At 39.7% G+C, this 1,055,517-nt stretch overlaps 8 protein-coding genes across 19 annotated transcripts; 5 read left to right on the top strand and 3 right to left on the bottom strand.

Annotated features, from left to right (window-relative positions):
• The first annotated feature begins 39,348 nt into the window (after positions 1-39,348).
• Positions 39,349-67,117, top strand: SRD5A2 (steroid 5 alpha-reductase 2). Of its 2 annotated transcripts, none has more exons than XM_064509425.1 (5): positions 39,349-39,675; positions 60,366-60,529; positions 63,964-64,065; positions 65,120-65,270; positions 66,886-67,117. In XM_064509425.1, exons 1-5 carry the CDS (start codon positions 39,392-39,394, stop codon positions 67,052-67,054), a joined length of 870 nt encoding a protein of 289 aa, XP_064365495.1. In that variant the 5' UTR covers positions 39,349-39,391; the 3' UTR covers positions 67,055-67,117. The 2 variants fall into 2 exon arrangements, with proteins under 2 accessions (XP_064365495.1, XP_025958439.1); XM_026102654.2 differs by having other exon boundaries at positions 39,354-39,675; positions 65,805-67,117.
• Positions 67,118-89,367: 22,250 nt separating this feature from the next.
• AHCTF1 (AT-hook containing transcription factor 1) lies at positions 89,368-142,471 on the top strand. 4 transcript variants are annotated; one of them, XM_026102638.2, is made up of 36 exons: positions 89,368-89,529; positions 97,425-97,551; positions 98,759-99,012; positions 102,587-102,767; positions 103,565-103,772; positions 105,420-105,536; positions 107,235-107,319; positions 111,458-111,608; positions 114,468-114,600; positions 114,688-114,869; positions 115,325-115,386; positions 116,173-116,301; positions 118,604-118,694; positions 118,786-118,875; positions 119,033-119,173; positions 119,950-120,054; positions 120,822-120,915; positions 122,503-122,626; positions 122,735-122,791; positions 123,962-124,108; positions 124,865-125,052; positions 125,235-125,379; positions 125,463-125,594; positions 127,180-127,327; positions 127,415-127,565; positions 128,109-128,216; positions 128,899-129,088; positions 130,303-130,506; positions 131,803-132,232; positions 133,993-134,095; positions 135,010-135,116; positions 136,019-136,203; positions 137,994-139,851; positions 140,648-140,781; positions 141,241-141,347; positions 141,993-142,471. In XM_026102638.2, exons 2-36 carry the CDS (start codon positions 97,431-97,433, stop codon positions 142,183-142,185), a joined length of 6,855 nt encoding a protein of 2,284 aa, XP_025958423.2. In that variant the 5' UTR covers positions 89,368-89,529; positions 97,425-97,430; the 3' UTR covers positions 142,186-142,471. The 4 variants fall into 4 exon arrangements, with proteins under 4 accessions (XP_025958423.2, XP_064365492.1, XP_064365493.1 ...); XM_064509422.1 differs by having other exon boundaries at positions 89,505-89,668; XM_064509423.1 differs by lacking the exon at positions 89,368-89,529 and adding an exon at positions 89,772-89,880.
• A 1,054-nt stretch (positions 142,472-143,525) lies between these two features.
• On the top strand, positions 143,526-177,222 carry LOC112984630 (kinesin-like protein KIF28). The gene is made up of 23 exons (XM_064510177.1): positions 143,526-143,658; positions 146,319-146,507; positions 146,844-147,047; positions 150,310-150,345; positions 152,223-152,447; positions 154,196-154,350; positions 154,894-155,005; positions 156,081-156,148; positions 157,410-157,552; positions 158,782-158,957; positions 160,559-160,649; positions 161,421-161,475; positions 161,847-161,970; positions 163,683-163,827; positions 166,085-166,203; positions 167,567-167,674; positions 169,460-169,734; positions 170,684-170,818; positions 171,459-171,625; positions 173,556-173,662; positions 174,455-174,602; positions 174,838-174,974; positions 177,061-177,222. Exons 1-23 carry the CDS (start codon positions 143,605-143,607, stop codon positions 177,220-177,222), a joined length of 3,135 nt encoding a protein of 1,044 aa, XP_064366247.1. The 5' UTR covers positions 143,526-143,604.
• Positions 177,027-188,060, bottom strand: SCCPDH (saccharopine dehydrogenase (putative)). Its single transcript, XM_064509424.1, has 12 exons — positions 187,756-188,060; positions 187,497-187,609; positions 186,516-186,596; positions 185,920-186,049; positions 184,326-184,375; positions 183,679-183,809; positions 183,032-183,149; positions 180,777-180,896; positions 180,632-180,688; positions 179,990-180,101; positions 179,078-179,159; positions 177,027-178,575 (listed from the first exon to the last, which is right to left on the bottom strand). Exons 1-12 carry the CDS (start codon positions 187,961-187,963, stop codon positions 178,470-178,472), a joined length of 1,308 nt encoding a protein of 435 aa, XP_064365494.1. The 5' UTR covers positions 187,964-188,060; the 3' UTR covers positions 177,027-178,469.
• Positions 188,061-214,594: 26,534 nt separating this feature from the next.
• On the bottom strand, positions 214,595-268,893 carry CNST (consortin, connexin sorting protein). 5 transcript variants are annotated; one of them, XM_064509420.1, is made up of 11 exons: positions 268,670-268,893; positions 254,662-255,099; positions 246,841-247,046; positions 242,095-242,125; positions 239,525-239,611; positions 238,935-239,049; positions 236,367-236,388; positions 236,091-236,187; positions 230,226-231,109; positions 223,047-223,182; positions 214,595-218,855 (listed from the first exon to the last, which is right to left on the bottom strand). In XM_064509420.1, exons 2-11 carry the CDS (start codon positions 255,047-255,049, stop codon positions 218,650-218,652), a joined length of 2,172 nt encoding a protein of 723 aa, XP_064365490.1. In that variant the 5' UTR covers positions 255,050-255,099; positions 268,670-268,893; the 3' UTR covers positions 214,595-218,649. The 5 variants fall into 5 exon arrangements, with proteins under 5 accessions (XP_064365490.1, XP_025958395.2, XP_025958392.2 ...); XM_026102610.2 differs by lacking the exon at positions 268,670-268,893 and adding an exon at positions 267,971-268,075; XM_026102607.2 differs by lacking the exon at positions 268,670-268,893 and adding an exon at positions 267,971-268,075 and having other exon boundaries at positions 246,841-246,992.
• Positions 268,874-279,773, top strand: TFB2M (transcription factor B2, mitochondrial). The gene is made up of 8 exons (XM_064509421.1): positions 268,874-269,332; positions 270,094-270,182; positions 271,113-271,266; positions 271,676-271,824; positions 272,905-272,994; positions 274,890-274,952; positions 276,307-276,458; positions 277,858-279,773. The coding sequence occupies exons 1-8, from the start codon at positions 268,984-268,986 to the stop codon at positions 278,042-278,044; spliced, it is 1,233 nt and encodes a 410-aa protein (XP_064365491.1). The 5' UTR covers positions 268,874-268,983; the 3' UTR covers positions 278,045-279,773.
• A 7,528-nt stretch (positions 279,774-287,301) lies between these two features.
• SMYD3 (SET and MYND domain containing 3) lies at positions 287,302-717,016 on the top strand. Of its 4 annotated transcripts, none has more exons than XM_026102659.2 (13): positions 287,302-287,543; positions 340,093-340,156; positions 346,838-346,930; positions 347,058-347,165; positions 348,314-348,371; positions 354,516-354,652; positions 631,865-631,932; positions 634,451-634,553; positions 643,075-643,185; positions 665,223-665,310; positions 668,733-668,907; positions 710,119-710,227; positions 716,002-717,016. In XM_026102659.2, the coding sequence occupies exons 1-13, from the start codon at positions 287,380-287,382 to the stop codon at positions 716,101-716,103; spliced, it is 1,380 nt and encodes a 459-aa protein (XP_025958444.2). In that variant the 5' UTR covers positions 287,302-287,379; the 3' UTR covers positions 716,104-717,016. The 4 variants fall into 4 exon arrangements, with proteins under 4 accessions (XP_025958444.2, XP_025958445.1, XP_064365488.1 ...); XM_064509418.1 differs by lacking the exon at positions 287,302-287,543 and adding an exon at positions 302,895-303,027; XM_026102660.2 differs by lacking the exon at positions 346,838-346,930 and having other exon boundaries at positions 287,304-287,543.
• A 13,367-nt stretch (positions 717,017-730,383) lies between these two features.
• On the bottom strand, positions 730,384-1,042,106 carry KIF26B (kinesin family member 26B). Its single transcript, XM_026102604.2, has 15 exons — positions 1,041,980-1,042,106; positions 1,041,242-1,041,643; positions 948,373-948,906; positions 919,438-919,604; positions 846,483-846,666; positions 803,421-803,627; positions 801,748-801,841; positions 799,379-799,641; positions 796,322-796,505; positions 790,559-790,718; positions 759,391-759,553; positions 754,864-758,299; positions 740,750-740,952; positions 739,199-739,349; positions 730,384-737,411 (listed from the first exon to the last, which is right to left on the bottom strand). Exons 1-15 carry the CDS (start codon positions 1,042,040-1,042,042, stop codon positions 737,263-737,265), a joined length of 6,360 nt encoding a protein of 2,119 aa, XP_025958389.2. The 5' UTR covers positions 1,042,043-1,042,106; the 3' UTR covers positions 730,384-737,262.
• Positions 1,042,107-1,055,517: the final 13,411 nt, after the last annotated feature.

Below are 1,055,517 nucleotides of genomic sequence, written 5' to 3'. Positions count from 1 at the left end.
TTCTCCAGACTACCAGTCAATGCTTTCTTAAAATGTAGCATCCCAAATGACACAGTTTCTGCTGCGGTCAGACAAACTGAGAGAAGTATCACTTCATGTTCTTGCACATTTTGCTGCTAGGTAGTGTGATCCAGTGTGATGTTTACCCTTCTTAGCTGCGGCAAGGGGTTCTGATACATGATGATACCTAAATTCAGCAGAAGAGCTGTGTAGCCAGTTGTTGCCCTGACAAATGCCTATTCTCACAGAAGTCCCTAGCTAAGTGTAGTGCTTTCTCTTATCCTTATCCAACTGCCTTTGGTTTTGAGGATTACTTCTTCAATTTGGCTAGATCATTTTTAATGTCTCCTGTGTACTGACAGTCCTTCCACACTAGCCATCAACTACAAACTTAATAATCATAATCCATGCTCTCACTGTCCAAAGCATTCCTACTATATATATATATTATATGGTACCAAGGACTGGCCTTAGTGAAATCCATGCTTGATGCACCCTTCCAGTTTGGTTAATGATTTACTGATAATGACTCTTTGAAACAGGTTTTCTAACCAGTTCTGAACTCACCTTCTGATAGTGTCATCCTGACCTAGTCACCTCCAAGTATAAGAATCCCCCATGAGCAAATGCTAAACTTCACTGTAGTCAAAGCACATATGTTGCTTCTGCAGAATGACAGTTTCTGCTTTTATCCTTTCACTGGAAGAACCTGAAATGGCTTTGATATTTGTTCTTCAGTGTTGGCCATCATTCATCTACATGGCTTCTTCCAAGTGTTTGCAAATAGTCTGGTTCATTGCTACAGTGGTTTTCTAAGCACTGAAGCTAAGCCAAATGGTCTCTGGTTGCCTTGCTTGTCTGTCTGCTGCTTTGTAAAACTACGTTTGCTCTCCCTTGGTTTTGCATGACCTTGGCTGCCTTCCCCAGACTCTCAGAAAACCTCAGACAGCTCTGAGAGAGTTTCTACCAGTGTTTGAAATACCTATGGTGATTGTCATCAGGCACAACCAATTGGAGAACATTTAATTGATCAAAATGCTCTTTGTTGATAAATTTAGATAACTTTCTATATTTTCATAGTACCCTGAAATCTTAGTCTTTTGGTGCTAGTTCTGTCAGCTGACTTACCATACCTTTCTCCTGGCATTGGAAACAGAAAAAATATATTAAATACTTCATCACTGTTAGCAGTGATAGGTTTAAGCAGCAGAAATGTGGGGAGGGAAAGGACTACCTGTTTCAGCAAGTTTGGAGACTTAATCCTGGAGACCATGTAAACCTCTGCACCTCGCAAGCCAAAGACCCTTTAACAAACTCCAGCCAGGAGACAACTACCCTACACCAGTAACACAGAAAGGCATGCCTAGCTTTTGGAGAGCTGGGGTTGTATGTTTTGCCTTTATTATTGAGCATTACATTTTTATATGCCCTGGGCTGGCCCGGCTGCCACGCAGCCCCTTCTTGTGTCCCGCGGTGTGGCCAGCCCCAGCGTGGGTCGAGTCCACCATGGGCGCCAGGACTGACTGCGGCCAACAGGCCTCTCCCCACAGGGCCGGGCTTCGTGCCGGTAGTGGGACAGCAAGGAGCAAAAATACAAAGGGGACCTTGCAGGAGGGAGCCTGCAGGGCACCGGGAAGCCTAACAAGCTGAACGATGTTATTGCTAACTTTTTATAAAGGGTCTCGTTCTGAATTCAAAGGGAAAGACACTTTCTTCAGCACTTAACCCTGTCAGGCAGCAATCCTCATTCCCTCAATCCGCTTGTGACTTTCTTGTAGGCACACAGTGGCTGTGGTTTCTCTCACTCCCAACATGTTTTTACAGCATTTGCAGCCTCATCCCATATCAGAGGGCCTCAGAAATGTTCCCGAGCTGTAAAAATGGGTTAATCGTGTAACGATCTCTTGTTTCTAATTCAGCAAAGCATTATACAAGCACTCATAAATGATGATCTTTGAAAACAAGAGCAGTTTCATATGCGATTGTTTAGTTCAACCAATGTACAAAGCAAAAATTTTCTTGGAATTCTGCATTATTGTTATTTTTTAAAATACTAAGTGGTCCTTTAATGAGTGTTAATCTCTGACAGATGCCTCTGTACATCTGGCACTACTGAAGAGTATGAGTCTAATTTATGTGGAAAACTTATTTAAAATTCTATATTAATTAGAAACAACTAAAACAACTAATCTTTTTATCCTGGGAGTGCATGATGGTGCCAAAGCACCACCAATAAATTCCACTGCCAAGAAGTGGGAGAGAGTTTGCAGACACAACTGACAGGATGAGCAATTTTTCTCCTTTCATAGTTGTAAAATAATTGCTTCTAGGGAAAAAAAAAATCCTATGGACAAAGCGCGCTGTCCCTCACAGACAGGTTCACACTGGCTCCAGCTTTCGCTGAAAGATGGCACCACATCAGCAGCCGGCTTGCTCTCCGGTACGAGGGAGGGCATCTCTGGTGTAAATGCAGGGTTAGAGAGTCTGGCGCTGAACATGCCCGGCTCAGCGCAACACCTGAAGGGGTGGCTGCAGGCCACCAGCCTTGTTTCCCCCCAAGCTCACAATTTTAGGCTCCTTCAGACTCTTGCAAAGAGCTGAAGCTCTTGGCGGCTGCGACGGCTCGCGCTCAGCCCAGCAGCGTGGGGCGTGGAGAGCAGTGCCCAGGGCAGGCAGCGGCGGGGAGCCGAGCATGGGAAAGCAGGGCTGCGCGTGTGAGCCCCCTGCGCCCCCACCACCACAGAAAAGATCAAGGAGGAGGAAGAGGAGAAGGAGGAAGGGGCCCCCTAGAAAGCATGCAGAATTGCTCAAGCAGAGAGGCAAACCCATGTGAAACTCGGCTTTATCTGTGCTGCTGCTCACAGAGTAAACACGTTATTTCTGCAGGCATCCACTTCAGAAACAGGAAAAGTTAAAAAAATGGGAGAAGCCCTGCAACCAACAGCTATGTAGGCATTTTTAATAAAGCACAGAATTTGCCAACTTCAGTGTGCGATTCCCGCTCCCACAGTGGCCACTGTGATGAGTCCCCTTGGATTTGTTGGGAATGCAGCTGGGTTGTTATGCTGTTCTGGGAACCTGAAATGTTATTTGGAGGTGATGTTGTGCCCAGACAATTAAGGACAGCTCTAAGCTACTCCTTGTCTGTAACAAAATAAACATTTATCTGTTAATCTTCCTCTTTTGCCACCGTGAAATGTTGAACTTGATACAGAGCAGAGTTTTAAAATTTGTACTGGAATAAGAAAAAATTATTCTATGCCAGGCCAGAGGAAGCTTTTTTTGTCTGCAAAAGGTCAGATTACCTTATCTTGAACCATACAGAGGCTGAAGATTGAGTATTGGTTCATGCTGAAATAAAAACATTATTTTGTCTTGAAGATCAGAACAGATTATTTCTCCAGCATGTGGATCTATATTTAGAGTGACAATACACAAGGGTTTTTTTAACAATGGCAAATCTTTTCCTACAAAAACACTATCCTAAAATTAAATCCCTAGACAAGACTGCTTTGCATTTTAAAAGTACTTTCTCTTTGGAGACTTCTGAGTCAGGTGAGCCTCTTAAATCCTTATGAAAAAGTCTTAAAAAAAGGAAGCTGATCAGGCTCTGGATATGCAATAACAATCTACTGAAATGAGTAATTTCATGAAACGTATTTTCTGGTGGCATTTTAATCCTTGAGTATCTGACAGCAGAAGTATAGTTTCCATTAAAATTCAATGGGATGATTTTAAAGGTTGTAGAACATACTTCATTCCCTGCTGAACTCTTTTGGATTGTTCCATAACAATGTGAAGTAATAATTCCAGGTTACTGCCTTGTTCCAAGTCAAGTCTCGGTGTGCAGTGGAGGTTGAGGGAAAGTCACTAGGGTGCTGGCCTGTGAACTGGAGGAGCTGAAAGCAAATCCCTGCTCTAGCACGCTCTGCCTGCACGATTTTCTCTGCACTCCTGAGTGTGTTGCAGGACCAGCACGCTGCAGTAGCCAGTTCACCATCCCATGGCTACCAAAGTGAGGTCAGAACCTGCGGCTGGATGCCCATGTTCTTGGTAGAGAAGACAGGGAGTTAGTCACCCTCTAAAGATGATTGGAAACCTGGACATGCTACAGGTCAGGGAGCCTCTACTATTAGCCCCCAAGAGACAGGAGATGTATTGGGAAGTGTACTGCCCTCCTCCATACATCAGGCACCCAAACACTGGGTCCTATCTTGAGGGCTGGTGGTAACACCTTGCCTGTTTCAGAACTGACCAAGGCTCATTGCATCCTTCAAAAACAAAAAGTAGGCACTGGTAGTAATGCCTAGATTTTAAGTTAGTGGTTTGAACATGTGCACAGGAAATGAGATAAATGGGTTTTAATCCTCTCAGCTGGAAGAAGTTCAAACCCACATCAGAGAGAGTCAGCAAGAGAGAGCCTGTCTGTGTAGCTGAGGGATGAGAGTGCACTTGGGGTAGGGAGGGCAGACCCACTTATACATTGCGCTCTAGCCTATGGATGAAAAGCAAAAATCATTTTAGGAATACAGACTGGAAGCTAAGTCAAACTCCTCACTGGCCTATATATATATAAAATAACAATGGTACAAAAATCTTGCTATTGTGGGAAAACCATCATTTCCGTGAAGCGCTACCTATAATCTATCTGAAATAGTTCCTATCATAGGGAAAACTTACGACAGGAGTTGAGTCATTACTCAGGCAGCCTCTTCTTTACCTGTACTTCGCTCTGTACAGCAGTTCCAAAGATTTCAAGAAAATCATATATATATACATATATACATATACACACACATATATACACACATACTTCTTCCTGCCTAGTCTCTCCTTTTGTGCTTTGATGAGCTGAGTTTGTACCACTTCTGCCCAAGGGAGATGGCTCTTGACCCTGCAACAGATCATTAAAATAGTTGCTTTGGAATAAAACTGCCCTGATAGAAACCTAATGGAGACAAGACACAAGTGCTTTGTGACAGAGTGTAAGTAACTGAGGTTGGCCACATGCTCACAGCCTTTATTTTACCTTTTTTACCTTCATCTATCACCTTCCAGGTAAAATCGTGGCACTTCACTTTCACTGGAATAGTGGTCTTGAGCTCAATGTCTTTGTGTACAAACACTCAGCGTTCACAAAAACAGCATGCATTCACTCAGAACACAGTGATTTAAAAGTTGACTTGCAGTTCTTCTCTCTGGAAATACCAGGTCAAAAGGGCTACAAAGTATGCAGACACTTTAAAAGAGACTGGCTCTGCTGGGAAAGGTCCTGTGTGAAAGCCACACTGTCAGCTGGTAGTGCCTTCCCAAGTGCAAAGGCAGCAGAAATCCTGTGTTGTGCTGGGGAGAAACCCTGGCAATGGTTCTCAGGCCAAATGGGGGACTGTCTTCACCGGCGTGAGGGGCCTTAGCCCACCTCTGGGGAGGCACAATGCTTCCCAAGCTCAGATAATGAAGAAAAAGAGAATTTCATCCAAGAGCTACTTAGAATGAAATTCATAAGCAGCTCTGCCCTTCCTCTGCCAAGGGCGTGCTCTGGGAAACTGAGGTATTCTATTGCAATGATCATGCTACTGGAGGGTTTCTTAGAGCCTTGACTTCTGGAATCCAGAAACACAGGAGAATCTCAGAATTGATTAAAAGTAATAATTCATTTTCTAGCTGTTATGAGCTAGAGAAAAGCTGGAAATTGTTACTTGATTGTGATTCAAGGGTTCAGACAAGGCAAAAGGAAAAGATTCCAAAGTTGCCAGCATTTAAAATTCTTTTAATTAAAACTAGTCCCTTTGTATAAGGGATAGCTTGGTTTGTGATTTTTGAACCCATATGACTGGCAATTTTGTGAATGGGTCTGCAGTGGCCCAAGACCTGCATATGCTAGCTCAGTTAGTGTGTGCATCTCCATATGCCTATTTTAGAAATTAGGATCCTAAGGCCCATTTGTCATTTAACACGCCCCCCGCCCCCGAATCTGGCTACGTTGAATCTACCCAGAGGCACTGCCAGGCATTCGTTAGTATTTGCACTGCAGAATCTGATTCTGTCTGTGATATCTCTCTGGCGACAGAAAGGAGCACTTTTCCAGTGCTAGCATTCACTAGCCGAGTTAGCAATACAGGGGCTTAATACTCGTAGCACCACAGGATCAAGCTTTTTGAAATCTTTGGAACCGCTGTACAGAGCGAAGTACAGGTAAAAGAGAGGCTGCTTGAGTAACGACTCCACTCCTGTCTTAAGTTTTCTCTATGATAGGAACTATTTCAGATTATAGGTAGCGCTTCACAGAAATTATGGTTTTCCCACAATAGCAAGATTTTTGTACCATCATTAAGCTTTGCAAGACTTGACATGCAAACATGAGAAAGTAACAGAGCTACCCAAAGCCCTCCATACATAATCCACCTACTTCTGATCATACAAGAAGTAGGCAATACTTGTTCCCTCTTTCCCCCTCTTGGTTTTCCTCGTGTAGAGAAAGTGAGTTGACCCAGCCTGTCTGGTCATGGACCAACCAAAATAAAAAGGGAAAGTTCATAAAAACTTAATGCATTCTCCTTTCCCTTAAAGAAAAGAAATGGATTTGAATTTACATATTCATGGCTCTAAATTTGAGAAAAATAACCAGTTCTCTGATATGTGAAGCTCATTCCATTACTAATAATACAGGAAGGTGGTTCTCGTACCTTGCTGTTTTCATTATGTATATACATTACTTAATTAGAAGGTTTGTGCCATACGTGAGTGACTACGAGGGAATGTAAGCTTTCCACCATAAAAATGAATAACTAGTAGTTTGCTTGAGCACAAGCTCAGCTATCATCAATACGCAGTAACATTTATTTAACCTAGAAACTCCTAAGGAGGAGTTTATATGAGCAACAAAACATCAAAGATGTCTCTCTGCCATCTCATTGGTCTAGTTTAATTCCTTGCAACAGGATGTTTTGCACTAGGAGCGTAGGGTGTTTTTTTCTTTTTTTTTTCCCCCTTCTTTGAAGTTGTTTTCAAATGTTTTTGGCAAAGCTGGTAACAAGTGTGATGTTTTCTATATCTCCTTCTCCTTGCAATAAATTTACCAGCTGCAGAGACTAAAGCGTTTCCCTGAGGACTGCAGCAGAGTGCAAAAGGCTGCTCACTCAAGCAGTGCTGAGCCTCTCCCCGATAAACCTGCTGTACTTTTTTAAAAGCCAGTGATGGGCACTCTTGCTCAGCGACTGCAAGTGACAGATCAAGGGACGTGTTTGCCACAGGGTCTGTGATAGGTCGGGATCGGGGACCTGAACCAGAGCTGAACCGAAGACATGTTTTTAAAGTTTTGTTGTTGGAAGCACTTTCAGCCACAGCCAAACCTGACCTAGAGCAGAGCTGGAGCTTTTCCTGGTTCAACCGCTGCTTAATGTGCTGCTCCCAAAGTGAAAGATGACACGTTTTAAATGGTGCTGCTGAGTGCCACATAGTTTTGCTGAGTTTGTTCTCAGTTTCCTGACCCAGAGGGAAGAAGTGACAGCAAGGGGAAAAGGCAGGACCACCCTCCTCAGAGGCACTGCAAGATAATTAAAGTGATTAAAGTAAGTCCGTAGCTATGACCTTAGAGGACCTGCAGCAAAGAAGCACCTCTTGATTCAGTCCTAAGCAGTGCACATGGTTCAGAAGTAACTATTTAAGCGGTGTGTACATCATAACGTATTAAATTCAGCCTTCTTGTAGGAGCAAGAAAGACACACAGGTGCACAAACCCTGCAAAAAACTCTGGAAAAGCCCAGATAAGCCAAAGGAGTCAGTGTGGTTAAACAGCAGAAGCTAACAGAAGTTTAAAAAAGTTCAAACAGGGAATAAAGCAAGATATCTGGCAAGTTAAATGTTAAAAAAAAAAAAAAAGGCCAGAAAAAATATTTTAAAGAGCAACTTCATAAAGGTAAAAACTAATATTAAATATTTATAAATACATCAGAAGGAGCATGTCAGCCAAAAGTCTATGGGATTGATACAATATTAAGGAGCAAAAGGAGCAAGCAGGACAAGTAAATTGATGGCAATAAAGTTAACAGAAAAGCATTGCTGTCCACTGCATTAGACTTCAGCCTTTCTTTATGCAAGAAACTTCCTAAAACTAGAGAGTGAATAAATGAGACCTCAGGGCAGCTGAAAGCATGAATAATAACTAGCTGGTGGTACCAGGAGATACTCACACAGGAGTTCTGAATACTGCTGGAACTCAGATACAAATTCGTTAAGCTACTGCTACTTTCATCTATAATCCATACATATATACCATATCAGCTGTGGTGCCACAGGAATGGAAGCTGACAGACACGATGCTAACTTTTAAGGTTCTAAAGAACCACTTTCAGTGTTAGCCAGGAAACAGCAGATTAGTAATACTGAATTCCACATAGGGGCATTGCAAGGAAACAGAAGATCAGAAGCAGACACATAGATAAATGTGAAATGCTAGGAAAGGTCCCACACTATGTAAATAAAAGTCATGCTGCATGTTAGATTTCTTTGAAGCTTTTGAAAGGAATTAAACTGCCAGAGGGTATGAAGGAAGATCATTTTATAGATTAGTATCTGGTTGAATAGTAGAAAACAGAGCACAGTTTTTCAGTGGAGGAAGGACATCAGCTGGAATCTCTCAGGAATCAAAGTTAGGGCCTGTGCTCTTCGACATAGGCATAAACAATCAGAAGAAATGTGTGAATACTGCAGCAACAAAGTCTGCTGATTATAAAAGGCTATTCAGATGGGCTACGGTAAAGCTGTCTGTCTGAAGCTGCAGAACCATCTCGCAGTATAGAGTGACCAAGACATAAATTGGCAAATTAAATTAAATGCTAAAAGATACTAAGTAATACGCATAGAAGAAAATGATTGAAATTCTGTGTACATCATGATGGGCTTTAAATAAAACAGAAAACCTCCTCCTGCCACTGTACAAATCCATGATTCTCCCACTCTGTTAATGTGCTGTTCAGTTTTGAGCCTCCTCTCTCAAAAAGGACATAATAGAAGAGGAGAAGAACAAGATGCGTGGTATGATGTGACGTGGCATAGTCTGGCATGGCATCCTTAAAACCAAGATGGTACTTCAGCTGGGAAAGAGAGGACTGGGCAGGGGCGGAATGTGATAGAGCCATGATAAGAGCATGATCAAATCCTGAATAGCACAAGGAAGGTGGAATTTGCTCCCCTCCCCCTTCTCCCCCCCCCCCCCCCCAAGAATTAAGGGAGTGTGCAATGAGATTACCCAAGAAAGAAATGGAAATGATAGTTCACATAATGCATAATTGCCATGGGACACTGTGGAGGCCTAAGATACAAATGCATTAGACAAGCTCTCAGCCAGTAGGTCGAGCCATGGCTGTTAAGCGTGATAGGTTGTTAGAACCTAGCAAAAAGCTGTCTGGACGTGATCCTTGGAAACATGCTCTAGGTGACCCTGCTTGAGCAGGAAGGTTGGCCTAGATGATCTCCAGAGGTCCCTTCCAACCTCAACCCTTCTGCAATTCTGTTAAGTTCTGGTTCAGAAGCCTCCTAAGCCAGAGGACCATGGGGGAAAGATCAGTCTGCCTTGTCCTTTTTCATATGCTCTTTCCTTAAGTAGCTACTAATGTCCAGTGTCAGAGACAAGATACTGGGTGAGACAAACCTTTATATTGAATTAGAATGGGTATGAATATTTTGTAGCTGCAGGTACAATAATACAAAGTGTGTTTCTACAGCTCACTCTTTAATAAATTTACCAGGTCACGGTGTGAGTAAAATATGTAAACTCTAAATGAATGCCCAAACCCACTGAAACTAATACCAAATACCTGGAGACTGAAGAATATAAATTACTCCTCTGGCTTTTTAAAATAGGAATCTTCATCTGAGTTCAGTAAGGTTTTTGAGACAAATAACATAATGATTTATAAACAGTGAAAACAGTGAAACAGTGAAAATGTGCAAGACAGTAAAAAATTGAAGACATAACTGACATGCAACCCAGCCACAAAACAAATAGCAACTATGACCTGGATTTATAAACAGTTTCCTCTACATCATACCTTTCAGGTAAAATCACATACAAACCCATTTGTATATAACTATAAAGTATAAAGCAGTACTATAAAGGACTGCCTATTGTGAATTATCTTGTCTCTTCAAACTGAAGACAGTTTGCCATGTTGGATGGCTGAACACTACTGAAAGTTGTCGTCTTAATTTGGACAACTTCACAGGCTCCTAGAAATAAAGGCTGTAAAGTGTGAGGCCAGCCAGTCTATTGCTCTAAGGCAGCATCAAGTGTACTTGTACCTTTCCTGACACTTGCTTCAAAGACCTGCAGTACTGCAGAACCCACAAGTTCCCCATACAATCCCTTCTGGGGGGCTTTGTCACTCTTAATGTTACAACATTTTTCTTAATGTTTACTTGAATAGCCCTTGCAGTAACTTAAGCCCATTATTTCTCATCCTTTCCATTGTGAGTATGGGCAACAGCTTATTCCTTCCCTTTTACAGCACCCTTTTATGTACTTAAGGACATAAAAGATATTCCTGACTTCCTCACTCTTCTTTTCTTTGGGCCAGGAGTTCATTCAATTTTTCTTCATGAGTCATGTTTTCTAGATCATTAGTGATTCGTGTTGCTCTTCTCTGGACTTTCTCCATCTGCAGGGAGGTAAGCCAGACACAGGCAACACTCCAGCTGAGTCACTACCAAGCCCTGAGTAGAGCAGAATGGTCATTTCTTATGTCTTGCAGTCTATAGAGTTCATTATATATATACAAGAACAATATTTGCTTTATTTCCAGCAGAACAACACTGTTGATAGAAGTCCAGCTTATTAAATTAACTTATTAATCCTCTCATATCCTTTTCTAGAGTATGCTATGTAACCTTTTATTGCCAGCTGTGATTTTTGAGTCTAGAGACTTATATACTTTTTAGTAACAGAGCAAACCTAGAAAAGATTCCACAGAAGCCATCTCTGTATATTTTACACGTTAATAGTGGACCATTACTTTGTGGCCCTACAGTAGCTTCATATAAACCAGTATTTTGAAATTATTGTCTTTAGGCTTTGATACGGGTTGCTTGATAGGGTTTAGACTTGATGAGGTTTAGGCTTGATATGGGTTTCTGAAATGTAGCAAAGAAAAGCAGACATAGTTTCAGTAATTTAAATTTGTTACGGAAGACTATGAGCCTCCTCAGGGAACTACATCAGAAAAGACTGAAACCCATCCATCTTGGCCATGTCTCCCTGCCTTAAAATGAGAATATCATATGAAACAGTGCTAACAAAGGCCTGGCTAGAATCATGGTATGTGGAAATCCCTGCTTTTGCCATCTCCATGAGGTCTGTTATCCCTGTTGCGGAAGGAAAGCAAATTGACTTGACATTATTTATACTCGACAAATCCATGTTAGCTGATACTCTTTTTCTCTGTCTTCCAGATACCTGCAGTTTGTTCAGCTACTTCCATTAAGATTTTTTCAGGGACAACTTATTTTGTTCAGCTGATAATTTCCAGTCTCCTTTCTACACTTTTAAAGTTAGCTATTACATTTGACATTTCCCATTTTCTCATCTTCAATCATCCTGTTTGCCTTCTGCCAGTCTGCAAGGCGGCTCATGGTTCTGAGGTTACTCTTGCCAGTTCTTCACAATCTCAGGTTGAAGTCTATCCATCCTAGTCCAGCTGAAAACTTATCTGCATAATTTCTGACCCATTCCTTGCCTATTTTAGTGTGAAAATGATCCCTTTTGTGGTTGATATTAATTTCTTTAGATACTTGCTTATGCTTATCCTTTTTTAGTGAAAACTAATTAAAAAAATTAATATTGTGACTTTCTCAATTTCATATGACAATAGCTTTTTGCCGCCTTTAGTAGACTAATGCTTTGATTGGTCTTTCCCTTGCTACTGATATGTGTCTGCTATCCTTGATGCCTCTTGCTAGTTACAACTCATCTTTACCTTTGACCTTTCTAATTTTATCACTATAAATTTGTGCTAATGGTTTGTACTGACCCACAGTAACCTGACATACTGTCCACTTTCTGCATGCTTCTTTCATGTGTTTAAGACAAGCAGAGAGCTCATGATTTAGCCATATTGGTCTCTTGCTATATTTCCTAGCTTTACTCCAGAGTGGAATACCTTGGCTTGTGTCCTTCATGATATTTTTTAAGGAACTATCAGTTTTATTCCACTCTTCTCTCCTAGACTTGCCTCCAAGGAGAGCTCATCTATCAGTTCCCCAACGTCTGCCTTCTTGAAGTTCGTTGTTTTTATTTTTCTGTTTTATTTCCTCCCCCTTTTAAGGAACATGAATGCTGTTTAGTTGCTTTCTCCATCTTCCAGATCAAAACATTTTTTACCACTCCCCAAAACTCAGAAAAGAGGGAATCTCCTTCACCAGCATATTCATCAACTGATACCTCAAAAAAAATTTAGAAGATAGCTTCTAAATCATATATCAAGAGTGGGGCTGTACCCAGAGCAAAAGGCAAAGGAAAGGGAACATGCAGAGAAGGCTTGTTCAAGTAGGCACCCTCCAAACTAGTGAAAACAGACATGGGGAGTGCCAGTTTCACCTACAATGAAAAATAAAAGGGATGAAATCAAAGTTTAACAGCAAGGCTGTCCTCAGAATTTCATGAGAAGTTACAATAAAATACATGGACTATTGTTATGAAGGGAGATGCTGCATTTCTGAAAAGAAGAGTAGGAATCCTTATTGCAAGACTGCAAGGAAAGAGCTGCAATCTGAGGCACATTGGTAGGGCTTTTGTAGCACAGAAGGGATGACTGAGGGCTCAGCTGCCACTGCAGGGAGTGCACCCCTACGCACTCCCACTGCCTCCCCTGTGCCAACATTGCCGCTCAGCTGATTCCATGCTGGGAGCAGGATCAGGAAATGGCAACAGCAGAACCGGCAGAACCCCCACCACAAAAAGGAAAAAATTAGATGGTTTCTGCTAGTATAGCTTCCTACACTGGCTCTCTATGGGATTAGATGAGTGCCAGGCCAGCATAAGGTGATGGGGGAGGAGGGTGAGGCTTGAGGGGGCAGGACTGCCCTTTTCGGCAGCAGTTTAAGGTTGGGTTAGTTTAGCTGGATCATGAAACACAGTCCCTGAGGCCCAATGGCTATCTTGCTGTCTCAGCTGGGAAACTCTTTCAAAGTCCTCTCCTAAAACCAGCTCAAATATCAGTCCATCAAGAAAAGTTTCTGGCCAAATCCTCTACATAACAGTGAAAAGGAGAAACAATGGAAGTGACAAGGAATGCTAAGCCAGGGAAAGTGGAATGGGGATGAAGCCAAGCAATCACCAGTGTATTCTTCTCACAGGATGAAATTGCAAACTGAAAGAGACTGCTCAGGAGAACGGTGCAGTCAGGTGGGATGGAGACAGCACACTGGTGAGTAATGATCCTGTTTGCACTCTCTGCAAAATGAAACTTTCACTAATTCACATGCAGCCTAACATGAGCAAATTGAAAAGACCAGAAATGCAATTTCATGATATTCCTAAGACTCAGTTAAAAGAGACTGTAACAACTCAGAGACATGCATAGGAGACAAAGGTAGCCTTTACTCCAAGAGCACCTGGAATATAGACCAAGGATCCTCAACCCACATCATAATCAAAAGTCATCTCTCAGTCACCAGAAATCAACTCTGTGGGGGAACCACATGTTTTTTAGGCAAAAGTTGCATGTTTCACAGAGAAAACCCTACTGAGAACAAAGGAGGAATGACAAGGGTTCATAGCCAAACCACATGCAATTTGCAATCAATTTATCAAATTCTTTGCCTAACACTGACAGCCAGAGAAGGGACAAAGCTCTTCACTGCTTCATCCCCCAGAGGTTCCTCCTTCTCTCTTTAAGCTTCAGGATAAAGCCTTGACAATAACTGAGTAGCAAAATTTTTCCCCATGTCTCTTTCAGATGGCATGAAAAAGGAACTAAAAGACCTCATGAAACTCAAGTGGCAAACCACTAGTGCTGGGTGCCATCCTGGGAACACAGCCACTTGAGTTAGGAATCAATGTAGAGAGAATCAAGTCCCGTTCAGTCATTCCAGGTCCAAAGCTGAGATTCTGTGAGGATTTTCACAGAATCTGGTGAGTCACTAGTGGACACACATTCTGCAAAATGTAGGTCCAAGAAGAGCTGATCACCAAAGGCATTGACAGACCTAGTTGCCTCATGCCTGGAGTGAGGCAGACAGGAGCTGGCACATCCATTCAAGGGGACTCAGGAGCCAAGCCCAGACCGCTGATCCCAAAATCTGTCATCCCACATCTCCTACAAGATTGTTTTTCACTCTCCTGTACTCTTGTTAGTGCCTAAGATTCATGAGGGTTTTCTTGTTAGCTCTATGCCCCCCCCAACCTTCTCCACACGGTGGCAAAGACCCAGGGCTGGCTGCTCTGCGTGCTGCTTACAGAAAATGAATGTTAGTTTTCCTACTTCCCTGCATTGCTTAAACAAAGGAAAAACATCCCTCAAAGCAAACTCATCTCTTTAGGAGAAATCCCAACAGTACCAAAATAAGGTATTCATATAAGGGGAATCTTTAAAATGTCACGGGAGGAAAGGTTTGAAAAAAAAGAAAAGCTGTCATGTACCAGTCCTAACTTTCATCTACAGCTCTGTTGAAACAATAAAGCTAAAAAAATAAATTATCTACAATTGCACTAAAACCTGTGCAGTGTGCAACAAACAGAGTGGCACTAAAACTCAGTGAGTTGTCTTTCCACAGGGTGGAAATGTCACCAAACATCAGCCAAGACTAAATCACCGAGAAGAGAGGATGTAGTTCCAAATGTTTCCTGTGTAACATCCAGTTAAGAATGCTTCAGATCACTCCCCCAGAATACAATATCAGTCATGAAACAATTTGCCAAGAGAACAAATTATCCCTATGGAAGGAACATAAACATTAATTAAAGAAAAGATGATGATCAAAAGAGGAACTCAAAACACCAATAAACAACCTGGAAAAACCTCCTGAACACTAATCAAATCAAGCCAGAGCTGCAAGCTCCACACCACAATAAAGAGAAATTTCCTTTCTCTAGTCAGTAAACGAGTCAGTTCAAATGTTTTTACTCAAGTGCACCTCTGGCACAAAACATAAATCTATCACCTCTCAGAACAGGCACTATGAAAATAAGAAGAATCTCTCTGAAGAGGCATATGTGCACAGACCCACACTTTGTACTGCTCACAAGAGTAACACTTATTACAAAAACTGAAAAGAAGCCAACCACCAAACCTCAGACAAACTACTGAAACCAAAACCGTTGATAGCCACTAATATCTCCAGCACCATCACTGGTCCAACATGCACAACAGCCATCACCCTCTTTAGTCTGTACCATTTCCAGTTGTCAGGCTTTAGGCTCATGATATACTGATGAGACAACAAAAATAGGGTAAAAATCCAGAAACAAATATCACCTCTATCCTACCTTCAGATTCATCCAAAAACATGGTTGGTGATATTTGGGCATATCTTCCTCATGGCACGGTGGGACCAAAAGCAACTCCAAGTCCCTGCTCCCATTCTCACAGGTGTAACCCCCTGCCAAGACAGATGTTGCTCAGACCAACAGCTTGCAGCTCACAAAGAAATTAGATGGTTATAGAGTGGACACATGTGCAGAATATTTTCATTAATATTAATCACAAGAAAGTTTTCAGAAATGGCAACCTTTCGCCTTGCCATTAAAATCAGACCTCTCACTTCTCACATGTCAGGACAAGCCATGGGGGTTGGAGAGATGCTGATTGCAGGGTTTCTCTGACATACCCAGCACCAGCTGCTGTCAGAGGCCAAGGGACCTTGGTCCTCCTCCCGTGCAGCACTCCAAAATAACACACCAGAAGTTTGCCTTGGAGATCTAGGTAGGACGTAGCACCAGTTGTTGGTTTAAGCAATGATGCTGATGTGTTGGTGCAAGGATTTGCTTGAGCAAACTCATTTTAAACCTTATCATCACAGCAGCAGATAAATGAATAGCTCTTAAACCCATACTTAGTTTAACTGCTTTCCTGAAACAGGGCTGAGAATAACCACATACTTCAAAGTAAGCACTCAGAAACACTGAGGTGGGTTGGAAAGAGAGAAATGCAAGTGGTGACACCAAATGCTATTCTTTGTGCTAGCCACTGCCTCTGTTTGTTGTTTGGATGATGACATTTGGCAGATAAGCCAACATGCAGAAAAGTTTGATCCAATACAGACAGGGAGTTGTATCAAGGAGTATCTGATCTGGCACCAGAAGGCAGTTATTACTGTTGGAGTATTCACAGTGTGAAAGCAAGATGGATGACATGAGGCTAGAGTTTGTTCCAGATGGATTAAAGTCACATGCTAAAAGGATTAAAACTTTCACGACCTAAAGGCACTCAAGAACTGCAAAGTGGCCTGGAACTGGAGATATTCCACACAACGTATTTCATACCATGCTCATAGAGCAAGGCCATCTCATAAATTGCCTGGATCTTGACTGTGGCATGTAGATGTGATATACACCAATAACCATCAGACCACAAATGGGGACAGCTTCTAAGGGAGAGAGAGATGGAAGATGAGTTTGCATCAGTCTCAGATCCTCCCACTGAAGTGTCCTGCTTCCAGATGATATAATTCTTATTACATATTAACTAACAGGACAAAACTTATTAACTCTAGTTCTGTTTAAAAATGTGCTAAACACATTACATATTAATGTGTATCACTGTTTATTTGAACACATCTGTATTGCATACTATTTTGGTGAGTACTGTCTCACACTACTTTGCAACCCACCAGGACCAGCTCTCTGTGTCATACCAGGGACATGCTGACCCAGCTTACCTCCTTGTTTACATGCTGACACACAGCCAGGTTCAAGCCACTGCTGGATAAATGCTGTGGGGACCAACCACAGTGCTGTACTACCAGTGGTCCAGGATACAGCATTGGTCCATGTGTTGTTCCCCCGGCACTTTTCAGAGGTCTGAGGTCTTGTCCTCCAGTATCTGAGAAGCCACACAACAAATCTAGCAATACGTGGGGGAAAAGGCAGAGCCTCTGGCAGGGCTTCTGCCAGTTATCTGTGCTATCAGGAGGATTTACCAAGGGCTGTGACTGTTGAGCTGTTGTTTATATCAGACAGAGCTGTGTCAGTCCAGGACAGCTGGCTGGGACTGACAGGAATGCAAGGGAGGGAAAGAGTCATTTGAAAGACAAATTCTGTTGGCCATGCAAAAGCCTGTGTAGGTCCTATGGCAGTAGACACCTACGTTTAGGGATCTGCAACACAATGTTCTTGTGCTTCCCAGTTTCTTCTAACCTCAATATGATACCCTGACTTAGGGTGGGGAAAGAGCTCAGAAATGCCGGTACCAATGTTGCTCCACCTCTGGGCATTGCTGGCTGTCCCAGCAATCCCATCTCCCTCCTGGCTGCACACTGTGGCAGCCCCTGTTCTGTTTACATCAGTGTGTATCACAGTTTAATCAAGTCTCTTCCTAAGGCTATAGCTGTCAGGACAGCTAATGAGGTGCATCTGACAGTATTGCTTTCACGGGACTTTACAAGGTGTTGCTAGGCTTGTATCCTTCCACAAAAAAACAGTATTTGAGCAGGACATCAACTCTTTTGATGAAACCTATGACAAACTACAGAGATACAGAGACACCAGTAATAAAAGAGATGTGGGGCACAGTCAAACCCTGAGGGTCTGAGCAGTCATTGCAGAACTCCATTTACTTCACAGTGAGCTTGTGCATGTCCACAGGGCACATAAGCGGGACTTCATGGAACAGTGAGTTCTCCAACACAGCTCTTGCAGCTGGGGCCTGCAACTCCTGCCAGCGCAGGCAGTTCTACTCTTGCCACCATGCAGAACATCTGAGGGGATTACAGTGTGACTTGTACCAGTGCCAGGGTGAGGCATTCCTGTAGTCGGCAAGTGCCTGTTCCAGATATCTGTGCCTGGCCGATACAAGGGGAGGAAACCATACCTCACAAGATTGTCTCGAAGATACATTAACCTCATTGCTTCCACACTTCCAAGGCAAGAGTGAGACCACAAGATCCATATCCCATAAAATCCCTGGGTCCTATCAGATAATGTTTCTACTTTGAGCATTTTTAGGGTACGAAACACTGAAAAAAACCCAGCAAAATCTATACACACAGTCTTGTGAGGGTAGGGTTTTCCCTAAAGGAAAAGTGTTCTTCTCAAACGATGCCACAACCTCATTTTGAAAAAGAACTTCCAAAAAGTGTGAAGCTAACCCTTCCTGTCAAGGAATGAATGTAAGATGAGTGATTTTTGCAGAAAGACAGAAACTCTCCTAAATGACATAAAATTGTGCAGTGCCACTATGATAGGAGAATTCATATTTCTTAATTTTTAAAAAGGGCAAAACTCTTTCCATGGCAAAATCAAGAATCGTGAATATCATTTTAATATAATCATTTTGTTTTGCTTATTTCTAAAGCAGTCAACTCATACTCATTCCTTTCATTCATGATTTTTTTTTTTTAGGTTATGTCTGTTTCCAAAGATAGAAGCTTATATTTATAATAGTGAAGAAATAGATAAAGTGCTTATAACATAAAGGTCAGACAAGGTGTAGTAGCAGCAGGTTAAACCAAGGTCTGAAGGCTTCTCAGATAGTAATGGTAGATGGATCAAAGCAGACATCAGATCTTATCATATCCATCTAGTTCAGTAAAATGAATTCAAGTGATCGGCACCCTAACCACCATCATGTTTTCCAGAAAACATAAAAGAACAAAGAAACTTTAATCAATATGGAAAGAACAGCAGATGTTTGGACTTAAGCAGAGAGAAGACACAAAGTCTTACAAGGGAAATGTGATGATTTCCAGGCTGTTCTCAAGGTCAGCTGGATAAGGTTTGAGATAAGAGAGTTATGTAAAAACAGGGCATTTAAAACATTTGTATCTGTCCTGTACCCATGGAATCCCTGATGGAAAAGATTAGATTGTCCCTACTTTTGTAATACAAAAGCTAACGGGGGAATTTCTCAAAGAATTTGTCTGCCTTCCTAAAGCAAGGACATCTGAGAAAACAAGTAATTACCCTAAAAGAATCTAGCCGACATGCTGGGAGGTCTCGATGCATGAGGGCACAAATTCTGGTCAGTCTCTCTGAGCCTCATCTCATCCGAGCAGCATCTCCACTCAAAATATGGAGTCCACATTGTAGTAGGGCCTCAATTTTTAGGTCCCATCTATGCTAAATGCAGTTTTAGACCTATTCAGACCAAGAATATTGAAATAGATTTCAGATAGAGCCTTGATCAGAAAAATGACTTGAAATGTGCTGAGGGATTGTCATAAGATGTTCAGTCTGAAGCTAATCAGCTAACTTCAGCTGATTTTCAAGCCCAACCCATGCTGCTGTGGAACAGAGGGATTTTGCAGATCTCTCTGACCAAAAGGAAGGACTGAACATTTCCAGCTGACTGTGTAGCAAATGGATATACAAGAGTCACTTGAGAAATGTGCTGCTCTCAGCAGGTGCCTCAGAAGGGCTGTGATGAACAAGAGGTCAAGAGGAGCTCTATGCAGCCTGAAATATCTCAGACTTACAGATGGGGATGGAACCTGCTGTGGGGACGTTAGAACTCAGGATACTGTGTATAATTCTCTAGAATATTGAAGTGGATAAAGCTTTTTTTTTTTGTTGCACCTCTATTGCTTTCTTTCCTACTCTGTTATCCTGGAGGAAGTAAGTGATGAGAGGCAAGTTCCCATGCATAAGTGGATCTGAGAAATGCAACTTGGCAACCAGAAGGCCATTGGGCAACCTGCGGCACTAGTTTCAGTATCTGGAAGAGCTTGTGGAGTTTCACCTCCAGAGAAAAGTCTGGCAGAGGGCACCCTATCCATTACAGCTGAAAACAGTGACAAGCTGTAAATGCACCCTGTTTGCCTAAAAGCACACGGGCCCTTGCTCAAAGTTCTGCGTATGGTGGGTGGGTACTAACCCAGGTTCAGGCAGTTCTAGATGAAGATAGTTCATCCATTTGGAAATGGAGATGAACTGCAATCAGTTCCTTGGAATCTGAGGTGTGATAAAAAAATCAGTTAATGGAATGATTCAGCCAGCTTTGTGATCAAGCTCAGGGCTAGTCAACAAAGAAATTTCCATTCCAAGAGAAATTCTTGCATTTTGAATCTTGTTTTCATTCTAACTTAGGATGAAAAGTCAAAAGTTAAAACAAACAAACAAACAAACAAACAAACCCTATAATAACAATTCTTTAAAAAAGAAAAGTTGACTCAAAGACATAGAAACCACCTTATAATAGCATTTCTGACACTGTCAAAATTTGTCACATAATAATCAAAGAGAAATGAGATGGCTGAAAAGAAATTGAGAGAGTTGAGCTGCAATCCCCACTTTTCATTTTAAATCATTCTAATATTAATATTTTGAAATTTTGCATCAGAACTGATACATTCCTATTAAACACTGATGTTTCAGGGAAACTAATTTCCATCTGCTTTCCAAATAGTGGAGGGATTCACAGCCTTTAGTTATCAATAACTGATAAAAAAGAGCTCTTGTCAATCTGCTCTTCAAACATGCATTTAAAAATATTGCGAAGATAAAACAAACTCTTTGGAAGCAATTGATTTTCATTGAGCAAATCCCTGCCCCTGCCAGCTGAAGCCATAATTTGGATCAGATGTCTGGACAGTTCGTAGCTAGGGGACAGATAGAGGATTGTTGAGATTTGCTTTGAAACACACGATGAGGTGAATTTCAATTGATAAAATTATTGTAAAGTTGAAGCAGGATAGGTTCCTGCTGACTACATATTCATGAAAATAGCTAACTGTAGAGGAATGGAAAAAACGAGTGGTGAAGTGTAAACTAGGGAATACAGCGAACGCTGGAACAGGAAACTGAGCCATTGAGGGATATTTTGACACCCAGAGTGTGAATCCATTTTTAGTGGGATCTGGTGTCCCCACATTGCAGGCCACAAATGCCTCCAGAGCAGCAAAGGTTTTACTTTATAATGTACCATGAACCTGTTGCTGTTCCTTGAAGCAGCACTGTTCCAGTGCTAAAGAGAGAGACACATTGTTAGAGACAGTCTGGAGCCTGCAAATGAAAGATGTACAGCCTTCACTGGAATGTGTGAGGACAGCTGTGTGTCGCTTCATTTCTTAATTATTTGGGCTTTTCAAAGGCACCTCAAGCAGTGAGGTACCTGCTTCCCACTGATGTCCAGGAAGCTCGGGCACCTTCCTTTCCTACACTCCTTTGAGTCACTAATCATGATGAGTGGAAGAGGCAATTCTTTTTTGGGGGGAGGGGGAAACCTGTTTCATTCTGACGTGGGAAAAATGTTGACTTTTAAAAATTCTCATCAAGAGAGTTAAAACAGCATGGCTCTGGGACAGCCTGGCTACCAGGGTGCCCTGGATCCAAAAGCCCCTGTGCACTGGTTGGCATGGAGGGCTGTGGTCACTGCGTTATCCCACAGCTGTCCCTGTGCCTGGGGCCTGGGCAGCCCTGGGCTCCCCGCAGCCTTCTGGCAAGGCCCCCGACCCAGGGACTTGCAGGGAGGGAGCCAGAGGCATTTCCACAGGAGCCAGCATGTCGTACCTGTATTTCGTGAGTCACTGCTCCAAGCAACAGAAATATGAACCTGAGGTGCACTGACACCTCCTCCCGCACAGATATCCCTGGTGGACTCAGGTTGGACTTCCTCAGAGTTTGCTGAGAATGCAAAAGAAAATGCTTTTGGAAGCACTGTTAATTTCACAAACAAACAAACAAAAGACTTAAGGCATCCTGTGTTTAAAATCTGTTAGAACTAGGAAATCTTCCCTGCAGCTTACTTTAGCATCCTACCATAGACATCACAGAAATTACTAGAGAAAAAGAAACTGTGGCTACAATTAGGAAAATTAAACTTATATTTAGGGGAGGAACTTCTTTAACATTTGATCTATAACAGTGATTGTTAGATGCCAGTCACTCAAGACATTAAATCTATTTGACACTTTTCAAATGAGAGAAGAGTATGGAAAATGCAAAAAGAAGATGATAGCAAAGGAAACCTTATTCAGTCTATATTGGTAGTGCTGTGCTAAGAAAAAAAGTCATTCAAAGTCCTTTTCCAATGTAGACCCACTATTACTAGCCACAGTCACATTCAACCAAGTAATTATGCCCTGAAATTTCAATTAAATTTTAAATAAATTTGAAATCTGAAATAAACAACAATTTAGACGACTCTTTTGCAGAATGCCAGTTCTGGTTTCCATCCAGCTATAATTATCTTATGAACTTTTCTACAGCAACATTTCTTTACAGCTGAACCTGCTTTTTGTTTTCCCGTGAAGATAAATGCAAGAAGGTGGTGAGTGTTTCAATTGATTGTACTACTGATGGAAAAAGAAATTCAGTGACACTATGGCTGAATGTCTGTCTAACCTGGTCATATAGGAAATGAAAATAAAGCATAAAACATAAAACATAATTATGCTAACAAAAAAACCACAGCAGGCACTTTAGATCTGCAATGCTTTTCTTATTGAATACTGCACCAAGAAAAGAAGCACAATTATTTGCCAACAGATCCACATTTTAAAATTAATGAGTTAATGGTAATGTTCACCTTTTTTTAATAGAAACATGTTCAGAGTATTTTTGTGACCTCTTGATAGCTCATAACATAAAATCAACAATCCACACTGGCTGAAGTTACTCAATACAATAACATAGTATAGAATAGATTGGTGTATTTTTAAAAATTGTTTTTGGTAATATGGAATAAATTTTCAGTGCTGAATTACATGATGCTTTTTTATACAGAATTCTGTACCAAGAACTATTGTTAAAGAACATAGCTGAGAATATCTCTGCTATCTGATAAAAAAAGAAACAAACTCACACCTATATAAAATATATTCTTTATATCATCTTTCATTGCTAAATTCAAAATAATGAAGAAAAAATTCATTTTTCATCCAAAAGGAAAGATGCAGAATAAGAAGAGAGACGGGCCATGGATAATTTTCAAAACAAAAGCCACAATACAGTATGCAAAAGGATAAAAAAGGTATTAAAACTGAACGAAAGAGAGCAGGCAATGTCATACAGCAGCCAGTGTTAGACAGAGCTATACAAATAATTGGTTAGTGGCTTTTTTCTTTTTCAACAACACAAAAACTAGTGAAAATGAGTTTTTTATGCATTGTAGTTTTTAGCAGCTTTAATATTAATAATATCTTTGCATTTTTTAAAAGAGCACATGCTTTTAAAATGCATAGTTGGTTTATTTTGACTAATTATTTTTTCTTCATTTGCTTCTCTTTTGCTGGAATGCTGAATTGAATCTGAAAACATGTTTCTATACTGCTCTCCCTGAATTGCTTTAAACTAAATGGTCAACAAGCTACTGCAATAGTCCCTGATGCCACAATTTTTCAAAAGTCGTCTAGTTTCATAACTATTGCATTCGCCCCACTTTCCCCAATCCCATACTGCAGGCATTAAATGGTGTGTTAATAGCTCTGTTACTTTCAGAAACCTGATTTTCTCTGCTTTCAGGGAGATCAGCTTTTCATTAAGTAGAAGTTTGGGGAAAATATCTTCTGAGCTACAGTATCAATGTCTGAAGAATGACCGTGAATTGTGGAAGAGAGAAGGAAAAATAGAAACGTGTCAGGACATGGCTTGAAGCATTTGAGAAATTTCTGCCTTGTGTCACCAATACACACTGTGTTTTAGAAGTTTCTAAAGGCAAATGCCTACTCGGTGGGTGGCAGAAAAACAGAAAACTCCTTCCTAGCAGAGTACAGAAGGAGAGAAGGAGAGGTGATTGCTCAGTGCCTCCATCAATCAGATAAATGTGTGAAGATGTACTTCTATCTTCAAAAGCAAGGTGCAGGGGCATTGAATGTGCCACAGTACTTCTTCATGCATCAGTTCACAAAAAGCCTCCAACCCATTTTATAAACTTTAATAGATTGTTATGGCACATTATCAATTTTGAAGCTGTTGTACATGTGTTGTTAATATGCTATGGTATTTGTAATTGAGCATGGCCTCCTATGACATTAAAAAATTGACTGTCCATCCCAAAAGACATCCACATGTTTTACGAAGGACGAGTGTGCTTCAATAAACCTTGTAACCAAGAACATATGCTCAATAAACAAAAAGCTTTTATTGATTTCATAAATAGCAAGACAATGTCAACACTGAGCCAAACAAGCTATTGCACAGATTACTATAGCACTACGGTACGCGTGTAAAGGGGAATCGTAGCTATGTGCCGATGGTGCCACTGCTGGTCTCCTTGTCTTGGGGTGCGACCAGTGAGACTACTGTCTCTCCCCTCACCCCTGTGCAGGCCTGCAGGGAACACCCTACACAGGAGCAGCAACTAAGGAGGGACAGGAGTAAAAGGCTCTTGTGATCTCTAGTGATCATGTCCTGTGTTTTTCCTCTATGTCCCCTTCCCTGCATACTCACTGCACAGATACTCCCTTGACAGCATTTCAAATCCTCCTCCAGTTCTTCTGTTTTTCATCCTGTAGCATGTATCTTGTCCTCCAGTCTTTTAGTCATGTTTGTCATCTTCTGGGAATGATTCGTGAGATCAACAAGCTTTTTTATACAGGCCATGCCCAGCCAGAGGTTACCAGAACAGAGAAACCACACAGTTACATAGCATAACAATGTTAGCCAACTGCCAGCATCGCTAAATGCTATTTTCCCTTAATTTTTTTCAGTTTTGGAATTTAATTGTTTTCTGCTCTTGCCATTGTGGGAGTGCTTGAAAATGGAAAGGCATTTTTCCAGTTCAATCTCCTGGCAAAGCTTCTTGTACTATTGTGTTATGTGCCCTAATTTAACACTCCTTTGTAAGATGAATTTTACTGGGGATGTTCTGATGATGATGACTAGGTGACATTATCCTTACATTTTTGTATAGATCTAATGCAATTCACTGGCTTTGTCACAACACCTGATGCATTTCAGCATTTTTTTTCTCTACATATGCTCTAATGCTCTTGATAGAAGTCAATATTCTGTGAATGCTAGGAAGAAACCAATGGGTGGGCCCCTTCTCCATGGAAAGGCCCCTTGACAAGTTGTTACAATAAAGTCTGATCCTCCATAAGTTCCTCTATGAGCTCTTTGGCATATGCAAACAGCATCCACAGAAAAGTGGGACATTCAGCCCAGGTAGTGCAAGAACAGCATAATAAGGCAGGCCAGTCCTTGCAGGATGGCAGAGGGAAGATCAGTCACAGCACTTACTCAAGCTTGGATATACATCGGCGTGACATTCTTACATATTTTGCTTTCAACTCCTAAAAAAACAGCAAAGTCCTTTCCAATTATTTTGATAGAAAAGATAGGGTAAATTGGAAAAAAAAATGACACAAGGGCAGGGTTGAGAGGAAAGTAAAAAGCAGGAAGGACATGTAAAGTCAGGGAAAACAGGAGCAGAGAGAAGTGGGAGGGCTAGCTAGAGATACAGAGGGAATAGAAGCAGCAGAGGAGGGCCAGGCTCTGCAAGCAGGCTCTCAAAGCAACAGAAAACACATCCTTACAGACCATGGGGCTGATGCCCCTGTTCATCTTTCTCCCCATTCTCGTGGGGTCTCACAAATATCTGTGGAGTGTCTGAGCAGTGTGGGTCCTCCCTCCCTCCTCAGCAGGCAGCAGGTCAGCCTGGAAAATAACCTGACGGTTGTATGACTAGTTCCGTTAGCTCAAGCAGCAAAGGCGCGTTCATTTACTGTGGCTCTGTATACCTTAACTGTGCTGATGGCCTCTGCTTCAGCTGTCTTAGTTCCACTTGAAAATGCTAGTCTTTTTCAGTGTTGAAGTTAGAATCTGATGCTTAAATCAGTTTTTTTTTTTCTCAAACGCTTCCAATCATAGTGTTTTAGTTCCAGTTTGGTTCCAGCTCCTATCCATCCTGTTCATTTAGTTTGTAATGCTACCAGAAGCTATCTATTGGCTATGTGTATTAACTAAACTACAGCTGACCTATATGGTTAGACATCTGGCTGGTGACTGAACAGCCAGTCTGTCTCTATGCCTGCCCAAGAAGAGTAGAAGTGTCTGTATTCAGTTATGTCTTACAGTGAGAAAAAGGCATGGTTCATCCTGAGTCAATGCAGCAGCCCCACAGGTCATTCAGCCATTCACTTCAGATAATAATAAAGAACCAGGTAAATTCAGTGGGACTGATAGGATTTATACTAAAAGCATCATGTAGAAATGCATATTTATAATCTCAGATATTTTGAATTATCTATGCATTTGTCAAAATAAGTGCTACTTTAATCTTTAAAAGAGGAATTCAGAACTTTTTTCTGTCAAAAACTAAAATTGATCCCAAATCTTTCCTGGATATACACTAATTTAAGTGATCATTCTAGTTCTAGAAATTTATTTTAGGCCATTGGAATGCATATTCCACTTCTTAGTACAGTTAGATACTTTTAGAGTTTTCACAAAGTATAAATAGACATTTGCTAATTTTCAGAAATGTATGAATTTTGTATGCTTGCCAATATGTAGAACTTCTAAGTTACTAAACCTGGTGTATGGTTTAGTGCAGGGCAGGCTGCTCCTATCCTGTCACTGACACCAAGTGAAAATGCTCTCAATTTGTTCTTGTTCTTTATGTTAGTCAGCATTTCAGCCATAGTTGTGTTGATCCTACTCTAATTCTCTCAATAAAAGCCATAAATTTTGATTTTAGCCCTAGTTAATGATAACAATACTACTTTTAACTTGAACAAGTGCATGTGTACCGTCAAGAGAATGGCAAATGCCACATTTCTGACAGAGCCCAAATCCAAGCGCTCCCAATCTGCAATGCCAGTCTCCAACCATGGGGGGCACACAACTTAAAAAAATGTCACTAGAATACCCCAAGCAGAGGTCATGTGCCCTCCTTCTCCATCAGCCATGGGTGTGCTGTTGAGGTGTGTTGATTTTGGACCAGGCCCGTAAGCTCACTGTGAGGGAGAGAGCAGCCTGATAGAGAGATGATGGAGGGAAGCCACAGACCCCATCACTGCGTCCTGACAGGAGGCTTGGGAGGGAGGGCCACTGTGCTCTGCTCTGGCGTTCAAGCAAGCTAAGCCTCTGGGGATGGGAGTTGGCCACCCTGTTTTACACAGGAGGAAATCTGCTTGAAGGGGGCAATGTGGCTTTAAAGCTACTACTGCAGAGATGATACAATTTTTAGTTCATATGTTCCCCTCCCTCCTGTTTCTCTCCAGCTCTCTGCTGTGTTTGCTACAAAGGCTGTGGGGGCTAGTGAGAGAAATCAGGCAGTGAACCTTACCCAGGGCTCTGCAGTGGAGGGGGGGGAAGGTAGAGACACAGCTGAGCTGGTGTCAGTGTGAGCTAGAAGCGCCCCTGCAAAGGTCAGGGTGGTTTATGTACCCTAGATGGATGTCAGGAATGGATGGTGCCTCTGGTCATCCTCATGAGACATGCCCCAAGAGCACCCTAAAAAGGCAATGTAAGCAGTCAGTATAAGCTTGACATATACCTCTAGCTACAGCAGATCTTTTTCTTGGGCATGCTCAGCAGCTCCAGAAAGGGTGCAGCTAGAAAGGAACTGAATGCTCAGAGCACGAAACACACAGATTTCTACTTCCTGTCCAATAGTCAGGGCAATCTGGCAAAAACCTGGCAAAAAAAGACATAAATGGTATTATGGCCTCTCCATTACTGTGTATGAACTTGCAACCCCCATATCATCTCCTCCATCATCATTGTGGCTGCATCCAAGGGCTAGCAGGTATTTTGTGGGCTATACTTAATCTTCATGTGCTTTCAGCTGGAGTCACGCAAAAGGAAAACACTGAAATGGGAGAACTACTAGAGAAGTTTAACACGTAAGTGAGAACAATGACAAACTATTCCTAAGAGAATACTGCCATGGAATTTTAAACTGACATGGGTAAAATTAAGGTATTACGTCTCAATAGCAGCGTCATAGAATCAGTATGGTGCATGTTGTTTAAGGTCAGGCTGGGAATATGTCAGCCTAACAAACTGTGAAGTCAGAAATGCTTTATCACTGGTATAGCCAATTTTATTTCTTTGCTTTGTGCGCCAAAGCACATGCACATGCTATGCCATGAAGCACTGCTGCCAATGACAAGTTCTTGCAGGATTAGTGATGCATACTTCCTCAGTTTAGTTCCTTGTGATCTATTTTAAGCAAGTAGCTCATAATGTCGTGTTGGAGAAGCTCATAATCCTGAAAACACTAACCTCCTTAAAAATCAGGAGATTATGGCTTAATACAGTGCTATAACTGCCATTTTACAAACCAAGGACTGAGGGAAAAAGTGACTGAGTAACTTGCTCAAAGCTATCTGTGGAGTTTGTGGCAGATCTGAGAACTGACTGTAGATCTCCCAAATGCTGGGTAAAATACTGAACCATCCTTGCTCTTGCTAAACTTCTATTGTCTGCCCAAGTATATAGTTAGGACAACAGCAAAGTCTGAAGAAATAATGTGAGAAAATATGTATGTCCCTAAGGTCTTTTCTTGAATGGTACTGATGAAACCTAACACAAAAGTATAGCCAAGGACTAGTATAACCTGTGCTTGAAATCTAAGAAAAGGCCAGTTTCAAGCTTGCTGAAGTCAATGGGAGTCTTTCCAAGTAATCTCAACGAATTTAAATGGTGCCCTAAGAACAGGGCATGTAGCAAACAGAGATTAAGAGTGTGTAGAACAGAGGCAATGGGGATTATAATATGAAAACTAAAGACATGTACACAGGAAAAGAACCATAGTGTTGGGTGTTAGCTTACAGGTCAGAAAACAGCCATGTCACCTGTTTAACCTTGTACTGAGGACCTCAGGACAGGTATTTCAAGTTTTCAGGTCTAATTCAGAAATATATTTAATCATATGCTCAGAACATGGAGGCATCTGCTCTGCCCCCATGTCACACACCTTTCCTTCCTCATGTGTAGCTGCCTGCTGTTTGCTCGGTCCACATCCAAACACCTGTGTGTCTCCCCTCCAGTTCCTGCTGACATTTCAGATGCTGGGCTGCAGATCTTTAGCAGTAATGACAGAAATCTAAGCTGCCTTTTTCAGATTCCTGTACAAAGGTAATACAAGGATATGGGTATCTTTACCCAGATGGAGGGTTACCCAGAGTCTGCCAGACCCAACTCATTTTCATTTTGCATGATACATTCATAAAGGTCTACCCACTGCTTGTTACATTGCCAAGAGCGAAAGTCAGTAGAAACTGGCAAATAGTGATTCTCCAGCCAAGTTTTTAGAAGTCACAGCATAGAAACATGTGGTTTCCTGTTACTCGATTAGTGACAATATAGTGAGTGAGCCAAAATAAAAACAAACTGTGAGGACAACAAAATAGACCAAGAAGCAATTAGAGGTAAAATCAAGGAAATCAGCTTCCAGCAGACCAAGTAACACACGACTGTGCTTTTCCAACTTCTGCATTGCACAATCTTTCCTGTCACCACTACCCTATTTAAATTTAGTGCATTCAATTACTTAAAAGTAGGTATATAACCCTAAGTTTCCATTTGTGTGCAACAATCCACCTGATTACTTGATCACATACCCTTTCTCAAATAATCCAGTACAATGTTATCTCTGCTGTTGCTGCAACCATCATTTCTAATTGAACCATTTACCCCAGTAAACCAGTTCCCAGGTCAGGTGAAAACTTGAACTCTTAAGCCTGGGCTGGTAAGTGTGTGTGTTGGTAGTTGCACTGGTGGCTTTGTGCCTGTGTTTACTTTCTCTGGCTTCTGCTGTGGAAACTCCTTGATGCTCCCCACATAACAGGTGGAGATGGCTGGTACCACTGGCATACCACACTGTAGCAGACAGCATTTTGTTTCTAGACTGTGTCCTGACTTCTTGAATGGCCACAGAAGTGTGCCATGTTTGTGGTATGAGCAGTACAGCTTCATAAGCTAGGGTTTATAACCAGAAAAGAAGTAGATTTATTAGATCCAACAATGGTTTCTTCATGTTTTCCATAGACCCACACATTTCAAGGCCAGAAAGAATCTGTAACTCATCTTATCTAAGCTCCTAACAGAGGCCATTGTATTCTGTCCAACTACTTGTGTATTTAACTCAATAATCATACTGACCTGAAGCCTATCTTCTGGAAATGCAGCCAGTCTTAACTGGAAAGCATTAAGCAATGGGAATCAACTACTTCTCTTTGGCAGTTTGTTCTGTGATAGCCATCTCCAGTTTTAAAAATATGATTGATTTCTATTTTGAATGTGGCTGGCTTTGAGTTCCAGATATTGGGCTTTGTTATATATTTGTCTGATAAGTTAAAGAGTCCCTTTAGTACCAAGTATTTTCTCTCAATGAAAGTACTTTTGCATGAATAGAGTCACCTCTCAATCTAAAGAAATAAGTAACTTTAAAATATTGCTATATTAACTTTTTCATTCCAAGACTCATTTTGTAGCTCATTTCTGCATTTTTTAAACATCCTTTAATCATGTCAGTGCCAGATCCAGATTTAGAAACAGAATTCTCCTTGTAACTGTCACCATCACTGATAAATACCATATGGCTTTAAGAGTGCACAAAGCAATTCAGAGGGTGAAGAGATTTGAGAGGGTAAAACTGGAACTGTTCCCTGTTTCATGTGAGGTCAGGAAATGAAAGTCCTCATCTTATAGGATCTCCTGTCACATCTCACCAAGAGAAAGCAAATTTATTTGAAACAGTTGTTTATACTTGTTTCAGAGAAAGAAACAAGGTGTTTGATCTTACATAGTTTTGTGAAGACCAAACTTTCAAAGGATGATAGGAAGGCAAAAATCAACAAGGAAATATCCTGCTGGGTTGTAGGCAGGATACCTGTGTTCCAAAATTCAGCTTAACACATGGGACATGAATGTCCCTAACGGCTCTGCAGAAGATGGCGCTGGAATGACTGTCAACCATAATTACTCTTCTTGCTCAGATATATGGTTCAAAGAGAAATTTCTCTTTCACTATTTGCACTCTCTGCAGATTTGGCTTACTAAATTATCTGTTGTCCTGTCTCTTAAACATAATGAACAAGAACGTGTTGGTTTCATGACTATCAAATTTGTTTTAGAAACTCTTACTGGCTTCAGAATGATGTACAAGAATCTAGTCTTTCATTAAAAACAAATGCATTCTGCTATCTTTGGCTGTGTCTATAATACTAAATTGGACTAGAGTGGTCCTTGGCACAGCTTTGGCCTAGACCAAACAACACTCTGCTGGGATTCTCAGGCATGGTTTGGAAGATAGCATAAGCAAGGGACTGTCCCCAACAGACAGCTTGTGTGCAACTGCCCTGTTTTGGAGGATAGGAAAGCTAATAGTATCAACCCAGGCAGTTTTGTGCCAGCTGGTCTCAGTGTTGGAAAACAGTCATGAGCATGGCTAATTTAACAATACAGTTCACAATTAACCTTTGAACATTTGTTGAGTGCAGACCAATGCAGAAGTAGGTTCTGGAGTCTGCAGGCTGCCTGGTGTATCATCACAACATACAAACTGTCCCATTCCTCTCAACAGGCAGCTAAAGCTACACTTGGGGATTGCAATTCACATGCCAATATTCTCAGCTGCTTCACTAATGGCTGTTTTGGCCCTGATTTAGAAAAGATCTATGCACTCGCCCAAAATAAACAACTAACACCCGTGATACAGCATTATCTTAATTTTATTGCAGCTTTTACTTTAATTGAAGTCTGTCATAATGCCCTAATTTTTAGAGTCAAGAGATCACATGTGGACTTTAGCTTCGTTCAAGTCATGTAATAATGGCAGAATAAACAATTGGAAACGGAAACCAAAATACCCTGAAAGCTCAGCAATCTTTATATATAATGTGATTATATATACTGTGATTATTTGCATATAATGATGATCATTTGCTTATAATTATGTGATTTTTAAGACAATCCTCAATGACTTTGGGGCATTGATTTTTTAGTGCTCAAAGTTAACAGTACTTCTTGAGTTGGGTATATGTTGGCTATACAGCATTAATGAATCAGGAGCTTTTACCAGGAATATTACATGTCTTAGATATATTTGCCTCAATGCATTTTCAAAAAAACAAAACAAAACAAAACACTGCAGGCATTAAAGGCTAGCTTACCTAACTGAAACCCTGAAACTATTGTTATCTATCAGTCAAATATCTCTGAAGACCTATGGCCAATCAAGAGGAAATGCTTTATAAGGAATCTGGGAAGATAAATGTGGTCCTAAAGAGATCTCAAAGGGATGTGATTATTCCATTGACTGCAGCAGGCCAGGTAGTTGTATAACGTGTAACTTTTGCAATTGCATTCTTTGTAGTGCCATACCTCTTCAAACCTCCTTACCTCCTAAAACAAAAGTCAGTGGGAAAACGAAAATGCACTGAAAGCGTGAAGAAATGCATCCAGTTACTGAAATAAATGTATTAGTAACATTCAAACAGTTAGTAAATAGTTTACTTGGTATTTAGAGCTGTCTTGCCATAGAGTAGTAATGGGCAGAACACTAATACCAGTGTACTATCACAATTCTGAGGGTTCAAGATGCTCTACAATACAAACAGATGACCATATAGTAATATTCATGACAGCGGTTTTGTACATCACATTGAATTATCCCAAGAAGCCCCTCTGCCTCTCTGTAAGGGCTAGACCTGCTCTAGTTTCCCAAGCTCCCTATAGTTTTCTAGCATCTGAGGACTGCTGCAGTTCAAACCCCACCTGTGAATTCTCCCTAGCTATGGAGAACCTTCAGGAGATAATCTGGATACAGGAGTGGCTCAGAGAAGCCAAAGTGGACCTGCTGTCTTAGTGCAGTGCAAACGAGCAGACTGAGACAGCACAGCCAATTTGGACAGTGGGTGCTTCTTGGTGAGAAAAGAAAACTTCCCGTGCTTGCTAGGAAGACAAAACAATTGCTAGCAGTTTAGCAAGCCCCAAAACCTAAAGCATTAGTCAAACTTCATGTTTATGAACTTGCTGACCGTCATAAGAGCTCAGAAACCCAAACTTCTCTAACATACATAGTTGGAAGAAGACCCTACACAGGCAACTGAAGCATAAATATGTAATGGCAGGACATTGGAACTCAGGTTATACACCTCAGCCAACTCCATATCAGGACACCAGCCCTATTCCACCCACACTGTGTCCCATTCCCAGGCTTTCTGTTTCCATGGAGAAGAAACCCAGGTGCCTAGGAATGCCAGAGAAGGCATCTGCTTTGCAATCCAGCATAGCCTGAGAGTTTCTATAGAGTGCGATGCTGGCTCAGGCCACCCACATCACTGAGTCCAGAGACACATGTGGGGGAAGCAACAACGATGACACAGTTGCAACCCCTGCCACTAAGTTTGGGCAGGAAAATGCAGCAGCATATGGGTTGCGCTACCTCACTTGTCACTTTCATACATTACAGGTAGGGGAAAAAGTACTAGAAATTATAACGGGCGTCTGGCATTTCCCACTGTTATGCCCCATCTTAAATTGTTTATAACTTTACCAGCTTTAACCATACAGACTGCAACTTTCCAAGTTTGGTGTCTGCTTAAACTTCTTGGAAAATATCAGCCAACAATTCAACCATTTCTGGGAAGACAATAACTAAAAATGTTCTAAAAAGTGACATTTTCTTTGAGCTGCTCTAGCACCCCCAAGCTTTGGAGGATTTGCCTGAAATTTGGCAGGAGATGGCCTTTGTGTCTGGGACATGCCAAGTGACAAGTCTTTGAAAATCTATGGTTTATGATGATCAGGAGAAACTTGTTAGAGCGTTTTAGCTAAATTCCCTGGAATGACTGTCTGAAACAACAATGTCCCAGCTTCTGGTGAGCACAGAAACTGCAGTTCCGTGCTTTGTGAACTCAGTGCTTTACACCAGATATTAGATGAGGAAGACTCTCTTGTGCTCCTCAGGCTCCCCCTGCTTTTCATTCTGTGATTTCCTGGCTCAGTTTCAAAGAGCTAGACAGTTAATTTGAGTGTTTCCTCATCTCGTAACGTTCAAATGCTAGGATGTTTTAATGCTAACAAACTGGAATAGGTGGGGCAGTGTGAGTCTAAAGATATTATCTGCCTTCTCTGCTGAAAGAACTGTGTTCTAAGGGATCAAAACATGAAAACCAGACAACACAGTAAAAAATGTCACCAGATAAAATAAGATAAAGGAGAGAATTGGGGGCCTGATTCTGATCTCATGGATGATATATATTGATGCTGTTCAAGGGAATTTGAAGTCAAAGAAAAAACAGCTTGAAATTTTAAGTCTCTCCCTATTGTTTGTGGGCTTTTCTTTGATTGTCATAGTTTTTATTTTCATCCAGTAACAATACAAAACACTATTAAAAATAATTCCCTGCAAAACTCTGTGTACACTAGGTTAAAGTTAATCCTCAAGAGATTTATTCCTCTCTCTTCCTGCACACTGGTCTAATCTGCCCTGTCTCCCTAAAAACCTACCTTTACTATCTTTTCACTCAAACTGTATTTGCTTAAGTGAGTATTTCTATGCATTTGCCTAATGGTAAGCAGGCATACATAATGAAGAGTTATTAATCAACAGTTGATCACAGAGTTTATATAGAGCAAAGGTTTGCAGATGAGGCTTTCTTTGCAACTAGCACTGACTCTTCCCCCTCCCACAAATACTGTGTTTTCAGAATTGGCTTTTGATCAATTCCTGTCAGGATTTGGTGACAATTTTATAGTTTTCTAAGATTTTCATACTTCCATCACTGTTAGGAGGATGAAGAATAACAGCAGGTTATTCATTAAATTTCATAAGCCAAACTAGTGCACACTTCTGCAGGTCTAATTGCTTTTGCACACTTGCTTGCCCAAGCCACAGAACAAGCCTTTAGAAATGTAGTTTTAGTAACCACTTGTAGTTTGGTTCCTACTTCTTTCACTTAACCAACATCTGTGACCTAAGGAAAATGAAAATATTTTTCTCTTCTTTTCATCCACTGGATCTAACACGTGATACAAAGTGACAGTAATCCAGCTTCTTATGTCAGTAGATGACAATTCCTGTCAAGTAGTGTGACTGGGAGGGAAATGTCTGAACCAGATTATGAACTGTTTTCTTGCAGGGATAAAATTATATGAGGATAGCACAATAGAAGGGATCATGAGAAAATGAATAGTTTCTTATTCAGCACAGGGTACATATGGTGTAAGCAAAGTGGCAACTGCAGCTGATGGATGCCAATGTTTCTCAACTCCAGTGCAGCCGAATTCACATCAGCACTGGAAAGAGATTTGTTCAGAATTGTGCCAGTGTGCATTTATCTTCTGGGAGATCTGAGCTACATTAGGCAACTGTTCATCTAATTGAGTATTGCCATAAATTCAGAAATTCAGAACTTAATCCTGCAGCCCTTCCTACAGATTATATATGTGCAACTGCAAGGGATTGCACAGCTGAGGGTACTTGCTACACCCAGCTCTACGTCCTCTTGGTAAAAGTGACAGATTGTTTTTTACTTCCACTGTGCTCCAATTCTGTTTTACAGGAGCTCTTTTGGGTAAGAAACTTCTCCGGGCTGCAGATCAAGAGGCAATCAAACAGAGCTCCCCTATTCTTACCCAGAGCTATGAGAGCAGGGACATACATGCTGTGATCAGAGGAGGCACAGACATGCCAGAAGAAGGCATGCTATGCTTGGGAGTGCTCCACTCCTGCTGTTCTGGGATTCTGCAATGGCCCATAATGATTCTTGGTTACCTCCTGAACTCTGAGGGGAGACCGGTAGTAGTACAAAACCACCTTGACTTCCACCTATAATTTTCTTCTGAAAAGCCTCTTAAGTCACAGGCCTCTAGATTTATAAATAATGCAGTTTTTCTATAGATGATCCCTACTTATAAATTCCTACCTCTGCCATAACTAATTTTGTACAACCTACAATTCTTCAGAACAGTTGGATTTTTCCCTTCAAAGGTAAAACAAATCAAGAGTTCTGAAGTTTTATCAAACATGTAAACAGAACTTAGAATATCCTTTTTTCCTCCCCCTTCAAATTAAGCAGCACTGCAAATGCTTTTCTGTTCAAATATTTTTTCAACAAATACACCCACTGAATTATTTACTGCCGAGACATAAAAAGCATTCTGAATATCTGTAAATTACCAGAGGACAAGAAGTCTCAATTACATGGGCTGTGTTTTGTAGCTTGATTGTTCTGGCTTGAGATAATTTCAGAGCAAGATTCATTACTGCCTGGTGCTCCTTTGAGTTGGTGAAACTGACATCCACTTACGCGCCCATGGGAAAAATAGTGTGTGGCTCAAAACAAAGTTTTAGTGGTCCTATAGAAACCATGCCTTTTCAGCCCTGCACCTTGCCATCTCAAAACCTATTTACGCATACAAAGAACACTTCTGCAGCACTGCTTTCACCTCCTCATCACAATCCCTGACCCGGTACTTAGGCAAGAAGAATGAATGTTCTCAGGGGAAGATTTCCCAATGATTGAACGTGATGAATACTCATGCAGGGCTCATTTTGAACAATGAACATACACACTGTGGTACTTAGAGAAGTGCCTATCTACAGAAACAACTTCAGAGCTTTGACTTATATAGCAAAGGTGGGATTCAGCTCTCCTGAGATATTTATCTAGACCTCCTTTAGTGCCAATGGACAGAAACAGGCTTTTTCCAGTGTATGATTCATTTGAACTGTTTTACTTCACCTTAGGGAGAGATGAATCACACCTTAAAAGTGTGATTCCCTTCTCTCCATGGACTGGAAAGGGTTTCTGTCTGGCCAGCTCAGAAAGAGGTGTTTCCTTTTTAAACATCAGATGAATTCCCAATCCATTTGTCCTTCACAGTAAATGAGAAGAACTAGTCTTCTTTGACTTGAATACAAACAACCAGGATGATGAGCAGGGGACTACCTGCAGCTACCAGTGCTGTATTTTACATCACAGCCTCTTCTAGTTCTTACGCTGTCTGTGTCTTTAGAGTTTTAGTTCGGATGTGTACTTTTGAAGTGAATCTCCTTAACCACCTCCAACTGCTGAGCTTGGTTTGCTTCATGGACCAGTTTCAGTGTCCATCACTGGTTTCCTTTTGGATGAAACTAAGCCAGAAGATGCACTTCATGAGTGCACCTAACATGCTCCTATCACTAATGTGTGTCCAATTCATGGGACCAGACTAGAAGTACTTTGAAGTAAGTCCCCCTGAAACTTGTATACTGTGGATGCTGGGACCTCATCTCCATTTGTTACACTACAGATCCATTTTTACTGTACTGCACTTGCTAATACAGACATAGCCTTAGATTTCTAAAACCTTTCCTAGAGGGAACTTCCTCTGCTGTTGATTCACAGCCAGGAACCGTATCTCGAATGTAAGTGCCTATGCCACAAATTTGCCAGCATCCATACTGTTTGATGGTTAACATACTTGGCCCAGCTCTGGGCCATACCAGCTAGCCCCCTTTTACACACAGCTGGGAGATGGCACTTGCCAGAGACTGTTTCCAACATGCAGCTCGGAGGCAGACAGTCTTCTCTTGGGGAAGAATGTTTTGGCATGTGGATGTCAGCCATGATATGCCACACAAAGGCCAGAAAACCTTGTCCTGTTTTACTTAGTAGAATAAACATGGCCTTAGTGATGACAGCACTCAGTACAGATAAGGGAGAAACTCTCCATGGTCAGAAGAGCTCTGCTCCTCTGTTTTAAGTAACTACCCCCTAGAAGAGCCAACATAACAGAACAACTTCTTGAACTACAGGATAGTCTGCAGCCTGGTGGTTTGGTCGGTCTCAGCAGAAAGAAAATCTCCTTAAACAGAGGGGGCAATTGAACTCAAGTCTCCCATACCCTGGATTAGCACATTCACTGCTCAGACACCGGATAAAAAACAAACTACTACCACTTCTCCTGCTCCACAAGGGTTGCTTTGCCAGTATTTTGTGTGGTGTGCCTTCCTTTGCTAAGCTGGATCTGTCTGTTCTCTCAGGGAAGCTGCAAAATGGCATGGATGTAAGTATAACTCACGGCTTTAAGCTGATACGCTGTAATGGCCGGTAACAACACAGGGTGTAATCTACTGTTAGCCTTCCTGCAGTGAGTCAGTGCCCTGAAAATCTTTACCAAATGAAGATCCCTGAAAAAAAACAGGCAAAGAAAACAGTACTTCCTGAACTGTATTTTCATGCAAACTTTGGCAAAACTGCTTCATGTTGTTGAGAATGAGGTGTTTCTGAGCACACCCCAAACCAAAGCTTCAGGTATGTTAGGACCTAAATTTGAGGCACTTACAAAGTTTGAGCATGTTCTGGTTATGCCAAATATGAGCTGGAGACTCAGGTTTTGGACTAGGTTTGCCTAGTCCTACCACAGCCATGAACATCCTTTCACTTTTATCTGCCCTTTAGCATCTCTCTGCCTTTATTCTCCGTCTGTAAGAAGAAGGAGTAGTACTTCCTACTATCAGAAGGCTGCTCCATCAAGACATCACAGATTATCAGCCAACCACGATGTGGCATTTAAGGTGGCAAAAACACTACAAGTTGAGTTATCGTTACATGGCCGGCGAATAACCCCCTGCCTAGTGACCCAGCAGTCACGCAGCGATCAGCGGCCGGAAGATGCTGTCAGCGCGGAGACGCGAACAGGTGAGCGACTGTCAGCCTGCAACGAGCGACTCCTTGCGGCACCCCCGTGGGACCGAGGGAAGGAAACATCCCCTTTCGCGTTTTACTGAGCAATTTCTTCTTGCTGGAAGTCACACAGGGCGTCTGCGTGCGGGACCCACTTTCCAGGCCCCCAGGCTGCGCCTTCACTCCTGAAGCGCCCTCGCCGGCTGCGTGGAGCCTCGCGTCCCCTCAGCGACCTCCCTCCCGCCGGCCGCCAACCGCCGCCCTCGCAGCCGTTACCCGCGGCGCGAGGCCCCACACGCCGCCCAGGGGGGCCACTCCCGGCGGCACGGCGGGACGCCGGGGGCCGCGCCGGGCGCAGGGGCCGGCGGAGGGGCCGCGCCGGGCCAGCTCGGGGGACGGGACCGGGCCGGCGGAGGGGCGGGCTGCGGGGGCAGAGCGGGCCGGCGCCCCGCGGGGGGCAGCTCCCCTCGGGGCGGGCTGGGGCGCCTCGCCCGCGCCGGCAAGAGGGGCTGCGCCCTCTGACGAGCCCAGGCGATGGGAGGCAGCGCGGCGGGGCGGGGTGACCGCCGCGGCTCTAATAAGGCCGGGGCCAGCGCTGGCCGAGGGCTGTTCGCCTCGGTGCCCCGCAGTGCCCGGCGCCCCCTGCCTCGCTCCCCGCCTGCCGCCCCCGAGCATGCAGTGCTTCCCGAGCCTGGTGCTGGCCCTCAGCTCGCTGCTGGGCGCCCTGGCGCTGCTGCAGCTCTCGCTGTACCTGCGCGTGCCGTCCCGCTACGGGAAGCACGAGGAGCGGCTGTGCCGGCCGCGGGGCCGGCTGCCGGCGCGCTGCGCCTGGTTCCTGCAGGAGCTGCCCTCCTTCCTGGTGCCCGCGCTGCTGCTGGCGCTGCGCAGCCCGCCCCGCCTCGAGCCGCTGGGCTGCCGCCTCCTCTGCTGCCTCTTCTGCTGGCACTACTTCTACAGGTACCGCCGCCGGGCAGGGCTGCCCCGGCCGGGCCCCCCTCCCGCGGGGCGCGCCCGGGGCCGGCGGCGGGCAGGGGGGCGAGGTGCCTCTGCGGACAGTCGCAGCCGCCCCCCGTCCTAAAGAAGCGGGGAGAAAGAGGACATCGGGCGATGCGGCGGGAGCGCCAGCAGCCCGGGGGGGGGGGGGGGGGGGGGAAGGAGGGCGGGCGGCGGGGCCGGGGCAGGATCGCGCCCTTCCCTGCGAGACCCGGCTCTTCGGGTGCTGGGAAAGGGGCGGTGGGCGCCGCTGTGGTTTGCCCCGCACGCAGGAGCCAGGCGAGTCGGCTCCTCTCCCCCATCGTAGCAGCCAGGGGAAGCAGCAGGTGGTACTAGGATACTTTAAACTGGGCGAGACGATGTATGCTTTAGATATTTAGTTTAAAAAAAAAAAAAGGGTTGCGGTAAACTGGAGCAAGGGGATGAAATTAGTCCAACTATTAAGTCAAGGCACATGCGAAGTGCGGGAAGGAGAACTGCAGCGCACACGCAGCGCGGGGAGCAGCACCCACCGCCAAAGATGTGGGAATACGAGTGAGGACAGCCCGAATGCAAAAACAGTACAGCACGGCTGCAGTAAAAGAGAAAGTACTAAATGAGCTGTATTAATGTGAATTTAGCATATGAAAAAACAGAGTAACTGTAGGCTTTCTATACCACAACAGAAAAGTTGGGTCCTTATGCCCAATTCGTTATTCCCACTTTACTACCTACATAGTGGTTTCTCTTGGTCCATGAGATCTTTATGTTCAGAAACTCCACCATATCAGATGTCAGTGAATGCTACAATGCTTTGTCTTTGCAATTAATCCTATATTTACTGATCAGGAACTCCAAGACAGACTAAGGTTTGCAGTCAATGGGACATGGTTCTGAAGTGCCTGGAGTATATCACAGGAATGTATCTTCCTGCATAATGAACTGTGTGTGTTTTATCTTCTGTCTCACTTCCATTTTCCACGGGATACTCTCATGAGGAGTTTGGTTTTTTTGTTTTTGTTTTTTGATTATCTGGTCATGAAAAAACTGACTTTTCACAAATGCCATGTGCATGTGGCTGTGTTATGTCATTATGCAGTAAAGAGCTATCTAACTTCTGAAGCAAAACTTTATTTCTGAGCTGGTTTGCCATTTTTATCCTAATTTCTATTTCTATGTTTATTTTCTTTGCCAGAAATAGAAAACATGCATATAAGAATTGATCAAAAATGATTATTTGCATCTCAACCAAAATCAACATGTTGAAAATCCAGCTGCAGTGTCTCTGGAGTTAGGGAGACAGTTTAGGGATAGAAACTCTAGGTTGTTGTAGGTAAATTCAAAACAGGACAATGGTTTCAGGTGCTAAAACAGAGTCAAGTTACAGATATATTCATTATGATTAGTGTTGTTTTTTTGCTTTTTTAAACTCTAAGTTAGCTAGAAGACACTATCTGTGACACATTTAGCTCCCACTTAGCCGGGCATGTTAATTTTATGCAGTCATACCAAATTTAGTTTAATTCATTCTCCTATTCTCAAGGATTTCTGATAGATTCCAAAACACAGAAATCAATGACCACAGCTAGATAACTGAAAGAAATGTTACCCTACTCCGTATGCTTACATTTGTTGAGTCAGTGGTTCTTTTCCAGTGTTACTGCTGGACTTAAGCAGAAGCACTGTGTTCTCACACATTTTCTTAAATAGCTTGGGGGATTCTTCATCTCTGGCTGGAATATTCTGTTTCCCTTCTGGAAATTAAAGCCCTCATTTTAACCAAGTCTAGGTAACAGACTATTTTGTTTCTAATATGGTATGTTACTCCAGTATTATTTTTATAGTGTGCAGCCTTTTCTCATACAAGCCATTCTGAGACTCTATTGAATCAATTCATATTTGAAATACTATATTAAAAAGTAGTGCTGTAATATTAGGTAAAAGAGCAACAAAAAGAATAAATGAGTTTTTCCTAATTTCATTTGGTAGCTGATTGGCATATGGTATTTGAAAAGATGTTCAGCATTTTGAAATAACAACCAAAATGTATCTTGACATTTTTAAATTTCTTATGAGACACAAAGACCTTTAACAGAAATAACCTAACAACAGTTTTCAAATCCTTTCATGATTATACCTGATTGCAATATAATGAGTAAAATGTACAATTCATCAATAATAAAACTACATTTACTTAATGGATGTAGCCTACAGCAGTATTTCTCTTTGACTTTGGAGTTTTGAAATGAATAAAGCTGTGCCCCTTTTAATTCTGAATATGTTTTTGTTAATTTGCTCCTGCTTTTACTACTGATTGTCTCTGACATCTGTATTTAAGCATTCCTTTATGTTTCTATGAAAATATCCTGTTTTGTACAGAGAAAAGTTACTTCATGCATTCTTGCAAAATTTAGCAATGTCTTTCTCTCCACAGGGAAGCTTTTGTCATTCCTATTTGTGTCACACCCCTTACACCAAACATCCATGTAGAAGAGACGTTTTGATTAGATGTGGGCATGGAAGGAGTGCATTAGAGAAACACAGATTTTTAACAGATTGCTATGCTATCTATTCTGCCTTCCTGTATATTATGACCAGCTGTGCTGTCCCAGTAGTTTGTGTTTGGATGAAGCATGTGTTTCAGAATTTCTTCAAGTCTTGATTTGAAGACTTCAGAAGATGGAGAATCCATCATTTTCTATGGAGAATCCACTGTTTTCTTTGGTGGTTTACTCTTGTAGGTCTTCACTATTGCTTAAATAACATGTTTAAAATTTCTTGCTTGAATTTGACTAGTCTCAGTTTCCTCCCAAAGGTGTTTGCTATTTCTCTGTGCTAATTTAAAGCACCTCATAGTATCCTTCAGTATTTTCTTACCATGATATCACTTACACAGTAATCAGATCATCTTTCAATCTGCTTGTTACAGAGCTGTCAGGACTTCCATCTGCACCAGTGTGATCCAGATAATACAGGAGCTCATGATCTTGTTTCTGATTAATTAGCTACGGCACACTATATGGTGTTTATACTGGATTTATGTTTTTCTGGCGACTTTATGCTAGCTACAGGGGAACAGACATGAGCTGATCTGACATAGAATTATAGTGGTGCAGACACATGATACTTCATCCAGCACGAAGTCTGTCAGGATAAAGTTACCTTTTCATAAATTTAGGAACAGGTTTAAACCTGCAAAATGACTTTGTCCTGCTTTTGCATGTGGTGTCATGTAGCTTCAGTATTTTTTATTTGATCTAAGGCATCCTGAAACAGATTTATCGTGTCACTGAACTGCAGCTGAAGGCCCTCACTGCAAAACTTTTTTTCCCTCTGCCATTAGATGATTTCTGTGGCTTTTTTCCTCTCCTCCTTTCCTACATCCTTTAAAAAAATGAACACATCAGTACTGGATATATATTACAGTGTCAAAGTTGTAGTAGCATATCTAGAGACAATATCACCTTCCCATCCCCATGTGCTGCTCCCATGCTTACAGATCAAAGTGGTGCTTTTTGCCTTGGAGACACACCAGCAACCCCTGTGAGTTTCCAGGCTCCTCTGAGCACCCGTCCCACCCTGGTGTCACTGCTTTCTGAGGTTACAATCTACCACTCTTTGGGGATGGCCTGTATTTATATGGGCTGCATCTGTTTGATTTGAAAGTAATTTTTCCGGATGGGCTTAGTGCTCAGTATGGCTGTCCAACCCACATCAATATTCACCCTTGTCTAGAATGGGTACCACCTGCTGATTTTATCAGTGGTGATTTTATATTTATTGTCAGATCATTGAGGAGTACGCTGAGGAGTGTTCTAAGGACTGCTGCAATCCTCTGCTGCAAACTACTTGGGCTAATGCTGACGACTCCTCTTTGACAAGGACTTTGCAGGATCTCTCTGTTTGCCCAGAGCCCAGCAAGCCAGGTCTGGCATGCCACGTACTCCTGTCCAGCCCACTGCAGGAGGAGGTGGGAGACTGTCACCTGAGCAGGGACTGCTGGCTGAAGAGCCAACCCCTCTGCTAGCACCACCTCATCTTCTGGGATCTTCTATCCCAGAGGATGCAAGAGGGAGGTCTTGCCCCCTTCCCTCCTTGGCCCAGGAGCAGCAGCCCAGCTGCCTGTGGTGAACCGTAATAGCAGTACATGCTTTGTGCTGCTCTGCCACCACTAGGCAGCAGTCTCTCTCTTTGTGGCAAGCACAACATGGTGCATTCCCTGTGGCTTTCATGAAAGGTTAAAGGCGGACTGCTTTCGCTGCTGCTTTTGCTGTGGAGTGAAGGGAGGAATCCCAAATCCCATCCCTGACTCTTTGTCTGCCATCCTTAGTTAGCCAGCTCTTCGTCTTTCAAATGTGCTCTTTATTACTGCAGCATGATGTGGATTTAATACAATCCAAATGCCCTGTGGTGCTAAAGCAAACATCCTATAAAAATCTGAGCTTCTTACATCTGTTTTAGGTAAGCTATAGCTTCTTCACTGTCATGAAGGTCAGGACAAGTGTGATGGTAGGGCATCCAAAACAAATGAGATGGAGAGGCAGAGGGAAGAAACTGAGAGAAGCTCTTAATGCTGAGTCTGCCATCTGTATATGCAATCGCTATGAAAAGCTGGCCGTGAGCCAAAAAAGATGAGTGGCATAAGATGTATAAAGGAATTCTTGTGAGAAATGATTTATAAATTATTTTGGTTGGAAATGTGTTTTGTAATACAATCCCTCCTGCTAGATGGGCTGTGCTGGTTAAGGAATAGAGTGAGAATGCCAGCTGAAGCCCTCAGGTAGCAGGGAGAAGACGGTTTGCTGCATTCCCATTTTGCAGTCCAGCTTTAAGAAACAAAGGAGGAGAATAAAATATTGGATGAGAGAAAGACATCACAACCGAATTTCATATAAACCCTAATGCTGCATTACTGTTAGAACTGGAACCAGGCAAGAAGTGAGAAAGACAGATGGATGAGGGAGCAGAAGAGATGCCACCTTGAACAGTGGTGGGGATAAAGTCTTGTCTGAGTGAGCTACAATGGACAAGCTAATCCTGGAGCTATTGGAGTGAAAGACAGAGTGCATTTGGCCCTCCTCTCTGCCTCACAGTAGCAGAGGCACCAGCAATCTAAGAAGGCATTTCAGTTTCAAATACCATCTAGAATTATATTTTATTATTTATTTTCTTCTCTTGCAACTGTTTCCAATTGTGTAGTCAAGAGCATAACCTTTTACTCTGTTAGCAAAAAAAAAAAAAAACCTTTAAATTTGCTGTTTTCATTTTGAAAAACACTCAAGTAAATCAGACAGGCATTAAGCAGCTGGATCCCCCCAAAACCCCTTTGGTTGTGGGTGACCCATCTGGTGTGCCTATACTTAATTTTCTGCAAATTGAGATCTTCCTAAAAAGATCAGGAAAAACAGGTTTTTATGGCAAAAGAATGGGAAACCAGGAACATTTGAAAACAATATCCTGTGTGCGATTTTCCTTTTACAAACCTCTCTGTCCAGTTTCCTTCCCTCCAAAACTGAGTTGGGGAGGAGGAAAAAAAAAGATGCTCTCTACCCCCAACTCTGCCTAGTGTGGCTCATGTACTCCCTTTCAAAGCCTGTCTGCACCACCTGGTTGGTCTGGCAGGTGCAGCATTTACCTGGACACACTGGTTATTTTCTTGTATAGGTGCACCTATTTGTGATCAGTGAGAGGAGCAGCTCAGGCCTCCAGAGAAATGCAGATAGAAGCCCTGAAAGAGTAAATCATTTATAAATTAATTTTGCTCACAAATTTTAAAGGTATTTTATATTTGCTCCTGTGGGTTTTTAACTATGTGCTTTGAAGCACCACATAGATAAATAGAGATTAGATTAAATGTGAAGTATAGATTGCTAAGTGGGATTCTCCTTGCTAATACTGAATATAATCAGACCATATAGTAACCAACAGCTTCCAAACCAGAAATTATTTTTATCCATCAGAATAGTTATTTTATCCTTTGGTCTTAGAACATCATTATCATTAAGTGTCAAGAACTAAAGGCGTTTTCAGTAGTGGCCTCATGAAACCTCTATTCCCTGACATCATTCATCTCCCAACACACAAAACAGGTATCTGACAAGTAACTAATCTTATTCTCTGAATTGCTTCATTTCAATGTTTTGCAATAGACCCTAACCAGACTCCTCTTTGGGCTTCACTAGCTGTAGAGTAATACATTCACATGGTGTCTTGTGATGTTTAGACCTACCAGTAACTCTAAATTTGGTAGTGACATCCCTAATGTAGGCTGGCCATTTGCCTTACCTCGTTTACGTATTCCATGTTCCCCAATCAATCAGTTTAACTTTTTGCAACTCATCCCCATGGGTTTAAGTAATGTCGACCATTTCTCATTTGTTCTTATCAATGAAAATGTTAGATTCATTGCTGTTTTTACCCAGGCTCCTCAAATTAATGTATGAATAGTCAACAAAAACATCTTCTCTTTGCATTCTTTGCCACAGAAGTATAATATGTTCACATATCTAGTGCTGGTATTGAGTTTGCTTCCTTGCAGTCTCCTCTAGCATTATTAAATACTTTTCTAATTGTGCCTTCACAGTGGAAGACCAGTCAATTGTCTTCCCAGCTAGGAGCACGAATAGTCCTATATATACTTTCTGTTTCTGTCCTATATATACTATATGTTTCTACTGGAATATGGCTAAACGTTCTAGAAGCCTGTAGCTGTTGCATAGCCCGAAGTGTACCCACATAATTTTTCTTTTTCTGCTTTGTACAGGAAGAATTTCCACAGAGATAACTTAGACTTTTATATTCCTTCACTGCTTTCAAAAAAACATGTCTGTTAACATTATATTTCTTATGATGCCCATTTATTTGTGCTGTTTTATCATTACCAGTGGAGATGTGTTGAGCAACTTCACAATCCTTTATAGCTTTGGAGTTACCCCTGAGGTTTTCTCTCCAGATAGACTTCACTGTGTGCCGTTCTCCTGCTGTCCATTCCCCATCAGGCTGTGCCCCTCCTATTGTGTCAAGTAAGGCAATAATTCCCAAATCTGGTTGTTTGGGAAGTTTTTGTGTTCTTGAGTGTTGCACAGTATTACAATTTATGATTCCAGTATTATAACTGATCTTTATTTGTTGTCTTGCAGTCCGTTGGCCTAAGCTTCATATACCATGAGTCTTTTCTGTCCTCCAGAAGGAGGGAAAGCACAGCACATGCAGAGCAGGTCACAGAAGTCTTTTTTTTGGTTCCATCTTTGCTACCTGGAGCAGGGCCATAGCTAAAGCAGTATTCATGCTCCCTCTGAAACACCTCTGTTTGTCACTCCTATTTGCCTGTCATTGATAAATACACTAAGGTTTGGTGGGCGCTCAGTCCCGGCCCACTCTGGAGAGAGCTGTTCAAATAACAGCCCCTGCTTCTGGTTGGCGACCTGAAGGCCTGGCTGTAAGGCTGCCACCAAGGTGCAGGCAGGCCTTCTGACCTTGCCTACGTGGGGTCTGGGCCAGACATGGAAGTTATAACACTTTATATCCTGAGAGATTAAAGTCTTATTGAAAGATACATTCTGAGCACTGAACTGCATATTGCACTGAGCTTTGGCAAGACTGATGAGGATGTAAAGATCTGGATTTGCATTACTGGATTCCTGCTGTCCGTATTAGAAAAGCAGAGTTATAAAGGGCTGTACTAAAAGATTAAATAATATGCAGGAGTCTTAGTAAGTGCTTTGCTTTAAAATAATACTGCTTCTGCCAAACAAAGAAATTACTTGCTTTAACCATGAGATGTCTTTAGTATTCCCTTACAATGGCTAAACGCTGCTCACTTAAGTAGGAAATAAAAAGCAAGAAAGAGATGTTAAGGTTCATTTCTTATGTGCAGCAGGAAACTTTGTTGTAGACTTTGCTCTTTCACGGTCCACAAATCTGGGTTTTTTTTTGCATTTCTTACCTAAGACTGTAAGAGAGGCAACCTCTATGGGGAGAGGTAGTATTTTTTCATTAAGCCACCAAATATAGTTGAACAAAAGGACAAACTTTAACAAGGCCCTTTGTGTACTGAAAAGCTTGTAATAGTATGCCATTTCCCAGTTTTGGGGAGGTCAGATAAGAATAAAAGTCTATGAAATAATCTTCTGATATTGCAACTATAATTTATGCCCATCCCAGGCGCTCCATCTATTGAATCTCCTGTAGTTTAAGTTATATTCTTGGTACCTCCTTCAAAATTAAAGTCATTTTGCTCAAGAATAATTATGATGAAAAAATACTTTCAATCTATAAATAAAGTGATCATTCTCAAGTCACATACCTTTAAGTGACCTCTCTCCCTCCAGATGTTGATTTAAATGTGGCAGGCAAAGTGATCGGTAGGGTAATCCTTACTGATTTTGATCAAATGATTAAAATTCCTGAAACTCACGTGCGTCCACACGTTTGAACAAAGGAGCTATGTTAGTCTTTGCTGACCACTCAGCTGACATTGTAATTATTTTGGAACGTCTCATAGATACTAGCAATGAAACTGAAATGATCTCTTTTAAAAAATCTATTCTAATACTAAAACTGTGTTAAAATATCCTGTATGGGAAGGTGAGAAAAGTCAACTGATAGGAAGAAAAATGTATGCATTTTTCTATAGATCCAAATTCAGTGGAATTCTAATTCACCTTTATGAACATGTAATAAAGTAACAACAGTCACAGTCAGCTTTTGCCATATATGATACTGTTTTGCTTACAGTTGTAATGGTTTTCAAGAACTTAATCCAACACTTTCCATGCCAGGATGCTGCCTCACAGAAATGTCATTAGAAAATGTCACGGTATCAAGATGTCTGCAAAGATTTGTATTGTCTGCTAGAGAAAATTTGTTTGAGTGTCTGAGATGTTACAGAGCAGATGACTTCCTATGCAAGACTATGCAGGAGCAGGTCCTGGGACAGAGTGAGAACCTGTGGTTCTTTCTCATACTGGTAAAGATGGGTTGGGCTGCTTTGCTAGAAAGCCAAATTCCCTTAAGCTAGGCCTTCATGTCATTGTTTGGAATGGGGCAGAAAGACTAAAGAGAGCTCTGACCAAGCTAGCTAGACTACTCAAAGCTGTCTAGCCACATTAGTGTGGTCTTCTGGTAGAGCTACACATGCAAATACCTCTGGAAAGTTGTCCTAAGTAGACCTTCCAGTGACTGCCTGTCACACATCTGGGGCAGGACAATGTATATGCATCTATAAAACTTTTGCCACTCCTGAAAACAACCAATGAGAGGGAAAAAAAAGTTGGATTTGCATTATGCTACTGGATTCTTTGTGTTTGTTTGCTTTTCTTTATAACCTTTTTAAACAAAGAAGCATTAAAGCATTCATGTTTTGAAACGTGGCCTGGGTTAAGGTTACTAAAGTGAAGGGATGTATCTCTGGCTGCTCCCAGGAAAAGCAATCTAAACTTGGTGGAGCTGTTTCTGAAAAATGCATTTGTATTTGTTCAGGGACATAAAGTTTGCCAGCTAACATCTTTAAAGAGTCCACCCGCACTGAGCAGGTGCTGGTTCCTCTGAGGCTATAAGCAGAACCAACATGTGTGAATCTTTACAACCCAGCCAAGCATTCTCCAGGCCCAGACTGGAGGGGCAGAGCTGGACTTTTCATTCCAGTCGTACTTCTGACTAGTAGGGTACTCTGCAGAGAAGAAATGGTCTCCCAGATGGAGTCCTGGCAGCACAGACTAGGAGAATGCAATCTGTCTTGAATGCAGAGAAATGAAAAACACTGTGAGACTTACAGTCAGGAGTAGAATATGGGAAGAGATAAAAAGAAGGTGAGGTAAGGGCAGCATCAGGGTAAACCCAGAGAACAAGGGACACTTTAATACTGACACTTTCTATGCTTTGAGTGTTTGACTTAGCAACTTTCAACGTTAGGGAATTTTTAATGTAATGTATGTATTGCAAGGGAGCAAAGATGACTGTGACTCAGAATCAGCCCGGAGTAGCTCTTTTCTTTAGGAAAAAAGGTAGGATATTAAGTCCTCTCATCATTTTTAATGTGAGCACAAACTCACATTAAATGTGAGTTAGCATGAACTGGCTATTTCAAATTTGGTTCCTCTTTATGTGTATGTACTGCATCGGATTCCATGAGGTCATACCACTTCAGAAGGAATTTGGATTACTACCTTTCCAAATGCAAGACATTTCAACCAGTGTTCTTCAAAATGTGCACCTAAAGGTTTAGAAATGATAATTTTTAACATTAACATTATTTACCCTTCTAAAAGATAAAACAACCTTTTGGTTACCAGCTATAGAATTTGATGGGATTAAACTACTGATAGAAGGGCAGGTCTGAGATCCTGACATATAGTGTCAGGATGCTGCAAATTACTGGGGGATGGATAGAAGGTATTGAAAATTAATCAAATTGAACATACTCAGTAAACCTTGAGACCCAAAACACATGCCTGTGCAAACATGACCTTAAGATGTTTCAGTGTGGAGCTGACTTCCTGTGATTTTTAGATGTGCAGGTTGGAGTTTTATGTTTTTGTTAGTGATTTCCATTTCAAACTTACATAGTCTACTGGTAAAAATGATTACACTCATCAACATGCCTTCAAATACAGTGTGGGCCCCAAGAATCTAAGTTCCTTACTGCTTTACTTGCCTTACTGCTATATCAATAGTGATATATTTTGGCCTTCAAATTTATTTTCCTTCAAAAATCATGTTCATCCTTAATGGTCTTGAATTAGTTTGAAATAGAGACTTAACTGAGGACAGAGCTTGGTCTGACATGTGGAATTTACTGAGACATCATGTTTTTAATAAGACTAACCCAAGACATTTGTTTTAACTATGCTAAGTGTACAAAACTGTCAGAGATGAAAAACAATTTTAAATGTTGCAATTGTTTCCGTAGATATGTTGTTGAATATGCACAAGGAGCAAGTCTATTAATAAGGCTTGAAAATTTCCTTTGCAAGAATTAGGCTCAAACTTTGGTGAAAAAATGTATGTAGTGTTTCTAGCCATTATGGTTATAAAGAGGACTTTCCCAACATGCAGCAGGCCTAAACTGCTGCAGAGGTTTGTTGCTGAATCTTTCAGCTTCTTAGGGCATTTCACTGCATGGTAACAAATAAGCAAGAAGATGACCCAGTGCTGCACTTCTGAACTCTGTGGGCAATGATGAAGTAGTCAAAAATCCTTCTGCTCATGTCCTTGGGTCTGTATCTGAGTTCCTGTAGCCCTGAAGCGTCGCTCTTGCTCTGTGACCCTCATGCCAGAGGCAGCTGCTTGGCCTGACCAACAAGGCAGTTGCGAGCCTGTTGGTTGTGAGTGGAAGCAGTGAGCACTCTGGCTCATGTGTGCCGAGTCAAGACACTCCCCAGCTAGAACCTGGCACTAGAAACCTGCCGCTGCCGAATACTTGGCCCCTTTCTCCCTCACACCAATTGTATGGGGATGTAGGGGCAGGGAGAGAGGAAACCTGGGAGGTCTGCACCTCCACTAAGGCCCAGAGGTGCACAACCTTGCTCCTGGAATGAATGGCCAGCCTCTCCCTTGGCAACTGTATAGATCAATGCTGCTCTATTTTCCAACTATGCAAACAATTTGTAGTTTATCGAAAACTACAACTGTGGAGACAGTGCAAAGACGATGGAATTCACGGTTAAATAATACAGGAAACATGGTACAGTTCCATGTATAAGTCAATATAAACCATACTAATCCTGTGTCATTGCTGAGTCATTTCCAGCTACAGGATTCAGAAATGTTGCTGCAGAGGGGACAACGACCTGCTAGGAAGCCTGAGGGGTGCAGTCTTGTTGCTGAAGACAAACAGCCATGATTGCAAAAAGAGAGGGACAAAGGTGAAAGCACTACAATGAAGGAGAGAAAGGCAAAGTGCAGTGGTAGTGCTGCAGGAGATACAATTTTTAAATGGAAAAGTATATGAAGAGCCATAAAAGAGGTGAAAGTCTGCAGAAGGAAAGACAAAGAAAGGACAAAGTGAGGAAGGCAGGAAGATCAAAATGGAGAAAGAGTAGAAGTTTAGGCATGAAAGGGGACAAAGAGGATTCCCACTAGAGTAGGGAAAACCAGTTAGGTATCTTGTAAGGACTATTTGCATCTCACAGCTCTCCAAGAACTTTCTCAACAGATATAAAGTCTAGTGTATGTCAGCAGGATACATTTTGATGAAGATTTAGCTTTGGAGAGGGAAAGCTTAGAAAACATCTGGCTCTCTTTGGTCATTGCTCAGCCACATGTGGACCACTCATGGAAAATAATTATACTTTCTCTGATAGGCATATTGCAAGAGCAAAAATTTGTACATGCTTGGAATTTGTACTATTTTTCAAGTAGATATGTCCTTTTGTTCTGCTCACACTCTGAACCCCTGTCAACTCTTTGAACTCTCTGCTCCAGTGAAGCAGTGAGCTTTTCAAAGTGCTAGCATAGTGTCTGGTTAAGTTACTCTGACACGTGTTTCATGCTTTTGGCAGACACCTGTAGTTTAGCAATAGGAACAAAGTGATCTGTCTTCATAAATATCAAGTGGTTATTTCTGGAGAAGAAAAGAGTAAGATACCTTGCTGAAATATACACTTTGGCTGGCTAATCCTTTGACACACCATTGCTTAGATAAAACAACAAATATTCTCATAATCTTTAAGCACTGCTGCCCTTTAGATACTACCAAGTAGTAGAGGCAAGCATCAAGTACTGTGGAATCCGTACGTTTGTCTGAACCACAATCCATCTAGTCAGGCTGACCCTAGTTCTGTCCTGTACCTTTCATCTAAGCGTAAATCTTGACCAAGTTTAGTCAGGGTTTCGATGGAGATAGCTGGCCTGGCATTGAGCTCAGTTTGCAGCCTGAGCAAAAGATTTTCCCTGTACTAGCTTCTTTGCTCTCAGCTAGTTCCAGATCTCTTTCCTGCACCCCAGTTCCCTGTTGGAGCCTTTCTCTCACCAAGATAGCTCCAAGTTCCTCTTCCAGACAGTTCTTGGCCACATATAGTTCTTGAATTTTCTTCTCAGTGCTTTGGCCTATAAGAATGAAATCAGTAAGAGCACAGGAGAGACCTCTGTGAAATCCAGTATGCTGTAATGACCTGGTCTGCAACAGCCCAGCATTGCAACTGCAGGGTAAACTACATAGACATAGAAAGACTACATAGAAAAATTAGTCTAAGGATCAGTCACATGTACACCGTTCCTGACAGAGGCTTGTCAGCCTTAAACACTGCCAGTGACACAGATTCCTCCAACCCTTCAGCCAATCTGTTCCAGTGCTTCAATGTCCTTTCCTGATGTCTAACAAATTTCCCATATAGCAGCTTAGGCCCATTATGTCTTACTGTGTTCTCAGTAGACAGGGAGAATATTTTATTCCTTTCTTCTTTGCAGCAACTTTTTGTATAGTTGTAAATTGTTATAATGTCATCCATTGGTTTTCTCTTAAGTTAAACAACCCCAAATTTTTCAGTCTTTTTTCATAGGTCTCATTTCCTAGTCTGCTGTTAATTTCCTCTGGACTGCTTCCACTTTGTCCATATCTTTTTTGAGGTGCAGAGTTCAGCTGGACACAGTGAAATTTAAGTGCCTACTACCACCATGCAGAGTGGAAAGATTACTTCAGGTTGTTCTCCAGCTTGTCTTTCACATTCAGTCAGTCTTACCCACATAAAATATTTTGCCATTATATTTACTGGATCAAATCTACTGTTTTAAACTGTGAAACCAAGGTTTCAAGATTATTGTGAATTCTAGCCCCCACTCATAGAGCTCAACACCTCCCAGAGCTGTGCCATCCACAAATGTATTAAGAATACTCATTTTTTCCAAAATGCAAACCATTTATGGAAAAACTGAATAGTACCAGAGAAATCTTTTGCAGCATCTTACTCACAATATCCTTCTGGTTTGATAGTGAACTGTTGTTAAGTATCTCCTGATACAATTTTTCAACCAATTTTGCAACCACTTAAAATAGCATCCTCTAAATCAGGAATACTCAAGTTACTTATAAGACTGACATGTGAAACTGTAAAAAGTTTTACTAAGGTCTTACTAAGGTCAAGACATGGAACGCCTTCTGCTGTTACCCTCTTTTTCCCATACTATATCCAATTTGTGTCAATACCTTCAGTCAGCAAGCCTATTTTAAGAAAATAGGATTACCTAAGTTAAATATAGAAATGAGTCCTGCCTTCTGCTATTGTAGACATATAGCACTCCCAGATTAGAATGCTGTTGCAGATATGAGTCTTTGGCTTTGTAGACAAAAGAAGTCTGTCATGTTATACACCCTGGGCTCCAGTACTTCCTTGTGTAGTGTCTGTGGGCAAACTGCAATCTCGACAAGATGGTACTGATTCCAGCAGGAATCTGTACACGGGCAGTAGTTGCTTTACTTTATTAGCTTCACTTTTCCATCTTTGGTTATTAAAGAGCAAAATATTTGAAAAACAAATCACAGTTCTTCCAGTTAATTTGCCCAGTTTGGAAGGTGATGGTGAGAAAGATTTTAAACAGCTGCTAAGCTCTTACTTTATTCCCTTTTAGTTATGGGCACTCAGTCCATTTTTCCCAAATTTTAGTTCAGCTTTCGTCCAAATCTACTTTCCATATTACAAATGAAATGGGAGACATCAGTTGTTAGCTACTAGCAAGCATAAATAAAATAATATTTTATAATTAAGGGGATTAAAAACCTATTTGATGTTTGTACTCAAAAATGGAAATATTTGAGAAACAAATATACGAATATAAATGTGTACTGATTGTAACTTGCTGATGTAGCTTGCTAATGCACCAAACCCAAGAATTCTATTCTTGGTTTCCCTTTAGAAAATGCATAATAGTTGAAGTATAAGGCCTGTTTCTATACTTGTTAAGGTCAATAGAAAAGGTTCCAGTGATTCAATGTTTTAGGCTCATACCAATAAAAGGAAGAAGAACCATCTTTGTTGGTTCTGACTAGATGCTGGTAATCACTGGGAGATAACAGATTTTTTCCAGTGACAGCTTCAGAAATGATGGAAGAAGAACAAGAGGAGCAAGGGATTAATTTATACACAGACTTGGAAAACCCTTTTGAAACCTGTCTGCTGTTGTAATGAATTTAAAAGAGCAAAAATAATTCTCTTGGAGTCAAGCCACATAGTTCTGATTAAAACAAATACCCATTATTAGGTCCTGTCCTTTTCCTTTTATTTCTTGTTTTCAGATACTCTACTAATCTACTAATACTTGTATGCAGTGTGAAAAGGACTTCTTCCTTTGCTATTTCTATCAATCACATACATAAAATTTGTAACAATCAATTATGCAGTACTGATTAGTGCTAGATTGTCGGAATGACTGATTTACAGTGTTAGAATTCAGCATTATGTTACTTAGATTCCTTAAATTTATCTGAGGTTAAATGCATCCTATTTTTTTCTCAGCAGTGATTGACAGCAATGTAGAAGAAGCATTTTATTTTTAAATTCAGATCATTCATTCATTTCAGATGCAAATGCTTTTTGCAAACATTTGTAGATTTTTCCTATTACTCCACTTTATTCAAATGCTGTTGTAAGCAACTGATCTTTTCTAACACAGCAGCAAAGATTCAGTGGGCAAAAGTCAAGCACAACTGCGGATTCCCTTTGACTGTCAGTGTTAGATGCAGCTGGCTTCTGCAAGTGCTACCACCCATGGTGTCAGCCTTTCTGGGATAGTGAGTATCACTCTGGAGCTCTGCTCCCAAACACTAGTGTTAAGCAATTGCTTATCTCTTCTAGGGAGCTGACTCAGTCATTTTGTGTGTTAAGTTGTTAGATGAGACATGCAACATTATGAAATCCTGAAGTTATCATACAGGATTAGAGCAGAAGTCCATCAGAGTCAGTATCCAGTCTCTGGCGGAAGCCAATAACGGATCATTCAAAGGAAAGTGCAGTAAATGATGGGGAGTTGCCTGGAGGAAAGGCTGCCTTCTGCATCTCTTAATTGGAATTTGATTTATCCCCTGAAATATGTAAATGAATGTGCATTCCAAATGCTTAGCCTTTTTCTCCTCTTTATTAAAGGACCTGCCTGTGTCTGTAACCAGTGGTAATCCCTCTTCTTCTTCTAGTCCTGCTGAGCTCTTTACTTCAGTGTTCTTTGTGTATTGCATAAAAAATAATTCTTTTCATTGCATTTGAGCTTACTTCCTTTCAGTTTCATGAAAACTCTGAGGCACTGCTATTCAGCTCCCCCAGATAGATTGTTTTTAATATTGCCTGTTATTTTTTATCTGTATTATGTCTCTTCTTCTTATCCAAAGTCCAAATTCAGCAGCCCTAGTGGTTCAGTACGGAAGACCCTTCCAGGCCTCTTGTTATTTTGCCTCTCATCTTTGAACCCTCCTGCATTTCTGCTGGCTTTGTTTTAAATTAGTGCTGCCCAGCCTTTCTGCTTTCCTTTGCCCTTTTTCTCAAGAACTTATCAAATCCAAGCATGGTGCCATCTGTCTCAGGATTTCCCCAGTCCTTCCATCCCTTCATCAGATGCATGCCTGTGTCCCTTTCCCAGAACAGATGAGTCTGCTCCTGCCAGAAGTCTTTATCCAGCACAGAACCTGGGCTACTAGGGGACCCCCAAGAAAGAGTAACCTTAGGAACAGGTGCCATGTTGGATGACTCACATAACAGCCCAAGGATAGACTGAGTCTTTCCTAACAAGGATAGGCTGAATGAATTTTTTTAGACAGAATAATCAGAAATGAACCTGACATTACGGGTTTACCATTGTTTTATACAGTATTATTTTAAGTGTTTCAATAATATGTATATACCTTTCTTGTTCCTTAAATTATAATGACCAAAGTTTATCTAAAGCTCGTTGGAGGAACATGGAAGAAGGATGTCTTGGATGTGGTTCTGAAGGGAGAGTTGATTCTAACCTTGTGCAGCTACATCTGTTAATCTTCCTGATCAACATAAAAAGAAAGTCCTCTTCTTCCCACCACAGTCACTGGATTATGATTTAAGAGCAGTTTACAGAACTGGGCCTTAGACCAGCAAGTGATTGTGTTTGTCTGATGGTTTTGCACAGTTCCAGTGATGTGGGAACTAGAAGGGTCACAACTCAGCTGACTGGGTGAATCCTGCCATGATTATGCACGTATTCACTACTCTGTGAAGGATTTTCCAATGTGTGTACCTGGCGGGCCATGGAGTCAGCTTAGCATACAAGCAGGCTGCAAGGGCTCTGCAAGCATCTCCATCCTGGCGGTCTGGCTGCCTGGGCTCAGGGCCCTCATGTGGGCTGCCAGGACTCCTCACCTTTTTTGATGTCATATCTTCACGTGTCAGGGCGACGGGCAAGAAGCTGGAGTGTGTGGAGCCCTGAATGCTTAGAAATGTTTCCAAGGCACCATTCAGCGTGTTGGTTCGTCCTTGTCAGTGATGCAGACCAGGACCTTTGCAACATCTCAGATTCCTGCCCCCCCCCCCCCCCATTCATCCCAGTTAGCCCCTGGAGAGGGCTTGGTGGCAGAGAGCTAGGTGGCCAGATACAGCAGTAGGCTGGTGTCCCACTGGCTGATGCAGAGCATGCATGGGAGGGAGCTAGGTGTCACCCATCCCCAGCTGAGCCCTGAGCTCTCAACTGGTTGCCCCAGGCATAAACCACCTATCGAGAACTGGAAACACCTACAGCCTCTGAACTGAAAAGCATGAGCTGCTGCTGCATCTGGGCTCTGGAGAGGAAAAGGCATAGCAGCTGCATAAATATTTCTAATTTACAAGTTGTTGGAGGAGGACTGAGAGCCCACTGTTAGTGGATTATGATAGTATTTGTAAAAAGATTGGCATCTTTTGTGGAAAGAAGAACAAATCTATAGTTTCCCCCAGTTTGGGTGAGGGCCTCTGGTGTTTTCAAGGGAGTTGGACTAATATCTATAAGATGAAATTTGACAAGCTGTCAATGACAAGAGAGCATATTCTTATAATTTGCTCTTCAAAATCTGTTCTTCTGGAAAATATATGATGGAAATGAAGATGAATAATTTATTATTCACTCATTTAAAAGGAAGTTGTTGGCAATGCTTTTGTCAGATGCAGCAGCTTTGGCCAGTACAGATGCTAAAGGAATAAAGGATTAGTCATCAGTATTGTAATGAAAGAAAAAGGTCAAATGTGTCTTCGGTCTAACTCCAAAAGGCCAGTTTCTGGTATGTTATGCTAAAACAGTGGCTTTGGATCCTCTTTTGATTTGCACGCTGCAAAATAATTCCAGCAGAGAGGCAGACTCTTATATGGAATATTTAAACCTATTGAATGTGCTTACTTTTCTCAGTTGCCTTTTCAAAATCCATTGGGAATAGTTTGTGCACTCTCAAGTAGCTATGTACTACAAGTTGACAAGCACTGTATTAAAACAGAGGCTTCATGGCATTGTTCAGAAATAGAGAACAGAATCTGGCCTGTGGAAGTACAGTCCCAAGCAAATTTCCTTGGAGAAGCTGCTCCACAACAAAGATTCTTGGACGAAATCCTGACTTGAACTTTCAAAACTCCCATGAGGCAGGATTGCAGCCATGCCAGGATTTTACTCCCTCAAAATAAAAAAAGCTGATGCCTGCTGGCTCCCCTGAGATTGTCCTTACACTTTGCATGCAGGTTCCATCTGTCCTGCATCCACTGCATCCACAGTAGATAGGTCTTTGTCTCATTTTTGCCCTCCTGTTACTGTAAAGCCTCCTGGACAAGTCACCACCCAAGGGCATATAACTTCTATACTGCAATAGCAGAATCAGGAAGCATCATGGGAACAATCCTTGGGAACTCAGAAATGCCAGTACATGCTAGAAATAGTGGAATCTGGGTAGCATAAACATCTGTTCACATCAGCTATAAAAATTAAGAGATTCTCCAACATTCCTGTTTTTGACAAAGGATGAAGCACTGTGAGTCCCACTCCAACCCCTGTGTAAATTGCCCTTCTAAACTCATTATGTGTGGTTCTGATATCATCATCTCTTCTATACAATTTGCTTTCTCTGAGTTTCCATTTGCAAATTTCCCACTTCTTCTCATAGCTGTTCAGAGCCAATTTGTCAATATTATTTCAACAAGCAGGTCTGATTGCTGAAGCTGACCCCGCCTCCTTATAACTCCAGCATCACATTCCTGATGGGCAAAAATGGTAATTGGTAACATTACTCCAAAGAGCATTCTTTTCCATGCTGTAGTAAACGCGACAAATGTGATACCACAGCCTGCAAAATATTTTCTGTATCTCTTAGCTTTCATTACATTTAGAAATATTTAGCACTTCTGCATCACAACTACTGTCTTAATTGCCAGAAAATTGACTTACCTTGCTTTGGAAAGCAGTGAGTACATTAACATGTTGTTGCTTGTACTCAGCTTACTCACTACTAGACATGCTCGATAAGATTTAAGCTATATTTGTAATGTTATGACATTTTATGTCTCAGCTGATTTTAGTTCCTATTGGCAACCTGGGGTGTGGATAACCTATCAATCAATCAGTGGCACTCATATACTAGTATGATAGGCAAAATGTAAAGCCCAAGAAGGCAAAAGAAAGAACAGTAAAGGTTTAGATTTTTCCACATACAGAACTTAATTGGCTAGGTAAGAAAATACCTAAATTTCATGAATATAACATCTCCAATTCACTCCCCCAAGGATGATCTGAGGTTGCCCACAGGATCAAGAGGCTCACCTGAACTGAAGATAAGTGAAAATTAAAATTATACAATCAGAAATTATTTGCTCCTACAAATGTTAATGCGGATCTCAGCACAACTTTTGTCTGAGAAAGCCCTAGTCACTGCAGATACATGAAAATCTTGGCATTTAGCATTTTAAAATTAGGTTTTTAGCTCTTATTTTAGAGAAAGGTTTGAAAGCAGGGAGGGGAGGCAGGGCCTGGTGGCAGAGCAGCTCTCCCCAGCAGCCAACAACACTGCTCTGCCTCTGCATCAAAGCGCCTGAGCAGAGCAGAGCTGCTGTGGGTTGGGGCTGAGTGGGGAGATCCATGAGAGGAGAAGGAGGGGCCAGATGACTTGCGGAGAAAAGAGATTATACCTCAGGCTATATACCTCAGGGGACAGGTGAGCCAGAGGGGTCTCCACACAGCTGTGGACTCCATCCACCACTGCGCATAAAGGCCCTCAGGGACAGGTCTGTGCAATATTGCAATTGGCATTGCCCCTCACTACAGCAGTTTGAACACCAGGGTGCCAGTATGCCTCTGGGCCTCCTTTGCTCAGCCCTCTGCAATGCTGCAGTGAAGGGCAGCAAAGGTTTTAATATGAAAGTGTTGCTTGTGGGCAATGGTTCCTCATTTTAGCAACAAGGGCAAAGCAAAGCAGAGATATTCTCAAGGCCACAGTGACTCTGGAATGGAGATTTCTAGCTCCCTGCCCTGTGTTCGAGAAGGAGCAGTAAAATGTGGGTATCTGCAATATTTCACATTCCTGTTAGTTGTTGAATAGTCTGATTTTGTTACAATTGCCTTCCATTTTTTTTAATCTGTATTGACCTTTTTAATATTTTATGTTTTATTAAAGATTTTCTTCCTCAAACAGAGAAATTGCAAGTACAATGTTATCATATGTAATGTACTAACATTTTTTTTCTGGTCTGACTTTGTTTTCTTATCTACCTTAGGACATTTATTTACCCCTTCTTCACTAGAGGCAGACCTTTCCCACTGCAATTGCTTTTCTTTGGCACATTATTCTGTATCTATAATGGCTTCCTTCAGGGGTACTACCTGATTTACTGCGCTGAATATCCAAATGATTGGTGCACTGACATCAGATTTACATCAGGTAATTACAGCTGCAGGATTCTCAAGATCTAATCTCCAAGCAATTTGTAAACATTTTGAATTGTGTCCTAATCTTCACTGAACATGTGAGTCAAATCAGTTGTGATAGAAATCAGCATAAAACCTGCCTGCTGGCCTAGATAAAATAACCAAATGCACAATGCCTTTTGCTCTTCTTTTTTGCTAGGCAGCCCCCTTTGAAGGCACATGATGTACGATATGAGAGCACAGTCTCAAATCACCAGCCTTGTTTTACTGACACCACACTAGAGCATCCTGCTTCTCTGGGCTCAGGAGATGCAATCTCAGGCCTCATCTGAACAGGGATTTGCCCTTGTTCAGCCAGAAATGTCCAGCAAGCAGTGGCTGTATGCAGGTGCAAGTTGTGGCTTGGTTTCTGTACCACAGAGGTTTGCACTTGATGCAGCTATTCTGACTAACAGAGAAAAGAAGGGCAAAAACCCAACATAAATGAGACTTCAGAGACAAAGGGCTCTTTTTTTCTTGTGTAAGGCACGTGGGCAGATTAGAGAGCACGCACAGTCAGGTTGTATGTTAATACAGTTCCTTTATATTCAGTAGCTTAATAGCCTAGCTGAATTTGACCCTGTAAACTCTCTGAGAGAATAACTATGATAGAGCAGCTAGGTGGCATTACACATATGGTGCCTGCATAGAGGGATGATGTTTAAATACATGTGTAGAAATGAAGGTTAACGTAGAATTCTGAGGAAATGTTTTGGATGTCACAAGTATGAAGTGACCAAGGTACTTTCTGTACACTATTTCTTGCTGTGCATCCGAGATCAGGCTTTTCAGATAGCATCACATTTCAAAAACTCTGGGTGTTGTATAGTAACAGCCCCCATAACCATCAAAAACCCCTGCCACACCACACAGTTTGCATGCTAAATAAAAGTATACATTCAGTGCAAAAAAAAGGAAAACAGTATAAGCAATACTTGAAATATTAAATAACTTCTAAACAAAACAATGAGGCTAGCAATGTATTCCTCCTCTACAGACTCTTATCAACTTTCTGTTGTTACTAGAATTGTGAGGTTTTACCAGCACTTAGTCTTTTTTCTACATTTCCTCCTATCACACACCATCTCTATTTCTTTCCTTGCTTCCCAATTGTTAGAGATGGTTTCCTCAGTGTCTAATGTGGCATGAAACGTAGGGCATGTCACCTGCGGAGTTCCTCAGTCAAATGCCTCTAGTTTTGCAGCTAAACAGAGTCTGGTCAATGAATCATTCTGGCCAGCAGCTGTCAGCAATCTCCATTGAGCAGCTAACTGCTCCGTGCACATGCATATAGCCCTGTCCAAAGGGCCTTGCTGCCAGTGGACCAAACTGCGCTCAGGCGTAGGTTCCCTTCCTGACTCCAGTGAGGTGCTGGATATGTTTGTGCTGTCTGTGCTCCTGTTTCCCCATCTGTAAAATGAGAATAATGAAGCTTGCCTACAGCTCAGCAGTTACTCTGCAGTAATGTCCATAGCTGTGGCTCACTCTCCTCAACATGGATGTGGTATATAGCCTGCTAGCAGACTATCTGCTACTCTTTTCCACTTTTCCCTGCTCTAAGAGATGCCTCAGGAAGAAGAAGAGCAAGCAGCAATGGCCAGAGAAGCTGGGGGCAAAGTACTCTCCTCCAGTGGGGAGCAGGGTGGCAGGGCTCTCCTCCAGTGACTGGCAGATGGCCCCTTTCTTGCCTTGAGCTAACCTTTCTGGATACATACCCACCTTGTCCTCAGCAACCCAAAATAAGCCTCCATCTCAGATCCTTTACCTATTCCTTTACCTTTCTGTTCAGCTGCTGTCAGGATCTTGTCAGTAATCTCAGATTCCTTCAGCACCCACTTCTCTTTGATGTTTTCTTTCCCAGTCCCCCCCCCTACTGCCAAACACCCCATTCCATGCCAGTACTATCTGATATCCCTGGGGACTCTTCATATGCAGATAGCTGCTCACTCCCCTCCTGGACTCTGCTGAATGACTAAGCTCAGTGATACCCTGGTAGCAGCAAGTCCTGAATTTAATAATATTTCCTTTTATTGATTTGTAATCTTCTTAGCTGACTGAGTGTTCCTTTTTGGTGTTTCTCCTTGCTATTCATTATATTATATATTTTCTCACATCTGTAATGGTTCCAGTCTTTCTTTATGAGAACTTTTTCATGTCCTTCTCTGTTTATTTCTCAGTATTGGCCAGCCAGCAATGCCTTCCCTCAGTGCACTGTACGAGACAGGCCAATATCTGTGATTTGAGACAATTGCAGTCTTCTCTATATATTCAGTATTCTACTCTACTCCTAATAATTTTTTTTAATACAGTTGTGGGCTTTTTTCACTAACTGCCTGAAAGGAAGAAGTGGATTTAGAACCCAAATGCTGTATGATTAATGTGTTTTTTCCATTAACTTGCATTATTTTGAGTTCACTGAATTCACTGCACTTCATTTCAGTTGCCATCACACTGCCTGCTCACCTGCATTTTCATCTCTGAGACATGTCCTCGCTGGTCTTTAAAGAACTTTGTGTTATCTGCAGCTTTGCTCATTGCTCATCCCTGTTTCTAGATCATTAATGAACATACTTGTGGGACCCAATAAGGAACCTCGAGGCATCTGACAGTTAACCTTTCAGCAGACAAAAAAGGGACTGTCCTCACCTGAGCTGCTGTGGCTGGTGGCACTCAGTAGCACCAAGCTCTGCTCTTCAGCTGAGAATGGGACATAGAGGTTCACCAAAGCATGATGGCAAAAAAACTGCTGAACAATCACAAACCTGTGTACAGAGATGTTTCTTGACCCTTTAGTCTTTTTAGTCTCTGTCTCTGTGATATCTGTGCTGACCCATGTCCTTCCTGAAAATTGAGTGTTGACCTCTTGTTTTGGAGCATGCACGTGTCACCTACCCCAGGAAGCCACCCCGCATCCCCTCCCTTAATCACCCTTAACAGCTCTGCTTTCTCTTACAGCAGTCAGGTACTTCACCCTTCCATTTGACACTCAGTAAAAGGTGCATATGACCAGCTGGGAAGTCCAGCTTTCTCTCACACCAGCAGAAAGCTGCCCAGGTTTCACTGACAAAACAGTGCGCTCAGGGTGCACATCATTCTGTATAGGATTGCTCTCCACACTGAAGCTATCCAGTGCAGGGATCCCAGGTGACTCTGATCCCACAGCTGACACAGAGATTTACAGTTGTTTTGCCATAACTCATTTATACTTCTCCAGTTCAGTAGCTTTCGCAGTAGCGTATCAAAAAGCACAGCTTTTGGCTTGAAAAGGAATCCATCCCATTCAGCTTATCTATTATATCTGCTTGCTCCAAAACCAAACCTGACAAATGTGCTTATGTCCCTGGAGTAGGCGTAAGTGGACAGACCAGGAACCATCTTTCTAACACGTTTCTCATTTCTGTTCCTTAGGCCTTCTCTTATTTCTGCTTGGAATGGGGATCAATATTCACAGTGATCTCCTGCTGCGCCAGCTGAGGAAACCAGGGGAAGTCACCTACAAGATTCCACAAGGTATATTTTTGTCCCTCTCCTCCTTAAAGAAAGTAGGATAGATCATGTTTTCTGACTGAAGAACGATACACAGCAAAACAACAATAATAGCAGTAATGACAGTTTCATTTGGGTACTTGGTCCAGATGTCCTTCAGTGTGGCAGGGACTAGTGGGGGCTGTCCAGAGAGACTCCATAGGGAGCAACAAGAGTGTCTGGAAAACAGCAACTGTGATGAAAGATTGTAGGAAATGGGTTGGGTAATTTAAAGAAGATTGAAGTGGGATGTGGTAAGACGTTTTAGCCATGTAAAAGTCAGCTAAGAAGGAAATATTATTCTCCATGTCCAAAAAGAAGAAATGGACTTCTTACATTGCAAAAGGGAGATTTAAAGTGTAAACTTTAGGGAAAAAATTAACAGTAAGGATGCAAGGCATAGGATTTCCATCCTGTGTCCCTCAAGGCAGGGCTTGGTGAGGAAGAGTGGCCATGGGCCAGAGCAGTGAATCAGGAAATCTCTGGCTCTGTAGAGAAATATGTATGGGGATCCAGGAGCTTCCTGGTTTTGGTCTTGTCTCTGTCTCCTGGCTTGTAATGGATGGTAATTTCTCTCCTCCAAGTATCTCACCTCCAATACCTACCTGCCTCTTGTAGGTGCTATGATTAGCTGAGATCCAAAACAGAGGTCCAGATTTTGCATTCCCCAAAGGTAGTGAAGTTGCAAAATATTTTAAGGCCAGAAGAGAATTCACTGAATTCTAATTTTAATAATTATAATTTTAATAATTCTGATAATGGCTTCCTTTTGTCCTTCTCTAAATGAAAATGAATGATTGGGAAAGTGTTGGAAGCCTCTGGGTTAGAATCACCTCTGATTTTTGTACTTGTACAAGACCCCTGTATAAGATCCTCCTTGTACTTTGGCTTGGCCCCACTGGCTTCAGGGAAGTGATTTTTAGGTTTCTTTTATGGGCTCTGAATAAGAAAGGCACAGTGCTTTGTTGCCGGCTTTATGGGAAAGGACGTTTCATGTGCATGAGATTGTGAAAAATATGTATTTTGTCTTTCAATGCAGGGGGACTGTTCACCTATATTTCTGGAGCCAACTACTTTGGAGAAATTGTGGAATGGTTTGGCTTTGCCATAGCGACCTGGTCCCTACCAGCCTTTGCCTTTGCCTTTTTTACTCTTTGCTGCATTGGGCCACGTGCTTATCACCATCACAGGTATCAAAATCCAAACTGTTTCTTGCAGTATGTTGCTGCTTGCTCTTCGAATCGAGTTTGCAGAATGCCGAGGAGGAGCATAGGAGCAGGGCCAGAATTCAAGATAAAACTGAAATTCAATATTATGCATGGAAAGTTTATCGGCCTATTTGTGACTGGCTGAAAGTACAGCAGTGGGCTGGAACTCCTGTTGAATGAATCTGATAGTCATTTAATCTAACATGAGTTACATTACTGTTTCAGCCATGTCAAGGCCTCTTTTTACTGAACTTTGTGGAATAGGTATGGTCCTATGCTCTGAACTCCTAAACTTTCTACTTTAGGTCTGTTATAATCTTAACATTATTATCGGTTTCCATTTAATTAAATAACCTGGTGTAAATCTTTTGGGACAAGCCTTTTGCAGAGTAACCCATACAGGTTACAAAACGAGGTAGTCTGGAGGAGTTTTAAGGTTCTTCAGCTGAGCTGTATTGAAACTGTGCAGTTTTCTTGCATGTACACAGTTTCACTCTCTTGCTTATTTTCTTTCAGGTACTATCTCAAGACATTTACGGACTATCCAAAATCAAGGAAAGCCTTGATTCCTTTTGTTTTTTAATGATCGGAATAAGGACTCTGTGTTCTATTTTTATAGGGCTTTTTTCTATTCTTAAATTTAAAGTTAGATCTGACTATAAATAACTGTACAAATGGTAACATGGGGTTAAAACAAGCAGGAATTTGAAACTTAAGTTCTTGTTTTTAAGTACAGGGGAAATCACAGATAGTTGTGGGCAAAGGGACCCCCCGACAATCTGTCCCCTTGTTGGTGGTGTTCTGCCTGTGGAAAATGGGTATAACTCCACTGACATCAGAGAAAAAGCATTGGCTAAAAACTGATGCAGAGAAGGAGAGAGTAAGCTCGTGACTTGAAAAGAAAAAGTCTTCAGCAGCCATTCCAATTCGTGGTACTTCTGCAGCTGCTGCTTCTTGTCCCCACGCTGTAGTGTAGGTGCCCAGCTCAGGTGTAGCTCTGCCAGTACTTCTCTAGGTGTTGCTGGACTGTAAACTGGCATAGAGATCTGCTTTACGAGGAAAACAGTTCGGCCCGTGTTTTTCTTCTAAAAGCCAGGTCAGCTCCCAGAACCATAATGCAACAAGAGGAATACTTGTGCCAGCACGAGGCCAGGAGCAGAGTGCCATGGCACGGAGGCAGAACGAACAGTGGAAAGTGAGGGGGGATGGAAGTACCTTAAGCTGGCACTCACAAGTGTGATGTCTGTGCTACTTCCTTAAGCAATACCCTTCTCACTGCCAGATGATTTATCTTTTGCCACCAGAGATTTTTTAAATGCACTTCATTAAAGCAATCACAGCTACACAATTTCTCTTGCACTTTTCAGAATAAAAATCTGACCTCTCAAGAACCCTCAATTTTTACTCATTAAAAGACTTGAGATAGTGATGTATGACAAAAAATAAAACAGATAAAAAGCTTTGGGTTGAAGAAAATGTTCTCTGACACTGGCAGTACATTTTGTCTAAGAACCTTTTCAGATACTCATATTAGGAAATGACAGAGAGATATTATTGAATTTCCACAGAAACACAGTTTGTTTCTTCTTAATTTCAGGATACAGTTTGGAATTTTCCCCAAAATGTCATTGATCCCAATAGGAACAGAGGTCCCAGAGGATAGTTTTAGTTACTCTTTAGAGCATAAAATCCTGCTAAGAATTATGCTGAGTAGCTGGAAAGAGAAAGACCAGACCACACATACTAAACATATGACATGCTGCTGAAGTAACCTGATTGACTGTATGCAATCTTCTCCAAAGCACAATAAAGTTTATGTAAAACACTGAGCTATGCCAGTCTCTAATTTACTGTTTATACAAACAACTTGTTGTGACTACAAAGTCCTGCTCGTACTGGCTTCCTTCTTGCAGGCAAAGCCTCCCTGCTTTGTTAATACCACTAGCTGTCTCTATGACAGCCAAGGCCAGGTGCCGCTGTGCTAGTCATTGCAGAGTGCACAGGGAGAGCTGGCTGCTCTGCCAAAGAGCCACATCGACAAGGGGAAGGGAGGGATGCAGTAAAGCACAGCCAGAGTTGTTGCGCAGGCCACAAGCTGCCCGTTAGCACGGCAATTGTGTTATTCCTTTTGTTGTGTTATTTAAATCCTTTCTGTGGAAATACACTGGGGAGGGGGCTACTAGGGGGGATGGTGAAGCTGAGGAGCAGAACGGCTCCGGGGGCATTGGGTGGGAGAGAGTGGCCTCTTTGCAAGGGTGGCGGATATTCAAGGTGAGCCCACCACAGCTCACAGCAACAGCCTGCTCAGAGCTGCAGCCCAAACAGCTCCTGAGGCTCCTGTGCCAGCTCCAGTGTCTGGCCAGTTCCTTCTTGCATTTTTCTCCCCCAAAGCCTCACAAATGATAAGAGAGCAACTTGCTTGTGGGTGCAAGTCCCTAATTGCTCTCTCCTCCATATATTTCTGAGGCTGAAGAGGGAGCAATGACCAAGTTGTGCCTCACCTTCTGGATCCAAACAATGTTTTGTGAAGACTTTGTGGTGCCTCTGAACTACCAATCCTGTTAGAATGGGATTATTCCCTGAATTTTTTTCTCTTGCTCTCTACAATCAGTTTAAAATGTCCTCACCCACATCCTGTTGAGTTCCTGTTACCCTATTCTAATATTCAACCTAGATTTAATTTCATTTTGCTGCCGTAACTATACAATATTGTCCCATGTGACACTAAGGAAGGTTGATAAAAGGGCCATTTTCTCAACAGTACTTAGAAAATTTTACCGCAATTATATATGTCCTCCCCCATGGTGGTGTTTGGAGAGCAGGAGGAATGCTGTGGTCTGCACTCCCCTTCACACCTCCACTGGAAACCACCGATCAGCAATGTGTCGCTGTTAATAGTGATGGAGAGGAGGAGCAGGCTGTCCTGCCGTCGTGTCCTAGCGGAGCTGGTGGCAGCTGCACCTCTGCGAGGATGCCAAGCTGCTTCCCCAGGCAAGGGAATGCCCTCCAGGGAGCCGGCCTGCTGGGAGCAAACAGGGAACATGATGCTCCTGATAAACTTATTTCATCCCTTATTTTATGAGGAAAAATATATTCCACTGTCTCTGGGAGAAAAATACAGCGGACATTTCCATATCTCATTGCTCAAGCCTTTAGAGATTGTGCCCATATTGTGATTTCAGACCCTTACAGAGTTGACCATAAAGTGTTTTGAAAACCATCATTTCTCCGACTTCCTTTTGTTCCGCTGAAAGCTAACACAAGTATTTTCCCCTAGCAAGCTTTCTAAATAATAGCCAAATCCTTCTCTTCCCCTTGTGCAATAAGGTTTTTCTGTTTAGTTTCTTCCCGTCGCTCACATTTTAGTTTATCTTAGAAGAACAATTATGTTTGATGCTGTTCCCCTGGGGAGAGCCTTCCTAAGGACACCTCTGAGCATTGCTGGTTTGCTAGAAAAGACCTGCCCTACATGGAGCTGATATCCCAGCCTTCATCCACACAGGCAGCCTGCTGGGAAAATTAATCCTTTATCCTCGGGATTCTTGTTAATTTAATTATTTTTGTATTGTTCAAATGCTTTTTACAAAGTCTGACTTTCTGTAAACAAGCGCTATACCACTGTGCTAATACACAAATGGCTTAATCATGCATCTGAGAGTTTCCTCTGTGAAACACATTTTCTGCGCCTAAGTGATTAGACAAACCACTTATTGATACCAGAATTTCGCTATCTAATCTATTCTGACAACTGAAAACAGAATTAAACGCTGTTCACTGGGAGGCAAAGAGGAACACAATGGGACTTGCCATTTCATATTCTCGTCTCTCTGTGCCACACACGCTTCAGCCGCTGCCTGGCTTTGGTCCATGCTTCAGATGAGAGGTCACCAGAGACAATAGAACAACAGGCTCCAGGCAATATAGAGCATTTGTAACTATTGTATTCAAGTATATATTTTACATAATATATTTATACAAAAGGCAAAAATCCCAGTTTTGGCCCTAGAATGACTGTCCTTAGGAAAAGTACTCATCTGGGAGCAGTATTTCTGTTCCCATTACTCTTCTGGAACACAAAGCCCCTCACACTTGGCCAGAAGTTCTGCATGTTTCTGCATAAATATCAAATCACAGCATATCCTGGAATCACAAAACCCAAGAGCACTCTCAGTATTATAGGTAGATTGCTCTAATGGCTCGGACTCAAGATATTTTTTTTTTACTCTCAACTGTCACTAGTCTATTGACTGAACTTCAGCAAGTTATTAATCACTGTGGTTTGTTTTCCCTTCTATTGCTTTATCTGGAAATGGTCTTGAAGGCCAGGATTGCTTCTTATTTTACATGTTTTGATAGTACTTGGCAAAACAGGCCGAAACTCAGTTGAGGCCTGTAGATTTATAGAGGATTTATAACCTGCTATTTATATAACACAAATAAGATACAGCCATTTGCATATTGTTGGTAGACAAGGTTAATAAGTATTGCAGAGTATTCTAAAGATATATGAGGTGTCCAAATGGTGCACTGAGATGCATTTTAAAGAGATATTCCATCAAGGAAAAAGGCTAATATATGTCACCCATTGAACCTTAGGCTCATTTGTCAGCAGCAGCAGGATTGCCTGCTTGTATTTGAATCACTTGTCCAACAAACACAATCCTTTTTTATGCAAATCACTATAGGATCTGATTTCAATCTGAGCATGGAAGCATCATATACTCGCTTCCGCCTTCTCTGGGGTTCTCCTGAACCAGCCTTATTTCTCAAAGTAGGCTTTCTGAAGAGAGAGGCCTCCTCTCAAACCCAAACATTGCTGTCCCTGTGGGAGTAGTGTGTTTCTAGGAGACACAAACATCTGATATTAATCAGGGCCAGGGCCTGCCAGATATATTCCTCATGTGTAGTACCTTACTCTTTGAGCAAAGGCTTTGATGGCAAATGAACTGCTTGTGAATATGATAATAATATGTGTTCACTATGAATAGAAGGAGCAGGTTTGGGCTCTGTGGGAGCAAAGTTTGTTAGCACACATCAAGAAGTACCTAAAGGTAGTGCCTTGAAAAGTAAAGGAAGATCTTCAGCCCTGGTTCTGTTTTACGTTACAGCAAGTTGCAAGTGCCCTTCCAATGTCAGACTGCTGTGATAGGGACCTCTAGATAAGGACCTCTCTTTACCTTAAAAAGGAAAAGAAAAGGACACAGTTTTCAAAGGTGCATTAAATTAGTTTCTTTGCATATTTAATGCTGAACATACAGAGTTTAATTGATGCAACGTTTGGAATAATCTCACCATCATGGCTTTTGATTAGGTGCCAGGCCCCCCACCAAAAGTCAACATAGGCATGAGCTCCTTTAGATAATGATTCACAACACCTTAGTTATCCTATTTGACCATTTCCTACATCACCTCCAACATCACAAGCACCTTCTAGTTGCTTTCCAGTTTATTTGCCTACTTTTCCCAAGTTTGCTGTATGAGATTACATACACACACACACACACACACACACACACACACACAGACATATGAAGTGAATGGAAATACAGGTATTCCAGTGTACTTTCCACCATTCATATTCAGACTGGAAAAGCAATATTCTGCAAATTTGCTAGAATTTCATTATCTTATTTTTTGCACGCACTTGCTACACACTGATAGCAGCGGTGCTGGGAGAGAACACAGGGAGAAGCACCAAATGGCACGTGGTATTTTAGAGTACGAGATAGCGCCTGCCTTACATGTAAAGAAATAAGGTATACATGATGGAGGATCACACTGAACATGTGACCTCTTCCTGCCCCCACAGCTCATTTCATCAGCTTTCACCACCGTGACTGCTGAAGTCTCTGCCTTGTAGGCAATTCTCCTCTCTCAGCTATTTATGTAACATCATCATAGCCACATTTCCCTACTATATCAAGCAAATCATGCCTGTTTCAGCTGAATTTTTTTTCACGTTGCAGATGACACCCTACAGTGTGGCTGCCATGAGGGAAGTCCCATCACTGTATTAGGAAATGTCACACTTTCGTGCCACATGGTAAAAGGCAGAGAGGCTGCTGTGCAGTTAATGGATTCATGGCAGCCTCGCATGGGCCTGAACCAAATCTGAGCAGAGTGGGTTTGCCCTGCTCTGCAGGGCAGCGAGAGGAGGAGCCCCTCTGAGAGCCCCTCATGCCCCTGCACCATTCCCACCACCCCTGCAGCATGGGCCCCAGGTACCAAACCCTCCTCCTTCCGCCTAGCGCGGCAAGGGACATGAGCGTGCCGCTAAGGGCATCCTTGTGCTGTGATGGAAACTCCTGAAACGACTCCAGTCTCCACCGCGAGAGAACGGCTAGCAGATGACTTGGAAATCCGCCTCTATCAAATGATTTGTCTCTGCCATTTGACCTGAAAATCTGTGTTTCAGAGCTGTAAGTCCAGCATGCACCTAACGAGCAGTGTCGATATCTTGTTTTATTGCAACCTAGAGGATACGGAGGGCTGCTCATGCAAGAGCCAGACGGTGTTAGTTCCGGTCACAAAGCCTGTGGGAACAGAAAACCTCTCCTCTTATTGGTACAGTCCATATGGGAGAACAGTTACAAACTTTGAAAGCGCTTAAGTAGAAGAAACCAAGAAAATGTTCAGAGTGGATTTCTAGAGGTCTGGGAAGCTGGCTCTGTCTACAGAACAAACAATTTTAAAATAGCAGCAAAAATTGCTCCTAGAATAAAAAGCTAGTCTCTAAGAATTAAAATATGTTTCTATCAGTGGAGCAGCCTGATCTAAATTCTCCGTTCTCTCAGCTGGGAATTTAGAACTAGCACTTTGGCAGTAAATATTAAAGTGAGTTGTAAATATGAAAGCGTGTGTTTCAGCACTGAACGTACCAGTGCTGCCTTCTGTGTAGCACGGTGAAACCCTATCCTTATAACTTAAGCCCTATCCCTATAAGTTATAAACAACAAAATGTGGTGACCCCTTCAAAACTAAGATGGATGCTCTGGAGTTGTAGCAATTACACTGGACCACATTCAGGCTTGGCAATTGGTGCTTCACAATATGTCAAATGGCGAAATTCTCCCTGACTTCAGCAAGACTCTGGTTTCATCCATGTTTTAGCTATTCAGATATACTTGTGGCCAGTATCCAGTGATTTTCAACACTGTTCATATCCAGCACCCAGCCATGTGTTAGCCATAACAACTTACACAACTTTTGTTTCATAAGGGAATATTTCCATTTCCACCATTTCTGACTACCCGTTTTACAGGTATTTTTGGCATTTCTTTTCTGCCAATGTCTTGGTTTCTCCATGCATTATCTAAAAGGACGACTAGAGTATATTGTGTTTGTATGTCTGTACCATTAAGGCCTTTCCCTCCTTTTGCTATCAAAATAATGCTGCCCAGTCGGTTTTAGCCACCCTCTCAGGTAGAGATAACCGCTCGTGCAGCTCAGCTGTGAACATCTGCCCATCTAACAGGATGGAGGCCAACCCACACAGCACTTTCACCCCGTAGCAGCTGGCTCAGCATCCTCTGATGTCAAAACCTTGGACCATTTGACCCCATTTAACTAACTGAAAGTTTGCATTGGTTTTCTCTTGTTCATGGGACAGACCAATCTCCTTGAAGATTTTCCTCTCCTTCAGTCCCCTCCAAGACCTCCAGAAATGTGGGATGTAGAGTTTAGAGCAGTGTCAGCATATCTAGGTTCCCATTTCCACGTGTCACCTGAAATGGCAGATCTTGAGCTCTGTGGAGTTAGCGCCCCACCGTCTCCTCTCGCCCCCTCAGGTTTTCCCTCTGCTGCCCTTAAAATGGGCTTTCAATAGCTGCTCCCCTTTCAGAGGATTTGAGCTTGAGGCCCTCCAGGATACTGTATTTGGGGTTTTGCCACTCTGGAGATGTAAGTTTGTAACCTACTTACATCTGTTATGAACAATCTTTATCCTATTTCTGTCCGGTGTACAGCCTACAATCCCAGGTGGCAAACATAAGCCAGTGGAGGAAAGAAAATTAACTGTTTTCCTCTGTAAAAGCAAGTGAAAGGGGAAGAGACCAGAACAGAGCTGGATTCGGGCTCTTCAGCAGGTCATGAAGGAGGTGGACTCTGGGCTGGCTCCCTATACCATGCACAGGGCTCAAAGGGGTCGGTCCCTGGACCAGGACACAGACCATGGACGGTGCCTGGCCAGGATGCGCCAGCTTGGGAATTCAGCCCAGGTCAGACCATGAGCGCTGTGGGATGTTCAATGGCAGCACCAAACCAGAAAAGAGATGTGCACTGCTGGGAACATCACTGGGACTCTGAATGGGGAATTTCAGGTGGCAGGTAGGGAACAACAGGGCCAGTGCCCTCTGCCCAGAGAAGTCAACCCTGCACTTAGCTCTTCGGGCTGGGATGAAGGAGCACCTCTAACGTCAACTCTGGTGCATAGCAGCAGGCGGCTATATGTGCGCAGTATGTCATCCTTGCTCTCAAACTGGTGTGAGGTCCCCTAAACTGGCTTGATGCTAGCAGCCACTGCTTGGCTGAGTCACCTGGGATGCCCGGTTGGCCAGGCCTCGGTTTACACTGGTCTGTCTGTGACTTTTCTAGAGTGAATGAATGATTCCTGGCTGGAAAGGCTACCAAGAAAAGGTTTAATGCCTGTGTTTCCTAGAAGTGAGACTTTAGAAGATGAGGCAAGTTCTGATGTTGCTCTATACTTTCCCACTTGCCTAAATTCCTTCTGTTCTTGCTGTCCACACATAATCTGGTTATATGTAAGTAATCACTAGCATTAATTTGCAACCCGTATTCGGCAAGCCTGTGATCCACATACTGTACAATTTCTGGCTGAACCCTGGCTTTACTGGTCAGCTGACACTGTAGCACTGTGTTTCATAGTTTTCCCTGCTCCGAGCACATTCTGTCTGAGGTCTGCTGCCACCCTGCCACTCTTGGTGCTTGGAGGATGTGATGAGCTGCTCACAGCCTCAGCCATTCTTTGCTTCCCTTGGCTGAAGCAGGAATTGGGAACTGAGTAAACCAACATTTGAGTAAATCAAAGGAATGGTTTTGATTATGTGGCAGTAGAGGCCAGATGCCCTGGGTTATTACTGCATTATAGAGAGGAAAAGACCTTAACAACAGCAGTGGGTCTGCCAGGACATACCATGGGACATTAGCATCTGAATGTTTTTGATGAAACCACTACATTTCCTGTATCCAACACACTTTTGTTCAGGGTTTCCTGCCTTGTGGAAATTCTGTAAAGGGAAACAGCCAAGGAGGGATGACTCACGGCCATTCTGGAGGCTGGGTGATGACTCAGAGGTGGAGCTGGCTCCCTGGCCTGCTGGAGATTCATACCACAGGGCCTGCGCACTGGATTCAGGCAGTGCTAGGGCTGGAGAGTTTCCCAGCATGCCCGCTTCCCTAGCAGTTGTGGAGAAGAAAATACGGACCTCTCCTTGGCATCTTTTAGCACATTCTATGCCAAGAATATGATAAATGTTCATCTGTTTCCATTTGCCTTAAGCTTCCCTGAACATGAGTGACCAGAGTTATTCACAGTATTCCAGACAAAGACTCAGCTGTGCCTCTACACAATGGCAACAAAACCTATGGAAAATGCCTGGCCTGGTATATCCTACAACTGTATTTATTTTTTTTTTTTTTATGGCTGCATCACACTGGGAACTCATCATAGTCCTGCAATTGATTAATGTATCTGAGTTTTTCCCAGAAATCCTCACATTTCAGCCCCAACTCTTGCGATTTGGTGGCACAGCTGTGAACAGGATGGTGAGTTAGAGGCATACAGAGAATGTGAGAATGGGTATGCACAGCTCGCAGTATGCAGCCCTCCATTACAAGCCGGCGGTGATCATTCGAGCATGAATTCGTGGTGGTGACTACCCACGGCACCTAGCTGGGGCTAAGGGTCTCTGTGGGACTTGGAAGTTGTGGAGGCTTCATCCAGCCTAGAGGATTGCTCAGCTTTTAGAAATTTATCCTTGTGAGAAGCAGACCTCGGTGGTGTGCTCCAGACAGAGCTGTTGTGGGGAAGTTGTTGTGAGAGCCCAGTGCGTGGTGGCTTTCCTGAGGCAGAGGAAAGGGTCTCCCCTGTCCTGCTGGAGATAGCCCTTCTGTATGACAACATACTGCCCCGCTGCTGTTGGAGCAAATGGCAGGAAGCATTACCAATCGCCAGCAGACAAGCTCAACGAGTAACGCAGACTTCTCCTTCTGGAAAAAAAATATGCACAGCCAAGGTAGGACACAGGTTTGTCTCCCCCTTTTTCCTGCAGTTGAGGAAGGTAAGGCAAGTAATGGTACATCTTGAGTGCAAAGGGGAAAGCAAAGTTGTTGTGGGCTGTCTCCTGTCCAGGGAATGAGGAATGACAAAAGCAGCCAGCTTGAGGAACAGCTCACCAATACCATGTTTCTGAGTCGTGCCAGCCAAGAGGGCAAAGCACTGCGTGGCACCTGCTCTTGGTGCTGGGTTTGAACCCCTTTGGTGTTGTGTTTAATTTTTCCTTATCATCACAAGGATTTCCCAATCACAGCAAAGTGTGTTTCGGTGATGTTTTCTGTCCCTCAGTCTGAGGAGATGTTGCCAGTCTCGTTTCCTACCTCCTGCAATTCTGCAATTGCTTAATGCAGAGTATTGTCACATTACAAGTTTCTCAGACTGTGGGTTACAAGTTTCTAACCTCTCATTCAAAATGATTTTATGAAAATATTGTGAATCTTTTATTGCTATAGTCACAGACATTAAAAGTTGCACAAGTTTTAGGCCAAAAAAGCCTAAAAAAAATTTACGTAAATAAAGTTACCATAATTAAATTGTATCTTTTTATTTGAGAATGTGTTCACATAGTAAATTAACTATTTCCAGAAAAAACTGTTTATTGCCAGTAAATGACTATTATTTTGACTTGCACAAATAGTTGCTAATAATGCAAGATGGGGAGGGAGAGGAGCATGTGTCTGTACCAGCTGTTTTGCTCTTTCCAAAAAGCATAAAGAAATTGTTGGCAGTCATTGTGAAAAGATTTTCTTTCTTCCTCTTCAAGCACAAGTGTAACAGCTGTTGCCTCTGGCAAGTGTAATTTTTGCCTTATTTGTGCTCATCCCATGCAGAATTTCGTAAAAAAATAAAAAACCAACCAAACAAAAAATGGTAAAAGTCATGCAATGAATCAAACTCATTTCACATGGTTGGAACAGCCAAGTTAGAAAAAGAACAATTTGGCCACATAAAGACATAATGGCTCTGAAACCAGACCTTTCTGCTTTAAAAACCTAGAAAGAAGTCCAGCAGCAGCCGAAGAAAAAAAATCACTGCTTGTCACTCCGCACGATGCTGCCTCGGATTTCCTTCAACTTCATTTCTGTTGCTGTATCAACAACTGCACTTCTTTTCCATTTTGGCAGCAAGTCCCTTTCTTGATAGAAACTTTATTTATTTCTTCTACATTGAGCTATGAGAAAGTGTCTGTCCTGGGTCAATTAAACCACGCTGTAGGGATCCCCTGCACGTGGCTGGTCTCCTGCTCCGCACTCTGTGGGTGGCAGACACTCGCAAGCTCTCTCTGGCTCAGAAATGCAAGGCCTCCTCACCTGGGCTGGGCAAGTAGGTGAGAACACATCATTCTGGTGGCTTGTGCAGCTTTTTCTTGTAATTTTCCAATGTCATGACAGTTTTCTCACTGGTAGCTTTGTCAAGGCAGCTGAGGTAGTACTGCAACCAGTAACTCCTATAGCCCTAGCCACACAGGGCAGCTAAACCTTCGCTGAACAAAGCAAAGTCACTCAATATTACAGAAATTACCCATCGCTCAGTATTATAGAAAAAAGTCACCTTCTCAGCAGAGCGAAATCCCTGAGTTTCTGACTTTTCTTCTTTTTTGCAGCCAAGCTGCTCAGTCATCTTCCATAGCATCATCTCTGCTTCCCCTTGGTTGACTGTGTGATTTTAACAAAATATGTAATTTCTACAGTTCAGTATCTTGTTTCTCTCCTTTTCATTCTAAGGACCTCACCTTTGTCCTTGTGTTTGTCTCATGGGTACGTTGTGTTGTATTTTGGTGCTGTCCAAAAACACTTTAGACTGAGCTGAAACAATTTGGATCAGCTCATTGCAAAATAGTCTTAAAAGAGATTGACTATTATAAAGGACTTTGAATTTCCTTGTTAAAAATGCAGTAGGCTAACCACAATAGAAAATGTAAGCACAAACTTCTAAGTGCATGCACAGGGATCAAGTATATAAATCTCCAGGGTTATGTTTCTCAGGCTACAGCAGTATTTTTTTTCTGACGCTCTTATAGGCAACTCTGTCAAAAGCAAATGCTAGACCTAATCCTCCTTCACAGGGAGCTGATTTTAATTAAGAAAATGGAAGATGCAGAGCAGCTAGCATCTATCACATATGCAAGCATTTAAAATAATTTGTGATTCTCTGGAAAGATTAATAGCAACACAGAACTTGTTGTTCACATAGCACAGTGCTCTAGGAAAAGTTTTTTTGTGAAGCAGCTAAATAAAGTATTGGAGATAGGGACCATCTCTTGGCATGTGTTGGGGTACAGCACTGTTATTCAGCACTGATTTTCCCTGTAGCCCTTACCACCACTGCTGGACATACTTTGTGTTATAGTTTGGTGCTTAGCCCAAGAGCCAGCAAGAAGGACTTTTATCTGAAAATAATCATTTACTGAATGTTGAGAGCCTTATTTACCTATGCGTTAGCTCACTTCAACAGCAATACTTTAGCCCAGCAAAATCTTAAGGGCTTGCTGTCCCATGCCCTTCCTGCCAGCGCAGTGTGCTTTGGGACCAGCGTACCTTGTGGCAGCTCCTGCCTTCCCACACTCACCTCACGCTGCGTGCATGAGGGTGAGCCTGTGGTGCCCTGCGGTCCTGGGGGTAGGTGTGCCCTGGTGCCCACAGGGACGCGGGGCAGCCGAGCGGGGCCGGGGGGGCTTGGGAGGAGGACTCACGCTCGCGTGGTTTAATTCCAGCTGGAGGGCAGAGGAGCTCTGCTGGCATACAGACTACAGTAGGTAATTTGTCATTTGCCCAAAACTAATGACCTGGATATAGGAATGACTGGGTGAAATTCAGTGGTTATTTTTATGCAGAAGGAGAGATCAGAATACTAGACTAGTTTCTCAGAAGTTAAAAATCTATGCATCTTTGTTCTTCAAAGCCAGGACCAAGTCACAGTGCATATTTTTAGGTAGCGCTTTCTGTTGAAATCAACAGCGAACTTGGACTAGAAGTCAATGGAGTCATCTAGCCCAGAGACAGATCCTTGTATGCTGTTAGCTCTGCAAAATTCAAGGAAGGTAGCGTGAATCATCACGAGAGAGCAGCTACTGCTGGAGCTGTTCCTTGGGTAAAGCACTAGCCTGCCGGGGACTACCAATTCCTCTAGTGTATATTTGCTTGAGTAGTATGACCTTTTGAGCATGTTTCTTAAGAGGCAGCAGCCACTGTTATGAATACTCAGATCCATCTGCTACCTACCTGGAGCAAATATACCCCAGTAAATGGTGGCAGGGACTGGGATACCTGGCTAATATTTCTGGATCAGCATTTGGTCTGTTGCGTGAATTTTGGCAAGTGATTTCTTCTCATTATAACTGTTTCCCATCCAGTTTGTCAGGTTGCAAGCACTTCATGAGAGGCTGAGTGTAATCCTGTCTTTATATGAAGCCTGATGAAATAGGATTCTGACCTCAGTCAGTGCATCTAGACCAAACTTAGTCAACTAATTTTTTAGCAAGGTACATCCAAAAAGAAGGAGGGCTCAGCACCCCATCTCCCAGAGGTAGCAGAGGTAGGGGCATACTGATGTGACTGGGAGCCTGCAAAGAAATCCAGGCTCTCCTCTAGGACTGCAGGAGATGTCCCATGGCACAACCAGGCAAAATTTGCTCTCAGTGAGATCCCAGGCCAGAGTGCTCTTGCTGCCTAGTGCTGGTCTAGACACTGCCGTAATATCAAGGATAGTGAGTGAAGTCACACAACTCGTTCCCAACCAGTTGTGAATCACACAACTGGTGACGTGTGCAACAGGATGCACTAGCTTCTCTTCCTTTCTCTGCAAATTCCTGTTAGCCTTTAAATGTTCAGTCCTTTTCTGAATCTTACAAAATTCTGGACGTAAATAAGCCTCCAGAGGAGGAAGCTCAGTAACGTGCAGCTACCTGGCCCAAAGGTGCCCTGCCAGGGCACTGCACGCTGCTGGCGCTGGGAGCAAGCCAGGCCTTGCCCAGGACACAGCCATTGCACATGGGTGCCCACCAGGGCAGCCGGGCAGGGCTGTGAAACGTGGGGCTCCCACTGCATCCTCCTGCCAAGCACGGCTGGCGGAGGCTCCTGTGCCTGGGAGCTACCGGGGAGTCCCTCCGGCTGCTGGGAGTCAGAGCATTTCCATTCTGCCGCTTCCAGAAAAATATATTTTAGCTTTGAAATGATGAGGGAAGAGAAGAGTATTTATTCAAAGTAAATCTTTGTTGCAGCAGCTTAGGAGGAGATTCAGCATGTAAGAGCCTGGATAACCTTTGCTTTTCAGCATACAGGGGTCTGACCCAACAGGGTGCTGACTGCTTTCTGCAAGGTGCTAAGCATCCATTGACAAATGAGGCATCTTAGCACCTCGCAGGAGGTGACCAGCATCTGGCAGAATAAAATGCAGCAGGGCTGAACTTCCCAGACAGCCCACACAGCAATAAATCAGATATGGTAGTTGCTGCGCTGGCAAATGTATTAATCTCTCACACTCAGCAGTGCTTCTCACACAGCTGGGGACTTTGACATTCAACCTTACCTGTGCATGGAAATAGCTCTTTCTCTCAAACCATTTTCAGGAACCGGTCTCTCGCAGATGGTTTGAAGAAACACGGATATCCTGTGCTCCCCAGCACTCTGCTATGAGGAACTTTTGTAATTTGCTTTGTCTGCTTAGAGAGGAACTACTGGATATTGCATGCTTTTAAAAAATCTGTACTTAACAATAGTTTCAACATATGTCCACGTTCCCTATGAAAAGAAGTCATATGATTTATTTTTCTTCTTCAGATAATATTTGTCATCTTTCAGAGTTTCTCTACACAAGTTTGGATTTGATTGCTTGCAAGTTTTCTAATTTACACCTTTTGGTAGTTTGATCTAAGGTCACAAGTGGAGACTGTAACTGCCAGAGAAAATATGTAAAACAAATAGCTTAACTTGATTTCTTCCCAAGTTAAGTTATGTCAAATTAAGACACTAAATGTGAACATGGCATAAACAACCTTATTTGGACTGAGATAATGAACAGTAGACACCAAAGCAGAGTGATTTTGGTGCCAATGAGAGAGCAACCCCCCCTTAATTACTGAAGAGCTTTTAGATTTCAGAAATCATCTACAGGCTAGTTTGCAGCATGTCAGCACAACAAGCTGGTTCTCAGTTTCAGTGCACTGCCTGGTGCTACTGTGCTGCATAAATTGAGTTCAAAAATCCCTCTGCACCAGAAATCATTGGGAAATGGTATTTTAAAGTTAGATTTTAAGTCCTCACTCTTTAGGATTAGTTTTTTTTTCAAATGTGTAAGCCTATCCTTGCTTTATTGCAATATAAAACGTGATGAGGGTCTGCCAGAGCTGTAAGACTAACCCATGGAAAGTTTAGCTTTCCCGGCACCTGTGGACACCTTTTTCTTTCAGGCCTCCCAGTATGGCCTCTTTAAATCTGACAAAGAACATCGCACGTGAACAGACAAAACAAATGACTAAATTTATAGGCAAATGGCTAATTTTAGAAAGACTGCCACAAAACACTATTACATTTAGAAGAAAATCTAATCGGCAACCTATTCAGTTCTTCGAACTGCAAAAGCATTTGGCCTGAAAGACATCTTTTGATAAACGTGTTTTTTTGGCTTTTTAGAAAGATCCCAATAAACACTTAGAGGATCCTCATCAGGCTACGAGCTGTACCAAACAACGGAGGCAACACAATAACTACACCCATTGCTGCTGTCAGAGGGAAGGAAGGCAGAGAGACCACAGCAAGGCAGAAGAGGGATAATACATTTCTCTCTGGGGTTATCTTGTCTCCAAACATCCATCCTATAACATCACCCATTGATTTGAGGAAGGGCAAGAAGCAGCAGCGAGGGGTAACATACTAATATACTTGGACCTTATGCAGAGGATTTAGACTGAAAGCACTTGCAAGAAATGAGGTTATTGAAGATAACAAATCCTCAGCTTCTCACTGTGCACATGCCTACTGCTGCTAGCAGAGACACCTGAAAGCCAGTGGTGGGTGCACATCGATCCCTGCAGCCACTGTGTGTGTGAGCAGCTGGCCACAGCTTCACCTTCAGCCTAAGAGACGTGAGGAGGTGATGCCGCTGCTCCCCACTGCACATGCTAGTAAAGGGTTGAAATTACCTGTAGGCCAGAACTGGAACCTCAGCACAGAATAATTTTTTTTTTTCTCCTATGTTGGGAAAAGCTCGGTTTTGGACTAATAAATGTTGGGATGTATCAGCAAAATTGCAGGTATAAAAAGTGCTGCTTAAACAGCAGGATTAATTCAGTCACACTGCACACATGCTATGCAGGATTTTCTGTTCCATTCCTGTGTATGAGAGTACCTGTTGTTTACACTGCAAAGGATAAACTCTAATTTTCTCATGCAATGCAGACCAAGTGCTACTGCCGGAAGGGGGATGTTCCACTTTTTGACTGGTGGGTACTTTCACTGTATGACCTTCACATCACATAAATATGGACAACAGTTATCAAAAAGGTTGGGCAACTGAAAGGCTGGTGGAGAACTCACGAATCTCCTGTGCAGTCAGCTGACAACAAGCTGAAAAGAAAGAAATCCATGTTGTGAATCTGGTGTAAGGTTCAGCCAAGGTAGCACAGCTTACCCTTAATTTGTTTTGATATGTTAGTCACTTTTGACACATGTGAACGACCAACTACCTTTACCTATAGGAACCTAAAAAGAAAGGGTAAATAAGAGTGGATCATGAACTTCCCCACAAGGAACTGTAATACGTAATTAAAAACTCTTTAATCTTGTGGAGTTATTTTGCCTTTCCTTTCATGACCAGTCCAGATAATTGCAAAGTTTTACAACAGTCTAGTAATGCAAAGTATGGGAGAACCTCACTTTAAGGATATTTAATTCACTCTGACCTAAACAAGGAGTAACAGCAGTAGCTATACAGCCCTGGTCAAACCGAGCGATTCCTCCCAGCCTTCTGTAGCTGCCTAAAAGCCAAGCTCCCTTCCCTGCAAATTGTCTAGGCACACTTGAATGTTAGGGGAGAGACATCCTCACATTCCCACGCTATAATCAAACCAGATGCACCTCAAGCTCTGTATATTGACTATCGCCTTCTCCTCCACTTTTTACTCAAAATAGCTAGCCTGTCCAGCCTTTTTCATTTTTCCGCACTTCTGCTACTCTCTCCTTGCCCTTCTCCCCAGGCCGCTTGCCATTAGCCGAGGGGCAACGTTCCTCCCAGGCAGTTTTCTGCTGCCGTCCGTGTTACAGCAGCTGCAAGAAGCCACCACTGCTTCTCTCGAGCACTAGCTGCCACATCCTATTTTATATGCTTCAGCAGTGTGAAGAGGAAGGTTAAACTGAGCAAATTCAAAGCATGAGTGTTACTCTGCTGGTAGCCTGCACCTATGTAAAGTGTAATGTCGAATGAAATAGGAGTATTAGACCTTGGAGGAAAACCCAACTCTAAAGTGCACATTACCAACTCCTTCTACTCGAGCTGGTGGCAGCTAGGCATTCCTCCAGCAACTGAGCTGTAACATTTTTTACCAGATGGAACTGAAATGTGACCAGTACATACTGTGCTGCCCAAGAAAGCAATTTTCAAGGTATCCTAAGGTCCATTTGCTGCTTGAACTGAAATGCAGACATTTCTTTTTTTTTTTAATGGTAGCATGACTTTTTAGCAACTGTAGTCCCAACCATCATTTAATTTTCCCTTTCTCTTGGAAATTCTGGAGCACCCCCTTTATATTAAATTACTGCTGCTCTAGTGGAGAACAGAAGAGATCCTGTTATACTATTTCTGGTTCATGACATTTCTAATCACTTTGGGTTTGATATTCAAAAGCACTAATTAATGCTTTTAATGTGTAATATTAGTAATGCCCTATAATTGATTTAATATAATTGTAAAAGAAAAAATATACAATATTTATTCCCAATGAAATATATAGTAGAAGTAAAGGTAGAAAGTACTTATAAATAACTTAAGGGCAAAAAATGTATACAACTAATTGCTAGCATCCCACAACCAGGCATACTGAATCAAAAAAATTAAATTAAGATGAGTCTTTAAAAAACTCTGAAACAAACTAAATCAAGAAATCCTCAGTTGAAACAATTCATAATTCAACTTCCCAAACAACACCAACTTCTATTTGTTGTGCCACCAAACTACCACTGAGGCATTTTGATATTTAGTTTTAAAGACACAGGATATGTTTTCACATACTTTCCCCCTACATAATTACTGAAGGGCAGAATTAAACTGTATTTATTTCTTGTGTTTAAACTGGGCACCTTGTATCTTTGGGATCACATATTTGGGTAAATGCAGCCACACCTCTGAGCTGCCTATGTTTATAAATAATCCTGTGCTTGGAAATAATTATCACATCTATTGAGTACCTTCTTTTTTGTTTCACCTGCAAGTCCCTGGTACACACTCACAGTCTGAACTCCTCTCTAACGCAGGGCTTTCTTACCTTGAGGATTTGCTTAGTTTTGGTAAAGGTCATTGAAAATTTCATACTGTGAGCACCGATTAAGAAGTGCTCGTAGAGAATACTGCCACATGCAATTCACAATTACTTGAAAAAAATGTTATCAACCCTACATCAGTTTTTATTTTATTTTTTAAGAAAGATTTGCAGATAGTCTAATGCAACACAGAATGACCAGGGGTGCTAACTGGTTAAACAGGACTGACAGCCGCATCGTGGTGACAGAGAGGCACAAGCAGCAGGCAGCGCAAGCGAGTCTCACCCATAATTAGATATTGACTTATTGACTTGGAAGGAAGGTTGCGCTGCCCAGGACGCCGCTGGGGAGCCTGAGGCCCGTGTCCTGCTCTTCGTACTTTAAAAAATGCCTCTGTGCTCTTCCCTTGCCTCTCCCAGGAGACTGGCTTTGGTGAGGAAGGCAGCGGCGCAGTGGCCACATGCCTAGTGGTCCCCAGGAGTAGCCCTCAGGGCGCCCCCAGCACCTGGCACTTCCCCATCATCCCCAGCTGCACAGCCCAGCGCCTTATCTAAGAGCTGATGTGCTGCTGACGAGGGGACTCCACTTGTTGCTTATGCAAGCCTAACGGTTATATCCGGCAATCATTAACTTAGCTATGTAGGAACATTACCTTTTCAAATACAACCTGTGCATTAGCTTTTAAACAATTTTAACAGCATGCAACCTGACGATGTTATATTAGCTGCGTAGCCTGATTTTTCTAGCTTAACTGAACAATTTCAATTTCTGTACAATTGGTGTACAATTTCAGCTGCTACTTCTCCCCCTCTTCACTGCATCTTCCTTCCTCCCTTCTCTATTTGCACAGGATCTGACTGCTTTTTTCCAGTATTTCTACTTCAGGCACTGTCTCACATCCACTCCCACTTACCCCACCAGTTCATTGCTTCTGTCACAGACACAGCACTTTCCCATCTGTTTTTGTCCTCTAACTCCTCTGCTCGCTCCCGGTTCCACCATATCTTATCTCCTGAACTACTTCCCTCGTCTTCTTTCTTTAATCTCTCACCCTTCTCTGGCTCTTCACCATTACAATAAATGCATCTTGTTAAGCCTCTTTACTTTTTACAAACAAAACAAAACAAGAAACAGATAACTACTCCACACACTTCTCTCTCTTTTAGCCAACATGCATCTTATTTCTGCTTGATTTGTAAACTGGCTGAAAGCTTGTTTACTAGAGGTAGCTGGAGTCCTCCTCCTCTGTCTCTCTTCTGGCACCTGTCCCTTGCAGTCAGTCAGTGTTGCTTTCGCTGGAGTTTCCCGTGACCTCCTCCTCATCAGCTACAGCTCTCCCTTGACACCTTCCTTCACTAGTAAGCCACTGTCCACAAGTCAACTGTGCTTCTCTTCCTGATACGTTATTCTCTGTCTTTTACAACTCTACCATCACCCTTCCCTTCAGTCACTCATTCGGCAAGTCTTTTGGAGGATCCTCTTTATCTTCCATGCCAGACTTCACTGGAGGTTGCATAAAGCCCTCTCCTTGACCTCCTTCTCTTCTTCTATGCCTTATCACAGGGTAGTGTCAACCGCAAACATAAATCCAGCTGCTGGACAACTTCAAGATCCAGTGCTCTGTTCAGATCAGTCTCTTAAGGTGGGATTAATCTGACCAAAAGTAAAAGAGTACAATAGAGGTGCCTCCATCTGAACCAGCTGTCTAGATTCCCTTTACAGCCAAGCGACCGTCACCTTATCTTATAGCAGGTACCTAAAACAGGTCAGATGAACAGCACCCAGGAAGACCCTGTTTCTCTCCACTATCTACAAAGGGAGCCCCTCTAACTAGCTCTGATGCAGATGTCTGCACTGTAGATATTTAAATGCTAGACCTTTTTTCCAAATGCAGGCTTGACTGCTTCTCTGCTGTCTCTTCAGAAAAGCCTATCAGTTCAAGCTAAGCTTGACTAAAACAAGACCACTTCATCATGGTGCTCCTTCTCTCCTCAGTCACTGTTTAGACTAGCAGCCAAGCGCGCCTATAATTGGGCTGCATCTTTGGTCCAGACCTTTCTTACGTCTTTATTCAGGCCAGGTCTAAGCCTTGCAAGGTTTGTAGTCTCTAAAATCTCTGACACAAAGCCTTTCTGTCTCTGTCCATACAGCTAAAACTGTTGTCCAAGTTATCACTTTGAATTGTGATTACTACAAAAGTGCTTTTTCTGTCCTTAATATATGCCATTTTGTCCTGTACATAATCACCCTAAATGCTTCTGCAAAGAATATTTCTCTAGCTGGTCCTCTGATGTTGCCATGCCTATCTTTGCATTTCTTCCCCAGCTCCTTATTCTCTGTCACATCAAATGTGAGCTACTTGTCTTCACTGGCAAGGCCTTTCATAGTCCTTCCCAGCTCTGCCTGTCTCCTGCATGTCTTCCCAGGCATAATAAAGTCAATTCTGCCATCGCTGATCTGCCTGTGATATCACCCACTTTGGTACGTTTTCGAACATAGCCCTACATGCTTCCTGTTGCCCAGTATGCTTGGGAGGAGCTGTCTGCACACATCTGCAAAACTGACTCATCTTCAAAATTCTCCTTTTCCTTACTGTCTGCAAAAAGGGATAGCAGTAGACTTGCACTTTTCACTTCGTATTTATTTTCTATCTTATCAATGGCTAACAGTGCAACCTTAATTTTTTGTTGACTGTGCTGATTTTTAACATATGTTTTCTTGTTAAAAATAAAAGTGCAGCAAAATAACCTACCCCTTTAAAATCCACAGGGACTGAGGAGGAGGGAAGCAGGCACTTATCAGGCCAGTTTTGGAAACTGGCAGGTGTTTCCCCTCCTGGGAAAAAGAAGGTGAGGAAAGAGGTGGGTGTCTGCTTGTCATCTTTGAATCACATACTTTAGATGGTTTGCTTAGACTATATTCTACAGTGTTCAGTGGAAATGTTTCGTATTAAGGGTTCCCCCCCCCCCCCCGATTTTTATGTTGAAAGTGAGTGTAACAGTGAGTCCTTGCTGTGATGGAAAACAGATTAGTACTTGCTTACAAAAGGTTACTGTTTGGAAAGCTTATACTGAAATCTCAGGTGGGAATATTTAGTGTGTGTGCTAGTTACCTGGTTGTTTTTTTCAGTAAGTCTTTCTGAGCATGTTTTACTGTGCTGTGAGTTTAAACATTCATCTCAAAGTTTTGCTGCCCTTGCTCCAAAATCAATTAAACATATTAGAGAGTGGTGCTGAAAGAGGTCTGGCAGACGAAGCTGACATGTTTTGATTTCTGCTTTTATTTTTTGTAGGGTTTTCTAGGACATACAGGTGGGAATATAAGAGAAAACGTAGGTATTAAACTGCCTGAGTGATGCTTAATAGCTCTGATATTTTCTGGACAAATTGTGCGTTATAATGGAAATAATCTTGAATGTAATGTGCAATGAATCTCTTTGTGATGGATACCACGTGAGTTGCAGAAAACGTAGCAAAAAAGTGGAAAAAACTGTTCAAATGCTAGGAGGATCAGAATTTTAGCCTTTTGTTTTTAAAGTTGAAAACAGAAGACTATGCCTTAAACTGTGGGGTGAAAAGAAATGATGCTGCAAGCACCACTGTAAGTTGAGTAAGCTTTACTTAAATTGCAACAACAGCAAAACACTTGAACAGAAGAAATTAGGTGGCTGTCATTTAAGTGTGTTACTGATCGTACTATGCTCTGCTGAAGCTGGGAGGGCTAATGGATTTCTTTTATTTAGAATAAGTATAAAAGCAATTCAGCCCTTTTGGTAGCTGAAATAAAAGGAGTACCAAGTAGGCATGTGCAGACTGATTAACTGTGTTCTGGATCTTGATGGGGATTTGAAAACATGAAAAAGAGAACAAAAAGCCTTGTGCCTGGCTACCTGGAGAAAAAGTTGGGGTCCTAGGTGCAACTGTTAGTTGGAAAGGGGGTTGGAACTCTCTTCTGTTACCCAATTCCTGTTCAGCACAAGAAAGTGGGACTTTGCTCATTCTTTGAACATAAGCAGTACTGCACAAAAGATACCTGACTGTGACCATTTTCTCATCTTAAGTGAAGAAACAACATCTGGAACACGGATCTGCCTGGAAACACAAACTAGGATTGGAAGAACAGTAATTAAAATGCAAAGTGCAAAGATACTTCCTTTTCCAAATGTTGGTGATGTTCTACCTCTGAGTGGCAAAAACTAAAAGGTTAAGTATCTTGCCAAGATGCTGGTGACGTTGCAAAGAAAATGGGAAGGTCATAACTTAGTCTGACAAATCCACCTAGAGTTATTGTTATAACGGCTGCAAAGAATAGTTTTGTATTGTTAAGTGCCTCTACCTGTCCGTGTTTCAGTGATGAATGTACAACCGTCATGGTTTTCATTTGTAAAGAGATGCTTATTTATGCTGGCATATAGGTATGTTTTTAGCCAAAAAATTGAATCTAATATTTAGAGCTAATCCACTTTTTAAACATATTTTTAATTGCCAGTATTATTTCATTAAATGCTAGTTATGCTTCTGCTTCCTTGCTGTTCAGGCTTTTGCAGTCAAGTAGAAACAATTAATTGGACAATAAACTAGATAATTCATCAAAATCAAGGAGTTCTGGAAATCTATTTACAAAACATACAAAGTCCTCTTCCGTTGATCACAGGAGGAATCAAAAGGGAGACACTGCCTCTGATTACAGGTTTTAGATCAAAAAGCTCTCTAGCACTAGTTTTCTGAGGTCTCTCTGCTTGTCTCGGTCTGATACTTAATTTCTCTTTCCTTCTGCCTTTTCTAGGCTACTTCTATAGCTAAAGATATTTTATTGGTACTTAACATGTTTTACTGGCAAAATACTCCTGGCATAGCCCCATTTCTACTGCTCAAGCTGGGATTTTAAGACAGAACCACTACCTTTACAGGCACCTAACGTACCAGTACCAGCCTCAGCAGATAATACAGCTGCCTCTACCTTCGCGTTTTCCCCGGCACTGGTGTGACTGCAGCTGTTGTAAATACAGCTGTGCTGGCAGACGTCTGCAGCAGGGCATTAAAAAAAAGCCTGCAAACCGCTAGTGCGGAGCCAAACGTCCGCCGCGCGGATGCTCGAGCAGCCCGTGCCGCGCAGTTGTCCCGCGACCGGTGCCGCCAGGCCGCCACCCGTCGAAGGCGGCAGAGAAAATGGTGCCTTCCTGCTGCTCGTGACGCCGGCCGCTGGAGTCCTCCAGGGACTGCATTTCCCAGAGTGCCTCGCGCGAGGCCCGCCTGCGGCGGCCGGAAGCTGGTGCGGCGGAGCGGAAGCGGCGGCGGCGGGGCACGCCGGGACACGTAGTCTGGAGGAGGCCGCGCGGCAACCCCTCCCCGGCAGGCGGCCGCCGCCCCGGCCCAAGCCCCGCGAATTTGAAAATTCCCGCGGTGGCCGCGGCCGCTCTCGCGAGATCTCCGCCCCCCGCCGCGCCCCGACCCCGCGCGGCGGGTGAGCGAGCGAGGTAGGCGCCGCGCGCGGGGGAGGGGAGGGAGCGGCGGGGCGCGGCTGCGCAGACACCGAGCGCGGCGCGGTACCGCCGGGCAGGCCCGGGCAGGCGGAGGCCGCTCTTACCGTTGCGGGAGATGCCGCCGCCCTCACCGGCACGTACTGGGGGAAAAGCGGGGGGGGGTGTTGGGGGAGGCGGGCGGGAGCGGCGCAGGGAGGGGGCGGCGGCGGCCGGCGGCGACGCGCGCCCCCTTCCCCCGCCAATAGCAGGTACCGGGCGCTCCCGCGGCGGCTAGGCCGGTGGCGGCGCCGCCGGCGCAGCGCGGGCCCGGCGGGGGCTCTCGGCCGCGGCCGCCCGGCCCCTTACGTAAGTGACCCCTTGGGCCGCGGCGCCGTGGCCCGCCGCACGTGGCCCGGCCGCGGCGGGGGGGGGCGGGCCGGGCGGCGGCGCGGCCTGGGCAGAGCAGAGCACATGGGGGTGACGGTGTGCGAGACGCCGCCGGCGGGGACGGCAGCCGGGGGGCGTGGGAGATGTGCCCACTGCCGCCGGGATCTTTCCCTCCCTCCCGGCCGGCGTCCTGCCCGGCCACCCGCCCATCCGCCCGCACATCTCCGCGTCTCGGGCTCTCCGTCGGCTTTTGGAGTGGTTTTTTTTTTTTTTTTTTTTTTCTCCCTCCTTCTGGTCTCGTTTTCAAGGAGGAGGAGGGATATTTCGCTGTATGCATAGAGTGGGGATCGCGGGAAGAGGACTGGGTTTAGCGGGGTGAGCGCAATTTTACGGAAGTCGAGTGTGTTTTCTGGGTCTCCCCGGCCTCTACTGAGGGTGTGGGGGACCTGCCTTTCCTTCTCGTGTTGCCAGCCCAACTTTTTTGCTGTGTGTTGCTGAGCGTTTCTAGGGCTCTTAATTTTTGTATGCGGCATGATGCATGCTTCAGAGTTGCTGACTTAACAGAAGTGCTTGATTTCTTCCTTAGTAAACCGTGACTCCAGGTCTGGAGCTTCTACCAATAGGAAGAAACGTAGTGTCAGTCTTTCAGGTCTACTAATTATTGCCTGATAATGTTTGGTAAAATTATGCAAAATCAGGGGGCTTAATTGTGTCAGGAACACTGAATCCCCTTTAGGGCATATGGTGAAATGGGGTAGGTGCAAATGATTTCTTCTTAGACTGATCAATCTAGGTGATTATATCAGTCTTGGCTGGTAGCTGTCATATGCATATGGGCACACAGTACTGTATCCTGTTTTGCTGAGGACAGCTCCTCATTCACTTATTGCATCAACTCATTTTGCTGCATTTATTTGCCTTGGGATTGTTTTTCTAACACAGTGAAATGAACTTCATCAGGCTTCTATTAATTTCATGTTTCCTACCTATTCAATTGTCAGATATGGTACTAGAGAAATAATAGTGACAGACCTTTAGTGATGTTTCATTTGTGTGGTAGACAGAATGCTTAAACTGATTTGGTAGGAGAGAGCAACTAAAAACTGTAGCCAGTTGTATGTGTTGCAAATGTTTTTGTAGTTCAGCTTGTCAGATTGCTTCTTGTAAAAGTATGTTTCAGAGTCCTATGCTGGGAAGGCCATATGGTATGATGGCAGACCATGATGTTATGCTGGAGATGCCCTGTTAACTACTACCTAGCAGTATCAGCAGGGCTGGGTTCAGTGCCAAGAAAGTTAACACCTGCATCTGTCTACCCTAGGCATACCAAGGGTAGAGAAAGAGCATTTTAGCACTGACTTAAGGAACTTTTGCTAGCTTAGCCACATTAGACAGGGCTTGCAACTCTCGAATAAAAGCATAGTCATGTTAGAGAATAACCGTGGGGACTAATTGGGTAGACTTGGCCCTGGTGTCAAATTCTGTTTGATTTTGGTCTTGTTTGTTCTTGTATTTAAAGGAAGATCAAATCTATGGTCTGCCTCAGATACAGAGTCTTAGCTGTTGATGGCTTGGTGGTTGATGGGTTGGACCTGAAATTCTTTTTTCTTTCTCACCTTCTGCTGTCGGAGAGTTTGTGGAACATCCAAACAAATACTACAAGGCAATCTGTAGGCTGCATTTCAGCCTGATTCTTACATTCTGATATAGATAATTTCTGTATTGTAATTCTGCTAATGACTTTTTTTTTTGGGACTAAAACTTATGGTTTGGATTAAATATTAGGGGTTTTGCCTAAAACGTCAGAATTTTTTTCTTTCTCTCTACAGAAGTGGGGAAAAAATGAGCAAGTGCTACTCACTAAATCACCTGCTTATTTTAGTCTTTCTGCTGGAGTAAAACGTGGCAAAATTTTAATTCATTGAACCTGACTACTAAAGTGCAGGAAATGCTTATCATTCTACTGCTCCTCCTATATTTGTGAGTTGCTCCCTATTTTTCTGAAGAAAATGTCATGGAACGAGTCATTACCAGTAATTCAGAGGATTCCATAATTGTCATCTATACCTGTTATCTAACCAAACAGATGCTGTTTTTTTTTAAAGAATTTAGTGTTTTTCTTTCATTTCTTTTTTTTGTTTCTTCCTGCTCTTTCTCCTGTTTCCTTAGAAAATGTGACCTGAACAAGCATGTTTTCCGTGTTCATATCCATTCTCAGATCACCAAGTAACTCTTCGCTGAAATTACTGTAGCTTCCACATCTGATTGAATGAAAGAAGTCTGTCAACTGCAGCCTTTCTCAGTGACATACTCACTGTGATAACGAGTCTCTACGTGAAAGAAGGAGTTTAAAAAACAAACCATTTGTGTCTTGGGTAGTGTATTTTTTTAAAAGGAAACTGTTTCTAGCTCTCTTTGCAAACTGTGTAGTTTCACAGGCATGTGAGCCAGCATAACAGCTTGCTTCCACAAAATGGAGAAGGCTTAATTCCCTCTCTTCCACCTGCACTGTTGTGCCTCCTTTCTTTTGCCCACCTTTATGCTCACCAGACCTCTCTGTGAACCACTTTAACTCTGTAATCTGGCAGAAAACATCCACTTGTCTAGGTTAGTTTCCTATCTGTTTTGGGAGTTAACTTGGCTCATAAAGTGGTCCGCAAAGTGTTTAGGTCAATGCAAGGTAAGCTGCAGGAATACAGTGCTTGGACAAGGGAGCAGATGGAGAAATGGGAGGTGGTAGCAAGGCCTCTTTCTTTCAGTGGCAGTGAACTTGCCATGCGTTATGAAATCATACCTTCAGCTGCATGTAACTGACCCTATTTTTGGCTTTTTCTTCAGAAAGCCAAAAAAGTTGTTTGTCTTTGAAGCTGATTTTTGTGTATTTCTGTCAGTCAAAACTTACATCCCAGAACTCTGACGTGTCTATATATGATTTTGCTAGAACATACAATTTCTAGAATGTTTTTCCTGGAGTCTCTTGATCCAAAAACCCCTCATCAGTCTGGGACTTGTGTCTTTAGAAATACTTTGTGATGTTTGTAAGTCATAAATACCTTGGACAAAGGAAGAATGCTGGTTTTGGCAACTTGCACACAGATTGCTTTGGTATAGAAATACCACTGAAAGGTTCAATTCCAGTTTACTCCTGAACATGGAGCCTGCAGCATTTCACACTTCTCTGGTTTTTAGCAGACACAAATGTGAATGTGATTATGGTCATTGTTTTCAAAGAAAGCAGAAATACAGTTGGTGTTGTATATATCATCTTAAATGAGAGGCTTCATGCTTCTAACCCTTCTCAGGATGGAGTCAGAGGATTCTTCTGAGCAAGTGTTTTTCCATTGCTTTGGTTTCCCAGCAGTCTTTGATTTATCTTAGTAGAATGATGCAAGTAAAACATCCTAATAACAAGATCAATAAATATTGTTCATAATTTATTATGGAGTTTATATGTTCTTGTTCCATACCGTCAAGCCGGATGTCTAGAAAAAATAGGCAAAATGCCTGTTGGCTTACTAGAGGAAAGCTGGACATGGCTGGTGCTCTGGTATTTTCTCACACTTTCATATATCTATGTTTCAGTTACTTTAACTGCAGCGTGATTAAATTTAGAGTTACAAGAATGGTCCTGGTGTTGCCTACTTCATGATTCTGCCTAGTACAATGGCCTGAATGCTAGAACAAGTGACATGCATGATCTGTAGCTGTAGACAGGACTAGGCTGCATCAAGGTGTGAGCTCTCCACCAGAGAAGAACTCATGGTTCCTGGTTTGATGGGTTGTTTGGGGTGTGGTTTTTTTTGTTAATCTCAAATCTCCTCACAACAGTGTCTTAAAACTCAGTTTCCAATTTAGCTTCACGAAGATCAGGCTTTTCCTTGGAAGTGTGCGCTTAGCCTGTCCAGGTGGGCAGTAACAAAGGAAGGATGAGTGAAACTGTAATTGAAATCTCATTGAGAGCATGTGCTTGAGAAGTATCTTGATAGCACACCTACCCCACTGAAAGATTCTTGTTGGCTCTTTTTCTTAAAACCATCTTACTACTACTGTGAAATAGCATATCAGTAATCCTGAAGTACTTTTTTCATCACACACACTTGGATTTTAGATGTCTCAGTGCTTATTTACCAAAAAAAAGCTTTATTGTTTATTCACTATGATCATATGTTCTTTTCTGAATTTCGTGGTATTCTCTACGCTTTGTTTCTTTAATCAGTGTTGTCAAAATCAGTGTTTCCCTTAAAGGAGCATTGACGAATAGAAAATTTAAAAATCGGCTATTTTGTTGTTCATTTGAAGTAACAATAAAAAATATTCTGGAAGGCCTTTCTCTTCTTTGACTGTAAGCATAAGGGTGCCATTGAATTGGCTCTGATCTGGTTCACTGCTTGCTGCTGCATCATCTCACTTCTGTGTTTTATGTTCTTTTTCAGCTTTTGTCATTGCTAACTCCTGGTGGAATTAGCAGGGGGGGGAAAAAAAAGATAGATCTCTCTCAGAGCAAGCAACTGGTTTTCCAGAAAATTGTAAATTAGACTGTAAAGTCGTTGCCAGATACAACATAAACAGTGAGGTGTTAGGGGGTTTTGTTTTGTTTTGGCCTAGTCAGAATCTTGGAAATCAGTTAAGATTCTGCAGATGACCTCTCTGATAGGCAGCATTGGGACTTTGAACAGAGATCGTGTGTTTCGGATCCTTTTCTCTTTCATTTATCTCCTTATCTTACCTGTCCTCTAAAAACAGTAAGAATTGGTGGCAGAAGAAAATAAGAAAGGCATAAGAACACATGAAATTGTGTTATGTGAGAAATATTTTGGGTGGGTTTTCTTAGTTTGGGGGTTTTCTAATTCAGGGTGTTTTTCTGTGTTTTTTTTTTCTTTGGGATTTTAGGTTTTTTTGTTTGATTGTTGCTGCTGCTAATGGCATAGTCTACTTTTGGTATTTATTTTATCTCCTGCTCCTATCTGTTCCATTTCTCTCCTTCTGCATGTGCTCTGCTGAGTGGTCCCCTTCTTTGTTCATTACCCTATTGCTTTATCCTGCACTTACCTTGAATGTGAATTTTCTGCTTGGTTGCCTCCTTTTTCTGCTCTTTCAGATATATTACCTGGCTGTCTTGTTCTTCTCTCCTGGAATTTTTCCTCTTGTGAAATACAGGAGGAATGTAGGAGTGACCACTCCTCTCTTCTCATTCAGCATCACGGTGGTGCTAAAGACACCTATCGAAACAGCTGGATGCTGAAGGCATTTGCCATGTGCTATTCACCAAATATTTCTGTTAGTATTTGGCATTATGGCTTATTCATAAAATATTTATTAAATCATTACAATTAAACTAAGCCAGATTGCTGGTTGAAATGTGGAGCTTTTTACTCTCTAGAGTCATCATGTGTGCAAATGTTCATCTCGTTGTCATTTCAAAATGATGACAATTACCAAAAAGAAAACCCAACCAACCTATTGCAAATAATTTCTTGTCCTATTTGGAACTTTACCTGCAGTGATTGTGAATGCTGGCAGAGGAAACAGTAGACCTAGAGTGGTCAGGCTGGCTGGCTGCAGCAGTGTCCTGCAATACTGGCCTTGCAACCGGCAGCAATTTTTTCAAAATGTTGACTTGTTCTTAGTGTGAGAGCCTGAATTACACTTCCTTTGTTTCACACGTTAGTTGTTTTGATGCTGGCAGAAGATACTGGAACTTGAACCTATTCTCGGATAGAGTGCTTATAAGTTGAAGTATAGTCAATTCCAGTGCTCAACCTTTAGCATAATCTTTCTCAACAAAAGAAGGACAATTTATATAAATCACACTTACTTATAAAGAGGTGTTTTCCTTTTAATGACTGTTCTATTCCCAGAGCTTAATATTGAAAACTAGCTGTAACCTTGTAAATTGTAAGGAAAACAGATTGTTAGTGCATGCTGGAAGAAACAGTCATAAACCTCTATATGCAGGAAAATGTGTATGTTGCATTCAGCACTATATGGTTTGCATATACATTTAAATGGCTCTCTCTACCAGTTTGTAGCGTAGTATAAGAGTTCTGTTTGATGGCTGGATCAGTGAGCATGTCTAACACCTAGAAATAGTGAACTGCTTATACTTATGTCTTCCTTTTGAGATTTCGTGAAGGAAACCATGACATTTGAACAAGATAATTAAATGCCTTGTCTTCCAGAGGCTTTTATGACAAATCACAGAACTTGCAAAACTTTCATGTGAAGTAGTATATATTTCCATGTGTATGGATTCTCTCTTACTTAGTCACCTATTTATCTCCAATTTTGTGAATCAGGCTTTTAAGTTTTCCCACAAAAAAACTCTATCTTGACACATTGAAATGTGGACTCTTTGTGGAGCACCTATAGAGGTGTGAAGATTTTCTTAAAGCACTTGAAATTTTTATGAAATATTGCAGAGATATGATAAGGACAGTCAAGTAGAAGCAGGGGAATGGGATGAGGAGGAAGATTTAAGTACAGAAAGAAACAATCATGTTTCATAATGTTGCATTGTTACATGTACATCACAAGTGTGTGGAAAAACAGTTTCTAATTGATAAGCTGTAAAAATCTATATTGCCTGTAGTGTAAAAAGGAGCAGTGTATTTTCTGGAAAAAAATGAAACGAAGATAAGTATCTCTTAATGTTCAACCGGATTTGCAAAAAGTGAACAAGACACTAACGATTAGTAATGCATGAAATTTGCTAGAAGATAATTGACAAAAATAAAGTATAAAATCAAGGGAAAGGACAAATAAAAACTTACTGAAAAGCCTTTTAAATAAGATTTTTCAAGATCCTATTTTACTAGCCACAATATGAGTAGACTTCAGCTCAGTATGTTGCATTTTTTTCTTTTACTTATCTGTCAATACCTGTGCATCATTTACTGTGGAGATCTCGTAGACATCAGAAAAGCAAAGATCCTTCCTTTGCTCTGTTATGGGATTAACAACTGACCTGAGTGCTCTTGCCCAAGTTCACCACAATTGCTGCAAGAATGGGAGCTCATACTTGATAGATGATGTACATAAACATGTTTTAGTTGTTAATGTCTCAAATTGTACAGGAAACTCGGTATCAAATACAGGGTGTAGGACTGAGAGGGGTGAAGGGATTCAAATATTTTGAAACGCATTTTAGAAAATCCTTTTCATAATAAGGCTCCTTCCTTTATTTCTTTGCTTCCTCCTCCTTTTCTTTCCTCTGTCAGCAAGAGAGGAATGTTCTTTCTTCAGGCGTAGAGAAGAGAGAAATTCAGTTGTTTATCCTGCCACTAGCCAAAAAATTGAGCCTCTGAAAACATAGGCTTTTTTCTGTTGTCAGAATTATGTGTTGATGGATACATATTTGGGGGAAGGTGTATGGAGAAACATTTAAATGTTGTTGATTACAAAGAAAAGGAGCTACAGGTGATGTGTAGGAGATTATTCACTGAATACTAATTAAACTCCTGTAAATCTCAAAAATCCTTATGGCTAGCATGAATTTATTTTTTCCACTGTTTCTTTATTTACAGTGAAGAATGCGAGACCTAACAGCTCAGGTAACTAGCAGTCTCCTGCAGTTTCCAGAGGTGACTGTTCAGGCACTTGGGGAAGATGAGATAATCCTAGATTCTGTACTTCGTGGGAAGTTTTCTGGAGGTGAGCCTTTTCCTTTAAAATTTGGTCTTTGTCTTGACATGAAGACGTTCTTGCCTGGAGGTTGCCTGAAGCGTAGGGTAGTATTATCAGGTTGGTGCTGTTAAGATGCACCAGATTTAGAAAGAATAAAATGGATGTTTTAACTATTAAAAATGCTAATGTTAAAGCACTAATATAGTTAAACTTTGAAACTACAGCATTCTACATTAAAGACTTAAACCAGTCTTGTGCTGTTAAAATCCTGTACTTAAAAACATGCTGAATCAGTGAGGCCTCTTCAACTTTTAATTAACTAAAAGATATTTTTCAAAAGGTAATAGTATTGTCTTGGACTGTATTTGCACCAGCTCAAGCTTTGTGATCATCATGATGTCACATGCAGAAGTGCTTTAGCTCTTGTGCAATGTTACAGAGGCAGATGATCTTTATTTTCTTTTCCAATCTGAATAAGAACAGAAGGGAGAGTGTAAGACTGTTAAGCACTGCAGCCATATTTCCAAAGTGTTTAATAGGATGCAGATGGCTATCCAGTGAGAGTTTCTGAAGTGGCTAAAGCAGATTGGATTCTTGACTTGATAGGTGATCTGAAAAGAGCTGGATGCATATCTGGATTTCTAGGCATCTGTTAAGACCAGGTAGAATCTACCTGGTCATAAGTGCAGTAATGCAGTTAATACTTTCTTTGAGCTTAAAGTAGATCCATGAAATAGAGTATGTTAAATTCCTTATGGAATCAGTATGTGTAAAAGTTTAAATTTACTAATGCAGTGCCCATTTTAAGCTCATTTCACCCAATTTCCTACCCAAAGTAGACATATGCCCAGTAAAATTAGTAAAACAGAAATGATTTGTTTTTTTGTTATATTGGAAATATGCTTTAAGACTTGTATTCCCTTACGTGTTTAGATTTTTTTATAAAAACAAGCCAAATGTGGTGTGACGATTATGGCTTAGTATGTTGCAGTCTTTATCCCAAACAATCAAAATCCTTCCTCAGTGCAGGGAAGAAAAGTATAACTGCAAAGTAGTGAGGTTGTTAATTTTGAGGTGTATTGCCTGAGGATTTCAATGGGTGGTTTTAAATAATTGACCAGAATTAGGCAAGTCAGTCTTCCTCTGTTAGGTCGTGAGTATTTTTATTGCAGAAAAGGTACAGTGTCTTTTCTACTTGAAATTTGCTTCAACCAGCTTTCTTTTTTCCTTCTAGGGAGAAATGGCCTAGCGTGGTTGGCATGTGGTCCTCAACTTGAGGTAGTGAATTCCGTGACAGGAGAGCGGCTCTCTGCATATCGTTTCAGTGGAGTAAATGAACAGCCTCCCACTGTTCTTGTGGTAAAGGAGTTTTCCTGGCAGAAGAGAACTGGATTACTAGTTGGGTTGGAAGAAGCAGAGGGAAGTGTTCTCTGTCTGTATGACCTTGGAATATCAAGAGTGGTTAAAGCAGTTGTTCTTCCAGGAAGGGTGCGTACTTTTTGATCTGAGAAATGAAGCTTTTGTCTTATGTGCTGCATAATCCTGTTTCAAGAAAAGTTTTGGAGCATTGTTTTGTAGGAAGGTTTTTTTGCAGGAGAGGCGTTTTTTTTCTATACTGCATTAACATACCGTCACTTCACAGTATCCAGTCAAGAGAGTTGTGATTTAAAGTATTGGGTTTAATGGTGCCATTATCTTTTGAGTCATACTGATAGTAAAACAAGTTTTGTGGTTTTACTGAAGAGTATGTAGTTTCCTAATGCTCTCATTCCATAAAAAAGTCATTGAAAAATAGCTTTTTATGTTTAGAGTGAAAAAGAAAAAAATTTGCTTTGAAGTGTCTGTAGTACACATTTCCTAGATGGTTAGTTTCTGTCAAAAAAACAGTCTTTAAAATATTTCAGATTTCCACAATTTTTGTTTTGTAAATGACTCAAAATACACATTCCCATGAATCAAACTAGCAAACAGATGACTCTGGAGCAGAATGTACTTTTATGTTGGTTTAGGGTAGAGAAAAGAGCATTTAGCAAGTGAGTTATTTGACAGATTGTTGAAAGACTGGCTTGCAGTCCAAAGTGCAGCTTCCTTAAAGTAATTTTTGGGTTTATGATTAGCATCTAAGATTAGAGTCTATCAAGCCAAAAAGGAATCATCTTTGATGTGGGACATTTTAAAAAACTCACAACTTGTTTATCTGTCGATATTTTTTTACTGAGCTGATGGGTTTTATTAGTTCTGTCTTAAACTTCAGCTTCCCTATTTGAATGTTTTTCTACATCAGCATCCCGGTTATGATGTTTCCAGGTCCTCTCTTCCTCAGTTGTCTATTTGAATCTGTGCTCACTGAATATTCTTTTTGTACAGACAAGGTACACTGCTGTAATATTATTTTTCTTCTACTTTTTCTAACGTATAAACTCAAATAATGTAATGCCATCTAGTCTCATTATCTATATTCTGTTTTGAAATAGAATATGGTCATAAGTATCAATTGTATTAGGGAGCTTTTCTATAGCGTAAAAAGTAGTTCAGGAGAAAATGTGAGGGGGAGAAATTGGCTGTTGTGTGATAAATATTACAAATTACGGAATAAAGACAAGGCTTATCTGAATTTTTGCTGTTCTGCCCTGAATGCTGTTGAATTACAAGCATGTTTGGTCTGTTGCTTTCATTTTGGTTCCTATCTTTTTGCTATTATATTAGATTAGCATACACATGGGTGTTGCTAATTGGAGTATAAATTTGGAATTGTGAATGGGAGTAAGGGTAAACAAAAACAAGTAGATAAAACCTAAGCTTGGCCACTGTCCATTTCTTTTGAATTTAATTATTCTGTAGCTCATATTTGCATGTTATATTATATATGGCTTGGTGTTTTAATTCTGCCTGAATGTTTCTGTGATTTTTCACACTGATTAATTTTAAAAGTAAAATGCGGATCTATTCTTAGCTTCATTTTCTGCAGTTTGTCATTTACTTTTTAAAGACTTTAATGAGCACTTTAATTTATGGACTATATTCCCTGTGGGTATATCTTCTGGAGTCAATTAAGCTGTACAGGTTAACACTAACTTACAATAACTCTGGCTGAAGGTGCCAAACCGTTAATACATTAACACAGGGTAGTTATTGTGAAAATGTGACTACCTTTGAATTGTAAGAGTAGGCAGTAAGTTGTTCAGAATCTCAAGGAAGGAGTTCAAAAAACCCCCACAAACTTTTTAAAAAAAAAAAAAAGTAATAATTTTTTTTTGTGGGATCATCCCTAATTGCCATGGAATACCCATGCAAAATGAAGTGGAAAATTGAATATGTTACTGGAATATTACTTGCAATAAATTCTAGTAAAAGCAACTCTGAATTGAAAACATTAGTTATATTAAACTGCTTTATAATGCTCCTACTTTTCAAAACTATGGAAAAGTATTTTCACAATTTTTTCTGATATGTATTGAGGAGGCAGAAAGATAGTATTCAGATTCAGTGAGCTGAGAAAAGTTTTCTTTGTACATACCCAGAATGAGTTGGCAGTAGTGTAGGAGAATATGAAAAGCCAGTGCATAACACAGTGGAAAAATATGCTGTTTCAGGAGCTTCTACATGGAAAATTGAAGTGTTAAAACCAGGAAACATTTTTAGAAAACTGCATGCAAAAGCTGAAAAGACTCATTTGGAGCCAGTTGAACAATGAAAAAATCTGTCCAAAGAAAAAAGAAATTAGAAGCAACACTTATAGGTTGGATAATTGTGCAGTAAAATGCATGCTGTATTTCTGTTCTCCTAAGAAGTCACCAAGACTTGGAGCAGCAAGAATTTGGATGATCAAAATACTTTTGGTAGTCCTTTGAGTAGCAGGGCAGGTGAGACATTTGATTTGTAGGAAATCTGAAACAAAATGAAGTTATCTAGATTAGTATAGACATGTCGAAGATTAGAGCTGTGACCAAGATGAAAGGTAAATTCTGTAGTGGATTGCAAGGCTATGTAGTCATAGCAAATACTTGATGTAGGAGAAGAGAGGGATTTGGTTAATTTTTTCCACTTCTGAAAAAAACAAATATTGGAAGAGACTATCTTGTGATGCTCACCTCTTTGTTTTACTTCGATATAAAATTTTCTGCTGGTTTCATTGTGTTGCAATGCTCTACTTCCGTAAGATGAAATGATAGCCCACGTTCTTCTTTTGTATGGCTTTAGTGCAGGAGTCTTTGCTTCTATCTCTGCTGTAGCATTCATCATTGTCCTGGGATGTGTCGCAGGTGCTGGAACGTTTTGCTTTAGTTTAAAATGGTTCAAAATAGTTGCATGCAAACTGTTTTGAGCATTGAGGAGTAGAATGCACTTCTTGTCTGGTTAGTTAGCTTTTTATCTAACAAGCTGTTCTTTTGTTGTTGTTTTAGGCTGGCGTTTTTAACTTGCTTTTATTAACGTGCACAAAAGAGCTGGTGTGCATTCAATAATTTTTTTTTTAACTCAATCTAGTAGTTATTTTAATCTATATGAGGACTAGTATCAAGTTTACTAAGCCAGTATCTGCCTTAACACTTGCTGGAAATGTTTAATTTCCATAGAAATGGTGTCTGCCGGGCAATTGCATTAGTGCCTTTTCTGATTTAAAGTCATGATTTAACCTAATACAAGTTTGTCAAAGAAGGCATAAACTGTCATGGCGCTGATGGGCTGTGAGCAGAGGGAGGACTACATTTAGTCATAAGTCTCTTCCATATCATAAAGTTCTACACATATAATTAATTTTAAAGTTGTCTTAGTGTTAATTGTTTTTCTTAAGTAGGAAACTGAATTGCTAATCTGCAATAATAGAGCACTCTATTTAAGTTGAAATTAATTCAGTTAAATAACTAAGAAATCTAGTAAATTGGAGGTGGTAATTTTTTTACAGGGATTTGATTTTCTTAAAATAATTGGAGACAGTACTTTCAAATCTTATGATTCTGCATTTGTTTTCTTGTTTCTGATGTGATAACGCTAGCTTTTCTGTTGAATAATTTCTGTTTAGCTCGTCAAACAGCTTAGGTATTAACTTGCAGTTTTCCTGTAGGTAACTGCTATAGAACCCATAATTAATCATGGAGGAGCCAGTGTGAGCACGCAACACCTCCACCAGAGTCTGCGATGGCTTTTTGGTGTGGCAGCAGTGGTTACAGATGTTGGACATATACTTCTGGTTGACCTTTGTTTGGATGATTTATCTTGCAGTCAGAATGAAATAGAAGCATCAGGTGAGTTTACAATTTTTAAACTTAAAACTCTCATTATGAAAGTAAGAAAACTCATGTCTTCTAAATAAAGAATATGTATCCCATTTTGAAGACGATAGCATGCAGCCATTTAGGACTACCAATAACAGATGGTGGTTTGACATCATATAGCCCAAGCTGATGAGAGATGGGAGTGGTTTAATACTGTTTCTAAATTTATAAATGTCCTCCTCCCTCCAAGATCCTTAAGCCATTGTGATTCTAGTCAGTGAGGTTTAGGAATTTTACCATCTGGATCATTGCAGCTGCCTGTTGGGAAGCCGTGTCGACCAGAGGCGCCCTGTTTCTTGGGAATGTTGTTCTGCTTCTGTTAAATGACTTGTGACAAATTGTAGGAATACTTTAAAAATAAATTCCCACTTAAAAATCATGCGTTTGAATGATTGAAATCTCTGCGTTGTGTATTCAGGTTGCATCCACTGTTTTGCTATTACAACAGCAGCTCCATGAGTTGATATCACTTCAAATGACTTTGTTGTGAAGCCCAAACTCCTGATTTACAGAGTCCAATGAGAATCTGTCCATCATGGTTACACTTTTACCTGGTTTTAAAATATGAGACAGAATATCAGTCCAGTCAGAGAGTTCCTATGTTCTTTGAAAAAACAGGAAATGGAAATAAAAAATGGAAATGTTGAATAAATGGATATTTTGCCTGGAACAGTGGAATTAGGTTGTACGTACAGTCATTTCAAAGTGTTTAAAATGCATCCTAAATAGAATAACACATTCTTCTTTGCATGATTTTATGTGTGTAGACCTAGAAGTTATCACTGGAATTCCTGCTGAAATTCCACAAAGAAGAGAAGCAGTGACCAGAGAGGGGCGACATCTCTGTTTTCAATTACAAAATCCTTCAGGAACAGCAATATCAACCTTATGCTACATAAGCAGAAGCAATCAGCTGGTTGTGGGTTTTTCAGATGGTTATCTATCACTATGGAATATGAAAACTTTGAAGAAGGAGTAAGTAGCCCTTTATGTCTGGCCATGCCTGATGGTGCAGGGATTTCAATTTTTACTTAAGGAAAGATGTTAAAATAAAGGACTGAAATTCTTGAGTATAAGCTTGAAATGCTTAGAAATCCTCTTCTGAAATAACTATTAAGTGATACATGGATAAAATGGACCTTCTCCTCGATGAACTAGGGTTGTTTTCCTTATTTATTGTGCCTGTGAATTGAGGAATGTTGGAAAATGTACTGCTTCTGGTTATGTTAAAGAGGATGTGATGATACTGATATTTGTAAGGAAATAGGACAATTCCTTCTATCAGCAGTGTTCAGTGAAAGCAGGAAGCATGTATATTTAGATGAAACATTTTTAAAAATTATATTTCAGAGCCACTTACTGCAATTAGGACATAACTTGCTAAGTTCGGTATATTAATAATGTAATTTTGCTGATAATGTTCTTAAATGTTCTTAAAAGTATCCAGAATGAAATTAGTGAGACAAGAAAAGTCATAGCTGATTTGTGCCCGAGAATATATTTTTCCCTACATTTCAGCCTTGACTGAAACAGGAGATTGACCAGTTCCAAGGCAAGGATGCTCATCCTGTCACTTTGTTCTCATCAAACCTGAATGAAAGTTTGCTTAGAACATTTGGAGATTAGAGTAAGGGACATGTAAATTTATGGGCAATAGAAAGATTAGGGGATGATTTCAGGCCTGCCAAAGAACAATCTCACTTGAGATTTATGACCAAGGTCAGATAGGGATTCATTAAGGAAATCTGCAGCGACTCACCAGAAATTATTAGACGCATAAATAGATGGCAGAGGAATAAGTAGGTGGCAGGAATAGAAAGAAGATTATGAAGCTACAAATAAAGTCCAGAAGTCTGGAAGAAAAATGCTTTTCTACATAGTTCAAGCGAAGAAACAAGAAACTATTCCTGTTTGGCACTGTTTCGGATTTGCTCAGAAGAAATTCTACGTTTTAAATTCTGTGCGTAAGTCAGCTACAACAGTAGGAGCAGTCTCTTGCTTGGCAATTGGAATATTCCTTTAGAAGAGGCTGGTTTGAATCACTTCAGGCAGAGGAGGACATAAACCCATTTTTTAGCGTTTCATGGACAATAAATTCCTTATCTCTCAACTGTTGCATAAAAAGCAGTCACTTCCTTGTCTCACTCCTTTGGGGGTATAAAATGGAAGTGTGACTTTCTGTTCTTTGAGGATGTGCATATAGTTGCTCTTCTCTGGGAGGATTCTTCCACCCTAGTGGTGATGAGTTGTTTGCTGATATTTTAAGAGGGATGGATGTTGGATGCATTCAGTTCTCCTCTTGCTTCTGGATTGAGATTCTACATAAGTGTTTCTATATTAAATAAGAATAACCTGAGTATGCGTAGTTTTACAGTGTTCATGCTTGCATTTGCTTCTTTCCACCCACTTCTTGAATTGTCAGAAATCTTTTAAAATTAATGCTTTCTAAGTTCTCTAGTCAGGCATTGTATTAAGAAGAAATGCTGTGGCTTCTGAAATGCATTTAAGAATACCTAGCATGACGCAAGTAATCAGGGTGTGTAGGCTGACCTCTGTGTGTTTTGTTTTGTTTTGTTTTTGTTTGGTTTTTTGTTTTGTTTTGTTTTTTTAAACCTATGTTAGGTACCACTTTCAGCTTGAAGGCGGAAGGATTCCTGTCTATACTGTTACTTTCCAGGAACCTGAAAATGATCCTCGCAATTGTTGTTACTTGTGGGCTGTTCAGTCTACACAAGAAAGGTGACTAAAAACTCACTGTAAACCACTGGAGTAGAAAAAAATTATTTATTTATACCTCTTTCAATACAGCTGATGAGTGTATATTTGTTTTGTACACAGTCTTCAATCCACTCCTTTTGCCCTGTTCTGTTAATTAGGAAATTGATTATATACTAACATTTTTCACTAATTAAAGTGTTTGTTGATGAAATCTAAAGGTGACTATAATGTCATGTTTACTGTTTTTGAGCCTGTGCAATATATTTTCTTCTTCCTTCTTGGACAATCTTTAAAATTTTAAGTATAGAACTGAGCTCCATTTTAACTGTAGAGCCACCACTGGCAGCTTCCTAAAACTGAGGAGTAGTAATACTTCTAAGGGTACTGTTTTGCAAAATATATTTGCATTTTAGAGCTGGTAACAATTATAGAGTGGAAAGGTAGGATTTTGCTGAATATTTAGCCATGTAGAGGACTGTCTCGAATACGACAGGAGTTACGCTTATCATACAACTTTTACAGGACTTAGCAGATGTGAAGAAGGACCTTCCAGTTACAATAATAATAATGGCTTCAAAAATATTTTTCTGGAATAAGTTTCTTCTGTTTTATTTGTAGTTTGAAAGTTCTAAGAAGTCAGTCCATGAGAGACACTTATCATCATAGTTGTATTGTAGTCCCTTTTTCTTGAGTTTCGGATTTAACAAGGTGCATAATGCCATTATATCTGAGCACTAGTAAATCTTTCTATTTGTTTCATATACTTTCTCTTAGTTTGAACTGTGACTTTGAGTTGCTGTTTCTTGGATGTGTTCAAATTGCTGTTGTAGAATTGTGTGTTTGTATTTCTAGTGAGTTCACCATAAGCGTGGTTTTCATGCAGTTGCTAGTTTGCTCAGAGTTTCTGAAAGAAGGCAAAGCAATAGTGGCTATGTTTTTGTGCTTACATTCTTAAATTATTTTCTTTATTTCTTGGTGATTGCTTCATAACTTGTTTGATATTTGCATGGTGGCATCAAAATACCATTAAACATACAGTTTAGGCTGCAGATCTAGAACATAAACTGTGACAGAACATAAACTGTGACAGTCTAACAGCCTGCTGCCACCAAAGGAAGGAGGTCACAGTATTGCTGATTACCTTGTGCCAGCTTTAGCAGTCTTTGGATTCTCCCAGACTCAGTTCAGATCATCTGGCAGAAAACTATCCCTGAGTGGAAAAGTTGATGGTTTCCTGCCAGGCTAATGAATCAAATCAGTATGTAGAAGGGTCTGATGTATGCAAGAGAGAGACTGGAATATTGTTGTTATGGCAGGGGAAAAGGAACAAGATCTTTCTATTTCAGCTTAAGCAAGCTATTTAATTAGCTCGGCTGTTCATAGAGCAACAATCTTCTTAGGTTTGAATTTAAGGCAGATTATATCAAGAGCTCTTCACTGTGAAGAACTATTGCCAGCAAGTTTTAGTCTGTGCAACACATTAAAGCTTTCAAATTATATTGCTAGCATTCGCAATTGGAGCTGTTAATGTCAACATTATCTCCTTTATGTTTTAGGTTCTTAATATGACCAGTTGTCATGGTTTGGGAAGTAGTATTTTTCTTTCCAGCAAAAACATGCTATTAAGGAAAATTTCAGTCTAGTTCTAATAAAATGGTAATTTTGCAGAGGAGTATAAAACAATTTTGTAATCAAATTTCATTATTTATACCTTTTCAGTGAAGGCGATGTTGTGAGTTTACATCTGTTGCAGTTAGCATTTGGTGACAGAAAACGCTTGGCGTCAGGACAAGTGATGTATGAGGTAAGATGTTCATGTATGTGCAAACATAATTTTCATTAAGTGAGTATCAGTTAAAAATTGTCAGGGATAATATTTGCCATCAGCATTCAGCGATAACTGAAAATCATTTTTGTGCTGAGTTGTCTTGGGCACAGCCTTTATCTGTACTTTTTTGAAAACAAGTCATATGATTTTAAACTACAGTGCCCTGTGTTCCAGCTAGGTTCATGTGCAAAGAGACTGTATAAATTCAAGGACTGTGCCTTTTGATTGTTTTGAACAAAGGCAAACTCTTGAGTTTAAATTCTGACCTTTTTCCTCTTCTCTTATGTAGTGAAGCTCCTTTCTCATTTGTAAATGTTGCTTCTGAACAGATAACTTCAGCTGTTTGGAAAAGATGGTGTTTCTTTAAAACAAAATATCTATCAAGCATAATATATACACTACTCTGCAGCTCTCCATTTTGGTTTTTAATTTTAAAAGTACTTTCACTACAGTTCACTTCTGCATCTCTAATACTGTCCCAAGTGCTTTGGCAGGTTGATAAGAGAAAATTTCTTTAATCTTCCTTCAGTTTCATTTTTCATATTCTGCATTGTTTTATCCCTTTTTAAAAGTTATTTTTAGCGACAGACTTGTTCGTGGGAAAGACTTGTTCTGTCTGCTTGTTTGGAAAGAAGTTGTCTGTATACATTCCTCTCATGGCTACTTTGTTCTTTAACCTTTTACTGTTCAGCACTTCCTTGTCTTGGTCATCTTCGTTCCTGAACAAGGTGTGAAAAGTGTCACTTTTTCCCTCAAAGGACTGAAATGTTTCAGCAGCTTTTTAAAATGGAGTCACTAGAAATTCCAGTTGATGCTCTCTTTGAAAAATCGCACAAACTGATCAAACAATTTTCCCGTGTTCATGATCTGAGAGAGTTGCAGTGTGGTTAATGTAAGACGTATGACCCTCAACAGACTTTGCAACTGGTAACACACTCAGATTCCAGTCTCTGGATTTGCAATGTTCAATCTTACTAAGCAGCTGAATAGAGAACTAAGCAGCTGGACCCTATGGGGAGAACAGACATGTTCGTCAGCTAGCTTACCAATTAGCACCTTACACGCATAGCATCATACCAAGACCTTGTAACACCCACTGCCGTAAAAAAAAAATCACCAAAAGAAGGATCAGAACAAGACCTACGATCTGCAGTTGATATGAGGGATGCTTTTGGTTTCAAAATATTTTGCAGGTTGATACTGCAGTGTCAGCTGTGTCTACAGCTACTGCTGTGAAAAGGTCTTCATGATTCCAAACTCGCATATGCTGGAATATAAAGCACTTTTGAAAACTGCCTCTGGGTTATTTTTTGGATTTTGATGGTGGCTGTTGAGAAGCCTAAGATGATGCTAATTCAGAGAAATGGATACAGTTGAGACTGTTGTTGAATTCCAGTTCTGTCTGCCCCTGTTTACCTGCTTTCCATCATCTTCATTACCGGTATCGTGTACTGTTTTTCAGATTTTTGTCAGTCAAAGGATATTAATCAACTGTATGGCAATGTTTTGCTTGTAGGGAGATTCTGAAGCTTTCAGTTTCTAGGGCTGCTTACATGGCTGACTGGATCAAGTTTCTTGTCCATCTTCAAGAGCAGGAAACTTAAGAAAATGTTCCAGTTTGCCAGGCAATGTTTGAGTAAATGGACAAAAATCTGCTAGTGACCTACATTCATTGGGTAGAACTCATAGGAGTTTGAAAGACGTCTCCATTACAGCAGTGCATTACTTTCCACAAGGCAGCTTCAAGGCTACAAATAGTGCATCTTTGTTGACCTTGTTGCATGGCAAAGTCACCATAAGGCTTTTGAAATGTGTGGACTTGTTGTCCAAGTTTGACGTCTGTGTGTCAACCTTCTGTCTCCATTGCCTTCAAGACTGGTTTAAATGTGTGTGTTCAAGTAATTAAATGTGAAAGTATGTTTGGATTATGCTTTTAAAGATCTTTTTTATGCCATCTCAGTAATTACTAAATGTAATGTCTCAAATCAGGGTTGTGAAGCGTATCTTCACCATAGTCCTACACAGTGTTTGCGGATGGACAGAGTATACGGTCTGCTTTTGTATTGGAGTCTTGGACCAAGGCAGCTCACTTGAAAACTGTCCTTATGTTTTACTGGTCAATAAAGTCATTACTTGACATCTTCCCTACAAAGGCATTACTTAGCTTAGAATTGCTTGTACCAATGGAAAATTTGAAAAAAACTTTTGCTTCAGAAGTTGTCTTAAGCAGGAATTGTTTGATTTTTCTCTCCTCCCCCTGCCCTTTGCCTTGACTTCCTGGTTGGGCCCTCTGTCTGTGTACCTGCTGTGTACGTGGGTACCTGTACTACTCCACAGTTCAAGTATTATTTTCCTTGTTTAGTTCAAATATCTCTGATTTCAAAGCTACCGAGTTCTTAGTTTAAATACATTTTTTCTACATTTATTATAAGACCTGGTATCTCAAGACAAGGGGAGAAACCTTTAACCTGACTGCATAGATGCTTACTTCTTAAATGATCCAGAAAATGTATATTAGAGATATCCAGATGATTTTGATTAGCAGTTTTCTTTAAAATACCTAATACATGCACTGAATGATATGAAAAGGATTTGTGCCTAAGCACAATGAGAATTGCTGATATCAGCATATTTTGGATTATCTGAAATGCAGTTGGATTCATTTAGCAGCTCTGTCTGCTTACCGCTCACAATACTGTGCTTTAAATTTTGTTCTCAATAGCATCTAAAAGTAGAAATTTCCAGCAGTTAAAATCACCTCTAGCAGGTTTATGGAGTTTTCATGCTTTATCAAAGGAAACAATCCTTTGAAATGGTGGACCTTATGTACAGTGAAACATCTTTTGTTTAAAAATTGGTTTTAGTGATTATTCCCTCCATAATAAAAGTGAGATTCTCTGCTCAGGCTTCACACTAGTTTTTCAAAGAGATGGTTAGATATTTCTATCTATTCTGTATTTGTCTGTTACAGTTTCCAAAGCTGCTTGGTAAAATAGAAAGGATGTTGCATACTTCCAAATAATAAGTTTTAGCATTATTCTCTTTAGTAATGAAAGACTTTTTGAGAGCCTTGAAAATTATTTGTAGCTTTTGGTAGAACGGTTAAGAGAATGCTGGTCTCTTCTCAGGTTAGATGAGTTAGATGTCTCGATGAGAATGTATTGTTTTGCTGCCAGTTCATTTCAAAGCTCTAATAGAGCTTAGGAAGCTTGAGCAGAATCCGGCAGAACTGATTTATTGAATTTGTGGAGCTGCTACTTGTCCACAGTTCATGCATTCATTAAACATTGTGTTGCATGGTAGACAATTTGAATCAATCCGGCATTTGGAAAGACAGTATTTCAGCTAATGTTTAATTAGAGACAATCGGTGTCAGAGCTACAACACAGTACTGCTGGGATTTTTGAATGTCTCAGAGTAGTTTGCCCACTCTGCAGTTAACTCATGGTCCTGTACAGGTTGATATGTATCGCATATGCTCTCCATTTTCCGTTTTCGCTGTTGTGCTTGGTGAAGGAATTGAGGGATGTTTCGACCTTTAGTTTCTTTGACAGAATTAGAGGAGGAACTAGTGGGAGCTTTCGTGGTATGAAAGAAGATTGCTAATCAGTAAGAAGTTCTCATACCTGGGACAGGGGGATGCATGTTCATTGTAGTAGTGTGCCTGAAGACAATGCCTCTCAAAAGAGCTTTAACTGCTATAATTCAATGACTTCTCTAACTTCATCTGCTCTCTAGTCAAGACATGGAACAAAGAACTTTGTACGCATCTGTACTGCATACGTGTATCTCTGTAGATAAATGTTGAGGTCTGTAAAGAAACCCTGATTCTGCAGGGGCTTCTACCAAATATTTTAGAAACAAATTATGTTAGGGAAACACTAAATTGTGGGGATGGGGAAAATTCTTACAGCCAAACTTTTCAGCTATCATTTTACACTTTAAATTATCTTGCGTATCAGGTATAATTTCTATTTACTATCAGAAATAATCTCATCAGAAATCCAGAATATATCTATTTTGTATTACATTCATACATTCTTTCATATTTAGGTGTAATAATATATATTTTAATCTCAAAATTACCTTTTCTTTTTGCTTTTATTTTTCCCAGGGTTTGGAATACTGTGAAGAAAGGTACAGTTTAGATCTCACGGGTGGAGTCTTTCCTTTGAGAGGACAGACCAGCAATACTAAATTACTCAGTTGTCAAACTATAGAAAAATTTCGCAACCATGTTGACAGAGAGGATAGCGTTAATGAAGGTTTGTTCCATGTCCGTGTTGTATCCATGTTTGGTTGTTCCAAAGGGAATGTTGTTAGAATCTGAGCAATGAATGCTGTTGTCTACTTACAGTCTAAAAGTTAAATATCTGTATAGATTAGCTTGTTTGGCTTATTTTAAAAATAAAAATGATGTGCTTAAGTTGTATTTAAATATGGAAATTGACAGTGCAATCTGTCAGAGGAAATTTGATAATTAGTAAATATCTTGATGCCAGGAACTGTATACTTTTGTGACAAAAGATTTGTTTCATTGATGCTTAGTTATCTTTAAAAATTTGGGATAAAAAGTAACTGGATATGGTATATCAAAGTGGTGCGCTGGTTAGACTTTTTCAATGATTTTGACATGTTAACACTGTCAATAGATGATTTAGTTAAGTTTGTAGAATATTTTTACATGGAGCAAGAGAAGAAAAAAAAAAAGACTAGTTCCTAAAAGTACCATGATAGTTACATTATCAGAAAAGGCAGCAGCAAATGATAAGCAATTCCTTTCTTTCTTCATGTCTTCATCCAGTTTTTCCTTTAAACTGGTACTGGTACATTGAATTCCTGGTTTTATTTTTTAACTAAGTATCCATATGTGAAAGTAGCCAAGCTGCTTGTTTTATTAATAGTCAGAAGGGAATAATCCTTACTAAAGAAGAACCTCAGTGTATTGGAAGAGTTAATGCCAGCGATCTATGTTTATGTGGAAAAACTGATCTGTTTAGGAAGAAAGTAACACTTTTCATTTGAATAACGTAATATGTGTTTGCTAGTGGAAGATTATCTTTTTTGGGGATAAGATGTGCTTTAAACATACTAAGCTTGGAAAAACACTTTTACTTTGTGCTGCCTCTCTCTCTCTTTCCTTGAAGGAGTAAATAGAATTACATGTTAAAAAATTAGTACTTTTTATAATGAGAACGTGGAAGTCAAGGTTTATAAAAGAGTGAATCTACTCTTCCTAACCCTTATTTAAAATAACGCAAATTATTTGTTGCTATGGGCTTGCCTGAATTCATCATTTCCTGTGACTTGTCAGGTACTTACGATTTTCTTGGTACGTTCAAATTGCTTTTTAGTGTTTTTAGTCTATTTTAGGCCAGTGAATGAGTACCTTTGTATGGGCAGCTTCAAGATCATAGAATGGTACTTCTTTAGGGGGAAGAAAAAGTATTTTGTGCTTGTTGACATGCTGTAGCAATGTTTGGCAGGTGATCTATACAACGCTTCAGCATAATTAAAATTAATACTTTTCAGTCCTTTTATTACTGCAGCTCTCTCTTCTATTGGTTGCTTTGAACAACAGGAGAATTCTCTCTGTTGCTTAGGATTGTCATCTGGATTTTTTTTTTTCTGTTCAGACTTATGCTTGCATCTTCCTGTCCCAGCTTTTATCTAAATCTCATAGATTCCTGCATCTAACAGCTCTTAAGTAATGGTTTTTCTCATCTATGTACAAAGTTGAAATTCTCGTCTTGTCTTTCACCATCTTGCAATAATTAAACATACATCCCTGGGTTTATAAATTCGGTTATACTCCCTCCATATCTTGGAGACTGCTGCTGCAATGATAATTTTCATAGCTTTTTGTTTTGCCTGCATTACTCTTCTTCCCTCATTTTTTACTGGCCTTGTCTTTTCTCTAACATCGGAATAAGTTAGTTACATGATATTCCTAGCCTATTTCTCTGTGTTGTCTTTGATTTAGTCCTGAACTGGTAATTTCCATCTCATGCTGTGATGCCATCCTTCCTCTGTCAACAGCCTGTTAAAGTCTAGCAGGAAAACCTTTGTTTTTTCTCCACTTGTATGCTTCTGAGGAGAGCTCCTTCTAAACACTTCTAAAAAAAAATTTCTTTTTATCCCTCTTTTCATTCCTTTTCTTCATGCCTCATGCTTCATAAAATACCTGTAATTTTTCTGCTGGTTCCTAATTAGTCTTTATTCAGCATCTCTTCAAGTTAAGTTCTAGGCATGGATGAGCTTTTGGTGAATGTATGTCGAGATTAGCAATGAAGCTGTTTTCTGAATTCAGAAAAGAATTGTTATCTTCAAAGAGAATTTCAGCAGTTGACAAAACTGGAATGCAACAGAAGTTCACGATAAAACACAGTAAAATATGTGAGAGTCCCTATACTGTAATGATGAATTCAGCAGAGCAGAACAGAGAAAACATTTTGCCAAAAATTGTTTTCTTGTTCTTCATGCTATTAGTGCAAATCATGTACCACATGCTTTGCTTGTATCTAATGAACACATTCTCTCCAGAGAAGACGGACTGTTCTGCTTATTGAGAGCCCTGGAATATAACATTGTGAATGTTTTGCTTTTAGATTAAAATTTTTGTTCTAATTTGAGTGGTTTTTGTTTTGTGTGAAAATTGTTGCCTTGCATTCTGAATATGCTGGAAAGCAGCTATTCTTAAAACTTGTAAGTGAGGCCAATCTAGAAAATAATGCCAGCTGAGTTACACAACTGTATATGATAAAGTTGCTTATTCATATCCTTTCTCACAGTAGCAAGGTAAATGTTTCTAGCATAATTTTTGATGAGTTATTTATCTAGCTAAATATTTTGACCAGTTATTGATGTATGGAAAATTAATTGTTAATAATATATACTTGATTTGGTTTAGAATTGATATAATTTTATCAGAAAAGGGTGCAGTATGATTGTAACCTATATTAGAGATGCTTGCCATTCTGCTAAATTTCTTTTCTTATTTTTAGTAAGTGTTGTGTTTAGTAAGTGGTATAACAGATTAAGCTAAAATAGAGGTGGTGGTGTTTAAAAAATATCAGAAATTATGTGTTTTCTACAAATAAGAAGCAGTGTCTTGTCTCTTACAGTAATATCTCCTGACACCAGTGTATCAATATTCAGCTGGCAAGTGAATACGTATGGTCAGGGAAAACCATCTACTTATTTGGGCATCTTTGACATTAATCGCTGGTATCATGCTCAAATGCCGGATTCACTGAGGTAAATTTTTACTAAGTTGTTTTCAATATCCTTACTAATAACTCATTAGGATGTTGGTGTTTAATTTATACATATGTTTCCTTTAAGGCCAGGAGAATTCCTTCATAATTGTCCTTATTTTGCATTATGGTCACTGGATACTGTAGTAAGCATGACTTCCCCAAACCTCATTTTGGATGTTCTGGTACATGAGCGGAGTTTAAGTCGCGGAGTTCCTCCATCTTACCCACCGCCTGAGCAGTTTTTTAATCCAAGCACCTATAATTTTGGTAGGTATTTCACTGCATTTAGTAGGGGTAAGGTTAAAAATTACAAGGAAATGTTACTTATTGGTTGTCTTATTCATTGTTTGTCACTTAGGAAAAAAAAAACACAAATACAACTATGAAGGTGTTGTACTGACAAGGTATTTAGTATTGTGAAACATGTCAGATGTAGTCTACTGAGTTTTGAGTTTCAGTGCTCTTGTAATGTAGCCTGTGAAGTTGTGATTGTTATAGAGTTAAATGGCTTTGAGCTGAAGCTCTTCCACCTCAATAGCAATAGAGATAAAATTTCTTCATGCGCACAGTGATTATTTTATAAAAAGTTTGTAAGTGACTTGATAAAGTAAGTGATTACTCATTTATCTTTCCAGGTGTCTTGCTATTTTTGAAATTTTAAATGGTCATAATGCAGCTGTAAGAGTATAGAATTCTGTCAAATGATCTTTTTTTTCCTGCAGACGGTACTTGCTTGCTGAACTCTGGAGTTGTTCACGTGACTTGCACTGGCTTCCAAAAAGAGGTGACCTTTTATGTATATTTATTAAGAATGTCAAGAAATTGACACTATCTCAGTTCTATATTGCACTGCTTTCACTGTAAGGGACCGTTTCATTGCCATTCCACCGACCCATGTAATTGCAATTGTATCCTGCCAGTTTTATAGAAAGTTAAGTCCTAGATCCACATCTGGAACTGTAAAACTGAGGTTGACCCATGTTGAAGCAGGATTACCTGTTGAATGCCTGTTGAAGATTACTCTAGGGTCAAGAACAAAAATGTTGTAGAAGTCATGGAGAAGACTGTTGTTTCTTAATTGACCGTCATTCAAAGAACCTGTGTGGTTCTAAGTCAGGGTTTTCATCCCTGATTAACTTTAAAAATGAGGATAGAGAAGGGATAAAATGAATATATATTTTTTTTAACTGTGAAGATGAAATGAGTATTTGTTTTTTTCCCAATGTGGCCAAATTATAACTTTTGAGCATTGGACAGATTGCATTCCTTGAGAAGAAGTAGTAAATTTTCAACTGACTAAATGTTTGGAACATAAATAGTTTTTTACAGGATTACAGGTCTTATAGGATTTTTTTTTTTTATGAACTGTAGCTGTTCATTTGGTCACCATCTTCAAGACTACAGTCATTCTTATTCAGATTGCTGATCTTCTAAAGCATGTTACTGATGCAGCCTTTCTGACTGTTTAAGTGAATGTTTGTTATTTCTTTTTGTTGATGGTTACTCAGAAGTTCCACAGCTGAATAATAAAGCTGTCTTAACCAGTTGCTGTTTTCAATTGATGTTTCAGACTTTGAATTTTTTAAAGAAATCTGGTCCTTCAATAAATGAAGCCATTCATGATAGCTACAATAGATGTCTTGTAGCTGGCTTGCTGTCTCCAAGGCTAGTTGATGTCCAGCCATCTAGTTTGAGTCAGGTGAGTGCATATCAAGAATCAAGGGCAAAATATATCCATAATATATGTTATCTGACAGGCTGTGAAAGCTATAAGACATGACAGTCTGATTTTCACATTGTTTGCTTGTTGCATTGAAGCACAGGTGGTGGTGTTGACTTCAGTTACAGAAGTAATAGTATTCTTAGGTTGAAACTGCTGAGTTCAGTGGGTGCATTCTTTAAATTCAGTCTTTAGAGATCCATCTATTAATTCTGGGCTGCAGGTAAGCCCAAGAAAGTGTGCGGTTAGTGCTGGCCACGTGCAGTGAAATGCATTTTCTCTTCAGTACAACCTTTCATCTCCGTAAGATGCTGTGAGCAATAGGTTCAGTTGAGTAGCTGATAACAGGGAGATCTCACTCAGATGGGAACTGCTGCAGACATCAGCTAGCTGCACTGTGCATATGATCACACTGTCTAGGTGGCCGGCCAGCCAGCCTACAGAGGAGTGATTGCTGGGAAGGTGAGAGCAGTCCTCCCCCTTCCTTCACCCTCCTGCCTCTTGGATTCTTTACCAGATTTGAGAAAGCGTGTTAGGGCAAATAACACATTTGTGCTGTGTGGCAGCTGAAAGAAATTTCTTGGCAAGTTGACCTGGCCCATAGACTATTTATTTTGCAGACCTGATGCAGACTTTTAAATACAAATTAAATGTTTTGATTAGTCAACTCCAGTTTGGAAATATCTTGAGAATTCAAGAAATTCTTGAATAACCTTTGCAAAAGCACAAATACACTGTCCAGAGTCTTGTTACAGATTTGAGTGGGGGTTTTTTGTTTGTTTGTTTTTGGAATGTTAGTAACAAAAATTTCAGAATTGTCATGGTTGAAAAGCTTGGTTTGGAGTTCTCTTTGCCACCATAAGTATTCTCTGAAACAGTTCTGAGAGAAAGATGGCAAATCATCTCTGTATTCCAATTTATGGAAATTGCTTTGGCTAGAATGATTTTTACCTAGAATGGAAGGATAGTTTTGAATATGTTTTAAAAAAAAAAAAGAATAGAATTCAATAAAATGATATGAAGGATTTTCACCTGAAAGAAGTATCTGAACATCAGCCAAAATAAACTGCTTCTTAATATTGCATGGCTGTGCATAGCTGTTAACTTCCTAAATTATATGAGTGGGAAAAGTATCATTTCTCTATACATGCTCTGTGGTAAAATTTGTGTGCGAATTAAGGTAGAATGTGTATAGAGCAGCAGGGACAGGAGGGCACCTTTTATAGAAGGACTTTCAGCTTCAACCAAAGATAGCAAATTTAGTAGCCACCATGATAGCACTGAAGATAAAACTGCTACAAAATGAAGTAGATGTGTGTTCAGTAAAGAATTCTGATGCACTTCAAGCTTTCAGGGTTTTTGTTCTGTATTTGAGATGTCCTATATTTGCTTTTTCTGTTTTCTCCCTTAAAGGATTTTCTTGGGAACGCTGGAAGGCTAATTTCTAAACCTGACTTGTCAGGAAAATGTGGGAGGGGCATAAAATCAGAATACTAGTAAATGGCAGTAACTGAAGAAGGAGAATGCATATATATTCCACTTTCCTCTTTAATCTCTCAATGGAAAGGTCACATAATTACAATGTTCTTGCATTGCCCAGCAGATGTATGCCATAGAGATGTTACTTTTGTACTTACTAATTTAAGGCTAATCACAGTATAAATAACTCCTAAATGTCTTAAAATGTAGAAATGATTAAGTAGTAAACTCCATTACAATGCAGTATTTGAACACTCTAAAATTTAAATCTATTAAGATTTAATTTACAGTTTCACTTTTCTGTCACTTTAGAAGATTAGAACTTAATGTTCTGGAGCTGGAAATAGTTCATTGTCTTAGAAGTCTAGAAGGCTGTTTGGCCTTAGCTTCGCTGTTTCTGGTGTGAACATTGCAGGTTTACATTTGTTCTGTCCCCTTCATGCATTCCTGAGGGAGATATTGTATGCAACAGCATGCATAATGGGTGTTAACAAAGGATGTTACTGAAAATAGTTAATTGGAAGTCAGTAAATTAAGACTGTAAGGCAGAGGCATGCAAAAAAAGATTAGAATTGGCCCTCAGTAAGTGGAAATGCCGGAGCAAATTCATGTGTTCCTCATAGCAGCAAACTGTCCAGTCTGTGGCTAGAATTAAGAAAAGCAATGTGAAGTTAGGTAAGTGTGTACTAATTGACTTTCTGATGTCTGAACGTGTATACACTTAGAAACAGACGTTTACTGTTGATAGTTCAGATGCCGAAAGTATGTAAAGTTCTCATTTTATTTTGTCTGTTATGTTTAGGAGGAACAGCTGGAAGCAATATTGTCAGCTGCTGTGCAGACAAGTTCTTTAGAACTTCTGACTGGCTGCATTAAACATTGGACATCTGAAGGTAATACTTAGACTTTTTTTATTTTATATATTCTGGTTTTTGAAAATGTTTTTTCTTTTTTTTTTTTAATTTTTCTATTATTATTTTCTAGAGCAGCCAAGTTCTGCTGCTAATTTGCGTTTTGTTCTTGAGTGGACATGGAACAAAGTAATCTATACAAAAGACGAATTTGACCAAATATGTGAGTATTAAAGTGTAGTCATTTTGCAAGCATAAGATTAACCTTTCTGAATCAAGCTTATTCAGTAATATGACTGTATATTATATTGCACACAATTCTGTAAATGTACTTTGAAATTGTTGTATATGCTAATGGTTTAATATTTATCTCTGAAAAGGTGTTTCACTATTTGATGGCACTTGCAACTTCATTGACCCACAAACTATACAGTCTCTTCAGCACTGCCAGTTGCTTCTGAGCAACCTTAGCACAGTCTTGAACTGTTTTCTAACAGAAGCACAAGAGCTTACTGAAAAAGGTTTGTAAAAAAAAAATTACTAAATATTTGGTATATTTTATTATTAAATTAGATTTCTGATTTGACATTGTGCTTGGGTTGTAATCTTGGAGACATGAACTTTTGTTATTTTTGCGGCTTTGCTTTTATCGTTCTGCTTGGAAGACACTCAAGTTTAGCTAGGAGGACTTAAATCTGTGAATGAGGAAAAGTTGCAGCTACCTCTTAACATGCATTGAGTTTAGGGAAATGATTTGTCGTGGAGTTTATACAAGTGTTTGCATGGGGAGGTTAGATTCAGCAAGAAGTTATGTAAATAACTGGATTGAAGTTACAACAATTGAATAAGGTAATACCAAATATTGTTCTGAATTCATAGCTAGCAATTTATAGTAGTACGCAAATACTGTATACAAACTATTAGAAGTTATAAAGGAAGCATAAATAAGTAACTTGTAAAATAAGTTACTTGAGTTTCTCTAGCTTTTTATATTATAAATTGTTCTTGGCATATTTTTAAAAAGTGTTTCTTTACTATAATAAAAATCTTTGCTACATTAAAAAAGTCTTATTTGTGAATGCCATTAATAGTTCAGGCTTTGTTTTTTATTTTAACCTTTAGTCAGTTTGGTGCTTTGTAGGGGATTGTTTTTTGTGGTGGTGGTGATTGTGGATTTTCCTTCAAAAAGGAAGGTATTTAAAGTGGAAAATCAGGTGATTTTTACGGTGTTATTTTATGTTTTCTACTTAGGATGATGAAGGGAATATTTTTTTTAAAAAATCATGTATGTTTTCAGGTTTCACAGATTTGACAAACAAGCAGGTTGTGACTAGCCTCATTTCTTTGTATGCACAAGTGGTCATCTGGTTCTGTCGGTCCAATCTCCTTCCAGAGGGTTTAGGTAAGCTTAAACTGTAGTCCGTTTGCAGCAGGGAGACTATCCAGTAAGTGATTCCTATGAACACATTCTTAGCTGTTTTTTGTAAAAGTATCATCATAACAAGTAGTGCTATTTCAGTGATATTGTATGCTGAAGTTCAGTTGGTGGAACTGAGGTTTTACTAGTTTGTTTTGTTTTGTTACCTAATACCTGATGTAGGCTGATGCAACCAGTTTCTTTCTGGGATGTTCATTAGAGATAGCTATAAGCCTGTGACTTTAAGGAATTGCTTTTGTCCATAGCTTGAAATACTTTGATTTCTTTTAAAAAAAAGAAAAAGACTATTAAACAGCAAATACTGGAACGTTTGTTTTTACACTAAAAACATTACTTACATGTTGGAAGTACTTCATTCAGATGCATTATATATTTCCATGTCAGCCTTAGTAAAGGCCTTACAAATGCTCACTTCACACATTTAAAAAAAATCCATTCTCTTTGAGATCTGTTTTCTTTGCCAGAGTGACAGTTATCACTGAAATTAGCTTGCACTTCATGTTCTGAAATTCCACATCAACCATAAACTTCAAACGACACTTGAGACAAGAAGGAATTGAGTATCATGCCTTCCTTCTATTTTAGCAAAGGCAGTAATAGAAGGGGCTTCTTTCAAAGCTGGAGGCTTGCTTGTGCCTAGTGTTGCTTCACTTGTACAATTTTCTCTTTTTAGTCTCTTAAAGTTAATATCTAATTACTGCTGTAACTTGATTTTACTTTCTTGCCTGTAGATGATGATATGCAGTTGTCTAGACCTTTCTACAATTATCCTCTGATTCAAAGCTACTACACTGGTCATCGGCAGAAACTTGAGCGTTTATCAAGGTAAAATTTGTCAAAGAACTCTAGAATGCTTCCACTACAAAGTCGGAAGTGGAAATGCATGGCTTTTATATGAACGAATGTATTTGCTCTGTTTGCTGTATTTACCAGCAGTATTCTTGAATTCAGCCCTGCATGTGTTCTGATGAATACAGAGTTTACTTTCCTGTGTTAGGATGTTTATATATGTCTGTGCTTAGTACCAGTGCCTTGTGTATTCCTGCTTTCTTACAGCTTAAGGGAAAACAATGTGAGGAAATAGTGAAGTTTGTTTTTATTGATATTTGTTTGTAGCATACTTAACTCATTGATTAACCTTTGTAACTTGTTAATACTGAAAAGATCATCTGATTAGGATGGAATCAGTCATCTCCAGTTTTTGAGTGAAAGTAAAGTGCCGCATTCCCAAAATGATTGTTTCGGACATGGTATAAAGCATGCCTCAGAAAATTTTCATCTCTTCTAGTGAATGATAATAAAGGATAGTAGTTGTATTGGCCTAAATCCCTACTCACAAGTATGCTTTAATGAGATGATCAGAAGTACATTTGGGTAGCACATCTAGCACTCCGGCTGGCTGTTGAATAAAATTCATGTTCTCATTTAACCTCTCTTTCTTGGACTAGCTTACTTTTAAATAGATGATATGTCTTGGATTACATGATAATAGATTCTTATTTCGAAATTGTACTGAAAACTAAATACAGAAATTCCAATTCTGAACACTTAACAATCTTAGGCTGACTGAATGAAATGCTACAAGATGAGCTAAGGTGGAACCTGCAGTGTATTAGGTAGTTGATGTTAAATTAAATCTAAGCTTACTTCTCAAATAACTTGTCTGTGCACTTATGTGTTCCTTCGGAGCGTATAACATTTAGCATATTTGTTCTGTTATTTGTCGTTGGGAAATCAAAAGGTGGCACTGCAATCAGTAGAGGACTCTAGTGTTTTGAAAAATATAATCAAAATAGTTCAGATGTATAATTGTAATTCTGTGTTTGTGTAAACAGATGCTGCTTACAGTAATGCTAAAATCTATCTATATGCCCAACTTTGGGAAAACAAAACTGTTGTAGTAGCAGAAGCGAGATGATGAAAACAAAATGCGAAGTTTCTATTTTTCTGGTTCACAGTTGCTGTGTTAGAACACTCTGATTTGAGGTACTAGATTTATATTAAAAAATAGCCCTCATATTTTGATAGTCAGGTTTTTCTGTTAGAGTGTGAGTGTGGTTAATTAGACACTTCAGTTTACAAAGACTTGTTTACAGTTCCTTCTGTATTAGTAATATAACAAAAAGAAAAAACCCTGAAAACCAAAAGGTCATTGCAATTTCTGCCTTAGTAAAGAAAGCTTTAGGATTTCTATTTTGATCTCCTTTAATAATTGAGCACAACACTAATGAGCATCACATGTCTGCCTCAGAAATTTGCATGTGTATTTCAAGTGACGTTCACTCCTTTTTGTTTGTTGCTTTTTCGACTCATGGGGCTTTTTTGTTGTTGTTTTCTGGAGGGAATCCGTTAGACTGAGAGGCTGGAGTTAGTGTTTTCCTCTATCCAAATCCTTGCTACCTTTTGTTTCAGAGGGAAATGGGATTCTGACTGCTTGATGATCGATGGAATGGTTTCCCAGTTAGGAGATCAAGTTGAGAAGCTGTGGCGGAGAGATGAAGGAGGAACTGGGAAATATCCACCTGCTAGTTTACATGTAAGTGTTACGGGTTTTTTGGTTGGGTTGGTGGGTTTTTTTTTAAGAGAAATAGTTATTTATTAAAGATGGGAATTTCTAAAGCTTACTTTTAATTTTTCATTACAGGCACTGCTGGATCTTTATTTGTTAGAAAATATTGAAGAAAGCTACAAACATGCAATTGTATCCTTTCCTGTTACTCTTACTACACCTTCAGTATATGCACCTACACCTTCAGTATATGCAGAGATGTTTAAGTTTTAATAATGTTTTTTAATCTGTGCTTCAAATACTAGTCAGGTGAACATGTTCAGTTTAGAATTAAGTAGTAAATGGAACTATTGCTCTATTTGTTCACACACAGGGTTTTTTCATGACTTTCATTTTTGTTGCAAAGCTTTTTCTGATACTAGAAAAAGGTTTTCTAAGATTAAAGATAAAAATTATAGCTTTATCCGAATTTATTTATTTATTTTAAGCACCCATATCTGTAGCAAATGCACTACTTTTTAGTATGATGTACTAAAATGTGCTGCTTCAGAGCAGAAGGAATTCTAGCAGTGGTTTACCAGTACACATTTCTGCTGAAATCAGCGGTTCCCTAGCACAGCTAACAGTGCTTGCTTTTGTTCTGTTAAAAGTGCAAGCACAGAGAATAATAAACAGATAGAAAAGTCATGGGGCAGAAATGAAATTTTTTAACTGCTGGATACTTACACAGGATAATCACTTCTGTTCTGGTATTCTCACTTAGCCAAACAGGGAGGGGAGGCTAGAGAGTGAGGGCTTTAAAAACTATTGTACCCTAGGCTTATCATACTAGAATATGTCCCTAAAAATGGATGTCAGTGTGAGAAAATGGGCACCACGAAAAACTGAGGCACAGATTGTTTTAAATTCATATTTTCTCATTCAGAGCTAATTTGTAGCCTAGGGACAGCATAGTTTGTTTTACATATTATGGAGATGGAAAAAAAAACAAACATGGAATTTGTTTGCTTTAATAATTAAGCTGTTGGCTTTCAAATGCTTTGAGTGTGCAACTGGCAGCTCCTTTGACTAAATAGAGATCCTGAGCTTATAGTTGAGTTATTTAAGTACCGAAAGTTAACCTTTACAAATACCTTGCTTAAATCCAGAAGTAGTTCTTTCTGTTTTTTCAGAATGCATTTTTGTGATTAGGAGCTGGCTTTCTTTGAATTATAATAGCTTAAAATGGCAGAATGTATACATTGCTATTTTCTGCTTCGTAACACTTTCATATTCTTATTTTAATTGCCATCTTTCATAAAGGTAATATGAGAAATTTTAGTCATACAAATTTATTAGCCTTAATCAGATACTTGATATCAGACAATTTATTTGCTGCTAGATATAATGCATTCCTTTCCAAATAAAACAGAAACTTCAATTGACTCCTTCCCAACTGCCTTTGCTATCCCTTGGGGTCTTGTTAAACTTATTCAAGGTTTTTGGCTTCTAGATCATAATGATTATGAGGTAAGTATGTCACAGGTTTTTTTTAGGCATACATTATGGTACCAAGCTATAAACTAGAAAAATGATAAAGATTGGTGCTTTACTAAGAACAGGTGCTAAAAAAGAAGTTTTTTGTAGTACTTTCTGTAGTTATAACGTCCTCAGGAGCACTGGACAGTAGCAATGAGCTACAGTTTTAAACTTGGTTTTGATTGCTTTAACATGAAATTGATTAAAATGAAGAAGAAACTAACTTTAGTGGTAGATATTTGAATTTTCAAAGTCATCTATTCAGGTCATCTTCAGCAGAATAGTTGAGCACTTTCTCAAAAACAGTATTGTGGATATTTTAAATAATAAAGATATGAACATAGCAAGATGTGAGGCAGAAGACTGCAGAAGTGACTTTTTAGTTTAATTCATGTTCTTTCTGGTGCTGAATGTTCTTTTTTGCCTGTTACGACGTTAATATAATCGATTTGTCTGGGAGAATAACTTGCCATGTAGTAAGTCATGTATTTAGAAAAAGTGATGTTTGCAGACAGATTTGCTTAACCTAGAAATGTTTGAGTTATTCTTTTTAAGACACCTGTTTTGATCTATGTGACTGAGTCTTTTTTGTGCAAATACTTTAAATTTTTTTTACTTTCTGTTAGTACTAGTCATGTAAGTGTAACTAACGTATTCATGTTCACCCTTTCTTGGGAAGCTCTCGAATGTTTTTGTTGCAGGAGTGCGCCTGTGTATCTTAATAAACTTAATTTCTAACTTCTACAGAATTCATTGGCCCTTCTCTTTCATCCGGCTACAATCAAAACCGTGTCATGGCAACATCTGAGAATTGTTCAATCCCTCATGTGCCAAGGAGAGCACAGGCGAGCCCTCAGATATATACAGATGATGAAGCCATCAATGTCAAGTAGTAGCGAAGTTCAGCTTTTCCTCGCTGTGTTATTGTCCAATAGGTAAAGAAGTAGACAATATATACAGTTATGTTAGCATCTGAATATGGTGAAAAGTGGAGAACAAATAATACAAAGTAAATGATGACCACCTCAATACCCTGTACACTTTGAATGCAATAGTTTTGGGCATCTTCTTGGTTATACTATTAACATTCCTTTACATCTCAAAAAATTAATTGCAGGTGCATGGTAGAGGCTTGGAGTCTGTTGCGACAGCATACTACTAAGCTAAACATAGAAGAGCTGTTAAAACACATGTATGAAATCTGTCAGGAAATGGGACTAATGGAAGATTTATTGAAGCTACCCTTCACAGGCACTGAACAAGTAAGTGTGGGCAAGAAAAGTCTTAATTGCCTCTTTGAAAAGAGGAAGAATTATAATAGTTTTTTGAAATGTATTTTTCACAGGAGTGTTTGGAGAAGTTTTTACAGACTAATGCTGGTGTTCAGAATCATGAATTTCTTTTAGTCCACCATCTACAGCGTGCCAACTACATCCCAGCACTACAGTTGAATCAGTCAATGAAGGTTAATCTTATGGTAAGCATAGCATTTCTGTCACAGGTACAAGCTTCTGTTAGGTGTTATTGACTATTACTTGGTAGTAATCAGTAAAAAACATATTCTCAGCTTTTTATATTCATCAGGTTTTTTATACCATTATTTGAAATTAATGTTACAGATAAGTTTCTACACCTTAAGTTACAGCTGAATCTGAAAGTTGAACAAAAACTGTCATTTATCCAAAACTACTCTGTGAATTTATAAACTAAATGTTACAGACTGTTGCTCGCTCTACTTAAAACAGTCTGTTTAAATAGGAGGCATAGATGTATCCTTTTTAATTTATAGCTATAAATTCTAATTTTTACAAGTCTTGCATTACAAGAGTGTCAATTTTTATCAAATTCCTACCAATCTAGAGCAATTTGCTTTCCAGAGAAAACAATATCTGTTTTTGTTGTAAGTGGTTTAGATTAGGCTAAAATACGAAAGCCCGCATAAGTTTCAATAGGGTGTACCTGCAACATCAAGAGATTTTAACTCTTGAAGAGCTCTAGTTCTAGAAATTAATGAATGAATGCTGCGTGAATGAAAGGGTATTAATTGATTATAGTGTATTCAAGGTATGAGGATATGAGCAAGTCAGTGTGAGGTAACATCCGGTATGATCTTTCTCTGAACTGTTTTTCTGTGTGCATGTTGCTACCACAGTAAGTATCAGTCAATCTTACCATTTAGTTGTTCAGATATATGCACTATGTGTAGGTCACATTATTGAAAATTGGTTTGTCACTCCTTTCTATGGAATGAAGGGTATGTTATATGTAGTGTCTTGTGCCTTGCACCCAACTTTATTTTTCTAGTTGAGCGCAGTCTGGATGCCAGTCCACAGGTGAAATTTGTGTGCTGTTTTTTTTCTTCGTCAAAGTAGAGTGTGAAGTCTGCAATTCCACATCTTTCATTTTAGCACTTGAATGCCAGAAATTCCTAGTTTTATCTTATTTTTGTGTCCCCAAATAGATTGTGTGTTACATGAACCTTATTACAAATCCATGATGCATTTGCTGTTTTCTGGAACCATAGTTTTCCAAGGAGTAAAATTTATAAGGTGATCTTGGAAATTGTTTTGCATTTGAGAACTTTTATTCAGCTGGGTGACGTGTATATAAGTGTAGGTAGTTTTTTCTTACCTATTTTGATACTCAAGTCATTTCATCCAAAGTAATTTGCTGTTGCCTTGTATCCTTGAGTCATCTAAAGCTTTCGTATTTCAGTAAAACAATGGAAAGTCAGCACTTTTATTTTTTCTGTAAGCTATTTAGAGATTACAGATGATAACAATATATCAGAATAAGTTTCTGCAGAGTGCCAGAATTGTTATAAGCTTGCAGTTTTTGTTATTATGCTGGGCTTCTATATCCTCTGCTAAATAATACTGGGCAAAATTGGTGTGTGCTGAAGGGTAGAATTTGCTGCTGTTATGTGCAGTGGGTGTGTTTTGTATTTTGTGGATATATCTGTAGAGGAAATCAAATTATTCACAAATTAGAATAGCACAGATTGTTCTGTGGAATGGATTTTTTTCTAATTGACTTTTTGCTTCACTCTTTCCATTTATCAGAATGATCGTGATCCTCGCTTGAGAGAGAGATCAGTTGCCAGAAATTCTATATTAGACCAGTATGGCAAGATACTTCCTAGAGTTCAAAGGAAGTTGGCTATAGAGAAGGCCAAGCCTTACCATTTGCCTTCATCAGTCTTAAGAGAAGGTAAGTTTTAGGGGAAGAATATAATCGACAACTAACCTTCACTTTGATTACAAAAGTCTGATATTTTCCCGCCTCTTTATTTTTTAGTCTCACGGCCAAAGCCATTATCAACAGTGGCAAAGCAAGCTAATGCAGGAAATGTACACACAAGAGCAACTTTCATCAGTAATGTATTGTCAAAAATTGGAGAAGTATGGGTAGGAAATGAGCAGAAAAACAGTTTCTCACAATATGATAGGTAAGAAGCCTTAAACAAAGTTTTGTCTTTAGCTGTGTGTTTGGAGGCAGAGCTGAGAAAACACTTGAGTTGTGTTAGTGTTTTGGAGGGAAGTTAGACTTGAATAAAAGCCAAACCAAAAAAGCTTTTTGCATGCACGTGTGTGTGTGTAAAATGTAAAAATAAAATAATATTCAGAGGGAGAGTTTCCACTAAAACAATCTTGATTATGTAAATATTTATTTATTTTTACATTAAGGTAAATGTCTTTAAAGAATTTAAGATAGCTGAATGAAAATATGGGAATACTGAAAGTATGACTGCTATCAGTCTGTTGGTGTACAGAGCTTGATAGACTTGATTGTGTGATCAAAAATTAATCTACCTCTTCCTGCCCAGTTTCTGCTTCCTTTCAACCTTTTTATTTAAAAAAAGACAGAATTGTAAACTGCAGAAAAAAGGTTAATCATTGTCAAACACTTTCTATAGGTGGTATCATGAAATAATCTTAAATTTCAGACTGTAGGCGAATAAAAGTCAATTACGTCTTCCTTCTAATTCTAGCCCTAGAATTACAGAACCACCAGTCATAACACTCCCTCTCCCTGATGCAGAGTTGCCTGATGCATTTGTTGGGACACCAGTTACAAGATTTTCACAAAGATGTTCCAGGTATAGTAGATCTACAGAATGAATATTTCAAATAACTATGGAAATAAAAATTGTTATACAGTCTTTATTCTAAATTTTTAAAGTATTTTCAGTTTTATGTAGGTTCTGTCTTAACACAGTAGTGAGTTCAGTAGTACTAATTTTAGTACTATTGAAGTACTACTTGACTAGTACTAAATTTAGTAGTACTGCATATAAAGTATCTTTCTAAATAATATGCTTCTCATGTTTATGCTTCTCATGTTTATGCTTCTCATGTTTATGCTTTTCATGTTTTAGGTGTTTTGTTTTCATTAGTTTTGTATTTGCTAAAGCAGAAAACTTAGGTATACAACTAAGGGGAGAACTTGAAGCAGTCCTAGCACTGAAATGTAGAGAAAAGAGAAATTTTCTTCTGACACAAGCATAACATCACTTATGTAACTTAAAATTGGATTACTCTTGCCTCATAGGCTCTGATTTAGAAAATTGAATATGAAATGTAAGGAAATAATAAAACAGAAGAAGATGCCTCCTATTCCTGGCCTTGATGCATCCACCCCCACAGTGAGGGCATATTAATGTCTTTACCTGTATTTTTTCTTCATTGAATGTTTTTGCTATGTATTGTCTCAGCTTTTTTGAACGCAGCTTGACTTTTTTTTTTTTTTCCTTCTTATTTTGAAATCCTGTATCTTGACAGATTGCTGGATTTGGTGGTTCGTCCTGTTCCTTCATATTCTCCAGCGCAGGATGATAACCGGCAGTCACCATGCAGAGCTTCTACTTCATACATGACGTCCAGCCCATTGCAGTCACACAGTTCCATCTCACAAAAGAAAGTTTCAAGAGCATCAGAGTTAAATTTACTAGAGACTCCTCTTGTGGTTAAGGTTTGTATTTAAAACACCACAGTATTTAATGACATATAGGATTTGAATTGTTACGCATTTTTCAGTATGCATGCGGTTCTTTTGTGTATTATTCTTTTGGAAGCAGTACATTGATAATGGTCTTGAAGAGGAGAATTTAAATTGAATGTTTAGCTCTAATTTAATTGCAGTATGCGTATTGTCCCGTAGCTTCATGAAATAGACTTGTAGACAGAAATGGAACAAAGCATGTTAAAATTGGGATTTTCAGCATACTCTGACATTTAAAGATGTAATTTCTAAATTAATCATTCATTACTTAATAGCTCTGTACAGTTTGACTTATGTACCTAGACTCAGGAATGTATGTGCTTTGGTTTCTTAATCCATTTAGGTGAATGATAGCATCTCCAGTTAGGCCACATGTCAGTCTTTGTCAAATTCAGTGATATTTTTAGCACATAGTGATTAACTAAAGTTAATCTGCAAGAAGCTATATTTCCATTCACTGCCATCATACTGTGTCATGTAAGCAAATAACACTTGCCCTGTGTTCCTGGGACTATTCTTCTTGCCTTCGCTTAACTGAATACAAAACAGTTGTAGTCTCTCTGAATTACAACCTCTTTCTTTTTATGCAATATTGCCCATGTTATTAATCCATTTTTGTTATCCATCTTTTAATACCTTTCATATCTATAAAACCATATTTTGAGCTGGGATAAGAAGACCTGGCCACTTCCAGATGAGAATGTATTGGTATTTTTACAGCACACCATATCACTTAACTTACTGCACTACTTCACTTGATTTATGGAAAAATAAGCTGTTACTGTTGCTTTTCTGACTGCCGTTTCATACAGCAGTGTTTTTAATTGTTGTGTCTGAGATAACATTTTAAGTTGTATACCTTTTAGAGGAGCAGTGCAGAAATTACTGAGATGAGAGATTACATGACAGACAGCATGATGCTGTATCTTTGTTTCTTTAGGAAATGAGGTTTTTTTAATATGTTTGCATTTTTAAAAAAGACAGCTAGCAAAAAAAGCAGAACAAGCAGGTTATATCATTAGAGTTTTGATATCTTTTGAAAAAGAGAACAACACAGAGGCTAAATTTTGTCCTCTTTGCTGGTCCAAATCCAATCTGCAATTGAAACTAAGACTTTTGACAAGTGAAGTCTTCAGTTTTAAAGGTTTAACTGATTTTAAGTTAGATTTTTTTTTTCCCCTTAGAGAGCTAAAGTTTTGGCCACACCTGCCTCTGCTTCTGGTTTTCCTGGATTTGCTCCTCAATCCATTCTCAGATCCAGCCTTCGCACCACACCACTAGCAACTCCGTCTGCATCTCCAGGTCGATCAGTTACTCCTCCTCTACGAGCAAAGGAACCTAGAATTTCGTTCAGGGAAGAGAGCTCGGGTGCAAAATGGACTGCTGGGGTAAGCTGGGCTGCAGACAGTAATTTTTACAGCACAAGGCTTTTTAGACTGTGATTTGGTTTAGATTTTCTTAAAGGTTGAGAAAAACATCTGTGTAAATTCCTAATGTTAAGGATTGGAATGGCAAATTAGAAAAATAGCAAATTCAAATTTGGTCTAAAATGGTTATTGTAGATCTGCAGGCAGGTGGTATTACAGGAACCTATCCATAATAAATATGAGTAACCTTGACAGTTCTGTTACTTAAGTGTTGTTAGAAGCTGTGACTGTTCTGAATTGCTAGTTCAGTTTGCTTCCATACCTCATCAAATTATAGTATAGTAGGAAAGCTAAGAACACAGATTGAGCCAGTTGTTTTTAAATGACAATTTTTTTAAGCCTTGTGAATTACACATTTGAAAACAACAGAAGTCATGAGCTGCGTTTATTTTTGGTCTCTCTTCTTGTGAGGCTGTGGTTACATAAATTATTGTAAAAATAGACTCCTCCTGTTAAGAGTTGTACTGTTGTCTGTTCCCCAACCCTAAACTTCCCAGTTTTAATTCCTGCCTTCCACTAAGGATAGTATTCATGTAACTGTGAAATGAGGTCAATCAAGAGAGTGATCCACCTGAAAGTTGTCTCCTGCTACTCCCCTCACATTTTTGTTCTTTGATGCACTGATGCAGCTCATCGTGTAGTTGCAGAAGTAATGGGGGCACATGCTAATATCTACATGTATGAACTTTTCATACATGTATTAATAAATCATCTTCATATTCTGTATTTTATTACCTTTTAAAAGACCTACTAAGACTAAGAGCTACTGAATTGTAACAGAAGGTTCTTTCTCCTATATAAATTCCTTACTAATCCTAGGGTGTGGCCAGATTAATTTACTTGTTTCATGCTACAGCATGGGGCATGCCGAAATATTTTAATAATGTATACAAGCTAAAAGGGCAAACAAGAAAAAAGAAAGATTTGGGAAGTGCTTTTATGTGTACAAAGTTCCCTCTTTTTGAAAACATAGTAGTGAACCAGACGAATAGCCTGAAGGTGAGACTATAAATAATCACTAACAAGACTCAGTTTGAATTAATTCTACAAGGTTGTGGAAACTCACTAAGCAGTCAAAACGGTAATTAACTTTTACACTCAGCTTAAAAAAAGTTAGGGCTAGTATGAGAAGTAATTTTTAAGTAGCTTGCTTAAGGGGAAACTTCTAAAACTTGCAAGTATTATCAGCATGTTTCTAGTTAAAGCTTTGTAAAGTACATGCATGTTATTGATCACTTTTTTTTTTTTTAAACAAAGGTAGCAGAAGATAATAAAAAGCAATCTGGAGCTTCATCTGAACATCATCATGTAATGGTGGAGGATGCTTGGTCTAAGAGTGGAGATAAAACAACTCTGTTTATTCTGAGCAATCCTGAGGATGATCATGCTGAAGTCGAAGAGTCTTCAGAAAGCATAGCTGGAGATAGTTTGGAGAAGATGGAAGTCAGCAAAGAAAATAGTAGCTTCTCTGCCAGGTCAGACCAAACTACTTTAGAGTATCATGATGCAAAATCACCTGGCGATTTTGAAGATGATATTATCTTCATAGCTTCTAAACCAGCTAATTCTTCCACTGAAGAAGATGCTGATTTTCAAGAATCAGAGAAGGAAGAAGATAATGAAATGGTTGAAGACAAACCTTTCCAGATGGAACAATCTGATTCATCAGACCTAAGGAAAGAAGCGGGTGTGTTTCATCATGTGATAACCTAAGTTTTTTAATTAATTTTTCAAATGTCTTCTAAAGGTGTCAGAGTCCCACAGTTAATACTGATGATTGTTCACAAGTGTGTTAGGCACTTTTGATTGAAAAAGCCGTTTTATTTTGAATCTTTTTTTCAGGTATCTTGGTCTTTATGAATGTATGATGCTTTTGACTGGTGTTCTTTTTGAGTAGTTGTACTTCCTTATTGCTTACTTAAGTAATTGCCTTTTGGAAAATGAATTTGTATGTCTGCTTCTGGTTCCAGCTGTGCTCTGTCATTCTGCTGGCTTAGCGTTTTGTGCAGCCTCTTCCCAAGCCTATTTCAGTTGGCATTTGAGCTGGATTACCACTTGAGCCAGCCCAGCTGCTTAGGCCATGTTCATGTGAGCACCTCTGCTGGCAGATTAGATGGAATGTAAATCTTTAGCTGGGGAGCAGTGATGAAGAGCTGTGAATAATAGTTTTTTCAGGTAGTGCGGGAACAGGAAGATGATGTGCCAATATGGCTAATGTCAGTGTTTCACAAGCAGTGGTTAGTCCATTCACCTCTATATAAAGTTTGCTACTTCAGGGAACTTGTATGCAAGTGTCAGCCTAACTGAGATCTTAAAACAGTTAATAACAGTGACTGTGCAGTCAGTTATCAGTATGCCATATGACTGAGATGATTCTTCAGGATTCTGGAGAGAGATTGTCACTACTGAAGTTCCTGAGCCCGTTTTCTTAGTGGAAAAACAGATATTCTCAGGTATGGACTTTGGTAGAAGGGATCTGTGTTTGTAATAAGATAGGACAGGTACACGTTCTGGACTATTTTAGATGTCTTATATTTTGACAAGAAACCAAAGGTGCTTTCCACTAAAAATAAAAATAATAAGGTACTAATGATTAAAGAATAATCTTGTAAAGAAACTTTGTCATTGCTGGACTATGGTAGAAACAGTTCTGTACAGTTCCATTACTCTGGAAGCATTAGAAGGCAGTCTGTATAGTTCTCATTTGGCCTGAGCTAGCAAAATTATTCCAGATCTGGGTACTGCCCATAAAGGTAATTGCTGGACATAGGCAGGCAGTAGAAACAAAACAGATAAGAAGGACATGTCTAAAATTGAACCTGTCAAGATAAAAACAGGTTTGCAAGCAGTTCAGAATCCAGCTTTTTCTCTCTCGCGCGTGCGTTCTCTCTCTCTTAGCTTCTAAATATGCTTCTCTCTTTCCATATTCTGGAAGAGGAAAAACATTGCAGATGAGTAAAATTGTTCTCTCCATCTTTGAAGAGATGTGGGCACTATTTGCTTCAAAAACAGCAGTCAATTATTCGAGTTAAGAACCTTAGATGCATTCTTGTAAAAGAGAGGAAATGGAGTCAAAAAAGGAAAGAAATATTGCTGGAATGAGATAAACATCCAAAAACTAAGGAAAGAGAAATAAGAATACTTATTACCTAATTTTAAGAGCAGAAGCATGTTCTCTGAAGTTTTATGTATTCAGTCAGTAACATATCAAATTTTAGTTTGTAAACAAAATAACAGTGGTGGTCTTGTTTTCTTGCCTGGGAACATGCGTCAGACTGTTTTTGTTTTATTGGAAACAGGAATTCAGATTTTCTGTGCTTTTGAAGTCTTAGCAGCATTGTTTCATTACATCAGTATTCTAGATGAAACGCATAGGAGGATCATTAAAAATCGTGAGCATTTTAAAAGGAATTATATTAAAGTCACCCACATGTCTTATTTTTCTAGGATTTTTGGAAGAATCGGATACCGAGTGCCCTGTCCTTCCAGAGGATGGTAAATTGATGCTTAAAGCTGCCAAGGCTACTACTTGTCAGACAGCAAGTGAAGGGTGAGTAAGTCTGCAAAATACATCTGTCTTTGATTTTGCACAAGTATGTAACTGCTGACTTTCTTGTGTTTAGAAACTCTATGATTTTGACCTGATACTGGTTCTTTCCTTTATTTTTACATATAATGGTTTTCCTGTTTCTTCCTGTCTGTGAACGTAATTCATTTGGCATAAATGTAATTTGAATTGACTAGCTGTCCTATCTGTCATATTTGAGGTCTGCAGCTATCTGAGAAACAAAGTACAGTGGTGAAGACTTCATTCATTCACTAGGCCATGTAAATCTTCTTACAGATTGAGTCTTACTAAGCAGATACTGTGAGTTTAAGTCCTACCTCTGTCTGAAAACAATGTAGCTGGAAGTTATAGCTGAGATTCCTGCAACCTACAAGGTTTTATCTGAGAGTTTGAATTCTTTCTGGCAGTATTTTGTACATTTAATAAATGTTCTGTCGTGTGCTCACTTAAGCACTTATCTATGAAAAGGGAAGCCATTTTCTCACCAGATATTTTAAAATCTGCAGCTGCTTAGTGACAGAGAGGAAATCTGAGTAATGAAATAACCCTTAATTGTGTATGGTAATTTGTACCTGCAGGAACTTCTGTTGTTTGTTCTAAATTTCCTTTGTGGTAGTTGCATTCTTTCTACAGAACACAAATTACATAACATTATTTAATACAACTCTGTAATTGAGAAACCAGTGTTACATAGCTGGGGAGAATGTGAGGTACTTAATTCATTGACTAAAGCAAGCCCCAAGTTGAGTGTAGTTACATTGGGGAAAGAAATTCCGGTTTTTCTTAATTAGCTCTGTTTAGAGGCTTAAGATTCTACAGTGAGAGTATGTTTTGTAAACCTGTTTGGGGTTTGTTATGATGCTTTAAGCTGAATTTTTATTTTTCTGTTTATGAAGTGAAACGAACCACCAGGAGTCCAAAACATCGTCCTCTTCGGAAGAAAAAGGCATACCAGTTGCAACAAATCCACAGGTCTCTGAATCCCTGGAGGCAGACAGTGAATGTATGTACTGTATGCTGGAGGTGTTATCTGAGTTTAAGGTAGCAGAACTCCTTGGGTTAAATGTGTGGTTTGCCATATCACTAAACCAGTGTATCATCCTGAGTAGAACTAGTATATTACTGCTAACTTTCATCAAATTGTAGAGAGAATATGCTTCTTAAGAAAGTCCTCGTAGTGAATGTTCCTGTTCTTGATAAAGATACTGAGAAAACTGGTAAAATTTAAAACGTTATTAAAAGGAGAGGTCAGTATTTTTCTTGATGGATACCACTCCTAGTGTGTGTGCTACAGGATCTGCTGCTTGAATTACTATTTTAAATGATGATGTATGCTCAGTATTTAGGGTCTGAAGAAAAACTAACAATCAGTGTGCCTTTTCAGCCACCTTTTGTTGTGTTGTTCTTTTTCTCTGTGAACTTGACAGCTGATTTCACCTTCCTTCTTTTTTTGTTGTGGGATGTGTACCAAAGAGATATGTTTGACTTCTAATTTATGGAGAACTGTATTGTTCTTTCTCTGTCTCTTTATGTCAGCGGCAGTGCATAGCATGTTTCACAATTTCAACAATATAGTAGGTGTGAGCTGTTTGCTAGCAAACTAACTGAAATATTTATCACTGGTCCAAAAAAGTAGATCTTCAGTTATAATATCTGATATTTTAGGATAGCCTAGGTAGCTTGGTTTTACCCTTTCTTGTAATATCCTTTCCTGGCCTTTATTTGGCACTCTGAGAATTTTTTAGAAAGTTCTGTGCTCAGGCTGTGACAACCTGTTTATCCCTAAGCAATGTTCAAGTATAGTCACGGTCCAGTATTTTTAAGGAGCATACCCACAGAGTATTTGTTACTTAACTGCTATATAAATGACAAAGTTTGTGTTAAAACGACATAAATCTTTTTCAGCTGTGATAAGTATCCTTGACAGTGAGGATGTGGTCAGTACTCATTCAGAAAACCACCTTGAAGGAAAGGGTGTGGATTTACCTAAAGAACGTAACCTAGAGGAAGCAGAAGTTGAAGAAAATGTTCCTTTCCTACAAGAAGAAATACCTGCTTCTAACAACCTTCCTAAAACTGAGGAAATTAATGTAAGTAAATTATTCTCCCATTTTCTACAGAATAGAAAGCACTTAGCAAAGTTAGAAGTTACACCAAAACATCTTAATTTCTTTATCTAGTTAACATAAGTTACCTCAATTACATAACGGCAGACAGCTTTTGTCTTCTGTGTGTTTCCTGTACATACAACCCAGAAGAGAACCTGTTAAGACTGAGACACTTGAGAACTGAAGTAGTACAAAAAAAACCCTTTGGTTCAAATAACCGTGCATTCATTTGGTTTACTAAAGCTTAAACATATATTTTTTATTTGGGTTATTTTTTTTTTTAATTTTAAGGACAACAAGAAAGGTTGAGGAGTGCAGTGTTTGGATATTGGACAACATTTACCAAATGGCAAATTAGTGTGGGAACCTAACTCATTTTCAGAATGACTTAGGTGCTTATATCCTTTATTATTTATTCCTTATTAGCACAAATAGAATTTCCAGTAATGAGTTAATTTCACTCTCAAAATATTCCAGCTAATTTTAAAAGCAATGTTCCTGTGACAACACAGGTTTTAACATCTAAACTTCTGTTGCATATGTGTTTTTAAAAGGTGATTCACTTGGACTGAAAAGTGGAACTAAAAAGTCTACGGTCATCCTAGATTTTTCTTACTGGCCTTGCCTCCATTTGTAGGCCTGGAGCTGATAAGTTACCTAGATTCATTGTGGATGCCCTCTGAGTACCATGCAGAATAGACTGTCAAAATCCCCTATAGGATTATACTTACAGGAATTAATAATAGCTAGAGAGAGTGAAGTACAAAGTGAAAGGAAGTTTAACATAAACAGATTGATTTTTTTTTTTTAAAATAACAGAAAGCACTTCTCGTTGTGCTTTAATTTGAATTAGGTTAAAAAGGCAGTCACTCCTTTAGCTCTTCTCAGCTTTGGGATGTGGGAGAATACCATAGAGGTCATTACAGTCTTGGGAATGCACAAGTCACTTATGGGAGTAAATTGAAAATTTTTGATGGTTAAAAAGGGAATAGTGCATGAAACAGCCTCGAATCTTCTGAAGTTGTTCATGTGGCATTACGGTAAAGGTTTTTCTGCTTTTGATTTAACTACTTCTTACTGGCATATATGCAAAGGTCCCTTTTTGGTTTGTCTTCCCTCATGGAATTCAGGGCAAACTACCTACTTTCTTGTCTGTAGATGTGTAAGTGTGAAAGGGGAGCTTGGACAGAGTAGTACTTCTTGGATTAAGTTTGGAAGTATGGCATATTTCTACAATATGATGCTCTAGCAACTTTTAACAAGATATAGGAGCCAAGAAAATAAGCAGATCCTGTGAAGACTACTGTTAAATGGCTCCTGTCTTCTCTTGTAGTTGACTAGCACTGTCGCTTAATGGGTTGAGCAAAGATCTTAACACTTTGACTAAATTGTCTTGAGCTATTTGAGTCAAGATAAGAGCTTCCTCTTGAAATAAGTAAGGGATATTACTTTTTTGCTCAACATAAAACTTTGAAAATCTCATGTAGATTTAGAAGGGGAGAATAATTGCCCGGTACAGGAAACTACAAAACTGGCAATGGAGGGATTATCACAAACAAAGCATGTGATTGCATACACTGAATATTCTGTTTTCCCTTCCTTAAATGCATGAATTGTATCTATAATAGAGATTACATTGTGTATTTCTAATTTTACATTCAGTGGTGATCTAAAAGAAAAAGTGTTTCACTGTCCTCAGTTCCATCTGTCTCAGCTTGAAACTTGTCTGTGTGAAAGTTAACGATACTTTAACAGACGTTTTTTAACTTCAGGTTATTGAAGACAGTGCAGTTAAGGCACAAATCACAGAAGAAGCACCTGAGACATCTCCATGTAGTGAACTACATTCATCAGGCAATCTTAAGCTTCAATATAGCTATGCTGCTATAGAACAACAGTTTGCGTGTGATTTGCCTGATAATAAAGATGGTGAATGTGATGCAGCTGAGGGAGATGGAGAACTTTTTATATCTCAGAGTAATTTTACACTAGTGTTGGAAGGAGAAGAAGGTGAAGTGGAGATGGGAGACCCTACATTAGTAGATGCTTCTAAACCAGCTAGCACAACAGCAGAGGAAAAACCTATGAACAGTTTGGGAAATACTGAAAACCAAGAACATGTTACAAACTCAGTGTCAACTGTAACTAGTGATCAGGAATCTCAAAATATTGCAGAGTCACTCCCATATGTGCCTGAACCCATCAAGGTAGCTATTGCTGAGAACTTACTGGATGTAATCAAAGACACAAGAAGTAAAGAATTTACATCTGATGTTGTAGAGCAGTCTATTCATGAAAGCTTAGGTAAAAAGGTGACTAGATTCCAGAAGTCAAAAGCTCTCTTAACGACTGTGCCTGAAGGAATGGAAGATGAATCCAACATGCATCAAGTAGAGTATGTAGTCACTCCTAGAACGCGTGCAAGGGGACAGTTGAATAGAAGACTAATTATTCCATCAACAGACGATCAGCAACTATTAAAACCAGACAAACCAGTTCTGTTAGGACTGTCCACTCGGAGAAGTACCAGGCGAACAAAGGAAACATCTGAGACTTCTAATGTTCAAACAGAAGAAAAGGCTCAAGATGAGCAAACACCTGTGATCCCTGTTACTCCTAGGAGAGGTAGGAAGCCTAAACAGAGTAATTCAGGAAAAGTAGAAAGCAGCCATTCTGATGGACAAGCATTGTCCATCAGTACACAGTCAGTAGCTGTTACTCCAAGAAGAGGATTAAGGAGAGTGAAGGAACCTGCATCTGAACTTTTGGAAGAGACTAATGAGGAAGCTTCTCTTGCTGAAAGTAGCTTTCTTGCTTCTACTACTTCCAAAAGGACTAGAGGAGGAAAAAGTTCAGTAGGAGATCAAGAAACTGGCCAGATTGGCACTGACCATAAGGCAAAAATGGCAGTCAGTCCCAGTAGAAGTGGAAGAAAATTAAAAAGCATTAATTTACAACTTACTGAAAACACTGTCACAGATCAAGAGGTGCAGCCTAGTGACCAACGCCTCTTATCTGTGCCAGCTAAAAGAGGCAGAAGAAGAAAGGTGAGTTCATCAGAAGTCTCAGAAAATCCTGAACTTGATCTGTCTAAATCATCACTTCCTCAAACAGAGTTTAAACTTCCTGTCACTCCTAGAAGAAGTGTTAGGAAAGGGGCTCAGAATCTCTCAGCAGATACAGAATCTCTCTTTACTCAGGAAGACATACGTTCAGGTGGGAAAGTACAAGTCCTTCATACTCCTAGAAGATCAACAAGAGTTACGCTTGCTAAACCAGAAAAAACGGATTCTCTTGAGAGAACACCTGCACAGCCAAATGAGGAACCAACTACACCCAAGACTGCAATAAGGACAGGGCGTCGGGGCAGAAAGAGCCGGCTGACATCAATATTGGAGGAGAGCACAGTGGAAGAAGCCTTTTCCCAAGGACCTCATGGCAGTCCTTTGCTGCTTGCAGACATAAGTAAATCAGGACATGATGAAACATCAAGAACTTTAACAGATCGTAGCACTCGTATTACAAGAACCAGATCCCGCAAAACTGGCATGCATCAGAAACTGTCTGTAGAGGAAAATGAATCCTTCTTTTTCTCTCCTCCTCTTACAAAGCTGACAAAGAAATTAAAAGGTAGGTGCAGTATTTTCTTACACAAAATAGGGAATATTGCAGTCTTGTCAACTACAGAATAAAACGAACCATGAATGTGGATTTATGTACTGTAAAGAATGTAGCTGTACAGAAGTGAAAATTTGGAATGAAAAAGGGAATTCCTTTTTTTTGTCTAAAGACTGCATGACTGTGTGGCTCCTTATGATAGAAACAAGTGAGGAGGATGGAATATTCTGAGTAAAGTGAAATAAAATTTAATCTGAATTTTGTCATGACATTAATTTCCATCAAATTTCAAAACATTAGAGAGAGCACTTAATATGAGATTGCCCTCTCTTCCCCCCCCAATGGAGAAATAAAGGAGACATGCTTCCAGGTTTTGTTCAGATTTTTAACTTAAGATGAGCTGCATCTTGCAACAAACTATACAGCTGTTAATTATGTGATTGTCTTTCATTGGCTTATGCTTTCCTAGTAATGTTATTACACGAAGGGTTTTTTTAATATTAGACAACGTGATAAGAATTTCAAGACATGTAAAGACAGTTGATGCCTCTTGACCATAAAAACATCTTTGATCATGTAGGTACAGGTAGGATCGCTGCACTCCTTTATTCTTATTTCACAATTTACTGTAAAATGATGAATTCCAAGAGGCAGTTCCTAGGGAAAAGTACCTCCACGTTGAGTGTTTAGGAACTTGATCTGACCCTTATTTTAGGAGGTTTAGGAAGTTGAATATTAGCTGTAATTTAACTTCATTGTCCTTTACATATAATGTGCATGCGCATTAACTACATGTTGTCATTTTTAGCTGAAAAAGTAGACCATCCCGTGCAACTTAAGGATTTAGACCCAGACCTGTCTTCTCAATTTGTCTTTTCACCCCCTCTTTTGAGATCAAGGGGAAAACATGTATCTAGTATTTCACGAATTGTGAAAGAACTGGTAAGTAAAAACTGCAGTTTTCTCAAATTCCTGACTTTTGCTCTGTACCTCTTTTTCAAATCATGCTTTTTAATACCTTGCCTTTTTCTTTGAAAGTATATCTGAAAAGAGAGCTTTTAAATTAATCAGTTAAACAAGTATGTTCCTTCCTGAAAGCTAGCTACAAAAATCAATTTTATATGTAAGTTAAGAATGAATAAATGTTGCCTTGCCTTTAGCAAAGGGCACAGGGGCTTTCTTTAAACGTATATGGTGTGTTATTTGTTGATTTCAGAATTTGAACTTTTGGGGAAGATGTTAGAACTGGAGATGGAAGGTTTGTTTTTGCAGAGAGGAGTTGTAATGCTTTTGGAAATGAGAACTTTATCACAATTTCTTAATAAAAGAAATACTTATTTGTATTCTGTGGAAGTGTGAGAATTTGTAGATGAGAGAGACGTTTTTGTCGCCTTAACATAGGAGCTTCCAACTAAAGAGGAGGAGGATACCAAATCCATAGAGTCTGTGGGAAAGCAAAAGTTGAAGAGAGGTAGAACTGCAAAAGCGAACCTGAAGAAAGCAAGCAAGTATGAAATTATCTGGAACATTTATTTGCATCCTTTATTGTGGTAATGGTTCAGCTGTTAGCCAGGTGGGGAAGAGGAAGTTAAGCTGCTATGAAGTTCAGCCATCACTTCTTACAACCCAACCGAGCCTGCTGATTTGATAGAAACTTTTTTCATCCTAAGAGTTAGTTTTCTAAAGGAAACAGAAGAAGAGGGAGGGACTAGGAAAGGGCAAGAGGTTACTCCTCTTTTTGATGGTAGTGTTCTCTTAGATTGATTTATTCCGTCTTATGAAACCACACGCTTACAGTCTTTAGTTCTTCATTTACAGAAAGAGGGGGACAGGCATCGAGTAAAGAAAAGTTCTTGTTCCTGGACATGATTTTTGGTTTGTGCTAGAAAGCTGATAATTGAAGATGTTTGCTTCTTAAAAGCTTGGGGGACTCTACAAGTTGTTGTGAATAAGCACTGAGGATAATTGAGATGATCTGGTAAGGGATGAAAACGAAAGTAGGCTTATTTGTGTAGCTTTTCTGCCTTGATCCGATATACAAAAAAAGCCCATAAATAACATTCTTGGGTGCTGCTTTTTTTTAATACCACTTATTTTCTCTGATAAATATTGTTGGTAATGAAACCAATTTAGTACTTCCCACTTTCTTACAGAACCACAAGAAAAGAAGGTTCTTGGTCACCTCCACCAGTGGAGATTAAGTTCATTTCTCCTTTTGGAAGTCCGGTGGATGGAGCAAAAAGCAAACAGAAAGAAACCACAGATGCAGCAGATAAGACTCTACAAAAGAACAAAAAAAGACTGTCTAATTTTCCAAAGCCAGTTGTGCGCCGGAAGATGCTATAACTGTTTTTTTTAAGTTTGTAATGTACACCACTGTTTGTAAAGTCATCAAAATTGTGTGGATTAGTTAAAAAAAAAAAGAAAAAAATCATCTAATTTGGAAGAGAGAATTTATATAAATTATTGTAAAATTTCATAAACAAATGGTCTTCAATAAGTAACTCCATAAGGAGTGTGATTTCCTCAGTCAATGCAGTTTTCTATTTTATATTAAGACTTCATACATTTATATAATATGTAAATACAGCTTATTTTAGGAATGTTAAATAAAAATGTATACTTCACAATATGCTTACTGTCTGATAGCTTTTTGAGGGAGCAATGGGTTGTATTACCTGTATCACTCAAAGGAATTTTAATGTTGGTTTGCAAGACTTGCTGACCCTCAGAAGTGAGGCCAAAAGCTTTTTAAAAGTTTGCTTAGAAATACTGTAATAAGTAAACATCTAAAACATGTCAGTTGTTTAAATTTTTAGATGATGTTTGACCTGGCACAAATAATTGGGCTCACAATACAAACTGATAATCCGTTATATTCATGGTTAAGTTGTACTGTATTGAAGTCAGAATGTAAACAATTGTATTTTAAGCTGTGCAATATTTTTTTGTATTTGTCTTAAACTTTGGGAAAGCTGCTCTTGAGTTTATAAAACTAGATCACACCTCAGATGTTTCACTTTTTTTAATTTATCAGCAAAAACCTAACTATATAGAGGGTTTGATGCTTAAAATAGCATATCATATTTAAAGGGATATTGCCCGCATAATTTTGGCTCAAGTTTCAAAGTATTTTCATATATTTAGATTAATAGGAATGCTACTATAATTGAAATAATGAATTATTGTCTGTAATCATATTTTGCAATATTTGAAGCCTGCATATCACAGCACCGAAAACCTGATGATAAAGCTAACTTAGTCTGAGAAAGGTACAAAAAATGTACATAAATCTTAGTTACAAACCATATTTTTGAATAATTATTTCATTATTAATCTTGGGTTATGGAGTAAATATCCCTATAAAGTTTCAGTTTGTAAAAATAAATGCAAAAGAATATTCTTTTAAAAGCAAACATGGAATTACTATTTTGATGTGCAGTCTTTTACACAATTAATGGAGTATTTTATGTATGTTAATTTATATGTGGATGCAACTTTGAAGACTACAAATGGTGGACCTGACATTAAACTTTTCAATTAGTAAAAGCTGCTACAGTTACTTTAAGAAATAATTTATGGGGTAACTAATACCTTACACATAATGAATGAATGTGTTAATAATGGACTACACTTGCAAGTGAAGTTTCTTCTGTGGGCATGACTTTTCTATCTCGAAACAAGGAGTTCTAGAGAAGTAGTTGCACGCACTTTATTTTTCTCCTTGGAGTATTCATGACTGAATGAAAGTTTAAAAAAAAGAAAATGCCAAATGTTGACAGTGTGAAAGTGGCAGTTCGAGTTCGACCTTTCAGTCAGGTTAGTAATTATTTACTCTGAGTATTTTGTATTTGAATCTTACTAAAACATAAATATTTTCAAAGAGGAGGGAGGGAGGAATTTTCAGCAATATTTTTAAAAGCAAATTGTACAAAGATGTCGTGAATAGCTCTGAATATGAGGTAAAAGAGCAAACTTTTAGCACTGGGAAAAAAAATTGTCAAACCTCAATATATGGTCTGTGTAGTGCACTAAAGTATTTATAAATTGCTAAGATTTCTGATTCAATTAATGGAATGAAATGCTAGTGAAGATTGCTTAACAGGGTTTTAACACGTCTGTTATTTATATTGACAGTCTATTTCTTGTATGAAAATCACTTAGAACAAATGAAAACATATTAGCCAATTTATTGATTGTTTGAAGTAACTCAGCCACTTTATTTTGTCGCCAGCTCAGCTGAATTATCCTTGGCCATGCTTCTGGAGGAAAAGAGAAAGCAATACTAATACAAAAAAATGGTAGTAGATATTTAATAACTTCCTAAAGGACTGTAATGGTCTGGTAACTTTTATTTTAAAGGAGTTTTAATCCAGTTATACATTAAAATGTTTTCCTCTTTTGCACTCAGCTTTTTATATTCAATGTCCTGTTCTGAGATGCTGACCAGGTTCCCCTAGGTGGATTTTGGAAGAAACGGGAGTATAAGCATAATGTGTAACATGGAATAGGATTTCAGAAAGTTGAAGGACACAAAAGGAAATAGAAGCAAAAACAGGGTTTGGGAAATTTTGTGTTAGAGCTTGAAAATAGGAAAGGAGGTGAGTGCTAGCTAACAGTGAAGATGGCAGCTCAAGGATGGGTTTTTATAATGAAGTGGAGAAAACTGATTTTACTTATTCTACCCTGTATAGATTTGTTCCAGGTATGCAAAGGCAAATGTGGAGAAGATCATTTTAGGGTGAGAAAGATCCAGTGCGTTGGCAGTGCTTTTTAACAATGAGGATGAACTGAGAAGGAGACTGCCTTTTTAAAGATGAAAATGTGGCTTGGGGGTGAGTGGCTAGGCATCCTAGGAATCTTCCTACAGAATTGCAGGTGGTTGCAGGTGCATCAGGGAAGAAGACTATTAATATTGATGGTGCTGGAGAGGACATGAGGGGGCTATGAAGGAAAGAGGGATGATGTATCATTATGATGAAAGTATATGGAGGGGCATAAAGAAGCAAATCTCTCTCCTTAGAGACAGCACAAGAGAGCTTTTTTGGGAGCAAGATCAGTATTTCCCAAGAACTACTCAGTGCAATTCATCACTAAATAGAGAAACTCTGAGGTTTTTCTACAGGAAATTGAGTTGCTTGAGGGTTGGGTGGTTTTGGGGTTTTTTTTGTTTGTTTTGTTTTTTGGGTTGTTTTGGGGTTTTTTTGTTTTTTTTTGTTTTGTTTTGTTTTTGTAAAGAAGACTTGGGGTTTCTCTAGAATGTTTTGATGCATCTGTTACGACTGAATGTCAATGACTGATAAATGCTGAAACTAAATGATACATCTCTGCACTTGGAGCCAAAACTCAAAAGAAAATTCCAGTGGAATATCAACTGCCTTGGGATAGGAGAGTCTCACCTTTCAGAAAGTAGAAAAACTAATATATATAATAGCAGAATTTATTTCCAGGACACACACTAGGAGGAGATATTCATGAAGGGAGAATGAACATACTTAAGGCTAAGGGCTATAGTTAAAAGGGAATTTGTCAAGACAAGAAATGTTTCAGTAGAAGTGTTTCCCTGAATTATCTCAGATAATTGACACAAATATTCACAAGACTTTTTTTTCTTCAAAACTTTAGGAGCCAAGAATGACAAAATCCAAATCCATTTTACTTTTGATAGCCACTTGGGTTTAAAACGTTAGTTGATTAATGTTGACGTCATTTGCTTTATTTGCTTTATTTCCTACATGCCCAGTGTGAATAAGGCCACAGATAACTAAGTCGTTTAATCCACTATCAAACTTTCTCGTATGAAAGACTACTCTCAGGGTTGTCAAGATAGTAAGAGCAATACATGTTTTTGCCACCCTTTCATCGATTGCCATTTAACTAATCCGAAATAACTTAATAGTTAATTTACAGGCTTTGTTTCCTAATTTGTGGAAAAGACAAGCTACAGCCAGAAGCGAACCTGTAGTGAATCAGGAGTTGTTAGGCAATATTTGTAACCTATTAGTCGAGGTCAATCTGAAAATACTATGAATTATGGAATTTCAAGTAACAAGGTAGCATTTGTTTCTCATTTTGTTTGTACCTTAGGTCTTCTGTGCAAAACTTGCAGTTACTGAACCTAACGCTTTTTTCACCAAAGTAGTCAAGATAATGGGTCTCTTTGCTATGCTTGGAGGGAAATGTACAGTGGTTCTTAACAATAAAATGCATTTTTCCAAAGTACTTTGCTACATGGGTGGCTAGTACAGTTTTTGTGAGGCAGAGGAAAAAAATGCAAGGTCCAGTTACTGATCTGTCAGTTCATTTGGAGTACTTGCTCCTTGACAGTGTATTTACCTTTCATGGTTCAAGAATGGGCTTATTTCACAATCAGTTCATGGTACATTTCTGTTGGCTTTAGTTTAAATACAGACTAACATGAATTTTTAGCAAATGATTGATTGTTGTGTTTTGATACTGCAATTGTAATTTTAATACAGAGGGAGAAGGATGCAGGAAGTAAGTGTGTGATTTCTATGAACTCCAACAGCACAAGCATATATGATCCTAGGAATCCAGGGCACACGAAAACCTTTACTTTCGATCTGGCGTATTGGTCTCATAGTGGCTTTCTAAAGGACGAGAATGGTATGCTTGTTTCAGCAGGATCCAACAGTTATGCAGGCCAGGTAAGACTTTATTCAAAGAGCTAATCAAAAGCAGTTTTAGCTAATACAAAATCATTAACTGGTCAGTTTGTTTGTCTTTAGTAATCAACATTCCCCTAACTGGAATTCAAATGACTTACATGAATGCGTTTACTGGTTTGAAGCATTACCTAGAGTTTATTTACATTTCTTCTTTCACCCTTGAATTCTCAATATCTCAAGTGTGTTTGTAAATCTTTATTCTTCATTTAAACTTTTACTGAGGCACTCCTACTAGACAGCAGTGCTTGTGTATGTATTTGCTTGTCCATGTACTAGAAGGTGACAGCTCTATCCATATATATTTGATATTTCTAGAGAGAGGTCTTTCATGATCTTGGTGAAGGAGTGTTGGAGAACGCCTGGCAAGGTTACAATGCCACTCTCTTAGCTTATGGTCAGACCGGCTCAGGAAAGAGCTATTCCATGATTGGATATGGTGCAAACAGAGGCATAGTTCCAGTTGTGTGTGAAGAACTCTTCAAAGCAATTCAGAATCAGGAAGAGAACAAGCAATACCAGGTGGGATTAGCACAAAATGTCATTCATTACCAAGATCCCTCCAGACTGTACTTTCAAATAGAAATTTGAAAGACTTTGTTAATTTTAAATTTTCCAATTAGCAAAAACAGAAATTGTGACGTTACAGAGCAAATGACTGCACAAGCCATAGTGCATTCTACAAAGAAAAGTGTTCCATAAAAAGTTGATGTAATACAGCTAGATTTACAGATAAACTCTAAAATAAGAATTTCCATCTGTCCCAGTGTAATCGATCCTTGACATGGGTACTAAAACTTATTTTTTTAGTAATTTTTTTAACAAAAAATCAGTCTTTGCACAGTTACCTACTGTAAACTGAGCTCATCTGTAATCTCAGTTAGGCTTCCTAATCTCACTCTTCCACACAGTATGAGAAAATCTTTCCAACTCCTTAGTAAAGAAAACTTTTTTTTCTTTACACCTTTTGAAGGGTTTTAGATTGTCATACTTCATATGCAATAGGAATAATGTTTTTAGCTTTGCAGTAGAGCTTTTGTAGCTGCTGGATGCTCCCACTTTATCAGCATCCTTCTGTGTTTGTAGTCCAGGTAACTTGCAAAGAAGCAACAGAACCACTTCACAGATCTGAGCATCACTGTAAGTGCTGAACTTCACTCAGGGTATACAGGAGTGCCTTCTGTCTGCAAAAATATCAACCTGAATACGGGCTTGCGATTTATTCCTGTGTTACTTCCCTTAAGAAAGAGCACTTTGTTTTCCCTAACTAGTTCAACATATCCCCAGCTTTGTGCTGACAGAAATGGCATAGGGGTGCCATTTGTGAACAGGCTTCTGTTTTCCTTTCACATCATGCAGTTGTCCACCATCTGCTTCTGTGATAAAAACAGCAGTGAAAATCCATTCCTTCCCATTTCACTCGCTATATCAACATGGAAATGTAAACCCTATTTGGGTTAACTTGATATTATTATAGACAGTTCTTTTTGCTTGGACAGAGGGGGGGAAAAATCATCTGTGCTGGATTTTTTTTTTTTTTAAATCTTAGCCATGGTCTTAATGTTGCAGGTTGTTTTGTTTTGTTTTTTTAAGTTAATAGGATTATTATTGTGAAGCTTAAAGTTTGGTGTCAGTGCTTACCTAGGGATTTTATAAAGCTGTGGACTTTGGGACCTGGAGAGTCCTCCTTCCCAGCCACTGGTGCTCATCCTGGTGCACCTGGAGACCCAGAGGTCTCTCTACTCCAGGCCCATGGATGTGGCTGCTACTTTCCCTTTTGCGGGTTGGGCCAGTAGTGAGGCTGAACACGTACCCTGGAGATGCATGCATATACCCACGTGCACAGAGGACACTGACATGGCTGGCTACACAGACCATCACCAACAGGACGTTGCCTTTCACAGCACCCACAGAAAACAATACCAGAACTCACAGGAACGTAAGCAGATATAGCCCAGGCCTTTTCCTCCTCTCCAGCTGATCAGAATTGAAGTTCATTAGTGTAAACACGTTTAAAGATCCCTTGAATATCAGCATGGCATCTAAATCCTTCTTCTATCCATACCCTGACACTGGGCCTCCTTACCTTGTATGGAGGTCTCCTCCTACTTGCCAGCTTGTCCAGCTTGATGCTCGCTAGCAAACAGATGTACATACTCAAACGTGTGTATCCCTCAAATATGAGCATAGGCTCCCAGCCTGCCTACTCTCCATGGCAGAACACTGGCCTCCCTCACTCATTTCTGGCTCAGACCTCGAGTCTTTCCAGAGACAGGTCTTCCTCCTCACTGGCTAGTCCACCTTCAAGTTTGCTAGTGAATTACACAAACACACCCACGTGTGTTGGGACAGGGGACAATATAAATGTGCTGTTCCCTCTGCTTGCAGGTGCCCTAGACATATGGGCCTGGTGACCTGTGGTTCCCACTCCAGTGGCTGGTACTTAGACCCTCACTCACTCTAGTTGTTGGCTCTGCAAATACATGGGCCACTGTCGCAAGTTGTCTGACTTGAGCTGCTGGTGCCTAATTCACTCCTGGACCCGAATTCACTGGACCCCAGTTGCCGGCACCCCTGGCACCGGACCCCTCTGCCCTGTCGTCAGCCAGCTGCTGCTACCGAGACCCTCCCTCGCTCCCCTTGCTGGAACGCAGACACGGGGGCTGCCGCTGCCTGTGGTCTGACTCCAGTTGCTGCCCTTTGATTCAGTCAGTCTTGTCTCTCCAGTTGCTGGCACCTAGACTGTACAATACTCACACATGGGACAGAGTGAGATTACATGGAAAGATAGTTGAGGAAGGGTTTAATAAGAAGAGAGGATAAACTGCAGTGATCAGGTGCAGGCTCAGTCAGACAAGTGTACTGACTGGTGGCTCTTACATGTGACTGGCCCCTTTTATGCATCCTTCTCTCTGTTTTTCCCCCTTGTTGCTCCCTAAACCTCTGCCTTTTCCCATCTTTGACCTTTTCCTTAAACATTCTTTAGTAAGTTTTGCATAGTCTTACAGGTACCCCTCAGATATCCCTAATACATTCGTCATGTTTTCTCTTCATGATCAAAGTCCAGATTAACCCCTTCAAAGCCATGTCTGCAGTTTCTTAATGGCCCCTCATTCAGTGGCTGAAGGGTTTTGGTCTTTGTTATTGTCTAGTTATTGCCTGCTGGTCAGGTCTGCATCTCTGGGCATTTCATTTATCAATTTCCCTGTTACTTATTATTCACTTTTAACTGACAAAGTCTTTGATTTCACAACCTTAGTGAACTAGATGCTCTCACATCCACATACCCTTACATAGGTAGTGTATGTGTGCAGCTGTTCATTCAGAAATCACTAATGGAAACGTTGGCTTTTTCTGTATTAAAGTGGCCTTGAAAATACACACTGGCTGGGCCACTCTCTTAGTTAATGGTGCTGTCAAAAATTAACACTTGCATTTCCTGAATTTTCTACAGTGCTATTTAGATGCTTATTAATTCTTAATATCTATTTTGATACACTTAAAGTGATTTATTGAAATACATCTTGTGATGAGTCTACCTAGGCAATGATAAGGATTTTGGAGGTAAGAGTAGATTAAAGAAACATTAGGAAAAGGAACAGGGTTGTGATGAAACAGTATAGGTCTATTAAGTAATTGCTTGAATTCAATTTATTTTGTAGTTTGGGATAAAAGAATGTTTTGATCCGTGTGACCTGCATTATTTTTAGAATGGGATGGCACTCCATCAAAAGGATTTTTTTTTCAAATACATTTATCTTTTAGTTATTTCTTGTCTTTACAGATTACTTTCAGTATGCTGGAAATTTATAATGAACAGGTAATGGTCTTGCTTTATTTCCATATTACCAAATCTTAATGTTTTCTCGTGCGTTTATTTCTGTTTTGCTTTAACTGCTTACGCAAGAATGTGTGTGTGCACATGTGTGCCTGCATCCCAAGGGGCTTTCTCCTTCTAGATCTGGAAGCCATGTGCAGCTGCGACACTTGCAATGTTTCCATCCTTTCTCTCTCTTCCATTTTCAAGTATCAAGCTTACAGCAGGAAAAGCAACTGTCTCATGGTACAGTTCTCTAATTTGTTGTTTGCTACTTGTGGATCCTATGCAGTAATGTGGTAATCAGCCTTCATGTTCTCTTAAAATGACTCTTCTGGGCGTGTTATCTGAACTGAGATTGAGCTGATAGTATTTGGACCTAGCAGCATCTTTTTGCTGGTTGAGCTAAATGACGGTCTGGTACCAAAAGTCTGTTTCAAGAGTTCATAAATTATGTCATTATCAAGTTTCTAGAGTGCGATAGTGAGTTCAACTTGGAAGACCTCAGGTCAGAACTAGGCTCCTGAAGTAGTGTTGTTTTTCTCATGAATCATCATACAAAGGGCTTATGTTTATCTGTACAGTGGCAAATAAATAATGCAACTGGGCTAGGAGTGGGTCAAGAGGGACCCATGCAGAGAAACCTGGCAGTAGGTTGGACAGGAGGCCTCCTTCCTTCTTCACCACCGTCACATGCCAACAGCACGACGTGATTGTCCTGCCATCCTGTTGGCCAAGCTCTTTCATCCTGGGCAGTGCTTTTCCCATTCTGTATCATACTTCTTGACCTTTTAGGATTTTTCTTTACTTTTTTCCTATGCACTCCTTTTTTTCTAGTTCCTTGTGTTGGTAGTCACAGGACATACTGCTAGTTGAAAATTGGTAATTTGTTTCTCTGAAGCTGGGGGCGGGGGTTGAAGATGGTATATGCCTCACAGGACTGAATTTTTAGCTTGGTTTCTAAGGTTTATACGTTTTTGCAGCCTGTTCATGAACTGCTTTCTCCACACCCTCCTCCTTGTTACTTTTGAGCCATGTGGCCAATTTCAGTCAAATTAGATGGAATGGGCATGAGAAAAAGATGAATATACAGGAAATCAGGCTTCATTAGTTTTAGCAGCTCACAGAATAACTTCTCATCTCATGTAGTAGAAAGGGTATAGTTTTTTTTTTTTTTTGTCGTTGTTAAAATGTATAGTGTTTTTCAATTTTGATGTAAAGGAACTAGGGCGATAAAAGGTTGCAAGTGTCTTAAGTGTGAGATGGGTAGGGAAAATAGCAGCACTGGGGGAAGGAGGAACTGCCTTGTGTTCAGAGAGGTTGGAAGCAGATCACTGGATAGACTCTCCTGACAGACTTCTCTTTCACAATAGACATATTTCGTTTTATGCCTTCTTGAAAGTCCTATATTTTGTTTTCTTTGGCCATATTCTGTATTTGTACCAAGTTCAAGAAAACAGATTATCTTGTTGTTGTTTACATTTTGAAATAAAGCTATTGCAGCTTTGTCATCGTGAACTATTTTGGGATGCAGGATAGAAGGCAGTACCCTACTATAAATTATAGATAATTGCTATTGGAAAGGTGTAGTAGATTAAAAGTTAAGGTGCATGCACTTTTATGACAATAATAGAAGCAGCAGGAAATAATACTTTTATACTGAATTTTGAAAATATCTTAAGTTTATAGATGTGGGCTTTTAATGTAGGTTAAATTTACTTCGAAAATGGAACTGTGTGGGAATAAGAGTGTCTAAAGAGGGTAAAGCCAGAACAACCAGCAGGTGCTGAGCCATAGTCTGTCTTAATTTTTTGTACTCTAAGTGTAACATATTTTATTTCTTTTAGTAACACATTTTGACTGTAAATCTCTCCCCATAGGTAATAGACTTACTCTCTAAGACAAGGAAACCTGGTGGGCTCAAGATTAGAGAAGACCAGCAACAAGGTTTTTATGTTGATGGTCTGAAGCTGGTGCCTTGTGATAATTATGCACAAATTGAGAGGTTAATGGAACAAGGAAATAAGATGAGAACAACAGCTACAACCACCATGAATGCTACCAGCAGTCGATCTCACCTGGTCATCACTCTTCAATTCAAACAGGTGTAGTATGAAGGTGCTGTTTCCACTATTCAGTATAATTGTTTAGTACTCTTAATTAGTTGGTCCTGTTAGAAGTACCATAAAATGAATTTGTTGAAATGAATTTGTTGAAGTTTATGCAGACATAAAGTTCAGGGTGGCCCCATTTTACCTAGGTCCCAGAGTGATCAGTACCACCATTGTTTATTACTGCCTCTGGTAGAGCCAGCAGAAGAGAAAATGTGAAGATTCCTCCTCCCTTGGTTGCAGTCAGCTGTGCCAGCTTAAATGATTGGCACACTGCTTACCACTGCTGCCCTCTGAGTGGTGGACACCAAAGGCAGTGACATCCCAAAACACAGTGCCTGTTTGCAGATTAACCCTGTGTTTAAGATCCTAAATGCATTTTCTAAATATTACTGGTGGTCTTTGAAAATCTATCCCTAGTAGCCTGCAGTCACTCTTTATTCTTGGTAGCTCCTGTTTGCACATTATCATTATGTGTAAATCCTGGTCTGAATATAACAAGCAGCCCTGTAGCCAGCAAGCTTGACCATGTGCTAATATAGCACAGTATATGTGTGTGTGGCTTTCTGTGGTGTCTCCCTGACTCCTTACAGACAAGGCTGCCAGGTCAGCTTGGCAGTGGATGGGCGGGAAGGCATGACCGGAGAGGGTAATTTGGGCCTGAATCCTGCTAGGAAGGAAGCTGTGAAAACACGATGGAGCAATGCTTCCCATTTCTGCCTAGCACGGACAGCTCTGAAAGTGGCTCAGCCTCAGGAGAGGCAGAGCTGGTACGAGGCACATCCAGCAAGAGAGCGGGGAGGGAGATGTCCAATTTCCCTCCTGGGTATTGTGTTTGCAGTCATGGGAGCTATGGAGTCAAAGACATTTCCATACTCTCTTCTCTGTGGTTCAGGGAATCAACAGTATTGCTTGGAGAGAGCCAGTGATCTGGAGAAAAGGTAAATCCCAAAAGAGCGGCCTGCAAGAACAAGCAACAAGCTGAGGGGTTGAGAGGAGCACAAAATAGCGGTGGTGGGCATGCCTGAAAGACATCTCTATGGTAACAGTGTAGGACACACTGAGACGGGCGTTTCAGTTCACATGGAGGCGGTTCCTTGTTCTACCTTCCTAATTTCAATTCAACATTGAAACACTGCAGATATCCCTGGATGAGCCATGATAGCATTCACCAAAGCTGTGGAGAACAAGAAGGTGAGAGCTCTCTGCATCTGCCTGATGCTTCAAGAGGAATTTAGAGTTACTAAAGTCAAAATCCTGGGGGCAGGAAGAAAAAAAGGTGGATCCTGCAGAGAAAGAGAAACATTACTATAGGCTGCTCTATTAACAGTCTTGCCATTTGCCACATTTTTTGAGAATCAATGTAATGGTGTTTATTTCAGCTAAAGTCAAGCTGCTCTTGAGCTGTCTGCTTTCCCTGAGTGCTGCTCATCTTCCTTGCTCATTTGGGTCCTTCAGCATGAAGATACAGCTTCATATCTCAGGTTAAATTCACTCCCTATTCTTTAGTCTTCTGAAGTGTTTTGCTTAATTCAGAGAGACAGAAGTTCATTCATTTTTAGGCACACCTTAGCAGTCCTTGTATTTAAAATAATTCTTCATATATAAAATGTTCTAATACCAGTATATATTACAACATATTTCCTCCGAGTTTCTACAGAGATTATCATTTTCTATATCCTAATTAATTTCAGAACTGTTGATATGATAATCTTTCCTTATGTTGATACCATATTTTGCAGATTTTTCTAGACGAAGCAATCACCAAACAGTCGGTTATAAATTTGGTGGACTTGGCGGGAAGTGAAAGGCAAAAATCCTCAGGATCTGAAAAAGACAGATTGAAGGAAGGAACCCGTGTAAATCTAAGTCTAACCACACTAGGAAATGTCATCAGGTATTTTTGAAAAATCCCTTTCTGAAAAGTAAAAAGCAAAGTTTCTGTGGATAAAAGAAACAATCTTCCCTGCATTCAGATCTTCCTTGTTCTGTGGTTAATAAAATTGCTTAATGAATAAAGCTTCCCTGCATGCCTGAGATGTGCGTAAGCACATGGAAACATAAAATGTTTTTTTTTTTTCTTCCCAGTGGCTTCTTACTCTATGACTATTTTGACTGCCTGTTCATTTTTCAAAGTATCAATAGGTTGGGCAGCTTTACAGGGTTGTTGCTCAGTATATCTGTCAAATCTAGGCTTTTTTGAAACTCTTGAACTGAGCCATTCCAAACAGTTCTTTCATTTTTTTAATATCTTGACAGTAAATTGTTTAGGTGTTGTAGGAAGGAGATTTTTTGTTCTCATAATGAATACACTGAAGTATTTAATCTGGTAGCAGTTTGTGAACATATGACTCTTTTTTTTTTTTCTTTCTAAATGTGCTTCTGATAATTATTCTTACATTGTTTACCTCTTTTCACTAAACCCTTTTTTACCCCTTAGTGCTCTGGCTGAGGTAGCTACTGGAAAAAAAGTATTGCATATCCCGTACAGAGACTCAGTTCTTACTAAACTCCTGCAATCTGCTCTGGGTGGAAACAGCAGAACGATCATGGTAAATTGATCCTTATAATTATTACCCAACTTATGTGTTGAAATAGAATTGTATGCTTCTATCAGTGAAAAGTAAGTGTAATTTAAAAGTTAAGATTGTTTTCTATGTAGCATAAAGGTGGGAGCTTTTCTGCTGGTCAAAATGGACTGCCCAGAGCTCTGTAACAGTAAAGCATGGTTGACTCTGAAGGCTGCTCTGCTGCTATTATCCTGTGGAAGGTTTCTTGTCACTAGCAAAACAAATACATTACTCAAAAGCCAGAGCTTCTTTTTTTGGAATAGAAATGCATCTGGCACAAAATGTCTTTCTGCTGTAGAGAGGTATAAAAATCATTTCTTTGGAAAGAGTACTCTGCAAATTCTTAAATAACTAGCTATAAATCTCATAGCAACCTGTTTTCTATAAAAAGCATGTTCTTTACATAAAACTAGACTATATAATAAAATAACTATTTTCCTCTAATTTCTATGATTATGTGTGCTGTCAACCAGGTGTTGCATTCCTTAGTAAGATGAAACTGTCATAGACTCTTTTCTTTGTCCCACATGGATAAGCTACACACTCCAGCATCTTTGAAGAGGCATTTTTTAAAGAAAGTGCCATTAATTGAAAGTGGAAAAATATGAAAAGAAAATGTGCCTGTGTGACAATATTGACTTTAAATGTTAATAGTCTTAAAATGGCTTACCTGAATTTCTTCAAGTACGAACTTTCTTAATTCATCAGCTATGCTGTGAACAAACTTAAGGCCAAATTCTGCAGCTGTTACTTGTACAAGTACCATTAAAGTGTTTTTGAGAGGTTTTTTGGAGTTGATTGCTAAGATAAGCCACTTACCAGGATTCTAGCCTCTTTGTTATTAATTTTTGCACAAACCATCTGTATATTTTCATCTTTCTTTCTCATTTCTTGTGAAAGTGTTAGAAAGAGTTAGTTTATTTATAGCTAGCTGTCTAGAGCACTAGGGTTGTCCTTTCATGTTTAAAGACTTAGCAGTATGTTTTCCCATGTTAGTGCATTTTTTAAAAGCTCTTTCAAAATCTGATGTTAGTTAACACATTTTATACTTCTACAGATTGCAGCCGTAAGTCCAGCAGACATCTGTTATGAGGAAACTTTGTCAACCTTACGATATGCTGAGAGGTATACTTTTATAATTTTTTCTCTCTGGCGTTTGTACAAATTGCAGTCAGATGCTGGGCAAAATAACAAAAGATACCAACTCTAAATGATTAACAGCTCAGAGAATAGTAAATGTGTGAACAGGCGAAAACAGCATAGTAAGAGCTTATGCATATTCATCAACAGCATATATGCTTACAACTACATTGTAAGACAAAGGTAACTCTTTCCTGAGAATTTTGGTCCTGATATGTGTCTTAATTCAGCTTCTTTCTTTCTATTTCTCTGTTAATGCAGCACCTCTAAAATTAAGTCAGAGATTGGGGTCCCCTGAACTAGACGCTGTTGAAATGTAGAAAATGCAGGTGATCCCTGCTCCAAAGAGTTTGTTGCCTCTGCTTCCTGATGCCAGTAATAGTGCTACAAAGAGCTATTCCTTTCTCAGGATCAACTTACTTGCTCCTTTTTCAGTCTGTGGGTTTCTGAGCTAGAAGTTGCCCTCTCTCCCGTCTTCTGTTCTCCTCTTTCCCTTTCTTGGTCTAAGGACTGAAAATTGGCCTCTTGGCAGTCCTTTCAGTCATGCTTTCACTGTGAATCCAGCATTAATATATTCTTATGCCAGGTCTAGTTAAAAAGAAGTCAGACAATTAAATGTCCATTATCCAAAAGCGGATCACAGCTTAGTGACGCTGTGGGTGCAGCAGCCTGGCGGTTAGCAGACCTCAGGAGCAGAAAGGCACCAGTGAAAATTTAATGTTTCCAGCACCAGTTCAGTTCTGGAGACAGCTGAACTGCTTTTATGTGCTAGTGAACTTGGACTAATAAACTCTACAGATCTGAGCCAGCTCCATGCAGAGGCAGCTTGAGTTGTCTCTGCAGTGCATTTCTCAGCATACTTGGGGTATGCATATTTTTGGGCAGGGGAGGTCCATTTTTTAAGTAGCAGTCCCACATTGTCCTACACACTAGAGGTGCAACAGCTGTGGCTACATTGCTGTGAGACAGGGTTAGCTGGGGAAGAGAAGGATTTTCTTGGGATGGTAGGGGCAAAAACAAACCAGGCTGTGATTCTTGTTAGCAGTACAAGAGAGGACATAAGATGCTTTCTGCTTAGGAGCAAAGTGGCAGTGAGGTTTTTTTTTCACTTGCAAAGTTTCAGAAAAAGAATTAAAGAAGAAAAAAAATCACATTTGACAAGAAATCTTGTCCTGTGCTGGGATTGTCTGTGTAACAGTGTCTTTTTTGTTTGTTTGTTTGTTTTGTATATTTTCATATTTAAAAGGACAAAAAAGATCAGGAACAAAGCAGTGGTAAATGCAAGTCCCACTGAGAAGCTTATAAGAGAACTGAAGGCTGAAAATAACAAACTGTTGTCCAGACTGGCTGGGCTCGGGAACACAGGGACATTAGTAGCTGATGAAAAACGTATGTATTTCAGCATAAATAGAGCTACAAACAGCAAATAGATCTTGAGTTCCCAAACTATTATCAGGAGGCCTTTTGGTAGTCTGTAACACTGAAGAAGTATGGAAGAAATGCAGCCAAAACGTGTTCACAAGTGAATTTTTTACAAAATGGATGGTAGGGAACATTTTGAAAAATCTCTGAAGTAAGCCTAGTGGTTATTCCAATTGTGTTTGGCAATATGCATTTGCACATAAAATTTCCAGTTACATTTTTCATTACTACAGCACCTTTTATCAGAGGTAATCAAGGAGTCTTACAAAATACTAACCCCAGTGTGCCAGTTGCAAGTATTTCAAAATCACAAGTTCATGTGGGTGTAGAGTGTTGGAGACCTATATTCACCCTACTGAGTCTGATAAACATGCAAGAGCACACTTGCGATTGTGCCACATGACCCTTATCTGGATTAGGACTCCATGTGCTCCTGAGATGAGGCATGTAAGCACCAAGAAAACTGGGAACCTTGTCCTGGATGAGCAAATGTTCTTTCCTTACCAATGGGCTCCCCGCCAGCTAGCTCACACGCTGTTTATTTAGTGAGCCCAACAGTGTTGCTGTGTTTCTGCCTGTAGATACAGGAGTAGCACTTGATAGTCTGTGGTCTGGGATTTTTTAAAGCTATTCAGACATTATCAAAGGAGGTATTTTTAAAAAAAAACTTAAAAAGAAAAGAAAATTTAACTTTGGCTTTGAGTACTAGTCCCTATACCCATTCACAGCATGGGTGTGGGTACATGCAATTGCTCAAAGTCAGATCCTTTATCAACTGTTGTTGGTTTGCTCAAAATAAAGTCTCCTGAAAGTCTAAGTAAGGACACTGCAGGCAGAGAGGAGTGAGTAATTTTTCATCTTTAAAAGTAAGGAGTATTACAGAAAGACAAGAGTGGACAAACATCAGAGATGAAGGAAGAGATAGGAGCATTTACAATTGGTTAGTAGTTTGCAAACTCTTCTAAAGAGAATTCACTTGAGTTGGTTCCTGAGTACACTTGGGGGACAGAGTATTTTACAGTGATCACCTTCTGCTTAGAGGAAGACAAGGAAGATGGTAGCTTTCATTTTTAGCTCTGGATGGCGACTACAGCAACAAATATCTCAGATATTCAGCAGCAAGATTGGTTTATGCAAGAGGCCAGGACATCTACCAGCACATGGTCTCCCTTGCTGGTAGTCCTTGTCTCTTACAGGGGTTTTGCCATTTTACACGTACACACCTTGGTTAAAGGCGTCTCTCTGTTCAGAAGAGCTGCAGTGTTTGCTGGCTGAAAATGAGCGGTGGATTCAGAGCATTCAGGTGGCATGGGAGTCTCGGCTGGAGGAAGCCCGGGGGGAGTGGGAGCAGCAGTACGCTGCAGTCGCTCAGGTGAGTGATCCAGGAACGCACATTGCAAGCTGCTGACCAATTGCAGATGCTTTAGTCTGTGGTCTTTTAATGACAATGGCCCTTCTTCTTGCCTTTAAGATTCATCGCTCACATGCTTTTCTGCTGACAAGGCCCTGACAAGGCTTTCCAGGGGCTGTTAAGCTTGAGTAAACCAGCAATAATACAGCCCTGTATAGTATTGTTTTAAGGGTCTGCAGTATAATATCAAATATCTCATGAGCTTATATAACAGAATCTTCTGTCTGCTTCTACCACCAAAGTACATTATATTTTTTTGATTTGTATTTTGTGGTTATATGTTATAAGGAATGATTATTGAAATAAAACATGCTAGTGAATGTAACAAGCTGTCAAGGTAGCTCAGACTTGTGTTGTTTCCAAGTCCTTGACAGAGATAACCAAAGATTTTCACTCTTAAATCAGTCGTGAGATAAACACCCTGGAACTTGGGGCAGGTAAGTATTTTTTGACTGTTTTGTAAAATAATACTGCTTTTAATTTTGAAGATGTTTCTTAAAGCAGTCAATGTTAATATGAATTCATTGTCCACTCTGAAGTATTTCAGCAGAAGGCTGATTTATGTAAATGCCATGGGGTGAATGGTGGGCTGCTGTGGAGGAGAGGGCATCTGATGATGGCTTGTTTCATGCAATGCACACCTTCACTAAAAGGCCACATGCTGTTCTCTTTCCAGTTTCCCTTCAAGAATCATTTCTACTGCATTGCACATGGGTCACTGCCAAATGTTAACGGCCAAGTAGATGCCAAGTCTGCAGCTATCATTTGTTTTATGCCAATAGTGAACTTGCATATTCAAAAGCATTTATCTCTGTGCATAGGTATCTTGCATCAATGAAGTTGTTCAAGGAAGTGTTTCCTGTTTCCTCCAGTCACTTCTGCCCCATGCGTGGTTATTCCTGCACGTTGTACTTTGTTGTAGACTTAGCTGTGTGGAGCAAGGTCTGAGTGCTCACACTGTGCCTCATTCTCTGGGATCCCAGTCCTGACAAAATTGCTGATTTTTGCTGTAGCACAAATAATTCATTATAATCACATATGTGGGTCATTTTGCAGAAAGCAGGTCTGGGGATAATTCCAAAATAACTATTTTGTTTTGTTTTAATATTTCGTTGCATAGGAGAAAACTGAACCAATGAAAGAACACAAAGCTTATGCGACTTAATGAGCTTCACGTGCCAAATTGAACACATGCATTTTATTAATCTCACTAAAGGTGAAGGGGGGGCTAACACCATCCAAGTTGTGTGAGCTGTAATTGTAACTGAAACATTAAACCAAGCCTTTTTCACTGATATTTTTTCACTTCATGGTCAGAGTTCCTATGCTTTTCCAATAAACCAGAAGGTGTTTCAGGAATTGGAGACTGCGTACAGATATCAAAATGCAATCTCTTGTTGAGTATTTGGCATTTAGATTTTTTTGAGGATGTCCTTCTACAAGCTGCTTTATAGTGATTACTTTTCTTATACAAAATAAGACATCTATGTATGTTATTAATTGTTACTTCAGGTTTTCAAATGTATCCCACTAAAATAACTTATTTCTGAATTCTTGCTCAGGAGAGACGCATGATGGAAACGTTCCCTTATCTCTTGAATATCAATGAAGACTCCCAGCTTTCATGGGTTCTCAAGCACTTCATTCAGGATGGTAATTTTTTTTTCTTTTTTTAGTCCTGAATACAAACACATGAATACTACTTTCTGTGTCTTAATACTGACATAACAGCGGTGCTGTAGTACTACACTGCGCAGACATTTGAGTTGTGATTATGTTCTTTTTTCCTTAAGCTCTTACCTAGCTTGTCCCCTATAAACTTGTGCTCTGTTTGTTTGAGAACACAGCAGTCTGGAGAATTATACTTTGAGAAGTATTTCTACTGCAAAAGATGTTAAGAGACAATAGGAAAATAAGTGATAAGAAATACCCAGGTCTACTGGATGTCAGTCACTTCTTCCCCAGAAAACTAATGATTTGCAAACGTGAACTTTCATTTTGCAAGCTGACCAGAACTGCAGTTAACAGAAATGGGACCAGAGATTTGTGGATCTGATACATTGTTTCACATGGGAGATTTACACCGGATTTTTTTTTCTGCCATCTGTTTGACAATAACAGATCGCACAGATTTCTAGGGGCTCCCAATGCCTCTGTAATTATTTGTGTGTGCAGTACCAGCAGCTGCATAAAGCAAACCCTTTAGGTACTTCAGGATCCAGGGCTTTGTCTCTAAAGATAGAATAATTTAGTATACTGTCATTTTTTAACTGTAGCACTAGTAGGAAAGATATGTGCTGAGCAAAGCTCCTCAAATTGCTGCAAAAGAGAAGAGGTAAAACTTAATGCAATACCTTAATCATCACCTACCTGTTCTTGTTTAAAGCACATGTAATCCATACTGGAATCTTCATCCTTTTCTAGGTTCTTGCGATGTTGGTCAATCTACCTCAAATGCAATAATCCTAAAGGGCTTAGGGTAAGTATGTTAATTTAAGGAAAACTAGACACCTATGTTCTTGATTCTCTTGTTGTTTGATTTAAAAAAACTTTTTTTTAATTTAAGGAATTTTACTACACTGCATATGCATGGGTTATGGTTATTTTGAACTTTTTATGATGACTGATAAGGGACAGGCTAGAAAGGATAATTGATGAGTTTCTCGTGTTTCTAGAAATTGCCATTTTTCTAATGGTAAAAAATGTGAAGTTAAATGGCAACTCTGGGTTAAAAGTCCAGCTACCTCTTGAATGGCAACCTAAATTTATTATCTTTCAAATTATATCATTTTCTGTGATGATTTTCCAATTAAAAAAAAAGTGAATCACAAGAAAACTTATATCTTTCAGCATTTTGGACAAACACGCTACATTTACAAATGCTGATGGCAAAGTTACGTTAACACCACAAGATAAGTGCAAAGCCATTGTGAATGGTGTGCCCATCACTGGGAAAACAAAGCTACAGCACTTGGTGAGTGTTTTCTTGGGGCGTAAAACCAAAGTCAGAAACAAAAATTCAGAACACCAAAAAAAAATCTGAGGATAAAAAAAACCAGAATGACTCCTGCTCACCATGTCCTGAGGCAGGATCTTACGTGGAGGGAAGGTGAATTTTCTACAAAAATCTTGTAACTTTCAAGAAACAGCATTATCTAGTAGAGGGGGCTATGCACATAGCCTTAAAAAGGTAGGTATCTTGCTGAACACAGGGTGTTTCAGGGAAAGCACAGGTAATCGCGCGTCAAATAGGGATGACCTGTCAGAGCAAGGATGAGGTTTTGATGCCCTGGCAGCATTAGGCAGGACCTGGGGCAGGGGAAGCCCCTGGGGGCAGCAAAACGGTCCCTGTTCAGGGAGCCACCACGCACCCGCCGTGGACACAAGGTGGGGAGCAGAGCTGGGAGCCTGCTGCAGACACCCTGGCATGGTTGAGCCAGGGTGGCACGAAGAGGGGTTGCACAGCTCCTACTGCAGCACCGGAGTCACTGGAGCACGAGCAAGGCGCAAGGGAAGGAGCTGCCCCGCGGGGCTGCCGCGGGCGGAAGGGGGACTGCCCTTCCTGGGACAAACCCTTCCTGCAGATCTGTCTCGCTTGCACTTAACCAGAAAAGCTCCCTGAAAGTGTCTGTCCAGGGAAACCTGGGGTTTGAGTTTAAAAGCTCTTTTGCTCTTTTCTGACAGCCTCTCTTTTGGGAAAAGACAGAGGACTAGGCAGACAGAGCCCACCCTGCAGGTCTGGCCTAGGCAGGATCCCATCTCAAAGGGGAACCTATTTTAGGTGGGTGCCTGTCTTCATTAAAAATACGCAGCCAAGTCTCAAGATATTTCCTCAGACTCAGAATGATTTCTATTACAGATGTGGATGAACCCCGTGCCTCTCTTACAGGAGTGCTAAGTAATTGGTTCTATTTTTATCTGGTCAGCCCAAAATCATGTGTGTAAGTCTGTGATACTGTGAATGTGATAGACCAGAACTGAAGGACATCAAATGAATCATATCAGGGTCCATATTCATCACAAACAAAAGGGATAGTTAATCAGCCCTTCTATCCAGAGGACATTGTAGAAACTATAAGTTACTACTTTGCTTCATAAAGGAAGCTGATATCTCATCTTTCATGGAAGAGAAGTCTATGAAGGGCAATTGAGTATAAAGTTACAGCTTCCTGTTTGGTAAATACCCAGGCTACAGATCTCTGGACACCAGGAAAGATTTCTAGAGATGAAGCAGCTCTGTAGTTTGGCTGGTACAAATACTCCTCTTTGGGAATATCTCTATGAGGACCAGTGTCACAGAGGGGATACTGGGGTAGAAGGATTGTTACTCTGGGTCAGTACATCTGCTTTTATATTCTGGTATTTAGCAGATTTTTCATCTTGAGAAATGGTGCAAATCTCATGTGGTGATAAGCTTCCCTTAACTTTGGTTACCATGTTAATGGCAGCAGTGACTTTTAAGTCTTTCAGCAGTAGCTGCTCTGTGGTGGGCCTTTGTTACCCTGGGTTGACTGCCTCCTTGCCTGTGGGAGCACACAGGTCCTCTCCGTCTCTCAGGCTCACTCCATAATTGCTTCACTTTGCAATTTTACCTGCTCAAGAAGAGTTTGCAAGTACTTTACTATTCTCTGACACTTGACATGTCACCTGCATGAATTTCGCAGCATCTTTTGTTTAACCCTTCAGGATCGTGTTATTTTGGGATCAAACAGTGCTTTCCTGTATGTTGGGCCACCTGCAGAACGAACAGATGAAGACCTGAGCAGATATGATTACGATTTCTTTCAGTCAGAGTTGGCAGCAGCAGAAGGTTTTAGTGTAGATAAACTTGGTAAGCGTTATTGTTTATGTATTGGGTAACAGTCTTCAGTGGTGGCTGATGTTTCATGACACCCTGGACCACTTGCAGGTGACTTCATAAGCTGTGTTTTCCCTTTGCAGTTAGCATGTTGTTCTTGCGGTGGGCTGGAGGCCATGCAGTGCCTTATGAGAAAGCAGCCATGAATCACAACAAATTGCATTTTGCCAACCTAATACATACTATAGAAAAAGATAATAGGTTTCAGTTTGGGGAACCTATTTAATGAAGTTACGTGTTGTTTCATGAAACCAATGGCTTTTCTCAAAACTGGTACATATGTGGGGGTTTTTTACAGTGTTATGTTCACAAAGAGTAAGATGTGTGTTTGCATTATGCCTCAGATTGAGCTGATTGACAGCTGAGATTCTGGAAAATCATTTCAGATTTTATTTCAAACAGACCAAGTTCTTACCAAGATTTCACTTGGTTTTCCTTTAATACTAGAATTGCTTGTTTTATTTAAAAAGGGGAGCAGTAGTTATAAGCTACATTTGAGAAATGACATCAGATTACTTTTTATAGTACATAAACACTCCAAATGAGAAGGTCACATGAAATTGCATGCTGAGCAGTACACATAGACAGTACAGTGTGCTACTGCATGTTTTATTGCCTGAATATTTCTTCCCAAAGAAGTGTCTGGTGGGCACATCACCAGATGTGTGCTCAAATATGCTTTCCCTTTGTTTCACAGTCCCTCTAGCAGCTATCTATATTGGTTTTGTTAATGTGATCATATTAGGTAATAGTGGTACAAAATATAATGATACGTATTTTTTTGCTGTCATCCAAAACATTCCCATTGTTCCTCTAAAATTTGCTCCTTTTTTTCCTCATTTTTTCATCTGCTTATATTTTTTCGTTATATGTTGGGGAAATGCTACCCTCCAGTGCTTTCCTTAAAATTAGGGTTTTGTAGTTCACTTTTCTACCAGCCATTTTAACCTGTTCAGTCCAGAGGGTGAAGTGTTTAGTTTGTGAATATAATATAGACAGTTGAAAGGTCCTGAGAATATTTGCTGTAGGTCTTCTGCATTCAGACACATATCATTCTTAAAGAGTTTGGGTTTGTGTGTGTTGCTTTTTTAATCATGTACTAATCTGCCAGGTGATTTTGAGTTGCTAAATGACTCTTACGTTTCATGTTTCAAATTGCTCCATTTCTATAGCAACATGGAGTAATTATACACCATTGGAGAACTATTAGCATAATCACACCCCTGACTTCAGGCATTTGACTGAGATGCATTTGAGCACCTGTGATAAGAAGCTTTGCATCCTTACCTCAATTCCTGGAGTGGATGAGGGCATGCAGGTGGTTCTCCAAGGACTTTACTTAGATGCCTAAAACTCAATAGCATTGGCATCACTCCTGCAATGAGGGATGCAGCTAGTATGTGCCTGAGCACTGCCATGTAACTAGCTATCATGATATCCCAGGTACACATTCTCCATCTTTCCAAAAAAAGTAATAGCTAGTGATACTCTAAAAAATAAATCTGCACATTAACACCACCATACCAGGGGAAGTTTGTAACTGGTCCTCAACTGCATAACCAAATGCTGTAGGACTTCAGAACAGACTGAGCCAGTTCTTCAAATATACTTAATTGTTTGTATTTAAAATCCAGGTGTCAGCCCGCATTTTTCGACCTGGACTGGTCTGCAGAACCTGAATTCCCTTAAAAACAAACAAACAAAAAAGACCCCCAGAGAGTTAGTGCCTGAACAGTGAAATTCTATTCTAAATGGCATAGGCAGTGCTGTATCAAACTCTGAGGTCGATTGAATCCCGTAGCAGTTTGGGGAAAATTGTTCATGCATTAGGCAGGACAGAAGCTATTTTCTGAAGTATAGTTACTTTCTAATAAGAGCAACTAAACAATCCAGTGTTGAAAAAGGCTAAAACAGGTTGTTGTGAGCAAAGCATGTGTTTCAGCCATAGCTGTTGTTCCTCTCGCTTGTGGGTGTTGTGTGACGTCTGCAGGTCGGGCATCAATGGTGCAGCTCTGCGCTGCTCGTGCCCCCACAGTGTGTGTCGTAGAAATGATGTGGTCGTGTACGCTGGCAAGGTAGCTATTTTAAAGCTGGTTAGTAGAAGGAAGGTAGCATGGGCTAGAAGTATTAAATTGTATTTTGACAGCCCAAAAGCAGCTCCTTAAAGCTACCCAAAAGTTAGATTGCAGTATCTCCCTTTGTTTACCCTCCTACACACCCTTTCTAACAGGTGCCGCCAGCAGTAAGGAGAGCAGAGCAGATCCCGGCATCCTTGCTGTATTCCATGATTATATCAAGCTCATGCCTCTGGTAGCTGAAGTAAATCAGATGAGTGAGGAGCTGAAGAAGGTAGGTAACGCTTCTCCCCCAACTTCTGCAGGTTAAACTTGGTTAGTAAGTTTTTGAACATGAATAAAAATAACTGTAAAAGTCTTTTTCCCAGTACTCTTGCCCTTACTGTTGCTCCATTCCTTTTGTTTTTCCCAGTCTTCCTCACCACCTGACAGGCAGAGAGAAGAGGTAATGTGGTGTGACACAGTTCCTTTTCTGCAGCTCTTCCTTTTTAAGAGTGTTAGGTAAATTCAGTAAACAGAATTGGGGAGTACAGATTGCAGGCAGCACATCAAGGCAGTTGTTCTGTATAAATATGCAAACAATATCTGCCTAAGTGTTTTAGAGGAAGGATGAGAAGTCCAAGAAGGGACAATTCTTCTTCACAGTTGTTCCATAAAATAAGAGTAATGAGATTAATTCAAAGGAAAAATCTAATAGACTATAATAATTTCCCAGCACTTAAATTCCTAAAGGAAAGTGGAAATAAACTGAACAGTATGAAGATTCTTCCTTCTCTCTGTATCCTGATGGAGCTGTAGGTGGTGTGCGACCGGCACACCTTGAATGAGGTAATTATGATGCTCCAGCTAGTGGATGCTAGGATATATTGGCCCTTACTCTCAATAGGTTCTGTGATGCATTCTCCAGCTTTTTTAATGACATGCTCATACCAAAAGTCCAAACAGCCCCATTTCCAGCATTCAGTAGCACAACAGGAAAGCCTCAGAGATGCCTGCCATACCGGTATTTCTTCATTCATAACATTTTGTAGATCTAGAAATTCAGTTGCCTGCTCTGCTGGTTTCTACCTCCTTGTTAAAGGGAGAAGCGAATTTCTTCCATCTGAATGCCCACAGCTAGGAGTGGATACACACCTGTACAGAAAACATTGCATGAGGAGCATGGATGATGGGTAAAGAAACAATTTGCTGACTTCCTTGCAGAAAAATTTCCCAGTGCTATAATGAGCAGAACAATGTTGTATTAATGTAAGAACACAGTTAATGTAGGAGGCTACTGCCTTCTGAAAGAACATTGGAAACTGGGCGTTGTCTGCTTGCGTAAAGACTTTGAGACTATTCATCTGACTTCTTTGTATACTAAATAATAATTGGAAGTCTCAAACCCTCGGAGTACTACGTCAATACAGTGATGGCTAGGGAAGTTAAGGAAGCCTTATTCTAGGTGCATTTCCAAAATTTGACATACTGGAGATGTCAAATTCTAGACATTGCAGAAAGATTATTATGAGAATTTCTTCTATAAACAGTATCACATACAACTAAAAGTATTCGTTTTTAAATTAAAATATTCCCAACTTATGCAGCAAAATGTGTCTTGGCTGTTAATGCGCTTGAGAAACTTTTTGATTTAATAGGACCTCACATTTGAACTGAAGGTGAAAAATCTAGCCTCATCAGACTCCAGAGGATATGATCTACAAAAGGAAATAATAGTAAAAGTGACACACGTAACGACTAATCAGGTAAGAAGGCAGAACCTGAATCAGCTCATATGTTAGGAGGAGGTTGTAAGAAAAAATAAGAAAGGTGCAGGTGACACGCTTATCCTCAAGGCGCACACATGGAACCCTTGCAATTGCTGTCCCTGATGTGACCTAACAAAACCATACTCCTTTTTTGCCCTTCCACTCTCTTTGATGCATTTTTTTATGTGCCACCATACATGAAGTACCCCCACACACACCCCAATACAATCCTATATCTGTTCACTTCTTTAAAAGAGTCCATGTACTGCCTCTAGCCATGCTCCTGGAATATAGGCTTGTGCCTGCCTACAGGAGATCCTTGAGGTATGACATTTCTGCACCTAAAAGAACTGAATCTGCCTTGTCACTTCAGTGTACCATTAGCCACCCTGAGATATTTTCTCTTTCTGTTCCTGTATTTTGAAACAGAGATGCTTCTGGTGAACTAATGCAGGAGGGTTTGATACAAAATTCTTCTTAGAAGGTGTTTAAGTGCAGGAAGGGATGATCAGAGAACCTCACACTAAGGTTCCTTTTTTGCTGAGATTTTATTGATGGTTCCCTGGACTCGCTATAGCACTAGATCAGTTTCATCAGTGCTAAAAACTCTCCGTCATTGAAACCTCCTTCAATTGCAGCTGGTCACAGGCTGCTTAGCAGCAAAGCTTCACCTTTTAAATAATGAAGAAGAGAACTTGTTTTCTCCCTTTCAAAAAGAAAGACTTTTTCAACTACTTGTCTGTTACTAGTTTATTTCCTATCTTTGGGAGAGCCATTGTTGGATAAAGAAAAGCAATTTTACATTTTCACTTCAGATATTTAATAGTTCTGGTTTAGACACTCTCTAAATTGTAACTGTAAATTGTCAGTTTACAGGAACATTTTATAAAGTACTTTATCCTCATTTTGGTCTAGTGTATTTGCCGCAAATGATGTCCATTAGTCTTTCAAACGATTGCGGCTGCAACATGCAATGGCACTTTTTTGTTAAAAGATTCCCAGCTCTTCTTTGTGTTGTTGATAATAGACAAGCTTCCGTTGTGTGCTGTTTAAAAATAAAGAAACCAGAAACATAAGAGGAAGCCTTAAGAAATAAACCAAATGATTTATTTACATTATTCAGTGGTATTTTCTTTGCTACTGGTTGTAAGAATGAATTTTATTGAAGCTGTAAACAAGAAAAGATCTGGGAAAGAGGGTTTTTTTAAATGTAGAAGAAATATATTAACTAGCAATACTGGACTGGGAGAAAATGAACATAAAAGGTAGTTAACTGTGTTTTAAGAAATCCTTACAATCTCCACTCTACCAGATAAATGATCTTTCACTGGAGCACAGACTTAAAACCCACCCTTCTCTATTGTAAATGAATGCTCCAAACACTGGTCTGTAAAATTAATCTTCTCTTTCCTTTCCTCCATGCTTTGGTGTTTGTATAAACTTTGAGAGAGTTTGGTCAGAAGAACAATTTATCATGTGTTTTAAATATGAAATTCCAAGAGCTGCGAATTACTTCAGTCAGTATGAAAGGCTGAAGGAACTGAGTTTTGTTTGCTCTAGAAAAGAGGTGACCAAGTCCTCCTGCGCATTAAAGACTGTCGCAAAGAGGATGATGATCAGCAATTCTCCAGAGCCCACAAGAAAGACTAGAAGTAATAGTCTTCATTTGGCAAAAAGAAGGTTAGATATTAGGAATGGCTGTTAAAATGAAAATATAGATTTTCAGAAGGTTATGTAGCACGAACTAGACCAATTCATTTCATCACTTCTCTGCTTCCATAGGTGTGGGTATGGTCAAAGGCCAAGTTCATTAATAGGAAGTTCCTAATGGAAGAGCTTTACCAGCGTTTTCAGGAAGGCGAGGACACACGTGTGAACCAGGACAGTGATCCATTCTGGGACCCGGTGGAGGTTGTTCATTTGGGGTCTGCTCACATCTGGCTTCAGTCACTGGCATACTGCGTGCAGCTAGAGGAGCAGACCGAGGTTCTGAATTCGGAGGGGCTGGAGGAGGCTGTCGTGCTAATAAACCTGTCTCCGTGCTCCAGAGACAGGAGGTAAATGGTCATGATCTCTGTACTGGAGAGTTGTTGGTTATTCTTTTTTAAGGGAATTCAGGAAGTTCACTTGTTGAAATGCTTGACTGGCAAAGAAGGCTGGGAATGCTGAGCAAAATGTGAAAAGGGGAAATGTTTAGAGATCTTGCTGGTATAACTGGGAGCAGGGATCAGTTCCAGCATCACTAGATGAGACCCATGAGCAGTCAGTCCTGATTTCTGCCTATGCTGAACCACTATGCAGAGCCCCAGGAATTGTGTATTTTTCAAGCTGTCAGCCTGGCTGAACAAACAGCTCTGGCAAACTGCTTTTGTCCTTCTCGCCCCCTGATGGAGTTGGCACCTGATGGGTAGTTGTCCTCCTGCAGTTGCTGAAATGGTGTTGGTATACCAGTTGCTTCTGCTCCTGTTCCTTGGTCTCTTTCTTCATAGCTAGACATCTTTGTAAGGTTGGGACATTACAGTAAGTTTGTTTTAGTTGCGGTCAACACAGAAGCTCACTAGTTTGAGGAAGAAAATGATTATATAATAAAGTGGATTCAGTTTAGTCCTTCTCTATTTTGAAGGATTTCTGTCTCCCTATTTTTTCTGCACTCCATTCTTCTCAATTTTTTGGCCTTTTCTATGGACATCTTTATGTCATCCTCCCTGCATCTTGTTTTTTCTCTCAAGCGCTGCTGTTCTCACTCCAGTAACATCTGATAGTGAAGGTTACCTGGCTTCTGTCCTAATTTTGCTATCTTGGAGTTCTGCAGCAAAAAGAAAGCAAACCATCTTTAGAAAACTCGTTTTGTTTGCCAATAATTATTAATTATCAAAACGTGCATGTCGTGTAAAAGCAGGTCTCCTCTCTGGCCCCAGTATCCTCCTCAGTTGTGTTGTCATCCTACTTTCTTGTTGGTTGCGGACCTGGGTCAAATACATTGTGCTGTTCTTTCTGCATTTGTAGAATCCTTGGGGAAGACGATATGATCATTGATCCTTTGGAGCTGCTGGGAAGAAGGGTTGATTTCCAGATTCACATCGTAGAGTGCCTTGGAGTCAAATGGCTGCAAGATGCTGTGGGAAGAGGCATCCAGATAGGGTACTGTGTTGCAGCAGTTCCCTGTCTCCCCAGAATATGCCCACTTCGTGTTTCTGGTGAAATCGAGAGCAGTTTTAGCGTTACCCCTGTGGAAGTCATAAGACTGCAAAAAAACATTATCTGTTTTGCTTGTGTCTTTAAGCTATAGCAAGAATTTAATTTTGAATCTTTGACACTATAGGAGATACGTAGTGTCCTCCCACAAATATTACTGTAATTTTTAAAGCTCTATGTTGAGCAAGGATATTCATGAATTCTTTTGCTCTCCACAAAGGTATGGGGGAGGAGTGGAGTCTGAGAAATGTCCCATGGATTAGCAAATAGGCAAAAGCTCCAAGTCTCAGAATAAAAAACAGAGCTATGAATAATTTCAAGCTGTTTGTGCAAGTGCATTTTTGACAACATGCCAAACTGCTGTTGTCAATGGAATAAATACTAAAAATGAATAAAGCACACTAATATTTTCACATATCATGTGTGTGCTGTGGGACTGCATAAGGCATTTGAGCAGGAAAGAACAGCTGACCTTGAAATGGCACAGCCATTGTTTTTGCTCACCTTTTGTGTCTGTTAAAATAGCACTTTAAGAAAATGGATTGGTTTTTCATTAATTTTTTATGCTTACGCTTTATCTCTTTAGGTATAGAGTTTATGATCTTCCGCGGTCCTTATATACAAAGCCTGTCTGGAAAAATGTGAATCCAAAGATAGAAGAAACAGTCCACTTTTCAGCTCTAAATGCATCCTATGAATTTTTGAATTATTTACAGAAAAACGCTTTAATTGTTGATTTGTGGGGACTTCAAGGTATTTCTTTCCATGATTTTCATTTTATATTTCATAGGCCTCTTCAGTGATGGGTTGTAGATAGACTCAAACTGTATTGCTGCATCATTATAGATATAAAACTGTTTGCCTGTATGATGAACTATGAATAGTTTAGTTGTTCAAACTCTTCAGTACAGTCAGTATGTGAAAAATTCATTAGTGGCTTCCTGATGTAATTTTTAAATGAAGATGTTATCCTAAACCTCACCAAGCTGTACATCACTTAATGCTAGAAGCAGGCTCTGTGGAAAAAGTTTTGCTTTATATTCAGGCAGCATATTGAATGTGGTGGTCCATACTTCAAAAACATTGCTGCAGGAAGGCCTAATGCATCCCCGCAAAGGACAGCAACACTACTCCATTTGTTTTCTGGTGGGGAAACTGAAGGAAAGACAGATTGGGTAATTTGGCCTGAAGGCACAAATCAAGTTGCCAGCAAGTACAAGAAACTTGTGTGCAGGCTGGACTGTGCTTTAGCCATAACCGGGGGGTGATGGTAAGGAAGGGGGGTGGGGGAATGCCTTTTTCCATCTGAACCCCTCAGCATCCTGCCGAGGGACCTGAGCTCTGTGCCCATCTGCGGGGAGCAGTAAGGTGGCCATGCAGGCAGCCCCTCTGGCAGCTGGCTGCGGGGTGCTGCTGGGGGGACACCAGCTCGGTCCTGGCCACCCTCTTCCCTGGTCCTTCTCCCTACTTTTCCTCCTCCTCCTTGCGTGAGGAGCACCCATGAAATGTTAGGGCTCCCTGGGTCACCCTGGGCACTCAAGGCCCCGTGGCTCAGGAGCTGCTGCTGGCACTGTGCACAGAGCTGGTGCACATGCCCACGGGGCCTAAGGGGCGCCTGCACAGGGGTCGTAACAGCACGACTGGCAGAGAGTCACAGCCACAGCAGCTCCCTGGAAAGAGGGCGTGGGCTGAGCAGCTTGGGAGTTTGCTGCACCACTGGTTAGAGACCTCTCCTCACTCTTTACCTCCCTCCCTAAGTTACATAGGGACCAGTAAGTTACCAAGGTTCTCATTAGCATTACATGCTGGACTACTGAATGCCCTAGCCATAGAAGTTATTCACAGTGGCATATGGTGCACATGTAAGTATCTCTGTGCGATGGACTTGTAGTTGCTGGGAACTATTCAGTAGACTCAAAAAAAAAAAAAAATCATTTTATTTTTCCAGCTCTTGATGTGGGTGTAATATATGAAAAAAAAAATGTGGTTTGTCTCTGGTACTGTTCACAATGCACTTTTCAAAAAAGACTACTGTTTCTATTGTCAGCTTTATGTGGCAGTTCAGTACGAAAGAATCAACAGGTGTTTGGCAGTCAGGGTGGTCCAGAACATGCCAGGACAGGACAGGACTGTAATTTATGCATTTGCTGTCACTTGGGCTTCACATTAACATTTGCCAGTATCTGAGATCCTATGGAGCTCTTTCAGTGGCAAACAGGATGAAAGGACAAAATGTAGGGGAGGAGCACAAAAACCTGTGATGTATCTATATATCTATATATAATACAGATATCTAGTTGGAAAACTAAAATTGATGAGTAGAGTAGGATCTCCTTTTCAGGATAAACCTTAGACATAGAGAGTTATAAGAATGGTGTTGTCAGAATTAAAATCACCATATAGTATTCTCCAAGGTAATTTGTTAATTTCTCTGTTACAGTTAATTGCTGTGAATACTTTAAGAAAATAATATAGCACACATCTGCAATGAAGTTCATTATACAAATACTGCATTTGGTTGAAGTTTCAAAAAAGGTTATTTCTGTCACAAACAAGGAGTTTTGGAAAGAGACGGTGTTTATTTCCACTTTAAATATTGAATACAGTGTACGTTAAAGGCACCAGTAGCAAAGAGAATGCGATGGAAGGTTCCTAATCGTGCTGTGTCTTTGCTCTGCTGCAGAAGGTTGCACAGAGATGGACTACTCCCTAAACGGTCTTCTGCTCACACCTGAGGGCACCATTATGATTGACAATCCTAAAGCTCTGATGGCAAATGATGCTGCTCTGGTAAGCGCACTTACATTACTGAAGCGACATTCTGAAAAACCACATGATTTTAATGGGAGTATGCTGTGACCAGAGGTTGCAGGAAGACGTCTAATTAAACACAGTACTTTGCATGAGCCCGAACACTCCCTGTGTACTGCACTGAAACACTGTCATGGATGATAGGGCCTGTCAGGTGCTAAGTGTTGCATCACGCAGCGGCAGGAGGCAAGAGGTGAGCTGTGGAACTGCAAAACTGCTTCGTACAGATTTGCTGGAACACCACAGTCAGGTACTTGGGTTGTAATCAGTACTTGACCTTGCCAGCTCATTTGATTATATCAGAAATTAAAAGATTATCAGAGAAATCAACGTGATTAAATATTAACTTTTACAGTTGTGTGTGTGTGTGTGTGTGTGTGTGTGCGCGTGTGCACGCACACATGCACACATTACATACACACACACACACACACAGAGGGAGAGAGTTAAGCTAAAGGTTTGTCCCTAGTCATTGGAGAAATTCTTTTGCCACTTTTGCTAATGATTTATTGTGGCAACAGGCCAGCAAACATTATTAGCTGGGGCAATAATAAACCCATGTTTGTGTGTTTAAAGGACTAATGAAACTGTAAGGAGCGAAAAAGATGTCCTTCTGAAGCCTCAGAAAATTTTGTTTTCAAAATTCCAACAATGTAGAAGAACTAATAGCTCCACTATCCCATTAGAAACATCCCTTTACAGTTGATTTTGACAGACAGAAAGCAGTTAGGATTTGGGAACAATAATCTGACCTGGAATTTTTTGAAATAGAATACAGCCAACCACATGTCCAAACTGTACCGGAAGCTGCTGCACATGGAAGAAGAGACTGAGCTGCTGAGAGAGATCAATAGAGCTTTAAGAGAAGAAAATTTGCTTCTTAAGGACAAGCTGAAGTGGGACACAAGCCACCACAAAAGTCAGTGCCTGTCATAAACAATGTCTCAGTATTTCATGCTTTTGCTACAGTTCTCTCTCATTTACCAGTACTGCCTCAGGACGCAGGCTGTAATGAGAGTTCACTTACATCCTACTGACTTTTTTCCCCTTCTGATGAAGGGAATAAGGCTGTCACTTTTCATGACAGTAAATTCAGGATTAATTTTTTTGCTTATTAGTTTAAACTTTATTAATAATAATCTCTTGCATTTTAGAGATGAAATCAGAGTCACCTAAGATGATGAAACAGTCTCTGTCATTGAGAGAATCTGAAGCAATGCACAGTCCTCGGACCAGCTGCGATGCAGAATTTGCTAAGGCCCTTAAGATCTTCTATCAAAACATGAATGTAGTAAGACAGCAATTCCTTCAGTTGAAGCACTCCAAGCCACCGGTACCTAAGCTTTCCATGGTGTTTTAAACATAGGCCTCTTTCTGATTCCACAGAGTTTTGTGCTAGCTTTAGCAATCTGAAAGTGAAGGTATCATTGGTCTTGTCTCTTGCTATAATCTGTTTTTAGTCCTGGAGTGAGACTCATTTCCATGCATTTTGTGCAGCACCTAAGGTGCTGTCAAGGCCTGAAGATGATGTAGTCTGATATGCTAGTTGTAACATTAAAAAAATTGAGCAAACTTCTCTACAGAAGTGTTCGCCTATGGGAAAGGAATACTTTAACCAGGCCTCTTTTAAGCAAAGGTATTTAGCTGGGTGTTGACGAGGAAGCTGGCTTGCCTCCACCTTCTTCATATATTTGCTTTCCAGAATGGGTCTTTTTTGTATTTTTTACTTTATATAAGCCCTTATTTCAGGCTCTGACAAATTTTCTGCAAGTAAGCAGAAAATGAAGCTTCAGCACAGAAAACAACCCCCCAAAACCAAAACCCATCAGCTTCTACAGCAGCATGATGCAAAACAACTTTCTGACTGACTCAGTATTCAGTAAGTCTTCTTGACTGCTTGGAAAGGGAGCCATTATTTTTCTGAAGCTCGCAAGTAGGGCACTTCCTGACGTTTCTAGGCTTTCTTGGTATGACCTTTTTCAAAACTATTCCTGTTAATACTCAATAGCCCAAACCCTCAATTTCTTGCCAGCAACACTGAAATAGCCAGAGTTTTCTTACCCTGCACAACCAAATCTTGAAGTCCTCAGCTAGTTTTGCTTCCGATTAACTTTTAATACCTGTTTTATCAGGTTACCTGGTTTCCACTATTGTAAGTAAGTTTTTTTGTAGGTAACAAAAATGAAATAAAACACATCCTATAGCAAAGCTGGATAGAAAAGATGTAAACATCAGTTTGCTTTGGCCTCTGATCAGCATGTTAGGACAGACAGAGTTGGAGGGACATTCCAAACCTCAGCAGTCATTTAAAACATCCTGTAGTTGAGTACAATAAATCTGCGAACACAAAAGAGGGCTTAGATGCTTTGTTTCTTTAGGAAGTAGTTACAAAGACCTTCCAGGCCTTTAGACTGTCATGGACAGAGTAGCATGACCTGAATTTTAGTCCTACAACTCTTTCAGGCCTGGCTGCATTAAGGAATCAGAACCATGTATCATTTTCCCTGTTTACAGGCACATTAGTACCTGATCACTGTTAGCGATTTTGCTTACTCCGGCCTAATCAGAGCCTACAGTATTTTTAATAGTAATTGTTGTGGTGATGCAGATCAAAACCTGTTCTCTTCTCAGAAGAGAAGACTTTAAAAGTGACATCTGTTTTACATAACAGAAATTAATTCTAGGTTTTATGAAATTACTGTTCCAGTGCTTTTCTCCATAACTGTATGTAATGCTTTGGTGTAGGCTTTAGCATTATTATAAAACAACTGTCTTGCTCCTCACCTTGAAACTTTTTCTGCAATGAAAGAGCTACAATGTATATGAACAAAGATATTACATGCTTACAGGTGGTCCATTTCTAAAACCCACTGCATAATTTTCTGGGTAACTAACTAATAGCAGGATGATTGGTGATTACTTTAAGGACAATAGATGCTGTCAGTCACAAGAGCTGTGCTGAGCATACATCAAGTATTAGTGCTATTTGGCAACATGTATTTTTGAAGTTAGTTATGCAGCTAACACACATTAGCCAACCTGTGGCTCTTAAGCCTTATAAGCTTGTGTCCTGTCCAACTCCTACAGATGTTCCTGCAGGAGAACAAGTGGTGCAATTTATTTGGCCAGGCCAAAAAGAAGTGCTTTCATTTCCAAGCACCTCATTCCAGCTGTGATGTGCTGAGTCTCCTTGGCAAGAGAACATACTACTACCATCCTAATTTTAGTATTTAAGGTGTGGCTTGTTCTGTCAGTTGCCTTACCTTTTACTCAATTACCACCTTTGTTAACCTGCAAGATCATCAGGTAGTCTTTGCTGTATAAACAAAACATGTCATGCATGTTGATCCCAACTCATTCCTTTTATTATGTTTTAGCAGGAAGATAATCTGCAGATACTACGTCTTTTTACAGAGAGACAGTCACAGCTGATAAACGATTTTGGGAAACAACTTGAGTCTACCATTTGCAAGCTTAAAAGTGATGTTGCTGCTATAGTTAAGAAGAAGCGGGAATACACAGCATATAGCAAATCTTGAGGAGCCACTTCTAAGAACACATCTGAGTACAAGTGGGTTTTAAGCTTGTCATTAAATTCTGTAATGAGCACAGTATATACATCATAGCCAAAGCAAATATTTTACCCATTCCCTCAGCATGTTTATTTATCATTCATCAGTCCTTTAAAAAAAAGTACTACTTACATCTGATTTGGGCTAAGATTAAAAATGAATTTATAGCATTTCTGAAATGCCTAGTCTGTAACAGTGCTCTGATCTTAGCAAGCTGCAAGGGCAAGTTACCAGAACTGTTCTGATAATACGTGTACATGTGTGTACAAAGTTTTTTTTGCTAGGCAAGTTATTGTTCAACCACATTACAAATGGCCAGGTACAGACTTACAAGAGGTAATTTAGTATTTACAAACAAATGCGGAGCTTCTTTCAGCACAGTTCAGAACACCAGATTAACTTCTTACAGTTACTACCTTGTCAAGTCTGCTACTGGAAATAGTTACACTGCAACTGTGTTTTCCTGATGCTGCTTTGCACACTGAATATACTCTACTAGAATGATTTGTTCCCTTGACAGGATGAAACTGCACTGGGTCTTCAGTTAGCTCTGTATTACAACAAGGTCATACTGACAAGCCCCACCCTCTTTGTTTTCTCTTTTTAGTACAGCTCACTCAAGGAAAGTTAGTAAGGCTGAAAGTCAACAAACAATGAGACAGCAGTATAGTCAGCTGATCTTTAAAATACCCTGGAAAAAAAATGACTCCTTAAACTCCTAGAAACTAAAACTATGCTTTTGTTTCACTATGGATGCTAAAGCTTTAAAAATAAGACCACCACACTAAGTAACAGTGCCTATCCCAAACAGGTGTGAAGAGTAACTGCTAAGGCACTTGTTATCCAGGGCCTGCCTGCTTTAAATAGTTGGGGGTGGGGGAAGAAGGCTGTGGTTAATTGTCAAGTAGATTCTATAGTGGTTGCATTAGTAATTTTAAATTTATGCTGCTGTTCTGCAACTTAAGTTGAAGGAGATTAAACAAAATTCTGGAACTAACACTTGATCAATCACTGACTTACATGTTCATGAATTAAAACTCAGTACCCTTTACAGGTTAACTCACTATAGCAACTACTATTAACTCAATGTTTCTTCTGTTTTTGCTGTAAAAAACAGCACAGTTAAACTCATTATTTTATGATTAGGCATTAACATCCAAGTGAGGTTTTTGGAATGAGACCCAGATGTTAGTTTATGCAGTTAGGGCTTGACTTCAGACTTCAGGCTTGGTAATAACTGAGAACTCCATACCATGTTTGTTGAGACGATCAATCAGTTTTGTTTTAGAGAAGGCAGCTCCTGGAGAATATACACCACCTCTGTTAATGAAAATCAAATGAGAAAAACATTAGTGGCGCAGTGATTGAGCAATACTTTTTTTTTTTTTTTTTTTTTAAATAAGAGAAAAATCGATCTTTTTCCCTGCCTAGAAAAGAAAAAGCCACTTCATTCCACAGGAGAGAGCATATGAGGAACTTGGCAAGCTGGTTAGAGTTACAGGTTCATTTTTGCATCCAGCAAACTTAACAGAAACTTTGCCATTGTCTGAGAAGACAGATACTAATGCAACAGATATTGCAGAAGTGGAACTAAAAACTGTCTTCATCCTTTCAAAGTGGAAGGCAGATGAAGGAGTAAACAGTTTTAAAACAAGTTGTGGTGAAGTATCACCTCTTGCATAGCAAGAATTGTGTTTAATAGCGTTTCCATTTAGGTGCAGTAACACAGAAATCCACAGGTTAAGATCTATGTTTTCAAATCGAAATATGTGCACAGTAACTTTAAGTTAGATCATGCTCTTCTGCACAGGAAAATACTTACTGTGCAGGCAGACAAGCTGCATCTTCCAGCAGAGCCACACCTGCTTGAACCATTGCAATTGGTGTAGCAATATAGCCAGGCTCTGATAAAAGAGAGATTTGTACAGTATTTTGAAATGTAGAATTCATAATCCTAATCTTGCTCTTACATATTGCATGCTGAAGAATCATCTCCTCTTTGGTAATCACACAGCCATCCCCATCTGAGAAAAGTGTTTCTACCTGGTAATCATCCCCATTAGCTGCAGCAGTCCTTAAGATCCAACCCAGACAAAATGCCCGTTTCAAATACAGGCCTATGACCACACACCAACCATGAATGATCATCTCACAGTGTAAGAAGCCTCTCCATTACAACAAAAGCTTTGCCCATCCTGTACTTGAGCTCAGCCTTTCTGATGCAAGACTGCTGCATTCAGTTACATTTAAAGTAGCTATGCTCCATTAACTCCTTTCCGAATATCCATTCTTGCTTGTCTCCAAAACTTCAGGTGACCTCTCAAAAGAATGATCTGAACACAAGTGTGATACAGCTACAAAGGAGATTTTATCAGATCGATCTACATTCACCCAGAGGGGACTGGTAATAAACAAACAGATAATAAGCCCAGGTTGTAACGGAAGACTACCCTTAATACACTCTTTCTTTACTGCTCTACTTAGAGAAAATGAAAATTTAGGTGGGGAGAGGCAGAAGGGAAGAGAAGGACACGAACACACACTAGTTAGCTACTTCAAAACAAGTCACAGTCCATGCTCGTATCTAAAGTAATACTCTCTAAAGGCTGCTGACTTGTGTCTATGTTGCAAGTGCTCTACCAGGGAGAAGGGAAATGGCCCTGGTAGCAACATAAAGCTGCATGAGAACAGGGAATGTGATGCAGAAGCACTTTGCTGCTACTAACATACTCACCTGGCCCTTTCACTTGGGTACAGATCTTTACATTTGGTTTGCCCTTCTGGGGATCTTGCCCTTCACTGTATCCCTCACCAAAAAAGGTCATTGAAAAGGAGGTTTCATCCATCTGTAGTGGACAAGACAAGAAGCACACTCACCAAAACTGTCACTCACTTCTATCGCACAGCCAGAAGTAATAAATGTAAATGCCAAGTACTATGACACATCTAAAAGTGAAAGTAACTATTCTGAGTTATTGCTAGAAAGGTACAATCTGATTTAAATAACTTGGATATACTAATCACTTTCACTTTGCTGGAACTATTATTGTTCTATCTAAACTCCATTTATTTTCTCAGTGCTTTCAGTCTTGGGTTTTTGCTACTCAAGTCTCCTTTTGCCATTGAGTACCGTGAGCCATCCAAGTAAATAAGACAGGCCCAGCTATATGATACATTTTTGTTATGAGTTGCATATACTTTGACGTCTAATGACAGAAGGCATGACTATTTAAATATACAAAGCTATGTGAAGAGGCATACACAATGTGTATTTAGAAACAATTTTTTTTTTGAGACTAAGTGATGGCCTCCAGATTACTATTAGCATAACTTAAACAAATTTCTTCATTAACTGTGATACAAGACAGACAGTTACCTGTTTCTGGGTTGGTCCTTTCTTTGTGAAGCGTCCAGCAGAGAAAAATTCTGGGTACTATATAATAGGAGAGAAAAAGACCAACAGTGAACTAAAGGAAAAAAAAACTGAAACCACTTAAGTCTTTTGTGTTTTAAACACTTACTTTTATCAGAAGTTTTCTTCCAAAGCTAAATTTCACAAGAAGAAGAAATAAAATGCCAGCAAACATCAGCTTCACAACAGAGCCAAAACCACCCACGTTTGCATAAGCAGCATACTGTACCTATGGCAAAAACATATTTGCAGTTACAGATTGCATTAAAAGTTTTTTACACTGATTCATTTCTAAAAATAAATCTATCCCAGAATTAGGATGCAATTTTTTCATGCAATACATAGCTATTTGAAGAGGACCATAAGCATGTATCTTAGTTCTAAACAACTCTCTGAATAATGTTTCACCTTTATAATTCATAGTGAGAAGAGAATACCACTACAGAACAGAGACAAAGTATGGTAAACAAGAGTGGAAAACTTTCAAGAAAGATGTCTTCTGGTATCTGATTTCAGGCTTGTTTTAACCTATACTTGTTTTCCTCCTCTTTATGCTCTAAGAGAAACTGATCCTTATTTTAGAATTCTGGAGTAGTGGTGGCAAGCCTTTCTTATTAATAGCCCCAGGTATAGTTTTAGAGCACTGTTTGCCACCTATGTTTTATTGGTGCCAGTGATTCTGCACAGCTGTTCTAGATGTCCCTGGTAGTGGTTTCCTCTCAGGAAACTATGGCAAACAAGAACTAAACATCCTGTTTTCCACCAGCAGTGATATTCTTCTCTTCATGTCACTGGTACTCTGCACACCAGAGCCCCAAGTATCAGAGAGTTCATATACAACATATAACCTCTTTGCCACAATGTTTACTACACTATACTGACCTGACATACTGTTTGTTACACACATTACACACATTGCAATTATGATGCCCTTAAAAGCTCCACAGATATCACAAAAAAAAGCCTCTGCACAGGTACAGAATATGTTTTCCTTCTGTAAGGCTTTTTTTAAAAAGTGTACACAATATAGAAAATACACATGCATAGTTTTACTGTATATTTACTTACAATAGTGCAAAATGTAACTCACTTTTACTTCAGTCATGCAGTTACCTGTGGCGCAGAGCAACCACCCAGATGTCTGACGTAACTATTTTCATTATCTCATGTAAACTACTGTTTTGCAGGATTCAGTGGTATAGAAATGGTTGATGCATACCTCACAGTTTCTTCTGAGAACACCAAATACAGATATCACCACTGTTTTTGAACATTGGGACAGGAAAAGAAAGGCTTCAAATTCTGTTTCCTATTGTGACTATCACCAGCAGAAGTGACATGCCAATTGAGCTGTTTATAAATGAAATGCTAGTCAAGCTCTCCATAGTAAAAATGGACATACAGCTAAAGAAAGCTGAACATACAAATGATCACTGCAGTCACCTGAAAACTCAGCATATCCAAGTCTACTCAATCCTGGACATATCCTCCAGTGCTTCCACAAGAAACTTGAGTGTAAGAAGTCTGGTAATCTGTACAGAATTCTGATTCTGTACATAAGGCACATCAAACACTGAAATAAAACCCTCAGAGTATATACATCATGGATCATACACAAATTACATTTTGAGTTGTGCTCAGGAGCAAGCATACAGCCACAGAGCACGATAAAGGTGCCCTTACTCGACACAGTTCATTGTTATGATTGATTGCATGCCATGCATCTGCTAAAGCAAGTTAGTCCAGAGATGATAAATGACGTGACTGACTTTGAAGGCTACCTTAGGTGCAAAATTACTTATAGTCAGTATGAAAATGCTATATTACATTGTAAGATACATTTACTAATATACTTCAGTGCTTAAAACAACTCTACTGCCCTTGCTTGGGTAAATGCTAGGGCAAAACAACGCTCTGAGCCTTCAGATTTTGTGGCCCTATGCTACATTGCCATTCCCTAAAATTGTGAAGCCTACCTTTCACACATTTCTGTGACCAAGGCTTCCATCCCCTACAAGTGCCTACCCAGAAATCAAATTGCATGAGAACCCCACAAGAAGAAGAGACTCTTAGGAACCATCATGCTAACAGCAAAAAGCAAATTCATCAGGTAGCATATCAGGTACAACCAAACAAACTAGAGCATCCAAAAGAACTTGGACTGCATCAGGTCAAGCAGCTTCCAAAGGTGATCAACAGAACAAGCCTCCTTACCAGAAGCAAAAGCACACTGCACTTCATTATTATTTATCTAACTGTGGAAACCCTGCTACACAGATCCTGCACAAGGAACTGTTACTATATAAACGAAGGATGCACACAGAATGATAATGAAGATACAGTATACAAATAGCAGTAACTTACAGGTGTTTCCTGCAACTGTGTGTGCAAATAACGCTGAGACCGTTTCACAACAGAAACATCAGATCCCATGAATGGAATGGAGTACTGTTTGAATTCCTGACTGTAAAACACAAGTCCTCTGCAAACAGAAAAAAACCCATTCAAAAACAATGTTCAAATGTCCATGCAGACAGAAAAAGATGTTCATAATGACACTACCAATGCCGGCTTTCTCTCGAGCATTTTTAAGACATCATCTATTTTCATCGAGTTTAAGCAAACCAACACAGCGATTCCAATTTATTCCTGATTCACACGCTGTAGCCAGGATTAAATCTGATATTTGAAAGAACATTTTCCTCACGTTTGTTTTTCCCATTCTACTGATCAATTCTGAAATCAAACTCAAAAATTTGCCGCATCTCTAAAAGGCTTTTAGAACAAGTAGCTTCGAGAGACAGTAAATACTAATGCGTGTTATTTTTCAGTAAAATATAAACAAATCAGTAAACCCAAACATATCTTTAATTCTATAAGTGTATATGTGTGCATGTTTTACTAAAGTCTTAAATGCATCTTTTTAGCATTTAGTAATGTGTATCATAATATATATAATAAATCTTAAACTGTTAGAAGACCAGATATTTGACGTCTTAAAATTCTTTTACCTTCTGGTAAGTTTTGCACCCACTACTGGAACAGGGGTATATCCTATCTGTTTTCGAAGCTTCTTCAGATTGTCTTGATCTGCAAGGCCATGAACAACTGACTTCCAGGTCCCATCATGTATACAAGATCCCTGGTGATATATCATGAAACAGTAAGTAATTCAGTATCTAAAGGTATGAAGATACTGTTTTAATAATGACCTGACACAAGGAATTACTGCTGCTATGATAATTTCTTATATTATCCTTGTATGCACTACCAACTATATTAAAAAAAAAAAAAGCAAAGAAAAACCCAGCCAAACACTGAGATTACTGACAACACTTTATATCTCTGTTATAGTTTACTTGTATATGGATCCTTCCCACATCTATCTGCAATAAATTGTCTGCAAGAACTAAATAATTCTTGAAATGGCTTAACACAACTAATTTTATGCAGACAGACAGCCTATGCAAATGAGCCCTACAAACAGGTGTTTGCTTGGGATACTTTCATTACCTTCTAAAAAAAAGTTCTTAGACCTATCAAAGAGCTGCCAGTTTGTTTCTTGTTCTGAATTAATGTAACAACATTTCTTCAAAGGGGGTATGTGTGTGCTAGCACAAATACCTCTGAGTTTCTAAGACAGTGTAAAGCAACTAACCTCAGGTCCAGATTTCACTGTCAAGAAACTTTCGACGGCTGTTAAGGTACCTTTAACAGAGGAGAAAATATAGGAGGTAATTGCTTGGGATACACAGTCATACTAGTTCACACAGCCAGAGTACACACTGGCAGACTCATCTGACAGAGCACTGACATCACTAGCAGAAGAGGCAGAATCAAATCTTTATCTTCAAGTAAAATAAACTAAGATTAAGCTCCACAGCTATTTTAGTTCTCAAATTTCATAAGCAAAGTACTTCAACAAGGGTCATTAATACTATCTTTACTCATTAAATATTGTATTCTTTTTATCTAGCTAATGAGATAACATAAATAATCAATGAAAAACTGAAAAGGATATCAAGAGCCATATTTAGGTTTTTTCCAAGTTTTGAAATAAAGGATGAGGGAGGCTGTGAAAACATAGATGAACTTATGGAGTTTGGCAGACCTTACTATGAAAAAAATCAATGTATCCCCAAAATTTTAATTTTAAACATAGCTTATGTTTTGCAAAGGATGCTCAGCTGATGCACAGCCAAACAAAACTCCTCCACGTTCTGCCTTTTTTTGCTTTGCTCAGTTCCTTCTGAGATTAAAGAACTGTTCCTCTAAGAGCAAATTTAAATGTAACAACAAACTGTATAGAAAGGTGGTAAAACTAGAAAGTCAAAAAAGAAAGAGATAAGAGACATCTTTACTCAAAATAAGTATCAGACATCAAATTATTAAACCCACAAACAATCATATACTCATTTTCCTGCCTCTCCTTCTCCCTCAAATCAGATTTTCCTATAGATTGTTTGAATAAACTGAAAATTGATACCCTCCAGTGTAAAGCAATCCTACTTAACAGCAATTTTAATAGTACATATATGCAAAGTCATACACTTTGATACTCTTACTGGTCCTTCCAATGGAAAGTCAACAGAGAGGCATTTGGTGGGATCTAGACTGAGTATGCTTCCACTGAACAAAGTATCCTCATTTGGAATTAGGATCAAGTACTATTTGCATAGAGTTCAATCATATCACATTTATTCTCAAATATATTTATCTGCTTTCAGTTGCTTCCAGCCATTCTTAAGGAAAAAGGCATTGCACAGCACTATCCATCTACTTATGCTTCTACACCACCTTCTTAGTGCTTGCAGTATAGAAAGACGACTTATGAAACATGATTACCCACTAATTTCCATTCCCTTTGCCCTAGCCTTCCTTTGTCCCAACTGTCTCTTCCTTACAAAATTCTCACCACACAGGAGGCAGCATGCTGAGGCTTGCCTAAGGATGCCAGCAGGCCAACTGAAGCACGCTCTTCCGCCCTTCAAGCAAAGGTTCTGTTCTTTCAGTGAATGGCATTATTTTGAATCCCTCCTCCACCTAATCACCAGTTTCCTCAAATCTAATAGCAATGTGACCTGCTTTTAAATTTTCACTTATCAGATCTGATAGAAACTGGTTAACTGGTAAAGGGAGGCAGAAAGAGAGACAGAAAGAGTTCCCACACAGGCTTTCTTGCTTTAGAAAACCAGATGAAAAACATGATCTCTGTTTCTTTTTCAGCAGAAGGTCACACTTAAGTAAGTCACCTTTCAACTTGTCTCTGGTGTACAGTACTCCCATATCTGCTGGTATAGAGTCAAAGCCACAGCTTCCAATGACATATACTCTCTTTTCTGCAGCTTTTTCGTTGTATTTCAGGTACATCCCTTCCAGAAACTAAAACACAATCACAGCAAATATTTTAAGCAGAACCCCATATTTGGCAATACCCAACATTAACCATCAGCACTTTACTTTATCACAGTACTCCGCATACTTCAAACAAGCATCTTTGAGGCAGAAATATTACTCCTACTTTATGGTAGAGAAATGTCACAACAGTGCAAAAAATTGTCATCTATACAAAATTCCCATGTGAAATCACAACCAAGACTGATAGTAGAATTCCTAAGTTTTTGATTTCCAGAGGGTTTCTGCACAGCTCGTCTAAAAGTAATAAGACTATACAAATAATACGTATTAAAATTAATATATTTTAAAATTAATGCATCTTAAAATTGCAGATCAGGAGACAGAATTTATCTTCCTGTTCGAGAACATTAGCAAAAACATGAAACATACTAAACAAATACTCCTTTACTAGATCCCCAACATAAGGTAGTATTTTTCCAATGTCACATACCTGAGGTTCTCCACTGATGTCAATGCAGCTTGCACCATTTTCAACACAAGCTTTTACTACAGGTTCTCCAAAAAATCTATACTACAGGAGGAAAAAACACCACACGTAACAAAAACAAAGCAAAACCACAACACAATCCACCTGATTTGTTTTATCTAACATATGTACAATAACAGTAAATATCTGAGAGCTACAGCTTTCTAAATGGGGCAAATATAACAGTACTTCTCTCTTTTTGGGGGGGGGGGGTGGGGACCAGGCAGGAGAGAGGAGAGAAGGAACACTGTAAGGAACTTCAGCACTGTTAACTGAGTTTAGTGCACAAAGTACTCAACCACGTTTTTCCCAGAAGGTAAGACTACCAAGGACAATTTGGTATTACTTATCTTGCTTTGTGGTTCTTACATTAGTGTCATCTGCATATTCTCGGCTGAACTACTCTAATTTCAGAGATGTTGACATGACGTGGCTGCAGCTCTTGTACTTCGATCCACTCTGAATGAGCTGCAAATTTTGCCTCTGAAAGTTTTAAAGGGGCCACGAACTTAAAACAAGAAGTCTACAGGGGAGGGTGCAGGGTGGGGGGGGGGGGGAAAGGGTGTTCGGCTCTATTTTCAACCCTAACAACACTTCAAATAAAACATTTTGGCCAAAATCAATCTTTCCGAATAGTCTCTTACGTTGCCTGTGAAAGATTAAAGCACGCCCGCTGCAGTGCTATGAAAGTTTTCTGAATGTGAACCATCAAACTAGAGCATGTGGCAAGAAAGCCTTGCGAGACTGCAGTACATGTTTGCGGCTGGATTGAACTGTACGAAGAGCCTGGATCCCACACTGACGGCTCGTTGAATTCCAGAGACCAATTCCGAGGTTTTCTGGTAACCTCCGCAGCTCTCGCGGTCCCAAGAGAGACGCGCACCCGCAGGCGTCGGGGCGCGGGGGCCGGGCCTCGCACCGCCGCCGCGCACCGTCGCCACTCACCGGGCCCACGCAGTTGAGCACCAGCCGGGTCTGCCTCGCCATGGCGGCCAGCGAGTCTGCGTCGCCCACGTCGCACAGCAGCACGCCGACCTCCGCGCCGAGCGCCGCCTTCCCTGCGCACCGGACACCGCCGTCACCGGCGGCATCTTCACCCCCTTCCCCCGCGCCCGGCCGCCGCCCCCGGCGCGGACTCCGCCGCCCGCAGCTCCCCGCCGCCGCGGGGCCCGCCCCGGCCTGGCTTGGCCGCCGCCGCCCCTACCCAGTCTCTCGGCCGCCCGCTCCAGCACCGCCTGCAGCTTGTCGCGGCTCCGCCCGGCCACGGCCCAGCGCAGGGGGCCGCGCAGCTCGCCCTCGGCCGCCGTCCGCGCCACCTCCTCCACCACGAACTGGCCGGTGAAGCCCGAGGCCCCGAAGACCACCAGCTCGTAGGGCCGCTCGGCCCCGCCGCCACCGCCGCGGACCGCCATAGGCACAGGGACCGCGCGAGCCGCCGCCACCGCCTCACTGCGCGTCGGCGCCAGGCAGCGGCCGGTACCAGAGCGCGGCCCCGCCCCCGGGGGCGGTGCGCGAGGCCCGCCCCGCGGGGCGGCCGTTGCGGCCGTTGGCGCGGGGTGTGGTGGTGCGGCGCCGGGGGACCGTGACCCCGGCGGGGCCCTGGCGGGCGTCGGTGGCGGCACGGCTCGGCCTCGTGCCCCGCCAGGCCTCCAGTCGCTGCCGCACCGCTCCCCCCGCCCCCCCGGGGGAGAAGTAACCTTTCCTCTCATTTCACCAAATGCAAAAGAGAGGAGCGCTATCTCCCAGGGCCTTAGGGGATTTCTGACATACCTTGAGAGATAAATGTCTACCAAGAATTACTCTAGGGAGGTTGGAGGCTAGCAGTTTAAGCAACGGTGTTTGTAGAGAGACGTCATTATTATTGATCTTGCAAAAGATGTAATTCCACATTACAAACAGGGCTGCACTGTGAATTATTAATGTACGTGTTTTAGCAGGTAGAGCACAGACAGTGTAGATGGGCTAAGGACTGTTACGAATCCAAAAGAAAACTTTAACTGGCTAAAAGTAAAACGGTCTCCTCCCAAAACAAGTATTTTAGTTTTGCTCAACAGAAAAAGCAGAAAAAAAATCCCCAAATTGAAGCTCCCCTTGGAAATTGGGGGGGGGGGGACGACAACGCCCCAACAAAAACACATTGCTAAGGAACATTTGCAACTGCCAGATGCAGTGAAGTGTGACCATATCTTCTGTGCTTTCAGTGGCCAGACTGCTAACCTGAACCCCACAGGGCTGCAGGGGAAGGAACCTGGTGAGCCTTGCTCCTCCAGCCCCTTCTCCCAGGGAAGATCTACGATATCTAAACTGATCCTGACAGCTGCTTGTGTAATCTGTTTTAAAACCTCTAGTGACACAATTCTTCACACCATCCCCAGGCAATCTACTCTAGGACTTTGATACCTTCACTGCTGGAGATACTAACCTAGATCTCCACAGCCTGTGGTTTCAACCCCATACTATTTCTCCTGTTCCTGGTGGATATAAATAAAAGATTGAATCCCTGAAGAGTATATAAAAAAGATGATGCAAAGCTGGCAATTTTCATGTCTCTCTTCTGTCTTCCACAAATTAAAAAACCTAGATCTCCACAGCCTGTGGTTTCAACCCCATACTATTTCTCCTGTTCCTGGTGGATATAAATAAAAGATTGAATCCCTGAAGAGTATATAAAAAAGATGATGCAAAGCTGGCAATTTTCATGTCTCTCTTCTGTCTTCCACAAATTAAAAACCACCAATTCTTTTGATCTTTCCTCACAGGTCACTTCATAGACACATCCTACAGTTGTTCTCCTCTGAATTCTCTCCAGCTGGTTTGCATTTTTCTTGATATCTACTGCCCACTGCTAGGCCCCATATTCACATTACCAGTACTAAACAGATTGAAAATGCTATGTGATGTGCCTCAGGATTTATCCCTGGCTTTATATATGCCCCAAACACTTGCCTTTCTTGCAAGTGTCACACTGTTGATGCACATTTCATGCATGTCTTTGTGATCTGTTCCACCTCAGAGGCTTTTTCAAATCATTGCTGCCTTGCCAGTCTTCTCACATCTTGGCCTTGTGCTGAAAAGTAATGTGAAGGTTCCCCAAACATTCTTCGTGAATAGGTTCTAAACATATCATTCCCTGAGGCAGCAAGATTCACCTAAGTGATCCTCACCTCCAAGCGTCAGCTCACCACTCCTTGAGTAGTGCTGCTCCGGTTGTTTGTAGGGCTCCACCATTGGCTGTATAAATGAAACCACTCAGTCTATGGACAAAACACAGACTGAGGGAGGGAAGGACAAAGAAGGGTTTTGGTTTTGTGGCTTAATCCAGATCATTGTGTTGATCTGATTCACAGAACAACACTATGAAAAACAGCTTACTGAATTTGAGATCACTGGAGATACCATTAGTCAAGCTGGTCTCCTACTACCATCCTGTCCTTCCTGCACACTGGGATCATTTCCAGTTGTGTGCATAATACTAACTCCTCTTAACTGCTTTCCTCTTAGGCTTCACTTTCCCTTTTGTTACCAATTCTCAAAGTCTGTTCTCTTTGAGGCCACTGTCTTTGATCTTCCACTCTTCCCTCTCCTTTTAAGTATAGCACTTTAAAAAAGTTGCAATAATAAGCAATAGATATTTTTTCTCCAGTTTGAAGTAAACAGAAATTGTATCTCATTTTCTCAGGCTTCAAGTTAACTTTTAAAGTTGTTCTTTACAATTTACAGTTATAGGAGACTGTAAGTAGTCTGCAAATTGCACAGGGATTCTGATGTAGCTTGCAGGGTAGACTGGGATCTTCAGCATGTTTTCTTCACCCCTTTGCTCCAGAAGTTTGCCTCTCTTGTCTTCTTTTTCTCTTCCACATTGCCCCTTTTCCACATCTAGTCCCCTTTCACTCACAGTGACAAGGCAGTTTATAAACCTATGACTCTGGCTCAATCTTCTATAAGGAATCAGGGCTATGCAAGCTTCCTCGGGCCATACGTGTTTGCTAAGGCCTGCATTGTATTGTTAGGCAATGGCTTGGCAAGCATCAGCTTGTATGTGGTGCTGAGAATCCTCTCCCCTCACAGCGACTGCAGAACTTTACATCAAATTGGGCAGACTTACCTTGTTTAGCAAGGCACAACACAGACTCTCAAGACTCCATGTACTATTTCCCTGTAAGCTATATTTCTTTAGGAAATACCTGCCGGAGCAAAACGAGCCATGTAAATTTCAGCTTCCACAAACAAGAAATGAGACTTTTAGAGCTGTAGCGTGACACCTGAAAAACAAGAAGGGCATCAAAAAAACCACAGGGGCACCAAAACTGAAGGCAAAAATATATGTATATATATTTTTTTGCTTATGTAAAAGATCATTATGGTAGCTCCAGCTTACAGTCTTGAGACCTGTGGTTGGCAAATGGAAGACTCCTGTTTGTAGACATCTCCAGTTCATCTCTACCTCAGTGGGTTAAAAAAAGAACGAAAGTAAAGTCTCTAAGCCAGTTTGCATTCCTGCCTGTGAAACTTAAAATTAGATAGGTAGGTTTCAAAATAGCAAACATCAAGGGAATGCCAAAGCGCTGATTTTACATGGGAAGCTTCCAGCAGTCTTCACTAAAGGCAAAGGTTAACCTGTCTCCCTAATTAGTTTTGCCACTACAAGATTGCAACAAATTATTCTGTGGGAAAGCAGTAGGATGTTTTACAGTTTTTCATTGTCCAATAGGAAGACAAGAAATGCCAGGATCTACTGCCAACTTCAGCTCTGCGAGGGAGGTTTCCACCTTAATCAGCTTTAGATGCTCACAAGAAAATACACTGCTGTTTCTTTTAAAATCTTGTTTTTCAGGTTTGAAGATGCTGGCTTTTTAAAATGTGTATCTGCAAAATACTGCATTTCAAGTAACAGGCTGTTTAAATAAGAGATTAATCTAGATGCAGGAGCTGAACTAATGTAACTGCTATCACCTGTCTTGTACGTAAGAGACTTCAGTGTAAGCAATAGTACTGTATGATGAGATATTTAAACATTTCAGTACTTTTTGTAAAGCCTCTTTTAGCCAAACTGCCTCTGTCCAAAATTACTTTGATTGCCAGGATTTCTTGCCAATGTCTTTGAGAGACAGAAGCACACACATACACATGAGCTTTCTCCTTTCTAATTCCTTAAGTAAAATGAAACTTGTATCCCTCTGCTAGCTTCTCCTGTTCCACCTGGAGCCTCTGGCAGGATCTGAGGAATCTGCACAGGCATTTATAAGAGCACTTGCATGTCCCTTGATTTGCTACAGCTGGTGTTCTGTTGGTGTCCTTCCTGTCAATTTTTATATATTTCTGGAACACTGATCTTTGAGGTAAAGTTTCTTATACTTGTTTATAACTTTAGGGGACTTTTTGTTTACTAGAGTGGAAAATGAAGATGTCATTCCCTAAGTACTTTTTAATTAAAATAATAATAAAGTGGCAGAAAGAATGCATTACAATGTTAATTATACAATGCTGTATGAAGAGGATTTTTTTTTTTTTTACCCTATCATGATAATTGTCTTGTACTCCAGAGCATGAAATAAGATCACTGGCTTGCATCATTACAAAAGTTACTACCGAACCCATAAAAATAGAACATGAGTAGGCGGAAGTGTTGGGAAATGAGATTGATTAATAATGCATGGCTAATTCACTGCAGAACATCAAAAATTCTGGCAGTGAGTATATAAGGAATGAAAACCCCCCAGGTATCTAGGTATCAGCTACAGTCACCCAGCACTGTAAGACTGTGAGAATAAATGTTCCTGGAACAAAGCCCACAGTTCTTAGTGTCACCGGATATCTTATGCTTAATTTATGCAAAATATTATTTTATCATCAAGATGAAACAGGCCCCAAAAAGCCATGCCATACAGAACTTGCAAATTCGTAATAAACCAGACTGTTTAGACTGGGACAAAAAAAGAGGAGCTTGAAACTAAAACTGTGCTTCCTGAATTCTGTTCAACAGAGAGTTGTTTGCCATATGTGACAGTTCAGTAATATTTTATTTCCAGGGAAACGAATTTTACAGAATAAGAGCACAAAGTAGAGTGGATGCAAGTACTGAAATTTAGTAATATGGATCAAAGTCAAGCAATGCAAAATATTTACATCTTTTTAAATTGAGATATTACCTAACCCTTTTAAAAAAAATTCTACAGATCATCTTATCTGAAAACATATATATGTAGGAATTGTCTTGTGGCATGTTACCATATCCAGCTTCATTTTCAACCAAATAAAATTGGGTTTAAGAATAATAAATAAACAGAGTTATTTCCCCCCCCCCCCATTTTGTTTGTTTCTAAATTTGGAGATTATAAAACAGCAGATGGTAACCCATGACAACTGCAACCCCTCCCACACAGTTTTTTTTATAAGCTGCATATGCATTCTCATTCATACACAACTCTAAACAATGTGTTGAAATAAAGGTGCCATCAACCTATAGAAATACAGCAGAGATCACAGCTTTTCATTGCCAGTGGGGTTCAGACTCTTCATTCAATCCGTGCTGCAGTTGCCCCTTTTCAGACTGAACTTGTAACACTTACAGGTATGAAAAGACTGAGGATCCTGTAGTTTTTCAGCTATACTCCTAGTTTCTTTGACAGGGACCAACCAAGAAAGTATGGAGGAAAAGCACATTTTTCTGATGTCATTAAGTAATGACCAACCTTGCATTAGAAAGCTCTGTAATAAAAGTGGTCCTGCAGTAAATTAAGAGATTAAAAAACAGAGTGCCCTTGCTACTGCAGCGCTCTACCCTATCTGACGTCTCACTAGTCATTTTGATGGTAATAATTAAATTTGAAATTTGAAAAGTCCACCCTAAGATAAGTGCTTACAATTTCTCCCATAGATGCAAAGAAGTAATTTAAAGGCAACCAAGAAATTTCAAAGTGAAATTAAGGACACAGAAAATGCAAACTAATCTATACCTGAGAAGTGATCTGAGTTTCAGACATTCAATGGTAAGTTAAAACCTGAAATACAGTAATGCTAAAAGAAGCAGAGGGATGAATGTTTTGCTCAGTGAATAGCTAATGTGGGAGATATTGGCAATGCAGAAAGTACCAATCAGTTAGAAGGAAATTCAGCATTTGAAAGTCCCATTTAAAACATCACACTCCAGTTCAGCAACTTCACTATAATGAATATACTGATAAACTGCAGCAGCCTCCAAGAGACGTTGAGAATTATCCAGGAGTGGGATGGAGATACTTACCAGGAAAAATCAAAAGCACAAAGTGTGTGTTAAGATATTTACAAAGTCCAAGCTAAAAATAGCTACAGAGGTTGGATAGCATGTTGCAAATATCTGAGGATGTAAACCTCTAGGGCTGGAGAGTGAAGGATTTAGAATACCAAAAGAGCTGCGTCCCCAAGCAAACTTGGCTGAAGGAGTGACTAGCACACTTCATTGCTCACAACAAGGGAGGTTTTGGAAGGAGAAGGATGCCAGGGGTTAGATAACCTAGAAATAGATAGGACATCTAACAGTGAGCATGTGAGAAGCAGGTAGGACAAAGCACCAGAACATTAACTGTGAGAAAACAGTATGTTGTGGCAAGAATAAGGGGGTGGACAGTTCACCTGTTCTTTGCTATCTGCAACCTTCAACATTATGGTCAATTGTCTAGTCACCTTTCCCTCTGCTATTCAATTACCTTTTGAATATAACAACAGATTCTATTAGCTCTCAAAGTTAATATTCCCTGTATCTTATTTAAGCAAGGTCACTATAAAGGAAAAGCATCTATATGCTCTTATTAACTAAAACTGCTTGCAAGCACAAACATACAGTCACTCATTGTTATTCTCTGTGGTTTACCAATTTTATTTGCCTACAGAGCTGCTTGGCGGCCAGCTGAGGCCTGGCCCCACACCCAGGTACCTTTGTTCAGGGCATTTTAAATGCTCTAGCAGTGTTCATGCAGAGTAAAGTGCAAGTACTTTTCTTCTTTTGAGATGTAATTAAAGTCCTCTCAAGAGTCTTGTCTTTCTTTGATTTGATCATTTTTGGCTCCAAGACTGCATACTTACAGCTCTGTACATCTATCGACTCTTTTTTTTTTTATATTAAGGGTTAAAAAGGTCAGACCTCAACAAAACCCCGATCTTCATCCCAGAAACTACAGCTGCTTGGCACAATCTTCTCTCTCACGTTCTGCAAGCAGAGCACACAGTTATTCTTACCAGCCCCACCTCAGGTCTAACACCTTTGCCCCATCATAACTTCCCTTAAAGCCAACCTCTCCATGAATGCTGCATCCTCAGGAAGTGTCAGAGCAGAGGGAAAGGAACTCCTGAGGTGGAGAGAAGCAATAACACTGTGGTGGAGCTTGTCTCCCTCCTGCTCATACTGAAAGTGGGAGAAGAGAGCACACTGTTTTGTTTCCTACAGATACTCTTGCTCAGTGGGGATGTCCTGTGCGGGAGAGCTGCTGCAGAGTTTTGGGAGTGAGAGCAGAAAGCCAAATACCAAAAGCCCATGCTCCCTGCCACCATACCCTGCAGAGGTATTTCTGTGCTGAACTAGGGGTGGGAAGCAACGCTCTGAAGCTGAATACCTTCTGCATCTCCCATGCAGCCACTGTTATGTAGCCCCTAATCAAGCTTCTTGTAGTATAGCTCCAACTGAATTTGGATCTATCTGTAATATGGCCAAAAGCAAGATGTCTTTCATCTTCCTCACAGGAAAGATACTATTGGATCTCTAGTATCTGCAAAGTTGGAATGGGGCACATTTTCCAAAATCTGCAGCTCACGAATACATCCTGTCAAATAGGTTTCCAGAGAACTGCCACAAGACGGATAAGCTACATCCACTTGTTCATTTCTGTAGAAAGCAGCAGGTCAGCTTTCAGACCTTACCACTGCCTTGCCACAGGACTGAGCTTAGAGTTGAGAAGTCAGCACATGTAACATTTACTGTGAGGATGGAAATAAAAACACTGAAAGCAATGCAGAGCCAGCAAATTCCCCTCATTTTATGGAGCTGACCTGCTCAGCCGCATGCAGGACCAGTAACTGAACTGTGAGGAATACTAAAGAGCCAAATGGTCCTGCAACGCAGAGAAAATCTGCAGTGCAGCCTGTTTTTGTTATGTTCTTGACAAACCTCCGACACAGCCCTGCATCAGTTGTATGTCAGAACAAAGCCTCACTTCCCAGGGCAGAGCCAAATCTCTCCCACTTTTCTGAAGTGCTGGGATAGCTTAAAGGTGTCTAACCTGGACTGAGAATCAGTTATTTAAGGTTTTACTTTAGTGGTACCATTGTATTTTTCACCTACCAAAGCTTGTTTGACTCATACAAAATAATGAGTTGACAATATTAACAGCTTTCTCTATGTAGCTGAGCATGTACAGAGTGGATAAGAGTTAAAGGTACCCTTCTGATCTTCTCTGACACTATCCTGCAGAGTGCAGGGCCTAAGACTGCCCGAGGTGGTTTGGATGATTTTTCTCACTCATGCTAGCACTTTATTCTTCCCAGCAAAGAAGTTTCCAAGGTGTGGGAAAACATTTTTACAAGAATTTTTTAAAGCAAAAAACCAGCTTACATGGTTGCAGTAGCAGATTCCAAGTCTACTGTGTGCTGACTCTTATCTGAACAAGAGCAGATACCTCCACGTGAGCAGGTACTGCGTGATGGCCAGGGAGTGACTGTCTGGCAGCAGATAACTACCTGACTACTAGGGAAGCACATTTATAAAGGTCCTTACTCATGAACCACTTCCTGAACATTAGGTCAACACTTTCACAACAGTAATTGTAGCCACTTAACAGAACTGGGTTGCTGTATACCATGCATTGAACTGCTCCTCTCAAAATACCAATAGCAGGAGCCCAGGTGATGCCTGAACCTGCGCTGCCAGCTCAGGGTGGTGGGGCAGGAAAAGATGAGGGCAGAGAATAAGATAAAGCATAGGGTGCTGGTGAAACCAAATATGCTTTGGGTAGGCAAGAGGATGGGGGCATGGTAGGTGGGAGAAGCAAAGGGTTGGGATCCCACTGAGGAGAGTTACATGGACAAGAAGGTAGAGGGTTTGAGGTAGCTACACTTGTCTGTGGAGCAGGACATGCAGCAGGTAGGTCCCTACATGGATCTGAGGGTCTACTGAAGGGGAAGGAGTGCACTAGGAGGACAGAGGCAGGCAGGAGTGGAAGCACACTTTTTTGGACCCATCCTTATGGTGTGGAAAAAAGCATCCTGGTAATGCCCACCAATGCTGAAACCCAAAGAAGTTAAAGTTTGAGACCTCCCTGCTCCAGTTCAGTCTTGATTTACAAATTATCTGCAATTGTAAGCTCAGTGTAATCTTCATAATTATATTACTATGCAGACTATAGCAACTATGCAGAAACTGTAAGTAAATCAATATGATTTACTAACAAAACACAAGGCAAAGAACAGTCTGAGGTATAATGTCTCCTTGATAATACTATGCTCAGAAGCTATGTCTGAGCTCCTCCTAGTGAGTTGTACTGGTTTTCTATGCTCAAAGATGTCTACTGTATAGCTCTATTGTTTGAATAGTTAAGTTCAAAACCAAATACATTAAAAACAGATAGGCAGCAAAGGATCTTTGTACCTGTCCCATAGCCATTCATATCAGTTTTGCCTCACAAAATTGAGTTCCTCTTTTTAGAAATTGACAGAAAAGTAAAAACTACAGTAGAGAAGGAATACAGTTTTAACAGTGTTAGAGACAAGTTGAAACTAGACTATTTCTAAAGATCTCGCAAAACAAAAGCAGCAAGCTTGTATGATTTCCTGCTGTAGATAACCCAAATTAAATATTCTCTAAAGTAGCATTTGCAGAACAGGGTTTGGTAGAGGGCAGAAGAAGCTGCCTTTGGTCATAATGAGTGAAAAACATCCATCAGACACAGAGCAGGCGTATAAATCAGTTTACTTGATATCTTATCAAATCAGCAAACAGTTGACTCACTAATTAAAAAAAAAAATCAAACTGCCCAATTTTCTAAGTGGCATATGAGCTCTGAAAAATGGTCACCGTAAGCTTTAAAAGGAGAGTCTACAATTCATTTAAGTGTCAGAGTTTGGGGTCCTCCCTGATAACATCCCCTTTGCAAACTTAAAAAGTTGATTACAGTTGTTCCATTTTCAAACCAAAAGTTTTTAAAAATGAAAATGAAAATAAAAAATAATGTTTCTTATTGTCTTATGGAGCATGCAACTTGAGACATGTACATTCATCTTAATGGCATTTCTTTGCCTGCCAGTTACATGTTCCTGGAATGAGGAATGGAAGGGGTGTTTTTGTATGCAATGAGCTCAAGCTACAAAGGCTGTGAAGTGTTGCCCGCAACTCCTTCACACACAAGTCTGCCCATGTTTTTCCCACAATGAGGGAAGAAAGGAATACTTTAACCAAAACAACACTTGACTGTCTGGTGCTCAGTGTAAGCATCTTGTCGAGCTGTACTGCTGCTTTGTTATGAAGTTGCATATGGTTGACGTTACCTATCTCTGACTTGGTGCTGGATCAAGCATGCTGGAGCCTTTGTCTCAGTTGCAACCTCTTGTCTAGTCACGACCACAACAAAAAGCTATTGACACTGGCATTAATGTTTCCTGACATTGCTGTTATTTGGCTTGTCAATTCTACTATGTTCATGAGACTAAATTTTGTTGCATCATTCAGCCACAACCACAGATTAACTTCTGTTCATATATTCATCCTTTTTCAGGACTCCTGCACTACTAGATAAATCCCTGTCTCCCAGATACATGCCACTAGCAAGCTTTTACTGTCCTATCCACTTCTGGCTACAGCAGAGAGGTAATTCCCTCGCAGTTCCTGTCCTCACACCGCCCTGCCTGGACTTCATTTCTGGAGTCCAGGTACGTATTTAAGAGTGGGCATGACAGCAGCTGCAAAATAGATTAGAGCAGGGTGAGTGGCTGTTATCCCATCAGCCAAGGGAGTGAAAGCTGTAGCGGAAGTTAACCTACCCAAATGAGGAAGAGAATGAAGAGCTTTGCATTTAACATTACAGAGCAACCAGTATTTCCCTGCCCACCGCACTGGCCTCATCATAGGCTCACAAAGAGGAATATTGTTTCTTTGTTTTTAATAAAGACCTCAGAGGGAGAGGAAGCACCCAAAGGCTGGGGTGATAGAAACCATCGCACTGTTTCCTCACTTCCTGGGTATTTGATCATGCCATCACTAAAATAAAGTAACTGCTGATGTAGCACCACCAAAGGCCCCTTAATGGACCAGACAGGGTGCTGTTACATTTCATTACATACCAAACAGCAATACCTGCCCCACCAAAAGACAGATTATTTCTAATGATCACAGGGTTCCGTTCCCTTGGTGAATATTGAGAGCTCTGATTCTCCTTTTTGCCCTTTATTTTTTGTATACAATACCCAGGAATTTGTCTGTTCATGAAAAATGACCCGTCTTCTCTATAGGAATAGACAGTAAGATCCAGGAGATGAAGCTTAAGCTGAAACTAGGACATTTTAGCTTAAAAATAACTCATTAGGATTTAAGCATGTAAGTCATCTCTGAAAATGGACTGTAGATGCTCGCTGCACATCATAATTACCAGTTAAAAACAGAGGCTAAACCTGCATGCCTGAATCAGATAATATTACAAATAACCTGAAATATAATCTCAAGCATTAATGAGGTAAATTGGTGCGCAAATGGTTTTCATCGAAATGAGCTGGAGTAGAGAGTTCACTCAGCATTGCTCCGATCTGAGGAGCTGACTTTTGCCTCCTAACCGCTATTAGAACCACACACCAACAGACACATACTGGTAAAAGGAATATTATTACTTCAACCAGTTTCGTTTCAGCTGTAGCCACTGGTCTGGCAGGTCTGCTATATGGCAGACATTTCTTCTTGCTTGTATGCATCGCCTATCTAATAATTTCTGGTGACGACGTCTCTGTCCTCCGAGAAAGGAAACCAATGGCAGTAAAACCAGCAGATGGCACTGCTCGGTTGTTTGACCTCTGTTTCTGACGATTTACTGTTTCACATAGTGCTGACGTTGCTCTGTGAACAGCAAGTGTATGCTCGGTCCTGTTTAGGATAGCTTTCCATCTTTGGGGTCTGGACTGCAAAGCTGTTGTTCTTTATTTAGATATAACTAGGGAGAGGGTAGGAAAAATCCAGAGAAGGGCAAAGTGAGTAAAAAGCTCTATTTTTGAAGGAGCAGTTTGGAAAGAACATACTGAATGGAGATCAGCATTGGCTTTTAAATAATTGAATAAAAAGCTGGATACTCACTTAGTTTTGTGGTGTCTGCCTAAAACTAAGCACAAGTGTGTATGACAATGTTTTACTCTTTATCACTTCCTCTGAGATTATGGGTTAAATTTGCTTTTGTAGGAGTACCCAATACCCCTCATTCTCAGGTCAGCAGCCTACACACTTGCCTCTCAATGGGATAGCACAGGATGTCTCCTGTGAAGGGGAAGAAAGTGAAAAATACTAATTTCTGCCAAAAATAAGGCTGAAGCTGAACATATGCACAACTAGACTAAACACAATGAGAAGGCCTCATTATAGCTGGCCTCTTGCTTAAACAAGATTGTCTCTAGCTTTCCATTTGCTCCAGCTACCATAAGCTAGCCAGCTATGCCGGGGTCATTCCCTTTCTCCCTTTGTCTCTCTGACTTGTGGCCTCTTCTAACTTGCTTCCTCTTTGCTGTCTTCCAGGTGCCTTTGAAAGCGCTTCATTTGCAGACAGAACGTAACTGCATGCCATCAGGCGGGTACCCATAGTTTACTTCATACTCCCAACTGACAAGGAGGGGGAATACCTCTCCTCAACTTGACACGGTGTCATTATAACACTTCATCAAGAGTTAATTTTAATTCTGCACAAGTATCTTTCAAAAATTTGAAGCCTAAATTTTTTGTTTGCAAATAACTAAGTTTCTTGTATGCATGGCATTTAGCTTCCTCAGATAACCGTTGAAGGATCCTCCAAGGACCTTTGGGGATAGGGTTTGAAGCAAGACATTTTAATAGCTGCTTCATCTTTGCAATACCTGTTTTGCTGGCTAAATGATTTAACACTATTTTATGGACATGAAACAAGTAATACTTGTTGTATGCTGTAATGGATGATAAATACTGAATCTGAAATATTCAAATATTATGAATAGATAACAAAAATGATATGTGCTTTCTAGTTTTTGAGTCTTTAAGCTTCTTAAAATTTTTGTTTCTCCTTAGCCACAAGAGACAGAAACTTTTATATTAAAAAGATTAGCTTCTAATAAGAACATGCACCCTTTAATTGAGACTACAGGAAAAAAATACTGTATGACCTGTGTTATAACATCAAGAGTAGAAAATATAACACAAAACAGGCCTTCAGCTCTGATTATCAGTTGCCTAGAGGCAAGTGATTGCATAAAATATCTGAAACTCCAACTAAAATACCATGTAATCACTTAGCAGCAGATAAGGATTCTGGATCACAAAGAGCATATCCCTCCCTGTAGGATCTCTACAAATAAGGCGCTTGAGGAGCTTCTCTCTCATTCAAACCCAAAAGTCATAGCTGCAGTGGTCTCAGTTTTATTCCCTCCCACCCCGCTGGGTCCTTTTGCTTTCTCTCAGGCTGAGCCAGCTTCATTATTAAATTCAGATGCCTCTCTCCCACATGCGGACAGTTCATTACAGCAGCCAAATGGTATGGCACAGGCCTCTGGTCTCTGCTGGGTATGGATGGCACAAAGGCCATAGACAGCTTCTAAACATACTCTTAGAGAGAAAAAACAGCAGATACTTTTATAGTAAACATGTTATTACAAACCTCATCATTAATCACCGAGCAGCTCCGGGAATGCTTCTCTGCTGACTTTACTGCCCTAGAAACCCACCAGAGGCACCTGTGCACTTTGGGATCTGTCCCAGACTCTACCAGCCTTCTGGCCAAGCAGCAACACTGCCACCTGCATTCAAATCTTCAGTGTACTCAAAGAAAGCTGAAATTACTTTAACTTCACTGGAATTTATAAGCAGTGAAAATTTAGTCTTCCTTACCTATCCCAGCTTGGCTATCAGGAAATTAGTCATGGACTGATGGAGCCAGGGCAAATTCCCATGGTAGGTGGAACCAAAAAAGTCATAGTCATCCCCCTCACAGTGGCAATCTCTTATCCAAGGTAAGCTGGATACAGCTCCTCCCTAAAACCTGCTACAAGTCAGATAAATTGTTAAAAAACTTTGAGAGAATTGACTGCTCTTCCCAGGACTAACAAAGTTAGAGCAAACAAGCAAGAATCAGACATCTGGAGGGCACGATGGGACAGGCAGGGCACTAGCAAGAACCTGTTTTTCTGTCTTCTTCCAGTTTTTAAAAGGGACACTCATTCCTTTCAGTGTAGTAGAACCAATTACACAACACAGGTTTCAAATCTCTAATTACAGTGGATGCTTCTGCCTCAATATTGCTGGAGGGAAACATTCATGCAATGAAGCCATGGTATCTGTGACACCAATATCATGTGCCACGCTGGTCAGAAACTAGTTCATGGCCAAGTTTTAGTGTCACCATTCCTGGTGGTAATTATGCTTTACAACTAAAAAAGAATCATCTTCCAGGCTGTGTATAAACAAAAATGTTTTCACATGAAACAAGGAAACCAATAAACAAAATGTTATAAGATTTATTAATAATCTGTGACACATTTTCAAAAAATCTAATTACTTAAGAGTCAAAGGATAAAAATGCAGTGATAATGAATAGTCTAATCTTTTATAACTGGAACTAGGTCAACAAAAAATTAAATTACCCAGACAGTATGGAAAGGATGAATTGTACAAAAATTAAAAATCGGTATTAAAATAGAGTTGCACTCTTGCTAACGCATCCTGGAGGGAAAAAACCAATAATATCAGGATGTTGGGGTCATGAAAAGGCATTAGGAAATGTCATGCTGTTTTCCAGTTACTGAAATACGTTATTATAAAAAAAGAGAACATTTACTCCAGGATGGTAAGATATCGAAACAACAGGAAGGTTACAGCAGCCCGTTATGGAATTCTTTCAGTATGTCTTTTATTGAGAAAATAGCAGATTGCTTGAAGTTAATTCATTTTGGTGCTAAATTGTAACAATACGATATTTTTCTTTTTCTTAACATTTTTTAAAATCAAGACTGTCTTGAAGCATTTTACTAGTCCTAGATAGGTGTCACAGTACTATCAGAAGGTAAGATAGGTATTACTTCTAGCTTGCAGTGGCGAACTGAGATAAGTGTGCCAAGTCTTTTGGAAATGAAATTCCCCTACAGGGCCTCACTGCAATGTTGGAAGAGAAATTAAGCACCCTTATGCCTCAGCACATCTTGTAGAAATGCCGAGCTTGGGGATCATGACTGCTTTACACGGCTATTCCTTGTAGGTAAGTACAATGTCTATAGGAGGTGGAAGAAGGAGAGCAAGGTCTATTTGTGTACTCAAAGGCTCTGCTTTACAGAGATGTACCATATACTGGAAGTGAAGCACATGCAGAGTAGTCTGTGGTATCAGGACCTGTACACTGCCAAGTAGTATGGCACATCATGTGCTTTTAAGTAGAAAATACAATAATAATAAAATGCATACCTCCCAAATTGAAAGATCGTCATTAATAAAATCATAGAAGTCTTTCTGTGCAAGAACAATTGTGAGATTTCAAACACTGGCTTTGTTCTAGCTAGAGATAATGTTGCAACACTGTCAAAAGGCTTTTTCCTATTTTGCTATTTTTTTTGCTTAGGTCATTTTGGAAGAAAATGACGTAATTTTCAAAGTGTTCTGATTCTGGTGGAACTGCATATTTTAAAGTAATGCAGCTCTGTTGCAGCTTCTCTAAAGAGCTCTGCTTATTAAGGTTAAGTCAATGAGCCAAATCCCAGAAATAAGGCTGCTTGTACTTTTTGATTTGGGCTTTTGGTGCATATGTATTACAATATTGTCTTTAATTACATTAAGGTATGCTGTTGTCCCCAAGGATTGCTGTTCATATGGTCACTGGGAAGCTCTTCAGTGTTCTTTCTGCCTGCCTCATTCAGTGAGTGGATCCAGGTTAAAACGCCTCCTCCACACCAGGTTCTGCTTATGAAATTGTACACTTCAAGTGATGGATTAGCACTGATCTTACTGCAGCATTTGAAGTCCTTATTGTAAATATTGAGGTATTATTTTAAAAAGGATACAAAGAATAGAAGAGTTGATCTCTGCCAAAAAGACTGCATAATATTTTGAGAGAAGGCTGCACTACAATGCACATTAAACTTGTGCAAGTTAGGCCAAATACGGATGTCGTGTACAGGCCATTTGCTGTTTTGAGGGTGATTTTGAACTTCAAATGATACACTGGAAATTTGGAGTATATCTAAATCAAATGCTTCCTAGGGAAGAAAACTTGAAAGGAAGCAAGTAATTTCTTTTGATGATAACCTGCAGTCCTAGTAACATTTAAAGGCCAGTCTATCAGAAATTTACTTGACAAAACAATGCTTCTCACAAAAACATAAGCAGCAGCAGCAGCAGGACTCTGTGACATTTTTTTGTAAAGTGAGATATTTGCAGTAAAGAGAAAACGAAACAAGAAACAGCCTGAAGAAAGGGCTAGGCAGTTACTGCCCTTCTGCATCTCTCTCCCGTCATCACATTTGGAATAAATTGGCAGTGATGAGTATTTCATTACAAGGAAAATCCCAGTTATACAACCTATTTTCATCTAATTAATACCCTTCTAAAGGTTCTTTCACCATTTTCTCACCCTTGCCTTGGAAGTCATGGCAAGTGCAGAAAAGCAGCAGCTCAGTCAGGCTCGCTCAGGTAAGTAACTCGGCTCAGGAAGACTTTACACTGAATTTTGACAAGTAACTGGAGGTGACAGGATTATTCATCTAACATGTTTATTTCTGTTTTTTCCACATGCCATGGGGATAGGCACCATGGCTGGCTTTTCTGTAATTAGTACTTCCAGCATCAACCAAAAAGAATAGGACATGCATGGGTTTGAAAAATGAGCACAACAATGTGCCTTATCTACCTACTGTGCCATCTGCTTTTTCTGTTTCACTGAGAAGCTATGATGGCATCACTCTTCACTGCCACCACGTGGGTACATATTTAGAAAGAAACCAGCAAAAGCTATTAACATCCACCTTTGGCAGAAAAACCCACAAGGGAGTCGCTTAAAACAGGGATATACACAGAACTGGCAGGAAGGGTGCCCAAATCTTTCTGCAGTTAAGGGAGCTTCCACTGCTAACGTCTGACAGGAGGGTGCTGCACTAGCGAGTTTCTACGTTGCAGTTAGACCAGAAGCCGTATTTCCATTTGACTTGCCTTTTGCTTTTTGTCTGTCTCTCTACATTGTCTTCAAAATTTCCAGCTAATAGCTTGTGATGGGCAATTTCTCAGTGAACCTGATACGTCTGAACTACTAAATCCCTACTCATACTGTCCTTACACTGAGGGACACAGTAGGAACAAGCTTAACCTGTATAAAGATTAATAGTATGAGGGACAGACATTTTAAGATTTTCTCTCAAAGTATCTAATAATAATACTTTCAAACATGGCCTGGTCACATTGTGCACAGTTTGTTTGTTTTTCAGATAACCACTGATAATATGAAGACTTAAAAATATTGCTCCATTGCAGGTGGATTAAAGTGGGAAGCACTGAAAGGTCCAGATACTGCAGATACCAGATACTGAAATCCATCAACCCACTGCTTTTAGCCCTCACTCGCACAGGGAAATGCTAAGATACAAAAGCAGTTTATAGTTCTATAGTCTTCCTCTCAGCTAGCTTAAAATAGCAGTAAAATCTCATAGTCTAGTCATTATGATGCTAAAAAAATCTACAAAAATAAAACCAGATGCAATTTCCACATCTGACAGCATAGCACAAAAGTTGGCTGGGATACTGAAGTGTATCTTCCTATTTTTAAATATTTCTTTCCTACATCCCCCCTGAAAAATCTATCACATTCACAGAAAACTTGATGTTGATATTGCTTAAAATGTTTCACTTATGAGCTTAGTCTGACTCCACTTACTATAAGGAACATCAGAATGTGTGTTGCTATATTGCCACAGAGAGCATAAAAGGATAATTATTTCCATTACACACAGGGTACTGAAACACAGGAGAATAAAGTGGTGTACTTAAGCTCACACAGGAAATTTGTGAAAGAGCAGGAAATTAAATCAAAGCCTCCCAAGTTCCAGTTTTGTGTCTCCCCCAACTACTTCAAACCATGTCACAGCACATCATAAAGTATTTATTTATATTGCTATTTCTACCCTAAAATTGTAGCGTCCCCATTTCCTGAAGTCATTTATCCTATTCTACCTTCCAAGTTTGTATCATTAGTTTTTAACCACTTCCATCATCTTATCTGTGCTCTATTTGCTCATATACAGCCTTATCCCAATTTAGCAGATAAGGTGACTGAAACAGGATGCTATGGGTAGAATGTAAACCAGTGCTTTATAAAGTGATAGCACAGTATCCATAGACATATACAATATACCTCCCTTTTGACAAAGCCAGCATCTCATCAGCTACCTTCATTGACGCTGCAAACAGAAGTGACAAGTCGGTTGCTGGAGTTACTGATACACCCTGATCCCTTTCCTCCACTGTAGTAACTAATTCAGCACCATTTTAACTATGCTTACAGTGAGCATTATTTTGACCTAGGAGCATCAGTTTACATAGAGACTCATTAAATGTCACGTTTCACTTCTGAGCCCATTAGTTCTTGGAAAACAGCCGATTCTTTCTCTCTTCATCCCTCTTTCATTTCATGTCACAGATAACTTAGTCGCTCAGTATGACTTGCATTCTCTTTGGTAAAATCCAATAGGAGGAGATCATCCACATATCCATTATGTAACATAACATTTTTAAAAAATTCCCAGCTTCAGCCAAAAATAACCTCCTCTCCCAAACTAATCTGGTTTATAATGACAAACAGAAAAACAGTTCATTGCCTTTGCAGTGCTAATATCTGGATGGTAATGCCATAATCCAAATTGGAAAGCCCTTGCTTTGGCAAAACTGCTGCAGATGTAACAGCAGGTAAAGGAATGAGAAACCATTTTTGTCCCAGCATCATTTCTGTTCAAGTTCATGAGCAACATCCTGAGTCAGGACTGCAAGACTTGCCTCTTTGGCAGTATAAATGGCATTCATTCAACTCCCTCTTTGCTATCTTGTTCTTTCCCAAAGTGATGGATTGTATCTGTCTGTTGTTTCTCATCTTACACTTCAAGATTAAGCTGTGTAAACCAGTGAACTCTTGTTCTCTTGTATCTGTGCAGGGTCCAACCTGCAGCTGAGGGGCCAGTAGAAATGGATCCTCAGTGATATACATCACTAACAACATAATAACAATGTATTTGTTCCCACTCAGTACATTTGATGTGGTTTTCCTACCACATACAGCCTGAAGATCGTGCACAAACAGACAGACTTCCCCTTTCCACAGTACTTTTGTCCAATTGGTGGTGGGTGGGTGGGAGGACGTTACAGAAACATCAGTGGTAATGTTATATTCCTGTAGTAGAGTATGCCAAGAAGATGGGAATGAGTTAAGGACAGAGCCTGTGAGAGGCCTTTTGTCACAGGGGGACTCTGTCTTTTCCCTCCTTTCCCCAAACTTTATAAAACCAAGTGCTCTGAGTCAGAACAGATGTTCCAGCAGCAGCAGCCCCTCTGTCACTGCTGGAGCTCTTCTCTCCAGCCCTTACATCAAACAGGCTTACTAGCCTTTCTCCACTAAATCCTTATCAAACACAGCTGCTCATGCTCTCTACTCCCTCACCTCTCTCTCCAGCTATGTCTTGAGCTCCAGGTGTCAGCAGATGAGTCGCTCCTGATTCTACTCCTGGTTTCAGACCTGCAGCCCAGGAGGCGAATGCACCTGCTGCAGTCCTACCTCCTCAGCACTGACAGCTCAGTCCATAAGTCCTCTCATGGGGAGTGGTAGTTTTGGTCTTCTCCAGCCTTGGTTAGACTAGGCACTTTGGTCTTCTCACAGGGAAGCTGTGCCAATTCCTATGAATTGAATAAAGTCTTTATTAACTATTTTGTCTAGCTGTCTTCCTGCTTCCTCTCTCTGCTAGCTTTGCTCTCAGTCAGGTCCAGATGAACTGTTCCTGATCTATCATTAAAAAGCTGAACGTAGTTTACTGTCAGGAGCCACCAGCCACGTGACACAACCACACAAGCAAATCTATAGACTTTGCTTCGTGTCTTGATTCTAGTGCAAAGTCTGGAAGTGCTCATATGCATTCAGTGAAAAGCTTTCAAAGCATGATCAAGCTTAGCTATATTTAACAATCTGCACTATTGGAAAGACATGGCTGTGTTCCAAACGTTGGTTCTTGGCAACTTACCTTCCCACTTCTTGTTTGGTATTAGTCCACTTTTTCACTTGTAGTATACTGCCAGATGAAAAAGCCCTTTGGTACTGCTGCAGTAGAACTAATAAGGATAACAGCACAGCTGCTCATGCCATAATGAGCTGTCTTAAGCTGTGTCCTCAGAGATTTCACGAGCGTTCGGAAGCAGATATCTAAAAGAAAGGTTATTAAAGACAGATTACTGGACAACAGCAAAACTGGAGATACAGCGCAATTCTGTGGAATCCACCTACTACAGGAAAAGTTCAACAGAAACACTTAAAATATTAAATCTTCTGTGAAATCTTCCTTTATATTGGATTACATACCACAGCATCTTGGTACCTCTTCAAAGAGGTCTTCATTGCCATATTAACCCCAAACATGGCAAGATGAAGGCTTTACAATTATTTCAACATTTCTGCCTTAGTTTTGTTTCTGAGTCTCCGAACATGCCTTGTGTGCAATGCTCTCGATTCCCCCTGGGTCGAGATGCTTAAAATCTTGTAAGATAGGTCTCTGAGCTCAATGCTCTCAATGCCTGGAAGGAATCTAGGGGAAATGTTTCTTCTTCTAGAAGGTCAGGGTGTTATTCAGAAAAATAACATGCAAACGAGTATGTAGCACAACATATGAGGCATCATGTAGCTTTTCAAATACCAGTGGCTTCCAGAAGTGAACAGTGAGTCACTTACCTCACAGCAGGGTTTTTGGAAATGTTGATGAAAAAGGGTCTCTTCAGCCATGGCCATTTTTTTTTCTGGCCTTACAAAAAAATACAGAGGGCCTATAGAACTGTCATCAGAGGCAGGACTGAAAGTATGAATAAAATAAAATAAAATAAAATAAAATAAAATAAAATAAAATAAAATAAAGAGAATATAAAAATGTAACCTGGGGAAAGAACTGAAAAGCAAATGGTCTGCTATTTAACACTGTAGTTCAGGACAATAGCCAGAAAAAACTAAATTATAAACTTGCCATGTCCCTGACCTGCTTTAAACTATGAAACCATCTTTGAATTCATGATTGTGATGATAAGAGCTCCGTGATGATAAGTGCCTCGGAGGACAGCACTTTTTCCCTAAAAAACCTCCTATTTCAAGCCTGCCCTTCTTGATCTTCCTGCAATCCTGAGGCAGTCTTGGCAACACTGCATCCATTCAAAACTTTTTTTGCAAGTTTTCTGTGGTTTCTATCATGCCTTTGTTCTGGGATTCTAAAGCCTTTGGTCCTTTACTAGATATTTTTCCTTAAGGAAGATCAGCAGGTTTAGATTCTTAAAACATTTTTTGGGCATGCTCAGGACAGCAAACACTTTGAAATTCTTTTCAAAGGACCAGAGGACATACTGTGCACTCTCTTCTATGCTGGTCTGCAGGCAGTACGATCTCAATCCTAGTCCTGAAGGAGCCTGCTTGATCTCCTGCTAGGAGAACATTTTACTTGCGGGCATGGCTGCTGCTCTCACACAGAGGAAATAACGCAGGAAAGAGCATCTCCTCCAGGCCTGCATGTATATATAGGGAGCCACCAGCTCCCTGATCTCTAGCTGCGGGGAGCATACGAAAATACAGGCTGTTTTGGAGTTTCATGACCCTAAGGGTCTTTATAGACAAAGCATGGCTGTTGTGTTTGCTTTTGAGAGGCCTGCTGCTTCTGGCCACCTCAATGCTAAAAGGAGCAAATGGAAGACTACTTGCCTCCCTAACTGCTCTGTACTGGGAAATCATAGCTGTGAAAGGTCCTGGTACAAACATGCACAAAGTGCCAGACTGAGCTGGTAGCGTGGGTGGGCTGTGTAAGGCTTGCTGCTCCTTGCAAAATTCACACAGTTCACTGAAAATATTTCATCATCCTACTGCATGAGTTGATACAGACGGTTCTTTCTAATGGGGCTATTTTATAATACATGAGTCACTTATTGCTAATGGTCATCTATTTTGCCTTTGTAGGTAAACTATGGGCTACTACCCAGCAATGAATTGGCTCAGAAAAGTAATGCCCTATTTATAGAATAATATAAGAGACAATACATGACAAGGTTAAAAAAAAATTGGTTTAACACTGCTTAGTTTTCCCCTTTGCCTTCAACTAAGGGACAACTTTCAATAATACAGTAGTTGTAAGGGAAAAAAGGGTATTAAAGGCATTCTGAGGGACGCCAAGAACATCTGAAATGGTTTTCATCTTTCACATTTGTAGACAGTGATGACAACATCCACTCTGTGATCAAAATATTTCTGTGCCTCAGAAGAACTTCATTTCTGCTGGGAGGCAGAATCTGGTGACCACTACTTCTTTCTCCATCGTATTGTTTCTTCACTAATGATTTTGGCACAGCGATAGGTACTGCATGAAGCCCAACAGAGCTGGGAGCTCAAGGCTTTATTTTTTTTAAATACAATTCTCAGTAGAGAATTCTTCCTCTGCCTGCCATTGTTACTTTCCTGGTACTTAACAAAGCATGAATAGTAGGAGCCAGACAATGAAATACAAAGAGACTACAGAGAGCTTGAGCCTCATTTTCTGATGACAGTAGTTGCCATTTTATTATGTGTTCTGCTGATACACTTTGTTTTAATATATGTAAATAGCAACCAGCTACTATCAGTATGATGACATCAATTACTAAAAATACCCAAAAATGGCATTTGGACTTAGTGCTGCATACTAGAAAGGAAATTCATTTCCTGAATCACTTTTATTCCTGAAGATCACCACAAAATTTACCAGAATATAAAAATGTCTAAATAAAGTCCTCAAAGCCCTGTGAAGTCAAACATAGTACAAACAACAGGGTGCTCACTTATCTTCCCTAACCTGTGTTGTCTTAGTGGGCAGCAGAACCATACGAAAGATCAGAAGACAGAATTTAAGACCTCTGGCCCCACTCTGCTTCTGTCTGCTTTGTGACCTTGTCAAAATCATTTAAATTCCCCCTACAGATTCTTACAAAGAATTCAGCAATATTTTAACTATGATTCCCTTCCTTCCTCACCCTCATTAAACTATTGTGTATTTTTTCTGTTCCTATAAAACATAGTTGGGAAAAATAAAATCATTGATTGACGTCTTTATCAGAAATATTTTTCATTCTTTACCAATAAAAATGTTTTGATCATCTTTTATCAAAGCTGTTTATTACATACTCTATTTTTTTCTGTGAGTTTTTTCAATAGTGTACTGAATTCAACTAGCTCAGGAAAAATAGTGTGAAAATTTCCTTACAACTCTCATAGCCCCAGAGAATTCTTTCTTCTTAGTATGGTTTTGACTGTGCACATACAAGTTGCATAAATTCAGTCCAAATTCCTGCTATAAGTGACAAAGACTGCAAGATGTTGCCCTTTGACTGGCATTTTGATTGAGATGGAGAAGAAAATTAAGTGTTCCAATGTACTACAAACATGAAGACCTGGAAGTATTAAGCTGTACAAGCATGAGGATTCTCAGCATCACCTACAACTGGCAGGATTCATGCTATCTGTGGCAAAAAGCATCATTTTCAATTCTTGCAGAGGAAGCTGAGGATGGGATTAACGTCACTCTCTCTAATAAAAAGATATCAAGAAAAACTGATAAATGATTCTTAAATAAGGGAAAGTCAAAAAATATACATTTTTAGGTTTATACAGAGGTAATGGTATTCTCATGTTGCTCAACTTCTTGTACATATATGCCTTCACTGTCACTTCTGATATTACTTTCTCGTGAAAATATACCAGTTCAGGAGAGCAGAATGAAAACTTACAAGCTGAAGAGATGCACTATAAAAAATGCTGCATTGGCACTACTTTAATAAGTTTCAAACAGCAATCATGAAATGAGGTAATGTTTCGGCAAACCTGTGAGAACCATTAGTTTTCTCACTGCAGTGCTCAGCACATGGCACTGGCTAAAAAACTAGCTACCACTCTGAAAGTTGTTTTTGGTAATAGCTTTAGAGGCGATCAGCCTATTAAAGGACAATAGTGGAGCTTACATTCATTTTCAATGCTGTGCAGTGAAATAGGACACAATCATTAAGTGTCAGTTGACAGAAGCGTTATTGGAAACTTCCCTAACAGCCTGACAAGTGAGTCCCTCATCGGGGGCCCAGTTTGACTAGATGACACTTTGCCAGACAGTTTCTTGGCCAAAAGGAAAAAGAGAGAGCTGACCAATCTGCTGTCATATGAAGCTGGATTCAAGTTTGATTTCAAGAAAGGGCAGCTCAGCAATTATAGATTAATAGGGGATTTTAGACTGATATTAGCCAGGCCTTTGAAAGTTTGGATGTGCTTCAATAAAAACAAGCTCAGGATGAACTCAAGTGCAGATTCAGACCTTTGGTTGAAATTCACTGGTATCAGCTCCGAGGTATCTTAGATACCACAGAGCAACAACTATAAAACAAAGAATGCATCTACTCCCCATAATCACTTTCTTCAAGAGATAACCACAATTATTGTACAATGCCGAATAAAGTGAATCCTAGCTCATATTAAGCCATAATCTAGAGAATTATGATGACATTTAATCCAAGGTAATAAAAAACAAAAATGATAATAAGGGATTGCAAAAAAGCAATATCTAAAGAATTCAGTTTTTAAAAAAGGACATTATAGTCAAATACTTTAGGCTTTCTTGTGTGGCTATTTTAAAGACAAATATTTAAATTATGTCAATTAGGGCACACAGAAGTTAGCATGTGATGCATCAAACACCAGCTGTTTAATAAAAGAGTAGTGTAAGAATCAGCAAAGCTTTGAAATCACTGCTACACTTTAATGAATCAGTGAGAGTCAGATACTTTTCAGCATAATAGTTCTCCTTGTTATTTCAGTATTGCCTGTGGTCCCCTTACTGATTTTAAAATCTTGATACTGCATTTGAAACTATAAGTTGGAAGAGGAAAGGGTGAAGCATATAGAATCCCTACTATTATATGAGAATGGGGAATCCCCATGGAGGAGGATACTGTGGACAATAAAGTGAGGAGAAGGATCAGAAGAACACTAGTAGGACACAATGTACCGCCTGGAGAAGGGACACCTTTGGGAAACCCAATAGCAGCCTTCCAGTACCTATGAGGAGGTTACCAAGAAGATGAAGCCAGGCTCTTGACAGTGGTGGAAAGCAGGAGGGCAAGAGACAAGGCAAATTGAAACAAGAGATGTTCAGATGAGATGTAAGGAAAAAACGTTTTCATGATGAAGATAGTTGAGCAGTGGAATAGGCTTGGGAAGGTTGCACCGTCTCCATCCTTTAAGTGGAGACTAGATGAAGCCTGAGCACCCTGGGCTGATCTCGGAGCTGACTCTCCTTTAAGCAGGTTGGACTAGAAACCTCCTGAGGTCCCTTTCTACCTCCATAACCTATGCTCTTATGAATGGCAGAACATATACTATTTCATGCTGGGAAAGAATAATGAGGAGGAGTGAAACAGAAGGAAAAAAAGGAGACTCACTGGGATGAAGGCACAGACAGGGACTGCAACAACTCCTTGTAAAAACAGGGGTATAAGACTGTCCATAAGAACGTTGTTGAAGAGAACCAAGGGATGGAAGCAGTGACTGATATGTTCAGTGAACTCGGTACTGAAATCAGCACAGTAGTGTCTACACAGCTGAAGCCTAAGACACAGCCTTTCTGTTTTGGACAGAAAAAGCTCACTTACCAGTTCAGAAAGCCAATCCAGTTTCCCCAACATTACCAATGCTCCTGGTCAGGAGGCAGATCATGATTCAGAAATTTAGGATCAGCTTCCTGAAACCAGTGTTTTTTTTTTTTTTTTTTTTTTTTTTTAAAACAGAAGAACCGTTTACAACAGCAAATTACTTCCACAGAGAAAGGCCACTTTTAGGCCTCATCTCCAGGTTGCCAGACATTATATTATGATTAGTTTGGTGATATGTTACCTCACAAGTTTCAGTGAAGTTATACCAAAATCTCTGCTATTTTCTCCCCTTTTAAATTCTATTTTCACTCTTTTTGGTTATGAAGAACAACTTGAAAACACAAAACCCAAAGATAACAAATGCAGCTAATTTACTCTTAGGAGTTCACTATTTTTTAAGCCAGTCTAAAGTTCTCGGTGGCCTCATTCACTGGCTTTTGGGGGAAGGCCAAGGGAGGGGATGTTGGAAAACATAGGGTTGGTATGCTTCTGTTCAAATCAGAAACTGCTGGGTTGGGCTGGGTTGAGTTGGAGTTGTTTTGGTTTTTTAATTGAATTCAAAGAGCAGATTGGCCTGTGGTCACTAACCAGGTCATCCACCCAGTTGCTAGGATTTCTATAACTTATCATCTGTCAGTTTGTTTTCAGAATGATGCAGTAACATAACATTTTAGTACTTTAAACACACCTATCTAAAGTAGTCAAACTCTGTGGCTTCTCCTTTAGCTATTAAAACAAAGACAAACCCACCAGAGAATCCAAGAAACTTACATTAAAAACAAAACCAAACCTCATGCAAATTATCCTCATTTACCACTCTGTTTTGAGTTTGATCACAAAATTCTCAATGGAGATACTGCTCGTTTACTTGAATTTCACAGAACATCCTGTCAGTTTTTTTCATACATTTAGAAATCACAGTACCCAAAAAGGTTCATATGTTTTCTTTGGGACACTTTTTATTTTTATTTTTTTTTGCTACAGTATTCGACTTACAAGCTTGGATGACTGTTTCAAACACAATTATTACTCCTTTTGCTAAAGGAAGCTAAATTTGTTACAAATAGCTATTATTCCTTTCAGATGGTCTTGGTTTTACATTATGGTAGAAATTAGGCAACCATGTTTTCTCAGGAGTATAACATCCCTTTTGGTCATTGAGTGGACTAGTACCCAATCACGCAAGAATTCAAAATTCCAATCCACTCTCTTTTTTTGGTATTTCAAGCTTGTCCTTTACTCCCAGAAAGCCCTAAGCAAGAGTCTCCCTTTTGGTTAGACTACTTCCCGCCATTTATGACCAGGATACACGTTTTCCTCCAAGTATGAAAACAAAGGTACTGGAAAAAATTTTAAAACACAGAGTGTGTCCAGAATACAAACTTCTGCTGGCCTATCTGGACTGTGGAAAACACACCTTCTTACTGACACTGTTTTGAAAACAAGCCTGTGGTACAGTGTGGCTTTGCTATGGTAGAGTGCTTTTCTTGCTGTAGTGTATGCTGTTTGGGAAGGGGTGTAATTATGACATCAGAAAGCTCTTTTTTGGCTGCTTACGATGAATCTACAGCAAGAATCTTGTTGGTTTTGCTCTACTAGGAGAACCGCTCTAATATATCTAAGGCTCAGGGAACAAAGTGGAAGGTGGGGGTTTCTGGTAGAATGCTGCAGCTGATTACCTGGCCACAGCTTTCTTCTTGGAAAGTACACCGTGACTTGAAATGCAGTCATATTTTACGGAAGGAGTTTTAGCTACTGTCAAGTACTGAACCATTCCCTGAATTTTCCTACAAACTGCACAGTTTTATAACGGCATATTTTTTCCCCTATTGCCAAGTAGAAAACCCATACAAACAATTGCAGGGAAGGAAACAGAATAAATGAAAACTGTTATACACAAAGGGCTGTAAAATGCAAAATGTTCCTCTGATCACTACCTACTTACAACAGTTTTAGCTGTTACTCATCATTATTTTACAACCAAATACTCAGACAGAGGAATGACTGTTCAAATCAACTCTTTCTTTTGGCTTGGATTTACCTGACTGTAAGATCACAAGCACTCAGGTCACACAGATGGGAGCAACGTCACTAACAATCTGAAGAGAACATAATACAGAGGAAGGCCCTGTCAGGCCGACCCGCACACCGTTTGGAGTTCAAGGCAGAGCAGATTTGGTTATGTTCATAACCATGAGTTTGATAACGTACTACAGAGCAGGCTACTGTCCTGATAGAATTGTCATGTGAAGTGAGAATTAGTACTGTCAGCAATATATACAGGAACGCAAACAGAAATTATATTCAGATTCAAGTACTGGCTTACAAGTGAGGAGTGAACAGCTGAGATTAGGCGCGCCCTTTCTGCTCCCTTAGATCCTGAGAGACTTTGCAGGTGTGGTACCTTGGCATAAGCTGCGAAGGCTGGGGAGATGCTCCAAGTGACAGCACAAGTGGAAGATAGCTGAGTTACATGGGACACCTAGCCGCTCATTTTTCATCAAGTATGTGCTGGCAAAAGTGGTGCCCTACCTCTTCATGATCTTCTTGTAGGCAGGTCTGCTGATATTAGTGAGTCTTCACACTGGGAATATAGCACGAAGCTGACATACCACAGCACAAGATTTGGACCACTGACTTTAAACTGAACTGCTTATTAAAAATTATTTTGACTTTCAATAGCTTTACAGTTTTAAATAAAATAATTATTTTTAAATAGTTTTAATAAAATGAACCTAGAAGTAGAGGATCTTTGATCTTCATATTTGATATATTTCTGCATAAATAGTTTTATCTATACCTCTTGATCTTTTTGGTGATGAAGTGCACAAAAACTAAAGAGTTTTTTTAAGCTGAAATCAATAGTTTCTGCTTTAGGAATAAACTTAATATCCTGAAATGCTCAATGCAAAGTTGCAGAACCCCAAAATATATTCTCATTGCACAGTCATTATAAATACACATTTTAACTGAATGCATGCTTTTTCATTACTCTTGAGTAAATTAACAAAAAAGAAGAAAATTAAGATTTTCTTTAAAATAAAAACTAAATAAATAAACCCAGACTTGAAGTAATAACCTGAACCAGTCAGTCACACTTATAGATACAAAAGTGTCTTTCCCTTTCTCCTTTATATTAGCCCAGCATTATAATACTCTGACAGCAACAAACAAAAAATATACCAAACTGTTCTTATGTTTCATTTTGAAAGCAAAAGTTTTCATTAATTTGGGCATTTTAAAACTGCTAGTTTTAATATAAAGCTGCAAATGAGGCTCCCTATGGTATAAATAGCCTCAGCTGTGAAAACAAAAGAGAAATCACACATGCAATTTATTCTAGAAAAAGTGATTTTAACTTTAACTTTAAAAACCCGTTAAATATAACAGTGCATTAGGAACAATCAAGCTCACTAGAAGGATGATTCGCTTGCAAATACCAGAAAGCATGATCATTTAATGTTTATAACTCTGAGCAATATCTTGAGGATTTCACTTCATAATATTTTACAAAATAATATTCTAAACCTGAACATACTGCATCATACAATGTTAGTAAGCAGGAAATCACTGAGTGGAGTGAAGTGGACCCCTCAAAATGCTGTTTCCTGAGGTGTAAAGGAATCATTTCATACTAACACCTTCAGCAAGGCTAGGCGATTATTTGTGCAAGAACAGTTGCCACATCTTGACCACAGCATGGGCCAAAGGCCCGTTTATCTAATTCTGACAGTCATGTCAGTGTTTCTCTCATATACCACAACACAGGAAGGGCTGAGCACCACGTGATAAAAATACCCATTTAAAATGATTCTTTTTACTGATCTAAATTTGTTTGTATAACAGACAGAAAAAGAGAGAACAGATTTTACAATATGTGTCAAAACTGAGGGGGCAAATATATGCAAATGTGCTTTGTCTGCAGGAATGAATGCCCCGGACTATCAACCTGCTGTGCATCTGAAGTGAGACTGTGAACTTCTTTTGTTGAATCAGTCCCACTTTACATAAATATTCACTCACTGAGAGAAACTGCAGCCACATAGTCCAGTGATCTTGTGCACTCATCTGGGATGTAAGAGAATCAGACATGAGTCCTAATTTCAATAAATATTCACAGACAAAGGCAAGGATCATTATTCCCCATTTACAGAGGAGAAACCGAGGCACAAAGTGATTACTACAAGTCAGTGACATAGATGGAAAGAAAACTCAGTTAGCCTGACACCTGCTTCCAGGTGCTTTTAAATTGGCAAAAGCCACTTTACTATTAAAATGAATAATTTACTAAATATCTTACTCTTGTTTCTGTGCTCAGTGAGACTGATGATTTTCCTTTTTAACCTTCTATTTCTAAAACAACTCACACAATACTGTAAATAAAGTTCCAGGAAATTTAGTTAAATCTGCCAGCAGATTTATCCCACTCATGATATTCACCATAAGTTATAAGATATATAGTCAGCCTGTTTATCACAGAATGAGGGCTCAGTGAATGTCGCTGCACTCTTCTCACTCCACCCAAATTATTACATGGCTCACCAGGAGAATTAAAATGGAGAAAAATAGTAAGACTTAGAAGAAAAATAATGTTTTCGTAAAACACAGACTTATTGCATGATAGCTGGAGGCAACACCTTTGCACAAACAGCTGTAAATCAAAGCTGTCCTTTTACTAAGCTTCCAGAGATTGCTTACACAATGTGTGGCAATGGAAGAGCAGATAGAAGATAGTTAATTTTCTTCTTTCTTCTTCAGTTGCTCAAGATGTTGAAAAGCTGCTTGCCTAATCTCAAAAGGGTAAAGAGAATGACTTTACTCTCCCATACCACACTGCTACAACTTAAGATGTGAACATTTTGCCACCTGATTGCTAAACTAGAATTTTTCTTGATTACTAAGGTGGCAAGTGTTATAGAGAACTTGAAATCACTTTTTTTTTCTTTTTAACCTCTCCAGTAATCATTGGTGTGCTGTCTCCGCTCATTTCAACTATGAGAAGGCTATCCAGTGTTTAAGTTCTTCCATACGCTGCAATATCTGGGTATAATAAAAGTCCATGTTGGCTGCAAAATCAGTACACACAGGGGATTCCATGTCACCAAAAGTGCAGTACAATGCAGTTCCTCCAACGCTGAGGAAAACAGTTGCTATGCACAGCAGGATCAGCAAAATACAGGAGCCGCCAGCCACTTCATCTGTAAATATAAGACCAGAAAAGGTGAAAAAAGGTGAAAAAGGACCATATATAAAACAATATGAATGCGTGTGAGAAAATCTGAGATGGGTTTTGTCCACAAATCGGTCAGGAGGTAGACTCGCATACTGATACTCAACATGTCAAAGTGACAAGAATACATACCAAGAACTGTATTTCTCTGCCTATGTGGAAACAAATCAGCCTTTTAAACCTAAGTAACTATATAGCTTCACTTCTGCGACCTGTTCACCTTTCCCTGTTGATTTCACTTGTGGGGTCATACTATACTGGAGCACAATAAACTGAAATATGAGAATGTCGGTACAACCAAAGACTTCCTTCATGGAAATATTTGAAATGAAATTAAAACTTTGAAAATAAAACAAATGGAAACATTCTTTGTTTGTTTGTATTGCCATTGAATGCACTACAGTGAACAGTTTGTGTTTACTCCCACATTTTCACTGTAAGAATAGAGGCAAAATCTCCATGGCAGACTACAGTGAAGGGTTTTTTTAATATATATATATATCAGCTGTACTGTGGCAACTCCTTGCATGATTGTTTTTCCAAGGTAAAAGCAACAAGTAGGTTGCAGATGAGCTGCCGCATCCTCACATCTTCATTTGTCCTTGGTAACTTGTTTGCCTGCATAAACACATCTGCATTTTCTGTCAGATTGAAGAGGCTCTAAGAAAAAAAGCTTTTGAATCTCTTTAATCCTACATCAGGAAGCAGAGAAAGAGAAGGGTAAAAGAAGAAAAATTCAAACACTTTGGAAAACTGGTTTAAAATAATAATAATAATAAAAAAACCTTTCCTTCTGAATTACTAAATCTGTAGAAAATCCAACAAATTTCACTAAAAAAACTCTAAATAAAATTGTTTTTAAAACATAGATTGTTTCTAAATATTTTCAGGAAGATGTGATGAGCTCCCTCTTGGGCGGTGAATGAATTTTCTTTTCAGTGTATGACAGACACTTAATATACTTTCAAGTGCTGAAGACCTCTATTAATACCATTTAGTGGCTGGCACAAACAGAGGATATAGAAAGTACTACTGTTTGTAACCGAAAGTATTTTTCTGAAGTCTTTTTAGGTGGAATAACAGAGATCTTAAACTCCAGCCATGAGCTTTCCATTCAGGACTTGCTTCCCCAAAACATTTGGCCAGTTAGGCAGGTACAGTGATCCATGTGGATGCTCTTATTCTTTCAAGACGTCTGTCTTTTTCAGTTGCTTAAAACCCCTTCATAAGTGCCAAATGTTAAACCAAACCCACACTTACGTACCGAAACAAGAGCACTCTTCCAGTGCTACCTGTGTGTAATCACATTTACTGAGGGTCACTTCACCCTATATCAGTGTACTCGTGCAAGCCAGTAAGCTTTCATGGATGACAGACACATAAAGAAGCTCCAGCTCCCTTTAGCACTTTTAAAAGCAGCTGTTTGCTAGAAATCTATCACTAAACATTGCTACCAGTAGCCAAAATGTATACAACTTTGCCTTTAAAAAAAATGAAAAAGAAAAAACCTGAGTTTGGATCTGCTGCATTTTTTAATGCAGTTTAATCACAATATGGGCACCAACCCTGCTACTGAAAAGAGGTCACATACATTGTCAATGTTTATGGATCAAATTTGATTGTTTCAACTACCTACTTTGACTTACATAACACGAGTCATACAATGGAAAAAAGTTTTTTGTTCCTAAATTAAACTAAACTTCTGATATGGACACACATACCGTACTGGGATGAGTGTGCGTACGTATGTTTGTGTGTGTGTATACATATATATGTACATAATATATATAAATAAATTAAAATAGCTATAGCTCATCTTGTTTTATAGATTTCAAATGATGGAGAATTCTTTACCCTGAGAAACTTGTTTTAAGAGTTAATTGCATTGTCAAAAATAGAACTATTATTTTTACGATGGCATCTAAAAACTCTACCCATGGACGAGAACCCTACTGAATAGGTAATGTATTAATTCAGAACCAAATACTAGTTTTTATTCCATGAAATTTACATGCAAAAAGACAAGGCACAACAGTTAGACCCAAAAAAGGGAAAGCAATGAGACAACACTGATCACAATGAAAAGCATTAGTCTCTAGTATTAGTATAGTTCATGAATAAAACTTTAATTCCAGTTTCTTTTACTCACATTTGCATTTTAAAAGATTCTGAGGATGCCAAAATAACAAGCCAATAAATTCCCACAGTAAGCAAAAATATATAGTAGGAAGTGCTTGGCTATTTCCTTCCAGGCAGAAAACATTAATATGTTCACTGCAAAAGAGGCAACTAAGAAGGTAATGTACTCAGCTTTTATGTTACTTTAATATTCTAACTGCGGGATTGGTTGTATTCTGTTAAAAAATGTTGCCTGTTTCTTTTAGTAATAAAAATTTCCACATTATATAGCAATACCTACAAGCGAGTATCCCCGGTAACATTCCTATGATCATTTGTACTAATTTAAATCTGCCAATAGCATTATTTTTCCCTCTCCCTGCCCAACGTCTCAATACACTTTTACTCAGGATCATCATAAGAGGAGACACTGACCATGGCACAACTCAGACAGTCCACTGAATAGGGTAATTAATAAACGTGGCTCATTCAAAGGAACAACAGAAATCAAAAGCTTATGAAAACTGATATTCCTGTGGGTCCCCATATTCTAGAGTTTGCTAGTTTTTAAGACTCCACTGTAGGTCTTGTGGAAGAGGGGGAAAACAAACATACTGACAGGTCAGTCTTACTCCTTTGGAGTTATTTGTTCCATTTTGCTTCGCAAAAAGCAGAAAATGTTTTATGTGTAAATTGGAGCATCTTTCCTTCACATCCAGTGGCCAGGTTTGATTTCCTCAAAGTTTCAGGTGTAAGTGGGATCCCTTCCTGCATGTGTTCTCAAGCATCCTACCAAGCAAATCTGAGAGAAGAAAACTCCCATTATAGATCAAACTTCTGCACTTCCTTTAATTTCAGCATAACCAGAATGCCTTAAGAAAGGCCCTCTATCAAGCAAATAAATGGCTTCACCTCAATCACAGCTTATACAGGTTTAAGATGTTTGGAAACTCCCCCATTACCAAGACTTACCCTCACTGTCCCCAAATCACTTGCAAACTCCCTCTTTTTCAGGGCAGAGGGTAGGGGATGAACCAGCAACCTTCAGCACTGAAGGGGGGGAAAATGGAGACAAACTCTCTATCTCCTGGGATAGCCCATAGGGAGAAGAACCAAAGCTGGTTATGTATGCCACTAGCAACAACCATAACCCCAATAATTACCACTCCAAAGGGTAAAAAAAACCCCTAAGTTGCTGCTTCATCATGACAGATACATTAGGGTTTCCTTTGTTTGGTTTAGATGATCTTGGCAAATATGAATTATATCTAGACTCGAAGGACAACATGATGAGAAGCAGTAATTTCTTCAAAGTAAGAGAAGAAAGTTCTTGGCTTATGTGGAAAACAACTTTTTCATCTGCCCCTCCTGCTTAAAGACAGAATGACTTCACTGCAGCTACTATTATGCTGTCTTCTGTAGTAACAGCAATAGACTATGCTAAACAAAAGCATAGCAAAATAATGCACAATATTTTATGTGAGGCTATTTAGCCCATCAAAAGATGCTGTTTAGCCAAATTTAATGATACTTCAACTGCTAACAAATTTACATGGCTGTTTAACTATAAAGCAAGGTCAAAATCTGAAGCTCTACAATCCCACAGCCTAGTAGAAAGGCTTGGAAAGCTATCTGTGATAAAACATAACAGACCATTTTCTTTTGCCTCCCTCTTTAGCTACACTGATTAGATTCAGGGACAAAACCTGTATCTCCCACCTCTAAGCACTAAACATTAATGGAAGGACATCCATCAGACATCACTCACAAATCAGTCAGTCGCAGGGAAAAAAAACTGTGGCTTCAGTCTAACCAAGCTTTAAAATGGAAATGTACTTATCGTAACCTTATATATCCTTGTTACCCAAACCCGGTATAAAATAATCTTCGATCAGTCACCTGCATCTATTTCTTCCTTAAGTTTTAAAAAACCAAGACAGTAGGTATGTGCACTGAATGTCCACTTTGCTCTTGTGAGCAAAAACATCAACTTCATTTGCACCCCAAGAGCATATCCCATGAGGTAATAACTTTAAAATACCTTGATCTAGCGGGTCTTCAATTTCTTGAAATCGCACTCTCCTCTTTGTTTGTTTTTGCTGGACTTGAGCAACTGTTTTTCCTTCCCTGTCATCTCTCTTCTTTAGTATAGACACCAAACCTTCTGCTGGAGCAATCTATCAGGAAAGATTATAAAAATCATTTAACAGTGATTGGTACAAGAGATGCTGGATATCTAAGCCTGAGATCTATTTAACAATGGCTTTAAGGAGGAAATAAGATAAACAGCAGAAAAATGGTTTCCATGCTATTTTTCTTAAAAAAGTGCTATGGCAGCACTTGTGAAACGGTTTCTTGAATACATACATTTCTTAACATGCAGGACAACTGCAGTATCATTCTGCTGTCTAGTAGGTGGCTAAGATGATAATACTTGTCCTTAATTACCCTCAAAGTTAAATACACAAAGACTGACTCTTTGAATCATGCTTTGTATTCATTGCAACAGTTTCTTTGTAAGCTCACACTATTAAATCGCATGAGTTGGGGCAGTGGTGAGGAGGGTTCTACTCAAAAATGCTACCATCAGTGGGCAATAGGAGGTCAGTGACACATTGCTTCTGCCTCTCTGAAGACATAATCCTGTGGGGACTATCAAATACTTATTGTGAGATTAATTTTTCAGTGTTGTGATTGGTTCCCTAGGGTAGACAATAAGCTAGAATGGGAACATACAGATGAAAAGAGGTAACACTCCAGCACTGTAATCTAATCAAATTAGACGACTATGCAAAACAGCTTGTTTGTATTGCAATGATCAGAGCTGTAAAAAAACAGAAAGCAAGTGACTTCAGAACTTATGCCCCTAGACTTGTTTCACACTGTAGGCTTATATAATGCATCAATGCATGTTGTAATCAGAGAAATGGTGCTTTGAACTCAGAGAAACTGGTAGCACAGTTTGATATGCACTGTACCAACTATGTCATTTAGTGTTTGCAATGATTTCACTGGTACAGGTAGCAATTAAATTTGCATGTCTCTACTATGGCAGTATTTTATACCCCTCAACTGGGCAAGTAATTGTTGCTCTGAACAACTCACAGAGTTGGTCACTGAGGATATATGCCTACAGTCTAACTATTTCCAAAAATGCAACTGAGAGGATAAAACCGATCTCAGACATACTTCCCTTTTTGATATTTCCTTTCCCATTGATATGTTGATTATCTACACAAGAGCTTGAATAGTTTATTTAATGAAACAATGCAATGAGGAACATTCATAAAGTAGAGAAAGTGTGGAGGTAGTGTAAAGAAATTAAGTCACTATATATAGTACTATTATGTGGCACAAATGAACCAGAAATAATAGTCTGCAAGCTTCTCATCACAACAGAGGAGTGCACTGGAGTGAAGCTTTTACTGGTAATGTTAAATTAGCCTTGCTGAACTGTCATGAAAATTTATCACGCTAGGCAGAAAATGAATACTTGTGTTTATACCTCCTTATTATGACAATGAAGGGGGTTTGTGTAGGAGCAGATTAATTTGACTTATTTGCTTGGGTGGGGGGGGAGATGAAAGGGGATCCAAATCATGTCCATTGAAAAAGTAGTTTATTTTAAGCCTCTACGTATGCCATTGCTTTTACAAAGAGGATCAATGTTTCCTACTGAACTATCCACCCAGCAGGCTAGCTGCCATCAGACACATGTTAACAAGTGCCTCAGACTGTGCTTGTCAGGAATGCCACATAGGGCTGGTGGGGCATTTTTATTAGTCTGTCCGAGGATTAGCATGCGGTGGTCCATTCAGCAAATATTTGTTTTAAACTGACACGCTTAACTCTGCCTGTTGGCTTCCGGTATTTTTTGAATGACTGTTTCTGTTTCAAGCTCTGTCTCCTCTAAGCTTAAGAGCAGAGGGCAATCTTTGGCTGCTTTACCTGGAAATGCGCATTTCAGTATTACAGTTATGTAAAAGGCAGGCGAAGGGAAGTCTGGCCACAACGAGGTTCACTTACTTTTCTGGTCAGCCTACAGTGACTCTGTTTCAGGATTTACTTTGGAAGGTATACAGACCTGAACAGAATGAATCCATGTAGCACAAGTTTCTCTACACTAAATGTCCTCTTTGCCTTAAAACAGAGGGGCAAGTGCTTTTGATGTTGTAATAAAAACCAATGTGCCCAGTGTTATTCTCCTGACCCAGCAAATGCCATAGATTCTACCTTTAAGGCTTTCTTAAGAGCCTCTTTAAAGGAGACAAGAACGTCTCCTTTGCATGATACCCAATTCAAACCTAGAATATTTATTCTGCCTTTGAATTCACCAGTCACACAATTCAGATTTTAATTTTGTTCTGCAAAACACCTACAAAGCTATGCCTCCTACTCAAGATAGAGTTTATTATTAAAATGCAAATATAAATACAAACATATGGAATTCTTAATAAAGCAATATTTACATTTTTCTACCATATTCTCAACTGCAGCTGAAAATTTTCTAACTTGAATAGCACATTTTCTTTCTCTTATATTCAGTCATTAAAATGTCAATTCTGCACCTAATATCATCACATAAGAATAGGGTCTGTCTTGCTACGAATAAAATCTCAGTCAGTTAAAGCAATTGTAAGTGTATTTTTCTACTATACCTTTCATTTAGAAAGATATCAAAGCAATATGCAAATTGATTGGATTAGATCCATCTCCCACTAATGAAACAGCCAAGGGAAAAAACAGGGCACAGACTGTCCTAGCAGCCCTAGCAGCCGTGCTGGACTACAAGTTTTGCATCACAATTTTTAGGAGGCAGGAGGAATTTAAACAGGCAGAATACAACTATTTGAGCTGGAATTTAACTAGGGAACTGTGGTTAAAACAGTCAGCCACAAGTCAAGCCTCTGCTTGGCTTGAACCACAGGAGGAAAAATGTAGGCCTGCACCAGGCAGTACTGCAACTACTGTGTGCTACATAAAAGAGCTACTACATAAAAGCAGGCTATTGAAACATGGAATTTTTTTAAATCCTAAGTTAGCTAATTAACAAAAGATGCTGTTGGAGCATCTACATAACTGAGCTTACTCACTCAGCTCTGCTGACCTTCATAAAATCATCTGACTGGAGCTTTTACAATTACCATACAGGAACTGAAAATGGCACACGGGTGTACGGTGGCATTTTAACCAACAGTCAAAAAGAAAAGCAGCAGTGACTGCTGGCTGATTTAATCTCTTAAACATTTTAGCTTTTCTCTTTTTACCACTAGTAATAGTGAGTGATTCTGCTTTACCCAGGAAAGTTCTACACTTTATCAAAGACGTTGAACATGCTGCCTGCAAAATTAGAAAAAAAAAAAGTTCCAATGAGATTACCTGCCTCATCTCTTTGTTTAAAACAGCATTTTTAAATAAAATATTCAAAAAATTTCTTATATTATCCATATTTTCTCCAAATATGACCAACTAAATATGATATTTATTTTTATAAGCACGATAGACAACACTAAAAATACAGTCCTAGACTTTGAACCCTTCCGGAAAACAGATTTAACTTTTGACTATTGGAATCACTCATAGCATACAGAAATAAATAAAAACCTAACAACCAGAAGGCACTGTGAACTGAGATCTAGGAAGAAAAGTACATCGTATGAACTATTTTGGTCTGGATGCAGAGAACCATCCAAGCAAGGAGGTTTGTTTGTATTTTCTTCTGTGGGCTTTTTTCCTTAGGCAGTTACTTGGCACAGGCCTACAGTTTTATTTCTAGCAATACCAGATTTTAAAGCACTAATCCATAAGCACACCACAAACTGACAAAAGGCAAGACTGTCCTCAGTTAAGCTGTGAGAAGTAGACAAACCCCTTTGCTACAATAGTAAGAATATATTTGATATGTGAATAACTCAATTTTGAAAAGGAGCTAACTTAGCAGGTTCAGTAGTTGTACTGTAATTAGACTAACCACTTCTTGTGGTTAGATGCCTACCATGCAAGTATTGGGGCTCCATGAAATGGTCCCATAAGGTACCATGTAAGCATTTCAGGTAAAAACGTAATTCTCGCAAACTCAAAGCCACAGGACCCGAGTCATACAAGAGAACGGGGGATCTCCACAGGGCATTGCCTCTAGACTTAGTACAGTTTGGTGGAAGCTTCATTTCTGCTATCAAATCAGTTGCCAGTCAATAGATATTCAATCCTTTTTTCAAGTCTCAGTGTACGAACAATGCTATCCACATGGCTACTACCCTCTGTTGTGCTAACCAGTCTCATTATCTTTGCTTTCTGAAAGAAATTTCAAAAGATACTTTTCTATTTGGAAAAACATTAAGATTTTAATGGTCTTCCTAAGAACCTGGTCATTCAAATACAAAGTTTATGTTACAAACTTTTACTTCATATGGCAAAATGCACCTGCTTACATTATGATTAGGTGAAATAAGGACTGACTAGAAAGTCCCATTAGCTACGTCCCTTTATTAAGGTTACAATTTGTTTGACTGCTGGTGTGTCACTTCTTCATTTTCCCAGGTACGATAGCAAAGAGATCTAAGAAGAGGTTAGATACTTCTGAAATCTGTTGCTGCCAACTGCCGACCACACTTTAAAGCTTCTTGTTAGGCTGTATCAATTTAGTCTCCACATAACGACAGTGATTTTGTTTAGAGAAGCCCCCATTTGCACATTGTTGTGCATGGTCTATACTGGTAAAGAAATATCTAGTATGAGTGACTGTACAATATATAAAGTACTATTTTAGTTTTGTTATTATTTAAAGCCAGATTCAGAATTTAGTGGATTTTCAGCCTTTAATTAATTACTGTAAATGGTAGACTAAAAGCAAGCGATATAAAGGATCTAAAATAGGGAACTACATAAGGCAACTCTTTGTCTCAATATGGGGTCAAACAAAACCTCCTAACTGTAAAATACACAGACAAGTATTTACCTTTCCCCATTTTCAATAAATTACTATTACACCTCAACTGCAGAATGTTAACGGACTTTTGCCCTACCGTATGATTTTTATATCTATGCTATTTCAAAATAATCTTTGCTTCTCCCTTCCACTCTAATTTGTGGTAGTTTTGTAAATACTTGCTTCAAGACAGGTTTTCTCACAGTCAGATGGATTTATATTGGCCTTTGTGATCCATGTTTCTATTAGCTTGATTTTGTTTTTCACTGTCACATGACACCTTTTATGTAAGGATTCTGTGTTATTATTCATGTGGCTGCCAGTGCATTTTCTAGGTATTTCTTTCACAGCTATTGTATGAAAACATAGTAATTCTATGAAATAGCCATAGTCTAAGCAATGCAACTTCAAAGGCTTCAGGAAGACAAGAAAGAAATAAATGTTATGGCCAGATGGAAAGTTCAGTCTACTTGTCAAGACATTAATGGAATCTTACTTTAGTACTAAAACAAAATCAGTGAAAGCAAGTTAAGAGTGGTGATTTCTCAGAGGTGCTGCACGCTCTCAGTTCCTGGTGTCTTCCAGGGAAGCTGTAGGTGCTCAATACTTGTAAAAAGCAAGCCCTAAGGTAATGATAGGTGATAAAATTGACTGAGAAAACAAAGTATAAATGTATAATGCAACATACCACAAGCTCCTGTGCTGTCCTTAGCTCATCCCGCTGCACCTAGCAATTTCAGGTATTGCAGAACATCACCAGATGCTGCATATTACAAATTTTAATCAGTGTCAAGATGAAGCCTTCTCCTTCCCTTCTCCCTGACTTGAACCCTCTGCCCCCCACACAACTCAGGCCTCTTGCTAAGAACGACTGGAAAAGACTCTGACCAGCCCCAGCCAAGATTACTCCTTATACGAACAGAAAGAGCGCTATGGAAAGACTCAGGGTGCTTATTTCCACTCTTGAAATATTCAGCTGTGCCATCACAGTATTGCCGGTCTAGAAGTAGGATAGCAAAACTAGAAATGAAACTACATTCCCTGTAAAGCAACATTGTCAATCACTGGGCCAATACAAGCATAATTTTTCTAACAGTACAAATATGCTGCCTGCATACCCCATCCTCTAAAACACAGATGGCACAAACACAGCAATTTAAAAATAGTTGCTATAGGATTAATTTAGGATTTTCCTACGTGAAACAGTTCTCTCCTGTAGCTTAAAATCCTGAACTTCCAGAGGACTCAAAAGAAACCTAATTCTGAGGGACGGTATTTAGATTGCTCTTTTGTTATACATCCATATGGGCTTAACACAGACTGTCAACAAAATACTGTTTTTCGAAACCAACCTCTAAGTGACATAAACTAATGGATTTAGTGCAAAAGATTGGTTATATGTATGAACAAATATGTGGGGTTCCACATGTACATTTTGTCAGGAACTTGTGTATAGCTACTCTTGGATCCAAAAAAAAGTGAAGCAAAACTAGGTTCATGTACATGGCCCTCAAACCATGGGATGCTTCCTGACGTCTCATAGAAAGACAAGGTGTTTTAGGGGTGGATCATGGTGCCTGATCTTGGAACTGAGACAGGAAGCTGTTTAGGTGGGGAGAAAAACCAAAATACTCTTTCCCGCTCTGGAGATTTTGCCAAAGACGTAATGGCATCAGCATGGATCTCCAGTATTTAGTTCTCTCCTTGGCTGCAATCCCTGAGCGATCGTGGGTTCTCAGTCTCTGTGCATTAGCTTCCCATCTTTAGAGAAGCAGTATTACTTTATCTCCAAGGGATATTGTATTGTTAAATGCCTTAAAAATAAAGATGCACTAAGAAGATACTTTTGGTACAAGTCCTTTGTTATCTGAGGGAATGGGTAGGGCAAAACAAATTTTATTCCATAAGCAGAAATGAACTACATGTTAAATCATTTGCATTGTGCAGCTCTCTCACATAAAGTTGTAAGTTACTAGGAATTCTCAGCTCTTCTCCTAAAAGTCTCTATGAAAAAATTGTATATATATAGCAGTTCATACTAATATGCAAAATCTATCTCATTTTTAGAGGCACAGAGCACTACTGGGCAAGAGGGAAGGCAAACAGGAACTTTTTTCTGAAATAGCTTAGAACAAGTAAATAAGTAGGTTTGTTTTCATATTAAAAAAGTGCTATATGAAGAAACATTTAACGTATTTTAAAGCATATTTTAAAGGAGGCAATACCCTAAAAAATATAACTGAGAGAAAGTGAAATAAATATGACAGGTTTTACAGGATTCATAGTACTTACCTCAGCAATCTCTATCCTTCTTGCAAGTTCATCAAGAGAGGAAAAGCTGTCATCTAACGATAAAGCCTCCAGTGAACTGCAAGATGCTCGTTCAGGTGAAATATCTGGAACAGTGTCAAAGTCCTCTTGGTTTGCTAAGTCTGCAAATGATTCTTCAGAGTCTATTATATTACCGTTTAAAAATCTGAGAAAGAAATCTTCTTGTTCTTCATTATTTACCTTCTCCTCCTCCTGTCCTGCTGTTTTCTGTATTTCCTTGCATGCTTGTGAATGGGCAGTACTCTCATGCTCAGACATATTATTACTTCCAGAGCACACATTTGATGCAGTTCTGTCCTGTGGAGATTTTCCATCATCATCATTATCAGGCTGTTTCTGTTGCTGGTTTAAATCACTATTTCCTAGCTGGCCACTAGCAGCCTCTGAAGAGCCAGCAACATGTTTTGATCTGAGTGGATTTCTATCAGCATGTACATCTTCATCAGTAGAAACCAAATCAGTAGGCATATAATCAGCACCTGTTAAAACTAAACTATCTACCATCGGCTCAACACAGAGTTTCACTCCAGGCTCCCCGGCTGTGTCTTCTGTTTTTCCCACATCCTTAGAGAGCTGTCTTTCTCTCAGCTGCAAACTGTTATCTTTACTGGCATCCCCAGATGATAAACAGCCCGAAGGAGGCCTGCCCACTGTCCCTGTGGACTGGGTGTGTGGCTCCACTGTCGATTCAGCACTGCAGTGCTGCTCCTCCATGTGGTCCTTTCCTGCAGCTACCTGACGACTCGCTGCCTCTGTCGGTCTCTCTCTTCTGCTTTTACCTGGAGAGGTAGCACTCAGCTCTTTATCTTCTTTCTTTGGTCCAATGCCAGGAAAAGTTTCAGCACCTGAATGCAACAGGAAAACAGTACCAGTGTTTTTAAAAGACTGAAAGCATCGGCAGGCCGGAAAAGGAGTATACTGTGATCTGATAACCTAATGTTTTAAAATGCACTCCCATACAGGGTATATATATTACGCTCCTGTCACAATAAAGTTTTGTTAGCACTAAGTAGTTTGAAAAGATGCTTCCTGACTCAGCACAGTATTTATGTGTTTACAATGTATACAATGTATTTACATATGTTCCGACAAGCTAAACACATGCTTTAGTGCCCTCCTGAAAAGGAACAGTTACTCCCATGCTTCAAGGAAAACATGTATTTCAGTGTTTTCTTGAACACGTATGTTCTTTCTAAAGCATATTTTGTGCAAGTGCATCTCATGGCGGCCTGGAGGACAGATGAATGCACTTAATAATTACAGAAAACTGTACCTTGATGCTAATGTATCTATCACACAGGGAAATATCTGCATCTGCTTTAAAGAAGCTGAAATCACACCAATTTAATAGATTTTGAATTCAGGTCTTTTAAGTGGGTAACTAGCTCCTTCAGCTAATGTTAAAAAAAAAATGTGTTACAACAATTTTACATAACAGATTGCATAATAAGATACTGGTTTTTGGATGTGTAAGTTAGCTTACATATTAAAAAATGCAATTGAATTCAGCTTATTTTTGTATTCACATTTACAATACACATGGAAAGCATTTTTTCTTAACTAACCTATCAATATTTCAGAGAGAAATGAGGGGAATTCTACATAGTTTATGAATTGACTTAGTACTGATGGGTTCTGCTTACGAAGTAGTAGATGGTTAGTCTAAGTTGTCAGTAAAATTAATGGCCATTAGGAGAAGCTCAAAGTCAAACCTACCTCTTTAGACTTATGAAGAGAGAAAGGGAGTATTTAGAATCAGAATACCAAAACAAGCCATCTATGACAGAAACTGTTTTTTACTCCATATTTTATTAAGAACTAAGTTAAGGATTTGTTACAGTAGGACTACAGTTATAGTAATAGTAATAACCCAACACAACAAATTCATACCTCTAGAAAATAAGCATTTGCATTTTTGTGTCACAGCCGAAAGCAGAAAGGTCTTATGAATAGATTAATGAAGAGATCTAACAATGCTGCTATTAAATGTATATGTCTCAGAAGAATGACTGAATACCTTTATGCCAATCTTACACTTTCTCACCTGTTAAAACATCACTTTAAATCTGAGCAATTTCTTTCACTTGGTATATGAAGCAGGGTCACATTCTTTTGTCTTTTAAGAAATTTTTGCATTAATTCATTGTATTAAACAATTTTATCAAATTCTCAATTATCCCATTTTAAAAGATAAAGAAATGCAAGCTAGTGTAGAAAACAGGCTTAGAAATGGAAAGAGAGACTATACGGTCATTTCAAAATGCAGGGAAAAAAAAAATAACCAGAGCATTAACAGATGGAACGGGTACCAGGAACCTAACTTATGTAAAATGATGAATGAAGAAATGGGTATGAGACAGGGACTTTTTGAAAATTAGATACAGATGACTAGATAGCTCAAGGGATTTGTAATGGGATACTGAGCCCTTCACGTATAGGTCATGGGTTCAGATACAAGCTGGACTGTTGGTACAAGATTCTGTTACCATCTGTCATTTTTTCCCAGAGGATACATCCACATTACAACAGGCACCTTTGTTGGCAGCTTCAATAGCAACATCAAAGATTAAATGGAGATAGAAATTAAATCAAATTCTTTACTATGAAAGATGGCTCTTGAGGTCAAGGTTCTATTCCTAAGGAAGTAATAAATGATCCTAGTATTGTTATCCATTTACAGAGGTACAGGAAGTGAGATGTAAAGATCATTTTTACTTTCCATGTCAAATTTTAGGCAGCTTTCAATATTTTCTTTGTACTTACTTCAAAACACCTGCTTTGGGCAATCACAAATAGTTGAACACTTAAATAAAAAAGATGCTTTTTCCTACTAAATTAAGTGAAGATGTACTCATCAAGACAGCAATAATTTTTATCTGTCACAGATGTAACAAAGTGCCTATTAAAATTTTTCTTGTAGCAAAAGCAGTTAAGATAATTAAAGAAATGCTTTTTCCCAAACAGAGTTACCATAAAATTGTCACTTGCTCTGTTCATCACAGAAACCTGTAGCTTCCACTTGTTCATTCTGTTAATCCAAGACAGTCTAGCAGAGAGCGCAATGACCTATAGCATTGTGCCAGTAGAGAATTCATACTCCTCAATTCTCACCCCTCTTCCCATTTAAAAACAATTCCCATATGACCTAAAAGAAAACAAGGAATAAGTAAGTTCTCCCCACCTTGGAAATGGAGTTAGAAGTAAACACTGGAAAGTTTTGCCAAGTGCTTTATTAAATTCATCATTTCATTAGAAAAAGCTACACAAAACACAGGAATTTGATTATCTTTAGTTAACACTAAGGCTATTAAGACTTTCAGTCAGAAGCTGAAGAAATGTTTGCATATAGTATGTATGAATTCTCATCTTTTAATACATGCACACAACTTCAAGGGCCCAGTTCTCTCCGTTGGTAGAATCTAGGAGAAAACCTGCCAGAGAGGAAATACAGTAGGACAGAGCTTTCACAACCCTCACTCAGAAGGGCAGAAAACTAGTTCAGTGACTCTCCCACCAATCTTAACTGGCCAATCTTTCAGGGAGGCCTTGGTGGAATTGAAAGCTGTTTCCTGGCCGCAGTATCCCCAGGAGAGAGGAATGGTGATTTCTTTTTCGCATGAACTGCTTACAGAGGCACCAACTGCATTCTCCTATGCCTGCAACAGGCAAATGCAGCTATTTTTGTTTTAGACTAGTAAAGAACTGTAATTTTACTTGAAAGATGCTATCAGAGTGCAGTACTCCTGTCTCTGCTATACAGTACATATACCTACATATAAGCTAATACTTCTTCCTATTGCTAACAGCTACATAAAATCTTACTTTGGTCATACAAATCCACATGAAGGACAGTCTTCAAACCACTTGAAAATTTTCATTTCCTGTCTTACTGTAAGTCATACTTTTACCATCAGCAGCTGAGTTAAGTAATTCTCCCTGCAGATTGGCAGACATCTTTCCAAGAGAAGAAACAAGTGTTTACATAGTTACTTCTCATTTTTCACAATGTGAGGAAAAAAAACCCCAAAAGATAAACATAGTAAGTTTACATGGCACAATGAAAAGGCTCATATGAACGAACACCTGGGTTAATGCTGAGAAAGTCAGTTTAAATATTAGCATAGGATTCTGCTGGGGTTAACAAACTCAGGCAAAATAGTGAACCAGCCCAAAACAGTCACATTGCTTCTAGTCCTGAGCTGAATCACTCAGCCACAGCTTGGATACTTTTTGCACAGCACCAACTGATATATACATAACCAGAGTTACAGACTTGTTTTAAACTCATTCAGAGTTATGTTTCTCAAGAATGTACTAATGTCATTTGAAGCATCTTTTGCCCATCTTAAGCATTTAATCTTCATCTGGGCTTCAAATATTCATATCTTTGTATTGAAAAAGTATGTAATTAGCATTGCATAAAAATTCTCAGTGGAACAGCTTTCCATTGGAAGATATAGCTTTATTAATTTTCAAACATTTCAGAGGAACCCAATGAGTCTGATGGCATTTTGACAAGATTTACATTATGGAAAAGGTTGGTTGGTGTAAATCTTTACATCATGATTTATTCTCACCGTAGTTTTAATATGTCTAGATGTTGTACTAGTTTTGTACCATCAATACAAAATCCTCTTTAACTGAGAACTTCCAAATGTTCAGAATTTCTGCTCTCCCGAAAGTTTTTGGTCCCATTTCGAATAAAAACAATAAAAAATTTTAAGTGCCAGAATTCTTTTCATGGGACTTTTTCAACCATCTAAAACTAATAAACATAAGGTTCTTCTGATCTGCTTTCTGAGTTTTAGAGCATGCTTGTTTTACTTTTAGTTCTAATGTTTTACTTTTAGTTAGTTGTTTTTACAAGAACAGCAGAGGCATCGTACGGGCCATGGTAAAAGAGGATGAAGATGTGGAGAATGCGCATGTGTAGGGAACTGTGATTCCCTTTCTTCATTAATTCCTGATTCTCCTGAACATTCTGGCCGACAGACAGTTACTGGATAATTTAGGTTGAAAGGGACCCCTGGAGGTAACCTAGGCGAACCCTCATCTTGCGAGAAATTCTAGATGCTTTGGGCAAAAGGTGCTCAGCTTAGGCAATATTTAGCAACTGAGACATGGCTAAAGAAAGAAAATTTTTGCTCAAAGAGAGGAAAAATAAACCACAGCCAAGTAGTCTACCACTTCTCTTTCCTTCCTTCTCTTTCCTGCATTTTAACAATTCATTAATTTACAAACATTTCATAAGAACCCAATGATTCAAACAATCATTACTCAAACAAACAGCTGCCGTAGCAAAGCAGAAGAAGAATGAAAATGACATGAAACGTAAAAAAATTTTCAATGAAAAAAACTAACTGATGTTTTCCTCTCTAAGACCCCCCAAAAAGCTTCCTAATTTTCTCTGCTGTTACAGAAAAATGCGACTACATCACATGTAATTAAAAGAAACTTCTTAATACTGTTAGTGATATTCAGTGGCCACAACTCAAAGTATTTATCATGGGATTGTTAACCATAGACTTTATACATATGAATTATATGTCTTGTACCTAGCTTAACACAATTTTTTTATCCTCATACTCATTTAAAAGTAACTTTTCTCATGGAAGGTAGAATTATTTTAATTACATTTCTGAAGATCAATGACTAACTAAAATTGTTGTAATTGAAAATTAAAATTTGCAAAAAGGGATGAATCTGTGGGAATCCAACATAAATGCTGTAGCTTCAAATGGAATAGGTACACAGTATTTACAGGAATATACACTTACAGTATAATCTTAAGTACATACATACATACACACACACACACACACGTACCTGATTTAAAAGCTGCAGCTTCTCTTTCCTTTAAATTTTCTGATCCCATTAACTGAAGGAAACAACTGCTTTCCCAGGTATTTTCTGCAGCTACTAGCTGTAAAATACAATAGTATATCCTATAATTTCTGAACTTAGATAGGAATACTGCAATTGAGATATCCAAGCTTCAAAAACTTTCCATACTACACTGGAAAAAATATATCTATTAAAAATATATTTATATATTTATGAACAATCTTTGGCAAAGCAGTGTTCACACAAACAGCTTCTTACCTTATGTTTTGATGCAAGTGGCCTGCAACAATAAAGAAAATAAAAAATAAATTAAACCACTCAGTAACAACAATTTTCATAACAAATGTCAGCAAAACAATGATTCAGATCATATTAGTCTTTTCTTTGCTCTAATATTAGCACAGAACATTTCTAACACTGAAACACGATCAGCATGCTAGCATAGTTTCAAGCACAAATCTGTACCATATGTGAATATCATCAGAAGACCAATTAGCACAAATATTGTTCCACCTAATGAAGGAAGCACTTAAAATGAAGTTACTGCAACACACCCAGTGATCTGAATTCCTGTAAAAGCTTATGCTAAAAGGAGCACTACCAACTTTAAAAATCATGTAAGAGCACAGCATCTACTAGTAGTAAAAATACTAATTACTATGACAGAGATTTAGGGAGGAAAGAAATACTTATTTCCCTTCCCAGGGACTATTTATGTTGGGACACATTTTCTGCACATTGAAAGATTTAGCAGTTCCCGTTGATTCCACTAGGATTCACAGGTGAATCATCACCACTAATAGTCAGTGTGGACTTTGCAAACTGTGTAGAGATTCATGCACAATCTGTTTTATCATGCACAGTCTGTCTTGCAGCCTTTCATACAGCAATGAAGAGAAAATTCTGAGCATTTTGCATAAAGCTACTGAAAAACATTACAAAAGAAAGTAAGGAGACACAAGAGGGAAAAGATGTTCGCACTCTCTAACATAAACTCTTAAAACTTGCATTGACTTTTAAATTTTGCACTTTAAATGAGAAACACCCAAAACTTTCTTTAAAGTAAAGGTTTCTAGTATGCAGCTCCAGACCTTGAGTATTACAAAAAGTTACATTACTTTCAATCACAAGAGCAAAACGCTCACATTCGCCAAGACCCTCGTTATTTATTTAAAATGAAAGTATTGCCTTAATTGCGAAGTAAATTGAGTTTAAAGCTTAGAAAAAATATTAAACAATAAAAATAAATAGGTTTTTGGCTAAATCTAGAGTTTTGGAAGAGCCATAATAAATATAGAGAATTAGTCATGGTAAACAAACACAACCCTTAATTTTGATCAAATTGCAGGGTTCCTCAGAAAGAAGAATGATACTACGTAACTGAATTTTTCTATTTAAATGTGAGGTTGCATGGAAGAATTAGAAGGCAAAAGCAGAGTTACTCTCAACAAGCTGACAATTGAGCGCCTAGGGAGGTGCTGCTAGTTGCAAGCATATAAATCATAATGGAGTTGAATCTTAATCTGTGAGCTTGCAAGGTCGTGCATAATGAAATGTGAGTTAAGGAACCCTGCAGGCACTCCGTGGGTTCTAACGCTAGCAGGCTGGAACTGCAAATGTGCAGCTACAGTGCTAGAGCTGCCTCTATCCCTCCTGTGGAATTTCAGGCTCACACTCCTCAGCGGTTTCCTCCCAAACACCTTCAGGCTACAAGTAAACAATCTGTCCTGACAGCGAACCTGGATGTTTTTCAGCTTCTGTACAGTCACCCAGGGAAAATGTGTTGAAGTCAAATTATACTCTGAAGAACAGGAGCATTTTGGCATTTACTGCACCCAGACTGACTAAGCCAATGCAAATGTATTTGAAAAAGTTCTCTCTCCTCACCTGATTGGCATCTCCCTGTCACAGGTCAGTCTTTTCACAGCCTTTGAACATGGTTAGATTCCTCATTATTGTTGGCTGATCATTTTTCAGGAGCAGATAGTATTATTTTTTTCATCTGTTCCTTACACTCCAATGTTCACTAGATAGGGCATTCACCCGTGACATAACAGATCTTGACTCAGATCACTTCTCTTTCCTGACAGGTACAAGCCCGTACCTGTCACTATCCTGAGGAGCACCCTCGGCACTATCTGTAAGTTTGCTATATCGTGATGTACTGGCAGGAGGCTGCTGAATCAGACAAAGCAGGTATGCACTAAGATTTCTTAACTTTCAGAAGACTGCTGCACTAGTGAACTACAGAATCACTGCTTCATAATGTTGAACCAGCCTACATAAACTCAACAAAAGACCACAAGAATAACCACCCCACAGTACTTAAAGTGTAACGGTTAGGGAATTGTCCTAAAATATGGGAGATGTGGGAATAATATCCTATAGGGTAGATTGGAATGCTGCGGTCTGAGATGCTGGGCAACTGTATTTTAAAACAATAATTAAAACAATAGACACAAGCACCATCATCAGTTTTGTGGTCTATCTGTTCTTAAATTAACAGTACTTAGTTTTTGCTTTGGCTGAAAATACCCTCAAACTAACTCCATTTTTGGCAAAATAATTTGCTGAAAACAATTAGTTCAGCTCTAGGCCCTATAAATTCCTCAAACCATATTAATTCACTGTGAAAACTGATGGTAACTGAAACATTGTTATTATATATCAAAATGAGCAGCTGCTTTATAACTAAATTGACTGAAGTCAATGGGACGCAACTTTTATTTTGGGATCAACTATTTTAAAACACCTATACTAGTAAGCAGGCAACAGCTGTGCTAACAGATTAGTACCAGTAAAGTAATAATATTTTCTTATACTTACTGTTGATGCGAAGAACAAACTTTAGTAAGCTTTTCCAGCTCCTCATTGTTCAGTTCTTTAGCTGAATTCCTCACTGCTGTAACTGGACTAGAAACTGTTGCTTTCCATTTCCTTTCTAAATTTAATCAAAAAACATTTTTACTCAAAGTGCTTTAAAATTAATATTTACTTAACATAAAACTTTTCCATTAAAATGAGAAATGGAAAAATATCAACACCTCTTCCGTGCATGCTCCATAGTCTTGTATCAGACTATGATAAAAGTATCATATTTTGTTACAGTACAGCTTATTTTCATCACACCAGATTCACCACCCCTAAAATAAAAAATAAGTACAAAATAACTGTGGATCAGTCAAAGTCTCAATTAATTAGCATAAAGAATGATCAACTATTTGCACCTTTTTTATGAAACCCAAAGAAAGGAATCCAAAGAAGAAATACTTTTCTCACAAGCTCAGAGAAATTCTGATATAAATGCTACTTTTGCTTTGTAACAGTCTTAAGCTGGCAAAACGTCTGCTCTATTAGGCAGAAATACAGAACAAGTTAACTCTTCCTTCCACCATACTAGTCTAGCCTGTACTCACCCCACTGCTCCTGTATAGAAGAAAGATTTGCAAGCAGCTGCTCATGATACAGCCGTTCAAGCTGAATGAATTTCATTGCCTTCTCATCTGAATGAAAGGTTAAAGAAAAATGCACGCATATAGGGACATATTATGATTTACTTATATTTGACATCACGTTTGAAAGGACAATCATTATGTAACTGAACCAAAATAAATAGGAAAAATCTTATGGCTAGCATCCAGATTTCTGTGCAGGCAAAAAAACAATAGCAGATATGAACACAGCAAATCAGAAATAATAGAAGTTGAAAAAACTTCCAGAAATGCAGAACCTACTCTCTTCTGCAGTTACTTCTTCCCACATACCTTGAGCCTAAAAACAGTATATTTTTCCAGAAAAGAAATCAGCAAAATGTTACTATGCAAATAAGGATTTTTTTTCTGAAAATGAAATCTCTGAGAAATGAAAAGCAAAACGATTATATAAATACAAGGATATATCTATCAAGAAATACAATTATATGTCAATAATGGTAACTAATTGAAAATATGGCTCCTTTTTACTGACCAATTAGAGATAACATTAAAAACAATTTCCCCTCTCAAACTTTCAGAAGACACCTTTTCAACTGTTGTATCTAAAACTGTTTGACAGCTGAGTTCACACTTTGTCTTTTTGTCTTTTTTACGAAGATTATGCTTGCTCCTTCTTTATATTAACAACTCTTTCTACTCTACTATCAATGTATTCATAAAAGTGTCCTGATAGTTATCTATTTTGTAATAGTTTGGGATAATTCTAGTTCCACCAAAATTAAGTTGTTAGTTGTTCTATTTCAAGCCTTGTTTTGCCAGCCATTTCAAATTTAATTCTGCAGTACAGTGGGGATAAAGCTACAATGAATGAGGTTCTTAGTAATGTAGAAAAAATATTTTCCATTATTCATACTAATTAACATACGGGAGTAATTGCTACAAAAACATAAGTAGTATTTGTTGTTCTTGTTAGCCTCATGCAACACATATATAGCACAGCTTATAAACAGTGATATGAACGGAAAGAACATTTCTTCTGCCTTTAGGAAATCTGTTATTAGAAACAGAGTTACAGATCACAGATATAGCCTTAGAGGATCACAGTAATAATCCCCAAATTATTGTTAGTATGAATTTCTATAGTGGATGAATTAAAATGCTTGTCATGGATAATTAATACAATGCAAAATGATCACATAAGTTCTATTTTAACCTCAGGAAACTGATGGTTGCAAGCACACAGGAGATATCCTTCATATATATGCATTATATAGTAGTGCTGAATTCCACGCATCAGGTGTATATTACATCAAGAAATAATTCCTCTGATCAGCTTTAAATATAGTTCCCTTCAATTAAAGCCACTTCGATGAAAGAGAAGCTGTCTTTCTATCATATTGCTGAATGCAATTTAAATCTACTGTATTTCCCCATGTAGAGCCATAATCTACTACAAAATTTTTCCATTCCTCTTATTTATATTATAGTCTTTTTATTTTCTGATGGATGTTTTTTAATTGGGATGACCAAAACAGAAGTACAGTCTTTTAAGACAGTGATAGATATTTTATTTTATATATTGCTTTTATAATAATGTCACAGTTATTTCTCTTTGTTTTTGTAATATAATTTGGCTGGATTTCAATTTTTGGAAGGATACCTTTCAGGGTTTCTTATGCTACATACCTTAGTGAACCACATATACCTTAAGGACTACCACTCTTGCTTCTTTTTATAGACTAATCAGTTTCCTTTAAAAGCGAACAGAGCAAAACCTGCTTCCACCTTTTCTAAAAATATAATTACACTTTAAGGCTTAATATGATCATTCTCTTCCAGAAATACTGAAATATATCAGAGTAATTATTAGCAGTTCAACTACTGTTAATTTTTTAACCAAATTTGTTTGCATTATCTCGGAACAAATCAAAAAACCCTCTTATCTGTGCCATTGAACTAACTGTTCCCAGAAGCGACTACTCCTAGTTTCCTGTGACAGTTCCTCAAACTACCTTGAAGTGACATTTGACTAATAAGCAATTGACAAAGAATATGTTGCTGTTGTTCAGTGATTACTGTTCTCCCTTAGCTCAGAGTATTTGGTATTTTTATTCTAATCTAGACACTAACAGTACATATTTGAATCCACAGTTGTTATAATGGTGTTCTTACTATAATAGTGTCCTGTTTTATATAATAGAAAACATACCGTATCTAGACTGGATGTATTCCTGGTTACTAATTGTTAGAACAGAATTTTTCCTATGAAGCATGTTCTTTGAAAATATTTTCCTACTTCCTTGTTTGTGCACAACTACTAATGATTATATCAGCATAGCTTTTGAAAGTGCGCTTATTATTTAACTCATATTCCAGCAGTCTATTTAGGACTAGCTAACATACTGTATGTTCACTCATGGATAAATTATGGCTGTAGACTTCTTCCTAATCTGATCCACAGCATGTGAGTCAATGGCAGAGTATTTTCTTTATGTTTTATCATGCCATATTATTTTAATAATGCCTATTAATTTTTACAAGTAAAAGGATACATTCCTCCTCTTGAAAATAGGTCTCAGCTATCTGTAATGGAAAAAAAGAGAAAAATTAGGATTCCCTAATTTTTATAATAGTGATAATAGCAAAATATAAATTTATTTTAAATATCTGTTTTGCAGATTCATATTTAGTTTAGATAAAAATCAAATGTTCAGACTATATGCATGTATCCTTACCCTAGGAAAGTTGTTCAAAAGAAAATCAGACAACGTACAAACAGTAAGTCCGTTCACGCAAATGGATTTGCCCAAACATCAACTGGTTTTTATTTTGTTACAGCAACAATTATTTTAGCAAATTTTTGAGTGATATTGGTTTTAAAATGACCTAGAACAGAAGTATCATGTTTATTGATAATAAGGTCAGTCAAAGAGTTTGTATTCTATTACTGACTACTACTTCCATATGTTTGAAAGAAGTAAGATCATTGCTGAGCTCTCCCGAGCATTACAGTGCAATGTAATAAAAGGGAGCAGCAGGATCTCCTGATGGAGCAGAAAAGAACAATCTTTGGATCAAAGACCCTGAAAATGTTGCCCATGACAAGTTCTGAGCAACTTTCCTGTTTACATCCGAAAATATTTCAAATTCTAAGTATTTGAAATTCATCAGATAAATATAAAAGAAGGACTCAATTTCTTTTTTTCTTAAAGGGGACTCATTTAATTTTTGGGGGTGTAACTTCCTAGCTACACTCCAGTCATATGCCCAAGACAACAATCTTGAAGCCATAAAGGCAGAAGTTTGCTTAAAACTACACAACAGATCTTCACATGGGTTACAGGACTAAGATGTTTCCCAACAGATACTGTGAGACTTACAAAAAGTTGCAACATTTGCAAGTAAGCTGTATTACTCCTAGTCCATCTGCAGAATCTAGACAACACTATTCCAGCAGCCTTCTGCCACTTTCTTTTATCAAGCTGCTCCTCTGTGTTAAAAAAGAATTAAAGACCCTGTATTTCATGCGTCAGTTCACTAAGCCAAACACATTGATATCTAAAGCTCTTCAACAACAGAGCAAATCACAGAATTAAGCCAGAACACAGTTCTTGGATTTACGCTGTAGCTGTTATGAAATGGAATACATCTGAGGTTTTTTCCTCCTTAAACTGACATTTCTATATAACAGAATGATTAAAATTGGATTTGTAAAGAGACAGCTCTGCCAAATAAAAACATCAGGAAAAAAAAAAAAAAAAAACAAAAGACCTAAAAGCCCTGACAATTCTCCAAGATATGTTCTCTTAGATGGATGTTGAATTAATTCAGATATGTCAAAACAAAAAACTACCAGAGAATTTCTACAAGAGATAAGCAAATTTTGCCTGTTGCATTTAGAGGTCAAAGTGTGAAGGAGGTTTAATATGAAAAACAAAAATCATTCCAAAAAAGTTACTGAGGACTGGGAAAACACAACATAAGACTATTTTAAAATAATATTTCACAGGAACATATAAAAAAATATAAGTTAATCTATAGCACTTCTAGCTCAATGAAATGTGTAAGCTAATGCTAAATGCTTCCGTAACAGCTACCATATTAGCCAATGGCTAGGAATTGAACATGGGATCTCTAAACCTAAGCACTTAAGATGCCTAGCTGTGACATCTTAACTTTTCCCTGGTTTGGTAATTTTACAACTTGTACCTTTAACAGATCACTGCAAAAAGGTACAGTTAATATATGCTTACCAAGGGCTAATACAGTAAAAAGCTTTCCATACCGAGACTTTGGGCATGCAAACAGAAAAGAAAATTGTTCTGGTATACCAAGTTATTAATGTATCAAAACTACATATTTTAACTGCAGGCTACTGAAACAAATATACTACCCTCTTCCTAGTGATGCTTTGCTTTCAAACAGCTCTTTTGAAGCCAAAATTGAAAGCATGGAAGCAGCAGAACTTCCAGAAGAAATATCTAGATGCCAGTTAGGAAAACCCTTAATGTATCAATCAAGTAAAGTTATTTGGGTTTTTTTCAGCACTGGCATAAAGGATTATCTCTTGAATTTGAAGGGCAAAGACATCATTGTACTACAGAGAACGTAAGCATCCAAAGATAGAAACACACTCATTTTCTGACTAAGTAGAAACAGAACTTCACTTTGACTCTTGAGTTGGTGGTATGGAGTATTACAGAAAAGATGTAGCTGGTTTCTGGAAACTAAAAGGTATAACACTGTAGAGAAAAGCTAACGTGATAACTGAAATGTCTTACTTCCCATTCCTCCCTTTTATGAATAATCTTTGAGATTTGCAACATTAAGATTTTTTTGTGCTTGTCAGAAAGCTGGGCAAACTTTCCCAGAAAGCTAAGGAATACAGAAGGCTTTGTTTATAAATAGAATAAAACACAAAGAATATAAACCTCAGAAATGAAAACATTTTATCTCACAGAACTTTTTTACAATGTCGTAGACTTTTACAAGCACTAACTGATCAATCTTCAGCAACACTGAACATTGGCAGTCTTCCTATTTGCCGCATATGGTGTAACTAGGGCCATGTTTGCAAAAAGCGTCCAGTAACTGCAGGCAGCTGATACTTTAACATTCAGGTTGAGACATTTCATAGCCGATACTCCAATGACTTCTGTGGGAGCACATAAATATCCAGAGTCTCAAAATCTTTTGGCCATATCAATTTAGGCATTCAAAACTTGAAGGTCTTAACAGTAAATGTGCACTTTTGCAACACTTGCTAAGTTGATTGCTCAAAAAAAGAGAGCAACTTTGTGAAGCAGTCTAGATTACAAGTTAGATATTCCTAACTCTCAATCTTATGATTGACCACAAGATCATTCTGAGTCCAGCACCTCCAAAAGGCAATTGATAAGTGACTTCTAAAGCTTTTTTTTGCATGTTTTGTCTGCTACCCTGAGTAGCCTGCTAAGGATTTCTGGAGCTGCCAAAGCAGCTCTGTATTTATGTCCATATAAAAATATCTTTTACAGTTTGTAACAAATAAATGCTAAACAAATCACATGGATCTCATACAGGACTGGGAAAAAAAGTTACATCAATTTTAATTAAAAGATAACCCTAGGACAGCCCCTAATATCCTAAAGCCTTTAAATATTTAACACAGACTTCTCACTAACAATGCTGAATGCTAATACTCCAGAATATCTGACACAGCTCTTGATTTTACACTGCATTCTCTCACACAGAAAAAAATTAGCATATGATAGAAGAATATTTGCCAGACTTAATACAAAAGTAGGTTACTGGCAGGTTGTATTAGCACCCTGAGATAAGACTGAAGATGACAGGTTAATCCACCGGGAAAGAAAAAAAAGCTCTTATTAGAACTCATTTCACATGAAAACATGAATGTTATCTTTCAGATCCTGTATTTTTTCCCAGATTAAAATGTGTGCTGTGATGCTTGTAAGTTAGCTTTCTTTCAAATATTCCATTAGAAATGGCTTAATATTTTTAGGAAAAAAAAGGTGATGCTTTTTTAACATCTTTGAATCTGGAAACCCAGATTCTATTCTCAGTTCTGTCACAGTTCCTGTATGACCTTGAAAAAAGTTGTTCCCTTTGTGGTTTGGCTTCCTCATCTGTACAGCGGCAGACAGATTTCACCTCTATTTTGGTGATGATATTCCTTAATGTTTGTAAAGAATTTTGAGACTTTTGCATGAACTGCACTGTCTTCCCACACAGACCTTTGTACTGACTCATGAGTGACCACCAAATTATACCTGGTTACAAATATGAATGCCTAACCTTAATGCTAAATTTCAAATAAGTTAAGGAACAGTAAGAAATAACTTCACTCAAACACAAATTTTCAAAAAAAACCCCAATTCTATATCAAATGTAAAGTATCCATAATTTGTTATACTAAAGAGAAGCCTCTCTCTCAAACACCACATCTTATTTATATCACAGAGAACAAGGATGCAGAAAGAGCGTCATCAAAGCACAAAGTTTAAAATGAGAACAGTCATCCAATTTTTCACAATAAAGATAATGCAACTTTCTCAAATCAAATAACCTATATTAGACACCATAGCCAAACAAGAAGTCTTCTGCTCCAATGTTAGTCTGACACCACTGAACTATCTATTAATAGTGCAAGAAGTCCAATCCACATATCCATCTTGCGTCATAATCTCCAGAAAGAAAAACATACTTGCCAATTAGTAAAAAGAGAATGCTTTTCAGATCCTACAGGATTTCCTTCTTCCTTGCAGAGATAGCAACTGTGCTATAAAAAAGTATACACTAAGAAACCTTGCATCTTAACATTCATGTATTCAGTTCAGGCTAGAAAGAAGTATGCAACCGTAAAAATAATTCCAGATTTAAGATGTGATTTAGTCATCAGTTGTCTACAAACCATGTTTAAGCTATTTTGCAGAGCAGGTTTCCTAAGTTTTCCTGCTACACTCTAGAATTTCATCATCTGGGGGAAAATCTAATAGTCAAAATGCTTGCATGGACAAGAAAAGTCTGTTTCAAAATATATTAGATGTCATAAAAAAACTGTCTGTAAGAGTTTCCTTCTACTGCAGAATACGCTTTCAAGGCAATTTTTAGTTTTAACATATATTAGAGAATCTTAGAGGAGATATGTGCCTTGAACATCCTTTATATATCAAAACTGGCTGTCTCTGGACAGAATAATATGGATATTAACATATGTTGAAATAATGCATCTTAATGAAAAAAAGATCTCAAATAAAAACAAAGTTAGTGCAACAACCCAGACACATAGCAAATACCTGATGGAGACACAGAGGCAGTATCTTTGAATCCATCTGCTCAACCTCTTCACGGAGCAAAGAGAAAAGGGAAGGCAATGTCTGTTTTTGTTCTTCCTGATGAGAGTCTTCATTTGCTTCTTCGGCACCTTCAGCACACACAGAATCTGTATCTGTAACAAGAGTATTTTCTTCCTTGATTGCTGTAGTTCCTACTGAAGGAACTCCTTTAAAAGGAACAAGTACTTAAGTTAGGATTCAAAAATACATCAAGTTGCATTTCTAGGAAATTTTCAATACAAAAGCTTTAAATAAAACATATCTCAAATAACATCCCTATAAGTAGATAGAATATTGGTCTTGTCAAAATGAGTTGTAACAGATTTGTCTCAATGTCAGCTCACCTACCTGAGAAAACACATTAAGATCATTGGTTATTTTTGTACACTTCTAACTGGGATCCAACTTTGACTAAACTAAAGTGTTCTACAGAATTGTAAGAGATCAGGCTGACCTAAAATAGAGAGTTGTGGCTGATATTACATTTTAATCAGCTAAAAGCAGTACTTGAAATTCAGGTCTGAGTGGACAGAATTCCACATAAAATCCTGTGATTTTTGATGCAACAGACAGAGACAGAAAGCAGGGTTGTTCGCAGTGCAGTTTGGCTCATAAAAGGGCATAAAAAAGAAAAGAACAGTGGGCTCCAGAAAGGCAGGGAGCAGTTTGTGTGATCAGCAGATGTTATTCTAGTGGTGGCCACGTACTCTAGGGGACTGCTTGGGAGTCTGCTGGGGCAAACTGGCCTGAGGATTTACCAAGTAGCTGCCTCAGGTATGTGAGGAGAACATGAACAGAGTTTTTGGCTTGTCTCTCGGCCTGCGCCAAGGAGCTGGAGCTTGTACGAGGAAAAGTACCGGTGAAGGAATGGTTCTGCTGGAAAGGACGACTCAGATGATAGCACAGTGTCTCCTCACAGTGAAAAGAGGATCTTAGAGGACAGAAAGAAGCAGATGATGGTAGCAGGAGCTTCTATTACGGAGTGCACAGATAGATGTCCAGGAGGATCATGCGGTAACCCTCGAGCTGAGTGCAAATGGAAACATGCCTAGATATCTGCACAGCTTATTTGGGAGTCCAAAGGAAGAGCCAACAGTGGTGGTACCAATGACACAAGGAAGTGCAAACTCAATTCAGCGTCCAGAGTGTCTTGCTAGGCAGAAAACTGAGGCGTGCACAATACATTCCCTACCAATCCACTATTGCCAGTCTACCCATGTTATAGAAGTGCAAAAGTGGGATATGCAGGTGGAGGACTGGCAATGTATGTCAAGGATAATATAAAGCGTAACAGCACAAAAATATTACAGGAAAAACTTTACGGGTGTGAATGCTACACTTTATGGTTAGAAATACAGTATTGCTAGCATATTGCTGATCATGTGATAGTCATCAGGAAACATTAAGTGAGATTAAGGAAGATATAAAAGTAAAGCATGCAGTGGTAGTGGGAGAATTCAACTACTCACATATACATTGGAGGAGTGCCTCATGAGAATGAGGGAAAATAAAGTTTTTGAAAACAATAAATGATGGCTTCCTAGAACACAGTCTCAGGACTCACCAGAATGATGCCATTCTGGATTTGGTCATGGATAGCACAGAACCTAGGACCTAGCAGGACCACAACCCATATAATTTTAACTGCGAAACTGCTGGCCAAGTGTGCAACCCAGTATTACAAAGGGCCACCTGAGGACTGGTGGATCACTAGTGCAGCCCATCTACAAAAAGTGGCTCTAGAAGAAATCTCAGGGACTACAGACTTGGAAGTCTGCCTTCCATTTCTGTTAAGTCACTGGAGTCTGTAATAGGTAAAATCACAGAGCACATGAAATGACATTGATCTTTTGGGAAAGTCAGCACAGCTGCTGTGTAGGGAAAGCCTGCCTCACTAACCTGCTGGGTGGTCAATAAACATGTGGATAACAGGATCCAGTGGGTGCATGCATTTCCAGGAAAGCCTTTGAAAACATTCCTCACCGAAAGCTATTAAAGAAACTAAGTTGCCAAAGGACTGAAGGAAAGGTTCTTAAAACACTGGAAGGTGGGGCTTAATGAGCACTTTTCAGGATGGAGAAAAGTCAGTGGTGGGATTCTCCAGGGATTGATGGGGATGATTTCTATTTGGCATCTTCACCTCCTTCTCCAAGTCACTGCTGATCAGTGAAGTCTCAAACTCTGCAAATGACACTAAGCTCTCTGAGGTACCCAAATGCTGTGTAAATAGTGAGGAACTCCAGAAGGATCTCAAAAACCTGAGTGAACAAAAAGGTGGCAGATGAGTTTCAATGTAGGTAAATGTAAAACATCTAAGCAAATTACCTAAACTATGCCTGTACAGTGCCAGTTTTGAACTCAGGAAAGATCTTGGAGGCAGCTCTGTGAAATCATCAGCCTATGAGCAGCAGCAGCCAAAAAACTTAGCAAAATATGAGGCATCACCAGTAAAAGTATTGAGAGCAAGATAGAAAAAATTATTTTGCTGCCTTGGAATGCTCACATTTTGAGTACTGTGCAAAGTTCTAGTCTCTGTATCTCAAGACAGGCATAAAGGATTAGAGCAAGTACAGAGAAGGCAACTAAAATGATTAAAAGGACAAAGTTATGAGTTATGCTTCATGAGGAGAAACTGTTAAGTCTGGACTCTTCTGTTTGCAGAAGAGAAGGTCAAGTGGGGATATGATTGAGACTTGTATGATTAACAAGGGCAGGATAAGCTGAACGGACTGTTCACCAAATCTGACATTACTTGATTAAACTAGTAGAAAATCACTTAAAACAGGAGAATTAAAAAGCAAAACACTTCCTACAGCAATACAGCAAATCTAGATGCTGGGGAACTATGAATGGAACGAGCTGCAAAAAGTAGTCAGGCTTGCACACGTTCCCTAAATAGCATCTCCTATTACCACTGTCAGAGACCAAGGACTCTGCTAGATGGACCACTGGTCTGGCCCAGTAGGGCAGTTCTTATTTCTTTAAAACCGTCTCCTGTAGAATCAGTAAAAAGATCAGGAATTGACTACCCCAGAAAAATAAAACTATGCTACAAACTTTATGATGACACTCCTGCTTAGCAGTATGAAGAGATGCAATTTCTCACTGACATAGTTATACTATCAAAAAGATCTGTAAAAGTGCCTTAAAATGTGTTCCTTTAATTGGAATGGTTTTAGTACAAAGCATAGTTTTATTTATACAAAGCTGGGATCATGTTAGAATAGTTTGCCAGTACAGAATACTCTGTATTAATAAAGAGTCAGTGTGTGCCCTGTCTTAAAACTAGTTTATCCCTCAAATTCATGAACACAAATTATTTTTTCACAAAATCCTTTGGAACTTGATACATTTACATAGGGTAGAGTTAAAAAAAAAAAAAAACAGATTTTTTTAAAACCATTTAGAGATCTGTTAAAATATCAATATTATTTCAGAACATGACATGTCAGGCTGGTGCATAACATTCATATTACCAATGAAATACAATATGACATAAAATAACTGGTAATATTAATTTTTTAAATTATTTAGGTCAGTTGGTATTGATAATGGATAAAATCTTTCTATATAAAAACACATCTTGTTTATAATGTAAATAAAGCAGCACACCTTCTCATCTCAAGAGTTTCTGAAATGAGCAAGTTAAATTTCCCAATTTCTTGCAAAATGGATCTCCAATTTGGAGCAAAAAAAAAAAGCTGAGGTTTTCACATTTCCCAAAAAACAAATTCTGAGCTTTGTCTACAGAAAAGAGCAATATCCCCGCTAGATTTAATTAAAATCCCAATCCTGTACATAAAACTGATGCAAGTAAAGCATAAGAAAGGATTAAATATAGACAAATGAAAAAAAGAGTAATGCCAGTAATATAACCTCGGCTCTTTTTAGTCCTGTCAAATATATTTCTGGAATTTCACATTTGCTTAAATTATCTTAAAAATTATTTAGACAACATCTACAAAGCAACCTGCATAGGTGACATAAACTCAAGAACACTGAAATGTGCATAATGAACTTTGTAAACTCAAGTTACGACGAATATGTCTTCTTTCCTGAAATAAGCCCATTTTTTGAAAATCCTGTTAACATTCAAAAGCAGGACACATGGGGGCAGTGTTTTGAGCCAACCTGTTACTGCCTCATTCTGTAACCATCCTATTCTGACTCTGTTTCTACAGCTTAGGCACTTGGCGTATTTCACACACCTTTGTGTTCTTTGTAACTGAAACCCTAGAGTGATGATTCAGGGTTAAGATTTAGGGCTCAAGAAAGGTATTCACTTGTCCACTGAGAACTCCACCACTGCTTTTTGTTTTTATGAACTCTTTATTAAGTAAGCTATCCAGAGCAGGAGTAATAACAATTTCGACGGGTGGCTATTTTTCCAGGTCTTATTGCCAGACAAAAGATGGGTGTAACTTAACATTGCTTTTCCAGTATTAATTTATGTCTCTGCTTTTCCAGTATTTACTCCTGCTTACTGTGGGCCTGAAGCGACAAGAGACATAACTGGAGGCAAGATATTGACTGGGAAGTGTTTTTAAAGATGGAGTCAACGTTGTGTTCAAAAGAACAGCTTTCTGGACAGCACATGATCATGAAACCAGAAAGGAGGGTCCAAGTCTTTTAGCAAACCTTTTGTCTCAGAAAAAAATGTCACTTCAAACTTCACTATATTAAGCGGTTAATGATCATCTGTAACATCAAAATATGAAAGTGGTTTGAAACCTGCTCAATAGCAAATACTATGAAAAACTTCATTCTAGTATTATTGTGGTACTGTTATCAACAAATAGTTTATAAACTGCATTTTATTCCCACATATAGTCGTGCAGTGACTCACCTGGAATAAATTCTGCCCTCAAGTTACTCCACTAATTCTGAAGCAACACATTACAGTAATTCGAGCTACTTCTATCTTGTTTTATTTTAAACTGAAGACAGCAGCTGTGCCTTAGCAGTACTATAACCAGGAACTTTTCTTGAGGCAATAACACTTAGTAATGCTATTTCATCATAAAGGTGTTAGCAGCTAAGATCCCTCTTTATTTCGTTCTTCCACTTGCCCATTCTTCTCTGTTTCTAAAAAAGGGGCACACAACACTGCATTCTTCTGGAATCCATCAATTTTACTGTGAACAGCAAATTACTTTTTAATAAAGGCAGGCATTTCATGCATTTTTCTCATATTTTAAGAATCAAAGCTGAATTTTTTTCACTTTGCACAATATTGATATTAAAAACCATCTTGTTCCATACTAGAATGGGAACAAAGCCTTTATGAAAATAAATGTGAAAAAATGCAGAAGATAACAACACTCCAATGATTGGAGCACTTGCTCAGAATACAGAAGAGACCTCAGGTCACGTCTCTGCTCTGCCAGATTCACAGCAGAAGTTTCAACTAATGCTTCAATGCCCAAATGGTGTGTCAGTAATTCCTATGATAAGGGGAGAATCAAACTTTCTCAAAGTTTTCTTAAGAGATACACTGAAGCAGCACCACACTTGCAAAAAGTTCCCATTTTGACAAACAGAACTTGTGAATAAAAACACGACAAACACGTTTCTCAATGTTTCACTTTTTATTGTTTTGTCAGCGCTTCAGGTAATATGAAATTAAGGTGCCCTTGCTACCTGCTTAAAAATGAGTCAGAGGTGCAAGTATGCAATATTTGCTATGAAATAAAGCTATCAAAATAAAATTATGGATGTTGTCCTCTGTTTTCTAATTGAAGTTTAATTATTACATTGAATAGCAGTAGTTTAGTCCCCCACTAGTAACGGAAGCTGCTGGTACAGAAAACATATGATAATTTTTTAAAAAGTTTTTTAATACCAGAAAGCTGGTTCAGACTGGTTCGTTCAAGAACTATTAAAAAAAAAAAAAAGGGACCAACAAATATTTCAAGCATATTTAATTTTTAACACAGAAGTGTCTTGGGGGAAAAAGAGATACAGATAAGTAGAGATCTGTCTCTAGCAGAACAAGCTCAAAATCTTGTTTGGGACAGCACAGAACCTTAAGTAAATGACATTGCCTGTTTTTTCATACAATTTGACCAGTTTATGTTCATTGCTGCAACACCTAAATACATCCTAACCACTTCTCCTTCCTTACTATCCTCAAGCTGCCACAGAAAGAAGTTGAATGATTTACAGGAAAAGTATATGTTGCAGAATTTAACTTGGGGAAAAATGATCAAGTGCAAGCCACCACGCTATAGAGTAGGTTGGTGAACTGCACAGTATGACTTTACAACATTAAATTACCAATTATGTCAGAGCTAATCTTTTGGAAAAAGATAAATTTATTTTCAGAGAACAGGGATAATTTGAGTTTCACCTTTATAAATGTATATTGCAGGCAGATGACACTTCATGAATCATTACTGCTACTGCATTGAGGCTAGCAGAATTCACTAAAAGGGATCCAAGTATTAGTTCTTATATGCAGACTCAGGAACAGCCAAGGTCCTTTACTAACAATGTAGTAAGGCTTGTTCATAGGGATTCAGTTTTCAATCCCAGCAAAACTGTTTTAAACTTTGTAGAGTTCTGTCATGCTCTGAGCCAGCTACTGTCATTCTTCTCTGATATGGCGTTCTAGGTCTCTAGATTTTTCATCAATTTTTGTATATTTTAGCTTTCTGCTTTTTGCTTTAAAACAGCCATCTAGTGTGCACAGCTGGTTTTATGGTATTTCTGCATCAGTTGATTGCATTTATCAACAGCAATACAAAGCAAGGAAGAAAGAATATGGGCAAAGACTTTCAGTTTTCAGGCAAATTTCTCCCTTTCTTCTTCTTCTTATGGCCTCAGATACTTCTGTTCACACATCTGTATTATATTTTAGCAACTTGTTTTCTGTTATTCCCCTCATCACAGATGACTGCTTCTCAATTACTTATTCCAATCATTCTTTGTTTTAATTAATTTTCTTCTATTTTTAAATATTAAATCTATTGTTGAAAGGTATACTTCTGATTTTCTGAACAGGTATGATTCAGTGGCTCCAAGTAACCTTGAAAGACACCAAAGGGACGAGACACACTCATTTCAATTAATACACTTGCAGCGCTACAACACATATGCCTTATGGTCTAGGGCACACACCTAATATGGTAAGACACTGTGTTGAAGCAAACATATGCTATTGATTCACTGAGGAAAGAAACATCTCAGATAAGAATATGTAATAAACATTTACATTTTCCTTATCCAATTTAAAAGATATAAAGGACAAGTAACATCAAAAATTTGCAGAAGCATATTTGTTGAACAGCATATTACTCAAAATGTAAATCCTAGAACTATGTATTAAGCTTCGAAAAACCTAAGTAAATTCTCATGGCAGCAGGCCAAGATCAAGATATTTGGTACTGATGCCAGGATTTCAAATCTTGACACTATATCAAGACACCAAAATTATCTTGCATATGAGCACGAATGATCAAAAACATACTGCCTGAATTTCCGGCTTATATGATTCAGAATTTAGCACAATTTCCACACTGAAACTGTGCACCCCTCTCTATTCTCGCTTCCTCATGTGTTCCACTTCCTACACATCTAATTTAAACACTGAAAAACATAGAGAACATGTAAAATTTAATCTGATTTAGTATTATTAACAATTCTGAAAACAATATTTTAGTGAAATTTAAAAACAGTTAACATGGCAACTAAAATATATATTTCTTATTAGTTCACAGATTAGAACTAATAAAAACTTATTATCTGAAGCAAACTAAACAAAACAAAATATCTAGAAAGTACCTTTAGATTTTTTACTGGAGCCTTTTCTGCTTCTTGGGCTTCTTTTTCCACCTGCCTGTTTTTCCGCAACAGGCTTTTTTTCCAGCTGAGGGTCCACATGGACATTTACAGATCTCCTCTCAGTCTCACTTTCCTTACAGGTTGGGGTACAGTCTCCACTGTCCATATTTTCATTATTATTGATGCTGTCCTGCTCACCCTCATCCTGTCTTCCCATAGCAGTGTTACTACTGGTTAGAACCTCATTCCCATCATGGTCAAGTCGATTCTCATTTTCGTCAGATGAAGAAACCAAATGAGATGCCAAACCTTCCACCCTACAGTCAGCAGGAAGACTGTCCTTTGAGTCTATTTGTAGATCCTTTGGTGGAAATTCTCTGTCATCCATTAGAGCGTTACTTGTTGAACCATTTAATCTTTCTCCAAATATTTTTAGACCTAAAATGTAAAACCAGAAAAAGCAGTTATAGTATAGATTATGGTGGATAAGTAACCTCATGCAATTCCAGCCAATAAAGAAACACATTAGCCAAGTGATATAGCTTAAAAGTATGGGGATATTCTTCAAAACAGTAATCAATTGTCCCACTGCAAATTTTAAAGCAAAGCACATCTACATACAAAATACTTATCTATAAATTTGTATTTTTATCCAATTACCATTGATTCCAGTTACATGACCAATAATTTACCCTTGACCTTCACAACAGTACTCGCAATGTTATGACTGAGAAAACCAGAAAAACAAAAAGACAAACAAGACCTACCACCCCATAAAAATCAATCAGTAAAACAAAAATATTCTTGTTGTATAAGATCATAGCTTTCCTGGGAAAAAAAGGATAGACCAGCAAGGAATAAAAGTAGAGAAACATCCATTTCTGTCACTCATAATATCACTTCAAATATGCAAATCAGTTAATCCTGTTACAAGCATTAGATGCCAGTAGAACCTGTTTATTGACTCAAAATATCATTTTATTTTCAAGAAAACATTCAACATGCCTTCAGTATACATAGAAGCAGATGGTTTGTTAATAAAAAAAAACCCTTATCCACCACCTACTCACAACAGGGGTCACCTTTCCCTTTTTGTGAACATGCAATTCTAATCAACACTGCACTTAGATGCATATTTACAGGAAAAAAAAGGAGTAACTTAGCAGCAGAGTTATGTGGTTCTTTCGGAGGGCTGTTACACTTGTATTAGTTGTGTTTACCTTTAGCTTTTAGAAGCATGGCAATACTGCTTGTTTAATTTAGCAACTATGCTGATGACACACTGCTCCATGTACCTCATATTAGATATATCTGATGTGCTTTAAATAGTAAAGCCAAAAACTGCCAAGCACCTTTGTGTTATAGAAGAACTTAGACATGCATCCTTAAGCAGCTTCTTACCCTTTCCTTCGAAGAAAAAGACATTTTAGAAAACCTGTCTTAACCAGGTCTTCAGTCTTACATTGTGGTATATAACATTGAAATACATGGAATGCATACATACTAAAATGCAAGATGCTGTTTCATTCCACTTGTTAGAATTAATACTGCAGAAAAACAAACAAAAAAAGCCCTGGAGGATAAATAAGGTCCCTTTCATACCCAGGAATATTTTTACATTAAAGATTACCAAAAAGATTTTCCCCAAATTATTTTCCTATGCAACTTCTACAGTTGCTACAAGGACTAGAAGAAAACAAATATGACTCCCATCTTCAAGAAGGGCAAGATGGAACACCAGGGAACTACAGGCCAATCAGTCTCACTTTGATCCCTGGAAGGTGAGGTAGCAAGTAAACCTGGAAACCATTTCCAAACGTATGAAGGACAGGAAGGTGACTGGGAGTAGTCAGCATTGATTTAAGAAGCAGAAAAATCAGGCTTAACCAACCTGATAGCCTTCTATGATGAGATTATTAGCTTCATGGAAGAGGGGAGAGCAGGAGATATTGTTTATCTCAACTTCAGTAATGCTTTCAACACTGTCTCCCAAAACATCCTCATAGACAAGCTGATGAAGTATGGGCTTGACAAGTGGACAGTGAGGTAGACTGAAGACTGGCCGAACTGCCAGGCTCAGAAGGCTGTGATCAGCAGCACGAAGTCCAGCTGGAGGGGTCGACCCTGGGGCCAATATTGTTTAACATCTTCATGAATGACATGGATGATGGGACCAAATGCACCCGCAGCAAGTTTGCGGAGGATAAGAAACTGGGAGTGGCTGATACACCAGAGGGTTATGATGCCATTCAGAGAGGCCTTAAAGGCTGGAGAAATGGGCGAGTGGGAATCATGATGTACAACAGCACAGAAACTATCCTGTGCTCACATGTATTCTGGCTACCACAATTCCTGCTGACCACCTACAGTATCTGTTACCAGGCACAGCCAATAGACACTTTGCAGCATTAAACCTTCTTATTGTCCACTCCTCTTTCCTAACTATTTCCAAGTATGCTGTCCCCCTATGACTGTCCTCTACACCTTTCTCAAAATAAACTTTGTTAGTACTCCTGAAGAGCTTATTTCTAAAACACTTTATTCTTATCACAACATATATATATATATATATATATATATATATATATATATATATATATATATATTTGTGTGCGCGTGCTAATAGCTGTCAGGAAGCATATTAATATCAGTTTTAGTAGCCTATGCCTCCTCAGGAAAAGTTTATTTCTCCTCCACTTAGGCATTCTTAGGTCACTCACTTCATCAAATACTGTCCTGCTGGTTTTACAGGAGCAGCAAAACCTGGGCAGCTACACCTACCCGTAGATAACAGTTCAATCTGCACATGCCCTGTAAAGATAGGAATTGGAAGGGCACAGGCCAGGGAACACTGCAGTGACTGTGTGCCAGGGGATTTTCAAGAGTAATGTTCTTGGACTTCCCAGAAAGCACACAGAGGGTGAGGAGCCATCACCAGCTGGGAAAAGCAAAAGGAAAGTTGGCACCGGATAGGACAACTCCATTTCCACTTCCAGCCAGAACCTGAGCATCAGAAAATTTGTTTAGCTTTTTCAGCCATACCAGGTTAACAAAAAACACTGCCTATCCTGTAAAAGATATCCCCCTTTTCTACAAATGCCAGTCTAGAAGATTAATGAATTGTACACTTGAGTGGGAAATATGCAAATCGTATTTTTTGGCAACTAAATAATAGAAACCCCTTTCTTTGAGCATCAGAAAGATAAAGAAGGGATCTCAATGGGAGGTATTCAAGATAATGTGTCTGTTTATTAGAAGGAAGCTCCTTATTCAAGGACTTTTCACTCAATAAGAGTTAAATATGAAATGAAAGGCTAAGAGGAGGACATAACTTAATCAGACCAGCAAGTTATGTTGATTTATAGATGATAATCATCCTAAATCATAAAAAAATCCCAAACACAATGTTAAATTTGAAAATGCTTGCTTCTTACTCTTCTTAGCATATGAAATAGTAACTACTATCCCTTCCTCAACTCCTATAGATCAGAGGGTACACCAAATAGAAGAGGTTAAAGCTATTTGCCCAAAGCCAAGAAGGGCTTAGTTTTAATAGCAATAATTAAAACAAAACAAAACAAAGCAGGAAGTCCTAACACAACTCTCTATCAAGAGACAACAGTTTGTCCTTTCAATACCAATCACAGGGAAAACAGAAACCTGAATGCATTTGAACACACTGTTTCCTATTAGATTGTGCAAAATGAAGAAAAGATGCTTTTGACAAGTGACATTTTCTCTAGAGGAAGTTAACATTTTGATAGAAAATATTAAGTCATTTCCTTTTAACATCTGTCTAAAACGATAGCCGCTCTCCAGCTGAGACACTGGAGAGCATATGCAGCTAACATAGGTCAACATCTCTTGGTTTATGGTTTTAAACTCTATACTTCTGAGAATAAAAGTAGCCTTTAAAACTATTCCTTTCTACAATCCTTATGACAGCTTACAGAATGAGAATCCAAAAAGAGCCGGTTAAAAAAAGAAATTAGAATCTTGATCTTTTAAAGGCAAACTTTTTTCACTAATTTCAGTCTTGCTATCTGCTTTTGACTTTACCAAGGCACAAGGCAGGTACAGAAGTGCAGCGAAATTCTGTGAGCATGAACTTCAGCTTTGTCTACAAACAGAAGTAGGAACGCTTATTTATAAACAGAAATGGAATTAAAACACTGGTGATTTGAACTATATTTAACAGACCATTAAAATGCTGTTAAAATGATAGTGATTACAGCACAAGTCCAAAATAAAAGGGAAAATACTTTGACAAATGGCAAAAGACAAAGTCCACAGCAAAGAAATAAGCTGTATATTTGTTTGCTTGTAGTCAAGTAGTACATGCATTAAAGCAATATCTTGGTACTCACTTTTGTTTTAAGTAATTCAATTTCAATTTTAAAAAGCCCATGCTCTGCAGTGTTCTCTTGTTTCACATAATTTCAGAGATATTTTTAGTTGCTCTTTTTTGTGTGTGTGTGTAGTACTACACTGCTTTTCTCCTGTCAGTTCTCACTACAGAAACATTACCTTAAAAACAATTGCTTGGACTGTACGCTTAAAAAAAGGTAAGAACTGGAAACTTTCCTGACCTGGCACAGGTCTGAAGAAGGCATAAAATTCAAAGACTGACACTCGGCTGCCCTATCCTGGAAACCAGCTGGGTTTTGTGAATGTTTATAGAATATATAGCATCGTATTTCATTTGCTGATCTCAAAAATATTTCACAGTATGGATCAGAGTCATCATACTATATCTGCTAGCAAAAGGCAAAATGTTTGAACATTCAAGAAGCTCACGGCAAGTCTTTTTTTTTTATTCTACTTGACTGCCTTCATATAGTTCCTATGCCATAGCTACTATTTTCCCTCCCTCATTCTCATGGCACTTAATTATTCCACATTAATTATATAAACTTAAGTTTTTTAATTCTTCTTTGAAAAAGTCAGTTTCCCCGTCAGATCACCTATATTGCTCTACTCAGACTGAATGGGCATTTCAGATTGGTTCTCAGAGTTGATTCTATCCAATCTTTTCATTAACTTTTGTAATGAAACAAAATTATAAAATCTGCAGTTAGGAGCAGTCCTAAGTATTTTTGAAGACTGTATTCATAATTAATTGTAGAAACATAAGTGGTTCAAAAGGAAAAAAATGAAATTCTCTAAGACAAACAGAATATACTGTGTCCGATTTTTTTCTAAAAAATGCATCTGCACCAAATAGGGTATAACCAGTTAGTCTCCTGTTCCACTGGAAAGCATCCCAGAGACAGCAAACAGAAAACTGAACATGAGTCAGTGATTTTTTTTTTTCTGAGATATAGTACAGCAAGGCATAAAGGAATTCATTATGCCCTATCAGAAGCTGATCAATTACCGCCATGCATCTAGTTTTGTGCATAACACATACCAAAAAAGTTGCAAACAAATAAGAACCTAGATCACAGTGTGGTAAAAATTTTAGAAAGGAAAGTCTGTTTTATATTGATACAAAATCTTTTACAAATCAATACAAACTGATGTGAAAACTATAATGGCCATGCAAAATGAAAATGTGCACTGCAAATTATTACTGCAAATTAATTTCTGCATATATGAAAGAATGTTGATCTTATTTAATGAACAATTATTTTTACTTACAAATGAAGATGTACTGCAATGGAGAGGAAGCTCTAGACAACCCAGTAGAGTAGCTACATGGCATAATCCAAGAACAGTAAAGCTACATACAATTTACCATTATCGGTTTACTATCTTGCAGTAAAAATGACAATATCTACTATGCCATTACAAGAACTAATAAGCAGGGAAAATATGTTCTTTTGAGAAAGTACAAGTGTAATTTTTCTACAACTCTTTGCTTCTTCCACTGACATGTAACGCAAAACATCCCTGAAGCAAGTTGCAACATTATCACCAGACTGCTTCAGAGTGCCCTCACCTCATCATAGCCAAGAAGAAAATCAGGGAAAAGTACTAACTGCTGAAGGTGTACTTGACCATTGCACAATTTGCTGCAGAAGAAAGAGACAGCAGATAAAGGGGGTAGGCATTTCATCTAGCTATCATCATCTCACAAGGCCAGACCACTTCCAGCTAGGAGAGTTATGCTCTGCATTGTGTTATATGCACAACACTTGATGGCTGGCATGCTGCGAAAAGGCTGTGTCTAAAGGAGGAAAAAATAATTGTGTGCACAATTTCATTATCCAACTTGACACTCCTGCAGAAAAAATATTACCAAGCTGTTGTGCTGTCTCATAGCATGGACTCAGTAGTGGTTTATCTTATCACAAGATCATCTGATGTGCAATCCCATTACTGGATAGCCTCACTATGAGAGAATCTCATTAACATCCTCCTGATGGTGTTCAGGAGGACCCTATGTTCTTCCTTGAAAGAATGTACTAGGGGTAAAAATACCTTCTTATGTATTTTCTGCTTCCATGTGCCAGATACATGGTTTAGAAGGTCTATCTCTTCACACATGTTAAGTCTGGTATCCTCCAGGAAGCACTCAGAAGCAAGAGTGGTTTATCTAATTTCACTTCACAAAAACATCTGAGCAGGAACAGTTCAGTGGTTTGGCACTTTCTGGCATCAAAATGATATTTCTCAAGTGACAATGACATTTAAAGGCATGATGATCTTTACATTTATAAATAACAGGAATAGTCGAGTTCTGAGAGGAAGTTTCACATGCTATTTTCAGCTCCTAAGTTTCATACTGCTTATTCACAGCTTTAATACACAATGATGAAAATACATAGCCAGACATAATCTACTCTTCCACATTTACTATTACTATAAAAATATGTTTCAGTCACCAGCCAAACCCAAGTGGTTTGTCTGGGAACAAATAATGTCTTTTATTAGAAAACAGACAGAGTTGGGGAAAAATTTTGCATGAAAAAGCTCTTTTTCAGTACTCAAACACTCCTCAGTCTCCCGACTATATTCTAAGACACCTCATACAAGCTTTGGGTTTCAAGCTTTACTAGAACAAATTTCACATTTGGGTACACTGAATGATATGAGAGTAAAATTGGAACTCCTCGTTTAATGTGTTAATTTTTTTGTTACAGTCTGTAGCAAAATTCTCTGGTAACAACTTCAAACATATGAAAAGGCAGAAATGACAGAATACAGTCCCTTGAAAGAGAGCTGCAAGAAGAACCGGGCAATTACCTAAGACCTGCCCATCTGAAGAAACAGAGCATTCAACACTTTCCATTTACTGAGGCTGAATTTCATAATTTATGTCTGAGGGGTGAGCAACTGTAATAGCCCTGATAAATACAAAAAATATTAGCATGGTCAAAATATTTAATTAGCTCCTAAATTACATCAAGGCCAGAAGCAACTACAAATAGAAAAGAAAACTGTCCATAAAATTTATGAAATGATTCTTGTTTGCAAGTATTACATGGTTGTGATCTGTTTGTTATCAAATCTGCAGGTCCAACTGGAAAGCTAACTAAGGTCAGAGCTTGTTGTTACAGAGCTTCAATAACTGTCATTATTAGAAAATAAGAATACTCAGCAGCTCTACAAAAAATGTTCACTAGTTGGTTTTATATTTTAGAAAAGAAGAATGGTCCATGGATATGAGTGATTAAGATCAAATCCTTTCTTTGCTCTGAACTTCCTACACGAAGTTGGTTCTCTTTAACTTTTTGCCCTTTAAACACGAGTGAGAACTCAATCATGTATAAACCAAAACAGGCATATATTAAACAGACCACAGCCCTTAATAAAACTGTGACCACTTAGCCCAGTGCTTAATTTAGCCTTGAGTGCTGTTTTATCTCTTCCCTTTTCAATAAGAAGTTATTAAGGTAGCTCATTTCAGCTCTCACTGTGTAAACAGATGCTGGCTATATGAGCTGTCTCTAATAATTTGCACACACTTTTGAATAAGTCTTGGAGAGGTTTCCTGAAGTGCACAGTTATCAGTTTTTCCTATTAGAATTTGAATATATGTTTGTAATACTCGAACCTGTAAAGAGTCAGAGATCTAACCTGTTTTAATCATTTTTTTGAGAAAACTCTTATTATTAAGACCACTTTAAGTAGTTTCCATTAAAAAAAGCATCTTTCCATTAGAAAAATCCCACACCATTTCAGAAAGACTAGTAAAACTTAGCATCACTACTGTAATAAGAAGACAATACAACTAATTTCACTTAAAACAAACTCAGATAGTTTAAATGATATCAAGACAGAAGGACAATCAGAACCTAAAGGCACACTGAATGATTTGTGTTTCTTTTTTACACCAATTTTGTTGTATTTCAGTGCTAAAACAAAAGATTTTAATAGTCCTCCTTGAGAAAATATAAATCCAGGTAAGAAACTAAGCAGCCACCAAATCCACATTGAATAAAGGGTAACTTCATATGCCAGCTACCTAAAACCCTCCTGGGATCAAATGTGTAAGCTCTGCACCACTTTATTTTACAAAGACATGGATAAAGGAATATGTCAAAATATTACTGAACAATTTACAACCTTCTAAATTTCAGAAGAGCTGCCTCCCAATTTATTTTGCCATTAGTCAACTGTAACACAGTAACAACTGAATGAACAGCAGCCAAACTGTAATGCACGTACAACTGAAATGTTGGTGTACAGTAACAGAACATCATTCCTTGATTTATAGGCTAAAAGCACACAAAATACCAAGTTTAAACCATTAGGAAAGAACCCCCGAAACATACACTACAAATTGCACTAATATTTCAATGACATATTCTTCAAGTGAGCCTAAAAATCTTCCTAGCAAATGCCCATATCACAAAGATACAACACATACTAGGATTAATTTTTTTAATCAAAGTTATTTTTAATTAAGCTTAACCTTCCCCTTAGTGTAATATTAATTTTCCAAACAAAAAAAAAGAATAAAAATTAAATCCATCCTGTAGGTGAACAAAAACAGTTTTAAAGCTCAGATTATCAGGTCATATGTTAGCAATTCAGTTTAGAGAGAAGATGGAGTATGAGAAAAACAGTAGAAAGAACTCCATGCTCCTAAGCAATTATGTTGCTAAAAAGCAAGCTTGTAACACACCAAAATCTGTCTGCACAAATATTGTACACATCATTTCTCCTATATATTTTCCTTATTTTATAGGTCAGCAATTCATTTTCAAAGACATTACAATAATATATTAAGTAGATAAATAAAAAGAGTAAAAAAGATTGCTCTGCATAACACGCTCTTGAGCAAGACGACATTACCAGACTATTCAAGATGAAAAAGATATACACACAAATATGGGCTGAGTGAATGTTAGAGTCAGCAGAGTGCATTGATGTGTACTTATCAGAATTCAATAAAGAGGCATTCTCTGAGAGAAGTAAACAGAAGATGCACTTATTTTAATGTTTTTTTACTCATGTCTACAAACATTTTAATAGGACTTTTTGCATGCACACAAAAAATATTTGCAGTAAATTTAGTACTGATGAAAGATGGCAGATTGATAGCCCTGGAGACTGAGTTGCTCTGTATACACAGAACAGATATAGCACAGAGTGAGAAAGGTTGTACCCCTGCCAGAACGCCTTACAATACACAGCTTATGCAACAGTCTTCACACTAAAAAACTCCTTAGCGTCTCCACTGAAAACATCAAAAATACTGCTGCTCAGTGTTCATTATAAGGCAAGATAGAGGTGTACAATGTTAGTAACATCAGTAAGGACAGAACTCAAGTCACCAACTCATTTAAAAAATGTTTTGTTTGGGGTTTTCTGGTGCTGAATGGCTCCGCTGTCAGCTGTGAACTTTGCTGAAGTGCTTGAAAGTCTGCAAAGTCAGACTGTACCTGGTGTGAAATGCTTTATTTTTAAATACCATGTTATTACAACAGAAAAATAACTAGTGAAGAGTGGTTTAACACAAAGTTTCTTCGAATAACTCACATTAACACGCATGACTACATATCTAGTGCTTAGAAATAATCTCAAAAAACAACTACCTTAATAGTTCCACTTAATTGGTGCCTGAGCACTCCCTAGTGATCTGCAGAATTGATCTAGCCCTTTTTTAAAAGACAGTAACTCCTGATTAATCAGGTTTTCAGTGTTTCCAGTGCCAGGCTGGAAGCTTTCTATGCTGTCATACGGAGCGGGCAGGTTTCCAAGCAACCTAGGACTCTTGCTTTTCCTACTACTAACAGTTTGGCCAAATAACAAAAGAAAACCCCAAACTCCCCAAATGCAAACCTCTAGCCATTTCTCACTGTTGACAGATTGCACATAAAAAAGCAATAACTCAAAGTTTATAGTGGCTTTAATTGCAGTAACGGCTGACTTCACTATAAAGAATGATTTTCATTTAGTAGGCAGATGTCCAACATAACCAACAGGTTGCAAACTTTCTGGATCTCAAACCAGATTGAGGCACAGGATTAAATGTTATTTCAGTCCCTGGAATTTTTATTTTGTGCATTTGCAGGGAAAGGGAAAACAAACGAACAGGACAAACAAATGAGGCTACTCTCTGAATCATTTTCGAAAATAAATCTTCCCAGAGATTATTTCCAAAATTTTTTGTTGTATTTTGCCACCTCCTGAGTGTACAATCCTTATATTTGTGAAGAAAACTCTTCCCCCTCCTCCACTATTTTCCTAGATTACCATCCAAAGTATTATAACAAGATTACTTCAGTACATTGACTAACATCTAAATTAAAATGATAATTCTGTGATATTTTGCATCGCAGCAAGGCACAGAGAAGTTTCTGTTACTTCAAGTGTATAGAAAGTGAATTAATTTTCTTCTCAGTCTCTAAGCTAAGATCCTTAAGTGATTCTTTCAGCTCATTTTCTGAACATCAGTTCTGTTCTAAGCTTTTTTTTTTAAGTTACATCAAAGATGCTTTTTGGTAACAGGTGAACCTTTCAATATGTGCATAATTTAAAAAAAGAACAATCAATATTAAAAGTAAATTTTATGGGTAAATTTTACAGTGATTTAATAGTAAGATGGGATATAGTGAATAAAATGGAAAGATAAAGAGTTAAGTTTCCGAAACAATGAGGAGCTAACAAATTTAATCCGTGTTCTGAGCCAGACAGCAGAATCTAATGACAAGTCCCACTACCATGACAAGAAAAATTATGATTCTGCACATTTCTATTCACATATTCACATTTTGTGCAGGAGAGTACTTCTACTGAATTTGTATGTAAAATGAAATACAGACACAAGAGTTTAAAAAACTGAGATCAAGGTGTATGTACTAATGCAATTTTCCCCCTTACTTAGCAGTACTTAGCAACATTTACTATTGCTAAGTGCTTAATACATAGCAAAATAACACTAAAACTCTAACGTTTAAATATTAACTTTAAAAATAAACTTTAAATGAGCCCTATAAAATAAAACTAAATACAAAAGACATTTAGAACCATGGAGAAGAAAAACATCTTTACTCATCTCTTTGACCTAAACACAGAAATAGCACTTTTGGTCCAAACATAGGCCGGAATCCAATCAAAGAGGTAACCTTTTTGTTTTTTTAAAATAAATTGTTGGTTAGAAGGAAACAATAACTTCAGAGCACCCAACAATGAACTTAAATTACAAAGACACCTTCACGAGGTAAAACTATAAATTCGAACATTTGCATGTGGCAATAGCTGGATTAAACTTGAAAATCCATGCCATGTAATCAGCTGTTAACTTACAAATAACCCCAACCTGCATGTTTAAATGTCCTTGGGATACACGTTACTGTATTAGAAAACTTCCTGCACTTTAGTTTCTAAATAAAAAATGTACAAAACTTACGATCTTCCTAAGGCTTCAACACTTTCTCAAGGATAATGACCAAATGTGAAAGAGGTAGTTCTTTATGCACATAAGGTTCAGTACACAAATATTTGGAAGGCTCTTCTTCTAGGAGAAATAACGAGAATAATAAATCTATCCTTGAGAGATCCACAGTTCAATACAGTCAAGTGTTATGCTAAAGTAAATGCAAATGTGAATAAAAAATGTATCATTTCTAGTCTATGAAGAATATCAGGGCGTGCCTTTCAGCCTTACCCAGCCAACACTCCACTGAATAATCTCAAGTACTCTGAGGAGCAGCCCATTCAAAGAAAATCTTAACACTCCCGAGTGCTGTAACTGGCAACAAAAGTTTCCAGAATGCTTTAATAAACCTTAAAATATATGGGATACAAAATGGTAATATAGTAACTATTTTTCTAACCTTTCTATGGCCATAATTTACTGATAAACTTTGTAAGGGATGCTAAATTAGGGCATTACTAAACATTTTCTCAAGGAAAAACCAAGCTCTTCTTGATCTTCTAAAAGTCCTAAGAATTACTGAACTATCAGACTACTTAATTAGAGAGGAAAAAAAGCTATTTAAAACATAAAAGTCCAGTTTAAAAATGAATTGAGGTCTATCCCATCATCCAGCTGAACACTCTGCCCATTTCCCTTAAGACACAAGGAAGACTATTACAATACTCAGTATAAAAGAGCATGGTATTTAAAAATAAATCACAGATATAAAGAACAGCTTCATGCAACAAGGCTTTTGCAATCTTTACTAAATTTGACCCAGCCCCTCTTCACATTACATGCAGTTATAGCAAGCAGAAAATAAAAAAATCCACGATTTTATTTGTGTCCCAGGCTCTGTTTAAAACATGTATGTTAAATTAAATTAAAAAGTGTAATTTTGTAAGCGGTCTAGTGTTAATTTTCTATTTTACAAATAGGGAAAAAAGACATGAGAAATTAAGTGACTTAATCAAAATCATACGGAGAGTCTGCTTTTGAGGCATTGATTTGAGGACCACACTGTGACTGCCAGATCACTCTTACATTCTGCCTAAATAACACATGAAGCGGAGAAAGGCGTTTTGGAGGACTCTCTCCCCCCTTCCCTAGACCTCCATCGCACAGTGGTCACTCTCCTACCACTGACAGTTTTAGCATCATAACACCAAAGGAAGAACTCTAGTCATTCCAAGTTTCACCGAACTTGAATATATTTTTAGGATGGCTCTAAAGTTGTTTCTTATTAAGGCATCACAGAAATAATTGATAGGACAGTATCACTGCTACTGAACTACCACATTCTGGCTTTACATAAAGAATAATTGCACAAAAGTATCAGGCAGGAACAGGCCAACAACTGATTTTGCAGCAGATTTGCCAGGGCAGGATCCTGCACCCGCTGAAGGCAGTGAGGATGATACAAAGGACCAAGTCCTGAAGTGACTATTTAGCAGCAGACGCAAAGATCAAAGAATACCACGAAACGCGGAGACAAACCTGAGACTAAGTATGTAGCTCCTGGGACTTTAACAAACAAACAACCAAACAGAAATCGCTCCACCAGAGACCAGCAAAGCATTTCTCGAGGGAAGAAGCAGTCTCTCCAGAATGCGGACTTTCACACACGGAGGGGGGAAGTGTTTTATCCCTAGGATTTGCGGAAGCGCCCTTTCCCGACACGGGCAGGCAGCTCGCCCCGGAGTCGGACCCGGGACCCCGCTCACGGACCAGCGCTTCCCGCGGCAGGCGGCCGTCGCCCCCGTCCCAGCGGCACCTGCCGTCCCAGCGGCCGCAAGCGCAGCCCGCCCGGTCGCCGCGCAGCCCCGCCGCCTCCCGCCAGCGCGGCCCCGCCGCCCACCCCGCGGTCGTTTAACCGCCGCCGCCGCCAGGCAGCAGCCGTTTAACCGCCGCCGCCAGGCAGCCCGCCGCCGCGCTCGCCTCAGCCCGGCCCCGCGCAGCCCCCGCGGGCTACGGGACAGGTCCCCCCCGCCCCGCCACCGCGCCCGCTCCGCCGGGCGCTGCGCGGGGCGAGCCGGCGGCGCCGCGGGGACAGCACCTTCCCGCCGCCCGGCCGTGCCGCCCCAGCCCCCCCCCTCCCCCCGACCGCCCGGGGCAAGCGGAAGGCGGCGGCGGTGCCCGGCATCGGGGCAAACGTCTCTCCTCCGCCCGCGGCGGTGAACCGCCACCTCAGCTCACCTCGGCTCGGCTCCGCTGCGGCTCAGGCGCCCGCCGGCGGCGCGGGCGGCTGGGCCCCGCGGCCCAGCATCGCGTGGGCAGAGCGTGGGGGCCTCTCCGCGCCGCCGCGGCAGGCTCCGGCGGTGCGGGGCTAGCACCATAGAGAGGACGGCAGCAAGAGGGACCTCCAGCACCCCCTGCGACGATAGAGCGGAAGGGCGCTAGAGAGGCCGAGCAGAGGCGGAAGTGACGCTCCGGTTGCCGCGGCGATCGCCGCCCCGGGGACTGCCGGTGCGGGCCGCGCGGTCCGTGGTGCGCGCGCGGCGGCGGCGGCGATGATGGCGGGGCGGCCCCCGCCGGGCGCCGCGGGCTGCTGCCGCCGCCTCCTTGCGGCGGCGCTGGCGGCGGGGCTGCGGCCGCTGCTGTGCGGGCTGCAGCCGCGCTGGGCGGCGGCGGCGCGGCGGGCGGCGGCGGGGTGGCCGAGCCCCGGCCCGGCCCCGGGCCTGCGGGTGCCGGAGGCGGCGGAGGCGGCGCGGCTGGTGCAGCAGGTGCAGCGGGAGCAGCGGGCGGGGGTGCCGCTCCGCCGTTTCATCGCCTGCCCCGAGCTGGCGCGCACCGTGCAGCGCTGCCTGCAGGGCGGCGCGGCCCCCGGGCCCCAGCCCCCGCTGCTCGAGTGCGCGCCCGGTAAGCGGTTCCGCGGCGGCCCCCGCCCTGCCCCCACGCTCGCCCCTGCGGCGGCCCCGCGGCTGCGCCCTCCCGGCGCCCAGGGGCGCGGCGCCGCCCGGTGACCTTGCAGGGTCAGTGGGAGCCGCCGCCCGCCTGGGCTCGCTGCCGGGCCTCGCGGTGCCGCCGGGGGCTGCCTGGTGCCCGCGGGGGCTGCCGGCTCCCTCCCGGGCGGGGTCTGGCGAGCGGCAGGGCCGTCGTGTGCTGTGGCCTTGCGGCGCGGCCTGGGCCCCCTGTGAGCACGTTAACGGGGGCGTCGGGTCTGTTTTTGCAGAGCTTTGGGGGAAATAAGTTAGTGCTCGGCCCCGGGGCTTGTGTCAGTAGCAGCAGGCCTAAGGCTGCGGGCCCTGCCCGACCTAGCGCTCCAGACTTGCGCAGGGTTTTCTTACAGTAATCTCTTCGGAGGATATTTTAAGCATAGGGATAATGCTGTTAAGGTTAATGTAAATACATTTCAATTGGCAGAACAAAAAACAACGGAAATGCATGAAATATCTTTAATGTTCCTGCACATCAAACCTTGATGCTGTGTTTAATTTACTGAGTAATCTTAGGGAGGCTGTGTAAATCCCTTTTTTTTTCCTCTCTAACTTTTGTTTTGATGTGTGTTTGAACAACACAACTTATTTCATTATTGAAAGTGGTATGTGCCAAGCGTTGTATTGGGAAAATCACTGAAGGAAATCACTTAGAAAAAAAATACTTTTTTCCCCCCCCTTCAGGTCCTGGAGTCTTGACCCGGACTTTACTCAATGCAGGTGTTAGAGTTGTTGCTCTAGAAAGTCACTCGGCTTTTCTTCCAAACTTACAGGTAGATTTTTGATTTGATAGCACATTTCTAAAATTAATCAAGGGGAAAGCAAGAAATTAACTTAAAATGGTGTGACTGTTGAATTAAAGAGTTTTTCAGTGATCATTACTTGTAACATTCGAAATAATATTTAAAAATGATAAGTAAGGCTTGGTTTTACTTAGCATATTCAGCAACAATTTTACTATTTTATAATCAGTTGATTTGACATTTTGTGTATATTGGAATTCGTAGTCTCCCTCTGAATAGATTCATCTATAAACTTAAGGCTAACATTCATCAGAATGATTGTGGCATTGTATGTTTAAGCAAGATGTTTGAGTGTAGCTTTCAGAAACCTATAAAAATAGTATTAGCTATTTTAATTATCTCACAATATTATTTAATCTATTGTCCTGCAACTGACTCGGCGTATTAAGACACTTAATGAGTGTTACCCTCTCCTGTTCATCTTGGCGTCCTGTGGATTCCAAGGTCAGACATAGAGCCTTAGAAATTACATCAAAAGGATTGTGGTGCAGTGGTTTGAAATAGAGATTGGGAATTTAAGCTGCTCACCTGATTTAAAATGTGTATAAAGGAATTCGCTGCACACGTGAAGAATTTCAGTTGTAAATCATTCAGTGGAGCAGCCCACCGCGCTTAGTATAGCTTTCAGCTGTTTTACAAAACACTTGCAGAACATCTTACTAGTTTAAGAATGTGTTTTAAAGTTATAGTTCTGTGGCATAAAAGTGTCAAAATGTCTTCCGTCTTAGAGGAAGCTGCTTTTTGTGTAAGCTGTGAGAGGTGACTCTGAGTTGACTCTTGTTGGCTGGATACTGTTTTTAAGTAGTATTTGAACACTTTCTTTTTTTGGTTTGGGATGTGTGTTTTGCAAGACAACTTACTGTGTCTGCATTTCTTCAGTTGAAATTTATTTTTGTTCAGTCCCTAGAAAATAGCCTGGATGGACAATTGAAAGTAATTTATGGTGACTTCTTCAGACTGGATCCTTTGATCGCTGGGCCAGTGAAACCACCTGCTGTGTGTTCTGAGAAACTTTTTGAATCTATGGGTGTAGTGGCAGTTCCTTGGAGAGCAGGTAAATGCGTATACGGCCACACATATTACTGATATGTTTAAAGGCTGCATAGACAGTTTGGCAAAATCTTTGGGTCCTGCTTGGATATATGTTCTATTTAATACATATGCTGGGTTCATACAGATGATACGCTCATTTTCTAAATTTCAGTTTTATTCAGGTAACTTAATAGCTTAAAAAAAACCCTTGTGGCAATGTGAAATCTCAGCTATTTGCATCTATATGTCTTTAATAAAGGTTTAGTCTAATGTAAACTGGGCTTGGCTTTGAATAAAGCTTGAATTTTATCCATTCTCAAATAAAATGACCTGACAAACTTTTTTAATTGTTTGTAACTTACACATTAGCATTAGATTGTTCAGTCCATCCTGCAATATTTTAAAGATATTTTTACTCACTACTGAAACAGATGTACCTGTGAAAATTTTCGGAATTTTACCACAAAAAAAGGAAAGAAACACACTATGGAGGCTACTTTTTGCCCTTTATGAATGCAGTTCCATATACAGATATGGAAGAGTAGAACTCAACATCTTTATAAGTGAAAAAGAGTATAAGGTACGTGCAAGAGATTTTTATAGATAGTCGTGAATTGCTTCATAGAACATCAAAACAGTTATATAGTTAATGTTTTTGCTACTGGTTTAAAATTTTTGGCAGAAAACATCTTGTCTGTTTCCTTCTTGTTTTATTTAACTTTTAACTGTCAAAAAACATTCTGTTGTCACATAACCAAAATACTTCACATTTGAAAGCTGATCTTGTGAAGGATAGGCAACAGCAGACTGGTTGTTTTCCATTCTAACTTCTGAGGTTCTTATATGCTGTAATGTGCTTTTGCAACAAAATTATTTACTATTTGCAGTAGTATTTACTATTACTATTTTTTTTTTTTAATTTAGCTTTCCGGTTTTATTTTGAGCCCTCTAAATAGAAGTTAAATGTACTTAAGTAAAAGCAATTGGAACTGTCTTTTAATGGGTGCTGCTGGTTCCTTTTTTTGGTTGATAGTATGGAATGGCTTTCTAAAGCTATTGTGTGAAATTAGAAGTCCATGTTATGATTTAGTTCTCTTTGCCTTGTTTGAGAGTAACCATGAGATTTTTGGTTTTTTGCCCTGAGTGTTGTCTGATCTTAATATTGATCAGGATGATGATTGTGCAAGCTGCTTAGTGCTCACTGTAGTCACCTGGTGCTATTTTAACAATCTCGGTTTACCGTGCTTGTGTCTTATTGAGAATATTCTCTCATAAATGTAGAAGTACTCAAGAGCTGCTAACTCTGCCTGCATTGTTCTTATACAAAACATGGTGCCTGTTTCTCTTCTGTATGAAACTCTACTCTGCCTTACAAGGGACCAGAAAGCGTAAGCTGGAAATTCCTACACAGTTTAGTTATCAAAATAATTGCAGCAAAAAAAGTACTTAGACTGCTATAATGTCTTCTAATCTTGTTCTCTGATGAGATGTACTAAGACAGTGCACAATATGTATTGGAGGCCTACTGTAAATTTAACTTGGACTTTTAGACTTCACTGTGAATTTTTTACCACTTCCTATATTTATAAGGATTTTCTTAGATAAAGAGCAATTTTGGGTTTTGCAACAAAAAAAAGTTCGTCCTTTGCCATTTTGTCAGGTATTAACAGCAAAACCTGGAGAAGTGAAGGCCTACCAAGCACTTACTGTGCTTTGGCAAGTAGGATGTGAAATTCAGCTTCTGCATATGGTAAGTATTTTGTACCAGCTCACATAGTTAATGCTATAAACATGTTTACAGAAAACTGTTTAAACTGTTTTACCGCTGGAAACTAATTGGAAGCTAATTTGACAGTTAAATTAGTTGGAGAACTGTTAAAAACTATTGGATATACAGTTGAGCAGCATCATTATTTATTATGATGTCAGTATTTTCAGTACAAGCCACTGTACTCAAAGGGTTTATTCTTAGAAGCTGGTAGATAAGGAAGTGATCTTTGGGCAACAGATGGGTCCTTTTCATCCTGCGAGGTGTTATGTGAGACTCAGACTCAGCAAGACTCTGCTCTTCCAATCTGTCATTGACTGTTCTTTCTATGTCCTCTGCATTTTGCCATCGTGTATGCTTTCCCCTTCTTGAGTAGTGTTCAGTAGAAGGTTTTTTTTTTCAGTTAGTGCTTTATATAAAAAAGCAGGCCTGCCTCTCCTGCTAGTTGATAACTATCTTACCTTTTCAAACAGTCTTTCGTTTCGTTTTAAGGGTTTTTTAATTGTTTTTCCCTCCCAGTCAACTTTCACTTGCTTCAAGCTTTATAGAATTGTATTCTTGTGTGTGCTGTTTTTCTGGGAATCTACTTTCATAGTTTAATGTTTTACTGATCTAGAATTAAAAGTTTCACAAGGTATTGTCTTCCAACAAGCTTTTACCAACCTCGCATTTTCTGCTAAGGCAGCATCCATAAAATTAGCCTGTGTTTAATATTGGTACTGCCATGCTTGGTATTTAAAACTTCACATCCTAGTAAGTAGACACTCAGTCTTACAGCCTTCCCCAATCTAGAGGCTGCCTTTTTTTTAGTTCTGGATGGAATGATGACTAAAGACGTGGAATAGTTTGTATATAGGGAATGATGAAATTTTCTAAGGCTTCTTGGGAGCAAGTTAGGTGCCTAAACGTTAGAGCTAGTCACATTTTAGATGCCCATGGCTGTCTGAGACACGCATGTAACAAAAGCAGATACGGCACTGGACTTACTTGAGACCAGTGCCCTTGTTGATGGGCAACTGGAGGCCAGGCAGAATATCCTAAGGTATCTGAAACTATATCAGATTTGGTATCTGATTATCATCTATGTAGTGTGGAAAGTACCCTTCTGAAGGGCCATGACTCTCAAAAATCTTGGAGATCAGAGAGAGAATAAATAGGGTTTAATTGTTCACTGTCTCCTCCAATGTAAGAAATTGCAGGCATCAAGTGAAACTTGGAGGAGGCAGGTCAAAACCAACAAAAGTGTAGTTAAGCTGTGGAAGTCCTTGCCAGGTTTTTCTAGGTTCTGAAGGTTCGCATGGCTCACTGAGAACCTGGACAAAGAAATTTATTGAGAGCTACTAAATGTCTAGAAACCCGGTGTGGCTCAGGACATTCCTAAGCATTACGTAGCTGGAGACTAAGAAGATACTTGAGAAACCATCATATATGCTTGCCCTGGTTTTATACTGTTTGCTATGTATCTGTTTTCAGCTACTGCTGGAGTCAGATTAGCGAGCTAGTGGGACTTTTGGTCAGACCCACTTCAGATGTGGTTCTTGTCAGTTTCCAGCTTTGGTTCAAATTCTGAACTTGAAACCTATAAGTAGACTTGCTAATTTATTGTAATATATGCAAGTTCTTTGATTACAAGTAATTTCAGCAGTGCTACTCAGATACTTTGTTGGGAGTGTTACTAAATAACATTTTTAATCTGGACTTTGTGTGCTTATTACTTGAAACTTTTGCATTTTTTTTCTATTTTTAATATATTTACACCATTTTAAAGTAAACTTTAGAATGGGAGTAAACTTCTAATTTGACATGATTGATGATAAACAATTTCCAAATTCTAGCAAAGCACTTAAATTCTGTAATTTATTTGCTCCCTCCCATAGGAACCGTGGTCATCATTTTTAACTAATTTGAAAAATGGGGGACTGGCAGTACCAAAGAGCACGGTAAGATCATTATGTGGGCTTTCCTCCTTTTAAATGTGTAGCTAAACCATTTTTAATTAAATATAGATTAAAATAACTTTATAATAGCATTCTCAAATGTATCTTCTGGCTGTGAATAGTGTATTTTCTAAGAAATGTTCTTTTAATCAAAACACACAGGCAGTGTGTAGATGCATGAGAAGTGGGGTGCAGAATTGCTATTGAATAGGAACTGAAATAAATCAGTATTTTCTTATTGTTTGTGAAGGAAAAAATACAGTGAATAAACACGTAAGTGAATGTGAAGAGGTGAAGAATTACCGATAGGTTCATGTCTACCTGCTTGAACAAAACAGCTCTTACCACGATTAACAGCACCATTGGGATGCTGTTGTTTTTGATGAAGCTAGTTCTTTGTGTGTCCAGCATACATTCCATGTGATAGCTAAGTGCTGAAAAGTGTGGGTCTCAAAGCTTAAATTTGAGAAATGGAAAATACCCTTTTTCATCTAAAATTCTTCACTTTTTTGTCTTAGAGAAGTACTGATATTCTTTTGTATAATACAGGAATATTTCTATTTAAGCCCAATAATATAAAAGCATGTTTTTAGTTTTATTCTCCCTGCAAAAACATGCTAGAGTAGTATATTGAATGTTGTTTGAAATGCTGTTGTATAATGTAAGTGACTATCAGTGAATATAAGTGACTGGGTATGCCTTACACACTTGTGTGTTGTTGTAATGCCATGTAGAGAGGCATATCAGATGGAGTGTGTAAGATGTATTGTAAACCCTTAAAGCCTTAGGGAGAAGTACATATGGGAGATCTATTGGATGATATATCCATTGTTGCTAATACAGAAGTACCTTTATGACAATTAAAGAGACTGTCCCTTCCAAACTTCATAAAATCCTTGAGTTGCAGTACTGTCTTCAAGTGTTGCACTCCAGTATTTCCATATTTATATACCAAAGGCAGGTAATTGAAATGATTTGACCTGAAATCTTACATAATACAGGCATCATGTAGGCCAGCAATCTCTTCTGAAAGTTCATGCACCAAGCCTGTGTCATCTATTTGAACTAAGTTCTAATCGTAAAAAAAAAAAAAAAAAAAAAAAAGAAGGGATAATATATCTGCTTTATTTCCAATGTATTTCCTAATTCCTTTCCTGTTTGAAAAAAGATAAAGCTGTCTTAGTTCTAGATTGAAATTTTACAGCCTTTGCTTCCAATGAAATTATCTTGTTATGACTTCTCCTGTTAACGCTCTTTAAGAAATGTTATTTGTGGCACAGATGAAATGCTTACTCTTGCCTCAAGAAAGATACTGCCTTAAAAACGACTTACTTGCAGTAACTTGTTTTTCTTTCAGTGGCTGCCAAATGACCATTTATGTTTGGTACGACTGACTCCCCGACAAAATCTATTTACAGGAGGCCTGAAGGCCACAAATTCAGCTACCTTTATTTTCATGGTGAAACAGTGTCTTGCTAAACCCAAGTCTAGACTTATTGATAGATTAAAGTAAGTAAGGAAGAAATCTATTATGTATACTTTTTCTTCAGAGAAATATAGAAAAATATTAAAATATGTTCTCAAAGCAGTATTTATTTGCAGTTGAAATACAGCTTGCTTATTGTTTTGGGTGGGGTTTTTTTGTTTGTTTTTTTTTTAGTTCTAAGCATCTACATGCAAAATAGAAGATTTCATTTTTCCAAACCCAAATTTAATATCTTTGGGAAATATTCCTGGCATATATCCAGAAGTTTGGCAGGAAGGTAGAGAAGTATAAAGATGCAGTAATTGGCTGTATCTCTAATGGCAGTGAGTGCACATATCTGCAAGAAGTTTCTACTCAGCTTAAAGATCTACTAATAAAGTCACCAAGATTTTCCAGATACAGAAATTAAAAAGCTGGAACAGAGTTTCAGTTTGTAAGAAGCATCAAAGCAAGGCTAATGAAAATGACTGAAGGTTGCAAAGGGTTGAGTGAGGAGATTCTCAAATGGCTTGCTGTTATCCAATTCAAAAATTAGGCTTTAGACTTATTTACCAGTTATGCAGCTGTCTTTAACTACTCTCTTTAATATGACATGGGAGCTATTCACTTGGCTTTGTGGTCACTAGATTTCTGCTCCCATAAATAGGATGTGTTTGTACTCTGGGAACATTGGCTTTAACTTGTTGAGGAAAATAATTAACATAGATTATTTCTTATACGTTGGTAGTGGTTTATGGATGTTAATTTCCAGAATGGAAAAATCCAATATGCTAACAAACTCCTGTAACTTATTTAGCAAAGACAAGTGCAAAGAGCCTTAATGGATTTCTTTCTTAAAGCTCAGTGGTGTACCTAATCTCCATTCGATCCTTCAGCCAGGAAGTGGAGCTAACCTTAAAGGCTTCTAATTTACATCCTCTGTGGTTAATGTGCATACACATATATAAGAGGTCTAGTTTTCATTGTAATGATGTGCATGGAAGACAGTGGCTGGATATGTTTTTATACAGAAGAAAATATGTGGGCGGTGTAAATCACACTATCTCATGCTAGACTGAATCATCTTCCTGAAGATGACCTTGGTTTTAATTTCCCAGCCATTGAAGTATAAACCTATTTATGCTGTAAGGCCTGTTATTGACATATGTGGGGGGGAGAGTCACTCTCCAGTGAGCTGTGTTATGTGTTTTGCTATTGTTTTTGTCTGCTGGGGGTTTTATTTGGTATTTAAAAACCTTATTAGCAGAGGTTTCCTTCCATTTGCAGTATGAATTGAAAATAACTTATGTCATAGGAAGAAAATGTAAACTTCTAGAAGCTGAGAAAGAATGAAATGGACCTTCAAATACTGTTTCTTGATCTTAATTTTTTTTTTCACAGAAAGAAATGCTCCATTATCACTTTCTTTGTTTTATGTTTCAGCTCATGGAGCCTGTACAATGGCCGCAAATTATTGAGAGAGCTAGAAATTCCAGAAAATGCCAGAACAGTTAACTTGTACCCGGAAGACTATAGATGTCTTTTTGAGGCTTTGCAAAACTGTAGTGTGTTTACTGAAAGCTGGTTCCATGATGAAGTCTTGGAAAGTATAAGAAATATAAACTTCTAAATCTAAAGGTGCTGACATTTGGAAGATCTTCTTTGCTTCTGGAAGATTACTATGATAAGAAATGGTTTTAAAATACTGGAGATACTGTTAGCTAGATGATTTCCTGCCCAAACAGGAAGATAAATGTACCAAGAAACAAGAGCCCTTCTACACAGGATGCAACTACGGGATTTACAGTCATTTGACTACAGTCCTATCCAGAATGGACAAATTTTGCATCTTCTCCAGGAGCATATTAGCAAACGGCTGCTTTTGGAAATACTACTAAACTGAACTTTTTGTTATACTGCTGTGGATTTACATCATCTGAAAAAAAACAGACCAAATACAGTGATTTGTGCAGTTTGTATTTTAGTGCTCAATGATCTGAGTGCTCTTTCAGATTTCCCAAATATATAGGTCTTTACAAACATTGAATCTGTTTTATCTTCTCCTGACCTAAAAGCCTTACAGTCTAAAATTAACATAATGTTAATAAATCAAGGCAGTGGGTTAATAGAAGACAAAGTAATGACAGTACAATAAAACATCCAGAGAGTTTTGTTTAACTAGAGATTTTTGTTGTGTCTCTGGTTGGGGAAAAATTCATAGCTATTTTTTCTTTTGAAAAATTGAAATGACAAAATTAATTGAACTTTGGCCAGTCTCTTCTAACTTATCATATGCAAACACCTGTATGTGCATAGGCTTTATCTTTAGGTCTGAAAACAGTCACCAGTCATTCAGTGTTGTATAAACAGTTTAAAAAAAAAAAAAAAAAAAAGAAAACTTGCAACCTTTGTCAGTTCATTGTGTATTACCTGTATATAAAACCTTATTTTAAAACCATATGCTATTAAAATTCTCTTTTTAGCCATAGTACTCTATAATGCAACCTGTTCCTAGTTCCTTTTGCTTTCTTATCATATAACTTTTCTGTTCTTGTCTGTTGGATAGTGCTGGCAGGTACTACTGGTTGTTTTCTGTACTACCTCCTATGGGAAGCAGTGTGGCAGGAAAGACTTTTTTTGAGCATATAAGTTAATAAAATGTCTTTTTGGTAAAGGCTCAGCCTTTTTTTCAGACTTTGGAAAACAGTAGTGACCAAAACAATCCAAACAGAGAATTGTATTTCTTAAGCATAGTGTGAGGTATATTTGTGACATGCATTCATCTCTGTCTTCCTCCTGCAACTCCTGCTGCAGGAGAAAAATTCACTTGCAGCAGCTTCAGTTCACTGCCTAAGCTAGGCTACTAGCCCTCACTGCAGTGTTAGAATCCCAGCTGTCTGCTTAAGCTGCTGATAAGCTTTTGTAATGATAAAACTATTAGAAAGACTGAGGTTTATGTCTCATTATGTCTCAGAATGTTATTTGTGCTTTGGTATATGTCTTGCAGATTTGAGGGTGTTTTTTGTGTTCAGAGCTCTCTCTGCTTTAGATAAGCTGCATTATAAAATGACCATGAATGGCAAACTTGCTAATGCAGGAGCAATTCCACCTCTTCTTCAAACTCAATAGATGATAACTTGTGAAATCGACCAGTCAACAAGAACACAGTGTCTCCTGGCTTAATTTTTTTTTTCTTGAATCAAATACCTTGCTCTTGTTGCAGCAAGATACCATAACTCAACATATTGGAAGTATTCAATGCATAAGATAAAAAAGAGCACTATCTATATAAACGTCTTTAACTGTGTTGCTGATGACATTTAGAACATGAGCTGAAGAAATAAAATTATTTGCTGTAATTTCTGATGCTGTTGGCAAGCAATATTTACTGAGCCAGTGCAGAGACCCCTGACAGGGAAGTCTGTAAGTGAAGGGAATACTGTATGACCGGGGACTTGAAATGAGGAGACTTACTGCTAGCCTGAACTCTGTCATTAACTCACTGTTTGAATGTAAGCAATATGTTTAATCCCTGATCATAAATATGAAATGAAGATAATCCCTGTCATAAAAGTGATTTTGGTATTCCAAGAGATGGAAAAAAGTGCTTCACCTTTTGGCATATGCATCCTTAAAACTGTTTTCAAAATGGAATTTATTTAAAAAGCAAAACTAAAACTGCTTTGCCAGAATATTTCAAATAATTCTACCTCTGATTCTTAGAATTCTTCAAAGCTGTGGAGCTTTTGTTCAGAGCTGTTTTAATGCAAAACATTTCATACAAAAGCCAGTTGTTCTAATCAATGCGATAGAATAGAAAGGAAGAGGAGGTTGGGTTTTAACAACATAACTTTATGATCCTCTTCTCTATAGTGCTGCAGTAATTGTAAAATGAAAAAAAATGATAGCTTGTAGAGGTTCTGTCAAGAAGGACATATGAGCAAGTCTGGCACAGTTCCTTATTTGCAGATGAATTAAATTTGCACAAACTGGTATTTGTTACTGCAATGTTTGAAATACATAAATAATTTATTATTCCGTTATTCAGTAGTACATCTAGAAAAGTTTACTGAAATGAACTGGCAAAGAGAAATAAGAGCACAATTGAGTTTTACATATCTAGTTAGAAATGAATACTAATGTGGGGGTTTTGGACATTTATGTTCTACTTCTAAAAATATTCTAATGATGCTTTGGAAAAACAAGGCCATTGTGATGCTGATTTAGGACTCTGACTAGGTCGCTATTCCAAAGATACATAGGTTTAATATCCTCTGTGTAGGAGAGTAGGTAATTTGATAATCCTAGAGGCTTAAGGAGTTAAAATGTTTGTTGTCTATGCAATATGCCACACTGTTCCAGACTTCCAATTTCAGTATTTGAGAATATACATTATCAGAAACACAAATCTGTGACTTTTCAGAAGGCAAACTGACAGTTTTACATATATCACCATTTAAATCATAATGATGAGAAAATGGTGTATTAATAAAATCTTAAGCATGTAAACTTTTAATTACAGATCAGTTTTTGTATGAACCAATATAGCAATAATCATCAGTCATTTGTACAATGCTTTAAATTTTCACTGTGCTTTAGAAATTCTGACCTGCTCCAACTTTTACAGAGGATTCCTTCTTCATTTCAGATGCACACAATATAGTTGCAAACTGTAAATCACTGTAGCTTGCCACTCCAATTCTTTTGTCACTGTTACTAAATAAAAGTAAGTAAAAGGCAAATAAGAATAAACTTTCTACACTGAAGTGTAGAAAGAGTCTAAAAAGTAGGATGTTTCAAAGCTTCTGTTTTCTAAAATGCCTGGCCTCCTGCATAGGTTTGAAGAAACAAGAAGGTACACATCCCTTGTTTCTTCAAGTTCAGTGCTTTGAAAGCTGATTGCATGGAAAACAAATTCTAAAGAGCTGGGTTTTTTGTTTTTTGTTTTGTGGAGCTTCTGGCTTTCATTTTAAACCACTTCTGTGTAACAATGCAGGCAACTTATGGTCAGGTCCAGAAGAAACAAAATACAGTTGTAGATGTACTGTATAGAACGGTGCATTTGCCGTATTCTTCAATATGTTCATGGAAAGCAGCCAAAATCACTTAAATTATTTTGATGATGCTTGTAAATGCAAAGAAAGAACTTGCAACCAGGAAAACAGTATATAAATATAGTTTAATACTTGCATTTTAACAAGCCACCAAAATGCTACACAAAGAGAAAACAAAACTGCAGGAGGGAATTAACTCAAAACTGCAAATGTTAGACTGTCTCTGAAAAGAAGATCTTACTGCCAGCTTTGAGACCAAAAGGTTTATGGGAACTACTCTTCTATCATGGTGATACAGTGAAGTTCCCCATTTCTGAAAGTGTCTTACTTCACAAGTTACTTACTGTGCCAGATACAGTAGGTAATAAAAAGTATTTTGAAATGTGCAGCATTTTCAAAAGTTGGTGCAAAATTCCGTTGCATGTTACATAGTTTTGTGTAATGACACTTGCTTTATATGAGGTATAAAGTAATAGAATTCTAAAATTACATTGATTTTTTTTAACTGTAAGCTTCTTGGGCAGACCGTTTCGCTATCTTGATTCTGTGATCTTGGATGACATGAGGGTTACAATGTACATACAATATACTTAACAGAAAGTCTGCCATATAATATCTTTATTTGCATTATTTCCAGTCTGTTTCATTTTTCAAAGGTGGATTTAATTCTTGAACCTCTAAAATATGAACCACTCATGATTCATCTGTAAAGTGGAACTCTTACTTTAAGTATTGCCTTCACGCTTCAGATACTGTTTCTTAGAGGAGCTGACAAGCAAATTCCTTTTAGTTTACCATTTTAAAGTACCAATATATCATAGCTTGTATATTGATTGTAACTTCAGAGGTGATTAGTCTTTTCTAATGACTGTCATCATTTGTGCCATCCATCTGCCTGTAAAAGAAAATTGTTTGGCAGTAATAGCAATTGCCTAAAGTTTTACTACTTAACTATATTAATATCTTAGTAAACACAAATACAAACAGAAAGAAACCTGGTCCTTATGATGTCTAGCTAATGAGCAATTTTGCCATTTGGAATTAGGTAATCGGTCAAGTTGGATTATGTAGTTAATAGCTTGCTTTTGATTCAGAAGAGGGTTTGTGACCTTGTACTAATTAAAACAGTAGATGATGAGATAAAGTGCTATTAAGGTGGAATGTGTATACACTGACTACCAGGCTTGTTTAGCTTTAGACATCTTAATAATATACAGCTTAGCCTTGCAGGTAATAATGATAATGGTGATAGAAACATCAACATAAGACTCCAGAAACATTGTGTGGTATAGTTTAAGATATGTACATGTGACAGGAAGAACCTAAGGATTCCTGAGAAAGATGGTGAATTAATTGTTCCGGCAGGCTAAATACAACCTGTAGTGATGTAGATTCAAAATTCCAATCTAAGCTTTGCAAAACTTTAATTAGCAAGGCTGTAAATTCAAAATATTTTTCTTGTGCAAAAATGAAGAGAATAATGAGTAACTTTCTGACAAATGTCAAGAAGTCAACAGGAGATGTTTATTCACTCATATTGCTCAGTAGCTATTGCGACTTTGTCCTTGTTTGTGGTCTGTTTTACCTGTCACTGCTAAAAATAGATGCTTGCTGTCCCTGCCTGATAGAACACAAGAAACAGCAAACACAGGAAATCCAAGTGAAATTAGGGGTAGCTAAGACACAGCAAATGGAACAGAGTTAAGAGAGTAACTCAAAATGTTAAGCAAGACTTTAACACTTGATGTAGTTGTTCCCATTGATAAGACACCAAATAGACCAACAGCACTACCTATTTACATAAAACTTTATGTTGGTATAGAGTTTGGTATGATTCATACATTTGAATGAGTCGTAAGTTTTCTTTGCAGGATAGCTGCTCTTAATGTTTTTCTACGAGATTGTTTTTGTACTGGTCTCTTTGTTTATGGGATCTTATTTTTATAGTGATTGCAGAGAAGTCTGATGTTGTCATTACCCTTTGCTGCTCCCATGTTTTCAGCTGCAAAGTGTAGTAGACATATACAAAGACTTTTATTTCTCTACCACAGAATCATGCTCTGAACGTAAAAGAAGCCATCAGCCAAATTGAATTGGCAATGATTTTGCTTTTTATGCAGATCTCAAGCATGTGATCTATAGATTGACTCAGGAGTATTTACCCGTGTGTAACACTGCTGCTTAAGTTAAAGGCTCAGATTTTTTTTAAAAAAGCAGGAAATAAATGCACACTGTACTGTGGGTGTAAGATTTTTGGAAGTCTTTGCTAATAACATTCAATGCTTCCTGCGAGAAATTGTCTGCAGAACCTCCCCCTCCCCCAATTTAACTATTTGATTCATGCTTCCCTGCAAAGATGTGAGATTATAATTTTTTGTGTAATTATGTCTCAAGAATTATTTTCATATAAAGTACATTTACAATTCCTGTCTTTCAGCTAAGAAATTATGCTGACATCAGCTTCAAAAGCTTGTTTATGCTATCCGAAGAAAATGTATATGTTTGAGGCAGGGAGAAGTCAAGACTAGAAGGTTTTTATACAGACCATAGTAAGAAAACCCCAACAGGTAAAATCTGTCTGTGTATGAAATTTATTATGAATTTGTGCTCAAAATGCTTTTGCATTAAGGTTTTTTTTAAATTTTACATCTAGGAATCATTAATTTTTAATTAACTCACCAACACTAATGTTGAAGTCCTATGTGTTCATAAAAGATCCATCTGTGCCTACAAGCTTTCAGCTAAGTTATTTAATACCTATCCTGTATCTTTAGTGATACAGCTTTCGTATAAATTCAAAACTTAAATTTTGTATTTAGATCCATATTTTGTCACCAAAAAATTCATTTGTGTGTCTTACTGGCTGGAATGGGTATTGGACATTTATGGCTAAAGAACAGAATTTGTATAGCTGTGCGGGTTATTTCATCACTGCAATTCTTTTTTTTTTAAATTCATGTTGTGGAACACTGTCTTGAAATAGAAGAGCTAAACTTTAACTACAATGTCTCATCCACAGACAACAAGGAAATATGACTAACTCAGCAGCATCAGCTGCAAGTATGTGATATTTCCCACAAAAATGCCTCCATTACATGCCTAACAGCTGTCTGTGTGTGGAATGATGTCACGCATGCTCAAGTAAGCATCAGGAAGTCTGACCTGTTTAGGTCGGTGGATGACCTGGTCACGTAAAACCCCATAATGAATAACAGGGATTAATTAAACTAAATATGCTTAATTGTCAATTGAGCATTTATTGGGCTACATTAATGAGCATTTATAGACATCATGTAATTATGACTTGCTGCTTTTAGAAAATTCAGACTGATGTTTCCAAAAAAGTCTGGGTCAGACACTCAGTTCTTCTCCATTGCTCAGAGAGGGTGTTGAATGGCTAGACCTGAAGAGACCAATCTATAAACTGTAGATGTAGATATTCAGAAACAGCTGTCAAGCCTCTTCTTACAGATGTTGGAATATCCAACACTGCATCACTGAAAACGTTTATGCTCTGCTTCAGAACTTATCTATACTAGAACACTCTATTACTACAGTTATACTGTCACGTCAATTGAAGTACATCAGCCAAAAGTTCTTTGTCTGCTGTAGTTTATATTACTCTCCAGCTTAGGCCAAGCTGATGAAAGCCCCTTTCTTTAGCTGCATTTACACTTGGGTTTTGGGCAGAATAGCTGTCCTGGCTAAGGTTGCATTTTTTTTTTTTTGGTGAAAGAAAGGATTTACTCCCTTAGACCCATTTTTGTAATTTGTGAGATTCTGTTACCATATGGGACACACAATGTGAGAAAACCTGAATTTTCCTAGAAAACTGTGACAATAACCGGAGCTACATCCTGTATAGTGAATTTTTATTAGCCCTTTCCTGAGTGCACTTTCTGCAGTTGTTATGCAAGACTTCATTTTCTGCATATGTATATATTTCTACTTATGTTTCCTGCATATATTGTTTGACCACTCATCTCTTAAGTTTATCTACCCAAGAGGTAGACATTAACTTTTGTTAGTATTAGTATTATGTTATGGGATTTGGACAATGTCTGTTTAGAAACTTAATGACCACAAAACAGCATACACTGAGAGACAGGAGGAGACTGAACAGGGGAAGGAGTATAGCATACAAGTTGAATACAGAAGTGGTGGTTTAACATTTTAATAACTATTACAGATAAATTTCAAGTGTCTTACAGTGTCACTGTAGTAAAAAACTGTTTTCTGACAAGTTTGCTTGGAGGACTAAAGTTAAGCGTGGTGCACTTAACTATTTAACAGAAAGCTAGATTGTTCTCAGTTCTTTTGTTAATGAATTACATCACTGCAGCATTTTGGAGAATGTCTAAATATATTATTCTGAGTATCCAGTGGCTTGATCTACCTTGGTTCTTCCCAACAGCAGTATTTTGGATATGCATATTGTCACTTTTGATTACCCTACTGCAGCTGAATGAAAGCAGTTGTAGATTAAAATAATTGTTCCTGAGAACCAAAACTGAGTATGTTTTAGAAAAGGAAGCTGTTTTTCAGGACTGTTATGTCTGTCTTGCAACATTCTTTGACACGATGATTTAATGCTCCTTCCCGAAACAGAAGCCCAAACGCCCTCTATTGGCATCATACGGAAAATCAGACTAAGCCTATCTGCCTGGTTGAGTGCATTCAACCCCCATGGCATACTTGATCTCTTAAATGAATGAAAGCTAGGTAGAACCAGACAGAAAGCACTCAGCATCTCCTGCCCTTTGGCCATTTCAGAGCAGTGCTCTTAGTTAATTGTGCAATGATTTGCTTTTCCCATCTCACTTACTTGGCACCTGTAACAGAGGGCTCCGAATGGCTTCCAAAATGCAGGCAGTGCACAGAACTTGCTCCCCCAATAACCCGAAAGAGCTAGGACACAGTGCAGGACCATATCTAGCATTGTTTGTTTATAATCAGGGCAGAATGATATCCACAAATGGATGCAGAAGCCAAATCCTAAGGAGTATGTCCTGTTCTAGGAGAGTGTTTGACAGAATCATTGTAATACCTCTTCCTCTGTGAGCCAGGCAGTTTAATGTTTCAGTTACGGCAAGCAATACGCAGTTAATGAACTGAAAGGCATATAGTCTTCTACAGCGAATGGGTTTATATATGCTGAAGCCCCTGCCTAAGGGGTCTGACTTCCCCGTGCTGTTTTAAAGCATTCTTCGTGAAGAAATACGTCACTAACAAACCCCAGAGGGGCACTACAAAACGAGTATGATTTTCCCTGTGTAGTGCATTGAAAGATGCAGCGAGCTGACTGCATTCAAGCACATGGGGGCCAAACCAGAGGGGCGCTTCAGTTCCCCGAGATCACTGCCCCACAGCCCTGGGAGGTGCCCAGCCAGGTCATGTCATTACTTTTGCTCTGTGTAAAATTGTAGATTTCCCACTCTGTGTATGCTCATGTCATTTCTACTCTTGTATTTTGTTTCTGCTTCTAGGTGACTGTTAAGGCTGGGCAGGCACTAAAATGAAGCAAAAATAGCGCTGCATGAGGCCAGTGCAGCACTTAAAACTTTAGTGTCACTTTAATTTCCTTCTGAAGTTGGACTACTGAAGGTGTACGATTTAAGATAAAAGACCATTTGTTGGATTCCCCACCTGTTTTTTAGCAAGATTTATGACTAGAAATTTTCTCTCTCGCATTCCCTTTAAAAGAACTAGAGGGAAAAAAATGAGCATTCTCCCTACTCGTAACTAGCCACATCTGCTGCAATTAATAAAATCTTTATTGCTTTTATAACCGCAGGCCCCCACCCCGCATGAGGGCCGCCGCAGCGCTGCCCTGCGCTAAGATGGCGGCGACGGCGCCGCGTCACGTGACGCCGCGCGAGAAACGGCCGCGGCGCCGCGGGCGGGAAGCGCGATGGAGCCGGCGGCGCTGGAGAAGTTCTCGAGCCCGGGCAAGGGCGGCGGCCTCCGCTGCCGCCGGCGGCTGCGGCCCGGTGAGCTGCTCTACCGGGCCGAGCCCTTCGCCTACGTCGTCACCAAGGAGCAGCTGGGCGGCGTCTGCGACTGCTGCCTGCGCAGGTACCGGTCGGGGCGGGAGCGCGGCGGCCGCTTCTCCCCGGGGAGGGCGCCGTGTCTTACCGCGCTGTGCCGGGCAGCGCCGCCCCTTCCGCTGGGCACGGGGGCAGCGGGCGAGCGGCCGCAGCCCGGGGTAACGGGCGCCGCTTCCTTGTTTTCCGTTCCTGTGACTTTTCCAGGTGACAGCGCCCGTGGGGCGGCTTCCTCCTGCCGCTTTCCGGGCGTTGGTCGAGGTGTGCATGTGCGTAGGGGGGGCGGGCACAGCGCGCCGGTTAGGCGGCCCGCGTGGTTTTACTTCCTTCGCTCTTCCTCCCACCTTCCCCCAGAGGAAAAAGAAGGAAAAGGGCAGTTCCCGGCGCCTCCCGCAGCAGGTGCGGCGCGCTGGGCCGCGGCCGCCGAGCGCAGGACCCCGGGGCCGGGGAGGCCCCCTCCCGCGCACAGCCGCTGCCCTCGGGCCGCGGAGCCGCTCGTGAGCCTGGGGGAAACGGAAGCCGCCAGCTGCCGCCGGCGCGGCGGGCAGCGGCCTGGTGTGGCAGGCGGTGGTATCGCCGGGCGGGGCGGACCCGGAGGCGGGGCTCCCCCTCCGCCGTCACACCTGGAGCGCGGCGAGTGCCCCGGCTGCGCGGCCGTGGGGAGGGCGGCAGCGAGTTAGGCACGAGCGGGGTTTCTGTGGAAGAGGCCTCATCCTGCCTGCCAGCAGCCCTCCCCAGTTTTGGCGGGGAGGAAGGGGTGCAGATTAAAACCACCTGCACCCAAGAGCAGGCACTCCCCCTTAATAAAATGCGCTGGTTGAGCTTCCTACCACCTGTGTGCCCTTATTCTTTATAAGGGACCACGTGGTCTTGAGACCTGCCTTGAATAAAGGCCTCTGTTCTTCCCTAAATCCTAAGAAGTGAAAACTGACAAAGTAGCTTTCTGTGTTTTTTTCCCCCAAAAAACCCCAAACAACAACGACAAAACCCCCGTGAGTATCCCTTTTCCACCTCTGAGCAGTTTTCCAGCAGGATTGACTGTGATAGACCTGTTTTCATGAGAATTTGGATTATTTTTATATATTCCCAGAGCCTGCTGTTATTGCTTACAGGGATTCTCGGCTCCCATTTAAAGAAATGATAACATGACCCTTGTTTTCCAAGGAAGGAATTTGACAGCATATCCCAGGTCACACTTGCATCCAACCTCAGTGTGTTTAAAAAAAAAAAGAGAGACTTTTAGTTGATTTTATATCTTTGAAATCTGATTCATAACTTCAGAGTGCTTTGGGGTGATGATTGGCTGCTCCTTTTCAACTTTGGCTCATTAGAGATTGCAGATTTCAGAGGGCAGGCTGAGTGCTGCAAAAGATGGAAAGAGAATGACTCTTAAGCGTATTTGGATATAAAAATATAACCAGGTTTGTTGGGAGAAGTAGAAGTTTTGCCAACTGCTAGATCATGAAAGGTTATGCATTTGAAAATTTGTCCTTTTTTTAATAACAATATCAGTTAAATTAAAAAAAAAAGTTAAAAGTAAAATTAAGATTTTTTTTTTTCACCAACCCAGCTTCCGTTGCAAAATGAATTATGGCTAGAATGAGTTTATAGATCAAGACTGTACAAGTTGACTTCTCTTGAATAAAAAGCCACTGCCTTTAATGAGGTGGATAGGAGATTTTATTAAACTGCTGAGAAATGTGAAGATCCACAGTTTGTTTTGCTTGTTTTTTAACCTATGTAAGAAAACAGTACCTGCTGGAGTGGCAGCAGGTGGCAGTACAGGAACACAAAAAACCAAAAACTGGTCTTATGCCTGAAATTGTGTTAGCATTTTAGCAATCTTGTTAGATATTAATATTTGAGGCTTTATATTAGAGTGTAATTCTACACTGAATTCTGTCTCCTAACTTCTGTTACTAAATGTAGTAGGATGCAGCTTTTGGCTGTGTGAGAAGTGTTGGGTGGGTGAGAAGATTGGTTATGATGTGCAGAATCTCTTATTTCTGGATTGTGTGCTGAGAGGCATGGTCTAGACTGGATTTGGGGTCACAAACTTGCTTTACTGCTGATGTAACCTTGGTTAAATCCTTCCAGTATGGGTTTGAGGTCCTGAAGCAGGGTTGGGAAGGCTGCTTGGTGGCAGACTTTGCTGCTGTGATTCAGAGATGCTTGGCTAATGCAGTAGTTGCAGTCTTATCTAAAGCAAAGTGAATTACTGTGAATTTAAAGTGCTTCTATACATAGTTAGTACATCTACTTATAAAAATTCTAACAGCCCTTTCTCATTTTATTGCGCTGTTGGTATCAGCTAAAACTCTTGCTTGTTTTTACTAGGGTACATAGACCAGATGGTCAATTTTTTTGGTAATTCTCTGCTTTTGTGATTTCTTCTCACTTTGGAGATAATTCTGTTTTCTGATGAATGTTTTCCTGGTGTGTGTGTGTTTTCTTTTGTAGAAGGCTGGACCGAAATTATCTGCTATAACTAATTTAATATGATAGCAGATAGTGTGGTTGTTTTGAATTATAACCCATTAACAATTTTAAAATTTACTGTCTTGAAGTACAACACATAGTAAAGACTTGATCAGAAATATAATTTTTGATAAAGAATAGCAGTGCTGGCAGTTTGTGCTTCCGTGGAAGAAATGTCCTGAGAGAAGACATGAGATTGTGTTGCATCATCTTACCCTCTTTTTAAAGAGGTACCTACAGCACTAGGAGCAGGACTCCAAAACAGTAATCCTAGTAACGATGAGCAGTAGTTCTAACTGATATCAACAGTACTCCAAACTTGCCAAAATCTTGCTGTTTGTGCTTTTGTGGAGTTATGGCAAGATCTGGGTGGTCAGCATCTTTCCCTAACAAACTTATCGGGGAAAGTAACATAAAAGATTCTCCCTCTTTTATTAACCAAAGATGCTCTATATGACCTTTCTCCATGCTTTAATATCTCTTAAGGTGGATTCAATAGCAGTTCTGCTCTAATGCAGATTTACATAAGAGGGGACTGAGTTTTTAAAGGAAGGCTCCATTTCATCTGTAAAGTAGAGAATTTCACTGTTTTTTTCCCTTCTGCAGGACATTGATAAAGATGTTAAGATAAACAAATTACCACTGGTTCTGGAGGGTTCTGTCACCTTTCTTCATTCTGGAAAGTGACCCTTAAGCATTAATTATCTATTTTCTCTATATCCTTTAACTAACTAACAGCTATCGGTTTATAAAAGGATCTTTCCTCCAGTCCCTGGTAACTTAGCTTTTTTAGCCTTTACACAGATGTGTTATGTCCACTGGGTGCCTTTTATCCATCTGTGTATTGATGCCCTCATGGAACTCCTGCAGGTTAGAAAGACTGTCTTTCCCTTCACAGGAGCTGGGCGTGCTCTTTCCCCAGGGATTTTATTCATCCAAGTGATTAACGATCTTATTCTTTATTATAGTCTCTAGTGTCTTGCCAGGGTTATAAGCCAGATTTGCAGTTAGTTTAGTCAAGTGGATGTAGTGATTGAAATTTTTTGGTTTCATTAAAATAGCAAAGTATCGTGAACATGGGAATATCTGAGAGTTGTTTTCTTATTTAGAATTCTGGCACAAATGTCACATGAGATTACAGATGTTGCATCAGAAAACACTGGTGTCCTCAACCTTCTACCCAAAACTTTAAGTATAAGGGAAAAGGCTTATATTTGGGCTGTTTTTTGCCATTAGTTGTTACTGTTTTAAACTCTTTTTAAAGTTTATTGTTTATTTGAATTTGCTTTTACATAGTTGATCAGAAAAGAGGTTCAGTTAAAATCTGGATATAGCCAGTTATTTCTTGGTTTAACATATTAACCCAGATCAGTACTGATTTTTAATATCGGAAAATATGACTTTGCCAAACTTGCTTGCACACACTGATTTATCAACCCTAGTTTTAATCAGACTGTCCATTTTATGTGGTGATGTTGCTTAGTTTGCTCAGCTGGTTAAATCTTTACTTGGCTTTTAAAGATGTTCCTTGTCTGAAAAGTGAATGAAAAAGGGGCATCTCAATTCTTGGCAGATTTTTTTCCTCTGGGTATTCAATGCTGTATCAGCCATTGATCCCTGCTGACTGAACTTCCTGCAAGGTTCATGGTAGTGATGGCAGTGCTAAGTCAGGAGCTTGGTTTGACTTTCAGATTTTGAATTGAATTCTAGGAGACGAAGGCTTATATTTTTAAATTGTGGACTTGCCCACAATTTAGAATGAGAGTCAAAATGAATATTGAAGTCAATTGTGCTTTTCTTTTCTTCTCTTGCATGGTACTTTTACACAGCACTGTATTTTGATGTGCTTTACAAGAATCCAGTGCAAGGAGACTTCATCCTGATTGACATTTGGGAGCAAGCAAGTACTTTGTAGAATCTGGGTCTCAGAGAAGGTAACATTAGCTGATTTCCAAATTATATACTATTTATGCCTCTAAGGGAAAGAGACACTTAAGAAAAATGAAATTTTAGCAATTCATGCTCTAGGTGACCCTGCTTGAGCAGAGAGGTTGGACTAGATGATCTCCAGAGGTCCCTTCCAACCTCAACCATTCTGTTATTCTGTGAAATGTTATACGTTGTATATAGGCTATGAACTAATAGACAAGTGTTTTGTCTGTGGCTATGATTCAGGCTACTACAGGCCATTCAGACTACAGTAACAGAACCAGAAGCAGTATGAATGAGTGTTTCTGAATGAATACAACTTCTGTCAACATATCTAGAGAGAGAGAAAGATACCTAATTTAGGACTGTTGCAAGCTAACTATGGCAGCAGAGGCTACTGCAATCTGAGAAACAACCAAGAATTTGAGTAAATGGTTGGGCAGTTAACCAAGTATTAAATGCTGGGTAGCAAGTTTATGGTCCTTGCTGTGGTTCTTCTGGCTTAAAAATAGCTAAATTGACATACCCCTACATTCAGGGGGTCTTGTCTTGTGTCTTCATCATAGACACGCTCTTGAATGCTAGTTTTTTTTTTTTTTTTTTTAAGTTGTCATAATGAAAGTCAGCATACCATTGTTTAAGTGTGGAGTGCTTGGGTTAACAGCATCCTGAAGATACAAAAACACCATTACATTGTAACTACATAGTAGCATATGGTACACAGAAAAGGGGGATCATTTCAGAAAGAGTCACAAGGTTGCAATTGAAGGTTGAGATGAAGGTTGAGATCCTCTGTATCTGCATGGCCCTGGCTTGCATTTGTGCAGATCTGTTGGAGGACTACAAGCCCTTAACCCTACAAGTGCACCTCTTTCATCAGCAGCTGCAGGAGCTGGGCAGGAGAGGAGCTAGTTATTCTGACTCTGTAGCCATGGGGATTTCTCCGTGGAGGAGCTATTGCCCACTTAATAGAGCTAAGATGTGTCCTTAAATATCAAAGAGAAAGCTTACTTTGGCAGAGTGCTCTGTGTTCTGCTCCATCGCTCCTGCAGGAGACGTGAGCTAAGGGACGTGCTTTCCATGTGCTGGGGGAAGCCTGGCACGCACAAGGCCTCTAGCAATGCGTGAGGGGATGGGATTTGCAGTCTCTAGATCCATCTCTGAAAAATTCTTCTAGTGCTATTTGGTATAGAGATAGTTTCAAAACTATGCTAGCCTTACAGTTCTTGAAAACATACTGCTTAGTTGCTCTAGGTGTTGCTGGTATGTTTGTATTTTGTTCCATAGGAATATTGAAATGTAGGGAATTAGTATTTGATGATACATTCTTCATCTGGCAACTTTTCTTGATTTCTCATCAGATGAAGATCATGAAGTATTTTAGTCATAATTTTTTACATATTAAAAAATGTCCCCATTTTAAGTTTGTTTATATATAAAGCTGTCTTATGTAGACTGCTGTATTTTCAGGATTGTTAGCAGACTAGAATAACAGAAGGGATTTTTTTTTTTTAATTATTTAAACTGGGGGGGGGGGGGTACCCCACCACCAACAAAAAAACCCTGACCTATCACACAATGAATTAAAAGTTTTTAACCTGACTTGATACCCTGTCATGTTTGAGTTTGTTGTCAATAACACATTTAACATGCAAAATGTATGGTGTGTTTTTTATGTTGTTTCGATGATAGAGCTTCCAGCAGGTTTCCAGTAGCATTACAGATGTATAACCTCATATGAAGTAGAAGAGTATAAACAAATTATCTTTGATTAGTGATAATTTCCTGTGGAAGCAGCATGACTATTAGGATTAGTTATGTTTTTGTGCTTCCAAGGTAGGATAATCCTGGGAATTATGTGCTATAGCTTCTTCTAGCATTTCTAACCCACAATTTAGAATGGAATTGCAGTGCTGTTGTCTCTTGATGATGCATCCCTTGTTATGTGTAGTAACTGCAAAGGATGCAAAACAAAATTATATGAGATATGAGCTATGTAAAGTATCAGAGTTCAGGCTCATTGTAGATGTGTTTCCCAAGCCCTGAGAATTCACACAACACCAATAAGAGAAATGTTTATCTGTAGCTGAGCAACTAATACCCTTTAAAAAAAAAAAAAAAAAAAAGCATTCTTTTTTTTTAAAGAAGATAGTCCTCCCGTAGTCTCTTTTTGCTGTGATAGTGGAGGATGAAGTACCCTTAAAAAGGGAAAAATGGAAATGCTTGTTTCTGTCCTAATGCCACCTGGAGCAGTATGTGATATGACTTCCATGCTGCTGTTGCATGTGGCCAAGGAAACTTTTTTCCATTTTTGTACAAGTCGCTGGAAGTTTTATGCTGCATTAGAGCATTCTTTTTAATTTAAGTTATTTAAGAACTATTAATGATATCCTGTCCGAAGGCACTGGAATTTGCTGTTAGTGATAACCTCTGTTGTAGCTGTACTCAAAGGCTGCTTTGTGCTTTTGGCTCTATAGTACATGGGGTGGTGGTATTCTCGCTTGAAACATCCACAGTCTTGATCACAACTAGATGCAGCAGTTATTTTGAACTATTCAAAATAATATAGGTGAGGATTACAGAATTTTTGTTGTGTCTGTCCACCCCACCTATTCATGTTTTGAAGTTATTGGTTAATTCATGAAAGTTTTATGGAGGCAGAGGGGTTCAAAGTAGGTTAATGTCCTAGAAGCTTAATGAAAATACGTGGCCATATAGAAGAAAAAGACCCAATAAATGCCCTGAGAGAATTGGTACCAGGAGAGCTAATCCTTGTTAGACACCTTATTGTCTAACCTTATGGGAGAAGTTACAGATGCCTCTGTTGCAGGACAGGCTTCAGCCAGAGCTTGCATTTCCTTAGACAGTGAAAGTCATTTGACCACAAAATACAGCGCAGTGTGGAAACCAACCAGGCACTGTCAGCTCAGGTGCTTGAAAAGTTACCAATTACAGTATCCACAGTTTCCCCCTTATTCTGTCTAGTCATGTATCCTCTTGATCTCTGTCTCAAGGAAGGTTTAAAAGAGAGGATAGCATCATGGACTTAGTTCAGGGTCAGTGATCTGTGGCATTGGTGTGACGTGGAGGAAAGTAGGAAAATGCTTCTATGAAGGGCCTCCAAAGTAGTGTAATATTGTTGATGTCCAGATACAGTAGGAGGATGTCTTGGTATTTTCTCCTTCTGTGTTATTTTTTTCTTTATGGCTTGTTGAGTGAACTTCAAATGGGGACTGTATGGAAGTTGAAATAATGAAATTTAAAAGAGGGTCCTAATGGAAGAGTTGAAAACTAGGAATGGCGGGCAAGTTGGAAAAGTACATGCATACTGTGGGAGAAAGATGATGCAGTAGTCAGAATGGGACACGTCCGGTTGAAACTACTTGGCATTTTTACTCATTCTTTTAAAATAAATACAAGTTTAAAGTTCCTCTGACTGGCTTCCAGCTTTTTACCTAAGCTGGTATATGTTGATTGGGGGGGCACTTCTATTTATTTTGGATTTCATATTCTGTGTACATTTTTATATATATATGATACATATACATACACACACAGAAAAATACTGCTTTCTTGTTACTTTTGTTGGCTCAAGGGAGACCAGAGACTGTGCAAAAGAAAACAGAAGAATGAGTAGTCCAGGTACATTTGGTTTGGAGAAGAGAGAAGCAAAAGTGTCGTTCTTGGAGGTATCTAAAACCTGACTGGACGCGGTCCTGAGTAACATGCTGCAGTTGACGCTACTTGGAGCAGGAGGGCTGAACCAGATGATCCCTAGAGTCCCTTCCAACCTTGACTAATCTGTGATTCAGTGAAAAGAAGATTTAATAGAAAAATGTAAGATTTTAGGGTATAGATCTATGTGACAGCCTACCTGATGTGTTAGCTACAAGCTGCTGAATGGGGAGGTTATTCTTAACAGTCCCCCAAGTCTTTGCTGTCCTTACTGTGTGCTCCCTTTGCTTCCCCTTTGCCAGCTCTGCTGCTTATCTGACGTGTGATATAATACTTACTTGTTTTACTCCTCACAAGCATTTCCTACCATTAGATTCAGTTTGGTAGAAGGAACTCCACAGAAATTTTCTGTTCTTTCTTGCCACAAAGAAAATCCTGGTTTTGGCTTTCTAATGTCTTGGTTATGTAGGCGAGTCCTGAGTTTTCTTGTTTCTGCTGGCATTACTTTATTTTTATCACAGATTGTACTGATTTAAAGGGCTGTGCTTAACTTCTGTAATCATAATCACTGTGCGTCTCTGCAGCTGAATGGGAGTTTCTAGAGACCCAAGGTAAAATTTTGAATCTTGCCCAATGGTGTCCTGATGACTGTAGAGAAAGAACCAAGTGGAAAATTAATTGAACACGAGAGCATAATTCCTATGCTAACTCAAACCATAATCATCTGTTCATAAAATATTTGGCTTTCCTTTATCACGTTAACTACTAGCTACCCTCAGCTCAGAATCCATTCTGTTGCTAGCCTGATTGTTCAAGCTTAAATGGAGTTAACTTCAAAAAAATGTTTATCCTTTAACTATTTTCTTGACCCTTGTGTATTAGAACACTTGATCCTGCAGTCAGTAGATAGGAAATGCAATTTCCGACCTTCCTGGGAGAGGGCCTACCTGAGCATTCATGCAGGTTTAGTGTGCTGCACACGGAGTCTGGCTGTCAGCATTGGAAGGAAAAAGCACAAGTGTGTGTTGATAACTTCTTAAGAGGGCGTGATTAGGACTGGATGCGATCTAGGAATGCAGAAAAGGGACAACAGGTAATCACTGAGAAGAGGTAGAAGAAACACTTCTATCAACTGTAAGCCTCTTTAAAAAATTCAAATGAATAACATCTGGCTCATTCAACTGTTAAGGTGTGCTAGTGACCTGAAAAGACAATTTCTGTGGCAGGGACATTCTTGCCAGTGGGAAGGATCATGGTAAAATAGGGGAAAGAAATTTGGACAAGATTTTTGGTGAAGCATGGTCCTGGAAGAAGAAAGATATTTGTCCTGTAGGAAATGTTGAGCGTGAAATAAAGAAAACTATGTATGTGTTACCTGTGCAAAATCTTTGCTCAATGTATTCCACACTTATTGAAGGCCAGAAACTTGCTTTTATTTATTTGTGAAGAAAAGCTTGAAAGCAGGTCACTTGAACATAAAGATTCAAACTGTAATGCCATCTTGCTATTTTTTTCAGACTCCTAACTTGCATTTAATAGCAATAGTACTTTTTTTATAACAATACACTTATCAAGTGCTGTGTTTCCAAATATCACAGTGGAGAGACAGTTTACCTTTGGAGACAAACTTCTGGAAAGGAATGCTGGAAAGATGTAATGTACTAATATAGAGAGAAATTTTGAGAGACTGTTTTTTTCAAAACCTGAAGTAAAAGACTTTCTCATTGGGTTAGTGTTAAGAAATTCATTGAACAGCTCTGAAAGGACTGCAAGGTATAATTCCTACAAAGCTAAAAGGGATTAAACTTAATGCTTTATACAGTAATGTGTCCCCCCGCCTGGTACCTTAGCTTGAAATGGGTGGAGAAAGGAGTATGAGGAAGGTGAGAACTACTTTGCTGGTGAAAATTGTTGCTTAGGCTGTTTCCCTCTGGGTCTCTGATCTGTATAAAATGATTGGCTGGCTCTGGCTTGCTGGAGCTATAGTGCATTTGCTCATCTGTGGATATGCTGCACTTCTGCGTCTGAAGCAGTTGTTTGTCCTTTTTAAATGTGACAGCCTTATCCCTGATGGAGCAAAGGACAGGTCCTCTCCCTCTTCCTGCTGTGGCCTGGCTGCTATTCAGTGCCACAGCCATAGCACTTGGAGCTCCTGAGATCAGTGGTGCACTGAGGGACACTTGCTGGATCTGAAAAATTCTGCCTCCCCCACTTCATTGCAGTTCGCCCTTCCTCACATTTTCTTCCACGTGTTTTTGAGGCACTTGTATATTGTCTGTGTGTGAGGGGTGAATTCAGGGACTACTTTGCAGGTGATTTGTGCTAGGAATCTTTATTGGACATGGTATAGGATGAGAAAGGCTTGTACCAGACTAGCGCACTGCACTTAATTCCTTTTAGAAAAGTTGAGATTAAAAAAAAAAAAAAATTACTCTGGATCCAAATATTTTAAACATTGTGAGAGTTTTGGTGTCAGTCTCTGCTTTATATAGCTTGCATTGGTTTCTGTGGTGCATTGACTCCAAGTCCTCTAGCTGTTGAAGATATCTAAGTCCAGATTTCTGAAAAAGCAGGAATGGACCAAAACCTTAAAAAAAAAAAAAAAAAAAAAAAAAAAAAAAAAAAAAAAGGTGGCAGAAATTCACTTCATGTATCTCTTCAGAGATACAAGTTCATAAGTGTCTTTGTTGCTTTAGCAAATGGGACTGGCTACTCAGTTATTTAAAATCTTTATCCACTTGTTATACAAACTGTCTCATTTAGTTGAGATTGATGTACAACAGATGGAATAGCTATGGAAAAAAATTTTTAAAAAATACTCGATGAAACTCAACAATGTGATGATAGATATATCTGAAATTTTTGCCTGAGAAGGGGAAGAAAAAAAAGTCTGAGCAACAATCTCCTTAAGATACATAGGATATCAACTATAAAACAGATAAAGCAATAAAGTGTATTTCATCTAAAATAAAATCTACTAAAGAATTATGAGGCTTTTCTGTAGTTTTGGTTTTATTCCCCAGAATAAGTACAGAATAGTATCTCTTAATTTAAGAATGTCACTTTCCTTGTTTGAGGCAGTAGATGAGTTGTGCTAATTGGCACCGAAAAGAGCAATGCGTATCAGGCATAATAATAGCTAGATAGTTATAAAGGTTCTTATTTTGCAGCCCAGTTACAGCAAGAAGTTATTCTTGCCACTTATGGCTAAAAGATATCCAGCATTTCAGTAGTCATGCAGTCAGTCAGTATATTGCTTATATGTGGGTTTTGCTGTCCCTTAATGGCTCTAGGTGGTGGTGTGTGTTTTTGCTGAAATAAATATTCCGCTAACTTCTCACTGATTGGGAAATTACTGGGATTTAAGTAGTTTTATTTTTATGGCGTTTTATTCTGTGTTACAGGAAGCACTTACCTTTTTGTTCCTGTTTGCCATCTTTATAGAAGTTCCCTTTGCAATATTATATGTCACTTTACTTGGTTTAATGTTTTTCTATCTGAAGAGGCTATTGTAAGATTTCTCACTCATAAGGATCAGTTGTCATTTTCCTTGCTTTCTGCCACCAGATGAAGCCTTTATAGAGCATCTGTATGCTCCTGGGTCCAGATGTTCAGAACAGAACCTAGAATATGGGGTCAATCAAAGTGAAGAATGGCAGTGCTCACCTCCTTTTTAATTTATGTCCTGCTTGTGTATAAAGCTGAAGATATTCTCAACTGGTAGGTAAATTTTAATGCATATATGAGGAAATCCTGGAGTTTAGATACATAGTTGGAGGATTAAAGTCCTTGTTTTGTCACTAGCTTCCTCTGAATTTGAATAAGGTCTTCCACTGCTTATCTATCTGAGATGTATGAAGCTTATTGCATTGACCCATATACTTAGAAGTCGCTGGTAACATATAAAATAGAAAATATTTTGATATACGTTTGTATATTGCTTAGAGGGCAGTATTTGGCCTGTAGCCTGCTTGAACATCTTGAACAGTGATTATAGGCAGCAGAAGGCATATCTGCTGTAAATTCGTTTACTAGTATGAATATGAAAAAGTTCAACACCAACAGTTTTTTACATACATTTAAAATTAACAGACCTTTTAAATTGCTAAAATGTGTCTTAATTCAGCCAGAACTGAAGGCTTTTCTTTGTGAAGTTTTATGGCTTTGCCATTTGCCAGGTCGAAATATTACTGTGTTGGAACATATAACAGTTTCTTCTAGCTACTAGAGCTGTGAAACCTACTTGTCCTCAGGACAAGAAAAAAGTGCATGTGTAGAGAAGATGCTTAACTGATACCATGGAAGAATACAAAAGGGGCCAGTGGGATCTAAATTACAACAGGCCTAAGAAAATGTCAGCCTGAAAAATTGTTTACCTGAGATGGGTTCAGTAGATGTAACCTCCAGAGCTGCTCTGAGCAGAAAGGATATTGGGTATGTTTTGAGAAAAGTACTTCCAAAAAAGCTGGTCATAAAGGAAGAATCTGCCATTTTTAAAAAAATATTGGTCTGCCACAGATGATACTGTGAGACTAATCACTTACCAACTCAGAGAGACTTTAGCAGATGGAAGCTAAAGTAGCAACATATGTATGGTATGCTTACTGAAGGGTTATGAAACATACTTTCTCATTTTGCATGTATGTGTAAAAATCTCAGCAGAGAGATTTTGCAAGGCGATACCTGCACACCTTATTCTCCTTGGAGAGCTACCAGTTTGACAAGGCCGTGGCCCCTCTGTGACTCATGGGAGCATCTAACAGAATGAGGGGGAAGTGGAAAATACAGGTCTGGGAAGAGTTTCATATTTTCTGTTCAAGACATGAATTTACTGAAGTTAAGACACACTTTAAGGAGAGGATAAGCATTTTAAATGAACAGGATTTCTTATTGGAAAAGTTCTCTAAGAGCTTGTATGCAGAGTGATGTAGAGAGGATGGGTTATGGGGCTGGGCACAAGAGGGCTGGGCATTTGTATTAGTCCAAGAGAACTGTGGACTGGAAGCACAAAAACTAAAAACTAGGCATTTAGCTGGAGGGTCTGGGGCTGGTTGTATGGTAGCATCAGGGTTGTTGCACTTACCTACGTGCTCAGTGTAACAGTTAAAATGATTAGCACTGAGTAACAAGAAGATTAGCCAAGATTTTGAATATTCCCTTTCAAAGTTGAGTTTTTAGCCTATCGGCTTGGTCCTCAACCTCAGGAGGAACTGAATTATTAGAGGACATGTTCTGCCTTTGAACAAGTAGCTCATAGCAATGTCAGTGTTTCATATGCACAATATATTGTGATATTTGGCTTTCTGTTTTGGGGGAGGGGGAGCTATTGTAAGATTCCAGTCACTTTGCTGCCCCCCCCCCCCCCCCCCGGTATAATTCTTGCTTTGGACCAGATGAAATAATTTACAGGACTTCCAAGTGCTTCAGAAATAATTATGGAGCCAAATACTGTGTCCTTACTTAAAGATCGCCATGGGAATTTTAACTTTTGGAATTTGTCTGTTTAGAACAACTGTACTGTAGGCTTATTAATTTTTAATTTTCACATCTTTTTAACCTTCCTCTATGGAGTCTTAAAAGCTGTAACTGTTGGTACATTTTATGACCTTTGTAGTTAGGGCTGCTTGTGAAGCATGTATGTGGTACTCATTCTCATGTGTTCATATAGATTTTAATTATAAAATTCATTTGTACTAAAAAATATTTCACTAGTAGCTGTTATTGAAAGATTATGCTTGCTCTTCTGCTCAATAGCACACAAGGATTTGGCATGAGTTCTAAAATTGCATGTGTTGGGACATCTCAATGTCGATTCATTTTTACAGCCGGAAGGTAACAAAGTTTTTAATTATTCATTTTATTTTCCAGATACAAAATCACCTGCACTGTGCATTTCCCTCTCTCCCTTTTGCTGTAAATTCTTCGAGGCATGAAATAGCCTGCCAGGTGTCTGTTACACTCTGAAGTTAATGAATGGTTATCAGTGTATAATAACTCAGCTACAAACTGTAATGCATGCATAATATCATTGTGTAGCATTTTTGCCTTCAGACAATCAATTGCAGTAGGTTTAGTAATGTCATCCTAGACTGTGCTTTCCCCCAAGCATCCAAAATGGAAACCTTCTCCTCCCCTGCCCTCCTGTCCTGTTCTGTAAGCAAATGAGGTTAGAAACTTTCCTCAGCTTAGAAATGTTTGCAGTTTTGCCACAGTAGCTTTTAGTAGAGCGGGTATTTTGGCTTTATCTTGTGACGAGTCCTTTATATTCATTCTGACTAGTGGAAATAAATGACCTCTAGTTTCTCCTGGGCTCGTTCCTGTGAAGTCGAGTTCATCCTTCATGTGTACACATCTTGTTTACTGCTGCTGTGGATGTGAGCTCACAACCAGGGAAAAAACCTCTGTAGCCTCAGTCTTGCAATTATCTCCTGGCAGAACTTCTAATAGAGTCAGAACAAGGTTTTTATATTTTAAAACTCATCTATTAGAATTAGTAATTTCCAGAAATGCCTTTTTTGTTCATTTGTGTTATATATATTTTTTATAGGTACATATGTATGCCTCTTACACAATAAAAAGAGCTGTGTTAAATTTAATTGGAAGACCAGTATATTTTCTTAAACTGATTTTATAGGTGAAATAAATAGAAAATTATTCTGGGAAAGACTAAATGTTTTAACCGTCTCTAAATAATTCAGTTCTTATTTTTGAAAAGTTATTTGCAAACTAAGGTTACCTTAAAATAAAAAAATCCATTAATTTCTTCTTGTAATGGATTTTATTTTAGAGTTACCAAGAATACATTTAAGAAATTCTATGGTATACATTTGATGAAATCGGTTTATTGCATCAATAAGGTTACTGCTGACGCTATGTACTGCAAAGGTAATTTCAGCTTAATGTTGGAAGTAGGCCCTCAAATCAGTTTGTATCTTGATGAGATTTAACCACAATTTTGTACAGTAATGGCTTCACTATCAGGCTCTGTGGGGAAACACTCATATACAAATGCCGTAGCAGTTGCTGGAAAAACATTGTAATAAACTTTACCTATTCTTTTTCCTGCTTCACATTAGGCTTTTCATCTGTTTGTCATAACTGTGTTGACAAGGCTTTGTCAACAGAAAGATGAGTCTGATTTATTTATATTTACATATTATTATTATACATATCTGATTTATATTTATTTACAGTAACTTAAATGTTGTATGCTTATGTGATCGTAGTTTCTATAGCACTGTCAATGAAGAGTGAGGTTTTCACATCATGCAGTTTAATTTTCCCATGCCTATTTCAGCAACAGACTTGCTTAAAAGTAATCCCCACCCCGAAAGAATATCCGTTTCTTAATTGTGCCAGAGGATAGAGGGAGCTCGGTAAAGCTGCATGGCTCTGGGGGTGCTGCGTTTCGAACGCCCGGGGAACGTAATAAGGTAGGTGCTCCATGTGGAGGTCCCCTGCTTCACTCTTTGTTTCTGCGTTCAAAGTGTTAAGTTTGTAGTACTTCTTTCCCTGCAAACACAAGGTTTGAGTTTATAAGGTGTGTAGATGCATCCACCCCTGTCGAAGCAAACAGAAACTGGACATAAGGTGCAGGAGATTTATCGTCTTGTAAGATTGAACTGTTCAAATTTTGCTTAGGTCACAAGTGAATTTGAACTCAAGTTTCTGGGGCATTAGAAAATTATACTTCAGAGTACAGGAGAATGCAGAACACCTGTTACAGCACTGGTGAAATTCTGTGAATTTCACAAGCCTGGTACAAACACAAGAAATCCTTTAAATCTCTATACATTGTGCTATTGTAACCTTTATTTAACCTTTCGCGCTTTCTTCATTAATTCTTCCTCTCTATTATTTACAGAAGATCTGAAACAGTAAGCCTACAGCATTTTTCAGAATCGTAGGGTTATTTAACAGTTCTTTTGCCAAAGTTGCTTATTTTTGGTTAAAAGGTGGTCTCTGGATTTGAATTTAAATGTTTGAAAATAAAACTTTAGGATTAAAGGCTAATTTCTGTACAATGTATATACAAGAAAGGTCTACTTTTTTGTTCTGCTCTTATGAGCTATTCCATATAACATTTTGTGATGCAGAGATATGGATACTTTTGGTACCAAAAGACACTACTGTTTTTCTCTGAACGTTTGTGTGTTAAATATTAAAATGTCGAGAGGTCTTCAGTTATGGGATAGATTATATCTTTCTATCTTCAGGACTTCCCCCCCCCCCCCATGTGTTTTGTTAAAGTTTTACCAATCACATCTTAGTTAAAGTGAAAAGAGCGTTTATGTAAAAAATAAGTTTGGGGACATATCAAAATACTGTTGCAATTTGCTAATTCAGAATATGAAAAAATGTTCTATTCCTGCTAAGGTTGTTTCCAGGGGGAGGTTTGCCCCGGCCAGTGGCGAGTTGAGGTTGGAGCAGATCTGCCCTCTCCTTTGAGCGCTAGCAGAGGGATGTCTGTGTCTGTCTGTCTATCTCATCCTGGCATTATAGGGTGCTCTTCCTAAAGTTGTGCGTGCTGCTCAGGTAAGCCATGTGGCTTCCAAGGGAAGTTTTTAAGCTTTTATAGAAAGGCCTCTGGCATTGAAGTAATGTAAACACTGAAGTGCGTTTACAAAAGCTACCTCGTGTAGATCTTTGCTATTAGCCTGCGTTGCTGTAGGTCTATAAAGGCATAGAGAACCTGGTGTCCTCTGTAAGCTGAGGTAGATTGCCAGTAGCGTTTTAAGACGATCTTTCGTGTGTAGAAGAAAGTAGAGGAATGTGTCTTTGTTTCTATCAAAGTAGAAGTTTAATTAGCAAAGTGTTTTCCATGTTTGACAGCCTACTAAAACCAAGGTGTCTTCATGCGGTTACTAAATCTGCATCTTGTGTGATGTTTATATTGTGCCTGTGTCTAGGCTAAAAAAATCCGCATTATAAAGGGGAGAGGAAAACAGGAATAACTATCAGTTCTCCTCCAATGAGCTGTCTTAGCTAGCTTTTCTCACCTTAGCTAGCTGTTCTTACAAAGCTGTTCTGGCAGCAAGACAGGTGATGTCTGTGATATGCTGTGGATTAGAATATGATCTTCCTTGTTGGTTAAAGCCTGTGGGAAAACTCAATATAACTTCCCAAAGTCTCTGTCAATAAAGTATGCTCCCATGTGGCTTTAGGAGTATCAGCCCTCTGCTCTAGAGACTATTACTAATTGTTAACATCTGGTCCTGTATTAGAGTAATAAAAAAAATCTCCCACTTCTGGCAATTGAATTGAAGTAACCAAAGTCTCCTCTATGTCCTTGTCCTCTCAGAGTGAGCCTAAGTCTAGATGTAATACAGAAACTATGCTGTTGCTTTGGTCAGTGGGTCGTCCCCCCCACTGTGGTAGCTGAGGATTTTGAGGACAGAGTGTTGGTGGGTTTTTGTTTTTGTTTTTGTTTGTTTTTTTTTTTTTTTTAACTGCTGATGTTTTTTAGTAATATTGCAGTGGTATTTAAATCTCTTGTATGACTTTGTTCATTCCTCGTGACTGATTCCATCCTATGATGGGATCTAACTTTAAACTGAGTGGCTGACTGTTTTCTGCAGAATAGCCTCTCTGGGTTAAACAACCAACCAAAAAAAAAAACCTCTAAAGCCTGCCTTACGCAAAGGCAATCAGAAGGAATGCTAGAGGTTGTTTTGAATCCTTTGATTTGTCACTAAGTGTTAGTAAACTTCTGATTTGGATCAATACAAAGTTATTTCTTTGTGTATTAGACTGCATTTCTGAGCAGTTGTGCTTTTTCTGTTTGTATGTAGTGAGCACAGTGTCCAATGTTTTAGTTGCACACATCTTATTTGCACACGTCTTACTACAGCTAAATTTCTTCCATTATTCTTGGGCTTATGTTCTATTGAACTCCCCCAGATGTAAACATAGTCTCAGTGCTCACAGTTGTTATCCTAGCACAGAAGGAAGTGTGATCAATGTAGAAATATAAAGTTATTTTCAAATGATAGCTCTATCTTATGGGGAGTGGTCTAGCATAATAGGAACAAATGATTCGGACCACTATGTCGGAAGATGCTCAGTTTTAGAGGTCTGAAAATGGGAACTAGTGTCTCATTTATAGTGCTAAGTATTTGAAACTAGCTGAAACCTTAATCCTGTAGGCACAAGCTCTGGTCTAAAGATGAGGTGTCTATGTGTGTATGCCTAAGAAATAATTATTTACTTGCTCTGACCGTTTATACTTGATACTTTTGATGATTACCCTGCCAGCCAAGAAATGAAATTGCTAATGAGAAACAAAATGAAACGAAGAACAGAAAATACAAAGGCCGAGTCAGACTCTGAAAAAAGATACGTAGAGTACTGCTTGTGTGCCAATCGGAGGCTGTGCAGATTGTGCGTCAGAAAACTCCCTCTTGAAAACATGGTACTGAATATAAAATTACGTCATCTGTTATTGCATGGAATAACAGATGTTCTTGCGACCTGGGGAAAAAAAAATTTCCATTTTGGATTTTATTAAAAAAAAGTCAGGCGGTATTGCAGTCTTCCCCATTCAGTTGTAACAGGCTGTGCATAAAATCTGTATATATCAGCTGCAGTTGCTATGAATAACTGAATGTTTTACATCATTCGTCTCTATGTAATCATTTCTGAGATCACAGGATTTTCTGTGAAATGATTTTGATGGTTCAGAATTAATTTAAAGCATATACGCTATAGAGGAAAAGTAATCTGATCTTGTAACATACATTTGCAGGAGGAAAGATTAATATGATTAAAAAAAGACTTTGCCAGATGTTTTTCTTTCTGTTGACAGATCTCTTTTGCATGTGTATGTATTTTAAGGGAGTTAAACTTTATAAGAATTCTGTCTTAACTTCTGCCAAAGTCAATTCAGTGTCATTTCTAGTTAAAAGATGGTTTTTCTTGGGGTGTGTGTGTGTGTGTGTGTGTGTGTGTGTGTGTGTGTGTGTTGGCAAAAACATTACTAGCATGCCGTAGAGAATGATAGAGGTTTTTCTTTAGTTTTGTTTTGCGTTTCAAGACTACTTTTAATCCTGCAATGGCATTTTCCACAAACTATTGTGTCATGAAATAAGAGGCATCTTGACATGGGATCTTCTTCAGCTATCCTATGGTAACAAGAAACAAATCCTGTTCTGCTGAAAAACGTGAAAACAGTAACAAATTCTGGTGAAGTAAATACAAGTTTAACAAGTTATAAGGGGGAGAGGATTGTTCAGCTTTTGTTAGTGACATTCTGCAAGTGTAGTAGAAACTAGGTCAAAACAATGCAAAAGCAATCTTGTGTTTGAACAAAGTGAAATATATTTTTAAAAGAAAATGTATCTGGCTTCTCAAGGTAATGTTGTGGGGCAAATGGAAGAGTGGAATAAGGATCTGATTAGGTGTAATGTAAGAAATAGCGAACTGCTGTCACTGTTTGCCTCTGTAGCAGGCAGGTGTGCTCCTTTTCTCATGGTGCGGAGACCTGACCGATTTCAGGAAGCAGTGGGACGCTGTGCCCTGGGGAGCTGTCCGAATCGTGCCTGCTGCCTAGTGGCATCCCACATGAAGTTCTGTTTTTTTAAAAAAAGGGGGGGGCAGAAGACATTATTGAGTTCCTACTGTATTCTTCCATCTGCTTCCTGTTTCCCTTAAAGATCTGCCTTGATGCACAAAAAACCCTCCTCAAACCCACCTATATTTTAATTGCAAGCCACAGGACTATGGCTTGCATGCCTGTTGCGCTGTTCCAGCGTGCTGTGTCATTTCAGGGTTGTATGATGGGCAGAGGAAGGTTAATTCTTCAGCCTGTCTTTCAGGAGAGCAGCAGGAACACTGCATCGGTCTTGGCTCACTGCACCAATTTCCAGTTGTCTGTAATTGCATCCAGAAATGCTTGGGAAGCAGCACAGTCAATGAGGTGAGCGTAGGCTGTGTGCCTGCTGGCTTGTTCCCCTCAGCAGCTGGGCTGCAGCACCCTCAAATAACTGAAACTTAGCTGGCCTTCAAGAATAACACTCAGAAAAAAATTATTTCAGTAGATTAATGTAGAAATTACACAAAGGAAATGGTTGTTAGGAGGTCTGAAGAGGCTGCTGTTGTTGTGTGGGCTGTAACCAACTACAGCCGCAGAACTGCAGTAGGGCCCCCAGCTGCTCTTTGCAGCCTGGCAGCAGCTGGTGGCCCAAAGGCAGGGCGAGAGCGATGGCTTCACTTTGCTCCTTCTACCCCTCATTTCCATCAGCCACAACATTGTTAAAACTCAAAGCTCTCCTGTTTTATCCAAAACTGCATGCATAGCTAATCCTAAACAAGAAACACAAAGCAAACCCTGTTTTTGTTTTTTCTTAATTAGGGTATAAACCTTGGAGTTTAAATCAGCCAGACGTTGGACCTAGGCCTCATGATGTGCAAATTATCCTGGGTCTGCTTTTTAATCCACATTTGAAGATTTATAACTTCCTTAGCTGTATCTGATGTTGCATGGTTCTTTCTCCAGGAGTCAGCTAGGCAGGTCTTAGAAACTACCATAGAAATTCATATTCATGTGCCTTGTTTTAAACCTAGTTAGAACTACCACCTGAGATGATGCTGAGTTTGTCCTCTCCTGTAGAACAATCTAAACCAGTGAGTTTATATGTGAAGTTGCTCAGGAGATTACGGGGAGCCCTCCCAGATGTGGTTATACCTGGGAGTGATCTGTATTCATGGCTGTTTCCCGCAATGACTTTACTGAAGTATGGGCATTGCCCCGCTCAAGGAGAGAGGCGATTTTGTCCCCTCTAGGATGACTTGAGGAGTTAGCTCACTCTTTCTGATGTTCCCGCTATTAATCAGCGGGCTTTCTCATGAGAAACCAGCAGGATATTGCCTTGGTAAGGGTTCTGTCATGTGGGGCTACGCTAGGCACCAAATGCCTATGTTGCAGCACTTAACAGGCTTCTGAGAAGTTTCTGTAGCATGAATAGTGACAAACAGTGTGACTAAGGTTTCCAATTACGCTTTCATATTGTGTTTATATAGCAATCAGATTAAAAAATAGGCTTCAAACTCTGTTAGCTCATAAGTTGAGATAGATATTTGTCAAAAATTTGCTTCCAAGTGTAAGCAATAACTATTTTAAATGCATATGGGAACACAATTTCAAGTGCTCAAAATTCAGGATGTTTTGGAAGCTGGAAGTAAGCAACTGGTAGAAATAAAGTTTACCACTGTTACACGACTGCATACTTGAAGCATCTGGAACCTGAACTTGGTTTGGTTCTAGAAGGGATAAAAGCCAAAGGGTTTTGAAGTAGTTCTGGGAGGATAAAGCTGAAGTTTCAACTAGCATAGAGTGGCCTAAATTGTGTACTATACTAGGAATAACATTCTTTTTAAACTTGTAGTTAAACTTTTGGTGACTTTAGTAGGTTCACTTCTAACCTGTTAAATCCTGGCTTCCGCAGTTTTTCAGCGCTGAGCTACAAAGTTGTTGTTTGTCAGGTGTTTGTGGAATGATGCCACTCTGATGGCATTCCTACGGTGCTAATCACTGCATTGGATACCTCTGTCGCTGCTTCACTGAGTGATGGCTGGTGACATTTGGAGTACCATGAGTATTTCTTCTTTTTTATTTCTTCTGATTTTGTTTTTTTGCCTGTAGATTGCAGGAAAAGCTTCGAATTCACCTATCCAGAGGTTAGTGTTGTGTTTATTGTTTGTGTGGGGTTTTTTTTGTGGGTTTTTTTTTTGTGTGTGTTTTTTTTTTTGGGGGGGGGGGAACTGTCATTTCAAATATAGTCCTGCATTAAAAACAGCTTTATTCTGTTTTGAGACTAAATTTGTCTGTAGCTTCTGGTGAAAAGCCATCTGTTATTACAAATGTAGAGTTTCTTTCAAGGGTGTACTTATCACATTAGGAAAAAAGAATCACTGACTATTTCAAGTTAAGGTAAGCTCAATAATTGAGGTGAGGGTAATAAATCTATCTAGATCTAGTGTTCCTTTAATTTCTTTCATTAAGAAAATTATCTTTGTGAGAACAGAATAACTGACTTTCTAGTCAATGTGAAATATGTACAGTTCTTGAACTGGAGCAGCATTTTTTTCTTTAAAAAGCAGATTAAAGCTAGTAATCAGTCTTTAGAGTATTCAAAATGCATTAGTGATCATAAGTCATAAATTATGATGGGTTCTTTCTAGGTGTCCCACAACTGCTGCCATCATTGTATAATCTATTCTAAATAAATGCATATAATTCCAGTATTCAGACCGTCTAAAATACTTCTGAATTCTTTAAAAAATTATAATGATGGTAATATATAGGCACTGAGTAGTCTTTTTTTGCCACATGTTCTTAGCTTATTTTTAGGAGATGCATTTTTATTTTGATAAAATAGTCAGGCTTTCATATATATTAAATATTCTAAATGTGCCACAGGCTTGGTAGTGGTGCCTTTTATGAGTGCAGTTAATAAATCCACATAAGCTACTTCTATAAGGCAGATTTAAAAAAACATATTCCAAGTTTGGTTTTTCATGTACAGAGGCCTACTGTTAGATGTTCTGGTATTATTTAAGAATGGCCCATCTGTGGTACTTACACATTTAGACATCTTCAAATTGCTTTAAGATTTTCTTCTTTTCCAGCCCTCACGTTACTCCCAGGCAATGTCAGTAAATCTATCTTGGGCAGACAGATACTCAGGCCAGCCTAACAGCTGTCATAGCTCCTTCTCTTCCTTAGAGCCCATATACCTTAATTTAGATTCTAAAGGTTTTCTCCTAGTTATTTTTCTTAGAATATGGCTTCCATTTTGAACACAAAAGCCTGTTTTGTTAATTATTAAGTTTACACAAGCAAATATCAAAGTCATGTGAATGTGTATTCTCCCAGGCTAAGGTTGTGCTAAGCCACTCTGTGTACTACACAGCTTTTAGGATGCCCAACTTGAAATTGTTGAGAAGAAACAATAGCTTAAAAATGTTAATTAGCTGCAATTCACTGGTCAGATGTTCTGAGATTTTTTTTTTTCCTTTTTGGTTGCAGCTAAGCACCTGTGCATCACCAAGGGAAGGATAAATGCAGAGTTTGTCAAATTGGTATGCTTACATTCTTACTGGCACTGCAAAGTTTGGTAACAAACCCATAAGATTTCTTCTTAAAGAAAAACCCACTAGGAATATGTGGCTTTCTGACTACCAGTATGTGTTTATTTGAGTCTGTTTTTTGGTGTCTTTTAATCCAGGTTCTAGATCTGTTTAATTTAGAGAAATGAGTTTGGACTTTATAAAACTCCAGTGAAGCAAGCTGGATTGAGAGATGCATCTGGTTTTTTAGAGGTCAGGATGATGACACTAAAGAAAGATTAAGACACTATGTGGATTCTTCTGTAAGCTCAGGGAGATTGGTTGCTCTCTGGATACAGTTATGATGTAGCTAGTGCATTTACTGGGGGAGGAAGGGTATATCAGTTTAAAACAAGCCAGCATGGGTTCTGCTGCGAGGGTCGTGAAGTCAGCATAGGCAAGGTTATGCCCTTAATATTAATTCAGTTATTTGCAACTTTTTTAGCACTTGCAGCATGAGTTCCTGCTACTAGGACTTCTTGAAGTTTTCCCTGCAGGTGCTACGTTGGCTTCTTAACTTCTCCAGAGTTCCTATGTTGATATCTAGCTCAAGTATTTAAAGTATCTTGATCTTTGAAGCCGGAATATCTTTGCACGGCTTCCAGTTTCCAGAGTCCATTCATACCTGTGAAGGTTTAATGTTTAAGTTGTTGATGAACTCTGTCTCTTGTTCTTTGTGTTATATTACCTATACTTCTTACCTATATTACATGTTACCTATATTGCCTAAGTGAAAGCATTCTGTAGCGTGGACCTGTCCTTGTATAGTTCTAAAATTTGATCATAACCTTATGAACTTCCAGGTTATTTTCAGTTGTTCTTATACTAATGTGAAAAAACACTGGTAGCTGATGTGTTTCTTGCTTCCTTTGCCCCATGTACTGCAAGTATGATATTTAGCTAAATAATTTCATCTGTGTATTTTCTGTAAGCTCCTTGTGTTCATACTTTGATAAATATTTCCAGCAGATTTTACTGAAACCCACATAATCATGAAAGTAGTTTCTTTAAACAAAGCTACCTGGGTTCTTCTTTGGAGGAATATCCAAACTCTGGGAATTCAGGAATAGAATAATAATAAAAGGAGTACCTAAACTTTAACGCCTTTTTTGTAGCAGTGTTCTTTGTTATGAGAGGTTTTGTGTTATTATGAAGACTTTATGTTGTTCGTCACTTCTAGCATGTCTTAAAATTATGAGCCGAGCTGAATAGTTGGGCAGTGCTAAATGTATATTACTGAGTATTGTAGATACTTTTTTTTTTTTTTTTTTTTTTTTTTTTTTTAACGTTAACAAGAATTTATGGGGTCTTTGAGGCAAAGCTGTTTGGGGTTTCTAGGTCCCTCAAGAATGGTTAACCCATGAAGATCTTTAAACTTAAAATAACTTAATAAAAAACTTAAATAGCATATGCCTTCTTGATAAATCTTGCCCTTTTTGTTCCTATGAGCAATTTTTAAGTTTCGTAAAAGCAACATTTCTTACTAAAGGTAAATCTCAGAGCATATTAGAAGACTGCATTGGCAGAGTAGGTTAGCGATTTTTATTTATATATTTGTGGATCATGGTACTTTACGAAAGGCCATTTACAAATTAAATAAAACTCTCCCCCCACCCACCCCAAAGTTTTTTTTTTTTTTTTTTTTTTTTTTTTTGAGATTTAAAACTTCTTTTCTGATGTTTGGTAGAGAATGGGATGCAGTCGATTTAAAGGGAGGGGAAAGGCTACCTCATGTATTTTATAGTTTGAGTCTGACTATAAAACAAAATGCTTATACATAAATCAGGCTTTCTGCTCTTGATTATTGTGAGCAGCGATGCAGGGACCAATTCTAATAGAATTTGCAGAGAAGAAGTCAATTGAGTCTCGACAGAGGTCACATAGGATCCGTAAACTCCAATGGGGCTGTTATCAGAGATGTAACTATATGCAATGGAGCATAACAGAGCTAACACCTTTTACTTACTGACTCTTGATTGAACAATTAATTTGACGGTGGTCACCATGCACTTTGCCCTATCAGATAGGCTTGATAGTACAAACAATCTTACAAGACATTTATAATGTTCAAGGTGATTTTAAGTTCACAAGTAATTCTTCAGAAAAGCTTGTAAGGTATTGATTACTGAAAAGTTCCCTTTAATTTTGCTTTCTAGGATGTAGTTTGTAGTCAACATGTTTGTTCTTAATGCTGTTTTATTAAAAAAAAAAAATAAAAAAACCCAAAAGTTATTTGTTTTCGGAATGCCATTTTGAATCTTTGTTTTAATTGATCAGCTAGACTGCTGCTAAATGGCCCTTAGAGAAAGGAGGAAAAATTTCTGTCAAGAAATAGGAAGTTCATACGCATGTCAAGTTGGCTTTTTTCTTTTTTTTCTTTTTTTTTTTTTTTTTTTTTTAATTGATTACTGGCTCATTTTCAGTAAAGAGCAAAAAAAAATTCTGGTTATAATAATCAGGTACAGCATTAACTAGTATCTCTTGAAAAAATTCTTAAAACTATAATTATGTCATATTCCCTTTTTGCTATAAGGATTCTTACTGCATTCATGTTCCAATCACAGAAGTATAATCATCTGCACCTATTAGCTGCAACCATAGAGTCAAGAGCAATAGCCCCAAAATAAACTGGCAAGTATTTTTAAGTCTGTAGAGCATAACTCGTGCAACACACACACTCTAAACTTACAAGAGTGATGATAATGTGTCTCATCTCATTCAGTGTTTTGGTTTTGAGCTAATGTTAATCTTGCCCATCTCATCTTTAGATGGGTAAGGAGGCAAGAAAACAAACTGCACCATCTTCAACTACTATTTTAACAGATTGCCTTTTAAATTGTTCTTGTATCTTTTATACGTATAAGGAATTTTTGGCCAAGTTGGATGGTTGGATGATAAATATTTGAGAGATCCTGGTAGACCTATACATTAAAATATTGAATATTGAAAAAAAAAGACAAAATAACTAGTCACTTTCACACCTGTATATAAATTCCAATAATCATTTCTCTTCTCTTTGGAGTAGGAATATAATTATTCTGAGACAGTTCTTAGGTAGCACCTGGGTACTTAATTTAGTTGCATTCAAAGCTCAGTTTAGTTGCAAACCATTCCTTTGCTCCAAAAGATAATCGTGTCTTTTTTCTGACAAAAGCTTGGGCTTTATCACCTGTAGTTCTTTGACTCATCATCAGCTTTATGAAAAAGAAATCTGTACAGAAATTTGAAGGAAGACAATCAAGGTGAAACCAAACCTCTGCAGAGTAAAAATGGACCAGCAGGATGACCTGTTTCACAGCTGAATCCTGTGCCTTGAAGGGACCCTGCTTCTATACGCCGAGGGGTGTGTGAGCGTGTAGGTGTTGCCGTGCCCCGTGCGCAGCCTTGCTGGCTGCCTGCCAGATCCCTCCGCTTTCCGCTGCCGGGGCGTCTCGCAGCCCGGCTGCCTTGTGGCAGTTTGCTTGCCTGCACTTGGCCACCTCCCCTCCTGCTCTTTGATGCCCACCGCTACTGAAGTGGTATCACCAGGCTTGATGACAAACACATCATTGAAATGGCTGGGAAAGAGTAAAAATCACCTTTGCAGCTGCCAGAGTTGTTTGAAGAGATGTGTTGTGGTTTTCCCCCTCTGCCCCCACCAATTTTAAGCTATCGCAGTGGCCATGCATCTGAAGGATAAAGGGATGAGACATAGCAAAACAGAGAGAGAGAAATCCGTGGCATTATCTTTCTTGCTTTCCTCCTTTGAAACAAGTTTGGGAAGCTGCCCGCTTCCCAAAGAGGCTTAAAAATCTGTTCCTGGCCTCGGACTGAGGCTTGTGGACCTTGAAGCAAAGGCAGTAGAAGCTCCGGCTTCCAGCTTTGGCGTGACAAGTCAGCGGGTTACTGCTGGCAGTAACCTGCCGAGAGTTGCCCCGTGTCAAGTGCAGCGATAGGGAGTGGATGGACGACAGCAGTGGCGAGCAAACCCGGGTAAGGGCCCCTGTGAGCCCCTGCCCGGGGTGAGTGAGGCTGGAGCGGCCCGGCCCCGTTGATCAGAGCAGAGGCTGCCCAGGCAAACCAGCAGCTCTGCACACGAGCTGTTGGTGAAGCCAGCCGGCCCTGGCCGCAGGGCTGGTTGTCCCTGTAAGGCCGCTCTGCGTGCACCAGCAAGTTTGTTTAAAGCAAGTGTGGGTGTTGGTTCCTTTGTTGTGCTGCAGTTCTCAGCGCAGGGTTAATCAGGTTTATATTGACCTCCACTAGCTCTGCTCACATGAACGGTGTGAGCAGGGTAGGGTGCCCAATTTTATATAATAGGGAATCTGCATTTAGCAGTTCTAGTCTGGCTTACAATTTCCTGAGGGTAGAACAGATGTCATTTGAAAATGATCAGAAATGACTGTTCATCCTCTGTAATGTCAGACTATTTTTTCATACTGCTTTCTTTTTTTTCAGTGATTAAACTCATGCAAACTTGGGCTTTTCCAAGCTGAGTGAAGTATGAGCAGCTTTTTTTTTTTTTTTTCCTGCTTTTCATTAACTAAATAGTGCTGAAATATTCTGAAAAAGGTTAATCATGGATGGATTTTTTTTTTCTTTTCCCCTCTAGAAACTCATAAGCCCCCACTCCCCAACTTCATACGGTCATAATGAGGATTTCAAAAAAGAGAAACGAAAGAGGAAAATTATTCTTTAATAACGTCAGCACAATCATAGAACTGAATTCTGCTGCCATAAATAGTTTTCATTTTTCAAAATACACTATAGGACACTTTTTAGTGTTTTCCAGTAGTAGTATAATTTTGAAAAATATCTTAAAATACAATTTTCCTTTTCATTCCAGTAAGATTATACTTAGTCTTACTCTGCTAGTGTAACTTGCAGCCTATAGTATATTCTTAATAGCTTTCATGATTTGAGACTAAGCAAAAGGTTTTAAAAAACAAAATATTGAATTCTTGCCTGGCCATAGTTGTTACCGTTTGATGCAACATTTTTCTGCATCTTTCCACCTTGGTGTGTAATAGTTGACATTGATGGCTTCTGGATTGTTTTAAGTAATTTTATAGAAATGGAATAATGTGTAAATAGCAGATTTATGTGCTACAATTATCTGTCCCTGTGATCTTTAACAATGTAATAGCAGGTTACAGTTTATGATCATTCTTCATCTGGCCACTAGATCAAGGTTATCTTTGACAACCCTTGCATTCAAACCTATAGACATAAGCAGTAGATATATAGTTCCTCTCTTCCATCTGGCTAGAGAGAAGAAAGAAATTTTACTCTGGATTAATTCTTGCTATTTGTGATAGCAAACAGTTGTACACAGACCAGAATTTATACTACCAAGGTAATCTGTTTCCATTTTCAGTAGCCTTTTATTATTCATTTTTCGTAAACCATTTGGAAGGGAATACGGGCTAACATTGATTACTCTATAATTAGTGCTCACAGGCAGTATAGTTGGAGCCATGTTGAAGGGGAAAATATATCAGCTGTGAAAAGCCACATGACTTGTGTAGAAGATGCTAAGTGCAAGCTCTAAAGTGTATTAAATTGCCATGTTTATCATCTACATAAATGGTACTGTCAGTTCTCCAACTGTTTTATGTGTAACTATTTCTGAAAGTGAGGCAGTAGCACCGGGCATTTTATTCATAACAGATTGAACATGAGGCAATTATCTGCAAGCCATTTGATTATAAAGCTTATTTCCCAAGTCAGGAAACTAGAAACAGGTATTTTGTAACAGATTGGGCAAGAGCTTTTTGAAATGACCACATCATTGGTGCAGATGCAGAATGGAGCATCTGTGCAACCTTCAGGCAGTCATTTATATACATTAGTGAAAGCAGTGGTCTTTGTGCGACTCCTATGGGGCGTGCAAACACAACTCGACTGTTATTTTGATAGAAAATTTTCTTGCCAAATTTTATTAAAGTACTTTATGAGATAATGTGCAAATGAGATCAGATAAAATGCTTAAAAACCCTATTTGCAAGCCTGCTTTACTAATGTGGCTTTCGAGTATTATTGTTGGGTTAGTCTTCTATTAAGCTTTGAAACTTGTGGTTAGCTAGGTTTGTCTTCCTTTAAAGTGATTCCCTTTGTAGCACTAGAAGTAGTGCAGCTGCATCCTGTTAAGTGTCAGTGCCTGACAGAGCTCGGCAATAACATTAACCCGAGTCTGAGCTTGCTAAGCCTCGGCTGTAGGCATATGGAAGGATTTGGGGGCAGCAAGAGAAATTTGAGGGGCTCAGAATCATTCCTGAAGCTCTTGTGGAAGCTGGAGAGGCAGCACATCTCCTAGGCAAGGCACAGGCGTGTGTGCCGCAGTGTGTGTTTATTCCCGGATTCAGGCAATAAGCAGCGGTGGAAAGGCGGAGGGCTGTGGGTGCTGCTCCTGCTGGCCCGGGCAGCTCTCCTGTCTCTGCTTGCAGCTCATGCTATGAACACATCTGGACGGGTGGCCAGCCAGAATGGCCGTTCCTGTAAATCACTGCCCCCTTGGGTGTTTGGTTCTTTTTCAAAGGTCGCATGGGCGTCCTGTTCACTCTGCCTTACTCCTTGCGCTCTGCATGGGATTTCCACCTTGTTTCTTTTGTCTTTCATTCTCAGCTCTGTGTTTGTGCCTGTTCAAAGGAATACAAGTTGAAGTCGTGCTGTTACATTCGGTTCAGAAATGACACCAATGCTGCAATAGTCTGAAAAAATTCCAAGAATTCCTGACTCTGATCTGGTGCTTTTTTTGGTCTGACTTCGTATTTCATGTATTTTTCTTCTGGCGTTCACCTTTCTGTAGTTAGTTTGCTGCTAGGCGTCTCTAACACTGTGTTTTCTCTACCTTATACTTCACTGAAAACTATTGAGTCTTGTGAGATTAGCTTCCTGCACTTTAAAATCGCATTCAAGCAATTCACAGCATTATAAGGTTGAGGTTAAACTGAAGGTGTGATCTTCGTTGTGACTTTGCGCAAAGGATGAAATGGGTTTAACGGTAGTTCACTCAAATGTTTCCATATCAAATGTGCTTGCTTACAAGCAGGAAAGGGTGTCTATGGGTGTATGGTTCTTATATACATCTATATATCTATACACAAATGTAACCTTTCAAAGGCTTCTGGAGAGAATTGAGTTAATCGAGGAGACTTTACAAACTTGCTTGGAGGAATACTATTTTGAAAATAATATTTTGAAAATTTCCTCCCAACTAAAGAACTGAACTAGTGGTCTGAAGAGCAGCTGTAAAACAGCATGTGGCATTTGCAATTTAACTTTTAGAAAAAAATGGAGATTGTGTTTGGTATGGAGACTCTTGGAGCTACAACTCTTTTTTTCTTAATGTTTGTGCATGAACACATGCCTGTTATACTATAACAGTAATTATAGTGGGCTCTACTGAAAGAAATCTATAGTCTGGGTAAAGCAACTCTGAGAACTGGGTATCTGCCTACTTTGTAGTGAGAAAGACATTTGGTATTGCAGTATTTTACTGAGGGTACTTTCAGTAAAAGAATCAGAATCCATGGGATTCTTCTATATGTATTTTGGACAATGTTAGTTTTTTTCAGTCAAAACTGGACTTCTTCAAGGAAGGTAGCGCGAAGCGCACCTATGTTGGTGTTCTTACACTGTCGTGGGAACTGCAGTAAGGCCAGTTCAGTACAGTGTCCTGTTAATTTGATGGAGCTGTTGTTTTCGCGCTCTTGCCTTAGTTAAAGGGTCCAATTCCTGCTGAAGATGTAAATGACTCTTTGTATTCATTAGGGATCTGAGTGTGTCCTGATCAGGTCAGTGGGGGGGGGGGGGGGGGGGGGACAAAATTGTTGTTCCAGTGGTGGGTAAAAATGCTGTTGCTGAAAAAAGGGCTGCTGCAGACCTGCTACCAGGGGCTGAGCAGGAGGCTTAGCTGGAGAAAACGTGCCAAAGCGTAGGTACAGCGCTGAGGCTGCTGCAGCACAGCCTTGGTATGGCTGTAGCTCTGAAAGCTGAAACATTAAAATCTCATTAAAATTTCAATATTAGCCCATGATAGAAAGTATATGGTCAGAAAAGGTTGTTCTGTGGATCATTCTTATGAGTAGTTTCGAAGGGTCAGCATTTAAATGTTGGTATGGGGGGGGGTAAGCCATCTTAATGGTGGTCTCAGTTGAAGACAGCTTATGTTTCTTTATTCTGTGCAAAAATACATATACGTGTATTTTATACGTATATACTATATACATGTATATACATATGCATATATTTTCAGTTTCCCTTAAAAAGGCCTGCTCCCAAATGTGCCCCCTTGTTTTGAGAATATTTGAATACAGTACCAAATATGTATCTCAGTTTTAATTACAATCCGTATTTATCAGAGAGGGGGTTATAGATTTAGAGATTTGAGCAAAAGCAATTTCTAGAGGGTGAGAGTGAAGGGTACTCTCAGAAGCACACCAGGAAACTTTGAAGCATGCTGCTTTATAATGTAAGCATTGCTTGTCCACCAAGGCATTTTAGTGGTGGGACATACTTCTTCACTGGCTGTTTTTTGCAGTGCTGGGTTGAGAAGGGAGTGGATGCTTTTCCTCATAATATTTTTCTAATATGAGTTTTCATGCACAAGTCAAATAAAATTTTCCTGCTTTATGCAGTTTATCCCAGTAGTCATATTAATGCTTAGATAGCATAAAAAATATCTGAAACAAACCTGAAGTACAAGTATCAAGGGTAACAACACATCTTGTGGTGGTGTAGAATTACTGGAATACTTGCTTCTCACTTACCCCTGGCACAATCATTTTCCAGCTGAATTACTTAAACTTCTGGAAATAGTGTATATTAAAAATAAACTATGGTTGATTTGGTAACTGCAAATACTGAGGAAAATCAAATTGTGTTAGAACTTAATTTTTATAGACAGGTTTCTAGAAAGCAACCACTTATATAGAACTGAAAACAATAGAACAAGTGAAATTCATGTATACCTCTTTATTTAGATGTCCATTTGCTCAGTGCATGGAAACACTGACTTTGAAAAGAATAGGACTTGTAAGTGATCTGCTGCAAGGGGAGATAACAAAGAATTTCTTTCCTTCCTCTCCTTCCCTCCTTCCTCCAGAAATGATTGCAAATATATCAAAAAAAACCCACTTGATATGAAAATGGAGGTGTTGAGGTTGCATTTTGCTTCTGAGTTGGCACTACATTTGAACTGCTGTAATTAAGGATATGTCTGCCTTCTGCTTGTTAACATGAACTGATAGTGTCTTATCATTACGTACTTTAATGAGGATTTGTACAGTTAGAATTTATCTTCATAGTTTTATATCTTGAACATGAAGAAAGCGTTGATTTGTACAAACTTTCCAACCACTCAGTGATCATTGGAGGATACTGAGTGTGGAGTGAAATACAGAAGTCGACTACAGATGCTCCGTCTCTATTAACCTGTATAACCTTTCCTTTCCTTTTGCTATGATGGATAGAGGAATCTCTGCCGTGAACTCACAAGGGTGTCCTATATGGATGTTTCACCCTTTTTTAGACAGCCTTGCTAACTCACTTCAGTAGCTAAAGACCTACTTTTCAATGATATTTATGTAGCTTATTGAGTGGTAGATAATGGATCTGTGATAAACATTCATTAAGTTTTGTACACAGTAGGTTAATGCAAGCCTTTTGGCTTTGTGTTAAACAGCTAAATGTCCTCAGCTTCCTGACTATGTAACAAAGCATTACATTGCATAACCTTTATTTGAAAAAAAAAATGCTCTGTCTATATAGAGCAGATATATTTATTAGTTTGTTATAATGAGGGATTTAGGAAAACTTTGCATGCAGGGAAACCGTTTGTATTCCAGCTAGCCAGCACACTCCTGCTGTTGGTTTTCAAGCCTGTGAATTTCTTCTAGTTTTGCAGTGTTGGATGTAAAGGCAGTGTGTGATAGATCGGTGTGGTTAGTTACCACATTTCTTTCTTTTTTCTTCTTTTTCTTTTTTGTTCCCCCCCCCCCAATATCTCATTTTTAAATGTTTGTCATCAAAATGTGTATACAAAAGTACCTGCCTGCCCCCCCCTCCCCCCCCCCCCCAAAAATATTTTCTTCTTTGTTGTATGGAAAGAGACCTTGAAAATGTGAGCAGTGTCTACTTGAGCCAGTGTTCTCTTGTTGGGTCTTCAGAGAGTTTGGAAGAATCGGATTTTCAGGTGATGTACATGGATGTCAGTGTGACCTATGCTTCTTGATACTAAGTAATGACCTCTTCAGTAGCTCGGACAAGTATGATCTGCTCTGTTCCTCTATGCTTGCTCCTGTTACTGGATCCTACTGATGGCAACCTGGTGTCAACACTGGGGCTTTTCAGCAGCTCCTTGTTGTCACTGAAAAGAGTCAGTGATCCTGCTTGTGTTGGTAGCTGCTTACCAGTACGAATAAACAGTTTGAACTTGTTACACAGAGATAGATACATAAACACCTCACAAAACTGGTAGAGTTAACAACTGGATTTTCAGTGATGGTCTTGTTTAGACATAACATCTGATTATATTACACCCAAACTGCCTTTGAAGTTAGCCCTACTTGGGGAAGGTCGTCAGACTGGATGACTCCTCAAGGTTTCTTACAGCCTAAATGACTTGATGTTTCTATGACTTCCTATGTTTGTAAGCATGTAAGCGTTTCCCTCCAGTTGTACGCTGCTTTTATCCTGTGATTTCTTGGAAGCCCTGACAACTGTCCCTATGGAACTCATTAATTTGAACTGAAATTCTTAGATTTCTCCTGTTTTTAGGCTAATGTATCCCCCTCATTTTTCTTTTCTTCTGCCCTCCCAGTCCCTGAACCAAAGACACTCTTGCAGTTTTAGCTGACATGTTTATCAATAACTACTTCTATTCTTAAATTTGAAGGACAGACTACTTCCTGTCTATCACTCTATAGACAGCTTACTTATATGGGTCTAAAATGGTTTTCCATTAGTGCTGAACTTTTTGTAGAAAAGTTTCCTAATGAAGTTTTCTGTTTATTTTTTTGTCATGCAATGTGGACCTGACTGTGTGCCTGTGCTGCAGAATGACTGACTGGAGGGCAGTGCAGGTGCCTGAAGATTTAGACTTGCTAGCTTGAATACCAGTTTCATTCAGGACAAGGACCACAGCTCATAAACGCCCCCAATTTGCATCACCTAACCTCAACAGAGAGAGGCCTTTACAGTGCATTAGTGCACAGTCGGTCAACTGTGGTCTGACGTGAAACCTAGAGATGATGATTTTAATGTCAATACTAATTTACTTTTTCCTGTTTACAAGATAGCATTCTCTTGTGGAAGAAACTCACCCAACTGTGTAACTTGCTATTCTGTTACTGCCTTGATGCTGTGCTATCACAGTTGGTGAAAATTTTGTCACAGGCTTCTGTGGTACAGGATAGGTCCCTTGCTGAGTGGAGTTATGATACTGTACTATGTGCGATTTGTCTTCTGGACTTGGAATTCAGTGTTGGTGAAAGCACCAGTCCTCGTTCCTAGAAATGTATGGGGTTTTTTTCCTCCTTTCATTTACATAGCTAGGCCTTTTTGTCTAGTATTTTACCTGCTGCCATCCACTTGTGTAACAAATCTGTTTTCCACTTGAAAATGCTAATGTGCGAGTGTTGTAATGTGTGCATTCTAAGTATGCTTTCATAAACAGAGTTCTCCTCATTGTAGAACAGCTTTCACTCTAAATCGAACAAGTATGTGGGCACTTAATTGGTTTCTTCAAGTCACAGTGTGAGAGTTGTCCTGTTTGTTAGTAATTACTGAAAATGAGTAAATTCTAACAACTTGAAGAGGTCTAAGACTGAGCAACTCCTCTGTAAAAACACAAATCCAGTACAGAAGTGGAATTCAGCTGCTTTTTGGTTTGTGTCCTTAAAAGAATTCCAGTTAAACATTATATGAATGTAGGACACTTTATCCTGCCAGTTTTTCTGTTTGCAATTAGTTTGGTGTATGCTTAATGTGATTTTAATACTTCACAAATTAATGTAATAATGCACTACGTTTGAGACTTCTTTTCTTGCCAGCATCCTAAAATGCTTGCACTTGACTTCTTACATTTTCTTTTCAAAGTCAGTGTTGCTGTGTAAATAAATGCATCTTTGGCCTTGTAAATGTGTTAATAAATTGGTAATCCCTTATCTGTTTTTATCCTTAGCTAAGGCTCTGATTTGAGAGTCATTCTTAAGATGTATTTTACAGAGGCCAAGCTTCAAAATGTTTTCTTTTTTTTTTTCCTCCACATACAACTTTCTCATATATGATAGTATTTTTAAGTATATTATCTCTTCCCTCTAAAATAGAGCCCTGACATGTCCTTTTACTGTCCTGAAACAATTATCTTGGCAGTGACTAGCTTATGTTAATGTGTTTGGTATTTTCCTAGGGTATATGCTTTGCTTTGCTTTGGGGTTATGTGTTTATATATATTTAATTTTAGCAGATGACTGCATATTTATTTATTTTGGCAGTATCATTAATTGTTCAGAAGACTTTTATCCCCCAATCCTTTAGTTTTTCAGGCAAACTTAGAACATGTGTTTGCAATTCTGTCTTGAAGATTGCCAACATAAATTAGTCTTGCAAGCTCTGTTCATATTTTAGCTTAAAATGTTCAGACATTTTCAAAGTTCAAGAATTTTACAAGAACGATCAATACCAAACATGCACTAATCAGGATTCCCACCTGAGAGATCGTTTAAAGCAAACAAACAAACAAAAAACCAAAAAAAAAAAAAAACCTTGCAAATCCAAGCCTTACAGTTTCCCAGTCAGACAGGTTAAGGGATTTCTGCTGCCCCTTGTTGGGTGAAACACAGCTGCTGTTCATGTCAGTCGCAGTTTAGGATGGGGAGTGTCGAAAATTGATTAAAAAATGGGGGCTTGATCCACTAACGCTTGCGCTGTCATGCCTCTTTTGGGGTGTGTGTGCGCAATCCTATGATTTTTTTTTTTTAGTAATAATTATTACTTTAATGAATGCAATGGTCAGAGCCTTGATTTTTCTATATCCCACGGAAGGGCTCATCTTCAGCAATGCAGTGACCTACTGTGATGCTGGGAACTTCTTATCAAATCTGATGGAAAAAGTGACTTTATATGAGTCATTAAAACATGGTTCTGAATCGGCAAATTATTCTGTCGGTGTCTTATGTATGTCTTAGGTCTACCCAATTTAAAGTGGCTTAGTTTGGAAAATCTGGCACGATCACAGCACAAAATGTGGCATAAATGACAGCTTTTCAGTTTTTATGGAAGTTTTTCTGTAATGTGGAAAAATTTCTACAAAATCCAAGTTTACTGATGAGATGTTAACCAAAGTTTGATTACGTGTTATGTAACTACCAAGTATTTCATCAGTGTTCAGCAATACTGGAGCAGAGCAGAGAGGATGCCACTATGAAGGGAGCTACTCAGCTTCCCAGTTTGCTTTTTAGGACAGCTTAAATACCTATATAATAGCAGACTGTAAATTTTATCTGCTGTTAAGAAACAGAATTATTTGTAAGAATGGAACTTAATTGGAATATGTATTTTTCTAATTGGCAGTCCTGAATAAATATACTTTCTTTCAACATAACATATTCAATATGGGAGCCATCAAACCAGTAGAAAATGCACTACATCTTATATTTTGAAGTATAACTTGCTTTTAATCTAATCAAATAACCCAAAACAATATAGGTTGTCTAGAGGTTTAATTTCTGGTTTGAAATCTGATTGGTTCCTTGGCTGATGGGAATTTTGTTCCATGGTCTGAAGCCAGCCCTCAAGAAATCTTTTCTTCTTCAAAAATGTGGTAGGTAGCCGCGTTGTGTTAGGTTAAAGGTTTTCTTCACCTTTTTGCCATTATTTTTGGCCTTTGTGTGTCAGAATGTTTTCATGATTCCTGTTTTGTGTCAGCAGCAATGACTTCCACAAGCAGCGTTTATAAACACAGAAGAGTTTGTTTTCTTCAGACAAATGTTTTAATAGTAAAACTGCTTTTGCTAGATGGCAAAGCTGCGTCTACTTAGCTGCATTCAGTTATAAGTATCGCGTCTTTTCCGTCAGCGTATTCACATTTTGAAGTGTCCATTGAAGGGAGAGATGTGCATACTGAGTTTTCTGTGTTCAGCTTAAGTGGGCAGGTGTCACTCAGGTTCTTCTAGCTGCCTAATGATCAATGGGAAATTAATCAGAGGCTTCAATGCAATTATTAGCTGAGAATAACTTGAACTTAAATATCTGAGTGGCGAAGCCAGCCTCTTGCTTCAATATGTGAAACTAAAGCTGCGTCTCCTGCTGTCTGTACTGATAATTCACTTTGGCTTTTTCTGTCAAAACCTTAAAAATACCCACTTCAGCAAGTATTGTGTTCTGGTTACGTGGACTGTGCAGGGAAGAGGTCAGACGTTTGCCTCGCAGTCCATAAGGTATGTACGTGTTCTTGCAACCAGAAGAATACTTTCTCTGTATCTCCATTCTACAAATAAAGCATGCTGAAGCTTGCGTGAGAAGTACTCAGATCAGCTTTAATTTCGGTTAAGTACCCAGTGCAGTCATGTAACAACAGTGGGGCCGTAACATGAGCTACTTTAAGTTGTTGGCATGCTGTAACATTTTTGAGTGAAATACGCACAGTAGAAGCAGGTAGTTAAACAGTTCTCCTCTGTTTACAGTGGTAAAGTCTTTGATTTGGATGTAAAGGTTGATTGGAAGGCAGCATTCAAGCAATAAAATAACCTAGATGTAGGATTTATCTAAATCCTTTAATACTATACTGGTCTTCCTGATATGCAAGAGCCAATCGTGTATAGCAGAAGAGCTCTTGAGCAGGCAGGTGCCAGGTGCTGGAGCTGGCATGGCAGTTCTGAGTTTCGGGTTCTCAGCAATATGCTACGTCATGGGAAGAAATGTTTTTAAAAGGCAGTGAGTTAGAATGTGACATTTTCATAAGGCAGCAGAGGGAATGGTAATACGTAGCAAATATTAGATTAACAATTCAGAACAGGAAAAAAAAAAGGAAGAGATTGTATATAAATATACATATGCATACACACACACTTGAAAAAAACCTCTTATTTTACAGTCATAATGAAAGTGAAGTTCTCACAAAACAGTGTAATTGTGATGGATCATTCCTTCCCACACGTTTTTTTTCAGTTCGTTGGTTTTGGACATGGCTGAGTTTAGGAATTACAGGAGGCTTATGTCCTTCAAACACGAACTGCTGGTATTTCTCTTATTCTGCACAGTGTAACATTGCTGCTGATTTTAACACTTTCATTTAACTTATACAGATACTTGTAAGCCATATCAGCACTGACATATGATAGCAAAAGCTCCATCTCTCTCCCAGTATTTGTCCATCACAATAAACCTTCTATCTCTCCCCTTGCTAATAGGGAATAACATATTTCTCATTCTCTTGTGCTGTGCTCTCCAAAGTCTTATTCCATGGTTGTTCAACTGAAACAAATAATCTGATTTCACTCATGACCCATTGCAGAAGCTACAGTAGGTTGATTAAAGGCCACATTTCTTGGCTGTGGAGAAAATGAGATTTAACAGAAGACTTATAGTGACATAAACGTAGTATTTTCTGGGACATGAAAAAAAAACAATTTTAACTGGATAATTGTGCAAAATCCATTTAAAAAACACAGACAATCCATATCAATTTGTCATTTTTCATATTAGTTCAAACCTTGCTGCAGAGTCCATGCTGCTTTAAAGACTCTTCAATTCCAGTAGCAATTTTTGAAATGGAAATGCATGCACTGATGTGTTGTGATTGGGCCAACTGAGCAGGAAAGCAGATGACAGTCTCTCATGTTAGGACAGATATTGTGGTTTTGCAGCTTTTTTTGGTGGTTGTTTTTAAACACTTGCCATTGAACATTCTTGTAAGAAAAAGTGAGGACGAATTGCTAGGTGTAAGGAAGCATGTTGTATGTTGAAATTCCAATAGGTGCTTTAGAAAATTGATTCCGTTAATGAAAATAAGTAAAGTAATAGCTTCGGATTTTTAAAAAGTACTTGGTTCTCTTGTTAATGCAACATCATAATCATATCGCATGACAAGCTGAGCGAGAAGTGGAGAAGATTTCATTTAAAAATACCTGTGATCTTTGTATTAGGAATTTAAGATTGAACAAAATTAGTTCATAAATTACCTGAATTCTAAAAACAACTTTTATCTCCATTTTTATATTTATAATAAAATTTATTCAAAACTTTTTTGCAAGTATGAGCTGTGATCAGTGCCTGAAATGAGTAGTAGTTTCTTGGAGAAAGTAAAGTATTCTAAAGTTTCCTTCTCTGCAGTAAGTATCTGTTGTATGGGTGGCTACTACAGTTAGAACCAGAGCAGTACGAATGAGAAGAAGTAGTTTGTGAGAGGGTTGCCATTTGCAAAGAAACCTAAGCACGTGTGGATCTTCAGGCATATCAGTACAGTACTGCTACTGGAGTTTTCAGTTACTCCCAAAGTTAAATGCCTTCCTGGTCAAACTAATTTTTAAGGAGGAAAGCCTGTTCGTAAGATGCTGGTGATTTAGAGTTCTAAAATACACTTTGGGATTTAGCCAATTTAATTTTAAAGACCTTTCCATTGGAAATCGGCAAATTTGGAAACCACAAATGGTTTATAGCTTTTGCGTACTTAACTGACAGATATGTAAGATGGATGGAAAGTGCATGAAGGTGACTTACCATTAGTGCTCTTGGCTGTTAAACTATAACTACTTTTTTCCCAAAAGTATACAGATGTTGCTATAGTTACAGAGGTAACTTTTTTTTTTTTTTTTTTTTTTTTTTTTTTGCTTCTCTATTAAATGGAACTTGGGAAAAGGAATCTGAGATGCAAAATCTTTGTGAAGCTGAAGAGACATCTATTACATTTTTAGCCATAGGATGTCACCAGAGTACAGAGAGTAAAAATTAAGTAATGCGAAAGTGGTTTATGGCTTTCCTTGGCTGTTTATTTTGGAGTCTGAAGAATCTGGTCATGCAAAGGCTGGCTTAGATCAGTAGCCACAGCATCTTGACCAGCTCTGTAATGTTTGACTCAGACTAGATTCAGTGTTGAACAAGAAAGGGATTCAGGACCCAATCTTGCTGCTGTTGGGCCGGTTGGGGGCATCCCCACTGAATGAAGTGGGGGCAGAGGCAAGCAAGAGATGAGCAAATATCACCACATAGTTCAGTCCTGGTATTTCTGTGGTTTTGCTGCATTGGAATATTTACCAAAAGCCTTGGCAGTGTCTAATGCCTTCACTACATGTGTAGCTGTGGAGGTGCTTATTAGTTTGCAGCCAGGGGGATGGGGTTCTGCTAGGAGTGTGGCATCACAGACTTCTGCTTGGGCTGGGTGCCTGCGTGCCGCTGCTTTTGTGGGCAGCACCGGGCACCTTGTCCACGTTACTGCAGCCACCTGCTAATGGGAGTTGAGGCAGAGTTTGGGGACGTTTGCTGGAGTTTGGTGCAAACATGTTGACTAAAGTGCAGAAGCACCTGCCAGCCAAAGGCCTTTGAACACAGGCTGGAGGTTCTGACCAATCTTTTAGCTCTAAGGCTTTTTATAGACTTGGATGTGGAAAGTTCAGTGACTGAATTTGTTTATAGTAAGATCTATGTTGTGGTCAAATTGGCAGTATAAATGGACTTTAGGGCAGTTCTAAGGTTTACTTCTTTTTTTAGTTACAAGGTGGCTTGAAGATCTTGTTTGTATCGCTAATGGTGTAAAACAGCTTTAACAAAAATTTAGAATTTGGCCTTATCTGTCTTATAGATGTCAACAGTAAATGTTTTGAAAATATATATTCCACATTTTCAGTAGCATTTTTATGTAACATTGTTGTCCCAGCACTAATATGAAATGTTACACAGAATAAATTCTATATCATTGCACATTGGGAATAAATTAGCAAAAATAATGAAGTTGTTCAAAGTTTGATAGACTCTCTCAAATCCCATCTATGCTTAAATTTGGGAAAGAGAAGTCTTTGATGTACATATGGTATGGGGGAAAGGAATAAAAGGAGTAGATGAGTAAATCTAATGGGTAAATTGAGATGGCCAGGCTCAATGTGCCAGCTGTGATGAAATGTTTATTCATAAAATACATTGGTCCCAATTAAAGAAGATGTTTATATTTATAAACTGGAACTTCTTCAGGTAGCTGCTCTATTGTCAAATTAGTTTGAGCATAGGGACTGATCTTTTACCTCAAGCTGTTCATGCTGGTTTTTCCTTATGCAGATGTATTAGTTGGATATTGCTTGTAGAGGACAAGCAGACCTGGAAGAATTGTATGGAGGACTTAATACCTAAAATAAGGAGAACTTCAGTATGCTGTTTCCTCTCAAATGCTGAATATCTGTATTGTCCCACATTTATGTAGGTGTCTCTTTTAAGGATTTGATTTTCATTAAAGAGAATCATGTAAAATAGATACTTCAGTCAATATCAATAAAAATCTTATTCTTCTGTGTATTGATGGGACACTTCGTTTAATGGTAGTGGGGGGGAGTGAGAAAGAATACATTAACTGAGCATCCACTGCTGCTTTTTAATTCCTTCTTAATTATTGTTGTTATTGGCTAGCTCTTCATCCTAATAGTGAGCGTGCTTCAGTTAACTATCAATGGAGACTTCTGCTTGAACCATAGTTATTTATCATGAAAGATACTTTTCCAGTGTAGCAGTAACTTAAGTGAATGTGTAAAGAAAAAAAAGAAATCTAGGATTGGATTTGGCATACCTTGTTTAGGGCATTTCTGTCTGGAAGTATCCAGCACTCAGTGTTGGAGGCTGGGCAGGCGGGGAGGAAGGCAGCGGAAAGAAGGAAGGCTGGATAACTCTGCTCCCTTCTGCTCCTTCAGGTCCTGGGGGAGCTACAGAGGCTTGTACAGAAGTCCAAGAAATGAAATATTTCTGGGAATTCTTTTCACTGGCTGCCTTCTCAGTCTGAAAGTTAATGGGGAAAAAGAGGGAAAAGTATGAAAACAGCTCTACCTAAAGCAAAAGTAGAGAGGCTTGGACGGTCACTCCATCCTTGACACTACATAGTGTCAGTTTGCTGACTGAAAATATTTAGCCTCTCACTTGCACCAGTTTGGAAGCTAGGATATTCCATTATTTTATAGGTGATGAGCTTTTATGGAGATATCACAAAAAATGCTGTGATGAAAGAAGTTGAATATTTATAGCTGAACAAGCACAGTGTAGTGCTTTTAGTGGTGGTGTGAGATTCTAAATGAGCTCTTTAGCAAGAAGCAGTACATTGGGCAATTTTGTGCTATTCAAAACAGATAGTGAGTTTGCAAGAATCTAAGCAGTCCTGGGGAGGGGGGGTGTTGGGGAGAGGGTCACAAAAAACAAACAATACCAATCAGTATACACAGCTGTACATCTTCTGAGAAACTAAAATGTTATTAAAAGGTGGAGAGAAATCGGGTTTCTCTGTCACTTTGTTTTATGCTTACAGGAGTTATATATACAGTGCTCCTTTTCATGAGTACACCAATTGCATGTTTGCTGTCCCCTCTTCCCCCCGCCCCAACTTAACTAATGCTGTAGTGTTAAAACTATCCAGTTCAGGTTTCATCATCTCAGCCTTTGAAAACTATGCTCTGGCTCCCGTTAAAGCCTGTACTTTATTATTAGTGGTCAATATGAAGGTATTTTATTCTGTCTCCAAAAGAAGTAGGACCTACTAAATCTACCTTTCAATGACCTAGTAATAGCGAAATACATGATATGTAAAGAAAGAAGACAAAGGGAAGATGCATCTATATTTTCGTGCAGGATCTGTTAGAGAGTGAGAGATATAACATACTGGATCTTATTTGAGCACTTGATAGAAACTTTTTGTAAAATGTTCTCAGCTCAGGTTGCCTGGGTACAGAAATCCTGGTGTGAAATGAAAGTTGCCGTAAGGAGTGTAAAATGTGAAGGCATCACCGTAGGGATTCAGTAACGGTGCTTGGCACTGCTGTAGAGTGAGTGCGCTTTCTTCAGGTGTTTCCCAGCCAGGCTGTTTAATTCTTGGACAGAAACTGTTGGCAGGCATTTCTTTTAGGGCTGGTGGGGAAGAAAGTGAAGCTTCTCCAAGCAAAAATCAAGGCCTTTAGTCTAGAAAAGGGGATGAAATTCCCAAGCAGGAAATATTGAAACATGGAGGAAATTGGGGTGGGGGGAAACATGAGCAATGGTAAGAAAACCAAAATATGTGTGAGGCTGGAGAGAATAAAATGGCAGGAAAAGAACTGTTGAAATATAGAAGATTTGAAGAAATAAATACAAACATGTTGGAAGGTGTGTGCTTATGGTAATTTCAAAGACCCTCCACTGAGCTGAGCTAGGAGAGCACTATGGTTAGACAGATAGCTGTAAATTTGTCATGGGTGTTCACAGATGTGCTAACAGTGATCTTTCTTCAGGCTTCCCACAGTGTCTACCAATTGTACAGACTTGTTTAGGAGAGTAAACAGCAGTATTGCCAAAAATAGCGTGCATTTCTGAAGGATGAAGTTTGGACTCTGTATCAGAAATGCTATTATCTGTGTAGAACTGGCGTCAGAGGAGAACTTGTACGTGTGGTGTGTAACCAGAGCGGTGCGGGTACAGGCGGCAGCCGTGCTGCTCTGCTGGGGTGGCAGGGGGCTGGCAAGCAGCACAACTCCTGTCATGAACCTGCTTAATTTTTACATCCTCTTAATGCAGGAGTCCGCAGCAGGATGTTAGGAGCACTTGGTTTGTTACAAGAATACTCTGGTGGATATCTTGGAAGACCTCACAATATTGGATTACACCTGAGCAAGGGAGGAACAAGCTGTTTCCCTGGGCCCTGTGCCAGCACATGGGTGAATCTGTTTCTCTGTGTCATCAGTCATCTCTGCTATCTGATACAAATACTGTTTTCCTGCTGTTTGCTCCTGTTTTCTAGCTTGGTGGGCTCTTCAGAGTGATGTGAGCTGTGAGCAGACTTTATCGGCAGAACTCACTATCCTATTCTAACAAACCATGTTAAGCATCTTGAAGTAGCTTAACTTGGGTGTGATACAAACATAAGGGTAAAGTGAGTGAAAATAAGGGCTTAATTTGGTGTGTACATCCTTACCGAATTCTTAGGCTACAGGACATGATGTACCACAATTTTGAGCCTAGCTGCATTGCTGTGTCCATGTTCTTTGCTTGGATTATTTTATTTTTTGTTCAGCGCTTTCCAAATGTGCGCCATAAAGAATGAAAGATCTTTTGCATTTAACCATTCATAGGTGGAAAGAGCAAGACAAGTAAGAGGAAGATACCTAAAAAGCATTGCAGGACCTCTAAAAATATTTGTCCCAAAAACATAAACATGGGTAAGAAGGGAATATAGAAAAGGACTAACAAATAAAAAGATGGATGAAGATATTCCTCTGAGAGGATCAGAGGGGTTTATATTTTTCTGAAAATCAGAGATCTGTGTGATACAAGAGAGAAATATTAAGCAGGAAGTCAATATTTACTGTAGTATAATATTTTAGAGCAACAGCTTTCTTCTTGTGGAATGCTGATCCATAGGTCAGAGAAATAAAATACTTGACATGGAGACAGGAGATAAATGAGTAACATGTTTGTCATTTTTATAAGGAAAAAAGGGGGAGTGATGCGATATTTTGTTGTATCTTGCTTTGTTGGATTTGCAGCCACATGTTCAAGAAATAAATCTATAGACATATTGCACATAGGTTGTTTTTTTTTTTTTTTTTTTAATGTGTTTTTGAGTTATAGGTATGGCCTTTTCATGTTTTGAAATACACTCTTAGTCTTCAGTTTTTAGCTTTCTTTGATTAAAATTCCAAGGTGTAATGAATGCACTGTGTGACTGAAATTAATCCATTTAAGCCTTAAACTGCTGAAGGCATGTTGGCATGCCATCTGCGGGCAAACACTGTAAAGAGAAGGACAGCCTTGATTTGAGTGAGATTGTGGCAAAGTAGCTTTGCAGGGTAAGGAGGTTTAAGAGGCGATTTGACGTAGTTATCATGTGGTCTCGGAGCCAAGTTTTGCTGTGTTTCTGCTTCAGTGCTCTCGGTGGGGGATAGCGGTGAGTTTCTCTGGGAGGATAATTAGGGCATTTTCACAGTTATTGATTTCTGGTGCAGTAGCATTTGTTTTATTCATCCTACATGTTGATAAAGTGTGTGCGTGTATATCTATCTATCTATTTAAAGGTAGGTGATACTTTAAAGGCAGTCTGTCTTCTAGCATAAAATTTATTAAGCTACTGAATGCTTCTCTTGAACTATATTTTTTAGGTAAAGGGGCAGAATGTGGCCTCATGCTACTGAAATGGCTCTTGGAGCCATCACTTGTTTTTTAGTAGAGATCTTTTCCTATATTTACCTGCAGGTTAGGATCAGAAGTTAGCACTGAATGAATCTCAGATTAAAAAGTAAGAATAAATTTCTTGCCTGTTTGATGGCCATATTGTTAGGTATTTCTTCTTATAAATTCCTTACCTGATTTTATTGGAAAGCACTGCATCTGAAACTTTTTATCAGTTCAATGCAGAGTCATGTAATTTTCTGTTCTTGGTTTTATCAGAATACATATGGCACTTACAAAAGATGCATTTTCAGAAAGCTAATTTTTTTTCGGTTTAGCTGAAGGAGGATGTCTTATTTGTGGCTCTAGATACCTGTTCAATTTCAGCGAAGAGTTTTGCACCATTCTGTGAATGTAGGGATATTTTTAAAGATTATATCTTTTTCATAATAATGTGAAGAAGTTTTTGAGAAATGAACATTTTCTTATCAGGGCTTAGTAATTCTGCTGTTGCCGCATCAACACAAGGACTCGCTGCTACATAAGAATAAATGAAAATCTACCGTATGGTTGTCTTCTGCTACTCACTGTTTTCCTAGCTTGCCTGCAGCCCTGTCTCCTTTGACCCCCCAAAAGAAGAGAAAAAACTAAAAATCCAACATAAGTTGTGTAAGAAAAGATGATACTGAAGTGGAGAAATGATGGGAGACTACAACAAATTTTTATTTAGAAAAATGTTTTTCAGAACTTTCAGACTAGGCATTCTTCAGGAGAAGAATAAAGATGCAGAAAAAAATATAGGAGATAATACTCAACACAAAATCAGACAAAAAATACTATTCCTGTCAGCTGAAGTAATATGACCCAGCATGTTCATTAGCTATTTAGTGTATGTATTCATGAACCAACTAAAGATAACATCTAAGCAAGGATGGTTATAAAATCTGAACAGAGTTGAGGTGCACTGTAAGGATTCTCTTTCTCCCCTAATCTACTTGAATTCTGTTCATTCTTATACAGTGTATCCAAAACTGTTTTCAGGGAGTTGCATACAAAGACAGGTATAATAAGAATTCTAGAAAATAGCAGTGAGCTGAAGCATTGAGTGGCACATGAAACTTCAGAAGCAAAGATTTGAGTTATGAAACATCATGCTGAATAAACTGTATTTTTGTCTGTGTTAGTAGGTGCTGTGCTTGGGAGGACAAATGCCTTAACTAAACTTTCAGCACAGGCCAAGTGTTTTGGTTATTCATATTCTCCTTCTCCCCTGCACCCGGACAATGCGGTACCACTACTGTAGTACTAATATAAAGCGGATGATTATTATATTTGGGAATAAAGGTGTGTTTTTGTCTTTGTTGTATTAAAAAAAAAAAAATCTATCTTAGGTCTCCCTTGAAGAAAGTTACTCTGATCCCTGACAGTTAACTTCAGTTATCATCTTTAAATTTGTGGTGTTCCTGCTACTCTTCAAAAGGTACTTCTCCCCAGTGCTGCTGTTACAGGAAAAAAGATTAATTCTTGTAACTTATTCAACACAGTAGAGTGCAGATGAAGAATATTGGAGATTTTTGTACGACTTCAAGGTTCCTTAACTTTGTACTCTTGCCCCTTAAACTCAAAGGCTTAAGTTGAAGCTGAGCGGCCATGTAACTACGTACCTGACAGCAGATAAGCCCTGTGACTCTATTTCAAAGACGATAGATACGTGGCTTCCTTTTGAAGCCTGTTTCTGATGGAAGTCAAGCTCCCCTACAGGCCTGCTGTGTTTTAATCTATACTTTCTGAATACTCTATTTTTTACCAACTCATAGCATGGGGTGCAAAAGGCTGAGTGGGCTTGGCTTAGCACCCGCTGGAGCAGGATGCGGCCCCTTTGCACCAGGGCTGCGGGTCCTGTGGTCACGTAGTTGGAGCTGAAGGTGCTGAAGATCCCCCCGGCAGGGTCATGGGTGCCTGTGCAGTAGGCAGCCGGGCGTACCAGTTGGGACACCAGCTGTGCCATTATACTGCGTTATTCTTTTGGTGGGAGAGAGGTGAGGAGATCTGCTCACAGATCTGCCACATTAAAAATACTGTGTTACTGGGATCTTTGTTATTAGAAGACAGAAACAGATCAGTAAAACTCTGAACGTGTTTCTTATCGGGACGTGTTTGCTTATCGGGAGTATCAATTGTTTTCACTTCATGACAGGTTTTAAATGCCTACGCTCAAAAAACCCTGGTAGACTTTATGCGCTTGACATGTTTGACTGAATTTCACAGGTCTAAGAATTTGTTTGGGAAATGGGTTGGATATGACATGCATCTGAAAGAGCAGCTCTTTTCTTACATGTGTTATGGGGATGGATTACTGATGGAAAAAAACAGCATCAACCACACATCCAGCAGGGAATTGATATGAGATCACCTTTTTGTCCTGCAAGCTGCGGCAGAAGCTGACGTGTGAATAAACTGTGTTTAAAAAAAAAAAAAAAAAGCACTGTTGAGCACTCTGTGGTAATGAAATGTGCTGTTATAGCCAACACTTAGCTCACAAGCAGGGGCTGAGAGTCAAGGGCCTGTAATCACCAGGGAAGTGTAGATACATTTTCATAGTAAATTAGGTAGCCTAATTGTTTGGGTTTTGCTATGTTTTTTTAAATTGCCTTTCCTGGCAAGCAAAAGTACTTCCTTTTATTGAGGCCATGTTGGTATTGTCAGGGTGCTTTGGCTGTGAATTTGGCATTTCTCAAAGGGTGATGTTTCGGGTGTTGTAAGCGTGTGGATGTGGCACTACGGGACCTGACAGTGCAGGCAAACACAGAGCAACCTCTTTGGTCCTGTATGTGACGCAGAGCTCATCATGTTCTCGTGAGGTTTTTAATGGGGCTTTTTCAGGCTCTTTTCCACGCGGCTGCTCATACGTGGGAAGAGCTCCCCGGTAGACCGGGCCACCCCACTGTTCTTCGATCCCTCCTTAAAATGCTCTGCTGCTATGGTACCTTAAACAAAAACAAAAAGGTGGTGGGGGGAGAAAAACGGGGGGCAGTACTTTTTTTTTCTTGTGCATGTCACTTCCTACTGAACAGCCTTACTTATTATTTCCCTATCTCAGGGGTTTTGTCTCCTGTCCACATCCATCTTTTGAGGCTTCCTCTCCTCTGCCCTCCACTTATAAGGTTCATCTTTGTCTTGTGCGTACATTGGGGGGCCCACTCTGTCAATGGAGCTTGTAGCCAATAATAACGAAAATAAGTAGTAATATACAAATTCCTCTGGGTAAGATTTTGCTCCCAACCATAACACTACACTGGAGGGCAACTGACAGCTCCCTCTTACTTTATTGCTGTCAAATTTTTTAATATAGACTAAAATCCTTATTCGTGGTGGCCAATAAGGGGTTTAGAGATGGAAAATCTTGCTGAAATTGTATTGGAAAACTAATAATTTATTTTAAATTGCTGTATCTTAATTTTATTTTATTTTGCAGCAGAAACCTTTTCAGAGACTAAAGTATTACTGCTGAATGTGTTAGTTCAAATTCTGTGCATTGTATCAGCCATGAGGCTAATCATGTTAGGTGAGTTGCAGTAGATACCCTGTGTGTAACCTGATACTGTTTCCAAATGATATGCACAGTTAATAAGAAATACATGGAAATATCATGGAAATACATGGAATTTTAGTGACTTGAATTGTTTCAGTAGTGCCTATAACATAAATGAAATGTTGAGAAGGGTAGGAATAAACTAGGCAAACTGTCTCTCTTTTAAAAAATATTCTAAAATATATGAATCCTATATATATGAATACATGAATTTTATTGCTGAATTCTTTATGTTCAAATTAAGTGTTTTAGATCATGCCATTTTACGTTTAAGCTGCTATATTGCAAGATTCATGGGTGCTATAAATGTAAAGGAAGGAGATTTGAGGGGAAGGAGAGGATCAAAAGAAAGAGCCATGATTTCATCAGTAGCTTTGCCGTTCAGCTCTGCAGCAAGCATCCTACATCTGCTCGTCATTCAAAGAAACCCCCAAAGATGGATGGGTAGTTCATTCATTATACAGTGCCAGCAGGGAGTCTCCTTATTCAAATAATCTGAATGGTAATGTCAATTTGGCAAAAACCCAAGTTTTGAGTGATGGTCCTTATGTTTTTGTGTATATGCGTTTGCTGCTTCTTCGGTGTTAAGCCTTGGGTACAAGGGGACTAATTCAGTAATGTATTGAAACTTCAGTGGGAACTGAAGAAGCTTGGTGCTTTGTGGAGACTGGTGCACAAATTGTTTTTCGGAAGACAGAATGAATAAATGTTGGTGACTTGACTTATAAATCCTGGCATCTCGTGGAAGAAGTAAACCAAGGCAATCTGTATTTGCAGTATATTAAGGCCATTGTATCTAGCCATCTGAGGTAGGAAAGTGATACTTTAGAAGTCTGTAGGAGAGAGTTCTCCACTGGTTATGGCATTCATTCACTTAAGAATGTACTCTGGTTTGTGTATCTGTGATTTACTTGTTGATGCTGCAGCTTCTTGTTACTTTAATGGGTATGTGACTTAAGTTGTAAGTTTTTTTTTTTTTTATCAAAGTCATAATTAAGGTGTTAGGATGCATATCATTTAGAGCCAAAATTTCTGTCTTCAAAACTATTTTGCTCAGTCAGTCTGCAGTAGGGTGAGCTACTGATAATGAAATCAGTGAGCGGTTTCAGACAAGACACTTTTTTTCTTCAGCAGAATATTTACTGCAGAGGAAAGTGTGTTTCTTCCCCAAATTATTCTGACCTAAGATCCTAATCTAAAATGAGAAATATGCACTCCTATATCATAGGCTGGTTAGAGTTGTGCCACTTTTCAGCCTTAAAAGACAAGAAGCTCTTCTCTGCAGGCAAAGTGAAGACTTCGTACTTGTTTCTAACTTTGGATTATCCTTGGGCATCATACATTTAAGTTAAATAACAGGGTTTTTTGTTTTTTTGTTTTTTTTTTTTAATTTGAGAAAGATTTTAGGTTTTGTTTAAAGGAGTTGACAAAAATTAACAGTTTTTTTTTCAGTTCCCAAGCCTGGCTTTGCAGGTAGGAAGGTAAGGAAGGCATGGGCTTATGATCTGTATGTATTGCTCCTCTTAATCTTTGAATGAAGCCATCTAAATGCCTCTAATGCTTATAAGAATCGTAAGATTATTTTAATTATTCAAGCATAGCAATAATTTCATACATTAGTGAAATACTTTTTTCTTTTGTGGGATTTAGGGAAAGGAGAGGTTGGTTTGTGCTAGAGGTTGTTTCATTGGTGTTTCTGGCATTCTGCTTTTACTTCCAATAGTTATGATTTCACGGCTAGGATCAGTGAACTAAATTCATCATTCAAAAGTTCTAGGTTGAAGTTTGTGGGCTATTGGTGGTTTTCCTGCTTTGGGTGTTGGCTTTAGAGATTATTCTGCAATTTTAAAGTCACATATAGAAATTAAAACTTGGGGATAACTAAGCAATTTTAAGAAGAAAGGTTGGTCATATGATAAAGCAGTTTTGCTGGGAGTCAGAATATGCGTTATGTAGTCTCTGAACTGTTGAAGAGTGAAGGAATTTCCTTTTGGTGTCAGCAGAGACAGAGAATTGCACTGTGTTTTAGTTGCATCAGTTGCCATTGGGGGTAAGAGTGAGAAGGATGTATGTAGTATTGATGGGAAGCCACTGGGAATCTTGTAGAGGAAAGTCTATAAACTGAAAACTTGGACTTGCCATTTCAGTTTGAAATGGGCCACGTTAGATGTTTAGTTATTTTAAAAATATATTGGAAGACTGAGTTAATATTTGTAATGAGATTTTTAGGCTGCTAAAAATAAGGTATTATAACTCTGTGTGTGTGTGTGTGTGTGTGTGTGTGTGTGTGTGTGTGTGTGTGTGTCCCCTCCCTTACTTTGCAGAGGGATGAAGAAGGGGTACTTCAGTGTAACTTGTGGGCAGTACGCAATGGCACTTCCTTGGAGTGACTGAGCTGCATTCGGCTGCACCCGCCTCGCCAGGTCACAGTGGCACGCAGTTGGGTGCTGTACGTTATTAAGGTCAGAGGCATGGCCAGGAATAAGTCTAAGGTGTAGTAATAAAAATTATGCAGTCCTGTTTATTGATGTATCTGTAATGTAACTACCCTTCCTTCAGTCTTTAAAAAAAAAAAAAAAAAAGAAAGAAAGAAAAAAGAAACAAAAAAAGTATATGCTGTTTTCTCAGGGTTTATGTATGCCCATAAAGCATGTAGGTAGCTTTGCATATTAAGGTATCAAGGTGAAAACCTCTCAGTGTTACTGAAGTCATGCAGCACATTCAGTATTTTCTACAGGAAATTAAGAGGGGAGCATCAAAGTCTGTTTCAGGTTTCTACTGATCTAAAGTATTTGAGGTGTAAGTATTATTTCCTATGTGCTTTAATATCTTCTTAGTGTCTAAAAATTTACAAAACTTCAGTCATATTTTCTTCTTACCTCATATAACTATAAACTGACACAGCATCAGAAAATTGTATTTGAGTCAGGAGATTCTTTTAACCATTAGATTGCGTTGTATATCTGATAGTTATCTCATCCTTCTCACTTTCACTAGACTTTATTTTTTCTGTCTAACTGAATTTTTATTTTGGTCTTACTGCCCACCAATCAGAAGAAGTATTTTTCTAAGATAGAAATTTCTGCTGAGATGTAACTTCAGGCTCTATTATAAAGCTATAATTTGATGTCACAACTCGCAGGTTCACAGTGAAGCCTTGCTTAAGGCAGATAATAAAAGTATTAACTAGCTGTATTGCACAGCTCTAATTCTATTGTTATCTACAAAATCAAATTCCTCAGGATTATAGCTGTATGGTCAAAAAAAAGGATGTTTGATATCTTTACTGTTGATGCAAAGAGGCCGCTGTTGTGCTGACTTATGAGTACTGAGAATGTACCTTTGTATGTAACAGTGTGATTTCTATGTGACAATGAGTTTCTTGTTTTTTCAGATTCTCTTCTTGCCTATTTGATAATTATTAGTTATGCAAGAAGAATAAATACAAAGCTTTATTTGTATTTATACATGCTTCTTTTTTTTTTTTTTTTTTAAACAGGAATGAACATCTGCACAGATGCTCTCAGTGCAAGGTTGCTAAATACTGTGGTAAATCCTGTCAGGTAAGATGAAAAATAACTGCTATACGGTTCTGAAGAAAAACAGCCATTTGAATACTTCATTTACAGGATCTTCATGTGTTTTTCTCATTTTCCTCATGGCAATTTTTTATCTGTAGTTATGGACAGAGTGTAAACACGTTACCTTATTTTATTTTTTTACTATTTTTATAGCTATGGACACAAGATTGTAATCATTGAGATAAAACAGACAAAATTGTTGAAATGTTTAATGTTTTGTTTTGTTTGATTAGAGGGGTAAAAAAGGTTCTTCAGTATTGCTGGTTGTAGACTGAAGGCTGTAAGCCAATTTGGTAGTAAAATAATTTGTATTTCAAGAGTGAGGTTCATCATGGCAAAGCATATATTCTGGTTCCTTAAGAAGAAATAGGATTGAAGAATTTGCAAAGTAGAGAAGGCTGCGGGGCAACCAAACAGCAGCCCCTGGTACCTAGGAGGAAGGTGTAGAGAAGGTGGAGCCAGGCTCTTCAGAGCGCCACATGGCAGGGGGACAAGGGACACCTGGTGTAAGTTAAAACAAGAGAGATTCAGATGAGGTATAAGCAGAAGCTTTTTCATCCTGAGGATGGCCAGGCAGTGGAACAGGCTGCCCACAGAGGTTATGCAGTTGCCTCCTTGGAGGGTTTCAGGACCCTGTAGGATAAAGCCCTGAGCACCCTGGTCTGACCGTGGAGCTGATCCTGCTTTGGGCAGGGGGTTGGACTACAGACCTCCCAAGGTCCCTCCCAGCCTGCGTGGTCCTGTGATACTATCCTACAAAAAACTACTTAAAGGTGTTCAATCCTAAAATCTAAGTTTTAATATTTGGCTTGTATCGTCACTTATGCATGTGTGTGGAAGATGGCCCGACATGGTACTGAAAGGGAGCGATAGCCTCATGCAGGGGTAGATGTCTGCGTAAGGTATAAGATGGCAGGGAATCAGCCATCTGAGATTCCAGCCATGAGGGTTGCCTTACAGACTCTTTGATATGAATTTTTAAATGATTTCTCCTAGCTTTGCATTGTGGTTTCTCTTTATTTTTTTTACATAGAGGAAAAAGTGAGGAGAAAAATGAAGAAAACTTACTAAAGTTCAAAGCAGGCTAGTAGTGATACTCTATTAAATGCATGTGATTTTAACTTTTTAAGTAGTCTCAATGACCTTCAAATCACCTTTTTATACGTTATATGCTTCCATAAACAGTTCTTCCTTAATATAATCTGTGGCATTTTCAATATGCCAAAGCCCTTCCGTTTTGGGATTAAAACATATGGAGGAGGAAAGGAAGAAGATATGTCATTTTGATTCGTTATATGACCAATGCGTGCAACGTACATTAGGTACTTACTGCAGCATCAATAATAATGCCACAGGTAGATTTATTATGGAAAATAACAAGGAAAATATGACTGTGAAGAATATAAAAGACCAGAGTATTTGTAAAACAAGTTTAAAACAAGTATTTCTCGAGAGTCAGTGGTAAAGCTGCTGGTGGTGTGTCTTTGCTGTGAAATGAGATACTGTGCAGCACTCCCTGTGCTGGCACTGACCTGCACAACAAGGTCTGGAAGGAATAATGCAATACCCTGTTCTGGTTTGCATGTGGTAGCAGTGAAGCTAGGAAATGGGGCTTGTACCTCTGGGAATAGTACTGCATGAACACACTTCTGGGATTCATGCTGGATAGCCTGAAGTCATCTTGGGTGTCTTTGCATTGCGCTTCCAGCTCTACGGTCCTTGTCTTGCCAGCTCAGGTTTCTGTACATCCAGAGTTGTAGACGTCGATTTCAGTGAGATGAGCTTGTGCTACTAGAAGCCATGTGTGCTTAAATGCTGTGCATGTTTCTAGTTGGAAGTATATTTTTGTAAGTCTGTATAATACTAGGTAGCAATTGGGAACATCTGGGAAAGAGGCTGTTTTCTAGTTAAAAGAGTGGATTTATGGGGGTTGACTATTTGGGCAAGTCTTTCTGTTCTTGCAGTACTTGTGAGCACAGTTCTCCTTGGCCAAGCCAAAGGCTTTAGGCTTTACCTAGCCTCTGTGTCTTTACTGCAACTCATTCATCTGTGCAATTCTAATTGAACTAATTGCTGAACAAAATAAACAGCTGGATATTGAATCAAATTGCTGTTTGCACATTTAAAAAGGTGAATATTAGCAGAGCAGGATGATTTTGTGTTTATAAATATAGATCAACTTAGAAATGCAAATTTTGTGGCTGGGTTTACAATTTATACTTAGTGGCAGAATGATTTGGTTAATTTTAGATGTTTAAGAAATTAATCCTGCAATACTAAACACTTAAGTGAAGCTTAAAAAGACTTAATTTTCTAGACTTTTCTGCTTAATACAAGTACATGAAATTAGAATGAAAGTAAAAGACTTTCATGAGTGCTTTAAAACTCATGTCCCTCCAAAGTGTTGGATCAATCTGAGAGTAGCTGAACTAGGTTTAGGATAAAAGTGGACTTTATGAAGGAAGCTTTGAAATACCAACCTTCAAATTACCGAAAATGAGTCATTCTTAAAGCATCAAACATCTTGTAAAAATCTTCACTTGTTTTAAAATGTCAGGTAGTTATGAAAAACTGTCTTACTGCTAAGCTATAGGGGAAGAATTAGTCTTTTGAAAGATGTTTCTCTTCATGGAGCTTACATTGAGAATTATTATCTTTTGAGGAAATAGGTGGGTAGAACAAGGGAATCCTGAACAAAACTATATGGGAATTAGGATTTCCAGTTTGTAGAAATCTCTGTATGATGTCAAAATTGAAAATTTCAAGTGAATTGTGTCAGATTTCCAAATTTCCTGTGATCCCTTTTCAGGCCAGTTGAAACAATTCGCTTTCCTTTTTAACACTTTAACTTACTTCAGAAAAGGATTAGAGCTGTAGGACTGGAAGCTATAGCAAGAGTTCCTTCTGGCTGATGTCCTCCACTGAATCCTGATTTCAGGATCAAGTATATCTAGGCCTTTTGCTCCTAACCATTTCTTTAATTGGACCTCACGGACTCTCTTTCTTCCTCAACACTTCTGCTCCTCTGCTGCAGCCCCTTTGCCACCTGCTGATGCTTACTGTTCTTTATTTCTTAGTGCTGTTTTCTAGCAGCCTTGTCTGTTGGGTATCTCCCCAAACCTATAGAGTTGCCACATCTGTCTCCTCCTCTTAATCTCTGCTGTGATCTCCTCTGGCAGTGTTTATTAATTTGTGCCCCATGCTGCTTCAACCTACATTGGGGACCAGTGATTTAAATAATCCCTGACAAATGGGAGAATCATTTCAGATAGAATTCACCATGTATCATGATCAGACTATTGAAATGCCTTCATTTAAAAAAAAAAAAAAATCCAAATGACATTTTGTAAGAATTTAAATGATCCTTTGGAAATTACAAATTGTGTCTTAATAACAAAGTGATACTTTCCAGTGGAAAAATACCCCACTTTGAAATTTTTTTTGATGAGCTCCCATCGTTAACTGCTTTCCATTAGCATGTTAATCTGCAGGAAGCATTCATATTCTTTGATGCTGCACAGGAGATGAAAGAAACCTTGGTTTCCTAAACATGGGATTAGGGAGTATTTGGAGATGGGGATAGTGTCTCTCTCAATCCAGGAACAGACCCATTTCTCTTAACTTGGCAAAACAGCTCAGCTAAAAATACATGAGACTTCACGGGCAGAAGCAAGTGATCTCTACCCATGCCCTGAGCCCACAGAAGGTGACTGCCCCTGGGTCTGTGTTGTCAAATGAAACACAGTACTGCACTGGTGCTTGTGTGCTGCTTGGTCACGGGGTGGGCAGACTCTGTCTGCCACCAGTGACCTGCTGTATACTGCAGTATTTTCTAAGTCATATGGGCTCTGACCCTTTTCACTTAGGTAAAGCCTAAAGAATTGACATTCGGATACACTGAGCTTGAATGAAAAACTGAATTTGGAGTGAGGTGAAAGGCGGGGGGGTTGTTTGTTTGTTTGTTTTTGTTTTTTGGGGTGTTTTTTTTTTTTTGAGCTGCTAAGGGTAGTGACGTCTGGAGGAGGCATGTTGGATACTGCCCTGTCTTTGCTTCCTTCTAATAGTGCTCCTTTCTAACAGGAAAAAAAAAATTCTATTGAAAAATAGGAAGAAATTCCCTGGTAGGAAAGGAGAGGAGTCCCTAAGGAGAAAAGGTGACCAGACTTCTACTCTGTACAGTTTACTGGATATGGGATATAAAAACTCTGACTGAAAGCTGAGACATGCAGGGTTAAGAACATTTCTCCCATGGAGAACTGTGGGGCTAGTATAATCTCATCAGTAGGTATTGTTAGAGACTGACTTAAAAGCAGGTCTCTCCAGTGCCACAAATAATAGTCTTTGCAGGTAGTTCTGTAATTTGCATTCTTGTTGTATTGGTAGTGAGAAGAAATATTTTTGAATTTCATTATATTTAATACATTTGGAGCTTCCCTCACCCCAGCCAATTGCAAAGACTTGAATGGCAATTCCCGTTCCAGCATTCCTTCAGCAAAGGAATCATACTAATTCCTTTTTGGCATCAGTTTCAGTCTAAGCACTATTTTTAAGGAAGCGTGTGATCTAAATGTTTTTCTGGTATGGAAATGCATCTCTAAGGAATGTGGCACATTATGCAATGTAGGACCACATATTTCATCTCATTAGTGCTTTATTGGTTGGGTGAGCTATTAATCATTTTGATGTCACCTTTAGCATACTTAAAATTCTGTGCAACATTTACATAAGGAAAAATTTTGACAGATAAAGGCTCACTCCAAAGAACAGTTTTAGTTTAAGTGGGATAAAAATGTCAATATAATCATATTACACAGAATGATGCCTGGACAATTACAAGCATGACCTTGTTTCTTATGGACAAGAATAATCCTATTCAGCAGTAGATACTTAACTTTTATTTGTCAGACAGTATGTGATGCTAGCTGTATTTGGATTAATGCGTTCTCAGTGTCATTATTCTCCCCTCATAGAGTTATACGTAAAGGAAATGAAATTGCAAATCTCCTGTGTATCTGAAAGAAAAAAAAATGTAGAATTTATTTATTATATGTAAGCCAATTAAAAAAAAGAAATAGAACAAGTGATGTTAGTGGTGAAGCCTAGTTACCCCAATGCAGCTTTTTTTCTTTTGCAAAGGCTATCATACAATTTATTTAATCTTCATAACTAGCATGCCAGTGTCCACAGTTGTGATGTATGCTTTTACATGATACTGTCCTCTTCTTCCCTCTTATTTTATTGCTGAACATAAAAGAATTGCTTCATATTGGACAGTATCATTTGGTGTGTGGCAGTTGCTTAAGAGAAGCTGTTTTTCTGAGTTGGTTGTTTTTGTCCTTCTGCATTTCTATGAGAAAATGTCACCTTCAGAAGGCCTTGGCTATTCTGAGTTCTTGTCATTATAGCAATTTCTTTGTGTGTCCTGTTTTTTCAATTTGCTTTTACAAAAGTATTTGAAACAGCTCAGTGGCTTCAAACATTTACTATGAATATATGTATTAAATATATAAAGACTTATTAATTAAACGGGCTTGGACTTTCTGTGAATTATAAAACAGAACTTTAAGATTGTAAAGGCCAAAAAAAAGAAAAAACCCACAACAAAAAAATCCCCCTTAATCAGAAATTGATTCTCTTCCAAAATGAATTTCTCTTAGCTGGAGACTCATTCTTGTTGCTTTTACATGCTGATTTTGACAAAAGATGTATTTCAGTGTACGACAACTTTCCTTCACCTTGTCACTGCATCTCTTCTCTGCTGCGAAAGTGTTATTCAGTGTCTGGTACCCAAATAGAAGTGGTCTCTGAAACAAAAATTGCAGGTCCAGGTATGATATACAACTACAGTATTTTTGGTTCCTCCTTCTATTTTCATAAATTTTGGTCACAGCAAGTGTTCCTCATCTTTGAGCTTTGCACATATCATCACCAGTCCTCCCAGCAGTGGGCATTAATGCCTAATTGAAGGTCTTTAGGAGACAGTTTTTACAGTGCGGGAAACTTGCTGCTTTCTGTGGGCAGCTGCATTTTGGTGAAGTGGACAGACTCTGTAGGCCTCTGTGTTCTCAAATTCTGAGTAAACTGTTGCCTGGAGTGTTCTGTATGTTGGCAGAACTAAGATGCAGCTTTGTCTCTTCTCGCTATGGTGAAATAAGCTTCAGGCCCTATTTGTTTGTTTAATAAAAATTTCAGTTAAATGGAATGGTAGTATCAATTTAAACTAAGCCATGATGCTATTTATAGCATGTTGCATAAAGGTAACAAAAACAGTCATATAACAGGAACATACAATAAAAAGTGAAGATATTTCTTCTTACAGATTGAATTCCATCTTCGCATATTCATTTTGTGCAGTAAGGAAGCAGATACAATGTCAGAAAAAAGTATGGTGTGCCTATATTGTCAATACCATAAAGCAGACTGAAGTCAGGGTCTGAAAATTTCTCCAACCCTTCTCTTTGGATGCCATCAAATACCGAATCCTGCCAGAGTTGTTCATTTAATCAAATTCCAGGTAATCCTGCAAGCGCTCAGGTTTGTTCTCCGAAAGGATGCACTTAGTCTGTGTCAATATTCTAGAAAACTGTTGACCTAAAATATTGCACAGAGTGGAGCAGAATCTTACAGCTGTGCTGAGGTTTCTCACTCCCTTGCCCTTTCCAGCTAAGAGGCAGAGACCTGTTGCAAACAGTGAGGAAAAGGTGCAAGATGAAGAAAACGGCGAGAACCCAGAACATCATAGATATATTCTTACATGTATGTATGTGTGTAGGTGTAAGTGTAAGCACGCGCGCGTGCGCACATACATATATAGTCTTATTAGGATACATGTTAGTAAAACAATATGTCGTTTTTCTTTCTCTTCCTTTTAAAAACCCAATAGAAAGAAGCTTGGCAGGACCACAAGCAGGAATGCAAGTGTCTTAAGAGCATTGAGCCCAATTTTCCTCCAGACTCCGTCAGGCTTGCTGGCAGGATTGTTTTTAAACTGGTAAGTGACATTCTGTTAGATGTATTCAGTGTCATGGTTTCAGGGAAATGCTTTTTTACTTTACATTTTCAATATAATTAAGAACTAGAAAGCAGAAGTGACTAGGGTCGATGAACAAAATTGGACCTGCATAGACCAGCACTTGGACCTTGCAATTGGACTTGCAATTGCACCTGCACTGCAAGACTGATTAATCTGCAGAAATGCTGAAAGGATCAAGAGATACCAAAATGGACAAAATTAAGGTCAAGGGGCCTGTTTATGAGGTTTCTTTCCTTGTGACTATGTGATAGCATCTAAAATTTTTTTTCTGCCTGGAGACAAATCAGGGGAAGGGCACACCTTTTCTTTTTTTTGATACTACTGAAATTACTGGTGCTTTTCCATTACCTTTAGTTGAATCCTAATTCAGCCTTGCTTACGTAAAAGTCAGAAAGACATGTGGTAAGGACAAAATGCTGTTAGCTAGCACTTTCTTTAGGATGCATAATGCCATACTTGTAATGCTGGGTTAGCTTAACCTCAATTAGATTTTTTTCTAAAATCTCTTGGAAGTCTTGGGTGTTTGACGTTCCCATAGTTTGATTAATTTACATTGACTAAATCTTTGTTAGGTTAAGCAGCTTATGATTGTGAGGTTGTAAATCAAAAATATTAGCCCTTTTTTGCTGACCCTGCCATGGTGTTGTCTGTCTTGAACAAAAATATGTGCATTTGTTGTGGTCTGAGATGATAAAATATGATGTAATATCTTAATTTATACATTGTCAGGAGGTGTATATGCATATAATTGTTTTAAAGGGCAAATATATACAGCTAAACTGTATATTAATTATAGTAGCATGAGATCTGAGGCTGCTAATCTTAGAAATTGCTTTCAGTTATAGTGTGAAGGGCTAAAGTAAATTCTTAAGGATCAGAAAAGTCAAGAAAATACATTACAAGAAAGTGTCATAACACCATAATAATTAGTATTGTTATGATCGTTTAAAGAACATACGGAATAAGCAAAAGACCAGACTGATATTGATGCTATTAGCCTTACCTATTTACTTTATTGTCATATCCTATGGAATAATTCAGTACTATAGAGTGTTTTTAAGATAAAGCATGCTATGTAAGTGTTAATTATCTGTTTTTCTCTACAGCTTAGACAATCAGCATGCCTTTCAGAGAAACTCTACTCTTTTTCTGATCTTCAGTCAAGTAAGTAATTGCCAACCATATTGCACGAATGCTTCCAAGGTCCGTTTTATGAAACGACCATCCAGTTTTCTTGCAACTTGCCTTCTGAGAGTTTGCTCTGTAAAATATTAGAATGTGGTGTGAAAAAGGCAAGACAAAACTGAAACTACTAAAATCTTTGTGGGGAAGAACAGGTTTTTCATAGATCAAGGCAAACACCTGTGCCTTATTTTTCAGGCAAAATTTACACTTGACTTTTTGCTTTTAATATTTTTCTTCATTTTACAGTATATATCTTACCTGTTCAGGTTCTAAACTTTACCTGATGACTGCTTCATTACATTCAATTTCAAATTAAAACTTTTATAAACAAAATATTTATATGCATTTTTCATCATTTATATCTTTTTGCATAACACTTCATAATAGCTTCAAGTAAAAGGAGAGAGCTCCACAATTCAGAAAGACTATGTGCATATCCTTTATTTATTTATTTATTTATTCCTTCTCATTGAGAAGTCATGTAGAAGAAAAGATAAAATTGTGCAGATATCCCTGTGATTTGACAAGTTTCAGATGCTTGGATGGGAAAGGATCATCTTTATAGTCTCTCAGCTGAGCTTCTGTTAAAATAGAAAATGTTTTTCTGGAGTTTGCACTAGGTTAAAGTTTTAAGATTTATAAGAGAAGAAATACATACTTAGTTCATTCTTGCAGCAGAAGATAAATCTTATTTAAAGGGATTTTGTAGAGTAACATGAATATTTTGCTTACCTCAGCATCTTCTTTGTGATGTTTGTAGGTTTGGATTTAAAACAACTTGATATATTGCTCTAGTTTTGTAAAAATAAAAAAACTCACAAGCAAACCTAAAGAATACAGTAACTATAGTATGTTGTTTTACTGCTGTAGATCCTGACATTGTCACCTTCCCCAAAAATGCAAGGGCAAAAGATGCTAATAAGGCAACAAATTAAAAAGGACAAAGGAAATTTATTTCAGTAATTTCAAACAGTAGGGTTCACTGTTCAGATATTCTCAAATTGTTCATTGAATAACAAAGGTTTACAAGAAATTAGATGATTATTTGAATTAAGAGGAACAATTCAAGTTGCTTCAAATAAAGTTACGGAGATGAGGACTACTGGCTTTTACGCTTCAGGGCACTGCTGGGATCCAGGAAGGAAAACTCTTTATGTTTATCCATTATACCAATGGCTGGTTGCACAGTGGCAGAGGAGGAACTGGGAGGAGGGCCGAGGGAATAGGTTCCCTTTTTAAAAACAAACAAAAAAAAAGACAAAAAAAATTTAATAATTTGTAAAGCACATTTCTCTAACATAGGCATGATTTTTTTGTTTGTATTATTTTGTTGAACTGCTAATTTGGTACAGAATTCATTTTTCTTAGCACCCCTCAGGAGATGCTCCGTTTTCCTTTACTGGAGACAAAGGGAAAAGAGTGTGATAAGTTGCTGGAGAGAAGCTTGGTATTGAATGGGACTGAGCTGCAATGAACAAATGGTACAAAAATCTGTAAAATGCCAAAAGCTTGTAATAAAACTCTCATTCTGAAGGAAATGCAGATGCTATACAGGTGTGAGGGCTGCTGTCTCACAGCTTTATAAATAGCGGTTTCATAACCAGTCACTTCACAAGGAGGCACATAAGAGATCCACATCTCCTGTTTTATCTGTATTTACACTGTGAGAGCTCTTCCTGTGTAATCTTTTGAATTCCAAAGTGCAAAATGTTCAGGACTCCTATATATTAATCAAAGCTGATACTCTATAGAGTACAGTACAAATGAGTTACAACACTTGCATAAACTTTTGTAAAGGTTTTGGCTGTTTACTCTTGTTGTTTTTACAACTTCCTTGCTACAATGAATAAAGTATGTTTACAGTTTTGCAGTTAGAGAGGTCCAAAGGAATATTTTGGGATGCTATGATAATTCGTAGTACCTATGATACTTCACTGGCCCTGTATCCTCAAAAAGCTGCTATTTCATTTATATTTTTCCCATTTACTGTAATTTCATTTATGTTTTTCCCTGTACAACTTACAGACAGTGTTGATACAGATTTGGGATTTATTTTCCTTTGCTACTTGGCAGAATCTATGTGAAAGGAAAGCCTCTTCATTAGAGGCTGAAATAATATGGGGGAAACAATGTCACTGGAGGGAATCACATGAATTGGAAATGCATGTGATCTTCCAAAGCAAAAATCTTCTTAGGAACTGGTTTTATAATGCAAGATTGTGTTTTAACACTGTAATCATAAATATTACAGAAAGAATGATTTTTATTGATATTCCTTTATCTTCTTTTGGAAGTCCAAAAGATTTGAAAATTGGTGTTCTAACTGTGCTGTCTCAGTCTTCTTCGCACTATGACTTTTCAGTGTTATTTTATACAGTTGGATGGTTTTCAATGTGGGTGGCTTGCTTGCTTTTATTCAGTTTACATGATATTTTACACAATTATGAAATCATTATATGATAAAATGTGTAATACTTCTTATTTAAAAGATTTGGAGGAGTTTAGCCCTTTATGAGGTTCTGTTATCAGTTCCATATTTTCTTCAAATTCATTTTGTACTCTGAAACTAAGGAGGAGGGGTGACTGTGTGCACTGCTACTTTCGCTAGTTCTCTTTCATTATAAGACTTGCAGTTACTTATGTGATACATCAGGCTCAGTATCTGTTAAGACCATTCAGAAATCAACTGTGGTTATGCGTACCAAGGTTCAGAATGCAGAAAGGAGCTTGTGTGCAATATTGTGGGCAGACTTTTTTCTGCATTACTTGTATGAGTATCAGAGCTGCGTGATTAAATCCCCATGCCTTATTTAGAAAACTTTCCACAAACCCTATCAGGTTTCTGACACAATTAAACACATTCCTAAAAATGCAAAGTAAAGGCATTTACAAATTTTGTTTCACTTTTTCTGCCTTGGTTTCTTGATGTGTTGTGAAAACCAGGTCTTGAACATTAGCCATTAAAGATCTTATGGGACTTTTTGTTAGGATTGTCAACTCTGATGTCCTGGGCAGACTCCAACTTGAATAACTGAATTCTACTTCTATCTCTCTAAGTTCTCCCTGAAGTTACAGTTCGATTCTGTAATCTTGTTCACATCTGTCCTAAACTGTAGTGTCCCTTTACAGTGTGCTGTTTAGATGACTGTTTTCCCTCTTGGAGGTTGTTTTATTCACTAATAGTGAAGCAAAACATGCTGTCTCTTTTTTTTATCACAATACATTTTGCAATGTGCATTAAATAATTTAAGATGAATGGTATGATGCAAACTTAAAATGCGGTGCTCTTTTGAAAAATTAAAGGAAAAAAAGCATCTTCATTTTTTTTCAAAAAAGTAGTTTTAAAACAACATAATGTAGTAAATGCATGTTTGTCTGTGATGTTTTGAAAATGTTTTCAAAACTTGAATTTTGCAGTCATCCAAAAGTTTGTTGCTTCTCTTGAAGACAGATTATTAGCCAATACAGTCCTGACAAATGTGATACTTTTCCATACCAGAGGTGTCCCTACACTGCAAAGAGCATGCATATATGGATTCCTGTCTTTGTACATTCAAGTTTGCAACATCACCTTCAAATGTCCACACTTAAGACACACATGGATAGCATTTTAGGTAGCTATAAGAAAGCAAGTACTTCAGTTACACCTTTTTTTTTTTTTTTTTTTTTTTTTTTTTTTTTTTTGGCCAGGTATCAAGGGGCCTATCCCAACAGTCTTAAGACTCAACTCCTCACAAAGTTCACATCAGTTAGCACTGAGTGTGCTCTGGGCGAGCTTGTCTGTCCTTCCCTGGCCTTGCCAGAGAAGAGTCCTAGGCCACCCTGATGTTCAGCTTGTGTCGTTGCCTGCTCAGCATGTTTCCTACTCTGCCTGGGCGTGGGCTTAGCAGATGTGGATGAGCTATTTCTAACAATAGCTTCTCATCTGACAGGGTAATACCAAATAGGCAATGTAAGAAATGATGACAGCATTTCAGCAGCAGTATTTGGCCATTAGAAGGCAAGCAGACTTGGAAGGTGTTAATTTACACTGGAATGGGAACCAAAGCTATATAATACAGATACTTCTCATTCTCTGTATGTAGTATGAAGATGGGTGTTTTTGTGTTACTGCAGTATGCTGGTAGGATTGCATCACTCAGCTAACCAGGGTGGCCATCAGTGGCTCCAGAGAAACTCTAAACAAGACAGCAGAAGGAGTTTGCAATTAGGAAAACCCATACCAGACCCAGAGGAGACTGTTGTTGCTTGCTAGCTGGTTGCATTGGAAGGCTTCTGGTTGGTAGTTAACCAATCAGGTAGGCACTGGCAGTTTTAGCAAGGTAGCACTCAGTGCCCTTCCGAAAGTGATTTATAGAAGGTTATTAAAGCAGCTCACTTGTGTGGTCTGTGTGAAATAAAAATTGGCTATCAAGGAATTTCCAAAGTATTCTGGCATCAGGTGTGGCGCTTGCATGCCTGTATCTTTCCTACACCAAGAAGCACAGTTATTCTCATCTGCTAAGGATAGTATCATTCTGCCAGGCCTTGCGAATTTAGCTAGTGAACACCAATATAGAGCAAATAAGAAATATGTGTGTTCAGAGTACCTTTTGAGATAAATTGTGTGATCGTTTTAATGTAGTAGTACATACTAATGCAGCGCAGGAGACTGTTGGCCGCCTTTGCCATGAGGGTGCATTGCTGGCACGTGTTCAACTTGATGTCCACCAGGACCCCCAGCTCCTTCTCTGCAAAGCTGCTCTCCAGCCAGTCAGCCCTCACCCTTTACTGGTTACTGGTGCCTGGGGTTACCCTTCCCCAAGGACAGGACTTGGCACTTCCTATGTTGAGCCTTATGAGCTTCCTCTCTGCCCACTTCTCCAGCCTGTTGAGGTCCCTCTGAATGGCTGCACAACCCTCTGGTGTCTCAGCCACTCTTCCTAGTTTTGTATCATCTGCAAGCTTGCTGAGGGTACACTCTGCCCTACCATCCAGGCCATTAATGAAGATGGTTAACCATATTGGCCCCAGGGTTGATCCCTGGAGGACGCCACTAGTGACTGTCCTGCTGCTGGACTTCATGCTGCTGATCACAGCCTTCTGAGCCTGGCAGTTCAGCCATTTTCAGTCCACCTCACTGTTCAGTTATCTAGTCTGTACTTCATCAGCTTGTCTGTGAAGATGTTATGGGAGATGGTGTCAAAAGCCTTACTGAAGTCAAGGTAAACAACATCTACTGCTCTCCCCGCATCTACCAAGCCCGTTACCTCATCATAGCTGTCAGGTTGGTAAAGCATGATTCCCTTTTGGGGATCCATGCTGCCTACTCCCAATCTTGTTTTTCACGTGTCTGGAAATAGCATCTAGGATTAGTTCCTCCATCTTCCCAGGGACTGAGGTGAGGCTGACTGGCCTGTAGTTTCCTAGATCCTCCCTCTTGCCCTTTTTGAAGATTGGAGTGATACTTGCTTCCTTCTGGCCCTCAGGCACCTGTCCTGATCACCATGAGCTTTTGGGTGCATCCTTGTCAGGTCCTATGGTCTTGCTTATGTCCTGTTTAAGTGTTCCCTAACCTGACTCTCCACATGAAAAATGGTGGTTTATTATTTAATACAGAAATTGTATTTACTTAATATTCCTTCATATCCCTTCTGTTTTCTAGCTTCAGTGTATGGAACGTCCTTTGTCCCTGAAACTGCCTCCCTTTTCATCTGCCAGCATAGTGTTTCTGACACATCTTATAGAGGATGCAATATAAAAATATGCACTGCTGCAAGGAGGAAGGAATTGCTGCATGACATTTCAAACACTTTCTTTAATGTTACAGTTCCAGATGCCTAATTTTTGTACCTAATGTCTTACATGTGCTTACACATCTGCTTTATCTATTGGCTTTTGATCTTTCATTCACCATCATATTTATATGATTTGGTAGTAGCAACTTGATAAACTCTGCTTTCTGTTGATAGGTAGCTGTCAAAAAAATGACAAGTGTCTGGCCTCTGTCAAAATTGCCCTCTGTCATAATTAATTTTGAGGTTGGAAATGTCTAGACTGTATGGCTGCCATAGGACACTTTCAAGATGTTGCTGAAAGGTTCTTTTTACGCCTTAGTATACTTCTGTTTTTCTTCCCCTTAAGATACTGAACAACTAAGTGAGGAAATGAAAGAGGGCCTCAGGCACCTTGCACAGACACTGCAACTGTATCTGAAAGCGGAGATCCGGGATGCCTCTCAGCTGCCACCTGCAATTGACTTTTTTCAGATCTTCACAAAAGTAAGTGTTAAAATGTGATTGCTTGACAGCTCATAAATAATCCTTTCTTTGTGTTCTTGATTTATTTTTGAGGGGAAGTTCAGTAGATAGGATGAGAATATGATATATAACCTAAAGTGAAATCAGACTATGTATTTTTTTTTTCTATTCAGTCAGTATTTAAGCAATTTTTTGCATGGAAAAGGTTTAGCTATTTTTATAAATATAATACTTTTAAGTAGCAACCAAGTGATTCTTTTTCTTTTTAAATTATCATGTTAAAGCTGTTGGGGAAAAAATTAAATAATATCTCAATGAAAACATAACTTAGGTTGATTGAATCAACTGGTTTTTGAACTTTTTTGTTTTTTAAATGGTGATGAAGAGCATACAGTATGACTAGATTTCTTCCATAAAGTGCAATGTCTTGTATTTGTAGATATATTCACATTCTGTTTTGTCATTTAGTAATATGTACTAATGGGTGTTTGTAACAGTACTGTGTCCCACAAACTGTGCTCTTCCCAGGGTCTCAGGTCTCAGGGTGTGTTATCTGTTCTGAAAAGGCTACATGGAAAGTACTTGAAATTCATTTCCACAATATGTAAAATGTTTGTTATGTTACAAGTTAAATTTTATTGGCTTTTCTCTATATATTCTATTTCTTTCACTTGAGAAAGTTTCATTTGAGAAATGCTAGTAGAAGTACTTCATATGGACAATGCTCATAGCTTTAACTTATTTGTTTCTGATTTGTAATTGATTAATATATTCCAGCATGAGATTTCTTTTAAGGATGTTTGTGCATGTTTTAATTGTTTTATCAAGTGTTTTGTTATGATAGAAATCTGACTCTTAGATGTTTTTCTTCTGACATAAACAAAAGGAAGAGCTTCTTTTAAGGAAATGAAGAAGTGCAGTACATGACTTTTTAATTTTTTTGTCTGTTTGCACAACAGTGGAATCTTTTTTGCCATGGGTGGAAGAGGAAGGAGTAGTATAATCAACTGTCCTGTTTATCTGGAATTTTTTTTATAGGTGATTGAACTATTGTGATGTAGTTTGCAATTTTCCCTGACAAAATATGCAGATTGAAAAACAACCAGTAGAGAGACTCAGAGGAAGAATTTTATGTGCTACCTACTCTCCACTTGAATTGTTTTAGTGTCTTGTGTTGGCACTCTGGTTTGGCCTGAACTTTACCAGATGGATTTCATGTGAAATATGCATGCTCTGTTATCTAGTTTAGAGAATTTACACTGCTGAAGATGAAGCTTTTTCCATATTGTTTTTTTACCCCCTATGGAATAATTAAGCTTACAATGGAGACTGGCCATGGTCCTTTCTTTGATTTCTTTTAGATCATTATTGAACATACAATCCATGCAGATGAGATGCAGTAAGTGATGCTTTGGGGCTTCTCATGGTGGTGGTAATCACATGGTTATGACCTGTGATAAACAGCAGTAATTTCAGATCTTTATTGAGCTTCTCAGCAAGGAAATCGGTGAAGAAGAGCTTTTGAGTGAAGCTATGTTAGATGGAGTGAGTCAGCGCAACATCTCAGAGGTGCTCGGGTGGGAGAGCATGAGCCCTGCTCTTTCCCTCATCCCACCTGAGTGCACTGTGGTCACCGATGTTGTTCTGTCTCTGGACCTTGCTGCATCTCTCGCTGAGCTGACTCCAGCCACCAACCTTTTGTTGAGAAGAGTTTCTTGCAGAAGTAGCATTTTCTCCAGGTGACCATGCTGGCTCGATTCACCAGTGTCTGACAAATGCAGAGAAGGGGCAATGCTGCATGGTTCAGGGAGAAAGGATTAGAACTCTTCCTTTTATGAGTTGTTAATTAGCTTTCCCCACTTTACAAGTCTTCAGCCTCAGGAGAGATATCTGAAGTTGGACAATGTTGTGGCATTACAGAAACAGTGTGATGGTCACCCAATATATTGGAGCACTAGTGAAGAAAATATGGAAACTTTTATTATTATTATTTTTTATATGCACATTCATGCCCCATGTCTTTTTACTAAGGTGATGCCAGTGGGCATAAATGGCAGAATGAAAGTCAGGACTTTACAGCTCTGTATTTTATCAAGTGGAGAGCTACGAATGCTTCTGTTGATGACAATATTTGCCCCACTATTGCTTTGCTATAACAAAGATATTTTCAACTTGACGTATTCCTTATTTTGACCATGCCTGTTTCTCTACCCTATTGAACATACTGTAAAGTACCAAGTTTTTAAGTTATTGTTGGTGGGTTTTTCTTTTCCTTCTTCTCTCCTCTCCTGGATGTTCAGAGGCACTCAGACCATTAAAGTAGGTCCCATTCTCTTCTTCCTTTGCTTATGTTACTGAGTCCCTATGACAGTTTGCTCTAGGAGAAGGGAAAGCAAATGGCATAGACCTATCATAGCTGCTGTTATTTAAATAAAATTGACTCTGGGAAGGAGGAATCTGACTAACCAGGTGATGTGGTTGAGAGGAAGGAGTTGACTAATATATCCTTGTGTATTGCGTGCAAGTAATATCAATAGTTTGTTTGCAATTCTGTTAGGCACCATGCTTTTTTGGAAGGCTTTGTTGCTCAATGTGATTTTCCATGTTTTAGTTTACAGCTTTCCCAATTGGTTGTTGGATTAATATATTATGAAATATGGCATTATATTTAAAATGTGATTTTTAACATGCCACCAGCAAGAAGGTGTTTTCTGCCACTCCCATAGAATGTTTCTAGGAATGTAAGTAGAATGTCAGGGCAAAAAGTATGATTTTTTTTTTTTTCTTAAGCAAAATAGGGAATGTTTATTTCCAGCAGGTAGAATTTAAGAGTTTAGAACTGTAAAGCCTCTGATAAAAGACTTATGTAGTCTCTTCTCTGTGTAACTTCGAAAAAGACCAGCCATGATAACTTATATGTGTGGTGATAGAATAAAGAAATACTACAGATACGTGATTTGAAGATGTAATGTTGTTTTTCCAACCGCTTCCAACATTCCTTTCAAGTTCAATAGGTGCTCATTTTAACATTGAACTTTTCTTGGATCAGTTCTTTCACTGCATGCTACAAAAAGATCCAGTCAAAGGTCATTTTTATTCTGTTTGATGCTGGATCCTCAAGAAGAAAAATAAGCAGATAGCGAGACAAAAGAGAAAAACAGTCCTGGAGTGAGATGACTAAATACCAGATAGTTCTTGGAAAATTCCCAACCTGATTTAGGTCAAAAGAGCTTCTGAGAAGCCCTTTTAAACAGTTTTCCCTCTCTGCTGGCTACTGCTCTTCCCTTGGTAAAATTCGTTGTGATTTTATTCACTTGCATGTAACACCCAACGGACTGAGAGTCCCTTTGAGTGCAAACTCTGGGAAACTTTCCATTGAAAGTCAAAGAAAGTTTTGCCATTTCTTTGAGTGGGGGTGGAATTTTACCACAATGTATTTTTAGATCGCATAAGAGCCACTGGAAAATATCACCTGTACCAGATAGGAGGTGTTTCAGAAGGGTAATCTACCTTTCTTTTTTGCAGTGTTGCCCCAGTTTGCTTTTGTATCAGCTATTCTTTAAGATGGAGTTGGATTTTTCATGCTTGCCATCCGATCACTCTTTGGAAGCTCCAGTATGTTTAACATGCAATTTATTCAAGGTTGTGACTGTTTTTAAATTCTGATCCTCAATATTAAACACAGAATTATCAGCAGTTAATTACATGATAAGGCTTTAACTCCACTGAGACATTTTCTAATGTCAAGATAAATTTTTGACACCATGGTTTTATGGTTCAGTGGTGTTTCCATAACCTTGAGATAAAATTAGTTCTTGTTTTTTATTCTTCAGCCTTTAACATGTGTGAGGAATGGCCCGGAATCCTGTGAAACAGTGGATGAGGGATAAAGACTTAAATATTTTTGTATGCATATGCATAGTGTGTATTTGTATATGCATGGTTCTTTTAATAATAACAGATGGAACCACATAACTACTTAAGACATTGAATGAAATCTCTACCTACTGTATTGACTGTGAAACTGTGACTCTATTGAATGAAATCAAGCCTCAGATGATTCCATATTGGACCAAATTTAGACTCGGTGTCTTGCATAGCATTGCATCCACTCATACTAAGTCAGAAGTGACTCTTACTGTTCATGAGCTTTTTGAAAGTGTCTGAAAACTTTTTTTTTTTTAAAGTAATAGAAAAAAAGTTGCCAATGTTAGATAAAATGGTAACCCTTTAAAAGATCTCCTAATTTTACATCCTCACGTTTCTAAGAACAGTAAGATGTATCCAGCCACCATCATACTAAATAACAATAAGATGAAATCTGACACTTAATAGACTGTAACGTGGCAGATTTCTAGAGCAGTTTAGTAATCTTAAAACAGAGTTTTATTGGAAAAGAAGGGGTTTCTAAAGGACATTTTGATAAAGTTTTGTTCGGTGGATATATGAATATGGAGTGTCTTCTCTGTTCTTTGTGTGTGTAGTTTTTAGCCATTGAAAGTTTCATGCTTGCAACTGTGTTGAGAACTGCCTTTTGATCATCACAAATACCGTCCTCAGCTATTGCCTGAATGATTTCAGAAGAACTTGTCTTTAATCTCTTTCAAGTGTATTTCACCAGGGCATGACAAAACCCATTCTAGCAGAGCTTTCTATTTCCTTATAGAGGACATGAATTATCACTTTTCTAACATTTACCTTTGTTTCTGAGGAGCTTTCTTATCTAGTGAGAGAGGAATTAAGCTAAGGTCAGTCCATGCCTTTGCAGCACATAAAACCAAAAGAAGTGGGAAAAGCCAAATGTATTCAGAAGGAACTAAGCACCAGTTACAGTTCATGCAGTGCAGCTACAGCCAAGATGTATTTGAATATTGAATTTTATTTTTCATGCACTTTGACTTCAGTATTTTAAACTCTTCCGTGGTCACCCAGTAACTGGGACCTCAGAATCATCTCTGCCTGCTTGCTAAACATGCTTGATTTGGTTTGTTAAACAACCTGTAGGTGCCTGGATGAGTCTGTGTCATCTAATGGGCAGAGCTGGTGGACTCTTGGGCTGGAGATTTGAAATGAGTACGGGATAACAGTATAAAAAGTCCATGGCTTAGACTACCTTCTGGGGTAACTTTCATTTTCCATCTTAGTTCTTTTGAGGAAGGGTAATATTGCATAAGTACAGGGAGAGAAAAAAAAGAAAGGCAGTTGTCTTGCAGCAAGGAAATGTAGGGAATCTGTTTTACAAACTGCCTTGAATATAACAAACAGCAGGTGTAGAAAACAGGGTGGAAAGAGTTCTGAAATGGTTGGGTAGAGTTGGTTATAATTTAGTTGTGTATGATAGGAAAGAAAACTTTGTTCTTTGGTGGGAGGGAGGGAAGAAAAGAGGATTTGTAAGTGGGTTAAATTAGCTTTGATTGAAAAGCATAAGCTTCCAGAGAAGTTATTACCTTGAGTGAGCCCTAAAAATAAATAAATAAAACACATTGTTCAGTCGACCACTCTTTCTTCTCATGCTTAAATCAGGAGGAATAAGAAGAAAGAAGAGTCTGGAGAAATAAATGGCTTGATAGGCTGTTTTGCACTTCTTGGTGGAGTTTCTGCTGGTTTCGTTGCAGAGCTGTGGTAGTGCCCTGTAGAGCTCGAGGGGATGCCAGTGGCCAGGGACTTGCCATTACTTCACCTAATGCTGCTTGGAGCATACTTGCACTGCACAGTGCTCAACAAGCTAATGGTCTCTAAGACCTGAGCTACGTCAGCCTCTTTTTCTGGTACCCTTGTGGAAGTGAACTGGAAACGGTAAAGATAAAAAGCTTTAATGTTTGTAGCAGTTGCAGTACATGCTACAAAAATATGTAGGGTGGGAGCACCTTCAGTATCAACTAAGAGCCACCATAAATGAGGTCATGGAGACAGTTAGTAAAGATTTGCATGGTAAATGAAAAACATTTGTGTCTTCTATCAGCAATTTTAAAAGACTTTAATTGAGGAGGATAAGCCTCATAACTACTTGTAATGCTGTTGGCAATGAACTGTTCTATTCCTGTCTTCAGGATGACCTGCAGTGGGTCACTTGGAGCTTTTCTGTTTATTTGCTTTGGCTGCAAGCAAAGCTAGAGTTCTGTGTGGCAGGATTATTAATTAGCTCTGAGACTTGTTTCATATGTTTAAAAGTTGAAAAGGCTAAAAAAAAAGTCCTCTTTCCAGAATGGTGTTGGGGTAGATTGATAGTCTGTTGAAAAATGTCATGCTCTTTGAATGGGGAACCAGGAATTTGTGGCCTTACTGTTGACTTGTTAGCTCAGCTGCTTCAGTCCCTGTGAAAATGAGGATAATTTTTGTCTGTCACAGGTATATTACAGAGCTAAATCCAATGTAGGTATTAACAGAAGGTGAGACTACTTTTGTGCCATGTAGGCATTTCAGTGAGTGACAATTGAATTACAATTACCTACATGAAATTCAGTTTAAAAAAGCGTGCTCTTTCTTTTCCCCAGTATGTGAACTTTTATTTTCTTTTTTGCATTTTATTAACATTGCAGTGTTGATGTTTCTTTTTGTGTGTTTACCATTTCAACTCCTAAAGCTTAGGAGTGGTTTTAATGTTGTTTGGGTATACGGCACGAATTAGTCTAAAAGGTTTTCATGCTATGGGGTTGTCAACTAACAGTTCTCGAAAGCATTCTTTAATGGTTGTTGGCACCAGATACTTGGGAAGATGGTGTGAGAATTCTGGCCATGATTCTGGCATGACGACTTGCCACAGCTTCCTGTCCTTCGCCTCCCTACGTATCCATGCTGGAAGTTCTCCTGCTGTTCTCAGATACTTGGAGTTGACTTACACATATTGAAACAGAAAGTTTCCAACTTTTTATTAGTATTCATCTTACATAGGGAGGTTTAGTCTATTGATATGAAGGAGCTGGGTTTTTTGATGGAGTGCTGCTTTTTCTTCAGTCATGTGAGGGGGAAAAAAGAAAAAAAGAAATTTCCAGTTAAATGAAAAACCCATTATCCAGATTTCAATAGCTGTCACACACTACTACTATTAGCTATTAGTATTTATATTGCAAAGATGAGTTTCCAGAGGCCTGTCTGTGACAATTTTGGAAACTTTAGAGGCTTAATCCTTTGAGCCCATTGTGAAATGCTGAGCAACTTGATTTCTCTTTGCATTACAGGGGATAACATACCTGATGGAGAAGGCTTTCAAAGTTTACATACTGCATGGCATACTGAAAACTGTCTTCAATATATTGTTCATTATGTAGTGGTAGGAGCATAATTTTGGCATCATAAATCTGTCTCTCCATATACATAAACATGCAAGCCTCAAATGTGCCTCCATATTTTGACTGGCAGAGTCAGATCCAGGAACATTTCCAGTAGGAGCACACCTAATGGGCCTCATATTTTATTTTTTTCCCATATCTGCCTCCTTCCTCCAAACTGCATAAATATGTTGACCAGATTTTCCATTGCTCAAACCATCAGTTTATTACTTCTATTCTTGCAGATCATTTTATGCTTCCTCTACTGTTTGTGTTTTTTGAAACTTGATGCGTGTGTGCCCAAATGTGTCTCTAATGTTTTAGAGATTGATGTGGATGATTTAAGCATGTCTCTCTTATGAATTTAAAGTAAGTGATTGTGGGCTGTTATTAAGGCTTTTATAATCACTTTTGGAAATTTGGGGGTATTACTTTTGGTTTCAAATAGAAAAATTGTGGGATCAAAGCTTTCTTCCGTTACCCATGCCAAAAGAACATGTTTCAATATGTCAGTGAACTTTGCGTTGTCTCTCTATTCACAATTAAGTCTTTACCTTTCTTCTTCCATAGCTGTCAAGGCCAAGGTTTCTCTCAACTTTCAGAGGAAACAGGATTGGACACCCACTCATTGGGTAGATGTTACATGCCACAAAAATCACTGAAATCCAAGTTGTCTGCTCTCATCCTATAAAGAGGCAGACTGCAGCTACATGTTGCTACTGGTATAGGTATAAACAAGGAATTGTTACCATTCGTTCTTCATTGTGAGTGAAAAATACTTTATCTGTTTTGACTTCCAGCCTAGAAAGGTAGTAAAGAGAGAAGGGAAATGCAAAAATTGCTTGCTCTGTATATCAATTTCCTCTGCGATGCAGAAATTATGTAGACTAAATAATGCTGACGTGTCTCATTCTGCAGTCATTTCAGCCTCACTGAATAAGCTCTTACTAAAATTATAAAATTCTTATTTAAAATGGGAACTCACAGTATGTGCATTTGTGCTGTCTATATAATCTCTTGAATAGTCCTATTTGCGTTTATATTTTATAGAGTACTAGGTAAAAATCCATAAATCTATGGCTGATAGTGAGAACTCTTGTACAGCATAAAATTGCTTACTCTGCTTTTAATCTTCCACTTTTTTCATGCGATTTTTAAAACTTGAGACAACATCCAGCATTCTGGAAATATTTTTAAATGCCATAAACCTGAAATGAGCGTAGAGAGTAGATTTCACTCCCTAAACTTTGTATTTAATGCTGCACATGTTGAATGTATTTTTCTGTGTATTGAGAGGTATGTCTCAATATATAATATTGAGATATTTATATACAGAGAGAATATAATTATTTATATATATTATATATAATATATATATATATTAAAAAAAATATCGAAATATATATAGAAAAAATATATAGAGAGAGGCTGGAGTAACAACCATTGAGAATAGGAAGATTCTGTTAGCATTTTTATAGTGGATTTGGACCAATGACAGATATGAATCTGGTAGCATTTGCTGTCTTAGTTTTATAAGATTATTCTGTTTCTCATTGCATGACAGTTCCTTTGTCATTTAACTAGCTTTTCAGATATATCAGACAATCATTTCTGAAGTGAAATCCAATTCAGTTGATTAAAGAGCCACAATTCTGAATATAAACTCCAGTGGTAAAGCCTCATGCTACACTTCAGCAGTTTGCCCCCATTCTGTCAGTTTGCCAGCAAAGCCACCGTGGGCCAAAACTTGTACCTTCAGCCCGATGCTGTAACTAGGCAAACTCCGCAGGAGCTAGTGGAGCAATTCCTTACTGATGCTAGGAAGGACCAAGAGAATAATTGAGCTTGTTGTCTGAATATCCATGTGCCTGTTGGTTAGAACAGGAAAAAAAGTATATTTAACCATCTCTTGCGAAAAGGTGAGACTTCAGATGAATTAATAGAGATTTATACCATTGTCTTTGGCATGCATGAATTGCAAGCTACAAAAAGTAGTAGTAATTTGGGGCTAATTGTGTTACCTAATTTTTCAAATGTTTTTTCCTGGTCAGTTCTAAATTTACACAGTTCTCTAGAAGACCTCTTCTGAAACTGAAGATGTCCATTGATATGCTTTCTATCCTTTATTTAACTGTCCTGCTAATATCTTGGCATGGCACAAAATTAGGGAATATAAGAAATAAATCTCTAACAGCAGAATCTCCTACAATGTTAATGGTTCTTTTTGGCAGTACTTGTATCTTTGAAACAGCTGAATTTAAGTAGATTTGCTGATGTTTTGCAAGGGACCCTGCTGCTGTGAGTGGTATCAGTACATAATGAATCATAAAAGATGCTTTTGTGTCAGGAAGCCAAAAGCAAATCAGTACATGGGTACCTCATGCTGTTGTAAGTCTCTAGAGACAAGATCAGAGTGGCAGCTTCTCTCCCTAACCACACAAACTGTATAAATGTAAAGAAACCCCACCAGATAAGTACTAATGTGTTGGTTTGGTAGCTCCTGTGTCCTAGAAAAAGCAGGGCACAGCCGACAGTCCAGTGCTGTGATCCACGGATATAGCTGTGCTGGGGCAATGTATCAAAAAGCTGAGAAGGCCCAGAGCTGCAAACAGCATGTTTTCAGCAAAAGGTTTTTGACCATGCCTTCTGTTTGGGCTAAGCGCAGCACATGCACATCTGCTTTCCAAGCATGTTGCCAGGTATGTTTTTTGAAAATCTTTATCTGCTAGTCAAGGAATTGCACCACAAACAACCAAATGAATATAAATCATGCTGGCAAAGCTACTTGTGGTAAAAATAAGCAAGCAAACAAAAAAGCAGTTGAATGGGTGCAAAGTTGTATAATTTCTAGTAATGATATTTGGTAGCATCTAAATGTTGTAGACGTACTAGAAACTTGCACACAATTTTCTTGTCACCCCCTTTCTAGGTGGGAAGGATGAGGGAGATGTGGAGTCTCATGAGAAAGGTACAGAAAGGGAAAAGCAAGTCCAGTGATTAGGAGAGAATATGGGAATTTCCAGTTAATACTGGGAGAACATTTGATCACCACTGTTTGCTGCCAAAGCATCTCTCTTGATTATTTGGGATGAGAATACATACATACAGGCAGACAGACAGGGAGAAATTTAAGAGGATTTGCCCAACTGTGAGAAATGAAACCGATGGGAGTGTGGGCTTGTGGGTTTCTCTGCCTGAGCATACTTTTGTGGTTGTATTGGTTATTTTACAAGAGCTATTCAGAATCAGCTTCCTAAGGTAGGAAAGTTTTGGTGGGACTGTGCCATGTTCTGTATCTGTGGTGGTTGGTATTTAGTTTAACTAGGATTAAGTGGGTAGTGTTGGTTTTGCATAATGATGATATTGCAGTTAGCGTCACTAGTAATTAGGAATCTCCTTGGGTCTCATTTAATGATTTGTTTCTATATAGTAATATGAAATGTGTAATTGCAACTTGGCAAGTTTTCTCCCAGTGTCCAATCTTTTCAGTGGTGTTTGTTTTACATTTCCTGCTATTTCAGTGGGGGAGATGTTAATCGTCTTCCTTTTTCTGATGGAAAAAACTAAGAACTATTTTAGAATAACAAAATATTCTCCATTGATCTTAGCCTATCATTACAGCGCTACTGGCAAAACTACTCATCACTCAGTAAAAGAGAAGCTAAGTGTATGAATATGCTTGCCACTCCAGAGGATCAAAATTGCACAGAGCTATTGGAGGAAGCTCAAGAGAGAGGGCAGGTGGCTGTTCTAGCTCATGCAAGCAAATGGTGTTGATTAAATTCATGTAATGATAAAGAGTGGGATTTAGAATAATGACATAGGGTGGCTTTTGATTTATTGTTGAAAGGAAAGTTGAGTTCTTTGCGGGGGAGGAAGGGTTACAGTAAAAGATCTGAGCATAGGGTCCTACAAAGTTCATTTGGTCTTATTTCAAACTGTAACTAGCTTTAAGTACTCTTTTTTGCTTTTCTCCCAATAGCACTAATTTTTTAATTGCCTCCCTGTTTAGCCTAAATGGAAACAAAGAAAAGTAATATATTTTTATATCCAAATTGTCTAAAAGATTTTATAAGTTTAAAGACAATTTTGCATAGCGATGTTTATCTGCGATTCTGGCTGAGATCCCAGGTAGACTAACAGTTCCAGTTGATCTATTCTCCGAATTTTGGGTTGGGGTGATCTCTGCTTATCTCTGCTGTTTTAGCCTGCGCTTTCAAAAATTTCTTACCTTTGGAGTATCAGTCTTGGCAGACTGTATTATGCCTGTACAGCCTTTCTCCTCCTCAGGAGCAAGCAGCCTTTTCTTGACAAAATCCAAGCACCAGTGGCCCCCACCAATGATATTGCATTACACACATTTCCAGGAGCGCTCAAAGCCTGAGACAGGGTTCAGGTTCTGTTCTCTTGGAGGTGGCCCCTCAAGTCCCGTGCTGTTCTGCCATCTGCTTTGAGCCTTTCCACTAAGGCTCATTGATTTCCTACATTTCCCATGCAAGATTTTATTTTCTGATTTCCCTTGTGCTAGATGCAGACACAGGTCTGCAGTCCACTGATCCCATCTGCGCAGGGTCCTGGAGGATATGTGGAAGTAACTGTAACTCTGCAGCTGGGGGACTGTCTGCTGCCCTGCACATCTTCGAGCAGCCCCCTCCCACAGGGTAACTTCCACCACGCTGTGCTCCCACGTGCCAAGGCATGAACCTGTCACAGGACTACATGCCCTGGTACGTATTTGTCATTTGATCTGGGTATCTGTTCCCACCACGTGGTCTTATGTTGGAACTTCTGTGTTTAGGTTCCAGTAACTTATAAGTCTAAGTTGTTGTGAATGGCATCATTGGTTTCATGGGACCAGGGACGAGATCTGAATGTACTCATTGCTGCTTAGGGACAAGTTGGGGGAAATAAACTTGAACTTCTCCCACCTTGATTTGTTGCCAGAAACTGGCCAGCTCCTTCCACATGTCATTCTGTCTTGGTAAGTAGATCCGCCTTAGTGTATCTGTCTACCTTAGCTAATCCATGTTCTGGAAGACATATTTCAGTTATGTTTAGCATTACGTGAGAATGTTCAGTATGAGATGTACACCATGGAATAATTTTTAACACTAACAGTGTTACTCATACTGTTTTTCTGTAGGCTAGGATGTTTTAATTAGCACTGCTATTATTGTTATAGTGTTACTAATTAATCTTACACAATAATCTTATGCTATAAAAAGGTTTCACTTAATTACTGTTCAACATGTGTTCCTGGAATGTCTCTCTGCAAAAGAAAAGGAAATGAAGTTATGATTGCTCAGGGTTTTTAGTTTTAGCCTTAAAATGCTGCAGCATGCATTTGCTTGCTAAAATGAAACTGGAGTTTTATACAGGAGCCATGTGTGAGCTATGTGTGAATTTTACAGATGAGGTTTGCACACTCGTACATGAACCTCCGAACTTTGAATCTGTAAAAGAGGACCTTTATAACTGTCACAGAGCTTGATCTTATGGCAGAACACCCTGAAATAGCATTGAAGATGCTATTGACTTGTTCATTATGAGTTAAGGCACTCGCGTCTTACAGAACTGCTATTATATTTTGGGAGTTAGGGTGGAAACTGCATTTAAAAACACCACCTGAGGAAAAACACTCTTGCTGTTTGATGCTTCCATATGCCAATGACAAATGCTTGTGCTCTTCTTTTCAAACTAGGAGGGAACCTGTAAATAAAGTTTAGAGAGATGCACTGAAAAACTGTGTTTTTACTTTCAGAATGCCACTGAATTTCCTAGCTATTAGGATATTTCTACTTGTCATGCCTGGAGTCATAGTGAGATGCAGAGGACAGCTCTGCCATTCTCTTGAGACATCTGTCCTTGATTAACTGTTCGAATCAGTGATGTTGTGCATGTGTGTCCTGTTAGCAAGGAAGTTTGGGGTTGTCTTTGTTTTTGTTTGTTTCTTTTTCCTTTTTTTGAGAAAAGGCAACACAAGAAAACATACTAATTTACAGCTTGGTTCTCAGGTTGGGATGTTGCCCAGATTAACTCTTCTGCATTTCATTTTTTGCATGGTTTTGCATGTTTACTTAAGGAGTAAGTTCCCAGACCTTTCTGCAAAAGCATAAAGGTAAGAAAATGCACTGTGTTTTTTTTGTTTGTTTGTTTGTTTTTGTTTTGTTTTGTTTTTTTTTTTTAAAGTGTCCAGCCATGTATAGCTATCACATGGTCTAAAAGACACTGTAAAAAGAATTTAGTTATACAGTTTTTTGCAGTAATGAATTTCGCCCATGAAAAGTTTTTCAGGTGTATTTCTAGTAGCTTGTAAGAAAAAGAACTTTTTACATCTTCTAATTTATAAAAGCCCATTGACTGATATTTTTATTATTTTAAGCTTCCAGAGGAAATACCAGCAGCCTACCTGTCTGAACTAAATAGCTTTTGCATCACACCAAAGTACTTTGAATAAAATTCTTTAAACACGAGTGCCTTTCAGGATTTCCAGATTTCCCTTGAATATAAAGATCTGGCAGTGGCCAAGCTGAAAAGCTTGTTGGAATTGAATAGAAGTAGTATTTGCTTTTTCTTTATTTCCATGAAACTGGAGAGTTGATCTTTCCTTTTTTTTTTTTTCTTTTTTTTCTTTTTTTTCTTTTTTTCAATAGCAGTGAAATAAATAACTAAGATTGTGGAAGTAATTTTTATATTTTTCCATCAGTTCTATCATATACACATGTAGAATCAAGGCTAGGATGATAATATTATTTTAGATTAGTAGGTTTGTTACAGAAGAACTCCAAAGCATTTTAAATGTATGGTTTTTCAGTTAAAACATGCTGTCCTCTACACAAAACAGAAAGAGGGCCATTGTGTTACATAAAGCTTTATAAGCAACTTCAGTATTGCTCTGCAGAGCAGATCTGCAGTCAAGAGCATCTCCTGCAGGCTAGAAAGGATTGAAAAGAGCAGAAGCAGTAATCCAAAGGTCATTTGAGGTGGAAAAAAGGAGGTGTTTTTTGGGGGCGTTGTGTTTGTGTTTTTTGTTTTTTACTTTATACAGTTTAAAATAAATGAAAAGATGAAATTTTGCTGCACAGTTTCTTTTGTCTTCATGCACCGTTACTGGATTACCAGAAAAGCCATCATCAACTTTGAGAGAGATGCTTGTATTCAGGTGGTGCAGTGCAAGGAGAATTGGGTTGTACTGTTCAGGCAGTGGAGCAGGTCTCTGCTCTGTTGCAGGCAGTCTGTGTGCTGGAGCTATTCACAGGCTGGAGAAAAGACAAGGGGCTGATTTCTTATTTTCTCCATTGCCCCACTCCTCGTGGGACTGGAGGATTTTCTACTGTGCAAATCAATAGGAAAGTTCACTTTGCATTATATGAATTAATGTGCAGCATGGTGCCGTAATATATGCAGTGCGGTCTCAGGTTGCAGTGATTAGAGCACTGGAAGAGCTGGGAGTTTTAAAATGAGGAGTTTTGGAGTTGGATTCTGGGTTTGCCTTTGGTTTGCTGTGGAAATCAGTGACTTCTGTGGCTCAGTTTCTACAGGAAATGGAACAATATTTTCTTCTCACAAATGCTTTTAATTTTTTTAACATAAATGAAAGTAATATAAATATTAGTATTATCTGTAAGTACTTTCCACTCTTTGGATAAACACTGCCCCATGTGTGTCAAGAAATTACTACACAGAGATAAAATAAGATAGAAAGAAAATGATCATTTTATCTTTCCCATGGTTTGATATCAACTAACTGCTGTCGTGAAGATAGTGTAGACAGGTGAGTCCAGATAGGACTGTATGTAGAATTTTTCAGCGAAATGCCTCATGCATTTTGCAGCTGCAGTGGAGTTATTTCTGCCCTCTAAAACTGTGTTGTCACGGAAATGTTTAACTCTAAAACTATTTAATTGTAACAATAGATTTATCTCTGTGTCCTCTGGATGTGTCTTTTTGTGAGGCCAACCAATCTTGGTCATGTTTGCTTTTTGCCTTCAGAATAGTAAGTAAAATACAGTTCTATATTCAGTGGTGTCCTGCCAAGCCTCATTTATCCCAAACTGACACAGGAAGATTGAAATATTTCAAAGTCCAAACACCTTCTGCTTCCTTTCTAAACCTATTGTGCAACTTCAGTAATCTCTGAGACTGAATAAATAATTGCCAGAAGAGAATCATGGTCTGGTGAAGAAGGTCCTGCTGCTTCTTTAAAACTTGAGACCAATAATGTAAACCTTAATGGATCTCTTCCTTCTTATTATTTATAATGTCATTGCTTTTAGCGAAAGCTGAGGTAGAAAACAGCAAATGTTGATCATGTGTGACATGATCGAGGACTGAATTGTTGGTGGTGATTTTGTCCTTTTTAGCATTTGGTATTTCTCTGAACTTTGCTTGTTGTAGCATTAGAAAACACAATGAAGAATAATCTCAATACCAAATGATTATAATTGGTATTTTAGTGTAGGCTCAGCTTTGTCAGCAAAACTAGCTATGACTATTGTGTAATTACAGAGTTGGGATTGCATTTGGAAATCTGGATGTAGTAGATTACCATGCATGACTGTTAAAAGTTGGCAGACTTCTTGGCTTTCTTCAAAGAGCTGTTAATGATGATGGTGACTTTTTTTTTTTTTGATTAAATATCCATTTGATAGATTAGTTTTTGAGCTCATTTGTCTTTATTAATAAGGGCCTGTGTCTACTTCTTGTGGGCCAATTTGGATTGTTCTGAATAACATAATCAGTGTTTAAATGCTGCCTCCAGAAACTGCTTTGTTAAGGGAGGCTTTATTTGTTCTTGTTCTGTCACTAAACAATTGGCCTCTTTGAAAGGGGGAAGACTAATTAGTTCACATCAAAGCTCCGGTGCCTCTGATGGTCTGTTAACATGATATAAATTAAGCTGAACTGGATCAGTATAGTGTGATCTAATGATGTTAATGCAGTGATTTATTTTTCTTTTTTACTGTAATTACTATTTAAAAGATTGGTATTTCAAATTGGACTTGGCAAAATAAACTCCTGTCTGTTTGACTCTAAGCATTTTTCTGTTTTGATTAGGAATATGTTAACTATTTTTCGGATGAGAATAGCTAACGAACAAACTATTTGAAGTACTGAAGAAAGAGAAAACAGTAGTTTTGAGGGAAAAGGAGGGGAGAAAGAAAGGCGGAACTAAGGGTTAATGGCCTTCTCCTGTTCTCCAGTTAGCATCAGGTAAAGAGAGATCTGAAAAAGGAGAAAGGTGCCAAGTGCCAGTCCCAGTTGTGTTTTATCCAGAAATCAGCATTTGGCAGTAAACAGGCTTTGGGTCTAACTGCAATGCTTTTAACAAAATCCTGTAAAAATAGGAGTAAAGTATTGTATGGTGGTATACTAAGCAAGCTCACTGTTTTGAGTGCAAAGATTTTCACTGGCTTGGTAAGGAGCAAGAGTTTTATCAGACTCTGAGAAGGTAGAGAATATTTTTAATTGTTTTTACTTGCAACAGTTTTAGATCACATGGTGCAAAATAAATTTAATCAAAGCTGAGTCTCTTGTTTCTGTGTTGCTGTAACCGTATACAATATTGTAATATACAGTAGAATTGTAAGATCTATGGTGATTGACATGGGTTAAAACCTAGGGAAGAAAAATCCATTAACACTACAGAAACACCATCTCGGTGTCTCAGACTGGAAATGGGGAGAACAGGCTTGATGGGCTTTGAGTCTGAATTTGTTTGGCGTTGATTTGTTTTGAAGGTGAAGTGCTTGGAGAGTCTTAAGCAATCGTGTTTTGCCTTACCTTGGGCTGGGGAAGAGCAGCACAGAGGTGCCATGGCCAAGCTGTGCCGAGGTATGGCAGTGCAGGTGAGGGTCTGAACCCTGACTGTCCCTTGTCCGGGGTGAAGGGAAAGAGAGGTGGGATATGATGAGTGGAGTTTTTTGTGTGTGTGATCCTTTTTTGGGGGGGAAGGGAGTTTGGGGGGGGTTGTTTTTGTTTTTTTCAATATGCTGAGGATCCAAGATGCTGGGTGACTGCAGGGCTCTGTCATGGGCTGGCAGGTCAGGCACGGCAGCTGTTACCTTGGACTTTGGGGTATTTTCTGTGATCGGAGGTACCATCTGGCTGTTTCGATCTGACCTTTCTACTTCGTTAGTCTTTTGTAAGTTGGGTAGAGTTGTGAGAGCTATTTCAGCCTGTCTTTTTAATGCCGTGTTGCTGTTGTACAGTCAGTTGCAAGAAAGAAGTTGAGAGATGAAAAGGTAAGGCATGAAGGAGGAAAATAACATCAAATTTTTCATGTCTCAGACAGGTGCTTTGGTACTAGCTGGTGTGGATTGATAGAGAAGCTGCTGTGAATTTAAGACAAATACAGCCTTTGGCTCAGGATATTCTTCAGGCTTAGTTGGTGGATACTGCAATGATGTGTCAGTGGAAGGATCCCTCTGTATCTGTGCTGTTATTATATCCTTTTCCAAAGAATTTTGAAACATGGTGCTGTGCTGCGTATGGACCTTTAGTTTGACCTGGAATAGCTATCCTTGGGGCGATCAAAGTAGAAACCTGACTGTCCTTGTCTACTTTTGAAGTTCTTCAAGTCTTTTTAAGAACCTCCCAGGAGAAAGGCAGAATTACTTCCCCTTTCCACCCCCCACCCCCACCCCCTTATTTATGAAATGAAGCAATGAGATCTGACTTGGAGAGGTTACCTTGTTCCACTGATTCCTGATCCTGGCCCATCTGTGCTTACAAGATGCGACCGTAACCCTGTCTTTGGACTATGCCAGTGCACCTAGGTTGGGCTGCTTGCTTTTCTCTCCATTTTGCACCTCTTCCATCAGTGTCTCTTGGTGCAGGAAGTGGAATGTTTTATAATATTAAATTTGCTATCTTGAATTGAAATCAGAATAGATGTCTCGCTGTTGAGTCTCACTTATAAACAAAAATGCTTGTAAATAAAATAGCTAATAGTTCTTCATGTTCTCAATGCTAGGGTTTTGCACAAATCTTTTTATTTAAAAAGATCATTTCTGTGTAAAATTGCTGAAGTTGCATTTTACTAGTGTGCTTGGAAAAAAGTGATCAGAAGCGACATGGTTTATTTTTGCCACTGAACTTCAGGGGAGAATTATGATGGTATATCTATTTGTATTGGAGCTCACATTCATGGAAATATGGATTAAAACTCCCTGCCAGAGTGAATTTGAGTTTTGTGTGTTTCAAATGCCCTGAAAAAAATATTTTTTTTTCTAATAGGTCACATTATGGAAACTTAGTGGAGAGAAAAAATTATAGAGATCACTGTAAATCTTTATAATATGTACTGGTCATTTTTGTACTATAATATATTATCTGTATGCCATGTTGACAAATCCTTAACTGATATAAATTTTGATAGCTCCACTGATTTTAATGGATAGCTATAATAATTTGCATAAGGAATGGCTGTTGTACTTTTTTTTCCCCCAGAAACAAAGTGTAATGGTCACTCGCAAGGGTGCAGCTGATTAATGTGGGTTTTATGATCACTGGATGGAAATAATTTGCATTTTTTTTCTTTTTTTTCTTTTTTTTTTTAATATTGGAAAGTGAACAAATAAATTCCTCTGTTCTCTTTGTTCCCAGGAAGCATATAAATGCCTGTCATAGTAAGCTTGTCTGTGGCAGAGTGTAGGAAGCTGTTGACTAAGCTATTAGAAGTTACTGTTGTATTTATAAAGAAAGGAACATTACACAAAAATATGATTTTTATGTATGTGGTCTTTAAAAAAAACCAAAAAAACAAAAAAAACAAAAAACAAAAAACCCCCAACCAAACAAAAAAACCCCCAAACCCAGAACTGTATTTGCCTTATTTTGATAGCACACTATCTTTTTATTGCCATGACATGACAACTTGCATTTAACAGGAGAAAACAATGTCTGGAATGTTAATAGTGGTTTCCAGGTCTTAGGGTGGTGAATTTTTAGAAAACTGGACAAAAGATGAAGTTGAATCAGTATTTTAAAAGAACAGATCAGCATGCATCAGACAATTATTTTCTAGTTTGTCCTGATAGTGTATAGACAAAATTATGTCAGCAGCAAATACAGAATACTTTAATGAAGATAAACATATGGATGAAATAGAATTCTCATCAAACCAGTGTTGACTGACCTCATGGAAAACTGATTTTTGTTTAAACTAATGTATGCTCTTCTGATGAGTTTACAAGTTTGGCGGAGAAACGATAATGTTGATGTTAAGCCGATTTTACTTTCTTTTTGTTTTTCATTTTGCTTTGAGGAAAAAAATCAAAATCGCATACTGGCTCAGAGCCTTGTGGAATATTAAATGTATCTCAACATTCATTCTAAGTGAGTGAATATTCATTGTACAGCGTGGCAGCTTTTTTGATCAATCTTTCACAGGGATAGCTTCTTGACCCTGTGCTATTCAATATTTTTGTCAGGGCTTTGGAAACTGAAGAAAAAGACTATCATCTACAAGCTTTGACTAAAGACTAGGGAGTTGTCAGTTTTGAGGGGGACAGATCAGTTATTTATAATGACCTGTACTGCTTGGTAAAAGGGACACGAGCCACCTGTTCATTTCAATGCAGCCAACATTTAGTGTATCACATTGTTACCCAGTAAATCATATCCTTGGTTTACCAAAAGAATATATCCTTATTCACTGTAACAGGAGTTGTTTATGGGCTTGAAGTGAAACTCATACAGGAATTTTTATAGGATAAGGACTAAAATCTTTATTGTTCTACTCCTGTGGTGAGAGACACAAATTGTTTTAATATCATTTATCAATTTTTAACAATGTTTGCATTTCCTTAGTTTCTTGTAAATAAACATACTGAAGAGTCTTTTGTAACAGAAGGAATTATTTAAACCAGACAGTACATAGAAAACATTATTTTCTTCTGCTTTAAAAGCTAGTATGAAAGAAAATATTTCCTCTCCCATCTAATAGATTACTACAGTATTGTACCTTATTACTATTGAGTTTTTTCCACAATGCTTGGAAGACCTTTCATGCTACTGTCTCTCTATTCCAGTTTGACAATGTTATTGTTATTTTCCTTTATTATAAGGATGAGGAAGTCAGAAGCTGCATGTTACTTGCCCTGAAGCTAAAGTTTTAACTTAATAACTTCTTGAGAAAGAATGGGAACATTACTCTTTTTTGAAGAGTCTTTACTTGTTGTGGAATAAGTATATGAAAGTCCTGATCCTTCTAAAACATCCATTAAGAAATTCAGTTTCTGTTCAGTGTACTTCCACAGCCATGTAAACTAAAGTGGAAACCGGAAATAATAGTTTCCTTACATTCCTACTCCATCCTCTTTGGTTATGTTCTTGTATTTGTCCTTTGAAATGCATAATCATGATGGTATTTTGGTATATTTTTTTACAGAATGCAGAATTTACAGTAGATCACCATGGAAGACCAGTCAGATTCAGCCTTAAAAAAACAAAACAAAACAAAAAACAAACAAAACCCCCCCCCTATTCTGAGATACAGATGTAATGATAGAACGACGGCTAATTTCAAGGTAAACTAGAGACTGCAGAATTATATAAATTGATGTTTCCAAAGCTAATCTGAGGTATCCTAATATTCATTGTGCATTCTGAATTCCCCTGAAACATTTCAGATTATCTTCTGTTTTCCCTCTAAGGCAGAAAAATAACTGAGCTTCCTGAGTTTCAGTAGATGGTATCAGCAAAGCAGAGTATGGTATGATGGATGTGTCATGAGCAATCCTAGTAACTTGGGCAGATTTTTGATTTCTTTCACTGTTAAAAATGTTGTTATAGGCAAGGTTAAATCATTTTCCTTGATCTCTCATGAAGCTGCAGAAAGACTGTTTATTAGGAAGAGCAAAATATTATATATGTCATAGCAGTAGCAGCTGGCACACTTTCCTTAAGGTGCTCTCTAGGATTTGAACATTTCATTTTGGGAACTTGGGAGAAGACCAATGGTGGGCAGTCACGAAGAGCAAAGGGTATTGTATTATTGCATCTAGTGAATGCGTGTTTGTTTAACTTCACATCATGTGTGTGTTTGGGTGAGCATGGAGATGGGGGTGTCTTACTGTGGAGAGCTGTAAGCTAACCTTTCTGGGGAGAGCATAGCGCTGCTTTCAGGACCACGTGTTGTGGTTGGCACAGAGGACGAGAGGGCCTCTCTCCTGTAATGCAGAAGTGAATTTGTGCAGGTGGGGAGATTCATATGTGAGTAGGTGATGGTACCCCAAACGTCATTGTCTCTAAAATATGCAAGAGCAGAGAAGCACAGAGACTAGCACCTGATGTGGGTTGGTGTATAACTTTGTTTCTTCCTGGCAATATTCCTGCAGTGATGGTGGCCCTAGCCAAAGGGATGGTCCTGATCTGATACTTAGAGGTTGTACTGTCTAACCAAGTCTCTTCCCAGATAGATATATTTTTTGGTCATAGTTTTTGCTGATGAGTGCTATGGTACCTTTTTCTATCTTTCCTTTGGTCATTTGCCTAACGTACTGTGTAGTTCTGCACGGGAAAAAATTTTGAGTGTTGATTTTCTTCTCAGAGGCGCTCAGTCCAGGCTAAGTGTGTCGTTTCCTCCACAAGCCCTCCCTCCGTGTACTTTTTCCATTCTCTTGTGAGCAGGTTTGGTGCTAGGAGCATCAAAACTTCTTAGTAGGTTTGTGCCATCTGAAGGTCATATGAGCAGTACCAGCTATCTCACAATATAGAGTATGTAGGGTGAAGTGCAGTGCTCCAGTACCTCCGTAAGTTTTTTCTCAGAGTTTGAAGCAATGCTAGCTTGTGTCCAGATAGGTTGATTAGATTCTGTAGCTGTTTGAACAAAATCCTTGTTGTTTTTGTAGTTCTACAATGAATTGAAAATTCAGTTCTTTGAAGTTGCAGGGACTGATTCATTTAGCACTCTGTATGTGTGAGAACAGATTCTTCATCTCTGTAATTTATAGACCAAGAGAACACAACTTCTTCAGTTGCTGTCTTTTCTGTTACTACTTTTTCAATTTAACTTTGGATTTGAATAGGAGAATGTACACTTTGCCCTTTGCTTCATGTCTGTGCAGTCTGAGTTCTTTAGAGGCACTCTTAGGATGCCTGAGGGAGGTAGGAGAAGAAAAGTGGCTGGGCTTCCTTTTTTCTTTTTCTTTTTTTTTTTTTTCTTTAACCTTTTTAATTTTTACTGCTTCACAGATTAGTGGGAAATGCAGAGTTGCAGCAAATTTTGTGAGATATACTTAAGAGAAGCTAAATTAATGTATTGCATATTATAACACTGAGATAGCATTAAAATGGTTCTAACATGCATATTTGCAACAGACTCATAGATTTTAATGGATTTTCAGCATAGAAGTTTGATTATATCATAGAATACTACAAATGGTCTTGATTTGGATATTGTTTTTAAAATGCCATTAACATTTTAATGATTGTTTTTCCCTTTAAACGATTTGTTTGCAACTCTTCAGATAAGATTATTTGCTATTTATTTGTATAACTAGATAGAGATGTCAGAAATGTTTTATTTAGAATTAAGTCAAATGTTCACTTCCAGTAAATGAAAACAACTAAGACTGTCCAAAATATTTAAGTAACTTCTCTTCCAATTATTGTAATAGGAAATCATGGGCTTATGCAAGTGTAAGCATTTTCTATTAGGAAATCACAAAACTGCCTAGGAAAAAGGGATTTAATAATTATATATAAGTTTAGCATAAACTTACAAATTTTGTCTGCAAAGGAAGGATAACATATGAAGAAGTCTCTCAGTTCCTTGGTAGATGAGAGAGAGATGGGGTGGGGGGAGAGAGACAGATAGACTGAGAGAATCTTCATTTCTTGTGGGTGACAGATTAAATTTATGCTGAGGTCATACTTGGAGGATAGCTAATCTTTTGATGTTCTTCCTGATAGTCAAATTCTCTGGCCATTGTCTATGTTATCATAAATCCATGTCTGTACAGTTATTTTATGCAGGGAATTTAACATGTATTCCTGACTGATGCTCCCTTCTCACTTCTGAAAAATGTTTCCATTTCAATCAGGTTAAGAAGCTACTTTTTTTTTTTTTAATTCCCTGCATATAATAACTGTTCAGACATGGAGATTATTCTGTTCTAAAATTTAACAGGCAAAAACTCCTGGATGCTTTTGAAAAATAAATACTACATCTTCACTTTGCGTCCTCAGGAAAACCTTGATGTTCTCATGCAAGAATACTTACTCAGCTTCCATAATATCTCTGTGACCACCACTCCCTCCTATGTCCAAAAGAGAAACTAAAAAAACTGGGAAAAAAAATAGAAAAGATTAGGAGAAGGAAGGGAAAATTACTATCCTTATCTCTCTGCTGATGGTACCCTATGCTTGTGTTTCTGACTTTATGGAAAATGCACATTTTGTGCCTATAATGTTGGCTGCCTTCTGCTGTGACAGGAGTTCTGGAGTCAAAGACACCTCATGGAAAACACCTGGTCAATAGTGTCTTTTATTTAACCATGGGAGATACTAGCTTGGATAGAGATTTGCAGGTAACCAAATGGTAACCTGTGTAGAGCTTTAATGAGTCAATGCCGGCTGAAAAACAACATGGAGCTAGCAGTCAGTCTACAGAGAAAAAATTTATTGTGTTGTGAGCATACAACAAAATTAAACAAGCAGCTGTATTCTGCACTGACTTCAGCTTTTAGCCGGCCTCATGTGGCCTGGCTGGATTATGTTACAGTAATCTGTCCCTGATGTGACAGTCTTGGGTAAACACAGCGAAGAAATATCCTTAAGAAAAGACATTCAGTTTTTTTAGTAGGAATAGAAGAGACCTAAAAATAGTGCTTCTGACTTTGGGCTATCCATTCAAATAGGAATGTTTCAAGAATTAATGGAACCCTTAATTGTGAAACTGTTTAAAAAGAAATGGAGTTTAGTTCTGCCCCCAAACAGTCACATACACATGTATCACTTGATCCAAATTTAACCTTTTTCTGGAATTTCTTTTTATTAATCACTTAAGTCATTACAGAAGTTCAGTCATGTATGTAGTGGAAGGCTTTAGTATGCCCCACTGGGAATTCACTCTTAACAGCTCCATAACGGGAACAATATTCTTCAGCATCGTTTTCATCAGGTGTTTGCTGCTATTAAGCTTTTCTTGGTGGAACCCATGGCACTGTGTGTCTAGATTGCTCTACCTCAGCGGGCGGCTCTGTACTCTTATTACATTTCATTAGTGCTATATAAGGAACCTTGGACTGGCTGGCATGCAAAAGTACTGAAATAATCTCCTGCTCTTCTGATTGATTTCCACAGTTTTCTCATATTACTTCAGTTTTGCCTCAAAGGCCTTGGCCAGCTGCATGTGGTCCAGCTTCTGGCCGTATTCGTGCCCTAGGCCAGTAGTTCCAATGAGCGAGGTAGGTCTGATTCATGGGCTTCCAGGCTGAAGAAACAACTATGACCCTCTGGTCTTCCACAAAACAGTCTGATGGAATGAAGCACTATGTGACATCAGCGTAATAAAAATGTGGCTGACCATAATTCCTTTCAAACACATCAGATTGTTAGGTCTATTTATTGAACTGAAGGGTAGCATAAAAACTTTAAACTTAAAACTACAACATACTGTTGAGAGAAGCGTGCAATTTTCTGTAGCTAACTCATGGGAATTTCCAAGAGCAAGTCTGATGACTGCCTGCTAGGAACTGTTTGTATGTCAACAATTTATTCTTTATGGTTTCCACTGTTTAATGCTTCTTTTATAGTGCTGCTGCATTATACATATCCAGATCAATTCAATTCGTCCTCCTTAACAAGTGTTTGCAAATGCCCCAGAACTGATATTCTGTCTGAAGTTCACCAGGTCCCTGTGAGACAGAAGTGGTTCAATGAGTATTGTGAATGAGTGTTTGCATTTTATGGTGACATATTACACAGTTTTGTTTTTTGTTTCTTAGACTACAGTGTGGAACCACTCCTCCCTCAGATTCTCCCCCCCACCCCCACTTTCTGGAGAAAATGTTCTAATAAATTATGTTCTAGGAGATAGGGTGCAAATAATGGGGGATTCTCAAGATGTGGTCATAATGGAAAAAATGGAGGATGCTTAAAACATGTTCATAAGTCCCAGAAAATTTAAAACACTAGAGAGGACAAAAAAGTTTAATTTGCCCGTTTATATTTGCTGTGGGATTTTGGCCAAGTATTTCAAGTTTTGAGTTGCGACGGGGTTGTACAGCATGCTCTCGAGTAGTTTTTTCGTGTACTGCTTCATAACAGAGATAAAGCTTGATAGCTAAAAGTGAAAATAATGAATTACCCTTACTGCTGAGGAGTAGTATGCCTTTAAGCCAAGTATGCAAAGAACAGTAGAGTACTGTCAGACATACTTCAAGATACATTAGATGTTAAAGACATTTTTATTGAATAACAATTTGAGCTACTTCATACCTTGTATTACCAGTTTTCACCCTCAAATTTGTAGCAAGTGAGAAAGCAAAAAGTTTGCTATTTCTAGTTACATAAAAATGAACTTGTGGACTGACATATTGAAATATGGATATATTTCACTAAACAAACTAGCCAAAGAATAATTCATAATATTGTAGCTGTTGGAAATACAAAGTCCTAACTGTTCTGGATTTACAACTTGTATAAAACATGGCTAGTTTTTGCCACAGAGGAATGCTAATATTTTTGTATTATATTTAATTTACATTTGGAAGAAAATCCTACATAACAGTTTTATTATAAAGTATATGAGGTAGTAACTTCATAACCTTGTCCTGACCCTTTTACATCTGTAAAGATACTGAAGCAGAGGTTTTGTCCAAATACTACGCGCACGCACGCACACACACACGCACACAGTATACATTCTCCCTCTTGCTCCCCAGACACCCTCTGACAGGGTGCAAAAGGCAAAATGAAATAATCAGTGTGGACACAAGGATTAAATGTTATTTCTTAATTTTTCTGGAAAAGATGATTTACCTTCAGAAGCTTTTTCTATAACATAAACTTTCTTTTTCTTAGAAAAACTGAAAATGGTAGGAGGACAAAAATGCCACCTGCAGCAGTAGATAAACCTCAAAATGCTTTTGAGTATTCCTGAAATGATAAGTTTCCAGAATTGCTTTAGAAATGACTTCTGTAAATCTTTTTCAAGCTTTCTGATCTCTCTTAATACACTAAATGTTTTATTGCTCTCTCGAACTGAAAAAAATCACCTAGAAATTGTTGTGGAAGTCAGTGTGACCAAAGACCCCTTACCCTCCCACCCCAACCTCCCTACAAGAAAACAAAACCGAAGACCCTCAGCTTCCCCCAAAATAAAAGTAATATCTGAACTTTTCTCTGAATACAGTTGATAAATAATTTCAGCATTCCTTCAGTGTTTTGTTTATATCTGTTTATAAAGATATGCACATATCATGCATTCTATCAAATTGGTTTTTTTTAGTCATAAGAATGCAGCACATTCTTTTAGTACTACTGTATGCTACCAGTTGAAATAATTTAGTAACATTTTAATAAATCTTTTATGTATGACACACAGAAAAAATGTGGTATAGTTGAGAGCCACTATATGATTTATGAAAAGCAAACAGAATTAAAATGGCACAATAGCTTTAATTTTTACATTTTCTAGAGTTTCAAGTCCCTGATAACAGAAGTTAGTTGTGTAACAGCTGTCTTTTTTGGGTTCATTGGGTGTCATTTTTAAATTAAACAATTGAAGAAGGAAGAGGAAGTTGAAATTAAACTAGAAGTCCCTATGACACCAGATCTGAGTTTCTTACCAGTTTCGTATGGGAAACTACCCTGTGCTTTCCCAAGCAGTGTCATTGCCTTGTTCTGTACTTGCAGTCAATGCCCAAACTGCAGTAGAAGCACAGCCTCCAGTGGTCCAGCATCTGCCTCTGACATGAGGATGATGTGTAGAAGGAGGCAAAACTCCAGCTTTTGCCATTTTGCCTGCTCCCTTTTCAAGAGGCATGACGATAGAGGTGAGGATTTCAGGTGAACTAGTACTGCATACCCTGTATAAAATACAAAGGGTTTTAAATGTGTGCTTTTGACGTTCAATAGATAACAAATATTGTAAGTGGTTTATATATAAAATCACATTTGTGCTCAGGATGGGTGAGCTTTGTTGATTAACATAAGAAGAAACTGGAAGTCTTGTGCATCTTGCCATCTTTCGAACTCTTGAAAACTCACTCAGAGAACTGAAGTAACTTTCTTATCTTTACCGCTTCACCTTCCCTGGACACACACCTCTTTCATCTGCCTTTGACTCCTTCAAGAGAGGTAGAGAGAAAATAAGACTTTCCCTTCCCTCTGGCTATTTCTTCAGCCTTCCTTTTTTATGACATTACCTTCTGGTATTTTTGCTTGACTGTGCATAAGAGGGTCCAGAAAGAACCCTTCCCTCTTCTATGTATATATGACTTCCAATTATTTTGAATTAGTTTCTAGTTACTTATCTTCCCATGATCTTATTGCTTCTCTTAGTCGTAGTTTAGAATATCTGTGTTGTTCCCAAACCTGGGTATTCTGAGGTGTGCAGTGCAGTCTGATAGAAAACACCAGGAAAAGTGAGATTTATGGGAGAAAAATAGACTATTGAAATCAGTCTTTGGCAGACAGCTGAGAGAGCGCTTTGTTTTCCCCATTAATGTTCTTTCTGTTAAAAATAAGTGTCATTCTTAAGCTACCTGTATTAACTTTATTTCCTGTTACGGATAAAAACTATACTTCAAAATTTCTAGCCTATTACAATTTATACATGTTGTATTGATTTATGTGTTCCTAGCAAACACAATCAATTGTTTTGATATAGCAGAGACAGCAAATTGTAGTCCGCACTTACAGTCTCATTTCTAAATCTCAAACAACAAAGTGAAACTGTCAAAAAGCACATTTTTCAATTAGATTTCTAATGCGTTCACTATAATGAAAGAGTCTCAAGAGGTTTCAGGTGAAGGCAGATATTATAAAATGTGCCAGTCAGCTACCAAATGAATATTATTTTTGGATACTGATCTAATGTTGTTTAATTATATCAGTGTGGAATTGACAGTTTTCAATTATCTTGTTATAGGAATAAAACAACTTTGCTCACAAGGGATTAATTATCAGTGTATGTTTCCAGATGGGCTTGTACTCAAATCACTATTGTGGTGTCATATTAAGACTTTTTTTTTTTTTGTAGGTGACTGTAGAATCATGCAGCACTGAAAGACTGTCATGGAGAAACTATTTATTCTTTTTTTGCTAGTAATCTTGACTCTTAAGCACCCTCAGAGTTCCCTTGTACTGGGCTCGTGCTGTATAAACAAAGCATCAGACCTGGTTGTTGAGGTTGCATAGCTGACCGTAAATAGCTGTACAATGTTTTTATATCTGAATACTTGCTACTTTTTGACTTTTGGAGTCATAATTTTAGTGGGGCCATGCCGATGAAAGGGATGGCGTTATTTGGTGAATCTTACGTGACTGGACCAGGCACCAAAGCCAGAAGTGGAGATGACCGTGAGCGTGGTGGTGCTGTCGCATTAGTGCTAAGCTGGCGTGAGGGTGAAGCATCGATGGCGGTGCCAACTTGGCTGCCTCCTCCCTGAGCTCCCACTGCTCCTGATGTGCAGGGCCTCTTGTGGCATGGGGTGTGGCTCATCCAGGGCGAAACTAATCCTCCGAAACAACAAAAAAGTAAGTTTGCTACTGTCAGCTGGCTGAATTGACTCATCCCACGCTTATGGGATTGCGAGATCCTACAGAGAGTAAAAGGGGGAGCAGGAACTTGCAGCCAAGGTTGGGCCAGGGGATTGGGCTGGAGATGTTGGCTTCTTCTCATGGTCATGCTTAGCTCTAAGGGCAAATTATAGCTGAGAGTGTGACTCCATGGCTGCCTAAGCCAAACTAAGATGGGCATGTTCATGGTTTTCCTTTCTTGCTGTCCTTGGCCACATGGTTGCACCTTTTCCTTTGCCACTGCACTGGAACTCAACGGAGCAGAAGAGAAGGCCCTTCAGGAGCTGGGCCACCCAAAAACTAATCCAGAGAAAGAAAGAAGCCTCAGCTTTGTGAGGTGGAAAAGCAGGTCATAAAATTTAGCAATGTCAAAGCCTGTGAAGGTAATAAATTAAAAAAAAGCTGTATATTAAAAGGAAGAATGAAGTCATCATATTAAGTTGAGGCATGGCTATATCTTGATGGTTCTGAATTATTGTCGCATTTGTTTTTAGTGCATTTGTTTTTCCACTCTGATTAATTTCTAGGTAAGCTTTCAATAAATTAACTGGTCTAATATGTTTGCCTTTGTTTTCAATAATAGGGCATTCAAACTGTTCTTAAAATTCCTCAGCAGGACTGCTGTATTTCTGAAAAAACAATGCAATTTTGGGATATGATTCTAAATGTCTTGGTAAATGTCTCACTGACTCTGCTGGTATTTCTGAGTGCAGTACAGTGGTTCAGGTGTTGAGAATTCACACTTGTTAAGTCTGATTGCTTTTAGACAAAACAGACTAATCAGCAGTTGTGAAGTGTCAAAGAAAAGCTGATGCCTGCAGAACAGATGCAAAGAGAAAGAACAAGAATTTGGGACAGTTTTTGGCTGGAAAAAGTCAAGGGAGTTTTTGAAAGCAAAGGAAAAAATGCTAAGCACGACAGTTTTTTAATGAAGGGAGCATTCATGGAGCTATTAAAGATGGGACTGGTGAAGTAAAACTTCTTGCTTGAGCAAGAGGCTGAGGTTCAGGTCCTGCCCTGAACTTGCTTTAGAGACAGAACAGAATTTGAACTGTAGATACAGTATTCATAAAGAGAAATTAGATTTAGATTTAGTCATAGTAAAATTAGTAGTAAATGTTGTTTAGATAAGGTTCTTTCATGTTTCTGTTGGACCAGTTCTTGTTGTGGAGTGGCAACAAGTGCAGGTAGATTTCTTTCTATCTGCCATCCTTACTCTTTGACAGTAACCAAAATTTGTAAGGAAAAGAAATTCTTGTAAGCAAAGTCCCATGTGGAAATTATTATAAACTATAATACATCTGGAGAGCCTATAGTTTAATTTGTGTGTTTGCCCAGGACCTCTGTTGCTAGTGCACTCTCACACACCAACTGTAATAACGAATGCTGGCAAAAAATTTATACTGATCGTTTATTCGGATATTTTTTTTTAATTGTGATATTACATGGGCAGAAGAAAATAAAAACACTAGCTTTGCTTTCCTTCTTGAAGAGAGTGGTTTCTCAGCTGAATACATCTGGCCTTTGACAAGATATGCTTTTATTTGATTACCTACTGAGGATGTAGTGCAGGCTAATTCACGTTTGGTAAACCTGCTGAGCAGGCCAGTTGCATTACCGCCCATGAAGAGTGTGCTTCTTTACAACTCATTTTACATACAATAAAACTGATGCAGTTTCTGTCAGTAAAGAACTTTTACCAAGTGATTAATTGTTTATATGAACTTACATGCTGTACTTTTGCCAAAATATGATTTTATGATTTAAATTCTTGTTTATGAATGTTTATGCAACACAGCAGTGGTTTTTATAAAATGCTGGATCTTACAAGAAATACTAGAATTATGCAGTTTGTGTGTGTTATCTGTGGATGATGCAATTACTCTGCATAAGAGTCTGCGTAGAGAAGGGAGCTAGAGTGTGTGAAGAGTTTAGTGAACAATTTGTTGACCTTGATCCCTATACTGCTTACGTGAGCAATGCCCACAATGGGACACAAGAAAGCCTTTTCTTAGCTGATACAGTTCAGCAAAATAAATCTGCAATTTTTTTAACTTTCCTCATTATGACAGTCATGAGAGATTTCTGTTGCTGCATCAGCTGTTCTTCTGTTACTTACTGTGATTTAATTTTTTTTAAAAGGGAAAGAGAATGTGTAACTAAAATGTAATGATTTATGTGATGAATATTTTTAATCTAACAAAGAAATTTAAATAAGGCTTGACAATTTGAGTTATGATGAATGGCAGAGAGGGGGAAAATGCTTTAAGGGTACTGTACTGCTCAGAGACATTCAGAGGGCTCTGGAAATCAATGCTGAGAGTGACGGACTCATATATCAACCATGACTGCACCAGCTTGAATGTAATGAGAGCCTCAGTAATTTGGCTCTGTTATGGTTGAATGCTGCTTTTGGGTGAAATTTCATGAGCATGTTAAAAGTGAGAGTAGGCCTTTGCAGCCTCTTATATCTTAAGAGATAGAGGTAATTTTAATGACAGCAGTACTTGCCCCTAAAATAAAACTTGTTTGAAGAGCAAACTGTAGCTGTAAAAATATGACAATAAGTGTATGCATTACACTTCGGCTGTTTATTTCACCCTATTCTGTAGTGTTTTTGAATTGTCAGTTCCTTATCAAACAGATCTGAGCGAAAACCTCTAAATGAAAAGGTTAAGAAAACTAATAACATACAAAAAAAGAGAAACTCCTGAGGTTTATATTGCAGGTTATTGGAATAATTCACTCTGTGGGAGATTAGGGGAAAAAAACAAAAAACCAAAAAACAAACCCCCTTAATATCTTTACTCCTTCTGGCCATGCTCTCTTTATGCCTCACTTACAATAAGAAGTGACGAGTCTATTTGATTTTCTTGTTGCTATAATGTGAAACTTTATAGCCTGAGATATTTCAAAATAAGAAAAAGGATTGTTCTTGTGTTGATGATAAAGAAAAAACTGATTGGGACTGGAAAGCTTGTCTTTTTGACAATAGGTTTAGATCTTTTCTTTGTTTTAAAAAAGTTCTTCTAGTGTAATAATATATTGCAACTGCATTCTGATGAAGTTAGAATAACTTACAAGAAAGTATTTTTACTGTTGTACCAAATTGAAGCTGAATCAGATGACATTCAAGAGCCATTCCTTTATGTGGAGATGATGATCTATCAGGGAGGCTCTGGAAACCTTCCAGAGGAAGAATATAGACTGCCATTAATACACAGATGATGTTTAACTCTCCATTCTCTTATCTTTCTATTAAAATTGTTCTCCAAAATATTCCAGTGTTTCCAGAAAGCGTGTTTTTGTCCAAAGAGAATCTACTTTTTTTGAAAACTGGCAGGAAATGCCATTGGGGTGGGAAATCACTTTGAATGAATGGTAGGAGTAATGTTTTTTTCCCCCCCCCATATTGAAAGCATCCGTCTCTGGTTGCCAAGCTGTATCTGGTATCCTATGAGTTTCAGTTCCTCCTTCCAGCTATTCAGATGGTCATAGAAGGTTACAGAGATTTTCTTCCACTTCTTTCTGGTCCAAGAAGTAGTATTCTTCCTTCCGTTCCCCTCCAACATATATATGGGGGTGTTTTTATATCTATCTAGTGATTGAGTAATCCATGTCTGTCCTTTCCATAGTGCACTACTGCAGCCTGAGATTAATTCCTCAGGCACAATAGAAAGCTGAAGTTTGTCTGTTAAGTTTAGAAATGGTCAAAATTCTGAATTTTCAGAAAATGAAATAATAAAAATTTCAAATTAAAATTAGTTTACAATTTTTTCCAGCAGTTTTAAATTGCATTTTAAACTTTTTCACGTATTTGCTATTTTCCCCATAATAACATTAATGTTAAAATATGTACTGATAGAAAAATATTACAGCATGAACGAGTGGCACTTCAGTATTGAAAAGACCTTTGAATCATAAAGAGTTGTTTTACATAAGAACTTCCTGTTTAATTCTAATTTTGAAAATGGAATTACAAAAAGAATCTGCCACACCGTAGTTTGCTCTGAATACTGCTCCATGAAAAGATCTCCTTTGAGGCAGTAATCCTTAACTAAAAACTTGTAGCAGAGTGAAATTACTTTGCTTGATGTCTTATGTTCCTTTCTGCCTGTCTGTGTGATACCTGTGGTGAATAGAGGCAGAGTCTAACACGACCACCTGTCAGTGCTGGTGGGAGAAGCTGAGGACATTGAGCTCTGAGGGACTAAAGTTCCAGTGTTTCTAGGATGTGTTATAGTATTGTTTCTAAGCGATAAGCTTTTCCAGTAATAGAATTTCAGAATAGTTAGTGTCATCCTCCTGGAAGACACCTGATTAAATGCTCACTTGCTGAGAGAAGAACAAATCAATTAGGAGGAAGGAAGAGATGTTTGGCCTTTTGGTGCTTGTTTTTTTCTCAGTAATGCAGGTGGCATCTGCATGCAGCAATGATAGATGTAGTAGAAAAAAAATGGATGGGATTTGGCCCTGTTTCAGTCAAAATGCAGAGGTAATTAATGGCATAAAGAGCAAATGTGACTCCATTAGACCACTGTTCAACACATTAGATTAAAACATGAGTCACTTGGAATGACAGAAATAGTAATCACAGTGGAAGCTCTTGGGCTTTGACAGCCTGAATGAGGAATATTGTTAAAAGTTGAGTAAGAATTTGGAATGAGGAATATTACCATCCTCATAGACAAGCTGATGAAGTGTGGGCTAGATAAATGGACAGCAAGGTGGATTGGAAAATGGCTGAACTGCCAGGTTCAGAAGGCTGTGATTAGCAGCATGAAGTCCGATTGGAGGCCAGTCATTAGCGGTGTCCCCCAGGGGTTGACACCGGAGCCGATACTGTTTAACATCTTCACTAATGATGTGGATGATGGGAGGACAGAATGCACCCTCAGCAAGTTTGCAGATGATACAAAACTGGGGGAGTGGCTGATACACTAGATGGTTGTGCTGCCATTCAGAGGGACCTCGATAAGCTGGAGAAATGAGCGGAGATGAACTTCCTGAAGTTCAACAAAGAGAAGTGCCAAGTCCCCTCACTGTGGAGGAATAACCCCAGACATGAGTACAGGCTGGGGGTTGACTGACTGGAGAGCAGCTTTGCAGAGAAGAACCTGGTGGGCATCAAGCTGAACATGTGCCAGGAATGCACCCTCATGGCAAAGGCAGCCATCAGTCTCCTGGGCTATATTAGGAAGAACATTGCCAGCAGAGCGAGGGAGGTGATCCTTCCCCTCCACTCAGCACTGGTGAGGCCACCTCTGGAGTGCTGGGTCCAGTTCTGGGCTCCCCAGTACAAAAGAGACAGGGATTTACTGGAGCAAGTCCAGTGAAGAGCTAAGATGATTAAGGGACTGGAGCATCTCTCATATGAGAAGAGGCTGAAAGACCTGGGACTGTTTAGCCTGGAGGGGAGAAGGCTCAGAGGGGATCTGATCAGTATGTATAAATATCTGATAAGAGGGTGTAAAGAGGATGGAGCCAGACTCTTCTTAGTAGTGTCCAGTGGCAGGGTGAGAGGCAATGGGCACAAACTGAAACACAGGAAATTCCAGCTAAACTTAATAAAACACATCTTCACTGTGAAGGTGACTGAGCACTGGGACAGGTTGCACAGAGAGATTGTGTAGTTTTCATCCTTGGAGATATTCAAAACCTGAACCTACATGGTCCTGGGCTCTTGGAGCACCTCCCAGCCGAAAATTTCTCATTGAGCCAGTGCCTCACTGACCTCTCCAGTGGGCTAATGCCACGTGTGCTGTGGTTTTAGTGACAGAGGAACGCCACTTCTCATTTCCTGGTGTTCTTCAGACTCTGATTAAACTACCTGAGCATGCTGAGCCAAAACTAAATGTGAATCAAGCTATGTTAATAAAGGAGGGGGAAGGAGCTGGCCTGTTTTCATCTGTTTTCTTTTAAGTGGTGTGGTCTGAAAGGTTGCTACTTGTCAGGAATCTGTCTTCTAATTCATCAGTGTGCAGTTCTTTTGATTTCCAGTACCTGGTGTTCTATGACAGACCCGTAAGAAACTGATGCTGCTGTGACTGCTAAGAGAGGAAAAGTGACATTATCTAGAATTGTATAGCAAACATACTTTCCCATAAGGACATTATTATGTTGTTTACAGCTTTTATTTTTCACCACGTGCTTTGTATTTTAATCAGATGGTGTCAAATTTAGTTTTGGAGCTTTGTTTATTTTATTCAGCCTCTACTGGAGAAGATGATGAATGAACAATATGTGGGTTTTTTTCGCCTGCTGTGTATGCAGTGCTGCAGGCCATTGCAGTTTGTTTCTTCTTTTCATACCTACTGGAATAACTGCCTTTCCTTCCCCCCCCCCCCCCCCACCTCTGTTTAGGCTTATTTGTACCTTCTGGGAATATTTAGCCTCTCAAAAAGTTTGTGTGTATACATACATAAAATACATATACACAAAAACGTATGTTTACAATTATGTTAATTTAGATGAGTGTCCAGTATTTGGTGATCAAATAGAATAATTTAGACATTTAAAATTAATTAAAGCAGATCTTAGTTGTTTTTAAAAACAGAAGATAAATCAAAAACCTACAATATTTCTTTTCTTTTCCACAATAACCATTCCCATAAAGATTCAAGTTCATAGAATATTCATCTCACAAACAACTGTTCCTGTGGTTTTAATTCATAAATAACAGCAGCAGTGAAATTCCAAACAGTCTCCTGGCAGACACAAGAAAACAAAAATGGTCTAGTTCTGTAATGTGGAGTCTGTTATCCTATGAGACAGGTCTGAGAAGAGATAACATCCATATGGGACTGATATGGAGGTCATGGAAGGAGGAATCTCTTAATTTAATTAAAAGCATAATTAAATCCTAGGGAGATTTTACAACCCTCTACAGTTAGATTTTATGGACCTGTACTGTTTATAAGCCAAAAAGTAAATGAAATTTTGACATTTTAAGATGAGAGTAATCACTTTTTTGCCAAGAAATTTATCTGATGGAGAAAGAATTAACAAAAGATTAAATGTCAATTTACTGGCAAATATCAATGCGACAATGCAAAACTTTGCCTCTTGCTGTGGAAAGCTAATGATATATACTTGCCCCCCCCCCCCCCCCCCCCCCCAAGGCAGACTTGTTCTGTTAAGTTCTGCCTTACGGATTTTCCATAGTAGACTGTTACACACTTCAACGTTTGTAAAACAGTAGTTATGTTCCAGTGTTTGCTAAAAGCAAAGACATTGAACATACAATTTAAAACAAAATGGCGGTACATTAAGAATGGCAACAAAATAATGTTTGCTCTGATGCTGCTTTGTATTTTCTGTGAACCTCCTGAATATAATATAGTTAACTCTGTTTTAACAGAAATAATCATATATGCTTAACTGAGAAATCTTTTGCTTGATGAATCATCATTTTATCGACTGTTAATCAGCCTGGACCGAGTTTCTCTAGCTGAGAAAAGAGGATTTTTGTGGCTTAACATGGGCACAACACCTTAGCTGCTGTCATGCTGTTGGCTCAGTGTTTCTTGTAATTGGCACCGTCATTTATGTTGCCACTGTTCATTGCCACTGTCTTGCCAGAATGACAATTTCTATATTTATTGTAAAAGTACTAGACTGGCAGTTCAAGATACTGGTGGCTTATTTCAATATGTTGGCATCCTGGGAGGTAAGAAATTTTACTTCCTAAGTTTTTCAGATGCAAGAATCCTGAAATCATAATTAGTAAATTGGGATGATTCTCATTTGTTTTGTTGCCTGTGACTTTTTAGGGATTGCATTTACATACTTCATTCTGCTGCAATAAACAGTAAAAACTTGTTTTTTTCAAGCTCTAATGTGACACCCTAATTGCTCAGAAAAAGGACCAATTATCTTGAAACTAGCAACGATCATTGATAGTTAATCAAGACTGAATAAGGCCTGTATGACAGGCCACGTTTCTGAGTGGTTTCTGGCTCAGCATCTTTAACTCATCATGGTGTTTCCGCTATAATATTGGCTCTTGTCAGGTTGTCAGGATTAAGCCTGAATTCTAGGCACTGAAAGTATGAATGTCTGTAGTGATCAAGCGAAAGGAGAAGTTAGTCATTAGCTGTGGACTGGGAGATCTGGATAACCTCTTCTCCCACAGTGTGTTATGCACTCTTCCAGCTTAAAGAAATTATTGTAAACTTCAGAGGTCAACAAAAATTACATTCTGCATCACCTCTTTTTAGGATGTTCTGAATGGATTATCCTGAATTTTGGCAATTAAATCTCTTATTCTGCATCCAAGTATAATTTTGTACTTAAACTCATAGACCCTGTCCCGCTAAAAGGCTGTGCTAGCTAAAGCTGTTGCAGACTCATCACCTTCTCTATGCAGCATGCAGCCTTCACGAGAAATGAAGCTGTAGCATTGTTATGTCAGTAGTTCAGCATTCTTCAGTTTTGGGCAATGGTGAAAGTGTGTGCTGTGGAAAGGTTGCAAAGCCCTGATACTTAGAGTAGCCCAGCGTAGGATCTCATCAAAATTTGTATGGTAGTGTGATATCATTAGTGGTACATTTACATAATCTTGTAAACTAAACATGATGTGAAGGGAAAGATGGATAGGACACAGTGGAACAAATATTTGACCTAACAATTTCCTTCCGAGTACAGAAATGCATGTAGCTAAAGAAAAGTTGTGTATATGTATGCATGCACATGCGTGCTGGCGGTGAGCGAATCTGCCAATGGGAACTTCTTATGCTCCCAACTTTTGAGGAGTGGAACACACTTCCATGCTTACCCTTTATTCCAGACTCATTTATTTAGGCATATCTGAAAACCTCAGGGTTGGTGATGGCAGTGCTGCTTCAGCTTCCTCTACCAATATAGGTTCAGTTCACGTTTCTTCCTGCGTACCTACTGGTAATATTCCACTCAGTCAGCCCTTCCTCCACTGACTAGTTAAAGGGGAAGAGGGGGAGCTCTCTCAAGTGCAGGAAAGGGAGAGCAATCAGGAGCTCTGCTTCTAAGGAAAGCAGGAGCATGGCCTCTTCTGCTAACTACTGATTTCACAGCTATGATCATATGAAAGGAATGTAGATTAGCTACATGACCATAACTGTAACTCCATCTAATTCAGAGGAGTCCATAGTAGCACACAGCTAAGTGCTCTCCTGCATATTTTGCCAACCCCAAATATAAAATACCATGACATAAGCTTAGATAGAAGTAGACTAATTTAGCCTTGGAAGAAACATAATAAGAAGCTGAGTTTTTATTTAACTTTCTTTTTGTTCTTCAGCTGTTTTTTTAGGAATCTGCCCAGAGTGGCGTTAGCAGAGTTCCCGCAGTCCCTCTTCCCACATCTTCTCTGTTTTCATCCCACCACATATCTTAGGGGTTGGAAATGAGTCCATGTATTATCAGCATGGCACAAGGCTTGTGTCTGTACTTCTGTGTCAGGACAGCCAGGGATGGTTTGGAAGGAAATAAAGAATGGCTACTTTATATTATAAATGGAAACTGAAACGTTGCATGACCAAAAAAAAAAAAAAAACATTTCAGTACAAGGGAAAGTAGAAGGTGTCACATTTGCTGAGGCGCTGCAACCCTGGTCTTCGAGCAGATTGTACACGCTATGGTATTTGTAGTACATGTCATGTTTAGTTGCAAGCATTCTTTTTTTTCTTTTCTTTTTTTTTTTCTTTCTTTTTTTTTTTTTTTTTTTCCTCTGTCAAGGTCAGGCAGCAAAGCAAGAGCACAAATCACACTGAAGTGGAGGTCAGCCACAGCCAGCCAGCCAAAGAGAATGGGATTTGAGTAGGTATTTGAGAGTGAAAGAGGTTGCTTCACAGAAAAAGAGATGTTTTGAAATACAAGTGGCTGGTATGTAGCAAGTGGACCACAGAGAGAAAAGAAAAAACTGTGCATGGGGTGCAAGAGACAGAGGCAAGAAGAGCTGATATGCAGTTCAGAGGCACAGCTGTGTAAATGCTTGAAGATGATGTGAAAAAGGGAAAAAATAAGATACCGGACAAAGTGATGAAACTGGGAATGTGGGAATAGAAATATGAAGTAGCTTTAACAATAGTGGTGGCATAAATTGGAGGGATGATCCTTGCTGGTGTCACATGGAGGGGTAGGACTGCTTAGCAGATTTCTGTTAGGCTACCCTTTTCCAAACTACTTACTTGATTTGCATGCTGCGTAGTGCTTATTCTGTAAATGTGGTTTGAGTTACAAAAACTGAAATGCCTTCATGCATTGAGAAATACCATCCCAAATCTTTAAAGAGTATTTTTGAAAGCTAGGAAAACCTTAAAGCTAAAAAGCACATCTTAGAGTGCAAAAATGAACTTCAGTGGTGAAATTTGTGAGGAGACCTGTTTTGAAAATCTCTGTGCCTGCTTCCTGTGAGCCTTGCTTTTGTTCTGCCTTTCTGAATTCAGATCCCTCTTGTCTTCTCCTCCTTCTCCTCCCCCTCTTCCCCCCCCCCGCTTTTGCCTGTCCTCTCAGTTATTTCACAATTATCTTTGCTGCTCAGGGAATCCAGCTATTTTGGTCATGTGGCTTCATCCTGTCTTGGTGTCAAGGTCAAAATCTTTCAATTTTACAGGTAGAGCGGGTGCCATGACCCCAGGGTCGGCTGCTGTATATTTAAATGCTGTCAGCTTTCTCAGAGTGGCAAAGTCTCTGTCAGTTCCTTGATTGGGTTCTTTGGCCATATTCTGTCTAAATTCTCTTGACAGAAATACAGCGTTAGGAGGCTGTAAACGTGATTCCAAATTGATTGTTATTGTGGCGATCTGTCAGAGTATGTACTGGTATCTTCTCGTTAAAACAAAAAGCTTATGGCACTTAAAAACTTTCAACCAAGTAAGAAGAGCTTAACAAGATTCTTATTACAGTTGTTAAGTTGAAGAGTGTCGTTTCAGAAGATTAAAAACAATGTATTTTTTGGCAACACAACAGAGATTATTTTGCTTCATTAGCTTTAGGGAGTTAATTGTTCTCTTTTCCACAATTTCTTATTACTCCCCCCCACCCCTTTTTTTTAAGTCAATGTTTGAAACATTAGCTGTGCCAAGGATGCCTTTTATATATTTCCATTCTAGGAAAAGTCATTGTAAAGAGGGAGAACTTTAACTATTGCTTTTTGTGTATACAGGGCTTGTGATTTTAGCAATAGACTGAGATTTCACATACTCACTTTTTACCAGGATAGAGCCAAAATACCTAGACTTTGTAGTTGGATTTGGCCATCTTTGAGTAAGGAGTGGAAATTTAACACACTGTAGTAGGAACGTAACCTGGCACATGATCTTTTGGTTATTTTTTTTAATGTTGCTTGACTGTTAACATTGATCGTGATCTGTGGGACCTCACTGGAACAAAAGTAATAACAATTGCTCTTCTGCACCAGTTTGTGCAACATATTCATGTTATTGGCTTGTCGTGTGAGCTTCTTTAGTTTACCCACCTTGCAGCCATGTAGCTGCCAGCTTTCTGTGCCTGCCTTTGCCCAGGCGCTTTTTTTCCTGATGAGACTGTTTGTGGTGCAAACACACCTAGGAACATTACTGTACTATGAATAAAACTCTTAGCCACTCTAAAAGCTTAAGTACAAGGAAATGTTGCCTTTTGTCTCCATCACAGAAAAATTTTTCTTTTTGAAGTAAATGCAGAGCCTGGAATTGATAATCCTAAAAGGCCTTTCCATCCTGAGTTCCCAAATCATCCGTGTTACGCAGGATGGAGAACACAAGCCCTTCTTCAGCAGAGAGAGGGAAAATTCTGTTACTTTGCCGTCACAGATGAGTTCCTCACTGCCTGTGTCTCACAGAGTATGAAAAAATACTTCAAAGTTACCTAAATACCACAGTGGATGTCCTTCGGAAAGGTTGAGAAAAGGAAATATTGATGTGGGAGAATGTGTAAAATGGAAAATATTCAGTAAGCTGGGTGAATGACAACTTAAAGGATGTAGTTAGATTAATATCCTGTTTAGCCACCTTTAGAAGGGGTAAATTCCTTCGTGCTTTTTCTGGTATATAGTGTTGGCTTTGGTCTGTGTCTTGTCTTCAGATGTTCGCAGGTCTGCGAGTTTGATTTGTGTCATCTGCAGTTCAACTAGTTCAGTCTTAACATTTTGGGGAAAAGATCTGATTTATGTTTCCTGTCGCTTAACTATGCAGTTTACATGCTGATCGTTACAGATGCTATCTACAAATGAGCTTGGGAATCATGGCCGCATGTTGCTGCATGACTTTGTAACTACAAATGCAGGGAAAAAGTGCGGTTGGGATCATAGCTTTGAGATTGGACTGTGGCAGGGCCGTTGTTGGCTTGGCTCTATCCTTCTAAAATGTAGAAGAGACTTATAGGTGGTTTATAGGCCTATCCAGCAAGCCATGCGGATGGGTCAAGAAAACTAACTCCTCCCACTCAAAATGGGAGCCTGGAAAAAATGTGTATTTACCAATGTTTCAATGGAAGTTTTGACACCAGTCAGAACTTCTTGGTGGGCATTTATATCTGACTTTCCCTGTCCAATACAGTTCTTGACTTAGTAGCATTTACGTCAGGCCTGAATACCATCGAAGAGCTTCACACTTTTGGGGAGTGAAAGGTGTCGGGGAAGAAAGGTAAGCACCCTTATTCTCTGTTCTTATGCATGTACGATCCCGAGCAGCTGTAGGCAAGTTGTTGCTCACCCTAGGTACCTGGCATGGAGTTACTTTTTGGCTCTGTAAAACTGGCAAATAGACTCTTTAGTCATGCATAGGAGTTGAGAGGCTAGTGCACGTTTTGAGGATTTTAGTTCAGCTCTAACTACTTGGTACTGAAGTTTTTCAAGCTGGTGTTTTTCCAAGCCTTATAAACTTGATTTCTGTTGGTTTATTTTTCTGTAGAACAGAAAAAAAAAGTGTCCTAGACACCCCTAACGGATTTATATTATTGCTCTAAGATGTGGAGCTGCTCCAGTAAACCACAGAATAATTGTTTTTTTCTTCTTCTTTTATGGGCAGAAGAAATAATTTTATCAACCTCAAAAATATTTGAGACATTATTGCTTAAATCTTTCACTTCCCTCAAATCTCCTCATTCTTTCCCAAAAAAAGAATGTCTGAATCAGACATTCCGCATGGAAAATTTCAGCTAAAGCAGATGACTGTTTGGAAGAATTACGAGTCTCTGAGACCAGCTCATATTTTCAGTGGCTTCAGATCTGTAGCTCTGCAGATTAGATCATTATCTTTTACAAATAGCAAAAGAAAAGCAAACCTACAGATCTCTTAAAATTGTTTAGATGCATAGTCTTCTAGCTGATATGCTGTCTGAACAGGAAGAAAACAGTTACTTATCCATTACGTGCATTTGAAAACTACATTAGGTATTTATATGCTCTAGTTGAGTGAATATTTTGCAAATTTGAGGATAATCCGTCATATACTGATGTTTCTTCTCTATTCTTTCTATTGATGATCTTTTGAATAACAAAATGAGGTACTTGTGGAAACTAAACAAGCTCTACAGGAAGCAGCTGTGAATTCAGATCAGCCTTTCCTGTTAGAAAGAAAGAAAAAAACCCCTCCGTTGAAATGCCTTGAGTTTAAGAATAGGTGAAAGGATATACTAGGTAACTGATATACTAAGGTAAATACCAATATCAGTACTCAAAATAAACCTTTTACATCTATTTAACTGTTTTCAGTGATTTGAAGGCAGAACAAGAGAGAGGTGCTGAAAAATTTAAAGGAGTTAAATTTCTAATAAGACAAATTGCATAATGTAGTTGAAGATTTGTTGGATTTGGTCTGTCGAAGGCCTAGTCTTTGGCATTGAAAGTAGAGGTGGCAGTGTTCGTGCCAGATCAGCACTGGAAAAGGTGGTTCTAAGAAAGCTTAAAATATTTTTTAAATAGAATTTGTGCTCATCCATAAAAGACCAAATCCTGCTGCTTTATTCAGTTGAGTAGCTCTGTTGATTTTTAAACAGTGTGGCATATTTATGTGGATAAGATGAATTATTTCTGGTCAAAAATGTTTTCGTGTCTGCTCAGTTTGGGATAAGATAGATTACTCATGCTGTATGCGCAAGTTATGGTTGTACTTGGCAGTCGAGACATATGGGCATTTGTGTTGACTAAGCTAGTACTGCTCTTATCAACTGTCAGCAAAAAGTTTATCTATCTTAATCTAGTAGTATTCCAAGTTTCTCAGCATTCTTCTACCTTTCTTACCATCTGTGAAGAATATTGCCACATTTCTTAAAGAATCATTATTTATTAAGTTTCATTTAGGAAACTACCTTATCTGAAGCTGAGCTGATGTCCACATATAAATACACAGCAAGAACCATATCATAAAGAGAACCAGATGCAGTGGGCCTCTTATGCTCCTAATGGCCTTCAAGCATGCAATCTCGTACTTCTGGCTAAATGTAAGTCACAGATCAGGCTTTCAGTGCAATTTCTGTCATTATGTATCACTGATCTGAAAATGTAAACACATTTTACACAACAAAGCATCAAACTGAAATACAGATCTGTGTGATGACAGTATTTTGTGCGTAGTCAACAGTAGAGACAAATTGCTATAGCTTGTTAAAGAACAACTGTGTTTAAGTTTGTAAATTATGCTCTTCCAATTGTGAAGAATATGCTGTTTGTGTGGAATCAAGCATGCTAGGAAACATTAAAACTATACTTTTATTTCTGCTAACTTTCTGAGATGTGTCTGACTCATTTGTTAGATGTCTCATCTTGGGGTCAACCAAGTGCTTGTCAGAGATCTGACTTTTTTTCTTTTTCTAATCTTAAAAGTTGATTCAAGTTTGTTTGCTAACCCGAGCAAAATGGGTCTTTATGAAGAGGTGATTCTTAGCATTTTGGTAGTGTTTTGTAGACAGTCTTGAATGTGGCAAAGCTCTTGGCTAACCAAATAGGAGGCTCTGTAGCCACTGCCATTAGCATGGCAATGGGCCCAAACCATTCCCCAAGTGGGGTAGGTTGCCTGGGACATGGTGCCCTGCTGATCCTGGCTGCTGGTGGGGCTGAGCGGGAGTACAGGCAATGTAAGCTTGCCTTTGCTGTCAGAGCACAGTTCATCTTTTTAAGGAATAAGGCTTATAAATTTCAGTAAAGTGCTTAAACCTTAATACAACTGTGTGAATAGTCAAACAGACTTGCTTTCTCAACTAACTTGGACCAGTGTCAGCAGACTATCATAAGCAGAATTGTTTTGTTTCTGTACTTCAGAAAGCCATCTTCCTCTCTATTATATAAGCCCATGTACTTATGTATGTATTTAGTCTTGCAGCTTTTTCCAGTTAGTGTGTGATTAAGAACCAACATGACAAAGCAAGGGCAAAAACAAAAATTAGCCTTGTTTCTGTTACAAAATGATTTGAAATGTTCTTTGTGTGTTTAGAATATTCATTGTTAATACTTCATGTAAGATTGCTACTACAAAGCCCTTGAGCTTTTTACTCATTGTTCAGGTGTATAAATGGAGGCACAAAATTATGACTTTATGCTTTGAGCAGTATAGTAGTGAATCAGTGGTGAAATCATTTAAGCAAACTAAAATTCTTGACTTCCATCTTTGGCTTGTTAGGTCACTCTGCCTTTAATTTCTTTGCTTGTTCCAGATTTTAACGTGGAATGAAGTTTTTGTTTGTTTGTTTTTTGTTTTTAATAGCTTATCTTGCACTGTGCATTCACTTGGTTTCGGCTTTTTCTTTGAGGTATAGTGGTTTATTTTAGAATATTCTTAATTTATTCCCTTGTAACACACTCTTCTACTTGAATGCTCAGAGATATAAAATATTTGGCTTGTAGAAATGAGGTTGACACACGGCTAGAAGAAATTTACAAGTGGTAAGTGTCAGCCGCAACCTTGTATTATACACCCTAGGGAGCTTCACAGGTTTTGTCATTATCCTCTGTTGGTTTGGTTGGTGGTAGGGCAGAAACCGCAGAGTAGAACATTCACCAAAAGGCACTTGCTCCTGTATTTAATTACAGGAAGAATTTTCAGGCAACCCAGTCTACTAAAGTGGCAGGTCACAGATATCACAGAATCACAGAATGGTTGAGGTTGGAAGGGACCCCTGGAGATCCTCTAGTCCAACCCTCCTGCTCAAGCAGGGTCACCTAGAGCACATTGCACAGGATCTCATCCAGGTGGGTTTTGAATATCTCCAGAGAAGGAGACTCCACAACCTCTCTGGGCAACCTCTTGCAGTGCTTTGTCATCCTCACAGTGAAGAAGTTTTTCCTTGTATCTGGATGGAACTGCCTGTGTTTCAGTTTGTGCCCATTGCCTCTTGTCCTGTCACTGGGCACCACTGAAAAGTCTGGCCCCATCCTCTTGACACCCTCCCTTTAGGTATTTGTATACATTGATAAGATCCCCTCTCAGTCTTCTCTTCTCCAGACCCAGCTCTCTCAGCCTTTCCTCATAGGAGAGATGCTCCAATCCCTTAATCATCTTTGTAGCCCTACACTGGACTCTCTCTGGTAGTGCCATGTCTCTCTTGTATTGGGGAGCCCAGAAGTGGACACAGTACTCCAGATGTGCCTCACGAAGGCTGAGAACAGGAGGAGGATCACCTCCCTCAACCTGCTGACAACACTCTGCCTGATGCACCCCAGGATACCATTGACCTTCTTGGCCACAAGGGCACATAGCTTCAGTTCATCAAAACAGAATGCTGATCTGAACCCTCTGATCTTATTTGTACTTCTACATATTTTGCAAACAAATGATGAATTTTATGTGCTTAATTACTTCAGCATTTGCCCAGGAATATCAGAACCCTGGAGGATATAACTATATCAAATCAAACTAAAGTTGGAATAAACATACAATATTGTATATGATACCAGATATATGTATGTCCAATAGTACTACAGTTCCTGTGGTAATATAACTGGAATAAACATACAATATTGCATATGGAACTGGATATGCGTATATAATGGAATGTAATACTAATTCCAAAATGTGAAAGTAGAAATACACCTTTTGAATGAAGAGGTATATATAATTTTATCATCAGCTGGCTGATAACCTCACTGAATGAATCTGACTTAATCTGTTGATACTGAACTATGCATGTAAAACTGGATGCTATATCTTTAAATGATTGCTTGAAAACATGCTTTCTCAAAGAAGTATGATATAACAATTTAATAAACTGTTTTCTTTTTTATTAAAACATTTTTGATCTGCAGGAGTGACCTTTGATCTAAGAATTGTTTAAGAAACATCAAAAAATTTGTAATCAATTGGAGATGCTAAGGAAGAATTAAATAGTTATATTTAAGTGTGTATGTTGGACAGCTTGCAAAATGGTGGAGCAGAGCAAGTTTTATACCCAGAAAAGGTTTTCCTCTTTCGTTATACTTGAAGCTTTATTTTGTTGATTTCAGTAGTGTAGGAAGCGAAGGAATGATTTTACATAACTGGGACCAAACGTGGGGGAAAAAGTCCCACAGGCATAGGAAGCATTACAATTCTATAACCAAAGTGCTATTTTTCTAACTTTTAAAAATATTTCTCTTCTGACTAAAAACATAGAATCCTTTTTCCCCCCTGCATATGCACTAAAACATAGCCTTGATCTCTAATATTGATTATATTCCTCAAGGAGAAAAATAAAGGTTATACTTCAATGATTTTTGTATAACTGAATGACATACCTGACTTTCAAGAGCTAACTTTCATTTAGAGAGGTCACTGAGACATAAATTAGTATGTATCACTTATAAATTGATATGGTTAACTGAAGTAGTGTTTACCAGACATCCACTAAAAATTCAGTTAATTCTATCTCCCTTTTATCACTCCCAAAGGGGAAAAAAGGGAATTAGGTATAGGTATGCAAAAACTGAAATTGTTAGCTGCCCAAAGCCTTCACTCTTCCATTTCTGTCTACTGGAACATCTTATGTCTTGCATGCTGAATCCACATGTTTTCGGTTCAAAATTTATAAACTTATAATATATAAACTCATTAAAAGTTCTTGCTAGACTATCGTAATAATTTCATCATAACATTTCCCAAAGTGCATGGATATTAATTCTGTATTGTCAACGTTAATATTCTTAACTGTTAGATAAAAGCAGGTAATATTTGAGAATATCCAAACACACATGTGATAACCAGAAGATGATAATAAAAAACTGTGTGACTGGAGTCTTTTTAAAACTTGTTTACAGAGTTGTGGTCATGTTTTGTAGCCTGTATGTGTGAATGTTTTAAATGTCTGAGCAATTGTTGGTTATCAGAAACTAGTATCTGCTTTGCATTATCTAAAGTATGCGTATATCTATAAATGACACTTCATCAATCACAGTGATCCAAATGTTTCAGATATCTTCTCTAAGCTTTTTATAATTATGCATTGCACACATGTGCATGTGACACTCAGACATATATACAATAGCTTGTCTATATGCTTTTAGGGAGATGTGTGCACATGTGTCTATAATAATCTACCCTGAGCTTGCCTGGATAAATCAGGAAAGAATAAAAGCCTACTTCTTGTGGTTTCTTTGTAAATGTAAAAAGATGATTTCTTTTCCTAGTTTTCCCAAAAGTGTCATTGGAGAGTATTGGACTGTATTGTCTATTAAATTAAATGTCATCCTGCATCTTACAGTTCTCTTTCTTTTCATTCATATACAGCTTTGCATGTTACAATCACAATTGTTTGAAAGATTAAAAATATCAAAGAAGTAAAGAGATCGAGTTCTCTTTGGCAATCAGAACGCACAAAAGCCATGTACGTTGAAAAGTGGGGTGCTGTCTGACCCTGTTTTCCCAGGACTGTTATTTTGCTATATTAAATTGCTTTGTGCCTCAACCACTTTCTTTAATTATTCTGCCCTAAGAAAAAACATTTCTAGCATTTCTTTCTAGCTCTTCTCTTTTGTAATTTACTTCCTCCTTCCTTTTCTCTTTGTCTCTATTTTCAGTTCCCTTCTACTTTTAGCCTGGTTTCCTGAAGAAGTGACTGGGGCAATCATGCTCTGTATTGTCTGTCAGGCGCTTCTGGAAGTGCTAGCTGATTACAACCAAAGATAGCGGGACAGAGGTTTCAGAAATATTTCTGCAAGTTTTATGAAAATAGGTAAATAGATGAGAAGGAAAGAGACCCAAATTAGTGTTTCCTTTAAGGAAATGGCCATCATGATACATTAATAGACACAAGATTGTTCAAATAGAGATGTTATGAATGGAAGCCAAGGAGACTAGGCTTCATGAGTTCTGGTGTTTGTGGATGTACTTCTTTTTGTCTAATGAGCCGTTTTTCAGGATCAAAACATGTAGAAAGCACACATTCTTGCAGGCTTCTTTCCGTCATGGTGACATGCATCTTCATGGAACTTGCAGAAAAGAATTAGATGCAATATATGTTTTTATATATATGTATTATATATGTATGTTTAAAGATGTATGGGCCAACATATACCTACATACACGTGTGTATGGAAGTGACCTTGCGTTAGCTCTGATTCTCCTTTTGGTGCTTCCCACAGCTTGCAATTTATGGGTCTGGAAATAGGGACAAAGGTGTGCTGGGAGAAAGGGAACTGGGGAGAAGTACAATCAAACCTAGCAAGAAGCACTGTTATGACATACAGAAAAATATGATGATGCTGCTTCAGCTTTTACATGACCTTTCTCATGATGAATAATTTTACTTGCATGAGGCCCTGAAGGCTGGGCCAGGCCAGGCCCACAAAAATCAGCTTTTCCTTTGAGTCAGTGTTTCAGAGAAAATTCTGTGATGGGATCCATGTGGGGATTTTGTACCTACAACATCCTTATGTGGGCATTCTCTGAGAAAAATTAATCAAACGGAGGAAAAAGTCTTTAAGAAAAAACAGCTTGCTGTTAACATTATACTAAAAGCAAAAAACATTCAAGCATCTTAATCCTCAAATAATGCAACTACAAAAATGTGGAACTGTATCTGTTAATAGTTTTTATTTCATAATTTTTTAAATTGCTTTTTTTTTTTTTTATGAAGACTTTATCTGGTATAAGTTTGGAGAGAAAGTATTCTGTCTTTTAGTGTGTGGACTTGCTGAATAGCGACATAATCTTATCTGTGTCTCATTTTTCTTCCCTGTTCTCTGATTACTCCTCTCTGGGTCATGTCAGAAACTAATTTTGCGAGTTCCTTGGGTTGCAAAGATTTGTACAGAGAGGTGTATTAGCACACTTTTGGGTGCCATTAAAAAAATTGTTTCCATCCTTGTAAACCTTTTTAAAAAATCCAGATGTTTTCAACAACTAGAAATCAGGCCAGCAGGGGTCAGTTTAGTACCAGCGGCAATGGAAATTGCAGGATTCTCATGCACTCAAGCTAGAGCAAATGTGAAGCTCCTGTAGTCAAAGACTACAAATAAACTGCATGTATAACAGGGGAGACAGCTGCTAGAACCGTCTTTGCGATTCCTGTTAGGTTTTCGGTTGAGTCCTTTTCTTAAAAATAAATGAATAAATAACTGTTTCTGGAATGTTGCTGATTTCACAGTATTTTCAGTGAATGGAGTATATGGCATTTTGCAAATAAGGTGTGTATTCGTTACAAAAAGCACAGGAACGACAGGATGGGAAAAAGATTAAAATCTGTGACTGTCATTTGAACTGAAAAATGCGAATATGATGCAAGTTCACTATAGTCTTTCAGTCAAGTTCTTTTAAGATAGAAAGATTGGTATGTGTATAGTGGCTACCCACCAACTGAAGATTGATTTCCCCCCCCCCCCCCCCCCCCCCCCCCCCCCGCATACGCATTGACTTCACTAGGCCCAGCTGTGTGGTTTTTGAATTTCTGGTGTCTTGCCTGCGATGATATGGCCCTAGCCATTCAGTAAGGTAAGCACGTCTAACATACAGAATCAGGATGTTTGTGTGTTATGTCTAACATACAAAATCAAGAGGCAGGAGGAGGATGAAATAGGAAAAAATAATAAATAGGTATTTGATAAGACAGTTCTTGTTAGCTTTACATTTCTCTTGCAGTTGCTTTTCCTGCAAGTAGCTATCTTTCCCTTCTATTTGTGCCACTTTGCCACTGTGATGCATGCTGCATTTATGGAGTAGGTACATAAATGCATCCATTTGTAGATTGTTATAGTCCACAGAAAAGTAAAAGGCTTTATATATCTTTTATAAAGATTTCATTTTTCTTTGTTAATTTAGTAATGACATCTGTAGAAATTCTTGTTACATTTGATCAGTCCTAAATAAATACATAAAAGGGATCCCCCACCCCTGCCATGAATTTTAAAATCTTTGAGTGGATATTAAGCAATATGTGAGATATTTGAGCTACACTTAACTTTTCCTTTATCAAGCAACATAGAACAAGTGATACGTAAGCAAGTATTCTGAAAAGAAGTAACCACCTTTTCTCTTCCTCTTCCTCTTCTCTTTTTTTTCTTTTTCCTCCTCTGCCTTTTTGTCCTATTCTGGTTCCTAGAGACAATAGTCAAACTGGGTTCACTACTAGTTTTAATAGTATAAAACAACTGATGTAATATAATGATGTAACTGAGGCTAGAGTTGTACTGCACCTCATTTTAATGATTGTATAGGAGGCCCAACCAGAAAAGTGAATATGCAAACATGTAAGATTGAGAATACTCTTTAGATTCAGACTTGTAGCCTTTCAAGATTGAAATGATGTGGAATTATTGGAAAGTTTTAAATCTTTGTTTATATCAGCATCAAACAACAGCTCGTCTTTGTGTCTGCCGTGTGTGTGTGTGTGTGTGTGTGTGTGTGTGTGTGTGTGTGTGTGTGTCTGTTTAAATCCCCCCCCTTTTTTTTGGAAGCTGTATCTTCTTTCTGTCATTCTCTATACTTCTGTTTCCATTGTATCACACTCTTCAGTGTATGTAACTAAAGCTGATACGACTTTATGCGTTATTAAAATATACCTAATGAGATTACACAGAAATATTCAGAGTGAGGACCTAACTTCCGTTTCTATAGGTTATTTCTTAGAGATTTGTCTTGTTGATTTTGAACTTGTGTGACATCTAAAACTAGTGCAAGGCTCCCCAAACTTTGGGACTTCAGGTACAAGTGCTGGATATCTCTGTCCATGTGTACATTTCTAAAATATAAAGTAGGGACTCATCCATCTTCCTCTGGAAAGAGGATCATGAATTAGAACACAACTTTCAAGTATTTTAAAAGGTAGTGATAATGGGAAACATTTTTTAGTTAGAGTATAATGTTCCTTGAAACAATATTCAATGAAGTTTTGTTTGATTCCCTATGGAATAAATTAATTTTTAAACATCTTTTTTTCAGACCAACTTTTTAGAAAACAGGTTATCAATTCTGTACCTTCTAACTCTATATTAAAAAGTTAGGCTTGGCAGGCTTGGAAAAAATTGCTGGTTAAAGGGTTGCTAATGCTTGCATTATGTTACAAGTGTTGAGTTCGTTTTCTTTCCTGAATTAGAGAGTAGGTGTGCTGATAAATCTTAGTTCAAACATAGCAGCTGGGAGCTGCTGCCTCTCACGCCTGTCCATTTTGAGCTGTTACAATTCAAAGCTCTCTGACTGCTTCAGGTAATTCACTGTGTTTACATGTCTGTGTTGGCACCTGCGTCTTTTTTGCTGGACAGGCAGCAGATGAATACTTCTGTAGCTGACCTAGTCCTCCTGGGATGGATCTACGAGCATGTCTTGGACACAGGTCCTATGTCATTCTTTCTATGTTCAGTTAAGCCCTTGAGTAAGAGATTGGTGTCCTCTTCTTTCCCCCTGTATCTCATCAGTTCCTTCCTCCATCGTGCTCTTAGCTTGGTGCAAGAGCGTTGGGAGCCTGGTCTGTCCTCACGTGCTGTGTCTTCATCTTTACTCAAGTCTTAGCAACAGGATTGCTTACTCAAAACCATCTGTGGCTCACCATTTCATCTGCACAAGGCAAAACCTTTCATTTCTTGACCACTACACTCTCTTTGGATGGGTTAAGTTTATCCCATAAGGACTATTTTGATTTCAGCTTCTTACTTAGCAGAGGGCATTGCATGTCTTGAACTAGCATGGCTTTGCTTTAAATAATTCCAGCAACAAGGCTTTTGGACAAAAGTTTCTTGTGGTCAGTAGACCCAAAATGGATCGGTGTATGCCAGCACTTTGTATTAGGACTACTGTAATTTCTGCAGATGGGAAGTGAGAAAGAGTAGGGAGTGCCCTGAAGCACCAAAAGTGTTAAGACTCTTGAATTGCTACTCCAGCCCCTGCTAATACCTTCGATGTCTTGCACAGGTAGTACAAAACTGAGATGTTCCACCAGAGCTCTGTTGCAGAGATTTTTCCTTTGCAGAACATATATGTCAGGTGTACAGCGTGGTGCCTGCAAAATGTGGAAAATGGTTAGAAAGGAAAATATAGTGTAAAATTGGCAAAACTCTCAATGATATGGAAGTAATTTACTATAATCAGGTTTTCTATTGCAATCACTTGATAATTGCATACTTGGAGGCTAATAGCATATAGTGACAAAAAGCAGGAAACCACTATGTCTGTGTTGAAATGTTGCATAAAATGCCCCACAGGAAGGGAGGTAGGAGGTAGGAACTTCTTGTGTTTGTTTTGAAGTCAGCTGTAACCAGGTAGGTGGGCTGAAGGACAATTTGCAGGGCACTGAAAGGTCGGGAGATTCTCAGGAGTTTGATGTTTCAGCGATAACCTAAAAAATGAAGCACTTGCATGTGAAAGTGCTGCTAGGCTAGTGGGAACGCCCCAAAATCTCTACTGCCGGCTGAAATAAATGTTGCACAAGAAAACAAAGCATAGTACTTAGGCACATTAAAAACAAACTAGCCCTCTGCCCTCAACAGCAATACGCTCTCTTACACCTTTGCAACCAATAGATGGCTCATTTCCACTGACTAATTTCAGTATCTTCCAGTGACTAAGGCAGGAGGCGGTCTGTGCTTGTGTAAGAGGAGCTACAGGGCGGCAGGAACAATAGATGACTCTTAGAGCTGTTAAAACTTCATTTCCCGATCTTCATCCATTGTATTTGGCCTAATAGTCAGGGGAGAAACCATCTTAATAGAGAGCCAGAAAGCAAATCAGATCACCATCTCAAGTAGGTAAGAAGAATGTTGGTGTGTAGAGAATGCTTGTAATGTTTTTATGCTGATATATCAGGGTGAACTTCCCTCAGAAAAGCAAGGAAGCTAAATGCTGGTCAACATGTGAAGGGAGGTGGGCTAGAGGATGACGAGGAGACCGAAACAGTGACGGTATTTGCAATCCCATTGCTTGATACTGCTGATGGTCCTGCAGTTTGGAATAGGACAATATACCTGAGAAATGACCCAAGGGAGAGAGAACAGGTGCTGGATGTTAGCTTTCAACTATGCGTGTACCCCTCCCTTTAAATAGGCTGCAAAAGTACCTGTTCAAGGAGGAGAAACAACAAAAAGACACCATAGAGACACACCAGGTAAGAGGGAGGCTAGTAATGATGAAGACATGCAGACAAACACTGGGTTTCAGGTAGGATTTTCAGCAGTTGTTCTGCTCTGTGACTCACTGATTTTGTTAAGAAGGCATTTTGATTTTGCATTTATCTTCTCTAAAACAAAGTAACATCTATGATCTCCTGCATTCAGAAATAAGGTTAGTTATCTGTATTGCTACTTGACGTGACTTCCAGTAACAGGTTCACTCCTCATTTCAGAGCAGGTATGGCCTTTGGTAGAGCCAGGAATGAAGTGAGGTCCTGCACCTTTCAGCCTTGATCTGGAGGAGGAGGAGCAGCTTGTAGTTATGCTAAGGGCAGCTCAATAGTGGGCAAAAATAGTTGTTCAGAGCGACTGCCTGATGGCTTGAATCCTTTAGCATATGTTTTTGACAGTATGTTTAAGACATTTTTGGACCCTATGTTTTAAGCATCTAGATGTTGTGCTCCCTGTAGTCTGTGCAGTGCAGAAAGTTGGAGAAAAACGACAAGCTTCTGAGCGCTTAAGCCTATTTTATGTTGATTGAACAAAAGATGTCATTTCTCTGTACAAATCTTGTCACCTTAACTCAGTTTCCAAATTCACGTAAGAAGTAAAAGATAATCTGACCAGTTTCTTTTTTTTGGAGGTTGCCTAATGGAAAAGATAGGTAAAAATTAATAGAAGTTTTGGGTTGATTTAAATGATGAGAACATTAGCAAAATACAGGAAAGTGCTTATTCAAGGAGAGAATAAATTATAATAGAATTGCTGGTCTACAAAATGAATCAAAGGAAGGAAGCTAAAGTCTGTTGAAGTGGCAGGGAAAGAGAAGAGTAATAGGAATAATGTGGGAGGAGGAGCATTGTTGACTGACACTTCCCAAAGTGCAACCATTTTTTGCTATAGGACCATAGTTTCTTGAACACTTTCCCTAGCATGAAATAAATGTCCTCTCTTCCCACAGCTGGCTGATCAGGTCAGAGCAAACATTTGTGCAGCTGGGCAGTAAGCTGTTTCTCTGATACATGTTAAACTAATTATTTCTTTCTGCCAGGTTAGTTTTAATTTAAAGCAGTTCCTTCATCCAGGTCCTTCCAGACCCCTGCAAGTGCTCACGGCAGGGCAAAGGAAGGAAGACTCTCCTTCTGTAAGAGTCTTTGTGCCACTTAAACGTTCATGAAACTATGGCCCAAGAAAACTTTTTAGGAAGGTGTATTCACAGCCATATCTAGAACACTACTGATTTATTCTGAAACTCCATTAAAGCAGAGGCAGCTTATTTGGAAAATTGCATAAGTGTTGCATTAGAAAATCCAGTTGTTTTTCTCCCCCCCAGTGTTTTTGAGCTTTGGGGGGGTGGTGTGGTGCTGAGACCTCCCACTGCTGTGGGAGCGAGGTATAATGTCTTGCAAAAGCCATGTTTTGTTTGGAATCAGAACTGGGCCTGTATCATCTATAGTACATAATGGTCCTTTATAATGCCATCTTTCAGCAATGTTACTAAACTACACGAAAGGAAAATGGTTAGGTTTTCTCTCTGCTTTAGGAACATGGTTCAACTAATAATTTATAGTAAGCTTTCTTTAAATATAAGAAAATATTGCTACCCAGACATCCTATGTGCCACCCCACATCCTTCAGAAGTTTAGCTTGAAGTGAGGCAGACATGACAGAATCCAAAACTATCTGGTGTACCAGCTACAAAAGAAATGCTGACAGATTCTGCAACCTTTGGGGTAAACTACTTATTAAAAAAGAGCCTTTATAGAAATCTGCCCTTTGAATTGCTTTTTGCCTTCTGAAGATTAGAATTCTTTTTCCAAACTGGTAAGAAGAAAGACTCTTGTATTAACATGAAATTGTACATGTGTTCTGCTTGGCTTTAATTTCTTATTTTGCCTGTATTGCTGTTAAAAGAATTAGTATAAGTTTTATTTCTAAGGCAACAAAAAAGTGTTCTCGGTTCTTTGCATATATAAAAGACGTCACATAATGGTTAAAAAAGACTCGGGCTTTATGGAGAAAGAACCAATTTCTTTGTGATGAGGCAATATTGTAAATTGCTTTAGAGGAAGTTTTCAGAATAAAATCAACAGGACACTGCTTGCTTTTTTTTTTTTTTTCTTTCTTTTTTTTTTTTTTTTTGCTGTGATTTGAATGATCTTGTTTTTTTCGGCATTTGTCCATATTTTTGCCAAACTAAACAAAACAAAGCCAAATCGCTCTAAGGGGAAATTCATTACATTGATTATATCAATTAGTTATTTCCAATATTGGAATAAATTCACAAGAGAAATCCAATGGTTTGTTTCCTAGTTTATTCAGCTATACAGGAAAGGCGATAGAGACTAATAATAATGAGTAAAAGCATAAGCCTTTACAGACCACAAACAAATCAAAAAGATCAATGGAAATAATGACCTGTATGCTAGTTATTAAGAAAAAATATTAAAACATTATTAATCCAGTAAACCAAAGTCATTTTTCAAGTTCATTCTTATCCCTGTTTTATGCCTATTCACAGGTTTTCCAAGTGTAACCAATCCAAGTGTTAAACAGCTTGAACTTTTTCCTTTTGAATTCTTTCAGAGCAGGAATGAACTGTTACATTAAGATGGTCATTGTCATTCTTCCAGCTCTGAAGGTGCCAACTTCTGCCCATCCAGTCATGTTAGAAGAAAAAATAGCACGGATGTTTTGCCAGTTAGCTAAAAATTGCTTTAGTTAAACTAGTAAAAAATCTTTGAGCACATTTAGAGGGGTTTACAGTTGACAGCTAAATCAGTATGAACTATGTTGTACTGATTTAGTTCTAATCAAATTGTTTTTCTTAGTTTAATGAATCATTTTAAAGCTAAATACAGTTAAACAGGTGCATTTGGATGCTGATGATGCAGCCTGGATCTGCCTCGTCTGTTATAGTTCAGCTCAGTGGAGAGGTATGTCAGGTGATGAAACTATTTTCATTTTCTCATAATGTTTTTCAAGTTGAAATATCTAATTGATTGTATTTAAAAAAAGAAAAGAAAAACCACCCACATCAAACAAAAAACTTGTTGAGCTATTTCAAGCTGTGAGAGTGTGAGGATTCAGATACATAAGCAAAGTACCTGTTACTGACTGCTCCGCAGTAGCTGTCTGTAAACAGACTCTTACTCTCTGGCAATTTAAGATAAATCATTCGTAGTGAGCTCCTACTCCTCAACTGTATGTAAGGGTGTGTGGACGATGGTTTCTCGAGTACAAAGTGATGCTCTTTCAACTTGTTCATCTATGATTATTAGAACTGGAATTACAAAAATAAATAAATGTGTTTTGATGCTTTAGAAGCATGAAACAGATATGATAGCTCAGTTTGCCAAAATTTATGAAGGCAGTTTGAAGAATGTTACTTTCACTGAAGGTAAGAAGTTGGCTTCTTTGCATCCTTTCCTTCCCTTTTGGCCTTTGAGATCCTGCAGTGAGCATGGGAAGGGATGTCTGCCCGAATCATAGGAAGAGCCAACTAGTCTGGATGCAGGGTCTATCTGCAGTAGTCGCCCAATTCTGAGAGTCATCAGCTGTAGATGCATTCTCAGGTGAACTTTTATAGACAGATATGAAATATTTTGAACTTATTTTCACACAAAATTAGTTTAAGAAGGGGTAACATCTCTCCTATAAATTAATTTGAAATCCTATGGATATTATTGATAAATGCAAAAATATCTATTTCTGCTTTGAATCCTGTTAAGTTCTTGTTTTCATCTACTTTTTGGTGGAAATGAGTTTTAACCATGTAATTTGGGGAGAGTATTTGTTTTCATCCATTTTTGAATTAGCTGTATTTTGAGTATTCTCTTTAACTGAGCATCCCCTTGTTCTTACATTATGAGATGCTCATGCCTGATTCTAGACAATTCTTTATTTCATGTGCTGTTGTTAGTTTTTCCTTCCTAAGGTAACAATCACGATTTTTTCATCTATGTGAGCTGAGGTGGTTTTCTTCACTCTCCTCTCTTTCATCCACTAATTCCGTAATGTCCTTTAAATTTTCTCCGTGTGCTTTGCCATAGTGTTCATTATATGTCATCTTTGATTTTTTAACACAACTCCCGGTTGAGCAGATATTTTTCTCTGCCACTGCTGTTTGTGGTGCCAGCTTTCTCAAGTATTTGGATGACCATTTTCTTCCTTATTTTGCATTCGTTAACATTCAGTATATTTTGCCATTGCTTTGCTCATACATTCGTGTGCTTTGAGCGCTTCGCTGTACTCTCTGGTCCTGTTTACTGTAGTAACTCTGCCACTGGCAGCTCTTACTGCCATTTTTACTTTCCGTTTCCCCTTTTCTTCCTTCTCTGTTCTAGATTGTTGATAAATATGCTCCTAATAGAAGATCTAAAGTGTGTGTCTGTCATCTGTGCTGAAAGGTGCTTCAGTGCTTCTCCGTACAGCCAGTGTTTCTTTCACGTTGGCACAGTATTACCTATGTTGAGTCAGAATTGTAAAAGTGACAGAATTCATTGTGCACCAAACTTTTTGACTTGTTTTGGTGGTGAAATATATGGGAGGAACAAGAAGTACGAGTAACTAATGCTACCAGCTTCTTTCTCCTATTTCCGATGTGTAAAGTAGGTAACTAAAAATTTTTTTAACCTACAGTTCATAATTCACCAAATGTAATTACCTGTATTGCAATATCAGTTAAAAAAGGAAGAGAAGAGAGAGTTACATTAAACACTGTCAGTTAATGAATTTGGACTTGAGGAATTGCTGTGTTTCTCGTGCTTAATTTCTTGCATCAGCTCAAAACCACCTACTTTTTGACATATTAACAATCTCTGAAGCAATTAATTGTGATGCTCTTCATCTAAATTCACATTTGTCATTAGGGACAAGTTGCAGGGAAAGAAGAGCTGTGAAGCAGCAACTAAGATTCTGTTTCCCTGTTGATATCTCTGGCAGTAAAAGAAAAAAAACCCCTCAACACAATTGTCTGAAAATGGGGAGGGTTTTACAGAGTCTTCTGGAGGGCATCAGTAGCCATTTTAGAGTTCTGTTTATATGTTTCAGCTCTTTGCTCTAGGATGTGGTACACCCAAAAAATATCACTTTTCATAAACCTGTCCATATCTATGGACAAAGCAGATTTGCACAAATGCACAGGTGTATTTGCTGTGATTCAAAGTACAACCCTAGAGTATGCGTTTGTGTTGCCCTGTTAACTTTCTAAATTGGAGGCAGGTATTCACATCCAGAAAGCTTCCTTCTAAGTGACAGCTATGGGGAATACAGCTGCTATTAGTATCATTACTTAGATTCTTTTATGGGTTTAATCACTGCTGCAGTTTCCAGAGAAGACAACTGGTATATAATCTGTGAAGAGCAAAAAAGATGGTTTGTTTGTATTTCCTAAGGTCAGCTCGTGTCTTACGAACTCGTTTTTTTGCTATCTTTTCTCTTCAGCATTATTCATTCTTCTTGATTTTTTTTCCCTAATTTTCATCTCTTCCTAGATTATTTCATACACATTTGTTAAAACTTGTAAACTCATGACCTTGCTCAATTTAGTGAATGTCTTTCCTTCAAGATTATATAGCTTTGATGGGAGAAAATAGAAACTCTATTTCTGTAAGTAGCTTTATTGGCTATATCAAGATCAAATGATGGATTACTGGCAGAATGTGGTTTTAAAAATTTTATTTTATTAGAGATACTGCTTTAGTTCATGCATTTCAGAATCAGTTATAAATTAAAAAGTTAATGCTACAATGCATAAAAAATGAAAATATTATAAATTTGCTCCCAAGATTGTGATGATACTCAGTATTAAAAATTAATTGATTTAATACCTCTGTCAAATTGATCCACTATTTTGAAATTATATTGGTTATGAATTTTCCTTATTTTTAATGTGTGATATTGTTGATTGTGTGTTAGATATCTCAGGATAGTTATCAAATAATCATTTGTTCATATGGCTGTTTTAAGCTTCATTGGTAAAGCATTTAAGAACTTCTTTTTTAAAGATCATCAAGGATGGAAATTTTCCAACTCCAGTTTTATTTACTGATACAATTTCTATTCTTGTTTCTACTCATATTCATTTTGCATTTATCTTACTGTCTTCCCTGATGCCCTGTTATGTGTCTGTTTTTCCTCTGCCATCCTAGCTATTACAGTGAATCACACTGTGGTATGAATCAACACTCTTCTTTTAGAGGAGGATTCAAATGCATGGCTTCCCTCAATACCTCCATCTCATGTATGGTTTTAATAAGTTATTTAAAAATTGCCTGGCTTGTGTGAAATTACACAAAATTATTCCAAACTTGAATTCTTCCTGTGAAGCTTACTTATTTCAGGAGGAAGGAAAGAGGAATGGTGTTGGTGCTGTGGCCAGAAAGAAGAAAACAAGTCTTTGAAATGTTAGGTAAGCATCATTGGCTATTTGGATATGTAATATGAAGGATGTCTAATGAGATTATGTTCAGATTGCAGACTTGAGTGATCAGGAGAATGGCAGGGTTGTCCAGAGGGAAATGGAGGGAAACTTGGGTAAAAAGAAAAGTTAGAGTTGTGCATGCTAGACAGAGTATGCCGTAGGATATCAATAAAGAGGTTTCCCCCCCCACAACCTAGTTTTATCACTTTGCCTGCAACATGTGCTTAGGTAGATGTTACTCTGAAGTACCGATTTTCCTTGCATCCCATAATGAGCTCCAGGGAACTCAGACAAATATGCATGGAGTTCATTTCTATTTCATGACCATGTGGCAGTTTTGCAATGGAAATAGTCTCTGTATGTCATTGGTAACAGCAGGGCTGGGGGCATAATTCTCAAATGTCCTATCATTTTAAGGCTACTTTACCTTTTTTCAAAGAGAAGTTGGTATCCAATTATTTGACTTTTTGAAATTATTTACACCGCACTGAATCACGAAAATGAGATGACAGGAGTGCTGTTTTCAGTGGGAGAGCCAGTCCTCTGACATGCTGTTCCCCCCATGCGTGACTCTGTTGTGGCTCTTGACATATGGAGAGAGATGAGCACAATTTTCTGAACTTGTTCATGGAAGAGATTACCGTCTGTGTTCCTGCATTGCGGGGCCTGTCAATGAGTGTCACCAAAGGTGATCATTAATGCCAGTAGTGATAGCAGTTATATTATAGAGGAAACTGAGAGCAGCAGCTTACTCGGATATATGACACACGTCAGAGGACAGCACTGGGAATTACTCTTCTTCCTCCAAGGTTCACCTTTGTGATTTCTGTAAGTGTGCCCTGTGTGCCTTTTGGGTGCTACTCAAAGGTCAGGTGAGGTGGTAGCGGTTAGGACAAGTTGGGGAGGTTGCTCTTTTGGTGTCCTGAGGAAGGGTGTCAGTTGGGTGGGATTCACTTTGGCTAGGATGGGGGCAATCACGGTACAGCAATGGCTGTACGGGGTCAAGCCAAAATCCGTCTAACTCAGTATCTTATCTGATAATGACTGTGAAAGGAAATACTTCAAGACAAATACTAAATGATCTTTCCTCTAACGTTACTTCTGAGGATGCAGTATGCTGTAGTTTGTGTCTTTCCAAGCAGAGATGAATCTAGATTATTTTGTTTAATAAGCCTAAACTGACTTTTTTCCCCCTCAGGTGTTTTTTGTTTGTTTTTGTTTTCCACAGCATCCTATAGTGATGCAGTCTCTAATGTAATTAGGCTTTCTATGAGATTGAATTTGTTGTGAAAATTCTGCATGATACTTTTATTATATTCTGCCTGATATTTCCCTTATGTGAGAAAGCAGGTATTTGTTTGTTCATCCTCTCCATTCCATGAGTAATTTGACATCATCGCACTAAGCTGTCTTTTCCTGAGGTGAGGCTGTTGAGCTTCTCTCTATATAGATGTCACTCCATAATGTCCCTCCTCCACCATGCCCTCCTCTGTAATGTTTCTGATTCTGTTGCATTCCCGTTGTAATAGGGTGACTACAGCTGCATGCTGTGCTAAAGTGGATGCTCTGTGGCATTATTCATGGTCATATTGATTTTTTTTTTCTGTTTTCCTCTCTGTTTCATTTCTAGAAACTCCTAACGTTTGATTTGCCATTTTCACTGCTGCTTGACTTTCAGCTGATATTTTCAGAGAAAACACAAAAATCTCTTTTCTGAGTGGTAGTAGCTAATCTAAAGCCCACTGTGATGATGCCTTGTCATAGTTGTTTTTCTATAAATCTGTTACTTGGCATTTTTCAAAGTTGAATTTCGTCTATCAATTTATTGTCCAGGAACTCATTATAGAAATTTTCTTCTACAGTTCTTCACAGTCAGTTTTCACCTTTATTATTCTGAATAATTTTGTGTTGTCAGCAAACTTTGCCAGTTCACCTCCTTTTAAGCAGTGTAGGTTCTGGCACAGATTCCTGTGAGACTCTAGTGACGTTTTCCCCATTATGAAAGCTGACTATTTTTACTATTTGTTTTATATCTTGTAACCATTTACTAATTTGTAAGAAGATTTTTCCCCCCCCCTATTTGATGAAGTCCCAGCTTCCAGAGAGATTTTGATGAAGAACTTTGTAAAAAACCTTTTTTGGAAATTCAGGTAGACTGTGTCAGCTAAACCCATCATCTGCTCCAGGAGTTAATTGATTTCTTTGAGGAGGTCTGGTAGATTTGTGAGGGGTAGTTTCTCTCCGAGAAAGCAATGTTGACTCTTACCATATTCAGCTCTGTACCTATTAATTCTATTCTCTACCTATTAATTCTATTCTCCTTTTGTTATTTCCACTATTTTGCTTAGCATAGAAGTCAGATTCGTAGTGGGTAATTTCATGGATACTCTCTGACACTGTTTTTAAAGACTGGTTCTCTATTTTTCACCTTTCAACATTCTGATGTTGAAACAAAAATTGGACCTGTCACTGTGAAGCACTAGCCGTTTTGTGTGCGTGCATCATTTCAGTGAGCAGCAGCGACTCGCCACGTGCTTCCGGCATGGCCTCTGTGACCACGGGGAATAGCTTGGCTGCGTGCGGATCACTCCTCTCCCTGGGTGCTGGGGTGGCTGCAGCTTGATACAGTGGCTTTGCCAACACAAGATTGTGTTCCAGATTAAAATTCCTCCTCATCTGAATTATTTTTAACCTGAGTGTTTTCTCTGTTCTGCTTCATAATGCTTTACATCTTGTGCTATATGATTGAAGGTTATGGCAGGGAACAGAAGAGGGGAGGAAAAAGTCCCTAAGATGGTACTTGCGTCAAAGTCCCTGTATTGTCAAACCAGAGCTGGTATGAGTTGTAGTCAGGAGGAGTGCTTGGCTGGGGAAAAAACAAAGGGGTTTATAGTGGTATAGTGATAAAGAGATTGTGCTTTTTACACCTAACCAAGATACACTATTAAGAGCTATTGTGACTAAGAAATGATAGTTACTAATAACTGATATAGTTTATCATTTGTTAGCAGCTTCTTTGTAAGATTAGCCTGAAGATTCAGTGTCAGAGTTGTAAAACCTTATGAGGAGCCGTGTCTCTGAGTGCTGTAAAATACTCCGCTGAACTCTAGCATCTGGCAAGCCGCAGAGAACCCTGTTGCTATCAGGTGTCTTGGTCAAACTCTCAGGCCATCGTGGGTGCGGTGGCTGTCTGCCTCAGCGTCGATAAAAGCCTTCCTGACTGATGTTGCTCAGTCAAGACTTGACCACTAAGTTGGGTAAAGATCAATATTACTTATTTTTAGATTCCCTGGGTGGTGATAGATTTCCCATGACTACAGTGTATTTATTATCTGTGCAAAGCTAGATGCCATAAAGCTAGTTTTTATTGTGCTGTACTATGTCTGAACTTCAGACTGCATACCAATCACCCTCACGGCATGCAGCCTGCTGTACAAGGCAGAGCAGTTTTGGGGAGGATTACCAAACGGGATCGCCAACTAAAAGGTACACATTTCTTGGATACATCAGTTCCCCCTATGGTGGGAATCAATTAGGCTTACAAGAGAACAGTTCAATCGAGCAACAGCATTAGCTGACTGGAAAACCCACAAGTTCTGTGGTGACCAGCATGCTTTCAAAAAGCTTGTGGTCTGCTCAGAGTGCAGAAATGAATGTTGCTTTTGTATGTCTACAGTCATTGTGGTAGTACTTGGTAAATGTTCATGAAACAGTGTCTAAGTATACATCGAGTTTTAAATTACATCTGTTTTCTTGCGTGTGCTGCTTTTTTTTTCTGGTTTCTGGTACTTACTCAGAAAATTGCTTTGGGGTTAGCTTCAGGTCAGGTTGCAGTTTTTGACATGAAATGAAGGATTTGCTTTAAGAAATGAAATAAGCAATCGGAGCGAGGTGTGATGTGTCACATCACCTTCTCACTTTTTTATCTATTTATTTTAAGTGTCACTGTACCGTGGCTTGTGGGCGAAGGAGGCTGCCCCAAGAGTGCCTTTGGGAACTGCTGCTCCTACAGAGCTCTTGAGAGCGGTGTGGGGCAGGCTGCCTGGGACAGGCTGTCGCTGGAAGCTCACAGCTACCTTGCACAGAGCACAGTTTTTCTTCTGGCATGGGAAACTCAGCTGTCAGACCTTAGCGGGAGGTAGGAGTCAGGAGGGGCTGCATTTCAGAGACAGGGTCCTGCCACTCAGAGCAGCAAAGACTGCATGGAAGTTTTGAGCCGGCCCTGATGGGACACTGGCTGCTGGCTTCTCGCGCTTACTGCATTCAGAACTCGTCTTGTGTTTTCCTGGTCATGGAGACCAGGAGAGGCGGTCATAGACCTGACCACAGATTCTGATTTTTGAGAAGCAGTGGCTTGTGGACTTAGAGCTTCCCAGCTCAGTGGGCTTCTCATCCGTTGATCAGCAGATCTGTGTCATGTCTCTGGGTAAAAAATGAACATTTAAATTGGAAACAGTATTCCATTTCTTGCTTCTCTCCCTCCAACATCCAACTTTGAGTGTTCTTGTACCACCATGTCAAAATCTCATATTGCACACCTGCAAGTTTTGGCTTAGACCACAGGGTTTGGAAGAGATGAGCTGTTCTCATGAGACTCGTGAGAGCACCTAAGCAGTGAGCGAGAGGCAAAAAATCACAAGGATGCTTGTCATGCTTTCGGGCAGGGTACACTGGCCAGTCCACGGCATGAATATGTTGTTAGGGCCCTGTCTTTTCTGTGTTGGGTTGTAACAAAATGTCCATTGCTGATCATTTGTTTATTGCTGGTGGTGTGGTGGCTGTGCTAACATATAAAGATGACATTTAAAAACTTTGTTATCTATTCCTGCTTGATAGCATTTGTGATTGCTGTGTTGATTGCTACCTCTGTATGCTGTAGATGCTACTAAAAATGGCAAGGTCTGACTACCATGTTACTGTAACTTCTGAAAAACTCAAGTCTTTCACTCTGTAGTGACATGAACATGAGCACCATGATAGAGGAGTGTCGTTTCAGGTTCGTTGGTGATGGTCCTCTTGGCTGGGAAGAAAAAGAAAATGCACCCAGACTAGTACGCTCCAGTCCTTCCATGCACTGGTAGATGATTAACTTTTACTGATTTGTTTTGGGGAAAATGTTATTCTGGGCTGCTGAGCAATTACTTGGGTTCAGATATTATTATTTAGGAACGAATACAGGTCTCCATGTAGAACTCTTTTGGCTTTGTAGCTGTGGAGTTGGCTCAGGGAAATACTCTGACTATATAGTAGAAAATCTCATTTGTTCATTAAAAAGTATTGGCATGCAGAAAAGTTGAAATTCAGGGAGGGGTTGTATTGGCTGCTTGTTTTTTTGTTTGGGGGTGTGTTCTTTTTGTGGGGATGATTATCAGTGGAAGACAAACATCAGAATTAGTTGAACTGTTATCCCATATAAATTATATAAAGATAGAAGGTAACAGGATAATAGGGTAACACATGTTCAGCTCCACTCTGAGATCAGGTCAGGTTGTTCAGGGCTTGACCCAGGTAGGTCTTGAAACCATCCAAGGATGGAGACTGCACAACCTCTCTGGGCAGCCTGTTCTGTAATCTGAAGTGAAGCTGCCATTACAAATGTGCTGGCAAGTCTTTTATTTTCTCTTTTATTGCAGAAGAGTAGCTGTTTAAATTCAGTTAGTGTTATGCTGCACCAGTTGCTGTGTGCTTGTGAGCTCCTATATGTTTTAATAAAGCTCTATTAAGATTGTTCTTAATTATGCATAGGCAATTAAAGTCAGAAGTGAGGAAAGCTTAACATTTTCGATGAAGCCAAAAGACATTTATCAGCTTTTGTGAGTTACAGGATGTATTGCTAGCCCTTACTATGTTTATAACAAAGAGATACCATCTTCTGTACTTCTGCTCTGAGCCTGAACACTGCTCTTCTGCAAAGTTAAGTTGAAATGAAATTTAAGGATTGATCTTCTGTAGAGTAGCTGAATAAGATTAATATTAATTGATGGTTTCAGATAAACATCAGTGCTAAATAATACAACTATGAAGTAACCTTTGAACTGCTTTGTGGCTGGGAGTTGGTTAGACCAAACAAAGTGAATTTAGGATAATCTTCCTGAGTATGCAAATATATACCTACTGATAATGGGAAGAATAAATCCTTAAGTAATACTTGAATGGAAGCTTCTTTGTATTTCATCTCTCAAGTTTCCTTAAAGTCATCACAATTGAATTGTAAATGAGAGTAAAGGATAAATAATAGTGATATGTTCAAGTGGCCAAAACCTTTTTCTGTAACAGAATCAAAATGAAATAGAAATGACTGGAAACATTTTTTGTCTAATTAGGAAAAATACTACAAGTATGTTTTATAGTTCACTTTTTTCTGTACTATAATACCTTGGACTCAGAAAAATCTCAGGCTGCTGTGTAGTATGATACGGGTGAAGACTGAATGTTAAACTGCCTGAAGTCTTACTAAAAAGCAGAAGCATAGATAATGCTATGAAGATTAATGTAATTTTACACTTCTCTACATAACCAAGGATAAGTACTTACTAGGTATAAATGTTATTTAGGAATATTTTGGAGGGGAGGAAGGGAGAACAACAGGTTGAGTAATGGAGAACAGCTGGATCATGAATGCCCAGCCTCATGAAGGTGGGGATGTGGCGGACAGATGAGTGAACTTTTGCCTTAAATATTTCATGGTACATAAGGTGCAAGCAAACCATAACCCCAAACAAGCCATCTGTTCCCGGCGGGAACAGGACTGAGCTGCTGCGACCCCCGAAATGGTCTCCCTGCGACCACCTGGGACACACCGAGCCTGCGCTGAACCAGACCACGATCGGGCAGAGACTTTGGGACCTGGACTATAAATTACTGCTGCTTAGCACAACTTCTATAAAGCTTGCTTAGCATGAGTAGCTAAATTTGCTGAAGCCTTAGGCCGCACTCCCTAGTTCAGTGAGAAAGGGCCCCAGAGCTGGTGCAGGCAGGAAAGACGAGGGGGTTACCAGCTGTTTGCATTTCCATGCTTCACGCTCCGGGAGGAAGGATGTCAAGGCTTTGAAATAAGGCCTGCTTGGGTGCCGGGACCCTGGGGAGCAGGGCCTCCTCTCGCTGCAGAAACAATGCTGATTGGGGGGTCTGGGCTATCTCGGGGTCCAGATCATATTCCCTTTGTCTGGACCTTGGGAGATAACACCTACTGTCACTGCTGGGGCAGTAATAAATTGTCAGAGCTTTGAGAGATAAGGGCAAGACCCGAAGAATGAAAACGCATCTGTCAGCAGAAATCACAATGGTAAACAACCTACCTAGGGACCCAATAAGGAGCAGGAGACCCCGGACCTAAATATTACTATTGGTCCAAACTACTGCGTGAAGGGCGGAGAGCTTAAGATTGGAAAGTATAATTGCCCAGGGATTTCTTTGTTCAGGGTCCCTCGTCGGAGGCACCCAGCCTGAGCTGTAATTCGAACGGAGTCGGCAGAACATCATCGGACTCGGAGTGGTGGTAGCTAGCTTCTCCTGTCCTTTTCCAACTTTATCTTTCCCCTTACCCTTGTTCCCTTCTTCCCTTCGTCTCCCCTTCGCCTTTCCCCACCTTTTCTCCCCACTTTGTGGAAAATCAGGTTAAAAGGTTGTACGATATTTGACTGGTTTTAGCATCTTAATCTCATCCTTGGGATCGTAACGAAACCCCCCCGATACTGGATCGGGACAGGGGAGAAAAGCGCACCCATTCAGTTTGGGAGGATCTTGTGTTAGTTGTCTTGCAAGAGAGAGGAGGCTGCCCGCTCTGGTCAGCACGGGGGTGGGAAGGCGCCTGGACCCGAGCCCCGCTGCTTGGCAAAGCCAGCAGAGCGGGCAGTTAACAGCCGTCCTGGTAGAAGTGGTATACCACAAATAAAAGCTGGTTATGAAGGGGCAGTTAGAGGGATAAACTCCAGGCAGAGCCCTCCCGGCAGGCAGCGTGCGGGCAGCATGAGCTGGTGTCCCCTTTCGCCCCTGCTCGCGTCCCCCTGCCACCCCAAGGGAAAGTCTGCCATCGTGGTTATGTTTTATGATGGTTGCAGTGGGTGATGAAGCGAGCCTCCCTGAAACACCTGTTGAAATATGTAGGAAATGGAATTTTAAAATTAAGGTGCTTGTTAGATCTTAAGTAGTTTTGTTATTTTGGAAAGTAAGAAAACAAGTCAAATTATTTACAAATGCTATCGGAGAATCTAAAGAAGGAATGAGATTGTGAGGCTTTTTTTTTCTCCCTTTCTCTTTCTGTAAGTGCACCTTGAAATGCCATTACCTGCTCTAGCTGAGAAGAAGGTAATTTGTAATGTGGAACAGCTAATTTTTCATTCCAGTACCACTGGGGCATAGTGCAAAACAATCCAGCATAGCTACAGTGGTAGTGCAATAACCTGAATTCAGAGCAGGTACCATATCAGCTTGTGCCTCCTATCACCTTTGGGCCAATAATGAAGCTATTTACAAAATTACTTCAGGCATTTTAATTTATTTGGCATACTCGACTTTTTGCAAAGTATGTAAGCTTATGTAGGAAGAGAAAATTGAGCTTGGCCCATTTTATTTATATATATATATATATATATATATGTAGGTATATAGACATATATACACACTACTAGATTTGGGGAAGATGTCAGATAACTATAATTTGCATATTATATATATATGTATATATCATATATATGATATATAAATATTTATATATAAAAAAGTAAAAATGCAGATTATAGTTAGCTGATGTCTTCCCCAAATCTAGGAGTCTTAATTATGTTACTCAGCCAATTTTGTGAACACGATAGCAAGAGAGATGTTTTCCGAGCCAGGAACAAGTCCCTGTTAGGATTATTACTATTATTATTATTTAATTTATGTACTTATTTTAGATTCCTCCTCTGTTCCTTCTCTTTGTCACAGATTTCCTCTTTGGACCTTGTGCAAGTTGTTGCCTCTGAGGTTTTTTTCCTTACCTTATGGGGATGGTGAGAGGATAAATTCATCAGCGTGTAATAAGCTCTTACATAATAGCGTGATGGAAGAGTCCCAATATAAACTTACAGAGGAGTAGTTTCATCCGGAGTGTAGAATCATCTAGAGTTTAGAACTAAACTAAATCCTAATAAAACTTCTTGTTCTGGGGTGCAGCCTTCTTGGTGCAAATTTGGAAGACTAGGTTTTGAGAATTAAGCCCTAAGCTCCTCTGTTGCTTCTTTGGGTCTCTTCCAGATCATCTAAACACATAGGTAAGAGGCGGCATGCACTGCATATAGCTAGAGAGCTCATATGGTCATTCTGCTGATATTCCCTCAAGTGTGACCGTTTTTTATACTTCTCCCTTCTTACCGAGCCTCTAATTTTCATGAAACTTGTTGAAATATAATGTCTTCCAGAACTCTATTCCACTGTCAAATTGAGCTGAAATTCGCCAGCAAATTTAGAAGTTACATGGAGGTGGTCTGGTAGGCAGCTTGACTGTAAGCCTGCTCTATGTACCCTGGGGAGAAAAGAAAAAGGAAAAAAAAAGGCAACCAAAAAATCCTTTAATTTTACTACATTGGCGGCTTTTAATTGCTCTTGTGTGTCCAATCTGGGTATTTAGATTCAACAGTGGAAATATTAATGTACATAGTAGTACCTACAACATTAAAACCCTGGTATTCTGCAGAGGATTTTTCTTCTCAAAGGAGCAAATTTTGTCCTATTATATTGAGTTCCTGAAGGATCCCTGAAAGGTGATTTAAATCTTGAATTGCATCATAGTTTCTTCCTTGTGAGACAAGAAAAGCACATCCATGAAGCTAGATTCTATCTTCTTTACATAGATAACAGGAAAAATAATTTTCTTGTGTAATCGCAATCCTCTTACAAGGCTGTCTGAATTAGCAGTACTGAAATCTTAAGTAGTGTGGTTCCTCAACCACTGTATTTGCAAATGATTTACTTATGCAAGGCTTGCCTACCTGAATCAAAAACAAGAGAAACTCGTCTCTTCTCATAATAAAAATAATTCCAAACTCTAAAATCTCTCTATTGTTTTTTTTTAATATTGATTCTGCTGTTGTGTGGGACTGATTCCTATTTTCATGGCTTTAATATTAGGAATAATGCAACCCTAATTATCAGATGTGAGGAAGAAACTGAAAGCTCTTTAAAATAATAGTAAGAAAAGGTAAATTATGATTACAAGCATCACTCTAAAATTTAAGTTAAAGTCATGTAAGTTAGTGTGCTTCAGGTAAGAGTCTGTCTCATTAATCTCTGGACCATAATGAGAACACTAAGCTCCTATGTAACGCTAAGGGGCTCAGGTGTGACATAGTCTCAGAGAATGTGGAAGCCCTAAATCCCATAGGCTATTAATTTATAAATTGCACTACCTAATTATTAAGCAATTTCTTGCCTGAGTATTGAAAAGGCTGAGGTTTTCAGTGTTCTTCTCTGAAAAATAAATGCCTGTAGATGACAACTTATCATACATGGAACATATCACTGAATTTCCCTGTAATAGGGAAGCATGGTGGAAAGGAGGCTGTGACCCCACTGTTTTATAGGTGTCATAATTCAGACACTAGCATAAGAATTCCATGGAAGGTCGTCTTTTCTCTCTCTCTTTTCCCCCAATGGATTCAAGATCTCCTGGACTATGTCATAGTAATGCTGAGAGTGCATTGCTCCAAGTTGCAAGTCATTAAAATGAAATGTGACAATTACAAGAGCTTAGGCAGAGGGCACCCATACCAAGGAAATTATGGCAGTAAACCAGATGCTTACTTTAGAAAAGAAAGGTGTATCTGCTGTATACTAGCTTTGTGGGAGTTTTCTGCTTTTCTATCACTGTGTATCAAGATGTTAAGAAGATGCCAGGTTGGAAGCTTAGCTGAATTCTCCACAGCTCAAGCATCCATCAGCTGCTCTGTGATTGACACTGGGTAAATAATGGTGTTTAGGCTCAGGAAGGAAGCTCAGTTTGCTGTGCCTTAGCTGTGTTCAGGTCTGAAGGGACAGAAGAGGAAATAAGAATCTACAATTGCTTTCCTGGGTAGTATCAGCTGAGAGGAGTTTGAGTACATGCGGGGAGCATATTTAATCTGTTTGTGTTCCTAGACTTTGCAGTGATGGATTCCATATAAATAAATAAAGACTTGGGAGATTTAATAAGGTGCCAGTGAGGTGATCACAATTTCTCTTTACTAGAGGGTTTGTAGTAGCAGCACGCATAAACTGTATACTGATAGGTTGGTCTCCCATCTTCCTCAGCCTCCCCCCCCCCCCCCCCCGGGCAAATTAAATAAATATTAAAGGAGGGGTGTGGGGGGGACTTTTTAGGTGTAAATGTCTTTTCATTATTCTGCCTGCTAGTGTAGCTGTTGTGTTAATTGATAATTCTTAATGAGTCCTCTGGTGGTGGAGCAGAGCTGGAGTGGGAATGTGCTGTGTGTGTTAAACCCACAAGAAAAATAAGATTCTGTTGTCTAGAACAGAAGAATTATTTACATGGTAAACTGTACAGATGGCTTGTAAAGGAAAATTACTCTTCCTTCCTGAAAAACCACTTGATAAATCACAGGCTTCTCTTTATGTTTGCATCTCTCTTAATGCCTAGGAAATCCAAAAGTTATGCAAATGTGTAGCACTGCAATCACACTAAACACCTGGCAAAACATAATAAGTACTCTTAACAGATTACTTTAATGTGCACTTTTTTTATTCCTAGCATTTGTTGAAAAACTTGTGAAGCCCTAGGCAATGGTTTTTATTGGAAATAAGTATTCTGTGTATTATGCAGTTCACGTGTTTTGTAACTGAGCGAACCAGCCTTTTTGAGTGGTTATATTAAGCTATCGGCTTATAAATTTTTCTGTAATACGCATAACAATAGCATCAGGAAAAAAATTCCTAGTTTTTTTACTTCTTAAGACTGGGCTCAGATTTGATTTACGAGTGGTGCACAAACTGCCTGGACTTTCCAGCAGGACAAAGACCAAGCTCCTGACTCATGATCTTCAGTGGGCACCACTAGCGCTGGCGACCGCCTTTGGGTTTGGAGGCACGTAAATGTTGCTGTTAGGGCCATATGGCACTGCTGGTACCTGTGCTATAAATTCCTGCTACAAGTCTATATGTGCCTGCAGGGTGTTCAGCTTCCCACGCTGGAAAGTTTAGCATAGCTCTGCTTTCCTGCCACATTTCGTGCCAGGTTCTCTGAAAAGGCCCTGGGATGAAGCTTTTTAAGATGCACTTAAAACAGGGCAGCTGTTACACCACTGCGATTCTGCCCTACCTGTTTGGGGGGGAAAAAGTGACCTGCACTTGGCACTCTGTACCAAAGCTTGATGATACCGTGAAGTCAGGCAGACACGCTGCCTTACTCCCATGCACGGAGTTACAGTACAAGGTCTTAAAATTATGGCCTGGCTATTTCTCTGAGCTGCGGAGAGCAGCATAGCAGATTGTTTGTTAGGATTACTTTCTTGTGTGTGCTGGATTTCTGTAGTCTCTTAGAGAGTCACTTGTCACTGACATGTCAATTATGGCTACATCCTCTGACATTAATTTAGTGTAGTTATTTGGCTGGTTTTAGCCAGATTTGCGAGGAAGACGAGGCCTTTTTAATTTCTCTCTGTTGCTGCACCCATTTTCCAATAGTTTTCAAAAACGTTGGTAAATTCTGAATGAATTTGACAGGAGGGTAGAGGTCTCAGAGTTGTTATATTTGTATAAGCTTTCTCAATAGCTATGTGAAGGCTGCACAAACTGAAGCATAGGTGGTGGTGTGAACCGTCTATGATGCTAGATACCAGCGAATCAATGTGGATGAGGGCCTCAAAGTCGGGCCTCATGCAGTCTGCTGCCCAGGTAGTTTTTCGGGCTGTCGGCCCCCGAGCGCTGCAGCAGACCTTGCCGGGGAGCTGCTTCCTTCTCATTCCGTCCAGCCAGCCCGTGTGCCAGTAGCGACCTTGTTGCCGCACATCTCAATCCTGAAATAATGATCTTCTGAGGTTAAACTGATGCTCTTGGTGTTATGGAAGAGAAGTGTAGCAGGTGTAGGTTTGATAGGGCATGTACGGTCCATTCCCTGCCTCATCTGTCCCTGCTTGCCCCTTGCCTGGAGGGGCTGCGTCACTTCGGTCCTAGGGGAAATAGCACGCGTGGGAGTATTCTGCACCTTGCGTTCCTATCCTCCCATTGCTACTGAGGTTGAACAGAGTTTTGGTATCTAAAGGGGTACGTACCCTAAAAGAGAAAACAGCCTCAAATGCGATTGTTACTTGTTGAAATCTTTTTCTTTCTCTCCAGTAAGTATTTCATTTTAATGGCCTTGTAAACAGCTTGCTGTTTGCATTTGGGGGGGAAAAAAAAAGAAAAGAAAGAATCCTCAAGAGAACAATATCAGATCATTTGTTAGTGAAAAAAGCTTTAATGCTTGTTAATTGCATGCTTTAGAGTCTTCTGGTATTAGTATATCTTGTTAAAGAGAAGCCTTTCCCTTAAAGCTTTGCAGGAAAAATATTATGTAATAAATATTATAATATTTCTTAACAAAAATACATTTACTGAGGGCAGGGCAGTGTCACATCAAAGGAGGATGGGTAATGAAAGTGTTGGAGGCAATGTTGAAATTTGGAAAGAACGACGGAAAAAGCGGAGTGTCTTTACTTACTGTAGAGTATGGCTGACTATAGAGTTTTTTGAAGAGTGAGACAAAATGCTAATGGAACTTCACTGGTTTATAGTTGTGGGTCAAGACACTGTGCATGCGCGCCCGCAGCATGGTGAAGCACGCAGGGGTGCTAGCGCAGGCGCCAGGAGCTGGGCCGGCCTGGGTCTACGCAGAGACGCTATGATAGCTCCGAGACAGCACTGCACTCAGTCCAGAGCCAGGTTGGCACTGCCAGTTAATACATCTTCACTTTGTGTTTTATTGCACATGACAGAAGAAAAAGGTTTTAAAAGGTTTTTGCTGTGCTCTGTACTAGTGGGTGAAATGATTCTGGTGTCTTGAGGATGGCGTTAAGCTCAGGGCTGTTAAGGAGTGGAAGTTCTTACTAAATAAAAACTACTCTCATAATAATCGTAGATTTCACGCACACACACTTTTTTTTTTTTTTTTTTTGCACCACCTGTTTTGTGTGTATTGATACCTACAGGGAATTTCTTTCACTCTTAGTGGGACAAAGTGTGGATGCAGGGACCTGTCCGTGTGGAAATTGATGGGATTTAGGCTTCCACCTTTTTTTTAATTATTATTATTATTTTAAACTATTTTATGAGTATGGTAAAAGCTACATAAAGATCAGAGCTGCGGTGGATATCAGAGCAGTTCCCCATTTCTGACAGCAGCCATATGTCCTATGATAGTAGAAGTGAGATAATTTCCCACTTTTTTGTAAAATAGCAATGTATCATGCTATTTTTCATAAAACGGTCTGAGCGTTTTAAAATCAGATTTGTTTATAGGACCTCAAAGGTTGATACAGCTGAGTGTTGGAATGCATTATCTTATTCCCAAGTTAACAGCGAGGGGAGAATGGCCTTTGCAGTAACTGAAGATTCAGTCACATCTGCAACAAGAGGAAACGGATCCAGTTCTAATCAGTCCCAAATTCGACTGCGCTAGCCAAAAAATGCGGGCTGCCTTTTAAAATGGTGGCTAATATTTGTCAGGATTTGTAAGCATACTTTCCCCATGTACTTCAAAGAATTTCTAACGAGATTTTTCACTGTTTGGTGTTGAGTGTATGGTGTTACTTACCGATGAAACCATGCTATTTGCGAGCAGTTTAAAGAGTAATTTGCAACTTCAGAAATAAGAGGGTTTAGTAGTCTGGTGGAATTGATAGGATTACATTGAAAGTCACCATATGTGAAAGGCATCTAAATGTCTGTATCGCCTTGTAAATGTCACTGTTTAGGAGCTAAGCACTTGTTTTCTGCACTTTTTAAGGATTCGGAGACCTAGGGGCCTTGAGTTGTCAGGTCCAGACGCAGGAGGATACTTGCTATGACAAATCCTGCATTTGACACACATCACTGAGTTCACGCCAGAGTCCTCCGGGTGGCATGTTGCAGGCTACGTACAAATCTCGTTTAGGCTTGTTGGGTTTCTTAAGAACGAGAGGCTCTTTTTGCTCTGCTCGTGTTTACTGCTGGTTGTGCAAGCTGATCTGAGCTTGGTCTCCTAGATAATGTCAGATGGCTGGAAATGAAAGTCAATGCACAGCAAATGGTCAGGGAGCGTGGATGCTGGGGTTTTTTGTTTGTTTTTTTGTTATTTTGTTTTGTTTTAGACGGGGCAGTGGGAACTGGGAATTTGGGAGGGAGCGTTGTCACATGTCTTGCATTTCATATCTGAACCCTCACGCAGCTGTGGAGAAGTGTGAATTGTGACTTTTATCTCCTTTGCTTTTTGACCGCTACCTGTAGCGGCTTTCAGCTAGATTCTGCAAATGAGTCTTGGGGAAAGGTCAGGTGGTGATCTGGATGTGACCGTAGCAACTCAAGTCTCCCTTCCAAGTGCAGATGAAATGCTTATTTCTTAAATAGCTACATAAATAGTGGTTTCAGAGGAGTTAGCGGTTCTGTACACACAAGCTTGTTCATCCCTTTTCCAAGATGAACTGTATTATTACAATATATGCTCTACTTGCCCGAATTGGTTTATTTAGTGTTTTTTTTCTTCTGATGAGTAGCTAACTATCACCAGAACTACAGCTTATACTAGAAGCTTATATCAACCCGAATTTTCATCCTATTTTGGCGTTTAGTCATCTTCTTAATGTTATCTTCTGCAGCTGTTACAATGAAAACACAGCGCCTCCTGTCCAGACTTAGAAACATCCTCCCAGTGAAAGATTTGCTGCAGAACGCTGCTTCTACAGATTTATATCACGCTGCGTACTTCTGAACAAATATTTACCTTACAATGGTGTTCCTTTTGAGAGCTGCTAAACACTTACTGTTCTGCAGGCCATATGCAACATTCAGTAATGGAGAGAAATATAATTTCTAAGTGCTAAAATGCATACCAGCATATACAAACCAATAACCAGCACAGTGTGATTTGAAGAAATGACTTCCCCCTATACAGTACATATTCTTTAAAGAGAGCAACTACTGCTTTCTAGCTCATTGTAATTCACATGGCGTCCAGCACTACTGGAAAACTAATGAAAATGCTGTGAGTACATGGCTTTATTTTACTGTTGAGAATTCTCAGTGGTTACAATATTATGTTGTGCCTAATTCTCCTGGTATCACACTTTTTTTAACAGTGATTTTTATTTTCAGCCCGGTGATCCATTTCATGAATTAACTCCCGAAGTACTGAATATACCATGTAGCACAAAGGAGCTTTCAAAGCAAAAGGCTTTCACTGGATTAATTATAAATATGAAAAATCTTCTCAATCAACTAGAAATCTTGCATGCATAGTCTCACAAGCATGGAAATCTGCGAAGCGGGGGCTTTTAAGTTGACCTCCAAGAAAATCAAAGTGCTGGGACAGGAGGAGGAGGTGCTGGTTTTATTTTTTTTCATTAAAGACTGTGTGAGATGAAGCGATGCAGCTGTTGCCATAGTAAAATTTTATTAAATTGTCTAAAAGCCAGTCAGCACCACTGAGGAAAAATAACAAATCAGAGGTATAAACACTTTTTGAATAATTTTGTTTTCCCTTGTTTTTATAATAGAAAACTGTCTTTAAAACTCTCTGACTCTCTCTGAAAAAAATATAAGTACCAGCAGTGAAAAGTCAGTGAATATATTTGGGATTTGGGGTATAATGCATTTCAGATATAACTCATGTATTTCCAAAAATGATCATTCATGAAGCACCTTTAATTGTCAACTATGGGATAAGAAGTCCTCTCCCCAGTTAACTGGGTGAATATTAAAATACAGAAGATACTATCACTCAGGTATAATAAATGGTATCTCCTCATGTTTGTTTAAATTTCAGAGGAATTTACTGACATTTTTGTTGCCTACTTTTGCTTTGTTACTCTTGAGTAATTTAGAATGCATCTAAAGAATAGCATTGTTTCCCACTATACAGCACCCAACATATGCATCCTTGGAGGGACTGAGAGGCTAAAAGTAATGTCATGTGCCCTGGCTTCTGCTACTCAGTGACTAATTTAAGGGAGACGTTGGGGAGAGTGTGGCAAGGAAATAAGAGGAAAAAATAACTTTTGGTTGTGTCAGTGTTGGTATTTGCACGCTTTAGGAGTTTTGTTAAAGGTGTATAGTGCAGGTGGTTTCTGAAGCATTGCTATAATATTTAAAAAAACAAAAACAAAAAAAAAAACCTAACAAACCTAGATTACTGTGACCAGAGCAGTCATACAGGTTGGCCTCTGCACTTTGGGTGTTGAGATGTCTTTCAAAGATTGCCCTCCTGCCACATGGCAGGTGGAGGATGACAGCCTCATTACAGAGCCCATCTCATCCTTTTCCTTTAGAGGTTCTTAAATTCCTCCCATTATAATGCTTGAAAACTTTGAATAACATGTAAGGGCTTTGTACTGTGGTGTGGGAATAAGTGTGTACAACCATTTGAGGTGGTCTTGAGTTATCCCACCTGGCCTCCAGTTGCTGGTATCTGTCAGGCCCCGTGTCATATCTGCCAGCCCCAGAGGTTGTTACAGATACGGAGAGCATCTCAGATGGCATTGAGTTTAGATAGCTAATCCTGCTTCAGGCAACTAATGCCCTCAGTAATGCGATTTGCTCTTTCAGCTTTTCCCGGCAAGCAGGTGTACGTTGAAGGGGTTTTATTTTATTTGAAGGGCTTCATGTGTTTATTTTGTGTTGTGGCTTTAGGAGAGGAGGCATATAAGCTTTCTGTGCCCATTAAAGGCAGGGAGGCTGATGTAGCTTGTAATTTTGCAAGGCCTCCCTCATAGCTCTATTGCATAGATGGGCTTTTCTCCATCAGGGCTGAGAGCTCTGCTGTGACAAGAGGATTGACCACAGCCTTTGTTCTGGAGATTAGGTGATACTTTACATGTCTAGAACCAGCATCATTGATTCTCTTGAATGTCAAGATCAAAAAAACAAATACAAAATTAGTCACCTATTTTCAAGTGAGAACTCCAACAAAACCCTTCCTAACTTAGGTGACTGAGAAATGACAAGTATTCACCGTTTTGACAATAAAGCTATGCAGGTACTAAGAGACACTCACTGAGATGGGGCTAAGTATCTTAAATCAACAGCAACAAGCCAAAGCCTTTCATTGGAATTGGCCCCAAGACCTTGAATTTGACTTGGTATTCTAAAGGGAGCAGACTTAGAGAATAGATTTATTGTGGCACAGTGTCTTAAATTTACAACATAGCTTAGAATCCGTGTAAAAGATGAGAAATAACAGATAAAGGACATAATAATAGAAAATGGGCCTGGGAGAAGGGGAATAACTCATGATGCCTTCTAGACCCGGCTCTCCCTTTGGTAGAGCAGTAAGACAGTTTTGGGCAGCATGGTAAATAGTGGCAGCAAGGCCCTTGCAAACTAGCTGCTGCTCTTTGACATTCACATGAAAGTGCATATTTGAAAATTTAACAAATAGGCAAAGGAGCTTGCTACCATTGGCTAAGTGGGGTACAAACCATGAATGATTAAGAGATAAATGAGGAGAGGCCAGAGAGAGCCTTGACAGTGAAGGTGGGAGGAAAGGGGAAACCAAGGTGAATCCAAAGAGAAGGATGTCATGGTTAAAGTGATGGGGCTGTTAGGTTCTTTAGTGCCATTTGGGAATGGATATGAGTAAGGAACAATTGCATTTCTCAAAGGTCAAGAAACTTGTTTCTGTAGCTTAAGTTTTTACATAACAAAAGAACAAAGTTTCTTGTTGCTGAAGTCTGCACATGCACATAAGGTTTCTGCAGTGAAAGTATATGAATATGCTTTGAAAATGAGCAGCCTGAGTGCACCCATTTCAGCTTGCTGTATTTGGAGCAAATGTCTGGTAAACACTTTTTTCTTCCTTACTTTTTCCTCCTCTTTGTTAAAGAAATCAAAGCTGTGGTTACTCAATGTCCTCTTTCCCCAAGAAGTGATGTCCTGCAGTCCCTGAAAGCACTTGTCCAAATGTTAAGCATCTTTTGGCAAGGAGTGAGGGTTCCCTACATGTCCTCCCCCCTCGCACAGAATAAGGCTTTGGTAGTCAGGGCTCTCCTTATGGAGGTCTTGTCCAGGTAAAGTGCACATCTCCCCATCATCGGCAGTATAAATTGAATAAAGTTTGCAGACTTTATATCATGGTTAAACACATGCAATACAATACACATAGGATATGGTGTTAGTGTTCTAGGTACTCCATATGATTGCCTGTATTTAATCTATTTTTCCATTTTGTACAGTATGGTGTTTTCATCACTGAATACATCTCATGTTTCGTCCTTACTAACCAGGGTTTTCATTTTTATACCTGTTTTTTCCTACTGCTTGTTTTTCAGTTAGGGAAGGAAGAAAAGGAGATCCAGAAATTCCTGCCTTGAGGGAAAGCTTGTTTTGAGTGAGCTGGTACAATTTCTCTTAAATAAGTGGATTTGTATGAAATAATTTTATGCTTCAGCATTATAGCAGATATTTCTTCTCCCACAAAACACAGTGAGAATAGTGTTTGACATGAGCAGAAAGGTGTGGTACAGCGCTGTCTCGTTTCTTCATACTGCTAACTTGTAATCTGCTAAGCAGCTTTCTTATTCACAACATTGGTCTGATGTGGTTATACTAGTGAGGTAGGTATTACAATAATAGTTGTTGAAGAAACATCTGATTGCTAAATTGTACTGAGTTCTCACTATTGATTAACAAGCACTTATCATGGTGACTATTGACTACTTTTGCTGGACTGGAATTTTTAAGGGATTATTTTATTTTATGGCACCCTCTAGCTATAACTGGTAAGACAAAGTCTTTTATATTTAAAAATAAACTCATTCATTATTTTTCATTGTTTTTGCTGTTGAAACCATTACCTAAGATCACTTAGATGTAGTAGAACTGGTATTTATAGGTGACAGTTCACACCCATCTGTTAAAAGGCTACCTTTCCCTGGCGGGAGAAGACAAGACTGTTGTTCTTTCTTTAAGGCGATAAAAGGGAAGAAAAGACAAAATCCTAATCAAATCATATGCGCTACAGACGCAACGTCATATGTAGCACTTCTTCAAGGAGAAATATGTACCCTTAATTTCAGTCATGCAAGCGTAATTGAGGTAGCACCATTAAAATCAATGTAGTTATGCTGGCCGGATACTGGATCAGAACCCGAAACAAAAGTTTAGCCTTCACCTGAGCAAGGGGCAGTGGTGATGTGGAATATGTACTTTACTGAAGGGGTTTGCTTATCTTCACGGTTCAGATTATATTTTAAAGATAAGGGAATCTCTCAGTATAAAGAACTGATCCCACAATTTAAAAAAAAAAATCCAATAATTGTATTGGCTCTTTTTTTCTATTACCTTTTTCACCTTTTATTAGGAGGGGGTTGTGTGCTCTCTTCTTCTCCATAGTTAAACCTTACTGAATTTAATCCGCATGTTCTGTCCTTGTGTTAGGAGAGAGACCCCAAGCATCAAGAAAAGTTAGATATCTTGTGGTTATTGACAGGAGTTGCATTTTGGGTGATAAAAAGCAGGGGAGCTGCAAAGGGTTCTTTTGCTGGTAGTAAGAATCCATTTTCCCTCCGGAGACAGCCAAAGCAGGAGGGTGAGCTCATTGGCCATTAAATGAATATGGCTTTAAATGTAGACAGGCATTTAAAGCCTTCTGCTCTATAAATTAGATTTGCTGCTGTTGGATCATATTTTCACAGAAATTTTTTCTTATTTAAGAATTTAGGGAGCCTAAAAGTCATGCTTTTCTTTTAAACAGTGTTTAGAAAGGAGTGTTTTGCTTCTAGGAAGAAAAAGAAATGCTGTTTCTTTCACAAGTGCACTTCAGCTTTGCAGTATCTTTCTGCATTTGCTATTTGATTCATTGCAGGAGAGTGTGATTTGTAGCAACTTTTTCTTATGAGACCAAAAAAAAAGGAAAGAAAAAATGATGGCTTTTCCTTTTCTTGTTAGGTGGCCTGGAGAAAGGGTTTTCATTGGTGGAAGCTTCAGACAATAGAGATAAAAGATGAGATATCTGCATCACTGATTTGTTTGCACTTAAGTGAAACTAATGGCAACAGTAATAGCTAACGGCAATGTAATTTTTGACCACTGAATGAAGCACTTAATAAATTAACTTTTGCCAAGAAAGATGGAAGATGAAAAGTTTTTTGTTTCCTTTATAAACAGTTATTTTATCATTAATTCAAAACCTTTATGTGACAGATCAGACCACATATGTTATATAAGAAAAACTTGCCAAAACTTACCAGGAAGCTCTCTCCAGATGGAGAAGTGCTATGACAGTAACTTTCTGAGACCAAAGAGCTTAGAAATGTATGCTGCATGTGTTTAAGATCCTTGACAATCAATAGAGAATTATATCCTGCTTCTACAATTTTGTCTTCGATTTTACAAATGTTGGGATTTGGTGGAAATATTTTTTTCTGTTCAAATCCGAGCACAGTAGGCTGAAGGCTCCTCGCCATGCAAGGAGGGCAAATAGAGGACAGCGTACCGTTGGCTGGCCAATGTTTCCTGCCTAACCCCCATCACCCAGGTTCTATGGGTCTGTGATAGTCTGCTTTTGTGCTGTTTCCTTCTGAAATGTTGGGCTACTGGGCACTATAGTACCGACAGCTATTTAAATGAAGTGGCATTTTTCTTGTTTGCTTTTTCCATGAAGCTTGATTTTTCTTCTCTTGTTTTTTTTCCAGTGCTAGTGAAGGTAGCAACTCATGGAATATGCTTTAGGGATTGTGACTTGAAATCTTGGGAGTCTGCTGAGGTTTGAAAAAGACTGAAATATCCAGTAGACCAGAGAGGCTAAGAAGCAATTGCCTATAAATTACAATAATGGCCATTTATCCTAAAGCCTCTACCTCTTTACCTCTCCAGTATCCTCTCAGACAACTTTCTTGACTGAGTGGCATTAGCCACTTAGAGTAGATGGTAAAATATTTTTGCTGTTGAGTGGAGAAGCCTGAGAAGTGAGGATTGAAGTTACTTTGAGTGTAAAGGCACTCGCCTCATGTCTATATATAGATGCAATGGATAATTTTTGCATGTAGGTCCTTGTCCTGAGAGATAGGTGGCTGTGGAATGGTGCTCTGGTTTTGTGGCAGAGTGGAGAGATGTTGTGTGAGATGGCATGAGCAGCTGGTAGAGCCACAGATAGTCCTGCGCAGACAAATGAGGGAAGCTAAAGCAGCACTGTGAGGAGAGAGGGAGAAGATATTTTGCATCTCTTTCATGTTTGAAAAACTAAAACATTTCCCAAACTTCCTGCAAATTGGAGATAAAATAATATGTAACATTTGACTTCAGAAAATTTAAGCATTTGTTTCAAAAGAGAATTTATTGTGAAATGTATTTAATTTTTGTATTATTTAGTGTCATGAAAGTAGGAGCAGTGCATGATGTGCTTAATGGTGACATATGGTCTAAATATTTTGCTGAAATACGAAATCAATGGATTATGGCATTTTGTCATTCTGGACCATCAGTGGCAGTCTGCTATCAGTGATGGTACCAATTAATAAAGGGAACATTCAGGACTGAGCAAAGTAAAATATGTAATAGAACAGATTTTGCTTTGAAATAAAATATTTTGATTTTAAAAAAGTGTAATTTTAAATTAGTCAATATTTAGCAAAAACACAGTCCCCTCAAAGACATGTGACAGTAGTAAATTGTTTTAATGGAATTTTTTTGGTCTGCTCTAGTAGCAGTTTTCTTCTGCAGGAAAGCTCTCATGGCAATTAATATATAGATAGTGAATCTCTGACAGAATTGTGAAAGTCAGGAAGATGTGACAGGTTAACAAAAGAAAAGCAATGCTAATGAATAATTATATGCATTATGCCATTAATGATCATTTCTCCCTTACAGCGTGGGAAAATAAGTGGGAGGTCACCAGAGAGAAAAGAGAACAAACAAATGAACAACAACAACAAAAAAAAGTAAGCCTTCCTCTCTTCCTCCTCCTCCAGGCATCCAGTGTCTCAAATCCTTTCTTTTGTAGGGAAACCAATTATACTGAGGTTGCTAGCCCACTTCTCTCTTAAGTGCTAAAATCATGAAGAATCTTTCTTAGTTTAGGTAGCAATTAGCAGTCATCTAGTCATACGGCAGGCATAATCCAGTTAATAGCCTGCTCAATGAGCCCTTTCACATTGATTTGAATGGGAGCAGGCTGCCAGCAGCAGAAAGGTACCAATTAATACCTGAGTAAATTTTTGTAGTTCTTACTCATAGGCATGATTTTCCCCATAGTACGCTGCTTTTTCTTATGCCACCTATCACTGTACTGTCTACTGTCACTGTTTTCCTGTCTGTTCTGCAGATTCAATCACAGACCTCATAGTTCTGCAAGGTATATAGTCTTTTTTCCCTTTTCAGGCTTGCGTACCCAACATTAACACTTCCACTGAAGTCTACGGGTGCAGTAGCTGTGAGAGAGGGGGACAGGCCGTCTTATATGTTTCCTTTGTGAAGTGTCTAGCATGATCTTGGTACTTCATGTGGGAGCAGATAGATAAGCTACTTTAAAAATAAGTTTTAGCATGTAGCCAATTCACCACGGTCTAGAAGACTGTTCATAGTTTGTAATGTTTTCCAGGAAGCCAAAGGTTTATTAACTCCATTCACCTCGTAAATAAGAAATCTCCGCAGCTGCCACCATAACTATCTTTTGTTTTTGCATACTCCGCAATCAGAACTGTGTGGTGTTTTTGCTGGTTTTTTTGAAGTCAGCTTTTCTGCAGCAGCATCTATTTTAATTAGTTTTCTGAAATGAAATTCTTATACTTAACACTGGAGCCTACTGTTATAGCTGAGCTTGTTAACCATAAATGGGTAATGAATATGTTCCAGTATATCTGTTCGCTTGCTTATTCCTTTCTTCTTTACTCACAGACCATAACTGGTTACTAGCATGCTCACGACAGGAAGGAATCTTAACAGATCTCCAGGGCTGGCCATGCGTCCATGTAAGAAAGTAGAATTTGATGTGCTTTAAATCAATTTCATGAATTTCTCAAAATTTTATAGTAGGCATTATGCAAATATGACCTGCCTGACAATGAAGTAAAATATTAGGTGACCTCTTACAGTCATGTGTTTTTACACTAATGGCATAAGAACCGTTTAAATGAATGAAAATTAGAACACTTCATACAATTTTTCTGTTAGTTCCTAGCAGCCCATTTTGAACAATTATGTATTCCTGAAAAATCCATAACTGAATTTGGCTTTTGTAGGGAAGCACATAACAGGGAGAGAGACTGTAGGCATGACCATGCATTCTCTAAATTAAGGTAAATCAGTTTTCTAAATTAAGCCATCTGTGTTTGTACAAAACATGTGTAGTGCTTAAAATAAATTTTAAAAAGAGCAGGTATAGCTTAAAGAAAATGTATATCTAGGAGAAAAGAAGTTAGTATCTCAAATGAAGGCTTCTAAATACAATTGAAATAATTTTTTCCAGGGTAAATTCTCACTGACAAAGTGTTCCTGGGGTGAGATGCTTCATAAAAATGATTATTGCTTTGTTTTTAATTGGAAAAGAGTCAGTTCATAGGGTGTTGCAGAGTGACGAGCTCCGAGTGATGAAAAATAATTTAAAATATTAGGGATAACATTTTCCTATGAAGTTTCCCAGAAGAGAGTTACTCATTTTTGCACAGCATTGAGTTAACTTTTTTATAAAATCAGTAGCCAAAACTGCATGAAAGTCCTGTCATGTCCTGACAACATGAGTAGTCCCCCAGAAATTTGTAGCTTGGAACGTAACGTTTTGTGGGTCTGCTGTGGAACTTTACATACTCGATTTTTGCACTGTTTAGCATTGGTCTTTTCAGAGGAGAAATAAAGAAAGAGGAGGGAAATGTGCACTGCACTGAAGAAACTAGAAGTCGTTGAACAGTTGCTTGCAGCAGTTCCTAGGTGGTTTTTTTTGTTTTGTTTTGTTTTTAAAGACAAGACAGACACATGTACTTACTTTGTTATTTGATTTGAATTCCAAAAATAATTGTTAATATCTCTTCGTAAATGACTCCTCAAGAAATCAAGGCTTCTCTCTCTAAGCTCCTTGAAGCATGGACTACTTCATGGTAATGCTTATCAATAAAAGCCTGATTTAGGTTTTGTCTTATTTTATTATTCTTATCACTATTTCGTTTCATCCTATTCAAACAAATAAGTTACAATTCACAACGTACCTTTTTCAGAGCCTGTGGAGGTTTGTTGAAGAATAATTGGAAAATTGATCTAAACTTTTTAGGAGAAGAGAGGGGAAGGGAGCAGGCGATTTTATCAGTACCAAGTTTGGCTGTGTGCAGTATGACTTATATACCTAGCTAAGATCTTGCATTTGTATCGTAGTATTTGTCCATGGAATTTGTCCTATTTGTCCATAGATGTAAACCTGGCAATTCCTTTTGACCTCAGTTCTGATTTAGAGTATCCTACAGGCAGGACCATGGTGCATCCACGCGGCAGCAGGGTGCAGAATCAGTGTATGCTAGTAACGTTGCTCTTGAATGATTTTCTGATCGCTTATGTGAAACGGTCAATATTTCTGGTCCGAATTTCAGTGTGTGGGATAACATATAGTCAACAAGGAAGTTGTTAGTCACTGGCCGTTTTCCTTTCAATCTACTGAACAGGGAAAGTGACCCATTTCTCACTTCTCTAAATATTTCTTTTTCAAGAGTTGTGCTTGTTTTATTCATTTTTATAGATAAATACATGCAGGACTTTAAAGGAAGGTTATACTACTCCTCCCAAGAGTAGTAGTCTTATCTTAACTGAGAAAATCCCTTTATTCTTTAAGTTAGTTCAGTACTTTCTACTTACTCCTTTGGGATCAAAATGTGCGACTTTGCATGTTCATTTGTATGGAAGTAAATACTTGTGGTGATTGAAGGCTTTTTTTCATAGTGTGGAAATTTTTCATTTTAACTTTGCCATCCATAAAAATTGATATATAATTTACATTCAGTGCTGTCTTCTGCTTTTGGTGTTCTCTGTGGTTGTGTGGGCTTTGGGGATCAGCTTTATGCCACTACGATTGTTGGCAGGTATACAAGCCTTAAAATAATTGCCCATCTGTTTAATTTTCAGTGAAACATTAACCATTCAGAAATAGTAGCTGTGACATAATGTGAAGTCTGATTTGACAATATGCAAGATAACAGAGGAAACTGAAAGGCAACATAATCCACTGTCTATCAAGTAAGGATATTTGTGGATCTCTCAATTCATGATTCATGGAAATGGCAAATTCAAGAATCAAGAGCCAAAAAAATCCAGACCAAAGTTAAAGAAAACTCTGAACATTAAAGACAGATGTCATCACACATTTCCTAGCAGAATGAACAGTATAGGGAGGAATGCAGGAAGTATACAAAAACTAGTGCAAAAAAATTGAAGTTTTTGAGAGAAATAGTGAGAGGAAAAATATGTTGGGATTTTCCCAATCAGCTCTGCTTAGCATCTCCTAAACTAAATCAAGGTGGAGCTTGAACTGACAGCACAAAGCCATGTATGTTTTTGTGATGACTGTTTAACCACAGCCTACATATTTGCCCTTTTGACTCTTGTGGCTTAACTGGAAATTCATTGGGAGTGTGAGGGATGATTTTGTCCCTTTAGCAAATGATGTGGAATAGTTTGCGAAAGGTATCCTAGGAAAGATATCGTCTGGTTTGCAAAACTGCTTCTCTAGCTAACTTTCCAGTAGCATTACTGTTCTGGATTTGGTCCTGTTCCAGAAGTCCCTAGATTAGGAACATCTGTCATTTGTGAATGATGCACTACTTATTTTAGTGTGTGATATAGTCCCACATATGAGTCACATCCAAGGAGAGCATATGTTCATGAACCATCAAAGAAAAAAAGTTGTTTGTTAGCTCGGTGACTGTGTTCAGATCTGCACATCCATCTACGTCCTCTCTCATTCTCTTCAGCTTTGGTTAAATGCTGTAGTATATTTTGTCTCTGGAAGGGCGGGGGGATATATATTTATATATGTGTATATATGAGAGCGTGTGTGTGTATGGGTATGAATATATAGCTTATACATACATATGACTATACAGGTGTATATATATCCATAAATACATACATAAACACCTTCAATCTGGCAGGCAGCCTTTATGGATTGATCCATTGCTACTGGAAAAATCACTCATCTAGGACACAAGAAATGCATGTTTCGTATGCTGGAGGGGAGGGGGGAGAACCCCATTTGCTTAACTAAGAAGTAATTATATCAGTCTACTGATGAGTAAATTTTTCTGTTATTACTAAACACCATATCTCTGAACTTCAAACAACTTTATTCCACAATTTAACTTATTTTTTTGCTAGCCTTTTTATGAAGGTTAATCTGTTGCATTAAGTAATCAGATTGAAATGCTGAAAGGAGTAAATAACAGAGACACAAATGAATGTGTGTTATGGATGAGTAACTGGAGCCCTGATAAGACAATAAGAAAGAGAAAATGTAGCTCTTTAAAACCTCGTTGCCTTCAAGGTGCTTTGACCTGTGTGTCAATTCCTATGAGAACTTAAATATCTTGTCTGTGTGGAGGATATTGCAAGGACAGCATGTAGTGAATAGGTTTGTAGTGTATCAATTTAGACATCGCTACTTTATTTTTTTCATTTTCTTGTCCAGGAGGGCACTTTGTGGATAGTAGAGATTACAGTGGAACAATAATTACTGGTTACTGGTTCGTTTTTGTTAAGATTGTGCATTCTTAAGAAGTTTGAAAAGTTATGTATGTAGGTGATTTTTTCACTACCCGCTGAATCTGCGGGACAACACAACTGTGTTATTTTTCATAATTTTTCTCCTCATTTTTCCTTAATAGCAAATACGTAGCATGCACTAGGCCACCTGAATTGTTGCACGAGTTTGACATAAAGGCCAAGCAAACTTTAAGAGTGAGCAGTTCTGCCATTAACTGGTAATGGCATTTGAATGAGCGACTTGACCGTTCCCTACGTGGCTAGAAGCAATATGAGTCCTCACAGTGATTATAACCTCCTGAGAGGCTTAGCTTGATACCGAATTTGCTTGCATTCACTTATATTGAGAGTGTGCGGCCACGTTCACTTCATTACTCATCTGTCTCGGGAGCAGGAATGATGCTTCTGAGAAACTGTAGTTCTCTGAGCTGTCGTCTTTCCACCATCTATGCAGATTACAGAAGCTGTATTAAGTGTAACTCTATCAGCTGTTGTTTGAGATAAATTGAAAGCATATAAAAAGTGAACGATGGCATTTTTAAACTTCTTAAATGTGCAAAGACTATCAGGTGTTAATAAAACAAGCCACACTCCAATTTACCAGGAAATGACCTAAACAATGTTATAGTATCCGCTACCAAAAAGTACCCACAAGCTTCCTTGCACTTACACAAACAAAGTCAATAAATCAGAAAATCAGAAAGAAGCTTTCATTTTAAAACAACGGGAGGATAATAGAAATCCTCAAATGCTGGATTATACAATGCGGCTGACAGGCCAAATAATATCCTCTTGTTATACTGTGCTGTGCTCTGAACAAAGTAAACTGATAATTTTGTTAGAAAACTGTTTTCTTCTCATATATTTATCTTGAGCCTAACTAAGGTCAAGAACCAAATGTGCCGTTTTATCTCTGAAATAGTTCGCATCAGCATATTTCTCTCTGCCTTGCAAGGGTCAGACGGGGCCTTCTGTGGGTGAGCCCTCTGAGAAATTCCTGCTAGGAAAGGTTAATGGAGTGCCCCCTCTCTCATACTTCACGAAGCCGGTTGGATGCCAGGGGTCTCCTGTGACTGGAATTAAATCACGAGTCAGCTCTGACCTGTTCCTGTTACTACCTTGTGGAAACGTTGCAGACGCTGATACGAGCCTTGCGTTTGGGCTTCCCGGAGATGCAGCGGCGGGGTGCTGCCTCGGCGGGGCTGCGCTCTCCCTTGGGTGGCCGCCCTGCTCCGCGGCAGCCGGGTTCGCGTGCCTCCGACCTCAGCCGGCTGTGATGCCGCTTCTTCCCCTGCTCCCTCTGCAATATCGCCTGAACCAAGTCTTGCTTCATAAATAATAATGACACAACATAATAACACCATAATCTTGCTTCGTAAATGAAGCCTCACTGCCCAGTTTCTGTATGTCCAAGAGCAGTGTTACTCCCAAGGTATTCCAGTAGCTTAAACTCGCCCCTCTCCCCCCAAATTCCCACCTCGTACCGCTGTTGCTACTGTGGGGAGCTCTGCCGGCAGCGCGGGGAGGCTTTGTGCAGGGCTCCAAGCACCCTCCTGATACGTGCAAAGGTAAAACAAGATATTGTGAAACGACTGGAAAAAAGGAAACGCAGCTTCTAAGTGCAATGCTGTTCCTCCTTTATTACAGCTTTATTTTCAAGGTAGTCAGTAAAGGAGAATTTCTGTGGCCTTTCCAGGCTTTGTGCAGCCTTCCTGTAGAGAGGATTCTTTGTCTCCTTCCCAGCCCCTGTATTTCTACATGTTGAATAACCTGAGATATAATATTTTACTAACAGATTAAATCTTGGATCACCTACATGTCAACATAGGCTTCCCCCCCCCCCCCTTTTAATTATACTCCAGGAAGGACGATGAGAAAGCATGCCAGATCATAGTTTGGTTGTTAAAATGTGCAGGGAAAATCAAGTGTGTGAAAAGTGTCGGATTAAAAGAAAAAAAAAAAAGCTCGTAAAGAGATTAGTATAAATCATTGTAATGAAACAGTACAAATCCTGTAGAAGTAGCTCAGTAACATTTTTCCTAGATACAATTATTCCATGATAGCAAAATAAATTAATATCATATAAAAAAGATGTGGGAGGCTCCAGAGGGGGTAGGAACAGAAATTGTAAAAGTATCTAGATTACTTTTTAGAGGAAGTTGCAAGAGAAACTGTTGCAAGAGTAAATTCGTTTTGTGAAATTATAATCCAATACACCATCTGGGAAAGAGCACAGTTCCAGCTGTGTAAGAGGTGTTAGTGGTTTACAGTGATAAATGCTAACTCATTATAAAATCCCATTTTCCTGATTCTATTAGTTTATTTCTTCAGTGTGGGGGGAAATATCTATATATGTCTGTCTCTCTATCTATATAGGTCTATATATAAAAATACACATATACAGTTTATTTCTGAAAAAGATAGCAAGGGTAGAAAATATATGAAAATGTATTCAATACCTTAAATTACTGAAAATTTACCATTCGTCTGGAAAACTAATTAAAGTGTCTTAACTACAGTATACTACATGAACTACATTAATTTAAATGTTAGAAAGAAAATGTATATTATTATCTATATGTTTTAGCTTCAGGTGATGAAATTTACTGTAAAATGCCTTCTGCAACACTTGTGACTTTCAGTATATGACTAGTCCAGCATAAATCAGTAGGCCTGGATCAAGTCCGTAGACTTGAACAAGTTGGGTTTAAATTAAGGGTAAGTAAGGAATAAGGTAGGTTTTGCAGATGTGGGCTTTAGGATTCATTTCTACCACAAATTAATTATTACCTGGGCAATTCCTTTTTCTCGCAGATGAACAAGTTGGGAAGACCTCAGAGTTATGCCAGATAAAAATAACTTTAGCAACCAAATGCGAGCGTCTTAGTGTGTGCTGATCATTACACAGTATGCAGCTTAATTTTCATTAGTACATTGGGCACATAAGGCCAAATTGTATTGTCTATAATCAAGCAAAATGTTTATTCACCTTAAGAGGAACTTTGCTTGTGGAGGCTCTAAAGAGTTTGTTGCATATCTCTATAATAACATTCTTGAAAATCTGTTACATCAGCAAATAATTTTTGGGAAGCACAGCCATTGACCTGCCCCCCACCAGCTCTTTCCCTGAGCCCCTTGCATCTTCAGAGCCACCCCAAAGCTTTGTGCCCTGCTTCGCCATCAGGTCTCTATGGCACATTGGTGCTTGCACTGCTGCCATGGGTTGGAGTGACTTTCTCCTGGGGCTACTAGCAGCCACCCATAGTGGAGTGATTGTATGGGGGCCTATCACTAGCACAAGAAGAAATCCTTGTTGCATCCAAGTCTCTCTTAACAGATGCTTTTGTTCTCCAATGTTATTTAAGCAAAACAGTAAACAAAATGGATCCTCTCTCTATTCTGCCTACTCTTCCTGTTTGCTTGCTTTTCAGGGTCTCCTGTCCTAACCAGTTTCTTTTGCATTTGTCACATTGTTATACAGTCTCTTGCTCCATTCCTGACTGACTCTGATAAATGCTGCAGGGTTGGCTGATCCTTGGCTTTCTATCTCACAAAGGGAGAGATCACCCTCTTCTCCCCCATTACAGTCTGGGGGAAGAAGAGGGAGATGGGGAGCTAAGTGTGCTCAGTCTCACAGAGGAGGTCACATTTGATGCAAAGTGGGATACAAAATGGCAAGCCGACTGGCATACAGTTGTCAAGCACATCATTGTGAATATTTAGGATTGGAATTAGGGATTTCTGCTATCCAGCTCTGCAGCACATTCACCTGAACCTGTAAATGAATACCTTTTTTTTTTTTTTTTTTTTAATCTTTTTGGCCAAATTCACAGTTGATATTAAGTCACAGTGATTTCTAGCAACTGTACAGAATTATGCTGTGTTTGAATCAGTATACATAATACATAAAGAAGAAAAGTAAGAAAAGAAGTTGAGGCTTTGAAAGAGTTGTATGGACAATGTGACTCAAACATCAGAAATACGGAGTTCTGGTTTTGTTTTATCTGAGTTTTCCCTTCAGTGCAACAGGTCCCACTTACCTTTCAAGTTGTTTTGGGTGGAAAACTGTGGCTTATTTGAAATTCTTATTTCTTCGATTAAAAAGTTAATGAAAATGTAAAGTAATAGAACTAGAGAATCACAGAATGGTTGAGGTTGGAAGGGACCTCTGGAGATCATCTGGTCCAACCCTGCTCCTCAAGCAGGGTCACCTAAAGCAGGCTGCCTAGGACCCTCTCCAGTTGGCTTTTAAGTCTCTCCAAGCATGGAGACTCTACAGCTTCTCTGGTTAACCTATTCCAGTGCTCCGTCACCCTCACAGTAAAGAAATGCTTTTTTTATGTTCGTTGAATTTCCTGTGCTTCAGTTTGTGCCCATTGCCTCTTGGCATGTCACTGGGCATCAATGAGAAGAGTCTGGCCCCATCCTCTTAACATCCTCCCATCAGAGGCTCTCCTAATGCTGTCCCTGCATGCTTGGACAGTGTCTGTATGTTCCTCCTGGATCACCTGTCCCTGCTTCCACCACTTGTATGCTTTGTTTTTATGCTTGACTTTGGCCTGGGGCTCCTTGTTCATCCGTGCTGGTCTCCTGCTGCCTTTGCTTTATTTCCTACTTGTTGAGATCAGCCGTTCTTGAGCTTTGGAGGAGGTGATCGTGCTCTGCTCCCTCTTGGCAGGATTCTGAACACCGTCTCATGGTCGCTGCAGCCTAGGCTGCCTCTGACTTTCACATTCCCCAACAGATCTTCCTTATTCATATGTATGAGGTCCAGCAGAGCGTTGTCATCCATGCACTTTAACAAAATTATACGTATTTGTCCCTTCAGTAAGTTTGCTTCTTTCATAGTCTCATGGTTGACACAACTAGATTAGTGATAAATCTGGCTCATCATCTTTTTTTTATTTATTTTATTTTCCTGTACTGCTTAAGAGCCATGATTATGGACAAAGACTGTAAGGTGCTGGATGCTACAAAATTACAAAACAAACCAACCAAACATGCAAAATACTGTTTCACTGCAGACAAAGCAGTTCACTTCTGTTTCACTCGCATCAAATAAGCTCTTAGGATACTAATATTGTCAGTAATAGTTTTTTTAATTGCCTGCTAGTGTTTGGAGATGTATAAATGCCAGAAGAGCTGCAGGTAAAGTAGAATTAATAATATGCCATCTGAAAATATTTAATTACAGTAAAAAATTCAGATAGCAAGCCTCTTTTTCTGTGTGCAGGGGTGAACGGAATTGAGAGCAGCAGCTATAATCCAAGATACTTTAAGTCATACATGAAGAAAAATCTTTCATTTGTAAACATTGTCAAGCCCAGGAGGAAGTAATTACTGATGAGAAAAAGCTTTAATTCCTGTCAGTCTCATAATTAATTGTTTTTTGTTTTTAAATAAGTTGCTTTTTGTTGTTGTTGTCCCCAGCAACTGACAGAAGTGACATGCAATATGATGTAGATTGAAGAAAAAATTCAGCTGTCAGCTTCAGGAACAAATTAGTACTCATTAAGGAAACATAGGTCTCTGAACATATTTCTTGCAAAACAAAGGGCTGGATTTTGTTTCTTAGCACAGCTCTGAGTCAGTACAGCTACATAAATGTCACTAGGCTAGTAAAAGCCTTAGGAAGTAGTGTTCCAACAGAGACACCCCTCTGGGGTACAACTTAATCCCATTTTCTCTTGCTGTGCAAGTGTGTAGTAGCTTGCCCTTGGCCTATACTAGTCTTACGTTACGATCCCTCCCCTAGCATCCCAGCTGTGATGGCTGTCAATTTTGGAGGGGTAAAAGCTAGTCTCTAACTGTCCTTACCCACCGGCTCACAGGGTGAAGCCTTAGCACCTACTTGCTCCTTCCTCAGTCACCTCTGCACCCTCCGATACTTACTCCAAGCCACAGTCCTGTCGCAGGGGAGAAGATAGAGCCTGGTAGGGCTGGTTAAAATGAAAAGTAAATATTTGCTAGTAAATAGCAAGGTAAGTAGAAAAGTAAATATATTTTTTTCAGGATGAATAAGTTCTCAAATTCTGTTACAGCCAGTTTGTGTAGTACGGAAGGGTTTCTGGTGTTCTATTATATTAGATAAAAGAACAAAAAGCAGCTTTGCAAGACATTAGTGCTACCTTGTGTCTTTGCTATAATGAATTTCTGTCTAGTTTTTCTCTCCACTCATACTGAGTTTTACTGACTCTCACATATGTTTATGTGTAAATCTGTATATGAGGTCTCTATATGGTGTGCATTCAGCTGCTGTGGGGCTATTTAGGCAAAATTTTCTTTAGCATTGGAAAAGCATACTAGAAGGCATTAGCTGCAAGTCATTCTCATTTACGGGAAAGATCTGTCTCAAACTGAAGAGCTGGTAGAGGTAGTTGTGGGTCAGGTGGGCAAAATTAGTGAGACCTCATTATTAGGAATGCAAAGAAATAGCTGAATCACTTACTGTGCAACCACTTGCTGAAAATGACTTTGTTACCTCGTGACTTCAAGAGGCTAATGGTATGCTAGTTTAACCAAAAAGAAAGCGTGTGGAGGAGGAGTTCACAGACTAGTAATCCTGATAGCTTACTGAGGAGGTGCATAGGAACCGTAGTAAAGAATGGCATTTATGGGCATGTCCTGTCCTGCCACCACTGTATTTCAGCTACATCAGGAACCTTCTCACTATGGACAGTCAAAAAGCTGGTTCCACAGCTTTCTGTGACCTGTAATTTTAGGGGATGTATAGGCCATACAGAAGAAGAGCCAGTACAGCTTCTTTTCATTAGAGGTGTAATAAATAGAACTGAAATAGGTACACAGAAGAATAATTCATATTATGGAACAGTTTCCATTCAAAAGAATCACTAGCTTAGGACTCTTCAGGATGGAGAAGTCAATTATGATGAAAGCTATTTCTACATTGAGTTTTGCCAGCAATTATTATAGATGCTTTTCTTGGATTGAAAATATAGTAATTTAATGTACCTCTTTAAAAAACAACCCAAAAGAACTCAAACAAAGCAGCTCTGAGGAATTCAGGAATGATTTCTAAAGTAAATTTTCAACAGAGTTAGGTATTTACTAAACAATCTGATGTCAAACTTTTGTGATGTGTAGTTCCTAATTGTAGCCGTGTCAGTTAACTGTTCTTTCCATAGAATATCTCCCAGTACTTCTGCTGAAGGAGCTGCAGAAATCGTGCCTATTTTAAGGAATGAAATCTGGTATAAACGTAGCCAGCACTGAACTGAAGTTGCTATGTAGTGCGAGTCTGTGGCAGTGTCCTGAGGGACCAAAATTCTGCCTCGCGTCCTACTGTGTCACTGGTTTTGGGCAAATTCCTCACCTGGGGTAAAATATTGTTGTGTTCACTCCTTAAACAGAGACAACCAGAGCAGGAAGATCCGGGAGTTGCTCGTTAGACGTGGGTTTGATCTCGGAGCGTGAGGCACTGTTGTGCAGAGAGAGGCTGTGTGGGGGCTGTTCTGCCAAGCTTCTGCTTCCTCACCAACTTATGGTTGTGGTGAGGACAGACAGCAGTCCACCATCATGGTCCAGCCAGAGCCAGGAAATGGCAAAACATGTAAGCTTTTGTATAATACAGGCATGTGCCTCAATCTGTTGCTTCACTGCTTGGTTTTGCTGTTCTGACACAGTTTGTTTAATACTGTGCTCTGCTAGCTGCTGTCAGGTGAAACGCCTGAGTTAATCAGGTAGCGAAGCCATTTTTTCCTGTAAGAATTAATATAGGGGATGTGGGGATGGTTGTCTGATCTTAAGGAAATGCATACAATTTACATACATGTGGACAGTGCTGGAGAGGCAGGGGCAGCTGCATCAGATGGAGGAAATGCCGACTCCGTGGGGCTGACTTCGCAACAGGACATTAGCTGTCTCAGATGCAGGCCTGCTAAAAGTCTAGGTCCTAATAAAAGTATGCCATGACATAGTGGAGGAAAAGAAGTATATGGGGACATCAGAGGCTTATGGACCTGGTTGAGCGTTCCTGTTAACAAAGATAGTTGTTTTCAAAATGAGGTGAGAACGGGACCTCTGATGTTCATTGCTTGTCACCTGTGAGTTCTGGCCTTTTTGGCTCAGGATCTTCCAATAAAGCCTTTTAAATCAAAATTCCACTCCTGTTTCAATACAGTTGGGAGTGGAACTTGCTAAAACCTAATAAATAGGCTATATGAGCTTTCTTTGCTCCACATTTGATTGCTGTCTTCCCTCACTTGTGTAGTGTCTTTAATGTCCCAGATGCTCTTTTTTTTGTATGTCAAGATGCACTCTACAGTACATATTCTGGTATTCAGATATTACATGTATGATAAATGAACATCATCATGTCAGGTATACAGAAAATCATTGCTATTAATATACAAACAAGTAACAGACCTGTAACCTCTCTAAAAGAAACACATTGAAGTAACTACAGGAGTTGAAACCTTTATAGTTTTGCGTTACCTTGTGAAATTTGCATTCAGAATGATAATTCAGGCTAATGGCTTCAGGCTCCCTAGGGGCAGCTGAAATAGATTCTGAAATGGCAGAAGAAAAGGGTATAGTAAATAAACTCAATGAGCTGTCAAAGAATATTTCTACATCAAACAAGTCTCTGAACCTTTTTGTGTTTCATAATCTGACCTTTTCTGGCTGCTCCATTTTCTGACTGAAGCAGATCATAAAGTGACACACATTAAATTAAAAAAAAAACAAATTAAAATATTTATATAGCCATTAAAACATAAGGTGTTAGAATATTGTGGGAAGATTTCTGTTAATCTACAGTAGAATGGTGAGGGTAAAATACACTTTGATTGCAGTTGCTAAGCAACCTTTCTCATAGCAGATGTACATACGATTCCCGTTTGTTTAACACCAGCAGTACTGGAGTCTGTCAACAAAATCTGCTACAGCAACAGAAGGAAATAGCAAAGAAAAACCATTCTAGAATCACAGTGCAAAAGTATCTTTCTCTTGCATCCTTTAGGAATGAATAATACAAATTATGTTTCACTGAGAAAGTACGATGCATTAAAGAAAATAAGTTTGTATTAGTTAGGTATGGGTTTTTACTTGTTGGTCACAGCGTTTTGTATTGAAAAATGCTCTTATTCCTGTTCTGCAGATGTGGAAACGGGGCATGGGAAGGTTAGGCTTTTCTATGAAAATCCTTATTGCTGGCTAACAAACACAGCTGAAAGCAGACCTCAGAACTTCTCAATCCCATGCATGCTGGCCTATGCAGCATTTACAGGAGACATTGTTCCTCAGAGTGCTGTAGTCCATCAGCAATTTAGGATGATATTGTGGCATTTTTTTTTACAGGAAGCATCATTCCTGTTCAGAGGACTGTATTAGTGCTTGGAAAGAACATTTAGAGAGCTGTGACGTACTCTTCTATAGAAACACCAGTGTAACGTATATTTTCGTCATTTATACTGAACTCTGAGAATGTGCTTACTCATGTTTTTTTACTTTTACAATTAAAAGAGAGAGCAGTCTTTCTGGTTTGGTCATTTGAATATTCACATTCAGTGTGTTGGAATTTGGTGAGTTCCTCTCAGAAGACCCCAGACTCAGAAGGTCAAATGTATGCAAAATGACATGTTTCAGAAGATCTTTATGATTGGGAGTGGGGAAAATAACTACATTTTTGCTACTTTGTGCTGTAGCATCTTTTGTGATGGTTACTGGTATAGGGAAATGAATGAGGCAAAGTAGTAAAAGATGAAGACTTCATCTTCCTACCCAATTTTTAAATTATATTATTTAAATATGTAATTTGGAGAATATAGGGTCAGAGCACTAGAGCTGATACCAAGTACAAGGTAGAAAAAGCTGTGATTGTCTTCAATTTGTGATAATCATTTGATACCTGTGAGCACACCTCCCAGATAAATCTCACTGCCAGTGGAGCCTGTGGTGGAGTGAGAAAGGCTTTTTTTTTTTTTTTTTTTTTTTTCCCCCCCTTCTTCTTCTTCTTCTCCTTGCTGCCGCAGAATTCCCCATATATTTTTGGCACAGTTGTTCTGCTTGGTTTTCCTAACTGATCTGTGTATACCAGATGTTCCCCCCAAATTTGCTGTTATTGGAGGACTTCTGCCTGATACCGATGAGGATCCATTGGATGATCTCTGTTCTCAGCACCGCACAGGCAAACGTCGTGGTGAAAGCTGGGGGGCTGTGGATGACCTCTGCAACAGGCCTGAGCTGCTGCACGGGTGAAGGGGGGGGAATTTCCAGTACTGAAGTCTAGCATACACAGACATGCACGCACAGGTTTATTGCACAAAATGGCTAGCTTAGAGTTGCATAATGTTTATTATTGAAGCTTTTCATGATGCTAGCATTTGCAGTTTTTTTCCTTTTTAAGTCAGTACTAATAATGTGAGGCATAAACAAAATGGTTTTGTCTCGGAATTCACATGCTTCAAAGTGGGAGTTTTGTCTGTGGTAGCTTTTTAAAGCTTGTACAGCTCCAGAAGAATGGATTTGACCACTCAAATAAGTTTACAAAATAATACAATCTGTGCACTTTGAAGAGAAATGCATATGCTAATAAGAAATGAGGTTTCAGTACAGCTGCAGCTTTGCTAACAGAAAATGTAATTTTCTAGGGAGCCACATAAGGGCCAATGTGCATTGACTATTAACTTGCCCATCAGATTCATTATTACACATTCATCAGAACTGAGTGTGCAGATGTTTTATACTCATAAATACTAAAAAAAATTATTAAGCAGGTCTTGCAATTTATTTCTGTTAATAACAATCCTGATCTCATTCTTTATCCCTTATAAGAGTTCCTTTAGCTTCATTCGTGTTGCATAATATCTGTCTTTTCTTTGTTTCCAGTTAAGGACTGTCACAAGTTGGGTTTAGGTGTACTAATCAAGTATAAGAATTAGTTAATGTGCTCTGTAATAAGTATGACTTATGTTACTTTTGTATGTTCTAAATTTCTTCTCACTCTTTGCCCCCCCCCCAAGAAGAACTGCCTTTGAGATAGGACAAAGAAATGACTATGTATTTAAAATAAAATGATACACATTTATATTTATGAACTATCTTGTCTTTAAATTGACACTTAATATATTTCAGTCATGAAGCGAAAAGCGAAGAATGCCATTATGTCTAAGAGGACCTTTCAAAGCTCATCGTCTCAACTGTTAAAGCCCTATGAAATGAACTGTATCCGTTCATAGTGCCCTCAAGAAAATGAGCAGCTCTGAAGCATTCCTTGTGTAGGGCTGGTACGATATAAAAGAAATGGTCATACTTCAGCTACTTGGTGTGAATGGCAATAGCTTCCTTTTTACTGTTTAGAAAATGTTAGGGTGTTATGGAGCAGTGCAACACTTCGTCTCAAGATGTATAGTCTTCCCTGCCTTCATACATGTGCTCACCATTAATATTAATGAGTATTACATATGTGGATTACGGTCAGAATATTTTGAAAAGACATCCAGTAATTTCTGTAGTGAATGGATATTTACTGTTTCAAGCAGGTTGAAAGGTACGTTTCAGTGGTGAGAAAAGGAAAGGAATTGTGCTGAAATTGACTGTTTTCAATACTTTATTTCCATTGAAGATCAGGCAATACATTAAAAAGACACAACAGTAGTCTTTCTCAGTGCTAAAACTCATTACCATTTGGCAGCTATTGAATGACTTACGTGAAGTGTGTTGGTGGTCTTAACTGGGTTTCTAGTGCTTAGATGTCTTTACGTCACAAAAATGATAGTGTTGCAAGGTTTTTGGTGTTTGGAGCAGAAGCTCTCCTTGCTGTGAGTATGGACAGTGAAGCTGAGGAATTCCACTTTTTTTGTTGGGATTCGTGTAGACAAATCAATCTGACAGCGTTAGGAGGATTTTGTTTGATGCTAGTTTGCTGCCGTGTACGGTCTATAGGTAAATAATAGGTGCCATTTTCTACTGATGTCAGACTACCAGTATAATTCCTGCTAATTTTACCTAAATAAATCATCTCTGACTTCCTGGAATTAGATACATTCATGCGACCAAAGTTACCATGAGATGAAGGCTGGGATTTTTGCAGAACTTCCAGAACTTTGCACATTTAAACCCTGTATCCCTTAGCCTGTGTGTTATGAGGTAATAGAGGTTCCCAATGCATGATACACACAAAATTAATGGGATCATTACATCTAGAATGTGCCCTGTTTTCCAGGATTTATTTCTTATGTTTCATTTATCTGCAAACAAGTACCCACTAAACCCCATTATTTACTAGCTTTATTGTTTGTTTTGGCCTTTTGGTTACTTTTGCTTTTCAGAGTTCTTGGTCATGCTGGTGTTCGGGTTTCTCTGCCAGAGTACGTGCTGCTTGCAGATTCAAATGAACGTCTCTGACTCTCCCAATGTATGGTAACATTTTATTTGGTGTTTAGGTACAAGAGCTGTGTGTGAGTGCAGACCTTGTTTTCTCACTCAAACAGATAACTAAACAAGGCACTTTTCTCCAGTCAGCAACATACATGATATTTGGAGATTAGAGGGAGAAGTGAAGAAGCCCTGAGGTGCCAATTGTCATCATCCCATTTAAAAGGAAGCACAGAAGAGGGGACCAGAGTTTAGGAATAACAATGAAAGAAGGTGGTGCTGAAGTTTGACGTTAGCCACTGTGCGCGTTTCATGCATAATTTTCTCTCTCTGAAGCTGCTTGCTCATTTTTTGCCTGGCTAGAAGACCATTATTATAATCACAACTTTTGTCACAGTTAGCCTTGTTTCATTAGCATTATTATTAATGCAGTATATTCTAATCAGTCTGTGACATTCTGTGGTGAAATGATCTGCGGTCATATCCAGACTGTTTTTGCTCGATGCCCTGTCCATTAAGAAAAGATGTTTTGGTAACATTCTGCTACTTCGCCAGGTCCTATAATATTTGTGTGTTTCGTCTACATGTCAAAAATACTGGGTCAGCTCTTTGTGCTTGAGTTCATTCCCATTGCAGTATCGGGGACCGAGGCAGGTTGAAGGTTGCCTCAGAGTGCAAGTGAAATGTCCTCTGATCTGAGGGGAGGGTGGGGGGGTGGGGCGGGGCAGGAAAAGAAAAAGAGGATAGCACTACTACATCCAGCTCTGGTCAGTTCCCAGCCATTTGAACCTTCCTTGCTTTGCTCCAGACATCCTGATCCTGAACTCCAAATACTGTGTGCTGCAGCTGGAGTGCCTTAAGACAAGGGACTAGTTATGTGTTTCAGCCAACCCTTTATTTTAAATACCAGCCAACTTGTACTCTTGTACTCGCTGTTCAGTGAGGGTTTCTCTTCCTGGAATGGTGACTCATGTTCCTTATAGCAGGTTACAGTTTCAGTTGTTTCTGAAAAATAAACATTTCAGTGGTGCACAGATTTTATATACATCCTACTGACTACTCAGAAGAGAAGAGGACAGGTAGGCATCCGTGCGGGACCAGAGCGAAAAAGCCAAGAATATGAGACATAGGCGAAAGGCAAGTGCTGGGTTGGTTATTTAGGCGCAATCACTGCAGGTGACACTGTTCAAAAGATAGAAGCCTGCAAGGGACCATAGTTTAAAAATGCCCTTTTAGGAAGAAAATCCTTAAGTTGGCCTTAAGATAGGGCGAGGTATGCTGTCTTGCAGTGACAGCCCCGAGTGTAGGAGGTTGCTGTTCGCAGGCTAAGCCAGGCGCTTCTTCCCAGAGAGGCGAATGGGAAGAGCAGCTGGAGACGAGGCGACGGGCAGCTGGATGCGCTGCAGCACCGCGGCATTGCTGGGCGCAGCCGCAGCGCCGCTGCCAGCCATCTGCCGCCAGAGCCCTGCGAGGTGACAAGCCTTCAGGAGGCTCTCTGGTGCCTGCGCTTTCCCCTGTCTCTGGTAACTTCCCTCAGACCCCACGTTAAAGTGGAGAAATCTGGAGAGCTGGAACCAGGCGCTTTCCTTTAGGAAAAGAAGTTAAAATCTTAGAGGCATGCGTTATGCCGCATCAACTGTTTAAGCATGTAGGTAGAAATAAAGGTGAACTGACAAAGTGAACGCAGATCCAAACTTGCAGTGCTAATGCTGAGGGTGTGTTAGCTCTCGAAAGTCTCATTTTAAATTTTTTTCGTGTTAGATATTATACTTGATCGCAGTCAGATTTTAACGTCCAAACTGTCTTGCCCTGTGAGGTGATCAGAATCTCTGTGGTTTAAATTAATTTCCGTAGACGAGCGTAAAGCTCAGTCTCCCTCTTGTTTCTATAGTATTAATCTACAAACCACTCACCATCACTGCCATAGCAGCAGTAGTCTAGAGAGTGGTTTGGAACATGTAGCGGTTATGCAGTGTTGTGGGACAGTCATTTAATCATGTCGCCAACCTTTCTTTCTCATTTTCTAGTTATGAGTTTTTAAAAAGCCTGTAGACTTCTGGAATGCAGGTGTTTTTGCCATCATTTGGTAACGGGTGATGCGCTTTTTGATTCTTGCTCTTTTTAGCATCAGCCAGTAAATGTATTTTTTTCAAGAAAAGTTATGTTGACTTTGTGTTTTGGTTATATTTTTAAGGGTGCTAAACATAAAACAATCTTGATTTGCCACCTGTTATCTATTGTTTGTCAGAGGGGATGACAAATCTACTTGTCTAAGAAATGCTGAAGTAAGGATTCAGTGCAGACAGTACCTAAATTGCTTTTGCGCACTACAATGGATAAAAATCTAGAAATAGAATTGAGTATTGATTTTCCTAATCTGTTTTGTGTTTGTATCAACAAACAATGCATACACATGCAATTCCTATACCAAAACAGGTTCTTTTCCTTAGAAACTTTTAATATAAATATATGCACAAAATATGTGAAGATCTCACTTTTGAATGCTTTGCATTAAATCTTCATTTATTTTGACATTGGAAAATCATAAGACATTCCCTCAAAGTTGTTACAACTTTTGTTACCATCACCAGGCTCTAAAATCACATCTTAGGTTTTGCTGAGTTCTTTACTTAAATAGTATACTTTTGGCTTAAAGACTGAATCTCAGCTTCTGCTTTTATTTATGTTTGATTTGTTTTCTTCATGCTGAGTCAAGAGTGGTATATGCCTCTGCAAATGATCTGGCATTGCTAACCCAGAGATTTATAGACAGTTTATTTTCCCTCAGCAAAACACAAGAAATTACTATAGAATTGCTGTTTTACGTGTACTTAGAAGTAGTATTTCTTAAATATCTGTGAGCAGCTAAACAGAAGGCATCTGTTTTGGTCAGTAGTAGATATATTTCTATGTTCCTGTAATAGAAGCTTGCTTTAACCCAAACTGTGGTCATGATTAACCCTGCTTTTTGTGGAAATTCATTTAGAGAACCTTTTTTTTTTGTTCTTTCTTTTTTTTTAATTATTATGATGGGACCCAGGTGCTGCATTGTGCTTAACTGCACTGAAACTTAGTAGCTGATAGGGGCAACTTAGGCTTTAAACAATTTTAAAGGGAATTGCTAGAGCTGCCTGTGCTTGATCTGGAGGTCAATGAAAGCGGGTGGAAGAGCTGCAAGAGGAAACCAGGGTCTTGAGAGCGGTGGGTCAGCACCTTCTTGCAGTGACCCCCTGATAACAGGCTGGTGTGGGGCAAGCTAGAGAGAAAGTGATCCCAGTGCCTGCTCTGTCTGAAAATCCTAAAATAAGGATCCAAGGCTGTGAACAAGCCTCAGTTTTGGAGGCAGTTATATTTTGCAACTGCAGTGTAATATTTTACATCACCACTGCATTTTGCTGAACACATTAATAGGAGCAAGATAGCAGCAGCAGTGTATGATTAACATACACTTATACTGCTAATTTAACACAAAAACATACTCTTTCCTAGTTAGCGCGTTTAGCAGTGTTTGTTAGGTGTCTCTCGGCAGAGTGTGAGTCCTTTTCCTCTAATTGTTTCATGCTTTTCACTTGCAGAAATTAAATTTGCTCTGTCTCGTCACACTTTTTACCATGTTTCTTTTAATCTCTGAGTTGCTTGGAAGGAAAGCTTCGAGATGAGAAAAGCAAAACCAACTGGCAATTATTTGAAGCAAAAGATTTTGTGAAGGGTCCAGATTTATTGAGTCTCCCCAAAGGCTTGGGGACTTTGATTTTAGGCCAGACTTTAAAGAGTTTTTTTTTTTTTTCTTGTTTACAATGACCTGAAAATTGTGTGGGTTATTTTGATCTCATATGGGTGTAAATCAAGAAAAACTTTGAAGTTTGACTGGGATGAGAAGCAGCGCAAGTCTGATGAGGACCTAACTCTTGTCATTTTGATAGACTGCGTACGAGCGGCGCACGTTGGTGCTGGGAGAGGGGTGAGCCTTCGTCGTGGCCTGAGCGCGCAGCGCCCTGCACTAGAGCCACCCGCCTAAAAAGCAGATTGCTGCAGTTTGCTGCTGCTGAAGTGCAATTTCCTTTATTGCACGTAATTGTATACACATTCGCTTACCAAGTGGCTGCAATGAGCCAAAGCGGGAGCTGAAGCGGTGCTGACATTTTTCCTTTTCTTCTATTTCAAGTGGACGAAACAATGCAATAACTTCAGTAGAGGCACTGGTTATGTGTTACAGCCATAAGGGCTTCCGTTATAGTCCTAGTTAGAGTGCGACCCGGACAATAGAAAAAAATCATAGTTTTTCCTGTCAGGTTGTGTCATTCTGAACTGCCAGAAAGGCCCAGGGGCTGAAGATCCGCGGGGCTACGTGCTTGTGCAGCGGGGGCTATTTCAGCTTTTGCGGGGAACGTTTTTACTTCAGTCGATGTAGTTTAGCTCACTTGTGCGTGCTGTCGTCGTCAGGTGGTGCAGATAGCAGTCTGGTTTTTAACGTGACCGACTTGTGGAGAGAGGAGCCGTACAACTGTCAGGAGACCCGGCTCGTGGTCCTGGCCGTGAGTACCACCTCTGTAGCCACGCGCAGCTGTGATAAGCTATGCAGTGTGAACATCTTCTCTTGTGGCAGGGATTTTAGCACTGTAGTTACAAACATATGGGAAAAACGCTCTAAAAAGCAGTTTTACTTCTGAAACTTTTTAGTTGCATACTGGCTTAACTTACTTCTAGAGATTTCTGACAATTTTATTCTGGTGTAGTTTAAACAGAAGCATTGCACTGCATTTATTCTCACCCCTTCATGCTTTTCAGAGGAATGAATTAGGAGACGTTCGTCTGCCACTGGCATCGCTTTTCAGGTCCCGAGGTCCTGTGTGTATGCCTGGTGGAAACGCTTTCCTAGTCTCAGTTGGTTTTCCTATGATCAGGCCAGTTTCCTTGGCCTGAACTTATTACTCATACATCTTCTACATTAATGAAATTAATTCACTGTACTGTCAGCAGTGGTATTGTTGCTTAAGTTGTGTGTGCGAGGCAAATACCTGTGAAGTCAGTCGGACCTTGCGTGCACTGGTAGCAAGTGCGTTAAGCCTGGGAGTCAGCAGTTGTGGAAACACAGCCCTGTGTTCAGTGAAGCGCTCTGGGACTCAGGGAGATGAAAGGCCGTATAAAAATGTAAAATACTGTAATTACCCACACAGGATTGTTGCCAAAAGCCTCTTATTATTCTAGTGTGCAGGAATGTGTGCTGCTCTCATAATTTAAAAAGTAACTCAGATAGTTTAAGGGGGTCTTGTTGGCTCAGTGGGGGAACGTCTGAGCTATGGGGAATGTGAGAAGCAGCTTTTGTGGGTCCTTAACAAGAACAACAACGGGGTTAATAGATTTGTCAAAGTTTGAGGAAAAATTGTTCAATAATGGTCGTGTGGCCACACAAAATGTTTTCTCCTACATTTACTGAGAGCCCTATGGTAAATCCAGATTTGTGATAGTGTTTGTTCACTGTAAGGTACTGCCTTCCTACTCCAACTTCTCTTACATTTTAAGAAAGTCGGTCTTGCTGTCCACCAAGAGTTTGCAAGCCATAAAATCAAAGAGAGAGTCTGTGCAGCTGGCTGTAGATCTAGCGTACAAATAGTTCAACCTCAAGCCGTGCAGATGAGCAGCAGTGAGCTGAGCATGGTAAAGTCAACCTGAAATATTAATAAATCATGAGGCACATTTAAAAAATGTAGATTGAAAGACCTTCCCCCAAAATTTCGAGTTCATTTAAAGTTTTTGTTTAGGCTTACTTTGTGATTTCATGTTGTCCTTATCAGTCATTAATGTTTGTGAGCAATTTGTCATTTCTGGTTTTTAACTTATTTTACTTTCTCAGAGTTAAGATTTTAGGAAAAATGCATCTCTTTGGGAAGCTCATAATAAAATCAATAGTCCTATATAGGTGCATGAGTGAGAGTATTGATAGCTCCCCTTTATTTATATATCATGACGTGCCTTGTGCTTCCGATGAGAAAACCTGGCCCAAGGGCTCTGCCTGTTCCCCGCATCTCCGCTTTGCCCAGCGAGGGATGCTTACAGGTGGCAGAACGTGAGTGTTATGTTCCCTTACATTCAGGGACTATAGTTCTTTACTTGGCTTTACAGACAGCATGAAAGAAAGGTGAGGTGGATATTCCTATTCTACCAGTCCAGCACCCATAGCTCAGCTGAAGAAAGGGGGCTTGTGATAATTTCTTAGTAGCTTCAGCTTAAATAATTGTATGGAACCAAATTCTGGTCAGAATTAATGCACTATGCAGAGATATGGCCATAGACCTGGAAAGAATAGTAAGGCTGGGGAGGCTGCATCTCCACAGACTACATTGTTTTGCTTCCTTTAAGTGCTAAATTCATATGTGGGTGAGGTAAAATGTGTGGACTGCTTTTTATATTTACAGCATATAGACTCTGTGATTTCCTGCTTTTAGCAGCTTCTTTTTTGTAGTAGTGAGACCAAAGGAGGATGTGGGAGAGAAAAGAGAGAGGAAAATGATATGCATCTTTTCTTCAATGTTATCTAAACTCCACCAAGGTCAGCAGGCCAGAACAGCTGGTACTACTGTACCTTCTCTGGCATAATTAAATATTTTGCATACAGTTCATGTACCATCTGTTTAGCTGTTTAGTTTAGTTATGATGACCAAAATGGAAAGCAAAGACGTTTGCACCAGCATTGTGTAAAATAGCCTGTTGGAAGTTTAGAAAACTTCTCAGCTGCCCATCTTTCAGTCAGGAGCAGTTTCCATCATGTAAAAAAGTGTAATTTCAGTAGGGATTAATGGTCAGTGTTTAGCATGGAAATAAAAGCCCAACAGTGCAGCTCCTTAAACATCTGCTCTTGGATTGTGCTACTTCTAAGAGACCATTCGAGAACTCGTTTTCCTAGGCCTGCCTCTGTTCTCCATGTGTGCAGTTCCATATTATGTGGTCTACATCCTCTTGAAGATCTTCCTTTTAAGGCTGAACTTTTCCATGCATGATCCTTGTTTTCTGATGAGTTTAAAATACACACACAGACACAAACCCAAATAAAACAAGCAAAGCTGGTGCAACTACGTCATTAGGATATAGTCCTTGTTGTGATTTTGTGACTGTAAAAACTTCAAGACTAACACCAGTGCAAGTACAATTTACACCGATGCAGTTTTGCTGCTATCAGTGCTCGAAAGAGCTGGATTAACGGTTGCTGCAGAGTGGCCGCATGTTGCCATAACATCTCGGACCACCATGTCCCTTCCTTTGCTTTGCAGGGCTTTGTCCTCATTCTCTCGTAGCTGCAAGATTGCCTGAGATGCAAGATTTTGTTTATTGTCTGTACAGTTATTACTAGCCTTTTGGAAGACTGCATAGCCAGGTTTTTAGGTGCCGAACATTGAGAGATGTATGCATGCACACATTATGTATCCGGCACCAGCATCTAATAGGGCCAGATATTCAGAAATCCTTGGCTTTCAGAGAAGTGCTTCACTTAAGACCATGTTTCCAAACAGCTGAGCTTCAGCAGGAATTCTCACTTTCAAAAACCTCTGTCCAAAATGAAATATTTTGCTGCCTGAAATGAAACAAAGCTAGAACTTGCTTCTTGACAGTGTCTGCAGAGCTTGGGAAAATTGCGGCCACAGTAGGTAGTGACAGAGAGCCACTTATCTCTTTGGTTGCTCATTTAAAGTGTGAGCACTCAGAGCCTAAGTTTTTCCAGGAGCCATGACCTCCAGGGTGAACTCTTGGACATGGAGTGAAGGGAATCTGGCATGTATGAAAACAAAGTGCAAAAAGCATGTTTTTAAGGCTGTGGCAGATAATACAGGTTCTTTGTATTGTTTAGACAAATGTAGAGCTTGTCTTTCTAGGTTCCACAAAACAGCTCTTCCTCTAAAGGCTAGGAGATTTTCTGTAAACACTACGTTAAGAGAAAGCTGTCTTTCAGGTGTCCACTGAAACATCAGCAGATGCCAAAGTTAGGTTTATATGCTGGATCTTAATTCTGCCTCCTTGAGCAGTCTTTTTAAGTAGACCTGCTTCCAGGAAAGTGGTCACAGCCATGACATTATCTCAACTTTGTTTGAGTTGAGTCAAAGCCAGTTGGCCTTTGATACTGGGTTATTTGTTCTACTATTCCAGTTCCGTCAGGTGTAACAGAGAGGCATCAGAGATCATCAACATTAGTGAAGGCATCCCCAGTCTTTTCACAAACCTTCCCAGAAGTTTTCTGTACATTTTAAGCTAAGAGATGACAGCAGAGGATCTTGGGAGCATGCGTAAGTGTTTTAGGCAGAACTACTACTACTCAGGAGTTTTATTTCTGAATTTCCATGTGAGAAGAGACTATACAGTTCCTCAAGAACTAACTCTGCGTATTCCTCTAAATTGGTATGTCCAATCACAATGCCATAGTAACAGAACGCAGAGAGCAGGATGGGCAATGCAAGTGATAAGCTAAAATCAATTGATTTAGTAGTTTACATGGGTTCAGTGGGAGACTGAACAAGTGCAAAGTACTTGGAAGACAAGTCCCTGTTTCTTAAATATGCAGACCATATCCAGCTCAGGAACTCCTTAGGCTGAAAATGAGTTGGGAGAGTATTAGGAGGAAATACCATATACACTTACAGATTCTTATTCTTTCCTAAGTGTCTACTTAGGAGTGCTTTTGGAGATGAAGTCTGTAGGTCTTCATTTGACCTAGTGTTGCTGTTGCATTGCTGTTCTATGTTTTTCAGCGGGCTGAAAGATGACTCCTGGAGGAGTGCTCTGGATCAACAGACCTTTAATTAGCCCTTGTATTTCACTTTTCCCACATACAAACTGGTGTTTACTTGGCCATTATGCCATTATGGATTTCCACAAAAAGAAAAAGCAGCTGAGCCTTATTTCACACAACTTCTTCTGCACCTCCTCACCTGATTTAAGATAATAAATGTTGATATTTTTGAAATTAATAAGAATATTTGCTCACTCATAACAGCAATTTCATGAAATCTAGAAACAAAAATGTTAATGTGTTTAAAGTGTTTTTCTGTTCGTTTGGATATTGGTCCAGAATAGCTTAATAGTGACTTCAAATAAACCTAAGCGTGTGCCGGTGGTACTATAAAATCCCAATTTACTCATGAAAATTATGGTCTTTGACCGTTGATGCCAGTAAATTATTTTTTTATTTTACGTTGAGATTAGCACTTGCAGCCAGAGAGTTAAAGTTCATAACTTACATGTGCCAGAGGCACTGGTGGGCTACGATGACAAGCCTTCTAATGACTCTGATAGGTTTGATATTAAGCAAAGTCACTGGAAGTACCACATGAATATTCATTTTAATGAAATACATTGGTAGGCAAAGAATTGGAACCCGCATGATATAGCTGTCTCTTAAAAATTAAATGGACATATGGTAAACCATAGGCATTTTAAAGAAGCTCCAAATAGTTTCATTACATTTAGTTGGCAGTGATCGAATTAAATAATAAGTGGGAGAAAAATAAAAGCTTTCCTTGTATATGTGGACTAAAATCATGATTATATTGATATCATGTGTGTATGATAAGTGAGAAGGTACTGCCCATACTGTCTGAAATTGCTGACAGCTGTTAAAATCAGGCTTCTACCATATGCAAAGGCATTAATCATGTTACTGACTACATCTGTTCTTGGGAAAGGGGACATATCTTGCCTTTGAGGACAGCTACCTGGCTATAAAAGGCTTGTTTTGAATTGTTATGCAGAAGAGTATGTCATCCTATTACCATAGACTGCTAGCTTGTGATAAGAACTAATTGACTAGCAATTCCTTATTTGCATCACATTTTTGGTTCCCGGAAATCAATGAGAAACCTGAAAGTCATGACATTGTAGAGGTCAGCGTGTGTCTATACTCAGTCAGTGCATTCCCCAACAAGCCACAGAATTTCATTAGCTGAAACAGGAATGTGGTTTTGTGTATTTTTTTTTAACCTTGGGATGTGCAGTACAGCTAGCCGAGGTAGGTCTGACTGAGAAGTGTTCACATAAAATCTTTTTTTCAGTAACATAAGACTGGAGGCAGCGTACCCAGGTGTCACTGAAACTTGTGCTGCTGACATCAGGTGGTGATTTTGGAGTTTCTGGTGTGTCATGATGCTGATGAAGCTAATTTATGGCTGACATTGTTCCTATATTAGTGAAAGGGTACAGAATTTTCATGGCAATCCTTGAAAAAGAAAGTAATCCATGGAGGGAGGCGCTCTGATACTCTCTAAAAGGTATGTTGAAAGCCTGGGGAGTACTTTTTGTTCCTCCAGAAGAACAGTCCTCACTTTATACAGACCAGGATTTCTAATAGGGCAATTAATCTAGATTTTCAAGTTCTGTGATGCAGTTTGCAGTATTCTGTAGGAATGATGGATACTTTTCAAAACCCCACATTCCCTGGCTAACTTAAGGTCTAAATCATTATAAATGATCTTGATACCACGCAAAAGGGTTTTCTGCGCAGCTAGTTTTCCTAAACAAGTTGAAAGAGAAGAGGAAGGCCTGCAATCATTGTTCATTCAGTGTCTGTAAACTGTGCATTAGAGCGCATTAACTATGCCTTGTTTTTTTAAGAGGGAAAGGCTATTTGTTCATCTCTGTTGTTGAAAATATGCTGAATGGAATACTGAACAGACTGGAATGAGATGGCGCTAGGAGACAATGAAGAGAAGGAAATAGGAGTGACAGAAGAGAGAGGAGTGGAATAGAGAAAAAGAGTGGAAAGCTGTGTGCAAGTGCAAAGAGATTGAGACAGCTACAGGGAATTCAGGCTAGGTGACAGTGGGGAAACGCAGGCTTTTGAGGTCTTCTGCTGGGCTTTTTTTCTTTTTTCTTTAAGCACAAGAAGTAGAAGAAAAGTGAAATAAACCCCTGCAAAACATCACCAAATAAGAGATGAAATGCTGAAGAGAAAATAAGTCAAGGAGAAGACAAACAAAAAGGGAGAAAATGCTCTGGAGAAGAGTGCAGCTGTGTCTTAAACAGCAAAAACTGTTGCTTCCCCTCTCCCCTGCCACCCCCAAACTGAAGGAAACGTGAGCTAGAATAATTAGTTACGTGAACATTGTTTCAGGAAGAGCTGCTAGAGCAAAATCTAAAACGAAGGAGGTGAAGTAAAGGAAGAGAAAGAGGAAAAATCATGACGGGTGTATGTGAAAATGCTACAGAAAAATAAGGGCCTCTATTCAGTTGCCTAAAAATTAATAGCTAATATTATCTAAGACATCCTACGTGGGAATGGCAGGTAAGATCCAGCCTTATGGTAGGGATCCAGCCTTAGGAGAGGTAGGCACCGGGCAGCATAAGCTCAGACATCTTAAATGGCCTGGGATGCCTGTGTTTTGGCAGCAGAAATGCATCAGAGGTGGTGTAATGCGGGCCTAAAAACAACAGCTCTGTAGATGCGTGGGTATGTGTGAGGTGTGCTTAGCACATACAAAAATACGCTCCGTATTAGTGCCTTGATAACTGTCTTGCAGTGTGGTAATGGTTGGCGACATTCAGGAAGCTTGTTTAATTATAAATAAGCAAATTAGATGCAGATGTACACTCAAGTTTTCTTAAAATCTAGAAGATTTTTCAGTCTGCGAAACCACAGACTGAGAGACAGGCTTCCTTGTTAGACTTTGATATGTCTTGCTTCTGATACAGTCAGAATCTCCTAAGAACATCCTTTTTTGGCCTCTATCTCTGTGTTATTTCTGTCTCTTGCTCCATGTGTGAAAAAGCAGTGTGAACATGAACAAAAGTGTAGCAACCTGCTTTGTGTACTTGTTTCAGTGATAATTTTTTAAATCTAAAACAGTTTGTAATTTGGATAAAAATCAGTGTTTATTTGGTCTAATCTAGTCCATGCATGTTACGTGATGTACTGTTGAGCAGTTAGAGCATGTATATTAAAGTCACATGTGTATCACGTGTTTGTCAAATGTATTAATCTGGGAACCACGTAGGTGTAACTTGCAGTTAGCTAAAAGCACTAAACAGCTACTGGGTGTTTTTTTACAGTGTCTAATTTGGTGTTTTTTCTACTTCTGCAAACTTCCTTGTTTCATGTCATGCTGTTTGCTTTCCAAAATTGATCAGGATTTTAAGAAAAAGAAGGAAAAGAAATTATTTTGATTAAAAAAGAAAAGAAAAGAAAAATCTACCGTCCATGTGAAATGGAGTGATGCTTATACTGTGCAATATGCACTAAAAGGGAGGGAAAGATGAAATATTTATTGCATTCTAACAAATAGCTAATGTGTACTACAAGGACTAATCTTTTTGCATCTTAGTCATTTTCACTATTACATTAATATGACTAGAAGTTATACATTTGTTTACTATTTATTATTCTTTAGGGAATGAAAGATTTCCATGTTAGCATGGTGGAAATTTCCCCAAAAGAATGTTAGAATTTTACTTACTAATTAGTAAAATCTTTTTAATCCTGTAGACTGAAAGGAGACCAGAATGTTTTTCATCTAAGTAGACAGCCATGTGCAAAATGTGTGTTATCACAAAATAAATAGCTTTTTTTCATGCTAGTCATTTATGGATTTCATACACACATACAGAAGTGTCCTCACCTACCTGAGTGTTACATGCGTATAGCAGAGGATGTCATGCATTTTATGAACTCTGTGTGGGCACAGAGTATGAACATGTTCTTAGCACAGCTACTGATATTCATCAGTTCTTCACGAAAAATACATAATTCTATCTGGATTCTGGTTTTTTTTTTAATATGGAATACTGTTTTCTCAATTTGTTACTGTTTTTAAGTTCATATATACAGAACAGCTTCAAGCAGAATTGTCCCCATTTTGAAAAGAAAAAAAAAAAAATCTGAAAATTCATTTGATAGGAGGCATTCTCACATTGCTAGAAATAAGTTATGAAATGGTGCTTTAAGAGAATTGGCAAGCAGATAGAAAATGGTGTTTGTAAATACAATATTATGGCAGCCAAATTATTTTATATTTTTTACTGTGTTGAGATAGTGGCATAAGTTATTTTTATTCATTCCAAAAGTGAGAGCCTGGCCTGTAGGACTGCAGTTCTTTTGAAGTTAGTATATTTGTTATATAAAATGTCTTGCAATGCACATAGTGCGTAGGCTGTTAGCATTAAATGGCTCAACCCAAATATTTGGAGTTGGTTGCCATTCCCCTTCCCTCAGATCTGGAATGGAAACAGGGCTCTTGCACGTGAATGTGTTTAGCTGAAGGCCTTGAAAAAAGCTCTTCAGGGTCAATGCTGGTTGATTAGATGGCACATGGAAAATCACAAAACTTTGTTGTTTCTTGCCTGATCGCCTTCATCCATGGGAAAACGAGGCCTTTTCCTCAGCACTGGCTCCCTCGTAGCTCTGCTTTCTCTAAGACTGTGCTACCCAGTGCTGTCCCATGGTGCCTAAGAGGTTTGAATTCCTAGTGAAGATGACCAGCAGGGAATTATTTGGAATAAACTTTGTGGTCTTTGGGGTGTTTTAATGGGTAAGTAGCATGTAGTATCACCACCAGTACCATTCCACCTTTATTTGATTTGTGTAACCTCATTGCCGCTAGTCTGGGAGGTTGAGCGGAGTGCCGAAGAGCACGCCATGATTTTGTGATACGCAAGCTGTCGGGCGCATTCTGTTTGAGGAAACATCAGAGGTGGTAAGGCTCTGAGCAGGCTCTGGAGCGTGAAGCCTTCTGTAGCTTCTCTGTTGCGGAAGCATCTTACCATTAAGGGGACTTTCAAAGGACTAGGAAGACCAGCAGGGTTTTTTAATACTTTTAAAATAGAGGTACCTGGTATTTGATAGTGTGAGTAGCACTGACTCGAATTTTAACATACTGAAGGTTGTTTCCTGACACATTCCTTGGAGAGATCTTAGGAAGAATTGAGATAGTACTTTGCATTGTCTTTATCACCCCCCGGCCTCCCTTGGGTCCCTCATTTTTAGAAGCTTAATAAAAGAAAGGTTTTGCCTCATTTCTGAGCTGCCAAAGATCCCTTCTGCTAAACAGCTCCTATAAGAGACAGAGATGATCAAAACTGGGAAGGGACCAAAGCAATGCTCTTGTGCAGCATCCCGGTGCATCAGGTTCTTTGTGTGGAAGCTGTAACTCTCTCCTGGCCCCTAAGATTTCCCATGTGTTCAAGAGTGCCTGCTCAGAAAACAATGTGACTGGTTCAAATAATTTTAAACCAATGGTCATCTTTTGTAAAAGAGAGTTTTTCATTCCATTTTGTGTTCCAGACAGTGTAGGTGTAATAATATTCTGTTAAATACTTTGATAATAAGATTTGATTCTGCAGGCTGTTGCTCTTTTATTCAGCCCTGCTAATTTAAGTGTATTTTTCCACTATTCCAAATATTTAAAGTTGAACAGAGCTTTTGAGCACTGTTCATAAATGTACCACAATCTATAGTGGGTCTTATTGAATAGATTTTGAATTCAGAATGTCCTAAATTATTAGTATCGGAATCATGTAGTATTTTATTTCAAATACATATAAACTCCTTTCTGTAATATGAGAGCTGTTTTCAACTTTTGTAATACTTAAAGCATCTGCCTTGTAAATAATGCATGTGTATTATTCCTCTGTTCAGTATTCAGTCTATTGTTTTCTATTATCTTTCTTTTTTATGCAGTCTTTCTGATGTAAAATGAAGAGGATTTTGGACAGTGTTCCCGCAGGACAGGAAGACTATTAGTAAAATTCAATTCTGTCTCCTGCTGAAATTTAAATATAATCTAAATGCATTAAAATTTATCTTAAAAGATAGCATTCTTTGTGGAAAGGTATCCATAGTCATTTTTGCAACAACTTATGAAAGTATTTCATATGTCCTAGTAGTTTGCTATTATCATTCAGCAGTCATAAAGAAAACTCAAAGAATGACTTTCAGAAGTCATTTTACAATTTGTTAGGATATTAGTATAACTGAAGTTTTATTTGTTACAAAATAAGACTTTTGATACAGTTTTGCAAATCAGCGCACTCTCTATAGCACATATGCTGAGACAAGACTTACTGGGAGTCTCTAATAAGGAAATGCAGTTTGGATTGGTTTTCAATGTACTGTTGGGTCTGAAAATTCAACATATTGCTGCTCCACTGTCAGTTTGTGGGTTGTTTTTTTGTTTTGTTTTGGGTTTTTTTTGGGGGGGAGGGGTCAGCTGACAGGCATTCTTCATCTCATGGCTGTGTATGGTGTTATATAAGCAGTTTTCTCAAAACTATATAATTTTTGACATAAGAAGATCCTCCACTGAGGCTCAGGCTGGCATACTGTATTTGTCAATGTAGTTCTTACGCAGCCTTTTCAAACAAAGGCCACACAATCTGGTGAATAAAAATTCTCATCTCTGTGAAGACTGATAGAGCAGGCATCTACTTATACACTGTAAAACTGGCACTAAGAATGGAAATTAAAAGTCAAGCCAGTTTATACACCAAGAACGAGACAAAGTGAAATAAAACAAAATTAATTCATTTTCATTAGACTTTAAACTGCCACCAGATGTAGTAATATAAAATGGTAAAGCCATAAGAGTGGTACAACATGACTGAGACAAGGTTCTGTATAACAGTAGTTTCCTGCATAAAATAGGGATAATGACAGATTCTTACAGTCCATTAGTCACAATTCAGAAGACAGCTTGCTAAATATTTTTAGTTTACAGCATACTAATAAATCATAGAGTAAAATAATTATATGTCAGGCCATATGCTATCGAACTGTTATTCTGTGTAGGGGGATTTAAAGATCCTGTATCACTTAATCATGTTGTAAATATGTGTTTTCACTGAATATGAAAGTTACACACAGTAAAGGCCAATCCTGTGAACAGTCCCAAAGTGATACATACTACAGCAGTAAATAATCCAGACAGATTAGTGTATCTACTCAGGTATACTTATCTATCACACTTAGAGTTATATCAAACAGTTACAGCTATGGCAGTTTAATATCTCTTATACTGGAGGCGGACTTTGACTCAGTTTCCACCAGTTACAATTACTATTATGTCAAAATATGAGCAAAACTCAGCTAATAAATTGTTGGCTTAATAGTTGGCAGTCGTTACTTTACAGCAGGGTCTAAATCCAAGTTATTTATGATTATAGCTCAGGCACTAAAAGTGATCAGTTTTCATCAACTGTGAGTTAATTCAGTTTTGTGGATTGACATGCACCCAGTCATATATATGGAAGAAAGGAGACTAGAGCAGTAACAGAGAAATAGTTGCACAAAGAGTGCCTCTTCCATGATAATGCAACAGCAGCAACCCTTGCATCAGATACAACAAAATATCAACTAGATTTTTTTTTATTTAAGATATGGTAAAAGTGGTATATGGATAATGGCAAATGGATATGGTATTTAAATATTTTAAGTATTTAGAAGGAGACTCCTATTTTGCAGCCAGAATTACTTTCAGTAGGACTTTCTTTCTGTGTGTATGTGTGTGTGTGTGTGTGTGTGTGTGTGTGTGTGTGTGTGTGTGTGTAGGGTTCTTGACACCATATAATAATAGGTCTCAAAGTTCACTTGGGTCTCCTAATTGGAGGTTTCAGGGAGAATTCAGATCATCTAAGGTAGGTACCTGCCTCTTTTCATTGACTTCATGGTATTGGGTGGAGGGAAGAGCCAGGCAGCATGTCCCTGGCTCATCTCATCCAGCCAAGCCTGCAGTCATGAGTAATGTCTTGTTCAAGTAGTTATATTTTGGAAGAAGACCAAAAATGGGTCTAGGTTTGGCTCCAGTGTTTCTAACCTCTGAACTTCTTTCTTTCTCATTGTTTTCATCTGAGAATTGCTCCATAGGTTTATGATCCTAGCATTAATCTGTCCTTCAGGTTCGAGCCATAATTAAGCTAAGAGTAATAAAGCTGCTTCTGGTTTCATCTTCTGCAAATAAGATGTTAAATTCTTGCCTTTAGGAATGAAACCCAAATACAGAAAATTCATATTTCCTTTTGAATTTTTAATTAAGTCCCTGGATAAATGTATTTCGTGAGTATTTTAAATTGCAGTCTATATCTAACCGTACATAACTGGGAAATCTCCATGAATTGCATGAATGTTTAATAGATTCTTATTAGAATTAATTGAAAAATTGAGGGAAATCTTATGTATAGACTGGGATCCCAAGTTTTTTAAAAATTGTAAATGCATTATAAGGTGGTAAAAGGCAATAATGTGTACAAAAAAAAATCTATTGAAGTATTAGGTTTTAGTTAGCTCTAATTAGTGTCAATTCCAAGCCATTGGTGATTCGGCTTCAATTCTCTTTTAAGCTGCAGCCTTTTAGCTGATCTTGCATCAGCTGAATTACTCTTGGGACGTGCCTAGCTCTCAAGGGAGAGCTTAGGGTGACATTCCTATATTAAGTGTTTTAGCTACATTCGTAAATTCAGGTGGAGATGAATTTGCCCTCTGTCTCATCTCACTTTTTATACTTATGCAGGTATTCTCAGTACAACTAAACGTGTTGAAATAGAGTCAGAGAGGAAGAATGATACTAATTTTTATCAATAGGCTGTAATCACGTGTCATAGATCAATGTTACAAAAGACTGTACCCCGCAATATGGCAGTGAGCATATGCTGCTGACTGCAGCGCCTGTTGTTGTAGCTACTGTATCTTCAGTCTGTTTAAAAGATGCTTTTATATATGTAAGTGCACTCGCATTATACAAAATACTACTTGTTTAGATCAAGCACATGATCATTAGATTTCTTAAACCAAGCAAAAGATCAGGAGTGGTGTGATCAATATCTATAATTAATCTCTGCTTTAGTTTTCAAATACTGAAATATAAAATGAATGTGTCCGAAGAGGCAGCTTTGGGTTGTCTGGCCAAGTGAGCACCCCTCAGTTTTACTTCTGTTCAGTTGCAAAGTAAATTGCACAGAGGTGTTGTCCGTTCCACTGGATCATGCATGCTCTAGCTTCCTTTAGGCTCTCCCAGTTTTGGAAAATGGAAATAGATCTGCCAGATATTCATTTGGGCCAGACCCGCTGCGTTTTTTGCACCCAAACAGTTTGTGCCAAACCAAACCCATTCCTGGGCTATACCCTGTTCCTCCTATCCACCTCCAGATAACCTTTCCCAAGACCAAAGAGACGAATAGGAAAAAAATGTATATACCTATATATACACATATATTTTATATATATGTATGTGTGTATATATGTGTGTATGTATATATTTTTAATTCTTACCTTGCCAAAGATGTAAGATCCAGCAAGCCAATATTTAGCAGTGCTTAAGAGGATGCAACTGTGAGAAGATATTGTATGTATGTGTAGTGACAGCACATTTCATTGTTACCAACAAAATCAACCTCTAAAAATAAAACCCCATGTTATTTTGAAATATTGTTTAACAAACCTTTCTGCTTTCCCCTTTTTAAATAAAGCAGAAAATCCTAAAGAAAAAACGAAACCCTATTCCTATTAGTGAATTCGTAGCAGGATCTCTGAAAGCATGAAGAGTTGATAGAGCATGGCATTTTCATTATAGAAATTATTTGATTTGAAAGTTTCATCTTGAGGTGTAGATGCAGATGTCTTAAATCACAGAAGCCAAAGACAGACCATGTTTTACTATATTTAAACGTCAGCATGTAAAATTATGCTGTTGTTGCTTGTAAATATGCTAAATACCTCCTGTAGTGTCTTGTAAGTATGCTAAGCACCCCCTGTCCTTCGTTCCCCCACTGCCATTATAAGTGAGAGGAAAGAAAATGTATTTCTTACAAACTAGCTTTTTTTCTCAGGTGTAAATCTGCTGTTTTGTGTGGTTTTAGCAACCCAGTTCCTTGACTGACAGGCTTCGGAGTTTACCGTAACTGCGACCTGTGCTCTCCATCACTGTGCGTTGGAATGAGCAGGGAATGGTACTACATGTTATTTTTTTAAAACAAAGGGCATTACATTGCCCAAATCTAATAAGCCTTGAAAGCTTTTCTTTTTTCTTTTTTTGCTTCCTTTTTCTCTTGATTTCTTTCAAAATGCAGCAATGCCAGAGGTGCCTTTACATTGCCGCATCAGTCTGCGCTGCCGTGGTTATAACGGTCGTAGCACTTCCATTGCAAACCTGAGTTTCTACGTGTTATTGAAAGGGGTGTTGCAGGTCTACCTGACAGGCTGTCTGCCAAGCACTGTTCTGTGCTTGTTTCCCAATATTAATTCCAGTAGCAAAACAGCATGGGTAGAAAAAGAGAAGATTGTTTCCAGGAAATCCTAGTTAAAACCGGTGAGAGAGAGGCCGACAAAAATGCGACACAAGTAAAGGGGTCACGGGGCATTACGTGGCCAGCCACACCGGGGCAAAGCTGCTGGTGGTCCACACGGGCTGGGTGAAGCCTTTGCCCTGCGCGGAGCATGGCTCTGACGCGGCCCCCTAGACCCCGGGCGCTGGTTGTGGTGTCCGTCCTGGCCAAGGCCCCAGTCGGTACTGCGGAGGTGGGCTCCCCTTGTGCACCTCCGCAGATGCGTTTCGGCAGCCCGGGACGGGGTGAGCGGTGGTCCAGGGGTGAGCAAGGAGAAAACATTATTTTCTTTTTGCCACTGAATGTGCAAATCTGCTTTCCCCATCGAGTTGCACGGGCCTGCTGTAAGTTAGCTGGTTAAATACTCGTTCAGAAATCATTTCTAATGGACTAAAACTGGTGTATCCCTGTTGAGTAATGGCCTGCGGTCAGCAGAGCCTCTCTGAAGTTATGCCAGCATGATGAGGAGCAGAGCTGTTTGGTCCTAGAGGTGCGCTTTAACCTTGAAATTCGTCAGTTACCTTTTCATATTTAAAGAACTGCTATTGCTGTCGAGATACAGTTTCTGATAATCCCTGATTGACACATCTTTATTTTACTGTATCGTTGAGAATTTATTATTTTGACCAGGAGTTGGGGATTCTTGTTTAGCAAATGCAAGATTCTGACTCTCTGGGCAGGTCACACTCTTGCAGTCCTTCCCTTCCGGTCAAACAATACCATATTTCCCGTATTTTGTTCTTTAATGTGTATAGCGTACTTTGTGTGCCTATTTAAATACTCTTTTTCTCCTGGTTATTACTTTATGTGCTGCTTTTCTGCTTTAAGCATGAGCAAATGTAGTGGTCTTTTATGTACTTTCTGGTGAAGAACGATTTACTCCAAAAAAAAAAAAAAAAATTGGGCATAAATAGCTTCCGAGTGTGTCCCAACAGTCTGATATTTATTACGTGGACAAGGGAGACATGCTGCTTAGGTTGAGAGCAAATCTTTGCAGAAAATAGATTACAAAAAGTGCAGCATATGTCTAGAGAGTTTTTTAAAGCATGGATCTATTTGTAGTGCAAGGAATGAAGAACTGTGAAATGTGTGATAAAAGCATAAGCATGCAGAGTGATTTTTACATACCAGAGGTACTGACACATATTAAAAACATATATGCTAAGGAAGACCTGTATGTTAGTGGTCTGTTTAAATGCTGAATAAAATTCCAAATAAACTGGAAAATATTCCAAAAAAATATTTTTAAGGATTTAAAAAAATTGAGGTATTGTGTTCTCCCTACATGTTTTTTTTTTTTTTTTTGTGTCAGTTGGTGCTTTGTTTACATTTTTATATGCTATATTGTCTACCACCAGTTTTCTAGAAAATACTTTTATAAAGGGGAGTATAAGTAGAAAGGAACTAAATTGAAATTTTGAATATTTCATCTCCATATTTGGTCAGGAATTATGATATAGCTCCATGAACAAATTTCATTCAGTTTGCCTGTTGAACTAAGTCTGGAGTATGTAGGAAATCCAAATTCATTTTCTTGATCTTGTTTACTTTATTTATAGAGAAAGCAACAAGACAATAACATTGGGAGAAAATCTGATTTTTTTTTTTTTTTAATTGAAGAATGGCTCCTTTCTGGGTTTCTTTTTCAGGACTGGATCACAAAGATTATATAGATCATATCCTTTAACCCCACAGACTTTATTCATGTATCACTTTATTAATTTCTGACCAGCCTCTTCTGACAGCTCTCTTCCTATTGCTTTCTTGTTCAGCCAGAACTCACTCATTTGAGTAATAAGAAGATATATAACTCTTTTTCTATTGAATTGTGCTTCCTGAAAAAGGTGGTGTTGCAAGTGATCCCCACTAGTTTGTTAATATACTTTGAGGTTTAGAATCCAATCTCTTTTGAAATTTGAAAATATTTCTTTTTAGGTGATTTCAATATATATAAGTAGTGATTCTTAATACATGGTTGAGGGATATTTTAGTCAGAAGCAAAGGCGAGGTAGGAAAGTAGATAAAGAATATTCCTACCTTTTTACTGCATTTTCTTGGATCGTCTTACTGTGGCTTTCAGTTTTATCACTGGTATCACTGTTATCACTGCTAATTCCCTGTAACTTTGGAGTTCAATGAAAGCTTCTAAAAGGTGTGCATTATAAGATAAAACCCAGGCAATATATGTTATGTTTAAATGAATTTTCATTTTTCTTCATGGATGCTTTTATTGGTTGCTAGTCTCAGTGCTGGACTTTTTTGGCGGGTATTAGCTAATTTGCTAATCTTCTGTTAGGCTTCTGTGCAGTTGTCTAATGTAAAACTCCTTCTTCCTTACCTCTATATTTCCATTCAGTCTTCTGTCCACATGCTTGATGCCCTTTTCCTTAATTTCTTCTGAGGTTCTTCGTGTTGCTGTCAGTCCTTGTTGTGATACCTTCTATTACCGTTCCAAAGTGCGTAAACACGTTGTTATTCTAATTGCTTTTACTGCTATCTTGGCATAGGTCTGTTTAACTGATAACACTGGTGAACAGTAATTTAAAACAACTTCTCAGCCCTACCCAGTGAATTCTGGCAATCACTGTGCCATTTTTTTTCTTCTAGTTATTAAGTGTTCAACAAAGTTCAATATAAGCTTTCTGAAGCTAGAATATCTCCCTGCCCTTGCAATAGTGCTGTGTACTCACTTGGGGCACAGGTGTCAGGAGAGAAATTTCAACAACAATTTTCTTTTCTCCACTTCCATCCTTCTCCCTTTCCTTCCTAGCTAGGAGCACATAAGCGGTCAAACCCTTCTTTGGACCAAATGTCTTGTTCAGTCCACCTTTAATTATCCAAAGATGCCTTTGAATGTTCCCTGTCATCCCAGGAGGGAAGATGCCTTTTCCTATTGCCTTTGCCTTTAGAGGGGGACTTGTTTTGGCTTGGTACTGCTCAAATAACCATGGGGTCAACTGTGGGGGCTCCTTGATGCTTTGGCCTCGTGATGCTTGTAAGCGTGGGGCGAGCCCAGCCTTAATCCTGCAGCATTTGGGAGACATCCTCTTTCAGGCAGTCTTGCTTTTTAGGAATTTAAGATTCTTGTTTTTCTCCCTAGGCACCAGGCCTTGGGAACATCCTTTGTATTCTTATTTTCAGGGAACTAGGCAGCAGGCTTTGAAGTCTGAGGGCTGAGGGATGATGATGAGTACTGACTTCAAAGTCTTGGCCCTTCCAGTATCTGAAGATGCTTTCTGGTATCCTCAAAGAGAAATACATGTATTTACATTACAATTATTCCCACAATGTGTGAAACATTGTATCTGCTTAGAAGACCAGGACACAGAAATATATCGATAAAACTAAATTGCATAACATAATTATGTTATGGTAAACAACAAATACTGGGCATGTTTGAACAGCTTACTCTCCCTCCCTTCTCCTCTGTCAATTTTCTTTTTAAAGACTTTTAATAAATCTTTTTTTAAACAGTATCTCTCAGTTCATTCAGAATATTAAGGATTTTTTTATTCTTCTTTTTAACTGACGGGTATCAATTCTAGCATGTTGATACGATAATAGCAAATGTGATATAAAAATTTTAATTGATAGTCTGTGCCAAATCACTATGCCTGCTAACTGGCAGGGACAACCTGTTCCTGGTGATATTCCTGCTGGTTTGCTGGGTCCCTCAGCAGTTCCAAGGAAACCATGGTATCTCTGCCAAGCTTTTTTTTTTATAGTTATCAGCGTATAAGCTGGCAGGATACCAAAGTCTGAGTCCTCTTTTTTTCATTGTTCTTTGTTTTCCTTTCCCCCCCCCCCTTCCCCCCTTCCCTTTTCTTTTTTTCTTCTATTTTTTTCTTTTTTCTTTTTTCCTCGCTCCTCTCTGTCTGCCCCTCTCTGTCTGCCCCTCTCTGTCTGCCCCTCTCTGTCTGCCCCTCTCTGTCTGCCCCTCTCTGTCTGCCCCTCTCTGTCTGCCCCTCTCTGTCTGCCCCTCTCTGTCTGCCCCTCTCTGTCTGCCCCTCTCTGTCTGCCCCTCTCTGTCTCTCTTCCTATCTCAGATCATTTAGTCTTATTTTTAATGTAGATTTCTTTGCTTCATGTGTCTCTGCATCCATGGAGGAAGAAAAGCAGTGAATAGTTTCTCCTTCAGTGCTTTTATTTTGATTTTCTAATTTGTGGTACTGTGCCCAGGCCCTGAACCTTTTAAAAGTTGTTACATGCACTACCTCAGGTCTTCTTCATGCTGATGCTTTGGGCTCTGAACTTCTCCCTTTGCTTTTTGTCCTTCAGGATCGCAAACATTTTCTTCGTAGAGGTTTCTCCCTCATCTGGGAGTTCTACCAAAAGGATAGTTTAGGCCTGAAAAATGTAATTTCCTTATCTTCCATTCATTCGGTTTTGCTACTTTTTTGTGCAATACCTATATTGATGAAATGCATTTAGTAAGTAAAGCTAGCATGGACTAGCCATTAGAATGAGAAATTGTGTCTTGAAGTCTTCTTTGATTTGTTTGCAAATATCTTGTCAATTGTTCTAGGCAAAGCCACCTTGAAATTTCTATCTCATGTGGCAAAAGAAACCATCACTGCCAGTCTCCTGATGTCTGAAGTCGTATGATGTCTGAGCAACTTAATGCTGTTTTACAAAGTAGTATGCAAGGCTGTATCCTTTGGCTTGTAAGGTAAAATTGGGTATCTGTTGCTATTTGTAGATTTTCAGGAGCAGGAAATTGTAACAGATTTATAGGAAATTATAACAGCAGCAGATGTTGTAATCCAGCGTAAGGATTGGGATCTTAAGAGTTTTGTTGAATTAATGTCCTGTACAAAATCAGATCAAGTTTTCAGCTGAGGGATTCAAGTACATCTTTATTAAAATCCATTAATTTTAGCATATTACATCAGCAGCAATAAATTCTCTAATATCACTGTGAGATAATTAACAATGTGGGATTATGATCTCTGTGTGGCAAAGTAGAAGAAGAAAAGATTTAGACGTAGAAACTGAAAATGTGAGGATAACATTAAAAGAAAAACCCCACAGATGGGTGAAGGAGCTGTTAGATTTAAAGGGGTATCATATAAATGGAAATATGATAGACTGTATAAAGAACTGGTAATGTAGAATAAGGAAATGAAACATAGATGATGCAAAGACAAAAATATTTTGAGACACTGAAATACAATTGCAACAGAAGTATTTTTCTTTGAGGGTCACGAGTACTGTTTTACAGAACACACAATTTCTCTTGGTATGTGCTGCCCATGGGGGTTTGGTATTTAAGTTCAAATCAGCTAAATATATGTATTTATGAATCAATATTATGGAATGAATGCCTGTGTGCAGCTCACATCTAGCTTCGTATAAACATGTTATAACGTTAATGTCAGTGAGATTGGGTGGGAGAAGGACTGAGAACAAATACTGTCAGTACACATAGAAATAGCAATAAAGAGATACCCTTGTACCTTATCCTAGAGATAAGGACATTTCAAGTTAGAGGAATAATTCTTTTGACTTCAAAGGTATTGGGCCTTTGTATAGCAGATCTGATTCTGGCCTGTGATACAGAAGAATTCAGCTTTCTTGAAGTATATTGATGTCCCCATAGTTTTCATGGGTCGGACTCATGCCAGGCCCCTATGGTGCTGCTTGGTCCTTCCTTGTGAAATGCATTGAAGTCTCTTCTCCTTTTTTTTAACTTAGCAGAAGTATTTTGTTTGCAAAACACATAGTTGCATATTCGCTTCCACTTCCCGAGCATGTGAATGCATGGGGTGAGATGGATGATAGCAATTTTCGCAGCTTGAGTCACCACTTTATCATGAGAAAGCAAATAGAAGCCATATGATGTACATGCTATTGCAGAATGTGTTCTTCGTGCAGTATCCGACTACAGTGAAAGCCCATCAAGTCTCCTTTATGGCTCCTCACGTTGCATTTCAGGACTCTATTCATGTCGCATTTAGAGTGTGTATTTCACTAGTTGCTGCATTCAAAGCAACATATTCCAGATAGGAAACCAGATGATGATTGCTCCCATGTACAGCCAATCCAGGATGGAAATTCAGGCTAAGAACATGTGTATGTATAAGCAGGAAAAACTTGAATTCCTAGCGCTAAAGGAGAGGTCCGATGCAACAAAGAGTTTTTCTTCAGCAATTCTTACCAAAGTCCAGAATTTACTGTTTGTCAATCTGAATAGATCAAAGTGCTTCGTTTTAGTGTGATTCATATTGGGAACAAACAAATAAGTTAATAACAGTCCATGGAACGTGCATAGGGCTGATTAAAGAACATAGTTCTTGAAGGTTAAAGGACCTACTGGATTCTGGTACCCTGTATACCCCGTTTCTTGTACCAAAGGGGATAAAGATGCTAATGTAGTGTTTCAAATGCACTGAAAATGACTGAAGATTGCCCAAACTACTGACTTGAAATTTCAGTATTGACAACATTTGGAAGCAGCTGCCATTTTCATTTGCAAGAAAGCAGGGATTTTCATCCTTGGGGAAATAGGTGTTATATTTATACCTATTGGAGTGTTTGTCAGGGTTAGTCTGGAAGTCCCTTGTCCGTTATGTTATGTTTTAAAGAAACCATCATTTTGATAATGAACTTTCCAGGGCCCCTACAACTGCACCTTGGTTCTCATGCTGCCTACATCTATGCCACAGTTTTAATGATCCAGATTTCGAATGCATAGATTGGTATATTCTGATTAGTGTGTATGGCATCACCTCTGTGCTTGAGGACGTGAGTTTGCTGCAGCTGCCAACTCAGAAGGTGTGCCCAAGGTGTTTGTAGCTATTTAGGTGCCCAAATTACTTTGGTTTCAAGAAAAAGCTGTACGTTATATTTAGTCATTTCCAATCCTCCTATGATGACTGAAACAATAGTTATTAAAAATATGGAGCGTGGATGCCATGGCTATGTGCCAATATATCTGATGTTACTGGTATAAAATTACAGGATCACTTCTAGTAATCTGATGGAGATGCAACTGAGCTATATTTATTCATGCTGCTGCTGCAGCTCTTCTGAGTAGACATTTTAACTGTAGGAATACACAGAAGGGGAAAATTGTCAAACTGGCTGGTGGTCTTTTTCACAGAAAGCCTAATATCTCGCCTATCAGTGATTTTAAAGAATGTTGGAATTATTCTATAATATAATATACTGATACACTTGAAAAGAGGTTACTATAACAATATGATTTTTTAAAATAAAAGCTGTCTACTGTGTTTCAAATCTGCCACAGCTGAAAGCTAACCTAATATGATACATAGCCAGCAGTGATGAGCTTTTTCAGGAGGATTTATTAACCTGGACTTCTGCTACAAAAAGATCTTACAGCTGTCATACCCCTAGATGAAGATAATCTATAGGCAATACATCCCTGTAATCTAATTTTGCAGATTGTTTGCTGAGCCTTTTTTTTTTATTATTATTACTTTAGCCTTACACAGGCATGTATGGTAATCCCAATTTACAATTACTCTTTTTTTTTTTTTTCTTTTAACCAGTACAAAAATTTAGCATTTGCTTTTCAATGCCATGCTAACCTCTGGCTTTGGATGACAAAACATCATGATCCTTTCAAATCAAATCCTGCCCTCTGCTTTTGTTCTGTAGTGCCTGGGAAGAGCAGACCCAGTTTTGCAGTCATCATGACTACGTACACCAAATCACTCATGCTGGTAGACCTCACTTGCATGGCATTGCAGGATTGAAGCCAATATGCTCTACCAGCTACTTTGAGCTGTTTTATCTTAACCTATGTAGTTAGGTAGGAATGTGTAAGAATATAATCTGTTGGCAATAAAAGTTGCAACTTTTACATTATTTTCTCACTAGGGCAGCTCTTCCCTTCTGCTCCCAGAAGTCAAACTGCCACCACTGGAGAACATTTTGAGTGGATAAGGAAAGGACCAGTATATTCTGTGAGCTAGTTATATATGACTGTTGTTTGCTCACATTATCATGCCAGCTTTAAATATTATCATTCATTTTCAAAATATTTGAAAAAGCCAATAAACTATCTCTGTCCCCCCCCCCCCACACACACACACTGACACACACACAAACACACACACTGACACACACACAACCTTACGGCTGCACAGGTTTGGCTTTGTGTGGTTTTGGGCTGCCTGTAAGTTCCAGATGTCCTTGCGTAAAAAAGCAGGTGCCCAGCTCTAGCAGAGCATGGCTTTGAGGGGGTATCCTTAGGAGGCGATTGTGAATTTAGCCCTAGTTAGAACAGAAATTGTTTTGCTCCCCCTTTATCTCTTTGGCTGCTTTACTTGAAGAGGCTGTGCTAGAAATTTGGATAAGAGAAATTTGCCTTCTTGAGAGATCCTTGAGAAGATTCATGCATGACACAACCTGCACAAGATAGAATGAATTTTCTGCATGAGAGTGGGTTTCAGTCAATGTAAAATGATGTTTTGACTGGTTTGTGGTGGTAGCCAATAAATGCTCACAGCTGAATAATTACAAATAACAGAAAGGGTGTTTACTGTGGGCTTGAAGAATAAACAATTGAATGCAAGTGTGTTAGCTTCATATTTGCAGTGTTTTGTTGATCTGTAGGCTTCAAGCCAAGACATGCATTTAAAAAAAAAACAAAAACAAAAAAGGAGTCAGATAGGAAAAACACTAGATGGGAATAAGTAGCCCATTTTGAATAAGAAAATACAACATTTTTAAGTCAATTGAATGAGATTCCTGCTCTTAATGGCTTTGTCAGACATCTTTTAAAATCTGGTCTGTGCATAAGCAAAAGTATAAAAAACCTCCCATGTTCTTCCTGTTTTTTTCCAAAGACAGAATGGAAGAGAGAGTACTGAATTACAGAATTATTTAGAAAATTTGATTTTGAAATTTTGGGCCCAACTTTGATATAGCGAGCTTTCTAAACTTCTTTTAATTCTCATATCCTTCCTGGAGTACTGGAAAGTTACTTCCCTCATTTGCAAAATCAAATAAATATAATTCGTTTGGGAAAAAATCCTCATATTGTTTCTTTGTTCACCATATGTTTTTCATAGTTTGTTGGTGTTACTCACGTATTGTTCTGCTTATGGTAAGAAATGTCTGTTGTAAGTATGATTTCCGCTACACACATTTAGGTAGTGAATATACCTTTTTTTTTCCTGGGAACAGACCAGAGCCAACATGCAGTCCAAGCTGGTTTGCTAATTTATTTCTCAGCTCTGAATGTTGCATTTTGGACCAAACTCATCCCATCGTTTCGATAGACTTCCCTGTTAGCTGTGAATTGTAGAGAGGTAAGGGTGCAAGACCTGGATCGGAATTTGGAAATGGCTTTCAAGCCATAAACTCAAGAAATGACAGCATTTTGTGTTGAAATATTAATTCTACCTGAAAATGAGCAAAGCTGTAACTGGGGCCTTGGTCCCACATTCAAACTGAGAATACGTGTATTTGGCATTCAGGTTTGGACTCCTCTCTAACTACCGTTCTTTTAGGATGGAAACGGTTGAGGTGGGTGCTCTTGGAGATTGCAGCTGTCTGACAGTCAGTTTGAATCATTAGATTCATAAAAGCTTTCAGCACTCCGTTTGTGGAAGCATATTCTTGGCAGCTCAAAAAGTACCACCTCTTAAAAGAGTATATTGGTAACAGGCAATAGGGGATCATAAGATGAACAATTGTGGTATATTACATTTCATTGTCATTCTCTTTACTGGATTACTTTTTTTTTTTTTTTAAACTAAGGCTTTAATAGCAAGTGTAGTTTGAACTTACTTTAATTTTTGAACACACATTGTGGAACATACTAAAAATCTGTCGGTAATTAATGACTTTTTTAAAATTTAGAGTACAAGTACTGCTGAAGAGCCATTAATTTTTTGATAGACATACATAAAACAATCTTGTACTTTTTTGGAATTATTAAAACCAGCAGATAGCCCTCTGCTATTTTAGATTCTGTGCTAAGCTAATGCTTTAAATACCTCAGAACAAAAGGTTTCTGTAACAAATTTTGGGAATGTAGGAATGCTTTAAAATACATATCAAGTCACAAGCAGAAACTTATGGCATTCAAAATTGTTTGCTGCTTTGAGGACCAGCCAAGATTTTAATATAAAGTCTCGCTATCCGTACTTGCGAAACAGCTGCTTGTGAGTTACGCAGGACAAAACTGAGCTGTTCAAGTAGGGTTGCTTGTGGCTGAAAAGTCCTGGCCATCTTAAAGCACCTCTCTCCCGCCACATCTGCATAGACCTCAGACTGGTGCATGTCTAACAGCAAAGCAGCAGGTGGAGGTTTTTGTATGCTTAGGGATGTCACCGTCACATCCCTGTGACGATGTCCCCTCCGATGCTTGCCTGCGCCTCGCTGGCCTTGGGGTGACGCTGCCTCCCCTGGCTGCGAGGAGTGCGGCCATTGTGGCTGCCCTTCTGCGCACGGGCAGAAAGTGGCCCTGGAACGAGGAGGTTGCTGAAAAGTTGCTGCTGTGAGAAAGGGCAGAAGAAGCTCTGCCGTGGGGCGAGGGAGCCGGCTCAGCATTGCTGATGGCGGCAAAAGCTTCACTTCGCCCCAGAGGCAGCAGATCTGGCTGCCTACTGTCAGGGAGCAGATTTGCTGCAATGTTTTATTTTAATCTGAATTTTTTTGGAGTTGTTTGCCCTTGTAGTTTTGAAATGTGTAGAGCAATAATGGATATTGGGAAGAAAAAGTAATCTGGTACGATTTTGAGCACTACTGAAACAGGAAGAAAATTTTGGTCAACCCGTTTGATGTGCGCTTGCTGGGGAGTTTATGTAATAAAAGCTGGGCTGGTTTGTGGGTTGGTTCTGGGCCAGGAGGTAAGTTATCATTTAGAGGAGATCTTTGCCTTTATTGATTTATTTCTACCCTTCCACAGAGATTGGCCATATAAAATGCCCACGCGTGCCTTTAGTGTGCCCCGCTCAACACTGGTGTTTTCAGTAATTTCTGGTCTGTCTCACTGTCAGCTGAAATAAAGTGGCATTGATGCCAGTTCTGAATTTATTGAGAAGCCTCAGATATTTAGTGCCCTGTTTCTTGGCATCATGTCTTGTGCGAGACACACGGGACACACCCTCGAGAGTTGCAAGAGAAGTATGTATGGCAGATCTCTGCACTGTGGTAAGAAAATACAGAGCTAAGGATCCTCTCCTGCCCAGTAAGAGGCAAATTCAGCAAAACTCTTCTATCTTTTTTTTCTTGATGAAAATTTTTGGCCTTTATTATTCCTTGGGAAGCTTGAAAATGTCCAAGTAAATCCTTGTGAATCAATAGCCAAGTAACAGGAATCTCAGGATTAACCGTAGAAGAATCCTTGTGATTTTTAACAAGTTTCTTCACCGGTGTTTCCTTTTGGGGGAAAATGGGAAAACAAGTGCTTAAGTGCAATTGTTGTCTCTCCACGGCCTTTTGGGAACGAGGCAGATTATATCATGGTCTGCCCTCAAAAATGGAGACCCAGACGTACAGATGAGAAGTCCAGAGCTGGGGCAGTCCTACTATATGCTGTCTGCTCTTGAAATGAGTCCATGGTGTCTCCGGGAGCATTTCTGGGAATTCTTCTAAAAATGTAAATGGCAAAGATTGTTCCAGGTACAGTTTCCAGCCAAACCAGGTTAAGGTTAAGCTGTGTAACAACCTAGTCGCCGTCTGAGTTTTGAAGCAAACAGTGCATTGAAGTTTGGGCATGTGGGTTGCCAGTAAACAGTACACAATTTAAATAAGAATGGTGTACAGAGGATTTGTGTACTGTATATTGTACCTTGACTATTTTGTGGTGTTACAAAGTCGTGAATGTGTTGCCATACTTCACTGAGCCCCAGTTTAATAACTCTGTGAGCTTAATTACATTCAAAGTCTTTTTTTTTCTTTTAGATCAGATGAATTTTATAAATGTCAAGCAGTCTGGGACCATGGAATCATTCATAGTTTTCATTTTGTGCCATTTTATCTCTCTTGATAACTATGATTATGTCTTTCTTGGCTGTGATCAGTTAGAAAACTTGAAAACCAATGATCTTTTCAATTTAGGCAAGGTAGTACTGCAGAAGCATTTAGTAAAGATTTTTAGACCTAGAATGGTCTTAGGATCTCAAAATGACAAAGGTGTATAGACAGACATTGTAGTGAAAATGATGTAAAAGCTCCAAATTAAGCAGGATGCTTCAGTTGCATATTGGAAGTTAAAGATGCATTTATCCTTTTTCACTTGCTGTGCAGAAATGTTACCATGTATTTTTGTTTTGGCTTGATCTCAGTGTTATTAAGTAGAATTCTCTCTGCAGGGAAAGAAATCTCTATGCACAACAGGTGAACATTAAGCCCTAGAACTGTACATACAATACTGTATGCACTGCCTGGGATTACCTTCATATGATGCGTGCGCCAAAGTCAGCTGAAACTGCAAAGCCTCTTGTGAAGTACAACGGAGGCATTATGTTCTTGAAAAGTATGGCCAGGGAACAACTAGAGCAGCTATAATATTGCATATTGTAGAGAGAACATCATATGATCACATGTAAGTTAAACATTGGTAGTAGTTTGTGTAAAACAAACAAATAACTCCCCCCCCCCCACATACATATATATATATATAAATATATATATATATATATATAAAAAATATATATATATATATATATATATATATATATATATATATATATATGCTGACAATGGCAGGTACTTGCAGTAGGAACAGCTTCCAGTACTTTTGCTATAGCCAAGTTTCTGTTTAACTCCAGTTTAATGAAAGGACAGAAGATGGAGTCAATTCCATCATCCTATTTGTGTACTTGGGCCTGGCTGCATTTTCCATTGTGCAGTGCTTCAAAGTGAGCAGAATATAACATTGACTGTCATCCTCCATGATTTCAGGGATATATTCCAGAGCTCAATCTTTCTCTGGAATGTCATGGAAACCCTGTAAAATTATTTCTGCTAGGTGTAGTAACCGTGGCTTTCAAGATAGGAGGTATGGGTGTTATCTACTAAAGAAATGAAGTAGTTTGGGATAATGATAAAGAGGTGAAAGAGGACAACAGAACATGTGTGTTTTCTTCCAAGCGAGCTTGGAGAAGGCATTTTCTCTCTCCTTGGTGTTTCCCAATTCTGTTTCTCAATTTTTGTCTCATTGCAGAATAAACTTTGCTAGACCATCTTTTTGTGACCGTGAAGTACTTAGCGCAGTAAGACTGCTGTTTATAGCTTGGTGAGGGAATGGAAGAATCTTGCTTTAGCGTTATGAATGGCTTAAAAGTTCAATTAGCAAAACTAGTTTTCATAGTGAAGTTTGGACTTTTTGTTGGTTAAAAGGGGAGGAGTTTAGAAGGGAAAAGCAAAATGGGCATGCAGCACTGGTTAAGTCTGGTGGACAAAGGGAGATCTATGGAATGTGTCTCACTGGTTAGAAGAAATTCTCCCTTCCCCGTAGTCTCCAAAAATGGACATCAACATAGCAAGGATTTCAAGAATTATCCTGAAAATGCGTTGGTTGAGGAGAGTTGAAATCTAACATTGCTACCTGTTGTAAGAAACTAATGGCTGCAGACTGAAGCTGATGATCTGGTAGTGAAATACATACACAAGCAAGTCCAGGTGGACTTCTGCTCCAATTCTGCTGCTGTGAGTTACAGCTGATTCAGAAATAATCCAGTAATAGTTCTGCAGCATCCCCGAAGCAGGAAGAGAAGAGTGTCCTGTGCAGATTATGGCCCTATCTCATAGTGAAAGGAGCAGTTAAAAGACTTAAGTAGAACCCTACGAAAAACAATTAACAAACCATGTTAACTATCATTAGAGCAGTTAAGGTCAAAATCCAGCTTTGAGATTCTGTCTCCAGTTCAAAGTATTTTCTCAGATGACTCATAATTATCATTAAAGTCTTTATTGTGTATTTGTCTTGTACTTTCATTGTTAGACTAAGTCAGATTGGGGATTTTGACTGATTAAATAACTGATCAGCCATGCTTGTGTTAGAAGTCTAATGTCACTGAGTAGCTTAGTCGTAAGAAAATGATTCCTCACTGATTTCAGACCATGGGACATCTGCTGCCATCCCTTAAGTACAAAACATCCAAGACAGTTTATTAGGCATTTTCATATCGTGCTGATTTAATTTTACTCTATAGATTAAACTGAAGCTTTTAAGCTAGGGTCTTTTCAGACAGGTGACAAGTGTGTAGGCTCAGTAAGGTACAGATGTAGACAGTTTGACAGCCCATGAAAACAGCTATCCAGGGTACCAGCACCAAATCTGAAGTGAAATTTTGATTTATACATTGCAAAAATAATGGAAGTTCTTAGGAATAACTGTATAGCCTTGGAAGTTGCTTGTTTAAAAATGACCAACTCTGTGCTGCGAATAAGTGTCAGCAGCTGCTGTTCAAAACATGGGCAAATACGAGGACTCTCATTTGAATTTTGTGTTCGGCTGGAGCTCTCTCTTCATTCTCCAGCACTGCAGTTCGCACGGTGCTCTGCCCTTCCTGTGATTTCTGAATCACTGCACGCTCCTTGCTGGTTATGAGTCCTCTTTCTGCTGTGTTGAGATCATTTTGGTGAAGGCCTGCTCGGACCATTTGCGTCTTTGCCACTAACGCATAAAATGGTTATGAAACCCAGGATGCTAAATGCAGATAATAATACAGTGTTTCTTTCTCTTCCGCTGTTCCTACTGCATGTTTCTGTTTACAGGTATTTGTACAAGATGTCAGCATGTACTGGTGCCACTGTTGAGCTCTATGCAGTCGATGTGAAGAGTCTCTGGCTCGGCGGGGTGGGGGCAGGGAAAGGGGCTGACGTGGGCTTGAGTCCCTCCCTCAGCGGCCTGGCTGTGCCAGGGCTCCTTTGAGGCGTGCTGCTGGGGATGCTCTCCGGCGTGCAGAAACCCCAGGGACTCATCAGGTCAGCCCAGTGCCTCCGCTAACTCCTGCCTCTTTCCTGCAGCTCCAAGAGGTCGCCTTGAAGTGCTTCAGAGACAGTCTCAAGGAATTGTGTAGTCAGAGGTGTAGTTTTTTGTCTTTCTTTCATGATATGCCTGTTGTAGTTGACTTACGACTTCGCCCAAATCTCTTGTGTTTTTAACATTAATAATAGTATTTTGTTGCAAGTTACTCAAGTTTAATAAATGCTAATATTTAAATAACAGTCAGAATTAACAACCAGAAAGTTTCCTCTCATACATCTGCCTTCTCTATACACCTGAGGTGAAATAAAAAAATAATATGGAAATACCATTTTGGACATCAGCAAGGTCAGGATTTTTGACTTTATCGTCTCTTCCTGTCAAGCCCTCGACTGCATCCCATGTGTACAGGTGAAGGGAGGAATCGCTGGCTTAGGGAGTCAGCAGAACCTGCTTCACATGTTGTCAAGCATGTGAAGCAGGTTCTGCTGACTCCCTAAGGTCAACACCTACTGATAGACAATGTCTGTTGTTCATACACTGCCCTCCTGACACGTTGCAGTTTGTTTATTTGGAAGTGGCTGACTAAAAAGCAAACTATGCAGCGGAATCATGGCATCAGCATGCATGAAAGAGTTAATACTTCTGGAATCACTTTTCAGCCTTTTCTTGCTACATCCTGACTTAGATTTTCATCACACGGACTGTTGCCAAGTTGACTGGTTATAAGCCTATAGTAATTTCTGCATCTCCTTTACTGTGTGTTAACATGGTAAGAGCTAATGAAGAGTTCAGCGAAGTGTAAGACTGTGAAATTGTTACCTCTAAAGTGTATTACTTTGGACTTTGCTTGTTCAGGAGTCCTGTGCAGTTTTGAGTCTCCTAAAGAAGTTGTTATTTAAAATTCATCTGTCTAGAATCAGTAACAGTTCGACTAGCCTCTGTAAATTCCCTTAATATAACCAGTAGAACGAGATTAGACAGTCCTCCCAGCAACCGTCTGCTAATGCTTGAACTGAAAGGGTAGGCGGGAGATGACCCCAAACCAGATAATGTTCTGAAATCCACAGGTAGAGAAGGAACTTCTTGCAGAGGCTTTCATTCTGAGGACCTTGAAATTTTTTTATCGTTTCAGTCCAGTGTATTTTTTTTTCCTTTGAAAATCTGTTGCTTCTTCTGAGTCTTTCACAGTTTGCCGTGATGAGCATGGCTTGGCGCCAGATGGGTACACAACCTGACTTACTGTGAGACAAGCCTGGGGATTGCTCCAAAGAGCTGGCAGCTACACGTATCTGCAGAGCAGAGACAGGCACCCTTGCTGCCAGCTGTCTCTGTCTGACACAGTGCCATCTTGGGTTACATCTCAGGAAAAGAATGATTAAAAAAAATATCTTTTTCTTTAGCCAGCTGAGCTAAAGAATCGTAGCTTTGACAGCTTATATAGAATTTACAGAGGGATATACGCTAGGGCTCATGCTTCCCTCTTTAAAAGACACATGCAAAATCTTTGTAGTGATCTTTACAAAAAAAGGGTCTGTTATTCTCATTTATGCATATAATGTGTCAGGTAACAAAATTATTTACATGCAGCTGCCCCATAATATAGATGATGTTCACATTATTTGGAAGAGAGGGAGGAGCTAAGATAAAACATTCATTCAATATAAATAAATACTACTAAATGGGAAACTGCTCTCATGATAGCATGATCATCTCTTAAGATGCAGAGAAATGTTTTCTCAGCACTGTAATAATTATGGAAAATTAAGTAATTTGTTTTTTTTAATTGAAAAACAAGTTTGTTTTTTGTTAAACTATGCTTAAAAACAGTTAAAAACATTTCAAAAAAATCTTCCCTGAGTGGGAGATGTTGGCTCTTCATCTAATTGTCTACTTCCTACTACACTGAAATCTAATCAGAGACAAGTCTTCCATTGTTCAGGAAAAAGGATGAGTCTAGCCCATTCCCTAAAACATTTGTTTTGATAGAAAACATTTTTGCCACTACTTCTGTTTCAATTTTTTTGTTTTTTATCTGCCAGGTTATTTTCCGGAAAGGAGATGTTCAAGTCTACACTTAGAGTAGGAACCAGGGGATAACTAGAGGCAGATATATAGACATATGGTGTAATAGAGGAACTGGCAGAAGATTCAGGGAAATAACAGTAGAAGTTCTAGGGGTAGAACTCTTTAGTATTAGTTAGTATATAAGATAAATGCAGTTTTAAACTGTAGCCCCAAGTTTCAAGATTTTAAAGAGATACTGACTGGAATGTAAATAAGAAAAGCTTCAGATGCTGCAGAACTATGTGTCTAATGAGCAGAGCACAGTTTCTGAGGATTACATGCCAGTATTATAACTGGAAGGTTTTGAAGATTAAATTCGAAGGAAGTCAGAACTTTTTGCTAGCTTTTTTCTGGCCTTGGACTTGATCCAGATTTTGGATTAATGTCTCTCCCTCGAAGTGGCCAACCCCAACATATCTGAAGTCTGAAACTATATGAAATCCAGAACCAAACTGGAATTAGAAATGTTTCACTTCAGCCAAGCTCCAGTGATCGCTGCATTTCTCTTTCAAAACCCTGTAAGAGATGTTTTTCCCCTTACGTACAGGAATTCACAAGGCAAGAGCATACTACCTCTCTCAAAGTAGTCAGATGGAGTCGCCCTCTGTTTAAAATTGTACCCTTTGATCTTGAAGTATTACAGCTCTGCTTAACCAGAAGCTCCGTATTATTGCTCGAACGAACAAAAAATATAATCCTCTGTGGTGCTAGTGTCTGAGGAGTCAAGAAGGCTATGAAAACTCCAATAAATATGGTATGAAAGCTCCCAGATAGAGCTGTCTCTTGACTTAGCAGCAGTGCAAACAGCACTGATTTTATTTCACCGCAGATGAAGGGGTAGGACGGGGCTGCTCCTGCCACTGGATGGAGTTGAGGAAGAGAAATGGGGTGGGAAAGGAGAGCCCTAATGCCTTGGGAGAGGTGTGAATGTCTGCAGGGGAAGTTTTCTTTGCTGGTGTTGACAGCGTGTGCTGTACCTTATACGGGGAAACATGGAAGACCTAAATTATCATCATCAGTGAAACCCTACAAGCCATCAGGCAGAACAAAAAGATTAACAAGTAACCTCCTTCCTTTGCCCTGGGAAAAACAAGCAACAGCAAAAAACCAAAAAAAGCAAACCCTTTTTTACTCTGCTTGTATAATTTCTGTTTCTCCACAGAAGTCAGAGGACTTGTGGTGATCCAGTTAGGTGAGAAATAGGACCTGAGAGTAGATGTGTAATTCTGTTTGCTGTCCAGAGGATTTAATTTTTTGGGTTACTTTGTGGTCTGTAATTTATACATAATTCTGCAAGATGATGAAGAAAAAGGTGCTGAGTTGTAAAGAGCTGTTCTGTACAGCAGTGCTGATACACGCAGTTACACCAAAAGACAGAGAAAGCAACTGTCCTCCCTGGCACTCAGAGGAGTACCTCTTTGTGGTACACCTCCCATTTCAGAAAGAGGCAGAAACATCAGTGCCAAAGCTATATCTTGGTTGTTGTTTCCCTGCCATCAGCATGTTGTCTTGCTTGCCTTCTGTCTCTGATTTTTCAAATAATGCAACAGAAGAAAGTGCTGCTTGTCCCAAACTCTATTGTAAAAGCAGGTGATGCATGGTAGAGCGATATATCTTGTCTGAGTGAAATGCAGCCTCTTGTTCACGACAGGTCAGATCCTGCAACGCTTCCTCAGCCAAAGCACCTCCATGAGTCCTCTGAAGCAAAACACAAGCAGGCTTGGACCACCCAAAATGAGGAACCTGCTGTATGATGACTGAATGTGTATTTTGTTACTGAATTTGGGATTCCTTTAGAAAGAAGAACAAGATAGAGAAGATCATTTTCTGACATTTTAAGGAGAGGAAAAATAGCTGAGTAAATCTGAAGATTCCTGTTAATTGCCATGTAGAAAGGCAGCACCACAAACTGTGTTCCCTCTTAGTGATAAAAGCTGTGACTAATGCCTTCTCAGGAGCAGAGCAGCTTTCCTCCCAACAGCATCAAAGTGCTAATTGTGCTGTTTTACATGTCAAGACAATTTTCTTGTCCTATGGATCTACTCAGCTCAGTACTGGATCCATAAGCTACTTTTTTTTTTTTTTTTTCTTTTTTTAATTAGGGCTGCTTCATTTTACACCAGGCGTGAATAAGATGTAGGGGCATAATCTCCCTCTACTGCCCTTTCATCTCTGAAAAGCAGTATCATTCAAGATGAGATTCTTCACTTGGGAATCCTTCTTACACAGAGTTGCGTATGGATTCTGCTTTACTAATTCATGCAAGGATTATGTGCACTGTCAGTTTTCGCTGAGCTCTCCTTTGCCCATGGTATAAATTCACAATTCCCATTCATGAGAAAAGAACAGCTTTAGGTATATGTATCTGGGATAAAAAGAAGAAATTATTGTGTGGAATAATTTAACCCTCCAAAGGCAGAACCCTGCCTTTTATCAGAGGGTGCTGCTTAGATTAACCTAACTAGAAAAGCATGTGCCCTTCATTCAGCGTACAGGGCACAAGATTTTGAAAATGCTTTGGGTTGCTTGGGGCATAGGAGGCAGCTAATAGCCTGTGCTAACATATCTTGCTGAACGTGGCATTTGTGTGAGCAAGGTAGTAGCTTGGATACCCCTGACCCTACCACAGCCTTAAATATGCCAGATGGTGCTGGTGTGGAAGCATCTTCCCTTGTTGCTTGCAGCAGGGGGAAGATACTTTTTAGCCCCTCCACACTAATGCACACATGAAGGAGAGTTGTGTGCTAAGCCTCCTCTAGTTCTCAGTGTAGGGAATTGTCTGGCAGCATGTTGCTACAATTTACTTTCAGCTGAGTCAGGAATCTACATGCAAAAAATCTTATACTTAGGGGTTATCTTGCAGTTCTCTGATATTTCCCAGAGGGAGGAAAAGGAAGTTTCTATAAACCTTCACAGATTTCTTCATTTAACATTTCCATTGGAGACAACTCCACACAAAAAAAATCTTTTACGTGTATTTTTCACAACTCTGCATGTGGGAGATAAATCAAGATAGAAATTGATCATACAGAACATTTCAGTAACATTAGTTATACATATTTTATTGTTAGGCTTTGTGTACAGAATATGATTATAAGATTTGCAGCTAAAGTAAAAGGAAGAGACAGGCACCATATTGCATTAGTGATTACATCATGTAAGTGATCTGGTAGTTAAGGTTGAAGTGATGCTTTAATTTAAAACCTGAAATTCTGCCATGTATAAGTTCTTTTAAAATTCTGTATTTGAAGTTTAATTTTTATATTCTTAACCTTGACTTAACTATTTAAATCAGTGTTTAAAAAAAAACCAATTCATTCATCATTTTTCCTTCTAACTTTGGAAGAAGTTGTTTGCAAATTACTCAAAGACCTTCAAAATGTTTGGGTAGTTTAAAAATAGAATTTCCCATAAAATTTTCTCAGCACGTGAAAAATGGGTCAGAATTTGTACCTTTGATCTCATCTGAATGCTTTGCTGTGGTCAGATAGGATTGCAGAATGGATGTCAGAGCCTGTTTTCTGGTTCTGATGCAGGTACCACTTGAGTTTTTTTGTTATATTTCTTTGAAGTATGGTGATGTATTTTAGAAAAAAGATGATGATTACAACCAAGGGACATGAGGAATGGGGGTTATAATGAACTGACTATTTTTCTGAGGTGTGTGAAATGTAGAGAGATAGAGCATGAAATTGTTCTTTTTGGTGATGACTGGTAAGTAGTCCCAGATAGTCACTGGGAGTGATTAAGGAATAATGTGTGTATCTTGTGAAATGATAAGCATTTGAGGTTTACTCCAATGAAGCACATAGTCTCAGGATGCTTGTGTTCTTAAATTTAAGCACATGCTTATGGGCTTTCTTGAGTTTGTTCTTGCATGTTCTGTATTTTTCAGAGTACCAACCTTTTAGGTCAAAACATACTAACTACGAGTGAGGACATGAAAATCTAGTTTTCAAATCCCTTGATAAAACGATTCTACAGAACCCTGCATTATTGCACTACAATGCAGTCCTGACCTAATGGATGCAATAGCAAAATTCCTAGACAATTCAATGAAGCCTGATTTTTCACACAGTGTTCTTTGAGAGCTGTGTAAGAAACAGTCTAGGAAACCGTAGCCTTTGCAAAATTAGAGAATTAGTCTTTCTGTTTTTTCTTGGTGGAGTTTTCACAATTTGATTGGCTTTTTTAAGTAGTCAAGAGTATTTTGATAATTCTTTTTTGATAGGATATGAGCAGAGATGAAAGACGAGGTTTATTTAGCCAAATATCTATTCATTTATGGTTCTGGCCTGAGTAGTATAAGGCAAACTTTTGGTATTTTCCTCTTTTTCATCTTCAGTACAGCAACTGTGAAAGAGCTGAGATCAGGAAACTTATTATCTGATAATAACTCCAACAATTATCACTGGGTTTTCAGGTCTTAATGCTCCATTCTATTTCCTATGAAAATTAACATGTTCAACATTTTGCTCCCTATTGAAAGTCTAGTATTTGATAGTTTAGACAGAGACTTTCTTGTTTTGCAATGTGTAGTTTCACTTCCTATACTAGAATCTTTAAAATACTCAGCTGGCAATTCCTATTATAGTTGCTTATTTGGACCAGGCAAATTGCCGAATAAAAGGTTTGTAAATTATCTGCTTTATATTTGTGCTGTTCTCAAAGGGCTGAAATTTGCTTTGGGGAAAAGCAAAGGACCAAGTAATAACATTTTCTTTTTTAAAGCACTGCCAGAAACTTAATTTCAGAGAGCTTTTTTATTATTAAATTTCCCAGCCTTCCTTTCAAGCACTTTATTAGGAACACGGCTCATTTATTTGGGAGGGGGAGGGGAGCATTGAAGAAGGGGGAGATGAAGGTGAAAAGCAAGCTCATTATTTCATATTGTGATCTAAGTGTAATGTTCATGTTGGCGACAATTTCATTTTTCTAATGTGCAGTCATTGTAAAAGACTGATTTTAATATGGAAACCTTAAGGAAGTAGAGAAATTGTTTCTCTTGTACTTTTTTTCTTTCTTTTGAACTCTTTTATACCAAATATTTTAAGGCTTTTGGAATTTTTAAGTGGTTGTCCTACAACAGGTGAGAGACGCAGACCTTAGCCACTTCACCAGAGAGAATAAGAAAATCAAAGATTTGCTTATTTTAGTTATAAGTGAGATGATGCAGCTGAGTCTCCTCAACCACATGGAGGAGGGCTGGTGGCAGTGGGTGCGTGTGTGGCTGCATGCTCCTGCGTGCCAGCGTGGGAGCTGCCTTGGGCTCTGCACCTGGCCCACCAGCTTGCCCAAGTTATACAGCTCCTTGTGAGCGATCGCGAGCCCTGCTGCTTCCGACCATGAATCTATATCCCCGCCTAAGGCTTGGATGCTGTTAAAAAAAAATGCTTGTAAAAGGAAAGTCAAATTAGTTGATAAAGTGTCAGGAGAAATCAGTCAAGACTATGCAAGAATGGATTTTGTAGGATCAATAAATTTCCTTAATGGGTCGTGTTCTGCAAATGTTTTTTTGTTCATGAACTTTCAAGCCTTTGCAGATGGAATCCAACTTTTAAGAGGGAAATATTTGTTTCTAGGTTGTAAAATAAAGCTGTCCTGGTAAGATGCAACAGAAGAGGGCAACGGCTGCGATTGGTTATATAGTAAACACTTAAATATTCTCTATGGAAGATAGAATGAGCCCACTTAAAAAATATATATAAAACTTTGGTTTGGGGACAATCCAAATTGTCATTTGTGATCCATATATGTGATTTGATTCTTGGCAAGGTGAAGCCCGATGCTGTCTCAACATAGCCCTCTGATAGCAGAGGCCTGTAGCAGGTGTTTTTGTCGGTAACACCTGGACTGGGACATCTAAGAAACAGCTGTTTCCAATCCCCAGGAAAGATGGACATTTTGAGATTTTCTGTTGTTCCAGTTTGAAGCAAAATGCTGACTTTTTGTAACACCTAGCAAAATGAGCATTCTATGATAGTCTGGTTTAGAAACACTTCAGGCTTCATGTTGTCCAAAGAAATGAGAAACCATCTTGCTTTTTTTTTTTTTTTTTCTATTTAAACGGTTACCATTTTTTTTCTTTATTTGCTTTAACTCTGTTTAAAAAAAAATTACTTATATAATTTGCCAAACCTCCTTTTCTTGTGATCAGTTTTATTTTTGACAGGGTTGAGGCTTTTTTCACTGAGTGAACTGTACATGCATGTTTTCTCTGAATGTAAGGTATAATCCTTCAGCAATTACTGTAGTGCTAAGGTTAAGGACAGAGTTGCTTTACAGTAAGTAGTGTTGCTTAATGGGAAGAGATGTGCCAGCGATGGTATCTAGGTTGAGAGAATAGTGCAAATGATCTCTTTCTTCCAGGTGGCACTTTGCATTATTTCTAGGCTGGAGCAGTGTGACAGACTGCAAGATTTGAAGGAATATGCCACACTGTTTTATAAATTATCAAAATAATAGGAGTGAGCTGAGAGGAGGCAGCTGGGCCAAGCTGAATGGATACATCCTCCTCTCCGTGTCCCAGAGAGCTTGTGTGGGGCACAGCAGGAGATGAGCTGTCATCCATACCTTGAGGTGTTTGCCAGATGCACCGTTAGTGTTAGTATGGAAATCAAAAAGCTACTTGCACTTCTGCAAGAAAGAGAGAGGAAGAGAAGCTTGCAACTGCTATTCAGAAATACTAAAAAAAAAAAAGGTTTGCAGATGTTTGCTGCAGAGAAATGCAGAGAAAAATGTTGGATAATGGTTTGATGCTAATATGTGGCACGTCACAGAATCACAGAATGGTTGAGGTTGGAAGGGACCTCTGGAGATCATCTAGTTCAACCCCCCTGCTCAAGCAGGATTGTGCCTACTTGACACTGACACTGCTGTGTCAGTTTGTGCCCATTGCCTCTTGTCCTGTTGCTGGGCACCACTGAAAAGAGTCTGGCCCCATCCTCTTGACACTCTCCCTTTAGTATTTGTGTACATTGATAAGATCTCCTCTCAGTCTTCTCTTCTCCAGGCTAAACAGGCCCAGCTCTCTCAGCCTTTCCTCATAGCAGAGGTGCTCCAGTCCCTTAATCATCTTTGCAGCCCTACACTGGACTCTCTCTGGTAGTGCCATGTCTCTCTTGTACTGGGGAGCCCAGAACTGGACAGAGTACTCCAGATGTGGCCTCACCAGGGCTGAGTAGAGGAGGAGGATCACCTTCCTCGACCTGCTGACAACACCCCTCCTAATGCGTCCCAGGATACCATTGACCTTCTTGGCCACCAGGGCACATTGCTGTCTCATGGTCAGCTTGTTGTCCACCACTACTCCCAGGTCCTTCTCTGCAGAGCTGCCTTCCAGCAGGTTAGCCGCCAGCCTGTACTGGTGCATGGGGTTTTTCCTGCCTAGGTGCAGGACCCTGCACTTCCCTTTGCTGAACTTGATGAGGTTCCCCTCCACCCATCTCTCCAGCCTGTCAAGGTCTCTCTGAATGGCAGCACAGCCCTCTGGTATATCAGTCACTCCTCACGGTTTTGTATCATCAGCAAACTTGCTGAGGGTGCACTCTGTCCATTCATCCAGGTCATTGATGAATAAGTCGAACAAGACTGGACCCAGTAATGTTCTCTGGGGGACACCGCTAGCTACAGGCCTCCATCTAGACTGTGCTGCTGATCACAACCCTCTGAGCTCTGCCGTTCAGCTAGTTCTCAATCCACCTCGCTGTCCACTCATTTAACCCACACTTAGAAATTTTCTTGTTGAAAATCCAGTCCTCTGAGTGAAGGCCTGTGAGTGGCCTCCTGTTCTATCAAGTCCTCTGACCATGACCTCTTAATGAATTTTTCAAACCCCATCTAAGATGAGTCAGACTTTTGCTCCTACTAATTTTATGGAAAGGTTCTTTCAGAACTTTGCTATTTTGATGGTTAGATGGTTTTCTGATTTTCCTCCTAAATTTATACCTCTTTTCAGCTTAAGCATCTCTTCCCCTTTTGGGTTGTTTAATTTGTTTGATAAATTATCAGACAGCATTATTATCCTTCCTGCCCTGGTTTTGCTAGGTTAGGAGCAAGGCTCTTTAGTCCCGTGTCATAAGATTGTTATCTTGATAATTTTTGAAGCCTATTTCTGAGCCTGTTCTGGTTTGCATGACTTTCTTGAACGTGGCTGGCATTGTACATAGTATTTCAGCAAAGGTTTTGTAGAGGCCTTTACCATGGAAATCAATCTTCCTCATCTCTCCTGAGAATGCATCACCTGATGCGTTTATTCTTTTCATAGCTACACCATGTTGATGATTTGTAGGCATCCCATATGCTACACAATACTTCTTCCTACATAGCTCTTCCAACTGACAACCTCGTTGTTTATAGCAGAAAGTCTTGTTATTAGTTCTTAAGCTTATGGCCTTGCACACCGTACTGCTAAATTTCATCGTATTTCTATCAGCCCTTGAGATAAGCCAACTTTTGCTCTGTGAGCCTCCAATCCTCCTCGTCTTGGCAAAGCATCTAGACATTTAGACCTCAGGAAATCTATTTGTTTGCATTTATATTTTGATGCTCATGTCATTAATACTAGCATTAAGTGAGACTGGTCCCCACACCACTCTTGGAGGATTTTCATTATTAACCTAACTGCTGCAGGCCGTACGTGCCTTTTAAGGGCTGTAGCTGAGGAGAAGAGGGGAAATTGCTCTGGCTGTTGCACCCTGTTTCAGTGGGTCCCTTTGGGGACCAGGGCAGGCTGTGCCCCAGTGCCACTGAAAGTGCCTGTTGAGGAGACGCTTGTGGAGCACAAGTGATGAGCACGTGCGATGGGCCATGCATCTACAACATAAGTGCTGCTAGGAAGAGACACATGGCCAACCTTTAGGGATGACAGAAAGACAGAATTTTACTAAGGCTCAAGAAAGACTTTGCAGAGTTTGTTTTGATCCAGGAAATGACTAGATATTTCTCAGCTGGGAGCCAGACTGAAGAAGAGGACCTGCCCTGCAATGGCACAGTGGTTGGGGGAGAGAGTTATTAGCAATCCCTCCTTTATTCTTGCATTCAGCAGAGCTGAGGATGTACATTTCTTCCATTTATAATGTATACTGTTCTAGCTGCTGTTCAAGCAAAGCTCGCTTTCTGAGATGTTGGGGTACTCTCTTTAAGCAGTAGCTCTTTGCACTTCCTCCTAAAAGCTCTTGTTGCTTATGAAATCATCACAATTATGAAAGAAGTTAAAAATTAGAACGTAGAAAACAGAGAAATAACCTCCCTTTCACCACTCTTATAGTTTAAGGAAACTGAATCTGACTAAAGACATTTTAACAACACAGCACCTTCTTAGCCATCCAGTTCCAGATGTACCAATTTAGTGGGTCCAATTTGTCAGTTTGTTGACGATGGCACTCATTTTGCTTTTTGGAAAAAATAAGTTGTTCAGCATAATGATGTCTGCTGATGACGTCCATTTCTGACTTATTTTTAATGCACAGAAATGATGTAGAGGCACAATACACTAAACGTTACCTTTTGTGGGCAATACTTGTTAGGTTTAAAGTGTATTTTCTTTTGTTATAACAGTCTTGAACATGTTGAAGTTGACAGAGTATGCTGATGCCTGTGCTGACACTTAGCACTTTGTATGTTCACAGCCTTGTACAAACATTAATGAATTAACATAAACATTCATTTTCATGACATGGCTTATTATCATAAGGCCTCGTGAGCCTTGATTCACCTCTATACGCTCAAGGGATTGTAATTTGTACCTTTGTGCCCATGTAATGAAGGCTATACCAGTCATTTGCCCTCTTCCATTCACTCTTTTCGTGAAGAGTTCCCACCAAAGGGCAAAGCAGCTTTGATTTCAAGCAGGGCTCCAAAGAGACCAGGCCATAATTTGTCTGGATCTTCCAGCCTTCTGTGCTGGTTTGCTGCAGGTCTCCTCGGCCGCACCATGATGTCATTGCAAACCACCCCCACCCCCGTTTTTTTTTGAGTAGGTTTCCCCGTATCTGGAGCTACCGCTTGCATTCCACTGGCAGGAATAAAAGCTCACCCCTATTTTGAAAGTGCTTGTCTGCTACTCTGTCTTACACACTTCTCAGCAGTAAAACACTGTCCGCCTTGTTTGTTTTACTTTTAAAATGCTACTATTGTCCTTTTGCTTCAAGTTAGAAAGATGTACCTATATTTTGGTAGCACTATTTCAAATAGGTTGCAAAAACACAAATGTTAAGCAGCGCTTGCTCTCAGGAGCTGCAAGAGCCAGGAACAATTGCATGTGAAATTAGCCAGGCTAGAATTAAGTTGAGGAAAATACTGATGGACTAGAGTCAGTTTAGGATTACAGCAGAAAGTGTAGCATGTGGACCAGCTCTCCCAGTGTTGAGAGCGTCCTCAGAGAGAGCTGTGAATGTAAAAATATCCTGCCTCCTGCGAGGGGTGCTGAGCGGGATACCACCAGCACAATCACAAGCTGAAGTGATCTGTTTCGCGGCGATCTCCCAGTAATACCCAACTGCTCTCAGGCAATAGCCCCTGCAGCACAACGATCTCTCTTTGCACAGAGGTAAAATTGGCCGCATCCTGTGCTGCCAGAGAGGTTGTTGACACTATAGCGAGAGCAGGCTGCGTTGTCCTAATGCCTTCCTTTGCCTTTGGGGATTGTTAGCTTCTCAGCCTGAAAATTTAGGGTGAAAGGGGTGCGTGGGATGTGCGTGTGTGTGTGAATTTTATTATTCTGTTGCTGGACTGCAGACTTCCACATTGGCTAAAATGTGGTGAACTGAACAGAAATAATTTAAGCCTCTGTCCTTCAGTTTGTTGAGGGGAGACAGGCACCTGACAGCTGATAGAGTTAAGCATTTGCAGCTTAGGGGGTGTAGATCCTCAGCACTTCTGAAGAGCGAGCTGGAGCTGAAGTATTTGCATTATTCAGTGTGAATGCCTGGCTGTTAGTCTCATCATTCATCATTGCTCAGCCAGCACCTGTGTTCCTACATCACATCATAAATACTGCAAAATGAACATGTAATTTTATATTCCTTGAATATGACTCTGATTCATAGCCACCTAGTGACGTACACAACAGCCATGCCATATTACTTGTCAAATATATATTGGAGAATGATGGTTGCACCCAATTATTCCTGTATATGGGAGATTTCTTTACTTACTAATCTGTGTGTCAGCAGGGGATAGTGCTCTTTTAGACCTGCTTTAGGGAAGGCAGGAGGACATCTGGGAAGGGCTTCCATCTAATGCTGTTTAAATTAAAGGATATTAAACAAAAATGAAATTAAACAAAAGTGGGTCTGTAATTTGTTTTATTTCCTAATGTTGAAAGCACAACCTTTAAGGAGTCTAGTTCATGTAGCTAGCCACAATGAAGAACTGAATCAAAATCTGTAGATCGGAGGTGCAAAGTCTGTAGAGAACCTAAAGCTTTGTTGTAATGGTCAGGATATACAAGAATAAAATGAAATTGCCAAACTTATTCAAGCTTGCAACAGAAATACAGAGAGTACTTTATCTGTATCAACAGTAAGAACAGCAGTGAATAAACAACTAAAGAAGAAAGAGAGTTACTATGTCATGAGATGGGTTAGGATTAATTTAAGCTAATAATCAAGATATTGAAGACAAATATTGGACTCTAGGTTTTAGTAAGGACTGTAAGGCTAACCATGGGAATAAAGATAGGATACACCCTTGAGTGAGATGTGCAAATGACTGCATCAACCAGATGATAACATCAGAGATGGAAACGTGTAACATAATTTAATTTGTTCTAATCAGAAGGATGGATGATGTCCATCCCTTCATTCTGAACAAGCTATCACATGCTTATTGGTAGCAAATATTTTTAGTAAAATACCTTTTTGTGTAGAGGACAGTCTTTATTATTATTATTCTGAAGCAGTGACTTCAGAAAAAGGTGGAATAATTCTGATGATATTTGTTGATGGCACAGCTGGGAGTCTTCAGCAATAGAAATAAAAAATCAGTTCATACTATTCATGATTCAGGAAAAATTGGCTGATTAAGTGACTGGAATTAGAGAATGCTAGAATAAGTTAGGTTGAAAGGGACCTCCAGGGGTCATCTAGGACCCTGCTCAAAGCAGGTCTGATTAGATGATGTTGCTCAGGGCTGTGTCCAGTCAAGTCTTGAACACCTCTAAGGATGGCAGTTCTGCAACTTCTCTGGATAACTTGTTCCAATATTTGAGCACCTACTGGTAAAAAAATATATTTTTTTTCCTTTTATTTAATTGGAATTTCCCACCTTCTAACTTATGTCCATTGCCACTTGTCCTATCACTGTGCATCTCTGAGAAGAGCCTGGCTCCGGCTTCTCTGTATTCTCTGGTCAGGTAGTTGTGGACAGCAAAAGAAATGAGATTAAATTCAGTTGCAGCAGTTGGGGGCAGGTAACAAGAACTTTGTTTACAGAATGGGAGTCAGCAGCTGGAAATGACTGACCAGTAGATACCCATGTGTACTGCTCAGCCATAGCATGGACCGTCGATACAGACTGCCTGTGAGATGCAGTCACAAAAAAGGTAAACGTGCTCTTGAAATTTAGCAGGTCAGGAATTTCCAGGGATGGTTATTAAGTGTAGTTCAAGTCCTGTTAAAGATGGATGAACTCAAAATGGAGAAAATACAAAAAGGGCCACAAAAATGATTGATTATGGGAATAGGGAGGAGTAAGAGAGTTTGATTTGTTCAGACAGGTAGAATGAAGACTTTGAAAGGCACCTGACTGCTCTCTGTAACTGCATTAGCGCTAATAGATATCAGTGGGAAGGAATAGATGGAGGCTCTTTAATTAGAAAAAGGTTTCAAACATTAAAGCAGTGAGGCTTTGGAGCAGTCTTTCAGTAAGAATTGTAGGAATACATGAAACAGAAACAAAACCTTACTGACTTTGACATGGGGCTCTGCGGGTGCACTGTACATCCGCCTTTTCCTGAATATGCCTTTTATTTTTTCAGAGTAGACATTTTATTCAGGAGGAGTTTGTCTGGGCTGGCTGTACACCTGGTAGCCCAGGCAGGTGTCAGGTTTGGTTGTGCTGTCGCTCACCAGTGCGTTTCCAGGGCGCGCAGAAAAGCCAAGGAAAATCCTCTGAAAACCAAGGAAAAAATGTGGTAGCCCAAAGCATGAAACGTTTGTGAAAGAGATTGTAGAATGGCCTTGGGTCCCTGCACTTTTAAATCCAAGTCTGTCTTGTCCTTGAGCAGTTACGGTATTTTCCATGACTGAATAAAAAACAACCATTTTCTTAGAATGTTAAATGTAATTCAATTATAAGGTTAATATAGCGGTATTATATGCCCTTACAAGCAATTTAAGCCAAACCATGAAACTGAAAGCTGACTTAGTCTTTTGTTAATCCTGTTAAGGATTTTGTTTTAGACACCCTTAATCTCATGCAGACTACATGAAATATAAAATACAGAAATGCTACAAGAACTGAGAACTTCCAGTCCTGGCTTATGAAATACATACTGATTCTCAGCTGGAATTCTGTTTGATTTTGAAAGTGTTATGTATTTTGTGACAATAAATGGAGTAGAGCATTGTGGGGACATGGGTGAAACAAAAAGACATTTAAGTCTAAATTAACGGGTTAGTAATAAATATACCAGCAGTAACAAAGAGAGTGCTTAGGCAGAAGTGTGTAGAAATATCAGTGAACAAACTAACAAATAAATGAAAGGCAGTGATTGACAGAGAAGTTCAAATCAAGAAAAAGCACGGAAAATTTGAAGGGGTATTGAAGAGAATATATTTGGAAGAGGAAAGTATTAAAGAGGTTATTAAGAGAGTAGTTTCATTTCTAGTATTTAACAATCAGAAGCAGACAGAAGAAGATAGTAGTGCTGGGGAGAGATGGCAGGAACAATAGCTTGGAAAAGCAGACGCTGCTAAAAGAGCCCCAGAAGCTGCATGCTCTAAAAGAGGACGTCTGACAGGTAGTCCGCTGGCGTTTGCATCAAGGTCAGTCACTGACTGTAACTGCAGTGTCTCGTAAATTTTCAGATAAAAAAAAATCTTTGAACTAGATTGATCCTTCGCGTATCTACGCTGAATTTAATGGAATTACAGACTGGGTTCAATGTGCCCTCATTGTTACTTTGGTTTAGATCAGTTTTTGTCTGGCAGAGCTCTGCATTATGGTACTTGCGTCATTGGGAGTTTTTGTTAATGTGCAAAACTAAAAATAATGGCATATATGCTTAAAAAAGGATAGCTGTGTATTTCAGCTGTCATCTTTTGGCACAAGCTCGGATTTTGAACCACACAGATGTTGTGAGCTTCTGGAATTATTCATTGGGATGAATGACTTTCTAATCCATATAAAGAATATGCCAACTTCCAGAGCAAAACTTTCATCACTTTCTTGTAATGTAATTGTGCATATGATCACAGCTATTAGTGTAACTGCTTCTAAGTGGTTTTGTGCCGATAACATGAACAAGTGTTTGATGTTTGGAGAAAGGAGTATTTTCAAAAATTAAAGCTGGAGCCATTGCATTGGTGTACCGGGAAAAGGTGAAAACAAGGGGATCAAACATGCTGCGGCTTTCATGTGACTGCTTTCATCCTGACACCGATGACATGCTACACGAAGGAGGGGACCTTGTTTATAGGGAAGAGATGCAGATTTTCTAAAGCTAATCAACGGAGTTTGTATCATCAGAAATAAATGTTGCAAGACATATGAGAATTTGCTCACGTTAAGTCAGGCACATGACATAGAACGTGAGATTACTTAAAGATCTACTGGCAAGAAGAGTTTTCCTAGCCAGGTTTGCTTCTGGATTTGGGGCCAAACTCTGCAGTCCTTGATCAAGGAAAACTGACTAAGAGCACAATTTTCTTCTGTTTGAGTAAGAATTATAGGATTTTGCACTATAACTTTGGGATGTAAGGATTTTTAGAAAAATTTGCATTGTTATGGTAAATATTCAAAATGAGAGTACACTAAAATCTACATTTAATCTAGAAACACTTTATGTTTTTTAGTACTATTGATCAAGAAAGATATGGGGTTTGATACATACCTTTTTAGCTGTTACCGGTATTTGGATAACAGGAATTGTTCACAGTTTATGGATGGAGAGAGCAATGTGACAGTTGTTCATTGGTAATAAAGTTCTGACTCATACTGAAGCACTAAGCTATTGGATGCAAGTTCATTGACTTTTTTTTAGGGACCACTGGATTTTTGTTATTATTTGTAGAAAATTAAGTTTAAGAACATAGTGCTAGAACTGGATTAAAAGTTTTTGAGTGCAATGAAATATAAAAAAAATGCTGTGCTTTCTTTGAACATCAAAGACCTGATCCAAATGCCATTTTAAAATCAGTGAAAGTTTGACTTCACTAGGCTTTGGATTAGGCCTCAGTGTGTAATGTGTTTAAACTTAGGTGCATCTTAAATATCTTTGCAAATTGGAATGTTATGTTAACAAAGTGAAAAAAACAAACATTTTAGGCAGTAATTCTTGTTAATGTATATTAAACTTTGCTGTAACCGAGCAGGTCAGTTAAAGCATACATCGAATTGGCGGAGGGGGGGAAGGGAGGAGAAATACAATATCCTAACCACGAAATAACATGCACGCATTGCAGAAATGTATGTTAAAACAGACTTTAACTCTTAAGTATTTATATTTGTTGGCCAAAGGAATACATCCTTTTCTCTGGGAGCAAGACATGGAAGCATACGGTCTATCAACTGTGGAAGAAACAGTCTATCAACTAATCCAGCTGCAACTGCTTGATGCTTCCTTGCAGTATCTACAGAGCTCCTTCAGCACTATAATGCTGTACAAAATTGTCATGTTTCAGGTACTACCTGTAATCGAGAGACCTTTTGCAATGCAAAACTGGCTGATAGGATCTCTTCTGAGTTCAAAGGAAGTTGTTAGTCTCAGTAAGAGATTTTTGGTAAAGTTCCAGCATTGGGGATTTACATTGGGATTACAGTAGAAGATAGTAGGAAGTTTGAGGGAGAGCTACAAGGGTGCTCCTTACCCTTTATAGGGAAAGCCTTTTTGCAGATATGTTATTATACAAACAGGAGCATCCCTGTCTTGGCAGACACTGACATTTTTAATGTTGTTAACTTGTACATATAAAAACCTGGAAGCCAGAGACCTTTCTTCATGAGATTAGCAATCTGTAGCAGTGCCAGTTTGCCATTCCTGTTCAAAACTTAAGGAGACATTCTGATTTCTTGCAGATGACAAATGAATTATAGCCTATTGACTGAAAGCATCCGTACATTTTGTAGCTGTGTTCAGCCGTGTCAGAGGTTTATATGACTAACGAGCTGTTCAGTGAATTAATGGTTTAAAAAAAACCCAAAGAAAAAGGAACACCTACGGTCTCTGTGCTGGTTTCTCCTCGTTCTGAACCTGGTAAAAGTACAACTTTTGCTGATTTCCTGAGTTTGGCAAACACTTTTCAACAGCTCCCTATAAATTATTTAGAGTATTATATTTCTGTTTCCTGGGGGAAAATGTTCATGGTAGGATTCAAGCCCGTCATTTAAGTGATCCTCAGGGGCATGGCATCAGATTGCACTGTTGGTGCCTTTGTGTTGTCGTTGCACGAAGGCAGCAACTGCTGTATAAATGGAATTTTTGTACTAACAAATTCTTGAGGACAAATCCTGACTCTTCCTATGGCCAGTTTTTAGCAGAACTTGTCCAGCATGCATAAAGGAAGAACAGGACGTAAGGTGCTATGGAAAGGCAGGTCTAAGAAGGTTGCAAAGCCATGACAAGTCTATTTGATTGCTCTTGTGTTGAGCAGGAACAGATGTAGCGCTGTGAGTCAGCTTTCTTTCATATGATTTGTAGAGTCTTGGTACTTCCTTAAAGCAATATGCCTTAGAGTAGGATTATTTGCAATTAGCATTTTAGTAATGGCCCTGTGAAAACATCAGTGAGAGATCTCCTGGGAAATAATGGTGGTCTCCAGAGCTTACCTAAGTTAGAGAGGGTAAGGTGTCCACCTTAAGAACACTCCCAGCCTTTTATAGCAGTTTTTCCTTCCCTCCAGACTGATTTGTGAATCCTTCTATGAAGAATTCTACTTTTTCTAATTTCCCGAAGACTGAGCAGTGCTCACCGTACCCTGTGACCAGGGCCTGTAGAGCTGTGTGACTGTGCCACCTGGGGACCTCAACACCACTTGCCAGCTCATTTCTTCATCGTGCCATGCTTCCCCATGGGAGTATCTGTGCCGGAGTCGGCAGCCGGAGTGGTGGCCCCAGGAGCCACAGCTGTGCGAAGCCTCTGGAAGCCGTTTGTCCAGGGCTGGTGTTGGCCCAGAGCTGGGAGGCTGAAATTCTCAGGGCGCAGTTCTGTTTCTTGTGGTAAAATGTGTTTCTGAATACTAATAACCTTTTAAAACTATTTCAGTGTCTTCTGAGGGACTTAGCCTTAGGGGAGCGAAAAGATGATTGTAATACTTTCAAAAGAGTACAAAGGCCACATTTTTAGCAAAGCATTTGGCTTGCTTTGCAATTAAACAGGCAAGTTCTGTATTTATTTTTCATATATTAGTCCTGCAGCTTCTCTTCCTCCACAATGATTTTCACTGGCTGAATAAGATCCACTTAGCTTTCCTTGTCCCAAACAGAGTTCTCAGTCTTAAAGATTAAATTGGCATCATCCCAGCTCCAGCTGTCCTTCATTTCCTTCAAGTAAGTGTCAGTGCACTCAAAGTGTAGTGCACTTGTACTCCCATATTTTAAAATCTATAGCATTTTTGTTTCTTTTGGATAGTACCGAGTCTATCACCACAGTCAAAATCCTTTCTGGCATCCATTGGAGATAATTACAATGTGTCACAATGTTGCAAATAGTGTATTGCAGTAATCTCCTTGGATCACCAGGGGAATAGGGGATATAAAAAAACAACTGTTGGGTCTGTAGTCAGAAGTCTAAAGACTACCTTTCTTCTAATACTTTTGTATCATGATCGATTAACAAATTTGGCATAAATAAAGAACATACCTTTTCTGTATTTATTTAGACCACATATAAGACCTGTTTTGAATTTTGAGCTGAGATGAAATGCGTTTAACAGGAATCAGTCTAACCTTATCAACAAGAATTCTGCAATAATCAATGGCAAAACTATCAGGGTGAATATCTTGCCAGTTCTTAAGGCTGCGCTGCTGATGCTGGTTGCTGGTTCTGCCCCAGTGATATTTATTTTCTTTCTTTCCAAAATATAAGTTTTGTTTTGATAACTTTTCTGTTTGAATTTTTACTCAATTTTAAATTATCAAAGCAAAAGAGGTCATTGCCATGATGGATTGTCATAGGTGGTATTTCTGAATAGTTTTTTGGACCACTAGTCACTGTTCTCTGTTATAGAAGCTGCCAGGAACTCAGTATGAATGCAGTGTGGGTTTATGAATTTAGTCCTTGAATACTGTATATATGCAGTAAAAATATGAATTTGGTACATTTGCAGTGTGTAGATATATTGAAAAGGTGTGCGGCATCTTCATACTATATTTTCTGGTACAAGGAATAAATAACACGTTATTTGATACAGCAGCACCAAAGATGCCAGACGCCAAAGAGTACTTAGGAATTCAAACAATTTGCAGTGAGTTTCGGGTTAGCTGAACAACCTGTTAATTCCATTATCCTCAGTCCAGTGTGTTTCTGTGCAAGTCTCACAATAATACAGTGTCTGCTGTAAAAGGCTGCGGTGTCTGGCTGTAATCCATATTTAGAACTGTTTAATTACACAATTGCACCAACAAAACATGGGTTTTCCCTTTATTTAACTCCCTGTTTGATATTTCTATTTCAAAAAACCACTAAAATCAGTAATTTCTCTAGCATTATGATAAAACCCTCCTAATAGAGGAAGTTGGACTCGATGACACCCAGAGGTTTCTTCCAGCCAACATTTCTATGATTCTGTGATTAAAGACACTCTCCTAGTGACTTCCAACCTTACAAATTTGTCGCCTTAGCTGGACCCAGATGTAGATAGAAACAGATGTTGCATTTGTAGCTTTTGGAAAGGGAAAAAGTTTAAGGGGCAACCAACAGTTTTGTCCAGTGGGCAAGAGGCAGAACAGATTAGGAAAAATGAGGCCCAAGCTGTAGCAACGTCAGACCCAGTAATGGCAGGGCTCTTATCCAAAGGGGCACCCTAGCTCTCACTGAGAGCACACAGCACCTTAGGGGCTTCCTGAAGATTGCTAATGAACTTGTTTGTTTTTGAAATGTGAAATTTTGTGTAATATAAATGTTATTGGTTCATGGTTCTTGTGAAGGTTAGCCCAGGAAAGGAACACACTAGAAACTGTACATTTTAAGGAGTTTGTATGCTGTGTTGCAGAGGCTCATTTTGTGTAGTACAGACGCAATTCCTGAGGAGAGGCCGAGCAAAGAGGTCTTTGTGTGAGATCTTCGTCTTGGAGGAGGGTCTCACCGTCGTCTTGGTATGCTGAAATTCATGTCATAAGGGTTGCTGCTGAGATTTGCGCAGCCCATTGCAATACTCAACTTGGAGTTTGTAATTTGTGTTACCTTCTTACTAAATCCTTGGTTCATTCCATTCTTGCATCTACCTCTCATATTGTATTTCAAAACTCAGAAGGATTAATGGAACCACATAAATGATATCCACTCTTCCATAGAGTATACTGTGCATTTAAGTAACGTACTGTTTGTTTGATTTGTTTTGCAGGTAAGTAGCTCTATCACCTCTTTGTTGGAAAGACAATTTATGGTAAGCGTGTTCTGTATTTAGCAAGAACTGAAGTTTATCTCATGTTTTGCACTTTAAGGGTACAACATGAACTTGGAAGTTAGTCACATAATAAAATTTGTTTCAGATGCTCTTCTGTGCCCCAGAATCCTCACAGATGTTCTGGGTTTATAACAACATTTTTTTTCTCAAAGTTTTATTCCCCTGTTGCGAGAGGAAATAAATACTCAAATAAAGGCAATATTTAAGGAGCTGGAGCAAACAATGTTTACTTTACACAAAATAAACAATTAAAATTTTCTTATTTACCGTCAACTTCTTTCAGTTATAGTAATCTCAAAGATTGTTTGTAACCAGAGTAAATGAAAATGTCGCACAGAAATACAGTACATAAACACTTGGTGTTCCTTTGCTTTTAGAAGTCTTGCCAGAGGATATTTCTCAGACCTCTTCTGCTTATCCCGTCTTTGGTTTGATGAGAATAACAGTAACACTTAGTTCTTGATATCTACTTTAATTAATAGATCTTAGTGTGCTTCCCAAAACGTGCCAGTGTCATCATCCTTATTTTCCAGTTGGGGAAATGGAAGTACAAAATATGGTGCAGAGACATATCCCAGGTCACCCAGCGGGGCTCTGACAGGGCTAAGCAGCCTCAGCAGGAGCACAGGTGTTCTGAATTAAATCTGATTTTTCTAACATACATCACTTAATTAATTTAGAGTCTAAATATGATTTTTAGTTGCTGGCCAAACAGATTTGAAATGTTGAATGTTCATTAGTAGCTTTTTTTTTAAATTTTTTTTTCAACTTCCCAGTCTCTCCAGGGACAGTTATTATACTACACTTTCCCCTGCAATGTTTGGAATTTAATAAGTGTACATAATACATTTTTTCTTGTGATAAGACCAGTAGAGTTTCAGCACTTGACAAGGATGCTGTTTGAGCATTTGACCCTCTTAGAAAAAGTCATTTTGTTTTTCCTCTTTGTAGCTTTAACTTTGTAGCAGATTTTTTGTTATTGTTAGACTGTGTACAGTTCCTACTTTTTTTTAAATGTCTTCTCCTCTCTTCCCTCCATAGGTCGTGTTTTTTCTCCTGGAGCATTTTTATTTTGAATTCATATTGTTCTATTCAACTGATCAGACAAATCAGTTCTCCTCAGTCACAGAGGCTTTTTTTTCATCTTTACCATGCCTGGCCAACATCTGTAAGTTTATGATCTACTCTATATTTATTCTGAACTCTAGTCATTCAAATGTGTTTGTTATGCGAGTGGCGTAATCAGTTGTTTTTTATAATATATTTTCTTTTTTCCCATGGCATTTTCTCCAGAGGTTTCCATTTCGTGTGCTGCCGGCTTTCTGTCGTCTTTTGTAGAATGTTTTGCCTTAGGATTATTGCTCTACATCGACTCTCATTTTCTTCCCAAAGTTTTTTCTAGTGTGTGTTCGTGCACACACAAATGTGCATGCATGTGCAGGAGTGAGGTAGACTGTGCCATGGTATTTAAGTGTAGGTCAATAAGGACAGAAGATGGATCTGCTAGATCTGTTTAGACCCAAATCTGGACATGAAATTGACCTGCAGAGGTCAACTCTGAATTCCTTTTACACCATGAAACACTATTGTCATCTTGTACCCCCCTTTTATCAGTTGCGTGCTAAGTTGGTTGCACTTCTGTATTTCCATAATTTAATTTTCTGAAGGCAGGTTGCAGGACTTACACTGTTGGAATAAAGGGATTGTTTTCTATTCAGTTGCTTCCTCGTTCTGTCCAGTGTGGAGGGCCCCTCTTGCCCTGAAAGCTTCTACTTGCAGAGACTCAGCTCATGGCCTGGTTGCAGGGAAGGGTTGCCTAAGGTGATTTCCTAGATGAAGTGCCTCATGTTAGGCCTTGAATTAAGAAATCTTGGATGGAATTGCAGACCACACTGTGGCTATTCTGGTTCAGAGCACTAGCAGTCTTTCTGGTTGAAAAGATTACTTCTGTACAGCATTAAAAAAGCCTTAATTGACTTGGACGTATGTTATTTTGGTATTTTTTGAGTATGTTTAGCACAACCTATTTTCAGTACATTTTCCTAACATTGTCCATCTTTGCTAACATGTTTTTTCATCTTCCAGATGGAACAGTATATCATAAAGTCAGGTCATACTGCAAAATCAAATCTTAGGATATTATCTCTCAGGATTTTGTTGCATGCAGCTCTACATGTCTTTTCTGAGGCAGTTTTTTCAGGAATGTTGTAGAAATAAGGACTGTTTCAATTGAACTTCCGTTCCATTAATATCTTGGAAGTAGTAGCATGGGAGACTTCTTTTCGGTGTAATATGCAGATAAAGAATAATTAGGGTAAAAGAACGATCCTTATTAATAAAATACCCATTGTGGCTCTTCAATTATCATGAAGAGTTTTACAGTTAAAGTAAGGTCTCAGATGTATCACATGGTTATTGTTGAAAAATATGCTACATCTCGTCAAAACAATATTCCTTATTCTTGAAGTGCTGAATACAGTCTGCAAATTTTGTTATTCAGATTGAGATAAAATTTATGTTTTAAAAATGCATATGGTAAGAAACTTCTTGAACCTTGAACTATGCTTTTTGTTATTGTTGCAAGGGATCTCAGCCAAGGCAGTGCCTTACACACATGTAGGCTCCCAGAAACGTGACTACTGAGTACATCTGTTTAGTTTGTGAAAGATTTGCCCCCTCTAAAAGTGTGTGGTTTTTTGTTTTTTGTTTTTTTTTTTACCTCTTATTCTGGATGAGACTATTAACAGTCTCAACAAAATGCCTCGACAGAAAGATCACCGTTCTGTTAATCTGTCCCCTGTGATCCCAGGTGGGCAGGGCTGCACACACGTCAATGGGGCTCCCTGCCCTCGTGGCAGTGTCGGGAAGGCAGCCCTGCCAGTCCCCATTTCCCCGGGCAGCAAGTAGCACCCGTGGCCCCCCAACCTTTCACCATAGAACTTCATGCACTATTTATCTTGCTGTTTTGTTTTTGGTGTCTGTTTGGGTGCCGTACCCTTTGTTCTGAGACAGAATCAATCTTGGTCATAAAGATGGCTTTACATTGTCCCCAAAGTATTGTCACCGTTACCTTTCATATAGCAAGGCATGTTAAATATTGAATGTTGATGGAAAGTAACGGTCCTATTTGCTTTGCCTCGGTAGTTGTATAGTACCTCCCTTTTATGGGCCATCAAAATTTGAATTCCTATTGAGTTTATGACAGGGATTTACTCTGATATAGCAGCAAAAACCATAAGCAGGATGTTTCCATAGAAATTATTACACTGGATCAGCACATCCCATTTAATGCCTTATGTAAGTAAAGCAGCTAGATTATGAATTTATTAAAATAATAATAAAATACCAGTTCATCTCTGTGTAACTCTATTTTAACACAGAACTGTCACATTCAAGATTTTATAACTCTTTCATTACTGTAGTTTCTTTTGCATGTGAAAGAATAAAACAGAGGTTGTTTTGGTTGTGTATCAGTGCTCTCATCTGAGTTACCTGTTCTCACCAAATTACCCTGATACTTTTATGTTCAGAAGTAAATACGTTAGCTGCAATTAAAACACGCACTTTATATTTAATGTATATATGGCCCCAAGACTATTGCTAGCTGTAGTATTTTAAATAAGTAAGTTATATTTCATAGCCATGGTACATCTCTCTTTCTGGAAGAAGTCTTGTGTTACAGTTTACACAAAACCTGTGTGAACTGCAAAATATATTTGAACTCATTTATGATAACATAAAGTCTACTGCCATTTTTCCCCCTCACCTTCAATGTTTAAATGCAGTCTTCTGTAGACCATCTTTCTTCCTATGTTCTACTTCGTAGACTTTTACTAATATAAGTACAATGAAAAAGTGGCTTTAATAGTGTTGTGGTTCTTCCCAATATTTATTGCTAGCTGCCTTGGGGAATATGTAAGATGAAAATTCGTGTGCTATCTTGGAAGCGTGAAAAAGTGTTACCAGTAGAAACAGACACCCTGCCATTTATCTCAGAAGGGTCAGGGCTACGTATTAAATACATAGTATACATATGGCATATTTGCATGCCTTACCAGCCTTTTGGAAACTTCACAGTTTTACAAAACTTCATCAAAGTGAATTATTAGCGTGCTACAGTTTGGATGATCACTAGGACTGAAGCACTCTCTCTCAAGCTCTCGTTTTCACTAGGCTTTCTGAAGAGTTTGGTAGAAGGAATGAGAGCAGAAGGGATATTATACATAGGAAGAGGACAAGGCACTGATTTCTTTCATCCAAAAATTTAAAATCCTATTTTCCTATAAAAGGATAACTTTTGTGGGGTTTGTTCTTGTAAAAAATGATAAAAGGTTTTGAAGTTTAGTAGCTGCAGAAATTTAACAGGTAACTAAAACTGTTTTTATCATTTCTTAATATTTCCTTTAGCATCCTTTAAAACTAATCTTGTTTTAACTTGTTTAAATGTTAAAACTCACATCAAGCAGCAATAAGTGCTCTTTGTTTCCTGAGAACAGGAGGCTCTAAATACAATATTATTTAAAAGTTCCCACTTGCCACAATTAAAGGAACATACACCATTTACAGGGTGACAAAAGTGGCAATTTCTCTGTGTTGTTTTGTCAGCATGCCACAGGAACCAGACCTGAGGGACCACATCTAGGTGTATGAGAGGATGTCCCTGGCTTTGTGCCTTTCAGCCTTTTTCTTGTCTGCAGACCCTTTCTACAAGGTTGCAAATTAATGCTAGCTTCAGTGGTGGCTTTGATGCTGTTGGGTACTTGTCTACAAGCTGGATTGATCCTGCCAAGACAGTGTCACTGAGCAGGGAGGTGATGCTAAATTGCGGTGATCAAAATGGTTTGTTGGGCCGAATTCGCACTAATAGCTTATGGATGATATTCTGTTCCCTGTTACCATTTCTTTGAAGTGTTTACTTTTTCATGTGCTTTGTAATAGTTTCAAAACAGCAGCCATTTTGCTAACTTGACTTTGAAGCTGAAAATGCCAAGTGACAAGCTAGACTGAGCTTAGGCAATGTCTATGCACCAATTTAAGGGAAGTGTGCTGCCGGGGCCTCGGCGTGCTGTGGGTGCTCTGCTGGTACCGCCGTCCCGGCGCATGACGTACGCAGGAGCAGGAGCTGACACTTGGCCAGGGGCTGTGAGCTGGGTGCCAAGTGGTGATGCTGGTGTGTGTAGTACGTGTAGTTTTGTACACTTTTTGACAATGCAAGTAGCAGGATCTCGGAAACGGGGGGTAAGCAGTGCTAGTGTAGATTCACCTTGTGACACGAAAAGCTATGTTTAATCCAAGCTTGAAAATTGTTTAGATTTTTGTGGTAGGAAATGATTCAGCATAAAGGCTTGAAGTTCGGGGTGGGGGGGGGGTAGTTGCCACCTTTTCTAACTACAAAAAACCTACAAATTCTGTTCCTGCAATGAGCTTCTATGTGGTTATTACTGAGATATTCTCATTTGTCAAACCTTAATGGAGGACAGAACATTGGAGTGTCTCAACAAGTGCAGCTACATTCATGGTGTAGTTCAGAGCAGGAGTGAGTGCACTTCGGAAATGAGTTTCCCAATCAGTCCCTCTTGACGTGGTTGGTTTTTGTCGAGGGGCAGTCCTGGGGTGCACGAACTTGACACCTTTTTTTTGAAACTAAACTGGAAGATTTGCTCTGGAGCCCTGAATGCACTCCAGGTGCAAGCGAGCATTCAGCGCAGGGGACCAAATGCGTACAGTGGGGGTGTCAGGTCCTCAGCACTACATTTTGCTCTTCAGATCTGTTCCTACTGGTCTGTTATATTTCCCAATGTATACCTAGCCAATGTGACCATATGGTCACATAGGCCTTACAGACTCATGGGGTTAAAACAGCTCAGTTTTAGCCAAAGAGACTCTGTCCACTTTTATGATTTATAATACAGTTCCTGCGTAAAATCTTCAGCATTTCTTTGTGCTTGGTAGTCATAGCACACCACAGAAATATGTGTTATTTTGCCTATTAGGAAGATGAGTGTTACTAAGAGAGAAAGTGGTAAAGATGACAATTATGAAATGCATCCTTCTGCTCAGTTTTTAAATGTGTTCATACATATGAAGCATTTCTTCTTTTAAAAACCCCAGTTGCTGATTACATCAGGATTATATTGGCATCCTTATTTTAACATTAGAGATGCATGAACCTCTTTCTCCAGTTGCAAAGTGAGTACTGTGTGTTGAACTCTGTGGAGAGCTGTGTACTGATGTGCTGAGCCTTTTCCACCTACCCTGAAGAGTGACTCTAAAGCAAAAGCGACTGGGATTAAAGGCTGAAACATAAACCTTTGCCATCATTTCTTCCCAGATGGTCATTAATCCCCAGAAAAATCAGCATGGCTAGTTGTGTTGCTTCGTTGCTGCTGTATCTTAGTCTTTTGAATATTTTTGAGAATGAGCTAAGCCTGCTGTGGGGTTTGATGATACCCTACTCTAGGCACTGTGCAAAGCTTCAGCACCTTTCCATATACAAGCTGAGCATATTTGAGTAACAATATAATGATTCAGCTCATGAAATTCCTGAATGAAGTTGAGTGTTACTGAACGTCGGGGGAAGATGCCATGAAATTGTTAGTGTGACAAGTGTAACCCATTGTGGTAGTATTAAGGAGGCTGTTACTGAATGAGAGAGAAAAGCTGACTGGAAAAACTGAGGGTAGGAGTAGTAGAGGACATGAGTGCACTGTAAAAAGATATACATAGTCTGTAACAGAGAGTTTTTTCAATGAGTAAAACTAAAGATGGGTTAAAAATGCTCCTGGACCGCTGTCACTCACTTATGTGATGGAGTTCATAATAATTCAACTACAGCATTAACAATTTTGTCTTACAAAAATCTCAAACTGCTACATAAGGGAGGTTGGTGTAGTTATCCCCATCCCTAATGTGTGGGGAAATGAGAGGATGGAGACATGCAATGACTTGGTCAAGGTTGCTGGAGAAAAGCTGGGGGTGGCCTCCCCTTCCTCTTCCTCCCAGAGGTGGCCAGTGCCATCCAATTACTAGTGTGGTTACACACAGTCATGCAAAGTCCGTATGTAATCTAACTCTCTACTTGGAACTGGTTAAATGAGCTACTGTGATGTCCAGATTTTGTGGCACAGCAGTGGTGTCAGTGAGTTGTTCCTCATTGTTTTGTAGGTATTAGTAAGTTCATTTTGTGTTCTTTGATAGTGCTTATTATCTAATTTATTTTAAATGGTTTATGTCAGCTCAGTAAATATTGGTTCTGATTTTAAAAGCGTTTTCACAGGTGCATTGCTGTATTTGTATTCAAGAGGCAGATACTGCTTTTGAATCCATTGGATCTAATCACATGCCTACATCATATGGATGTGCAGCTATTTTCAGAAGCAGATGTTTCCACCCACGCACTGATGGAGTTCTTTAAGATGAAATAGAGGCTTTTCTATCAGAGAAAACCATTGTCACTGTAGAGATCTTTGGTCTTGTAGCTCTCCTCTGTCTTTTTTAAGCTTTAAAGTTGGTTCCAGAGTGTGCAAATGACTTCCAGATGAGAGGAGAGGTGATAAAACATCTCTAGAAAGCCTTTGTGATTTTGGAACATGATCCCAAGGGTTTCCTTCTGTGAGTTGCTGGAAGCTAGATAATGTGTGTAGCTTGCCAGACAATTTTCAGGCTTTAGTTCACCATATTGCTGTTAGACTTCAGATTTAGATTGTATTCATGGCTTGGTGGTGTGATATACATTAGTTATCAGGATCTCTTTCACATCTTTGGACAGGGTGTGGAGGGTGATGGTGAAGTAAGGATGTAGGGAAGAAGACATTGCAGTATTTCCCCATAGATCTGACAGCCTCTTTTACTGTCCAGGTGTTTCTTTGATCTTAAGTTTCTGAGCTGCATTCTCTCTAGTATCCAGTAGATGGTGATCATGTATTAAAAACGCCGCCTCACCCACATTTTGATCGGAGGAAATACCGATTGAACAGTCCTAATATTGTAGGTTCCCAAGAATTATATGCCACTGAATCATTTTTACTTATTTTAAAAATCATTTCTAACACATGAAGGTTCATTTTTAATTATTTTCCTTTCATCTCTTACAAGTTAATCAAGCTGCTGTGATGGCAAGGTGTTGTTCTGTATTGTTCACTCATAATATTTTGGTTTAGATGTTGTTAATTACTTTCACAGCTGTCACTGATTCTGATATCTGTAGAACTCTTATGAAATAGTATGATAAAGGAGAACAGGCTACATAATTTAATGGCCCCTTCCAGGCTTCAAAATTTATGACTCCTTCTTCTCTGGTGTATTGAAAAGATGACTAGGATTTCCTCCCTACGCTAGAAAGGAAGAAAGGGAGTTTTTTTGAACTAAGACTTCCAAACATATTTCTCCTGCATGCATAAGCTCAGGGTCAACAATTTTGGTAATTGGTGTAGGCATTTTAATTTCTCTTAATGTGCAAGGACAAACTCTATTTCTGTGGCCTGTCTCTTACCTTAGTGAGACCATAAACTAGCTGCTCTCAGAAATGCCTTCTAACATACAGTTTCTATGTAAGTATCTAAAAAGCCCAGAATTTTGGAAATGGGGGGATTTTCTAGGTGCTGGTTAACTGCATGAAAATTGGGCTACATTTTGCAAGGCTTCTCTAGAAACTGAAGTTTCCATTCTTTAAGCACACTAGGATGTGAAATACAGACTTAATGGCTTAGCACTGGAATACAGTGAGAGCAATTTTTAAAACTAAATGCATTGCCCCTGAAATGTCTGTCTATCTGTATATTTAGACTTTTTGGTACCTTCTAAGAGCATAATCCTAAGCAAGTAATTTAATATAAAATGAGCATTGTAGGTTTGCTGGATTCTGACACCTGCTGATCCTTGTGTTCTTATCTAGTAAAAGATATTTATGAAGACACCTATATGTCTTCACACCTATAAGAAGTGTTTTTGACGTCACTGACTTAGAATTTTTTCAAAACTGTCAAAGTTGTTTTTGTAAAGCAACTCTTCTAAAGGTACTCTGAAAGGAGGTCCAGTCACCATTAATTCCTGTGTAAATTAAGCATAATCACTAGGAGAAGAGACCCTTTAGTTAGTGAGTTTAAAACTCATTATACAATTTCGTAGGGGGAAAATTACCATGCCTGTAAATTAGCTGCATTTCCTAATGAAATAACTTGGTGATTTTTTCAGCATCCTTTGATAGGAATAAGAATTATAGTGGCACTGGAAAGTAAAATCATGCTATTCCTACTGGCAGTTTTCCCAGCTGCAGAAGAAATTATAACTGTGAACACATTTTGATTCAGATTCATCTCCACATGCAACAAAAGCATCTTTTGTTACGGCTATGTTTTCAGCTCCTCTCTCCCACCTCTTTTATTAGCGTCTAGGTAAAGCACCCTTGCTCGTGCCTTCTGACACAAATACTCTGGGGGCATGTGACTTTCTCAAATAATAAAGCATCATTGCACTCTTCATTTCCGAGGACACAGTATTTCATGTGAGAATCATGTTTCGCAGGATGACACAGCAGAATTCACCACGTTCATTTGCCACAAAAATATCCCATTAGGCTTGCAAAGGCAAGTATATTTAGAATAGGTGTCTGTGCTTATCTAGTTTTACCCTGACATATCGTTTTCGATGGCAGCAAATAGATCGCATTTTAAGTGCTTTGGATGCAGCTACCATGAATAGGAGTGGTAAAATATGAAGTAATTGTGAACAGACTGTCCTCTTCCAACCAGCAGCACCCTCGCGTGCAAATTAGCAGGACAACATGGTATGTATAATTCTGCGCAGCGCACACACAACCATCTGCCAAGCTGGTTGTCGTGACTGGGCTTCAGCACTTAAAAGCAGAGGTCCACAAACCTGCAGTAAACATGAAAATAATTTTAAGAATGCCTCAAATGATTGCATTTTTCAGAAATCCATTACATTTGAATGTGATGGCCTGACATTCTGCAGTATCTTTGGACTCATTAGTTTACAGCCGCCTCAGAAAAGCATGTTCTGAAAGCACTGGTGGGTTTATTATTGGTGTTAGAGAACTGAGCCTTGACGGGAAACTCTTGAGCACCAGCCTTCTAAGCAGATTGCCTTTCCCTTCTTAAAAATACCTTCTTGATATAAGAAGATCCCTTCTTGGTGGCTGTTGTATCACATTAGATGGGAAAAGTGGCCCAAACCTTTACCGCTGGTAGAGCAAATTGGAAGAAGCACTCCAGTATTGCCAGGCTTGTGGTCTGAGTGTTACTGTTAAAAAACAAAAGCAAAAAAAAGGTTTCACGCTTGTGTTAGTTCTGTGTCAAATACAAGTTGGAGATAAGGTGCAGGTAGTATCTGTTCTGCTGGAACTAATCAAGCTAAACCCCAGCTAGATATGTCAAGATAAAAATCACAGTGCCTTGTATCTATCTGTTGGGGTTTTTTTTTCAGTTAAGTTATAGATATTAATTATCTTGGTTTGCTATAAAGCAATCTTTGTCAACAAAGATTTAACCAATCATTTCTTCGAAATGGTTGGGTATTCCAGAAATGACACTGTAAGTAATGTATAAGGGCAACTTACTTCTCAAGAAAGTCTGTAATACTTTTTTTTCATCTTACCCGGAATGCTGCTACATTATTATTATTGTTGGGGACAACTGTATGCATAAGGGGTAGTGGTAAATCTCCAATTTCTCTTTGTCTATTTAAAGGTAATGAATTTTTACTTAAGATTTGCAGAAGGGGTTGTTTATACAAACCACAAATGACAGCTCCCTGACTTTCAATGTGGACTAGATACTTTTTTGTTGTCATTCTAAAATCTTGCTATTCATTTGCAAATCCAATTCCAGAATGTAACTGATGAAAGCAGATAAGCAGGAAAAGATATGGGATGGTACCATACCTAGTAAGACATGTTAATAATATTCGTAATCAGGAATTCTTCATGTTTGACTGGGATTTCTAATTGATTAAAACAATTCATGCAGTAAAACTTCATTCTTATCATATAGATATTAATTATTTGTACCCATAGAGCGTGCTTTCTCTTTTCTCTCCTTTGGGAAATCTATAAATATATTTAATGGCATATGGATTACAGTCCTCAAAGTTTCTTTCTTCTGTTCCTACTTCAGTCAGTTTTCATCTGCATAAAATAAAGGCTTGAGAATAGTTTGGCTTTGGAAAGTAACATCAAGTAAGACGCACCATAAAGGAGTGTTCAGAAGTGTCAGCTAAGTGCGTGGGTGTTTTCTCATTTCTTTACACAATAACTCTATTTGTTCTACAGTAACAGTAAGATGCAATGTTCCTTGAAGTCTTTTGCAGCATATTAAAATTAATGAAAGATTGAATGGGCTTGTGTTTTATTTGATCAAAATGAAACTTTCCATAGCTGTGAACAATATTGCTTAAGAACTTGGAGCTGCTACTGAAATTCTGTTATTAGTCAGTGTTTGTGGATCAGGATACCACAGAAAGTTGGTAGTGATGGTTTTGGACTTGGTTGTGCTCCAGCATAGAGCACATGTCTAGAATATCAATTCGCTTTATTTCTGTATCGAATCAGATTTAAAACAGGAGGCTCCCCATTCTTTTGAAACAGGTGGGTAGGGTAAAAAAACATATTTCTGTTTTGGATTGTTTCTGAATATAGTTTCCTGAATTTAGCCTACCTAGATCTGAATTTGCAGTACTGTTGTGCATCTACAGCTCACACTGATTTTCAGTGCATGGTAGTGGATGCTCAGCGCTTCTCAAAATTGATACATTTCTGATTAGTATTTTTAGTATGACAAAGTGGACCCCTGAAATAGTCACAATTTGAGAATTCTTGCTTTTTACAAATGTGATGAAAATGAAATTGTTTGTTTTTCCAAAGAGAGTAATTTCTTAAAAAAATAAATTCAGGTTGAAATGCTTATTTTTGACAAAATTAAAGGTTTTTTGTTTTGATTTCAGCCTTGAAGAGTTTCTAAATTAAAAATGGAAACAAGGTCGGTTGTTGTGTAGCATCAACAACTAACACTGGTGCTGTGAAAAATGCCAGCTCAAACCATGCATTTAGTTTACAGAACCACATTAAAGAAGGCACAGGAAATTCTTATGTTAGCAAAGCTATGGGATGGAGGGAAGGAAAAATAAAAATATGTGATTCTTCAAAAAAAATGTGCTTTGAGGTGAAGGCTGTGTAACTCCATCACTGCTCTGATAATTAGAAAGACCAAATTAATAGTTGTTGCAATGTATTTTAAATACGAGAGTCTCTTATTACATTCTTCCAGGGTGTAATTAATCACTTGCAGCTGCGTATCTTCTTTGCCTAGTGGTGTACAGTAGTAGCTTTTCATTAAAAGCTAGTTCTATAATAATGGGTCAGTCAAACTGTCATTGTCTCTGGAAAAAATTCGGAAGCTAAACGCGCATTGCTTCATCTCGTGTTTGCTATCAATAAGCTGAGCTGGGGAGGAATGGAGAGGTCGGGAAGGATTCGGGCACCAGGTGAGCTGTGTGGGCATTCTCCTCCTTTGCCCTCTCATGGGGGCCCGAACATCCACAGGTGAGTGACCGCCTTGTTGGGACCTTGAACATGCAGTCGGGGCAGCTCAAACATCCCACTGAAAGGTGCCGTGAACCTATCACGTGATGGCACGTGCCTGTTCAGCTGCTCGAGCGTACCTGTCTTCTGCTCCAGTGCCAGGAGAGATTGTAAATCTGGCCATGTGACAGTGCAGTGAGCCTGGATCTGTTCATGTGTTTTGTCCCATAGTGGATGTGTTGGTGACTCCGCGGTCAGGCACTGGGGAAAGGATGCTGAGGATAACCTTTATGTACCACTGCAGGGACTGCCATGTTCGCATCCTGCCAGGCTTGGGTAGCGTGCTTCAGAAACTACAGACTGTGGTACTTTCAGTTTAGTTTGGTGGTGTTTATTTGTTCTTGTTGTGTAATTAGATTAGAAACTGAGAAACACTTCTGCAAACCACAGTTCTCAGGAATATCTTCGGATATTGCTAGTTTTGTGAGACTGAACAAAATGTTGGCAACTGCTTTACAAGCTTATAGTTTCATTCTCACAGGTTATAAGCTCCCTGCTGTTTGCAGGATCTTTGGGTCTGAAAGCAAATGGAGGGGGTAATGTGACCTCTCATGAAGTATGCAGTAAATGAAAGATGTTTTCCCATGCAACTGAAGAAATTTGAAGCCTTTTCCTGCACCATCTTCTACTTGTGACTTATCTTCCTTTCGAAACACATCTTGCTTGAATTACAAGAAAAGATACTAAACTCCTGGAGTCATGCTTGGAGTACAGGAGGAACATGTGTTATGTAGCCTGACCCTACTATTTTATGTTTTACGTCAAGATGAATCTTTTGCAATTAGTTTGTCATTGAAGTCTACAAAATACAAACACAGAAGGTAGAATGGTTTTGGTAGGGAGGGGACCTGTCAGTAGCTGATCAAAGATTTATTTTTTAATCTTAAACATGATTTAATGCTCTGTGAAAAGAATTAAGAATCCCATTTTACACTGAAATGTGCTGTTAATGTGCATATAAAAACCTCAGCAATTTTATTGATAGTTATAAATTCACAGCTGCTGTTGGCAGATTTTTTTAAAAGACTGATTTCCTTTCTCCATCATTCTTTGCAGACCTTTGTCATAGTTTGCTATTAGCTAAGGCAAGACCTTATTTAGCAGAAATGCATAGGACTTCAATTTCACTGTATACATCAGGAAAAAAGAAAATCAATGTGAAGCCCAGACTCAGTCTGCTGATGCCAGAGATGACTATCTGTAGAATATAGAAAGACAACCAGGCTCAGATTATTTTTTCCTATGCATAGCATGTTAAAAGTGACAAAAGGAGGTTACTGCTAGTGGGAGTTATCATGAGGATAATTTTACATTCAGATTTGGGGTTAAGCCTGGAAACTGTCAGTGTGTGTATCAAGTATGTTAAGTTCTTAATACTAGTTTTTGAGCTAACTGATGGAAGGATGACTGTTAAGAAATAACATGTTCATTTGCAGTTTTGTGTTTGTGTTGCTCATCCATTGTGTATGTGTACAGATGATTTCCAAATACACTGGGTTATGTGTGTATTAGGTGTGTGTGTATATATATGTATATACACCTGATCCTCTGGTCTATTTATGTATGAGAACGTGGGTCTGAATGACTCTTTAAATTGCAAATCAATAAAATGTCTCAATATCTAATCTTGAAGAATATGCAGAGGTGAAGATAGTTTTTATTTTAGAACAAGAAATTTGGGGAAAAAAATACAAAGGAGTAAAATATGTCAAGTGCAAGCACTGTGAAGTATGATCTCACCAACAATCTTAATTCAGGTCCTATTGTTCCAGATAGTGATTATTTTGGGGTACCCATCATTGTTAGACGGGACTGAGAAACGTGCTCCTCCAAGTGTGTTTTACATGGTTGGACCTGGCACCCACTGAGAGCAGCTTGCAGAGCTGGGACCCAGTAGAGCTTTACAGGTGTGGTCTCTGTGTTGTAGGCTGCAAACACAAATGCAGCTACAGCACTAGTGGCTGAAAGCTTTTGATAACTGATATTTGTGTGAAGGTTGTGCAGTCCTGTTATCGGTTGGCCTAAGTCCAGCTTCTGGTAAATTGACTGTCCCCAAAATGAATGGATCTTACAAAGGATGTTCTTAAGGCTGGTTGAAAACAAGAAACAGGTTTTAAAAAAACTGAAAGGTGTTGGTTCATTAGATTCAAAATAGACTTGTTTCCTTTTTGTATAATTTTTCTCATGATGTTTCTTACAGAAACTTCTTCTGAAATAGTTTCTCAGGTGTGTGTTGGCCAAAAATCTCCTTCTTAGTAAGTGATCATATTTGGTGGTAAATGACACTCTTCAATGAAATATTAGGAAGAAATTATGAAATTTTCATGCAAATTGAATGGTTTGATTATAGCAATTTTGCTTTAGAAAAAAGGCTTAATTATTTTTTTTCCTAGCTGTGCTAATGTTGCTATTCTGGCCTGAGGAAAATGGCATTGACTGATGTTTCCGTGAAAGCATGCAGATAGCCTTTATAAATCTACACTAACAAGAAGTTTAAGCTTCCCAGTAAATTATTTCTACTAAGCATTATATTTAACACGATAAATAATCCTATGGACTTCTATAATGTTATTTCCAATGGCTATATTTGATATTCTGTTTGTGGGATCAGGGCCTGTGAGTCTTGTATATTAACTTTTTTGAAGTTTTTTATTTATAATTTTATATGTTTCAATTCTGAAATAGTTACTTTACAGAGTCTACTGGCAGCTGTAAGAAACAGAATTCAACAATGAATTTTAGGGGAATTTTGAGGTATTCCTTGCCCAAACTCATTTTGTGGTTAAGAAAAGGACTTGGGTTTGGAGAGATGTTAATTCAATGTACCTGCACAGTAAATTTGCTTATAAGTTTCTAATAAAAGGAGAGGAACTGAATTTTCAAATATGCGTAAATGTGCATAACTAGGCGTGGGAACCCAGCTCAAAACTGGAGCTCCGGTTCCAGTCTCTGCCCTGTCATTCCTTGTTTGCACTAGCCCCAACGTTCTCCCGTAACCCTCCAAATGGGTTTTGATTCTCATGGTGATCATAAGATAGTGAGGGAAACTCTGCTGCAACAGTTCATACAGCAATTTTAGAGCAGTGCAAATAAGAACAAAATGTGCCGTGTTCATTACAAGCTGCTGTGTGGGATTTAGCCTTGAGGAAAGACTATTTTAGGCATCTAGATAGGGATGTTTCACACTATTTCCAAGCTGACAAACTGGGAGGGGATTTATAATACTCCAGTCCAAGTTCTCTACTTGTTTTGTAGAGATTGCTTCATCTTTACAGGATGAGTTATGAACGCATCTATAGCAAACAGGAAATGAATCAAGCTATCTAATCTGTGCATCAGAGGAAGCTCCCCCTGCACTCCAAACAAGTCTGCCATATCGAGTTTGAAGAGCAAAAGCCTGGATGTCTTAGGAAACTAATGTCTTAATCTGTTCCTTTCTCCTTACTATTCAAGCACCTTGATTCCCTAAATACAAGCGGATCAAAGTTACACTGAATGAGAAAATCAACTTCTAAAATGAAGAGAAATAGAAAAGTCTTTGGCAACATGATCTGAGAAAAAATTAAATGTGATCATGACGAATTAGAGCATGAGATTAATCTTTGTATGTAGTAGAAGCACTGCTAATGTAGATTCTGCTAATTGGATCATCAAGGAGAGAATACTCCCAGCTCCACACATCCAGACACTGGGTCATGAGCAGTTTGTAGTCACACAGCGAAACAGGTATTGAACTCATATTTATGTAAAATGTGTACACATAGTATGTGTAAAACACATATTTAAACTTGCCCTCCTTTTTTTTTATTATCTAAGCTATATGGTAACGTTGCAGTTTCCTCTTGTGTGTGTGGAGACCAGAGAAAGTCCTTGTTCTGCAAAGAGACTGTCGCTGGGTGCTGGCGTTTCCTGGGTGCTGCTGCTCTCCTGGACGCGTTGCGTGGTGCTGAGTGCTGCTCTAGCCTTGCTCTTAGCAGTCCCTCCTACCGGCGCGAACCGCGGGATCCTGCTGAAATTAGGTTGTGTTTTTGCTTACTCTGAACTAGCGTTGTTTTGCCCCAGAGTATTTAATTTTCTTTTCCTGAAGGGGTCAATGTTGCTACAAGTACCAAGCATCCAGTGGTTTCCCAACAGGGATCTAAACAAAAGCGTTCGAGCCCTAGGAAACACCAGGCACCTTCCTGAACGTTTTAGAGTAGCGTGATTCATGCCAAGCACCTGAAGGATGGCCTCACCTTTTGACGTACTCAATTACTTATATAGAGCCATTTTTATTAATACTGTAAATGAACCATTAAAATAAAAAGCCAGCAAATGCAATCATTGCTGTGAGGATCAGTGATTTCAAAGAAAAGTTTTTCAAGGGGGTAAACAGCATAAAACCTTTTTTCCCCGGTTTTATTTTTCTTTCATTCCCTTTGTTGTCTGCCTTTAATGTTGGCAATGCTTTTAAACCCAGTGAATCAACGGTTCATATTTTTTAATTGTCTTTTCAGAAACTCTTAATTGTTACCACAGGGAGTGGAATTAGACTGAACCTTTAAAATGAGTTTTAGAACCCAGGCAGCTTCTATTGTGAAATATTTTTAAATGAAATTTCTTGGAACTTCTGTACCATTGAATGAGCATTTTCCTTTTTTGTTCCTTTCCGTCTCCAAAAAAGGAAAGAATGCCTCTGAGCAGTATTTCACATGTTAAATAGCCCTATGTTTAACTATTTGTTTAAATAGTTTTCCATGAATAGTATCAGCTAGATAGTAAAAAATTAATTGAAATTATCTAGTATGCCAAAATACTACAAAAAAGATTTTATGACATCATTTGCATGGGAACTCAGATGTTTATTTTGATCTCGAGCCAGGCCCAATTTTGTTCCTACTGATGTTTGTTTGGGTTAGATCAAGTGCTAAGAGTTTAAAATGGCAAAGCAGCTCTGCAAGTGGATAAAGGATAAACAGTTGCATATTGCACAAGGCGTGTACCTGATGTGCTGCTCAGAGATGGTCTTTGCTGCTGCAAGAGTCTTCCTTCCTTCCACTAATTAAGGATCAGAGGATAGCATTTGCTCCAAAGTTGATTTTTCAAACATTGGTTTGTTGATGGCAACACTCTGTCCTTCTTAATTTGCAAGCAAGCACATTTTCCCCGTTAGAGCTGCCCGAAATGTGCCTGCCTATTGGAAAGAAGGCAGGACAGCCTCAGCCGCTCCGCTGTGTCTGTGCTTTTCCTCATTTCCTGTGCTCGAACAATTTCTGAAGAAGTGCTGATTGAGTTCTCTATTTGTCGTTTCCCACTTCAAAGTTTGAGCACGCACAGATCCCTAAACAGGTATAAACTCTTTTTCTCCTGGACAGCGTCTGTACTTGTATTCGTGAGTCACTAGGGCCACGTACCCCCCTGACGGAGGGAGGGAAAGAGCAGCTCCCCGTGTCTGTCGTGCCGGCCGTGTTGTATTTAGATACCCGCAACAGGAGCGCGCCGGGAGGCGGGCGGCCGCGCTGGGGCTGCTGGGGGCTGGTTGCCAGCGGCTCAGCGACGCCTGCCCTCGCGCAGCCCTTCGCAGCGCTGCAGCTGTGGGACCTCCGCCAGCGGCTGCGCGTTAAGCAGGTGTGGCGGCCTTTTGGCTGCTTTTCCCGAAGTTCTCCCTGTTGTCTCTGCAAAAACAGTGTGCGGCTTGCAGGCGCTCTCAGAGATAACATTTGTGTCTCTTCTGAAAGCTGACACGCACCATCTTCCCCTTAGACATTTAAGGAAGAAACTTCCTGTGTCAGCGATGAGCCTATGCTTGAATTCTCAGGCACTGAAATGAGGTGTTTCACTGAGCAAGGTGGTGCTCACTCTCCGATATTTCCTAGATGGTGTGTCCCTTTTTTTGTATGTAAGAGTTCAGTGCAAGTTAATCAGTGCGTGCTGAACAAATATCACGGTGAGAATTATGACATTATTTTAGGAGGTGATGCTGTCTGAAAATAGCATTTCACCCAGTTGCACTTCATGTTCCGTTTGAGATACCAGTGACTGGAAGTGGAAGTATTTGTGCAGTGTTAAAAATCTCTCTTAATTAAGCAAGAAAAAAAAGATTAACATTTCATCATAGGGCTGGTAAATGATTTCAAGATGAGGTATATGCACACAATCATGTTCAAGAACATCTTGTACTTAAAGAGGCATTAAAATGTTGGGTTTGGTGAGTACATCTATTGCATAGAAATATCTAGTAGAAATGGGGAAAAAATCAATGTTTACAGTATCTGATCAGTAAAATAGCAGATTAAGGAAGAATGGAGGGATATTTTTGGACTGTTTTATTTCAAAGAATCATGAAAGTGCTGTTTTGAAAAAACTCTGGAGGTCATCCACTGCAAGCTTCTTCTCAGAAGCAGGCTGTCACCAACACTACATCAGATCAGTCATTGCCTTGTCCGGGTGAACCTTTCTAAGGTTAGAAATTCCATGACCTCTTCAGCAGCCTGTTCCCAGCTGCACTGTCCTGCTGGTGAAAAAGTTTTTCCAGCTGTCCAGCTTGAACCTCTGAAGCTGTGACTTGTGCTTGTTGTCCTTGCCATGTTGTCTGGAGCTACCAAGGTCAGTTTGGCGATGTTGTCTTAATAACCACCCTTCAATAGTTGTAGACAGTTATTAAATCACCCTGTGGCCTCCTCTTCACCAGAATAAATGTGCCCAGCTCCTTCACCCTCTCTGCATATGGTATGTGCTTTAGGCCTCTGATCATCTTGGTGGCCCTTTGCTGCGCCCTCTCCAGCGTCTCTGCATCCCTCTTGAACTGAGGGACCCAAAACTGGCTTTCACCCTTGCTGAGCAGGGGTGTAACAGCTTCCCTTGGTCTGCTAGCCACGGTCCTCCTAATGTGATTCAGTATGCAATTTGTTTTATTCGCAGTCAGGGCTCGCTGTTGCAGCCTGATGTCAGACGCTGTAAGAGACGCTGCTTAGCCACGCATTTCCCAGCCTATGTCAGCGTATAGGGTTTTTCCGCTCCAGGTGCAGAAGTCTGCGTTTTTCCTCATTGAAAGTCTTGAGGTGTCTGTTGGATCAGTCCTCAAATTTATTGAAGTCTTTCTGGACTGAGACTCTGGCATTGACCATATCAGCTACTCCCCCTAGCTCCATGTCATCTGAAAGTCTGCTGAGTCTCTTCACTTCCTACCGAATGGAGGTCAGCCTATAAAATCCTACTGATAAAGTTCATCCTGTTGTTTTTATTTTGATAGCCTCCTTACTGCTCAGAAAGGCTTTTTGGAGAAAAACTTCCATTATACATAAGATGATACTCCGACTTTCCTAAGAGAAGGAAAGACTCAATTAGTAGTAACGCAAAAGTTGGTATTTTGTTTCTTATTCAGTGATGATGTAGATATATTTAGGTTAACTTATGAAATTTTATAATCTCTTTCTGTTTTTTCAAGCACAGCTGAAAAAATGTTTTCTGTTGTCTTTATTTCACTGACTGATATAAACTCTGTACTGTGTCTAGATCCAGATATAATTTCTTGTAGCTGTTTTGAACAAGAAGTGTTTGATTTGTGACAAAGCAGTGTGATGTGTGTTAAGAAAGTATTTTCAAGTTTGATTCTATAGTCTCTTTTAGGTGAAGAAATGTTCATACCACATTTGGCCTTCTAAAATCTGTATCAGATGTGTTGTTTCTTGTTTCCACATGTATAAGTTTCTATTGCCTCAGGTACTATTTGACAATTTTAGCCTGAGTAAGGGACACTCATCGAATTCTGTACTACCTTAAAAATGTGGTAAGAATAGGTTTTATGTACCCTTGCCACATTGTCCAGCGATTAATTGTTCTGTACTGCATTTGTTCAAAGCCACTCTTTTACTATGTACAATTTATCGAGCAGCTCATGGAAGCATAAAAACCTTAACAAGCTATTTTACTGTATCTGTTTTATCTGAAATTTCTATGTGTACTCGCATGTTCAAAAGGAGAAAAATATTGCACAAATGAGTGTATATTCAAACAACATCTTACCAGAGTATACATTGATTGATGCTGGCTAAAAGAAACTCAGTGTCTCATCCTGAAAAGTCTTGAAATTAGAGATATTTCCATCATGTAATGTGAAGGGTGCAAGCTTCTAATTTGTTGGCTGACCCAACTACTGAGTCTATATGAAGTATAAATTTGCAAGACCCAGGCCTAAAAAAAATCCCAATGTAAGAATTATTATTTCTAGTTATGTATACAACAGAGTTTTTTGAAAGCGTTCCCTATATATCTTAATTATTGTTATAGGAAGAATGTGTATATAATGTACAGGGTCCCACACACTAAAGCTTGGTTAATCTGGCATAGTTCCAGTTTGCAGCATAGAGTCCCACTTGGTAATACAATATGAAATCCAGTAAGCCACAAGATTTTGTACTGGGGCAAAAGCATGCATCTTTGATATATTTTTTTTGTGAGCCATTGTTTATCTTGCACGCTAGCCCCAAGCCAGGCACGTATTTATTAAACTCCTTATATTTGCAAATTTTAATTTAAGTTAGGGAAGAAAACCCTGGCAAAACATAAAAAGCTGCTTTAATCTAATGTATTTATTATGGTATGTTTTCTGTTGTTTAACTCTCATTATTTCAACCCATTAACTAAATGACCAAGTGGTTCCAGCTCTCAGTTTATGAGCTAGGTGATGGATGCTGTAGTATTATAGCCATTATTTTGAAATAAAGTGTTATTTTTTATAAGTTAGAAACTGGTGCTTGTGACTGAAGAATGTTTGTTGTACATCATGAGCATGTTAATGGAGTTGGAGGGGAGAGGAAGATCGCCAGAAATTTAGAGGTGGCCTTTGAAGGCTTTTCAGAGGAGCTCATCTTGCTGAGCCCCATGAATGTTCATTGTTCCTGATGATCTCCAGGTCCACTTAGACCACTAGGAGGACTTCTGGTCTTGTGTGGAAGATTTGCGTTTGCCTCAGGCTGTCATCTGAGTCAAGTGAACTTGGCCAAACACAAGTTTCCATGCAGGGATGGATTTTTGTGGTGCAGCTCTACCCTTTACTTCAGTTAAAGATTGCAGTCTCCCCTTAGCCCCATCATTAGAACTAACAAAACTGATTCACTTCACCTTTAAATTTGTCTAGCTTTCCTTGTGTGTTCACCAAGCAAATTACCATGAGTACAAGACTAAGCAAGGAGCGAATTTATAAAAGACTGTCCAAGAAATACATCATACTGTGTAAGCAGTTGCTTGCTGCCAGTATAACAGTATAACAATAATGGCAACTGCATTTAAGACTCTGGGAGAATGTTAAAGAAAAGGAAGGAAACTACCACCCCATTTCCTTCCCAGAGCTACAAATTCACGACTGATTCTACTGGGCCACATTATGAGCTGGGTAATCAGGTATATCTACAAAATGTAAATACTCAGTCTGGTTGCTGTCCAGTATTTTTATGTATTTTGTTTATGTGTTTTTGTTAAAGAAAATCCTAATGTGAGAATTTTATTACAGTAGAAGGCTGCAAGCTCAACCAGGTGGCAGTAATTATCCTGGAGAAAGTCTATTTTCATCATACACGGCAAAGCTGTAAAAACCCAAGCCAGCCAAAGAACGTGTTGTTGTCTCCTGGCTACTGAAATCAACAAAAACAGCCATTATTGTGTTAGTTTAGATTGCAATTTTTTTTTCCAGAAAATGTAACCTCCTACCCTTGCTGTGAAGGAAGTAGAAAGGGCAGTTATTTCATCAGCAGACTGGCAGTCATTTCAGACAATTTCTCACAATTATTCCTTTGCTGGCAGTTTCTTATAGCTATGCAAAATCATTGAGAAAATAATGGCTAACAAGCTGTGATGCTTGACGTTCTTGACAATAAAGCTTCATAGTAAGCGAATGGGAGAAAGTAGGAAGAGCCTTAATCACAGTAAAAGGTTTGCTCCGTTAACCTTGCACAGGCAGATAGATGCCCAGAGCTTGGTGCTCGTTCACCTGAAAGTCTTCTCAGTCACAGCCGCTGCCTTGAGCACTAGGGTAAAAATATACAGGTGAGTCCCTTTGCTTGCCCAGGCAGCTAAGGCGTATCCCTGTCCCCGAGGATGTGTTTGCTGGTGGCTGCTTGCTAGGACTCTGTGATGTCCTCTTGTTACACTTACTGCATTCCCCCAGCCATCATGGAGCGGGGAAAGCAAAAGCAGGGCTCCATCCACTCCCTCTTCCTCTTACCTAATACCAGTGAAGGTCTGGAGAATTAGTGTTCTGGCTGCTTTCTGGTATTCTGGCTGCTTTCTGGGTGGGTAAATGGTTGGCACAATTCTTTAGTAAGAAGGCATAGTCTTACAATGAGAGTCATCTTGATGAAATGGAGGGAAAAAAGATTCAGATTCCTTACATTAATATAATGGTAGTACTTTTTCGGAGTATTTTATTTGTATTTTAGTATGCTGAAAGGGATCACTTTGCGGATTTGCTAGTTAGATTGATAAACTGAATGCATTTAAAGTTGCTTGAAGTTCGTATGTTTGAGTTTGGTAGCTTCTATTTTTTTATGCATTTATAATTAAACACAGGCAAACTATTTAGCTAAAAGTTTGCTGTTTCTCCACCAAAGAAAAAATGCAAAATGACTGAGCTCCTATTGCATGTTCTTCTCTTGGGTTCCAAATACCAGTTTTGTCAAATGCTAGCCACTTACAATAAGCCACTGAAAAGAGATGTTTATAATAGAAGCCACGTTTTAAAGGAAATAATAGATTTTTGCATCTGTGCAAAAATCAGTGATTATTCCAGGTTTACAACAGTATAAATGGGGCAAGACTTTAGGCTCAAGAAAGACCATCTTAATACCTCGTGGAAAATATTGTGATACCTTTGGCTGAACTGGTTTTTTTTTTTTTTTTTTTTTTTTGATAAATGCATAGATGTCCTTCTGTAAGACCAAATTCGGTCCTCAGATTTATCCATCCTGTTGAACCCAAAATTTAGCCTATATTGTATTGACAGTATTGTTTCTAAACATAGTAGAATAAACTTTCCTTTAGGATGCCCTTTCATAACATCACATAGCATAAATGAGGTTAATTTTGTTGTCAGGTATGCCTGTATAGTCTCACCGGCAATACTTGAAAAATGTATTCCATTTTGTTTAGAAAAAAAAGAATAGCTTTTTGCATAGGGCGATTCTGGGTGCTTCCCCTTCCCTGCCCCCAAAATGAAAAATTGTTCCTTTACTCTCTTGAAAATCTCTTACTTGGGGAAGGCAGCCAATGTTGTTCTTCAGTATTTGTAGATTCTAACATAAGTTAATGTAGCATACTATATGCATTGCTTATTTTTTGTCCCTTCAAGTAACAGCTTTAGCTAGGAGGTTGTAGATTACTCCTTTCCATCCTCTGTGGTTATGGAAAAAAGCTGCCGACTTGTTGCTCAGTAAAAGCTGATGTTCACCGTGTTGCAGTCACAAATACAAATTTATCTGGCACTTGTATGTAGGAAATAGTAGAACCTTTGCGGTTAGTTTTCATGTCTAGAGGCTACAAGCCAGTGGGGTGATTGGCAGTAGATAACCGCATCCTTCACAAGGTTAGGTCAGACCAAGACTACTTATTTTGTATGCCCGTTGTAGCTGGCAGAGGCTGCGTCTGCCACGTCATTTTGAAGCAGCATGACACCAGTGCTGACTGTGACAAGGATCAGTGTGGCTATGGCAAGGAGCACTGCAGTGTCCTGTTGCAGGGCCTTCTGGCAGCATGCATGCCATCAGCAAGCAGATGTCCAAGCCATCCGTTTCCCTTGGAGCAATTCCTTCTCTCAAGATGACGTCTGTCTTACCAGCTTCTATCTGTATATATATCATTCTCAACATGACTGAGAAGCATCTGCCTTTGCATTGACTGTTTTTTCAGGACTGATATCATTTGAAGTTGAAATGTCAGAAGAACAGTTGGAATATTTGTCTCTTGGTGAAACCAGTCAATGGTAGTAGCCCTAAAATAGTCTGATGATGAAAACAAGTCCTCCTGAAATTCAGAAGTAAACCCCACTGCCCTTCTTTTCTTCCATCAGATTGACTTTGACTTCATTAATATTTTTATTGATCCAGGTCTGTGCATATGTTTGGGCACTCCAAACATGATAAGGCTGTAACTCAACTGGGTGATGTTAGCCACAAGATCTAGAGGGGACATATCTGATCCTCTGAGATACTAATAGTGAGCCAGTTAGCTCTTTTGGATTCAGATTCCAGCTCTTGAGTTTTTCAAACCTTGAGAAACCAGAGAAGACAAAGTATGGTAGGACAGGTTTATAAATGCAAATGCCTGACCCTGGATGCCCTTAACAATTCCATTATTTTTGCTGGCACAGGACTGATTACAAGGGCTATTAAAAGGCACATCAAGGTATATTAAAATCTTATGACTTTGAGTGACACGCATCGCTGTCCTCACACCCAATCACAAAGCTGTAAAAACTTTTACTAAGTACAAAAGGCGGTTCATTTCTAATGATACTGGTAGTCATTAGCTTTATTGTACTTCAGTGTCCTGTAAGACACTGGTTTTATTGAGGTTTTATTAACCTCAAAACTAAATGTCTGTATAATGTGCCCGCACTGGATAGTTTACGGGTGTTTCACAGGTAGGTGTATTTGCCTGGTGAATTGATGGTGTTTCTTCATCTATGCTTCCCTCAGAATTGTGAGGTAGAGCTTCAGATCAGAAAAGCAAAAAGTGTCTCTCCAGTACTAGCAAGTGTTGTGCAGCAGTTGCAATAGCCCCAACTTCCACTTTTTCTGGAAACAAGCAATAAAAGGCAATCTCCCTGATAATGACTGTTCACTTAGCTTTTTCATGCAACTGGAAAAGATCCTTCTGTTTGACTCTGATCAGCATTTTTATTTATGTTAATAATGCTTCCCCCATGGAAGCAGAAATAATTTTTTAAAAATTATGTACAATACTAGCATGGGTTACATGTATTTTACCATAGTTACTATGGAGTGAATTCAGTCTCTTTCCTGTGCATGTTGAAGTCTTGTTTTTAGTGGATTTGTTCTAATTTCTCTTCCAAAGGGTATTTACAATTTGAACCTTCTCTTTTTCCTTGTGTGGGACTAATGCAGCCAGTACTACTAGGTATATGTTTGAGCTGCTCTGAGTTGATCCTGTGTTCCCAGGCAACAGCTTCCCTTTTCTTTCCTTGTCTTTTCTGAGGTGCTTTGAGGGTTTGATGCCAGGCAGCATCACTAGCATAGAGATAATGATGGTATCAGTTGATCAGAGACATCCAGTGTTTTTGCTGGACATTAGCTATTTCTCAGTAATGGAAGTAGTTCAAGGGAAAAATACACAAGTCTCTGCAAGAGAAAAAACATTGCAGTTGAACAAGAAGTAAGACACTTGGCGTTTTTCTTAGAGGCACATAGGTGAGTTGCAGGTCTTCTCAGCGATGGAAAGATAGTTTGTCTTTTGGGTTAGATTTATCTAAAATGTGTGTGTGTAATATAATTTCACAACGTCCAAAAGGTGTAGTTGTCCTCTGGATTCTCTGTGGATGATTACATTGTCCTAGGCTCAAACTGGGAATCTCTTTCCTCAGTTCTACATTTGTCTGTCTTTGTCGGAGATCTGAGGTGGCAACTGATGCCGTGAATAATACGTACAATTAATATAGCACTTTCTTATAGTAATTTCAATTCTGACAGTGTGGGAAGTTCATATTCTGTGGTTTCAAACTTGTTAACAACTGTCCCAGGATTTTTAAACTATTGTTTGCTTGTATTTCTGAGGAGCTATATTAAGTAGCAAATTAAATTTCTCTTTTTTAATTTGCTGGTGTTATTTTATTTTCTTCCATCTATTTGGCTCTTGCCAGAACCATTTCCAAATAGCAACAACATGATTTAGCAGAGGAAATCAGCTCAGCTGGACTGTGAAAGCTTCATGAAAAGGGCTGTTCTCTGCATGCGGTGAATATTTAATCATTACCTTTATTTTCTGCCCTCATTTTCAATTCAGTGCATTCTATTGATTTTAATTATAAAAAATGACAAAGATATGCTCTTTTCTTCTTTCTATTTAATGTTCCTATGATAGTCTCATTTGAATTAGTCTCTGAAATACTGTCTTTTGCTGTTTTCAAGTTGGTTTTAGAGCCCTCCAGAGTCTCAGAATGTATTTTAAGGTCAGCTTTTCTAGATCTAGAAAAATACTGTCTGAAATCTTAATGCTGTTGAATTCAAGAGAATTTTTGCTACTGCCTTTAATAATGCCAGGATTTACGCATTTATTTTTGGGTAGCTGGATATATCAGCATAAGTTCATGATAATGGTGGGTGTTTGCTGAAAATTACATAATGCTTAGCATTTTCCATTAGCACTCAACTGAATAAATAGATAGTACCTACTTGTGACTATTCAAAGCAGACTTTTTTTAGCCATAAGTTTTGGATTTAATTTATGGATTACTAGCAAATAAAATGACTTGAATTAGCAACTGAGGAGTTTGAATTTCCAGTATACATAAAGTGGTTTAAAGATGTATTTTTGATATTTGTCATCTGCTATTTTAAGAGCTATCTTTTCTCTCTTTTGTTTCCTCTGAAATGTTTCAAGGCATATTTTTAGTTCAAATTATTGATTTTACTGAGATTTTACTGAGAACTGCTTAAATTGTTAAACAAATATATATATATATTAATTTTAAGACCTAGAAAATTAAATGAAGCAGCTATAGAAGGTGGAAAGAGGTCTAATTTAATACAACCTTTTATTTTGTAGTCTATTAGATCTTATCAGCATTAATGTTTGCATGGGCCTTTTGTTCATCCATGACCTAGCAAACTGTATAAATAACAAATCAATACATTCAGTTAAAAATGGTGATTAAATGATCAGATCCTGGAAACATTTACTATTTAATTGCTATTATTGAGATTGCCCTAACTGAATCAACTCCCAACAATTAGCAAACATTATATTCATCAGAAAGAATTTGCAGGAACTTAAGTGTACATGTTGAACTGATTCCCACTGGTAGGCAAAGTTTGGTTACTTATATCTCAGGACAGCGTCCCACATCTTGATGAGAAGAAAAGCAGACGAATTTCACAGTTTCTGCTTCCTGAGGCTTCATACTCTTTGACATAAAAGCAGGTTTTTTACAGTGTTTTACAGCTGCTTTTTGTGAATCATTTGCAACAAGAAAATTTTAGGACGTGGATGAAGAAGGCAGAGAGAGGTTATCAGCAAATGTCAATGCATATGGATCTTGAGTTGCTTTGACTGTCTCCTTGTAGTCCAATTCATCGGAGAAACAGTCTGTGTCAGCAATTATTTATAGAGTCAGCCAGGTTGAAAACTCGCTAGAATAACTTGTTTGGTAGCTCAGAGTGTCTATTTGAGGTCAAAACTGTTGAGTTTTAAGATCCGGCCCTATATATTTTAAGATGAACGACTGGAAGCAGCCAATAGCTGAACAAACTTGCAACCCTTTCTTTGTGATTAATCTGCACTTAGAGAAGTATCCTCATCAACTTCAGTGAGGCGAGGGTCACACAGTTTATTTCGTATTTGTTATAAAACTTTATGCATGAGCTCAGGCGACTCGCTCTTCCTAAAGACTATTTGGTGCAGCTGCGAGGCGGGGAGTGTGAAGATGAGTGTACCCTTCCAGCCTTACCCTGTTCAAGATCACGTTTCATGTTGGATCAGTGAAGGCCAAGGGAGTAATGGAGATTCCAGATTTCACGTACACCCACTGTTCCTGTTCAGATGCTCATCGTGCAGGCTCGAAGGGTTGGTACCGGAGCTCTTGCAGGAGTTAAGCTTTTCTCATCCAACAATGGCTGCATCTGTGCACTTTGAGATACTTTACGTCAGAGCAGTAGCTAAAGGTTACCTGCCTCCACAGGTTCGTCACGTTCCGGATTTTTAAAATGAATATTAGGCAGCTGCTAAAAGAAAAAGAGAAAGGGAGAAAAAAAAGAGAGTATGTGGGAAGCAGAATGGGTTTTAAGGGTTCTGAAGCTAAATTGCACATAAGCTATTGTGAAAACGCATAGCTACTAGAGTATTTTGCGTCATGAAATTTGAAACATCAAAATAAAAGCCAAGGCTTACTGGGAAGCCAGATGATTGATTATTGATTTGTTTTTATTATGAGCATTTAGGCTTATATCCCTGGCTCACTGGTAACTCTTGCAAGTTCTCAGTATCATGGAATTGAATCAATAATAGTTTATTTGCCCCATATAATTAATACAAATTCAGATACTGGAGTTTTGGGGGGTTTTTTTTCATCTCCATGCATTAGTTTATTTCTAAATTTGACACTTAACAAAATAAGAATTGATCTTGATGTGCAAACATGCTGGTATTAGCAGCCACTGATGATACTGAAGAACAAAAGTTGTCAATATTGCTTGTAACTCTTAACTAGATCTAATTGGAGAATGGAATATCTGCTTCCTGGGAAACCTAACCTTGATATTCTTTTTCCATGTTAAAATTGAAATGTTATGGAAAATACATTCTAAAATTTTTAAATGCAAGAATATTGATGCAAATTTCGTGTACATAAGAGTTCGTAGTCTTTTCAACCTGGTAATGAAAGTGGTTTCAAAGAACAGTTTTCTGGTTAGTTCCTCTGCTCCCATAGTACAAGCAGTGTTGCATGTTTCATTTTGTGTGGAGAAATACTGTACATACCACAGCATGATGTGCTGATATTGCTGTGAAAAATGTTAAATTTATAAATACATTTCACAGCATCAGTTGTAGTCATAGCATATTTCAGGATGAAGGGACCTCTAAACATCATCTCATCCAAAGCAGGGTCAGCGAAATCAGGCTGCTCAGGGACTTGTCCGGGTGGTATTTGAATATCTTCAAGCATGGAGATTACATATTTGCAGTATTTCCTTTTTGGAAATGTCATTCAGCTTTGCTTATTTGAACATACTAATATGCTGAGGCAAATTATGATAAAGAAAGTCAGGTTTCCTTCAGTAACGTCATTATGGAATGATTCAATGATTCCAAAGCATTTACATAAAAAAAAAAATAGGTTTGAGAATGATTGCTGAAAAAGTTGCAAAAACCAAATACGTTATATGGCCTGTAGCAAGCTCCTCTCCCTGTCACAACGTGAGCGATGAGGCCGTGGGCACCTGAGCAACATACTGGCTGGAGGGAAGGGACACTTTCCCTCCTGCTTTTGCCTGGATAGAGAAGAGGAGAAAGGGGATCATTCAGTTACCACTAGAATGGCTTTTGGGTTCCTGCTAACTCCTGCTGCTCTCTGACAGGAGCACGTTAGTTTCTATGACACAGGTGGCACTAAAGCCCTTAATCTCAGGAAAGTCTTATCCTAGCCCTTTTTGTAACACAGAAGCCCAGGAGAAGACTCGTGGCTCTTCACGGGTTAGAGCTACGTGACAAGATGAATGGCGTGCGGGTTTATTTGTGCCTGCAGAATTGGAAACATGGGGTGAGACTTCTCAAGTCTTCATGTTAAACTACTGTTAAATTAATATTCATGGTCTGTCTCCACCATACCTGATAAGTAAGAAAACATTACAACCGACTTTTTTTTTATTATAAGATTGATCCTGGGCAATAGCAAATTTTCTGGTTTTAAAAATGGGATTTGAGCAATTTATGGTTACATATTCTTAAAGGTGTTACATGCGGTTACTTATGCATTTTGGATTGCTAAACATCATGCTGATTCCCCAGTGCCAGAACTCTACCAAATTAGGGCAGTTATCACATGATTTCTGCACTGTGTCCAAAGGCAGGGCAGCAGAGAGCTGGAGGAAGGAGGTTCTGTGTCCTTAGTACAGATGAAATATCTTAATGATTAGTTTACAGAAATTAAAATGATTATTTGTAAAGTAATATAAATACATGGACCTATATCATGATTAAGATATTAAGGTAACAGGTGTTCAAATGCATGTGATCTCAGAGGAGATGTAAATATCATTTTGCAACTACATTTGAAATGCATAGTAGTAGCAGCATTTTCTTAAGTTCTGAGGCACCGGCCAAAAAAAAATACACTGATGGAAAAACATCTGTCATGTTGAAGAGTGTGCATTTTGTTTGAAGTTTTTTGCTTATGTGTGAAAGCCTCGTGAGCACAAAAAGAGAAAAATTAACTATTTTAAATTTCCCATTGAACATTTCGTATGCTTCTGCATGCAGTCTAGCCACCTGGTGATTTTAAACGCCAAGTAAACATTTTTTTATTTATATAAAAAACAACAACATGCCAAACAAAACTATGCAGTTGTAAATTTGCATAATGTTTTAAAAAAGAGATTTCCTTCAGCATCAAAAAACTTTATGAACTTATTTAATATATTTATTGTGGACACAAAGCAATTAGTTTTGCTAGTAATTTTATGTATTTCACATTCTATATATCTCAATTAGCCTTTATTGTAGCATCATTGTAGTTGTTGGAGTTACCCCACAATTTCAGTTGGTATATCCTCTATGATTAACATACTTATCTTTCACCTTAGGAGATTTAATGAAAGCCGGTTTTGAGGTTACCGAAGGAATGTCATTCTTGACCATGTTTGACCCAGTTCTGCAAATGCTTAATCATGTACTTCATTTTTAAGACTCTGAAGTGAATGCGGCTATGCTTGAGTGCATGAAGTCCCAAAGAATTGCAAGCAGTACCTCTGCAGTCTAATTCATTTGGTTTTAGCTGGTCAAGAGAGAATTTTTAACACTTCGAATATTTCTGTTTGTGATTGCGCTGTGCGGAAAGTAACATTGCCATCTGTTTTGCCGCAGACTGAATTTTGGGTGCTGAACAGTGGTTTCTTCACACATGGGGTTTTCTTTTTTTTTTTTTTTGTTTTTTAATTGACCTTACTATGATGTTTTGCATAACTCTCTGAGTTAATGCGTAGGATGCTACTGTCTCTGCCTGTTCCTGCAATGTAGGTGTGGAGTCAGGATTTTAGGGTACCTTCACGTTGTAGGCACTAATGAAGCAGAACATTGGTTTCTATTTTCCTGGGAGGATTTAAAATGAGTAGAAGTCATAACTGAAGTTGTATAGAGTTTCTACATGCATTTTTCATTACCTGAAAAAAAACTGTCTTCACAAACTAAGTTTTTAATGAGAAAGCTTCTAGTGTTGCTTGTAGCAATGAGTAAGTGTCTAACTATGTATAGCGCTTCTTGTTAGTTCATTAAAAGGAGGGCCTCCCTAATTACATTTGCATGCCTTTCCATAGTTTGTACAGACCTCAATAATTAAATCGGTGATAATCCATCAGCAGAATTGCAGAAGGCCTTGATCCCTAAATACTCATTCCCTTTGGCGGTATTTACAGTTATGTAACTGCATGTTGCCTTTTTTACCCAATTTTGAACTGAATCTTAGAAGCTGTTGCTCATATTAGCTTCACAAATGGTACGTTGCAGAATGGGTGAAGACACCCACAAAAGTGGATTTTCTTCCTGTAAAATATGTTTTGGGCTAATACAGGCGTTCTGTCCTTCTGTTCCCCAGTCTTGCCAAAGACAGATGTCAGGTCTTTGAAACTGTCAGTGACTTTATTTAACTATAAGTCATTCTGAAATCTGGAGCGAATGTTATTTTTCCTTGTTTGAAATCCAGTTCTCTTTGTGATGCTTGGGTGGCCAAAAGATGGTGAATAAAGCACATATTAGGCACCCGCAACCTAATTTCTAAAGGTGCAGAGGTGAAGTGAGGGAATTGGTGCTCAACCTCTGAAGGTCAGGCCACAAATTGAGTTGCCTAACTGGAAAAGCTCAGGGCTTGCAGCGCTCTTCTAAATACATGCACCTGCTTTCTCTTTTATTTGCTATTTCCTTCAGGTGAATAGAAAAATAAACCATCTTAATATATTTTCATTTAGCTTTTTCCCTAGTCTTCAGTTGTAGAGCAATTTTGTCTCTTCCTTAGTACTCCTGTGAATTAATAAATGCTTTGTACTGATATTTCATTTGGGAAATGCTTCCAGAGGTGTTCCTTTAAATATAACAGTTTCAGTGTACTTCAGTTGGAATGAATTAGCCTTTTCTCTGACAATTTAAAGGAAAACTATCCATCATTGGGTGAATGTTATACATACTTACCAGTGCAGTGGGTCTCTTCCTGATCGTCTGAAAAGGCTTCAGATTCACCCCCGTGAGTTGTGCAGGACCCAGTGCTCAGTTTTTGACCGTATGCCCAGGCGTGCGTAGACAACGTGCTCTTGACTCAAGGTGCTGAGCTCTGGCGGTCCACCAGCGCACCAGCTCCCCTTGCCGTCTTTCCCCTGAGCAACACAGGGTGATCACCTTTCTGACTCATTTGGGTTACCATTTAAATCACATTTAAGACTGAGCTTGGAGAGCAAGGTCACAGCTGCATCATCTTCTAAAAAAAAATATGTCTTTTTAACAGTATAATATGTATTCTGTCCTTAGAACAAGGAATCTAAACTGGAGCAGAGAGAAAGAAAAGGAACTGTTCTGTTTGAAGTTAATGTTCATACCTGCTGGGACTTGTCTTTGGAAGAGGGTCACGTGGTGGTTGTGAAAATGGTGCACCAAGACACTTTGTTGAGGTTGGAGAGACCGATCACAGGCTAAAGGAGTGTTTTCTGACCACCTACCTGGACAAAGTGATTTCATCTGAGATTACTGCTTTTGGAATTGTCCCTGTGTGGTTTGGCAATTGCTTGCAGCAGCATCTTGAAATTATTTCAGTTTATTTACATGTTGTGAATAAAAATAAGCTAGGAGAAAAAGAGAATGAATATCTTCTTTTCCAGCAGAAAAATGTAACCTATAACAGATTCCCCCACATCCTTACTCTTTCACAAAGAGGCAACCATATGTTGTAAATAACACATAGTGATGATAAAACAGCTGAGAAAACCTAGGTAAGACCCATATTTTGAGGAAATACATTTAATAAGCTCTGAGAGTGTTCACAGTGTACAAAACCATGCACTTTGTAATTCATAAGACTTGATTTTAAATCACATTACATGAAAAAGTTGATTTATTATGATTGAAGAGATGCATCTGCTGCTTATTACACATCTCTGTCTTTTATTTTGTGAGCCTTTGCGTTGTATTGAGTTTCATGTTAGGTCTTTATGCAGTGCCCCCATTAGCTTTAAAAAAAGATCTTTAAAAAAAAAAGCACAAACAGTATTGGCTATTAACTGTAATTAGTAGACATCTTCTGCATCTCTGACAGACTTTATTAATTCTTCTATTATTTTTAGTCTTATATCCTTTTTTGCTCTTATGTATCAAAATGACCATATCATTGACACATGCTTTATGTATCTGCTCAGGAGCTCCCATTTTCCAGCATCATCGGAGTCAGCTGCATCACTGGTAGGAGAGCAGAAAGAAATTCAGTCTTTATTTCCTATATGGTATTGATAAATGAATAACAGAGCCTGCCAAGGGCTGGCTGATATAACATGGCTGGCTAATATAACAGGTATAAAAACTGGGATGTTAGGTATAAAGGGTAAGTTTGACAGTTTTTTTGAATCCAAATCAAGTGACTTGTAAGCAGATTTTATACAAAATATAGTGCCTGTCTCAGTATTTTCCCCAGCTGACATGGAAGTGACAGCAGAGTTCTTGCACTTCAGTTCAGGCATTTTAGAAACTTGCTTACCTTCTTGCTATCAAAACGTTGGAGCAAGAAATTAAGATTGTGTGTTTGTGTGATAAAAGTGCGAAAAGGATTGTTTTTCAAATGAACCTGGGATGGTGTGTGGTGGAATATATTTCTTAAAATGTTGGGCCAGAACTAAAAACCAACTCAAGACCATAAGCTTTTAAATAAATAATACTTTTTTTTTAAACCTTGTGACTCTTCACTGTGCTTCACACAATGATAGAATGAAATTTGGGTAGACAGAATTCAGATCAAGCTTTTAGGAAATATTGTTAGCCAGGCTAACTTGGCCTCCATCACTGGGATATCTACGGTACAGCAGGTCCTCGTATGAAATGCTTAGAGCCACTCAAAGTTATACTTCTAGAAATGGCAGTAGTATTGCATAGTTAACATTAAAGGTAAATTTTTCTGGCAGTTTTTAACGATTTTCCTCTATGACTATCAAGGAAGACACTTGTTTTTCAGGTTCCTTAGTGCAGGAAGTGCTGGCCAAGGTAGATTTAACTACTTATCTGTGTCTTGATAGATAACAACTAGAGCTGTACCTTTTGAATAATACTCATGTTATTAATGGTTTTCCAGGAATCAACAAGGCAGTTGGTACTAACTAGAAGGAGCATCTAGAAAGTTGGGGTTTGTGCCTCAAACTGACTTCAGTAATACTGGCTTTTGAAACTTGTGCACATTGCATTTTCTTTATATTGCTGTTTTCTCCTTGTTTGGTCAGGCTTGCTTTATTTTCCTGGGGGTGGGCAGAGCAGTGCTGCTGGCGTCTTCCCTGGGGAGGGCTGAGGTTAGTGTCTGTTGTTTAGTGACACTTCGGTGGTCCACGTGGTCAGCCCCATCCAGCGCGTTATTGTACCCAGTGCTCCAAGTTTATACGGATTATTTTTTCTTCCTAAAATTAATCTAAGGCATTTGAAAAACTTGCTCTCAAAGGCCTGGTTGATTCATATGAGAGATTTGCAAAACAAGAATGGTAGTAATGTGCCCAAATGCTATTTTTCTTTTATGGGAGTACGGCACTGAGAGAAGTCTGTGCCTTTGAAAATCCTTTGCCTTTAGATCAACAATTCATTTTGGTTTTGATTGCTTAATTATTGCCTATGAAATATTGGACAATAATAGTTCTTGGTTGAATTATGAATAGGATGGACTAAAAAAGCACTTTTTTGTATGTTTGTTTCTTTGTGGCATTTAATAGCTCTGATCTGATTTTTAAAGTATACTTACAATTTCTTCTGGGAGTTTCATGACATCATGACATCTGTAGATTTAGTGGTCTGATGCAAATGATGATCTGATTCTGTTAAAATGATTAGTTCGCCGAAACATTAACAATGTTTTGTATTCTCTCCATCTGCTGTACGCCTAAATACATTCCAGTACTTCATTTATGTAATGGACTTTGTTTTGAATTATGTTCTTTCACTGCTTGCATGAAGGTTTTATGAAACTTTCTTCTGGTATACCACTATTTGGAACAGCGGGTCCTCCCTTCATTAAGCACCTGATACTTTTGGAAATCTGTTTGTTTGAAAGAATTATATTTCTGTTGTTTGAAGTCATTTTAATGACATGTCGTCTGTAGTTAACTTTCTACACAGATACAAATGTATGAAAGGGAGTTTGGTTGGGTGCCATATGGTTATTGGCATGAATTCATCCCCGTTGAAACGTCATTGACTTAAAAGCATGTACGCTATAGATCAATATAGCCCTCCATTTTAATTTGTGCCTACATATAATCAATCACTTCTTTATAACCTGGAGACTGACTTCCATGTGTTTCTCCTGTGAGCTCTAATGGGAATGACACAGAGAAGTTCCTTGGATTTCATTGCAAGAATAGTCCTAAAGGGTGATTGTTTGACAGTTGCATTCAAAATACTGAACAGATAAAAGATATAAAAAAGCCCCTTTACCATGCACTCAAATATTTCATGAAGTGTATATTTTGTACTCCTAGTTCAGCACAGAGCGTAAGAAATTGTCTTTAGATTGCTATCAATACCAGCACGATGAGCCTCAGAGAAGACACACTGCCTCCTGGTCAAATCAGAACTAGTAGCAAAAATGGTGAGAATTAGGGATAGCATTGATTACTATATGGACAGAAGGCTTTTTACTCTTTAGTATGAAGGTCAGCCAGTGATTCTGTTGAAAAGATTTCGTTTGAATGCTGGCACTGAACTATTGCACTTAAACATAAACACATGATTTCAGAATGACTGAAGTAAATGCAATCCTCGTTTATGCTTCAACCCACAATAATCTTAAATGAGATATTTTATTGAATGTTAATAACTTTGGGGACTTTTGATTTGTGCTTTGGTCTTTTAAGTAAGAGTTTCTCTGTGCAAAAAGATGCTAGCAATGTAAAGAGGGTGGAATATGTACCAAGGGATGTTTTTGAGTGCTTAAACCCATTTGAGATTTATTAATTTTCTGGATTTGGGTTAACACGGTTCCATGAATAGGCACAAGCTTGGAGAGTGGGATTAGGAAGGTTTCCAGAGGCTCTGAACTCATGTCAAGCAAAACTGTCATGCCAAGCAGCTAAGTCAACTGAGTAGGGAAAAGCCTTGAAAGTGCTTTATCAGTGCATAATGTTTGTAAATTTTATTCAATTAATTTACAGCTGCAGGGCTCATGAGGCTGAAGTGAAAGTTTTGTAAAGTTTCAATAAGGAAGCAGCCAAAAACAGACAAAAAAGTTTGATTAGCTCTGGATGTTTCTAAGCAAGTTGGCAAAGGAACAAATTTGCAAGGAAGCGTTGGGGAAGAAGATGCATCTCGTCTTAGCAGTTACTGTAATCAACTGGACCAGCAGCAGGTTGCCTACTAGCACCACTCGAGAAGTACCTGCAAGCGTGCTTTCCATTTGCTTTCCATTATACTGGAAGGTGCCTCAAGGAAAAGTCATGCTCCAAGGAAAAGCCTCTGGAAGCTAGTCCTATCAAACGTATTTAACAAATAAATCTTTCTTCTTAACATTGGTCTTATTTCTATGACAAGGTTAAATGAGATTTACTTTAGGCAGTAAGCAATAGTGAAAAAGAGGATATGCTAGAGGACAGCTGAAGTACTAAAATTATAGCTTTACCCAAACCATCAGTGCCTCTGTTTCAGGTTTGAAGATGACTGAACTATTGAATAGACATGTTTGCCATACTGCTGCTTTATTCATTTTATTTTTTTATTGGGGGCGATCAAGGAACTCTCAGCATCCCAGGGAGCTCTTAAAATCTCCCATAGGAAGATCTGAGTCCAGGCTGCCACCCCACATCCCTGCCCCTCAAGGGTGAGTTAGGAGGAGTGATATTGCCCACCAATAGCCTGCTTCTGTGGCTCATGTGGAGCCAGGATGGAGCGGACTTTTGGAACCAAGCTTAAGGTTGGTCTTCCCTCTCATATACAATATAGGTCATTGAGGTGGGTGTCTATTGTTTTCTCTCATGCATATTTATTAAGTTATGTTTCCATTAGGGGAAAGAGCAGTATTTTTGTTGTTTTCTTACATTCATTATAAATTTTTAGAGTACAGTTCCTGTTTGTCAGTATTTTTTTTGGAATAAGAAGACCAGCAAAGTGGATTATCCGGAGAGCTTGTTCACCCCCAGTAGTTGCACAGTTTATATTTTATTGGGAACCTTCTGTCAGTGTATCTACAATGAAAAGGGAAATTCTAATAATACTGAATTTTCCCATGGGAACCTATCAATTTTTGCAGAAATATTTTGCTTTACTTTGGGAAAATCTAAGCAAAATACTTTGATTTCAGTCAGGTCACTGTAAAAGCATGTATCTCAGTTTGCTGACATCTTTTACGGAAGAGAGTGGTATAGGTTTGATACATCCCAGTCATGTCAAATTTGTGGCAGATGGGCTCGCACACTGCGGCTCTGCGTGGAAATGGAAGCTCTGCCTGTGTAAGTAGCTCAGTTGCATATGGGCAAAATGTAAACTGCCTTTCTGGGAACAGAGCAGCGGGTCATCTGTGCTTGACTCTGCTGTGTCTATCATTTAAGTCCTGGGATTTCAAGAAAGACTTGAGGATAACAGGAGGATACTGGTGATGGTGGTCAGTAGCACCTTTTCTGTAGGGGCACAGCTCCGTGCCGGCCCTGGGGAGCATCTAGGGGACCAGTGCTCAGGAAACTGCTGTCCCCCACCAGTCCTTTTGCCAGCGATTCACTGGGTCAAGAGACGTTTATGCTAAAGTAATCCTAATCGCATCTAAATGTCAGTGAATTGATTTCAGAACTTGGACGGGTTTCTGGCATTATGGTAACTGTATCTAGTTATGATCTTTCCCTGCAATACCATTGGTCTGGAAGAACACAAAGGCTTTGTAAGTGTAAATCAGGCCACATGTTCCTGGTGTTTGAATTTGAAGTCATTGCTTATGGTTAGATCCTAAATGTGTTTTGCAATCCTGTTTCCCTGAGTATTTGAAAACAAGCAAGTCTTCATTTAATAAGCAATGTTTCCTTCAGAAACTCTGCAGATATTTTTAGGACTGGAAATGGGAAAAAACAGCTTTCAGTGAGACTTCCTTCTGATCTTAGAAGGATACTGGGACTGAGCAGTCTGACTTTCTGGGGAGCTTCGCATGCCTCCCAGCCAGTCTTCTACAGCTGGGCAGCTGGTAACAGGCATCTGGGTTTATACTTGGAGCATTAATACAAATCTTTGAAGGACATTTTTAAGGTTCTGCTGTAACTTCCTTAATTTTTCCCATGTCCTGTACCCAAATTTATCATTGTGAAATATGGTATATGCATTCATTTGCAATCAGCTGTATAACTTATTTCAGGGTTTGTAAGTAGTTCTTAAAATTAAACAAGCACAGAAAGAACCTTGGTTATGGATATTTCCTTTTTGTATAATAGTAATAATTCCCACAGAAAGAAATATATACATAATTCGTGATCTTTGCTGAAGACTGGGGCTTGGCTACATTTTTAGAAGCATATTCTCAACTTTATAGAAGTTGTTAATGGGTTTTGATTGCAGTCTGTCTTTGCAGTATAGAAGAGACACCAGAAGTTCATTATCTTAGTGGTTTGGCGTGACCATTTTTGGTTTTATAGACTATTTGCCTGGTTTAATCCTGATTTTTCCACATTTCATTCTTCAAATGTATATCTGAATTGATCCGATATAATTCTGGAGGTTGGCAAATCGCTATCTTAAATTTAAAACCTGAAAGTTTTGGCACAGTGTGACAGTTTATCCATTGCTTTCTGCTGTTTGTCACAGCTAAGAGCAAAACAATCTTGCAATACTATAAAATTGCAACTAAAAATTAAGTGCAAGATGCTTTTGATTTCATGCTGCATTTATGTGAAGCTGTACCTGACTTGTGTTATCATATACAGTATCAAACTTTGGACAATGGTCAAATTTTTCTTTCCAAACTTTTCATGGAAATATGTAGTAGAAGTTTTATCTGAAGTCTCTAAAAACATTTGGTTGATTCATGAATGTTTGTATGAATATATAGATAGCTTCTGCACTTTAATAAAAGGCCTCAGAAACCGTATTTCTTTTGAGTGTTTAGAATCATCATGGTTAGTATTATACTCAAGTGACAGTAAGTTTTTCCAAAAGCAATGATGACGTCTTGACTCCTTTATCTCAAAACTAATGGCAGATGATTTTTCAATGTGTTATGGTCAGCCTGTTTATTTCTGTGTCAGAAAAATGAATTGTTTCCATATAGGATTCATAAATGATGGCGGAAGAAATATGCAAAAGCTCTGCAATAACAGGCATCTATTATTAAGAGTCTCAGAGTATCAAAAGCATTAGAATAATAACTTATTACATAAACCTATGATTAACCTAAATGCTCTCATCTTGAAGGGGAGAAAGCCTCGATTCATCACCCAAGAGTACATATCTGCCACAGAAGCTGGTTATTTGGTATTATATGGTATACAGTGACTCTGTGCAATGAAGAGAATTTTATAATTACAGATATCTAAAGAGGCAAGTAATCAACTGTTTGAAATAGCAGGAGTCATGGGAAGGCGGTACCGTTCTCACAAACAGTGATTTGGTCAGGACCTCTATGAAATCAGTTTATAGCAGAAACACTGAAACGTTGTGTGTATTATACTGAAAAGGTCATGAGATGAAAAATTTTCTATGTATATAAAACATACCTGCTTTCTGAATGCAGTTATAACTTGTTTGTCTATGATCTATGTGGAGTTATTTATCATCCATTTTTAAACTGTCATACTGTTCCCTATATCACAAAATATTCATATAATGTTAATTTTGTTTTTCTGGAAGAAAAGTAAAAACTGCTTCTTTACGGTCTAAAATTAGAAGCTTGTTAAGCATTTCTGAGCTTTTAATTTGATTGTGTTTGTCTATAATATTCCATGTGGCTTCAAAAATGAAGGCTGGGGACAGAGGGAGTAGCGTTCTTTACAACTTATCTCCAGCTATGAGCTGTGTATCCTGATGAACCTTATAATTCAATTGAAAGAGACTGATCATATGGCTCAGGGCTCCCAAGCTCTCTGCTCTGCAATTCCTTTCACCCTTTGGAGCAGCAACACTTTTTAGACGTACTTTTACTTTACACTTGGAAATCCAAGAGATGCAGGTTCAAGCATGTGTGGCTTTGGACACTTGCACTTGCTCTGCCTTTATCCTCATGCCGTACAGGTACTGCAGTGCCCTGCAGGCTCTGCACTGCCCGTACGGCTGCCGCTTGCCTAACTCTGACCCTCACACTGTGGAAATGCCTGGGGGATGTCAGAGATCTGCCACGTGTGCCAGCCTGCCCTTCATGCCCCCAGCCCATCGCTCAGCAGTTCTGGCCAGTGCCCCTTGGAGTGGCAGCTGTGCTTAGAATTACACCTAGGAAACAGTAGTGGCTGTCAGCGGTGTGGTCTGAAAATGGTTTATTTAAAAGAAGGTAAGGCAGGCAGACACTGAACATGGACACTGCTGACGTCTGTTCTGTGAGAGCAATATTTGATGGAAACTGGCTTTCAAAACATGCTTGCCTACTCAGTGAGGGAGGCTGCCCATTTAAGATTTTCCATCTTAAGGGAAAACAAGAAGGTAGCAAAATAAGCAGCCAGACTGATGGTATTGCAGGAAACTGGTTTATTGATTAATGGTGGCAATTAATACTCTAAATGGAATAAAACTGTGTTGGGCCAAAAGCAAGACTTAGGAAAAGCTCTTCTTCCCAGGGATGTCCAACACATGGAGTTGAGGTGTAATGCTTGTACTTAGTTGACTTGTAACTGGAATTTCACCTTGTTTTGTAACTTCTTTTTAAGGAATATTGAACTTTTTGTGGGATTTCAATAGGTCACTGTGTTTTGCAGCCATACTTTTAACTTTCTTTTTTTCTCTAATCTGCTAGTACACTCTTACCAAAAATTAGCTGTCCATGCATGGTAAATAATGTGAGGGAGATATAGTTGCTTGCAGACTTTCTTGTAGAGGAATTTGACTCTGAGTTCAAGGAAGTCTGAATGAAAACAAGATAAGTCATAGTCAGGGTTGTATTTATGAATACAGAGATCTTCCTGCTACAGGGGCACTTGACAAGAACCAGAGAAGGCATGTGAAGAACCAAACACGCTGAAAGATTGTTTACATCTCCATGAGTACTTCTCCCTTGTGCTTGTGCAGAAATCTCCAAATTCTTCGTCTTTATTCTTCTCTACGATTTTTGTAGCTTAATTTAGGATCCCTTACGGCAATGTATTTCCTTTTTCTGATGCAACTGGTTTTAGTCTGTATTTACTAAGACACAAATTTTCCCTACTGAATTATTTTCTTACTTCTGTGTAATGTTGACCCTGCCTTGGATGGGATTAGAGGAACAAATATACCATATATGCTTTTCATGTCTGCCTGCAATATTTTTTTACTTTGCAGAGAAACTCAGTGTCTTGGAATACTACGTTTGCCAACTTTCTTGAGAAGAGGAAAACAAAGATTAACAAAAGCTTTATTCTTAACATTATCCTGCAAATGGTCTAGGTTTGTTGGCATCTGTCTTGACATTAGTAGTTGCATCCTAACTAGAGCAAAACCTTTGGCTTGTTTTCAAAATACATCTTGTCTCCCAGCTATAGAATCACTTCCTTAGAAGTATTAGATGAAAGCTTGTCCCTGAAAGGCAGTTTGGAAAAGAGTCGTCTTCTCCCTAGCCCATTAATGACAAAATCCTGCAAAATTTAGCTGCATTCAAACAATCAGAGAGGACTTTCAATTCATTGTGGGAGGGAGAAAAGTGCACAGTACTTGGGAGATCTTCCTGTCACTAACTAATCGGTGAAATCTATTAATTGAAATTATATATTGGACCTGTTTCCATTTAATCATTGGTTAAAAAAATAAAACAGCTGCCAAGAACAAAGAGTAAAGCCTATAATTCTTCACCAAGCAGTCTATACATGTGTTAGCTCATCAGATGGTAGGGCATACAGTGACGGTGCCTGTCTCTCGCAGTTTGCTGTATGCTCTTCAGAGGGAACCACACGTGTTTCCAAGGATGTGTGCTCTACATTGTGCTATTGCCATGAGGAAGCAGGGCAGACTTAAAAGGCGTAGTAATGGACATGGCCCAGAGAAAGCTAGATTGGCATACAAGAGGTGAATTACAGTGGGAAAGAGCAATTAAAGGGACTTGAGGAAGTCTTCATAAAACTGTAATGGAGCATTCTTCATTCTGAGGAGCTCATTAAACTATACACAGGATTTTTTTGTTGTTGAAGTTTTGAACCTTCCATTAAGATCGTCTGATCAGCTTTCTGAAAGAAGAATTATTATAATACCGTAATTTCTGAAACTCTTTGTTGTTCTCAAGATACTGCTGTGCATGTTTTACATGGATATGTTTTCCTCAAAATGTGGAAGAGGAAGTGAAAATATTGCTTGGGTATGAATGTCACGATTCCGTTTTTATTTGCCCAACCTGTGAGACAAATGAAGATTTAGCTCTTAGTTTCAGTAATTGCATCATTGTACTATGTATATTGTGTGGTAATTGCTATTTCCATTTTTAAATGGGTTGCTTTGCACTACATGTGCAGAATACAAATCAATACCTCAAAAGCAAGTAACAGATGGATGGCTTCTGTGAAAGAATTTTGTTGTCCATTTATTGATTGATTGCCATTAGTAGTTTATTTTAGCAGAGACATACCCTAACTACCGGTGCCAAAATAAACATCAGTTTGATTAGTGGTCCGATGAGAACAGGTTCTTGTTGGTTTACTTGATAAGTGCAGTGGTGTCGACTGCTAGACTCTTGGTTCAACTTAAATAGCGTGCTGGGATTCAGAAAGAAAAAAATGCCCAAATGCTGAAAGGAAGCCGATGAACATTACATTTGTATAAGTATAAAGTATCTTAGCTATCATAAAGAAGTAAATTATTTCAAATCACAGCAAATAAGGCCTGTCAAGGAAAAAATCATTTAAAAAGAGACCCTGTGAAATACTACTGATTTAAAAGCCAAAAAAAAAAAAAAAATAGCTTTATCTACTCAAGATGCCATTCATATCCCTTTTGTAAGTGACTTGTGTTGATGATTTCTGTTGTGTTGCTTTTCTGCTTCCAGATGAAAGACCCACAGAACTGTAGGAGCACATGTGCAGGATGGACAGTGTTCACAAACTATTGTTGGTGTAGAAAGCTGGCAAAGCGAAAGCAGAAGGAAAAAGAGTCGTATTTCTTTGCTTAGAACCCAAGGTCACTATGAGGGATGTGTTGTAACAGTACATGCCCACATAGTGGTTAGATTAAAGAATGATTTGGAAGTTATTGGTGTCCTTCCAAAATCTTTTGAAGCTATATACCTGCATGAGTGTGTGACACGCATCTCATGGATATGTTTATGTTGTCATTTTGGTTTGCTCTCTGTTTTGCTCCATGGCCCAGGCGCTCTGATTGCCTGGTGTCAGTTATCTTCTGGGCTCCTCTTGGCACCAAACCAACTAGTTCTCTCTTAGAGGAAATCCTGGCTGCTTAACACAAATATGTTGACATATTTTCCACATATCCACTGAGGTCTGCTTTCTGCAGAGTTGTATAAATATGACCAACCTGGAACGGTATGGATGCAAGCCAGTATATGCCATTTGCTGCCAAGATTTCTTATATATCACAAAAGCAATCTAGAGGCACCTACAGTATACCTTTACTGTAAGCAGCATTGCGCTGATTAGTCATAGTAATAAATGTCTGTTTTTCTTAGATGGCCCTTCAGAGATGTAAAGTACTAATTAAGGATTTGTGAATCCACATTGTGTAACTTCTGTTTTCTATTACCAACATATGTAATTTATTGAAAAAAATACATGGGTGGAAGAAGAGAGAGATACTGCACAGTTTCAAAGTGACAGGAAAGTTAGTAGCTTTTGGTCTCAAACAAATGTCTAGGCATAAACAAGAAAGGATCCAGTATGAAACATGGCTTTTCCTCTTCAGTCATTTAGAGATGTTGAGGGAGCCTTGCCTGTGTTTGCGGTTGCCTTTTGCTCTTGAAGACCAGCAGATCCCATTTCTGCTCAGTTATGTCCTGGCAGCTGCATTGGCTACGTTTGTATCCTCAAAGTTTTGGGAATATGGGAAATTGTAGGGGGAAAGAAACAGCTGAGAAGTATATTAAACACTTTCCTCCTCTTTTCTTTTAGCATTTATACCCATAATCTGTTTTATTTAAGCAAATACCTGTAGTAACTAGGTATATACAGGCTCGTCCAGACCAGCCAGTTGCACTGGAAAAGAGCTGTGGCAAATTCAAACAAAAAGCATAGCACGTCAGTTCTTACCCCTTCCCGCGGACGCGGCTGATTGTTAGGGTCAAATCGTATGGCTCTGGGAGAGGGTTAGGGAGGTCCTGGGCACCACTGAATTGGTGCCCTGGGTGTGTTCCCTGCTCATTGGTGATCAGGGCACAGACCATGGATCTACCCCTGTTGCAGGCTGTGTCATAGATCAGACATAGAAAAAATAAGAAAGACTACTCCTGCCAGCCTGCTTTTTTGGGGGGGCCTTCCCTCTGCAGGGGTGAATCAGGAAGCTCAAAGGAGACGCAGTGGGATGGCATGATGTAGTGTGTGGAGGTACTCAGTGGAATTCAGCCTAATGTAGAGATCAAATCTGAAGGGGGAAGAGAACAAAACACAGAAGCTATGGTTTGCGCCATCACTGTATTATGTTGTGAATTACTCTTATAGCTGGCTGAATTCGACTTAGAAAGGTGATTGGCATTGCACTTACTCTTGGCCCTTCTTTATCTTTCACTGATGAAGAAAGAAGCAGCTACTCCGTATTTGAACAGAGATCTTGAATAGAGGAGCTAGAGCCATAGAACATATAAAAATTGGATGACTGTAATAAATAAAACTTGGTACTTTTCCTTTTTCTGAATGCCCTTGCCAGAGACTCTTTGCTGATACTTTGCTAGCTAATTAGCATCTTGTGATAGTCGTTTCCTTTCAGGGTGATAAAAAAGCTTAATTTGTACTGTTAATTACTTTCCATCAATTTTCCTATTTTTGAATGGATAGTATAATACAATATCTACACTATTACTGAACAGAAAAAATCTTCATAGATAAAATGAAAAAAGGTATAAGTACTTGTCTTCTCTCAAAAATTTGCATGGTTTTCAGCAGAATGAGGCTGTATTATGACACAGATTTCATTTTAAGTATAAATGCTAATTCAAATCAATTGTACAATCTAGCAAAAACATAAAGGCAGCGTGCGACTCAGAGAAGTGTTTCCAAATTAATTTCTGGAATCTTTCTACATGCAATTAAATCATTAAAATGTTTTAAACTGTCTAAAAGCAAAATGTATTGGCTCAAATAATGAATCTTTATTTAGTCATTAGCCAGAAAAAAAGATTCTAAAACAATGAGATCTGTATAATATGACCTATTAAGGATATCTAATGGAAATAATTGAGGAAAGAGTATAATGTAGCTAGACAGTGAATTCTCTTGAATATCTGATGGTCTTAAAGTTGGTGACATGACAAGCTGGATTAAAGAGCTGTATAAATATGACTTGACTATAGAGTGCAGACGTATCTGGGCAGTTTCTTTCACTGTAGGTTTGATTTAGCCTGGCTCATCTCTCATCTGTGCCTATGCTTTTTGATAGATGTAGATGTAGCACTTTGTGAATATGGCTATTTTATAAGGGTCCATCTGACAATGCTGATGGAAAGTGAGTAGTTGGGTATAATTGGGGAGTGGTTTGAGGAAGACTGCCAAAGTGATTTTTGTTGGTGGGATCATTACGGATCTTTTGGAGGCTCCTGCTGAAGTGTTACCAGGATGGTTACTGAAGTGCGTTTGGTTCATGCTGTGATGTTTGTCAGGAGCACTGAGAATTTGTCAGGAGCACTGAGAGGTGGGCAGCCAGCTCTTGTGCTTTCTTCTGCTTACTCTGCAAACTTGCAAAATTGCCATACAGCTCCAAACCTGAGGTGGTGCTGATTTCACTGAAGGGTGAAGAGATCTGTCTACAGCATGCTCTCTCTGCGCTCCTGAGGGAGGAAACTGCCCTCGCCCAGCACCAGGGGACAGAGGGGTGCAGGAGTGGACGTGATCACTCCCTGGCTGCTCCCCATTAGGGCAAGCCAACAGCATGAAGTAGCCAGGAGTGATACGAGCTTGCTGTACGAGCTGAGGGAGTGAGTGGGCCATTCATCCCTGGCCTGCTGCTTTGAACAGTATCACCGAGAGTTTACCGTGTGCAGTACACTTTCAACTGGTTACAGGTCCTCTCGATTTCAGATAGGTTTGGAGCAGACCCTTAGCACAGCAGGCCCTTGATTTTTACACGTACGTTTAGTGTTCCTACCGTCTGCTTCTAATTTTCTCTAACCCAGTAAAAGATATGTGTAACCAGAATTTCTGTCTGTGCACGTTGTAAATGCCAAAGCTAAATAAATAGCAGCATCGCAAACAAACTTGGCAAAAGGCAAAGCAGAGTCTGTCAGTGGGAGCAGATTTTGCCTTCATAACTGATGTGAGCATGGAGTAAGAGTGGCCACCACCCTTTACATGCTGATGATACAGCTGCTGAATTAGAGCAAGGCAAGATATTTCTAACAAATAACGCATTCTCTGAATTTGGCCCTGAGAAAGAAATTGTGATCATCACAGGAAGGGGCCACTTCATTGGTAAGCGCTAGAAGTGTCCCTGAAAGCAGTGGCTGAGTCCTGCTGTTTGCCAGTGCAGGTGGAGGGCATGAGACCTGCCCCAGGGGAAGATGGAAACCTGGGCAAGGGGATGATGATTCAGGGGTCCTGAGGGAAACGAACGTGGGAGAAGCGGTTGATTTGGATTGCTGTGCTATTAGTTACTTGTCTAATTCAGCCAAATCCGGGTGGACAAAGAGGAGTTCAGACTTCAACAGTGTGTATCCTTCTTAAGAACATTATAGCTATCAAATGATGGCGAAGGTTATCACGTGAAATTGGCAAGTGGTCATTCAAAGCAAATCCAAGAAACTAGTTCTCTGCATGGTGTATTGTTAAGCAGTGGAAATCCTTGACACAGGACATTGTGTTTATTAGAAAGTTGCATAGGTTCAAGGCGAGACTGGACAAGTTCTTCAGAGATGTCTGTTGAGAATTAATAAATGCATAAAAATGTGCTTGTGCTTGCCTTAAGAAACTCTCTAGCTGTAAGTGTTTAGAGAATAGGAGAGTCCCTGGAGGAAGTATAGTTTGTCCTCTTCATATGCTCTTTCCCTAGGCTTTCACTTACAGCCACTAAGAATATGGCTGTTCTTGTGTTTTTGTTGAATGTCTTGCCTGCTGGATTGGTCACAGACTTTCTTCTGTAGTTATTTGCTTATATAGTGTTGTGTATCCAATTGTTTCTAGTCCTAACCAGATGGCTGTATGTTTTGTTTGTTTGTTTGAAGTAGGATAATTTGCTTTCCAGATTAACTGCTGGAGAAACTAAATGAGAATTTGGGAGACTTGCTATCCTCAAATGTTCTAGAGGAGACAAGTCTGATTAGGAGAGCATGAGAGCAGCAGCTGTACTCAGGTGCTGTTTGGAAGAGGAAAGGTGGGATGGAGAGGGCTCAAGGGCTCTCAACACTCTCCTTCTGCAAATGCTCTTATGCAATTCTTGCCCTTACACTTGCCACAGTCTGGCCCTCAATCTAAAACCAAATGAAAAAACTTTGCAAGTGGTAATCAAACTAGAAAGTATTTTTGAAGTATTCTAAGTATTTTAAATAATATCTTAGTTGCACCTTCTCACTTAAAGAACTAAGCCTTGATTTCAATGCATATTATCACAGAATTACATCTGAAATAGTTGCAGAAAGAAAATAGGAATTGTTATAGCGTGTGGCCAGCTGACCGCTACTTTCACATTCCCAAATTCTCTGTGGTCTCCACTGTAATAATATTTTATCTAATATAGCAATCATTTCAGTCAGTTTCACTTATGCCTATTAGTTTATATGAAGACACTTTGGAGGAGTTCTCTTTGCTTTGTATTTATGTCCTGTGGAACTGAGCTATCCAATAGAGCACACTCTCTGTGATCTAGTTGGGATAATTTTACAGGCTTTTTTCTGGTTACTTCCCAGCCCTCCTTCCCAAACAAGCCAGGTTTTCCCCAGATTGTGATAAACAGGCAATAGAACCATTGACATGTAACACTTGTCACTCCAGCAGCTTGTTTTATCTGAATCATTTGCTTAATGATAAATTTGGAGTATAAAAAGTGAGTCACTTTCCTTTAAAAAATTCACATTGTTAAAATAGATGTTAAAATATCCTAGCACAAATCTATTTCAGGCTGGCAACTCTAGTTGACATTCAGACCGATTCATTTTAAGTTTTCTTGATATTAATTAAGAAATTATTCAATAACAATTAATAAATTGCTATGTCAGGCCCGTGGATGTGTGACTGAGTTATAACACATCCCTGGAAAAGATAACCAGCTTTGTTTTAAAGACAGCAGGCAAACATAAAGTCTCTGCATTTTCAGTATGTTGTTGCAACGATTAAACTTCTATCTTGAATTTGTTTAGTTTCAGTTTCCACTTAAGTGAATTGTTATGACTGTGTCAGAGGAAAAAGCAAATAATCTCTTCCACACTGAGACTATGCACAAATAGCCTTCTTACCTTATCTTAAATAAACTAAATAGACCGTTTAAAGTAGATGTGACTACAATGTGAGTAGTCTGATTAAGGTTACTGAAATTGGCTATGGGGAGAGGTATCATTTCACCCTCGTTGGTGTGTAAGTCAGTGTTCGCCTGATGGTGACTGGGAAACAAATACAGGTTGAGTCCCATTTTGTTAGACACTGCTGTGGGTACAGAAGGCCCTCAAAGGTACTGGTGTGAATTAGTGGTGCCCAGGAACTGCAGAGAGTGGGAAGGAGCTTCCCAAAACAGCACTTTTCCTATAGATTTTCTGATGCTGGAGCTATTAACAGGTCTTTTCAGAAAAGTAGGGTATGGTCATGTGGCAAGACTCAAACTTTTGCCACAGTTAAAGTGTGAGACTGAAAGACTAATGCAGATTTTCTTTCTGGACATTAACCAGTCGATATTGCTCTCTGTGGACCTCCTATATGATCTGCTTATTTTTCTATTTCCTAGCTGATATAATTCCTTTTACAGTGCTCATCCAAACAGTATGGATTCTGCTGAGAATCTGTGCTGTGACAGTGTCTGAGTGGAGATGGTAAAAAGCATGGCTTTTGTCATCTATACGCCTAGTCCTCATTTCCATCTTGTCCTAGGAATAGATTGGAGCAGTTGGCTCATAATCTCCAAGTCAGACCTGATGCCAGCTGTGCTGTTTCTGCAGCAATTATGATTTACTTTTATTCCAGGTGAATCTTATTTCTTGATTGCTATGTATTTCCAGAGTAAGGTAGAGGCTGCAGCCTCTGCTGGTCTCACTCACATCCTAGTGACTTACGCTTACTCCCATAAAGAGATCTACTGATGTCAGTGAGGATATGCTACCTAAGTAAATGGCTATGTAGCTAATATCGTCTTACTTGTTTATAGTTATTATCTAATGTAGCTAATGTTAAATGTTTGAGGGATGGATCCTAACACTGGTTTTAGGGACTGCGTAGCTTTGGCCTGTGACAGAGAAGCAATTCAGCCAGTCTTGGTTTTGCCTTGGTGTCGATATAAGGAAAGAGATTTTTGGATTTCCATTTGTCCAGAGGTCACAGTGGTTTGATCTGGACTGTCTTGCATGTGTATCCATGGGATCCCAGGTAAGTATGTTTGATTGACCTGGCATGAGGAAGAAGAGAAAACAATCTGCTGAAGCTGATGTGAAGGGTACAAATGTGTATGAATTATGTTCCCTCTCACTAACTACTTAGCTTGAGGGAGGGCAAGTAGCTGTTCCTTTCTCTCGCAAGTCCTTTTGGTGGCTCAAGTACCATCTCTTTTGATGGGTTAACATACCTATGCTTTTGGGCTGTATAATTTCCCTGCAGCTAGCCTTGTGGAAGGGAAGAGGTGGCTCTCCAATGTTAGCTCGTCCTGGTAGGCTCTCATTACAAACCATTCCAGCATCAACTTTTGTTTACATCTGTATTTTCATCCAGTTAAGCTCATCAAGTAGTTGAAAAAAATAATGAAACCGCACACTCTTGATATCCCGGTCTTTCAGTAAGTGTGTAGAATAACACATGTAGCAGAGAGGCTTAGCCATATCTCAGGTCTCTTGAAATCAGATGTACATGGATAATGATGCAATGTCAAAATATTCTGTAACTTAAGTAGATTGTACTCTGCTTGATCTGTACTTGCTAAGATCAGCTGTAAATTCACAAAACATTTTTGTTTGTTGTATTTCCAAATGACGTATTTAATTTATATGTTCTCAGTGGAGTCTTGATTTTTATAAATGTTTATCCCATAGGCAGTGTTAAGTATCTTGCAAGCAGATCTTTCTGTGCTTTTCATGTTTTTCATTCCTGTACATAGCCCACTCAAACTTGGGTCTCAGCAAAGGAAGTGCTCAGAGTGCACAATGCTGCAACAATATATGAAGTGTTTATCTTTAAATTTGTGGTTTGTGTCTGGTTTTTGTGGCACACTGAGGGAAACAGATCAAAGGGGCAGGTTCTATACTTTCATGTATACCTTTATGTCGCACAAATCCTTTTTGTTCCTGTTCTCAATAGAATTAGCATTGTGACCAAAATAGGGGTTTGAAAGATCTTTGAAGTTTTGAACATATGGGAGGAAGAACAATCTTGTGACAGTGGACTCTGCTTGAAAGCAAAGCTGGTAATTTAATATACAGTCTACATTATGGAAACCACTCATGTTTAAAAGCATGGACAAAGCATTAGTTCTTAAACAAAATCCAAATTCTGTCTTAATTTGCACAAACTTTCTGTTCTTGTGTTGGCAGTAAATGAACATGGAGTCTATATTAAAGACCATTGTGTTCCCCAAGCCAAATTGAATTGTCTTTAATCTGGGGGGTGGGGGGGAGTAAAGGGTCTTTGCAGAATCAGTTTTTCGTAAAGAGAAGCAGTTTTTCTACCAAGATTAATGAAAATGAACACACATAGCTGATGAACCTAACTTTCTTTGAAGGAGAAAACTAGAAGTGGTGTTGAAAGTGATGAGGAGTCTGCTCCGCTCCAAAGGTCCAATTGGATTTTAATATAACTTTTTTTATCCTAGAACTATCTTTTAACATTCCTTAGTATTTTCCATTCTATGTAGTTATTAGCAGCAGACTTCATACAAAGTGGCTGAGAAATGCTGCCAGGCCAGAATATTAACTCTGTTTTACTTCCTTTTGAACATAGGTGCATGATATACAAATAAGGAGGCTTCCAGTTCAGGTGTCATAATGTCAGGTCCTTCTAAGTCGATGACTGTTCATTTTATTCAGTTCTTACAAAGCACAGCAGGGTATACAAAGTGAGGAGGAATCCTGAACATTCAGTGTGCTTTTAATTCTCCTTGAAATCACTAATGGGCATTAAAGGTCATGTTTTCAGTAAAGTCTGGATTTGCTTGGAAGCCCAGATCCTTGAATTTGTGGTGGGATTGTCATTACCAAATTGGCTAAACTTTTTTTAAAAAATTAATTTCTGATTTTGGTTTCTTGGTTTCTCTAAAAATCAAATAAATATAATTCATAAAACAGTATATTGTTTTACCCATATATTTTGAACTATGAATTTGTCATTTAGAAGTGTAGACTTATATTTTAGAATTCCTAAATGTAAACTAAATATGTAGTCATTTTGGTGGGGGTTTTTTGAGTATTTTTCCAGATTAAGTATAGACCTGATTGTAAAATCCTAAATGTAACTTCAGTTCCTAATGGGATAAGTGAATGAGATGCAAAAGCAACAGGACGAATGACATTTTGCCATTTCTAATAACGTTAAAAAAAAAAAAAAAAAAAAAAAAACTCCTTGTGAATCAATAATTGGTCAGATTCAAAATGTGTGATTTTATCCCACCAGGTTCATTGAAACTAGATAGCTTACAATCATTACAAAAGCTCAGAGAAAGCTTGACCTTAAATGAGGAGTGAGTTAAATGAAGAATTTGAAAGTAGCCTTTCTCTGGTCAATGTTAACTTCTCTGTTTTGGTTCAGGATAAAATTTTATATGCAGGTGTTTATATGAGTTGTTCCAGTGAGATCTCTGTATGTCCAGAAACAGAAACTCTGAAACATTTGGTTGATGAACAATCTTGACCAAAAATGTAACTTTCCATGCATGCTGCTTTTAACTTTCAGGAAAAAAGAAACGTTTTAGTTTTGAAAATATTAAAGCTGAAAATAGATGTAATTTGGCAAGTCTGATCCGTATTCTGATCCCATTAAAGATTACGTTAGAGCTAACTTTAATATCAGTGCTTTGCCTGGTGATGTGTTTTGAAAAGAGCAGTTTGTGCACAGTATGTTTTCCCATTTTGGTATTTCTGAACGTAGTTATGTGGTGTATTGCAATAAGCAAATTAGATGTTATATATTTCCAAATAAGGAAATTAAATTTAATGTATCCTTCCTAATCATGGATAATTCTCTCTCCATGTGCCATAGAAAAATCTAGATTAATTGATGTCTCTAGTCCTTTCCCTCCATGCCCCCAAACCTCACCATCTTTCCACACAAAGTATTTTATCTCTTTTTAGAGCATGTAGGTCACCTCTCTCCACCATCTCCATAGTTCTGTATCACCTTACATAGAAGCAATGCAGTGATGGCCATAAAGTATTCAAAATAGTCATGAAAGTACCTTTGCCTTTAGCTAGAGGTACCACCCAGAAACAGACGGGAGCCCTCTTGTATCTTTGCCAGTGGAAAATAGGAGTCCGTCCCCGATTCCTGTGGAATAATGAGATTATTGCCTGTTTGTAGAGGGTCAGCCCATGTGCAGGCAGTGCTTTATTTTGAAGATCTAAGTGGTGTTAAAATAGTCCTATATCTTTTGTTCTATCTTTAAAGGCAAATGAAGGTTTGAGCTTTCTCCTTGTCTTATTTGAGTAAGCCCCAGGACTCTCATTAGGGATCGACTGAGACACAGGCTGTGAATTCTAGGTTCTTGTCTTAGGTCAGGCAGGTAGCCAAGCGTCGTCTTACACCTATTCAAAACTGTATCAGACCCCGTCCTTATTTATTCTTTTCCATACCATTCATGCCTCATTTTCCAGCTGGGTAAGAAGTAGAGCACTTCGCTCACTTGTGGGCTGTTGTGAAGATGAATGCTTTTGCAAGGTTATGATGCACTTAGATATCTGAGTACCAGAGACAAAGGAAGTAACTAAGATTAATTAGTAATCATTTATTACGTAAATGTTTGGGTCCATGCCGCATATATTTTACTTTCTTCTTTGTACGTGGCTTGCCTGTCATCTTGATACATTCCCTGTGCCCACTTCCAAAGCCTTCATTCTTTAAACAAGTGACCCCGTTCCTTTTGCCGGGGGCATGCCTCTTCCTGCATCATACGGGAGACCCAGAACAACACTACAATCTGTGTCCCAGAATGAATTTTCCTGTTCTTGGCTCTTTGGACTCTTTGAAAATTTACAAAATGCAGGAATCCACCATTCAGTTGTAAATAAATATACACTCACACTGTTGTCATACCATCTAACATTTATATGTGTTTCTGAGCTCATTTGGATGCGTGCATGTGTGAGACACGCACGTGCACACCACATGTCTTTTAATTTTTACTGGCATACACACACATAAATGTTCAACAGATTGAGGACCCCAGCTTATGTTCCATGAAGTTCTGTGGCTTGTTACCTGCACAGGAAAAAAAATATGCTCATGAAGAATTTTTTCCAGATGCTCAATTTTTAGTTTACTTTGTAAATTCTGTGTTTATATCTGAACTTTCTGTTCTAGTTTTGTTTTGATCTCCTAGGCCACTGCACTGCAATGCGATTTTGATGTCTGGTTTCTGACATGTCTGTACATAGCTCTCAATTTCAGATACAACTAGTAAAAATATATACAGTTTGGAAATTTGGAGACTATTTACAGATTTCTTAAGACTTCTGAAGAAGTCTGACTTTTGGCAGCAGTTTTATCCTCTGGCAGTTCTAGCCTGAATGGAGGAAAATAGAGATGAGCAGATAAACTTGGAATATATTTTCAACTGTTAATAAATTCCTACACAACCAATAAAGTAAAATTGAGGCTTATTTAGTTGCTTAATTTTTACTGCTGTATTAACAGCTAGTGCTTAACTCAGTTAAATGCCCCAAAACTTTTATACACTTTGATTTGGTTCTGAATAAAATATAACCATCATGACTCCTGTCTGTCCTGAAAGGAGCTCTTTATCAGTGCTAATGGATCAGTGCTCAGGATCTCCATCAGCTCCGTCTATAGTCAGTGGAAGAGAGGGCTTTTCTCCTCCGGAGAGGGATTCAGAGCAGCTAAATTAGGCTTCACTCATGAAGTTTTTGTCTCCATTGAGTGTAGAGGCTGTTTAGACACATTAGCCACCCTTCATTAAGTTGGCCTTGATGAGTACTGTATTGCTTCTGATAGGCTGATCTAAGAACTGCCTTCCAGTCATTAGGAAAGCTGATATCCAAGTGATACCTTTGTATCTTGGACAACTTAACCTGAAGAAGGTGAAATTAAGCAGCATTATGAAGTGGTTAGTAGATTATTTTGTATTAGGATTGCTTTGGACTTTGACCTATAGACAAGACAGTTTAATGAACACAGGAAAAAGAGAAATAAATATTAAAATAGTGGGAAGATGACAGGGAAAGAAAACAAGCTTCCTTGAACCACTGAGTTTCTGACACAAGAACTTCAATTTGTATTTTTTTCTTGTTAAAAGAGATGTGCATATAACTTTCATTTACTGAGCAAAAATGAAAAGATGGCAGAAGTGCTCTGATAGCTGAAGGCCATGTTCATGCTGGGAAAATTATCTCACTCATGTTTGGAAGCTCTTCAGGTGGCAGCTGCCCAATATCTGACAGTGCTGACCTCACATGGCTGCATGGATTACAGGAGAGCTTGTAGAAAATAAACAAGGCTAGAGTGCTGCATGCTAAGGGAATGTTAAATAGAAAAAATTAAACTCGTGCAACATGATGACTGCAAGTAGAAAAACAAAATGGGAGAATGCAATACAAGCGCATTCATAATGCACCTATTACACATTAATTACATTGCTTCGTACTGCTAGTGATATATTTACTTGTTACAATACCAAAGAAAAGCATGTTTTATCGTTTGAACGCGCGTAGTTCCATGGGGAAGAAATATTTACATTTATGTTTTCTTTATTTGAAGGTTTGTCTATTACATAAACCATTGTAGAAGAATGAGTTTAAGCGACTCAAAACACTGTTTCCTATCAGTTAAAAAAAATGAAGTTGTGCTGTTTTGCTTGATACGGTGTTTTGACATTCTCTCTCTTAGAGGACAACTTTCATAATGCAGTGTGGCATACCTTTCCAAGGGCATTACGGGAACCACAGGCCCAGGGCGTTCCCTGGAGCATACTGATGTACGAACTGCGTAGTCTTGCCGGGAAGCCTGGCTCGTTTGGGAAAATGAGAACGCCGCATTATCAAACCGCCGCTCACGCAAAGCTGATGCACAACAACAGGAAAGAGCAGTTTGATATTTGTGCAATATTGCTAGGTACTGGTTAATGGGGAAAATTGTGTCAAATTTTGTAACTTTAATATAGTATATAACCTTGCAAGCATTAGATCCGGTGAAAGGATGAGAGGCTGAAAAAGCACTACAAGTCGTCTTTGAGAGTGTTAGCATACCAGAGATTGTCTTCTAAAACAGGTAAAAACCTGAAATGCAGAATCCTTAAAGGATCTGGATACTAGTGCACATTCAAACTGACTTGACGTAAAATATTTCAGATCAGTTAAAGAAATAAATATGGAATGTTATCACTGTGGGAATGCCCCATTGCTATGTTTTCATTAGGATTAAGCACTGGTTACTTATTTGAAAGTGCTTTAGAGATTATATAATACAAAAATATCAGAAATTGTACTTCATATTTGTACTCAAAAGAGGGAAATGTCTCTCTTGCTTTTTCTGTGTGGGGGAGTGTATGTACAGGAAAATGCTTGCAATTTAGTGGCCTTAAGACTTGATAGGTGCTGAATACTCTAACATTGTTCAGTGAAGCCCTAAATTACATGCTTGAGTTTTTGCCGGGATTACAGCAAGAGGATTCAACACCTTGCAAAGTAAAGATATTTTTGGAGACATCTAGGAGTATTTCGTAGAGCCAAAGTTTTGTATAATAGGGTAGCCAGTGCACACTGTTGGGAAAGGTATGGAGGGCTACCTGTGGTTCATGCTCTTCACATGAGATCCTGCAAAGATCATGTGAAGCTGATCCATTGACTCTGATAAGGAAGCAGATGAGCAGGATTTTCACTCTGACATTTCTGTCTTCTAACATTAAGCATCTATATTCTCACAGTTCTACAATATTTCACATGACCGAATACCCTTTTTAAACAATGACTTAATATATTTTGAATAAAAATCAGAAGGACAGGAAATGAGATGAGAGACATAGATCTCAGCTCTCACTATGAGGAGAGTGTTCCTTGTTTAAGAAAGGACTGCTTTCTTGTTTAAAATATTATCCCAAGAGAAGTGATTTAGAAGAAGGGATAACTATATAAGGAGATTTACCTAAGCAAATGCAGTTCTCTGCCCCTCCCCTCAAAAAAAAGGGCACGGAGGCTGATGACATTTTTTCTAAAAAACAGATGAAAGAAAGCCAAAATGTGAAGACATTTAAATTTAACATTAGTTCAGCTCACACCATTCATTTCTCAGAATGCTTTGTAAGATCATTTTAAGTATTCATTAAGCAAATATTTAGAGATGTAAAAATGTTTTCCCTGTAAAAATCACATTAATACAAAATGTCTGCCATGAAGAAACTGAAAAAGTGGATAGATTAAGAAATTAACAGTCTTACATCTTTGCAAGAGTGATGTGCTGGAGGATTACAGTCAATGTTCCAGACACATCAGGAGGGAAATGGTGACACTCAGAAAATGTTGTTGACTTTTATATCTATGTTCTAATTACATTACAGAAGCATCTAGAGGCTTTGAGTTTGCAGCAGTGCCACACCGTGCTGGCACTTCCCAAGCACCTTGTGTGAGGTGGTCTCTGCCTTGAAAATACAATGGAAATAGGGCAAATAACATATGGAAAGAAAAAGAGAGGTGCACGAAGGTTAATAAACTTGCTGAAGGTAACCCCAAACAGAGCTAATGCTGGAAAGTGAATTTAGGATTTATAATTCTCTTTCAATGCTCAGTCCGTTACCATACTGCATCCACTCTCATTCCTGTTATTTCTTCTGGAAGTTCAGAATTTTAATTATAAGAATTTTGATGCTGGCTGAAGCTAACACGAAGAACTTAGGTTATAAGTTTAGAAACGCTTTATGAAATAATTTGATGACTTTTCTGAGAGCCACAGCTCACAGAAGACAGCCACAGCAGTTCAGCTGAGATGCTAAAAGCTAACATCTCAGTTTAGTCCACAGTATTGTGTTTGAATGTGCATCCCCTTAATAATATCTTAGGACCTGAGACACCTGCATATTAAAAAGAGCATCATTATAGTCAGAGAGCAAAGTTTTGATTTATTTCCTTTAAATTCTTCAAATAAATGAGGGTTTGAAGCCAAGGGATACTGTTTGTGTCTTTTTAGGTGAGAACATATGTAAGTTCTTACAAGTCAGACTTATTCCTTTTTCCTGTGTGAATATTATCTGCCAAGAGTCTAGTTTTCACTTATCACACTTTGATTTGATAAAATTGGATGAATGATTTGAAAGAATTTATATTTGTCCGTGGATGTACTGCAAATACTTCCAATACTTGTTATTCAGAACAAGGGTTGATTTTTCTTTCCATCAAAACACATTCCTTTGAGACATGCAGATTCTTCAGAATCAGAATTTTAATAGGAAGGTATTTCATGTACTTTTGATTTCATTTTTGTACCATCAAAAACATTTGGTGTTGACTTTTGTATTATAATTTAGATAACATAAAAGTAAAATGATTCTGTTTTTATAATATAATAGGTAGACACAATGCAAAGTTAAAATGAAATTTTTTGATGTTATTGAAAAAGAAGTCTTGAAAAATAAATAGTCATCTCCATTATAACAATAATCTCCAACCTGCCTTAACAATGGCCTGATAAAGAGCAAAAAAAGAAGGATTGCCAAAGAAATATTTCAGAATATTTTATGAGTGTTTAGAGTGGCTCAGTTTTCACATGCAAACACTTGCAGTGATGAATTCAGAATTTGTCTAGAGTAAATAATAGCTTAAAAATTCAACTTGATGATGTATTTCCTAGAAGGTTTATAGAAGTAAGCATTTAGGATATAGGAATAAAAGTGAAAAATCTGGCTGCATATTTAGCACCAATTTTGTTCTTTAAGTACCATTATCATTTTTAGCAAAGTAACATTTCTAGTCTTTAATGGATTTTTTTCACTAAGGTTCATGTAAAGGAGGTCAGAGAGGGAATCTATTTCCTAAATACAAGCTTTAAAGTTTGGTACTCTTTGTTTCTGTGCTTCTTTAACATAGGCTAGAATAACCCCAGAAATCTGTTTTTTTAGACATCTAGAGAGGTTTGTTTATTATTGAAGGGTGCTGAAGACCCAAGATTCTTATACACGGTGGTCCCGATTGTCCCTGTAACAAGTCAGATTATAGGGTGGCTACCAACATTGATACAGTGCACAAGCTGTATCTATCAGTTCAATGAAACATATGAACAAGAACAGGTTAAAGCACAAATCAAGACCTGCATCGTCTGTGCCCGCTTTGCCAATCCAAGATACCTTTTTCCTTTGTATCCCAGAATGTCTGGTTGTGGCCAGTATGGCTTTCCAGGAAGATGGGCCGGATGACATGTGCATTGCAAAGGCGTCCCCGTGACACTGCTGCAAGGCATTGGACGGTGGAGGCTGGTGGGCTCGCACTGACTGGGACTGGTTTCACTAGGGCTTAGCCTCTGCACCGGAAAATCAGGGCTGTGGTGGCACTCCTTTTCTCTTCTGCTGTGCCCCACCGTCTAGCCAAAGTCAGTTTCTGCATGCTCTCAAGCCCTCACCCAGTCTGGGTGGTAGGCAAAGCTGAGCATGAGTATGGTTCTGGCACGCATCTGTAATACAAATATACAGAACCAGCCTTTGTGTCTTCCCTTACTTGAAAGTGATCTTGTACTGCTTCTTGATACTATAAATGTTTGAAATACTTGTCTTAACCTATCTTTGTAGTTTATGGCTTACTGTGAAAAACATTGCAATTGCCTGCAATCTGAATTATCCTTCAAAATAATGACCTACAACCCTGTCTGACCTTATTTTCCCAACCCTCGATAACAGAACTCCTAAGAGAACAAAAACTCTGCATACAGTATTACAGAATCAGCTTATCAGCTGACTCCTGTCTCTGGACTATTAAATTTTTATAACTTTTAGAACACTGCTCTTCAAAATGCAGCATAAATTACATGTAAATGCTGATTTTAAAATGTTGTTGTTGTTATTCATAAATATGGGAGCTTGAAGTAGAAAGATGTTATGGTTAATCTCTGAACTTAATCCTTTGAAGGAATAAGAAGTAGAAGGGACTCAGCATTATTTGGCTTGCCAGTGCCAGATGACAAGTGTCATTCCTGAGTGTTCCTGTGCAGAAACAGGCAGCCAGATATGCTTTTTAAACTTTCCTTTTGTAAAAAATTGAATGGACAGTCAATAACTTCTTTGAGGTAGTGCCTCTTTTTGCTTATCAAAACATTCAGCAGAATAAAAGCATGGTACTGGAAAATCTTTAGCTTCTTTAAATTCTAGATCAAATGGAACATTAGTGATACTTTTCTTTTAAACAAAGCTACTTGCTTTGTTATCTGACAAGCAAAGTTGTATAGGGCCTTCTGTTACAGTATTTTTTCATAATAAACTATGGGTATGGAATTCCCTTTCTGATCCCTCCCTTGTTTCTCATCCCTTCTCCCACCTCCAACATAAATGCATTATTATTTTTGCCATAATGTTGCTGCCCTGTACAATAATGCAATAGCATACACTACTGCAGTTTTCCTAAAGTTAGATAAAGGCTTCTAAAGCCTTTAGTGCTGGAAGAATGGTCTTATAATGGATTGAGTGTCAGACTGCCTTCAGGTACCTAGCACTGTATTTATGCAAGTTCACTTGAGATGTTATTCATATTTATTTGAAATACTTATCTAATCTGTCTGAATTTGGAATCTTTTGCTTTTCTCTGGCAATTTAGAGTGTTGAAGAAATCTTTTATTTCCAGTATGTTATGCTATTCATAATAATACTTGTTCTTTCACATTGGATATCAGGTTGGTTTCTCATAATATTGTGATATTTTGGCACATGAGTTCTTGCTCTTTAGAAATGGATCGTTTGGATTTGCTCCAGATCAATCTTTTCTTCTCTGAGCTTCAACAGGGAAAAAGGGAGTAGGTTGGATAGATTGAGAATTAGTAATTTCAGAACTGAGGGATGCACAATGTCATGTCTCCTTGTGATGAGCTGTGAGTTCTTGGGCTCTCGCAAAAAGATAGGCAGGGTCTTGAATATCTTCTAGTCAGGATGCACTGCCCTCTCCCCGGGACAGTAAATCTTCATTATATACAGGGTGAAGTCTGTAATAAATGCTCTTTGACCAATGACATTTCTTCCTCCAATTTCTCCATTCTGAAACCTGTTCTTAATTATGGTACATGATCTGAGATGGCAGAATCAGTCATATATTCAGCCTGAAGTCCTACTCTGATGTCAGCTGGAAGTTAGCCTGATTTTTCCACACAGAGAGATCTAAGTTACAGGATTAGAGAGAGATTTTGAGGATGCTGGGACTACCACATATATAGCAAGTATACAGTCTCCTGCACTAAATGTGACCTTTGCAGGAATTATTAGTGTAAAATTTGAATAAGACTAATTTTCATATTCTGAAGTTGAGCTTCCTTATTATTGGCATTTCAAATTTTATCTTTAAACATACCGGTAGCAGGTTCAAAGCTCTTCATTTTAATTTGAAACCAGCAATAAACTTTAGAGTCTAGGTATGTTGTTTAGATACATAGTTCAAAGGAGGAAACATCTGACACTTAGGTGTTTCAGTTAGATATTTGTTGCCATCCATATCCATGCTGAGACCTATGTACTGTACAACTGAATGTTTTTAAAAAGATAAACCTCAAAATGAGGACATACTGGGAGACTCACTTCTGCTAGAAGAGAATAAGTAGCCAAAAAGTAGAGGGGAAAAACATTTTCATGCACAACGCATATGGCAAATTCTACCACATCAGGTGGTTGGTTGTGTATGATGGGTTTGTGGTAAGGTATGGTGGATCTGTCTGCAGAAGACTAAGCTATGCCAGGATGCCCAAACCCTTTTAGAGCAGAAGAGGCTAGAAGAAAAGCATTAAGTGTTACATGACTCTCACAGGCCTTATTTTTCATACTGGAAAAAAGAAGTCACTGTTGCAAAACTGTTACAGAGCTTGTTTTAAGACCTGAGCTTCTATAGATTAAAAGAAACATCATAAAACCAAGGACTAGGATGAACTATGAGCTTTCATGAGGCACCACTGCTTTTAGGATCCAGCTGTGGGCAAATAGCAAAAGCTGTCAAATGTTTTGATGGCCCTGTTCAACATTTAGAGTAAACTTCTCTTGCACACCATAAGTTGCATTGACTTTGGGGTAGAATCTATCATATGCATTTCAGATATTTAAAGTATGGATATCTATTTCAGAGCTAGTTGTTTCGACTCCCTTTATCATCAAAGGAGAAAAGTAAGCCTTTTTTGGATGCAATTCATCAAATCTAAACTAGACAGATGAATCATGGCTTAGATGGGGCTATTTATCTCCAGTTTTTCTAGAGGGAAGTTGGACAGCTCTCTGTGATGTATGTCTAGAATTGGCTTGACCAACCCTACACTGGGTTGTTAGTTACTCATGCTAATTTGGTACTTGTGTGTGTGCGACTTTCTGATGAAAAAGGTTTTCTTCTGTCTTTGATCTCTAGCCTTGATCAGCTTGTTTCTCTCAGCCAGAGAGAAATTCTATGGAATTTCTGGTATTACATTTTTTTTGGCAGTTCCATGGTCTGTAGCTTGCAAACATGCAGTGAGAAGTAAGAAACAAGGTATCAATACCAAGTGTTCAGAAGTCCTGCTTTTACGTCCAGGAACTTAGTCACCGATCCAACTGATTCATGTATGTGCCAGTGTTCATAGTTTGGGCATATACATTCAAGCACTGTTATTCAGATCATTTTTTAACCCCTGCAGTATCTGTAGCAGACAATCTGCACTTTCCACCGTATTTGGTTCACATGATAGTAAGAGAGTTGGAGTCCATTTCTACTTCAGGTTTTTCCCATTTATGGGCTGTTATAGCTTCTGTCTTTTTCCACCATTTAAATGCATCACAACCCTTCAAAACTTTAACTTTCATTTGCTTTATGTCCTCTTTCAATGCCTTTGAGGACCATTAGTATTTGTCCATTCTTTCACTTTAGAACTTTGGTCCTGGGTTTGCCCATCTTGTTCTTTAATTTCACACTGTAGTTTCTGGCTTTGGCCCAGGAACTGCGTGGCTATGATCTCCCTTGGCACCGAGGACTGTGATAGAGAGTTTTCATTCTCTAATAGGCCTACCCAGTTGTCTTTCCTGGTTGGAAGAAGGAAGCATCACAATTAAATGTCCTGACTGGCATTTAAATCCGGGCTACAAAGCGATGGGCAGGGGTATCCTTTGCTGCTCGATAGGTTTGCCTGCAAAGGATTATACCACATTTCTCCTCTCCAGCACTCCTAAAGTCAGTCCTAAAGAAAAACAAATCTAATCTGAAAGCAGTCATGGTTCCAGGACTGCTCTCTGGCATAAGTTCCTCAAGACACAAGAAGTTGTACTCTCTGTCACCTACGCTCCTACGCCAGAAAACAAGGGTCATCAGAAGAAACTTGTCAGCACCAGAACTACTTTCTTGGTGGCAGCAGGAGCAGTCCAGCTGTTAAGAACTGGGCAAATGGACAGCAAACATTTGACATGATTTGTGCACCTGGAGGGTGCTTCCAGTCCTTGTGGACCCATTGCCAATGAATCAGTCCACTTCTCTCTGATTTTGTGCTCCTCCTTGGAGTGCCCTGTGCCTGCTCAAATATGTGCACCAGACTTACTTCTAGCGGCCAGGGACCTGAAGTGTCTATCTTTTCTCCTTTCTCTCTGTTGTTTACATCATCCCTTTAAAACAGCTTCACGGGAGACTGTGGCATCCAGCCTTCACGTACACAGGGTCTTTTGATGCTGGAAACGAGAAGGAAGAGATAAAACGCCTCTAGTGTTGAGCTGCTTAATCCGATAGCTTCTGTTCAAAGCTCACTTCTGGATAGGTCTAGCTGCCACCAAAAAAGAGCTCACATGAGAAAGCTCACCTGCACATTACAAGTCTTTATCTCCTCATGCTTACACTATTAAATTGCACATGCTAAAGGACTTACCTTGGCACTCTGCTCAAACTTATTGGCTACCCTGGCTTCCTACTTCTGGCAGTTTGCCCAGGTTTTTTTCCAGTCTTTTACTCTGAACAATGTGCTTCCTCTGCAGAAGTAGCCACGTATATCTAAATTTCTGTATTGATAAAACAGAACCCCTTGGAGGACTGATCATCTATGTGTCTACAACAGGAATACCAAGCAGGGCCCTAGTCTCTACAGAAAGGATCCCACAGTGGATTTCTGGCTTTATAAAGGAACATTATCAAATCGCAGAGAGGGAAGGAGGACAACAAGCATGACAGATGGTTTGTCACCTGCACAGCATCCCAGTCATGGGCCGGGCAGCCACCTGGAGCACCAAGTTTGGCCAAGTGTGGCACACACTGTTTTGAGAGTGATGCTGCACTTGGCAGGGGATGTCCTTCAGCTCATGTCATCACTTTGAGGATCCCCAGCACCGCCAGGGATGTAATAGGAGGGTGCTGGTTGTAGTCACTCACATGATGACCATTCGTACAGATGGGCACCCGGAAGAGAAGAGCAGGGTACTTGCTTGTGTCTCTTCTTCTTTGAAATGTGCCATTAGTGTGTACATTTGCAACCTTTTCTCCTGCCACAGTTCCGCTGTTGATGAATTTGGTCTAATGTCTGAATTCTCCGGCCGAGGGAAGCGGGGAGAAAGGATCAGTCTCTTTTCCCCTTTTTCTCACCACATGAGGCGAGAGTGGCTTGGCATGTGCCCTCTGCATGTACTGTAAGGATTCAAATTCTCCAAGTACCTGCACTATCCGTACCCAGAGTGTGAATTACATGTGAAATCACATGTCAAGAACAGTTAAAGGTCACTGACGTGTCTTTTTTAGCTTGGCACCTACCCTGACTTTTTCTGTCCCATCCTGACCCATTCTGGGCAGGAGCCTTCATGTGGATATGAACTTGATGGTCTGAGTTGTGAGTTCTTATGTAAAATCCTTTAATTACAGTAGGATCTCGTTGTGTGTGTTTAAAGAAGAAACTGGCCATATACAGATGATATTAGTAATCCAAACAGCTATCTAGGAATGATTCCACTTTATTTCAGAAATTAAAATCTCCATCTTGTTTTTAACCAAATATTGCACAGAAACAGATAAAGAGTAATTAAGCTAACATGCAACGTCAGCCCAAATGAAATTTGAAATACCAAGGCTGCGAGATGTGTTTCACATCCTGCATTTTGACTCTCATAGTTGCGTGTACACACACACATGCACGCACGCACACTTTAAATTGACTGGGGTAGTGCACACAGGCAGCAAATGTCTGTCCATATTATAGTCATATTCACTCCCCATACTTCCTACCTGAGAGTAGAAAGTGTTTGCGTCCTTTGCTAAACACCAGTGTCTTTAGGGAAGGAATGTGAAGGATATTTGGCTTCCTGTCACATGATACACTTCGACACTTTATTGGAACATTTTTCACATATAATACATATATAACACACTTTCTAAAATCCCAGTTGTTTCCTGTTTACTCTGTTGCAGAAGTCTGCTCTGTACATATGTTTTTTTGATTCAGATGGAATAATAAGGGCTGGGTTGAATCATGTAATTTTTTAAATTTTCTTGTTAATGGAAATTATCTACTTTAAGTAGATTCATGGCCAGCAGCAATGTCACCTCTGTTTAGTATATTTGGAGGCTAGTTCCTTGTTCTGATGCCTAGAAGGCCTCAGAACAGAAAAAATGTTGCCTAATCTTCAGTAGAACTCAGAAGTCTTGCTGAGAAGTTGAAACAGGATTAGAAATCTCAGTATCTGATCCTTTGAGGATAGCTGCCTCAAAGCAGCTGTGCAAAGCTGACACCAGGGAGTGAATGAACAACTTGAACCTTTTGAAATATTTGCTGTTCAGTGAGTTTAGAGAGAAAGGAAGACTGATGAGGCCTTCCTTCTCCTTCCCTCTCCTGAAAGTTGGTAGCATCCTCTCATTTTATTAATAGAAAATAAATACTACTACACTGGCTCCTCTTTTCTTTGATAAAAGTTGGAGATGCTTCTCTAAGTATTATACAGTACAAGTGAAAGTGGTAGAAAAAGGCTGTAAGAGTTGCATTTTTTTTCTTAAATATTGTTAGTTGGTTTTTTCTTTTTCTTTTTTTTTTTCAGAAACTCTTCAATTCCCTGTAAAACAACTAACTGGATCAATAGCCATCATACATTGAACATGAAGCATTAGAATTAATCTTTTACAAAGTTTGCCCTATAGTTCATTTTCCTGTTAGCAGCTCATCCCAGTTTCAAAGTGGTTGTGGTGATTTAGCTTTTGTTTTAGCTCTCTGCATCAGATGTAGTTCTGCATGCCCTGATGAAAATTCACATGTGGCAGAAAACTAGTCCCCAACAAAGCATGTACAAATTCTTGCGCCTGCATTTTACACAACTACTATATGCAAAGAGCAGCACAGTTAGGTTCCGGTTCCTTCCTTCCTGGTTGCATTTCTCTATTTTTTTTTCCAGACTTCAGGTTTTTGTTAGTAAACTTGAATGTTTTCATGAAATATTTTCTTATTTCCTTCTTCTTTGAAAGGCATCTTACATGCTCACCAGTTCCATTTCTCATTTTGCTGTTAGAGCAAACTATAGTTACATAAACATGGGCTTGAATCTTTCCAGGTCACCATTTTCTTACCAAGATATCTTTCCAAGGGACTCACCATGAGAACACCTTAGTTATTTCAGGAACTCAATCAGCATTAACCATGTAATGCTGTTTTTATTGAACTCCTAAATACAAGGATAACTTAATGATTTTTCAAGCATAAAGCAAACATGATTTGGGAGTTTTTATTTAGGGACTTCATTGCATGGCTATATGGAGCAAATACAGCTCAATATGGATGAACAGCTCTTGCCAGCTCAGTCTGAGACTGAGGTTCCCAGTAACCAGCATGGGCTACCAGTATGTGTGGTATTGTTTCTTTAATTGCTTTTAGTGTAAATGTAATCAGAGTTTGCTAATAGATTTAGGAAAAATAGCTGTTGAAAAGAAAACTCAGTCCTGAGTCAAAAGTTCATTGGTTTTGAGAGGATTGTAAAATTATTTTTGGTGAGGCTTTAAATTCTTGAGTGCATTGCTATTTATCTATGGTCATACACATGTTAAATAATGATATTAAATAAATTACTCTCCTGTTGTGTTTTACAATAAAGCAAAGCCTTGCAGCTATATAAACAACACTTTATTTTTCCAGCATTATGGGGTAAAAGAGGGAGAGGTGGCCTAGTGGGTTGATCGTCTGAGGTTCATAACTGAACAGTAATTTCCAAAGCTGAGCCCAACTGTGATGATCAGTTGCGCTTTTCTACTATGCTGGCTCATGCAAATTAAGTCAATTTTTGAACAACCTGTCCATGTTAAATTTCATATTTGATAAAACTTATGTATTTCCCATCATGTTGGATGGAACTGCCAGTGTTTTAAAAAAGCAATTTATTTTGCCATCTTTGAAGTAGCTGATGCATTAGTAACCCTGCCACCTTTGAAATTAAACAGGGTTTTGTCTGCAGTTTAAGCACTCTGAAGAGTCTTCTATTTTTTAATCTCATATGATTATTGGAAATGCCTTCAGCTCTCTTGCAAATGGGTTTTGTTTAATGATTGCTGTTGTCTGTAAATGGGTCTTGGCATTTTTAGTCAGTTTGTAGTGAAGCAATTATTTTTACTAATTGAATTTACAGAGGAATGACATGGGAAGGGGAGCAAACAACATCACATAGTAATTGGCATTCTAGGGTTGCAGAGGTCATCCAAAATGTGGGATAGTTAACTTTTTATTACAGCATATAAGTATCTCCACATATAAATAGTTCAGTAGAATTAGTCTGTGCTCCAAAGACTTCATTGCTTCCTCAAAGTAAAAGTGAAATATTCACTTTACACACATAGCTTGCAACATAAGTGTCCTCAGTGATGTCTGTCAAAACACATTGTTTTTGGTACACTGCTCCTTTTCATGAACTGCTCTAGTCCTACGTTAATGAGTAAAAACGCTAGAAAGACAGATATACTGTCAGATCCTTCTGATCACCTGAGTTTCATTGACCACAAAATCAGAGCAACAGAAGGAAAGACGGCTTTGAGACTGATCTGTAAGCCTCAAATGCTTGCAAGAACAGTAGGTGTTGTTCATGCATACAAGGAATATAAAAATGTCCCAGTCTTCTCTCTCAGTCCCTTGCAGACTAAATTAGCCAAGAGCAGTGTTAAAGGTGCCTTACACTCCCAGTGCAACTCTTTGGACCTGGATCATCACCTGTCACGGCGTTAGATAAGTTTCAGGCTAGATCAGCAGTCTGATCCTTTTAAAGAGGGAGCAAAACATACTAAGTTCTGCTGAATTGTATCGGTATCAAAAAACATAGTAAAGAAGGGAGCTTAGTAGTAGTGTAGTAATTGAACAGTGAGATAACAAAGCTCTGGAGAGGATATGAAGTTAACAAGAGAAAACTGAGCTGTTTTTTAGAGAGAGCTCATTCACTGAGTTGAGATAGTCCTGTTCAATGGACATCTGGGTTGCTGAGAAAAGGAAACTGAATAGGTTATAATTATACCTGCATAATGAATAATATTGAAAATACCATAGGGCTAATGGACAAAATGAACTATGAGGTTAATCCAGTATGGAAAATTCCATTGATTATGTTGGCATGTGCCCCACAACATCAGCAGTCCAGAGGACAAAGGAAGCACAGCTATGTTTACTCTAGCATGGGACATGAGAGACCTGGAGCCGTCAAAAAAATCTGATTACTAAAAGGTACACAGTACATAAGCAGATAGCATGTATTCACTAAAACAGCATGCGCTTGACAAAAGATTTTCCTAATTTCCCTATATAATGACTCGATTTGTATCATGGTGTATGTATCACTAAATTTTCTTACACTGCAAAGCAATCTGATGAGCACTGTTGGGGAGTTTCTAAGTGTCACACATTGTAAAGTACTGATTCTTAGAAACTGCCAGAAAAGAAAGTGATAGAAAAAGCCACAGAATCCCTTTAAAATATGCTAAAGAAAGCAAACAAGGGAAAAATTAGCTGGCAGAAATTGCATTTATTTTTGGGAACAGGCAAAAATGAAATTTTGCTTTAGGCAAAATGCTTTGCCATCCCTTAGTACTATTATTGCTGCACTAACATTCCCTGAACAAGCTCCCTTTGTCAGTGTGTTTCTGTTAATTTGACAGTCTCTGGTAGCATTCAGATCTCTCTTGTGATGTAGGTATGTCCTGGGATAAAATGAATAGCGTGTGTAAGCATGGTTTATAGTTGATTTTAAAATAATTTTCTTCTTCAGGAGGAAAAAAAGCTATGTAGGGTTTGAGCTCTCCACTACCCAGGTAATGGAGGATGGAATAAACTCTAAAAGCAGCTTTGCACACCTGTGCAGTGCTTTATGGCACAATGTCTGGTTGCGAGAGAGCTTTAATATTTTGCTGTAATGCCCCATGAATGCAAGAAACTACCTTGTTGCCGAGTAAGCCTCCGCATAGGGTCAGGTTAAAGGTGTCTGGAGCTGTGACATAGTTTATCTGCAGTCTACAAGCAGATGTCGGCAAATCCCCACGACTGGGGATGAGTGTCTAACAGCTGCTTTGAAAATACTGGTAAAAGTGGGCTGAACAAGCGGACAAGTCATCACGATCTTAAGGAAGACGTTACAAATAATACTTTTGTCTTCCATCTGATAATCATGCTCTCGCTCTTTCGTTCGATTCCCACGTTGTCATGAGAATGGTGTCAGGATATGCAGAGAAATCCATTGTCGCTAGTTTTGTATTCTTTCCAGTGTACTTTTCATCTACACATCATGGAGCAGAAAATGAGAGACTTGCACTATCCCAGTTCTCAGAGGGGATCGTTAGGATTCCCTGCTGGTGTCTAATCATGTGCTGTCCTCTTGACGTGCAGTCAATTGATAGGGTAGTTGTGTCTTGTGCAGTGGATCTCTCTTGAATGCAGCCGTGTTTTGTGTTTAGCTGCAAGGTGAATCCGGTATGGTTTTTAAGCTTATAAAGCAACAACAGATCTTTCTTTGCTTAGCAAGGTATAAGCACAAATGAGGGAGGGATTAAATAATTGATAAAAGGGTGTTTAAGACATATATGTTTGTAGATGGGCTTTTGTATAGAACAAGTAGATTAGATGTGTGCCAGAGCAATTGAATTTTTAATTTTCATGATGCTGGAAGTCGTTTCCAAGCTGTTGGTCCATAGGGGCACCCGCCTGGCAGTTGCGGTGGATCTACTGTAGCATAGTCTGTATTCTGGGGAGCTGAAGTCAGTGCCCTGAGCCCTGTCAGAAGCTGCAAGGCTAACCACCGCCAGAGAGAGCTTGTAGCAAGGTGGAAAAAAAACTGCCTCCAAGAGCGCTTAGCCCAGCTGTTTGATTTGTCTTTACAAGTGCGTAGACTGTGACCTACCATCATTAGCCCTTGGTGGGTGAAGGGAGGAGGAGCATGGCTGAAGCTGTGCTAGTTACACAGGCCACACTAGTTACACATGCCTCTTTGCTTTTGGTGCTACTGCAAAGGTTTTTCTGCAGCCTCAGGGAGCACAGGATGCCACATTTGAATTTCCAGGTGTTTATGTACATTAAAGAAAGGAAACCCTCAGCACAAGGATAGTTACAGTGAGCCCTGTGATGCTTAATAGGCATCAGGTCAACCTTATTTCTAGACGAGCGCTTTTTTCCCCATAAAAGCGCAGATGAGCATGGTTCAGGGACAGGTTGCTTACTTCACAGATGCAGCGAATGTGCTGACCCTGCTGACTGCGTTTCCCCTCGCGCGCAGGCCCCGGGACCACTTCTGCCTTGTAGGGTTTCCCCCGAGGGGCCGTGCAGAGAGTCCTGTGCAGCCAGTGTGGCTGCGGCCCTCCTGCCCGGCTGGGTACCTTCGAGCTGTTTTTTCCTGCCACCTCCTTGGGATACACTGCTCTGTTTTATTTTGAAGCTAGCGATTATTATACTGAATTCAATTACACCATGAACCACTTGCTCTTGTAGAAGTGGGAACATCTCCCCAGTGCTGCAGGGCAACACTGATTAGCCCCAGCGTGAATCTGGGAGTGGTGGCGCTGGAAAGGTTACCTAATGCTGTTTTGAGGCAGCACATAAGTTTTGCAAACTGCTGCTTTGAAGGTCAGCCATTTGTGCACATTGCTTTTGCCAGTTCTCTTGTCTGACTTCAGCTCTGAGCCAGGCTGGCCACAGTTCTCTCTACAGCTATTTTTTGAGGCTGCTTTTGAGATAAAGGCAAGAAGTAAGGCACACTGTCAGTGACAGCTGATGAGGTTGTTAGGATGAGCCATTAGCTAGGGAGAGGTGAAAAGTGAGAAAATAATCCGTTTGCTTTCTTGTCTCGTCAATGATGTGCCAGGTTCTATGTTTGTGAGCTTATATCGCTAGTAAGTCAGTGTGCTGAGAACTAAATAGAAAGCTTATAAAGCCTGCAGAGCTCTCCTGGCTTCCATTTTATACCAGGATGCAACTCCACGGAGTAGCCACAGTCTGAAATTATGAAATTTGCTTTTAGTAAGTTTTTCTTCCTCTTTCTCTAATTTGCTTTGTGCACTCATGTTCTCTGTTACAAAAGTCCATTTTCAGTGGTCTATGCTTTTGCTTTTGATGTGCAGTGCCTTTCTCAAACAAGGCGGGCACAATTTTTTCCAAATGTTTGAGCAAAACCAGGGAAAAGGAGTGTATAGTGACAGATTTGGTATGCAAAGCTCAGAACATCAGAAAATTAGCAGAAAAAAAAACTTAAATAACAGCTGTGTAACTGATACATAAATTCTGTTTTGTCATTTTTCCTCCTTTTCTCTTTCATGTAAATTTTATTTCCTGTTCCCCTAGTGCTTTTTCAAAGATTCTGAAATTCATAATAAAAGGTGTGTGTGAGCATAGTCTGACCGTTAGTGCACAGGCAAGACTGCCATGACATCCACATGCAGAATTCCTGCAGTCTGCTGAATCTACGGTTCAAACATGTTTTAGTAAAGATTCGGAGGAACTGTAATGGTCCTGTAAGATTAAGAAAATTACATTACATTTTCTTGTAAATTTAAAGACTGAATAAAGAGGTCCCAAGAAAAGTTTCATCAAAACTGAAACCAGATCCTCAATTTGACTATTAAAATTGATTTCATAATTCCTCAGTGAGGTTCTTGTTACTGCTCTAAGGTAAAAGTGTAGTAAATCTTATTGTAACATCACTGATTGTTATATGTGGATGTAAAATCACAGTAGTCATGCTTTGTGAAAAGGTGGAGAAGCGATGGAAGAGACTTGTAAATATTATTCCATATTTTCATTCCTTGATAGAGTTGTTGAATAAATATGGCGTTACCATCTGGCTTTGTATTAGAAAACATAGGCATATATGCCAAATAGAAATGTTTCCCTGTTGTTCATTGTGGCAATTTCAAGGCAACTCCCACGTCTCCATCCCATTCACCACTCTTATCACCTGCAAATAGCTTTGCTAACATGTGGAGAGTTATCACCTGATTTCTTAATTAAAACTGTTAATTTGATATAAACAGGGCTCTTCTTGCCAAGAGAACATGGGGTTTACAGATCTGTTATGAGTTGCACGTGTTTCGTCTTTAGACTATAGCTTTATTTAATGTTATAAGGATGAAGAATGTAGTCCATTACTACCTCATGACAGATAACAAGACTAAACCATTACCAGGGATGGCTGTATATTTGAAATAGCTAGCATCCTAATTACCACTTCCTAGAATTGGGGAATTCCAGTATGTTTATAAAATATGCAATACCAAAATCAAAAACAGTCTGGCATTTAACATTTTCACATTACTGTCTCCACTGCCACTTTTTTTAAAGTCACATGTTACATGACTAGTTGCAAACAGGAGTTGGTTTTCGTTGTGAAAACAGCTGGTAACAGCAGATTGGGAATGCAGTAAAGCAGAGATGAATTGCTCAGGCCTATCAGTTGCACACCAGAGGAACAGAGGAATTAAAATGCCACTGTTCTGGGCGGGTGTGAGCAATGTGATTTTGAAGTCTGCCTCCACCTCACTTCAGATGACAAAATATTCCTGACATTAGTGTTAGGAAAGACACTTGTATTATATCACCCATGGATTGGTTGGACACTTTTTTGTGTGGAGAACATTTTGACATATCATCAGCTGAGAATCCCGTCTGACTCTCATAGGAGAATGTCAGTATTGTTGATACAAACTCACTGAGACACAGTATTTTATAGTATAGACCAAAGACAAAGGAAATCTAAAGAGTAGACTTCTACTGCAGGGAAGTGGCTAAAGGCTGCTGAGCCCATCTCACTCCGAAGGTAAGGGTGCTCAGGCTAGTCAGCACTTGTGGTCAGACCTCAGTGTAGAAGCTTGAGTGTGCATCCAATAAATTGCCATCTGCCAATTAGGAAAATGTAAAAAAAGGTGTGAAGTATTGGACTTGGCATAAAAGTATATCAGAGTACCCAAATCTGTAATTTAAGAGCCAACTATATTGGGGAATAAAGAATAAATTTAAAAAAGCCTTTTCAAAGTAACTGTTGCCAAGCCTAAATCAGTTGCATGTTATCCTTGTAGAATTAAGCATTTCAAAAATCATTAAAACTTTTATTTCCCTGTGAAATCCTATAGTCAAGATTTCTTCCTTCTATAAGAGTTAGTAAAATTACAAGTATTTAAACTTGCATGAGGATGCGTATCTATTCACCGGAGTGCTAGGGCAGGGATCACAAACACATTTCATGCGTGCCGTTGCGTATTCCTTTCAGGTGATAGCTGTTTGACTGATATTATTGACTTCAGTGTAATTCCACTGAAAATCATATCCCTTGTATCTTTTTACCTAAATCAGATAATTGACATGATGAAAAAGATTCTCATGTGTTTCAGCAACTGATGGAGCCATTTGTTCAGCTACTAAAGGAAAAAAGCTCTTAGCTGTTAGTTATGTTCGGATAGCTATAGTATTACTATTGAGAGTAATTTCTTGGTGCCTGTTCCCTTCATACTCTGTAATACCAACACTAACCATAAAACAAAGCATGATATCTGCTGGCCAAAATAAACCATCCTTGTGATATTCTATTTTAATGAAACTCAGTAGAATAAACAAGTTTTTGAAATTATTGAAAAAGCTGATGCGGTTGAAAGACTGGTTCAGAGAAAGAGTTGATCTCTTGCAGTGGAAAAAAGGCAAGAAAACCTTCCAGACATCTCCAATTACCTCTTTGGTGAGGACAGCACTTTGGGTTCCTACATAGTGGAAAATTGACAAAAACATGTCTAGACTTTTTAAAAGGAAACCCTGAGTACTTATGTCAGTAGACTGGATTGTACTGAATATCCCAGAGAAGTACTAGTCAAAGGTCTGCTGCCTTCAAAAGATCAGAACGATTTAATTAGAGGTGAAACCTGCCCTTTGCCCAGACTGAGCTGGACACTGAGGTCGCAGTTGCTTGTACGTCAACAGCCCAGGAGGAACGAGGGAAAAGGGCAGTTGTGGGTGACTTGCCTTGGGTTGGAGTACAACGAAACTAGCAGATCGAGCTGGCTTCTTCTTGAAATACCAGTCAAATGGGCTGCCCCTTTGCGGGGACTCTGCTGTGATCACAATGTCTGTGACCACCGGTGGCTCCTGTGGAGGTGGTGGTGAGGCTGGACCGCTGTCGTGAACCAGCTGACGCTGAAGGTGCCCCAGCACTGTGGGTGACAAAGGACACTGGGCTTCAGTACAGTCCCTGAGAGTCCTCCAGAAAGTACTGCATCCACACACATAATGCAAGTGTGAAAATAAAACAAGACAAAAACACAAGCGTATATAAAGACTTGGTTTTATTGCTATCCTGGCAAGCAGATAATTTGCTCTGGCGCTTTCTTGTTTTGTTGCTTTCTGGGCACTAAATGCCTTTAGGATCTAAAAATTTGTGCCAAGTACTGTTACAGTTTAAACATAACTGTAGCTTAAGTGAACAAGTAATAGGAATTAATGTGTTCTCAAGAAAGAGGAATTAATATGTTCGCAGTTTGGAGGCAACACAGTGCCTCCTCATTAGCCTTTAAGGATTAGACAAGCCACGCTTAACAAGATACTACTGCTGTCACTTCATAATAATAATAAGTGCTTAGAATTATGAATTTTTAAACATCAAAACATCTTTATTAGAATTAAAAAAGAAGAAAGTCTTTATTCAGCATAGGGACAATTTGCCTAAAATATTTTTGTACCAGTAAATATTTGCGTAAATATTTGTACCAGTAAAATTTCTCCAGATGTCAGCAGGGATTTCTGCCTGAGCAAGGACTGCAAGATATGGTCTTACTAATGCCTATACATTTTGTGGCATGTCATTGTTTCATTCTGCAGGGATTTGTATTGATGGTAACTCTCCATAAGCCAGACAAAGTATGTACCCTGAAATGCCCTGTTTTCTATGAATTATTAGTGTGTGTCTACTGAAGTCTCTTATGTTTCCTAAATTCAGGGCAAAAATGCTGTACTTTTCAGGCATCTGTTTCAAAGGTCAGCATGGAGTTCTGTCTCAATTCATTTTTAAGAAAGAAAAAAATTATAAGGAAGTGCTGCTTTCTATACACTTTTCCACATAGCTAGCTATTTCTAATTCATTTACAGCATAAGATTTCAGAGTGTAAAGCCAAAGTGGACCATTACATCTGTTAATCTTACTTGTGTGTAACAAGCCCTTAATTTTCACTTCGTCATTCCTTTGTTGTGCTCCTTAGTTTATATTTGACTAGAAGTTTGCTTTCAATAAGGCATCTGCCAGTTAATTTGTTCCAAGTTCCTCATCTTTACTGTTAAAAACATACATCATGTAGAAATCCGAATACCCCTGGCTTTGGCTTTCAGCTACTGGTTCTTGCTATCTAGCAAGAGTTTGAAGCCATACTAAAATTTTTGCTGTAGAGGAAAAAGAAACGTAAATAAGATTTGAATGCTAACTGAGCTTTAGAATTTTTAAGACATCTTGCTATAAGCCTTCTTTACCTTGTCCTTTACCTCATTCCATTTCTGTTCTAGTATGACCTGAGCAGAGAGAAGGAAATCATAAGTTCCCTTCTGCTGAGGGACACCTATCACTTTTTTTTCTTACCATTATTGGAGCCTCTTAACAGGAATTAGATTTGGTGTTTTAAAGACACATGCATTTAATAACAGGAATTTCGTGTGTTCTGATCTCAGTACCCATATGTAGTCTCATGGAGATCAGAAGCAGTGCACAGCTGCAGATATTTGTGCACATGAAATGCCTTAAAGGATCAGTACCTAATTGCATACATTTAACATGCTTTCATTCTGATACGGATCTCAAGCTGCCAACAGCAGCGTGGGAGCAGCAAAAATGAAAAGGAAGGGAAGGAATGTTTTCAATAAAACTCTGCTTCCCTTGCATAGTCAAAGTGACATTAAGCATTCCAACTTTGAGGGCTTTCATTTGGCATTGTATACAAAAGTATTTCAAGCTGGGAAGGAAAAGACAACTATAAAGAGAAGGAGGAAAGGACTGCAGCACCACTGGGCTTTCTTCAGGTTTGCAGCCAAGACTGTGAAGAGGGAAGTGATGACAACTGTGGAGCTAGATGTGCGTAATAGCAAATTTTCCCACGTGTTCTCATCTGTATCACAGTTTGGGGTGCTTGGTAGCTGGGGCTTGGGATCCGGCCATTAGGGAGGCAAGGCCAACCACAAAGTTCAGGCCTGGATCCAAACTGCTTCATGCTTGGAAGTAGTTAGCCCTCTGGTTTGAGATTTTACTTATCTTAGTTATGCACAAAAATAAGTAAGAAGCTTGAACAAAGATGGTTTTTGAATTGCAGCTATAATACTGCAAAACCCTTAGCAGTTTTGATTAAGCAGAGGATTACGCACGTTATTTTTTTTTCTTATTGTAACAGATTTACTTTATGTATACCAAGCACATTGTCATTTGTATTTCAGCCTCAAATGAGCCTGAAATCAGGTTTTGAGTAAATGCCACTTGTGTCTCCACGTAAGATCTTGTGTCTTAGGGAGCACCTGGTTATCTGGAAAAGAGCAGGAGTTCCTGTCCTACTCTAAATCCAGCTCTAAACCTTGGATGATGGAGAAGAGCCTGGCTAGGAGCCGTTGTGCTGGCAGTGGTCTAGCCACTGGCCCATCCCCCCAGGTCGCGTCTGCTGCTGTGGAGTGAGATGGCTACGTGGAGGTGCAGCGCATCATGGGGTACTGATGCCTTTTCCTACCCAGCAGTCCTGTCTGCCCAAAGACCCAGTTGCTACCACGTTCCTGGGGACTCTGCCACGATAAGCAAAAACATGGACATCTTAGGCTTATCTTCCTGACCTGATCCTATGAGGTGGAGTTTACAGGAGAAGATGCTGGAGACCACTTTATTCGAACTTGAGGGGATGGCTTTGGCTGCTGGAGTTGTTGTGGCAGCTGCCTCTAACCTTCTCCTGCTCACTTCTGTTATGACAGGAGCTGCTCAGTTCTTGGAGGTGCTAAAGGACTCCTGTTTTTTTGTACAGGAGACCCACTTTTGCCAAAGTTTCACTAGCCAAAATCTTTAAAGAAAATATCCCTCTGCACACTGGAGTTCTGTCTGATTTGGGGCCCAAAGCATGTCCAGTGGCTGACTAACAGATAATTATGAGCAAAATCACGCCATACCTCTCATACTCTGACCTGTCCAGAGGGCACTGGGTGAAAGAGGGGCTGAGTTCATAGTTTCAGCCTGAGATACATAGGTCATGAATTCTGGATCCTATTGCTTAGGCTACTGAGACAGAAAGGATGCATCTCAGTATATACATGTATCGATGGTTTGATAAGAAAAAGTCCGTTCATCTTTATTTAAAGCTATGAAGAAACCTATCTGAGAAGAATCGTAAGTCCTCAGGCTGACCAGTGGGTGTAATCATTCAGCACTGTCTATTCTTTTTTCCGCGAGTTCTTTAAAAACATAAACCAAAGAAGTGAAGATAAATGAAGAATGAGATTAGAGAAATTGTAATTATGTCAATCACTTTTCATTTCATTTGAATCACTGATAGCAATCTATGTAAACAATCTCGTATGTGTAGACCGGACTCTGAAATTTGCACTGTACCAAATGCGATAGCTATAGTCATGGCTATTTATAAAAAGTAATATAGAAGAGGTAGATTTTAAAGATATGATTTGCTTTGTTGTTGTTTTTGTAATAAAAGGAGCTAGCGGCCCTTCTTTGTAAAAACTCAGTAAGTAACTCAATGATAGTCCTAAATGGCAAATGTTGTCTGTCCTATAAATGAGACTGTCCCATGTTCCTCAGGTCCTGGTAGTTAGGTCACATTAAACAGACAATCAAATAAACATACTGCCAAAGTATGACAATAGATAGTTGTTTGGGAGAAGTGGTCCATGGGTTAAAACTGTTTTGGAGAGCATATTCTTTTTAATGGAAAAATGAAAATTTTTTCTTCTGGTCATTCAGAAATAACACATGGAAGTAGTCATCAAGCTTCTTCTAATCACGCTAAATTCTAGATCAGTGCAGTTCATTCCAGTGCAGACTGTTCACCTTAAGAGGCAATTGAAATCAGAATGATCCTATCTTATGAATACTACTATACATGATATAATTTAATTAAGCAGTAATCCCTTTTCAAATCAGTCGTTAGCATTAGTTGGCAATTTGCTTTGTTTGCTTGAAAAGGTTAATGCTATAGCTATGGTAAGCAATAACTAATTTCATGGGGATTTATTGCTATTAAAAAGTATAATCAATTTCTAATAGCAATACTTAATTTTTTTAAAAGGCTGTAGGTTGGTTGAGTGCACTCAGATTACTTTAACATGGGTATTTTTCTGGCAGATGGATAATTCTCTGCTAGTCAAAATTCACTTTTGAGCTCTCAGATTTAGCACTTCAATTATGCATTCTTCATTTGTTTTATTAATTGTTTGGTTATATTTGACTATGCTGAACTATAGATGCATACATATTATATGACACATTATTCATGAAATTTTCCAATGTGGCAGGCTCCGGTTACTCATGAATAATATAGTATCTGTCACATAACAAATAGAGTAATGCTACTTTATGTAAGCTTGTTCTAAGTTCTTAAACATAATTATCTGAATTGTTGAAAGGAAATAAGTGTTTAAATTACTCTGATGCATGATGTAGTAATTTGAAGAAAGAAATTCTTACGTGTCAGGTAGAACTCTCCTAAATACATTTATAACAGGAACAGATGAAATAAATGGAGATATTCTTTATTTAATGCCAAGACTGATGCTGGCTGAGATTATCATGTCAGCCCTTGCTCTGGCTAATTAGCAGTTCATTCTTTCTGAGCCAAATTATCTACGTCTGTAAATTTATGCAGCTTTATTGGTTTCAGTAAAACTGGATCAAATTACATAGGCATTGGATTTAGTTTGTGAAGGAATTCTTATTTCTGCATGGAGCTGAAGTTCCTGCAGGATTGGCCTTTTATGGTAGGAAACATATAATTGGCCAATTCCATAGGAAACAAAACTATAAAGCCTGGTTTCTTAGTGTATCCTTGTCGTGGGATGACCAACTACCTTTACAGTACCGAAACGTGGGTTTCATGTGGCGCGAGGGAGGGCGGGAGAGGGAGAAGATTTACTGCGTGACTCCACAGCTCATGTTGAAGATCTAAGTTTATTACACAAGTTACAACGGTACAAAGCAACAATTCTTATCCACAGACTTATTTTCTAATTCTGATTGATCTCACCCCCACGTTGCCTGAGCGGCCAACGTACATTCAAGCCCAGGGAAGTAGCTGCGGGAAGGTGTCCCTGTCCCAAGGGTATCCACAAATTGGCAGACCCGCTGTCACCCACGGGGAGCCCACGATGGCCTCCAGGGCCAACCTATTTATACCTTTCAGGGGAAGGTGGAGGTGGAGTCGCGAGCCCAGTTGCAGGTCTCTTCGCGCAGTTGCAGTCCCTAGCTCTTGGCTGCTGCAGGGTTCAACTCTCCTCCATGTTGTTATGACGATGGCACCCACAGTCGTGGGGTTGTGGTGGCGGGGGGTGGTGGCTGAACACCCCCAACGGCAGGCTAGCTGCCTTGGGCACTCCTCAGCACTGAAGAAAGGAGTTGGAGTGACTGTGAATGACTGCTTTACTCTCGCAGTGGTGGTCCAGTCTGCAGTGATTAACACTGCCCCAGCGGTGGGAGGAGGCTCTTGTCCTGGCGCTCCAGCAGGCCTTATCTCAAAGTCTTGACATCCTCCCTTTTGGAGCTTTAGTCCGTAAGCAGGGCCTGCCATAAAACACAGGAATGCAGACTGCTTGTGACTGGCATCAAATGTGTGTGGGGGAAGCTGGGAGCATCCCCACCCCCAATCCGTTAGTCGCCGTGTGCAGTAATCGAAGCTGTCTCTCACAGCGCCTTTACATGCAAATATTCTGGCTCGGTTTGAATCAAACACAACAAAAACATTTCCGTTTGCTGAACTGCGGGGTCATGTTTCAGAGTAGTTTGCTGTTCATCTGGCCAGCGCGCGCAGTCGCGGTGCCCCGTGGGAGCTGTGGTCAGGTGGGGTGTCCCCTCGCCCTTGGCTGCATACCGTGCTGCCGGCCTGGGCTCCGGTTCACTTGAGGCTCCACGATTTGTCTGAATTTGGCAGGAAAGTGAAAGTCTGACCGCTGAGTCCTATGAGCAAAGGCAGAAGGAGAGGTGGCAGCTCCCAGCAGGCTCCAGTTCTTGTGGAAGGCATGGTTACAGTGGAGTTGAGTTAGTCTTCTCTGAAAGTTGCATAGGGCCTCAGGGAGATATATTCCAGGGTCAACATTCAGTGTTTTTGAGGCTTTAACGTCAAAATAGTTTTGTCTGAATTGAAAGTGCCAGAAGAAAACACTGACCTTTTCAAATGAGAAACTTCAGAACATTTCATTCTGTAAAGCATTTTGATTAAAATATAGAAAAATCGGATTTTTCTTAGGGTGCCTAATGTTACATTGATCTTGCTTTCGCAAGTAAAATATTGTACTGTGATTTGCCAGATGATACAGGGCTTCTTGTGCATGGAAAGAGAAATAATATTAACAAATCTTTCCACTCACTGAATTCAGTAAAATGCATATCTTCCTACTTTGAGCTAGAAGAGTCGCTTAAAAATTATTTTTAAGATTTCCTAATATTTCGTTAATTCTTCCTTGCTGCTGCATTTTTTCCCCTCTAATGCTTGTATTTGCATTAATACCTTAAGACTTTTGACCAGTTGTTTAAAATCCAATAAAATTTTCAGATAATTTTGCCTTGAAATGGCTAGCAGAAATTAATAGAAAAGGGTGATTTAAAGTGAAATCATAGGATATAGTGCAGTAAATGGGTTACACTTTGTTATCTGTTTCTGGTTGTCCTTAACTTGGAGAACACTCAGTTGCCTCACAGGAGAAAAGCAGATTTCAATAGAAAGACCAGCAGCTAACCTGTCAGGGACAATGCTTCTTTAAATTCACTACTTGCAGAAGGGTAGTACAGTAATCTTCTTGACATTGTCATACTTTTTGTCATTTTCAAACACTCCAGCTAAACATGTTGTTAGTTTAAGACTAGCTAAAAAGATTGGGTTCTGTCGTTCAATTATACACCTTGGTGGTTTTATTTCTCCCCTCCCCCTGTGTTGACCAATAAAAACAAATCTAATTTATTTTTTTCCAGTGGATAACACCTTTCATTATATCTGTTCCTGCTTGTGGTTTCTGTTGTTAATAGGTGAAACTTTGGTTAAGCAATATTACGAGCCATCAGCTTTATGCCCAGTTACACTTAGACTGTGTACTTAGGCTATACCATCAGTATAAAAATTAACCACATGACATCTTCTCACTACCAATACTGCTTTAGGGTTGAGGATTTGGCTAAAAAGTGTTACTTCACCATAGAGAAGAAATGCATCAGTTAGGGGCAGGCAATTATCGTCAGGGCTGGTCACAGGCTAGCTGCGGCTGCACTGTGAGTATATCCCGAGTGCCATTTTTCTTGCTTCTTGGGCAAGACTTGGGGTACTCACTAGCTCATTTGCCTCCGCAGTACGCATATGCTCTGGAAGGTTACTCCTGCTTCATTAAGATGAAGCAACCACAATAGAACAGTTCATTCTTGTGTTTCTAGAAAAGAACAGCAAAATTGTATCTGTTCCTTCCCTTGCAAATCTTAAAATTTTACGAAGAAAGAAAAGCACTACCAAAAATGGTTCATTTCCAGAGTAGACTCTCCAGCAGAGAAAGATTCCAACAGCTAATCATTCAGCAATTTTAATTTTGGCTCTCCTTCTGGACTGTTATGTTTAAATGACAACCTCACAACCTTCAAAATGAAATATAGCCCTTCAGTAAACTGCTATGGCTGTAGTTCATGTGCATTCATTGATACTGGAAGCTAGTTTTGGAAAACTTCAGACATATTAAGGTATCTTCAAACACTGTTGGTGTATGCTGTTATTTTTGTTGTGTTCTCTTCTGGTAGCAAAACCACCTCCTAGGTGGTAAAACTGCAGTACGTTGTGGTGTCTAATTTTGCCTTCCCAGTGCAATATAGAAAGAAATCTGCCTTTCCCAAAAATTCCTTTTAGGCAAAGGGACTTCTGGGATACTCTAGAGAGAGTTTAGTGGCTTTTTATAATCTTCTTCATTACACGCTCCATTACAGAATTACACAGAATTACAATACCGTTTTTAGGCATAAAAAGGTGAAGCTTGTAGCACAGTGAGCTGCAGTCTAGTAGGAAAAAATTATGCATGAATATTCCCTGCAAACATATCTCCATTGCTTCCACTGGCGTGTTGCATTTCAGCAGAGTGAACAGTCTGAGGTCCAAGTAGGTAGCACTTCATACAGCACAAATGATGTGTGTTTCCAGTCTAATCTCAGTATATTAGATGCATAATTTAGCCAACATCTATGCTTTGTTTTTCACCCTATGGGATGCTAGCGTATCAGTTCCAGTGACATATATGTACCAGTGCATCCAGTATCTTGACTTTTCTGACACAAGTATGTATGTGGTTGTGGAGGGTTTTATTTTAAAGAGCATATTGTTATCTTTGTCATGAAGTCACACAATTGCACTGCATCTGTTGTTTTACAGAGAAATACATATGAATGAAACATGCTGTTGGTATTGAATAAATGATCTTCACCATGGCAATTTTTCTTTATTGAGAGTATCAGATGAGACCAGTCTTTTGGTACCCTCTGAATATAATCCTGAAACGTACCAGTTTCCTAGTAGAAATGCAATTCCTGGAGGTGTTCTCCTATACTGAATGCTAAATATAGTCTTCTGAGATGGAAGAATAAAATCAGTATTCCAAGAATATTAGTATTAGGATTTTTAAAAGATATACATTCCATTCACTACCAGCATTTTTGATCTTAAATTTCTTGTCTGTTTACCTACAGACTTGCCAAAGGGCTTCATTGTGTGCCGTCTGCCTCACGCAAATGTGCTGGCTAACAGAAAACCAACAGGAACATTACTGCATTGATTTTCTTTCATGCCTACAAGCCATAAAGTTTCCATGGTGAATATAGATCAATATTTGTAGTAGAGCAGAAGGTGATCTGCATAATTGCTGATGAAAGAGATAACACTGAAACTTTCATTCAACAATCTTGGTTACTTGTAAATACCTATCTTCAGAGAATTCCCACTGCATCAGGCTTCTTACCACAGAGCCTGAAGTTTTTAGTGTGATATTGGCAGAATTTCCTCAGCTCTGACCACTCAAAAGATTTTTTTTAAAATGTAAATTAGTAAGTAAGAAGCTAGCACCTAACCCAGCTCCCCAACATTCTCACTGTTTGTTAGAGGGGATATGCAATGAAGGCCATTAAATCATTTCTTGAAGACTGAGAATTGCTGGGCTTTTGGCAGGCCAGCAAATTGCAATCCTAGCTATTCTCCAGCTTATCTGGTCTCCTCTGTGATAAAAGAAGACTCCATGCACTGTTATTTCCTTTTAGCTTTTCTCACCTAGCTTTCTTTTTGGTCTCTTTTTTTCCAGCACTCTCCAAAGATATTGGAAAACATTACTCCGTTGAAAGTGTGTGTTCATATCTTGCATGTATACAAGTGGGCCAAGTGTGAGAGTGTTACTGAACTGACAAGGGGGGAATGAATTTGAGTTCAGCTTCTCCACATACCCATTATAGATTTTGATTCCATAGCTCAGATTTCAGCTTAGAGTCCATTAAAAGTTTTAGTCTTTCCATGCCTTTTTTTTTCCAAGAAAGAAGAAGCTATTCCTGTAAATATTATGTATAATCATTTTAAGGCTTAAAGGAATGTTTATGGATTTAAAAAACTTAGTTATTGGTTTTCAGAATGGAAGAGCTTCAGGTAGTGGTTATATCTCATAATTTTTCAGCTATCACATGCATGCTGCATGGAAAAAACTGTCCTGACACACATGTGGCATAACACTACTTTGAAATATTTTGCTTTATTCACTCTTACTGGCTGGCTTACTACCAACAAACCCACATTTTAAAAGGTCTATATGTTTAGTTTTTAAGCATATAAGTAGCTCAGCCAAAACAGATCTCTTTATGGGCTAGTAGCTGAACATACTAGAAGTAAATATTGGTTCTGTATTTCTATAAAGTTGTATGTTACTTGAAGGAAAACCATATTACAGCTTTGCTACCCTATGTAGGCGTCTTTTCTAATGGAACTAATTATCAAAGAAGAATTTTCGTTCTTTGTTCCTAGTGTTGGAAATGGAAATTTGGTGCAAGTAGAATACATTATTAGTGTAAGGATGTAGTATAGGTGTAATTAGTATTATTTGGTGTTAGTAGGATGTAGACTGTGTGTTTTTGGATACAGGTAAGATCGAGAAAAGCAGAAGGTGAATCCTTGCATGCTAATACTGCAACTAATTGCATGAGTTGTGAAACAGTTGAATTACACATTACTCTAGGTAGTGATTTCCTTCACTTTTTATCTTAGGGATTTTCCTCTGGTAGGTCTTGTATTTATGGAGTTTTTGAGAGAGCTGTAGCAACTGGTGCAGCAATGTTAAGTGTAGGCTAACAATTTTGCTTGTGGACATATGATCCAAAAGCTCATGCAGGATAATTGCGCATCTCAGTGTCCTGGGAACAAGTGATTTGCCTGAGATAGACACAAGTCTGTGATGATGTGGTGCAGAAAGAAGATTGGGTAAGTCCCAACAGTCTGCACCAGTAATTTGACCACAGAGACACCTGCAGTTTCACTGTTCCAGTTCTGTACTTGTCTTTTGATAGTGATATTCATCCTCCCCCGCAAATGTTTGTCAGGCCAGTACTTTCTGAGACCACTGTCTTATCTTTTTTTGATAGTGAGGACCGGTGGCTGTGCAGTTTCCAGACAGGAGAGAATTCTAATGGATTGTGCAGGACTTCTGACTTGCCTTACTCTGCACCATGACACCTTAGAAAAACCTGCCAAAGTCAGCATTTCCTATAAAACACATTTCAAGAGGCAAAACTATTCACATGCCACATGTAAGGCCTCTGCAGGAGTCACTCTTTGATGATGATGAGTTTGGACCATCATTGTAGAATACCTCTTTATGATACTTCTTCTTTTATTAATGGACAAAATAAAATAATTTAGTATTTTCTTCCTGCTGCCCAACTGAGGCAGCGTTGTGCACTTCGCTTCATTTTTGGACACACTCTGTTGTTCTTTTACAAGAAGAAAATCCATTTCAGGGATGGTATTTGAGTAATCATTGGCAACACACCAAAAGTATTGACATTGTCTCATCAAGACTCTCTATACCTGCATGTGCATGCGAAGTCTAATCTTATTTAGCAAGAAATTGATTTTATACAAGTTTGTTAAGTATTGATCTTAGTGGTCACAGAGGTGAGCTGGAGCCTAGACATGCCATCGACAGAAGTACTGTAGAGACTGATGATGGTACAATTTGTAGGTGTAACATATGGAATCAGATACTGTTTCCTCACTAGACAGTGATGTGTGTCCACCAACATTAAATCGAATGGGCAAAGTGATTTTCTGATGTAAAACAGGGAGTGTTTTTATTACAATTTATCCTCGGGCCTTTGGGTAAGGAATCATTCATCATTTTCAGTTTTGAGAGGATCATAATAATAGTTTTTCTTCTGAAATTTGACCTGATTAGCAGATTTCAGTACAGAAAAGTTTTTCTTTTTGAAGAGGTCAAGTCATCTGAGACTATTTCTGTCTTACAGGTGAAATGAGCAGGGAGATGTCAGCACTCTGAGGAAGTGTTCAGCCATTTTATAGCTTTCTCTATTTTCTGTTACATACTTGTATAAGAGATCTGTACAGCCCTGTGAGATACTATCTGACTTCATAGAAACAAGATGAGCTAAATCCCTATCTGGTATAAATCAGCTTTGTTTTACTGAAGCCAATAGAGCTATGCACTTGCTTTACACTAGCGTTATTACTATGTGTATTAGTGGTAATTATCAGTAGTATAATTCTAGTGGCTCCAGGGGATAAATTAATAAATTTTAAAATAAAATTAATTAAAAGAGTAAAATAAATTTAAAAATAAAAATAAAAAAGTAAGGACTTAGTTGTGCTCAGCTGCCCCTGGAAGCCCAGATCTGATATTTGTATTTTATGTATCACTCATTCTGTGAATTAAGTCAAACTTTGGTGTATGTTAGTTTTGTGCTTAATCTATATACTGGATAAATTGTGCCTCTGTTTTTTGATTGAATGATGCTATAAATAATGCTTCTGTTTGTGATCAAGAATCTTCTGTAGTCTGATATTTTGAGTTGCTGTAATTTTGCCTGGTATTATTTCTGCAAAGATAAATTCAGTACAGGGGTGCTCCTGCACATGCACAAAAAGGTCATGTAGAAACTTGTACTTTTTCTTTTTTTCAAGGTAATATTATTCTGTGTCTGTAGAACAGATTTTTTTCCATGAGGGTAGAGCATTGCATATACTGGATGTTGAACAGATGTTTTAACACGTTCTGGTCATCCTGTCACCTTAATATTGTCTTTTTTCCAGGAGTAACAGACAGTTCAGCATGGTATTGGTGAAGACCACAGGAATGATAAGAGGAATAATCTGTTTTCTGTTTGGTAGCAAGGCTGTTGAAATTCTAACATGCATTATAATCCTCCTTCCCCTACTGAAGCATGGGATGAATTTCCTCCTAGTGAAGGAGATGGGGTCATGTTTATCCTATTTTCTGTGCCATAATGTAGAGTAGTGTACCCAGCTTAATAAGATGGCCTGCATGTCTGGACCTTGAAAGAAACTTCCTTTTCCACTCTACCATCTAGCATTAAGTAGACAGGTTTTGCTTTAAAAGTGCCTTTCCTTCCGAATCATTTTTTTCAATCTGAGAGAGGACTTCATATACTTAGAGTAGGGGATATTGTTAAACAGTGGTTTCTTGTCTCAAAAGAAATTTATGCTCACATCATCAGTGCATTGCAGTGTCTTAGTTTTCTTAAAGCATTTCTGAAACAGAGCTGATCTCTATCCACTGATATAAAAAGCACAGTTGAAGGACTCTTGGTGTGATCTTGCTTAGAAAATGTGTATGGGGAATCTTCCTTCTTGCCAACAGCTACTCAGCAGTAAAACTCTCTTCTCTGCTTTGCTGGGAAACTCTTGTGCCCCAGGCCACTTCTCAAGGCCCGATGTCATCAGAGATGCAGGTCTTGAGGAAGAAGTCCAAGCTCAGCATTTTGTAAAAGACTGGTATTGATCATGTCATGGGTAATGTTTCCAAAACAAACTAAACAAATTAAAACAAAACAAAACAGGAAGCGTTGGAGAAGAATCAGATCACATTTCTAGGAACTCTTATGCACTTTGATCTACTGTCAAAATGCTTTAGGTACTTTGAGAACTATAAGTCTCTTTTTTAGCTCATCAACCTGCCTCAGGACTCATAAGAGAAATGAAAAAGGCTACCAAAGCCACCACTAGTGATATAAACTTCTCGATCTTGTTGGAAGTCCTTTCTGAGAACTCTATCACTTTTAAACAGTGACAAGCTTATCATAAAATCTCCCCCATTAGTGTACAGTGTATTGCCCACAAAACTCTAGCTTTTGCAAAGGCTTAGAGAAAGCATTGAAAAAGGAAGGAAAAAGGAACAGCTGTCACATTTACTTGCTTTTTAGTATATTCCTAAGATTAGTCTAGATTCAGTCTTCTTCATTCTTCTCAACAGCACTGGCCTGTTGTGAGGGTTTCTTTGTGGAACATTGTGTTCAGGCAAAACATGGTTGCTCTTGCCTCCTTTCTAAACGCCCATTCCTCAGAGCACTCCTAAGAAGCATCTGTTGGCAGCATATTCAATGAGTTGTCTCAGCAGAGGATCTTATCCAGCAGAGAAAGATACCATTAGTTATATAAAAGCCCATTATATCTAGCAAATGTTCTTTCCTGTAGTCATTGTCATTGCCCTGCCTTTTGGATTGACACACAGGTAAATTAACTAGAGAGCTGATGTGAGGTGGAGATCACTAAAAAAAAGGAAGAGGTTGGTGCAGATACGATGATAAGGAGCAGGACACAAAAAGAGAAAAATGTGTGCATCCATGCACCATGAATTAATAGCAATAAATCTGTGCAATGAACTCCATGTGCTCAAAGATGATGAAAAAATACTTTAAATATTTTTCAGTTTCCCTATGGAGTTATGCATTTCTTATATCAAACCTTGATCTACAGTTCTACGGAGTAAAGAAGCATTTGCAATGTTAAAACACCCCCTTTCACTTTAGATTTGAAGCAGGGTGATGGAAATCTAAACACTGTATTAAGCAGTATTGATTTTTTTTTCTTTTGGATAGGGAGGGGAAAAGTAAGGAGGAAATGTGAATTTAGGTTCAAAGCCAGGCCCTTCACCTTCATTCTGTAAGTTTAGTCTTTTATGAGAGAGAAGTGCTAGCTGACAATATTGAGTGCACTAGTCAATGGCAAATCTGCTATTGAATTAAATAGAGCCACAATTTCATCCCAAGATATCAAAGCAGTTCTTTGTATATGAGCTCATTTGGTTTCCCTTTTAACTTAAACTGAAAGCTTAGGAACTGCATGGTATCCTATATAGTTTTTAGATTATGCTGAGGAGCAGATTAATGATTAAAATTTGGCATGGACTTCAACAAGAAGAAACTAACCAAACTGTTTAGCCCTTTTCCTGTAATATTTTGGATCACCTGCTCGATCTTTTCTGAAATTCGTTTCTTCTGCTAGAATGCAATTACTTCTACTTCAGGTTGGTATGTTTTGACCTGTGCCTATTCCACATCATTTCTCAGTAAATTTATAGATAATGTTGTTTATCTCTGTAAGAACATCACATAAAATGTATGTGTGACTGAATTCAGCATGATGGCTGTTGGTTGCAGCATTCCTGATAGAGGGCTGCATTGATGCAAAATCAGGGCAGTGTAATTCGCTCACAACCAGTCTCGCAAAGAGCAGGCAGAATATGTCATCTGGAACAAAGTGCCCAAGCAAAAGCATGTTTAAGTAGCAGACAGATTTGCACAGGTGTTTAGATCCAGCTGACAGCTATAATATATGCTAGGCAGGTATTTCTTTTCAGGAAAGAGAAACATAACAGAGTTTTACCAGTCTGCATTTATTTTCTGCCTGGGAGTCCTCCCGCCTTGAGAGAATCCTACATGCCCCTTCCCTTCATCTGAGGTTGTATAGTAAGCATCCTTGATCCATCCCATGTACGTAATAACATAAAGTTGTCTTTATGATGTATCTACACAGAGCTAGGAAATGTGAACGTAGCACCTGACTCAAGCAATGTAACTGTCAGAGCATATACCTGAATATAGGCTGTACAAGCTTACCGGCACATAGCTAGCTGGCCAGCATCCCAGTTCAGCTGCTTTGGCTGGAATTTAAAGGGCATTGCCTATTAATTACTGAAATTCGTCTGGCTTGCTTAGCTGTGCCTGTGCGAGTTGCAAGCCAGTTGTTCAGCAGAGGAAGCGTGAGAGCACCGTTGGTGAGTATGGTAGGCAACCATCACAACGGGGCTGCCTCCTTGCTTGCTTGGAGCACTCTTAGGAAACGTTAAATCCAAAATCTTGGTACAGAAACACCACTGTAGTCACAGATCCAGATGAAATGTTGGAAGTTACTAAAGAGTGTCCTAATTTTTGCCACAACGGTGTGTTCCATTACTGAAATTGAGATCCTGGTCAAGTTTTCTATTTCAGGCACAAGCTGTACAACTCACTGTTAGACAGCAATAGTGTTATAGTTGCTAAACTGGCTATGTACTTAGAGGATGACAATTGTTAGTGAAGAGACTACAATAAAATAATAATTCAGCAAATTCAGGATGATGAGGATTGCGTTATTGCTGTAAATGCGGAAATAGCTATTGTCAAAGATAAGGAAGATTCTCTGAAGGTATGTTCTAATCAAAACATTTCCCACATGAAGAGATAACAAAAGCAATAAAGCAATAAAAGAAACATTGAGCTATACAAAGTTGAGATATGTAGACAAAGAACTACTCTAGAAGGAGGGGTTCCAGTTATGCAAGACATAATTATGGCTGTATGGTCCTCTCCGAGTTCATTAGGAAACACTTGGGAGCAGTGATTAGGGCCTGTATCTTTGTTTTTCCAGTGGCATAACAGAAATAATTAATGGCAAAAATGTAGAAAAATTGACTAAGAACTCTGTATTGATTCTTAGCTTTGAGCTAATTAAAGTGAAACTGCATAAAACTCTGCAGATCCTCATCAGTTGAAAATTTTCTCCTTTATGTCATTAAGAGGCCATTTAATAATGGTGATTATCATAAGAGAATAGCAGAATGGTTATTTAATTTGTTTACTCTCTTTGCTGAAGAAGTGGCTTTTGAGATCTTCCCTGATCTAGATCTCTACAGAGGTATCAGAAGCCACAAACATTAATTATGTGTATTTTTCCTGTCTGTTATCCTGCTTTGGCTTCAGAGGTTGGTCAAAATGTGACCAAAATGAGAACTCTGATTTAGGTTTTCTCATAAAAAAAAACCAAAACAAAGCAAATTTGCTTAAGATTCTATTCAGTTTTAAAATACGCTTGCCTTTGCCTCTGCAGGATGATTGTTCTGTTATCAGTTTGCCTTTTCTCATGGCTTATGTATTTCCAGTAAACCACAGAGAAATATTCCAAGACCACAGGTAATCTTTAAGACCATGTCAAATTAAACCCAGCCCATAATGATTATTAATTATTTTAAGTGCTTCCTCTTTAGACTTCATTTCCAGTGTTGGCAGGCTGTGTTTGAGAAAAGCCGATGACCTGAATACCAAGGAACACTTGCAACTTAAAACTAGGGAAAACAGCAGAGTTCTTGCAGATCCAAACTGCGAGCAATGTCAGTATGTTTAGCTTCAGGGATTTGTCTGTTTCTTCCCACATGGTCTATGATTTTGAGGGCCTAACTCAAAATCCCCTAAGTCAACAGGTTCACCACTGAATCTGGGGGACTTGGACTGTGCTACCAGACTGCAGACATGTTCTCACTTACATGGATATTGCTGCAGAAAGAGATCATCTTCCCGGAAGTTGTTGCCTGTGGAAGGGACACTAATACTTGGCAAGTGCATCTTTGCTATCCAGACCTGTCTCTGCCATTCTCTTTGCTGCCATGTACAGCTGGAGAGAAGGACAGACTTCATTTCCTTAAAATCATAAAATAGGTGTTAGACACAGGAGTGTACTTGCAACTGGGGTAAGTAGGATGGCTGCTCCCTCGGGAACAGAAAGTTCCCTCTAGGCAAGATAGCTGCAAGCTGCTCTTATTATGAGGCAAGGTTAATAAGGAAAATGATAAGTCAAGCTTAGGTTAGGTATTGAATTACAAAACCAGAAAAAAGGTTACACAAAGGAAAAAAAGAAAAGGTATGCTCAGGTATGGCTGTAATTTATTTCTGTGCTTAATGGTGTCACAAGACTGTTTTCTGAGATACCTCACTCAGATACCAGAGCTGAGGGCACCATCCTTCTGCACACGCTACCCCACTGTGTCACACCTCAGCATCTGACCTGAAGAAGAGCTTGTATAGCTAAAAAATTGTCATTTTTTTCTCCAAGCTGTATCAGTTGTTCTGATGAAAGACTTAAAACCTTGCCTCACTTACATGTTTACTTATATACTTACAGCATCAGTGATGCCACTCCTTGACCTCAGAGCTTACCATTTTCCTTAGTCATCACTTTTGAGTTTTGGCTAGAATCACTTTGGCTATTCCTTGGATTTCAGTAGCTGAGTGAGCTGCAGAGATACCTCCTTTCCCTTGGAGCAGCTGCTGCTCTGAGCTCCGCTCCCTTTCTTTCTCTTTTGTTCCTTTTGGCATCCTTGTTTTCAACTTCCTTCCTAGAGCTTTTTCAGTAGGAAGGCTGCCTTGGGACTTGCACTAAATAGAGTTGTGAGGGATCAGTGTTTCCCTCCCCTGCTAGCTGTGGTTGGGCCCTGGGATATAATATGCAAATCTAGCAAGGGATACACTCCCTCCTTCCTTCCTGTTTGGGGCCAGATTTTTCCCTTCTTTGTATCTGGCTTCTTTTAACTTGTGTTTCACTTGTATTCTTTAATTAGTGCATTCCTTCTAGCTTGACTAGCTTTTTCCTGTTTACAGCTCCACAATTGCTACTCAACTTTACAAATCATATACTTTATGAGACGTATTCCGTGTAAATACATGTGCTACTAGACTCAGCAGTTTTAGTTCACTGTCAGCTTTAAGTATAAATTACATGTCACATGTTAATAATGCAGAAAATAACTTAGTGCTGAAAGTGATTTCCTAAACGGCCTTCCTCTTTACCTCTTTTTGGGGGTGTTGTCATACCTGAGTGGGTATTTCTGAGGAAGATAGTATTGCCCAAATAGAGAGGTTCAATTTAATTACAGTGAAAATGGAACTAGTCCTTTTGCAAAATTTGTCTGATGAAGGTGGCAGAATTTGAGGAGAAGACAGAGGAGTTATGGTCCAATCCATCTGAGTCTGCAAACAGTAGGAATAGGGTGATGCTTTCCATCTGAGGGCACTGCATCCACTTGGCTGGGCCAGACTCCACCTATGTCAGTTCTTTGAGGTCAAGGAACCAGTTCAACATCAGATAATGCGGTGCTCCAATAAATTCTCTTTAACAAGTTTCAGATTCGAGCAAAGGACATGTGAAATATCCTGTGTTGTGAATTTTGAAATACCTTTGGATAGAATATTATGTACAAATGGTAGATGGATTTATACTTCTTTAAATGATGTATCAAGATTATGAAGGGGTCCTAATAAAGTCTCTGGGTCTTTATATATGATCTAGCAAATTAGGAAACTAATCTATGTCTCAGGATGCTGGAATCTTTTTGAAGGTAAAGCTGACCTGTGATTTTGTATGTTAAGATAATCACATTATACACTTATACAAAATGTACAGAAATGCATTCAGAATATGAGATCCAGTACCATCCTAAAATAGTACTGCAAATAGTAACAAAGTGATTAAAAGCTAGGTGTACTTTTTAAAGGTGGAATTTTGGCTGATGTTACTTCTGCAACTCAATATGAGTTATGTATTTGTCAATATCAGTAGGAAAAAACAAACTACAGTATTTAGCTGTGATTACCACACAGTGCTGTGAGAGATACCAGGTTTAGGCGCTGTGCTGTAGCCATGAATCTTAAAAGAAAGAATTGAGGCTTGTAGGGTGAGGTAACATTTGGTCAGACCATCTGAAATAATTGGAAAAATGGTCAAAAGTTTATCTGTTTTTTTCCTCTAATATCAATCACACTTATGAAAGATACTACTTTTTCCTACAAACCTTTGCTATTGTATTTATCTTTCTAAATGTAGGGATGTTTTTTAAAGATAAATATATTCTTCCATGTGCACTTTTTAGTATTGATTACTTGAGACAATGCGTATGACAAAGATAAAGGACATAAAGAAAGGAGCTTTGATGAATGTATCCACGTAGTTTAATCCAGGCAGACTCTCCAGGCTGTGTTTATTACAGAACACAGATCTCTGATGTGCTGAGACTGCAGTGAAGTGGCTAGAACTGAATTATGTAGTGGCATGAAGATACATACTAAAGATTTTGAACTAAAATTACAGATTTAATTTTGAGGCAATGGCCAAAGCAGGAAAAGAGGTTAAGGTTTTGTTTTCCACATTCTGAAAAATCAGAAGAGATCTTGGGAGACGATAGTCATTCTTTTCACGAAACAGACCACAGAACTGCATTTCCAATTCCTTCATCAAGACCAATGATTTAAGACTGAAATAAAACAGTATCTTTTGGAAAGATACATGCTCCAGATCTAAGAGTGCAAATGCAGGAGAATTTATCCTTGTCCCTCAAGTCTTTTCCAAAATTGACTCTGCTGACTCGAACTTCCAACCGTCAGATATTGCTGCATCTCTTCTCCTTAGATTAAGAGGTGCCCAATAACAAAGGTTTTTCGATAAAATAAATGGTGACCAAGTTGCCTTAAAATTTCTGTTCTTCGTGCAACTAGAATTTTTAGCACAATGATTTTTAATAACTTCAACCTGCACTTGTGCAATTGAAGCTCTAATCTCTACATGGAATACTTGCATACTCCAGATGTTAGTCTCGCTGTGCTACAGATGCTCTGAGCAGCCCAGGTCTTCATGCAATGCCAGGTAAATGGGAGATACAAATGCTAATTGGTAGAGCAGTAATGCTGCCTATTAAAGAGCTGCAGTCACCCTCAAATGTTTGGAGATGTTGAATTTAAAGCATGCTGTGCGTTATGTAGCTCGACATGGATCACTGGCTGGACTTCTGTTAATTTTGGTGCTTTTTCTGATGCTTGAAACATTAACTTAAAAATGTGATCGTGCTCAAATTTTCAGCCTTCTTGTGACCAAGACTTTAAATTGTTCTTTCATTTTATGCGAAATGTTCTTTCATTCTTTCATTGCTTCCCAATTACTAGATCTTTCCTCAGTGCTTTAATAGTTTGGCATCTCTTTTAGTGAAATAAAAATAGAGAGACTGTTTTATGATTTATAATTGTATATAGTATTATGGATAGAAAGAAGACTTTGAAATTTGAAGCTTTCACAGCTCATTTGAATGTCATATTTGCTAGCTGAGTGAATGGGAGTCAGTTAGGATCACTTCTTTTCCTCCTCCCCTTCACACACCCTGTCACCCCCGTTTCCCAACAAAAGTAATTTTGAGAAATTAAACTAACTTAAATTTAGTGAACAGATCAAAAGTTCTATGAAAGAAGAATAAGTAGATCATCATTTGAGAGCTTTGAGGAAGAAGCATGTTTTAATGAGGCAATTGAAATGGGAAAAGATCGTATGGCACCTGACAATTGGGAAGTGTGACAGAAAAATATAACAAGACCAGAAAAATATGTGAGTAGATTTGCTCTGGACTTTGAAAGTTGAAGAAGAGATGTTCAATCCTGCCAGAGGAAAGATGAGAGACAGTAAAGATTTTGCGTGGGGACAAAATGCAGACGCAGTGAGAGGAGAAACCAAAAAGGTTTTCATATTCTACAAGAAATACAGCCAAAAAAGTAGAAAAAAGATATTGCTTTGTAGAGAATACAGAATAAAGTAATAATAATTTATTGCCTTGATTTAACCCTCAATTCAATATAATGGGCCAAGTCTGCCTTCTTAACTCCTTTGATTTCAGTGGAATTCTGTCCAGGATTGACTTTGTCTATATATTTCTCTGCTAAAGTTCACTTGATAAAAGGGAAAATAAATCTAGGGCTTTTGTTTTTAAGCATCTGTATATGCCCTACTAGGCATTTAATAAACATATATGATTTGATATAACCAGTTAGAAACAGATCATTTAATGAGTCTGATATGATTCTGCTGAAGTTGTACTTATATTTAAAGATGCGATTAAGCTCCAAGGAAGATTAAGCTATTTATGCATGACGTGGTTGTAGTAAGAAATCCCAGTCACTTTAATAGTGGTGCAGAAATGAAAAGGCTTCATTCAGTTCAATCATACACCCTTAGCGTATCTCAGCTCACACAGGTGTGGAGAATCATTTGCAGCACTGTAGGTGGGAGCTGCAGCTCATATGGGAAGGAGAGGAATTATGGCAACTGTGTGTCCTTGCTTTAAGAAGCAGCCAGCAATGGCAAGGGGAGAGGAACAGAGATGTCAAGTCGGTATAGTGTAGCTGTGTGCTGCTTTAACTTGAGTAAAAGTAATTGTGGAAGGGAAGGGCTGTGAGCACTTGGGAGCATAGAGCAAGGCAATTTTTCTTAGTTTGTCAGCAAATGGGATAGTTACATAGTTACTGGCTCTTACTGTACAGGTTAAGTGACTGTACAGGTCTATGCTCTCTAACTCCTGTGGTCTAATTTCCTTTAGTAGCTATATAGCCATTTCGTGGTAACACCCTTAAACTCTGCGTCTCTGAGGGCCATTTTCAATCAACCAGAACCCTGGGAAAGATACTGTGCAGTTAATGCCAATGCAGCAATTCAACCTAATGTCTCAGGATATACATTTGTATAGGTGAGTAATCCAATTAACGTCCTGTATTCTTCCCATGCAGCTGGAGGAAACACATGCATAAGTGTTCCTAGGGCAGGAACCTACCTAAAGCAGTAACAGATCAGTTAAAAGTGAGATTGTAGGCAAGTGGAGCACAGTGGTGAGAACACTGAGAACATGCTGCATCACTATTCAGAAGGTCAACGTGATGTCATCTGCAGTTTACAATTTAGCAAGTTTTTCTTTATTCGATTGAGTTTTCTTGCCTTTTCTCAGTGACTGTCTTGCCACATGCAATCAAGTAAAAAAGAGTCTGGAACTTAAAATCAGTGCTGTAATAAGGAGGGCAGGTTTGAACCTGCTCATCATGAACATTTCTAAAGCTAGCATTTTCCTGTATTTCTGTGTATTTTACTAAGCTGAAATGGTAGCACCACCTGGCATGAGATACACTGCTCACAATTTTTAATGAGAGCAAATGTTTGAAGTGTAGTTGCGCTAGTCTCAGTAGTTGACACTATGGCATCCAGAAAGGGATGGCAGAGTTGGACCTTGTATCTCCTCTGTCAAAATGTAGAGAGTTGTCTCAGAAACACTGCTGATCTTCCTGGTGCTGCTTTTTTGTATTGAAAAATGCCTTTGAATGGACCTTCCACTGGAATAAGGGTGGTAACTATGAATATACAGGCAACTGAGAATTTCTTTGCTTAATTCAGTAGATAATTTTAATACTGCCCTAAAATGCTGCTGAAGATGATTTTAACCCTGAAAGTTTCAATTTTTTCAAGGAGTTTCTGTGTATGTGTGATTGTTTTTTAAGAAAATATTCTTTTACCAACAGTAGTGGAAGTGTTGTTTAATAAGATAGCAAATATTTCATGGATTGTAATCGCTGTTTTTTTTTTACAAGGATGACTACTATTAAAATATAAAATAATCTTTTAAAAATAGTAATAAGAGGAAAAGTCCATATGAAGGGAGGCAGAAAAACTCCTTTTCAGAGAGCAGATGTTATTATGCCAAATAACTGAATAAATAATATTATGAAAATGTATTCTTTTTCTTCATTTTTTGCAAATCATCAACTCTCTCAGACTCGTCTATGAAACCACCGGATCAGAACACTTTGAAATCAGTGGGAGTTTTTCCTTTGAGTGCCATGAGCTTTGTATCAGACACATTTGTGGCTTATAACTTGTGTTCATGCCTTGGAAGTGGGAAATATGTTTCTCCACTCCTTTGATGCTAAAAATGGAAAAGCAATGTCGTTTTTCTATATCATAGGACATAGAACAGCAGACAGCTTGAACCTAGTTCCATGCTGGTGACCAAGCTAACAGTTTTTTGTGACTGCTTTCAGCCTATGCAGAGACCAAGCATAATGTTTGTCCTTCTAATGCCAGCACATAATGGTTTTGAATATTATAGGCCAGATGCTAAAGACAGAATGAGCTCAGTCATGACAGTATTGGACATCTGCCTGTGACAGCAGAGGTTGTTGCGCCCTTCCTTACTGCTTTTGGTGGCATTGCACCTCTTATTGGAAAGACCAAGGATGAAATGAACCCTAGAGACAGAACTTACTTCTCAATAAATGAGCTGGTTTTATTGGGGACATGTCTGGCACACATTAGTAAGCAATTTCTTGTAGGAATGCAAGTCCAGCACTTCCTACCTGCACCATACTCAATTAAAAATGTAAAACTTTGCTCAGTGATGGCATTGTTTTTACATTTCTGTGTCCTTGTTAAGGGCAAGGGAACTGCTTGTTTCAACTCGTTTCAGGCAAGCAAAATCCCAGCAGGTGTTTGGGGGCTCTTTGGAGAGAAGTTTCATTCTCACTTTCATTGGAATTCATCCCATAAACCACTGGGAAATTCTGTAGGCACATAATGTTTGACATTTATACTGTTTTTCCTCTTGGATGGAAGCATAATTGAGTTAAAACCTGATGAATACTTGATTTTTTACTGATGAATACTTCATTTACAATAGGCATAAGTGTAGTAATTTTCTCTGTCATTCAAGATGCTGCTACCTTGTAAAGCTGCATTTAGTAAACCCTACTATTTTCTTCCCTAGACTAATTGGAAATAACAGTTGGTTAAGCAGCATTACAGAAGGTCATCATTCTGAAAAATAAACAATAGAGGATAGAATTATTCAAAACTGTTGAAGAAAAACCTCTGAATATCTTTTTCAAATAAAAGTAAATTTTTATAAAACAGTGTTTGAGAATTTGACATCTGGGCATCAAATATATGAGACCGTTTAATCAAAGACAGTGAATTCTGCTTAACAGTTCAGATATGTTTGAAACACTTGATACTGATACTTAGTGTTTATATCAGAGGAACAGTTTTTACATTCAAGGAGGATTGACCTTAGCTTGACTCAGGGCTTATTTACGGCAGAAAACAAGAGTTTTACTTCTAAGAGCTTATAACTCATTCTTTATGCCAATATTGTCTTGCTAGGCTGTATGACATTAGGGCAAGGTGTGAGGAACAAGATTAACACTTTGACAAATAGAGCCCATATCGCATTCTTATCTGAAAGAATGTATTTTGACCATTTTTTGGCATTCTTCTCACTACAGTTGAGATTTTAGAATTTGCTGTGAATTACAGCATGGCTATGATTTCAATTGTTGTGAATAAAGGGTCTGAATTTTTTTGTTGTTGCTGTTGCATCATGTTCCTATGAAATGGCATTATAATTCTCATAGGGCAGAGAGGAAACAAAGAAAACTAGGATCCAAAGCAGTCGACTTTATTGAGAATATTTCTATTAAAGGTAGAGCTTTGGGTCACAGAGAGGGTAAGCAATTTGCCTGAAGCCACAGAGGAAGTATGTGGCAAGTCTAAGTTTTGAAATTTGGTGTTCGCATTCTCCATTACTCTTCCTTAGCCACAAGAATTAGTGAGCATTCCAGCCACATGACACCATGTCTTCTCTCTCACTCTCTCTCAGTCTTTATTGTTCTCTTTCTATATTTGCTACCTTTTTGTTTTATTTTCTTACATGACATTGCAAAATTTTGGGGGGAGGACAGTATCTGGTATATTTTTACTGATGTGCCACGGATTCTGGAAGCCCTATCTGTGTGTTATGTATTCTATGTTCTGCTCCACTAGAATAATTATTTGTGACTGAATGCATAGCCAAGGGCTTGTCCTAATTTGCATTATTAAAATTTTAACTAATACAATAATATCCCTGGAGGTCATTCACAACCTGCGTAATCTATTTGCTGAAGCAATGTCATGTAAATTAGAATTATGAGTAGATGATTGTAAATGATTAAGTTAGCATGTCTTAAGAAGTTACCACCCTTGAGCTGAGATGCAGTAACTGATTGTTGCATGCTTCTATTTCATGGCAAGTAAACCTTGGTTCATTTAAGGCTAGTTTAAGTCACTATGCAGGGCAAGATCACCTGACCACACCTTGAAATCTATTCTTTTAAATATCCAGCTTATTTTGTGTTGAGCTGAAGTCTCAGGTTGCTTACAAAGAAGAGTGTCTGAAACACAGATTCATCTTACGGTGTCAAAACAAGGTCACATAGTTGACACTTGGAAGTTTCAGTAAATGAATCTTGTACAGGGACACATGCATGGCACTGGAGGCTGTTGCTGTTTTAGATCCTGTTTCCAGTGCAGGTACATGGCAATATACTGGCCTGCCCGGCTGCTCTAGCACAGGCACTGAGGACTCTGCCCTTGGCCTCTGTACCCTCTCTACTGCCTTTTAGTTTTCTGTGTTTACTGATGTCAGTGAGGCGTTAGATGTTGACATAGGTTATATTCAGTAAGTAATATGATTACAACCGAAGCATGGGAGAATTTTCTTGGGAACTCTTGGAAGTATTCGTATTAATTATTAAATGGCTCTATATACATATAATTTTGGCCCATTTCAGAAACAAAGGGCTAGAAAGGAGAGACAATGCTCATTTAAGACTCCGCTATTCAACGTGAGACTGACCATGTTTTGTTGGAGATCAGTGAAGCACTGTATAGCACTGTATAGCTGCAGCATTCCCCACAAAGGAAACAGGTTTGCAGAATGGGGACCATAAGCAGTAACATCCTTCCTGGTCAGGGGAGCTTTTGGGACAAGAGGGAATTCCAAAATCCAGAGTGCATGCTGATATTCAGAAAGTGCTCAAATGCTACAGTAGCTGCTGCCAAATAGGGCTCCAGCTAGGCAGTGTAAGAACTGAGACAGAGATTGTATCTGTTTTATTTTTAGAAAATAATGCTGCACATTCTTTTGAATATTTAAAATGATGGTGGATGCTGTATCATTCATCAGGCATTTTGGTTTAAAAAAAACAAGAGATGGTATTAGAGCCTGAGAACAGGGGCATCATGTCTTTGTGAGAGTTTCACAGACACTTGATTTTATTCATCCACCCATACAGTCTGAGATAAGCACAAGAAAATTGTTCTTATATTTCAAGACAGAAAGCTAACTGGTTTGAAAAGCCAGTTTGGACATCAGGTCAAAGGCATCTGTGATAAATCTTCTACACTTTTTATTTGATCAATTTGATGTTTCTTAAAGTCCGTGTAGAGTTGATTGGTTTTATGATTTAATGTTCTCAGAACAGAGTATTCACATTTTGGCAAATGTGCTAGTATACATTTAAAAAGGATGCGATCATGAATCTGCTGTCATTACCAATTAAGTTCTTGTTTCCATTTTCTTTCTTGTGATAATGTTTAATTCATACTAGCCTTAACAGAGATTCCTGTTGAAAAGAGAGTTGAATCTCAGACAAAAAGTTTTCAACAAATGAGTTGGGCCTAGGTAGGGTATTTAACATTAGAAAGACAGCAACCAGCTTCCTCCCTAATTATGTTACATTTTCATCATTATTTGATGGATCCTTTGCTGTTATAAATTGTCACACTGCCATCTGAAATCTGCTTGACCTATGCCAATACACATCAGTTGAGGAAGTGATCCAGTACTGCAAACACCTACTAGTGGTCAAAAGTTGGATGGGCCTCACCTGTTCAAGTATGGCTACGTAAGTGCAGGGGTTTCCTGGTTGTAAGCACAGTTGAGAAATTAAGCCAGTCCAATAATACGGTGTGCAGTTTGTTTAGTAACACTGTTGGAAACATTTATTGTAATTTATGATAATGGCTTTATTTGTGTTGTTGGTTGGATATGCTTCTTAGTGTTCGTACTCGTTGAGCTCTAGCTGCCTCATGTCAATTTAGAGTGAAACTTCATTTAAAACTTTTCTTACAAATAGGAAACTCCAGGAAAAGAAAAAACAAGAAACCCAGAAAACTCCACATACCTCATACAGGGTATTTCTCAAATTAAATGTGCCCTCCAGTGTCATAGCAGCAGTTGTATGGGATTTCTGCAAAATACTCAGATTATGCAACATGGCATTTTCTGATGGAACACCAACCGAATCTAGTTTACAGACTATCCTTAAGTTGTTCACTATCAAACCAATTCTTTCCTTTCTGTAGACACTGTTCTCCTATGACCTGGCTAAGCCAGAGCTGCTTTCTCTCATCATCTCCAAAACAGATATTGTCTGGGTAGAACATATGATCAGGTACCCTTTGCCTTCTAACTGAAACCACTATACTTTGCTTAACAACATAGGGTTTTTTGACAATGAAGTATCATCTGCTCTGTGAATGAAAATGCTTTTTCACTGCTTTAAATTCATGGCATCTACAGAGTGGTTTTCGAATGTCTTGTATAAGGGCTGAGGGAGAGCTCTTGCAAACAACATGAATCATGCAAGAAGAGAAAACTAGTGTTACAGTTCCATGAGAATTACCTTTTGTGTGCCAAAATTTTTTCTCCTTTAATTCTACGGGGAAACGTCAGTTGGTGAGCAGTCCTTTTGCTGCCAGTGAGACTATGATTCGCATGAAGCACGATTCAACTTGATTATACAGGAATTGCCCCATTTTCCTGAAAAAGCCTTTGCTTTTGGCCCTAGTAGCAAAAGGCTGGATAGTGTGCTTTGACAGCAGTAAGCATACCTGTAAAGCCATCCAAGAGCTGAAATTCAGAGCACCAGGAATTTGTTCAAATTATCATTTTTTTGAGATATGACATAAATTGAGCAAGTGGATATGTAATCTGAAGCCAGAATAGGCCAGGTATTTTCCTCGTGGTTTTTAAGAAGGTGCATATGAATTTGAATTAAGAATCACTAATTGAGGCCTACTGTGAAAACAGCCTGTGAAAATAAGTTATCTCATTCATCCCAACCTGCTTCTCCTAAAGTGGCAAATATCATAGATTTCATGAAAACAGCTCATATTACCTACCACTGAAAAAACAGCTCATATTACCTACCCACTGGAAATGAATAGCAGCAAATATTTTCCTGCATACATTATTTTCCCACATACATTAAGTTTTCCTACGTACATTGAGTTATGTATGCCCTATATGCATTAATCCTCTCGCTTTCCAGACTAAAGAATACTTTCTTTTTTCTAAATTTTGTTATAGGCAACTTTTATGGGAGCCAGAAATTGCACATGCTTTCAATATAGAGAGAAGAGGATAATTCTGAAAAATACACATTATGCGATGAGTGTTTTTTCCCTGTCATACCAGAGGTTTGACTACCGAGGGTTATTTCTTAGTGGCGTGAGAGGGAGGAGAAAGACAGCCTTTTCGATCTTGTCTCTTTTTCTTCTTTCAATACAAGGGCCCCCAGGGCTGGGGGCTGCCCATGGCAGGGCCGGGCCAGGCTGGGCCTGGCCTCCAGGACCCGTCCCCCCGCCCCGAGGGTGCAGGGTCCTTGGGGAGCCAGGGCAGCCCCAGCCCTGGGGGGTGTTGGGCACCGCCACGGGGATGGGGTAGGGGTTGGGGGGTCCCGTGTCCGGGCCGGGCCATGGCAGGGCTGGATCCGGCACCGCTGTGGTGTCGCGGGGCAGCGACTGACAGCCCCAGGCTGGGCCGAGGCTGGGGCCACGGAGAGGGGGGTCAGATTCAACAGCAGCCTGTCTGTCTTTGCCCTTTACTTCAGTGAAATATTTTATTTCCAGGGTTAGGCATAGTATGCAAAGTGTTCGCTGTAACTGCATATAAATGTAAAAGGTGTCAGTGTTTTGAGAATGTGAACTCCAACATGGCAGCAGAAAAGAGTACCCAATCTGTTGGTTTTAATAGTAACTTGGAGGCCAGGGAGGTTTCACGACGGGTATCTCAGATGCCTTCCTGGCCTGGCACAGCTGCCTCCATCTGAGGAGGGAGACAGGGGCCCCCGCTGCCGCTCCCCCGGCACGGAGGGGCCCGGCCGGGCCCCCGACCTGCACGCACTGGGCGCCCCTTGGCCGCCAGGCCTGCCGTGGTAGTGGTGGGTGGACGGGCAGCAGTGCCTCCTTCACGGCACGCCACGCTCCTGGGACTGCGCGTCCCACCGTGAGCATGCGTCTAGGCCTGGGTGAACTCCGTGTGCTGGTCTGGCTGCTGCTGTCACTGGTTCCTTAAGGTGTTTCCTTCCTGATGCGCGGTGGAGCTTTGCACGTTCCTCACATGGTGCTTTGTGGATATCTGCTGCTGCAGAGGTTTCTTCCCCTGCCTGCGTCCTGTAGCCCGCTTTGTCGTCCTTCATGTGTTGAGTTCGCTCTGTAATGAAAGATAGCAGAAATGCAAAAATCTGTATAAATGCACTAATTCTAGAGAAGCGCGTCAGAGCTACCAGCCTATTTTATAGCATTACCCAGTATAGCGAGGCAGGAGATGTGAAATGATACACGGCCCCTTCACTGATGTAGCAGTACCAGCCCTGGGCCTGCAGCACTATTACTACAGCACAGCACCGCCGACCCCGGCCTGTGCCGCAGAGGCATGTAAAGCCAGAAATCCAATTTCAGGTGTGCATTTTATGCTTCTGTTGCCTTCCAGCCAACAGTGAGTTTATTTCTTTTTTTAACTGTAAACCTTTTAGATGCAGTGAAAGACACTAAACAAATTCTTTTGTATTGCAGACTGCGGCTGATTTGCGCCATGACCTTAGTGTTACATTCAGCCTCTGTGTGATTCAGTTCTGCCCTTCCAACCTCACAGGGCTGTTACCACACTTAACTAATTAACATCTGTTTGTCATTTGATGTCCTTGAGCAAGTCCAACTAGGAAATTAGAGAGGTATAAGCTAATAATGTTTCAGGCCTATCAAACTCTACTTCCAACTTGCAGTTGGAAGAACTGAAGTGCCAAAATGGTGGTCACGAGAAGCTGCAAAGAGAAAAGGTTCTCCAAAGGCAAAATTACTGTTTTTCCCTAGCCAAATGCAATGTTCCAATATCTGGTTTTATGGGTTCGAAGTATTACTATTTTTTGATCCTGATACCCCTCCGAACGCATTTAAGGAGTTGTCACTCCAATAAGGAGAAGATAATGGGAGAAGAAAGAAAAAATATTGCCCCCCATCCCCCCATATTTAAAATCATAATTTTCAAGATTCCCTGGGTGGCTATTTCTGTGTGGGCTAGAGAAGTAAAGAATTAATATTTTCCAAGATTCATGGTTCTGTTAGCTTGCTATCTCTCCTTAAACTTCTACTGTTCCAGGGAAGGGCACTCCTCCAGAGGTTACTTTGTCTTTGGGATAAAATTTACATTTAGCGTCTGTGCTGCAATGCAGTCACAATGGTAACACACAGTACTTTTGGTTTTTAAGTCACCAGATGTGTCTTCAGGCTCAGTGGCCGTCACAATTTCAGCATTCAGGTGTGAATTTCTACTGCTTACTTCATGATTGGTAGTAATAGCAATAACAAAAAAAGAAAGGTTTGAGCTGATTTTGAATGAATTCTGACAGATTAATAAGCTACATCCGGGCATTCCATAAGTAAAGGCAGAAGCTGCTTTTGTGGGGTAAACGATTTGGTGAAAATGATTTGCTCAGCTCTAATTAGGATAAACATTCTTATTCATGCAAATGACAAAAATGAACAGGCACTGATGTTTATTAATTCAAATATGTAGCAGTTTCATTTCTGAATAATTTTGAAACTGATAAATGCCCAAGTTCAGTTACTGTACAGTCAGTTACTATGGATACTTGGATTGCAAAATGTGTGGCTTCCTGGCTAAATTTCTGCCAAAGAACTATGTTGCTAAATAACATGTCCTTTTTTTGACAAACACATGAAGTGGCATGATAATATGTCCATAGTCATAAACACAAAACCAGCAGATAAAAGTCAGGCTGGGTAAACATCAGTGAGCTTTATTTTGCAGTTATCTCTTTGTGTGTCTCGTTGGAGCAGATTCGTCAGGTTTGTGTACATAGGGCTTGTTTAATAATGGCTTTTACATAGAAATTCAGTCACTATTTTTGTTTTGACAAAATCACCCCTGCTTCCATCTGCCCATATGCCTATACAAATGCAGCTTTCATCTCCTAAATCTCTGTCAGCTTTCCTGCCCTTTACTGATGCTGCCCAGTCTCATGGATGTCTTGTTATAAACAAGTCATCCTTTAGATATCAAGATCGAATGTGCTACAGTCAGTTCCTCGCTTTAACATATTTCCTCTGATAATGGGCCTTTGCATTTGATTAAATATTGTCAGATGTTACTCAGTGACATGTTTTCCAATAAGAAATGTGTACAGAAGCAGCCCCACCATTATTACTGCCATGTCCCATCTCATGTGTAGGTCCTGGGACTGTCTCTGGCTCTTATGATTTGGGAATCCTCTCAATGGCTAGATTCTGCATGAAAATCACATGGCTGTACAACAAAATATAGGTTTAAAATTAGCTTTTTACAGTAGTCATACTGTAGGGCCTTTAGACACAGTAAGACACAATTAGTGATAACCAGAATCTCAATGCTCAGGTGAAGGGATGAACTGTGTGGGGGACTGGGCTGCAAGGATGGTTTTCTGAGGCAGGCAAGAAATGACAGCAGGGACCTGTGAGCCGCCCTTTTGAGGCTGGTGATAAAGCTCATGTGAAAAACAGAACTTCTAAGTGTTTGCAGTCGTAGGGCCTCTTTCTCAAACAAGAGCAAACAGGGATTTATTTATTTCCAAATCTTCAAATGTTGGACTAATTTGTACGCAGTTAGGTGACAATCTTAAAAGAACTTTTTGCTTGTAAAGCAGGCAAAGAGAATCATTGTTCATTCAAGGTATTGGCATTCATTCATTCATTCCTTCCAATGATACCTGCATCACTGAACTATATAGTTGGAAGTGCATCTTCCAGGTGTAGGTGCTGGCTGGATGAGAAGTTCCCGGTGGAGGGACTGCCGTACTTAATGCAGCGCCCTTTACAAGGCAAAGCCTATGACTTACATCTGCCTGACTACCGACGCTACGTAAAGGAGCCTGTGGTTAATGAGAGGCAGATGCTGTGAATTGCTGAGCGCAGCTTGGAGCCAGGGACCTTGCAACCCGTGGGCCCAAGCTCAGGTCTTCGTGGGCCAAAGTGAGCCCTGGAGCCGAGCGGGGAGGCAGCGCTGCTGCCGGCTGTTGCCAGCCGTGCTGGCCTCTGCGAGTATGCCGGCCAGCGCTTACCGGCAACTCCTACACCAGAGCTGCGTCCCCACTTGGACTGATGAGTGCATTAAGCTGTTGTCATAACTTTTAAAACAAAATTAGATCTTTTCCTGTATTCTAGTGGGGCCTGTGTATTGTACCACTTTGGGGAATGAACTGTGGAAATTTTGCACTGCTGACCTTGATTGGCATTTTGCCAAATCCTTTCCTCTATACTCTTTCCACTTTTTCTCATTTACTTTTTAAATGTGTTATTTCCTGTAGTTTGGGTTTCTATTTTATTTATCTTTCCTTAATTCAGTCATTTTATAGTTTTGGTGACTTTTCCCTCTCCTGCTTCTTATCTTCTTTATTTAAAATCGTGGGTTTGTGACTCAAGGGTTGGCAATGTAGTTTGGAGAAGTATGAATTTGTCCTTGAGGGGTAACTTTCATATTTTTATTTTTAATATCTTACGCAAACAAAGTGATCGATTTAAATGATCCAACAAGTGGTAACAGTTGAATGGACTGTTCAATGTGATGCTATCATCACAGTGAGTACAAAATATGAAATGTAATAACAGTACATTACAAGTATTGTAATGTTTTACATTACATATACCGTACAAGTGGGTACTTCCTTCCTGGGTGCCTGTTTCAGCTTCACTAAGGAAGTGATGTTGCTTACTGTTTATGGGAATAGACTCAGACTCAGTATGGAAATACTGGTCAGAAAGCCTACATCATCATTCACACTTTCTGAATGTTTAGTATTTTCGTTTGGATAAACTCAATATAAAAATAAAGATGTGTAGGATTTCTAATTCTGGCTTGGTATTTGAAACTCTTCTTGTGAGATGACCCAAAGGTTATAATTTTACTGTTACAATTTCACTCAGCTGATTTACATTTGAGATGACTGGCCAAAAGTAGCACAGCATTTAAAATGCTAACAAAATATTTTTTTCAACTGTGACTTAAACAGTAATTAATTGAACAAATTACTCTTTTTTGTCATAATGTATAAAAAAAGAATTAATTCCACATTTGCTGATGAAAAAAGATATGGATTCACTTTATTTGTTCTGATATGGCTCTCATCAGCAGTAATCGGTGAAACCTTACCGAGTGAGACTTTGTAATTTTTGTTTTGGTAATCGCTTTGTAGTTTTGCTGCATTCTATTCATGGAAATATAACAATTTAAAGGTAAAACTTTCATAGGCAGTCAGATCAGATGAGAGACAAGTTCTAGAGAAATGGAACATGTGCTCCTAACTAATGAGTGCTTAAATAATCATGGTCTGAATACTGAATTTTAAAGTACTTAATACACTAAGTAAGGATGTCACCATGCAGTTTTCTGCCATTATGCTGGTGTAAAAACAGGATGATCATAAGACAAAGACTCGGTCTCAAAATGCCAGCTGTGAGGAGAAATGGAACAGTAGATCAGAACTAGCGCATGCCCCGTGGTTTGTATTTCTGATCCAGATTTGCACTAACTTTAGCTTTGTGCTGTTTTTAAGAGAGCTTCAAGGTATAAACTAAGAGTTTACATAGGTTGTAATGCTAAGGAATCTGCTGGGATCCCTTAGTATTGTTGTGACCGGAAATTAGTATGTTCTTACATGTCACTACTGTTTTTTGTCCGGTGCAATAGAAATGCCAGCTGCTCCTTGTTGCCCTGTGGAAATCACTATTCATCCACCTGGATGGCTCGTCTCGGATATGTCTGAAATAAATGGATATATGTAAAAATTTGGGTTGTACAAGATGAAAAAAACTGAATGTAAGGGATATGAAAACTGTAGCTAAAGCTTTGCTGAGAGTGAATCTGCATGTCAGTAAAAAACAATGTGAACCACTAGAAGACTGTTGTGAATCAAAGGGGTTTTATATTTTGTAAATTTTTAAATTATTTTTTAAAGCCAGCACAGCCATCTTGCCATCTTTGTTCCCTGAAATATGTAACAACATTGTTAATTTTCTCAGACTGTAGTGGATGTTGGGATTTTGAAATGTAAAGATCATGTCTGTTCTTAAAGTTTTCGAAATCATGAATTGATTAGAAAACTATTGAATTGGCTTAAAAATCATAAGATAAAAAAAAATTAAATTAAAATATGTTGGTATTCATCAGCCTTCTAGGGTTTACTACTGTCTGCATACAGAGAGGAAGATGCAACTTTTCCTATAAAGGAATTTTGGTTCTTTTTGGTAGGCAGTCTCACTTTCACATGAAGGCTTACAGGATTAGGGTTGTCACCTTGCAGATGGCAGTATATCACTTGAATGCTCAGAGAACAGAGACATTTTTGATAAATGCAAAGTTTCAATCATTTTCAAGTTGTCTCAAAATAGGAAAAAAGAGGGGAAAAAAATTGCATGTTATTTTTTAAAATGTACACTCAGACTCTGAATTTGACTAGTCAGGTTATTTAACTTTAATGATATCATCGCATTTTTTTTTTTTTTTAACTTCTGTATTAGATGTAAGCTTGAGGCATTTGCGGTTAAGGGCTTAGGTTAAGAATTAAGCAACCCAAAGTTTGCAGATGTTTAATGGCACAGATTTGTTTTGTCTGAAATGTACAGAATTTTAACCACACTGTCTAGATCACCCGATTTCAATGCTCATAGCAGTTTTAATTCTAGCTCAACTCATGAGCTTTCTTCCTACCTAATTCTGGTTTCATGTAACTCATCTGATATCACTGAAGTTACTGCCAATTTACATTAATGTAAGTGCAAATTTTATACTCTTATTTAAGTTAAAGGGTTCAAAATGAACAAGAAGTGGATCTTTTTTTTCACCTCAGGCCATTTGTATACAAATATATCCTTTAACAGTTAATGCTTGCTAAAATCATGTGTCTGAGAAGTTTATAGATTCTATTCCTGGCTGTTAGATTTAGTTAATCTCATGGAGGGGGACAATTCTGTTCATCACAGAAATGCACTTAGGATGTCTCTTTGCTGGTGAGTGTATGGAAGGGCAAAGATGAAAGAGTTAGGAGAATTCTTTCTTTACCGTAAATATTTCCTGTAGACAGTGATTACATACAGGTCTGTGAACTTTAGTCAGCTACCCACAAGCATTTTAACTGTGAGCTCAGCTTAGTGTTTGTCTAACCTTGCTTTTTTTCTGTATTTCCAAGACATCTCATAGAGACTTTTAAAAATGAAATACATTTTTTTTTCTTTTTGAGAGTGAAAGATCAAATGCTGTAATTCTGAAGGTGGGAAGTCTTTCTTCAGCATCATTATTGTTGTTATTATTTGAAATGCTTGATTGCTGTTTTGTTGTTTCAGATACTCATGCATATCACAAAGGACAGTTAGATGACTTAGAATTCCATGTTATTTCCTTGAATTACAGGAATATCTATTCCCAAATTATTGGCAAATCTCTCGGTTCTTTTTTTTTAACTTCTTTCTTGGTAGCCCAAAATGGTCTAGGTTATTTCCATCCATTTCCTTTCCTTGCATCTCAGAGTTCTGTTGATAAGCTCTTTTTTTCACTGCAGGCAATCAATTATATATGGCCAAAGCTGAAGTCCTCCCCCCTTAATTCCACTTGACTCCTTTTCTTCTGCCTTCTGAAATAAAAATTATATGCCCAAATATCAAAAAGTGAATCGTCTGCCAAATTCCTCACTGACTTCAGTGAAAAGTTACACAGTAGTATGTTAAATGTTGTCTCTGTTAAATGGAAAGCAGAGGGGGATGGATCTGTAGAGACACAGGAGTGTAAGAGTGGAGAGGACTTTGTATGACTTCGACATTCACCACATGAAATGGAGCTAATGCTTCTAAAGTCCTTTTCTATGTTCTTCTCTCTTCCATGTATCAACAACATCACAAAAAGTTGTCCTGGGACGGTTTTCATTTTCCACTACGCTCTGGTATACTGCCTTCCTAAGGAGGCATAACAGAAGCAGTAAAAATTCAGCAAAAGTTTTGTTGTCTGGTGTTTAGTGTAGGTGTGGAGAAGAACCTTAAAGACACAGAAGCCATTGGCAATCTCAAAGGGCAGATCATTTCATTTTCTGGTCCTCTGCCTCTCACAGTAGCAATGTTTCCTACCAACAGATTGCTTAGTTACAAACTTTGTAAAGAAAATCTCAGAAAAAAATGGTGATTTCATGAGGGGTAATACATTCTTCCACTTTTTCCTGTAAAACAGGAATCTCATACCAAAGAAGTATGAGATTTATATTTGTATACAAAGAGTCTGAAATACATCAACATGAAAATGAGAAGTCAGTGGAGATGGAGTCGCAGAATCACTCAGGTTGGAAGGGACCCTGAGAGATCATCCAGTGCCACCTCCTGTTCAAAGCAGGGCCAACACTGAATTCAGACCAGGTTGCTTAGGGCTTTGTCCAAGTGGGTTCTGAAAAATGCCAATATCGTGATATACCAAAACTCCTGATACACCAAGTTACACTACCAAACAGTCTCTTAGTAAATTTCAGATTGACCCTGCTTTTTTTGGACTGGAGGAAATGGTTCTATATTCCAAGCGGCAGGCCAAAAATGTTGGAGTAAGATCATGGGAATGAGCAAACTAGAGGCATGAGCATGAAAGCTATGCCTCACAATAACTAGAAGAGTATGTACTGTGTTGAGACTAAACATGTCCAGTGTTGTGGAATTCCAAAAAATAGATTGTTTAAACTGTTTCCTGATCAGAGCAATGTTTGAAATAGTCCAAAAAGTAGTGTCATAGAAAAAAATAACGGAAATGCTGGCTAGAAACCCTTGGGGAGTTGATTTTCAGAGATACTAAGAATGCACAGGTCCTATGGAAATCTAAATTCCTTGAATACGGAGTACTTGAGTAATACAGGCCTTAAAATTACTGCTTTGGTTTTAATTTGTTCCATGCACCACATCTTTACCTTACATGTAGCAATTCTATTTCGTCCTGAAAATGACATAGTGCTTGACTTAATGTTTTCTGCCTTGCTGTAACCTGCTGTTTTCCAATATGATTAGATGTGTCCTTTTGTGCCAGCACACCCACTCAGATTTCAATCAGTTTTCTTTCAGACAGATAAGGGTCTAGAACCGTGGTCTGGATTTCACCATCTCTTCTGTGCCTGGATTTTTAAAACCATTTTAAATAGGCAGTTACCCTTTTTCTTCCCAAAGACATCTAGTTAGAGCAATCTGCTGGGTATGTCAAAGTTTCAAGATCAAATCTGTAGTAGGCTTTTTGTATATCTGGTACTCCACTGTTCACTGGCCACAAACTGCTGTAGCCTGTCTTCTACAGGACACCTTGGGAATGTACAATGCAGAGTCAGTCATCATATCTGATAACCTTATTCATACACCCTCTGTGGAAGAAAGGAGTAAGGGTCAGTTCAAAAGCAGTTTGCAAGCATATGGTAATCAATTGCTAAGGAACTTTAAAAGGAGAACTTTTTATTTATGCAGTACTACTTTGGCATTTTGTGAACAGCTTATATAATTTTAAAATTATTGTTTTGTGTGTAATTAAAATGACCTGCTCCCAATGGATACTTGATCTATCAACTATCCGGAAGAAAGACAATAGTGCCTGTTTGCCATTGACTTATTTACTGATTTCCAAAGGCTTTTAATAGGTAGATGATGTTTAGACCACTGACAGTGATGGATTTGCCTAAGGGATATGGCTGGTCCACTGATTTTTGAAAGTAGCAGTGTCACCCAACTTGAATGATTAAAAAAATTAAAAAGAAAATGATATAGAAATAACTCTCATGCTTTTTTTCTTTTTTCTTTTTTTTTTTCTTTTTTGGTCTTCACTTTAATAGTTTGATAGAACAATAATTACTCCTTTTTATAAAACTGTGTCAAAAGAAAAGCAGTAGTAGGTAATCTGTAGAGGAAGGGCGTAAGAAAAAGGAAATGGAAGGAAATGACAGTGATATCAGTATTTTGGGGGGTCTCAGTGCCCAAACTTTGCAACACCCTGAGATTTTGTCTGGTTAATATAAAACAGAGCAGTGTGTAGTTAGCCTTGCTTTGTGGTGCCCATGGACACTTACAGCTTTGTAGTGTCATATGCTGGCACCACTTGTTTCCACGTATCCTTTTACTATACTAAGGAAGAAAGACGGTCTTAGGTTCAGTTCTAAAATTCCCCCCTGTTTTAGGATGTAACTCAAGTAGCAAACTGAGACTACAGCTGGTTAAAAAACACATGCTACTTATGAAGAAAATATATTTTTTTATTTTTTTAATTTGGAAAAAAGTGCTTTCTACATTTCTAAATGAATCAAAATTAAAGTTTTTGTTCCCCTTTTCAAAATAAATTTCAAAATCAACGTTTCCATTTATCTTTGTTTAAGTTTTTCAGTAATGAAAATATTCTTTTTATGACATCACTTTTTGGAACAGAAATTTGAATTTTGTTTTCTTCTCTGTTTTAATTTTCCTCCTCAAAACTTTTGTGCTTTCAAAATTTTTGTGTTGGAAACAATTTTAAAGAAATGTTATGAAATGAGTTTTCCTCACATATCCCTCCCCTTTTTTTTTCCAGTAAGAAAGATACTGTTGGGTAATAGGTAAGGAGTGAAAAGGGAAGACGAAAGTGAGGCAAAAATCCACCAAGCATAAAAGACCAAATCCGAAGACTTTTGTTTGAGGAACTTTAAGAAGCAAAGATACTTGAAGGTCTAGCTCAACAAGCACCTCCAGAAGGAAGAGCAATTATACTGCAACTGTGAAAATAAAGTCAGCAAACCCCAAAACATAAACTAGGATTCATCTCCCCTAACTTACACTGTCTAGCAGTAAGGAGTCTGGTATGAGGTGATCATCTGTGTAATGAAGGGAAATGCCAGAGAGTCATTTATTCTACACATGCTATTGGCTGAAGTTATACAAGATTAATTCAGAAGTGTTTTGATCTTGCTTATGGCATTTTCATATCAGCAACCATAGCTGAATCTCACCCTTATTTTTCATTTTTAGTCCCACAGGCATTTTGTTGATTATTCCATTGCAAAGCAGATAAACAGCAATCTGTAAAACAAATTTTGGCAAGACAGATACAAAGACAGCTAACCATTCCTCGATACCGATGAAGTTTGGTCTGATTTATTAAAACAAACAGTCTATTCTGAATAGGTGGGCATGCAGTGGCTATTGAAATCAAGTTAATAACTCTACCACATTTCAGAGTGGAGTTACCAGCAGAAAAATAAGGAAGAAGAGGAGGATGTCATGCCTCTATTCCACTCCAATTAATAATGCCAAGTGCTGCATGCATACTGTAATATGATGCATTAGTGGCTTTGCAGCTCCTTTTCTCCAGTTCTGCTTCAGAAATAGATACATTTAAGTTCTGTTCCAAAAAGCAGTAATAATAGTAATATTCTGAGCGCCAGGTAAAAGCTAGAACTTCACCAAAGTGAGCATAAGACTTGCTGGTTGTTGTCAGAGGAGAAATCTGTGGAAAAAGTAGGACATAGTTTGCATGATTTTTTTAATGGGAGTTCTGCAAAACTTCAAAATATTTCATTTTACCCCCAAAGTGTGATATATTTGTATGTTTCAGGATTTAGCTTTTCATCTCAGGTTTATAACTACATCTTGCAAATACCTTGCAAACACGACATTTGTCCGAGTAATGATGGCTTTGAAATTCTTTGTAATCACATACGTTTAGCTGCAGACCTAAATATTTTTATTTGAAAAATTGGAGAAATATGTGCGAGGTTAAGAAGAGAGGGTAATTTGCCATGACCTATTTTCATTCCATTCCAATCAAAATTGCACCACTTAGCTGAGTACTAAAAAAAGATGCCTGGAGCATACTTGCATTAAATCATCGGCTGATGTCAGGCCAGATTTATCTGGTCTACTGGCTGAGTTTCAGTAACACCTTTCTGCAAGGGATACCTGTGTTCTGCACACCAGTCAGAAACTTTTGTGTGCTAAGATAGCAAAAAAGGGCTGAAATATGTGCAAATGATATGAGGAAAGATCTTCAAAGACATAAGATGAAGAACTAAAAAATAGTTAAAAATAGTCATCATCTTTGCTGTAGCTAGCTCTAAAGTAGTAGTCTGTGGTAGTCTATATTCAGCCAAAATGTTGATGATTTTGCACAGGAGATTAATAGGCTGTATTGTTCTTAAAGTAAAATGTAATAATTGCAAATTCAGTCATGATGTGAAAGAAATGTAACTCCTCTGAATTTCATGGTGTTGCAGCAAAATTTGGCTTCTGATCACAAACAGTTAAGTACTTTGTCCCATTCCTTAGTCTGAATATGTAAATGAGATAAAAGCCATTCTAATGTGTTTTGGTTTCAGTCTGGAACAGAACACCAAAGAATCATTTTTCTTCATTTATTTTGATCCTTCCAGTGGCTCCTTCATCTGATTTTGGTGTGTGAGTCCCGTGGCAGCAAGCAAGTAGGTCCCCAGTACAATAGAAGGTGGAGTCAGATGCAGAGTTCCTGATTTAGTAGAACTTGCAAGCAAATATATAAGCTGCACTCTGGCAGCAGACACCTTCCCACCTTGCCCTGCCTCCTGCCTCCCTCCTTGACACCCTGCCTATCTGGCAGAGCTGATGAGTTGTGCCTGGTGCGCAAGGCATTGCATTGAGAGAAGCTCTGCCTACCTGGGAAGTGTGGGTGGCTGCGGCAGGGAGCAACTGGGTAAAATGCCCTCCAAAAACTGTGGGCTGGACAGGTCTGTCACTGGCACGGCATACTACACATTTACAGTTTAGCACTGTCTCCTCTGCTCCAGCACTCCATGTGCCAAATGAAGTCATTAGCAGATTAGAGGTCTATCAGCCATCTGTGCCTAGTATCTGTTTGTCCTCAAGTGGGAATGAACCATCAGTGCCGCACTATAGTGGGGCCAGAAGGTCTCTGAGATATGTGTCAATCGTTTGCATCAGGGTGCCCATCATGCTGCTGGATGCAGTAGCATTTAGCATGCACCGCTTCCACCTGGTTAATGTTTGAGTCTCTTGAGAAGTCTGTTAATAAAGAGACCTGGTTACAGCATCTTTTGTTATACTTTTACCAGTGACTGGGAATAACCAGCCAGCTTTGGGGTGAATGAGAAACTTAATAATCCATAAAGCTTTTTTATATCTTTTAATTTACATTGTGTTCATAAATCAGGGAAAACAGTGTTAGCTATGGCTTTCTTCCTGGTGGTAGGTTAGAATACACCAGCTGTGACACTCCAGTTATAGACCGGATTGGATTCATTATAAATCCAAACTGAAAATTATATTGACCTTATCAGTGGAATACACCCCTTACTAAATCTTCTCGTGGGGGTTTCTCTGCTGTGTTGTAAGAGCTGCCTCACCGTGTTGCAGTAATATACAGGAACACTTGGAGACAAAATCACTGATTATTAGTCCTAGTGTTTGCAAGCAGTAAGTATTAACCAATAATAATTTCTTTTCTTTCCCTTTCCTCCTTTATTCAAATTTCCATTAACTTAATGTCAGAAATTCCAAATCTAGAATGTCCTGCTGTCAGGTCTGGATCTGCTTCACTTAACCCAAATGCAAATCTGTGGTACAGATGGTGTGAATAATATCTGAACGGGGGCTGTAGTCATCCTACAATCAGTGGGATGGCTCCAGATTAGGACATACGAAACTGGAAGCAAATTCAGCTTGCTGTGTTGCCAAACTGAAGCCCTCATACTCTGTCAAACACAAACACCAAAGCAAATCTGCATGGCTCTCCACTGGACTGTTGGTCTGACACAGACAGAGATTGCTCAGACAGTAGCTCCAGGTATCTTGGGTACAGAGACTTCCTTATGAGGTAAATTACAGAGCTCTCATATGCCATTCGGAGAGGAAATAAAATTTAAAAGATTACAGCAATTTTAGTTTGCTGATAATGTCTGAAAATAATGGTCGGTCTCTAACATTGATTTATTCTCAGTGTGTTCACCAGTCTGGGAAGGATTATATCTTCTACTTGTATTACCTTACTGAGTATAGGGTATCTCTCTAAAACACATGCAATCCCTCAAGAGAGCAGGGTTTTTTATTTAATTCAATCAGTTGATATAATTGATAAACAATCAATTTGTATAATTCCTTTTAGATAAACTTGCAGGATATTTTGCTGTGGAGAACCAACTCAAACATAAAGAATGGTTACTTTAAATTGTTAGTGGATTTTTTGTCCTGTTGGTCTATGATGATAAGTCTTAAGAGCTCTAGAATACTCCTAAATAAGTTTCACATTGCGGATATTTGAAAAACCTATGAATCTCCTTTGGGAATGTTCCCTCAGTTCTCCCATTGGGAGATGTGTTATTTCAGATATTTTAGAAATGGCAAGGAATTTGACTTTGCAGCTGCCAAGTTCTAAAATCTGTGGGCATTCTTGCTTACTCGTGGGTATAACTCTCTGATGTAACTCTCTGATGTTCTCTCTCTATATGTGAATATGCAGTTTAACTGCTATGGAGCTGAATAAAAGGGAATATTTAGAGGAGTGAGAAGGGACAAGTCGAATAACAGCACAAGTAAGATAACTGAGATGAATGATTCTAAAGGAGTTAAGACGACAAGGGTGATGATGGTCTTGCTAAGGAAGGGACCTTTTCTTGAAGCACCAGATTGGCTAAAATTGTTTATTCTTTCTTAATTTAAAATCTATGATCACATAGAATCAAAACCTTGGAGATCATAGCGTAGGGGGTGAGGTGGGTCAGTTAAGGCAGAAAGAAGACTATGCAAGGTGATCATGAGACCTGAAAGAAATATCACGATACGTAAGAAAGATGTGGTTTGTTTTTCCATAGAAACCGAGTTACTTAAGCTCAGGGGAGTTTGGGAAAGTAGGTTTGCTATTATTTAGCTAAAAGTTAGCAAATAGTTGAGCTACACAGAAAAGCCTGGGAGTCCTAGGAATCTAGGAAAAAGGATTTTTCTTCAGGTGTTCTGTAAAGAAATTCCTTCCTCCTTTTTGTTCATGGGGGCTGCAGTCTACAACATCAACTTTTGTGGTGGACTTTTGGATTGAAATCTCAAAGCCATCCTTGGTAGGGCTGATTCTTAACTTTGAGATTGGAAACCCCTTAAAATTTCACAGGACTAGAAATGTCGTAGAAGATATTCAGTATATTTTTAGAATCTTTGCAAGTAATCTGGAAGACAGGAAACAAACAGCTGACCCCCCCACCCCCAATGGGTAGACTATGGTGAATTCATATTTGATACCTGTTACCAGCCTTGAACTATCAGTGAAATATTATCGTTACATCAGAATTTCTTACCCCATATACGGTGAGATATTAACCACCCCCTCATTTCACTTCCTCTCTCTCCACATGTTGAGGATAGAAAGTAACCACAGCAAAGGCTAGTATCGGTAGTGCACCTTATATGTGCACCACTGTTTGTGCTTTTCATGCCTGTTTAAAAGTGGGGAAAGATTTTCTCCTAGGAGGTCAGTCAAACCCCAGGGCATTGATAACTTCTTATGCCCCCTGGTAGGACAGTGAGCAAAATCATGGGCCTCAGCCTCATATTTGAAATCACGAATAATGAGAAATTAGATGGCATTTTATTACCTCTTTCGAATATGGAGAGGCAACTGCATACTATGAAAATACTTAAAACAGGTTAAAAAGGGCCTCACAGAGAGCTACTCTGAAAGGCACTGTTGATGTTTGCATCTCAGAGCATCCATTCATCTCATGTTTTCCTTACATATACCTTGGTATAAAAAGTGAATGCGCGTTTATGGAAAGAGAAGAGTAAAAACTATTGGGACTTCTGTATATAAAACTTTCCATGTAATAGAATACCTACCTTTACAAGAAAACAATGAAACAGTCTTTCTACAACTCTATAGTGATAAAAATTCAGTATTGTTAGTATAAACAGTTTTATGGTAATAATAGCAGATTTGCAAGGAAAAGGGATTCATTTAATTCTAAGAGATGTTTGACCTCTGCTACTTTATAATCCATTAGAGAGAAATAAGGTCCACACAAGCTGGCTTTCTTTTTCTTTTACCTGGAAGGCATTATTTTTTCAATAAATACGAAAATCAAGTCAATATTTTTAGAACCAGTATAATTGCCACTTAAAATGGACTAATCTTAGCTCAGAAGTTGTCTGATAATGTATATCCAATGCCAGTAGGAAAGAAATAATTAAGATGTATGTTTTTTGTAATTGATCAGGAACATTTGAATGGGTTACATAAATAATAGACTAATCAAAGTATTGTCTAACCACTTAAAAAAAACACATGCCCTACTGCATGTACATTTATTTAAATTAACTTTGCTGTCAGAATTTATGAGAAATTTTAAAAGAGGATTTATTTTCACTTTATGCTTAATGCTCTCATAAATATTAATTTGTCAGTTCTATAGGGTAAGATATACAATTAATTGTTCAGTGTACATCTTTAAAAAAGAGGTGTGCATTTACTGTTCTGGGTAATTACTCTATGGAAAAAAAATGCAACTTTCATAGCTCATTTTCACATCTGCCAAATGCTACTCTAACTCATTTTCCGTTCTACAGAGAAATAATGATATTAATAATCTAATGTTATGCAGAAGATATTTGAGCCTTTTCTTGATATGCAGTATCATGCAATGTTTTTCTACATAACAAATTAGCGTGTCAGTGATAACAGACTCAACAAATTATCAAAAATACAAAAAATACAAATCCATGGGTTCCAAAAAAATTTGGATATATTAAAAATTCATTAGGTATTGGATTCTCATTCTTTTTTAAGCCCATGAAAATGATATTTACTAATCATTTACAAAGTACTAATCTGATCTTGGATTTGAACACCAAGAAACTTCAGTCTGAGGGTTTGGGGTTTGGCTGCATCTGCTTGCAAGCAACTTCTGTTCTTCTCCACTCTTTTCTGAAACCACTTTAGCTTTGTATGACCATATGAAAGAAGGATACACTATCAAGCTGAATATTTGATACGAAATGAAAGATTATATTTCCCTGTAATTGTGAATTATATTTTGAATGTGATTTGTGTGTGGTCCTTTATATGCAAAACAAAATACCCAGAACATGAAAGATGCACCCTTGCAGTCTTTTTATTTATACCCGTGTCATGCTGCTGCAGTCAAGGTAGCTGTTTACTTCAAAACTGTCCCATATATATTCTTTGGGCTCCACTGGTACTCACAAAATGATGCTCTGACAGCCTGATATCAGTGGAGTCCCTGCACTGAAATAACCACTCTTTCCATCAGCAGCCAGTGTCATCTGCTGTATTGTCCCTGGGCTGAGCTTCTTGTCCCTGGGCTGGGTTCTCAGGCTCCATGTACTTTTTTTTTCCCCTCCAGACAGGAAAACAGGGCCTCTGCATGTGTTTAACCCCACATTTTTGCAGGATACTAATACTTCTGCTCTTAATTGACTGCAGTTTTACAGAAGAGTGTCCCCCAGATGTGACTGTTCTAAAATGAAAGAGTGCCAGTGTTGGGCTTGAATGTTTCCCATCCAATTACCAATTGCCCCTTCATTTTATTTTGAAAGTTTTTTCACTTGAGTATGGGGTTTCCAAATGACTCTGGTAATCCTGGATTTTTTCCCTTGTTTTTACAGGTGACTTGTAACTGTTTCACCATCAGTAATGGAGAGATGCAGGATGTTGGTGTTGGCCTTTATCCCAGGTACTGTGGACACTGTTTCATTCACAGGCAAAATCTGTGTTAGGTTTTTTCCCCTTTTTCCTAGGTAGCTGTAAGGGCCATCAAAGCAGCAGGTAACACGTCCAATCAAGAAACTGGAAGCTGAAAACATTCTTAATAGTCCTCCTAATCAGACAGTTAAAACAGTTTAAATAGGATACTTATTTGTATTTGATTTTTATGGTGACGGTAGCCTTTTCCTAGTAAGGATAAATGCTGACATCAAAATGTGTGACTAGGGCTTCCTAAAAAGTAAAAGAAATCTGCTCAGTATTGCTTTAGAAGATAGATATTTTGTAGTCAAGAGTCTTCTGAGCTGGCAATTAAAAGAAAAAGATTGAATCCTTATTTTAGAAAATTAAGCATAATTAAGAAACTGGTAAGATGAGCTGATAAGTCCCTTATGAGATGGATGTTAATATTTGAATTACTTCTTATTTCTTGCATTAGAAATACATATCAGGGAAGATTTTGCCCTCCCAGAATTAGTTACCTGTAATAATTAATGTGTCACATTAAAATGTATTTGAAAATTGAAATTGAATTGAGAATTATATTTGATCATCTCAAAATTTGTTGTTAATGCTGGGTTGAACCATTTGTGAATATCTAAATGGGCCTGTCACTATTACTTCTTTTTCTAATAAAGTTGCTCATGCAAGATTTGAGTAAGGACACTTAATACGTTGAAGCCTGCTTTGTGGTAAAGACAACGGACAGGCTGTTAGGAGAACATGGGAATCAGTGTTATGAAAAGTAGAGAACAATCATTTGGTTTCATAGTGGAATAGAAACAAATCCTTTCACATACTTTGGAAAAATGTAATACTATTTTGGAACATTATTATTACTTAAATATTTCCATTTGGATGAAAAAAACCTTGTGACTGGGAAGAAGGTGGCTTTGTATGTTCTGTGACAAGGCATGGCCAAGGGATGCAAGAGCCTTTCCCAAGGAACAGTTTGAATTTTCTTAAACCATGTCACTCTGAGTTAGGCTGAGTGTGAACTTAGACGAGTGGTCCCCTAATCCTAGGGAAGTGTCCTTCCATCTGGGCTGTAGGGTGTAAGAGGATGAGAGTGTCTATGTTTCCAGATGAAATTGTCATCAAAACATTAGTGTTTCCACAGGATGAAATCTGATTAAAAGTGCTTTGTTTAGTCTCATCAAAAGGTTGTATATTGTTGCATGGCTTGATAGCTTCAGCATCCCTATATACTTTTAAATAGATAAAATCCTGTGGCTGTTCTCTTCATCATCTTGTAAGCAGCTTTGGGAATGAGCCCCGTAATCTTAACAAGTGAAATGGAGACAAACCTCTCCAAGTGTATGTTACTGTGTTCATGTGAGATTAGCCACAGATATTTTGTTAGGCCCAAAGGGATATCAAAAGAATCAAGGTCCTTCTGATACTTTTTTAAGAGTCAAGAAGTAAATAAATATGGTTTGGTGCAGGGCTCTGACCCTCACCAAAATCCTTTTTTTGCTGACAACAGTTGGGGTTTTGGGTTGCTGAATCAGACAGGCAAGGAAAGCAACGAAAGGCAGCCAGAAGGCAAATAAGCCAAAAATTCTTCTTCCAGCCTAAAGATGCCAGAATTATTCATCCAATGGGCCATTTCCATAGGGGAAAAAACCTCAGCCCTGAGTCTGCTATGAGATTGATGTTGGTCTGGCAAAGTCAATTGTTGCTCAGCTGATGAAACACGGGAATAAAAAATACATAGAGGATGTTATTCTTAAGTCTCCTTCAAAGAAGAACAAAGGGCGTGCATGTATGTTGGGAGATGCACCAGTGCCTGTGTGTCTTGGGGATGGCTGCAGCTCCATGATGAGCTGCACTGCTACAGCTGTCACGTGCCACAGGAACAGATGCTGAACCAAACCATATGAGTGAAACAGAGGCAAAGACTGTTTCTTTTCTTTCACCACCATACTCAAGTAATCTGGTTTAGAGACATGCTACAGTCCATTTCTACCTGCTATAGAATAGGCTTTAATTTCCAGCCCCTTAGCACTCCACTTCCACTGAAGGTCAAGGTAACTGATAAGGTGTGTGTTTTTAGTGCCCTGAAACTGAGCAGAAGCAGCACAAATAAAATGCAGTTCGAAGGTACTAACTTTTTATTCTGAACTGCCCCACGTTGCCTTGCTCCCAACTTGTCAGCTTTGCCCTGTCCCCTGAGACAGGCCTCTCAGAGAGTCACCGGGAGGCCGTCTCGTTCCTCCCACGTACAATACAGAGAAGGCAGAATCAAGCGAACAGATCCAAGCATGGCTCTTATTAGCAAGGAGTATAAATCTTCTAAGCATTAATTTTCCTCCCCTAACCAAGAGCATCTGCTTTACCAGGGATTTTATTTGTTTGGTAACTTAATTGCTTGATACTTCAGACATAACGGAGTTAGCTACTCTGAAATGATTAAAGAGGTAATGGCAGTGAAGGGTCCTCCATAAAGTTCTTTCTCTCTCTTTCTCTCCCTCTCCCTCCCCTCACAGCATGTCTTTACTGAATCACAGTTGTGACCCAAACTGTGTGATCGTTTTTGAAGGATACCAGCTTTTACTTCGCTCCATCCGAGAGATCCAGATTGGTGAAGAGGTAATTAACTTGTCCTCCCTTCCATCACAGACACCTGCAACAGTGACATCTCCCTAAATAAATTCCAGACTGCAGGGCCACCAGCTTAATATTTTGATGATATATTGATGCCAGTTTCTAGCACATAGCTATCAGGGAGAAGATGATAAATAGAATCATCTCTTCACACTGCCTAGGCCCCATAATCATTACTTCTCATAAATCACTAGCAGTCTTGATAAATTCTTGTTCTTCCTTTCCTCCTCTAGGCACTTCATTTTGTTTGTATTTGAACGTCTTTAACCTGATGGAAACACTTATAATATTTCTAGGTGGAATGCAGTGTTCACTAAGTCATTGCAACAATAAGCATTTCTCATTCTGCAGCCATACCATTGTAGTAAACCTGTCATTGACAGTGAAAGTAGCAAGGCAAGATTTGTTCTTATGTCCGTTTCACTGAAAATGATTTCAAGATATCCCTTTCAAGAGATTTGATCTAAGGTATTCTCAGCTTTGTTTCTAAGACAGCATTTTTATTGATTTGAAAATAATAATCATTTGTGGCTTGATTAAGCCTTTCAAAGTAACCATCTTTTACAACAATGCAGTATTGAATTTGCTTAGTAAGGCCTGCAAAGACATGTATATACACATAACTTCACGTGCACCAATGACGTGTACAGTTCCAGTTGTAGTATGCAGTTGTTAGTCATTTCAGAACCATAACCTAAGGTAAGTGTAGTGCATGTCTGTGCTTCAAACTCTGGGAAGATCAAGGGCATACATATTCTAATTTAGGAGTGCTATCTCTTTTCCTCCCTATGAGGTGTTTTCTTTTTTAATGAATCCTTTCTCTAAAATGCTAGGCCATGAAAATAGGTAAATCATGAAATACCTTATTAGACAAAATAATGTGATTACATGGCAGAATCAACAGAAATGCCTTTGCATACTTCATTTTTTGCCAAGAGAAATCTTTTAGCTTGCAATGTGCTGTTGTGGTGCTATTAAGTTTAGACATTATTCTGCCTAACATTTCTGTTCAAGCCAAATTATACACACTTTTCCTGCATTTTATCCATGACTTTCCTCAGCTTCCCAATTCAGGAAAATGGGTTAATTATTTAAAAATACAGTAGTTTTGAATATCTTCCCAGGATGCATTCAGGTTAATTATTAAAGTTCTAAATTTTGAAGTTATTTTATTTCTACATACATGGGAATATTTTTCCAGATAAATTTTGTGAAGCAGTTCTTTGTTATAGGCAGATTTACAGAGTAGGAAGGACACTCAGATTGCCTTGGGGTGGTTCTGGAATGAGAAATGACATATAATTCCCTTGCTTGTATGTCCACCATGTTAAATGTGCTAAGGCTGTGAAGCTGTGACCCAAATTTTAGATTTGGTGTTAGTGGTCTGTAACCCACAGAAGCCTCTATACTAAAATAAATGGTGAAACGTATATGGTGTAAATTACAAGTAATTTGTAAGGCAATTAGAAAACAGATATAAATTGTAAAGCAGGGCAGCTAAAACATTTCTTCGCAATGAGTTTGGCAGCTGTATGAATAGGTGCTTTGAAATGACTGCAACTTACATAGATATGTTATATTTTCTAAAAAGCTTTGCTTCCAATTAGGCAGTAAAATAAAGTCAGAATTTTCCAAAGAGCTCAGGTACTGTTTTCTTTGTCAAGAGTATTGCTACTGGTTTTGGCGCCTAAAGGAAAACTTGCTGTAAAGAAAAGGTAAGATAAAAGAAGTCCTATCCTGTGTTAAACCAGGTGCCCTCTTGACTTACCTGGAAATAAAAGTAGCAATCAGAGGTACATGCTTCCTTAAATAAGGATGTGTCTCAGGAAGGAAATGAGCATAAGTGATAAAGCAGAGACGTTGTTATTCAGTGAAGATTGAAAGTGAGTATTAGTTTAGACCTGTTCTGGGAAGAGGAAAGAAAAGTATTTTATTATGAGGGTGTGAACAGGTCAAAGGCTTAATATTGTTTTTAACACTCAATTACTTTTCCTCTTACACAACTGCTACTGGTTTTCATCCTGTGTTCTGCATGGCAGCTTCAGTGCAACTGCTTCCCCCACTGCCGTCCTGCTTGCCTGCAGCAGGGTGGGCTCCGTGCTGTCCTTAGCAGTGTATTAAACTTACCCACCCACGCGCATGAGACTACGTTACCACTTGTACACTGTTATGAGCTGAGTCTATAGTGATATTGCTGAGGTCATGATCTGAGTTAATGGGAGAGAAAATAGGGAGGAATCCGATTGTGTTTTTGAATAAATCAAGTGCTCTGAGGTGGTGAGACAGACATTGTTTCTAGTTATGAGGCAACGAGAAACCTCAAATAATTCTAAGCAGTAGAAAAATTTTCCTCATCCTAATGAAACTGAAACTAGATTTAGACAGAGTGAGATCCCATATGTAGTAATTAATAGAAAGTGAATAAGCGTTGAGATTTATTAGAAATGAGAAGCTTAACAGCAAGTCAAAATCGGATTAGTAAAAGAGGACTATGGCTTTACCGTTCACACAGGAACAAACTTGATAGGGCTTCTGGGCCGTTGCCGGGGAAGTATCAAACCCTAGAATGTGATATGTTCATCAGGCCACTGGGAGATAGAAGTGCTTTGCACATTCGTCCTGCTTTCTGTCAGAGGACTCTACAGCAATTTACTCATGTTAATGAATTGTTAGCCACACATAATCACAGAAAATCAGAGACAGTGATGAGGCGACTGGCCATTCTCATCACCTCACAGTCATATAAAGAGGAAGGCCCAGTAGACCTGATTTTAGTTGTAAACCAGGAGGAGAGCTATTATTACAGTGAATGTAGCTGCTTCGTTGCTATACAGATTTATTCTGGAATCACATTTGTGCTCTAACCACACTTTAGAGCGTTTGTACTCTATGTTAATTGTATTGAACAAGGCAGTGATAAAAAGTGGGCCAGATTATGTGAACCTCAAAAAGTTTTCCTTTCCTGATGGAAGCTGTCCCAGTTCAGCTTTAGTCTTATGTCTGGGCAGACTTTGTTAGCTTTGCATGATTTTGACAGGAAGGCATGTGGCATTTAGTGGTTTTTAATTGAATTTTGGTTTGGGCTTTGAAATGTATTCAAATCCCAAGGCCAAAATGGATCTCAGGCAGTGGGAAAATAGGAATCTTGAAGCAGACACAAATGTTCACCTGAAACCCTGTAGAATGAAAGTGCTAAATTTGATGGAGCTCTGTATTTGGAATACTAATCACCTAAAATCACATGCAAAAATTCTAGCCACCTAGGCCTTTTCTGTGGCAAAGACAGTGTTGCCAGTCCTAAAGCATTAAGAAATCATGAGTCATGAATGTTACTTTTTTTAAGTATTGAAAGAACTGATTCATGTATAATTGCATGCTTTAAGAAAACAAAATGTATTGCAAGAGCCATAATAAAATATTGAGAGTTGGCTTTTGCCAGTGAATACTTTATTCAGTTTTCAGAAGAACAACTTTCATTTCTATCGTATATAACTTGTACATCTGCTTAAATAACATTTATAATTCTCACTAAATATAGAATTTTTAAAGTAAAAATTTGGCTCTGGTAGGAAAACTTCATTCAAACATGGTACTCTTTTGCTTTTGTTTTTTTCCCCCATCTCTGTGCTGGCTCTGTTATAGATCCATACAGCCTTATATGAAGTATACTAACACCCCAAATCTTAGGGCTTGACCAGATGGTGGTGATCACTTCTAAATTTAAATCATTTCTGCTCTGTATCTGGCGTGCATGAAATGAAACAAAAAGGGAGCACAAGAGAAGACAAAAGAAGTGACAGTAAGAGAAGGCTTGGGGACAACTTCTGATCTCCGTGCATGCAAGGGGAAGATAGAAAAGGTCTCCTAACACTCTCTTGACTCCACTCTATACCAAGTTTCTGAGTATAATGGAATCTTAATAGCAGGAAGAAAGAAATGGTGAAATTTTGTGGACATTTTATTCTATATATCCCTGCTTAAAAGACTGCAGGATTTCCTGAAACTTGCTTCCAGCTGCTCAGAACTAATTGTAAGACCTTTTTCCTCCTCAAGATAGCCTTAGCTGTACTGCTAACTGTCACAGCTTTTGTTACTTTAGGTAATGTTACTTTGACTTTATACAAAGATTTCTTTACCTACACTTCACTTTCATTTTGACAAAGAAGAAAAAAGTATTGCAAAGAAAGTAAGCTATGGGAAAGGATGATAAGAAAGCAAAGATTGTTCACCTAGAGATCACCAGGGCTCCTTCAGTGATAAGGTAGCCTATCAGCTAATTTACTTTCTCAAAAAAACGTGCAGAGCAGCCTGTTCTGGAGAGGTCTTCATCATTCCCTGCCCTTAAGTAACCACTTTAAATAGCATCAAGATCTGTGCTATAATTTTGTTTAAGTTATTGTTAATTACCGTGTCTACATGGTACTTTGCAAGCAGACATGAGCTCATTTTGCCTATTCTCCAATCAGAAGTTGTATAGCCATGGTTAGTTTAGTGTGTAGCTCAAATCAATTAGTCTTTCTGAAAGACAGGATGTATTAGCTCGGATTCAGTTCTGCTCCAAAGTGGGTACATGGCTTCTCATCAGCTTCAGAGTGCAATTAGAGCAAATTTGTATCTTTCTGCAGAAAATCACACAACAGACTATCCTCTTACTTGAGCAATGAATTTTTTAAGTTTGTACTAAACACAGCTCATAATTCCTGTGATCAGCAATAGTGTCTTCATGATAGATTTTCAGCCAAGGTATATAGTATTTCTGTTATTGCAATTCTATGAGGAGTTTTATCTGAGTGTGTTCATTATATTACATTTTTTAAAGGCAAATCTTTCCTTGAGTTCCAAGGTGTGTTTATGATATATGCCAGAGCAGAAAGATCACAACCTATTCACCACTTACATAACTCAAAACAATTATTTAACTCAGTCTCAGGAACAGATTTTTGGACAGAACCCTGCCCAAGTCCTTGAGGCACATGATTTCAAAAACAGGACTCATTTTTTTCTGCCATTTATGTTAAAATAATTGAGTTTAAATTTCTATAGAATCCTCCGTCTGAAGATTTTGTTGTCTGTTACAAAAAGAATAAATTAAGTTTCACTGCAGCATGGCAAGACTGGAAAATCATGTCCACTTCTTTTGGCAGATGAGGAACACGAGAAACCCTCCATGGTTAAAGAATTCCTGTGTCAGAGGTAGAAATAAGGATCAGCCAGTGATGCATTTCCAAGGAGAAAGTCTTGAGAGTCAAGAAGTCTCATGGCTGTTAAATAATTCCCTGCATTCATAAATGTTATTTAATATATTCTCCAGTTTGGAGAAAAAGATTTACTGCATTCTTTATCAGCAATGCAATAAAGAGGCAAGCTTTAGTCAGGAAAATAATGTTTTAATTAATACCATACATACCCCATGCAAATACCATTAAGACAGCCTTTGATGAATAGGCATATTTCATAAATATGTACAAGTTAAATGAGCCTTGCATCTAATGAAGGAAACCAAAATTAAAACAAGTGTAGGAGAAAGACTTTAATACAGAATTTTTATGTTTAAATGATTAAATGATTAGTATAGACCTAGTCACTCTTAGGCTGGTCATGTTTCTAAATATTCTAATTACATTTTCCCACTCAGGCTGCCAGCAACAAACGTTCTATTCACTTACGGATGTCTGTTGGCCGGAGTGGGAATTTGGGCTTGGATCTCTAATGGCAAGAAAACCCCCAAATCTTTAAAGTGCTAAAAGGAGATTTCAGCATGGCAAAGCTTCTTGTCCTTCTCCGCTCCTGCCTGATCATATGTTGTAATCCAGAGCAACTTGTTAAGTGGTTGTTAGTATCCACAACTGTTCAGTAGCCTCTAAAAAAAGAAATTATTGGTTTCCAATTTGTGCCTACTTCCAAAGTTTCTGTGACACACAGGAAAAAAGAGATAAGAGTGGAAAGGGAAGAGAGGAATGGAGCCTGGAAGTTCAAGATAGATAAAGCTTATTTCCTGCTATGGGTTTGTTGGCTTCAAGAGTACTGACGGTGTCTCAACCCTTCTCTACACATTTTGGCAAAGAATAGAATAATCTCACATTAATGATTTTTCCCGGAGGATTCCTGCTGTCTTGCACTGTGCCTGAACCTGATTAAAACCCTTTTATTTTTGGATGCCACCTGAACCTAAAGCCCGGGAGAACCCATCATTGATCAGAACCAATGATGTAAATTCAAGGAGGGTAAGATATGGGAAACGAGGCAGTATGGGGTGTGATTTTCATAGACAACACTTGAGGGTTGCAAAGAGATACTAATTTCAGAGGTTTGTGCTGGGAGAGGAATTGGGCTTGGAATGGCTGAAGAGTAAGGTTAGGACTACAAGTCAACTGGAAACAAGCATGTAGGTAGAAAGGGAGACAGATCTTTCTTACCACACAAAGAAAGATGCAGAGTAGGACTGCCTGGGCAAAGAAATCAGGACAAAGAGTTGGTAGGGTCACTGAAGGTGGCTGAGAAACCAGAGTAGGGCAATAGGGATTGTTAACTTGGGAGAGTAAGAGTGTTGGTGGTCATGTATTGTGAAAAGGCAGCTCTGAGACTGGCTGGATAACAAAACCAGTCCATTGTATTGGAGAATAACTGGGGATGGCTGTGTGAGGGACTAGAACTGAAAGCTGGAAACCGGAGTGGATAACCAGGTGAGGGGAATAAGACTGGAAAATGATACTCATATCCAGGGACAGAAAGAGAAAGAGAAGAGGGACAGCTTGGAGACTATGGGGCAGAAGAGATCAAGCTTGGGAGAAAAGAATAGGCAGAAGAATTTGCATCCATTTGCTGCAGAACGCTCAGAAGGAAGCCCACAGCTCACGCGTACTGCTGTTCTGCTGCCAGCCGACAGCAGTGAATCTCTCCACCCAGTTTGTCTCACCGCCATCGATGCTAGTCATGTAGATTAGTAAACAGTTATTAAGCTTGTGAGGCAGAAGTCAGAGAAGCAAACGTGAAGGTCCAAGTTCTGCTGATAATTCATATTCTTGTCCCCATCACATGATGTGGCAAGATGCAATTCCCATTTTCACTTTTTTTTTTCATTTAAGCCTTGAAAACTACTCCACTCTCAACTCATATGCACACAAGCTATGACAGAAGAACATGATTAAGAATTTAAAATCTAACAGTCAAAAGTTAGAAAGTTTGAGAATTAATTTTATCTGTAGAACTTTAATTTGGCTCTTTCATGAATTATTCTATTAATCTTCAATTACAAGAGCGTGTTTTATTTTTTCCATGAGCTTTCTGCTTATGATCATTTTACGTGCTTGACTTTACCATCTCAGTGATGTTCTTTTTAACACAGTCCTCCTTCAATAAGTAATCAAATTACACTTGTAATAATAAATGAACAAATGGAGGTCTTATTTATGTTGCTTGTTAATTGCTTGTTTAATTAGAATGCTCACTAATTTGCAAAATGCAGTTTCTGACAATGGAGTTCATAGTCATTAGTACAAATTGGTCAGGTTTCCCTGTAATTTCTTTGAGTGGACTCTCATGATTTAACTAGGAACCATGTAAAAATTCCCTCAATTAGCTGAAGTGTCTCAGCTCAGGATGAAATAATGTGACCCGATTTTTTTGACCTCTCTGGAGTGTTTCAAAGTATGTTCAGTGTATCATGTAATCACTCTGTAACACGTGTGAATGAATGCTTGTCTGACCTGGGCTGTTGTTTTGTTTTGTTTTGTTTTGTTTTGTTTCTTTCCCTTACCATTACTCTGTGCCTGCACAGCACTGCTTAACATATGAAAAATTCTACAAATGGTTAGCCATGTAAAATTCCTGCTGGCAAGCATAAAAGTGAACAAACTTAAAGGAGTTCTCTGTAATTCATTGGAATTCATTCTGTATAGCATGAGGAGTTTTAAAGTGGCACAAATATAAGCATATTCTTTTATTGATTAGAAAGGAAACATCATAGACATACTGAAGATAGGAATGACAAAACAGACGCTTTCCTCAGGCTCAAATACAGCACAGAACATATATTTGCAAGGAAGTGGGGGTTTCCTTGAGACAAAATCTTTGGAGATAGTTGGATGTTGTATAACACCAGCACTAAATACACATTTGAGATTTGGAGCTGAACAGAAAATGAGATTTCACAGACAGGGAATTCAAGTACTGAACTTCCTTTCTTCTCCCTTTTTCTTTCTTTCTCTTTCTTTTCTCTTTTTTTTCCAAAGTAGAATGAAAAGCCTACATAGTGGTAATTTTCCCCCGATTCAAATTTTTGAGCAATATTGATCTGGAAATGTAAAAAAAGTGTCTCCTCTATGAAACTTTTTTGTCTTTTTTTCCGATTGCCAAAATTGTGATTTTTTTCTAGGAATCATCTGTTAAGATAAAATTTCATTTTAGGCAGCAAAAATGTTTTATCCAAAAATGTTATCTTAGATATATGAACACTGAGTATGGGATTTTTGTAAAATGTACTCTACTTTTTATTTGCTGCACCCAGCTCACCATCAGCTATATTGAATCACTGATGCCCACCAGTGAACGCCAAAAGCACCTGATGCGCCAGTACTGCTTTGAATGTGACTGTCTTCTCTGCCAGAATCAAGACAAGGTAGGTTGAGTTCAGAAATTCCTTGCCAGTAAAACAGAATTTTCCAAGGCCTGTCAGCGACTTCCTTTCCTGTAAGTAGTACTTATCTTTTGCTACTAACTGAATGGCCAGAATACAGAAGCAAATGACTTCTGCCCTCAGTGCTGTTTATGTTACTATGAAAGACAAGGGTGAAGGAAAGGAAAGCAGGAAATGTCGACCACATGATAAGAAGAATTTTTTGCTAAAATGTGCATTGTTCCTAAAACTAGGAATAGTATTCTGTCCCAAGGTGTGGTTCAGATCAGTTTGAGACCCAGGGACATCTGAACGTGAGAGTTAACATGACTTTAAGCTGAAGGGAAAGCATTTTGTTTTCTTTTTCTTTTCTATTCAGAAGAAAAATCTTAGAACTTTAACTGAAACCACTTCTCTGATGGTAGGGGAGGGCTATATTTATCCTCATAGTAATGTTAAATTCATTCGGACAAACACCTGCATCAATAAACTCACAAGAACTACCAGTCACATTCAGCATCTGTTAGAGTTAGTCTACACCCATGGTGGTGAAACTCTTCAGACAAGTGTTTGTAGCTTTTATACTCTCTTTCTCAAGCTCATGGAGGAGCAGATCAATAGTAAATAGAAATTCTGTTCAGCATGACCTTTTACTAGGATTCAGTTTGGCCTGGGTTAATTAGGTTCTGGATGGCTTCCTATTTGTATGGTCTGGCTAGAATAATTCTGGCTCCAAGCCTGATGGGAGATCCAATGGAACATGCGAAAAAAGGCTGGCTCTGTAGCACTGTATCTACTTTGTCTCTCTAGTTACATGTACACTTCTTTTCATAAATGCCTGTTTTGGGTGAGTCACAAGCCATAGCTAAATGTGTTCCCCATAGATCAGAGAAGGTATGACAGAAACTAGTGAACATGTGTTGGGGACCAAGATAGAATGATGCTGTGTAAGACAGCAGAGAATCTCTAAGGCAGAAAGTAATGATGTGGTAACTATGATTTGTGGCCAGAATGTGTGCACGTGAGTTGCTAATGATCATGTGCCTTCTTGCCTACGTGCCAGCAGTCACGGTGTGCCTTCCTGCCTACATGCCAGCAGCTGCGGTGGGCCTGTCCTGCTGGACTGTCCTGCCCGCCTGCCAGGCATCAGAAGACGTCTTCCTACCTATCACAAGGTGCCACAATGCCTAGGAGATACTTGGAGGAGTGGCTGAGCTTGATTGCTATATAACCAGCCATTGTGTTTTCAATAAAGGATCTTTTGCACTACCCTACCTGAGGTCCGTGTCGTCGTATGCCACAAACATGTGATTGCAAGGAGCATGGTATGGTTCATGAAGTAATTGCTGTACAGCAAAATGGAATAAAAATTCAAAGTTTAAACTCCGAGAAGTGTATCTTTGGGGTAGGACAGTTGTGTGAGTGTGTAGTTTTGTTCACACCAGATACATCCACTGAACGCATAATGTATCCTTTGATATGTCAGTCAGCAGTTCAAAAGGGGACCACAGAAAAGTTTCTGGCTTATGGCATATTGCTAAATTACTTCCTATCCACATGTAGAAGTTGATGGCATTCTGTGCCTGATACAAAGTTGCTGTAATGCTATTTGGAGGCAGTAAAGGATAGCAAAGACCTCTGTCTTTATTATAAATACGTTCACTCAAGTGCAATGAAATCTCAGATTGGTTTTGGGGAATGGCATTCCAGTACAGATGCAGTCATAATTAGGAAAAACAAGCAGTCTAAGGAATCTTTAAGGATTGCTTAACAGACTGCAAAAGGGTAGACAAGTGGTGTAAAGACCATTCAGCATATGGAATGTGTTAAGAAACAAGATCCACAGGTTGGAGTACACTTTACTGTGAGAGTAAACATGCCATATGAACAAATATTGTGGTGGAACTGTATGCACATGTATTTATGAATACAGTAGTGTCATAAATGGATTATAATTAATGATTTTTTTCTCTTCAAAGTTATTACCCGTACTTTGAATTCATCTTCTATTCATTTCTTTTAATTGGCAAAATTCCCTGTGGGAAAGGCAAGGCAAAATGTTTGGAAAGCTCCTCTTGGTTGCATTTTGAAATTCTCTAATGTTTCCTTACTGTCACCATGTAAAGACACCTGGGAGGGGCAAGGAACCTCATGTCAACATTGTCTGTTGATGCCTGTGAAGAAGATGTCTTTCTCCTCAGCTCAGATCTAAGACAATTAGATGTAATCTGCAGCAATCTTCATAGTACTGTCTTTGCAACAGGTTTAATAAATATAACTGTTTACATGACTAACTTGGAAACATAAATATTTTTCTAGCATTAGTCTCAGTCACTGCTGGTAAGCAAGGAGACAAGTAACACTGCAGCTACCATGGAAGGGAAGAGAGTATTTTGGGAAATTCTGGTTTTTTAAATTACAGAATGGCTAGATTTAGATGCTTAAAAGTTATCAATTGGCAAAAATTTCAATAATATCACTTCTGAAATACCCCTGATATCAAGATAGGTTTTCAAGACATCTTGAAAATTCTTGAAAAGCAAAGTCTTTGTCAAAATAATAGGCAACTGCTGCCAGGTATATTCCCATGTAACAACATTGCTTTGTAAATATGATGGCCTAGTCAACAGCAATCTAGCTCATAAATGTTTCTTATGGATAAAAATGCAGATTCCAATTTGGTTAAGAAATGCTTTATGTTTTTAAGTCTTGCATGTCTTTCTTCTGTTGTAATTATCTCCCCCTAAAAGCAAGATTTTTTTAATAGTTATGGCGATTGTAGCTTCTTGTTACTCCCAGGCTCCAGTCATGCTGAACGTGCCTGCCGGTTGTTGAGCACCTACCAGGAACCAGTGAAAGCAGAGGAATCATTCCTGAGAGGCACACAACAATTTGCAACAAAGCTGTATGTCACATCATTCCCATTGTCATACCATAATGCTGGCCAGTCACTTTCTGCAATGAGTCTTGCAGCCTGGCTGCTGGTTTGACGAGGGAAGTGTGGCATGTGCTAATGTGCCAGTGTAAAGTGGATAAGGTAAGATTAAGGTGATCCTTTCAGCAGTACAGTTACTGCCAAAGTAGCTGGCACTAACTACAAATCTAACCAATAATTTTAATTGATTTTGGCCCGAGATGAAAAACAGTTCAGTAACTGAAAGAGGAAAGAAAAGACCTCTTTGTAAAACTCACTCATAGAATGTTTGCTGGCTGTCAGTTATTGCTACTGTAATGCCTTCGGTTTGTTGTATCTCTGACAGCTTTATACATTATTATTTGTTCCAGACATTTTAAGATCAATCTCCACTATAATTCGGAAACGTGTTCCTTCCTAATAGCTGAACTCTTGGCAGTGTATTACTATTCCAGCACATAAAAGCCCCTTACATTAATTATAATTAAAGATAGGATTACACTGATGACAAACATTTTAAATGGAGAACAATTTTTCCACTGTCAAGAGCCAGAGTATTGTTCATGTTCCACATTTTCAGCCAAGGATTTCAGGGAGATTTGTGCTTATAGAATCACACTGCTATGAGTCGTCTTTCTCATTTGGAGCCAAGAATTAATATTTTAGTCTACCTTGGCTTTTGGAAAGCTTTTATTTAACACAAGGTCGGAAGCAATGGATTTGAATCTGAATCATTCTTACATTTGGCCGGTGTTTGATAGCTACCAAAGCTAATAATAACATAATGCCAATAAGTAATTTATTCCTTTAATCAGTTTATTGCCTTGCTTAGTACTCACTTATATTGCACCTTGAGTTTTAGTAGAGAACATCACAAGTCCAGTTTCCAACTCAAGGACTCTCAGAATTAGGTCATCTGAACAGCAGGCAGGCCATCTATATCTACATGAAAATATCACCTGCAATCCTGTAGCTGATATGGAATTTCTGTACATTCATTAACACTTTTATATAAAACCACTGAATAAGATCCTGAACCTACTAGAAGTTTTAGAAGTACGTTGTTTTTTCAATCACAGGAAACAACATAACCAGATTTGTCATTCAAGTGTAAATGCTCCTTTACCTATTTGATCAGGTTTATTGCTAGAGCATAATTCTCTGCATATGTCTGTGGTTGATTCATCTCACTGAGATTTCTGGGAGATCCTTGAAGATGTCTAAGGATAGAATTTACACAACATTTGCACCTTTGATCTTTGTTTGATGTCAGCAATTCTACTGAAGAACATATGCTTAAATCACAGAGGCAATGTTACATGGAGAGTATTATTATTGACTGCTCTTGTGAATTAGTATGTAAAGGCTTTGTGTAAGATCACTACTGTTACTACAGAAATATCATCCCTCCCTCAGGGAGCATATATTTAGGACACACAGGAAATATAAAATGCTGTGTTAAAAAGTGCCTTTTTAAATTGCTGAGTTGTAATGTTCCAGAAGTTGGTGTCCCAGCTTCCTCAATATTTATTTATTTTGATATATTTACATTCTCACGAAGTTCTCCAAGTACCAAAAAAGGAAGGGGCGGAAGCAAGGAATAAATGGGATTGTTGAAAAAAAATCTGTGTATACAGATAACTGAACATAAAACCCTCTCAGCAAAGCGAAGGACGAAATAGGAACCGCTGAGTCATGATTTTAAGGTACTTGCTATTAGGAGTCAGGACTTTGCTCCAACAAAACACTGATTTGAACAACCTACTGTCAGAAGTCAGCCTGTATGAGAGCTGATTCCACAAATCCTCTATTCATTCCTCATCTTCTTTTTACTGGTTTGCCACTACAATCACCTTTATTACAGATGGAAGTCAAGTCACAGGCATTGAAGCTACTGATCTTAAGATACGCACCAGCACTCCAGCATAAGATGTAACATGCTCCAAAGATCAAGCTCAGTCATATTTAACCCACCCACCCTTTCAGCCCAACCTTAGTATCACAAGTGCCTACAAAAGCCAGTGGTAGTAATTAGCAGCCCATTGGGATGCGGTGTTTATTCTTTCCATAGCTGATTGGCTGATTAACAGTTCCTTCCTTCTGGCAAGACATTTAGTAATGAAATAAACCCTGGATCTGTTCCTGAAATCCAACAATCAATCTAACAGTCTTCTGTTCCCTTTCAGGGGATCTTATCCTCTTGGGATGTGTTTCCGCACAGCCAAGGACAGAGATTTGTTTTTTTTCTAGTGCCAAAAATGGCACTGAAAATCAAGGCAACCGTTTCTAATTTCTGGGCTCTCTTGTTCATTCAACAAAGGCATCAGCTCTTCAGCCTCTTAGCATTCTCGCATGACTTCTGAGGCTTCTTCCGTCTTTCAACATTGTATTTTTTTTCTCATCAAAGGACAGTTCCACAGGCAGTGTCAGACTGTAGCAAATGGATTGTGATCATTTTACCACGACAAGTTACCTTTCCCAGTTGCGTCAAGACTGTCTCGGTGTGCTCTGGTCACAGCTTTGTTGCTGGAGCTCACTTGGATTGCCAAAGGTTGCAGGAAAGATACTGCTGCTCATAGAAATAGACTGGAGTTCGGAGCTGTATGCAGATTCTCTTCCTGTTCCGAGGATCCTTAATAGGGAAGCCGGTATTAATTTGCTCCAGCAATTTTGTATTTGAGCTGAGGTAGGAGTTGTAGTATGATGTTCTCCTGGGAGTCCAGCTATCCATTCATCCAAGAGTAGCAAAATCTCAGTCCTTTCAGACCCAGCCTTCTGAGAGGAAGTGTAAATCTTCTGCTAATCAGAAGCATTTTTCTACAAAGGGAGTGGAGCCTGCGTCCATCGCTGTTTCAGGCTGTAGTGGCTACTTTTTAGCTCCCAGCTGGCAGTCTTCCTGCTTTCCAAAGGTCCAGCTTACTTGGAACTGTAGTTAGAATTAATTACTCATGTTATGATTTCTTTTTTTAGATGGTGCCGTTCATATAGCATTCAGTATTTGTTCTATGCTGAATGATACACAAAAATAAGAAGTCTCTCTATGGATTAGCACTCCAAAATAAACATATAGAAGATAGAACATGCTGTCAGAAGCAGCAGTAATCTAAAATACAGTACTAGATCTGACAAAACGTTTTCCACACACCTTTTCCTGGAGTGATTATGGGGAGACTGATTCACAGATTTTATCCAAAGAGATTCTGAGGCCAATGGTTGCTTTACCAGATCTTGAATGTCTCATAAACTCAGATACTCTATTTAAACCATCCAGTTTCTGTGTTTGATAATGACATGAGAAATTAATTTTGTTTAAGGAAGGCCTCACTGAACAGTCTGTAATAGTAAAGAAAACAGTGTGAATTTTGAAGAAATGTTGTTTTGCCTTTAATGGAGCAGCCTGAAGGCTTTCTTACATGTTCAGATTTCCTAAAAAGGCATTTCCACAAAGCATTATGACTTGGCCTATGCTAAGACAAGCTCTCAATTCTCTGTCACTGAGGTTGCTATAAGGTCTTGTGTATATCAGCTTTTCAAGGTGGTGGTTGATATCAGTAGGACCTGAGGGAATTAATTTATAGTTTGGATGCCTTTTCTTGGTCCATTTATGAATCACTTTCTTGTGCTCTGCAGAACTGTGCAGTGTGCTCTCTCTGTACTGTTTTGTTGCCTTTTACAAAACTGAAATGGCTCTGCAATTTATTCATTCCTTTTATTTGCTAAGAGCAAATCGTTTCTTTTTCTTTGATGTTACCCATTATTTGTCCATACTTCTGTGAACCTTCTGGCAAAAGGTTCGTATGTCTAGAAACCCAAGACATTTTGTCCTTACAAGGTATGAGAGTCAAGGACTTCAGACCTCTTAATCTTTCTGTTTTGGTGCTCCAGTAAGAGAGGATAAAATTTCCAATTTGCTGCGGCAAATAGATGTTTGGTTGGAGAACGCTGGTTTGGGAGATTTTTCCCAGGTGTTGGCAAATCAAAAAACAAATGTCTTTGGGTCAGTCATTTGCTGGAATTCTTAACAAATAAAAATCTCCATGAATCTTTTTGGTTAGGGGTATTTTAAGTGGAAATGAAAAATATGGGTCAAAAACTAGCAGAGGAAAAATAACATTGGTCTTCTTAATTCCCAGGGATTAGGAGGTTTACTTGAAATATGATAGATTTTGACTCAGATCCTGTCTAATTCATTTAGAAAAATGTTGCAACATTAAACTGCAGAGTTCTGCGGACTGACTTGGACTCAGTTTTCTGGATTCAAAAATCTCTCCTGTTGAAGTTTGCCCACTTTGGACAAAATACTAATAGCCTCAGAGTGAAAATGACTTTTTTATTCTAGTTGTCAGAGCACTCCCTGTGGGGTAAGAGGACCGCAGGACTCTTTCAATGCTTCAGTCAGTGGGTGAGATGCAGTGGGTCTGAGACACATACAGTTCACAGTATCTGTTATTTATATTTCTGCTCTGAATTAGGTAGAAATAGAAACTTGGATGTTTGTCTCCCCAGGTGAATATTGTAAATATTGGGTTATGAAGTTTAAAGAAAAGAAGGGAGAAAAAGTGAATGGAAATACTTCTTTCTCATCAGTTCTGCGGCTGTAAGCTCAATCCCTTTGTGACAGGGAAAGAATGGCTAAATGCATAGCAACTGCAGATAACGTTTACACTTAATACACCAAAGCAGGACATAAACAATATATGGGCTGATCACAACTGCTGGCACACTGTGTATTTTGTTTCCTCCACTTTCCTGGTTTACTCTCCTGCTAGACTCTCAGATCTTTGAAGCAAATATTCAACTTACTTACTTGCATAGAATCTAAAAACTTGCAAAACAGTAGGGCTGTCGTACTGCCAGAATTATAAATGATAGTGACAGCAAAGGCTACAAACATTCTGGGGCAATCAACATGGAGAAAAAACAACATGGAAAACCACTCTTACAAGCAGATTTCTGAGTAACTTGAAATAGTGCACATATATATAGCAAACATCACAATTAAAATGGGATGTTGTTAAAAACTGATTTTTTGATATTCTGTTTCAGTCACTGGAAAGGCTATACTTAAACTGTAGCTGAAAGAGAACACTGTTATTTGTTGCTGCTTAAATCAGACATAATCTTTGCAAATTGGTAGTCTGCTCATCTGTAGAACAAACTAAACATGTCAGAGCTCTTAAATTGCCAATCTAATTTTCATTTCTTTTAATTACGATAGAGATAGAGCACATTTTAAACAGTGGTACCCTGAGGCAAACTGTTTGTGTTATGGGAGAACATCACAGATGAGATATCCAGCTTCAAACACTGATTTGTGAATATATTGTTGGGTCAGAAGAGGCTGGGATTGCATGAGATGTGTGTAAGCCTCCAGCTAGAGGAGGCATGCTTTATTTTGCTGTGGAATGCAGATTAGGTATACTTGGAAGAGAAGTAGCAGAGTGAGAGAGACAATAGGGAAAGTGTAGAGTAAATGAGAAAAAATAATTTAAGAGAGTATCATCACTATCTGTCCAACACATACTAAATAAGCAGTAAGCCAGTAATTGGTTGAATTTAGGGAAGAAAGAACTTGTTGAGTGCAGAAGTCTATTTTAATTAATATCTTAATAATCTTTTGTTCTAATAGTCCAGGATAAGAAGTTCTCAATATAAATCAGTTTTTCAGTGGAGAAAATGCTAGATTATTATAAAACTAAGAATTATTTTTATTTAAGTGAATACTGTCTGATCTGTTTGGATTATTCCATTCAGTTCTTCAAGAATTAAACATTAAGACAAAGTTATAAGGAAAAGTTTTAATTTTTTTTAATTGTTAAGTCTGCTAGCAACTATGAGTCAAAGCAAATGCATGAAGAAAGCATGTAACGTTTTTCCATATAACCAGCAGCTTGAAATCCATGCTAATATATATACTTCTATTTAAACAAGACATAAATAGGTAATATCTTGCAAAAGGAATTTGCATGATACCAGATGAGCATGGTTGTTTTGGTTGTATTTTTTAGGAGAAGTATGTAAAAATATTTAGTGTTTATATTAAAATGTCAGGAAGCTCTTGATTATTCACTATAGTCAGAAGCACTGTAGGGTCTCTAGCCCTCACACATTTATGTTGGACATGAGTACTCAGGGTTTCCTTCACTAAGGGATATCTGCAGACCTTACAGATGCATATTCTGTTTGGGGAGGGAAGACTGGTGAAATTGCTGCCAAAGCATTTCAATGGTTCTGGAAGAGCTAAACCAGCCAAAGAGCCATGAGTGTGGAATTTTTTAAGAAGCAACAGCAATGAAAGAGCCTAAAGTCCTTAATCTAGCTGGAGAGTCTTTACTTCCACATTCTGTTGTACATTATCAAGACCTCCTCCTCTGGGTCCTAATGCCAACCTAACTATATACTTTCTTTGCAGTGTTGGGTTGTTTATTCTCTTTTTGTCCTACTTTCCTCAGCTGGAAAATTGGGCTAATAGATCTTACCTTTCTCACAGTATGCTTGTTCTGATGTAGTGTCCATACAATGCCAGGGAATGACTGAAACAATTGGTATAAATGCTTAGTTGAAGAAGGTTGGCTTCATTGCTATGCCTACTATCCTTGTTTTCTAATAATTCCAGCTGGAGGGGATGGAGAAGGAATATTTTAGTAAGGTACTTGCCCCATCATCAAATCAATGGTCAATACAATCTTGTTAGTCTTGTCTACTTGTTAAGAGAAACAGTATATTCTGTGGTCCATTTCACTGCAATTACTTTTTGTGGTGAAGTGAGCATGTACCTAGAATGGAAGAAAATAGGTCTTAAGTGGAAAAGCAATATTGTGTGCATATGTGTATGTACATAGGTATCCAGACTATGGGTCACACAGTGACAACTCCAAAATGTATTATACCCTTTTGCTCAGCAATATGTTACACAAGCATAGCTTATGCTGGTTGGTGTCTTTTGCTGCTACTTGTTTTGTGATCTTGGCAAGCAATGTACAGCCTGTTTCATATCACCATCTATAAAATAGGTATGAAAATGCCCATTATACAAGTAACGTTAAAAAGATTATTCTTTAAAATGTTGTGGCATGAAACACACTACAAAGATTCAAAATGTTGTTATTTTCTTGCCATACTCTGGAAGTTCATCTTTCCATGTAGTCTTATTATTTAAGTGAAGAAACATGGCATCCCTGTCAGCTCTCCCTTAGCTTGTAGAAGCTCCTTCCAAGCCAAATGGTCTCAACTTTGAGTTTCTTGTTAATTTTCAAAGCTTGATAGATTGATTGATTTACGACCCTGTGGCAAGGTCAACAGGTAGCATGACTTCATTCTAATTTCCTTTTGACAGTACAATTTTTTAAGGTTTGGGGCTCTGGCTGAGTTTGTAGGAAGCACCACAGATTGAGAAAGGCAAAATCAGTGCCTAAATCAATTCCCATCCTTAACTAATATCCTCCAAGGTCTACTAAAGCAAGTATGAGCTCATCTGAAGATGAGATTGTAAAACTGCAGACTGGCTGCTTTGGAGTGAAATATTGCTATGGTAAGCAATGTGCTATATTAATTTCTTGCCAATAATTTAATTAATATCTCAGCAAGGCAGTAACTAAAACTGTAGTTATAAATTTTGCATTTTTGAGCTTTATTTTTAGCTACAAATTGGAACATTTTGTTGTTTAAAGGCAGCAGGCTTGAAGAGGCTGAATTTACTCCAGCCATGTGAGTTACAGCAGAGGAATGAGTAAATTGCTGACCCATTGCAGGATCTCCTGCTATTTTCCACAAGATTGCTCAGTGAATTGTATTACCAAAGCTATTGATTGCACTGAAAAGAATGATTTGAATCGGGAAGTATAGTAGAAAAGTGTATCACAACTCTTCCCAAGATTTACCTGACCATTACCAAAATCATTAAGAAAAATGTGCTGCTGCATCATATTGCTTTAGAAGAGATAGGGCATGAATCTTTGTCTTGGTCAGGGCTGACAGGTGTTGGATATAAATGAAAGTTTCTGCACTTCCTGACAGCTGCGCTTCATAATATTTTTGATGTAAAATATTACATTAAGGATGCATAATTCCAGGGCAAAAAAGGAATCCTGAGCTGTAAGAACTTTTGATATGATTCCAGCTACTGCCTAAAAGTACAGTAGTTTGAATCTATAGTCATTTGGTATAGGGAAGAAAGATACTGCTGAGTTCAGTTATTAGTACATTGGTTTTGGTTAATGAAGGTGGTGATCCATGTATAGAATGCAATGTGGGCTCGTACTCCCCCACCCCAAAAGAAATTTTTTAAATGGGAGATTGAGATACTATGCTTTTCATCCATCTGAGAGAATCACAGAAAAGTTGAGGTTGGAAAACACCTCTGGAGATCATCTGGTCCAACCCCCTTGCTCAAGCAGGATCAGCTAGAGTAGGTTGTGCAGGACCATTTCCAGCTGAGTATCTTCAAGGATGGAGACTCCTCTCTCTCCTCTCCATGTAGTTATTTGTAAGAACTCCAGCTATAAGAACTGAACTCAACCTTCTTGAATTCATGAATTTTAGAAAACTTAAAGACTGATCACTATATTTCTAAGCAAATCTTACATTTTACATTGAATATTCAAGCAACATGCTAGTGAGTTACATGGTCAATTTTTATCTGCCCTCCAGGAATCACAACTTTCACATTTGAGATTTGTTGAATTATTTTCATGTATAGAGTAGATAGATCAACTGATATGATCGTAATAATGTTGTATGTGCTGTTCTAAAGCCTAAATTCCCTGTATTTCATACCAATTCTTTCAGAAAACAGCATGCTCCAGTAAATAGTCATTGTACATTTCAGTTTACATTAGAAAACATAACTACTATAGCTACCACTGTGGCATGTGATATATCATGCATTAAAATATTAAATTGTTTTGATATTAGTGTTAAAAATAAATATCATGTCAGTATATCTTCCATTAGAACCAATCATTTGATGGACATGAATTCTTCAAAGCACTAGAGCATAAATTGACCTTTGATACACAAATAGCTACACCTCTGTTTAGTGAAGTGTTTAGACATCTGCATCATACTAACCTCACTGGGATTTATGCATGCATTTAAACTTAAGTACATGTTTAAGTGCACTGGTGAAGGTGCACTGGATTACACCTGTGAACGCGTAAGTTCTCTGAGGGATTTGGACCTATGTGTCTCTGCTGAGCTGACAAATGTCCCCAAGACTGTCTGTCTTCACAGGTTCCAGACTTAAGAACAAAGGCAGATTTGCCGTATGGTTTCCAGTTTGGCTGGTAAGATTGACCTAGAGATTGCCTTAACAGATGGGTAATGCCTGGGACAGTCTGAAGTACCAGCCGCGTGGTTGCTAGGGACTAGGCTGAACAGTATCCTTCCTCAGGTAACCAGATTACCCACAGGTCTTTTTGGACTGAGACTGGAAATTACAATGGAATTACAAACATGCCAAGACTTTTTGGGTGGTCTGGCATAAGGCCCTATTTCTCTGATGCTAAGCTGTAAATACTCTCCTTTGCTTTCCCCCATTTCTCCATCCTCTGGATTTTTATGAGTTGATAAGTAGTCAGCTTCTATTTATTGCTCTTCCTATGGTTCAATCAATTTTTATTTCCATTTGTAGCCCATGCAGTTTGGACAGAAATTTTGTAGTCAACTCTAAACTCCTGAAGTTAGGAGGCTTACACCAGCAGTGCTGTCACAAACACACAGCTTGGTCCTGTTCGTAGTGGAATCACCAAAACTTCCATAGTCGTCACTGGGAACAAGGTGTTTGGGTCTTGGACCCACAAAGTGCTGAGCATACCCAGGGGCTTGAATGGTGTGGAAGATGGCAGGGACATCACAAAGGTGAGCTGTGTGTGAAGCAAGGATTTTGTAAAAGGGTTTGGAAGATGGAAAGAACTGGGTAGTCCGTGTGTGATTATGACTCCTATTTCATCAAAAGGAAGAGTAGTGTATAAGGGACATATTTTAAAAATAAAAAAAAAAAATGCGTGCAGGAAATATGTTGGTCAGCAGCCAGAATAACTAGCACTTAACTGAAATCACTTCAGAATGTGTTAAATTCATGTGTTTTTCACTTGAAGAGTCTCCAGGTCCAGGCAGGATGCTATTGTGAAGTTCAGGTGTGCTAGCTCTGTGTATTATATATACTCTGACAGGTCTCTTTAGATATTATCTTGTTTTCTTGCTAGGTAACCTGGTCTCATTGTATGCTGTTTTTTTGAGAGAGGGAATACTGTCCTTAATATTATTGGCATAGGTTTTTCACAAAGTATATATGTAAACCAGCAAATCATTATAGTAACGCTTGATCTGTGAGCATTTATGATATTAAAAAATGGACTGTTAGGCTCATGGGTAATAAAAAGCTTTCGGCTTTTTTGGTGTCTTTTGTCTTATTCTTACTACAGTGATTTACACATATATACTCTAAAGATTGATCTGACAACAGACTTAAACATGTAATCACTGTATTCATCAGTTGTATATAATGCTATCAGAATAGTTTCAGAGTGTGTCCATAATGACCCTATTTGTATAGTATCCAGCATTTTCATCAATGAATTGGAAGTAATTGTAAAATCATTGCCAGCAAAATCTGTGGATGACAAAGAATAATAAATATTTATGAAGATGGGTAAATCATACTGGAATTAGTAAGTAAATTAGACCTATTGAAATAAAATACACTACCACCGCAAAGGTAAAACATGTGCTCCACATCTGAAATGGGGATCTACAATTGTGATTTATTTCATGAAACCTCAGACAACTTCCTTGATGGATAATGGAGAAGAACAGACACTTTTCAACTGCTGTTGATCTGATGTATTTTACAAGTCTGCTTTAGGATAATACAAGTTGCATCCTGAGAGTTCCTGGTTTTCTCTTTCAAATATGAGGGTAACCCAAGTGTCTGTGTTGGGTCAGATGAATCTCAGCATGGGTATCTGAGCAGAAATGAACAGAATATATGTGGCAAAGGCAGCTAATGTGATCCTTGAATCTCTAAGAAGAGGAGTCATCAGTAGGAAGAGGGATGCCTTTTTACCTCAATATGCAGCATTTGTGAGATAGCTTCTGTAACATAAAATATACATATGTGTAGATTTTTTTGAAAAAATCACAAAAATGAATAGCTGAAGTGGGATTTCAGTGGATAAGAGTAGAGTCATGAGTCTGACAGAAACACAATTATTTTCTTAGTTGCGGTATTGTGAGCCTGACAGATATTGGACTTGGAACTAGAAGAGTTTGAGAACTGTTGGTCTTTTTGCTCCTCACTTACCTTAAACCTCAAGAATTGATTAAGGTGTTACTGGGATAAATTTATCTTAGTCCCATTTTATTTTGTTGGATTAAACTGGGTCCTTAAATGTACTTGTTGATCTTAATTTCCTCCGTGTTAAAAGCATCTATTTTAATAGATTTCTCACACTTGTTTTTGATGCCTCTTTTTAAGTTTTCCAAGTAAACATTATCATATTTTAACTAAGCTGGACAATGTTAATGGAAGGGTATTCGTATTACCCTATGCAGGTGCCTGTCTTTCTGCACTGGTTGTACACAGGCTTTGGGGAAACTTTCATCTTGATTTGATGGCCTAAGTACTTAAACATGAATGGTGTGAATGATCGTTAAACTTTCAAATATCAGTACAATTTAGAATATTACCAGTCTGTGCAGGTCCCATGCCCTTCCAGACACCAGAGTCAGTAATCCATGAAGATAAGTGCTATATAAACAGCTGATATCAATTAGGTAAGGTAATGTAGCCTGTTTAATGCTGAACAATGTACTGCATAACTGCAACATGGCATGCAACTGCAATATATCTTATTTTACTTTCAAATTCAAAAATGAAAAGTGCTAATTCAACTTCTTCAAAAGTAGGGTTCACCCCCTTCTCATAGTCTTACGGGCATCACTAAATTGATTTTTCTGCAGGCAAGTTGCTTTTGTCACATCCACTGTCTTCAGAGCCATATGACAGGAAACTCAGGGTCTTCTCTTCCGACAGCTCAGCTAGCTGGTGAGGACAACCTTGTTCAGGTTGGAAAGGACAGTTACATTGGTATTTATGGAGCTGGCATTATTTTTCACAGTGGGAAGCAGGGGAGAGCTTTGAAAACTTCAGAAGTAACAGGTGAATCTTGGAGCATGACAGTTCATTAGAACAAGCCTGTGTGCAATGATCATTTCTTATCATTCTTAACAAAGTACATTTGCAAGGTTAGAAGTGAGTGAAATCCTGAAGTGAAGCTTTAGGATTCTACAAACCGTAGCTCTTGTGATAAGAGATGGGGAGTCTGATTCTGCATTTTAACTTAATCCAGTGCACAAATATAAAGCCAATGCAGGTTTCAATGTGGAGTCAAATTCTTGTATCATCATTTCTTTCACAATATTCTGTACTTGCCAACGAGTATATGTTTTTCTTCAGCTATACAGTCCTCTGTCACAAACTCTTACCCCATCTCACAACTGTGGCTTCAAAGTTAAACACTAATTCTCTATGGAAGCTAGAGAGACTGCAAATGTTTTATAAGACGTGACCTCAGCTATTTCAGAAACGACTCAAGCATGCATTTCTCTTGCTGTGCCTGTAACTGCACACACCTGTGACTGTCAGACGTATACCAACTCCCGTTGGTTCCGAAGCGCTCATGTCACAAATGTGATTTAGTGACGGTATAGCAGCTTCCATATCACATTGTCCCACAAAGATTTTTCCTCGTCTTACTAAAATTGAAGCTTCACTGGCTATGCAGTATTTTCTGTTCATTTAATGTTTTTGTCTTGCAGCAAAGTATAAAGCAATGAGTTAATGAGTTTGCTAGAAATGTAGTTTCAGTGGCTGCTGCACTATTAAATAGAATTAGAAATAGGAAATTGTTATCATATGCTTTAAAAGCATAATGTATCAGCAATCTATTTTAAAATGTCATGCCCTTATCTAAATGTGCCTGAGCTCTTTTGAAACCTTCTTCAAGCAAAACCTTTGCAAGCAAAACCAAATGCTCTTTTGATTTGAACCCAACAGGTTGGTCAGAATTGTTCTTTTAGATGTTTCACATGAATAGTTGCCACTGAAATTGTTAGAAATTAAGGAGATACAAAGCTGTGGTCAGCTTTTTATGTGAAATGTTCAGATATTTGAGGTATCCCTAGCATTTTAAGTGTTACAATATGATATTCCAGAAAACTTTATTTTTTAAGATGATTTTAAAACTTCCACAAAGAAATACAAGAACAGAATTGTATGCTGCTATCTCAGAAGATTATTGTTATATCTTCGTAGATTTTGTGTCCAGAAGGAACCATTATGGTCATTCAGAGTGATGTTTCTGTCTTACGCAAAATCATACCCAATTGTACTACACATTAAACCTCTAATTTCTGCATGAGCTATAGTTTCCAGGCTTTTACCATTATAAAACTAACATTTTCTGGTGTTTATGTTACACAGCTATATTTCATTTTTGTATTTAGAACAGAAGATACTGGTCATAGGTAACTTTAGACCTTGTTTTTTGCTCTTCTCAGGGCAGTCTAGCATGAAGTACCCCCTACACAGGTTTGCTTATTTTTGCCTTCATGGGACTGGATACCTGAACACTGTAAATGAGCACAAAGTGAAGATGCCCTTGGACCTGCTTCTTGTAGGAAAAGGATGGGAAGGAGAAAGAGATGTAGGAGTTAATTATTGTTTGGAGTTTCCTGTCCCCACTTTCCCCTTTTGTGGAGGGACAGGGCAGTTCTCTGCAGTTTCTGTGGCAAATTTCTGCCTTGCTTCTCTTCCTTAGTCTGTGAGAAGGAGAAAGAACTTTGAAGAAAGGAGAGAAAATCCATTTCCTATTTCTATTCTGTAGCCTATGTGCAAAGGGAGGACTAGCCCTCAGGGCACCCTTTCATTGAGAAGATTTTCAGAGCAGCAGAGCAATTGCTGAAGAGCAGTGTTGGGGCTGCGACGTGTGTTTGTACAAGGGGTGGAAAGATGCTTACTGGTTGGCGTGGGCTTGTTTTGGTCAGAGAGATGCCTGCTCTCAGAGGATGTGCTGTCCGTGTGGGAATCTTCTAGCATGCAGCATTTTAAATGTCAGGCTAGCAGAGAACAGTGACTGTATACGCTGCATGTAAAATCAGTATCGCTTTAAATGAATAGGTAGGGAGCACTTTTAGGAAGCGTAAGAAACAGAAAGTAGTCAGGGAAGAAGAGAAGGGAAACAAAGAAAGAAAAGAGGAGGGTGTAAAGCAAGAGGAAAGAAAGGGAAGCATATCTGTACTTTCAAAATTATACTCCTTTCTAAGGAGAGGACCTGAGTTTAGGATGTGTTCAGGACACTAGAATAACAAAATGGATAGGGAAAGAACTAATTCTTATGACCAAGGTGGGAGCAAAGGAATAACAGGGAGCAGAACAGGTGATTCATTTTCAAATGCTTATGTCTTTAGTTGTCTCAGGAGAGGGTACTTTTATCATACATGAATCTTCCCATCACCTGAAGCCAGAAGCACAGAACCTTTTAAGTTTGATCACCATACAAATAGATTTTAATCATCATTACATGTTGCCCTGAGTTTTGCTTATTTCACTTTCTTTTCTTTGTTGCATGTGGTTATAGCTTCATTTTTACCAGTGTGACTAATGAAAACAAAACTGTGGAAAACTGTATCATATGTAAAGCAACTGTTGACATTTAGTGGTGTCTTGTGTACCACAGACTATTTTCACGAGCATTTACAGGATGTGCTGAACAGAGCTAATCATGTCCATTCTTAAGCTCCTTAAATTCAGGTTGGAATGTATATCTACAAATTTAAGACTTCTGTTTTCCACAGTTGCTCAGGAGCATAACTGGATGTAAAGGCTGGATATATTCTGACAGAAAAGCAACACCGAATATTATTTTGATCGACAAGCTGAGTAGAAATTATGATATTCAGGCAAATGCATAAAAAAATTAATCTTGTTCTTGAATCCTAACATTTAAGGGAGGAAAAATGGTTCTTTATGTGGCCAGAAAGTTTGCTTTACAGAATATTTTGCATTTGCCCATTCTGGAGGGCCAAACAGATTTCAAGGGTAGCATTTTGTTTGATTGAATTATGTAGGTGAGCTTTTGTGTTTTATACACCCAAAATAATCCCAAGAAGACTTCAAGGTACGCAGCATCCCCTTTTTGGTAAGTGTCAGGTTTGAAGAGTTTAGTGTATAGCTTGTTTTAATAGAAGAACCAAATATAACACTCGAAATTGTGCTGCATTAAAAGGACTGCTGCAGTGGGTGGAGGTGGAGACGTCCATCTCCTGAAGTCCGTAGGTGCTGGTTTACGTTGTGTCAAAAGCATGGACTGCAACACACAAGCACTTGTAGATGAAGGGGACCACAGTGACAGTGGCAGATACTGCCTAAAGGATTCGAAGCACAGGATAGTTAAGCAGTCTGCGTGGCCAACCCAGGAGCTTCAATCTTTCGGAGGGGTAGGTAGCCACTGGAGATTCCCAGAAAGCTTCAGTGTCAAGATGATGAATCTCCAGGAGTATTTCACTAAGAAAGCTGTAACAGCACCCGCCTTGGGATTGGAAGAATGGAGAGCTGGAATTAAAATGTCATTGTTTTATCTTAACTCACCTTTTAAGAGACAAGTGTCCGCCGTACATGTCTGGAGGAAGTGAATAGCAGGGTGCTGGAATCATCTTCTGTCTGGAATAATTGCTCAGAATAAAACACAGCATCACTTTTGTCTTTCCTCATGCCCTAGATTGTGGGTTCAGCAAGCAAATCCAGTGATGCTTCTGCCTCCAATGGACCGTACCTGTCTTATTTGGAGTATTGCAAGGTGGTGCTCTTGCTATGGAAAAGCATGTGTTCCAGCTGTCTGTCTGCTTCCCCAGCGAACCCTCAACACTTCAGCTCTGACTTTTCTGTAGCAGGTCTTAATGTGTGAAACTTGAATTATAAAACATGCCAGTTTCAGCCATCAGAAGGTTGCCATGCATTTATGTGACTAGATTACTTAGTCTAATTATTTAGCTAATGTAGACCAAGCGACAAATATTTGTTGTTTGAAACAAATTCTCATGTTTAGTGCTGATGTTAGCAAGAGGGGAAAATAATTAGACATCACATCATATCATTAGTCATGTTGCTAAATCTTCTTTCTTGTTCAAGAGCCTCTTTCTTTCCTTTAGCAAGGGTTCTCCTTTTCTGCAGATGAAAAAGAAAACATGTCTTCCTTTATTGTTGGCAGCTCTGCACACCTGGAGATTCGACTGTGAACATATTCTGAAAAGAGCTGCTTTGTATGGGTGTTACTCTGTGGAAAGCTAAATCTCCCATAGCTGTTACTGCCATGCTCTTAGATTAAAACAAAACAGTTTGGCATAATTAGTAATCATTTCAGTTATTTTCATAATTCTGACTCCGAGGCAGCTTTGTATTTTTAGCTGGTTTAGTCATTTCACATGGCCATGACTTTCAAAGCATTGTCCAAGGGAGAGAAACAACTTACTTGGAAAAAGCTTATTAGCCTGGAAGGCAGAAGTCTTCTCAGTGACACTTCTTCCTGGTCATTTTGCAGCCTCTGCTTGACTGTCTGCTCTGAAGCAGCATGCCTTGAACTTGAGTGTTTAGAAAAGGACAAGACTTCTTTGGTGTATGAAAATCTGATGAAAAGCAGTAGATGTGTAAAAGGGCCAGCTAACCACGGCTTTGCTTGTTCTTCCATATACCAATCCCCCCCGCCCCGGCCCAAATGCCTCATCTTGGAAACACAGAAAACATCTCATTGAAACCTGTGACTTAAATCCTTCTCAGGGCTGGGCATCCTGCCCAGCTCCCTCCATCCTAAAGTCTCTTGCAAAAGGGATAATGGCCATGAATCCAGAGGGGATTGGGAGATCATCTGTCCAGCAGACACTCCCTATTCTCTACCTGATACAAAGCCAGTGATCACTTAACCTTGCGCACTAGTGTAGACGTTTGAGGAGACCCCAACCCTGCACTGCTTTGTGTTCCTAATGAAGTGCTAGAAGAGAATGGTAAGCAACCCAAAGGATGGCACAAGAAAGCCTAAGATTAATCCTGTGTCAATGACAGCTTTAGCCCGATTCATCCGTCAGTCCCACTGTGTATAAAGTAAGTCCTAATGATGCTTTGCATCAATGATTGGCCTGTAACTTGTATAGTTTTTTCCTTTCATTTGTAAATCTGTCCCAATTCCCATGCTTCTGAGATTTTAGTTTTAAGGCTTACTAAATGTTTACAGAAATACTCAGAAATGTATTTGGGCCAGTGAGAAAAGATAGTTTAACAGAATTTTTCTTTTTCAATGTGCTTCTTAAACCTAAAATTTCACGGACATCCTTATTAATATTTTACAAGCCAGGTATATTTTTTAGGTAAATCAGTGCAGCAACACTACAAAGGTGTTCTAGAAACAGATTATTACAGGCTAATAGGCTGAGTTCAGCCTCCTGGAAGTGATGTAGTCCCCTGAAAACTGGGAAAGGTTACACCGAAGCTAACACATTCAGTGTAAGTCTATTACAAAGCTATAACAAGACTAGGTGTGTACATTAACCGTGCTGAAAAAATTTCTGGAATATGAGCTTTTTTGTCCTAACATTCACCTTATGCCTTCTGGTGGCAAATTGAACTATGCACAAAATTACTTCCAGGTGAACTTTTTGATCAGAGAACTGATTGTATGGGAGGTACATGTGCAAAATGCAGAAGGGTCAGGCTGCCCTCCTCGGTACATTCGGCAGAATGGTGGGGCAGCTGAGACCAATCTCGATTTAATCATCCTGGAGATATGCAGGAGCCAGCTGTTTTATGGCACAGATGGAAAGACACAACTGCAAATTAAATGTGAAAGTGAGTGCTGGCTCTCACTGTAAATATTTTCTGCTTTGAATCTGGGTTAAGTAAGGAGCAATGGAATAAGAAAATTATGTACTTCAAGGCAGATACAGATTATAGGCTATGGATTATACAGGCTTTTTAACAGAGTTACTCTTGTGATACCCAGTAAGCACCTATTGGCTGCAAAGTGCTTGGTTCAACATACCTTCTCTGTTAATCTCCCCACCTCCACTCCTGCTGAACGCTGATTTTTTAGGATTGTATTTAAAATGCTCCTGAAAGAATTTGCTCTTAAATAACTCTTTTGAGAGTAACAGCATTTTACAAAGAGGGAGAGAGATAATGAACCACAGTGTCTTAGAGGCCAGATTTTTAAAGGTAGTTAAGTGCTTAAGCAATGGAAATTGAAAATCTAGATGCTTTTGAAAATCCCTCGAGATGCTTTGCTGTGTCTGTAGATGCTTTAATAAATTTGTTCCAAGTGGTTTGCCTCAGGTGCAGTTAGTTACTGCTAGAGAGTTGAAAAAAGAAACTGTTTCTCTTGCTACTGCAACCGTTAATCATTTTTGTCCTCATTATGACAGTGATAAGAAAATATAATTGTTTGTACAGTCAAATGGAATAGGGAAGAAATAATGATGAATTATGAAACAAATCAGAAGTTCAACTTTTTGGAGTAGTTTTCCTGTAAGCTCATGCTTATAATTGTAGTGAATGGAGGTAGCCTTCTTCCATTTGTAAAGTCCTTATTATCAGAACATGGTTAATCAAAATGGTTTGCTAAATCCTTTCTACAAGGTGGTTGTGGGTCTGTGAAGTATTAGGTTGCAGTTCTTTGAGAGAATTGATTTGATGGTTGATTTGCTCAGTCTATTTCAGTAGTAAAAAGTCATATACTACTGTTTCTCTCTTCCAGAGGATCATAATTCTTTTTATAAACTTAACCTCTAGTTTGAGTATTTAATATTTGCGAGCTAGCCTTCATTTTCCGTGATATCATCTCATTTACTTACATCAGCAGTCCAAGAATGAACTAATTCTCTAGTAATTTTCTGTCAAAAAAACACAGGGTGAAGATGACCATCAAATAAAATGAATTTTTATGTATTTGCAAATACAATGATGTTATAATCCCCACGATTTGCTTTTGTCAGTGTAATCTTTTATAGCCTGTTTTTCATCATTATGTATACACATAGTTTACTGGTTTTCTCATCAAATGCTTTTGTTTCCATTAACCAGGATGCTGAGAAACTTGCAGGTGAAGAGCATGCCTGGAAAGAAGTCAAAGATGCTGTAAATAGAGTGAGATATCCAAAAACAAAAGAAGGTATCCTTTTAGTGACAGGCTGCAGTCTGTCATTCAGTTCTGAAAACAATCCAGAATGCCCTTTGGTAAAGCTGTTCATCTTTTGAGTGTAGATAACTTTATTCCCTTAAGCCTTCCCATTTTATGTTTTTTTAAAATGCATTTTTAATTAATTTAATGCTTAAACTATGTAATATTATTAATTGTATTGTGCTGGAACTGCTTAAAGGTAGAGAGAGGAGGACTGGAAGGGACATTCTGGCTCATCAAGTTTAGATTTCCACCATCACAACCCACCATTTCATATAATCCTATTTATAAAACTCAATCTGAAAAGCTGTGAAATTCTTTGTCCCATTACTCCTATTGTGAGCAGTCCCATTGCACAGCAATGACAATAACAAAGGCATAATCACAGGGTCACTACAAATATTATAGAATCTTTAGGATAAGTTATAATAATAGTAATAATTTATAATAATTAACCAGATTGGGTGAGATGATCTTGTGGTAATAAACAGGATTAGAGCTTAATGGCCATCATGTAGACAATCCATCAAAAAACTAGTGAATAGCAACAGCCACCAAGGAAAGATGAATAGAAGGAAGGTGGAGATTTTTACTAGAAGAGCATAGGCATATTGATCCATATGCATCTCTTACCATAATCTATTCAGTGGAATTTCACTGACCATGAATTTGGCCATATTGTAGCAGGATGCCTTACTGTTTTCTGACACTTGGGCTGTATCTAGAGCTAGCAAGAATAAAATCTTCCGGTACTCTTTTTTTCAGCAGCAGAGAGAGCAAGTATGCTTAGTGATGGCCCAGGCTGGAAACCAGTAATCACAAACTTTTCTGTAGTAAAAAAACTGAATTTGTTTCAGTTTGTTAACAAAAGGACTGTCATTAAAGAAAATATTAATCTCATAACATTAATTTTCTTATAGTTTGCAGTCTAGTTTAAGTTCTACTCTAGTCACTGGATTGAGACAGGCAGTACTGAACTAGCTCTTCAGGCATTCAGTTACAGTTCTGGGGCTGTGTTTTAACCTGAATGTTAAATTATAGATAGACAACACACAGTTGCAGTCATTTTGATACCTGAACTATGGAGCCAGAATACTGGTGCAATGTAATATTCCTACATTTAATTGCAGAAGAAATTGCACAAACTGAGTTTTTCTTAAGGTCTTTAGTTAAATTTACTCTTTCAAATGATATTTTAAAATGGATCGAACACCCAGGAATACAAGGTAGCAGTCCTTGTTGTTTATTCCATTTTTGCTCTCGGACATGGGCTATTTGAGATGTGGCATCTTTCCTTCCATTGCAGCCCAGTGCCATAGCAGTGCTAATTGGCACGCACTGTCTAGTGCAGTACCTGAGACAGGGCTTGACATTTGTCGGCTCACCAGGAATGAATAGAAAGCCTTGCTTGCTGATTGAGACACTTAGTCATTAGTTTCTGCAAGTGTCATTTTCTTAGCAAATTAAACCAATGGTTTCTACAGTTTAGAAAGTTAGTGATTTCCAAAACGTGAGCTGCTGAATATAACTGATACAGTGTTGTCTTGCTAAATCTGCAGATAAAGAACTTGAAACAATGCATCTGAGTGAACTGTCTCATACCCAAATTCCAGTTTAAGCACACAAATCGAGAAGCTAAAGCCAAGTGCAAGGGGATTATTGTGGAGGAAAGGATTCCTTGGTATCCCAGGCCATCCAACAGTAGAAGAGCTGCTTGAGAGCTGCTCCTCTAGCCCTGGGCACAAATAGAACAGCCAGCTTCTCTTTTATCCTCCTGCTGGTGGTGTTGGATTTTCTAGTTTGCAACTTCTGTATCTGAAAATTTGGTCCCAACAGGTTTTGCAGTATAACAGTTTTGCTAGTAGACAATAGTGAGTGAATGAAGCAATATATTGAGAAATTAAGGAATACGGAGTAATACCATGCATTAGCTAAAATGATACTCTTTCAAGAATGTCAGTACTTTGTACTTACTAAGAAAATTGTATCAAGTGGAAAAAATATCCCTCATTCTTCTGTTTGTCCATCCTTAATCAGTTGTAAAGAATACATGGATGTTTGCCAGAGATATAAAGGTTAAGGTGCAATTTTATAATAACACATTCCTTCCCTTATATGGTTCTTTCAATCCAAGGGCATGAGAGCAGTTCACAAATAATTAGTTTAGCCTTGTAACAACCATGCTATAAATCCTGGCCCAGCCACGTAATGGTCACATTCTTAAAGTTAAGTATATAAATATTCCCATGTTCAGGAAGGACTGATTACTTAATCGTAGGATTATCACTGTCTGCTCAAATCCCTTGCTGGTTTGGAGTGAATAATATTTTTCAGTAGTGTTGTGAAGATAATTGATGAACTTCCATGAGTTAATTGTATGGAAATGACTATGATGAAAACAATGTTATTACTGCTGTTGTTATTATTATTATTATAATTATTGATTTTATTTTATTTGAACTTACTGGTTTGTATGTTGATGTTTTTGGTGTCGGTATTGCTTGCATTCTGGAACTCCTAAAAAGGTGCTTTGCTTTAAAATATGGGAGAATTGGTGTTCAGCTTAGATGCAATAAGAGAGAGAAAAATCTGATCCACAAAGAAATTAAATCAGTTTAGACTGTAATGAAAATATGCTTTGCAAGAACGAACATCCAGCTAATGTGAATGCAAGCTCCAGCTCACTTTTCCTCTTCCAAACACACAGAAAACCTTTTTGTAGCACTGGAGGTGAAAATCTTCTTTGCTGCCAGGATTCTTAAACCTGAACTGCAACCAGGCATCTGAGTTGTGCTGCTGTTCTTTCTCATGCATGAAACATGCAGTAGTACTTCTTGTTGCAAACAGTTGATGATGGAGGAAAGCCTTGCTCTTTGTAACTATTTCAAATAGAAAGAAAATTCGGGAACTGCAGGAAGGGTTCTAACTTCATGAGAATTCTAAAAAAATCTTGTGCAGCTTGAAAGTATGTGTTGTTATTTTAATACATAAAATGACGTTTCATTTTTTAGCTGCTGAAACATTTTATCAAGATGCATTTCCATGGGTTCTTGTCCTTGGGCGTAAGATTTGGAGGAGTATCTTCAGTAAATAATATTTCAGCTCCCAAAAAGAAAAACTCCTGAACTTTAGTTTGTTATGTATTAAAATAACCTTTCATCTTGTCATCGTTCTTTTACCCCTCGTTGCTGAAATACTACCTTCTTTAGAAATTGTTTTGCTAAACGTGAACAGAGCGTAGTTACCTAAGCTGCCACTTATGAGTTCAAGTATGTTTTCAAGAATTCAAGCAGTCTGGAATAATGGTAGCTTTTTTTATCTTAATGCCCTGCAGCTCTTATTCCTCCTAACAACATTCAAAGCTTGTATTTTTGTTTGATTAAAGATATTTCTTTAACTAAGGCTAACAACAGAGTGGGAGCAGGTTCTGGCAAGATGCCAGAATCTCTTAAGCAGCAATGCAGGTCGCCTTCCAGACACAAATATCTATCAGCTGAAAATGCTTGACTGTGCCATGGATGCCTGTATTAACCTTGGATCCTGGGAAAAAGCTTTGAATTATGGCAGCAGGACTCTCGGACCGTACAGGTAAGAGATGCAGTTGATTCAACTGTTTCCGAAGAAGAGGTCTCTCATGAAAAGTGAAGATTATGTTTTCTCTGGATGCTGCTTACTGCTTTTATTGCTCAAACTGTCTTGCTGTACATCTTGCCATGCTTCCCGGATTAATGGGTGAGGCAGAATTCTCATTCTGCTTGCAAAATCAGGGTTAGAGTAAATAAAATGATAGCAGGAACTATAGGAATAACTGGTTGCCTGCAGTAGTGCTTGTCAATGTTTCATATATCTGGATGCTTGCGCCATCTCCAATTTGAAACTTACTTTCTGGTTCCTTACTCTGGTTTCTTTCTTTGTTGCCACGAGTGTATCAGCGTTTTATACTGAGCCGAATTAACCTTTAGGGACAGGGAGCTAGCTGAAACAGTGTGTGAACTCTGTATACACTATACATAGAGTTCACGGAAATAATTTAAAAAATTCATTACAAAATGCAGTTTCAGCTGGAAGTAAAAAAGCCCATGTTGCTTGTTTTGATAACACCCAGAGGCCAAGGTGGTGAAGCACTTGCTGTGCTTTTCTTCTTGCTCCTATGCTAGGTGCTGGGAGAGTTTCTAACATTGGTGGCCTTTTACAAGTCAGTGAAGGTGCTCTAGGAGATCCTACTTCATGTGGTAGGTCTTGGGATTGACTGGAGCCTGGAGACATAATGCTACTTGGGTCATCTGATGGAGATGGGGCTGGTGTTGCCTGCTCTGGTCAGTGGTTGCTCTGTTTTAAAAGCTCTAAAACTCTAAGTCTGGATGTTTATGTTGTTTGTAACTAAATGTTAATTTGTGTTGAACATCAGTAGAAAATGTCATGCACACATGAATGTAAATTTTTGGCAAGATGTTTGTTAGAGCATCCATTTATTCTCTTAAGTTCTGCTATACTGTGTGATGTTCCAGTACACTGTGTAATATTGTGAAATGTGAGGGGCATGCAAATGCTAGAACGTATGTGCTGCTGTGGATGCAAACACCTCAGATTCAACATATTTTCCCTAATCAAACCAGGCTGCCATCAGCATTCAGTATTTTGCCTGAGCAATTTTCATCTGGCAGCCTGTTTCTGAATAAAACTCCGGGCAGCAGTTGAGATACAACACAGCATTTCAGCACTTTCACCGTAGTGTAATTAGCAGGAGATCTGCATAGGCTGTGGTAGACCAGAGCTGCAGAGAAACTGTAAGTTCATAATGACTTCTCATACAAGGGGGCATGAGCACCTAGAAATTCTCGGATTTCTTACGGGTGAAATTCACACTGTGCATGTCCCACTTAACCTTTCAAATACGGCTTGTGTAGTACTGCAGTAGTACATGCTTCCTGCCAGCCATCTACCGTATGGTGCGTTCCACATGAGCTGAGGAGACTGCCTGTTTGAGTGTTCGTGTATTAAAAAAAAAAAAAAACCTCTCTTGTTTTTCATTTCATAACCTGTTAACTCAGTTCTTCATAGCAGAAAACTGACGAGTTTCCTACAGAGGTTTCACAGAGGAGAGATTACAGGGAGACCAAGTGCAATTTTATCTGATAATTTAATAAAGCTTTCTCTGTTTTGCTTAGTGAAGTGTGCTGAAGTTTTCAAACTGTTTAATGCAAGAGTTTGGAGATGAAGGAAAAGCTTTGACTTGTGCATTCAATTAGTATCTCTTAGGAAATACTATTTGCATGAGAAATTTGATTTTTTTGTGCCTTGAAGAAGTTACCCTTATTCTCTTCCGGTCCAAAAGCATTATTTAAGAGAGATTTTCGGTTGTAGTTTATTCTTTATACTTTCAAGTCACCGCTATGAGCTTTGACACACCTGAAACGAAATCCTCAGTTTCTCATTACAACAAATTGTGCCTGAAGCAGCAGGAGAGCAAATCCTAGGAAATCTTTTGGGATGCATTGAATTTCTCCTGTTGAATCAATCTACTGCTTGGCTGCTCCTGCAATTCCATTATAGTTATCTATTTTCCTTTCCTCATCTCTGGAAAAAATATTCATACCGCTCTCCACAGGGAATCACCTGAGAATTCAAGCAGTCCATATAAATAGGAAGTCATTGTTACAACTTTAAAAGGCTCTGGGGAATTGGTCCAAAAAAATCTTAATTTCAGGTAATGTGTTTATTGTGCATTTCCCATTGCTTAAGCAGCAGGATTCATTTTCACTGCTGTGTGACACGTTATATCATCATGTATGTTTTCATCATGATGGTTGCTGACTTTTTCAGAACCAGCCATTTCGAGTAACTAGTGGAGACAGTTGGTTAAACTGCATAAAACTGATTTGTCAAACCTACGTATTGAATACCTACCTGTCTGCTTTAAGTAGTGACAATAACATTGTGTGAGGAACATTGTTTAGGACCTCTGAAATATTTTTAGAACTTCCAAGAGAAAGGGAGAGCTGGTGGCTGTCAAAACGAAAAGCTGCCTACTCTTTTTGCACTGAACCATAGTTGTCCATAATTTGTTAAAACCTACAAGTACTTTCGCTGAATAGCCTAAGCCAAATGTATATGCACAACTTTTCTTGTAAATGTCACAGTAATAGTTTGTCTGTCCAAGAGCCTTTACAAAAGTTAAAACATTTGCCTACGTGAAAGCTGCCCCACGTCGTAGTCAGCACTCAGCAGCTTGCAAAAATAAACTTCCTTACAAAAATCCTCCTGAGCCTGAACCACAAAATAACAGAATATCAGCAAGAGGTGTTACACGGGTTTGTCATGTCTCAGTTAACACATTCACACTCTGGGTTCACTGCTGCTCATGAGGGATCTGATTCAGAGATACTGAGTGAAACAGACTTCCCTGAGATTACCTCTGAGGAAGGATCCCAGCACTTAGCCCTTAAATTGCAGGTGAAGCACATATGTTCTGGGGGTTTGGTTGGGGGTTTTGCTTAGTTTTTTTTTTTTTTTTAATTGTATCAAATATCCAGTGCTTACACTGCAGACAAACAGTGGAAGTATGCATCTGTTGTAAAAATCTGCTGGATGTCCTCAGCTATTGCCACATGAATACTGGGGGGAAAGAATTAGTTAAGTGGCACCTTGGGCCTATTGGATTTAGGAAGTAAAATGGACTGTGTAAAGCCCCTGTGCCTCTCCAGGCTCCTGTGGCAACAGATCTGGTGAGATTGTGTTACTGAGAAGGCAAAAATGTCCAATTCTTTTCTGCACAGCACCTAATCTGCCAAACCATTAAGTCCCATTGATCTTCGGATGGGCTGCTTTAATTAACAACCCTTCACCTGTTCTGCTGCAGCCTTAGGAGTTACTCGAGGGCTCCAGCACCAGGGAGAGGAGATTTGTCTTTTCAGCCCTCAAAGAAGTGTTGTGCCGCAGCATGGTCCTGCCTCTCCCCCAGCAGCCTTGCCCATCCGCCCCGGTTGTCCTCCCTGCACTGCGGCAGCACCGACGCAGGGCTCGCGCTGGCAGGGCTGCGCTGCTTCTGTAGTGAGAAGCAGCTGGGCTGCTGCAAGCACCACGCTCTTCGTGCAGAGGTGCAGCATTTGCCTTCTCTGCGCGCTCTCCCTTCCAGCCACACCTGAAGGTATTCCACAGTAAGGTATTTCCTTACCTCCCCTTTCCGCAGGGACTGAGGATTTTTAGGGAACAGGGAAAAAAACCCTGGTGAACAGAATTTCAAGCTTTTTTGCAAAGGGCTGGGTTAAAGAACAGTGGCTGAGGTGTGCTATATGCAGAGTGCTTTGCAGACCCACCCAGAAAATACTGTTATGTATGAAGGAGGCCACAGCAAGAGTCAGTGCCTTTCCTGAGAACATAGTTGAATTTTCATGGTGTGAATGAAATGTCAGCCAGAGATTTTTGATTTAGAACTCTAATTCAATAGATTTGCTGGATTACAGTTTCTAAGTATGTGAACTTTAATCAGAAGGCAGATAAAAAATTGATGGTTGCTACAGTATCTCTTCCATGAGTCATGATTTTTTTAAAAAGCCAAGTAGGAAAGAAGAGCTGTAGAACCTAATACTCTTGGAAGATGCACTCAGCCCATTTTCTCTTCTTCAGCAAGACTCTCCAGTAAAGGCTCTACAGTAAAAATAGATAATTCTTTTTTGCCTGATTTTTTCCCCCTTTTCTTAACATGTTTTACAAATAATCCCTACTTTTAGAGGTATGCTTTATAATAAACACATGATAGTTGCAATGACTGAAGATAAATAAAAAAATTCCATCTTTACCCTTGATCAAATGTATCTGGTTCTTTGCTGAGGGGAAAAGAGTCCCTAGTGCTGCCTAGTTCTGAGGCACCTTACTTAAATTTACATTGAAAGTTAAATTGCCTAGAAAACTCCAAAAAAGTGAACTGCAGTGATAAATAGGGCCACTGGGGGATGCTAGTGATTAAGGGTTAAAGCCTAGGGTCAGCACCAATGGGCACCCTGGTTGAGGGAGGTCCCCTGGGGACTTGTGCATGCCTGGCAGATTTCTGAACCCACTGATAGTAATTCAGTGACCAAAGTTCAGTGTCTTGATCATAAAACATCAGTAGTAAACATAAATCTTACCTCTGGGATCACCTGAGATGGAGACAAAAATGTGAAGGTGGAGAAAGCAATTCAAAGAAAAGATGACTCAAAAGAGCAGAAAGAATAAAATCTAGCACTGCTGTCTTTTCTATGGTTTTGGAAGGTGGCCAAGGACATTTATCTCTAGTGTTTAGAGCAAAACATGTGGAAAGAGGAGATACACAAAAATCTTACCAAAGACCTGAAAGACATTAAAAAATACAGCTCATAGAAAAAATCTGAATACCTTTCCTTCCATTTTCTAAAAAAAAATAAGATTTGGGAATTACCTAAAAAGGACAACTTTAATTGTGTTTCATGAATGATTCCATTGGTTTGTCATCTAGAAATAGTAAAAAGGTCAAGTAAGCATCAAGGGTTTGGGAAAGGAAGAAAGAAGTACATTTGCTAAGAGAGTAAGCTGCCTCCGTGTGAACGTGCAAGGCCAGGAGCATCGCAGCACATTAGAGCTTCAAGGAGTTATTGCTATAAACTGAATAAATAGCACCAAGTAGCCTTGATGCACCTTCAGGGAAAGGAAGTTAACAGAGAGGAAAGAGAGCTTGATAGTAACAAACTGCTAAAGCTTGAGAAATGTTAGACAGCACCATAAGCACCTCTGCTTTCCCTTACTTCGTCCTACACCAGGTTATTGATAGCAGATCACTGCTCACTGTCAGTGTTTAGTGGGTTATATGAGATAAATTGACACTATTAGCATAAATCCATGGAGGCCCAAACATCTTTACAAACCATATGTGACCCATGAAGCAGTTAGATGTCCTCATTCGAGACCATTGATGTTACAAGTTATATTTATAGTCTGATAAAAATATTAAAATATTCTTCACTTGAGCATCAGCATCTCCTAGAGTAAATCAGACCTTCTTGTGTACTGTATTTTGTATATTGTCATGTTACGTAGCTTTCCCAAAAATTGAGATCTACATAAACAGGCTAACCATTGTTATTTTATCTCTTCAATATGGAGATAATACAGACCTTACAGTAAAATTTCTTGTTGCAAAATTGTTATCCTAGTCAGAAATTTAAAGGTGGTTTGTGTTGTGGAAAAGTTTGGGTATCTCTTGTGCAGATCTGAAAGGACAAAAGTGGACATACACAAAACCATCAAGACTGTAAACTTTAGTCAGTGCTTTCTGTAACCACGTGGGCAGGAAAACCCAGTATGAATTTGGGGGCTGTGTTGTCTCTGGGTAGTGGTAGGTAGTCCCTCCAAGAGATATGTTTGTAGCAATATTTGCACAATTTCTGGCTTGAGTGTACCGATTTCATAGATAAGCAGGGGGCGTGCCTGTCCCTGGCTGATATCTTTAGGAATCTGTAAAAGCACTTCAGCATCCCACTCCCATCCTCCATTCCTCCCTACTTCCTCCCCACCACAGACCTCCAATCTCAGCAGCTTTTTCCAAAAAGGAAAGAAATGTTTCGGTGTGAAGCTGGGTGCCTAAGTCATCTATGCCCTGATCAATCCATTTCCTCCACAGGAAGTGCATTTTCTGGTTTGTTGCTTGCTTGCTATGTATATCTGCATGGCATCAGCACCATAGATTCTTCTCCTCTTTTCTAGTTGTTTTTCTCATATCCTTACTCTTCAACCCTGTGTTTTCCCCAAAAGTGATATCAACCCCGTAACTCGTGCTGACTTATGTAAGAGCATGCTCCAGTAAGTGTTCTGTCATCTACCTTTTCCCATTTTCACATATGTGCGTATGTGAGTAAAATTTCTTATTATTATCTCGTGTCATGCCAGTTGTTTATCGGAGGTGATTTAGATATCTCCAGGTGGTCCAGTATATTCTTCTGTTCAACAACATTGGTGTTAATTTGCCGTACTTTGTTCAGTATATATCGTATTTCTAATCAGATAGCCTAAGGATGTGTCTTAAATGACTCCACTGCAGCAAGATTTTTCTAATAATACTCAAATAGTGCTCAGCCAGTAGCTCTATATCCCTATACTGCTGCTTTCTAGCTTAATTTTTAGTTTCTAGTCTCACCTTTCTCTTCTCCCAAGAACTACATGAACTTGAATTTTGCTGGTCGTGATCTCCCTAACTAAATCACAGAGTTTCACAGAGGTTCATTTTTCTTTGATGCAGCTACAGGTGTTAACTTCTCCATCTCCCATGTAATGTTTCCAAGTTGCTTTAAGACATAGTTCTTGAAAGAACTGGGTTCTCTGTCAATGGCAATTTCATCCGCAGAAGTTTTCTTTTGGCACTGCAGGATCTCTTTCAGATTAAGGTGTTAGACCATTTAGGGCTTCAGGCTTTATTTAGAATAAGGATTACAGTCCTAATCTACTTGCGTACTAAAACCAGGAGATTCAGGTTTTTTTTTGTTTCCCTTAAGCAGAAGTGGACAGTCTCTTTGCATTGTAATCAGGGGATCCTTTTTTTTTTTTTTTTTTTTTTTTTTGTACTTGCATATTAACTTCTGCAGTACTTTCCTGAACTCTTTTTGTTAGTCTGCTTGCTGTTATATGCCAATTAAGGGACAACAGTGACAAAAATAGAAGTGAATATTAAACATTGTACATGTACTAAGCAGATACAGAGCTCTGATACATTAAACTAAAAATGTATGACCAGGTATTAAAGGCCCATGAGTTGTGAGATGTATATTTAGTTATTCAGCTGGAACAATTTGGAGAACGATTTTGGGGAATTCTCAGTTGTGGTGTGAATTTTGCTGAGAGAAATAGCAAGTAGTTCATGGCATACAGATTCTAAACAGAGATTTGGTTAGAACCTGAACTGAAATGGGATTATGAAGTGATACCAAGGGAGATATTAACAGTTAAAAATAGATATGTACAAAGCATATGTAGAGTTTTGGATTGCTTTGACAGTAAATGAGCATTGCTTTGAAAAAAGCTATTTTAGAGACTGAAGTAGTGGTGGAAAAGAGAGAAGGGGGAGGGAAATCATTAGGAAAGAAAGATAAACTTACAATACTATCTCTGATGAAAAAGACAGAAGAGAGAGCATGTAGAAAATAGAAGTAGAGAAGTTGTAAGGAGAATGTATTCTCTAGGGAGAGAATTAGGAAGAGTCTGATTTTAGTCAGAAAATATCTTTTTTTTCAGAATAAATTGTCAGTTAGACTGGAGACTTGGGAGTACTTCTGAGGGGAAAATCAATTAAGAGTTCCTAGTGGTGGAGGTCTGAGCACTGGTGAAAAAGGAAAGTTGTAGTATTTAAACAGGCAAACAGTCAAAGCAATCTTACAGCTGATGGCTGAAGTAGATGAAAAAGCAAGATTTTTTTTTTCTATTGAAAAAGTGCAGTGCAGGTCATGCTGCTAAAAAGGAAAACACAGTTGTGAGAGAGGGAAGATGAAAGGACCAGCAGATGAGGGGGAAAAAAGTATAGAAAACCATAGACATCTGCTTAAAAGGTGAAACAATGAGATGGACCAGGGGAGAGGGAATGATGGAAAGACAGTCCTTGGAAGAGGACCATGCTGAACCAGAAAAACAAGGGAAGTAGTGCCAAACCAGAACCAGCTCAATGAGTGATCAGGTTATTGGTGAGATGATCCATCCAGCCAGGAAACAAGAGAATGAGGGTCAGAGAGGGTCTGCAGCAAAATAGATGATGCAGAGTAAGGCTGAAATTTCCTGAACTGATGGGGAGAGGAAAGAAAGGGAAAAAATTGATCATCCAAGAGAGAGGAAAAAGGTAAATTACTGCAATGAACATATCCTAGAGACCACACAGTTACTGGCATGATGAAACACTACAAGCTCACAAGCTCTTAGATTTACCAGTTATTGAGGAAAATGGCTAAAATGTAATAAAAACTGTTGTTAAGAATGCCTTAATCAGATGTCTCTGAAAGCCAGCAATATCTTTACTTTCAGGTCTTGTTTTTGCTAAGCTTGTACATAATGCTAGTTTGGTTAACAGGCTCATGCATACTTCATGTCTAGCATGTCAAATCTCTGTGAGCTGCATCCTCTGCCAAGGTCTGTTAGTTAGTTTTCTTTATTACCATAAAAATAGAAAAGCCAGTCCTGCCATGCAGGGAACATTTGGAGGTATCGGGACTTGTTCTAAATTATCTAATCCAGGTATGAGAAGTGAAATAGCCATGTAAGCAAAGCACTCTGCCTCATTTAATTAGCAGTAGGATTGTGCCATAGGGGACCACTCAAGAAAATGCTGAGAATATTGACTGTTATGTTAAAATTAGTTGCACTACCTCATAAGTACAACAGTTCCTGACCTTCAGAAATTTAGTCAATGGCTAATCTTCCCCTCACTTCTCTGTACAATGTCTAAATGTTGGATTATGCAGTTTAGAGTGAAAGGCATGACAGTGATGGGATGTGACTTTATGCTCACCTGCAAAACCCTCCTGCCTGTATCCCCCTGTTTGCCACCAAAGCTTCTTCTTGCTTTCTTTCCAATTAGAATATTTCTTCACTTCAGGCCAGACACTCAAATGCAGTCTACTTCTATCTAACCCTGAGATGTCTGCCAAGCCCCAAATAATCCATTTCTGTGGTTAAACAGGTGATTCACCCTCCCACCCCCCTCCCAGATGTCCTGCTGTTCCCTGAGTACACTGGCAGCTTTTTTCTCTGGCTCAGTTTGTCATTTCATCATCAGGCAAGACACAGAAGCCTGAACCACTTTTAGGTAATGTGACTTTGAAGATGAAAGCAAGAAGGAGGCAACAGAAAGCAAATGGCTGGGGCTGGGGAGCTGAACAAAGACAGTAACTGATTATAGATGTTGGACAAGCTAACAAAAGACAGGCCACAGCACTGCTAAGGGAAAAGGCTCCAAGAAACAGAAAATAGGCTGCCTGAAGGACCATAAAAGCTGACAAAAGTGACAGGAAGATAAATATATCAGAGAAAAAATTCACCTTCAGAAAAATACACAAATCTACTAGTGAATAGTAAAAAATACAAGCAAAATGAAGTAATCTTTGAGGAGAACTGAGGAAAGCAATGCCCACATGACCAGTGAAGGGAGAGAGGGAAGAATATAGGGAACCAAAGTACAATTAAAAGAAGCAATAGAAATACCAAAATGAGAGGGGAAAAGCCTCCTACCCTTTTAACTTCTCCCATCATCACAGAAGATGAAAAGGAGAGGGAGCAAAGAAAAGAGATACTGTCACAGTTGCAAATGCATTCCTAGGAGGAAAAGCAGCTTTCTCTAGCGGTTTAGTACACTCTTAGAAGATACGGTTGATGGGTTGCCAGAAATGAAGATAAAGTTCTGGAATCAAAGTGTGTTCATTGCAGCCACATCATGAATATATTTCCATATTAATTCAGGTATGCTGAATGATGCACACTAAGGATTTAATGTACAATTAAGACTGGCCAGCATTTCAGAAGTCTTTCGAGAACTGGCAAAAGTGACAGCCAACAAGTAGAAGCATCCTAAACCAGGCCTTTCCACTCAATTCATTCTTGATGAAATAAAAAAGAGAATAAGAGAAGAAAATCTTTTCACGCAGTAGTGTGCTTGGCAGACTTTGAAAAATGGAATTAGATCCTACATTGCTACAAAACAAAAGGCTCAATATATACAGTCGTAAAAAGGGAAACCATTTAGGAGATTAGTTTTATTGTCATAGAGAGAATTTGCAAGGTCTACCATTGCAATTTGCAGAGAAATTCTTTTTAGACAGTGACATAAAATACATGTTTTAAAAATATTTATATAAATATGACTGGAGATCTAGTTTGGTAAGAAGGGAAAATTATGTAGTACTGTTTGCGGTGTTCTGAAACACAGGCATTGTGTCTTATCAAATAGAGCATAACTTCTCAAATCTTCCAAAAAATCACGCAAAGTCAGCTCTGACCAGGGGAATGTCATACTAGTTAGTTGCTTGCTCTCATGACAAGAATAGCTAGAGATAAGTTATCTTAGAAATTTGTCTCAGTACTGGGCAGGAGTAAGGCCTCTTATTTTTCAGTGGATTTCAAAATGTGTAGCCAAATTGGGTAACATTACCTCTACCAATTCAACATCTGAGAGTTTGGAGATGAAAAGCAGGTTTACATGCTTGCAGTGCGATAACATCCTGAATGCATACTCAAGCCTTTATCTGTTGCTGCCCATCTGGATTGAGTTCATCTGTGTACTGTCTCGCTGGCTTGTTTGCAGCACAGGTGAGCACTACCGATGCTGGATGTTTATCAAGAGATGCTATCAAGTTGTGCAAGGTTGCTTGTGCCAGTACAGAGAGAGAGAAAAAAAATTAAAAAGTCTTTTTCCCATAACAGAGCATCAACATTAAGCTGTGAAACAAATAGAAGTATACTGACTTTCAGTAAAATTGTTATTTTTAAGTTATAAAGTGTTGCTTCATGCTTTCAACTCACTGCCCTCCTCTGGGGGCAGTGCTGACCCAGGGAAGTACTTGGGTCTTCTGCTACCTTGAAGACAACCATGAACGAAGTACGGTGGTTATGCTCTTATACGTCTGATGTGTTAAGCTGTGTCCATCTGTGACCAGCTCCAGATACTGCAGTGGGACATGACCATTCCCTTCCTGTTTGCAGTGATTAGGACTTTCACTGTGCCTAAGCTTTGCATTTTAAAAACATCAAAGATAGGGCATTTAACACATCCAGTGACATTATTAAAGAGCCACAGCAAATTGTACTCAGACCCTGCTAAGTTCAGTGATGGAAGTGTGATACCAAATTTGCTGATAAATAAAAACATAGAAAATCAGTGGTGGTTTGTGGATCCCGATTTCACTGAAGGTCTTGGCAATACACACAGTTCAAGGGAGTAAGGCCTTCATTGGTGATGAGAATGGTGTGGTGCATGTAGTGGGGGGATTACCGTCTGGTTAGGGAATCAAGCGCTATGTTTTCTTGTAACCCATCTATTTCGGAGGTCAGAGCTGGACACATATTTACCAGGTTTTAAACAAATGAAAAACTATGTGAATGGGGAAGAAAAATTACCTACAATTTCTGTGATAGTCACCCTAAAAAACTATCCCATCCCTTTTGTGCCTGACGTTTAAACAAGGTCTACATCTGTAAGACAAAAGGTCCAGTTCTCGGCTGTTCTGAATGGATGCTTTACATCAGGTAAGGATCTTGTTCAAAGTTTTTCCATGAAACTGTGCCTTTCTCCCAGGCACAAATGCAGTTATTCACTCTGTATTCATATACCTATTCCATATGCCAGTTTCTCTTGCTGTTGCTGCTTCTGAGCTAGGTAAATTCCCAGCAGTCTGGATTGCTCTGGGCAATGACTTTAGCAAGCTGGGTTGTGTTTTATTTTTGTTGTTGTTGTTGCTTTTTATACCTGCCTATTATTCCCTGTCTTTGTAACTATTTTATCAAGGTCTACTTGTAATGGCTTACTTGAAACAAATGTATGCGTGCTTAAGCCAAACAAGTTGCATTCCAGTAAACAGAGCAAGCAGCCCCTTTGGTCACTTCTGAACACTCTTTAGCTAGCTCATCCCTACCCCCCAGGCAAGGGATGCCCTTTGGGAAATTTTTGCTTGGTTTTGTTTAGTCGAGGTTTACAAATGTGATTTGATTTCTAGTGTCTTTGGCAGTGCTAGTGACAGCAATGGCTTATATAGAGATACCTTAGTCAGTTCCTGAAACTAAGTTAGACCGTTGTATTCAGTACAATAACTCTACCCCAACTTGTGATTAAGTGCTTAGTGAGTTCCATTTCCTTATAAGAACATGTGTAAGAACCCAAGAATGTATGCCACAAGTGAACTAAGCATTAATCTGTCAGCAGCTTAAGTGTGTTTGGGATAGTGCAATGGAAATATGCAGTATAGTGACACAGTGTTTGTTCTCTGGGAAGCATTTAAGAGCAGATGGAACCTGTAAAATAGACTGATTCATGAAAGAGTGCAGCTTTTACCAGCTTTGTTGGATGCTTCTTTGTTTTAACCTAAATAAACACTGGCAACATATGCCTGAATTGTCAGTAAGGTTCAGTAGCAGCAGGTGTGGAACCAACATCAATAGGTGCACAGGACTTCATCAGGGAGGGTCTTTTACTTAAAAAGGTGTCCTTTCTATTATGCGATGGGTAAAAAGCGGAGTATCTTTGTGTAAATATCCTAAAGAACTGAAAAAAAAATAAGGATTCTACAACAATATATGGGAATAAGATGCTGGAGTCTCCTTAGAATTCAATGGAAAATTAAGTCCATAGCAGTCATCCCTTAAAAATCTAGCATAAACTTGTAGTATTCTGTAAAAATGAGGTACGGCTTTGCAGAAACAATGCAAGAAATCTGTAACGTTTAGTAGGAAGATGCTAACCATCCTACTGATCTGTTCAAGCATGCTGTAGGATTCTACAGACAACAGCTGTAGTTGTGAGTTGAATTCTACCAGGGTATATATGTAAAGGAGACATTACATTTATATCGTTAGTGGGGACTTTGAGTTCCACCACTTGTTAATCAGAGGAAATAGTAAACACCATGGGAAGATCTGGAAAGCCCCTGTGTCTGCACAAATCTCTGCTAGCTACATTGATCATTTTACAGATTTCGAGTTGTGTGCCTTTATGGCTGAGAGAGTGGTTCAGTTACAATAAAAACTCTTAGTTTTGGTGTTCTAAAATCTGCACTAAGTTGAAACTCAGCATGGAGTTTGCAGACATTCTACATTGTCATTTATCCTAACATTTGATACTAAAAATAGAATCGAAAGAAACAATAGACTTTCAAAAGGCTGTTTTTTGTTTTCTCGAAAACAATCAAATCATTATGTTAACAAAATAAAAAGAGGATGTGGATTTCTAACATCTTGCATTCTGTGTAATGCAGAATTTACTGTACCTGTAGTATAGATATTGTTTCAGCTGATTTCAAGAGATTTGCCTGGATGAGCAGAGTAAGAAATAACACAAAAATGTGCGTCTCTGGAAATATAATTCTACTCATGTGAATTGTACGTGCTGTGGTCTCTTGTTAACCTTAAAATCACTACACATTTCATATATCCTTCAGGGTATAGTATATAGTATTTTGTGGAGCCAGTTTGCATGTGCTGTTGTGTGTTTCGCAGAAGGCACGCTTTCAAAAGGCTTAATAAAGGTCAGACCTCTTCAAAAATAAGTGAATCTTGACTCTGCAAAGAACTATGGCAAAACCTGTATAGTTGCAAAAAATTCAAAAAAAAAAAACAAAAAAAAAAAAACAAGACAACACCACTTTGCCCTGCAATATTATATCACACATATTCATTCTGCACAGAGCACAGGAAAGCAGAACAGCAAGGGTCAGGGACCTGCTGGAAGAATGCCATTTATTACCCCAGTAAGTGGTTGCTCTTGTAGCAACTGCTAGGAAGTTATAGACATTTCAGTGTAAATGCGGATTGTGTTGTCTGTCTTTGCTTGTTAGTGCTACCTAGCAACTTGCATGAAAACAGAGATCTGAAACATATGAAGTTCCTAGAAGTTTTGGGAGAGTAAGAGGCTAGATAGAGGAGTGCCTATAAAGGGAGAAAAGTTGAAGCTCATCTTCAGACACCAAAAAGTCCACATGGCCAGGAGCTGTTGTGAATGTCCCAGTGGTGGGAACAAGCAGCACGCCTAACTTACTGGGGTGGCATGGTCCAACTGTGAGCCACAGAGAGTTTGGTAAATTCTGGTGCTCCTACAACTAGTTGTATTCTGTCATTCGGCTCTTCAACTCAGGGACACCGCTATGGAGGGAAGCTCAGCCCTTTCTCAGTGCCCTGAGTAGAGGGGGGAAGTATAAAGAAGGTGAAAGAAAGTCATAAAGAGCAGCCAATATATTTGCTTATTCTGAGGCCCATATTCTGCTTAGAAATGATGTCATCAGAGTTCAGCATCTGCATTTTTACAGGCATAAGGCTCTCTGATATTACATCTCAGTGGTTGCTTTAGATTAATGGAATTCACACAGTATCAGTGGATATGTTTGTTTCCATTTCTGTGTTTTATGGTACAGAATTGTTGTTCATTTAGTTCATTTTGTTTATTTTGTTTTGTTTTTAATATATATGGGGCAAAAAAATGACCACAGTGAAAATGAGGACTCCATTTTGAAAACAAAGGAAATCTTGAATCATGTCTTCAACTTCAATGTTACTTGAAAGTTACATGAAAAAAAGCTTTGCATAAACAGCCGCTTTTACTGCACTGTCTGGACAGAGTCAAGAGACTTGTTCCAGTCTGCATTCTTTTATATGTCAAAGCAAATATTATCTTTGGCTTATACATTTGGAAAAACTTCAAAGCCATCAGGTGGAATACTTGGCGCTGTCGTGATTACTGGCAAAATTCTCTTTCACTTCATTAGGGCTAGAATTTCATCTCTTATATTGGTTGTATATCAGTCAGTTGTAGATCGCTTGTAGATGAGTCATACAGAAGTGTCCCCGGTGCCTTCAGAGCTGTCAGGTCTCGTACACTGGATGGGACACTCGCTCTTTTGACTGCTCCCTCGTACTCTTCACGCTGGTGCGCTACCTGTTGCCTGTCTCCCTCTCTGTGTCTGTTGCAGGGAGCCGACAGTGAGGCTCCCTGGGAAAAGTCAGCTGGAATAATTTATTGCTAGATGATACATTATCCAGCAGCAGTGTGGTGACAAGTCCTCCTCTCTCATGTACCTCAGTGCAGCAGTTGCATGCTCTTACTCTGGTCACCTAATACATGAATCTTGCATATGTGGATTCTGTAGTTTGTTTCTCTTCTTCATTTTTTTATGGATAAGGACACTTTCATAAATTCAAAACCCGATTCTCTTTCATTTACCTGTCTTTTAAATTAGGAAACTTCTCTGTAAGTAAGAGATCTGGGCGTAAAACTTTTGTTCAGTGTAGCAGTTCTTGTTATATGTTGACAGATGTTTCCAATTCTCTGTGAGGTCAATGAAGCATCATCTGCTCTTTAATTTTAGTATATCCATGTTTTGCAATTTTACTTTATTCTTAGCAGATGTAGGTACTTGCTTTTCATAGCCTAGTGGAAATTACAAATTATTTTATCATGTGACCCAGCAGTTCAGAAAGCAAAGATAAGGTTTCGTGAGGCACTTTTCTTCTAAGCACAGAGATTCTGGATAATGCAAAAAAAAAATTCTTTATTGTCTCTCTTTAAGTTAACATCAATGAAGAAAACTACAAAGTGAGAGATCAGGGAAATGAAAAAAAGAACTTATAAATAATTAATAACTTTGAAGCTCTCCAGTTATATTATTTTCCTCTACCTCAGGAGGACACTGTGCACTATAGGAGTTTATCAGAAATTTGGTCTTTTTCCAAATGGCAGTTCTCAACAACCTGATATTATGTACTTGAATAACACTCCTCAGAAACTCTTCTTACATATGGGATCAAAAAACTTCGTAAGATTGTGTGTCAGATTTGGTGAAGATGTGAGTTTAGGTGATACTTACAGAACTGGTGCCCTCCTCTTCACCATTTCACAGCTTTCATCTTTCCTTGACTTCAGTATGGTGACTCCTGACTTCAAAATATTTTAAAAGAGAAATCAGGGATGTTGGTGATCAGAGAGACCTCAGGTAATGACAGCACCTAACTGGAAGTTAGAGAAAATGAAGTTGGTTTATACTGTAAGTGTAAGTCTAAGTAGTGGGTGAGAATACAATTCAGCCTCTGGCTGACACTGGCTAAGATAGCAGAGCAATGTATTTGGGAATAGAAGTGTTAGGGATGGTTCATCATAGTCTGAAGAAGCAAGTCCTGATTTATATATTGCCTTGCTTTTAATAGTTTCCTCCATTGTTCCTTCTCTAGCGTGAAAATATCCCTGATTTTGTACATGATCTGCCTTCTGTGTCACTGCATGTTGCCATGCTTCGTCCCTGACAACAACTTGTGTGTGCCTTTTGGCCAAACTATTACTAACCTTTAACTTACAGCTGATACAAATCATACCAGTGACCAGAGTCAAGTAATTTCTGTGTAAGATGCATCTAATCTTGTATGCCTAAGAAGAAGAATGCATTATTTCAGAAAAATATTATTAAATATACATACCTTTTAGAGCGTTGTCTGGTTTATTCTCTTCTTGAAGCCAGCTAGCTAACAACAGTCTCTCAGGAGATCTGTTTTTCTTCTTTACATTGAAATGCCTGCCTTTTTTAAGCCACAGATTTCCCTGAAGTGCTGTCCGTAAATGTGCAAGCATACACCAAGGTTGGCTGCAGACATGTACAATAAGTATATTGGAATTCTGTAGTCTGTGGACTCTTTAGATCACAGGATCTCAGAGCCCGGTGCTCAGGCTGGCTCAGTACCTTGCTTGTAACCTCTCACTGCTTGTTAACAGGCAACAATACTTCATGATAGCTGTGAGCGTAATGCCAGGACACCTGGCCATAAGAAGCTAGGGCAAGTGGTCTGTCAGCTCTAAAGTAAAAATATCACCAACATTCTCTGTAAAAATTCAGGGGTGTGCTCATCAAATACAGTCTATAAGCAAATTCCTGTACACAGTGACCCTTATTCTATTTTAATGTATATTGGCTTCCCTCTAGTGTAACTCCAGTGACTTGTTATGTGTTCATAATTTGTACATTTATAGCTCTGAGGAGCTCTAGCCACAAACGTTATGCTAGGGTGCTTGGAGCCATGCAAGTACTGAAAAAAATGACTTGTCCTCTGGTCTTCAGAACTAAGGGAGCTTTTTTCCATTAGATTTTCGTCTCTGATTGACTGACTTTTTATGCTGGTTGACTGAATGATAGCCATGCTGAAGTGCCAATTCACTACTTATTACACGTCAGAGAATTCACACTAGAGAGACAATATAATGGATTCTGTAACACGCAAACTCTAAAGCATTTCCCATGTTAGGAGAATTTATAATATCTTTCCTGCTTGCATTCCCTCATATCTGATAAGAGGCACATTCACACTGTGTTCGTTACCTTGGGGAAAGCAGTGTTGGTAGTGCTTTCTCTTCTGTTTTTTTTTGATTTTGTGGGAACTAAAACATCTATGAGATTTCTACTCCTCTGTCAAATTTAGTTGAAACTGGCCAAGGGATTCAGAAGTTACTAGAGGAGAACTGACAGACAGGTGATGGTTCCATAAATCTTGTTAGCAGGTTAAAAATGGTTCTTTTCACAGAGGAAGACAAAACCAGCAGGTTGGGGAAGGTCAGGATAACAAGAAGACAGAGTATGACCAGATATCACATCAGTCCTTTCCTGCCTTAGACTATCTGACTGCTGGTGGGCATGAGGGAGGTTACCAATTTCCCCATCATCTGCCCATTCCAAGGAATTATGACAAGGAGGAGTTTTAATGAGGAATTTGCAGAAGGTTAATGAAGTAGTTTTATAGATGTTTATAGGACACTTCTAGGTGTGAAGGGCAGCTTGAGAGAAAGTATAGCAGGGATAGATGGAAAGCTTGAACTTAGGGGGGGATGTTTCTCCTGTTGATGTAACTAAACAATGAGGATTGGACATCTCAGTTTGCTAGGTACACTAATACTGATTAGATAGCTTTAGCTAATCAGTTTACCTACAGATTTAGGGTAGTGGACCATCGACTTCTTTTTGCAAAGACACACTAGGCAGCTGCCAAATCTCCTGATGTTATTCTGTTTCTCACCTGGCCTTGGACACTCATTTCCCTATCTTATGCACCACCAAACACTATCTTCCTATTTTCCCACATTCCTACCCATCTCAAGACAGCCTCTCACCTGTTCCTACCCAGCTTCAGGCACTTATTCTCTTTTCCAAGTGCCAACCTTTTTTGCTTAGAAGGCAAGCTACAAATGATGGACAGCAACATAGGATTCTCCTTCCTGCCTCTGTGCTTATCCACAAATACTGTCTTCCCTTCCACAGCCAGGATGGTACCCCTGCTGCACACAATATTCATCTTTGGATGCTTTCCCAGCATCTAGAATTGAGGTATTTGATTCAAGGGGAAAACTTTTGCATAACCCAAAGCAATTCTCAAGTGTCTTTTTTTAAGCATATGAACATATGGTCCTCACACAATGTACAATGTACCAATGTACCACTGTACCTCACTCTTCTGAATGGCTCCTGAGTTCCCTAAAATATGCCAGCTAAAAAATTCATTGCAAAACAAAGACAAGAAGGTAGTAATGTGATGTGTTTGTGCTGGACTCAGTGTTACCCCTAGCAACAGTGATTAGAGTCAAAATCCAGCTGTTCAAAATTTCTTACTTAACTTGTGGGTGAGGTCATGGCAGTAAATGAACCTTCTCTCAAGGCTGCAAAACCTGATATCAGACTGAGAGAATTGTTTCATTTCACAGGTTACACTGACTACCATGCAAGAACAGAGACTCAGGTATATTTTGTTAGCCTGCCTGCCTAAGGAGAGGAACTGGCAACTTGCAAGGGAATTTATGACCCTGTGGAAGAGAGCTGATTATGGCTGCTGTCCCTTCAGTAAAGAAAGCAGAGTGTGATATGGGGAACATTTTAGGAAGGAGCATGAAGCATTTTCACTTTAGGGTTTAAAGATCTGCTGAAGCATGCTGTCGAATCTTTTCTCTCCTTCTAGCATCTTTTGGTTCAGGTTCTTCTTTTTCTCTTTGCCTCAGTAGCTGACCTTAGGGAGGTCTTTTGGATCAGGTTTCTTCCTCTCTGAAATTCTTCTCACACTCCCTACTTCTTCTCTAGCTCTGACCTGTTTATCTTCATTTCTTTGCCTCCTCTCTCTGTGCCTTGGTGAAGAATGAGTTTGGGGGAGCATTTTTTGTAATTTCTTCTCCTTTATCCCCCAGCATCCCAGTAACCTAAGCCAACAAATGCAGTATCATCACTGGTAGCCTCCACTCTTACCAGAGAAGAGGGAAAAATTCCAGTAGCTCCCATGGAGAGATGACCACCCTGGCACTCGATTAGAGGGAAGTGAAACTTTGCTAGGATGTGGTCCAAACCCCACTGATTTCGGTGGGCCTTGGATGTGGCTGTCATCAGAAGACAGAACTTTACTTGGCCCAAGGATTCCCTGCCCAGAACATCTAGACTGTCATAACCTAGCAGAGGTAGAAAAGCAAAGAAGTTTCAAGACTGGCATTACTTTGGAGAGTAGCTTTACCCATGTTACCCTTCCTGTAATATTCTCTTGTCCAGGTCCAGGTTCATCTGCTGTCTTGAAAAGATAAAGAAACTGAAAAAAAACCCAAACAGCAGTTTAGCATAGAAAGGGATTTCATGTACTATGGCTGCTTAGTCTTGTAAAGCAAATTTTGGTCTATGCTGAGTCCCCTGCAGATTCTGTATATTTTTCACCATTACTTAGGTTTAAACAGACCATGTGCTCCCATGGAACTTGCACTCTGTGGCTACAATTTATGTGGCCTGGCTGCAGCAATTCTGTGTGCGCCTCGGTGGGTGATGGAGGGTTAAGGGTGTTCCCTTGTGGTACGTGCTTTCTTATGAGTTTTCAGTGTTTTCTATAAAGCTATTTTCTTTTCACCTCTCTCATCTATTTGTTGTGTATGCCCACATGACCCCCTGAAAACACACTCTTTTATTTGCACAGCCCATTATCAGCCTTGTCTTTAGCCTCGTGATAAAGGTCAAGTAGATTAGTATAGGGAGGCTCTTGCCTTTCTAAATCCATGTTAGTTATCTCCTTTTGGATAATTACTATTCATGTACTTCTCTAACATGCCTCAGGATATAGTTTCCATTCCTTGAATACTGCAAGGTTAAATTCATCTACTTTTGACACATTTTGCTGGGTTTCAACTGTGCTAACTGATTTAATACCGGTGCTTTTGTGATTAGTCATCCTGGACAGTGGAAATACCAAGTGCTCAGGAAGAATACTATTCTCAAATGGAAATCCTCCAAAAAATGCTCACGCTGCACCAGCTAATGTTTCTGTCTTCTCATGTAACAGTTCTTTAGCTATCCATGTTCTAATCTTTTCCTTCACTGCTGTATTGGCTAGGCAATTTCTTACTGTGTACAAAAACCTGTGGGAATAAAGGAGCACAACTGTAAGAAAGTGATGACGAATATTCACCTCCCTGTAACCTTTAGTCTATCTGACTTTAAAATGCTGCAGAAACACCAAGGCTTTCCAAAGTTTCATTTAAAAAAATAATATTCTGCTATTAAGAAGCCAACATTTCATGACTGTCAGGAAAAAAAGATAGCATAACAGATTTCTTTTATTTTGCAATCTGTCTTCATGATAAAAATTGCAGCAGAAAGTTGGGGGCTTTAAACGTATCTATACATGCAGGATGCAGCTCGAAATTACTTGTTTCCAGTGAATGTCCCTTATCTACTAAGTTATCAGGTTGGATAACTATGCTTTAATAGGTGCTTTATCCATAGCTAAGCGTGTGCCATTTGCCTGGTTTTCATTATTAATCTTCATCACAACAGGACTTTGAAAATGCCACACAGAATGCTATGGCAGAGGCAGTATGGAGAAAATGCACTGTTTCTTTCAAGTTCTTTACTCTGTAATTTTCAAATGAAAATACCTGATTCTGCTTCATTTACACTTTCAGTGTAATATTGATTCCTGATGTGATAGCAAAGTGGAAGCATTTTGAGATTTCAGCCTTGACAGTTCTCTATCTCTGGAGGCCAAATATTTTCTTGTCTTGATGTATCTTCCCAGCAAAGCAGTGGAGAGGATTTATCACAAAGAGCCATACTGTGTTCTTCATCTCCAAATAATTCGTATCAGGCGCTGTGTGACAATTTCACTCTTCTCTTAAAAAAAAATAGTAATAATAACTAAAAAAGCAGTCTGCATTACTGTGCCTGATACAGATTTACTGGAGGTAAAATTTCCTTGTCCTGAGAGGGATATTTACATTTGCAACTAATGTACATTTTTTATCTTGGGGTCAAAATATCTATTATGGTGAGGAGCACAAAAGTTCACACATACATTTTCCTTCCATGCTCTTTTTAAGAGAATGGGTAGATGAATGATTTCTCCCTATCACACACTTTTCTTGCTAATTCTCCAATGATATGGTATAGCATGTATTGAATTAAATAATTCAGCAATACTGTAATACTTAGGAAATTCTCCTGTGCTTGATATCAGTATGAACAACAGACATTGGGGCCAAAATGAAGTCATGCTGTTTGCCTCTATTTTCCCATGACTCTAAAGGGAAACACTTTTTTAATGTAAATTTGTCCTCAGTTATGAGGAGAGAAAAATTAAGCCCTAGAGATATTCAATGAAGAGTATAGATTGATATCACAATAGAGATATCAATGAAGTGAGTTTCCTGACCATTTTCATTAGAAAAAGGGAGAAGAAACACACATTTGTAAGATTACTCATTTCGTATGCTGTTCAGGTGCCACTGTATGCAGGGTGTGGTATAAAAGCCAGGCTAGACTGCTCTATGTCTAGCCTAACATTGCTCATCGATTACATATCCTTTTAATAAAATCCCTTAAAATGCTGATATGTTTTTGTTCATTAGGGTTTCTCTATATATGCAATATTCTGTGCTACTCCTGGATGATTACAAAGTCTCTGTAGAAGGAAATGTGGTAAATATTGCAACATACAGAATATTTTTCAAGTGCTAAAGCTATGACCTTATAAAACAAAGAAGCAACCTTGAGTCAGCTGGCCAAGGGCTTTTTATCAGTTTAATGTAGCAGAACTCGACCAAAGGGGCAAATTTTTGCATTAGCTTGCCACTGATGTGAATGCTGCAGCTGCGTTTATATATCCATATTCATTATTGCTAGTGTTCCTGCTGGATTATGACTGATCCAGAAGAATTTGAATCTTCTTTTTGATTTTCTAGTCTTTTTTTTTCTAATTTTGGTAGAAGCAGACAGAATGAATACTCGGGGCATCCATTATTTCTTTCCACAGTTTGCTGGAAGTGGCAGAAGCTATTAAAAAATGAAGGCATACATATCTCATGCTATTCAGCTAACTGGTAATTAAAGTGCAATTAAATTTTTCATGGTGTAGATTGTGTCTGTTTTTCAAAGAAATTAGAAGCTGTGGCCCTTTGAGAATAGTGCTCTTAATCTGTAGACATTTACTGATACAGCATTTATTAAATACAATCATTGATGAAGTTTGCACATCCAACGTACTTATAGGAGGAAGTTATCAGCTAGGTGTCATCTCTTTTGGGGAGTGTGTTGTCTCTACAGAAATGCACTGTCCTGAAGCATCCCAAATATGTCAAAGATCAACGAATTACAAGCAAAATCAATTTTGTGATCACATCTCAATTTGAAGAATCAAAGTACAGTGCAAAGCATCCCCATGGTTAGGAGTCTGTGAGTCAACATGATAGAAAACCTAGCTCATAAGGTGTTCTTGAATTATTAATGGTGGGGAGTATTCGGCACAATGTATTAGGTGTTCTGAATTTCCTCCTCAAGGAGCTTTTGCTCTGTACTGACTATACTGGGATCCTAGGAAAATTAAGCTTCCCATTTGGGCATCTAAAGTTAGATGCCTGTGAACTGACAGTGTGAATATCCTATTAGGATAATTCTACTCTTACTGACATGTACAAATTTTCTAAAGTCACGTTCAGATATAATAGCAGAATAGAGTATTTGTTAACTATTTAGAACCAGTGGCAGGCTGCTCTGGAAAGGATTTAGACGTGTACGTAAGACCCACAGAAGTCAACTAAGCAGCTGTTTAAGCACCTCTTTTAAGTGCTTTCCTGGACAGAGGTGGAATTAGTACTTTAATGCTTAGCTGGTGCAGCACAATGCATTGTACAAAGGCATGAAATGACTGCAGAGCTCAGCCTGGAAGAGAGATGCACAGAAGGCAATGTTTGCCAAAAAATCCAGATATAAGGACAAGTAGAGGATTCCTGGGGTGGGAATGAGGGGTGGGGGTTGTAACTGCGTCCTGCAGGCATTGCAATTGCAGAACATGTAAATTTCCAAGCGGGATTTAAATGAAGCAGTCATGATATTTTGGCAGTTTGGGATGAGAGGAAACATACAGAAATGCAGAGAAAAATGCACAGGAAAAAAAAAAAAAAAGCTTCTCAAGTCTGGTATCATTGGTAGATCAGATGAGACCTGATAGGGGAAACTCTAGTAAAGGACAAGGTCTGTGTTCTGTAGGCTTTCAGGGCAGATTCCACACCTGGAGTATCAATGTTTTTTACCTAAGAATTATGAGGAAAATGTTTTCCCCAAGAATTATAAAGAAAAAAAATGAGTCAGCTTTCCTTTATTTCATAATTTAGCATAGATTCAAGTGATTGAATCTTGCCAAAATGTTTCAAATGTCAAATAAAAAAAATAGTTGCTGTTCAATTCTGGGAAAAAGTAGAGGTTCTAGCTTCCGAGATATGGTCTTCCTTAGAAATGACAGACTAACTCAGAAATTTAGAGCAACAGAGAAACCTGTAATTACTAAGAATCCATGAATCCTAAATAATTTCTCATCAGGGATCACATTTAAATTCTTTAGATACTGCAGTTTAATCATGCATTTAAAGTCTTACATTTATGTGAGCAAAACAGATAATCGAAGGCATTGTATCTTGGGAGCTTAGTACAGTCTTTGTCCTGCCCTGCATTTCCTGACCTAAAAATAAATGTCATTGAGTACTATTGTGACCTTTTCTTTAAAGAGAAAAAAACAATCTTTTTCTTCAGAAAGTACTGTCCATATTCCTTTTTGGGGCATCTTAAATATGAAAGTTAAGTAGTGTAATGACAGTTGCTTGCATTTACTTAGTGTGTACAACCACTCTGTTTTGTTCTGAGAAAGGGAAGAGTGACAAATACAACTGAAGTGGCAATGTCTGAGAATTTTGATTTTGATTTGCTAACAACCTCCTTAATGTTTGGATTTCAGATCTCTTGACAGGTATATTCATAGAGAATGAAATTCACATGCAGACAGACAGCCTCAGGCTTATGCACCACATAAATCCTCTCTAAGCCTTAAAAATGTGGTTTAAGTGGGCCTAATTGATGTGCAGGACCTGTACTGGCCCTTTACACATAGGAAAATTTCTCCCAGATTTTAGGCTTGCAGTAATTAGCTGTTGTACTTTACTTTAAATAGCTTTCTTTTTCTTTTGGATCTGCTTCCATTTTTCCTAGTGCCACTACTTCTATGCTGGCTTCTGTTTAAACATAAACATAATAGAGTATTTGAGACTGTGATATATATATTAGATATGAACACAAATGAAATGTATATTGGAAGAGGTCAGCATTCAATACAAATTCAGAACAGATATTTAGATCTAATCACACACTGTGTGATCTGTGCAGCATGTACAAGGGGACTGTGCAGAAAATCCACTAGCCATGATTATGGGAAAGCACACATTCTGTAAAGGACTAGATTCATCTTAGCCCTTAGTTATTCTTAAGGCATAGGTAGAGGCAAGAATTACTATAGCAACTGATTTTGCATTGGCTGATAGTTTAGTATTTGCTAGTACATTAAGCACCATCTGCCATTTCTAATTAATACTTCATAATTCATATTTATTGTTCCATCAATTTTGGATCAAAATGTAGTACAACCAGCCTATTAACCTAATAATGCAAAATATATTTTTGTATCTAGTTTGCACCTCGCCCCATTTTTGCTGACATCTGAATGGAAAAAAATTTTTTTTCCCCACATTAGCTAATTTCCTACCTACCTCTTATCCACTTAAAGAAAGCCACACAGAAAACATCAAATATTACTCTGAAGAAAGGAATGTTACACAGTCTTCAACATAGGATTCTATCTTTAAGTACATTTTGGAATGATGTTTTTGAAAATACATCTGCCTTTTGTTTTTAAAGGGTACCACTTTTGTAAATTAACCAAGTAGTTTTTAAAGTTGATTAATCTTTTCAAATACCTGTATTTCTCTCGATTTAATTCAGCATGGCTTAATTCACTTTGGAAATGAATCAAGCTAAATTTGAAGTAACTGTGCATTAGTTTTCAATTACAGCATCTGCACTATGGTTTAGGTGAACCACTTTAAAATCACACCTTTAATAAATTCGCATTAGCCTCAGAAGTCATATATAGGCAAGCTCTCTGGTATTTAAGCAAAAGAATTACATGTTTACCCCAAAATCATAGCTATTTCTAAGCTTCTCCCCACATTTATCAAAAGCTTGCCCACATTTTATCAAAGCTGAAAAATTTGAAATTGTGATCCAAACAGTGTTTCATATTTGAGTCAAATCATAATTTCAAATCTAGCCAAATGTGAACTCAATGATCTTTGGGTTAGCCACATGTACACTGGAAAGTGGAAAACTGATGTTTGACCAAACATACTATTTTATAGGAGGTGTACATTGCCTTCCAAACTATTTTGAGTTGCTGGTCTTACCTGTAAGGTAGAGAGGTTTTTCTTCTTTTGCAAAAATTATTGATCCAAGACCCAGAATTAAAATCTAATGGGAATGCCAAATCAAGAAATAATTCATGAAGTTTAAAATGTTAAAATGATACATGATGCAGTAATACACATACAGGGATTTAATCAATAGCAATGTTGTAGAATACTTATGGGGTGACAGACACCCCAAGTAAGTTGCTCTATATGTATTAAATGCCTGAATTGCCATCAGTTTGTTCACTACTCTTTTTTATGAAATTATGAAATCTATTCTTCCTGTAGATAGTTATTCACTGCTTTTAGCTATAAAGACAGTTTTGTATGGTCAGGCTACAGAATGCACTGACACTGAGAGGTTCAGTGCAGTGTACCAAGCCCGTTTCCCAGTTTTGATGCCCTGCTCTATTGGTGAGGCTTGTGATGCAGCTAACAAGAAGTCTGATGGCATTAGAAGTTACTGATCTCCCTTTGCAAGGGTTGAGACATAGGAAAGATGGGCACTGAAGGAGCCTGGGGAGTGGGACAAAGCATGGTGAAAGCTCAAGGAGATCTGGCAATGGAGAGTGCAGAAGAGGCTAGGCTGTTCAGAAACAAGACAAGGCTGCCAAAAGAAAAGGGAGAAAAAAGAATGGAAGAAGAGGTGAATATAAGTGCTCTGAGACGGAGACAAAACAGGGCATTCCTTTACTCTGTAAGCCAGTAATCTCTCCATTTATGGCTTCTCTGTTAAAAGGAGAGGAAGATAACTGTTTGCAGTGGTTGTTTGTCCACCTTGAGCTGGTTTAAAATGTTGTGTTGTGTATTGTAATAATATTGTATGACATGATATGAGATGACTTGATACATGTTATATGATGTCAGAATCAGAAAAATTGTGGTATATTCATATTTAATCTACCTGGCCTCATATTTTTAAATGCTAAGGCAATCTGCATATGTGCTTGCTTTCATTTAAATCTACAACTACTTATGTCATGGTGGGAATACTTTTACTATAGAGTAGTGTTCAGGCAGTCAGTATACTTCCAAGTACAGCAAAATTTCCCTCTTGGCTCATCTCTATTCATAAACAAATGTCATGGAGAAATTAATACCCTGCAGTTTTAAACAGCCTACTGTATCTTGCCTGAAATGAGCAATGAAAAAGAAAAAAATATTTTGCAAAATTTATTTGCATGGTTAGCATTACTTTATAGCAACATATAAAAATTATCTTTTACATGGGCAAACTATCCAATCCTTCTGCTCTATTGTAACTGAGTAACTGTGTGTTCTGAAGTAGGCTTCATTGTTATCTAAATTCTGAAAGTGTACTGTTAAAGAGAATGATACCATCTAGAAAGGCATAACTTTGGGTTTCCTTTTCATGTAATTATTATATTTCATCTTACTATTAAAATTGTACAAAAAGTTACTGTACTAATCTATGTGCTTTCTGAGGAGGAGAGTTGTCAGATCTCAAAACCATGGACTAAACTCCAAGCAGAGGTCATTCAGCTTTAGGTTAGCATTCAAAACATGCCTGTGAGAGGTGAAGTGGACACATGGAATAGCTGCCCTGAAAAGTCAAGGCAGGAGTTCAGCAATCAACATGAGCACTCTATTGCATATCCATAGCAGACCTGGATGAAAGCAGAGCTGACAATTCAAGGCACAGGACAGCAGCTGATGGTAGCCCCAACCAAGTAAGGCCTAGAACTGAGCCATATACCTCCTCATATAAAGGTACAGCTCTCATCAGTTGTCTGTCTGATAAAGGGCAATGGAAAGAACAGCCCTAAATATTAAGGACTGTGATAAGGTATGTCACGGTTTTGGCCCAAGAAAGCCTACAGAAAGCCAGAAAGCAATTAGCAGAGCCCTTCATATGAACGTCCCAGTTTGGGTACTGGTCTTTCATGTGAGTCAAAGTTGCTGGCCCATTGGCAGAGGGCAGGAGGTGGACTGAGAACATTATCTGGTGTACCACCATGAGCAGAGAAAGAAGTAAAATATAACTCCAAATAAAAGAATCACAGAATCACAGAATGCTTGAGGTTGGAAGGCACCTCTGGAGATCATTTGGTAAAACCCCTCTGCTCAAGCAGAGTCAGCTAGAGCAGGTTGCCCAGGACTGTGTCCAGTCGATTTTTGAGTATCTCTAAGGATGAAGACTCCACAACCTCTCTGGGCACCCTGTTCCAGTGCTCAACCTCCTCACAGTAAAGAAGGGTTTTCTTATGTTCAGCTGGAATTTCCTGTGTTTCAGTTTGTGCCCATTGCCTCTCATACTGGCACTGGGCACCACTCAGAAGAGTCTGGCCCCATCCTCTTTACACCCTCCCATCAGATATTTATACACATTGATTAGATCCCCCTTGAACCTTCCCTTCTCCAGTCTGAACAGTCCCATCTCTCTCAGCCCCTCCTCGTATGAGAGATGCTGCAGTCTTCATCATCTTTGTGGCCCTTTTCTGGACTTACTGCAGTAAATCCTTGTCTTTTTTGTACTGGAGAATCCATATTTGGACCTAGCACTGCAGATATGGCCTCACCAGTGCTGAAGGGAGGGGAAGGATCACCTCCCTCAACCTACTGGCAATGACCTTCCTAATGCAGCCCAGGATGCTTTTGACCTTCTTTGCTGTGAGGGCACATTGCTGTCCCATGTTCAACCTGTCCACCAGGACCCCCAGGTCCTTCTCTGCAAAGCTGCTCTCCAGCTGGTTGGCCCCCAGCCTGTACTGGTGCCTGGAGTTATTCCTCCCCAGGTGCAGGACTTGGCACTTCCCTTTGTCCATCTTAATGAGGTTCCTCTCTGCCCATTCCTCCAGCCTGTGAAGATCCCTCTGAACGGCAGCACAGCCCTCTGGTGTATCAACCACTCTTCCCAGTTTGTATTATCTGCAAACTTGCTGAGGGTGTATTCGGGCCCTTATCCAAGTCATTGATGAAGATGTTAAACAGCACCGGACCCAATATCAACCCAGAGGGACACCACTAGTGACTGGTCTCCAGTTACTAATCTCCAGTGGCTTGGTAATCCTTTGATATGGGACTGCAAGATGACTTCAGGAAAGAGCTCTGTGTTTCTGGGAGAGAAGCTGTCACCGAGATGGAAAACCTCGCATTTCACTAGTAGAGATCTTTTTTTGTACTCCAAAGAGATACACCTGCTCCAGCACGAAATGCAAACTTGAAGTGATGCAGAAATCCGCAGAATGGATGCCATGAAAGCCAAGAAATGTCTAAGCCATATTTCAGAGAAATCTCCAATTGACAATCAAATGGTGAGGTCCCATTGTGCTACAAGCAAAATCAAATGGGGCCGTGATATTTTGTTTCTGCTTGAGGCAAGTAAATGCCATTTTAGATTTTGATGCCTGCCTCATGCCATGGATTCATATTTAGCAATGAAGACTCGGTATGTGGTTATCCTATGTCTCACAAAAGGGTATTGACAGATTTTCCTCATGGCTGCCTCCTGTACCAATTTAGAAAGATGCCCTTTAGGCTGCACAGATTAATGGACACATCATAGATCAATGGGTAGTTTCCTGAGGCTCTACGCACAGTACACGACTGCATGTCTTAACATGTTGTAATTTTCAGTGTGTATAGGGACTTCACTTTGAAACAATTGTTAGTGGTCTAACAGTTGCTTCAAAGATGTATATTTTGCATGGAGTCCAGAAAAATGAGCAGTCAGCCTCCCCAGGACAGAATGCTTTGGTTGTGAGAGAGAGGGAGAAATATGAAATGATGCACAAAAAGATGGCAGAGGAGATCAGAGGGCAAAAAAGCTGCTAAGTGTGATAGAGAATGGTGGAAGAAGAAGGAAAAAAAAAAAGAGGGATAACAATAAACCAGGAAAGAAAGACACCAAAATGAGATGAGAAAAACTAAGAAAATAGAAGACAAGTAGCTGGGAAGAGGGAGAAAAGAGAATTTCTTCTTACTGTTAGAAATAATGGCTTGTGAGATAGACAGGAGGTTCTGCCTCACACACAGCTAGTATGTGTAATGGGAAACCAATAGTAAATACCATGCCAAAAGGTTTTAATAAGAAAGGGGGTATAACCTGGGGGACAAGATGATATTGTAGTGCAGGACCTGTGGTCACTTACCCCAGCTGTCTTTTGCACTTGCACAACAGCTTCCTGGAGCTCTTCCCAACGCACTGACTATTATTCCAAGCTAGAACTGTGAATCTGGTCTCATTGTGCAGAAATCGTCTCTCAAGAACTGTGGGCCAAGTATTACAGAGTCTTTCTTTAGCTCAGTGGGCCACAACTAACATTTGATGTATTTTTATGTAGTCACCACTAAGATGGAGAAAAAACAGCTACATCCTTGGGAACTGAGTTCCTGGGTATTGCACCCTATACTTTCAAAGACCTTTGCAATGACCAATCTGCAAACTCTTTGTTTCTATTTTTACTCAAGAGATATATTCAATGGGTCCCTGAATGCATTGCACTTTAGCTTAAATGAATTGTTCATGCCTTATCTTGCCTATGGAAATACGTCCTTGTCAAGGCATAAACCTCAAAAGGCCTAATCTAAAAACACAATCTGAAACGTCATTTGGAGGAATTCTATGCAAAATACCTCTTGGAGAATACTGGGTGGGATAATAACAACTAGGCCAATTCTGTGACACCCTAGAATCTGATAGAACAACAATGTATGATTACAAAATGGTAGATTGAGTTTACAAATATTCTTGAGCCAAAATTTAGGCATAAGTGTTTACTGTAGGAAGAAAGCAGCATTTGAACTAAAGGTGAGACATAATTTTTTAAATTCAAAATACTAGGCATTTTGAGTGATATTCTGTAAATTTGGGGTTGATTCTGTGATGCCGGCATTAACATTGTTTTATAGCTCTTAGAAACATGGTATTCCATATACTGGCAGAAGCTGATCTAACTATGTCAATCAGTGCATCAAGCATTAAAATCAGTGGCATTATACCAGTTTAGATCCATGGAAGGTGTCTTGAGATGTTCTGCTATCTGTATCATACATGTTGGGTTAGTCATTAGGGACAGTAGCTCACAGACTAAACTGGCTACTGATACAAGACACCATATACAGCATGAAACCTTGAGAACTGCTTTACTTTGTATGAACCGAAATATTCATTTCATGGATCTATTCCTACTCAAGCAGTCTTCTTCGAAAATTTTTTTACCCCTTGCCTGTACTCCCAAGGTGCAAAAGTACTCATTAATCAAGGTATAGAGCATAACATGGCTTTACTTGAAAAATGCTTGCTCAGTGTACATACAACTTTCAATTATAGACAGAAAGTTCAAGCATGCCTTGATCTGTTGAAGTATTGCATACCTTTTACATGCCATGAAGACGCATAGTAGTGTTTCCTGAAAAAATCTCTCCTTTGTATTCAGGCAGCATTTCAGGCAGCACTTCAGGCGGCATTTTCAGGCAACCCAGGAGAGATTATTGCTCATGACTACTGTTCACAAAGTTCATAGCAGGTTTCCTTTCTTCTGTAGAAAGTGGTGTTTTCCTCCAACACCTGCACCCCTTTCTTCCAGATTGTTTTATTTCCGAGGAAACTCGTGCCTTTTGGGTCAGGCAAGAAATTTTCTAGCCAACTGAGGGCCTGAATGGAAGTTGTGTTCTCCAGATCAGACAGATGGTCTTGTTTAGCCATCACATTTTAATTGCATAGTTTACCAAGGATCTGTAATTCTGTTTAGGATTAACACAGATATTTTGAACTTCTACAGAATTTTTCTGTTGGACTCTCAAAGCTCTTCACAAACACTATTGAACTTATCCTCATATCAGCTCTGCTGAGTAGGTCAATATTCTCACCTTAAGATGGAAGAACTGAGACAGAAGGAGTAAGGCCTGATATCCAAATGATTTATCTGACGTCAGGCAATGGCATTCCTGTTCAGGCAGGCCAGTAACAAGATGTGCAGAAGAATCTCAGTAATTATTGTTAATACTACTTCCACAGGCCTGACATATTTTGAAAAGTGGCCTCACACTGGGGGTGAGAGAACACAAATATATACTTATATATTATAAGAGAAGTGAGTCTGGGAGGCTGCTGGGTGGTTGAAAAAGAGGGGATGAGTCATCCTGGGATTGGCAGGACAGTGAGATTATACCAGTAGGTTCAACAAGTAAACAACCAAATCAGAAGCCGTTACACATGCAGTTGTGTGAGATGCCTGCTGTTGGGATGACGATGAACTGTAAACTTGCATTTGAAGATGGAGGGGAACAGGGCAGATCCCATCTCGCTTTTTTCCTTAACACTCATATTGCTATTAACATTAAACTTTACTGTTAGACACAACGCCCCTGTAGTAGTTGAACAAGGTGTTTACGCAGGGAGCAACAGTCTGAAAAGTCTAAACAGTCTAAAAGTGAAAAGAACCATCTTGCCAAATGGATGCAGAGTAAATTCACTTAGCTTTACTAATAGATATGGACATGGTACCCACCGCTTCCAAAGGAGAAGTGGTGCTGAAAGAGCATCTCAAGTTAGAGATGACACTAAATAATTGAAGAATAACAACCATAGTGCCTGTACTTTAGAAGGCGGAACTAGAGGACCATCACATCCAAGCTTTAGGGCAAATTTTGAAGGGAGAAAAATTAAAGTAATGCAAAATACTATTAAAAAAAATGTAGGATTACCAAAAATGCATGACTGTTTTTGATATGGTGATATAATCTAAACAAAGGAAAATACTGTAGAGCTAACCTTCAATAAACTACTTAATAGAGTATTACAGAGTTACTGTAATCCATCCACTTTCTGGATGGATATTTGCATGAAAAAAACATGATAGGTAAGGAACAGGATAAGAAAGAAGCAGATTTTGGAAGGTGTCAAGAAGGAGGAAAGTTTCTTTGAGTTATTTCAGAATCTTCTACCTTTTCTAAGATGCAAGTTTATCATTTGGAAGTAGCAGAGAGGGAAAAAAATTGTTTATTACAGGATGACTGTAACTTGCCAAATAATGTAGCCATGAAAGAAGAAAAATATGAACCTGGAGTAAGTTATCCATTTCTTTTCGATCAAAAATTGACTGCATCTTGAGGTACTGGGTTAACAGTTTAACTAGCATCTGTGTGAGAATGAACATCTTTTTGTTCTGAGCCTGCCACTTGCTGGTTTCATCTGATATCTCCTAGATATCCTAGATCCAAGGATGATCAGACACTGGTTATTCCTTGTTGGCCTTTTCCATGCTGCCTGTGATTTTGTAGGTCCATTGTCACATCCCTCCACAAGCATTTCTTTTGCAGGCTTGTTCTAGTCTATTTATTTAATACTTCATTGCATTACCTTTGACTGTTCTCATCACTCCTCTCTATACCTTCTTACTAAATCATTTTGAGATGACAGGATCAGAATTACATGTAATACCCAAGATGTGGGGGCTCAGTGGATTTTTACAGCACTTTTATGGTTTGTTTTCTGAAAAAAAAATATATTTTTTTTTGCACTTTTGACCAGTAATATTCACAGAGCTGATGTGTGGATAGAAATATCCATTATAACTCCAAGAGCACTTTCCCAAATACTAGTGGTTATTTCAGAACCCATAATTGTGTATATAAATGCTTACTAGAACACTGACCTATGTGTACAAAAATAAATAATAAAAAGGATAACTCTCTCGTCTTTCAGAAGCGGAATGTGACAGAAATCCAACCAAAGGATACGCTGCTTTGATTCTTTCCTGACCCACACCGATCCTGAGAAAATGGCTGTGTCTCCATATTTCAGCCATCTTGTCTGAAAACAAAAGAAAATTCCTCATAGTGCAAACTGACATTTCTAATCTCTCTAAAGTGAGATGGTCATTGCCCTGCACCTGTCAGTGTCTCTGGAGAATTGTGCAGAATGTGATAGAAAGGGAAAAAAAGGAAGTTTGATACCATTGCTGAAACCAGTGCTCTAACTCTCATGTTGTCAGTCTTTTGTATTGCAACACAACTCTGAGGTGGTCTGAGATACTCATAAGTGGAGAGAAGATCCTTTAGACTGAAGATGGCGATACTGTCGGTTGCATCCTTCCTTGTGTGGTTTATGCCAGCAGGCGCTTACACACACATGTGCAACCTCTCTGAAGTTTCCGCTAACACTAACGGCAGTTAGATGTGTGTGGCTGCAATTGGTGGGAATCTTCCGGAAAGGAAATCAAGTAGAGGAAAGTTATCTGCAGCTAACATAAGGGATCCAGCAGTGCTTTTCAGTTTTTTCTGGTCGCTCTCTGGCGCTGCTGCCGAAGGGGAGAGGTCACGCAAGCCTGCACGCCCATGATCTACTCTCAGAAGACTGGGGTTTGGCCTGGCATTGCTTGTATCTGTAGCCAGTCTGCTACTTGCACTCTGAGCTGTGTAGCATGCTGAGGGTGGGCCATTTTTGTTAACATCGACATCTAGTCATAGCTTTGCTGTTGGAGGAGAAGGTGAACACCAAGGCCTTCGTCACAAATTACAGTATCTCTCACATACGTTTGTTTCCCTTCTATATTTTAGTTTTCTCCCCATGCATGTTCTCTTTAACTAGGTTTCCCAGTCTTTCTTCACTGTCTTTCCTATACTTCCTGTGTTTTCCGCCATTTTTCCAACATACTCTATTTGATCTTTCTAATCTTTTTTATAAATCCTTTGAAATAGACTGCTGACCCTAATCTCTTTTTCTTCTGATCATCCAAGAACTGAGACAGTATGCTCCTCCCTTCTGCGATGGTCCATCCTACCATCTTAAGTTGTAAAGATGGTGAGCTCATGACAAAAATAACAAGAGCTACAGGATATTCTGAAGATCAGCTAGGACATGGGGACAATGCAGATAAAATCTTTCCCTACTTCTATTCCGGACAAAGCATTTCTTTCTTAACATCTCCTAACACTAGAAGATGAAACATTTGAAGTGGGCAATTCAGACAGTGTCAGGATTTTAAATGGATATGGTAGCCAGATGGAGAGCCAATATGAAAATTTAAGTAGATATCACTTTGTCAATTTATTAAAGTTTTCAGAGCTCTGGGGATGGTGGTCACGGGTCTGGGAGCCCAGGAATACGGCAGAATGATCAGAAGCCAGAGAGAAATAATTTTTGAGATGGATAGCTGACATTTCTTGTAAGTTCAGTTGAATAGGAATTGTGATTGCTTATTTGATCACATCAGTTAAATTACTGAAACAAATAGTAATAGGACAGTACCATCTACAAATATGATGAAAGGAGATTTTGACCTGTGGTTTAACAGATCCAAATTCTGAAACGTGTGCTGACAGTGGGACACTGTGATGGGGACATAAAATGGCCATAAACATTTCAGAACAGCTGGTGCATATCAGCTCTTCCACAAGCAAAGGATTCAGTCTGCTACTCCAAAATGACATGCTTGTGGCAGAGAGTATTAGGGGAGTTGTAAGGGCCTGAACAGTTTTAATCTTATATGATCATCCATGATAAACAGGGAGTTGTTATGAGAAAAAAAGAAAGAGAAAGAGAAGCCAGTAAGGATAACACTTTAAGAACAGTATTATTCTAAGAATAATTCAAAGACTAAACACATTATTAACATGACAGCCAGGCCAGTATTCCTTTGGAAGGCTTTCACAGGAAACCCTAAAGGTTATAAAAAGGTCAATATATGTATATTGCCTTAGAAATTTTGCAATTCCAATTAGTCGCCTAATACTTAATGTACAAAACAAAGTCATTTAGTCCAGTATCAGTAACATTTCCCTACTTCTTCTAAAACTAACCCTATATCCTTGTTCCATCCCAGACATGTGCTGCACAGGGCTGATTGCTATTAAAAAATACTAAAATTGACCAAATTGTGTATGAAGCTATTTAAGAATAGTTTCTATAAATAGATCATTGTGGTTGTGCACTATTTCAGCCTCAGATTGCTTGTTTTGGTGAGGGAATAGCTTGGTGAAATTCTGTGTAGGAGATCAGACTGAACAACCATAGCACAGACCCTTTGGCTGTGAGCCCATAAATTAGCACAGTTAGTTAGTTTACCTGTCTTATTTGTTTGAATATTCATAAAATAGCTTATCCTTCCCTGGAAATTTTGATAGATACTGAATGTTTCATACTTTTTTAGCATAAATAATAATTTGTCCTGAAAATGCTTCTCATAATTCTTATAGTTAGAAACCCATTGATCATCCAGTAAAAGAGTAGAAAAACATCATGTGAATTAGATGACCAATGCCACATCATTAAATAATGAAAAACAAATAATACAAAACAAAGATAATTCCTACAGTGCTGTTTGGTGAGCAGCTTTAATGAATGTACTCAAAGACTGAATAGTTCCCAAATCAATAAAAAGTCAGAAAAAGAAAAGAAGATTGAACCTATTGGGTGCTTTATTTGTAATGAATATTTCTGCCAGCTTTAGCTAGACTGTTTCTGGCAGGAGGCTGATGCTGTCCCCTTTGCATTCTGCTCACCGCATTTCCTGAAGCCCAGGAGCCTGTTCTTAATTCCTTCTCTGTTGCTAGGGCTCCTAAAACTGCTTTATGTTTTTTATGCTGTCATATTTACTTGCACTCAAAGGTACTGCAAACCAATTTACAATCATGTATAGCACCACCTTTTACTTGTCACCGCATTAGAGTCTTGTAACATTTCCATTTTAAGCCCTTATTTCAGGTTTTATAAATCTTGCCTGCGTCTAATTACATCAGGCTGAAGGCAGAGGTGTAAATGTTAACCCTGCAGATTGATTTGCAGGACATAGTAGGGTTCTACTTATTTTAAAACAGAAAGCATTGGAAAGGGTAGAGATTTTGCATATTCTCTTTTTTAATACTAGGTTTTAACTCACAAGAGATCACAAAAGCTCTGATTAATTACTCTGTAATGGGAGAGAATTTGAGTGGAATTAATGGCACTATAGGATTAAGAAATAGAAGGAACATGGCTAAAATTTGTCAAGGGTTGCCTTTTTACTTTGTCCTATATATGAGAACATAAAGGACTTCTCTAAGAAATTAAGAGCTGATAAAGATATATAAAACAAAGAAAAATAATTATTTCTTCATAAAGTGTGTGGTCGGTGAGTGCTCCAGGGGTCAATCAAAGAAAATATTGTGGCTGAATTAAAAACATGAACTATCAGTTTCACGCTATATTATAAACAGCTATTGTTTTACAAGGTATGGGCCATATCTTTGCCAAGCGAAAATTGGTATCCTTCTGTTTCGCAAATGAAACTTAGGAACTGTTGATTCCTGGAGTAGAGAAACACTGGCACAAGCTACCTGGAGACTAGGAAATATCATTCATTTGAGGATTTTAATAGTAGGGTAGGTAATGCCATCTTTGCCTCAGTCTTCACCTGCAAGGTCTCCCAGGCCTCCATGCTTTGTGAAAGGATTCAAGGAGGAGAACTACCAGTGGTGGATGAGGTTCAAGCCAAGGATTACCTGAGAAAGCACAACCCCTACAAACAGGACCTTCTGGGCTGCATCCAGCAAGGGCATTGGAAGAGCTGGCCGATGTCCTTGCATGGCTGCTCTCTACTGTCTTTGAAAGGCCAAGGAGATCAGGGGAGGTCTCTGATGGCTGGAGAAAGGCAAATGTTACACCCATCTTCAAAGCAGGTTAAAAGGATGAGGTGGGAAACTACAGGCCCATCAGTGTCATTTTGGCCCCTTGGGAAAATCATGGAGTGAGTCCCTTTGGAACAGATTTCTGGCACATGGAGCAGGTGGTGGTGACTGGAAACGGTCAGCATGGATTTAGCAACTGTAAAACATGCCTAACAGCCTGATTGCCTTCTATGATAAAATGACTGGATTTGTGGACAAGAGGAGAGCAGTGGATGTAATTTACTTTGACTTTAGCAAGACTTCTGACACTGTTTCCCACAATATTTGTATATCAAGTTAGAGTGTTATGGTCCAGATGTGTGGAGCACTAGATGGGTAAAAACAGAGAGCCTTGGTTAATTGGTGGTACCCTGTTTGGAGGCTGGTAAGAGGTGGGGTGCTGCAGGGGTCTGTCCTGGGACCAGTCATGTCTGACATCTTTATCAATGACCAGGAGGAGGTGACAGAAAGCACTCTCATCAGAGTAGATGACACCAAATTTGGGGGACCAGTCAATAGTCTTGAGGGCAGGGCTGTCATCCAGAGGGACCTGGGCAGGCTGGAGGGATGGGTGGAATGGACTCTGTTTTTCATAGACTGGAACAAAGCTCCATTGACTTATGTGAGCAAAGGATGTGATACAAAATTTGTCATACAAAAAACCAGATCTTTCTCAGCCTCCTCCAGTTCTCTTGTTTATAGTACAGGCATACTTGTTAGTTATTGCATGCTATTTAATCTCTCCTTGCAAGTGGACTATTGAGCACTGACCAGGACCAAAGGACTGGAAACATCACTTCACAGAACTATCTTCCTTTATTTCAGCTTTCAGTATGTTACTGCTCCCCTGGCTGTCTCTCAGGCCTTGGTAAATCTCATAAAATCCTTTTCAGATTGAAATCCTATTCTTCCCAAGCTGTGATATTTTTTATAGCATGTATTTCTGAGTAGTTGCCTTAGTCTCTTGTTGACAGACTTTAGGTACCAGTTCCCTGGCTGGTAAATGTCTCCCTTAGTCTTAAATTTATCCACTTGTTTTGTTCAGAGCAACACATGGGGATAATAGTTTGGCTCAGTACTATCTGACACTGCTTCTTAGTTCTTTTTGCCATGCCAGTTTTTCATAATATGAATCATAGGGATGCCTGGAAGAAGCCAATAGCATTTTGCCCACTTATATGTCTCCCAGAAGAGCTGCAAGCTGCCTGGATGTCTCTAATAAACTCACTCGATAGATACGCTTTTACAAAAGGTGTTCCAATAGTTTAATAGATTTATTCCAGAAAATAATAATAAATAGCTTTTTCAAATGTCAATTTTAAGACTCACAGAATGTAGCTATATACATGCATAAGATCAGAACATAAATCAGCACAGTAAAACAGCTTTGTAAATATTTATAAAGACAAGGCTTTTTGTTTCATGCTTACTCCTCCTGTGTCCTCATCTTAAATTTCCACTTGCTTTGGTTTATGGCTGGTAGCAGTCTTGGTTGGGTACCTGACTTTGTTAAATTGCCTCCTGTTTTCTCTGGTATCACATACACCATAATCCTAAATCTTTATTGACTGGAAGTGAACGTGTGCTCTATACAAAGAGATGTGTTTGCATGCACGGGCACATTCTGATTTCTGATGAACCTCTGTGAACTTTAGCAAGCCCTACACTAGTGAACTGAGACGTAGTCTGGATTTGTCTACATGAGCTGCCATCCCTGAGGTGGCTGCAGGGAAGGCAGGACCTGTGCATGTGGCACAGTTAATTTATCTCTGCAATTTCTATTGTTCTTCAGTAACTTGCATCAAAATCTCTGACTTACTCAATTGCATTTTCTCCCTATCTAACTGGTAGCAGATAGGACTATGTTAATTGTTGTAATCATCCTAAAAATAAACCTGCCGATGATTTTCCATGTTTGTTCAACTGGATCCTCGAAGTTCTTGACTGGTCAGTTTGGACTGAGATATATACTTCTCAGCAATCTATTGGCTCTCAGACCTTTTCAGACTGCATCCCACAAGATGTCTGAAAATGTGACTGTGCATGTCTTGCAGTTCTTGTGGGCTGAATAGCTGCTGCTTATGGCAGTCCAGGGTGGAGTCTTTGCACTGAAGAGTTGGTCTCTGCTGCCTCGTGAGAGGCTCTGATAAATCGAGAGCTGTTGCTTCTGAGATCGTGCCAGGCATGCTTCCCATATATTTCTGCATGTCTTCAGTGAAAATGTATGGGATCAGCAAAAAAGGGGCTTGGGGACGTGAAAACATTTTCCATGATGTTTACATGTCTTGATTTGAGCTTTCTAAGAAGAAGAGCATGACACACTGCCTTTTAAACAATTGCTTGTATTTACTTGTGATTGCATTTCCGTCAGTGAAAAATAATGAAGGAGAAAGATAATTCATTCCTTTGCATGCAGGCTTATCAGAAGTCTTCTATATATTGCACATATTTAAATCATTTAATGTTTTAGCATATATTTGATTATATTTATGTAGATTTAAGTGTCTTTCTGACTACAGTGGTGTCATTCATTAGTAATTCCCCTGAAGTGAAGTCCCATGATCATAGATTTGGTGTAAGCATGAAGAAAATGTGTCCGAAGAGTAGTTTCTAGGAAGTTTATTGGCTCTTCTTCCCGCAGTCAGGACAGATTTTGCATTGTTTTAAAACACTGTTCAGGTGCACCACTGGCGTACTGAAGGAAATGAAATGCCATTTGATCAAATAAGACAGTTGTCTTTGGTGAGTCGTGTTGATCATGGCTTTTACTCTTTGGTTTGCTTAGTTAGGAAAGATCTAAGGTCTGTTGCAGGTGCCTTAACTTCCACGTGTCCCATCACCTCATGTTATTCAACAACCAGTTGTGTTGCTGGCTTCCCACAGACCCTGGATTGCTCGTCAGGGACGCTGTGCTCTCCGCAGCCAGGGCTCAGGCCTCTAGGTGGGATGCAGGTGTTGCGAGCCAAGGACAGGTCTGACTTTGGCACCGAAGAGTGAGCACCATGAAAGCACGGACATCTCACAAGCGTCTTGAAAGGAATTAACAATGACATTACTTTCTATCTACTTCCTAGATAAAAGAGAGCTTAGTTCTATTTTCATCTCTACAAATATAATTCTGAAGTCACTCCAGGGAGATTGACGGAAAACTTCTGCTTCTGTGAAATTAACTGAATGAGAACAGGAATTTTTCCTCACACTAACGGATACCTTGTCTGGGTGAACATCCTGAACATACAGCTCCAGCTCTTTCTGCAACAGGGAGCAGCAAGTGAACCCTCAGAAATGGTGGCCTCAAAGTGACATACCTGCTTTCCCTGCAGTCCTTTTTCTTCGTCCTGGAGGATCCAGCACTGGGTTCCCTACTGAAACTTCCGCTTAAAATTATACCTCTCTGGGGACGCTGGGATTGTGAACGACCTCTGTTTGCAACACTAAGTACAGTAAATGCTATTGTATTATCCAACAGTGGCGAATGAAATAATCCCCCTCCCGTCACTTTCTAACAGGATAATGTTAAAGGCATTTCTCTGAGATGGAGAGTAATAATTCGTTAATTCCCCTCAGTATTTCATGCTTCTCGATAGTGCAGCTAATTTTCTCTGAGTACCTTATTAACATTCACAATGACTTTGTGGTCCCACCCTAATAGCTCTCTACAGAGGCAGTGACTGTGAAGGTGAGTGCTGACAGAGTGACACATTTTCTCTCCTTTTTCTCTGCAGACTGTATTATCCTGGTTTTCATCCACTGAGGGCTGTCCAGCTGATGCGAGTGGGCAAGCTGCAGTATAGTCAAGACATGTTCCCTCAAGCCCTGGAGACCTTGAAACAGGTCAGTATTCACAAACTGTTTCCTTTCCTTCCCCACCTCCCTTGCGTCCCCCAGACCCGCCGTGTCCTCTTTCCCCTTCCACTCTGACTGTACCTTACATCTCTGAATACTCCTCAGCATGTTTCCATGAGTGCTATTTCTGCAGGCTGTAGCTGAATGTGATGGGTCGTTGTTACTTGCAGTGCTTCAGGCACAGACTTCCTTTAGTATCACACTGCTAATTACAATTCGGTAGCTCAGAGGTGGCTCAATGGAAAATAACTACTAGATCTAAAAAGCTGCCTTATGCTCCCCTTCCTACTGTATCTGAGGGTGCCCTGAGCTGGTTACTGCTGATACAAGTGTAAGGGATAAAGGTAAGAAGAGGATAATGTTAAACATCTGGGTCCTCTCTTTTCAGTGCTGCTCTAAAGCAAAGTAAATCTAGGAACACTGAAAGTAGAACAGGAGGAGAGCTGCAGTTCCTACCCTCCTCCTTCCCTATCTGGGATTTGGGATAGAAGAACTTTGGTTTTTAATGCTTGAGTTTTATTGTGAGCCATGCTCAAATCAACTGGCACACTTCTTGATCCCTATTATTTTTAAATCATTCACAGCATTTTTCTTCGTTTGATTTGGTTTTGCAGCTGGTGCTTTGCTAGTTACATTTCAGCTTTAAGGTTTTCCTGTTGTACCTGAACTGAGTCTTATATACACTGCTCTCTTACCTGTCCTGCTGTTATATTGCTGTTAATATCATCTTAAATATATTGAAGAATCCCTCTCCACGAGCAACTTGTCTTCAGGATGCAGGCTCTCACTTGCTTCCCAGTTCAAGCCCTAAATCACTATTAGAGTATTTTTCTCCCACAAGAAGATGTGCTGCCTCAAGTTCCCCTCACAGAAGTCTCATGCTTATTCCTTTGTGTTATTAATGTTGCCCCCTGTTGCATGTGGCCTGAAGACAACACACTCTCTGAGGTTCCCCACTCGCCTCTCTTCCCATCGCCAGTGCCTGACACACTCCTTATTTCCTTTGGTCAGTGCTGCAGAGAGCCGTCTGCCTCAGCCACTTGTCTTTTGCTGCCAGGCAAGAGCCGGCCCCAGTGCTGACACCAGCGTGAAGGCTTTTTTTTCTTTTAATGTTCGTGTTATATCACAAAACCCAAACACTACAGCACCATGCAGGTTGAAACAGCAGTACGATTTACTCTAGTTCTTTGTGGGACTTACATTGACAATGGGTCAATGACATGGCTTTACAGAAGTTGCTTAAGTGGAGACTAACAGGCAGCAGTAGCTGATGCTTTACTTTAATCTGATGTTTCTCCTCTCAGATAAAAATACACACACAAATAGGTGTCTGCCTCCTAAGCCATATTGCTGTGTGACAGTAGACTCCAGTCATGGAGGCAGCACTGGGTGTAGTTTCAGCATTAAGCAGAACCATGGCAGATATCAAGCCTTTTGTCCTTTTTGTTCCAAGCCTTTTGTCTATCCAAGCTGTGGGTGAGATGACAGGGCCTTCAGAAGGAGGGCCGGGGTGGTCTCTCCCCAGGAGCACAGCCTGCATGTACACAGCCAGCCACAGGTCCTGGCTGCACGTCCACAGTTCCCCTTGAAGTAAGTGTGAATCCTGTACAAATACCTGATGCCAGGACCAGGTGCAAAGGGTGAAAGTCAGCAAACCAGAATAAACTTTCTCTGTTATCCCAACGTCACAAAAACATCAGTTGCATGAAGCTCAAGCCCCTGCCCCTCCGGAGGTTTTGCTAGGAGCCTTCTAAGGGGATTCTTATCTCAATAGGAAGGACATGAACAGTGTCATCAATGCAGATGGGTATTAAGCTTTAAATGGCCAGGAGAGCAAGGTGTGCAGCGGTTAAGGTGTCATTAGTAGATGTCTTGAATATTGGAGTTTGCCCCATGCAAGGAACTTTTTGTGGTACAGATGCCTTTTCAGTCTTTCACATGCTTACAGTGTATTTATCCATAAGACAACAGTGAGGAATTGCTATCATCGCCATTTTCCAAATGGGAAATTGAACCACAGGGAGACCCAAGGGCTTCTAGCACAAGTTCTCAGTGTTTTCCCCTCCCTCCTCCCTTCTTCTTGGATGTCTGAAACTGGATGCCAGAACTTGCTAGCTTATGCCCTATTCATAGAATTGAGAACAAAATAGTTGTAATTTACACAAGCCAGCAATTCCTGGGGTCTCATGGGAGCCTCCATTTACACTATTATATTATTTTAGTGCTAATATAACAGGGATATTTTAACCCTTTATTAGTGCAGAAGTTGGCTGTATGTCCCCTTAGTTTAATATCCATAGTACATGAAGAGCTGGTTGTGTTGCAAAATATTAGGGCAGCTGCTTAGCATAGAAGGCAAGGAGTGTCAGTACTACTGGAAGAGGGGTTCAGAGGGAAGACTGATCCTTTACCCCTGCCTGGAACCCCATGTCAATGTCAATCATGACTCTATAGATAGCTTAGTATTTTGTACTTACTTTTTTAAACCCCGATACTTATTAGGTTTTAACGTCTGATTAATTATTCATGCTGAATAACTGATAATTTCCGGATGTTTTAATAATAAATCAGTATTTAATATGATGTCTGTCTTACTAAGTCTTAGTAACTTAAATCATCACTTGATATATTTAACTTAAATTGTGGCCAATTCTGAACATTAGCTGATGGGAGAGTAATCAATTCTCTTTCCTATTCATTATTCAGAAATAAACCATATATCTGTCATGTGCCAGTTAATCTGCTCTGCTATTTCCCCTGTAATATTTATAACTTCCAAACATTCAGACTTTCCTTTTTAGTAGGTGGAGTGAACTGTCAGTCAGAGAAGTTTCTGCCTTCATTGATATTTCTGCAGTATACTACAAGCATGCATACATTTTGCTTACTCTTCTAATTTGATACTGTGTTACATGAAACCAGAGTGAATTTCCTCAGCCACCTGAACGTTCTTCATCAGTGAAGGTGGAAGGTGTGATGGGTTTTTGTATGTGTTTAGTGAAGTTGCCAAGTTTAAGCCAGATGATTGTTACTCTTTTACCCATTGAATACAGAGCAATACCTAGCACAGAAACATCTTTTCAAGCTTTGATCACCTCTTTCTCTGGAAAGGCAGAATAATGAGCTATTTACTGTTCTATGCCATAACTCAGTGCATCTCTAACCGTGGTCCCCAAGCCATTAGTGGTCCACAAGGACACGGTAAGCGCTTTGTAGCTGGGATGCAGAACCATTTACAAACTAATCCTATTGCAGCTTTGTGTATTCCCTGTTCAGCCTCCCCCTTTTCACCCACATGTGTAAGATGGGGAAAGACTGAATTCCCCCTCTCCGGGACCGCCATCCTACTTCCCTGTGCAACTTGTAAGCATAGGACATACGGCTCCTTTGAATGGGATCTGAGGCTGATTCCCTTTATTGCTGTCTACACTGGAGCAAATTAGAGAAAGATATAATTCCCAGTTTGTTGTGAGTAAGGATGTGATTCCTAATAAAACTCAGATAATGTCCTAGAGTTATATCGGAACTCTGTTTGGCCCCATGTGATTAGATGTGTCAACAGAGCATGCCACATGCTCAGAGCAGAAACTCGATTACCTTCTCTGCTTCATTACTCTTCTTAATACACTCTGACACTGAATAGCACCCTGTTGGAGCCCTCATCAGGCTAATTTCAGCATGGCGTTAAGGAGAAGGATGTGGATGGTGCAGGAGGAACTGAGATCTGAGTGAATTTCACCTCACTCATATCAATCCTGTTTAATCAGGCACAACCTCCGAGCTGCTGTGGATTGACAGCCTCTTCTGCAGCAGATGTGCAGGGTGTTAAGAGATGGCAGATCTTTGTACACAGGTCGGTGGCCGGTGTCTCACTGCTGCTCTCCGTGACCACCGAAAATGAATCATTACCACAGCCACCTTACTGTTACTACCTTTCGGTTTTTGCTCTCAGCCCTGCACACCTAAATAAGGTTTAAATAATGCAGAGGGCTTTAGGTTATCCCTTAAGATGAAATTCACTCTCTTAAAGTGTATTAAGCCCTGCAGAATGTAATTTGCCAGGTTTGGGAAAAGGAAGCGTTAAGGGGAGACAATATGCTGGAATAAAACCTGAGGTTAGCCTTTGGTTTATTGTGCAAACAACTTTTTTAAAAATATATAACTTATTTAAATATACATATATATATATATGCACACATACATATATATAGATATATAGATAGATAGATAGATAGATATATGAAAAATGTAATGGTGGGAGGACAAATGGAATTACAGATCAGGAAAACCTTTGTCAGCAAAAGACTGGAGCTGTAGCCCTCTGTGACAAACCTAATTTGAAGAGTCTGGGCTGATTGTAAAAAAGTGGTGATAACGAAAGGTACAACAAGCTGTTTTGTCAGGAGAAAAGCTTCTGGACCAGGAAGCAGCTCTCTCACAGGAGTGCAGGAACAGCTGGGCATCGCTGGAGCTCGTGGAAATCCCCTTGCAAGTGCATGTGGTCTGCCCTGAGGGGCACTTGTTAACATAAATAGCTGTGAGAGGTCATTTGTTACCTGCGTGGCACTTACGTAAACTCATCTGTATGGTTGCCCGAAAGGTGCGTGCGCCTGGACTAGGCTTGGGAGGACAAGCAGAGTGCAAAGGGGAAGGCTCAGGCTTAGTTTCTAGCCTCTGTCTCCTCCCTGTTGGGTGCTGCGGTGTGTGATCCTGTCTGCTGCTCCGTCCTGCGAGCAGCGGTGGTCACAGCCGGTGCTCCCGTGTCCGTCCCCCCGGAGTGGGTCAGCGGCGCCTGGGGCCAGGCGACAGCCGATGGGGGACGGGGGACACCTCCAGCCTCCTCCACTGACAGGCATGGTCCGGTTGCCTCATGAGCGCCTGCGGCGGCGAGGTCATGCCCCCGGCGCCAGTCGCCCACCCCACGGCGCTGGGCCCACCACGGCCCTGTTCAGCACAGAGGCCCCGCGCGCGTGGTCTGCCCGTGACCCACCCTGAGCAGCGCTGATGCCTCTGTGGCTCACACAAGGCATTGGTCTCTTCCTTGATCCACAGAGCTCAGACCTTGTCACATGATTTATGAACACAGAAATCAAGTATTTTTTAAGCAGCCACCCTGGTGGCCAGCTGTTCAGGTTCCCCTTCTTATCGTACTCCCTGATGTGTAGGCAAAAACACAAGAAGTGGGGTTAAAACCCTGCTAGGTTTCACTGCAACAGTTAAGAAATCCCCTTTATCTAGGTGTTTGCTTCAAATGCTGAAAAATGTTAAGAAGTCAGGGTTGACAGTAACTGGGATTGCATTTGTTTTTCCTACACCCGCACTAACAAGTTTCCCCTTCAGTCAAGAGAAATGGAGAAGCACCGATACTTTTGCCGATATGCTGGCCTTCGCTTTATGCCATCTTGGTGTGGGGCTGTTTGCTCTCTTAATCAATGTTTCAGGATCTTGGGTGTCATAACTAACCAATCTTGAAACATCTTCATCCTTCAGTATGTTCCCCAGCTATTGCAAACATCCAGCTGTGCAACATATTAGTGGGCTTTAATTTTTTACTGCCTAGGAATAATAAGTCAGTACCTCTCCTCTGTTAGAGATAAATCATTACATGCTTTGGGACACTTCTCTCCTACACCATGCAGTAAAGCTTCCTCCTACCAGTCCCCTAGTGGACCAGTGCTTGTGTCCGTGCCCCACTGCCATTACCAAACCCTTCATATAGTCTGTGCAGTGACTAATGTGTCCCTTTCTGCTCTCTTCTCAAGGCCTATAACATTATGAAGGTGACCCATGGAGCAGATCACAGCCTGATGCAAGCTTTGATGGAACTAAAGGAACAGTGTGAGGCTGTCATGAGAGTGCAATGAAGAAAAGCTGCAGTCTGGAAAACAAGATATTCAAGGGAAAAGGAAAGCCAATGCTTTTTATTGCGTTGGATAGCTTCTTATTGATTTTGGAGTCTTTTCATCAGGTCCTACTTGCTTTACAGAAATGTGTAATGTTTATTAGTTTTACTGTATGATCTTCAGAACTGAATTCATGTTTTGAGAAATATCTGCCACTTTCAGAAGGATTTTAACTTCTGAAAGGCACACTGGCAGTGGGTAAGTCTTAATATTTCATCATAATACATGCTGGTGATAAAAACACACACACACATATGGACGGGAATACTCATATTCTTTTTTGTTCAATAACCAAAACCTCTGATGCAAATACCTCTGAATATAGGGAAAAAGATTAGACTTGAATTCCAATGTGATACTTGGCTAAACTTCCTACTGAGCTTCTCCCATGCTCTTTTACGTATGGATTTCTCTATCTGCACTAGCTATGGAATTATCATGAAGTCTCACCTTACCAGATGTCTTATGTCTCAATTTACTAGGAAACATGTTAAGGTTTTTTTTTTTTTTTTTTTTAACCAAATTCCTTATCGGTGAATTGATAATAAATATTGCAAAGCATATGCTAGATCCTCATCTGTTGAGAAGTGGAATAATTCCACTGAGATCAGCAGTCAATTTTTTATGTCAGTTTACAGCAAGATTGAGAGAGAGAGAGAGGGAGAACATATTTCTTCCTTTTGACTTCCTATTAGGTGTTTTTTCCAAAAGCCTGATCCAGTACTCTTTGATATCAAATAAAAGCTTTCCAATGCTTTAAATGAGATTTTCATCCCTCCTAGCTTACCTGCAGGGCCCTGGCCCTCTTCTTCTTGCATCTCATGTTATAACAGAAAGTTCTAATATTGAATATTAAAATGGACTGAATGAAAAATTTAATCAAATGTGTATCTATGTTGAAAATGCTTATCGTTCTGATATTTCCCCATTTTGATTGTTTGAGTGGACACCATCATCAGATTTTCTCACTTCATAGCAGCTTACAAAAGCAAGAGATATGGACACGAGCACTAACCTTCTGCTGTAGATCCACACAGAGCTTTTGTGAAGCATCCTCAAAATCTGAGGTTGAGCATTTGATGCTTCTGACCAAGACAGAGGAAAAAGGGAATATGGATTACAGGGTTATAGGCCAGTTCATATCTGTTCAGATAAAAGAAGTTCCAGCTTTTTTTTCTTTTTTTTTTCCGCTTTGTCTGAGAGGAAAATTTACAGAAGCTCCTAAGTTATTGAAGAATAAGGGAGGTAATAGGAATGCTGTCAACAGGATTAAGTATATGCAGTTGTCTTTCCATAAATCTGGTGCTCCTATATGCTAACAACACTTTTGAAAAGGGGGCATGTGCGCTTTAGGGCATATTTAGGCTACCTCTTAGGTTTTTACAGGTGGATTTATACCTCACACTGTGTGTCCAGATTTAAGAAAGAAAGCATTCAAGAAGCGACTTGAATAAGCTACTTTATCGGGTGACCTGTCTCCAGAAGTGCCCTTATATTCTGATAGCATTCCTTTAGAGCTGAAATCAAATCAAAAGTTCATGCCCAGAGGTATTGTTTGCCTCTGAACGTCCAGCATATCAGCTCAGTCAGGGAAGCAGCTAAACAGACCTGAGGTGACAGCTTTGCTTTTGCACAGTGGGCCGATGGTCTGAGCAGATACCCAGGAAGATGTCAGTGTGGTATCTAGACCTCACTGTGCATATGGAGTATTGATTTGCTGCTCCCACTTCCCAAAATAGTTGTTTAAACTCCAGACTAGTGTGCAGCATAGGTTGGTGTAATGACTTAACCCTGTAGCTAAACACTAATTAGGAGTTTTTTCCAAATCAGAGAAATTATCTTTCTGATGATTGCAGCCAGGTATGGTCAACTTTTCCCCATTCAGGCCAGGCAACGGAAAATGGAGCTCCAGCATGTGAGTAGTCACACATTTTGGTTAACATTATTTCTAAGCACTTTCATTTTTTATATGTCTCTTAGGACAGCTATATTCCTTTCCCTTTTTTTCCTTCCCCTCCCTCCCACCAGACAGACTGATGCGTTAGTACCTGGCTGCGTGGTGAATCTCTAAGCCCTACGGATGGTCGCTGAACTGAGAGATCGTTCCTCACCATGTTCATGGGGGGAGAAAAGCATTTCTTGGAAAACGTGTGCTCCATTTCCCCATGCTCATCAGCATGAGAGCTATAACTGCCAGTGATGCTGACTTCCATGTTTATCACAGAAACAAATGTTAACAAAAGCCAAATATTTATGAGGAGCATTGAAACCTAAATAATTTAAGGTCTTTGAAAGTATCACTTTCAGGTATGTCACTCCTCACTAACAATTTATTGCTGCTATTCCAGCCATGACTGTTATTTCATTAGTCCATAGTTGTTGTAAAGTCAGGCTTTTTTCACGCCAGTAACTTGACACCGTTAATTATTATGAGATGAGAATGCATTTAAAAAGTGAACGCTCTGGGTGTAATTTACAGCCACAGCACATGAATGCCAATGCTGAGGAAGATATCTCCTTTTGCGGCCTTTGAATTTGTTCCAGCATATAAAGCATTCACTTGCCCGGCAGTAATATTCAAGCAATAACCTCTGAAATGCAGTGCATTTCTGGAGTACGTAGCATGGCTTGAGGCCAGAGGCCAAGTCACGTCAGCGACCCAAGAAGTGCAATAATCCTCGCAGAAATTCACTGTGTGGTTGTGTCTTCTTGCTATTATGAAAAGGAAATTATCTGGGAAAAGGGTCAGACCTCTGCATTTATTGGGATTGCTGACAGAGCAGAGGCATCACTGATGGACAGGCAGAATATGTGAAAGGTGCCCAACCATCAAGAGTTATTTTCTGATTTTAAAGAGACACATGCGTATTAAAAATTATGTGCTTTTGCATAAAGGTGATGTTTGTGTAATCTTATTATCACAAATCTAATAGATTTGCAAAGGATGCAAGGAACCAAACTGGCCAGACCAAGCTGGTCTGCAGTGCTGGTGTCTGGGCAGGGTCCTGAGGGCCCTGCACATTGCTGCCCTGCCTCGCCTTGTCCTGCATGTCGGCTCGCAGAAATACAGGAGCATGATAAACACTGCATTCACTGCTACAGATACAAAACTTGCATATCTCTCAGCTTGGAAAAGATTTGCATTTTCTGGTTGGTTTCAAATACTTACTGAGCAGTTTCCCTTGGCAGTTCCCATGTACCACCACCACCACCAGGGCTGCCGATGCTGCTGGGAGTGTTGTTGCTGATGTGTTTTCTTTTACACTGTTTCCATTCCATATTTTTTGGAAAGAAGGTTGGCCTTGACTGCAGAGAGATTTAGGTAAATGGAGAGTTCAAAAGTGCGGTCTCAAGCAAGTGTGTCAGGGAGGGAGGAGCATTGGATAAGCACTCATTTCAGGTCCAGGTAATCTTGTGTTTTTTAGCTTGAATTGCACAAACATCATGTTTTGGCCCTAAAAAAAAAATCTGACAAATTTTTCAGGTCAAATCAGTTTGCTAAGTTAAAGATGTTAAAGAATTCAGAAAGAGGTGTTATGTGTAATGCTGGCAGGCCAGCTGCTTGCTTCTAGCACTTCAGGGACCTTTCCAGTATCTTTTGAAAAATAATGGTAATTTGGGTTCACCTCAAGGTTTAGAAGTAAGTTGTGAGTTACTTTTGATTTGTCACTATTTCTTAAATTAGTCCTGGAGGAGCAACATTAGATTGCATTTAGAGGAAGTTGAACAGCATTGTGGAATGTGTTTGGAAGGAAAACAGTAGAACACATAGGAAAAAACATGCAAGCGTTACGCAGTTTTGCTGAGAATAATTGATTCCAGTTGAAGGAAACATTACCTCCAGTAAATATATATAAATATTATATATTATATATAAATAAAAATAGGAAACAAAAACATATACATTAGTTTCCTAAACAATATTTTAGAGCTGTGAGCTCCTTGAGGTCTATCACTCGTGTGTGAATCCTGCCGTGTGTGGGTTTATGCCAGCAACTCTCCCACTACTCAGCCTTTCCTGTGCTTCTAACTATGACCCTGTTCTGTGATGGCTGTTTTTTAAAGCTTGCTTTTCTTAAACCAGTTATTTTTGTACCTAGTGTATTTATGAAATACAGAGGCTCTTTCCATACACAGTGTATTGCAAATAGTCCCTGGCCGCTGGAACGCTCTTAAGGAAGAGAGTTCAGTTTCTCACAGAGGTTGTGCCAGTTATGAGGATTGTTTTTTTCTGGTTGAGAATTAAATCTCCCATAAGACAAGGGGAAGAAGGAAGGGCTCACAGCTATGGCCATGGAGCTCTGGGTTGTCAGCAGCTCGAGACTGTGCCTGACCTTGGCCAAGTCACCTAGTGTTAGCTTGGCATGTGTAGTCAGGCTTGGCCGTTGTTGAGCCTCGGGAAATTTCTTCTCACTGTAAAAAGCACAAAGGACCAAAGGAACTGGATATGACACTCTCCGCACCTCTGCCTCTCTACTTATCTTCCTATAAGGGCTCAGAGAAGCTGTGTGCATTCCTGTAGTGCATTGTTTGTAGGACAGTAGGAGAGCCACTCACAGAAAATGATGTAGTTCTTAAAATACCTCAAAGTACTTTAAAAAGAAGGCTAAGTATTATTTCCCTGTTGAGGAAAATAAGGCCTGTAGATAAATGAACCAATGATGTGTTCAAGTTCACACAATGGCAGCAACACAGAAAGCTCTGGAGCAAAGGCTGGTATCCGCAGTCTGTAGGTCAATGACTTCTGCTGCAGAAAAAGGTGTTAATATGAGCAGCAAACTCAGGTGCTCCATAGGTAGGCCTGTCACTGAGCAAAATAACAGTTGTAGAAGGTATTAATTATAGGAAAGAAATCTTTGGCCAGTCTAGCTTTTGGGGAAGAGCAGCAAACAGCTGGTTGCCATATTAATCTGTGAGCACTTATCATGTCACATATGAACTTGTCCAGACCAGTTACAGAGCTGCGGTTATGTGTAATAGCTCCAGTTTATTCCTGCCCTCACTGCTTGTGGGATGCATGCGATGAAATGACCTCATCATCTTTCCCTGTTGTAACTGCAGGTATGACCTGCAAGTTCCTCCAAAACGGAGTTGCAACACACTTGTAGAGCACTGTGAGCTGCCCTCGCTGAAGCTGCACCTCCTCTACGTGGGAAAGGCTCCTTCCGCACCCCGTCAGGTCAGCATGCGCTATAACGCAGCCAGAATAGGCCCAAACAAATGCTCTTGGGCATTTCAGACCAAAGCTAAGTTAGAGAACTTTTTTGTGTTTTTTTTTTTAAGAGCTATTTTTTCTTTCCTATCAGTATATATTTCCCCATACATAAGTCCTTTTCTCTTTCATGTCTGATTTTACATCAGCCTAAAAATGTATTTGAGAAAGATGTTTGGTAAAATGACCCCTACCAGGACCTATTTGTTGTGCATAATATATTTATGAAATACAGAGAATATTTCCCATCATATATAAAGTTGTATTTTTCTTGTCTTAAATATGAAGCATGCATGTTACCTGAAAATATGCAGTCTTTTATTCCTAGATCTTGTCATTCAGCACAGTGATTTCTGTTTATCCCTATAATAGTGATGTGTAAACCATGCCCATATGACCCCCCCATTAATATTTTGCAGGGTGAGTTCAACATTTTTATTTGCTCTGTGCTTGTGATCAACATGGACAAATCAATTCTAATTCCATCATTCTTTAGAATTTTTGTAGGTTTTAATAAGGACCTTAGAGATTCCTTTCCCCCAAAAAAGAATAACTCAGGCTTAGTAATTAGGCTTCATACAGTCACTGATCACACAGAGGAACCTAACAAGTTCTTTATAGTTCCCAGGAGACCAATTAACCTTCTTTTAAATATATCTCTATATAGCTACAGATACGCACACACACACAGAAATGCACATACACACGGAGCTTTTCAGTAGTCTCCAACGCTTCGTCTCCTTGTTAACCAAATCGTGGTGGGGCTTGCAGCAAGAACGCAGGGCTGAGGCAACTGGCCTGAGTCCCTTTTAACTCTAAAGATGCCAGAATCAGAAAAGGGCATGACTCCTTCTTCAGTCTGCTCCCCCGAACAGAAGGAAGGGGGTAAGCACATATCCTCGTCTTTGCTTAACACTCCGCTTTGTCTCCTGGGCTCAGGCAGCCTCGCTGGTCTCCATCACTGGTGTGAAGGAGCCCTGGCTCAGTTTCAGCTAAGGGCTGGTTTTGCAGCACTGATGAGGGTGTAGAAAAGAGCAGCATTTTCTTCCTCCGCCCCCTCAATTCAGTGACTCTGAGTCCCAGTCCCCAGAGGCTGTGAGTAGGAAGGTGGCAATCTTACATACCTCTTGGAGGAAAACTGCACTTTAGCTCGCAGGTGATTCCTCTTGACAGTCCCACTTGACTTTCAGAGTGGGAGCCAGGAGATGGTGATGGAGAAGGGTGTCTGATGAGAAAATTAGCCAAGCTCCTCTCCCTCCCGTCCTTTGCTCTGCTTTTTTCTGTACTTGCCGGTTTACATTTAATGAACGCTTTAATAAAGTCCTTTTAGTGTCACCTTCCTGTTGCATTGGGTGCCAGGTATGGTGTGGAGCAGCCTCTGATGAGGTGGGATGAGGCAAGGTCTGGGGCTTTGTGGTGGCCCCTGTGTAGTTGGGTGGGTGGGGGTCTTTGGTGAGAGCCACGGACGTTGCTCTGCCCTGAAGGCACAACTGGCCTCCCTACCTTTCGTGGGAGCCCTAAAGCTGGGAGAGAACCAGTGATCTGGGACTGGTTAGCAGCACTGGTGGGGACTGCATGGAAAGCAGCAGGCACTGGCTGTTGGGGTTTGCTTTCTCCGTGGGAGCCCAGTTTCTCCCCTTTGGCTCTCTGGGCCCTTATTGTAATTCAGTCTCTCTTTCAAAAGCACATCAAACTCTAGGGAAAAGTTCTTAGGCAAGATAATGACAATATCTGTAATTTTATGTTCTCTTTAATGTCATAGGAGGCAAATGCCCATGCGGCATTAGGCTTCTTGCACCCAGTTTATACCCTACATAGGTCTGTGATCAAAATACCATTACTGGAGAATAATGACGTCCCCCATCGTGGAAGGATTCCAACAGGAATGCTGGCTGAAGGCAATTCTTTGTGTGCGCTATCACAAGTTGGGAATGTTAATTTCTGAACATTTGTGGCCAAAGGTTCTAGTAAATAATGGTATTTTAAAAGGTCAATGTAATGAGGCAATAAAAAAGAAAAACACACCCTTACCAAATGTTTTCTGTGGGGATTGTTATAGAATTTGTGAAAAATGGACAAAACATCTGATTTTTGTATTTTCTGCAAATAGGTCTGTGCTAATTGCTGGGCTTTTTATGTTTGTCTTGCTCATTTCAAACTGCAACTCAACATGAAGATAAGCAAATTGTCAAAGATGCATTAAACGGCCAAAAGAAAGCCTCCGAGCAGCAGAACCACGAGAGGACCGCTGACTGCAGGGCTGGGCTGGTGCAGCCTGCCAGCCACCGCTCGAGGATGCTGCCTTGCTTTTTGCCTGGCAGGTGGGGAGAGTGATGACAGTCCTTTAGATGGGCACAGCCCAGGGTCATTTCATCACAGTTGCAGAGCTTTTCACACAATCCATGTGCTGTGACTGTGATACACCCCAGCCACTGAAACTGTTTGCTTTACTTTTCACAGCTAAAGCCTTGCCAAATTGTGTCCCTCTGAGGTGGTGAGGAAGCTCATTGGGAGCCCAGCATCTTCTCTGCTGTGGGACAGGCCTTTGAAATCTGCTGCTAGGTTGCAAGAAAAGACTGCCCGGGGGGGGGGGCACTTGTCCCACGTTCACATTAGAAAAAGGCCAGTTTGATGACAAGCTCCTGGGTGGAGTTTGCAGAGTTGCAGAAGAAACTTAAGTTTAGACCTCTGCAGACATACAGCCCACTTTGAAATCTGGCCAAAGCCCAGACCAGCTTTCAACCGGTCTGATTTCCTCTTGACCAAGCCCTACCCGAAAGCCATTTAGCTGGGCCGGTATCTACACTTGCCCATAGCCAGAGGAGGAGCCAAAGGAAGAGCAAACAAAAGTTCAGTCTGCCAGGTATGATGCAGTCAACTAACACCTTTCCTTTATGTGCAGGGACTGCAGCAATGTGCCAAAGCCAACCTCAGAGTATATAGCATTTTTCATAGCCTAGGAAAAGATGTGCCCCAAGGCCTTCCACTTCATGCTCTCTTGAACACTTTGTGAGCAGCAGGCTACTTCTGCACCTGAGAGAAACTGATACCTTTGCTCAATGCACTCTGCAGCTTTAGCTCTGCCAGCAAAGCAGACTCTAATCAGGAGCCATCACACTTGAAGCTGTAGAGGTTTTACCCTTGTAAAAGAGATGTCAAGTGTTCAGCTTGTGTCGGGGGGGGGGGGGGGGGGGGTGAGGCAAGGCCCAGAGAGCAGAAAAGTCTCTTTAAAAAATTCAGAAGTTAAAAACCACTTTTGAAGAAGCATGAAACCGTTTAGCTTGCTGCTCATTTTTGGCAAGCATCAGAGACCAATGGCTAGGCAGAAACCTTCAACTACTAAACCAGGTTTGGACCACAGCCGCTTTTCTGTGCCCTCCCCCGCCCCGAAGTGCCCCTTTGAAACAGGCTGGTGTCAGTGCTGCATGCCTTCCTCCTGTGCTGTGCACCTGAGTGGCAGTGAGTTTTGACCAGCTCTCACTGCAGCGGTGCCTTGCTGCTTTGCCCTGAGTCTGTGTGGAGCAGTTTTGCAACCCAGGGTGTTTGGACTCCCAGGAAGGGGCCTTTGCAAAAGGTGCCTGAGGAAGGCAAATTTTGTGGTCATTAGGCTTGAACATCTGCAACTCCACTGAAAAATCTGAAGCACCTTGCCAATTGAAATGGTGGAAACCCTAGCTTGCCTTAGGCCTGTGGAGGATTGCAGGTACAGCTTTGTTGTTGGGGGAAGGGAGGGGGGAGTCATGCTTTCCTCTCCCCGGGAATTAGTCCCCATATCCTGCGAGCCACCATAAACACACCTGTTCCCACTGCTCCGCCATGGCTTCTCTTCGCCTTCGTGAGGCCACACGCGAGCCCAGCAGCACAAGGTGTGCGGCCATCTGAAGCCCAAAGGGAGCTGCAGCACGAACACAGCAAGGAAAAGGCACATTTCCCACCAGCTGTGGCCCCGTGCTACAGCTCTGTCTCATCCCTAAACCAAGGTGCCTCTATCGCGTGGTCCATGATTGGCTGATACGCTCATAGCACAGGATATGAGTGCAGTTACTTAGGCATTGCCTTCATGTCCAGCTCCGGGATAATGTTGAGAATTTGTATAAATTTTCTTGCAGCAAGCTCCTTGCTGCAAAAACTCAGTGAAATGAAGCACCTAGTAGTGTGTGGGCCTGCTCCTTGCTGCTGAGCATGGCCTTGCATCTAAGCAAAACTTCTAGGATGTGATCAGGTAGGTGATTTGCTAAAGAAACTGGTTTACAGATTTCTCCATCTGAAACACCTTATTTTGAGGATCAATTATAAGTCACCTCAGCGCATGCTTTCAAAAAAAAAAAAAAAAAAAAACCACAAACTTTGTCTTGCCTGGGGAAGAATTTCTAGGGTCATAGAGGTAATTTAAAGCTCAAAGGTTTACAAGCCCAGCAAGATAAGGCCATATAACAGTCTCCACACTTTATGATAGTAGCTTATGAAGAGATCAAAATGGCTTAGCATGAGGGTCAATTTTACACAAAGTTCCTGTTTGGGGAAGAAGAAGAAAAAAAAAAAAAAAAAACCTTCATAGCTAGTTTTCACATTTGATATTAAATTACAGAGGTTTTTTTTTTTTTTTTTCCCCCCACTCCACCACCCCCAATGGGTTTTCTGCTTCCAGTGTGACAATTAAATTAATCAATGAAATGAGAAGGCCTCTGTGCCGTAGGCCTCCATGCAGTGGTGCCACTGCATGGCTTATGCCTTCTTGGGGCAAGCTGGGCACCCTCACATATACCTGAAAAGAACTGCTCAGCTAAGACTCTGCAACTTACCTGGTGCCTCATTGTATTTAATTCCCTGACAAATCTGCAAATGCCCATCTGTATCCACGGACCCGGCCTGGTTGTGCCCCCTCCTTGCCTGACTTCTGTGCTGCCTCCCTGCAGTGTAGCGCTGCCTTGTCCCCACTCCTGAGTGTTGCTGGGCTCTGGGGTGCGGGAAAGCAGGTCTGCAGCTGTGTTTCATTGATTCATGTTGTGGGCAAGCACTTAGCTTCCATGCAGTGTACAGTGGTGCAAATGGCCAACTCACAATAGCCTTAACATCACCTTAAATAAGAGACTAACCATAGCCTTATAAAGGCCTTGTAGAAAGGTTCATGTGCTTTGACTTAGGGTCTATACTACCCATCACAATAAGCTGAGGCTCCTGCCTCTTGGACCAGTGCATATTGCAAAAATATCGAAAAATTTCTAAAGCAAACTAATAGCAGGACATATAAGCAAGCTAGGAATTGTTCAGAGGGGCAAAACATAAACATTTCATAGAATGAGTCACCAGGTCCTAGGCGATGTTACTGGGTGGAGTAATCAGTCCTAGAATAATTTTTTCACTATGGCACTAAGTATTTTAGTGCCCTAGTACTCTAGGACTACCTGCACCTCCCCAAGAAAGATTTCAGGTACTAAGCCTTCTTGGTAGGCTAGGTTTTTATTTAGTATGCACATAGTGTTTGGTACTGTGACTAACCCACTTTGTAGCTCACTTTATGCCACTGCAATGCTAATTGTCAAGCAAAAAAGAACAGGATTTGCTGCTTCTATTGTTTTGGCCCTGTAAACAGAAAGAATAGAGTCCGATGGATGTCGTCTGCAATGCCAAGGTTTAGATGCTTTCCAGATGCTTTTCCATGGATTGCATAGTATCTTAATGGCTTTAAATACACCCTCCAGAAATGTTCTTTGAGCTTCTGGAAACTCATGGCAGGCTTGAATCCAAGCTACCCCAAGCTCCCTGTGGCAGCATGAGTCACTGACTGCAGGGTGAGTAGCTGAACTGTTATCTTTTTCATTTCACGTAATTGTGATGCCTTCCATTGTCCTTGGAAATTAGGAGAAAATGATGTTTACAGTGCCTTGCTTGGCTCCTGCGGTGCTGCTTGCTGTGTGTTGTGAGGTTTCCATCAAATACGGTTTAGGAGCAGGCAGCTTGCTCTTTAAGAAAAACAAGGCTGTGAATCATCCTACAGCTGCTATAACTCTCTTCCATGGTTGTGTCTCTGGCTATGAGCACAGAGAGTAAGCTGGGCCCCGGCACATAAACTGGGATGGAAAGGCAAGGGGCGGAAGAGCACCGCTGCTCCTGCAGACCACTTGGTGCTCTGTTCCAATCAAGCTCCGAGGGACAGCGGTGCAAAGGGCCATACTGGGTGGCATGAGCTTCTGCAGGGGCTGGGGCTGGAGGAGAAATGCAGAGCACAGCCCAGCATGCTGGGTGACCTGCTTGCACTCTCCCTCTCTGCCTTAGTGCAACTACAATGAGCAGTTTGTCTTTTGGCAAAATATATACAGAAAAATACCAGTTTTCCTCCCAGCTCCCCTGATTTACAGTCCTGATTTACAGTCCTTGAGAGAATGTAGGTAAGCAGGGATGAAATAGGGAGATGGGTAGTCCCTGCTCCTTTTAAAGAGAGTGGCAAAAGTCTTCCACTGCTGGAGGTGTGAGACTTTCTTTCAGCAGCAAGCCCACGAGTCCTGCAGATCGCATACACGTGTCTGGCTGTACTTGGGTAGCTGGGAGATGCAGAAATGGCAGAATGGATGTGTGCCAAATGCACACAGCTGCGTATGTTTGGCTGCCAGTGGGCTCGCATGAAATCTGCAATCTGACACAAAGTGTGGGTGACAAACCCATGCAGTAAGATGCTACAGAAGAGACACACATAAACATGTATGAAAATGAATGCAGAACTGCCCCCTAGACAGACTTCCCAGGGATGGACCATTCTTGGTCATCTTAGGGCTGTTCCCAGGTCAGTACTTGCCAGGGCTGTTCTTGAAGGCAGAACAGACAGGATGTCCAAGCTACCCACTTGCTTTTAGAGGTGATGAGAGTGGCCTTTGGACACGGTAGAGCATTTGTGAGGTCACAGCCAGTGTAGTGTTGCTCAGTGGTTAAATAGCAGATGTCAGCCTCCGAAAGTGCCAGATTGGCAATTGTCATGAATACTAACAGATATAATAAAACATAAAATCCACTCACAGATGGCCTTTTTCTAGAGGACCTAAACATTAATTTTGTGTTCATCTGAGATATAGTGAGCTGAATTTTCTTCCCTCTCCTCCCTCCTCAGTGATTTGAGGCAGCTAGTGCTGCCAATCAAAGAGGGTGATAACCCAGTAGCTGCAGAGTCTGGTTTTCAGCAGGCAGGTGTGGGAGAGAAACCAGCTTTTGTAACTCGTTCCCCTCCTCCTGGTTTACAGTAGTGGGGACTTGCTTCAAGATCCCCATAACAGATGGAGCCTGTCAGGTTGCCACACTAAAACCCGTCCTGATCTGGACCTTTAGTTTCACTGGCACGTTACTGGCTGGAAAGACAGGATAAGAATTGGTCATGGTCAGGGCATAAGTTTGCAAGCAGAGCCAACAATGCCAAACAGGCCTCCCAGGGACACCAGCCTTTGGCCAGGTGGGCCCCTACTGTTTCCCACTAGAAACCTTTCCTGGCTGTCTTGCCCCAAACCAGATGTGTGTAAAATCAAGGTCTCCAAAGCTTTAGACCTCTAAGGCTTTAAACCTGGCCAAACGGTAATTGATTTTTGTTTTCGGCTCATATAGAGCTCCTTACCATCAGTTCTGCCTTAGACAAAGTCTAGGACTTGCGCTAACCCAGCTTTCTCTGGTTTTGTCACTGTAAGGCACCTCGGGCCCTTTAATACTGATGTAGCGGCATGATAACAGCAACGAAGATAAATTATCTCAAAAATAGGCAATAAGCCTTTTAGCTCTTTAGAGCAAATCACAGCTATTCTGAACAGCCCACAGACAAAAGAAATGGCCATTTATCTTCATTTACAGCTACTGTGGAGAGGCACCAGCATGCAAATTCATTGGCCCAGGCGCAACAGCAAAGGTAGTGTACTGGAGTCATAGGGTTTACCTCTGGGAGAAGAAAAACTCCTTCTTTCCCTCTGCCACACCAGCTCATTACCTGCCAGATGTTGCCTCTATAGCCACCTCATGATTTTTTGTTCTGAAGCATTGGTTGCTGTAGATGGCTGCATTCCCTCCCCTGCTACCGTGGCTGCTAGCTCTCACACCAAGCTGATATAGTAACGAGATAACAGAATGGACCATTTTAAATGCCCACAAAACTGTTAACCTAATATTTAGACTCCTGACATGTTAACATATTCCTTACGAATAGTAAGGCGTAAGAAGGAATCATCTCCCAAAAAATGATGTTTCTTAAAGCAGATCTTAAATTGTTTCCATTTCCCACAAAAAGTATGATTCTTTTTTTTTTTCCAATGAGAAGAACACAGCCTACTCATCATGACCTTCCCAGTGGTCATACTTCGAGATTTGCCCAGAGAGCCAATTCACATCTTGCCTTGCAAGTGAGGCACTCCCTGCATCAATGGGGAATGTGGGAAATGTGAGCAAAAGGCTTGTAGATATTGCAGACAGCCTTAGCAGATGTTCAGGTGTCAGTTGTACCTGCCACCACTGTCTTGCTGAGGGAGTGATATGTCTGGAGTAATGGACACAAACTTTTTTTATTACTCTTATATTGCATTATGTGTCTGCATGCTGGTCAAAGGAAATCTCACACAATTGCCATAGATGATTAAAAAATAAGTTTTGAACACATTTTTATCTGCTTGGTATTGATTTTGTTCTCCTGAGCACAGATGCTGATTGAACAATCCCTGCTAACGTGAGTAGGCATGCAGGCCTAACCAGATTATGTACAAGCAGGACTAGTTCAGCCTCTGTGACTGTATTTTCTTTCTGCTTCTGGATGGCAGCAAGCGAGACGCTGATGGAGCTATGCTAGGTTGCAACATTTCTATCAATGTCCTGAAATTCCTTACTTTGTTTTCTGCTGAATATGCTTCCCAGCAGTACTTGCTTGGTAGGACCCCTTGTTTTTTGATTTTGCTCACTCTCACAATTATAACAGCACATCATCTTGTGGGTCAAAAGCACTGTCTTCTCCACCATTTCATAAATGTTTTCATTCAAAGTGAAACAGTCAGAAGGGGGAAGCAGAAATATCAGTAAGATAAAAGTAAACATTTAATGCCACTATAGTTTGATTTTTTTTCCAGACATCATATTTCTGACAATGTTTCACACCTCAGATACCACAAAAGGGATATTTTTTAGCCAGCAAACAATAAACTTCACAATTTTAATGGCAAAAGGCTCAATGCATTTGTTGATCAACTTGGAAGTGGCTGTGACTTTCCACATTTTAACTTGTCCTCATGCTGTTCTGTCTATTTTTTTCCATAAAATTTAGTTGATAAAGTATGTATATCTACCACTGATACATCCCCTTCTGGAATTACCCATTGGTAGGACCAGAAGAAGTTCTGTATCCCTCAGTTTGTCTCCTCCCTAGCCCTATTTTATACCACTGTTATAATGAGAAAGAACATAGCCACAGACAGAATGAAACGGATTTAGCAAACATACACTTCAATGCATAGCACTTAGATAAGCATTTCCAACCATGATGTGTAAATAAATTATAAAATACAAGCAACTCTATAAAACAAGAACATCCTGAGTTTACAAATAAATTATATCCTTCATACATAGAATATGGTGTGGATGTTAGTTACCAGCAGTTTCAGCTATGGGAGGGAAAGACGTAAAACTTAGAAGAGTTAATATCTATGCATACATAAAACATATATGTATGTGTGCTATATGTAAATATTCACACACACACATATACAATATAGAGGGTGAATACATCCATATCTATAGTATATAGAGCATACGTAATATAGCTGAAACTGCCTCAAGCACCATTTTATTACCATTATTATAAAGTATGCTCAATACTTAAGTAGGACCACTCAAAGGCAGAAGGTTTGGGGGTTTCTTTTTTTTCCTCTTTTTTCCTGTCTGGGAGTGTTTTGAGGGTGGTTTGAAATAGTATATATGAAGGCTACTACTTCATTTTCAGCACCTCCATTCTCAACAGAATAAAATCATCACCCCCTCTTTGTGAGCTCCAAAATGTTGCATAACTGAGCTTCAGTCTGCTGTCGGTGAAGTTGGTGGCAAAATCCATATCCACTTCAACAGAGTCAAGATAAGGGTGCTACACTGTTAAGGGAAACTGATTTTTCTTCTTTTTTTTTTTTTTCATTTTACTTGAGGAGGAGAAAGAAGAAAAGATAAAACCAATAATAAAATGGTTTATTATTTCCAAGAGTATGTATGGAAGCTCAGATAACCCTGTGATGAGCGCACAATAAATGCAAGAGACAGATTATTAACTCTGCATTGACAAATCATTCACAGTTTTGTTTGCCATAGGTATTTGGAAAGCTGTTCCAAATCTCTCAATAGCTAGCAACATCCAGCCTTGTGTCTCCAAAAACTGCTGGGTGTTTCCAATGCCAAAAACCTATGGAGTAACAAAACAAAGAGGAGGAGGCCATCAGGATTAAGCAGGTACGTCACCCATCAGTGGACCTGTGGAACAGTGCCTCTCTGCACAGCTATCACTTGCTCCTATCAGTGTGCAGTGATAGGAACACTTTGATCTCTGCAGTGATCTGGTGCATCCCTCTCACACAAGTAGGCCATCACAGGGTCACAAAATCTCTGGTTTATGAGAATTGTATTTGCGTTAGGCAGTCGTCTGCAACTCAGAAACTTCAAGTTACAATTTTTGTAACTATCAGGACTAGGCAGAAGGCTTTAACTCACAGGACGCTAAGAGTTTGGGCTTTCAGTTGGCATGACTAGGGTGTATGTCTCATACATATGCACAAATTGTTGTATTTAACAGTGGTTGTTTTAAGATATCTTGACTTTAATTCATGATGTGAACATATAGAGTTGCTCGTCTGGATTACTTTTACAGGCTTTAACATTTCAGTAAGTGACACCCTCTACATGGGAATTGCAGCAACTTGGCTTTATAAACTGAAGATCTGGGGAAAAAAAGGACCCTTAAAACAACCCTTCAAAATGTTTCAAGTGTTTTTCATATAGTGTGGTGTAAGGCAACTTCATCGTGGTGAGTAATAGGAGAAATGCTTTATAGGTACTCATTGGGGAAGGGGAAGGTGATGCTGTTGCAACTTGTAAACAGGCAGCTATGCCACTTCCTCACATAAATGTGTGCGTGGGGTCTCTCTCAGGCTATGTATATATGCATCTGTTGGCATGTCTATACAACCCTTCATGATTATTTTTACCTCTGTGAAAAAAAAGATGACACAAAATCATTAAGGTTTTTAAAAAGGTCCATATCCTTCAGCTGTCATAAAATTTGAATTCCAGGCTATGGATAACAGTTGTTATTTTAAGACAAACCACACTACTGAGATAAATGAAAAAACAAAACAAAACCAAAAACAACGCTTTAAGGAGGACCAAACATCTATCCTGTGAGCATGCTTGGGACTTGATGTGCATTTCTCCCAGCATCACTCCCAGCTTTCTGCCTCTATAATTCCCATGTTCAGAGATGAAAGAAAAATATTTTTGTGCACCTTTCATCCTTTTCTGTATATTATCTGTATCTCTCACTTAGCTTGCTTGGTGTCAGAAGATCATGCCATTGCTCTTCACCAGCTGGCATTTTGTGTAGCTGCAAGTTTGGGAAGTTATCTTGTATGATATTCAATGTTTTGCGACCAGGGATCCAAGCCTGCAAATGTTGAGTGGTAGCACTGCACACGGCCTTTAGACAAAATGAGGGGGTGCACACAAATAAGAGGAGAATATTCTTCAACTGTATAACCAACTGCACAGTAAATATCTAAACACATGGCAGCTGGATTAATTTTTCCTCTTCCTCACAGCTGGGGAGTTGCTATAACTCTCCTGACTCTAACGCAATTGAGCCTCAGTGCAGGTGAGGTGAGAATCAGGCCCAGCAGAGATCTAACAAAGGGCAGCTTTTGTATGTGCTTGCTTGCGTTTCCCTGAAATAATACTTCTGCTTGCTTAGATCTAATGAATTGACCAGAGCTAATTTTGAAGCAAATCCAAGACATGCATGGTATAAGAAAAAACAAGTGTAGTTATGAAAAATGCACAAGGAATTAGGGATCTCCAATACTCTGTATGAAATGAAGCAACCCAGCCCTCCCAGGTGACCCTGGGCTTTCTGTCCACTCCTAGAGCTCACGGAGACCAGAGCAATGTCTGAATTCAGATCACAGTATATCACAGGTTCTGTCCATAGTATAAGTAAGGATCAAGTACGTCAAGATGAGCAGTTTTCAAAATTAGGCCCAAACTATTATAGCTGCCTGGACCTGAACATGCCTATGGTAATGCAGCCTCATGGATGGCATTCTTCAATCATTAAACAACTTGATAATAAAGACCTGTGGTCATCTGCTATGCATATGAACGAAGATTTAACCTTCAAACCTAATTATGTTAACATTGCTGTTTACTACTAAAGCTGTTCCAGGGAAGTAAGATTGACTTCTGAATATGCAAGTGCTGAAGCATTCTATTCAAGTTACTCCTCTGTATTTTGGGTAACATGATGCCTTTTAAAAAAATCAAGATAAAAATAGCATCGCACTGGCAATCGCTAAAGAATGGGCCTTCCTGGATTATTTGCCAAACTTTATGGGTCTTCTGGAAAATGCTGGCTTCTGTAGACTAAGGGCAATTTCATAACAAGGTCATGATGCTTTTAATTATCTGTTTTGCATATATCTGAAGTATAAAAATATAAATTCCAAAATAAAAAAGCTATATTCACCAAGAAGACATTTCACAGATGTTAAATCTTGGTAAATTTTCATTCCTTTTTATGCATTAAGCCATAACATTCCCCCAAAATACAGCGGCAAATTTTAAAATGCACTAACAGAAAATCAAAAAGGGAAAGATCATATACATTTTAGGATGTGATGATATATAATGGGAGTGTCAATGGCCATTATAATGAAGTTCTCAGAAATAAAGTATTTGTAAGGACTTCAATTGTGCTCAGTCAATACTTAATTCTGAGTATGCCAAATTCATCCTTGATGTAATCTATTTGGTTTCACTGATAAATTTCTGTCCATCACGATAAATATGACAAGCACATGCTCTTATTGTTTAAAATAATGGCTAGACTGACACCTTTTTGTTATGTTTCATAATCTACAGAAGTACCAAATCTAGAGATGTTGACTAGTTGAGTCTGTAATGATGCTGATGAATACTGTAAGTAATAGATACTTTGCAACAGCTCCGAAATTTGCCCCCTTGATTTACAGAAACATTACCACATCCGTATAAATCCTACAATATGTAAGAGAGCAACTCTTGTAAAAATGCATTCTGTACATGCACCATTTGCTAGGATTTCACTTTGTTTCCATCAAGTATCTGTTTGTTTTTATTGTACTATTTGCCATTTACCATCTCACCACAGCTCCCCAGTGCACACAACATACCTATTTTGGGCTGCTTATCTTCAGTGGAGGAAGGACTATGTGTCCAATTAGCCCAATGACACTTTCTAATAAACACATTTTCAGGAAGGCAACATATGATTTCATGTGCACGAGCTGGTGGGTCTTCCTTGAATGTGGGTCCCAGCATGGGAGAGGGGCAACGCACAGCATCACAGACGCCTGCAGTACAGGCCTACCTGGGGACGCAGGCGAGTGAGAGCAATTGTGAGCCTCTCTCCCGCGGGTGTGAGACTTGACAGCATGTACCTGGGGCTCTGCGGGACTAAGGCCACAAAGGATGGACTCTGTACCCTACAGATGCTAGATCTTCATCCAGCATAAAACTGCACTGGAAATTCCCCTGGCTCTTTGGAGCTATCTGTTAAGTTCAGGAGGCTCTGTGGAGAAGAGATGGGCTCAACAAACTTGATACACAACCAGCTCCATTGAAATCATTACAAGGAGAAACAAAGCTAGAGAAATAAATTGCTTGAGAGACTTTTTCTTTTTTGCCTTGAGGGGGAAGGGAAGAGAGAGCAGACCTGTATCTTTTAATACTTACTTGGAATGTGAGTGAGTTTCCTGATAGGAAAATGCTGTAGAATAGAACAGAAAACAACTTTTATATAGGATCTTTTCCTTCCCCCACCAAATAATCCTAAAACTTATAATAATGGATCTTCTACAGAATCCAGTGACAAGGCTAATAGAAGCAATAAGATTTGTTAGTATATATTTTGGGGTATTAAAATAAAACTATATAAAAGTTATTTCTACCTAATTCACAGGTTTTCCAGGTAACTGCTAGAAAAATCTAACAGTATTTTTGTATTTTTTTTCCATTGGGTGTTGCAGCTTGGGATATTGTAATATGTCACTAATGTGGTACTGCAGGTAAAACAAGAGTTGTGTTTAAGAACATTAAATTGATGCACATTGAATATGTGTTAAATGATGCTCTTAGTTTCACAAAAGCAACAGGAGGGTTGCATAGGTGTATGAGAGAGAGGAATTTTTGTGAATGGGTTTATTTCAATATAAAAGAAGAAACCCACACCACAAAAGTATGCTCACACATAACAGAAATGCAAATTTAACACATTTCTTTATGTAACACAAAGGACGTTCCTTCCCACATACTGTTTGTTACATAGATAAAGACACAAACAAGTAGAACATCTGGATGTGCACTGAGGCCCAGACCCTCATACTTTTGACGCTAATGAGAATTCTGCCCGGGCTTCAATAAGGGAGTGTTAATAAGGAAACTGTCATAGCCAACATACCTGATGTGCTTCACCACTCACTCATGACTCATGCTTATTTCTGGACTAGTTAGAACTGGACAGAGCACGCACTTCTCATACGGCTAGGGCTACAGACAGACTGCGACGGGGAACAAAAGCTGCTGAAACATGTTTTGAAGTGGTATTAGTCAAAAGGAGGCAAAATTAAATTTTATCAGTCATATTCTCAAGAAAGAAAGAAAGAAAGAAAGAAAGAATAAATCACTCATTTTTGGACTGATAAGCATGGGAGCCCTCAGCCTAAGAGTAATTTTCCAGCAAGTTATTAGCACCAGAGAAAGGGTTAGGATAAAAGTGCCCTCTCATCCATAACTCTACTTAGTACAAAGCTAAAAATAGATGAAAAAGACAACAAATTATGGGGTTGAATCAAATGGAAAAGATACTTACTTCATGGTAATCTCACCTCTCTTCTCTCATATATTGTAGAATCTACAGGTTGGGAAAATTACTGTGTCCTCCAATATAAGATAGTACAGAAAAGCAGATAATCAGACCTCACTCACAGCTAGAAATATTTTGGGGGTCATCTGGGAATGTTAAATTTCTCTTTGAGTGGCCTTACTCTGGTAACAATAAAAGACAGTTAACATTTATTCATATGTTGTACTGATTAGGAAATATTTCTACAAACACGAGTTACTTAGAAACAGCAAGTCTGAAATAGGAGAAAACACCAAGAGAAAAACAAGCTGTAAATACATTTCAAAAGTGTGTTTGTTTTTTTCCTTTTTCTTTTCTCGACTAGCACCATCTGTACACAAGAAAGTATGAACATAAATGTTTGGATAATAAAGATTTGCAAGGCACTTAAACAGTCTTTCTGGGTAGGTTTTTTTTAAAATGAACTTCTCAGTGGAAGTCCTACAACCACCTTTCTCCTCCTCCCTCAGCTAATGTAGGGAAAGAAGTCTCTTCTGCCAGCAGTTCTTATTTACAGACATGTCCTTAAAGGTTCCTCAAAGTGCTCTTTTACGCTAAGAGAATCAACATTCTTATATCTCCATTTTTTCGTGCTCATCCTTTTTTTTTTAAAACTGCTCTTCGATATAATTAAGCAAATCTCTCATACACACAACTGAGACTTGACTCGAACCTTCATCCTCATTCTGTTGTCTTTGGGATGCTAATCGGAAGGAAAAAGGAGGATGGCAGAGATTCGCGTTGAAATTCTCCTGAGCTTCGTTCTCTATCGGCGTCTGGAAGTGATGTCAAAACAGGTGATCATCATGAGGTGGGCCTTGCAGAAGTTGACACGATTTTCCAAACGCTCAGTCACACATTCCAGGGCCTCTAGGTATTCCAGAGAATCCAGCTCAAATACCTGCTCCAGGTCAACTGTGGGAAAGAAAATATGCAGATAGAAAAAGCAATCAAAACCAGTTCTGGGTGCTGTGCAAGGCTTAACTCAAGCCTTCAAGCACATTGGTACTGTATACAATATTATCTCTGGCTTGCCACTGTCATTAAAAGTTGCCTTTTCTATTTAATGGCTATTAAAATGACACAGCAGCTTGCTGATACTGAAAAATCCTGTTAATGCTGCACTGGATCCTCTCTTGAGGGATGTCCTCTGCCATCCTCTCCAGAGCTGCAGATGCCTTTACCACACTGCCACCTATTCATTCCCTCACAAAAGCCACCAGAACTACTCTTCCAGCAACCATGCAGCTCTCTGCCTATAAACTGGCATGAAGCACCTGCTGGCTTCATTTTAATCTTTGGTCCATGTGGTTGAACATGATGGGCAAATTCAGCAGTGAAGTGTAAATCAGGGTAAGTTAAATATGTTTACATTCATTTTGATTGTCTACATTCAGGGCTTGCTTCAGCACCACGCTTAAGCAACTTGTTAATGCTAAGCACATACTTCAATTCACCCTTATTCAAGCCATGTGTATAAGGTGTACTGACGCTATCTCACACCTTCTGCTGAACAGAAAGACATTGTGTTTTGCCCTGTGAGAACAAGTCCTTTGCTGAATTCAGAAATGAGAATCAGAAACCACCCCTTGACCTCCTTCCACTTGCTCCATTTTATATGGTTCTTACTAGCCCGCTCAAGAGTGGTACGGGAAGGAGTACATACAAATAACTCCAGCTTAGGTTCCCGCATGCAGCCAGAGACCAGCTGTCAGCAGCTCCTGCGGGCCCTGACTTTTGCACTACGCAGCCTGTGTCACCACTTCTGGTCCTCTCTCGGCTCAGGGGGTCTGCACCGTCCTCGCTGAACTTCTCACATTGGAGTGGGGAGCAAAGGCATCGAACAAATCAGACTGCCAAATTCTCTGCTCCCTTTCAATTTGTCCCTTTTACCTCTGTTCCTTAATAGTGTTTCTGAAACATACATTGTGGTTGTTTTGCAAGATGGACCAATGTAGTGACAGCTTATTTGTGGCAGCTGTCAAAGGAAGAGTGAGGATGTGTTAAGAGAACACAGCAGACAACCTCCTTTTACCACCTAAATATACTGACACTCCATTTTTTCCTAGAACTCTTTGTTATTCACTCATCTGCTTGCTAATATTAAAAATTATTGTGCAATTGCTGCAATTCTCTGTATCTTTTTCCTTCTAGGTGTTGAGGTCCTTCTTCACTGGAATGTGAATGCCCTTTAACCTCTCCGAATTTTACACGTCTATAGTTATAAAAAATGGGCCAAATTCATTCTTCATGTAAGCCCACTGGTGCCAATGGACATTTGCTCCACAGTGTTATTCTGCGGTATAGAAGAGCAGATTTATAATATTGCTTATATGTCTGAGTGATCTGAGGCCAAAAGAAAAAAAAAATCTCATTTTCAGGAGCTGTGGACTGAAACGCACGAGCGTTAATCTATCAATGGCAATATTCACCACTACAATGCTGTACCATTTCAACATTCAGCTTTCAGGCAAAAAGGATTGTTCAGTTCTACTGTCAACATTTAATAAGAATTATAGGAAATAGTTCTAGAAATACAGTCAATCTAAATCTTACCCTTAGGTCATATGTCAGTTCTTTTTAGCTTACAAACACAGTAGCTCATATCTCATTTTCAGCAAATGTTTCTGCTCCTCTTGCTATCCCCAGTGAAGTTAACCAAAGGACACCTATGAGTTCAGGCAATAAAACAACATCCTTACATTCACTGAGCCATTTATTCGGATCCAGCATCAGGTACTGTTTGGTCACCTCCAGTTCTCTCATTAACCACTCATACTTGGCCTTGACCTCTGCAATTCTCTGCTGGCGATGCTCCAGGATTTTCAGCTTGGCATTGAAACATATCACTTCCTGCCAACCAGGAGAAAGGAGCAGGGAAGGAATAGGTGAAGAGGAGAAGAAATACTCATGCTAGATTCACTGAGCCAAATGATCTTCCAATCTATAATACCGACAATGAGCCATTTACCCTGGAAACATATGAATCACTGCACAAAATCATCTATCATCTGTTTTATATTTATTGCTTTTGTTTGATTTTGATGTTTCTCGTCAGTGAGCTTTGGAGACTTTGCAGTGATAGTTAATAATAAACCATAATAATTAATAACAGACAGCATCTTGAAATCAGATTAACTCTAGCAAAACATTTCTGTTACTTGTCACCAGAAGTTTTGGCTAAGAAAGAACTAAGCACTGGGGAGAAGGAAATCCATTGCTTTATATACTAGAATCTTAAGTACGTCTCTGTGCTTTTTGCATAAGAAATGCAGTAGTCATATTATTAAATAAGAGAACTGGTAGCAATATCAAATTTAAAACATCCTTAAACAAAAGGAGTATGTTTCTGTGAAAAGCTCTAGCAATTCATAATCATTAATAACTAAGATGTATTTTCTGCAAATATTTGGGGCATGGCAGCAGGACAGGTTGCCATGTTGCCCAGAGAAACCCAGACTGACTTTGTATGACTTCTGAATCATGGCAGCCATCGAGATGTGCAATAAGTGAACCTAGGGTGAGGTGTGTGCTACCCTGCCTAGAGTGGGAGCAGTCCCAATAGCAGAACTAGCCTCCTCCGAGTCAGTGTGAGGGTCTCAACACTATGCTGCCTTCTGCTCTGTAGATAGATCTGCTGTGCAGGGTAAGTGTGGCAGAAATGACTCCTACCTCACCAACTGACGTTTTTCTCCAGATAAAACCATATCAGACAACAACATCACAAACAGTCAAACCAAATGACAGGGGCCAGGAAAGAAAATGCCTTAAAATAGTAATTAAAAAAGCTATATACACTGTTACTGCAAAATTGGTGCTATCCCACCAACTTCAGATACCCTCCCCAATCACATCTCTCAAGAGCTGACCTTCACAATTCTATAATTTTTTCTTAAGTTGGGAGGGGGGAGGTGTGCACTAACAAATCTGTTAATGAGAAGAAATTAGCTATCCTGAGAACTATATCATTGAAGCACTTGAGGCACCACTGCTGTCTTGAAAGACAGATGTGACAAGAGATGCTGGAGCACAGGAGCCACCAAGACATCAAGGCCATCAAGGGCAAAAATACAAGACACCAATCTCTGTGAGCTCCCACTGAAGAAGGCATGACTTGAGTTGCAACTGCTCTTAGATGAGATACAGGTTTTGCTGCTTGTTGAATGTCATATACAATACTGTACACTTCTGACCGCATGATCTGAATACCCTGTCCCAGGAGGAAGGAGACAGATGACATGGATTGCACTCACCTTGCTGTCCCCACCTCGTCGCCGTTGAAGTCGCTCCACATCATCTATCTCATAGACTTTGATCTCGAAAGGCTCACCCAGCCCCCTCTGTCCACTTCGCAGAGGTCCATCCACCCAGCGGACCCCAGGGCTATTGGCAGGCTTCCTGGCTGGGGAAGCTGTATCAAGTGATAAAGCTGGAATAATCCTCCGTCTCTGTGAACCTACAAATGCAGAAATTGTCTTACTGCATTAGCACACACAGAAGAAAACAGAGGGAGATCCCAGAGAGGCCATGGAGATTTGGGCTGCCTGAAGATGGGATATGAGGTATCCACTCACCACAAGTCAGAGCCTAACATGTACCTAGGTACCTGACTCCAGGAGTTGATCCTCAGAGGCCACACACACCCTAGAGCTTCCAGAGCTTGTGGTTGCTTCACTTTGCTGATGAAAGGCCACAGCAGCAGGCTGGATCTTTGCTAATAGGTTCTGGCTTTGTTTTACAATCTCTTTACTGATACCGGCTCTTATATCCAAAGGACAAGTATTAGGCAGCCTCTGCACAGTCCATCTTGAGTTGTTGTTTTTTTTCTTTTTCTTTCAAACATAGCACAAAAAGCACTTTGACACCCAAGTTCCACTAGTACACTGGCATTGAGTACCAGTATACCACCACCTAGTCCTTTCCATAATACCCTTCTAAGGTGGCTTGAGCAGTAAGAACACCAGAGAGGACACAATCCCTGCACTAAGCATGTACTAGCTCAGTAATTGGTACCAAAGTTGCATTAGCCTTATCTCTGTTCAGCAGAATATTTGTCTAAAACATCTGCCACTCACGCACTTACTCTAGCAGTGGTAAAGGTCTAGACAACAGCAGCAGTGACTAGCTGGTAGAATGGCTAGTCACCATGTCTGCTGAAGTACTGATGGTCACGCACATGTCGTCTGCCTTATAATACCAGCATAGTGGATGGAAGCAGTGCAATAGCTGAAAATATACCAGGCTGACAAAGCCTATGCCATATGGAAACCATCTGCCATGTGAGTTGCCAAGTCAGGGCCTACGGCAAAGCAAGGGAGAGAAAGTATGTCACTGGCCTGATGGCAGCAGTAAGGAAGTTGAGGCAGGAGCATATGGGTTGTTAGGAGAAAGAACAGACACACAGAAGAAAGAAAACAAACTGGTTTCATTTCCCTGCTCAGTTTAGTACAATCGGAGAGATGGCTGGGTAAAAAAAAAAAGGTTGATTTTGTAGCTGACAACTCCTGCAGGGTCCCCCCAAGAAGATAGCAGGAGTGGAGGGGATGGGAGAAACCAAAAACAAAAGCCAGAGCCAGCAAGCTTGAATGAAACTATTAACTGACTCTCTTGGCAGCAAGAACAAAACCTAATGCCAGCAGGGAAGGGATGCAGAATGATCATGCAGATTTTATTTTTAAAACAAGATAAAATCATTTACAGATATCTCTATAACTACATTCGTTGAAACTTAAATGTAAATAGCTTCAACATGTCTGCCAAGTTGGTGCTTGAATGAAAGCAAAAAAAAAAAAAAAAAAAAAAAAAAAAAAAAAAAAAAAAAAAAACAAACCTCCAAATCTACCAATTGCCTAGTTTGGGGATTTTCAAGTAACAAAGCAATATCTAGTTTCATTCATGGGTGTCTATTTCTCTGCTGACTTTGCAAACTATCACATCTTGCCCCATTGATTTCTGAGTGCAGCAGTCTACCAGAAGCCAACAGTTAGCAACGAAACTAACCTGTATATGCTAGCTTTAAAATGGATGAGATAGTTCTATCTTGCAATGTATCTGAGAAACCTAGTCTACAGACCTTCTATTTCCAACGCATTCCCTGGCATCTCAGATCACTCTATGGAAGATAAAAGAGAGAGCAAAGTCAGGTCAGACACACAGAGATCTCTATAAGGCCCATTTATACCAAATAGCCTGAGATTTGAACAGTGCATCCTGTGACACCTATCATACTTGTATTGCTGCTCAAACTGTAGCCCAGCAAGTAAGCCCACTCCAGAACAAATGAAGCCTTACAAACACCAGCAAGTAGAAGTTATTTCAGACTTATTCTAATGCCCACTTGAAGTCAATGGAAGCTTCACTTACTTTCAATGTGCTGCAATTAGGCCCTAGATGAAACTGCCCTGTCAAAAGTAGAATCAGAATTTGACAGAAGGAAAAACAAGAACTGACCCATTATCACAGCTAAAGAGTTGCGGCAATGAGAGACACATACTTTGAGAAGGCACCAACAGACTGAAATGGCTAAGGGTGACTCTTATCAGTGATGCTAGACAGAAGCAACCAAAAAGCAAGAGCAGCTACGAACTGCAAGGGAGGTGAGACACAGTGGCAGACTATTACAATTTGTTAAAGGCAGACAGAGATCTTGCAAAGTCCTCAGTCCCTCCTGGTAAATGAGCCTTCCACTTGCTTAGATGTGAATGTATATCCCAAGCATCACTCAAACCCAGACCAAAAGGATTTAGGCATTAAATACTTTTACAGATACTTTTAAAGATACTTTTCAAGCTCTTGGTCATGGTCTTTCACAGGAGCAGACTTTCAAATTTTGTCCAAGTTAAAAGTGATGTCCTATCTGTCTTTTCTACTCTCATTTTTTAGAGCAAGCAAGCCTGGTACAAACATCAGCTCTGACCTCCCGTGTAATACAAAGCAAACACAGCTAATTCTTCTTACGTTGTGCCCCTGCATTAATGGTCACATCCACTTTCATGGCAGGGGCATACTAATGATGCCTACAGACTTGTTCTGGCATTTCAAGGAAGCATCTGAACATGCTGTAAATTTCTTCTGTCCAGCTCTGACATGCATGGCAGAACTATGATAAGGCTGTGCCCTTCCTTGATGTTTGACATAGCTCTTGTGTAATGGAGCAGTTTTAAACCATCCCCACTGGAAGAACTGCCTCTCTGACCAGAGTCAAAGAAAAATCCTGAGGCGCTCCAGGAAGCACAATTCCCCTGAGTGCAGTGGGATGCCACAAGACCAGAATCGGGCTTTTATTTGGAGCAAAGCGAAACAGATGTCACCAGGGTATGAATTGCAAGGATGATGGCAAATGTTCTTGCATTCAGCTGCCAATCACATCTATCTGGCTCAATGAAAAACAGAAGCCTGTGCTCTAGATGGAGGGCACCAACCTGAGGCTCTGGCTAATAGTGCTTATCCCTCTGCGGAGAGGCAGAGCAGCCTGCCGTAGTGGCAGTAGCTATACTAACATGAGCTCATTATGTTTTCCTAGTCAGAGTTCACGTCTGGATTGTCTGTGGGTTATCACAACACACTGAGCCTGTCAGGTCTCTATGCTGTCAAAGCAATGAGACAGGGAAGGCAGGGAGACCTTGTGTAGGTGGACACACTCTCAGGGCTGCCCAGAGATTCACTGAAGTAATTGTGCTGCTTTAGAGACGCGGGGGGCGTCTGCGCAGGTCTGATTGCGGCATCACAGCAGGCATGTCAGTGTGCAAGTGAGAGGAGGAAGAAGGACTTCTTTTTATCGGAGCTTTGAACGCTGACTCAGGATGATTTATCTGAGGTTTAGAGTGCTTTGGGGAGAAATGAAATGAAATATCTCCTGCATGTTTGTAGAGAAGCCAAACAGAATCTAGTTTATTCTAAATATGCACTGCCTATTAGTCCAGGAACAGAAAACAACAGTGCCTCCTGACAGGGGGCTCCTGCTACTGGTCCCTCCCTTTATTCTCTGTTTTTTTCTGATTTCACATTAACTGGGATCAGTAAGGAAGACAGAGCCAAAGCAGAGTTTCAGGGTGAATGCCGCATAGCAGTTGACAGCTTGCTCATCCATGATAACACACACAGAAAATGATTAAATTTTTAAAATGAATACAGTTTTCTATTTACATGCAAAATACCCATTTGAAGACACGAGTTTATTGATAGTGTTTGATGGGGTTGGGAACTCATAAATTTTGACTGTATAATTAATAAAATGCTTTGTAGGAATTACAGCAAACCACTCCTCTACTTCCCTGCACATCTCTTAAGAAGGAAACGGTCAGCCTGGCAGCTCAGCACATGAGCAGCACACATTCAGGTCCCTCCTGCCTCTCCCCCACCCCTGGGAGTGGGTGTACATTCACCTTCCCCCAGGATCTTTGGCAAACCAGCTGTCCTGCCATGTAAGTAGGATTCACTCCTTTTCCATTAAAAAAAAAAATGTGTCAAAAATTGATCTTAAAGAAACACAGTAAGCTGAAACCAATACCAAATAACAGCACTTCCATTTATGACCATATGCAAACACATGTAAAACAATATGCTGTTTGCTAAATGTCTTCTGCATCCATCTTGAAGGGTATGTTTTTCACTTAGCTTGAAGTTATCCACACTCCAAATAATCCCTCTTAAGTTAGCCTAGCTTGAGCATGAGCAACCACACTATGAAATAGCGCTGAAAATGCACAGAATACAAGATCTATCTTAGCAACTGATGAGCAGTGCTACCTTGAGCTATAGGTTAAGCCCTGCCAAAGACTGGCCAATTTAAAATTAAGATAAAAGGAGTAACACAGCATTGAAGATGCGTAGTGTAAGAGCAGAGATGACTGAAGAGTAGCACTGAAGCTACAACATACTTCAGCAAAGACAAGCCCAGAGAAGCCGTCATCCTTAAGGTATTAGAAACACAGACCAAGCTAGCGAAGTCTGCAAAGGTAACTTTAAGGATACGAACAGACTCACTGAACTCAGCAAAATTGCCCAACTGCATAAAGATGTGTGCTCATAAAAGTATGTGTTGACCACGGCAGAAACCCTAAGAGGTCTGGTTTTGCTTAAGTACTGTATATTTTGGAACATTTGCTTTAGATTGTTTTCCAAGGATGCATTCCAGTCTGAGCATCTTTTCTGTGAAAAAGGTAAAGGACAGAGCATAAATGCAAAATCTCCATGAAAAGAAGCACGATGCATATGTCTTCAAAACAAGATGCATCTGAGTGAAATGCAGAGCAACTGCTATCCTAGGAATTTCAAAGTGTTGCAAATAGAAAATGAAACTGTAACTTGATATATCGTAATTTCAGAAGTTTATAGTGTGCGCTCAAAGGCTCCAGGATACAGGGCCCAAGCTATTCTCCACTGCACTGAGTCTTACGGGAAATACAGTTGCCTTCGTGTACAGAACTTACTGTTCAGCATTTTGTTGTTTCCAGTAGACAGTCCATCTAAACTGAAGGTGATTACAAAAACCAACTCTAGCTAAGTAGAACAGAACCCCTAATCTCACACCGTTTCTCCTGTGGCTTCATTTCCAAGGAAGACTTTCCTTGCAGTAGCAATAGCTTCAGCCTCTCCTGTAGCTTCAGACTGTTTGCTTACTAGCAAAGATGATTGGTCCTGTTCCCCCTGCTGCTCCTCAGTGTCTCACAACTGGGCTTCTGCTTTGGTGGAGTTGAAGATTCCCCACTAACTTCCCTGCTCACTCCTGTTTTCTAGGGGATCTGCCCTCATGGTCAATTGTCCACGACGGGATCAGCTCCTCCCCGTTCCTTTGACCTCCTTCCTTCGAGTTTACTCTACAGTGCCCTTTCCCCAGCACAAAGCACATAGCTATTCACTCCTCCTTGGATATTTGTGCTACTTGCACAATGCTAAGTTCCCCTCCCAATTTTTCAAGGCATTCTCAGTGCTTTCAAGTGGAAGGCCTCTGAAGGTCTAAAGACTTCTTCAAAAGTACTCAGGGTGCCCATCTTGAGGTCAGTACTCCAAACACCAAAGAGTCCAAGCGTTTATTGCCAGAACATCTAAACGGTGTTCACGCATCCTGGCAACTCAGATTACTCAGGAAGGAACATGTTGCACCTGAACACCTGGCATAGGAAACCGTGACAGGATACATCATTCAAAAGAAAACCTTCTATGTCCACCTTACTGTAAAATATTTCAGGCCATATTCTGTGTTGACTTACATGCAATCCTGCCTTTATGAATCAATAAGCAGTACATGGGCATTTGAGGCTAGAAATAACTGCTTGCTGTATGTAGGAATAAAGCGACCCTTGTTTACAATCTTCTGGCCATGCCTATAAAAGATATGTTGCTTCTATACTGGTATAAACTCAGGGAACTCTGAGCATCTGGAGGTACTGCCCACTTGTGATTTTTTTCTACCTACCCTGTCGCTTTCCTAACCATGCTTCCTGAATTACTGCCTTGTTTTAAAAGGAGCTTTTCAGGGCAGTTTAGAGCCAGTGAATAAGCCTGCTGAAACCAGATCAGGAAGCAGCCCTTCTGCAGTGTGGCAGCTTGACAAGCAATCTAGGAGAAGCTCCAGGGAAGATGCACATAGCAGGCACTGACTTTTCAGCACCTGCAATCCCTAGCAAAAATGGACCAGAGTCTCTTCTAAATATTTATCTCACTTTTGGCTGAATTTTGGTTTAATGGGTATTTGTCAGTTTTGTGGTGTTATTCTGTAAGGAGCTGTTTGCTGTTACCACAATGCTGCAATAAATAGATGCACCCTTGACTAATATATGCCAGTAAAGGAAGAGGTTGGAGGGTGCAGGGGGCTCTGCAGCGAGAGCATTAGCTCCCGACAGGATGGTGGTAGAGGCATTCCAGTGAGCTAACTCTGCACCAGCATAGGGACCAGGTTTTATTTACACCCAGCCTAATGGTGTGCAACTCAATCATGCATGTTACATGGAGCCTTCACTGTGCACAATAGCCTGCTGCCATTTCCTCTATTAAATCATTCCTATGTTCATGTGGCTGAAAGCTCAGTGCTGGCATGCAGTAGTCAAGCGTGTAAAAAATGATTACTCTGATCCCTTTTAACACTGATTTGCTGCATGAAATGGCCTGGCTTTGACCTGGGAAAATCAATGCTGTTGTTTTAATGAACAAAAAAAAAATTGTAGCTGAAGCCCACACTTCTCCCTCTGCTCCTCACAGGCTGTCCAGCCAGCAGTCACATGCATAGAGGGATCATGCAAACAGCATTTTTCTCTATAATTCTGAACATCCTTAGTCATAGCAAAGGTACAATGCAGGATATCAATTAGTATCTCTGTTGCTACCAGTATCACTTGCAAGCAAGTTAAAGTATAAAGGTTGGAGATGCCCTACGGCTTTGTGATACAAAGAACAATTTTCAGTTCCCTACACTCTGCCTTATGCTGTCTTCACATGAACCAAATTCCTTTACACTTGAATTCAACAGGAAGAGCTCAGGCTCTTTTTGTTGGTGCTTTGTTTCATCATTATCATTTCGGCCACGTTTCAAAATGTGATGCTGTGTAGTACTGGTTAGAGTCGGACTCTCATAATTTACGACCCATGGATCCAGCCTCTGGCTTTTTCTATTGTTTTCAAATGCAGGGCTAAGTGCTCTAAGAGAGCAAATGTGTTTGAATATGGAGTTTTCAGGGCTTTTCAGGAACCTCTAAATCTCTACCTTTAAGGCCATTCCACCAGTGAAACACCAGTGAAACCTAGAGCACAGTGGCAAGACAGGAAAGGGACTCTAATTGTAGACAACTATTGTCATGTCTTAACAGTCTGTCTTTTTATGGAGGTGTTTAAAATCATGTAGCAGTCTGCTCTACTTTGGTGGTGAAACTCAGCACTGAGGAAGAGCCGCAAGGAGTCACAAAACTTTACTTCAAAAGCCATAAAATGCTGCAGCAAGAAACTCTAATTATAGTCAGACAGGTTCTCTGTGAAAAGATTTAAGCTTGCACCCGCGTGCGCACACACACACACACACATAGACACATACACACACACATGCACACGCAAAAGTCATATCCAGGACTGGAAGGGGCAGCATCCCACAAATGCTGGTAAAGTACAACTGCAGCTCAGGGCACAGATTTAGAGCCCAGGCAGTCAGCATTTTGAAACCATGACTTTCTTCCAGCTTGTACGAGTTTGTATGAGACTTGTTCAGAAGATATGGCCTTACGTCTCTTAGATTTTTGTTTTCTAGTGCTCACTGATATTCAACATTGAGGAAGGCTGAACTGCCTGAGTCCTTGGTCTCTCCCGCTGTGAGCCAGCCCGGCGCATGCCACGGGCAGCAGCAATCACTGCTGTGTTAGGCCTGCTGCCACGTGCTTGCCGCTTCCCCCAAACCCATTCGGGCCGCCAAGTGCAGCCCCGAGTGTTTCACCCTGCCGGCCCCGGCACAGGCCTGGTGCAAAGCTCCAGGCTCAGACTTAGTTTCAGAAAACCTCAGTTAGAGGAAATCAGAAATCAAAACACACACACTGCTTGGGCGAGCACCATCCCATCGTGGCAGTGTTGCAAGCAATGATTAGTCAAGACGACACCGTAGCCCCTAAATCTAACCACACGTAATACAGGCAGGGGACTCTCTTATGCACCAAATCCTATTCCTAAAAGGACTAAGGAAGAAAAAAGCCTCAGCAAGAGCTCTGTGGTTTCTGAGGAAAGCCTCACCTTGTTACAAATTGTCTCAGAGACCCTTCCACTCTGCTGGGCCCATGGGGAGTCCCTGCACAGGCTCCGACAGTTATAAAACATTACAGGGGCAGGAACCAATAACCAGCGTATGTAGGAGGTGGGGGGAAAAGGCAGAAACAAAGCATTCAGGCACACTACATGGGAACGCAAACAGTGCCTGGCTTTACTGGGCAAACGTGATTAGAGTCTGGTCTCTTGTCTTGTTCTCGGCTCGCAGCTGACAGGATCCTGCACCTGGAACTAGCAGTAAAGCCGCACCTCTGAAATCATTCAGTCAAATTTGGCACAGAATTAATTTAATTAATTCCCATGTACACCCATACTAAACTGAGGAAAAATGCTACCAAACAGAGCAGAGGAGCAGTAAACTGATATGTAACACTTCTCATCTAAGGATCCCGCTGTTTTTTCTTTTTTCACAACACCATTATCTAGTTTTATGAGCTGGTAACCAGGGAACACAGAAATTACATGAGTTGCCCAAGGTGATACAGCAAGCCGGCAGCACAACTGAGAACACAACGTAGATCTTGCAAGTCCTAATCTGCCACCCTGCCTGCATCTCATACCTGTTGTGTTCCCAGAATACCAACAGGGCTTTGTTTAAATGGAGTTAAGCCTGAATGCTTTTCCCGATCACATAAAAGAGTATGTATAATAAAAGTTTGCTTGTCATTGACTTTCCACGGAGCAGCGCTAGGCCATTGCACTTGAAATCTCTGAGGTATTAAAAAATAATACATAATCAATGCTAGTGATTACTGTACAAACTGTGCCCTAACACTGCAGAGTCATGTTCAAGCCAGTACTGCCTACCTGACAGAGAGGAGACTAGACTCAGAGCCAGGCAAATGTTTGAGATGCTGATTCCTTCTTACAGGGAAAAGACCGATGGTGTGAGCAAAGAAAGCAGAGTAGGCATGCTTGCATGGATGCTGGGGGCAGAGGCTGGGCTGGAGAGCCTGCTGCCAACAGAGAGTAGCAGACAAAGCCCCTCTGCCTCACTGCCAGGCAAGGGCAAGGGCAAGGGCAAGGGCAAGGGCAAGGGCAAGGGCAAGGGCAAGGGCAAGAGTGGAGGTCAGCTGAGGCTGAGGCTGGGAGTCAAGGGTGTCTGCCATTTAATCCTGGATCTGGCTATCACTTGATTATAGGCTTTGAGCAAGTCAGTAAAGCCCTCTGCCTTGATTTCTCCACCTGTAAAATGGGGTCTATAATACTACTCACACCACGCGGTGGATTAAAGAGCAGCTGTACAAAGCTTTGAAATGTACAGCTGTAGATCAGGGCTAAATAGCTCTGTTTCTGCCATAAGCAGTCACTCTGGGACAATATATGCTGACATGATGTTATAGGACCAATGTTAAATGCTAGAAAGACTGGAATATTTATTAAACTGATAGGTTAGCTGCAGGGAGAAGGCTTATGGGGTTCATGATGTAAACACATGATTTTTCAGTAGGTAGCAGAATGTAAGGGGAAAATAATTTTCCTGATTTTTTTTAATTTTGTACACAGAATACTGAGCTGTCTGTGGAGTGCACATGCATCCATGTAGAGCCCAAAATTCAACCCAAGGCTAACACTGATGAATATGAATTCGCTTTATCTTTCAAAAGCTGTCAATGCAGGTCAGATGCTTAGTGTATGACGAGTGCAGAAGCACCTACATGTACAAATAATGCACTTAAGAGCACTGAAAGACAAGATCTTAATCTCAAGCAAAAAATTATGTCTCTCCAATGTGTCAGAACTTCAGAAGTAATTGTGAAATCTGACAGGGCTGCTGGTGATTCTCTTAAAGACTCTTTATAGCTTCTCTTAAAGGGGCCTTGGGCTGATTCATGTTGATTGTGTCTGACAGCTAGCATTTCTGTTAATAATAATCATAAATAAAGTGGACAAGGTTGCCTGACCTGAAATGAGCGTATCTATAGTGCCATATCCATTACAGCACAGTGGATCTGTGACCACAAATCAGGAAAGGTCCAATGCCCTTGACACCCCATATTAAAATAATATCCATCTTTTAAGAGCTCAGAACCTTTATATGGTTTGTTTTTCATTAAAAACCATTCCTTAGGAGAGATCATTCAGTCTAGAACGAACCTACAGAAAGAAAGTATTGCAGAACATGAAACATACCAAACCATAACATTTTTCTATTTATTATGCAGTAAAAATATGTTTGTGAACAACTGCATCCTCCCTCATATCTCAGCTTCTCCTTCATGTTATCCTGCATTGAAGTCATAATCCTGGTTTTATGCCATCATAAATCTGCTGACATGTGAAAAATTATACTATTATCAAACACATCAAAACAGAATTATGATTTCACTGCTGCAAGCCCAAATGCAAACAGGAGCTGGGTTATAAGAAAGTGAAGGCTTATTAATTCCTGGGCAGTGGTTTGATGCTAAAGATATGGAAGGCAGTAAAGAGAGTTTTTTAAATTCATGTGAAATCCCTGGTATACTTATATATGAATGCATATAAGACTCATTCATAGCAATACAGGAATTACTTGCAGAAAAGATATAAAGAACCACTCACAAAAGTAAAATATTAAAAATAACACACACTCTCTCTCCATACCTATGTCAGGTGACAGGCTGAGTTAAGAGATAAGTGTTGCAAAATTTCTCAAGGGAAGTCAACATGCCAGGCTATGCTGAGGCTACCTGAGCAGGCGACTCCCAGGGACACAGGTCCATCACGAAAAACCTGCCACCCCAGAGAGTCAAATCCAGCAGCTCTCACATATCTGCAACACTGCTAACGAGGGAATGAGGAACTAAGCCACGCAAGAAATTAGAATAATGCAGCCAGTTTGGCAGCCAAAAGCCAGAGAAAACAGTGGCTGAAAATGACCTGGTTTGGTGAAAAAGACATGGAGTTCATGTCAGATTTTACATAGCAGTAAAAAGATGACAAAGCTTGGACTCCGCATTTTCCTTGCTAAGGAAAGCATCCTACCTGCCTCATCACTCTCTACCTTCATGTACCAGCCCGGCACAGCAACCCAGTGTCAGTACTACGTCAGAGAGGATCAAAGGCTGTTTAGCTCAAGGGAAAACCTCTTCTCTCCACCTTTGTCCTCCAGACTGTTGTAAAAGTGATCAGAAACCTGAGTCGCCAACAGCCTTCTCTTCACACCTCCCTTTTTCACAGGCACTGACACAATATTCAGGCCTACGGAGGGACTATGAAAGGCCAAAGTTTGCAAGCCAAAATAAAACCCTGGTATAAAGAACAATATACAGATTTGAAGCTCTTCTGTAAGTATGATGCAAAGACAGTATTCTCCTCACACATATCCTGTCTAGGCCCCAATGTGGTATCAAAGCAGAGAGAAGTAAGATGAAACAACTAGTTTTATAAGCATCAGAACAAATGAATCCCGATCTCCTATTGATTTGGGTTTGTGGCTGATGGACTTTGAAGTCTAAAGAACATGCAGGCTCTGACTGAAGCTTTTCTTATAGTTCAGGTATTTTTTTAAGTGTCTCCCCTGTGGGGAGGGGGTTCTCTAGTGTCTAATAAGTACAGTAAATAAGTAATTAGTAAAGTAAAAAATAAGAGATAAGTAGATCTATATTGCAGTTTTCCTCTCTGTTCTCTTTGCTGCACAGCTCCCTTTTTTCACAGAACTTGTTAAAATTTTCCATCTATTTCTGGATGAAATTTTGTTGAAATTGGCCAGCTACTTCAGAAGTACTTGGAAGAAGCACAGACTGTCACAAGAGAGCAGGGTTGACTAAGCTTTTTTCCTAAGCCAAATATAAGGAAAGTGACCCTTACAGAGCCACTTTTCTACTGCAGATGAACATCTCTCAACGACTGTTACTGGATGCCTTAATCTTCTCACTACTAAGTCAGTCAGAAAGCAAGAGACCTAAGTTTCATTATGGAATCCAAAAAAAGTAAATGTCCCATGGGCAAAGCCCATCATATGGGCAGCTTCCCCACAAGATCAGGTATGTACTGGTGGTATACTCCCAGAAATACAATCTGTGTGGTCAGCTTTGGTTTCCTTTTCCACAACACACAAAATCATCCTTCTTTTTCTTGCCAGTCACCATTAAAAAGTTTAGATTTGAAGGGAGCTATTTGAGGAGCAAATCCTCAAAAAGAGGAATATAAATTTATTACCAAGTACACTGAAGGAATAGAAGAGTTTTTCTCGTAGGAGGCAAGTGACAGAAGGATTATTTTGTCATTTGGTCTGTGCTTGCACTATGTAGAGTGATCACTTCCCGATGTATCCTGAGCAGGTACAATCAGCCATGCACTTATGGATGTGCCCATCGGCCTGGGAATGAATTTAACCGGTACCTTTTGCAGTCACATCTGTGCTGCACATATTCTTCTTGCTACCACAATTAAGAGCATAGAGAAATGGACAGTTAAGGCATCACTCAGTTAGTTCACTGCATACGAATCCAAAAGGTAAGTATTCCAGCAAGTGGGAGTGGCTGGTGAATTTGGAGCTGGAGCTCCTAATGGACAGCTGCAGCTACTGTAGGATAAGTAGCCACTGTTATTTCAAATGCCTGTACTGTACATGCCAGTACTGTTCCCAGTAAGCATTTTATTTGAAAGGAGGTTAGGCAGAACATACATATTATGAATTGCTGCAGGCTGGGAAACCTGCCCCCAGGAAAAAAGTGAGGGGACTAGCTGTCAGGAGTTCCTTGTCCCTGCCCTACAAACCTATGAAACAGTAATGTTCTGGTGGGAAGATGTACCAGCTGCAACTGCCTGGACTCCAGACACAGCCCAGGAGGCCTTTGCTATCTGACAGAAAGTCCTGATCATAGTGTGAAGGCTACTGGAGATTATATAGGAATAAAGATGAATTGTTTCTGTGATTGCTACAAGGCTCTCAGATTTGCAAATACGTCAATGCAGTAGTTCCCTTATTTACATTATCATTAATATAAATTGTTATTAATAAATTACTGGGAAAGGTAGGATCCATAACTCAAAAGTTAAAAGACAGGAATCAAAGAGGCAGGAATGTCATGTTGCAAGAGGCATGGGCGTAACTTTGCTGGATCTTCCAATGTGGGTAGTGAGAAGGAACTGAATGGTGGTTTCAGCTGCCTGGCATCTTTGCACCTTTGGGCATCCAGAGAGCACAAGGAGCAAAGGTGAGCTCAGAAGAGATACTGCCATTCAGAAAGACTCTGATCTTGTGTTGAGGAAATACATGCACACCTGAGGGGAATCTGTGCCCACAGTGCTTAGTAATAACAATTACAGTTCACTACCTCACAAAAGCATCTTTCTGGAATTAAATCAGAAGAATATTTGTATAAATAAATACCTGAAAGTAGCTGTCATTGCCAACATTAACCACATTTATGGATTAATTCTTCTGTTAATGTGAAATAAACCTAAGTGCAATGGTTCAAGCAGAGACTCCACTGCAAAGACAATGCAAACTCATATAGGATCAGTGCATGCTGTGGACAAATCGAAGAAACTCAGCGCCTAGGACACTTACCCTGGCCTCACGTCTCTGCTACTAGATACAGTTCACACTGAATTAGCTCTTTAGGGATTGCCTCCCACCCAGGAAGTAGTTAGCCCCTTTGATGTATATTCCTCTTCCATACCACCACAGGCTTACCTGCATTTGATCGCTTCTTTGGATTTTTGAGACTTCGGCACCTCCCACTAGCAGAGCTGCTATTCTCACTCATAGAATCCTGTGCTGAAGAAGCACTCCCTGTTGCTTCACTGTCTCTCATCATGCTCTCGTAGCCACTGCTTCCCCCGCTGTGGTAGAAAAGGGCTGTTTTCCCCATGGCTGGGGGCAGCTCTCCACTCAGGACGCTGCTGTTATCACTTCCATGACCACTGCTACAGCGGTGAGGTTTCCGAGGAGGGGTGATCTTGCTGTAAGGCGAAGGCAGCATGTGAACAGCTGGTTTCTCCTCTCCATGAAAGCCCCCATGCTCCTCTGCCTCGGAGTTTCCATGCAGCTGTAAACCTCTAGCACTTGTGCTCCCTTGGAGTAGTTCTGAAATCCGTCCATTGACAGCTCGAAGAGGCAATTTGGAAGCAAGACTGGAGCCTCGGTTTCTGCTGAGGGACTGTGTTGACCAGGACATGTTCTTCCCACTTGGAGGCAAACTGGAACTCTGCCCTACGGACTGAGGCAGAGACTTGGTGGAAAAGCTGAGTGTTTTGGTGGCAGAGGCAGACAGGCTTCGGGCTTTGGGACTTGCCAACAGGAGCTTGCTGACTGCAGAGATCTTAGACTGGCTGGCTTTTGGGGAGGCACCTGCAGACTGAGAGAGGCCTGAGTTGGTTGGTGAGGACATGACACTGCGGCTGAGGCTCCTTCCAGCCCTAGGCATGGTGGTGTCTTTGCCAGGGCTCATTTTGGAGCTCACAGAGGACAGGCTTTCTGCTCTTTCCAGTGACAAACACTCATAGTGGCTTCCTGTGGACCTCCCAAGGGAGTTGGTCCTGCTGGCAAGCTGCTCAAGTTTGGCACTAAATAACTTGCTGCTGCTGTTGTTGTTGCTACTGCTGTCAATGCCAGAGCCCTTCTGTTTGCCATTCAGCTCATCAGGAAAGCTCGCCAGGAAAGACACGGGCTGGCTGGAGGGACTGCTCGTGGTGCTGCTGGCAGCGCTGTGCTGGGGGCTGGCTCTGTTCTTCTGATCCAAGCTTGACTTTCTCACCGGAGGCAGAGGAGGGGTCCCTTTGGGACGAGTGAGGACACAGTGTTTGGGAGATGCCATTTTTTTGTCTAGGCTTGCCTTAGAAAACTGGGGTAGGGCAGGAGAGCTGATGCCACTGTCAGTGGCAGTAGAAAGGAGAACAACTTCAGGCTCCTCTGGCTTGCTTGCCTTTGGGAGCCCTTGAGGGAGACTGCTGTTCTTCAAGCTGTCAGTGGAATGAACAGGACTTTGGGTTGCAGAGCCTGAAGCTGCCATCTCACACCCATCCACAATCCTCTTCAGACTGTCAGATCCTGGGGAGATAGAAGTGTCACCACTGCTGCTCCTACTAAACCTATCTGCTGAGATCTGTTTTGTGCTGTGCTCAGGCTTGGCTGAAACTGTGGCTGTGTCAGGCTTTGGCCCATCACCACTCCCAGAGCTGTCCTTTTTTATATCATCTTCTCTCTTTAGCCAAGGGTCTTCAAATTTGATATCCTTTTTAGCACTGGATTCTTTCCCTTCGTGGGGATGAGAAACTTTTGGGTCTGTAGCTACTGCCGATACAGCGTCATCAGTGTCTTGTACTTTAAAGGGATTAACAGCAATACATGGATAAACGGTAATGTTTGTCTTCATTGGGATGTAGCCTTCACAGCTGCTGAGGCTTGCAGTGTTTTTGATTGTGACAGTCGTTTTCCCTAGAGCTGATATTTTACAGCCTTTGATGGGTGACACTTTGCCAAAAGCTTCCTCCCCCATTTCTGACAATATGAGCATGTTGTCAGTCACTGGCTTCTGTTTGTCATTTACACAAATCATGCTAGCACTTTGTATGGTGCTTGCAAACTCAGAGACAGGGGGCTCTGCCATTGCTTCCCCATGACCATAGCATGCCTGGGCTATGAAACTGTGGCACGACTGTTCACCATCGCTCCCTGTGCTCATTTCACTCAACCACGAGCTGATGGATGAGCGCCTGCTGCCATCATCCTGGGATTTGTCATCCAGTCCCAGTTTTGGAAGTGGAAGGAACTGTGTGATGCTGACCTCAGACACAGGAGCTGCACTGGAGTAACATTCAAGGTCTTCACTGATGCTGCTGATAATACTGACTGGCCTAGACCCAGAGGCCAAAGCCTGCACAGAGCAGTCACTGTTAAAACTGATGATACTGGTTGGGCGCCCATTGTCAAGGACCCCACTAATGGTTAGTTCTTCTACAAGGGTGAACACCAGCTCATCCTCTCCATTCAGCTCTAACGGCTGCTGCACAGTCACCATGGTGGTGCTTAAAATCTCCTTTTTGGATTCTGGCGAAATGTTTTGTTGCTGATCTTCATCAAGAATGGTCTCTTCAAATCCCCCACTGCTGGAGGACACTGACTTCTTCATGATTTGTGGGCTCATTCCTACAGGAGGGGTCCGGATTTCTGGCTGCAATAAGGATTCATTAGACCTCACCCCGGTATCCTTACTCAAGGGAGCTGGTGGGGGAGTGGGGCTGGGCAGAACTCCTTTCTGTGTATAGACCTTGCATCTCTGGGAAGGAGAAGTTGGTGGCTTGTACTCAGATGTTTTGGAGAGGCTTGCAATGCCAAGCCGGGGTGAACCCATTGGCCTAGGTTTGCCTTCCACAAAGCCACAGGTATTGAGACCTTCTCTGCTGCTCTGCAAGCTTGTGCTGTGTGCTAACTGGGAAGAGCTAAGCTCTTTACTAGAGCTGCCTGTTACACTCCTGGGAGAAGAAGGAGTTGAAATGTTAGTGAGAGCTCCAGAAGAAACAGGGGAGTGATTTCTCTTAGTTTTGCTGGGTGTTGCATTTATATTTTCCTTGGCTTCTCTCTCAGGATGCTGACATTCTGGCATGGTATCTTCCTTATCTGACTCTGGTAAGTGGCTAAGCTCTGCCAGTTGGCTTGAGACAGAGCACTTAGACATCTGGTCTGAGCTAAACTGAGCAGGCATCTCTTCAAAGGGAAATTTGTCAGTCTCTTCACTGCCATCTATGCAATCCAGCCTCTCCTGGAGCTCTGCAAAGGTGTTGCACTTCAGGCAGTCTCTTTCAGATGTGCTGGGCCCTGATTCACAAACTTCCTCTAATTTGCCCTCATTTTTGGTCTTCTGTAGTGCAGGAACTATGGGAACAAAGTCAGGGGGACCCTCATTATCTGTCAGTTCCTTATCAGAAAGGGCAGTGCCATTGGGGCCAACATAAATCACTGTGTCACAGGACTGTTCACTGCTGGATGAATAATCAGGATCCTTTGACAGATGCAAAATAGGGAAGTCTGGGTCAACAGTGTTTCTAGAGTGGAAGGGCCTCAGTTGAGTTGGCCTCCGCATCCTGCCTTCCTCACAAGAGCTCTCTCCTCCAGAAGAACTGGATGTGTACTGCAATATGTGAGAGAGACAGAGACCATGACATTTCAGCATTTCAAATGGCACCTTGCATGAGGCACATGTGCAAGAGTCACAGTTATATCTGAAGTTTCTTACCCACAGTCTTACAGAAAACACATAACAGCATTCAAAATACAAACCAATGCTCCAGCCCTTAGTGTCCCACTCTAAGAGTCATAAGACTTCTAAAAGAAGTACTGAATAAATGGATTAGGATCTGTCCCTTAACGAGCCTGAAAAAAGAAATCAGACATCTGTCGAAAGTGTTGCTGATTTTTCGCACGCGCATGTGTGAAGAGGAACAAGAAAACTTATACATAAATAAGGCAGAGAAAATAAAGACAGTCTCCTTTTAGTCATGCTACCAGTAAGTGGAATTGTATTTATGCATATAGTTCTCTGTGGACACATTGCTGTGATGCTGTGTAGACTGAACCCCTTCACTTGTCTCTATCAAAAGTTTTTGTCAATCCACAGGCCAACAATTTGAACTGAGCACATAAAAATTCACTAGTTGTACCAGTTTATAACATATGCTACACAGAAGGAACCAGGACTCTACAAATGTAGAGCCCACCACTAGCTACTTTTTGGAAAATCTATCGCCTATATGTATATGCAGTGGGAATAACAGGGGCAACAGTGCCAGCAATGGACACACTGCTTTGCATTTATTTTGCTCCTGCTGTCTCTGGGAAACAGAGAGAATCTAATTCTTCGTTAATCCCAATTTCCTTTAACTCTAAGGCAGTTTCATTCCTTCCTATTTCATCAGCACTAAGAATATAACTGAAAATAAATGCTCTCTGACAGCCATATCACTAAATGAGGCCAGCTTGCAAACCTGATACAACAGATACGTCTGAACTCACTCCTCTGTATCTGAAGCGGAAGCTTTTACCTCCTTAGTCTCTGCTATGTGCTCTGAGCCACTCGCCTAGGACAGGATACATATGATCCATTCACTTTGAAATTATGACTATTGATTTTGTTATATGCTGCTCTACCTCATTAAAGATCTTTCAGAGTCCTTCTCCCTCCCTCCTCCACCATTACAAGAAGGGACTTATAAACTGTCTTACCTTAGTTTTCTTTTTCTTCATCCTGAGGACCCTTGATGCAATCTGGATGGTAGACAGCGTCTCAGCATAGTTCCCTGCGGCGGCTGAAATGTGAGCTATCATTGTGGTGCGGCAGTTCATATTCCCCAAGGACTCCCGAAGCAACATGGTGAGCTTGCTGTCTCTGCAAAATAAAATGAATTAAGGCTACATTAGTGAGCAAGGTTTCACTTTGACCATTGAGATATGACTTGGATCACAGCAAGATTTTTTTCTCCTCTTTTTAATGGCATCCTAATTGGTTTCGTTCCTCAGGTTTGCATGTTGTGTCTGCAGCTGAGCAAGCTGAAAGACCCTGGCTTAAAATTTAAACTTCTTTTCTTTTCCCAGGTCCCCCTCTCTGTCTTCTTCTAGGCTCACTCCTTCAGCACTGCTACCACTGCGAATACAGATGCACAGACCAGCATTTGAGACTAACTGTTAAGGAACACTGCATCAATCAGCAAACTGCTGCCCTTTTTCTTTCTAGTCAAAGTAAACAGTATACAAGCAAACTCTGGTTTAGCTCTGGAGGACAAAAGTGTACTGGACTAATTAGAGGACCCAATTTTTTTCTTGCTTACCTAGGCACCGGGTAATTCAAGGATCGTACTAGTTAAGTTAGTGGAATTAATCTTGGATGATAGTGGTGAAAAACAAAACAACCAAGCGTTATGATTTCACACCATTATTCCTTCATATTACACCTTTTCTTCCACTAAGACAGGAATCATTTTTTCTGTTCTTGCCATTTACTCTATCGTTCAGAATAGGATAGCTTTTGAAATCCCGATGCATTATGGTGGGGGTGGCTGTGGTGAGACTAAGAATAGGAATTGCCAAGCATGACAATTTTAACAGAATAATGATGCATATATACCACTTCTGTTGTGGTCATCTTAATCCAGTAGTTAGAAATGCACAATATAGTTTTTAAAGGAATCATTAGCTATGATGTGTATGTTGACTAGCTAGTTATTTGGGAAATAGGGTCCTCTTGAAGAAGGCTGCTCTGACACTAAAGGATGTTGATAAAATTATGTATGGCTGAAAGCAAAGACAGCAATAGCCTGATATTTACCCATGGCTAAAGGAACTGCATTCAAGGAATTTAGGCTTTGAGTCTTGGCAACACCTTCAGTGGCTTGACATCAGATTTTGGGGGCTCACAGTTCAATATTTGCTAATGACTGCATATGTGTCTGTGCTAAGACATCCATTTAACACATCCAACTCACGGGAATTTTTCATAAAGCTCCAATTTCTGTGAACTGAACCTATGTCTGCTGGACAGGAGCGACAGATAAACATCAGAATTCTTTAACCTCTTCCTTTGATTGAGTAAACAACAGCATTTTGGATGCATCCAGCAATGAGACTGAGTAGCTCATAAATTGTACTTCTCCTGAAATTTCCAGTACTTGCAGTTTAAGATAGGCTAGAAATACTGAGGGGAAAACATTCTCCCTTTCAGGATTTCTGCTTCCTTTTGCTCTGGACACACTGAGGACTGTCTGCTGCCTTTGCGAGGCAAACAAACATCCATAAAAACTACCCTGGGACAGCCTCACTCATTTCACTTGCAACCTAAAGCTGCTTTGAACCCACAGATCCAGAGTTAGTAGGCTGCTATATCACAGTTAGTGGCCCCCTTCCCATCAAAGAATAATTCAGATGTCAAATTTTGTACATCAGTTACTGCCACTCCAATGCAGAGTTACATGGAAATTATTATCATCTGCACAAAAATCAATAACAAGCCTTTCATTTGCTGGTGCTTCTATCACAGCAAAACATGAGACAACAGGGGAAAGGGCAAAAGAATACATTCTAAACATGTAGGGCTCCTGGGAACACATAAACCAGGCAGCCAGCATCAGCAAACTGTGGTGTGGCTCTCCTACAGATATATGCATTATGAATATAAAATAATCTGTGCCATCTGCCTCCTACTGAAATACACACTTGCAAGAATGATGATGATACAGAGGAAATTCTGTAATTCAAATGATCCTCTGGCATAAATCAAATAGAAACTGAAGGGCAGGTTTCTTTAGGAATAAAGCCAGCAGCAGAAAAAAACCAACCAACACCAATTTCTAATTTCACAGTTTGCTCATTCAGCACTGTCTACATCTTGGCCATCAACCTTGCTTTGCACCCAGAGAAAATAACTAGCCTCCTGTCACTACTGTACATTGAAAATTTGAATAAAGAGAATGAAATTTGCTAGTTATAGGTTTTTGTCAATTCTGGACATTGTCATAAGACATGTTCACCTGTTCATGGTTCACCAATCTCTTATAATAACACTTAGTAACTTTTAAGGGAAAGAAAGAAGATCAAAGAGAACATAATAATACACATGTATAGCTTAGTAACTATCGGTTTTTCACTCACCCTACCCTAAGCAAGTAAAATCATTGGTAAAATACTTTGGACATGTCTCACTGAAATTTGCTTGACAGACAGTGTGAGACACAAAATACATGCTTTGTTCTTCTGAATGCTGACATGGCATTTCTTCCTGAAAGAAGGAAAGGCTCTGAACTGTTTCATTACAGAGGATGAGCTGATATTTGCAAAAGTAAAATTTCCTGTGAAAAAGCAAATTTTACAAAGAGAAGGTCTGGACTGGAAGAGCTTTGACAAGGAAGACCTTTGCTGATCTTCTGACTGAACAAAATAAACTAAGACACAGGAAATACTGAAAAAGCTCACAGAAGGGCTGCTGCTCCTGGGCACATGTTACCGATTTTATTGAGCAAGGACTGGTACACAGAAAGTCACAGCATTTCTCACAGGAGCAGAGGCAAATGCACCAGCTTCTTTAGCAGCAAATTTCTATGAGAATTCTGTACCACAGAGGGAGGGGAGATTGCAAGAATGCAAATGGTCCACTTTATTCTGCATCCAGACAAACAAAATGACATGCCAGAGCAACTTGATTACCCCATTCTGTATACCTGTCTTCATTTTTAAATGTCCTTCTGTCCCATCCACTAATGTTTCTATAGTTTAGGAAATTTACCATCACGCGTCATGAACACTGGACTATCATTCACAGAGAACAGTGAAAGGGGACAGAAGGATGCCACACTTCACACTCCAAAGCTTTTACATCAGCAAGCCCATTCTGAGCCTTTGCAGTACTTAAAAGTTATCTGATTTTTTTAACTGCATCTTGGTCTAATAAAATATACTACCCCTGCATACAATCCTTTTCTTGCCTTCTTCCTTAGATCATCACGGCTACAGCAAAATACTACTAAATACTATCCATACATCCCACACAGATAGGACACCAAAATAAACTGTGCAAAGCTCTATCTGTGGAAAAAGCCACAGGCAAGAGCCCCAGGGGCAGGACACTACAGTCTGATTTCTCTAACAAGTATGTCAGCAAGTAAGATGCAGGGGAACTAGAAAACGCGAACTGTGCAGCTCACCAGACAGGAAGGTCCAGTTTGCTCCATGAAATACCAGCCATCCACATGGAGAGGCGCACTCTCTTTTCCATGCTGCTCCCTTAGCTTCCCCATACTTCCCACCATCCCACCTTCCAGGAGCTCCTGGAGGACCCATATTGCCATTTTCTGAGACTCTCAATAGCTGCTACTAAGGAAGCCTAGAAGGTATTAAACTTCCCCAAAAGACAGATGTGGCGTTGCTGGAGTGAGCACAGCATTCTCTCTGTCTTCTCTTCTGAGACTTCGCCATGCAAACTGGGATCAGTATAAATTACTGTCCTTTCACTTGCTCAGTAAGAAAGAAAAATGTACATCTCTTCACTCCTCACATACATACCTGTATTTTCTCTCCTCATGCATGATTAATTATACTCAGATTCAAACAGTATAGAATCTTACATTAGAAGAGTGAAGCACTCAAGATCACGATACGTTTACTTGGACATTGCCTAAATCTCATTGTCTATATGCATTAAGTCAAAGTCTTTAATTTCATGACTGGATACTATTTTTCCAATAGACTCCTGCCTCAATCAGCACACAGAACAAACAGTGCTCACTGAACAAGAAGTTGTTCAATTTTTCATTTAATCCTCATCATTTAATGTGTGGACTTGTGCCTTTTGTGCTGTTAAGACTATATAAACTCAGCTCTGAATCCAGAATGACTGATTTCTTCAAAGGCTTTTTCTTTCTGTGGAGCTCATCAATACAACAGAGCAGATGAATGTCTGTGAGGTGAGGTATATAATACCCTGATAATATGTGAAGTGTTGAAGACTTCACTAAGTTTAGGTGTTTGGTGTGAAGCACTGATCTTTCGGAGTACTGAGCATTACACAGCATTTTATATTCATGGTACATCTTCCTTTGACTTCTGTTGCAGGGGTTTTTGACATGCTCTTTGCACAATCAACTTCTCAATCATGTTTCCTTTGATCAGTGTCTATCCCAAGCTTTTCCCATCCAACCTTCTTCCTTGTTCTCATTCCCATGCCATATTTCTCTTCCCCCAGCTCCTTACTTAAATAGCCCCGCCCAGCACCATTTCATCCTGCTGTGGCCTAAGCATCTCCACCAAACTTTGCCACTCTCCAGCCTTATTTCTAGCCCCTCTGCCAGAACTGGTCTCCTCTTTCCTGACCTCTTGTTCCAGTCAATATCCTCCTCTGCCGCTGCCTGACCTCCATGGCCCCTTTGCTCCCTTCAATCCCCCCAACTGTTCACTGTTACCCAGCACAGGGACACAGTAACACCCCATAACTTGCTATGACTGACTGCATCAAGTCTGAGTAGGTGAGGTACAGGCCGAGGCGAGGGGGAATAGTTAGTGTCTCTGCATATCTTCCTCTTGCAGGTCTTCTGCTTTATGAGAATCAGTGCTAGCAGCGTATTCAAAATGCTTTATACAGAAAAGTCACAAACAATAATTACTTTTGTTTAGGGCGGTAATACAGAGTTCATGAACGGAACATGAAGCAGCAAGAATAAATACTATGCTCAGGAAATTCACAGGAGTTTTCATTGCTCAGCATTTCATTCTCTGTATGGCAGAGGCAAACTCAGCACTGTTCCCCAAATGGAGGGAATACTGGTGAGGAAGATCCAACTGCAGTCTTGCAAACATTATTTTTCTGGGGAATTATTTAACCAATCCTGTTACAAACTTTGTCTTGGGAGGGGGGAAAGTTTCTGTCTTATTCAGTCACGTATATTTTCTTTGTTACCCTTCCTCTTATTCCACTGCCCTGGGGATTCTGTCCACTCAGTGACAACAGCAGGACCACCAGGTACAGAAATAGTAACACTCCACAAGGGACATAATGCAACATTATAACAAAGCTTTACAAAATGCAAGGGTGTGCGTTAGTTGTCTCCATTAATCATACACCTTGGTGTCTTCCTAGGCAGGTGGCCAAAATGAGAATGTTGTCAACTTCCTCAAGGTGTTATTGTTACTGGGTAAGATAATGTATGCCCTCGGGTATCTCATAATCTAATTATTTACAGAGATATGTCGAATGAAAAATCCCTGAAACTACGGCAGTTATTTTTGATCATGAAGCCCTAACTCTATTCCTTTGCTCTGATACACTGCTTTATTAGTAGTAATAAATGTTTATATAGTGAGAGAACCACATAAATACTCCCATTTGGCTTTGGCTCCTCTTACACTGAAATCATCTCTATTGAGAGTTTATAGTTCAAAAGCCACAAAACCAATAGTGGATGTAACATGTATGTAACAGCTGAGCTCATCAGAAGAATCAGTAGAGTTTGCTTGGCTATGTCTTTCCTTTCTGTTAATAATTTTAATAGAGGGAGAGAGGAAATAGAAGCAATATGTGTAGGCACGGGCAAAGGGAGGCCAGGTGGAGTGATAAAGCTCTCAGTGGTTCAGCCACATAGGCCTGGCTTTGTAAGCACAACAGAGAGATATATCCGACTAAAGAAGCTGGAGACAGATGGACAGTGTGTTGGACCTTTAACTGGGGGAATCCTTCACCTGATGAAATGAGGCATAGGGGAAATCATGAACTTGTTCTAGTAGCCCTAACGGGAAACTTAAGCAAAGCAGAAATCGCCACTGCCACTGCAGTTAGTCATTTTGCATGAGGTACACTAGCATAAAACAGAAAGTTGTGCTCACTACGCAGGGGAATTGGGAGCCAATTGAAAGGACTACACTGAGGAAATACTGTGGTCAGACTCATGTGCCAGGAAAATCACAACCACATCCGAAAGGGATGTGATGCTGCAGCAGTTAAGGGCAGAAGAAAAGAGTTGCTTCAGTCATGTATGGGATGGCAGGGGCTTACATTTGAATTGCAGTATTATAAAAGGGTTTTTGCCCCTACGTTTGTCTTTTAAAAGCCTAACATCGCAAATTTCTTATTGCAGAACAGTCCTTGTGCATGTGATGACACCTAAGCATGTGACAGATATGGACAAAATAGCATCTTTTGTTTCTTTTCACCGAAGACAGAGAAGAAAATTAATGACAGTAGAAGAGGGTCCTGAGAGCTCCAGCAACTCTGCCTCCTTCAAACTGACTGTCCCTTGATCACAAAAGGTGCTCATTCAAGAGCGGTAACTCCTGTATAAAAGTTGTTCCCAAAGCTGCTGAAACTTCAGCAATCTACCAAACAGCCTGAAGGAGTAGGCTGTTAACCAAAAATAACATAGAGTCCCACTCTTTGGAGGTCCTGCTGAATGATCTCAGCAATTTAAGTTTATCCATAGTAGAACTATCTTACAATAAAGCAGCTGCTCTCATACAACAGTTCCACTGTCACCTACATACTAAAAAGCACATTGTTTCTGATATTGCCAGCCCAGGTCTGAGCTGGACACTGCTATACTGGCCCTGGGATAGCACAAGAAGGATGGTCCCTCCTCAGCCTTCTAATTTCTTAACCATATGGACTGGCTTGTCCTGCCACTGGAGCTAAATCTGTGGTGGGCTTTATTTAAAAGTTTAAATAATTCAACCAATTCAAGAAGAAAGTTCCGTGAGTCTTTACCCCAAATGCATGATTTTACGTGGTTTGGTTCAGATGCAGTTCACACTTTGGGGATATCAAACTGGTGACATGACCCCTTATTTACAGGTCAACATGTTACACTAGATATGACACACATCTGGGTCTTGGAAAGATGGGTCACCTCTGTGACTGGGTAGCGCTGACCCTTGTAGCCCCACCACAGCCATGCACTCCCAGAAGGGGCCAGCACTGGGGCCTGAGCACTCTTAGACAGTTGTTTCCCATGCCTCTGAGCACAGTCATCAAATATTGGGGTGCAGTGTGAACGCAGATGGTTACCAGAGAGCAATACAAGAACTGCAATAACTTTCTCTCACCTTATACATTCAATTAGCGACTTAGCTTTTATCAAAGGGATTTTTAGTTTGGGATAAAACAAATCTGGAATAAAAATGCACCTGTAAAGCTATTTCACATTGGAAAAAACTGTGCAAGTCAAGGACTACCTGCATTCTTTTTATCTGGAGAAATAGTTTATAGATTGTTCCCACAAGACTTCAGTATTATTTATTAACATTTTCACTTCCACAGGCCTTATGGATTTGATCCAAAGATTTCATTTTGCTAAGCAGGGTACAAACCTTGACCAAAAAGATGACTCACGAATCAAGTATCTTGCAATCCAACTACAAGAGAAAAAAGTGTGGACAAGGGAAGCAATTTCAATCATCATGACAAACACAGTGTTTCAACCTGCATGCTAGTTGTCTTCAAGTGTCATAGAAAAGGACAGCTTAAAATGAGTATTTGAATAATTCTGTTAAAATGGCTATAGAAAATGCTGCCAAAACATAGGACATGAAGAAAAGCATGGGTGGTATAGTAAAGGTAGTCAACAGTTCAGAAGGACAAGTATGGACTATTGATTATGAGACCTGGGTAGCAGGCACTCATTAAAAATTTTGGTGAGGGCTGTTCCACAGGAGTTCAAGGGAAGAATGCAGCCAAGAAAGAATGCATTTTGAACTGGCACAAAGGAACCCTAGAGGGTCACATTGGACAGAAAAAGGTAACAGAGCAGTAGGATGTGGGTGGATTTTTTGAAGATGAGAAAGGAAAGGCCAGAGACTAGTGAGAGATGAACTAGAAAAACAGAAGAGTGTGTGAAGGAAGGAAGAACAAATTTGTAGCAAGACAATCCATGGGACCAGGGATTACCATCAAAGATGCTCCAAAACAGGAGAACCAAGTAGAAATGTATGGGGCATGTAGGGGGCAGGGAGAGTAGCAAAAAAATCAAGAGTGGGAAAAGGAAGGAATCAGACAGCCAAATCAATGAAGAAAGGGAAGGGATGGGAAGGAGGAGAGAGCTGAGTGCTCAAATGAGAGCTCATAGATTCAGATGTAAAGTCACAGCAAGAGCAAGTAACAGAAGGTAGGAGGAGGAGATCTGAAGGCAGCTCTAATAGAGTGATGGTCACAGCTACAAAGGGAGAACTGCACTGAAAATGGACAAAACGATCACTTTTCCCCTGTACTCTAACTCCTAGCACAGAGCCAAACATCATTCACAAGCAACCATTAAAAACACACACACAAAGCACAAAGACAATGACAAAGAAGCAAGATTCAAGTGCTTTGTCTCATTACAGTGTCAGCACCCAATAAATTCTCAACTGGAAAAATAGACGCTCGGTTAATCCAGGGAGCTAATTAGATTCTACAACCATATGTTGGAGTTAAAGCCAGCTTCAGCTAGACAAGCAATGCCACTGGATAAGAAAACCTGAGCAGTAAATAGTGCTGTAGGTTGTGATTTACAGGGGAAAAACATCCCCACAATTAAAACCAATAATGATCCAGTTTTTAAAACATTTAAAGACCTTGCACGTGGCCAGGCTCTGTGCTAACCTTCACCAAGGGAGGAAAACAATCTTCCCTCCCAGTATACCCTTTTTTGCTTTTTTCCCTTATTTGGAAGCATTATGGCAACTGCAAGTTTGGCACGGCTTATCTCTACGAAGTCATTTGGTTGCTTTATATGGGCAGGCAACAGTGGTATCTGCTGCTGAATGGCAACTGAAGTAGCTTAAGAGCTTGCCTGCCTCTCCTCTGGGCTGCCTGTGTCCTGGCAGCACAGCAGTAGTGCTGGCCACAAAACGGGTGGAGAGCAGCTGGCCAGCATGTATGTCCACACTGCAATGACAGGAGAAAACATGTAGCAAGAACGACACATAAGGAAGGATCCTCTGACAACCCACTGAGGACATGTATTAAAACGCACCTTCATGCTAGCCCTTCTGGAGGCTGATTTGACTGGGTGGTAGCTTGAGCACAGCAAAGAGACACCCTTTGAGGGCATCATTTCAACACACTCCTGTCAGCATTGAGAGGGGATTTGGCCCCACTGCTCAGCATCTTTTCTTGCAGCGCTGCTTCCCCTCACCTCCCCCTGCCTTCACAGGGTCAATCAGAATTTTGCAGGATTGGGCCCTCGGGAAAGGCAGGGAGGAGCAATTTTTGAGCATGGCTGATTAAAGCTAGGTTTGCACCCAAGCGGCTAAACAGGGATCTTTTTCCTCAGAAGTCTAAACACCTCAGCTCCCAGCAGCCGCAGCTCAACTGCTGCCAGTGTTGTCCCCTGGATCACACATGCCACCATCGGTGACAGCCCTGCAGAGAGGGCAGGGCAGTGCAAGGGCTGCCCCAACTCCCCATGCAGTGCAAGCAGCAAGCACTTGCTGACCTAACTGGCATGACGCCCCAGGCGGCTAGGCCACCCTTCCCACAGCCTCCCCTGAGAATACAGTGCGGTGTTTTGAGGGGAGGGCAGAAGAGCTGCTCGCTCCCGCCCTGTGCACTCCTGCACTGCCCATCTGCGTGTAGCCTGCTGCTGCTCACGGGGCATCATTTAGCTCAAATAGCAAGCAACAGTGCTTTGCCCTTTACTTTCAGAGAGTTGTGATTCATGTGTACTGAGAGGGGAATACCAGGGTTATTTCCTCAAATGAAAATTAACTTCAAATGTGTGTAATTGATCCATGAATATTCATGATCTTTTGGGAAGATTTCATAATTACTTCATTCTGGTTAGACTCATTTGATCTACAGTAGCAACAGCAGTAGTTTACACTCCTTCATCAAGATGCCAACAATTTGGCAGCATGACCTTCCCAGTTTCCTGCGCTGGAGAGCAACGCTAGTTATCCTAATTGCAATTTCAAATGGAGTGGTACCTGAAAACAAATTGACTGCTGTTTAGTTTTAGAAACCACTCCACTTGGAACTGCTACTAGCGTAAATAGATGACATCTTCAGGAAACTGGGAAGGTCACACAGCAAAATACTTGGCATTTTGATAAGGAAGATTTTATATACCAGCCCCCCAGAGTGTTCAACTGACTGCATTATAGCAGAGGGCAGAAAAAGTGCACACATTCCTGATGAAGAAAAAAAAAAAAGGGCAGACTTTGGCTGTCATAAATATTACAAAAGTTACACAATTTATCTATGTCACTCACTAGACCTATTGTAGAATAAAGTTAGGCTTAAGAATTCATGCTGCCTATATATCTGTGCACAAGCCTCCCTCACCGTCAACAATAACCTTTTAGCTTGTTGGCCAATTTTAACTAACTTTGAGAAAACAATATAAAAGCCTCAAAGATACTAAATCTCTGTAAGTGTAGTGAAAATTGATGGCTGGGTGGATGGAGAGAAGTCTGATTTGTGCTCCCACCGTAACAAGACTGAAACTCTTTAAACCCCACTCCAGAATACACCAGAGAAACCACACAGGTGAGAAAAATGCCCAACTACAGGGAAACTTTCAGCCAGTATTTATGTCTTTTTGGACACCAGAATTAAGAGACAAATTTGTTAGAAACATGGTTTTCTTGGTGCTGATATTCCCAGAACTATTTGTTTAGATCAACAGATTAAAAAAATTTTTACTCATATGAAAGAGGGTCCTGGCTATAAACTGTCAAAACACAAAGTAAAGCAGTGAAAATATTGAACTAACAACATGAAAGCAAAATAAACAGCCACAGGCCTCGAGACTTACTATCATTCCTGGTAATCATTTAAATATCTTTTTAAAGTTCCTCTTCACATACAACTTCAAACCCTGCTTCACAGAGAAGCATGTAACTGCTAAAAGCTGCTAAAAGCTGCTACAAGAAGCACACTGGCCTGAATTGCTCAGCCCTTCCTAAATTGTTATTTAGGAACTCTATCATGGCATCTACAGGTAATTTATCCAGCTCTTAGACACTTGGAAACTCTCACTGAACTCAGCAGGTTCCATGAGTGCCAATATCTCCGCCCAAAAATGTGGGCAAGTAAAAAGGTGGTTAAGTATGGACTTAGTTGTCTAACTTCAGGCATTCTTTCTCTTTTGAGAAGAACAAGAAAGCTGAGCTTCTTTAAATCTATATTCTTCCAAAGAGCGAAATGGTCCAGAAAGCAGGTTTCACTTCACAGATTTCATTTTGCTTTCTTATGCAATATATAGATTCAAGGTCAAAACAACTTTCTTATACACTTGCAATGACATTGGTAGAATCAAATAAACAGTGTTCTCTGGCCTTTAAGTCCTTGGCCTCTATATTTGTACTGCCAGCAATCAATAGGGATGGGGTGTGCTTGTAATACAAACTCCTCTAGGGACTGGAGAGAGACCAAAAACTCATTTCACATGAAAATGAGCGGCCATCAGATAGCAAGAACTTTCATCCACAGATGGGCTGAGCTGCTCTCACAGTAGGCTGATTTAGAGGTGTGATGAGACAAACCGAGCAACAATAGTAATGATGTTACCTTGGCATTGCAATTGAAGCTCGTAGATGAAAAAATCTCTACCAATGCCTGGTTTTGGTGATGTCCAAAAACAAGCCAGAAAATTGAGATTTTATGAACTGAAACCCATGGCACTATGGTCCAAGCCCAAATGCCACTGAAATCAGCCCAAAGACTCCCATAAGCTTCAACAGGATTTGTATTGGGCTTCTACAGATTTAGTGACTGGATACATGAGATGATGAATAGAAGAATCCTGTCTGAAGTGAAATACATGGCCATGAAGTTAAACCATGGAACCACAGGCACTTTTATGATGTGTTTAACAGTTTTTGGCAGTGTAGGGCCAAATCTAGCAGCTGCTGCAGGGCAGTGGGAATTTTTGTCATCTATAAACACAGGCACAAAAACCCTAAATGTTTAGTTCTTTACCCCTCCATGCACTTCATCATACTTGATTCACAGAGGACTCCAAATAAAACCTGAGGAACCTCACTCTCCATTCAAGCACTACTCATTGTAAGTAAAAGTGGCCAAATCAATGTATAATGCTGATTTTTAATGTATATATATTTGCCATGTAGACCACATTGAGATAGACAGTATTAATTATATTTATCTTCATCTATGCAGCATTCTAAAATATTAATGATGCACATACATTTTTCATGTTATCTGAAGTTTCACTCCCCCTTTAAATGGATTTGTGTACTTACTTTGCCCACTATAATACCATCAATTAGACAAGCTCCTCAATAGACTCTTCTATCTCTGACACTTCAGAGATCTCTTAACAGCCTGTGACAAGTAAAGGAAAGAAACTCTCTTAAAGTTGCCATATAATAATTGTCACATAGCTTGCCTGATGTAACCAGAGCATATTTTAGAGTTCAACAGGCATCTATTAGGCACAGAAAAATCAACTTCAAATCCTAGTATTTCCATGTTAATAGCTGCCTCTCCACAAAATTGGTGATTAGAACAGATTTGTGAGCACTAGAAAGCAATATACAACTACTACTGTTTGTATGTACTTAGCTTTAAATGATAAAAAGACACCTATTTAAGATTTATCTGTCCGAAATCCCAGAAGCATTAAAATAACATTTCAAACACAAGCTGAGCCAATCTCTCACAAAAAGCTCCTTTCAACCTCCAACCGTCTTCAAAAAGCCTCAAACCGGACTCATTCACAATGCGCCTAGAAGGTCCCCATTCTGCTTACAAAGCTGCTGCTGACTGAGGCTCAGGAATTCCTTCAGTTGAAAATAGTTGAGGCTGCAAGAATATTTTGGCAATACACTTGTTCTTGTCTTACACGGCCCCCTAAGTATCTGCTGTTGATTACAGACAGAGGATACTAGAAGGACATTTGGCCTGAAATCAGTATGGCCACTCTTATGGTCCTACTACTATGTTATTGTTGCAGTTTACAGCGGGGACTCTGCATCCTCCTTCCCACATTTCCATCCGCATGCCTACCGCACTCTCCTGCAGATGGGGAAAGGTGTTGCTCAGGATCCAGTCAACCCAGTTAGTGTGTCTGGAGACCCAAGAGAGGCCAAGGGGAAAGACAGGCTTTCTGTTGAGGAGAGCACATGGACAACCATCATATGAGGAGGAGGAGAGAAGAGAAAAGCACTGTCTGTTCTGGTAAGCCTGATCCCTGTGAGAAAGTCATCAAAGGGGTAGTGATGCTTGGGGTGAGAAGAAACTGAATTACTAATTCCTTCCCCTACCAAGTACAGATAATCATACAACTCCCCTCTCCTCCCATACGTATTTATCAAGATGTATCATGAAAACAATCAGGGCTTCATAGCATCCATCCCAACACACTTCTAGTTCAGAGTGGCATATCTCTAATCCCTGTTAACAGCCATCTCCCTCCCTGTTTGTCCTTGTTCCAACATTGTCCTTCAGTTTAAATTGTTCTCACTCTCTGGGGGCATGAATGTTCCGGTTGTATTACAGACACTGCTTACATTCTTCCTCATGTTCTCTCCGTTTTTTAACTCTATTTGGCTATGCAAGTCAAATCATTTAATCTTCTCTCACAAGAAGAGCTCCGCAGCTCCTCTACCAGCCTTTCTTGTGTATGCTTCAGCCTGAATTGGGCCTTCATCTATATAGGTGACCAGAGCTGCATCCAGGAGAGGACTTGCTAGTCTCTTGCACAATGGCATTGGTATTTTCCTACTGCTGTCATTCCTAATGCCTCCTCAGACTTCATTACCTTTTCACTGTTACATCAACTGTGGACACTCACCCTCCCTCTGGCCCCCCTTTTTTAGCTGATGAGCTCCCAGATTTCAGCAGAAATTGTTAGCAGTCCATCAGGGCAAGCCCTTGCACTCTGAACTATTAGATATGCCATTAATGCCATTTTCATTACTCTAGTCCTCAGGATCCTACAGCTGCTCCTGTCTCATGTTTTGATCTTCCTTTGCACAGATGATGGCTCTCAGCTTTGTGTGACAGCCAGTGTGATTAGTGCACTCCTGCTCCGTGTGCCAAGGTTGCTCATAATAACTACAAAAAATCTCTCCCAAAACCGATCCTTGAGGAACTTCCCTGGCAGCCTCCCCTCCACTCTGGTAGCTATCACTTCAATACAAGCTACTGCTGTCTCATCAGTCTTCACTATCTGACGTACCTTACAACTCCCTGTCTTCTTCAGCGTAACTAAGAATTTCTCATGGGGCACCAATTAAATTATTTACTCAGGTCTAGACAGATGACATTTACCACTGTTGTTTCACCCAGAAAATCAGACAATAGATACCATGTCTGCATAAAAGAGGTAGTGAGGGTTGTATCCAGAGCTGTCATGGACGCATGCTGAATTTAAACGCACAAACAGATATGCCAGATTTCCCCATCTTGGGAACAGTCAAGACATTTCAAGGCTCCCGCTCCATGAAGACAATACTTGATAACTAGATTTACTCCAAGCGCATTTTAACTCAGGCCTTCAAGATTTGTTCCTCGAACATCTGAATGCTAATACTGAATTTTTGTGCCAGCAGAACTTTATTAACACTTTGATGTTAACTTTTACAGCTAGTGAAACAGCAACAACTGATCACTTCATTCAGACAATTTAGCAGTGAACTTATTTAAGCTCCTCTCTTCTCTCTGTCCCTCCTCCTGCATACACATTGATGAGCAAATCATTTAGAGAGGGTTTGTCTGCTAACTGTATGAATTTTACTCGGCAGGAAAATACATTCATCTAATTGCATTTCAAAAGGTGAGGATCAGAATAAATGAACAAATTGTTCTATGAATAGAGGAATTAATCAAGACTGTTTTCCAGTGGGTTTGTGTCCCATGTTCTCCCATTTCTGACACTTCAGCTGCCCCCCCTTCTCCATGCTCCAATGACCTCACCATCCTGGCAGTATTTCCAAGTCCTGCCCCCATATCCCATCTAATTCATGTCCTCAAACTTCAGCTTCTTCCTCTAGCTGCTGGCTTGTGCATGCTGGCTGGCTCGCCTTAGGTCCTCCTGGTTGGCTAGCCAGCACCAAGGGAGCAGAGGATTGCTAGGCTCAGCTCAAGCAGGGCACCAGCATCAGTCTGTTTCCTTTCCCAGCCACCATTTTCAGGAACCTCGCATAGACTTCAAATTTCTGAAGTCCTGTCCCTCTGTCAAATCTGATTGGAAATGGTCAATTAAATGGTCAATTTAAAAATGCTTTGGGATGCCTGACAAAGAGATAGTGTGATCATGTATGCTTCAGCCTCTTAGGAAGTGTGTAAAAACGTCTTGAAGCATATATTTCAGAGCCAGTCCCGCTGTCTGAGCTTTTCAGACTCCACGGTTTTGAAGCACAGCATTGTGCATAGCAGTCATTCCCACCACCAGCTACTGAGGACAGGCAGGACATGTCCCATATTAGTATTAAAAGAGTGATTAGAGCCAACTAATTACAGCTGTGCAATGACAAAAATCTTAGCTCACACATTTCAGGTTAGCCAGGCTTTTAAGTCCTTCATATTCTATGGCTTAGATTATTCTGGCTTTCTAATTTTTCAGATCCATGTTCTGCTTTTGTGTCCAATTGATTTCATGGGAGGAGAACAGCTCTCAAATGAACATGATAACCCAATAACAAATGGACTGTCATGGGAGTTCAAGTCATTATTCCTTTATTAATATTTTCCAATAGTTCAGATTTAGTTGTTTCTTTATGTGATGCAAGACTTTTATTAAATACATAGCAAATGGTTTAAAGTTCCTGTTTTCCTTTCAAAGCTGCTACTGTATCAGTTTCAAAAAAGTAAAAATGACACAAAAGGGATCAAGTTTTGACAACATATGCATTCTCCCTCAGGACAACAGATTTGCATTTAGTGTAGCTAAGAGGAACATTTGACCCAAGCATTTGTAATTAACTCTTAATTTTTCATACATAAAGAAAAGCTTTATTTTAATTTTTGTTTTTGTTGCAACGTAACTCCGAGAAACACCAATTAGCTATCAAATGCCCACAACTTGCACTTACCACTGATTAGGGCTAGATATGAACTATCAGCCTAGCACATTACTATAGTGCAACAGCTCATTACCGGTCTGGCTTTCCTAAGTAATCTTTTCTACTAATTTTTATTTGGGGACCTTTTGGCTAGCTCATCTGAAAATTAGACACTAATGATTTGATCAGAATTCTGAGCTTTAAACTGTAACATAGAGGAGAAAAAAAATCTGTTTGATCTCTTTATGTTATGATAGATGTCATTTAACAAATTAGCATAGCATAGCAGCACATATAATTCCATTTCAGACACTGCACATATAAAAGAAAATATATAAAAGAAAACAAAGAGTGAGAGTCTCTCTAGGCCTTTTCCACCACATGAAAGAACATCATACAGGATACCAGAGCACACTGAGTAGCAGAGGCACCGAGACAACAGTCAGGACACTTTGTCCTGTGGGTCTTCTACAAGTCTAGCATAGGGGATCACCAAAGATGTGCGTGCAAATCATAGAAGGGACATGTCAGAGATAGGTCATGGCACTGTGTGCTGTGGAGATCTCACGCAGCAGGATGGCCCAACAGATATCCTGGGGTACCTGCTCTGAGTTAAGCCTCCAGGAGGTTTAAATTGCCCAGGATGCTGGGCTCCTGGAATAGCCTAGAATCAGAAGCACAGCCTCCAATGACATTAGCCTCCACCTCCCTCATCCATTTGAGATTATGAAAGTGTTAGGGGAACTGTAGCCAAAATTCAGATCCTCAACAACCATGCACTGAAGATACCGTAGCAGTGACATTGATTGCGTTATAGTTATTTGGTAGAATTATATGGTAAAGAAAAACTACTTCTGAAATATATTGGAGATAGAGAAGGAAAAAAAGCCAGGACTTTCATACTGTTATCACTCCTCAATGAATGCAAAGCATTAAAGATGGTAACATGTTCTGGGTAGGAAAGTGTGTCTGATCCACATTAATAGTATCATGGGATATAAAAGTTCTATAGTTAATAACTAATATAAACAGTATAAAAAAAGACATGACATAGTAAGTAGAAGATAGGCTTAAGGGAAAGGTATTCTGAAGAGAACTTAGTCTGAAAACAGTACGACAAAGACAGGAATGAGAGGAGTATTTGAGAAGCAGCATACGATCACATTTAGGACCCATCCCATTTCCTGTACTCTAACTGTGCTGGAGTTTCTCTTCTGAAGACCATGAGATTCAACACATGATACTGGCATTTCACCCTGTATTTATTGGACCCTACTCTGAAACAGTCAAAGATAGAGATGGAAAAAATGTACAAAAATGTCTTGAAGAACACAGCCTAGTTCTAATGTAACCACTCAAAACATATCCATTGGTGGTCAATATTTGTGCAATTCAATACTTGAGTTATGGCAGAGAACAGTATACTGAGCCAGTTCTCAACAGTCATCTAGCCCTGCCCTTAATATGATAAGGCCTCTGATCTGTAAGAAGCTGGACTTTTTCCCCCCAAAAGCAGTGGTGGTAGAAAAATTCTTCTCTTCATACGAGGGGGTAACTGGAGCAGGCACTGCTCAGGACTCACCTTCCTAGAATCTACGCAGCAGGAAGAGTAAAGAATTCCTGTTCTCTTCCCATCTTTCTAGGTCTCCTGAAAGAACTCAGAAAAGCATTGTGTACTTAAATCTCTTAAGCTCTGCAGATTTGACTACAAGAAAGGTCATATGAACATGATCAGACCACAGTGCTGAGATGTTCATTTACTATGAAAAAGGAGCTGGAAAGAAAAAGCACCATACATATTCCTACTGCATGTTATGAAATTACCCAAGGAGAACTTACTCTTGCATTTAGTACTGCAAACGATGGGAAAGGTGATAAAGGCAGCATATCACTTGGAATGTCAGCAGAGAATAGTTAACTCAGTCCCTTTGTATTTAAGACAATAATCATTGGTAAATGGTATTAGTTGGCTTCTGTTACAATAGAGTTGCACTTTCAAATTGTGCAACCTTGAAAGGGAACTTACATGAAGAATAGCTTCAGTTATTGGCACAATTAATGGATAATGAGAAGATAATACACAGAAAAGAGTACAGAATTCACTCATTTGATTTAAAATGGATTAAAGAATTAGGTATTAATAGGAAAAAATGGATTTTTATATTTCTGGGAGATGAACTAAGATGAAGTAATACACACTGGCAATACTTGTCACAAAGCATGCAGTTATCAGTTTTAGATCTATATAGTTAGTAACTTAAAATTACTATGAAAGTTACTTGTGTTCTGAACTTAAAGTTGGTTTCAATATAGAAAAATGAAATACATGTGCAATGTATAAAATAGATGTGTAACTGCTAGTCAAAATGGTTCTCACATAGCCACACTATTACTGTTGCATTTGAATATTACCTTACTGCGATTTCATACACAGCCTACAATATTCTTTATTCTTAGCCCACAACTGAACATTCCCTATTGAAAAGATGCGGCATTTTGTTGTTACTCTCTGGGTTACTTGTTCTTCTCTTCAAAGTAATGGTCTTTGACAAGAGGGACACTTTTAGCAACAGAAGAGTTTGCTCTCTGATTAGGCATCTATACAGGTATTAATGTACAGCAAAGATTTCCTAAAAGAATCAGTTATTGCTCTACAGAGAAGCACCACTGGTAGATGGAACCTGGCCAATGCATTTAACAAGGCATTTTCAAGAGTTACACTATCTTTTGTGTGTGTGTCATATAATAGCATTATCAGAGAAAATTCAAAATCATATTTATTAAACAACGTAAATACCTCTCTAATCGAATGACCCAACTTGCAAAGAAAAGGAAACTTCACTGCTATCTGTGTGTAATTGCCAGCTTATTGCTGAAATTATATACTAACTTGCTTATAATTCTTTGCTTTCACTGGCTTATCTATCTCTCTGTGACAAAAGATTTCTTTGGTACAAAAAATTAAGCTCAACCATGAACTTTCTTGGAAGGGTGAAAAAATCCATTTCAATTTTCAGAGTATGCCTAACAGACATGTGTCTATGATACCAGCAGAGACCAGGGGAGTTCTGCCTCCTGTGCGACACTGGGGTGCCACAGAAGCACCGTGGTCCTGACTGGACAAGCATTGACCCTGCTGGGAGCACCAGTGACAGCCCCCAGTGACAGCCCCAAGAGTGCGTGCAGCAGAGAGGTTGAAAGCATCGCACTCAGATTCGCAGTAGCTGGAGCGTTCCCTAAGCAGCACCTCATTGCAACAGTGCTTGCTGGACTGAAACGAGCCCCAGGGGAATTCACGTCCCCGTCCCCCCCCCCCCCCCCCCCGCCCCCAAGGAACGGACACAAATGACTTTGCCAGTTGTGTAACCTAGCTGAACTCTATGTTTGATGGACAGATGATTCCAGGTAAAAGAATCCAGAGGACTGCAATTAAGTGTAGCACAAAAACAGTGTAAGTCACTGATAACACCATTACACAACACACAGCCATCCAAAATGGTAGCAGTCAACCAACAAGAAGAGAAAATAAAATCTGTTGCGAGTTTAACATACTTATTTTACATTCTCTATGATGCAAAGATCTTAAAAGTATATCCTGACTTTTTCTGTAAGCTACACTCTACAGTAAACAGCCTTAACTCTCAGCTGAAAATACACGTAGGAGGGCTTTACAACTGGAGCAATATATGATAGCCTTCAATTGGTTCTCCTTCACAGACATGTATGTTCAGAGTCAAATCTTACTCACCTTTGGTCCTCCACCAGCCCCTTTCACACTAGTATAAACTACTGCAACTACAGCAGAGTTACCCTCAGTTCCCTTTGTTGTGAGAACAAACACTCTCAATTGCACCACGAGTCTCTGCACATGAGAAACATTACCAGGATTCAGTAGGTCCCCTTAGGCACAGTTTGACTGAGGGCACAGAGCTCCTAGCATACTCTCTCCCTCTCTTTCTGCAAAAGTGCAGTTATTTTTCTAACACGATACCTTTTGGAAACATTTTTTTCCATGCACTATATGCCAGCTGGGTAGCAGATCTGGATACCGCATCTAATTCCTGTCCTCTTGCATAGGCTCATAACTTCAAAGCACATCACCTGGAGACTGTGAGCACCCTTGCTTGCAACAGAAGAGTAACAGTCTAGGAGCAAAGAAGATTCTGCCACTCTGTTTATAGCTGGAGGCTGACATGAAAATCGCATTCAGTCCTTAAAAGACTGCTTCAAGTTACTCAGGCTCCACTTGCACAGAGATGATAAGGTGCTTTTAACAGTTCACATCAAAAGCCGCCCCCCTCATTTGTTTTCCAGCTGTCTCTGAGCCTAGCTGCACGGACGCCTAGCGCTGTCTGAGCTGCCCAGAAGGACTGGCATAGCCCACACAGGAGCTACAGGAGACCCCTGCCCATCTGGAGCTACTGCTGAGGTCGTGTGGGATACCTGGGAGTGTTTCAAGCAGTACAAGATGCCTACGGTGCAGGCAATGGGATAGAAACTTTGATCAATGAGAGCATCCACTACTGCAAAGACTGTAGTTGTATTATGCTTCCTTTTCTGAGTACCTGAATCCCTTCGTATCTGTTACATCTCCCAACTAAAAGGTCTCCTTTTGTTCTATCTATAGAGACACAAGACTATAGCTCCCTAGGTCCCAGGTGTGTAATGGCACTCAAAATAGCCAACACTGATTCTGTTGACCCAGCTTACCACTCTCTGGAACCCTCCAGACCAAAGGGAGGCAGAAGGGCTGATATTTGACAGTATTGACAAATACCAGTTTTGTCACTGATTTTCCAAATGAATCTTTTTTTCTTTTGCCTAACAGCACAAACTAAGGAACAGGGAATTAGAGAAACAATTTAGTAACACAAGCCCCTTCAAAAATAACCCCCTTTGCAAATAATTTCAAAAACAAGTTTAAATATGGCAGGTAGGACAGTTCTGCTGATGAGGTAGATGAAACAAAATGCATCTATCAAAGTTAAACCTGCTGTCTGAAATTAATATTACTGAGTCTTGTCACACTTGCTAGCAAACATATCAACTGATGGGATTTATAAACAAAATTAATAAAAATTAAACAATCTAATCTTCTGCAGCAGAAGAGGGAGCTAATTTTAATATTTCAGAAGTTAGTTCTAACTAGCCTGCTTACCTCTAAAAAGTCAATGCATATTTTAAAAAATTCACTTCACATCTGTTCATTGTGTACAGGCCTGGAGGCAACCACCAGCCAGAAAACTTTGATCATTCAGCAGCAGCCAGTTAGTATCTGAAGGGCAGCAAGAGGATTGTCTTTATTTCTTTCCTCTCAAACACGCTATGAAAATAAGAACTTCAATGAAACTTTATATGGAGAAAAACATCTTGCAGTTGCAATGTCACTCAAACACTCCTGAAGAGGTAAGATAAACTAGTCAAAATACCTAGCATTTACAACCACATAATTCTCTTCAAAGCTTCTAGAGCCTGTCTTGGAGCAAAATGCTGACCCCCAAAATAAAAGAAGATGTTCTATAATCAGTCACATTCACATAAATCCAGAATAATGTCATTCCATTCAGGGGCTGCATTAAGTTTCCCACGGGTGGAACAGTCTGAGAAGAGAAGCAGTCTGAAGAAAAATTGTTCAACTATTTCTCCAGAAAGTGTAAAAAAAGTTTTTACTTGTTTTTAAGTTAAGGTCACAAATACTACTCAGATCCATCTCTGACTCTGAAGACAAAAATCAAATAGCCCTGCTTGTGCCACTTCAGTAATCACAAATCCCTATTTATGCGGCAAGTTCTAGAATAACCTTCTTGAGCTCCAAATTCAGTCACAGCCTCATCTGCAACAGCTCCTTGTATGACTGTACATTTCCAGTTTTCACATTCACTGATTCCACCAGTCACATCCCTAGAAATCCCTAACAATCCCATCACTAGGTAACACTTAACCGCATACTGCCTCTTTCAAAAATTAAGCTGTAAATCGTCAAGTACTGAACATGAACCACTATATACAATATCCCTTAGCAAGGATTTAAGGATTATCTCATCTAATTAGATATAAGCATGTTTTCTAATCTGTGGGTTTAAGCCAAAGCCCAATAAAAAGACTTCCATTGACTTCACTGATTTTTGGATCAAGAACTGTGAGAACTTGATTACGCATTTCAAAGGGAAAAAAACCTTAAAAAGTGTAACTAACTGAGGGAAGGAAGGAAGGAAGAAGTGGTTAACTGAGCTAAATCATTTGGCACAGAAATGGACTGGACATCCCACGCCACTGCCAGGGCAGAGTCCTGAGAAAGATACCAGTGAAACTCTCTGGATTTCTTTGACTTCTTGCAAGTGTAAAAATTCAGCAGATCGCTCATTTTCAGACTTCTAAAAATAGGAGGAGATCCTAGTAGACACACACGAACATGTTTTATTATTAATTATGTGTTTACTGCCTGCCAGGTGCAGGCAATGCTCCTTCTTCCTTCACTTTCCTAACAAGCATGAAGATATATTTTCAAAATGGAAATTTAGCTATTGAAAATTCTTAGCGATTTGGCCCAGAACTCTGCACCCGAATTTTTAAGCCTAGCCCCCAACCAATGTTAAACTGCTAATGGCAGTGTATTTGGCAGTTACATGCTTCTTTTGCTTTTAAACTGTTCTACCAATGAAGGCTTCACTTCAACTCTTGGGAAGTTATTCCATTATCTAACAGCAATCACTGTTAGCATACTTTCAAGCTTATATCCCTCTGTTTCATTATTAAGGATAAAAAATCACTTTGCCACTTTGCCTCACTAGCAACAATTCTCTCCTCCTATGTGTATTCACATCTCTGAAATACTACAGAGCAGTTGTCATCTCCCCTCTCAGAGGTCTCTTTTCCCCTGCAAGTAATGAAGCTTTACTTCTGTTACACTCTTCTACCAGGTGAGTCACCCTCTCATCTCAAACCTTTCATCATTCTTCTTACTTCTCTTTTAAATTCCCTTCAGCTTGTAACCTTTTCTTAGTGTTGGGGTGCGCAAATCTGAACAAGGTATTGTAGGAGCTACACACTGGCTTTATACAAAGAAGAACTATTTTCTTTGGTTGTCCGCTGTGGGATTTCTCTGCCTTTCTGCCCTAAGTCACACTGGTTTTGTGCAGGGATAGAAGCATCAGCAGGGAAATGAAAGTTAATTTCACAGATGATATCTGTACATAACTATGCAATGAACTGGAGATAACCAAAACCCAAAAACGTGAAGTAATAAAATGCGAACTAATAAAAATCTCAACATGCTTTTTCATAATTTGCCGCCTGCACAAGATCTAGTCATTCCATGAATGCGACTATTTAAAAATTGTTCAATTAAACATTAAATGAATTATCACCACATTTGCATGGGAGAAAATGTATTAATGTTCAATTGAGCCTGAACCAGTTGTGGAACAGGTGAGAATAAACTGCTGGATAGTCTGACTGAAGCACTATTAAGGTTCAAGATAGCATTTTAATGAATTAAGTACAGATTAATTTGTATATGAAATCACTACAACTGCCTATTTGGGTCCCAGTCAAGTTTTATTTGAGCAATAACTGCACGCTACTGGATTGCTTGTTCATTACCCGCTACATTTGTGCTGGCCCAGGACCAACCTAGTGTCCTGCCCTCATACAGCTATACACTGCTGACAGGAATGGCTATTTAAATGCAATTAATAATTGCCATTAAGTCTGGCTATAAACCACAAGCACTTTGCTTCTCATTTTATTTTGCAGTCCATCATTATTTGCTTGTTACAGTATCTGTACAGAAGTAATTTTACTGCGTGGTTCAGAAAGCATCAAAAGAGCTAGCTCTTGAAATCTGTTCCTTCCATCCCATGCACTTATGCAGAAAGGAGCCATGCCAACTGAGCTCTGTTGTAGAACTGGTGTAACAGGGGATCAGGTCCACTGAATGCAACAGATTCACTTACATCCTCCACACTCACACATACCTCTGTTCCAGTAACCAGCATGTTGCCATTCTCATGTCTGGCAGGACCGAGTTGAAAACACAATGCTAGTGAATGGCATGCTGTGACTTTGAGCTCCACTGAAGTTTTTCTTGGGGATTTTGGCCACTATCTCTTGTTAACTTGAGGATGAAACACAGTGGGGTAAGAGATGTGCAGATACAGCTCAAACCTGTACCATCAGCTCTACAAACTGTCCTACAGTAAAGCATATTGTTGATGAACCCTACAACATTTATTGCTGGAGCATGCAACAGTTGTTATCCTCCCACTCTTGAGTTGCAAATTAAATTTTACATGAATAAAATGTAAGAAGTTTTTCAACATTCACAGACTGTGCATCCCTGACTCTATCTATTTTATGGTGTTCCCTGGAATAAAGAAGAAATCTGTCAGAAATTCAACCTAGTAAAACTGTCAGCTACAGAAAAACCCCAAAGGTGAAAGTAATTGCCAGATGCTCCAAATCCTCATTTTATCTGCACTGCCAGTGTTTCCGTGGTCAACTCTTCTAACAATTTCATTGTTCTTCCTCCATTTTGCCAAAGCACTCCAGCCAGCGTCATTGATCAGGCACCTAAGGCCAGGTCCTCAGCTGGTGTAAAATGGCATTGCTCCAGTGGCCTCAATGTCTGCTAGCCAAGCTTCTGGCCCATCAAGCTGGCTGCCAATAAATATCACGGAAACATTCTTCTGTTCTTGAGCAACTCCTGTTTTTGATAGCTAATTAGGAACTATTTTACATTCAACAAAACCTCTATTGACAGCTCTCCTACAGCTGCATCACTCAGGGGTATTTCTTAATTGTATTCTCCTTTTTGAATGGGCTCACCTCTTTTTCTCCTTTGCTTCCCAGTTCTTCTCTGTGTATTGTTGCCTCCTCTACGCCTTATCTCCCAGTGTCTCCCAGAGCTCTCCCGTTCACCTTGAAGCCTTTCCTAGTCCTGTGGTTCTGTTTCAGTTCTCACTCCTATATGCCCTCCCGGTTTTCACTTTTTTCCCCCTTTATCTGCTCTCACATTTCCACTAGTAAACCAGCAAAACAGTTCTTCAGCCATTTCTAATATATTAACAATTATTTAAATTTTCACAGCAAGATTGCAGATTCTGAAGCCAGCATCATTTTTTTTTCTGAGTCTTCCTGTGGTCTTTGTGTCCTGTTCTCATTGAGGAGAAGCAAAAGCAAGCAACAGAAGACAGTAACAGGTGTAGCAGTGTAAAGCAAAAATCACTGGAATCACTCAAATGAACAAAATAATTTAAGTGGTCTTAAGTTTAGGCACAGATGGAGTAACCAATAAACTGTTCTTCAGTGAGCATACAGTTCAATCTTAGCATTAATTTCTTGGGCCTAGTAAGCAGACATGGTTGTGTGAATCCTACAAAACTAAGATTTAGTACAAGCTTGTAACTAAGAATAAATTTTCCAGTACTAATACTATTTATTGTACAAGGGTACTCCTGGCAATAAAGTTCTATCAAGTAGCAATGTTGGCCATTAGGTATCATCCCACTTATATGGAAAATTTTTTCATGCATTAGTTGCTACTGCCAATTCCTCCATCGACAGCTGCTCAAAATACTCTGCAGAAAAATTCCTCTAGGATGGCACTAGGGGAGCCATCCCCCATGATATTTTGTCTTCTGAGTGTCAGTAGGAGGAACTATTAGTGAGGATGATCCCAAGGACAGATGTAGGATGCCACTGTGTGTTTAGCAGTAGGTGTAATGGAAGCCCTACTAGTGTCTTTCACTGCTGCACAAAACATAATCGGTCTGATTCTGTGCTAAGACCATTTTTATAGTGCTTCAATTCCACTGATGACTATGGAGTTATTCCTGATTTATGCAGGGATAAAAGAGAGTATAGTAAAATTATCACTGCTATATGAGTACACTTGCTATAATGGGCTGTCTCTTTCAATCACATTGCTTTCATATCAGTTTAACTCTTGGTTTATTCTTGCACATTCCTTTTCTCCTGATTGACACCTGCCTAAGAATCCCCAATACATATTCATCACTTTTGCAGCCTAATAGGTGAAGCAACAAAGAGATACAAGTATGGTTTGAAAAGTGTAGCATCTATGCCATTGATCAATTAATTACAGGTGCTGTTTTCAGTTTTGTTCAAGTTTACTATGAACTGGCTTTTAGCTTTCCTCATCTCTGCCTGAAAAGTTTTCATTGACTTGTTTCTTCTGAGAAAAATAATCTAACTCATGCTATAAATGCAAAGGCAAGGCATATAAGCGAAAGATATTTGGGCCCCCAGTTCTCTTCACACACATATTTTTTTTACACAGATGAAGTGAGTGGAATTAAAAACAACCGCTGACTGATATATCCATTTAACTAAGAAAAGAATACGGATTACTGGATTCATTCAAATCTCATTTTTGCTTTTTACTGCAATAATCAACTAACAAATGAAAAATCTGACATACAGCAGATGCTTGAGGCTAATCTTTTATACTACGGTATGATAATACAAAGCTTTCCCATTTTCTCCTCTTCACTTAAAAGCAATGATAGTCTACCCTTGAGCAAAAAAGGCCAGATTGTGCATGACACTGGGACCATTTGTTTTGAGTCCTTAAATATAAAAAAGTGAGAAAACAAGGTAACAGAGTCCTAGCGACACTTAAACTTTAAGTAGTGCTTTTTTCCCCAGTCTAAACATACTTTTACAAAGTTGTGCTTGAATTTTTTTCTAGTTCAGTTTTATAAATGGGACTAAATAAATTCTATGATTTTCCATGCATTAAAAAAGGAAAGATTAGCCCATTGTTTAAGCACTAGATTAGATCTTAAAACATGGTGGCTCTGCCACTAAACCTCCTGTGTAACCTTTGGTAAATCACTGCACCATTTTATTTTCCACAGATAGAATTGGAAAAAAACAAAACAAAACAATACCAGAATGTAAGATCTGGGAGGAACTGCAGCCATATGAGAAAGAAGCAGGAGTGCAGAGAGTAAGATCCATGCTTTTGACTAACACCTGTCTAGCTTTTGGACAAGACTGCCTCCTTGGCTACGCATAAGCATCTAGTTCAAACTATAGAATGCCTCCAGAAACACAAACACATGGGGATAGCACAATAAGAAACAAGCCTATCAGGTAAAATGAGCAATAATTTCCGAAAAAGAAATTCATATAGCCTTGCACTTTTCTAAACAGTTTTCTAAAATCTTCATAGTCATTAAAATGTATAAAAATGATTATTTCCAAAACAGCATTACCATGAATTATCACCACTCCTGTTGCCTAGCAACTGGAGTAATTTTTGAATAGTGAGCTATGTAAACTGGTATCTGGAGTTTGTGCAAATGGGTATTCATTTGAGGGTTTAAAACACATTCATCTTGGAAATCACAGGCAGATAATGCAGCACTAATGTATAGCTGAAATGCTTTAAAAAAATAAAACAGCACTAACAATTACTGTAGCTTAGCAAAACCTTCCTCCTACAGCAGATCTGAGCCCTGTCAAAATTGGCCAGGGTTGGAGTGGAGTTCTTTGCTATTCTTTGGGGTTGCAAGTGCCCCTTTCTAGTCTTTATGAAGATATTTTACTTTCTTGTGGAGGCAATCATTCTTGCCCAGTCTTCTGAGGGATTTGCTCCTAACTCAAGAGCAATGGAAACTGGTGACATTAAATGGCAATGCATTTAAATCAGATAAAAAGTAAATTCTATTTTCAGATGATCCATACTGAGCTAGAAGAACTCACTGGGTCATATCATGACAGAATTACGTGCTTAGTAAGGTTCAGAAGAGGTCTGGACATCAATAGTGACAAAGAGATAACCCATTGATATATTAGAGAGATATTATAAGTACATAAGTGAAAGAGAAACTCTCCTGCATCAAGGCATAGTCATTCATTAGCTGCATGTGGTTGATCATTACAGGGATTCTTGGCCGTTCCTCAGAAACATGTAGAACCTAGCTTGACTGCAAGACAAGATCTCCAAACAAATCAACCTATTTTGTTTAATGTGAGAATTTCTACATTACTTTCTTACATCTCCAATAGACAAGTTCATGCTAAAGCTAATATAAGTCTGTGTTACTGCTCTCAAACTTCCCCTCTTCCCCAGGAGAAAAAGATTCCAGCTTATTGGCTTCCAGTGCTCCATAGCCCTATGGATAACAATAGAAAACAAATGCAAAATTCCTGGACGCCAGCATGTGTTTTTCATAGAGACTGCAGACAGAGAGGTGAATTCACCCCTGGCATAAACACACAGCCCACTGAAGGCAATGCAGTAGCATCTGCTTATACCAGCTATGAATCTGAACCAGCTTTCTCTACACCTACTACTGGCAGATAGGAGGCAGGATGCAGCACCAAATGGAATTTGACAGCTTAGAGCATCTCAGAGTTTGGAGAATTAAATTTTTGCAGTAAGAGAAAAATTTGATGTCTACATTGTTCTATGATACTGTGAGTTACAGGTTCCCAGGAAGCCATACAGTGCCTACTGACAGACTGCCATAAAATACTTAATGGCTGTTTAACAGCACAGATAGAGAAAAATGCTCCATTTTGTCTGCTGCTCTATGGAAATTTCCCGAGACCCCAAACACACAGCACAGCACTGTCGCATGAGAAAACACTCACGGTGTTATTCTTCAGTGCCCCTCAAAGATAGTAGTTAACAAAGTTTTTATTTTACTCTTCCCAATGAAAGAGAACGTCCCTTAAAGAAAGGGAAATGATCTCAGCTACCCAGGCTAGCAGTTGCTCTAAATAAGAGGCGCTATTGAAATTCATCACCTGGCAGCTTCTGAGGCATGAGAGCAGAGATCATGTCAGGCTACAGGATGCGCAGCCTCCTCCGGCACACAGCACACGCGCGTGCCTCCTTCCTCTCTCCTCTGCCACTGAGGAGCAGCGCACAACTGTACAGTCACCTCACTGAGCAAACCATGCCCACGCCCACCTAAGCACCCAAATTGCCACTGCTCGTGAACAGATCACATAGGGGAAAAAATGCTTTCTGCACTCTTCCCAGCTAGAAGCGGAGACAATCTGCTCCAAAATTTGTCAGCATGTTTTTCAAATTACATTTTAAAAGTCCTCCTTAGAAAGAGAGACATTGTGTCCACTCTACAGATGACAAACCACGTCTATATACTACGCTTGTCTTACAGGAGCAGATTCAAGAGGAGACGTTGACCTAAAGAGAGCTTTTATCTTCTTTCTGCAAGACAGACACAGTGATGAGCAAGTGAGCTGGCAGCTCTGCCTGTGTATGCTCAGAAGTGCAACAGCTGCGAATCCCCGCAGAAAGAGATTGCTGGTGCAGCAAGTGGCAGACATTTTTTGGTAACGCTTTTCTCCCAGTCAGGCACTGCCAGGAAAGGCAGCTGTGGCATTTGGTAACTATTCTTTGTATGCTTAGTTCTAGCCTAGAGAGCATCGCTAACATCTTTTCTTTATTCCTTCAGTCTGCCTTCCCTTTAATCCTTAAAAACTGATAAGAAGAAAGACAGATTTTTGATAAGCATAGTTTAAGCTACATTTTGTCAAATGTAGAGCTCAAGCTACCTTCGCACTACAACCAGGCAAATGATCCACAAAGTAGTTCATGCATGTTTCTATGTGCTTTTGTGTGGCCCTTTAGAATCTGACTGAATTCCAGAAAAGGGAATATTTTTGAAGAGCAGATTTTAAGCCCGGACTGCCAAACACTTTGGAAAATAAATGGTAGATCAGCTTTCCAAATCAATCTTCCACTAAGAACTGAATATATTCAATGACTGAAAAAAAAGTAAAATTATAGCCAAACTCAATCCATTTTTAATTTCCAAAACTAGGATAAAACCAAGTAAGTAAAACTTATCAATACCTTACAATCTAGAATGAACATGAGAAAATAATGACCCGTTTGCATCCTTTAAAATAGCAAAAAAGGTGAAATTTATGGAATAAAATATGTGCTGTGAATGACTTTCTTGATTCATTTTTCATGTCGTCCTATTGTTCCACTGCCAGATTTCATAAACATCTCCTTCACAAATGGTGACATTCATTAGGACTTTGATTACAAGATGCTACTGAAAGCCACTGCCTGTGATGCTAGCTGCTCCTCCCCAGACTTTAGCCTAGAGAAAAGCAATACTGTTCACAGAATCAGAATCTTTTTGAAAAGGAAGGCTGCATAACTGTCTGGGTTGGGTAATGAATTCACACTTGCTTTCAGACCTGCACACATGACAAATTGGCTGAGGCAACAATGAAGAGAAATGTGGACAAAATGCACCCGCTATCTGAACATTTCCTCTAATTTCACAGAAACTACCTGCAGGAGCAAAGGCCACTTGTCTGGTGTGACAAATGAGGCCTACTTCTTTTTGCAAGTGAAAGGTTGATACTTGGATTCAAAACAGAAAAAAAATGTACGGTAACCTTGGATCACAGAAGTAATCTCGTAACAAAGATGTATATTGATTTTGATAGATATTTTCAAGAAACATAATAAACAGTAAAATAATTTTCTCTATAGTGTTTCATTACAGCAGCAACTTTTGTCGCAGTGTAATAACTATGAAACTGGATCTCAGATGCCCTGAGATATTAAAAAATCTTTGTACATCCTTAGAAAGCAAAATCCCAACATGCTTAATTTCAATCCTTAAGGTCTGTAAGACAACGGGGTTCTATTCCAGCAGGCTTCCTTCTTTGAAAGCTGAATGTCAAACACAGCGTAGCTAGCAAATACAAGGTTAGATCACGTGGCAACGAGCCTTAGACAAGTTTTGCTATTTACCTCAAGAGGACTACACTGACCCTAGTATTTAAAGACTGTCTTTCATCTGCCTTGATTACCACAAAACTGCCTCAGGCCCAAACAAGCAAACAGCTTGCATGCATCCTCTCATTAGGTGTAATACAGAATCTCACTTACTTGTACGGGATGTGCTTGCTGCCATTGACGAGGGCGAGGATGACGTTGCCCAGTGCTGACAAGGAGAGGCACAGGCCCGAGCTCCCCTCCCGGTTTTTGCTGAGCACTTTCACACAGCTCCCCAGGTCAATCAGGTGCAAGCGGCTGCGACCTCCAGACACTGTCATAAGCAAAGGAAGCAAACAGTTAGCATATGCCTCTTCTCAACTGCTCTAAAAGCAGTTTCCCAGGAAAGCAAAAGACTTGACACTACTAGCAAAAAGGGGATAATCCAGAAACCTCTCCTAAGCAATGTTAGCAGTAACAAGCTGTAGGGGTCCTGCTAACTCCCCTTCAGCCTTTATTGCTGCACGTTGCTGTTTGCTACTGACTTGCTTAAAAATTGCCAAGGCTTTCAGTGCTCACAGCTCCTGCAGGTTTCACTCTGTGGGAGTCACCGCTGTGCTTTCTTTATTAAATATAGCTCTATTAGCCTGTATCTGAGTTGGTGCTCTGTTACTGTCTGTGATTGCTGTGCATCTGTCCAGAAAAGTACAGGTTCTTATCTTTCCCACCTCAAAAACTGGACGTCCAGAGAAGCTGTAGCATTCTGCGTGATATTCAGCTTTGCTTTAAGACGATATACTTTTATATTATCATCTGGTTTAACAAAAGGTTTGCCATACTTATGTCATTTCTGCTCCCGCTAACTTTTCATTGTTTCTAAAGGAGTATTTAGGAAGACTATTTAAACCCTTCTAGAACATCATGGGAGACACAGGCTATCAGCTGATAAACTGTTACTATGTGATGCAGAGCAGAGGCATATGAAGAGCATCTTTTCAAGGAGTTTTTATAATGTTTCATATGATTTACTAAAACTACCAAGACTTATTCCTAAATCTTCAAACAAGTTGGAGACCACAGTTCAGTTCTACCTTTATATTCTTCTGGACCTTGCAAGCATACGCTGCTTGCAATTCAAAGGTTGTTACTGCTGTTTGTTGTCTTTAAAGACTAAAAGACAAAATGGCTGACAATTTGAGCCAGGAAACAACACAATGAAGCAAATGTTGTGAATGTAAATTGAACTACAGATGGATGCTCAGGCATAGAAGTGGAAAGGAAGAAAGGAAAGAAGAGACTCCAGTACTGGCACTGCCAATCCTAATAGTGCCACTTCAAAGCGTGTATCTACCCTGAAAAGCAAATCAATGAAGAAACTTACATTTCTATTGTTTCACAATTCATTGTCTCTCTCTCAAATGTGGTCTGTTAACAAGTGAGAAGCTGCATTTTCTACCTGAAACCTCTTGGCAATCTACATAAGGTTGATTCCTTTCTCATATCAGCATCATCCCCAATAATATCCCTACAGATACTTTCACCTCTTCATGTTTGAAGCTCCACTGTCTTCACAGGAAACTCCTATTTATTCCAGGAGGACAGGGTAACTAGATGAAGTGTATACCAGGAAGAGCACCAGCAATGAAGCAGAATCTTTATTGTAGTGAAACACACCGAGGACTGAATGTTGTTTGCTTTTTGTTGCCTGGTCCATTTAAAGGATTGGAGGTTCAAAGGTAAAATCATTTCACCTTAAGTGATGGTGTATCAACTGGTGTTGATACAGAGTAATCAAGACAAAAAATAGGGAGCCACTGACAGTTTTACAGAAACGACTTTCAGAAGAGCTTTCTAAGAAATCCGTTTGAAGTTGTAGTTAAAGGGCTATTTGTACTTTCCCACAGGTTAATCACACACTGCCTCTGTTACATTAATGTTGTTCAAGCAGTGGGAATTTATATTTTGAAACAATTAATATACTGTGAACTTGCAACATGTGCAGAAGATTCCAGTTAGGATATGATTTAATAAATCTACTGAGCAACAAATTGTATGGGTGAATACGGTATGTAGAAGAGCCAACCTCGGCAGTATCTGTGTGTGAATACGCAGATCTGGAAGATGTGGAATAATCTCAGTTGCCAGCTAAGTGCAGCAGTAGTGCTAACAGCTTTCTTGACTGAAACAAACTATAACTTTCTATGTATGGAGAAAAGAGGCTATTTCTCTTCTTAACAAAGATGAACATTTGGATGTGAATAGAGAAAGGCAGCAATGTTTTCATATAAAAGGTACTAAAAAAGATCAAAAGGTCAATTTTCCAAAATCGCTGTTTAACAGACATTTGCTCTCATGAAAAATCCATGGTTCCATGGTGAACCCAGGAATGAAGACTACGTAGACTCAACCAAAGTGCTTCTAATTCTCTGTTATCTAGGAAGAGAAAGTTTTATTTTTAGGCTCACAAGTAAAGAGCTCCTTAAACACGAGCTGTAAATACTTCAACATATGAGTTTACCTCTGTGCAAATAAATTCACAGCCATTTTGAGACAGCACCTCAACTGAGGCATCTTGTAAAAAAATGGTATTGGGGGTGGGAGGAGACCAGTTCATAAGCACAGATGGCAATGGGAGCCACTATATGACGGGGACACTGGAAATATCTGAGGTTTGCAGATATTACTCATTGCTTTTGGCACGTCTTCTTGTCACAGACATGCTTCTTCAGTAACCCATTCAGTAGCTGTGATACCCAGCCATGGTATGTGGGCATGCAGCCTAGAGTTGGCAGTGCCAAAGGAGGTAAAAGGAAATCCACAACAGGAAATAATTGCACGTAACTATGTGAAGAAGACACTTGTAAAGCTTCTACATATTGACAAGAGGGTGATATATGATCATATCAATTTCATAGACCTCTTTGTAGATAGAAAGTCTAATATGAATAATAGATAAATATAGAAATCATACAGCTACTGAAGATGCATGTAACTGTTAGCTGTAACTTAAAAGATGATAAACCTACATTGAAAAAATAAGGAGGGATTCCATTTTGCAAGCACTGCAAAGCACAGGGCTCAGTGCATACTGCTACTACCCAATGTCTTGCACGACCCACAACTTTCCTTACAAATGTAAAGCCTTTCTGTACAATGCATTAAAACCAGTGATGAAATCCAAAGAAACTACAAATCTGTTTCAGTTGCAGATGGGAGATAATTAAAATTAACAAAAATGGAAATACAAATAGATTTTAATGATAAAAGAATATAAAAAAATAAAAAGAGAAAAAGACATGAATAAAGAGAAACGAGAAAGAAAAAGAGAGAAAAGAGAAGAAAGAAAAAAGAAACAGAGAAAAAAGAAACTGATTAGAAGTTCATCTTGGTAGCCAAACATCTGAAATGCTGTAATAGTCCCTAGATTACACTCCAACCCATTAAACAGGCCTACGGAAGTTTAAGCACCCCGCTATTGATGGTGTTCACTGGGAAGTATCTGTACATACGACAGTGCTCTGCTGGGGCAGAAAGTCAGGCTTCCCCAGGGAAGAGCCCGGGGCAGTTGCACCCTCTGACCTGCTGTCACAGGGCCTTTGCCTCCCACTGACTAGAGAGGGAAGCTAAGACTGCGAGGAGTTACCTTTTGTGAGTATTCCCCAATTATTTTCCTTAGAAAAACAGGGAAATGTGCTTAGTTGCTGACGATGACTGCCAGTGGCTTTACTCAATTATGTATAATAAATATGTCTGTTGCTAAGATTACCGGACATTGGAGAAACAAAAGAAAACAAAAGAAATCAGTCTTTCAAATTTTAGTCACATTGTTTGCACACATATTCCTATTATGTAGGCTGAGCAAACGCAGAACAAGAGAAAGGAGCAAATCTTTCATTCCTATTTAATTTACAAGTCAAAATAAGGCATGTTTTTAGGATGACACATCCACTTGCTCAATCTGAAAATTAAGTTATTTATTAGGCAAGTTCTCGGCTAATGTGCCCAGCAACTACAGAGAGAGCAAGAAAAGAGGAACATCCCAACACTTGTTTTTGTCTGTGGCCACAGAGAATTCAAAGAGCTGACAGGTGAAAAATGAATGTGCCAGTTCTGCCCCAAATCCATTTATTTCAATGGTGCTAAGCCTGCTCCATGACATTCCTGGTAAGGAATCTTACCAGGAGATTAAGTACAGTACCGACGTGTTGTTCTCACAGTCATTGTTTTGACCAAAACCATACGTTAACCAGCCCTTTAATCCCTGACCCTCTAGAAGCTGGGTTTCTCTTTTCTTTTTTTAATCCTTTTACTGGAATCTTTACTATCTTCACGTTGTTTTCTGAAAAGTCCTTCATTACAGCGAGAGACACTGATAATCACTAGGCGCCCTTTCTGAGCAGCTGGAATTCCCCCTCATTCAATTATCAGGGAGATCTGACCCTGCCTGGCTTAGGAGGCTACTCAGATATAGAAACTTGAAGACAGGAGGTGGCATGGCCAAGAGATGAAAATGTAACTGCAGGCAGCAGACAAAGTATCTCACGTTATAAGCCTATAGGATCATGTCATTTTTTTTTTTTAGAATGAGTCATTATAGCCATAGGAAAACAGTTTTTTCCCTTTTACTAATTGCTTTTGAAAATAGTAAGAAAGGACTGTGTGCACATGTACTTGCATGCATGTGAAAAGCCTGGAGTATTAAATAACTGTAATAATAATCCCTTCAAAAACGGCCATCTGTATTCCTAACAACCAGTCAGTTTGAGCATTCACAGTCTTCCTTTCCACCGCAGGGTGGTTAATTAATAAACCTTTAGTTAATTGAGTTTTCTGTCTGCCAATTCCACAGGGGTTATTACTTAAACACATGCAAACTGCATTTCCATTTAGAGCAACTTTCTGGTTTTCTCTCTTATATTATAAATACAGTCAACATAAATTTTCTGCATTCAAGCATTAGACATTAATACTGCAGTGGTGTCCACCCACTGCACATCATAGCTTGCAGTCTCGTCCTCATTACAAATAACCTATGCAGAGCCAGGAGCTGAAATATATACTATTTTTGAAAAACTGCTTAAGCCCACAAATTCAAAGAAGCAGAGGTCTCTGGTGCTCTTTAAGCAAGCATTTTTCCTGTGAAAAAAATGATTACTCAAAAATATTTTTTTCAATGGGAAAATCTGGCTTGGGAGACTTGAAACAGAATATAAATATAACAAAAAATTAGAAATCTAATATGATCAGTGTAAATCAAATGAAACCTTTGAAAATTATAGGAACATATGAGTAGACATGGCAGATAGTGGACTGTCATTCTCTTCACTTACACAAGGAAAACTGACATATAGACTTACACAAGTCAGTGAAGGCATGTATGGCAAAGAGCGAGCGAGCAGACCCAGAGCACAGGGCCTTTCTGAAGAACCCCTGGATAGTTTGGCGTACCTGTAGTTGGGCCAGCAACTAAATAATCGTGCATCTCCAAGAAAAGCTCCAGCTTGTGCATTGGCCTCAGCTTCTGCACACTCTGCCCTACTTAGGTGCTGAACTAGAATAGCTAACATAAGGGTGGCAGGGGATTCCCATCTCCACAATATTTTAATCTGTAACCTCAGCACTGAAGCTATCAATAAAAGTAATATTAAAAGCCAGTCTGAAGGGTAGTTTTTTGTTTGTATGTAGAGGCCCACATCAGGCTGAGAACCAAGCACAAAAGCAACTAAACTGACAACAGATACTAATAACCTTCAGTCATTTGTGGCCTTTGCTGGATCTTTCTACACAGGTAAATAGCCTGGTGGTGTAAACGGGCCTATCCCATTCTAAATGGAGAACTCTGCTAATTTTCACCACTGGAGAACATTGTTTAAAAGCCCATTTAAAGCCAATTTTGAGGCAGTTGAGGAAACAGGAGGGAAGAAGGGAACAGCTTACTTCCGCCTTTGCCACTCTTCTCCATGCGGTACTGGTAGATGTGCAGGGTGAAGAGCATGTGAGAGTTGCGGTGATCCTCCTCATCACAGTCTCGCTGGCTGCTGCGACGAGAGGCAATAGCCGCGTCGAGGAAGAAGGCAGCCTTCTCTGCGGTCGGGGCCCGGAGCTCACTCTGATTCTGAAGCTGAAGGTTAATACAAAGAAAAAATCATCTAGAAACCTTGGCAGAATTCAACGCTATCAGAAAACACACTGCTGTCAAAGTGCACCATAGATACTGGTTTCTGGCAGGCCTGAAAAGGAGGAAATGCCCTATCATATCAGACTTGCTACTCATCCCTGCTGACACTGAGAGTGACGGTACCACGTCCTTCAGAAGCCCTACGAATGAATCCAGGCTTTTGAGGGTTCCTGCTCGGGGTATCTCTAGTGGCAGTTGTCATGCATAGTTCTAACAACTGGAAACTGTCGTGGGCGCTGGGCGGAGACGCATAAGTTCGCTCCTTCGCTGGAATTTTAAGCCATTCTCTGGACCTCATTATTTTTGCCACTGTTTCTGTTTGTTTGTTGGTTTTGCTGCACTGCCTGCTGTGGTAATCACTGTGTCCTTACGGTTAAGAGAGAAATAAACAATCGCGGAAGATACATAAATCCCAAACCCACAGCTGGTGCAGGCAGGGAGGGGCAGGAGTACGTTACCCTTCAGAAAGTGTGAGGAGGGAGTGGTCTGCAGATTAACCTGGGAAATAACAGGACAGAAGCTTGTGTTCAGTCCCCAGAGCACAGAAGAGAAGGCATTCCCTTGCCCCTTCATCCCATAAGCTCATGCACCTGCTCAAGAGATAGTGCAATCCATTAAGTGGAACAGGACAGGTAACCTACATACACTCACATTTGCTGGACCTCAATCACAGCCACCAGCCTGCTCTTATCTCTCCAAAGTGATAGAGAGCATATGAGGGCAGATATTATTAACCCATGACAATGTCAGGTATGCATGTGTGCTTCATGTCACCTAAGATTAGTCTGTCTGTGGAAGGGACATGTGATGGCATAATCTGATGGCATTAGCTTTGGCAGTTTGCAGAGCTGGGCCCATAGGATAGACTTGTTTTGTCTGGCTCAAATTCAGTGAGGAATTCCCATTCTGAGCGTTTGTTTCTGTGCTATGTAATACAGCTAAAAATTAAGTTCTCCCTAAAGACGGCAGTGCTCCTGTCTTCTCTTTGTGTTCATTAATCAGCCTGAGGAGGAATATTGCCGAGGTTCTGCAATGAATCACATAATACAGCTAAAGGCTAAGTTTTCTCTAAAAAGAGAAGGGGCCAATAAGGAGTTAAAAAAATAAGCAGAAAGCAGGACAGTCTTTAGAGTGATTTCACTAATGTAAGCAACAAGAAAATGTGCATACTTGGAAAGGCCCAATGACAGACCGAATGGCATATGGTGATTATTCATTTGCTGCACACATTGCTGATTTTGCATATCTGTATGGCTATAATGTAATATCCTGCCTTTCACAGAACTTTTGAGAATTCACTTGTAGGACACACGGCTCCAGACTGTCACTATATCTTGTACCTTTACACTCCTAAAGGCACACAAATAAAAAGGCCTTTTTGCTCTCACTTTCTTTCAGTCTGTTACATTGCAGAGAGACAGAGATCTCTCACGGAAGCTATTTTTTTCTGCACTGATCTAAAATGGTTCATTTATATACGGTTGTTCTGTCTGCATGTATGTGACAACAGACAACAACAATGGACTATTTATTATTATTGCTATTGTGCTTAAATATTTCAGTGAAGAATTAAGCTCTAAAGAGAAGATAGTTGTTACAGTTATGTAACATTGATACATATACTAATCCAGATCATAACTGGCCCACATATCTTCCCAGTAGAAACTGTGAAGACCTGAGCCTCTTATGCTCACTGGACTGCATTCATGACTGGATACCAGGAGGTGGGATCTCTAATGATACCGTAAGTATTTTGTAGAGCACTAACACCACAAGTCAAGCGAGACTGAGAGTCCTAATTGCTATTTAAAACCTAAAAGCAATTTTATAGTCCCTGGGTAGAACAGAAAAGATTGAGACTACCATCGAAGTATGTCCAAAAGGCTTACAATACAAAGAGATAAAACATAAAGTTTATTACTTGCTTTTTAAAATCATGATTCGTGATTTTGGGGGATGTGAAACATGGTTTCTAGATCCTCGTAGCTGGAAATAGGTCTGTTCCCTCCTCCCTCCTTTTCCTCATTCTTGGACAGGTAGAGCTCTACAATTTCTGGATGAAAGCAGCCATTGCCTTCAAGGTTGAAGGAATGTATCCAAGCTCCATCACGCCAGTTGGCCCTCTCTTCATCTACTCATACAAAAACCAGACTCACTCCATCACAGACTGCAAAAGGAAAGAACAGGCCTTTCTTCCCCCTCACCACCAAGAAAAAAAAAATTTAGGGCTGCTGAGACTTTCTAGTGGTTACCCAGGAAATACATGAGCCAGTTAGTCATTCTTGCTAAAACTCCAAACCTGAGGAGAGTTGGAGTTATTCTTGGCTTGCCCAGCTCAAGAATTCATTTCTTGGCAGCAATTAATAAGTAGCGATTAATGCTTCCTACAACATTACTAATGCAAGCGATATAAATAATGTAGTTTATAAAGAGATAAACAGCCATATAAATGGCCTCCAGCTATTTGTGCAGTACTGTAAATATTTTAGCTTGTTGTTTTACAAAAGAGAGATCACACTTTTTTTTTTTTTTGGAAGGAGGTGAATTTTTGTTTGCACTGCATGTTTTCACGTTTTATTGCAAATACAGGCCCCTGCTCAACATCAGTTATACCAGAGGTACAAATATTTAGGCCAGGAGAGCAGATGGCCCTGCAGCTGCAGGTCATAAAGTTCTTGTATGTTTTAAAGTAAACACTTTCAAGTCTATAAACTTTATGCTCTGGGTAGTTCTTGAATTTGAACCATCTCAGTAGCTCCAAAAAAAAAAAATCACACTGCTTGTTTCAACATGCAAAATGTAAAGCTCAGATTCACCTGCATGCCGCAAATGGGGTCCTCACAAAGGTAGACACCTGGGGACTGACCATCTTGTAGGCTGCCTGTAGCCACTTCTGACAACAGGTCTCTAAGATTTTCTTCTTTCCCCCACACTTCCACTGCAGAAATTCGGACTGAGAAGCGGGCTCCTGTCTTCTCTTTGCGCTCATTAATCAACTTGAAGAGCCAGGAGATGGCACAAGGGATTATGCCGAGGCTCTGCATGGAATCATCCTTTCCAATCATGGTGTATGACTTCCCTGTCAGGAATGGGGAGGGGAGAAAACATAACAACATCACTCCCAGGACCTTTGTAGCCTTCTGCTAAGTGAGATTATCCTACACAGCCTCAGAAGAATGACTCCTTTGCTACAATAAGAACAACAGTCAGAAAAAGAAGACAGGCAGGTAGACAAACAAGTAATACACGGACATTAAAACACACAGATGACATCTTGAGCTGCATTTGAAACCTGCATTTCCTCATGCTGTCACTGCACAATGTGGAACGTCCTCTGACATCCTCAGTTCCCCAGGCAGAGTACTGCAGGTCCCTATGCTGCAACCTCTTGTGTAGGAGGAAGAGCAGGATGAGTTGAACACAGCAGGAATGTCCAAGCATCTAAAAATCCCTGCTTTAAATACTGTGGGTGAGGTATACTTTGGATACCATTTTACTTGAAAGCACTATATTACACTGGGTTTGGGGCTGACATAAATCTGGCCCCAAGATCATAGAGATGTAACTTTACCCAGAAAAAAAAAAAGGTTCAGGTAATTATTTGGTGCAGACATGAGTTGCAACATGAAATATTTTATCTATGTCCAAACCTTCCCATAGTTTGCTATTATTTGACTCCACAGTCAAAGTTCTGGCTTGTCTCTGCTGCAAAAGTTTGCTGATTAAGAACAGACACAGAGCACTATTTTATGTTGGGTTAGGTATCACTACATATAATGTACTTAGACAAGTTTTCCAAATCTCCCACATTTACAAACCAAGTGATAAAAGTATACATAATTTTTGGCAAGTACTTCTAGCCTTTTTTACCTTGTTTCAGTTCATATATTGAATCTAAGTGGAAAAAGGTCAGCAAAGAAAATATTTTTATGCAGGTGTCTGTGGCAATGTCTGGGGTGTCTACAAATGGAGAAATGGTGTTGGTGGGGTTAATGAAGCAACTGCAGAGATTCAGCTAACGTGCTGCAGCAAACCTCAATCTGTGTAGCACTTGTGTAGCCTCTCATGTGTAGCACTTGTGAGACACTGTTATCTGGTGGCTTTGCCTGGCCATTTACTGTTAGACAGGTTGCAAGGGGTTAAACATCTAAGTGCTCATACATGTGTTACTAGAGGGTGGTCCAGAAGAGCCTTGTGGTTAGCCAAAGAGGTGGCCCTGCTCCATTTGTTGCACCAGAGCTAGCAGCAATGCAGCACTCAGTACTCTCTAGCTTTTGTTTCCTGTAATTTAGGATAACCATGGCCTCATACAGTCTGTCCTCCTTTATCATGTGAAAAATAGAAGTATCCTTTAATGTTGTGTGTGTACATCTGTGTTTCTTTGAGAAAGAAAAGAACAGGGATCACTTCACACATGCTTGCAGTGTAGCCCTCTTCATTAAAGAGCCAGTAGTTTCAAAATACTTCTAGATAAGGATGAAGAGAATATAAGATTACTCTAGAAATGCAGTTATTTCAAAAGAATAATGTGATGATGATGATGACTCTCCTTTTTACTGTCTTTCTATGAGCACCTGAAATGCTGTTGATGCGAGTGTTTGCAAAGAGTAAATTTTGATCCATTGGTACCATTCAGTTAATGATTAGAATAGTACTTGTTGGAGACAAGAATACTAAAGGGTTAGTAATGAGTGAATTGTCTAAACAGGAAACAGAACATACATCATATGACTTAAGTGCCCGGTCACAACACTTGAATAGCGGCATCACAAACATCATATACTTGAGTGGATACTCACAGCCTTTACACAGCTTGATAAAGAGGTATTTTGGCAAACAGTCTCCAATATGAGGCATATTTGTAACACTGTAGACCAGTACCATGTAGATCAATCATTAACAGTTGAAGAAAATACTAAAAATTGCTTTAGTAAGCAGGGGACTGACCAAAGCAACAACTCAAAAACAGTCTCTGTTGCAAAGAACTGCTCTCCAAGATTTAAGCAGTATGCAAAAGAAAGTGAACAGATGTCCAAATGAGAGGTGAAGGTGTGGTACAAGGTCATGCACACAGCATACTACTTTCAAATGCAATTACTATGCACAGACTCATGAAGCTTTGTCCTCCTTAATCTAATGCATTAGCAATCTTGCTCCTCAAATAGAGAAATTTAAAAATACCAACCAAGTTTGGCATGGCCAAAGCAGAACACGCAGCCATCTGCCCCATTGACTACTGACTGGATCACCTCAGCCACAGTCCCAGCACATACTTCAGCCTGTCACAGGAAATTTTAAAAAAATTACTGTTAACAATAATAAGGAAAATCAGCAGAGTATTTTCAGTATGAATGGTCATAATGTCATAGTGTTTCAGACAGAATGGATGAAGTATCAAAAAGCCTAATCCTGCTTGTCTCATTCATGTGACCTATATTGTTCATAGTAATGACATTACTTGTACAAATACACAAAGCAGGACTTCTGTTCTGTGTCAAGTAAGCTTCATTTGCTGAAGCATCAAAATCTCTTGTGGGGTTAGATGAAATACACATACTGTAAGAGGATGTGGTTAATTTATTGGAACTGCCTATTAAGGAAACTTCACAAAAAAACCCTTTTTTGGTTAAAAAGAATCAAATACTGAGAATTTTTAACAAGCTCTATTATTTCCTGAATTATGGACTGAATTCATTTCCACTAGCAGGTGAGTAAGGAATGTAAGGAGAAAAAGCAGCCCCTTAGGTATTACCTTAGTGACATTTCTTAATCTTTCTTTACATTGTTATGTATCTTCCTAGCTTTTAGCAGTAACAGGCTCCAACCTGAAGACTGTAGCAGTATTTTAAGAGGTATGTCATACAAATTTACCCTGAACATTCTTAGATTTAAGATTCAGGTACACTGAACTGTATAGAGCGGTTCTGCAGTAACAGCCTATCAGTTTAGGCTTTTATGTGAAGCAGTTTGCATTTGATAATAAATCACAAAACCTCTCCGAGTTCATGGGTACTTTTAAGCTATCGCTACAATAGTAAACAAAATGGGTCAGCAAAAGGACTGTTCAAAGGCCAATTGGTATGGCATGGCTCTTGTTTATAATCTGAACTCTCTTACCTCCCCAAAACAGGGCAGCCCAGCAAAACAGCCTGTGGTTGATGGTCCCTGGTCCAAAACTGGGTCAGGATTGAGCTAATGATTTGATTACATACCAGTGCTTTGACTAGCCCTGTGTCCCAGCTCTGTTTAGCTTATGAATATGGAAGCAGCCTTATAGTACTGTTTTGTAATTATATTTTGCAATGTTACTTTACTCTTGTATCGTCTTCTTCATCATATTTGGGTAACACAGTCCATCAAACCACTGAAGGAGTTTCATAAAAATAAGAGATCAGAATACATACATGTGAATAGGCACATGTGGATAAAATCACCATCCTCCCATCATGAACTATACAAGAAAACCCTTTATAAATAATCTTTGACTTCTTAATGAATGGAAGATTGCATTACAGAACTGCAGTTGTGATCAGATCGTCATAAACAACAAATAACAAATTTAAAAGATACAGTGACCTATTGATATCTAGTATTCACCTACTAGACACCATTTATATCATTAGCACAATTTATTGCCCATACACATTTAAGAGCATTATTTACAGTAAATATTAAAGAAAACAGAAAATTATGTTATTCAGATATGATTTAATAAACTGGTTTCATTACTGATGATATTGGTAAACCAAATTCAACCCTAGTCTAACTCCACTGAGAGTACTGCTATTGCAAAAGGAATGAATTTGGCTCTGGTGTACCCCACTGTTCAGATAACTATCCTGATCACATTTTGCCTACCTGTGATGCATCCTGGGGGAAAACTGCATCAAAAGCAAACATCTTGGGTGGAACCTGGTTGCCTCTTTTCTGGAAGGCATTCTGACCTCCACAGGTCAATGGGTCATACAGTGTGATTTGCTTCTTACGGGGATCAACCTTTAAGAAAGCGCTGGACTCCGACGTGTCTCTGGCAAGTGTGGAAGAAATGCGCACCATGACTTTGACCTGTCAGCAAACACACACAAATATGACTGCATATGATTAGCATGTTGGATGTATTAGAGTCTGGCATGTTGAATGAACTTTCCAATTACACCGAGCCAAATCTTAACTTGCTTTACTATAGCTAGCGGCTCAGTGGAGGTCAGTGAAGACACAGGAATGATTATAAACAGATTTTAGCCCAAAATGCACAGTGAATAGAGCCAGTCTACTTCAACAAGCAACTTGTGTATTTATAATTATGAGGTACGTCGCTGGTGTTTTAGTGCCCATGTTACTCAAGTACAACAATGAGGTATTACATCACCTTGTCTTACTCTCAATATAAACTGAAAATTAACTGCACCCCAGTGGCCCAATTAAGCAAGCTGAAAGGTAATCTAGACTGCTAAGCTACCAGAACTGCTGTGGTTTCTACGAAGCAGCCTGATCAATAAAGCAAGCACATAAAAGCCAGATCTATAATTTACACCTTTCCGATTCTAATCCAAATGCAAAGAGATGAGCACTCAGTTCTGAGTGTCATCATCAAAGAGTTGTGAAAAGAGCCCCGTTTTAATGGTCAGCTTTTGAAATGCTCGTCAAGGGAGTGGAATGTAATAAGCGATAAAAGATTTGTTAAAACATGTTAGCTCACAACTCATTAAATGTCTACATAATAAGGTGTTATTTCTAAGACTAAGATACATCTTCGGGGATTTAATGAGGTTATACTGCCTCCTTAGCCCAGTTAGTAAGCAATTTAGATAGAAGTAAAATTGAAGATAATCAGTCTGGCTTTGGTTCTTTCCATAAATTTACTATCTGCGGACACAGGAGTTCCTGAAGTTTACAGGGCAAACGTCACTCCTCTCTCAACTCCTGTCTTCTAGCCACAGCTGTACTTACCTTGTCCTAAAGCAGACAGACTTTCATGACAGCAACCAGACAGATCTTACAGTAAAATTCTCCTTAATCGTATGTCACTTGTATCAAACCCACACAAGTTTGGCATGCAGGTGACCAGGAAGAGTCACCTCACCACAGGGTGAGAGCACAGCTGCTGTTGGATTGGCAGATCCATGCTGGTAGGAGGTTGTAGCCCTAAAATTCAGACAAGGCTGCAGTTCCTGTCAGCCTCATCGAGACTGGTGCTCTTTGTAAGCAGGTCTCCTTTCATGCTGGCCTAAGTTCATCCAACATGAAAATGAATCAGCACCTTTGAGAGGTCAAACCTGGGCAAATTCATTTTTGACAACCCCTTTGAAGTAGATGGAATGAGACCAGAAATTAAATTAGATTATTCAATATTTTTGTGATCTCTTCTCTATATGCTTGCGAGTCAAAGTGGTAATTTGACTCCAAATATTTTAACCCTGGTGAAATGGTCAAGAATCTGTGCACATGATTTCAGTTATGTCTGTTTTATGCCATTAGTTGAGGGCAAGCAGAAAAACACTGCTGGGAGGGGGAGGTTCTCAACTGTTCAACTCAGCTGTTTATGAAACCTAATCCCTGATCCCTAACTGAAAAAGCCACTTCCAACATTTTACCAAAAGCATTCTTCTAAGCCCAGCCTTAAGGAGAGGCCACTTCTGCTGCAGACAAAGGCAGCAACACCCCCCGGTAGCTCCGTGCGAGCTTGGCCTGGTTTGCCGGTTGTTGCAACTCTAGGTCTCCTGGCAGTGCAGAAGGGAGGCACTAGCCAGGTTAGCAGGGAAAGAAGGGAGCACAACACTGAGTCCTAGAGAAGCAAGAAAACAAAAAGCAAAATAAGTCTTGAACTGCTTTCCTGTTTTCAACTTTGGAACCATTTTGCTTTTTCTACCGTGTCCCACATTTTTAAACAGATGCCAACATCCAGAACATTAGACTGATCTGCTAAAAAACAAAACAAATGCAACACTTCAAATACTTTAAATAAAATACTTGCTCTACTTTAGAAATGTATTTTTCCTAGATGTTTTTGTGTGGTTTTGGCTGCTGTGAATCTATGCCCTGCAGACCCCTGATAATTGTGTGAGCAAAGGAGAGTTAACTGAATACCCCAGGACTAAGTGTCTTTGGGCTCTGTATAAGGGAACGTGGGTGAAATTTAACAACCCACCACATACAGGCAGTCAAACAGTCCTTTCTGGCCTCAAATTATACGGACATTTAATTTTATCTTCAACCACAGCAGTTTTGTACCAGTACAACATCACTGTCTTTGTTCCTGATTTAAACTTGTACACACAACATCAGAATAATACCTGTCACTTCTTATTGCTGAAGTAACACAGCAAATCCTTCTAACTTCCAACAGCTACAGTGATAGAAGCCCTGGCATCAGGTTTCTCTTTCCCTGGAGTAAAAGACCAATTTAACTGAAATCCTAAAGACTTGCTAGCATCAAATAAACTGAATGAACCACTATAACAAAGAGTTAACTCAGAGTCCCAGGGGATGTCTAACAGCATAAACTTTCTGACCATTTGGCTCCTCAACTCTAGCAAATACAGGCATTTTTCACCAAAAAAATCCATTGCCACAAACATTTGTATTTCCTGTGCATTGGGGATTTATGTTTTGAGATTTAATGCTTCCTATTTGCTATGGCAGAGGAATGTTATATTGATTATATGTGGCTACTCTGACAGGTGGACCACTTCTGGCTGAGGCTAGCTTGTTTGCAGCTGGTATGAAGATGTCTGTGCACTTTGGCCCAGCTGCATCATAGGTGATTCCTCTCACCTCAGTTCAGACCAGTTGGCAGTAGATGTCTCCATCAGAGCCCGTTGTCTGACTCTCTTTGTAGGCAATGGAGAGGCCACTAGGTCCTTTAGCACGTAATTCACACAACCTGGTTTATATACCTGCCTGCTGGATAAGACGAATTGCCTTCCTACAAGTGCTTCTTCCTCTCTCAATACTACTGCAGGAGTCTGGATGCTTGGCTGAGATGCAGGTGTCTATATTGTAAGCTGCCTAAAGGTAGCAGAGAATTCCACATACTTTAAAAACTTTATTCTTTTTGCAGTAAGCATAATAAGAAGCCTGAAACAGACATCTGAGCTAGAGGTATATTCTGAGAAGACAGGCAGGCTTGAGGGGAAGGAATCAGATGGAGATTTAGGAGCTATGACCCTTCCTCATGGATGTGCTTCATTTGCAGTACCTTTGTAACTAAACTGATACAATCCGTCTCTGTTTCACACACCCCATCTCTAAAACTGTTTGAGTCACAGCTTACTTCACTGCATGTGAATGTACTGATACATTTAGTCATAATGTTAATGGGCTTTAAAGGCTTTAAATCTGTTGCCATCAGATAGGCAATTCATAATTAAATATTATTATGCCTGTAACCTAAAACCAAGGATTTCATGCAAAGCATTTCCCAATAGTGGTTATGAAAAGAGTAAATCAATTAAGCTATAGCAGTAGAAATGATGGGAGAACGTGGCCTCTTATTCTCCCATTTCACAGCTTTTCACGCAATTTATGAATGGGGCTGGCAAGGGGAGGTTCAGAATCAGTGCTGGCCCCTGAAAGCCACTCCACAGGGGAGGCAGCGTGAAGAGGGAAGGGCAGTAATTCACCCAGCTATGGGGATAGCACAGGCATTTAATGAACTTAGAAGACTTCAGTTCAATTTCAGGAACAGACAAGTTGAAGATCGGAGTGCTGCTCCAGGGAAATCAGAAACACAGTACAGTTAATTTGAAACTAACTGAATAGTGAAGTTGAAGAACTCTAATGCTTTATGCTTGCAATTTATATTTAAATAAACTATAAATTGAACTTCTCCTTATAGAGGAGAAAACAGGTCTTATGCTCCAATTCCCATGTGTCATTACTCCTTTAGTTCAGTGCTACAATTCTCCACTAATCTCTTTTAATTGAAGGCTTTAAGAGATATCGGTGTGATTACGGGACCACTCAGTCTGCCAGAAATTCTTATTTGAATCCCAATAATCAGCTTTAGACACAGCCTTAGACACACCTCTGACTGTTTCTACAGGAAAACATGAAAGCACACTCTTGAGACATGTGCTGCTGGTAAAACAAACAAACTGGGCGTTATTTTGATCAAATTTAACACATGCAAATCTGGCTGAATTCAGCAAGAATTACCCTATCTTAAGAGTGGAGAGAGTGAATAAAGGAAAAAGTCACTTATTCAAAATCATTATTGTGCCTCTTCTAGGACATAACTTCACCTCTCAATTCTGCTCATGCTGGAAACATTTTTTTAATATGTTTTCTCCTTTGAGTTCATAGGATTTGATTTGAGGACTGTTCAGTCTAACAGCACCCCTTTCATTTACTTCTCTGGACTTTGGTTCCCACCTCCGAGGATTTATTCTGTTCTTAAATGAGTTTACAGTCACTGACTTCCAGAGTATTACTCCTGATATGCAACAGTGCAAATGAAAGTGGAATCAGAAGTACACTGTTTAGGCTTTACCAACAAGGTTTCTTTTAATTTTTTTGTGAAAAATTTGTGTGTTTATAGATATATATTCTCTCACAATATTCTCTCTGTATGGTAATTACTGGCACTAAAAACTCACTGTTCATTCATAGGTACCATTTAGCAGTATCAAGGGAACATACAGAGAAATTGCTGTAATATCACTGCTGTGCTTCTGTATGGTACAAATATACACAGATCTTTTAATTGTCTCTAGTGCAATTTCAGATGTCTGAACAATGTTTCCTTGCTTTCTCCTTTACCTTCTGCATTCCTATAAATACATTCAGTATTTCTTGAAGAAAAAATTGGCTAATTGCAGGACTTTCCCCTGGTAAGCTCAATTTGTGACCTGCCATAGCCCTTTTGTTAGACTCTTGCTCCGCAGAGAAGGACAAAGGTTCAGCAGGCTTGGGAAGCACAACTGATGCCACTGGAATAAAAAAGAAACCACAGTCCGGCCCCAGCCACCGACGCTCCCATGACTCCCATGCCTGCAGGGGTCTATCTGGAGGCCTGGCAGTGAAGGAAGTATGGAAGATGGGAGAGGTAAGCTGCATCAAATGCTAATAACCACGAGCAGAGGCTGGATTGAGGCAACACAAGCAATCAGAGATTGACGGCGGCGATATTATCACTTCCTTCCACTCTCGCCTGTAAGATTTCGTTTGGGGCTCATTTATCTAATTATTGCAGGGATGGGGCTCGACAGCTGTTGCTTTGGGCACTGTGCTTGCCTTTATGAGCTGCTTTTCTCATCAATCATTTCGGCACCTTCTGTCAGACGTGTGCTGTGTAGTGGTGGGAGGCAGGGACTGTGCTGCATTCACACGAGAGACAGGCTGGCTAGGGCTATTGAGCTGTATTAGCACTCCATCAATGTAATGGCAATCACTGGCTGCAGGAACAGCCTTATTGGAGGTTAATGAAGAGTGGGTTTTGTAATTTCTCACTGTTACAGTTGTAAATAATGGTGGCAGACACATATTTTTGTTGTAGTCAGCCACAAAACACTACAGTGCAAAACACTCTACGGCCTCCCAATGTGTATGCACATACACGCTTTCGCATGATGGATGTAAAGCTAGAAGCTTTTCTACAGTGCCCAGAGAACATGAAAACCCTCTGTTAAGCATTTTAAGGGATCTGTCTTCCAGATCATGAGAGATTTAACTGATAATGCTAAAATGAATTCTGGAGGGTCAGGATAAACAGACTGCGCCAAAATGAGACAAATATAGAATATGTTTTAGTGGAAGTCTCCTGGTCACATTCAGCAGAAAATCATAGGCAAACATTGCTGTGTCTAAATTGGTGAGGAAAGCATGTGTAATTGGGCCTCATTCTCCCCTTTTTCCATTTTTCACTATTCTTGTAGGTTTCAGTGCTTCATATTAGCACAAACGAGAAAAGAATCAGGTCTCAGCACTCACATCATTGTGTCGAAATGGCTTTTACTGTTCCTACAAGCAGCAAAAACCTGTTTTGAAAAAGCAGTGAAAACAATTTTTAAAAAATATCATTCTGTTAAGGCTCACAGGTCTCCTCTTTTTCACAGCTGTCCCTCTTTCTTTCTGTGTAACTGGTAAAACAAGGAAACATTTCCTTTACTAGCTCATCACCCCCACCCTGCACAGCAGTAAAACTAATTTGCACTTCCAGCAATAATAGGAATTAGTATGAGCATACTGTAACCAAACACCAACAATATTATTCTAAGAACTTACCCTTATCAAGAGTGTATCCCTGTTTAATTACATGATGTAATTTAATAAGCTCAGTAAAATGTGGTATGAAATATGCTCAGGTCACAGGGCACGGCTCAGTGAATTCTGTCTTGTTTGTGTCAGCAATAGCTTTGAGTTTTGTCATGGGCGAAAGACAGTGCTAAGTACTTATACTGTCTGACTCCAGCATGTACATCCCATCGGCCAAGTCACTCAGCTGTCACATTGCTACTTCAGCATTTGTTAAGATTAATAAAGAGCACTGCAACTTTGTTCTGCTCTTAAAAAGATAGAAAGACACAAGGATCCGCCTGTCATGGAAACAATCTTAGGTCCCTAAGTTTCCCAGCATGCCACAAACAGATTTTATGTTCCTCATTTTCTTTTTGGTTCCTTCTGACCTCCTGAAGGGATGTCTGCACTGCAGACATGCATGGTTGGGGCAATCCATGTGTTGCACCTTTCAAAACCAAACAGATATTTCGCTTCACTTCAGAGACCTGTTAGGGTAGAGCTTCTCCCAGCACAGCTTCTCTTCTTCCTCCATCTGGTATTGTACAGGAAATTTCATGCTCCTTTTTTTCCACAGAATACAGCCTTTTCAAAAGCATCTTTAGATACAGAGGCTACATGTATACTAATAAATTGAACATGGCCAACACTGTTCCCTGGCACAAAATGGCCAGCATCCACACCATGTAACTCTCACCCTCTGATACTCTGTGGCCACATCCAAACAGTCTACTAGGACAGTCTTTTGCCATGATAATTTTTGAACCATGCCTGGAAATTGTTTGGGAGAGCAGTCCAGTGGCCCAACACCATACCAGGGACTGTGTTAACAATATAAGAGAACGGATGATTGAATCCCAGTACCCAGGAATGTTTTGTGCTCCTGTTTAATTTACTTTACAATCACAGCCACAGTGTGGCCATATTTCCCTTGCTTTAAGTTAAATACAAGAAACTCAGGTGGTGCAGTACTGGCCTCTCAAGCATTTGATGTGCCAACTGTTATCTCTGTTCACATGGCAGCCAGGCTGGGAATCTCCATGTCTGCAGACAGGTCAGCAAAACCCAGAAGCACGCACGTCTACAATGCCAGCAAGGTCAGCCCCCCGAAGCAAACTTCTCTGCTCTTGAGATCCACTACAAGGCTGCCATCGCTCCTGCAGGCTACAGTGGGTTCCCATCAGCCCCCTGGGAGCGAGCGCACCAGGCAGTGGGGAGTCGCTTCGCTCTTTCTCATAGACCCCGCTTTTATCTGCTGCAGTGCAGAAAGACTTCAGGGAACTTTGCTCTGCTGCATTCAACGTTTCCTCTTAGAAACCTGCTCTTCCAGCAAAACAGAACTGTACTGACTCTACTGGCACAGGGACTTGGTGTTGATGGAAAACATTTTATCAACAACAGTAACATCTCAAACACCCTCATTGATAATTACATTCACTATATAATTTCTAGGAGTGCAGCTTCCCTTTTTGTGAAGCTAGGAAAAATGTGCACAGGATGTGGCCTGGTAAGTTTAAGCAGGCAGGTTACCCCATCTCTAATTAGAGAAAAGGTGGTGTCTAGGGCTTCCCATTATACAATCTCAAGAGAGTATGAACTCCCAGATGAACAAGACTGATTTTTGTCTAATGAAACAAGAATTTCAATGAAAAGAATGAGGATAAAAGACAAAGTTTCTTTTACACATGCCTTTGAGATGTATTTTCAGTGTTAGAAAGACAAAGGATACACAGGTATTCCACAGAAGATGTATAATCACAATTGTAAACTTTTTCATTATTTATAAAGATGATCTCCATGACTGCATACAAAAGAAGATTCCCCAGTCTGCACACGGCATTGTATGGCACAGCACCATAAATAACGAGCAGCAATGCAATCAGATAAGAAGGATTTACATTACTTAAGCCAAGCTGGAAGAGGTGGCAAATTGCAGTTTAATGCAGGTAACTCTGGAAAAAGATGTGCAGAGCCTTGGAGTGGCAGCTGGTAATGATAGTAAATAAAAGGGACAGTTCATGGTACTGAGCAGGAAAAAGATTTGGGAATTCATGGGGAGAAAAAGAATCTCAAAGCTCTAGACCATCTATTAGTGATGAAAGCAAGGGGCCAGCATTACTAAAAAGTCCATAGAAATGGAAGGAGATAAAATTACCATTTTAGGTTAGAGACCTAACATGTGTTGGGGTATACAGAGAATAAATCCAGTCTCTAGAAGGGGAGTATAACTCTCCTTCAGTGCCATTGGTGGCATGAAACAATCAGCAGAGATTTCAGGGATTAGAGCTAGAAGCTTTAGCAAGAAATTTAATACAAGGCTTTCAAAGGAAAGAAAGAGAAGTTTCTGAAGTTAGGTTTAGGTATTGGTCTAAAAAAGGCAGGTAATGTCCTTTTCCCGAGCAAACAAAGGGGTCCTGGCCTTATCCATGCCCACACTATGTCCTGAGCACATTTATGTTACTTTCCTACCTATGTAATTTCATCAGCTTCCAAAGAATAATTCCTTATTTGCCTGACAGTATACGACATCAGAATTTGACCTTAGTTAACAATTCCCCAAAAAATGAAACGGGTAAAAGAGGAAGTGATTAAACCAGGTTCTGGATCCAAGCAATGATATGATTTATATTGTTATAGCACCTTCTACCTGAGGATCCTAGACTGCTTTACAAGGGCTTCTGATGGGACTGTGACATATATTTACAATTATGCTCATTTTCCAACTGCAGAAATAAAGCATAAGTATAAATGAATCAGCCAAGATGCCAGGAAATGCTTGTATTACCTAAACAGACTACTATCTGTAGTCCCATAACTGTAGGCTATAATGTTTCTGAGGACGTAAATATGATATTAAATTATACCTTTTTTACATGTTATATCACATTTAATACTACCTGTGTGCTTCTATCTTTGGCAGTGGTACAGGGAGGAACAATAGCTACAGAGCCCAAGCAGCCAGCCACTTAGAATTAATGAGATCCATTTGTAATGCTATATATTGTCTATAATTAAAAATACATTTGTTGAGCTTTAACTGAAATTTGTGGAACACATTTTTATGGTGGGCTTGATTCTGCATGCCTCTGGAACAAACGGGATTATTTACTGTGCCAGGGACAAAGGAATAGAAGGTAAGACCTTACCAGATAAATCTCAAGGTTCACTTAACTCTGTAGCAGCCCATCCCCAACAGAGACCAGTCTGCTCTTTGAGCCTCGCCAGCCCTTTCTCCCCAGCACTGCTGTGGTGGCTGTGCTGACCCCCACCTGGGGAGCCTCCTAGCTGGGCCGTGCCAATGCCTGCATGGCTCATGGGCCACTTGGTCCACTTCCTTGAACCTGTTTCCCACCTGGACACAAAGGGGAGAACTCATAGTATCAAAGAGGGCAACATGGCCTGACAGATCAGCTTGTTCTGTGAACCAAATCTGCAGTCCACCAGGGACATTATTGGGCTTGGGAACGTTCACAGTGCCATTTGTGGGCTGTCATTCCTTTGGGGGGGGGGGGGGGGGAGTGTCCCTGAAAGGTCTCCTCCACGAACATAACGTGCATCAGGCTGCCTCTTCCAGCTCCCCCAGCACCTTCTGCTGCGGTTCTGGCTACTCTTCCTCCTCCAGCTTTTCTATTTCTACCCTCCCCAGCTGAAGCCCCACTCAGTTGTGAGATTTTTTCACCAGTCTCCTTCTGACCATAGCAAAAATAGCTATTGATGAACAAGAAGGAAGAAGTCTGAGGGAGGGATTCTGATGACCATCAGACCCATTTCTAGTCCCCCCTCTTACAACACTCCTGAGCACAGCATCCCTAGGCAGCATTCAGCGGCCCCTTGGACACATCCAAGGAGCAATGGATAACCATCAGAGTACTATTCTTAGTATGTCCTTTTGTTCTACATTTTTTACCCTTTAATTCTCTCTCCTCTTTTTAAAATTTTTTTCCCAAATAATCATTTCTTCTCCATCTTCCCCAGTTCTTCTTTAGTCCCACGCACATCTGGGGCATTTAGTTTGAGGAAAAGAACAGTAAGAACATTGGCTAATGAGAGATGTCAGGGGAAGAACATAACAAACAGAGCAAGCCTGGAATGATATTACCCAAGAATATTCTCCCAGCTGCCACCAGTTTGCAACTCACAAACTTACTAAGCCAGTCATCATCTTTGTATTCAATAGTGCTTAATAAATTTTGCTTCCCTGAACACTCACTCAGTCACTTCAGTTGCTTTTTGAATCTATGCAAGCTTTTAGCACCCTCATTTTCTGGCAAGGATTTCCATGCCTTACTTGCATATTTCATAAAGAACCTCTTACTTAATTTGTTTCAAGACTGCTACCTGCTTATTTTATTTGATGATGCCTAGTATTTTCAATCAGAAGTGATGATACCTACTTTACTTCTGCAGGTCACTCCCAGTTGTACAGCACTCTATCATGTCTCCCCTCAACTGTCCCTGTTCTAAGCCAAGCCTGAGATGTTCCTCATGTCTTCCATGTCCTTTTCTGTCCCTGCTGCTCTTCTCTGTCCTCTCTGTTCTACTTTGCCCTTTTTGAGATGGTGCAAAACATTTATGATACAGACACTCATTAAATTTCTAAATAATCAAGTAGCATAAAGAGCTTTTCTATTTTGTCCTTTATTTCTCTCTTCACTAGTCCATATTGCTTTCTGACCTATAATAAGCATTCAGTTGAAATTTTCAGTAGCCACTAGAAGGCACTACAACCTGATTCTTACCCTGTATGGCATGTTAATCCAAGGGACTCATATGCCTGGGCAAATTTGTTCATAATAGCTGAGGCTCAGCAAGCATGGCTTCTGGCGGTACAAAGAAGCTCTTACTTAAGACGTATTAGCTAGCTCTACACTGCTGGTGCAAGTGATCTCTGTGGTGTACTCTGCAGTATTGGTTCCTGGGCAAGCATCTGAGTGGGCTATGGTGCAGCTCATTGCCATTTAATCCTGTGCTCCCTTGTAAGGAAGCAAGGAGGACAATAAGGTATGCTCAGTACTGATCCTGTGTGTGTGTGATCACAGAACCAAAACTTCAGGACTGTAAAGCTTTCCTTGTGGCGTGGACACAGCTGATGTGGTACCTGGCTAGCCTAGTGGCAGAAGCAACTGCAAAGAACTAGAAAACCCAGCTTTGCTGAGTCCTCCAAACATGTTTTTTGTATTGAACATAACTAGTTAGATAACAGAAGAAAAATGATACCAAATCAGAAAGGCAGGTAAACCAAAAAGACATAAATAAAACTAAACAGAGACCCTGGGGTAGAACTAAACAGAAACAGTACTCTGACAAATGGAACTTGCCTAACGTCAGAGGGAGCCACTAACTTCTTTAACTCTCAGTTGTGGTTTACAGACTAACGTTGCTACTGACCCTCCTCCTTCATGAATGCAACCCTTGTAGCAATGAGAAACAGCCAACAAAGTACCCATCTGCCTAGTGGCTCTTACCATTAATGATTTCATCTACTGCTTGCTGCCTTGTTAAATACCGTAATAAATAATGCCAGGGTCTGTGAACAGAACAGGTAGCTAACCACTTGCCCTAGAATGAATATCCAGTGCTTCTTAGCATTCTTTGTATGTGCCCTTAGCAGCAATGCTGCAATCCTAATTCAGGCAAAATTCCCATCGTCTTCAACCTTAGCTGCCATTTCCTGACGTTTGAGTGCTTAACCATGCAACCTTAACATTCCTTTAACGTAGCTGTTCTTCAATGGAATAATTCATTATGTTATGCGTAGCTTAGGGACAGTGTAATACTTTCTAGCAAGTAGCAGCCTTTAATGAATGGCACCTGATCAATAATGCAGAATTCAACATTTGAGAATAAATAAAAAGCCTTTTTTCATGAGGGGTGTCTGTAGGAAATGTCAGAACCATTTATCAAGGGTCCAGACTGATAGCCTGCAGCTGCTGTCCACAAGGACTATAAAACCTAACTTTGCTGAGTCCTGCAAGTATGTTTTTTGTGTTGAATATAATTACCTTTTCCAAAACACAGAATAAGGACTTATTGAGTATGAATGCAATGGTCATTACCAGAGCTTTTTTAAAGCAAAACTTTGATATAATAGTACTTTGTCCCTAAGCTGCTAGTTATACAGGGTTGTTTTATCTTGGTTTCCAGGTGCACCTTTAAAACAATTCTTTGTAACTCTAGACAGGCTGAGCTGTTTAATACAAATCAGTTTGCAAAATGCATTTATATTTGGATTTTGAAACCTCAGATTAACAAGTCGGTTGGAAAAACATTACAAACCAAGTGAATGGTAAGCACTTTACCTCTTTCTGATATCTAGATGAATCATGCATAGAAAGATTAAGTAGGTCTGATTGTCCTTTTATATTTCTTAATACATGATCTGATAGAGAAGCACATGGCAACTCCAAGTCCTTTGTTGACATTTTGCATCCAGCAGTAAACAAAGAAAAAAAGTAGTCATAGTTAAGGGCCATAATCAACATTGACAGATGTGAGCAAGATGATGAAAACAGAGGTTTAATGAAGATGACTTTTGTCCTGCACAGTACAGAAAACTTCATTGTAGGTGCCAAAGTGATCCTGCCTTGTCAAATTCTAAATCCAGTGTGATCAGTTTTCTAGAGATGTTATTTATTTAAATAATTAAGCCTGTCAACTCATTCTGGACTCTCCATATCCAAGCAAGGTTCCTTCTATTGCAGCTATCACCAGGATGGGATCTGCATCAGCCATGCAAGCCTATATTCTAAAGATTATACTCTTGGCTGCTTAGGGTTTGCTCAGGTAGCCTTCACCTTTAGCTAGCCTGAACTACCCACACAATTTGATTTCTCTTTCTGATGCAGCCCAAAACAGTGATCTGGTAGTGGATAAGCATTTAGTGCATAACACTTACTGCAGTGACACCAAGACTCCACTGACACTCCTGAAGATATCCTAAGCATTGCTCCAATGAATTTGCTTCTAAATCGACCTAAAGAGGTTTTTTTCAGCTACTATGATAATTTCTGTGGTAACACTACTATTTTTCATGTGTGGCACAGAATGCCAGAGAACAGTAATGAAAGTAGCAGTCAGTGCACAGGTTTCACAAATGATTGAAGCAACATGCCTTCTCTTGAGCAATAAATGGATCTTTCCTTTTAATATAATTCATCTTCCATGCTTGTCACTACTGCAGCTGAGTATCAGGGAAGAAGTGATTTTTGATGCCTGGTAACTTTTTGTCACTCAGCAGAAAGTAGAAGATTAATGGGGGGGGGGGAAAAGTTGGGGTTTTTTTAGAAGCATCTTCCCACAGTAGATTAGAGCAGAGGTGGAACAAGTAATCAAGTTAATATATATCAGAAAGAGAAAAGAGATAACAACAAATAACACTTATACAGTGATTTTAAATGTGCAGCACAGAATGAAGCTTGATGAAATCTTCAAACTTAAAATCTAAATGCGATCCTAAATAAGCACTGTGTGGTAGGACGAGGAGACAGCTCTACAGCCTGCCTGTCTAGTGAAGGATGGTTTTGTACCCACAAAACCTGAACAAGGTATGTCTTGAAGTAAGGGGGACTGCCTGAGTACAGACTGATCATATACATCAGTATGAAATGCGAGAAGCACAGAGAAAAGAGTGTGGCCAGGGTTAGGACAGGATCCAAATGAGAGTCATGCCAACCACAACAATATTCAGATTTTCACCGGCGGAGCCAAAGCCAAAACTTGGATCAACTTGGTTTTTCCTCACTTCTTTCAGCACATAAAATCCTTCCAAATAGTTCCTGGAATTGACAGTACCGCATTTAGACAGAATGGACTACAGATTTGTCCAGCTGGAAAGCCCCAGATATAGTCACAGACATTAAAGACAATTATTACGCTGAAAAATTAACAAGGTAGGTTTTTAACTGCACTTTCAAAGTTGACTCTATTACTTGTCGTCCAGTACTATAGTTGTATATTAGTCCTTCTTATTTTAAGAAATATCATCACAGCAACACTCATCTGTGAGGCAAACTGTGCTTACCTTTTTTAATAGCCAACCATGATCATGGGGGAAATAAGTACCTTTCATTCTTACACAGTAGCTTTACTACACAAAGTAAAATTAGGATATAGACCTGGTTTTGGATAGTGTGTATCTCCACTTTTAGCATATTTAGATTTTGGATTTGGGGTTAATTCAGATTATTCATGGGTTATTCAGATTACTTATGAAGTCGAATAAATGGTAATCTGTCATAGTTCACATGCAGTTTTGTCTCTACCACTGCTCTTAGTGTATTTCTGTTAAATGCTGCACATCTTACCTGGCTGCATGTGAACACTCATTAGCTAATATTCAATACAAGTTAAAATAAGGTGAATGTTACATATTCACCAAAGTAAAGGAAATTCAACCTGTCATTAATTCTTACCAATTTGCCTAGATGCTGCAAGAAATGCGGTCTGTGTCAAGCTGCTTCAGGGCACATCCCATTCACTGTGTAATAACAAGACAGAACAGGGTATATTTTGAATGGAGTGGCTAACTCTGGATGTCCTTGGATAGCATGGGACTCAGTAAACCTCTTAATACTATTTTAATTAAGCGGCTACAGTCTATCATGTCAAAACATAAAAATATAGATTATATAAAACTGCATTAGGGGACTTTATAAAGCCCTGATCAATGGCCTGCTAGTTGTAAAATGAATCCGAACTGTAAATTTGTACTGAGGGCTTCTCTAAAATGTGAATTATTGACTTGACAGATTGTAATAACTCTTTTCTGAACTATTCTGGTCTATGGTTCAAATCTTTTCTGTATCGCTCACTGACATGCACAGTAAGTCTAATTTACTAGGTCTCTTACTTCATGAATACACACAGACTGCAACATCCTCTAAGATGTATTCTGAAACAGTGTAAATGACCAGCTAGACTAAGCCACGAGGAAGAAGACATCATTTATCTATAATAACTTCCAGAAAAAAGTAACTCAAAATCCCTCCTACTAGCTCACCTGGCAGAATGGTTTCTACTATTAGCAAGGCACACTGGATGCCTGAATATGACAGGTGGAATCTGCTTTATGCACCAGCTACCTTGTCTCTCCTATGATTTCCATTAGAAAAATGCAGTTTATCTGCTATGCTTCAGTATGCCATTATTTTCCACAGCCCTAACATAGGAGATATATCTATCTAATACTTAGCAGATTACAGCTAAACTGCTACATTAATGTAAGTCTCAAAAAAACACTGAGCCCCAAGTTCTTATCCAGACATATTTCAATTATCTTTCATTACCTCTTTAGACTGGAACAAACTTCAGCTCATCAGGCAGGAAAATTTAGGCACAGTAGGGGAAGAGGACCCTCTGGACCATACTGACCCAACAGGCAGTAGAGCTGTGACTGGACCAAGCCACCCAGTTCTGGAAACCGACACTGTTGCAAATAGCTAGAAACAGCATTAAAAACGTAGCCCCAGATAACAGAGAGCAGGGATGGAGCTCAAAGTCTATTTTGCATACACCTTTGAAATGCAGCGTTTATTTCCCTGAAGTAAAAATTCCAGACTTGGATCTGTCAGCAAATTTTTGCAAAATGCCTTCTCTTTCCATTGATAAGAGAAGCACCCTCCCTTACACAGACCTAAATTGCAAATGTGTATCTTATTACAACATATGTGGTTGAAGCTCTTTTGGTTACAACGAATCACAGATACATTTTAACTCCAAAATTTTCAATTGAATTTTTAAAAAGACCAAATACTTAGAATTTCTGTTTTGCCACAACAAAAACTTCAATATTTCAAAATACAATTTTGTTCTGAATAGAAATAAAAGTTCTCAAAACCGAAATTTTCTGCAGAATGCTGAAACTATTTTGGATGAATTAAAAATGTCTTTTCAGATAAAACAAAGTACTTTCTTCTCACTTACTGATCAGATTAGATGAGTATTGGGGACTAGAATGACAACTCAGGGAGCATTTACCCTGAAATATAGCTACCAATAGGAAAAATTAGTTATGACCATGAAGCTATTGCTTTAGTAGAACCAGACACACTAACTGAACATGCAGTATACCAAAATACCAAAGGAGTTAAGCAAATCTCAATAGAAAAAAATAATTATTTTTAAAATCTTTACATTAGACTTCATAAAATTGAGGAAAATAAGACTGAGCAAATTGATATAGATATAAAAAGGACTTCAAACCTTACGTTATCTTTTTGAAGTTGTGTAACATGTATTTTGTAGAGCTAATCTACACTTCATTACTCTCTCTAGAGATGCAGACTCAGAGCAAAGTGTACATATATTCAACACATTTCCCCATTAAGAAATTCATCATCTTAAGATGAAGCAATACAAGTGAAAAAAAGAAAGAAAGAAAGAAAAAAACTATTCCCAAATTCCAACCTAAAAGCCAACACATTTTTGTGCAGAAAACTTTGAATAGGAGCCGGCACATATGGCATAGTTACTGTCTTGAACCTACACTCTCCAGTGAGTCTGCAAAGGAAAAGCAAGCATGCTTCTCATTTATAAACCTAGAAAAGCATGTAGAAATCTGTATCATAAACCCTCTGCAAATAGGTCCTATACAAGAATAAAAATACAGAAGAGCAGTATACAGAACTGTTCTCAAGAAAAATAATGTGTAGATATTTAAAATATTTTAAAAATATAAGTATGGTGCTCATATAGAAGATGAAACCCTGGCCCACTGACTTTATCCATGAACTATTTATCAGACAGGCTGGGTAATCTTAGGACCTCAGCTTGCTTGAGTCAGTCCAATTCTTGAAGACTAACAGAATCTTTTTAGGCTGGAAGAAAAAGTTTCACTAGAACTTATGAACAAATATAAGAAAGGGAGATCATGGGCAGAATATCACAAAAAAGTAGGTCCTGCTCAACAGAGGAAACTCTCAGAAAAGCAACAGAGTACAGCGGAGGTCTACAGGCTGGACTTCACCTGCGAGCCTCCTCCACCTCATCCACCATCTTTTCCTCAGGAGAGAAAGAGTACGGCTGGCTGGAGAGTGCCATTGCCTGAAGAGTGTGATATCTCCTCCAGGGTGTGCACACAGACAATTGCTCATAAGCCCAGCTGATGCCCTCAGGGAAGAGAAGGTAGAAAGCCGATGCATGTCCAAACACTTAGAACAACTTCAGCATCAATATGGCCAGTAACGTAATCCCCCCAAATGGGCTTTCACCCCCTTAACTCTTGAGGTTCCAAATACATTAAAAACTTTGCCGTTGAAATACTAGGAACTAGAGTAAGGAAAAGGTTTATAAGTAGCAGAGATGAAGCAGGCTTTTCTGGTTCTAACATCCCATGACACATGGTTAAATAAAAATTTCATTTTGAATTCTCAGGTAGGGAAAGTAACTCTAGGAATGATAATACTAAGCATTTCCCTTCAATATGTAGTACTCATGACAACATAAGATTATTAAGGTAAACACTGTAACTGGATTTTTTTTTATTATCTGAATGATGGTGTGACCTTAACAGGATTTGTTCTGCAGTTATGGTTCTAAGGGGATGATATGAATAATCTAACCCCTCGCCACACTGTGTCACCTAATTGTCCACAGGTGTTATGAAAGAAATCCTTCCTCCTCTTCTCCCGAGTGAATGCTGTTGCACAGTTTGCAACTTAGTTTAAAGTATCCTCTAAATCACCAGGCAATGGCCTTTGATAGGTGCAGCAGGAGACTGAACTGTACAGGTCACTGACCTGATCTTTGCCAGTTACTCCTAGCGTGTTCATGAATTAGGATGGGTCTATTAGATGTCTTTGCATCTCAGTCTGTACTAAAGGTCTTCAAGAGCAGGATTTCTCCTCCTTCCCTCCACCCAATTATATATTCATACAGAATTCATTTTACAGGCCTTGCTAGTATGACTCGTTAGCAGTATGCTATTAATTACTTTGTAAGGCACTCTACCATCTTAAGGAGAAAAGATCTGCTCATTGCCCTGAACATTTGACAATCAACAAATCCAACACTTAACCAGGCTAACTACTACTCTTACCTGATGAATTCTATGGGATGACTTTTGTAAAACTCAGGCATTGCTCAAAATAGGCTCAGATTTCAAAATTAGCTCTTAAATTACTCAGAGAGTAAGTGTTAAGTAGTCCCAGAGCTTGCAGGATCTCACCTTCCTTAATATACAGGGGAGGCACAAAGGTGCAGAACTATAACTTCGCCTGGAACAAACCGCACAGTGAAAGTTTCCAAACAAGCACCAAATGTTGTGTGTGATTGATGGTATTTCTGTTCATCCTCCATAGACACAGTCTGAACAACTCTCTTGCAATTCTCTATCAACACTCTTCATTTCTCACCTGGAAGAGCTCTACTGCTATTCCAATCCTAAGCCTCTTCTGACGAGAGATGGAAACCTGCCAAAACATGCAGGAGTACTGTGAATGAGGTGTGCTAAAGAGTTCTCTGGGACTACAACTCATTTTTACATAAGGTCTGCACAAGGGTGTGAACCCAGATGTCTAGAGGTAGGCTATTGCATTAACCTACTGTGCCGTTTTTCTGTATTTATAACGAACTCATACTATACTTCATGTGAAAGGCTACACTTCCCCTCAGCCACGCAGTGAAAAAAGAACTGCTGAAATACTCATCTGGACTAAATAACGAAAAAAAGTTCCATGTGGGACCATCTTTTTCACTGACAGAAGATTCATCCCATTCCCCAACACCATAGGGAACAGTCATCAGCTGTCACAGGGGATATTCAAAAGACTTCAGTGGCCTAATTAGGCTGCCAGTGAAGCTAGTGATAAAATTCCCGTTGCTTTTAGAGGAAGAACAGGAGCAGAGGTAGGCCCAGTGCTGCGCTCTGCCAAAAGTTCTGCTCTCTCAGCCATGTGGTATGCCACAGCTCAGACTACATTTTCCTCTGGTCTTTTGGACCTGGGCCATATCCTGGGCCTATATGTCATCTGTTTTGCCAGTCTGATTTAGAAGAGAAGATCACTGAAGCAGCACTGAACAAACTGATGGCAAAGATAAAAACAACAACAATAACTGCCACTAAAGATCAATTTTTCAGTGCATAATGGCATGAAAATCTGTCTCATCTGGGAGCTGTGTAAAGATTTTTAAAATACCTTTCTAAAAGAATATGAAGACTGGCCGTTGGTTGAGCATTCCTAATTTAACACCCTTATTGGGACAAACTGATAAATACATTTATCCAGTGAATTCACTGCCATGACCTTAAAAAGGAATAGACTCTTTTTTTTCCCCTCGATTTCAGACCATGATAAATTCATCTTTTTACTTTACTAGCTCTCTCACATTGTATTAACAGAACTTTATGAAGTGTTTGCCAGGTGAGAGGCTAATCTAATTACATAGACTTTTCTGGATCAGCTCCATTTGTTATAGACTCAGTGACTTGGCTTCTGTCTGTGCATGTATGCGTCTTCATAAAATGATAAAATCAATGTTCTCTCCCCCAAGCTGTGAATTTTCAATACACAGCCTTCTCAAAAGGTTCCAAATGCATAAAACAAAAGGAAAAAAAAAAGAAATTGAGAGATTATTTTCTAGCATGAGTTTGTCTGAGATGGTCATTTCTGCTGTAAAATTACTGTGTATCAATCAAATAATTTTCCCCCCAGTAAAGTCTTTAAAAATGTTTGTGTTTATTAAGACAGCTCTCTCAGATGTAACTTCTTTTTCCCTCCTTACTCCTCCTCTGTCCTCTGATTCCCAGCTGCTCAAATGATTATTGTTTTGAGATGGAGCCAAATTCATAACTGATGTACAAGACTATCTTATGTGGTGAAGAATGGTAAGTAAGTACTGAGGGAGTCAAGAGAAAACCTATGTGGGTTTTGTACCTCTTGAGGGTGTAACGTATCTATTGAGGGAGTCAAAAACAGATGTCTGGTTAGAACTTTCCTCTGTTCCAGTTCATGAAGCTCCATGTGCCGAGTCACATAACTTGTGTGGTGCGAAAGTCCCAGAGCTAGTCCATGAAACGCGTTCTTCTCCAACCGCATCTCTCCTCCTCCTGGGCCCAACACACCAGGCAGAGTTAGCACATCTGTCGGCAGGTCAGAAAGTGGGAAGGAGAATTCACTAGACTTCAAAAAACAAGAGATTCAGTCCTGGCTCCAGGGGAGCTTGCAATGAGGTTCAACTGCAGTCAGTCTCACGTATTTGCATGAGACCTGACAAACTTGCTTCAATTCTCAATGTCAGACCCTAAACCCAGTTAAAATTGTTTGGCACATCTTTGGCAGTGCAACCATTTTAAAGTGCTACAGGGCCAGCTGTAGATCTCCCAATATGGTGAAAGACTCTGGAATCGTTAAATAGGAGCAAAGCTGGTGTTGTGGAAAAACCAATCACCTTTGAAGCATTCGGCTAATCATAAACACTAAAATCCTCTCAATATTTATACTGACAAATCTAAACACCAAGTACTTAAGGGTCATCTGTTGAGGTTCTTGAGAACATACTAGCTATTGGATGCCAAACATTTTCCCCATCCTCAGCTACAACACAGAGGTCTTTCAACTATCCATGCTGATGGGCAGTTTTCTACTTTGTTATAAGAAAATTTCAGTGAAGTTATTCAGCAACCAGTCTGCCTGTATTCTATTAAAGTAACATACTACTGCTACTCCTGTTCAATTTCTCCCTCTCTCTCTTTTCCTCTATCCCCTAATTACTTTGCTATAAACTTGATGACCAAAACAAAGAGAAGAGAACAAAGGTGCCATTACCAGAAAGTCAAGCAGTTAATGGCTGAAGAACATAATGACATCTGCGGAAGGGGGAAAAGTGCTAAGACTGACAGAGAGCCTACTCTCCACTACTTTCACCTTTAATAACTTCCTTCTTGGATTTTGTTAAAACATGAAAATGAAACCATTCAACTCAGATGGCTGCTGCCGGTCTGTCTGCCTGTCAGTCTCGGAAAGCAGTCTGGCTTCTGTGTTTCTCTGCAGCAGCACAGCAAAGTCATTGAGCTGCTGAATCCAATCTTCATGTAAGGTCCACAATGTCAGGGGCTCCCTAGGCAGAGCAGCATATCCGGGGAGTCTTCGTATTCCCACTACACAGCCCCAGATGGGATCACTGTGCCAAAAGTGTGTCATTGGCAGAGAATATATGCCACTCCAAAAACTCTCAGGCTACAGCAATGGATCCTGGCAGGGTCACTGAAAGCACACGTGAGAGCAGCCCTGCGGCTGTTCAGCTCTGGCTGCAACTGCGAACAAAAGATAATGCAAATGCACGAGGAAGGTCAGGAACAGCCTCGAGCCCCTGTTATCCCTCACATTATTCCTGTATGTGAGGTACAGAGGGGACTGAGAATGTGGCACAGCACCTCCCACCCGCAGACTTGCAAGTCTAAGGAATGAAAAGGCGTATTCTGATCATCTGGTTTCCAGTAACATCCAAACTACTTCTAACCCAACTCGTGTCCCTAGGGACATACACCCAGTGAAAGGCCCATACAGATGTCCCCAGGCATCATTCAGGTAGTATATTCAAAAAGTTTACTTTAGATTCCATAAAGCTAAAAAGTGATTTCTGAGAAGCCACAGCACACAGAACAGAAACCAAAATGTTCTAATTAAAAACCCTCTCCCGTTATCAGGGGATATTGGATTAGTACAAACCACATCAGAGGAAACTAGTTAATCCGTGTTTGGTTGACTTGTACACTGGGGAGGCCAAAAGATTTTAGTAGTCAGTATTATTTACAGCAGCTATAACATCCTGTCAGTTTAATGACAGAAAATCCGGCATTACTTTTTTGGCTGAATGATAAGAGTTTTCTTATTAAAAAAAAGTACACATTTCTAACTATCTGACTTCTAAACCAATATTATAAATAGACTTTGATTTGTGATGTTAACTTCAACAAAATCCATGACACATGAATTAACTGTGTTGATAACCTCCAGAGAGTTGCAAATACGAACATGATGTAACAGCCATGGTAAGTGATTTCAGGAGTACTTTAATTCCACATGACAACAGTTCTCTGGATGGAGGGGTGGGCTGGAAGAGGCCAGGATTTTCATGGAATATTCTTTAGGATTACTGTTGTACATCCTCTTGCAACATCGACAGTGATGTTCAACCAGAAAAGCAAGAGAACTCAGTCATATCTCACCAAAAAAAGATTTGTCTCACCATATGTATAAGCCAGAACAGCCTATTCACCTTTTGCATTGCTTTCTGGGTGAACATACTAATTAACAATCAGCATACCCCTAAACACAGTCTTTGTTAAAGTGAAAAGGGGGGTCTTCATTTACGGTCCCAAAATCTCCACAGTCCAGACGGGTCATTTCTGGTCTTTTTCTCCTACGCATACTGTTTAGACAAAGGAGGGTTTGTGTGTTTCTCTAAACATCACATCCTACGAAGTCAAGGATTGAACTTTCAGGCTAGGTGATATTTTCCCCTTTTCTAAATGAATGCCTTGTTGAACACTTTGTTGATACAAGGCTGAAGAGAGGTATATTACACCATAAGGGACCACTTTGCATAGAGCAATACACTGCTTTTTTTTATTAATGCAATCCATCATCTACCTTACGCTCCCTGTGAACAAAACAAAAGGATCAAATTTATACGTATCTGCCCAGCCCAGAGATTTTTGTAAGGCTTGTCTATGAAAACAGAAACCAGTGTAGGAGTAAAATATAATTCATGACATATAAATACATCCTAAAGGTACAATAAAGATCATGGCACCCACAGAAATTAAAAAAAAAAAAAAAAAAGAAAAAAAAAAAAGAAAAAGAAAGAAAAACCAACAATGGGAGAAATGGCAGCAGATCATCACATTAGAAGGCAGCAGAGAGAGGCCAGGAAGGCAGCACAGTTAGGAGCAAGTAGCACCACTCCGGCCTGCACAGAGTAACCAGCAACATCAGCTGAGAAGAAAGACAGAGAATGTGAAACTGCTGTCCCTGACAAGGCTGTTAAAATGCTGTTTCTACCAAGCAACGTCTGAAGTATCAGATAATACAGACATTTGATATTGCATTAATGGAATCTGGACCAATTACAGTTCTGCAGCATGCCTCTTTTCTCATAACCAGACTGAAACAAAGTACTTATCTTACTTGTTCTATCTGTTTATAAAACAAGTAAGACTGAATGATATAAGACTAAGGTGTGAGTTCCTAAGATTTTAGGTACCAGATCTTTAGTAGATCTAAATTAGCACTGATAGCGGAGCCGCTCTCACTACCATCTAGAGCTCTGCCCTGATCTGCTTGATCATCATCTTCCATTATGGCACATAGGTATCTCCTTCCTCTTTCATAACAAAGTAAGGTCAGTGAGACACATGGGGAAAGCCAGATGGGAGTGAAGACACTGCCTGTTTGCTGTAAGAAGAAAAGGTGAATCATTGAGGTGAGTGTGGGAGGGTGAAAAGGTGCCTTTGGAGAAGATGAGATGGACAGACGATCTTCTTGGAGACAAAGACAGCAGTAGTCAGAGGCTATATTCTGTAGAGTACAGTAATACAGTCCAGAAAACCAGACACAGCCAGCAAAGAGGCTGAACAGAAGAGTTAAATATCACAGTCATTAATGAACTGAAATTAGATTATAAATCCTTTGGGAACTGTCACCCACTGGGGTAATGATTTGCTGCCCTGCCTCTGCATTTCACTGCAGAAACTGTTTCTGCTTATGAGACTGTAAGCAATTACAGCTAGAGTCTTCACCACCACAAAATATAGCAGAAGATACATAGCTCAGAAGATCAGTATATCACAAACTATGTATTTGTGGTGCAGGCACTACAAAATATGTAAGAAATGTAAGGGGAACTTTTGGCAGCTGCACTTTGCTTGCATTAGAAATAGGAAAAATAAAAAGCCAGAAGTCTAGAGGACAAGAGGCTGCAATTGCCACAGCCAAAGTTTCTTATTAGGAATGGAAAGGAAAGGAAGATAGCGCTCTACTTCACTTAATCAGCAGGTTATCACTTCCCTCATTAGTGATATAACAAGAAGCAATCCTTCCTGTGAATGTCTGGTTCTGTTCAGTTTTCATACTCTGGGCCCTCCAAACCTGCTGATCCTGTGAAAACAAGCCTTACAAGAAAATACGCCAAGAGTTTAGAAAGAAGTGGCACTTTTTACAGCAGCAGAAATAGCTATTGCATTCCAGCTTTGTAGCACTGCTGTATTGTGGGCTGGCAGCTTTCGGAATGAGAAGCCTCTAGGTCTGCGCTTTGTAAGCAATTTGCCACACTTGTCATCCTTGCTGTATAAAAGCCTTTCCCGGAGGATATTGTTCTAACAAAATTATCCACTGCAAAGGCCGGCAGCATGCTCATCGTGTCTCAATCAAGACAGCACAAAGAGGAAAGTCAACCATGCATGTCTATCATTTGGACGATTAGCCTTTCTGACTGCAGACGCTATTCTAAAAGGCTAGTCCTCAGAAGCACCTAATTTCTCAGCTGGAAATTATTTCTCTTTGTCTGTCAAAGGCACATAGCAAAGAATGTCCTCTGAGAATAATATTCAGTGGCTTAAAGCAGAATCAATGCAAATACATCAGAAACATCCTTGTAACCTCTCTATGACCAAATGAGAAAAACTTGGGTATCTGTGATACAGAACAGCTGAAAACAACAACAATGAAAAAAACCCCAAAGGTGAGCACAGCACACTAGTCCTTGTGCATCTCCACTTATGCTTTTGATACTGCTGCTGTCAGTCTTATTTGCTTATCCAGTACTCCCTCTGGATATTATCAGCCATACTAACTACAATTATTTTTAAAGACAAAAAACACATGGCCAAGAACAAAAGGAGTAATTCTTTCCAAGGAGCTCTTCATAATCACAATGCACTGCTTTAATCTCTGCTCTGTATTCTGTATCTGAGCCATACTAAATTATACTACCTTTTATTATCAGCTAGGTTCATTATTCTCTCATCTGCTTATACCCCCCTATTATTCAAAGGAAAGAAAACTTATGAATGATTTGCAAGTGATGTCCTGGCATACCCACAAATATAAAGGCCTGATGAACATAACTGATAAAATAAAGCAATTTGCACAATAACATAAAAATTATTGCTTGGTCTGTGATAATGATTTATTTCCCACCTTGCACAGTTTCTGTTAAGGCAAAGAACTCAGCCAGGCAAGGTCTACCAATCTTCAGTTCATCCTTCCATCATTCTTTTGTGATGTTTTTAACATCTATTCTAGAGAAATTCTTCAAAGGGATCAAATCTGAACCAGGATGACAAGGCATGTCTAAATGGAGCTAGGAGTAAGACTAGGGTATTTCTTCAGTCAGAATTGAAAGGAAGATTCACTTTTTTCCCTATCTGTCCTGTCTCTCAGATCACTAAGACACAGACAATTGGGCTTCTTAATGGGGGTAAAAAGCACAAACAAGAGCAAAAACATTTTTATGCTATGGGGTTGCAACATCCTCTATTTTCAAGCTCAGCTAAATATCAGCAAATGCAAATTAACATCTCAGTTAACATGAAGCTCTTCTTGCCAGACTATAATCCTCCTCATCCTTCCTCCTTCTCCCCTGTACTCTTGAACTTGATGGGGTCTCTGGCATCTAGTTGGGTTGTATAAATTAAAAAAAGCACCACTGCATGACAGAGGTGGTTTTGTTTGACTTCTGCATGCACAGACTGGGTTTTGAACTGGAGGCATGATTGCTGTGGGACAACCAGCCCAACGTGCATAAATCAGGATTTATTTTTGTAATTTTTTTTACTGAAGTGAATTAAAAACTACGGAAGATGCCATGTTGACAATTTTGGAGGCCAAAATCTTTCACTAAACAGATCAGGTACTGCATAAACTGCATCCAGATCAGTTTACCTACTAACATACCTCAGCACTATTTGGCTAGGGCCATTTCAAGGGGCAAGAGGATTGTTCAGTGTCTATGCCTGTTTAATCTTGGGCCTCCAGCAAGACTGCTAATTCGCATACTGGTTTTCCTGATCTATTTGTCCATTCAGTGAGAGACCACCAACAGCCTTCCCTCTGCTCCTCTGAATCTCCAGCTGCCTGGGTTTTGAAAATATCAGGTCTCAAAACTTTGCCATGCCACTCTCCTTTTAACAGAGTATCTTTCCATTTTTTTTATTTGGGTATATAATGTAATACACTAAAACAAAACATGCTCCCCCAGTTTCTTTAGAAAACTGATCTTTCCAGCATAACATCTCTCTATGAAGAACAGAATGTGAAGAACAGAATTCCTGCATATCCCCACAAGCAAAAAGACAGCTGCCCAAGAGCCTGCTGCCCACCATTGGGTAGCTACTGTTTTAAATAATCCTTAAACTTCACTTAGCACACATGTTGCTGTTAGGCTTGGTGGCATTGGGTGAGTTCAAGAGGAGTAGCTCTACAAACATGCCCCTAGGCTTTTCCAGCTAGGAAAAGCAAGGCTCAGTTTGCCTTTCCAGTAGCAGACACATTGTGTTCACGAGAAAACAGCTTTAATTCTAAATTTGCCTTCTGCTTGTCAGAGACGTAGCTGGATTTGGTTCCTATTACCAGACTACAAGAAAGCAGTCATTCTTATAGAGCCTTATTCCTTCCATTCAAGGGCTTGTTTGATATCTAGTCTTAAAAAAATTGACTTCAGGTGGTAATATTTACATGACAAATACTCCATTCAGCATCTGATTGATGCCTTAGCTATTTGTTGTATTTCCACAGCTCACTAAAACATAACCCATTCTGATGTATGAAAGGCTAGTGTCAAGACAGTATCAAAATCTATTACTGGCCTTTAACTACGCCCTGTTTGATTTTCAGCTGGACTTTGAACAACCACACAAATTTGGACCCGAATCATTTACTTCACAAGAAGGAAGCACATCACCCCATAAGGTTGTGTGCACTCTGTCTCTTCCAGTGAGGAGGAAGATGCTAACGTTCCTTCAAGGAGATGGATAGGGGGTACGGGTGTGCAGCCAGGCTCTAGGATTACGATGCTGGGAGTAAGGGTGGGAGGGAACAGGTTACTGCAGCTTTCCTTCATCTGTCTTGTCAGATCATCTGATCTTGGACTAACTGATAGACCTGTTTACTTAGTAGCCTATTTTTAGAAGATTTCTAAGGGGAGCAGAGAATTTGGTGGATACTTCTCTATCTCATGATAGTAAAGAACCAAAAAATAAAGGAAGAAGGAATTGGGCCATGAGAGAGCAAGTTAAAAAGAAGTGCAAGGGTGGCTGAGAGAAGTAAAGGTAAGTGTAACTTGCAGAAAAAGGAAAGCTGGACTTTGTCCACAGTCTGGATAGGTAGAACATATCCTCTCTATGCATGTTTCCATATGCTCTAGGAGTACCTTGTAGGAGAGACAGATTGATATAAATGATTGTGTAACACACGCACACACAGAAAATCACACACAAAAAAACCCCAATGAAATACAAAGGTTTGCTATGAAAACGTGAAAACAAGCCTGGAATGTATTTTTACCTCTTACAAATCTTCCTTGAAAAAGTGAAAAAATAATGCAAGGCAGGCACCCACCTTTGTTTACTGACTGTCTAGACAATAAGTGGGGAATCTCTAAGAAAATATTAATAGCCTGCCTTTGTGGTACTCTTTGCAGATGTATTTACTCCCCTGACCAAATCTCCACAGTCCAGCCCTGAGAGATAGTGGATACTGCCAATGCCTTAAAACAAGGTTTGTCTGTTTTGTGATTATTATCTGAGAATTTAGCAATGGGTGGTCCAGACACCTGAGAAGAGCAGTTTTAATGTGTACACTTGAACTCTAGTTTTTAGCAATGGTTGCATATCTTTTCTTTCCCCCCCCTCTAGATACAAGAAAAAAGGAAACCATTACGTATGTAAATCACCCGGGGGGGGGGGGGGGGGAAGACTTCTAAAATGAGAAGATACATTGACAGCTCAGACAGACACAGGTAGAAAGACTGCAGATTCAGGAGAGCAGCCACCTAAGGGCACAGTGATGGCCAGGAGAGTGCCAGTTAGTGGAGGTGCAACAGTGTAACTGAGATAAAAAGCAAAGATCGCTGACCGTTGAGGCAATATGATGCATACCAGAAAAGTGGATGGGTAAATGGAAAACATTTGTGAATCATTTCTGCAAAGGAAACAAAATGAGGAGGACCTGGATATGGAATGATGGGCTTAATGGGATAAAGCAGTTATTTTAGCATGGATGCTCAGTCTGTTGGCAGGTGCCATAAAAATGGCTGTGAACCCTGAAAGTTTCACCATCTGCATTAACTCGTATGCTCAGAGTATTTCAGTCATCTAGTTCAAGAGAGGAAAACATTCCACACAGTGCTTATGTCAAAAGTAAGCACAAGTGAACAGAGTCTGCCCACTTCTCAGTTGGCCAATACAGAGTTGGAGCACTTCCCACTGCTCCACCTGGAGCACCAAGCTGGTGAATTCACCTACAGCTATGTTCATCCCTGCAGCTCTGATCTACATAATTTACATTACTGGCTGCACAACATGAATGATGAAGAGTGACCAGCCACCAATATACCAGCTGTACTTCAGAAATTACCCATCAAACTTTGCTGAACACCTATGAATCCTAAAGGCATGTAAAGAAAGTTCAGCATCAGCATGCAGATAATACACCAAATCTTGTCCTCACCAGCTCTCAGCTTCCTGCCCTCCAAAGGACTTGCTTGCTAGTGACTATTAATGTATGAGGAGTTTGACCTTAGCTAGCTAGCACCTTGGATGTGATAATTAGCTATGGAGACGAGATTCAGCTGTATGCTGGCTCTCAGGTGCAAAACAAGGAGAGGTAGAGGCAAGTCTTTGGCCTCGCTATGCTCTGAGGACTGGGAGGAGGACCAGAGGCCTGCTGGAGTCACAGACAGGCAGCTTCTACCACCATCTTCTCCCCTGCAAGGGTTTGTGTGGCCACCCTGAGGGCAGTCATCTTCAGCCTTCAGCTGCCTCAGCCCTAAGGAGGCAGAACCGAAGGCTTGGGGGCCGCAGTTGCACCAGGGCTGGGACAGGCCGGTCCCAGCCCTCAGCTGCAGAGAAGATCCTCAGTATTTGGCACGGCTGCTCCAACTGTGTGTGCCTGGGCAGGGATCTGTGATATTGTGCGCTTTATCTCCCCCCACATTTTAGCTGTTGTTACTGAAGAAATTAACATTTAAGCAATGGTGTTCTCCACCCATTTAATCCGCTAAATCACAGAGGATATTCCGGCGGGAACCAACTGCGAAAGACTATTCTGTACAGTAGATTAAATCCTACAGTAATAACAATATTACATGGCGAAGCTCTTTGGTCTGCTAAAACCATGTTAAGAACAGGATGACAAATGATTTACAGTGTTTGACACTGAGCTTCCATATTCCAGTTTCACAAATGGTGCTGCTTTCCAGAAAAATTGGGAGTAATAGGCATGCTGCAGCTTTTTGCTAAGGCTCCACTCCATCGCCATATCAGGTGTTCAATCAAACGGGCTTTCCTTGATAACCTTATCTCTCAGTGGGCCAGTGTTGCTTGGATGGAGCTGTGTGAAATGGCTGCACATTGCACTACGTCCGTTATCTATTTCATTTAAAGCAGAATTTAAGAGGATCCTGAAAATTGCTTAGCAAATAGGACATGGAATCAAAGAGACCGCAGTCCATGCCCTGAGTAAAGACACATTTTGGTACCCAGCAGGTGACCAAAGAGTAGTTCTTTTGGAGTCATTATTTTAATGCTATTGAAATCTGCCACGCAGAGGTTCAGTTAAATCAGTTAAAGCCCTGCCAGATCAGCGACAGACAGGCACAGGGCGAGCAAGGGAGGACTGGGAGAGAGCACAATCATCTGGTGCCGGAGAACCAGATAGACCCATTTCTTCTTCCCCAGCCCAGCTCCTATACCACAAGAGACTTGAGGACTCTGGAGATTTCACACCACACTGAACCAAAAGCAGAGCTTACAAAGCTCCATGGAATAGTGTGCTTAAATTGACCTTGAAGCCTGAACACCTGACACTTGTAATGTCTTGTCTGGCTTTATATTGTGGGCTGGGAGTGGGAGGAGAAAACGATAGGAGGTTTATGTAGAGGAAGGCTAATAATCAGAATATTATTCTTATTCAGCATTATTAGTCCCTACTGAATTAGATGGATCAGCAACAGCTACTTCATTCCTTTGCAGATGATAAAACCGCAGTCTAAAATTGTGAAGAAATCTTGTACTATTAGTCTCTATGTTAAAGCCCTAGAAATAATGCTCACAGAGATAAGACGACAAGCAAGAAAATAATAAAGGCAAAACAACAAAGGTAAATTTCTTTGTATATGCTGCTCTGCAATTAGCTGTTTGAAGCAATTCCCGATCCCCTTCATCTCAAAAACTCTGCTATCTGCCCATCCAGTTATTTTTTGTACTTCTGTTATTACTGCTGCATTAGTAATACGCCCTGATAACATAGGCAATAGCTTGGTGGTGCTCTGTTCCAGCAATGCCTCACCCAGCAGAACAGTGCTTGTGATGAATAACTGCCTCCCATCTGGGGAGATTCACGATTCCCATCACTTGCAGCACACGAGTGCCCAGGGGAATCCCACTTCCTCGTCTGGGCTGCAATTCAGTTTCCCAAAAGGCGCAGGGGCCTTCCTGTGTTTATCACATCTGCACATGCTGTTATCAATCAGTGCGCATGCCTTCACCTTCTGTGTGGCCAGACGACACCCTGCTCCCCCCCGGTGCCTCCGTCAGATCTCTTGCCAGCACATACCTTAGCACTGCTCCTCAGCGCTCACAGAAATGCAAAGGCAAAAATGCAATGTTTGAAGTATTTTCCTGGGTGGAGGGGGAAGCTTTTCTAGCCACGCTGCTTCCAGAATCAGGGCTCAGGTGCCATGGCCGATCCCGTCAAGAACAGATTTCTGCTGCTAATCAACTATATTTTGATAAACCTCCAGCAACACACGACGGTGGAAAGAAGGGGGCAAGAGATTAAAACAAAAATTATGCTCATACCGTGTACACTTTAAAATACATATGTCATATTTCCTGTGGGAAAAGGGGGAAGGGAAGAAGGGACTGATAATTTTTAAGTTTTCCCACATCCATGTTTCTGTAGTGGAGTACATGCTGTTGCAAAGGTTAATGTACAGCTTTCTTCCTGCCATTCTAATATGCACCACGTTTTGACACCATATCTTCTTCCCACTAAGCTTCTCCCCTTCAGTACAAATATTATAAATTGAGAAGATCTGTGGAAAAATCCAGCAGCAATTAATATGAATGAGACCAACTGTGATCTACAGAAATGTAATAGTGCCTCACAGATACCTAGAGAATTTAATGTAAAATGGTGCTATTTGTATGAGCATTTTCAAGCACCCCGTAGGAGAAGGAATATCATGTTACGTGTGGGATGACTGAGCTGAGCAACAAGAAGGATATTATTTTTGATTAAATTCCACAAGAGGTTACTGGAAATGTCTTAAGGGAATGTGGAGTTCTTCCTCTTAAAAAAAAATCATCTAGTTTATAAACAAAGGCAAATCTATAGCCAGTTATCATCTCAGTTTTTCAGATAGCTTGTTTGGCATCTCCATGTATAGCTCTTTGCTATATATTCACACTGTACTGGGGGGCAGGGGAGATGAACGTATGTATACACATACACACATCTATATATGCTTGTAGATATATATGCTGTGTATTCCACATATACCTACCCATCCACCCACCACAGGTGCACCCATTCCGTTTCTCAATTCTCAACCCTACAAGAGAAGTTCTGTGGGTCACAGACCTTAAAAAAATGTATTAACCTACCTCCCAGTCTTGCAGGACTTGTCATGTCAATGGTTTCAAACTTTGTTTTTACCTTTACCTTATAGAAAAACCAATCTCTTTCATAAAGAAAAATGTGAACACTAAAATACTGCTTTTCATACCTGCCATTTCATATCTCGCCATCCAAGGAAAATGCCTTTTAACTGTAAATCGCATCAGCAACAACATAGAAGAAAAAGCCTATTTATATGTGAAAAATGAAATGGCATTTGGATATCTGGAATCCAGATCGCTAATGTTACGATCCCATCTTCCACACCACAGTGCCTCATCTGTTTGTAGGTAGGTGTCCGCACTGGAAGCAATTCATAGTTCTGATCACACAGCAATGACAACATTTGGGGATCGGAGGGCCAGCGGCTCTTGCGCTATGGGCATGCACATAGTGACTGCCTTTACAGGCCCATCCTGGCAGAAGCACACCTGAACATCTCCTGTCTTTAAATCAGTAAAGATTAGTTCAATCTTCCTTTGGTCCACAGAAGGCCAGATGTGCAGCAAGAAAATGCAAAAGCCATTTGGGTCCTTTTGTTGAAGGACTTGGCTGTTTCATGCATGAACGGCAGAGCCACTGCAGTCAGTGAGCTGCCTTGAGCCATTGCCTGCCTGATGAGCCTGTGATGCTTCTTGGACATGACAGTGGAAGATAGAGATGTCCACCTGGAGGACGGCAACAACTATCTGGAAATTTCTACAAAAATCTTGTTATTATAGCTCCTGGTAGCTGGTTTATGTTACAGTTAAAGTTTCAGAGCAGAACACAAGAAACGGCTATGTTCCTACTCAGGGAGAGACTGATTTCACCTTACTCGTGCCAGCCAAAACACAGATATCTTATTCTAAGGCAGCTGTCTAGGTTGCCTTTGTAATCAACTGAACAAGAAAAGAACTTGTGGTAGGCAATTCAGTCTCTCCTAACATAGGTACCACTTCTCCCCACTACTTATGGGAGGAATTTCTATGACCAGCCTAGATCAGAAGGTCCTCAGTTGGCTAGAGTCAGCAACATGAATCCCATCCTATGGAAGTGCAATAATGGGGGCACTAAAGATTGAGAAAAAGATGGGGAGATAATGACTCGGAGCAGGGAGAGATTGGTTTCTCATAAAAGAAGCAAAAGAAAAATGGATGAACATCTCCAGAGAGATGTTCCCAAAAGATGATTTTGATTCTTAAATGAAGAGGAGAAGAAGGGGAAGAGATAGTGAATGAGAAGGGCTTCATTTACGTGGCATTCTCAGTATTTAAATGCAGTTCACACACCGCTCAGCTGGGCTGGTTACCTATTTGAGTCAACATTGTATCAGAGAAATGAAGTGAAGTCTAAACCTTTTGGATAATGGAAAGCAGAATAACCCTGTAGCTGAATCAATAGGCTCAGTCCATGTTGTTACAGCAGTGCTATACTGGAGCCTCCTACAGTGTCCCCATCCTGTCTGTGCCAGAGCACTGCTCCTGGACACATGCTGAGAGGAGTCAAACACAGAGAAAAAAGGCTGGGAGAGGAAGAGGAGCTTTAGGAAGTTTTACAAAAAAAATCTGTAATAAAGCCTACAGTTAAGTGTTTAATGTACACTGCCCTCAGTTTGAATAAGATCTCAGAAAACTTACCAAGATCCCAGGTTTCACAAATGGTTCAGCATTTAAATTTCTTGCTCAGCATTGTCCTAGAAAAGCCCTTGTAATTTTAAGTTTCTTTCATCTTGACTTTCCAGATTTATATTGACCTCTTCATCAAGGATTTAAATGTGAATTTAATGGGTTGGGAAATTTGGAGGGGGCAAGGGGAAGAAGAAGGCATTTCAAAAAGCAGTACTGAAAGTCTTAGAAATGAAATGGGAGTGATAAACTACACCTATCATAATGTCCCAAAATATAATAAGCAGTATAACTTAAATTAGAAAGCAAAGGAAATAAAAATAGAACAGCTCAGAAGAAATTTGAAGAAATCAAAGTGTTAAAAACAATGAGTTTTTATACTCTAGTAAAATCCCACTATTCTTCACTCAAACTGCATTAACTTTAATGTTTAAGAGATTTAAAAATGTGGTTTACTATACTGTGATACCATTTCAACAACATAAAAGTACATTCAAAGCAAAAAAGCATACTTAATATGTGACCAGATGTTAAAGATTTCTGTAGCTTTTTTCATTATGTGGACTACACTGGAGCAGCCACATTAATTGAGACGTGTCTGTATATCAAGGCTTCTAGTCAACTAGAAGTCTACAAATTACGCTCATTCACTCCACTAAGTGACCTCATACAAGAACCCAGTGAAGTATCCTGAAGATCACACTTGAGTGGGCAAAATCAAACATCAATGACAATGCAGAGGACACTCTGTATAAATAAGGTGACTTAGGAATGCAAAAAACTTAACAGTACCAGCTTGTAGGGATTTTAGTGAGCTAATTTTCCTTTGATTCTGAATATTTGAAGGAAAATTCAACAAAACAGACCAAGATAAACAGTATGAAACTAGGCTTTACGGCTGTTTACCTGCGTGAAATATATTACAAAAGAATACATAAAGGATTTATTCTTCTGACACACATAAAAGAAAAAATATTGTCAAAATAAGGTATAGTTTTTTCACATTTCCTCTACCTAGTGCAATTCTAAAAAATTCCTCCACCCATCTCTTTTGTTCTCAGGCTCGTCCATTGGTATGTGTAGGAAGATGTAACCAAGAGGAAGAACACCATCTTTGAACCCTTTGAGGCAAGAAAGAATCTACTGAGCAACAGTCTGTTATCCATATTTGCTCTGACCATTTCCTAGTTAGTGCCCATATCAGCAATATTTTTGGAGAAGCCTAAGGGAAATTATATTCTCAGTGTCATGCATGACCACACAATGCCCAGATGGACAGAGCACTCAATGCTATACAGCAAACTTGCTCCACTTTGTGGAGTCAGATGTAAGGACAGCAAAGGTATTCTGCCTTCGATTTCCCCTTTTCAGAAATACACCTATTGCATGGTGTCTGCCTCCATTTACTTGCCTGCATCTGCAATGCTCTGGGAAATAACTGCACTAAAAGCCATGCACCCTGAGCTCCTCTCCCTGGGACCTGTTCCTTGCCAGCTGACCTTGGGAATCCTTTTACCAGGAGTGCCAACTCATCACACCAGTAACCACAGAGCCGCTTCCTAAGCTTTTAACTACTTGCCAGTGAGCCAAAATAGACCCATTTCCCCTTGGTAGACTCATTAATACGTATGGCTGAGACCCACTCTCCCCCTGCAGCAGCTGGCTACTTTATATGGCTCAAATGCAGCCCTGCTTCTCCTATATGGGAATTTTGTCTAGTGTGGCATAGGATGGAGGCAATGGGCCAAGCTTTTCCTTAGCAGGCTTAGATGGTACGTATTAAAAAGTTTCCATGAAGGAGCAGCTTCTGCACTTGAGAGAGAGAAGGAAACACAATTATGGCTATCCTTTAAACTGTGGAAACAGGAGCAGGTAAAAATTTCTTCCAAATGTGCCTTTTCTTATACCTCACAGGCAACAAAAATGCAATCTAAGCTTCTCCTCCAACCTGGGAGGGCACTCACACAATCAGGATAGGCATTAGCTCAGAGAAAGACAAACTAACTGTGCACAGAAAATATGATCGAGGGATATAGGAGATTAACGTTGCTTATAGCAATACTTGCAACTTCTCTGAACTTCACCTTTTTCTTAAAGCAGCTTGATGTATTAAAAATCCTTCGAGAAAAGCACACTTAGCAGGACTCTAGCCAAAGTGCATGAAGGTCTCAGCCAGATCCAACCAATACTTTTGCTGAGGCAAATCCCAGTTACGAGCAACTCTATCTGGAGGCAAAAGGCCACCTGGATTTCATTCCAAGTGGAACTAATTATTTAATTTATAGAACGGTCATGTTGACAACAATGATGAACACATATGTCTCCTTTAAATGCCTCATGGAATAGTTCTTTTTTTTCCCCCATTTCAGTAACCATGGTGACTTCAGAAGAAAACAGCTTTGACCTTAGAAATTGTTTTCTGTGATAAAGGGTTTCAATCTGATTTGTCATCTAACAGTTAACTTTTTCTCCCTATATACCTGTGTGATGAAGTTTTGCAAAGGATCTTCTCTTACTTCTCTCTTGAAAAGCTTCAAGATGGATGTCAGTGAACAGTATATATTTTGCAAGTTGTGCTTGATTTTTTTACTGACCTTAACACAGGTTTTCATTAACACTTGCTTAATGCACACAGTAATGTTTCCCCCCAAACCCTCAGATCCACAAATCAGATAGTCAAAATGCAAACACTCAAAGGGGGATTTCCTGTGTCTTGTGGGCCTCATGCATACATCAGTTTTGTTCCCCTCAAACCCACTTTGCAAATCATGCAAGTCTAAGAATGTCTCTTTACTTTCCACTGATAGAAAGTGATATATTGATACACTTTCCACTGATACACACTTTTCACAGATATAAAGAGTTTAAAGAGATGACACTGCTATTGAAAACATTTGGACAAAGATTATTCAAGTCACAGGCAATAGCCAATACAATATTTACTCATTGCTAACACATATTCTGTACTGTTAAAGTTTGGATTAAAGCATGTCAAAGCCAGTGCTTATAAGTGCTGGCCTTATCTTGTGAAAAGCCCAATACACTATTTTAAGGTGGCAGATAGCTGAAATTACAGCAGTGTGCAAATGCAAAACTGGCACATACTTCTGTTCTCCTAAAAGACACATATAAATATACTCAGAAACCTGAATTACTTGGGCAGTAGGGGTTTGTTCACTGTTAGTTTTGGCAGGGATATACATAAATAAGAAAAAGCTCAAGTAGAGAGCAGGGAGAGAAAAATCAAGATGGGCAAGAAAAACCTGGCACAGCCTGAACCAATACTGGTAACTGCGGAGCACCTAAAATTGGAGAGGGAATGGGACATAAAGGTCTTGGCTGCACAGAGCTGGTATAGTAAGCAGGAAAACTGCCTTTGGTTGCTTTTCTCCATTTGCATCCAAGATTTTATATTTCCTCATAAAGGAATTGAATTGCATTAATAATACCTGATCCATCCCTTCATAATTTCTTTCCCTATCTGGAAGTAATCTACAAAGCAATGCATCTTGACCAGCTGCTTGGGTAGATTATATAATCAACGTATAAAGTGGGGTGGTATGACATAAGACCATCTTTTGATTTTTAAGAGCATGATATCACTGCTTTTTTTAGGCCAAGGAGGTAAGACTGCCAGTTAATCATCAGTGGTACTCTGAGGACCTGCTGCCTCATTTGAGCTTCTCTGAAAATCCCCCGCCATTTTGGTGGAGGCAATTTCAAGGCAGACAAAATCTTTCTGACATTTCTACATTGAGGTTTATGCTCATCGAGGTGATGATGAGATGAGGTAGGCCGTAGAGTAATAAAAAGTGAAGAGTAAATTTTAGGCTTATTTCAATCAAATTGTTTCTGTTTTAAAGTAAGATTAAATTCTTAGAGCCTGGCACTGTAAAAAGATTTTTAATTGAATCTTCTTTAGTATGTGGCACAGACATGTAAAGAGAACACTGTGCGACTCGGGAGTGTCTGTCATTTTGCGGGCATTAATGGCCTTCAGCTGTGGCCACTGCTCAGCTGCTGCTCACCGTCTTTCCCAGCCAGGCCCCGTGCTCAGCCCCTGCCAGGGGACCCGCTCCTGAGTCTCTCACTTACTTACTAGATTATCAAAAACACCTCCTTTTTGCTGCTTCCTACCCTGCCCTACACACTTCCAAAGGGCTCCTCAAAAGCATCTGCAATGTAACCTATTACTCCCCCTTCAAAGATTTTAATAATCTCCTCTTCTACAACACCAACAAACCTTGACAAGGGGTATCTAATATTAGATTGCTGATGTGTTGAGGACCCTGCTATCAAGATGACTGATAATGCCTCATTGTTTCTTCTGGCTTCCTGTCTCTCCCTCTGTCTGGTCTTCCTCCCTACACTCAGCCTGTAAGCGTCCTGGGACGGAAACAGATTTTTCGGTCTGCATTTATACATCATTTAGCAAAACAGGACTAGGCTCTGCAATAGGACTCCTGGTGCTACAGAAAAATAAAAAGTAATCGCAATATCACAAAGTATAGTTGGCTTTGCTAATGCTTTGAAATGAATTCCAGAGGAAAGTCCAGTGATGACTTCCTTCTCCCTGGTGGAAACATTTTGCATAGGGATGATTTTAAATGCACAAACATTGCTATTTTATTTTCAGATTAATAAAACCCCAAACCAACAATTCACATCAAAATACAATATGTAAGTATAAAGCAATTTAATCTCTGCCCAAACATGGCCACTATCTTTTGGTGGCAGAATTCTATCAGGCTACACAGAGAAAAATAATAAATGAAAGAAAGCTCAGAAACCACATCCATTCATTCTAAGCCCTGTGCCATCTGAACACAACCTATTTATTAAGGTTGGCAGAAAATTTTTCTTTAAAGTTGGTTTTCATGGGAAATGTGGTATTCAGCAAAACACCTTTCACAAAAGGAATATTTCAGGCTTTCATCAAAAAACGGTTTTTGTTTTGTTTCTGTTTGATGGAAAATGGGGGTGAAAAAGAAGGGAAGCAGGTTGGGGAAAAAATCTAAGCAAATCTTACTAGAATGCCCTCATGCTAGTTAATCTGAGTGAAGTCATGGAATAATTTGTTATTCCTGCATGGAAAGCTTTTTTCGCTCTGTTTCTTGGCTCATTGTCAGAAAGGACAAAACAGACTGAAGGAGCATGTTCCAGAAAATGACAGGACTTGGAGAAACTGCACGTACACTCATCCAGGGTAGCTGCACTCTATGTATATGCGTAAATCCAGCCAGAGCAATCTGCCGCTCTCCTTTGGAGAATAGCTCAGAATAGGAAGACGCAAAGACAGCAGGGAGAGAAGGAAAAGTATTATGCAAGCTGTTGCAGCTTACGGAGCCGGATTGTCATTCATCCCAAAAGAAACCTCTCTGTTATGAGGAAACAACAGTGGGGATACCACACTAGCAAAAGCAACCCCAAAACGCATGTGCATGTCACCTTTTACTTTACTTCAAGGAGAGTTTTTTGGAAATGAGTCCAACAAAGAATTCAGTCCTTTACTACTTTATTTCAGTTTGACACTGCTTTATTTCTGCTAGGGTCAACGATGTATCTAACATCAAAGTAAAACGGTGATTACATAGTCCCATCATTTCATTATTAGCCTCATGCTCCTCCTTCTGTGAAGCTGAATGTTAGTGTTCAAGTAATATTTCTTCCGAATTCCAGGTTGGTATGGTTTGGTGTGTAAGGTCTTGTGCACCAAAGGAAAAGGTATGAAGCACACAATCTGAACACACACTCTCTAATTCTCTTTGCCCGTCTAGACTCTTCAGTTGTACTCATACCCCTACTAACTGAGCTGCTAATTAACCTTGGAATATTTTGGTTACAGTCAAATCCTTCTAGTTTAACTTGCAAAAATTACATGCCTAGACATGACAGCTGATCCATCACTAAGAAAGGCTGTAATTTTAAATAAATCATTGTCATCAATTTTGTAATGAAAAGTAAAATCCCTGAAAATTCCTGTGGAAGTGAAAATCTAAAATGGCAACTATTTGGCAGCAAGTTTTTTTCTAGAAAACTTTGAAATTAAATTTACCCTCCAAATCTAAGCTTTGAAGATCCTGGCTTCCAATCCTGCAGCTCCTGGATGCCCACGTACCCTGGCAAACTGACAGGGATCTTCAAAGCTGCTGCTCAGCCAGTAACATAAAGCTTCTGTCCTGGGGCTCCCAGCTCCAGAGCAAAAACCATCACTTCGAGGAAGCGCAGGGCAGCCTGTGCTGGGGTAGTCAGCATGCAAGGGTCCCCAGCAATCTCAGAAAGCCAGATGCCTTGGCAATTGCCAGCCTTTCGATTCTGACAAACCAGACTTTCCAATAAAAAACTCTCATGTTACAAAATGCCTAACCAATTCAAATCCAAAACTGACTAGATTTTTATCATACTGGGATTATTGATAAAATGTTATTTCTACTCAAACCAGAGAAAATCCAAGTCACTGAAAATAAAGTTTAGCTCTCCTGAACCCTCTTCCTCCACGCTGGCCCACATTTCATACATTTAAACTCCTATAGAAAGTGTCATATGAAAGAAAATGCTGGGAAAATTAGCATAGCTTTTTGCATGGCCATATCAAAATATATGCCCACCAAACCAAACAGAACATATGTAAATAACAATACCAAAAATAAATTAAAAACAAGCAAGCTGAAAATTCCATTGCTTCATCTGAAGTTTTCCCAGTCTGACAGAAAAATTACATTTTTATCCCACAGTTACTCACTTATTATGCCTCACACCTATCTGTGACATATTAAAATGTAAATTATGCTACAGAGGTAAACTGATAGGAAGAGTTCAATGAAAGTATATGAGCTTTAGGTCATAATTATAGGGTGACGCCTAGGAGAAACAGAAGAAGAGAGAAATGGAACTGAATTCCTGAAACTGCAGGCTAGACATACTTTTGCTAATGGAAATGTTGTAGAAAAAAAGATTTTTCTCTATTTTGATTATACAGATCAATCTAATTTGGTTCTTCTACTTTGGAGAAGCATGTGTTAAAACGTTTTTTAAAAACCTTTTAGCTATCTCTCATATACTCTGGTAACTACTGGATGGTAAATCTGTATTAAAAAGAAATATCCTCTTGACAATGATGATTAACATCCAAACTCCTTCCCAACGCTTCCACCTCAAGTTATCGACATCAAGTCACAACTGGGGTGAATTTGTCAGTATATGTGAATGTGATCAGACAGCACACAGGATGAATGCAATACATCTTTATATTTCTGCAGACTCCATTCTGTGCTTGAGTTAAAGTGCAGATTGCAAAACTGGCCCCAAGCATACACAAAGCAGGAAACTGCCTCCAGCAGCACAGCCCCACTCCAGCAACACCAGAACCACGCAAATCCCTGCTCACTGCTGCCTCCCCAAAGGGAACAGTGATGGAGTGAGAGGCGGTATGTCCTTCCAGCAGCAACAGGGACTGACCCCATCCTTACCGTTACCTTGGCACCGGCAAAATTGCCCTTCAGGGCTCCCCCTGTATATCTCTGTTCTAGCTGACTTAGCCCTTTCCCACTGCCGAAATGGGCTGGCCTTGACCTAGCTGCCAGTTGTAGCTCTTCATCTGCTGGCCTGCAAAATTTCAATTTCTCTTACACAGCTGGAAAGCCTGGAGCCTGCTCTGGCACATGGTGTTGATGGAGAAGCAAATCATAGCGCTCTTTGGGTATATGGGAAAACTGCTGCCCAAGCCCTGTCCACTGGAAACCCATAATCAGAGGAGCAAGAGAGGTTCAGGTCAAACTTGCAGTGTTTTGACACAGGTGTGTGTGCGTGTGCGTGTGCGTGGCTCCTTTTCTTAGAAAGAGTGAAAACCTGTCACAGAGAGCTCTCACGCAAGTCGAAAAGGACAATTACTTCCTTGCTTTCATGACCACATCCTTCGTTATTACTCAATAGAAATTCTATTTTTTCTCAGATACAACCAGTCTCAAGCACAGAAATGTAAGAATTCTTTAGAGCAGAGCTTCTGCTGTAAAAGTTTGCCATAGCAGATGCTTAGAACAACTAACAGGTGCAAGCTTACTCCTGCTCCCACTGAAGTCAGTGTATGCATCACTACTAACTTTGGTAAAACCCTGACAGATTTGTACTTTTCTTCCCACCTACTAGTTCAGAGGAAAGGAAGGGAGCCCCGTGCAGAGGGAATCCTAGAAGCCCTTTCCAAGGCACATAAACCACCTGTGAAAGTAATACCACCGTTCTTTGAAAGAACTGGAATTGTGTGATTTCCTGAGGTGAGTACCCAAAATCAGCAATGGAAATAATGAAGCACCTCTGGTACTCAGTACTCCTAGATAATACAGTGTGATTTCTCTCCTAAACAGAAGGATTTTCAACAAATTCATTGTTTCCGCTTAGCATTCAATGAATATGGAAAAGCGGCACGCATAGATGCTTGCATAAGAAACTACCTTGATTAAAGCAAACTACTATCTTCGGCAAGTGCCTGCATGTATTCCCAGATGTAATGTGTCAGGCTCTCCATTTGTGACAGGGAGAAAGGAATGGCTTAATCCCCACTCAGGCAAACAGCAAAGCAACAACAAACTATATAGCCACCTTTTCCACTGCCTCATCCACTTGCCCTTATAAGTACATACCTAAATAGCATTTTAGGTGTATACCTAAATAGTATTTTAATAGGGTTTGATCATGGAGAATGGGAGGAAATAACACGACTGAAGGAAAAAGGAGCAGTTCATCATTATCAGCATAGGCTTTGTTCAGGTACACAGTCAAGCCTTGTCATGACTGTACTGGAAGAAAGCCCAGATACATGAGCCAGAAGCAAATTACAGTGCGTCCAGCCAAGTTACCAGTCTGGACAGTGAGGGGATCAGGAACCCAGAGTATGCCACAGCAAGCACCTGCTACACAGTTTAAATACAGTCACAGAGACTAACCTGCTCCAGAAACCCTAGCGGAATAGATGCTATAAACACCTAGTAGCACTGTGGTCCCAAAGCAGGTACATTTAGTGGATTATGGCTGCAGAATTGGGTCCATCTGTGTTAAAGTCCACTGCAACTTTATTAGAATTTCACTTGCATTAAGCAAATAATTTTGTCAAGCTTTTGAACGTATGCTTGGGGACAAATTTCAGTGAAGCCAACCAAGAAAGCACAATGGTCTTCCTTAATGTTTTGCACAGAAAAAAATCTCTTTCCAAAGAAAACAAGCATCTTAGTGATACTCGCAAGGCCTACCTTGCCCACTCCGGGGATATCCTTCACTTTGCTGACTGCCCTCAACAAACATGGTGGTGCAGGGGGCGGGGAGGTCTGAAGGATACTGCTGAAGCTGGTGGAGAAGAGAGGAGATTCAGGAACTGCTGGTGCAGAAGGCCTATGCTTCTTCTTTTTGGAAGACAGGTTCAATTTCTGAGCAGCTCTGTAGAAAAAATGACAAGAGCAAGCTTAAAAAAAAACCCAAATCAATATTAGAAGCAGTCAAGAATAAAAAATGTATTTATCAGGTTCCCATTTATGTAGGATCTCAGTTTTGCCCTCACTGACCCAAACAGTTTTATAATTCTGGTTCTTTACTCATTATTACTGGTTTAACTTCTCTGACTTCACAGAGTTTCTCCAAATTTAACCAGTCTGCATTAAGTACGGTCAGAATCAGGCCTCTGTCACTATCTCAGCTACTGAAACAATTCAGGCTGCAAGAAAGCATCAAAATCTGCAATTAAATTAATGAGCTATACAGCAATTTATGTTATAAAATTAAGTTCAGTCACTGAATGGTTCACAAAGAATTGTCTGTCATTCACATGCCTTTGATTGGAAAATGAATACTTGTGCAATGTTTGGAAGTCAGCAGCCACTGTTATGGTAATTAGTATTAAATGCTCAGGTGAATTTGCCAAGCTGTGAGCAACCTTGCTCTAGCTACTTTAAAATTTTATCACCTTTTAAAACAAAAGCTAGTCTAAAACTGAATAAATGGTGACCAATGGAAAGTTTGCTGCGTGTAGTGAGATGGAGACAAATGCACCAACTACAGCTGTATTAACCACTAAGCAGGGAAAATAAATTAAGACTTAGTTTTATTAATACAATACACTTGGATAAGAATGCTGAAGTTTGTATGGACACCAGATAAAAAGCCAAACTTTTCTGGTACAGAACTCTTCAGTGCTTTTGTTTTGCAATATGTTTTTTTTTTTTTTTGAGAGAGACACAATTCAACATTCAGCCTTTGTTGTAGCTGTTTTGTTCCAGCACATTTGCGCATTCTGCGTTGCCCAGTGATGATGTTGATATTAATCACGCTGTCCCAGAGTTTTCCCTTTTTTAAAATGGGCACTTTAAACAGAGCCATATCAACAGGGTAACGTAGCATCTCGAAGGAGAGCTGGATGTAACAGTTCAGGAGGTTTCTTTCATGTTGTTTGTTTTGGCAGACAAATTGTGACTTAAGATCAGTGTAAAAGCACTCTGTGTTGACAGTAGCTCTCCTTACCTTGCTGAAGTGGGCCAGGCAAGACCAGTAATTCTAAATCCTCCTAAGTTTTATGAAACTGTAGCTCCATTGCACTAGTATCAATGCATATTACCCAACCCTGAACTTCTAAGAGTGATTAAATTAATTTAACCAAAGGAATTAGGGGAAAAAAGACTGAATAAATAAGCTTTTTTATATATACACACTCCTTTCAATATGTATGTATCTTGTGTTTATATCAGACGTCTCAGATACAGGAACAGGTTACCGCTAGGCTTGAAGTTGCCGTATGTCTGCTGATTGTGGGTGCACTGTGTGCATTGCCAGTGTGTATTCTTTTAGCCTATGGCAAATGCAAAACTGTTCCAGACAGATTAGTTTCTAATAAAAAACACTAGGAGATTTTAATTGACCTGACACAGAATTACAATTCAGAAGTTTCTGGCCTACAGACTGCAGTTCATAACCTAGCCCTCTGTTTTAAGATGCTCTGCCTTTTTTCCTTTGAAAACATAATCAAAACATGTTGGCCAAAACTAAAGCAAAAAGCACCATTTTCTCCTTTTCCTAGCAACATTTCAGTGGCTTGAAAGGGCTTAGTGATTTCAGCCTTTATGCTGTCCATCACTAATGCTTTGCTAAAGTTGTTCTCTCTGAATCAAGGTTTTCAGTATGCTCTAGCTGCACTGTAACATTATGTTAAGTAAAATCTTGTACTGTGCGTAACAACTAAAAATACCAATATTGGCCAAACACACTCAGAAACATACTACTGTGTTTACATGGTCAAGCTCAGTAGCCCATTCTTAAAAATAGGCAGTGGCTCCACCCACTTAAGACTTACATACTGTCTCATTAACTCACCTTGGGTAAAAATAAATCTCCTACAAAACATTTTCTAAGTTGACTGAGCCATTACCTCTCTTGTCACTATACGCTTTCCCAACATTATGCTGTTCCTGTTTCTAAGCTGATAGTGTAATACAAACCACTTCTTGAACCAACCAAGTCCATAGCTGACATTTTTCTTAAACAAAAAACATTGTTGGAAGATATCTGGCCTTTTCAAAACCTGGGAACTATATTTTAGTTTGACAGTTATAACCTTTGAGATAACATTCAAATAGAAGAACATGAATTTTATTTTATACTTTGGGGCTGCAACTGGCAAAATGTATGAAAAAAACAATGAACTGCATCTCACGGCTTCATGGGGTTCTCTGTTTTTCCCCAAGGACAGAAAATCAATGGGTGGAGGGCTAGAAAACCATTTATGAATCCTATCAGAGTTCACTGAATTTCATAGGGGATCGAAAAGGCAGTAGCCTCAGGTAATTCCCAGAGCATTTGATTGAGAAGAGCAGGAGATTTTAACCAGCTGTGGGCTGCAAGATGACACAAACCTGTACAGTGTGTTTTTTTGTGAGCACATTTCCATGAGTTTAAAATCATTTAGCCGGGGTAGCTAGCATTGCTCTGAACACAGTTGGTCATCCAAGTCAAAACTCATTTGGCCACACAATCTTAGCACAGGAAGTTAGAAATTCTCACATTTGACTTTTCCGGGCAAGTTAGGGGTCTGCACTCAGGGCTCTCCCACGCAGACTCTCTGAACAACCCGGCTGCCCAGGCAGGAGCTCAGGAGACCTGAGTATCACTCCAGCTGCCCATCCAGTTCAGCCAGCATCTGTTTATACTGTGCTCTTTGTACAAGAGAAGCTAATTAGTTTTTGTTTAATGTTTAGTATAATAGGACTCTGATTTCCACTTGAGACTATGCATACTACTGCAGTAACTGCAATACCGATGATGGCAGGATGGTTCTACGTATTGGCAAGAAGCTGATCACTCTGAGTTACACTGCGTCTGTCCTAAGCCAAGCGATGGCAGTTACAAACTGAGCACGGGTGCGCAACGTGCTCCCATTCAATGCAAACCACGTCCAGGCTGTGTGGAGCACAGCTGCAGTAGGGATCGTCTCCACAGAGGCACACCGGAAACTTGAGCCAGATTCAACTTTTGAAGTGGGTAATTGGTGCTGTCTTAGGCCTCTGTGTGGAGGCACTCCTTCACAACTTAAGTGCCTTTAATTTGATTTAAGTGAATTCAGGTCCAGATTTAATGCAGTTTAGCTAACACACTTTGGATTCACACCCTTAGCTAATTTGGATTATTTTTCCTGAGAGTCCCGCTGTAAACAAGCTGCTAGAGATGTTGTGAAAGCTTAAAAGATTTGTGGCAGAGGAAATAATTGCGAGATCAAGGTTTGAGATTGCAGACGGGGTGTTAAAAAGCTGATTAAAGTTCAATCCAAATAAAACAGATGGATTGCTGGCAGGAAAGGGGAAATGCTTTGAATGCCCAGCTGATCTGTAGCTAAGACTGAGTTCATTAGTTGAAGGGACATGTTTTGGGGGTTTACTTTTTAGAACAGAAGTTTAATAAGGTGTGATGCTGGGCAGTGAGAATGCTTTGCACCTCCCACCTGTTCAGAAATGGTGACAGATTTTGTTTTCTTGAAAACTCCACAGACAGGCTAGGATTTTCAAAAACATTCACTGTAGAGCTCTCTTTGCTCCAGTAGAAGCCAATTCATGATTGGTATGAACTTTATGAAAGCCTAAGATCCTCTGTAGAATTTACTGAAAGAATGAAAATAAACCAGCTTATTAGAGGTAATTCTGAGAAGTTAGCTGGCAAACTACACCGTTCGGAAACCTATCTGGAGAGATAAGTTAACAGAAATGGATTAAATAATCCATTTTTAAACAAGGAACAAAGTGAGTGCTAGGGTGATCCAATGATCTCTGCTAAGAAAGCTATTCATATTAGTTATAAGCAACCCATGAATGAACCATGAAGCTGACAAAACTCTTTAGACAAAATAAAAGGCATTATGGTAAACTGTAGAAATACCTAACGCAGGTAACTGGGCAAACAGTTAAAGTACAAAGACACATGCAAGCAAACACAGCAGAAGGCCCAGTTTGAACATTCATGGTTTCTAAACTAACTTTAGCTGCTAACAGAGAGTAACTTCAGAAACTCTGAGGACAACTCCATAAGAAGCAGGCCCACTTGCTGCTCAGCAATAGTCAGAGGAAAAAAAACCCAGACAGTTGGTGTGTTACACTACTTAAAGAAAAGACCAACAAAGCCTCCTTGCAATACATAATGGTCATGTATCTCCAGCTTCAGCAGAGTGGACTGGGACCTCCTTTGGCATAAATCCATGTAAGACCACGAACTTCAGGAAGCCAGGTACTGCTAATAAAATTCAAGGGCCACCTATTTCGGATGCTAAAAATATGTATTTTTCACATGTCATCCAAGGCATAATTAAAACTTTGGGACTCACTGCCAAGCTAGAGATCAGTAAGATCAGCAAGTTTGTTAGAATCAGGAGGAGATTATAGATTTATGTGAATAACAAGAATATAATTTGCACTTGTGTTAGCAAAGATTATTGCTGATAAGGAACACTGACTCTTATGCTTCAGTACATGATACAGCCCTTTGCCACTGACATCTGGAAAAAACCTCCTTAGGTGCATATCTTTGTATAATTATTCATTATTGGATTTTTATACTATACTCTGATGCATCCAGTACTTGTCACCCTTGGAAACAGAAATCCAGATTACAAAGGTCATTGAGCTGATAGAGCAGTTTTTCTGACAAAATAAAAACTGAAAATATGCTCACTTTCAAATTTTATTTTACACTGAGAATATGGCTCTCAAGCTGTGGAGGCTAAACTATCATGCACTCACTAACTTTAATCTCTGTCTTTGCAATGTTCATTGAACTAAATATCTATTTGTTATCTAATAATTATATTGGTATCTATCTTCGTTATTTGGAGGTATAAATTTCCTTTTGTAACGCAAATGCCTCTCTGCTGGGTGCATCTTTCAAGGAGAAAGATATGAACGCTTTCTGTGTGCAAGTGATGTCTTACCAGAGGATAGGCTGACTTTACGAGCCCAGTAATTAAAACCTGGTAATCAAAACTCTAACTTTTCTTATCCAGAACTGCCTTGCCTATTGTATCCTAGCGCTGGCTTAGAAAATGGACAAAAGTTTAGTTTGGAAATCAGTCTCCTGAAGAAACTTCCTAAATGTATTTGTCCAGTTATGTCACTAGTAGTAAAATATATCTACATATGTGACCAACAGTGTTGGTTACCCAGCATGAAACACTGATATATGACAGTTCCTATGGTCTTGATTGGGCATCTAAAGTGAAAGACATCATTCCTCAGCCTCTGCCTCAACACAAAAAGCCCTAGTCATGATAGCCTTTTTTTTTTTTTTTTTTTTTTTAATAAATCTGGACCCTAATTTTTCCTGCAGCAAAAGGAGTTGGTGTGTTACACTACTTAAAGAGAAGACCAATAAAGCCTCCCTGCAATACATAATGGTCATGTATCACCTACTACAGAAGCTGTAATCTGCAAAGTAGTTTTGTTAATTGAAATAATGTCAAACAAAAGTATACTGGAAGCCTGCCATTAGTTTTGATTATTTCCCATTGAATGCTTGCAAATATGGGTTCCTGGTATATTTTCTGTTTGGAATTAATGTGTTTATTTAAAATGAGTCATCATATCACACAGGTCCTCATGTAGCTGTAGTTCAGATAAGAGCCAACAGCATACAGCAAAATTATAAGCAGGCAGGCTTCATGTTTCTCTTTTTTTTGACTGCTTTGACAAAGATGAGCTCATTCTTCTTCTGCTATTACTATTCACATTACTGCCATTTCTAATCGTTACAATTAAGAACAAGCACTCTTTGTGTCAGGCGCAGTAGGAGGTGGGTTCCTTTAAGTCATATATCCTGCTGGCAGTTCGAATGGCTCTGCAGGCTGGCAGTTTCTCCAAGTGGCTAACATTAAGCGCATCCAAAGCCCAGGACAAAATACTAACCTTTCACCCACACAAAATATATATATTTTTTCCCATAAGAAAAGGACAGTTTTGATTGTTAGGACACAGGGTCACTCAACACTTGCTTCTTCCCCAGGGTTTTTAGATACTGAATTATATCAGTTACATGCTGCCTATGCAAACCGGAAACAGGACATTCATGCAGGTATTTACATCACCTAATTTTAGGGATCTAACCTAGCAGCTTTGAATAATCATCTAAAGTGATTCTCCCAATCATCTATACTGGTCATGCAGGGTCACTAAGGTGACATTACAGCTGAGTTGACCTAGAAGGCACTACCACCAAAAGGGGAGGTCTCGTACCTGCCTTTGCCCTGCCTTGGCTTGGGTGCTACTGCTTTAACCTCCTGATCTGGCTAATGCCACAGGGTGCTCTAAATCACACTTACTTGATGTGATGATACTTCAGGCTGATATGTCTGAACTACTAGGACAAGCACTTCCCCTACCTTAAAACCTGAGGCAGATGGTACTAAACGCAGTTTCAGGCCAGACCTCATCTTTCTATCCAGAGGGCAATGATCTGGGGGGTGGGAGGCACAGCTTCCTTTGTACTATGCTAAAGCAAAGAGAACGGAGATGTTTTACAGCATGTTTAACCAACAAGTGGACAGCAGTTCTCTGGCCCAAGGGGCTAGACTGCCTCTCCATCATCTGCTGCAAATGGAGGCTATCACCTGCTCCACACACACTGCAAGAAGGACTCCAAGGGCTTATTCTCACACCTTTACATGGAACAGTTTTTCTCATTCAGACTGAGAGGGAGAAGACGGAGCTACAGCTTTGTGTGGTTGGCTAGCCATATCCCTTCCTGGCCCACCTTCCCTGCCTTCCAACAGGATTGACAGGCCATGAAAGAGAATCAGGGCAACTTCACTCCTCTGCTTTAATTCTCTGCGTTACCAAACGCAGGGCTGTGGTACTGTAGCCTGGTGAGACGTGTAAAGAATGAAACAAGAATCCTCAGAGGAATGTTTCCTGGATTTGTAGTTCCAGTAAGATTCTTAGTATTTATGTTTAATTATTTTACAATGCTTTAAAAATCTGGAGATAATTTGAGCTTTCTGCTTATGCTGTAGAAGGTATAATAAACATCTCTCTAATGCCCAGTAAACGCTTGCCCCTTATTGTTCTCTTTATTTTTATGTGTGCATTCAATTTCATAGCAACAATAAAGTTATGCCAGGCTGCAATCTTTTACTTCCTGGGTGGTTAATGCAGACATTTTGACCATAGCGCCTTAGTGAATGGGCTCTCCCCTGGAGCTGCGTTATAACTGCCCAGAAATTCATTATTTTTAAGTTACTATTTAATTCTAACACACAGTAAAAACAGGGCTTCGGTTTTTATTCAGGACATGTCTTATAAAACCTGAGGCTTGCAGGACACAGGCAATCTTAGTGGAATTAACAGCTCAGACCTGTTCTTTTATCAAGTTCAAATTTGGGTAAATCTGCTAACAACAGAGCTGATCTTGAGTTGCACCAAGATGAAGATCAATACGATGCTTAGTAAGAAGCTCATAGTCCTACACAAGCACATATTGCAGGACAAATGACTCTCAGTCTACACTGCTGTCACTTGAGTGAAACTCTCAATTTTGGATAAGGATCTGACAAGATATGAAACAAACCGCTTCACATGTCATTACTGTTTGAGCCATAAGGTTCTTTTCACCAGATCTTACTGTACTCCAGCAAAAATCTTTTCACCTACCCTAAAAGTTCCTGAAAACCTTTGATTCAGTGACAAGACTTCCTTCCATCTTTGGCAACAAGATCATCAGTTAGCTCTCATGCACAGAGGGGAGTTACCCCAAAAAAGTAAGAAATCAAATAAACTATCACATTTCAAACTTCTACAGGAAACTTTACCCTTGTCCTTAAAAAGTACCCTTCAAGAAAACTACATCTTAACTCAATAGCTTGATACACTTACTGGGAAAAAAGATCATTACTACTTTCTTCCATTTCTCCCCATTTCTTTTTCTCCTCCTCCTTTCTCTTCTCTTCTTAATACTATTCCTAAATTTCAGGCATTGCTGACCCAGCTCACCACACAAACTATAAAAACGACCATAGTAACCTTTCCTGCTGTGTCACTGACTGCAGATACACATAAGCAACCTGCATTTCTAGTGCAAATAGTGATTTGGGTGACCAATAGAAGATGGCAAAAGGATCCAACTCTAAAATGTTCATATTCACCCATACACAGAAGACAAATCACCAGTCACTTCATTTTTTTTTAAAGACTGGGTAGAGATATCATTTATAATTAATCTAGCTTATTTTCTCTCTGAAAAATGCTTTTTTAAAAAAAGGTAGTCACACAGATTGCAGTGCTCAGCACTATTTTGTTCTTGTAAAGCTTTGAAGATGAGTTGGATAAGTGTCACTGCATGCTTAATGCATGAAGCAAGCTGAACCATTACACTTGGATAAAATAAAATCAGATGTTTAGCACTAGTTTAATATGGGAAGAAAAACAGCTATATTTACTGTAACTCAAACGAATTCAAATGTAAGCACATACCAATTACTTCCATGGTTACTTGGCAATGCATCTTCAAGTCAAATGGGAAAATTTCTGAGCCAGGAGCCTGACCACCACAGATCAGAGTAGCCTCAATTTCTACTGCCCTGAGCTGAGGGCAAGGGCAGTAGCATATTTCAAGGAAAAGTCAGAAACGAGCTCTGTCCTGCTCAAGTTTCGGATTTTAAGAAGTATTACCTTTATCTACTTAAGATTTATATCATAAGACACCAGCATGGTCATTAAGTAATAAGGAAGGAGACATGCACTGTTTTATATTTGCACTGTTATTGCGTAAAACAAGAAACATGCTCAGAACTGTCACTCTTCAAGTGTTAGCTGGAAAATACTTAGGGGCATGGGTGTATAGTTATACTGTCCTCTCCTGGAAGTACCACCAGGGATGACTGGCAAACAGTTTTTCCCAGCATCTAAGAAAACCTGGCCAGCCTCAAACCGTGGGAAAGGATTCCTGGTTAGCCCGTCCATAGCTGCTTCTCTTCGTATTGAGAAGTTATCACAGTGATGACAACTCAAAGATGAGAGTAACCCAAGCTTTGCAATGAGACGCCCACAAACCACTGGCCATTTAATAACAGTCCTTAAAACCACATAAAGCAATTTTTTTATTTGTGAGTTTTATGGGGCTTATAAGATTGAGGTTATTCCATTACCTTGGATGCTAATGCCTGACCACACACTGTGCAGAAAGTTATTTTGCTTCATCTCTGGCCCATTCAGCAAAAACCTTTCATAACACCAGGAGGAAAAGCAACCAGCACATTGATTCACAGTCCATTTTGTCATTGTTTAAATCTCTGGTTGGCAGAAGAATTAAACAGATACAGAAGACCACAAGGGCAGGTAAGCTTTACAGTTTTCTTTGCCTCATCAATATTTTTCAGGCCATCGCATTTGAAATAATACCAGCATGCATATGGTAAACCATTCTGACAACACGGATGCACTGAAATTCAATGCACTTAAAACCACCTCAGATGGGCAATCTCCTGACATAGTAAAAATTTTAAAATATTTCTTCTAATAGCTCCTGAAAGTCTTGCCTTAAACTTATCTAAATCACCTCTGAAATAGTGATAGTTTTTGGAGAATTTGGGTTCTCTTGAGGGTGGTCTAAAATAGGCACCACTCTAAAGGAATATTTTTAAATGTACCCATATTACAGTTACTGATTTTTTTTCTCTAACATATATCCAAGACTATGTCTTGCATTTGTCCTCAGCATTCTCTTGGTCTTTCCAAGTTCACCTTTCTCCTGTTGACCACAGCAGAAACAGACAGCAAAGAAATAAACCGCTCAGGGATGAATAAGGCAAATGGCTTCAAGGAGACAAAAGCTTAAAGCACAGCATGCCTTTCACAATATATGACTTGTTTCTAATAGATTATATTTTAAAAAAGCTCCAGGTGGGTAAGAAAAAGGCAGCTACAGCTTCCCGAAGTAATTTAGCTCTTCAAGCACTGGAGACTATCACCATCACTGTGTATATGTTAGGGTCCAAGACTGTGGTTGCCATTTTAATAGACTGCACATGTGCTAAAATCAGTCCAGCGACAACAGCTTATAAACAAGTCAGACACAACAGAAGAAAGAAGTGTTATGATCCCACCATCACGGAGAGATGCTGAAGCACATAGAAATTCACAGACTCGTTCCAAAGACAAAGAGTAATTTAAGCTACATTTGCTGAGCAGAATCACGCAAATAGTTAGTGTGGTTTTGGGGGCACCTAGCAGCAGTCCCCGGTACCTATGAGGAGGGTGTTGAGAAGACGGAGCCAGGCTCTTCACAACGCTGCAAGGCAGGGGGCAAGAGACAAAGGCCGTAAGTTGAAATGAGAGAGATCCAGATGAGGTATAAGGAAAAGCTTTTTCACCCTGAAGATGGCCAGGCAGTGGAACAAGCTGCCCAGGGAGACTGTGCAGTCACTGTCCTTGGAGGATTTCAAGACGTGACTGGATAAAACCCAGAGCTGACACTGTTTTAAGCAGAGGGTCAAAGAGATTCCTCCTAGCTTGTGTGGTCCTATGATGCCATGCAATAAATGTTATTGTAGTTCTGAGAACAATAAAAATATTATTTTATTATTTTGGTTTTTTTTCTTTTAAGATACCTTTTCTCTGAAAAGTATCAACAAAATATCTTAGGATCAGTCTGAGCATTTTAGTCAGTTCAAAATGAAATATCTCATTTTTAGAACATTAATTTAAAAGTAACTAAAGTGAAGTAAACTTCAAACGACAATTTCAAATGGAATAAATGAGATCTACTTCTTTTTGCAAGTGTTTAACCAAAACACATTTAAAGGATTCTTTGCTCTTGTTTCCTTCCCAGTAGGAAATAAACTAAATCAGCACAAGGTGAAGTGATCTAATTGACCGAAATCCACATTTCTTGACAGGGAAAAGAACGGGCAAAGATTTCATCCAAGCTGCTTTAGAACTTTGTTACAAGATCTTCTTCCTCTGTCTACTGGAGATTGAGGAAGCGATTCTACAAGGCTCTCAATGTCCTTATGTCCAACCAATTGCAGTGGAAATTTTATGTGCCCAGCCTTTTGCAAGAATGCTCAGCATTCCGCTAGCTCAGACCCCACTTCCTTTGGGAGCTGACCTTAACATTTAACCTACTTTAATCACGCTGCAGATTGAATTATTGAGAAAAATTACAAAACTGGAAAACCGTATTACTATTGGCATTTATTGTTATTATCTAAATAAACCTTTTGTTCTTGTCTTTCTATTTCCATGCAAACAAAATGAAAAACAACATTAAATTAAATACATCACACGAAGTAGTAAGTCTTTGCTGGAAACAAGTGAATTGTAGAGAGGTGTGACATGGACACCAACAGGCAGAATTTGTAAGAGATGTAAAGCCTTTAATCTGCAGCTTTTTGCTTATAATCTGTATAAACTTCAGTGAAAACTAATTGATTTTCAATTCTGTGGGCACTTCTCATAGAGTTGGTGAATTGATAAGTTAAAAAGGTATTTGACAAGTATTTTTGTTTCTTAAGTAATTTTTTTAAAATATCTCTAAAAAAACTGAAAAAATAAGTTAGTTACAATGGTTCAAAATTTTAGGTCAAAAGAGTTCCTTTAAATGCATCCTGTCATATGTAAAAGACGACCCAGAAATGGCTTTGCTGTTTCACGTCACTGGGAACTCAGCCTCTACTCATTTGTTTGTAATACCCATATTCACATCTCTGGTCCACCTGAATAAAGTGCCAGTAACTTGTGTTCCATATTGATAAAATACAGCTGAAACTGATGGGAAGATGGGGGGAAATCAGAGGAATTAGGAAGGGGCAGGTCACACATTCTTCTAAAAATCTTGCGCCTCATCCTCAAAACAAACAGTAGGCTAAAAAAATACTTCTCCCTCTTTGTTTCTATTGTCCAAAACAGGACAGTGGATGACAACTGAGAGAATGCTGGGAAAACCAAGAACAAGATTACTCTGGCAAGAGACCCCTCACTTAGTAATGGCGCTCTCTAATACAAGAGATCAGGCTGCTGCATTACCTTCTTTCTGAAGGTCTTTCCTTGATGAGAAGGTCTGTAAATTAGGTTCATCTGCCTCCTTCATGATAAATATCCCAAAGACACAAAATCAGCATGTCAGGTTAGGAATCTTGTGGACAGCATTTTCTGTTGGACTTGAAAAATATTTCTAGTAATTCTTTCTTTGGGCACCTACCTCAGAAATTCCTAGTAAGACCAAACAAAATAGTTGCCAAAGTACACCTATACATTTCTACAGTACCTTTCACGCTGCTCTCCCATTTGCTGTATAGGAAAAGCTTTTGAGCACTGGACAGCCTGCAGTAGGACCCTTCCGTCTCCCTTCTCTCTATCACTGTAACAAACAACTGCAATCTGCCCCCTGTCATGTATCACCCTAAGTATAAGAAAAAATAGTATTTCTTACTACAAATTACTTTTAGACCAGACAGAGGAGAGGAGAAGGAGAACACGAGAAAGACAGCAGCTGGGACAATCAGCACTGTGATACTCTCACTTTACAATTGTAAATCTCTATTGCTTTGAATGGAATTATATCAGCAGCAACCTGGAATTCAGCAGAGGCAAATCATGCTCACTGCAATTAAGAGAGCACAGTGATTCATTCTGTAAACGTCAGCCCCTGAAATAGAAGATAAAAATGTATAGGCAATAAAAGCAAGACAGAGACAGGGAGAGACATACCACCTATAAAGGTGCAGATAAGAAAATAACATCTCTGCAGTGTCACAGCTAGAAACATTTTGGCTAAATTTTTGCAAATCAGTGGTCTGCCCTTGCTTCTTCTGCTGATAAGCACACAGCTGGACATTGGCTAGGCATCCCATTAAAAGCCTTTGATCAAATACTATAGTTCAACTTCACACTGTTGTCAAGTGTTGTTTAATGTAATGGATAAGATTCCAAATCTGACGGACATCTTTGTGCACTACTACAACACAATCAAAGCAAAACCTTGGTCGTACCAGGAACAACATGAACTGCCTCAGATCAGAGAAACATGGGAGAAAGTCAGCAAACTGCTTTTGCATCACATCAGTTCCTAGTTAGTGACATAGGTGAAGGACAGTGGATGGTTTACTATGCTTCCATAGCACACACAGGCTTATGGTTTTGTTGCATCCAACAGGTTATGGTTTTGAATGAGGAAGCTACTTACTGATCAAAGACTTACTGTGCATCCCATTACAGGGTGGATGATGTGGAAGCTTACTCTTGAGAAAGCCACCACTAAAGATGTTATGATTCAAATAATGCTTTTATAAGATTATCTCAAAAAGTCAATCTGATTTTGCAAAATTTGTGTTACTGCTGACCTTTAAAAGGGAAGCAGTCTTTTTCTTCCTATTTACAAAGAGCATAAGGATGTTGTTTTCTTCCAGAATTGCTCATCTTCTAAGCCCTGGTTGCCTCATCTTTCCACGGATAGGACTTCCTAGACAATTTTCTTTCATCGTAGTTCCTATCAGGAATGTAGGTTCATCTTTTTAGAGCTTTCTTCAGAATAAGGGCTTCATGGAGGAGGGCCTGGTATTCACTGTACAAGGAATCAGTGTGGCCCTGTGGAGGGACTCCAAAACCCATCAGCTGGTACTAGGATTGTTTGTTATCCATATAATATGGCATTTCCCATTTCATATGAGCAAATTATACTTCTTGGATGAAAAGTGTATGTGAGGTGTCTTCTCCCATCTTTTTGAGAAAAGTGATTGTATATCTTAACACCCTGCAGCCTGGGTGCCTGGGTTGTTGGGTATCTGGAAAAGCAAACTCTGCACGCAGCCAGACTGTGAGTATACTTTGCTTTCCAGATCAGAAGGTAATACAGGATCAGGAATTTGTTCCTTTTCCCATACTGCAGCAATCTGCAGTCCCAGTACTCCCCCATCCTCTCATTTGCTGCAAAAGAAGCCTCTGTTTTCCATTCTGAAAACCTGATCACCCCTGAGACGCCTGACATATTAGTGATTTTAAACCACCATAAACCCCTTTATGCAATACTTAGCCAGAAAATAAAACTTGGAATTCAGTTTCCCATATCACAAGATTCCACACTCACTTCAAATACTTCTATATGATTTAAACGAGAGAGGCCTGAAACCTTATTGAGTGGGTAGTGTAGTTAAAGTGAGGGAATCCAGCTGTGATTTGGCACCTCTGGGGCTGCCTCCTCGCCTTAAGGAACTCTCCAATTCATCTAGATTAAAACATTCTCTTGTTGAGGCTTCAGATCAAAATGAAAACTTCATTCTACCTGTAAGGTCTTGATCCATTTGAGACTTATCTAAGCTGCCTAGCTTTATCAGTTTAGGCCTTCTGGGCTCAAAACAAAATCATGCAGTTCTGTCTCAGGAGCTCCTGGCAGACTCTCCCTTCATCCTCCCACCTTGATTCTTCTGTGTTCGAATGCCTAGCAAATTCAGATTGCAATCAGCCCTTCCTAAAAGACTGTTTGCATATACCAGCGTATCATAGCACTTTCCCTTCTCATGACCAAAACAAGCACTCTGCATCCTCTCACTAGATAAAAAACCCAATCATTTGGCTTTCAGAGGACACAACAGATTCTCAGTGAAGAATGAGGCTAACAGCGCAGCAGGGGGGACTTCTATGAACAGCTTTGCATGCAGCCGTACAGCCTCCCAGGCTCTCGGGACCACATTTATTTTTAGTAAATCTCCCTTCCGTTTTGTCCACTTACGACGTCACCACGAACTGTGGGCATTATATAACTCACTAAAGTAGCCTCACTCAAATAGTTCTTCACAAATGAATGTTACATCTCAGCAAGCTACAAGAATGGGGGGCAAAAAAGTACTTAAAGTAGCTGATAACACATTTTTACCCCACAAGAAATATTTCATCAGATTTCTAAATATGAATTTTACTGTTCTTCTTGATATAGTGCTTAGGTGTGAAAGCAGATACTGTAGCAAAAGCACTGTAAAGCTGACACAGACAGACAGCCTGAAGTTATGTTTATGCCATACAAATATATATTTTTTGCCTCTGTCTAAACATAAGAGTTATACCACTTTAATTTCAGCAGTACAGTTAAGGTAAATAACCTTTTTAGTGTAAAGGTATCTATCCTGGTACAGTTTCTTCTCAAACAGCAAGGGAAATAGGGTATATCAATATAAAGTACCACTTACTGATAAAATTGCAATTACACAAGAGCAGCTGTACTGATATAATTGCTTTAGTAAGAAGAGATAATGCCCTCAACAAAAATGGCTGTATTACACATATCTGAATACACACCCACACATGCAACATACAGCCAGCTCTCACTTTTCCCCTGCACAGCTCGACATCCGCACCAATTCTGCACGCATAAACCAAGGAACAGAGGTTCTGCGGAGCCCAGCGGAGGGGCCGGGGAGTCAGCTGAGGGAGTCAGCTGATTAGTTTGGGCAAGTGTGACACGCTGCTCCAGGCCCGAACTGCAATGGCACAGCGCTGTGTCACACGAAGCTACCAGCTCACAGACCTCTCTCCTGCACAGTCATCAATATCACTAACTTCTTTTTTCTTTCATTTCATTATGTGCTCTTGTAACCTATTTTGCACATATGTCATGCTACCTACTTTTTGCTTTGTTTGGTTACTCCCCCATTAACTCATTTAATCAAATAATAGTAGAAACACAGCATGTAGATTAAATGCACTAAGCTTATCACTAACACACTGACAGCCATTCAGGGGTGATGTTACAGTCCATACTCTATTATTAGCTCCTGCCCATTGCACTACGTTAGACTTTCATTTGCCGTCTGTGCTCCAGGCTAGTCTGCATTTATATTCCCTGTTGAATTTGTTTTCTATTCTAGATATCTACCTCTGAAAATGATGATATGTAAAGAAAAGCCATGGGTTGTGTGACACACAATTAGATAGCATCTTGTACCAGGAGAAGCAGAGTACCAGTGGGGCCTTTTTCTGTGGTTATATTTCACATCTCTAACACTGCATAGAGACATACTCTGATCACATTAAATGCAAATCAATAACAGAAGCAGTTTCAATGAATCTCAGGATATAAGATCATGCTCTGAAGCTCACTGAGGCCAATCTTAGATTTACCTGTTTCTGCATGTATGCGAAGTTTGCTGTGCAAGTTCAGGTGTGCAAGGATCTACACCTCCCCACTCCCACCCCCGTGATGTGCTGAATGCCTCTAGCTCTCACTCAGACCAATGGGACCTTCAGGGGCTGGACAACTTACAGGAAGAGGCACTTTTTGAGTTACTAAAGTGATTCCTCTCTGTGGACCTGGTCACACACCATGATTCATACCCTCTGTTGCTGCTGAAGGAAGTAGAAGCAGAAAATATGCATCACTTTGGAGGAGAAGATTGCAGAAAGCCTTTACATTAGAACAGAAGACAACCAGCTGGTGAACCGAGCTGATAAACAAGACAGAGCTGTTATGGGGCCCCTGGGAAACCTGACTGGTTGCACACGCAGCCAAACTGGGGGTACCACTGCGTGTGTCTGGAAGGAAAGACAGGGCTACGCTATCATAATTTACTAAGCTCGATGCATATTTTTTCCAGCATAGCTGAACTGCATCAGCCCTTGAAGACCTGGCTGGGGATAAAAATGGCTCTCCAGCACGCATAGGCTGCCTGTCTCTGCCACAGATAAACTACTGCCAGGGAAACTCTGAGAACAACGCCGTTTGGAATTAAAGGAGTATAAATGTAGGGCATATGACTGTGCCATCTCCCTCTCTCTACATGATGCCACAAGAAAAGGTGGAATTAGGAAAACAAAGCTTATTTTCATGTTCTTTTTCACCAAGCATAAATAAGATTACAGCATAAGCAGAAGGGCAGTCACACTGGCATACATGGTGATAATACTGTGATACTCTGAAGCTGGATGGGAAAGAAAAAGCAACAACAAAAAATTCTCTCAGCAGTCTATTTTAAGGAGTCATCTTATATAACAGGAAGCGAGCACAGTTATTCTGGATGCTTGAACACCGTCTGTCACATTGCCATGAGCGAAGGAGGTATAAATAAGTATGTGTGACCATTTGAAGATTATTCGTTTTAATTAGTCTGTAATAATATTGGTTACATAAATCCTTGCAGGTTGAATTAGAGGAAGAAAGTGGCAAAGAGATTAAGCTTACATAATGTCTAAATCGTTCCAAAGCTAAGGGGAAAAATAGGTCTTTCCTCCCAAATGGCAGGCTTGGAGGTGAGGACAGCAGGGTGCGGTGTTTATAAGCACTAGCCACTAACACTGCCCTGAATTCTTCGGGGCAGGAAGACACACTTTTGCGGAGGTAGGAGACATGCAACTGGACCTTGGAAAAGGAGCACTTTTCTGTCCAAAAGCTATGTAAACATCAGCAATCTACGTACAATTTAGCTGAACTCTAGAAGAGTCCCCTGAGGTTGTGGTGAACCACGTGGCTCATTAGCCACTACCCCAGCTTAGCTACAGGGCTGCCCAGACAGAGCTGGTGCAGGGAGCTAATGTGCTCCCCCATCATGTTTCTCTACTAACACAGACAGGTAACACAGGACCGGATGCAGCCTTTGATTTCTCCGGCTTCTAGGTTAGGGGTTCTTTTATTGCACTTACTGTGTTGATTAGTTTTTACTTCTCAGTCAACAACTTGGAACTTGAAACTTGTGAGCACAAAACATTTAGCAAAGGAGCTAGAAGATCTTCACATTTTGGACAAATAGCTAGCCAAGCAAAATACAGAATTTGGCTAATAGCTTTAGTCACAGAAAATGTGATGGAGGAAGAGGTATGCTAGAATTGTGAAAAGCCCAGTGAAACATTTCAGTGCCTTAAAACCACATATATGTCATTTTTTTACGGCTTAGCATACATGAGAAGAAAAATGAAATCTTCTGTATCGGATTGAAAAGAATGATTTAACTCAAAACAGAATTTTGTTGTTTTCAATTCTGCCACCAAACCAAAAAGAAAAACTGTTCATATAGCTATAGTTACTAAACTTGATCAAAATTAACTAGAGTTCTGTTGGCATTAACCAGGTGTGTGGAGCTTTACTCCAATAACTGCTACCTGCTTCTCCCATCACTGCTCAGGCAGGTAAGGCAGCAAGGCCTATTGTATCCAGAAATGTAACATCACAGAGATATTTTGCAAACTTCAGGGGGAAAAAAAAACATATTGTAGGCACTAACATGTAGCTATGCACAATACACCTGTAGCAAATTTTCAGCAAAGTTCATTTGGTGTTCCTCCACATACTGCTGTATGATTTCATACCAGCTGGTTCATGGAGAGCTTGAAATTTGTCCCACTCTTTATCCTGAATTAGTATGAAATTCGCTCCTTAGATATGAAACTAAAAACCTCCTAACCAACAAATGACTTTTAAAAAATGACAAAAAAAAAAAAAAAGATAAAAGGATGAAGGTTAGGTCAGCGAATTAAAATAAAAATAAATATAGCAAATTAAAATAACAGTGATTATTGCGAAAGGCTAATGTAATGCTTTACTGGTTTTGATCCATTCAGTTCTCGCTATGCCTGACTCAAAAAGAGAGAGACCCATTTAGATAGATTTTTCACATGTATTATTAAGCCCTCCCTTCATGAAAAAACATCTGCATATCTCAATAGTAGGAACTTCTCATAGTATAATGTATAAATACTATACCAATGTATAAACCAAGGAAACATACTGTTTGGATTACATTTTAAAAATGGAAATATTCAAAGTTACAAAAGAAGCAAAGAAAGTAATAAAACTCCTCTGATTCACCATCCAAATAACGATAATCACATTACTTACAGTGCCTTCCAATCCGTCATTATCATTACCGTGTTATAGTTAGATAATCAAATGCAAGAAAGCTCTCATGTCTGATAATAAAATGTTTTGCCCAGATGTTCCTGGCAGAGCTGCAGCTTTATCACGGAAGTGCAATGCTATGGAGGTGAAGAAAGACAGCCATAAAAGTCCAAAAATACAGAGGGATGGTGCAAACTCCAAAGCCACGGCTCCCCGGGCATGATCACACTGCCAAACTGACTTCGTTCCAAGCCGATGGCTCGACTGAACCTCACAGTACCTTCACAGCCCCTGTAGTACCTGCTCGAGCAGTACGTTTCCCATCTACAACAGGTTTTGAATAGCCCGTTGCAAGCTTGTCACTGCAGCTTTCTGAGAGAAACTGCATCTGTTTCTTTCTTCTCTGCTCTCCACCAGTGTGCAAGTGCGGCTGTGAAAGAGCTTGACAGATAGCATGGGGGTAACTCGGAGAGGGAGAGAAAGGGATGGACACACTTGCTGCATTTAACCTGGAGCTCAGGAATTCCCTTGCAGAGCAGCTGAAGAGGTTAAGTCTTTAAAACATACACTGTTTTTATATACCCACAGGCACACAATGTACTTTTTACCTCTGCAAAGAAATTTGCTAAGGATAATTTACATAGCAAAGTACACATAAACATAGATGGCTGTGTCACACGTTCAGCTTGCATACATGAAAACCTGAGCTGTTGGAAGGGCTGATGGAAACGGCAGGTCCAATTACCTTGGTGCAAATGCCAAGGCTCACATGTAAGAGCAAAGCTGAATCACGATCACCCCTCTGCTGCCCGGCAGGTCACAGCTTGTCTAGTCCTGACAGCGTTACTGCCTGTACAGCCATCCTGTACAGAGGATCCCTAGAAGCACAGCCCAGAATAGCCGTCTTTTTAGCCTACCAGTGATCCAATTTACAACACAGGCCCACAAACAGTTGCATCAACATAACATGGGGAAGGAAGGGGGAGAAGAGTCAGTGAACTCTGGCATGAAATCAGGAACGTGTAGCCAGAGGTGGGATAAAGGGTGACATCCTGTCTTCCTGCTCTTTTTCTGTGCCACTGTGGTCCTTTTTTTTTTTTTTTTTTTTTTTTTTAAAGTATTCCTCCCATTAATATTCTCCCAACTGTTGCCATAAAGTGTCTTTCAATATCATTTCTCAAACTACAATTTGACCTAACTGGCTTTGCAAAAACTCTCCTGAGATTTCAGAATCACCGTTGCATGCCTGCTCCTTATCCAAATAATGATGGTGTCTGTTCAGGGCTGGTGATATACTGCAGAGGGCTGACGACTTGAGGCCTGATTTTTCCCTACCTTGCAACCTTGTTAATTATTTACAACTGCATAAAATTCAAGTGTAAAAGCACACCACAGTCCACTCAGAAGAAAGGCATTGCCAGTAGCATCGGCAGCACAAAGGGGAGGCAGGTGAAAGCAGGGTCAGGAACTTGTCCCTAAGGGAGCATCAGGACAGCAGGGAAACACTCTCTTCCAAAGAGGTAAGCCACATGCTCCTCAGAAGCCACTGTGGCTTAGACGGACAGAACCATCTCAAGGATTTGATGCCGTTTATAATTTTTCTGAGGCTCCCTTCTTCCCCAGGAAAAAAATGTATCAGCATAGCCCGGTGACACAGGTTCTGTTCAAAGTAAGAATGTGAAGACCTAATCAACAGAAGAAAAGACACTTACTGTATATATTGCTAGGTGTGCAAGCTGCTGGTAATATGTACTGGTGCTTAGAAAAACAATAATTTCCTTCATCTTCCCGAGCTTATTCATCATCTCATACTTTTTTTGTAAGACAAACAGGAAAAAACTGTTCTAATAAAAACTACTGAAGGTTCTCTGACCTGCATCACAGGCTCTGAGCAAAACCGGACTTACAGTGCACAGGATAATTCACAGCCTCTCTGGGCAGCCCGTTCCACTGCCTAGCCATCCCTCAGGGTGAAAAAGCTTTTCCTTATACCTCATCTGGACCTCTTTCATTTCAACTTAAGCCCACTGTCTTGTGCCCCCTGCAGTGCAGCGCTGTGAAGAGTCTGGCTCCATCCTGATGGCCTCTTCCCAGGGACGGGCAGGCTGCTGTTAGGATTGGCCCTCTGCTGAACTCACCTCAGTTTATAAATGTCTGTCTTGTACTGGGGAGCCCAAAACTGGATGCACTATCTAGATGTGGTCTAACAAGCGCTGAGTTGAGGGGGACAATCATTTCTCTCACTCTGCTGGCTACACTCCTGTTAGTGCAGCCCAGGATGCTGTTGCCCTTCTTTGCTGCCAGGGCGCACTACAGGCTCATGCCCAGCTCCCTGCCCAGCATGACCCCAGGTCCTTCTCCACTGAGCTGCCCCAGGCAGTGAGGCCCCAGCCTGCAGTGGTGCAAGAGGTTCATGCTTCCTGGGGCTGCTACATCTGTATATGTGTAGCTGCTGATGTAATGTGAAATTTTAACTGATTTCTCAGCAAAAAAATCTGAAACATCTGGGAAGAAAACCAGGTCCAGGAACGTTTTATGCCTTCAGCGAATCTAGGAGTGGCAGACCAACAATGATGCCACCTACTCTCTTCTCTCTTGGCAAGACTAAGATTTTTACCATTGTGCATTTATGGTATTTTTCCAGCCAAGTGTTTAATACACTGAAAAGTGAGGCTTCCACACTTCTGTGGTATGATTATTCCATGGGTAATAGCACAACTCCCTTTCAGGAAATTGTTCCCAATATTCAGATTAAGTTTTTCTTTGTTTTATTTTCTCCACTTACTGATAGCTCCGACTCATCCTTTATGCTAAATAATAATTTTTATCTCCCTCTTTGAGGGAGTTACAGCCCTCAAATATTTGCGGGCCGTTCTATCTCTCAGGCCACATTAGTCACCATTTAGCCAAACAATAGATATTTAGCCCATTTTTTTTTTTAGCATTTGTTAATTATTCTTAATCCCCTCCTCTGAACTCCCTCAGTTCTCAGTCTCTCTCACAATAATGGAGCTAGTATTCCCTATATTCTTGCATCATAACACTAGAGAGGAACTCCCCTTTCTATATTGCAGTGTTTCTGCAGTGGCTAATTTAGCTGTTGCATGCTGCATCTCTCTGTCCCTGTGCCTTCTTCAGCACTACTGCTTCCCAGTGCCAAATCCTGCTTCCTTTACCAACCTGGCTAGCCCAACTGGAGCCAAGCCCACAAACAGGATTAAGAGCTGGCTTTCTCCCTCCCTCTGAATTTGTGTTTACTTCTCTTAGTCTTTTTTTTTTAATTCATTGCTCTGCCTTTTAAGGTTAATACAATGTCCATTTGCAGAGTAACAGAGCCCAATTTTGAATGGTTTCTACATTATTTCAGTAGCATCTAAAGCTACTGAATGTTAAGCTTCTAAATATCTAGAAATCTGTCTTAAATACTATTACTAATGTATTGTGCTCAAGCCAACCAGAGCAAATATATTTGAGACAATTCATAGACTGATATTTAGGAATCAATTTTCTTTCCAAGTACTATATTTTCAGAGCTGTATACTTCAGCGCCAAAAACAAGGTAGGCATTTTTCACTACCATCCTACTTTATTTTTAGACAGGCAACCCGTTATATCACAGTGGGTGCTCTCTATAAATGCTGACTGAAAAAAACAACCTGACAAAAAAAAAAAAACCCAGCAAATACTAACGCTTTTAATAATCAATTAGTATTAAAAAATACTGATTTTGAGCATTGTACAATTAGTGAGGCACTGTCTCACTGACGCAATAGATGACATTTGCTGTTGGTAACAGTGGTTTTGGCTCATACCATTAAAAGCTCTGAGATGTTATGCAGATGGCTCTGAATCTCAGTAATCTAGGAAGTGAATGCAGAGGCAAGGACCGGGGAGCACATGCACCACATTTTATGGTTTGCATCTTACCTCCCACAGAATCAATCCTTCCCAGTGGGCTGCAGCATATTTAAAGACAGTGAGTGAAGAGCATATTTTTATCCCTTTCTCCACCCATTGGGATGCTTTGTACCCCCTGGAGAGGTCAAGAGGGAGCAGAAAATGTGCTCTTCTACTGTTTGAGTCTATGAAGGCAAAGGAGCAGTTATGTCCCATTGCTCCCCAATTCAGTACTTCAGCAGCTCCAAATTCACTGCCAGGTCAACATATCCTTTCTCAGGTGCTATGATATCCAAATGTGCCAGAGACACGATACAATTCAGAGGAGCCGTGATTACTCTGTCAGTGAAGGACCTTATTTTCAAATGACACTCTTACCATTTTAATCACTGTTTAATAGTTGGTCCAAGGATCATCCAAAAAATCCTTTTCTACTGGAATAATATTTCTTTCTCTAGAAGAAAACTGACTGTTTTGGACATTTATATTACAAAGTTCAAATGCTAGCCACATATTCTGTGTTCACTGTCTGTAACACCTGACTTATCTTCTGATACATTCCACATTTTAACTTTCATGGGCTGTCTCTTTGCTACTCTGCTTCTGCAAAAAATCTCCCAAGGTTTTTTGAGATTGCATCATCCACATCTACCTTTATTTTCTCCAATTTGACTAGAGTTGTCTACATGTATGACGTGGCAGACTGTAATACATATTGTTGATATACTCCAGAATTCATTAAAAACATTGTTCTATTACAACTGGCTACAGCTGCAGAAGTCCATCAGACAAAGGGTTTGGGGCTTAATTTTTGTTTAAAAAAAAGTGCTTTTTCCAAAACTGTTTTTTGTTCTACTAAACATTTACAGCCTTTTTCCAACATTTTTATCAAAATTGTTGCTAATCTCTTTACTGAAAATCCAATGTCAACTAGAATATTGAATAATGAAGGTTAAACCATAATAAAAAAAGAGGAAAGTCATCTGGAAGGTATTTAAGTCCTGAAATTTCACAGCTTAACATGTCCTCTAATGTTGAGCAACTAAAATGGCAGATCTTGGTCCTAAATCCAGACAGTAAATATCATCTCAACTTCACCAAGGTCTCACATGCAAAGTATTTCCTTTATTTCTGCAGGGTATTTTCCTTTCCTTGCCATGGTCTGTTGGACAACAGTCACAGCATGTAACCACATCTCAGTCATGAAGACATTGTACACTGCTTGACTGGCCCAGCTGATGCACTGCTTGCTATTTACTCAAAAGTCTCAGGTAAAATGAAATTCTATACTACCAGTCAGAAGATTTTCTTGTGCCTGGCCCCCACAGAATATCCTGCAAGCTGCTGGTTATAAACAGGACATACAACTAGAAAGAGCATGAACTGGATCCAGCAGTTATTTTTGTTTTGCAACAACTGCTGCTTAATGCACCAACTCATCTCCAGATGGTGATGTGCCCAACACACTTCCTGTTACGCAGCAATTGTTGGTATTCGATACAGCTTTGGCTCTGCCTGGTGCAATGACATGGTCTTTGCTTCATTAGCTGATGCAGTTTTTGCTTCGTAAGAGCCTGGCTCTGATTTGGAGTGCATCTACTAAGTCATAACTATGCCATGACAGTGTGACTACCATTTGGCTACTTAGAAACGCTGTTCTAAGTCACAGTTTGTAGAGGACCTATGACTTTTTATTGTATTGCATGGGAGAATAAACAGCATTTCATGTTCACCAGTTAGGCCAGATTAAAGCTGACATGTAAGGATCTTGATCTTTTAGTGAAAGGTGTTGTTATACACCTTCTCCTCAATAACATGACCAGGATGTGGGTTGAAAAACTCCAGGGCCAGGAAGGTGCCAGCCAGAAATACCAACGGGAACCCATCAAAGAGCTTTGTGGCAAGAAAGGCGTTCTATAGAAAGAACACGATCCATTAATAATTAGATTAAAATTTTCTGCTGACAAATCCCCTGAAAGATAAAAGAGGAGAAAAGAAAGAGAAACGTGAAACTGTATCCAAAGGAAATCAGGAAAATAAACAGAAGTGCAACCTAAGGCAATGCAACATATCTGACTGTCACTTGCAAAACAGTACTACTATTTCATCTTTCTTCTTAATTGGCAGAATATGAGGCAAACAATTATAATAATCTAAATTAATTTAAATTCTGAAAAGAGCATAAGAAAAGAAAAAAGCATTTATATAATGAGTAATGTAGCAGCAGACAGTGGAGACACTGTTCAGAGGCAATTATTCTAACTACAAATTGTAAAGAATATTATTTATGAGAGTTTTCATTGAAATTGATAACACATTGCTTTGGGAATGCCTTAGATTTGAAACAGCAGCTACAACATATTACCAGGCTGGGCCTAGCAACTGCCTGAATGTTGGTCTTTTAAGTGAATTCACCTGAACCTCAAAATTCACTACAGCATCTGAGTCTAAAAGGGTAAAAGTGCTATTTGGGTAAGGGCTGTATACATAACTAGAGGAGGGCCCTGGGGCAGGACAGACCTACTCTAAGCCACAAAGGAGCCTAAAAGCAAAAGTCACACTTAGGCTCCTTTTAGAAGGATAGTTCTGACAGCAGTAACAAATAATTAAAAATGTCAAATCCTCAATCAGTAACTTTCTTCTCTCTTCCCAGACCTGCACATAAATTCACATTTATGTCATCTTCAGTGAAAGGAAGTGCACAGAAAACAATTGCGTATATATGTAATGCCAAACTACAGGAACCTAATTTATTTGTCCAAAAAAATAGTATCTCTAGCTTCTTATACAGCTGATGGAGGGAGACAGGCTCCTCTAAAATACAACTGAGAGCACCTACATTAGGTTCTAAGCTGATCCCCATAGGAGTTCAGCTTCTCCATATATTGAGAATTTCTGAAGCTGGGTAGCATGAACATCCTTCATCACATACAAATTAGTTTAATACTACAGTATACAACAGGCATGGGCTCCTCTGGAGACCTGCAGAAAATCACAAGGCTTTCACTTACAATCTTAGCTGCACATCCAGGTTTCCTCTAGGTCCTGAACCTGAGAAGCACCTCTAAGTATCTGCTGCCCTTTAAAATCACTTTTCCAAAAATTTACCTTCCAAGACTCAAAAACAAGTTTCTTCCATATAGGCTCCTTTCCCAAACATGTCACATCTCAATGATTAGACATCTTCATGATTAGACAACTAAATATTTATTTGTCAGTGCACCCATCAGGAACAGGAACACATGTAATCACTAATTTTTATGCTATTAAGTGTTTCTGCTCCTGAGACAATTAACCAGTGAGCTTCCAAATGAGCCCTCTAGGACTTCAGAGTGTCAGAACAAGCTATACAGGTCTTCTTCCTTTTGGACACGTCTATCTGCAGCCTGCAGCAGCGCGGCTGAGGTTTGGGCTGCAGGATTCTAGTGCTGGAATCACGGTTCCTGAAAACATTCAGGGGAAATGATGTCACAACATCTGAGATGCCAGGGACAGGAGGCCTACTACACAGGGACCAGGGAAAAGGAATAAAGGCAAGGGGAGAACAACAGCACATGAAGAGAATGACAGTAGACATGTGGTAATACAAATTGTAAATCGTGGTGGAGGCAACCAGAGGCAGCTGATTGAAAAAACTCGAGAAGGAGCACTGCAAATATATCAAAATGCAAGTCATACATGAACACCTTGCCATCCACTGGAACTGCCATTACCTTCCTGATCCAGAATGATTTATCTGCTGAAATTGCAATGTATATTGCATTCACAGTGAATTCACTGTCAGAAGACACTTCCTGCGCAGAGCTTTCCCAAAACAGAAAAAAATAGAGCAGCACCTCTGCAGAAACTCCTTCACACAGAAATCTTTCATCATAAAACTCCCTTTGCAGATGGAAAACACTTTCAGCAGCAAAATGCACTCACAGTGAATGAACGGATTTACCGAAAGTTTGCAGAAAATTCCATTTGCAATTATCTGCATCATCTAAATCATTCTGTGTAGACAGCCACAGTGTAAAGCTACTCAAAGCCAAATAAAAACTGTAATAACGTTATTTTTAAGCACAAGTTTCCCTCAATTATAGCCTCATATTCCAGTCACTTCAGTACATGAATAACAGTTTCAGTTTCTACGGACAGAATCTATTTATCTATCTTGTATAGTGAAAACATGACCCCAAAATTTTGAATCTTCTCTGTACAGACACATCCAAGATTCCTGATCACAGTTGACTGTACCCATACCTACGCCATTTCTAACAGATGTTTGTCTGCTCTACTCTTAAAGACAACCTGTGATGACAACTCCACAACTTTCTTAGGTAATCTGTTCTATTGCTCTATTATTCTTAGGAAGTTTTCCAAATGTCTAATCTGAAACATCCTTGCTACAATTTGTCCTATTCATCACAAACATGGAGAAAATATTCTCTTCCACTTTTCAGCTGCTTTTTACATATTTCAAGACCATCATCAAATCCCTCTTCCACGTTCTCTTTAAACAGCCCTGTTTCTTTCAGTCTTTCCTTGCAGATCACATTTTCTAGATCTTCTCCTTCTCACAGCTCTTGTCCCCACTGGTGCACTTCTTGCTGGAAGCAAAGAGCCCAGACACAAGACCGCTCTCACCATGGCCAAAGGTTTGGTTGTTACTATTAATTTTTTTCTACTGCACTAGCAAGGAGGAAGCCCCTATCATGCACCCTGCTGCACTGACTGAATAAACAAAGAAAGAAAACACAACCCTCATCTTCAAATTTATAAGAGGTAGAAAGTAGCCGGTACTAAGTATGGAAGTTGTGTTTTTTCTTTTTTTTTCTTTTTGTTTCTTTTTGTTTCTTTTTTTTTCTTTTCCTAAAAATGCTTAAGCAGGCAAGGTACACTTGTACACACGTTTAATCTGCTTCTTTAGGTACTTAAAAATAAATCTTTACAAATCTACTCCTTATCTTTTAGGTGAAGCATTCTTTCAGCCAAAGCATTGTTTTACCTGTTTTGCTGAACATCAGCAGTTGCTAACGATCAGTATGCTTATCCCATACTTGACTACTGAAGAACACCTTGAAACTCCTTTGGAATTTTAAAGAAATCCTCTACTAACAGACATGACAGATGAGGGTGTGATTTTAAGCTTTCAGTTGTGGTCCAACTTTGCTTCCACAACAAAGATAAAGAGAATTTCACCAGTGACTTCAGCAAGAGTCAAATCAGGCCAGGACTGATCCATTCCAAACCAAAGGACGTCTCCTGTGGCACACAAGAAGGCTGCATCAGAATAAGACTTACAGTGTCACATATCAATGACTAACTGAAACCCATGGCTATGGCTACCCTCGTAAGTAAAACGGGCCAGGAATTGTCTTTTGGCGTCAAGGCCGTATTGTACATATGGACAGCCTACAGTTAAACGCTCTCATCCCCCAAAACACGGAGTCTGTACCCAAATACTGTCTCTGGTCTGTGCTAACCTGTGAACTACACCTAGGCGTTCTCTGGGAGAGTGCTAGCTGGCCTGAGCCAAAAGACCACACTATTGAACAGCACAGGCAACTGCGTACCACCGCTGGGCCTGTGTCTGTTTACTTCATAGTCAGGAGGTCCAGGAGGAATAACAGGCAGTGGGAGAGAGTGGCAACGGCAAGTTTTAAGCATTTGCTAATGTACACGTAAAAACAGAAAGAAAGACAAGGCTTTAAAGCAGATGAAAATATAACTATTTTCAGTTCAAACCAAATGAGCCTGACCCCAGCTGGTTGCCCACAGAGAGTGTTCGGCCTGACAGAAAGGGAATGACTGCTTCAGCACCAAATGCTGCCTCCTCTGCCCCAAAAGCAGGAAGGCTGCTCCTGCCAGGAGGGCTAGGGAAGGAGAGAGAGGACCAGGGGGCGGCAGCTGCCAGCAAAATCACCTCGCAGCACCAGCAGCCAGTTGCCTGCCCCCGCTGTGGGAAGCTGGGCTCACCAGTAGGCAGTAGGCATGGGAGGCCAGAGGAGCCCCAGTGCAGGGGAGAGGAAGTTTAAAAACCTGTATCGGTCCTTACTCTTCAAGTAACACTGAGCAAAACCCTAATGCCTTCTTTTTCCCTTGCTGAATTTTTTTCTTTGTTTTTCTTCTTGCTCTCACTTCTGAAGTGTTATCTCACTCTTTCAAGCCAGATGTTTTAACACTGCAAATACTACCTATGCTGTCTAGTGCTTTAAGACAGTAATTCTTAGAAGTAGACTACAGTTGCTGCTATTAAGATTAAAAAGACCTCTGCATCTTTTCCCTCGATAACGTGCCTATAAAGCAGGCATGGTGAGCTTGGACTGCTGCATGACCTACTGTGGTAAAATCTCAGTGTTACCTTCATGGATTACAGATTGTTTCATGTTTCAAATAAGTCATGACACCACATTTTCAATATTTTTCAAAGCATTTGTAAACAGAGAGCCCATTCCTTCTTATGACCTGTAAGTTGGCACTCAGCAGCCCTTGAGTAAGTTGTGAGCCAAGTCAGAAAGCCTTTACATTCAATTAGTAGCTTTACTTTTCGTCTTGGATTTGTAACTGTACAAACCAATTTAGGATGAGAATGAGCAGAATCCTGGGCCTGTCACTTGTGCAGCTGCAAGCTAGGCGGAACTCCACTTGATATAAACCACACAAAGAAAATAAATACTGAACTTGCTTCCCCATTCTTGGCTCTTCACATTCAATGTTCACAGGTTTCCTCTTTTTTTGTTTCCAATTACTCCTCATATCAACCCCGTCTTCATCCTTGATGGACAGCACAATCAAATGCATTGTAGAAAGGGAACTGACTGGAGGTATGCATATTACCATCATCATCTTGATCTTTTTTCTTATATATTTTTCTTGAAATAATTATCCATGTTTTGTTAACTTTGAATTGGAATCTCTCTGAAGCAGGTCGACCTGTATTTCTTATGCTAAGTCCATGGAGGTCTGCATCAGTAGAGACTCAGAGCTCACAGAGTATGTGCCCTGATAAGAACAGAGAAAATGGAAAAGAACAAAATTTAAGCTGTTTGGGTTACCCTTCTAATTTTTCAAAGTTTAAAATACTCTGGTTTATGTTTATGTTCTTGATGAAATACCAGCATTCTGGGGAATCTTCAGCGGTAAGTCTGAGAGGATGTTTTCTGTCTCAGACTGAAATATAATAAGCAAGGCCTACCTCAGTATTCATTTTTATCAAGCAGCCAATCTGGCCACTTACAGAATCTATCATATTAGGCCTTGGTGTTATAATCCTACCAGTATCTGAAATTACATTACATCTAAATGGAATAGCCAATAAAACGTGTCACTTTGCTCTGGTTAGTTTTGAGGATGACACTAATTTGTGTTTCGAGAATTCCAATTACATCACTAGATCCCAATTAACTAATACAGTGGAATGATCCATAACATGCGGATGGATAAGTGATCTGAAACATCTTCATTTCAGGCCAAATTGCAGCCTTGTTCCTCTGAACAGTACTGGTAGAATCCTCAGCAGTTATCACTGAGTGGAAGCTCTCCAGAACAGGGTGTTTGTGCAGGGAATATCTAAAGAGTCAAGGACTGCCAAGGACATCACATCTACAAACCTCTGAAGTGCTCAAGAGATCCTAAAGATAGGGCTCCTTACCCCTACCCCTTTCTTGCAATGGTGAACTATTTGGTATGGAGCTTTCATCTTTCCTTGCAATCAGGAATGCTAGAGTTGGAAATTCTTTCTGAGTGGACCCAGAATTTTTTCTGTGTCTTTCATGAGCATGGCTGTTTAAAACCAATTGTTGTGGAAGGCATCTAATAGAAAGCTGTATTTTAATAAAAGGGAAGTTGTTGGGGTCTTTTACTTGCATCTTTCCTTCACAGAAGGGACACACAGTATAGTACTATCAGTGACACCTGGCCTAGGAAGAGACTTAGGAGAAGAAGGGAAAAGTTGAGTAAGTTTCTTAAGAAGCTATATTCGAGAAGAGATTTGTTGGTATTAAGGTCAAAAGCATCATTCTGCAATCCTGTCTGACCTTCTGCATAACGCAGGCCACAAAAACTCACTCAGCAAGTACTGTACTGAGCCCATACCTTCTGTTGAGATATCACATATCTTTTAAACACATGAGAGAAAAGACTTCATTCACTGCAGAAGTCCCTTGCAGTCCTCTAAAGCTGACAGCTCTAAGTCTCCTTTTTTCCCCCTGTGCAGCTACTCAGAACATTGATGGGCTACGTATGCTACCAGGTAACTAATTAGTATGTATGAAAGCCAAATCAGCAAGAATATGATACTACCAAGAAGCACAAGTACTACCTATTGCAATTCCAAAGATGACTGTAAAATCCAATTTTGCTCTACATAAACCATAACATGCACCACACATCCATTTAAACATGCTCAAATATCTGCCTAACATATTTTATATGAAGAAAATTCATAATTTTAACAACAAAGTGTTTATGTCCAAAGAAAACTTATGGGCCATCTATATATAGTCCATAACAAAATATACTGAATACATTTACACAGAGAATGTTTTCCTCTCCACATATGGGATCTTTTACATTAAATGGAAAAACACAAAAACATGCCAATGGAAAAACACAAAAACATGCCAATAGAAAGGGAAGAATTTAATTTAAAGTCTCATTAAAGAGCTTGCTTTCAAAGCTAAGAGTAAGGAAAATGGCCTGTAGACACAGCTGTGTACATACCATGCAGCATGCAGTAACAAAAAAGGCAAAAAGGGGAGAAAAGGGGGGGGGGGAAGGGGGAGGAAGGGGGGGGAAGGGGGGGGAAGGGGGGGGGGAAGGGGGGGGAAGGGAAAGAAAAAGGAAAAAAGGAAAAAGGAAAAAAGAAAAAAGAAAAAAGAAAAGAAAAAAGAAAAAAGAAAAAAGAAAAAAGAAAAAAGAAAAAAGAAAAAAGAAAAAAGAAAAAAGAAAAAAGAAAAAAGAAAAAAGAAAGAAAAAAGAAAAAAGAAAAAAGAAAGAAAAAAGAAAAAAGAAAAAAGAAAGAAAAAAGAAAAAAGAAAAAAAGAAAAACGGAAAAAAGGAAAAAAGGAAAAAGAAAAAAAGAAAAAGGCATGGCAGTGAAGCTGATGTCCCTGGCATCCACTGGATGCACTGTTACAGAGCATGAAGCAATTACCTACTCTTTCACTTGGGGCTAGAGTATCCTTATGCTCCTTCATGAGCTCATGAATGCTTGAGAACATAATATTTTAGCTTTTCTAATTCAGTATTATCCCAAAGCTGGACGGGAGCCAGTCTCTGCAATGATGGAGTTTGAGGACAACATAAGGCTCAACACACTCCTCGAGATTTTCTGAGGGTTCTAAAAGAAAATCAAGTCAGCTTTGACAAGCTGCTGGCAATAACACCAAAAAGCACCGCCAACTTGCTCAAGGCATTCAATATGTTAACAGGTAGTAGAGCAGATGCTATTAACATTACTTCTGTCCAACTTAGCTTTCGTATTATTAGGAGTTCAGCAAAAAACATTCTCCAGTCACCATTATAATCATCCCACCACCACCATCAATCCAAAGTTCAAAAAGCCTCAGAAAGAAACGATCCCCAAAGTAACAGCACGCATCCCCCCTACAGACCACAGGCGAGGTCCAGGCTGTGAAGACAATTCACCCCACCTACAGATCATTCCCTGCCACCCTTTTTCCTGAGGGGCTTCAGCCATGGGCAGGGAGTGGGCTGCAGGAAGACAAATTGTTCTGGCATCATCAGTCAACTTCTGGTCACTCTCTTCCCCAAGAGCTCTGCCGCCTCTCGCTGACATGTGGCCTGAGGCACATCCATTAAGCGAAGAGGCATATCTGCATTGTAAAATGACAGATGCAACCTACCAAATGATCTTGTGATGGAAGCATGTTCGGCCATGTGAGGAGGGACACTGTATCAGGACCCAGGTACTGCCAGAAGGTGCTCTGCAGCCCACTTCCATTGAAGGAAGAGCATTACTGCTGTACAGACACCAGTACAACGTGAGCTCCATGCTTCTGCTTTTGGGATAAAGGCTTGCCTGCCTGGTACAGAGCTGCTTTTCTCAGGCTTCTTCATGCTGGTGCAAATGAAGGGACCACAAAATTTGTCTGCAGATTAACAGACTTTAGCTAATATTCTTGAGACATCTGTATATTATGTATAATGTATAATTAACTTTTCTGCATTGGGGATAAATACAGGCAATCTCCAAACAGGGCTGGACAACACATAATCGCTCATTTGGGGCAATATTTCTTAACAGTAATCTCAGCATTACACATGCAAATGAAAGACTTATTTTTGAGAGCAATGAACAAAGAATGAATGGGGCTATTACTTCTTATATTGCCTAACACAATGCAATTGCCCAATACCTACTCATCACAACATTGCCACAAGGCCTTCGTTTACCTGTACTGCTCCATTCAGAAGAAAAAACATCTTATCCCTTCTATTTTGTTATGTATAAAACTGGTCCCATTAAAGCTCATAGCCACTCTAGCATTAGAAGCGGAACTGAATTTGGATATCCAAATCAGACACCCAGCCCTGGCCACTTAGGATTTTGAAAAGACATTTCCTGTGTGTGCAGAATTGCTTCACTACATAAGTCTGCTAAGGGAAAATGTGAATCTCCTGCAGATGCTAACATACACCAGAAATCTGCCACAGGTAAAGGGACACTAAAAACCAGTGAAAACTGTTCTGGCAGTACACCTCTTCTGCATCCACTGGTTAGTGATTCTAATTAAAATCTGCTTTTCTTTCCCCACAAATCTCCCTCTCCATACCCAAGCTGTTACAGCTTTCTCAGTGATTGCTCCTTACCTGTTAGCTCTATTTAAATAGGTTATCTGATGTAAAAGCACTGGAGTAAATCAGCAGCTGAGGGTGGAAATGCAAATGCTGTGGTTATCAGACCTACCAGAGCCAGCCTGTCTGCAAGCCTTTGCACGCACCTCGCAATGACTTGCTCACTGAGGCATGGGAAGGCTCTGCCACTTCAGGCCCCAATATACTGTGTTTCTGTAGCCTCACAGCAGCAAGGAGTGCAATTAAAGCTCGGGATGTTTTTTTTAAGATGATATGAACACATTTGAACAGGTAAGATGGAATTTTTGGTTCACTAGCTGCCAGCTACCAACACGGCATGGTGGGAGTTGGGAAGCTGCATTGTAAAACAAGGGCTTTCAAGTGTCTTAGCACCCTCCTACTGAGGAAAATCGCCCAAACCCTTCCATTGTCCACAGATACAGAAAACTGTTCATCTTGATACTAGATCTCGCTGTTTGTATCTGGACACCGCCTCTGCAGTGGACTCTCTGGTTTCTGGTTGGTCTTTAAATTCTTTGTTTTAACGAAAAAGCAACTGTCAGCAACTAAAAAGCATAATGGCTTGAAAACCATTCTTTCCTCCCTGCCACCCCATAAAAGGCTAGTTTCAACAGCTCCACAGAAGTAGCAACTTAAAATTCAGTATTTCTTTCACCCAGTGCAATGCCAGCCACAGCATTTCTCTCTCCTCACTCTTTCCAATGGGTGCCCCAGATAAACAGGCCTTAGTTATGGTTCACAAACTCTGTTTGCCACACGCTCCTCTTCACAGTTTCATTTCTAATGCAGGTTTTGACACTGGTAGAGTAAACGATAATCTGCTACTCAACTTCTAATTAAGCATGCAGAGCTGATAGTGATAACCTTAGCATCTCTAGCTGACTTTTCACTTTAGAGGCCCTTGAGGTTTCCAATTCAATTTCTAGCTTCTCCGATCACACAAGAATAATTAGGTTGAAAATGCAAGTAGTGCACTATGGCACACGTCCTCAGCTGTAGTGCACTACTGACTGTAAGCCTTAGGTGGCAGAAGCAAAATGCTGCCAAAGGAGAAAGCCTTTGACAAAAGGACAAAGGTATCTTTGACAAAGAAACTTCAACCAAGAAAGATATGGACACATTTTGATTTTAGTCTCCTGTCTGAACCATACTAAAGTATCAGAAGGCATCACTACCTTTCCCTTTATCCGAAGGCTACGTTTTCCATTAGAGAAGGTGTGTAAATCAAACTGCTCATCTTTCTCTGCTTGGTTGTTCTGTACAGGAGCGAAACACAACTATATTCAACATTTTTACCATCTTACGTGTTTAAAAGTCTTCACATTCTCCTACATCTGTAGATTCTGTAAAGTTTCATGATGTTAAAACACCTGTAAAGTGTTCATTTCCCGCAGAGATTAATTGGCCACAAAGCCCAACATTGTTATTTGAAGTGACTGTGAAGTATGTGAGAACACCATCTGTGTGTTGTATAAAGACCTGTGTTGAGAAACATGGGGTTCGGAGTCTCAATATAAACAGAAAACACAGGGAAGAAATGTAACGCTTGTGGCTTTCCCTCTGCTAGATATGTTTCTATAAGGAATCATAAAACTGCTGAGTGCCCTGCCAACTCTAAGCAATCTCAATGATGAGTGTGATAACCTCCAGTGCTCAGGTTTGTATTTGCAAATTCTAAATCTGATCTGGGAATGCCATATCTACTCAGTCCAAACCAGTTAGGATGTGTATATTCGACTCTGCTTCAACACCCGTGGACAGTCAAATGGCTGGCTTTGAATAATGGCCAAGATGTAAACAAAATTAAAGCAACTTTTGATAAGTTCTCTTGAAAAGAAAGCAAACAATCAAAAAAAATCCTTTTGTCTGGGCTTTTATAATAATGGTATCTAAAATACGACTGTAACATCCTATATCAATGGAAAACACCAACTATTGCACTGCAGATATCCCTGGCTGGAATGAGTCAATATATGTGAAAGATTTTCATAGAAAATACTACGCTTGCAGCTCCAGAGACATAGTTTGATCACATCTTACTTGAATATGCAACAAAGACACGATATAACTTACCAGGACAGGAAGGGACAAAGTATATTTGTATCAAGGGACTGAGGGGAAATATGATAAAGTTCTTCTTTTGTACTCCCATCTATAATCCAAAGCTCATACTAAATTTAAAAAGTCAGTAGCAGCTACAAACTGGACAGGAGAATAAAGGCGGTGCTTTTAGAATTTCAGAGGAAAGTGCAAAAGACAATAAAGTTCACCACTTTTAGAAACAATAGTTTTTATATCTACATTTATATTGAAATGTATAGTAAAAAGTAAGTGATACTAAGGATATAGTGCTAAGATTTGTACTGTTATCCTGCCTTTCACTTATTCTGAAATCATATTCTGTCTTACAAAGTACATTTTGTTTGTATTGTGGCATATTTAATATGATGTAAATTTGAAGTTCAGGAGGTAGAGGAGAATAGTGCAGGCACCTCAGTGCTACAATATGGAATTTTTTGTTTATAAGGTTTTCACTCAATAATACACTAAGTGCTTTATAATTTAAAAAACATTGGTAATTTCACATTTTTTCCAAATACAGTTTAAGCCAAAGAGAACACAGGCAGACACATCAATTTATTATGTTACCAATTAAGGGCACAGTTCTATATTTCTTCTACAAAGAATGTACACAACTAGAGGGTATTTTTTTCAGGTCTTACATCATTGGAATTTTTTTTTTCTCTTCTCATGGGAAATTCCCATCAAATATAATAAGGATGAAACCAATAAAAGTTTAAAAGAAATTAAACAAACTCTACAGAAATTTCTCTAAACAACATACGGGTCATAGGAGAGTTCAAAAAATATTTACTTAACTAATTGAATTACCCTTTTAAATCCTATGGGCTGCTTTAAGAAGCCTATGAACGGAAGATAGCCCTCTACCAAATTCTACAAGACTTTTTAATCAACGAAGCAGACAACCCCAGCTCTTTTCAGTAGCAATTTAAAGGAAGCATGCATGCACGAGCAGTGGATAGTTTTCAGAAGAAGAACTCATTTTAGCTGCCTACTTCAGCAGGTTCTAATAAATAGTGGTGCAAGTGAAGGCAGGAGGGAAGCAAGACAGAATGACAATTATGAAAGCACACTTTTTACACCTTGGTAGATGTATCTACCAAGATGTATTCACCATAGGAAATGGTGAAGTACATAGCAATTGAATGAATAATTTAAAATATTCTTATTATAATAAACCACAGGATGGAAAATGATCATCAAAATGGCAGACATAATGAGATATGTGGTACATTAGCACAAGAATATACTGAAATAGCAAAAAACAGAGGCATTAACACTGACCCTCCTTCTATGTTTCCCAATCAAACAAAACTCTTAGGGAAAAATCAACATGTTTGGTTAGTGGTTTGGGTTTGGGAGGGGAGGGAAAGAGGGATGGGAAACAGGGATGGGAAAGGGATTTTTTAGTTTGTTTTTTAACCGGAAAAATATCATTGGCCATCAGTTGGTCAGTACAACCAAAAGGGTATTTGAAGTCAAGAAGTCAAAGATACTAGGAAGATAATTAATGCAGAAGTGGAGCTGTTTGAATGAACAATTCTAAAGGTTTCCTTGCTTCATTTAAAATGCAAGGCGCTTGTCTTGGAAATGATAAATTGAGACAATACTTTCAGGCTCCCTTGGTGCCATTATACCCAATCATACAGGGTGTCATTTCTTTGATTTCCACTCCAAGACTTCTTCATGTCTTGTGTAATTCCCCACCAAAAAGAACTCAGAAGCGAGTAACTCAGTGTACAAGTATATTTTTCTATGTCTACATCTCTGATCCATGTATATTAATAATTGACGCGCTCATATAAGTTGACATAATGATCAAGCATTCTCATTTTAGTCTCTGAATTTGAAAATCAAACTGCAGTCTTTTTAAGTTATGTTTTAAATAAACTGTGAATAAAATTACTATAACCAGAAATACAAAAAAACCTCATCCGATAATCTTTGCTCTTCAGTGACCTCTCTGCGAGATTCTGACTTAGCCAACACATGCTATCTATGCTGAACTTGGAAGGCTGAGTACCAGGAAATCTGCCTGGTAGTACAGGCACTTTCTCATAGCTTTATTCAGAATTAATTTGACCTATTATGAGGCTCCTGAGTCAAGAAGACACTCTGAACAACCAGAAGTAGAGGACCCTGCAGGATGGGGTCTGATGGCAATACGAGTCTCGGTACTACGGTATCATCGTCCTCATTCCTCTGGACAACTCTCAGAAATGCATTTGAACAGGTCCCTTACCCATTTTTCCACTAAATGAGTTTCCTGCTTGAATACCTCATTGCCTCTTGCATGCACAATGCAGGTTTGTGTTATTGTGAAAAAGGAATTGTGTTATCCATCTTCAAAGTTTTTGCTGCATTTTTCAAAATCCAGTGAAGCATATATTACAAAGGAAAAAGGGTAAAGCAAGAGCACTGTGCTAACCACCAACATTGTAAGGCTGCAATTCAGAGAGGATTACCAATTCCTTAACACTGCCTTTGCGACCCCTGTATTTTACAGTATATTAAGGTAACCGTTCTGAAACCATCATAGTCAAAAGCAGACATTATCCTGGAAGTAAAATGCAAGTCATTTAACAGCTGAGCTCCCCAGTACAAAGATTCACTCTTTTCAAAGGAAAAAAACATATATCTTCATTCAGTTTTTGCCTAACTGTATGTCTCAGTGTATTGATTGTTCTGCTTCTGCATCCTAACATCCTATCAATTCTGCACAGCAGCTTCCACATACACAGTTCTCTTTTACCAGGACTTATAAAACACTCCTGCCGTGACAGCAGCAGACCATGACCCACACCAAAGAAAAAACACAATGGTGCGAAAGCTCATAATGTCAGCAAATATCCATGATGGTATTGGTTTTCTCACCTTTTTTTTTTCCAGTCAAGCTTCACAGATGTTTCCTCATCCCACAAGAGTCAGCCTGCTGATTCATCAGCATCCTTTTACCCATACATCCCTCCTGCTGCCTCTGACAGTGCCAGCGGAGAGCCCATATAAAAGCCTGACAGATTTCTTAGTCTGGGCTTTGCTACATATCCAGCTTCTTGTGTTAGTGTGTACCACCACGACAGCATGCAACCTCAGCTGGGAACCAGTGAACAACAGAGAAGTTTGAGCCAACTCATCAAATTAACTTTGTTTAAGACCTATGCCATAATGGAGCCTTCATCCTGTTTTCCTACTCCAGCAGTCATGGTTCCACAACCATTGCTACCCGGTCTGTATATTCCCAACTTACCCGGCAGTACAAATTTTGATCTGACTGGGAGAAAAGCATCCAAATGCGTTTTTCTTGAACCAGCTACAGTCACACTAAGCAGATACATAAGCACTAGATACAGTGTTTATGCTGGCACTTCTGCAAACTGTGGAACAGATGATGCTTGATCTAGCTGAAAAAGCCTATGAGGGCAAAATTAGCCCTTCACATATCTTAAACATGAACTGGCAGAGTGGCTTGGCATCATTTCAGTGATGTGCACCATGTATTTGGTGGTTTTCATACAGTTCTGGTTGTCCTCAAAATGAATTTACCAGTTTGTGAAACCACAGCCTGACTTACATTTTCACTTGGTGCTCCCTTCTTGAGAGACATGCCATTGATGTTAAAAGATCCCAGTTCAGAAATCACTGAGGCACATGCCCAACATTTTTGAGCCCAAATACAAACTTCAAGTGCTTAGTATATGTACATGCTTTAGTACCTTTCTTAAATAAGGTTATTTTTATGACTTGTAGCCTGAGTATAAAAAATAAATAGCATCTTACTGAACGATGCAGAGACTGCTTCACTAGCAAAATATTATAAGAACAATGAGCTTTTATTCGCCTACCTCTCATATATGCATATGCTAAGTAGAGAATGGGAACACCAGGAATGTAGCTACTACAGTATGAAACTACTGTAGAGCCACGAGACAAGACAACTGCAGAGGCAGCATACATGTATCCCTGTTTTCATCTGTTCAACGGAAACTAATAACGCGAGCACATATAGAGAGAAGTTCAAGTATTTTAGCTCATGTACAATTCCAGCAATATAACGCAGACCCAAAGCACTGTCTTGCAGCAAACTGATAAAATGGTTTGTCGTCTATGTTTAATTACCTTGGGAATCTTACGGACAGTTGTCACTGAGAGAGGTACCAAATATATATTACCATATATTCTAATAAAATTTAAAAAAGAAAAAGAAATCTACATCGAAAAAGTGATTATAGGAAACACTTCTCTCTACAGCTTTCCTATGGAGAATGAGAGTGAGAACTATTAGTTTTATGCCTATCAGTTTTATACTGTAGGTAGATTGGGATGGTAACATACTTGGCCCTACAGAATTAAATCAGGGGAAGCTGTAAGGCATAAGAAACAGGAAACAAAACAGAGGTAAGATGCTATCAGAAGGAACACCAGGTTCTTTAGGAAAACAAAAGAAAAGGTGAGCTACCTACTCAAGAAAGGCCAGTCTGCTTGGATCCAGGCTCTTTTCCTGGACAAACCCAAACTGTAGGATTTAGGGAATGCCAAAGCATGAAAGCCCTCAAGCTAGATAGAGAGCTACAGACAAATGGCAGCAGCTGCCCAAGCAAGAGCCTAACATCATCATACAGTGTGTGCAGCAGCTTGGACTGTTTTGTGTGTCCCATGAGTGCAAGCACAAGCTGAGTGGAAGTCTGAAAGATAAGCACAGAAAGGAGAAGGCTTCAGTATGAACACAAATAGAGATCTTTTGCTGTTTTCCTCCTTCCCTGCTATTTACCTTTGAGTGAATGAATAATACACTTGTTCTTAATACATGCCTTTGGGTCACAATCAATCCACGCTCTCAGATGGAAGATGCTTGACAGGTGCCAAATACATCCCTCCACCACATGCAGCATCAGCTGGGCTCCAACCCAAGGAGCCCCTCCAAGAGGGATTGAACCATGGGATCCCGATCCCATCTGAACATAGGCTAACGAAGCCTTGATTGTCACTAGACTTACGAGGTACCTGACATGGGACATGCCATGATAGGCATATGCTTAATGCTATTTAACTCTGTGCTCCTATCACTACAGTTTTTAAGCATGATTTTCTTCAGGATTTTGCATTGCCTTATTTTAAAGAGAAAGAATGAAGGGTGGGATGGGGGAAGGATATTCCATCACTTAGAGCAAACTGACTGTTCAGCACAGGAACTTTTTGAAGGACATTTTGAAGGCCTCTGAAGGACAAACATTACAGGAATCTGAACAAATGTATAGCTGAAGTGGGGCTACACCAGGGCAGCACCATGTAGGTGTCACGCTAGTGGCAGTGCTGATAGTGCCCAGTGCTGAAGGAGATCTGACAGCTGGCAGCCATGATCCTGTCCTTCCTCCCATCCCAGCTTTGCAGTCTCTCCCCTTCTTTTCCACTGGCTTTGGCACTTGTTTGACTCATGCTCCCAAGCAGATCTAACTAAACCAAGTCAATAGTTTTCTGCTAACATGGCTCAATGCTAAGACAGAAGCCATTAGAAACAGAAATGATCACAGTACTTCATACTTCCAATCTCAACTATTCGGTGATTCCATGATTCCTATCTATCTTTAAAAGACTCATTAGCCTGAAACAAATACAATTTTTATTTTTTATGGCTTGAACCTTCACAAATTGGTGGGGTTTGTGTACACATCTGAAACTAATCTTTGGGGACTTCTGCCCACAGAGAAGATTCTTTCCAAGCCATCACCTGACACTGAATCAAATGCTGAATCTGATTATTTCAGTGGTGGTTGAAATGATGTATATGTTGGTCTGCCAATACTGGCACATCAAGGAAGTATTCCACACTGTCTGTGGCTGGAAAAGAGCACAAGGTAGCAGCATGTTGGAATTTTTTCTACTTTATGCCTAGTTTCTAAAAACTCAGATCAGTACTTTAGAAATCCCATTCCAACCCCTGTTTATCAGTACAAATACGGTATGTTTTTCACAGTCTTATTTTTTTCAGCAGACATTATGTATGCATTGAAACATGCCTCACTCTTTGTGAAGAGAATTAGCCACTTTTTTGCAAAGTTACTTCACAAGCCAGTCAGCTTCCATTGGCCTGTATTGTATTTACTTTTTAGTATTAAAAATCAAAGGCCACTGACTAAAAACTGTGATGACTGCATATGGCATACAAACCACAGGACATGCAAAGAAGTATGAATCAGTTTTTGCTATTAAAGAAAAAGCATCGATGTTTTACTGTATAATTGCAGCTTTCTCTTCAGATGCAATAAAAACAGGTCCAAACATTACCCTCTGTCTTTTTTCTGCTCCACAAACCACATTTCTAAATTTCTTATAAAGTAGATACACTCCAACCTGATTACTTCATGTTACTGCAGGTTTGTCATGATGTTTAGGGATAAGAAATTATTTAACTTGTAACCAGTTTCTCAGTGATGTTTTCTCCAGCTGACATGTCATTTTAGCTTCATGACTCAGCCAGAATTAGAGGATTCAGTCTCACCCAACCATTTGCAACACCATTTAAGAACTTAATTTCCAAAAGTTATTTAAGAAATGCTAACATAAGTCATTTTTGAGCTGGGACTGAAACAACTGGAGAAGGAAGCCCAGTGAAAAACGTCCAAACAAACATGCTGTACAGCAAAATGACAAGCAATCCATATAGCATCTCAGGCACCATTTAATTTTATTTGCATGTCAGACAGACCAGTAAGTACTAAACCCTCCAACTGTTTCCACTCTGAAATGTTGCTAAAAGTGGCAGCATGAGGTTCTCTTTTTACTGTCTTTCAATTACCCTGAACAAATTAACTCTGCTTTCAAATTCATCAGATCTTTCTTCTCTTACTGCCAGCCCAAAACACTCAAGCTGAAACAAAACTGTGTGCTTTCTGGCTCACACATTCAGCCCCGAAGGAAGCTTTGGTGCAGGCAGCTGCCCCGTGCCTCCTGCCCTCATGCAGAGGAGGCCCATGCAGCTCCACACCTCCTGGAGGAAAACAGCTCATAGCTGCACAGCACTTAACAGTAGTGTCAGTAATGCATGGGCCAAAGAAATTCTCTCCCACGTTGCTTTATAGGTTCAATAGTGCTAATGAGAATTTAAAATAGTAAAAGCATATTTCCGCCTTTACAGCTAATGGCTCTGATCTGGAATACACACAAAGAGCAGAACTGTGCAATAAGTAAGAAAATCCTATTTTCCTCAGTGACTCTTCTGCACCTTCAGTCAAACCTCTAGATAAACCAAAGGAAAGATAATCTCAGATCGATAATTAAGAATATAGAAACAATCACAGCAAGCATATTCAGGACACAATATTTCTTTTTCTAACTATATATTATGTCCCAGTCTTCCTCGCAATTTAGTAATATGGTGAAATAAAAGAACCCTGGAAGACAGACTGGATGGCTTCTCCCCACCTTGTTTATATGCTACTTTTTCTGCACTTCCAGGATCTCTATGTTCTTTTCCACAATATAACATTTTTGTAGCAGACAAGTAAAGGAGAAGTGAGTAAGGACAGACGAGCTCTCTTTGCCCAATGGAGGAGAAGTCAATTGAAGAATGAACTCTGACGTCAACAGCATACCTTAACCAGGCAGCAAAAGTCACAGCCTCAGTTCACTTGACTGGGCTAGGAAGCAAGTGTCCTGGTTATGAATCTGACCCCTCACCCCCAGACTGCCTAGGCTTAGGATGGATAGGTATCTGGTAAACACTCAACTGGGTTTTAGCCACCTTCAGGCCAAAAGCAAGAGAAGAAGCAGGAAGAGTGCGGGATGAAGGCTTCCCACATTTTCTAGAGGACGAGTGTAATTTTAGCAGCTGAGGCTCTGATCTGTCATTTTCCTTTGCCAAAATATCCTCTCCCAAACCACACAAAGTTACAGCATCAAAATACCTCTCAGTGCTACTGTATTCAGCTAACAAATATCAGCTGCAGTTTGCCTGGCAGTTTATGGCAGTTGCCCATGTATTCCCACAATAGGTGGCAGCCACAGGAATGAAAAACAAAGGCCAACATAGAGGGCAAAATTTGATACTGGATATCAAATTCAAATCACAGAACAACACAATTTGGAGACCACTGGTTTATAAAAATAAATTTCACCAAAGAGATTATGATTTAATTGGCCAAACACTGAAAAAGAGAAAGAGGAAGTCCAGGAAGAATAACATGTATTGAGGTATAAGGACAGTCCACCTTATTAATGCAGGTGGGAAAAATCAGCCTCTTGTTATGTTACATGATAAATATATTGATCATGTTTTTCAAGGTGACAATCACATATGAAAAACAATAGTATTCTCTATCTGTCACTCACAACTGCTGTGCAAATGAGATTTGTAGTTTGATGTAATCTATGATCTTTTAAGATCATTAAAAACTGCAGGCTCCAAAACTGCAAGAAAATATTGTACATTTGTAAATTGACATAGGATCCAAACAGCCCTTTTCTATAATGATCTCAAATTTGATCACTTGGAAATCTGTTGATTCTGGGAGGAAAATGACCCCTAAAATAACAAGGCGTCTGCCCAAATTCTGATGTTTTGCATTAATTTCCACTTCAACTGACTGAACAGCCAGAAACTGGTCCACAAAACAGGACTCGAGTGCCCCATGCAGCAGGAGACTGCTAATAGCTTTAGTCTTAATTTCAAGAGATTGCATTTTGAAAGAAAGCAAACAATGTCCAGTTATTCAGCTGCTCCAGATTAATTCAGCAAACCTTGTTTTGTTATTCCAGTTCTGCCATTGTTTCCTGCTGCTCAGTAAGTCACCTCCCAGCTGCAAGGGAGCTCTGCTGAAAGCCCTGCTGATACAGATAGCGCTGGCTAGAGCGGCCTGCGGAAAGCATTAGAAAAGTCAGGTAGGGGTCTGTCGGTTAGCAGAGCAATGATGTACAATTAATGTATTAACAACAAGGGTAGAACTATATAATCATATGCAAATAGCACTCCGTTTACCATACACTAGCCCCCAGGCAGACAGACGGCAATAAATCCATAGCACTTTTCAGATCTTATCTGCATAACTAGAATGCGTACAGGGAGGCCCCAGACACAGTGCAGATCCATGAATTGGGAGAATTTCATATTTCAGCAATAAAACAATGAATAAACAAGTAGCAAACTGATAAGACACCACACAAGTAAAATGCTAAATGAAGCAATATTTGTATTTAAATACATAAATATTCTTTTTTTTCAGAGGAAAAAAACCCTAGGGATGTTGGGACTGAGATTCTTCAAAGCTGAGCTGACGCTAAAACGAGAAGGAAATTAAGGATGACCTTGTACAAGTGAACCAGCAGATGATGCTCATTAACAACCAGCCCTAGTAAGGCAATGTTGGAGGTAACCTAACATACTGTGAGTGAGGGTTACCATGGCCACTGGTTCAGGGACATTTAGGAGGAGCATAAGAACAGTAAAGAGAATTGTGTCAACAGCATTAAATATACGTGATGAAAATCACGCATTAAGAAAACACTGAGCTAACATTAATTTAACAGTGAAAGGCTCTCCATTAATGCTATTCAGAAGTGCTTTGCGCATAGAAGCATTGATTCGATACTATTGCTTAGGTAACTCCTTCCTCTCCAGGTGTCAATAGAGACCATAATGCAAAGGCTTTGTATACAAATGGTGCCAGAAAACTCTGTGGCAGATTGATTTTCTCTCTTTCTTACTGACAGATTACGTCAACTGAAATACCTCTTAATAATTTTAATTAGTTTCTTTCCTTTTTTAGGTCAATTGAAATTTAATTAAAATTATCTCCATAAAGGAGCAGGACTTGCCTAATGCTGTTCAGCATCATTTATTCAGAGCAAGCTACACTCAGATGACTGTCCAGTGGCCCATGACACTGTGTACAATTTATAATCCACATGTCAAGAAAAAAAGAGAGAGAGAGAGAATAAATTTGATTTTAATAGGAATATGTAGTTAATGAGTATGAATTCTTCTTATGTTATTATCTAAACTACCTTGTCTGGCATCTAGTTAATTATCAGCTATAGCCTGAACAGAGAGAGTTCTTTTACAAAGTTTCTGTAAAGTTAAAGACTTCTTCCTCTACAAGTAAAAAAAGACTTACTGCGTGTAGGTTAAAACAGAACATGAAAGAAGATGAAGCCCTGAGCTAAGAGGTTACCTCTGAGATTAAAAAAAAAGCCACAAAATCTTCATACTGGGTAGTTTTTAGAAGAGTTAGCAGATGGTACAGTCTCCCCCCCACACTGCCCTTTTTCTGACACAAATACAAGAACCCCAGCCCTTCGATGTCAAGTTATAGAAGCCCCAAAAGGCTGAGAAATGGAGCAGCACAAGAAACGCAGTTCAAGATCCCTTCACTTTGACTATCCCAGGGACAGAGATGGAAAGGAACATGAGAGCCCCTTTTGCTACTAGGTAATTCCCTTCAAAGCAGAGATACCCTCCTTAGCCCACATACATAGACTTTGCAGTCAGATCATTTTGGCAGTGCAATACAAAGTAGTACAATGGCAACAAATGAGAGGATGCGGCCAAAATTGTATGTGAAGGACTGATAATTTAGCAAAAAAACCCTAGCCAGTCTGTAATAGTTCACCACTGCCAAAAGCCAGGCTGACTTCTCTATACTTTTATATAGCTTTCATATACTTTTATATAGCACAGTAAAAATTATATGTGCCTTCATTCTGTGTGCCTTCACATTACCAGAAGTGTTCATGAGGACTGTAATGCCCATTTCCCTGGCACAAGAAAGGCTCCACTCCTCCAATCCCAGTTATCACCCATAGACAAGATGGACAAACTGTATAAAGAAGTACCAGATGCCAAGACCTGCATTTTGTTCCCTTTGTTCATTCCTTGAACTGGTTGCCTATTCCTTCCTGTCCACTACAAATAAAAGTCTGTATATGACTAAATAAATGTCTTAAAAACCCAGCGACAGAATGGGAATTCCTTCATATTGTCTGCCAGCACAAAACTGGTTTGTTCCGGTACTGAGATGTGAACACTATATTTGAATACAATTCATCCTGTGAACCATCATTCACAAACTTTGGAAATAATTAAATTTTTTTAAATACCTTCCTTATCTGAGCCTACTCGAAAGCATATTTTTACAGATGTATACCCCAGACTACTGAAAACTGGTGGTTGCTTTGACTTTTTTGACAAAAAAAAAATCGACTGGGGACTTCCTGTCTGACTTCCAAACATGAAAGGAAGGTTTCCAAGATATCTACTTCAGTAGTAAACACATAAGAGAGCAGACACGCCTGTTTCTGTGAACAGTTTTGCAGATAAACTCTGTTTGTACAAGTATTTATCGTAGCAAGTCAAAGTAGTTTCAACTAGTATTGAAGTAAATTTGCCAAAGCAAAGCAATATCTGTTCAATTTACTTTAAAATTGATAAATATCATCAAATGGCTATCAGATAACTTGCAAAGATCTTAACCCAGCCTCCATCACATTAAAGACTCTTATTGGCTTCTCTGGGAACTGGATCAGCCTCTAGTACTAGTGCATGTACTTCCAGAAATAATCTGTGATATTCATTCCATTAAAAACTCTGAATTTACTTTAATAAATAAAACAACTTTTATTCACTTTCCACACAGGTAAAATGCATAATGTCTGTGTTCATACTAATATACCATGCACATAGAAATGAACATGAAGTAGTTGTAATTAGCGGTGAGGCCAATAATAAAGAAAATGTCACCAATTACACCACTCAGGGAGTTGGTTCAAATTTTGTCCTAGTTATTTAGTTTTCCAGATACCAGATGTCTAGAGCCACATTTTTCGAGTGATTTGAAAACCTTCAAATAAAAACAACAATAATCAAACAAAAATACTAAACCCAGTCATCTTTTTTTTTCTGCAGAGATAACACATTCTTGTGCTACAGTGCCCTAGATAAACAGTTATTTATGAAAACTAACTAAAATGTGTTTGTTTGTTTGTTTTTTTAACTGCAGCATTTTTGTATTTTTTAAAAGACTGCAGCTGAATCAGCTGTCAGGAATGCCTCTATATGCATATGCTACTGAGAGATTAAAAGAAATAGCTTTCTAAGGGCTGCATGGCTTGCTTACTCTTTCAGGTTGAGATTAGAGCCTAATATACATTTTTACAGAAACTCTTGATGTGCAGAGACCAAATGGAACATTTTTGCTCCTTCTTCTTAAGCAGATGAGTACAGAATACCTTTGGACAAACTCCTACCTGCACGTTTGCACCAGAGGTACAGTTTTTGTCCGCAGCTCTACATGAAAGAAAGAGAGCTCATCTTAATCTTCTTAGCTTTACTTGGGAAACCCCTAGAAGGAAGATTTAAGATGGATACCGTGTCCAAGTTTGAGCTGATTACTGACATTTTAATTCATTCAGTTGAAGGAGAAGAAGGGACAGATATCATGAAAGTATCTGGGGAGCCGGAAAAATAACTGAAAACATCTCAGAAATGATTTGACTAATTGCCCACATTTCACATCCTTCTAAGCTTAGAAAACCTGTCTTTACAAGAGGTTTCCTGAATCACAAGCAACAAATAGCAGGGAAATGACAACAATAATACAGGATCAGTATACAAGTACAGCAACTAGAGAGATACAGGCAATTTGGCACACGAACTGAGGTAATACCAAAGAAGGACTTGATCCTTCCATTGACTCCTCAATGATTCCAGCAGGATAGTCCCTAGTGGAACGGATGAGCCATAACGATAAAACGCATTTTAGCTCATCTTTCCACTGTTAGATTCCAGCATCATTACTCACCTTGTTCAACCAGGTGCCCTTTCATTACAATCAGTATAACTGTTCGTGGAATAAGGAATGAAAGCACAAGCAGGTCTGGCCCCTTGTTAAGTTAAAGCTTGACCAGTGAAGCTGAAGGCAAAACTCCCACTGATTTCAAAGAGGAAATAAGATTTTACCTGTTAATTGTCATTATTACTAATAATCTGAAGTTCATGCCAACTCTGGCCTCTACTCTGCGTACACACAGTAAGAGATAGGGTTAGCTTTCATGCTCTGGCATAGGCGCTAGAGTTCCCTACTGCACTTCTGCTGAGGTGCCTGCGGAAGGCCCTCTGCCACCAGTGAGGCAGGGCACCACTGGCAGCAAGGCAAAGGGGTGCAACATTTGGGTACATGAGAGGAGCATGAGGGCCTTTGTGAAGATAGACTTGATACTTCCCAGGTGCTTCAGTCTGGCAGAGTTATTACAACCAGTAATGAAGAAAGGTTTGGTGCCATTTCTAGGTTCAAACCTGACCTAATGAAAGTTGTTTCATAGGCGAGTACATTTTTTCTCCACGAACCTTTAAATGAGGCTGCCTGTATTACAGATGAATAAAAGCCATGTTTGTTATCACAGCGGGAAAGATCCCCCCCACCAAAATACCAAACACCCACGTGGAATGGTATGACACTGAGGTGCTGAACTTGCTAAAATGATGAGTACATAGCAAGGAGTATGCACAGCTGACATCCACCCCTCAAATTTTTAAGTAAAAGGCAATCACACTGAGCAAAACAACACAACCACCCTATCAATTTGCATTTTTAAACATCACAGTTTGCCTTCAGATTCTTCTTGACACACTAAGACAGTCTGCAATTTTTATAGTTCCCAGGCAGCACAGACAGATTATGCCAAGCTTGCTCCTGGCAAGTCATCTATCTGGCCTCACACTCATGCAAAACAGGATTTGATAACAGAGACTTCTCCTGTTGGGAAAACTTTTTTTTTTTTTTTACTATTGGTGTTTTCATCAGAGCTGACTGTCTTGCAGAGGGAAAAGGTTATTTCCTTGACTACTCATCCCTTGTGTGTTAGTCAGTGCCACTGAAATGCTTAAGGGATGTTAAAATGAGATGTTGGAAGTTAGTCAGAAGGGAATTACAAACTTCTAAATCTAACCTAGAGTAAGGGTGTAGAAAGGAAGGAATTGTGCCTCAAACCAATCCCTGTGCCCCTCCCAAGCTCCGTTTTGCTCAAGCTTGTCCTAAGGCAGAACACTTCTTATGGCTATTCTTGAACTGAGGAAGCTTGAATACCATTTCTTACTCAGACTGATGTCTTTCCACACACTTAAATGATGCGTTAGTAGTGAAAGGTACTACTTACTGTAAATAAAAAGTAGCGGCAGCCAAATACTTAGACCTGTGATTTTTCTTTTCATTACTGAGACTGATATGTCCCTTGTTCATGTTCAACAGAACCTTTTTATACAAAGAGGATCACTCAAAAAGGAGGGGAAAAAAAGGTCAAATGATTAAATACCAAGCACTATGCATCATGAGAATACATGGAAGAATGAGACCCATTATTTTACAACTGAGAATTTGTGCAATTACCAGGTATTTAGGAAAAAAATTGTACCAACTGAATGTTTCATAAATTTTAACATAAATGCTTATTCATTCAAAAGCACATACCCAATCTGTGATTGATCAAGTAAGGCAAAGACCTATAATCTATGTGAAGGCATTCTTCTGTTTGTCAGTAAACCCATCCATCTAAGAAATTCCAGCATTTCAGAGAGGTCTACTGACTCTGAAGGGAAGAAAACAAAACCATGAGGCTGATAAGTATGTGGAGTAGTAATCACCAGAATCTTTCTAAAACTCCTAAATATACAGCTAGCTTCTCAAACATTTACAACTTTTACCAGCAGTTTTTAGCACATTCCCTTTCCCTGCAGCCCTGGATTATAATCCACAACTCTTCTTCCCCTGAAGAACCATTCAGCTGTGGGGAGGAAAAGGGGACCCCAGATATATGCTGAGACAGGGATATGCTGCTTGAAAGCAGTTTGCAAAAGGTCAGGGGTGACACTGCGGGGAAAGGGGAAGGCACAGCAATGGAAGCACTCTAGGGAGGAAGAGGAGGTAGTGCAGAGAGCTGGAGCAGGTGGAGCCCACGACTGCAGGAGCCTGTGAGCCTCTCTGACCAGCGCTCAGGCTGCCTGGGGGAACAACTGAGATGGACTCAGACAGCTCCTAGAGACCAAGGGTTTCCCCTTCTCATGCTCCCCATATTTCCCATCTTTCCTTCTAGTGCCCACCATCTCAGGTTGGCATTTCTCCAGGCCCCATTCCTGACTCATAGCTTCCTTGCTGATTCTCCCATAAGATGCATCCACCTTCCTCCTCCCCCAGCCTTCAGTCAGTGTCTTCCCACTTCAAGGTCTCTTGGTTTATACACCCAGGAAAGACCATCATGATCACCATGTTTGTTCTCCTATATAACAGGCCACCTATATGCACTGCACATCATTTTTAGAAATCACCATTTATAAGCTTCTACCAGGCTTCAATCTGCAATGGTTAACTGTCAGTAAAGACGTGCACCTCCTTCAGCTCTGAGCTTGTCTGTCTTCATTTCCTAGCCATCGCATCTTTTTACACACACAGTATACTGACGAGTCCTCCACTACCAAATTTCACATCAGTGCAATTATATTTAATCAACTCTACTTGATATTTCTTTCTGATGAGATTACAAGTCATTTTGACAAGAGCTATTTTCCATAAGTTCTTGTTGATTGGCATTAATTATATTGCCTTCTTTTAATTCTTTATTAATTAATCTTTATTAATCTCAATATGCCTCTTTGTCTTACAGGGTATATAACTGAAACAGTGTAAGCAACAGTGTGTTTTCAAAATGCTAGAGAAGTTTGAAAAAACAGCCAAGGACTGCTCTGTAGAACCTGTAGGTGGGTGGTCAAAACCAAACATCATCTACTTTTAAATTTACTGTCCACTCCTAACAAAGCAACTCAGATCCACAGGGCACAGCAGAGGGCTTCTTACAGAGATCACTGCTGAGCAGGAAGACATAGAGCAGGAGCAAGAAGCCTCGCAATGCATGAGGATCAGGTGAGTGCCCCTTGCCGAGATGAGGTGGGTGAATCCTTTCCAGCCCGCAGAAAGTTTGAAGTACACGGATGTCCCTGGGGACTCAGGCACACAAACCTGTTCCCCTACCACAACCTTGCAGTAAGCAACTCCAGCAACGTGCTGAGCACGTGCACAATTTGACCCAGAGTTCTGTGGTGGCATATACATGACCATCTTGACCTTTCTAGGAGGCTTTGCTATTGCTGGCTAGTACCCTGCAGAATTTGGGGGAAAAAATCAGAAAGGAAGACTAATTTCTGGTGCTAAAAGACAGAAAAATTGATCCTATAGAGCACTTGGTGCCAATTCTTAACACCTCCTGTAGCTACCTAGGCATATCACAGGAATCATTTAAAATATTGCTCTTTCAGCAACAATTAGGGTAACACTGTCTTGACTGATATATTAAAAAATCCTCTACATTTACTATATATACAATTTGTAGTGACTAATTTAATAAACTCTGCAAAGGTATATAGAAAAGTACCAGCTAGCTCTTCTCTCTCACCACTCATCATTTAAAGACCTATTTACACTTCATTATTTGCACACATTTAGAAACCATAAATTTTAACAAGCCCACGAAAATTTACATATGATTCAAAGCACCAGTTTCCAAGTTTTATTGCTCACCGTGGTCTGCAAATTCTTTGGAACAAATGGAGCCAAGGCAGCCTTTCTATGCAAATATACAAATTATCAGGCATTGTGGAATTCAAATCTGAGTTACTTTATGATCTAGACAAGCCCAAATTTTAAACTGGAGATTGGCTAACACACTTTTGATGCAGCTTCTGTCAACAATTTAAGCAGCTGAGTGATTTTTACTCTACTTTAGTACTTAAATGAGTAGCATTTCTGTTTTGAGACATACAAATGCCTGCCCAAATGTTTGTGTTCCTTTTACAAAACAGATAACATCATATGTTTTGGCATATGGTACCTCTCCATCTTCATGCCTTAAAAGGTACAACAGTGTAACTCAGTGTGTAGTTAAGAGATAACACCCCCTCTTCTTTCCCACAAGCTTCTCCTTTCCCCCCACCACAGCCTCCTGCCCCTTTCAGCTGTGCTGAAACAACCGTTCATGGGACAGTGCTGTCAACCAGATCACTGAATGATTCAGGTTAAAAATACTAAATGTTGCTGAAGAACTATTCTTAACTTTGGCCATTCAATGGTACAGCATGCAGGGCAGGCCTGCAGTTTCATCAGCACAATCAACAGGATGGTGCAGAGCCACACCCACAGCAAGAATAAGCATCTGGGTAAGATGAGGGTAGGAATTTCTTAACTTGGTTTCACCCACAAAAATTGATTCTGTGTCCTAAAGTTCATGAACTAAGCCACACAGAGGCAAATGCCAATGGGAGAATGAGCCAAGGACTGATAACATAAGAGCAGGAGTAAGTAGTTAGATGAGTTGGGAGATAACTGGAAAACCACAAAAGGTTAAAGAATAGCCACAGGCCACAGGAAGCCTTCAGAGGTGGGAATTCCAAGGGCAAGGTTTATGTAATGGGAGTATCATACAAATCAGGAAAGATCAAACTCTTACACATCCGTATTGGACAGAAGTCATTCAAGAGTATGACAGAACAGTGTGAACTCCAAATCAATGTACTGAAAGTGGTGCAGAAACATCAAGGCAAAAAAATCATTCTCTGCCTATCAAAGCATAGAGAAAGGAGTTGGAGACCAAAGAGCTCTTTTGTCCTTGAATCTCCAGAACATAGCTTTTACAGGAGAACTCTAGGGAAAATGCAGAAGTCCACATCCTCTGACTGCTCCTTAGGATTTTTAAAGCTCTCTTTTACTTCACCATGCTTTGCTCTTCTACCACAGTTTTCTTTAAAGTACAGGGAATATCATGGCCAGAAGGAAATTTCAATTTCTCAGGAGCTGTATCCTACATGGAGAGAAGGGAGTGAGAAACAGAATACCCCTGGCACATTTCCCAGGGAATACATGCATTATAGGATACCAGACTCTAGCATTCGCATAGCTGAGCACAGCTCCTCTGCTGATTCACCCTGACAGCCATGCTGGGTGGCTCTCTCTAACCCTTCTTCGCCTCTCCAGCCATCTAGAGCCTCTGTGCCATCATCCAAACCAGCAGCCTGGCAAGGGCACTCTGTGCTCTCTCACTCCCACCCAGGAAACCAGGACATGGGGAAGAGATGGTGCTGGCCAGGTCTCACGGGCACACATACAACTTAGCACATGCTCCAGCATCAACTTTGAAGCAGCAGACTGGAGGAGAAGGAGGAGGATTTTTCCCTTTAGGGAGAAATTCTGAATAATATTATCTCCATTATTATCCAGAATCAAATTCCAGTTAAAGGTAGGGCACTGTCTAAAGATTTATGCATTCATAAAGATGTAAGAGCAATTTACAGAAGACAGCAGCCTCCCCAAAGTGGGTAGGAAGAGAATCCAGGCTGAGCACAGACACTCTGCGAGCACTTCACCAAATCAGCATTTGTTTTCCTGTTTTTGCCAGGCCAGAAGGGTAGAGCTGGGCAGATCCAGATGGTCAAACTGACTCATTGAGCAAGCTAGCCAATTTCCTATTCTTACACCTGCCTTTCAGAGGAAAATCTGAAATCAATTCATAAAAAGTATGTATTCACATGATCCAGTATCCTCTTTGTGTCTCCAACTATGTGGGTGTGAAAGGAATTTGCTGTTTGCAAACAGATACATAAAGAGGAAATGTTCAACTTAAAACCCATAATTAACACTTGCTGCTGTTTTTCTGTGGCTTGTGTGCAAAATGAAATGTGCCTGGGCTCATTTTCCTGACTCTTCTCCATTCTCCCTTTCACCAATTGCTCAAGCCATATGGAAACTAGGACACTGCTAGTTAGTTCCCAACACACTAAGGTTACTGAAGATGAATGCCACTACTGTATTTATCTCTTCTGACCCTCCACAGTGGGAGTCAAAAAGCAGGAAATTATACCAGTTCCAATGTAAAAATAAAGAGTGCTAAGCAAACTAAGCAGTCCAGTGAAAACTACAGTTCAGACAGGTCCAATTATATGGCCTTTTTTTTTCTTCTTCTTCTTATACTACAGAGAATGGATTGGGATTTGCTCTGAAAAGTTGAAAGATGTTTACACTCTGGTAATTTTGCAGGCAACATAGCAATTCCTCTCTTCCCCTGCATTAATTCAATCCTTATACAGACAAATTTATATGGAAATCAATGAGGGAGAAATTCAGAGGAGAAATCTTTATGCAGCCTATGTTATTGTTCTGCAGGGCCTTCCCAGCCCTACAGCAGCTGCAGGTGTAGGCTTTCTCTTCCTCCTAACCTTGAAGACAAGCATTAGTCTCTACTGACCCCCTAGCCCCCCAGCCCACACAAACAAGCTCAGGGAAGATATCTTTCTGCAGCCCCTATGAAACCCCATGCCAGCTACAGCTCTGGGCATTCTTGTTCTCTTAACCCAAACCCTTAGGCTGGCTCACCCCCCCCCCCCCCCCGATCCCATGCAAAGGCCTACACGAAAAAAACTCTGGAGAAAAATCTTGCAACCCCACACTACCTGGAGCTCATGTCTTTGTCCTTCTCTTAACACAACCCCTAGCCCTCAGCTGAAACTAAAATCCAAGGGCACATGCCAAGGCTCACCAGAAAAAGCTCTCCGAGGAGAAATCTCTTTCCAATATACGCCATCCTTTTGCAGCCCCTTTTCAGCCCTATGCCAGCAACAGCTCTGGGCCTTCTCCTTCTTCTAATCCTAACCCCTGGCCTCAGCTGAGCCTTAGCCCCTCCAAGTCCAGAGCCACAGACCACACAAAAAAAGAGTTCTCAAGGAAGAAATCATTTTGCAGCCTACACTATCCTTTGGCAATTCCTCAGCAGTCTCACACCATCTGGAGCTCATGGCTTTGTCCTTCTCTTAACCCTAACCCTGGGCCTCAGCTGTGCATTAAACCCAAGAGCCCCAGCACTGGACCACAGGAAGTGGCTCTCCAGGGAGAAACCTCTTTCCAACCTACTGTACTGCTTTGCAGCCCCTTTTCAGCCCCTCGCCAAGTACAGTTCTGGGCTTTCTCCTAACTCCGACCCTTAACTCCCCAGACTCACGGCAACAGCCCCCATGAACAAGCTCTCAGGGGAGAAATCATTTTCCAACCCTCACTGCTGTTGTGCGTTCCCTTGTCAGCTCCACACCCACTGCAGCTCTAGGCTTTGTCCTTCTCCTCACCCTAGGCCTAGACCTAGTTCTAGGCCTGTCAGGGCCCTGAGGGCACTATTAGGCCTTAGTGGCCCTCAGCAGCCTCACATCTGAGGTCTCCAACCACACACTTGGCCATAAGTAGCTTCAATTTCAGCTCAGCCTGGGGCAGTCAGGCCCTGCCCCAGTGATACTGTAGCAGTGCCAGTCTGCACCGCGGCCATGCCCCTGCCTGACCATGGACCCTGTTGATCTGGACCGTGACCTGTGGGCTGAGTGCCCAGCCTGGCCTTGGCCCTGCTCTGTCACCACAGCCCTGTCCAGCCATTACAGGGCTGTCCCTGATCATGGTTACCATCACTGGACCTGATCCTGACCTGCAGATCGACTTCCCGGCTTGACTTCAGACCTGTCTCATCACCATGTACTTGTCTGATGACCTGGACTCTCGGCTCAACCATCTCCAGGTCTGTCCTGCTCGCCTTGCTCAGGTACTGTGGGACAGGCCCTAACTGGCAAGGCCTCTGCCCTGCTGGTCTTGATACCACCTTTGGCTCCTGGCTTCCCACCACTTAAGGGGCAGCCAGCCCTCGCTGCTCTCTGGCAAGGCTTTCGCTTTGGTTGAGCCTTCACCCTCCTTGACCCACAGCAACAGCCCACATGAAAAAGCTCTCCAGGGAGAAAGCCTTCCGCAGCCCACACAATCATTTGTTGTCCAAATCAGCACAGTCCGTGATAACAGCTTTTTCCCTGAAATTTCCCTGAAATATCAATGTCTAACGGTTCCCAAGCATGTAAGCAGAGGCTTGGGTTGCCAACACTGTTTGACTCTGAGCCAAAGGCTTTGCAAGGCAATACAAATGAACTGCTGTGGGTGTTCTACAGTATTACCCATATTTGCACTGAGGAGAGCACAGAAGATTCTAGTTGCAGAAACAACTACCCCTAACACCTGAAATCCTTCATCTTCTCAGCAAACTTATAATCAGTTCAGTCTCACCTGTCTATGTATTGCTCAGGGGAAAGCAACGGCAAATATATTCAGTTTCAGAGGCAGAAATCTGGACCTTAAAGTTCAGGTTTTGAATGTGATCTGTAAGACAAATCCCAGCATAAGTTTTCCTAGATAACAGGATAACATTTCCAGAACACTGTCAAACTGAAAGCCCATCTCCATGTTCTTATGTCCAGTGAGACAATTACCTCCTTGTCCACTGATATAAACATCCAGGATGGTCAGGGGCTGGACTACACAGTGTATGAGGAGAAGCTGAGAGAACTGGGTTTATTTAACCTTAAGAAGAGAAGGCGAAGAGAAGACTATAGTGACATCTACAACTATCTAATGGCAACATTTAGAGAAGAGAGGGGCAAACTCTTTCTTGGGGATACACAGGGATAGGACAAGAGACTACAGACCACTGCAACATGCAATTACAACCAGATATAAAGAAAGTTTTTCACCATGACCGTGGTCAATCACTCTAATAGGGACCCAGAGAAGTTGCAGAATCTCTCTCAGTGGAGATATTCAAAACAGAATCAGAAACAGCCATGAGCAACCTGATATAATGAAGCCTGCTTAAAGCAGGCTCTTGACTAGGTGACCTCCAGGGATCCCTTCTGACCTGAATTATCTGGTGATTTTATAAAAATTAGCTTTTAAAAGGCAGGCAGAATACCATTGTAGCATATAAGGCTTGAATATAAGGCTTTAAACATTTATGTGTTTGACAAATACAAAGCGAGCAAGGGATAAAAACAGATTCTGCTATAAATTAAAGAGGAATTTTGTTTCCATGAACATCTGGGGTATATGTGTGCAACCACTGTACTGCTAAACAAAGAGCTGGCATGAAGAAAAAGAAAAGGATCTGTTTTCATTTAGAATATTGTGCCTTCGAGCTAACTTATTGTATAATGTGTTTGGGGTTTAAGTGTAGTTATTTGTTAAGAATTAAAAATAAACATAATTTTCAAAATACAAGAATAGTACTTTATGACAGAACCAGGTATAAATCAGAATCAGAACACAGATGTAAAAGCTGCCTCCTGGAAGTGCTGAAAACACTGCATTCACTTCACAGATAAAATTTTCAGAAGTTACCTAGACCTGCAGAGATTAAATTTCAATGATACTTACTGTGACTTTAGCTCATAAATGCTTGAACAATTTTTGAAAATGGGACCTAGGCTCCTGATTCACTCCCACTCAAGGTAGCTGTAAGCATCTCAGTGCTCTTGGAAACCTGCTCTCTTCAGCAATTTTGAAAATGTTATCTCAGGAACTCATGGTTCTTGTATTCACAATGTACATGTTATTTGTAATGCAAATTATGGCTGAAATTCTTAATCTGAACATACTCTTTTCAGATTCAGGCCTAAACTTCAGCCTAGATCCATAAAAGGCCTTAGGTATAGGCTTTGGTAATAGAAAATTCACAGCCTCACATTGGGGACCTAAATTCTATACACCTAATAGGAAGATCAGGCATTTGATTCAACAATACTCCAGCTTTGCATGTCACAGACAAATAAGCTCACCCATAGGAAATGCCAAAGAAAGACATCTCTGAAATCACGTCTGCCTTCTAGACCCCATGGCACCTTTGCAGCACTGAACCAGGCACCAAGTAAAGCCAAGTCACAGCCCAAAATTTCTTTCTGAATTTAGCAGCCTAAGTCACAAAATCCCACATGATGGATGGCTTTTCTCCTTTCTTTTATATGTGGCTGTGGCTGCTGGAGGAGGAGAGCAGTGGCTACAGCACCTGCCCCAGGAGAAAGGGACAGAAGCACTGGGCCCCACTCCCCAGGCCTCGGAAGGAGCTCTCCCTCACTCCCACACTTCAATGGATCCTGTTCCTCGTTTTATACCATGGAGCATCCTCAGGTGACATTGCTGGAGTGAAGCCCTGTTCCTCTCTTGCTTATGATTTTGTGGTTTAAGGCACTCTTTTAGGTAGCAGGAGCTGTGGGTTTTGATTCCTTTCAGGTTCAGAGGAGCCTAGAACCCAGTCCTTCAGTTTCTTGGGCAAATACACTAACCTCGAGGTTACCATACCAAAGGCAGGCATGATCATATAGTAAGATGGTGGCTCCCATGGCAGTTCCTTGGGGCATATAGGGAATCTGCTATTATCTCTTCTGTATATATGTGCATAGGCACATGTTCTGGGATGAACGTAAGCTCCATTCAAGCACAAAGCTGCCCTTAGGTGCATTCTGCATTTGACTCTTATTGAGACTGAGCCCATCTCCAGCCATAAGAGAAGCAAAATATTTACAGATCCTTTCTCTATCATATTATTTGTTAAGCAACAATAATGTTGTGAGCATGACATAAGTCACAAAATCAGTGCTGTGTCCGTGTCCATGGCATCCTGAAGTTTTTGCTTTCCGTGACGCCAGATGTCAATACTGTGTAACAAACCCTTACCACAATGCAATATTTCACATAAGCTAATATGACTATTTCTTACACACAAATCCCGTTTACAAAAAGGATAAGGAACTGTGTCATTAGAAAGATGAATGTGCTAAAATCAGAAATAACTGACAAATTCTGCTTTCCTTCATCATTCAGCAGTAACTAAAGCCAATGTGATTACTCATAAAAGTAACATTCGACCCTTTGCATTTTCTGCTCAACTTTGTTGACAGTTAGTTCATCAAACCCATTGTTTGAACCCTCCATGAAAGATATAGCAACATTTTAAAGCCTCTGTGAGCAACATTTTAAAGCCTCTGTGAAAACCCACTGACTCCTCTTGGCTTAGGTATGCCTTGCTTACCTTCTCTGACTGATTAATCCTATTGACTCAGGTGTTGCTGGCTTATCAGTCCACTCTTCACACAGGTGAACAAAGGAATCTTATGCAAGGGCTGTTCCTATTGCTTATGTTAATCAAACTTTATTGATTCAGATTTCACCTCCTCCCAGGAAACACCCACATCCTTCTAGCTTGCAGACAATTATATTAGGCACTGAGCACTTGTCTGAGGCATTTATCTGTGCTGTAGAGCATCTCTGCAGCAGAGAGCATGCTGGTGCCTGTGGATTCTCTGAATTCCCAGAGATGGGAACCAGATGCTACCATAACTGCACATACAAAAAATAGTCTCTCACTATAAAAAAGCCCTTGAAGGACTTTATTCAGATTTTATGAGCCATCAAGTGGAACAGCTGTATATTTTTTTGCCTTGGTTTCATCACAGTAATTTTAAAGCACCAGACGTTCGCCCCAAAGTCTTTGTCTTCAGCTACAATATACTCTTTATTTTAACTTAGGCTGCTAACTTCTCCTCTTAAATTATATGTCAAGAGATTAGGATGCTCTTTTCCAACTTCTATGATTTTTACTGATCTACTGATGACAGTGCCAAACAACCATCATGTAGGCTGACTGGCATCTTCAGCCTGAGAGACAGAGGAAGAAGTAAAGGATTTATAACTTCAGGAAGTTACAACATATTGTGATGTATTTTCTAAACAGACAAGAAATGGATGGACTCAAAAAAAAAAAAAACCCCAAAAAAAACAGGAAAACAATGCACTACTTGAGCAGAGGCATGCCCTCAGGAGCCATGAAAAGGATTCCCACATCTTGCTGCATAAAAAGTAAAAACAGAAGTTCCAGAAACTGGCACATAAAAAAAAAAATCCCTCTGAAGTTCATCTATCAAAAAACACATCAGTTAAAAGGTATTTATCAATCACTCCTACCTAAGTTAATTACAAAAAATAAATAGTTCATTCCTTTCTTTATGACAATTTATCTTATGTTTTGTTAGAGCATTTCTGGCTGAAAGACAAACAGAAATAGTATTCCTAATTGCTGTATCTTTGTACATAAAAGAGTATGTCCTCCCGGATTGTAAAATGAGACTATTAGGATCATCTAATTTAAGTTCCTGTATAGCAAACACCATGGATCTTCCCTATGTTAAATCTCTTAAAGCTCCCAAAGGGTGGTTAACTACAGCCTCTTCTGTTCAAACATAAATTTTATTTTTAAAACATATACATTAAAAGAGAAGCCACTACTACTCTTGTTCATTTCAACAGGTCATTGCCCTTACTTAAATATGCACGTTTCATTAAGATTCTGAGTTTGTCTAGATTCAACTTCCCGCCATTAGATCTTGACATGCTTTTGTCTGCTAGACTGAAGAGTCCTTTAGTATCACGTTTCTGCTCCCTGAAGAGGTTCCCTGCACATTGTCAACACATCTCTCTCTAAATCTGTTTGATAAACTAAAGAAGTCAAGCTGTCAGAAAGCATGTTTCCCAAACTTTTAATCATTTTAATGTCTCTTCTCTGGGGCTTCTCCGTATTTCTCTGTATCTTTCTCAAACTGCAGACATCAGAACTAGCTGAATATTCTAGCAATGGCCATATCTGTTCCAAATACAGAATTAAAGTAACTTCCCAGTCTCTCACGGTAAGTTGCTATTCCTACAGATATTCAAACATTGCAGTAGCCCTCTTGGCCACAGTGTCCCACTGTGAGCTCATACGCAAGTAGTTACACACCATGACACACAGATCCTTTCCGGTAAGTGCTTCTCAGTACATAGGCCTGTATTCTGTAAGTGTGGTCTACATTCTTTATTCCTGGACTTATGATAATACATTTGACAGTGATGTAACACATACTGTTGGCCCAGATGACTACGCAATCTGTGAATAACAGTCTTCCCATCACCACCATTTCAGCATTACCTGAAAGGTTTAATAATAATATTTTTTCCAGTTAATGCCCTAAAGCATAAAAACCTACCTTTGCATAATCCCAACAGAAGCAGAGTCATTAAACATAATGCAGAATTTCATAAAATTTAGTCTATTTAATGCATTCCCAATTTGTTTTGCATTGTTCTAATGCATTAATCAAAAATTTCATGACTTAGTGAAACACTTCTATTTCCTTTATAAAGTTTTATTTTATTTCTCTTCCTTCTAATCTTATTCCTATGCATAGCTTCCTGCAGAAGATATACTTATTCCCCACTCCTATCAGTTCTCAGTATTACTTCATGAGTTCTGTCATACAGGATGTTTCTCTTAGACTTGTACAATCATAGAATTATTGTATCTGAGCTTTCATTATGCAAGTATGCTTCTGACCCTCATGCATGCAGAGAGGATAAAAAACAAAATCCTGAGCTGCTGAAACATGACAACTCTTAAAAACTCAAGCAGCAGAGAGGTGATCTTTTGTATTATCTCATGATGATTTGTATCTCACTCACGGCAGGTAACAGTCGATGTCTACATAAATACAAGCTTTGGAGCATGCACCATACTCTGGAGTGTCCTGCAGAGATACCCAAGATGAATTAGAATAAGCAATCTCCAAATAGGAAGCCCGTAAGTTAATTAAGCATCCTGAACTAAAGGCCGCAGGGCCCTTGGGACCACCTTGGAATCTCTGCACAGCCCTATACTGTGCATTTTAGAAGTACATAGCCAGACATAGCTCAGGCATCTTCCACCTTGCACAACTAGTCAGATATTTCCACAAGGTTGCATAAGTAAACGAGTTCTGCCTCAATAAAGGGTTGATGCTGCTGTGTAAAGCACAGAATAAAGAAGGGGCAAACATCGCAGAAGAGGAGAGTTGGAATAGGAATAGCTGTTGTAGTGAGAAAGCTTAGAGTCATATTAGGTTCATATTCATTTGTGTCTGTTTCAGTAACAAAAAACAAAAGCAGAAAGAGACAACTGTGACCTTTCATACAGTGTCATTACGCTCTGTTCAGGACAGGTTAGTAATTTAGCTTGTGTGCAGATGGCTTGAACAAGAGACACAATGCTGCTGAATTTCTCTCCATGTACCTTTTCTTTTCTAGTGAATGGCTGTCTGATTTCTCCCTGTATTTGCATACAAAGAGGTATTCAGAAAAGAAATGGGACTAATTTCTGCTAATACTGTCTTTTCAGTCTTTGCCTGTATTTCCACAATTCTCACTTACTATTTTTTCTTAGATTCAAAGAGATTATTGCTCTAATTCTTGCAATAAAATAACTAGCTTAGTTAGTATCTTTCTCTTATGATGGCTGGGGTAATAAAGCCAAGGATTACCTCACTAGTTATCAGTAGTAGTTTTTAGCCTAGTTTTTCAAAGAAATGGGGATGACTAGCACACGATCTAAGTGACTTTCTCTGTCTATACCCTACAATGACATTTGAATCTATTGACCAATTTTAACCAGAGGAATAGAGATCTTAAAGAAATTGAGTTTCTATGAATTTCCTGAAAAGAGACAGTTGAGGAGGAGAGGCAGACCCTGTCAACACCCTGATTGAGGGAATGGCTGCAGTGTGATAAAATTCCTCACTAAACAACAGAAAAAACACTTGGGAAAAAGCCCCCCAAAATTCCCCAATCACATGAAAACCTCCAAAGCTAGACCTCAGAGTAAAGAAATCTCAAGGAATGGATTCACAGGGATAGTAGTCTTTGTCAATGGCAGTGCTCCCGTAACTGTTTGCTCCTTAAACGGATACATTTCCTGTTTGCTCCTTTAACAGGTCTCTCTCCTGAAAGGCATCTAAAAGAGCCAATCACATATGCCTGCTAGAAAGCTCAGGGGCCACTATCCTGCTCTTACATATGTAACGCTGAATTTGAGTTACTCAGAAGACACCAAAGCAATATTTTGGTTGAAATATGCCAGTTGACAGCAGCTGCAAAATGGCCATCATGTTAAACCTACAGCTGACCAAAGAGCTGAGGTTCTAAATCTGTTTGCTACAATCCTCCCAGTCTTGCAAACAGGTGTACTCTCATCTTCTCGCACTTTATAACCACATCACAGAGATGGATATGGTCAAGCCCAGATGTCAGTTGTCTACCTAATGCTACATGCCTTGGCAATAAACAAATACTTCGAAGTTTCAACGAGTTTCACTGTTGGAGTTTTTATTCTATGAGCAAAGAAAATGAAAATGGTCTGTATTCATCAGTAATGGTAAGGAAAAGCCATTCAGCTGTTGAATAAATTGCTCTCTTAAGGTTAAGAAAACACTGAACCTGAGCAGGCAGGCAGGCAGGACTGTGCAGACAGGGTAAATCACAGCTGGAATTTCAAGGTTGCTGGGGCAGCACTGTAACAGTCCTTCTTGTAACAGGAAAGCAGTAATCTGAATAAAAGGTTTGCCACTCTGAACTTCCAGGTATTTAGGAAAAGGTCTTGTTACTTTGGATTTATGATCTCTTTGAGTGAAGGTTAGTTTGGTGGTGTTAAAAACAGAGGGAAAAAACAACAGATGCTATGTATAATTTTCTGCTTCAGATAGTACAACTACATCAATTCACCTTATTCTCTCTGCGGGCCAAAATAGAGACACTATAAATCAGATCTCTTATGTCAAGGTTTAAGGGAAGCAAGAAATATGCAAAACAGTAAATCAACAAAAGGTTGCCTATACTATAGTTGGCAGTCATGACTATACTAGAAGTCAGAAGATTAATGCTGTCCATTTTTATTTCCACTGGCCTAACAGTAAAAGCCAAGATTAAACACCAGGAGTCTTTTGTAACAGGTGCTGAGGGATTACAGCATATGTTGCCAGCAATTTTTCCTCTCTATACATGTCAGGTGCAGGGAAAGGCAGAGTTGGGTGGAATGGTGAGGGAAGGAAATAGCCTCATTTCCTTCTACCTTTTCCCCAAATCAGCAGGGAGCGAGTGTTCATGAAGCAAATATGGTACCCCAAAAGCCCTCTTAAAATCAGAAACCCATCCTCAGTTAGCTTCTCCTTTGCAATCTATTGAAATCAGCAGGAAATCACATGATGTGGCTAGAAGTGGAGAAGAAATTACCATAGTTTTAGCATAGTGTCTGAACAGTAGCATGAGTTCAGCCTCCATATTACCTAGGGGGACCTCCTTCCCTGCTTAGCAAACCACAGAAAGAACTGGGGATTCAGAGACATGTGACCGGCATCCAGTATCCTTCCCTGCCCCACAGGCTGTTTATCAGTCCATGTCATCTAAGATACAAAAGTAGCAGCACAAATGGGGGCCAGCACCATCATTTACAGCCCTGAAGCTTCTTACCTGTAATAGCAGCAATCAGTGGGACACAGAAAGAGTAAACTTTAAGCTAAGGTAACATCTCAGAAACATGGGGCAAAGGCCATTGCTAACTTCAGAAGCCAGAAGGTATTTTGGTTACCTCTTCTGCCTTGACAGGGGATACATAACACTCAGAGCTTCTATAAAGCATGTACAATATATGAAGTAGATTAAGTAGGTGTTTGCATTATTGCCCTTTTTCATGGTAATATAATCAGTTATTGACTCTAGAATCTGAGGGAGATGGGCAGTGTTTGCTTACTAGCTAATGGAGTTCCGGGTTACCTTAAATTTTCATCAAGTTGTACTTGAGAAAATAAGCAGACCAAAGAAATAGGGGGAAAAATATATAAATGCAGTGTATTCCCAAGTGCATTTTGTAAATTTAAAAATTTTATATAATTGCTCATATTAAAATTAATAGGACAAATTCACTCTAGATGCACGTCCACAGATTTATATACAATTAAAACAAACAAAACAAAGTAAAAACTGAAAGAAATCATGCAGAGCACTTACACACAGAAAAAAAGCTGCAGCTAAACACCACAGATTCTTACAGGGATCAGAAGAAAGTTAAGAGCTTCTGTTTTTCAGGCAATATACATTGGAAACAACGAATATAATGAATTATACTTGGGAGACAAGACATCCATTTAAAAAAAATCTCTTAATAGGAGAACTTCCGTAGTATGTGTATCCTTTGCTTTATAGAACCACATATTCATAAAATGAAACTGCTGATTGCACCACAAAGAAGCAACCTGATGGCCAAAGACTCTCCAAAGAAAAAGACAGGAATCAGGAGCTTTACTTAGAACATTACTATCAAGATTTCTCAAGGCAGTGAAAGGCTAGTTACACAAGAAACTCCAAATCATGGTGACCATTTCTATAACAACATTATTCAGTAATAACTTTATTGCCTTTATCTTCAGTAAAAACACATCAGATGTGGGGCAAGTGCAGTTCAGAAAACAGTCCCCGTGGGTAGTGTACAACAGCAGGTGCAACACAACATCAGAGTACCATACCTCTGGTGGCCTGGAATTTTAATTTCTCTATTCAACAGTCAGTAAATTGTTCCCAGATAAGTGTCTTTGTCTTTAGCTTTCGAATCAGTTCTAAACAGTTATTTTTAAAACATGCTCAGTCCAGAACAGTAGATTTATTAAATTAAGGCACAGCCCCCTGTACATCTGAAGTGGATTACTTCAATACCAGGAACATGCGGCGGATTTACACCCTTTTCATCAGTTTCGTACTTTGAGGATAAACATATGGCAAGTCCCTGCAAGTATAGCATTCTATGATAATCTAAGGGTAGTTTTAGCATATGTCCTTTTATAGTTCCACATACCTACTCCCAAAATCCTGTCCAATAATCAGGGCCCATTATCTGTATTTTAATCTGTGAATAATATCTATTAACCTGCAGCCAATATAGCATGGAGCTATTTGGCATGAAGTTTCAAATTATTTATCTACGTTTACAGCACAATGCAAATTAAATTTATCACAACTAGATTTCCAAGCCACAGTTAAATTTGCATACATTTTCTTAAGTTTTTGTTTAAATAGCAATGAAGAGTGAGTAACGATGATTCAGCCACCGCAGTTTTGGACACGTACCTTATACGCTTCCAGTTAGAAACAGACTGAGTCTGGAATCTTTTTGTTAAACTTTTATTTAATCAAAAGATATGAACTGATCCAAACAAAAGTGCCAGGGGGAATGTGTTAGCTTTGACAAGACTGTCACTGGAAATGGTTTTGGATCTGACATAGAACTTCCTACAAAATCAGAGATCATGCAAACACCTTTGCTTTCCCTGATCCAGATGTGGCACTTAACCCCTCATTTTTTTCTGCATACCAGTTCATGGCCCTGACTACTACGACACTGGCTATTCTTGCACATAACACATACAGCTTTCCTGCAGGGACATTTTTATTTTGCTTACACAGAAGCTGAGAAAAGGAGTGAGAGTATTCTGTATGCCCTAACCACTAGTCTTGTTTGGCTTTGGGAGAGTCAGGATTCTCTTTTGTTTGATATTTACTTTATAACATTGAATAACACAAATAACAGGAAGGCCCATTTCCAAGTGGAAACAGCCTCTTTGTCAGGGCTCTCACAGCAGTGGGGAGCACAGAAAAGCAGTGACTATGAACATGGATCTCCTACATTTCTGAGGAGTGCTCAGCCAGTAAGAAAAATCAGTCCCTAAAGTTGTGCACTCAAACTTAGGTGCCAATTTTAAATATTTGGTTCACGGTCTTTCAGGCTGACTGAGATCATTGTGACTGAAATTTCCCCTACTCAGCCCCAACACAGACTTTGAAGGTAGTAATATCTGTGAAAACGATTTACAGATGTTTTAAAACTTGCTGCCAGCATTCCTACTGAAAGACAGTTTATGGATCTTTAAACTTAACATTCTTCATTTTACCTATTTCTTATGCAGTTTATCATGAGGATGAGGGGAAAAAAGCACAAACTCTGATCAGATTGGTTAATATGTAGTTCTTCAGAATGTGTGGGAGACTGACCACAATTTAACCGTCAAATTTAGTTTGTTCAGCTAATGAAAGAAAATTCTGTTAGGTTCTGCATAGTGTGGTCAGCAAGAAACCAAAATATGTTTTCACGTAAGTCTCAGAAAATACTTTTCTCTCAAGGATGCCGAAGTCAGCATTTTTGACATCTAGGACACTTCAAGCAGGGCTAAACCAGGGAACCGCCACATGGCTTGAACGAGCAGTTGGGTCTTCAGCAGGAAGAAACACTGGCACTCTGAATCACACTCTCTGCACCCAGACCCTTTCCAAACAGTCCAAACTTTAACAGAACACTCTTCAAAACTGGGCCCGGGAATGGGACAAGCAGCTTTTGCTCTCTGACAAACTTCACAGACTCTTTCCTGCAAGGTGCCTCCAGCCGAGGAGCACCACCCCACGGCGTGCACAACCCACCAGCACAGGCGCAGGCTCCTGCAGGACCGGGAAGGGATTCCTGAGAGCTGGCTCCACACCAGGTGGTGGAAACCTGCATGAGCGCAGACCCTAAATCAGCTTTGTGCAAAGCCTCAGCTAGACCAGGTACAGCCAGGCCACTGATACAAATCAAATGTTTCTCCCATGGAGCTACGCCAGCCAAAGCTGGGCTCTGTGATACAGGAATACCCCCACTCTCACCTTTTTCCTTCTCTACTGGCTGCTGCCCTTGTTTGTTGCATACTTTTACTGCACACGTTCAGACAAACGCTCTGTTGCAATGCCAAAAAAAGTCCATTTTTTTGAATTTCCCCCAGACCTCCAAAAAATGCAAGCCAGAACTTAAAATCATATGATTAATTAAAAAAAAAAATCTCCACAATCTTTAAGGAAAAGAAAAAGCCCTGGTGTTCTTGGACTCTAAGCCTTTGGACATCAAAGCTTTTCCCACAAGTGGACAAACTGTGCAGACTTACTCCCTATTTTAAGTTTCAACAAAAGTCACAGAAATATTGCATGTATAAGGAAAAACACCAAATATCAAAAGCCATGTGATAAGTTGACAGTTTATCATGTATGTGCACAAAGCAGGGGCTTGAGATTCAGAACTCTGGGGTCCCTGGGGTGCTACATCAGCAAAATAACACAGCAGCTTTAACAAGAGGGACCACAAATACCATCCTTATATAAGCTTTGTATTCCATGCAGTATGTACCAGAATTTAAAAAAAGATTTTAAAAGGATTCTCAGCAGTGAAAGGGAAATCAGTGGAGCATTCACTTCAGTGCAGCAGCAGTTGAAACACCACACTCGCAATACTGCTTCCCAGTCCAGCACTGCCTCAACCTCCTCCTACCCAACCGCCAAACCACACACGGATGGGCAACCAGTATGAAAAAGATCACCAACAGTTTTTCCAAGAACGGGGGTAACTGTAACTAGAGCTTACTCCCATGCTGAGAAGCTGCATGCCAGTTATATATGAAGCTAAGGACTTTTATTATTATTTCTTCTCAAAATACAAAGTATTTCAAAAATCTGGACACTTCTACATTTCAATTGAAAAACATGCTTTGCTTCATCTACAACAGTAGTATTGTGTGGTCCTGCCTGGTGTTTAAACTGTAACAAGACAAGGAAAATGATCCCCAGAATAGATTTTTCAGTCTACTCTCAAGATTATCTGTATTCCCATCAGGCTCAAATAATCCAAATATGATTATACTGGGTTTCAGACTGAGGTGGGTTTTTGTTCAGGATACACTATTACATTTCCTGACCAATGACAAGAAACAACTTTCAAAACTACTGTTTAAAAATATCTCCTTCTCAATATTTTTATCTTTTTTCAAGGTCCAAAGAGAAACAGGTATTTATGTTTACCCTTCCTCCTGAAGCAGTGAAAGTTCGCCCTCTCTCAAAAAGCAAGTTTACTGCGGCAGGGCAAACAAGGAGCTGTACCAGGATCCCAATGGGTTATTGTAATGACAACTGAAAGACTCCGGTCCAGTTCTGACCTCTAGTCTGTGCTCTCATGCTTTGAAAGACTACTGAGATACTCTGCAGCTTGGATCACAACACAATTTTTACTCAGATACTAATGACAGAAGGCCTTTCTTTTAATTATTCGGCAGCATCAGCACTGGTATGTACTTCTTCTTTGGTTGGCAGTGACGCACTCCTACACTGCGCTTGGAGGAAACAAGGCAAGAGTACGTCTTAACCTGCCATGGACTAAAGATGTGACGCATCTTACGATAAAGATCCAAAACGGAGGCCAAAGTTAACTCATGCACAAATCCTAAAATGCTCTGGGAATATTCTTTTTGTGTAAATGTCTCTTAGTATTACTTCAGTTTCACTAAATGAGTTATTTTTGTCACTAATACATTATTAGTAAAAAGTAAGATGATGCTAAATTAGCACAGAGTGGAGGGTACTTGAGACTAAAATGAGTGATAGCCTCTAATGGGAAGGCAAATTTGCTGTTTCTCATGAAAAGTGCAATCAATTGAATTGAGTTTCTATGCCAGAATCACTATTTGAAATTCATTATTCATACCTGTATCGTCCAATATTCATAAGCTTGCCAACACAGTACTTTGGACAGTTTTCACTGTTTGTTTCTTTAAAGTATTTACATTCTGTCCCATGGGATTCTGACATATCAGAAGTTCTCTTGCAGCAATATCCCAGCAAATGATAATTCACAGAAGTTGCGGCCCTTTTAACAGGCTTGGAAATCTGTCAGCCATAGATCATGAAATATGACAGTTAGGTATTGAGATAACTGGTAAGTCTGCTGGCTTTTCAGAAGACTGAGAGTCACTGTGGCCTTCAGACCTTTCTCCACGGCTCACTGCCAGCTGTAGGCTGGTCAGTGAGTATCGCTGTTGGACTAGCACTGCCTGAGAACATAAAAATTACGAGTTCCCAGTTCTTAGTCTAGTCCAGTCCTGCCGTTTCTCAAGTAATTACAGCCAAAAGTTCTCGTGGATGCCTTGACATTTCCTCCATGCTATAGCATTTTAGTTAATTGGGTTTTCTTCTTGGCAGTGGGTGACTTTTATGTCTCATCTGAGGTTTGCTTTGCTTGTTAGGAAACTTAGAGTGAAATACAGTGGGATATTATTCCAATTTAAAAAGAGTTTTTTCCACAACTCTACTTTCAACCTCAGCTTCAAATTAGCAAATTTTCCTGGGTGTTTGATAATTTCTTATTTACCGTTCGTGAAAATATCTTAAGTGACATGGTCAAAAAACCACGCTAGCTAGTAGTCACTACTCCATGTGCCACTTACAAGCAGAAAATCAAAAATTTAGAATTCATATGCCTGGTACGAATGACTGTTTCATACTGTAACAGAGCACCATGTTAACAGGTCTGACAACCGCTGCCTTCTACTTTGTATTTTATAATATTATGTACACAACATATGGGTTACTTGGGATTCTTACCTCAAGTTTACAAAAATGCAAATAGGCATATAAGATGCAAAACAGAAAGAATCAAGAGTTCCACATTTTGAGAACAAGTTGTGGATTTCCTTGTTGAAGGTCAAGCAGTGAATGACTGACTTGTATTTGCTGGTTTAACTATCATCAGATGATATAATTTGAAGTCCAGAACAAAACTGATTTGTATAAGTGATATTATCTAATCATGCAATTCTCCAAGCTAAACCAGTCACTTTTGTCTTGCAAAGTACGGCTTAAAAATAAACAGCCCAAACATATGGGAACTCTCTGTTGGGACAAACATACCCAAGAATTCATACCATCAGCTAGAAACTAACAGAGTTCTACTTAAAATGCTGTGATTTACACTAGGGATTTTGAGTAAATTTAATTAGTTTCCTGCATTTCAGCAGAGTATATTAAGAGGAAATGAATTCACTCAGCACAAAACAGTGAAACAATGAAGAGCAAATGAGTTAAGCCATCTTCATAAATCAATTTATGCAAGTCATGCTAAAATATGTGCTAATCCCAATCTGCACTCCAGTCAGATATTACCAAATAAGTACATTAAGCAATTTTGATTTAAATTGTCTGCAGTTAAACAGAAAAGGGCATCAAATCAGGACCACTGTCTTCATCCATACTTGCTATTGTAGCATCACATTATAAGAAAAAAATGACAGAGCTTTCCCAATTCAGAGGTAAACAATGTGCACTGGCTCCTCTGAAATGCTACTCTTAATCCTTCTAAATGCAGAATGACACTGGTTGAACCTATACAGTCCTCCCAGTAGAGAGTAACAAACAGGAAAGTAAAATCTTCCTTCCAGATTTATTGTTTTCAAAGTTCAGCAACTTTATATGTTTTTCATTTCTCTTTAAAATGAAATAAAATCATGTGGAATTACTAATAGCTGGCGCTCTAAAGGGTAGGGAGGTTAATCTGGATATGCCTGAGGCGTTCACTCAAAAGTTCACTCAATGTTTTGAAATTCAGATATCTCACTAGATTGGATTTGAAGTCCTGTGAAAATAGCTTATTCTCATGTTATTTCATTGCTTCCACAAATATTCCCAAGTCAATTCCCTAATTACTGGGGAGCATTAAAAGCAAAGGATTATTTCAACTTCTTCAGTTACATCAGAATTCAAGTGGGCCAAAAAGATTATGTTCTGCAAACAGCGTATTTTTGCACAGAAAAACATTCTCTTTGCTGGCGGTGGATCTTTCATTTATTAGCTGCTATGCCCATTAAATTTTTGCTAAAATTAATAGAGATAGCTGTAAGATTTTTTTATGAAACTTTCTCTTCGCAGATCTGTGGAAACACTGACTCAATGTTTAACAGAAAGGGGGTTCTGAGGCTGAGTTTATACCCTCAGATCAAATCAACAGCATGACAGGAACAGAGACTCAAATCCTAAACCTTAACTTTTCAGTCTGGAGGTAGAAATAATGATAATTTGCCTACATGGAAATAAAATTCACTAAGGAAACCAGAAGGTTGCCTGCCAAACAGAACTGTCCGCCTCCAGCTAGCTCTACAATTAATTGCTAGCTCTACAATTAATTGCCTGTCTCAGAAATGTACTTAGATAAGCCCTTCTCATTCAGGGAACCGCCTTTAAAATCTCAGTAAGTCTGGTACTATTCTGGAATTGCGATCACATTTTAATCCAAATCAAGAGTTATTTTACAGAAGAGGGTGGAAGTATCATCCTTGTCTTACAGACACAGGCACACAGGCGGACTAAACGTATTCACAGTAAGTCAGCCAGCTTCTGGCAGACCTATATCTATAGCCATGTTTCTCGACCACAACATGCGCATTGTAGTCTGTCTACCGCACTGCAAAATCATCTCATTTTGGAAGAAATTATGTTTCCTGAGAAGGGAAATCTGAGAAGTCTCTCTTACCTGGCAAAAAATGATGCTGCCACCGAGGTGCCTGTGGATACATCACTAGCAACATATGTGCTCTGGGAACCAGGGAAGCTGTACAAAGAGGGTTTATCTGCATTGTAGCGGTTCAACGCTGCTTCAGTCAGGCCCTCTCGACTAGTCTCTGTCATGAGCTGAGAGATCTGAAGACAGAAAAAGAGAGATCAGTGTCACCAGATAAAGCCCACTAGCTTACCCCTCCTCAACCAGAAGTGCCTTTGGGTCGCAGATAGAGTAAAGGGGCGTTCTAGTCACCACATCTTTGCAGCTCTGTGAACAAGGTTATTGCTTCTGTCACGCTAATCTACAACACTTTGGCTCAGACCTAAGCTTGTTTGCATTAAAACTAATAGGATAAATTCACCCCATCACTAGAAACATCAATAAGGTCTGTGTCTTTCCCTCCACATGGAAGGGAAAGTGTAAACTATATGTGACTGTATGTGTATAATCCTTGCTCAATTTCACCTTAGCTGACAAGAGATGGCTTTGACGTGTGTAAGTATTTATTTTTATTTCAGAAAAGAACACCTTTCTTTGCTTTTGTAAAATAACACAGTACTTGGTTATTAAGTATTTTTGTTGACCTTTCTTCAGAAAAGCCAAAACAGAGCATAAGAAGTCATCCTCTGGGGTCCCAGACTATTTATCATCTCTCTGGAAAATCAAGATTATTACTACCCATTTTCATTGGCTTTCTTACAGGATTTTAAACACCCCACGATTTCAATTTTCTGATGGCCCATTTAGCATTTTTTCCACATTAGGAAGCCACATCCCAGCACTTAGTTGTCAGGAAGAACAAATGAAGTTCAATCAGGACTGCACCCAGGTCTCCTCAAATTAACTAAAAGATCCTTACTGACTTCAGGGAAAGCTAGGTCAGCTCTTTTTGAAGCACCTCTGCAAAACTTTGATTTCATTTTCTAGAATTCTTCTTTTGCATTAATTTACCACGGTGCAACAAGTCATCTATTGTACTTCATGCAGTTCCTAACAACTTCCCTTTCCTCCTTCCCTCATCTCAACCACAAATTAGCTTTTGTTCACCCATGTGCATTGCAAAATTGCTACATATCCCTACAAGGAACTATCCCAAATTATGGTTAGCAGTCTTCCAGTGCATAACTTCCTTCCCCCTCCAAACAGTCCACTAGAACTAGTCTCTCATTTGTTCAATTTCAGTTCTCATGCCTATCCTTACCGCCGCAATAGCAATCTAGTATCTTTGTGAAGCATACCAAGTGAAATACTTATCTCTGTCTTGTAGTTCTCTTTTTTCTGCATAGGCTTGCTTTATTTCAACTGTGGTAGGTGTTTCAGTTATTAAAGGCAAAGTTAAGAACTGTGTTTTGCACTTTGGAGGGAAGAAGTGACAAGATGTGGAGATGTTTTTTCTATTCTGCAGAAGATTAGTCCATAATCTTTGTCAACCAACCACCAGGCCACCTCTGTTGCTTGTATAGAAAGTTTTACCCTTTCTAATTTAGTCAAGAAGATAATCTAAGAGTTTATCCTTATTTTAGGCATTTTGGAAACAATCAATCAGCTGTAATACCTCGAGGATAGGAGTGCTAAATGAGCTACTGTATTCTATAAGGAATGAGCAAAATTGCTGAAAGTACCCTGATCATCTTAGTCACATATTGAGCCTTTCTGCTTTACTGATTCACTACGTTGAAAAGCAGTGCTCTCAGAAGGCTATTGCTACAATCCTGGACTTAAATCATCTAATAGTACTTTTACTATTTTAGTTTGGCTGCCAGGATACCTCCCTACATGTCCACCACGTGGGCAACCAGACATTTTTTGTCTCAGTGTATATAACCTGTGTATATCCACTTGGGATATCCAATACACTTGAATTCGATAAACAATAGTTTCCTCAAGCTCTTCACAGCCTTTGCTAAATCAGCTATTTATATTTGCAATGAATGAACTGGATCAACATTCTGCCCCATCACCTCAAATTACCCCAAAACCAATCTCATCAACTACCATAATGGGAAGTACTGAGCAGCCAAAGATTTATGAAGCTCTTCCTTCAGAGCAGAGTACACACACAGACCTAACTTCACCTTAGTCCATGCACTTCATATACCTGATGGTCCATCTCTGAACTCATTAATCAACTGCCAGCACTGACTGTCACCAGGGAGTGACCCTCACTTCCATGGCAACTTGATGGCAATTAAAAAGCTGATGAGTTGATTTATCTCAGGGCAATCTCTCTTCTAATCACAACTTCTCCACCTACTGCCAAATGAGGGTTCGCTGCTTCAAATAAAATTTTCACATCCAATGCAGCACATTCCCATTAGCTTCAGCAGATCCTCTGAAGCTGCAAGATGGTGGGGCTTGAAAGAAGCATATCGACAACTGCATAAAAGGAAAGGATATGTTTGCCTTGGTGTTTGGGATACCCAAAAACTATCTATCATGCCATAGGTATAAAAGCAGTCACTACATGGTTTCTGTAATTATGGAGACTTTCAGGTGATCCATACTCATATGCACAAGTGCTGTGAACCTGAACAAGCACAGATCAAACATTAGAAATGAAGAGCTTCAAACTGGTTAAGGATATTTCTTGAAAGGTATTACCCTTGAGCTTCCTCAAAATCTGATTAGACATTTGGTTTATGAGCTTTTGAATAAGTTCTTAAATACAAGCACTCCAAAATATTCATACACTCACTCACCAAGGAGACAATGAGATTCTTTTGGAAAGATAAGAAAATAGACCATTCCCCTTCACCTACACACTCAAACAGAAACAGACATTAGTCAGCAAGTGGAATGTTTTTTTTTTAATAAATGGAAATGAAGATCTTAAACAGCTTGCACTTAGATCACATTTTCTTATATTAAGAACTCAGAGGAACTGAATAAGAAGCTGGGAATAATCAAATGTATTTACAAATTCTGTATTTGTACCACACTATCCATATAACAGAAAGAGAAAATAGAAGAGAGAAATAATATTCATATCCTATGGACAAATGCAGAAGGGGCTTGTTTCTATCTAAATGTAGGCTTTTCTGTAGCACTGTTATTCTATATCGTGTCTTATACAACAGTCCAAGTGCTACAAGGATAGCCAGCTGCTTAAATTTCAAGCTGTGCAACATCTGTATGGTACTGACCACCAGATCCTGCTGGAGCGGCAGCAGCTCTTCCCTGCTCTTGTTCCTGTTAATTCACACAGCTTGCTTTTTGTTGCAGAAAACAGGAAGCTACTGTTGACATTTATACTCATGCATTACCTGTGAAAAACAGCATTCTGGTGTAAACAGCCATGTCAGAGTGCCCTCCCAGAGCTCCCCCAGCCTGACATTCATAATGCAGCATGTTGGGACTTGGGACAACCCTGTTGTCCTGAGGGTCCAACACTACCACCTATTTTCCTTATCCATGCTGGCACACTTCCTGAGCAAAAATCTGTCTCTCCAAGTGAACTCTCTCAGAACTAAGTTCCCATATGAACGTACTCAGTGTCCCTGAGCTCCCTTGATTTACTGTTTGCCTCAGCAGGGACACTTCTTAGTTGACAGCGTTTTGCAAGGATTTCAATACCCAAACAATCTTTGTTTTACCTAGCACAAGACATACATAAATTAAGACAAAATAAGAAATGGCTTAAGCTAGAGTCCAGGATCTCCTAATCTAGGAATGGTTTCTCCTCCAAGTTATAAAGTTTGCTTGTTTTCTGCGGCTGCTCTCCCTTCCCTGATTTTCCAGTTAGATCAGACACCACTTTCACGCTTTTAACAAACTTTCAATTTCCTTCCTCTACTCAAGTGTCTTCTGTCTTTGCAACCTCATTTTGTTCTTAAGCTTTAAGGTTTTTCGGGTCCAGTCTTAGCACTTGCATCCTTTGTCTGCCAAAGTGGGATTCTGAACAGTGAAATGTCTCCAGAAGCAATGCAAGCTGAAGTATTTCCCTAAATTTCAGACATCCTCTTGTTCCTCATCCGGGAAACATGCAACACTACTTGATGTTATGCAGGTCCAAACAAATGGAAGTATGCAGTTATATAGCAACATCATAACCTGAAGCAGAACTCATCAGGTCTTGCTTGAATGGGTTCCTCATTCACCATGCTGCTATCTTTTCCTTATACCAAGCAAGGGCAGAGAGCAAACTAAAACTTGACACAATGCTGGAATTGTCCCTTTGAACATACAAGAGAGGAAGGACAAAGATCGTGCCATGCCAAATTCTACGCCTGGCTCAGAGCCTTTTTTGTCTCCAGTACATATCAGAGTATTGTTTATGCTGCACAGATTTGTACCTTTGGGTCCATCCACAGGCTGAGCACCTCACCTGACATTTAGACACATGCCCACAATATTTGACTAATAAATCTTCATTTATTCCCAGAGTTCAATACATATGCACGAAGTGGCAGGGAGAAAGAAGTCTAAGGAATTCATGTAGAAGTATCTAGAGACTGCTAATTTAGAATTCATTCTACTGCATTTCTTTCATTTGCCTCATAGGTTGGGGCATGTAGAAATCATTTAAATTTTTGTATCAAACTGAAGACCAGGCTGGAGAGATATCTTACCATCCTATTTACTTTATTCTCCAGTCACACTACCAAATTATCCCTTTCTGCTCTTGACACTTCTCACTGAAGGTCACACAAAAACAGACGAGTAAAATAAAATTTTTTCACTGGAAAGCACCAAAGATACACTTTTAAAGAAAAATACTCATAGAACAGGCACTACGAAAGCGCTTATAGAATTTCCCTCTTTCCCATCCCAATTCAAAAGACCTAGTTGAAAACTACGCTTTGAACATTAACAAACTCAGGCTTTTTATGGAATAAGGTAAGTGGCAAGTACATTTCACATAAATCTGCCTCTTCAGCATGGCTGTCTCTCTGACTATTTACTGACTTGCTGCATTTAAGAGGGAAAAGAATAGACCATTCCATTTTCTTTCCCTTCTCTTCTGTGAGTGCCCACATACCATATACAAGAGGTTTAACATAGCTTAATAGGATATATTTTGAGAAATTCCTTTATTGAATTGTTGGCAGCACATCACTGCCTGGATAAGCAACAAAAAGACAAAGCATGGAACAATGCAACCTTTCACGCCTCAGTAAAAACCTTTTAAGTGCACATGGAACAAGACAGATGTCCCTCCCAAGGCCCCATTTTTTCTCCTGTCTCATAAAAGCTAGGCACCCATTAACCTCCTCTTTCACTGCTTTCTGACAGTATACAGCAAGAGCTGGAGATATGTCATGATTTAAATTCCCTACTTCATAGGAAAAAAGATGGCCCTTCAGTTAAACCACAAGTGTCAGCCAGCCTAGATTCTCTTACTATACCAATTAAGACTCACTCTGTGGATAAGACTTGCCATCTGCAGTACGAGGTTAATGATATTTGCATAAGGGCATTTTACAGTCAAGTTCATTAACGTTTCTGAAGTTCTTAACTGAGGATTCCAATTGGAAGTACTACAGAAATGGAAGTTAACATTTAGGATAGATGTGAAACATCCTTTGCTCTGGAGGAAGTGAAGCATTCAGGAACACCTCCGAAATGTAGTTAACTTCATTGACTGATAAATAGAGTAGACACACAGAAACGTATGAAATGCAGCCACGTCTGAAACTAAACTCTAAGTAAGAATCTGTTGGAATTCTCTCTGAAGCAATCCTGTATCCAGAGATCCCAATGTCGGGAGACAAGCTCACTAGAAAGAGGAAACTGATAGTAGAAATCTCTCTCAAACACACAGACTCATGCATGACTGCTTTGGCACAGTATTCTTGATTCGAAGCAGCACAGAATTTTCTGCCCAATAAAAACTGAAGAAATTACCTTCTGGCTTATTTTACCTACATTACCCCACCCCCACCCCTGAAAAAGGATCTTCTCTAAGGCTTCCTTCTCAAAGATAATGCTTTAACGAGGGAAGCTCTAAAGGATACCTCCCCCAAAGCTGTTGTACACTAAGAACAGCATAAATTCATCATAAATCTGCTGAGAACACAAGCTTAGTAGCTTAATTTCATTGTTTCCATTCCCACAGCATTTCACAAAAACAATGAAATCGTACACCAGTAAGAATTACTACAGTTTAAGCATTATATGCAATCAGGTGTTTTGGCTCTTCTGAAATATTCATCTTTTTTCTTCTGTCCAACTCCATTTGGCTCATCAGAATTTACTCTCAACTGTAAGAACATAAAGTTATTACTGCTTGGCTGAAAAAGCCTAGCTTCTGGTCTATCGGATCGATGAGAAAGTAACTGGAGAGGCATCTCACAGTGTATTATTCACTTCTTCAAGCAACAACAAGTCATTCCAATTCTATTAGGTTAAAACTGAAATAATATTTTAATTTTCATTAAATAAAAAATGAACAAAAACACTACTTCACTTAATCTTAATTTTTAGTTATTAAGAAGAACATTAGGAGCTAAATCAGTACTGATAGCTTATAATTTAGCTCAGCAATATTTTTATAGCAGCGCTGGACAAATCAAGGCCACCAAGTAAAGCAAGTTAATCATGCTGGAGAAGGACCTCTCGAAATACTGACTTCATCCCTTTTGCCTGACATGTAAATTTAGCATTGCGCAAGTACTCTGCAGTAACAAAAAAACTGCAGCAAAAGTTTACACTATGGTAGCACTCAAAGCACAAGGTAACAATTGGGATCCACTGTGCTCAGCATCACAAAGAAGAAAAAGAGAAACATGGAAAAGTTGCTGTTTGCTTCATTTGATTTTTGTAAGTTTGGAGTGTTTGTTAAGAGAGGTGATCATGTGAAAATAGGAAAGGGAAATACTTAACAGACAGTTTCAAGTATCATTGTTAAATACAGTTTCAAATACTTTGAAATAAATCTGGTAGAGAGTTTATGGATGTAATTTGTAGCTGCAGAGAATAACCTGAAAAATCCCCACTGAAGGGGGGTTTTGGTGTAAGTGGGCAAGGGGAAAGAGGACGTTCAAGCTTCCTACACAACTCTCAAATTAATTGTAAACACATCCTTCTTGGAGTAAAAAGGAACAATGACACTATTCAATCAGAGCAACTTGAAAGTGGTAGGGACTTCCTAGGTCAGTCATCTTTAATATGCAACAGAGTACCAAGGACATACTCTGCGTCTGTCACAAACCACTTAATACAACAAAGGCGACATTTCAGGAGTTATTCAGGATAACATCCACCTATAGAAGAAATAATTTTGGAATGGTAACAAGTTCCTGTAGCTAAAGGCACTGGCATAGTTTTATAGCATCCTGCCGTTCAGTTATGACCTTTTCCTCTCATAGCAGAATATTAAGCTGCTATAGCACAAGATCACTGCAACCACTAATACAGAGAGTGAGCGAGCAAGAGCACAACAGCAAATCCTGATAGTCCTTTCCTGTCAAAAGAACGTGTTCTATGAGGAACAGGCTAAAAAAAGGACATGCATAGTATCTGCTGAATTCAGTCTCCTTGGAATATGTGATGTAGACATACTGCATATTGGTTAGCAAAGGCAACTATTCATCGCAAAAACTGAAACCCTAGGGAGGGTACTTGGGCATGCTTTGCTCCTGCTTTACTCAAATTTGCACGCAAAATGTAAAATATTGATCTAGCAGAAGGGGCTACACAAAACACTGCACCTTTAAAAAGGGTGAGCTTTTTCAAAGGGAAATCACTGGGATAGCAAGAATGCTGATTATACTCATCTTCTAATGAAGAAGAGTCGGAATGTTTTTAGCACACAGTATTTTTCCTTAAACATTACTTATATACCATGACAGCACCTAGAGCTTAATTGCAGCCTCCAGCTTGCTGCTGTCCAAAAGAAAGATGACCTTGGACTGTTGCAGCCACATCCCATGTCCCTCTATAAATACAACAGCTACTTAACACAGATCTAATGCATTCTGCAGCACAGATGAAATCATGACTTCTGTGGACATGGGCACATCCGCTCATCAAAACTGCTATGATACAATTTGTTCTGTTCCACATTCAAGAGCCATTACATAAAATATTTTACAACAAATCACTGCACTTTAGGTCAGCTACTCAGAATCAGAATTCATCCCTACTGTAGGACATTTTCCTCTGATTCCTGCTCCTAAAAGTAATACCTTATTAAACAGTAGTTTTGAAATGGCTTTTATTTATATTTTTCCATGATTCCACTGTTAAAGGTAAACAATTGAAGCCATTTGCTCAGCCAGCATCTCTCCCTCTTACTTTCACTCATTCACTCAATAGTGAATGGACTGAAAAGAAAAACAAACAAACGAACAAAAACACAACATATAGGGCAATGGCACTGCCTGAAAATCTGTGAGTTAATACTTAAGCACTCGCTCTTCAAAAACAGTACCAAATGAGAACTGCATTTTTTTTCTGGCAAAAATGAGATCTTTACGGTAAACAGGAAATGTGCTCTATTAAGCCTGTGGCAATGGTTCATTCGCTTGCTCAGCAAATTCCCATACAGAACATAGCTTGGTAAAGGTAAGCTGAGGCACATTCCCAAGCAACCTCCACCACTGAGACGTGAGGTATATAGGCACGTTTTGATTTTGCTTAGCAATTAATTCACTTCTCTCAGTTTGCCAGTGCCCTCCCGAACTAAGAAATCCAGGGACAGAACAGTTAGTACTCAGAATCTACCCCAAAAGGAATTGGTATATCGAGGCCAAAAGTATATCAACCAAGCCAGGTTCTTGCTCTCTGATTTTGTACAAAGATGTTTACTGAGCAGAAAGAAAACAAACTTAGGAAAATAATAATAATGCTAGAGGAGGGAAATGACATGATCTGAAGTGCTCAGGACAGCTAATGTCTACCCACACCAAATGTATGTAGCATGGAAGTTGCAGATTCCAGTTTGCAGTGCTCCTCTTAGTCTGAATGACCTAACCTTCAAATTTTATTTATTGGCTACTACTGCATTATCAAACCATTTTCAAAAGGTAAAGACTCCACCGTGTTTCAGAAACACAAGGCCTTCATAACTCATCTTCCTCAACACCCTCATGTTTCCTGATGTCCTTTCAGGATCACGCCAGCTTCTCCTGCCCCTCCCCAAGGAAGCTGCAGGCAGGATGTCCCACCAGGATGCAGGGCAGCCCCCCAGGATGTAAGTTTGCTCACCCTCCGTACACCACAGCTCTACCAGAGGAGCAGACTCCCCGGCGCAGACCCCTGGGTGTTGTCCCTTGTGAGTAAAGCAGCAGCAACTAGACCCAAATGCCCCTTTCATTTGTGAAGCTCCACCAGCCAAGTCTCTGTGGGCAGAACAGCAATATCCCAGATGGTATATTCCTATACTTACTCCGCAAATGAAAAATAGGAACAGCAGCTAGCAAAGACAGGTTCTGCCCCCAAGTTTGGATTCCTAAGTATTACAGCAATGCAAAGAAATATTGTGCAGCAGTATAATAAAACTGCTTCCTTTCTCATTAAGACAACAAAAACATGGCAATCTGTGGGAAAGCTGAGGCTGCCCTCAGCTTTCGGAATTTTTTTAAAATCTACTTTATTAAAGTTAATTCTCTTAATTACCTGTATATCCTGCTGCAGCATTTTAAAGCTGTGCAGCTGGAACTTAATTGGATTTTTTTCTACTATGAGTTTTATTTGCTATCAGATTTGTACCTTATTACAAGAGAAAAGGACTTTCCTTCGTTTGGTTCAGTTAAAGTGGATTTCATACATCCAGATTCAGCAATTACACTGTAATCCTTTGTTGCATCAGGTACCCTTTGAGACCTCCACAGGCAGGCTAACTGTGCTAAAATAACCAGTGCAGCAATATAAAGTGGGTGCGGATGCGTGGCAGGGGGACTGTGAAAGACAGGTACACATCTGACTTCTGCCTCTCCGTACACACGGGGCAGCAAAGGGAAGAGCTGAGGAGCTGGAGCTGAGGCACCAGTCTTCGAAGTTCACTGCGTGCAAGAGCAACACATTTTTTATGAACATAAACTTCCAGTTCTCTGATCACTTACTATCCTGCCAGCAATGTCAAAACACTATAGGAAGTTCAAATCTTACTGTAGCTGTTTCCCTATCACAAACAGCAATCTGTAAACCACTGACCTTTCACTTGTCTCCTGACAAGAACAGCTCTAGAAGCTGCCAGTGTGTCAGCATGTAGGCTTAACTTGAATGGCATTATTGACCCAGAAAGCAACCGCTTTCTATAGCTAGGAAGAAAGTAAGCAATAAAAAACACCATTACTTTTTCCACATATAGATGTGTGAACTGGATCATTAGTCTTTATTTAAAAGACATATGATCAAGTCCTGCTATTAGAACATGGGGAAAGAAAATAACTTCATTTCCAATATGAAAACAATTGGACAGGATTAGAGATTCCTGTAATGATTATCGCATAAAAATGTAACCTCACACAAATTCAGCCCACACTTATTAGCGCCTCAAGATCTCACCTTTCTGGGGGAGTAAGATCAGTACATGTCTCACATGTCTCTTAACCAGCTGCTCTTAGGAGGCTGAATGGGTTTGGCCCCAAGGGATCTAGCAAATATCTTGAACCTATTTAGAACATGGTATCATTCCATTGGCTTCCCCATGGCAGAGAAATGATGAATGTCAGCTTTCCTGTAAACTGCTGCCAAAGGTTGAACTATAGTAGTGCTGGCAGATATCACAATAATATGATTTGTTTTCTCTGTGTGTTAGGTCAGATGGCTACCAGTACTGTACTTTATAAACAGAAGGAATCAGTGGACTGGTGAATCTTGTATCTGATGTACAAGCTTTTGAACAAATGCAAAATAAATTATTTTCTCAGCTACATTATCTCTTCTTAGCAAGATTTTTTGCAGATCAAATGAATGTTGGATAATAGTTTTCAAAGCAGTTAGTGATTTAGGAGCATAATTCTCACTGATTCTCAAATAAGTCTCAGGTGAGGTTAGTTGATGAAAGTCTAACTGTCCTAGTTAGAAAGCAACAGCTCTAGGAGCTCTTTTGCCTTATCCTAACAGCAGCAAAATTATCCCTAAATGAATGCATGGCAAGTTTAGCTTGGCTTTCTCTAGAAACTGAGCAAAATCATTTTGGGAAGTCCATCATGAAGATTCAAACCTTTCCAGGAGGACTTCTATCTCTCCTCAAGTGTGTAGAAACTTCAGCCCATGATGGTGAATGCAGAACATCTGTGACTATTCAAGGGCTGACTGCAGAGAAGAGTTTGCCAATTTAGAAGCCAGGTATATTTTAGACCAAGTAATACACAAGTCTGGGAATTTTAAGTTGGAGAGAGACCAGGAAATAATTTTTGATCTATCAAATATTCTAAGTTAGAAAATTTATTCTGTAGCATTCTCTTCCAAACACTTTTCTAACTCATCTTCCCATAGAAGCACGTATTTAAAAACTGATTAAATAGGAGTTAACCTCTGACACCAATGATTATTAATAGTGCTTATGCCATTATTTCTTTTGCTGCCTCTATGAAATATTAACCACTCATCATCTGAAGGGATGCTGAGGAAAGCCTTGTATATCCTGATCCATCCTTAAGTGGAATAAAATTTAAAGTGCACATTTGAATGCTTTGTTCAATTGGCATCTTTAAGGATAGATTTGAGGCTCCAAGTGCTCTCAACTCTTTTGACTCATTGAAAACTGAAGGCAGCAAAAAAAGCTTTAAAAAGAAATGCTGCACTGAGATCTTGTGTCTGGGCAGTATGTTGACGTGTTCCTTCCTTCCACTTGTGTTTAGCCTAACCAGTAGTACAACACATCTTCCAGTGTTACCTGCATTCCACCAAGATCTTTCCTCCTCTTAAAAAGAACGATTTCTGTCATTTCTGAAGAAGAAAGCATCCTCCCTCCTTCCCCCATATGTTTAGTCTCAGTCCTACAGAAAGTGTTTAGAACTGTAAAGTATCCAGTCTTTTTATCTGGATGAAACTTACATCTTAAAATGTTGCGATCAACTTAAGTGCCCACAATGAGATTAACGTTGCTTAAGTTGCACACATCCAGGTGACCCATTCAATTCATCATTTATAATATTGTCCAGGAGTTAGTTTGCTTTCCAAATGCCAAATGCTTCACATCATATCAAAGGTTATAAGGGCTCAGGCACAGAAATAAATTGCTCTGCTGAATCATAACAACCGTCAACATGCCCACTTTTAGCCTATGGCAAAGGCAAAGTAATATGACTCATCTTAAAATCACTTTTAGAGTTAATTCAAAGAAACAAGTCAAGTTATCTTGAATTTGCTGTGGGCTAAGACCATGCATTCAAAGTTACTATGTATTAGTAAACTTGCTAAAAAACACAGCACGTTGATCACGTGTCTGAGTCCTAAGACCACATCAGAATAATACTGTGATGGCGTCTTGGATGAATCTAGATTGAAGCTGACACTCTAACACTCATTGTTACATTCTGATGTAGCCCAAGATATCCATTATGCAAAACTGGCTGTACGCAGAGCTGCTCAAAAGTTACACCACATGTTCAAAAGGGTTCTGTAGGGCTGAATGTAAACACAGGGAACCGGCAATTATTTGGTCCAAAAGTGCACTGAAGATGTGGCAAAGTGGAAACAAGAGAAGTGTCAACAGTGTGGCACTGTGAGAAAGGCACTTTAGGGGCCAGAATTTCCAGCTGGAAAAGCCCGAGAACTGTGAGCCATGCACTTGCCTATAGTGAGCTGGTCCTATTTCATTCCCAGAAGCTGGATGTTGCTGACTTCTGAAGAATGTGTCATTTCCTTTCAATTCAAATAACTTGCTAGACCTCAATACCTACCAACTGCTTGACTCAAAAAGCATGACAATACTGTGTGACTTTTTGCCAGCAGCGAAATAGCATTTAGCCTCAATTTCCATGCCAGAAACTTCCATCTTCCAGTGAATTGCATGAACCATGGACTGATCCACTGTCCCTCTATGCAACAGTTATAATAATTACATTGCCCTTTGGCTTTGTGTAATTGCCTCCCCTTTTCTGTCTCTGCTATCAATAGACCCATGCAGGTGTTCCTTCTTTCTTGGAACCAACATGGAGTTGCAGCAACAGCTAATTTCACAGTTATCAGTGCTAATGGGAGCTGCCATGCAATTGTCTCATTTCTAGAGCAGTTGCTAAAAAAAGTCAGTTCTGCAGAAGCTATACATCAGCAGGAGTGACCTCTCTATAAATTTAACAAGGTTGGCCCTTCTATTCTATCACAATACATGAACACCTGTCTTACTTTGACGTTAATAATAAAAATGTCCTGCTGAGTTTCTAAAATTATTTTATGACAGTAGCAACCATCAATTTTAACAGGAATACATGAGAAGAATTCAAAAGGTGCCAGAAGAGCATTCAAATGAGACCACTAGCAGGACAGAAACAATTCCTTCCTGCCCCTGAAGGTGAATGCGTTGAGTCATAAGATTTGATTGCCTTATTACTTTAGTTTGCATAGCTACAGCTGTTATTATCAGTCATAAAAATTACTCAACCATAAGCATTTGACTTGGTGGCCTCTTCCTGAAGTGAATTCTATAGGTTGACTAGGTGCTGAGTTATGCTATATTCTCTCTTCTTCGCTCTAGATTTACTGCCCACTCAACTAATGAATGCAAAAAAAGGAGGAGGAGCTCCTCAACTGAACACCAAATTAAAAGCTCCTTGTTTATACAGTAAACAGGGACTGGGACTCTCTCTGTTCTGGTCCCCTTCCAGTGGCAAAGCCAACAAGTCAACTTGTGAGCTCAAGACTATGCACTTGCTATGGTGCTCTGCTGAATGGGATGGATCTTTCTTTCTTTTACATGTACTCCTTGTCCATTTCTATGTTTTCCAAGCTAATTGTATTTTTGCATCCTTTTATTTCATACAAGCTCTGTCATGTTTTCAAACACAACTGTCTCAGTTGACCAGTTTCATTTTGTAGGTCTTTCTTAAAGGGATCAAAGTCGAGCATGGTTTTCCAGGAGCTAGCTGAACATTACATTAGCAGAAGCTGATCTAACATTCAATTTAAATGCACATTATGATCTTTTCCCAGTACATATAATCTGCATTTTGGTCTGCATGAACCATCACAATCCATTCTCACTATTACAGTAAGAAACTCAAATTCCCACTTTGCCCCTTAAGGTTCCTGTACATCAGGAACTGTAAACATGCTGATGATCCATTCTCAGCTGGGATTTAGTGGACATTCATTTGAAGACTGAGTAACCAATACCAATCCCCATCTTTCCTGACCAGCTAAATGAGATCAGATGAAGAGGCAAATTTTCTCATTGACACTGATTTTAGATGACTCTGCTTTTTAAGCAATGCTTTGAGATACGTAGCTCCTTTACTTTCCACAGGAGGCCCTGAAAAATCAGTAACAATTTTGGAAAACTTTGACTACAGACATACATATTTTAAAATTTGTGCAGTTCTGTAAAGTGAATAATACAAGGGAAAGGAACACTGAACATAGGCTGGCTGTGCCCTACAGCACTTTCTGAAATGGCAGGAAAAGGAACAGCTGTAAATTCATAACCTGCAACGCTAACAAATAGTGAACATTCCTGAAAGAAGATAGTGTTTTAAATCTCAGTCAGTATAGCCTATTATGAAAATTTTGGATAGACGAGTAATGACTGCTCAATCCATCAAGGATTATTTTCCAGTATAACAGAACTCAGGGCGACCCAGAGGTAGACTCCATACAGCTTTAATGATCTCATATCAGCCATTTCCTGGCTAGAAGAGCTATAAAAAACAAGTAAATGACAGAGTCATACACACAATCTTATGCATCTAACTATCTAACTTTGAAATGCAACGTGCCCAGTAAATACTGCAAATTTACTCTCTCATTCGGAGGTACGCTTTGCTTATCTTTTCACAGCAAAGTTGGTTCACAGTAAACAAACAGCATGTTCTTCCAACTCTTGTTATAAATTATTTTTGCTAGTCTTTGTAGGGAATTGATCTTACTTTGTGACCCTTAGAGCCTTACTTTGTGAATAATCTAAGGCCCTCATGATTTTCTTAATTTCTGCCTCATTGTAGGCTGATTATTCCCCCCCCCCTTTTTTTTTTTTTTTTAACCAGTATCACCTGCTTATTTTTATTGTTTTCCTTTACGTACCCTGGTTGCTTTTCCTGTTGGCAGCCTAAGAGACAGGAGAGAATAAGAAACAAATCCCTTGGAAAATTTAGAAGGTCTTAACAGTCAAAAGCCAGAAGCTTAAGAGAAGATATCAGCCTAATAAAATTATCTGGAAGTGTACAGTCAAGTCTTACAGCTATATTTATTTCTCATAAAAGTCAGCGTACATGATCTTCAAGAGGCCATTTCTCTATCTTTTTTACCTGACAACAGTGAATATATGCTTTCTTCTACATAAGACACAAAGAGTGATGGCTCCAAGGAGTTTACATGATAAAATAAACTGGCAAAACACACTCCACTAAGGTCTAAAAATAAACAGTGATTAAAATTAGTGCAGGAACTGTTGGTTGATATTTCTTATAGGCAAACAGCAAGATTACATTAACTGGCCCACTGGGAATAAAACAGATTTATAATAGATTTAATTAAATGCACTTTAATGAAGTCCAAATACAACAACGACAAACAGGCTCATCATATGAAATGGTGCCTAAACTCTAGTAAACCATTCTGAACGGTAATAAACACTTTATGGTCATCTTCAGTTTTCATTTTGGCTTTCCACACTTTCACAAAGCATTTTTATTTGCTCATGAACCGGTTTGGATTTTTCCCCTTCAACTTGTTTACTCAATTTTGTGAAGTAAAAGTTTCAGAAGTTACTTTTACATCAGTTTTTGAAAGGAAGTCTCTATTTTACTTTAATTAATTTTTAATTGAGCTTCATGGGCTGAGTTTCTGCTCTATAATGACATGCCAAAAAAGGATCACTGACTAGAGGTCAGTGGAAGTGCAGTGATGCAATCTAATATAAATGAGAAAAAGAGTCTAACATGTGTCTCTTCACAAGGTGCCTTGTAGGCAATTCTAAGTCATTTTACACAGCTATTTATCCCAGGACAAAGGGAATATAAGATGGGCATGAACTAGTTCCAAATGGTATAGGACCATACCACATGCAGGATAAGGAAGAACCAAGCTTAAAACACTGTCCTAGAAATGCTGCTTAATATGTGTTCTTAGGAGAGAGGCTGGAACACTCCCCTTCTGTAATATTAGCTTTCAGAACTCAATGTATTCTGATTTTTCAAGTTGCTTAATGTCAGCAGCATGGCATATAATTACTAGAAGGAAAAGGCATGATGCTGGTCCATCATACCAGTGGCATGAACTTGATTTCAAATTGATTTCAGATCAGAATCTATCCAAAAATTTATCAGTAGTCCCCTGTGGAAGAACAGCAAAGGAGGCTTTCCTAGAGCAAAAAAAGAAGAAAAAGATGTTTATGTGCATGTATGCACACATCTGTGTAAATACACACCATGTGTGCACGCACAAAGAAATCAGACCAAAGGATGCCCAAAAGATCAGAAGTAGCATATATTTATGCATTAAAGCAAAAACTCAGGAGGTTACTGAATACTTCTCCAAATACCTTCCACCACTAAGCTGCTTTGCTTGCAATAGCCACAGTTACAGAAGCCATGGAAAATGGGTGAAGTACACCCCTATGACCTTCGCACAGGATCAGACCTGTGAAACATTCTTTTTTGCAGTGTCCCTTACAAAACATGGGTTTCAGGCACACCAGGTCCAGTCCTAGCTGACAAAAAACAGAAGAATATGAAAGATCCAAAAAAAAAAAAAAGTTTACAATGTCAAAGCCTGGTTTTTCAACAGAAGAGCAACAGAAGAGCATAACACGATATTCCCTATGAGCAAACAGAGCAATGTATACAGGATGACGGAATTTTAGCATTTGCTAAAACTACTTTGTATTATGAGTTAATGCAGAGTAAACAGCAAAGGAGATACCCCCTCGACTCAGATGCTTTTTGAAAGTATAAATTTCAATGATGCTAAAGTTAAAAACTTCAGAGGTCAACTTAAAACTTCCATAGTCTTGTCCCTTCCCAAGGGCATGCTTTCAAGTGAAACTCTCTAAAACAAAGCCCTTGTTTTCAAGTTTTTTCCTTTACCAAAAGCACAGTAGCAGCTTCTTGTAAACGGTCAAGTGTGTGAACTCTGTGCAGTTGATAAAAATGCCAGTTCAGGCCATATTTCAAGACAAAAAGTAATCAACCTCAATTTCATGAAGCTGACTTTGCAAGATATCTTTTGGCCATTCTCCTCTGTCTCTAAAGACTTTTCCAAGATTTTGTGAATCACTGTGTTTCATAATCCACTCTAATATTGTCTCTTCCAGGCAGTCATAGAAAAATCTAACTTTCAAATATGAGATGACGAGCTAGCCCTGTTACATTTTGTTCTGAGTGCAGGTATCAGAAAGAAAGGTCATTTTGTCAACTCTTCACAAACTGCAGAGCACCCATCTCAGGCACATTCTTCCATTTCCCTGTACATCTGCTTTTTCACATGTAAAGCATGGGAAAATAACATTTGCTTCCTTCAAATGTATTATAAGCTTCAGTTTTGATGCTGAAAGTATTTTAAGTCCTTCTGCAGGAATGGACTGTAAAGTATGCAAAAATATTATACAGTTACTGTTCCAGCTCTTTTTCAGCCTGGTTTATATTAGATATTTTCTAGCAGCATTTCATTTTTCCTCATCCAATCTCCATGCAATGTTTAAAAAAAAAATCTTGGAAACAAATTCTGGAATCAAGTAAGCACAGACTCTTCTCTGATAGTAGAGATACCGATACTGACAGGTCCTTTCACTTTCTGCAGTACCATCTGAGAATTCACCAAGAAATTACAAAGAGGCATTTCCACTAAATGTATTCAAATTAGGCACAAGGATAGTGGCAGCAATAGCATAAAGGCATTAAGCACAATCTTTTTTTCCTCTCAAATGATCTTACAAGGTCCATCAGATAAAGTGGGAGTCTGAACAGGTGCACGCGCGCGCACACACACACGCACACACAGAAACCTAGGTATAACAAGCCTCCAGTGTCATACTTCAAACCACCTTTACTGCAGTACATACCACACCAGGGATAAGGTGCTGTATTAGTCATATTCATTATATCACAAAATGCCTAGAGGCCCCAGGACTAATGGTTCCCTTTTACAATGCGGACAGTCCCTGCTTCAAAGACAAAGCATTGAGAGGGCAGGAAGAAGAGTCACAATATACAACTAAAGTCATTCAGCAGCAAATGGAAGAGCACTGAGCTTCAGTGATCTTATATGTGCACCTTATGCAGGTTATATAGCCCCTCTCTCAAGTCCCTTTCCAGAAATCTTGATCTTGTCCTAGCTGTCATCAGGCCAGGTGTCTACCTTTCACCTACTTTTATTTAAGTAGGAATAAATCTTGATAAGCTGGTCTCTGGCAGCATTTAAAGGGATCTTTACATGGGCTCTGAAGTACAAGACGACACTCAGGAAATAATCAGCACCACTACTAAATCCTGGCTGCAAATGGCACTTCCAGGCATTTAGGATTACAGAGGTGAAGTCCCTTGTGCTTACTGACTAGGTAAGAGAATAATGCAACTGATAACACAAGAACGAGGTTTTTTTCTCCAGAGCACTCACTTACACGAAAACAACTTGACCACAGCACTTACACCTTAAAAAAATAAAAAATAAAAAAAAAAATAAAAAGATTAGTTTTAGGACACTGATGTTAACATAATTTGTCAGGGAGGCCTGGCAGTCAGGAACCCTTAGCTGTACTGTTCTCTTAAGTCAGCTGAATAGTAGCTGGTTATATTTTTCACTGAACAGGACAAATGATGATAGGTTTGATTTACACTACTTCAACAAAAAAAAAAAAAAAAAAAGAAAAAAAAGAAAAACCCAAACCTTGCGAACTAGGCCCCAATTCAACTTGCATAACATTGCAAGGTCTTCACAGTGACTTCCACAGAAGCTGGGCTAAAACGCAGACACGGCTTTATGAGCACATGTGCCTTCTGAGTCCTGTGATCACTGCCATGATACATCCGTATGGCACAACTGAGGATTACACCACATTCATCTTTTACTTCCTGCACATTGGCAGTGAAACTCTCACAAAGTCTTCAGCTATCAGAGAAACTGATCACTTCAGAACTGATGATATCACACTGTTATACATTTTCTTTCAATGTATTGTGTATAACTTCTTTCCATAACACTTGAGTTAATTTCCATCTTCTATGCTGCACTGCAGTAATTGACAACATATACAGGAATAAAACACCCTAAGGCTGTCTGTAGTCATAGTTTGTGTTTAAATCCTGCAACACTACCTAGCTCTAGTGGCCTAAGACACATCAGGAAGAAAGCAAAGCAATAAAAAAAAAAAAAACTTGAAATTTTCCTTCTCAGACCTGCTTGTATCTTGAGACTACTGCAAAGACGGAAAAGTTGAATACTTCCCTCTGCAAAAGGCATAGTAGCCAACAGTCCCTCCCTGTACTTTTAGCGGCATCATACTGCCCTTTGACACAAACAAACATTTTCGTTGCTAGCACTCCTCCAAACTGTTTGCCCTGCTACCCACAACTGTACACGCTGACCTGACCAAAACTATCTGAGTGAGGCCAGAAAGGAAAGCAGGATAGGAAGACATCAACAGTGATTCCTTTATCAAAATGGAGGATTCACTAGGAACCTTTTTTTCCTCTAATTCTTGAGGAAAAACACTTGGGGGGGGGGGGAATGAGTCTCAGACTGACCCATAATTATCTATACATCTATTGGCTAAATTCCTCTCTCTTACGGAGAGAACAATATCACTCCATATGCTTTATAATAGAGATCTCTTTTGCAAAATTTTGCGTAACTCAGCTTTTATTAATAGCCTAGACCTTCTCAAGAACTGATAGTGCAGCAAATGGTGTAAAGGAAATGCAGAATTCACATTGCAGCAGTATAATTATCCAATGAGAAACCAAACTGCACTCAATTTAGGTCAATGGAGCCACAATGAAGTCAGAGGAGCAGAAGTGATTTCATCAAGTATTCTAAACTTTAATTCTTCTTCTATTTTTCCTGTTAGCCAAAAGCTTGTGCATATATTTAGCCAGATATTTAACAGATACATGAATATGACACATTCACAAATTCAAAAAGAATCAAACAATTTGAAATAAAGCACACCTACAACAGAAGATGTATTTGATTCAAAGCACTGTCACAACAAAAACACTTCACTTGCGATCCTGTCTACACAGCTGATACCCTGCACTGGTTGCAGCTCAGTCACTGAACATTCACATCTATCAGACAGACATGAGACTTTTTTTGTCCTATAAAACCAAGGTCCTCAGATACCATCAGAATGAGTGATGGCAATTAGTGTGCTCCCTTACAAGGGAGTTACAGAGGTTCCTGCTGAGATTTCCTATTGACATTAAGCCCAAGAAGCACAGACCAACCCCTTAGAAGAGGACAGCTCATTACCCTCCATTCCCCTTGAACCTTTGGAGCAGTTCCGAGTTCAGCTTGATAGGTTAGGTGGGTCTGAAAGGTGAAGTAATAGTCTCATTCTTCCTCAGAGCAGACTGAATTTTAAGAAATGGTTTCATTAACCGGTAGTGGCTTTTCCTCACCTCTAGATATGTGCAGCCCTTCCTTACTCTCCAGAAAATACCAAGCAGGTCCAAAGCTCAAAAACTGCTGGATGATCAGCCTTCTGCTTTCATTTGTCAAGAGATGCACCTGCAACAGACTCTTCAGGTATGGGTGTGCAGAGGAAGCCAGCCTCCCCCTCCACCAGCCCAAAGGGAAGTTAAGCCCCCCTGAGTGCAGCACACCAGATTCATTCCCATCACCACAGCTGTCCTCACATTCTGGTTGATCAGATATTACAGGGTTGACCTTCATCTCATTTTTGTTTGTTTTACACTGTTCTAACCATGCCAACTGCAAAGCAATTATCCTGGTGTGAGAGAAAAGAGAGTCTAGCCCTGCAAGAAGCTCATCTGACAACACCCATCTCTCAAGTGGAATACAAAGAAACAACCAAACACTAACTCGAATCCACTGAATTAAAAGAGTTGTCCCAACAGAGAATTTGATACCCCATTTCTGAGGCCATTTCAGAAACATTTTACAGAAAAGAAAATAATGGTTTTACATGATAGCTCTATGGAACTACATTTCAAAGTAACATCAGCCTCCAGCTATTTATTCCTTACTTCACAAAAGCATAGCATAGCATGCTTATGAAAAAGGCTTTGTCAGTTTATTTTTTTGCATAGTAATGTCATTCCTCATATTTTAAAGCCTCACTCTTCTTTTAAGCAAAATCATAGGTTAGAATGGGATTTCACTAAAAGAAAACTATATATATATAAAAAAAAAATCTTCCTAAATTTAATCTTAATTCTAAGGCTCCTTTACGTAAAGCAATGTAAAAAAACTAAACAGCTCAGTCAAGGAGACAACACATTGATGTGTGTCTTCTTTGAGTGGTACCTTTTGGAAATCTAAAGCAAAAATCCTAAAAGTTTGCTTTCTCATTATTTCCTCATCCCTCCTCCCTTCCACACCTTAGTTAGAAGGAGTTACCTTTGATTTTGCACAAACACATCTATTTTCTCTCTTCTTGTAACAGATGTGAAAAATAGCAAGATGCAGGAGGCATACCAGCCGCAGGACTGAATCTTTATGAAGCTTTAAAGATGAACATGTTGCTCGAATAGATGAGACAACCCAATAAAGTTTTTACAGGCCGTGGTTCTTCACACACTTAAAAAAGAAATTGGGGGGAAAAAAAATCTGAAATGTACAATAGTTACTTTGAGCTCTGGCAACATTGTAGAAACCCTGCTGGAAAAGTACTCGGCACTAATCTGTTTATTACAGGCCTCCATCCAAAACACAGCACTAGTTATCTGGTGTCATCTGGTGTTTATCCTTCACCAAGTTCAGATGTTAATCTAGGCTCTCTCTCCAGCTGCCACTCAAGGGCCACTTTCAGAACAGAGGGACAGAGTCTAAGAGCTGACAAAGTACATCAGTCCCCTTCTCCCAGTCAGCCCAGGTACTTGTACTGGAACACTTCAGTGGCAGCTTTAGGAATTCAAGTCCTTACCTATATATTGCATTATTAAAGGAAGTCTTCTCCGTAGAGTATCAGTTACCAGTTGCCTTATGCCATGTGGGAATTTATCCTTTTTTTTTTTCCTGTCCTACCTAATATCAGAAAGAGCGTATCTTATTGCCCATATAAACACCTAATCCTTTTATGAATTCTTGTAAGCTCTTGGCCTCAATACTATTTCCATGGTAATGAGTTCCACAGAACTGCACATTGCATGAAAAGTATATTCCCTCTTCTCACTTTCAATTTGGCTATCTTAACTTTTGAATCTCTATGTTCTTGAATTATAAAATAAAGTATAAGTAGAAGCTGATTTGTTTTCTCCCTGACTTTCTGCCACCTTATTCACAATGTGGAAAACAAAGGGACAATTTCCTGTTGATGCATCATTTTGTCCTCTCCCTCTCTCCATCCCATCTCTGTATAATTTTTCCCACTGTTAAATCATATCTCCTCTCAGTTCATACTTCAGTGATGCAAGCATTCAGCATAGCTATTATTTCAGAAAAGAAACTGGTCTCACATGTGGACAAAATCCTTAAGCTACAGAGCAGGGGAGGAAACCAAGACTTCAAATCCTCACTAATTGTGATCTTTTGGCTTTTGCTAATTTAGAGGATTAACTCACTCTACTTCTTCTTCACATCACAGCTGAGTCATGGGGTTTTCATACTCATAGGATAAGCCTACTTAGCTCTTTTCAATCCATGGGATACCCTTTACCTCTTACTTCCCTTGGTCACCCCTGTACCATGAAGGGGAAAAGTAATGATTATTAAGCCATGCATAAAAATGCCGTCAGAGATCAAATCACACCAGAATAATGCAATCCCCCCCAAACATGAAGAAAAAAGAAAAAAAAACCACTCTCCTTCAGTTAGCATGGACTTCCATTTCCCCTCTTGATGACAGCAGAGAATCAGTGTACAACTATACTGTCACTTGGGGGGGGGGGGGGGGGGGGATGGAAGAATGAAATGCAAACAGCCAGCTCCTATAACACATGAATTGAATGACCAAATGATCAACACAAAATGTCAGCTGATGACATACAGTGACTTTAGTAGAGTCATATCCAATTATTAGAGATGTGGTTTAAAAAGGCTTTTAGTCAGAAGAAAGCTATTTCAGAGATAATAACAAATGCATGAAGGATGTGGGTAGGAGAGATAATTAGGTGGGGATATTAATCTCAATGCCAATGAATTTGTTTGACAAACTGTTCCTTGGTCCAGGCAGACAAAGCTAGGAAATAAAATTCCTGCACTTTCAGTCTATGTTCTCAGTACAGAGTTACTTTATTCTTAAAATCAAAATGAAGAAATAATCAGTGCAGAAATTTGCACGCATTTGTTCAGCATCATCATTTATGAGCTTGCAGTAATGGGAACCAATAATGTTTTCTACTTTGTTCAGGGACCCATCACACTCCAATTTAGATGTCAGGTGTTCAGAGACTGCACTGCTATTAAAACATGAGCCATACAAAAAATTCTGGACCAAAACCTAATGGCATACAGGTATTTTGCCTGCATTAGGTATCTTACACCGACTCCTATGTGATCACATAAAAACATGGTACTAGAAGAGACAGTATGCAAATCTTCTTTTCCTTTGTTGTTAAGACACTTTAGCAAAATAGGTCTGGCTCTAGGAAGCATGCAATATTTATAGAAGACACCTGTTAGTCTGCAGATGGAGCAACTAACATGATTTCTGTACCTTGCATTATATGCTTTAGAAGCTACTTAAATTACTCTGGCACTGTTGCAGGAATCATTAACATTTTAGCTTTATCTGCCTGAACACTTTAAGAAGCAACAGCAGCAGCAGCAAATGGAACAGAAATAAATTAGAAGAAACTTGGAAAAAAACTTGGAATCAAAATCCTGGATATTAATATCCCACACACAGGCTTTGGCTCTGTATCTGAACTCTCCATCTTGTGCCCAACACTAATCATTACCAGTTTCTTTTAAAAAGGCTATGCCTGAAAGAACTGATGTGTTATGAGACAGCTGTGACCTAAGTAAACTCCAAACAAACCATTCATCACTGCAGAACTCCAGAACAAGCTGATACTTTCTCAGGGAACAGTGTTCTTCTAAACACACATTATACATAAAGAGGAAACAGAAAGTACATACTGTAGGCTTTCATCAATTGTATACAAACAAAGCCTTTGATAACTCTCTGAATAAGCTTGGGATCATTATGCCTGGGGCCAAGGGGCTCTCAGTAGTTTAAGATCTCCTTTTCCAAACTTTCGGTCAGAGGGGTCTTTTCAAGCACCGTGGAGAAAGGAATACTTTTTCCCTGACTAGCATTATGATCACAATACCTTTACTCAAATCCTGACATGCAGTGTCTTCTTCAGCACCAAATTCAAACTTCACAACCTTAGGGCATACGAGGGCAGTGTGTCCCACCCCTACTTTGCTGTTACTCATCTTGCCCTTTCATGGCCCATCTTGTGCCTGGAACAGCTGGCCTTCTCACCTTTTCTTGTTTTCTCTCACCTTCCTGTCACTCGAATATACCAAGCTGAACTAATATGCTGTATTGATTTCTTTTTCTTAAGTAATCTACTTAAAATATAAAGACATGGAAAGATTCATCTGCAGAACCAGGAAGGGAACTACAGGTGGGTCCAGGGACCAAGAAAATGCCCTCCATTTAAGTTCTGCAGTTCACACCACAATGCAGTTAGGGATATGCTTTTCCTTTAGAGGCATATCAACATGGGAGAACTATTCACAGTTAATTTATATTAAAGGGAGTGTCAGTTCTAAGGAGGAACAACTATGCCTAAATAATGGAATGCTCTTATTCCAGAATAAGTGTTTTAGTGCAGCCAGCTTAATCCAGTCACCTATTTTCAACTCATTTCTCTTTGAAAGTTGACCCTAAATCAGTCTGAACTAATAATGACCCAAATCTATCTCATTCTTTAACGTGGTGTTTTTGTTTTGACTACTTTGGCAGCTTTGGATAACAAAGTAATAAAAATTTTATGCACTCAATTTAGTATCAAGTTCTTCATAAAAATGAGGAAGAGCAATTATTTTATCAAGATATTTAGACTTCATAGCTCCTACATTAGTACCCCAGGTCTAAAGGTTTCTTGTTCTTTAAAAGTATTATGTGACAATTGGTAAGCAACAGAAATGTACTCAACACTGATATGCTGTAAGGCATATTAGCAGCTGTACAAATAATTAGAGCCCTTCTCAGGTAAAACCTCACCAATTTCACTCAGTTTTCTCCTGAGTAGCAAAAGCGTGAAATCCCTCTGAGTGGACAAGAGACCAGTGAAAGCCTTTACAAATGTTAAAACAAAAGTTATATCCCCAGGGAATACAAATGCTACCTGCTGGTGACTGAAAGAGTGCGATTTTCAGACTTCCATTAAATTCTGCTGGATTTTGGCTGGTATTTTCCTATATGCATTCAACAGAAATGTGTCACTTTTCCCCTAACCAAGTAACCATGGCAGCACTTGAATGTTGGTAAGAGGGTTTTAGTGGGGCATGCTTTTTTCCTTCAAAATAATTTTAAAAAGCTTCATCAACCCAATTCCCTTTCCCTGCCGCTGATTCCTCATTCTGCAAGAGAACCATTTACCAGAAAACTTGAGATACCAACGTTCAATCAGGATTTTTGATTCAGCCCCTTACAGAAAACAAGGTCAGCTGTTCCTCCTTACCTCAAGGCAGGACCAGTTGTGCCTAAACAATTCTTAGAAGTTATTTCTCTATTTTATTCATAGGAGACTTCAATGATGAGTTCCCATAACATCTCCAGGTAGTTTAGGTTAGTGTGGATTGTCCATATCAATAGAAAGGTTCTTTTATGTCTGACATACATCTCCAGTTAAAGACAGGATTACTTTTTCCAACTTTTAGGCTGTAAACATACAGTAAACTACTAAGTCTGGTAGCATACAAATTTTTTTCGTAACTAAAACAAGCATGTTTTAGTTACTCCTGGTAGCAATTACTTACTCTTTTTGCAAAAAATAGTGGACTAATAGGATCTCATTTTAGATTCACTCTACACTACTGCAGCAGCACATCACAACAGTCATTTTGTATCTATTTATTTTCATCAGAACTGAAACACAAGCAGCAATTCATTCCCCATAACAAGGCTCTGGATTTAGGCACTCTGAAGGGGAAGAGTCTAAGAAGGGAGCAACATCCTAGAAATGAAGGATATTTCTTGGTGCCTAAAATGGCTGAGAGTCAATTCTAAGCCATGGAATGGCACTTCCAAACTAGTATTTTCTCTTTTTTATTTTATTTCAGGAAGAAAATAAGGTCACTTTTCAACCATTTCTGCCAAGTTATCTAGACTGTCTAACAAAAGCTAATTTACAATGAGGGGGGTCTACAACAGGCACCATTAAGTCTAGAGCCATGAGACTGACTTCTCCCTGGACATCAATCTGAAAAATTATGATGTAGAAGGGCACTGTACCTCTGTGTGAAATGTAATGCTTTTTATTCCAAGAAATTCTTTTCTATTCCAGTTAGCTAATGCATAGTGAGGCTTTTCTAATCACTGTTCTTAAGGGAAAGCAAGAAAATTTAATTAATATATAGACATTCTAAAGCCAATAGCCAGCACCTCTTTTTCTTTTTTAAATTCACCTTTAAGTCAAGAAAAACAGGGTTCCAATTAAGCCGAGATAACTGATATATCTTCCTAGTGCTCTTCCCCAGCAGGGTTTTGTAACCATAACAATAAGTGCTTAATGAAAATACATTTACATGGGAGAGAAAGATCTAAAACAGTCTGAATATATGTAGTAAATAAGATTTGTTTTCTGCACACGAAAGAAGAAAAAGGAATGCTTGCATTTCCCTATTTCAAAATATAAAGAAATGACTTTTCAAAGTTATTCTTACCTGATTAACTCTCAGTATGATACAGATACTATATAACCAAATGCTAAAATTCTTTAGAAGCATCAAAAGACAAAAGTTACCATTATTATTCCCTGATTGGATGATTAAACATGACCTTTGATTAAAGTGAGAATTTCAACATTTGAAGGTTAAACTTAAAGTGTATATAAAACTTACTGTCAAACAACAGTCCACCACAGACCAGGGCTGTTCTTTATTGGGGGGCTGGAGGGGCAGAGAGGGGTATTTTGTTTTGACTCTACTAGCAGAGTCCAACTACCATCTTTTCTATTTCAAGGTTATCAAAAGGGGAGGAAAAAGGTAGGTAACAGTCCTTAAGCTAACTGGAGCCAAACTACAGGATCAGACAAGAAAGCTCTGAATATTAGATTTTTCTTAGTGAATATTTTTAAGTTTAAATGAACCATCCAGGAACACTCAACATTATCAAAAGATAAACACATTTTCATAGAAGATGAGCCCAAAGGATTATGAATGCAATAAAACTGAAGTCATTTGCCTAATACAAATACTAATTATTCAGGGTTTTTTTAATGTGCATTCTTTGCTCAGGTTATTTTGGGGTTTGTGGGTTTGGTGGGTTTTTTTGTTTTTTTTTTTTTTTGATAAAACTTAGATCAGATGGTTTTTTTCTTACATCAAACTAAGATCACATACTGACCTGCCCAAATGGGATTCAGGTTCACTAGAGCATAGATCCCACAAAACTGCGTCACATATTTTCCAGGTCGTCTTTGGTGCATGACAATATCTTAATGCTTATGAACAACCTTGCTTTTTTCTGGCTGTAAGTTTGGTTGCTCTCATACCAATAAATGTTTAATATTAATTTAGGAACCTATCTTGCAAGCTGTTCATAACTTGGCAGGAAGACTGACTTCCAAAAATATTTATGTGCCTTAGGAAGCCAACAGGGATGCTAGGAGAACTTGAAAAGAATAGACTTATTTTGCAATCTTTCTGTGCTTGGGCATTCTGAAAATCCCACCATCTGCAAGTAAGACCCTTGAAAAGCCTACCCCCTGTCACAAGAACCCCTTCTCTGTGAGTTGATGTGAAAGGACTCTGTTATGGGTGTGGATGCAAAAAGAGTTACCAGAAAACAGCAGGGAAAAGATGGGGAAAAAGTAGTATATGAAAGTCTCCAAAAAACTGGTGAGCTCTGGAGACTAATGGTCCAGTTGAATCCATGAGAATCGATAAAATCAGAACACCAGGAGGCAGGTGAATTGGCAGAAGGCCACCAGCACAAACTAGCATCGATAAGAGGGTAAGTAACTTGGACTACATCCAAGAAGGTGGTGGCTGCTTTAAGTAGACATAGACTGTAGGATTCATATGCACTTGATGAAACAAAGGACCCTCCAGGTACTTCCTGAATACCTACCTAGAAGCCACTAGCGCACCAGTACAACCTTCCACTTTGGAGTAAAAAGCTGCAATTGCCCTCTCAGCTGTTGCTCCAACCAGGTATTAGCAGCAAGAGTGTACATGTGTGGGTACATGTGTATGCATGTGAACTGTGTGAGGGAGAATATACTGTGTGGCTAGTCATCTGCTTTTAATAACAGCAGCTCAGTTCTATGATCAGTAACGGGTGAATTAATAAAAGGTGTTCTAATAAGTATTGGTTGTGATCTGCGTCTCCCCCAACTCATTCCTCGATCAGGGAAAAGGGAATTTACAGCAGCCCTCGTCCTGATGCTCACTATGCAAATGGTTCTATTTCTCGCCAATAGCAGCAAGCAGTGTTAACTTGCCCTTCAAGTTTCTAAGGGAATAAGGAGGAGCATGGCTTTTTTATTTTAAATTACTTACTTGGTAAGGATATAGAGTGACGCCATTCGTTCTTGACAAAGACCAGGTGCCGTCAAGGTATTGATGAGCCTGGATAGCCATAGAGTTGAGAACATTACCATTGCTGGGGCTGGTGGCCATTTGAAAGCTGACCTTGGCTTGGTGTCCAGGAGAGCCATTTTTCTTCTCCACCCCATTGACAATTCCCAGACTGTTGGGTTTCCCACTATGCTTGTTGGCCACAAAGCCTGTATAATTAGATGTAGCATAAGAAGCAGGCATGTATGCCCAGTCCCTGGGCTGCAGGCTGCCCATGTGCCGGGAGCCCACTAACGTGGGGATATTGGAGAGAGGCGGAGGGGAGCCTGGCAAGGCATCGTAATGTTCGGAGTTGGCAGCGTGCTCTAATGTCAGCACCATCTGAATGGCCTCTTGCTTCAGCTGGTTCAGGTGGGTGGCACAAACATCACATCTGTTGTCCTTCTCGTTCCATGCCTTCCGAATGGTATTGGGAACTTGGAGTTTGTCATGAATCATCGAAGAGAAGCCTGGGTCCTAAAAATCAAACAGAGAAGGGAGGGGGACAGGAGAGAAATATTTAACCATGGTCACTGCAGTGAAACATAACTACTACTGATTGTGCATTTCAAAAGCCAATTTAAGAGATAAGCTTAGAATGCAAACAAAGGCCATTAGACGCAGTCAATGTATGCCAGCAACAGAGTTAGATGAAAATGAGAAACTATATTGTGTTGGGAAGAAAAACTTCTTTTACTTTTACTGATAAATGGCAAATATTATAATTCCACTGCAAGCTTCAATGCATGGCAGAGAGAATGAATTAACCTGCTTCACCCCAGTGCACCTAATTTCTGGCTTGAATGAAATTACTCTTAGTTACACAGTGAGATCAAGAGCAACTCCACTAAAATCAGTGTGCTTGTAGCAAGGTTCACAATCTATCTACTCATCAGCATCGGCCTTTGGTACCAAGAAAACCCAGGATATGCTCTGCAACAAAAATGCAAAATTTCAAAGTCTGCTTATAAAGAAAAAATGGAAAACAAGAACATCATCACTCTCCCAAAATCCTTTTCAGAATTCAAAACAGGTGAATATTTGATAAAATTTTCAAAAGCTTTTCAGCATTTCATTTACCAGTGTTTTTCAGCCAGAAAACCATCATTTCTGTTAACAGAATATTCTACCTGTCTTTTCGGTATTTACTAATAGCATAAAATAAAACCATAACATTATTTAGAAAATATAACACGTATAGGATCAGCAATTTGTAAGGAACAATTTTGTTCTTGAAAGGTGTCTTGATCACGTGATCAGATTTAAAACCTCCTGTCTCGCACAGAATTACCCTACCATATCCTAGCTTACCTCACAGGCAGATCTCTTGGTATCAATGGTGCTCTACACAAAGAAAGACACCACCCAATCTGACTACAGTCACTGAATGTTGGCCCTGACTGCACAGTGCTTCAGGAAGCTGTGAAGCCTAACAGCAGCCTTAGCAGGGGCTTATCACCAAACTTGCCCAGTTCTTACAATATCAGGCAGTTTTACAAATGCAAAGCAACAGTATTTGTGTAGCACATACAGCAAACCATTACAGCTATGTGATGGAAACTAACACTTCTTATGTAGTAGTCTGGGTTTCTCTCTCTCTCTGCACAAAAACAGCAGAGGTTTAGACCTGCAATGCTAGAAAGTGGTGTGTATTTGAGGGGGGGGGGGGGGCGAGGGAATACAGAGATAAATATGTAGGGTGTGTGGGTGTGTGCACATGTACACACACACATACTTCCATGAAAGGGTAGGTAAGCATACGCAAGCAAATAAAGCTTCATACACAATTAACTGGTAATGGAAATATCAAAGAGACAGGCTTATGCTTTTTCAGGCCTGTCTGCACAGGCTTCACCTTCCCCTCCTTAAGTTTTGGATACTTACTGGTGGCTTTTATGTTATGACTACCCAAATATGATCTATGCTCAGTAGTACCAATGGAGTCTTTATTTTTATCTTTTTTCTTCTCTGAGGCTTTACCAGCTTCAGAACCAAAGTGAAATCAGACTGGAAGAGTGTGTGTGGGGCGGGGGGGGGGGGGGGGGGGGCGGAATCACAAATGGACACCACCTTTATCAAGTAATTTGATGAACCCCATCCAAGACAGACAAATATCATGTCTTGATAGTATGGCTGTGCTGGGAAAGAATGGGTAGGGGGTATAATATAAGAAGGGAGAGAATTCACTGCTAGAGGGTCATATTCATTATGATCCATCTTTATTATATACTCAAGCATTTTATTTTCACTGTTTAACTACCGTGAACAGCTCCTCAGCATGCAGTGATTAATTGATTCATAAATCATGGTGCCTCTTTACACACAGCAGCAAAGGAGCAGTTGTAGCCCCAGAAGCCCAGGAGAGTCATATAAGCTGATGGGAAATAACAGGAGGCTGAGATCTGATCAAGCCTCAAGCTGGTCATTCCTATCGTGGGCACCCAGGGGGTCAGAGCGGCACAGTGTGCCACAAAGGCAGGAACTGGATTCTACATCAACCCTCCCCCCGTAACCTCAGGAAAAGGGACAGGTGGGAATCGGGGGGGAATTAACAAGAGGCAAAGATGTCAAATCTCATTTTCCACCCCAGACCATAACTAGGTCAACAGATCATATCAAATATAGGCACCCCATCCATGATGCCAGGTATGCAGGGAGAGGACTCTCTACCTTTCCCGTAGTGCACTAGACAAAAGCTATCTACACAGCTGAAGGGAGGTGCAAGTCTTATTTCCAAGCTGTTCCACATCAGTCCCAGAAAAATCCTTGCCAGCTCCTCCTTCAGCTAGCTAATGCCACAGAGCTGGTTGTTGTTCTTTGAAAGCTAACTTCCCTTAGGCGACTGGGCTTGAACCCAGGTAATTATATACAACATTCAGATCCAGCAGCAATTCAACATGAAAATTCCTGGATACTATGATAAATATTCCAAGGAAATAAAGCCTTTCCTAAAGTAAGCAAATGTCAGCATGATATAAATATTCAAGTAGCACACCAGCTTTAAGGAGTGCTGGACAGCAGTGAATTCAGCTTCATCTCAGTGTTAAAACAAACATCAGATCATTCTCTGATACAACAATAAACACAGAGAGAGAAGAAGGAAGACTGTTCCTCCTCAGGGGTAGGAAAGAGGAAAACAGACACAACCTGAATTGATTGCTCCTATGAATGGCCCTACTAATCTATCAGACTCCACTAGATGGATAGTTCAACACTGGATCCAAGTCTGGAGTATGAAACAGAAAAGCCTACAGGACAGCAAATAAATTAGAAGAAACCTCAGGCCCCAGAGACATTAGTCACATTTTGTTCTTAAAACAAATCTATCTTTAAACTGATAGAGCCCAAAAGGGAATTTTTATCCTGCACTGGGAAGCTCCACTGTGATTTCATGGAAGAATTGGCTGACAGACTTTCAACGCATCTAGCAGGAAGGAGGCCAGAGCTGGACAGTTGCGACACCCTCATTTGAATAACAGAGAAATGCAGCCACATGACAATTTAGTATTTCATCTGCAAGCAATCATCTGCACACCTTCCCCTGGGAAATGTGCATTAGTTCAATAAACAGTATCTTGTCCCATAGGTCTATATGAAATAGTGATGGGGAAGCCTCAATGGATAAGCAGTTTGTGCTAGCTGCACTGAGCAGCAAGACTTGGAAAGGTTATACTCACTACTGAAATTTGTGAGGTCTGAGAAACTCCACATTAAATCTCATGAGAATAGATTTGCTTGTGAAATCTGAGGTTGACGCTGGAAATACCGTTTATATTTTGGCACTCATTTCCAGCCCTGACAGAACAAACTCCAGTAATAGTGAAAACTGAAACAGAACTTTGAAAATCACAAAAGTTTGGTTCGAGTTCAGGGCAAAGGTTCACGATGGTTTCTCTTGTTGCTGTAAGGGTTCACCCATCTTTAGTATAAACAGCATTACTATAAACTTCTATTCCTAAAATAAACAAGTGAAGGCATGTGAGAGGTCTGAAAGCTTCAGGAGATCACTCACGACAAAGACTGTAGTGCAAATGAACAAGCCAGGCTGTGAGCTAAACTGAGTGCCCACTGAGCTTCACTGTAAGAAGCATTTTCACATTACTTTTGAGTTTTCAAACTCAAGTAAATACTAATTCCAGCTATGTTTGTGTGTTCATCTTATCCACTGCGATCAGCTATTAACTAACCCCTACAGTCTAAAGACCTGAACTAAAAACTCAGAAGAGGGAAGGAAGCATTGCTTTTTAGCAGACCCATCACAGACAGAGAGCTATCAGGGACGCTGAGGAGTTCTTACTTTACGCAGTGAGAATGCACCCAGCGAAGAGGCACTGGTGAACCACCCCTGCAGTTCACAGCCAGCTGTGTGAGGGTAAAGGTAGTTCTGACCTCATGGAGCAGGGGAGAGCCACACAACTGTGTGATCACCTAAAATAATGCAGAAGCATCCTCTTCTCTTTTATTTAGCCCCCCTTTACACATCTGCACCTTGCTGTATGATTTTGGCAGTGCTTTAATTCCATCACTAAGAAAGCAGCCCACAAGCAGAATACGCCTTTCCCTCTTGCTACTGAGCTTGGTGCCCCTCTCCCTCAACAGAGAAAGCAAAGGACAGCTTTCAACATGAAGCACACTGTTGCACTTGTGCACTTGCACAAAGCTCACAGGGAGACATGATGCAAGCAGACAGAGCTCCTTGGTTAGAGAGAGGGATGGGCAAAAACCAGGATGAGCTACTTGCACTTTCACTTATGTGGAACCTAGCTGATCATACAAATATCTCATACGCATCCTACCTTTTTGCACACATATAGCAGGCAGACACTAATATAGGATATGCAGTTGTGCACAAAATCTTTAAAAGCATTTGATTCAGTCACGTATAGTCTACAAGTTAGACACTGTAATCTTAGATCATTAGGCTACTTCATAGAAAACTCAACTTTACAAGCAATCCAAAGACCTTCCACCAAGTTGTGTTCTTCACTGCTCTTCAGGGAGAAAAGCAGCAGTCGGCACTGGTTAGATCACAGAGGTCAGCTTCTGCTTGGAGATGCTCACAGAAGTCTCACAGATTTCTTTGGTTTCTGAAAGGGTCCAGGCAGCAATGACTGCTTGTATGTAATCCATCACACAAGGCAATGGGAGGAGAGGAAAGCAATGATCAGTTCTGCCCTGGAAGAAGTGCGTTTTTCAGACTCTCGCTCTCCACAGGCAGAAAGTAAAAGAACTAATTAAGAAACATTAGTGGGAGGGAAGCCTTAACTCTGACAAAAAGCACATGTTTTCCATGACTGTGCAAACATCTCTGCTCCAAACACGATCCTGCTAGGCCGTGGTTGGTCCCTGCTCAAAAAATGTCATCTCTACTGTTCACTTTTACCTCTTGAGGGTGTACTTTCTAGCTCAAAAAAGTTATACTTGTAAATTTACTTTCCAGAGACACATGAGCTACTTTCCAAATGCCTCTGTACCCTAACTTAAACATATTGCATCTTCTAAGGCTACATTTCAGAGATTTGCTGGTTTTAGCATTCCAGAGCCCCAGCAGTTGAAAAACAGCTTCTCACTGTTACAATGGCACCACTTCTGTTAAAGCCAAAGAGTGTCCAAATAAACTGAAGTCAATGGGAGATTTTTCTCAAATAAGCATGACAGGATTTAGACACCATGACTATAAGCGGGTGGCACTGTACTTTCAAATCAATCAGGGAGCCTCTGAATAAAAATCAGTTGCTTTTGCTAAGTGAAAGACTAAATCAGCTGAATACTCTCAGGTGGTAGGATCTCCAATAGCACAAGCTGCATGTTGGTAAGTAAAAAGCAGAAGCTGCACATGAATGAGACTAACAGGAGAGTGAGGTGGGCCTCCCTTTTTCTATTGCTCCACACACAGTGACTGACACCTTATCTGTGCAAGACCACACTGCCTTCCCCTCTCTGAGAAGACGACTTCCCTAACACCCAACATGTCTTCTTCACATTAGTCACCCTTTACCACGCCCAGCTGAGCAAAGGAAGCGAACTCAACTCCTGTGCTAGAAAGGGAGAATATCCTTCCCTCCCCTCCTTCTGAAAACCTCTCCTTTCCCCAGCAGGAATGCCCCTCCATAAGCACCATTACTGCACACTGGGGTAAAAGGAGACAGACAGACAGACAGACAGACAGACAGAATCCTGGACTGGAGAGCTGGAGTAGGGAACTCAGGTAAAAGGAGAGACAAAGGTCATGAGAAAAGCACAAGGGAATGAGAAAGAGGCTTTTTACATTAGTCTGCTTTCAGCAAGCCCATGCAAAGGGATTGTCTCACCAACTACACCAAAAACCTCTGCAATGCTATCATATCCCATCTCTTTAGTAACTACCATTTCTGTCCCTCAAGCTTGAAGAACTGCTTTCTGCTGCTGACTTGAACCTTCACTTTCACAAAGCCATGAGAATGGTCCCCTTCCCAAAATCAATACAGTATGTCTACAACAAGTCTGTGGGACCTAGAAGCAATTTTTTTTTGAAGGGGGAGGGGAGGATAGGGAGAAAAATCAGATCATAACTCTTTCTAGGGTAACCTTCACAACATTACTAGTTTTCAAGATATATTCCTTAAGCTGGCACATATTACTGACATTTGGACTTTCATAATTTAACATTTGTCAGTATAAACCAGCCACTCTGCAGCCAGAAAATGTGCTCCTTTGGTTTAGACTCTCTGTTTTCTTATCTGAAAGAGACAGATAAAGTCTTAGGAAGGCTCACCTCACAAATGCAGCAGCAGCAAGCAGGAAAGAGGAACATGGAAAAATAGAAGGATTAAAAAAAAGTGGGGGGTGAAGAAGGGACAGAAGAAAGAGAAAAAGCAAACTGTTTTCTAATTGCCCCATGGATTGCCTTATGACTTAGAAGATGGATCAGCACTGACAGACTTGCAGCTGTATGCATCTGGCACACAGGTGTTTGTGTTAGCATTTGATAGCTAGATAGCAGCCAGATTTTTAATTGGGTTCTGAATAGGAGATGGAATAGCAGCAGGAAAATCTAAATATACATTCAGTGGTGCAAATCCAAGCCTTGTCCAATGAGCTCTGCCATGCAGTTGTCTAGAGCTCTGCAGCCCAGACTGAATCTGCAGCCACAGCATGCACAGGGTATCCTGGAGGGAAGCTTCTTTTACAGCTATGGGGTAGACAAACTTGGCTCTTGCCGAAGGAGCAGAATTTGTCAGCACCCTTTTTATAGCACAAAGAAGGGAAACAAACATAAACTCCCAGAAGCAGCCTCATTTGTGCTGGAAAAGCAGTAGCTCTATTCTCTCCTTCTTGCTTGGTGCTTTCATGCCTGCATGTCAAAGGACTGCATTTGCTGTCTTAGCCACCAGAGCACACTACGTGCCTGCGTTCAATTGATTAACCACCTTGACCCCTCAGTACTTTTTTGCATCATTGCTAGGAGCAGTCCTGTGTCAAACATGACGCCTAGACATATCGCAGGCGCGTTTGGCTCAAGTTTCCAGGGACTCTCCAAAGCTCATTTGGTATTGTAGCCTCTTCACTAGACTAGGAGTCAGCTACAAATTTACCTAACTATTGTTAGAATGAGATGCTTTCAAGAGCTTATGAACAGTTAGCTTTACCAAATATTTAATCTCACTCTTCACAAAAGTGGCAAATGTGACGACATCTATTTTTCATAAAGTCTTTCTGATTGCTATTCATATAGCCACTGTTCTTTATTCTTGGTATCTTGTACCTGCCTTTTCGAACCCATCTGTGAGAAGCACAAAGCATGACTGACCTATAATTACATGGGACAGATCTGTTAAAACACTGGAATAACATTAGTTTTTCTTTGATCTTTTCAAACTTCCCCGTTATTCCAAGCTTTGATAAGCATCAAATCAACAGATCATTTGAACCTCTTTGAGTAACCAGGCTACAGTCGTAATTACTCTTATGACATACCTCCACATTTTCAGAGTTTAGCTTGCTTTTCCTGTAAAAGCATTATAGCTCTTTGATGAATGCCAGCACTGAGCTACTATTGACATTGTAACCAGTGATTTCTCAATAGCTGTCATACCCGAAGAATGGTAACTAAACATCACCAGCGTGAAGGTCAGGATAGGATGTGACACATATATACTTACTGTTCTCCTGATTTATAAAGGGATTTGTAGCAAGCTGAAACCTGTTGTAACTGTTGTTTAAACACCAGAAACATATCCCTTTTATTTTAAGCAAACAAACATTAGGAAAATTATTGTTGTTCTTATTTCACAACTTTCTCATTCTCAAGAGAACTATTCAGTATGTGACTTTTTTTTTTCAATCAAATCTGTTCCATTTCAGCACCTCTACAACTGACATGCACCCAAGAATCCAAAATGCTCTGTTCTATTCAGTTTACTTTTGTATCTGTTTTTTTTTTAAAGACATTCTCACACATTCAGTTTATGCTTTTCTCTCCACACTGAGAAACATCAGCATCCTTAAGGTACGTGTGAATCAGTGGCTAGATCACAGTTTGGGGGGGAAAAAAAAGTATCAATCTATTGATAATATGTTATTGGCATCTTTTACAATGAATAAAGCGTTCTGCCTGCATATTTGATCTTCTTTCCTCCACTTGGTTTTCTTTTTATTCGCTCAGCTTTCGGAAACAATTTTACCAATTTCCTTGCTTCACACAGAGGTTCCAAGGTGATTTTATTCATTCATCTTGGATATGCTTTCCTTTAGCAACAATCTGATCAAGGTCTTTTCTTTAGTTTCTTTTCTGCCACTGTCAGATTTCTACCCTTCTTCCCAACTTAACAGGTGAGGAGCTGGAAAGGTCAAGGATACGGATTGACTAGAATCAGTGCATTACAAACCTCAGTACAGCACTAATTAAGGTTAATTAGATTCCAAAGAGCCCCATGTATGTAGAGTTCTAATGCAGTTGAACAAAGCCGTTTAAAAGTCACACTTTAATTTAAATTGACTTTCTTTCATGTCCTTGAATATGAAAACTCTAGACAATCCAAGTAATCCTAATCTAGGTGAAACTGCAAGTATAAGTAAAATCCTGCCCACTTTATTCAAATCAGATGGAGCTTATCTGCATGCCATCTACAGAAACAGAGAATTATTTTTGTTTCTAACCATTAGAAAGTATATGACAAAGAAACAGTCACTTCACAGAAATAATGAAGTCTCTCATGCACATTCACTGTCAGAGGCACATGAAAAATTGAAATGTATTTGCTTCTCTGCATTTTCATTTTGCACTAGATAGATATATGTTAAAAACATGCAATTTAGAAATACGAGCACTGATTCTCAAATCTTTGTATATGTGGAGCATTCCAGGCTATATAGAGACCAGCTTATCACTCAGCAGTAGTCATACCTCACATCAGTACTGACTGGGGATTTCTACCAGCTTTTTAACCCAACTGAACTAAAAAACATGTAACTCAGCATCTGCAGAGCTGTTACATGCCTTCTATAGGAGGTATTTCCTTGATGTGAATGCACCCAGCATCAAGCAGGTAGCATGAAAGCTGGAGGTTAGCTAAGACCATGTAGAACAAATGCAGATCACCATCCAACCCTCAGGGTTACAGAGGTATAAGATGGTATCAACCTACTTTCTGCACATGAAGGATAAAACAATCCAACTGAACACAGACCAAGCAGCAGTACTACTGCTGTGTAATCAAGCAGACAAATAACCTCATGTGGGATTGAAGCGATGGGCCAAGACCTTGTTCCCTCTCTCTCAGAACTAAGTACTTATTGCTGAAGGCAAGAAAGAGAGGCAAAATGTGAGCGAATGATCTGTGAAAGAATTTTTTGACTAATTTCTGCTACAAATAATTTGAAGAGTCAAAGTCTTGTCTAGCCTATGGGCTCAGCAAAGATTTGGAATTGCTGAACTAGGAGGAGGAACACAACATCTCTGTTATTATCTTGTACCCCTTCCTGCTTTCCCAAAAGGCTTTATGCCACATTTCAGGTGAAAAAAAAATTGCATAAAAACATCCTGCAGGCAGTTCTGAGGTTTAATAGCACCTGTTTGAAATGTTCTCCTTGACACGTACCAGGCTTGGAGTGGGCTGCCGCTATAAATAGTAGTGGCATACCAGGTGCTGACAGACACTTGCTTCACAGGCAGCTCATGTCCCCTTCTGCCTACCCACCCAGGCTCTCACGGCCTCACTTCAATCTGCTAACTCTTCTCCCCTCAGTAACATTTGACCTTTTACTATTTACCAGCCCCTTCTCACCCCAAGCCATTCATCCATGAACAGGCTGCCCTGCTCAGTCCTGACTCAGGATTCTTCACCAGCTAACTCCATGTCCAAGATCAAACTACGTATCAGTGACTTTGTCTGGCAAATCCTTCTTTTTTAGAGGGGGAAATACACCATTCTCCTGCTTTTTTCCCTTGCAGCAACACAATATCCACACTGCCTCCCCTGATCTGCACTGCTTTTTACAGTACTGCCTCAGGCTACCTAGGCCTATCAGGTGCACGGATCCCAAACCAGCCAGATACCCTTTGACCCTGCTCTTGCCCCTCAGCCATGAGGCATCTGCTTCACTCTAGTTGTGCACTAATCCCAGGTTCAGGTTAATTGATATCATACTTATCACTTTGGATGTGCATGCCATTATTCACTATTGTTATTAGCTTTTTAAAAAAAAATAAAAAACAAAACAAACAATGTGAACTGAGCAAGAAAAATCCCAGCGTAACATGCTGAAAATTTATTCTAACACCTTAAATTCTCTCAGGATGGGTTACACTTGCATGTGAAAGCGTCTCTTCTTTAATGTTATACCAGACGGTAACCAGATATGGTTTGTAGCTGGTTCTATTAACACAATTATATTAAAAGCTTGTTAATGATCCAATTATCAAATTGTCTAATTACATTTTTGCTTGATTTCTTTTTTGTGTGCATGGAATAACTTGTAATTATTGCCCGTGATCCCTGGAACCCCTAAAATAAGATGTGACATATTAAAGACATTTTTCTTCAGAAGCAAGATTTGTATATGTAAATGCCTTTCTCTCTCTCTCCCTTTAAAATTTTACCACTTCTGATGCATCCAGTGAAAACCAAGAGATTCCCATAATCTACACATTTCTCACATAAAATGTTTTAGATATATAGATATCATTTTTCCTGCTTGTAAAAAAAAAATATTACAGACATATGAAAACAAACTAAAAACAACAGAAATAAGTACACAAGTTACAATCTTTATCCTAAAGGGTGCTGAGTACCTTCAACACCCTGGCAGTCAAAGTAATCTAAAGGCATTAGAGTAACCATGAAAAAGTATTTATTCCACCTACTATGCAAGGCAGGAAGCAAGAGCGCACCTCAGTTTTTTAGCTGGGAATAATTTCATGGGCAAAGTTGTTTGCAGGTTCCCACTCCTGTTGCAAGATTGGCTTATGCTTGGCTAGTACTGTAAAATTATTTGGGATATGCAAAGGGGAGAACGAAGAAAAAGCAAAGTCGCAAAAAAAAAAAAAAAAAAGCAAAGTAACAAGAATCTGCAAATTCTCAGGTGGATCAGAATTATACTGTCTTGACCATTTCACTTAGAGGAAGAGAATAAACTGTATTGCAGGGAAACCTTTACACTAGGCAAAGCTGTGTTCTCCAGCATTAGGGCAGTCGTACTGTTTAATATGCCAGCGTAGTTGAAGTGGTAGAATGTGTGTTATGACAAGCCTCTAACACGCTGCCTCTCTCTCTTAAGTCTGCAGCAAACATACCTGCTAAATTTCATTAAACACTGCATGTGCGCACGTGTGCACGCACGAGAGAGAGAGAGAGAGAGAGAGAGAGAGAGAGAGAGAGAGAGAGAGAGAGAGAGAGAGAGAGAGAGAGAGAGACATCCTACACAAACTATAAGCTAGTTTGTATGCTTCAGCATACACTTCAGCTCCAGTTCAGCAGACTCTGTCCGGATCTGCTGAAGTGGAATTGGAGTAAGGGTTGCACAGCATTTGGTAGTTTGTGCCAAGGGTAGGTGATAGAGATTGGGGTTGAGAGACTGGTGAGCGCTGGAAGATGTATGGTGCAGATAGGAAGCTGTGGTCAGGATGGGAGTTGTCAGGCCGTTGAGTGTAGCATTACATGAAAAGAACAGAGCCCAACTCCAGCCACTGTGGCTTTTGCAGATGTCACAGGACCTGCCTTTGGCTGCTCCATTGCAACATGATCTAGAAGGCACCTACCACACCAGCAGTAACCTAAGCTGACCCATCTGCATGGCACAAGGAAGCTCTGAGGGAAGGTACTGGCTTGGGTCCAGAAGCAGTTGGTCACTTGGCAGCTGATGACATGGGTATAGCACAAACCTTCATGGGTCTGAAGCCAACTGAAAAAGCAAATATGTGGACAGAGCAGCCAAGGACAAGAAAGTGTCATACAAGCTAAGTAATCTTTATTAACCATTGGTAACATTTCTGGCCAACTTCCACAGAGGTAGTAATTACTAGCATTTTGTAGCCATCTTTTGGGGGGTTGGGGAAAAGGAGAGGAATGTTAGAAATGCCTTGTTCAATAAGATCCCCAGGCATTCCTGCAACCATTTTGTAACCCATCCATACTGCTATTACCTCGTAGAGAGTGCAGTAGGATTCTGTGGCCCTTGATCGGCCCACTGGGAACACTGCTGCTTCTGCAGACTTGCCGCTGGGAGCAAGCAACACGGACAAATAATTACTGCACTTCAAACTGGTAAATGCTCTGTTTTGATACGCATCTTTACAGTAAGATTTGTGACATTTGGAATTTTGGAGTATAGTGAATAACATCTTTTGTTGTTATTGATTAAAAAAAGAAAAAAAACACTCAGAAATTAAACACCGTATCAGTTCAGCACTGATGTGTTTGTTTGAAAATACTCACTTTGGCAGTAAGGACCCCAGGCTGCCACAGCCTGTATCCCATCCTCCGCACCCTTATAAAATCCCAAGCAGTTCAAATGGTGAAGGATGTGAAGGGGCTCAGTTGGAAAGTGCTCTCATCAGGGTCTCAATGAAGGCATTCGGAGCTGAAGGAGACCAAGCACTTCCCTCCCCTCCCCTCATGCATTCACACAGAACAGAAGCCTCCAGCCCTGGCTATAGGACAACAGGGGACAGACACATAATGAGCCCTTACTGCTAAACAGCACGGTGTTGCTGGCTCCCCGTGACACCAATCTACAAGTGTGGGCTAAAAACATACCTCCCCCACTCTCACCACAGTTCACGTTCTGTCCTGAATAAGCTGACTGCTGACAAGCCCAAGAGGGGATCAGCCTCTTGACTTGTGTGGTCTGACGAAGGCTAAGATTACAAATCTTTTTCCAAATAGTCCCCAAGTGAGCCACGCTACAGAAAAGAAAGGGGGAAGCGGGGAGAAAAAACTGCCAGTAGAGCCTGGTAACATTAGCCAACCTCAAATCCAAATACACTGTTCCTCAGGTTACAGTGTCAGCTGAAAAGCTCACTAACCAGCGGGGAGGAGATGGACTTCCAACCTTTGTAAAGATTAAAGACACCGATCATCACTTCAAACTAATACAGGGCTGCACAGCCACAGCATAATCCATGGGGAAATGGGAATGGCATCTGAAAGGAAGAAGCTGTTAGTGGAAGGGCTAGCTCCTGGCACTGTGGCACCGCTCCCCAAATACCCAGCTTACAGGTACCCGCTCCTGCCTCCCCTATGCGCACCTCCTGCAATTAATCACTTTGAGGCAGCAGCCCTCGAAACCCCAGGTTCTCCTTTACTGTTTCAGCTCTATAGATTCAGAAATGAAACTTGGCACATAACACCCAATGGAAGGAAACCGAGACATACCTCCTTCAACAAAAATGATCTGTGATCAGTAAAGTAACCCAGTGGCCTCCTGAAACACCTTATGAGAAGGTCAGCAGCCACTGAATAGTACTCATATGTTATAGAATCTACATACCTGCAGCATACACAGAGCCTGGAAAAAACATTTTGTTTTTATTGACAGACAAGCTGACAGCTGCGTTTGGATTCCAAAAGGAAAAAAAACCAAAATAGTGTCAGCACCATCCTGGAAAGACACTTCAAGGAACAACAGTGCAAGGGAGGAGGAAAAACAAGGAGTTGTTATTGTATTGGCTTAAAATTCTTTTCACTGAATAGCTGAATGCTAGATATCCAGAAAGAAAATAGTAAAGAAATCCAGCTTTGTTTGCGAGATAGCAAGCTTTCCAGCTACTGCACTATCTTCCTTACACCTTCATTTCCAAAGCGTAGGTCACCTGAATTAATATATTATATTAGTCTCTATTTACCTCTCCTGCATATCTTTGCTCCTTCTCATTCATACAGATCTGGACAGTTCTCTCAGAGTTATTTTCTTTTACAGCAGATCGCTTTGCTTTTCCCCAAAGCAGAAGGGAAACAGGACTAAGGAACGCAGTGCACTGGAATTAGCACCAAACCTCGTCATTTCTAGTGCTGTAGCGGAGAGGCTGCACTGAGCTGGGGTGGGAGCGATGGTGGGGGCAAGGAGAAGGAATCTGAGCAGAGCAGCAGAGGCAAAAGGGGCCCCTAGGGCTTTCGGCAAGATTCACAAAGCGGCAGTGTTAAGCATCTTGCTCGGTCTTTGCAGCCAGCTCCCACAGCAGTATCTGGAACTTGGATTTTGGTGCCTGAACCCCTTCGATAAGCCACAAGGAGCAATGTGGGCACTTCTGAAAAATTCATTCATTATTTTTTATTTACTTTTTTTTATGAACAGAGTAATAGGGGCACAACAGCCATAGGACGCTGCATGCTGTGGGCTAACTACCCAAGTCTGCAAGAGCACTACCAGTGTTCCATAATAAAAATAATCTGCGCTTACAAACTGGGAGTTGTACGTATTACGCACGCAAGGACCTCACTTCTACATGCCAAAAGACCATTTTGCAAGCATACTCCAAACCCACTTAATATGTTTAAGTGGAGGTTTTCTGTTAACCATACTTCACATTTACAGATGGAAACAAAGTTGCAATGCACAATTAAATCTCACTAGAGTTTTAATTACTTCCAATCATTCTAGCTATTTTTCTAACCATTTGTACAGTTTAATATCAATAACCAGCTCACAGCCTGTATCCAAAATTATTGCACATATTTTATCAGTTCTACACAAGCTTCAAGACTTTTCCAGGAGTGATACAAAACACTAGGATCTTTTTGTTTTATTAATATTTACAGAGTCTGCATTGAGGACTCCACTGACTACCATAGGGACCAGCAGGCTAGAGTTACTGGGAAGTCTGACTCTCCCTACCTCCCTTTCTTCCCCAATTTTAAATGTTTTTGATTGTCTCAGCTAACCCATACATTTAGTGTTGTAATTTAACTTCTTCCATGCTACCATCCATACAGTATTTTCTGGCATGCTCACAAAACTCCACCAGAGACCTTTCTTGGCATTCACTTCCGCAGCATTTTGTGAATTTATCATCTTGCAAAACTTAAGGGACAGGAAAAGAGACAGATTACAGAGACATCACTTGGAATTCAGTGCAAATATAACTGTTATGAAGTTTGATGTGTGTATACACATTTAGAGTTTTATGGCTTCTTTTTTAAATTAAACATTGACTACACTACTGCATATTAAGGTTTTCCTTTCAGAGCAGAGTTAAATTTGCACAGATAGAACATTGCGCACCATCTTCTGGAATAAATGTGAATCTCCGATTCCTCTCCCCACCTCTTGCCCCTTTCCCCAGCCAGACTTTATATGCAGTTGTTTTCACATTTATTCTTAGCAGCAACAATATCAGCCACATGAAACGTGTAAGGTGTTCCGATTGCTCTAACGCAGAAATAAGCACAGAAACGTCTCCATCCTCAACTCTATGTTACAGCTAGCTTCCTCGCATTCACGTTAGTGGTTAAAAAATGTGACGCAGAAGATCTCCCACGCTACCTCATAACACACAAAGTCGGCTTTCAGAAGACAATACAAAAATAAATCCCAAAGGTTGGAATACAGTACAAGTTATGCCTTTCAATCACATTCAGAATTGTTTAACCTCAGTAACAGAACTTGCAGTTCAATAAAGAATAATTCTGCCTCCTTCCTGCCAACATCGAACCCAAACAGAAAATGCAAAAACAGGCACTTCCTCTATTCTCCTTGCCTGCGTCCCTAAGTCTGACCGAGTCAGGGAGTGTTTGGGAGAAAGTGAACAAGAGAAGCAAAGTAACACTTTTTCCTCATTTCTTCTGGAGCAATCCAGATCCTTGTGCAGGCTTACAGTACCTGGCCAAACAGACACAGCAAACTGCGCCGGGTACCAAATGCAGCCAGAGATGAAACTGCCATTTGGGACACCAGAAACCCTTCTTTAGGCACGCTCACTATGCTGGCACCTAGGAAGTCAATGTGAAGAATCAACACAGCAAGCAACATTTCTAAAAGTCATTCTTTCTCCCTTCCCCAGAAAGGAAATCTTCTCACTTCTTTTACAGTGACAGAGCAGAAAAGACCTACTGTACACGTACCAGCTGGGCACAGCATATATAAGATCATGTTTATTGTGAAAGACACTGAGGCACACTCCACAAGAGGAGCAAACATGGAAAGCGGTGCAGTGCAGCCTCTTGGTAGATACTCTGCCTGGGTGGGAAGCAGCCATTGTTCTGCTGACAGATCCCACTAGATCTGGGACAATGCCTTGAGGGTTTTTAAATCTACATCGTGATTCAATACATTAAAATGCCTTTCAGGTCTCATCCCAGTAAGCGATTCCTAGGTCACCTTTCATTTGCAGCTTTTAGCACTTTACTCGAGAGACAAATCCAAGACACAGGCTGATGAGGCTGCTAGGAGCAATGTCTAAAACAGAAAAAACCTTTTGGGACAAAGCAAAGAGTCCACAGTCTGATGGTTTCTCATGCAGCCCATACAAGGCTGCAAAGCATTCCCATAGGGAAGGAGGTATTTTAGGTGTAATGGTTCATAACATGCAGTAACCTACAGAAATAGTGTCCCTTTGTCTTCTGCAAAGGCCTCTCATTTCATATTAAAGAGGTCTGTGAAAACAAGAGCAAGTAGAATGAGAAATGGCGAAGATGATTTTGTCAGTGGTGTCACAGCAGTTCTGCATGTGGAAAACCCCCACAGGAGAGAAGTGACGGTGACAACTGCCACTGAGCCATGGAAAGGCTTAGCCGATGGGCACCCTGCCCCAGTGCCCACGCTGTGGGCCCTCCGCACCCCCTTCACTGCTGCAGAGCTCCCTGCAGGGCCCCTGTAGAGGAGCCGACTGAGCCTCCACACTGACACAACATTCGGTTTTCAAATGTCAGCTACTATGCTATTCTATCAGTTCTGCTCTCGTGCAAGTCTACAGGGGCACCATGTGGGCAAACAGGGTGCTGAGCCTCCTCTCCTGCTCTGCAGCACCCCCAGCTTCCTGCTGGGCACTCTCCTTCCTTCCTAAGCTCCCCGATGTTTCAAGCTACCAGCTCAAGATACCACTGTAATATGTAAGTGGCGTTAAAAACAAAAAAAACACACCTATAAAGCTAAAAAAGAATGTAGACCATTCTCATATTGGTTGGATGGGAGAGACAGAGAAGAAAAATAGCACAATAGCAAATCCAGATATTATGTGACTTGTCCCACATAACATCTTTTCTTGATTATGTTTATTAGCAAGCTCCTATCCAAAACCTCAAATTACCTTAATTTGAAACACAGTAGTGTCTTTTTTTAATATAAAATACTAACCCAAAGAAACCAAATCTTGCAAGAGCAAGAAAGAATTCAATTTTTTGCCTCTAAGCACGAACAACTCGCACTGCAGTCAGACAATAAGAGCAGGTCTTTAGGTGTTAAAATTGTTCTGCATCCTTTTAAATGCTCAGGGCCTGGTCCTGCTGACATTAATTCCATTAGGACCAAGTCCCAAGACTGCCTTTCTTTCAGCTTTTCCCCCTCACAAAGTCCCCAAGTTTTTCCTCTATGCCTTCACTCTTGAACAAGTGCTACACAAATATACATCAAGTTTACTGAATTCTATCCATTTGTGATTCAAAAAAGCCTCACCTAAAATAGGGCATTGCTTGGTATATGGCACTTCAGATTATTAACAACAAATGTAGCACACAGCCACCACTAAGGAGATGCTGGAAGATCACTGCATGCTGCGACTTAACTCCCTTTCCCCTTCCTCTGCAAAGGGGATAAAATCATGTTCCAATTCAAAATCATGGAAGTAAGTTTGAATTAGGAAAAATTAGGTTCCTTTTTGAATGTTTTATTTTCCTTTGGCAGAAAGGAACAAACAGAAAAGTTAAGTCCTGGAGCCTTCTCTTTTAGTGGGCTCTCCCTCCATAAGCAACCTTTGAACAGGTATCTGAGCAAATTAATACCACCCAGTTACTTATTTGCTTCTCTCTTCCTTAGTGTCTGCTTCTTCAAAATAGCTCATGCCTATCAACCTCATAACTGGGGCATAGTTTCAAAGTCTCCACGACTTTCAAAGCGCTGGCTGCTGAAGATTCTGAAAGCTTTACTAATGGTACTTCTAACCAACCACCTGCCAGCTGTGAGCACAATAAAGATTTTAACAGATGATTTTTTTCAAGTTATGGTGGAGAAGCAGGACCACTAATAAATGGAGAGTGTTAATCTGAGCAAGATGTGAACACTAATGAGCAGCCATTAAGAAAGGGGGGTATTTTGTACTGCAGAAGTTCTACTAAGTCACAACAGCTGTATGCAAGCATCTTCCAGTTGTAAATTAAATGCTGTTAGTTTTCGTCTGCTGCCAGATGGAGAAGCACATGAAATAGAGCATCAGCACTTGTTTGGATAGACCAGGTATTTACATCAACAAAAGTCAACCACAAATATACTTGTTAGAGGAAAAACAAGTCAAAGAAATGACTTTGCATGTGAAGCAGGATACAGGGAGTCTTTCAATGAATTTTACCGTAACTCGCCCTCAAGTTGGGTGCACATGGGCTCCATCTCCCTCAAAAATGAGCAGTTTTTGTAGTTTCATTCTGAAGAGTAAGCACATAGCTTCAGTTTTTATGCCAGAATTTTAATCAGTCTTTTGGTTATGCTAAGCCCAAGCATGGAGCAACTCAGGCTTGATAGCGTATTTCATCAGGAGTCACAAAGAGGGGAGGCCAGGCTGCATTGCCAAGGAGCTCTGCTCCAGCATTCTGCAAGCGTGGAAACACCTCTATCAAGCTGAAGGCTTTGTGCGTTGCACTCTTTCTGCGCACATCAATTTCATCTTTTAATCTGAAGCAATCAAGCCTACCTTAAAGCTTTAAGGCACATATAAAAAAATAAAGATATAGATTCCTGCCTCCCAAGATATTTTCCATATAGTACAGACTAGCTAAGAGATAGCCAAATTCCATCATTTCCTCTACTGAATGAGCACTCTTCAATTAAAAAAAAAGAAGTTTTAGTTGTTCTCTGCTTTGATCCCACATAATCTTAAGTGGGATCCCACATAATCTTACAAATCCACAGACTAGTGATGGTGCACTGCAAGTTCTCCTCTCTCATGTTACCATACAGATCATCGCTACATTTGAGATGTCACTGGACTCCAGACATCAAGGAACAGAGACTGAGACCATACAAAACACAAAACTAGAAGCTTCTAGCCCAAATACTCTGAAGCAATTGTACTTCATCAGAAAGCCAAATCCACTGTGTTACCAGCTGGCAAGTCATCTAGCACTCATGTGTGGAGTAAGTTCATTTTTTTTCCTGCCAAGATTACCTCAATGAACTGATGAGATACCCGCTTTTCTCCATCCAGAATAAGATTTATAGTGTCTTAGGAAGCAGGCGGTTAATATAAGACCAGAAACATAGCAAAGGAGAAAAAAAAAGTAAGCAAGAATGAACAGAACTGATGCAGTAGGTTGAAATAAATGGAAAAGAAAATCAACACAGTCAGAAAGGTGAAGCTTTTATTGATGAAGGGAAGGTTCATCCATTACATACAAAGTTCAGCATAGGAAGTATTAGTGTTCCTGACCTGGAACTTGTGACAAGCCCCGTCATTTAGCGATCCCTCAGTGACAAGTGTGTCTATTTGGGGATATGATTTTATATTTAGCAGTGTAAGTGCTACTAAAATGCAAATACTTCGGATCGGTTTCTCCTGGCGCAAGCACACGCTGAAAGAATCAACACTGAGTCTGTAAGAACCACATCTTCACATCATGGCAGTCCACATGCTTGGCAGGCTTTGGGGCACACTCACAGGTCAGCATCAAGTTGAATGATTTGGTGACTTTTACAGCTCTGTTGCCACAGTTTTCACCTCTCGAGGAAGGCTACCAACTGCACACATCCTCAAAAAGACACAGCAAATAGTACGAGCAGTTCCTCAGTGACACAGCACTATAACCAAGAGCCTCGCACTGGTAACGTTAGGCATTAAAAGTGTCCATATGACCCAAAAACTTTCATTTCAATTCATACCTGAATGGCATTTGGACAGCATCATAAAGTCATGAAAACAGAGGATATACAAAGACGGGGCACTCTAGTGTCACTTGAGCCTGGCTAGGCTCACATTATAGTTAGAGGAGGAAGACAGGTTACTTTAAAGAGCATGTCTGAGGTTGTAAAGTCTTCCTCCTGCTTTGAGTAATCTTTGAAAGACTGTGCATTTCTCCGCTGGGTATAAAAATATCCTAAAATTATCAAATGGTTTGAATGAACATAATACTGCAACTAATCTTTTCATATAAAATAGCTAAAATACTGAAAAATAGTCTAAGCCATTTTCCACGGTGGAAGAAACAAAAACAAAACACCAGGAACTGTTGGCGGTGGTTCACTTGCATGCATTCCCAGTGCAAATCCCTAGGTCTGGAATTCCTGGAGCACACAGAGAGCACAACAACAGCACAACGACCTTGTCCTGACCGGCTCTGCTTACACCATCCCAGAAGTAGGACCACTGTACAGGACTTCTAGTGATACCTGTGCAGAGGCAATATCAAAGGTAATACAAGAAAAAGAGAAAAGAGAAAGGAGGAAAAAAAAAGTCATTTTATTTCACAGGGAAACACTTTACAAAATAATACAGTGTAGAAAAAATAGTATGCCTTTTTCCTCCAGAGGTGATGTTAAAGAAGCTTGGATAAAACTTTAGGAATCAGCCTAGCACAAGATAAAGTCAATGGACTATGCCAATTTATTTCAGTTCAGACTCAGATCCTACAATTCTTAGACCATTTTTTCACTTTCAAAAATAACCCAAGATAATGGGGCTCTTGAGATCACCTACACTACACAGATATTTGTGCTGTGAAGGATCATGCAGTACTGTGAAATACAAATCACAAAAAGGCAAGCACCTTGCTATGAGTTTATGTAGAAAAGGAATATATGGTTTCCACCTGCTAGCTCTCATTGTCTGAACTAGCTTTGGCAGTAAGCATAGCTCCACCTACTATTCAGTAAGAAAAAAAGGCTAACAAGACAGCTTATGGCTAGGCAACTTGGCTTACTCACCTGGGCCCTGAGTGACCAGAAGGTTATTCCAAAAACTCAGTGTTCAGAATAACCAACATCAGTTAGAAAAGCACTGTAGCACCCCTGAGATGGCAGGAAAACACCACATTTCAAATTGTTTTTTTCCATTAGCCCACAGGCTGGATATCACCCTTGCACTTCCCATTGGCAAAAGAGTTTGGAGAATATAAAGTATGGTCACCCACCCCTGCTCCTCTGGTCCAAGTAATTAGTGACAAGCACAGGAGAAGGAACACAGCCTCTGTCATGCCAGCATGAACCCACCACTGCTATGACAGCATTATTTATATCCAAGAAACATCTAGAGATCACAGCCAGATTAAACTAACAGCCTGGGCAGAACCAGGAACCAAACCCCTATATTCCAAATCCTACACAAGGTCATCAATTGTCTTCAGCTAAGCTGGGAGGATGCCCTCAACACTATTCTTTTAATACTGAACAAGAAAATTGAGTGTTTCTGTTCTCTGTCTTCTTTTTGTTTGCTGCTCATTAATTTGAAAGACATTTCATTTACTATAGTGAAATTACTATTGTGTAAACAGTAAGGACCTTTCAGAGTTCAGAATTCTATGTTTAACTTTAAATGAAGGACAACCTCACTGCAAATATGATATATGAAATGCTCATAGTTCCCTGGGGTAGGGAAGCACAATACCAAGTTATACAGGTGTTACATAGCGGTATAGTTTAAAAAATAATAACAACAATTGAAAACTCACAGCAATTTACAGACCAGTACAGCTAAAACTTCTAGGATAAACCCGGCTCCAAGCAACATGGAAGTAGCCTTTCCTATGCTGTGGATTGAATCTCCTTGGGCTTATCCTTGAAAGCAATGCACCTTCCTGAACGGGCCCCTCTCTCATACCTGTTCTGAGGAGCAGCCAATTAACAGTCTATCATAGTTCATGGGCACAATGAAACTGCTTCAGCTCTAGTATCATTCATAGGATGAGCCCTCACAAACATTGGAAATTAAACTTCTATTTGCAGAAAGACAAGAGCAGACCTAGCATTACATCCCGAAATTCACTGATTACCTGCTTCTCCTCATCTAACTTGCAAACACAAATTCAGCAGCAATCCCCAATTTCCTCTCTTAGTTACAAAAAGTGAAGCCACTCACACAACACTTGATCACAATTTAGGCAATTCTGTTTCATAACATATACACCCCACTTGCTATTCATAGAGGGTCACAGAAGTAAAGGTGAGATATTTATAACAGCACAGGTATCCACAGTGACAGAGATGTGGCAGCACGACCTTCCTGTCAAATTTGGATGAGTGCATCAGACTACAGAACACAGTCATCCCACATACCCCAAACAGCCCACAGAGATGAGAGGTCAACTGAACCATTTTTCAGGAGGTGGCTTAAAAATCTCAATCTTCAACAGACATTCCCCCCCACTGACTGTAGAAAGCCACAGTGTCACCAGTTTATTAATGTAGGCACAGAAATCAGTTATGTGCCTCAGCTTAGTATGATTAATAGACCTGCAAAGTGTAATCAGGGTTAAAAAGAGATGTTAAACACATCAGCCTTTCTATATCCTAAAGCAGTTCTGAGAATGACTTCAGTCCTCTCTTACCAGAACGAGCATACATGTTCTGCAGGATATTTTTTAGGAGCTAGATTCTTTCAACAAGCACTTAAAGCTCCCAACTAATACATTTATTATTAGTCACCCTCTGAAGAGCAGACAGCATGATTGTGGTAGCACTTGCCTAATACGAGGCTGATATTAGTTGGCAGGATTAACCACTCTGGTTTTTTGGGTTTTTTTTTTGTTGTTGTTGGTTTTTTTTTTTTTTTTAATAGTGCCACAATACCCTTACATTAAGCATGCTGAAGTAATAATGAAGCTTGGCCTACATCTCTTAGGTGTTTTGCTTCTACAGTTGGGTGCTACTTCTCAAACTATATGCAGTTCTTCAATAATTCAGCCTCACAGCAGAATGCATTTGACAGTTTGGGGGGAGCGTAGGATATTTCTACTACTGGGTAGCCAGGAGTAGAAATATAATAATCGGAAGTTCCCAAGCCACAAGCAATTTCTTTTCATAGAAAATGAGGCACTCACAAAACAGAGGTCTTACTACAGATCTGTAAAAAACACCATGAGGGAGACTTTGGTGAATCACTATTAGAATATACTGGCTGTGTGATCACCAATAGTCCATGCTTGTATGTGGCTTTAAAGACACATGACTCTCAGTGTCAAAAATAAGAGAGTAAAGGAGAGGATACAAGGAAGAAGCAGAGCAGAAACAGTTCCACTGGAAAAATCTCTCCCCCCTCTTTTTGGAACCCTCCTGAAGTCATTTCTGTTGGCTTTAGCAATACCTACTGCAGCGGGCTGAGCGCCAGCCGAATTGTTCACAAATCCCAGCTGGACATGGCGATAACGACAAAAAAATCTGGGGAAAGGGAGGGAGGGAAGTGGGAAATAAAAATGGAAACCCACTAGCCTGGTCTCTATCATTCATCACTAAAATCTCATTTGTTCCAAATTGTCTTCTCCCCTAATGGTGGGGAGTTAACACCCCACTTTGGGAGCACAAAGCAATTTCCGCAGAGCAATCAGGCTGCCTCTCAGCAGGGAGCCCCTTCACACGAGGTCAAGAGAGATGTCTTGGGAATTAGAACTGGGAAGGGTGCATGGAACCCAGTAGATGTTCTTTAATTTGTCTTTCCTGAGTGGGCAGAGAAGCGGGCTGAAAAGAGTGCTTTCAGGCACAAAAAGGAAATGCTCTTGCTCCTTGTAATCCTGTTAAAGGAAGTCACTGTGTCAATTTTTCCTTTTTTGTTGTGTTTCTTTTTTAACAAAGTTAGCATAGTAATTATCTTACAGAGTACAAAAGACATTATAGTAAAGAAACCTCGAAATACAGACAAAAAGAAGAAAAAAGAAAACCTGCAGTCCTTGGTGCCAAGTTGCTTTCATGGCTGGTTGTTACACCTGGCACATGGCCAAAAAGAGGACTTTTTTTTTTTTTTTTTTTTTTTTTTGCTATGAAAGCTGAGCAAGTGGCATAGCCAAGTGACACACTGTCTCCTTCAGTTAAACAGACTGCTATTTACATTGAACATCATATACCAGCACAGACTAAACAAAACTCTAAACGTCACCTAAAGTCTAGGTGCATTAGATGTGGCAGGTTACATCTGATGTTGACCTATTCTGTAACCCAACAGGAAGGCTGCAATGGCCACAATTCCCCCACAACCCTCAGGTGGGGTTTAAACTCCCCCTCTCCCGCAGTGACACTAAACCATCTGTGCTAGAATGAAATGGCTCTCTGCCTCTGACAGATAGCGTGATTGCCGCCCCTGGAATGCACTAGTTGTACCAAAGGGATGCCATTTGAGCATCACCATCCCTTACAATTTTATTCTCATCTGGCAGCTCCTGACTGTCTCTTAAGTAGGAGGGAAAAATGAGTACAGAAACACGCTTTTGAAACAGAAAGATTAGCAGTAAAATGTTTTTGTGGGGAATTTAACTGGCAGCCAGCCTCCAAAGTTTCTTCTTATAAACTTAACTAACAATAGACTTCCACTTTTCCAAACAGCAGTGAATTATCATCACCTCTGAGTTAAAGAAAATACTTTACAAACAGTATTGCGAGGGCCCACGGAACCCTTTTTCCATCACATGCTGAACACAGCCACCCACCTGCAGCCGGGTTTTGACCTCAGCAGGCAGGGGGTCTCTTCCTAGCCCAGGGACATCAGGAAGTGGCAAAGCCATGGGGAAAAGTCAACATGTTTCCTGCAGTTCGCAGCTAAGCTGCAATCTCATCCCCACCACCACCACCCCACATACGTCTCGCTGTTCAGTCGTGGCTCCTTTAAAATTGTGCCTAAATGTGTACTTTACATACTCTGGTCTGGCCCTTTTGACCGCTCTCAAAATTGCAAACATCTAGGAATCACTGTTGCCCTGGCTCAGGGTATTTGTTACACCAGCTTGTGATTCACAGGCCAGGAGTTAACTGGGTATCAGATGGGCTCCTCTTAGAATGCACTCACCAATTACAAACTTAAAGAGAAAAATCTCAGCAAATAAAACTCTTGTAATTCACACAGAAATGCATTCCTCTAGCAGATGTGTTGCATGAAACTCTAGGATAGATCAGAGATGGGAAGGAGGAAGAGGTCTGGAGAAAACTAGCATAACGCTGCCTTGTCATATGCCTTCCACTTCTTTGCTGAATGTTTCACGAACTACATCGAGTATCTGACCAAGCTGCAGAAGAAGAGGAATGAACCCAACTGTATTTTAACCTTGCTGACACATCACTCACTCAAAAAGCAGTTGTAAACCCAGTTTTACTGGCCAGTTAAGCTTGGCTTATAGCTACGTGTCACAAGAATAGTACACAAGTGGCCAGACGCAGGGGCAAATCTAAGCTGCTGTGCTTCTCTCTGTTAAGAGCAGGATTTTCAGGAGGACACAGCAAATCCACCCCCATTCAAGCTAGTGATAAAATTCCCACTGTTGCCAATGACCAAGGAGTTCAATCAACAGTAAAAGTTTCACCTTACATATCTTCAAACATAATACATACCCTTTTTGAAAGCTGTTCCCCAGCTTCTTTGTCATAGTGGACTTGTACTATCATTTTCTATAAAGGTACCCAGCCAAAACCAAAAACAAACAAAAAAAAACATATCCAATATTTTTTCATCCCAGAGATGCACTTGGAGGAGAAATACAGCAGAGTAGAGCTTGTGACCCCAGTTACAGAGCGGCAGGTTCCCTGGTGAGCCCTGTTTCCATCACCACACAGTCTTAGTCAGTAAAATCTGGCCCGCTGGTCTGAAGAACGGCTCTGTGTCACTGCTAAGCTGGGGAAGTGAGAATTCCTCTGTAGAATTTGAAGAGAAATAGTTGGATATGTTAAACAACCTATGCACATGAAAGACACATATGCTTCCTTGTCTTCTGCTCCCCCAAGGCCCCAACCATGGGCATAATAGTCTGGGGATTTGTATAGGGAATAGGCAACGCGGATGCTAGCTTTTACTATCATCCTCTCACGTCCAGAATATCACTGTCTGATTGACAAAGCAATACAATCTGTTGCTCACTCGCTCAGGCAAAAGAAAAATTTATCCCCTCATACAAAAAAGGCTCCAAAAGGAAAGACTTACTCTGAAGTCTGGTGGTGGGCACTCAGCCTCGCTCAGTCTAGCAATTTGAACCTCTGTTTGTTGTGAGCTTGCTTAACTGAATGCCCTGACAACACATTTCATTCTCTAGGATCTCCTTCATTTTCCTCAGATACTTGAGGAAACACTTTTCGCAGTGAAAGCTGCGTGAACACTTCCTGTGGAAAGTGTGCTTTGCCGACAGCACTATCCAACAGAAAATTTGCTCAAAAATCCTTGGCAGCTCTGGCTGGGCTGAAGGGAATTGGCAGCCCCCCCCCAGCCTGGGCCCAAAGGGGTGTGCAGGGGCCCTGTTCCCTCTGGCAGCTGGCCACAGCCCGCAGAAACAACAGGCCTCCTTCTGTAAGGGACTACTAAAAGGCCTGTGGCGACCTACAAACTCCTCCACATGCAAAGTACTTTGCTTGCGCCCACTCACTGAAGTTAACAGCAATGCTCACATGGAGCGTATTTACACATGCATAGGAATATTTGCAGGATCAGGTCTTCAATATCCAAGACAAACAATATTTTCCAAGATGTCTCTTCTTATTTCGTCTTAACAAGATGCAATTTCATTTTGAATATTTTAAGATGCAAACAATTGCTGATTAGATATTACTTTATATCTGTTTTTTTGCCCATCCCCCCATAAATTTATTCTAAAATGAGAAAACTCAGCTAACCCGATGGAAAAGAACACCATAACAGGATTTGATCTCACTTCCTTTGATACGTGAAACAAAAACAGTTACTCCAGGAGACTTTGAGAAATGCTTATGGAAAATTACAGGTGCTGAATAACCCACAGGAAGACGCATTTTGTTCCCTGAATGCAATACTGAGAATTAAAATAGTAATAGAAAGACTACAAGATCAAATCATATTTTGATTCCTACCAAAAGCTATATTCTTTCCAGTTCCCATGATACTTTCCATCTGTTTACTCCAAGCTTTGCTTCATCAGGTAATGAAAAAAAAAATCTGATGAATCCATAAGCAGATCAGATACTTGTTTCTGCTCAAGCAATAAATATTTCTGGTACAAATCAAAGAACAAATCCTGTTTGTCTGGCTCACAGACATTGTCCTGCTGTTTTCCCTTGGACTAGTCAGGCGAACAAAGAAAACAACGTTTGTTCCAAAAGGAATACAAAATCGGTACCACAAACACCAGACCAAGTTTAATCCAATAAGAAAATAGTTTGCTCTTATTAATCAAAAGACCTCTTCCCTTTCCTCAGCAAAGGAACCATTAAAATTCCAATGAAGTGCTGCAAGAAGAGAGTCATAATTAATTATATTTGAATTACCAGACACTCTTGCCTTTCGCCCTGACTGAAAAGGAACAAATTTGGGGGCCAATTTTCATGTTCCAACTATAACAACAGCACAGCTTAAAAAAGGGGGGGAGGGGGGAGAGGGGGAACAAATCCCAAAGATCCCACCATGACTCACTCCTGTGTGATGAAACAAGAAGAAAATAAAAAGAGGGGGAGGGTTATCTTGCCATCCCTACATCTGCTTGTAAAAGGAGACTGAACATCTTTTTCCTGCTGACATCGTCTCTGGTAGCAGGGGATCTCTGCAGGCGGCATGTTGTTACTAATCAATGAACAGTATCACACCCGCCCCAGTAGTACCTTTCATCTTCCTTTCACCCCTCCAGGCCTCTGCTTTACCCAGACTGCCCTTGTTAACACACTCCTACCTTCAGTCTGTATCAACAGCGAAAATTAAGATCCAACCCAAACAATCAAACTTAAGTAATGTCACTAAACATCAGGACCCTTTCGACTCGCACAGAAGATCTTGAACTAACCCCAGTAATACAGCAGGTACAAGCACAGCCCTCAGGAGTTAGGCACAGAATAGCATTATCCTGTTAAATTCCTTCAAAAAGTGAAAGCCAGCTCTCACACAATAAAAATGCACTGAAAGCCTTTCTTTCTTGTTTTGTCACATTTTTATGTAACATAAAGAACCAAATCAGCACCCAGAACCACAGCAGCTCCCTTCAATGAGAAATACAAAACGGCCACCACCGAGAAGCAGAGAACAAGTTGCTCTGGCCCCATACTATTTCCTGTCCTTCAGGAGAAGCAGATCCATCAGCCCAAATGGACAGCAGGGCTGTACTAAAAGTAATACCAAATGCATGACAAGTCTCTTCTCTGCCTCCCCCACTCAAGAATGCCCCCGTCAAGAGATTTAAATGAAAACCTAGATTTCAGTTAGACAGTTTTAAGCCATATGTATTACGCACGACTGGACGTGTGGTACGTATTTCTAGCGTATCTCTCCTAATTAAATAATCTGGTGAAGGACTGTGCAACAGTATTTCCACTACAAAAGAACAAAAATCCAAAACAAACCTGATCTGCTTAAGTCATATATCATTTGCTTGTAACAGATCCAATATACTGACGTGACAAAGTCATCTGTTACCAAGCTTGTGCTGAAGACTTCAGGGATCACCTTCATCACAACAGTTAAGGGCTCAAATAAATCTTGTGGTGAAACTCTCAGGAATAAATTTTGTAAAACACTGTATCAGAAGAAGCATAAAATGCAGTAATGCAAGGCTTCCAAAAGGCTTCCACTGGGCAGTCCGTGACTTACCAGGGGGATCCTGCAGACACAAGCCCTACCAGTTCCCACTGCACGAAGCCTGCCTCTCTGAATCATAATTTCGCAACAGCCAGGTGATGTTGGTAGCCACAGGTTGATACTACGCAAACATACCATGTGTGTGGCTTTCTCTTAATGTAAATGGCAGCTGGGGACAGGCTGTGCCACAGAACCATCCAGCTCCCCTCAAAGCACTAACAAGCACTTTGTGAACCGCAGCTCAGGAACCACTGTCAAATTTATACCTAACAAAATAAAAAGGGAGAAAGGGGAAAAAAAAAAAAAAAGTTAACACTATCCTGCCATGCCTAGCACGCTCCATCTGTTTTAGATCTCCTGTGATCTTAAGACAATGAACTAACACATTACACAGACCTGCATAAAAATAATAAACTAAGCTTAGCAGAACCAATTTGTGCACATACACATTTGACAGAAATCTAGCCACAGACATCTAACAGTATAAAAATCAGGCAACCAGCTCAGCTTTCTTTGGCTATCTTAGATGATGTTGTACACACATGTCTCCTGACACTACTGATGCCTCCACTCCCATTATCGCAAGTGCACATCTTAACTAGCACTGTGCAAGAATACCACAACAAAACCCAAAGCGAAAAGAAAACACAAGATGCAGACACAAGGTTAAACTGTGGAACTAAACCAGTTTTGTCCAAGCCATTTCAGTTCCATTAAGAACCTGAAGTCAAAGCCAATCTCTTGGAGTAAGCGTACTTTTGAGATTTCAGTGTCATTATAGTTTTATCACAAGCCCAGACAAACTGCTCTTGTGAACACCAGACAGATTAGATGTTTTACCAGTTCTCCAGCTGGGCTAATCTCTCCTTGCATGAAGTTCTGGGCACAGCAAACAGACCACAGAATCATTTCCTTAAAACAACTAAAAGGGGGCACAGAAAATTGTTAAAACAACAAAAAAGTAGGCACCCTAGATCTACTGTCCCTTCAGAGAAAAACTGTTTCCCAGTTTCACAGGCTCTCCTGGCTGACATCTTGCTGCCAAGTTACAGAAGGAGAACACACATTCCTACATCCAGTTTCCATTTCAAAGGAAACCACAAAACCTCATGAACACATACATATGAACACAAAGCAATACAAAAACCATCTAGTTTTACTCAAATCTTGCTTTTGTTGTGCAGGTTCATACACAGTGAGTACAAAACCCACCGAAACTAAACTTCAGAAAAATGCAACAATACCCACGTGAATATTTATGCAGTTTTAAAACTATAGGAAGCAGCCTGAAGAAAATGAAAGGTCTCTTTAAAGAAACTTATTTTACAAGGTTTGCCTTAAAAGTAATTTTCCTAAAAAGTTATTTTAACTTTAAAAAAACAGAACACACGCAAACCAGTTTTCAAGCTATTTTGAGCAAATTCTCCAGTAACACATAAAATGGCAGGCTTCCAGATTGGCATTCTTTAGCAAAGCACAGTCATTCTCATTATTTTATTAATGATTTTAGATCTAAACTGGTTATACACATCATCGTCTCCAGCCCCAAGTGAGAGCTAAAATGGAGGCTGGAGAGCCAAACTCTGCAGCTACCACCATAGACAATTCCAGGCATTTTCAGAATGTATCTCACTTCAGTATTTCCGTCTCTCAAAAGAGCAGTAGTGAAATGAAGAAAGTTGCTCCTAAATTACTGTACTGATAACAATTTGCTGTCTGTGGTTAAATTCTAGTTTCCTTGGAAAACTTGCGGCTTAGAGAATAACCTCCACAGAAAGATACTATGAGCCAGAACTCAGGGTGCAGAAAACTGTATTCTTGGCGGCATGATTTGCTCTTAGATTAAGCTTTTTCACACCACCTCCCACCAGTCTGTAGCTTCATTGAAAGCTTTTTGCTTCCCATTCCCTGTGCCATTTACACCGTCTGTTTGGGCCCTCAGTACCAGCCACCCATCTAAATGCTGGGATCTCCAAACAGCTTCAGCAGAGACTTGTTCAGAGAAAGATCAGCTACCTCAGCTGGTCGACAACTTAATATGAAAGATAAGAAATCTTATAAAGAGGGCATGGAAACAGCAGCTAAATCAGCACTAGTCCAAAGGGCTGTAGGATACACTGGATGGCATCCTTTTCTCCAACTTGCACACAGGCAAAGCACAGCACTGAAATGATTTGTGACTAAGGCCGCAGTGCCGTGGTTTCAAGGCAAGTAAGATTAGTGGATATAAACAAGCAGTTAGGATGAATTTCAGAAGATCTTTACAAAAAGTATAGACTCATCCACAGCTCTGTTCCATTCGCTGCAAAACAGAACTGTCTTGGCTTTTTCCCCTCCTCAGTACTGGGTCGGGACTATAATGATGCTCATCACATGCAGATACCTTTCCAAACTCTAGTGCTCTTACTCAAATGCAGTTTTCAGTTGAGGTATATACACAAGCAGCAGATTTACTATCTCTTTTATACCACACTCACTCTATTATAAAGAATAGCAAAGTTTGGTCCTTGGACTTTCACTGAAACTTTTTTTTTTTTTTTTTTTTTAACAACTAGAAAAAAAGAAACGTCTGACCAGCACTGACTAGAAATAGGTGTAGTACTGGGAAAAGATATTTAATAGATCAAATTTGACATTGCATACTATCAACAAATGTAATCCAGCTAATTGTCTCTAGATAATTTTCCACTATTAATTCAAGCCAAGAGACTAATTCACAACAGATACGATTTGACAAATTTACTTCTCATTTTTCTAGGGTAAATCAACCAAGATTTTATTTTAAAACTTATTCTGTGGTGCTTTATCAAGATTCCTACTCCACAGAATAATCACAATGTGTTCACTGTATCTGATACTCAGAGACTCAAATTCTGACCCGCACTGGCAAGTAAGGATTGGCTAGAAAAGTCACTTGAGATACCTTCTGGTGTCTGACTGGACTGATCTTTAAGCATTCCCAGCATGAGCAATCATGCTCAGGAATTTCAAATAGGGCTTCTGAGAACTGTTACTTATGTGGTTTTGAAAAGGATGTTACTCTTCAGCAGAGAGCATGTTAACTAGATTATTTCAGTGTCCAGAGACAAATGCAACACCAGTATCATGAAAACAGTACAAGCAAGTTCATTTCAAGAGCTGGCTGCACATTTCACATGGGAAGAAATAGGACTAAAGAGGGGAAGATTTCTGTATATTCATCTGCCTTTATTTCTGGTGGGGATTTATTTTTTTCAGGGCTTTGGGGGAAGATGAGTCTTCCATAGACATGAAAGAACCCCAATTCTTTCTTTATGCAGATAGTGTGAAAAAAAACTGAAATATGCAGTGAACCTACACATTTCTATCACTGTTCTGAAGTAGACTTAAAAGAAACAGGATTTCTATTATTACCTGCGGAAACATCAAGTATCAGACCCAGATAGTGAGTTGCATAGGCAAGACTGTAGGCAGCTTTAGCATTTTACCAGTCTACTTCTTCCTAGTGCAACCTATCTCGGACCCTTGGTACTAACCAACCAAACCAAAGCCTTCACTGCAGAACAGGCCAGAAGCTTGGCTAGCTGCCATACTTTCTGTTGTCCTCCTGCATAGTAGCCTTCTCTAAGCCAGGTTTTCCCAACGGTTTGTTGGTTCTTGTTTAGCGTTCCCTCCCTTACCTTTACCACAATCTCTGCCTGTAAGACAGAGAACCAGAACTGCAAACTCTAGTTACTGGTTAGTTATCATTTTAGATCCAAAGGGACTTGAGTTCAGTTGACTGATTTTATGGCTTTGCATGGCTGCTCATGTATAAGTACACACCTGAATGGAATAAAAGAATAACTCCACAGAAGGTCTTCTTTATCTAACAAGGCTGCTTTGCTCCCCAAGATAGGTACAGCTGGAAATGAAAGCAGGAGGAAACAGATTCCAATAGAAAAGAGTAGGACCCCTGTTAAAGCTTAACATCAAAACACATCACTGTATTGACACACAAATGTCAACTGGAGACTGTAGTCTAATTCTAGAGGGAACAGTTCATGGAAACATTACCCCTGTATTGTCATCTTCCCCACTGAAAGCTGAAATTATTGAAGCAGCAGAAGCTGCTGCTGTTCAGCCTGGGACTATAATAAGCAGAATAGCATACAGCCTACTAGGGAAATACCGGGAAGGGGCAGAAATAGTAAAATAAAATTGAGCAGTTTACCAAATATCCTGAAAAGGTAAACATTTGTCAATAGAGTAAATGAAGGGAAAAGAATTCTGGCAGCTATACTGAAGTATTATTCCAAACAGATGAGGGGGGAAAAAATAATACATATATTAAAACACACACGTGAAAAAGTGTGACCATCACCATAACCTTACAGGTAAGGTTAATATCTTCCATAGGGAATCTGGGCTAGTAACAAAACAGGTTTAGCAATCATTAAAAGACAAGAATAGAAAAGAAACAAAACCAAACCCACACTGTTTTATAAGAACAATACTAAAAACCAATGACTTTCTGCATTACACAAAAGGGAAGGCAGCATTCCAACATACATCAGTGCTCAGACAGCAGAGCCTGTTATTACCTGCTGAACTGCAGAAGAGCGTGCCCCTGTTTTTCAAACACTGAACTTAATTCATTGTTGATGTATAGTGGCTTTGAATATCAGGAAAAGGTTGATTTTACGGAAAACTCTGGACATTGTTTGCCTGATGAACTTACAAATTTTCCAAGTTCAGAAAGAGGGACAGGAGAATACAACTGCTGACTGGAGTGCAGGATGCAACCTTCTCCTCTTTTTTAAAATCAGGTATCCTAACTGCTGATGAAGTTCTTTGCGGTCACTATGCCTTCAGCACAGTGGAATGATAACATTTAAACAATACCTTAGAGATGTCCTGTGTATGTTTTTAAGAATCAAATTTGCCCCTTCATTCAGGGACACCTACGGGCTACTTCTGTAGGAGCGTAGAAACTCTGTTAAAGTCTAAAACCGAGGAGCTAGAAACTGCCATTGCCACTGCTGTTAACAAAAACGAAAAAAAAAAAAAAGTCTGTGAGCTGAGAAATCCAGACAGAGCTGGGAGTCTCTCACAAGAGACTGGTAGAAATGACTTGGCTGCATTGCTGTTCCCAAGGTGGAGATGTTTATGAGAAATTGCCTTTGCGACTTTATCCCCTCATCACTCTTCCACCCTTGAAAGCTGGCATGGTCTCGCTCCATTACTGGTGGGAGAGCTACACACAGTAACAACATGTCAGGGCTAGAGAACAAAGCCAAAGGAAAAGTTACAAAAGGGGTAAGAGCAACACTTACACCCTGACCCTTCCTCCCACTGAAGTCACTTCAAAAACAGCCATACACTTCCCTAGGGACAGGTTTGAACACAAAAAGCCTTCTTATTTTTCCAAGTATCTCCATTTGGGTACCATTCATAACCTAACATCAGTTTAGTTTCATGCTCAAGTCAAGTACAGTGTAGTTGTATTTCCTACAATTCATCAAACTGTAAGATTTTAGCAGAACCATTACAATCACAGTCCAACACAATAGGCACCTTCTGTGCTGTAGAAGCCACAGCACAGTAGCTATAGTACAACAGAAAGTATTCTTGGGTGTTTCTATAGAAATAGCTGAATGTAGCAGACCCACACTGAGAGACCATCCCAGGCAGATGATGCATTACTCTGTGAGAAACCCCAAAAGGCACAAACAAAGTAGAAGGAATAAAATAAACAAGGTTTTCTGTGATCCTAAGGATGGGATTATAACATCTTTTTTTTTTTTTTTTTTTTTTTTTTCTTAGCTTGAGCAGGAAGCCTTTCTAAATTACATTTCTTGGATTTTATTGTATTATCTTCATGGCACAGCTATTACACATTAAAGGTAATGACTCTCTTCTGCAAGTAACCTAATATTGAACATGATTGATAATCCCTGTCTGAGTCTTAGAGAACACTGCATTTCCTAAATGGAAGGAGAGAAGAGAGTTGTATGAGGTGAACAGGGAATAGCTTGAGTGGATTATGTGCATGCATATGAAAAACTGACTGAGGTTTTCACTAGAACACAGTATCTTCTTGAAAACACCCACTAATGGCAAGCAAGTAAGAAAATATCCCCAGATCTTCTGTTTATAGTTAATTTCGCTCAGACTAGAAATAGGTATTTTAGTTGTTGTTGTTAATCCATTTGATGATTTTATAAACACATTTATACATAAACACACATGCAGGATGTATGCATACACACACCCATGCTCAGGACTTGATGGAAAATTCATATTCAGAATCTACATTCTAAAAGAAATGTATATATTTGGATTCCTGTTGTTCCTTCAAGTTATCTGTATGGGCTAGACTCTCTGAACAGACTACTAGTGCCCAATAGTCTTGGGACATGCTAGAGCACTGAGTTGATTCAGACATAGGGGAAGCCACAGGGCAATGCCAGAGACAGCCCAATCCAGGTTGTGTGAATGGAGACTTCCTCTGATCCCCAGAAGTTGAGAAAGATCCTGATCCACCTGCCCAGAACAAAATGCCTATACTCAAGCTAGAATAAATTTCCAGTTTAGGATGATTGCCTGACTCATGTTGTAAACATTTAGATATTCAAGAGAAATACTACCAAAAGGAAAAATATTCCAGCAATGTTTTCCACTGGAAATATTATCATTTTTCAGAACTTCTGCTGGAAGATTTCACTGACTAGCTCCAACACATGCCAACATAACTCAAAACTCCTGTTAAAACATTCTGGTCCTAGAAGCTGAAGTTGCAAGGAAAAACCATAGGTATCCTGGGAACAGTCATTTTTTGAGGCTTACAAGAGGTTTTCTGTTTCCTGCTTGTGGATTGGCATGTAACTGATTTATGCTGTGAAACCCATTTCTTTGCTAGATGTGACAGCTTCTGTCCTTTTAAGACTGGGTTAAGTATCATCGCCAAAGAAGAAGAGGCATAAGCAAACCTAGGGCCTAAGAAGGAACTGTACTTTATAGGAATAGGTTTTCCTTTCTTTCTCTGATGTTAACAAACCAAGATTTGTCCTGGTATTCTTCCTGCCCCTGGCAATTTCCCTTAGCAGTTTTCTGACTCTCTAGCCCATCTACTTGTTAATAAAACATCTCACCGCTCAGCACATCTGGTTAAACTATCATTATGTTGCTTTTAAACTAGGAAAATAAAGAGAAAAGAAAAAAAAAAGCAGTAAAAACATATCAAAAGGCAATATTTAATGAAGAAATGGTTCATTACAGAACAACAGACCAATTCTTTTGGGAAGAGAAAGAGCATCTTTTTCATTGCTGTTGTTAAAAAAACCACCATCTTTTAAATAGAAGTTTGACCAGAGAGCAGATAATCCAAAAAAGGCACAATACAATCAGCTAATAGCCTTCGATCATGCAACCATGGCACACCACTCACAAGGAACAGGCTCCGATGAGTTCTGTAATTGTAAAGCAAAATACCTTCCGTGTTTCTGGCTGCTGTTAGACTTCTGTAATGCAGTCTTGCAGTGATTTTTTTTTGAGTTATTTTATTTATTTGGCTACTCACGTTGTTGTTAACTCTCCTGCCCCCGTTCCCCACCCCCCCAACACACTAAAGCAAGAGAGGCACCTTGATCCAGGAGAACAACTTGGTGGTTTGCCTCGGCTTCAGGAGGTGCATTTCTCCCAACCTGCAGAAGAGGAGAACACGCTCTGATCTCCCCTACGCAGCAGAGCAGGCCTGGGGAAGCAGGGGGATGGGAGATGCCCCAGAGATGATCCTTCTCTGGCCAAGAATGGGGCTGAAGAGGACCCCGCACCCAAGACAAGGAGCCTGCACAGCCTTGGGAACCGTGGAGGGGAGGCTGCAGGGGGAACGGCACTTGTCAGAGCTTGGTAGGGGGACTGAAGCAGCATCCCTACTTTGACACCTCTAGGAGGCAGCAAGAGCTATTTCAGAGTCACCGCACTGAACTTGTGGAAGAGTGAAACACTACCCCAAGCCCTCCTCCACACACACACACACACACACACACACACACACACACACACACACACACACGGGGATATTGATAAGCAGCAAACTTTTTTTAAAAATGTGAGCAAACAAAAAAAATTATCTGAAGGATGTATGTTGTCAACCTTTTGGTGACTCTGCAACTTTTATAACTGCCACCACGACACTGTGCTATGTAAGAATTTTGTCCACTTAAAGATGTCTTCCAGTGACAGTTTCTTAAGAGAAGCCTTCATCAGCAATGGCCCTGAATATTTCTCTTCCTGAAAAACTGAAGGAATTCTTTCTCCTTCATTCTTAAGTTTGTCAGCTGCACATCAGGGCCTCTAGACAACCACAGAGGATATTTTCCAAATCCCCTCGAGTTTAAAAATAGAACAAGCCTATGTATTCAAGTACTAAAGAAGGGAACAAAATCATGGACAAATGCACAGAACTACGGACAAGGATATAAGTCATTGTGGCAGCAAGCAGCTCAACATTATTTGTACCCTCATTGATGTTACAAGGTAGGATGCTGTGCAAAAGTGGTTAAACGCAATCTATGACCTTTAGTAACAGAGCCAGGGATTACCTGTTTTCACAGTGATTGTCTGTTGTCTTATCTTAATACAGGTGTTTGAGCTTTCCATCCTTACTTGGCTGACAGTCTCTCAGAACACATCACATCCTCCAAAGTAGAGCAGTTTATTTTAGAAGAAAGTATTCCCTTCAAACCTTAAGAGCAAGACTCCTCACTTTATTTTTCTTCCTTTTTTTTTAAACCTCATACAGAATTTTTTTCAACTTCAAAGTTTCACTGAGAGGAACTGTCCAAATAAGTACATCAGAGGAAGACCAAGGTCTGAAGTATGAAATTCTGAATGCTCTGGGCTTACCAATCGCAGCTCCTAAATAGCCGAGTATTTATTTGTGCAAGAAGGTCCAATGAAATCAGTTTAGCATGAGGTGTGCAAGAGGTATCATGAAATACAGAGTTTGTTGTTTACCTGAAAGGCTAGCTGGAAGTTTGGAAAGGAATATTTGGGAGTGAGTAGAACAAACACAGAATGTTATCCACAGATAATGAAATCACACAGATGACTTTTCAGTCAGGCAAGTTAAGTGTTACAGAGAGTGCTCCATTAAAATTTATGCATAGCAAAGACTGTGAAATAGAGTCTGTGGCAGTAGGTTGAAAAATTACAGCACTGTAATTCAGTAATATTTCATCCTTTAGTTTTTTTTCCTTTAACTGCTCTTAGAATCATTTTTCCTGATACAACCTTTCTTTTTCAGATTTGAACAATCTCACTTTTCTTCTGTGCTGTCTTTCCAAGCCTCTGTTCTGATGCATCAAAACAGCAATGCATGAGCATGCCAAGTAAACTCCCCAAACCATACTCTTGCTAATGAAGTTAGAAACAAATATATACTGTTGAAATATAAAAGAGTAAGGATAAACTCATATTACTGGGGAGTTCTAAACTAACATCTAATATTCTGCTAGAAATTAATCCAAAATTTAAATCTATGTAAAGCACTAAAAAAGTTTCAGTGTAAAAAAAGAGAGAAAACACACACACACACCCCAGACACATACAACCCGATACCCTCACCACTCCACGCACTTCTATGAGAAATAATTCCATTTGATGCAAAGTGGCAGTAAGTCAGGAGGATCAAAAGCATTAAACCTGAACAGTTTGCAGGCACTAAATAAGAACTGTTCTTGAATACAGATCATTCCCAACAAGGGAGAAACAGAAAAATTACATACAGTGGAATTACCTTCCTATTTCAGACACAAACTGCACTAACCAGCAAGAGCCTGTAGTAACCAATTCTAGACACCCAAACAAGTGTGGAACTTAACAAGGTTCTTCTATTGCTAGACTCCATTACCAGGCGAGGCTCTGAAAGACTAAATATGAGCTTCCAGTCCTCAGAGAGTTAATTTAATTTAGTTTGACAGATATTCCATTCAGATTAAGAACTACTGTAAATTTCAGGTAGACTAGGGTATTATAACTGACTTATAATTTGAGGGAAAAAGACATTTAGTTTTGAAGGGAACCAAAAGGCTACCAAAATTAACTTAATCTCTCTAGCTTTCCTTTCCCAAAACGATTTAGCAAATTTCTCCTTATCATGCACAGGCTGTGTGTTTGTAGGTAACTCAAAGTGAGTTGTCGAGCTCTCAAGACTAAACCAGAAGTGATAAACGATAAGAAAGATTTTGGAAAGGGGTAAATTTGTCTTTTTGACAGCTGAGTTAAGAGAGGGGTCATTGAAGTCTCTCTCGATCCTACAAATTAGCCTTCCCTTCTCGGATACAAAATTTCAAGGTTAAATCTATTGAAGCCATTATAATAAGAACTCTGTGAAATCCTTCTGTCTCCTTTGCTGAGGCTGTAGTATTTTTTCTACCATACACGGCACATCAACAGGCACCTTCTGCTGAGAAGGCTTTTGGGGTCAGGGGGAGGGGGGGGAAGGTGTCTCATGGTAGGGTCCCTTGGAGCCTACCTATCCCAGCCAGGGGACTCTGAGACACCTCCAAGTGAGCCTGAGTTATTTTCTCTGGAACGTTGCTCCTGAAGTCACTTTGGAGACTCAGTCAAGCTGCACACATGAACTTCAATCTAAACGTAAAGATTTGAACACAAGTTCAAAATGGAACTGGCCTGGTACCCACAAAACAGGGCTTCAGTGCTCAAAGGTGGAAACCTCACAGCCTGGGGAAGCACAAGCCAAGGGCACAGTGGGTCCCTGAAGTGAATAGTCCCTCGGGGATTGCTCCGTTTGGGACAAGAAACCGTTGGTAGTTCATAGACTTGCAGCCACTAACGCAGGAAGCACTGAAATCCTCTCTCTCCAAACATTTCCACTTCTGATCAAAGATTTCCCAGAAGCCCTGAAATCATCTGTTAAGTGACTTGTGTTTTCAGGTGCAACATTTTGTTGTATCCAGATTTTTAACCCCACCCAAGACACCATATCACAACTAATCACTGGAGAAGGGGGGAAGTGGATAAAGGGTAAGGCTGAAGTGACCACAAATCAGCTACCCTGTGGTCTCTATTCATGGGATCCCTCTTACCACACACTGCTAGGTGTAACTTATCCCCTTTTCCCCGAGAGAGAAAGCTATCTGCACTTTTCACAAGGCGCCATGGGTAGAAATCACATGTGCAACATCACAGAGCAGATGACAAGTACTAACTAATAAATGTGCTAAAGCCCTTGGTGACTGGGATCACTAATACTAAGATAAAGCATTGAGAGAATTAAAGGCTTGCTATAAGAAAAAGCAAGTAAGCTTAACTAGTATATCTGAGACTTCATCTAGAGGGCAGTTTTCTCTGGTACAAACTGTTCATGTGATCTATTGTATGGACCATGAGCTAAACCAATTAAATCATAGCATGAAAGAAATCTTATTTCTAAGCAGAAAATACCTTGTTAGTTTGGAAGTTTCTGTTTCCTTGCCTAAAACAAAGGTTTAGTTGTATTCTTTATGAGAAGGTGCCCAGATTTTAAATCAAAGATCCAAAACAGTTTTCTGAGCGTTAAAAACATTATTACAAGATTAAGTTTCTTGTATGTGACCTTTAGAGGGCCTACACCTTCCACCGTCACCACACGGGTGCTGGCAGCTCCTTGCTGATACCTCCAATAAAAGGAGAACGCGGTTAGTTCCAAAACCAAACTCCATTTGGTCCTCCAATAGAGATTCTTCATTAAAACTGCTACAGACACCCAAGCCCAGATCTACCAGTTTTCAGCACATTATGTGCTTAAGTACCTTCATGAATCCACCATAACGAGCTTGGGCAGACTTAGCATTTCAACAAGAGGGCCCCCCCCCAGCCCACACTCAATTCATTCCATGTGAATTTCAGTCCCTGGGTAGAGACACATGCTCCATCTAAATCTGCTGTTTCTCAGAGGAGTAGAAAGGCAGTGAAAGTAAATGCTGTAAGTGAATAGCATCTTGAAAGAAACAATCAACAGAAACACGTCCTTTAACGCTGTGTGACCAGAACTTCTCATAGATTTGAACATTTAAATGTTGTTTTCCACACTGCTTCCTATCTTTTCTTCTGCAGCTTGTTACTTACAATAATTGGTACAGTGTTATAACAGTACGTTAATGTACAACGTATCTTACTTGCATTAAACCTACCTCAAGAATGCCCTGAACTTGTGAACCTTAGGGAAAAGCAGCATGTAGTTTCAAATAGCTGACTTCAAAACAACTTTTCATTATCCTGCTTGTCACATCCCAGCAGTTATGTTGAGAAGTGTCAGTACTGACAGGCACAAAACTGTACCTAATTATCAAACAGATCTAACAGAAAACTACATGCAAGTGGGCAATTGTATTCTCTGTAGCAGTACAATTGCTTCAGTGTGCTCTCTGACTTAAAAAAAAAAAAAAAAAAATTACACAAAGCTCATATGCACAAGTTAGATGAAACATCAGACCTCCAAGATATTTCCTCTTGCTTCTCTCTAGTGATCTCTTCTCTGAAAGGTCATGAATAGCAACTCTTCTAAACAAATGTGAATATTTTATGGGTTGCTACAAGTCACATTTTTAATTGGCTATTTTTCCATGCAAGACATTGCCACTGCATGGTGGACATCTTTGAACAACTATGAGTACATTTAAAACCCCACAGGTCCAGGTATTTTATGGCCTGCCCCTATATTGGCCCTCAGATCTTTACATTTTCCCTTCAGGAAACCAAGTTCATCTCCAGAATTTGTTCCAAGCATAGATCTATTTCCTGACTTGTGTGCTCTATCAGTGGCATTTCCCACTGGATCACAACCTGATAGTTATGCTTCACTTAACAGCACTTCTCTGTTTCTAAAAACTTGTATTGAATTGTATCAGTGAAAGAAAATCTATTAAAACCCATCCATTGAACACTTCCATTATGACCTTTCCCTGTATCTGCTAATAAAGGCCAAACCATCCTATTTACTTTAAGAAAAGGGGGTCTAGAAGAATGGTGACTATTGCAGAGTGGTTTACTCTTTCAAATGGCAGCACGCAAACCTTCAGGATACTAACAAGTTCCTGATGTTCCCCAGTGATATACCTAATAACAGAGGATGAAGCGGTAAAGACAGAAACTGGTTTTGTTTTGGGGGTATTTTTTGTTGTTTTTTAAATGAGACCATCACCTTAAAAAATATTTCTGCTTAGCAATCAACACCAACGTTCCTAATGCAGAAGAGACTAAATCTCTCCTTATATAATCAAAGACAGACAGTGATCTCTGGAATCTATATTCAGCACCAACAGGTTACAAAACTGCAGCAAGTCTTGCTAGGAAAATAAATCTATAGCCCAGACTTTCACAGAACATGTAGATTTCTCAAAGGAGGCAGAAGGCATGCCAAGCTTGCTTCAGAAGGGCCAACACGCCCAAGTGGGGTTTTATTTAGTAATAATTACACCAAACCAAAAAAAAATTTCCTCCTTCATAATTTTAAGAAAGGAAAACCTCACAAGAAACAGTGACGGAAAAACCCTGTGAACCAATGCTATGCTGGTTCTGAGGTTTGACTAGGAGGAGATCAATCTCTCTGAAAGACAAGCTAATGCCAGAATAATTTAGGAAGGAGAAAGCCCAGGTAAAACTCCGCAAAGGAGTTGCTTCATGCAGTTTAACTATCACATTTGCCATTTTCATTTAACAGGCAAACAAAAAATCAGTGTACAAAGATTAAAGCTTTATCTTGTGAGTCATTGCAGGTTTAGCACATTACCCCAGGTCCTAGTCCTGGATTTGATGCTGACTCTGCATGGCATTATCCACAGGCACTACGGGATTTTCACAGCTTGCTTTTTACTGACAGGCTCTTCCTAAGCCTTCACAATGATAATCACATTTCCGCTACACAAATACCTCAGATCAAGGCAGGTAGCAAACAAGGAACTACTTCTTGGTAGCAGCCCCGGACATGGAGATTTCCACTGGTGTAGGATAACATTCCTTACTGGTCTGCTGGACTCGTGTATGCCATTACCATTCAATCCATAGCAAGAGGAAGACCAGAGGAATGCACTTCCCACCCAACACAACACGCTAGTCAACACAGACCGTGCCAGACCTTATGTTGCCATCTATTCAAATTCTCCAGCACACAAACAAAATAGTGAATGAATTGCAAACAACTTCTCATTTATTTCTAAAAACACTGTCAAAAGAGTTCCTCAGAAAGGCTATTAAAGGAACTAAATCACAGAGTAAGATGTAAAATGTCTTTGATCAGCAATGAGCCAAGAGACAAAGATAAGGCAAAAAAATAACTAGTCAGTTCCTCAGTACAGCAAAAGATCATCTGTGAGTTCTGAACAAGTACCTTGGCTTACTTTAAGGTATATTTGCATGCAAACAAACATCTGGAATCATATTTGCTGAATTTGTGGTTTCCTACCCTGAATGCTCAGTTGCAAAATCTGCAGGACCTGCAGTTTAGTAGTTCCATGTGAAACAGGTGAAGCCTGGAAAGAGGCCCGTGGCTAATCAGGCAGACATGAAATAACTAAAATGAACGTTAATCTCTAGTCACTGACCTGTTCATTCTTTAGCCATTTAAAATAGAAAGAGAGTGAGCTTTGATCCAGCTCCAACATAAATACTATTGTTTGCATACAGTTTAACAGTGTTCAATATACCCAACCTTGATCTGGAATTATTTCAGAGATTGGCTGCATACTTCACCATTCTTGTTATTAACACACAGGACTCTTCTGGCTCAGAAATGCTGGACTTTCTTGCAGGTAAACATTCATTTACCTGTAAGAAAAACACACGTTAACAGCTGCTACCATGTCTACTGAAAAGACTTTTAGTAATAACCTCTACAGAGGCTAACAAGTGCAAATTGATGACTGGCACCAGTAACTTGTAGAAAGTATTTTCAGTATTACAGATAAAAGAAGGAGTGGGCTTGGTGCCCAGTGTTTGTAAAGCTGTATTGAAACAGCATTTTTTCGCCCCCAATTTTACAAAACATTCACTTCCCTGTGACAGAAACACAGCACCCATTGGAAAGAGGTAAATATTTTACTTTATGGTTGGTGTCTTGGTGTGGCAATCTTAAAATTCTTTAATCTTAAAAGGTAGCTTTGCATTTTATAGGAACCACCGTAAGGCTGGATATCTGTCTACTATCAACAGTTATTACTGTTTGCAGGAACAGAACACATACTGCGTGGAAAAAGAGATGAAGGACTGCAAGAGAAAGCTGTTTTCCTTGTATTCCTGATGTAACTGAAACAGATTTCACTCAGCATTCATTGGAGAGCAAGATGTGCTTCCAAAGACTTGGGCCTAGTGCCATTCTCCAGCACCAGCAGACAGAGGAAGAACTCTGCACGCATGAGATAGTATCAAGCGGACAAGTAAACCCTCCTCTCTAAGGAGGGGCCATTTCCAGCCACAGTAACAGGGTACTGAGGGAAGGAGGAAGAATGTCTTAGAAAGATTTCTATCATGAGTTGAGATTTAGACAGTAGCTTGGAAAAAGCTAAGCTGAAAGCGATGCAGAAAACAAATAAACCAATGATGTTTAAAGAAAAGAAAAGGCATATATAATCACATGGCAGTCCAAACAATCTGAAAAATCACCTAGAGACAAATCACATTACCTGGCAAGACAGAAGACTACCACAGCGGACACTGAATTCATGTGAAAGACTGACTTCTTCATTACACATCAGACAGGCATCTTGCAGTGTGTAGGGTATGCCTTCTTTTCAATGTAATAATTTATCTAAGTTAGCACTGCCATCACAACCTTTCCCTAGAGGATGTAAAAGAGGATAATCATTCTTGAAAAAAATTCCAGCATCACTAACCACAGTACTGGAAGGCAGGTGATGCTGAGGGAAGCAGAGAGTCTGTGCTGAGAACTGCCCCAGAGACAAACAAGTCCAGCCTCGGAGCCAGGTGTCCCAGCATCGCAGTCAGCCACACAGCCCTACAGCCTGCAGGCCAAAAACACCACCTCCAACTCCCTAAAACAACCAAGAGCCTCGTACTCTTTCTAGAAGTGTCTGCTGCCAATTAAAAGTTGCAGATTCTTCAAAGAATACCCTGACACAAGGTTCCCGGATGGGGTGACATGATAAACTTGAACCAGCTCAAGTTGTCTTCTATGCCAAAGGTTCGCATGCATCCACAAATAGGTCAGTCTTAAGCTGATAAAACCCAACCTTTCTGTAGCTTAAAGAAGCCACCCTGAGAGCTGGCACACTCCAGCAACACAGATGCATCAGCAGCTCTGGCCAGCAGAGATTCTGGCGGTGGAATTTCCTATCATGGGCACACTCCCAGAAAAAAGAGCACCCCTCTGCCAAAGGCTTGCATTCCCCCCCCCCCCCCCCCCCCCCCAGGACCTGCCAGTCAGTTCCCACAACAGAACAGAAACCTGCAATCTCCAGTTGGGGATTGTTGGCATCTCTTTCCTCCCCTACAACACCCCCAAGTCCCGGCAACTGCACAGCAGGAAGACTAGCTTGCATTGGGGCAACTCCTCTGCAGAAACACGTCTCTCCTCTTCCCAGAGAAAAGGCCCCTTCCCCACCTCAGCCTTAAGATGACAGTCTCATAGCTAAAGGACTCGTTTGTGCCCCCAACTGTAGTAAGAAATTCTAGGAAAATAGCATGAACCCCTCCAATCTGAGCACAGAAGAAAGATGATGGGCTGACCGTTAACCTTTCCTTTGTACAGCTTATTTATAACAGGAAGGAGTCCACAAGACATAGCAGAAGGACAAAACAAACCAACCAGCAAAAAGCCAGTTACAGTGTTCCATCTCCAACTGCACCTAGAAGGGTACTTTCAGGCTTTTGGTAAGAGAATTCTTCCCAGTACCCTGTGCCTCCTCTAACTTATATATTGCCCATCTGTGGGAATGTACCTTTATATAGCACCTCACCCACTCACTTCACCACTAAAATACTTCATAATGCACATTACATCTCCCATTTCTCCTCTACCCCAAACATGCACCTTGCCATGACCTACCCCAACTGCCACAGACATCCATCAAGAAAGGAAGAGGCTTCAGGTCAGACTACTTTAAAAGACATTGTATTTTATTTACATTCATTTAACACTACTGTCCAATTAAATTTTTGGATAAAGCACATTTGGCTAAGATTTTAAACTTTCAGTCCCTCATTTAACATGATACATTCCCACTGCAGAACATACACTGCCAAGCTTGGCTTTGATAGGAGATCTCAGAAGCTCAATATTCCTACCATGACACAAGAGTAGGCAGTCAGGACACAGAAGAGAAATGGGCAAACTTTTAAGTTTGTACTTCAAAGCATAAAAAGAAAATAATAATGAAAAGGCACAAGTTCCAATTATTTAAAGGCTACTTCGAAAATCTATTCTAAATTTAGAAGCTCCTTCAAATGAAAAGCCAAGCAGACTGGCTGGTATTCAGGCGTAGTAAGGACAGATTTAATGCCCTCTTCCTCAATTTCTGTGTCCGTGAACCACTTGAAGTTTCAAGAAAAGCTGCTGAATTTCTGGGTTTAACTTTTTGATTATTTCATAAGAGGATAGACATCAACAAGACTTTAAACAACATTAAAAAAAGGGGGGCGGGGGAGAGGGCCAGGCTGACCTCTTATACTTCTCTGACCAAACACAGGATGTCTGTTAGATTAGCTAAGGGGCATGCTGGTTGTTAAGTACACAATGTTTTAACACAACATGCTTTTATTCTGTTATAAACACTTAATAGCAAGCGTGCATCACAAGACACAGCAGAGGAGCTCCCCTACTGGGCTGATTGCTCACCATTCAAAAGCTTACAAACCAGCTGAATTAACAGCTAAATAAGTCAGGATACCTAGCCCTTCCCCTCCTCCTCAGCATCATACCCCCCTCCCCAAGTAGCTGGCAGTAATCCAAGCCAGAGCTTGAATTACTGCAAAGCCCAAGAACCTCTTCAGTTCATACTCCCCTCTCTCCTCCCCCCCAGTTTAAACCTGCTCCTTTTATTGAGGACATGGGCTGTTGTTAACAAATGGATAACTTTCTACTTCTCCAGTCAAGAAGGGGGAGAGGAAAAATATCCAGGACTGGAAAGCACTAAGGATGAAGTATATTTGGAAAGCCACAGTTGGGGAGGACCGACCCCTCCCCCCCACACACACACACTCCCGCAGCTTCTAGGCCCTCCTTGAATTTCAGTTAAAATACAAGGGGATCAGCAGGGTGTGATACAAGAAGGTGGTGAACCTTTCTGCAAAGTGCGTGCCGTTTAACAGACCAAAACAAAACATATCCAAGCTATGTAATGTTACTCCTTTGCATTGCATCACAGTCTCAGCAGTCCCATTGCTTTTATTAGAACTAGTCCTGGTGCATAAAAAGAAAGCACATACTTAAGTATTTCCAAGGTTGGAAGCTGACATTTCTAATGATTTTGTCATTATCTGACATCTATTCAGATCTTTCTCTATCCTTCCTTCTGCTTTTACATTAGTCCACAGTAGCTTTGGCCAAGACATTCCCGGTAGAAATTGAGGCCAAGTCGCAGTACAGTTCGTAGAGGAATCCAGGGAGGAAGAAAATCTGTCAGGCCTGTTGCAGAGTTTCCAGATAGCTCTACCTGAAAACTGCAACGTGTAAAAAGCCAGGAAAAAGCAGTGAGGGGCATCTCTAGTCTTAAGCCTCAGCTCTCCAAAGGAGTAGTTACCTAGAGTTATCAGCGATGCTTCAAAGAATAACGTGGCACATAGAAGAGTTAGCTGTTAACGCAAAATACTTAGTTGTGCCATGTTTGTAGTGCAATGTTTCTGAGGAAGCTGTAACACCCTTAAAATGCAGCACAACTTGTGAAATACCAGAAATGACTTTCCCCCCTCCTCCTCTAGCCACCAGGCTGTCTACTAAAAAGGTGAGGACTAACATCACTTGACTGATTTGAGATCATTTCCACCCTGACTACTGCAACTACAGTAGCAGTTTCTTTTACATCAAAGTCAATTGAAAGTGCATCTTCAGAGATGTGTTTCAGCACTGTGCCCTTACAGCATATTCCATAAGTTACCTACTGCAGGCTCATTGGTGATTTCCTCTCATTGTCTCCTTCATAGCTCTATAGTTCGGAGGAGGTTGGCACAAGAGACTCATTTTGGCACTGGGATATATTTACCAAAAGCACTGAGGACCCAGGACAAGGTAAGGACTAGGAACGCAGACACAATCAACAGCTAGGAACAGTTCCACACTGTTGTTTACTTTTCCTTATAAAAGTACAAATACTGCGAGTTCCCCTGCTTCTGCAAACATGCCCCCCTGCAGTCTTTAGCACACAAATACTTTGCCAAGATTTTATTTGTAGCCAAACCGCAATAGAAGCAAGTTTGGTTATGTCCTGAGACCGACACAGGCAAGGTTTACCTCCCTATATAAATCAAATCCTCTCTTACTCCCTATATTCCCCTGCAACTGGGGACATTCAGATTCAAGACACTAGCCAGTTTCCACTTTCTGCAATCAGCAGTAATTAACAGAGATTAATATGATATAGTTAATGAAGTTGTAATGGGAACACATACAGTTCTTGCCTGTGAGTCCTGATTTATGACATGGAGGATAATTATAGTAGCACAAAATCATTTTATACAAAGCCAGGCCAAGCTTTGTTTCTCTTTACCTATAGCACAGACCTACCAGTATCAGTGGAAAGAGTCCTGCTATTGGTGTCAACTGGTTTTGGATTTAGTCCTTATTACCAGTACGGTGGCAAATTGTCAGAAGGGATCATCAGCAGATGGCAGAATTAACTGCAGTCTGTTTTGTATACTTAGACCACATGGCTGTGTCTGCATCTACTGGGGGAAAAAGGCTTTTGGGGGGGGGGGGGGGGGCACAGACCAGATTCAGAGGGCTCTATAGATTATTTCCTCCCCAGAAAGGTACAAATATGAAAGCAGATAACTACATGTGGGCTGCAGAGAAATGTGCTGGATGGAAAGATAAGCTACAGCCTACTAACGTGATACAGTAAATATATCAGTAGGCTTCCCTCTCCTCCCCCCCCCGCCCCAAAGAGTATGTTCCTAAATTCTTCAGAATCGCTGTAGATGTATTCCTGATCAACTAGATTATTCAGGCATTATCTCCATTTGCGCACGTGTCTGGAGTGATTACACAACGAGATTCCCAGGACACAAGCAGATTCCATACAAACAGCATGCAGCACAGCTAAGGTGCCAGCCTTGGTTCAGAGTTTAAAACAGACCTCATAATGATTTGGGGTGGCTGCACTAGCTATCTGCAAGCAGGGACTTCAAAGTCTCATCCTTCCCTAGGTGATCCTTGTTGCCAGACTAGAACCAATGGATGTAAGCTATTATCATCATCTGCATTACAGTTTACAGACATCAGCTAAAGCCTGCAGCACATGTGCTAGGTACTGTTCAAGTGTTCAGTTAAAGACCACCTCTTCTTTGGGTAGCTTTCAATCCCAGTAAAACAAGACAGATAATACATACTTTATCCCATCCTTTTTTCAGTTTTTCACAGATAGAGGAAATGAGGATGAGCATCAAAGTCATTTTCTCAGTGTCATAGCCTGTCAGAGAAGGTTTTACTCCTGAGTCTCAGTTGCATAGCCAAGTTGCAATGCCATGCCCAAACCAAACTCAAAGAGCCCAGAGGACTGAGCCTATGTCCACTGAATGCATCACCACCACGTGTGGTTCCAATGCAGCAAGAGCAACAGCAGGTATGAAAATGAGTGTAACACAGGAGAATTAAGTGAAAGAGAGAAAGGGCAAGACTGGCAGGGGGGGAGAGATCATCAGTAACGTTACCACTGGCTTTCTTTAAACTTTTTCCCAAAAGCTTCAGCTGAGATCATCTGAATTGATGTTTTTTAGATGAGGTAACAAAATCTTGTAAAGCTAGAGATCTTAAACAGTCTTCCAGTAGCCAGCTAATTTATGTTGTTACTTGCAGTTTTAAGCTTAATCAGCACCATGTGGCCCCATGAGATGACTGAGTAGTACTGCACAAGGTTAGACCATCTGGTGCTGGGGTTTATTTTCTTTTGATTTTTACTGTTACCACTAATTCTTGTGTGCCCACTGTCTCCCTGAGCTTCAGTCCCCTCTTTCACCAGATCAAGATCCCATGTGTAGACATAAATACAGACACAGAATGTTTTTGCCTACCACCTCCGCATGCACTTACAAGCACATAATTCTCAAATACTTCCATGCCTCACATGGAATTCCCTTCTTTGCTTTGTTCAGTTCTCCCCTTTTCCCCTCCCAGTCTCTTCTGTCCTGTCAGTGAAGCAGTCCAACAAAAATGAACATCATTTCTTCTAATGAGAGCCCGTGCTGACCAGAAGATCCCTGCCGAGAAACATGAGCAGAGTCCTGCCTGAAACACAGTCATGACCATTTTTGTCCTTATTCTTCAAAAAAGCCTCCAGTGTCTGCTTACAAATACTGAATATTTTCCTTATACTGAATAAGAGGCGCAATGAAGACTGTGTCCTCACTTCTCTCCCTTGCTCACTCCTGCAAGCATCAGTTGTCAGAAGTTTTGTGTTAATTACTACCACCACAACTCCATGAGCGGAGAAGGTTAAAACCAAAACGTTGCATGTTCTAGAGCAGGACTTGATATTTCATCCAACTGCTCCTATCAAAGTAAGTATATTCTTCTTAATCTAAAACCAGAGATAATTGCACTGAATATAAAACAAGTAATCCAAAAGGTCTGTGATAAATTGATTTTCCTTGCCTGCAGTACAATCTGAATTTAGCCCCTTAATTAATCATAATAAATAAGCTACCGATTCAAACGAAAATAAATGAAACACTTTGCCTTGATAGACAGTTTTACTTAGTTTGGTGTTACACTGGCAGAGTGTATGGTCTGTCAGTATGAACATCTGTTGTTCTCTGGAACACTTTGAAAATGGGTGGTCTGTCTCCCTCACAGAGGGCCATGTTTAAGCAGCCTAACGACCCTTCCGCCACAGCAATGCCCTTAAAAACAGAGGAAAATCTTTTTGTTCGTTGGTAAGGAAATCAGACAGAAATCCCCAAACAAACAGAGTGCTCCTATGGAAAGCTATTCCCTACCTTCCAAGTCTTGTTGTGTACTACACAGTAATTGATCAATAAAAATCAAGACAGTCTTGAGACTTCAGGTGTTAAGGGAACATGATTTTAAATAGTTTTAAAAAAAGCAAACAGCTGAAGGACTCTTGGCTCTTTTTTAAAGCAGAAGAGAGCTTTATGAAATAATGAACTTCAGAATGTTGTTATGGCTGAAGCCCCCATCTATTTGCCATACTCCCAGCTAGCACAGAAATGGCATCAACTGAGGAGGCTCAGCTTCTCTGTACCTTCAGGTACATGAGTATTTGAAGCATCTGTGACATGAACATCACCAAATGGACAGTAAGCATGAGGCCAGTCATGCTGTCTAACACAGAAGGGACATGCCATAGACTGGCTGTAATGTGAGGACTATAGCATCTTTAATTGCCTTTAAAGAATCCACCTCTGTCCCTGCACCAATGTATTTGCTACGTAGGGCTGCATATGTTTCATTTACAAGCCAAATGAATTATTATAAGGGTAGATTTAAAATAACTCCACCAGCCCCAAAGGGAATTCCTCTCAATGTATATCACCATTAGAGATGCTAGCATCTGATCCCATATGCAGTTCACACATACCCGTATGAAATAATGCTCTATCACAGCCAGTAGCAACACTGATGTTATTATGATTAAATAATCCTTATCCCAAAATACATAGATATTGACAGACACTGGAATAAGCAATTGTTTTCTGCCCTCTTTCTGACAGACCATAACCTGAGGGGTGGCAGACTGGTCTATCAGCAAAGCACAGAAATAGCTGTATCTGACCACAGTAGTGGTCCATTCATCTCTTATATACCAATTCATTTAGGGGTTCATTTGTGCCCTGATGCATGAGAGTTTCTCCCCTTCTAGGTATTTAATTTAATTTTGAGTAACATGAGCCCTTCCAGGCTCAAGTTTCCCTCAGCCTCTAGTCACCCTGGTTGGTCAATTGAAACAAAATTAGTGATCACATTTGTAACCCCTTTTGCAACAAATGCCTCTAGTAGCCAGACTCTAAGGATAAAAGGCACTTTAGACTGAAGTGATCCTGAAACAACAATAAGGAAAGGGGAAAAAGGAGAAGGGGAGTTTCTGATCCCATAGGAGGGAACTCAGAAGGGAAAATGAAAAGCTGCTCTTTTCTACAGGAGAGGAGGGTAATGTTAAAAGGCTCAACAGCAAAATGTTCTTATGAGGATGAAAGTCAAGATATATAATAGAGCCCAATAAGGCATCAAGAGCTCTTTCAGGATCTTAAAAGTCAAAAGAGGAGTGGTACAAAAATGCAAACAAAGATACATTGATAAGGGTGAGTATAAAGAGAATAGGACAAGCATAGAGGCAGAAAAATCAGAGAGACTTAAGGCACATAAGTTACAACTACCAAGGGAAATTTTAAAAGACGATAAGGAAATTACATTAGTTATGAAGTAAAAGGGTGCAGAATATATAGATCCAATACTGTAGGAAAGTCTTCTCTGTTAACTGACAGAGAAGAAATACCTGATGGCCCAGCACAGACAATTGTTTTTGCCGTAGTCTTCACTACTTTACTTTTTTTCCTAATTTGAATTAAGAACTAGGGATTGGAATGTAGGGAGAAAAAAGAAAAAAGGTCAATTAGTATTTAACGCACCGAATATATTTAGGCTGGCATAGTCTAATGAGATGTACCCAAGACTACTTAAAGAATCAAGTCGTCTTTAAGAAATCATTCAGGATAGGTGGAATCCCTAAAGGACAAACACAACTACTAGGAAGGGAAGCAGTGAGAAGGCACGCTCAGTACAGCTTTGATGCCCACAAAGATACTGAAATGAAGCAAGAAAACTCAGCTTAGAATCATGTGCAGAATAAGAACAGTCAACAGAGAACAAATAATGTCAAGCCAATCCATGTCTTTAAAGATGGCAGAAAAGCAGTAGATGCGTGACTTAACTGCCTTAATATAATTGAGTTATACCACATGATATTTAATTAGCAAACTAAGGAAATATGGTCCAGATTAAATTAGAAGTAAAGCAGCACATGACTGGCTGAAAAAACATTCTTCAGCAATAGCTGTCAGTGATTCACTGAGAAGACAGGAAAATGGAAAGCATGGCACTGCAAAGGTTTATTCAGAGTCCGGTGGTAGACAATATTTTTAACAGCGGCTCGATGAAAAACAAAGTGCACTTACAGCTCTTGTGGAATTTATCAAGCCAAGGGAAGCATTTACAGGCACCTTAAAGGGCAGGACTGATATGCAACACTATCTCTCTATTCGAAAATAGAGACGTTTCATTATTTCTCCAAATAAAATGATTAATCCTGTAAATGGAAAAAGAAAACTTTGTATTTGAGAAGAGGTGCAAGTGCTTAAGCAGTAGTTTTGCAGTACTTGGAAGTGTCTAATGCCTTCTAACACTCCCTCATCTGGCTGATCTGATGCTGTTCTTCCAGCTGTTCTGAGACACACAATATTTGATAGGCTCTTCAGGTTGAGCCTCAAATTTAAAAATCATTCAATCAGGGAAGAGTAACAGTAACCCAACTTATGCACCGACTCACAGTTTACTATGAAAGTTTGAGTATGAAACAGTTTCAGAAATTTAGTAATCGCTGATCCTTGTATTGACAAATAGGTTAACTGCACAGGCCTCAAAACTTATATATTAAAAGACTTCCTATTGGGCTGAACGGAAATACTCAGACATAAGTAGATCCATGACACTTCCTAAGCAATGAGGGTTTAAAGTCTCCAGAGATATCCAGACATGAGTGTCATGAAGTGGTTGAAACTGGCATCAAAAACAGCTCAGAAGGGCACACAAAAGCATGCTTTGAAAACCATCTTTCATGTACTCATTTTCCCATAAACAACACTGACCTTGGGCAAAGAGGATTACCTCACACAGATTAATGACCATTTGGAGCTGATGTCGCAAAGCTTCATTTCAAACGTCAACTATGTCTAGATAACTGCTAGTGCCCCGGAAACGTCTCATTTCTCAGCCATTAGCAGCAACCGTAAGCACTCCTGGAACTCACAAAATATGTTACCAATCATACTGCTAGAGGAGAGTAGCTAGCATAAAAGAATAGGTTTTGGAAAGGCAAAAATTGGTGCAACACCCAGAGCTCAAGATTGCAAGCTGGTGAACCAGCTGCTACCAGAGAAAAAAGGCCAGCATGAAATGTCAGCTTCAGGAAAGGTTTTGTAAAGACTTCTTTGCTATTACTCTGTCTGCCACATCACTTACTGCTCCTGAAATGAAACAGCAGGGACAAAAATATCAAGCTTCTTCAGGTAAAATTGTAATCGAGCACAAGAGTTTTGCCTGGCTAAGCAAGAGCTGCACATCTCTCTTCCATCAAATACACATTTAAAACGCTGCCCCCCTCCCCTTCCAATTATGGAAGGTACGACATCTGAAGGTCGGTCTCTCCTTCACTCATGTAATCAAACGCTCTTTTCAAGGTTCTGTGTCTCCCCTGGGGCAGCAAATAAAGTAGAGGAAAAGGGAGGGAAATGTTCTCTGTATAAAACATCATGGCTATAGGACAAATATGCAACCCACTGTTTCGATAAGTAAAGGGAGAAGTGATTTACAAACTGCCTATTCCATGACAGATTTAGGCTCTTGAAAGGATTTGCAATTTAAAATTTTAGGGAAGGGACACATCATTTTGCAATATTAATCTCAAGCCTTCACAGAACTGCAGTTTGAAGAAAAAAAACTGTAAGAAAAAAAACAGACTATAAAGAAAAAAAAAAGCATGACTAAAGCTTTTGAAGTTAAACCCCATTACCTTATATTGCTCAGGTACAGTAATCAGAAGCAGCAGGCCACAGCAGGCATTTTACTGCTCATGCTACAACTTCTCAGGTTGTTGCGATCAGTCTGTCTTAAGAATGGCCAGCTCAGATGGGGTTCCTATCCAGTGCTGTTCCTTTGGTTTCAGATGTTATACCTCCAAGCAGCGCCAGCCATTCTGGCTTTTTAAACTTTACAGATGATGTTATTATCACAAAATTAATAATAAAAAAGAATCAGCACACTAATATTTGTAAACAAGCCATCCACTACAATTGTTCTTCCAAACAAAACAGAGTACAATAGCATTATCTAGGAGAAAAATCTTGCTTCAGAAGCGTACGTGTGAGACAGTACAAAGACTAAGGAGAACATATTCCCCCAAATCCTGATCTGCTTATTCACTTTTCTACTTCACTCCAAATTTGTATCATCACTGATAACAGCTTAACTTACAAATCCAAGCACCCAAGGAATTACATTTTAAACACACACACACACACACAAAATAGTAAGGAATGTTTTGCAGAATGAACAGTGCATAACGGATCGAGAAGGAATTAAATCCCTCCTTACTTCTGATTTCAGTCTCACACGCACATCCAACCACAAGCACAGCTGAAACCATCTTGCAAATAGATGTTTCTAGCTTTAATAATGAAATATTCTCCAAATTTGCTAAGGAGACATTACACTGGATGACTGGGAATGCTATTCTCAGGAAAAAAATACTAATATTTTCTATGGCAAGGCACAGACTCAGGAGTCAACACATTAACTGACTCCTGTTTGAGGTAAGCCATTTTGGCATCTGCACACCTCCTAAGGATATCCAGGATAAAGACTCTCAAAAACAAAAATGAGTATAATGTACATGTGTGTAGGAGTCAAAACCAGCCCACAGACAGCTACAGATTGAAAGGATCCAACTCACACTCTACACAAAGATCAGAGCATCAAAGCATCAGGAGTAGTCAGCAAGGATTTAGCAAGGGGAAAAAAAAGAAATCATGCTTCACCAACCCGATAGCCTTCTGTGGTGAAATGAATGACTTGGTGGATGAGGCAAGAGCAGTGGACATTGACACTGTCTCCCAAAATATCCTCACAGACAAGACCAATGACTGTGTGCTTACCATATATATAGCCTTTGATGTCTATTAACAAAAATAATAAAGGAGCTCTTGAATACCAACATTGTTTCCTTCAAAATATTTCAGTCTGGCATATAACAACTTTCTAGTTAGCATACACTTCTGGAAAATTAAAAAGAAACTTTCAATCAGAAGTTACTCTATGAAAGTTATTATCTGGGTCCGATTCTCCCCCCAGAAACTTTAAAAGTGCTCCAAAATGACAAAGACAGACCTTTACAGTACATTTACAGGAATGAGAAATGAATGAGACTTCCACAATAAACTGGGGAGGAGGGGGGACAGACTTTGCTTTGCATTTTGTTTGTTTTTTAAATACAGGATTAATCCCACTGTTCTCCTGCTCCTTTCCACCTACCATCTCATCTTCCAGCCATCATAGCAGGTGTGTTCTAGCCCACCCATAGCTTCAGGGATTAGTTAGATATTCCCTGCACCTGAAAGAGACCATAGTTCCTTACTCCATGATTACTATTCATGGGGCTGCTTGATTACAGGGCTGTTCAGTAGCACCATATCTTCAAAGCTGATCCAAGGAACAAGAGCATCTCCAGTGCTGCTATCTGCAAAGTTGGGGGGGGGGGGAAAAAAAAAAAAAAAAAAAAAAACACCCTTCATTTTTACAATTACTGTAGCCCTCTGGAAAAAAAACAAAGGAAACTATGATTAATTTAATAAATTCAAAAAGCTGCGAGCTTTTTATGCTTCAGTCCATTCTTTCCACCGGTCCAGCTACAAGAACTACATTTTTGCTCATTCAAAAATCTACTTGTTCTTGAAGTCCTATTTAGAGGAGAGGGGAACAGCCAAGAGCTGTTGGGAGACATCACAAGCAAGAAATTCATCAGCAAATTTATTCACACATTCACAGGCCAAAAAAAAAAAAAAAAAAAAAAAAAAAAATCACAGCAAATCTTTTATCATCAACTGCATGGGACGTTTCCATTTTGAGCAATGAGTTTCTGAATCCCACATTTCTGCTCCTCTTGAGCAAGTCAACACAAAGGCAAAGCTAGCAGCAGCAAATGGAGAGTGAAAAGGGGGAGATGTACCTTCCATATTTAATTGCGCCGAGTAGCATCTGTGGAAACATTCCTGTAATTCATCAGATAAACCAGAAATTCAACTGTCTGCATAGCTATTTACCAGAACTGCACAGTGACACATCCTATTTGCACCTCATTGGAAAAAGCGAGAGAGACACACTCCATTTCTTTTTCCTCAGTCTATACTACCCCACTTGCAAATTCCACAGCAAATAAGGTATCAGCTCCTCCAGCAGAAGCTGGGGGACTTCAGGTCCCAAAAGGTTGTTTTCAGTTACCTTTACAAAGGGACACAGGCCAGAACTGGAGAACACTCAGTGACCGAGAGATCTGCATCTGAAATCTTCTGCATGCTCCTTCCCCTCTAGAGGATCAAATTAAGACTGTGGATAGAGTTCCTCTAGCACTGGATAAGCATCTATTAGCATGAGGATTTCCTAACAGAAAAATAAACTTATTGAAATTTCTTCCCCCTCCCCCCTTTTCCCCCAGCAGTCAGATAAATCATTATTATACAACACTTACCACCACCTACAGGAAACAGTCAGTAATACCTCCCCAAGCAGATAACCAATTTATGGGAAGGGAGACAAAAACTAAACCAAAAATCTCTAAACTATATGCATTTCTAGTTGAACCTCTAACAACTGGAAAAACACACACAAAAGGAAGTTTGCCTCACTTTTTCCTGCATTGTGAAACCAAAAATATTGATCAAAGCAAGAAAAAAAAAGTGTGCATCTTGCTTCCATCCTTCTGTAAAAGACTTGTTTCCCCACACCTATACTACATTGGAGTATTTATTGAAAGAACAGATGCACATAAAAGCCTTTCTTATTGATCTACTGCAGTTGAACTGCTTTCCTAGCTTTATTAACCTGGTAATTACTAGGACTTCAACCTATAATGTACTTTCAAAAACCATGCTATGAAAAGGAAGGGATTTGATATAACCTGTTCCTCAGATTGGATTCACTCAGCATCGCTGGAGCACAGGAGGAGTGCCCAATGGGGCTGGGCATTAATCCAGGAATAGGATGACAGTCTGCCTCATGTCGGAAGGGACCTCAGGAGACTTCTGATCCAACCACCCTCCCAAAGCAGGGCCAGCTCGTGAGGGTACATTCAGCTGAGCTGACATCTCACTGTGACTGAGTAGTATTTCCTGCACCAGTCTAGACCAAGGCCCCTTGAGGACAGTATATCCATACACTTGTTGTAAGGATAGAAGGAGGGGAAAAGAAAAAAAGAAGGAAGGAAGGAAGGAAGGAAGGAAGGAAGGAAGGAAGGAGAGGGAAGGGCCTGAGCCCTGCTCCCTGAAACCAGGGGCATGTGAAGGATCAGCAGCAGTTATCCCTCTGCCCTACCCTCAAGAGTAAGGTGATTATAGGCCTCAGGAGAAATCATTTCATTTCCAAAAGAGAAGATACCTTTTCAAAGGAAGAAAAGTATTTTACAGCTATTATAGTTTTCTGGGGTTGAAGACAGTAGAGAAGACTAACATTTTACTTTAGTGATAAGATTACAATTTCAGTGATTAAGCCTCATACTGCACCAAAAACTGAGGAGTCTGACAGTAAGTGCACAAAACATAAGGACACCAGGGGGAGGAAGGGGGAGAGCTATAGTTCATATTCTGTCTCTGAAAGTTCATTAGGGAATGCATATAAGTTTTGACTCAGAAAGTGATCCGTCTCTCCAAATATATGCATACATGTATATGGCTTACAAACACCTTAGAGTATTCATCGTCTCTCACCTTAAGCAAGGCAAACAATTACCTCTGTTCATCACACTCAGAGCAAGCAACTAAGCTGTTATTCCTTGACAGATTTGTAAGTTGTATACGTTCATGACTTTACCTTATATGCAAGCCCCTGTTTGGACTGTGCACCAACAGACAAATTAAGAATCCTCCCTCCAACACCCTCAACATAACTGCCACACTTGCTTCTCCTTCCCCCCAGGAGGGCCAAACCTCACCCTACCTAAATAGCAGAATTTACAACTTTCCTCTCTGCTAATGTTTTCTCCACTGATTTTCTTTACAGTAAGTTCTTTACTTATTTAACTTGCTATATTGAGATATCATTGGGGCTATTCAAAAATAGAGAAAATGTCTGGTCCTGATCCAGCAAAGATTTACATACCTCTACCACCATTGTTTCATGCTATTTAAAAATCACTTCCCTGTGATCAGCTTTAGCATTTTTTTTTTTTTTAATCTTTATCAGAATTATTCTTGATGCCTGCAGCTATTCCTAAAACACAGGAAAACAGACGCACTGTAAAAGCTCTACTTATACCCTGGAAGAGACTAATCAATACTAATCAATGTGTGTTTATTTCCACTTCTTTATAGGGAAACAGCAACTAAACAGCAACAACTTGTATCTGGAGGATGGGTAATTATGGACAGCAAGTGTCATTTCAATATAAATAGGGGAAATAAATGCAAATTACACAACACTTAACACTTACCAATTGGCTGTTACGTGAGACAATAGTCTACAAGATGTTGTTTGGAGTATCTCATTAATAAAATTCAAAATTGTTTTCAGCAATTATGTGCAATCATTGTCATTTTATCACTGGACAAAAATAGTCCCTCACTGCATGCTTCAACATATAATTGTATCACGGATTGCCAAGAAAATCATACTGTCTATAGGAGAGACTTGGAACTGTACCACATTGACACAGAGACATTGCACACTAGCAAGAGAAAATGCTGGTTTGGAGATGAACTCACTGCTAGGGAAAGCTAGTAAATGTTCCTCAGAGACCAAGGACAGCACTTTACACAGAGTAACAGACTGCTTTCATAAACTCATTTTAAACAGGCCTAGAAGAGTCTTTGCTTTCATGTGAAAAGTTTATCATAGCTGGGTTTTACTCCCAGAAACAGCTGTACCTAAATTTCAGCTTTCTGTTTTGCTTCATAATACTGAGCACTGAACAAACATCTATGAATTGCTTTGGCGAACTGCTCTGCAACAGGCAAATAAAACCCTGATTTTGATGCAGCAGGAGGAAATAACTAGCCCCAGCTGCTCAGTCTATATAAACACGTGCTTGGAGGAGTAGTGCACCACTCAAACAACAATCTTGCAACCAGGTTTAGCACACCTTCACTGTAATCCCACAGAGCGCAGAGAAATTATCCAAGAAAACCAAATATACTTTTCTCAAGTACTATAGAAACTGTACCACCATCAGTGCTAGTCTGCTCTTACCTACAGCCAACAGGGCCAGAGCTCAGTCTGGGCCATGGCAATCCAGGCACAGACCAGAAACAACGAGGCACCTCAAACCAGCAGCTGGAAATTCCCTATACTCCTGTTGACCCTCCTGCCTTGTCTCCCCATACCCTGCATTCAGACCTGATAGTCTTTCTCACACATATCCCAGGTCTATGCTTTACTCCATACTTCCAGGCAACTTCCAGCACAACCCCATCAGTCCCTTCATCCTCCCTGAAGACCCTCCATAGCCTATTCCTCCCTTTAACCCTACACACACCCTCACATCCTACCTCCTCCTTGTCCTTCACGGCATGGCACACATGTATCTCACATGCACAGGATTAGCAACAGCCCAGTTACATTTGTGATTACTGTGCAAAGTTAGAATCTCGTCATTTGCAATGTTTCTCTATCCCTTTCGCAGGGAGTTAAGCCCACCTAGGCAGAAACAGCAGCAGTAAAAAGCAGCACAAACTCACTTGGGGGCAGCAGGCCATTTCTTCATCTCCTGCAGGTACATGGGCACACACAAGCTTGCCCAGATCACCAGTGGAAGCTGGTCTTGCCTGCTAGGTAACAGGCTGCAGCAGCCACCGGAAACCTATCCGAGCGGAGCGATGCAGCTGACCAGGCCTAGCAAATTTGACAGACATTTATTTGGGACCCAATTCTACCTATGATTTTTTGTATGTTTTGATATATTTTTTATTCTTTACAATATAGTCTGCCCATCTCTGTGCAGTTCAGAACTGAAACTTCAAGTCACTCTGAATTAAACAGCTGCAAGTACCTTGCTTTCAGGAGAAAGTAAAGATATTTTGCTTTTAGATGATAAGCATAATTTATAGGCAGATAGACGCAAGTACTATATTTGCAAATGAATGCTAAAGCCCTCAAGTTTGTAAGAGAGATCCTAAGACAGTAAGCAAACACTGCCTGAAAGCTCTACTTTCTGCATCTAACCTTTTCATCAGGAGTAAAAACTCACAGACTTTGGCATCCGTTCTGTCTGTGTTGATGCCTCTCTGATACAACCTGATGCTTGAAAGGACACAGGGTTTTTTCCTCAACTGTCACCTGTTAATTTTCAGAGATAAAAATCTGATCTTTAAGATTTTAACCATGGTGAAAATTTGTCTTTGCAATCATGCATTTAAATACTTTAAAAAATACACATCCTTCAATATTTACTTATAGGAAGCCTAAACATATAAAATGTGTATGTTTTTAAACAAAAATGTACTTTGCTTATAAAAGAGCACTGAAAAAATTAAACAAATGAAAATAAGAAGAACAAAATCAAAAGGGACACATGAAATAAAGGAAGAGATTCATCTCTCCTGTCAGCAATAACTCAATGAAGTTAATCAAATCATTCAAGTAAGGAAAAAAATGTGACTGACAGTCTCCCATTGGAGATACATAGACCAAGAGCACCTGAGTCTTTACTTATTGATAGATTTATCCTCAGCACTACAAATGAAGCTCTCATCAAAACTAAATCAATGCTTTTCAGAAGGGACAATATTAGGCAGCAGTTGAGACTGAAATCCAAGTCAGCTGGGCTGTATTTCCCTGGGGGAAGGGTGCAGACCAAAGCAGGAGCAGACAGGATAACTGCCTTACAAGGGAGATAATGACAGATAGTTTGACAAGCACCATACTGACTTTATAAAATGTTTCACACATACAAATTATGCAACACAGATAATAACGCGACGGGGGTGGAAGGAGGCTGGAAAAGCAGAACACTGTTCATTCATCCTGATGTCGTGTTGCTCATAAGCTACAGAAGCGTCTGTCTGTGTTTTGACAACCTGCCAGTCCATCACTACCTAAAGCACAAGACTTGCTGTAGGCAGTTTGACCCTTTTCTTCCTTTCCTACGCCCTCTTGCTTATTCTGCAGACTACAGGCTCTCCATTAATAGTATTTGATGTTTTCAAAGGCAGGCTATAGTTCAGCATTATTCTGCATGTTGAGAAAGCCCACAGGCACACTCAGTGTTTCTGTGCAATTGCAGCTAGTTGTCCATTAGCAAGAAGAATGGTAATTACAATTTTGTTATTCAGACATTTTTCAACCTTAGAATTAAGATGAGAGCAGTTCTAGAACTTCGCCCAAAATAGCTGCTTTAAGCAGTTCCTGGTAAGTGGATTAACTGAGGGTGCCTTGTGATTTTACTTCTACTTTTTCACATAAAATTATGCCTCCAAATATAAGTGTTCATATGCATTATTCTTCCACAAGTAGTTGTACCTGAGCAGATGGACAGATCAAGATACCTGCCTGTACTAAGTTCTTCGGTTGCCACTCAACAGTGATGCTTAGAAGTGTGATGTGAGCTACGTGAATTTCAAGAATTAAATAAGGAAGAAATAAAGGGCAAGTGACTTAATATTTGAAAGGGGAGAGAAGATATGGAGATGAGAGGTATCCTTGCCACCTTTACAGACCAGGTGTCTACAATTTGTACCCACAATCAGTCCCAGACAAGACATACTATAGACAAAAAACAACGTACAGGTGCCTTGCTACCTTTCCTCTCCATCTCCTACTTCTGGTTAGGCATTTACTACAAAATTTCCTTTTTGTTTTGCTAACCTAAAGAAAAAAAACACCCAGTCATACAAAGAAAAAGGGAGAAGCAGGCTCCTAAAACTGTACTGCTTTGGACAGCTTGGCAATCTTGACTGTTGATATTTTTTTTTCTTCACAGAACAGGCCTCAGCTAAACCATCAGGTTACTGTACTGCAAAATCCAGCTTCATCCTGTTAACTGAATGATGGTCACGTGGACACAGTCCCAGTGATGGGGGAAGGTGGGAGTGGGGTACATCTGCAATTTAATGACCTGTCATCAAACATCCAGAAAATACCATTTGTTCAGTAGTACTGCCATAGGTTTGGCCTGATTTGGAGTTGCCTCTCAGTCAATGTACCCTTTTCAAATGCATGCCTACCCTGATAAAAAATTGCTTCTTCCTTCTCCATGCCAAGTACCTTTACATGGATTTAAGGGACTCACAGTTTACAAGTGCTTAGTGTCCTGAAAGGTGTTAATATTTAGTCCCACACTCAACACCTGATTAGTGATTCACAGCAAGCCAAGTTGAAGCTTCTCCTACTAGTCTGTTTAACTCTGTCTACAACTCCCCACACCATAACAGCAATAAAGCACTTAACGCTGTTTTCAACATAGATAATGTATTGCATCTGAAGTAGTCTTTTGAACAGCACAGATGAAGGCAACTCATCCCTTGCTCACTGCTAGTTCCTCCAAGATATTTATTTTATGGCTACATCAACCAGACTAAATTCTGATGTCCTCATCCAAGCAAAACTTGTTCTGAAGCTGTAAGAATTTCTCCTGTCATTATCTGAACAGTAGACTGGGTGTTAATATCAGCACAGTACTGATTTCAGTCAAAAAAGGATTGATTCTGTAGGTGTTTGAAAGAAGAACGTAATATAGAAAAGCCATCAGGTCTGAGTATCAAAGTTTGACATAATTACATGACACCATTGATGATGGAAAGATTTCTTCATCGGCTCATGTTCAGAACAGTGTGCTACCTGCTGCCTTGCTTATTACACAATTTTGCTAGGACAAGGCTATGTCAGACAAAACATAGAATAATAATTTCCACCCACTTGCATTCATTTTGCTCTAGCAGAAGTGGCCACAGAGAATTAAGAACCAAGCTGTATTCCTAAGTCTAGATAAACTGTTCTGATTCACAAATTAAGCATTTCCTTCTGCAGTCACTGCAGTATAGGTTTTAAAAGACTGAGGGGATTCATGCTCCTATGAGCACAGACTACAGAGTGTAGCTGAGACTTCGTGCACTGGACTGCATGAAGGTGAGAAGCAGGAGAGGGGGCTTGCACATTAACATCACATGAATGACACACATGCCATTTACTGACATACCAGTTGACAAGACAACTGCCATAATGCCATGCTGCCTTTGAGCACAGGGTACCCAATTGGCATATATGTGTGGATACAAACCAGCATCACAGTGCTTCCTGGGGGAACACATACATTACAGCTAGCCCGGAGCCAGCAAAATCTATGGTCCTTCTACAACAGCAGCACAGTGCATTGCTTATGTAAGCTCCAGGTGCTGCAGCAAGGAAGAGGGAAGGCCAGGTAAGGGGTGGCCAACAAGTCAGGCTGACACGTACACTCACAGCATGAGAACCACTCACCTATGCTGAGGAACCATCACTGACCTTTGCAGACACACTGGCAGAGAATCAGCCTGCCAGTTTAAGCGTTTGCAGGATCACAGCTATAGCCACATACACAGACTATTTACTTATTTAAAGAACAATTCCCAGAAAAAGTCTGTCACAAGGGTTTGACTGTGTTGCTACTTCCAGCTAATCTAAAAGCAGGATAACAACCTGTGAGAGCTGCTTTTCATTTCTCAGCCTAATGGCTTCTTCCTACCAGTATCCACAGAGGACAGAACTGAGCACAGGGCCAGATGAAAGATCTAAGACCTAGAATTATAGGCCATTTACCAAAGTTACTTCCCTTTGCCTTTGGGTAGAAATGTCCTACAAGTTAGTCTTATAATTATCCAGGTGGTGAATAACCCTTGCCAGGTAAAATTTCCCTATGGTCATAAAAACAGCTGTCTAGAGAAGGAAAAAAAAGGAGTGGAGATGTTTGAGGAAACACTTGTTTTCCTTCCCTCCAGTACCTTAGCTGTTGAAAGTTCAGGGCCTTTGGGGAAAGTTTATATGAATATAGTGGCATTTCCTCTCCCATTTGCTCTCACAATAAAAACAGAATAAGCAGCTGTGTTTACAGTTTGCAACTTAGAATTGATTTTTTTATTAACATGTCAAATTATTCATAGTCACTTAATCATCAAATCCATTCAGACTGTTTCTGCTGTGGTCATAACTTAGAGTGATAATACTGTTTAACCACAGCTTGTTGAAGCTTTACAGCCCCTTTCACCTGAAGATTTCTGTAGAAAACAAAGAGTACTTAAGTTTCTGTTGGCCCTTGTATAAACAGATCCTTTGCTCATAGTACTTCAGATAGGGAAACCCAGGCATTGGTATTCGTAAGTTAGAGAGAAAATCTATGAAACTCCCATCTCTTCACCCCTTGGCCTCAATTCTAAAATCCTTCTACAGGTCTTTTGGCATGCTATGGAAACACCATATCCTGGGCTTGGCACCCCTTTCTCTGGGAATACGTAGCAATGAGAAACTAAAACATCTTTCAGTATAGAAAGCTGTCTAGGTGGATGCCTGCTGATGTGACATGACTGATCAGCAATCGCTTGTCACAAGCAAAAGATTAATACTCAGAGCTACATCCTTAGTCTGCTTGCTTAGTTTAAATCTTGTTGTTTAAGAGCAGAGTGGTCCCTTCTTTTGTGTACACAGCACACACCATAATAGGGCCCTGCTTTCTGCAGATACATAGCATTTACTGTCAAATGCAAGTAATAACATACAACAGCCAACATGATGGATTCTGTCTGAGCCATGCAACAGCAAAACAAAACAAGAGACAACTCAACCACTGCTAATGAAGCTGGAAAGAACATGACATTGTCTACAGCAAAACTTTAGTAAACAATTTCAATGAGCTGTATTTTTTCCACTCCAAACCTGCCCTATTACAAACACGACAATCTCACTTAATACAATAACATTAAGCTCGGCCTTTTTAAGGAATCAGTCATTTCTCTTCAATTAATGCATTACCATCTCTGAGGTACAGCAGACGTTCAGACCTGACATCAGGGAAATTCAGCTTTGAATATTGGGCAGGCGTCAGCAAATACTGATTTTTAATAGCAAACACAAATGAAAAGAGAAACATCGTATTGTTTGAATCAGATTAACTTGAAAGCTCTGCAATGTCTACAGACTAGGATGCACTTAGCAGGCATCTGAATATACACCAGAAAGAAGACACTAATTTTGTCAGTTATCCCAGTCCAAAAAGAAGGCTTCAGAAGAAGGTAGGCACAAATTGATAGTGCTGTGCGAACATCACTGCAACGTGCAAGTCCAGTCTGAGGCCAAGTCCTGGTGTGAGAAGGCCTAGGTCCTATGCTGTATTTCACCACTCACATTCTGCCAGAAGTCTTCTCACTTGCCCACTTTACTTGGGGCCAGAAAGGGGGTAGGCAGCTACTAGCCCAAACAAAATTCAATTACAACCCAAACTTTTCACATAAATAGTCAAAGTGCAATTTGAAGTGTAACTGATGACTGCTCTGCAACAGCAGAAAGCAAGACAGTCTCTTTACAACAGGAGGTCCCCCTAATGCCACAAAACAACAGCCAGCTCAGTAGCAAACAGTATGCTTGACTCTCAAATGCAGACTGCTGATGACAAATCATCATTCCATCAGAAGGCTTTCTGACTTAATTCACTTTTAAAGACTGTAAGTGACAACCAGTAATCATCATGTGGATGCCTTTCAACCATCAAAGCAGAGAAACTTATGGTGATTGAATAAATCTGCTATCCACTCAAAAGCCAGGGAAAATTCTCCATCTGCAGTTGATAAGGCCCCTAAAGTTTATCCAAAAAAACCCCACTCATTCTGTTTTCCTCCAGTCAGCATTATTCTCTGCATCAGGTTTAGGAGAATTTAAACAGGAATTTAACTCATGCTGTATTCTATATGGTACATTAGCCAAACTTGTGATCCTAATCCATCTGCTACATGTTGCACTAAAGAAAAAGAGAACAAGGCTGAGAAAACTTACCTTGCCAGATAGAAGGAGTCCTGAATTTAGCTGATCCTTCTGCTCAAAGAAACTATCTATTCTGTAGATCTCTAAATATCTTGCTAGCAGCATAAATATGCTATTAACTCCAGCACACAACAACCTATTAGAGCACACAAAAAGATACTAATAAACTCATCAGTCTATAAAGATAAATAATGATGCAACAACCTTTGATAGGCTGGAACACAACACTGATTTCATAAAACTTTTAGGGGTTTTGCTCAAATTCTTAACTCTTCTTCAGTGAGGAGCATCTGATCAAGAACTTGGTGCATCAGAATACTCTCCAGGTGAAAAAACCTGCATGGCCGTCTCTTAAGAAACTGGCCAGTTGGGCAGACCTATTTATTCAATTACCATTTTTCACAACTAAAAGAACTCCCGTATCACTAAGCTGAGTTAAAGTGTAGAGGTTCAAGAGGAAGCAGTTGCTGTTCTTTTTCCAGTGCTTATCACCCTGAAAAGTGGGTCTATCCCTCCCCCTCCAGCGTGCCTCTGATCTCTCTTGTTAGGGATGCAGGCAATATCAGAGTGCTGAAAGATTATAAACAGATTTGGACTGCTGCACAAACCAGAACACTGGAATTTATAATGCTTCTCTACAAGGTACATAATTTGCAGCAGGCTGGACAGCTTGGGAGACCGGCATTTCTGTGGAAAGTTTTCCACACCTCTTATAAAAAGCCACGGAGACATTTCCAAGTTTTTAAAGTAACATATAAAGAAACACAGTTTCTAATATATACAGAAAACTCACTCATTAGTTGTGTTTATTAGTTATTCTGCAAATGGTTTGAATGTTCAAACTTTGATTAACTCCTGTTTGTGCAGTTAGGCACTGGAGAACAACTCTGTTCAAAACAGCTTGTATAGATAAGAATTGTTTTAACATTCACATAATTGAAAAGCACTTTAAAGTGTTATCTGCACAACTGTCATCAGAAAAAAAAAATATGTTATTCAGTGTTAACTTCAATGCCCTTTCATTTATAGAGCTCATTCTGCAGTCAAGTGTGGTGGACAAGGCAAGAAGACTAAAAACCAGGTTTCATTTGTGTCCACAGACCATCTAGTTCCCTAAAATTTGGTTTCCCCATCTACAAAATGAAGTTCTCCTTGAAACATTTACACGGCTCCAGGATGAAGCAAGTGCTCTTAACACAAATACAGTAGCTTGCATTTCTCCATATTTTAAATGCTGTTTTATAACGGGCTTTTTACCTCACAGTAAAGAATTAATCACTTTATTCAATGGCATCCAACCTTCAGTTAAAAAATACCTGGGAACAAGAGTTACAGGGAAGGCTCATTTAACTATGCCAATGAGTAACTGGACGGATATGATCATCACTGCAATTTCTGAAAAGAACACAGAAATATCGCAACTCACTTATGTTCACAGGGAAACATCTAGGCCTCCACTGTACATGGCTTTCACATTACTAAGCAAACTGAATGGGCAGATGTTCCACTGATACTAACAGGCAGCTGGCCCAATGGGAGGGCTCTTGCCATCCTGCTACCAGACCCACACTAATGTCACAATCCTAGCCTAAGGACCAGCCCTTCAAAAATGTGTTCATGTATTTGTTGTTACATGGGCTACTTAGTTACATATCACTTCCATTGAAGTCCATGAAATTACTTATGGATGACTCGCTTGTACTGTGAGATCTTATTATCTAGCTGAGGAGGAATGAAAAGAAAAACTGAAACTATTGCAAAAATTCAGAATCAAATCCTATATAATACTATCAACTATTCTTTGTTGTACCATAATTTACCTCCCAGAGTCTTATCCCTCCTGGAGACAGATCTTCATGTCCAGCCAGCAACAGATCTTCATGGCCAAAAAAGAAGGAACTAGAAATTCAGGAAGAATTCACTATTTCTCACACAGTTTGTCACACAATTACAGAATGTAGAAAGCAGTTTTATTTCTTGTTCATTAATCACTACTGTTTAAGCTCCTCTTCTTGCCTGATGTTCTTCAGAGGGAATTCCTTTTAAGCTCATGAGGAAGTAGAAACCACAACACTTCATATTAAATTTTTAATGAACCAAAGTCATCCCTGCCATCCAAAAATACTGTTTTCCTTATTTGCTCTCTCCTGCACAAAATTCTTAGTTTATGAAACTCCCAGAAGCATGTGGGGCCTAGAAGGCTACTACACTGCCTGGAAGGCAACTGGCCATGCTGGAAATGCTGGCCTGTAGAACAAAGTCAGGAAAAGAGAGGACACCAAGCAAAGATGTTAAAGAATGCAAGAACAGAACAATAGCAACCTCAATGTGTCCCTCCCTTGGCCATTCCATCTCTTTTTAAATAAGAATATCAACTTGCTTAGGAGCATCATTGAGGAAGTGAACTTTAAAATAAAAAAAAAAAAAGGAAAGAAAATAAAATCTAAAACTACAGCTATGACTGCTATTGGATCCTTCTAACCATTTCTGCCTTGAACTCTAGAGCAAAGCAAAACACTAAACACAGGCTGAGATACTGCTATCATATATGGAGTGGGGCACAGGGCAGTTATAAAGAACACCAGCCCAATTAGGGAAGTTTGAGTGTCAGACTGTTGAATTCCCTATCATTTCCTGGCACCACTGCCTTTAATTAGGCCTTGGATTGATTACTGCCTTTGTTCTCCATTGACCTGCCGCTGACTCTGACAGGGGTTGTATTTTCCCCTGCTACAATTAGAAGACAAAGTTTTGAGTGTCAGCAAGCATTACACAGGCAACCAGCCTGCTTAAAACTACAGAGCCTTTAGAGAAAAGCTGAGTTAGTGACATTAGTGTGCACACTTATTTTTTTAAAGGACACAGTAGGCTGGAGTCAGCTCTGGTCCAGTGCTACCACTGAGACTAATTTAAATTTGCCAGTGTCTTTATAGGCAGTGTATCAGACAGACAGACAGACAGACACTAGGAGCAAGACAAGCAATAGAGAATCTACCACAACTGTGGTCTGTCTGTAATTTAACAATGAGAGGAAGGTAACAAAGAGAGAGTGGAAGAGCACTTTCAGACTGCTGCTCAAGCATTTTGTTTATAAATAGCAGCAACTGGACTGGAGAAAATAATTTTGTTTGCAAGCATGTAAATACAGAGCATCATGGCAATCACTACGGACATCCACAAAGCTAAAGAAGCACTGAAAAAAAAAAAAATTAAAGAATGCAAAGCTTGAAGAAATACAACACCTGGCAAATGTGTTTCCACATTTATTGTCTATCTTTCATATTTCAGTAGCACTGAGAGGCATCAGCTAAAAATAAAAATCTCTTATGCCAAATGCTGTATTAAAGATAGCTTTTTCCGAAAGAGAGTTCAGTCTTAGTGGAGAGGGGAAAGAATCTGGGTGAAGAAACTAGTACAAATAGCTTGAAGGTAGCATAATTTGTTCAAGGCCATTTGGTCAGTCTGTGCTACCGCAACAAAGAGAATTCTAGATTCCACGTATAAGGTTAGCAACTATTCACTGGGCAACATCACTTTCTGTTGTTAAAGCACAGGTCTTGGGAACTTAACTATCAGGCTCCTTGTGACTGTGATAAGTCCTTTCACTTCTCTATACCTTTGATCTCTATTCATATATTTCCCAGGGCATAAAAAAGGCTGAAGGATAATTCATGAATACTTGTGAATTATTTGGGTGAATTTTCAAAATTGAACTAATGTATTTAGTACTTGAACCAAGTACAGATATTAAAAAAGTCCCAATGCATTTTGAATAAATTGTCTGAAAATGGGAAGCTTCTTAAGTATGATTCTTTCTCAGTGGTACAAGTGGGCACCTCAGAGGACATTAAGATGGAAGGAAGAAACTGATGGGGGGGGGGGGGAAGTGTTTTGTTCCGTTTTTCTTCTCTGGCCTTTTCTCATCTGATCACTCGTGCCTGGCAAGCTCCCACAAAGCAGTACAGCAGCCAGCTGTGGAACCAGAACAATGTTAGTCAATTCTGCCAGGAAACCTGGGTACCAGCCTGCAGACAATTTGCCCAGGTAGGAAATAGGTATTGAAGCACCCATATTCCTCTGTCACCCCAATGCTCCCATCCCTGCAGGCATATCCATCTCCTCTCACAGATGGAAAGCCATTTGCAGGGCTCCTTTCTGCCTCACCAGTCCACAGTCACCATTTTGACAGGGTTGCAATAAGTGAGCCTGCAAAGCTCTCTGACTTACTCCTTGGAACTGGTGGGGCAGGGCAAGCTCAAATTCACATGAATTCAAAAGCACGCTTGCTTGGTGTCTGGCAATCAGGTATGGGATTTGTCCCACTATCATTTTAAAATTTTACAGTTAGACATGTGGGTTTCTTTTTACCAAAAAGCCCCTGAAAAGGAACTACTTTTTTGCAAGCCTAACAAAATAGCTACAATTCCAAAAAGGACTGAGAGACAGTCACTGGCTACACAGGGGCAGCAGTATTAACATGGGGCGGAGAGTGAGGCAAGAGAAATACAGCAATGTTTACTATACTCCTAAGATTCCTTGAACTTGTTGAAATACCTCTAACAGGTAGAAGCAGGCTGGATTCAGCACTGTACTTGTTTTAAACCTCAAACTTTGAATACCAATCACAGCCAAGGACTTGCAGTTAGTTCTTTTTCACCAGATCAGAAGGAAGAGAAAGTGATTTAACAGCACAACAGCCACAAAAAGATGGAAATCCTATTTCTCTTCTTACCTATGCTCTGCATCAGTGGAATACCATGAGCTTCAGCAGAGCAATCTTGGCCTACAGCACCACAAGATTAGCTTCAGGTCTGCAGGTACTGGAGAGCTGTAACAAAATTGAGTTTTGCAGCACAGTAAAGTGCCCAGGATAAAATTTTGACAAGCGTAGTGGCATCCCACAATAAATTCACAACCCAGGGAGAAACTGGTATTACCGGGACATTTCAGTTGTCTCAGCTGCTAACAGGTTGTTTTTTCAGTAAGTTTCCTGTAATTAAAATGCAGACAAGTTAAATAAATCTCATGGAGCTTCAGCAAAGTACTTGTCTCTCACAGTACTTGTCCATCTGAATTTTTAACATAAATTGCTGAGCCAATGATACTTTCCAGTTAGCAATCCCAGATCCCACATATTTTAGACTTGCTTAACCCCTGGAAGATTGGGCAGAAACGTCAAGTGACTGCAGATTAGTAAGTAATGCTGAATTTCTGTTGTAATTACAAGAGCTCAAACAGAATGTGAATTCACTCTGTTGCAACGCAGATGCACGGTGTTTGATTCATTAAGTTGGTATTCATCTTTGCTAACAGGCACAGCGTGGGGGGAACGAAGGAGAATACTGGATACTTAAGGCATACCTCTCATAGGAGCTTAGCAGCACACTGCCTGTACCGGCCAGAAATTCAGAATTGATAAGAGCCCCGTGCACTTAGTGCCACAGTCCCTCCCAAGGCAGACAGCACTGCAGCAGACTCCTTTGTCGCTCAGGAAAAGCGAGTCAAGGTGGAAAACCTCCATCTTGTACAGCTGCAGAAAAGAATCCTCCTCCTGCGTTGTACTGCCTGTTAGGAAGACACACACCAGGACAGCCCGCCACACACACCTCAGTATCAGCAGGGTTACATCACATCTCCTCACTGTCTGCACAACACTGCACAGGAGGAACACAGCTGTCTCTGCAAGATGCACTCTATGTTTTTCAAGCACCTTTACCCCTCCTATAGGCTTGCTTCAATTAGATGGTGTTTAATCCATTATTTGTCACTGCAAGTGGTAACTTATGGCCACACACGAGGAGACTATTAAATACTATGTTTAGACAGTTACTACTGTCAATATCGTCTTGTCTGTCTTCTTGCATTGACTTACTAGATTCACATGCCTTTAGAACAATTCTTAGGGTTGGCATTCTGTTAATCAAACTAGCATCTCTGCCTATTTTTCTATCGCCTGCCAAAACAAAATATGGAAAATGCTAACTGAAGTGTAATAAATAAGACTGTGATATCTGAAAAGGCTAGTTCATTTTTTTCCCTCTGAGTACATTTTTTTTCCATGATGCAGTCATAAACTGTGGGGGAAAAAATACTTTGCCTGTGCCTACATATAGTCACAGTATTTACAAATATTCTGATGTCAGATGAGCAGCTCATGTCATAATCACTCAACTGGGTACAGATATTTGGCTCTAAAAAACACAAGTACCTCTAGACTGAAAGAGAACAAAGGTGAAAAAGGACCAACTTACTGAGTAACATTTCAGGCACTGATCACCTTCTCTGCTAGTACTGGGGGGTTGGGGCTTCCGTTTTTGCCAGGCTAGCTCCCTAACAAGCTCAGCACGAGGTCAGACAGGCAAGTGCTGGCACAAGAGATAGAGCAGGCTTATGCAGTTTGGAGGACAGGACTGAGCACCGCAACAGGGGCCCTGAGAAGCTGGGGCATTTCTGACCTTGGAGATGCTCAGAATTTGACTGCACAAGGCTAGAAGCAACCCATCTAATGCTGAGGTCCACCTTGCTTTGAGCAGGAAGGTGGACTACATACAGAAGTCCCTTCCAACCTAAATATTCAATGATCTACCACCAAGCCTGGCAGCACTCCAGCCCAGTTATGAAGCAAGCTGCATCAGTATATTATTTACCATTCCAGTTCCACACAATATTATCAGTGAGTTTGTTTTGAATTTTCCCTCTGTGCTGCCTTTTGGTAAAAGCATTATTAAAGGGGCTGATGGGGGTACAAAAACAAATTGTAGCTTTACTAGATCTGTATTTGTAGACAAATCTGAATTTCTCCCATGCAGCCAATTCAACAGGCTGCTGTTAGCTCTATAAAGATTTAATTGTGCCACATAGCTCCAATTCACATGGCTTGTTTTTGTTATCACCTCTGATGCTAATTGGGAGGTTTTCTTTGATAACACCTGGTACCCAGAGTGAGACCTGCTTTGAGATACTTACTTATGCATTAATTCATATTTTGATCAATGTTCAAAACATTTATTTATGCGTCTGCTTTTAATGCGAGAGCAAGCTTGCTAAAGACAATACTGTAGTCCCAAGGCCCTACCTTCATTTAAAATTGTATTTTAATGATTCATTACTACCAAATGAAAGACAATATTAGGGCTTGGCTGAACACCATTGTGTAACCAATTTTAAGATGCAGAAGAACAAGCTGTTAACAATGATACTGCTTCCCATTGTATTTCTGAATTCCTTTAAGCTAGACTTAGGAAGCCTTGTTTACAGAACCACCAAAGCCTTTGCAGTTTGCTAGGAGTTGTAAAGCATTCACAGCAACTCTGAAAAATCAACACAACAGATTTTGGAATATCTTGGCCAACCTGAAAATCAACAAGACTCTTCACAATAAATTGCTTTCCTTGCTAACCAATAACAAGATTAAAATGAAGAAAAAGTAAAGTCTGATCCATTCTGTTTTACCAGCTCCTGTAGACCCTGGCTGCCAGGCAACACAGCAAGCTGTTTTCTTAGGGTTAGAGTTAATTGCTACAATCGCAGAACCAGCAGCAATCCTGTCCAGGTAAGCCATTAGTCAGGAAAAAGAGTTATCAAAAGAGAGAGCAAAAAACGTGGTAGAGAGGTTAAAACAGCATATAAGTTTTTTAAAGGAAAGAGGGATATAGTGTGTGTTTGTTAGTTACAGGAAGAGAAGCAGCAGTATGTAAAGCTAGCACAAGGCTGTAGCCAATTAGTGACTCCATGTTTTGGGCAATCTAACAAGCCTCAGACTGCCTGACAGGATCCTTCAACATGCAATGATGAAGGGAAGCACAAACTCTATTACTGCTTCACCCAACACAAGGGAGGCCTTTAACAAACATTGGAACACCTACAGATACATTTCATCCTCATTTTACATCCTGTAATTTCACTGGAGTCACTACAGTTGCCAGAATGAAAATGAAGACAGAGTCTGGTGCAGGATGCACAGAGTTTAAAACGAACACAATTATTTTCCAATTAACTGTACATGCACTTCAATGTGTTGCCAGTGAATTTTCTAACTTAACTCTCACGCTGGTCTTCAGCTCATTCACAGCTTGCTGCTGGAAGACTGACATAAAAATAGTATTATAACAGAACATGCAGGTTACCACAGATGGTCTGAATTAAAGGCAGCCTAATAAGCCGTTCCACAGACAAAGAGGCAGCACATGCAGCGTTGCCCATGATGAGAACAGTCTCTCAGAACATGCCTGGCTCAAGATACATTCCAGAGCACATTGCAAAGCTGATGCCCAGTCTTATAATCCACATTCACTTGGCTCACATCCAGGTACATGAGCTACAAGACTGGACTCTAAGGGCATCAGCCAAGAAAAGCAAGCATGTACCTGCAACCCAGTCATCCAGCAACAGCAGGGTCACCTTTAAAGAAAGTTACTCCCTTGCTTTAGGTCTGCTTCCCAACAGACTGGTAATGGGCGTATGCAAGGTAGGGCGCACAAATGCAAGACAGCGGCTCTCACCCAATTTGGAATTCAGAAGCACTTGCAAATCTCCCTGCCCTCATTACCAGCTCTTACAGAAACAAGATACTGCTCTGTAATGTCTTGCTTTTAGTAGCAACAATGTCTCTGAGAAGTGCTGAGCTCAGTGGGAGCTCCTGATTTGTACAGCACAGTGCTCCCTCTCCGAGTCCCTGCGAGCTGGTGGCTGGAGCATTCTTCTTGGACAAGAAAGGCTGCCAGTGAGATCAGGGGCTTCAGACAAAAGGGAGGGTATGAAATGATGTTTCCCTCTCCTGAACGAGCATTGCAATCCTGTAAGCAACAGCTATGCTCCCTCCTGATGCGTCAGTTTTGGGTTAGACCTTCAAATCCCACAAGGGAACGACTGCTGTGAGGATTCCAGCGAGGCTGAGGTGAGATCCAGACACCTAGCTACGCAGATCTGGCAGAAATTAGACTCTGCATGTGCACTCAGCATCAGAAGCACTTCAAAAGACCCTGTGCTGCCTACAGGGCTATGCAAGAGCGTTATGAAGCCTAGCAGTAAGTAGTGACCTCTGGTAGTCACTAGAGGAAACACAAGATGATAAATAGCAGCTGAGAGACTCTAGGAAACTTAGCCAAAATTTCTACAAAAATGGTGGGTTTTAGAGCAGCAGCATGCACCCAAACACTGTTTAATTGCGAATCATGAAAAAAAAATAAAAAAAATCAAAGTTACCTTAAAAAAAGCTGGTTTTGATGTAACAGTCAGCAGGAAAGTAGGCATTAAGTGAGTTACCCATGATAGAAAACGTTATTATTTCTTGTTCTTAGTACGGTATTTCTGAAGGATAAAACTTTCTCAGAAGGGATGTTCATCCCTGAGATTCAATCCCTGCAGAAATGCAGTAAAGTGCTAGCCTAGCACTTTAAAAAAAAAACAAAAACAAAAAAAAACACATCTGCAAGACATCCCTTTGCCCTGGCTTTCCCAACTGATTAAATCCTGATTTCCCATCCACCTGGCAAACCTGCAGGCAATGGAGAAGCTTGGGGTATGCTTTCTGCCTGCTCTTCCCAGGGTCTCAACCCAATGCTCATGAGGATTCTAGAGGATCTAAGTAAACATTTCGAATACTAATGATGATGCTTACATTTGGAATAGAAAGGATGTAACTAGAAAAAGTTAGAGGTGACTTTCTTTCCTTACTCAGAGACACAATAAGAGCTGTTAAAGCAATATAATCCTCAGTGAAGAGAGGACAAGTTTTCTGAATGTAGCTTGAGGAGGAGAAGGAAAGAATTAAAACTGGAAAAATGGTATTTTGGCAGTTTAAACCTTATGAATAATGACGCTAACAAACAATGTCTAGGGATAGAAAACACAGATAGGGAACACAATTGAGATACTATCTTATAAGCCAATACAAACTATTACCCATATATTCTAGACATATTCTCAAGATAAAATTTTCAAAAAGCAGAAAAATGCATTCATAAGCATTTACTTCTCCACTGGAGAGAAACACACTGAATAATCTATTCCAATTAGTGTTCTGACTAATGAAATGACAAAGGCCCCCTTTCTGTTGTCTCAGATGCAGTTTAAGAGCATTTATATGTTGTCAAGCCTTGCATCATCCATTTGATCTCTAGAAAGGCAGAGAGGCATAAAGAATACAGAACAAACATTAACAAATACCATATGAATACAGAATGCCTAACAGCATGCCATTCACAACAGCAGACGACCAAGGACAATTAAATTATTCATAGATATGAACTGTCCAAGGTAGAAGAAAAAAAAAAAAGTAAGCATTAATAAAAAATGGCAAAAAACACCCAGCCCCATTAGCAAATTTATTATTTTTTTGCTAAGCTAACAGCCAACTTTTGGTACCAATCATAGAATCAAAAGTCAAGGTCTCTTTAAAAGACTTTGTGTCATAACTAAGTAATTAGTTACTATATATTCAACTGCCATATTCCAATCCCTTTAAGGCTGACAGCTTTGAAATGCAAACCACAACTCCTTTTTTCCTCCCTGTACAGAGTCAAAGGAGCCAGTGCTGAGCCGGTATACAGAGCTGCTGCAGAATGAGATGGGTGATATTAGCAAGAGAGGAAAAAGCCCATTAGCCAAGAGCCTAAGCCTAGCATATAAGAAACCTGGGCTCACTTTTATGTAACCGATCAGTTCACCAAGTTGCTCTGTACCTCCTTTCTTCAGCTGTAAAAACAGAAGCAATAGCCCTGCCCTATGTTATGCTGAGATGAGATTTATACATGTGCTCCAATAACAGGCACGCAGGCATGAGTATTTGTCACTGTGACTTCCCTGAACAGCTGGGAGTTACAAACCACGTGACTCCATCTCTGTGAGCATCCATCTTCCACACTGAGCAATAGAAAAGACTTTCCCTCCAAAAATTTCCATAGGAAAAGACCAATTCCACACCAAGAGCAAACAAGCAAGAGTTTGCAAGCCTTTTACAAAAAGCCAGCAAGACAGATAAGAATAGCCTGACGGCCAAGCACTGGCTAAGACAGCAAGAGGCTGAGGGCTCCAATGGGCAAGCACTGACTTAGGAGAACTGGGGCAGCAGGGTGGAGCAGGCACCTTGGGACAGTCATCACCATGACAGCAGGGCAGCAGGACAGGATGGTGGGACAGGCTTTATATGCTCATTTAGCTGCACCTAGACTCCCTGTTGGTTTCACTTACACTGCCAGCAAAGGCAAACTTCAGCTAAGGTGCTGGTTAGTGAAATCTGGTAGCTAAGTTACATGTGCATGATGTGTCCTTCTGCCCTGGCAGGCACTGTTACCTTTCTGCTGCTCTCAGAGGTTACCATCTTACATCATTGCAGTTAAATCCACCAAAGTTCATTTGTCAGAGACCTGAGGTTAGGCCCTGTCAAGCCCTGGTCTGAATTAAGCAGGGCAGGAAACTGATCCAGGTCTGCATGTATTGGGAGTATGTGCTAACTACTAAACATTGGTTAGTGACAGCTTGTTTTCTAGGTTGGCTAGAAATGCCACCCTGATCTCTTAAAAAACAAACCACTTTCCATCAAAGCTTAAGTTATCTCAGAGTTTCAGTTTCAATTACAAGTTATTCTAGAAAATCGCCCCAAGATTCCATGTCCAAAGAACACATTGAAGAAATACATTGAATATATTTAAGAGAGCCACAGAGCAAGTACAATCCTTTTCATGCATCAGTGATGTCCAGTGGTAACATGGAAAAGGTGAGAGGCTTTACTTCAGTGCAAAATAGACTTGCAGACTGTCTCACTGCGCTTTGAAGACAGTAATTGTGATTCCTCAAAAAGAAAGAATGAAAGAACTTTTCTTTTTCCTTCCCAGCCCCACAACCTAACTGTACCAAAACTGGTACAACAGAAAAAAAATGCTTTTTACATACCTTAACTATATGTGTCTGGCCAAAGAACAGAATACATTAGAACACATTTTATTTTAGGTTTCCAGAAGTAAAAAGTCTGTACTTTACCCTGAAAGCCATTTTGTCCCATTCAAAGAGCTGTATGGCTAATCAGTAAGGGGACACTGAGCCTAGAAGTACCAGCCATCGCCAAAGAAGGTAAGGTAGGAAAAGAAATGTATACGCACATACACATATACGTACGTAAAGAGAGCAAAATCATATAAAAGCTGCACTGAAGCAATGAATCCTGTCCTCTCATTTCATATGGAGGTGGGTAAATAATGGCTCAACAGAGATTTCATTCATACAGAGTTTTAAGGTATGCTGGGAAGTCTCAGTCTGACAATTTGCTGCAGACGCTTGCTTAGAGGAGCCATTTATCAGTGTCACCCATGCGCATTACTACACACTGCTTCCTTGGCAGCATGTTTCCATACAAGCTTCCCACATAGTGTACTCTGGTCCCTGATATTTCAGGCACAGAAATAACCCTTATCTGGGCCTTCCCAGTGTGTGCTTATTGAAATGATCCCTATTATCCAAAGTGTGTGCATTTGGAGTGGGAAAGGGGAATAATTTGTTTCCTTTGCTGATAAAAAGAACAGCAAATTAAGAGAAGTCACAAGTCTTCCTTCCCCTTCTTCCTCCCCTCTTTATACCCGTGTTTAGCTCATTGCTTATAAACAGCCAACACAAGTATTCACATCAGCAGAGCTGACTCCTGGAGGATAAAGGCATCCTGGATGTTTTATCTCTTGTTATATTGAAGTGGAATATTAAACAGGCAAGACAGAGGCAGACCAAGCTAGAAGTAAATAACTAGGAGTGGCAAGGAAGGTGGCTAATTTAAAACAGTCCAGTCTGTAAAGTGATTCATTCAGAGCCAGCAGTCTCAGTGCTCTCAGCCCTTCTGCATGACCCTCCCCAAGAGTGTTTACGTCTTAGTCTTCCTTTCACACCTTAAGTCTTTCCTGTTCTGCCTGTAAGGTATCTGGGGTAGGGTCTACTGCTGAATAGCACACTCCTAGAGTGTCCAATACAATAATACTACAAAATCAGCAAGCTCAACAGCTTTCACCATAAAAATTCAAATTAATCTAGAAATCAAAACCTCTGCTGTTCAGGGACTGGCACTGGGAAAGGAGAAAAGAGGTTGAATTCATAACTACACTCCAGAATGTCAAGTTCTACACTATGCTGATGCACTAGAACACATTTTGTTTATTTGCTATGTTGGGCAAAGTTGTTAATGCAGTAAGTTCAGTCTCTATTTTACAGCAAGCCCCGAATTGACAGCATGGAATGTATAGGTTGTTGTGACTAGTGGGGGGGGGGGGGGGGGGGCGGGGGGGGAAGGAAGAAACATATGACTAGTGATAAAAAAAGGAAGAAACATATGAATTTGATGTAAGAAAGAAAAGCCAGTTACATCTTTGGATCACAGGATATCTAAGTACCTCAGTCTTTGGAAAAGGTAATTTGGAATTAAAATACTGAAATGCATTTAACCAAAGGCAACTCTGTCAAAATGCCTTCTGTTCTTCTAGCTACATGCTGATTTCTGAATGTGTAGTAGTTTGAAAAAGGAGAAGGAAAAAGGTACTGATGCTTTTTTAAAAAAATAAAGAAAAAAAAAACCAAAACCGTTCATATGAAGTACTTCCATAAAGCTTTAAGGGCCCCTAGCAGTGAGCTCAGCTTTCCAAAAACTTGTGTTCATCATCCATTTCCCCCCCTCCCCTGGTATTTTTTCTATGGAAGTACTGCTCCTTTGCTGCCCAGCCCCTCCAAGGCACACTTTGTTCCCCACTTCATTTCCTTCTCCGTATTCCTCCTCTCAAGGTCCTGTACCCATTCCTGCAGTTTGCCGTTGCTATTCACACAGTGGTTTAGACCCCTTACCAGGGCTACCATTCAAATGGCTTCAAAACACCTTGGTTGACTTTACACAGCCAGACCCTGACCTATCTGGCCGGATATTTTGGTTTTGCTTCAACCCATCATCAGTACTGTGCATAGTGGCGCTATGGCAGCTATTGTTTGGTGTCCTCTTTGGCTTTGTAAAGGTTTCTTCTTCCCTTCTGCCTTCCCTCTCGAGTAAGTAGCTCTCTTGAGCTTTAAGGCATCCAGAATAATCATGTGAGGCAGTTCCCTTAACCACCTATAGGAAACTACCATTTCCTACTATTTCCACCTTACGGGACAATGCCCTGCATTTCCTTCATCAAAAGGAAGAAGAATTATTATAAGTTTTTGTCTCCCAGCTACCATAGCTAAAAGAGAAGACAGGTAAATTACCCAGAATAGTAGGACATCAAAATTCCTTTAGCACACCAAAATGCACTGGTCGACTTGCTATAAGTCTCTTAAAATGGAGCAGTGGTTTGAATGCTCAGGATGCTCAGGACCTGCCTCTGACATAGTGAGCACTGACAAATCAAAATTGAATGACTGAATCTTATATAACTGTACAAATCACTCAAATTTCTTGATGTATTAAGCCGATAAATGGCTGATACAGACATTAAAGAGGAATAAAGTACTAAACCTTGGCTCCAAGTATAGACACTCTAGGAATCCAGGTCTGCTTCTCTCTATTTAAGAAAAAAGACCTGAGCCCTTGCCATCCCTCGCAACTTTAAACTTTGTTGATGATGATGTAAGCCAAACACCCCCCAGTTCTCCAGTCAGGAAAATGATAGAGGAGAGATGTTATCAGTTACCGCTAACAATTAAAAATGATTGCAGTGAGGGAAGTAATTCTGAAAAGAATTTTTTCATCTCAGAGCTCTCATCAATAACTTATTAGAATCAGATCCCAGCTGTTCATTTAAAATATGAAGACATTTCAATGAGCTGCCTGTCTCATTTTGTATCATATTCCACACCAAACAGCCTCTTTGCAGAAACACTGGATCAATGACTTTACAAAAAAATCAACTCTGCAACATCCAGGGTCTTGTTTTCATGGTAGTGAGAGAATGAATCCACAAGCTCCCTTAAGCCAGCTTCCTCTCCTTTTTCCCACCTATAACTTCTCTGCCCCCTTCCCCCCCCGCAAAAAAACCCAAAACAAAATCCACAGAAATTTTGTCAAATCCATTATTCAAAAATGGATTTGACACACAGGAAAAAGGAAGTCTTATTAGGCACACTAAAAGAGCAGCTCTGGATTTAGGTTTACCACCCATGCTGCGAAACTGCTTACAAAGCCATCACTAATGGCCTTCCAGCTACCCATCATTCCCTCAAGTTCAGTCTGCCCAGACAGCTAGCTATTCCTTTCTAACAAATACCGTTTTAATTGCATCTCCCACTTTGTTAGCCTTCCCGACCTCCTGTAAAACCCATCTGTAGTCTAACAATCCCTTAAATCTGACACTCACACTGACTAGCACACTTGTATGCCTTCCTGCTAGGTTCACGTGTATGCAAGGCTTATTGTCAAGGATTTCCACTAGAAATCTAATGTGTATGAACTGAAATGACAGCTTTAGGACTAAAGGGGAGAGAAAGAAGATGGAGGGGGTTGAAAAGTGAGAGGTGACTAGGAAAGAATGTGTGTGCGCGTTACGAATGCCCCTTGTCACCAAAGACTTCATTGTGCCTTTATAGTGCCAAGGCTTCAACAAATGCCAGCCACACAGCCTCAGCAAGTGTTAACTCTTCCTGTGGGAATGCTGCCAGCAATTTCAGCAATATTAACCCTGGGAATTCTAACATGATTTAGAAGACTTGTTAAATTTTAATGATACCCATTAGAAAAGAGGAAAACACACGAGTCACAACTCCCAATTTGGTGCATTTGGCTGCTGAATAGAATATTAATGTTTTTCTTTGCCCAGCACTATTAAATGAGCAGTGAAACTAATAGAGAAATGAAGAGTAATGGCTTCTATTCTTGCTGTTCAGTGCCTGTTTAAAGCCAAGACTGCCTTATTGCCCACTAGGCTTTCTGCTGGAGTCCATCAGGTGGATGGAGTGAACGGGTAATTCCTTCAGCATCTGGCACTTAGCAAGTCAGAAGTTCACTTAGCTAAGAGACACAGAAAAATAAAACTGTCCAATTGAAATAGTAGCATATAATCATTTGGGCTACTGGTTAAAGGGGGAAGCCTACTCTCCTGAATAAGTTCAGTGTAATCAAGTCTGAGTTACCTTTGATGAGGCAGAATTTTGCCCAAGACAGAAACATGCAAAGTTCTGCCCCATTTCTGGACTGCTTTTGCAAAGGACTCTAGAACGACTACCCTCTTCAGCGTCACAGGCATCTCCTTCACAACTTGAAGTAAGTCTGTGGTGATAAGAGGAACGGACATTTCCCAACAGAACCATATGATAAGCCACACAAAATGAGGGGTTGTATTCCTAAATCTCATTTACCTTCAGTTAATTAGGAGGGCAGGGGAGAAAAAGGGAATGAAATACATACAACCTGGGCAAAATTCATTCCTCTGCTGAGGCAAGTCTGCTCAGACAGTTCTGAACAAGCCTGAATCCCCCCAAAACCATTGAGAATTTTCACTTTTTCTTCAGAAAAATATTTACTGTGGCAGATATCAAAGTCCACTTTCATTTGCTTTCCCCCAAACATTCGTATGAGTGGAATTTTGTTCCCGTGCAAGTCCATGGAATAGAGAAGTTGTTGTAAATACCCAAGTGCAAACAGTCACGCCTAAGTACTTATGATTTAGGTGGCATGGTGAAATATAAACTTGAGTAGAGGTTTGCTATTAATAGATCGCAGAAAATCTGCAGGTTGAAACATATTTGTACACAGCAAATATATACAAAGCATATCTTACTTGAAGATAATTTGGAAACCAAAACACTTACATAGACTGTATTCCTAATTTAAGATTTTCCTACAGCCACTAGAGCTGGATGGTTGCTTCACATCATTCATATAACACTGGACACAGACATCCTATCTCCAGCACACACATATGCCCTTCAACACACACCACTAGCACCAGTTTGACATGTTTTCCACAGCCACACTCATATTGGCTTGCAGGTTTTTTTACTAGAATAAAATAAAAAATAGGTATTTGATGGTATTTTTCCAAATCACTAAACCCACTGAATAAGAACACTCACCAGCCATTAACAAAATAGACACCACAGGAACTTTAAGTAAATTTCTCCAACCTGTAGAGCAGCAAAATCAGCAGACTCAGCTCTATTTTGTTAAAGAGGAAGGCACTGCAGTCTGAATAGGCTATACAAAAATCTCATACCAACACAAGATTCACTTATGTGAAACCAGAAGCATTGATTTACTCTCCTGAGGAGAGTGCTGTCTTCCATTTTCATCGTGGAAGGTAAATCAAGTCCAATTTAAGACCATATTAGTTCTTTCAGGTCTCACAAACAGAACTCTTGGCAAAAGAACTGTTTTGCACAAAGATTATTACTGAATACTGTTTCAGAGGGAAGCTGAGGAAAGGGAACTCATGGTTCTTCAGACTGAAATCTTGTTTCCTCTCTCCCAAGAAATATAGAATATCTTACAACATACAAAAAAATGCAAGATCAGCCATGTGCTACATGGTTTAATAGTACATACTGAACTGAATAGCCGATTTCAGTGACAGCTAGAAGTAAGCATAGTTGAAGATCAAAATAAAATTCAAGGAGCAAGCATACCAATGCTGAAATGGTAAGTAGCTTTCAGCAACTCTAATCACACTGTATTATTTCAAATAAGATAAATTGAATTTTAAGACTATGACAATAAATCTAAGGTGCAATTCAACATTCCAGTTTTTTAAATTCATTTTTTCTGGTATCATATTTGCCTTTAATTTTTCTTTTATAAAGTAATTAAAAATTAATCCCCAAGTTCTGTACTAGTTACAGCTTACATTATGGTTGGATGCATTGTGCTGCTCTCATCAGTACCTCTCTCAGAGATCACTGCCTCCTCACATCTGCTGTGGCAATAGCACATCTAGTCACTCCCCGACTTTCAATCAAAAAGATCTGAGTTTAGAAAGCAGCACTATTGAAAGTGTTTGAACTATATATCATTTTGACAAGAACTAAGGCAGGGAGCAACACCATGTATTCACACAGGAGACTTGCAGGGATGCTAACTGACGACCTTCATATGGAGAAGAGGAAATAAAAAGGCATGTTAGGATGCTCACGAGGGGCCAAGATCTCCTAGCCCTACTCAGTCAGAGCAGCATGTCTGACTACTCTTTTAAATGCATGAAGGTATTTCTTGATTAGAGGCATACAACAGGTAGAGCTCTGGCCTGAATGAACTCCTGCAGATTTCAATGAAGTCAGGATCCAGTCACCAATGCCAATTTCATATAAGTCAGACTGACAAGGTTCAGATCTGGACTATCGTTTCCCCTCTTCTCTTTCCCCTTTCCACCTCTTTGCCGGTCTTACAAGTAACCAGTAGCAGTTCATATTACACAAGGAAAAGAACTTTCAATATCTGATAGCTCTTACAGGATCTTTTAAACAGGCCCCACCCCAAGCTCAGAAGGGTCCAGTCAACATTACACTGCGTATGAACTGTCTTGTGTGGGTTTGTGCTTTTATTTCAAGAGACCTCAAAAATGCTCCCACTGAAACAATACTAAGCTCTACTTTAATATCCTACATAAAGGGTGTGGTGGGGAATACTGAGCATAAGCAAATGTAAATTCTGGTCGGAGATGCTATGAGGTATTTCAACTGTATATGAAGGTCTCTGGTTATATATTCCAGGTTTAAATTTCAAGTTTCAAAATCAGAGATCTAAACACAGCTTTTAGCAGCCTAATTATGCTCAGATATTTATTTTTTACAACCCTGTTTAATACAGGAAGGTTGTATAGAAGGCAATTGAAAATAAAACTGGGCAATATAAGTTGCTGGGGGGACTGGAGTCTCATAAACCTACAAATAAGGATGCAGCCCTGGCATGATTATCTAAAGCTCAACCTTGCTACAATGACCAGCCACTGTTAACAGAAACTGTTAAATGAAACACTGCTATTTCTTTCAAACCTGCACGTTGAAGCTTCCACAGAAAAGCAGCATTTCAGGGCACGAATACAGCAGACCGTTTGCAGCTATTACCTCATCGCTGCTTTCTGGAAGCATACTACCCAAATAAATGGTTGTGACTTCATTCAGCATTACAGTGCAACCAAAATTAGGACTGATAATGGGAAAAATTTTGAAAGACACTTCTAGAACTTTCCACTCTTGGGATACTATTTTGTTTATCAAGTTGTTGCTACATAGTACAGCTTGCTTAATTCAAATTTAATATGCAATCTGTTTTTCTGCAGTTAGGAATACTTCTTGAATCATGGCCTCAGCAACAAATAGCTTAGACTAGGCATTATTCAACCAGCGGGGACAGAAAAACCCCACATGGCTGTATTCCTCACACTTCACTAACATACATGCATCTCAAGCTACAGCGTGACACTTCGCTAAGATCTAAGCTAGCAATTTAACTTAAAACATCTCTCGCACTTCTGACACTTGGACTACATGCCACAAAATGCTGCACTTCCTACTGCATCATTATGCAGAGCATGACAGTTAAGTTTACTGCAGTGGCGGACTGCAAGTTCAGTGCTTGGAAGCACCCCAATTATGTGATGTCAAAGGCTATGTACTGCTGACGAGGCAAAATCCGTGCAAATGTCTTTCAACCCTACATACACAACATTGCAGTGTTCTAATAATCTGCTGACTTAGGCATGAATCCCATTAGACACTGATGGCCCGTATTTGTAATGTGTGACATTTTTACTAATACTGTCAGGGGAATTCAGCACAGACTACCTTTACTCCTCCTCCTCCCCTTCCAAAACTACATATCTAAATTCTATGCTTGTTATACAAGATCACTACCTATGCTTCAACATTTACTTTTAGGAAGATAATAAAACTATATAAAGATATAAGGTGATTTTACAGGCCGGTGCAGTATCCATGGCCTGCATGAGACACCTTGAAGAATTGTTGTCAATTAATAATAGCTCTATACGAAGAAGCCAACTATAGAGTAAGTACTGACTATGTATTTCTGAATACAGTGTTTTCAGATGCACAGCCAAGTCTCCGTGGAAAGAACAGTTTTGATCAAAATTTTGCTCCTCCTTAGAGATTTACTTCAGATGAAAATTTCAGGGTTTTTTTTCTTCAACATCTCAGTCTATGGTCTCCTGGAAGTGTTTTCTTTTCTGACAGGAAAAACACTATACTCTCATTTCACTGAATATAATCATAGGCCTGTTCCCAATTTCCAGGGCGCTCAGTAACAGTGAGTCTTTGTGACCCTACCAAGAAAGCTCTGCAGAACTAACAGCCTTGACAGCTTCCTAAAAAGGAGTCCTTAACACACAGTATCTTCACCTTTACCTCAAAGACATTCACAAGCTTGAAAGAAATACTTACATCATTTCATATGTTGACACCATGGACTGTGGCAGCAAGACAGGTGACCTGCAGCTGCTTTCAGAAAAGGGTTTACATGATTTTTGTCAGAGGGGAAGGCTCTGGACCACTGCAAGCAGCTGTAATTCCTGGGCAAACAAAGTAGCTTGTGGTTTCTCAATTTGCCAGAAAACATACAATTGTAAAATGATTCACAGATGAGTTATGCTAAATGTTTGGTATTGTGACCTGTGATGCAATACAAGCAAATGGTTGTTGTTGCCTAAACTTTAATGGAGTTAATCCTTCCAAATGCTGACAAATTACTGCCTCGGGCCATTTAAAATCACATTTCTAATGCAATAATCCTATCTGCGTTACAGTGAGTTGGGATGAAATGATTAGGTGCCTGATATTTTTGCACAGTGAATTAAGTCACCATACAGACTGGCCGTGCTTGTTCACAAATTAAAGGTCTGGACGGAAATGAAATTCTATTATTCTGCCACTTGCTAAGCTTTGAGAAACGGTTCATTACTGTCCTGTCTCTACTGGGAATGTTTCTGAAGTAGCTACAAGCTAACAGGAACCTATTTTTCATTAGATCAGCATCAGGGCTTTCTTCATTATTAAAAGTTATTAGTCAAGTCTTTGACTACTGAACACCTCCAAAATAGAAAAAGCTAATTCAACAATATGGAAGCAAAAAAATGAGCTAGAGAGTTTCAGAAAAATGTGAAACAGAAAAAGAAATTGTATCCTGAATGCATTCCTCCCCTCTCCCATCCACAGAGACATTGTGTTAAACCAGAATTTACCCAATTTCTATATGAAGAAGCACAGACTTTTTAGCTAGATGACAGTCCGGAATATAAGCCACCTAACAATGTCAGTGTTACCCATCTCTAGAATTTAAATTAGTGTCACTACTTCCTGGCCCATTCACAAAATGCCAAAGCATATTAATGCCTCTACATTCAAATCACCTCTCGGTGTAAAGGCTGCATTCAGGATATTTTTAAATCCCGTACTAACAAATCCATAATAGCAAACTTGAGACTATTCTTGTTATCAATATTCAGTTGATTACTTACATACAGTATAAGGTAATATACATAAATACAGCAACTTTTCAATTAAACTTAATGACTGCTTTCTTGGTGTCTGCCTGTGAGGTTAGTGTTCCACTGATGCCATAGGTTATCACAAGTTTGAACGCCAGGCAACCAGATTTCACTCGAATTTTAATACACATGGAGCGTGATGCCATAAATGTCTATCCTAGAACTTTGTCTGATGTCCTAAAAGCATAGCCCAAGAAAAAGCTTAAAGTTTAAAAATGAGAAATCAAAATATCCAACATCAATATTTTTTGAGACAGTCCTTATTGCCATGCTAATGTTTGACTCTGTAACAAGAACCGCACAAACAATGGCTGACAAATGCTCTAAGATACTTTCAGTTATACTGCACTGTGCAACTATAACAACCACTCATGCTAGTCATTTCCCACAGGCGTGCTTCACATGGGGGTTACAATAACATTTCATTCTCATAACACACAACCCCTTGTATGCAGGTAATTGCTGTACATCATTTATTCACATCAGTATCACAAGAGGGAAAAAAAACAACCTTTAGCATTTTTTCTTTTTGTAAATGTCAGGGAATACAGCATTTTAAACGGTTAAAATAAAGTAGCAGAATTACATATACCTCACCTTTGCGTCTCACAAAGAAAACTCAAACCCCAAGTTTCCATCCTGTTGACATATTAGGAGAGAATGCTTCTATTTAAAGCCAAAAGCTCAACACCTCAGCACTAACAATGAGCTAGTCAGAGGCAGTTTGCTCCAGGTTAAGTATTGCTTTTTCTGTATCAAACAAAGAGCTTCAATGCCTAGCTTCACATATAAGGCTTGGTCTGTTTATGCAGGAATTAACTGTGCTATTGCACTTTACAGATACATGCAAACCTTCATACGATTATGCACAGTAAAAACCACTAGCGTAGGTTCACATTCAGATAGCTTACTGCAGATTCCAATATCCTCTGCTAGATCCATGTCAAAACACAGATACTCTCAGATTCTGCTTGTTCTGCAATACACAATACCCCCAGTTACAAGCATTTCTAAATACAATATAAATGTGAAATAGGTGTCGCTGATGATAATGCTAAGGAAATTTCTAGGCTGCCTTCAACAGCTCCAGCAAAGAGTGTCTCATAAGCCAGCTGGATTTATAAAGGGTGACTGATGCACTTTAAATGCTTCATTAATTGTTCTAATAAAGGTGTATTACCAATTAGCTATGTCCTTACTGGGCACCACAGTCTTGAGCTGTAAGATGCTTAGTAAGTTCTGGGGAAATATCCAGAACCAGGAATTTGATCTGCTTATGCTTCCACTGAAATCACTGGTTGGATAAAACCTGCTCCCATAAAACCTATTTCCACAGAACGAATAAAGAGTATACTTCACAGGACCCTAAAAAAAATGCCAGGTACGTCAGCATAGCATGGTAAACTCCAGCCTCAGTCCAAACTGCAAGTAAATTTTGCCCAGACACATGACAGTTTTCTGCACTTTTCCAAGAGACCCTGTACACCTCTCTTGCAGAGAGTAACCCCAGTACATCACTGTAACACACAGCTGCGAAGGCAGCACGCAGACCCTGGCTGAGCTGGAGAGCAAACGCCAGCACCCTGCTTTCTACTGAGCAGACACTGTTAAGGCAACTTAGTGGATACCAGCAACAATGAACTTGCAAGACTGGCACATCACATTTGGTCCAAAGAAGTCAATGGCACTAGCCATGATATTCACATCCTGGGTCACCTAAACCAAAGCTTCACTGTGCTAGGCAGTGTCTGCTGAAGGCAGGAACCACTGGCCCCAGAAGTTCCTAATGGTTGTAAATAAGACAGAGAAGATGCAGGTGATGTTTCCGCAGATAGCCACAACCAGGTAGCACCAATCTGTGGAAGGAAGCTGTGTGCAAAAGGCTGGAGCACCCCAGCAGGGTTGAAAGTGCAAGTACTTTTGAGCAAAGCTAGTAGAGTAGGGGGTCACCACAGCCCTCAAGGACCACCTTATTTCTGCCTCTTTCCTCCTCTCTAAATCCATATCTACACATTGGATAGCAATGGCTTTGTAAACAACACTCCTGCAGAACTCAGGGGTTGGGAGAGGAGATGTTAGAAAAGAAATGGAGCACAGGGTGAACAGGCTAAAAACTGGAGAAGTAAGGCTTACTACTGATGCTAATAAAGACTGTACAACCTGGCCTGCACAATGCCATTAGCCAGACTGTGTGAGCAAGAGAACAAGACAATTGGCAGTAATAACATGAGGGTAACACCTGTGGAAGGCTAGGACAGGCAATGACTACTACTATTATGAGAATCCTGCACAAATCTTTACATCACTGCAAAATCTGCCTGTTCTTTGCTATCTAACAGTTTGTGAGAAACAGGAAGCCTTGCTGCTTACATTTTATCCTCACCCATCTCACTTATTCTTATGGTCCCCATATCCGCACTGGCAATTTCACACCTATACCCACAGCTGGTAATCAGTGCCAAATCATGCAGCCTGAAATCTGTAAGGATTCTGATACAGGGTGACTTTTCAAGGAATTAGCTATGTATTAATAGTCAATTTAACTGTATTAATTTTTCTTGGTTCCCCCCTTCCCTTTTCATGAATAATTCAGTTAAGCCAGCTCTTGAGAAAAGGTTACAACCAGCCCTTTAGTCTTTTGTTCAAGACAGCACCAAATCCCTCTGTAACAGCACATAAATAAATACCGGTGAATACAACACAACAGTAATACCACGGACCCTTCCACAGCAATCAGCTCTTTTCCATGATACCTCTTTATTGTAACCACTAACGAAAACTCTTTGAAGTGGAAGAGTAAATATTATCCGTTGATAGTACCTGACCCAACAGGGCAAACAAATTTGCATTGTGTTACATTCTGGGAGCTCTAGACCCATTCACAATACAACACTCGCAGGGTTGCTATGGAGGGGCCCAAAGCTTACTATTTTGGTAGCACTGGTTCAGCCAAAAGCTGGTGATCACTTTGTATGGCTGTTAATCTTTATATGCAGTACAAATGAGGACAAGAAAAAAACAAGACAAAATAAAACAAAACCAGGGAATTTCAGAGTGTGCCTTTAGAGGGACTAGATTCTCAGCAGAGACAGAAAGCACACTTCTCTCTCCTACCACAAGCAGTCAGCTTTCAAAACCTGGGGCCAGATTTCAGAAATGCTTGCTTGCTCTTTAGGCACTGTATTTTTCAACCCAATGCTCTGGGTATTTTTAAGGTTTCTTCTGGAAAAAAAAAATCTAGCTGCTTCTCTGCAAAAGGGAACCAACACCAAGTTGTCCTTCAGTTAATGAGACCCTGGAGATCTGGGTTCAATGCCATGGTCTGCCACAGCCTTCCCAAGTGACCTTAGGGCTCAGGCTGTATTTCAGTGCTTCATCTGGACCTGGAGCTACAGGAGGGTCGCTCTTATGCCAGGCGCGGCATGGGAATTACAAACTGCAGGCATCAGACAGTACACACCTTGGCTGCCAAGTCTCGGGTCATTTTGCAAACGCAGCTTTTAGGGATGGAGGAGAGCAAAAGGGGAAGGGACCGATAACTCCCATGTGATATTCACAACCCTGCCTGTCCTTCACGGGGAAGGAGAAAACAAATCGTGGGAAATCACCGTGCAAACCACCCTCCATGCAAAGACAGGCGGAGGCACGGTGCGAGCCTAAGTCTGCCACAGAGGCCCCGAGGCCTTCAGCCCTCCAGGGACAGAGGGGCCCTGCTCCACGCGAAGCAAGAGGAGGGGGGTGGGACGTGGCTACAAGGCAAAGAGGGGCCAGTCCAGATAACCCCCGAAAACCTCGGCGGCGGCACGGGCGGAGGAACGCCTCGGCGCGGAGCCCGCTCGCCGCGGCAGCGCCGGCGGCGGGGCAGGGTGCCCCGGCCAGCCCCGCGCACACGCCGGGCGCCCGCTCTCTCACCTTGCTGCTGACGGGCCCGGGGATAAGAAGCTTCAGCGCCTGCCTCTTCAGCTCCGCCAGGCGGGCGTTGCAGTGCTCGCACCAGACGCCGCGGTCGGAGCCCGGCGAGGAGCCGCCGCCGCTGCCGGAGCCCGGCGAGCCGGTGCCGAAGCCCGGCGAGCCGCCCAGCGAGCCGGGGGAGCTGGTGCCGATGCCGGGCGAGGCAGGCCCCGGCGAGCCCGTGAAGGAGCCCGGCGACGAGGTGCCGGAGCCAGGCGATGGGGTGCCGGAGGAGCCCAGGGCAGAGCCGGCTCCCTCCGGCGCCGGGCGGCTCCCCGCCCGGGACTCCTCGTAAGCCTTCCGGTACCAGCTCTCGGGGGAGAAGGGGGCGGCGGGCTTGGTGGGGGAGCAGGGGTCGGTCACCTGGAGCGGGAGAAGGAGGGAGGCAGCGGGTCAGCGCGGCGGGGCCGGCGGCGCTGGGAAGTTTCACTCAGACGCGCCGCGCCCGCGGACCCCCCGCGCCGCGCCGCGCCCCCCCCCCCCCCCGCCGCGCTCCGCCGCGCGCCCGGAGCGGCCGCCGGGGCCGCAAAAGTTGCGCGGGGCGGGGGGCTGGCGCCGCGGGGCCCGCGGCCGTTGGCGGCCGTTGGCGGGCAGCGCGCGAGCAGCGCCGGCAACCGCCGGGCGCGGGGGGAGGGGCGCGGAGCCCCCCGCACCGCGGCAGGCGCAGGCGGCCGTGCCTCTCCTCCGCGGACAACTTACCCCGTATTTTCTGCTCCGCGTCGTGACTGCAATTCGCTCCTTATTTCCAGCCACTGAATTCATGATGGCTTGACAACTGGAGAATTTCCTACAGGTTTCCCAGTTTACATCCGCAGGGAATTCTCGCCGCCACAGAGGCTCCCCGCTGGCTGGGCAGGCGGCAGCCTCTGCTCTGGGTGCAGCCTTCTCCTCAGGCAGCACTCAGCCCCCAGACACCATCAATTCTCGGGAAAATGTTTAGGATTCGGGTCTTTCTCCAGCCGGTTCTTCCTCATTGTCTTCTCCCTCGTTCACGTACGATCCGTGCTCTCACAGGAGCAGCAACACCCAGAGTACCGGCATTTCCCCCAGCAGACAGTACGGTTTTCCTCCGCGAGTGAAGCGAAGCATCCAGGGGAGCTTCAGGAAGGTGCAGGAGCAGCAGCGCTCCCCGCGCAGCCCAGCCTGCTCCCTCTGCTACTGTGGTAACTTGTTTCCTTCACCAAGGTTTGTAACTGAGTTAAAAGAAATCCTCCAAAAATATCGGGAGCCAGTCTCTGGGAGGAGCCTCTGAGTCCCTTGCAGCCAATATCCTCCTGCCCGCTTGTGCCTGACAGTTTCGTGAGGGAAGAGGGGCTCGGGCTCCGCGCTCCCCGGCCAGCCGCGGAGCTGCAGCGCGCCTGCACGGGCGCCCCCGAAGGCGCCACACGCCCCGCCGGAGCCGCGCCGCAGCTCTGCGCCGGCTGCCGAGCAGGGTCCATTTTATTTTGCAGTATTGCTTGATTGACATTTGCGATTTTCCCCCGTTTCTTGAAAAGGGGGGGGGGGGGGGTGAGGAAACCTTGTTGCTTCCACTGCAGTTATTGGTTAGTTGCCTGTGTTGAGGGCTTTAACGAACGTGATTTCACAAATGTTCCGAATCTCCCTAAATAACTGTGAAAGAAAAGCAGGCTGCATCTATGACAGTCACTGGCATCTCTTTTCCATGTTGTAATTTTAGGTGTATTAAATTAACTTGCAGTCGAGGGCATAATAAAGCGATCTCTTAACAATAAAATTCTACACACTTTCTTCCTTATTAATCTTTCCCTTTTAATTATGATTTCTTTTCACAGACTATGTGTATCTGGTTACTCATCCTTATTTATTTCAAATCCTTACGACAGCACAGTCATCTCTAATAAATCTCCCTCCTCAAAACAAGTTGCTGATTTATTTCCTCAGAAATGGATGCAGTAAAGAGCTAAATGCCAGACTCCCGATATAGTCAAAATACAGGGTGATGCAAATGAGAGGGCAGAATGCACAGGGGACTTAAATCCACCTTTCTACCTTACTCCATATAAACACACCCTTTCAGCATGTCTGATGTCTCCTGGGCTGCAAGGGCCGCGAGGAACTAAAACCGTTCCACTGGATCACCGAGGTAGGAAGCTCCCAGTGCCTTTCAGTTTTCATAACTATTCTGCCAGTATTAAAGGTGCATAAGATGCTCTATTATGTTTTAACTTCACTGGATTATTGCTCTTACGGTGGAGCAGCCATTCCTGTTCTGGGTAAGAAAGCTTTAGTCTAAGCTGCAGAAGCAGTGCAGCCCAAGGTAGCCAGATTGCACCACTAGTGCCTTATGCGTTTACATATGGGCCACGAGAAAGCAGACAAACAGGCAAACAAAGGAGACGTGTCCTAGCTCCTATTGCGAGCGAATGGGTTTCACATAAATCCACATGCAAAGATCCCACGTTTTGTTCTGTAGACAGACGTGATCAGGATGACAAGGTAACGCAGAAAAATGCAGTGCAAGTTTATAGCAGTACTGAGTGGGTATACACTGTAGGCCCGAAGACACTGACTGTAGGCAGCCATGTGCCATTTACACCATGGTGTATAACTTTTAATTTTCCGGGATTAGCATTTCTGGTGGCGAACTGGCAGATTTGCTTTGTTTTTCATCAGACCTTTGACACGCTGCTAGCTATGCCTGCCTAACCACATCTGCTCTGTCAGTGATCATCCTGTGCGTAACGGCATGCCCACCTTGCGAGATGACGCCTCTCCTGTGGGCAAGGGGGCAACGGACCGACGGGCGCGCTGACAAACGCCGGGCTGCAGGCTGCAGCCCCGCAGGGCGAAGGTCTGCCCGCGCCTCCCCGTCCGCTCCAGCTCCAGGGCACCGGGGCTCGGGCAGCGCCTGGCGCGGCGAGCCGGGCCGTGGCGAGAAGCTGCGATGCGCCCGGAGCTGCGCCGCCCCCGCGGCTGGGGGAGCCGGGCTTTGGGGCGGCCCCACGGCGCGCGGGCACAGCTGGGCAGGCGCCCGGCCCGGCCCGGCCCCGCGGAGCGGCGTTCGCGGGCGGCGGGCGCCCTCTGCGGGCTGCCGCGGCGGCGGCGCCTGGCCGGCTCCGGGGCCCCGCGCCGCCCTTCCTCCCCCGTCCAGGGAAATGCCTGCCGTCCTGGGCAGGGGATCGGCCCCACCGCGCAAGGCTGCGAAGGGCTGTCGGAGCCCTTCTTCTCCTAAGGGAGGGGGGAGAGGCTGCTCTCGGGGGTGCTTTTGAGCCAGGGTTTAAGCGACACAGCTGCTCTTCCCCATGGCTCATAGGGCACCTCACGCCGGCATGCGCACCCTGAAAGCCAGGCTGGAGCAGCACCTGCCCCCCAGCCAGCTGCTGCCTGCCTGGCGATGCTTCCCTTCGTTTCTGCTTGCTGCCACCTGTGCGAGGGCCCAAGCAGCAAGCCAGCATGAGCCAGGCAGCCGCAGTGATCCAGGGTCCTGCCGAGCCACCAGCAGCCTTGGCGCGTGCCAGCAGCAGGCCTGAGGGGAGGGCATCTCTTGCCCTCCAACTGAGGGGCAGTGGAGTTGCCCCGGGATAAAACTTACCCATTGGCACAGCAGGATCTCAAAGGGATTGTCTACAACTGCCTCAGGCCTCAGCCAGTGACCAGTGGGATGGAGAACTGGGGTCTTTCATGACTGGGTGAGGAGAGAGACCACTTCCAGTCGAGAAATTAGGATCTCAGGAAGTGGTGAAATTATCCTTTGAGCTGAAGACTTTCGACAGCTAATTCTATCACCCCTCCGGTTTGGGGGAACCTCTGAGATGGTGATGCTGAGAGACGGCCACTTACATCGTGCAGTGTCGAATGATTGCAATGGCCAGGCTTGGGCGCTGACTCTGTTGCTGTTGGATCATCTCTCCCTCTTCACAGGTATCAGTGTTTACAGACATTCTGTGTCATTCAAGCAAGGCTTTATGGAACATCCTGTGGGAATTTTTGGAAGCTGAGATGCTCCAAATTCTCCAGTTGGAGATATTTTACTGCTAAAATATTTTGTGCTGGCCAAAGTAGAAGATCATTCCAGCAAGAAGCTCTGCTAAGAGCCCTTTCTCTGGGTTAACACCTTCCTCTCTGAGAAACATTGAAGTATGGCTTTTTCCCTTTCTTCAGGCTTTTTTTGTGAGGAAGTTCAAAAGGTTACCTTCTAATCCCTTCTGCTCAATGTGTATGTGTAGGTCACTAAGGAGAGAAAGACATTTGCTCAGCAGAATCATCAATATGCCAATGACATGCAGAGCCACAGCTACTTCTTGATTTCAAGTTTACACATTTCTTTTGTTACCGTAACTGGTACTCATGGGAAGCTGCCTTAACTGTAATCCTGGCACATGAGTTATGCTAGCAGTTCAGAAGAAATAGCTAGTCCATAAGATTGTTTCCAAACTTATTTCTTCTGCTACAGAGTACTGGTCTCGCATTGGATCCCTCACTGATAGCAGCTTTTCCAGTTCTAGTTTAGGCAGTGGATGAGATTTCCCCATCCTAAGATGAACTTCGGTAAGGTAACTTACACTGTGTGATCCCAACTGTAAATTTATTGTGATGTGAGTTATCAGAATAAAATAGCTAGAAGTCGTGGTGGCTGCAGAGCACACTATAGTAGGATTATGAAGAAAGATTTTTTGATCTGTAGATATTTTTAGATTTATTATTCGGTTAGGGGTGTTCTTAATTCCAGCCATAGAGATGAAGAAATGATGTTGTTCAGACATTTATAAGTAAGCGAGGGGGAGCCAGAGCCTTGGATCCAAGCACAAGTGTCAGACAGAGGTTCAAACACAAGCCTGTCTCAAAGCGTTGAGGGTGGACTCTGATCTGGACCTAGATATTGCTCCTCTGTGGAGTGTTATGATCTGTCTTTTAGCTAGTATGTAAACCTCCAGTTTCTTCATCGCATGTGCATTTGCTCGGCTGTGCTATCACTCTGCTGCTTTGAGTGGATTTCTTCTGAATGTATCTCAGTGTGGGTGCAATTAAATCTGATCTAGAAGTTCAGCTTCATCATTCAGATCTGAGGTGCTGGCACAAGCCCAGTTCTATCAATAAATAGCAGTTTATGAGAGCTGGAAATGTTAATTGCATCGAAGAAATCCTTTGAGGTATTCACATTTATAATAAATCTCAGGATAAAAAAGGTGACAGCAGCTGTAACTTGAGGAGTCATCACTGCCTGCACAGAAGCTTTGTTTCCAAGTTTGGTGCTCATAAGTCTTGGTATCAGGTCTTACTTATAATTTTAAAAAGCTTCCTTGGGGAGACTTGAAATGCACGACAGCTCCAATACTTGCTTAAAGCTGCATATTAATGAGTTGGAGTCCATTGAGGGACAAAGAGGAAATTGAAGGCATTTGTAATAATAGTGACAAAGAATTAATTGTTAAGATAGACACAGCTAATTATTCAGGGCCACAAACAAAACCACCAGCACTTTTTCAGTTTGATATATTTCTTCTCTGAAACCTTACTGGTTCTTGTTCTCCTGTCCTTGCCAAAGTTTAGGATCATTCCAGCAAAAAGCCCTGCTAAGAGCCCATTAAATCCTTTATCCTTTTTATACAGGACATCAGCAGAAAGGCACAGATCCACAGCCTGAGTGCTCTACAGGTCAAGGAATTCATGAAATAAGGAGGATATCAGCCATATATACTGCATTTGTACTCCTGATCTTGTAGGTAGTGTTCCTGTTACGGTATCTGGGATATAGTATCCTTTGGGGTGGGGAGGTGTTTCAACTTGCTCTTGACAATAGTGGGGTATAAGATAGTGGAGAATTAAGACTGGGCATTACCTATGTATGAGCTGGCTTCTGAGGCATTTGCTGTAGCATAATTTCTAAGTTAGTTCCAAAATTTATCTTGTGTCTGAGCATAAAAAAGACTCACCTTGGAAAATCTGTACATCCTCATGCGTTGTTGCAGTCCCTGGTTCTGGATGTTCAAATACAGACAGGGGACTCTCTAAATGGTTCTAATTACAGCTTCTACTTCTTGCTGTTGCCGACAGATCTGCATCAGCATACTTTAAATACACTTTTTCCTACTCTAAACAACATCAGAGAATTTTACTGTCAGCCTGAAAGGGGTATACCTCCCTGTTTGCGTAGCTTATCCTGTTTGGGTCAGGGTTGTTGCACAGGTGTTTAGCCTGTTCTTTCATTGCTTTACTGAGAGCTTGCTTGAATCTCTCCATAATATAAAAGGAAGACATTTGTGTTCAAATTTGGCCAAAGATTCTTGTTCTATTGCAAACCAGATGCCCTTCTCAAATCTTGCCCTTTCCTGGTACCAAAAGCAATCTACTTTTCACAAAAGACTATTTTGGATGGAAAATTTTTCTTTATGTCAAATATAAAATACTTCATAGATTTTTTGGAAACTGCTTTCATAGTTTCTGTCACTGCCTACTTTCATAAATCTTTATGTTCTCAGTAAAAATCAATGCCTACTTATTAATACAATATTGATATGTGTTTCATAAGTTATAAAGGGTTTGGTGTCATGCACATACATACGCTCACAGTGCAGGGTTGCATGGAGAAGTTTACAGTCATTTTATGCAGTGGGATGCCTTGCAGTGACAAGTCCACAGCCAATTTCCATTAAGTTCATAAATTCAAATACTGAAATTTGACAGAATCCCATTTTCTGTGGCCCAGACACAATAAGCATTCATTGTACCTCCAGAACTGAACAAGTCAGAAAAATGAAAAAAGATGGTGAGAACTTGTGAATCCCAAGCTGCCAAGCTGTAGCAATACAGATTTCACACAGGGGAGTGTCGGAACAAGAAAGTGTTGGAGCAGCAACAGCCAGAGTCACAGTCTCAGAAGGAGAAAGGTAAGAGCTTTTCCTCACCGCAAAGCCCTGGTTTCCTCCGTGGGCATGCAGAAAAGTCGTCGGCTGCGTGTTGTGCCAGGCTTGGTGGAGTCCCAGCCAGGATAATGCTACCACAATGTAGAGGGTCTGATGGAGGCCCCTAGAGAAGGCATCTGCTGGCCTCCTGGGTCAGGACATCCACGCTGAGGGAGGCCAAGGCAGTCTGGGTTGCTGGGACGTGGCTTTGGTGCAGGACTAGCAGTTTGGTCCTGAACATGGTGACACTGGCTGGACATTTTAGAGGGCAAAGAGTGATTTTAAACATGCTTCAAAGACTCTCCCAGCCATCTTAATGGCCAATGAAAGCCACATCTTCCAAAAGAATTATTCTCAGTAATCTTCTTTGGATACAAGAGGGGAGAGGATGGTATTAATGGTATTAACAAGTCACGGTATTAACAAGAGGAATAGAGGCCAACGAGTGTCAAAGTTAGAAAACTGGCCAAGTGGCTGTTGGAGGGAAGCAAGAGCAACGTGAGTGTGTGTATGTGCCTCGCACTAGCAGCCAGGGGCATGGCAAGCAGTGCACACCATGTGGAAGGGGGTAAGCGGAGACAACGGAGCGAAGATGACAAGCAGCCCTAGAAGCAAACAGTGTAGCATTTATGTCATCGCATTTTTATGCTGCATCCTTTCTTGCAGCAGGAGTAATTTATAGCAGGAGTAATTTATAGCAGTACAGACCTAACGACAGAGTTGGCATCACAGTTACTAGCCTGTCATAGTCTTGAAAGTGTAAATGCCTTGAATGAAACACTGCATAAAAGGCAACCGCCATTTCTTTTCTGCCCCTCAGCGCATCTGTGGTGAAATAATTCAAGTCAGTGCTCGAATATCTAACAGAGAATTACATTCATGATAAGTTAAGTCAAAGGTCTTACCCCAGTATGTTCCTAAGATTTTTGCAACTGTAGGCACTCTGGATCTGTGAGCATCTGTTTCATGTAAAACTCTTTCTCAATGCCTGATTCACACATTTCTTTTATCAGCAAGGTTAGGGCTGAGCGAACCTTACAGCAAGCAGATTTCCAAAAATGTTAATGTTCCCTTTCTCTCTTTGATGTACATTCACTCCGTGCTGATTGTGTTCTCTATAAAGCAACTGCAGAGGGCTGGTGACTGGCTCATCTGCCTGCCATTTCTCTCATACCTCTTTGTTACCTGCCACTAGTTTCTCATCGCTCTTAGGGGCGCAGGCTGGTCTCTGTATCCCTCTCGTCATCAGCCTGCTGGTAGCTGTGGAGGCAGAGCCAGCATCTCCCGTGCACAAAGCTCCACGTGGCCAAGGAAGGGGTAGAGCTGCTCTCTTTGCTCTTCTCCATCCACTTCGATGACTGTTCCTCAGGCTTATGCTCTCTTGCTCTGGCTACATGAATAACCCATCAGGGAAGTCCAGGAGGATTTGTGAGTAGACACAATTGCAGTAGACTGCAATTTTTGTGTCTGTCAGTCAAGAAATGTTCAAACTCGAGAGCCCAGCTGCAGGGTGCCCAGAGTGGGGGATGCGTTAGCCATGCCTGTTCCTCGGAGGGACACCTTAGGCCCACGCCCTGGGTGAGCGCGGTTGCTTTGCACAGGAACCTCTTTCAGGTTTAAACAAATGAGCAGTCTGGCCACCGAGCAGAGGAGTCAGCATGGAGGAAATGCCTCTGAGCTCCCACAGCCATCTCTGTGTCCCAGCTGGCCTGGGTAGGTGTATGTGCAGGGATTCGGGGTTGGCATGCTTGCAGATCTAGGAAAGCTTCAGGCTGTTCTCTTGGGCTGTGCCCTGTCTCTGGAAGTGACAGAAGCAGCATCACGCTGCACTTGGCAGCATGTTCCCACCAAGGCTGTAACGGTGTGGCTCTTTTCTGAACCATAACTATCCTCTCAAACACTGTGACAGAGGGAAACCATCCCATACCTTGGCAGGTACCAACACAAACACAGTTTCAACTTAACACAAATGGAAATTAAAATTGTTTTAATGAAATCAGTATGGCCCTCTTGGGTGGTTATTTGTTTGGATTTAAAGATGGATTGTATTGGTTTAGCCTGCACCCGTTTAGCTTGTGCCCCTGTGTGAGCAGGTGCCAGTTCAGCTGGAGTGAGCCAGCTTTAAGCTGGTAGCAATGTTCAGACATAAAGCTACATCAGTTTGACAGAGCCAGTTTAACATAATAGTCATAGCTGCACTGCAGAAAGATGAATACTCTGCAAACAACTGTGCTGGTGGAGGAAGATAACACTTTTCGTCTGCCCCTGCTGCTCCTCACTGCCTCTTTCCCAGAGGTTTCCTTCACTTCAGACCCACCAGGATGACTCCTTATGCATGGACAGGGCTTCAAGGTATTTATAATCTCCTACATTTTGATTTGGTTGTTTGGCCTTTTCCATATTAAAGAAATGTTCACCCATGCAATCAACATAACTGGGCATTTTAAACAATGTAAGCCTTACCAACGTCTTCACTGCACTATGTCTGGTTTGCAGTGAGATAATGACATGAATTTACAGTAGTTTAAACAGGTCCAAATCTCCTAGTGCAGGCAGGGTGAGAGCGAAAATGGCAGACGGTGTAGGAGTTTCTTTAGTCATGCTGCTGTTCTGCAACCAAGAAGTTTTGCCCAGCAATCACATATTCAGTGTGAAAATGTGGCAGATATATAGATAAAAATTTGCTCTGTGTTGTTGCAGTGCTATTTGAAGCTGTTCCCTTCTGAGGATACTGAGCAATATTCCTGCATGAGCATTGCTAGGTGAGGGGGCACTTTTGAATGATTTTAGTGTTTACTTAGAAGCCTTGAGTGCCAGTAAGCTCACACAGTTATCTCCTTAGCGAGTCTGCAAACTGAAACAGACTTTTGGCCCAAAAGAGCTGGCATCTGTGCCGTGGAGCTGTAAAATCTCTGTGTTCGTGAACATGTTTGGAGGGCCATCCTGCACTGCCAGGGACAGCGGGAGTTTCCTTATTGACTAATGGGAACAGAGCAGGGCTGGAGAGGCAGCCTGAGGACAGGATCCCTTTTGTATCCCAAAGACTGAGGTGATTTTGTATTGATCTGTGCTCTTGTTGGCAGAGGGAGGCTGCTGCCTGCTGCAAGATTATTTACTCTGCATTTAGTGTGTGTGACAATTGCATCTTTACTAGGTGGAGGAGATGCTGCAAGCCTGGGAGGGGTGTTCTTTTAAGTTTGCGTACATGCAAATAAATAAACAGTGCTGGTGAGAAACGGAGAGAAGAACGGAGTGTTTCTGTAGCGTATTACTCCAGCTTGAAACAGAAAAGGAGCGTAGTGATTCTGTCTCTTTCTTTCCTAGGAAGAGCTGCAGTCTGCCTCAGGGTGATGGTGAGAGTTGATGTAAGGATCACTGTCTGGAGAGGAATGTACATGAGGTTGTTTCATTAAGAGACACTTCGTCTCATTTTAGCTTCAAGCTGATGTATTTATCATGAAGAAAACACTTTCATCACTAAGGAATACAGAGAAAGCTCCAGAGGGACTGGAAGGAATATTGCCAAAATTTCTAAAGTTGAAACTGTACTATTACATGTCATACAGCTGTGAAGCTGCACTTAGCAAAGCTGTGTGAGATACACCCAGTTCTGTCGGCCATCCCATTCCCATTTGCAAAGGTTGATCTTGGAGGAAGCTGGTTCTCAGAATGACATGGAGATCACACATCCTAGCTGACAAATATAGATGACTCACCTTTTTTTCTGTGCACATCAGGTTTGTCCAGTTGTTCACATTCTTCCACATGCTTGACTGGAACAAATTTTCCTATACTTCAAAAGGAAGGTTGTAACCTCTTAAGGAAGTGCTTTAGAAAAGAAAACTGCTCAAATGCTAACTCATCAGTGGAGGTCCATGGGGGTGAAGAGGCTTTGTTGCGTGAGTTTCTGACAAACCAGGAAGAAGAATTACCTACATATAGTTTGAGTCAGTCTGGGAAAGAATGGGCAGCTAGGACCATATGGCAACTTCAGAATTACTAGGAGCCATGCAAATCATGTACAAATAATTACAAGAAAACAAAGACCACAGCAAGCTTGTAGGCCTCTCCAGGGGAATGTCATGATGACATTCAGGAGTCTGGCAAAGGGTGTGTGTGTGTGTGTCTTTGTGTGTTTACCATTTCAAGTCTCCTAAGATGAACTGTTTACTATAAAGGGTACCTACTTGCCTAGACACCTGTTGCTCTTTTGTTTATAGCATACTAATGAAATGAAACTTGGGTTAATTAGGCATTAGAGTGGTATTCAGATTTTGTATTTACTAAGGAGATATTAAAACTTTAAGAAGTGAAGCAAGAAATCATTACAGGTACTTACAGTAGTTATTTTACACATCTCTTAATTAGAAGCATTAACAGTAATGATTCTGTAAACTGGTCTTGAATAATGGTCAATTCACATTCCTTTGTGCAAATGGGCCAAGTAGGTGTTTTTTAATGGATCACATAAATGAAGTTAGTTTGCTAACTAAAAACAACATGCTGTGTATTAAACATGGCTCTCTGAGGTCTAGCCACCTGGAGTACTGATAAGAGCAAATGCTTAAAAGACAAAAGCCTTAAAGCTCTTTTCTTCCTAAATGAGGGTAACTCACACACATCACAACCAAAGGCATATTTTATTCATGCAACATGAGTCTAATCCTGAAATTCTTCTGCATGCCTTCTTCAAGCAGATAAGAAATTCCTTACTTGTAAATGGGGTCTACATTTTCTTATTTGTGGTACCTGCCAAGTGGATGGAGCCAGGATGTGGCATCTTAATAAGACATGTTTGCTGGTGCACTATGACCCCACAGCTGTCACTATAAAGGGCACAGGCTGCTTTTCTTCCTTCTCAGGTCCCATTTCTTTTTAGGGTCTTGAAGATGTCAGTAAGGTGGATGAGCATGAAGAACCTGTTTTAAGGAACTTCACTTACAAGGAAGTAACTTCCTTTGACCCCTGGACTAGTTTGGCAAGCATAGGCCATGCAGGAAGGTGGAACGTGGAGCCCTAATTAATGAGTGATGGAAAGACTGTTCTACAAAAATGGAAACCATTTCTTATCTGTGAATATAGCAATGAGCGGCAGATCTACAGACTTCTGTAATTAGCAGGCATCCAAAATATACTGTTGATGCCATCAGAACTCCTGCAGAATGAGGCCTTCTCTCCAGGAGGAAGATGGCAGCCAAACCATGGCACTCGTCGAGGCAAACTTTTGACCCATCGACGTGCTGCTGAAGAAGACACAGCTTGTCTCTTGCTCTGTCAGTGTTGGAAACAATAATACCCCTTGAATGCATCAGCACGTGAGGATGGATGGGAGAAGATGAAAGAACAGTTTGGCACTGTTGGTTCAGCTTTTCCTAATTGCATATGGCTGGCACATCCCTGGAATGAGGATAGGCAAAGATGACTCAAAGAACCATTAGCACAAAGAGTCCAAGTTTTTGGAGCAGTAAGAGAGAGATTTATCTCCACAATACCATGTAATTGGGCAGGTTAACCATATTCCCCTGTTTGCCTCCAGTGCAGTATTTGTCCCCAGTAAAGTGCTCTAGCACAGACTTTACAACCACATGTTAGATTAGGCTCCACGCTAAACACCTTGTGGTTCTCTTAATTTGCACTTGTCCACACTGATGTTGTCTAGATATGAGTACAACTGAAATTGTGTAGGTACTCTTCCTGTTTTCCATGATACACAGCTCCCTTCAGAAATAGCCTACTTCTGCATTCAACAGCACAAGTATTAATGTGCCAGAAACTATTTCTTTGTACAGATCATACTCTGTAAGTTTAGCTTAGTTATATACCATTTTCAAAGAGACCGACTTCTTCTCAGTGTGACTGCCAAATAGGCCATTTTGAGGGACGTAACCAAAGTCTATGATGGGAATACAGGAAACCTAGACCTTGCTGAGTATGATCATATAAATTGTGAGCACCTCTTAAAAAGGCTGGGGAGGGGGGAATTCTGAGACCCATCCTGGCAGCGTGAGGCTCAAGGAAGATGAAAACCACAGTATCAGTACTGTGAGCTGCTCACTTAATGGGCAGTGAAGCTGGCATCTTGCAGAGTGTGGTGGCACATTAACAACATTATTGGTGACATGAAGGTAGTAATGAATGTAGAGAGCTTAACTCATTTTTACAAATCTGAATTAGAGGAATGTGCTTTGCCACAACCCAGCATGTAATTAAAGCCATTTGTTTGAGATAGTTAATATTTCTATCTTCAATAAAACAGCAGTGTCAATATGAAATCTGTGGGCTGCTTTTGTCAACAGGGTCTGCTGGGGCAGCTGTAGTCGTGGCTGTCAGGGAGAGCAGCATGGCTTTCTCCTCAGATGTGGTACAGTGATGGTTTTCAAAGGCCACTATTGAGAGGATCGCTCAGTGATCAGCAGGAATTGAAGTCAGCCATTTCTGAACGACTTTATTTAATCCACCTACTTCCTAAAAAGGGCCCTGCAAACAGAATCTTGTCTGTTGTTTTTAAACAAATATTGTAGAGCTCAAAGATTTTATTGGCAAAGCAGAAGCTCAGGGAGCAAGCCTTTTCCTTATGGTTTATATCCAGTTCATAGCATAACCAAAGGAAAGTGGCAGTCCCAGCTCATTGCACTTGAGTGCTGGACAAACATAAAGTGCTTTCAATAAAGAAGGAGGAAGAATGTCCCGCTGTTGCCCTTTTTATTATCCTTGTTATGAATTTTCATTGCCGAAAGGTAAGTTACAAAGTTAAATTTTAGCAGTGATGAATGCACTGTTTTTTCTCTTGCTTCTTGAGATACATTCATTAGCTGATTCACAGATCTGATTCTGAGCCAGCTGTTTAAAAGGCTAGACAAGTTTTCTGTGTGTGCAAACATGCTGCCTTTTTCCACCACTACTCACCTGTAGTTTCTGATGGTGTACCTCATAGACCTCACTGATTATAGAGATATGAATCATAAGTGAACAACAGTAATCAAAATTTGCCTTCCAACAAAGGAGAGCATGACAAACATTAAATATGGTTAGAAAGGCATGCTGGAGTCTTCTAACACTACTTACTTACTGATCATTATTCTTTAAGCTATTGCTAGTAGTGAGGGAGGCAAAGCAGAACCTTCACAAATTCAGAAATGGGCAATTCTATAAAACAGATAGGGCAAAGATTTTGCCCCAAGTAGTTTCTCATAAACGTCAGTGAGAACACATATTTTGTTTAAATTTTTTCATAGTGCCACAGAAATCTCTGGAGAGGGAATTTCATGTATTTTTTTCTTCTCAAGGATTCTCCAATTATCATTGCTTCTCTCTTCTGAATTTGCTTGAATATTTATTCCTTTTACTAAGGTTTCCATAATTATTGGTCTCTTG

This window comes from Dromaius novaehollandiae, chromosome 3 (assembly GCF_036370855.1).
Source record: "Dromaius novaehollandiae isolate bDroNov1 chromosome 3, bDroNov1.hap1, whole genome shotgun sequence".
Lineage (NCBI taxonomy): Eukaryota > Metazoa > Chordata > Aves > Casuariiformes > Dromaiidae > Dromaius > Dromaius novaehollandiae.
The sequence above is the reverse complement of the archived record's forward strand: the minus strand, read 5'-3'. Positions and strand labels throughout refer to the sequence as shown.

Bases quoted from the DNA above. Each gene is read 5' to 3' on its own strand.
- SRD5A2 (XM_064509425.1), top strand. From the start codon at position 39,392: ATGCAGTGCTTCCCGAGCCTGGTGCTGGCCCTCAGCTCGCTGCTGGGC. The intron at 39,676-60,365 runs GTACCGCCGCCG...TATCTACCTTAG, and splicing joins TGCTGGCACTACTTCTACAG to GACATTTATTTACCCCTTCT. The intron at 64,066-65,119 runs GTATATTTTTGT...CTTTCAATGCAG, and splicing joins CACCTACAAGATTCCACAAG to GGGGACTGTTCACCTATATT.
- AHCTF1 (XM_026102638.2), top strand. From the start codon at position 97,431: ATGCGAGACCTAACAGCTCAGGTAACTAGCAGTCTCCTGCAGTTTCCA. The intron at 120,916-122,502 runs GTAAAATTTGTC...CTTTTGTTTCAG, and splicing joins AAACTTGAGCGTTTATCAAG to AGGGAAATGGGATTCTGACT. The intron at 132,233-133,992 runs GTGTGTTTCATC...TTATTTTTCTAG, and splicing joins AGACCTAAGGAAAGAAGCGG to GATTTTTGGAAGAATCGGAT.
- LOC112984630 (XM_064510177.1), top strand. From the start codon at position 143,605: ATGCCAAATGTTGACAGTGTGAAAGTGGCAGTTCGAGTTCGACCTTTC. The intron at 171,626-173,555 runs GTATTTCTTTCC...GCTCTGCTGCAG, and splicing joins TGATTTGTGGGGACTTCAAG to AAGGTTGCACAGAGATGGAC. The intron at 174,603-174,837 runs GTCAGTGCCTGT...CTTGCATTTTAG, and splicing joins GGACACAAGCCACCACAAAA to AGATGAAATCAGAGTCACCT.
- SCCPDH (XM_064509424.1), bottom strand. From the start codon at position 187,963: ATGGCGGTCCGCGGCGGTGGCGGCGGGGCCGAGCGGCCCTACGAGCTG. The intron at 180,689-180,776 runs GTAAGTGTTTAA...CCTATTATATAG, and splicing joins GAAGAAAACTTCTGATAAAA to TACCCAGAATTTTTCTCTGC. The intron at 180,102-180,631 runs GTAACTGTCTGT...TGTCCACTACAG, and splicing joins AAGGACCAACCCAGAAACAG to ATGGATGAAACCTCCTTTTC.
- CNST (XM_026102610.2), bottom strand. From the start codon at position 268,052: ATGCTTTGCTGGTCTCTGGTGGAGCGATTTCTGTTTGGTTGTTTGTTT. The intron at 255,100-267,970 runs GTTTGTCTCCGC...TTTACATTTTAG, and splicing joins AGCTACATACTTAGTCTCAG to GTCTAAAAATATTTGGAGAA. The intron at 231,110-236,090 runs GTACGTGTGTGT...TGTTGCATTCAG, and splicing joins AGCTGCAGCTTTTAAATCAG to GTGCTGAAACTTTTCCTGGC.
- TFB2M (XM_064509421.1), top strand. From the start codon at position 268,984: ATGATGGCGGGGCGGCCCCCGCCGGGCGCCGCGGGCTGCTGCCGCCGC. The intron at 272,995-274,889 runs GTAAGTATTTTG...TCCCTCCCATAG, and splicing joins AAATTCAGCTTCTGCATATG to GAACCGTGGTCATCATTTTT. The intron at 274,953-276,306 runs GTAAGATCATTA...TTTTTCTTTCAG, and splicing joins TGGCAGTACCAAAGAGCACG to TGGCTGCCAAATGACCATTT.
- SMYD3 (XM_026102659.2), top strand. From the start codon at position 287,380: ATGGAGCCGGCGGCGCTGGAGAAGTTCTCGAGCCCGGGCAAGGGCGGC. The intron at 347,166-348,313 runs GTAAGTGACATT...TTTTCTCTACAG, and splicing joins GCAGGATTGTTTTTAAACTG to CTTAGACAATCAGCATGCCT. The intron at 665,311-668,732 runs GTATCCTTTTAG...GGCTAACAACAG, and splicing joins ATATCCAAAAACAAAAGAAG to AGTGGGAGCAGGTTCTGGCA.
- KIF26B (XM_026102604.2), bottom strand. From the start codon at position 1,042,042: ATGAATTCAGTGGCTGGAAATAAGGAGCGAATTGCAGTCACGACGCGG. The intron at 796,506-799,378 runs GTGAATCTGAGC...ATTAACCTTCAG, and splicing joins ACCCCATTTGCGGCATGCAG to CTTCAGAATCAGAGTGAGCT. The intron at 740,953-754,863 runs GTAAGCCTGTGG...CTGCATTTGTAG, and splicing joins AAAGAAGCGATCAAATGCAG to GTTCACAGAGACGGAGGATT.